At 46.3% G+C, this 1,044,023-nt stretch overlaps 1 protein-coding gene across 1 annotated transcript; it reads left to right on the top strand.

The window, feature by feature from the left end:
• The first annotated feature begins 80,679 nt into the window (after positions 1-80,679).
• Positions 80,680-566,865, top strand: LOC138255249 (protocadherin-23-like). Its single transcript, XM_069205831.1, has 16 exons — positions 80,680-80,684; positions 80,995-81,863; positions 89,014-89,253; positions 161,604-161,738; positions 207,117-207,322; positions 217,681-218,156; positions 218,256-218,585; positions 220,674-220,887; positions 225,027-225,102; positions 234,778-235,641; positions 265,386-265,499; positions 276,683-276,894; positions 304,408-304,468; positions 437,032-437,318; positions 469,996-470,134; positions 557,722-566,865. The coding sequence occupies exons 1-16, from the start codon at positions 80,680-80,682 to the stop codon at positions 560,301-560,303; spliced, it is 6,810 nt and encodes a 2,269-aa protein (XP_069061932.1). The 3' UTR covers positions 560,304-566,865.
• The last annotated feature ends 477,158 nt before the right edge of the window (positions 566,866-1,044,023 follow it).

Raw genomic sequence — 1,044,023 nt, 5'->3', positions numbered from 1 at the left:
GACTGACCACCACTGAGTCCACTTCTCCTTCCTGAAGTCGACCACCCACCACCAACAACATCCTATCCCGTACCGCAAGTGGAACAAGATCTCCAAGGAACAACTGATCTCCAACCTCGCCCAATCTACACCACCCATTACCAACGACCCCAATGCCGCCGCCCTCAACCTCACATGATTGCTCGACGTATGCGCTAACTCCCTCGCCCCACTCAAAAAAACCAACAGCTCCCTGGTTCACCGCAGAACTTCAGAACTCCAAATGAGAATGCCAAAAAATTGAGAAAGCCTGGTGCCAAGAACCATCAGTGAGCAACTTCTCCGCCCTCAAATCAGCCATACGCAAACACCACCAGCTCATCCAGACCACCAAACAATCCTTCTACAAAGAACGCATAGACAACAACGCACACAACAGCAAGGAACTTTTCACCATCATCAAAGAACTTACCAAACCCAAATCCTGCGCCATTGACCTACCACACTCGCAAGACCTCTGCAACTCCCTCTCCAGCTACTTCCACCGCAAGATCACAGACATACACAAAAGCTTCATATCGTCGCCACCCACCACCACCGACGCAGCCAGCCCCACAGCACCCTGCCGCACCAACGTGCTGAACACCTGGACCCTCACCAACGATGAAGAAACCAGCAAAACCATGAGCTCCATCCACTCAGGCTCCCCAACAAACCCCTGCCCCGACCACGTCTTCAACAAGGCCAGCCAAATCATCGCTCCCCGCTCTGGGCCGTCATCAACAGTTCCTTCGAGACCGCAACCTTCCCAGATATTTGGAAACACACCAAAGTCAACGCCCTGCTCAAAAAACCCAAAGCAGACCCCATAGTCCTCACAAACTACCAACCTATCTCTCTACTCCCCTTCCCCACGAAGGTCATAGAGATGATAGTAAACAAACAACTGTCCCGCTTCCTGGAGGACAACAACATACTCGATGTCTCCCAGTCTGGATTCTGCAAAAACCACAGCACTGAGACCACCCTCATTGCCTGCACTGACAACACCAGGACCAGACTGGAGAAGGGTGAAACCGTTACCCTCATCCTTCTAGACCTCTCCGCAGCATTCGACACTGTATGCCACCAAACCCTTTGCACACGCCTCTTTGATGCTGGAATTCGCCACAAAGCCCTGGACTGGCTCACCTCCTTCCTCTCCGAAAGAACCCAAAGAGTTTGCCTCCCTCCATTCTGGTCTAAAGCCACCAAGACCATATGTGGAGTCCCCCAAGGATCCTCACTCAGCCCCACCCTCTTCAATATCTTCATGGCTCTGCTCACCAGCATCGTCCGCCCCCATGGCCTCAACATCATTTCATACGCCGATGACACCAAGCTCATCCTCTCCCTCACAAGGAACCCATCTACCGCCAAGAACAACCTCCAAGCCGGACTTCTCGCCATCGCTAGCTGGATGACAGCAAGCCACCTCAAACTGAACTCAGGAAAAAACGAGATCATCATCTTCGGACCCAACAAGACAGCATGGAATGAATCATGGTGGCCTGCCACCCTAGGACCACTCCCGACACCCACGCACGCAATCTCGGCATCGTACTAGACTTGTCTCTCTCCATGACTCAACAAATCAACGCCATATCATCCTCCTGCTTCAACACCCTCCGCATGCTATGCAAGACCTTCAAGTGGATTCCAATAGAAACCAGAAGAATGGTCACCAACGTCCTCGTCAGCAGCAGACTGGACTACGGCAACGCCCTCTGCGCAGGGACCACAGCCAAGCTTCAGAGAAAACTCCAGCGCATCCAGAACGCCGCAGCATGTCTCATCCTCAACCTCCCTCGCCACTAGCACATCTCTGCCCACCTCAGATCCCTACACTGGCTGCACATCAACAAAAGGATCGTCTTCAAAATCCTAATCCACGCTCACAAAGCCCTCCACGACACCTGACCGGCCTACTTCAAAGAACGAATAAACTTCCACATCCCGACCCGCCAGCTCGACTCCGCCGACCTCGCAACAGTCCCCTGCATTCAACACACCACCTCTGGCGGCGGATCCCTCACCCACCTCACCGTCAAAACCTGGAACTCCCTCCCCACCAACCTACGCAAGTCCCAGGACTTTCTAATTTTCAGAAAGCACCTTAAAACCTGGCTCTTTGAGCAGTAACACCCTCCCGCCCCCAGTGCCTTGAGACCCTAACAGGTGAGTAGCGCGCTTAAGAAATTTGATTGATTGATTGATTAATTAAAAATCACAGCACATGCGTACAGATATCTTGCTGTATTGTAAACCTTTTACTTAGTTTACATTCATATTTTACCTAGTTGATCACAATAGCAAAGACTGTATTCTGTTAAACTGTGTAAAACTGATGCGTCAGAAACCTTGCCACAGTGAAATTCTTAGATGAGGTGCTTCAGCTGAACTGGGTATGGTGACTTTTTGGACTAATGCATACAGCCAGGGATCAGTATTAGAGTTCATGATCATATGCTCAAATCCTGGTGAGTCCACTCAGCCGTTCATCCTTCCGAGGTTGACAAAATGAGTTGCACTGAGCAAAGTAACAATAAGCATCCGTTATCTGTTAATAGCGCCAAGAAGTTCTTCATTGATGAACGTACGCTCCATGTAGTGTTCTATGCCGCTGAATTTCTCTTAAATACAGAATACTCTAGTGTAAAACCTAGGTGTCAAAGAATACCATTGTCTCTGATGAGTCGTTTAAGTAATCCATATGGGTTTTCCCCAAATCTGAATTCTACTATCTGCCCTTACTCCTACCTCCCACAAAATCGTGCAATCTAGATTTCTTTTTCTTTTTCTTCGACTTTCAGCACTGCTATGTGCCTTTTTAAGCAGACTGCAATAGATCACGCTGTGGGGCCACGGCATGGGTGCACTCCGAGGTTAAATGTTCAACCATTCAAAACGAAAGTTCAAAAGGAAAAAGTACATTTTGTCCGTTTTCCTGTGGATTCTTGAGTGTTATTTCTGTAAACTGGAGGGGGTGCCACGGTGTTCTTTCTGATTATCACAGCTGCTGAATGATTTATGACCTGTGATTTGCAGAACTGAGAAATGCACTATTGTCAGGTTTATTTCTCCCTGGTGAGTCGTTTCACAAAGCTCCCCTGCTTTGCTGCAATATGGTTTTGAGTCAATAAATTAAGTCTGAAATGAAACGCCGTTGACCAAATTGTAATTCTCAGCAGACCCAGTTTAGGAAAGAATATTGTTTTTTAAATAACCCTTGTAATCATTGGTAGCTTGTAGCCGTATGCTATGCTGGAGTTACTGTATTTAGTATGTATTGTTCCGTACTGTAATCCCGGTTCCTGCTGCATGAACCTTGAACAAAATCGATGCTTTTTGAAAAACTATATTTTTAAGTGGATGGAAATGTTTCATCTTGGTCTGATCAGACATTTTGAGGCATGGGCCAAGCAGGCACTTGTCCAAGTGCACCCAGAGTAAGTGAATCTTCTCCCTATTGAACCGCGGTCTATTCTATTTCTCGTTCTAAACATCTCTCTAACTCTCTCTGCCTACCTCAGACTCTGGCTCTCTACTATGTGTTACTTTATGGATGTTTGGGGTCTCATATTTAAAAAGCTTTTGTGTGACCCTGTGAAGTGTGATATATAATTCAACTTTTGTATCATAAAGGCCTGCATTAGCAGGAAATGGGCAATACAATTCAACTTTGTTCTGTACAGGGGTCCCCAAATACGTCTTGCCAAGGGCCCCAAAAATCCCTAGGGTGACAGTGTGCCTGATCACAGGATATCTTACATTTCAATTATGCAGCTTCCAAATTGTGAGAGATTTCCTCATGCCTGTGGTGAGGAAAGCTGCTCTACATTGCGTGAAAGCCTTGGGACTGTGTTATAGATAGGGCACACAGCCCCACTCTGCACCAGTGCACCTTTTACTGGATGCCCAGGGCCCTGGCTGAAACAGTGCACTCTATTATTGTACATTTCCTGTTCAGATTAAAGGTACACATTTATTAATATTCCCTGATTTTTTTTGTTTAAATGCTTTGGGGCCAATTCACAAATACATTTATTAGTATACAATGTAGTACTACAGGAGTACTATTTCATAATATCACTAATGTCTTCATGAATTGGAACCCAGGCCCAGATTGCCCATTTTTTCTACCAGGCATTTCCCTGCTGGGCTGTTGGCATTGTGAAATCCACAGATTGTCTTTAAGGTATTGAGCTCTCTTACGTGTCATAAAATAAACACATGTGTCATAAAATAAACTATGTGTGTTCAGGTGTTAGAACTCCAGTCCACAAGCCGCCAGTTTTATTAAGGCTCAGCCAAGTCCTCATCTGATTATGGACCTTTGTGTGAAAATTGGGCGTCTCACGGTGTCTTTCATTGTTTGTGGTTTATTACGCGGGCACCGAGTTGCCCAGACATCAGGATCTGTCATTGTGTTCACGTAATGTTATGCACAGGCAGGCGGGTACGGGTTTGTGTCACTTCACCATCATCGGGACACACATACAGTGACACTCCTTGTTGGTGTAAAAGGTCATTTATTTAGGACAGGATTTAACATAAACATCAACAAACTTCAACTGTATACCCTCCTTTTAACAAAACTTTAACTTTTAAAGATTCCCTTGCCTTCATTCTCTCTTCCAAAAGCTCCCTTCAATTCTCCTCCCTCCTCCCTATTCCTCTCATGCCTTCCTTGATTGTAACCTACCCCCCCCACTCTAATCCTTCATCTCCTTGTTTTTCCCCCTAGAAGGATGGACAAGCCTGCATCTGGCTCTCCACCCTCCCCCATCTCCTGCTAAAGTCCAATCAAATCACCTGCCCTGAATTACTTCAAACCCCCTCTTACAAACCCTCCTTACCAGACGAAACCTAATGTCATCCTTCCCTCCTTCCTTCCTAAAAATGCCGGGTGGGTGGGTGGTCAAAAAAACCGCCCCTCCTGCAACTAGGTCGGCGCGGAACAGAGGCCGACACCACCCTCTTATAAACCCATTCTACAAACCCCACCCCCACTTAACTTTAACCAATCCGGTGCCCCCGCACCACTTCCTTTTCTCCCGAACGTGCCTGCGGAGAGACTAGAACGAGTCTCTCTCTCCGCGGGCCCCTCCATCGGGGCACACATACAGTGACACTCCTTGTTGGTGTAAAAGGTCATTTATTTAGGACAGGATTTAACATAAACATCAACAAACTTCAACTGTATACCCTCCTTTTAACAAAACCTTAACTTTTAAAGATTCCCTTGCCTTCATTCTCTCTTCCAATAGCTCCCTTCAATTCGCCTCCCTTAGATGCTCCCCTATTCCTCTCATGCCTTCCTTGCTTGTAACCTACCCCCCCCACTCTGATCCTTCACCTCCTTGATTTTCCCCCTGGAAGGGTGGACAAGCCCGCATCTGTCTCTCCACCCTCCCCCATCTCCTGCCAACCAGCGAAACCCCCGTGGCGTTTTGCTGCCCCACCCCGGGAAAAACAACCTGTTCACCGGTATTGTGTTCCCTCTTTTTTTTAAATTTTTTTTTAAATCCCTGATCCACAGATTCTCTCTCCATAAATTCTCCAACATCAACCATAACTCTTTTAAATAATACGCGTTTCCTAACTGTGACAAAGGCACCCCATCCGCTCGGAACAATGTCTCATCTTGTTCTTTAATATCCTCATGCCTCAGCACCTTGATCCCCTGGGCCCAGCAGAATACCCTCATTGCTCTGTTCAGCTTTTTGCAAGCCCGCTCAATGGCTCCATGATTGATTGCCCCTCTTCATGCCCGTCTTGGTACAAATTCTGTCCATACCAGACATGTCCTGCATAGTTTCTGCTTCAAAAGTTCCAAATCTCTCTGCATGAGCTGTATCAATGTGAGCCCTGATAGCTTCACCAAATCATTTTCCCCCCGATGAATCAGTAAAAGGTCAGGACATCCCCATTGCGGCAAGTTACCCGTGATAAATGGAAGCAGGCTCCCCCACCTCATACCACTCTTGCCCCACCAACAAACTTTGTGGTGTCTGCTGGGCAGTCCCATTGATCTGGCGTAAATTTGCTTCTCTTCAAATTTCGCCGCCCAGTGAACGAATGAATGGCCGACCAGCCATGTCATCATCTTGTCTTTCTGCGGCCCGGCCACACATCCTGCAAAGAAAAAACGCTGTAAAGGCTGTCATGAGAACCTAACTCCTCCCCCCTTTTTAATGCGTCTTCATCAAGGCCTGACATAACGCTCACAGCATCTAGATTTCCATCTACCTATGGCCTTAATCTTAGCCCAGTCCCAACCTAAATGAGCTGCCGCTGTAGCAGCGCCAATCCTGAACGAATGCGTGCCAAAATCCCCTGAACGCCGCCCCGTCTGCCCAAGTGCCATGCTCAGAACCTGTAACAACTGATAGCTAGTAAGCTTCGTCCCTGACGCATGTACAAATGCCCCTGCTTCACCTGGCCTATTCAGCTTTGCCTTGAAAGCCATCCACTCTCTCACTGGGCATGCTAACTCATCTCCCCCTTTTTCCAGCCAAACCCATTTACCTCTCCCCAGCTGATCTGTCTTTGAACGCCTGAGCCATATTCCCAGCCTTTCCCTGTGCATGCACACCTCCTTCACTTTTACCCCGATCTCTTTTCCTACCTCCAACAATTCAGACACTCGAAACGCGCTGAAAAACATCCATACCATGCACAAATGAAATAAGCCCACTTCAAACTCGTCCGCACAACAGACTGGTAACACATGCAGCAGCTCCAGCATTATTTTGAAAGTAATGGGTTCCCTAGCCGGTTTCGATCCGCTGGCCCTGACCCTGCCCCAACCTTTCAGCATCTTTCCTAATAAATCATTATGCGCAGGGTCAAAGCCAAAGAAAAGTTTTTCATAGAATGAAACGCCTGCCAGCTTTCCTCCTATTGTGGCTGGGGATAACCCCTCCTCAATTAGAAAAAGCACAAAGCGTAAAGCTTTAAGATTCGGAGGACCTTGTGCCCAGAAGTTGCCCCCAAATGGCTCAAAAGATTGAAACTCCAACCATGCAAGCCTGTAACTCCACCGCATAGATACCGCTAAAGACATCTCCACCAGCCCCGTGATCATCATGCCCCCCACTCCCAAATGTCTGCCGGGACCGCGGTCTTGTTCCGTTCTGCTCCGGGTGCCAACTCGCGAAAACACCGCCACTGTGAACGAGATAGGGAGTCTGCAATCTCATTGTAAACCCCGGGTATGTGTGCAGCTTTAAAGATAACATTGACAGATAAACACTGAAGCATAAACTGACGCAGTAAGCACAAAACTCTGAGGTCCATAGCCCTCTGTCTGTTAACCAACTCCACTACCGTCATGTTGTCCACCTGAAAAATTACCGTCCTGTTGGCTAATTCTTGACCCCAAACTACCAGTGCCACTAACAGTGGAAAAAATTCCAGGAAAACAATGCTTCTCCTTTGTTGCAACCATTGTGAAGGCCATGTTTCGGCACACCATCTCCCGTCCCAGTATATGCCAAAACCCGACGCTCCTGCCGCATCCGAAAAAATCTGGACCTGCCACACTGTGTCCGAGTCACCAAAAGACATTGGTACCCCATTAAATTTCTTCAAAAAGATCTCCCATACTTTGATGTCTTCTCTTAAAGCCAAGGAAACTCTTATCCTATGATGTGAAAGCACTGCTCCTGACATGGACAGCCCCAATCATCTACAAAAAGTCCGACCTCCCCTCACTACCCTACATGCAAAATTAGGGTACCCTAGCAATTTTTGGGCCGTCCGCAAATCCATTTTGCGAAGTATGCGCACTACTGCCAGAAATTTCAGTATTTCTGTCACTTTTGCCGCTGGCAATCTGGCCACCAGTGCTTCTGCATCTAGCTCAATGCCCAAAAAAGTCAAAATTGATAGTGGTCCTTCTGTTTTCTCTGGAGACAAAGGCACTCCTGTCTGCTAAGTTAGCCTCTGAAAAACATCCAAAGCCTGTCCACAAGCCCCGGATGCGGCTGCTCCTACAAATAAGAAATCGTCTAGATAATGAGTCACTGTCCGGTGGCCACTAATTCGAACAAAAACCCACTGTAAAAAGGTGCAGAAAGTTTCGAATAGAGCGCATGATATTGCACAGCCCATGGGCAAAACCCTGTCCACATAAATGGCGCCGTCCAGCTGGATGCCTATAAGGTCAAAATCTGCTGGATGAATGGGTAACAGTCTAAAGCAAAGGTCTTCAAACTGTGGGGCGCGCCCCCCAGGGGGGGCGCGGCATCATTCCTGGGGGGCGCGCACTTCGTCTGATTGTTTCACCATCCCTCGTGTACTTTCCGACATTGAAAGTACGTTCGTTTCCTTTCCTTTCCATGGAGCTCTCTGATTGGCAGATAAGAGCACAGCAGCCAATCATGAGCCTGCACCATGAACTATGACGTTTAACAAATCACAGGACAGCAGCTGAAGGAGATGGAAATGCCGCCAATTTTTGCTTCAAAAAGCTCCAGAATGTGCACTACTTTGGAGTTAGTGGCACTTTTCCACTGCTGCCTTTCACCTCCGTTTGCTATTGTTTGGATTCTGCTTGCTGCCTTTCACCTCGTGGATCCTGCCCTTCGCCTCCTGTGTCCTGCCCTTTGCCTCTTGGCCCCTGCCAACGACGTTCCCAGTTCGAAAGACAGACATTACAGGTAAGCCTGAACAGCTTTTGTAATGTCTTGCAGTAATTATCCACTTTGGCTCGTGGCACACAGGGCATGCCCTTATATACTAAATATGTGCATGTCCCCGTGGTGTTAAACACTGGAGTTTGTTATTTGTTAGGTTGTCCAATCTAGAGGAATCACTGGGCTTCCAGGGGCTGAAAGACTCAAGATGCAGGAAAAAGGGAAGGAACAGCTGAAGAGAAATCGAAACTGCACTGTGAAACAAGGAGTCGAGGCTATTTATTTTTAATTGATCTGATGATGCAGGAGAAACACTTCACTCAGGCATTAAATTAAGAGAATGCATCTTCCATATTGTTTTACTTAAAGGTCAGGAAAAAGCCAACAAAATAAATGAGGACAAACAGAACCAAATCACAACAAACTATTAATCATCATTATAAAGATCCATTGAATCGTTATTGACTTCGGAACGAGACTGGCATCAATACTGGGCATCAAGCGCTGCCCTGGAAGGGTGGTGGTGTGCTTTTGTATAGGGGTGGTGGAGGGTGATTTTGTAGCAGTGCAGCAGTTGTGAAAGCACTGCAGAGTTCCCCAAAAATCCACTCGCTTTCAGGTAACAATAAAGGCGCCAATATGTTGTGATTAAGGTACCTGCTGGAAAGAGATGGGGTTTTGTCTAGTGCCAGTTGTGACTCATGAGAACTCAAAGAATGTATATATGCAGATCACAGAGCAGTATTTTATGTGCATAGCTCAGTGGCATACTGCCCTTGTCACAGAGCTCCTTTTGTTACTGTGCAATTGATTCATAATCTAGCACAGTGAGCTATGAACTGCCATCAAACAGCGGCATGCAAACTGCATGGTACAGGTTAGAAAGTTATGTGTTTCTAATTTTGGTAAAGACAATTTGTTGGGGTAGAAATACATTATTGATAGTAAAATCAACCCTAACCACTGTGTTACATTCTGAATCCTGAGTTTGTGCCCCCCCGCTTGACCAAGCACTGTTGAAAAATGCCTACCGGCATGGGTGACGTGAATCCTACACCTTGTAGTTCCCTTTGTCAACACTTTCTATTTACTGATTTACACGTGTACGGTTGCGATGTAAGGTTCTCCAATCAGTTGATGAAAAGGTTAATCTCTTTCCCCCATGGTAAATCCTCATGCATACAGACAAGCCCACTGAGGCTGTAAACCTTGTTGACTCCATAGGCCAGATGTACTACTATTCCAAATAGCGATTACCTAATTGCGATTCTCTGTGAATCACAATTGGGTAATCGCTATTCTAATGTATAAAACTCCATGAGTTTCATTTAGCGTTTCCTAATGGGTTGCAAATTGCCCTAACTCATTAATATTAATGAGGTAGATTGCAATTTGCGACCCATTAGTAAATGCAAAAATCACACGGATGGTGGCCTGCTGAGGTCAGCAGACCACCATGTCTGTCACTGGTTTTAAATAAAGCTATTTCTTTTTTAATGCAGCCTGTTTTCCTTAAAGTAAAACGGGATGGGTTTAAAAAAGGAAAGATGGAAAGTTTTTAAAATTATTTTAAGGAGGCTCCCTTCCCATTTGTCAATGGGTTACTACCCACTTGAACTAGGTAGTAAAATGTACTGTTTTGCGACCGCATCTCAGTCAAAACATTCTTGCATACTGCGGTATTAGGAAGGGATGTCCTGAACATGCCCCTTCCTAATATCAACTTAATATGTTTTCGCAATTCCAAATTGCGATTCAGTTTTATGTTACCAAACTGGAAATTGGAATTCATTCATACCAAAACGCATTTTATCAGTCGTGCAGAATCGGGCAGTTTGCGACCGATAAAATGCATGATACATATTGCAGCATTTCTCTAACATACCATTATGCCATCCCACTATACATGGTTCTATGTTGACACTCTATGCTACTCTACTCCACAACCCTCTACCGAACGACTCTCCACCCCACACCACTGTCCACTACGTCACTAAATTTTAGCCATGTGGATACAGGCACTGGCCTTGTGGCACTTTTCGCTAAAGGTTTCCCATCAAAGCATTTCTGATGTGGTTGGTGATTGAGTATCTATGCTGTCTTGTAATTTATTGACCTTTCTTGACTTTGCAGGCCACAATTCCTCAGGGTGAATGCTTGATTTTTATTGGATGTTTCTTTGTAATTTTCACATGTGACGTATTAGTTACATACTGTGAACTGAGTCGCATCTAGGTGTCTTATGAGTTGCGGTTGTGGGTGGTGTTTATGATGGACCCGAGATGAGAGCTCTGGAGTTGACACTCGGAAGTGCAAGTTTATCATAGTACCTTCTTCAGTGTCATAACTTTATTAATTGAAGTTGCCCAGTTTGAGCCATTTCCATGTTTAGTCGATGCTCTTGAGGAAACAGAGTTAATAAAAAATCACCTGACATCACTCAGCGACAGTTTTCACAAGTATTTTCCTGAGGAAAACAATCCTATTAATGACTGGGTCTTTCAACCATTTCTGGCAGATGGGGGTATCCATCTCCCAATTCGCATGCAGGAAGAACTAATTGATCTCCAGAGTGATCGCACTCTGCAGATGCAATTTAGCAAACTCTCCTTGGGGGAGTTTTGGCTGAAAATGCCTGAAGAACATTCAGCTTTGAGGGAAAGTGCTATCAAAACTCTCTTGCCTTTCAGCACATCATATTTATGCGAGGTTGGGTCCTCAGCACTTGCGGTATTGAAGACTAAGTATCGCTCAAGAATGGAAGTGGAGCACAACCTTAGGTTGGCAGTTTCAAAAATTCATCCACAAATTGACCGTCTCTGTGGTGATAAATAGGCACACCCGTCACATTAGTTTTGAAAGTATTATGTCAAACTCTGTGTCTTAGTGAAAAATAAAGCCGCATTGTAAATTGTTCTGTGGAAACATTTTCTTGGAGGCTTTTCATTTGAACTGTGTAATAAGCACTGGTGCTCTCAAACCTTCAGTTTATTGGACACTCTGAATTTGTATAATAATGTTTCCCATATATGATCTGGACTCTGCGGGTGGGGGTTGCCGTCGATGATGCAGAGTACCAGCTTCCAGAAATTTGCGTCAGGTGGTGGGGGGGCTCGATGCCTAAAACTTTTTAGAAGGGGGGCTCAGTATAAAAAAGTTTGAAGACCTCTGGTCTAAAGGCTGATTGTATGTCACATTTAGCCATTTCCGCTTTTCGCCCGCACCTCAAAACTAACTTCACAGCGTCATCTACTGACGCATAAATTACCTTGATGTCCTCCTGCGCAATGAAGTCATTGACTGACGCACCTTCCGGCCATGACAAATGATGAATCAAACGAAACTCTCCCGGCGCTTTTTTGGGCACCACTCCCAAAGGAGACATCATCAATTTCTCGCTTGTCCAGTCAAAAAACGGCCCAGCTATTCTCCCCAGTGCCATTTCTTTTGCCAATTTGTCACGCACTACCTGAGGCCGCTCTTTAGCCGACTGCAAATTGTCTGCCCACCTCCTCTCTCGGGGACCTTGATGCCCTACCCTGAAACCTTCTCTAAAACCCCACTCCAACTGCAGAGCTTTATCCGCCTCTGGATAGATGTGCAACCAAGGCAACAAAACTTCCAGTCTAACTGGTATAGGACCCCTTTGGTGCAGTAGCGCCATGTGAGCCCCTTCCTCTCGACTCTCTCCACTGTTCTGCAGGGCTGGAAAGGGAGAAACATTGAATAACTGAGTCACGGCCCCTGCACTTGGAGCAATCATGTTTAAACCTACACTGTGCTCAGGAACAAAACCCTTTGTTAAAGTTCCAGCAAGCACCTGTGGTGGCCACCGTTTTTTTTGTAGCAGCGCCCGCCCCTCCTGGGGCGGGAAGTGCCTGAAAAGGCTTATACACTACTGGCAGTCCGCTCGCCGTATGCATGGACGCCGATGACTGCGCAGATGCCATCCATTGCATCCATAACTCTGGGTCTACATCTCCCCAAGGCTTTTCCGGGTTTACGCTCACCCGAGCTCTAAACTCCTTGTCATAACTGAGTCATGTAAACCCCCCAAAATGCATCTGTGCCTTTCTAATAATGCCCATGTATTTGAAAAGCGCAATGGCCCTGCCTGGGTACTTTTCGCAATATATACTGGCAAAGATCAGAAACGCGGATGTCCAATTGTCCATCGTAATAGAAACCCTGGGCCTATGTGCTAATTCCCATTCTTCTTCCTTAGATCCTTCCTTGGCCTATATGTCCCTATGCAGTACCTTAAAAACATTAACATATTCATGTTTCCATATCCTTGTCTTTGTTTTCTCTGTGACATGGGACCCAGGGGGCATGACCAACCCATATATGGAAGTCGTTTCTTGTGGCTCCCCCCCTCATTGTCCTTTGCGTTCGTGTCTTCCCCCGCTGTCTGACTCCCAGTTGCTGTAACTAGTGTGGAGGAGGCCTCTTTGTCTTTGTTAGCGTCCCCCCGTACCGAAACCAGACCTGGTGCCTCCAACACTGACCCATCCCCAACACCAATAGATTTACTTGTGCCTGTCGCCCTTGAGGTCCCCCCCTTCGCCCCAAACTGACCACCATCTCTCCTTACCTCCGACATTCTCTCCCAAATTCTGTGGCGCTCTCCTCAATGCTCTACCACGCGGCATTGCTTGCCGTACTCCTGCTGGCCCTTCCGGCACAAAGGTGTCCTGTAAAACAAAAGCAGAGGAAGAGGTTGCGCCGCACTTGCGCCCTCGCCCCCCCTCTTGACACCGCTCACCTCCTCATCTCGTATCTCTCCATCTTCCCACTCGTCCCCGTCTTCCTCATAGTCCAGTTCCAACTCTTCCTCACCTACCCACTCGCCCTTGCTTTCCACATATCCCCGTGACTTTGTTGGCATTGCCTCAGTTGATTCCAAACCTGCATGGCGCACACCATCGTCGTGGTACCCACGCTCCCACGGAGTAGAGAAGGCTGCCGCTGACCCCTCTAGTGCTTCGGACCAACGCGTTTGGGCCGTATTGTGCCCAGTTGGCATCGCCCTTGTCCTGCCAACCTCAGCTGCTGGCATTGATTTACTTCTTCCCATGTGGCCATATGCGCCACTGGGGTTCCCAGCGCCGACCTGCCCTTCGGCCGCACCAGCCTCTTGTCCCCGATCCGCTTCCGACTGTGGTACCCAAACCCAGGTCCCGGCGCCTGCCCCGGCCGGCTGTGTCCCCCTGGCGTCTGTGGCCTCTCTGGCCCTTTTGATTGCCTCACTCCGGGTACCCGCTTCCTCCCTGTCCTTGCACAACTGGGCCTACCTGGCCTCCATTTCCACCACAACCCTGCACTGCTCGCGGATCCTGGCTTCTAGGTCCCAGGTTTCTGCCTGGTCCCAGGTTCCTTGTATGAACGGGGCCGGGGCCCCCATGGCCCCACCCTCCTCCATTGTCTTGTGTTTTGCTGACCTGGCCTGTCGTGGGGCTGCCTTGGGCCTAGTCGCCCCCCCCTGGGTTTACCTGCGTATTTGCCTTGTTTTTTCCCTGGGGCCCCCCGAGCTGTGGGCCCCCCTTTGGGCAGGACAAGTCTAATGGAGCCGGCATGCCACTTGGCCGCGGTAAGGGCTGCTCGCTCTCTACCCCTTGCAAAACCAGGCCTTGCCCCCCCCCCAGTGTTCACTTCTGCCCTTGGGGGCCCAACCACAACTATGGCTGCACTGCCTGCTCCTGCATCCCCTGAACCTGGCTCCTGTGTGCCCTGGGCTTTCCTGCTAAACATTAAAGGGCTGCGTGCGTCGGGCGTCCCCAACCGCAACTCTGGTTCCTGTTCTGGGGCCTCGGTCTCTTCCTCCTTGTCCCCTTCTGAGTCCTGGGACTCACATGTGGCGATTGCCTCCGCAACCCGGCTGGATGCGGCCCTTGTCGGCCGTGTCATCCCCACCCAGTCCTGGTCTAAAACCCCAGGCCTGAATAAATCTGCCCGGCCGGCTTCGCCCAAAACGTGAAGCGCAGCCCTGACTGCCTCAGCGTCGTGGCTGATTGCCAAGGCACTGCGCAGTTTACCACAATGCAAGGCTGTGTGGCTAACAGTACTGGTATTAGCACTGACCTAATGTCGAGGGTATGCTAATGTGGTCACTGCCCCCAAAACTGTGTTGAGGGCGCAGCATGCCTTGTTTCCCATGTATACTTCAGAACCAGCGTTGCCCCCCACTTGGCCCTGTGTTCACAATTTGCCCCCCGTGGCCCTGCTGATGAAATGTGTGGGCCGTTTCCGAGCGTACATTTCCCAGTATATGTGCGTTAGAAACCTCGTGGGGCCCAAGGCACCTGCCTCGTGTGCCCTGACTGCCGTTGCGCTCCAGCGCGTTAAATATCCGGGGTGCATCTAAACTTTTTCTTGATCCCAGGCCCAAGGGCCTTCCTTGACTGGGAGCCCCCCCTGTGGCCCCCTGCCCTGCGCGTGTAGGGTGCCGAGCCTCGCGCCTTGAAAAACGGTGGCAAGACAGGCGCCCGGCCTGTGTGGCCTCATGCGCCTGCCGGCACCCCTGCGGCAGTTCCCGGTGGTGCGATGCGGCCCCTTGCCCCCCCGGCACAGTCCCCGCACACTGGCCACACACGCTGCTAATCTCCACCCCCGCCCGGCCCTGAACCAAACACTCTGCACACGCAAGCCCGGCCCTGAACCAAACACACTGCACACGCACGCACTTCCTTCAAAAAACTGCCCCTCCTGCAACTAGGTCGGCGCGGAACAGAGGCCGACCCCACCCTACCACCCCCTTATAAACCCATTCTACAAACCCCACCCCCACTTACCTTTAACCAAATTGGCACCCCGCGCCACTTCCTGTCCTCCCGAACGTGCCCGCGGAGAGACTAGAACGAGTCTCTCTCTCCGCTGGCCCCTCCATTGGCAGGTATTCCCCACTTAGGAATTCCCCAAAAGCTGCCATTTGAGCAGAATTACTCACACTGAAAGTTCCACCTTAATGACAGAATTTTCGATGTTGGAAATCCACCTATAAGTGCAAATTCAATTGAGTAGTGGGCTCACTTGGGAGCAATGAATGGGTGAAGGCTATTGTTCTATTTCTTATGTGGAAAAGGAAGTACAGATCCACACAATTAAGGCACCAATGTTTACTACTGCGTGTGTGTGTGTTATTTAGAGAGGACCATATATTGGTTATCTTATCGCTCAGAAAAAGGACAACAGAGTTAAATATGTATGGGGAGAAGGCCATTTGCATGTCTATTTTTATTGTTGGTCTCTTCTTTGCACAATTGAGACCAGAATTCTTAAAAGGACTGTAGAAGGCAGACCCTTAGAGAGTCGACATGTTTCTGTTCTCATGGAGAGCATGGTCCTTATTGTACTGTTACCCTAACTAGGATCCTACCATTAAAAAGTAGTAGAGGACGAAAAGGAAGTAAAACACCTTATTTTTTTCCCGGTGTTCAAAAAGTGCTGTAGACCACTATTCGATTAGAGCAAATTACATTGAACGTAACAATGTCTTTCACTGTTTTATAGTTAGTGGTTAGAGCTAACCCTAGATGATGAAGCATGCCACTGGAAGTAGGGGACGGTAACCATACTGTTGAAGTAATATCTTTATATGGATTTTGTGGTAAAGTTTATGAATGTTCATGCCCTTGAATAAATGATTGAATATCTTTCTTACTACATTTTTGTGAGCTTCTGGGGACAGTGACTGGTACATTGTTCACTGTAGCAACTATTCAGTACCATGCTCAGCATGTGGGGTCTGTTCTTAACACGTGGCAGGATTTGCAAAACCATGTCTGATGAAATGCGTACATTCTAGTCAAATTATGTTCCTCTCCATCAAAATATGTCTTAGTCGTCTAGTTTATAAACGCAGCAGCTGTTTATTTTTCAGAATAGAAATCTGAGAAGTGTGCATTATTCAACTATTGTCCCTTATATCAATCCTGACGCACATTATCGTTTTCATATTATTGTGTTTTGCTAATCACACTGCTAGCACTAAAATGCAGTAGTCTCAGAGATTCATTAAATATACAGTTGGATGAAATGATTCTTCCATTCTTCTATGGCTGCTACTCCACTCAGCTTGTCCTGCATTTGATCTGAAGTAGGAAATTAGGATATTTGAAGTCATAAACAGAAGTCTGGAACACCTGTGGATTAAAAAACACAGATTTCAAGCTACACACATTCTAGATAGTGATCTCGTTCAAGCTCAGAATCTTGCATACAAAAGTGTTTATCCCTTTTTTCTACTGCAGCCTTCAAATGTATATTCATAAAAAAACTAAGTAGCATGATCCACCTTTTTATGAAATAACTACTTTCAAGAAATGACAGTGAAAAGTAAAGGAACATATCGTGTGTCTTTCAGCATTAATACAACTGCAGTGTCTTCCTATGCTGGCCTCGTAATCTTTAACTACCCTTAGATTATGAAGTGTTAATCTAGCTGGGTGAAGGTGGGAGGGATGCAATAAAATAGATTAACTAAGAGTTGAGTTGCATGGAAGGAGGCTGTAAAAATGAGCAGATAAGTGTATCAGGGGCGGGGGAGCAATGCACTCAAATGGGACTGACTTATCTGGTCCACAGACATTTTTACTTGTTTCCTAAATGCCAGGAGCCTGTTAATAGTGCTTATACCAAGAGCTTAGTGTAAGAAAATGACAGTCTCTCATAACAATAATTAAGGGTGATATGTAATGGGGGAGGGGATTGTAGGAATTTGGATTACTGGTTAAGGGGGTGAAACCCTGCTCAAGCAGCAAACACAATTCTTGTCAGTGTGGAACACAAGCAAGCCCCAAAATAACCTATTGTAAGGAAATGCCTCCTTGGCATGGTTACCCCCTGACTTTTTGCCTTTGCTGATGCTATGTTTTGATTTGAAAGGGTGCTGAGGCCTGCTAACCAGGCCCCAGCACCAGTGTTCTTTCCCTAACCTGTACTTTTGTTTCCACAATTGGCACACCCTGGCATCCTGGTAAGTCCCTTGTAACTGGTACCCCTGGTACCAAGGGCCCTGATAACAGGGAAGGTCTCTAAGGGATGCAGCATGTCTTATGCCACCCTGGAGACCCCTCACTCAGCACAGACATACTGCTTGCCAGCTTGTGTGCGCTGGTGAGGACAAAAACGAGTAAGTCGACATGGCACTCCCCTCAGGGTGCCATGCCAACCTCACACTGCCTATGCAGTATAGATAAGTCACCCCTCTAGCAGGCCTTACAGCCCTAAGGCAGGGTGCACTATACCATAGGTGAGGGCACCAGTGCATGAGCACTGTGCCCCTACAGTGTCTAAGCAAAACCTTAGACATTGTAAGTGCAGGGTAGCCATAAGAGTATATGGTCTGGGAGTCTGTCATACACGAACTCCACAGCACCATAATGGCTACACTGAAAACTGGGAAGTTTGGTATCAAACTTCTCAGTACAATAAATGCAAAATGATGCCAGTGTACATTTTATTGTAACATACACCCCAGAGGGCACCTTAGAGGTGCCCCCTGAAACCTTAACCAACTACCTGTGTAGGCTGACTGGTTTTAGCAGCCTGCCACACTAGAGACATGTTGCTGGCCACATGGGGAGAGTGCCTTTGTCACTCTGTGGCTAGTAACAAAGCCTGTACTGGGTGGAGGTGCTTCACACCTCCCCCTGCAGGAACTGTAACACCTGGCGGTGAGCCTCAAAGGCTCACCCCCTTTGTTACAGCACCACAGGGCACTCCAGCTAGTGGAGTTGCCCGCCCCCTCCGGCCACAGCCCCACTTTTGGCGGCAAGGCAGGAGGAGATAATGAGAAAAACAAGGAGTCACTGGCCAGTCAGGACAGCCCCTAAGGTGTCCTGAGCTGAGGTGACTCTGACTTTTAGAAATCCTCCATCTTGCAGATGGAGGATTCCCCCAATAGGGATAGGAATGTGACCCCCGCCCCTTGGGAGGAGGCACAAAGAGGGTGTACCCACCCTCAGGGCTAGTAGCCATTGGCTACTAACCCCCCAGACCTAAACACGCCCTTAATTTTAGTATTTAGGGGCTCTCCAGAACCTAGGAACTCAGATTCCTGCAACCTAAGAAGAAGAGGACTGCTAAGCTGAAAAACCCTGCAGATAAGACGGAGACACCAACTGCTTTGGCCCCAGCCCTACCGGCCTGTCTCCCCCCTTCTAAAGACACTGCTCCAGCAACGCTTTTCCCAGGGACCAGCGACCGCTGAATCCTCAGAAGACTGCCCTGCTCTAGAAGAACCAAGAAACTCCTGAGGACAGCGGCTCTGTTCACCCAAGACTGCAACTTTGTTACAAAGGAGCAACTTTAAAACAACTTGCGTTTCCGCCGGAAGCGTGAGACTTGCTACTCTGCACCCGACGCCCCCGGCTCGACTTGTGGAGAAACAACACTTCAGGGAGGACTCCCCGGCGACTGCGAGACCGTGAGTAGCCAGAGTTTCCCCCCCTGAGCTCCCACAGCAACGCCTGCAGAGGGAATCCCGAGGCTCCCCCTGACCGCGACTGCCTGCTCCTCAGATCCCGACGCCTGGTAAAGACTCTGCACCCGCAGCCCCCAGGACCTGAAGGATCCGAACTCCAGTGCAGGAGTCACCCCCAGGAGGCCCTCTCCCTTGCCCAGGTGGTGGCTACCCCGAAGAGCCCCCCCTTGCCTGCCTGCATCGCTGAAGAGACCCCTTGGTCTCCCATTGATTTCAATTACAAACCCGACGCGTGTTTGCACACTGCACCCGGCCGCCACCGTGCTGCTGAGGGTGTACTTTCTGTGTGGACTTGTGACCCCCCGGTGCCCTACAAAACCCCCCTGGTCTGCCCTCCGAAGATGCGGGTACTTACCTGCTGGCAGACTGGAACTGGGGCACCCCCTTCTCCATTGAAGCCTAGGCGTTTTGGGCACCACTTTGACCTCTGCACCTGACCGGCCCTGAGCTGCTGGTGTGGTAACTTTGGGGTTGCTCTAAACCCCCAACGGTGGGCTACCTTGGACCCAAACTTGAACCCCGTAGGTGGTTTACTTACCTGCAAAAACTAACTAACTCTTACTCCCCCCAGGAACTGTTGAAAATTGCACAGTGTCTAGTTTTAAAATAGCTATATGTGATTTATTTGAAAACTGTGTATGCTATTTTGATTATTCAAAGTTCCTAAAGTACCTACCTGCAATACCTTTCATTTGAAGTATTACATGTAAAATTCGAACCTGTGGTTCTTAAAATAAACTAAGAAAATATATTTTTCTATACAAAAAACCTATTGGCCTGGAATTGTCTCTGAGTGTGTGTTCCTCATTAATTGCTTGTGTGTGTACAACAAATGCTTAACACTACTCCTTTGATAAGCCTACTGCTCGACCACACTACCACAAAATAGAGCATTGGTATTATCTCTTTTTGCCACTATCTTACCTCTAAGGGGAACCCTTGGACTCTGTGCATACTATTCCTTACTTTGGAATAGTGCATACAGAGCCAACTTCCTACACCTGTGCTCAACCCTCTGGTAGTTTGGCACAAAAGCAGACAGGCTTATTTTAGAGGCAATGTGCAGCACACAAACAGTGATAACGTGAGAACACAACACAGAACAAATCCTATTTAGAAAAGTAGAGTACCATGTAATAAATTATTTGACACTAAAAATGATAAAAATCCAATCAGTAGAATCAGAGATATGCCATTTCAAAGATTTAGTTGAAAATAGTGCCTGAAAGCACTAAGTGGCAACTGTGGTTATATGGTCGCCCTGGGTCAAGCCGACCACGATGGAGCACCACACAGATACAGAAACCAAGCTATGCCCGCTGAACAAAGTATATCAATTTTTGGCTGTAGAATGTTGCAAGATCCAGAGTCGAGGATGCATTGTGCAGTGGTGGTTCCAATAAGCTGCGGGTCGTGATGTAAGGTCCTGTGTCAAGGGTGCATCTCGCAGTGGCAGTTTTGAGGAGCTGTGGGGCTGTTATGCAAGATCCTGCATCACGGAGGCATTGTGCAGCAGCAGTTCCAAACAGGTGCGGGGTCCTGAGATGGGGATGTGTCATGCAGCAGTGATTCAGGTTCGGAGCTGCAAGGGGATGTGTTGCACTAAATCGGTTCTGCTCAAAGATCACAGATGACCTGCCAGAACATCTTCAGGTGCAATCCAACAGTCCAAGACTAGAGTGGTACCACTTGGTAGGCAGCACTGACAGCAGGCAGAGACCAGTGGCACAGTTCAAGGTGATTGGGCAGCAGATTAGCAGTCTTTCTGCAGCAGAGCAGCATAGCAGCCCTTGGGAATATTTCACAGGACCTGAGGTGTACCAAAGAATTGGGTCTGAGGGTCCAGTATTTTAACATGGGGCCCACTTTGAAGTGGGAGAGGCTTCTAGATTCCTTCCCCTACAGAGGTGTCTGGAATTTCCTGGCTGTCTGCCCTTCCCCAGCTTGTCTGGGGCAAAAACGACTAGTGTAAATCCCTTTGTGAGTGTGCTGAGGCAGATTCTTTGAGATGTGCAGGTGTGATAGGTGACAGCTGGACCATTATCAAGTAAGAGATGGCCTATCCTGCCAACAAGTATTTCCCTCTTTGTCTTACTGTCTGTGAGTAATACACAAAGACCAACTGCCAGCTACTTCTAGTCATGTGACCTAGGATACAGGCTGCAGGCACAAAATGGTTAGCAGAAGAAAATCCCAACTTTCTAAAAGTGCATTTTTGGAATTGTGACTTAAAATCCAACTTTACAATTAAAGATACTTTTAAATTACAATTCATTAGAGAATAAGCTCAATGTTCCTACCTGCTCCTAATGGAAAGTTATCCCTTATTAAATGTAATAAGGTAACTCAATGGTATCCTATGGAAGAGGTAAGTCTGGCTGTAGTGAAAAGCAAATTGAAAATGTTTTTTCACTACCAGGACATGTAAACGTGAAAAATACATGTCCAACTTTTTAAATACACTGCATACTGTCCTATAGGCTATTTAGGGCCTACCCTAATGTGATTTGTATATATTAAAAAGAAAGATATAGGCCAGGCAAAAGTTATAAATGGCAGTTTAAAACTGCACACACAGGCTACTATAGCAGGTCTGAGATATGTTTAAAGGGCTACTTAAGTGGGTGGCAAAGTGAGTGTTGCAGGCTTACTAGTAGCATTACATTTACAGGACCTGGGTATACGTAGTATCACTTTACTAGGAACTTATAGGTAAATTAAATGTGCCAATTAGATGTAAGCCAGTTTCACCATGTTTAAATGAGAGAGCACATGCATTTTATCACTGGTTAGCAGTGTTAAAGTACGCAGAGTTCTAAAACCAACAAAAATGAATTAGGCAAAAACAGGAAGAGTAAGGCAAGAAGTATAGGGGAAGACCACCATAAATCTGAGAGGTCTATCAGTGGTATTTGCTATCATTGCATAAGGACAGAATCTAGTCTGGCAGCTGTTACTGTGTGAATTGTAGTAAGCAGAGACCTAATTTGTGAAACCAAAGAACAGGAGGTTGGAAGTTCTTACCTTTGAGTCAACTGTGAATTGGGTGAAACATCTGAATTGTTTACAGGGAGGGAGGCGTAAAGTTTAAGTTTGAACTTCTCAACTGTAATTCTATTTTAGTTCAAATAGGGCACATCTATTTTTGGGTGAGACTAGGGATTTGCTCCATGCTATCACTGCAAACTGTGTTTATTTTATTTTGTAATAATACACAAAATGAGGTTTTATCTATTGGTTCTTTTAGCTATGATGCTAATATGGTTTTGTATCTTCTATAGAAGGATCTTTAGGTGATTTCAAGATTGAGGTGAACAGTGGTGAGATAAGAACAGCAGCAGTGCTTTCGTACAGGAGACATCAACAATACAGATTGGTAGTTACAGCAAGCGACCAAGGATTCCCCTCTCTGCAAACTCATGCAGTACTTAATATCCAGGTAATGTATTGGATTCAGTTACGATTAAAAGAGTTGAGGCTGCACTCTAGGACATCTAATTTTTTAATGCAGCAGTAATATGACAAAAGCAAACTGGTCATCATCACCAGAAAAGGTATATTTTATGCTTCTACACTAAGAACAATGAATGAATCATACTGAATTACTGGAAGGCAATGCTTGGGGATGGACAGTAAAGTAAAAACAGTAAAGTAAGTTTTACATTTTATGACTTTTGAGGTTTTGTGCTACAACCATTATTTGCCTTATGTTACCGACTAAGTCACGTTAGTGATCCCTATAAGCTTCAGTAAATTTAATTGTTTTTTAAAGATTTACACCTTTTACAATAGGTGAGCCCAGCATTGTTCAAAATCATTCAGTTTATCCTATAAAAGACCGAAACGTAGTATCCTGATATGTTTAAATAAAAGTTCCCAACAACTAAGTTAACTTTTAGGTATTGATGTTTTTGTGTTTGGTGTTCATGAAGAGTGCAACTGATTTGTAACCTGTTGTGGCCTATGTATGAATGATTGATGTGCAGCATTGAGAGACAACGTAGTAAATTTGGTCTCTAATGTCAGGTTTTGCTTTTTCCGAACAAGGTTACAATGTGGACTAATCCACTGGTGATTGAAGGAATTTATAGAGACAAAGGGAAATTCTGTAAAAATCTACACAACCTTGGGGAATCGTGGCATCACTACAGGACAAACTATGTTTGTCCCACATACAGCATTCGGTGGCCACTAAAAGTGAAATAATTCATACAAAAGAAATGTGGAGGGATGGGAAAATGACTCTTGGCTCACACGATTCTCAGAAGGAAAGTGTTGAAGCAGTGCAGTGAAATATGGGGGTTTCAATCTCAGAAGACCTCCTTAGAGAGTAAACAAATGAATAAAGATAGTAGATGCATTGTATTCAATGTGTGGTGGTTAAATAGCTCCAGTCAGTGAATGGGGACCCTTCAGATCCAAAAGCAAGTTCAAGGAGAAATATCCTTCATCTAAGAGACTTGTACACCAGGGACATGTAAAGGTTATGTCCACACTAATTTCCCTACAGGATTTCTCCTCAGTGAATTCCAAAGGAAGAGAGGCATTTTTTTCCACAGTATTTTATTTAACCCCCGCCTCGTATGGGCTTTTCCTTGGAGGAGCCAGTGTACTTTGGGAGGGCCAGTGGCATATCTGAGGAAGAGTGATTGCAATGTCTTTGGTATGTGCTATGAATCAATGGCAGGAAGCTTGAACACAAGCCAAAAACATTTAGTTAAAGCAACACACCCCTGGGCAGTGCAGTTAACTGGCACCTAGTAATGGATGCAACGCAAGATAGACCAGGGCAGAAACATGAGGGTAAATAAAGCATTCAGATAGCTCTCAAAATTAGTGCAAGTGGAGAATTGGCAGGCAGAGCACTCTAGAGGGCCAGAGAAATTGAATACATACATTAGTCTGTTTCCCAAAATTTCTCTGCTAGATAAAACATGATTCATATTGACCAAACTTTAATCTTCAACCCGAGGGGAAGTAATTGGGGAAAGTGGATTATTAGTTGCAGTGGGTGGTGTCATCTTCAAGTACTAACAGTAGTATTCATTAATAGGTCCAGTTAGGCCTTAATGATTTAAACGTAAACGCCACCGTTGGTAGCTCCAGAACAGAGCAAACAGGTATAGCTTAGGAGAAATGTCTAAAGCTTTTATTAGTACTAAAACAGGCAAAAAGCAGAGGAAAACAACACAATAAAACCCCACTCCAATTTATAAAAATAGAGAACATTTTAGCAAGCAAATAGACACTAAAATAACAAATGGCACCATAGATATGATTTTGTAACATTTTAGGGCCCAAATAACCAAGAGCTTCTGCGCTCATGGCGGAGGCTCTACAGTTGTGGTGGGATCTCTGCATTAGTGGTGGGATCTCTGCACTGCAGTTAATCATTGTGAGGATCCCACCAGTGTGGAGATCTTGCCCCAACTGGGGAGCCTCCACCATGAGTTTGGAGGCTGTTTGTGAATTGGGATCTTAGCTTCTAGTGCCAAAAACCACAGAGTGCCAACTGCTGGCATATGGTCGTGTTGAACTGGGTCAAAGTCAAAAGTTTAGACCAATTGTGATGGAGCAGGAGTCAGATACAGAAACCGGGTTCAGTCCAATGCATAGTCTACCTTTTGACTTAGTCTATTTCATGGAGACAATTCTTGTTGAAGAGGCCATTGATGGGTCATGGTGGCAGATGGATCTGAAGAGGAGGTCATCAAGTCAACCGGCTGAAGTGCAGGACCTCAGTGGGAGCCTTGGCTTCATCAGGAAGTTGAAGGATCTCAATGTCAGAGGTTGGGAAACTCTGAGCAGGCAAAGTCCAATGATTAGGTCTAGGATGGTGTTGTTTTCAGGGGGTGCTGCTTGGCATTGGTCTCAGTGAGGGCCTCCATATTGGGACTTAAAAACTTTTTTAGAAGTCAGGATATTTTCTGTAGGGCAAAAACAGCAAGTTGAGTCCGACCGGCAGATCAAAGTCACAACCTGTAACTCTGTGGCAGTCCAGTGGTAGCCTCTAGATCTTGTGGCAAAAATTCTTGTAAAACTTATGTCCTAGCTTTTAGGATTAGGCAGGAGAAGTACACTCTGTTACTTGTCCAAGGGACCCAGAACCTTAAAGACACCACTTGGGAAGGTGTGTGGGGGGGAGGGGGAGGTGTCAGCACTCACTCCAGAGGAAGCCACCAGGAGGGTCTAGAGCAGGTCCAGTTGGAAGTGGTCAGCTGAGCTTTTCAGGAAGGTAGGCTTCTTGCAGCTTGTATTTCCCTGTAACTTAAAATGAGGCCAGTTAACTCATCCTTGTAGTCCACTACAAGTGGGAGCAGGTCTAGCCCTTGAGGTCCTTCTCTGCAGGCTTCAGTAGCAGATACAACCCTCCTTCTGTCTTCCACACGTCAACAGATGTTGCTAAGAAGGTACCCATGGATGCCACTTTTATGCTTGGCACTAGCTTGTGGTTAGGGTAAACTGCCTGATCAATATGACAAAAGTTCCCAAGGGCAACCATATACAGTTTAACATATTATTCTGGCCCTAAATAGGCCCACTATCCTGCTCTGCCAAAATCCAACATGGCAAAATCTTTCTACCCTTTTTCAGTGTTCTGGGCACACGCCTGAGGTGTATCTAGAGAAATTAGGAACTGCACCTGTAAACCAGTTTTGGAACAGGGTTTCCCCCCACTGGGATTGGTGCCACTCTGAATACTTCAACAATGGCAGGGTTGTTACACCTGCTTGTAACAGGGATGCCTCTTTGAAATCTGTGCAGTTGGTGGGCACAACCCCAGGCCATCCTCTCAGGAGGAAGTTACACCTCCTCCCAGACAAGGCCTTGTGTTCCCTTTCCTGGAAGACATTCACACCTCCCAGCATGCTGTGAGGTATTGGTAGGGCATTAATTCTGTAAAGGCTGCTAGAGGTGTTGATGGGAAACTGTTAACTTTATAAAAGTGGCAATTTCAAAATTGTAATTTAATATCTGTCTTGACCATCAGATTGAATAATAAATTCCTATTAAGTTTAGTCCTTGAACCATGGTTTTAGCTGTTCTCAAACTGAATATATACATTGTAAGGTGATATAATGTAACCCACTGCTTTTCTATGGGAAATACAGCATTGCCACAGTGAAAACAAACTTTGGAGAGTTTTCACTGCCAGGACATGTAAAATGTAAGTACACATGTTCTACTTTTTTAAATACCATGCCCCCTTACCTTAGGGGTGATGTATTAGTATTTTAAAAGAAGGTTTATGTTCCCAAGTCAAATCTGCCGTTGAAAAACAGCACGCTCAGGCTGCAGGGGCAAGCCTGAAGACATGCTTTGTACTGTCACTTTAGTGATGACAAATAGATGATGCAGTCCAGTAGTGACATATAACTTACAGGCCCTTTGTACACTAGTTGCCATATACTAAAGACTTATAGGTAAGTTAATTATGCCAGTTGAGAGTTAACCAATTTTACATGTTTTTATAGGTACAGAAACTGGGCACTGGACAGTGTTCAGAATCCATGCATCAGCAAAAAATTCAACAGAAAGTGGGGTGTGATCATGCAAATAGGGCATTCCCTTTCAGTAACATATCAGGTTTTCACCCTATCGGCTCATGCTACAATGTCCTATTGTCTCTGATAAAAGGCTTCCAATGGTGATGGTTAAATGAAGACCTGCTTAAGGCTCCTAAATGGAAATATATATATATATATATATATATATATGTTCCCGAATTGCAGAGCACACCACTGTATGGGGCTATCTTAAGTCACTAATTAAGGGAAAACGCAGACGTCACATGCCAGGGATTTGGGTGTCACTGACATGTGAGATGGAGTCTGTAGAACCCCCTACATCACCAAGGATGTGTGCACCATACTTGTTGTTTTTGTGTTTCTGACACACTCCCTGAGGTTAGATTCACATTCCAATTGTATATGTATTGGGCAATGAGTAGACCAAGGATTATGTTGTTAAACAAAATATATTGGAGGTATTTACAAAGTACTTTTTTGGTTGACTAGATATAAAAGTTGTCAACAAATGTCTGTCTTCTGCAAACTCCTGCCACGGTGTTTGGTTGTTCCTCCTCTAGGTCCTCATCCCCATCACCCTCCTCCTCTTCATTGTGGACATCTACTTGTCCATCTCATGGGACATTGTTTCCGACACACATGTTGTGCAGGATCGCACATACCAGTATCATCTTGCATAGCAGCGGGGGAGCATACAGGAGGCTTCCTCCTGTCATTTCCAGGCACCTGAACCTAGATCTGAGAAGGCCAAAGGTCCTCTCCACCACATTGCGTGTTTTCCGGTGTGCTTCATTGTAAGCATGCTGTTCATCGGTAGTTGGATTTGCAGATGGGGTCATGACCCACGCCTGTATGCCATAACCTTGGTCAGCTGCAAAGATAAGAGGGAAATATTTAGTGAAGACGTGAGAGGGATCTGGAATATTCCATAGCAGTAGTTGGCTGAAGTTGGAGTGGTGAATCAGAGGTGGTTGTGTATGTTCCAGGTCTTGTAATATTGTTCATTTTGAATGTGTTGATGTACATGACATTTTTAAGTACTGACTCAAGGACCTGTATATGACCATCAGAATTCCAAGGCAAAAAAAGGAAGGGGGACAGGGAGATTAGCTAAGCTCCAGTGTACAGTCTCCCAAAATACTAGACACATCAAAAAGAATACACAGTTCCTAAACACCAGATATAAAGGCATAGGTTCAGCACCGGCACTTCTCGTATTCAGAAGTACAGGCCCTCACACATCCATTGGATGTCATGCTTCATCATAGGGCCCATAACGAAATGACAAAAGGAATGGAGTCAAATTAATGTAATATTAGAAATTTAGAGAAATATGTTCATAAATAAATAAACAGTATGTTCAATATATTCAATATATACAAAATGAGGGACAATGTCCACACAAAAATAGTCCGTTGCCCACTGGGCCATAAAACATAGGCCAAGCCCACGCTTGACTCCTCCCTCAAAACGGAGAGAACACTGCAGGGGCATCAGGTCGAAAACACACAGGTACCTCAGGGGGACGGGGAAGGGGGGTCACCTCAGCCAGAAGATGGAGGGGGCTCCATGCCCACTGCTTGGTCCTGGGGAATGCAAGGCCACAGTCTCTCAAGTGGGTGGTTTGCCCACTTCTTGCTCCTGGGGAGTGCAAAGCCACAGTCTCTCAAGTGGGTGGTTTGCCCACTGCTTGGTCACGGGTAGTGCAAGGCCACAGTCTCTCAAGTGGTGCTTTGCCCACTGCTTGTTCCTGGGGAGTGCAAAGCCACAGTATCTCAAGTGGGTGCTTTGCCCACTGCTTGCTCCTGGGGAGTGCAAAGCCACAGTCTCTCAAGTGGGTGGTTTGCCCACTGCTTGATCCAGGTGACTGCAAAGCATCAGTCTCTCAAGTGGATGGCTTCTCCACTGGTTCTGGAGTTGGCCTTGTGCCCAGTGTGCTTCATCCTGCCAAGGATAGGGTGAGTGGATGCCTTAATCTACTGGTTCTGGAGGGGGCCTTGTGCCCAGTGTTCTTCATCCTGCCAAGGACAGGGTGAGTGGATGCCTTAATCCACTGGTTCTGGAGGGGGCCTTGTGCCCAGTGTGCTTCATTCTGCCAAGGACAGGGTGAGTGGATGCCTTAATCCACTGGTTCTGGAGGGAGCCTTGTGCCCAGTGTGCTTCATCCTGCCAAGGATAGGGTGAGTGGATGCCTTCTTCCACTGATTCTGGAGGGGGTTTTGTGCCCAGTGATGCAGCACTTGGGGGGGTGCCAGGTCACAGTCCCTCACCTGGGTGTCAGAGCCACGAGATTTGCAGTGGTCAGGATGCATGATAGTCCATGGAGGCAGGGCTACAGTCTATCCGCTGGTGGCTATGGCTGCACAGTGGTGGTAGTGCCGGTGCTGGTGGGGGTGCTGTCAGTGGTGGGGGGAGGCTCCAGCCCTACTCCTGCAGCCTCAGACAGCTGCCCACTGGGGCTGCTGCTGCTGGCAGTGGTGCTACTATCAGCGGTGCAGGTGGCGGTGCTTGCGGTGGGGCTTGCGGCGGTGCAGGTGGTGGTACTGGCCGTGGTGCATGTGCCGGTGCTGCCAGTGGTGGGGGGAAGGCTCCAGCCCTTCTCCTGCAGCCTCGGACGTATGCCCACTGGAGCTGCTGCTGCTGACAGTAGTGGTGTTTGCAGCGGTGCAGGTGCCGGTGCTGGCCGCGGTGCAGGTGGCAGTGCTGGAGATTTTGCTGGTAGCCACCAGGCCTTCACCTGCAGGCTTGGACGGCTGAAGTGCCTTGGCTGGTGTTTTGTGCCCCTTCCTGCCCTTGGCCGATGGTGGTGTCACCTTGGGTCTGGCAGCTGGAGTCTTTGACGTGGCCTTGCTGGGTGGTTGTAGCTCTTTCTCCTTGCTGGATGCAGTCCCCTTCTTGACCTTGCCAAGTGGCGAAACCTTCTTGGCCTTGGCAGGGGTTGGTGGCGCACTCGCTGGGCTGACGGGTGCCCCCTTAGAGCCTCTGACAGCTGCAGAAACCACAGTGGATGTGGACTTGGTGGCTGAGGTGCTGGGTTGGGATCTTGCCACCCTGGCCCGAGGTGAAGGATGGGGGGTGTGGGGTAGGATCAAGAGGTCAATGTTGGCTAGGAAAAGCTTCTTAGGGACATTGGGGCGTAAAGAGGGTGAAGGTTTGGGAGTGGAGAAAGAGAGACTGCTTGTAGGAGGTGTCAGTCTGCTGTGTTTGGGTGCAGGTGCATGAGCTGTATGCTGTTGTGAGGTGGATGGCTGTTGGGCGGGTGTGTGCTTGCGTTTGTGTACTTTGGGAGGAGGGGTCACAGACACAGTGGGAGAGGACACAAGGGACATGTGCATGGATGTCGCGGTGGTGACTGCCAGAGAGGGGTGTGTAGTGATGGGCGTGCTGGTGATGGAGGTAGTGGATGAGGATTTAGTGCATGCAGGTGTGAGTGGAGATGCTACTGGAAGGGAGATGGACGAGGAGGAGGGGGACACAGTGGAGGCAGTGGATGTTGGTGTTTCTGAATTGGGATGGTGCTTGTGTGAGTGCCTGTGAGATGAAGTGTGGTGCTTGTGTTTGCCGGAGCCACTTCTCTGTGTTGATTTGGGTGAATGCTGGTCTGAAGGTGTGCTTGGGATAGGCTGGGGTTGAGGGGATTGGGACTGGGTAGAGGAAGTTGGAGGGGGAGGCTGGAGACAAGGACAATGGCTGCCACCAGTGCGGAGGCCAGAGCCTGAAATGCTCTCTGTTGGGCCACCACGCCAGAGTGAATGCCCTCCAGGTATGCATTTGTTTGTTGCAAATGCCTGTTGACACCCTGGATGGCATTCAGAATGATTGACTGCCCAACAGTGAGGGATCTCAGGAGGTCAATAGCCTCCTCATTGAGGGCAGTAGGGCTGAATGGGGCAGGGCCTGAGGTAACTGGGGTGAAGGAGATTCCCACCCTCCTGTGCCAGCGGGCACAGCAAACACACTGGGGGCTGCTGGGAGGGCGGTGCTGGTAGGGGGGGTGGCGGCTTTACCTAGTGTTGGGGTGGGCACAGAGGTGTCCGTCAACGGCAGGGAGCTTCAATCGGAGGAGGAGTCGCTGTCTGTAGTGTCCCATCCTGTCTCCGTCGTGGTGCTCCCCTCGCCTCAGTCCCACTGGTGCCCTCACCCTCGGTGGATTCGGCCTCCAGGCCCATGTGGGATGTAGCTCCCTCGTTGCCAGTGCCTCTGTTCCTCCACCAGATGATGCTAATGCACACAAGGACAGGGTGACAAAACAAAAAGGGGGGGAGAGACAGAGGATACACTTGGTCGATGCCAGCAACAACACTACCGTTGGAGTACACAACACACAGGGAGCAGCCCTATGCACTAGGCCATGCACTACCAGTTACAAAGATAGTCACCAGCACATGGGGTACATAGCATAACGCCATCAGCTGCACACCTGAAACAAACAGGCCCTGACCAGTAGTAGATGCTCACTAACACCATTGGGGTTGGAGTGCTTCAGAGCCTGCCCAACAAGACCCATCAAACAAGGGACCTACCCTGCCATGTTCGCCCTGGCCTAGGGGCACCCACAGTCCACATCTCCACCCATGTAAAACCTTAACACGCGCAAAGTCATGATTCTAAATCTGTACTCACCCCCTTGTGGCTGCTGTGATGCCCTCAAGCACCCATCCAACTCCGGATAGGCCACCGCCAGGATGTGGAACATCAGGGGGGTCAGGGTACGACAGGCACACCTTCCTCATTGGGAGGCCAGCCCCAGCTGGGCCTTCGCCGTCTTCCCTGCCCAGCGGCGCAGGTCCTCCCACCCTTTGTGGCAGTGGGTGCTCCACCTGTCAAAGACCCCCACGGTCCGCACCTCCTTGGCGATGGCACACCAAATACCCTTTTTCTGATGGGCGCTGACCTGCAGGAAAAAGACAGCAGAAAAGGGATTAGTCATACCGTCAGGACTGTCATACTCATGGCCCACCATATCCCTCCCATCCCCTTACGCACATACATTGACCACCATACATGCAGCACGCTGCCCAGGGCACCTCAGCCCCCCCTACATGTGGCTTACACACACAGCACTCCATACATTCATAGCCCATGCATCATGCTCACAGTGTACTCACCTGTTTGTCTGGAGGACCATAGAGTAAAAGTGTACTGGGTAGGACCCCATCCACCAGTCTCTCCAACTCCTCTGAAGTGAAGGCAGGGGCCCTTTCCCCAGATACATGAGCCAATGTCGCTTTCAGACAAAAGTCACAGCAGCACTTGCAGTGTAGGTCCTCTCCTGTTGAGGTCAGGTGACCAGTGAGTGAATAGATAGAAAATGGTGGTCACGTCCGTGGCGGTGCGTACCGTCACCGCCGGCGTACATCGCCGTTAGCTCCTGGAACTCATAGGGCCTAATGTTAACCAATGTGAAGTTGCGTGGTGGTCGTCGACCGACGACCGCAACGGCGCACAACGCCAGTGGAATGACCTCATTTCCACTTGTTCCTCCTCACAGGTCAGGCAGCCGCCATTTCAGGGGGGCACAGGCCATGGCACCTAACTGCATCACAGCAGACATTGGCACATCAACTGACTCTCAGATTCACATACTGGTTCTGTAAAGGAATAGATGCATCATTATTTCAGTATATGTGTGAATATGACCCTCTGCTCACCGTTTGGGATGAATATGAGATGGAGACATCCTCCAGTGTGCAGACCCCTGGTAGACCTGACGACAATGGAGGACAGACACATTATCCTTACCTACAGACTTGATAGGTCCACAATCCAAGAACTGTTTGCCCAATTGGAGCCGGACCTGATTTCAGCTATCCGCCACCCAACAGGTATCCCCCCTCTAGTGCAGGTCATGTCAGTGCTCCATTTTCTGGCAAGTGTTTCCTTCCAAGCGACAGTGGCCATGGCATCAGGGATGTCATAGCCTATGTTCTCCAACGTGTTGACCAGAGTGTATTCTGCCCTGATGAAACACGTGCGCAGCTACATCGTATTCCCCCAGGTGGAGGATTTGGCAACAGTGAAAGCTGACTTCTATGCCCTGGGACATACCCCCAACATCATTGGTGACATTGATGGTACACATGTAGCATTTGTCCCCCCCAGAGGAATGAACAAGTGTTCAGGAATAGGAAAAGCTATCACTCTCTGAATGTGCAGATGGTGTGTTTGGCGGACCAGTTCATATCCCATGTCAATGCCAAGTATCCTGGCTCTGTGCATAATGCCTTCATCTTGAGGAATAGCTGCATTCCATATGTGATGTCTCAACTCCAGAGGCACTGGGTGTGGCTAATAGGTGGGCCCATGGTCCCCACCCAGTTGATGTAGGTATATGGGTGTGGGCTTGTCCCTAAGGGTGAATGTATGTCTAACAGGTATCCCTCGAATATTTGCAGGTGACTCTGGTTACCCCAACCTCTCATGGCTACTGACCCCAGAGAGGAATCCCAGGACAAGGGCAGAGGAACATTACAATGAGGCACATGGGCGAACAAGGAGGATCATTGAAAGAAACTTTGGCCTCCTGAAGGCCAGGTTCCAGTGCCTCCATCTGACAGGTGGATCCCTTTACTACTCACCCAAGAAGGTGTGCCAGATCACTGTTGCATGTTGCACAACGTGGCCTTGAGACGCCAGGTGCCTTTTCTGCAGGAAGATGAGCCTGAAGATGGTCTTGTGGCAGCGGTAGAGCCTGTGGACAGTGAGGAAGAGGAGGCAGAGGAAGAGGATATGGACAACAGAAGATCACTCATACAACATTACTTCCAGTGACACACAGGTAGTTCCCTATAGCTTCACTGTCTATTGCAGTTTGGTGTTTGATATTGAACATGGCAGCCTGATTTCTCTATTTCTATGGCCACTTACTGTACCCTTTGGCATCTCTATTTTCAGATCTCCGTGCCCCACTCTGCCTCCTGGTGTTTTTACTGCTGTCCACTTCAGGTTATACCTATATTAATGTTACAGTTGATTAGAAATGCAATGGTTACAGTTTGTGAAATTAATACATGTGTCATATAATCCACAGACTCCATACTTGAATTTGTTCAAAGGGTGTTTATTTAAGTGCTAATAAGTTGAGGGGGTATTGCAATGGGCTGGGTTGATGATGGAGGAAAGTCCAGGGTAGAGTCCAGTCTTTTGGTATTACAGGTGCATTGTCCAATGGGGCATAGGAAGGGGAGCAATAGCAGTTGAAGGTGGACAGGGTAACAGAGTGGGACAGAAGGGTGACAATCAGGAGAGTCTTATTTCCTGGCGGGGTCTTGGCAATGTTCTCTGGCTTCTGCCTGGATCGCAGGGACCGTTTGCGGGGTGGTTCTCCTTCTGCAGGGGGTGCTGGTGGCCTGTTGGTCCAGTGGTGGGGCCTCCTGTCTAGCACCAGCGGAGGTAGAGAGCTGATCTTCGGTGTGGCTAGTGTCAGGGGCCCGTTGGTGTGCCACTGCCTCCCTCATGGTATTGGCTATGTCACCCAGCACCCCTGCAATGGTGACTAGGATGGTGTCTGAGGTCCTCCCTGATCCCCAGGTACTGACCCTCCTGCATCCGCTGGGTCTCCTGCAACTTGTACAGTATCTGGCCCAAGGTCTCCTGGGAATGTTGGCATGCTCCCAGGATCCCTGCAAGTGCCTCGTGGAGAGTGGATTTCCAGGGCCTGTACTTCCCCTATCGCACTGCAGTCTTCCCAGCTTCCCTGTTGTCCTGTGTTTCTGTCCCCTGAACCGTGTACCCACTGCCACTGCCCCCAGGTCCCTGATCGTCCTGTGTTTATGGGGTTGCCTGGGGTCCCTGTAGTGGTGGACACACAGCTGATTGACGTGTCCTGGGGAAAGAGGTATGGGCCCGCTGGGTGGGTACTGTGCTGGTGTTTCCTGAGGGGGGAGGCTCTGTGGTGGTATGGGTCTGTGGCAGGGTAACCGACTGTCCAGAGGTCCCTGATGGACCAGGTTGGTCATCGTGATCCAGGTGTGCAGAGCTGCTGTCATCACTGTGGGCCTCTTCAAGGGGGGACTGGATGTGGCTGGCACCTCCTCTCCGGTGACGTTGAGTGGGGGATCCTGTGGGGATGTAAATGCAGTGTTATTGTATCTGCGTGTGCCATCTTGTGCATGGGTGTGTTTCCCTGTATGATTGTGATTGCCCTGTCAGCTTTGCCTTCTGTGAGTAGTGATTTTGTGGACTATATGATTCTCTCTAATGTGCATGCTTTAGTGATGGGTGTCCATGCAGGTCTGTGATGGGTGTACATGCATTGGTGTCGCATGCAGGGCTTGGTTATGAGATGGGTGGGTTGTGATAGTGGAGTATATGTGAGGAGGTGGAGTGATGGGGATGAGGGTAGGGGTAGGAGTTTGTGATGGCATGCAGGTAGGGTGGAGGATATAATAGTAAAGATTTGACTTACCAGAGTCCAGTCCTCCTGCAACTCCTGTGAGGCCCTCAGGATGCATTATTGCCAACACTTGCTCCTCCCATGTTGTTAGTTGTGGAGGAGGAGGTCCACCACTAGTCCTCTGTATGGCTACCTTGTATCTTGCAACCACGGAACGTACCTTCCCTCGTAGGTCGCTCCACCCCTTCCTGATGTTATGCCTTGTTTTTGGGTGCTGTCCCATGGCATTGACCCTGACCACGACTCTCCGCCATAGCTCCATCTTTCTTGAAATGGACGTCTGCTGCACCTGTGATCCGAATAGCTGTGGCTCTACCTGAATGATTTCCTCCACCATGACCCTTATCTCCTCCTCTGAAAACCTGGGGTGTCTTTGGGGTGCCATGGATGTAGTGTGAGTGGTATGTGTGAGGGTGTGTGGGGTGATGTTTTGGTGTGTGTGCTGTGAGGTGAGTGGAGGGTGATGGTGTTCTGGGGCTCAGATTGGGTGGGTGCTCATTGCTTGTCTCTCAGTTAGCAATCTTTTTTTTCATTGAAAGGATTATGGGTAATGTGGGTATGTGTTTTATATTGGATTGGGTGTGTGTGTGTGGTGTCTGTATGTGTGTCAGGTGTGTGTATTTTGAATTGTCCAATGTGGTGTAGTTTTGTTAGTGTGTGTGTATTTTGAGCGTGGCGGTGTGTACCGCCAATGGTTTACCGTGGTTGAAAGACCACTGCGGTGATTCGTGGGTCATGATGCTGTGGGCGTATTTCTGTTGGCGTAACGGTGTGGGTTTTGGTACTGCCAGTTTATCACTGACCTTTGGGCTGGTGGACTTGTGAGGGTGTCTGTATAGTGGCGGATTTCTCTGTGTGGGTCATAATTCCTGTAGCTGTATACCGCCGCGGTCACGCAATGTTGGCAGCCGACAACACGGCCGTAGGTGGCATTTACCACCAATGTTGGAATGAGGGCCATAGTATTGTGTTTTATATGTCCTGACAGTGAAATATTACTAAATTCGTTTTTCATTGTTGCAAGGCCTGTCCATCTTATAGGTTAACATGGGGGCTACCTTTAAATCTGATTAAAGTGTAGATTCCCTTTGGGAGCGGATGGACATGGGAGTTTGGGGTCTCTGAGCTCACAATTTAAAAATACATCTTTTAGTAAAGTTGATTTTAAGATTGTGTGTTTGAAAATGCCACTTTAAGAAAGTGGGCATTTTCTTGCTTAAAGTATGTCTGTGACTCTGCCTGCTTGTGGATTCCCTGTCTGGGTCAGTTTGACAGTTGGGCTGGTTGCACCTCTCACTAGACAGCGACACAAAGGGAGCTGGGGTGTAGTCTGCATTTCCTGATAAGCCATCTGTGCTAGGAGGGAGGGGAGGAGTGATCACTTACACCTGAAAGGGCTGTGCCTGTCCTCACACAATACAGTCTCCAAACCCCTGGTGAGTGTTTGGGGCCTGGCCCGGGCAAGGCAGGATTTCACATTCAAAAGAGACTTTAGTTTGAAGTAGGCCTACTTCAAAGGAGAAATGTGGTATAAGAAGGGCACCCAAAACCACAGTCTAGAGAACACTTCTGGAAACCAAGAGAAACCTCTGCCTGGAGAAGAGCTGAAGAGCTGAGGAAGAAGAGCTGTCCTGCCTGTGACTGTGCTTTGCGGAGCTATCCTGCAGTTGCTTCTTCTGCCAGAGTAAGAGGTCAAAGACTGGACTTTGTGTGCCTTCCATCTTGAGAAGATCTCTCCAAGGGCTTGATTTAGAGCTTGCTTCCTGTTGTTTGAAGTCTCAGGGACAGCAAAGACTTCTTTCTGCCAGCACCTGGAGTCTATGGAGAGACTCCTGCTCTGCCCTGTGGTGCCCATCCAGTTCCTGGGACCCTGAAAGGAGAAGCTGGCAGCCTAAGAGGAGGAAATCCACTCACAGAATGCCATGCAGGGAAAAGATTGACGCAACTCCGATCTGCGGCTGAAGAAACAACGCGCCGCCAGCTCCACGGATGAAAATCGACACTCGCCGGAAACGCGACTGAAAAATCGATGCACGGAGCTGGAGAAATGACACGCATTATTGCTGACGGAGACTGGGATCATTGTGCAGCTAGATTTCCGATGCAAGCACCGCTGGGCGTATAAAAACAACGCAAGGCCTGCCTGGACCCGAAAGTGCTGACCGGATCGACCCATCACTCTCCTGCGGAGAGAAGAAACGACACCCCCAACCCAACAAAAGGAGAAACAACGCAAGTCCTCGCTCGTGAATGAAATCAACGTATCGCAAGCCCTTTTTGACGCACACTCACCCGTGCGAGGTTATTTTTGACGCACCCAAGGTACATTTTCATGCTAACAGTGTTAGTGTGTGTTTTATACTACATATAGGGGGTCATTTTGACCTCGGCGGCCTTTTTTAAAGACCGCCTAGGGACCGCCGTGCGGAAGACCGCCAGTGCAGGCGGTTTGCCGCTCGGCCTATTATGACCGTTGGCAGCTCTCCGTCCCTTTACGGACGGAGAGCCGTCAACAGCCATACTGGCTGGAGGCGGGGAAGTGGAGGTTGCTCCACCTCCACCGCCACGCCAACAGAACACCGCCCAGCGAATCACGTCCTGTGATTCGCCGTGGCGGTGTTCTGTTGGCGGTGTGGTGTCGGCGGAGCTGCCCCCATGGCTCCCGTCCCCTCACAGAGGATCGACGGACAAGGTAAGTCGATCGTCCGTTAGGGGAGAGGGGTGGGGGGTGTTGTGTGCTGTGTGTGTGCATGGGGGTGTGCGTCTGAGTATGTAGAGGGGGTGTGTGAGTGTGTGTATGCTTGTGGGGGTGATGCATGTTTGGGAATGAGTACGTGTATGTCTGTGGTTAAGTCTGTATGGATGTGTGCGTGTATGTTTGAATGTGGGTGTGCCTGTATGACTGTGTGTGTGGATATTGGCATGTATGTCGGGGTGTGTGCGTGTGTGTGTTGGTGGTTCCTGCATGCGTGTCGGGTGTGTGTGAGTTATGTGATGTTGGAGGGTCGGGGTGGGGAGGGGGGCCCTGCCACCTTTGGGGGGTGACAGGGGTGGTGGGGGTGTAGGGGAGGGAGTCGGGTGGGGGAGACCCCTATCAGTGCCAGGGAAGGAATTCCCTGGCACTGATAGTGCTTACCGCCATGGATTTCATGGCGGTTCAAACCGCTGGAAATCCACGGCGGTAAGCCGGGTCCAAATACCGCCGGCGGTTCAGTGAAGGCCGCCGGGCTGGAGACCCAGGTCTCCAGCCCGTCGGTCGTCTACGCCCTGGCGAGCAGAACAGAGAACCGGCGGATGACCATGGCCGTAACCTCCATGGTCATAATTCAACAAGGTAAGACTGCCAGCCTGTTGGCGGTCTTACCGCCGTTTCTCCGCCTTCCGCCAGGGTCGTAATGACCCCCATAGACTCTTTTTCCTTTTTAATTGATAACTTGCTTGTGTATTGTGGATGTTTATCATTTTGGTCTTGTTTTGTTTAGATAAATATTTTCTATTTTTCTAAACTGGTGTTGTGTCATTTTGTAGTGTTTTCATTGAGTTACTGTGTGTGTTGGTACAAATACTTTACAGCTAGAACTCTGAAGTTAAGCCTACTGCTCTGCCAAGCTACCAAGGGGGTAAGCAGGGGTTAGCTGAGGGTGATTCTCTTTTACCCTGACTAGAGTGAGGGTCCTTGCTTGGACAGGGGGTAACCTGACTGCCAACCAAAGACCCCATTTCTGACATTGGTGATCAGCAGTTGGGATTTGGACTTGTATTTGTACTTGACAAACAGTAATTAAGTGTAAACTACTGTTTTGAGTGCAGACCACTACGTGACCACATACTACTTGTTAGGTGATCCTTGATTTTCTTCTTTTTGCTTGGATTTTTCCCTACATCCATTTCTGTGGTAATCTTTGATTGACATCTGAACTTCATTTGGGAACTTTTCTGCTTTTTGCAACTTTGCACTTTTGTTGACTTTTCATCATTTCCCAATCTGGAGATGCATCAGTTGGAGCTGCTTTTGGCCTGGAGCAATTGTATATCTATACCAAGGCCCAGCTAAAGAAGTTCTGTAAAAGTTTTGATTGTCCCATTAAGAGCTCATCCAAGAAGGAAGAGTTGCAGAAGGCGCTGAGGGTCTGGGTGACAGCCAAGAGCACTGAAGGGCCCACAGAGGATGAGGGAGATGAGAATGAGGAGGAAGAGTGTTCCATACACAATGGTATTGTGGGTGGGCCTGTTATGCCCAGGGAGAGGGTCTCCAGGGCAGGTAGCAGTGTCTCATCTAAGGGTCTGAGCCCTGAAGAATTGCAGGACAGACAGGCAGAGAGGGAGCACCAGAGGGAGTTGGAGGAAATGAGGATGGCCCTAGAAAAGAAAAAGATTATGTTGGCTCATGAGCGTAGCTTGAGAGAGCTGGATCAGAGGAGCCAGTCTAGTAGGGTTGGTGGCAGCCACATCACCGTGCAGCCTGAAAGGAGGGTGCACATTCCTAAAGATCTTGTGAAGGATTACAAGAGGGAGGATGACATATACTTGTGGTTCAAGGGGTATGAGTCTGCTCTCCACATGAATCTGGTCCTGAAGCTCATTGGGGGCAGCTCTGTGGTAGCACCTTGAGGTAGAGGGGACGGATACACTAAGAGCCTTAGGGGATGCTCAGAGTCTCACCTACCCTATCATGAAGGATGTCCTACTCACAAGGTATGGTCTCGCCACTGAGCAGTATAAGGACAAGTTTAGCTCCTCTAAGAAAAAGGAATCCCAAACATGGTTGGAATGTGTTGATTCTTATTGCAGGTCACTGGATGGTTGGGTGAAGGGCAGTAAGGCAACTACGTATGAGGGGATTTACAATCTGATTGCTTGGGAGCACTTGTACAGTTTATGTTTTCCAGAGCAGCGCCAGCACCTGATTGACAGCAAGCTGACTGACCCCAGGAAGCTTGCGCAGGAAGAGGACCACTGGGAGAGCACCAGGGTCCAAAGGAGGTATGGGGGAGACCTCACCAAGGGTGGGCAGAGTCCCTCTCAAAAGAAAGGGGGGTAAAGGTGAACAGGGGGAGTTCTCGAAAGGGCCCCAAACTGATTCCCAGGGTAAGGATTCCCAACGCCCAGTGAGAAGAAGCCATGGTTCTCCAAAGGGAAGCCAGTGGCAGGTGATCCCCCACGTAAGTGCTATGCATGTGACCAGGTTGGTCATGTGAGGGGGGACCCCAAATGCCCCAAAAGTACACCAGCACCCACTGGTGCAACGTCCCAGGGTTTGGCCAGTGTAGCGCCTGGGGAGGAGTTGGTTTCAGGTGGGTGGGAACCAGCTGAGATTACCCTTGTCTCACTAGGGGACAGTGAGATGGTCCAGAGAACCCTAGTGCCTGAAAACACTAAGAAATACAGGCAGTAGCTGACCATCAATGGACAGAGGGTGGAGGCTCTGAGAGACACAGGAGCCAGCGTGACTACAATGAGGAGTCAGCTGGTGTCTGAAAAGCAGATTGATCCCCGGGTACTTCACCAAGTAGTTGCAGTGGACAACTCAGAGTGCCTGTGCAGAGTGGCACAGGTTCCCTTTGAATGGGGGGGTTCCTCAGGTTCCTTGAACATAGCTGTGAGTCCAACCATGCCTGTTGATTGTTTTCTAGGCAATGACCTGGAGGATTCCCCTTGGAAGGAGGTGGAATATAGGTGTCACTTGGAGATGTTGGGTCTTGCCTGGATGGGTATGCGTATCCGCCAAGTCAATGGCAGCCCGTCAGGGTAATCAAGAGCTCCTGGAGCCTGAAACAGTGGCCCAGGGCACCGCCAAGAAGAGAAAGGGCAGGGGGCACGGGAAACAGGCCCCGGAAGATCCTACGGTCTGGGAGGAGGCAGAGCCTGAGGGTGACGCACCGGAGCCTACAGGGGAACAGATGGCTGAACTGGGGGAGGTCCTTGAGCTGTCACAGTGGCAGCAGGAAGGGGGGCCCACCAGGGAAGCATTCTGTGCAGCATAGAAGACATGCCCTACTTTGGAGGGTTTGCGGCAGCAGGCTGCAGACCAGCCTGCTGGCAAGGAGCCAGGATCACACCTGATTTATTGGGAGGATGACCTCCTGTACAGCGAGCCTAAGGTTCCTGAGCCTGGGCCAGCCTGTGTGCTGGTGGTACGCCAGTGCTTCAGGGCCTGCTGGGGTTGGCTCATTATGTGCCTTTAGCTGGACATTTGGGGCAGGACAAGACCTTTGAAAGGCTTGTCACCCACTTTTACTGGCCCCTAATGCGCAGGCACTCAGATGCTCATTTCAGGTCTTGTCAGTCTTGCCAGGCAAGTGGCAAGAGTGGGAGGAAATGTAAGGCTCCCCTCCAGCCTTTGCCTGTTGTCAGTACTCCCTTTGAGAGGGTAAGCAATGAGATTGTGGGGCCTCTGGATCCCAAGACAGCCAGGGGCAACAGGTTTATCCTTGTCTTGTTGGACCATGCCACCTGGCACCCAGAAGCCATTTCTTTGAGATCAATCACTTCCCTGTGGTTGGTCGTGCTTTGATGGGGGTTTTTACCCACATGGGGTTCCCCAAGGAAGTGGTATCTGATAGGGGTACCTATGGGTTATTGAGCACTCCAGCAGTCCAGCCCAGTGATATTGTCCCAAAGGCTGCTGCACCTGGTGCCACTCCAGAACTCAGGTTCTGTGTGGACTTCCAGGGACTCAATGCGGTCAGCAAGACTGATGCACACCCCATCCCCCAAGCTGATGAGTTAATTGACCGGTTGAGAGCTGCGAAATACCTCAGTATGTTTGATTTAACAACAGGGTACTGGCAGATTGTCTTAACTGAGGGGGCCAAGGAGAGGTCAGCATTCTTTCCCCCAGATGGACACTTTCAATTTAAAGTGATGCCATTTGGGATGAAGAATGCCCCTGCCACCTTTCAGAGGTTGGTCAACCAGGTGTTGGCTGGACTGGATGTGTTCAGTGCCACCTACCTGGATGACATTGCTGTATTTAGTTCCACATGGGAGGAACACCTGCAACACCTTTGGAGAGTGTTAGAGGCCCTGCAGAAGGTAGGCCTCACTATTAAGGAAAGCAAGTGCCAAATAGGGCAGGGTTCGGTGGTGTACTTAGGACACCAGGTGGGGAGTAGCCAGGTGGCACCCCTACAGCCTACGATTGACAAAATTCTGGCTTGGGAGCCTCCCAAGACCAAGACTGAAGTGAGAACCTTCTTAGGTCTCACAGGATAGTACAGGAGGTTTGTTAAGAGATATGGTACCTTAGTTACACCCTTAACTGAGTTGACTTCGAAGAAGCAACCCAGGAAAGTGATCTGGACAGAGGCTTGCCAGAACGCTTTTGATGCCCTGAAGGCTGCCATGTGCACAGCACCTGTGCTGAAGGCACCTGACTACTCCAAGGAGTTTGACGTGCAAACAGACGCCTCAGAGCATGGTATTGGAGCAGTACTCTCACAGCTTAAGGAAGATGACCTAGATCAACCCGTGGTCTTCATTAGCAGGAGATTACTACCCAGGGAATGTGGGTGGAATGCCACAGAATGTGAAGCATTTGCTGTGGTCTGGGCACTGAAGAAGCTAAGACCCTACTTGCTTGGCACTCACTTCCGAGTTCAGACTGACCACAGGACCCTCAGATGAGGGGTGATAATCCAAAACTGTTGAGGTGGTCCATTTCCCTGCAAGGGATGGACTTTACAGTGGAGCACTGTCCTGGTACAGAACACTCCAATGCTGAAGGTCTGTCCAGGTTCTTCCGCTTTAGTGATGAGAACTCCCATGAGGTTGGATAGTTGCTCCTCATTTTCAGCTGGGGTGGACACGTGTCAGACTTTTCATCCTTGGCGTGGTCTCCCTTAACTTTTTGTCTCAGTTCCCCAGGTTGTTGGTGTGTGCTGGACTCTGATTTTGCTGTTTTTGTTACTCTGGGCACCTTACCACTGCTAACCAGTGCTAAAGTGCAAGTGCTCCTTTACAAAATGTGTATGTCATTGGCTTATCCATGATTGGCATATTTGATTTACTAGTAATTTCCTAGTAAAGTGCACTAGAGGTGCCGGGGCCTGTAAATCAAATGCTACTAGTGGGCCTGCAGCACTGGTTGTGCCACCCACAGAAGTAGCTCTGTAATCATATCTCACACCTGCCATTGCAGTGTCTGTGTGTGCAGTTTTTACTGTAAGTTCGACTAGGCAAGGGCACCTACTTGCCAGGCCTAAACCTTCCCTTTTCTTACATGTCAGACACCCCTAAGGTAGGCCGTAGGTAGCCCAAAAGGCAGGGTGCAGTGTATGGTTAAGGTAGGACATATAGGCCCTCATTACAACCCTGGCGGTAATTCCCGCTTACCGCCGTGCTGACAGCCGTCAGGATACCGTGGCCGCGGCAGAAATCCGCTACAGGTATCACAACCCATATCTCGTAATCCGACACAATACAGACACCCTCACAAGTCTGCCACACCAAAGGTCAGTGATAGACTGGCGATAGCAAAACCTACACCGTCACGCCAACAGAACTACGCCCACACTATCACGACCCACGAATCAACGTGGCCGTTACTCAACCGCGGTAATCCATTGGCGGTACACACCGCTGCGCTTAAAATACACACACATTTACAAAACACAACCACATTTGACAATTCAAAATACACACACCTGATACACATATGCACACCACACCCACACACCCAATCCAATATAAAACACACACACACATTACCCACAACCCCTTACAATGACATTTTTGGAAGAAGTAGAGAGAGAGAGAGAATAGCAAACACAACACCAGCATCCACAGGCAAACAACACCATCACTCATACAACATCCATACACCTCAAGGAACACACACCAACACATCCCCCCACACATCACAACAGACAGCACCTCACACATCACCCACACCACATCATGGCACCTCAAAGACACCCCAGGTTTTCTGAGGAGGAGCTCAGGGTCATGGTGGAGGAAATCATTTGGGTAGAGCCACAGCTATTTGGATCACAGGTGCAGCAGACATCCATTGCTAGGAAGATGGAGCTATGGCGGAGAATTGTCGACAGGGTCAACGCAGTGGGACAGCATCCAAGAACACGGGATGACATCAGGAAGAGGTGGAACGACCTTCGGAGGACGGTGCGTTCCGTGGTATCCAGACACCAGGTAGCAGTACAGAGGACTGGCGGTGGACCCCCACCTCCTCCCCCACAACTAACAACATGGGAGGAGCAAGTCTTGGCAATCATGCATCCTGAGGGCCTCGCAGGAGTAGTAGGAGGACTGGACTCTGGTAAGTCAACCCTTTACTACTTTATCCCCTCACCCTACCTGCATGCCATCACAAACACCTACCCCTACCCTCACACCCATCACCCCAACACCCCACAGATACCCCACTATCACAACCCACACATCCCAATTCCAAGGCCTGCATGTCACACCAATGCATGGACATGCATCACCAAAGCATGTCCAGTACAGATACTCACCCAGGCCCCAAAATTAGCAATCACACAAGGCCAAAGACAAGAGGGCACACACAGATATAATAACTATTCATTTACCCCCCAACAGGACCCCTACCCAAAGTCACTAGAAAGGAGGTGCCAGACATATCCAGTCCCCCCACAGAAGAGGCCCACAGTGACAACAGCAGCTCTGCATGCCTGGATCAAGATGACCAGCCCGGTCATGGACATTCCTCTACCATCATCCCAGCCCATTGCACAGCCCCCTCCACTTATTAGCACAGAAATAAACACCCTTGAATCACAAATCAATCTTGAGTCAGCCTGTACTTTCACAAATGTGTTATTGCTAACTTTCAGAATAATAGCAATGTCAATGTTCACTTCCACATACCATTGTTAGACAGTTGTTGGGCAGCAGTAAACATAGCAGAAGGCAGAAAGTGGTACACAGATCTGTAAAATGGAAAGCCAATGTGAACTGTCTGGGTCCATACACAGAGGCAAAAAGGCATAATCATGCAATGTCCTACAGTAGTCTGATATGAGAGGAGCAGTGCCAGTCACTTACCTGTGGCTCACTGCAAGTATTGCATGATGATGTTGTTTCAGTTGTCTATATCTTCTTCTTCTGCCTCCTCTTCTTCACTGTCCACAGGCTCCACAGCTGCCACAAGACCAACATCAGGTCCTGCAACAAAGGCACCTGGCGTTGCAAAGCCAGGTTGTGCAACATACAGCATGCCACGATGATCTGGCAGACCTTCTTCTGTGAGTAGTATAGGGAGCCACCTGTCAGACGGAGGCACCGGAATCTGGCCTTCAGGAGGCCGAAAGTACACTCAATTATCCTCCTAGTCCACCCATGTGCCTCATTGAAGAGTTCCTCTGCCCTTGTCCTGGGTTGACTAACTGGGGTAAGTAGCCATGACAGGTTGGGGTAACCAAAGTCACCTGCAAATATAGAGGGACAGCTGTGAGACATACAGCAACCATTAGGGACTCTCCCATTGCCAGACACCTATGTAATCTGTGTTGGGACCTTGGGCTCACCTATTAGCCACCCACGGTGCCTCTGGAGTTGCCCCATCACATAAGGGATGCTGCTATTCCTCAAAATGTAAGCGTCATGCACTGAAACAGGATACTTGGCATTCACATCGGAGATGTACTTGTCTTCCAAACACACCATCTGCACATTCATAGAATGGTAGCTTTTGCGGTTTCTGTACAGCTGTTCATTCCTGCGGGGGGACAAATGCCACATGTGTACCATCAATGGCACCAATGATGTTGGGGATATGTCCCAGGGCATAGAAGTCAGCTTTCACTGTGGGCAAATCCTCCACCTGGGGGAATACGATATAGCTGCGCATGTGTTTCAGCAGGGCAGACAACACTCTGGACAACACGTTAGAGAACATTGGCTGTGACATCCCTGATGCCATGGCCACTGTTGTTTGAAAGGACCCACTGGCCAGGAAATGGAGTACTGACCTGCACTAGAGGGGGGATTCCTGTGGGATGGCGGATAGCTGACATCAGGTCTGGCTCCAACTGGGCACACAGTTCATGGATTGTGGCACGATCAAGTCTGTGGGTGATGATGATGTGTCTGTCTTCCATTGTCAACAGGTCCATCAGGGGTCTGTATACCGGAAGATGACGCCATCTCATCATCTGCCCCAGCGGACGTGGCCTATGGAGGAGAAGGGTGAGCAGAGGGTCATACACCACATAGCTTGCACAAGGCTGTTTAGAACAAATGTGATTTAATCTGTGTTTAGCACTGAATGTCTGTATTCCTGCACAAAACTGCTGTGACGCAGTTAGTTGGCCTGCCATGTGGCCACCTGAAATGGCGTCTGCCTGACCTGTAAGGAGGGACAAGGGGAAATGTGGTAACTGTGCTGGCATTGTACACCATCACGGTAGGCAGATGAAGAGTGCGGGGCAATTCATCATTGGTTTTCATTGGGCCCTATGGGTTCCAGGAGCCAATGACGATGTACGCCGGCGGTGACGGTACGCACCGCCGCGGACATGACCGCCATTTTCTATCTGTTCACTTACTTGATACCTGACCTTCAACACGAGAGGAACTACACTGCAAGTGCTGCTGTGACCTGAGTCTGGAAGCTACAATGGCTACAGTGTCAGGGGAAAGGGCCCCTGCCTTCACTGTGGAGGAGTTGGACAACCTGGTGGCTGGGGTTCTCCCTCAGTACACACAACTCTACGGTCCACCAGACAAACAGGTGAGTACACTGTGAGCATGACGGATGCGACATGAATGTATGGAGTGGCGTAGATGGAAGGTATAGGTGGGGGGTGGGCAGAGGCCAGAATGCGAGGATGGTCAGTGTATGTGTTTGTGGGCCAGGGTGGGTGGTTGTGGCCAATGAGTAAGACTAACCGGACAGGGGAGTAAAATCATTCCTACTTTACATTTCCTCTAGGTGAACTCCCACCAGAAGAAGGGTATTCGGCGTGCCATCGCCAAGGAAGTGCGGAACATAGACGGAGCACCCACTGCCGCAAAAGATGGGAGGACCTGCGCCGCTGGACCAAGAAGACGGCAGAGGCCCAACTGGGCATGGCCTCCCAACGTGGAAGGGGTGCCCGTCACACCATGACCCCCCTGATGTGCCAGATCTGGCGGTGGCATATCCGCAGTTCGATGGGTGCTTGAGGGCATCACAGCAGCCACAAGGGAGTGAGTACTGTCTCATGCAGCTGACTCTGCACGCTTTTTGAGGTTTCCGGGTGTGGGAAGAGGACTGTGGGTTCACCTAGGGCAGGGCAAGCGTGCCAGGGTAGATCCATTGTTAGGCAGGCTCAGTGCCAGTCCAACCCCAAAAGCCGTGGTGGCCCTCTACACCTAGTCAGGCTCCTGTGGGTTCCAGGTGTGCATCAAATGGGTATAGGCACAGTCCACCATGGGCATGTGATTTTCCCCAGAACTGTTAGTGCATGGCCTAGTGCATGGGGCCGCTCCCTGTGTGTTATGTCCGCCAACGGTGGTGTTGTTGCAGGCATTGACCATGTTCTCCTCTGTCTTTCCCCCCCTTTTTGTTTTGTCACCCTATCCTTGTGTGCATTAGCATCATCTGGCGGAGGAGCAGTGGCACCAGAGCAGGAGGGAGCTGCAACCCACATGGTCCTGGAGGGTGAATGGACGGAGTCTGAAGGCACCAGTGGGACAGAGGACGAGGGGAGCTCCACGACGGTGACAGGAGGAGTCACCAGCAACAGCAACTCTTCCTCTGATGGGAAATCCCTTGAGGTGGCGGGCACCTCTGTGCCCACCGCAACAACAGGTACAGCCGCTACGCCCCCCCCAGCACCGCCCGCCCAGCAGCCCCTCATCAAGTTTCCCGTGCCCGCTCACCCAGGAGGGTGGGCAACTCCTTCACCCCAGGCACCTCAGGCCCTGCCCCAGTCAGCCCTGCTGCCCTCAGTGAGGAGGCTTTTGACCTCCTGAGATCCCTCACTGTTGGGCAATCAACCATTTTGAATGCCATCCAGGGTGTCGAGAGGCATTTGCAGCAAACAAATGCATACCTGGAGGGCATTCATTCTGGCGTGGCAGCCCAACAGAGAGCATTTCAGGCTCTGGCCTCAGCACTGATGGTAGCCATTGTCCATGGTCCAGCCTCCCCCCTCCAACTTCCACTACCCAGACCCAATCCACCCTGCCTCAGCCTGTCCCAAACACACCATCAGACCAGCATGCACACTCATCAACACACAAGAGAGGACATGGCAAACATAAGCACCACACATCACAGAGGCACTCACACAAGCACCATCCCCATGCAGACACGCCAACATCCACTGTCTCCACTGTGTCCCCCTCCTCCATGACCTCCTCCTCCCTCCCAGTCTCGTCTCAACTCACACCTGCATGCACTACATCCTCAGCCACTACCTCCATCACCAGCACGCCCATCACCATACACCGCTCACGTGCAATCACCACCCCCACTACCATTCACACGTCTCCTGTGTCCTCTCCCAGTGTGTCTGTGAGCCCTCCTCCCAAAGTACACAAACGCTGGCACACACCCACTCAACAGCCATCCACCTCACAACAGCCTCCAGCCCATGCACCCTCACCCAAATTCAGCAGACGTACACCTCCTACAACCACAACCTCTTCCTCCACTCCCAAACCCCCTTCATCTTCCCGTCCCAGTGTGTCTAAAAGATGTTTCCTCGCTAACTTTGACCTCTTCCCTATACCTCCCCCCGTCCTTTCCCTAGGGCAAGGATGTCCATATCCCATCCCAGCACCTCAGCCACGAAAACATCCAGCACTGTGGTCCCTGGAAGTCCTGTAACATCGCAGGCCGCACCCATCAGGGCTGCCAGCGCGCCACCTGATGAGGCCAAGGATCACCCTATTCCGCCACCTCCAAGGTGAAGAAGGGGACAACATGCCGTAAGGACAAGCCGCACCAACCAAGCAGTAAGGCCTTCTCCAAAACAAAAGAGGACAGTGCCAGTGTCCCAGCAGCGACTTCCAAGGTGGGGAAGGGACACAAGGCTAAAGGGAAGTCAGCTCAGGGCACTGAGCCTCAGGGTGAGGGACTGGTGACACCCCTTCTGCAGGTCAGAACAGCAACCTGTACTACTGTGGACACCGCCGCAATCACCGCCACCTGCACCGCCACCTGCACCGCCACCTGCATGGCTACCTGCACGTCTGCTGCCTCTGATCCAGTCCCGAGCATCATCCCCAGTGGGCAGCTGTCCGAGGCTGCAGAAGACGGCCTGGTGTATCCCTCTACAGGTGCTGACACATGCACCACCGCCAGCATGTCTGCCGCTGACACCAGTGCAACCACCGCCACCTGCCCCGCGAAGTACTCGGACTGTGCCACCACAGCCGACATGGACATCATCCCCAGTGGGCAGTCATCCGAGGCTGCAGGAGACGTCCCGGACCCTGCACAGCGTTTATGAGGCACCACAACCAGCACTGGCAGGACCAGCAGTTGGCAGGCTGAGTCGCCGCAGGGTGGAGTGTGTCTCTGCCTCCATGGAGTATCATGCTACCTGCTCCCAGGAAATCTTATGGCCCTGACACCCAGGTGCGGGAATGGGAACTGCCACACATCTACTCACCTAGTCCTTGGCAGGATGAAGCACTCTGGGTACTAAGCCCCCTCCAGAACCAGTGGAGAAAAGCATCTACTCACCCGGTCCTTGGCAGGGTGAAGCACTCTGGGCACAAAGCCCCCTCCAGGACCAGTGGAGAAAAGCATCCACTCACCCAGTCCAAGGCAGGATGAAGCACTCTGGGTATAAAGCCCCCTCCAGAACCAGTGAAGAAAAGCATCCACTCACCCAGTCCTTGGCAGGATGAAGCACTCTCGGTACTGAGCCCCCTGCAGAACCAGTGGAGAAAAGCATCTACTCACCCAGTCCTTGGCAGGATGAAGCACTCTGGGCACAAAGCCCCCTCCAGGACCAGTGCAGAAAAGCATCCACTCACCCAGTCCTTGGCAGGATGAAGCACTCTGGGCACTAAGCCCCCTCCAGAACCAGTGGAGAAAAGCATCCACTCACCCAGTCCTTTATCAGGATGAAGCACTCTGGGCACAAATCCCCTCCAGAACCAGTGGAGAAAAGCATCCACTCACCCAGTCCTTGGTAGGATGAAGCACTCTGGGCACAAATCCCCCTCCAGAACCAGTGGAGAAAAGCATCCACACACCCAGTCCTTGGCAGGATGAAGCACTCTGGGCATAAAGCCCCCTCCAGAACCAGTGAAGAAAAGCATCCACTCACCCAGTCCTTGGCAGGATGAAGCACTCTGGGTACTAAGCCCCCTCCAGAGCCAGTGGAGAAAAGGATCCACCAGAGAGACTTTGGCTTTACACTCCCCAGGACTAAACAGTGGGCAAACCACCCACTTGAGAGACTTGTGAGACTGTGGCTTTACAATCCCCAGGACCGAACAGTGGGCAAACCACCCACTTGAGAGACTTGTGAGACTGTGGCCTTGCACTCCCCAGGACCAAACAATAGGCAACCCACCCACTTGAGAGACGTGTGAGACTGTGGCTTTGCACTACCCAGGACCAAACAGTGGGCAAACCACACACTTGAGAAACTTGTGAGACTGTGGCTTTGCACTCCCCAGGACCAAGCAGTGGGCAAACCACCCACTTGAGAGACTTGTGAGACTGTGGCTTTGCACTCCCCATGACCAAACAGTAGGCAAACCACCCACTTGAGAGACTTGTGAGACTGTGGCTTTGCACTCCCCAGGACCAAGCAGTGGGCAACCCACCCACTTGAGAGACTTGTGAGACTGTGGCTTTGCACTCCCCAGGACCAAACAGTGGGCAAACCACCCACTTGAGAGACTTGTGAGACTGTGGCTTTGCACTCCCCAGGACCAAGCAGTGGGCAACCCACCCACTTGAGAGACTTGTGAGACTGTGGCTTTGCACTCCCCAGGACCAAACAGTGGGCAACACACCCACTTGAGAGACTTGTGAGACTGTGGCTTTGCACTCCCCAGGACCAAACAGTGGGCAAACCACCCACTTGAGAGACTTGTGAGACTGTGGCCTTGCACTCCCCAGGACCAAACAGTGGGCAAACCACCCACTTGAGACACTTGTGAGACTGTGGCTTTGCACTCCCCAGGACCAAACAGTGGGCATGGAGCCCTCTCGTGGAGCAGTGGCGTTATCCCATCATCCGGCTGAGGTGCCCCCCCTCCCCCCTGAGGTGCCTGTTTTTTTTCAACCTGATGCCCCAGCAGTGTTCTCTCCGTTTAGAGGCAGGTAACATGTGTGGGCTTCGCCCATGCATTTTGGGACCACTGGTCCACGGACAATGAATGGAACACTATCTGGACTTGTGTAGTTGCTGTACATATTTGTATATACTGATCTGTTACAGACCTGTTTCCATATCTGAATTTTAGATGATTACACTTGTTACAATCATTTCCTTTTGTCCCTGCGTTCTTCCTGAGGGTTACAGGGTGTATATGTAATGTTGCGGCATGTGTTTGTGTGTATGGTGTTGTGGGTGAGGGTTGGGGGTGGAGGTGTTGCGCGTGTGTGTGTCACTCTCTTTTTCCTCCCCCCTCCCCAGTGTGCTAGGTGCAGTACTCACCGTGGTCGCCGCCGCCGTCTTTGCTGCTCCTGGTAGAAGAGGAGGTAAACCAACCTTGGTAGCACCTGTAACTCAGGCCCCATGGCGACCTGGTTCCTCGTTGAGTGCTTTTGATGGCGTTGGTACCACCCCCGGAAAAGCTGGCGGATTGGTGCCTTGTAATACAGTGAGCGGTATATTGTCTTCCATCTGTCTGTTGGCGGTTACCGCCGCGGTGTTTGTTTCTACCGCCGTGGCGGTCTGAGTGTTAAAGTGGCTGTCTGTTTTGGCGGTTTCCGCCATGGTTGTGATTCCATTTTGTTTACCACCAGCCTGTTGACGGTATTACCGCCACTTTAACACCGACCACCAGGGCTGTAATGAGGGCCATAGTATTGTGTTTTATATGTCCTGACAGTGAAATATTGCTAAATTCGTTTTTCACCGTTGCAAGGCCTGTCCCTCTCATAGGTTAACATGGGGGCTACCTTTAAATATGATTAAAGTGTAGATTCCCTTTTGGAGCGGATGGACATATGGAGTTTGGGGTCTCTGAGCTCACAAAATACATCTTTTAGTAAAGTTGATTTTAAGATTGTGTGTTTGAAAATGCCACTTTTAGAAAGTGGGCATTTTCTTGCTTATACCATTTCTGTAACTATGCTTGTTTGTGGATTCCCTGTCTGGGTCAGTTTGACAGTTGGGCTGGTTGTACCTCACACTAGACAGTGACACAAAGGCAGCTGGGATGTAGTCTGCAATTCCTGATGAGCCATCTGTGCTAGGAGGGAGGGGAAGAGTGGTCACTTACACCTGAAAGAGCTGTGCCCGACCTCACACAATGCAGTCTCCAACCCCCTGGTGAATGACCGGGATCTGGCCTGGGCAAGGCAGGATTTCACATTCAAAAGAGACTTTACTTTGAAGTAGGCCTACTTCAAAGGAGAAATTTGGTATAAGAAGGGCACCCAAAACCACAGTCTAGAGAACACTTCTGGAAACCAAGAGGAACCTCTGCCTGGAGAAGAGCTGAAAAGCTGAGGAAGAAGACCTGCCCTGTCTGTGACTGTGCTTTGTGGAGCTATCCGGCAGTTGCTGCTTCTGCCAGAGTAAGAGGGCAAAGACTGGACTTTGTGAGCCTTCCATCTTGAGAAGAACTCTCCAAGGGCTTGATTTAGAGCTTGCCTCCTGTTGTTTGAAGTCTCAGGGACAGCAAAGACTTCTTTCTGCCAGCACCTGGAGTCTCTGGAGAGACTCCTGCTCTGCCCTGTGGTGCCCATCTAGTTCCTGGGACCCTGAAAGCAGAAGCTGGCAGCCTAAGAAGAGGAAATCCACGCACAGAACGCCTTGCAGGGAAAAGATCGACTCAACTGTTCTGCGGCTGAAGAAACGACACGCCGCTGGCTCCGTGGCTGAAAATCGACACTCGCCGGGAACGTGATCGAAGAATCGATGCACAGAGCTGGAGAAACAACACGCAGCATCGCTGATAAAGGCTGGGAGATCACAAACCGCGCTGCGTGGTTTTCGGATCATCGTGCAGCTGGATTTCCGATGCAAGCACCGCTGGGCATGTAAAACCAACGCAAGGCCTGTCTGGACCCAGCGTGCTGACCGGATCGACGCATCGCTCTCCTGCAGAGAGAAGAAACAACGCGCCCAACCTGATGAAAGGAGAAATGACGCTAGATCTCGCTCTGGAGTGAAATCGACACATTGCAAGCCCTTTTTGACACACACTTGCCCGTATGGGGTTATTTTTGATGCACCCAAGGTACATTTACACGCTAACAGTGTTAGTGTGTGTTTTAAACTACATAAAGACTTTTTTTCCTTTTTAATTGATAACTTGACTTGTGTATTGTGGAGTTTTGTCGTTTTAGTCTTGTTTTGTGTAGATAAATATTTTCTATTTTTCTAAAATGGTGTTGTCTCATTTTGTAGTGGTTTCATTAGGTTACTGTGTGTGTTGGTACAAATGCTTTTCACCTAGCACTCTGAAGTTAAGCCTACTGCTCGTGCCACGCTACCAAGTGGGTAAGCAGGGTTTAGCTGAGGGTGAGTCTCTTTTACCCTGACTAAAGTGAGGGTCCTTGCTTGGACAGGGGGTAACCTGACTGCCAACCAAAGACCTAATTTCTAACATGGTGCACGGGCCTAGAGTCATTTTTTGGACGGGAACGCCCATCTTGCATCTCATTGACTCAAGGTGGGTTCAGGCATCCAAAAAATTACATTAACTCCTATATTCTGATGCTAAATGAGTCTAGTGTCAAGATATAAATATGGAGTTAGGATTGTGCCAAATTTACAGCAAAAAATTATGCAAATTTATTGCAGAGTATAAATATGCCCCAGAGAGTCTTATATCTAATTTTTTTAGGTAGTTTTGCAGTCTTAAGAAAGACCGTGAGTTGGAACGCACTTTTTTACCACGAGATTCAGAAAAAACTATCTAATCCAGAGTCTCTGATCGAGAGCCTAATAAGATTATCAAAGAGAGACACCTGATAGTGAGTCCTAATATGGCTAGCGCTCCCTCTGTGGGGTTCCCCCCCCCCAAGTCAGGGAAGGAGGAAGCCCTTCCCCTTCCACCTCCGGCCCCCCTACCCCCCCTGTGACGTCAGTGCGCGCTGACAATCACAGAGCCTCTTCCAGCGCGATCGAAAGAGAAATCTTTAGATCACGTGGTGGAGGCCCGGAAAGGCTTCAAAGTGAAGGAAATGTATTTCCTTCCCTTTGAAGTCTCTCCAAGCGTTTCAAAAGCCAGATTGCTTGCAATCCGGCTTTTGAAACGCCCACTAGACACCAGGGATGTTTTTTTTTTTTTAAATTGTCATAAGGGAGCGACCCCTTGGGCAAGGGTCACTCCCAGGGGGGGCATTTTTTTTTAATGGCCTTTTCTGATCGGCCTATTATTAGGCCGATCTGCCCCCAGGGGGGGCAGAAACCTCTAGGCACCAGGGATAATTTTATTTTTATTGTTTTGTTTTTTGTTTTAGGTGTGGGGAGCGACCCCTTAGGCAAGGGTCGCTCCCATAGAGGGGAAATTATATTTAGGCCATTTCTGCCCCCCCTTGGGGGAAGATTGGCCTATTTTTATGAGGACAATCTGCCAGCAAGGGGGGCAGAAACCACTAGACACCAGGGAGTTTTTTGTTGTTGTTTGTTTGTCACGTAAGGGGAGTGACCCCTTAGGCAAGGGTCGTTCCCCTGGGGGGCAAATTTATTTTAGGCCATTTCTGCCCCCCCCTGGGGGCAGATTGGCCTATTGTTATTAGGCCGATCTGCCCCCCGGGGGGGGCAGAAACCTCTAGGCGCCAGGGAATTTTTGTTTTTTTGTTGTTTTTTTAGAGATGGGGAGCGACCCCTTAGGCAAGGGTCGCTCCCCTGGAGGGGCTAATTGTATTTAGGCCATTTCTGCCCGCTTTGGGGGCAGATCGGCTGATTTTAGGTCAATCTGCCCCCAAGGGGGGCAGAAACCACTAGGCACCAGGGATCTTTTTTTTGCGCCGTCACGCAAGGGGAGCGACCTTGTAGGCAAGGGTCGCTCCCCGGGGGGGAGGGTGGCAAATTTATTTTAGGCCATTTCTGCCCCCCCCTGGGGGCAGATCGGCCTATTGTTATTAGGCCGATCGGCCCCGGGGGGGCAGAAACCTCTAGGCGCCAGGTCAATTTTTTTTTTTTTTAGAGATGGGGAGCGACCCCTTAGGCAAGGGTCACTCCCCTGGAGGGGCAAATTGTATTTAGGCCATTTCTGCCGGCTTTGGGGCAGATTGGCAGATTTTAGGTCAATCTGCCCCCAAGGGGGGCACAAACCACTAGGCACCAGGGATCTTTTTTTTTTGCGCCGTCATGCAAGGGGAGCAACCCTGTAGGCAAGAGGTACCATTTTTATCGGGAGACTTGGGGGAACGCTGGGTGGAAGGAAATTTGTGGCTCCTCTCAGATTCCAGAACGTCCTGTCACCGAAATGTGAGGAAAATGTGTTTTTTTAGCCACATTTTGAGGTTTGCAAAGTATTCTGGGTAACAGAACCTTGTCAGAGCCCCACAAGTCACCCCATCTTGGATTCCCCTAGGTCTCTAGTTTTAAAAAATGCACAGGTTTGGTAGGTTTCCCTAGGTGCCGGCTGAGCTAGAGGCCAAAATCTACAGGTAGGCACTTTGCAAAAAACACCTCTGTTTTCTTTCAAAAAATGTGATGTGTCCATGTTGCGTTTTGGGGCATTCCCTGTTGATGGCGCTAGGCCTACCCACACAAGTGAGGAATCATTTTTATCAGGAGACTTGGGGGAACGCTGGGTGGAAGAAAATTTGTGGCTCCTCTCTGATTCCAGAACTTTCTATCACTGAAATGTGAGGAAAATGTGTTTTTTTAGCCAAATTTGGAGGTTTGCAAAGTATTCTGGGTAACAGAACCTGGTCAGAGCCCCACAAGTCACCCCATCTTGGATTCCCCTAGGTCTCTAGTTTTAAAAAATGCACAGTTTTGGTAGGTTTCCCTAGGTGCCGGCTGAGCTAGGGGCCAAAATCTACAGGTAGGCACTTTGCAAAAAACACCTCTGTTTTCTTTAGAAAAATGTGATGTGTCCACGTTGCGTTTTGGGGCATTTCCTGTTGTGGGCGCTAGGCCTACCCACACAAGTGAGGTACCATTTTTATCGGGAGACTTGGGGGAACGCTGGGTGGAAGGAAATTTGTGGCTCCTCTCAGATTCCAGAACTTTCTGTCACCGAAATGTGTGGAAAATTTGTTTTTTTAGCCAAATTTTGAGGTTTGCAAAGGATTCTGGGTAACAGAACTTGGTCAGAGTCCCACAAGTCACCCCATCTTGGATTCCCCTAGGTCTCTATTTTTCAAAAATGCACAGGTTTGGTAGGTTTCCCTAGGTGCCGGCTGAGCTATTGGCCAAAATCTACAGGTAGGCGCTTTGCAAAAATACCTCTGTTTTCTGTAAAAAAAAAATGGGATGTGTCCACGTTGTGTTTTGGGCCATTTCTTTTCGTGGGCGCTAGGCCTACCCGCACAAGTGGGGTACTATTTTTATCGTGAGACTTGGGGGAACGCTGGGTGGAAGGAAATTTGTGGCTCCTCTCAGATTCCAGTACTTTCTGTCACCGAAATGTGAGGAAAATGTGTTTTTTTAGCCAAATCTTGAGGTTTGCAAAGGATTCTGGGTAACAGAACCTGGTCAGAGCCCCACAAGTCACGCCATCTTGGATTCCCATCGGTCTCTAGTTTTCAAAAATGCACAGGTTTGGTAGGTTTCCATAGGTGCCGGCTGAGCTAGAGGCCAAAATCTACAGACAGGCACTTTGGAAAAAACACCTCTGTTTTCTTTAAAAAAATGTGATGTGTCCACGTTGCGTTTTGGGGCATTTCCTGTCGCGGGCGCTAGGCCTACCCACACAAGTGAGGTATCATTTTTATCGGGAGACTTGGGGGAACGCTGGGTGGAAGGAAATGTGTGGCTCCTCTCAGATTCCAGAACTTTCTGTCACCGAAATGTGAGTAAAATGTGTTTTTTTAGCCCAATTTTGAGGTTTGCAAAGGATTCTGGGTAACAGAACCTGGTCAGAGCCACACAATTCCCCCCATCTTGGATTCCCCTAGGTCTCTAGTTTAAAAAAATTCACAGGTTTGGTAAGTTTCCCTAGGTGCCGGCTGAGCTAGAGGCCAAAATCTACAGGTAGGCACTTTGCAAAAAACACCTCTGTTTTCTTTAAAAAAAATGTGATGTGTCCAAGTTGCGTTTTGGGGCATTTCCTGTCACGGGCGCTAGGCCTACCCACACAAGTGAGGTATCATTTTTATCGGGAGACTTGGGGGAAAGCTGGGTGGAAGAAAATTCGTGGCTCCTCTCTGATTCCAGAACTTTCTGTCTCCAAAATGTGAGGAAAATGTGTTTTTTTAGCTAAATTTTGAGGTTTGCAAAGGATTCTGAGTAACAGAACCTGGTCAGAGCCCCACAAGTCATCCCATCTTGGATTCCCCTAGGTCTCTAGTTTTAAAAAATGCACAGGTTTGGTAGGTTTCCCTAGGTGCCGGCTGTGCTGGGGGCCAAAATCTACAGGTAGGCACTTGGCAAAAAACACCTCTGTTTTCTGTCAAAAAATGGGATGTGTCCACGTTGTGTTTTGGGGCATTTCCTGTCGCGGGCGCTAGACCTACCCACACAAGTGAGGTATCATTGTTATCGGGAAACTTGGGGGAACATAGAATAGCAAAACAAGTGTTATTGCCCCTTGTCTTTCTCAATATTTTTTCCTTCCAAATATAAGAGAGTGTGTAAAAAAGACATCTATTTGAGAAATGCCCTGTAATTCACATGCTAGTATGGGCACCCCGGAATTCAGAGATGTGCAAATAACCACTGCTCCTCAACACCTTATCTTGTGCCAATTTTGGAAATACAAAGGTTTTCTTGATAGCTATTTTTGACTCTTTATATTTCAGCAAATTAATTGCTGTATACCCGGTATAGAATGAAAACCCACTGCATGGTGCAGGTCATTTATTGGCTCTGGGTACCTAGAGTTCTTGATGAACCTACAAGCCCTATATATCCCCGCAACTAGAAGAGTCCAGCAGACGTAACGGTATATTGCTTTCAAAAATCTGACATTGCAGGAAAAAGTTACAGAGTAAAACGTAGAGAAAAATTGCTGATTTTTTTACCTCAATTTCAATATTTTTATTTTTCAGTTGTTATTTTCTGTAGGAAACCCTTGTAGGATCTACACAAATTACCCCTTGCTGAATTTAGAATTTTGTCTACTTTTCAGAAATGTTGCGGTTTCTGGGATCCAGCATTAGTTTCATGCCCATTTCTGTCACTGACTGGAAGGAGGCTGAAAGCACAACAAATCGTAAAAATGGGATATGTCCCAGTAAAATGCAAAAATTGTGTTGAAAAATTGGGTTTTCTGATTCAAGTCTGCCTGTTCCTGAAAGCTGGGAAGCTGGTGATTTTGGCACCCAAACCCTTTGTTGATGCCATTTTCAGGGAAAAAACCACAAGCCTTCTTCTGCAGCCCCTTTTTCCAATTTTTTTGAAAAAAAACGATTTTTTAACTGTATTTTGGCTAATTTCTTGGCCTCCTTCTGGGGAACCCACAAAGTCTGGGTACCTCTAGAATCCCTAGGATGTTGGAAAAAAAGGACGCAAATTTGGCGTGGGTAGCTTATGTGAACAAAAAGTTATGAGGGCCTAAGCGCGAACTGCCCCAAATAGCCAAAAAAAGGCTCGGCACAGGAGGGGGAAAAGGCTTGGCAGCGAAGGGGTTAAATGTGTTAAATAGCAGAAATTCCAATTTGGTCGTATTTAGTTTATAACCGCCTTCTTTAGTGTATTCTGTAATTGTGTCTATTAGCCGCTGAATATTGTCTCCATCTGCTTTAAGTATAACATTGCATCATCCACAAATAATTTTATCTTAGATATACCTTCCAGCAGTGGGGCAATTAGGTTGTTCCCCGTTTTTTGAATAGCCAAAGGTTTGATAACAAATGTGAACAAAATTGGAGACAGGGGCATCCTTGCTTGGTACAATGCTTTATCCTACCTCTGCCTGCCTCTCCTCTTTGGCATTTACAATCACCCTTGCCTCTGCACCAGAGTATAAGCTCTTCAACATTTCAAGGATCTGTGCCAATAAACCAAACCTATAAAGGGTGAGGAACAAAGCCTGCCAGTTCACCAAATAAAAATCTTTTTCAGAATCTAGCATTAAAATGTCCACTTTCTACTGATTAGTCAAACAGTAGTCTATAGCGTGGGCTAATAACTGAGGGGCATATTTATACTTTTTCATGCAAAACTGCAGTAACAAAGTTTTGCCTGAAAAAGTATACCGCCGGCTAGTCCCAGTCCATGATGCCGGGCGTGCGTCATATTTATGGAATGACAGTATCCGGCGGTAAGGCCCAGCTAGTGTCATAAAAAAGGACAACTTCAGCCCAAAGCAAGAATAAATAAGGGGGTGAGTATTAGCTGCTAATGTTCTTTGAAATAAAAATCCTGACTGGTCTTGATGGATAACAGCGTGCGCCTCAAGTACAACTCGGTCAGCCAATATTTTTATTAACAGTTTATTATCTGAATTTGACAGACTAATAGGGCGATATGAATTAGCATCTAAAGCGCTTTTATCTTTTTTCAGAAAGCTCACTATCACTAATTCCTTGAAAGAGTTGGGGACCACTACTCCTTCTTTAATTTGGTTAAACAGCCTTGTCAAAAATGGAAGAAGCTCTCTAATAAACATGTTCTAAACTTTAGTTGGAATTCCGTCAGCTCCCATGGCTTTTGCATTTGGCATTTATTTAAGTAGATTTACCACATCTAGCTGCTCAATTCTCTGAGCAAGAATTTCTTCACAATACAGGGGATGCTTAGGTAAATCAAGTAATCAAAAATAGGACTACAGCTGAAGTCGAGAAACGTCCTCAGGTTCTTGATATATGCGTCTGTAATGCCCTATAAAAACGTCTGCTATTACTTCTTCATATTCCATCCTACCAGTACTAAAATTTTAAATCTTATTCACCTTCTGTTGATTTCTTTTGAGTTTAGTTGACCAAGCCAGGTATCTCCTGATTTGCTGACTCTCCTCATAAACCTTTTGTTGAAAGGCTTTATTTCCCGCTATTGTTTCCATCAAGAAAAAACCCTTAAGGACTTGCTTAGCCTTTTCTAAAACACCTTTATTTTCCTGATACTCTGCGAAATTGGCCAATCTATGCCTGGATACTAGTAGTTTATTCAGTGCCTATCCACATAATTTTGAAGTTTCTGAATTTGCTGGTGATGGTGTCTATTCTGCCTTGCTTTATAAGATATGACCTGCCCCCAAAGGTAGGTTTGAATGCCTCCCACTCCATAAAATCTGATGCTGAGTTTTTATTCATCTTGTGAACAAATCCTTCACAAAGCATCAAGTCTCCTCAAGCCAGTTTGCATCCAAAAGCAACTCTTTATCAAAATACCACCTATGTGTGGCCCAATTCACCAAAAAGTGATCTGAAAATGGATTGTCCCTAATTTCTACATCACCCCATTTTCAAGAACTAAAAATCAAGATAAAAACTATTATAGAGGCTGAGCAGAATTCCTCAGAAAAATAGGTGTATTGTGCTATCTCAGGATGAAAAATCCGCTAAAGATCGATTAGTCCAAAGTCCTGCTTAGTCAGTTGCAGTAGTCTAGTGTTTTTTTGCTTAAGCAGTTTTTTGCCTGAATTGGACAAATCCTTTTTCAAGTCCTATATAAAATTGAACGGCCCACCCAATACCATGAAACCCTCTGCATCTAGAGTTAAATTGTGGATTTGCATCAGGGATTTCATATCATCAGATACAGGTCCATAAAAATTCATAAAATTTACATTTACATTTAATCTCTGGATTATTCCTTCCACCCAAATCCATGTCCCCCGTGATTCCCATGAACCTCTTTCATTCAACATGCTACAGAGTCCGCAAATAATATTGTAACGCCCCTCACTACGGCCCCTTCTGAAGAAAAGGCATTTTTAGCAAGATATTTGTGCATGTTTTTTCTTTGGCAGGGGCTGCAGTGAGGGTCAAGTTTTATATAGAACACAAGCTGGTCTCTTGCTTCCTTTAAAACCCTGAAGGTACTGGGCTGAATTAAGTCCAAAGTATATGCCAGAGCTTCTTCTATTCTCTCATAGTTCATCTAATCGGCGACGGGCATTCTCCAAATGATTGCTATACATTTAAAGGGGAAGCATCTTTCTTAGATATTTCATTCAAAGCCTGTGTTTGTAGTTAAAAATAAAACAAAGAAATAAGGAAAGTTACACCACACAGAAACACAGAAGAGGTGAAGGACAGCAAGGAGAAGGTCAGAAGGGCACATGAACATGTCACAATGTGTGCATGTGCATAAGTCACGAAAGTAAAATCTGTAATTGTCTCCAGAGGAGTACACAAATTAGAGCATACTGAGACAGTCCAGGTCAGGTTGTGAAACTCTAATTTTTTAAGGGCATGTTATCCTGTCCATGAAATATTAACAAATACGTTCTGCGTATGTTAAAGAGATTTGAGATTTTGGGGAGAACTGTTTGATCACAAAAAATGTAGATCAAATCAAAAGAACTCAATCTGAGCAGTGTTGAATTACATTAACAGCTGCCATGTGCTTGTCCAATTCTAGTCAACAACTATGGGCCAACAATCTTTCATGAAAGATAAAAAAAATCATAAAAAATTGCAAATTTTGTAATAAACCTTTAATTGAGGATTGGAATTCAGAAGTCATACCATTCTCTAAAAATGAATACTGTGCATGTAACATATATCGAAGACTATGTGGTCTACCTGTGGTGAATTCTATGCATGGCTGAGTTTGTAAAAAAGTAATTTCTGTCCATGTGACTCAATTCCAATATTGTGTGTAATTGATCTTGGCTGTTTTAGAGCAATGTATACCTTAGTTGACTTTTTAAGACAATGTCAATTTAATTATTAAATTATATTACAAACATGTTTCAGTAATAGGTCAATGCACTTACCAGTCAATCCCCACTTTAGTAATCTTCATATCAATACTATATCTATTCTTAAAAGCAAAACCTTACTCTTGCATTTGTTTTTAAGAATTGTATTTCTTTCACTGTTAACATTAAAACTATGGGTCTTCAGGAGTTCAACTTGTATCATGGTAGCATTTATTTATGTACGTATGTATGTTTCTATGTACTTATACATTTACATATGTATGTATTTGGTATTTAAACTGTGTGAACCTGGCCAAAAGACTGCACAGATTTGTACAGTATTAAGGGCAAGAATATAGTTAATGTGTGATAGGAAAGGTAGCTGGATTCTGGGAACAGAAGTGCACTGCCACCGCATTGTGGTTTATTGTTCTTTAAAGGAATATGTATGTAAATCTTTCCTAAATTGAGGCAGCCCTGATGGATAGGTGGACGCTGTTCCAAATTCTGAAAAAGACCTGCTGCCTTGTTTTTTTCTTATTTGCACGTCCTAGTCAGCAGTCTGATAGTGACCTAGCTGCTGGTGTGCAGAGGGCCAACAGAAATGGTGAGATTGTCTGCAAGATAAAAGGGGGTACTAGTCATGATGGCTTTGTAAGTGATGCAGCTGGATTTGAAGGTGGAGCAGGCTAGCAAGGGGCCCAATGGAATTCTACCAGCATGGTGATGATGTGATCATATTTCTTCAGGTCCTAGATGACAGTTGCTCTGGCATGTAGAATGCCTTTATACGGGCTGTAAGGCATTGGGCTGTTAGATGAGGGGGAGTGAGTCCTTCTCAGGCAACAGCCACAATGCTCGTCAGTATGAACCACAAAAGTCATTCAATTAACCTGTCCTTAACCCTGTGGTAGCTTGGCACAAAAGCAGTCAGGCTTAACTTACAGGTAATGTGTAATGTATTTATGCAGCACAGAAACAGTAATAAAGTGAAAACACAACACAAGAAAAACACCACACCAATTTAGAACACGGATTTGCAATGCAATAAGTCATGCATTTGCTTGAGTTAGAGCTATTGGCATTGTAAATTTATAACTGGACTTTTCTTGCCACATAAATTGGACAACCATGCCTCATAATTTTGTCTTTTCCTGCCATATAATGCCAGGGGCCCTGCATATAACTAAAGCACTTCCATTTACTTTCTTCCTTTACCTACAGCAAGACATTTAAAATGTTGCCATGTAGCATCCTAATTTAAATCTTCCAGGCTAATTCCAATAGAATTCCACTTTCACCATCCCACCATCAGAGTTGCTGGCTGGTTAACACAATCCCCCAAAAAAGACACAAGACAGCCACAAACGAGAAATAAACTGAAAGGCTCACCAAAACATATTAAGAGTGTTTATAACGGACATAGGGCCTGATTACAAATTTGGAGGAGGTGTTAATCCGTCCCAAATGTGACGGATATACCACCAGACGTATTACGAGTTCCATAGGATATAATGGACTCGTAATACGGCTGGTGGTATATCCGTCACTTTACCGTCACTTTTGGGACGGATTAACACCTCCTCCAAAGTTGTAATCAGGCCCATAGTGTAATAAGGATGGTAAGTTGACCTGAATCATGGCCATAATTGTAATAAAGAGAAATTATTCAGGCATATACAAATATTTTATAAACCTTTATCAGAAATACACTTTTGGCATTAGACTATTATGCTCAAAACAGCCGCTAGGGAACACCACAATAAAAATAGCATTTGGAATAAACATGGTCATGTAACCATATAGTCAGTGCTTAAAGAACATAATCACATGAAAAAAGAATGATAGAAAATAATGTAGGGTTACTATATATGTAGCTCCTTGAGAGCATAGTTATTTACCCATTTTCAAGGCAAGTAGACCCATTGCAATGATATTACAAACAAGGCCTATAAAACATACCTTTTCCCAGCTATAACACAAACTTAAAATGAAAACAAATGGAGGTGGAGGTTGATATTTTGAAGTCCCCACTAATATATTGTGGGGACCCAAAGATAATGTACACAGCAAGAGCATGTTGTGGTCAATGGTTTGAAGGTGGCCCCGTTGCCCTCGGACCACCACAGGTTGAGTTATGAGCAAAAAAGATTTTGTAAAAGTAATGCCCTGCAAAGCATTATTGGGCAAGTTTCCGTGCCATGAATATTTTAGAATGTTGATATGACTGTAATGCTTAGAGCAACCCCTAGAGGACACCACAATGAAAATAGCATTTGCAAGAAACATGGTCATGTAACTACATAGTTAGCCCCTAGGGGGCATAACCACACAAAAAGAAAATGGCATTAAATAATGCAGTGTAACCATATATTTAGCCCCTGGAGAGCGCTGCACATTACACATTAACAGGAATTATAGACTTATAACCATGATATTACAAACAAGACCCTTAGAAAAACACAAGTTATTCCCAGCTGTAAATCAATATTTCCAGCCATGAGAATGCTTAAAAGATATGAAATGGTGGTAGAGGTTATTATTTTGCAACCCCCACTAACCCAGTGTGGGGGCCTGGAGATGATCTAAACAGAAAGAGTGTGTTGTGCTGAACATTTTGGTGGTGGTCCTATTGTCCTAGGACCACCACTGGCTGAGTTGTGAGCAAAGATGTTCTATAAAAGTAATGCCCTACAAAGCATTGTGGGTGGAGTTTCTTGAGTGTAGTGAATATTGTAGTATGAGCTCCACTGCTGTGCTGGGAGAGCCTTTTTTGGTTTGAGGATTTCTGTTTTACGTAAAGTATGTACCAATTTCAAGTATTTTGAGGGGAGAGCCACAAGAAATGACTCTGATTAGGAAACTGTGAACAATGTGAGCAGCGCTCCAATACCGCTGATCGGGTTCACGCTGTTCTGCTGTTTTCACCATGGCCACCATGCAGCATGAAGGGTACAGACAAAAGAAAAAAATAGTTCTCCCACGCTGAAGTATATTGGCAATCGTGCAATAATCCATGTAACAGGGGCAGTCTTCAAGGTGTGACAAAAACTACCTTAAGGCAGGGGCAAAAGTAAAGCATTTACCAATGACATCAAGTGATTTTTGAAAGACAAGCCCTGGAATGAATGAAAATGATGGACGTGAGATAGGCATGGTTAAAAGCCCCAAATACTTACAACAGGGCAAAGCACCACTTGTGCAATCAACTTACATATAGAGTACGTTTTAATAAATTATTTGACACCAAAACAACAAAAATCCAATCAGTAGAGCAGGAAATATACAATTCACAGATTTAAGGTAAATATAGTGTCTAAAAGCACAAAGCACCACTCCTGGTTTTCTGATTGTCTGAGACCATGATGGAGCATGGACCAGACACAGGGACCAGGTTAATCCGGTTGACAAGTATACCTAGAAAATTCCAGAACGCATACTCCAGTTGAAGGCCAGGAGGGGCAGGGAAACCGTTGCATATGGTCATAGCAGTAGCATGAAGAGCAGGCAGAGAATTCTGTCGGGCTTCACAGATGCTCATTGCTGCAGCTTTGAGTTGACTGTCGATGCTGTAGGTCGAAGTGTAGATACAGATTTTGCATTGCCGGTCATCGCTGGCGGTCACTGTAGTGTGAAGAGTATGGTTCACTGGAGCTTTGCATTAGAGGTCAGTGCGAGTGGCAAGATCTTAGCACGAACTGGCCTGTCTGCTGTTGTGAAGAACTCAAAACATCAGGATTTCTCATTTCCTTTTAGGAGGTGCTCAACTGATGCCTCACCAAGGGCCTAGGACCTGAGAGGCACCTCTTGGGGACCAGGAACTCACTCCAGCAGGGGCCAGCAGGGCTCAGCCAGGTCCAGGGGAGCAGGTAATTTGGACAGTCCTTCTTCTGTAGTACCCACATGTCTAAGAGCGTACTAAGGGTGGATGAAAAATTCTGCTTCGCCAGGAGATTTTGATGTACTTTGCCCACAAAACTCTGCCACATGTCAGAGTTTTTTCTTGAGCGCGGCTTACCAAGGTTAAGTTGCAGAGTGCAAGCGAGAATTTGCATTCCCTACTGTGATTTCTCAATGTGGGAAGTCGCAGCAGATCATGACCATTGAGAAAGCTTCCCCTGAAGTAGAAAACCTACTCAAAAGAAAAAAAGCAGCGTACTCTGGTGCACCGCGTGGTGCCATTCGTGGTGATTTTATAACACAGAACAAACTCCCAGTGCTAAAAATCAGAGTGAGCAGTGCTATATGCTTGAATTCCGCCCACTCACGGAACTCCACAAAATCTCACAGAAATTCCATGTAGTGAAACTCTGCTTGTCCACCAAGACCTAGCGAGTAATGAAGAGTGGGTGAGGGTCCACTTTGCATACCTGGTGCCCACTATGAAGTGGAAGAAATGTCTGGAATCTTCTCCTGATAGAAGTGTCTGGAATTTCCTGAGTCCCTGCCTTGGCCCTAGTCTATCTGCAGACACAATAGGCTAGTATGAAGTCCTTTGTGTGTAAGCTGGGGCAGTGTCCTTAACATGCAGGCATGACAGCTGACAGTTCCGGCCGTCTTATCAAGTCAGGATGGTCAATCCTGGCAACACCCAGACCCTCTATTGTTTGGCTGTCTTGAAGGAATTCACAAAGGCCAACATCCAAAGAATGTGACCCCGGAAACATGCTGTGGGCACCAAACTGTTAGAAGAAGAAATTACCAACTTCTAAAAGGGACATTTTCAGAATGTTTACTTAAAATTCAACTTTAACATTAAAGAGGGTTTTAAATTACATTTCTTCAGACACAAGCATAACATTCTGACTTGCTCCCAAACAAAAGCTATCCTTTAATTAATGTAAAAAGGTAACCAAATGCAATCCTAGGGGGGATAGGTAGGCCTTACAGTAGTGAAAAAGAATTTGAGAGGTCTTCACCACCAGGACATGTAAAACATAAAAGTACATGTCCATTTTTTTAAATGCAACACACCCGGCCTACTCTAGGGGTTACTTATATGTATTAGAGAGGAAGGTTGAGGCCACATTTTGATAGGTCAAAATGGAAGTTGAAAACTGCACACACAGGCTGTAATGGCAGGTCTGACACCGGTTAAAAAGGATACTTAAGTGGGAGGCACAATAAGTGCTGCCTACGCACAAGTAGCTTTTACCAGCCCTGGGATATGGTAGACTGCTTTACTAGGGACTTATAAGTAAATTAAATGTTCCAATTGGGTGTAGGGCAGTGGTACCATGTTTAAAGGAGAGAGGACAAGCACTTCAGCACTAGCTGGCAGTGGTTAAGGCCTAAAGCCACAAAATCAACAAGAGGGGGGGGGATTACTGTGAGTGAGACAAATGTAGTGAGAAACACCCACAGTAAAAAGTCCAAAATCAGTTGATTCAAAAAGTCCAGGTGATGTGAATGGGAGGAACCCAACTACAACAACAGAGTTTCATGACTTTCTGTCTGGTGGCTAAGTTCTGATTGGCAGTCTTCCAGAACCACTTACTCTGGGATCTTAGACCAATATGTAGCAGACTACTTCCTGAGATGTTTCTTGGGGACTGGCTTTCAACCCCCCTTGCAAGACTGGGAGGCCCTCTGACAGGGCCCTCAATCAGGAGCTCAAAGGGGCTGAATCCAACTCCCTTATGAGGCACCTCCCTGTCTTCAAACAATATGCATGGCAAGAGGATGTCCCAGATCCACCTCAAGGGCCCATTAGCATGCCTTTCAGGGTTTTGGTGAACCTCTAAACAAGCTCATTGGTTTGGGGATGATAGGGTTTTGGATAAGTTGTAGGTTACGGGACTACATGTATGCAGACCTGAAGTTAGTGCCTCGGTCAGACACCATGTCCTTAGGGAAACCCACTCAAATAAAAATCTCTATTTGTGTCCTGGCTACAGGGAGTGCAGTCACTGTTCTCAGAGTGAAGTCTTCTGGGTACTGGTTGACATGGTCCACAAAGGCCACAATGAACCTTTTTCCCAAGGATGTCTTGGGGTTTAGAGGCCCCATTATATCATGCTCACCTTTTCCAAGGTGTGTATAGGAGGCTGGCCTGGCTTATAGCGGGTACCTGATGGTACTTAAACCTTGTGCCAGGTCCAGATATCCCTTATTAGTAGATTAGTAATGTTTTAGCATCTCAGGCTGAAAGAGGTAGCTATAGCAGAGCAGCTTAGGCTGAACTAGGAGACATGCATAGCTCCTACTATACCACTTATATCATATAGCAATACATCATAAGAATCACAGTATTCAGAGTTACTAAAAATAAAGGTACTTTATTTTAGTGACAATGTGCCAAAAATATCTCAGAGGATATACTCTCTTAGGAAGCAAGTAAAATACACAAAATATACACACAAACCAAAATCAGGTAAGTAAACATTTAGAAAAATATTGCAAACACTGTAGAATACAATAGGATGCAATAGGCCTTGGGGCAACACAAACCATATACTAAGAAAGTGGAATGCGAACCACTTAGTGACCCCTGGTCTAGTGTAGTGTGTAGAGGTTCGCTGGGAGTGTAAGAAAACACTAAGGGTGTCCAAGATACCCCACCCCAAGACCCTGAAAAGTAGGAGTAAAGTGGTACTACTTCCCCAGAAACACACTAAAGTCGTGAGAGGAGATTCTGCAAAGACCACAACAGACTGCAAAGCACTGAAGACGGATTCCTGGACCTGAGGACCTGTAAAGAAAGGGGACCAAATCCAAGAGTCACGAAAGTGCCCGGGGGGGGGGGCAGAATCACACTAAGCCCCGGATGAAGGTGCAAATTGGCTGCCTCCGGATGGAAGAAGCTGAAGATTCTGCAACAACGAAAGGTGCCAGGAACTTTGTGCAGAAGATGTCCCACAGAGTGCTGGAGGATGCAGAGCTGTTTCTTTGGAGAAAGACTGCTAACAAAACTTGCTAGCTCAAAGGTCACGGTTAAAGAAAAAGGGTGCTGCCCAGGCCCAGGAAGGACGAGGAGGTCATTACTTAGAAGAGGAGACAGAGGGGGCCCTCAACAACACAGAGAGCCCATGCACAAGAAGGCAGAAACCGTAGAAGTACTTGAACATGGGTTCAAGAAAACTGAGCATGGCAGTCATCTCAACACTACAAAAGAGGGTCCCACGAAGCCGGTGGTCAACTCAGCGAGTTGAGCAATGCAGGACGGAGTTTAGGGACCTGGGCTGTGCTGTGCACAAAGTGTTCCTTGCAAAAGTGCACAGAAGCCCTAGCAGCTGCAGGTCACACAGTATACAGGATTACTGTCTGAGAGGAGGCAAGGACTTACCTCCTCCAAATTTGGGCAGTTGGACCACTGGACAGTCTGGGTCACTTGGGTCTACCACCTGTGTTCCAGGCGCCACGCTCATCAGGATGAGAGGGGTCCCAGAGTACAGGTGATGCTGACGTTTGGTGCCTGCTGGAGCAAGGAGAAGATTCCGTCGACTCACGGGAGATTTCTTCTTGGCTTCCAGTGCAGGGTGAAGGCAGACAGCCCCCAGAGCATGCACTACAAGGAAACAGTTGAGAAAGCCGTCAGGATTAGGTACTACAATGTCGCTGGTAGTCTTCTTGCTACTTTGTTGCAGTTTTGCAGGCGTCCTGGAGCGAGATGCAGAGGAACTCTGGTGAATTCTTGCACGTCGTTTTCTGAGGAAAAGCCCTCTGGAGAGACCCTAAATAGCTCTCAGAGGAGGATTAGCCACCTAGTCAGGTAAGCACCTATCAGGAGGGGTCTCTGACGTCACCTGCTGGCCCTGGCCACTCAGAGGCCTCCATTGTGCCAGCACACCTCTGGATTCAAGATGGCAGAGGTCTGGGACACACTGGAGGAGCTCAGGGCACCACCCCTGGGGTGGTGATGGACAGGGGAGTGGTCACTCCCCTTTCCTTTGTCCAGTTTCGTGCCAGAGCAGGGACTGGGGTTTCCCTGAACCGGTGTAGACTGGCTTATGCAAGGAGGGCTCCATCTGTGCCCTTGACAGGGCTCCCCAACCCTTAACACCTATTTCCAAAGGAAGAGGGTGTAACACCCTCTCTCAGAGGAAATTCTTTGTTCTGCCTTCCTGGGACTGGGCTACCCAGACCCCAGGAGGGCAGAAGCCTGTCTGTGGTTTGGCAGCAGAGGTAGCAGCAGAGAAAACCCCAGAGAGCTGGTTTGGCAGTACCCGGGGTCCATGGTGCAGTGTAAAATGGCTGTGAAATAACATGTGCGTTTTCACTCAGGCTGCAGTGACTGTCTTGTGTAAGATTTGTCTGACCTCCCTATGGGTGGCAAAAGAAATGCTGCAGCCCATAGGGATCTCCTGGAACCACAATACCCTGGGTACCTAGGTGCCATATACTAGGGAATTATAAGGGTGTTCCAGTGTGCCAATTAGAATTGGTGAAAAATGGTCACTAGCCTATAGTGACAATTTTAAAGGCGGAGAGAGCATAAGCACTGAGGTTCTGGTTAGCAGAGCCTCAGTGACACAGTTAATCACTGCACAGATACACTCTTTCAGGCCACAAACTATGTGCACTGGGGTCCTGGCTAGCAGGATCCCAGCGAGACAGGCAAAAACAAACTTACATACATGTGAAAATGGGGGTAACATGCCAGGCAAGATGGTACTTTCCTACAAGGTGGTTCCAACAATAGGAAGGGGAACCAGGGGAGCTTTTGCTGTCCTCTGTCTTTTCACTGGCCAGACAGGAAGGACAGGACCTACAGGATGCCTCTTTGGTTGTTTTCATCAGGGGCCAATAAAAGTGTGTAACCAGCCTTTCAAAGGTCTTGGTCTGCTCCAGATGTGTTGCCAGGGTACCTCATGAGTCACTCCCATTAGAAAGGGCCTGTAGTACTCTAGGATCACCAACAAATGGATTGCCCCAGGCTCAGTAACCTTAGGCTTGTTGTACAGGAGATCAAACTAGTAGATGAGATGATCACTATACTTGTTTCTATTGGCCTGGGCTTCAACCTGGCACTGAACACCCTTGAGAGTGGGGCACTCCTCCTGCACTTGGCAGAATTCTACCCACGAGGGGCAGCCTTCAGCTGGTCAAATGGCCAGTTCAGGTAAGTCTCCCAGAACAAGAATGTCTTCCCCTGTAGGTTACAGAGCATTTCTCTCAGGTTCTGCTTCTGATTGGACTATGAGAATCTCAGCAGCAGGTTCCCCATGTTCTCTGCTCTGTTTCTTCTTGGCAGGTGTCTGCCCCACTGTTCTATGTTCTAGGACCAGGGAATTTTCCTCTCAGGAGGCCAAGGAGCGTGTGGTCATGAACACTCTCTCAATCAACCCTAGCATCTCCAAGTGGCCTGAGCTCCATCTCCTTCCATATGATGTGTTCCACATCATTACTCAACAGACAATTCACTGGCACGGCTAGACTCGACTCACAGATACCTTCAAGGAAGCTGAGACCCACCAATTCAAAGGGTTGTCAGCCATAACTACCTGGTGGACTACACTGGGAAGCATGTGCTTTGAAGACACCAGATGAGACCTGACTAGTCATATTGTCTCCTGTATCTCTTAAAGCCTATAGTCTCTGCCCATTGATGGTGACCGGCTAACTTTAGTTTTTAGGATTGCTAGGCATGTGAGTCTGTGGTGCCATCTCAATGTGTCCCACGGACACTCAGGTGAAGTTAGACCTGTCAGCCTTAGGGTGGTCTTCCCCTAATCTTTTTGCCTTCTTCCCTTTAGTTTTACTGTTCTTGCTTTTACTGACCTTAGGACTCTGCATACATTACCACAGCCAACTAGTGTTCAAGCACATGTGCTCGCTACTTAAAAACTGGTAACATTGGCTTATTCCCAATTGGCTGATGTAATTTCCTTTTAAGTCCATAATACAGGGATACTCCATGTGCCCAGGGCCTATAAATTAAATTTTACTTGTAGGACTGCAGCACTGATTGTGCCACCCACATGAGTAGCCCTGCAAACATGTCTCAGACCTGCCACTGCAGAGTCTGTGTGTGCAGTTTTAAACTGCCATTTCGACCTGGCAAGTGCACTCACTTGGCAGGCTCCAACTTTCCCTTTTACTACATGTAAGTCACCCCTTAAAGTAGGCCCAGGTCAGCCCCATGGGCAGCGTGCATTGTATTCAAAAGGTAGGTCATGTACCGGTTTCCTTTACATCTCCTGATAGTGAAATACTGCTAAATTCATTTTTCACTATTGCAAGACATATCTTTCCCATAAGGTAATCTGAGGATTGCCTTGACATATCTTTTAGGTGTGATTTCCCATTGGGGCAGATAGAGATATGGAGTTTGGGGACTCTGAACTCACAATTTAAAAATACATCTTTTGATGAAGTTGTTTTTTACATTTAAGTTTGATAATTCCACTTTTAGAAAGTGGGCATTTTCTTGCTTAACCATTATGTGCCTCTGTCTCTCTGTGGCATTCACATCTGGGTCAAGATGACAGTTGGACTGTGTGTGAATTCACTCTAGGCAGTCACACAAAGGGAGCTTATGTGTGCCCTGCATAACCTGATTGATCTTCCTGAGCTAAAGTGGTGGAAGGAGTAAATACTTGCACCTGAATAGGGCTGTGTCTATCCCTACACAAAGCAGTCTGCAACCCCCAGGAGTGTGTTTGGCATTGGGGCATGAAAGGCAGGGTTGTGTGAACTACAAAGACTTCTCTTTGCAGTTTGCCTACTTCAAAGACAGAAATGGGTATAAGTACTGGACCTATGACCCCACATAGTTAGACTCCTTCTGGACTGAGGACATTCTGCCAGGAAGAAGAGCTGGATGAAACTCCTGGCCAGTGTCTGTTCCCCTCCCTTGCTCTTCCTGCTGCTGCTGTCTCTGCCTCAGGGAACGACCTGAGAGTCTGCCTGACTCTCATTTCAATGCCCTCCTCCACCCACAAGCTCATGCCTGTGGCTCATCCCTGATGGCCTAGTGGCCATCTACAAGTAAGTATCTCCATGTCTCTCTGTCTCTCCTTACTCCTGCTTTTTACTTCTGCATTTTATCTCTGTTTTACTTTGTTTTGCTTCTTTCTTCTTCCTTCTGTCTTTTCTCCTATTTCTGCCTTTCTGTTCCCCTCTCCCTCCTGTGCCACTGCTGCCCTACGGCCCCACCCCCTGGCACCCTGTGCAGCACTTTTCCCACTCTTCCTCCTACCAGCTGACCGGACCCCCCTCACCTCCCTCCCCTTCTTAATGGCAGACCCCCCACCTCCTCTCCTCCTTAATGGCAGCCGGAGTGCCAAATTTCAAAGAGTTCAAAGACCCCGAATTCAGAATGTACATGTGTCCCCAGGACAACAGATATAGGTACCACAGGCTCTGATGACACGGCAGGTGATTGTTCCTCAGCAAAACATTAATCAAATGACAAATGCAAACATGAATAAGATAGCATCACAATTTCCGTTGATTGATTTGAAAGATAAGGAATTAATTGAAACATTTCACAGTGATAGTTCTGATGATGAGGATTGCATGCTAGGTGCATTCTTAGAGGTAGATCAATATGGTCCCTATGCAAACACAAACCTTATGGGACATGATGTGTCATTCTTAGTTGATACTGGAGATATATACATTCTACTGCCCAAACAGCTGAAGTGCCAAAATTGCCCTTTTCAGGAAAGAGAGTCCAGGTGGTTGGAGTTGCCAATAAACAGTTGACAAATTCTGTAACAGAGTATGTCCCTGTTAAAATAGATTCATTTGAAGATGAGCACCAATTTGTGTTCTGTGATTCAACTCCAGTACATTTGCTAGGACGTGAACTGTTGTGTCATCATGGAGTTGCTCCATCAGCTACACACCTAAAGGACTAACGATTCAGACAAATGAGGAAGATGTGCCCTATCAAGTTGTAGAGAAGTACCCAAGTATCACATTGTCCCAATGATGACATGTAATAATCTGCCTGTAGATTTGAAAGAAATTATGGCACCAGAATTTTGGGATCTTTCAGGAAAGGAAATAGGGCTCATTAAAGTTGTTGAGCCTATTAAAAAAATTGTGAAACCAAATGCAGTGTATCCAGAAATACCCTTGTATAATATATCCCTAGAAATAATTGCAGGAATTACACCTAGGGTTGATTGTTTGATTAAACAGGGTATTTTAAAAGAAATCATGGGAAGTCCCTGTAACTCTCCAATTTCAGGATTGTGGAAGCCCGGTGGAAAATACAGCATAGTTCAGGATTTGAGATTGTCATTCCATATTATCTAGGGGTACCAAATCCTACAGTGATTTTATTCCAAATTCCTTGCTGAATGGTTTACAGTCATTGATCTTTGCCAAGCACTCTTTTCTGTACCATTGCATGAGAAAAGTCAGTATTTATTCACATTCATATTCAGCAGTCGTATTTTGGCATGGTGCCAAACTCCTCAAAGGTAAACGGAATCACCATCCATTTTCAATCAAATTCTGAAAAAGAATTTGGAGACACTTAAAATGCCCTGTCATTCAGTCTTGGTGCAATACATTGATGACCTGTTGGTTGTGTCAAACACCAGAGAAGCATGCAAAAGAAACTGTCCTTTTGAATAATTTAGGGGAGAATGGCCATAAAGTTTCCCTTGCAAAATTACAGTATTGTTAAAAATAAGACCTGTACTTAGGTCATCACATTGAGAAAGGTGTGACGAAAATACCACAAGAAAGAGTCTCAGCAATCATGAAAATAAATCCTCAAGTAACATGAAAAGAAGTCTGAATGTTTTTGGTAATGGTTAACTACTGTCGTCAGTGGATTCCAAACTTTTCTCTTTTGGCCAACCCTTTACAGCGGATGTAACTGATCCTGTGCCATTGGATGAAAATTGCATATGTGCCTTCACAAAGCTGAGAGAAAGCCTAAGCCGAGCCCCAGCTTCGGGAATGCCTGATTATAATAAAGATTTTTCTTTGTTGTGTTGCGAGAGAGATGGCTCGGCACTTTCAGTTTTGACACAGTTACAAGCAAATGCCATCAAGTCTGTGGTATATTTTTCAGCCCCACTTGATCCTGTAGCTGCAGCATTTAAAAGCAGTAGCTGCACTTAGCATCAGCATAGAGTAGTGCAAAAGCATTGTGATGGGGCATCCACTGAACATTTTTAATCCCCACTCAGTGGAGATTTTTTTTACCCGAACAAAGATTCAATATCTCACAAGTGCCCATTTAACCCATTATGAGAAAATGATCCTTGCCTCCTTGAATGTAAATATCAAGACATGTAGTCTTAAATCCTCCAACTTTGATGCTTATTCTTGTTGAAAATGCAAGTGACCAGGAAAATGAGGTTGAGCATGACTGTCTCCATGTGACTGAATTGTGCACCAAACCAAGACCAGATATTCAAGATGTTCCTTTAGATGAAAATGACTATGGGCCTGATTATGAGTTCAGTGGACGGGATGACCTGTTTACCGAGTGCAGCACCATTTTCCTTGTGCCCTCTGGCACCCACCTAAGATACGGCACACCATGGCGCAGGTTAGGGGGCAATAGCAATAGATAGTAAATCTGGTGCGCGGAAAAGGCCATCTTAGCATTACCTTAGTGTCTAAATAATTAAACTAAGGCAGCGCTAAAGTGGCGCTAGGCCCTCTTCAACCAGGACCTTGATGTCTCTGTAGAGTCTCTACATTCTTTCACATAGTAGTCCACTAAGCACTAATCCACATACTGAAAACATGCACAGCCTCCTCTGCACATTTCTTCAGTTGTTCACCTTCTGCCTCACCAACTACCACTTAACCCTGTGGAAACCTCTGAAATCCAGAACATCCTTCTCTCTTGTGGAGTAACCCATGGCTCATTCCAGTTCACTTTATCTTTAACTTACAGATGGAACCCCATGAGATTCGATTAACCAACAGCAGCATCAAGATCCTTCTATATGCTGATGGGGCACAACTCTATCTAAATATCTCCATTGCTCATAACGTTCAACGACTTACAAATTGCCTCAATCTCATTTAAAATTTAAAAGTAAATGTTCTTCACAACTTTAAAGCTGAATTTGCCCAAGACTGTATTTGTCCTGTCTGTTAACGCAAAGTCTAACTCAGCAAAGATTATTCTAACCAGCTTTGACTCCAAACTGACACCTAAGACAAAATAATTTGTATTCAAACTTACCACGGCTCTTTTAAGAGCACACCACCAAGAAAAGCAAGGATGCATGGTGCAAGAAACCCGTCTTATAAAAAAATTAAACCTTTCCTCCACATAACAAAATGCAGTCCAAGCTTTAGTCATTTTTAACCTAAATAAGCACAGAGTCCTGCCCTGCTGCCTCCATGGTTAAAGACATATTTATTGCTGAAGCACTAAATGCCTAAAGAAGGTATACAATCATACAGTAATACATTAGGAATAACACTAAACCCCTCCAAGCTTGTATCATCTTCAAGACCTGCTGTTTCACCTCCAACACCACTAAAAATAGCTCCCTTGCATACCTGTTTGAGAAGATAACCAATTCAGATGTGCAGGTCTACACAACAGGACAGGGCATATCCATATTTGACAATTTTCAAAATGGATAAAGCCAAAGACAAGCCATCTCTAGCTACACTACCAGGATCTTGAACAACGTCATTATTAGCATCAGAACTGTCACAACCTTCCTGCAATTCAGAAAAAATAGGATTCACAGCTCATAGAAATTCTGCCTCCTTCTCTGTAAACAATCCTGAATTGCATTTTATTATATCTAGCCTATTTTGGGGATAACGGGGCACACAGGTGTTATTCAGGCACAACCAAGGTGTTTGTGGCATTTGTACCACTAATGTTCTGGGGCCTGACCTACTCTGGTTACCGAAAACTGGGCACCAAAATTGCCCTTTGGACATATGATCATCACTGTAGTGAGGTGAGCATTCCAAGGACTCTTAGGGAGTCCTTGCAGAGTTTTGAAATTGAGTGGGAGGGGATTGTTTTAGGATCTGTGTTTGGTTGAAAAACAGCCACCTGGGTGTCTCTAGACGCATTGTCTCAAATGTTAGAAATGGGGTCTTTGGTTGGCAGTCAGGTTACCCCCTGTCCAAGCAAGGACCCTCACTCTAGTCAGGGTAAGTCACATACAATCCAAATTATCCTGTGCCCATCCTCTGGTAGCTTGGCACTGAGCAGTCAGGCTTAACTTAGAAGACAATATGTAAAGTATTTGTGCACTAAATCATACAATAACACAAGATAGCACCACAAAAATACACCACACAGTGTTTAGAAAAATATGTAATATTTATCTGGATAAATACAGGTCAAAACGACTAAAATGCAATGAGTAAATGTTGAGATATCACTGAAAAGTGATATAAAGTGTCTTAAGCCCTTTAAAAGCAAACCAAGTCTCTTTCAAGCACAAAGTACCTAGTTTGCATGAAAAATCTCTGCAAAGAACCGGAGAGGAGGAGATGCGTGGAAACAAAGGGGTGTGCGTTGATTTCTCGGGCTGCACACAGCGATGCGTCATTTAGTTTTCACACAGGGACGGCTGTGCGTCGATTTCCGGCACTCATCGTGGATCCTCTTTGGGTTGCGGGGTTTTCGGACACCCCGGGGACAATGCGTGGATTTCCTGTGCTGGCAGGACAAAGTCACAGGGGCTGCATTGATTCAGTGGGCGTTGCATCTAATTTTCTACCGCACGGCAGGCGCTGCATTGATTCCTTTCTGGAAGTTGGGCTGCGTCATTCTGGCTCAGCTGTGCGTTGATCCAATGGGCCGTGCGTCGAATTTCCGGTCTCTACGCTGGTGCTACATCGATCTTCCTTTTGTGAAGTTGGGCTGTGTCATTCTGGTTCAGCGTGCAGTGAAATTTTCACTGTGGTGCAGGCTGTGCGTCGTTTCTGGCAGGCTGTGCATCAAATTTCACCACACAAGGAGTCCTTCTTGTAGAGATGAAGTCTTTTGGTCCTGAGTCTTCAGGGAACAGGACGCAAGCTTTATCCAAGCCCTTGGAGAGCACTTCTTCTCCACAGCCAGAGAGCAGCAAGGCAGCAGGGCAACAGCAAAGCAGCAGTCTTTAACAGGAAGCAGACAGGTGAGTCCTTTGGGCAGCCAGGCGGTTCTTCTTGGCAGGATGCAGGTTCTTGTTTAAGTTTCTTCTACAGAAAGTGTCTCAGTTGGTAGGGGCAGAGGCCCTGTTTAAATACCCAAATGTGCCTTTGAAGTGGGGGAGACCTCAAAGAGTGGCTTAGAAGTGCACCAGGTCCCCCTTCAGTTCAATGCTGTCTGCCAGGGTCCCAGTAGGGGGTGTGGCAGTCCTTTGTGTGAGGGCAGGCTACTGTCCTTTGACATGCAATTGTCAGGCCCTCCAACCTTCCAGCCCAGGAAGACCCAGTCAAAATGCAGATGTATGCAAGTGAGGCTGAGTATCCTGTGTTTGGGGTGCGTCTGAGTGAATGCACAAGGAGCTGTCAACTAAACCCAGCCAGACGTGGATTGTAAGGCACAGAAAGATTTAAGTGCAGAGAAATGCTCACTTTCTAAAAGTGGCATTTCTTAAATAGTGATATTAAATCCAATTTCACCAGTCAACAGGATTTTGTATCACCATTGTGGCCATACTAAATATGACCTTCCTACTCCTTTCAGATCAGCAGCTACCACTCCGAAAATGTATGAGGGCAGCCCCAATGTTAGCCTATGAAGGGATCAGGCCTCACTGCAGTGTAAAAACAAATTTAGGAGTTTTACACTACCAGGACATGTAAACTACACAGGTACATGTCCTGCCTTTTGCCTACATAGCACCCTGCCCTATGGGTTACCTAAGTCATACCTTAGGGGTGTCTCATATGTAGAAAAAGGGGAGTTTTAGGCTTGGCAAGTACTTTTAAATGCCAAGTCGAATTGGCAGTGAAACTGCACACACAGGCCTGGCAATGGCAGGCCTGAGACAAGGTTAAGGGGCTACTTAATTGGGTGGCACAATCAGTGCTGCAGACCCACTAGTAGCATTTATTCTACAGGCACTGGGCACATATAGTGCACTCTATTAGGGACTTACAAGTAAATTAAATAGTCCAATTGGGTATGATCCAATGTTACCATGTTTCAAGAGAGAGAGCATATGCACTTTTGCACTGGTTAGCAGTGGTGAAGTGTGCAGAGTCTTAAAACCATCAAAAACAGTATCTAAAAAGTGGAGGGAGGCAGGCAAAAAGTTAGGGATGACCCCCCTAAGGCTGCCAGGTCTAACACTTACTATGTAGATTGAAGTAGGACCTTATTGTAAAATGGATACCTTTGTCAAAAATGAATAAGGGATATTGGTGAGCCTGGCTGGTAAGCTGATACAATTTAAACTTCTCATCAGAAGAGTTTTACTTATTAATTTGGTGGTGTGGAAGGAGATGGGTTGTTGAATATTTCTACTCTCAAGTATTTGGGACATGGTGCTCAGATGGTAGAAACAATGAATGATTTCAGCTTCATGAAAGAATTGAACAACATTCAGAGGTTCCTTGATGATGGAGAGTAATTCAGTGTGTTGGAGAACAGTGACTGCAAGCGAGAGGTTTGTCCATCACGAATTTGCTGGAAGTAGATAACTTAAGTCTAATATGAACTGAGGATCGGAGACCTGAGAGCCCTGCAATGTCTGCTTACCATAAGCCAAGTATTGCTTGTAGGTTGGAGGTGAGGTGCCAAGGAGGGAAGGAGAAGAATAGATTGTGTTATTAATGTAAAGAATGTAAGAAAAAGCAAATCAGTAAATTGAATGTTCAAAGCTTGTGTAGCGGGAGGAGAGAAGGGCCCCCAGAAATGAGAAGTAAAAAAGACAGAAAAAAGACACCAGAGATCTAGAAAACAATTACTCGAGAGCAGTACCTTTTTCCCAGTTGTGTGAGGACAGCACGCAGCATGTGGTGGTCAGTTGTGTTGAATGGTGCGGAGAGTTCCAAGAAGAGAGGAGAAATTGGTGGTGTGTACAAGTTAGGAATGCAAGAGGACAATCACAGTTAGATGAAGTAAAGGGATCCAGATTGTAGTGGATCTGTCAGCTTATTCTGAATGGAACATCCTCAAGCATTAAAACCAAGGGGCACATTTATGAAACGTGGCCCTGCACCTAGTGCAGCGCTACTTTTCTTATGCCCCTTAGTGCCCCCTCTAATGCTACCATGTGTGCGCCGAAATTTAAAATACGGCGCACCATGGTGGTAGTTAGGGTTACTAATTTTGTAATTTTTTACGCTAGTCTGGAGCTTTGCAGGATTAGCAGCAAAAATGTTGACTTTAATCTTGGAAAGCACCCAGAGACCCACTGAAAGCAATGGGAGCCTCATTTTAACACCTGCGCTTAGCAGGCGTTAAAAATGCCGCAAAAAATGATGTGCCATGTTTATAGCCCCCCTAGCGCTGGAGCGCCCCGTGCATACATTATGCCTGGCGCAGGCATAATGTGGCGCAAGGGGTTACAAAGTGGTGCAGCGTTTTTGGCCTTCCAGCGCCACATTCGAATAAAAATATTGATGCTAATGTGGCACTCGAATGGCGCTAGGCCTTCTTAAATCTGGGCCCAAGTCTTTCAAAACCTTTCATTCAGAAGGGGATCTGGGACCTCATACAATAATGGGCTGCGGGCGATGGGGTATTTGACTGTTTAAGATCTTGGCGTTTGTAGGATTATACTGAGAAGAGCAACAGATTAATAAAAGCATAAATAAGTAATTTACTACGTACTGAATTACTGATTCGGTATTGTTTCCGAGCCCCATTTCAAGGTTATAGTATTCGGAAACCCACTGATTTACCGGATGGAAGGTTTTCTGAACGCTACATCCGTTGTTACATAAGACCTTTAATTATAACTCTTATGACTCATCTGTACAAAGACACGAGCCATAAATTTGCATTTGAGCTCATAATGTTTTGTTTGTAATTTGATTGATTGATCTCAGTTCTAATCAAAGGTGTTTATCAATATTTCAGGTCATCACTGTCCCCAAAGTGAAATATCTTATCCAAAGCGTCAAGCATTTATTCCTCTTAGAAAATCTCATGCCTGCAAAAGGGATATGTTCTTTAAAGTCACTTGAAAACCAGATTGCTCTGAAGAATAATGTGCATTTTAAAATTGCTGCCGAAGATGAAGACAGCCATTTTCAAATTGACCATTCTTCGGGCGAACTGCTCCTTGTCGATGAGCTTGACTACGAGTTTGCATCTCATTACCTCCTCAGAGTTATCATCGAAGACCAAAACGAGGAACCACCACAGAATTCCACTGTTTTTATCAATATCGAAGTAGGAGACGTGAATGACCACTCCCCCTCTTTCCCGAACAGTTTTATTGTAATTGCGGTTGATGAAAATGTTTCAGTTGGCACTATCGTGCACACGTTCAGCGCAGAGGACGGCGATGGAAGCCTGGTGAACAGTTGGTTGAAATACTCCCTGAGCACCTCCTCGCCAAGAGAAAATCCATTTTCCGTTCACCCATGGAATGGCACATTGACGACCGCCCTCCAGCTGGATAGGGAGGTCAGATCTTTTTTTGTAGTCACAGTGACAGCAACAGATCAGTCCTCTGTGATTCCAGATCGCAGACAGAGCTCCATGACTGCAAAGATCCTCATACTGGATATTAACGACAACAGTCCTTCTTTTGTGTCTTCACCTGTAGCCTCTATCTTAGAGGATGTAGAAGTGGGCACCTTTGTTCATCGCTTCATTGCCAAAGATCCGGATGAAGGTACAAACGGAGAAGTTGCGTACCACATCATATCAGGAAATGAAAATAGAACATTTTCGCTGGATGCGGCGACAGGTAACAAAGTTTCCTATACTTACTACAATTCTGTGTGGGGTTTGTAATCAAAGTTTGGGCGAATACGTTTGTTATAGGTGATTCAGAATAATTATAATTTATCAGATGATTGAATTTGGGTTTGAATAACTATAGGAAATTGGGCTGTTGGTTGAATTGGCTGTGATTCCTGGTCAAGCAGCAACTACAATCCTTATCAGAGTGAGGCACAAGCCAACCCTAAAATAATCTGTGCTCAACCCTGTAGTAGCTTGGAACTGAGCAGTCAGGCTTAACTTAGAGGCAATGTGTAAAGCATGTATGCAATACTTCAGACAGTGATAAAGTGAGAAAAACACACAAAATGAACCTAACATCAAGGTAGAAAATTATAACTTTCTTTAATAAATAAGACCAAAACGACAAAAATCCAATCAGTAGAACCAGAGATATGCAGTTTTAAATATTTTAGTGAAAATCGCACCAAAAAGCATAAAGCACCAACTGCGAACATCTGGTCACCCCGAACCGGGACAAAGTCACAAGTTCAGACTGACTGCGCTGGTGCGCAGCCTGCTACAGGGGCCCAGTTAGGCCCACTGATCAGAGTATAACGAATCCTGGATTGCAGAGCATTGTGAGGATGCAGGGCAACAGCACCTAGCGCAGGCAGAGCGATTTGTCGGTTCTGGAGGGCAGCAATACTGAGATGTGAGGGCCTGCATCATCATCGGGGATCCCATTGAAGGGGCTTGTGATTCAAAGTCTGGGATTGAGGAACCGAGACACAGTCTGGGTAATGGGTCAGTTCGAGGAGCCCAGTGTCATCGTTGAACCTGCTGTTGAGAGTGATGAGAGGGTCTGCACTGAGGATGTGGTGCACAGTGGCACTTCTGAAGGCATTGAGGGCTGCCGAAATGAGGTGGGTCTTTTCAAAGGTTCCAATCAACACAACAGCAGAGATTTGTCGGTTCTTCTCGGGGTTGTGCTGTGCAGCAGAGAAGAGGCGCCGGTTCCAGTGGATCCACACAGGCAGGCAGAACACTATAAGCCCACTTCCAAGGGTCCAGGGTTGGGGTGCACCACTTGGCAGAGTAGACACAAAGATGGCACAGTCCCAGTGCAAGTTTGTTGGAAGCCTGTTGTGTCCCTGAGCCTTCAGATCAGAAGGCCAGTCAACTAGCCCTTGTGGTCGCTCTGGGTTCCGGGTTCAAGAAATGCAAGTCCAGTCCTTCTCACCCAGGAAAGAGGGCAGCAGATCAGCACAGCAGGACAGCAGTTCTTTAGACCAGCAATCCAATAGAGTGGCATTCCTTTCAGCAGCACAACAGCCCTTATTCATGGCAGAGTGCCCACAGGTTCAGAAGTATACTGTAGTGTGTTGTCTGATGTCTAGTATTTATACCCAATTGTGCCTTTGAAGTTTGTAGATGCTTCTCCAGGAAGGCCTTTGAAGTGCACAAGTGTCCTGTATCCCTAGCCATGGCTCCAGACTAACTGCAGGGGATATGGGGCCCTTTGTGTGGGGACAGAACACAATCTATTCAAGTGTAAATGGGACTATGGACAGCTTCTCCCTCCCATTCTGCCAGAGATGGCCTATCCAGCCATATGTAAGCTCCCCATTGTGTGTGGCTGTCTAGGCAGAATGCACAAAGCCCAGCTGTCAACTACACCCATTTATGTGACCCAGAGACAGGGTACAGGCACCACATGGCAAAGGGAGGAAAATGCACACTATCTCAAAGTGGCATTTTCAAAATTATGATTTTAAATCCGACTTTAACATAAGTTAGGAATTTTCAGTACAATTCCAAAGACACCAAACATGAATCGATAACCTCGTCCCATTTGAAAATTACACATTTAAAACATAATAAGGTAACTCCAAAAGTATCCTATGGGAGAGGAATGCCTTGCAGTAGTGAAAAATTAGTTTAAGAGTGTTTTCTCTACCATGAGATGTAAACCTCAAAAGTACATGTCCAGCTTTTTTTAAATACACTGCTCCTTACCCCCTGGGCTGTCCAGGGATTACCCTAAGGGTGACATATGTATCAAAAAGGAAGGTTTGGCCATGGCAAAAGGTTAATTACTTTGCCAGACCGGCATGGCAGTTTAAATCTGCACACACAGGGTAGAAAGGCAGGCCTGAGACATACTTAAAGTGCTACTTCAGTGGGTGGCACAATCAGTGCTGGAGGCACACTAGTAGCATTTAATTTACAGGCCCTGGGCACACGTATTGCCACTTTACTAATGACTTACAGGTCAAATAAATATGGCAATTGGGTATGAGCCAATCTTACCAAGTTTAAAGCAGATACAAGCACTTTAGCACTCGTAAGGTACGTCAAGGGCTCGGCACCACCACCCCATGCAACTCACAACTGCTTGAGGGTGCCGGAGCAAGTGTACATACATCCTTTATTACCTCAGCACCGATCAGGGACGGCGGCATATGCATCACATGGGTTTGAGTGGGCTGTCCCACGGGGGCCTTCACAACTGCCTGAAAACAGTACCACCATGTTCGAAATTAGGTATTTATTCCTGAGCAAGTGGGGACAAATACGAATATATCAGAGAAACAGCCTCCAAGAGACAAAAATTGAGCAAAATCACAAATTAGACCATTCTAACTCATTTATTAATTTATACTCCCCATTTCTTGTTCATCTCCCCAAAGACGTATATGATTTGATATTCCATAGGATGGATTGAATACTCGGGGCGATCAAGACCAGGGAGGCAAGGTGTTGTGAAGTATCCACATGCAGAAGCCAAGTACATTTGGCACAGGAAGCAGCAAGTCAGTGTGATTGAAGAGTAGAGATAACGTCCAATGTGTGAGTGAATGTTATTTAGCACAGGCTAGTTATAATGACTACTATAATAAAGAGATTCTGTAAACGACAGTCTCTGATTTCATTATAATTCGCAACTAGTGAAGTATTCAGTTGCAAATTATAAGGAAAAGGCATCAGAACTTGACTGTTATAAGTTATTATTGTCAAGTTCTGACATCACAATGCCTGGTGCCAGTAGCCAAGGTGAAAGGCAGGTCAGGTTATGGAGTGGTGTAATTGAAGCAGCTGTTTAAAGCAACCAAAATGAAACATTGATTTCCTTTTTTCTGCTCCATTTCAATAGCACACAGTGACAAGCAGAGGAAATATGTTTATTTTTTGCACTCCTTAGATAGAGAAAAGCTAGAACCTTTCTGTGTGTTTCTACAGTTTCTGAGCTACTTCATATAAAAGAGCTATGCACCAAGTTTTTAAGTGGTTTGTGGGAAAGGTGATGGTGTGCCTATATATTATATGGGATAAAGTACCCCCTGGCATGCGTGATAAGGATATTGCAAGAGTTCCGTATCTTTGTAAAGGAAATCTGCCTTTGGCCTCATTTCTCTATATGGTTATGGAACTCCTCAGTGACTTGCCATATCCTCAAAATGTAAGGCAGGGAGTGCTTTATCCCTTATATACAGGTCACACTTTCTTCATGACATGAGTAAAATGCCCTCCCCGTCTCTTGGGTTCACATAATGAGGTTCTGTGTGTTTTTTGATGTGAGGTAAGGTTGCTCATCCAAGCACTCTTCAAAATGCAACACATGGCAATACAGTTTTACAGTTAGCTGCATAAATTTCTTTGTTTTATAGAATGTTATGCCAGAATGTCCTTGTTCTAAGAATCTGCTTATTGAAATGCAAAATTCAAAGTCACATTGGAGGCAGAAATGGTTTTCAATTATAGTTCAAACTGACGAAATAGAATGTGAGTGAAGTTGTTTTTTTAATTTTAGATCATGTTATTTCAAATCAGTGATCAATTTTACCTCAGGGGAATTGAAGACCCAGAACATAAAGTTCTACAAGGAACACTGTCTGCAAAAACATGTCAGAAAGCTAAATGTAAAGTTCTGTTTTGTCTTCTGTAGAAGCTCTAGATAGCAAATTTTTCTAGCTTCAAAACAGCTGATGTAAGGCTCTTATGTCACATATCTACAGCCACTTACGTTCTTAAGGACTGTATAACCAGTATGAAAGGTGTACTTGGAATGGTTCACAATCAAATATAGTAAACGCCTGTGTTTGTGGGTCTTTCCAATTTTCCCCAATTCATGGCAGACCCGTGGTTTTGTAGATTTACAGGCAGCAACCCTACCTACACAGAGTTAGGTAAATGTGGATTTGTAATGTTTTTACATCAGATGCAATTTTTGTTTTCATTGAGAAAGAATCACTTCCCAACACCACTCTAGAAATCGAACCTGTATGGGGCCCTTCTCTACATGCAAGTCACCACATACGTTATTACATTTAGACATAAGAAATGCAGAAAGTGTGTCATTGGCAATGTTTTTTCTTGCCTAAAACGATATGTTTGAGTAGTTCATTACAATTTGAACTGCACTCTCTCATGACAACTCTACAGAGTCTCTGCAGACATGAGGGCATTCTCTTCATGGAAATATGTGCAGACATTCGAGAACAGAGCTCACTGTCACTATCCTGTGCTAGACATTCTGCCTTTGGACATTGGTCTTTATCATTAACCTAACCTTACACTACTGAACCTTTTTGTTTGCTGTGCCAAATAGAAGTTCTAACCTGCTGAATTTTACCACTCCTAAGGCATTCAGAACACTGACAAACCACCCTTTCCACCCAGCTTTGGAGCCAGCCAAGGCCACCAATAACTACTTTGAATTCTTCCTTTAATTTTATACAGTCCGGGATCCCCTCATGTGCCAATTAGATTAGTCTATTCCAGAGTTTTTTAAACTGGATGCCTCCAAAAACCAACTATCAATAACCATCAATTCATCCCTCACCATTCAGTTGCCTAGCAATACAAGTTCATTGCCTTTATTAGCATCCCTACCTCATTTGTAGTGTAGTCTTTTTTATCTCATTTTACCTTTAGGTAAATGTGACATTTAAGCTTACTAGAGCACTTGAGTGCACCCAAGCAATGGTCATATATGCATCTCCATCAGAGGATGTGCTTCTAGGTTGTCACACATGTGATCTGCCCATGGGGAATGCTGGGAGGCGCCTGCTTGTTCCCTTTCCTGCATTGCTGTCAGGCATACAGGAATTGAGGAAATGTTGCCAGTGTCAAAATGGTGAGTTTCTGTGTACATGACCAGATGCTTCATAACCAAGACTGATCAATAGGTTTTCCAACTTCTTGAAGAGTGGGAGAAATGATTTCCATTTATATGTGTGGGCAGGTTTTCTACATGCACAGTCGAGCAGGAAACTCCATTACACTGGGCGTGAACCATAATGTAGCCACTTCTGGGAAATGGGGTAAAAGAAATTGGATTAATTTTTGAGGTTGGTGACTGCCAACCCCAAGGAATAATCAAAACTCTTGTCAGGGTAAACTCTACAAGCTACTAAATTAACCTTAGCTTTAACCCCAGCAGCTATGGCACAGAGCAGAGAGAATAACTTAAAGCAAGGTTTTGTAGTCCCAAAACAATATTAAAGTCAAACTCTGAAAAATTAAAATCCTAAATCAAATAAGCAAATAGGGTCAAATTTAATAAATATAATGATGCCAAAACATCAAAAGTCCAATAAAGAGGCCCAAAGTGACACATTTTAAAGCTTAAATAAATACGGCACCGAGAAATGTAAGACACCAATGATACTCAGTGGTCCTGGTAGACAGAGACCAAGGTGCAAATTCAGGCGAACTGCGATGGACCCTGGCTCAGATATACCAAGTGAATATACCAAGTGAAAGCCTGTAAGTGAAAAAGTTCAAAAACGTTTTTAAGTCCCACTGGTCTATTTTATATGGTTTCTTTCAGTTTTTTTCTAAACTTTCTTTTGGTGCCCAAACACCCACAAAATTACACTTGCTCCACTTTGAAATACCATACATCCTGCAATACGGACTACAAAGCTAAAATAAGGGTGACTTACTACTATTTAAGAGGGAGGTCATTAACCTGACAACAAAAGGTTATTTAGACAGGGCACACTGCATGGGTCGGCTACACAGAGTAGGTCCGAAGATGTTTGCACTGCCACTATAGTGAATGGCACAATAGTGCCGTAGTTCATAAGTGTCATTTAACTTTCAGACCCTGGGTGCACTAGCCACTTACTGGTAAGTTAAATAAATGTGCTGATTTGGTATACACCAGTTTAGCCGTGTTTAGATCGAGAGCACAGAATTGCATAGTTTCATGATTACAGATTTGATGTGCTTCTATATTGCCCTCTGATATCTAAAGCTAAGGAAATAGGAGCTGGTTATAAATGCATTCAATAAATGGAAATAAAAAGAGAATTGACAGGAAAATTGTGTCTACAAATTTCAAATGTGAACAAATTAGTATAAACCCTCAAAGGTGTGGAGAGTAGGGCCTGGTATTGATACCCAGGGGAACATTTGAAATTGTAAATGGATAACAAGACACACAGGCAGTTGACAACGTAGATATGTATTTATTTATGTATTTTGACGATTCATTAAACTAATCAATAGGCTAGGATTACTAACGACCTCGCTCGAAAATGTTTTTGATCACCACAAAAATGTAATTAGAATGGAAACTTCTGCATCACTATTTAGATATTTATGATTTGTGGAACTTTACGATGGAAAATTTCATATGCAACACTACAGTCAATTTTCTGTGGTCCTGATATAGAAGAGTTAGGTCTAGGAAAGTGTGTAATACAGTGAACACTTACATGCCTGGGCAGTTATATTTTCACATCTTGCAAGTCGTTTTCTCTGGTTAATCTCATTAAATTAATGCTGTACAATGCAGGAGTCGGTGCCATTCTCTGGGGTGTGGAAGAATGTTACACTTTTGTGTGAGTTTACGATTCTTTACTATTTCACAAAGGTATTTTACTAATAGTATATTTACGAGACGCGTATACAAAGATAGGACAGTTCTATCTTTTTATGTGCGGACACTGAGCAGTCATGAAAATACTACTGGTAAAATACCTCAGTGAGTAGCAGACAATCGTAAACTTACACAAAAGTGTAAGTTTGCTTTTGTCAATCAGGCCTAAAAGTTTAAAGTGAAAATGCGCATAACTCCATGATTCGATCATGACACTTCAATCGCCCGAAACTCACCTGTGACTAAAGGACGTTTTACTGTGAATTTGCTTTTTGTCCCTTAGGTTTGCTGACCCTCTCCTCTAGGTTGGACCACGAAGCCGAGAAGTACTACAGTTTGACTGTCGTAGCATCCGATAATGGTGTTCCCTCACTCTCCTCAATTCAGTCTTTTACCATAAACGTATTTGACGTTAATGACGTCACACCATCATTTCAACAGCAATTTTACGAGGCCTCGGTTTCAGAGAACAGAGATCCAGGCGAGTTTATAATTAAAGTTGAAGCCGTGGACGCAGATTCAGGTACTTCTTTCTGTTATGTTGTCGTAACATGTTTGTTTATCCCCAACAATTAAGTTTAGCGAGAAATACTGGATCTGGAGGGCCATGAAGGGAGCGAGCGGCACTACCGGAAAGTAACCAATGTCATTTGTACTTTCTGTGGTTTCCTCTCGTTGCTCTTACCCTAGTCTCTCAGGATCAAAAGGGATGATGCTGAGGGACTTTGGCTGGGATAATTGGCCACCAAATTATATCATCGGTGGTCAAACGGTACACTTTGTCACCCCGAAACCCCTGGCATATTGGGGAATCAGCGTAATGGGCATGGGCAGCGATGGGCCTTATTGTGCCAGCCTGAAGCGCGCAGTTGGCGTTAAGAAATTAAGCATAATCATGAAATGATAGGATATCAACTTAAAATAAAACACAACGCTCAGATCATTCTATGGTAAACGATAAAAAACTGCGTCTTATTTTTTCTTGGTGGTAAGAAGTTGTACTGCCAGACCATGACCACAGAGTGGCACTAGAACCCAAGAGTTCACAAGGATTGCTGAAGTACGATAAGTTTGTTTCTTTTCAGACACGTGAATGCATTTTACCAGGACTAAAAGGGTGTATTTTATTTTTCTGTGTATCTTTAACACCATATACACGAATCAGTACTAATAGGATGAAAGAACATTTTGTTTAAACCGACTTATCAAAAAAGTGTATGCAATGTAATATTTAGTTTTCGCTAAAAATCTATTTATTTACCAGCTCCTACTACCAAATAAGGTCTCTCGATCAGGTAGGAGCAGAACGCATATGGAAACGGAGCCATGTTTATTTTATAGTTTATGGGAAACCATGGACAATATAAAATCAATTTCATTGTTTGTCATATGAAAGTAAATTCCGATAATTTGTGTTCTAACTCTTGCCAAAGGAAGGGACCCTGTATTCCGGAAAGCTTGCAACCAAAATACCTTTTAGCCTGAGAAAAGGTATCATCTTTGAAAAAGTAATTGTTATTTTGGGGCACTGTCACACAAAGCATGCACCAGCAGCGCTAATTTAGGACAAAGAGCCATGCCACACAAAGTGAGCACTGCACAGAAGGGGTAATTTAAGATATGGGGGCTATTCACAAAGGAAATATACACGTGCATTTACTCGTGTATATTGACTAACACATCTAGCTGTAACTCAGCACTTATTTGCTATTCACCAATTCTGAGTGTAAATTTACACTTAGGTGTAGTGTTACATGTCTTCGTTCCCTACTGTGATGGAATAGATACGCCTACAAAAGTATTTATAGCCATAAAGTTACTACAACTGTAGTTTATATCCCATCTACTTTGCAGACATGTTCCCCACTGGGATGGATATCTCAGCATGCAGAGTGGAACTATCTGATGGACACGGTGACCTCCTCTGCCGAAATGGAGACCTAAAAATGGATGGGACTAGGCACATACTATACACATGTTCCAAATCGTTCACACCTGGCAGTCATTCACTTAACAGCATATAAATAATGGTCACACCCTAGAATCTGCCTTTTTCCTCCTGGACTATGTGAACCTGCATCCAACAGAAAACACATCTAGACTCCAGGTTGCAGACCACTCTTAAGAGGAAGCAGACATTTACTGGTGAATACTCATCCCTTATTGTAAAATGTCTGGTAAACAGTGCAATCAACTACTTTGGCTGCTTTAGTTCACATTCAATAGAGCACAGAAGGCAACCTTGTCAGTCACTGACCCTGTCAATGCATTGTGAGAGAAGACTGTGGCATAGAGGACATTAAGAAGAAATGGAAGGATGAGAGAAAGTAGGTGAAGGAGTGGTTCGCCAAGGTTCATCAGGCACAAGCTAATCCTGGAGGCATACCTGGAGCCCAGCTTTGTCTCACACCCCTTGAGGAGGTTGTCCTTCTCACAATGCACCCTCAACTCACACCAGCTGTTTGAGTTGCCTATTGCAGGAAACCATGCAATGCCAGAGAACAATTAACCCAGAAGCAGCACAATAATGTTTCCATTAGGCCTTGTATTCACCTCCAGGAGTGGAATCTGTGTGTATCATGCTTTGTATCAAACCAGTCACCATACCATCATCAGGTACAACTCTGAGGGGCTTATTTACAAACCCCTATGTGCAGCCAAACATCACTTTTAGTGACATTCCACAGTGCACACTACAAGGCCACGTAAAGCCAGCCTGCTTGACTTTTCTTGGACTTGTAGATATGAACTGAGGCAGTGCAGCACATGTCACTGCGTTGTCTCACGTTGTGATTGGGAGGCGTGCCATGGGCGTTACGTTGGGTGTTCACACATAACACCCATGCAATTTGATTAATTCCCTAATTTACGAGGTCTCGTAAACCTGGGAATGCGTCAAAAGCCTACGTCTCCCAGGGGAGGCGTAAGGGAGGCGCAAAGAGGGGAAATACCTTTATTTTTCCTTGTTTTTTCATTTTCTATGTGTGCTGCAATCAGCAGCACATATAGAAGAAGGAAAAACTCCTCTTGTGATTGTTTTTGTGCACCATGGTGCAAGGGTACCTGCATGGGCACATTGAAGCCCATTGTATGCCAGTGCAGGGGAAACGGAACAGAAATGCGCCTCATCTCATAGATATGGTGCATTCCTGCCGTTTTCTTTTAACGCAGGTCAGGGCAGCAAGAATTTTTGTGGTGCTGCCCTACGCCAAAACCTCATAAATGAGGCCCTGAATGTCTTATTCCTCTATATGTGTGTCTCTCTCTTTTGGTCAGCTAGAGTCAAACCGTAGCCCTGGTGTCAACATTGTGAAAACAATACACATGACATTAGGGGACATCCTGGCAGCAGTAATTATGACTTCTACCATCCATCAATCAGGTAAGTCTGTGAACATCTGATCTTTATTTCTATATCTCATATTTTTTTGGTACACTTTATGTATGTTAATTAAAATGTATATTGTATTCTGAATGTGAGTTTATTATGCCTCATTTTTTCCCTCTACATTGACACCATTAGTGTAAAATTCCCCTTTTATATTTTAATTCGTAAATCTTTGTATACGATTTCACATTAATCATCTTTACAGCTGCTTTACCAGGGGATGCTTTACCACCCCTAAATTCAAGGACACTAGTTCAGCAACTGAAATTAAGGGTATTATCCAGAAAGGAAGCATCTGTGGCTGGAACTGGTGAGTTGCCATTGAATATACATAATATTTCCACTCAGATATCAATTCTTACCATCATATGTTTATTCAAGTTCTCATTTTACTAGCTTAAGTTTGAATTTATATCTTCAAGCAGTCTGTTGAATCATTCAGACAAAATTTTATATCTTGTATTTCAATGTTTTTCATCATCCTCTGACAGTGATACTTTAACATCTACTAGCGAAGCATGGTGGGAAATCCATGGAAAAACTCCAGTCACCCACCCCAGTAACTATCTCAGTGCCCTGCATTTCACAAGAAGAATATAAAGATGATGAACAGGAGATGGCTGAGGAAGAAGAACAGAATGACGAAGAAGATATTGTTGCCATTACACAGAAAACCTCAGAAAATACCTTCGTATAGCTCCCTAGCAGTATTCCCCCAAGTTTACTTCTGAGGGTTGACATTCCCCAGACACCATTTAAGGATACCAATGGTGAACAACAACACTCTCCCTTCATTAGTATCCTCAAAAGCTCCCAGGAGGCAACTCTGTCCATGATGGAAAACCTGCTGGCCATGTCAGATAACCATGCATGATGGAAAGAGGGTTGTAGTGGCCAAATCCTGTTCTCCAGGAGGATCACTTTTTAAAACGGCGGCCTATTGAGCAGGGGAATATTGAAGCGATAAGGGCAATTCTCTGTGACATTGTTGACCATCTTAAAGGACTTCCTCAACTGAATGACTGGCAGACTGATGACTAGGATAATGCTGTGCCATGTTACCTAGCTCTGAGAGATGTGCTCTTGCAAAATATATTGAGTGACAATACCCCAGGCGAGATTATTGTTTTTAAAATAATTTGTATGTTGTTGTTAAAAAAGTGTATTTTATGTATATGTTTTGTTTTAAAATATTTTATTGTTTTCAAAATGCTTGTAGACTTTTGTAGTAAAATGGTGGGTTTGTTAGGGAATTAGGGGCAGATTTAAGAGCCCCTAGCACCTCCTTGCACCACATTAGTGTCATTGTTTTACACTAACATGACCCATCAAGGCCCAAATAACAGTGCCAAGTATGCAAAGTGGCACAATGCAGCCATTGCACCACTTTGTAACCCTTTGTGTTACATTATACCTGCGCTAGAAATAATGTATGCAAAGGGTTGTTCCCGCGTTAAGGGGGCTTAAAAAATGGTGCAAAGAAATCGAAGAAATTTCTTTGCATCAGTTTTTTAAGCACTTTTAATGCCTGCTTAGAGCGGACGTCGAAAGGAGGCACACATTGTTTACAATGGGCCTCAAGGGGCTTTCCTGCTTAGCGTCAACATTTTTGACGCTAATCATACAAAACTCCGAACTAGCGTCAAAACGTTTGATGCTAGTTCTCTAACTACTGTCATGGTGCACCGTATCTTAGATACGGCACACACATGGTGGCATTAGGGGAGCACCAAGCGGAGCAAGAAAAGTGGCGCTGCACTGGGTGTAGCACCACCATATTAAAATCTGGCCCTAGTTGTGTTAATTGTTAATAATGTTTAATTAAATTATATCTTTGATTTTTCTAATTATACAAAATTCAAATTGTTATATGATAAACATTTTAATTGTTTAATATTATATTTTAATAGTATTATATTTTAAAAAATTTGAAGCATCATTTTATAATTTGATTTAAAAAAAATGGTTCCTTAATATATTTTTTTGTTACCTATATTGAATTTAATTCATTTTAAGGTATTTATTGATTTTAAATTAAGGTGTTTTTGGAATTGATATATTTTTTAACATTGTGAGTTTTACATTTGTTATTTAATTTGATATTTTTGCAAATCATGCTTTTTATTATTTTTTCTATTATAGTTCATTATTTGAAAGTTATGGAATAGTTATTATTTGAAAACAATGTTTACTAGTAATCTTAATTTGCTTTTTATATCATATGGTTTATTTGTTTGATAAATAAAATTGATGTTTGTAATATATCCCTTTCTGTGTAATATTATATTAGATTTGCAATATTAAATCATTTTGACATTTTAAAGTACAGCATTTTCCCAAATGTATTTCAGTATGGAATAGAAATAGTAAAGTTGACCTTCACCCAAAATGTTTAACACTCTCCCAAATACGGTTAACTTTGGAGTGGAAGTAGTACATCTGAACATCTCTTTAGGGAAGTCATACTTTTGCCCCTGATCAACCCAATTTGTTGACTGATGCTGGTGGTTATTAACTCTGAAATTGCCCTGGGCTCTGCTAACGAGGCACAGGACCAGTGCTCTGTCCTCTAAAGGTATACGGTAATTAATGTAATACTAATTGGCAAAGACAGTTTACCTGTAAGTACCTAGTATATGGTAGGTGTTAGAAGTGGGGTCTCTAGTTTGCAGAGGTATACACCCTTGTACAAATAGGGACCACAATCCTAGTAAGGGTAAATCACACACAATCCATATTCTCCTGTGCCCACCCTCTGGTACCTTGGCACTGAGCAATCAGGCTTAACTTAGAAGGCAATGTGTAGAGTATTTGTGCAATAAATCATGCAATAACACAGTGAGAACACTACAAAAAGACACCACACAGATTTAGAAAAATATAAGATATTTATCTGATTAAATTAAGGTCAAAACGATCAAGATTTGATAATCACAAGTTGAAATATCACTTTTGTAATGATAAGAAGAGTCTTTAGTTCTTAAAAGCAACAATTGTCTCTTGAAAGCACAAAGGACTTGGTTTGCGTCAAAATTACACGCACGAAGACCGTAGAGGAGGAGATGTGTGGAAAAAGGTAGGTGTGCATCGGTTTTCTGGGTGCACACAGATGATGCGTCAATTCTTTTCCACGCAGCAAGGGCTTTGCATCGAATTCGTATGCGCAGGCTTGAGTCCTCTTTGCAATGCGGGGTCTTTTGACGCCCAGGGACAATGTGTGGAAATCCTGGGCATGCAGGACGAAGTCACAGCTGTTGCGCCCATCCGGTGGGTGATGCAGTGGAATTTCTGCCGCACATCTGGCACTGCGTCGAATCCTCTCGAAGGAAGTCGGGCTGCGTCGTTCCGGCTCGGCGATGCGTTGATCCGGTGGGCTGTGGTAAAATTTCCGGACGCAACATTGGCGCTGCATCGAGCTCCACTCGGGGAGCTGGGGAGCGTCGTTCTGGTTCAGTGATGCAGTGATTTTCTCACCGCTGGACAGGCTGTGCGTCGACTCCAGCAGGCTGTGCATCGATTTTCCCTTCAGAAGGAGTTTCTTTGCAGAGATGAAGTCTTTTTGGCCGGGAGACTTCAGGAGCAGGAGGTAAGCTCAAGCCATGCTCTTGGAGAGCACTTCTCAGCAGAGCCGGAGGCAAGCAAGGCAGCAGGGAAACAGCAAGGCAGCAGTCCTTTACAGCAAAGCAGTCCAGGTGAGTCCTTTGGGTAGCCAGGTAGCTTCTCTTGGCAGGTTGTAGGTTCTGGTGCATAGTGTCTGTCCCAAGAAGTGTCTGATTTGGTAGGGTCAGGCACTCAGTCTATATACCCCAAAGTGCTTTTGAAGTGGGGGAGACGTTAAAGAGTGGTTTTGAAGTGCACAAGGTCCCCTTTCAGCACAACCCTGTCTGCCAGGGACCCAGTAGGGGGTTTGTCAGTCCTTTGTGTGAGGGCAGGCCCCCGTCCTTTGAAATGTAAGTGTCAGGCCCTTCTCCTGTCCAGCCCAGAAAGACCCATTCAGTATGCAGATGTGTGCAGGTGGGACTGAGCATCTTGTGTTTGTGGTTGTCTGGGTGAAATGCACAAGGGAGCTGTCAACCAGCCCAGCCCAGCCCAGACATGGATAGGAGACAGGCTGTAAGGCACAGAAGGATTTAAGTGCAGAGAAATGCTCACTTTATAAAAGTAGAATTTCTAAAATAGTAATACAAAATCCAACCTCACCAGTCAGCAGGATTTTGTATTACAATTCTGGCTATACTTAATATGACCTGTTTACCCCTTTCTGATCAGAATCTACCACTCAAACAGTTTATGAGAGTAGCCCTAATAATAGCCTATAAAAGGAGCAGGCCTCACAGCAGTGGGAAGCAAATTTGGAAGTTTTCCACTACCAGGACATATAAAACACACAGATATATGTCCTGCTTTTTACCTACAAAGCACCCTGCCCTCTGGGTTACCTAGGGCCTACCTTAGGGGTGACTTATATGTAAAAAATGGGGAATTTAAGGCTTGGCAAGTACTTTTAAATATCAAGTCGAAGTGGCAGTGAAACTGCACACACAGGCCTTGAAATGTCAGGCCTGAGACATGGTTAAGGGGCTACTCATGTGGGTGGCACAACCAGTGCTGCAGGCCCACTAGTAGCATTCAATCTACAGGCCCTTTACTAGGGACTAACAAGTAGATCAAATATGCCAATTGGGTATGAACCAATGTTACAATTTTTTAAGGGAGAGAGACCATATGCACTTTAGCACTGGTTAGCAGGGGTAAAGTGCACAGAGTCCTAAAACCAGCAAAAACATTGTCAAAAAGTGGAGGGAGGCAGGGAAAAATTTGGGGGTAACCACCCTAAGGCTTTCAGGTCTAACAGTAGTACTTGTATGTTTAGAGACCACAGTGGACTTAATGCACTTAAGTGTGCACTCCTGTGGGACTGGTGCCATTTTAAAGCCAGGCCTGCCTTGTAGGCTGGGTTTAAAATAAAAGTGTGTGCAAATTTGACTTTGGAATTAAAAGTGCTTTGAAAGTCCAAAACTAAATTTTTATTACATTTAACTCACCCATATAGTATGACCTAGGTGCCCCATGGGTAGGGTCCATTGTTACAAAAAGCAGGTACAATATAAAATATGTTTTATCTGACCTAGTAAGGAAAAACAACTAAGGTTGTTTTTCCCTATTGGAGTACTGGTAGTCCCATCATGGGCTAATATGGGGAAGGCTTTATTAAACTTAATAAAGTATATCTCTGCTTTGCAGCTAGCTAGCAATATCATGCAAGGTACAAAATTAATGGTCAAATTAAATTCAACAACTTGTCAATGTTAGATTTAATGTAACAGTTACAGGAAAATAGTGTTAGAACATACTATTCTGAGGTTACCTAAAGCAGCCCTGTTGCAGCCTCTTCTGATAGGTCTGCCTTTGACAGCTTGAACCAAGCTGCTTTCTGAGTAGGTGTGAAGAAGACAAGGGCTGAAACAAAACAACCATCTGGTGATTTGCTTCCTGAGGAAACCAGGGAGAGGAAGGGGGCTGGGGAGAAAGGTTAGACTTCAAAGGCAGGAGACCAGATGTCATAGGACCCAGGCCACCCCCACTTTCTTGATTCCCATCTAGATGGCAGCTACCTAATTAGATTATGAGAGGGGCTGTAAGGGGATTGTAGTGAGCTGTTAGCCACAACTTTGGATTGGGTTACACAGACGCACACTCCAAGGATAGATTTTATCCATTTTGATTTGTGCAAGAACAGTGTATTCTTAGTTGAAAATATGTCACACTTTGCTAGAAGAGTTCATAGCAGAGGGAGCTATTACCCCTATTGGTTGGAGTGTACTTCCCCTCTTGACAGCCCACAATGGAGGATAAATATGTGAAAGCTGCAGGAGCACCTCAGAACACTGCTTGGAACAAAAAAAGAAGGACTGCACTGCTGGACCCTGATACTACACCACAGGCTTGCACTCATAAGGACTGCACCTGCTGCACTCTCAAGGCTCTACAAAGAAAGGTCTGTGTCTGATTCAAAGAAAAAGGAGTGGACTCTTTGAACAGCCAGATGTGCAAGAGAGCTAGAAAAAGTCACCTATAAGCCCAAAGAGAGGATCAGTTCAGCTGACAAGTGGTGACTGTTTTTTATTGGCCTGTGTAGGTGCGTTTTGGGATATTGAGTAAAAATTTGTAGAAAAGATCCAGTAGGAGACTGGCTCGAAGTAGAAAGTCAAGCCACCACAGTCACATCGTGAATCAGCCTGACTGTGCTGGTTTGCCCTGCTGAAAGCTTCAGAGCTCCTAACCATCAATGACGAGGACAAAGACTTTCAGAGGTTCTCCAAAGCATTGCGCTGCAGCAGGCCGCCCTAATCAAATCAAACCTCTGATCCGAGAAGCCTTAAACCTGCAGACAAGCCCATCAAAGAGAGAAAAGCTGCAAGAAAAAGCCAAACATCCTCATTACGAGTTTGGCGTTCCGTACACCGCCATCGGCTTGGCGGTCGGACCACTGTATTATGAGACGGCCTATGCATCAAAGACCGTTGTGGTTCTTACTGCACCACCAGGCACCACATACAACCGCGGTCACGAGGCAGGACAAACAGGCCAGTGGAGCCTGTGTTTCTTCCAGACACAGCATGAGGTTGCACACCACTAATGTAACCGTAGCAGTCCAATCACCACAAACCCAGCAGGCAGAAACAGAGAGTATAAAGGAAGGAACTAACCTGGAGGCAGCGTTAAATGTTCTCTGCCATGGAGCCCATCACACATGCCCTGCTGTTGTTACCGCTCATCGAAGGTGCATCAAACCCATACGACCATGGACACAACCTACCCGTGTCATTACGCTCAATAACAGATCATCGTGCCATCATTTACATGATATGGGGGTCGCGCTACAGGCACCAAGTAAACATGTTATTGTGCCCACAGTCGGAGTCATCCACACAGAAGGACACATTCACAGACATTAAGGGCCCCCTTTGAGCAGGCCACTCACACTGCACTGCCACACTATGTAAAAACCCACATCTCTACATCCTAAGCACAGGGACGATGAAGTGTACACAACATTGTGTCTCACACACACAAACAACACAGCATCATCGCATCTCCCAATACAACTGACATCCTCAAATTGCAACAACTGACATCCTCAAATTGCACACATGCCATTTACTGTTGTCAGATTCAATACACATATGTATGGATCTGTCATAGTACCCAAACAACCTTCCCATGAAACAACCCTGTAATGGACCGACACATCACCCACATTGCAACACAATGGAAGGACAATGGGATGCACAATAGTTAATGAGACAAATATCCAAAGCTCAGTATGCAGACAATACATGCACAATAGGGATGGAGGCATCAGGAACACTCAAGACATGATGCTGCACTGGGACACATATCATTTTGTACACGCCCCAAAAAAAAACATTTGCACAGGAACTGGCCCTACATGTATCTCATGGACAAACAGTACTCTAGCCAAGTGAAATGCCTTTTTGCAGAATGCGGAAGTGCAAGTCAAGAAAGCACATACAACTGCAACTGCATAGGACATACACATAGATGAAGTACCAGCAAGGTACACACAGCAAAACAGATACATATACAGTCAAATGCGAAGGAAGCTAGCACAATTGAAAACCCTCTATGTCTGCACACATGAGACCAATATAGAATCCATATCTGTGGGTATGATGGGAGTGATTGATGTGTCACTGGCTGTTGTGGTGGTGCTTGCCGGTATGCTGGATATGGTGTGCCGGTCAGTGGGGGTGGTAGGGGTGTCAGGTGAAGTGGTGACTGATGCAGTATTTGTGGGTGTATGTTGAGTGCCTGCATGCCGGTGTGTCTTGTGGTGTTTGGGGTTTATGTGTGCAGCTTATGTGTGTTGAGTTGGGTGCATGCGGATGTGTCTGTGTGCTTGGGATTGGTAGGGGAATGGGGGATTTGGATTGGGAAATGGAGGTGGAGGGGAGCAGTATTTGGGGGGTGACTGGCTGCCACAAATGAGGAGGCCAGAGCCTGAAACGATCCCTGTATGCCAGACATGGCACTACAAATGCCTTCCAGAAAAGCATTGGTCTGCTGAAGTTGGCTGGCCAACTCCTGGATGGCATTCACAGTGGCAGTCTGACCCACAGAGATGTTCCTCAGGAGGTCAATAGCCTCCTCACTCTGGGCAGCAGGGGTTACGGGGCTGGGGCAGAGGTGCCTGTAGCAAAGGAGACACACACCCTCTCGGGTGAGCGGGCAAGGCCAACTGGGTGGGGAGCAACAGGGAGGCAATATAACTGGAGGCAGCTGAAAAAGGTGGTAAAGCATCATGTCCCAATGGGTCCTCCACCAATAGGGAGTGGCTACAGGAGGTTGAATCCGATGATAAGGATGTAGATCCGGTCTCCTCCGTGGCACTCCCCTCACCCTCCAGGCCATTGGGTCCCTCCGTGTCGGTGGCATCTTTACCGGAGGTACCATGGCCAGATGCTTCCCCACTTGGTTGTACCCTGTCCCCTTCACTTGCCTGGGCTGATGCTGAAAAATAAAGAGAAAAATGGTCACCACATGTTGCTTATCACCTTGAAAAAGACCTCTGATTAGCAAACATAACCATGATTTCAAGTAGACCCCAGCATCAAACTCCACTAAAGTTGCCCCTACATGTACCGTATCATATGGATGCATGATATCTGAACTGTCAACATTTTCCCACAGAAATATTTGTATCTCAAACAACTACAATTGCATGCCTGAAGTTGTACAATCATAATAACCATTGAACAGGTAGGAGACCACAACACCTTCAATGCTTGTAACATACCTTAGTTACCTGTTGTCATGCAATAGTAGCCCAATGCCATCTTCATTCACACAGATACCACAAAAGGTCATGCAGACATTTATTTGTCACATACACAATAACAAAACAATGTAAAATGATGGCATGAGAATGTGTCATGTTGCTGACAACAGTACAGTAGCCTGGAAAAGGTGACATGGAATTACTCATGTCACATTTGAAACATGTCAACAATGCACTCTTCACCAAGTGAAATTTGTCCCAGTGGAGTGATGGAGGTTGTACTAATGTTGATCACAAATGCCACACATTTGGCATGGAAATGTACACTGTAGACATAATGTGCAAATTGACAGGGAGATTTGTCCTTAAAATCCACAACACAATGAGTCAGCAAACCCCAGGGAAATCATCACTAATGTCTGGCACTCCTTACAATGACATACTCTGATTTCATCAGTAGACACCATTAGTCCTTTGAATGTTGGAGAATCCCAGAGATATGCAAGTACTTGCAGAAGAATATCATCAGTTGCTCAATGGGAAGATGCATCACTTTCTCCATTTTGTTCTTGGAAACCCAGATGTCTGTGGTTACATGGTTGTACCCATCCATATGTGACTATAACATAAATGGAAATAACTCCATGATGCATGCCAGCTGGTATTTTATAAACCTTCTACATTACATAGGTGCAGTGGACATCAATTGCCTGGGAATGCACATTGTGACTAAAAAATCTAGTCCTACACGTCTTGGCCCTCATTGCTACTGCAGTTGCACACGCCAAATGACATGCAGTGATGGGTGAGTGTATGTGTCAGCCAGCAATCAATGTTAACACGCTCCTGTCTGTAGTACCACACAAAATGTATCCCCATTGCAAATGTCCTATTACACTAACAGGTTAGCATGCACATATATGTGAGGAAATACAGATATAATCCCATTATGACAGGTAGACCATGCATGACACATCAGTGTACACATTTTGTCAAAGAGAAAGGGACACATGCTATCATGCAGGCATATGGGATGTTGGTAACAGTGATTACAAATAAATCATGTCAATGGGCATTCCCTACTTACATTACAGACAATAGTAAGGCACCAGCACCCTTCACACGAAGACAAGTAGCCTCTGGGGGACAGATGCCAATATACTCATTTGACTGGACACATGGCTGAGGACAGTGATCCATGACTTCCTTACATTTGGCCTGTAACACTGAGGAGTAGTGGTCTGTTGCATAGAATTTACACCCTCTACAACAACGAACATTACTTGATTAATCAATGTACACAGCCGTGTGTTGTCCCTGGAGAGCAAATTGCTTGTGAATTATACACAGTTATCTCCTAGGTCCCTTGGCCAGTATGCAAGGCACATCAGTATGCACCACATGACATATCTACACAAACAGCTACTTATCTACTGTATCATACATGGCTCATCCCTAATTGTCAGGGGGAGATGTCAGAACCTAACACATTAACTTGGCAATGTGACAGGCAGGAGTATACCCTGTATTCACCTCCTTGTGGCTACTGTGCTCCCCTCAAATGCCCATCAATGTCTGGGTATGCCACTGCCAGAATGCCGGCCATTAGTGGGGTTATGGTCTGACATGCCCCAGCTGAACCTCCATGATCTTCTGGGCCCGGCGTCTCAGGTCCTCCCACCTCTTGCAACAATGGGTGCTCCACCAGCTGAAGACCCCCAGGGTCCGCACCTTCCAGGCCATGGATCTCCATATCTCCTTTTTCTGATGAGCCTTGACCTGCATGGATGCGAGAGACAAATCCCGAGATTACAGTCACAAGTTTTCACACAAATGGTTGAGTCACACACATGTTAGAAACACCAAGCTAGAAATTGTCAATTTGTTAACTCAATATAAGTGTAAAGGACACAAGCCAATAAGTACAGGGACACGACTACAGACATTTATATCCATCTGCAGACTAACCCACTACCCCGCTCAATGCCTATAGTAACTAAGCAAGCCTACTGACATCAGGTAGCCCATGCTCCAGCAACATGTACTGTGATGTGAGCCACGATGAAACACTACACACATATGTGGCTTCTGAAGGGTAAACTCCTTTGGCCTCAGTGGACCAACACATTCACACTCTGCAACATTGACTCACTGTATACAGTCCCTACAGGCCATTTCCATAGTACAGACTTTATCATTATACTTGAGTGAAAATGAAGGGGCTGGCATGGTGGGTACAGACAGTGTATTCTTGTTCATGTGTGGGCAAGTGGACTACCAAATGCAGACTCATGCCATTTCAGGGGGTGGGTTCTGTGATATGTACCTGCACCACAGAACACTCCTTTGGATATATGTGTCAATCCTTCAGAGATGGCATCCAACATGCAAAGGTATACATTGTACAGTTTCTGCTGTGTGACCAAAGTACCGACTCACATGTCATGGCCTCCCAGAATCAACACACTGTCTGCACTGTGGGACTGTCATTAGTGCAATAGGCCTGTACAGGACAAATATGACATCTGTGAAGGTGACAACAGAGCTATGGGAGTAAGGGACCTGCCATAAGTCAAAGACACACATTGACAATGAGGCAAAGTGCACATATGGACTACGTCTGGGATGTACCTCAGTACCCATTCCTAATTTAGTCAACAGACTGAGGCATTCAGGACGGGTTTTGACAGTAGAACATTATATTGTCCACATGACAGAATCTGCTGGTGTACAGGGTGTGTGCACAGTTCCACAGTTACATAACCACAGTGACTCTCCCACAGCCTGGACTAGGTCCCATACTGGGAGATACAACTGACAGGAACTGGTCTCTGCAGGATAAGCATACAGAACCTACATGACATTCACATTTCTATCACTACCATGCATGATGGTATATCATGTGACCATCAGAAATTTGGCATGTGGTTTGTGTGGCAACCTGAAGGGCGGAGTGAGTCAGGATGTGGATTTCAGACACAGTTTGTCAAGGCCAGATGTGGATTGGAAGATCTGTGATACTCTACACATAGCTTAAAAGATCCTCAAATGACTCATGCTGTCATACACATACATGCTGTCCAACATTTACAACAATCGTGAAGGAAGAGATGTCATTGGATGGCAGGAAAGTCTCTTTTTTTAGTTATATGCAACCAACACAAGGAGAATCTAGGACCTCAAAAACCTCACACAACACAATGTGACTGAACTTAACATATAGTACTGGCCACCAATACCTGCACAATGTACATCCAATTGATGCCACACAGACTGGAAAACAGGCACACAAGAAGTCTAACTGGCAAACACGGACACATTGTAGCCTGTGAGGATGGAAAGGATGGTGTTGTACAGAGTCAATTGTGCCCATAAGATTCTTACCTGCTCCTCTGGTGACCCACAGAGCTGTTCATAAACAGGTAGGACCTCATCAACAAGCATCTCCAACTCCTCCGGAGAGAAACCAGGGTCCCCATCACCTGCTTGGTGTGGCATGATTGCTCCCACAGGTGCTCAGGTAGTGGAGATGTTGCTGGCAGCAGTGTCAGGACTCAAGTGAGTGAATGTGCATAACATGGTGGTCACGTCTACCACGTATGCGGTCATCAATACCAGCGGACACAGCTACTGGGCCGCGACCGCCACATGAAACCGCTTACCGCCCTGATGAATTCTGACTGCAGTTGCGGGCAGTTCCTAATGTCCAGTGGAGTAGGTCAGGCATACGCCATTTTGGCAGCCTGAAATACTGTGTTTGGCTTTGTAAACTGTGCCACGCCTACAATATATGTGTTGTGGCATTGAAAACATCCTTATTCTGTTTAATCATGTAGGTCCTTCAACACCACCACTAGTGTAGTGTGTTGCAGGACACAGATGTAATTTGACAGCGATGTATGGACCACCACTGCCAACGGTCATTTTGGCAGACAGAATATACAGTCACATTTTGAGGGCCAATTTTATAGCACATCTTTGAGTTTCATCCAAATTCATGTGGTGGACACGTGTTGACAACCACAGGGGTCACAATGCAAAACAGCACCAGACCCCAGCTGATGTCACAATTGCACCTAGAGAGGGCCTGGCTAGTTGGTACGTCACAACTGTGATTGTGTGTGCAATGTCAGGTGCTACAATCATGAAGTGAGTGACTCATTGTTGCACTTATGTCCCATTCCTTAACAGGAGACTCCACATATCCAAACCGTCCTTGGTTGTTGATGCCGGTGAGGAATCCAGCTACGCTAGGGGAAGTGCACTTCAAAGAGGCCTATGGAAGAACATAGCGGCCAGTGGAGCAGGCTTCTAGGCTCCTGAAAGCCAGATTTAGGTGCCTGAACAGAACTGGTGGCTCGCTCCTCTATTCAGTTGGGAAAGTGAGTCAGGTCATTGTGGTATGCTGCATGCTCCACAACATCACCACAAGGAGGAATATCCCATACATCCCAGAGGGGGGGAGCCTGCAGTGCCATTGGATGTGACTGCTGAAATACCAGGTGAGGATGACAGTGGTAAAGAGGAAGGAGCTGACTAGTGGGAAGAGCTCATCCAGAGCTACTTTTCATGAATGTCATGTGATGTAATGACTGAGACTGTGCAATGAACCATAGTTGTGAGAATGTGTGAAGCTGAGTGTTTTGTAAACAGCTATGGAGCTCAGACTTTGCAATACTAATCCAAAGGCTACTTGATGAGATACCTTTTGACATATCCCCACCTTGATGATGTTGCTTTGTTTGTGTCAGTTTCCTTGCAGTGTGCTTTGTCTTCCACTTGCTTGCTATGTGACTTGTGTCATAGCTATGGTTTCAAGCCTATATTCCTTGTTTTGTTCTTTGTACAGGTACCTTCACCATGAGATATTTATGTGGACATTTCGGAGTTGTGACATTGGCAGATATATGATGTTGTTCTGACATACAAAGTGGACATGGATTGTTCCAGGTAATGTAGGTCACAGAGTTTGGATGTATGAGACCTGCACCAAGACAGTTTGTACAGCGTTTGGGTGGAGGTACAGAAGTGCCCATTGCACTTGTTTAATGTGTTGTGCTGGGCCTGATGCATCATGTGTGTCATCATGTGGTCAGAAAATTTGTAGTCCTAGCTTTTGAGCTAGTCATTTTTTTCCACATAGGTTAAACACTCTTTTTGCATGACCTGTATATAGCTGTATATATGTTTCATTGTTGGAGGCCACTGTGACTGTGCCACAACACTGACATATGTTTGTGGCATGCCACCAGATGCAAAGGAACTGGATTATGATGTCCCTGTGATCCGGTACTGTTGTGCTGCCACCTGTCTGTATCTTGGATACTTTGGCGAGGTATGTGATAAGGCTCAAGCTGGTGACATCAAACACTTTAATGTTTGCCTATTCTACAGGACAATGGCTGGCTAATCCATTTCTTCTGTGGCCTTGGGGTCTGTACCTGTAATGTTTATTTGCTCACTATGAGTCACTCATTCGTGATTTCCAATAGTCCAGACATATTGACAGGCTATGTGCTGAATACTGTAATAACATTTTTGGCTTAACCAGACACTTGTAATATGTTGGTGTGTAATGGTTGTAATCCTGAACTGGACACTGTGTACCTATAACATATCCCCCACTTGCACAAGTAGCTTGTATGGTTCACATGGTCTTACGTCTCTACATAGTTAAATGAGAAACTAAAGCAAGCAGACGAGTTTTTAATGGGTGAATTTATTACAATGCCAATACAGAAAATACATTTTGGATAGAAAGAAGCAAAAATGTAAAGTGAAGAGTCAGTCATGGTAAATAAAATCATTAGAGTAGATGCCGAACCATTGGGAGCCCAAAGTCCGGAGTATTCCTATTGGAACTGGTAGGTGGTTCAGGATCAGTCCACAGAGTGAATGTGTGGCACATAAAGGATATCATTTAGGAAGAGGTCACTTGCTGGCAGTGGTGAATGTCTTACCATCCAGACCTCCAGGATTCTTTGCTAGATTTCCTCGCTTGAGGGGGGACCTGCTGCTACAGAGGCAGGGGTGTCTGGGGCTGGTTCTTCCTCTGGCAGGGCCTTCCTCCCAGTGGCTGGCACCAGTGTTGATGTGCCTGGTGTTGATGAGCCAAAGAAAGAGGTAGACTGTTGTTGAAAAGCCCTGGGCTCAGGGTTGTATGTATGTCCCTCAGCACCCCTGTTATGGAGGCCATGTTGTTATTGTGGCCTCCATCTGTTCCTGCATGTCTCTGAGCATGTTCCTCTGAAGCTGGTTGATTTCCTGGAATTGGGTCAGCCCCTGACGTATCACGCCTTGAGACTCCTGATAGACCCTCAAAACATGGCTGATGGTATCTTGGCCACGAGCAGGCCCGTGGCCTCACCCTGCTGACCCATAGCATCCCTCTCACACACCCTACCACCACTGTCAGAGGCTGCCCTCTCCAACTTTTTCCTGGACCCTCGATGTCAGAACTGTTAAGCTGCAACTCAGGATCCCTGACTGGGGGGCATGACATGGTAGATGTTGTGTTAGGTACACAGGTTGGAGGGGCGAATGGTTGACTGTGATTTTGAAGCAACCAGGCCGGGAGGTGAAGTTGTAGCCACAGTGAGGCTCACTGTTGCCATCTGATCATTTTGTCCAGATGGCCCATAACCATCCTCCTTGCCAGATGTCCAGGCGTGTCGTCTTCACTGTGTTGTCTTCCCTGACGGCTTCATCCAGGGCAGTAGTGGCAGTGTGATGCAGGCACACCCAGGACATTGTTGTATGTGACTGTAGTTACCATGTGCACAGTGCAGTGTGAATGTGTCTGCTGAGAATACCAATCTGGTGAGGCATCTTGAGGCCTTCTGAATACTTGCTATTCACACTAGGTAAGATGTCATTCCTGTCCTCAAATATTTAATCTTGGGATAGCAAGTCAAGATGGAGATATGATGATAAGTACTCTCTGATTTGGGCATGATCTGTGCTTGATCACTCCTAGGTAAGTATACTTCATTTGAGAGTTCACAAACAAGGGTATTTGGATAAGTGGCCACTGTGCTGGCAGTTAGAGTAAAAGTAACAGGGCCTCCTGGGAGTTGTAGTCAGGTCACTCCCTCTACTACCTAACACATAGCAAATGGTATCCTCCCAGGTGAGTACACTTCAGTTGAGAGTTAAGGAATGTGTGTATTTGGACAAGTGAACACTGGTCTGGCGTTTGTAGTGACATAAATAGGGCCTACTGGGAGGTGCAGTCAGGTCAATCCCTCCACTTCACACACTTGACAAATGGTATCCCAGGTGAGTAAAGTTCAATTGAGAGTTAAGGAACAGGGGTCTTTGGGCAGGTGAGCACTAGTCTGGTGATTGTAGTAACAGACACTGGACCATCTGGGAGTTGCAGTCAGGTCAGTCCCTCTGCTTAACACACTTGACAAATAATATCCTCCCAGGTTAGTAGATTTCAATTGAGAGTTAAGGAACAGGGGTCTTTTGGCAAGTGAACACTGGTCTGGTGTTTGTAGCAACAGACAGAGGGCCTGCTGGGAGTTGCAGTCAGGTCAGACCGTCTACTTCGCACACTTGACAAATAGTATCCTCCCAGGTGAGTAAACCTCAATTGGGAGTTGCCAAACAGGAGTATGTGGATAAGTGAACACTGGCCTGGTGTTTGGAGTTACAGAAACAGTGCATCCTAGGAGTTGCAGTGATGTCACTCTCTCTACTACAGACATACAATACACATGGTATCCTCCCAGGTGGGTACACTTCACTTGAGAGTTGAGAAACAGGGGTATTTGGACAAGTGAACACTGGGCTGGTGGTTGGAATAACAGAAACAGAGCCTCCTGGACTTAACAGTCATGTCACTACCTGTACTATACACACTATGCAAATGTTTTCCTCACAGGTGCAAACAGTTTAATTGAGAGATGAAAATGGGCCTTTAGACAAGTGAACACTGTGCTCGTGTGTGGAGTAAGAGAATCAGTACCTTCTGGGAGTTGCAGTCAGGTAACTCTCTCTATTACAAACACTATATAAATGTTGGGTATTACATATCTGTATGCAAACTGCATTTAGGTTTGGCATAAATTTACATGTTGAGGCATACCATGAGTCATGGGATTAATATTGTATATTGAAAGACTTGCATGCCCCAGTTGGACCAGTGACATGTGATGGTACTTGGTAGCTGTGATATTGGGTCCAATAACACAGATTGACAGTGCCAACACCCAGCAACTCTGGGTATTGAGTGTTGGTTAGGTATATGAACAAGACAGTGGCAAAAGCTGAGCTATGAGCATGCATTGCATGGCATTTCTGTGACATTTGTGAAATTTTTGTGTTGTGAATTGCCAGACTCCACTCCCCCAGGTATTCCTGTCAATCCCTCAGCATGCAGAATGGCCAAGACCTTTTACTCCCTGGGAAAGAAATGTAATGGGACACTGGGAAGACCACTACGAGCCTTCTTGGCCTGCAGCTGGTGCCTACAGACCAGGAAATGGACCTTGCCCCTCAGGTCATTCCACCTCTTCCTTATGTCCTCTTTTATGTGCAGGGAAGTGCATACAGCATTCACTCTGTCAAGGATCCTGTCCCACATTTCCATTTTCCTACTGAGAGGAGTATGCTGGACTTGTGCTCCAAACAATTGTGGCTCTACTCTTATGATTTCATCCACCATGACTCTTAACTCATCTTCAGAAAAAACTGGCCTTTTAGAACTTGACATGGTGGAAAAAAACAGGTGACAGTGACTTACTAAACAGGAAGTGCAAAAGGTTGTGAATAGACATAAGTGTGTGCAGGATGTTCTATGGAATTGTGAAAAAATAGGGGTGCCTATAATATGGAAATTTGGGAAAATGGTGGTCAGTGTTCTTTGCCGTGCAAGGGAAATGCAAAGGATTGTGGTCTATGAAGGAGTGTGTTTTATAGTATCCTATAAAGGTGTGTCCACGGTGGCACTGTATGTCAGCTGTGTTGTTTTTTAATTCATCCAATGTGCAGTTGTCTGTTACTTTGCTGACTGCAAACAGCTGTAGTTCGGACCACCATTGGCTGACCATCATTCAACTGTGTGCTTGTAATATTCTTGGTAGTTAGTAGAGGTGCTGATGGTCAGACTGCCTATTCCCAGGCTGCCGCACCACTGACATTCTGCCATTTTTGCTTGGCATTCAGCGGTCCTGCCTGTGTAACTCGTATTAGGACGGTCTGAAAGAACACCTGCATGGCAGTCTTTTTAGGACCGCTAACATGGTGGTCCAACTGCCAAACTCATAATGAGGCCCTAAGTCCGAAGGCAAACTTTTGACCAGGACCTAGTCCTCATCCTATCCGACCTGCTCTCCATCGTGGTCAGCCTAAAACTTTCACTTTGTCCCGGGACTGAGTGAGCAGATAGCTACAAGTGGTGCTTTAGTCTTTGGCACTAAAATGCACAATTTCTGATTTAAGGTCTGAGGACCGCCACACTCGAATTGACGGTCAGACCGCCCAATTACAACCTTGGTGGGCCGACCCATCTGGACACCGCTGGCCCCGCCAGGAACATGGTTCCTAACATGGTGACAGTGGCCAGAGTTGTACTCAGCCAGGCCGTAGCCTTTCCATGGTAGTTTTACTGACATGGAAAGGCTGGTGGTGAGGGTGTGCTAGGGGCAACAGGGGGGCCCTGCACTGCTATGCTTTGCAAACAGTGTGCATTCCGAGGGTATAGGTTGGCCCTCTCTGTGCTATGAGATAGCACTCAGCTCCTTTAAGGGAGCCGAGTGCTGTCTTCTAGCACTGTTCCCGCCGCTCGGAACCAGCTGTTTTATTGATATTGAATGCTTTACATACACCTGTCTCCTAAGTTAAGCCTGACTGCTCATTTACTAAGCTACCAAGGATTTATTTGCTGACACTTGACTAACTACTAGTGATTGTGGTATTATTAGTAGCTGACAATGACTACCCCCTCACTCATTAATAATCCACTGGACCAGCGGGAACTGGCCTACAGCATTGTCTCTGACTCATAATAGAGCCTGTGGCAATGCTGTAGTGCATAGGGTGCACCAGCACCCGTTGCAGTGTTCACTGTCTGGAAAGCAGACAATGAACACTGTGAAGGGGCTGGCCAGGGGGGCCCCCCTGCACCCTGTCTCTGGCAGCCTTTTCATGGCGGTGTTGCTGCTATGAAATCGCTGCTGGAAAAGAGGGGTTGTAATCCCCAGGGCAGCACTACTTGCAGCGCTGCCTTGGCGGTTTAGGACCACCAGCACCACCAAGCCATCGTGAAGTCATAATCTGGCAGTCTGACCGCGGCTGTACCACCGCGGTCGTAATATGGCACTCGGACTGCTGCCAATGCAACTGTAATGAGGCCCTTAATCTTTTTAGGGCTTATATGCCTGGTACCTGTTTCATTTTCAGGAATCTTTGGTGGAATATTTCAAGAATCATTCATGTTGGACAATACATGCTCACTATGCCACCAAATTGAAGCTAGCCTGGCTGAAGAGGGTTGACACCCTGAAACCAGTCCCAGGATGCTTGTTTCTGGTCCAGGGATGACCTGGTCTGGCAGTTCGGGCTGGACTTTTCCCATGGGGAACAGGTTCAAGACTGATTTGCATATGGCTGGGTCCAAACTGGAATGGCATGGTGAGCAAAAAAGCTGATGGATTAAACCCAGATCTGTGACTGGGGGTGAATGTTTGATTTTTTCTGCATTCCGTCCATCAGCTGTTCTTTTTGCATATGTTGCCCCAAATGGGTAAGGTATGCCCAGACGCGGGTCCCATGCTCACTATGCCACCAGTTTGAAGCCAGCCTGGCTGAAGAGGGGTGATACCCTGAAACCAGTCCCAGGATGCTTATTTCTGGTCCAGGGAGGACCTGGTCTGGCAGTTCGGGCTGGACTGTTCCCATGAGGAACAGGGTCAAGAATGATTTGTATATGGCTGGGCCCAAACTGGAATGGCATGGTGAAAAAAAAAACTGATCGATTAAACCCAGATCTGTGATTGGAGCTGAATGTTTGATTTGTTCTGCATTCGGTCCATCAACTCTTCTTTTTGCTTTTCTTGATATAGTGTCATACAACCCCTTAAAAATCATGAGACGGACATCACTTATGGGCCTCAGGACCTCTATGAGAGCAGTCACACAATCAAGGGCAATGGAATGGGGAACAGGTCATTAGGGATGAAAGTGTCTCTCAACAGCTGCTGTGGCTGTTCTGGCCAGGCGCATGGAGAAAGAGGAAGAGGAAAAGGTTAACCTTGAGATGCAGGCCTAGGCCCAATGATTTAGGGGTCTCTATAGGTAAAATGGCAGTGGGTGCAGGTCTAAATGATAGTGGGGCCTGCTGTTTGTATGTCATAGAAATGTATTGGTCAAGTTGAGGTGGAATCACACCTCTTCAATTGGGGTGTCCAACTCCTCCAACCCTATAGTGGGTTTCACAGCTTCTTCCTGGAGTCTTTTTGACATTGAACCTCTGTGTCTCCTGGTAGGTGCACTCTTTCTTCAATTAGATGGTTCCTCCTTCTGGTTGCTGATAGCTGTCACAACCACCTTACAGTAAATGAACTGGATGTTCACCTCAGTCCTCCTAAGATGGTGATTCGCCAGCATTCTCCACTGAAAAGGAATGGTACATCAAAATAAAAAGATAGATTAGCATTAGGTTGACTTTCACTAACAATCACCATGGTAATGTGTAAGACAAAGATAAAGATCATAAAAAAATATTGTCTAATTTGTAAAAGTAGTTATGCATTAAAAAAAATATTTTTACATCAAGCCTTCATGCAGGACATATTTTTGTTATTAGAGACAAGGATGCAAGAACATAATAAAAAATCATGTCAAACAATGGTAATTATGGAATTGGTATGCTGCCTTATACAGATATGAGGTATTCTTAGAAGAGTCTATTCATTGCTATTACAATTTAAAAATGAGAGAATTAGTTAATCTTTAAAACTTGTTTCAGTTTTTAGAATATTGAAGAATTGTATAAAAGCATGTAGGATGGACAATAACATTAAATAATATCAGCTTTGCATACATAAATATTAGCAAAGTGGAAGTATGGATCTCAAAAACATTTTAATTGTAGCAACCTAGGATGATTAGGTTTGCATATGCAAACTAAACATAAAAAGATGCATATTTAAAATAAACAGTGCCCTGCTCTATTATTAAAACAATACATTTGTTACAAAAACAACGAAATTAAATAATATTAGAATGAAGACACATATGGACTATACTTTCAAACCTAATTTGCATTTATAATATAAACATTAAACTTTCCACAAATCTGCTACTCAAAAGCTGCCAGCTGGAGGGTTTGCCAGGTTGTTCTAATGATTCTTAGGTGAAATATTGTCATCCGCGGGTATCACAAATGAATTTCATGGACCTGTTTCCTGGCCAAACACCAAAGGCCCCCCAGGACTTGTGGCATTCCATCCCTCGATAGTTGTGGCTACCCACTGCACTGCAATACGTGTTGATGTCTCTACAAATTTGGGCCCACACTGCTGTGCTGAACTGAGTCTCTGGACCTCCATGAAACTGAGGACAATTTTGGAGGACCTCTTCACAAATGATCTTTCATTCTTCATCAGTAAAGCTGACAACGCAATTTTCTTGTTCCTTTCTTGTTCTTGTAGCTGTTGTGTGTACTCCAAGAAGAGCAGTGTACATATCAGTGATGCAGCCCCTGGTATCGCAGACAGCTTGCACATTAATGGAGTGTCGTCAGTGTCTGCTGCTCACAAGGTGTTCCATGTGGCGAAGTGGCATAAGGGCCACATGGGTGAAATAAATGACACCTTGCAGACAAAGGAAGTGGACAAGGCACAGAATTCTACTGCAACCCGTTGCCTTTTCTCAAGTGACTGTGCAATGGCGATAAACTGGTGCACTCTTCTTTTGATGCATCCTTGTAACTAATGCAATCATCAAGACTGGCTTGCTTGTGTGATGCCTACATTGTAGTTACCATCTGGAAAGACCTAGTGACTGTGAAACCAAGCACAGTCAGTATTTATACATGGGCAAGGATAGCATGTGAACAGGCTGAAGGTGAATCATGCTCCAGCACACAGTCTGCAACCATCGGAGGGATATGCTAAGGTGAGAAGTGATATCTACCAATGACTGCTTTCCTGGACATGCCAAAGATGTTTATCCTTGGCCTAAAAACACCACCTTTCTTCCACAAATTATTGTTTCTGAAAATGAGGAGATATGTTCCATTGACATTCTCCAACAAAGTGAAGGCAAAAAATAGTTGAGTTTGTGAGTTTTTCTCTATTGTCAGCCTTCATCTGCTTGTTCGGTGTTGAAATGAGCTTCACCTGTAGATGGGTCCATTAAAGGTATGTTGCAACTGTTGTAAACCTTGTTATAGTATTATAAAACTATTAAAAAAAATAAATGTAAATATTTAACTATTTCAAAAGTGCCCAGAACCTTAAAAATTTAAACATTATCCCATTTCTTACTGTTTTTAATACTCTTGCCTCATTGGTTATGAAAGGAGTGAACTGCAGTACGTGTGAGTGGCCATGTGTGGTGCTTAACTTCCTTTAAGGCTTCTGTCACCATTCTGGCTGTCATAATGAACAGCAATTGTCTTACTCTTTTGTGGGTGTGTTTTTGTATTTGAATGCCTCTCCCTAAAATGCCCCTTCTTCCCTAAAGCTCACTGATTTAGTGATAACTGTTCCCTATTTTCCAGCCATTCTCCCTCATTCTGCCCACATTTACTACCAAAATATATGCCTACATCTACATCTCCTCACCTGTGGCAAAGACTTCTTCAAAGATAAAATGAGAGCGGTAGAGGCTGAGGTCTCCAGACGTAGGTTTTTGAATAGCATTTTGAAGTATGTGAGTAATACTACTGTAGTGTTTACATATATACCACAAAGTGCAGTTTATGAATCAGGCCCAGGGTCTCTGTCACAGTTTTGGAATGACTGGTGTCTTAAAGATCTGGCACAGTGTTATTTTACTCCCTTGCACGGAAGTCACAGAATGCCACACATCAGCCACAGTCCAATTCAACTGCATTCCATTTAAATAATGAAATACTAAAACACACAAAAACAACAGAAAACATCACCACAGAAAATGCCATACAAGAAATATATGGAAATATTCTTGTCAAACATGAGAAAACTGTTTTCATAACAAAATGGTAAAAGATGTTAGCACACTGTACAACCTTAACTTAACACCCAGGATATGAAACAGCATCAGCCAAAATTGTTTAATGATCCGGTCCAATATATTTATATTTCATAAGTTAAACCTATACAACTTGTTGAGACTGTAGGCCAACTTTTATAGAATGTACATGTTCTGTAAATAAAATTTAAAGTGCATGCCATCAGTCAGTTACAAGCATTCACAGCAGTGGCATAACACAAAATGATAGGCCCATCTGCAGAGTGTGACTAGTGGCCACCAAGTCTCAAATATCTTCCAGATATTTATTGGCTTTGGGCTTAATAAAGCCCCCATGAAGGGTTGGTGGCTCCCTGAAGGGATTGGGGCCCTCTGTGCTGCATGGGCTGCAGGGGCCTGTGTTCCACCTGTGATTCACTGGAATGGCTGTAAGTCGCTGAGTGCATGGTGTGGTTAATTGTATAACATGTATACTAACAGCCAGAGAATGACAGTAAAATTGTGCCATTAAATGTGGAAGAGCCTGCTGTACAGCAACATTTAAAAAGGTTAAGTCCTTAATTTACTTAGGGTTGAACGTGCTTGCTTGACAGGGCATATTTTTTCCTGCACATTTTTAAATCAATGCAGTTCTTTGCAGAACATTTGAATGCCATGCACAACTTCAGTAAATAAATCCCTAAATATGATATTAAATTCAAGCAAGAAGCTAAACTTGTATTTTAAAGTAAAGCAAATTGTATGTAACTTGAATATCTGTAACTTTAATCATCAAGTCATAAATATAAGAGCTAGAACCCACTCATTACTCACTCATTACTTACTAAGTAAAGACGTTGGACAGTTTCCTCATGGTGCAGTAGAGTAACGTGCACCTGGGCCTAACAAGTCTCCACAAATTGTTAGAGTTAGCTGATGGACAAGTCCTCAGTTAAGAGGCATGGAGTTACTCTTGACTCTCCCAGGGATTACGTATCACCTGTGACCCTAATTAGAGTCCATGTAGTCAAACAAATGCTTTAAGTTAGATTTGAAAGGAGGGGATCTCGGAGTCCATGGCTGAGGGCACTATGCAAGCAAACATTGCAAGCAAAGCAAGTTCTTCAAAGGAAGGCGTTTGCTAATAAGTTGCATCAGAAATCTTTGAAAAAGGCCTTTTTGCGATGAACTTAAAGCATAGTAATCTAATTTAGAAGAAGATTGTTATTTAGATGAAAATGATGTGTGATTTTGGGTGGGTCCCAAGTAAGGAGTATTTATGAGTGTGTTGCTGAGGGAGAGCAAGCTAACTACAAGGCATTTAAAAGAATAGTGACCTTAACACATAACGATGAGAATGTGTTATTTTAAATAAATTTGGGCCTTTTTGCACTTCCTTCTCCTGAAAAATAACTGAACATAAGTATATGGAGATCTGGAGGGTTCTAGCACCCTCATTCTTTGTCCCCCATCTCCCCTAATTTGTATCTTTCATTGTCCTGAATTTCTTTATCTTCTATCCCATTTTGTCTGTAAACCTCCAGCAGTGTTTCTCCTTCCCCAGTGTGTATCACCTCTTCATTTAAAACATCTCTCAACTTTCTCCAATGTCATTGTGTGCTTCTCAGTTGTGTTATTTAATGTTTCACAGTCTGACTCTCATCTTCATGCCGTATGTATATCAATTTTGTGTAATGATACTGTGTTCTTCCCTCAAGGTGTCACATATATAAACTCTTTTTCTTCATTTTGCTTATATTTTCCCTCTCCTCTTACCTTAGTGGTTCTCTTATCTTTTCCACTGTATAGCTCAGCTTTGCTCATTGTTTTCAATATATCCAATCTCTGTATCACTTACCTTCTATAAGTGTTTCAAAACATGTCTTTTGTTTCTGCCTAGATTTTTCTCTTAGTCTCCTATTTTGTCTGTCATTTCCCACCAAGGGTTCGCTCATGAGTGACCACTCATCTCACCCTAATATACCTCTCACCTATCCTACTATGTTTATCTACATAACAGCTCCCTATCTTGTTATTGTTAATAGCTTCATATCTATTTACCCATTTGGTCTTTTATGTTATCCATGGACACCTTTAGGGGTCCCCAGGCGTCGCATCTGCGACCCCGGCTTCCCCCTTGCAACTCCTGGCACTACCTTTGTGACCCCTGGTCTCGGAGGTGGCAGAATCAGTGCCATGACCACAGTGGTGGCTTCATATTCTTTATTTTCTGCCTGATTTTCATTATACTATTAGTGAATGACATACTATTATTCAGTGTTTTAGTGTTAAATAAAGAGCCATTTAGCTGGAATGGAATTTTGGCTGGCAACAGTGGTAAGTGAAAATGGTTTTAAATGCATGTTGTGTGAATGCTTGTGGGTGAATGTTTTTATGTGAGAGAGAGTGGGGACGTGTGAGCATCTGTCTATATGTTTAAGCATGTGTGTATGAATGAAAGTGAGTGAGAGTTAGTGACAGGTAGACAGAAAGATTGTTTGAGATTTATGTCTAGATCTACTATTCTTTGACACAAGGCAGCACTGGGCCAAATTTTGCTGCACTGCCTTGTGTCAAAGGTTGACTAGGATATGGAGCATTATTTTCTTTGTTTTCTGGTGCACTTTTGGCAGCCACATGTAAATGCACACACCCTTGTGCTATAACGCAAGGGTGTGTACGTTATCTGAAGGATAGGTATTGCACTGAAAATGGTCCCTTCTGGTACAATAACTATGCTTCAATGCTTTTCCCACTTTGTATGTGTGCTATACAATGCAGTACAAATGCAAAGTTAGGAAAATGAGGAGAAATTAAAACATTTATCCTGGATACACTTATCTTGAGGAGTCATACTATTTTGACACAAATTCCTGCCTACCAGTGCTTGTAGATAGGGATTTACAGAAAAACTCTGAGTAATTTCGTGGGAATGTCCATGCACCTCCCATGGAACACCTACTTGATACAAAATAATTTTACATTATTTTGGGATACTATCCAACTAAATCAGGATTTGTGTTGACTGTAAATCTCACCTTTAGCACTTTGCACTGGGTTTATGTTACAAAAGTGATCCAAATACAGTGCAAACAGTTAGTAAACCTAGGCCTGAGTGTCTACAAGCATTAGTGAGTATGAGTGTGATTAAGAGTGAATGCAAGTGAGTGAGTGAGAATCAACAGGGATGGCTGTAAGAGGTTAAGTGAATGTAAGTGTAAGAATTATATAAGGGTCATGTGACATGCCTTCCCAGAAACACGGAAACACTTACAGTCATATGAACACTTCCTGTTATATATATATATATACATACACTGGCTTGATTCCCATGGGGAGTAGAGTGTAAGCTGGAGGAACATACTGGCACAATATCCACCACAAATTTAAAAGTTCAAATAAGGACGCTTACTGAGGCTGCAGGTGAAGAGACATTTTACTGTGGAAATGACGCATGTCGGCCGACCCCGCGACCTTGATCACAAGAATGAATACACCCATACAACAAGTGAAATACCACCAATAAACATAAAGAAAGGACAAAGTGTAACAAATATGTAAGGGCGCACTCGTGTAGTGGAGAAAAATAAATATTCTCTTCAAATAACCACCTCGTAATGAATGTGCATCTCTGCAACATAAACAGATTTATAAGGAAAATAAAATGAAATTGATCCCTGCATAATCCTAGAGGAAATATGAGGAACACAGCATTGACTGGAGCATCCTTTTAAATAACACAATGAAAATGGTACAAAATATGTTCATATAATTTAGCTGTCATATACACAACAGCAAAAATTAGCTCACATATCAAAATTTAGTAGGATACTTCCACTCATGGTGAACAAAATGTATGATTAGAACAGAATTAAATGTGTTATGGCAAACCCACGGGTAAACTGGTTTTCTGAGTGAGTGGCTGTCACCTAGGAAATAAAAGAAATTTATGCATCTAAGTTGATTGAATCACACTAATGATATCGAGACACAACAATGCTTACAGAACAACACAAAATATAGTAACAAATCTCATTAACATGGAGAAGTAATAAAATGATTCGAGTATGAGTAGGCTGTTCACAATCCAGACATGCAATAAAGCCCAGGTGGGCTAATATCATTCATGATGAAAAAGGCAGCTCTAAGGCATTACCGCAACAGGAAAACCCATACTAAATAAATATCCTCCAAGAATTAAGACTCCTACAACAAGACAACACCCCCAAACAAAATACAAAGTTCTCCACAAAAACAAATAATTTCTTATCTGAATAAAGTGCTGGACCCCGTGTAGGTGAAGAAAGGGTAGGGGATCCATCGTAAAAGTCTAAACAAATCAGGAACCCCTTTCTTTTTCCTGTGAAAAAGAAAACAAAAGACCCTAAGGCAAAATTATGAAAATTTACATAAAAAAGGCACAGTACAAAACTTCAAAACATAGCACCTACATATAGGGCAGACAATTAAATGCTGATTGCAAATCGATTCATCTAATAATGTATCATTGAAACTTGTAATACCCTAAATGCTCTATCCTTGCAAATGTGTGCAAATTGAGACCTCCCCCCAGGACTAAAAGTCCCAAAATCAATTATCAATTTAGACTATTTTTGTCTCAACCTCAGGACTCGGTTGCCTCACTTCGGGTTGGGTTTGATTTGTTCCACCACAAAGAATGACAATTTAATATGGTCTTTGTTGTGTTTCTCTTGAAAATGTCTCGCAAACAGATATTTCAACGTGGTCAATGGCTCTCAAATGTTCTTGTATCCTCTTTCTCACAGTACAAATCGTACTCCCCACATATCTCAATGGACAGTTACAAACTAATACATATGTGGCATACTGGGAGCTACAGGTAAGAAACTGTCTAATCTTCCATTTCCTCCCAACTATGATTTCATATTCACCTTGGGCCTGGCTATTTTTGCATGCTTTACAACAGCCACAAGTGATGCAATTGTGTACAAAGGTGACTCTAAGAGTTTTAGCACGCCAGAAGGTAATCATAGGTTTGTCACCTACTATACTGCCAATAATGGGATCACTCTTAAGGATGTCCCAATGTTGAGTAAGAGTGTGTCTCAGCCTACTGGAATTTCCATTGTAAGTGAGTATCAATCTTTTTTCGATTTCAACTTGTCTTAATGATCTATTCTAAAAAAATAATTGTCTCCCTATTGACCTGAGAAACACGTTTCACAGCCTTGTTAAGGATCCATAGGGGATACCCACATTCCATAAATCTCGATACAGTGATACTCTGCTCCTCATGAAAATCTATACCTGTGCTCAAATTCCTTTTGGCCCTTAGGAGATCACTTTAGGGAAGACTCCTTGGACCTGCAGGTACCCATGGATCAGAGCAAAAAGGAAGGCCCTGACTGGCTGCCATTTTGTTTCTTGGTTGGGCCCCTGTGGGGAAAACGATAAAAACACACATAAGTGGCCAGGATAGAGGTATCCTCACCCCAAAGGACACATTAAATGGTTTCTAAAGGACCCCTCATTGTCCAAAAATATTTTTTGAGCTGATCTGCAGATCCACTGAGGCACACAGCATGACCCCTAGTGTAAATCTGCACTACATCAGCAGATTTGAAGCCCAAAGGAAAAAACCTCACGCTCTCACACACCATACCCCTGCCACACATGGGCAAAGGCCATGCACTGAGTGGAGTTGGCTGCATGCAGGGGGTTGGAGCCAGGTCCTGCAGCAAACCCCTGCAACACATGTACAAAATCGGGCATGGCGGTGGGTGTATTCAACTACAGTATTTATATATTACTTAATGTTAAAAAACATAGACATTTACTGAAAAAACAGAGATCGCAGGGATGTTATAGTTAGGTTCACATTTTACCCACACAAAGCCATATAAATTCCCTGTAACCTCTGTTTTGTTTGGCACAAATATATATACATACATATATCTATATCTCTTTCTCTCTCTCTCTCTCTCTCTCTCTCTCTCTCTCTCTCTCTCTCTCTCTCTCTCTCTCTTTCTCATTGTTGTCACAGAGAGCAGTTTCTTCTTTTACCCTGCTTGCATCTTTGCAGGCAGGGAGACAGAGGAAACCTCTGCTCACAGTGAGGAAGAGCTGTTTGACAGCTCCCCTGACATTAAAGTAACAATGCCCCCGGGACCTGTCCCACCCGGGGGCTCATTCAAAAACAAGCACGGGAGCCTGTGTTTGTTTTTTTTACATAAATTGTCAGCAGATCCATGGATCCACCATGACATCGTCTGAATATGTAATGAAAAATGCTTTTATGCCCTGGAGGGGGTCCCTTTGGGACCCCACCACCAGAGCTAGGGGGTCAGGGGATCTGTACCCTGGCCCCTTTTCCTATTTCTTACATTTTGTTCTGGGCCTCAGCTGAAGCTGAGTTTGAACATGGCTCTCAACACTTCCTTGTAGAAATGTTGGCAGCCAATCAGTCAGGCCGGGTTGTGGTTGAGGCAAGCCGGCTAGACTCCCCACGGTGGGTCGGTCCCTCTATGGAGCTTTTTCCAAAAAGTTCACCAATCTTCTCCTAACTTCTGGATCTTCTTCTAGAAGGTCTTTGAAGGTCCTTTAGGAGTCCACAACTCACCCCAAGGTTCCAGAAGCTCTGAGTTGCTCCTTGAGGGTGCAGACTCCAACTCCCTGAATGCACCTGGCTCAAACACCAAAATGGCCACTTGACAGTGGTCAGCTGGTCAGTTTCTTCAGGATTTGATGCAGGGGACTCTAGTTAGCTATTTTTTACCTGTAGCAAACAGGGAGTCCCTCCTTGAACCAGTTGAAGCCAGGCAATGTCCTTCTTGTGGTGAAGCCCAAGTGTGCAGCTGGTGCAGTCCTTAAGATTGCAATGTCCAGGTGCAGGTCAGGGGTCCAGCAGGGCAGTCCTTCTTCTGATGTTCTTCCTTGTAGTGTACAGAGATGAGGGTGCAGCTGTGCCATATTTATCATTGCTCCTGTGTGGAAAGCAGGGTGGCCCTGACTGTCCAATCACAGACAGGCTCCTTCCCACTTTGATGCCCACTTCCTGGGATGTGTGTCAAAAATCAATCCCAGGGAGTAACATTCTTCAAAAATCCAACATGGCTGAAAGTGATTTTTGGAGGTTAGATCTGTCTGAGCCCACCCGCTGGTGTGGCTAAAAATCCTAAACACACCCCTCTCCTGCCCTCTCCTAATCTAATCAAGAGTGCACTCAATTGTCTGGGGTTGCAGGATGTAAGGGAGGTCCTGAGGTGCTCCAAATGTCCTTCCCTGCCTTTGAAGATCAGTTTGACAGCTCTCCCCCATCCTGCTTCACCATCTCCTGAGGCAGATCTCCTTCTCCAGTCACATCCTTTGTGTTCAGCCCAGGCCTCTTCACACATCAAGGCAGCCTGACCCTTTTGGTATGGTGTTATGACTGCTGAGTGTTAAAAAAAGTCTTAAACACGTATGCTTCATTTTAAATTGTTTTCTGACAAATGTATGTATTAATAAGGAACATATTGGATTATTGTGGTGAAAGTTTGACAAAACCAATAGGTCTGCTTCAAATATGTTGATGTACTGACTCCCTGATGAAGCTTATAGGCTTGCCTTTTATATTTTGGGTACTGATCCTTTGACAAAGCCAATAGGTCTGCGCTATTAAAAATACACCTCTTTATATATGTTAAATGACAGAAGAAAACAGCAGAAATTTACTGTAAAAAACAAAGCTTAAAGTGACATTATTCTGTATAAAAATTACAAACTTCACTGTCCACTGTTCTCAGCTTCTATACTTTTGCACTATAAATTAAGTGCTTATAGATACTTATTCTTGAACAGTGGGGGAAAAAGTCAGTCACATGGACTTTAAAAAAACTCATAAGTACATAGCACAGTATTTGAAATTAACATTACTACTTATTACACTCCCTACAAATAATAACCAAACACTTTTATCTTTGCTAGACAAATTTTTGTTAAAGAATACTGCACTTTTATGATATAATTAATGTGTATGAATCATAGTAGTAGTCAAAAAAGGTACCTAAATACATCAACCTTTGAAGGCCACATGATGTAATAAAGTACAGTAATCCATTCAAGAGGAGAAGACTATGGCGCTTGTTATGACGGCGGTGGTCTTCTCCTAAGACCGCCGCAGCCACGGCTGCCGGAAAACCGCCGCAGCCACCGGAAGACTGTGCTGGCGGTCTTCCGACTGCCGTATAATGAGTGCCACTGGATATCTACACTGCCAGCGGTCGGATATCCGTCAGTATTTACTTGCGGTGCTTGGTGGCACTTAGGCGGTTCCTCTGCCGACATCGCCACACCGTAAAAAGACCACCCACAGAATTTTGACCAGTAATTCCGTCTGCTGGTCTTTTTCTGGCGTGGTGGTGCCGGCAGTGGGAGCGCCGGGTCCCATCCCCTCACCGAGGAACACCTCGACAGACGAGGTAAGTGTCGCCCACAAGGGGAGGGGGTTTGCGGAGGTGTGAATGTGTGTGTGTGTGAGTGTGTGTGTATGCATGTCATGAATGTGGGGGGAGGGAGGGAGAGTGATTGTGTGTGTGCATGTGTGTTTGTGTCTAAATGTGGTTATGCGTGTGTGTATCCATGTGGACGAGGGTGGGGGTGTGTTCATGGGTGAATGTGTAAAGAATAGGAGGGTGTAAGTGAGTGCGTGCAGGTGCGTGTATGTTTGTACGTGTATATGGTGTGTGTGTGTGTATATGCGGTAAGGTACAATGGGGGTAGGGGTGTGGTTATGTGAAGATGAGTGAAGGGGTGGGGGTTGTGTATGTATGTATGTAGTTGAAGGGAGGGAGTGGGTGGATGGAGAGTGTATGCATGCGTATGTGATGTGTGTTTGCAGAGGTGTTTGGGGGGTATCCCGGTGACAGGAACGCAAGTTCCTGTCATCGGGATACCTTTCCGCAAGCATTTTCTGGTGGTAGGACCGCCAGGAAAATGCTGGCGGTGTCCCTAGTCAGAATAACCTCAGCGGTTATCTGACTCTCGCCGGGCTGCAGGCGGAAACTTCCAGCCCAGCGAGTCGCAGTAAATTGGCAGGACGGGCGAGGATGTGGTGGTTTGGCAGTGGCCAAACCGCAATGGTCGTAATATGGAGGTCTGCACTGCCAGTCCCGCGGCGGTGAGATGGCCACAGGGTCATAATGAGGGCCTATATCTGTGGTGTTGTTATTTTAATTATTTTCCAGCTGTTGAAACAGAACTTTGCCAGCCTTGCTTTGTATCTTGTATAGATGTTTCTTCTCGTTCAATGTTTGTAATCTCCATTTCCAGTTTAGTACTATGACTGGGGTTTCCAACCCAGAGTAAGAATATTCAAAGATTTACAAACCCTTAGACAGACCTCACCCCTGTTAGGCCATACGATGCCTTATTTTTTGTATAAAAAGTCCCACACATGTACTATTACATTTCTCCAGTAGTAATCCCCTTAAGAACTTCGATTTAAGAAACAGAAAGTAAGAATTTGGTAGTTTACATGATAATCTCGGCTTAAATGTAAGTTTAGTACCATTATACTCTAAATATATAGAAGGTGTAATGTCCAGCTGTAACCCTTGCTCATTCATGGAAATAATGTCTTTACAGGTATATGTTTTACTAGAAATTGAAATCTGCCCTGCTTTCAAATTTGTAATTAGAGTTTCCAACTTAGTTCCATCTGCAATGCATCACTGTAGGATTTAGAAAATATACTTGCCAGCTCTTGTTATAGTCAAAGTTGATAAAAGATCTGAGTTGCATTTTGTGCACGTATTATTTTGTGAAGCATCTTTCAGCAACTTGTAAAAACTGATAGTTTTACAGGCTGTAGAGTTAAGTAGATAAATTGTTCTGAATGTACTTCTGTTTTTGAAGAGAAGTAACAATTTTCACAGTCATGCTGTCATGAGTAATTTAGTCCAAATAGTTTTTCAGTAGGTACCATCTCTTTCTCTAAGATAGCAAGGATCATATTTTAGAGGGTCTAGTGCCATCCCAACGCTACATTAGCATAATTATTTTATGCTAATGCGGCGATAAAAGGCCATATTAAGCCTGCACCAGGCATAGTGTATGCAAGTGGTGTGTTCCGGGGCTAGGGTGGCCGAACAAATGGTGCCTAGAAATCTAAGAGATTTCTTTGCTATGTTTTTATCAGCATTTTTAGTGCCTTCCATAAACAAGCGTTAAAGGGAGGCTCCCATTGTTTTCAATGGACCTTTGGGTGCTTTGCAGGATTAGCATCAACATTTTTGATGTTAATCCGGCAAAGCGCCGGACTAGCATAAAAAATTATGATGCTAGTACCCCTGACTACGGCCATGGTGTGCCGTATTTTAAAATACGGTGCACACACGGTGGTGTTATTGGGGCGCTAAGGGGTGCAAGAAAAGTGGCGCTGCACTAGGTGCAGCACCACGTTTCATTAATCTGCCCCCACAAGTATGACCATCAAGAATTCTTGTGCATTTCTTGAATGTTTTGTGTGAAATGTGCAGAACCAGTTCACACATCAACAAGATCTCTAATATGAGATGGAGAATATGTTTTACTTCTATCACTAGACACGCCTTTCTCACAATATGAAAAGTGCAGAGGATAATATTTTATCCTTATTCTGTTTAATTGCATAAACAAAAGCAGGTAAAGAGATTAGTGCATTGGGAGTTACATTGGCATTGCAGTTGCTCCAAATATGTTTGAAAACTGATAACCTACAACTTCACCACCTTTGTTGCTTATATTTTTCTCCAATACTTGCTTCTTTGGTTTTTGTCTCTTTTTCTCAGGAACGTCAATATGTTCCTTCAAAATCTTTAATTTTGATAATAATCTAGGTTTTTCATAGAGTAAGTACTGTCCTAAATGAGGTGCATATAGGTTTCTCAAACAGTTATACTCCATCACACAACTTGAATCAGCATTTACTGTGATCAAAATCTATTCGATACAAACTGGACAGAGTTCTAACCAGTCATAAAGCTACATATGACATCCCTTCCTTGAATACAGCACTACCAATGTTCATAAATGCAAAGTCTACACTCAGGGCCTCATTGTGATCCTGGCAGTACCAAGACCGCTAGGGTCATGGCAGTCTGCCTGCGATATTACGACCGTGACGAAAGCACCATGGTCGGACTGCTGGCACTGCCACTTTTTGGCCACCAGATGGCCTGGCAGTGCTGTTGGTCCCAATCCACCAAGGCAGCACTGCAACCCCTCTCTCTGCCGGCATTTATATGGCAGTTTCATGCCATGTAAATGCTGGTGGAGACGGGGGGCCCCAGGGGTGCCCCTGGACTGTCCATGCACTAGGCATGGGCAATACAGGGGCCTCCCGGGCCAGCCCTGTTGCACAAATCACTGTCTGCTCTGCACTGTCTGCACTGTCTGCAGACAGTGATTTGTGTGATGGGTGTTGGTGCTGACACAAAACAGCATTGCCGCCGGCCGTTTTACAAGCTGGTGTCAATGTTGTTGTGCGTTTCCCACTGGACCAGTGGAAAGCTCATAATAGGGCCAACGGGAAGGAAACCGCACTGGCATTCTCCTGACCTGCGAGAGTTTGGCGGGCAGTCTTTTCCGCCCTCCAAATTCCTAATGAGGGCCTTAGTCCTTCAGACTCATGAATTATTATAGCATATGCTAAACAAATTGGAAACTGCTTTCTGCAAACATACACGTCTTTTACAGGCAAGAAACGTGAAACAGACCTTGCTATCTGTTTTACGCCTTCAACATCATCAAATTTAATTACTAAGAGTTCAACTTCATTTCTACTTCGGTACAAAATGAAATCAGTTATTTTACACATGGCTCCATTAACTAATCCTTCTTCAACATTTACATTTTCATGTAAAATTACCCTGTAGTTACAAACATATAGACACTTTTCAAATCCTGCAATTTTTTAAATAATCTTTTGCAAAGAATCCAATTGTGACTGCAGTTTTTCATTCAACACTATTGTTAATCCTGGATGTTCCATTTTATAGACTGCTGTCAGATTTAGTATTTGTTCTCTCTCTACTTCTTCATTGAAAGAGATACATTCTTGAAGTGAGGCATTAGACATGCAATGGATTTTTGTTGTTAAATTATTTTAAACATTAGCTGTGCTGCAGATTTCTTGGAAGTAAATATATTCTGTATATGCCGTGTTTCCAAACAATCTTTCCTTTCTACTGACAGTATTCCTACTCTGATGCCCTCCAGAATATTTCCAAATTACATATCAGAGGATTGACGCATGTTTCTAATTAGTTGTTTGTACGGGAAATGTAACCAAATGATTACATTTCAATGCACCCTGAGGAATTGCAAGTTTCTTCATATAAAAGTGTCTTAAAGACAGGCTGTCCTTAGTACATCAGACTCTGCCTTCAATATTTGTTGCATTCTTAAATGCACAAAGGCAAGCATTAAGTTTGACACCATGCTCACCTCATCAATGATTTAAATCGTTAATTTCTCCAACACTCTGGAAACTTCTTGACAAGTTTCACCAGATAACTTTTGGTACTTCAGTTTAATATTGTGTTCAACGGTTAGCATAAGTAGACGATGCAGGGTAACTCTTTTGATATTGTGAGCAGCTAATCCAGTAGGGGTGGTTACAACACATTACAAAATAGAGTCTGTAGTCTTCTGTAGATATGTGCTTAGAATTTGAATTAAAAAGCTTTTTCCAGTGCCAGCTTGTCCACTAATATATAAAAGAATTCGCTTAAAACGTGAATACTTACATTCATTGTTTTCATGCAGAAATCCATGTTCTATTTTTTCTTTGACTATATATATATGTTTCTGCTCCTCATTCAGTTGTGCTACTACCTGTTGAAGTCAACATTTTCTTCTCTTGCTTGTTACATGGCTGTCTCCACCTCATTCATTGCTATGGCTGCTACATTCTCAATAATTGGCTGACCAAGAGTATCTTGGCTGAGAGGTGCAGAAATCTTTCTGCTTTGTGAGCTGTCCTTTGCTATCTCATCAACAATTGTCTCCTCTTGTTTGATTACTTTGTTCAACATTTTTAGATAGTTCGGAAATATTAGACACTCAATACAGTTTTTTATAGCATTGAAAGAGTCATCATAGCAGTCACAATCTCCAAGTAACTTTGTTTCAGAACACCAAGGTTTGAAAAGTTAAATTAGTTCTAAGTAGAACAATTTTTTTCTTTCAGTAGTTTGACAAGTAGGTTTTCCATGGGTTATTAAGGTTTGTTTTGTATGCTAAAGCAAACAACCGCCACAACGAGCAACAGCATACCTGCATTTATCAATGCTTTCTGACACCTTATTTCTGTTCCTATAGAGTTGTAGAATTTTGCAAAGATACACATTTTCAAGATGTGGACTTTTTGTGGATAGTAGGTACCCAACATGTTTGTTTTCACAATATCTGTCCTCTCTGGATCAAACTCTACCAGGTAATGAATTTCTGGGAAATATTTCAAAACTCTATTTCTCATGTTTGCAAGTCCTAGACTAACCGAAACAATTCCTCTAGAATTTGAGTACAAGATGACGGAACTCAAATTAGCTTATCTCCCTATGTGAGAGCATTTTCAAACTGAAAGTGTATATATTTATTTTTTCAGAGTGATTTGTCTGCAGACATTTCCTCCCAGGTTCCCTTCATCTCTATTTTCTCTGATTTTGCAATGTTTGAAGTGACATAACGAGCAACAGCAATTAAATTATCTGCAACAAACTGTATTTCCATATCTGCATTCCGTAACTTCAGAATGACAGTATTGCAATCATTAATATATTTGGAAGCCTCTGATCTTCTCTGATTATATGTATTCTTTAGTGATTTTCTTGTCAGTCTATGCCTCACTGCACAAAAAGCTGTTCACTCTCCCCTGGGAAATGATAGGCCTTGCAGCGCTGCCCAGGGGATTACGAGTCCCCATCCCGCCAGCCTTTTCATGGTGATATGAACCGCCATGAAAAGGCTGCTGGAAAGGGGAGTCGCGGGGCCCCTGGGGACCATGCCTCTGTCTCCATGCCCCCTGCCACGGCCCCATGGAGCTTTTCACTGTCTGCCTAGCAGACAGTGAAAAGCACGACGGGTGCAACTGCACAGCGGATTCAACTTGGTGGGCGGCAAAGTTGAAATGAGGGCCATAGTCTTGTTGATCTGTATTCAGCTGCTGGTATTTGTACCGGTCGGTCGTCATAATGGCTACCTTCTCCTGTAGGAAATAGCCTCTAAACTTATTTTCCCACACACGCATTGCAGCTCATCTAACTTGTTTCATTTGAAAGAGATCAATAGCCTCCCCAACTACATCTTTAGAATGAAGTGGATGAATACTATAGTGCTCATATATTTCTTCTTACTTCTCCTTATTTACATTTTTTATTTGTTCACTTGATTGTAGCAGTTCATCATCAGTTCAAGTTACACTGCCAATCATGTCAACATTCCTGTAAAAAATATTTTTTTTCTTTCGAGTATAATGTGGCTTTTTTACATTATTCACATCAACTAAATCTTGCCAGATTTGTTTTTTACTTTTGATGGGAACTCCGTTCATTAGAATAATCACTGGTTGATCTACATGTTTTTCAACACCCACAGTCTCTATATTTGAGAAACAAATCTAATGGTAAATTTACAACTCTTCCTTTAAATCCTTTCTGAAGTTCTGTTGGTGGCAGCTTACTTGTCTTTGGCTCCATTCAGATAACTGCTTGGAATGGGTGAACAGTTTGTACTAGATTTGATTCATGCACATTTAATTGTTCAAGGTCTTGTGCAATTGGTACCAATTCTAATTTATTATGAATTGCTCTCGCTGAAATTTTAGTTTCTTCTAATTTGTCAGAACAATACTTACATATTGTTTGTTTTGCTGCATACTAAAAGTGTTCTTCTACAAATAGATATTCACCAAATTCCTGATGCTTATCATTGTTAACTTCTTCAGTTTTAGAAAATACAACTACATTACAAGTTTGATTTTTATAGTGAGTGCACCGACAACTAATACACACATACTCTAGTTTCTGAGAACATAGTGCATTGAATTTGTCTATCTCTTGTCCAAATTATTCAACACTAATCTCTGTGTCCAGTTCCTCTATACCTCCAAAAACTACCTTTTCATTCTCCCTAGTCTGTTCTTCAGCGTCAAAGAAATTGAACTGAATGTCTTCACATACGTTCTCAAACTTGCAATAGAGCTGTAATCAAATCACCCAAACACAAAGCTGGATTTGTTACATAATAAGGTCTCCTCACTAAATTTCACATTTTGGAATAATGCACAGCTAACCTTCTACGGTGATGAAAAGTGGTTCTACACACTTTCTTTTAAAGACATGCCAATGAATGGTGCTGGAGGCTTGTGTATTTTCTAACTTTGCATGGATCTAATTCTTGAAGCATTTTAATTTTCTGTTTCAGACTTCTCTCTGAAATTTCTCTTAAGAAAATCTTCAATTTATCAGTAGAGTCCTGTTGGATGCTAGAAATACTACTACACTTCCACTTGTAAGCAATACATTTATTTTTACAGAAAAAAATTAAGAAGAATATTTTCTAATACAAAGTTGAGTTCATAGTAAATACACACTCATGCACTGCATAAGTATGTGCCTGGGTGTGTCGCTGTGTGCATCAATGTGTGCCTCAGTGTATCAGTGTGTGCATCACTTTGTCCTGAGAGTGTGAGTCTATATATGACTGTCCATCTGACTATGTCAGTATATGCCTGAGTATGTACCTCTATGTGTTACTGTCTGCATCAGCTTGTTCCTGGGTGTGTTAATGTATGTATCAGTGTCCCCTATGTGTGCCATGTATGCACCTGTATGACCCTGTATGTGCCTGGATGTCTCACTCATCAGTAGGCATGTGGTTGTATTAGAGTATGCATCTGTCTATAATTGGGTGTGTCAGTGTGCCATCAGTGTGTTCCTGGGTGTGTCAGTATGTGCATCAGTGTGTCCATGGGTTAGTGTAGGCGACGGTGTATTCCTAGTTGTAACAGTGTATATGTTAGTCTGTGCCTGCGTGTGTACGTATCATTGTGTACCTAGGTCTATAATGGTATGCATCAGTCTGGACAAGAAATGTTGGTGTATCAATCATTATCTCCCTCAATGTGCATCATCGTGTACCTAGGTGTGTCAGTATATGCATCAGTGTATGAATAGTTGTGTTAGTGTGTGCATCAGTGTCTACCTAGCTGTGTGAGTCTATGCATCAGTGCCTGCCTGAGTATGTCAATGTATGCATCAGTTTCAGCATCAGTTTCTGCCTATGTGTGTATGTGTATGATTCAGTGTGTGTTTGAATGTATCAGTGTATGTATGACTGTGTGCCTGGGTGTGGTAGTATATGCATCAGTGCATCTCTAAATGTGTTATTGGATCCATCTAAGTGAGCCTGCATGTCTCAGTGCATACCTTAGTGTGCACCTGGGTGTGTCAAAGTATCCATTAGTAAGTGCATGGATATGTCAGTTTGTGTATCAGTGTGTGCCTGGGTGTTTCGGTTAGTCTATACATCAGTGTATGCGTGGGTGTGTATGTGTATCCATCAACTGGCTGACTGTGTTAGTCTCTCCATTTTCTATTACCTATATGAGTACTATATCACTACTATAGTGCATATATACCTGGGCATAGGAGTCTGGAAGCTAAAATCTTACTTAATGAAGCTCAATAGATCATTTCATGTTTAGATAAGAAAACATTCAATGTTATCACCTATTTGCATGTCCCAAGGTTCAATTGTCTGTACTAAATGGGGTATATGAAGCTTGTTAAACATAATCTCTCGTACCAAGTCTACTTAACCACAAAAATTATTGGCGTCATTACGAGTCTGGCGGTCACTAGACCGCAAGACTTGCGGATGGTGGTCGGATCACCGCCAGTGTGGTGGTCCGAGTGCCACATTACAACCCTGGTGGTCGGGCCACCAGGGAACTGCCAGCTCCACCAGGATTAGAGATCTCGGCGGTCTTGAGGTAGGTGGCAGTTCTAATCTGCCAGGGCAGCGCTGCCCTGGGGATTATGACCCCCTTTTCATCCAGCGGTTACATGGCAGTACCACCGCCATGAAAATGCTGGCGGAGAATGGTTACAGTGGGCCCGGGGGGGGCTTGCACTGCCCATGCACTTCCATGATCAGTGCAGGTGCACCCCGTGGGCTACAGCATTGCCGCCGGCTTGATTACTATCTGATGACAATGCTGTAGCCTGTTTCCCGCTAGGCTGGTGGGTGGAAACCAATGTTTCTGCCCACCAACCTAGTGGGAAACTCTTAATGGGGCCGGCAGAGAAGTAGACTGTGTGGTGGCAACCTCCCTGTTGGAAGTTCGGCAGATGGTATTAACTGTCTGCCAAACCCGTAATGACCGCCTTTGTGTCTATGCTCATCATTACACAAAGAACATTTTAAGGCTCCCTAAGCAGCTTTTTAATGTTAACTGAAACTAACAGTAAATATTAACAGTTACAGTTATAAGACGGACGTCTCACTTATGTCTCTCTCTAACTGCTAGTGAAACAATCTCTGTCATTTCTCAACATATATGTGACTCTCTATGAGTTCTACATTGCTTTTATAAATATCTATATCAGTATAGGCATAGACATTCATGTTTTTAAAACTCAGTACAACATTTTTTATGTTTTAATAACTAATCATTGCATTCTGTATACTAGCTTCAACATAGCTCAGGGATCAGTATAGTATACTGAAACAAATGAAATGGCCATAAAGCACCTTTTCCAATTTCGACTAAATCCTTTAGTTATTTACTGGATGGCTTGTATAATTTCTTTACACAAATTATAAACCTATTATTTATATTTGTGATCTCATTTTGGCAACAAACGAATGACATGCATTCACCTAATAATCATTCATTCCTTAACTAATACTTTCTAACATAAGGTCCATTTTACTAAATTACATTTTGGCAACAAACTACTGATTTGCATTCACTTAATATGTATTCTAACATAAAGTCAATTTTACTGCATGACATTTTGGCAACAAACTACTGACTTGCATTCACCTAATATTCATTCATTCCTTTACTAATGGTCTCGTACAGAAAGTCCATTTTACTACACATATCTGATAAGTGTGCTGGTTGGATTGTTTGTTTGTCTTTAGAATTTCTTTTCACTGACAAATGGACAAAAAACAACCATAAGAATGGATATCCACTCTCACAGCAAGCAACCATTAATGACAACCTTTTCAACTTTGCTTTCAAAGTTACTCAATCAGAAGCCACGATGATCTGGCACACCTTACTTGGTGAGTAGTAGAGAGAACCACCTGTCATATGGAGTCACCGGAATCTTGCCTTCAGGATGCCGAAGGTGCATTTAATCACCCTCCTAGTTCGACCATGTGCCTCATTGTAGCGTTCCTCTGCCCTTGTCCTGGGATTTCTCACTGGGGTCAGTAGCCATGACAGGTTGGGGTAACCAGAGTCACCTGCAAATATGGAGGGACAAGTGTTAGACACACACTAACCCATGGGGACAACCCCATACCCAGACACCTATTCACACTGTATAGGGTCCTTGTCCTCACCTATTAGCCACACACAGTGCCTCTGGAGTTGCCCCATCACATAAGGGATGCTGATATTCCTCAAAATGTAAGCGTCATGCACTGAGCCAGGAAATTTGGCATTCACATGGGAGATGTACTGGTCTGCCAAACACACCATCTGCTCATTCATAGAATGGTAGCTCTTCCGGTTTCTGTATACCTGTTCACTCCTGCGGGGGTACCAAGGCCACATGTGTCCCATCAGTGGCACCAATGATGTTGGGGATATGTCCCAGGGCATAGAAGTCACCTTTCACTGTGGGCAAATCCTCTACCTGATGGAACACGATGTAGCTGCGCATGTGTTTCAGCAGGGCAGACAACACTCTGGACAACACATTAGAGAACATTGGCTGGGACATCCCTGATGCAATGGCCACTGTTATTTGAAAGGAACCACTTGCCAGGAAATTGAGTACTGACAGGACCTGTACTAGAGGGGGGATTCCTGTGGGATGGCGGATAGCTGACATCAGGTCTGGCTCTAACTGGGCACACAGTTCATGGATTGTTGCACGATCAAGTCTGTAGGTGACTATTATGTGTCTCTATTCCATTGTCGACAGGTCCACCAGGGGTCTGTACACCGGAGCATGCCGCCATCTCATCACCTGCCCCAGCAGACGTGCCCTATGGAGGAGAACAGCGAGCAGAGAGTCAGCCAACACTGAGGTATCACAAAATGTCATTTGCACACATTTATTAATCCCCAATGTTCCTGTAACTGTGTGTATTCAAGGCCTACATTGGTGTGACGGAGTTAATGTTAATGCTATGTGGCCCCTTGAAATGGCGGCTGCCTGACCTGTAAGGTGGGACAAGGGGATATGAGGTAGCTGCACTGGCGTTGTACACCGTTGCAGTGGGCGGTCGAAGACTGTGGCGCAATCCAGCATTGGTTAACATGGGACCCTATGAGTCCGAGGAGGCAATGACGATGTACGCCGGCGGTGACGTTACGCACCGCTGCAGATGTGACCGCCATTTTCTGTCTGTTCACTCACTTGATACCTGACATTAAACAGGAGAGGACCTACACTGCAAGTGCTGCTGTGACCTGTGTCTGGAAGCGACGATGGCTCATGTGTCTGGGGAAAGGGCCCCTGCCTTCACTTCGGAGGAGTTGGAGAAACTAGTGGATGGGGTCCTCCCCCAGTACACACAACTATACGGTCCTCTAGACAAACAGGTGAGTACACTGTGAGCATGCTGCATGGGCAATGCCTGTTTGGAGTGGTGTGGATGGCAGATAAATGGGGGGGGCTGAGGCCTGCATGTGCGGACGGTGAGTGTATGTGCGTCAGGGCAAGGGTGGGAACGTGGGTCAATGAATATGACGGTCCGGGTGGGTAATGATTTTCCTTTCCCCCTGTACTATTCCTCTAGGTCAGCGCCCACCAGAAGAAGGCTATTTGGCGTGCCATCGCCAAGGACTTCCAGACCCTGGGGGTCCACCACAGGCGGAGCACCCACTGCCGTAAAAGATGGGAGGACCTGCGCCGCTGGAGCAAGAAGACGGCGGAAGCCCAGCTGGGGATGGCCTCCCAACGTGGGAGGGGTGCCCGTCGCACCATGACCCCCCTGATTTTCTGGATCCTGGCGGTGGTGTATTCGGAGTTGGATGGGCGATTGAGGGCATCACAGCAGCCACAAGGGGGTGAGTACACTCTCATTCAGCTGACTCTGCGCGCATTACGAGGTGTCTGGGTGGGGGAGGTGGGCAGTGGATTCCCCTAGGCCAGGGCGATCTTGGTAGGCAAGGTCCCTTGTGAGGCAGGCTCTGTGGCACCCCAACCCAACTAGTGGTTAGTGCCATCTACACCTAGTCAGACTCCTGTGACTTCCAGGTGTGAAGCAATGTGGCTTAGGCCTTGTACCCCATGGGCATGTGATTGATCTAGGAACTATAAGTGCATGGCGTAGTGCAGAGGGCTGCTGTGTCTGTTGTGTCCGCCAACGATAGTGGTGTTGCATGCACTGAACATGTCTTTCTCCTGTCTCCCCCCCCCATTTTTGTGGTCTCCCTGTTCTTGTGTGCAATAGCATCATCAGGCGGAAGAGCATTGGCACCGGAGCAGGAGGGAGCTGCATCCCACTTGGCCCTGGAGGGTGAAACAACGGAGTCTGAAGCCACCAGTGTGACGGAGGGCGAGGGGAGCGGACAGGAGCAGAGACCAGCGACAGCGACTCCTCCTCTGATGGGAGCTCCCTTCGTTGGCGGGCACCTCTGTGCCCACCACATCAACAGATACAGCCACCACCCCCTACCAGCACTGCCCTCCCAGCAGCCCCTCAGCATGTGTCCCGTGCCCGCTCACCCAGGTGGGTGGGCATCTCCTTCGCCCCAGGCACCTCAGGCCCTGCCCCAGTCAGCCCTGCTGCCCTCATTGAGGAGGTGATTGACCTCCTAAGATCCCTCACTGTTGCGCAGTCTACCATTCTGAATGCCATCCAGGGTGTTGAAAGACATTTGCAACAAACAAATGCATACCTGGAGGGCATTCATTCTGGACAGGCAGCCCAACAGAGAGCATTTCAGGCTCTAGCCTCATCACTGATGGCAGCCATTGTCCCTGTGTCCAGCCTCCCCCCTCCAACTTCCTCCACCGAGACCCAATCCCCTACACCTCAGCCTATCCCAGGCACACCATCAGACCAGCATGCACACACATCAACACACGAGTGGCTCAGGCAAACATAAGCACCACACATCTCACAGGCACTCACACAAGCATCATACCCATGCAAACATACCAACATTCACTGCCTCCACTGTGTCCCCCTCCTCCACGTCTCCCTCCTCCCTCTCAGTCTTATCTCCACTTACACCTGCATGCACTACATCCTCAGCCACTACCTCCATCACCAGCACGCCCATCACCACACACCATTCACACATCCCCAGTGTCCTCTCACAGTGTGTCTGTGAGCCCTCCTCCCAAAGTACACAAATGCAGGCACACACTCACCCTACAGCCATCCACCTCACAACAGCCTCCAGCCCATGCACCTTCACCCAAATTCAACAGATGTACACCTCCTACAACCACTACCTCTACCTCCACTCCCAAACCCCCTCCATCTACCCGTCCCAGTGTGTCTAAAAAACCTTTCTTGGCTAACATTGACCTCTTCCATACACCTCCCCCCGTCCTTCCCCTAGGGCCAGGCTTTCCAGGTCCCAGTCCAACATCTCAGCCACCACATCCCCAGGCACAGTGGTACTAGCAACTGCAGGGTCATGGAGTGTGCCAACCATCAGGGCTGCCAGTGTGCAACGGAGCGAGGGCAAGGAAATTCCGCCACCTGCCAGGTGAAAAAGGTGCCCACATCCCGGAGGGAGAAGCAGAAAACACCTGCCACCAAGGGGTCAGGGAAAACGAAAGGGGATAGTGGCAAGACAGCTGCGCCACCATCAAAGGGGGTAAAGGGCCAAAAACTGAAGGGCAGGTCAGGAGAGGGCATGGTGGCACTGACTGAGGGACCAGTGTCACACATTCTGTCCACGTCGACGCCAACCTGTACGGCAGAGAAAACCGCCACCTGCACTGCCACAGACCCCGCGGCTAGCACCGCCGCCACAGACCCCGCAGGCAGCACCGCCGCCACAGACCCCGCCACCACCACTGCCGCCACAGACCCCGCAGCCAGCACCGCCGCCACAGACCCCGACGCCAGCACTGCCGCCACAGACCCCACCGCTACCATCCCCAGTGGTCAGTCGTCCGAGGCTGGTGGTGAGTTCCAGGACCCTGGGCAGCTTCCATGAAGCATCACTGTCATCACAGTTGTCACCTGCATATGGAATGCGAAGCTGCAGCAGTGTATGGTATGTCTCTGCCTCCATGGCGTATCATGCTACCTGTACCTCAGCAATCTCGTGGCACACACACCCAGGCGAGTGTATTGCTTTGGCCACACTGCACTCAAGCACTCTGGGCACCATGCCCCCTCCAGAACCAGTGGAGAGATACATCCACTACCTCAGTCCTTGGCAGGATGAAGCACTCTGGGCACCATGCCCCCTCCAGAACCAGTGGAGTATTATACCCACTACCTCAGTCCTTGGCAGGATGAAGCACTCTGGGCACCATGCCCCCTCCAGAACCAGTGGATAGATACATCCACTACCTTCAGTACTTGGCAGGATGAAGCACTCTGGGCACCATGTCCCCTCCAGAACCAGTGGAGAGATACATCCACTACCTCAGTCCTTGCCAGGATGAACCACTCTGGGCACCATGCCCCCTCCAGAACCAGTGGAGTATCACATCCACTACCTCAGTCCTTGGCAGGATGAAGCACTCTGGGCACCATGCCCCCTCCAGAACCAGTGGAAACATAGATCAACTACCTCAGTCCTTGGAAGGATGAAGCACTCTGGGCACCATGCCCCACCAGAACCAGTGGAAACTGTTATCCACTAGAGAGACTGTGGCTTTGCACTCCCCAGGATGCAGCAGTGGGCAAACGACCCACTGGAAATACTTGAGAGACTGTGGCTTTGCACTCCCCAGGATTAAGCAGTGGGCAAACCACACACTGGAAAGACTTGGGAGACTGTGGCTTTGCACTCCCCAGGATAAAGCATTGGGCAACCGACCCACTGGAAAGACTTGGGAGACTGTGGCTTTGCACTCCCCAGGATAAAGCAGTGGGCAAACCACCCACTGGAAAGACTTGAGAGACTGTGGCTTTGCACTCCCCAGGATAAAGCAGTGGGGAACCCACCCACTGGAAAGACTTGAGAGACTGTGGCTTTGCACTCCCCAGGACCAAACTGTAAGCATGGAGCCCCCTTGTGGAGCAGTGGCATTGTGCGTTTATCAGGCTGAGGTGCCTGTATATTTTCTATGTGATGCCCCTCCAGTGTTCTCTCCGTTTGGAGTCAGGTATCTAGTGTGAGCCTAGTGTGTACATAATTGTAAATACTGGATTTTGCATTTTGATAATGATATTTCACATGGTTACATTCATTCAAATCATTTCCTTTTGTCCTTGTATTCTTCCAGGGGGTTGGGGGGGGTGTATATGTAATGTTGCAGCATGTGTTTGTGTGTATGGTGTTGTGGGTGAGGGTCGGGGTGGGGGTGTTGCATGTTGCGTGTGTGTGTCACTCTCTGTTCCCTCCCCTGTGTTGTAGGTGCAGTACTCACCGTGGTCGTCGCCTCCGTCGTTGGAGCTCAAGATAGAGGAGCAGGAAGATCATCAACGGCAGTATCTGCAATTCGGGCTCCATGGCGTCCTGGTTCCGCGTGGGGTGTGGAGAGGTGAGTGTATTCCCTTCTGTGTACTGTTTCTGCTGTGTTTTTATTCGCGTTGGTTCCACCCCGGAAAAGGTGGCGAATACGCGTGTTGTGATAGGGTGGGCGGCACATTGTCTCCTGCCTGTCTGTTGGCGGTGTCTGCAGCGCTGTTTGTTTGTACCGCCATGGCGGTCGGAGTGTTAAAGTGGCTGTCCATGTTTGCGGTTTCCGCCACGGTCGTAATCCCATTTTTTTTCCGCCGGCCTGTTGGCGGTATTACCGCCGCTTTAACACCGACCGCCAGGGTTGTAATGAGGGCCTTAATCTTTTCCAACACTTCTCAAAAGATAGCCCGGTATGGTGGGAGTTCTTGCCGGATCCGCTGATCCCCTGCGGAGCGCAGCGCAACCCCCCATGTAAATTCACAGATGAATCCACAGATCCACTGGGAAGTTTGAATATAATTATTTAAAGATATTTAAAAAACACACATCCATATGAAAATTTTTAGTTTTCACAAAACCAAATCTAAACAGCAAATAATCATCCCAAATCATTATTGCTTCCACATTTGCATCAATTTAGTCACAGTCTAGTCTTTGTTGTATACCCTTCCCCTCACGCTCCTGTAGCTGTGTTACCATGGTAACACAGTCTGCAACAATCTGCTGTAGCAGGTCACAAGTTCATAACAGTTTCTGACTGGAGCATACTTACTTTTAAACAATCTTTAGCAGGCGTGGTTGAAGGTTTCACAACAAACATATCACTGGTATTAATACTGTTTTCTAAATTTTGTTAAGCCAATCCAATATTCACTTATAGTTCACATAACCTCACTACCTACATCCACCAACAAAAATATCTACATTAGCCAATCAGATCTGTTCTTTCAGATTCTACCTCCTACCCTTCATTTTAACTGAATTTCATTTCAAATCCACCTTATTGCATTGCAGACTTCTGTGTGCTACTCTAGATTCTCTCCAAAATTCTCAGAGTGTGGATTGTGGGAAATAGCTTTGTGTTTTGGGCCAGAGAGTTTGCACAAAAAGTGGTATTGACAGGGACCTAGATTTGTCTAAATGGATATTACTTGGGTTGGTCAGAGAGAGCTAAAGGGGCATCAATTGCTGATTTTGGTTGAATCTATTAAGGATTGCCAACATCCAGACCTTATGATTGTGTACTGTGGTGGCAACAACCTAGGCACAATTACAGCGGTTGGTTTGGAAATCCTTATGAAGTATACCTTTAGGAAATGAATGATACTTTTCCCACACACTGACTTTGCATTTTGTAACATTTGCCAAAGGCAGAAGTGAAAATGGTCAACTGAATTCTGTCCAAAAATAGACAAGTCCATGAAACATGTTAATAAAACTGTTTCTGCATTCCTCAGAGACCATAACATGGCTTCTATATATCACAACAACTCACAGTTTGACATGGTATATACAGAAATGATGGACTTCACCTAACAGACAAAGGCAACACGTTGCTCCTGTATAACTTGAGAGACTGCATCCGCTATCATCAGTAGTAATCACCTACACATCATAAACACAAAGGCTCTTTTCAGAGACATTCCATTAACCATGCCCAAATTTATCTATTTTTAAATACTTATTTGTTTTTTCAATGTCATTCGGATTTGCAGATCCACCTGTGGATCCCATAAACAAAAAAACCTTTCTCTAGCATTCTGAAGACATTTTTTTCAATATGCCATATTAATGTAAATGTATTTAGTAATAGAACTTGTACCCTAACTCATTTATATGCACCAGTACCCACATATTAGCTCTGGGACCCTTTCCTACTGACTTCCCTACTGACTCTTTGTCTGGATAGGTCACACTGGATGGTACACTCTAGCTGTGAGAGGGCTGTGGCAGTGTCTATCCTGCTGTGACAGTGAACATGAGAGTGTATGTATCCATTGTGATAGTGAGGGTCAGAGGGTGTCGCTGGGTGTGAAACTATGTGTCAGAGAGTCTATATTAGTGTGAGACTGAATATGAGTTTCTCTGGGTGTGAGTGGGAGTGTGGCAGTGTCTGCCCGCATGTGAGAGTAGGTGTGAGCGTATTTCTCTGACTGTGAGCTTGAACCTGAAAGTGTCTGTGGGTGTGGACATCACAGCATCTCTCTAGCTGTAACAATGGATGTGAGAGTGCCTACTCTGCTGTGAGACTGGGTGTGAGAGTGCCAGTCTGGATATGAGCGTGAGTGCAAGAGTCTGTCTCTGAGTGTTAGACTATGTGTGAGAGTGTCTGTCTGGGTGTGAGGGTGAGTGTGAGAGTCTGTCTGGTAGCAAGAGGGAGTGGAACTGTGTCCGTCTGGATGGGAGAGTGTCTCTCTGGGTGTGACGGTGAGTGTGAGAGTGTCTGTGTGGGTGTGAGAGTGAGTGTCAGAGTATGTCTCTGAGTGTGAAACTACTGTTGAGAGTGTCTGGATGTGAGAGTGAGAGTCTCAATCTCTGTGTGAGAGGGAATGTGACAGTGTCTGCCTCAATGTGAGAGTGAGTGTAAGAGTCTCTCTGAGTGTGTGAGAGACTGTGAGAGTGTTTGCCTGGGTGTGACAGTGAGTGTCAGAGTGCTTTTCTGGGTGTGAGACTATGTGTGAGAGTGTATGTTTGTGAGAATGAGTGTGAGAGTCTCTGTCTGGTTACAAGAGGTAGTGTGACAGTATCTGCCTGGATGTGAGAGTAGGTGTAAAAGTGTCTTTCTCAGTGTGAGAGTGAGCATGAGAGTGTCTGTGTGGGCATGAGAGTGAGTGTCAGAGTGTGTCTCTGGCTGTGACACTATGTGTGAGAGTTTTTGTATGGGTGTGAGTGTGAGAGTCTTGGTCTCTGTGTGAGAGATAGAATGTGAGAGTGTCTGCCTCAATGTGAGAGTGGGTGTAAGAGTATCTTTCTCTGAGTGTGAGAGTGAGCACAAAAGTGTCTTCGTGGGTGCGAGAGTGAGTGTCAGAGTGTGTCTCTGGGTGTGAAACTATGTGTGAGAGTGTCTGTCTGGATGTGAGAGTGTGTGCCAGAATCTCGGTGTCAGTGTGAGAGGGAGTGTGACAGTGTCTGCCTCAATATGAGAGGGGTTGTAACAGTATCTCTCTGAGTATGAGAGTGTCTGCATGGGTGTGAGAGTGTTTGTGAGAGTGGCTGTGTGGGTGTGAGAGTAGATGTGACAGTGGTTATCTTGCTGTGAGAGTGGGTCTGAGTCTTTATATGGGTGTCAGACTGAGTGTCAGAGTGTGTCTTTTGAATGTGAGACAAAGAATGGGAACATCTCTTTGGGTGTGAGAGTGATTGTCAGCGAGCCTGAGTGGGAGAGTGAGTGTAACAGTGTGAGTTTGGATTTGAGAATGAGTGTGAGACTGGCTCAGTGTAAGAGTGCATGTGAGAGTGTCTTCATGGGTGTTAGAGTGAGTGTGAGAGTGTCTGTGTGGATGTGAGAGTGGATGTGACAGGATCTCTCTGGGTGTGAGAGTGGATGTGAGGGTGTTTGTCTGTTTGAATATACATCTTTTTTTTTACATTTAGTGAAATCTGCAGATCCACCCATAGACTTACACCAGGGGCCGCACTAAGCCCTGCGGATGGATCCATGGAACTCGAAAACTAGAAAAAATATGTTTTAAGGCATTGGAATCCCATGTTTACTATTTTAGTACCTGTACCTTGACCTTGACCCCAACATCTACATTCACCCAAGACATCAGCCCCAGGGAGCATTTCCTGATGAAATAAAATAGTGTCCAGAACATTTCTGTCAGGTTGCGGCCAGCCAATCAGATATCCCTGTGGCGTGTGGATCCGCAGATTGATTCGCGGAGAATTCGCAGTCCCAGATATCCATATGGCCTTAAATTATTCCAAAACTACTGAACAAATTTACACCAAATCACTAAAAGCACATTCTGTGGAACAGGATGTAGCTTCCTGCCCAATTTAGTGTAATTACATTCAGCGGTTTGGGCTGTAGGGCTGTCTAAAGATCTCAAGGAAATATAAATAGGGAAAACGCATTTTGTGACCCCCCCTTTTCTCACCCACCACTTGAAAGATAACCCCGAAACTTTCAAAACAGAAGCTGAACTAACCAAAGTATAAGTTTTGAAAATTTTGTGAAGATTCATCAAGCGGCGTCAAAGATATAGGCAAAACAAAAAAAAAGCTCTGTCTATGGAAACTAGGTCCTAACAAATACCTAGGTGTGATTGGCTGCAAACACATCAACCAGGAAGTGATGACAGCCGTCTTAGGACTCAGTCCAGAGTCCTAAAAAACAGTGGACAAGGGGAGGGTGGCCCATTGCTAAAAAGGCCCTGGGGGCCCAATCTCCTAGGGCTGCCATTTTAAGAAACAAGAGTTGGGCTTGCAACACCCCTCCCCAAGCCTAATAAAGCCCATGGACCCATCTCCTGAAGTCAAAATCTTTTAGGAAGTGGAAGGGGGCCATGAGCACTTTTTTCCTATGTAGATCCATCCTATTCCATCAACTCTGTCCTATTCACCCATCCCAACACTTTTAACTTAGTTTGTGTCATTGTTCCAGTGTTTTCTTTTTGTTGTTATTTTTTCACTACAGCAGAAGCAGGCAACATGGGCAGCCTCGCCCCATCTTGAGCAAGGCAGAGGCAGAATCATCCAATTATCCAGTGAAACACCCCTCCTCCCTATGCTAGCAGCAGGTGGCAGGCCCAGCAAGGGCTATGTCCTGTGGGAGCATCAATTGCTGTGGGGGAGAGAGTGGTACTGTGAGCAATGCAGCACCAGAACACCAGAATCACTCGCATCCAGCAGCAGCTGCTGACCCACCACTGCGCAGATATCCTTGAATATGATCAGAACCTGCTGGGCGTTGAGGTGGCAGGGCTCCTTGAGTAAATAAATATATATATAAATCTATGAGCAGAGAGAGATTTGTTTAGTTCCAAGTTTAGGTGGAGACCGGTTCCAGTATATCGCACCCTACAACACCAGCAAACATTCTAGACTTGCTCACTTCAAATGTCTTTTTTTTCTAGCCAGGATTTTGAGCACAGGATTAGGACAGTGCAATCCACACCAAGTTAGAAAATGCAAAGGGCCTAATTATGAGTTTGGTGGCCCACAGACCACCACCCAAGGGCAAGAGGACATACTTAGTTCCAGGTAGCACCAGCTCCGCAGCAGGTGTGAACATGACCACACCCACCTCTAGAGCCAGGGCCAATGGTTCTGCTGCCCCATGTCATTTTTATCCCCTATTACTAAAAGTATTGCCTTCTGTATACTTGGTATTTCTATTTCCTGTTTCTGAAGCTGACTTTCTCCTGTCTGCACCTTTGATCTCCTTTTTTTCTTATGCTTCCCCTTTTCCCTGTTTTACAATTAAATTACATATCGTGTTGTGTAGTACAAAGAGGGGAAACATTTTTGGTTATGTAAGGATTGCACAGCCATTCCCAAGTAGTACTCTAGTCATCAAACATGTTGGTTGTTTTCTTGATCAAACAAACATTCAAAAAGTACAGGGACAGAGTCAGAGTGGTCGTCATGGCAATGGATCCCAAACGTTGTTTATACATTTTCCATGAAAGTGCAGCGTGACAGGAATGAGATACCACATCCAGAACCAATCCCATATGTCTTTTGCAATTCCCTTCTACACCGTACCAATTCATAGAATTGTAGCCTAGCCTTACCTTATGCCCTTTACTTATTCCTGTATCCTCCTAATCGCGATCCCTAGCCCTCCATTAGGAGCAACATTTTTTATGATTGATTCAGTGTTTACCTGCTTTTTGAAATGTTGTCAAGCAACAAATAACACAAACCTCCCAAAATGACTTTTTATAGAAAAAGATACGGATAACATAACTGTAGCGAGGTATTGCTGTTGAACTTTTGCAAAATAAATACTTAGTTGGCTTCTGGTATCTAAAATGGTTGCATTATGTTTTTCATCAGGCACAGAGACCAACACTGGCAGTGCTGTCTAAGCCAGGACATTGGTCGAGGTGCAGGTGATCGAGGTAGATGTTGTCCCAGTGGTGTCACAGACAACAGACACAGACTACTGTACTGGTTAAGTGAGGAAGATATCTCACCCATCACCTCCAGGGCCCAGACCCTGCTCTTGGCATCTCATCCCTAGTCGCTAAAACTGCAACGTGGTGTAATCTCTGATGTTGCTATTGTGAGTGCACGCAGTGATTGAACTCATGTGTGTCGGCTGCAACACAGTAGCACAATTGAACTAAGTCTGTAATGAATGAACAACAAATAGAAGACAAGGTGTGTTTTCCAGTGGTTCACAAAAGTCAGGTGCCCTCAGCCCATCTAGATCAAGAGTGTGGTTTTTCAAATTAGGGATGGCTCTGTGCATCCCTGTGTCACATGGAGTGGCCAAATCTTTAGCCCAAATGGATTAAAAATAAAATTCTCCAGCTCAATCATTAAGAGAATCAGCTGGAATGTGACAGGCTTATCTACCCTAATGCGAATGCCGACATGCTGGAGTATTTAAACTGTGCAGACATCTTGTGCTTTCAGGAAACCTAGTCTAGGGAGCCCTTACTGATTCCAGGGTTCTCAACAACTCACTCACTGGCACAAAAGAAAAACCTGTTTGGCAGTCCCATAGGTAGTCTCATAGGGTATGTGAACCTAGACCTACAAGTGAGGGTAGAGGCAAGGGGCAGATCATCTGGGAGGTGCATGTAGTAGGCATACGTAGGCTGGCACTGAATGGGCAGTCTACTCCAGTTTCAATTATAAACCTATACATGAATCCACAACAGGATCAAAAAGTGCAAATGTCAAGCATACCACTGCTCTGCTAAAGGACTTCCTCAATGAGCACCCAGAATATGAGTGTGCGGTAATGGAAGACTAAGTTGCGACAACTGGGTTGATCTGAGTGAATCTCTGGGGACCTTGTCTCAAAGAACTTGACCTGAGGACGACCAATCAAAAAGAAATTACTGTTGGTACACCCATACCCACCTTTAGAAACATCTCCCCATTGGGTTACATATTTGTAAATTAGGCCTTGTTGAATAGATGCATGAGCCACAAGGTTCCATTTAGAATGGAAAGCAATCACAACACTTTGTCGATAGTGATTAACCTCAGTGTGACGACTCACCAGACATACATAGCTAGGGGCCACCCCACATCTGATAACTCTGGCTTCTAATTAAAAGAATTACAAGAGGTCTGGCCTGCCTAACTAAGTATTCACGCTGGAAGCTTATTTATACCCTTTTGACCCCAACAAACGGGAGTACTCCTATGGGGAATGAGTTGAGTACCATGGTTATTATGCCCAATGAAGCATTTACCAGCACCAGGCGGTGTAATCGGCTATGAGAGGGAGCATCTATTCCTTTCCGGTGTCTTGTGAATATAAACTGAGTAATAGGATCTGCCACCAGGCAGAACAGCAGCAGTAAAAAAAGAAGTCCATCATTCCGGGAGACAAAATAAAGCAAGCTGGGAAAGCCCATAGAAAGGTAATCTGGAATGTAAAACCTACGGAGACAGAAGAATGTTAGAAACCCATTAGTGCTCGATTACTGCCAAGTAAATCTATGGAATTCTGGGGCTACGTCAACTCCCTGATAAATTTAACAACAAGCAAGTAGAGTGCGATATTAGCCACTGAATGGGAGAGCTACGTGGGAGAATTATATATGGTTTCAGACAACACAGGAGCTTGCAATAGTACAATGTTCCTCGATGTATTGGATAATCTGGACAATAGCCCATTGATGCCCCTGGACCAAATGGTCTTCCAGGAAGCATCTTCAATGAAGACTGGGCCTTTTGGGCGCATCATATGACTTCCTTATTTAATGATTGTTTTTGTTCTATCTGTTGTATCTGCAGCATGGAAGGGTTCGATCCTGCATCCAAGGATCCAATCCACAAAAAGGAGGATGCTGCCCACCCTGAAAATTATAGGCTGATAGCCTTGCTGGATGTTGATGGTAGGGCTTTTGCCAAAGTGCTATTACAAGAGCTTGAATCATGGATAATGGCAAATAACATAATACCAATGTTCCAGACCAGGTTTAGGCCAACTCTTCTACCATGGACAATGTGATTACACTGTCCTATTTGGGCACTTGGATATTAAAAAAATTCTTCCTCGCCACTATATGCATGCTTCATTGACTATATTGCAGCATTAAATAGAGTCAACTGTAATACTCTTTGGAAAAAATTGGCAGATTGAGGTATACCCAAAATGTTGTTGGCAGTGATAATATCCCGATACTCGCATACCTAGGTTCGGTTTAAGATATCACAGTCTCATGCCAGGGGGGACATTTACCCTAACAGTGGTCTAAACCAGGGTTGTATTATCGCCCCCATATTATTTATTCTATATACAGCTGATTAGGGCTTGAAACTGCTTAAGGGGAAGACACTTTACCCAAATTAGGGCAGATATGTCTTCCCATTATGCAGTACATGAACAATCTGGTCATGCTTGCTCAAGTATGGATTGGGATGAAAAGGACCTTAGAAATCCAGCACTTTTACAACTTGAGGAATGCTTTGCAGATAAATGCAGCTAAAACTAAGCTCCTAATTTTCGGCCAGAGAACAAAAAAGCATAAACTGGGATGCAACCTAGGTTCCTTGAAGGTAGTTAGTGAGCAAGTACAATAACCTTGGGGTCTGAGTACTGGACACATGCATGTATACGCACCAGGCCTCCTCGCTGACAGACAAAGCAGGGTGAATCACCTCTGCATTCTTTAAATTATATCACAGGCTAAAACTTCCTAGTGTGTAGCCTATTTGGAGGGATTATTAAGGCTAAGCTATTGCCTACAATTACCTATGGACATCTTGCATATCCTGGAAAGTGAACTGCACAATTGGAGTGATGCCATTTAAATGCCTACAAGAAAATATTTCAGAACGCTTCGCCTGGATTTTGACTTGGTGAAAATGAATATAATCAAATTCCATCATCAAGTCAATAGAGGAGAATCTGAGACCGTGCTTGGGGCACTGAAACCAATTTTTACAGCAAATACCAGCATGTGAGCTCCATACTTTAGGAGCACCCATGTCATCCTAAACCTAGTACCTACATACTTGGAAAACCCTCTTATAACAACGGCCTTGCTGAATAAGTCCCTAAAAGAACAAGGGAGGAAGATATCAAGGGAAGAATAAAGGAGACGAGGGCCTTGTGGACTCACATGAGGCCTCATACTGTCAACCATACAAAAAGGCGGCTACTGGGATCTGTGTGCTCAGGAGTATACTGTTAATGCAGCATCTAACCCTTCTGATATGGGAAAATAGATGCCATTGGAAGTCTTCAATTAGTGGCCAGAAACATGTAGGCTGTGACAATATCATACAGAATCAGTGGCTCACATTGTGTGATGCTGCCCTGGCCTACTACAACAGAGGTGTATGCTCCTGAGACCCTTGTTCTTACAGCACAGACTAAGATGATTTAAAATGGTGTTGATAAATTTGTACAGAGTAAAGATGCCGATGGAGCTAGCTTGCCTTGACAATTTTTTTCCAGAAGCAGGTATGGCTCTAGGTGGAGCTTAGGGCCCTCAGGAGACAGCCCTTGCCAGCAAGAGGGTTCCAAACAGTAAGTAAAAAGGCACTGGGAGGACGTGCTTGCCAATGACTTGCTTAGAGAATTAGTTAGCTGTTCCAGTCCTAACCACAATTGTTTGCATTAGGTTTTGGGTTGATTATGCCATTTTAATTTTAAGTGTAATTCTTTGGAATTGGTCTGAGTTTTACATGATAATTTGGGGACTACATATCTTAGACCAGTTGGCAAAGTATCAGATTGAACTGCATGCTGCAGCTGGTCGGTCTCCTCCATCCTATTATTATTTTACCTTCTCTGCATTGCACATGACAATCTAGCCTTGATGAATCCTGCATCTTGTAGCAATACCCAAGCGCACTTTTTTTTGGACATATCTTACGACCATAGCTTGGTTGTTTGATTGCTTAAAAAACAGAGTTGGCACTGCACTGCTTACACATGACACTTTAGTCTTGATGGATTCTATATCCTGTAGCACTAGCTGAGCACACTGGTGTTTGGACATGCCTTTCAATTCCATAGAAGGTTGTTTTGTTTTGTTTTTTGCTGATTGTTTTTATAACCTTATCTGGCACTGTGTGTATTGAAGGAAGGTTTTAGCACGGTGGTGAAATTATTTGATGTCCATATATATTTTTCTTGCATGGGATATTTTTTGTCTTTTTACTGTATTTTTAGTAAGTAAATATGTGATTTTATTTATTTTATGGATTTTTCAATGATTTTAAATAATTATGTAATAAAGTGATTAATTTGTTAATTCATTCATTGCCCACTCAGTCACTTACGTGTGCTTCACTTCATCATTCTGTCTTTCTGCCCCAGCCTACCTAAAAAAAAGTAAATTCTATCTCGGCATGTGATGTCTGTGCCACATTTCTCTGCCCAGTTGAAGTTATCTATCTTCAATTAGGGATTGACATTACCAGTATTTTTCTCCCATCAATCAAAGTGACTTTGAAGTTCTTCTTCACACTGACTGATGGGAGGAAAACTAATTGAACCATCATTCTATAGTACATGATCATTTACTAACACCTAACCAACCATTCAATAGCTAAACCTCTACCTAGCCTAATCCTTATAACCTACCTCCCTATGGATTAATTTGTTCCCAATGTCAATTGAAGGTATTTCTTGAGAATAATAATGTGTGTTGGAGGCCAGGGTATAGTGTGGGACTAAGGGCATGATTTAGATTTTGGAAGATGGGATACTTTGTGACAAATAAAATAAAGATTCCATTCACTGCACTATAATTCATTATATTCTTCTATTTGTTGTCAACTGTAATTCGGAGGATGGAATATCCATAATGTGCCAAGTAGGTCCCATCTGCCGGACTATCAACCTAAGCCTGTAATCTAATATATGTACTACAGCCAGGCTGCCCCAAAAACATGATGTAGAGTAACCTTACCAGACCCACCAGCATGTCTCCAGTTATGTGCAGCTTACATAGTTATATGCCTTGCTCATTAATGGCAGGAATAGTAATCCAATTCTTTTAGTACACAAGTGTGTGTTCTGTTTCACTATGAAATTAAGGTGGTCATTATGAATACGGCGGGTTGGCCAGCCATGCCAGCGTTGGCGGCTGAAACCGCCAGCCGGCATGGCGGGCCAACCCGCCGTGTAACGATCATGGTGAGGTCCTCCCTCGGCAGCCCTCACTCACTGCCAGGCTTCCACCGTCAGGCAGCCTGGCAGTGAGTGGAAACACTATCTAACAGGGTAGCTGTGCTACCCCTCAGATAATGTTTCCTGATCCACCAGCCTTTCCGTGGTGGGTTATCCTGCCAGGGAAAGGTTGGCGGAGGGGGCTCCTGCACTGCCCATGCATTTTGAATGGGCAGTGCAGGGGCAGGGGCCCCGGTGCAGTGCCCCGTCGTTCAGGTGATCTGCACGATGGGTGCAGCTTCACCCGCCGCACAGAGGCATTACCTGTCAATGTCCCAGCCAGGCCTTTCTGTGGGCCGGCGGGCGGCATCAATGTTTCCACCCGCCGGCCCACAGAAAGGTTCATTATTTGGCCGGCGCGGATCCAGGGACGCTGACGGTCAGTGTTTTGACCACCAGCATGAACACGGCAGTTGTCACCTAAGTCCTTTAAAAAAATCATGTTTTTTGTTTCTTTTGATTATATGTTGGTGATCTGGCATACAATTATTCCTAACAGTCATTGTTATGATTGGTTATCTGGCTATGATGTGATGCATGGGTGGGAAAAACTTGGCCAGGTTGTGAGTGACTGATTAGTGCCATTACCAATATCATCAATCATCACGTGCAAATAAAATTCCAATGACCCTAGTGGAATAGCAATGTTCTGCTACTGTGCTGTGCCAATATGGACAGTATAAATGTAAATGAGTGTTTAAGGTGTACATCACAAATTGTGTTTTTGTATTTTTTTAACTTTCTTGATACCGCTACGTTTGCTGATTGTCGGGGTGACAGGCAGCAACCACCAGTTCCAGCCCACCCACCAAGATGGTAGAAGATAGCTGCAGGACTGCAGCAGCACAAGCTGGAGGCAGTGGATGAAGAATATTACTGGCTTATGGCCCTGGAAGTTGAGGACCAATATGTACAGGCCCAGGTCGATGCCTCAGGCCACCAGCCAGGTCTGCCTCCAACTCAGCCACGTCACTGCCACAACCACTCACAGCCAGGGTCTTCCACTGCCATCCTCACCACCCCTCTAACCTCCTTGGATCATGTAACACACTGCCTCCTCTATTGTGTTATCTAACGGCTATCGCACCTTACATGTGAGATGGCACTGCCCTGCAAAGGCAGCAGAACTAGATTTTTTCTTTTGACTGAAGGGCATACTGTGGGTAGAGAGTGTGGAAGCACAAAGTTGGGGAAAGGGTTTCTTTTCATTGGACTTTGCATTTGGGTTTGGTACATATTGTTTTTGGGAAGGGGTTGGTCTGATGTGGGCGAAAAAAGGTTGGAATCTTTTAAAAATAAATGGGTTTAACGTACAATTTATTATAGCATTGTTGAGTGTACCGTTGTTCCTCCCAAACTTTCCCTACCTTAAGTCTCTTGCCAATTATTATTTAGTGTTAGTATTATTCTTTAATTAGTTATTTACCTCTTCCTCCAGCCCATTTGTACCCTGTCACCAGAGTGGCACGGTATGGGAACAGAAAACTTTATAAATTAAATCTATTTCACTCAATGAGGTTTTGCAGTACCCAGCCACCAATCAATTAAAAATCAGTATAGTAGTACCTAGTGAAGTAACTGCCCTTATCCTACCACCTGTGTAGGGGTCTGCCAACATAGACAAAAAATTGATTTCTCTCCGCTTCCGAAGAGCAACTTAACTACTAATTAACAAGTTTGTCTAGTTTTTTCTTACCTGAATTGATTAGGCAATGGTATCTCTTGAAAATCTTCCCAAACCTTACTGCAGGGCTTCCCAAAAGGGCTTTCTTACCATGGTGGTGTTATTATCATTCTCTTCTTGTGCTACTAGGGAAGACATCCCAATTACAAAGTGAAGTCTCACTCTAACCTATTCCAATGAGATGAACTACAACTGTCGGATTCATCAGTGAGAGTATTTATTCATTACAGGCAACAAGGCTGAAAAAGAAAATATAGAGTCAGTGGGTTTATTATGAAAGACTGAGTACAAACTACCATGACAAAAAAACTCTTGGACTAGTGTGCGCTACAGTGGGACAATGGAACAGAGTCAGACAATGACTCATCTGCACTATGATTATTATGTTATCATTTATACAGCTGGGTGGGTAAGTGGGGGTGATGTGGCCTATTGTATTGTTCAGGCAAGAAGATCTCCCAGTGAGTTGGTGTCACTTTCACCACATCCGCCCCACCAAATATGTGATCCATTTATGGTGTCCACTAAATCGCACGTCAATAAATCACACTGCCTGGAGGAAGAGGATATGGGGGTGGATGAATTGATGGGAATGGGGTGTTGGGTAAAGGTGTAGCAAAGAGAAACACCACACCATAACAATATTTATCAGATCGATGAGCAGCACATCATCAAATTGTTTGTGGAATGAATGAAGGACACAGTTCAGTTAAATGCATTGCAAACACTCCTTCAGCCCAAGAGACCCACATTATTATATGTCTAAATGTTCTGTTCCCTACATGGTTCTAAAATTATGACAGCTAAAATAAAAGTGGTACTGCATACAATAAATGGCAAATTGGGAGTTACATCTGGATTCTTCTTGGGATGTCCATCTTGGGTGACTGGGTGAACCAGTCCAGGAAGGTAAGCAGCAGGAGTGTTACAGAGATTTTGCCTTGCATCAGGCCTGTAAAATGTAAAACAGTAACAATATTGTGGAGTTAAGCCAGAAGAGAAGGAAAGCTTTATGAGGAGTGATCAAAGCAAGAGAATATGCTGCTGCAATCATTCATGGATGAACTCATGTTTTGTGCAAATAACTGAGAGCAATTTTACAACCAATCCCACGCAAGTAGCAGCATGTACCTGGCTGACCAGTCTCACAACTGGCATAACAACATGTAGCTGAGTGCATCCATCATCTGATGTTTTGGATGACTGACATCCACATGTCTGTCTTCAGTTACAGCCCCCCAACTACAACTACATAAGAGAGGAATTTGACATTTGAGCCAGCACATTAGCTATTCTGCATTTCCCAAATCATTGTATCTCTCCTACCAGTCCACCAGGCTGAGAATGCCTCTCAGAGTCATAATCATGTTGCTTTCCCTTCAAAGTAGCTAACCTCCTTCTTCTGGCTGTTGAGGGGTAGTCCCATTCTGAGTCCTCTAGACTCTGACTCTGATAATGAACACGTCTGACTCCTGACCCAGATGAGATTGAGAGAGTTAGACCTGTAGTGCACTGCTGTTGATAAACAAGAAGAGCCAAAGAAAATGAGCATTTTGCGTAGATTTGTATTTGTTAACTAAAACAACTGTTCTGGTCTCAGAAGGACCCCCAAAAAAAGTACAGCAAGGACTGGACCATGCAAGTAAATCTACCCAAGTATGAAAAGGGCAATCATTTTCAGGCAAAGTTACCCATCAGCCCCTAAACCCTGCAAATCATCTAAATAAAATTTACAAATTAGTTGAAGACCCTCACTGTCTGCCATCACCTGACATTACTTATCATCACTCACACTCACTCAATATATATCACTCCTTTTGCAATAGTTAACTGTTCAAATCCAAGTACGGTGGTACAGTACACCATTATCATTTTGTATCACCTCATGGAAGCAACACAATGGCAGTCTTAATGATCTGTACTGGGGCAGCCCTGCTGAGGAAAAAAAGGATAGGTATTGGAAGGAAGCAGGCAATTTTGGCTTCATGTCCTCTAAAGCAAACTGGTCCAACTCCAATCTGGTCATGCATGTGAATAAACAGTGGGGCTGCATAAATCAGATGCAAAATATATAATGTTCCTCTAGCTATGTCCATATTTTTTCTTTGGCAAAGCAGTTCAACGATAAACAATCTGAAAGTTGCATGGTGGCCCACTCAGTCGGGGAGGTAGAGTTTGGCCTCAAACTTAGGGGGTTTGCTCAGAAGTTGGTCAGCTAATGCACTTGGGTCTGACCAATTGCCCTTATCCTCCTTTTGTGGTGTTTGAGGCACATTGTAATTGTGGGGTATGAAGTGTTGGTTACTTTTAATCTTGGTCATCTCTCCACATTTTGAGGTGAGAGACTGGTCCTTCAGACAGTGTCAACTTCCCCAGCTGCATTGAAAACAGGCTCAGAAGACACACTAAGTACCGGACAAGCCTGATACTTTTTGTGAGTATCCTGGGCTCTGGCCAGTGGCCCACCTTCTCATGCCAATAGACCAATGGGTTCTGATCCATGTATAACTCTTTTGGGTCATCCAGAGTGCTGGAACATCCACTGAATGGTCATTGGTACTGTCACTTACCTACCCTCTTTTGCCTATGCCTCTGCACTTGTCTTAAGCCCTGCCACTATAAAACACAGCCATTACAGAGGCTAGGTCTGATTCTTCTGTTCCCTGTGTTTGCCAGTAGTCTTGTTGCTGGTGTTGTCTGCTGTGAGACAACAACACTGCCCTCTCTTGAGGTTGAAGGTTGCACACCAGAACTTCTGCCAGGGCCTCTAACCTCCAGCTGTTCTTCTTCCAGGTCTCTCACTTGCTCAACAATCCACCTCTTGTATAGTGAAACATCCACTTCTGAAAAAGAAAATTGAGTGGTCATTATGTTTTTTTATACTGTGGATCATGTATTGTGGCAAAGATGTATTCTTTGGAGGACAGAATCTTTCTTTGCAGCCTTGGATTATCAGCCAAGCAAGGATTGAGCTTTCATCCAACTCATGCGCTTCTCTGTTGCCGTTTAAACCTGAGAACCTTTGCAACACCTTTTTTAACTGGTCCTGTTGCAGATGCAACAACAACAATGGGATACTTTGGCTGATAGTATTGTCCTCCTTGCTGACTTCCTGTGTGACAACCTCAAAATGAAGTACTACCTGTGTCAGGCATTTGACTAGGCCTAATGTGTCAGCATCCATGCTTTTCCTAATTGCATATCCTCCTCTTTGAATCACAGTCATTGATTGGTCTGTACTGCTCATACAGATGTTGCAACATGTAATAGGTTGAATTCCAACACGCTGGCACCTCCTTCATGTATGAGGGCTTTAACTGGTACTCTAGTAGCATGTTGAATGGTCCTCAACTGCTTCTGGGCTTTGAAAGAATGGCTGAACTGAGTGCTGACTCTTCTGTTGATGGTCAGTATGTTGCTGACTATACCTTCTTTTTTGAGATGTGTCCTGTACAACCAGGTTGATGCAATGCATCAGACACAGGACCCTGAAATAGCCACCATCTGCCATGGTCTTAACTGTATTACTGCCATTGTCTGTGGCAAAAACCAAAATTGTAAGATATCTGGGTTGCAGCCATTCAAGCACCCTCCTGTTGAAGTTGCAGCTGCTTGGGATTTTTCCATGTTTAACATAGCTACTATTGCATGCCGTCAAATGCCCTCAAACTTTTCTTCAGTGCTGAGACTTGTAGATAGTTGTTGCTTAATGCCCATAAAAGATGTCCAGTGTGCAGTGATACACATGTTGCTTGACAACTGGTCCACATGTCTGTCGTCAGTTGGATAGTGTGAACAGCACTCCACTGCCAAGATTGTCCAACCAATTGCACCACATTGGGATGGAGCACTGGAACAGCAACTCTGACAAAGTAGGTCCAACTAGGAACCTTCCATTAAGGATAGTTGGCCACCACAAATTCAAAAAATTCCACTCCTTTCACAAAAGAAAAAGGGAGGAGGTCCAGGGATAACATTTTAGACAGATTTCCATTGTACAAATGAGCCATTGGGTGGTTGTGTTCCTCCTGCCTAAACATGCCCCTAATAATAGCCTTGATTATTTTGTTTTCCAATGACACTGACACAGGTGACTTCTGAGAACTAGGAGGTGGTAGGCTCAATGTGTGTCTTGCGGGCAGTCACTGTGCTGTGATGTCTCCATTTGACACTTTAAGGTTGCTGAGGTGGTTGGTACTAGTGCACTGCTGTGGATAGGGCTGCCTTGCATAAAGCTGTCACCATCTTCTTGCTCATCACCTTCACCTCCCACCATGATCGGAGCTGATTCTCTCTCTCATCACCACCACCACCACCTGCAGCAATTTTTTAAAGATGCTCCTCTCACGGCATTGCTTGATGTTTTTTTCATATGGGGTGTTTGACCTTCTGTGCCATAGTGGGAACCAGGTTTACATCGACAAACAGTCGCTTGGCAAATGGAACATATAGCAATGTTGTCCTGCTGCTTGCGAATCGTAAAGAAGTCCCGAACTGTGGAGGAGAACTTTTTAGTAGGCCACTAGTGCTACTGCAAATGACTGAAGAGCGGTACGGCAGGTGGGTGTGTTGACAATTGCCTTTCTGCAGTGCATACTTCAACTGAGGCAGTGGTAGAAGCAGGTCTCATTGGGGGCCTTACAAATATGGATGCTGGTTGTGCTGGTGATACTAGTGCCATATCCCTCAGACAAGGATGAGGTAATGTTGGTGTCCTCTGAGCCAGCTTACATGACAATGACTGGCTTGTCCTCCTCCTCCCCTTCCATAATTCGAAGACTTGCAGGACCTTTCCTTTTTCCTTGTCTCTCGTAGTGGTTCTCAGAATCAACCGGGATCCAATCCATGTCCAGATCATCAGAAGGAGGGGGTTTAGGGAAGATGGTGGAGTACACTTCCTTTTCCTTGCAGGAGACTGGGAAGCCAATGTTTCAAGGAGAAGTACATCTTGCTCAGCAGGAAGATCATGCTCCTGTTCTGCTCCTACATCAGGAAGATCTACTATTGCTGGCTGCGGCTCCTGTTGTCCACTTTGCTCAGTTTCCTGTGATGATTGAGTACTAGTTTGTGGCTAAGACAACTCCAGTTCAAACTCACTGCTCGTCCAGATGTTTGCAGTGGCTGCATGTGTTTGGCGTAGTTTGGGGAAGTACCATTGATGTGGGAGTGTTGTTCCCAGCCTGCTGGTCGGAGGATGGTGTGGTAGGCACATGCTTTCAGAAAAAGATTTGGGGCAGCAGGCCAGTGGTGGAAATCTGCGTCTTCTCCTCCCCACTGACCACTGTCGTGGCAGCACCTTTGTTTAGGGCTGTCTTCAAGTTCTTTCAGTTGACAGTGGTACTTAACTGCACAAGTGGAAGACACTGGAGGAGTCAGGAGTTGTGGTTATGAAACTTCCTGCTAGCCTTTTGTCTGGCAGTATTCTGGGAGTGATGACTTTTATGCACCTAAAATCAAACAAGCAAGAATAACATTTAGTGAAACGTGGCAGTTTTATTTATAATTCAGACAATAAAAATTTAGTGTGGTTAGTGTATCCATTGCAAAGTCAAACCATACCACCATCACAAATATATTTCATTTGCAGTCAGGATTACAACTAAGAGATGCCTCCTTACTTGCTGTTGTTGGGGTTTGATTATGTGACCGGCAGCTATTGTGTGATATCACAAGTAAGATGAAAAACGTTTGTTTGAGGGTGTTGTTTCCTTGATAGAGGGCATGCAGCAGTATTTTTCTGTAGTTGTATTTAATTTTTAAATTGGATTGTGGTTGGGTGGCCTGGAGTTTCAGAGGGGTCACAGTTATTATTTTGCATTTATTTTTTTATCTTTTGTAGGGGAAAAACTTTGCACAGTTCAGTGCATTTTATCCTTGTTTGTTAGATTTGCAATATTCATTTATTTTACTATGTGGACTAGCCTGCCCATGGGCCATCAACCAGAATGGTCCGTTGCAGTAGAATATTCACTCGAAAACACCTTTTCGAGTAGATTGCTTCGTTAAGAACAAAATCTTCTTGAGAAGCTGTTTGCGCTCGCCAGCATAATGAAAATGGCGCCGGAAGGCTCCACAGTGAGGGGAAGCCACATGTGCGGGCAGCAAATCTCATGTGCACTTACTAGCAACTAGCAAATTTCATCTCACTCACCAGCGCGCGCTAAAACCATTCTCGCTAAAATAAGACTGTATGCAAATAGAGAATTATTTCTGCTATGCTTTGGAGATCAGAATTTAGCGTGTACTCTGCTTTATATGTGGAATCTGGAGTTCCTGAATTCCGTCAACTCCACAAGCAAAATAATATTTCCACTTAGGCCTAGTGGGGTTGGCTGCCTGTGGGTGTGTTGACCAGAAGACCTGGCCACAGGCCAGGCTATGTGGCCATCACCCACCTGCACACAGCCTTTGGCAGAATGGGGTTGGCTGCCTGTGGGGGGTTGGAAGCAGGGCCTGGCCATAGAGTTGTCTGCCTGTGGGGGAGGGGCTACAGGTTGCCCAGCTCGCCTACTTTGCAAGGCCAAAGGTCAGGTGCAGAGTCCAACTCTCTTCTGCGCACTGCCGAAGGTCGTGCAAAGAAAGTTGTTGGGTTCCTGTGGGCAACCTCCTGATGTGCAGTGCTCAAGGCCTTGCATAGAATGGGATTGGCTATCTGTAGTGGGTAATCACGGTACCTGGCTGCAGGCCACGCCATGTGGCCAACCACACCAGGCCAAAGGTAGTGCCCGGCAGGTTTGGCTTTACATATAGTAACAAAATATTACTTTATGTTGAAAAAAAACCTAAAAATTCACTGAAAAATCCAAACTAAAAAACACAGAAATTCACCAGTTAAAGGTATTTCAAGTAACTCATGTCTTAAAGTTAGCATATCTTGCTCCCCCACCATACACTTCTAATTATCCCACATAATACATCACTCTTGACATCATCTATGACTTAATTGGAAATATCACCGTAACATTTGCAATGAAATTATTGATGAGAAAACTATGCATGACGGGGATGCAAGTTATAGTTACCTTAAGGCATGGGTTATAATTACTTGAGATAACTATAAATCTAATAACTGGTAAATTTCTGTGCTTTCTAAATTAAAAACATTACATTATTACTGAACATTTCATCTAACTTTAATGTTATGTTAACCTCTGGTTTATGCTGTACCCAGAGCATGTATATCTTACCTCTGTTACCCATTATGATGCTGTCATTCACTTTTTGCTTAGGGAATTAATACTGTGTCTCATTTGGATGTAACCTGCTTTATGGATTGAGTCCCAAGTATTCCACTATGGATATCTTTCAATTTTAAGACTATTACAGAGTTGACATTCTGTCATATTATTCCATGATGTTCATAATTTAACAAGAGGTAATTGCATTACCTTTAATCATGATTTATATACATGTGTAATATACTTTTACTTAGACCAAGACTTCATTTTCATTTTTATTTATATTTTTTATTCTTATATTTAATTTATCAGAATTCTGACAGCACCTATAATACCACATTGGTAGAATCACTGTTTTTCACTCTGGATATATGATAAATTTTTTGAAGAGTGACATTGCATTACTAAGGCCCTTATTATGAAGTTGGTGCTCTTGAGACTGCCAGCCCCAGTCCAGGCGGTCTGACCACCACATGAGGACCCTGGTGGTCGTACCACCAGGAGACCGCCATCGCCACTGCCCATGTCCCGGGTGTGGACAGTAATGGGTCACCCCTGCCCAGCACCCTCAGAATGTGCACTGTCTGCTTTTTAATTTGACATTGGTTCTCAGCACACCTTACTATGCGGTTGATACTTTTTCAATCATCAGTCATGACGTTAACATACTACAAAATGGTTCTGTGTTTAAATTTGTCAATAATATACTGTGTTTAGTCAGCAAATACATTTTGCCCCTTTCAGTTCCTGGTATCCCAAAAATAATAAGAAGAGAGCTCATAACAATTATGTGATTGAAAGTGTTAATTATGATCTTACTCTCATTTATCCAAAAACTTTGCATGTTTGGACAATTTACAAACATATGCACATTGTCTGCTTGCAACATCACACATTTCCTTTAATGGTTTTCTGATTGTTCTCTCAACTCCAGTGCAATACATTTTGTGTAGATTTTTTTTATCCCTTCTATATGCAGGAAATTTGACAGTAGAGTAGAGAGTGTTTAGCAATTCTTATCATAAATCCTTTATCTCCATTGTTGACAAGTACCATTCCCAAACACTATGTGGTGCTTTTAGAGTTCTGTCAGCTGCAGCACATCCCCAATACTATGCTGATGCTTTCTTTTTTTTGGCAAAATGTTTTGTAGACCTAAATCCATCTGACAAGACTCCAGCAAAGTCTATTATTGGTGAAACATCAGGATGTCAGTTGGTGGAGTTTGAAACTGAAAAGGGTGCTTTTTGTTTGGTTTCTTAGGCAGTTTGTAGAAAGTAATTGTATTCATCTAATAACGGTTTCGATTGTGTAATATCAGCTTCTTTCATGCTCTTAGGGGTGCCAGGTGAGTCCCAGAATAGAGCAAATGTTGTTCTGTAGGAAGCTCCTAGCAGTTATCACATGATCTATGGGGTGTCTAGGAATGTGGTGAAAATGTATAAAGACAAAGATTTTCTTGCCTATTCCAATTTTGATCTTAGGACTTTGCAAGGGTGGTATGAGACACAATCTGAATTGTATATAAGTGCTGAGGTACAAAAGTCCCCTTTTTATGCACCTGTGCCAAACCAAATACCTTTTGAAATTTATGAGAAAGCATATAGCAACCATGTTGCATAGTGCAAACAATAGCTGATGAACAACAAAGAGGGAACGCAGTTAAGGCTAAGGTCAAAATGTCTGTTCAGGATAGTTCATGGTTTCTCCTTGCATTATGCTTTCCAAAATATCAGTTTCATGCTGCCATTCCCTTATTTGTATATATGTAATGCAAAAACATGATTTGACTGAACTGCAAAACACTTCATGAGATGAGTCTGCCTTTCCTTTTTCATATATCTTTCCATGATTAATTTGCATCATCCAAAAGGCTAAAAATAATAAACTGTTTGGAGAAACACATGTTGTAAGAGTTGGATTGCTTCTCTGATTCTTCTCAATGTCTTAGTTAAGTAATCAACTCTAAACTTCGTGAAAATGCTGGTTGATATCTTTACTGTCCTTCTTCTTTCTAGCTATACTTTCCCCCTATTTTGTAAATCAATGTGGACAGTTATTGCATGTGCATGCTAAATGTTTTCTATGACTATAAAGTACTCATTAAAGTATGTCACTCAGATAGGGAAGATTGTGTTGTAGCTCAATATGCACCTTTCCCGATTTCTGCTTTTCTAATATGCAAAGCTTAATGTTTCAGTGTGTATTTTAACATTGTTTTTTTCATTTTGGACTAAAAAGATCTAATGCTGTTTGTGTTACAGTGTAACTGTTGATTTGATATTGATTGATGTGAGTTGGCCAACACATCACATGTTTGCAAAGTTGCAGAGTGTTTAGGTATCAAAAGATAATTTGCTTTTTGTTATTTGCTGTATAAAAGGAGAGCACAAGAAAAACCTGTCGCTATAATATTCCATGTTTTGTCTCCTGAACAGATATCAAATATCTTACAGTGAATTGGGAATGTTGTTCTTAACAGAACTCTACAGATTTAAACATGGCTAATGGCTTTCTCAAACATATTTACCATTTATTTTCAGGGGTCAATTCTCTACTTTCATTTGAGATTTTACCAGGTATAGGATATAAGCTATTCAACATCAGCTCTGAAACTGGTGAAATGGTAACAAGCTCCACACTGGACAGAGAGACACAAGAGATATTCAGGATAAAAGGTGAGACTGAACACAATTGAAATGGAGTATAGGCAATCTTTAACTGCCACTTGCAATTCATTAAGTATTTTAATTATTTGGAGGACATGTAGTGCTCTGTGTGACATTTGGAGAAACAACCAAAACCACATTGCGAAATGTATTCTTAATAGCTTTTTCAATTTATTGGCAATTTATTGTAGGACGCAACCTAATAATGGTTAAGGCCACCTCATTATAAAGGCTAACCCATAAACAAGGAGTTTGCAACATATGTGTTTACATTTTCTCCAGTCACATAACTATCCTGAAGATATCCAGCAGTGGGAAAACAATTTAATAGTTTAATGGGTTTTGACAAATATAGGGACTACCTTAGACATGCCAGAGCGTCTTTACAGTATTAAATAGTGGGAAAACCCCGCTTTCGCTGACAAATTAAAGACAACCACAATTATATTTATTTCAAGTCTTTATTTAACAATTACTAGTTCATAAAAGATGCGAGTTAATATAATTAAAATATTAGCAAAGCCGAGTATCAGCAGATAACAGTTGGTAAATACCCAATATTTTTGAAAGGCTAAAAAGATCCTACACTTTGGTTATTTGTCAATCTGGTAGAAGATCAAACATATCTCCTCAATCTCTCCTTATGTCTACAATAGCAAACACAGTCTTCACAGAGTTGGGATTCAGAGTTCATAGGCAGTGGGCTCAGCATGGCCAACATAGTGTGGCCAACATAGCATCTCCTGGAATTGAAAAAGTCCTTTCCGAGAGACTTAAAACCCAGATTTTGATATACTTTGTCCCTCTAGAAACATAAGAATTGTCGTTATTATTTCTATCACCATATACCATGCCCCTGTGTGAGAATTTATACATTGGATAAATAACCCCCTGCTGTACATTTTTGGATATTGCAAGTCACTGAGGAGTTCCATGCTAATATATAGGAAGAAGGCGAAAGGTATGGTTACATCAGAACTCAACTGTAATGAGTTATTACAGTTGAGCGGCTATGTCATTTCTATAAATTAGGTGAATGGGTGTGTCTCAAGTCACCAATTACAAAGACATTGGAGACAGCTTTTTATAGAAGGATTACAGAATCCCATGTATTGTATATGTGTCAGATAATAGACAAATGTTACAAAGACTGTACATTTCGCAAAGCTCAGCTGCAGGCTTTCACATACTATTGGGGAATGTACGCAATGACAAACATTATTAGGATTAACTTACATTCATAGATAGTGTATGGCAGAGAGTTAAAATCATCATAAACCAGTACCTTTCACGATATAAATGTATTAGCATATACTGTTTTCATGTCATTGCACCATGAAGCAGTGTTCACAGGTTACATGGCATAAATGAAAAGTGATGGCAGGTCCCAAGATGAGGAGGCAGGTTTTCAAACATTACTTTATGTGTGCATGCACCATTTTATAATTTAAAAAACACAGACCTGCATTGTAGACACCTGTCTAATCAGTGACTCATACTTGCAGTCAATTATATCTTCTAATTGTAATTATATGCAGAGTTACCTAAACAAATATAGATTTTATCTCTCTAAACCACTGAGAAAAAAATCAACTTACTTCATAATTCACTTTTTTTCAGTGTGTTTTAAATTAATTTTATGGATACTATCTATATGCTGCAACAGAAAAATAAAATAATGAAGCAGAACTGTACAGAAAAGTTTAGCGCAATCGGTAAGTGTGGCAGGTGATAGGGAAATTGAGCAGATAGGCAAGAAAGTTAACAGAAACCAGGCACTCCCATGAAGTGCTGAAACATAATAAAAAAAGGAATAAACTCAAGTCAGCAGTGGAAAGATACCAGTCACAAAGGCAGAAAATGTTGTAAAGAAGAAATGCTGCATGGGTGGGACAATCAAAGAATAAAGGGAAAAGTCATTGAATAAGGAGCAAGGAAGCTAAGCAAGCCATCTAATCATTAGTAAGGGAATGACCAAAAGCTCTCTCTAGGTGTATTGTATCTCATAAAACTGGTCTTCGCCAACTGACAGCTAAATATGCACATCCAAATTCCTATGGTTACTTTTTTCTTAGTGAATTAGGGACTTGCACATTGTAAGCTACAACCAGAGAGCTTTTCAGATGCTACTTGAATTTGGTGCCATTGTCTATTTATTCTAGATTGTCCGGCAATGTGATTGTCATCAGTGTTGACTGTTGTAGATCTTGTGCCCATTTCTCAAGTTCCTTCCTTGAAATGCCTAGAAAAACCAGGGTTGCTTTATGTTTTAGGCACAGCCTCATACAATCTTATTCAACAGAAAACCACATTGCGAAATGTATTCTTAATAGCTTTTTACAATTTATTGGAAATTTATTGTAGGACGCAACCTAATAATGGTTAAGGCCACCTCATTATAAAGGCTAACCCATAAACAAGGAGTTTGCAACATATGTGTTTACATTTTCTCCAGTCACATAACTATCCTGAAGATATCCAGCAGTGGGAAAACAATTTAATAGTTTAATGGGTTTTGACAAATATAGGGACTACCTTAGACATGCCAGAGCGTCTTTACAGTATTAAATAGTGGGAAAACCCCGCTTTCGCTGACAAATTAAAGACAACCACAATTATATTTATTTCAAGTCTTTATTTAACAATTACTAGTTCATAAAAGATGCAAGTTAATATAATTAAAATATTAGCAAAGCCGAGTATCAGCAGATAACAGTTGGTAAATACCCAATATTTTTGAAAGGCTAAAAAGATCCTACACTTTGGTTATTTGTCAATCTGGTAGAAGATCAAACATATCTCCTCAATCTCTCCTTATGTCTACAATAGCAAACACAGTCTTCACAGAGTTGGGATTCAGAGTTCATAGGCAGTGGGCTCAGCATGGCCAACATAGTGTGGCCAACATAGCATCTCCTGGAATTGAAAAAGTCCTTTCCGAGAGACTTAAAACCCAGATTTTGATATACTTTGTCCCTCTAGAAACATAAGAATTGTCGTTATTATTTCTATCACCATATACCATGCCCCTGTGTGAGAATTTATACATTGGATAAATAACCCCCTGCTGTACATTTTTGGATATTGCAAGTCACTGAGGAGTTCCATGCTAATATATAGGAAGAAGGCGAAAGGTATGGTTACATCAGAACTCAACTGTAATGAGTTATTACAGTTGAGCGGCTATGTCATTTCTATAAATTAGGTGAATGGGTGTGTCTCAAGTCACCAATTACAAAGACATTGGAGACAGCTTTTTATAGAAGGATTACAGAATCCCATGTATTGTATATGTGTCAGATAATAGACAAATGTTACAAAGACTGTACATTTCGCAAAGCTCAGCTGCAGGCTTTCACATACTATTGGGGAATGTACGCAATGACAAACATTATTAGGATTAACTTACATTCATAGATAGTGTATGGCAGAGAGTTAAAATCATCATAAACCAGTACCTTTCACGATATAAATGTATTAGCATATACTGTTTTCATGTCATTGCACCATGAAGCAGTGTTCACAGGTTACATGGCATAAATGAAAAGTGATGGCAGGTCCCAAGATGAGGAGGCAGGTTTTCAAACATTACTTTATGTGTGCATGCACCATTTTATAATTTAAAAAACACAGACCTGCATTGTAGACACCTGTCTAATCAGTGACTCATACTTGCAGTCAATTATATCTTCTAATTGTAATTATATGCAGAGTTACCTAAACAAATATAGATTTTATCTCTCTAAACCACTGAGAAAAAAATCAACTTACTTCATAATTCACTTTTTTTCAGTGTGTTTTAAATTAATTTTATGGATACTATCTATATGCTGCAACAGAAAAATAAAATAATGAAGCAGAACTGTACAGAAAAGTTTAGCGCAATCGGTAAGTGTGGCAGGTGATAGGGAAATTGAGCAGATAGGCAAGAAAGTTAACAGAAACCAGGCACTCCCATGAAGTGCTGAAACATAATAAAAAAAGGAATAAACTCAAGTCAGCAGTGGAAAGATACCAGTCACAAAGGCAGAAAATGTTGTAAAGAAGAAATGCTGCATGGGTGGGACAATCAAAGAATAAAGGGAAAAGTCATTGAATAAGGAGCAAGGAAGCTAAGCAAGCCATCTAATCATTAGTAAGGGAATGACCAAAAGCTCTCTCTAGGTGTATTGTATCTCATAAAACTGGTCTTCGCCAACTGACAGCTAAATATGCACATCCAAATTCCTATGGTTACTTTTTTCTTAGTGAATTAGGAACTTGCACATTGTAAGCTACAACCAGAGAGCTTTTCAGATGCTACTTGAATTTGGTGCCACTGTCTATTTATTCTAGATTGTCCGGCAATGTGATTGTCATCAGTGTTGACTGTTGTAGATCTTGTGCCCATTTCTCAAGTTCCTTCCTTGAAATGCCTAGAAAAACCAGGGTTGCTTTATGTTTTAGGCACAGCCTCATACAATCTTATTCAACAGAAAACCACATTGCGAAATGTATTCTTAATAGCTTTTTACAATTTATTGGAAATTTATTGTAGGACGCAACCTAATAATGGTTAAGGCCACCTCATTATAAAGGCTAACCCATAAACAAGGAGTTTGCAACATATGTGTTTACATTTTCTCCAGTCACATAACTATCCTGAAGATATCCAGCAGTGGGAAAACAATTTAATAGTTTAATGGGTTTTGACAAATATAGGGACTACCTTAGACATGCCAGAGCGTCTTTACAGTATTAAATAGTGGGAAAACCCCGCTTTCGCTGACAAATTAAAGACAACCACAATTATATTTATTTCAAGTATTTATTTAACAATTACTAGTTCATAAAAGATGCGAGTTAATATAATTAAAATATTAGCAAAGCCGAGTATCAGCAGATAACAGTTGGTAAATACCCAATATTTTTGAAAGGCTAAAAAGATCCTACACTTTGGTTATTTGTCAATCTGGTAGAAGATCAAACATATCTCCTCAATCTCTCCTTATGTCTACAATAGCAAACACAGTCTTCACAGAGTTGGGATTCAGAGTTCATAGGCAGTGGGCTCAGCCTGGCCAACATAGTGTGGCCAACATAGCATCTCCTGGAATTGAAAAAGTCCTTTCCGAGAGACTTAAAACCCAGATTTTGATATACTTTGTCCCTCTAGAAACATAAGAATTGTCGTTATTATTTCTATCACCATATACCATGCCCCTGTGTGAGAATTTATACATTGGATAAATAACCCCCTGCTGTACATTTTTGGATATTGCAAGTCACTGAGGAGTTCCATGCTAATATATAGGAAGAAGGCGAAAGGTATGGTTACATCAGAACTCAACTGTAATGAGTTATTACAGTTGAGCGGCTATGTCATTTCTATAAATTAGGTGAATGGGTGTGTCTCAAGTCACCAATTATAAAGAAATTGGAGACAGCTTTTTAAAGAAGGATTACAGAATCCCATGTATTGTATATGTGTCAGATAATAGACAAATGTTACAAAGACTGTACATTTCGCAAAGCTCAGCTGCAGGCTTTCACATACTATTGTGGAATGTACGCAATGACAAACATTATTAGGATTAACTTACATTCATAGATAGTGTACGGCAGAGAATTAAAATCATCATAAACCAGTACCTTTCACAATATAAATGTATTAGCATATACTGTTTTCATGTCATTGCACCATGAAGCAGTGTTCACAGGTTACATGGCATAAATGAAAAGTGATGTCAGGTCCCAAGATGAGGAGGCAGGTTTTCAAACATTACTTTATGTGTGCATGCACCATTTTATAATTTAAAAAACACAGACCTGCATTGTAAAAACCTGTCTAATCAGTGACTCATACTTGCAGTCAATTATATCTTCTAATTATAATTATATGCAGAGTTACCTAAACAAATATAGATTTTATCTCTCTAAACCACTGAGAAAAAAATCAACTTACTTCATAATTTACTTTTTTTCAGTGTTTTTAAATTCATTTTATGGATACTATCTATATGCTGCAACAGAAAAATAAAATAATGAAGTAGAACTGTACAGAAAAGTTTAGCGCAATCGGTAAGTGTGGCAGGTGATAGGAAAATTGAGCAGATAGGCAAGAAAGTTAACAGAAACCAGGCACTCCCATGAAGTGCTGAAACATAATAAAAAAAAGGAATAAACTCAAGTCAGCAGTGGAAAGATACCAGTCACAAAGGCAGAAAATATTGTAAAGAAGAAATGCTGCATGGGTGGGACAATCAAAGAATAAAGGGAAAAGTCATTGAATAAGGAGCAAGGAAGCTAAGCAAGCCATCTAATCATTAGTAAGGGAATGACCAAAAGCTCACTCTAGGTGTATTGTATCTCATACAACTGGTCTTCGCCAACTGACAGCTTAAACTGCCCACCCAGATTCCTATGGTTACTTTTTTCTTAGTGAATTAGGGACTTGCACATTGTAAGCTACAACCAGAGAGCTTTTCAGATGCTACTTGAATTTGGTGCCATTGTCTGTTTATTCTAGATTGTCCGGCAATGGGATTGTCATCAGTGTTGACTGTTGTAGATCTTGTGACCATTTCTCAAGTTCCTTCCTTGAAATGCCTAGAAAAACCAGGGTTGTTTTATGTTTTAGGCACATCCTAATACAATCTTATTCAAAAGAAAAAGCATACTTTTTGATGCTGTATTTAACTAGTGAGTATATAGGCATTCTTCACTACATGTTCTGTATAAATTATGGTTACTCGACTGACTTTTGCATTTTTTCAATACACCATTATCCATTCTGATCCAGTTGCCCCCTGATATCTATCCTTTTTTCTAATGTTTTTTTTAATTTTATTGTCAGAAAGACAGTGGTCAGTAGGTTGAAATTGTCATAAGGAGACTTCACACACATATTTACATCTAACATATATGTTATACTTATACTTTATATGAAATCTCACCTAATTTGTCAGTTTACGCCTATTTGGCCACATTCAAAGAAAGTGAAATCAATGATCGTAGAGTGTTTCTATCCCTTTTTCTTTAACATAGACTGAAACATTAGACTAGAACACTTAACAAACATGCAGTTTTGGAGCAAGAATACCATAAAAATGTTTGTACAAATTGTCCACATGTCTATGAATAATATGCAGTGTTTGTTGTTTCAGGAATGAGTGGGATATTTAACTAAACTTGCTAATAGTTAATATACTATATGTAATTGTTACATATTGTGCTCAAGGTGTGAGGGAAGTCTGATAATGTTAGAGTATGAGTGAAACTTGATAGAAAGAACATTAGAAATAGGCCTGTGTGGTTTGTCTGTTGGTGGAATTCCCATAAAAATTTGACTGAAAGGAAAAAACTAAGGTGTATAAAAAAAAGCTCACATCTGCTGCCCAACCTACTTACACAAACACTATCACAGGAGCCTCCAACAAAAGCAAAACCATTTTCAAAGCTTTGAAACATTAAGTCAAACCCATATCAGAATCACCATGCAACACCACCGTTGTCAAAAGTTAAGGAGAAAAGTTGAATTCGTTCAGAGCCCATTGACCACTTTAACTACCCAACTGCTCTCTTACCCACTTCACAAAAACCATGAGGTAGCAACATTTAAAACTCTCTGATGCCTTTCGCCCACAGCTTTCCTCTCCAACATCTATGAAAATGAATCACCGGAGAATCATGCACAACTTTGACCTGCATAAACAATACTTTACTCAAGTAAGGTATAACCCTTGTGAAATCATGCAACACACCAACAAGCAGATCGGTTTGTTTTCTCTAAATAAAAGCAACCCTAGAACTCAATGTGTAAGCGGTTTATAGATGTATCACTCACTTTCTCTGCATCAGAAAAATTATAGAAATGTAGTAGCCATCCAATTACAAGAAAATCTGAAAGCCAAATCCCCCCACCTCAAATATAAATCGTATTCAGACGTACCTGCCACATACACTGAAACCTTTCAACTTGTATACAACACCTTCCTCATCACGTGAATGTGCCTCCATGCTTGTCCAGAAATCTTCAACTCTGTTAACCACCTAATTCCAATTAACATCCTCTCAACTTGCTTAAAATTCACTGAAGGAGTAGTATTGGTCAGGCTAACTTATCTATCTGATCTATAACTGTATATCAATACAAATAAATCCCTATCCTGTCTTTTGTCAGGAGCCTGCAGAATCCCTAAAGACTTTGGGCCTAATTACAAGTCTGGCAGTCTCATGACTGCCAGAGTCAGGGTGGCATTTGGACTACTACATCCTGGCTGTCCCACCGCCACATTATGAGCCTGGCGATTGGACTGCCAGGGGATTGCCATCACCACCAGGAAGGTAGTTCCCTACTGGGTGATGGCGGTCAGAGTTGTATTCAGCCATGGTGGTGCTTAAAGTAGCACCGCCATGCTGATCACGACTCCACTTTCTGCCAGCCGTTCATGGCGGAGACCCTACCATGAAAAGGCTGGCAGAAAGCCAGTGCTTGGGGCCACAGTCAGGCCCCTGCACTGCCCAAGACTATGTTGTGGGCAGTGCAGGTGCCAGCCTCTGCCCAGCACCCTTAAAATGCACACTGTCTGCTACAGCAGACAGTGAGTATTCTGAGGGTGCTGGGAGCACCCTCTGTGCGACGGCATTGGCCTTGACTCCATGAGGATCCGAGGGCAATGCCACTGCATGGTTGCCACTCGGCTGGCCCAGTGGAAACATCATAATGAAGCTGGTGGGAGACAGCTAGCTCAGCAGTAGTCTCCTCTTCAGGGCTCATATTGAGGCCCTTTATCCTTTCCCCATTTATTTCAAACAGCCAAGGATACCAATTGACTACTCCTCTCTAAACATGGGATCAAGAAACACCAGTATGCTAATGGTAATCCACTGTACCTCAAGTGTTACAAGGACCAATGATACATGCCTTGTCAGAAACTAACTAACCATCATCCTATTGTAGATTTGAAGGTCCTGTCTGAAGAAAAAACATTCTAAGACCAAATTCATCCTCTCCACCACTGTCACCAGACAGAGCCAAGTCTAAAACGGGGTCAGTAGCATGCATCTGGATCAATTCTCCCCTCAACTCAGACGAAAAGCAAAATCCTTCAGTTTTATTACTGACTTCTTTTTTTAATCCTCATGTTCAAGGGCAAAATACAAAAAACAGTCCCACATCTTGTAGATTCTTTTTTTTGAAAGCAGGTTTCAGAATTACTCTGTAAATGTTGGTCCTATTCCTTCTGGATGGAAACAACACCTTTCACACTGGAGCTCAGGTATGACTCTAGTGCTAATGAAGTGCATCTTTCATAATGATGCATGCCTCATCAAGGATGAAAAACATTCAACCACATAGCACTCACACTTAAATGCCTCCCATGGTTGCTGCTTTGAACCTGAACAGCTTAAAGTCCTGCTACATCACATACAAAGCAGTAATGAATGGTGCCCCCCCAGAAACCTGCTAGGAAAGGTTAAACATCTTTGAGGTGTATCACATGACAAGAAACCAAGACTGGTGATAGAGAATAGCAAAAAATAAAAACACTGCAGTCTGGAAGTGTCTTTACACGCCATCTGATCAGTCATTAACCCTCATTTCTATCAGCCTCATTCTTAGTACATTAAACATCACCTTTCACTTAACCAACTACTTACCTTATTATCCCATCATTTTATTACCCTTTCCTGTCTGACTGTTAAGTTCCCTGATGCTTTTAGCTAGATTCCTACAATATCAATAGCTACCCTTACATGCATACATAGATACATACATACCAATTTTAGGCCTGGGTAAAGAAGGCTTTAGCTTTTGCTGAAAAAAGAATGCAAGTCCAAATTAGAGGACTGCAAAGGGGCAAATAATAGTGTATGAGAAGCAAAGAAGCAATTAAAGGGGGAGTTGAATAGTGCAGAGAACAAGGTAAGGACAATGAAAACAAAATTATTTGCTGTCAAATGAACAATGTTAAATCAGGAGTATAAATGGCATAAATGAAAAGTGATGGCAGGTCCCAAGATGAGGATGCAGGTTTTCAAACATTACTTTATGTGTGCATGCACCATTTTATAATTTAAAAAACACAGACCTGCATTGTAGACACCTGTCTAATCAGTGACTCATACTTGCAGTCAATTATATCTTCTAATTATAATTATATGCAGAGTTACCTAAACAAATATAGATTTTATCTCTCTAAACCACTGAGAAAAAAATCAACTTACTTCATAATTTACTTTTTTTCAGTGTTTTTAAATTCATTTTATGGATACTATCTATATGCTGCAACAGAAAAATAAAATAATGAAGCAGAACTGTACAGAAAAGTTTAGCGCAATCGGTAAGTGTGGCAGGTGATAGGGAAATTGAGCAGATAGGCAAGAAAGTTAACAGAAACCAGGCACTCCCATGAAGTGCTGAAACATAATAAAAAAAGGAATAAACTCAAGTCAGCAGTGGAAAGATACCAGTCACAAAGGCAGAAAATATTGTAAAGAAGAAATGCTGCATGGGTGGGACAATCAAAGAATAAAGGGAAAAGTCATTGAACAAGGAGCAAGAAAGCTAAGCAAGCCATCTAATCATTAGTAAGGGAATGACCAAAAGCTCACTCTAGGTGTATTGTATCTCATACAACTGGTCTTCGCCAACTGACAGCTTAAACTGCACACCCAGATTCCTATGGTTACTTTTTTCTTAGTGAATTAGGGACTTGCACATTGTAAGCTACAACCAGAGAGCTTTTCAGATGCTACTTGAATTTGGTGCCATTGTCTGTTTATTCTAGATTGTCCGGTAATGGGATTGTCATCAGTGTTGACTGTTGTAGATCTTGTGCCCATTTCTCAAGTTCCTTCCTTGAAATGCCTAGAAAAACCAGGGTTGTTTTATGTTTTAGGCACATCCTAATACAATCTTATTCAAAAGAAAAAACATACTTTTTGATGCTGTATTTAACTAGTGAGCATATAGGCATTCTTCACTACATGTTCTGTATAAATTATGGTTACTCGACTGACTTTTGCATTTTTTCAATACACCATTATCCATTCTGATCCAGTTGCCCCCTGATATCTATCCTTTTTTCTAATGTTTTTTTTAATTTTATTGTCAGAAAGACAGTGGTCAGTAGGTTGAAATTGTCATAAGGAGACTTCACACACATATTTACATCTAACATATATGTTATACTTATACTTTATATGAAATCTCACCTAATTTGTCAGTTTACGCCTATTTGGCCACATTCAAAGAAAGTGAAATCAATGATCGTAGAGTGTTTCTATCCCTTTTTCTTTAACATAGACTGAAACATTAGACTAGAACACTTAACAAACATGCAGTTTTGGAGCAAGAATACCATAAAAATGTTTGTAAAAATTGTCCACATGTCTATGAATAATATGCAGTGTTTGTTATTTCAGGAATGAGTGGGATATTTAACTAAACTTGCTAATAGTTAATATACTATATGTAATTGTTACATATTGTGCTCAAGGTGTGAGGGAAGTCTGATAATGTTAGAGTATGAGTGAAACTTGATAGAAAGAAAATTAGAAATAGGCCTGTGTGGTTTGTCTGTTGGTGGAATTCCCATAAAAATTTGACTGAAAGGAAAAAACTAAGGTGTAAAAAAAAAAGCTCACATCTGCTGCCCAACCTACTTACACAAACACTATCACAGGAGCCTCCAACAAAAGCAAAACCATTTTCAAAGCTTTGAAACATTAAGTCAAACCCATATCAGAATCACCATGCAACACCACCGTTGTCAAAAGTTAAGGAGAAAAGTTGAATTCGTTCAGAGCCCATTGACCACTTTAACTACCCAACTGCTCTCTTACCCACTTCACAAAAACCATGAGGTAGCAACATTTAAAACTCTCTGATGCCTTTCGCCCACAGCTTTCCTCTCCAACATCTATGAAAATGAATCACCGGAGAATCATGCACAACTTTGATCTGCATAAACAATACTTTACTCAAGTAAGGTATAACCCTTGTGAAATCATGCAACACACCAACAAGCAGATCGGTTTGTTTTCTCTAAATAAAAGCAACCCTAGAACTCAATGTGTAAGCGGTTTATAGATGTATCACTCACTTTCTCTGCATCAGAAAAATTATAGAAATGTAGTAGCCATCCAATTACAAGAAAATCTGAAAGCCAAATCCCCCCACCTCAAATATAAATCGTATTCAGACGTACCTGCCACGTACACTGAAACCTTTCAACTTGTATACAACACCTTCCTCATCACGTGAATGTGCCTCCATGCTTGTCCAGAAATCTTCAACTCTGTTAACCACCTAATTCCAATTAACATCCTCTCAACTTGCTTAAAATTCACTGAAGGAGTAGTATTGGTCAGGCTCACTTATCTATCTGATCAATAACTGTATATCAATACAAATAAATCCCTATACTGTCTTTTGTCAGGAGCCTGCAGAATCCCTAAAGACTTTGGGCCTAATTACAAGTCTGGCAGTCTCATGACTGCCAGAGTCAGGGTGGCATTTGGACTACTACATCCTGGCTGTCCGACCGCCACATTATGAGCCTGGTGATTGGACTGCCAGGGGATTGCCATCACCACCAGGAAGGTAGTTCCCTACTGGGTGATGGCGGTCAGAGTTGTATTCAGCCATGGTGGTGCTTAAAGTAGCACCGCCATGCTGATCACGACTCCACTTTCTGCCAGCCGTTCATGGCGGAGACCCTACCATGAAAAGGCTGGCAGAAAGCCAGTGCTTGGGGCCACAGTCAGGCCCCTGCACTGCCCAAGACTATGTCGTGGGCAGTGCAGGTGCCAGCCTCTGCCCAGTACCCTTAAAATGCACACTGTCTGCTACAGCAGACAGTGAGTATTCTGAGGGTGCTGGGAGCACCCTCTGTGCGACAGCATTGGCCTTGACTCCATGAGGATCCGAGGGCAATGCCACTGCATGGTTGCCACTCGGCTGGCCCAGTGGAAACATCATAATGAAGCTGGTGGGAGACAGCTAGCTCCGCAGTAGTCTCCTCTTCAGGGCTCATATTGAGGCCCTTTATCCTTTCCCCATTTATTTCAAACAGCCAAGGATACCAATTGACTACTCCTCTCTAAACATGGGATCAAGAAACACCAGTATGCTAATGGTAATCCACTGTACCTCAAGTGTTACCAGGATCAATGATACATGCCTTGTCAGAAACTAACTATCCATCATCCTATTGTAGATTTGAAGGTCCTGTCTGAAGAAAAAACATTCTAAGACCAAATTCATCCTCTCCACCACTGTCACCAGACAGAGCCAAGTCTAAAACGGGGTCAGTAGCATGCATCTGGATCAATTCTCCCCTCAACTCAGACGAAAAGCAAAGTCCTTCAGTTTTATTACTGACTTCTTTTTTTAATCCTCATGTTCAAGGGCAAAATAAAAAAAACAGTCCCACATCTTGTAGATTCTTTTTTTTGAAAGCAGGTTTCAGAATTACTCTGTAAATGTTGGTCCTATTCCTTCTGGATGGAAACAACACCTTTCACACTGGAGCTCAGGTATGACTCTAGTGCTAATGAAGTGCATCTTTCATAATGATGCATGCCTCATCAAGGATGAAAAACATTCAACCACATAGCACTCACACTTAAATGCCTCCCATGGTTGCTGCTTTGAACCTGAACAGCTTAAAGTCCTGCTACATCACATACAAAGCAGTAATGAATGGTGCCCCCCAGAAACCTGCTAGGAAAGGTTAAACATCTTTGAGGTGTATCACATGACAAGAAACCAAGACTGGTGATAGAGAATAGCAAAAAATAAAAACACTGCAGTCTGGAAGTGTCTTTACACGCCATCTGATCAGTCATTAACCCTCATTTCTATCAGCCTTATTCTTAGTACATTAAACATCACCTTTCACTTATCCAACTACTTACATTATTATCCCATCATTTTATTACCCTTTCCTGTCTGACTGTTAAGTTCCCTGATGCTTTTAGCTAGATTCCTACAATATCAATAGCTACCCTTACATGCATACATAGATACATACATACCAATTTTAGGCCTGGGTAAAGAAGGCTTTAGCTTTTGCTGAAAAAAGAATGCAAGTCCAAATTAGAGGACTGCAAAGGGGCAAAGAATAGTGTATGAGAAGCAAAGAAGCAATGAAAGGGGGAGTTGAATAGTGCAGAGAACAAGGTAAGGACAATGAAAACTAAATTATTTGCTGTCAAATGAACAATGTTAAATCAGGAGTTAGAGTCCGATGAGTCTACTGTTATGGGGAACCCCTAAGATTCATGCAAAAGACACAAATATCAATGATTTTATAATACAACGGCTCTTTAAATAACTATCTTCTAGCCTCGAGGAGACCTGAAAGTCAGCATGTGTCATAGCAAGTTTTCATAAAAAGAAGTAATGTGATCCCTTGTAAAGTGATTGACTATAGTTATGCAATTCTGTGATTGCGTTGTTTTCAGCGTAATTATGGACTTACCACCTGGAGGAGATCGCAAGGCTTTGTTGGGGTGGGTGGCACGGGGCGGGAGAGTGTATGAGGGGAGCGGGGGCAAATGAATAAAAAAAATCACTTACCTGCTCTGCTCCCACGCCACTCCTCTTCCATTGCTGCAGGCAGGCACAGGCTCCCAGCCTGCCCTGTGGCAAATCCTGATGCTGCTCAGAGCAGTGTCGGGATTGGCTGGGAGCTCCCCACCAGGGCGCTCCCAGTCAGGCTGGGAACCTGTGCATGCTCTCTAAGTTACCGGGGCTGGAGAGAGTCTCCTGCACATGTATGTTTGGCTGGCCCAGTGAGGGAAGTGCACAGTGCACTCCCCTCATCTCGTCATCCCCAATGCCCCACCCCTCTAACAAACAAAAAAAATAATAAACATGGTTTATTATCTTTTCATTTGTTAAAGGTGATTTGCAGCGGCTGCTGCTGGTGGGGAGGCAACGCTCCTCCGCCCTTACGGATGAGCCACGTCTGCTTGTCACACAGCCCACCATCTGCTGCATAATTTGCAGATTTCAACCATAATTTATTTTTGTTTTAACGGTTCAAACGTTACTTATAAATATGCTACAAGTGGTGTGCCGAGTGTTAGACCATTTGCAAAGGCTAGCTAGTCGCCTTTCAGTTGCTGATTTTACAGGGAGGCAGTACACTGGCATTAATGAGGGGAAACCTTTATCCAGACAATACTAATGTGTGTTGAAAGGGACAAAACCAGAAATGAATACTGCTTCAAAATGTCACATAATTTTTTGCTGCATAATTTAGTCAAAACTGGCACTTAACCCTCCATTGACGGATTATTCCAGTGTTGCAGCTCATAAATCAGCTTTCATTGGCCAGATCCACCAAACAGGGCTGAAAGCGAGGACATTCACAGTAAAAAAAACAATAGTTTTGCGTCACCACAAAAACCTGCACAGCCTGTTAGAAACCAACCCAGTAAGACTACAAGTGGCGTCAACATGCGTGAGAGGTAGTGGGCATTCTTCCTAATGGATTTCTTTCATGGATCTGGAGTGCGCTTATTGTAGCTACAGCTGTAACACAGAGAAGGGCATTTACCATAAATTAAGAGTTTTGGCCCCATTTCCACCAGGCTGGTTCCAGATCTTAGGCAGGGATAGTCCCAGAGTTCACATTACAAGCATGTGTAGCAGGTGTTGTTTTTTAACATAATGTAAGAATTGGGCTGGACATACATATCTTACCTACTTCATTTGTGGACATCATTGTCTTGAATCTATTTTTAAAAAGTACTCTTTTGTACATTTGAATAGTTTTGTCACTAGACCTTAAAAAAAAGGGATTAGCAGTATTGAGAATTACTGGGTACGGAACACAGGCCCTTCTGCTGCCGAGGTAATACAATATGGGAAAGGACTTACCAGTGTCAATAAATGGACTGTGACTCATCACCTGTCATAGGACGTTTTCAGAGCAGAGCCAGAAAGGTAGAGAGAGTTGTGGGACAGAGGGAGAGTGGAGGTAGAGGAGAGGTGGGAGTAGAAGAGTAAGGTGCTGGAGAGAGTCTTGATGGAAAGTGGCCAAGGTAGAGAGTGGAGGGGGTGGTGAATGAGGATGGTGGCGGGTTTTGGTAGCGAACAGTTGATAACCTACTGGAACATGTGGTGGCAACTGTCATTATATGAATTACTAAATGAACACACAATCGAGCAACTGAATCACCTCAACATGCATCTGAACTGGATCCTTGAGACAAACTATTTCCTGTGAATCTGGAAGTACTTTGTTTACTAGTTTCACTCTAGACAAAACAGTCAATTACCTTTTAGTCCCTTAAGACTGGGGGTGCCACAGGGCTCCTCCCTCAGCCTCACTCTTTTTAAACTATATGTGTTACCATTAGCTGAAATTGTGCATTCATTTGGACTGTTCTTAGTCTCCTATGCTGATGTCACTCAACTGGTGATGTCCATCTCACCTGATTCCCACTCCTGTCATCATCATCTGGAGGCTTGTTTACAAGCAGTGTCTAGTTGGATGGCTATCAGCAAGCTTAAGCAGAAAGAGGATAAGACTTAGGTTATGATCTTAGGTAATCTCCTCAGTAAACAGATTCCAGCTACTCTTTCAACCTGTCTAAAAGGCTTCTGGAGCCCTAAGTCGATGGTAAAGGCCTCCAAATATGGCTGGATTGTAATCTCACTATGGAGCACCAAGTCAATAGGCTAGCTGCCTACTGTTTTGGACTACTCAGACTTTTGAGAAAGGTCCTTTTTATTCTACCTTTCTCAGCAAGGAGACTTATTATCTAAGCCCTTATTCTTTCACGACTTGACTATGGCAACGCCTTGTATCTTGGTTCGCCAGGATATGTTTCCAACAGGCTACAGCTGGTGAATAGCGCTTCTGCCATACTGGTAATGGATCTGCCAAGACAGCTCTCTGTGAAGAAAGCCCTTAAGGCCCTACATTGTCTGCCGGTTCAACAACGCATTCATTGTAAAGCCCTATGTATCCTGCACAGACCTTTTCATAGAAGAGTTACCCTTCCTACTCACCCCCTTTGCTTCTCCTTATATCCCAAATAGACTGCGTAGATCTTCCTCTGCTCAGTTGCTCTAGATTCCTATGGCGAAGAAGGTTCATTGGGGAGGCCGGTCCTTTCGTTATTTAGCCCCCAGATTTTGGAACACTCTCCCTCTTGATACACAGCAACTTCCTAGTGAGTTCTCTTTTCACGAGGCCTCTAAGACCTGGCTATTCAACACTTTCGGCCCCATTACGAGTTTGGTGGACGGTGGAAACCATCTGCCAAACTCAGCTTGGAAGACTGCCAGTTCGGTCTTCCGTCCACTGACCCTATTATGAGTTTCCTGCTGGGCCAGTGGGCAGAAACACAGTTTCTTCCTGGTGGTCCAGAAGGAAAATACCCACAACATTAACACCGGCTCGATTATAAGCCGGCGGCAATGTTGCGGTGCGTCTGGTGAGACAGCACCTGACGTGCTTTTCACTGCCTGTAGCACAGGCAGTGAAAAGTGTGACAGGCTGCTCATGGGGGCCCCTGCACTGCCTATGCCAAGTCATGGGCAGTACAGGGGCCCTCGTCTCTGCCACCCTTTGCATGGTGGTGGAACTGCATGCAAAAGCTGACAGACATGGGAGTCATACTGTCAATACTACCTAAAAATTGCATTTATTATGTGCAGCTCCTCATCTATTTGTTTAAAAGATTCTTGTTTATTAGAGGCTTTTCCTCTGCATGCTAAATGTGAAAGGAAACTAAAAGCCAACAATTAACTGGTGGTGAGTGTTGGACTTTTGCTTATGCAGGGTAATCCCCAGTCTTTTTGCCTCCTGCCTCCTATTTTTTCTGACCTGTTACTGTTGGCTTTTGAACTCTGAGCACTTTACCACTGCTAACCAGTGCTAAAGTGCATATGCTCTCTGTGTAAAATTGTATGTGATTGGTTTATCCATGATTGGCATATTTGTTTTACTGTTAAGTCCCTAGTAAAGTGCACTAGAGGTGCCCAGGGCCTGTAAATCAAATGTTACTAGTGGGCCTGCAGCACTGGTTGTGCCACCCACACAAGTAACGCTGTAATCATGTCTCAGACCTGCTACTGCAGTGTCTGTGTGTGTATTTTTACACTGTAAATTCGAATTGGCAAGTGTACCCATTTGCTAGGCCTAAACCTTCCCTTTTCTTACATGTAAGGCACCCCTAAGGTAGGCCCTAGGTAGCCCCAAGGGCAGGGTGCAGTGTATGGATAAGGTAGGACATATAGTAATGTGGTTTATATGTCCTGACAGTGAATTACTGCCAACTTCGTTTTTCACTGTTGCAAGGCCTGTCTCTCTCATAGGATATTATGGGGGCTACCTTTAAATATGATTAAAGTGTAGATTCCCCTAGAGAGTAGATGGACATGTGGAGTTTGGGGTCCCTGAACTCACAATTTAAAAATACATATTTTAGTAAAGTTGATTTTGAGATTGTGCGTTTGAAAATGCCACTTTTAGAAAGTGAGCATTTCCTTGCTTAAACCATTCTGTGACTCTGCCTTGTTTGTGGATTCCCTGTCTGGGTCAGTTTGACAGTTGGGATGTTTTTCACCTCACACTGGACAGTGACACAAAGGGAGCTGGGGTGTAGCCTGCATTTCCTAATTAGCCATCTCTGCTAGGAGGGAGGGGTGGAGTGGTCACTCTCATCTGAAAGGACTGTGCCTGCCTCTGACAATGCAGACTCCAACCCCCTGGTGTGTGTCTGAGGCCTTGGGCAAGGCAGGATTTCACAAGTAGGTGTGAGTCCCCTTTGAAGAAAGGTGACTTCAAAGACTAAAATGGGTATAGAAGGGCACCCAAATCTACAGACTTTAGAAACACTTCTGGAACCAAGAGGAACCTCTGCCTGGAGAAGAGCTGATAGCTGAGGAAGAAGTGCTGTCCTGCCTGTGACTGTGCTTTGTGGAGCTTTCCTGCAGTGCTGCTTCTGCCAGAGTAAGAGGGCAAAGACTGGACTTTGTGTGCCTTCCATCTTGTGAAGAAATCTCCAAGGGCTTGAGTTAGAGCTTGCCTCCTGTTGTTTGAAGTCTCAGGGACAGCAAAGACTTCTCTCTGCCAGCACCTGGAGTCTCTGGAGAGACTCCTGCTCTGACAAGTGGTGCCCTATCCAGTTCCTTGGCCCTTGAAAGGAAAGCTGGTGGAAATCCAAGGAAATCGACTTCGGACGACTCCGGACCGACGCCGCTGCTGAATCCGGTAACACCGCCTGCACCCGACGCCGTGACCTTCGCTGGAACGCGACGCTCTTCACAGGCCCGACGCCGCAGCAGCCCCGCTGAAGCCCGCGACTCCGTGGAAGTCGCCGCACCACGTCGTGACCGACACCGCTCAAAGTGCACAGATTCAACGTTTCGCACAGACGCCGCAATCCCCGACTTCGCGCATCGGCTTGTTTTCACTCTTCACCAAAGGTACTGTACTTGGGGTCTACACGACTCCGTGTCCGGCGCCGCTGGTGTCGGCTTGTTGGGAATGACTCCGTCACGACGCCGTGTTAACATCTCATCGAAGCATTTTTGTTTCTAAGCGCTATTTTTGAGTTTAATCTTTAAAAATTCATAACTTGACTTGTGTATGTCGGATTTTGGTCATTTTGGTCTTGTTTTGTTTAGATAAATATTTCCTATTTTTCTAAACCGGTGTTGTGTCATTTTGTAGTGTTTTCATTAAGTTACTGTGTGTGTTGATACAAATACTTTACACCTAGCACTCTGAGGTTAGGCCTACTGCTCTGCCAAGCTACCAAGGGGGTAAGCAGGGGTTAGCTGAGGGTGATTCTCTTTTACCCTGACTAGAGTGAGGGTCCTTGCTTGAACAGGGGGTAACCTGACTGTCAACCAAAGACCCCATTTCTAACAGTGAGGAACTGCAGTGGGTGATAACTGCTCATGTGGATTGCCAACCATGAGGACAAAATATTAGACTTTGATCTCACGGCTCAGAACACTGGATCTTGTGTCATTTGGTTGAGCAATGCTTGCCTGATTTGCTGGACAGAATATTTCAATGCACAGTTGTAATCCAGACTGACAATGTTTGGCAGTTAGCACAACAAAATGTAAACTTGCACAGTACTCCTATGATCTCATCCAAACTGTGAAAGACATTTCATTCAAGCAATAGCTGAAGGGAACGCTGACCCATAGCAGTGGAAGACTGAAAGGGGCTGACCCAAAACAACTCTCTATGTATTGTTTGTGTTGAGACATGGGCTCTAGCTGACCTGAAAAAGATAATATGACCCTGATTACAAGACAGGTGGAGCAGAAATAATATATAGAATTCTGCTGTGCCTTATTTTAAGAAGTAGGTTTCACCACACCCAATTTTTCTGGATGCATGACAAACCTACCTGATTTTCAGGCTGGTAATTGTAGCTGAATATATCTCATGATACATTAGCTGCAGCAGCAACCACGCTTCACTCAGTTTTTTTTCTGATGTGGCCAGGGTACAGTGCGCCTCAACCCAGAAATCACCTTCTCTTTCCCTCTCATACTGCCCCATCCCATCTCTCACCACCATCCCACCTAGAAGTCCACGCTTATCATTTATTACCTCCTCAGAGCAGGCAATAAACATATGTGCCAAATCCCTGGAATTGGGAATTCTGTGTTATTCAGTGACTCTGCAAATCGGTCCTACATGGTAATTTCCCATTCCAGGGATGTTAACTCATAAATGGATGATATTGGTGGATTCACCGCATGGTAAATGCACTGTTACCCCAGTACTATCAAACTGATCACCGTAACCTACTTAGAGCAAGGTTGTTCTATGAGTCATGATGATGAGCTTGCACAAAATAATGCTAAGTGGAATTTTGATCAAGTGCGGGCCATCAGTTTGTGGTCATGGGAGTAGGAATTGACAAGTCTGTTATAACCAGTGCCACTTAGATCCACAGTGAAACTTAAGTGCAGTGTGCAACAGCTGAAATATGTAGATAAATACGTAGATTTCCCAATAATAAATATGGTTGTATTCCTGAATATCGGCTACTGAAATATTGACCTTCCAAAATATCAAGGTCAAATTATTGACTAAAAATATTGTGATCCTTATACTTAGAGTTAAAGTGACAAAAATATTGATACTAAAAATCCTTCAAAAAAATCTAAAGTTAAAAATATCTAATAGAAAAATATAGGTACTGATAATATTGAGTTTTAAAATCAACAATAGCATGAGCAAAAATATTGGGAACCAAAATATAGTGTACATAGTTTTTATACTATAATTTAAAAATCTTAAATATTTTTTAACAAAATTAATTTTCAGTTTTAAAGTGCTGCATTACTGGGGATAAATTTGCGATTCCCATTCCAAACTAAGCAACCAGTTTAAATCATTGGCCTCTTGATGGTCTGTTTTATTATTTCCATTCCAGACTAAGCAGCATTGTGGAAAGTGTTGGATTCTGGTGCATTTACTATTCCCACTCTAAAGTAAGTAACACTAGGGAAGGTATTGGACTCAGGGGGAGGTCAACTTTACTAATCCCATTCCAAAGTAAGCAACATTGGGACACTGGGGAAAGCCTTGGACTCGCTTGGAGGGAGGCAGGTTTAGTATTCCATTGCAAACTGATGCCCTCATTACGATGCTGGAGCTCTTGAGACACCCAGTCCCACAGTGACTGTCGGGCAGCTGCACTCTAGGCAGTCCGACCGCCACATTATGACCCTGGCGGTCGGACCACCAGGGGACCACCTTCACCGCTGGGAACAAGGTTGCCGAAGGGCTGAGGGTGGGCGGAGTAGTGGTCAGCCATAGCCATGCTGAACTCAGCGCTCAGTGATGATCACGACCCCTGTTTCTCCCAGCCTTTCCATGGCACAGACACCACTATGGAAAGGCTAGTAGAAACACAGTGCAGGGGGCCACAGGGGGCCCAAGGCCATGCTCCTGTCATGGGCAGGGCAGGGACCCCCACCCAGCACCTTTGGATTGTGCACTGTCTGCTTAGCAGACAGTGTGCATTCCGACGGGGCTGGTGTGCTATGATACTGGCATCTGCTCTTTTACCATAGCACTGTTCCCGCTGGCCTGACTGGCGGGAATGTCATAATATAATGGGAACGGTGGGAACATTGTAATACCACCGGGGTAGAGGCAGCCAGTATGGCAGCTGCCTCCTCCCCGTGGCTTTGGCGGTCTGATTATTCCGACTGCCAAAGTTGTAATGAGGCCCTAAGTGATAGCGAGGTAGGGGATGAGCTCTAGGTTGGGGGGGTGTTAAATTTACTATCCCCACTCTAAAATAGGTCAGATTTACTATTCTGAATAATCTGGAGGGAGGTGGGGAGGAAAGGAGGGAGGAAGATTCCAAAACAAAAATAAATAAACAACATTGCAGAAACTATTTGTACATAGGGAGACATTACAAACTAGTAAGGGTGGGCACTTCGCTGGCAGAGTTAACAGAGTTTTTTGGCACTTCGCGCTCCATTTGGAGCACAGATTTTGGCCCAAAACTCTGTTAGCCCTCACTGGAGTGTTTGCGCACTAGTTTGCAGCACAGTTATGAGCCACACAACACAAGCGCAGATAGTCTGCGATTGTTCTGTATGGCCCATAACTGAGCTGCACTTTATTCTGCTGGTCTGTGTGGAGTGGCTACAAGCTGCTCCTCAGGAGCTGCACCGGCTCCAGCTCTAGATCCAGTCCTTCCTCCTTTCACTGTCATCTGCAGAATGGAAGCAGGGGGCAGAGGTAGGCAGAGAGCCAGGCAGCTGGCAACGGGGACTCTCCTGGATGCTGGACCCAGGTTAGACTCTCATTTTGCTTTCTATCCTATATGCACATGGGGGCCGGCACTGGGCATAGAGAGTATTTGCATATAAGGAGGGTCTGTACTTGGTCAAATGGAAACGTGCAGTCACAGCTCCACTTGAAAAGAACCTGTCTCCCCAGAGTCCCTGGGAAAGGAAGTGATATTATGGGGTGCAGTGGTGAGGCCAGCAGGGAGAGCTGGAGACTGGGTGAGCATCAGCTGTGGAGGGGTCGTCTGGCAGCCCCACCAGATAGAGATGTGTGTGGCATGAAAGAGTGCCTTAGAGCCCAGCGGCAAACCAGGTTAGGCACTTTTGTGAAAATACCAAGCTGCTGATGGTGAGCTGGTTTGCTGCTGCTAGGGCTGGGCCCTAAAGAAAGGGCCGTCTGAGGCTGTGTGTAAGTGCAGAGGAAGTGACTGCAAGGCTGCAAGGCTGGTACAAGACAGGGGGTGTGCTTAGCCCTCCATAGCAAGTTTGTGAAGGAGGGCACTTGGTGAAGGGAATTATGCAGGTGTGGAAAGCAGCAGGCTCCAGGCTGGTGGGGCTGTGTCAGCCCAAGTGGCCTGATACAGCAGCCTTCACTGCCTATGGCATACCACACTGGCCTGAATGCACCCAATCCTTGAAGTGCTAAGGAGGGTCAGTCCGCCCGACCCTGCTTAGCGATTCCAAGATTGGACAGATTAAGGCCAGGGTGGTAGGGCAGGTAGCACCTCACCACAGGTGATTCCACAGTGTTTTTAACCAACTCTGCGGAATTCCATGGAATAGAGCTCTGCCCACCCCTACAAACTAGTGAACATTAAAGAAAAACATGAACAAAAGTATTTAAGTAAATACAAAATAAATAATAATAACAATCTCAGTAAGTTATTACTTAATAAAGTCAGAAAGATAAGAGAAAAAACTTTTAAAAATAATATAGTTATAAATAATTAAATAACATATCTAACATATATTACCACAATATTTTCAGTCTCAAAATATTATTTTAAATGTACATGTAATTAAAATAAAAAAATAGAAAATGAAAAATCAAGTCTAATAATTGTTTCTTAAATGCATTCTAATTTAAAAAAATATATAACTATATTTCAACATTCTTAACAAAAGCAATACAAATACACAAATATTAGCAAGAAAATATTGAGATACAGATCTTAAAACACTACTCGTCCAAAACCTATATAAAACCCAACAAGACTAAACATAAACAATGTAAAAGTACATTTTTAATTAGTAATTTAAAAATGGAAAAAATAATGTTATTAACTTAAACAAATAAAAAACATTATTTAAAAACAACCCCTTAAAAGTCTTAGCGAACAAAATATTCTAAAAACCTATGTAACATTAAACTAAAAAAATAAAATTTAATTTAAAACATTAACCATCCAAAACCCGTATTAAACCCAACACCACATCTTCAACAAAGCAAGCTCAGTCATCGCACCCCAACTTCGCAAGATCATCAACAGCTCCTTCGAGAGCGCCACCTTCCCGGAGAGCTGGAAATACGCTGAGATCAACGCCCTTCTCAAAAAACCCAAGGTGGACCCAAAGGACCTCAAGAACTTCCGGCCCATCTCCCTGCTCCCCTTCCAGACAAAAGTCATTGGGAAAATTGTCAACAAACAACTTACCCGCTTCCTTGAGGAAAACAGCACTCTGGACTCAATCGGGATTCTGCAGCAACCACAGCACCGAAACTTCCCACATTACCGCCACCAACGACATCAGGACCCTACTGGACAACGGCAAAACCGCAGCCCTCATACTCCTGGACCTCTAGGCCACCTTTGACACCATCTGCCACCACACCCTACGCACACGCCTCAACGACTCAGGGATCCGCAACAGAGCCCTGGACTGGATCACATCCCTCCTCACAAGCAGAACCCAGAGAGTCCGCCTCCCTCCATTCCGAAGCCACCAAGATCATCTGCGGTGTATCCCGGGGTCGTCCCTCAGCCTGATCCTCTTTAACGTTTACATGGCTCAGCTCACAAACATCATCTGATTACACAACCTCAACATCGTCTCACACGCCGATGACACCCAGCTGATCCTCTCCCTCACCTAGGAGCCCGACACCACCAAAACAAACCTCCACGAAGGAATGAAGGCCATCGCTGAATGGATGAAGAACAGCTGCCTGAAACTGAATTCTGATAAAACTGAGGTCTTCATCCTAGGCTCCACCCCTCCACCTGGGACGACTCCTGGTGGCCTGCCGCAATGGGAACTGCACCGACACCCACCGACCACGCATTCAACCGGGGTTCATCCTGGACTCATCGCTATCAATGACCCAGCAAGTTAACACCATCTCTTCCTCCTGCTTCAACACCCGCTGCATGCTTCGGAAGATCTACAAATGGATCCCCACAAGAACCAGAAGGACGGTCACCCAAGCCCTCGTAAACAGCAGACAGGACTAAGGCAACGCCTTCTATGCAGGAGCCATGGCCAAGCTCCAGAAAAGACTGCAACACAAACAGAATGCCTCCCCATGCCTCATCCTGGACATCCCCTGCCACAGACACATCACAGCCTACCTGAGAGACCTGCACTGGCTCCCTGTCAACAAGAGAATCATGTTCAAGCTCCTCACCCACGCTCACAAAGCACTGCACGACACCGGACCAGAACACCGCAACAGATGGCTCTCCTTCTACACCCCGACCCAACAGCTTCTCGCCACTGACCTTGCCCTAGCTACCATTCCACGCATCCACAGAATGACCGCCGGTGGCAGATCGTTCTCCCACCTCACCGCCAAGACATGGGACACTCTTCCTATCCACCTGCAACAGACACAGGACCTGCTAACCTTCAGGAAACACCTCAAGACATGGCTGTTAGAGCAGTAACAGAACCCTCCCGACTCCGTACCTTGAGACCCTCACGGGTGAGTAGTAGGCTTTACAAATGCTATGATTGATTGATTGATTTACCATTCATTTTTGGGGTAAATGCATTAGGTTGGCTTAGAACCTTAGGGAGATCTGCAAGAAACAGGGACAACAGTGTTGATGCCAACACACAACCTTGTCTTAGACCATTTCTTATCCTTACTCGCTTTGAAAGAAATCCTTCACTATCCTGTTCAGCTTGGGCCCAATTGTCCCTGTGGAGTTCCGGCAAAATTAAAAGCACATCATCAGGGATCCCATATTCTTTTAACACATCCCACAACATTACTCAATCGACAAAGCTAAAATCAACAAAACAGCAATAATACACTCCGGCCAGCTCTATGGCTTTCTTTGCAGTGGTCAATTGTTGAGTGGTTCTCCTTAAAACCACCCTATTCCTGAGGTATAATAGCATTTACTACAGCCTACTCTTTTAATATCCTGTAAGGAAATGCCTCCTTGGCATGATTACCCCCTGACATTTTGCCGTTGCTGATGCCAAGTTATGATTTGAAAGTGTGCTGAGGCCTGCTAACCAGGCCCCAGCAACAGTGTTCTTTCCCTAACATGTACCTTTGTCTCCACAATTGGCACACCCTGGCATCCAGGTAAGTCCCTTGTAACTGGTACCTCTGGTACCAAGGGCCCTGATGCCAGGGAAGGCCTCTAAGGGCTGCAGCATGTCTTATCCCACCCTGGGAACCCCTCACTCAGCACAGACACACTGCTTGCCAGCTTGTGCGTGCTGGTGGGGAGAAAATGACTAAGTCGACATGGCACTCCCCTCAGAGTGCCATGCCAACTTCACACTGCCTATGGCCTAGATAAGTCACCCCTCTAGCAGGCCTTACAGCACTAAGGCAGGGTGCAGTATACCACAGGTGAGGGCATAGGTGCATGAGCACTATTCCCCTACAGTGTCTAAGCACAACCTTAGACATTCTAAGTGCAGGGTAGCCATAAAAGTATATGGTCTGGGAGTCTGTCAAACACAAACTCCACAGCACCATACTGGCTACACTGAAAACTGTGAAGTTTGGTATCAAACTTCTCAGCACAATAAATGCACACTGATGCCAGTGTACATTTTATTGTGAAATACACCCAGAGGGCATCTTTTTTTAGAGATGCCCTCTGAAAAAATACCCGACTTCCAGTGTGGGCTGACTAGTTTTACCAGCCTGCCACACACCAGACATGTTGCTGGCCACATGGGGAGAGTGCCTTTGTCACTCTGTGGCCAGGAACAAAGCTTGTACTGGGTGGAGGTGCTTCTCACCTCCCCCTGCAGGAACTGTAACACCTGGCGGTGAGCGTCAAAGGCTCACCCCCTTTGTTACAGCACCACAGGGCATCCCAGCTAGTGGAAATGCCCGCCCCTCCGGCCACAGCCCCCACTTTTGGGGGCAAGGCCGGAGGAGATAATGAGAAAAACAAGGAGGAGTCACTGGCCAGTTAGGACAACCCCTAAGGTGTCCTGAGCTGAGGTGACTCTGACTTTTAGAAATTCTCCATCTTGCAGATGGAGGATTCCCCCAATAGGATTAGGGATGTGACTCCCTCCCCACCGGGAGGAGGCACAAAGAGGGTGTAGCCACCCTAGGGTTAGTAGCCATTTGCTACTGTCCTCCCAGACCTAAACACACCCCTAAAACAAGTATTTAGGGGCCCCCAGAACCTAGGAAGATAGATTCCTGCAACCTGAAAACGAAGAAGGACTGCTGACTTGAAGCCCTGCAGAGAAGACGGAGACACCAACTGCTTTGGCCCCAGCCCTACCGGCCTGTCTCCACACTTCAAGAGAGACTGCAACAGCGACGCTTCCCTCAGGGTCCAGCGACCTCTGAAGCCTCAGAGGACTACCCTGCATCTCAAAGGACCAAGAAACTCCAGAGGACAGCATCCCTGTTCCACAAAGACTGCAACTTTGCAACAAAGAAGCAACTTTTAAAGACCACACGTTTCCCGCCGGAAGTGTGAGACTTTCCACTCTGCACCCAATGCCCCCGGCTCGACCTGCGGAAACTAACTCTACAGGGAGGACTCCCCGGCGACTGCGAGCCCGTAAGTAGCCAAAGTTGACCCCCCTGCGACGCCTGCAGAGGGAATCCAGAGGCTCCCCCTGACCGCGACTGCCTGCTTCAAAGAACCCGACACCTGGGAACCCCACTGCACCCGCAGCCCCCAGGACCTGAAGGATCCGAACTCCAGTGCAGGAACGACCCCCAGGCGGCCCTCTTCCTAGCCCAGGTGGTGGTTACCCCGAGGAGCCCCCCCACTTGCCTGCCTGCATCGCTGAAGAGACCCCTGGGTCTCCCATTGAATCCTATTGCAAACCCAACACCTGTTTGCACTCTGCACCCGGTCGCCCCTGTGCCGCTGAGAGTGTACTTTCTGTGTCTGCTTGTGTCCCCCCCGGTGCCCTACAAAACCCCCCTGGTCTGCCCTCCGAAGTCACGGGTACTTACTTGCTGGCAGACTGGAACCGGGGCACCCCTATTTCCATTGAAGCCCATGTGTTTTGGGCACCACTTTGACCTCTGCACCTGACCGGCCCTGAGCTGCTGGTGTGGTAACTTTGGGGTTGCCCTGAACCCCCAACGGTAGGCAACCTTGGACCCAACTTTGAACCTTGTAAGTGCTTTACTTAACTGTGAAACTATCAAATACTTACCTCCCCCAGGAATTGTTGATTTTTGCACTGTGTCCAATTTTAAAATAACTTATTGCCATTTTTGCCAAAACTGTACATGCTAATGTGATGATTCAAAGTTCCTAAGGTACCTGTGTGAAATACCTTTCATTTAAAGTATTGTTTGTAAATCTTCAACCTGTGGTTCTTAAAATAAACTAAGAAAAGATATTCTTCTATATAAAAACCTATTGGCCTGGAATAGTCTTTGAGTGTGTGTTCCTCATTTATTGCCTGTGTGTGTACAGCAAATGCTTAACACTACCCTCTGATAAGCCTACTGCTCGACCACACTACCACAAAATAGAGCATTAGAATTATCTCTTTTTGCCACTATCTTACCTCTAAGGGGAACCCTTGGACTCTGTGCATGCTATTTTCTACTTTGAAATAGTACATACAGAGCCAACTTCCTACATTGGTGGCAGCGGTGGGATACAAGACTTTGCATTTGCTGGACTACTCAGCCAATACCTGATCACATGACTAAATTCCAAAAATTGTCATTAGAAACTGATTTTTGAAATTTGAGCTATTTTTCTAAATGTTTAAAAGTCCTGCTAGGGCCTTGTGTTAGTCCCTGTTAGCATTTCTTTTAGAGTTTAAAAGTTTTGTAAAAGTTTGAATTAAGTTCTAGAGATAGTTTTAGATTCTTAGAAAGTATTCCAACTTTTAGAAACAAAATGTCTGCTGCAGAAGAGATAGTGATGGAACTCAACCTCACCCCTTACCTGCATCTTAGGATGTCAGAGCTAAGGTCTCTCTGCAAAATCAAAAAGATAGAAACTGGTTCAAACCCTACCAAAGTACAGCACCAGGAGCTTTTGGCAGAGTTTGCTAAAAACAACCCCTCTGATGATGGCCTCACAGAGGGGGACACTAGTGATGTGGAGGATTTCCCACCTCCAGTCCTAGATAGGGAGCCCAGGGTTTCTCCAACCCTGACTCCAGAAGTGATAGTCAGAGATGTTGCTTCTCTCACAGGAGAGTCCAACAGCTCTAGAAGCATTGAGAGCAGTCTCAATGAAGATAACCTCCTGCTAGCCAGGATGGCCAAAAGATTGGCTTTGGAGAGACAGCTCCTAGCCATATAAAGGGAAAGACAAGAGATGGGCTTAGCTCCCATCAATGGTGGCAGCAACTTCAATAGGGTCAGAGATACTCCTGACATGCTAAAAATCCCCAAAGGGATTGTAACTAAATATGAAGATGGTGATGACATCACCAAATGGTTCACAGCTTTTGAGAGGGCTTGTGCAACCAGAAAAGTAAACAGATCTCACTGGGGTGCTCTCCTTTGGGAAATGTTCACGGGAAAGTGTAGGGATAGACTCCTCACACTCTCTGAAAAAGATGCAGAATCCTATGACCTCATGAAGGCTACCCTGATTGAGGGCTTTGGATCCTCAACTGAGGAGTACAGGATTAGGTTCAGGGGGGCTCAAAAATCCTCAAGCCAGACCTGGGTTGATTTTGTTGACTTCTCAGTCAAACACTGGATGGTTGGATTAATGGCAGTGGTGTAAATGATTATGATGGGCTGTGCAATCTGTTTATGAAAGAACACCTTTTAAGTAATTGTTTCAATGATAAACTGCATCAGCATCTGGTAGACCTAGGACCAATTTCTCCCCAAGAATTGGGAAAGAAGGCGGACCATTGGGGCAAGACTAGGGTGACCAAGACTACCACAGGGGGTGACCAAAAGAAAGGGGTCACAAAGCCTCCCCAGGGGAAGAGTGTTGAGACATCCAAAAACAAAAATAGTAAAGAGTCTTCTTCAGGCCCCCAAAAACCTGCACAGGAGGGTGGGCCCAGAGCCTCTTCACAAAACAATTTTGGGTACAAGGGTAAAAACTTTGATCCCAAAAAGGCCTGGTGCCGTAGCTGTAATCAGCCTGGACACCAAACTGGAGACAAGGCCTGTCCCAAGAAAACAACCACTTCTAACTCCACTCCAGCTAACACTGGAATGGCTAGTCTCCAAGTGGGATCAACAGTGTGCCCAGAGCAAATCAGGGTTCACACTGAAGCTACATTAGTTTCTGAGGGTGGGGTGGACTTAGCCACACTGGCTGCCTGGCCCCCTAATATGCAAAAATACAGGCAGCAACTCTTAATTAATGGGACTAGTGTAGAAGGCCTGAGGAATACAGGTGCCAGTGTCACCATGGTGACAGAGAAACTGGTTTCCCCAGGACAATACCTGACTGGACAAACGTATCCAGTCACCAACGCTGACAATCAGACTAAAGTACATCCCATAGGTATGGTAACTTTAGAATGGGAAGGGGTCAATGGCCTGAAACAGGTGGTAGTCTCCTCAAATATCCCTGTAGACTGTTTGCTTGGGAATGACCTGGAGTCCTCAGCATGGGCTGAGGTAGAACTCAAAACCCATGCAGCCATGCTGGGTGTCCCTGAACTGGTGTGTGTCAAGACAAGGGCACAGTGCAAGGCTCAGGGTGAAAAAGTGGTGTTGGAGCCTGGAATAATGGCCCAACCCTCCAAGAGAAAAGGAAAGAAGACTGGGGAACCAGCTTCAACACAACCAAAGAAAAATAACCTCTCCTCCCAGGAAGAAGTTCTGCCCTCTGAGGGAACTGAGCCCATAGAGTTGGAACCTTATCAGGTTGAACTCTTAGGCCCAGGGGGACCCACAAGGGAACAGTTGTGTAAGGGGCAAGAAACCTGTCCCTCTCTTGAAGGCCTTAGGCAGCAAGCCGTTGAAGAGACCAAAGGAAAAATCACTTGAACACATTGGCCTCCTTATGACCTTGGCGGGCGGCCACAGCCGCCCGCCAAGATTTGACCGCTGTGCGGCCGCCAATGCAGCCGCACCCCCTCTGCGGTCATTAGGAGATCCCTGCTGGGCCGGTGGGCAGAAACCTGGTTTCCGCCCGCTGGCCCAGCGGGGATCTCGGCCGCAACATTGGAGCCGGCTCCAAATGGAGCCGGCGATGTTGCGTCCGTGCGACGGGTGCAGTTGCACCCATTGCGCTTTTCACTGTCTGCATAGCAGACAGTAAAAAGCCGCCATGGGGCCCTGTCAGGGGGCCCCTGCACTGTCCATGCCAGTGGCATGGGCAGTGCAGGGGCCCCCAGGGTCCCCATGACTCCCCGTACCGCCAGCCTTTTCCTGGCGGTTCAAACCGCCAGAAAAAGGCTGGCGGTCGGGAACTCGTAATTCCCTGGGCAGCGCTGCTCAGGCGCATTATCACCGCCGGGGCAAATGTGGCGGAATACTGCCGGCCCCGGCGGTGCGACCGCGGAGCTTCCGCCACGGTCGTAATACCACAGGAAGCACCGCCAGCCTGCTGGCGGTGCTTCCGTCATTTTAGCCCTGGCGGTCTCGTACCGCCAGGGTCAAAATGACCCCCATAGAGTCTATTGGGAAGATCGACTCCTCTACACTGGGGCAAGAGATCCCACACCTGGTGCCACTAGGAGAGTGGTAGTGCCTCAGGAGTGTAGGACGTTCATTCTGACCTTAGCTCATGATATTCAACTTGCTGGGCATTTGGGACAAACCAAGACTTGGGAGAGATTAGTCAACCATTTCTATTGGCCCAACATGTCCCAGAAAGTAAAGGAGTTTTGTGTCCCCTGTGCCACCTGTCAAGCCAGTGGTAAGACAGGTGGCCATCCAAAGGCCCCCCTCATTCCACTTCCAGTGGTGGGGGGTCCCCTTTGAAAGAGCGGGTGTGGACATAGTGGGTCCACTTGAACCTCCGACAGCCTCAGGGAACCAATACATACTAGTGGTAGTGGATCATGCCACTAGATACCCTGAAGCAATTCCCCTTAGGTCCACTACTGCCCCTACAGTAGCTAAAGCACTCATTGGTATCTTTACCAGAGTGGGATTTCCTAAGGAAGTGGTGTCTGACAGGGGTACCAACTTTATGTTAGCATACCTGAAGCACATGTGGAATGAGTGTGGGGTGACTTACAAATTCACCACACCATGCCATCCACAAACCAATGGTCTTGTGGAAAGATTCAACAAGACATTAAAGGGCATGATCATGGGGCTCCCTGAAAAACTCAAAAGGAGATGGGATGTCCTCTTGCCATGTCTGCTTTTCGCCTGCAGAGAGGTGCCTCAGAAGGGAGTAGGGTTTTCCCCCTTTGAACTTCTGTTTGGCCATCCTGTAAGGGGATCACTAGCTCTTGTAAAAGAAGGCTGGAAGAGACCTATTCATGAACCTAAGCAAGATATAGTGGACTATGTACTAGGCCTACGTTCCAGGATGGCAGAGTACATGGAAAAGGCAAGCAAAAACCTTGAGGCCAGCCAACAACTCCAGAAGATGTGGTATGACCAAAAGGCTGCTATGATTGAATTTCAGCCAGGGCAGAAAGTCTGGGTTCTGGAGCCTGTGGCTCCCAGGGCACTTCAGGACAGATGGAGTGGCCCTCACCCAGAGCTAGAGAGAAAGAGTCAGGTCACCTACCTGATAGACCTAGGCACTAGCAGGACCTCCAAAAGGGTGATCCATGTGAACCGCCTCAAACTCTTTCATGACAGGGCAGATGTGAACCTGTTGATGGTTACAGATGAGGACCAGGAAGCTGAGAGTGAACCTCTCCCTGATCTCCTCTCCACTGACCCTAAAGATGGCTCAGTAGATGGAGTGATCTATTCAGACACCCTCTCTGGCCTACAGCAAGCTGACTGTAGGAAGGTCTTACAACAGTTTTCTGAGCTTTTTTCCGTAACCCCTGGTCAGACACACCTGTGTACCCATGATGTGGACACAGGAGACACCATGCCTGTCAAAAACAACATTTTGAGACAGTCTGACCAAGTTAAGGAAAGCATCAAAGTGGAAGTCCACAAGATGCTGGAATTGTGAGTCATTGAGCACTCTGACAGCTCCTGGGCTAGCCCAGTGGTCTTGGTCCCCAACCCTCACATAAAAGATGGTAAGAGAGAGGTGAGGTTTTGTGTGGACTACAGAGGACTTAATTCTGTCACCAAGACAGATGCCCATCCCATTCCAAGGGCAGATATTTTAATTGACAAACTAGGTGCTGCCAGATACTTAAGCACCTTTGACTTGACAGCAGGGTACTGGCAAATCAAAATGGCACCAGGAGCAAAAGAAAAGAGCATTCTTCACACCTAATTGGCATTATCAGTTTACTGTAATGTCCTTTGGCTTAAAGAATGCCCCTGCCACCTTCCAAAGGTTGGTGAATCAAGTCCTTGCTTGCTTGGAGTTCTTTAGTGCAGCTTATCTTGACGATATTGCTGTCTTTAGCTCCAGCTGGCAGGATCACCTGGTCCAACTGAAGAAGGTTTTGAAGGCCCTGCAAGCAGCAGGCCTCTCTATCAAGGCATCCAAATGTCAGATAGGGCAGGGAACTGTGGTTTACTTGGGACACCTTGTAGGTGGAGGCCAAGTTCAGCCACTCCAACCCAAGATCCAGACTATTCTGGACTGGGTAGCTTCAAAAACCCAGACTCAAGTCAGGGCATTCCTTGGCTTGACTGGCTACCACAGGAGGTTTGTGAAGGGATATGGATCAATAGTGACACCCCTGACAGAACTTACCTCCAAGAAAATGCCTAAGAAGGTAAACTGGACTATAGAATGCCAACAGGCCTTTGACACCCTGAAACAAGCTATGTGCACAACACCAGTTCTAAAAGCTCCAGATTACTCCAAGCAGTTCATTGTGCAGACTGATGCCTCTGAACATGGGATAGGGGCAGTTTTGTCCCAAACAAATGATGATGGCCTCGACCAGCCTGTTCCTTTCATTAGCAGGAGGTTACTCCCCAGGGAGCAGCGTTGGAGTGCCATTGAGAGGGAGGCCTTTGCCGTGGTTTGGTCCCTCAAGAAGCTGAGACCATACCTCTTTGGTACTCACTTTGTAGTTCAAATTGACCACAGACCTCTCAGATGGCTAATGCAATAAAAGGTGAAAATCAAAAACTGTTGAGGTGGTCCATCTCCCTACAGGGAATGGACTTTATAGTGGAACACAGACCTGGGACTGCCCATGCCAATGCAGAAGGCCTTTCCAGGTTCTTCCACTTAGAAAATTAAGACTCTCTTGGGAAAGGTTAGTCTCATCCTCTTTCGTTTGGGGGGGTGGGGGATGTTGTGTAAGGAAATGCCTCCTTGGCATGGTTACCCCCTGACCTTTCGCCTTTGCTGATGCCAAGTTATGATTTGAAAGTGTGCTGAGGCCTGCTAACCAGGTCCCAGCACCAGTATTCTTTCCCTAACCTGTACCTTTGTCTCCACAATTGGCACACCCTGGCATCCAGGTAAGTCCCTTGTAACTGTTACCCCTGGTACCAAGGAAGGTCTCTAAGGGCTGCGGCATGTCTTATACCACCCTGGGGACTCATCACTCAGCACAGACACACTGCTTGCCAGCTTGTGTGTGCTGGTGGGGAGAAAATGACTAAGTCGACATGGCACTCCCCTCCGAATGCCATGCCAACCTCACACTGCCTATGGCCTAGATAAGTCACCCCTCTAGCAGGCCTTACAGCCCTAAGGCAGGGTGCACTATACCACAGGTGAGGGCACAGGCGCATGAGCACTATGCCCCTACAGTGTCTAAGCAAAACCTTAGACATTGTAAGTGCAGGGTAGCCATAAGAGTATATGGTCTGGGAGTCTGTCAAACACGAACTCCGCAGCACCATAATGGCTAAACTGAAAACTGTGAAGTTTGGTATCAAACTTCTCAGCACAATAAATGCACACTGATGCCAGTGTACATTTTATTGTGAAATACACCCAGAGGGCATCTTAGAGATGCCCCCTGAAAACATACCCGACTTCCAGTGTGGGCTGACTAGTTTTACCAGCCTGCCACACACAAGACATGTTGCTGGCCACATGGGGAGAGTGCCTTTGTCACTCTGAGGCCAGGAACAAAGCCTTTACTGGGTGGAGGTGCTTCTCACCTCCCCCTGCAGGAACTGTAACATCTGGCGGTGAGCCTCAAAGGCTCACCCCCTTTGTTACAGCGCCACAGGGTATCCCAGCTACTGGAGATGCCCGCCCCTCCGGCCACAGCCCCCACTTTTGGCAGCAAGGCCGGAGGAGATAATGAGAAAAACAAGGAGTCGTCACTGGCCAGTCAGGACAACCCCTAAGGTGTCCTGAGCTGAGGTGACTCTGACTTTTAGAAATCCTCCATCTTGCAGATGGAGGATTTCCCCAATAGAATTAGGGATGTGACCCCCTCCCCACCGGGAGGAGGCACAAAGAGGGTTTAGCCACCCTCAGGGCTAGTAGCCATTGGCTACTATCCTCTCAGACCTAAACACACCCCTAAATCGAGTATTTACGGGCCCCCAGAACCTAGGGAGATAGATTCCTGCAACCTGAAGATGAAGAAGGACTGCTGACCTGAAGCCCTGCAGAGAAGACGGAGACACCAACTGCTTTGGCCCCAGCCCTACCGGCCTGTCTCCCACTTCAAGAGAGACTGCAACAGCGACGTGTCCCCCAGGGTCCAGCGACCTCTGAAGCCTTAGAGGACTACCCTGCATCTCAAAGGACCAAGAAACTCCAAGGACAGCGGCCCTGTTCCACAAAGACTGCAACTTTGCAATAAAGAAGCAACACGTTTCCCGCCGGAAGCGTGAGACTTTCCACTCTGCACCCGACACCCCCGGCTCGGCCTGCGGTAAACTAACTCTACAGGGAGGACTCCCCGGCGACTGCGAGCCTGTGAGCAGCCAGAGTTGACCCCCCCGAGACCCCACAGCGACGCCTGCAGAGGGAATCCAAAGGCTCCCCCTGACCGCGACTGCCTGCTTCAAAGAACCCGACACCTGGGAACCCCACAGCCCCCAGGACCTGAAGGATCCGAACTCCAGTGCAGGAGCGACCCCCAGGCGGCCCTCTTCCTAGCCCAGGTGGTGGCTACCCCGAGGAGCCCACCCCCTTGCCTGCCTGCATCGCCGAAGACACCCCGGGGTCTCCCATTGAATCCTATTGCAAACCCGACGCCTGTTTGCACTCTGCACCTGGCCGCCCCTGTGCCGCTGAGGGTGTACTTTCTGTGCCTGCTTGTGTCCCCCCCGGTGCCCTACAAAACCCCCCTGGTCTGCCCTTCGAAGTCACGTGTACTTACCTGCTGGCACCGGGGCACCCCTATTTCCATTGAAGCCTATGCACTTTGGGCACCACTTTGACCTCTGCACCTGACCGGCCCTGAGCTGCTGGTGTGGTAACTTTGGGGTTGCCCTGAACCCCTAACTGTGGGCTACCTTGGACCCAACTTTGAACCTTGTAAGTGCTTTACTTACCTGTGAAACTAACCAAATACTTACCTCCCCCAGGAACTGTTGATTTTTGCAGTGTCCAATTTTAAAATAGCTTATTGCCATTTTTGCCAAAACTGTACATGCTATTGTGATGATTCAAAGTTCCTAAGATACCTGAGTGAAATACCTTTCATTTAAAGTATTGTTTGTAAATCTTGAACCTGTGGTTCTTAAAATGAACTAAGAAAATAAATTTTTCTATATAAAAACCTATTTGCCTGGAATTGTCTTTGAGTGTGTGTTCCTCATTTATTGCCTCTGTGTGTACAACAAATGCTTAACACTACCCTCTGATAAGCCTACTACTCGACCACACTACCACAAAATAGAGCATTAGAATTATCACTTTTTGCCACTATCTTACCTCTAAGGGGAACCCTTGGACTCTGTGCATGCTATTTCTTACTTTGAAATATTACATACAGAGCCAACTTCCTACATATCGGAACAACATTTTTAGAAGACCTTACTACTTACATCCAAGATTGATATGCTGATAATTCTCAGGTTTGGCATGCTTCCATTTTTTGTAGATAGGTGTAATCACTGCTCTCTTCCAAATATCCAGGAATCTACCCTTGAAAAAGGCTATTGAACAGACTGGACCACAAACACAGTATTTGTTTTTACTCCCACTGTTTGTACATTATCAGGGCCTGCAGCCCTTGTGAGCTTTAGCATCTCAATTCTTTTATTAATTATTGACACAGAGAACCTCTACATTGTCTGCCTTTTCACAAAGAATCATGCTGAGCCACAGTAGCATTACTATTATAAATCTCCAATAAATACTTAACCCACACATCTTCGCTCACATGGCCTAATGACTGTCCCTGGGGGTTTCCTGTCTCACTCTGCACCAACTTCCAAAACTTCTTTAAATTATTTGTCTCAGTGGCCTCCATCATGCCTGCCCAGCACTTTGTGCTTTGTTCCAATTTCTTCCTTGTCAACAGATGTTTAGAGTCTTTCTTTAAGTTAAGAAGGCACGATTCCCCAATTCTATTTCTTAGGTGTCTTAAGTGTCTTTCAAGTTTCCAGATATTTCATTTTACTATTCTACATTCTTTATCATACCATCCATTCCTGGCGTACTTCATAGATTTATTTTTACTTTGGGTAAAATTAAAAAACGTAACTTCTGATGGATACAAGTACCTAATGAATTTTCCCCATGCGCCAGCATCCAACGGAAATTTTCTCTAGCTCTGCACGTCGACGATGATGTCACAATTGCCTGACTCCCATGCGACGCCGTATGACGTCATCCAGGCAATAAGAGGTCCTCATTGGCGTGCAGACGTCAGTTCCCTTTTTTCCGTGCCTTAGAGTAACGTTTTTTTCTTCGAGGCTCCAGGGAGCTACTGTTTCACTTCAAGTGTTACTATGTCTCAGCCACGCAAATTGGGTTTTAAACCCTGTAGGGAGTGCGGTGGCTGAATGTCAGTGACAGACCCACACGAAAATTGCTTGTGGTGTTTGAGTTCTGACCATGAAATCGAGGCATGCGGTTCATGCCAGCGCATGAATCCGAAAGCGCTCAAGGAGCGGGAGGCCAAGTTATTCTTGGCAAAATCAAAGAAGAAGAAAAGACATCACTATCGTAGGTCTTCCTCTAAATCTTCGAAGTCGCATAGGCGTCATCGAGACTCCCGGTGCTGGCATGGATCACAACGTCGTTCGAGTAAGGACCCGCTCGAGGTCGCCATCATCTCGACGCCGTAAGACATGGGAGGTTAGTCCGACGGTAACACCTCCGCCTCGGACGACTCCAACTTCTCCGACATCTCCTCTATCTGTCTTTGAGGTCGATCCTCATCAGGATCCGGCGGTTTCACCGGCGCAGATGGAGATGCCCAAACCGATGCCAGTGTCACCTCAGGCGCTGACTTCACCAGGATATCCGGCGTTCCTGGCGCCAGGTACAGACCCTGCCACATTTCTAAATGCGATGTTTAACATCTTTGCCAGCATGGCTCCGGGAGGTGGCCCGTCTGGACCCTCAGGTCCTTTGGCATATGACATGGGTGTTCCGGCTTCGTACAGACCGACGCCCTTCATGCCTTTCCTTCCCACGGGAGGTGCTGGTTCGGCGCCGGTACCAATGGCGTCGCCTAGAAGGCCTGAGACACCGACGATATCTGCTGCCGTGGTGCCGATGAGTTCACAACAACCTCAATCGACGCTGAAGAAGCCTACGGTGCTGATGGATCTGGCGTTGGATGAATCCGAGGGTCGATGCCGACTGAGGTCTTCGGCGTCAGCAGACGCCTTATCGACACCGAGAATTGAGGCCAGGCTGCGCTCCAGGAGATTGGCTTTGAGGCGGCTTGAGGAGCAGGAATATGAGAAACAGCTCTTGGAAGAGGATGAGATTGCAGGGCCCCAGGGAGACCTACAGAGCTTGGACACTGCCAGTGGGTTGGACACTTCCCTGGAGTGGGACTTAGCATCCCCGGGGGAGTACACCTAAGAGGCTGCTTCTTTCCATTCGGTGGTGAGGAGGGCGGCAGATTTTCTTGACCTTCCTCTTCCAGCTGCTGAAATAAAAACTAACATTCTCACTGAAGTGTTGCACCCTTCTTCAGCTGTGGTGGAGCCACTTCTTCCTTTTAATGAAGCACTCGTAGACCCGATAATGGAGGTATGGAAGAAGCCTGTGACTTCGACAGCAGTGAATAGGTCAGTTGCAAGGAGGTATCGGGTGGCTCCTGGATATCCAGCTTTCTTGTCAAAACATCCAACTCCTGAGAGCTTGGTGGTGCAGGCCTCATGTTCCTCCCGCACAGCTCCAGGATATTTTCCAGGGGATCCTTCGGACAGGGAATCTAAGAGAATGGACCAATCTGCAAAAAAGGCATTCTCTTCATGCAGCATGGCCCTGAAATCAACAAATGCAACCTGTATCTTGGGCAGGTACATCTATGCCCTGATGGACGAGGCCAAGAAGACACATCCTGGATTGCCTCAGGAGGTTCTGAACCTTTTGATGGACGCTCAGGCAGCGGCAACTCAGGTTATCCAATCTGGACTTGACACGTCTGATTCCATGGCCAGAGCAATGGGCATGTCCATAGAAACAAGAAGGCATGCCTGGCTACGATCTTCAGGATTCTCTCCCGATGTGCAGTCAACCCTACTTGACTTACCCTTTGATGGAGATAAACTCTTTGGGACAAAGGCTGACTCTGCCTTGGAGCGGTTGAAGGAGAGTAGGGCCACAGCAAAGTAATTAGGCTTGCAGGCCTCCGTCACCACTCCTTCACAAGTATTCAGGAGGTTCAGGGGGTTTGAGCGTGACTCTTCCTTTCAAGGGAGATTTCAGCAGACAGGCCAGCAGGCTGCCTCTACTCACCCCTATAGATCATATAGGGGAAGGGGGGGTAGGGTTCGTACCAGAGGGGCCACCCAGCAGCACTCTGCCTCTTCCTCTTCCTCCGGAGGGGTGCAGCAGGGAAAGCAGCCTTAGTCCTCCATCAATCCCTTCGCATGCATCTCCTATAGGGGGGAGATTGTCTCAGTTTCTCCACATGTGGGAGTCAATAACATCGGACTCCTGGGTCACTGATATTGTGGGGAAAGGCTATACTCTTCCCTTTTGGGAGTTTCTCCCTCCCATCCCTCCCTGACCATCCTTCTGTTTGGAAGACCATCTCCTTTTAAAACAGGAGGTTCTAGTCCTTTTGTCGAAAGGTGCAGTAGAGTTGGTTCCAGAGCAGGAGAGGGGTCAGGGCTGTTTTCTAAGATATTTCCTGATCCCCAAAAAGGACGGTTGGTTGAGGCCAATCCTGGACCTGAGGATTTTGAATTGGTTCCTCAAGCAGGAAAAGTTCAAAATGCTGGTCCTAGGACAGGTGCTTTTGGCGTTGAACAAAGGGGAGTGGATGGTGTCTGTCGACTTGCAAGATGCTTACTTTCATATCCCGATTCTCAAGTCGCACAGGAAGTATCTCCGGTTTGTGGTGGGATCGCAACACTCTCAGATTGCGGTCCTTCCATTTGGTCTTACTTCAGCACCTCGAGTCTTCACGAAGGTGATGGCGGTGGTTGCAGCAGTGCTCAGAATGAGGGAGATAGCAGTATTCCCCTACCTGGACAATTTGTTGATCAAAGCCAAGTCTCTGGAGCTCCTGCTGCGTCACCTGCAGTCGACAACCCAGTTGTTGTTCGATATGGGCTTTTCGGTGAACGTGCCCAAATCTCACATGGAGCCCTCTCAACGCCTCCTGTTCATAGGCGCAGTACTAGACACAACATTGAATCGGGCCTTTCCTCCACTGCAGCGGATTCAGGACATTCAGGCGTTGATTCCAATGTTTCAGAATGGAGCGGTCGTTCCAGTCCTCAAGGTCCTTTGTCTGCTCGGTCTGTTTGCTTCTTGCATTCTGTTGGTCACTCATGCACGCTGGCACATGAGGTCTCTTCAGTGGTGCCTCCGCAGGCAGTGGTTTCAACACAAAGGGGGTCTTGAGGAGTCGATAAGGATCTCCAGAGACGCTGCAGCGGATCTTCGATGGTAGACTGCGGTCGGCAACCTTTCTCAAGGAAGGCCGTTCTTGTTGCCACCTCCACTGGCCACAGTTATAACGGATGCTTCCCCTCTAGGGTGGGGAGCTCATCTGGGAGACCTGGAAGTCAAAGGTCATTGGTCTCCAGTGGAACAGAGGTTTCACATCAATCTGTTGGAATTGCTGGCGATACGTCTGGCTCTCAAGGCCTTCCTCCCTTCCCTTCGCAGTCGGTCGGTTCAAGTCCTGACGGACAACACTACCACGATGTGGTATATAAACAAACAGGGAGGAGTGGGGTCGTACCTTCTCTGCAGAGAAGCTCTGCGACTCTGGTCCTGGGCACAGGACCATCAGATTTGCTTGGTAGCAAACCATTTGGCCGGAGTTTTGAACGTACGTGCGGACAGTCTCAGTCGGCACATCTCGACCGATCACGAGTGGAGTCTTCATCCAGACCTGGTCCTTTACATCTTTCAGATGTGGGGGTTTCCTCAGATAGACCTGTTTGCCACTCAGGAAGACGCGCACTGCCTGTCATTCTGCAGCCTCCAGTATCCGGTGCATAGAGCGTTGGGGGACGTGTTTCAAATGTCCTGGTTCGGCCAGCTGCTTTACGCGTTTCCCCCCATACCTTTGATTCCTCGTGTTCTGAGGACGATTCACCAAGACCGGGCCCAAGTCATCTTAATAGCTCCGGATTGGCCAAGGAGGGTGTGGTATTCAGACCTTCTCCAACTCTCTCTGTGCCCTCCGCTCCGTCTCCCTCACAGGGCAGACCTCCTCTCGCAGCCACAGAGGCAGGTTCTACACCCCCACCTCCAGGGCCTGCACCTACATGCCTGGAGATTGAACGGGCAATCTGAGTACTTTTTCTCTCCACCAGAAGTGGTGGACATTATATTATCGGCCAGGCGACACTCCACCAAATCTATCTATGCAAGCAGTTGGGCTAAATTTGTGACTTGGTGTGGAGAGAATCAAATTGATCCCTTACGTGCCCACTTATCGGACATTTTGTCATTTGCGCTGTCCTTAGCGCAGAGGCGTTGTGCATTTCCGACTGTTAAGGGTTACTTGTCCGCACTGTCAGCCTTTCTGTGTCTTCCAGATCAACCCTCCTTGTTTAAGTCCCCAATAGTTTTGAGGTTCATTAAGTGTCTCACTAACAAGTTTCCGCCCACTCCATTTGTTATGCCGCAGTGGGATTTGAACTTAGTGTTAGCATTTCTGATGGGTTCACCATTTGAACCAATGCATTCATGTTCCTTTAGGTTTTTAGTTTTAAAAACTGTTTTCCTGGTTGCCATTACGTCAGCTAGGCGGGTGAGTGAGGTCCAGGCTCTTAGTGTGGAACACCCATATACTTTCCTTTATAGGGACAAGGGGGTGTTAAGGACCAAGGCGGCTTTCTTATCGAAGGTTGTTACACCCTTTCATTTAGGACAGTCCATCACACTTTCCTCCTTCTATCCTCCACCTCATCCATCAAAGGAGGAAGAGAGGCTACACCGACTAGATCCAAGAAGAGCATTGAGCTTCTTTGTCAACAGGACAAGAGAGTTCAGACAGGAGGATCAGCTTTTTGTCGGTTACGTGGGGAAGAGGAAAGGCAAGGCTGTCCACAAGAGAACGCTTTCCAGGTGGATCATTCTTTGCATCAAATTGTGTTATTCTTTAGCAAAGGAGGAACCTCCTGTTGGGTTAAGAGCCCATTCCACCAGGGCTAAGGCGGCCTCTTCAGCCTTAGCTAGAGGTGTTCCTGTGGTTGACATCTGCAAGGCCGCAACTTGGGCATTCCTCCACACGTTTGCTAAACATTATTGTTTGGATTCTAAAGTCCAGAGGGATGCCCATTTTGCACGGTCCGTGCTGCAGGATTTCTTGGTTTGACCACTCAGGCACCCACCACCGAGTGCGGTACTGCTTTTGGACTCTATTCATTGGTTGAGGAATCCACAGGTAGTTGTATCCATCAGAAGAACAAGTTACATACCTTCAGTAACACCTTTTCTGGTCGATACACTAGCTACCTGTGGATTCCTCACGGTCCCACCCGCCTCCCGCTGCCTGACTCGTCTTACCAAGATTTCCTTGGGTGAGCATCTGTATGTTGTTGATATGTATATACTGATGCAATTATTTATATATGTGTATATATATTTATATGTAGATATATATATATATTTGATGATATTGTGGAACTTTATACAGTAGGATGTTTATTTTTTCTCGTTATTTTTTTCTATTGGTTGAATTAAATGGTGGGATAAAAGTTTTGATTGATGTGTTCATGTCAAATAAGTAGTATCAATGTTCACCTGTTCACCTCAAAGGCATGTAAAAAATGGTGATAGCTGACATCTGCACGCCGACGAGGACCTCTTATTGCCTGGATGACATCATACGGCATCGCGTGGGAGTCGGGCAATTGTGACGTCATCGTTGACATGCAGAGCTAGAAGAAAATTTCCATCAGATGCTAGCGCAATGGGAAAATTAATTAGGTGAGGAATCCACAGGTAGCTAGTGTATCCACCAGAAAAGGCGTTACCGAAGGTAAGTAACTTGTTCTTCTCTTTTAAGACACGCACCACCTTATTTATTATTTCTTGATACCATACTAAAGGATCCACGGCTGCCTTTCCCGACTTCATTCCTCCAATGTTAAGCTGGAGAGCCTTCAGTAAATCTGCATGTTTTTCTGAGAGACTTGTTCTTAGGCTTTTAGGGCAACTTACCTTTAAAGGTAAGTCCCTCATCTGCCTGGATACCAAACCCATTTTAAACTTTGTACATAACGGATAATGATCCCTCCCCTCTAACTGTAGGACCTCAAATTTCTCAATTAGGGAAAAGGCCTACAGGGAAACAAAGACATAATCAATTGGATAATTCTGATTGTCATACAGAAACGTTTTCCTAGCAGTGGTATCTTATGGCTTTCATCCATTTAGACTCACCAAGCCAATTAATAAGAGGAAATCCAACAAGCCAACATCTCTCCCTGAAGCCGCATAAGATGGCACACAAACATGATGTATATTGAAGACAGCTAAGCAGTCCTCCTATTTCCTATCCACTTTGATGGAAGTCCCCATCACAATCATCAGTTTATCAGGATACAGAACAACTATTTTGAGCACATTCATTAAACAGTTCAATATTCTCCTTATAGTCAAAGGTACTTTGTCCGTGCATATATACATCTAGAACAACAATACATCGTTGTTCCCTGTCTCCATACAGCAATTGCATGCCACAGGCCAAAATCCATTTGCATTGTGTTTTAACCTGCCAAATCCTACAGGTGATTGTGGAGGCTACTAAGGTTAACAATCCCCCAGAGGGCCGACCTGAGACATTTCCTACTGCTTTCGAGTAAAGTCCCAAAAAGCCATTTATTTGCGGGGGCTCTCTGCACAGCCAAGTCTCCTGGAAACATAAAGTAGAGCACTGCTTTACTAATTTTTTAAACCCCTGCAACCTCATTACATTGTTGAATCCACGAGTATTCCAGGAGAACAAATTGATGACGTGCAGAGGCACCCCGCCCTTATCCAGATTACTTAGATTTCCCCTCTCACCTTCTGTCTCTTCCCAATAGGAGCAGTCATACCTGTTCTGGTTGAGGGGGACTACCCCATACCTATATCCTCCCTTTTGGGGCAAAGTAACTTGAAGTCTGCCTTTACTACTTTCATTAATGCATCTGTGGCAGATGTAATCCTCCTGCTAACACCATTTGACTTGATTGGCCTCTAGACTACCATGACAATTCAAAACAGCTGACCCTTGGTGGTTAAACTGTTCCCACACTAAATCCCCCCAAATATTCACCCCCTGAAGATTTAATTCACTTTCTGCTTTAAGAAGAGTGTGTGGTGTGTAGTATGTTGACAGGACATGAATGTATTAAAGTTACTTTTTCATTAGTCTCCAACAATACTTTTTTGTTATTTTATTTTTTATTTACAAAATATAATCATGTGACAGTATAGGACTTTTGTTTTTCATAAATTAGATAGTATTTTCTTTGTCAGCACTGCCATTATTTAGTGTAGACTATACACGCATTTAAAAGAAGACTATGAAAATAAGGTGTATGTCCCTGGCTCAATTATTTTATTTATTGTGTATTTCTTCTAATTTTCCATTAGTGTTAGTGAAAGATGCCGGGACCCCTTCTTTGTCAAGCACCACAATTATCATGTGCACAGTTCTAGATGAAAATGATAATGCACCCAGGCTTCTTCTTCCCTCTGCTACAATTCACATTCAAGAGTATCATGAACCAGGTGTGATTCTTACTGCAATGGCTGTTGACCAGGATGCTGGCAATAATGGATCTGTCCAGTATATGATAGTGGGTAAGTTATCTAGTATAAATGTGATGACCTAGTAAAGTTACTGCAGGATGGATAAAAGTGTCTGAACTATTTTTTCTATACATTTCTTTTATATCTTTTCCATTTTCCAACCATTACTGCCAGTGAAAATTATTAACAAATAATCTGTTAAACTGTTTGCGCTACAGCTCACAAACCAATATATGGTCAGAAGTCACAGAAAAGGGGGTATAACATAAACAACTAAAATATTCCACTTTACTTCTCTTTTGTTTTGCCCATTACCTATTGCTGCTGAAACGTGTACATCAGGAACCACCCTCAAGATCTCAACAGTCCTCCCAGGACCCCCATATCTTGTTATGCTTATTAGGGCATCCCTTTGATTCGTAGTTAGGGGTTTTCAGCATTTGTTTTTTATCCATTCCCCTGTTCCGCAGAGTCAGACAGAAAACAGTATGGCTCCTCCACTCTTATGCATTATCTTGTTTTCCCAGCATTCGAACCAATCATATCAGTGATTTCTTGGTAACTCTCTCATCCATCAAGTATATTTAAAAAGGCAACCTTATGGCTCAGGACAACAGCTTGACTAAGTATATGCCAGGTATACCTTCCTAGAAGGGTCCGGGGACCGGACAAGACCATACAGTATGAAAAAGTGGCCCAGTACAGCCTTGTACCATATGTACTCTGGGCCCTGTCCCTGCAGCATTCTGAAAAGCCTAGTTGTGGTCAGGTAAACTCGATAAAGATACCTAAACTGGATAAGTTGGTATCTATTGGATATTACTGCCTCTCAGGGGCATAAGTGCTTATGTCCATTCGTCATCTTCAGGGTGTCCTATATCATTTTCTAACATCTCTCAAAGCTGTGGAAAAAATATCTCAGGAGTATAAAACAAGGACTCTATAGAGAGCACATACCTTGACTCTGCAGGGGGGTGGGGACATAAGAAGTTTTGTTTCAAGGGGTAAATTCAGGCAAGTCATCCATCATCTTTAAATGTGAAGAGAGTGTGTGGCAATGCTAGAGGTATCAATAAAACTGCAAATGAAATAGGCAAAGTTCTTCCTGTACATCAGAAAAATCTCCAAAAGTATCCACTGGGGCCTCATCTCCTAGTAAGGAGAATCCCAAGATATCCCATCCCCTGATGTCCCACAGTGCTGCAGTTTCATGGAGAACATTATCTGTCCAGAGGATGGTCTGGCCTGTCGATCTCCTAAATCATTTAATGTGCTTGTTGGAGAACTTTCCCATTTCCAGCACCACTCTTGTCACTAGGGGATTACCCAGTGGCAATGTCTTCCAATAAAGGAATTGTATTGGAGAGCCAACTCCAGTCACCCATAACTCATCTCCATGTACTGATCAACTGCTCTATCTAACAAACTGCAAATATATAGTTGTTAATAATTATTAAGTGAGCAGTTCTGTAGTAAGAGTCGTCAGGATCTATAATGCCCAGACTTACGGTGAAGTGGATTTGCAACATTTGGCAAATGAAAGTCAGGGTGGCCCCCACTACTAAAGACTGGAAACAGGCTATAAGAGTAGGGAGTAACCGGCTTAGAAAAGGAACATTATATTTCTGCTCTGTTGTACATATAGGGCTTCGAATGGTAATTATGTTCAGTAACACCACTCTTCTTAGTATGGAAAATGGCAAGGATGGCTCTGCCTGTGTGTCTTTGTGTGTGTTTTCCATTAGGGATAGGGTATTTTTGGTACGTGCTGCTTCTTCTGTGCATGCCAGATGTACTAGATATTTCACTCTAATGCCCTAGCCCTCTGCCCAGGAGCAACAATTGATTTGATGAGGTAAGGCAAGCAGTTTAGTTTTCGACCAAATGGTTTTGAGGCCTGAGAGAGTGCCAAAGTCAGTCAGCATCTGCATTGTTGCTCGGTCTGAAGTCACTGGGTCATCCTCATAGAGCGACACTATGTCCTCAAGTGTCTGAGACCATTTAAATCTTGTTCCCCATTCAGATTGACGAAGAGCTTGAAGTCACTGGGTCATCCGCATAGAGCTACACTTTGTCCTCAAGTGACTCAGACCATTTAAATCTTGTTCCCCATTCAGATTGATGATGAGCTTGAGCCAGGGGTTCTATCACAATGGCAAACAGTAGGGGTGACAGTAGCACCCCTGCCTCACTGCTCTCTCAATTGGGAAAATTGGGATGCCTCTTTCCTGGTTGAACCTGTGTTGTAAGTCTGGTGTGAAGAAGATGGGTATAGGCCAAGAAATATGGCCCAAAGCCTATGGAATGAAGAAGATCAAAAAGGTAATCCCATAACATGCTGATGAAAGAATTCTCAATATCAATCTACAGCAGTGCCAGGTGCCCCTTAAAGATGATTCCCATGGCTATGGTGTTAAGGGCCCTTCTGATATTGTGCCTGGTACACCAATATAGCATGAATACACTCTGTATTAGTTTTGTGATTAGTCATCCCAGTTGAGTGACTAAAACTTTGGCCAGTATTTTCAATTCAGAACTGATTAGTGCGATGGGGCTGAATGATTTGCATTGTTCCAATTGTCTATGTGGTGTAGGTATGGTAGCAGTAGTTTACATACACATCTTAAGGGGGAAAGCCCTCTATTCTTTAGCCACCTCACATACGTTAAGGATTGTTTGAGCTTGTGGTGTACTGAGGCATTTTAAGAATTTCATGGAAAATCCATTTGGTCTCAGGATCTTGGAGGCCAATTGCTGTAGTGGCCCCATTATTTCTTCAGTGGTTAGCAGACCATCTAGCTGATTTTTATCTTCTTCTGAAAGTGTGGGCATCATGCAGTCGTTAAAGTATTCTGACAAGGTCTGAGGCAGTCATAAGGTAGGTGCTCTGTACAAGGCAGTGTAATACTGAGCGAAGTGTTGGCTATGTCTTGTGGTGGTATGTGAGAGACCCCGTCATCCCCTCGAATCATTGGGATGTGTTTAGTATCACCCTCTCAACTGACCAACTAGTGAGTTAATTTACTGGATTTATCAACCTGGTCACAGAGTCTGCTCCGCTGTGTCCATTCCAGACTGCCTGTGTTGTAGCTGTACTTGGGTGATATTATGAAAGTTGGATTCTGTGGGATGAAAATGTGGTGATCTTCTGCCAGGATTGCCTCCCCAAAGTTTGTTAGTACATTGAGGTGTTCTAATGTGTAATAATACTGATCATGTGTTCATGTATGTTGGCCTGGAATGTCTCCGAAAGAGTTACAGGAGAATTTACGGTAGCCACAATATTCTCACATTATTTTGGCGTTGTTTAAAGTAGGGCATCCCTAACCACTTGTTTTTGAGCCACCAAGAGCTCATGCACCTATCCCAAGCACTGGTTGCTGGTATTCTCAAAAGTAATAGCTCAAGAGTTGCATGATCTGAGAGGCTCCCAGCATATAGGTGTATTCCCTCAGTAATAGGAAAATCAATGGTAGGAAGTGGTAATGCCACCACATGTCACTCAGACCTATACTGCTTGAAAAATCAGCAAGAGAGAACACCTGAGGTGTGGGTGCAGCGGTGGTTCCAATCAATCCTAATGTAGTCTATTAAGCCATGAAACTTCTCCCCAATGATCGAAGCACCCATCAGTGCGCATCAACTGAGGACAGGATGTCATGTAATAGCGGGGGTTGGGCACATGCACAAACAAGTGTAAGGGGTGTGTCATATGGGTTGCCAGCAATGCTGGTGGAACCCCAAATGTGCCTTTTTGAGTATGTTTCACCGTTGTTGGGAAGATCTTATTGTAGCAAAGTGGGAGTATTATGTGGTATGACTGGGGGTCTTACCATGTAATACTAGCATGTTAACCAGAAGTGGACCTCGGATTCAAGCAGTAAATCTTAGCTCAGTCCTGGTAGAGTGGCAAAGAGCAGTCAGGCTACTTAGAGGGCATGTGTTAAGCATTTTACAACACCAACATGAGTATAATTAATTAATGCAACATTGAAAAAAACACAACAATTTCTAAAAATGAAGCAGATTTTTAGATTAATTTAGACACCAAAACCAGGTCAATGCTTTGCAAATAACCAGAGTTGTTGATTCAAAGCATTATGTACCTCAGTAATTTGCAGAGCTGTCAAACTCTATCATTGTGGTCAATGGGAGAAAACGCAGTATACAATTTGTCACTTGTGGGGTGAGTTCTGTGGAGCCCACCTGGGGTTAAGGTCTTGTGAGTTGCCAGAACATGTCTCAACAGACAATATTTCATTACCTTGCCCAGGGAGTCTGGGTGCAGTAGTGCTCCAGCTGCCCTTGGTGCTGACAGGATCCGCTGGCGCTGTCAAAATTGCATCACTTGACAAAAACACACTTGGAGTTGGATCTACACTCTGCCCTCAGAGATTAGAGCCATTTGGGGTCCCAGGACCTGGAATCCACAGCTGGAACTTTGCCATCATGTCCAGCGGCTCTGGGTGCAGAGGTAGCCTTGGAGCTGTCAATCACTGGAGGGTCCCACCAAAGATGCTTTCCCACTTGGTCGAAGTCACGTATTTCAGATTCAGAATCTCAGCAGTGGGGTCATTGCTGATGTCGGTCACTATTGCTGGGAGTTGCTCTGCAGTCGGTGATGTCTGGGAAAGGGTAGCTTACTGTGCGGATGACCAAACAGCTTTGGCAGTGGCAAAAGTAATCCATGGGTAGTTCATTGGCTGGATGTTGACAGGAGTTGTGTAGCAGCTCAAAACATGGCGTGAGCTGCACCTCAACCCTCAGGGTGCAGGTCACCAATTTTCTTTGGGCTTGTTCAAGAGGGATCCGACAGGTTACACTTCTTGTGACACAGCATGATGATTCTTCTGCAGGTTCCAGATGACTAGTTCCACCAGTCAGAGGAGTCTGCTTCCGTTTCTAACATCCACTGGGGTCCCTTTTGCTGGTAACAATGAGCTTTTGCCATGGGCATATGTCGAACACACAGTTCTAGTTTATGGTCTCCTCAGGGCACATAAGTGTCCTATCTTTGAAATCCAGTGGAGTCCAAAGTCTGTTGTCGGCCTCTTCTCTGTGCCTATTCTCAGATTCAAAGTCAGAACTGAGGTTCTGGTGCCAGGGGAGCCCCTTAAATCCTAGTTTAGAGGCTTTAAGAGTGTGTGGAACAGTGGCTAATGGGCTAATGGTCCCTGGGGCTAGGCCACCCCTGAGGTGACGACTTCCTGTGGGAGTACATCACTTTTCTACCCTTAACTCACTAATTCAGGGTTTGCCAAGATGGCAGAACCCTTCCTCTGCTGTACAGACCTCTTATTCCACCCTAGAGGTGTGACTTGCCTTTTTGGGGTGTACCCCTCCTGAATACCTAATGTTTCCGCTTGTCAGCTTGGACAGGGTGGGAAGGGCTTTGTTCTCGAGTGGGGAACAGGAGATCACATATCAAGGGTGGTGAGGCTCACTGCCTTGATTACTGTAAACACTAGTCAACATGGGAGGGAGGCGGTGTGACGCCCTTCCTGCCTAGGTCCTTTGCCTCCTTCCTGGGGAAGTGCTAGTACAACCAGCAGGAGAGCAGGATTTTGTCTTGGGGGCAACCACTCAGGGGAGCCGCCAAGACAGGAGAAAGCTGGCAAACTCAGTGGGCATTGTCTGAGGATGCCACCTGGGTACATGTTAGGTCAACCTGAGCATCAGAATTGTGTTCAGGGTTAAAAAGCACAATGTTTGACACCAAACATAGGGGAATTAGGTCAGACCATCATGGAGTTGGACATCTAGGATTTGCCCTGGTGCCACCCTACGTCAACCTATGGACCGCCAATCACTTGCAATAGCATTACGTTTTAAATGCTATCACAGGGCCATATATTCTTGTGCATATCTGTCCATACTCATAACAGTGCACCCTGCGTCTTGGGCTATAACAGGCCTGCGGTAACGGTAACTTGACCTGTGCAGTGGGCAGTGAAGGGACTCTCCCTGCACCTGATGCGAGCTGAGTCAAACTCAAGCAGGCAAGCTGCTCCTGCAGGCTTTGCTTTTACTCATGTCAAGAAGGGTGGCACAGTCAGTGTTGCAGCCCTGGTTACCTCTTTACCATCCCTGCCCTGGATACCACTGGTACCATCTACTAGGGCGTTAAAGGGGTGACACATTTCTTGCCAATTGGGATTACCAAATCATAGTACGATTTAAGGGAATGAGCACTGGCACTGGGGTCTGATTAGTGCACTTTCAGATAAAAAACGACAGCATCAAGTTGTCCAAATGGGGACAAAAAGTGGGGGGCATCTGCAAAGAACCCAGTTTGTTTTACCATGTAACTGCATGGGAGAAGGTGGGGAAACAATATCTGTGGCAGCACATAGAAAAGCCATCCTTTAGTTGTGTTTCTTGAAAAATTATATATCAGTTCCATAGTTTTTTGCAGCTCTTTTAACACCCCCTCCCCACTTGACCTTATTTAATAGGCCATTCACATTCCAGGAAATATCTCTAATGATGGAATATAAGGGTAGCAGCAGGGTATTTGTTGTCATGGTGGATGACATGGTTTGTAGGTGTAGTCCTGCATGTGCTGCTGGCTATCCAAAGCCTTAACTATATTAATGATAGAAACATGAAAAATCCCTCCAACCCTCCCCGTACTACAAAACGGAACACATCTATTGAAAAATAACAGCAATAGTGCCAAGCAGAAGTGACTAAGGGGGTTATTCCAACTTTGGAGGAGGTGGTAATCCGTCCCAAATGTGACGGATTTACCACCAGACGTATTACGAGTTCCATAGGATATAATGGACTCGTAATACGGCTGGTGGTATATCCTTCACTTTACCGTCACTTTTGGGACGGATTACCACTTCCTCCAAAGTTGGAATAACCCCCTAAATCATTTTCTGAACCCACCATCCATGTTTCTATGTCCCATCTAACTTCCCCAAATTCAAAGACGAAACAAGGCCCCCTTCAGGTGGTAAAGGATATTAAAGATCAAAATCATGGGTGTGTGGTTGAAGCACTCAGGATTGAGCAGAGGCAATAAAAGATCATCTGATTAAGGGGACATGTCTCAGTGACTACCCGTGGAGGCCTCCTGTGGCTCATGTCTTGGTTGAGTGTGGTGATGGTGAACGCAGAAGCATGCAAGTTAAATCTCCATCTTTCTTCTCTCATTCTGAAATGTGTCAGCAAGGTCTTGAGAGGAGGCTGGGGAGGCAGTGTTAGAGGGCCATGTGGGAGGGGGGGTCAAAGTCATGCTCCCCCTGCAAAACAAGCTGGTTGATTGGTTTGGGGAAACACGTGTGGCATCAGCCTTACAGGGATTCTGTTTTCCCTCACTGGTGCATTGAGGGTAGCTTCTGTTCCTTCAGATCTGCTGTCTTCCCCTTAGCCAGTTCTCTCTAGGCCCTGGCGTAAAACTCCACTCCACTGGCAGAGTTTGCGGAATTCAGGGACTTTGTGCTAAATGGAGTAGTGCAGAGTTCCTGAATTCCGCAAACCGGCGTGGAGCAGAGTTTGTTTATGTGCACGAGGTTGGCTTTTGGTGCTCTCTTGCAAGCACCACGATATTCTAGGGCCACTAGCAAGTATGCACAATACTTTACGTCTGCTTGCGCTGGTTTCAGCAGTGTGCGCAAGACTTTGCATTTACCCGCCCTGTTTCCGGCCGCGACAACAGCCAAAACAGTCCTGCTCTCGAGTGTGAATACACCTGGAGTAACTTTGCTACGCGAAATACGTCAAAATCTAGTCAAAAAGTGTTTTTTTAGTGCATTTTCTTCTCCAATGGACCCTTCAAAGTATTTTATAGAAGCCTTTTTTCTTTTTTTTCAAACAGGAAGTGCCTCATAGACTCCAACTTCCTGCTCCTGTCCAGCAGGCTCCTCCCAGTGCTTTGTCCATCACCTGGTCACTTTTCACCTGGATTTTCAGGTGGAAGGATCACTCTCTTTGTCTCCTGGCTATACCTCTGGATTTAAGGACTTTGTTATTATGAAATCACACACCTAAGTTCCTAAACTATTGAATAATAGTGTTGTTTGTTTGCTTGCATGCATCAGTATTTCGCTGTACTTTTATTTGATCTTAAAAATTTATGGTGGTGGGTCACCTGGAGTTTGAGTATGGGCGTAGTTATTTGTTTTGCATTTCATTGATTTTTCATCTTTAATAAAGGGAGATTGTTGCACAGCTCAGTACCTCTCCTTTTCTACATGTTTGTAACATTTGCAATATTATTTTACTATGTGGCCTAGACTTCTGAAGGACCATCTAGCCAGTAGGCCCAATACTTGTAGTCATTAGCACATTAAATAAATATTTCAATGGTATATGTTTTTAAACCTTCATTTAGGGCAGGGATGGCATTGGAATAAATGTAAAATGTTGGCTATTGTTTGAATTTCATTTTTTTTTGCAAAAAGTTTATATGTTGTGTGGTCATATTTGGTGGCATAGGAGGATATGTACTGTTGTTGTGAAATGTTTGTAGCTCAGTTAATTTTCCTGTTTTGCATTACTGAATTAATGTCAGTGTTTTTCTTAAGTGTTATCACCATGCCTTACTATGGCCAGTGTGCGTGTGTGGGCATGTATAGCCCATGTTGTGAGGACTGGTTCGGTCTTGATAGCATGGGTAAACACTGTAAGTTCTAGACAAACACTATCTTTGTGAGGACCAGTGCACTAGGAGGGCTGGTCCCCGTGATGTGTTTAGGTAGTTTTGAGTAAGTACATCAAAACACTATAAGTGCAGTTATATTTGACTCAGTCCACTTTATAAGGTATGTCATATTGTGTGTGTTTGTTTGTCATCGTCCACCATGTGTCTTGGTTCTGCATGCCGTGTGGCCAGGTGCCATTTTGTATAGGCTATGCCAAAGGATTGCATGTGTTCTTTGTTCCCCATGCCTCCTTGTTTGCAGTTGTTTCTGACCATGTGACTGGTGGCCATTTTGTCCATCCAACCAGTGTCCCTTTGCCATAAGCTTGCATATGTTCGTTGCTTGTCATGCCTCCTTGCTCCTTGTTGTTGTTTTACTTGGTGGCTAGCAGCCATTTTGTGCATCTACTCAGTGTGTCTTTGCCATAGGCTTGCATGGGTTCTTCTTTGTTCTCCATGCCTCCTTGCTCCTTGTTGGGTTTGACCATGTGCTGGGCACCCATTTTGTCCATCCAGCCAGTGTCCCTTTGCCATAGGCTTGCATGTGTTCTTTGTTTGCCATGCCTCCTTTCTCCTTGTTGTTGTTTGACCATGTGGCTGGCATCCATTTTGTGCATGCAGCCAGTGTGTCTCTGTCATAGGCTTACACACAAACATCGTAAACTATTACTCAATTGTTTATTTTCAGTTTATATTTTAATTGTTATTTTATTTTCCATTTTAATTTATTTTTTATTTTAATTTTAATTTTAATTTGTAATTTTATTTTCTTATTTTAGTCTTAATTATACTTTGTATTTTTTAAATTATTTTTTTATTTTAATTTAATTTCATTTAATTCTGCATTTTGCCTTGATCAATCCATTCATCCATCCATCCACATCCATTCATCCATCCATCCATCCATCCACAAAAGGTGCACAGCCATACTACAGCATTCTCTTTCAAGTGTGTAATAATTGGATTTTCTCCTAGATACCCTGATTGTGGTGCACTGCAGACATATCAGCAGTATAATTTCTTTTGTTAATTATTAATATTTAATTTCCCCTGGACCACCTTGCCGCCATAAGTTTTTTTAATGATTATTCCATTTACCCATGCACCTGTATCTTACTACCACAGGTGTCCCCACAAAAATAGATGGAGATAAAGCAAAGAATTATACATGCATGTTGTGCAGCCTAATTTGAAATGAACTTTTATGGTGTGGTTTGACTTTACAATGGTTGATTAAATTGGTATTTATTACATAAGTAATCAAATGCACTAATATTGCATTTGTCTGTACTATTTCAACCTGCAATAATGCCACGTTTCACTAACCACATGTTTTTCTTGCTTGGTTGCTTTTAGGTGCACAAGAGAAGAGACATCACATCACCCACGGTACTGCCAAAGAGAAGGCCTGTACAGTTAAGTCCTCAAATCTCTTCTGCTTGTGCAGCTTAGTGTTACTGCCAAAGGAGAGCTTTAAAATGGTCTCAAAGAAAGTTGTCCCCAAGAAAGAGGTCAATGAGAAGAAGCAGCTTTCCTCCAGTGGTGCACTGACCACAACCTTTTTTGGGAGATGTGTGACTGCCACACCGGCCCCTGGGGAGGAACCTGAGGGCAGCACTCCTGCATCTACAGCACCACCCCAACCTAAGCCCAAGACCATGCCTGTCAGTGGGACAGCCACAGCAGTCATGGCGATGCCGACGAGCAGTGACATTAAATTTGTCCCTTTCACAAAGTAGTACCTAATAATTTCAGGAAACAGAGCAAAGTGGACAGCAGCTGCAGCCAGCAATAGTAGATCTTCCCAAAGTTGGAGCAGAACTGGAGGGCGAACTTCCTGCCGAGCAAGAACTTCCTCTTTTAAACTCAATGGCTCCCAGACATCCAGCAAGAAAAAGGAAGGGTACTACTGTACCATCTTCTCCAAGCACCACTTCTGATAACGATGATAGGGGCATGGAGTGGCCCCCCGTAGAGTCCGGGAGACGCAAGGAGAGACAAGGGAAAAATAAAATTCCAGAGAGCCTTAGAATCATGCAAGAGAATGATATTGAGGAGGAAGATGATGACGAACAAGTCATTGTGCAAGCTGGCACAGAAAAGTATGACATTACTATCCAACCTGCTCTGAGGGATGTGGCACAGGCAGCACCAACTGCTCGCATATTTATAAGGCCCGAGCAGAGACCTGCACCATCCCATTCCTCAGTAGAAGTATGCACTGAAGAGAGGCAATTGACACACCCATCTACCTCCAATTCTTCTTCAGGCATTGACAGTGGCCCAGTAAGAAAGTACTCCTTCCCAGTTTGGGACTTTTTTACAATTAGCGAACAGGAGGAGAACATTGTAATATGCTCCATGTGCCACGTGAGTGTTCGTCGAGGTAAGCCTGGTTCACATTATGGTACTGGACGCCAGACGACCCATGTGAAAAAGAATCATGCAATCCTGTGGGAGGAACATCTTAAAAAAGCGGCTGAATGTGGTGGGGGTGGTGAAGATGAGCAGAGTCAGGAAACATTATCTACAACTGGTCAAATGATGGTGAAAGATGAGGAAGAAGAGAGTGACATCCTCATGCAAAGCAGACCTGCCCCCAGCAGTGCATCCAAATCACCTGCCTCAGCGACCTCACAATGGCATAGAAAGGCTCAACAGTAAGATGGAGACAACATGGCATGTGCTGACTCCACTACAACGCACATTGAGTCTGCCACCACCTTCATCTCAAAAGTCCCTTGCGTCAGTGGCCCCACAAAAGAAAAAAATCCAGGCTACTATCACTGGCATGTTTAAGCAGGAGAGGCCCTTGGTCTGCTGCGACCCACTGGCAGGTTTGTACAATGGAAATCTGGCAAAAATGTTAGTGCTGGACCTCCTCCTCTTTCTTTTTGTGGAAGCATTGGGATTCATAGAGTTTGTGACAGCCATCTAACTAAAATGGAAGGTTCCAAGTCAGACCTATGATGTCAGAGTTGCTGTTCCAGCGCTGCATCATGATGTGCTACAACTGGTTGGACATGCTCTGCAACAAAGTGTTGTCCACACTATCCACCTGACAACTGACATGTGGGCCAGTTGTCAGACTATTGATTGCATGTGAATCACTGCACACTGGATCTCTTTTGTGTGGGTAATGCAACAGATATCTACAGGTCTTGGCCCTGAAGAAATGTTTGAGAGCGCATTCTGCTGCATGCAGCAGTAGTCATGTTCACCATGGAGACATCACATATAGCTGCAAACTTCTTGGAAAAATTTTATTAGCAAGGTGTCTGAATGGCTGTGACAAAGAGGTCTCTTTAATGGATTTGTTGCCACGGACAATGACAGCTACATAGTCAAGGCCATGTCAGATGATTGCTAATTCAGGGTCCTGTGTTTGGTGCACTTTATCAACCTGGTTATACAAGACTTTCTAAAAAAAGAAGACATAGTCAGCAACACAATCTGCGCTCATTTCAGCCATTCTTTTAAAGTCTGGAAGCAGTTGCAGATTATTTATATATATCCTGGTACAGGAGGTACCAACACATTGGAGCTCAACCTATTATATGTTGCAACATCTGTTTGAGCAGTATAGACAGATGCATAATTGTGTCATTCTAAGAGGAAGGGAATTCAATTGGAAAAGCTATAACCATGGATGCAGACAAATTGGACCTAGTCAAATGCCTGACACAGATGCTGCTCCCCTTTGAGATTTTCACATGGGAAGTTAGCAAGGAGGAAAGTACAATGGGCAAAACTATCCTGTTGTTGCATCTGCTTCAGGATCAGCTAAAGAAGGTATCTGAAAGTTTTGCACACAAAGTTTTAACTAAATCTTAGAAGTACATGCCTTGCTTGGGAGCCTAAGGTCTCACTTGACTTGCAATTCAAGGCTGAAAAATGCCATAATCAAGTCCAAAGAGTACATCTTGTTCCACCCTACTTGATCCATGCTACAAAAAAGTCTTTCCACTTTCATTCCTTTTTCCAAACTGAATGTTTCAAAATGCAAGAGGTGGACGGTTGAGCAAGCTGGAGAACTGGAAGAAGACGGTTGGAACTTACAGCCTGCAGATCTTTGGTGCAGACTTTAACTTCCAGAAAGGGCAGCAGTCTGGTCTCACAGCAGCCAACACCAGCAACAAGAACACCAGCAACAACAGCAACAGAAAAATGGGACCCAACCTCTGCATTGGCTTGGTTTCAAATAGCAGGTCTTAAGTCTAGTGCAGAGGCAAAAGCAAAAGAGGTCAAGCAAGTGGCCAAACCAAAGACACTTCAGAAGATATTCAAGGAGTATTTGGAAGACCCAAAAGAGGTGTATGTGGCTCAAAACCCATTGGTGTATTAGTATGGGAAGATATGCCAATGACCAGAGCTCAGAAGGCTGGCACTAAAGTATTTGGCTTGTCCTGTAGCCAGTGTGCCTGCTGAACGTGTGTTCAGTGCAGCTGGCATAGTTGTTACAGTCAGAACGACCAGTCTCTTGCCTTAAAACGTGGAGATCATGATCAAAATGAACCAGCATTTTATACCACTTTATTACACCATTCTTGAAATACCACAGGAGGAGGAAGAGGATGAATGGTCAGAGTGAAGTGCTGACCAACTTCTGGGTGAACCACCTGAGTTTGAGGACAAAATCTACTTCCCTGACTGAGTATGCCAGTTCCACCATATAACTTTTTAATTATTTATTGTTTAACCTCTTTTTTTCTTTGCCAAAAAATGTAAGTATTGGAACATTATTGTAGCGGAGTGTCGGAAATCCCGGCTACATACGATGCTAACCCCCAGTCTGACAAGTGCCCCGGGGGTCCCGCAGGGGAACAAATCGTGGAAGCAGGATACCCGGGTATCCGGGTTTCCAAAGACATGAAAAGGGAAGAAGGACAACGCGCGCGTGGTGCAAGAGCAGAGGAAGACGAAGAGGAGAAAGACGCCGGGACGGAGGAGGAGAGCGCGACAGTAGAGGATGCGGGAAAAAGCCTTCTGGATGTCGGGGAAGAAGAACCCCATAACGAAAGACTCTTGAGCTCCATCTGAGACCCCACGGAGGGACAAGGAGGTCCCGAAAGGCAGCAGCTCCGCCACGTCCCTGGAGGGGCGTGGCTCCAGAAGGTACGGTCCTGCCTGAAGAAAAGAATAAGGGCTATAGTGGGAAGGGAGGAGGGTGGAGAGTGCAAGTAGAGGGAGGTTCGGAAGGGATATTTGGGGAAAGAAAAATACCAGCATGAGGGGAGCACTAATCATGTGTCTATTAGTGAGAAAGGTTTTTGGTGCCACCGAGGTGCGACGGGACGGGGCCCTATAAACTATACCCATCCTTTTTCCTTCTCTTTTCCCTCGGGGTGGAGTCGTACACCAGACCACCACCACTCACTCGATCTCTCCCTCTCTCTCTACACCCTCTCCCTGCACTAAAATCATACAAACAAACCACCCAGACATACGACGTACCTACCTTTCGTTCCTTTTTCCGGTCGACCTGATGACACCACCGCCAGGAGAAATACCATCAACCACCGGGAACCCTGAGAAAGAAGAGAACAAAGGAGATCACCAATACATAAGGATAAAAGACAGTGACTGTTACGAGGGCACCTGTCCTCTAAAATAAAACCACTCATATTCAACACCAACCTGAGTGTCTAATTAATCCCTATCGTTATACCCACTGCCACAATTATGTTTGTGTCAGATTTATGCTGCCCCACCATTTTTTAGTCACATATATGGCTGGATTGGAGTTGGACCCGTGTGCGGTGAAGAAGCCCTCACATTCCCTTTAGGACATTGGAGACAGTGCCTTTCTCCCTCACATGCCATTGCCTATCCTTTTTTACATCACCTAGCAGAGCTGCCTCAGAAGAGCATTGATTAAAAGACTGCCGGTGGCAATTCCAAATGTCAATGTGTTGCTACCATCAAAGAGGAGATAATATTGTGTATCAACCACTGTGATTGGATTGGAAGCAGTAGCTACTAACTGTTGCACCAATGAGTAGTGATATATTGAGTGATTATAAGTGATGATTGATGATGTACATGGTGGCTGACTGTAACTGAGGGAGTTCAACAAATTTGTAAGGTTGAATTTGATGATTTGCAATGTTTGCAGGCTCATGGGGGATCATTTTTTTCCTGAAAGTGATTGCCTTTTCAAACATAGTGAAATTTACCTGCAGGATCCCCTCCTTTTTTTTGGTTCCTCATAGACCAGACCAGTCACTGTAGTTACCGAACACAAATCTACACAAAATAGTCCAATCCAGTTTCTCTATTTATTTTTCAACAGCAGGGCACTACACTGGTCTACCTTGCTTGGTTTGGGACTGGAGTGGAGTCACTCAGAATCAGGAGCTGGAGGATAGAAGGACTCAGGGTGGCTCTACCTCAATAGCTAGAAGAAGAAAGTTATTGACTTCAAAGAGAAACCATGATGATGGCGAAGACTCTGAAGCCTACTACTCACTTAGCTCAGTACACTGGAGAGAGGTGTGTTGATTTGAGAAATTCTGCGTGGGTGTCTGCAGCACTGCTGACTCAAATATGAAAATTCTTTTTATGTTATTGCTCTACCTCTAAGTCTTCTTGGTACACTCCTAACTCCTCATGAAGCTTACCTTGCTTCCTTTCGTCCTTCACGTTTACTCTATAATACAGTTACTGTTTTTCAATATTCCGGCCTTCTCCTAGCCCTCTCTTGCACAAACAAAACTTTGTGAAAGCTTAACACTCCAGCTTACTTACCGGACAGGTTCAGCCAGGCACCCAAGAGTGACGGACATTCCAAGAAGAATCAGATGCACCGTTCAATTTGGCAATACAGTATCATTTTCCTTTTAACAATTATAATTTTTAGAACTGAGTGGGTTAACTTCAAACCTCCATAATTTGTATTTCTTCAAACCTAGAAGACATAACATTTAGGGGTATACTAACTTGGGTGTCTCTGGGGCAGAAGGACTGTTTGCAATGGTTCCCTTCATGGTTTCCTTCCACAACGGATTGATGATATTGTGCTGCTCAGCACCTGATGAATATTTTCATGACTCCTTTTGTGTAGTGTTTGTCTTTGTCACACCTTTCCCCAAATACCCTTTCCCATCCTTTCATCAAGCTCTTAACACTCTTTCCCCCGGCTGTGTGTTTTATTGAGGTATGACTTAATTTTGCACCATAAATGGATCACACACTTGCTGGGACAGATGTCTTGAAACCAACACCAACTCACTGCATGACCTTTTATCACCTCAGCAATATTCCACACCGGCGCCGTCAACATCATCATTAAGGCCTGGTGTTGTTTGTTGTTTCTTGCATAAATGTTTAATCTTGCCCAACCACTCCTGACCCTGAGCTCACACCTCCTGACTAGAGGATTTCTTTTAGTTTTTAAATACTAACTCCACAATGTTCAGAAGAAGTTGATAATGCTAGTTTTTACTATCATATCAAGTCTTCTTGGTTGTGTGTCAAATACTGTCATTGTCGTAGTCTGGTCTCAGTCTTCCTAAAGTTATGCTATAATATATGGCCCATTAAGGGCCAGATGTAGCAAGCCGTTTGCATGGCGCAAACTAAGAAAAACGCAGTTTGCGCCATGCAAACGGCCTCCCGCGATGCTCATTCCCAAATTGCGAGTCGGTACCGACTCGCAATTTGGCAATACGACTCGCAAATAGGAAGGGGTGTTCCCTTCCTATGTGCGACTCGCATTGCAATTCACAGTTGCTTTGTGACCGTGAATGCGGTCGCAAACCAACTCGCAGTTACCACCAGTGTCACACTGGTGGTAACACATTCACAAAGGGGAAGAGGTCCCCAGGGGACCCCTTCCCCTTTGTGAATGGCGACATAAATATTTTTTCAGAGCAGGCAGTGGTCCTATGGAGAAAAAAAACTGCTTTATTTAAAAAGCAGTCACAGACATGGAGGTCTGCTGACTTCAGCAGGCCACCATCCCTGTGAGTGCAGGGACTCGCTATGGGGTCGCAAAATGCGACCCACCTCATGAATATTGATGAGGTGGGTCTTTGCAACCCCATAGCGAGTCGCAGAAGGTGTCTGCGACACCATTCTGCATCCGGTTTTGCGACTTGCAAATTGCGAGTCACTCAGACTCGCGATTTGCAAGTCGCAAAATCGGATTTTGCAACATCTGGCCCTAAGTCTCTGTTTCCTTTCAATCTAGCTGACAGTGATGGATAACCCTTTGATTAATCCTTCAGTTGGAGCTCTCATAGGTGGGAGGGGCACCTTTTGGCTTCCCTGTTAGCACGCTAGCCTGCTACTACTATCACTGCCCCCTTAAGATGCCACCTTGGGATAAGCTCTGCAGTAAGAAGGCTGAGGTATTAGCCCTCGCTTCATCTATTCAGGTAAGAGAAGGACAATGGATTGAAGTGAACTTGTTTAGTTACTGATTAACTTCTATTGAAGAAGGTGTTGTTAGTGAGTATCTAGGTTCTTGTAGGCAACATAGGCAACGGCAATCATCCCTTATGGTCAATTTAGTTATAGAGGGTAGTAGAGTAATGGCTCAATTAAAAGACATACACTTTTTTTTAGCAGATTTAAAAATCAGGCTATACTATAAGACAGCAGTGCAAACTAAAACACCAAAATAAACATTTGAGGCATAAATGAAGTAAAAGATCCCTTTTTTTAACAAATAGAAAATCCACCATTTCCACCCACAACAAGCCCACCCCTTTCGCCAAACAAAAAGCTCTGTCCCCAAAAAGTCCAACAAAAGTCCAAAGAGAAACCCAGTCCGAACTCCCTCTCTACCCTCACCACCCACAACAAGTCCTTCCCGCAAAAACAAAAAATTAAAAAGGGGCTTATAAGAGGGCATTGTCTATTTGGGTCCAGAGTTGGTCCAGGGGAGCCGGCTCTCCATTCGGTCCATCCGCTGTAGTATGCACTAGAGTGAAGCCCTGTCACAACGGGAGGGGGTGGAAGCATATGCAGCCAGGGCCCCTGACAGCTGGTGGTAACACCAGCAATGTAATCGACAGGGGGGCTGGAGGCTGAGGCTGGTGTGCTACTGAATTGGGTCTTGTGTCAGAGGCATCTATTTCCATCTCTTCATCCTCCAGGACTACCAGCTGCTGGTATTCGGCCTGTATATTCTCCAGCATCTGACACCACAGTTGGATCACTATCTCCTGCCTGGTGAGTGGTGGTGGTCGACCAGCAGAAGTAGCTATATTAAGAAAAACAAAAATATAAAAGACAAATTATAAACAATGCTTTGAGCAAACACTTCCTTCAAAGTAATTAGTGGGTAGCACAGTAGCAGTACATTGCTGGTCCCCTAAGGACATTGGCATTTGATGTGCTTATGATTAGGCGAGCCACAGGTTTACACACACATGCCTCCCATAAAAAGCACTGACTAGCTGGTAGAAAATCATTAAGGCAGATTAACACCAGATTTTTAAAAACGGATTCGTTTTTTTCCTTTTTCTTTTAAAGGCTTTTCTACTATCTAAACAGACACTTTTAGTTGAACACAAATGAATCAGTTACCTCCCATTTATGAGTGGGAAATTATGCACTATGGAGTACAAGTTGTTGCACCAAATTAATGGAGGCATGCTAGCCAGCGCTTCGGGTACTTTGCTACTGTCTGCAGCTGGATCAGCTGTAGCTGACAGTTATCTATCTTTGATTCCAATGGCCCTGTTCTTCTCCAAATGCTTTTCACTTAGTTTCTACCCTGACTCTAAAGAGGCAGATGAATAATAAATAAGATACATCACACACAACATGTATAAAATGCATCTATATTATCCGCACTGCCGTAAGTAGATGGTGGGAAAAACGATGCAATGGACTACAGGGAACGGAATGGGCTACGTAGAATGTATTTGGCATTTTCGTCTAAGAGAATCCCTTCCACCAAACTTGAAATCAATTCAGGCACTTACTACTCCCACTTTACTCACTGGACTCACTCACCATCACAAATTATTTACAATAAATTAATTTGTTGGGCAGAATTGAAAGGAAACTTGACTTACTCTACTGCAGGGTAAGGCAAAGGGAATAGGCAGGTAGGTAGAGCTTTTAGTACAGAATAGAGGGGTGTCACTGATCATCATGTCATCATTTACCAAAACTTTGGTTTATTCAGTCACTGTAAAGACAAAAGTCTAAAGGGAAAAATCTGAACAGGCATAAAATAAATCTGTTATGGGAAATCAGGAAACATGTTGTAGAAACACTTCACATGGCCATAAACATGTGGCACATGGAAAGAATGGATTTTTCAATCTTTTTGGTAGGCTGGGATGGAAACTCTTAGGAAACGATAAAGGAGTGAAGAACTGAGAGGTGAGTGAGTGGGCATTGGGAAACACACCTTGTGTGTTTGGTTTTCAATGCATTGAAAAGTTTTGCAAATGCCACATTAACTGAAGCAGACACACATTGCACAGCTAACACTGCAGCCACAATTTGGTCTTTCACCAGAATTCCAAATCCATTATCCATCTATTCAGTATCCACCCTTCCTTTCAATCATCCTTTCACCCATCCATCCAATTAACCAATACACACCCACTCATTCTTTCACCCATCCACACATCCCTTCATTTCAGCCATTTCACCCATCCTATCTTTTAATCTTCCGTTTCCATCAAGCCATCATTTTTAGCATACATCATGCAAGCTTTTGCTGATTTGTATATAGAAGAGGCCATAACCCAAACACCACTGTTGCTGGTAACACGGGAGATTCATGATCATGATTACACCCTTGTAGCTAGTGAGTTTAATTGTAATTGTCAATAAGCAAGCGATGTGACCTACTACCGCCCATCCCTGTCGCTGCTTCTCCCCCTGCTCCTTCTGCTCCTCCAATGACACTTGACAAGCTGGCAGCACTCTGTGTGGTTAAAATATATATATATAAATTGTTTTGATGCGAGATACGCCTCCCTTTCATTTTTCATTCAAAAAAATACAACTGCAATATATCAGTACAGTTCGGTTACCACTGCAGTATCTTCTATCAAAAACATCACTCTGGGAATTTTGTTGGTTCACCATGTTAGAAGAGCCAAGTAGTGAAGTTACCAAGATCTTTTTGTAATGGAGGGGGACAGCTATAGCTTATCATGATGATGACTTTAATTAATTGAAGTGCAATGAAGGGGTGGAATAATATTAGACAATGAAAGACAGAAAAAAATATAATGCCAAGATAACAGGAATGAAACAGAAACTGGATATGGGAGTTGGAATAAAGAGGAGTCCGTATAAAAAAATAAACAAGGGTAAATTAAAAGTAGTATAATAGTGGGCAGAGGTAAAAGTTAGGTGTTGGAAAATGGGTTATTGGTAGGGCAGGTAGGTACCTACACCTAGCAACAAGCCACAAACCTCCACAAAAGTACAGTTAGGTCTCAGTAAATTAATCCCAGCTCTACCCTTGGTAGCTTGGCATCGAGCGTCAAGGCTTAACTTAGGAGACAAAGTGTAAAGCATTCAAATATCACAAAACAGTAATTAAATAAAACACAGGAAACAGTTTAAAAATCCGAAACCAATTTATAAAAATAGCTTATATTTTTATCTTTAAAATGACACAAAAACGATTAAAATCGGTTCAGGGGAACCGGAGATATGAATTTTTAAAGTATTATTATTTTCTAGCGCTTAGAAACGAAAAGCGCCAATCGGGTCATCTGGTTGCACCAGGACCGGGACAAAGTCAAACTTTCAGGCCGACCGCGATGGAGCCCTGCTCGGCTACAAGTCGCGGGAGGCCTCGGTTAAAAAGTTACCTTCTGACTTAGTCTCTTTTTTGATGTTTTTCTTCCCCGGGACGAACCTGCCAGTTGGATCCGACCTCCTGGAGCCCTTGTCCGGATACGCGAAGTCGGTTTCCTCGGTGGTGATTTTTACCTTCGGACTTAGTCGTTTTTTTCGAGATGAAAATCCTTCGACCGGGGTAAACCTGGATCTTGATCCGACGTCCGTGGAGCCCTTCTCGGATACGATGGCTGGAAGGTCCCGGTCAACTTTTTACGTTCGGACTTAGGCCCTCATTCTGACCCTGGCGGTCTTTGACCGCCAGGGCGGAGGACCGCGGGAGCACCGCCGACAGGCCGGCGGTGCTCCAATGGGGATTCCGACCGCGGCGGTAAAGCCGCGGTCGGACCGGCACCACTGGCGGGGTCCCGCCAGTGTACCGCGGCCCCATTGAATCCTCCGCGGCGGCGCAGCTTGCTGCACCGCCGCGGGGATTCCGACCCCCCCTACCGCCATCCAGATCCCGGCGGTCGGACCGCCGAGATCCGGATGGCGGTAGGGGGGGTCGCGGGGCCCCTGGGGGCCCCTGCAGTGCCCATGCCACTGGCATGGGCATTGCAGGGGCCCCCGTAAGAGGGCCCCTACATGTATTTCACTGTCTGCTGCGCAGACAGTGAAATACGCGACGGGTGCAACTGCACCCGTCGCACAGCTTCCACTCCGCCGGCTCGATTCCGAGCCGGCTTCATCGTGGAAGCCTCTTTCCCGCTGGGCTGGCTGGCGGTGGGCTGGCTGGCGGTCTGAAGGCAACCGCCCGCCAGCCCAGCGGGAAAGTCAGAATTACCGCCGCGGTCTTTCGACCGCGGAACGGTAACTTGACGGCGGGACTTTGGCGGGCGGCCTCCGCCGCCCGCCAAGGTCAGAATGAGGGCCTTAGTCTCTTTTTTGGATGTTTTTCTTTACCGGGATGAACCACGAAGTCAGGCCGGGTCGCGGTTGAGGCAAGCCGGCTAGAATTTCCACGTCGGGTCGGTCACTTTATGGAGCTTTTTTACAAAATTTGTCAAATCTTCTCCAAACTTCTGGGGCTTCACCCAGATGTTCTTTTAAGGTTCTTTTGGGGTCCACAGCTCACCCCAAGGGTCCAGAAGTTCTGTGATGGTCCTTGGGAAGTGCGGACTTCAACTCCCAGAATGCACCTGGCGCAAACTCCTTTTTGGCCACTGGACAGTGGTCAGCTGGTCACTTTTTCAGGAGTTGGTGCAGGGGACTCTGGATAGCAATTTTTCACCTGTAGCAAACAGGGAGTCCCTCCTTGAACCAGTGGAAGCCAGGCAAAGTCCTTCTTGTGGTGAAGCCCAAGTGTGCAGCTGGTGCAGTCTTTCTGAGTGCAGGGTCCAGGTGCAGGCCAGGGGTCCAGCAGGGCAGTCCTTCTTCTCCTTGTAGTTCTTTCTTCTTGAAATTTGGTGGGGATCTGAGGCGTGGGTGCAGGTCTGCCAGTTTTATCCTTGCTCCTGGGTGAAAAGCAGGGGGGCCCTGGTTCTCCAATCAGGGACAGGGTCGTCCCCCTGTGATGACCACTTCCTGGGAAGTGTGGCAAAAATCCATCCCAGAAGGCAACAGTCTCTAAAAATCCAAAATGGATGAATCTGATTTTTGGAGGAGAGATCTGGCTGAGCCCACCCACTGGTGTGGCTAAAAATCATAAACACACCCCTCTCCTACCCTCTCCTAATCTAATCAAGGGGGCACCTAGCTGTCTGGGGTTGCAGGATGTGGGGGTGTTGCTGGGTGCTCCAGATGTCCTTCTCTGCCTTTGAAGACCAGTTTGGCAGCCCTCCCCCTTCCTGCCTCACCATCTGCTGAGGGGAGATTCTCTCCCCCAAGCACATTCCTTTGTGTGAAGCCAGGCCACTTCACACCTCATTAAAGTGGCCTGGCAGAAGCTGCTGCAGGCTGGCCAATCAGAGCACAGCAGCAAAAACAATGCAGAGCTGAAATTGGCAACTTTTTAGGTAAAGTCTAAACTTTTTACCTGCACTAGTTATATTAAATCCAACAACTGGAAGTTGTGGGATTTATTATAACAATCAATTTGATACCAAATTCTTGGTATGTAACATTTAAGGAGACTTTAAAATTTAAAATAAAGTCTGCCCATTCTAGCCTATGAAGGCCATTTACTTCAATGAGGGAAAAACGAATTTGGCTGTTTTTACCTCACCAGGGCTTATAAATCTATTTTTATAAAGTCCCTGCTTATAGTTACATGGCACCCAGCCCTAGGGGCACATAGGGCACACCTTAGGGGTGACTTATATGTAAAAATAAGGTAGTTTAAAACTTTGGAAGTACCTTTAATTCCAAAGTCGAATTTGCATATAACTTTAATTTAAAAGCAGCCAGCAAGGCAGGCTTGTTTTTAAAATGACACTGGGCACCTCAGCAATGCACCTAGGTGTGCACCACCTATGCTGTGGTCCCTAAACCTACATGCCCTACCATATACTAGGGACTTATAGGTAGGTTAACTTAGCCAATTATAATTAGCCTAATTTGCATATCCATTTTACACAGAGCACTGGCCCTGGGACTGGTAAGCAGTACCCAGGGCACAGCCAAGAGTCAGTAACCACCAGTACCTATCCAGAAAGAGTGGGGGTGATCAGGCAAAAAAAAAGGACTTTCCTACATTAGGGAAATACTAATAATAAATAATAGGGCTTACTGGGATGAACAGAGCCCTCGGCAGTGACGCTGGTGGTCGGTGCTTCCTCCAGCTCTTCCCAGGCCTGTCTCAGGGCTGTCCCTCTTCTTGCCCTTAGGTGCTGATGGAAGAAATAAAGAAGATAAAAAATAGATTAGTGGTGCAGTTAATCTACAGAAAATTATAATAACAGGCAATCGAAGTAACATTGTACTTATCTAAATCAGATCGCCTATGGTACTAGTATTGACAGTTGTTGAGTTTGCTATACTAATCTTAAAATTCCTAATCCAAATTCCCTTAACAAAACCTACATTTGGAACGAAGGCATTGAAATGAATAAGCTTTGATTCTGTTCTAATTTCTCAACCCCCTTGATGGACCAACTTAGAGGGTCATTCTGACCCTGGCGGCCGGTGGCCGCCAGGGCCACCGACCACGGGAGCACCGCCGACAGGCTGGCGGTGCTCCAATGAGCATTCTGACCGCGGCGGTTCAGCCGCGGTCAGAAGCGGAAAGTCAGCGGTCTCCCGCTGACTTTCCGCTGCTCATTGGAATCCTCCATGGCTGCGGAGCGCGCTCCGCAGCCATGAGGATTCTGACCCCCCCTACCGCCATCCAGTTCATGGCGGGAAAGCCGCCATGAACAGGATGGCGGTAGGGGGGGTCGCGGGGCCCCTGGGGGCCCCTGCCGTGCCCATGCCAATGGCATGGGCACGGCAGGGGCCCCCGTAAGAGGGCCCCAAAATGTATTTCACTGTCTGCCTTGCAGACAGTGAAATACGCGACGGGTGCAGTAGCACCCGTCGCACCTTCCCACTCCACCGGCTCGATTACGAGCCGGCATCCTCGTGGGAAGGTCGTTTTCCCCTGGGCTGGCGGGCGGTTTAACTGGAACCGCCCGCCAGCCCAGGGGAAAACTCGTAATACCCGCCGCGGTCTTTTGACCGCGGCGCGGTAATTTGGAGGGCGGGATCCTGGCGGGCGGCCTCCGCCGCCCGCCAGGGTCATAATGAGGCCCTTAGTGTCCCTTTTTTGCAGTACATAGATGCATACTACTATACTACACAGTGTGAAATTGCTTGGGACTGTATAAGCTACATAGATAAATGTCACAAAGAAAGCTAACTCACTGATGTCACCAATTCACCATGGTGACAGGAGGACAGAGGTGTATGCATTGCAATGGCTTCTTAAATAATCAGCCAAAGCAAGCGCCAATGAGCATGATTAGGTAGCACCTGGCACCTCCCTAGCTCAAACTGGATCAATTAATATTACTATTCTTAATGTAAACTAAACGTACCTTACCTCTGAGTGTGAGCAGCATGCTATTTGGGAAAAAAGTTAGCATTGTAGAACACAAACACAACAAATATTATAATTAATCCTCACCGAGTGTCTGCCATGTTGGCTCGCTCAGCCGTGCTCTGTATTTGAACTATTCATAACCATAAATTTGCAATGTTCAGAGCCGTGGGCAGCTGCATTTGTTTGGTATTCTTTTGTGTTACATCACAGAACTACTTCTTACAACAGCATGAGACATGCCATGGATAGTGCATCCACTTGAAATACTTGTGTCTCCCATTACAAATGTTTTTGTTTTTATTTCAACAACTATATGCATACCAGCAACACCTTACCTGATAAACAGACAAAACAAGACTGTGATTATTGGTAGACATTTTCTTAGAACATTTGCTGTGTTAGTTATAAAAACACTTTCTAGTCCTAGTACACGTCAAGAGGGAGATTCCAGCCAGGGAACCACAACTGTAGGCTGAATGCCTTGTTGCAGATGCTGACTCAGATTACACGCCTTTGCTCAGGTATGAGGGTTGATGTCCTCCCTTGGGAACCTGAAAGGCAGGCTTAGAGCTTAACATGCTGTGCTCGAAATATAACTTGAGAGAGAATAATCTAGCTGCACTTTGATAGCCTTATTCTTGTGTTTCACTCTCCTCGTCACTATTTTAATATTACTGTGTTGTGTAGTCCTCGTTATTGCAGCTCATGCTTTGCTATCCAAAATGCAGTTGTTTTATTAACTCTATCTTTAAAACTTATACTGCCTTTATTGTCATTTATATATGAGACCGCAATGTGTATGAGAGAACCCGTTGTGACCTGAGTGACCACGACTTCCCTGAGAAGTACTAATATGTCATGCGCTCAGCTGCCCAATTGTCTCTACCATTTGAGAGAGATGAGGCACTGCTAGTTAGCCGGAGTAAAACCCGGATCTGGAGTGACAAGCGTCATCCACCGTGGGTCAGACTCAGTCCCCCACATTGTGGACGATGTTGCTGCTCAAAATCCAGTAGTCTCATTAGGATAATGAGAACCTACGCGACAAACCTATGTCACATGTCTGAAGCTATGACAACTTGTTTTTTATTTTTGCTATGAAATTAATGTCACAGAACGAAATCTATTTCAATATCCTAGTGTTTTCAAAGTATTTTCAAGAATTTTTTTAGAATGCATTAACTGTCATGAGGAAGCAACTAGTTTGCCCATTTGTAACTTTTAACCAGTCAGGATGGATGCACATTCATGTCTAGGAGGAAGAGCTTTGGAAATGGAAATGGGGCTAGATGGGGTTGACCATGAAATTTAAGGTGGTATTTGAAGCACTAATGACTTGTGTCTTTAGTCAATAGCAAGATTTTATAATGGTGCTGAAGAACTTGGAGGACAGATAGCCACGCTCCCCAAAATGTGAAGCAGAGAAAAATCTGGCTAGTATTCATGGTCCTGGTGGTGAAGAAAGGAATGAAAAATCTGCCAAAGAAAGATTGTTGAAATACTGTTGAATTTACACCCACGCATGAAGGGGTATAGAACAATAAAGACCCTCATATACTGTAGATTAAAACAATAAAGCAACAGCTTAGAATTCATAGGGCTAACTCACAAAACATGTTTTGCAGTTGCAAGTTTGGATTTATGGGTGGATATCTGAGTGCTCTCAGCACAGGGACAGCGGATGTCCACTTATAATGTAGCGAACGCCCTGTAGTCATAGCTTTGTGGGTTCTCACCAACACTTCTAATAGCTTTTCACACCAATGTACATACCCATACTCACATGCTCATTATGGAAAGCTCGCACATTTCTGATGCAGCCAATATGCACATGAACAGTGAGATCTGTATCATGATAGGCATGTAATTCCCAGTGGTAACAGTAGTTTCTAGCCCTATTGGAAATTGCAAATGTTGTGATAATGCCATGGATCTGGAGTTTCTCACCTGGATCTGGACATTTCGATTGCTCTTGGCAGGCCAAATGTCTGGGGGGAGAAAATTGCCCGCAAATGTGGAATAGCACGTGGCAGTCAGGGAAACATCAATGTGCATTTGTTATTCCCTGTGTCTATGGGGCAATCTTGTAATGGCTTGGTATTCCTGAAACCTGACAGGTACAGTAACCTTGTATTCTTACTTCCAGGTGTGCGAACACTGATGCGGTGTTCCGTCACACTCTATAACAGAGCCTAATTAGAAAAAAGTATTTACTACGTGAGTGAATTGAGTGAGAAAATTCGTATACCTCTACATTCTATATTTTCTGGCAGTAGAAGGTAAGAGTTTTCTTAACATGAAAAAAACGTTTATCTTGTGGAGCAAATAAGAAAAAAACCTTAAAGTGCATCACATCTTTTCACTAAAAATGAAACCATTTCTTGCTTGCAGATAATCTGCTGCTTTCCTTTTAAGTGTTAAATCAAATGCTTTCTTAGTGTTTGTGTTTTTACAAACAATACAGTCCTTTTGGCGAATACGGGCCTAAAAGGCGAAGGTGACACATAAGTAAGTACTCATAGTGTGCTGTGACTCAAAGGCAGCCTTTAAAGTGTAACAAAAGTCGGGATCTGAAAATATTGGATGGGCGATAGGATCTGCCTGCACAGTGTTCATTTATCTGTGTGAACTAAGATAATTTTTCAGTTGGTTCTAATAGTGAATTAAAAACAAAACAAAAATACAAATTTTTGTTTTCGTAAGTCCGTGACAGGGCTCTGCTATTTTTAATTTAGGAGCACACGTTTGGAGCAGGAGAATGGTTGCAACACGTTTTACCTGGTATGTTTTTTCGAGGAGAAAAGGGTGTACATCTGGCAATATAGTCGTTCTATCATGAATATGACGTTCTGCTCTTACCGTCAGTGCCACTCACTGATATAAATTAAATGGAGGTTGGAACTCTTCAAAAAATGAAAAAAATCCAGAGGCACTTGGGAGAACCAGCTGTACTAGCAACGTGCCTTTTTACTCCATTTATTAAACAGGTTCTGTCTTAGCATGGTATGAATTTGGAGTTGGATGCTCTCGAGTGATAATGTTTTCTTTCATTTCTTTTTCCCATTTCGAAGGTGGAAACTTTGGCAAGTACATCGCCATAAATAACACTTCAGGAGAGTTGTGGGCTACCCAAGCATTTGATAGAGAGGAAGTCAGCAACTTTTCCCTCATCATTGAATGTCATGACTTTGGCAGACCACAGAAGCGTGCCCAGGCCAAGCTAAGCATCGTTGTCTTGGATGCAAATGACAACAACCCTACATTTACGAAGAATGTCTATCACACATCTTTGATAGAAGATGCGGCCATCGGATCGGTGGTCCTTGACCTGTTGGCTTTTGACTACGACGAAGGCTTGAATGGAGAAATAACATATTCACTGATTGACTCCACCATGGGGTTCTTTACCGTAAACAGAAGTACAGGAGCCATTGTAACCACACAGTCACTGGATCGAGAGACCATAAATCAGTATATATTTAGGGCAGTTGCGTGCGATTGCAGCATGGATGGCCCAAAAAGATGTGTTACCACTCAAGTAGTTGTGCATATTGAAGATATTAATGACAACTCTCCACATTTCACGGAGAATCCAATCAATGCCCACATAGACATGGAGACAACATTGAACAAGACAATAACCACTGTGAGAGCGATTGACCCGGATCAAGGAACAAATGGCACTGTTGAGTTTCATTTTGCGGAAGATGAGCCTTTGTTTTATATCAACCGGCACACGGGGGAAGTCCAGATACTACGGCTTATGATTTATGAAACACTAAGTCCTAAAGTTCTTAAGGTGTTGGCTGTGGATCAGGGAAAGCCAGCGAGGACTGCAACTGGCATCTTAGTCATCCACATAGTGGGACAGGCGCAAGATATTGAATTTGTCTACAATGTCTACGAAGCAGTTCTCCCTGAAAACAGCAGTGCAGGTGAGTGTCACTCTATGATTAGCAGTGCAATCATGTCCTACTGAACCTCGTACTATAAGTGTGCCCTCATGTACTTAACATGATACGTTTCATGTCAGCAAACATGAAAGTCAAAATATCAAGTAACTGATTTTTGCTTCTTGATCATTAAATCCTTAAGACTATCTCATCTGCTCATATCTATACCACAATAAAAATTATACAAATCTTATGGAACGCCAGCAACAGTCAGAGTGAGAATAAGTGAAGACGTCCAGAAGGAAATACACTTTTCTTCACGTTGCTTTCCAAAAGTATTTTAGCACAAGTAAAAGAAGTGTACTTTTGTTGTAAATTTACAGCCAGGCGTTGGCAACTGGCTGTTAGCTATTGAGAGGGGGTGACTACTACGAAAATGATCAGCAACAACAAAATTCTATCTTTGTTGTCATATTCACTTGCATTGACAACATTTTTACATATTTAGTTTGTGCACCTCACTTTAGGTCCTCATTACGTGAGAGTGGGTAACCCTTTACAACCCCCTTCGGGCGAATTGTCCAGAAGAAATACGGAACTACCAGAGGAATTGGACCTAGAATTATCGATTCCTCCTGTAAGCCCTTATTACTAAGGACATTCTCAAGGCTTCAAAACTGAATCCCTTTGTCTACACCCACAGAGGTAACAAGACCATCAGCATCATTAATTGATGTAGAAATAATAAACCGCTTCCAGGGGCTTCATTATGAGGCAGTTAGTGCCACAATACTGCAGTAACTTTACAAGTTGAGTCGAAAAATGTTTTGGAGGATGCGCCGAACGTCTTTTCTCCACATGGAAATGCAGCTTCCATATGAAGAAAAATAGTTATGGTGCAATTTCACTATAATCCTAACAAGTGAAAACAAATAGATTTTCTAATGTTGGGAAATCAGCTAACACTATTTAGTAACCCTCCCCCTCAACAAGTAACTTTAAAAATCATAGGTACTGGTCTCCATTTGGTAGTGTCATTCCTTTCTTGAGAATCAGCAAAACTGTCTCTGGACATATTTTAGAGCAGCTAAAGCAAGGTTACTAATTTAAGGTGTAAGTGCAAAACAATCGTTCACAGAAATTATCAACATACAATCAGTCCATGAGCTAATCTTGTAAAACGTATTAAATGTGGTAAATGTTACTTCGAACGATATGTCCGATGGCAATATGTCTATGTTTCTTCATTTTTTTCATTTGGTTCTGCCAACTTTGTTACTAGCGACATAAAATATCATGTATGCAGTGGAGTACTTTAATGACCTGCAAGCATTTATGTTGCTGAGTTAATAATTCAATCCCGAATCCTTTTCTTATTTCTTTGTCACTTATATAGGCTCGTACATTCTCAAAGTCAGGCAAAGGTTTGACAGCACTTCTGTGCACATTGTCCCCTATGAGCTGCAAATCTTTCCATAAACGTTAAAGCATGGTCTCCAACTTAAAAAAAAAAAAAAAGAAAATGGACAGAAAGAAGCATCAACAAACAATGACAGCAATCCACACATAGGACTTTTAACACGTCAGTCCATATTTATAAACCTGTCACAACACAGCGCAGCACCCAAAGTTGCTTGCTTCATTGTATGACAGGGAGAGAGCAGGAAGCGCCATATATACAGACATAGGCCCATATTTATGAAAAATCGCGCACAACTGCGCTAATGCAGCTTTTTCTTTTTTTTTTAACACCATTCCCTAAAGCCATCCATGCGCCGTATTTATGAATTTACACACAATGGCACTAAGGAATGGCTAGCATCACTAAAAAAGACGCTAGCTGGTGGGGGATGGCATTAGGAAAAATGGCGCTAGTGGGTCAGAAATAACATTAGGCTGGTTAGTAGCAATATTTCTGCCGGTGATCAGCCTAGCGTCATCTTTTGATGCAAAAGCAGCCAAAAAAATGACTCCTGTCTAACTATAGACAGGACTCAATACCACCACCCCAATGCCCACCATAGGGGACCAGTTTCCCCTGGGCAAGCCCTACATACCCAGTGCCAGGCAGGGGGCCCCATCTAAGGGCCCCAATGGCACACCACACACATACACAGACACTTACCTGCAATTTACCTGGGATGGGCTCCCTCCTCCTCTAGTATCCCTGTGGTGTGGGTGGTGGGGTTGCTGGGGTTTAGGGTGGGCATCTTGGTGCCCATTCCATGGTCTTTCTCCATAGAAATGGGCTTACCTACACTTCAACGCCTGGCCTGACCAGGCGTTAAATAATGGCATTAAGCAGGCTTAGCACCATAATTTATGTCAGCCTCCCATCCGTGCGTAGTTTCTGCGCCAGGAGTTAAATATGGTGCTGGGGGGCTAGCGTACTTTTTAGGACGGGAATGCCTACCTTGCATCTCATTGATGCAAGGTGGGTTCGCGCATCCTAAAAATGGCGCTAACTCCAATATTCTGACTCTAGACGGGTCTAGCATCAAAATATAAATATGGAGTAAAGTCAGTGCTGCTTTAGTGCCAAAATAAATGGTGCTAAGGTGACGCTAATCTTCCATAAATATGGCCATATGGCAGTATCTTACTCTCTCCCCAGCGCTGTTGCACAATCAGGCTCCCAAGCGCCACACACACACACTCTTGTAGCACAGTGCACTGATGTGTGTGTCATGTCTAGCATAGGTTTTGTACTCGAAAAGCACAGTTTCATTAAAATACTATACCTAGAAAAACCTTACATTTTTTCCCACTTTGAATGTGTGCTGTACAGTGCAGCACAAATGCAAAGTTGCAAAAGGTAGGAGGAAGAAAAGCATTTCTCCTTTCTATTGTCTGCTTTCGGTGGTGTTAGTTTTTGGTGAAAACCTCTGTCTACCAATGTTAGTTGATAGGAGTTTTTGTCAAAAGCCATGGGTGGTTACACAGGAACACCCAGGTAGAGCTATGGAATACCCCCGTGACTCAGCATAGCACAAAGCAGCGCTTTGAACTGGTTTGCATTACTTTGTATTACAAACCAATGCAAATAATAATTTGCGTTGGTTTATCAATCCTAAAAAGGATTTTGTGTTGGGTCTGCTTTACAAAAGTAAGGAACACACGCTGCAAAACCTTCATAAATCTGACCTGGTGAGCTTTTAATAAATATCACTACTCTTTTCCAAGGACAAACCTCCTCCAGTCTTTCTGGTCTTGTTCCTTTCCTTGTCCTTCTTCTGTTGTCCTTTCTATGAGGATAGACAGCCTGGCAGCCCTTCTGCCTATTTACCTATATGCTCCTAGACAGTATCATATATTAACTAGGCATAGCTATTGAATGAGAGTCATATCATGAGGCAACAGGAAAAGGAGGACATTTTTAACTTCTGTGCACCTCTAATGAATCAATCACTACTGAAAGCCAGGAACCCCGGTCTAAGCAATTTCTACAGTTTAGATTTCAATACACTATGTACAAATACAGAAACAAGTATACATAAAGCAAATACACAAATTAGGAAATATTTTATTTAATTCACAGACAAAAAATAAACAACTATCTAAATTTTAATTTTAATAGGAAGGTTGGAGCTTTTCAAAATGTTTTTTTAATTCTAAAAGATAAAGCCATATGCTAGGATTTAGCATTTCACAGTTTTTTCTCTTAATGCATGTTTTCTTTTACGTTGGCATGCACCAGTTCTTCAACTGAGGTCACCAATTGTTTATTCTAGATTCTGTTTGCTGTATGTGAACTGCTCCCACAAAGCAAGGTAAGGATACAGATTTAGGGCCTGCTTTTGATGGGCAGAGTACTTTCTGGTAAATGCAAAAGTACCCGCCCATTAAACTGTCGGTCCACCCACCTCTTTTAGAGATGGGTAGAGTGTAAAGGTTCAATTTGTGGAGCCCCCCTTTTGTAAGTTTTTTTTCTTTACCAGCTGTTCCCCGCTGTTTGCCTGTGCCGGTGCCCCACTGTACAGCCTCTGCACCCGCAAGGATACAACGGCGTTCTCTCCCACCACCATCTTCCTTCCTGCACTTAGCGCACAAAACACCCAACAAAAACCCTGTACTCATGAAACAAACTAATATATCTAATGAAGAACACTATGCAGTGCAGTGCCGGTTTTTATTTTACAATAATACTACTGTTTTGTTGAGTATTGATTATATATTTTTTTATTCCATTCCAAGATGGCCGACCTCTTCTTCTCTTAGGTCACTTCCTGTTCTCTACTATAAAAAATACTTTTTGCTTTTATATTGTTTTCCATTGCTCACTCCTGGTTTCCGTGGACCTCCAAAGTCTCCAGTTGTTTTTTCTTGAAATTCCTCCTTCTCTGCAGTTCCAGTGTCATGCACTCACCTTGTTCCAACTGCAGAGACGATGTTGGACCTCCAATTCCAACTGAGGCAGCTTAACAAAGCAAGTAACAACTATCTAGTTCCTTCAACTGCCCCAGAGAGAAAGGGAGGATGAGATAAAATAACAAAAGATGAACTTGCATCACTAAGTGGACTGCTCTGCTGTCTTGTGCACTGCCTAGTAGGATCATGACTCCCTAGATCTTGTTATCCTTAAAGCAGGTGTGGAGAACTAAAAACAGCAAGAGACAATGTTACCCATTGGTTCTTAACTAAGAATGATTTAGCAATTGTTCACAGGATATGTACACTTTCAGACTCCATCATAAATGTTGCATGAGAGAGAGCAGGAGCCATATCAGGCATAAACTGGAGTTTTCTTGCACTCTGGTACATACAAGGTTCAGAATCAAAGTTGTTTGCAACTTCAAGCCCTAGAAGGTTTATCCAAAATACCAGATACAACATGTCAAGAAACACAGTAGCAAACTTTCAGTTCAGGTACAACAAAGTTCAGAGCTCCGCAATGAAACAAGTCGGAAGTGTTGGGCCTTAAGGGGTTAATACTCCAACAATGTCTAATATCCAAAAATGTGTGCATGCCTTTATGAAAATCAGTCTTGTAAGTGTCTACTAATCTATGGATTAGTGCTCACTAATCAGAGGGGAAAGTACTTAGCCTTGTCTACTAGAGGCTTCCGTGCAAGAAGCTAAGCGGAGGCAGAATCGTAGATCATGAAGGAAGCCACTGGAAGCATCACAGAAGCCAGGATCATGGCATTATCAAGAAGGCTTGGAAGACTACAGCGCTGGAAGTTCCAGGTGACTCAGGAAGTGAGTGCAGTGATGATGTTGCACAGGACTGGAACGAGGCCAAGCTCCAATGCAGGTTCAGAGGGGGTATTTATGCTGGAAGAAGAGATTGTTCCAGAAGCCACATGTCCCACGTTGAACAGTGGAATATTCCAATGAACCTGGGGAAAATCATGTGTTACATACAGTGAATATGAAGCCTTGCAGGTGGCAGGTGCAAATTGTGATTGGCAACAATTAACAAGTATAACAGAACTCTAAGTGCAAGATGATACATTTCAGTGGCTCATTGTGGATAGTGTAACTTGTCCTATGGACACATGATCATCTGCAGGTGCAGAACAGACTAAACTTGCTTAGCAACAGAACAGGAGGTTTAATGGTTTAAGCTTCCTGGTGGGGAAAAAGGGAAGGATGACTTGGAGTGCTCGGGACAGGGAGGCGCCACAAGGGAAGGATGACATGAGCCCGGTGAGTAAAACCTACAGCACATAGAGCACAAAATGGAGTTGTGGCATCCAGTACTTCTTATGAATCCAGCTAGCTACTGAAGTTTTTTTTCCTGTACTCTAGTTTTTCCTTTTTTGCTGGGCTTTTTCCTGGAGCAGTTGTGAACACAAAACTGTCACCAGCGTCACCTAGAAGACCAGCACCAGGTTGCAATGCCACCATACCGTACAAATGGTCAAGTTCCGGATGCACTTAAAGTCTAACACTTTTTGACAGCAGTTAATAACCTCACGCTGCAAGTTTAGAACCTAAGCTCTGAAAATGCATTGCGTCGCCAATCATTGGTCATTTTACAACAAGGCTCACTTGATACTTCATTTGCTGGTCTGGCTCAGATAATGTTTGATGAGAATCCAAGAAAATTGAATAACTTTCTACACAGAAGAAAGGTACATTTTACATCTAAGCCACACATGTATGCCTCCGATCATGCTGAAGTGGGCTTAAATGTTAGTAATGCCATTGGAAATGCTTTGGCATGGGCTATGCCTTTGATTGCTGAGTCAATTCCATTGTGGATAATTTCCAGCTTTTTTAAATGAATTTAAGTGAATGTTCAACCATCAAGATTATAAATTCAGTGCTCCAGAAGAAATTGTAGTCCTGTCTCAATGTTCCAAGGATTTGCATTCATACATTTCAAAATTCAAAGGTTTGGCCAGAGAAATTGACTGGACTGACTCAACCCTGTTTACTCTTTTCCTAAAGGGCCCAAAAGATGAGATTAAAGATGAAAGCCACCCAGTCTTCAGGATCTCTTCTGATGAACTCTTCAAATTGAAAGCCGTCTTCAGAAGAGACGTCCCGAAAGGAGAAGATAGCCCTTGTCCAATACCACTTTCCAACCTTTCTTCAAGCCAATGTCTAAGAAAAGTTTGATGTTGAACCCATGCAGGTGAGAATTGCTAAGGTGCCTTCAACTGAAGAAAAGAAGGCTAGAAGAAGAGAGCTTGGCGTATGTATGCACAGTGGTAGAGAAGGACACATTTTAAATGCTTGTCCTGTTAGGCCCATCCAATCGTAACAAAATATGAAAAACCAAAGCATTCACTTCTTGTGCAGGGAATAGCGATGAGTGATAGAAATCCTAGCCTGCCTACATCATACAGTATTTCTAGTGTTGTTCTTCCTCATGGTAAAGTTTTGATTCAGCCTAGTCCTCTTAAAATTCCCGTTCTCCTATACTGTGCAACCTCAAATATATGCATGGACATTCAATGGACAGTGAATCATCAAATTTTTGTTACCAAAAAGAAGGTTCCTATGGCAGGTAAAGTGGTATATGGAACGCTGGTGGTTTCTGGATTACTAGTCAAAGAGATCAAACCATTACCCTTAAAGAAAGCTGTGCATTATTAAGTTATCACCTTCAACTTGATTGTTTCCCCACGTTACCCAATTATTTTGGGAATTCCTTTCTATGTTAATTGGGCTGTTAAGATTCTGTTTTTGAGTGCTGAGTTTTGTATAGTCCACTGTACCTCTGATCAATCTTTTTGACCTGTACCTGAACTCAGCTGTAATTCTCCTATGCCGTCTATCACCCATGTTGCAGAAATGTCTGACAATTATCATAAATTCTTGGATGTTTTTCAAGAAACTAACATCAAAGCATTACCTCCTCATCATCCTTTTAATTGTGCAATCAACATTTTACATGATGCTCATATTCGCTATATTCAAAATTTCCCCTTGTCTCCTTTGGAAAGACATGGGCTTCTCATTCCCTACTAATCTCCAGCTGGAGTATCCTTGTTCTTTGTACCAAAGAAAGAAACATCTGATTAATTTAAAAGGGTTTAAATCAGATTACTGTGAAAGATTGTACCCTTTATCCTGAATGTCATTTAAAAGGATTTGTACAGCACAGACTATTCAGCACTGAGGGTTTCTAGTGCTGACTAGGTGCGGAAGGTATGGAGCATCAGACGAAGGGAAAGATCTTCAGTATTTTGCGGAATGTTGTGAGCATGGTGGCTGTTCAGATAGGTGAAAAAGTGGCCTCCTGCCCTGCTTCTGCAAATGCTGGGAATGTGTGCAAGTGACAGCGAGGGTGATTGAAGATTGCCAGTTGTCTGATGGACATGCAGGCAATAGTTAAGGTAGGCAGGTCCATTCTGATGTAGCTCTATGTCAGACATACCAGAAGCACTGCAAGGAGAAAGGCTCTTTACCAAACACCTGATTGAAATCAGGTCTGGAGAAAGTGGAAGGCTGCTTATGGAACCCCTTTTGGACATTTCAAATATAGATTAATGCCTTTTGGACTATGTAATGCACCAGCTGCTTGCCAACACTTCATGAATACAGTTTTGTCAGACTTAGGGCCAGATGTAGCAAAGAAACATTTAGCGACTTGCAAATAGCGAGTCATAGCGACTCGCTATTTGCAACTCGCAAAATGTTATGCAGAACGGTGTCTCAGACACCGTCTGCGAGTCGGTATGTTAATATTAATGAGGTGGGTCGCAAATTGCGGCCCCATACCGACTATGGGCACTCGCAAACATGGAGGCCTGCTGTAGTCAGCAGACCTCCATGTTCATGACTGCTTTTAAATAAAGCAGTTTTTTTTATTTTTAAGTGTAGCCCGTTTTCCTTAAAGGAAAACGAGCTGCACTTAAAAAAAATCCGAAAAAAAATCCGAAACCTTTAGTTTCGGTATTTTTTCAGGGTAGGTAGTGGTCCCTTGGACCACTACCTGCCCTGAAAAATTTTTTTGGGGTTCATTCACAAAGGGACCCCTTCCAATTTGCGAGTGGGTTACCATCCACTTGAAGTGGATGGTAACTGCGACACCATTTGCGACCGCATATGCAGTCGCAAATGGTATTGCATACCACTAGGAATCGCAAATAGGAAGGGAACACCCCTTCCTATTTGCGATTCTGAAATGCATTTTGCGAGTCGGTCCCGACTCGCAGAATGCATTTCTGCATAGGAAAATGCGATTTGCGACTCGCAAACAGCAGTTTTTGCCGTTTGCGACTCGCAAATCCTTTCCTACATCTGGCCCTTAGTTCTACAATCCATGGTAGTCTACTTTGATTATATTTTTGTTTTCTCCAAAGATCCACTCAAGCATGTTACACATGTCAAACAGGTGCTACAAAGGTCACAAGAAAACAAGTTATTAGCTAAACCAGAGAAATGCCTTTTTCATGAAAGTTCATTGGAGTACTTATGACACAACCTATCATCAAAAGGAATTGGCATGGACAACCTCAAGATTAACCTGATCCTTGACTGGCCTGTTCCTACCTCTCTAAAGGAAATTCACAATGCTCTTAGGTTAACTAACTATTATCCTAAATTCTTTAAAGACTTTTCTAAACTTTGTCTGACCCTCACTGACCTATTAAAAAAGTCATTTCAATGGACTCAAAATGCTTCTATAACCTTCAAAAAGCTAAAATCTGAGTTTGTTAAGGTTCCCGTTCTACAACAACCAGACATCACTAAACATTTTGTGGTTCAGACTGGTGCCTCTGATCAGGCTATGGGAGCTGTCCTAATTCAATCTAGTCATGATGGAGATGAACACCAAGTGGCTTTTTGTTTCAAAGAAATGTTCACCAACTGAGATAAACTACTCAGTATTGGAGAAAGAACTCTTAGTAATCAAAGGGGCCTTCCTGGAATGGAAACTTTTTTTACAAAGAGCGCAACAGAGTAGCAGCTCATGCAAAGCATATCGAAATTGTAGGAAAGTCCTCCTTTCTGCCTGGTCACCCCCAAACATTTTGAACAGATACTGGTGGTTACTGACTCTTGACTGTGCCCTGGGTACTGCTAACCAGTCCCAGGGCCAGTGCTCTGTGTAAAATGGATTATGCAATTTAGGCTAATTATAATTGGCTGTATCAACCTAACCCATAAGTTCCTGGTATATGGTACAGCATGCAGGTTTATGGACGCCCAGCAAAGGTAGTGCACACATAAGTACACTGCTGTGGTGCCCAGTGCCATTTTAAAGGCAGACCTGCATTGCTGCTCCTTTTAAGTTAAAGTTAACCCCAAATTAGACTTAGATATTAAAAGTACTTCGAAGTCCTAAGCTACCTTATTTTTACACATCACCACTAAGGTGTGCCTTAGGTCCCCCCAGGGTTGGGTGCAGTGTAACTATAAGTAGGGACTTTAGAAAAGATGTTTTATAAGCCTTGCTGAGGGAAAAATAGCTAAGCTTGTTTCCCCTCGGTGGAGTGAATGGGCTCCATATGCTAACATGGGATGATTCTATTTTAAAATAATAAAGTCTTATTTTCCATAGAAAGGAGCTAAATATGGCATGTTCAATACCAAATTAAAAGTAATAATACATCCAACAACTTGCCACTGTTAAATTCAAGATAACTTGCACCTAGAAAGAGTTTTAGAACTCTTACTAAAAGTTACCGGTTTCAGCTCTGTAGTGCCCTTCTCTAATTGGCCAGCCTCTGGCAGCCTGCTCAGGCTGCTTTGATGAGGTGTTAAGTGCCCTGGGATGATGCAGAGGAAGCATCTGGTGGATGGAGATCTGGCTCAGCAGATGGTAGAACAGGATGGGGGAGAGCAGCCAAACTGGTATTCAAAGGAGGGAAGGACATTTGGGACAGCAACTGTACTTCCCCCGTTTCCTGCAAACCCAGACAGCCAGGTGTCCCTTAATTAGATTAAGAGAGGGCTGGAAAGGGGTGTGCCAATAGAAACCTAGCCACGCTAGCGGGTGGGCTCAGCCAGAACTAACCTCTTTTTTGCCACGTTGGATTTTTGGAGATTGTTTCTCCATGGGATTGAGTTTTGTCACACTTCCCAGGAAGTGGTCACTCAAGAGGGTAGTGGCCTGCATGTGATTGGAAAGAGACCCCCTGCTTTCAACCCCCAGGAGGAAGGATAAAACTGGCACAGCTGAAACGCACTTCAAATACCTATAAGAAAAAAGACAAAAGAAGAAGAAGGACTTCCATGCTGGACACCTGACCCGTACCTGGACACTGCACTCTGAAGGACTGTACCAGCTGTACACCACCAAATGGAGTTTGCCTTTCTTCAACTGTTTCAAGAAGGAACTCCCTGTTTGCTGCAGGTAGAAAATAGCTGACCAGAGTCCCCTGCATCAATCCCTGAAGAGACTGACCAGCTGGCCAGTGACCAGTCGTCATTTTTGGATTTGAGCCAGGTGCATTTTGGGAGTTGGAGTCCTAACCATCAAGGAGTAACTCAGAGATTCTGGAACCTTGGGGTGAGTTGTGGACTACTAAAGCACCTTGAAACGACCTTCTGGAAGACAATCCAGAGGTTTGGAGCAACTTTGAAAAAAAGCTCTTAAAGTGGACCGAACTGATATTGTGAGTTAAGTCAGCTTACAAAGACCGTGATCTGGGTTGACTTGCAGGTTCACCCCTCTGAAAAAAGCTGGAGCCCCAGACTCCTTCACCAAGGTCTCCTGAAAAGCGCATCCGAAAAGGGCTCCAGGAAGGTCGGATCCAACATGCAACTTTGCCCCAGTGAAGAAAAAGACTAAGTCCAAAGGTAAAACTTTGACCAAGGCCTCCCGCTCAGTCTAGCTCACAGTAGCTGAGCATGGCTCCATCACGGTCAGCCTCAAATTTGACCTTGCCCCGGCTTGAGTGCGACCGGATGTTCAGATTGGCACTTTTAGTTTCTATGCACTAAAAACATTTAGGGGGTCATTACGACCTTGGCCGCACTCCCGCGGCCCCCATTACGACATCCCCGCTGGGCCGGCGGGGATGAGGCCGCAACATAGGAGCCGGCTCCTAATGGAGCCGGCGGTGTTGCGGCCGTGCGACGGGTGCAGTAGCACCCGTCACGCTTTTCACTGTCTGCTATGCAGACAGTGAAAAGCTGGCCGGGGCCCTGTTAGGGGGCCCCTGCACTGCCCATGCCAGTGGCATGGGCAGTGCAGGGGCCCCCAGGGGCCCCAGGACACCCCTTACCGCCAGCCTCTTCCTGGCGGTGCAAACCGCCAGAAACAGGCTGGCAGTAGGGGTGTCATAATCCCCAGGGCAGCTCTGCTTGCAGCGCTGCCCTGGCGGATTATCACCGCCGGGGCTAAAACGGCAGGAAACAGCCGGCCCCGGCGGTGCGACCGCGGCGTAATAAGGGCCTCCGTACCGCCAGCCTGTTGGCGGTACGGATGCCACATTACCCCTGGCGGTCTCGCCAGGGTCGTAATGACCACCTCAGTCTTTAAAAATTTATATCTCTGGTTCCCTTTATTGGATTTTTGTCATTTTAGTGCCATTTTAAAGACACAAATATAATATATTTTTATAAATTGGTGATGGATTTTTATTATGTTTTGTGTTTTGCTTATTTACTGTTTTGTGATTTTAAATGCTTTAAACACCTGTCTCCTAATTTAAGCCTAACTGCTCATTTCCAAGCTACCAAGGCTTGAGATGGGATTAATTTATTGAGACCTAACTGGACCTAGGGCTAGGTTAGTTAGTAGGTTAGTGGCCTATTGCTAAGTGAAGGTACTTACCTGCTGTTAGAAATGGGGTTTTTGGTTGGCAGTCAGGTTACCCCCTGTCCAAGCAAGAACCCTCACTCTAGTCAGGGTAAGTCACACACAATCCAAAATTAGCCTGTGCCCTCCCTCTGGTAGCTTGGCACGAGCAGTCAGGCTTAACTTAGAAGGCAATGTGTAAAGTATTTGTGCAATAAATCATACAATACCACCATATAGCACCACAAAAATACACCACACCGTGTTTAGAAAAATATATAATATTTATCAGGATAATTTAGGTCAAAACGAATAAAGTTGCAATGTGAATTTGTAAAGATATCACTGAAAAGTGATATAAAGTGTCTTAAGTCTTTAAAAAGCAAACAAAGTCTCTTTCAAGCAAAAAGTACCTGGTTTGGAGTGGAAAATCTCCACAGAGGGCTGCAGAGGAAGAGATACGTGGAAAAATGATGTGTGCGTCGATTTCTCCCCAGCACACACGGACTTGCGTCGTTATTTTTCACGCAGGGAAGTCGTGCGTCGTTTTCCGGCGCGTGGACAGTCTCTTTCTGTGGATCGCGGGGATTACCAGATGTCCCGGGTCTGTGCGTGGATTCTCCTGCTTGTTTTCTGGCTGCGCGTCATTCTGCGGGGCTGTGCGTCGAAGTTTTGCTCTCACGGCAGGCGTTGCGTCGATTTCTCCTCTGGAGGTCGGGCGGCGTTGTCCTTGCGAGGCCGTGTTTCGAAGATCCGGTCGTCCCGAAGGCGTCGCTTTGATCAGCGTTGGTGTGCGGTGTTTTTCTCACCGCGGAACAAGCTGTGCGTCGAAAATTTCGGCGCACGAAGCGTCGAATTGACAAAGAGAAGTCTTTTTGGTCCTGAGACTTCAGGGAACAGGAGGCAAGCTCTATCCAAGCCCTTGGAGAGCACTTTCACAGCCAGACAAGAGTTCAGCAAGGCAGCAGGCCAACAGCAAGGCAGCAGTCCTTTGTAGAAAGCAGACAGGTGAGTCCTTTGAGCAGCCAGGCAGTTCTTCTTGGCAGGATGTAGTTTCTGGTTCAGGGCGTCTCCAGCAAGTGTCTGATGAGGTAGGGCAGAGGCCCTGTGTTATGCCCAAATGTGCCTTTGAAGTGGGGGAGACTTCAAAGAGTGGCTAAGAAGTGCACCAGGTCCCCTTTCAGTTCAATCCTGTCTGCCAGGGTCCCCGAAGGGGGTGTGGCAGTCCTTTGTGTGAGAGCAGGCCCTCCACCCTCCCAGCCCAGGAAGACCCATTCAAAATGCAGATGTATGCAAGTGAGGCTGAGTACCCTGTGTTTGGGGTGTGTCTGAGTGAATGCACAAGGAGCTGTCAACCAAGCCCAGCCAGACGTGGATTGTAAGGCACAGAAAGATTTAAGTGCAAAGAAATGCTCACTTTCTAAAAGTGGCATTTCTAGAATAATAATATTAAATCCGACTTCACCAGTCAGCAGGATTTTGTATTACCATTCTGGCCATACTAAATATGACCTTCCTGCTCCTTTCAGATCAGCAGCTGCCACTTAAACAATGTATGAGGGGAGCCCCAATGTTAGCCTATGAAGGGGGCAGGCCTCCCAGTAGTGTAAAAACGAATTTAGGACTTTTACACTACCAGGACATATAACTACACAGGTACATGTCCTGCCTTTTACCCACACAGCACCCTGCTCTAGGGGTTACCTAGGGCACACATTAGGGGTGACTTATATGTAGAAAAAGTGGAGTTCTAGGCTTGGCAAGTACTTTTAAATGCCAAGTCGAAGTGGCAGTGAAACTGCACACACAAGCCTTGCAATGGCAAGCCTGAGACAAGGTTAAGGGGGCTACTTAAGTGGGTGGCACAACCAGTGCTGCAGGCCCACTTGTAGCATTTAATCTACAGGCCCTATGCACATATAGTGCACACTACTATAAGTAAATTAAATAGTCCAATCAGGTATGATCCAAAGTTACCATGTTTAAAAGGGAGAGAGCATATGCACTTAAGCACTGGTTATCAGTGGTAAAGTGTGCAGAGTCTAAAAGCCAGCAAAACAGGGTCCAAAAAGTGGAGGGAGGCAGGCAAAAAGTTAGGGGTGACCACCCTAAGGCATGTCAGGTCTAACACTTGCCTTTACCAATAATCCACTTTCTAACAGAAATCTCTAAGTACTTCAACAAGCTGAATGTCAATAGAGCCGACAAGCTCGGAGTGCAATCGTTCAACTCTCTCCTTAATTCTATTCCTAGCTCCTCAAATCCAGTAGCAAACTCCTTGTCCAGATGTTACCCAGAATCTGATCAAACTAAAAACATGGAGATCATCAACCCCAAGGCATTTATCTCAGCTATAACTCCCACATTCCCCATACACAATAGATTTAGAAACCAGTTGTCTCAAAATACAGGAACTTAGACAATTGAATCTGAATGTCCAATGGAAAGAGGTCAATTGATTAATTTTCCTTTAAGATAGACTTTTTATTTCAACAAAATGCTCACTGAAATATGCCTTCCAGTGCAATAATTTCTGGACAAAGGGGAAACAAGTAACTGAAAATCTTATACAAAGAAAATTTGGTGGCCTTCGCTTCATCATGATGTTGACACGTCTCATAAATCCTGTGAAACGTGTTCCCAAAACAAGTCTGAAACACAAAAGAAAGCAGGTTTACTATTGTCTCCTGAAATTCCATTCCATGAGAAATATTTTCTATTGCTTTTATCCTAGACTTATCTGTCTCTGAAAGCTATACAATAATCATGGTTAGCATTGATACTTTCACTAAAATAGTCCATTGTTTCTGTCTCCTTAAATTTCCAATGGCCTCAGAAATGGCCAACATTTTCTATTCAGATATATTTAGGCTTCTTAGCCTACCTAATTCCTGATCGAGGCAAGATCCCCAACATATCTCATTATGAAAGATTAAAGCTCGTGTTTGCAGTCCTAAATTTGTGATAATCTTATTTTAGAAAATTATTTATAAAAATGAAGTTGTGCTACCTTGTCATGTCCGCCAACCAAAAACATCAAATATCCCAGCACTTATATGCTGTACTCCTTTGATTATTAGCCCCTAGGTGCACTGACTGCAAGTGCTCAAAATAACTTTCAAAATACTTTAAGCATTACACCAATGTTTCCTTATTTCTTATTGATCTATTTAATCAGTGTTCATTCTCAAGTCCTCTTGGGCAACCAGTCTAAGTGCAGTGGTCATTCAATCTGATAGAGACTTCTAGCTCCAGATTCATTACCTTAGAATATTCCCCAGATATCAGACTGGAGCTTGAAACTTTTGACAAGTAGTACTCCTGCTAGCTGGTAGGTGCCATCGTTCGGCTCCACATGACGTCTTCGGCATCCTTCTGTCTGAAAGTGACATGCGGAGTGCCTTTAAAGGTGCAATCCCATTGCACTGTGATCAGTTATTTTATTTCAGCACAAGTTAGCACAGATCTGGAGAGAACTACCCCCATCACTTTTTGACTGACCTTTTTTCACCCTTTTGTCAAGTGTTTATGAGACTTTGGGGGTTATTCTAACTTTGGAGGAGTGTTAATCCGTCCCAAAAGTGACGGTAAAGTGACGGATATACCACCAGCCGTATTACGAGTTCCATAGGATATAATGGACTCGTAATACGGCTGGTGGTAAATCCGTCACTTTTCCGTCACTTTTGGGATGGATTAACACCTCCTCCAAAGTTAGAATAACCCCCTTTGTCTCCTGGTATGAGGATGCCCACCAAAAAGGCAGGTTTCAAACCATGTGGCGCATATTACCACTAGGTATCAGTGATGGACCTGCATTTGGTATTCCTTCGGTTTTTGGAGCATTTGAAATTGTGAGGATTGCTGTGCCATGCATCCAAAGGTGCATGGGAAGCCGTCCCTCAAGCTTCTTGCTACCAGACACTGATCGACCCCACGACTTTCCAGATCTCAGTCACAACAAAGTTCTTGAGACCGATCGGGGAGTTGTACCCAGTGATCATCATCCCACTCCAAGTTGTTTGACAAATCAGGTAAAACCCACAAGAAAAAGAAGTCATCAGAGAGGTCTTGGACTTCTCTGCACAAGTCTTCGAGCAAGGCGCGAGGCCATCGGCACCTCTGTGGTGAAGCCTGTACCTGTGCCGTCTCTAGACATCCCATAGTTTCCAGGAGCCAGAGTTACCCTCCCAGTTAAAAGAATTTTATGAGACCCTTCAGTTGATCTTTGGGTGGCCCAATCCCCCTGGAGCACCCTTGGGCCCCACAGATATGGGAGGGGCCCCTGCTGGTTTTCCACTAGCAGGCTTTCCCTCGATACCAGCTGGACCTTAGCAATCCAGTGATGCATCAGGAGTTGCATAGGTTGAGTGACCTCAACCTTCCCTGCTGCATGATGTGGTGCCTACACCCCAACACCAATGACCCCCAGCAATGGCACTGCCCCTATGGAGGGCCTTTGACCCTGTCACCAGGCAGGTCGCTCCCCCCATCTGCCACGCAGCCCCCTGTGGTTTGAACCTCTGTTGCCACTTTTGCCGCCTGACTACTCGCTCCCTTTTTTCTATTCCCCTGAGCTTGTGCTTCTGTGCCACTTGTTTTTTCCATTCTGTGCCCCTGTGTTTTGCTTCTGTACCCCTGTGCTCTGTTGTCCCTCTCCTGCCGTCTTTTCCCGCCGTTTTTTCCCCGGGTTTTCCCCTGGGTTTTTCCCCGGGTTTTTCCCTTGCTGCTGAGCCCCTGCTGCCCCGCCCCCTTCACTCCCATTGGCCACCCCGCTCCCACCTCCCAGCTGCCCCTCCCTCCCTCTGCCCTCATATGGAGGCTGCGAAGCGGGCACGCCGCTGGCGCGCCGCTGGCGCGCCGAAGGCGCGCCTAAGGCAAGCCCGTCTGCGCCCGTCCGCGCCTGGACCGCACCCAGCACCAGCACCAGAACCCCTGGAACCCGCACCCCCCGCAACGCCAGACTGCACTACGACGCAAGCACCCTCCACGCACTCAACACCAGACGAGACCAGCCCTGCTACCGGGCCACCCCGAAACGCACCTATGGGCCTTTCACCTGCCGGAACTGCAGATTCTCCAGCATCCAACCCTCCACACCACCAGCCAGAGAACCCAACCACCTCCGCTGCATCCTCCTCAATACCCGCTCTGCTCGCAAGCACGCCATCGAACTTTGGGACCTCCTAGACTCCACTGCCCCTGACGTTGCCTTCCTGACGGAGACCTGGCTGAACGCCACCTCAGCACCAGACATTGCCATAGCCATCCCACAGGGCTACAAGATCTCCCGCAGAGACCGCACCAACGGAGTGGGAGGAGGAATCGCCATCATCCACAAAGACTCCATCAAAATCTCAACGAACACCGATGACACCCTCACCACCGCCGAGCACATGCACTTCCAGATCCACACCGACCCCAACACCACCCTCAGAGGAACTCTCATCTACAGACCTCCCGGACCCCGCCCACAGTTCAGTGACACCATCGCTGACCTCATCAGCACCCACGCCCTCGCTTCCACAGACTACATCCTCCTCGGGGACCTGAACTTCCACCTCGAGAACAACAACGACGCCAACTCCACCGCCCTGATCGACAACCCCGCCAACCTCGGACTCAAACAGCTAGTAACGACACCCACTCACGCCGCTGGACACACGCTTGACCCCATCTTCTCCGCAAGCCCCCACGTCTCCTTCAACCACACCACCGAACCACACTGGACCGACCACAGATGCGTCCACTTCACCTTCAGAAAACCCACCACACACCACCGCACCCAACAGCTACCACGCCGCTGCTGGGGCAAGGTCACCAGGGACCAACTGACTACCGCCCTCGCCCTGAGACCACCCACCAACCCCACCGACCCAGACACTGCCGCGACCAACCTCACACAGTGGATCAACGACTGCGCCAACACCCTCGCCCCTCTCAAGACCTTTACAACCAACCACACCAACAAGAAAGCCGCCTGGTTCACCGAGGACCTCCGTATCTCCAAGCACAACTGTCGGAAGCTGGAGAAGAAATGGCTCCACGACCGAACACCAGACAACCACACAGCCCTCAATAGTGCCACCCGCAGACATCACCAACTCATCAGGACCGCCAAGAAGACCGCCTTCAAGGACCGCCTAGACAACAACGCACACAACACCAAAGAGCTCTTCAGCATCGTGAAAGAACTCTCCAACCCCAGCTCCATCACCAACGACATCCCGCCATCTCAAGACGTGTGCGACTCCCTGGCCACCTTCTTCCACCGCAAGATCACCGACATCCACGACAGCTTCAACCCCGACCCCCCCTCACCCACCACCGAGTCCACCACCCCTGCGACTACCACTCGCACCAGTCGCCTGACCGCCTGGTCCAGCGTCAGCGACGAAGACACCATCAAAACCATGAACTCCATCCACTCCGGATCCCCATCGGACCCCTGCCCTCACCACGTCTTCAACAAAGCCAGCGCAGCCATCGCGCGCCACCTCCGGAAAACAATCAACTGTTCCTTCGAGACAGCAACCTTCCCAGAAAGCTGGAAGCACGCCGAGATCAACGCCCTTCTGAAGAAGCCCAAGGCGGACCCCAAGGACCTCAAGAACTTCCGTCCCATCTCCCTGCTCCCTTTCCCGGCAAAAGTGACCGAGAAGATTGTCAACAAACAGTTGACCCGCTACCTCGAAGTCAACAACATCCTGGACCCGTCCCAATCTGGTTTTCACAGTAACCACAGCACTGAGACCGCCCTCATCGCCGCCACTGACGACATCCGGACCCTGATGGACAAAGGAGAAACAGCTGCCCTCATCCTCCTGGACCTATCAGCAGCCTTTGACACGGTCTGCCACCGCACCCTATCAGCACGCCTCCATGACGCCGGTATCCAAGAGAAGGCCCTGGCCTGGACCACATCCTTCCTCTCCGGCAGAACCCAGAGCGTCCGCCTCCCACCCTTCCGCTCCAAAACCACTGAGATCATCTGCGGCGTCCCACAGGGATCCTCCCTCAGCCCGACACTGTTCAATATCTACATGGCCCCCCTCGCCCACGTCGCACGACAACACAACCTCAACATCATCTCCTACGCCGACGACACCCAGCTGATCATATCCCTCACCGAAGATCCCGACACCGCCAAAGCTAACCTCCACTGAGGAATGAAGGCCATAGCCGACTGGATGAAGGACAGCAGACTGAAGCTGAACTCAGACAAGACGGAGGTCCTCATTCTCGGACCCACCCCATCAGCCTGGGACGACTCTTGGTGGCCCACGTCACTAGGCACAGCCCCGGAACCCACGGACCACGCACGCAACCTGGGGGTCATCCTCGACTCCACTCTCTCCATGACCAGGCAAGTCAACGCCATCTCCGCGTCCTGCTTCAACACCCTCCGTATGCTCCGCAGGATCTTCAAATGGATCCCCCTTGACACGAGAAAAACCGTTACCCAGGCCCTCATCACCAACAGACTCGACTACGGGAACGCCCTCTACTCAGGAACTACAAACAAGCTCCTGAGACGACTCCAACGCATCCAGAACGCCTCAGCCCGACTCATCCTCGATGTCCCCCGCCGCAGCCACATCACACTCCACCTAAGAGGCCTGCACTGGCTCCCCATCAACAAAAGGATCACCTTCAAGCTCCTGATCCACGCACACAAAGCACTGCACAACACCGGACCCACCTACCTCAACAACCGACTCAGCTTCCACACCCCCACCCGAAGCCTCCGCTCAGCCAACCTCGCCCTCGCCACAGTCCCCCGCATCCGAAAAACCACAGCCGGCGGCAGATCCTTCTCCTACCTCGCCGCCAAGACCTGGAACACTCTCCCCACCATCCTACGACAGACCCAGGACCTGCTGGCCTTCAGAAGACTCCTCAAGACCTGGCTCTTCGACCAGTAGCACCCCCCCTCCCCAGCGCCTTGAGACACTTGCGGGTATGTAGCGCGCTTTACAAATGCAGTGATTGATTGATTGATCAACATTCTTGACTCTGAAAGGGAGCCGGGCGGGTTTTGTCTGATGCTGACTGGGGCAGACTCCCCATGTCAGAGCCAGTCCCTTATTCCTATGACATGACTGGGAAGGGTCCGTGGACCCTTATGTTTACCAGCCCAAGATCCTGAGGACACCTGGTATGAGGATCTGGCAGATGTCAGCAGACTGAACACCTCCAGAGACCCTGGCCTGGTTTCTTCCCCAGCCATGGCTATGGAGAAGGGTGCCTCATTTGCAGTGGTGATGCGGAGGGCAGCTGAGTTCTTGGACCATGCACTATTCACAGTGGCAGTTAAGATGAACGTCTTGACAGAGGTGCTCCAGCCAAGAAGTGTTCCCATCGAATCCTTACTCCATTGAATGAAGCCCTTACAGATGTCCTCCTGGTCCAAGCCATACGCAAGGGATCCTTTAAACAGAACAATTGCCTGGCACCAATGGCCCTCCCCAGGGGTCCCAAGTTTCCTCATTCAGCACTCTTCCCCAGAGAACTTGGTGGGCCAAATCCCCTCCTATAAAATCAATCCTGGTGTGTTCCCTACCACCCCATCATATAGGTAATCCAAGAGGCATGATACCTTTGGGAAGAGGGTATTCTCTTCTGACAGCTTATCACTGCAGTTGGTGAACACCACATGGCTCTTGGGCCAATACTCCTATACGATCTGGGACAGGGATGCACAAGTGCGCCATGATCACTGAGGAAGCCTGAGCCATACTCTTTCAAACAATTGCTGATGGGGGAGGTGCAGCCAAGTTCACCATACAATGTGGGCTGCACATGACAGACTCACTGGGCAGAGCAATGTCTTTGTCCGTGGCCCCTGGGGGCCATGCCTGGTTGAGAACCATTGACTTTTAAGAGGATGCTCAGTCCTTGCTCATATACATACCCTTTGATGGCTCCTGTCTGTTTGGAGAAAAGGTGGGGGAAGTGCTGGAGCACTTTAAGAATAGCAGGGCTACGGCCAGGTCGTTGGGCTATGGAAGGGATTTTCATTCACAACTCTACCCTCCCAGCCATCATGACTAGCAAGTTTTCCAATCTTTTCATGGCAGAGGACACAGTTCCCACAGACCACGTGGAACAGGTAGCCAGAAGTTGGGCCAGTCCGCCAATACCCCAGCAGCCACACCCTCTAAAGCCCTTTTGTTTGTGCTCCGATCATCATGGGCATCCAGTGGGAGCAGGATACGCCATCACCTGTAACACTGGAGGTCAATAACATCCAACCGTTGGGTTTTTCAGCTCATCCTAAGGGGTTACTCTCTGCACTCATGCCACTCTGGATAGGCTAAGGAGAACTGCCTCTCCTTGCTCAGTCAGGATACACTGGCTTTCTTGGCCAAGGGATCCATAGAGAGGCTGCCGACATCAGAAGTAGGTCATGGTTGTCATACCCTCTATTTCTGGTGCTGGAGAAGGACAGAGGCCTTTGTCCTATGTAAGACCTGCACCTTCTGAACCTTTTCCTGAAAAAGGAGAAATTCAAAATGCTTGCACAGGTCCTGTCTGCTTTGGACTTGAGAGACTGGATGAAAGAGTTAGGCTTACAGGGCTCATGTTTCCACATCCCCGTCATGCCTGCACACAGACATTACCTGTGGTTCACGGTGGGCCAAGAGCACTTTCAGATTGCTGTGCTTCCATTTGGCCTTACCAGCAACCCTTAGGTGTTCACCAAAGTGATGGTAGTAGTTGCAGCCCATCTGCAGAGGCCAGGGGTTCCAGTCTTTCCCTACATTGATGATTACCTGTTCAAGGAGGGCTAGCCACAGGCAGTCATCTCCCACCTCCAGACTACGGTGAACCTCCTGCACTCGCTGGGTTCACTATCAATGTGCCAAAGTCACACCTCGTTCCCTTCATCAGAGATAGTCTCTGCACAATGCAGCGAGTCCAGGATATTCTTGCGATCACACAATAAAGTGCTATGTCAGTAGTAATAGTAGATACTCAGGTTATGATACCAATGTTTCAGCTTCTATCCTGAGTTTCAGTGGGACTGACTCTGAGGATGTTGGGCCTCATGGCCTCCTGCATACTGCCTGTTACTCATGCCCATTGTCAAATGTGGTCCCTGCAATGGGACCTGAAGGACCAGTGAGCGTAACATCAGGGGAATCTCTATGGCATGGTACAGGTCTTGGAGGGAACTGCAGAAGTCCTACAGTAGTGGCTTATGAACTGCCATTGGTCAGTGGCAGACCCCTCTCCATTTCCCAAACAGAGCTACCTGTAGTGACAGATGCATCACTCTTGGTATGGGGTGGCACCAGAGGGAGGTAGAAATCAGAGGACTCTGGTCTCCAGTGAAATCTGGGCTCCACATCAATCTGTTGGAGCTTCGGCCAATCCATTTGTTAAGGAACTCGCTAACCCCAGGTCCTGCTCCAACGACACCCCACCTTCACAAGACCTCTGTGACTTCCTCTCCACCTTCTTTCACCACAAGATCACGGACATCCACAACAGCTTCAACACCTCGACCCCACGACAGTCGATGTCACCAAAACCCCCGACACACCGGACCCCAGCCACACCAACCCCTCCTGCTCTCCTGGACCCACATCAACGACTATGATACCATCAAAACCATGGGCACCATTCACTCCAGCTCACCCTCAGACCCTGCCCCCACCACACCTTCAACAAAGCAAGCTCCATCATTGCCCCCCCAACTCTGAATGATCGTGAACAGCTTCTTCGAGACCGCCACCTTCCCAGAAAGCTGGAAGCATGCCGAAGTCAACGCCCTGCCAAAGAAACCCAAGGCAGACCCAAGAGACCTCAAGAACTACCGGCCCATCTCCCTCCTCCCCTTCCCAGCGAAGGTCATCGAGAAGATGGTCAACGGTCAACTAACCCGCTTCCTTGAAGACAACAACACCCTGGACAGATCGCAATCCGGTTTTCACAGCAACCACACCACTGAGACCACCATCATTGCCGCCACCAACGACATCAGGACCATGCTAGACAGAGGCGAAACTGCTGCCCTCATCCTCCTAGACCTTTCGGCTTCCTTCTACACCGTCTGCCACCACACCCTACGCACACGCCTCCATGTCACAGGATCCGCAACAAAGCCCTGGACTGGATTACTTCCTTCCTCTCTGGCAGAACCCAGAGAGTACGCCTCCCTCCCTTCCTATCTGAAGCCACCGAGACCATCTGCGGCGTTCCCCAGTGATCCTCCCTCAGCCCAACCCTTTTCAACGTCTACATGGCACCGCTCGCCAACATCATCCGATCACACAACCTCAACATCGACTTCTTCGCCGATGACACCCAGCTGATCCTTTTACTCACCAAGGACCCAGCCACCGCCAAAACCAACCTCCACTACGGAATGAAGGCCATCGCCAACTGGATGGAGAGCAGCCACCTGAAACTGAACTCAGACAAAACGGAGATCCTCATCCTCAGCTCCAACGCCTCCACCTGGGACGACTCCTGGTGGCTAGCCACTCTAGGAACTGCACCGACGCCTACCAACCACGCACGCAACCTAGCATCCTCAACTCATTACTCACCATGACCCAGCAAGTCAGCACCCCCTTATCTTCCTGCTTCAACACCCTCCACATGCTCCGCATGATCTTCAGGTGGATCCCCACCGAAACCAGAAGGACGGTCACCCAGGCCCTCATCAGCAGCAGACTGGATTATGGCAATGCTCTCTACGATGGAACCATGGCCAAGCTCCAGAAAAGACTGCAATGTATACAGAACGCCTCCACATGCCTCATCCTCGACATCTCACTACGCAACCACATCTCAGCCCACCTTAGAGATCTACACTAGCTCCTCATCAACAAGAGGATTACCTTCAAGCTCCTCACTCACACCCACAATGCACTCCACAACGCTCGCCCTGCTTACCTCAACGAACTACTCACCTTCTGCACTTCCAACCGTCAACTCCGCTCCACCAACCTCGCTCTTGCCACCGTCCCTCACATCCACCAAACTACAGCCGGCAACAGATCGTTCTCCCATCTCGCCACCAAGACCTGGAACACCCTCCCCGTCCACCTATGACAGACCCAGGACCTGCTGACCTTCAGGAAACGCCTCACGACCTGGCTGTTCGAGCAGTAGCACCTCCCTTGACCCCCCCCCCTTGGCGCCTTGAGACCCTCACGGGTGAGTAGCGCGCTCTACAACTGATTGATTGATTGATTGATTTGGCATAGAAAGCCTTCTTTCCTTCATTTGGAGGAAGGCTGATCCAAGTGATCACAGACAACACCACCACCATATGGTATTGAAACAAACAGGGTGGGAAGGTCATGTATGCTTTGTCAAGAGGCACTGGATCGCTGAATGTGGCTGGAACACCAGGACATATCCCTTGTTGTTCACGTCATGGCAAATTAACTCAGTCATCAATTTCTAATGGATCACAAATGGCATCTCCATCCGGAGGTGACACAAGGCCTTTTTTCAAGAGTGGGGAGAGCGTTAGTTCTGTTCACTACCAATGAGACCTCAAAATGTCAGCAGTTTTGCATGCTGGAGTTTCCAAGGCAGCTCTAGCTCAGAAATGCTTTTCATCTTGAGTGAAGCTCTGGCCTCCTGTTCGCCTTTCTCACTATACCACTCTTGCCGAGAGTTCTCAAGAGGATCAAGAACGACTGGGTCTTTGTCATTCTTGTAGCTCTGGATTGGGCATGGAGAGTCTGGTATCCTGAGCTGTTGAGTATGAGCATCAGCTGCCTCTTTTGGAGGATCGTCTGTCACAGCAACAGGACATGGTTCCTCACCAGAACCTAAAAACACTTTTCCTTCATGTGTGGAGATTGAACGTTGAAAGTTGAGAGCTCTTGACTTGCTGCCCGAAGACTTCAATGTTACTTTGGCAGCCAGGCGTCTCTCCACTGAGACAGTATATGCCTGCCATTGGTGAAAGTTTGTGGCATGCCTACGTCCCTTTCCCACATTCTACTCTATTCTTTCCTTGGCCCCAGAAGGGCACTGCCTTGTGCACATTGAAAGCCTATCTTTCTGCCATCTCATCATTTTTACAGTTGACAGACCAGCCATTCCTCTTCAAATCCCCCATTATACGTAGGTTCTTGAAAGGTCTCTAGCACACGTTTCCACCAGCACCTTCATTGTGCCCCAGTAGGACTTGAATTTGATTCTTGCATGTCGGATTTGAGCTTCCTTTGAGCTACTTCACAATTGCCCACTCAGACTCCTAACCATCAAAACAGCCTTTCCAGTGGTGATAACATCTACCTAGAGGGTTAGTTACATACAGGCTCTGTCTGCTTATCTTCCATACCATATCATCTATCCAGTCAAGCTGGTCCTTCGGACTTGAGCATCCTTTTTACTGAAGGTGGTAAGTCTTTTTCACATAGGACAGTCTGTCACTCTGCTTAACTTCTATGCGCTGTCTCATCCCTCTAAAGGAGAGGATAGAGTCCACCAGCTGGACCCAAAAACAGCGTTGTCATTCTACCTTGACTGCAAAAAAGAGTTCCAGATGGACAATCATCTCTTCATGGGGTATGTCAGAGCAAAGAAAGGAAAAGTGGTGCAGAAACGGACCATCCTGTGATGGATAGTGCTCTGACTCAAAATCTTCTATGCATCGGCCAAAGACAAGCAGGAGACATGACCCTTTGGAACTGCTACATTGGGTTTCCTGCATGCAGGAAATAGCTTCCTCAGCTAAAGGCCCTTCTGCACTCTCCAGCAACTGGAGAGACATTCCTATAAGCCAACAGACTTTCATGGCAGGGTCTAGACCCTATTTTACTCTTTCCAATTGGATGGAGGCTAGTGCAGATAGAACTGGAAGCAGTCCTAGAGCTAGAGAATTAAATGAGTGCATAAAAACAACTGACTCCAAAGTCAAAGCAGGCAGTCAGGCATGAATTATTGATGTGCAAGCAGGAATGTATACTTGCAATTACTATGTCTAGGTAGTTCTATCCTTGGAGTGGATTGAACCTGTTTTTAAAGGGCAAATGTTGTCAGCTTTTGTGGATGAGTAAACAGTACTAGAATTCTCAGAGTTCTCTCTCCGATTTGACTATTAATTCCTCTCTTGATAATCCTACTTCATCTGACCAAATGACATCACACTAGACTTGAATACTCTGTTCTATCCTAAATATTCTAAAAGGAGAAAGGGTCTCAACAAGCTACTCTGAGGCAGATTAGGAAGCCCCGGAGCTTCCTGGTTGGCCATGTTGACTTCTGTGTAGGGTGGTTCAGCTAAAACGTCCATGCAAAAAATAAATAGTTGTTTGTAATGCTTTGAACTACGAGGTTTAAGATTACAGTCATCTGTACATAAATAGATTTGTGAGCATGGTGAACCAGTTTGCCACCTCAGGTCTGGCCATATGAAGCAGAATGCTAAAAAGGTTGAGTCCCAAAATTTAGGATCAATATCGCTAGAATATGTATATAGTCCTTTGGGCATCAGTCCTACAATGAGGTCTGGTATTAAAGTGGCACCGTGGAAATAGACAGCGGGATTGGGCAGCGTTAACTGCAGTTAACTTGTTAAAATAAACCATTTTGACAAGTCAAAACCTCTCTTTTAATTATTAATAGGTCACCTTTAAGTAGGCTTGTTGCCCACAGGGCAGGGTGCATGGTATTAAATAGTAGGACATGTAGAAATGTAATGTCATCATCCTTACAGTGACTAACACCATAAGGCCATTTTTCACTGTGGTAGGGTTAGCTGTCCTATGTTGAAAACCAAAGAACAGATTAAAATTCTAATACTGTATCTCAGGAATTCAACAAGCTAGAAAACTAATCAAATAACTGTTTTTCATGGCTTTACAAATCCTATTTAATAGTGAAGCCAGATATTTATTAAATGGTAAGGAAAAGTAACTTTCAGAAAGTTACCCTTTGGCTTCCTGAACTGTCAGAAAGCAAATTATCCTAACCCCTGTCAGCTCTCGCCAGAGATTAGACTTTGAATATGTGTGAAATGCCTTCCAGGAGCAAATAATAGTCTGGTGTGGATTGGAGGAGATAACTCCTCTGTGACATACCTTATGACAACACAGTGTCAAATCCTGCTTGATAAATCTGCTGAGCTATATGTAACACTTGAAATGGAAAGAACAGAATGCCAAGACATTTATTGTGTATCCACTGTCTGGTTGCTGAAGAATTCTAATTCTGGGTTTACTATGGGTACAGCGGCTGCTGCTTCAAACGTTATGTTGGTGTTAAATGTGTGACCACAATATGATTACCATAGTACACTTCCTGGACACAAACTCAGCCCCCAGAGCCCACGTTTAGTGTTCCTGAACCCTTTAACCATCTTGAAAATGGCCAAAGTGGGTGGGGCGGGCCAAGGTACTAATCGCCCATTTGTTAGGGTATGCTAGGAGTCATTCCCTTCCACTAGGTTGTTCCAGGCATAAATGTGGCATTTCCAGGTATACACTTCTAAACACTTCTGGACCTTCAGAAGAACAAAAGAGGACTGGACCTCCTATCTGATCTGAGGGGAACCTTAAAAGACTGGACCTGCTCCCTCCTGTACCCAGGACAACAAAGTGGACTCATGGGTTCAGTTGGATAACCTCCTGTTTGGCTACAGGAGTGCAAAAAGCTACAAAAGGCACTTTCCTTGAAGTACCTAGCTGACCAATGGTAACTGGATCTGGACTGGACCCTGCTGTTGGCCTTTGCCTGATTCACTCTGAGCCTCTAGGTGTCTTTTGTGGGATCCTAAGGGGGTTTAGAAGTGCACTCCTGTGGTCAACTGGAATTTAATTAACTAAGTCAGAAGGCAAAAATATTGACCAGCACAAACCTGGTTGGTATATCTGACCTGGGCTCCATCACTGTCAACCTTAAATTGCACCTAGGTCCCAGACTACAGTTCACTATCACTGGCACTTTGAGCTTCTTGGTGTTATCATACCTAAAACTTTAAAAAAACATATCTCTGGTTACCCTTATATTGTTTTTGTAATTTGGTCTCATTGTGTTCATTAAACCTTACTCTATTTTTCTCATTTAGTTTATGATTTTAATGGTTTTACAATGTGACTTCATTACTGCTTTGGTATTGCATACATACTTTACATATTTCCCTAAATTCAGCCTGTCTGCTCTGTGCCATAACTACTTTGGGTTGAACTCAGATTAATTTAGTGACTTCAGAGGTTCACCCTGACAAGAGTTAGGATTATTCCTTGAGGTTGGTAGTCACTAATCACATTTAGTAATCCCATTTCTTACAGTTAGCATTTGTTTGCTATTCAACTGGGTTTTTTAGCATGTGATGCTTGGGAGAGGGGTGCAATGTTTTTTTATAGCGGATAGTTCTATCTATAGTGATGCCCCATTCCACCCAGTCGGGTATATTCTCATTTGAAGGGAAATCTCAAACTCATCCCCCCCTTAATATTATTGACCACCTAACTCACTAGCCGCCACTGTCGACCGTTGCCATGCAGTGTGATGCCCTTGTTCGTGCCCTGGCAGAAAATGTGGGAAGCAAGGAGGAAACCAGTAGTCAGCGTGCAAAGAATTGCTGGAGAGTTCAATAATGTACAGGAACACAGTTCCATCACAAATAGTTAGGAAACAAGTCCCACATGAGTAAAATGACTTCTTTACTGGACTGACAAGGAACAGAGGGGCATATTTACAAAAATGTGGTGCATCAGTCACGATGCACCACTTTTATTGCGTTTCACCTGCCTAACCTAACGACATCATGGTTGCGCTGTATTTGAAATATGGTGCACCATGGCAGTCGTTAGAACAATAGTGTCAACATTTTTTACGCTATTGTGGCGTTTTGATGCACTAGCATCAAAAATGTTGATGCTAGTGCAGCAAAGCACTATCGGTGCGTCATTTTAAAGCCTGCTCTGAGCATGTGTCAAAAGTCACGGAAAAAATGGCGCAGTCAAATGTTGTAAATTTCACTGCACCATTTTTTTAGGCCCCCCTGCGTTAGAACGCAGGCATACATTATGGCTGATACAGGCATAATGTGGCGCAAGGGGTTGCAAAGTGACCCAAAGCAAGCATTGCTCCACTTTGTAAATATTGCGTGGGGAAAAACCACCTTAGCGTTAAAAAAAAAGGCATTAGGACTGCCTAAGGTGGCACTAGGGGCTTGTAAATATGACCCAGAGAGTTAGTAAATGCGTTTATGCCTTGATGCATTACATAGCAAACATGCTTCGGATCAAATTGACGTTCTCCGTCTGACGTCTATGTTTTTTTCCTGTTTCCGCTGTGACAGTCCTTTCGTTGTGCTGCACTTAGGGTTGCATTGTAAATATCACGCGCCATTACCGTCTGGCGCGTGCATATTTCAATAGCTCGTTATTCAAAGGAGAATGTTTTCATAAAACTGCTGGCTTATATCTTTCACAGCGCGCCAGGTTACCCCTCTAACATAACAGCACGTCTCACTTCCCGAGTGATATGTTTGAAAGATTTCCCCCAAGGGCACCAAGTGACAGGCAACTTTTAACAGGGTCCTTTGTTAAGTGGAAGTGAAACCACATTAGATGAGGTAATCGTGTGTTACTGTACAGAGACCCGCACTATACCCGTCTCAGTCTGACCTATTGTGTTTTTTTGTCTTTTTTCACCGTAGGTACATCGGTTGTAACTGTCGAAGCTCGAGATCACAGCCTAACTAGAGAGAGGGTACACTATAGCATTTTCAGTGGAGATAAAGACGCAGTTTTCTCCATCAATTCTGGAACAGGTAAACATTTAGTTCTCTTCTATTCTCAAGAAACATTTTATATTTCAGTATATCTTTCAGCTAAGTCTATAGTGTGCAGGGTTGTCACATTGCAGACGTTTGCCACGCTGCAACTGTGCCATTATGTTTCCAAACCCCCGCAACTCCTCAGCATCGAAAGAATGTGGCATACATCGGCTCTGTATATCGCCTAAGTAATATATTGCCCCGTTCACACATCTGTCATAGAACTGTGATTTTACTGCTTCACCACTTTTTATATTTTTATAGCTTCATATTGTACCGTCAGTGCTGACAAATGTGTAAGTATATATGCAGCAACATTAAAATCAACGAAAGGAGTTGACATTTTCATAGCCGTATCATGTGTGCTAGGAGGATAATTTGAGAATTATAACGTGGCACAAAATCTCCACTCCAATCAATTATACTCCACTATATTAAAAATAAGAATGTGATGAACAAACTCAAACTTTTGATAAATGAGGCATCGATATTATATTTAGAATGCTTGTTGTTTGGAGTGGTTTTCTCTGACTGTTTTTGCTTTCTGACCTCCTGCTTTGCTGACTTCGTTTTTGCCAGCCGAACTTTGGACTTATCCTGGTCTAGCGGGATCAGATTGCCCCAGTTGTATTTTTTAAGCTTCTAAGCACTACAATTGCAGATACCATTTAAAAGTTCATAACTCAACGTCTCCTTATTGGATTTGTGTAGTTTTGGATTTGTTTTGTTCATCAAATTAAGCTTTATTTTTGTAATGGTGTGAATTATTTTTGTATGGTGTTTCTCATTGTTTGTATTGTTTTAAGTGTTGCACAAATACTGCCTCCTATGTTAATCCTGCCTTGTCTGTGTTCAAGCTACCAGAGGGTGAGCACAGGTTAATTTATGCTGTGCAACGTACTTACTCTGACTAGGATTGTGGTCCCTACTTGAACAGGGTGCACGCCTCTGACAACTACAGACCCGATTTGTGCACTCTTGACATGCCCTCTACCCCTGTACTACATCTAGCCTTGGGTGGACTTTATTTAGGAAGGAGGCAAATATTTGAACCAGAAAGTGATCCATGGGAGCAGGGGCAAAGGTGTGCCTCATTATCAAGCGACAGGACCTCACTGCTTTTAATCCACTCCAAGAGGCTCAACCAATCTTTTGGTATCCCAACAAGGAGGAAGCAAAAGCCTCCCAGCATAGTATGTAAATCTGTGTCCTCGTGCTGTGCTCAAGTGGGGCAATCATACTAGGCCTTTTTGGCCAGCTGAGGTCCCCAGCGGGACCAGTGAAGTATCTGGCCTGTAGGGAAGCAGAGCATGGGCATCAGGGGTGTGATGTAGTGATGGTTAAGTATCCCCAGAATATTAGAGGGGAAAGCACAGTTGAGGAGGTATCAAAGAGAGGATATGGTGTCAATTTGGTGACATTAGTACTGGGCTTCCAGGGAAGAATGGTGGGGGGTAAAGCATAAAAGATGGTTGGTAGCAGAAGGTTGTGAAGAGAGGAAGGGCTTGAGAAGTGGTCCCAGATGAAGAGTGAAAGGCACTGCTGAGGAGGTCGGGACAAGATAGTGATATTGCGAGGCAGAAACAGGCAAGCAGTATGCCCACAGGAACTGCAGGTTGGGAAACTAAAAGTAGGGGATTGGCTGAAGGGAATATGCTAGGGAAAAACACAGGGAATTAAAAAAATGGGAGTGGTAGAGGCCAAAGGGTTGGAGGAGCTAACTGGTATTGGTTGCCACAATAAAGGAAATGAAAGTCCCATTGGAAATGTTGATTTGGAGTTTGCATGGTTTGTAACTTGTAAAGCACATTGTTTGAGTGTGAGTCCTGTTGGTGGTTTATGGGGCATCTGGCGTGCATTCTCAATTGAATGTTGAAGGGCCCAACTTGCATTGCTAACCGTGATTTGATTGAAAGACTCTGTGATGCTATGATAAATCCACCCCCTCAATGTGGCAATGCAACTATAATGGGTGTAGTGTGTGAAGATGGAAGGACTCTATATGGGGTAAGTCAAGTCCACTTCAGGTTCTGTGCCCTGTTGCATACAAAGTGCCTTGCTCTAGCATAAGACATATTTAGCTTGACATGAAACATTACACATTTTATTGTAAAACACTTCTAAGAATATTAGCTGAAGTTTAATCTATACCCTGACCTCAAAAAATGCATTTTCCAAAAGTGATCCAGCTACTCTCAGAGTTGCCCAAATTCCATCATAGACATTGCCATCCAAGCATTCCACCCTATGAACAGAAGAGCGTAAACACAAACACTACACCTCTAGTTTAACACCAGACAAAAGCAGCAAAGAAATATAGAAAGAAGAGGATGACCAGACACAAGGATCAAAAAGAGTTTGGGGATAAATAAAAACTAGAAATTTACAGGGAAGACAACTAAAAAGGGGGAGAGAAACAAACTGGAACTGCAGTAAGGTACAAAAAGCAACAGAAAATTTTGGAAATGACCTTTCCACAGAGCTGTCCCCAAACCTTTTGCCTTCCTCCTTCTCTTTTCCTGACCTCATTTTGCTGGCTTTAGGACTCTGTGCACTTTACCACTGCTAGTCAGTGCTAAAGTGCATATGCTCTCTCCCTAAAACATGTTGACATTTGCTCATACCCAATTGGCATATTTAATTTGCTTGTAAGTCCCTAGCAAAGTGCACTACATGTGCCCAGGACTTGTAAATTAAATACCACTAGTGGGTCTGCAGCACGGATTGTCCCACCCACATAAGTTGCCCTTACCCATGTCTCAGGCATGCCACTGCAAGACCTGTGTGTGCAGTTTCACTTCCACTTCGACTTGGCATTTAAAGGTACTTGCCAAGCCTTAATCTCCCCTTATTCTACATATAAGTCACCCCTAAAATAGGCCCTAGGTAACCCATAGAGCAGGGTGCTATGTAGGTATAAGGCTGGAGATGTACCTGTGTAGTTTATATGTCCTGGTAGTGTAAAACTCCTAAATTTGTTTCCCGCTACTGTGAGGCCTGCTCCTTTCATAGGATAGCATTAGGGCTACCCTCATATACTGTTTGAGTGGTAGATTCTGATCTGAAAGGGGTAACCAGGTCATATTTAGTATGGCCAGAATGGTAGTAGAAACTCCTGCTTATTAGTGAAGTTGGATTAAATATTGCTATTCTAGAAATGCCACTTTTAGAAAGTGAGCTTTTCTCTACACTCAAATCCTTCCGTGCCTTACAGCCTGTCTCCAATCCACATCTGGCTGGGGTGGTTGACAGCTCCCTCGTGCATTTCACCCAGACAACCAAAAACACATGATGCTCTGTCAAACCTGCTCACATCTGCATACTGAATGGGTCTTCCTGGACTGGAAGGGAGGAGGGCCTGACACTTAAATTTGAAAGGACAGTGGCCTGCCCTCACACAATGGACTGCCAAGCCCCTACTGGGATCCTGGAAGACAGGATTGTAATGAAAGGGAACCTTGTGCACTTCTAAGCCACTCTTAGAAGTCTTTCCCAATTCAAAGGCACATTTGAGTATATAAACTGGGTCCCTTACCCTACCAACTCAGACACTTCTTGACAAGATACCTCCTGGCAAAGAAACTTTGAACCAGAACCTGCAACCTACTAAGAGAAGCTGCCTTGCTGCCCAAAGTACTAACCTAACTGCTTTGCTGTAAAGGACTGCTGCCTTGCTGCCCTCTGGATCTGCTGAGAAGTGTTCTCCAAGGGCTTGGAGAGAGCTTGCCTCTTGTTTCCTAAAGTCTCAGGCCCAAAAGGACTTAATCTGTGCAAAGAACTCCTTGTGCAGCGAAAATTGACACAAAGGCTGCCGGAATTAATGCACAGCCTGCCCTGCAGTAAGAAAATCACTGCATCGCCGAACCGGCACGATGCAGCCCGGCTCCCTGAGTGGAGATCGATGCAACACCAGCGTTGCAACCGGAACTCCGACGCACGTACCACTGGATCAACGCATCGCTGAGCCGGAATAACGCAGCCCGATTTCCTGCGAGACACAGCACCTGCTGAGCAGCAGAAATTTCCCCGCATCGTCCACCGGATCGAAGCAGCTCCTGTGACTTCGTCCTGCACGCCCGGTATTTCTCTGCATCGTCCCGGGGCGTCCAAATACCCCGCAACCTAAAGGGGATCCAAGTCTGTGTGCCGGAAATCAACGCAAAGCCCTTGCTGTGAGGAAAAGCAACAACGCATCGTCTGTGTGCACCCGGAGAAACTGACGCACACCTCCCCATTTTCCATGCATCTCCTCCTCTGCGGTTCCGTGCAGATAATTTAGACGCAAACCATGTACTTTGCTCTCGCAAGAGACCATTGTTGATCTTAAGAACTAAGAATGACTCTATTTATCATTATAAAAGTGATATTTCAACTAGTATTTATCAAATCCTGATCATTTTGACCTTAAGCTACTCAGATTAATATTCTATATTTTTCTAATCCTAGGTGATGTATTTTTGTGGTGTTTGCACTGTTATTGCATGATTTATTGCACAAATATTTTACACATTGCCTTCTAAGTTAAACCTGACTGTCTAGTGCCAAGCTACCAGAGGGTGGGTACAGGACAATTTGGATAGTGCGTGACTTATCCTGACTAGAGTGGGGCTGCATGCTTGGACAGGTGTAACCTGACTGCCAACCAAAGACCCTATTTCTAACATTGGTGATCAGCGGTGAGGATAGGACTTGTATTTGTGCAGTGACATACAATAGCTATGTGTACACTACCTACTCATAGTTGAAGGTCAACTTGATTTTTTATCTTTTTCTGCAATTTCTTTTTTCAACCTGACATTTTTAACTTAATCCTCATACAACATGTCTCTGGCTAGGTCTCAAGTAGGAGCTGGAGAGTTTGACCTAGCCAAACTGGAGACATACACTGTCAGCCAGCTGAAAGGATTCTGTCAGTGGATAGGTGTACTTACCCGGGGTGCCTCCAGGAAGAAGATGTACCAAAAGGTGCTGAGGGCCTGGGCAGAAGCCTGTTCACAAGAGAATGTTGAGGTGGAGGAGCCAGAGAGTGGCCCCTCAGAAGATTTGCCATCAGTGGGGGATGTTACCCCTGGAATTGTGCCCCCTGGTAAACCAGGGAGCAGTGTCTCAAGCCATGGCCTGGTCGCAGAGGAAAGGAGGGAGGAGAGAGAATTTCAATGGCAAATGGCAAAGTTAAACATAGAGGCAGAATAAAGGAACGCTCAGAGAGAGGCAGAGGAGAGGAGAGCTGAGGCTGCAGCTGAGAGAGCCCTGGCTGAAAAGAAACTTGTTGGCTCATAAACTGAGTCTCAAAGAGCTGGATATCAAGGTAAGGCAGTCCAACAGTGATGGTGGCAGCACATATGCAGGACCTGATAGAGACAAGAAGGTTTGTATACCCAAGAATGTGGTGCCAAGTTATGTGGTGGAAGATGACATTGATAAGTGGTTGGCTGCTTATGAAATTGCACTAAGGGCTCAAGGAGTTTCTGAAGAGCAAATAGAGTGCAGTCTTGTGGTGGTATGTACCAGTAGTGGGGAGGGACACACTCCTTGCATTAGATCCAAGGGATCAAAACACATATGCACCCATGAAACCCGCTTTACTTGCCAAGTTTGGGCTGACACCTGAGAAATACCATCAAAGGTTCAGGAACAGCACCAAACTCTCCACATACAACTGGGTAGACTTTTTTGATTTCACCAGTAAGGCACTGGATGGATGCGTGTGAGGCAGGAAAGTAAACAATTACACAGGGTTATATAATTTGATTCTGAGAGAGCATATGCTCAGTACTTGTTCTACAGAGTTGTGCCAGCACCTAGTTGACAGTAAGCTGACTGATTGTAGAAAGCTTGCTGAGGAGGTGGACCTCTGGGTTGGCACCAGAGTGTCCAAAAAGTTACCTGGAGGTGACCCCAGGAAGGGTGGTTCCGGTTCCCCAATCAGAATGAGGGTGAGGTTAAAGATGACTCAGACAAGTCCCAGAGTAAGGGGAGAGGAAAAAGGTTCCCATGGCCCATCTGAGAAACAGGGTGGTGGTTCTGGTGGGCAGTGGCCCAAAGCATCCCATTCCCAACGCGCTGCTTTGAGTGCTCCCAGCTAGGACACAAGAAGGGGGACTCTATCTGTCCAGAGGAACCACCCACTGCTGGGACCTCTTCAGGGGTGTCCAATGTGGCCTTAGGGGAAAGTGTCCCCATGGGCAGGTCACAGACCATGGCTTCATCTCCTTCAGTTGGGAGATAGACTCAGAGGGTGGGAGTCATCACTTCCACCAGGTTCGGAGTGAATGGGGTCCCAGTCACCGCTCTGAGGGACACAGGGGCTAGTCATACCATGATGGTGGTGAGACTAGTTTCCCCAGAGCAGTACACCGGGCAGGTGTGTAGGGTGACTCCAGCCCATGGGGAGGATTTCCTTCTGCCCCATGGCCCTGGTATCCCTGGAGTAGGGTGGGGAGGTGACCCAGAGGCGGGTCATAGTTAGCCCCCAGATGCCCACTGACTGCATTCTGGGGAATTAGTTTCCCCTGGTGGCAGGAGAACTGAAAGGGGTGACCCCTGAGGGTGCCCTAACAGTTCAGTTGTCTGGCTATACCACTCCCCGGAGAAGGGTACGTGTGCCCAGGTGTAGGTGCACGGTGAGGAAGGACTCACCCTTGTCTCCTGTTCAGCCTCAGGGTACAGACCCTGGGTTAATTGACCAGTGTCAGGGTACCACCCCTGAACTGGTGGGAGGTAGAGTAGAGAAGGGGTACAAGATCCCTGGGGCTACTGTCTCCCATTCTGAGATACCACAGAGGTCAGAGAAACCTCAGGAGCCCCTAGGGAACCCCCTACCAGCTTCCAGGGTGGAGGAGAAGCTTGCCCAGTGGCCCTGCTTAGGGCCTCCACTTAGCAGTGGATGGTCTTTTGCCTGGCTCCTGACACTTACAGCTGTTAGTGGCCTCTTTTGGTTGCTGTCCCTGTAAACAGAGTTTTCCCTGGGTTGGGGACAGAAGTCAGACCCAAGGGGTGGAACGGGCCACATCACTTTGTTGGCCATGATGGTACTGTCTGCATACTGGGATGCATCTGTGAGCAAATTAAAGTTAGGAGCTTCACAGGTGGGGTCCTCAGGTGAGGAGACAGGTTCCCCGTGGGTCAGTTCAGTGGCCCCAGAGAGTATAGACAGAGGAGCCTCACGAAGTGCAGAAAGACATAGAACTGGTAAGTGCCCCTGCAGTAGTGGGTCATTGTCCATGCTCTATCGCATTAAGCAGGGAAGACCATCAGAGTATCGATTAGCCTACCCTGGCTTTAGGCTGGAAGGGGATATGTTGGAAATGGCCTTTCTGTAGGGTCACCCGCAAACTTTTTGCCTTCCTCCTTCTCTTTCTCTGACCTCATTTTTGCTGGCTTTAGGACTCTGCGCACTTTACCACTGCTAATCAGTGCTAAAGTGCCTATGCTCTCTCCCTAAAAAATAGTAACATTGGCTCATACCCAATTGGCATATTTAATTTACTTGTAAGTCCCTAGCAAAGTGCACTACATGTGCCCAGAGCCTCTAAAATAAATACTACTAGAGGGCCTGCAGCACTGATTGTGCCACCCACATAAGTAGCCCTTAACCAAGTCTCAGGCCTGCCACTGCAAGGCCTGTGTGTGCAGTTTTACTGCCACTTCAACTTGGCATTTAAAAGTACTTGCCAAGCCTTAAACTCCCCTTTTTCTACATATAAGTCACCCCTAAGGTAGGCCCTAGGTAACCCATAGGGCAGGGTGCTATGTAGGTATAAGGCAGGTGATGTTCCTGTCTAGTTTATGTGTCCTGGTAGTGTAAAACTCCTAAATTCGTTTTCCACTACTGTGAGGCCTGCTCCTTTCATAGGAAAGCATCAGGGCTACCCTCACATACTGTTTGAGTGGTAGATTCTGATCTGAAAGGGGTACACAGGACATATTTAGTATGGCCAGAATGGTAGTAGGAACTCCTGCTTATTGGTGAAGTTGGATTTAATCTTGCAATTCTAGAAATGCCACTTTTAGAAAGTGCACATTTCTCTACACTCAAATCCTTCTGTGCCTTACAGCCTGTCTCCAATCCACGTCTGGCTGGGCTGCTTGACAGCTCCCTTGTGCATTTCATCCAGACATCAAAAAACACAGGATTCCCTGTCACACCTGCACACATCTGCATACTGAATGGGTCTTCCTGGGCTGGAAGGGTGGAGGGCCTGACACATTTGAAAGGATAGTGGCCTGCCCTCACACAATGGACTGCCAAACCCCTTACTGGGATCCTGGCAGACAGGGTTTTAATGAAAGGGGACCTTGTCTACTTCTATGCCACTCTTTGAAGTCTCCCCTCTTCAAAGGCACATTTGGGTATATAAATTGGATACCTGACCCTACCAACTCAGACACTTCTTGATAAGATATCTCCTGGGAAAGAAACTCTGAACCAGAACCTGTAACCTGCTAAGAGAAGCTGCCTGGCTGCCCAAAGGACTAACCTAACTGCTTTGCTGTAAAGGACTAGTGCCCTCTGGATCTGCTGAGAAGTGCTCTCCGAGGGCTTGGATTGAGCTTGCCTCCTGTTTCCTGAAGTCTCAGGGCCAAAAAGACTTAATCACTGCAAAGAACCCCTCGTGTGGCGAACATAGATGCACAGCCTGCCGGAATCAATGCACAGCCTGCCCTTCAGTGAGAAAATCACTGCATCGCTGAACCGGAATGACGCAGCCCGGCTCCCCGAGTGGAGATCGACGCAGCGCCATTTTTGTGACCAGAACTTTGATGCACGGCCCACCGGATCGACGCATCGCTGAGCCGGAACGACGCAGCCCGACTTCCTGCAATAGGAATCGATGCAGCACCTGCTCTGCGGCAGAAATTTCCCTGCATCGCCCACCGGATCGACACAGCTCCTGTGACTTCATCCTGCATGCCCAGGATTTCTCTGCGTTGTCCCCGGAGCGTCCTAATACCCTGCAACCCAAAGAGGATCCAAATCTGTGCGCCGGAAATCGACGCAAAGCCCTTGCTGCGTGGCAAAGCATCGATGCATCGTCTGTGTGTGCCCGGAGAAACCAACGCACACCTCCCCGTTCTCCACGCATCTCCTCCTCTGTGGTCCCGTGCTGATAATTTAAATGCAAAACAAGTACTGTGGGCTCGCAAGAGACCATTGTTGTTTTTAAGAACTAAAAGACTCTATTTATCATTACAAAAGTGATATTTCAACTTGCATTAATCAAATCCTGAATGTTTTGACCTTAAGCTACTCAGATAAATATTCTATATTTTTCTAAACCTGTGTGTTGTATTTTTGTGGTGTTTGCACTGTGTTATTGCATGATTTATTGCACAAACACTCTACACATTGCCTTCTAAGTTAAGCTTGACTGCTTAGTGCCAAACTACCAGAGGGTGGGCACAGGATAATTTGGATTGTGTGTGACTTACCCTGACTAGAGTGAGGGTCCTTGCTTGGACAGGGGGTAACCTGACTGCCAACTAAAGACCCCATTTCTAACAAAAAAAAAGGCATATTAACTTGACTAAGCTGTAACTATGTTTACCATTAGGGAATCCTCACATCAAGACCATTGCTCATCAATTATCCCTTCCCTCATCCATTTTATTTTAGACATTCCGTGCTGCCACTGGATCACCATTCTATTCCAGCAACCTTGCCATGTTTATCCTTCTAAAACCCAATTTCTACCTCAACTTGACTTTTCCACACTTTCCATCATTCTTCCTCGTCTTCCAATAAATGAGAGATTTACTCCGCTCAAGTCAGCAATACCCAGGATTTCCTTCCCTAGGTCGTGCAGTAATCACCAGAAAAAAGGAACATCCTCTGATTTCTGGCCAGGTCCATACATGTTTGCATGACCCACATGCAGAAATCCTTTTTTGGGGGCTGCCTTTGGATTCATAAGGTAATGATAATGATTACTGGCGTACTCAAGGATGCAAGGGTGACAGTTCCCATGCCCTTTTCAGGGGCTTTTCTGTGACCTGCTCTCTAACTCTTTAACAAATACTACCTCAGTGATAAATGTCACTTACCCTTGAAGATGACCTGCCCTCTAACTCTTTAACAAATACTACCTCAGTGATAAATGTCACTTACCCTTGAAGTCTTTTTCTTGGGTACTTGAGAAAAAGACACTTGGAAGAATATTGATATATTAGTTTGAATCTGTATTTGTAGATACTCAATTATATCAGAAAATTGCATTCATTTGATGTAATTTTTTTAATACATGTTTGTTATGTTCATTTTATCCCTCTATTGCAGTGGTTCCCAACCCTTTGACTTCTGTGGACCCCCATTTTATCAATACTGGAGCCCGGGGACCCCCACTGAATCATTATTGGAACACGGGGACCCCCGAGGAGTCATTTCTGATAGCTGGGACCTAATATTATTAAATGTTTTAAGCAGCCGCGGACCCCCTGAGGAGGTTTTGCGGACCCCCAGGGGTCCCCGGCCCACAGCTTGGGAACCACTGCTCTATTGTATCACTCCAAGGGCCTGATTGCGATCTTGGCGGGCAGGGTTACTCCATCAAAAGCATAACGAATATCCTGTCTGCTGCTTTACGATTCCATTATATGTAATGGAGATCGTTATACAGTGGACTGAATATCAGCCACATTTATGACAAAGTATTCCATCTGCCAAGATCATAATCAAGCCCTAAATCTTTCATTTTTCCAATTTTTTTTCACTTCTACTGTTTCTCACTCTCTTTTTCCCCATTCTGTGGACCTCTCTCACGACTCCCGCCCAAAGCTATTTTCTGTTGGTTCCTAACCTATTTTGTTTTAAGCATCTTGAAAAACCAGACCTCTTGGTCTGAATTTCTTCAGAGGTATATCTCCTATCGAGAAGGATCATGGAAGTTCACAAGCTATACCTTTGAGGTTTGTCCATATCTATTAACTGACGTGCTGAATTGCATGGAATCCTTCCAGTGTAACTTGCTGAATGATGTCCTTAGGAAAGTCGCAAGTGTAAAATCTATTGTGTTGTTCACAAAGTTGTAGTAAATACATGCAACAAAATATCTTATCTGTGCTTCAAATATACACTTTTACTTTATATACTGTGCTATGTTATTGTGTTCCCCAAACCTGTATGTTGTCATAGAAAGATGTCAATTATTTTCCTTTTTTTAATTTAAACCTAAAAACAGGCGAAATCACAGTTAAGGAACCAGCGTTTCTTGATTTTGAAGCCACAGAGAAGTTCAATCTTGTTATTCTTGCTGAAAATCTGAGGCAAACAGCCTATTGCACAGTGATAGTCTTCATCCAAGATGTGAATGATAACTTGCCACAGTTCGAGCAGCACGATCCAAAATCATCAGTATCAGAAGGCCAGGCCTACAAGACATATGTTTTACAGGTAATGGTGTGTTATAATTGGATTAGCAGTTTGAACTGTGATGTTGCTGTTGGTGAGCTGAGTGAACCAGTAAAGGCACTCCACCAGGTGCTGTGCATGCAACTGCCTGAACCATTAACTGAAACATCTTAAGAAAAGTAATTTTGAACAAATACCTGCATTTAAAAGGGGATCATTGAAAGCATGAATGTTTGGTAAGGAAATTGTATAATTTTGAGCTGAGGGTCTCAAAAGCTTCCTAAACTTGGCATTTCAAATGGTTTTCAATCAGTGGCACTCTGGTAGAGGAACAAATGGAGTGAGCAGTGATGATGGGACGGTTTTGGCTTAAAGTGGTGATGCAGTGGGCATAAGAGTGTGATCTGAATTTGTTAATCCAATGTCAGCCATTGGAGGACAGAAAAATGATTGTAGAGGTAGTGCTATTGTGGTACTGTTCACTCCTTGTCTGTTCTTTCAGGAGAATTGGCAAGTGGTATTGCTCTAATCAATTTGTCTGTGAAGTCCTGTTTTTGAATGTGTAATTGTGGTTGATGGACCTCACATCTAGCTTTACAGATACTTCAATGATACTACCTGTATTTGAAAACTATGGCCGGATTTTGAGTTTGGCAGATAAGATACTCCATCACAGATGTAACAAATATCACATCTGCTGTATTGCTAGTGCATTATAGTCTGTGGCACTTCCAATACAGAAGTTGGAATATTTGACACTTTATGACAGAATATCCCACCCAACATACTCTAAATAAGGTTGGCTGTTCTCTGCATGTTATACCTTACGTCGCTCTTACCTTGGATCACATCGTCCCCTAGAGGTGTTCCTTCATTAATACCTACTATTTATATTGAGGAAAATACATGTTTTCCCTTTGCCTGATTTAGCTCCAGAGGCAAATTATACAGTAATCTACTCCGTTGCTGGTCTAAGTAGGAGTTTCCAGATTTAATGGAAGATGGTACTCATATGGAAATCTAATCTTTGAAGTGAAAATAGAAGCCTTCCACCTCTACGTAACACAATCATTGCTAGTCTGTACTTTGAGTAAATGATCCAGTCACTTTTCTCCAATATGGACTCTTCTATAGAGTATCATGAACAGGACAGATACCAATTCATCGGTAGGGACTAGAATGCGTTTACATTTGTGCCTACTGAAATCAAACCAGTGTGTATAGACATATACCATTAAAAGGCATTTTCCGGTTACATATTTTGCTATCACAATAACATCTATTGACATTGAGGTATTCTCTGAGGCCTACTGTGCTTTTGGTAAGCACACCACTGCAAAAGAACGTATGTTTTAAGATTCTGTTTTTCCTTTGATCACTGCAGCTTCCTTATAACATACCTGAGGTTTACTGGTAAAGTAATGTTTTCCCTTTTTCCATCTGCAGTACTGTTTTTTTTGGCAGAACTCCTTCATGTTAACCGTTTGGTTCTTTTATTTTTTCTTACATATTTGTGTGCCTTATTTTACAGAACAATTTTACCAAGCACTGCAAAATAAAGAGCTGGAAAAGGAAATGTTGCATCTAACCATGTTAAATATTAAATGGAATTACTGTGTAACTATAACAAAACATTTGATTGCAGTATATTTTCCAAGGGAGTGACAAAGCTGGGCTATGAGGCGCAATTCTCAAAAAATTACCAGGGAGGTTTAGTCCTCATATTGTGATGGGAAAAGCTCACAGAACCATCTACAGATGCATCTCATTTCAGATCCACGAACCCTTAAGTACTGCAGGAGTGAAACATCGCTCCAGCCAGTCCCTGACACTCCCTTTCCCATCCCATCAATTGGCAGGATCTTGATGTAGCTCATGCAACCTCTGTATAGCATGAGCGAAATGTGCAAACTTGTAATGGTGCAAAGGCAATACTTAAAAATATAAAAAATGAATAAAACATATTTAAATTGATTCGATTCCGGTGCTTAGTGGCGAAAGATTCTTTCAACTGTGCATGTATCTAAGGGTAACTGTCTTCTCAAACCCTGTACAGACAGACACACTCTGGAAAGACCCAGTCATCTATTTCCAAGTCTTACAAAGATACCCGCCGTCACTATTCACACGATTGTACAATATTCTTCATTCCGTACACATCACAAAACAACACGTAGCATGTTTGTGCCTAGCACGAAGTGCATATCTTCACACATAACAATTAACACAAAACTAATTTTTCCATCCAAGAATGCAGAATATAATTATTAGGTATATGCCCCGCACAAATTAAAGAATAATCTATTGCTGTGCCTCTTAATAATAACACACTTCAATAATCTAATCCTATGAGTATCTTTAGTGGGAGGCCCAGGCGAAATTTAATTTATACCAGAATAATTATGCATCATTCCACGCATGCCATGTTACCACTGCTACGTGAAATGCCTGAGATTATGGCATTACACCACGTTGCGCTTTTGAGACTTTGTTTTTGGTAAAAATCTGATTGTAAGAGCATGGGAAGAATGCAAATAAACCATATAAGTGCGACTGTTTGTTTGCATCAAACATATTTTTTAATTTTTCAGCACAAAATGAGTCCTTGTGCCAAAATTGGAAGCTTATATTTCATGTAATAATGAGTGAATTTGATGTACTTTGATTTTGATGTACTTTTTGAGCATTTTGTCCAGTTTCGCCTAGACCCATTTACGAGGCATGTTTGAGGGGGAATAAGCACACCCGTCATCTGTATCAACGTCTGTGAACTTATGCACCCTTAAGCCTACGAAGTGTTTCTTGTGCCCATCATTTCTGCCCCAAAGCTAGTTGTTTTCATGTTTTGACCCAATACTTGGAGGCTTGTATAGATAGTATAAAGGTTTTTTTTATGCTGGAAAAGGCGAGAGAATGGTAAATGCCAGTGGTTCACCGTTCCCTGGGTCTTCATTTTTGAGAGGAAGAGCAGGCCAGAAGTACACAGCATCCATCCTTGAAGTTGTATGTGCCATAGATGGGAATATGCTTTGAGCCACTGATATGTACCTTTTATTTTTATTTGATCACTTTTTTGATTTAGCACCAGAGCAGTCAGGAAGTTCATTCACAATACTTCTATGAGAGGTGCTTTACTTAATTGGGTGTAAGAAGGTTCAGCTATTCAGATACCTGCGTAGCATGCATGTGTAGCGACAAATCCCATGTGGTAAGAGAATCTTCTATATTGGGTACCACATTTCCAGAAAAACCTTGGCAGAAGGTAGCCATTGACATTTGTGTGCCGTTTGATTCCAAAGAAATAACGGGAAAATATGCTCTAGTGTTGGTAGATTACTTTTCTAAGTGGCCAGAGGTAGCATTTTTGAGAGATGTGAAAACTGACAGTGTGATTGATTTTTGTGAAGAGGTGTTCCGTAGGGAGGGTGAAAGGATTCGCCGGTACACAGATCTCCTTAAGGTAAAGTGGGTTTATTCAGAAGATATTTATAATACAGAAACACCTCAGCCCACAGACAGTTTCTCTCCCTGTTCTCTTTCTCCTTCTCCAGTCCTCCAACTGTCGTTGTCTCCTGGGAGACCTTCACATTCTAAACCCCATTCTAACCTAGAATACCACACATCTTCCCCTCATTAACAAAACTTAAAAAAAACAAATATGTATTCTTAACACAATGCTATAAATTAGAAAAGAAAAAAAACAAACCCGCAACATACAGTACAATTATAGAAATTGTAATTGAAAATTGAAACAATAAATAATATGAAATACAGTGCATTCATTAAAAGACATATAAAGTAAGAAAAGAATAAGTGCAACTCTCCCTAGAGTAATGAAATAACTCTGTTGCACATATTCTTACATTGAGATAACAAAATCATCTAGAGACTTAGGATGTCTAGAGACTCTTGAGCTTCTTCTTAGTGCAGTATGGCTATCCCCTTGCTCACATTTCTCTTCATTCACTTTCCCAGATTTTTCATCACCATCCCCAGAGATTTTTACAATTCTCCCAATGTTCCAAATCCTATGATCCTCTGTCTTTACAGCATTCTTCATGACTTTTATCACTTTGAGAGGAGAAGAGAATTTAGAATAAGTGTTAGATAAACCAAATCGCGGATTTCTCACTTTGACAACATCACCCACTGAAATCACAATTTTCTTTACCGCCTTCCGTCTGTCAAAATTCGCCTTTCTTTCAAGAGTTTTCCTAATTTCCCTGTCTATTTTATGTTCTAAACTACACCCCAGGTTATGCTCTAACCCCACCTTGTCGTTAACCCAAGATGGACACATCTGCGTATTAGGTTTTCTGTGCCTAAACAATTCAAAAGGTGTAAGACCTGTACTTGTATGTGGAGTTAGTCTGTAATTCTTGATTTTGTTCAAAATCTCCTCTCTCCAACATTTGTTATTAGCTAGAGCTAATTGAATTGTTTCCTTTAACACCCTGTTTAATCTCTCCACCATGCCATTAGTCTCAGGATGATAGAGAGAAGCCTTCTTATGTATAATTCCCTTGTTACTAAGGAATCTCTCCATGTTTTGAGAAACAAGTTGCACACCATTGTCAGTGAGAATGGAAGAAGGAATCCCCTCCCTATCAAAGATCTGATTAAGAAAGTCTATGACAACCTGAGTTTCTACTGAAGAGGTGATCCCAATCTCAGGCCATCTAGAATACATGTCTATCAAAACCAAAACATACTTGTCAACGCTGGAATATCTAATAGGTCCCAGGATGTCTAAAGAAACCTCCTGCCACGGTTTACTAGGTAACTCCCTCACCACCATGGGTTGAACTCTACACATCCAAGTTTTGTCAGCCCTGGAACATTCCACACACTTCCTAACACACCGCTCAATTTGAACATCCATACCCGGCCACCAGTATGCAAGTCTCAATCTTTCCTTTGTCTTCGAGATCCCTGGATGACTCTCATGTGCTAAGGATATTAGCTCATCCCTTAATTTCTCCGGAGGAATACGTTTAGTACCTCTCAATAATAGACCTTCTTGAGAGGACAACTCGTCTTTGACCCTCCAAAAACCACATAAATGCTGATCTTGTTTTTCAGTGCCATCCCAACCATATTTGATTTTTTTAAGAACCTTTTGCACCACTGCATCATTACATAAATTACTCCTCCATTCACTCTCCCTAATTATTCATTCCCTAATCAGGCAAACATCAAATTCATCAAGATACTCAACAAATTGATCCTCAGATTCTGAGACTTCATTCACAAGTCTAGAAAAACAATCAGCAACAAGATTCTGCGCACCTGGTATATATTGTACCTCAAAAGAAAATTCCTGAAGAGCCACTACCCATTTCCTGATCCTACCCGAAATGATATCCAGCCCTTTTTTCTCAAAAATTTCTTTCAGTGGTTTGTGGTCGGTTTTCACAAGAAACTTGTTACCCCAAACAAACTTCCTTAGTTTGTTCACAGCCCAAAATACAGCCAGTGCTTCCCTCTCAATTACCGAATAATTTGATTCTGCTCCCTTTAAACACCTTGAGATGAACAGTATGTTTTTCTCTACACCATTATGAGTTTGAAGTAACACAGCACCAAGACCTTTTGCACTAGCATCAGCCATGATGATGGTTTGATGACTTGGATCAAAGCTTTGCAAGCACGGAGCACACTTCAAGAGATGTTTCACATTCTTAAATTCATCTTCACATGTTTTATCCCATTGAAACGTAACACCCTTCCTTACTAATTCCCTAATGGTTTTGGTCTTCTCCGCAAAGTTGTCTACAAATTTACTGTAGAATTCAGCCATCCCTAAGAACTTCATTACTTCCTCTTTTGACGTAGGACTCGCAAGATTTTCAATTGTATCCACTAAGCCCTTTCTTGGTTCAATACCAAGAGCAGAGATCTTGTGACCTAAATAATCAATTTCTTCCAGATTAAACTTGCATTTCTCTGCTTTCAACGTTAGGCCACTTTCCCTTAATCGCAGAATAACCTGGCGAACCCGCATGTTGTGTTCAGAAATGCTCTCACCATACACTAATATGTCATCTTGATATATTTTGACCCCTTGGATTCCTTCAAGAACTTTCTCCATAGCTCGTTGAAAAACTGCAGCCGCAGAAACTAAACCAAAAGGCATCCGAAGAAACTTGTAAGTACCAAAGGGCGTTATGAAAGCAGTCAAGTCTTGAGAATCCTGATGAAGTTTAATCTGATGGTACGCGGAGGTCAAGTCAATGGATGAAAAACATTTAGCACTACTAAGAAGAGCTAACATTTCGTTAATATTAGGTAAGGGATAGTGATCTGTTATCACACATTTATTCAGCTCTCTCAAGTCAATACATAGTCTTGGCTCACCATTAGCCTTTACTGCCATCACCACTGGAGCCAACCACTCAGTGGCTTCCACTTTTTCAATTATTCCATCTTGTTCTAGCTTTTCTAATTCTTTTTTCATCTTCTCTCTCACCATCAAGGGAACACCTCTCACTTTGCTGACTACTGGAATTACACCCTTCCTCAACTTGATCTCATGAACATATCCCTTCAAACAGCCTAGTTCAGGATGAAAAAGACTAGAGAATTCTTGTTCATAAGACGGTCTACCATTATCCACAGTATTAATACAATTTAAATCTTTCAACCTAACTGAAGGAGACTCATTGGGATCAAGGTAAACCCTTAAATCTCTCTGATGAGACCAACTAATGAGAGAATCTCCTCTTACTGAGATGTACATTTTACCAGCTGTGAATCTATCCATGTACTGAATGGAACCTATGAAATAACCCAACAGCTTAATGGGTTCACCCCCATATCCTTTTGGAGAAATATCTGGTCTGAACAACTTAACACCAGTTCTCAAATGTTTTTCAAAAATACTCAAAGGAATTAGAGTGATCTTAGCTCCAGAATCAAACATCATAGGTATAGAAACTCCCTCAATATGTACAACTTCTACTGGCCCACTAATTCCGTTTTTTATTTGTAAAACAAACTCTTTTGGAGAATCTTCATCTTCCAGCGTTATTTCTTGAACATTTTTCTTTTTTAAATTAATATTCTTACAACATGAAGCAAAATGACCCTTTTTGCCACAAATTTTACAGACAACCTTCCAACCTAAGCACCCTTTGAAATTGGCATAGTGACCGAACTCACCACACCTATAACATTTTCCCTGTACATTTTTTTTAACTCTTGGGTCACTAAAATTATCTTTTACCCCTTTTTGAGAGCCCATTTTATCTCGTAGACTACATCCTTGACTGACATAATGGACTTCATCATCCCTTGTTTGAGAATTTGTCTTCCTGATTTCATCAAGACAAGCTAAACTATGTTCATGTGTTTTTGCAATAGATACAACTTCATGAAGTGACGGATTGTCTTTAGTCCAAAAGGATTCTTTTGCTTTGTCGATGTTGCAGCCCAACATGAATTGATCTCTCAGACGCTCATCCTTACTACTCCCAAAACCACACGTGGAAGCTAATTTTCTGAGTACTGTAATGTACTCTTCAACAGATTCTCCAGATCTTTGCAGTCTTTTCCCAAAATGATATCTCTCTAAGACTGTTGAAATTTTGGGTAGATAGTGTAAGTCAAGCTTTTTTATACAAATTTCGAAATCATTGAGATCACCAGCATCGTCAATTGTAAGTTCAGGTAGATTTTCAAAAACTTCCTGTCCTTCAGGACCTAAACAATGCATCAGAAGAGACATTTTCCTTTCTGCACTTAAGGATGTGCCACAAACTCGAGCATAGTGTGCAAAAACACTTTTCCATTTTCTCCATGGAATCAGTGGTTCACCAGGTGAAGATAAAAAAAACGGTGGGCAGGTAACATTCTGCATTTTGTAAAATCTTTACAGAGTTAGATGTATAAAAACTCTATAGAATTGAAGAAATAGTCACAGTAATTGTGAGACTGATCCTAAAAATGTCGTTCTAATATGTCTGCCAGGATGATTACTCAAATGCAATTGTAAGCTTGGAAACGACTCGAAACAAATGGCGTCCACAATGTCTGGGTGAAAGTGAGGCTTGACACGCTTTGTAAGACGTGTGCGTTAAAACAGGAAGTAGAAGGGAGAGAGAAAAAACAGCGCGTGCGCTCGTTACCTGAGCAAAGCACGAGAGTCTGTTCGTCTGCTCCACACGCACGCGGCACAACCAAAACCAAAAAAACAAAGGCACCCAGGGACTTCAAAAGCAGCAGCTCCGGAGGTGCGCTGAGCCGCTCCAAGTGCCCAAAAACAAGGCAGCCAAAGACGCAAGCGATCACGCAGTCCCGGTTGAGGTGTTTCTTCGTGTTTCTTCGAGTACGTCTCAACACAAATTCATCCCACGTCGTCGCCAGTGAAAGGATTCGCCGGTACACAGATCTCCTTAAGGTAAAGTGGGTTTATTCAGAAGATATTTATAATACAGAAACACCTCAGCCCACAGACAGTTTCTCTCCCTGTTCTCTTTCTCCTTCTCCAGTCCTCCAACTGTCGTTGTCTCCTGGGAGACCTTCACATTCTAAACCCCATTCTAACCTAGAATACCACAGAGGGTTATCCAGAATGTGTGGTTTCTGATAATGGTCCGCAATTTGTGTCTGAACAGTTCAGAGACTATTTGAAGAATTTGAAGATGGAACATTATACTACTGCTGTATACAATCCTAGGGAGAATGGTCTTGTAGAGAGATTCAATAGAGTGCTGAAAGAGTGTGTTCAGTTGAGTGAAGAACAAGGTATGGACTGCAAGGAAGCGGTCAAAGAAATGATGTGGAGTTATCGAAATACCCCTCATGCAGCAACTGGTGAAACTCCTTTTTGCTTGTTAAAAGGGAGGGTAGCAGGTACTAAATTAACACCACCATGGATGAACAAAGCCAGGGTTAAAATGTTTCAAAGAAAGGAGATAGAGAAAAGAGTTGAAGAGTATCAGGACAAATATGTCAACAGACACAACAACTGTGTGGGAAGAAAGCATTGTATGTACAATGGAGGAGACTGGGTTAGGTCATGGGTACCGAGTAGTCAAAGGAGGAGTTTGTCAAAATGGTCTAAACCCAAACAAGTTGAGGTTGGGTTAGGAAACAGCGTGTGGTTAAGTGATGGTAAGAAATGGAATGTGCAAAAGGTTACTAAGTTGTTATTTAACTGGCTTAGTAACATGTTAATCTCTCATCCACGACGGGTTGACTGTAGTTTTACTGCTTTTCCTCACATTACAATCCATTAAATTTGGCCTCCCTCCACTATTTACCTCATCCTTCACTTTACACTCCTTCTCACTTCACTTAGTAACCTTTCGCACATTCCATTTCTTACCATCACACACTGTTTCCTAACCCAACCTCAACTTGTTTGGGTTCAGACCATTTTGACAAACTACTCCTTTGACTACTCGGTACCCATGACCTAACCCAGTCTCCTCCATTGTACATACAATGCTTTCTTCCCACACAGTCGTTGTGTCTGTTGACATATTTGTCCTGATACTCTACAACTCTTTTCTCTAGCTCCTTTCTATTAAATATTTTAACCCTGGATTTGTTCATCCATGGCGGTGTTAATTTAGTACCTGCTACCCTCCCTTTTAACAAGCAAAAATGAGTTTCGCCAGTTGCTGCATGAGGGGTAGTTCGATAACTCCACACCATTTCTTTGACCGCTTCCTTGCAGTCCATACCTTGTTCTTCACTCAACTGAACACACTCTTTCAGCACTCTATTGAATCTCTCTACAAGACCATTCTCCCTAGGATTGTATACAGCAGTAGTATAATGTTCCATCTTCAAATTCTTCAAATAGTCCCTGTACTGTTCAGACACATATTGCGGACCATTATCAGAAGCCACACATTCTGGATAACCCTCCCTATGGAACACCTCTTCACAAAAATCAATCACACTGTCAGTTTTCACATCTCTCAAAAATGCTACCTCTGGCCACTTAGAAAAGTAATCTACCAAAACTAGAGCATATTTCCCGTTATTCCTTTTGAAACAAACGGCTCACAAATGTCAATGGCTACCTTCTGCCAAGGTTTTTCCGGAAATTTGGTACCCGATATAGAAGATTGTCTTACCACATGGGGGGTTGTTCCTGTTTACTTAATAAAGAAGACTTTGCTCACACATGGTTGGCATCGCCTTTGTATCTTAACATTGGCGACGAGGATGGAATACGGCCATTAAAGACGATGTCAGAAGAAAATCCTGAAACTTGTGACCACGTCAACCCCTGCCAAAAGAGGGCGAATTTTCAGAGGTAAAAGAAAGGAAAGCGCGACGTGAGCAAAGATACGTTGGGAGGTGTCGAAAAAAAAATAAGAAAACGTAAGAAGATCGAAGCTCAAGATAGAACGGCCATTTTTAAAGAATCTGTCGTCTTCAGTAAAGATAAGTATAAGAGAAAAGAGCGGATGGACATGAATGGTGCAGTGTTTCTGCACTATTTACGCCACGTCAGGAATTCAGGGTTGTTTTGATGCTAAAGCGTGTACATGGAGCGGCAAGGAATTTTTTTTTGAATGGCAATAATAGAATCTTACCGTGTTACTACGGTAGGCTCGTGGAGGACGCGCGAGGAGCCGCGAGTACAGTTACGCGAGGAGCCACGAGTGCAGTTACAAGGTGACGTCAACATGCTAACAACGCAACCACAGCACTAACAGTGTGACGTGGAGTTGCACGCGTGTATGTAACCACGGCAACGGGCGCGTGAATGTAACCACGGCATACAAGGGAAGCGAGTGAAATAAACAGGAACAACCCCTGCCAGGGTTCACAGAAACACCCGGCTCCACCGACTTCTCCGTCTTCCCCCAACGTCGTCCTTCAAGCAATAACATTCCAAATACACATTCTAAACAACCCTGAACTGGTTACTAGGATACAACACATCTTCCCCATCAGAATGGCTTAGTCCTATTGTTTTGGTGCGTACACCTAACGGGAAATTACGCATGTGCAAAGATTTGAGAATCTCAACAAGTGTATATTGGTGGATCGTCACCCTCTGCCACGCATCAGTGAACTATTGTCATCTGTGAGGGGGGCTAAGTATTTTTCATCCATCGATCTTTCTAATGCGTATCACCAAGTACGATTACACCCCTCATCTAAGAAATTAACGTCTTTCATTACCCCTGAGGGCATGTTTCAGTGTGTTTGTATGCCGTTTGGGTTAGCATCAGCATCCTCAGTCTTTCAAAGAATCATGAATAGTATATTGTCAGGAATTAAGAAAACTGTAGTGTTCCAAGACGACATTTTAGTATGGGGCAAGGATATAAGCGACCACAATGAAATGTTGATGGAAGTTCTGCAAAGGTTACAAGATTCCGGACTCACCATCAGTGCGGATAAATGCAAGTTTGGTGTAAGGCAAATAGAATATCTAGGTCACACGTTATCTGAAGATGGTGTGAGGCCCCCCAAAAAATTGCTCGATGCCATCAAAAATGCGCCAGCTCCAGGGAACAAGGATAAACTACGATCCTTTTTGGGTCTGGCAGGGTATTATTCTAAATTTATTCCACAATTTGCCACGAAAGTACATGTTTTGAGAACACTTATGAAATCGAGGGTTCAATTTCTTTGGTCAAGGGAGTGCCAGGAAGCTTTTGACTTAGTAAAAAAGGAAATTTCAGAATCTGTAAGTCTTAAACCATTTGATCCCAATGATCAGTCTATCATTGCAGTAGATGCTAGTGCATATGGTCTTGGGGCGGTTTTGATGCAAAAAAAGAAGGGTCAAGAAAGAGTGGTGGCCTTTGCGTCACGCACTCTTAAAGGAGCGGAGGCTACATATTCGGTGATCCTCGTCATCTACTACTAACGCTTGATCAGGATGGTTAGGGTTCAATACCATTCCTAAGGACTTTTGTTCACTCCATCCCAATAAACTCTTTCCATGTTCTACCACATAAACAGGTACCTTTGCACTCCTTTCCTTGAAAACTATAGTACACATTATGTAGCCAACCAGGGGTAACTTGTCTCCACAATATCCTACTGGTTTGAAGTTTGTGGGCATGAGTTCACCACACCCCAACTCTTTCCACACTTGTTTACTCACAATGGTGTACGGCGAACCTGAATCTACCCACACTTCCACCATTTTATCATTTATCTTGACCATGCACTTCGGAGGGGTATAGTTAGCTCCAATTGCCCCCACACATTCTTCTATAGTTAACACTTCAACGTTACCCTCATCATCATTCTCATCCTCCTCATTATACTGTGTATCATGACACACTTTGATGCTGTTTACAGAAAGTTTTTGTCGTTGTTTCTGCACACGTCCCAACTTGCATACACGTGCAAAATGCCCTATCTTCTTACACTGGTAACATTTCATGAAGGTCGCAGGGCATTTGTTTGCCTCTGCGGTATGATTACTGCTACCACACCTATAACATTCCCTTTCCTTTTTTTTCCCCCACTTTACAACATTCCCTTTATTTGGCCTGGAGATAACGTTCACGTCTTTTGAAAAGCTTTCATTATTGCATTGTTTAAGATTAAGTTCAGATAAATATTTGGAAGTGTTCTCTATCCATCTTGCAATATTGATTGTCTTTTGTAGCGAGGGGTCCTTCAACTCCAGTAGTCGTTCTTGAATTTTGGAGTTGTTTGTTTTGTTAATAAATTGGTCTCTAATTAGTTCTTCCTGCAATTCTCTAAATTTGCATGACGCAGCTAAGGTTCTCAATTCGGCCACATATTGCTCTACAGTTTCTCCTTGTGCTTGAATCCTGGAAAAAAATTGTGTCTTTCAACAACTACACTGACTTTTCTGCCATAATTGTCATCTAATGCTTTCATAGCTATACTGTATTCATCACCACTGAAGTTTTCAGTAGGTGATGATGAGTCATCATCTCCTTCACCATCTACATTCGAGGAGACGTTACGACTGGGTCTTGGTAGGGTTTTCAGTACTCTCCGACCTTCGACACCCAAACAGTGTTTGAAAATAGCTAACTTTCGCAAAGGTTCGAAAGCGACTCCTCCAATTGCCCCCAAATATGTCTCAAAAGCTTCGCACCAGTCTTCCCACACCAAGCATGGTGGACCCGGACTTTGTAAGAATTTCACTGGCGCCAAAATGGATGACATTTCCATGCTGTTACCCTATAATTCTAACAGCAATCACAAAGCAAGTTCATACCCAAAAAATAAATCCATAAAAAAAAAAAATAATAATACCTAAACCATGAAACACCTTTGTCTGAGTTGCTTACTAGTCACCTTCAATATTTGAAACTCATGCACATTGTTTTTTTTGTTTTTTTCTGTAAAGTTATGCAAAGTTATATTATAGTTGTATTTGCTTAAAAAAAAATTCTGTTTAGTTCACTTGCTTCCCTTGTATGCCGTGGCTACATGCATGCGCCCGTTGCCGTGGTTACATACACGCGTGCAACTCCACATCACGCTGTTAGTGCTGTGGTTGTGTTGTTAGCGTGTTGACGTCACCTTGTAACTGCACTCGCGCTCCTCGCGTAACTGTACTCGCGGCTCCTCGCGCATCCTCCACAAGCCTACCGTCGTAACACGGTAAGATTCTATTATTGGCATTCAAAAAAAAATTCCTTGCCGCTCCATGTACACGCTTTAGCATCAAAACACACCTGAATTCCTGACGCGGCGTAAATTGTGCAGAAACACTGCACCATTCATGTCCATCCACTCTTTTCTCTTATACTTATCTTTACTGAAGACGACAGATTCTTTAAAAATATCCTTTCTATCTTGAGCTTCGATCTTCTTACGTTTTCTTCTTTTTTTTTCGACACCTCCCAACGTATCTTTGCTCACGTCGCGGTTTCCTTTCTGTTACCTCCCAAAATTCGCCCTATTTGGCAGGGGTTGACGCGGTCACAAGTTTCAGGATTTTCTTCTGACATCGTCTTTAATGGCCGTATCCCATCCTTGTCGCCAATGTTAAGATACAAAGGCGATGCCAACCATGTGTGAGCAAAGTCTTCTTTATTAAGTAAACAGGAACAACCCCTGCCAGGGTTCACAGAAACACCCGGCTCCACCGACTTCTCCGTCTTCTCCCAACGTCGTCCTTCAAGCAATAACATTCCAAACACACATTCTAAACAACCCTGAACTGGTTACTAGGATACAACAGATATACAGTGAGTTATATTATGAAACCCACGCTACGCTATAGACCTGTTGGAGCAGGTGACTCCTCCGGAATGGTTTGAATTATAAGAAGTGCATTTCCATTTAGATGGAAAAAGGAGGCAGGTTGCAAAGAGAGGGCTTTGAGAATTTATTGATCTACCATCTACTGCGGCAACGTTTAGTTCTTGAGAATTAATTGATCTTCCATCTACTGGGGAAACGTTTAGTGTGGCAGACCATAGGTCAGATGATATGGACACAACAAGCAAAATATTTGCAGGTAGTTTCCTGTCACAAGAGCAGATGGAGATTCTTCGCGAAAGAAAAGGGTCGGGTAAATATGAAAATGCATTTAGGCGTGTGAAAAAAGTTGATTTTTCTCTTGGTTAAAAACTTTTAAACTTCGTAAGTGCAAATAAATGCATTAATTTCCCCTTTTCAATAATCTACATCTGTTCCGTTTCCGTTTAATTTTTTAGCGTATCTTTTACTGAATAATAAAAACAATAAATCATAACATAAGCCGGTCAATTCTGATGGATACAACTACCTGTGGATTCCTCACCTAATGAATACTCCCATGGCGCCAGCATTCTACGGAAATCTTCTTCCTAGCTTCTGCACGTCGACGAGGACGTCACTCTAGCACACGCGACGCCGTCTGACGTCATACAGGCAATAAGAGGTCCTCGCCGACGTGCCGACGTCAGTTCCCTTTCTTCCGTGCATTCGAAACGGTTATCTCCGAGGGAGCTACTGTTACTTTCGTAGTTACAGTGTATTTTCTGCTGCGTAGTTCTTCTCTGCGGTAATAATGTCTCAGAGAAAGTCGGGTTTCAAGCCCTGTCGAGAGTGTGGGGGCAAGATGTCCGTTACAGATCCTCACTCCGACTGTCTATGGTGTTTGAGCTCCGACCACGACGTCGCGACTTGCGATTCATGTCAGCACATGAATCCGAAGACCCTCAAAGAACGTGAGGCTAAGCTATTCATGGCGAAGTCGAAGAGAAAGGAAAAACATCACAAAAAGTCTTCTTCGCCAAGATCTCATCGGCGTCATCGAGACTCCCGGCACCGTAGAGATTCACTGCGTCATTCCAGCAAGGAGACTCGTTCGAGGTCGCCTTCGGCTCGGCGTCGGAGGACTTGGGAGGTCAGTCCCACGGTCACGCCGCATCCATCGACGCCGTTGCCCTCTCCGGCGTCACCGACTTCGCCTGGACAGGCGTCTGTGATTGAGGTGATGCAGCCTCTTGTGTTGTCTCCGGCGTCGCAGATGTCGAGGCCGGCGTCGGGGTCGCCTTCGATCCAGGCACCCCAGTATCCGGCTTTTCCCACCCCTGGAGCCGATAGTGCCGCATTTCTGAATGCGATGTATACCATCTTTCAACAGATGGCTCCAGGTGGTGCTCCGGCTGGTCCTTTGGGCCTTTGGCCTTTTCATTGGGTGATCCTGCGCCTCTACGGCCGGCACCCTTTATGCCCTTTCTCCCTTTTGGGAATGTGGGCTCGGCGCCGGTGTCGGCGCCGGTGGCCGCTCCGGTGGCTTCAGAGGGATTGGCCCCGGAGGTTTCCATCCCGTCGACGTCAGGATTTCGTCCTGTGACTCCGGTGGGTCCATCGGCTCCAAGATCTCTCCGTCCTGCTCCTTCAACGGCGCCGAAGCTGCCTGTGGCGCCGGACGCGGCGTCGGATACTTCTGGAGATCGGCGCCGATCTTCGACTTCGGCGGAGGCCATGTCGACTCCGCGTATCGAGCAGAGACTTCATTCGAGGAGGCGTGCTCTCCGTCGTTTGGAAGAGCAGGAGTACCAACGAGTCCTGGAGGAAGGAGAGGTTGAGGACTCTGGTGATGGACTGCATGGTCTGGATACGGCCAGTGGGCTGGATACTTCCCCTGAGTGGGGCCTTTCATCTCCAGGGGAGTATACGGAGGAGGCTGCTACCTTTCATGCTGTGGTAAGGAAGGCAGCTAACTTTCTGGACCTGCCTTTGCCGGTGGCAGAGGCAAAGCAGAATTTATTGACGGAGGTACTGCATCCGACCTCTGCTGCAGCGGAGCCTCTCTTGCTGTTTAATGAGGCTTTGCTTGATCCGGTGTTAGAGGTGTGGAAGAAGCCAGTATCTTCCTCGGCGGTTCATAGGGCTGTGGCCAGGAGATATCGAGTTGCACCACCTGACCCTGGCTTTCTTTCCAGACACCCTACGCCGGAGAGCTTGGTGGTGCAAGCCTCCTGTTCATCGAAGTCAGCGCCTGGATCTTTCCCGACAGTACCTGGAGACAGGGACTCCAAAAAGCTGGATGCACAATCCAAGAAAATATTTTCATCTTGCAGTTTGGCGTTGAAGGCCACCAACGCAACTTGCATTCTGGGGAGATACATCCATGCTCTTATGGACGATATTTCATCTTCATTTACGGAGCTTCCCCAGGGACTCTTGGATGTTGTCTCGGACGCCCAGGCTGCCGCAACCCAGATTATCCAGTCTGGGCTGGACACGACCGACTCGGTGGCTAGGGCGATGGGCACGGCTGTGGTGGCAAGGAGACAGGCCTGGCTCCATAATTCAGGGTTTTCTGCGGACGTGCAGTCGACCCTATTGGACCTCCCGTTTGATGGGGACAAACTGTTTGGAGCCAAGGCAGATTCGGCCTTGGAGCGATTTAAAGAGAGCAGGGCCACAGCCAAATCGTTAGGGCTGCAAGCTCCTTCTTCCTCTGCCTCTTCCAGGTTTTTCAGGAGGTTTCGTGGATTTGGGCGTGGCTCTTCCTCCTCTTCCTTTCGGGGGAGATTCCAGCAACCCGCCTCTTCCCACCCCTATAGATCATTTAGAGGGAGAGGTAGGGCCCGCACCAGAGGAGCCTCTCAACAGCACTCTGCCTCTTCCTCGTCCTCTGGAGGGGTGCAGCAGGGAAAGCAGCCTTAGGCTTCCACCATTTCCCACTCACTCCTCTCCTGTAGGGGGAAGGTTACGGCATTTTCTCCACAAGTGGGAGGCTATTACAACGGACACTTGGGTTATCAGTATTGTGGGAAAAGGCTACACCTTTCCCTTTCGGGAGTTTCTGCCCCCCATCCCGCCCCGCCCATCTTATTGTTCAGAAGAACACCTCCTGTTGCTAGAACAGGAGGTTCAAGTCCTCCTTTCAAAGGGCGCGGTGGAGTTGGTCCCAGAGCAGGAAAGGGGTCGAGGTTGTTACTCAAGGTACTTCCTGATTCCCAAGAAGGATGGTCGGTTGAGACCGATCCTGGATCTGAGGATCTTGAATTGGTTCCTCAAACAGGAAAAGTTCAAGATGCTGACCCTAGCACAGGTGCTTTTAGCGTTGAACAAAGAAGATTGGATGGTGTCTGTCGACTTGCAGGACGTTTATTTTCATATCCCGATACTCAAGTCGCACAGGAAGTATCTCCGGTTTGTGGTAGGGTCGCAGCACTATCAGTTTGCGGTCCTCCCGTTTGGTCTTACTTCAGCACCTTGAGTTTTCACAAAGGTGATGTCGGTGGTTGCGGCAGAGCTCAGAAGGAAGGGGATAGCAGTATTCCCTTACTTGGACGACTGGTTGATCAAAGCCAAGTCTCCGGAGCTTGTGTCGCATCATCTGCAGTCAACAACCCAGTTGTTGTTCGACCTGGGCTTTTCGGTGAACGTGCCCAAATCTCACCTGGAGCCCTCTCAGCACCTCCTGTTCATAGGGGCAGTACTGGATACAACATTGAATCGAGCCTTTCCTCCGCCTCAGCGGATTCAAGATATTCATGAATTGGTTCCAATGTTTCGAAATGGAGCGGTAGTTCCAGTCCTCAAGGTCCTTCGTCTGCTCGGTCTGTTTGCCTCCTGCATACTGTTGGTCACGCATGCTCGCTGGCACATGAGGGCTCTTCAGTGGTGCCTCCGAAGGCAGTGGTCTCAACACAAAGGAGATCTAGAAGGTGCGGTCAAGATCTCCAGAGATGCTGCTGTGGACTTGAAGTGGTGGATTGCGAGCAACAATCTTTCACAAGGAAAGCCGTTCGAGCAGTCGCCACCAGTGGCCACGGTCGTAACGGATGCTTCCACTCTAGGGTGGGGAGCTCATCTGGGGGATCTGGAGATCAAAGGACTTTGGTCTCCAGAGGAACAGATGTTTCATATCAATCTGTTAGAGTTACGGGCTGTACGTCTGGCTCTCAAGGCCTTCCTCCCTTCCCTTTGTGGTCAGTCGATACAAGTCCTGACGGACAATACTACCACGATGTGGTACATAAACAAACAGGGAGGAGTAGGGTCGTACCTTCTCTGCAGAGAAGCTCTTCGACTATGGTCCTGGGCAAAGGACCATCAGATTTGCTTGGTAGCAAATCATCTGGCCGGGGTCTTGAATGTACGTGCGGACAGTCTCAGTCGCCAATTCTCGGCCGACCACGAGTGGCGTCTCCATCCAGATCAAGTCCGTTTAATCTTCCAGATGTGGGGGATTCCTCGGATAGATCTGTTTGCCACTCTGGAGAACGCGCATTGTCCGTTATTCTGCAGCCTCCAGTATCCGGTGCAGGGAGCATTGGGGGACGCGTTTCTGATAACCTGGTGCGATCAGTTGCTTTACGCGTTTCCCCCCATACCCTTGATTCCTCGAGTGTTGAGGAAGATTCGCCAAGACCGGGCCCAAGTCATCTTAATAGCTCCGGATTGGCCAAGGAGGGTGTGGTACTCCGACCTTCTTCAACTCTCGCTGTGCCCTCCGCTCCGTCTCCCTCTCAGGGCAGACCTCCTCTCGCAGTCGCAGGGGCAGGTTTTACACCCCAACCTCCAGAGTCTACACCTACATGCCTGGAGATTGAACGGGGCAACCTGAGTTCCTTCTCTCTCCCGCCTGATGTAGTGGATGTTATATTAGCGGCCAGGCGACACTCCACTAAATCTATCTACGCTAATAGGTGGTCTAAATTTGTTATGTGGTGTGGAGAGAGACAGATTGATCCCTTACATGCTCATCTGTCGGACGTTTTGTCTTTTGCTCTGTCTCTAGCACAGAAAGGTTATGCAGTGGCTACCATTAAGGGTTATTTGTCGGCTTTGTCAGCCTTCATTTGTCTTCCAGACCAACCATCGTTATTTAAATCCCCTATTGTTCTCAGATTCTTGAAAGGTCTTCTAAATAAATATCCTCCAAAACCATTTGTTATGCCTCAATGGGATTTGTCCTTGGTCCTCACTTTCCTTATGGGGTCCCCTTTTGAACCTATGCATTCTTGCCCCTTAACGTATTTAGTTATTAAAACAGTCTTCCTGGTGGCTATAACATCTGCAAGGAGAGTGAGTGAGTTGCAAGCCTTTTCGGTAAAACCCCCTTATACAACTTTTTATGGGGATAAGGTGGTGTTGAGGACCAAGGCTGCTTTCCTCCCGAAGGTTGTTTCACCTTTCCATTTGGCCCAGACAATTACTTTGTCCACGTTCTATCCTCTGCCTCATCCTTCTAAGGAGGAAGAGAGACTACATTGCTTGGACCCAAAGAGGGCGTTAAGCTTCTTCATTGATAGAACAAAGGATTTCAGGCTGGAGGATCAGCTGTTCATCGGATACGTGGGCAAGAGGAGAGGAAAGGCAGTCCACAAGAGAACACTCTCCAGGTGGGTTGTTCTTTGCATTAAAATCTGTTACTCTTTGGCAAAGAAGGATCCTCCTGATGACATTAGAGCTCATTCCACCAGAGCTAAGTCGGCCACTTCGGCCTTGGCCAGGGGTGTTCCTGTGGTCGACATCTGCAAGGCCGCAACTTGGTCGTCCCTTCACACTTTTGCGAAACATTACTGTTTGGACTCTGAGGTCAGAAGGGACGGCCATTTTGCACGGTCAGTGCTGCAGGATTTCTTGGTTTGACCATTTCGGCACCCACCACCGGGCGTGGTACTGCTTTGGGACTCTATTCATTAGGTGAGGAATCCACAGGTAGTTGTATCCATCAGAAGAACGAGTTACTTACCTTCGGTAACGACTTTTCTGGTGGATACATTAGCTACCTGTGGATTCCTCACGGTCCCACCCGCCTCCCCGTTGCCTTTCTGGTCTTACCAAGTAATCCTTGAGTGCGCTCCTCTTGGTCTTCAAGGTTGCAATAGATTTTGTATATATGGATACTTGTATATATATATATATACATATATATATATATGTATATATCTTTTTGTATATACATGATTTGCATATATTTGTTGTTTGATTTAAAAAAAAAGAAAAAAAGAGAAGAGTTATATTAAATCTACAGCCATTTTATTGCAATGTTGTGTGATTTACAATGTTATGGGGTATTGCCTTGCTCTTTCATTGCATTGGGTTATTATTATCATGCACGTAAAAAATGTTGGTACTGACGTCGGCACGTCGGCGAGGACCTCTTATTGCCTGTATGACCTCAGACGGCGTCGCGTGGGCTAGAGTGACGTCCTCGTCGACGTGCAGAAGCTAGGAAGAAGATTTGCGTTGAATGCTGGCGCCATGGGAGTATTCATTAGGTGAGGAATCCACAGGTAGCTAATGTATCCACCAGAAAAGTCGTTACCGAAGGTAAGTAACTCGTTCTTTCTGGATGTATAGATATTTACACATATGAGTGCTCTCGAAGTCACAGTTGCAGCATCTTGGAAGCGCTACTGAAATTATCCATAAACTCCAAAGATCGTGGAAATGTGCACAGGTGTTTGCAGAAAATATAGACGATGAAATATTTATCTTTTTTGTGCAGTGGACTCTTTGTTTTCAGCAAAATGCTTAGATGAAACAAATAGGAAGTTAACGTTTCCACATTATCTTTACCACTATCATTATTGTTTTCCAAAAGAATTGCGAGCACAAATTGGAGGCTTTCAAAAGAGGTCCAGTTGCACAATATCATAAAATTGGAAAAAGTGAATTTCACCCAGTTATACAGGAGAAATTATAATCACACACATCTTGTTGCGTTCAGTTGAATTTTCATCACTTTTGTATGAACACATTTAATGCTTTGGGTAGATAAATGGATCCAGTAAGGCCTGTTTTATCATGATTCAATTCAAAATTCAATGTACAGAGAAAAGCATATCGAAAGTGCACCATTAATTTATTTGTTCTTTTCTGCTTTTTTAAAATAAATAATTAACAATCAATGTTAAATTAGAGAAGATATTTAAAAAATGTTCAAAATTCGAAAGCTACAAGACTGAAAGGAATAGGTTTATCACTGTAGTTGAGGCATGTGAAGCTGTTTGGAAGTGTTATTATTCTCGCCATTATTTTAATTCTTAGAACTAAGTAATGCAAACCTTTAAATTAATTTGCTAAAATTCCTATAGTAAACTCTCTCCTTAAGGCTTCAAATCTTCCTTCCTACCTACACTTATTTTATTTTTTTTATGATTTCACATCAAATCAGTTTTATGCACAGAGTCGGACTGGTCTATAGGGCAATCAAGCGGTGCCCGATAAGCTTATCTCACAGATGAGTATGTGAGTTAGTTTAGTAACAGCTCGTTTACCTGTTTCATGGCCGGTGGCCAGGTTTTTACTGTTGGTGTCTCTGATATTAAAACAAATATTACCTTAGCAAACACAAATGCATGCAGTTTCCAATAGCTTTCAAAACACCTATATAGATTGTCTCTACAAGTTTAAAACTGTCCAGATTCGCAAATGTGAGCCTTTTTTTGCCTATCTGCTTTGCTAACGGGAGACTATTTTATTTCGGTGCCCGGGCCTACTTTTTGTCACAGTCCAACCCTTTCATGCAAACAGCATATATGCTATTGCTATCAAAGCAAATATTGCCTTTTGTTACTATATATGTATATTTTTTTAGGTGCACCGTTACCCCTGAGGATGCCCATGTGCTAAGGGAATTACGAGGATCTCACTAAAAGAAGAGAGTGCTCAATTGTCTTTATGGATGTATTGGGTGACAGATGAGTTTTAAGTTGTCGGACTGAATGCTAGATGACCAGATCCAGCATGTGGGTTGGTGGGTAGGTTATTCTGGTGTCTAGTAGCTAAGCAAGAGAATACCCTGTTTCCTGCATGGGCTTAGGAAATCCAAAGACAATAAAGCAGATGTAAATTGCTAGACCACAAGGTTCTAATAGGGTTATAAGGAAAAATCCGATCTTGTAGGCAGGAAGGACCTATCTTGTGCAGAGCACATTGACAGATACAGGCCCTCATTACGAACATGGCGGTTTGGCCCACCATGCCGGCATTGGCGGCTGAAGCCGCCAGCCGGCAATGCGGGCCAAACCGCCATATTCTGAACATGGTGAGGGCTGCCGTTGGCAGCCCTCACCCACTGCCAGCCTCCCGCCGTCAGGCAGCCTGGCGGTGAGTTGAAACACTATCCGCCAGGTTAGTGGTGCTACCCTGCGGATAATGTTTCATTTCCTGCCAGGAAAAGGCTGGCAGACGGGGTGCCCCTGCACTGCCCATGCACTTTGCATGGGCAGTGCAGGGTCCCCGGTGCAGAGCCCTGTCACGCAAAATCGGGCATTGATCTGTGTGACAGGTGCAACTGCACCTGCCGCACAGAGGCATTGACGGCGGCTCCATGTGGAGCCGCCATCAAAGTCCCGGCCGGGCCTTTCTGTGAGCCGGCGGGCACAAACAATGTTTCCACCCGCTGGCCCACAGAAATGTTCATAATGTGGCCAGCGGGGTTCCAGGGTCGCTGGCGGTGAGTGGTTTGACCGCCAGCATGAACACGGCGGTTGTTACCGCTGTGTTCATTATGGCCACCACAGACTATGCCTGTGAAACAGGAATCCAAAAGAAAAAAGTACAGGTCTTAAGAAAGAAACAGAGGGCCTATCGTGGAGCCCTCAGTTGCCCAATTCTGTTTAACATCCATGTTCTATCACTGTTGGATTCTGGTTTTGCTGTCATTCCCTTTATAACCAAACACATCTCCAAAATTTCTTTCCATCTTAAATTCCTCCTCTATAGTGTCATGTAATGTAGTGGTCAATGGTCAAAAGGTTATCTGCTTTTAATAAGATTTCCTATTCCAACTCTTCTGATATCAAAGCAATGACTTATATGGTTTCTTGGAATACAGCTGTAAATGACTATGAAAAAAGTGGATTATTAGTTGGAGTAGATGATAGTCTACCACAACTGATTATGTCACTGTTGATGGTAGGTCCAGGAAAGGTTTCCTTAACTTAAACCTAAACTAAGCCACTGATAGCTATAGCACAGAGCAGACAGACTTAACTTAAGAAAATGGTAAAGCAATTAGAAGTACAAAAATAATTGAAAAATAAAAAAAACACAACACAATAAAAGCCACACTCTAATTTATAAAAAAGAGAATTATTTAAATAACAAAATGACCCCAAAACAACAAAAATGCAATTAGGGGACCAGAGATATGAATGTTTTAAGTAAGATTTTTAAACAGCGCCCAAAAATGTTAAATGCAATCTGCGGTCATCTCTTGTGGTTGACTGTGAGCTATGCACAATTTAAGGCTGACTGTGATGGAGGGTGGGTTAGATACAGAAACCAGGTTCATCCCAGTCAGAGTATTACCTTCTGAAACACTCTCTGTAATGGAAGTCAAAAAATCTCAGCGAGGCAAGGCAGGACACTTGGCCGAGAAGGGCTCCATGGGATGAGATAGCAATCCGATAAAGTCTTGATGAAGGTGTTGACTTTTGATGGGAAACCTCTGAGAGGGAGAAATTAAAAATTTGAGCCAAGGAAGATCCCTTGCTGATTGGATACTTTTGGAGTCTTCGCCCAGTGAAGAGTTCTACGTTTGGGATTAGCCACTGTTTTGGATCTTGGATTCCTCCAGTAGGGCATAGCTTTATGCTGGAGCAGAACAGTGCTCCTGAATGTTCGATAGCCTCTCGGTGACATCACACTGAAACAGATTTGCTGATGCAGAAAAGCTCGGAGCATGAGAAAAATGAATCTATGTCCCATCATTAACACACTTTTGTTGGACTGACTTGGCAGATTTATCCCGGTCCCCTGGCTTCTAAGTTCCATGTTTTTCAGGATGGTAGAGGGAGTACACGTTGACACAGTCAAGAGTCACAGGACCGCAGGAACAGCACTTGTGGGCCAAGACTATCTCCAGCAGACTCCACCAGCTGGGTTCAAGACAGGTCCAGTTGGAACTCATCAGCTTGGCTTTTTAAGGAAAAGGATTTCTAGCAGGTTGTTGTGTACTTGTAGATTACCCAAACGTCAGCCAACTGACTCTTGGTGTCCACTTCTTTCTCGTGGGCACAATCCTAGGAGGTGACACATTTATCTCTTAACCTATCCTATGGGAGGCGTGACTCCTGGCCCCTCCCTAACCAACAGGGAAAGAAATCCCATGGGTAACCATACCTGCTTTTACAACAATTCCTATGTGTCCTACTGCAAACAATCCCACCGTGCCTCTCTATACCTAAACCCAAGATGGCAGAACATTTCTTCCCATATACATATCTTCTGCGCCGAACCCACAGGTGTGGCCAGAGAATGAGCAACTCCTCTCCTGTGGTCACTCAAAACTCATTCTGGGTGCAGTTACTCTCCCACTGTGATTGGTGCTGGCTAATCAGAGGGACAAAGGAGGAGGAAAGCCCAGATATTAGATAGATATGCTTGTGACAGTGTAGGCCTTTTTGAAGATAATTAAGTTCCTAGACACATCCCAGATGGTCATCCTTTCAAATGAATCGAACAGTTCCCCACACCCAAGGCCTTTGTCTCTAGGTGCACCTCATCAAGTGGGCTATTCAGCTTCTTGGTGACAGTTGGAAACACATGCAATGAGCTTCTAGTTGCTTTAGGGAAAAGGTAACTTTGTAAAAGTACCTGTTCCAAAATATGTATTGCAAATCTGAGTTCACCAGCGAACTGGGCTTGTAATAAATATTTTAAAAAGTCCAAGAATGATCTTTGTAGATGTTTCCAAGGCAGAGATAACATTGTTAAATATACTATTGTATTCCAATGCTTTCTCAAGGATTCTGCTGCAGTAAAGCTAGCTTTTGTGACCTTGTCACTCTAAGGACAAGTTTAACATTAAACATTTGCGCCTCTTGCTTGTAAACACAATGCACCCTGCCTTATGGGCATTGGAGACAACATAGAGGAGACTTATTATTTAAAAGGAGGTTTTAGGCCTGTCAAAGGGCGTTAGTTCGACAGATCCAATTTGCAGTTTTAAAGCTACATAGAAAATCTACATTGGTAGGCCTACACTGTTTCTGTAGTGGTGGCAAAATGGGTGGTTCAGTCCACTAGTGATATTTAACTTACTGGCCTTGGGTCCACTTTGTTTCATATACTAGGGGCTTATAGGTAGGTTAAAACTGGTAATTAGGAGTATACTCTATTTCAACATGTTTTAGGGGTTGAAACACATGCACTGTGGCCTGATCAGCAGAGTCCCAATGCAGAGAGAGAAAAACACGGCATCAGTCCAATGAATGGGAGTGATCATGCAAAAAGAGGCATTTTCCTACAGTGAGTCCAAACTCATGGCACAAAGCAGATGGGAAAGAGACAACCTAGCCAAGTGCCTCAGTATATCGTACAATTATTTCTCACTTCAATCGTCATTGAGATTTTAGCCTTTGTGTGATTACTGAGCCATTAGATATTGTTGATCAATTCTGCCGTTAGTTGGATCAAATAATTCACAATTGAATTGGTTGAGTGCTTTCTCAAAATCTTTTGCAACCAGTTTAAGTGTTATTTACCAATTTTCTGCCATGTTAATTTCTATTAAGAGATTGGAAGTGTGTCTAACCCTTAATCATCACAGTATACATACTTGTGCATTAAAGAGCACAATCCTGTGTATCATTACTGCATTCCATTGTCAGGAATTTTAAAAGAACATTTTGCCATCCAAGTCCAATAGTGTTACTGGCACATAAATACATAGTACAGCTTATAGAGATATTTCTCATTTTTCAAGAAGATAATTATTGTGTGTTCCCATTAGTTGGGCGATGGGGATTTATGGGGGTTTCAATATCTTTTCTCTTTTAAAGTTACCTCCATTAAGTGTGTCTTTGTGAATATTATATAATTATCCCCCAAACCCACCTGCTTCATAGGCTTTCTTATTGCTAAGTCTGATTATAGGTAGCTAGTGTTATTTCATCGTAATTTCAATACAAAATTACATATGGCCAAAAGAGAAGTTAATAATATAACAGCTTATTTGGAGGCAGGCATCTGTACGACAGGTAAAAGTCTTAAATGTAAATGGCTTTATTCATTTGTGTAATTGTGGTATCTATGATGGATGGATACATGCATGCAGGCATGGATGGATGGACCTTTAGACAGATGGATTGAATGGACAGATGTCAGTATGGATATATGCATGATTGCACATCTGCCCTCAACTATACACACCTGCTGTACACGTGTGAGGGGTACAGCTATGTTGCTTCAATTTGGGGTAGGATTGATGGAGTACTGGCACCAAAGCAAAATATTTTTAGGGCCTCGCTTACACTCCATGTAGATGGAGTTGGGAAAGAATGATCAGGAGTGAACGACTGCAGGTGCAAAACACAGCTTTCTTTAATGGTAATCTCAAAACTGTGTTTTGTGAGGTGAGTTTATATTTAAGTATATTTATTACCTATAATGTTCCAGCCTGTCCTGACAGATGTGTGTGAATTATATGTAGTTTTGTAGCTGGCGCTGTGACCACATGATATTGATATCATTTGGCAAGCAGTTCTTTTTCACAACATTTTAGCTAACTTTATTAAACAAATCTTGCGAAATAGTTCTGTTAAAGGACAGAAAATGGTGAGAAGATAAGCAGAAGGATTACTGATAAAGAACCTTTTGGAAGTAGGGACCAATGAAAAACTAAGACAGCAGCCCACCAAAATGGAAAATGCTTAAAATATTCTACATTAAGTCATAATCTCCAAAGGCATTCAGTGATTTAAAATAATTAATGGCAGTGATAACTCTATCCACTGACCAACAATTTTCAGTGGACCTGTGTTAGCTATGTACAGCTCCAAGTTCTGCCCCAAGGTTCCCACCATAAATGGGTTGTATAAATTCAGTTAAAGCATCATCAATTCTTACAATTTAAGAGTCAGGTACCACTTCATAGATAAGGCATAAAGAAATAATTTCTCTAAATGTTTTACATTTGTTAAAATGCTACCCATTTTTATGTTTCTTTCTTGATTATTTTTTTAACGATTGATTGGTTTGTTCTAAAGAGTGAGTCATCCTTAGGGGGCTTAGGCCAAGATGCTTTTTCTGATAATACATTTTACAACACACAATGTGTGAGAACTGTTAATAAAATGTACCTTAATGCACTGTTCAAAACATTGAATATTATTCTGTTCAATTAAGACCACACAACGCATTATTGGTTTAACTAATACTGTCATTGTGTTACAGGTGTTTGCGATTGATGATGATAGTGGACTGAATGGTGAAATTGAATATTCAATCATAGACGGTAATGAAAATAAGGAATTTATAATCAACTCAACGACTGGCATTTTAGAAACAAACGCAATCTTGGATCGTGAAATAGTTTCAGTCTACAGGTTTGCTTCTTTTGCTGATATAATAAATTCTGACAGTTTTTCTAAAGTATAAGCACATATTGTTCTTTGTTTTGGAAAGTTGCTATTGCAACATTTGTGTTTGGGCACAGTTTTTGGACTGGTAGCTTAGCCAGAGAATTACTAAATATTACCCTATTCACTTATTGATAGTACCTTTTGGATGAAGTACAAATACATTTCAATTGCAATTGTAATTATATATTATAAAAACAATTGAATTAGTAGCAAAGTAAGCAATTTGTCAGCTCCATATTTCTCTTGCTTTTTTAAAAGAAACATTGGTTTAGATTTTGATAAGTCATTCCCCACTACCAACCCACTTCAACAGTTTGCAAAGCAAAACAGACCCGGCTTTTCTCAAAATCAGGACGTACGTAGCTCTCAAGATTCAATTCTATCAGACTTCTATACGCAGCTATGCCACACACTTCTTCATCCGCCTCTTTATGAGTAGAATGCTCCTACACGCTGACGCACCAAGTCTAAAGCACACTTGATAGGCCGCACTTCAAGCAATACACTTTTCAACCCCATACACTATAAACGGAGTAGCCACTTACTTGGCCAACCGGAAATAGCACTTGGTCAAGCCAGAAGGCAGGAACGAGGATTTGAAATTATACAATACATCCTCCGAGAGTACCTTTATGTGTCTTCAAGTAAATACGCCAGTTTCATCTCACACAACACTCTTTCATAGTAGTGTGAAAGACCGTTGACACAATGGCAATACTGCAAATAAACGAAACATTGATTTGCATACTGCAATATTTTGTAGACGTCTTCTTAAAAAAATTGAAGCCCATATCTACAAGTGGCCAGCACTGCCAGTATGCCACCGGCAGTGCAGGCTGCATACCCATTTCTACAAGGCTACAGAAAGCCACTTTGCATGGCTTTTCAAGGCCTTCTAGATATGGAGTAAGGCAACTCAATGCAAGTCACTGCGTTGTCTTTCTTTGCGTCAGTGAGGCATTTCCATAGTTTGGGTGTTTTTGTTGGCATGTCAGGCCATAATAAGTAAACTTACAAGGGGACACAAATAGGTCGATGAACCTTTTGACTTGCAATTAAGATGTTCCTACCATAGCTCCAGTACATGCGGATCGATAATCAATTAACCAATCAATAACATTATTAATCAATGATAATCAATAGATTTAGTACTCAATTAGAGTCAATAATTATTACACACCATGACCTTTCAGTCATGAATGACCACACCTTTAGGTAAAAGTTAGAATATTTATTTCCCTTTATTAACAATGCTAATGTCACTAATCTCAATATCAAATGATAAACATACAAGAATACTGGCTGTCCAAAGCTTCTAAAGGAACGTAATCTAATCAAAGCTTGAGCCACTGCACATTCTAAAGTTACAGTGCAAATTAATAACAAGAACATTTGCGCAAACAATATCACATACATTTAGATTCAGCAAAGAAAAGACATTGGTGGTCATTACAACCCTAGTGGATGGTGTTAAAGCTGCGGAAATACCGCAAACAGGCCAGTGGACAAAAAAAGGGAATTATGACCCTGGCGGTAACCGCCAACAAAGACAGCCACTTTAACACTTCGCCCGCCACGGCGGTACAGACAAGCAGCGCAGCGGTCACCGCCAACAGACAGGCGGAAGACAATGTACCGCCCATAGTATCACAACACACCAATCCGCCACCTTTTCCGGGGCGGATTCTCCGTGGATAAAAACACGGCGGAAACAGCTTTTGCTATGGGAAAACGCTCACCTGAACACACTCCACGAGGAACGATGACTCCCTGGAGCCGGAACTCCAAATCCTACCTGCCCTTGTCTTTCTGCTCCTCTACGAACAACAGCGACGTAGGCGCAGAACATACCGGTGAGTACTGCATCTACGACACGGGGGAGGGAGGAGGCAAAAGTTAGGGGGACACCCACCAAACACCACCACCCTCGCATATCACAATATACACACCAATGCAGTCAAAAATATCACATTAACAACCCACAATTCCCCCGGAAGAATGCAAAAACAAAGCGAATTTCGGTCAAACATTGTAATGTGCAATATACATGACATACAAAAATATACTGATTTATATCTCGAAATCTGTCATAATTATATATACAATACAAGAAGTAGTGCAGATATGTACACAACAACGTCCGTGCACCAACAGTCCAAAAATGCATGGGCGAGGCCCACAATAGATACCTGACCAAAATCGGAGAGAACACTGCCGGGGCATCAGATTGAAACACTACAGGCACCTCAGGGGGAAGGGAATGGGGGGCACCTCAGCTGGATGACTGCAAAGCCAGATGCACGAGGGGGCTCCTTGCCCATTGATGTATCCTGGGGAGTGCAAAGCCACAGTCTCACAAGTCTTTACAGTGGGTGGTTTGCCCACTGTGCCATCCTGGGGAGTGCAAAGCCACATTATCGTAAGTAGATGCAGTTCTCAACTGGTACTGGGTGGGACTGGTGCCCAGACTGGATGAGTCTCCCCGTGAAAGTTCCTGTCCTGTCACTGTCCCAGCTGCACATGGGATAAGGATGCCTGATGTGGCGGCCTATTCATACCCACACGGTGTTTGCCCTGTTCAGCGGTCTTCACCATGGGAGTCTTGGCCTTGTTCAGCGGTGCTTTGCCATGGCGGTCTATGGACTGTTCAGCGGTGCTCTGACATGGCGGTCTTTGTCCTGTTCAGTGGTCTTCACCATGGCAGTCTTTGCCCTGTTCAGTGGTCTTCACCATGGCAGTCTTGGCCTTGTTCAGCGGTGCTTTGCCATGGCGGTCTATGGACTGTTCAGCAGTGCTCTGACATGGCGGTCTTTGCCCTGTTCAGCGGTCTTCACCATGGCGGTCTTTGCCCTGTTCAGTGGTCTTCACCATGGCAGTCTTGGCCTTGTTCAGCGGTGCTTTGCCATGGCGGTCTATGGACTGTTCAGCGGTGCTCTGACATGGCGGTCTTTGCCCTGTTCAGCGGTCTTCACCATGGCGGTCTTTGCCCTGTTCAGTGGTCTTCACCATGGCAGTCTTGGCCTTGTTCAGCGGTGCTCTGACATGGCGGTTCGGATACTGACATTGGTGTGTGGCATGACGAACTCCACCATGGACATTGGTGTGTGGCATGACGAACTCTACACTGGACATTGGTGTGTGGCATGACAAACTCCACACTGGACATTGGTGTGTGGCTTGACGTTCCATCATCGCCCAGCGGGGCTGTGGGATCCTGGTCCCTCCTGGGCACTGACTCCGGCGGTGGTCTCCTGACCAGTAACGATACTTGGGCCCTCCTGGGCAGTGACTCTGGCGGTGGTCTCCTGACCAGTAACGGTACTTGGGCCCTCCTGGGCACTGACTCCGGCAGTGGTCTGACCAGTAACGATACTTGGGCCCTCCTGGGCACTGACTCCGGCGGTGGTCTCCTGACCAGTAACGATACTTGGGCCCTCCTGGGCACTGACTCCGGCGGTGGTCTCCTGACCAGTAACGATACTTGGGCCCTCCTGGGCACTGACTCCGGCGGTGGTCTCCTGACCAGTTACAATACTTGGGCCTTCCTGGGCTGTGACTCCGGCGGTGGTCTCTGGACCAGTTACGATACTTGTGCCCTCCTGGGCTGTGACTCCGGCGGTGGTCTCTGGACCAGTGACAATACTTGTGCCCTCCTGGGCTGTGACTCTGGCGGTGGTCTCTGGACCAGTTACGATACTTGTGCCCTCCTGGGCTGTGACTCTGGCGGTGGTCTCTGGACCAGTTACGATACTTGTGCCCTCCTAGGCTGTGACTCTGGCGGTGGTCTCTGGACCAGTGACAATACTTGTGCCCTCCTGGGCTGTGACTCTGGCGGTGGTCTTTCGACCAGTGACGACGGTGCTGGCGGTTGTGTCTGGACCGCCGGAAATGATGGCGCACTTCTCCGCTGTGACACTCACAACAGGCTGGGGAGACTTCCACAGGACCTTCCCCACCTTCTTTGGAGTTACAGCTGACTCACCAATCGCCTTCAATCCCATTTCTCTTGTAGTCCCACCAGGAGTCTTGACACGGTCCCGTCGTCCACTCTCCAATTTCAGAGCCTTTACAGGGGGTGGGCTGACTGTGCCTTGGCTCCGGGTCCTACTGCCTGCCCTGGTGGACGGTGCACTCCAAAAACCTGGAACACGCACAACTGGTACTGGAGGCTTTTTGGCTGAGGCGCTACGACGGGACTGATGAATTGGAGGGGGGGATGGGGGCAAAAAGGTCAATTTGACAGAGGGACAGTTTCTGACGGACACTGGGATGGGTAGCTGGAGGGGGTCTGGGAGTTGAGGAAGAGGAGGTGGTTGTCGGAGGTGTCACTTTAGGTGTTTTGGGTGCAGGTGCAGATACTGGAGGCTGTCGTGAGGTGGATGGATGTTGGGTGAGTGATTGCCGGCGTTTGTGTACTTTGGGAGGGGGCGTCACAGACACACTGGGAGAGGACACAGGGGACGTGTAAATGGCAGTGGAGGTGGTGAGTGCAGGTGAGCGGCTTGTGGTGCTGGGTGTCCTGGTGCGAGTCCTGGTGCCTGTAGGTGTGGTGCATGCAGGTGTGTGTGTAGACGACACTGGGAGGGAGGAGGGAGAAGAGGAGGAGGGGGACACAGTGGAGGCAGTGGATGTTGCTGTGTCTGTATGGGTGTGATGCTTGTGTGAGTGCCTGTGGTGTGTGTGGTACCTATGTTTGCATGAGCTACTTTTGGGTGTTGACTTGTGTGCATGCTGGTCTGTAGGTGTGCTTGGGATGGGCTGGGCTACAGGGGATTGGGTCTGGGTGGAGGAGGTTGGAGGGGGGAGGCTGGACACAGGGGCAATGGCTGCCATCAGTGCTGAGGCCAGAGATTGCAGGGTTCGCTGAAGGGCAGCCTGACCAGAATGAATGCCCTCCAGGAATGCATTACCGTGTTGCAACTCTCGTTCTACACTCTGGATGGTATTCACAATGGTAGACTGCCCAACAGTGAGTGACCTGAGGAGGTCAATGGCCTCCTCACTGAGGGCAGCAGGGGTGACTGGGGCAGGGCCTGAGGTGCCTGGGGCGAAGGTGATGCCCACTCTCCTGGGTGAGCGGGCACGGGCGAACGCTGAGGGGCTGCTGGGAGGGCGGTGCTGGTAGGGGGGGTGGCGGCTGTACCTGTAGAAGTGGGCCGCACAGATGGTGCCGCCACCACAAGGGAGCTCCCATCGGCAGACGAGTCAGTGACGCTGGTTGGTGATCCTGTGGCCGACGTGAAGCTCCCCTCGCCCTCCGTCCCACTGGTGTATTCAGAGTCTGTGGTATGGCCCTCCATGGCCATGTGGGATGCAGCTCCCTCGTGCTCCGGTGCCACTGTACCTCCGCCTGATGAAGCTGATGTACAAAAGGACAGGGAGAGCAGGAAAAGGGGGGGAGACAGAAGAAAGAGAGTTTTAGTGCATGGCATACCGCTACCGTTGGTGAACAAGACAGACGCAGCAGCCCCATGCATTACGCCGTGCTCCTGCCCTCTGCACATGCAATTTCTGGGATATGGCCTACATGGCAATGGTAGAAATCTGCGCACATGGATAGCAAAGGGGCAACTATACCTCAACTTGCCACTGTTCTGAGCTGGAGTAGAGTGCCACATGGCCTACATTACGGAGGGGCCTTGCCTACCTAACTCGCCCTGGCCTAGGGACACCCACAGCCCACCTCCCCCACCCAGACCCCTCTACTGCACGCAAAGTCCACAGAATGAGGCTGTACTCACCCCCTTGTGTCTGCTGTGATGTCCTTAAGCGCCCATTCAACTCCGGGTAGGCCACCGCCAGGATCCGGAACATCAGGGGGGTCATGGTGCGACGGGCACCCCTCCCACGTTGGGAGGCCATCCCCAGCTGAGCCTCAGCCGTCTTCTTGCTGCAGAGGCGAATGTCCTCCCATCTCTTCCGGCAGTGGGTGCCCCGTCTCTGGTGGGCCCCCAGGGTCCGGACTTCCTTGGCGATGGCACGCCAAATGTCCCTCTTCTGGTGGGCGCTGGCCTACATGACATGCACAAGGAAAGAGGAACAGTTATTACCAACTGCACCGTCAATGTGAGTGTCCCCCTCCCAACTCTGCCCATGTGGCCCATTCATCCCCATGCATTTCTGTTCTTAGAACTCTGCCCCCTTCCCTCTCCCACCCAGCCCTGTCCACCCAGGCCTAGCCCATCCAACATGCTCCCAGTGTACTGACCTGTTGGTCTGGAGGACCGTAGAGTAGCATGTACTGGGGGAGGACCCCATCCACAAGTTTCTCCAACTCCTGTGCAGTGAAGGCAGGGGCCCTTTCCCCAGACGCAACAGCCATCGTCGCTTCCAGACCGAGGTCACAGCAGCACTAGCAGTGTAGGTCCTCTCCTGTAGAAGGTCAGGTATCTAGTGATTGAACAGATAGAAAATGGCGGTGACGTCTGCTTCGGTGACGTCCGCGGTGGTGCGCATCATCACCGCCAGCGCACCTGTTCATTGGCTCCTGGGACCCATAGGGTCCTATGTGAACCAATGCAGCATTGCGCCGCAGTCTACGACCGCCTACCACGACGGTGTGCAATGCCAGCGCAGTTACCCCACAATCCCATTGTCCCAGTTTAGAGGTCAGGCAGCCGCCATTTCAGGGGCCCACATGGCTTCATTTACTGCTGCGTCACTCATACCGAGGCCTACACTCAAAACATATCCCGGAAGGGTTAATTGTCTGTTGTAGTCTTGTGTGTAACTGTGGGTACATACCTGGAGGAATGGTGACTGTTTCTTCGCTGTTGTCCTTCTTAGGCACCGTCAGTTGGGATATATGGGAAGATGACGGAATCCTCCGGTGTACCGACCGCTGGTGGACCTGTTGACAATGGAAGAGAGACATTTGATTGTGACCTACCGGTTTGACCGTGCCACAATCCAGGAGCTATGTACCCAGTTGGAGCCAGACCTGATGTCACCAATCCGCCATCCGACTGGAATCCCCTCTGACGTTCAGGTGCTGTCAGTGCTCATTTCCTTGCAAGTGGGTCATTTCAGACAACAGTGTCCATGGCATCAGGGATGTCCCAGCCTATGTTTTCCACCGTTTTGTCCAGAGTGTTGTTTGCCCTGCTGAAACACGTAAGTAGATACGTCATTTTCCCTCAGGTGGAGGATTTGCCTACAGTTAAAGGTGACTTCTATGCCCTTGGACATATCCCCAACCTCATAGGTGCCATTGATGGGACCCATGTAGCTCTGGTCCCCCCCGCAGGAGTGAACAGGTGTACAGGAACAGGAAGAGTTATCATTCCATGAATGTCCAGATGGTCAGTTTGGCAGACCAGTACATCTCGCAGGTAAATGCTATGTTCCCCGGCTCAGTGCATGACGACTACATCCTGCGGAATAGCAGCATCCCTGATATGATGGGTCAACTCCAGAGGCACGGTGTATGGCTATTGGGGGACTCTGGTTACCCCAACCTTTCCTGGCTACTAACCCCAGTGAGGAATCCCAGGACCAGGGCAGAGGAACGCTACAATGAGGCCCATGGGCAGACTAGGAGGGTGATCGAACGCACCTTCGGCCTCCTGAAGGCCAGGTTCAGGTGCCTCCATATGACAGGTGGGTCCCTATTCTACTCACCGAAGAAGGTGTGCAACATCATCATCACCTGCTCCATGCTCCATAACTTGGCATTGCGACGCCAGGTGCCTTTTCTGCAGGAGGATGATCCAGATGACGGTGTTGTAGCAGCTGTGGAGCCTGTGGAGCCTGTGGACAGTGATGAGGATGAAGCTGAGGAAGAAGAAAACAACAACTGGGAGTCAGTCATACAGCATTATTTCCAGTGAGACACAAGTGAGTACATTTTCATGTTTTACATAACATTAACTTTCACATGTCTACCTCTATCCTGTACCTACATTTCACTCATTATTTGTTAACTGAGTTGTCCCCTTCCATTTCAGTTTCACAAATGTGGTAACCTACGTGTCAACAGTTTGCACCCTTGAAGGGCTTGTGATGTGTGACATTGGTATGTTGGCCTTCTAATGGGTAACCCTTTTGATCACTGTAATTGACAATACAAATTTCAAAATCATAGACTGACTCCAGTTTTATTGGTATTTCAAGGGTGTTTATTTAAGTGCTAAAAAATTAAGGGGGGTTGTGAAATGGTGATGGGTTATGGTGGAAGAATGTCCATGGCAGAGTCCAGTCTATTAGTCTCAGAGGTACATTGCACATCTGGGCATTGGAAGTAGAGCTGGGGCAGTTTAAGTATGGACAGGGTAACAAAGTGGGACAGTGGGAGGACAATCAGGGTGGTCTCATTTCCTGGCGGGGTCTTGCCATCTTGCTCTGTCCTGTTCCTGGATCTCAGGGACTGCTTTCGTGGTGGTTGTCCGTCTGCAGGGGGTGGGGTGCTGTGTCCTGTTCCTGGATCTCAGGGACTGCTTTCGTGGTGGTTGTCCGTCTGCAGGGGGTGGGGTGCTGGTGTGTTGGTCCTGTGGTGGGGCGTCCTGTCCACTAGCGCCGGCAGAGGTGGTGGGCTGTTCATCGTCGTGGCTAGTGTCAGGGGCCCCTTGGAGTGCCACGGTGCCCGTCAAGGTCTTTTGAATGCCCATCAGCACCCCTACAATGGTGCCCAGGGCGGAGGCGATGGTCCTGAGCTCCTCCCTGAACCCCAAATACTGCTACTCCTGCAGACACAGGGTCTCCTGTAACTTGTCCAGGACCGTTGCCATCGTCTCCTGGGAGTGGTGGTATGCTCCCATGATGGAGGAGAGGGCCTCATTGAGAGTAGTTTCCCCTGGCCTGTCCTCCCTCTGTCGCACAGCAGCCCTCCCAGTTCCCCTATGTTCCTGTGCCTCCGTCCCCTGGACCGTGGGCCCACTACCACTGCCCCCAGGTCCCTGTTGTGTGGGTGGTGGGTTAGCCTGGGTGCCCTGTAGTGGTGGACACACCGCTGATTGACCTGTCCTGGGTAGGGAGGTATGGGCCCGCTGGGTGGGTGCTGTGCTGGTGTTACCAGAGGGTGGAAGTTCGGTGTTGGGCTGTGGCTGGGCAAGGGGAACCGACTGTCCTGAGGCCCACGATGGTCCGGGCTGGTCATCAAGATCCAGTAGGGCAGGGCTGCTGTCGTCACTGTGGGCCTCTTCTGGGGGTGGAGTGGTGTTGTCTGGACCCTCTGGTGTGGTGACGTTCCTTCGGGTTCCTGTGGGGGTATGAGTACATGATTATTGCATGTGTGTGTTTCATGGTGTGCAATGTTTGGGTGTGCGTGATCCCCAGTGCAGGCATTCCTGCGTGGGGGCTTGTGTGCTGATGGTTGGTGGGTCTGTGCAGTGGGCATGCTTTAGTGATGGGTATCCATGCTTAGTTATGTCATGCAGGTCTTGGGGTTGGGATGGGTGGTTGGTGTCATGGGTAGATTAGTGAGGATTTGGGGTGATAGGGGAGGGTGTGAGGGTGTGGGTGTGTGATAGCATGCAGGTAGGGTGGGGGATATGATAGTTAAGATTTGACTTACCAGTGTCCGTTCCTCCAACGACTCCTGCGAGGCCCTCAGGATGCAAGATGGACAAGACTTGCTCCTCCCATGTTGTTAGTTGTGGGGGAGGAGGTGGAGGTCCACCGCCAGTCCGCTGTACCGTGATGTGGTGCCTGGATACCGTGGAACGCACCTTCCCCCGTAGGTCGTCCCACCTCTTCCTGATGTCCTCCTTATTTCTTGGATGCTGTCCCACAGCGTTGACCCTGTCGACTATTCTTTGCCATAGTTCCATCTTCCTGGCTATGGATGTGTGCTGTACCTGTGAGACAAATAGCTGTGGCTCTACCCATAGGATTTCCTCCACCATGACCCTGAGCTCCTCCTCAGAGAAGCGGGGGTGTCTTTGGCGTGACATGGGGTGGTGTGTGTGAGGTGTGGGGTGGTGTATGTGGTGATGAGTGTGGTGAGTGTAGTGGTATGTGGTGTTTTGTGCGTGGATGTAGTGTGGGTGATGGTGTTGTGTGCCTCTATGTGATGGGGTTGTCAATAGCTGTGCTGTCTCTCTGGCCTTCTCTCAGAATTTCTGGTTGTAGGGGTTTGTGGGTGATATGGGTGTGTGTTTTATATTGTGTTGAGTGTGTGGGAGTGTTGTTTGTATGTGTATCAGGTGTGTGTATTTGGAATTGTCCAATGTGGCGGTGTTTTGTATATGTGTGTGTATTTTGAGCGCAGCTGTGTGTACCGCCAATGGAATACTGCGGTTGAAAGACCGCCGCGTGGATTCGTGGGTCGTAATGGCATGGGCGTGTTTCTGTTGGCGTGGAGGTGGAGGATTTGTTTCCGCATGTTTATCGCTGACCTTTGGTGTGGCTGGATTGTGTGGGTGTCTGACTTTCGGCGGATTCCGTGATGTGTGTCATAATAGCTGTGGCGGGCTCCCGCTGCGGTGTATTGGCGGTCTTCTGCACGTCGGTAAGTGCCTTTTACCGCCAATGTTGTAATGACCCCCATTGTTTGTTACTCCATATAGTCAACTTTCATTAGTGAGGATCCAAACTAACAACCAGATTAGCATCAGCATGTTGGGCTTCATGCAAAACAATTTAGTCAACACAAATTTGGAAAAACATCTAACTATGGATCTTTCAAAAAAGTGTGGTTGGTACCTAGAAAGAAAAGAAAATAGACATAGCAAACAATCTCATAGTTGATATACCTGTCCTCAGTTTGGATCAGCAAGCTGTGACAGTCTTGTTCATCGGGATATCAGTTCGGTCAGCAAGGCATCAGGATTCAGCATTAAAGTTCAGAAAACCAAAGGGGGTTATTACAACTTTGGAGGAGGTGTTAATCTGTCCCAAAAGTGACGGATGTACCACCAGCCGTTTTACGAGTTCCATAGGATATAATGGACTCGTAATACGGCTGGTGGTATATCCGTCACTTTACCGTCACTTTTGGGATGGATTAACACCTCCTCCAAAGTTGTAATAACCCCCAAAGTCTTTAAGCAGTAAAGTTAGGCACCTCTCTTGTGAAGACTCTCAGTAACGTAATGGCCTTTCGGCACGAATGAAAATGGGCAAATGCGCTGTCTTTCCTTAGTTCAGTCCGGCTAAATTAGATTTCCGAAAACGACTTCCCAGGTCCCTATTGGTCAAGGGATTCATATGATCACACTTTGTCCAATAAAACTAAAACTTCAAATCTGCAGTTTCTACTAGTTCACGGTTCACATGTCGCTAGTTGGCTTCTCTTGTAATGTCCTCATCATTCGGCTCGTCAGGTAACAATATTGTTGCAGCTTATACTCCAGTCAGTGTCTCTATTGTCTTCTCCTGAGAAAGTCAGTCTTGCGCACATTATATTTACAATGTTACATTTAGCAAGAACAGCATCTTCTAGCAAGCAGTTCTCAGGAGAAAGACTTTTAGCTACAAGCACATTTGGACAGCACAGTGGAAAAACACAATTTAACTCTCTAAGCAGGCATTTTATTAAATGCCTAAGAAATACAGCTTGACATGAGGTTGTGCAACTAGGCCAAGACCTCTACTAAGTTAAGGCTTTCAATTAATAAAGCTAAGACATAATGCATAACCCTTAATATGACATATTACTACATTAATCAAACATAAGCTCAACTTTTCATTTTAATAAGCCATTAATAAATACACTTTGTGAACATTGGTGGCCTCTCACGTGGTCATACTTTCGAATGTGTGCATTCTTTTTTCTCTACATTATTACATGATCTTTGCAAATTCATTACTCAGAATACATGAATATTCATTAATATTTTTATTAAAGCTCCTGCGGTAGCAATCTCTCCTCTGATGACTAAATGTATCATCACACTAAACCATCACTCACAAATGTTTGCATCCGCTAATATTCTGTCATTTCAATCCCCTCAGATGTTTGTTCCCTTTTCGAGTTTTTCCTAAACATTTTTCCCTTTTCTTTTCTTCCCTCCTCTGATTATTCTTTGACTTTTTCAATTTCATTCTTTTACACAATTTACATATACCTCGTATTCTGATTAGACAAACCACAATAATTAATATTTCCTGTATTATTTTTTAATAAAATCCCTTCCCCAATGTTGCTGAGCCAATTTTTCACTGAAGCAAAACATTTGCCAACTTTCTCCCTAACACCTGGCTCTTTCAATTCTTTCCAATCAGCACTTTAATTAGTCAGATTAGTAAGTAAGCTTCTAATTTCCTTACTATCATCAGAAATAAATGAACAGCAATGCCTACAATTAAGCATTTTGCAAACTCCTCCATCCTTTGCTAAAAGAATGTCTAAAGCAAGGTGATTTTGAAGAGTCATAGGGGGTCATTTTGACCCTGGCGGTCAGTGTTAAAGCGGCGGCCAACCCTCCAACAGTCTGGCGGTCCAAAAAATGGAATTCTGACCCTGGCGGGAACCGCCAACACAGGCCGCCGCTTTAACACTCCGACCGCCACGGCGGCACAAACAAACAGTGCGGCGGTCACCGCCAACAGACAGGTGGCAGACAATGTACCTCCCACCCTATCACAACTCACCAATCCGCCACCTTTTCCGGGGCGGGAGCCCCGCCGATAAAAACACGGCAGAAACAGACATTTCCAATGGAAAACGCTCACCTCAACACACTCCACGCGGAATCGGGACAGCATGGAACCAGAACTCCACATCCTCCCAGCCATTGCCTTCCTGCTCTTCTTCCAGGATCACGAACGTCGCCGCAGACGACAACGGTGAGTACTGCACCTACGACACAGGGGAGGGGGGAGGAGGAAAGGTTACGGGCACACACATATGCCACACACCCACCCCCACCCTCACCCCCACCGAAATACCTACACACCGAAAAGTCAGAGTGACACCCCCAAACCCCCAAAACAAAAATGCAAAGACAAAAGGCAATGATTGTAAAAATAGAACTATATTACATCAATAATTAAGTATAGCGAACTTACCAATATATAAAGAATTAATACACATCTAGAACTATATATATACAAGTAGCAAAAGTCCGGCACAGTTTTGCAAAGTCCAAATGTCCGTGGGCCAATGTGCACCAACACATGGGCAAAGCCCACACACAAGATCAAGTCCATTGAAGAGAACACTGCTGGGGCATCACAAAAATAAAAAACTGGCATCTCAGGGGGAAGGGAAGGGGGGGCACCTTAGCCACATGAGTCCACGACGCCAGATCCACGAAGGGCCTCCATGCCCACTGTGCCATCCTGGGGAGTGCAAAGCCACAGTCTCTCAAGTCTCTACAGGGGGTGGATTGCCCACTGTGCCATCCTGGGGGGTGCAAAGCCACAGTCCATCAGGTGGATTACAGCGGAGCGGTGCTTGACAGGAGGGCCCAGCGGAGCGGTGCTTGAAAGGAGGGCCCAGCGGAGCGGTGCTTGACAGGAGGGCCCAGCGGAGCGGTGCTTGACAGGAGGGCCCAGCGGAGCGGTGCTTGAGATGAGGGCCCAGCGAAGCGGTGCTTGACAGGAGGGCCCAGCGGAGTGGTGCTTGACAGGAGGGCCCAGCGGAGCAGTGCTTGACAGGAGGGCCCAGCTGAGCGGTGCTTGAGATGAGGGCCCAGCGGAGCGGTGCTTGACAGGAGGGCCCAGTGGAGCGGTGCTTGACAGGAGGGCCCAGTGGAGCGGTGCTTGACAGGAGGGCCCAGCGGAGCGGTGCTTGACAGGAGGGCCCAGCGGAGCGGTGCTTGAGATGAGGGCCCAGCGGAGCGGTGCTTGACAGGAGGGCCCAGCGGAGCGGTGCTTGACAGGAGGGCCCAGCGGAGCGGTGCTTGAGATGAGGGCACAGCAGAGCGGTGCTTGACAGGAGGGCCCAGCGGAGCGGTGCTTGACAGGAGGGCCCAGCGGAGCGGTGCTTGAGATGAGGGCCCAGCGGAGCGGTGCTTGACAGGAGGACCCAGCGGAGCGGTGCTTGACAGGAGGGCCCAGCGGAGCGGTGCTTGACAGGAGGGCCCAGCGGAGCGGTGCTTGACAGGAGGGCCCAGCGGAGCGGTGCTTGACAGGAGGGCCCTGTTCAGCGGTGCCTGTCTTGGCGGGGCCCTGTTCAGCGGTGCTTCTCACGGCGGGCCCTGTTCAGCGGTGCTCTTCACGGCGGGGCCCTGTTCAGCGGTGCCTGTCTTGGCGGGGCCCTGTTCAGCGGTGCTTCTCACGGCGGGCCCTGTTCAGCGGTGCTTCTCACGGCGGGGCCCTGTTCAGCGGTGCCCTTCACCGCGGGGCCCAATTCAGCGGTGCTTCTCACGGCGGGGCCCTGTTCAGTGGTGCTTCTCACGGCGGGCCCTGTTCAGCGGTGCTCCTCACAGCGGGGCCCTGTTCAGCGGTGCCCTTCACGGCGGGGCCCTGTTCAGCGGTGCCTGTCTTGGCGGGGCCCTGTTCAGCGGTGCTTCTCACGGCGGGGCCCTGTTCAGCGGTGCCCTTCACGGCAGGGCCCTGTTCAGCGGTGCTTCTCACGGCGGGGCCCTGTTCAGCGGTGCTTCTCACGGCGGGGCCCTGTTCAGCGGTGCTCCTCACGGCGGGGCCCTGTTCAGCGGTGCCCTTCACGGCGGGGCCCTGTTCAGCGGTGCCTGTCTTGGCGGGGCCCTGTTCAGCGGTGCCTGTCTTGTGTTTCGAGTGAACCACACCTGGCCAATACTGCCTGCTCAGTCAGCATCGGACCTTTCCGTTGCAGGGCCCTCCTGTGATGGAGTCCTGGGGCCCTGGGTCTCCTCTGATACCCCCAGAATGGGGCTGGTGGGGCCCTCATGGCCAGGTCGGCTGCTCCCTGCCTTTTGCGCTTTGCTGCCCTTGCCCTCCTTGGCAGACTCTCCGTGGCCCTTGGCTCCCTTACCCGATGTGGCAGGTGACGGTGCAAGGCTACCCTCCTTGGGGGCAGGCGTATCAGGCCTGTCGCACCTGCCCTTTAGTTTTTTGTTCCTCTTCCCAGGGGGGGGGGCTGGCTGTGCCTTTGCTGCTGGCCGATGTCCCTGCACAAGGAAAGGGCGGACTCCAGAAACCAGCCACGACGTTCTTGGGAGTTGCTGGGCTGGTGGTGGCTGAGGTGTTTTTGGAACTCTTACGAGATGGAGGGGGTGGGTCAGGTGAGGAAAAGAGGTCCAGTTTATAGAGGATTAGTTTTTTAGGAGCCATGGGAAGGGTAGCTGGAGTGGGTATGGGAGTGGAGGAAGAGGATGTGGTTGTAGGAGAGTCAAGTCTGGTGTCTTTGGGTGCAGGTGCTTGGGCTGGAGGCTGACGTGAGGTGGATGGCTGTTGGTTGGGTGCCTGCCTGCGTTTGTGTGGTTTGGAAGCGGGGGTGACAGACACACTGGGAGAGGACACAGGGGACGTGTACATGGCAGTGGGGGTGGTGACTGCACATGTGCGGACTGGTGTGGAGGGTGTGCTGGTGATGGGTGTACTGGCTGATGGTGGTGTGCATGCAGGTGTGAGTGTAGATGTCACAGGGAGGGAGGAGGGAGACGAGGAGGTGGGGGACACAGAGGAGGTAGTGGCTGTTGGCATGTCTGCATCTGTATGTTGCTTGTGTGAATGCTTGTGTGTTCTGTGTCTGGATGAGCTTCCCTTGGGTGTTGAGGTGTGTGCAGGCTGGTCTGTAGGTGTGGATGGGATAGGCAGAGGAACAGGGGAGTGGGACTGGGTGGAGGGAGTTAGAAGAGGGAGGCTGGAGACAGGGACAATCGCTGCCGTCAGTGCTGAGGCCAGAGCGTTGAACGATCGCTGATGGGCAGCCTGACCCGAATGAAGGCCCTCCAGGTATGCATTGCTTTGATGCACCTCCCTCTCCACACCCTGGATGGTATTCAAAAGCGTAGACTGCCCAACAATGATGGTCCTCAGGAGGTCAATGACCTTCTCACTGAGGGCAGCAGGGGTGACTGGGGCAGGGCCTGAGGTGCCTGGGGCGAAGGAGATGGCCGCCTTCCTGGCCGTGCGGGCACGGGCCGAAGGCTGAGGGGCTGCTGGGAGGGCGGAGCTGGTGCGCTGGGTGGCGGCTGTACCTGTAGTATCGGTGGGCACGGATGTTGCCGCCACCGCAAGGGAGCTCCCATCCGAGGACGTGTCGGTGTCACTGACGTCTGCACGGGTCCCCGTAGTGGAGCTCCCCTCGCCCTCCGTCTCACTGGTCATGTCGGAGTCCGTTGCATGGCCCTCCGGGGCCATGTGAGATGCAGCTCCCTCTTGCGCCGATGCCACTTCTCCTCCGCCTGATGATGCTAATGCACACATTCACAGAAAAACAAAGAAAATGGGGGGGGGAGGGGGATGGAGAAATAAAGACAAGTTGAGTGCATGCATTGGGGACACTGTTGGCGGAGAGGACAGACACAGAAGCCCCCTGCACTACGCTGCGCACTCGGGGTACACTACTCATTCCCTGGGACATGCCCTACAAGCCTATGGGCGACAACTGCCCACACAGAATACACAGGTCCATGAATAGCGTTACTAGGCACCCTACAGAGGTGGGGGGCGGGGGCACAGGACCATACCTCACGGAGGGGCCTAGCCTACAGAAATCGCCCTGGCCTAGGGATACCCACAGCCCTCCTCCCCCACCCAGGCACCTCCACTGCGCGCAAATTTAGCTGAATGTGCTGGTACTCACCCCCTTGTGTCTGCTGTGATGTCCTCAAGCGCACATCAGGGGGGTCAAGGTACGACTGGCACCCCTCCTAGGTTGGGAGGCCATCCCCAGCAGAGCCTCGGCGGTCTTCCTGCTCCCGCGGCGGATGTCCTCCCACCTCTTGTGGCAGTGGGTGCCCCGTCTGTTGTGGACCCCGAGGGCCCGGACGTCCTTGGCGATGGCACGCCAAATATCGATCTTTTGATGGGCGCTGACCTATGTGACATGTACAGGGGGGGGAAAGAAACCTCATCACTTTTCTGCATGCTCGATGTGAGTGGCCCCCCCTCCCCAAACTTGCCAGGTGGCACATGCTCTCATCTGTCGTGCCATGCATTCGTAATTCGCTCCCCTCCCCTCCATCGTACATCCACCTCACTCATCACAGGCATTGCCCACTATGCATTGGCCCCCGTGTACTCACCTGTTGGTCTGGAGGACCGTAGAGTAGCGCATACTGGGGGAGGACCCCGTCCACGAGCTTCTCCAACTCTTCGGAACTGAAGGCGGGGGCCCTTTCCCCAGTCGCAGCAGCCATTGTCACTTCCAGACCGAGGTCACAGCAGCACTTGCAGTATAGGTCCTCTCCTGTGGATGGTCAGGTCTCGTGTGATTAAGCAGAGAGAAAATGGCGGTCACGCCCGGGGCGGTGCGTACCGCGGCGGGGCGTACCGCGACCGCCGGCGCACATCGTCTTTGGCTCCTGAAACCCATAGGGTTCAATGTTAACCAATGCTGCTTTGCGCCGCGGTCTTCGACCGCCTACCGCCACGGCGTGCCACGCCAGCGCAATTACCTCACTTCACATTGTGACACTTCACAGGTCAGGCAGCCGCCATTTCAAGGGCCCACATGGCTTAATTCCTACTGCGTCACACATAGCTAGGCCTTGCATCAACACTCATACAAGCTATTCAATCCAGAGAGATTCGTGTACTGTGCAGGCTGTGGGAACTTACCTGTGGGTTGATTGACTCTGTGCTCCATGTTGTCCTTCCTAGGCACCGTCCGCTGGGACTTGCGAGGAGACGGAGGAATGTTCCCGTGTACAGACCGCTGGTGGACCTGTCGACAATGGAAGAACGACATGTCATACTCACCTACAGACTCAACAGTGCCACTATACAGGAACTGTGTGCCCAGCTGGAGCCAGACCTGATGTCACCCATCCGCCAACCCACAGGGATTCCGCCTCTAGTGCAGGTACTGTCAGTACTCCATTTTTTGGCTAGTGGATCATTTCAAACTACAGTGGCCATTTCATCTGGGATGTCTCAGCCTATGTTTTCAAAGGTATTGTCCAGAGTGTTGTCTGCCCTGATGAAATACATGCGGAGCTACATCATATTCCCTGAGGTGGGTGACTTGCCTACAGTGAAGGGTGATTTCTATGCCCTTGGACACATTCCCAATATCATTGGTGCCATTGATGGTACCCATGTGGCTTTGGTCCCCCCCAAAGACAATGAGCAGGTGTACAGGAACCGAAAAAGTTATCATTCGATGAATGTCCAGGTGGTCTGTTTGGCTGACCAGTACATCTCCCATTTAAATGCCAAGTTCCCAGGGTCAGTGCATGACGCGTACGTCATGCGAAATAGCAGCATCCCTTATGTGATGGAACAGCTACAGAGACAGTGTGTGTGGCTAATTGGTGACTCTGGTTACCACAACCTGCCTTGGCTATTGACCCAAGTGAGGAATCCCAGGACAAGGGCAGAGGAACGGTACAATGAGGCCCATGGGCGTACTAGGAGGGTGATCGAGTGGACCTTCGGCCTCCTGAAGGCCAGGTTTAGGTGCCTGCATATGACAGGTGGATCCCTAATGTACTCACCAAAGAAGGTGTGTCATATCATCGCGGCCTGCTGCATGCTTCACAACCTGGCTTTGCGACGCCAGGTGCCTTTCCTGCAGGAGGATGGTCCAGATGGTGGTGTTGTGGCCGCTGTGGAGCCTGCGGAGTGTGAAGAGGAGGAAGACGAAGAGGATGACACAGACAACAGGGACAGAGTGATACTGCAGTATTTCCAGTAACACACAGGTAAGAATCTACTCCTGCATTTTATTATATCTGTAACAACACTGGCTCTCTACTGTCTGACCTTTCACCCCAATGTATGGTAACTTAGTTGTGAATTTGCCTTCCTATTTCAGTGATGTGGTCCCCACGGAGTGCCCTCTGGTTTATTTCCCCATGGACTACCGCTGTGTGACACTGGTATGTTGTCATCACAATGTATTTGGACATTTTTGGTTGGTTATATCGAATACATTTGGTTTAGAAAAATAAATAGCAGACTCCTGATGGTTTTTGTGCAATAATTGTGTTTATTGAAGTGCAAAAATTGGTGTATAGTTCAAAAGGGTGATGGGTGATGGTGGAGGCATGTCCATGGCAAAGTCCAGACTCACGTTCGCACAGGTGCATTGTCCATATGCCTGTGGAAGGTGGAGCAGGGGCAGTTCAAGGTTGGACAGGGTGAACAAGTGGGACAGTGGGATGACATCCGGGGGGATCCGTGCATGGCGGGGGTCTTGACATCCTACTCTGTCTTCTTCCTCGATCTCAGGCCTTTCTTGCGGGGTGGTTCATGTTCTGCAGGGGATGGGGTCCGGGTGGGCCGGGTGGGCCGTTGCTGTTGTGTCAGGGCCTCCTGACCACTAGCGCCGGCGGAGGTGGTGGGCTGTTCTTCCTCCATGCTAGTGGCAGGGGCCCTTTGGGGGGGCCACATGGTCCCGCAATGTGGTGACAATCTGGTTGAGTGCCACCACGATTGTACCCATTGCGGAACTGATGCTGCGCAGTTCTTCCCGGAACCCCATGTACTGGCCCTCCTGCATGGCCTGGATCTCCTGGAACCTGGCCAGGACCGTCGCCATCGTCTCACCACACTCTACAACACATACACCACCCCTCACCTCATCCACACCACCCCATTGCACCCCAAAGACACCCCAGGTTCTCTGACGCAGAACTCAGGGTCATGGTGGAGGAAATAGTTTGTGTAGAGCCCCAGCTCTTCGGCACACAGGTGCAGCACACCACAATAGCCAGGAAGGCGGAGCTATGGCAAAGGATCGTCAACAGGGTCAACGCTGTGGGACAGCATCCACGCAATCGGGACGACATCAGGAAGCGGTGGAACGACCTACGGGGGAAGGTGCGTTCCATGGTATCAAGGCACAACATCGCAGTGCAGAAGACTGGCGGCGGACCCCCACCTACTCCCCCAGAATTCACAGCATGGGAGGAGGAAGTCTTGCACATCCTGCATCCTGAGGGCCTCGCAGGAGTAGGCGGAGGAATGGACTCTGGTAAGGCAAATCTCCACTACTTCATTCCCCCCACCCCACCTGCATGCCAAATCATACCCCCACCCTCACCCCCACCCCCATCACACCAACTCCTTGCAAATGGCTCACCATCACAACCCACCCATCGCAAAACCTAGCCCTGCATGCGTCCCCAACTCATGGACACCCATCACCAAAGCATGCCCACTGCACACACCCATCACCCCCACAAGCCACTGTCACAAAAGCCCCCACAAGGGAATGCCAGCACTGGGGTACACGGCCACCCAGCCATTACACGAAATGCCACACACAGAAACAATAACCATACTCTTATACCCCTGCAGGACCCGAACGCCACCACACCGCCACGGAGGGTCCAGAGATGTCCATCCCACCCCCAGAAGAGGCCCCCAGTGATGACAGCCGCTCTGTCTCCCTGGACCCAGATGACCAGCCCGGCCCATCGGGGACCTAGGGACAGTCGGTTCCCCTCAGACAGCCACAGGCTACACCAGACCTAACCCCTCTGGGAACACCAGCACAGCTCCCACCCAGCGGGCCCATGCCTCTGTCTCCAGGACACGTCAATCAGCGGTGTGTCCACCACTACAGGGCACCCAGGTTGACCCACCACCCCAACAACAACAGGGACCTGGGGGTAGTGGTAGTGGGCACACCGTCCAGGGGACAGGGGCCCAGGGAAACAGGGGAACTGGGAGGGCTGCTGTGCGACAGGGGGGGGACAGGCCCAGGGAACCGACTCTCCAAGAGGCCCTCTCCTCCATCATGGGAGCATACCACCACTCCCAGGAGACGATGGCTACGGTACTGGCCAGGTTCCAGGAGATCCTGGTACTGCAGGAGGAACAGTACATGGGGTTCAGAGAGGAACTGAGGAACATTAGTTCCGCAATGGGGACCATCGTCGTGGCCCTTAACCAGATAGTCACCACATTGCGGGACCATGTGGCACCACAAAGGGCCCCTGTCACTAGCCTGGACCAGGAACAGCCTACCACCTCCGCCGGCGCTAGTGGACAGGAGGCCCCCACACAACGACAGACCACCAGAACCCCACCTCCTGCAGAAGAAGAACCACCCCGCAAGCGGAACCTGAGATCTCACAAGAAGACAGAGTAGGATGCCAAGACCCCCGCCAGCAAACGATACCCCCTGATGTCATCCCACTGTCCCACATTGTCACCCTGTCCAACCTTGAACTGCCCCTGCTCCATCCTTCCACAGGCATATGGACAATGCACCTGTGAGACTGAGAACTGGACTCTGCCATGGACATTACTCCACCATCACCCATCACCGTTTTACAATCATGTTCCTAAATTTAGCACTTTAATAAAATCACTTATTGCACTTAAAAAATCTGGAGTCTGCTTGTATTTTTAACAAATGTATTAGACATAACGGTGCCAAAATGTTCTGTTACATTGTGATGACAACATACCACTGTCACACAGCTGTAGTCCATGGGCAAACAAAGCAGAGGTCACGCAGTGGGGCCCACAGCTCTGAAAACGGAAGGGAAAGTCACAACTCAGTTAACAGGAACTGGGGGGAAACTCAGACAGTAGAGAGGCAGGAGACTTTAAGTAAATGTAAAATGGTGTGGTTGATTCGTACCTGTGTGCTACTGAAAATACTGTTGTATCACTGTGTCCCTGTTGTCTGTGTCGTCCCCGTCGTCTTCCTCCTCTTCACTCTCCACAGGCTCCACAGCTGCTACAACACCACCATCTGGACCATCCTCCAGCAGGAAAGGCACCTGGCGTCGCAAAGCCAGGTTGTGAAGCATACAGCAGGCCACAATGATATGGCACACCTTCTTTGGTGAGTACATTAGGGATCCACCTGTCATATGCAGGCACCTAAACCTGGCCTTCAAGAGGCCGAAGGTTCTTTCTATAATCCTCCTAGTTCGCCCATGGGCCTCATTGTAGCGTTCCTCTGCCCTTGTCCTGGGATTCCTCACTGGGGTAAGTAGCCACGACAGGTTGGGGTAACCAGAGTCACCTATTAGCCACACACGGTGTCTCTGTAGCTGTTCCATCACATAAGGGATGCTGCTATTTCGCATGATGTACGCGTCATGCACTGACCCAGGGAACTTGGCATTTACATGGGAGATGTACTGGTCAGCCAAACAGACCACCTGGACATTCAGCGAATGATAACTTTTTCTGTTCCTGTGCACCTGTTCACTTTCACTGGGGGGAACCAAAGCCACATGGGTCCCATCAATGGCACCAATGATGTTGGGGATGGGTCCAAGGGCATAGAAATCACCCTTCACTGTAGCCAAATCGCCCACCTCAGGGAAAACAATGTAGCTCCGCATGTATTTCATCAGGGCAGACAACACTCTGGACAAAACCTTAGAAAACATAGGCTGAGACATCCCTGATGATATGGCCACTGTTGTTTGGAATGATCCACTTGCCAAAAAATGGAGTACTGACAGAACCTGCACCAGAGGGGGAATCCCTGTGGGTTGGCGAATGGGGGACATCAGGTCTGGCTCCAGCTGGGCACACAGTTCCTGTATAGTGGCTTGGTCAAGTCTGTATGTCAGTATGACATGTCTTTCTTCCATTGTCGACAGGTCCACCAGCGGTCTGTACACGGGAGGATTCCTCCATCTCCTCGCAAGTCCCAGTGGACGGTGCCTAGGAAGGACAACATGGAGCACAGAGTCAAGCAACCCACAGGTACGTAACCACAGCTTGCACAGTACACGATTCGCTATGCATTGAATAGCTTGTATGAGTGGCAATGCAAGGCCTAGGCCTGTGTGACGCAGTAGAAATTAAGCCATGTGGGCCCTTGAAATGGCGGCTGCCTGACCTGTGAAGTGTGACAATGGGATGTGAGGTCAATGCGCTGGCATGGCACACCGTATCGGTAGGCGGTCGAAGACCGCGGCGCAAATCCGCATTGGTTAACATTGAACCCTATGGGTCTCAGGAGCCAATGACGATGTGCGCCGGCGGTCGCGGTACGCACCGCCGCGGTACGCACCGCCGCGGGCGTGACCGCCATTTTCTAACTGCTTAATCACTCGAGACCTGATCATCCACAGGAGAGGACCTATACTGCAAGTGCTGCTGTGACCTCGGTCTGGAAGAGACAATGGCTGCTGCGACTGGGGAAAGGGCCCCTGCCTTCGCATCTGAGGAATTGGAGAAACTTGTGGATGGGGTCCTCCCCCAGTATGCGCTACTCTACGTTCCTCCAGACCAACAGGTAAGTACACAGGGAGCACGTAGTATGGGCTATGCCTGTGTTGAGTGGGGTGGATGTAAGATGGTGGGAGGGGAGCGAATGAGGAGTGCAACGCACGACAGATGAGAGCATGTGCCACATGGCAAGGTTGGGGAGGGGGGGCCACTCACATCGACCATGCAGGAAAGTGATGATATTTCTTGTTCCACCCTGTACATGCCACATAGGTCAGCGCCCATCAAAAGATCGACATTTGGCGTGCCATCGCCAAGGACGTCCGGGCCCTGGGGGTCCACAACAGACGGGGCACCCACTGCCGCAAGAGGTGGGAGGACATCCGCCGCGGGAGCAGAAAGACCGCCGAGGCTCTGCTGGGGATGGCCTCCCAACCTAGGAGGGGTGCCACACGGCAATTCACCCCCCTGATGTTCCGGATCCTGGCGGTGGCATACCCCGATTTGGATGGGCGCGTGAGGACATCACAGCAGACACAAGGGGGTGAGTATCTGCACATTCTGCTATATTAGCGCACAATGGAGGTGTCTGGGTGGGGGAGGAGGGCTGTGGCTATCTCTAGGCCAGGGTGGTTTCTGTAGGCTAGGCCCCTCCGTTAGGCATGGCCCTGTGCCCCGCCCCCCACCTCTGTAGGGTGCTAAGTACAGCTATCCATGGTCCGGGCTCACCTATGTGTGCAGTTGTCCTCCATAGACTTGTAGGCCAAGTCACAATAATTGAGTAGTGTACCCGAGTGCGCGGCGTAGTGCAGGGGGCTTCTGTGTCTGTCCTCTCCGCCAACGGTGCCGCCAATGCATGCACTCAACCTGTGTTTCTTTCACCCCTCCCCTTTTTTTTGGTTTTCCTGTTCATGTGTGCATTAGCATCATCAAGCGGAGGAGAAGTGGCATCGGCGCACGAGGGAGCTGCATCTCACATGGCCCCGGAGGGCCATGCAACCGACTCCGAGTACACCAGTGATACGGAGGGCGAGGGGAGCTCCACAACGGGGACCCGTGGAGACGTCAGCGACACAAACACGTCCTCGGAAGGCGGCAACATCCGTGCCCACCGCTACAACAGGTACAGCCGCCACCCAGCGCACCAGCTCCGCCCTCCCAGCAGCCCCTCAGCGTTCGCCCCGTGCCCGCTCGGCCAGGAAGCCGGGCATCTCCTTCGCCCCTGGCACCTCAGGTCCTGCCCCAGTTACCCCTGCTGCCCTCAGTGCGGAGATCATTGACCTCCTGAGGACGCTCATTGTTGGGCAGTCTACCCTTTTGAATGCCATCCAGGGGGTAGAAAGGGAGGTGCATCGGAGCAATGCATACCTGGAGGGCATTCATTCGGGTCAGGCTGCCCATCAGCGATCGTTAAACGCTCTGGCCTCAGCACTGACGGCAGCAATTGTCCCTGTGTCTAGCCTCCCCCCTCCAATTTCCTCAACCCAGTCCCACTCCCCTGTTCCTCTGCCTATCCCAGACACACCTACAGACCAGCCTGCACACACCTCAACACCCAAGGGCAGCTCATCCAGACATAAGCACCACAGATCACACAAGCATTCACCCAAACAACATCCACATGCAGACATGCCAACAGCCACTGCCTCCTCTGTGTCCCCCTCCTCCTCGTCTCCCTCCTCCCTCCATGTGACGTCTCCACTCACACCTGCATGCACACCACCATCAGCCAGTACGTCCATCACCACCACACCCACCAGAACAGTCCGCACACGTGCAGTCACCACCCCCACTGCCATTTACACGTCCCCTGTGTCCTCTCCCAGTGTGTCTGTCACCCCCTCTTCCAAACCACACAAACGCAGGCAGTCACCCACCCAACAGCCATCCACCTCACGACAGCCTCAAGCACAAGCACCTGCACCCAAAGACACCAGACTTGACTCTCCTACAACCACATCCTCTTCCTCCACTCCCATACCCACTACAACTACCCGTCCCTGTCTGTCTAAATTGATTTTCCTTTCCAACCTTGACCTCTTTCCAACAACTGACCCACCCCCTCCATCTCATAAGACTCCAATCAGCCACCACAAGCCCTGCACCTACTAGGACCATTGTTCAGGGCTATTGGAGTCCACCAGCTCCGAGGGCAGGAACATCGGCCAGCAGCAAGGGAACAGCCAGCCCACCCCCTGGGAAAAGAACCAAAAAAGGGAAGGGCCGGCGCGACAGGCCTGAGACGGCTGCCCCCAAGGACACCACCCTTGCACCGTCACCTGGCCCATCCACAAAGGGAGGCAAGGGCCCCAGAGTTTCTGCCAAGGAGGGCAAGGGCAGCAGGGCGGACAAGTCCGGCAGCAGGCGAGCTGCCCAGGAGGGCCCCACCAGCCCCATTTGGGGTATGACGGAGGACACCCACGGGCCCAGGACTCCAGCACAGGAGGGCCCCGGAAGCGAAAGGTCGGATGGCGACTGAGCAGGAATTATTGGCCAGATCTGGTTCCCTAGGAACACAAGACAAGCACCGCTGAACAGGGCCCCGCCAAGACAAGCACCGCTGAACAGGGCCCGCCAAGACAAGCACCGCTGAACAGGGCCCCGCCGTGAGAAGCACCGCTGAACAGGGCCCGCCGTGAGAAGCACCGCTGAACAGGGCCCCGCCGTGAGAAGCACCGCTGAACAGGGCCCCGCCGTGAGAAGCACCGTTGAACAGGGCCCCGCCGTGAGAAGCACCGCTGAACAGGGCCCCGCCGTGAGAAGCACAGCTGAACAGGGCCCCGCCAAGACAATCACCGCTGAACAGGGCCCCGCCGTGAGAAGCACCGCTGAACAGGGCCCCGCCAAGACAAGCACCGCTGAACAGGGCCCTGCCGTGAGAAGCACCGCTGAACAGGGCCCCGCCGTGAGAAGCACCGCTCCGCTGGGCCCTTCCTGTCAAGCACCGCTCCGCTAGGCCCTTCATCTCAAGCACCGCTCCGCTGGGCACCGCCGTCTCTGAACTGCTCCGCTGGGCCCTTCATCTCAAGCACCGCTCCGCTGGGCACCGCCGTCTCTGAACTGCTCCGCTGGGCACCGCCGTCTCTGAACTGCTCCGCTGGGCCCTTCATCTCAAGCACCGCTCCGCTGGGCACCGCCGTCTCTGAACTGCTCCGCTGGGCCCTTCATCTCAAGCACCGCTCCGCTGGGCACCGCCGTCTCTGAACTGCTCCGCTGGGCCCTTCATCTCAAGCACCACTCCGCTGGGCCCTTCCTGTCAAGCACCGCTCCGCTGGGCCCTTCATCTCAAGCACCGCTCCGCTGGGCACCGCCGTCTCTGAACTGCTCCGCTGGGCCCTTCCTGTCAAGCACCACTCCGCTGGGCCCTTCATCTCAAGCACCGCTCCGCTGGGCACCGCCGTCTCTGAACTGCTCCGCTGGGCCCTTCCCGTCAGGCACCGCTCCGCTGGGCCCTGCGTCAAGAAAGACAAAGAACATGCATCACGCTCACAACAAAACAACCAGAAAGGTTTTCTGTAGCCAGGCATACACAAAGCCGGAGCTTTGTACAAGATTTCTCTCAATTCAGTAAATGCTTTCATTCCAGCCTGGTCTAACACTATGGGATCAGTGACTTCTTTATGGGTCAGCATCTGCAATGGTCTCAAAATGACTGAAAAATTGGGAATTCATTGGCGGCAGTAGCCTACCATCCCTAGAAACATCATAACATCTCTCTGTGTGGTCAGGGGATTCATCTGCAATATGGTTGTGACCCTTTCTCTGGATATCTTTCTCAACCCGTTCTCAATCTGGTAACCCAAGTATTTCACTTCTTTCTGACAGTATTGCAATTTAAGTGGAGACACTTCATGACCATTCTTTCCCAAATGGTTCAGTAAGGCAATCGTATCATACTTGCACTCATCCCTTGTCTTGGACGCAATCAGCAAGTCATCAATGTACTGTACCAAGGTCGATTGGAAAGGCAATTTGTATGACTCCAAATTATTTTTCAAGATCTTACTGAATATGGAAGGTGACTCTGAAAACCCTTGAGGAATTCAACACCAATAGTAAACTCGGTTAAACAATTTCAAACAAAAGAGAAATTGGCTGTCCTCATGAAGAGGGACAGAAAAGAAGGCTTGCGACAAATCAATGACAGTGAACCATTCAGCATCACATGGAATATGAAACATTATCACAGCTGGATTGGGTACCACGGGGCAACATTTGATCACAATGTCATTTATTTTTCTTAGATCCTGGACAATTCAAACTTTTGCACTGGACTTTTTCAGACCCATTATCGGTGAATTACATGGGCTGCTCAATACTGCCTTCAGAACCCCTTGTTTCACAAATTTTGCAATTATTTGGGTGACCTTCATAAGAACATCTTGTGGCATATGCTACTGGGGAATTTGGGGAAAAATCGCATTCAGCTTTACAGTAACTTTAAGTGGCTCAACTCTCTTTATGAGACCTATCTCTTTCACTGTCAGATCCCACACGTTCTCCTTAACTGTTCCCTGTAAATCAGGATGAAGCTCCTTCACTGTGAACACTGAGAAAAAAATCATTCAGTGGGTATTCTTCATTTGTAGTTTCACACTCTGTCTCGGGGGCCTGGTCATCTTCATCATCACTATTTGTTTGTATCTCAATTCTGTCATTTGAACAAGTAATTGAGCATCTTGTTTTGCACAGCAAGTCTTTTCCCAGCAGGGATACTGGACTTAAATCACAGACTACAAATTTGCGCAATCCCTGAAAGTTACTAATTTTAACCTGTACTGGATCTGTTATTGGGTTTGTCAAATATTGAGTCGCTACTCCTACAATCTGGACTGTCTTTCCTGAAAGGGGCAAGTTTGGAACTTCTGCACTTCTTACTGTAGAGCATGTAGCTCCTGTGTCAACCAATAATGAAACTCTGTGACCAAGGACTTTTCCTTTCACATAGGGACCTTTTTGATCTACTTCTAGGGAAGCTGCAATCCTTCTCATTCGAACTCTCGCTCACCCACTCATTGTTTAATCCATTCTCACTTGTAACGGGAATTGGTGAACTGTGTTATTACTTTGGCTAAGCCTCTGACCTGTGACCTGTTGAGGAAGCATCACCTGCTGCTGTTCCATTGGGACTTGAGGTATTTGGATTTGCTATCTAAGTACCATGGAAATCTGCTGTTGCATTGGCTGCAACTGCATCATTTGCACACATGGCATTTGCACCTGCTGCATGGGTTAAAAACTCTGCATCTGATTCACATTATTCTGAAAATTTGGATTAGGACCTCTCATTCTCAGTCCTCTCATGTTTTGGAATGAATTGATGTCATTAGTTTGCTGAACAACACCTTCATGCACCAACATTTCGACACTCCTGTTTGTGACAAGGTAACAATGTCTTCATTCCCTGCACATCATTCTGAACTTCTACAGTACCCAAGTCTGGACTGCAATTCACATTACCTCCACGACCTCTACCTCTCATTGGGGTTTGAAATACCATGTTTCCCTGCTGTTGCTGTGGTAGCTGTTGTGGAAAATGTCCTTGTATGCTTCTCTGTGCAGCTTTAATCTGCATCACCATCGCTTTCTCTTTCAGCTTTCTTTGCTTCAACTCAGTCTCATCACTACAGTACTTTGCATACTGCAACACCTCATCAATCGGTTTTGCTTCCCAGGAAATCAAATGACTCTAAATCATCTGGCTAATTTCAGTTCTCAATCCTTCCACAAACGTAAACACAAAATTAGTCATGTCTTTCAGCTCAATTGTCTCTATACCACTGTAATGATTGAATGCCTGCAACAATCTCTCATAATACGCATGTATTGACTATTTTGCTTCCTGAGCTGTCCTGTCAATTCTCTGCCAGTCAATTTTTATGGGCAAAATTCTCATTTTCAAAAATTAATTCACCTTATACTAATATTTCATTACCTCATGAGACGGTGCACCTGTAAAATGATCTCTCTCCAGTTCTTTTGTCGGCCAATCTATACTCCTCTTACACTCCATTCACAGATCAGCTGGAACTACTATCTCTAACAGAGTGTTCAAGTCCTCCTGCAGGCACTTTGCAAGTTTTACAAACCTGTCTGTCTGCTGGTACCATTCTACTGGCTTCTCTCTTAATTTTGGGTAATCATTTGTAAATGACAGAATATGACTTCTGCTCCAAGGGGCATGAACAAAACTCCACCCCTGGAATCTCTCTCATTTGGTAAAATTTTCACCGGACCATTGTCCTGCTGCAAATTTGCAGTCAACTCTGTAGAATCCCTTCTTCTTTTATCTCTTTTCTTCACCCATCTGTCTTCCCCTCTGTCTAATGCTCCCCAAATCTAAGCACTTTGAAGTAACTCCCTAAGGTGTGCCTTCATTCCGGCAGATCTCATGTGTTCAAAGTCTTTAGTCTCAAAATCTAATCTGCAACTCCTTTTCAAATGCTTCATGTTCTCTAATTCTATGCCATATTTCTCCGCCAGGTCTGCTAGCTTCTGATGCACATTGTTCACTTCCCTCGTAATCTTCGGGCACAAATATCTCAGCTCTGCTTCTGTTTAGGATTCTAACCTGTTCACACCCATAGTTCCCTCAATGAGCTCACCCGCTTCCATGCATAGTCTTGCGTAGTTCAAGTACTCCTCTCCCTTAGGAGCATAAAGCAGGGTATTCAGCTTGTCTAACCATTCGGTCAATTGCTGGGCTGTCAACCCCTTCAACTAAATGTTGCTGGCTTGGACAGGTGGTACCTGTTGCACAACTTTATTTGGGGTCTGTGGTGTCAATAATTTCAGGCTCTGACTAATGTTCGATCCTATCACAGTATCCGGAGGAACTCCAAACAGACTAAGGTCTAGCAAACATCTGGACCCGTCAAAGGTCTGTCCCACAGGAGAGGCTACACAAATATTCTCATTAAGTCCTCCCCTCATTACATTCTGACTCAGGACTCCCTGTCCCCCTGAACTGGGTTTCTCTTGAGCAAATAATGGCACAGCTGGACCTATAGTAATAGGTACAGATACAGCACCCAGGCTTGGTTTGACACCTAAATTCTGTGGGAGAGTAACTTTCATGTTCTGATTCATCAGTGCCGACACATCTGACTGTGTCCCTGTTATTGGAGTGAAACTTGACATTACCTGTGGCTGCACCTGCGGTAGCAAGAGTGGGGTTGGCTCTGTCTGAACCAACGCTGGTCTCGGGAAAACCTGTTCTGTAGGCACAATTAAGTCTGTGGCAGTTTCCACTATATGCACATCAGGGTAAATTCTCTGGACATTTGGCTGTGGCACCTGATTTCATACTACTAAAGTAGTATGTGCATTAAGACTACTCTGCATCGGACTCTGTGTCTGGCTAGTATTAGCCTGCACCGGACTCGCTGTCCCTTTAACCTGTGTCGGAGCTGAAGGATCAGGACTGGTACTCGGACCACTCTCATGGGCTGCATATGGTGGTGGACGATTTCTCAATAACTGTAAAAGAAATTCATCATCGTATGATTCTTCCTCCACTGTGCAAGACTTTCTAGCCTCCCTGCTCTCGGAAGGACTCTTTTTAGTCTTTCTCGTAGCCTTCCTTCCTTTTTTCTCAATGTCTTGTGTAATCGCTGGAAACAAATTGATCCTCTGTAAAGTCTCGGTTCTCCAAAATTTGAGCATGATCCGATCTAGCCTCCGCTAGTGTCTTCTCTGCCCCTCGTATTCTCCTCTCAAATTTCTGTTGCTGTCTGGCCACTAGCTCCCAGATCGCTAATGCTTCAAACTGTGCTGGTCTCAGAAGGGGCTTCGATTCATATAGCACCATCCTTAAATGCTCTAAAACCCTCAAATTGAACGTTCCATTTGTAGGAAATGCTCAGTTTCCATCTTTCTCTGTCACCTTGCACCATTGTTGTAGCCAAAGACCCTTCTCTTCCATCGCAGTGTAATCTAGTATATCTTCTGGCGGTGTAAATTCCCCTATACTTGTTGTAATCTACGCATCTCCCCTTAAGGCACTTTTTAAAGCTTTGAAAAATTTCATCTTTTCGACCTTTATTATTATGCAAAATCAAATCAAGAAGTGACTTTTAATCCCAGAATTCTCTTCACCCACTTTCTCAACCAATTGCCTCTCATGGACAGCTGCCAATCCGTGCACAACCCTTCTCAGTAACCAGCCTATCCCAGTGCGGCTCCAATGATGTCACACTCACATATACTGCGGCTGACAAAGTCTTGTGGCTTGTCCTCCCAAACTCCGATTCACACTAAACTAATACAAAATTATTGCGAGCACTACACAAAATCAAAACCAAATTTGCCAGTTTACTACAGGAATCCATTCAGAAACTTTACGGATTTTTTACTAATGCCTCTCACTCTTGCAGTTTCTCCTTCTTTCTCAGTCTCCCTGATTCACAGGCAAAACTCAACCCACAAATTTTACTCTAAACTGATCAGTGGGATTGTCCTGGTGCACATAGGACTGATCAGATCTCAGACAAAATTTTCTTTCACTGACTTTGACTCACACTCCGACTTGTTGATCACACTGGATCGACCTATTAAACCAGACAACTTACAACATAAACCAAGTGTCTCATACACTTTTCAATGTACTCCAGACTCTCAGACCACGCACGGTCCGTACATCAACAACCACGTGGACATTTTTTTTTAACACAAAGCGCCCGACACGTGAAGTTCGATGACTTCCCTACTCTCACTCTGCAGAGTACGCACACTCCCTCTACAACTTCATTTGGAGTACGCAAACTCCCTAAGCCCCTACAAACACCACAATTCACCTTTGATTTGCATAAGTTGTGCAAGTGCAAAACCTACTTCATTCACACTGTTACTAGATCGCTGAGAACATCCTCAAAAAAACATTGGCAGGCTCCAAGATTCTGGGAAAGTCATTTCAGGACTTAGGGGCACATTCTCTCTCCTATTTGTATCATTGAAAAATAAAATCCAAATCTCAGTAATAACGAACTCTCAAAAGACCAGATCATCAAGCTACTACCATCTCTGGGAACACCTGTTATTTCTTGCTTAGAATCTCTGGGACCAAGTATTCTACTACCTCTCTCTGGGCATCTATGATGAGCTTTTAAGGAGACAAACCATCAAGCTGTTACTATCTTTGTGAATACCGGTTGTTTCTCAGTACCATGTACCGGGCTTCTACGATGGGCTCTTAAGGAGACAAATCATCTATCCCTGCTACCATCTCTGTTGGTGCGTCAGGCCTTAATCAATAAACGTACAAGATGACGCGAATAGGTCAATGAACCTTTTGACTGGCAATTAAGATGTTCCCACCATATCTCCAGTACATGCAGATCGATAATGAATTAACCAATCAATAACATTAATAATCAATGATAATCAATAGCATTAGTAATCAATTAGAGTCAATAATTATCATACACCATTACTTTTCAGTCATGAATAACCACACCTTTAGGTAAAAGTTAGAATATTATTTCCCTATATTAACAATGCTAATGTGATGTAAAATAATCTCAATATCAAATGATAAACATACAAGAACAACACTGGCTGTCCAAAGCGTCTAAAGAAACATAATCTAATCAAAGCTTGAGCCACTACACATTCTAAAGTTACAGTGTAAATTATTAAGAAGAACAATTGTGCAAATTATATCACATACATTTATAGACAGCAAAGAAAAGTCATTGATTGTTACTCCATATAGTGAACTTTCATTAGTGAGGCTCCTAACTAACACCAGATTAGCATCAGCAGTTTGGGCTTCAAGCAAAACAATTTAGTCAACACAAATGTGGAAAAACATCTAACTATGGCTCTATAAAATTAGCATGGTTGGTACCTAGAAAAAAAAGCAAATAGATGTAGCAAATAATCTCATAGATGATATACCTATTGATGGAAAATGGGTTATTGGTAAGGCCAGGTAAGTACCTACACTTAGCAATAGGCCACTAACCTCCACTTAGGTCCAGTTAGGTCTCAGTAAATTAAACCCAGCTCAACCCTTGGTAGCTTGGCAACGAGCGTCAAGGCTTAACTTAGGAGACAGAGGGGGTCATTCTGACCCCGGCGGTCTCAGACCGCCGGGGCCAGGGTCGGCGAGAGCACCGCCGACAGACCGGCGGTGCCCCGCAGGGCATTCTGACCGCGGCGGTTTGGCCGCGGTCAGACAAGGAAAACCGGCGGTCTCCCGCTTGCTGCGCCGCCATGGGTGATTCTGACACCCCCTACCGCCATCCTGTTCCTGGCGGTTCGCCCGCCAGGAACAGGATGGCGGTAGGGGGTGCCGCGGGGCCCCCGTAAGAGGGCCCCACTGTGTATTTCAGTGTCTGCAATGCAGACACTGAAATACGCGACGGGTGAAAACTGCACCCGTCGCACATACCCACTCCGCCGGCTCCATTCGGAGCCGGCTTCCTCGTGGGGAGGGGTTTCCCGCTGGGCTGGCGGGCGGCCTCCTGGCGGTCGCCCGCCAGCCCAGCGGGAAAGCCTGAATGGCCTCCGCGGTCTTTCGACCGCGGAGCGGCCATATGGCGGTTCCCGCGAGGCGGGCGGTATCGGAATCACCCCCAGAGTGTAAAGCAGTCAAATATCACAAAACAGTAATTCAATAAAAAACAGTTTAAAAATCCAAAACCAATTTATAAAAATAGATTATATTTGTATCTTTAAAATGACACAAAAACAAATAAAATCGGATAAGGGGAACCGGAGATATGAATTTGTAAAGAATTATTGTTTTTTAGCGCCTAGAAACAAAAAGCGCCAATCGGGTCATCTAGTTGCACCTCGACCAGGGCAAAGTCAAAGTTTCAGGCCGAACGGGATGGAGCCCTGCTCGGCTACAGGCCGCGGGAGGCCTCGGTTAAAAGTTTACCTTCACACTTAGTCTCTTTTTCGAAGATTTTCTTCAGCGGGACGAACCTGCGAGTCCAATCCGACCTCCTGGAGCCTTTCTCCGGATCTGCGTCGCGGGAATCCTCGGTGGAGATTTTTACCTTCGGAAGTAGTCATTTTTTTCGAGGTGAAAATCCTTCGACCGGGGTAAACCTGGATCTTCATCCGACGTCCCTGGAGCCCTCCTCGGATACGCTGGCTGGGAGGTCCCGGTCAACTTTTTACCTTCGGACGTAGTCTCTTTTTCTGACATTTTCTTTACCGGGACGAACAAGCAAATCAGGCCGGGTCGCGGTTGAGGCAAGCCGGCTAGAGTTGCCGCAGCGGATCGGTCCCTCTATGGAGCTTTATTTTTCAAAAGTTCTCCAAACTTCTGGGGTTTCTCCCAGATGTCCTTTTAAGGTTCTTTTGAGGTCCACAGCTCACCCCAAGGGTCCAGAAGTTCTGTGATGGTCCTTGGGGGGTGTGGACTACAACTCCCAGAATGCACCTGGCGCAAACTCCTTTTTGCCCACTGGGCAGTGGTCAGCTGGTTGATTTCTTCAGGAGTTGGTGCAGGGGTGCAATTTTTCACCTGTAGAAAACAGGGAGTCCCTTCTTGAACCAGTTGAAGCCAGGCAAAGTCCTTCTTGTGGTGAAGCCCAAGTGTGCAGCTGGTGCAGTCCTCCAGAGTGCAGGTTCCAGGTGCAGGCCAGGGGTCCAGCAAGGCAGTCCTTCTTCTCCTTTGGTTCTTCCTTGTTGGAATCCGATGGGGATCTGAGGTGTGGGTGCAGGTCTGCCAGTTCTATCCTTGCTCCTGGGTGAAAAGCAGGGGGGTCCTGGTTCTTCAATCAGGTGCAGGGTCCTTCCCCCTGTGATGACCACTTTTTGGTAAGTGTGGCAAAAATCAATCCCAGGAGGCAACATCCTCCAAAAATCCATCATGGCTGAATCTGATTTTTGGAGGTTACATCTGGCTGAGCCCACCCACTGGTGTGGCTAAAAATCATAAACACACCCCTCTCCTGCCCTCTCCTAATCTAATCAAGGGGGCACCTAGTTGTCTGGGGTTGCAGGATGTGGGGGTGTTGCTGGTTGCTCCAAATGTCCTTCTCTGCCTTTGAAGACCAGTTTGGCAGCCCTCCCCCTTCCTGCCTCACCATCTGCTGAGGGGAGATTCCCTCCCACAGGCACATTCCTTTGTGTGAAGCCAGGCCACTTCACACCTCATCAAGGCAGCCTGGCCAGGCTGCTAGAGGCTGGCCAATCAGAGCACAACAGCAAAAACAATGCAGGGCTGAAATTGGCAACTTTTCAGGTAAAGTTTAAAACTCTTTACCTGAACAAGTTATATTAAATCCAACAACTGAAAGTTGTGGGATTTATTATAACAATTAATTTGATACCAAACTCTTGGTATCCATCATTTAAGGGGACTTTAAAAATTAAAATAAAGTCTCCACATTTTAGCCTATGAAGGCCATTTACTACAATGAGGGAAAAACGAATTTGGCTGTTTTTACCTCACCAGGGCTTATAACACTATTTTTATAAGGTCCCTGCTTATAGTTACATGACACTCAGCCCTAGGGGCACATAGGGCAAACCTTAGGGGTGACCTATATCTAAAATAAGGTAGTTTAAGACATTGGAACTACTTTTAATTCCAAAGTCGAATTTGCATATAACTTTAATTTAAAAGCACCCCGCAAGGCAGAACTACCTTTAAAATGACACTGGACACCTCAGCAGTGCACCTATGGGTGCACTACCTATGCTGTGGTCCCTTAAACCTACATGCCCTATCATATACTAGGGACTTATAGGTAGGTTAACTTAGCCAATTATTAATTAGCTGAATTTGCATATCCATTTTACACAGAGCACTGGCCCTGGGACTGGTAAGCAGTACCCAGGGTACAGCCAAGAGTCAGTAACCACCAGTAAATGTCCAAAATGTGTGGGGGTGACCAGGGCAAAAAGGAGGACTTTCCTACACCTATCCTCAGTTTGGATCAGCAAGCTGTGACAGTCTTCGTCATCAGGACATTAGTTCGGTCAGCAAGGCATCAGGATTCAGCGTCAAAATTCAGAAAATGCAAAGGGGGTCATTACAACCCTGGCGGATGGTGTTAAAGGTTCGGAAACCGCCAACAAAGACAGCCACTTTAACACACCGCCCACCACGGCGGTACAGACAAGCAGTGCGGCGGTCACCGCCAACAGACAGGCGGAAGACAATGTACCGCCCATAGTATCACAACCCACCAATCCGCCACCTTTTCCGGGGCGGATTCACCGTGGATAAAAACACGGCGGAAACAGTTTCTGCAATGGGAAAACGCTCACCTGAACACATCCCACGAGGAAGGAGGACACCATGGAGCCGGAATGACAAATCCTACTGGCCCTTGTATTCCTACTCATCTACGAAGACCAACGCCAGCGCCGGTGAAGACAACAGTGAGTACTGCACCTACGACATAGTGGAGGGGGGAGGCAAAAGTCAGGGGGCCACACATGCAACACCCCCACCCCCACCCTCGCATATTACAACACACACACACCAATGCATTTAGAAACATCACAGTAACAACCCACAACCCCCCCGGAAGAATGCAAATACAAAAAAAAATCTGTTCAAACATTGTAATGTATCAATATACATGTCTCAAATATATACAGATATATTAGAAAATCATTCAAAATTATATACATTACAAGAAGTAGTGCAGATATGCACATATCAATGTCCGTGCACCGCTAGTCCAAAAATGTATGGGCGAGGCCCACACAAGACACCTGTCCACAAACGGAGAGAACACTGCCGGGGCATCAGAGAGAAATACAACAGGCACCTCAGGGGGAAGGGAAGGCAGGGCACCTCAGCCGGATGAGTGCAAAGCCAGATCCACGATGGGGCTCCATGCCCATTGATGTATCCTGGGAAGTGCAAAGCCACAGTCTCTCAAGTCTCTACAGTGGGTGGTTTGCCCACTGGACCATCCTGGGGAGTGCAAAGCCACAGTCTCTCAAGTCTCTACAGTGGGTGGGTTGCCCACTGGACCATCCTGGGGAGTGCAAAGCCACAGTCTCTCAAGTCTCTACAGTGGGTGGTTTGCCCACTGGACCATGCTGGGGAGTGCAAAGCCACAGTCTCTCAAGTCTCTACAGTGGGTGGTTTGCCCACTGGACCGTCCTGGGGAGTGCAAAGCCACAGTATCCTCAAGTAGATAACAGCCTCCACTGGTTCTGTAGGGGGACTGGTGCCCAGAGTGCTTCATCCTGTGAAAGACAGACAGAGTGGATGGATCTCTCCACTGGTTCTGGAGGGGGACTGGTGCCCAGACTGGACATGGGATAACGATGCTTGATGTGGCGGTCTTTTCCTTCTTCAGCGTTGCATGCCCTGTTCAGCGGTTCTTGCCCTGTTCAGCGGTGCATGCCCTGTTCAGCGGTGCTTTGCCATGGCGGTTCTGGACTGTTCAGCGGTGCTTTGCCATGGCGGTCTCTGGACTGTTCAGCGGTGCTTTGCCATGGTGGTCTCTGCACTGTTCAGCAGTGCTTTGCCATGGCGGTTCTGGACTGTTCAGCGGTGCTTTGCCATGGCGGTCTCTGGACTGTTCAGCAGTGCTTTGCCATGGCGGTCCTGGACTGTTCAGCGGTGCTTTGCCATGGCGGTTCTGGACTGTTCAGCGGTGCTTTGCCATGGCCGTTCTGGACTGTTCAACGGTGCTTTGCCATGGCGGTCTCTGGACTGATCAGCGGTGCTTTGCCATGGCGGTCTCTGGACTGTTCAGCGGTGCTTTGCCATGGCCGTTCTGGACTGTTCAGGGGTGCTTTGCCATGGCGGTCTCTGGACTGGGCATTGGTGTGTGGCATGACGTTCTCTGGACTGGGCATGGGTGTGTGGCATGACGCTCTCTGGACTGGGCATTGGTGTGTGGCATGACGTTCTCTGGACTGGGCATTGGTGTGTGGCATGACGGTCCCTCATTGCCAAGCGGGGCTGTGGCTGCCGGGGCCCTCCTGGGCAATGACTCTGGCGGTGGTCTCCTGACCAGTGACAATACTTGGGCCCTCCTGGGCACTGACTCCGGCGGTGGTCTCCTGACCAGTGACGATACTTGGGTCCTCCTGGGCACTGACTCCGGCGGTGGCCTCCTGACCAGTGACGATACTTGCACCCTCCTGGGCACTGACTCCGGCGGTGGTCTCCTCACCAGTGACGATGGTGCTGGCAGTGGCGTCCCGGCCGCCGGGAAGGATGCTGCCCTTCTCCGCCTTGATGCTCACACCAGGCTGTGTAGCCTTCTTCTGGCCCTTCCCCACCTTTGGAGGAGTCACAGCTGACTCTGCAATCCCACTGGGACCCAGGTGAGTTGTTTTGCCTCCAGGAGTCTTCACACAGTCCCGTCGGCCACTTTCCTACTTCAGAGCCTTTACAGGGGTGGACTGGCAGTGCCTTGGCTCCGTGTCACAATGCCTGCCCTGGTGGCCGGTGCACTCCACACACCTTAAACACGCACCACTGGTACTTGAGGCTTTTTCGCTGAGGCGATACGACAGGACTGATGAATTGGAGGGGTGGGGGCAAAAAGGTCAACTTTGCAGAGGGACAGTTTCTAACGAATACTGGGATGGGTAGCTGGAGGGGGGCTGGGAGTGGAGGAAGAGGAGGTGGTTGTAGGAGGTGTCACTTTAGGTGTTTTGGGTGCAGGTGCAGGTACTGGAGGCTGTCGTGAGGTGGATGGATGTTGGGTGTGTGGGTGCCCGCGTTTGTGTACTTTGGGAGGGGGCGTCACAGACACACTGGGAGAGGACACAGGGGACGTGTAAATGGGAGTGGAGGTGGTGAGTGCAGGTGAGCGGGGTGTGGTGCTGGGTGTTCTGGTGCGAGTCCTGGTGCCTGTAGATGTAGTGAATGCAAGTGAGAGTGTAGACGACACTGGGAGGGAGGAGGGAGACGATGAGGAGGGGGACACTATGGAGGCAGTGGATGTTTCTGTGTCTGTATGTGTGTGATGCTTGTGTGAGTGCCTCTGGGATGTGTGGTGTCTATGTTTGCCTGAGCAACTTTTGTGTATTGAGGTGTGTGCATGCTGGTCTGATGGTGTGCTTGGGATGGGCTGGAGTACAGGGGATTGGGTCTGGGTGGAGGAGGTTGGAGGGGGAGGCTAGACACAGGGACAATGGCTGCCATCAGTGCTGAGGCCAGAGATTGCAGGGTTTGCTGAAGGACAGCCTGACCAGAATGAATGCCCTCCAGGAATGCATTACCGTGTTGCAACTCCCTTTCTACACCCTGGATGGCATTCACAATGGTAGACTGCCCAACAGTGAGCGACCTGAGGAGGTCAATGGCCTCCTCACTGAGGGCAGCAGGGGTGACTGGGGCAGGGCCTGAGGTGCCTGGGGCGAAGGTGATGCCCACCCTCCTGGGTGAGCGGGCACAGGGCGAATGCTGAGGGGCTGCTGGGAGGGCGGTGCTGGTAGGGGTGGTGGCGGCTGTACCTGTAGAAGTGGGGCGCACAGATGGTGCCGCCACCACAAGGGAGCTCCATTCGGCGGATGAGTCTGTGTCGCTGGTTGGTGATCCACTGGCCGACGTGAAGCTCCACTCGCCCTCCGTCCCACTGGTGTATTCTGAGTCCGTGGTTTGGCCCTCCATGGCCATATGGGATGCAGCTCCCTCGTGCTCCGGTGGCACTGTACCTCCGCCTGATGATGCTGATGCACAAAAGAACAGGGAGAGCACAGAAAGGGGGGGGAGACAGAAGAAAGAAAGGTGGAGTGCACGGCATACCGCTACCGTTGGCAGACAATAAAGACACAGCAGCCCCCTGCACTACGCCGTGCTCCTGGCCTCTACAGATGCAATTTCTGGGATCTGGCCTACATAGCTATGGTGGACATCTGAACACATGGATGCCACAGGGGCATGTATATCTGTACTTGGCACTCTACTGCGGTGGGGTAGAGTGCCACATGGCCTGCATTACGGAGGGGCCTAGCCTAAGTATTTCTGCCGGGCCTAGGTACACCCACAGCCCTCCTCCCTCAGCCAGCCCCTCCACTGTGGGCCAAGTACCCAGAATGAGGTTGTACTCACCCCCTTGTGTCTGCTGTGATGCCCTCAAGAGCCCATCCAACTCCGGGTAGGCCACCGCCAGGATCCGGAACATCAGGGGGGTCATGGTGCGACGGGCACCCCTCCCACTTTGGGAGGCCATCCCCAGCTGAGCCTCCGCCGTCTTCTTGCTCCAGCGGCGAATGTCCTCCCATCTTTTCCGGCAGTGGGTGCCCCGTCTCTGGTGGACCCCCAGGGTCCGGACGTCCTTGGCGATGGCACGCCAAATGTCCTTCTTCTGGTGGGCGCTGACCTACATGACATGCACAAGGGAAGAAGAGAAGTCATTACCAACTGCACCGTCGATGTGAGTGTCCCCCCTCCCTACCCTAGCCATGTGGCACATTCATTCACATGCATTAATGTTCCCTGAACTCTGCCCCCTTCCCTCTTACAACCAGCCCTCTCCACCCAGGCCTAGCCCATACAACATGCTACCTGTGTACTAACCTGTTGGTCTGGAGGACCGTAGAGTAGCGTGTACTGGGGGAGGACCCCGTCTACTAGTTTCTCCAACTCCTGAGCAGTGAAGGCAGGGGCCCTTTCCCCAGACGCAGAAGCCATCGTCGCTTCCAGACCGAGGTCACAGCAGCACTTGCAGTGTAGGTCCTCTCCTGTGGAAGATCAGGTATCTAGTGATTGAACAGATAGAAAATGGCGGTGACGTCCGCGGGGGTGCGTATCATCACCGGCGGAGCACTTGTTCATTGGCTCCTGGGACCCATAGGGTCCAATGTTAACCAATGCAGCATTGCGCTGCGGTCTACGACCGCCTACCGTGACGGTGTGCAACGGCAATGCAGTTACCCCACAATTCCATTGTCCCAGTTTAGAGGTCAGGCAGCCGCCATTTCAGGGGCCCACATGGCTTCATTTACTTCTGCGTCACACATAGCTAGACCTACACTCAACACACATACAGGCAGGGTTTTGTGTTTGGTGTTGTGTTCTGTGTAACTGTGGGTACATACCTGGAAAAAAGTTGACTCTGTGGTCGCTGTTGTCCTTCCTAGGCACCGTCATTTGGGACAATTGAGAAGATGGCGGAATCCTCCGGTGTACCGACCGCTGGTGGACCTGTTGACAATGGAGGAGCGACATTTAATCGTCACCTACAGGTTTGACCGTGCCACTATCCAGGAACTGTGTACCCAGTTGGAGCCAGACCTGATGTCACCAATCCGCTATCCCACTGGAATCCCCCCTGACGTGCAGGTGCTGTCAGTGCTCCATTTCCTTGCAAGTGGCTCTTTTCAGACAACAGTGGCCATGGCATCAGGGATGTCCCAGCCTATGTTTTCCAACGTGCTGTCCAGAGTGTTGTCTGCTCTGCTGAAACACGTAAGGAGATACATAATTTTCCCTGAGTTGGAAGATTTGGCTACAGTGAAAGGTGACTTCTATGCCCTTGGACATATCCCCAACATCATAGGTGCTATTGATGGGACCCATGTAGCTCTGGTCCCCCCCCCCACAGGAGTGAACAGGTGTACAGGAACCGGAAGAGTTATCATTCCATGAATGTACAGATGGTATGTTTGGCAGACCAGTACATCTCTCAGGTAAATGCTATGTTTCCTGGCTCAGTGCATGATGCCTACATCCTGCGGAATAGCAGCATCCCTGATATGATGGGTCAACTCCAGAGGCACCGTGTGTGGCTATTAGGAGACTCTGGTTACCCCAACCTGTCCTGGCTATTGATCCCAGTGAGGAATCCCAGGACCAGGGCAGAGGAAGGGTACAATGAGGCCCATGGGCGGATTAGGAGGGTGATCGAACGCACCTTCGGCCTCCTGAAGGCCAGGTTCAGGTGCCTCCATATGAAAGGTGGTTCCCTATTCTACTCACCGAAGAAGGTGCGCCAGATCATCATCTCCTGCTCTATGCTTCACAATCTTGCATTGTGACGCCAGGTGCCTTTTCTGCAGGAGGATGGTCCAGATAACGGTGTTGTGGCAGCTGTGGAGCCTGTGGACAGTGATGAGGAGGAAGCTGAGGAAGAAGACAATGACAACAGGGAGTCAGTCATACAGCAATATTTCCAGTGACACACAGGTGAGAACATTTTCATTTTTACCATTACATTCACTGTCACACGTCTTCCTCTATCCTGTGTGTAATTTCATAGGATTATTTGGTAACTGAGTTGTTCCTTTCCATTACGGTTTCACAGGTGTGCTTACCAACGTGTGTCATCTGCATGCATCCTTCAAGGACTTGTGATGTGTGACATAGGTATGTTGCCTTTACAACTAGATACGCATTTTGACACTGTCATTGATAATACATTTTTCAAAATCATAGACTGGCTCAACATTGTTTTGTGGTTCAAGGGTGTTTATTTAAGTGCTCAAAAATGGAGGGGGGTTGTAAAATGGTGAGGTGTGATGGTGGAGGAATGTCCATGGCAGAGTCCAGTCTATTAGTCTCACAGGTGCACTGCTCATATGGGCATAGGTGGTGGAGCTGGGGCAGTTTAAGTATGGACAGGGTAACAAAGTGGGACAGTGGAAGGACAATCAGGGTGGTCTCATTTCCTGGCGGGGTCTTGCCATCTTGCTCTGTCCTGTTCCTGGATCTCAGGGACCGCTTGCGTGGTGGTTGTCCGTCTACAGGGGGTGGGGTACTGGTGTGGTGGTCCTGTGGCGGGGCGTTCTGTCCACTAGCGCCGGCGGAGGTGGTGGGCAGTTCATCGTCCATACTAGTGTCGGGGGCCCCTTGGAGTGCCACGGTGTCCCTCAAGGTCTGCTGTATGACCTTCAGCACCCCTACGATGGTACCCAAGGCGGAGCTGATGGTCCTGAGCTCCTCCCTGAACCCCAAATACTGGTCCTCCTTCAGACGCTGGGTCTCCGGCAACTTGACCAGGACCGTCGCCATCGTCTCCTAGGAGTGGTGGTATGCTCCCATGATGGAGGAGATGGCCTCGTGGAGAGTGGGTTCCCTTGGCCTGTCCGCCCCCTGTCGCACAGCAGCCCTCCCAGTTCCCCTTTGTTCCTGTGCCTCCGTCCCCTGGACCGTGTGCCCACTACCACTGCCTCCAGGTCCCTGTTGTTGTTGAGGTGGTGGGTTATCTTGGGTTCCCTGTAGTGGTGGACACACAGCTGATTGACCTGTCCTGGGTACGGAGGTTTGGGCCCGCTGGGTGGGTGCTGTGCTGGTGTTACCAGAGGGTGGAAGGTCAGTGTTGGGCTGTGCCTGTGCAAGGGGAACCGACTGTCCCGAGGCCCACAATGGTCCGGGCTGGTCATCAGGATCCAGTAGGGCAGAGCTGCTATCGTCACTGTGGGCCTCTTCTGTGGGTGGAGTGGAGTTGTCTGGACCCTCCGGTGTGGTGACGGTCCTTCGTGATCCTGCAGGGGCATAAGAGCATGATTATTGCATGTGTGTGTGTCATGGTGTGCAATGGGTGGGTGTGCGTGTACCCCAGTGCAAGCATTCCTGTGTGGGGGCTTGTGTGATGATGGTTAGGGGTTGTTATGGGTATGTGCAGTGAGCATGCTTTAGTGATGGGTGTCCATGCTTAGTTGTGTCATGCAGGGCTTGGTGTTGGGATGTGTGGTTTGTGTTCTTAGTACATTAGTGAGGAGTTTGGGTGATAGGGGAGGGGGTGAGGGTGGGGGTGTGTGATAGCATGCAGGTAGGGTGGGGGATCTGATAGTTAAGATTTGACTTACCAGTGTCCATTCCTCCACCGACTCCTCCGAGGCCCTCTGGATGCATGATGGTCAAGACTTGCTCCTCCCATGTTGTTAGTTGTGGGGGAGGAGGTGGGGGTCCGCCACCAGTCCGCTGAACCGCGATGTTGTGCCTGGAGACGGCTGAACGCACCTTCCCCCGTAGGTCGTTCCACCTCTTCCTGATGTCCTCCCGATTTCTTGGATGCTGTCCCACAGCGTTGACCCTGTCCACGATTCTGCGCCATAGCTCCATCTTCCTGGCTATGGATGTGTGCTGCACCTGTGAGCCAAATAGCTGTGGCTCTACCCGTAGGATTTCCTCCACCATGACCCGGAGCTCCTCCTCGGAAAAGCGGGGGTGTCTTTGGCGTGACATGGGGTGGTGTGTGTGATGTGTGGGGCGGTGTCAGTGTTGATGTGTGTGGTGATGTGTAGTGGTGTGTGGTGTTTTGTGCGTGGATGTTGTGTGGGTGATGGTGTTGTGTGCCTCTGTGTGGTGGGATTGTCTATTCTGTGCTGTCTCTCTGGCCTTCGTGACTAATTTTTGGTCGTAGGTGTTTGTGGGTGATGTGGGTGTGTGTTTTATATTGTGTTGGGTGTGTGGGAGTGGTGTTTGTATGTGTATCAGGTGTGTGTATTTGGAGTTGTCCAATGTGGCGGTGTTTTGGAGATGTGTGTGTATTTTGAGCGCGGCGGTGTGTACCGCCAATGTAATACCGCGGTTGAAAGACCACCGCGTGGATTCGTGGGTCGTAATAGCATGGGCGTGTTTTTGTTGCCGTGGAGGTGGAGGTTTTGTTTTCGCCAGTTTAACACTGACCTTTGGTGTGGCAGAGTTGTGTGGGTGTCTGGATTTCGGCGGATTCCGAGATGTGTGTCATAATAGCTGTGGCGGAATTCCGCGGCCGCGGCTGTGTATTGGCGGTCTTCTGCATGGCGGTAAGCGGCTTTTACCGCCAATGTTGTAACGACCCCCAAAGTCTTTAAGCAGTAAAGTAAGGCACGTCTCAGTAACGTAATGGCCTTTTAGCAAGAAAGAAAATGGGCAAATGCGCTGTCTTTCCTCAGAGCAGTCCGACTACACTAGATTTCCTAAAACTACTTCCCAAGTCCGTATTGGTCAAGGGATTCGCATGTTCACAATTTGTCCAATAAAACTAAAACTTCAAATCTGCAGTTTCTACTAGGTCACAGTTCACATGTCGCTAATTGGCTTCTCTTGTAATGTCCTCATCATCCGGCTCGTCAGGTAACAATATTGTTGCAGCTTATACTCCAGGCAGTGTCTCTATTGTTTTCTCCTGAAAAAGTCTGTCTTACACACATTACATTTACAATGTTGCATTTAGCAAGAATAGATCTTCTAGCAAGCAGTTCTCATGAGAAAGACTTTTAGCTACAAGCACATTTGGACAGCACAGTGGAAAATCACAATTTAATTCTCTAAGCAGACATTTTTTTAAACGCCTAAGAAATACAGCTTTACACGAGGTCGTACAACCAGGCCAAGTCCTCCGCTAAGTTAAGGCTTTCAATTAATAAAGCTAAGACATAATGCATAACCCTTAATATGACATATTACTACATTAATGAAACATAAGTTCAATATTTCATTTTAATAAGCCATTAATAAGTACACTTCGTGAACATTGGTGGCCACTCATGTGGTCATACTTTCAAATGTGTTCATTATTTAAACTCTACATTATTACATTATCTACACAAATCCATTACCCAGAATACATGAATATTCATTAATCTTTGTATTAAAACTCCTGCGCTAGTATTTCTATTCAACACACATGAATTTGGATGCCTTCCCAGATTTACAAGGTTTTGTAAACCTGGGAAGGCATCAAAAGCTTATGCCTCCCAGGGGTGGCTTAAGAGTGAAGCAATGGGAAGAAATATCTTTTATTTCTCCACGTTTTTCCTCTTTTTATGTGTGCTGCATTCTGCAACCCACATAGAATGAGGAAAGTGCCTCCATTGGTTGTTTTTATGAAGGAAGGCTTTCCTTCCTGCACAAAAACAATCATCCCCACAAAGAAGGCACCCGCACCCTTGCACCATGGTGCAAGGGTGCTTGTGTTGGTACATGGCAGCAATTTTGTGCACCAGCACAGGGGAAAAGGACAGAAATACACTGTATCTTGTAGAAACAGTGCATTTCTACCCATTCCCAGTGGCGCAGGGCAGATCAGGATGGCACTTACTGCGCCTCCTTGTGCCATGGGCTTTGTAAGTATGGCCTTGTGTCATCATTAAATATAAATGGCATTTGCCATTTACCCGCATGTGACTATGGGGGTCATTACAACATTGGCGGTAAAAGATGCTTACCGCCGTGCAGAAGACCGCCAACACACCACCGCGGCCGCGGAATTCCGCCAAGGTCATTATGAACCAAAGCCCGTAATCCGCCAAAATTCAGACACCCACACAAGTCCGCCACACTAAAGGTCAGTGATAAACTGGCGATAACAAAATCTCCACCGTCACGCCAACAGGAATACGCCCACACTATCACGACCCACAAATCCACACGGCGGTCTTTCAACCGCGGTATTCCATTGGTGGTACACACCGCCACGCTCAAAATACACACACATTTACAAAACACTACCACATTGGACAATTCAAAATACACACACCTGATACACATACACACACCACTCCCACACCCAATACAATATAAAACACACACCCACATCACCCACAAACCCTTACGACAACAATTGCGACAGAAGGCCAGAGAGAGACACCATCAGAAAGAACAATAGCATCCACGGGCACTCAACACCATCACCCACATAGCATCCACGCACCTCACACAACACACCTCTAAAATCACCCCACCCACCACCCCACACATCACCCACACCACCCCATGGCACGGCAAAGACACCCCAGGTTCTCTGAGGAGGAGCTCAGGGTCATGGTGGAGGAAATCATCTGGGTAGAGCCACAGCTATTCGGATCACCGGTGCAGCACATCTCCATAGCTAGGAAGATGGAGCTATGGCGAAGAATAGTGGACAGGGTCAATGCAGTGGGACAGCACCCAAGAAATAGGGATGACATCAGGAAGAGGTGGAACGACCTACAGGGGAAGGTGCGTTCCGTGGTCTCAAGACACCACATCGCGGTACAGAGGACTGGTGGCGGACCCCCGCCTCCTCCCCCACAACTAACAACATGGGAGGAACAGGTCTTGGCTATTCTGCATCCTGAGGGCCTCGCAGGAGTAGCTGGAGGAATGGACTCTGGTAAGTAAATTCTTTACTATTACATCCCCCACCCTACCTGCATGCCATCACATACCCCCACCCTCGCCCTCACCCCATCACTCCTACTCCTCACACATGTCCTAATATCACAAACCGCCCATCCCAACACCAAGCCCTGCATGCAACACCAAAGCATGAACACCCATCACCAAAGCATGGCCACTGCACATACCCATACACCCCCCTAAGCCATCATCACACAAGGTCCTACACAGGAATGCAAACACTGGGGTACACGGTCACCCACACATTGCACACCATGGCACATACAGATGCAATAATCATGCCTTTACACCCCTACCCAACGTCACCAGACAGGAGGGTCCAGACATGTCCACTCCATCCACAGAAGAGGCCCACAGTGATGACAGCAGCTCTGTCCAACTGGATCTAGATGACCAGCACGGCCCATCTTGGACCTCGGGACAGTCGGTTCCACTCACACTGGCACAGGCCACTACAGATCTTGCCCCCTCTGGAAACACCGGCACAGCACCCACCCAACGGGCCCATACCTCTGTCCCCAGGGCACGTCAAGCAGCAGTGTGTCCATCACTACAGGGAACCAAGTATAACCCACCACCCCAATAACAACAGGGACCTGGGGGCAGTTTTAGTGGGCACACGGTTCAGGGGATAGAGGCCCAGGAACACAGGGGAACTGGGAGGGCTGCTGTGCGACAGGGGGAGGACAGGCCCAGGGAACCCACTCTCCACGAGGCCCTCTCCAACATCATGGGAGCCTACCACCATTCTCAGGAGACGATGGCAACGGTACTGGCCAAGTTTCAGGTGACCCAGCGGCTGCAGGAGGAACAGTATTTGGGCTTCAGGGAGGAACTCAGATCCATCAATTCCACCCTGGGCACCATTGTAGGGGACAACACGGTGCCCCTGACACTAGCCTGGACAATGAACTGCCCACCACTTCCACCGGCGCTAGTGGACAGGAGGCAATGCCATGGGACCACGACACCAGCACCCCACCCCCTGCAGATGGAGAGCCACCCCGCAAGCGGTCCCAGAGATCCAGGACAAAGACAGAGAACAATGCCAAGACCCCCGCCAAGAAATGAGACCACCCTGATTGCCATCCTTTTGTCCCACCTTGTCACCCTATCCATCCTTAAACTGCCCCAGTTCCACTTCCTATGCCCCTTTGGACAATGCACCTGTGAGACTAATAGACTGGACTCTGCCATGGTGTACCATCACCCCTCACCATTTTACAACCCCCTCCAATATTGAGCACTTAAATAAACACCCTTGAAGCACAAAACAATCAGGAGTCTGTCTGTGATTTCGAAATAGTGTATTAGCAATTACAGTGGCAAAATGCTCTTTCAAATGTAATGTCATCATACCTATGTCACACAGCTCTAGTCCATGAGGAAACAAAGCAGATGTCACACTGTGGGACCCTCATCTGTGAAATTGTAAGGGAAAGTGACAAATCAGGGTCCATACACTGGGTGAAGTGTAACAGTAGAGAGGTAGTGGATTAAAATCAGATGTAGCAGGCAGGTTTGTCTTCTTACCTGTGTCTCACTGGAAGTATTGCATGATCATTGTGTTCCTGTTGTCGATGTCCTCTTCTTCTGCTTCCTCCTCTTCACTGTCCACAGGGTCCACAGCTGCCACAACACCTCCATCTGGACCTTCCTCCTGTAGAAAAGGCACCTGTCGTCGCAAAGCCAAGTTGTGAAGCATACAGCAGGTCACGATGATCTGGCACACCTTCTTTGGGGAGTAGAATAGGGAGCCACCTGTCATATGGAGGCACCAGAACCTTGCCTTCAGGAGGCCAAAGGTCCGCTCTATAATCCTCCTAGTTCGCCCAGGGGCCTCATTGTAGCGTTCCTATGCCCTTGTCCTGGGATTCCTCACTGGGGTCGGTAGCCATGACAGATTGGGGTAATCAGAGTCACCTGCAAATGGCGAGGGACAACTGTTAGACACACACTGACTCATAGGGACATCCACAGACCCAGACAACTATTCCCATTGATTTGGGTCCAGCTGCTCACCTAATAGCCACACCCGGTTCCTCTGGAGTTGCCCCATCACATAAGGGATGCTGCTATTCCGCAGGATGTAAGCGTCATGCACTGAGCCAGGAAATTTGGCATTAACATGGGAGATGTACTGGTCTGCCAAACACACCATCTGCACATTCAACTAATGGTAACTCTTCCGGTTTCTGTACACCTGTTCACTCCTGCGTGGGGGGACCAAGGCCACATGTGTCCCATCAATGGCACCTATGATGTTGGGGATATGTCCCAGGGCATAGAAGTCACCTTTCACTGTAGGCAATCCTCCACCTGAGGGAAAACGATGTAGGTCCGCATGTGTTTCAGCAGGGCAGACAAAACTCTGGACAACACATTTGAAAACATAGGCTGGGACATCCCTGATGCTATGGTCACTGTTGTTTGAAATGACCCACTTGCTAGGAAATGAAGTACTGACAGCACCTGCACTTGAGGGGGTATTCCTATGGGATGGCGGATAGCTGACATCAGGTCTGGCCCCAACTGGGCACACAGTTCCTGGATTGTGGCACGATCAAGCCTGTAGGTGATGATCACATGTCTTTCCTCCATTGTCGATAGGTCCACCAGCGGTCTGTACACCAAAGGATGCCGCCATCTCCTCACATGCCCCAGTGGACGGTGCCTATGGAGGAGAACAGCGAGCAGAGAGTCAATCAACTCTGACGTACGTAAACACAGCTTACTCTGCAAGTATTCATAAATCCAAATTTGCCGGTATGAGTGGTTAGGCAAGGCCTAGGTATGTGTGACATAGTAAAAAATAATGCCATGTGGGCCCCTGAAATGGCGGCTGCCTGACCTGTAAAGTGGGACAGGGGGATATGAGGTAACTGCGCTGGCGTTGTACACGTCGCGGTAGGCGGTCGAAGACCGTGGCGCAATTCTGAATTGGTTAACATTGGGCCCTATGGGTCCCAGGAGCCAATGACGATGTACTCCGGCAGTGACGGTACGCACCGCCGTGGACGTGACCGCCATTTTCTATCTGTTCAATCACTTGATACCTGATCTTTGACAGGAGAGGACCTACACTGTAAGTGGTGCTGTGACCTCAGTCTGGAAGAGACAATGGCTTGTGTGTCTGGGGAAATGGCCCATGCCTTCAGCACGGAGGAGTTGGAGAAACTCGTGGATGGGGTCCTCCCCCAGTACACGCTACTCTACGGTCCTCCAGACAAACAGGTAAGTACACTGTGAGCATGCTGTATGGGCAATGCCTGTGTGGAGTGGGGTGGATGAAAGATAGGGGGGGGTGAGAATGAGGCGTGCATGAAACAACGGTGAGTGCATGTGCGTCATGGCAAGGGTAGGGATGTGGGCCAATGACTGTGACGGTGCAGTTGGTAATTACTTCTCTTTTCCCCTGTACAATTCCTGTAGGTCAGCACCCACCAGAAGAAGAACATCTGGCGTGCCATCGCCAAGGAAGTCCGGACCCCTACCACAGACGGAGCACCTACTGCCGGAAAAGATGGGAGGACATTCGCCGCTGGAGCAAGAAGACGGCAGAGGCCCAGCTGGGGATGGCCTCCCAACGTGGGAGGGGTGCCTGTCGCACCATGACCCCCCTGATGTTCAGGACCCTGGTGGTGGCGTATCCGGACTTGGATGGGCGCTTGAGGGCATCACAGCAGACACAAGGGGGTGAGTACACTCTCATTCTGCTGATTCAGCGCGCATTTTAGGTGTCTGGGTGGGGGAGGTGGGCTGTGGGTTCCCCTAGGCCAGGGTGAGTTTGCTAGTTAAGTTCCCTACTTCAGGCAGGCCCTGTGGCACCCCACCCCACCTGTGTACAGTGCCAACTACACCTAGTCAGACTCCTGTGACATCCATGTGTGCAGAAATCAGCCATAGCCTTGTAAGCCATGTCCCATGTCTTCTCCTTCCCTGTCTCGTCTCCACTCACACCTGCATGCACTACATCCTCAGCAACTACGTCCATCACCCACCAGCACACCCACCACCACACCCCGCTTACGTGCACTCACCACCCCCACTACTATTCACACATCCCCTGTGTCCTCTCCCAGTGTGTCTGTGAGGCCACCTCCCAAGGTACACAAACGCAGCCACACACCCACCCAACAGCCATCCACCTCTCCAACCCATGCACCTTCACCCAAAGTCACCAAACCTACACCGCTTACAAATACTACCTCTTCCTCCACTCCCAAACCCCCTCCAGCTACCCGTCCCAGTGTTCCTAAGAAACTTTTCCTGGCCAGCCTTGACCTCTTTCCCTCACCTTCCCCACCCCGTCAGTCTCCTAGGGCCCGACTCTCCAGGTCCCAACCTAGCACCTCAGCCACAACATCGGGGGGACCAGTGGTTCCAGTAGTCACCGGATTATTGAGTGCACCAGGCAGCAGGGCAGGCAGTGTTGCAAGGAGCCAAAGCACGGACAGTCCCCCACCTGTCAAGCATAAAAAGTTGGACAGTGCCCGGCGGGAGACGGGAAAGAAACCAGCCACCAAAGCCGCTCCCAGGGGTCCAGTTGGGAGTGTGGATACAGCTGCGACACCATCCAAGGGGGGAAAGGGGCACAGTAAAAGCGGCAAGTCTGGGAAGATCAGCACGACGGACAAGACCAGCAGCAGCCCCGCTGCCCAGGAAGCGACTGCCAGCAGCAGCCCCACTGCCACAGACCGGACAGCCAGCAGCCACACTGCCCAGGAAGCGACTGCCAGCAGCAGCCCCGCTGCCACAGACAGGACCGCCTGCAGCCCCGCTGCCCAGGAAGCGACCGCCAGCAGCAGTCACGCTGCCACAGACAGGACCGCCAGCAGCTGAACCGCTGCCAGGACACTGCCGCCAGCAGCCAACAGGGAAGAACAAGACTGCCAGCAGCTGAACCGCTGCCCAGGACACCGCCGCCAGCAGCCCCGCAGGGCAGAACAAGACCGCCAGCATCTGAACTGCTGCCCAGGACACCGCCGCCAGCAGCCCCGCAGGGTGGAACAAGACCGCCAGCAGCTGAACCGCTGCCCAGGACACCGCCGCCACAAGCACCGCTGCCCAGGACACCGCTGCCAGCAGCCCCACAGGCCAGTCAGCGCAAATGATTCTGACGCTACTGAGTCCGCCACGGGCAGGATGAAGCCCTCTGGGCACAAGGCCCCCTCCAGAACCAGTGGAGAGATACATCCACTACCTCTGTCCTTGGCAGGATGAAGCACTCTGGGCACAAGGCCCCCTCCAGAACCAGTAGAGAATGTTATCCACTTGAGAGAATGTGGCTTTGCACTCCCCAGGATTGAACAGTGGGCAAACCACCCACTGTAGAGACTTGAGAGACTGTGGCTTTGCACTCCTCAGGATTGAACAGTGGGCAAACCACCCACTGTAGAGACTTGAAAGACTGTGGCTTTGCACTCCCCAGGATTGAAGAGTGGGCAAACCACCCACTGTAGAGACTTGAGAGACTGTGGCTTTGCACTCCCCAGGATTGAACAGTGGGCAAACCACCCACTGTAGAGGCTTGTGAGACTGTGGCTTTGCACTCCCCAGGATACATCAATGGGCATGGAGCCCCCTCATGGATCTGGCGTTGTGCGCTCAACCGGCTGAGGTGCCCCACCCTTCCCTTCCCCCTGAGGTGCCTGTTTTATTTCTATCTGATGCCCCTGCAGTGTTCTCTCCGTTTTGATCGGGTATTGAGTGTGGGCCTCGCCCATGCCTTTTGGGCCCAGTGATCCACAGACTATGATGGTGGAATCCCTTGGACTTGTGTTCTTGGTGTATATAATTGTATATCGTATGAATGTATATATTGGATATATTTTAGATTCATGTCTTTGAATATATACAAATATTCGACTCATTTCCTTTTGTCCTTGCATTCTTCCAGGGGGGCCTGGGGGTGTAACTGTGATGTATCAACATGTAATTGTGTGTGTGTTGTAGTGGGTGAGGGTGGGGGTGCGGGTGTTTGTGGTTGCGTGTGTGTGTCACTGTTTTTTCCCTCCCCTGTGTCGTAGGCGCAGTACTCGCCGTTGTCTTCGCCACCGGCGTTCGTGCTCCTGGTAGAGGAGCAGGAAGATAAAGGCTGGCAGAATTTGGAGCTCCAGTTCCATGGCGTCCTGGTTCCTCGTGGGGTGTGTAGAGGTGAGCGTTTTCCCTTCAAAGTCCTGTTTCCGCTGTGTTTTTGTTCGCAGTGAATCCACCCCAGAAAAGGTGGTGGATTGGTGGGTTGTAATTCTGTGGGCGGTACATTGTCCTCCGCCTGTCTGTTGGCGGTTACCGCCGCGGTGTTTGTTTGGTGCGCCGTGGCGGTCGGGTGTTAAAGTGGCTGTCTATGTTGGCGGTTTCTGCTACGGTCGTAATTCCATTTTTTTTACCACCGGCCTGTTGGCGGTTTTACCGCCGCTTTAACACCGACCGCCAGGGTTGTAATGACCACCTATGTGTTAGTGCTATTCCTCTTTTGAATCAGAGACTGCAATTAATCAATATTACCATACACAGAGCTGAAAATAAAAATCAGGACAGGAACACTGCTCAGTCTGTAACAAACAAGTATAACAAACAAGTATAAGCAAAGCCATTGGGTCTTGGCGTTTGAAAGCAGGCACTGACCAATTGACTTTTCCAATTCTTGCTAGTATTACCATTCCCACGCATTTTACTTTCTATTTACATTTTACCATTCTGAAAGGTTCACCAGGCTTGTTAAAACAGTATTGTGAAAAAGCTGGTATTGTCATCAGTGCTTCATAACACATGTGCACTCATGCATGCAGAGGGCATCCATCATGGTATTGTTTGTAAGAAATGTTGTGAAACTGGTGACCGTTTGAATGTTTTAGTTTACCTATGCAACGGCTGTCAGCCATTTCGGAATGACGAAGTACAAATAAAAAAATAAGGAATCATTAAAAAAAGCGAAGAGGTAGGTAGCACACTGCATCTGCTGGGCCCTCAAAAGAATTATTAAAAAATAAATTTAAAAAAAAACATTTTTAAAAAGGGGACTGGAAGGGATGAGGGAGCACTGGGTAACATTAGAAAAGCGGTGGGGGTGAAGATAGACACCGCCTGTGGTGTGGACTCTCTGGGGAAAACAAGGATTTTGAAGCATTTATTTAAAAAACAGGGTGTTTCATGGGGAGCAGCAGAAGAGCCAGGAGGATGAAAGCAGAAAGAGGGAGTGGGGTGGGATGGTAGAGAGAAGAATCAGACATGGAAGAGAGCAAAGAAAGAAGATATCAGCTCCTATTGAGTGGTGAATGAAAAATAGAAATTCCCCTCTAGTCATCTGTGGAAGGCTAGAACTCATCCAGTGAAAAGTACTGCTTCCGGGTAGGGCAAACACCAGAATAAGAGCAACATAATCAAAGACATAGAAAGGAACTAAGTGAGACAAGAAAGCCATCCTATCACGAGCAAGGGACTGACCATTTCCCTCTGTATGTACTGCATTGTTGACAATTCAGTACAATAGGGCTCCAACAATAGATGTCTGCAAATGGGAACCTGAAAAAGCCAAATACGTTTTTCTGGCTGTTCATTCCTAACTTCGGCATAGCCTAGAGAACAGAGAGGCGTGAAACAATATCATACACATCAGACTGAACCATAACATATGAATGAGAGCCTAAAGGGAAACAAAGAATATTCAACACCTAAAAGAATGAGATAGAAGAGTACAGCAGAGACTACTCTGATGATTTGAATGAAGAAACCTCTTTCCTGGATCCTGGTGAGTTGGTGGCACATACCATTTACTTGGAAGGAAATAAGTAGGTGTGACCTCAAAGGAAGTAACAGGAGCAATGTCATCCATTGTGCTTGTGAATATGTAAATATATGTGAGCTCTTGAATCCCTTTTCCTTCTCTTCCCTCTACCCTATAGAAGTAAGGTAAAGATACGCTAACAGCAGCAAGGGCAGCACCAGTTGTCCACTGCCTGTCAGGCTGAAGAGACGTTGGAGCAGCAGAAGGCTCCTGTAATTCGTTTGACAATCAAATTGGTTGTCAGCTGCTGCGACATCACAGCATGTTGCAACGTTTCTCAAACAATCAATGTGTATAAACTCTTCCTCTTTATGAAATATATAGTAACAGTATTGTGAGTCCCCAGCACGTTCCGAGACATGTAGATCAACACAGCATATTTTTCATATGGTGGTGGGTTGTGATTTCATTGATACAATGTCACTCCCCAGATACTTCCTCTAAAATAAGTTTTTCCTTTTCAGATACATAGAAAAATAAATGGTGTACTGTGAAAGTAAAACAAAACAGCATAGGGCCAAAACATATTAAATCCATCTGGTATGTCTCTTTTCAGATTTATGGTAACTTTGAATATTTTTCCAGCTACCCCGAATTGAGTTCATTATGGACAGACAAATTGAAAAATGTAAATTGTTAAAGGAAGCAAGCTCACATAAATGGGACGAGAAAAATAATTTAAAAAATTGATTATATAGAGTTGCATTGTTTGATGATGGATCACTGGCAGAATATCGAAAACAAGAACATGGCAAGGGCAGAATATCGTGTCAAAAATATTGAGGACCAAAATATAGAGAAGGTAAGTGAAAATAAGTATTATAGATGTACTATTCTTAACTCCACATCTATGTACCTTGAGGATATACATTGTCAATATACATATATATGGAGTTATATATAGTAAAACTTTACTTCCTCATAGAACCTTACTTTCACGTTGCCCCACTATATTTGCGTTTGCAATATTTTGTCTAAATACCGATCAAATCAAATATGATGTGCTTAATTTATGCTGTACTCTAATACTAATATTTGATGGAGTGGGGTTTATTTTTAAGCACACACCAAGAGAGATAAAGGCAGAGAAGGAGGAAAGAAGGATTAAGAGAAAGATAGAAAACCAATGACTAAAGAGAAAGCTGGGATGAAGAGAACTTGAAAGATTGAGATAAAGAGACAGGAATAACATGGGGATGTAACAGCAAGAGGTGGAATTAAGTGAAGACAACCTCGTAATCAGCCACCCTGCATTTGATGACTTTAGCAATGAACGTTTTAGGAAAATGTTGGGCTCCTGCAATTATTTGTTTTGACAGATTATGAACTTAGCAATATAAAATACAATGAACATAGCATCTTGTTTCTTTCTTTGGTAGGTTAGAACTTCAGGCAACAGATAAGGGAAACCCCAGACTCTCTTCCACAAGTATGGTGACAATAGATGTTTTGGACATCAACGACAATGCACCCACCATTCCACCTCTGGGAACGCTTATGGTGCCTGAAGGTACATTTTTGAAATTATTATTTTAGTGAACCTAGAGAACTATAGGATAGGTTAGGACTTTAGTTTTGTTTCTTCATTATTGAAATGAGTGAGACGTTTCAAATGAATGTTTCCTTCTAGTTGAACAGTAATATGATTGTAAGCAGTACTGATTTATGCATGCACAAATGAATAGTCGAACAACTAAAGTAATATGCTTGCCTCCCTAAATTAGAACTACAGCAGCTCTAACAAATAAATTAGCAATCATGAATTTTAAATTAAGCTTTGGAAGTTTATCCTCAGTTAAATACGTTTTCCTTTTTTTTAAAGAAAAAATATATATATTTTTCCCATTAATGTTTTATTCTGCGATGGGTCACGTCTCCACATGTGAAGCTGGCACAGTGAATTTACTCATGTTATGATTTCATGACATAATACATTAGTTAGTACAATCTAATTAATTGTGATACCCCCAAATGTATTCACCCAAGAGAGCCTCAAATGTAGATAGGCTTGCCATAATACAACATATTTACATCAATACTAGTTAAAACAACACAACTAATCATTGTGTAGTTGCTAGAAATTGGGGGGCATATTTACAATCTTTAGATGCAGGGTACCAGCAGCCTTTTTGCTGCACTGCATAAAAAAAGGGCGTGAATGCGTGGTATCTTCAAGATATGGCGCATTCCTGTCCTTTTGTCCTGCGCTGGCCCACAATGTGCTGCCAAGTGCCAATGCAGGCACCCTTGCACCATAGTGCAAGGGTGTCTGCGTTGTGAGGAAGATTATTTTTGTGCAGGAAGGGAGCCCGTCCTTCACCAAAACAATCACAAGAGGCATTTTCCTCTTTCTATGAGTGCTGCAGAATGCAGCACAGATAGAAAAAGGAAAAAACGAAGAAAAATAAAGATATTTCTCCTCGTTACGCCTTCCCTGGGGAGGAATAGGCTTTTGGCTCATTCCCATGTTTACAAATCCTTGTAAATCTAGGAGTGTGTCAAAAGTCATGGGTGTTGCGTGTGAACACCCACCGCAACACCAATGGAATGCCTCTTTGACGAAGAGTAAAGCAACGTAGCTTACTTTCCTTGTGTTGCCTTACTCCATATCTACAAGACCATCAAAAGCCACACAAAATAGCTTGGTATGGCCTTGTAGATATGGGCTTGCAGCCTGCACTGTTTGTGTGTCAAAATAAGTGACGTACTGGCGTCCCAAGCCTCTTGTAAATAAGGCCCTGGGTTTCTGGTTGGCAGAGGTATGCACCCTGTCCAAGCAGAAACCACAACCCTAGTCAGGATATGTCAGATACACACTAAAACTAAACCTGTGTTCACCCTACAGTATCTTCGCACAGAGCAGTCAGGCTTAACTTAAGAGGCAATGTGTAAAGTATTTTTGCAACACTTCAAACAGTAACACAGTGAAAATACCACAAAGAGATTCCATATACAGTTAGAAATATATATTATATTTTTATAAACAAAACAAGACCAAAAGAACAAAATAGAAATCGAAAATGAATTTTTAAAGAATAAATGTGCAGGTAGCACTTAGAAGCAATGAGCATATTTTGGGATATCTGGTTGTGCTGGACCTGGATAAAGTCAAGAGTTCAGGCCACCCACAATGGAGGGCAGGCCAGCTACAGGATCCATGCAGGGCCCACTGAGCAACAGTACCTTAATCCTTGTCGCAGCATGAGAGGCGGTGATGATCCCCATGCAGTTGGAGTGTTGCGCTGGATTTCTCCATGCAACAGTGGTGATGCATCAGTTCTATGTGTGATGCGCTGGTTCTGTGTGTGGCAGTTCCAAATGTGATGTGGTGGGTTAATCCATGCTGGAGGGGTGATGTGTCCATCTTCTCCACATAGTGGCGCTGACATGTTGGTTCCGAAGGGATTGTTCTGGAGGCAATGTAGTGGTTCCGAGTGCGATGCTGCAGTCCAGACCCTACACAAGCAGTGATGCTTTGATCCTGATCTTGCAGCCGGAGATCTGTCAGTTCAGATCAGTGCAACAGCATCAATGCACAGGTTCTGGCAGATGTAGCATTTTATACTCACCTCTCAGGGGCCTGGACTGGATTGTCATCACTTGGCAGAACACGACTTGCAACAAGCAAAGCCCAGGTGTTTGTAGATGGAAGAGCACACTCTAGTTCTGGGGATGGAGAGGTGCAGGTCCAGTCCTTCCCACTTCCAGGCGAGGAAGACAGCAAGGTAGGCACAAAAAAGCAGGAGTTCAGAAAAGTCCAGCAAAGTGACCGTCCCTTCAGCAGCACAGCAGTCCTTCTTCCGGCCAGAATATCCTCAGGTCCAGAGGTGTACTCAGTTGGTAGTGTCAGAGGTGCAGTACTTGTACTCATTTGTGGCTTTGAACTGGGAGAGACTTCAAAGAAGGGTCTTTGAAGTGCACAGAGGCTCTCCCTTCCTACCCTGGTTCTGGACTCACTACGGAGGAGTGGGGTTATGCAGCTCTTTGTGTGTGGCAGGGCACTGCCCTTTCAGGTGTGTCATGGACCATCAAAATGTTGATGGTTTAGCAGTCACATCTAAGCTCCCTTGGTGTGTGACTGTCTAGGGGGAATGAACAACCCAGCTGTCACCACACCGCAGACATGTATTGAAGACCGCGAGTAGGCACTAAGGGCCAGATGTAGGAAGGTTCCCTTTTGCGAGTTGCAAATTGCGAGTCCCAGCGACTCGCAATTTGCAACTCGCAAAAGGGAATGCAGAAAGGTGTCTCAGACACCTTCTGCGACTCGCTATGGGGTCGCAAAGACCCACCCCATAAATATTTATGAGGTGGGTCTCAGTTTGCGACCCCATAGCGAGTCTAGGCACTCACGGGGATGGTGGCCTGCTGGAGACAGCAGACCACCATGTCCGTGACTGCTTTTCAATAAAGCAGTTTTTTTTTTTCTCTTTGCAGCCCGTTTTCCTTAAAGGAAAACGAGCTGCAAATAGAAAAAATACCGAAACGTTCTTGTTTCGGTTTTTTTCAGAGTAGGCAGTGGTCCATAGGACCACTGCCTGCTCTGAAAAAATAATTTTGGGAGCATTCACAAAGGGGAAGGGGTCCCATGGGGACCCCTTCCCGTTTGCGAATGAGTTACCATCCACTGCAAGTGGATGGTAACTGCGAGTTGATTTGCGACCGCTTTCGCAGTCACAAATCAACTCTACATCGCGGTGCGACTCGCAAATAGGAAGGGGACACCCCTTCCTATCTGCGAGTCTGAAGCACATTTTGCGAGTCGGTACTGACTCTCAAAATGTGTTTCTGCATCGCATGAGGCCTTTTGCGCCTTGCAAACGGCGTTTGTCGCCGTTTGCGAGGCGCAAAAGGCTACGTACATCTGGCCCTAAATAGCTCAAGAAAGAAAATGCCAACTTTCTGCAATTTTAAATCCAACTTCATCATAAATTGTGATTTTGACAAACTAATTTCTTCCAGATTGGGTGTTACACATATATGGTGTAATAAATTAATCCTAATGTTATCCTATGGGAAAGATTGCCCTTGCAGTACTAAAAAAATAATTTGGGAGTTTTTCACTACCAGGATATGTAAAGCTTAAAAATACATGCCCTGCCTTCTAAATGCATGGCACCCTGCCCTGTGGGTGATATAGGGTATACCTTAGGGGTAAACTTAAACATATGAAAATGGAAGGTTTTAGCCTCGCAAGGGGTTTAAATTGCCGGGTCAACATGCAAGTGTAATTGCACAGAAAGGCTCTGCAATTGTAGGCCTAACACATGGTTTAGGGACTACTTAAGTGGGTGGCACAATCAGAGGTGCAGGCCCCCTATTAGCATTTAATTTACAGGCCCTGGACACATGTAGTGAACTTTACTGGGGACGTATATGTGTAAATTAAATATGCCATTTGGGTATGAGCCAATGTTACTTTGTTTTAGGGGAGAATGCACAAGCACTTTAGCACTGTTTAACAGTGGTAAAGTGCACAGTCATCAAAAAAACAATGTCATAAAATGGAAGAAAGCAGGCAAAAAGTTGGGGTGAAGACTACTCTAAGGCTGTCAGGTCTAACAGTAGTGTTATAAAATAAGGCTCCCAGAGTCAGATTGCCTGTGTTTTTATTTAGCTATCAAATTTAAAGTAGAAGCTGAGCAGTGTCTCAACTCTGGAACGGGTAAAACCCTACACCCCATAGGATTGTACTGTATAGATTAAAACAGTGTGAACTCCAATTTATTCATGTTATACATCAGATATTTAAAACGAAGATTTCTGTAAGAACATAATACACAAATATTTAATCAGTATAGACATTATTCTTTCTCCTCAGATGACAAATTTGATGATCCTGATAGACTTAGCACGTCTATCACCTTACAAGTCCTGTTAATATAAGCCTTTTTGAAGCCTTTTTGAAGGATGAAAGCTTTTACACTATAAATATGATTTGGAAATATTATATTATCACAAAAACAATAATTCTAGATATGCATTATTTGTGAATTTCTTTGTGTGATTGTACTAATCAACACACCAAATAGTGACGACCTCTATAATTGTAGGCTGGACTGTTGTTGAAAAAGGAATAGTGGATGTGAGCAACAATACCAGTGAAAAGTGTTCTGTTGGAAATATTCTAAAATAATGGGGACTTTATTAACCCCTTTGCTGCCAGGCCTTTTCCCCCTCCTGTGCCAGGCCTTTTTTTGCCTATTTGGAATAGTTCTCGCTTAGGCCCTCGTAACTTTTTGTCCACATAAGCTACCCACGCCAAATTTGCGTCCTTTTTTTCCAACATCCTAGGGATTCTACAGGAACCCACAAAGTCTCACTTGTGTGGGTAGGCCAAGCGCCTGCAACAGGAAATGCCCCAAAACACAACGTGGACACATCATATTTTTTCACAGAAAACAGAAGTGTTTTTTGCAATGTGCCTACCTGTGGATTTTGGCCTCTAGCTCAGCTGGCACCTGGGGAAACCTAGCAAACCAGCACATTTTTAAAAACTAGACACCTAGGGGAATCCAAGATGGGGTGACTTGTGGGGCTCTGACCAGGTTCTGTTACCCAGAATCCTTTGCAAACCTCAAAATTTGACAAAAAAAACACTTTTTCCTCTCATTTCGGTGACAGAAAGTTCTGGAATCTGAGAGGAGCCACAAATTTCCTTCCACCCAGCGTTCCCCCAAGTCCCCCGATAAAAATGGTACCTCACTTGTGTGGGTAGGCCTAGCGCCCACAAAAGGAAATGGCTCAAAACACAACGTGGACTCATCAAAATTATCAATTACAAAACTACCTGTTTTTGCAGGGGGGGCGCCTGCATTTTTGGTCCTGGGCTCAGCAGCCTTCTAGGGAAACCTACCAAACCCAGACATTTCTGAAAACTAGACACCCGAGGGAGTCTAGTGAGGTGTGACTTGCGTGAATCCCCCAATGTTTTCTCACCCAGAATCCTCAGCAAACCTCAAATTTAGCTAAAAAATCACATTTTTCCCACATTTGGGATCACCGCACTGGGACACATTTCATACCACCCAATGTTCCCCTCAGTCTCCCGATAAAAATGATACCTCATTTGTGTAGGTGGGCCGAGTGCTTGTGAAAGGGAAGAGCCAAAAACATGTTGATATTGAGGGGGAATAAAGGGGTTCCAAAAGGGCAGTTTGCAAAAAAAACATTTTTAGGCTGACAAGTGCAGCAGAATTTTTATCGGTATAGATGAGACAATGCTGGGTGGTAGGAATTTTGTGGATTTCTGCAGATTCCGGAAGGTTCCATCACAAAAACGTGGGAAAAATGTGTGATTTCCAGCAAAGTTGGAGGTTTGAAGGGGATAGTGGGTACAAAAATGGTGCGGGGTGCATGTGAAACACACCAGTCTGGAATCACCCAGATGTTTAGTTTTCAGATGTATCTAGGTCTTGTGGATTTTTCTACATGGCAGCGTCCCTAAGTCCATGTAGGGGCAGAAAAGGCCTTAAAAAAAATGCCCCCCTTGGGAGTGACCCTTGCCCAAGGGGTCGCTCCCTTATGCCAATTTCCAAATAGAAAATAAATCCCTGGTGTCTAGTGGGCGTTTCAAAAGCCGGATTGCTTTACAATCCGGCTTTTGTAACACTCAGAAAGACTTCAAAGGGAAGGAAATTAATTTCCTTCCCCTTGAAGCCTCTCCGCGCTGACGTCACAGGGGGGTCGGGGTGGAAGGGGAAGGGATTCCCCTTCCATCCACGACCGGGGGTGTGGGTGGGGCCCTTGGGGGAAGCGCTAGCACTCCCCCCTGTTCCCGGGTGCAGGACGAGGTGATCTCATCCAAGGCACGGTGCAGGATGAGGTGATCTCACCCGGGAACCGGTGCCTTGGATGAGATCACCTCGTTCAAGGCACCGTAGTGGTTAAAGAATATATATATATATATATACTGGACTATACTGGTGTTGAGTGTGAGGCTTATGGGATGCAAATATTAGGAGTGGGAAGAGCAAGTAACATTATATGTTGGGAACATGTAAAATTGGATCTCTGGTTTTATGTATACCTTACAATGTTGTACATTAATGTCAGTCTCTAAGGTTTAAAGTAACTATTAGAATCAGACTTAAAAAAGCCACATGACAACCAGCCATATAGATGAAAAACACGTGGCTGAACTATATCCAGATCCCTACAACTGTAATTTAAGGATCAAAATCTGTACAACACCTGGATATATATTCTGTAATAGTCACCTGTGCATGTATTTTGTAAGGTACAGTGTAAGAAACTGGGTTATTAGTTGAAAGATTTGTCAGCCTCACTCAAGCAATAAACACAATGCTTGCCAGGATGAAACACAAAAGTCACTAAGTACATCTGTGCTTAACCCTCTGGTAAATGCCACAAAGGCAGACAGGCTTAACTTAAAGGCAATTTGTAAACTATGTATGCACCACTCAAACAGTGAAAATGTGAACACAAAACACAAGAAAAACCAAAAATGTTTTTAGAAAAATAAAAGTAAAATTGAGTAAATAAACTGACATCAAAATGTCAAAATTTCAATAAGTAGAACTGGAGTTATGAATTTTTACATAGTTTTTGATACGTTTTTGATAATAGCACCAAAAATCACAAAGTGCCATTTGTCAGTATCAGGTCGTGGTGGAATAGAAAGTTCCAAGTTTAGGCTGATTGCGATAGAGTGCGGGTGCCCGGTTTGTCATGGAGAGGGTTTAGTTTTCTTTGAGTCTGTGTCCACATGAGGAGCCTTAGCTGGAGCTTTGTGTTGGTGGCGGCCATGAGGAGTTTACTGTCAGCACGAAGAGCAGCTGTCACTGGAGCTTCTCATTGGAGGAATACATGGGTGATCTCTGTTTGACCCGAAGAGCAGGCTGCCATTGGAACTTCATGTTGGAGGGAGAAGCAGTGACTGTTGCTGATGCAAGGAGTTCATTTGAGATTGCAAAGATCCAAAAAACTCAGAATTTTCACCTGAAGTGCAGATGCTGCAGGTTTGAAGCAGGAGGAACACACTCTGATGTCAGCTAAGGGTCCAGGACCTGAGGGACACCTCTTGGGATGAAGCCTTAATCCAGCAGAGTCCACCAACAGGTCTCAGGCAGGTCCACGTGGTGCAGGTCAGCTCAGCAAGTGCAGGGGGTCTCTGGAAACTTGCTCTGTCCCTGTAGCTTAAAAAGATAATCAGCCAATTGACCCTTGGAGTTGCTTCTGGGGATTTTGGGTTTCAGGGCACGCAGGACCAGTCTTCTTCAGACAGCAGAGCCGTACTTCTCCTGAATCTTCCAAAGGTCCAAAAGTGATATGATGACACAATCTGAAAGTGTTATTATACCCAGTGCTAGCCTGTGTGTGTGAGGGATGTGCCACCTTTGTCTACCCTTCCTACTTTCCTGTGTATGGTTCCTAAGTGTCTAGGGTAACAAAAGGCAGGTAGGCTTAGGTGTGAGCTGCATCTGCCTCAAAGGCCAGGTAGGGGGTTGGCATAACCCTCAGGCTACCCTTTGAATTTCAGGAAGGCTGAGTACAACCCCGCAGGATGTCCTGCTCAAGAGAGGAACCTCTGCCCCACACCCAAGGCCCTTTTCTCTCCATATCTGGATTAAATACACAACACACCACAGGAGAGTCTTTCACCATTGTGCCACCCTCGACATTGGCAGAAATGCACATAAGGTAAATGCCAACTTCCTAAATATGGCAATTTCAGAATTGTAACTTAAAATTAAACTTTGCTGTTAAAGAAATTTTGAAAGTACAAGTCAAATGAGTGGAAGAAGAATATCTCCATCTGTTCCCAAAGTGAAGTTATCACTTATTTAGTGTAATACGGTAACCAAATATTAGGCTATGAGACAGACAGCTTCACTAAAATGAAAAATTACTTTAGGAGATTTTCACTGTCAGGACATGTAAATAATAAACACACACTTGTTTGATTTTTTAAATTCCATGCACCCTGCCCTATGAGTATTTTGAGCATACTTTAGCTTTTATACAAATGTGTACACCAACTACACAAGTCTGGATAGTGTACCAATCATTGTCCGTGGACCAGTGGTCCCAAAATGAGTGGGCGAAGCCCACACAAGATACCTGACTCGAAACGGAGAGAACACTGCTGGGGCATCTGATTGAAAATAAACAGGCACCTCATGGGGAAGGGAAGGGGGGGCACCTCAGCCGGATGAACGCACAACGCCACTGCTGCACGAGAGGGCTCCATGCCCATTGCTGTATCCTGGGGATTGCAACGCCACAGTCTCTCAAGTCTCAAGTGGTGGTTTGCCCACTGCTTTATCCTGGGGAGTGCAAAGCCACAGTCTCTCAAGTCTCTCAAGTGGGTGGTTTTCCCACTGCTTTATCCTGGGGAGTGCAAAGCCACAGTCTCTCAAGTCTCTCAAGTGGGTGGTTTGCCCACTGCTTTATCCTGGGGAGTGCAAAGTCACAGTCTCTCAAGTGGATAACAGTCTCCACTGGTGCTGCAGAGGGCCTGGTGCCCAGAGTGCTTCATCCTGCCAAGGACTGAGGTAGTGGATGTCATTCTCCACTGGTTCTGGAGGGGGCTTTGTGCCCAGAGTGCTTCATCCTGCCAAGGACTGAGGTAGTGGATGTCAATCTCCACTGGTTCTGGAGGGGGGCTGGTGCCCAGAGTGCTTCATCCTGCCAAGGACTGAGGTAGTGGATGTCAATCTCCACTGGTTCTAGAGGGGACATGGTGCCCAGAGTGCTCCACATGCAGTGTGGCCGGTCCCGTTCCCTCACCTGGGTGTGTGCCACGAGATTGCCTAGGAACAGGTAGCTTGATACGCCATGGAGGCAGAGACATACCCCACACTGTTGCGGCTTCCCCTTCCACCTGTAGGTGCAAACAGTGATGGAAATCATGCCTCATGGAAGCTGGGCAGGGTCCAGGAACTCTCCTCTAGCCTCGAACGACTGACCACTGGGGATGGTAGCCATGTCAGTGGTGGTGCCACTGTCCAAGCACGTCGCGGGGCTGGTGGCGGTGCTTGCGGTGGTGTCTGTGGCGGCGGTGCTGGCGGTGGTGCATGGGTCAGCACCTGTTGAGGGACACAGCAGGACGTCTCCTGCAGCCTCGGACGGCTGCCCACTGGGAAAGATGCTGGGGACTGTTGGTGAGGCTGCAGACATGCCTGTGGCTGTGCAGGTGGCGGGGCAGGTTGCGGTGTAGGTGGCTGGGCAGGTGGCGGTGCAGGCGGCGGTGCTGTTGGTGGGGCAGGTTGCGGTGTTCGCCGCCGTACAGGTTGGTGGAGTCATGGACAGAAGGGGTGACACAAGTCCCTCAGTCGGTGCCACCGTGCCCTGCCCTGACCTGCTCTTCTGCTTTTGTCCCTTCCCAACCTTTGATGGTGCCGGAGGTGTCTTGCCACTGTCCCCTTTTGTTTTGGCGGAGCCCTTGGTGGCTGGTAGGTGCAGCTTCTCCCTCCAGGATGTGGACACCTTCTTCACTTTGGCAGGTGGTGGAATGTCCTTGCCCTTGCTACGTAGCACAATGGCTGCCCTGATGGGTGGGTCACTCAATGACCCCGCAGTTGCTGGCACCACTGTGCCTGGGGATTTGGTGGCTGAGCTGTTGGGTTGGGACCTGGAAAGCCTGGCCCTATGGGAAGGACAAGTGGGAGGTGAAGGGCAGAGTTCAACGTTTGCCAGGGAAAGTTGTTTAGATATACTGGGATGGGAAGATGGAAGGGGTTTGGGAGTGGATGAAGAGGTAGTGGTTGTAGGAGGTGTACGTTTGCTGAATTTTGGTGAAGGTGCATGGGCCGGAGGCTGTTGTGAGGTGGATGGCTGTTGGGTGGGTGTGTCCCTGCGTTTGTGTACTTTGGGAGGAGGGCTCACAGGCACACTGGGAGAGGACACTGGGGATGTGTGCATGGTAGTGTGGGGTGGTGATTGCACGTTAGCGGTGTGTGGTGATGGGCGTGCTGGTGATGGAGGTAGTGGCTGAGGATGTAGTGCATGCAGGTATGAGTAGAGACAAGACAGGGAGGGAGGAGGAGGATGTGGAGGAGGGGAACACAGTGGAGGCAGTGGATGTTGCTGTGTCTGCATGGGTATGGTGCTTGTGTGAGTGCTTGTGGTATGTGTGGTGCTTATGTTTGCCTGAGCCACCCTTGTGTGTTGATGAGTGTGCATGCTGGTCTGATAGTGTGCTTGGGATAGGTTGAGGTACTGGGGATTGGGTCTGGGTGGAGGAAGTTGGAGGGGGGAGGCTGGACACAGGGACAGTGGCTGCCATCAGTGCTGAGGCCAGAGACTGAAATGCTCTCTTTTGGGCCACCTGCCCAGAATGAATGCCCTCCAGGTGTGCATTTGTTTGTTGCAAATGCCTCTCAACACCCTGGATGGCATTCAAAATTGTAGATTGCCCAACAGTGAGAGATCTCAGGAGGTCAATAGCCTCCTCACTGAGGGCAGCAGGGTTGACTGGGGCAGGGCCTGAGGTGCCTGGGGCGAAGGAGATGCCCACCCTCCTGGGTGAGTGGGCACGGGACACACGCTGAGGGGCTGCTGGGAGGGTGGTGCTAGTAGGGGGGGTGGAGGCTGTACCTGTTGATGTGGTGGGCACAGAGGTGGCCACCACAGCAAGGGAGCTCCCATCAGAGGAGGAGTCGCTGTCGCTGGTGTATGCTCCAGTCCCTGTCGTGGAGCTCCCCTCGCCCTCCGTCCCACTGGTGGCTTCACCCTCCAGGGCCAAGTGGGTTGCAGCTCCCTCCTGCTCCGGTGCCACTGCTCCTCCGCCAGAGGATGCTATTGCACACAAGAACAGGGAGACAAAATAAAAAGGGGGGGAAGATAGAAGAAAAACATGTTCAGCGCATGCAACACCACTAGCGTTGGCGGACATAACACGCAGGGAGCAGCCCCCTCCACTACGCGATGCACTAACAGTTCCTGGCAAATTCACATGCCCATGGGGTATGAGGCCTAACCCAATTGCTGCACACCTGGAAGTCACAGGAGCCTGACTGTGGCACCCCACCACTAGTGGGGTTGGGGTGCCACAGAGCCTGCCTAACAAGGGACCTTGCCTACCAAATCCGCCTTGGCCTAGGGGAACCCACTGCCCACCTCCCCCACCCAGACACCTCGTAATGCACGCAGAGTCAGCTGAATGAGATTGTACTCACCCCCTTGTGGCTGCTGTGATGCCCTCAAGCTCCCATCCAACTCCGGATAGGCCACCGCCAGGATCCGGGACATCAGGGGGGTCATGGTGCGACGGGCCCCCCTTCCACGTTGGGAGGCCATCCCCAGCTGGACCTCCGCTGTCTTCTTGCTCCAGCGGCGCAGGTCCTCCCATCTTTCACGGCAGTGGGTGCTCCGTCTGTGATAGACCCCCAGGGTCCGGACGTCCTTGGCGATGGCACGCCAAATACCCTTCTTCTGGTGGGCGCTGACCTAGAGGAAAGGTACAGGAGGAAAGGATATTACTCACCCGTCCGGACCGTCATACTCATTGCCCACCATTCCCACCCATGCCCTGACGCACATACACTCACCATCCGCACATGCAGGCCTCAGCCCCCCCCATGTATCCCCCATCCACACCACTCTAAACAGGCATTGCCCACGCAGCCTGCTCACAGTGTACTCACCTGTTTGTCTGGAGGACCGTACAGTTGCGTGTACTGGGGGAGGACCCCATCCACCAGTTTCTCCAACTCCTCCGAAGTGAAGGCAGGGGCCCTTTCCCCAAACAATGTAGCCATCGTCGCTTCCAGACACAGGTCACAGCAGCACTTGCAGTGTAGGTCCTCTTCTGTTGAAGGTTAGGTATCAAGTGAGGGAACAGATAGAAAATGGCGATCACGTCTGCGGCGGTGCATACCGTCACCACCGGCGTACATCGTCATTGGCTCCTGGGACCCATAGGGCCCAATGTTAACCAATGCTGAATAGCACTGCGGTCTTCGACGGCCCACTGCGACGGTGTACAACGCCAGCACAGTTACCTCATTTCTCCTTGTCCCACCTTACAGGTCAGGCAGCCGCCATTTCAGGAAGCCATATGGGATGGAAAAAAACTGCGTCTCACCTATCTAGACCAGGAATACAGACAGATATCGGCACATTGTGAATTACCAACGTTTCAGCAAATTACACATTGTGATACCTCAGTGTTGGATGACCCTCTGCTCGCTGTTCTCCTCCATAGGGCACGTCTGCTGGGGCAGATGATGAGAAGGCAGCATCCTCCGGTGTACAGACCCCTGGTGGACCTGTCGACAATGGAAGAGAGACACATCATAATCACATACAGACTTGATCGTGCAACAATCCTGGAACTGTGGATCATCGTGGCCTGCTGTATGCTGCACAACCTGGCTTTGCAACGGCAGGTGCCTTTTCTGCAGGAGGATGGGCCAGATGGTGGTCTTCTGGCAGCTGTGGAGCCTGTGGACAGTGAAGAAGAGGAGGCAGAAGATGAAGATGTTGACAACCGAAACAACCTCATCATGCAAAATTTGTGAAAGCACAGACTGACTCCAGCTTGTTTAGTGAATCAAGTGTGTTTATTTGTGTGCAAATAAGTGGAGGGGGGTGTAAAATGGGCTGGAGTGATGGTGGAGGAATGTCCATGGCAGAGTCCAGTCTATTTGTTTCACAGGTGCATTGTCCAATGGGGCATAGGAAGTGGAGCAATGACAGTTTCAGGTGGACAGGGTGTCAAAGTGGGACAGAACAGTGATATTCAGGGGGGTCTTATTTCCTGGCGGGGGTCTTGGCAATGTTCTCTGTCTTGTTCCTGGATCTCAGGGACCATTTTTGGGGTGGTTCTCCATCTGCAGGGGGTGGACCATTTTTGGGGTGGTTCTCCATCTGCAGGGTGTGGGCTTGCTCCTCTGGTGGTGCCTCCTGTCCACTAGCGCCGGCAGGGTTGGAGGGATGTTCATCATCCAGGCTAGTGTCAGGGGCCCATTAGTGTGCCACTGTGTCCGTCATGGTGTTGAGAAGGTCTGCCAGCACCCCTACAATGGTAACCAGGGTGATATTAATGGACTTGAAGTCCTCCCTGATCCCCAGGTACTGTTCCTCCTGCAGCCGCTGGGTCTCCTGAAACTTGTCCAGTACCATGCCCATGGTCTCCTGGGAATGGTGGTATGCTCCCATGATGTTTGAGAGTGCCTTATGGAGTGTTGGATCCCTGGGCCTGTCCTTCCCCTGTCGCACAGCAGCCCTCCCAGCTTCCCTGTTATCCTGTGCCTCTGTCCCCTGAACCGCGTGCCCACTGCCACTGCCCCCAGGTCCCGGATCATCCTGTGTTAATGGGGTTGCCTGGGTTCCCTGTAGTGGTGGACACACTGCTAATTGACGTGTCCTGGGGACAGAGGGATGGGCCCGCTGGGTGGGTGCTGTGGTGGTGTTTCCTGAGGGGAGGGGTTCAATGGTGGTTTGTGACTGTGTCAGGGGAACCGACTGTCCCGAGGTCCCAGATGGGCCGGGCTGGTCATCTTGATCCAGGCGTGCAGAGCTGCTGTCGTCACTGTGGGCCTCTTCTGTGGGGGGACTGGATATGTCTGGCACCTCCTGTCCAGTGACGTTGGGTAGGGGTCCTGTTGGGGTGTAAATGCATGGTTATTGTATGAGTGTGTGCCATCTTGTGCAATGGGTGAGTTACCCTCTAATCCTGTGCTTGTATTATTGGCTTGGCCCTTGTGTGATTGGTGATTTTGGGGCATGAGTGAGTCTCTCTGCTGGACATGCTTTGGTGATGGGTGTCCATGCATTGGTGTTACATGCAGGGCTTGGTTTTGGGATGTGTGGGTTGTGTTGGTGGGGTATCTGTGGGTTGTTGGGGTGATGGGTGTGAGGGTGGGACTATGTGATGGCATGCAGGTGGGGTGGGGGGATAAAGTAGTAAAGATTTGCCTTACCAGAGTCCAGTCCTCCTGCTACTCCTGTGAGGCCCTCAGGATGCATAGTTGCCAAGACTTGTTCCTCCCATGTTGTTAGTTGTGGGGGAGGTGGTGGGGGTCCACCACCAGTCCTCTGTACAGCAATCTGGTGTCTGGATACCACGGAACGTACATTCCCCCGTAGGTTGTTCCACCTCTTCCTGATGTCATCACGTGCTCTTGTATGCTGTCCCACTGCATTTACCCTGTCGACAATTCTGTGCCATAGCTCCATCTTCCTTGCAATGGATGTCTGCTGCACCAGTGATCCGAATAGCTGTGTCTCTACCTGGACGATTTCCTCCACCATGACCCTTAGCTCCTCCTCTGAAAACCTGGGGTGTCTTTGGAGTGCCATGTTGTGGTGTGAGTGATGTGTGAGGTGGTGTCTGTTGTGCTGTGTTAGGGGATGTTTTGGTGTGTGTTGTTTTAGGTGAGTGGATGTTGTATGAGTGATCGCGTTTGTCTGTGGATGCAGGTGTTGTGTTAGGTAGTCTCTCTGTCTGGCCTTCTTTCAAATTTCTGGTTGTAAGGGTTTGTGGGTGATGTGGGTGTGTGCTTTATATAGGAATGGATGTGTGGGTGTGGTGTGTGTATGTGTATCAGGTGTGTGTATTTTGAATTGTCCAATGTGGTTGTGTTTTGTAAGTGTGTGTGTATTTTGAGCGTGGCGTTGTGTACCGCCAATGGTTTACCGCGGTTGAAAGACCGCTGCGTTGATTCGTGGGTCATGATACTGTGGGCGTATTCCTGTTGGTGTGACGGTGTGGGTTTTGGTCTCGCCACTTCATCACTGACCTTTGGTGTGGTGGACTTGTGTAGGTGTCTTTATTGTGGCGGATTCCGAGATATGGGTCGTGATACCTGTGGCGGAATTCCGCTGCCCCGACGGTATGTTGGCGGTCTTCTGCACGGCAGAAAGTGGGATTTACCAGCAATGTTGTAATGAGGGCCAATGTGTTTTCACAAAGATCCACAATTTGTTAAGTCTAGTGGGTGTGTGGTAGAGTCTGTGTGAGAATCTGACATGAATCAATTTTAATCTGCAATTGGGCAAGAACATACCCATTAGAGTGCAGCAATACTGCCATTTCTTATCCATCAAGTCATCATCTACTTCAGCCTGCTAGTCACTTTTGGTTCTGGGCTTTGTCACAGGGGCTATTTCTTGTGCAGTGGAGCACAGTCTTGTGATTACCTTCCTGGAAGAGGAAGAGTTTAGTACACCAGCTAGCACCTCCAAATTCTCAAGTTCTTGTGGAAACATTGTATGTATCTGTTTGCAAGTACACTGAAGTCCATACTAGAAGAACATATCAAATGATGTGCAATCTATCGTTTTCTGGACATCTTGTAAAATAATGAAGATACCAGGGGGCATGGCCAAACCACTGACCAAAATGTCCATGCGGCTCTGAAGCTCCTGTGGCAGCTCCCTACAGTCGAGCCGGAGAGGGCCCCCTTGACCAGGAGGTGGACGAATGGCTAGAAGGGAGCGGTGAAGAGTGGGGGAGAACACGGGGGGACAGCGGCTGCTGGTTTTGTGGTGCCCGGGCACTGCTGTTGTTGCGGCCAGCGCCCACAGGCCTACGCGACTCAGAGGCACGAGGTGATAGGGGCCTCAGGTGAGCCTGAGGGGCTGGACCACCTGTTGGTGCGGGACCACGGGGGCAGTCGGTTGCTGGTACCGCTCCCCCAAGCCCAGAGCGATGCTGGAGGAATGTTCTACATCCCCCTTGGACCTTTGCTGAGGGGGCCACGTGGTGGTGGTGTGGCTTAGAGCGGCTCTCTCTGTGGCCTTGCTAATGCCAGTGGGGCTGGCCGGAGGCTGTCTCCATGAGGACCAGCGGCGACGTGGGGGGTGGCTCTGCCACCCCCTTTCTTTGCTATTCAGTTGGGATACAAGCGGGGTCGCGCCCTTCTCTGCATCCGGGCCCTATATTTGATTGTGTTTACCTGGCCAAATCGTCATTCTTTATAGCCACAGTCCTCAACCTCCCCTCGACCTTCTCAAGGCGTTTCCTAAGCATCGCTGTGTCATCCTCAATGGTAGAGATTCAACCCTCCGCTCCTTCCATGCATGACTGGTGTATGTCCCACCTACTCCTCAAGTTGTCAAGCCTGGTGGTCAGCAAGTCAAATCTATTATCTATGGTGTGAAAGAAGGCCCTCAGCTCTGTCAATATTTCCTCCACTCCCGATGTCTGATCTCTCATCTAACCACTCCGGGCGTCATCCGATTCCCTCGCCGGCGAGAGAGCCATGTAGAAATACTCAATGTTCCTTGCTTCTTCATATGAAGCACAAACATTTGTGACTAGCTTCTTGGCATATTCCTCGTGAAACTGGGTCATCAGACCATCTAGGCCAGGGGCCTTATCCTCAGACATACTGCACATTACCTGTATTATATCTTCTTCATCAAATGGGGTTTCAAGGTATGGCCTGTGAACATTTATTTTCCAGCCAAAGCAACTCAAAGGAGTCTAGATAGTCAGTGATTTCAACTGGGTGGAGAGTTGGTAGTAGAATAGTATAGGGTGGAGAAGAACCGATGCATTATGTGCACTGGTCATTCTCCAACTCAGTAATTTAGGAGGTGGTCTACTTTTTCTCAAGTAATGTGGTTAAAGATTTACCAGCTGTATCCCCCTCCCCATATTTCCAACCTGCCTCATCATATTCCAACAGTTTACTGGGAAAGTGAGCCAGATATTGCAACTTCCCTGTTCAGAATATTGCAGCTCAAGAGCATGAAGCTTCTGCTCCAGTGAATTCAGTCACATTTGTAAGTCCCAGAGGACTCAAAGTTGCCTTGACATAAAATCGCCACGGATATAGGCCTTGAAGTACTTCTATATGATACCTCTGTAACTCACTAATCCTGTGTTAAAACTGAAGAATTCTATAATATCAGACCTTACTTCTGATTTAAAAAGTGGATCTCAGAGCATTCAAAGGCAGTCTAAAATAAAAGCTCAATTTCATGTGTCAGCCAACCGCAGTGTCAGCACAGTAAGTGCGTGGTCAGAGTGGCCGAGAAGTTGCTTGACACAAGCACTCTGTGCAGCAATATTTCTAGTGACAAACAAGTAATAAATGTGCGACCAGGCATTGCATGAAGTAGTGATACACAGTAGTGATACACATGCCCTCTGTTGCCAGGGGTATCTATCTTTCTAGATATTAATTAAATCATATTCCGCCATGACAGAGTGCAGCTTCAATACTATGAGGTTGTATGGTTTCCAGTCGGACTAAGACTTGTCCAAATCTGAATTTAGAACTCCATTGAAGTCTCCCCAAACAACAATGTAGTGCCACATACTAATAGTTTTGTGCAATATAGTTAAGAGTAAGTCGGGGGAATCAATATTTCCCCATACACAAAAGCAATAGTAGCCGTCTTACCTATGAGAATTTCATGGAGAATAAGTTATCTGACATCGTCATCAAAGAGCAAATTCAGGGTGTGCGACTGAACCCCCTTTCAAATCACAATAGCAACACACTGCATATGCTGAGTATGTCAACACTTGTGTCTCTCCAATCCACCCCACCCTAAACCTCCATTTCGTATATGCTGTGAGGTTCAATTCCAGCAGCAGGCAAAAGTCTTCATTGTGTCTCCTATGATATGCAAAGACCTGTCTTTGCTTCCTTTGGTTGTTTATGCCCTGAACTTTCCAAGACAGCAGTGTCGTCTCCAAAGTTTTGCATTGTGTAGTTGGAAATGGCAGTCAATGCAGTTGGTTTCCAGGGAGCAACTTAGATGTCCCTATGACATAGCAAAATCAAGGACTCTTTATGCAGCTATCCAAATGTGTAGCACTGTTCTGACCTAGAGGAGCCACTAACAACTTTACAAACAACACCCGTCCCGTCACCTAATTCAACACCCCTAACCACTTGAAGAAATACTCCTCCCCTTAGGATCTCACAGAGAAACGAACACACAGGACCAATGTAGTCCCTTCCCAACCAAGTTGGAACCAACCTGAGGGTAACCCATTAGCCGAGTGGACTACTCTTCTCTGCTGGGGGACAGGTGGCTGGGTAAAATGGTAGTATAGGAACAGTAAATATACCTCATTGATTTGTAGGGCTGCCCACTCTAACCCGGTCAATCAAGGCGCAAAGTATCAGAAGCTCCATCAAAAATGAAAACATTATTAAAAAAGTCCAGAATATCGAAAATATCAGAAGCATCAGTCAATGCAAACAAGTCATTGTCACTAAGATGATCGCCAGTGTCATTTGCAGAAGAGGTACCCTTCTCTGAAGACTTAAATGTGTCCTTGAGGAGAACGTCATAGCCAGTTTGGGACCTGTGAAGAAATTAGTTTTACCATCAACATTTACGCAAAGCTTGACTGGATAGGCAAAAGCATAGGGCAGGTCTGCTTTTATCAGTAGTCTTTTGGCAGGTAAGAATTCTCATTGAGCAGCCTGCATGGACAGGGTGTAGCTGGAATACAGGGTAATTTTGTTCCCCTAACAGTACAGTTCACCATTTTCCTTTGCAAGATATAGGACGATAATCTGGTGAGCTGGAGCACCTGATGGGGACTTCTGTGCACTCCACAGAGAATATGGCCATCAACTGGTCAGATAAAAGAGATTTGAGCAAGGATTCTGCATAACCTTCAATTTTGTTCATGGCCGGGGGCTCTGGAAGGCCCAGTAGCTGCTATTATTTTTCTCGGGCTTCATTCTTACCTCAAAAGCTGTTTGCTTCGTATTGTGGCCCCATCCTACGTATCACTCTTTGTTTGAGGTCATCTAGCCTGTCATCATCTTTTTCAATTTTGCCATTCATATGGTCCAATAGATTCGTGAGTCCATCGACTTTGTAGTCAATGGTATGAAGACTACACTGCAGGTCACCAAGCAGAGATGTTATGTCTGTATCTGTGGATAGTAGTAATAGTAGGTGAGCGCTTGCCTGCATTGTTCATACTGACAGATCATGAGGGACACTTTTTTCAAAGGACAGTTTGGCCTGCGTACGGTCGTGTTTCCACATTTTGGATAGAAACACAGGATTGTAAGCAGTGGTGAGTGCACCAGAGCTCCAAAGCTACGAGTTTGCTGTCCTGGTTGCCAGTCTGGGAATTTAAAAATGGATATATCCAGTTCCCATTATTAAATATCAAATAGTTTAATGCATTTTTCCTCATACCATTTTCCATATTTTCTAAATTTGTTTGATAATTTTATTGTGTAATGTTTCTTGTTGGTAGTGCAAACGAGCATATTGGACAATTGCCTGATGCATGTGCAGTGGCTATTAGGGTCTGAGAAGAGAACTGTGTTGAGACCTAGCCAGGGATTGTTTATTAAGTCGGTAGGAAACCCCCTCCCCACTTTCTAGAGCTTATGTAAGAAAAACAACTTCGTGGATAAAGCCTTTGTTGCAGGACAAGTGCAGGCGTAATTCAGTTTCAACTTTGTCACAATCTACAGATTGGCAAAACTGATGATGTTTTAAATGTATTCTTCTGGGACATAGTTACAGGTCTGCTTATTGTGTCAGAAATTGGAGTAAGTAGACAAAATCCTTCAGATGCGACTACACACCATTTGGCTGCCTGTGTTTCCAAAATTTGGAAACCATGTAGGGAGTAGTTACTCTTGCCCATATTGTTTGGAAATATCTGCTGGCTCAATAATTTTGGAGATGAATAATGAGAGTCCTTTTCCCTTACTTGAAATTACATTTCTATTTTGTGCCACTGACAGTGCTGTTTGGAAATTATGGGCCAGATGTAGCAAAGGGTTTTACCCATTTTGTGTCTATGGGAAAATGTGTTCGTACATATGGCCCTATATTACTTGTTCGATTTTCCAAGCACTAAAAAGAAACTGGCACATGCAGCCTTTTTGCATAACATGAAGATTGCGGAGTCCAATTGGAGTTACCTTGTGGGTAAAATATCTATCATACTCACCAGAGAACAGAATGCAATCTGGGTATCAAGCCGAAATGGCAAATTAATTCTATGAAGTGCTTTAAGCATTTAAGAAGATTTGAGGTTCATTGTAAGGAAAGTTTTTCCGCAAGGCGATAGCCGATAAGTCTTAAACCATGTAAATAAGATGGACATACTTTTAGAGATGGCATAATTTGGTGGGCATAGGACGATAGTAGGAATAACAAAACAAAAAAAACATTGGCAAACCAATCCATCTTTCCTTTTAAAAGTAATACAGACTTTTCTTTTTGGTAATGCTTCTTATCTATGCGGTTTCATAGCAGCAAAACATGTTTTTTGCCGTACTGAACATCATTGCCCACCAAAAAGTGATCTGATGTCTAGTTGTGCATGCAACTTGATGTATGTGCCTGTGTGCATCATGACACTACAGTGGCCCAGCATAATGATGTATATGCAGGAATGTGTCGTCATAAATGTGCGGATATCGGACATGACATCATTGTCATTTTGTTTTTTTAATCCACAGTTCCAAGTTGGTGGATGCCTATCTTGGAACAGTAACTTAGGAAAATGAATAAAATGTGCACAAAAGCACAAGTTAAGAAAGGAGCAGCCCATCTACAAGTTGCAACGAACAGGCCTTCCATAAAAATACATTGAAAAAAGAAAGTAATGTGGAGGGCCAGGGGAACCACTGAGGCTCAGTGGGAGGAGGTAGTCAAAGCCAACAAGTGACAAAAGCAGTGGCGGAATGGAGGAGCCTTGGAGGGGTAAATGCGGGGAAGGTGAGTTAAAAGAAATATTGAAAAGCTTACTGGGGAGCATTAGAATAGATGTGGGGCGTGGAGAGCAACGCAGATAGTGTCAGGGTTATGATTGGAAAAGCAACACATGAGGGAGAGAAACATGTAGTTCAATGGAGTGATAAAAGAAAAAAGTAGTTTACTGAATTGAAGCAGTGTAAGAACACAAGCCATCCAATCAGAAAGCAATAAATAACAATTCCAGTGGTGGGACAAAGAAAAAAGAGGGAATAAAGCCATTGTATAAAATGAAGGGAAATTAGATAGAAAAGAAAGCGACCCAATGAAGAGCAAGGGATTTCTCCAAAAATCACTATTTGGTGGAAATGAGATTGCAAATTAATATATATACATATAGTTGCATTTTAGTGTCACTGACATTTATTTAGGACTCTAAGGGCCATATTTATACTTTTTGACGCAAAACTGCGCCAACGCAGTTTTGCGTCAAAAAAATTAGCGCCGTCTAACGCCATTTTGAAGCGCCGTGCGGGCGTCAAATTTATACTTTGACGTACGGCGGCGCAACCAACAGGTGGGAGTCATTATTTCGTGACGCACACAGCGTCGGTCTGTCGTAAAGGAAACCAACGTAAAGGCGACGCACATCACTGTGGGTCGATTTACGACAGCGCAATTCGGAAAGCGCTGGTTTTCTTCACGCTATTGCGTTAAATTTTTGCGCGAAAACTGCCCTGTCAGCAGAGGAGACCCAGAATGGATCCCAGATGCCACAACAGACCCCAGGAGTATGAGAGCAGACCAGGAACCAGCCAGGAGGATCCATACAGGAACCAGGACATTTTTTTAAAAAAAAGAAAGTGTCGCTTCAGTGAAGAGGAGCAGGAAATCCTGGTGAAAGAGGTGACGGAACACCAGCACCAACTTTTCATCTCCTCTAAATTGCCACTCAGTAGGAGAGAGGCCATATGGAAACAAATAGTGGACAAGATCAACAGTGTGGCTGAAGAACGCCGCACAGTCACTGAGTGTAAGAAACGCTGGCATGACTGCAAAGGTAGGACAAAAGAGAAAATGGCCAGGAACAGGAAGGCAGCAATGCAGACTGGAGGGGGGAGTCCAGCACAACAGGAGGCCCTGGACCACATGGAGGAGATGGTCGCAGCCGTCATCCCGGAGGAGATCGTCACAGGGATTCAAGGACTGGACAGCGCAGACTACCACGACACAACGCACATGCAGGGTAAGTCGCATGGGGAATTCAAATGCAATAATGGGGACTGTAAGCAGGGGGGGGATACCTACTACACAATGCATGTAAGTCAGCACATATATGAAGTGGCATGGGTAAAGGGGCACGGCAGGGGGGCATGCCCAGCACAGACCGAAGCTGGGGCACGACAAAATACAGCAACAACAACAGTCCCAAGGGGACATCCTGTAATGACAACAATAGAGCCAAGGGAAAGCAGCAACAGGTGGGAAGGCCACTACCTCAAATCCACATCCAGGCACTTGTATTGCAAAATCTATCCTACATCAACTAGGTCCCTATCAGTAATGCAGTAGCCAAAACAACAACTGCAATGTAACTGCCACAACAGTTGACAATAACACCTCTCATCTCTGTGCAGCTATAGTACCAAATGGCAGGAACCTCCCCATGGAACATACATACCTAAATTAGGGGGTGAGGATGACATCCGCAACTATTCATAGAAATAAGACAAAGGCACCAGTACACTCAAATGCCGAATGTCCATACCTGACACATACATAAGCCTAAGTAAACAGCAATAGGAGCCACACAGCACTAACGACATACACATGCTGCATACGTCACGGTCCCTCGCATGCCTGGCTAACAAGGCTACATCACTAATGTCATACTGCTCAGACAACAACATTGAGGAGGGGACACAGGCAACTGGTCACTGAAACACACCTGCAAAGTCTGACAAACAAATAGGACATTCATACGATAAACAGGCCAATCCAGTAAGACACACATGACCCAACATCATCTTCAAACATCAACAATGTTTACATCCATACCACATCCTAACATTGACATGCATAGGTAATGCCACGTAACATGTACAGTTCATGCAATGTGAATAAAAAGTGTATGGGGCAGGGCCTGAGAGGCAAGTGTGCTGGCAGGGCAGTCACAACACCCACAGTCAGTCAAAGTGTATTGTGGCAAGTGTAACGTATACTTTGTGCATTAGCCTCAGGCTGGAGGCCTTTGTGCATCTTACCCTGAATGTACTTATACTCATTTGCTCACATCTAAGAGCCTCAGAGCACTTTGCACTAAATGATTCTCATTGCCCTTCCTATCAGTTAATTTAGCAAATAGCCAGTCCTAAGGTGTTGTCAATTAGTCAAATCACACTGTTTTGCCTACTTCTGCACTGAAGTTTGCCAGAACATATTCACTCTGTGCCCCAGTGAAGGATACAGTCTGGTATGTTGCTGATAGATATGGTAGGGGTTAAGGTTTGGCATTCCTGCATAGGGAAACTTTGTCATCACGATGACATATGACTTATAAAATCACTTCCTTGTCCCAAGATATGCAAGAGGGATTTTCCAAACAGAGAAACACAACTAGATGCTGCCTGCCTTGCTGCTGATGCACAACCAGATCACAGCCCATTCCTCTGATATGAGGGATGATGTCTCCCCTGTGATTCAGACAGGCAAGCTCCAAACTTAACATGCTGTGCTATACATAGAACAAGCAGAGGGAGAGTAGAAACTGTTAGGCACCATGATAGCTGTGTACTAATGTATTACTCTCCTGCGGACTATTTCAATTCTAACAGTGTGTATTGTTTGGGTTATTGTGGCTCACACCTAAATTTCTACAAGTCAGTTGTACAATGAAACCTCATATTAAACAAATACTGTCTTTGTCATTTGTGTATGGTAACATACCGGAAAAGACATAATAGTGTAGGATCTGAGTGACCACGACTTGCCTGAGAAGTTCCAAAGATGTCATGCGCTCGGATGTCTAAACATTCCTTTGATGTGGGAGACCAGAGGCACTGCTAGTTAGTCTGAGCAAAATGAAATATCAGGGTGACAGAGTTATTTACAAGTGGGTCAGACTTAGTCCCCCACACCATTAGCTATCCTGCTGCCTAGAAAGCCAGTAATCACATGTAGGATAATGAGAGCACACCCAACAAAATGTCCCTCCATAACAATAGTTAAACACCGAGGGAGGAGTAGGACCAAAAGACGCCTATTCCTAAATAATTACAAAGCAACACCTAGAGGCGATCTGGCAGACATGTCTGATAGCTCCATATCATACATGTGACACACAGGTGGGCCATAGGCCTACAACAATGCCCTATGACGGACAGCAGATACCAAGACAAACACAGAGCACAAAGTTAAGGCATACCAAGGCTTGTATCTTAGTGCAAAATTGTCACAACACAGACACACTAATTGTACCCTGTTTCATTGCAGAGGAACACGGATCTCCTGCCGATATGCCTGTCCATGAGTTCCCTGATGACATGGATGACGAGCCCATAAACCTCCCACAAGAGACCATTCAAATGGTCCTTGAAAGCCTCCAAACCCCACCTTCAGTCACAAGGAGGAGCACAGAAGAAGCAGCCACCACAGGAGAACCACCCGCCACCCCAATTGTAAGACCTGCCAGCTCCAACACAGCTGAGGACTCTGACGACACTGGCACCAGCTTTGAAAGAACTGTCGTTGGGGTCCAGCGGGAGCTGGCCAAGGAGGTGCGGGTGGGGATGCAAACTATGGCAGCCAGCCTTGAGGGGGTGCGTTCGTGCATGTTGTCAACTGCTGATCAGGCAGCTGCAATGCAAGCCCAAACATTGCTCTTGGAGGAACTTTTAAAAACACAGAAGGAAATCTGCACAGCTGTCATCCAGTTGACACAACAACTCCAACTGCAAGCCAGTCAACGTGTGCACGAATGCAACATAGAACCCCTCAGGGCCGACCTGGCTGCCTACCATCGTGATGTGGCTGCCATTCTGAAAAACCAGCAGGCCCTCCTTGCTGCAGTACTGCCCTTCATAACTCGACAGGGAGCAGCCCCCGGGATGTCTGCCTCCATGTCTTCTAACACTGAGGTGTGTGTTGCCCCTTCACAACCAACAACAACAAGGACACACCAGGCAACACACACATCAGAAGAAGAAGACATGGAACAGATAACATGCACACGCAAGAGTATCCGGAAGCCCTAGTCCCTGCACCATGGCCTACTCTGACCAAGGTCCTACGTTTTGACAAATGCCAGTCTCACTACAACTACACTCAATGACTGTTTGGCAATCCACTGTATGACTTGTCCCCATTGCCAGTGAATGTCTCTCTCCTACTATTTGGCAATTCCTGTTCCTCTGCACTGTCTGTGACATCACCCCAGCATGTCAGGAGCATCATCCACACCCCGTCTGTAGGATCACCATGTAAGAATGCACCAGAACGGACTCAGCTAACATTGTGAATGGACATTTTGCACTACAGCACCTATAAATAAATATCACTTGCACACCTATTGTGTCTCTGTGTTATTTCACACTCCAACTGTGCAGTACATAACTCCAAAGTGGCTGTGTGGCAACCATGTCGATTCTCTATACTACTGTCCTGATTTCATGTATACTGAAACATCTGTGCAGTGGCCAGGAATGCATCATAGCCTTACTATACTGAGGAAAATAACTGATGAAGGGACTAAGCACACACAATCATGCTGTGTTGGACAGAATGATGCACCATCTATAGCTATTCTAGACAACTAATGGTGGCTGAGAAATGTAGGCACCATGCAATACTTAAATAAGAAATAATGCTGTAAAATGTAAGGAATCATTAACAAATTACGCTGCATCAATCACCCTTACGGAGTATACTTCCATGAAGGAAAGTCATGCTGAATCAGTACACACATGATGTAGGTCAGCAATGACAGCAACAAGACAAGAGTGTGAACAATTCCTCATCTACAAAGATCTCCCTGAACTTCACACTGCTGTCCGACCTATCTATTTACCCACAATAACAAGTCTGGAAACACTCTTTGTGAAGTAGGATACATGCCAACCCAAAACCTTGATGATCAATGCACACTACTAATGGTGGGTCTCCCACATGGTGGATACTTACCAAGTTAGCACACGGGTAGCTGGCATGTTAAACCTCAATATCCTGGGGATAGCGAGCATAGGACACAAATGTCATACTAAAACATTCTGCTACACTGATGTCAAGGCCATGATAATGTAGCACCTAACGCATCATGTAAAGGGTTAACTAAATTTTTATTTCAATGAAGTAATAAAAGAGGCAACTAAGGGAAAGGTAAACCTACACTAATCTAACCTGACTACTACTAACCCACAACTGTCCCTAACTAGCCTAAGCTAAACTTACTCTACACATGTAACGAAACGATCTAAACATCAACCCCCCACCCACCATTATGAGACAAGACACATGCAGGACAACACTTACTAACCTACACACATACTATACTATCCTAAACAAACATATATTTTTTGGGTAATATTTTTTTAATAAATATATATATATATATATATATATATATATTTTTTTTTTAAACAGGAATCCCAACATTGCCCCCCACCCACCCACCCACACAAAAATACAAGATAGAAAGAAAAAGGACCCCCCACCCTCTTCCCTAACACTAACTAAGCTAATTACCTATACTTATCCTATAACTAACCCCCAAAACCCAACTAACAGTATAAAATAGGAAAGAGGTGAGAGGGGAGGGGTAAAAGTTCAGGAGGGCAAAAGTACTACAGATTTGCCCTCCGTAGTGTGCGTCTGATGGAGTGGACCTTCTTTTTCACATAACTCATGTCCTCCCTCAGGTTGTCCACCTTTTTAACCAACTTGTCCAATTTTCGGGACAATGCCAGGAAGGCAGCTGGGTCGACAGGAGGGTCTGTGCTGGTTTGCGTGCCGGCGGAGGTGGATGTTGTGGCAGGAGTTGCGTGGCCACGGGACAGTCCTGCTACCCCCATACAGCTGGGTCCAGGTCTGGAGGAAGATGCTTGGTCCGTTGCTGGGTCCACTTGGGCAGACCTGGTGGATGTGGTGTCGGTGGTTGTTGGTGGCACTGTAGGGGGAGCCTGTGGTGTGGCCCACCATGCCCCGGAGGCCCGATCTGAATGGTACTTGCGGGCCATCCTCCGATACCCACACTGCACCTGCAGGATGTGCCTGTATCTCATTGCACAGCGCTCAAAATGGTTGCGATCTGCGGCACTCAGGTTTGCAGCTGTGAAGAGAAAACGCAAATATTTAGCTTTGGATTTGCATTGGGTGGAATACCACAATGGGTCATTTGTCCATTACTAGAAATGTATTGGTTGCAGCAATTGTCACAACATAGTTCACGGAAAGGCTCAGAGGAAGTACATGTGAAACATGCATACATAAGGGCATATCACACCTAGCATATCCATGTCTATACATGATGGATGGCATCACCCTAAACTACTCATCCAAATCATACCTAAGGCATTTGACATCATGGCAGCACCTCTTCTGCATACTGACTTCACTACATATGTCATTCTATGTGATAACAATCACACTCCTCACTCAATGGCATTTGGAATTAGTTGTGTGCTAAGATTGAACCCATGGGCAAGAATCAAATGTCAACACTAGGGGCCAGATGTAGGAATTTGGAAAATGCAACTAGCAATTTGCAATGCAGAACGGTTTCTCTGACACCGTCTGCGAGTCGCTATGGGGTCGCTAAGACCCACCTCATGAACATCAATGATGTGGGTTCCAAGTTGCGCCACCTTAGCGACTATGGGCACTCACAGGGATGGAGGCCTGCTGGGAACAGCAGACCTCCATGGACGTGACTGCTTTTAAATAAAGCAGGTTATTTATCCCCAAGTGTAGGCCGTTTACCTGAAAGGAAAAAGAGCTGCAATGAGTAAAAAATCACAACAACTTCAATCTTGGAATATTTCACGGTAATTAGTGGTCCCTTAGACCACTGGCTGTTTTGTACAGGATTATTTCGGTCCACTCACAAAGGTGAAGGGTTACAATGGGGACCCCTTCCAGTTAGCAAGTGGGTTACCATCCACTTCAAGTGGATGATAACTGCGACTCACTTTGCAACCACGTACTCGGTTGCAAATGGGATTGCCTACCACTGTGAGTTGCAAGTAGGTCTGGAAAACCCCTTTATATTTAGCATTTTGAAAAGCATTTAGCTAATATGTTCATGACCACCAAATACATTTCGGAATAGGAAACAGACGTTTGCAACTCACAAACAGAAATTTATGCCATTTGCAACGTGTACACAGTTTGCTACATCTGGCCCTAGGTACTAACTCAAGTCACAAAAGGTGTCAAGTACGTGTAACATACTGGTTGCTAGAGTCCTAGGTACCCTGTTTCACAGTAACATCCCAGTCTTTGTGGGTGGTGTGGGAAGAACAACCAACAATCCCATGTTCAATGCACACCCAGGAGTGTATAGAAAGTTCAACAAGTATGTGCCTTCACACACAACACCTATGAAGGGCTAGCAACACGTTGTAGTCAGCCAAACATTGCCAGGTCCACACATGTCAAAATGATATGACTTAGGCCAACATGACATACTATCAGTGAGGCATGTTTTACTACACACACAGAGGAGGTAGAACACCCATTCTCATGATTAGACAGAACACCTAGGCCATTGCACTCAAGTCACACACACTTCTAGTTCACCTTGTGGAAGTACATTCCCCCGGAAGATCCGACCTACAGTGTACACAGTCCATCCTCAACTAGGAAGAAGCACTTGTCATCAAAGCCATGTGCCTAAGCTATCTGGGAGACTGTCAGTCTGATATGCAGACTCAGTTCATGGCAAGTCCCTGACCAAGTCTAACATTGACCAGTGTATTCCAAATGAGTCATCCCATTCCCCATTGCCGCACAACTGGAATGACCTACAGCCCCTCAATCTGAGAGATGGCTAGGTATTGCTTTACAGAAACATAAGTCCTATTTGATATCACACTAAAAAAACAATGCCAATGAACGGCGAGCGCATCAAATCATGAATTCTCTTGAACACACAGTAATCCATCATGCTTCATTACCAAACAATGAAAATAGCACTCAGGCGACACTCACTGTAGGTATCGGGGTCGTCAAAATGTGCCACCTCTCCCACGGTGTACGGGGCTGGTCCACCTGTAAAGCATGAAAGGAAGAATATACTCAGACTGGGTGAACTGACAAATAATTTCAGTTACAATGACACTGTGTGAATATGACATGGTAATGATAGACTTTCCCACATGCTCATACTGCATGGATGACTTTGTATTCAACATTATCATTGGATGAGTCTCCTGCTACAGTGACACACCCTACTACACACATGCAGTGGCCAGGACAGTCATGTGTCGTCCAAGTTAACCCTCCATTAGTATGCCCCAACAATAATGTTATCCATACATCTCAGCATGTGCATCCCAGAGAGACATTCCAAAACTGGTTCCATGAGGACTGCATGACCACTCACAATCAAACAGGCTAGGTGGACATGTTCAACACACAGCAACCACACACACATGTGACACATGTGTGGACAACATAACTAACTTCATGTGACGTGAAGGCAACACACATGTATAGCATCATCATGTGTTTCTAATTTTCTGTCTAGCTATGGCGTCTACATATGTAGGTATGTTGTTTCTACATGACTTACTCACTGGCCATTATGACCACTAGAGTACAAATAGAGCCGTTCACGTGTTGCTTGTCTGACACAAATGCAACACTACATTACATACAGCTATAGCCATCTGGTATGTGTTGCAAAAATGAGCCATCGGACTGGTAGCATTGGTCTTCCTACACATTGTGCAACAAATACACATTAGGGCACATATGGATACCTTTGTAGCGCATCATTTGCATCATTTTGTGACGCAGAGAGGGGGCTAATTAGCAAAATACAGATAGATGTTGCAATTTGCTGCTGTTATTGCGTGAAAATGTGTTGCAAAAATGGTGATATATGTGTATAAACATGGGCCTAGGTTTCCCTAGCATTACACACAGTCAGCTACTTATTTAGCAGATTGGCTAACAATCATCACATGTTCCCACACAGATTTCTATTATTCCCATGTAATTGATTTGTACTCACCAACATGGCCACCAATCCTGAGTCCCAGGTGGTCCAGCAGGTCCTGTTCCCTGGTGATCAGATCTGCCCAGCGGTGCTTCAATTGATGGACATTTCGCATGCTCCCGTAGACCCGGACCAGGTGATGGCGCACCTTCTCCCACCGGATTTTCCTAGCCTCCGTGTGATACCCCTGTATCACACGGCCCCCAGCCTCCAGCATCAGTGGGAGGAAATGGCTAACTAGCCATATGAACCCCCCCAATTCATCTTCACCCATCCTGGACAGGCGAGGCCTACCTGACATATTGACAGCTAGAAAAATGGACAAATGAAATTAGAAAGTAAAAGTGGGAAATGGGGAAAGGTAGAGGTGTGAAAGATAATGAAAAAGGAGAAAAATAGCCCAACTAACCCCCCAAACTATGCTACCCACAACAGACTCCCACAGACAATACAAACAATCACAGGAATAGACAAAACAAGACTAAACAGACTGAGACAATGTTATACAACAAGAATAGATTGACAAAAAGACAAAATACAAGGGACACAGGACACTAAAGCAGTTAAACACAGGACAACACCTTTCACACAACCACACAGTCTAGATAAATCTGAGACTGCAAAGTGAAAGTGAAAGTTAACTCCCAGTACAGATTTTGTAAACAGGATATCCTATTACATCACTTCCTGCATAAAATGGCCGCCGTTTTTATTTTCCCGTTATGCGTCATATTTTCACGCATACACAATTGTGCGTCATTTTTTTTTTACGCATTACATTGCACATGATGCCGAGTCAAAAAATATGATATGAATATTAATACATTTTAATGTACATGAGATGACCAACATATTGTCCATGTAGCGTCAATTTTACCACACATACATCATGGGCGTCATTTTTTTCCACGTACAGTAGTGCACATGATGCTGAGTCAAAAAATATGATATGAATATTAATAATTTTAAATGTACATGAGATGACCAACATATTGTCCATGTAGCGTCAATTTTACCACGCATACATCATGGGCGTCATTTTTTTCCACGTACAGTAGTGCACATGATGCTGAGTCAAAAAATATGATATGAATATTAATAAATTTTAATGTACATGAGATGACCAACATATTGTCCATGTAGCGTCAATTTTACCACGCATACATCATGGGCGTAATTTTTTTCCACGTACAGTAGTGCACATGATGCTGAGTCAAAAAAATGTATGATGTAAATTATACTTTGATGGCTAAATATGTGACACTTTTGGATACATTTCTATTTCACTCTGCATTCTGTGCACTCATGTACGTGAACAAATTATGACGCCCATGCTGTATGCGTAGAATTTGGAGCAAATTTTTCCTTATGTCTTCATGTTTTTAACTTTGGAAAGGTGATTTGTCATGGTCAAACGGTGCTATGTGATACACATTTGTGTTTGGATATGACACATGTCCGTTGTTGTATGTATAGAAGGCATTCACACTGTCATGTTTTGGATACGTTAACTAATGTATTGACCATATTTGTCAACATATTTGGGGTAATTGCTGATGGCTATTTTAAAATGATGGATGGGATACCATGATGTATTCCTTCTCCAAAATGTGTCCACAATTATGATGGTGATGCTTTTATCTGTAGTCCTAACAGGGAGTGCAATAGTCACTTACAGTTTTTATGGGGCTAACCATGTCCCATTATGATTTTGTGTTTCAGATTTGTGTTGGACTTTTGACATGTAGCCCACACATGTGCCTTATGCATGTGTTTAGTTCACAAGTACAAGATTCTTGTATGTTTTGGGGGCGGTAGAGGTGGACTTACGCCCCCAGCACCCTAGGATTTGACCATCCAGAATAGCTACTGTATCCATGGAGTATATTTATTATATAATGGCAAACCTGCAGCAGCAGGCTAATGTAAGGCCATATGGTATGAATGACTGTTGACCATTCATTCATCTCATTAGCCCATTTGACGTTTGCTGTAATGATGAATTGGAGCAAACTTGCATACCATTTTCCAATGACTATGTTTGCAAGACTCTCAGCGTTCCCGATGTGATAACGAGAATAATTTTGTTGTTGTCTGTGTCCCTTTCTGCATAAACTGGTTTAGTGGCATGTTACATTCTTCCTGCTAGGTTCAAACTGGGACACAACTGTGATGGTCTACTTTCAAATATTAGGTTGATTGTATGACATATGTGTACATGTGTGTTGGAATGTGTATCCACTATCACCTGTCTGGGTGTATGTTGTCACTGTGACTTCAAGGTCTCCTCCTGAGTTAGTGGCAGCTGATGTTGTTCCAATTGTGAATTGCTCATATCACACACTTGAGAGAAGCCATTGATGACATGGTCACGTACACATGGATGGTCCCACCCTGTCTCTGAACACGTGTGATGTGACTTTCAAATGATCTCAAATTTTGGGCTGGATGAGAGACTGTTTCAGGTGTTTGGATCCGGCATGTGTAATTGCCACATTTCTACTCCTGTTGGGCTCTGTGTATGGTAATGTATCATGTCACATCCTACCCTCTGTGCATACATTTGTGATGTTAATTTTTGGTGTGATGACTGTTATAGCATTCTTGCTCAATGAGGCGACATTCTTCTTCAGCAATTTCAAACTAAAGGTGGTCAGAAATGCATAGGCCAAAGCATGATGTGGTGTTGGTTATCTGTGTTTATTTACAAGTGTGGAATACAAGTTATTATATTACATTAAGAAAAAAAATGAATGACAAGCTGTTGGCGCCTACGCACTCCTGCTGCCGTGTTCGGTTGTTCCCCCTCCTGTTGCAGGCCAGCATCCTCCTCTTCGTCATCCTCAGGCATGTCTGGGTCCAGGTCAAGAAGGGGAATATTCCTTTTAACACAAATATTGTGTAATATGGCACAAGTGAGTATGATCTTACAGACCATCTCTGGGGAATAGAGTAGGCTACCGCCAGTTATGTGAAGGCAGCGGAACCTTGACTTTAGGATCCCAAAGGTCCGCTCCACAATGCTGCGTGTCCTCTTGTGGGCGTCATTGTATGCCCGCTCAGCAGCAGTATTTGGGTTCCCATATGGTGTCATTATCCAAGGCTGGATGCCATACCCCTGATCAGCTGAAAGAGAAACGCAGAATGGTATCAATTAGATGTAGGAGGCACTGTTGTACGTATCTTTGATGGCAGTAGTTGTGTTGTGTTGTCTGTGACTATTTTGTGTACTAATGTGACAACCTATGGTTGTTGGTGAAAACTTTTGCATTGATTTTTTTTCCTTGGCTGAGCAAGTGTTTGTTGGCTAACTGTTTGTCAGCAGGATGTATTGGTTTCTCCAGTACAGTGTGCCCTCCCTTGCATTGTGACTTGTGATACAGGTGTCCGTGTGTCCTCACTGGGGGTGTGATGATAGTTCCATGTAGAGTTGAAACATGAAAGTGTATTAGAAACGTTCATATGAACATACCCAGGCCATCCCATACCTTTAAACTTATGCATTGTATTAGTGTACAGGTTTTGTGAGACTTCCAATTTGCAAGGTGACATTTAGGCAACCACAGTCATTAATGTCTTCACACTAAGCTGTAGAGTAAATTCCAATGTGTGAGAGGTTCAATGGTGACTTGTGAAACATGGCTAGTGATGTGAGTACCTCAGTGTGTTCCTGGCTAGGTGTTGCTATTGTGGTGTATGTGTTGTTTATCCTAGAGGGTTTCTGAGCAGTGTGTATATGACTTTGTTTTTTGTCCTTACCAACAAGTAGTCCATTGCCATACCGTCCATCCTGGAAGTGTTGGTTGATGGTGGAGTGACGGAAGATGAATGCGTCATGTACACTCCCAGGATATTTAGCCACAATGTTGCTGATCAGTCCTTGGTGATCGACTATGGCCTGCACGTTGATTGAATGTGTGTGCTTCCTGTTGCGGTAGAGGTGTTCACTCGCAGCAGGTGGCACAAGGCGTACGTGTGTGCAGTCAATTGCACCAAGGACGTGCGGGAAGCCACTGATGGCGTAGAACCCCTGTTTAGTTTCCTGCTGCATCTGCAGTGTGTTAGGGAAGCAGATGTGGTGGGGTGTCAGGCGAATGATGGCATCCAGTACTTTAGGCAGGAATGCGGAGAAAGATGGTTGTGATATTCCACCAACCAGGGCACCAGTTGTCTGAAACGAGCCACTTGCCAGCAGGTGAAGTACGGCAAGCAGCTTTGTTTCTGTTGGGATAGTGCGGGGAGTCACTAAAGTGGGGGCCAACTGCTGTTCAATATTTGTCAGCAGCTGCTGAATGGCCTGCCAGTTCAACCGGTACCTCTGGATGATATCTTGTTCCCTGAGGCCATGCAGGGTTGTTCTTGGGCGGAATATCCTCTCCTGCCTTCTGCGCTGTCTTTGGGGTCCCTGCTGTTGTTGTTGTAGCTGCTGTTGTTGCTGCAGGGCTCTGCGTCTACGTGCACGCTGAAGAAAAAGCACCTCCATGTCTCCCTGTTGCTGCTCTGCTGCTCTGCTGCTCTGTTGTTTGTTCTGTGTGTTCTGATTAAGTACAGGTGTGTTTGCCCCATTTTAACGCCTGCCCTGACCCAGGCGTTAAAATTTCACGATATTCGTGCTTTGCGTCATTTTTTTGCGCCGCCTGCCGCGCGGGAGTCATTTTTGCACGGAAGCATAAATACGACGCACCGCTGTGTGCGTCGGGTTTTGGACGGGAACGCCTACCCTGCATGTCATTAACGCAGGGCGGGGTGCCGCTTCCAGAAACTGACGCACAAAGCGCCATTTTCCTTGTGCGCCGGCTCGGGCGTCAGGGTTTAAATATGGGGCAACGTTTGCGCTGAATGTGCGTCAAAATTTGTGACGCACATTCGGCGCAAACGGAGTATAAATATGCCCCTAAGTTTCCACGACTAGGGACAAAGCAGCTGCAAAAATGAGGACTGCAGATAAATTATTTTTGTGGAACTCTGCAGGCACAGTTGCTGATTTTGGAGAAGAATGTTGACAAGTTTGTCTGGTTCTTGTTTTTTAGGAGGGACCACAGACACAATCCACTGGCGGTTGGTGGCAAATCACATTGGGTGGGCGCAAAACACATACTCAAAAAACTACACACAATATACACAATGACATACACGCTAAATAAATGTTAAAATAAATTACTTACCTTAGTTGATGTTTTGCAGCATGTCCCCTTTGTTCTACAGGGCTACTCATAATGCGAAGCCCACAGCCAACTACCTCATCCAGTCAAGACGCTGTTTTCATGCTGTAAAGCAGCAAAAGTAGTCTTGATTGGCTAGAGTGGGCCGGCTGCACACTCCATAAGGCATTGTAGGCCTGTGCATGCTCTGCGACCCAGCAGTCCAGGACAGCCGGGTTGGAGATGTATGGATTGCGCATGATGGTTTGGCCTTAGCAAGGTAGCCAGCCAAACCAACAAGCATACTTCAAACTTAAGTGGCCATGTCTCACTGTTGCCAATCATTGGCAGCAGTGATGCACTTGCCTTGCCCTGCCCTCCCATTCCGTTTGCTGGCAGAAAGTGTCAAATAGTAATAACATTATTTTATTACCATTTTCTTTTTTATGCTTTCTGCAAAGCAGTGTGGGGGCGGCAATGCTCCCCCCCACCCACAAAGGACCCGCCGCTGGCAAAATCCCTGTGGTCTTTTTTCTGATAATGTGGGAACAGTTAATGTTCAATGGTCTTGATGGTCTTGGAGAGTTTAAGTAAAATGTCACACACTGTTCCTTGGCTTCTGATTGAGAGAGGTCCTGCTCGTATGGTTAAAATTGTAGTTGGTATTTTCATGACAACAGAAGACCTACAAGGGTACAATGTTAGTACAATGTTACTGAGCGGTTGTTTGGAGAAGGTTTTGTGTTGTATACAGTCCAGCTGTAAAGCAGGATCTCAAAGTCTATAGTCATTTGAAGAGAGTTGTGGAGATTGCTTGTTTCTTTACTGTCTAGATTTGACCAAAGTGAAATAAGCATTGATTAATAAAATTGTGTGTTCGTCCAGGGCTATGAGGTATAGAGTGAGATTTTCGACATTGCATGCCTATGTTGTATGTAAAGACTGACTAAGAGACAATTGGATTTTTATGACTTTGGCTTCAAGAACCAGAGTTAACTTGCATAGAGATACTGAGCTCAATTGCTTGGTGATTATCTTTGCTGAAGGTGTGCCCATTTTATCCTTGAATGGGGATAATAGTTTGTATTTTGAGGCTATAGGCTGGGGTAGAGCCACTCATTCCTTCTACAAGGTTTTTTAATTTTAAATGTATTTCTAGCCTTATAGAGGCAGGTTCACATATGAACCTTTTTGGTTCAAAGTAAGACTTTTTTGTACCTCCATAATGCACATTGTGTAATTCAGCCAAGCATGATTGCTTCCAGTGTGACTTCAAGGTTTGTCTGTGATGTTTGAGTGATGTTTGAGGTGCTGGTGTGACTCATTATGCCAACTATTAGAAATGTGTTTCCCATTATAGTTATTTTAGTTCTAGTGAAGTTACTAGGTCAAGTGTGATGGTGTCTACCAGTTCACTAAGATCAATGATGGCAGCCAGAGAGCTGTATGACAGAAGATTTAACAAGCATTTGCAATGCAATAGGTCTCGCATATTTCAAATAACTAAATTGTCATCATTTGAGAACAGCGCCCACGAGCAAAAACAAAAAGAAAACATGAGAAGAAACTGAGAAAAGACGTCTTAGCAACATAAAATAAAGTAAGCTTTAAAAGATAAAAGTTTGCAATTTTGCGCCTGCTGGGCACGTTTTTGCCAGCCACAAACCTTCTGTCTGAGGGGCACTTGAAGATAAACACAACAAATATTACCTCAATCAAATCGGGAGCAGCAGACTGGTACTAATTCAATTGCATTAATCAGTGCTTGATCCATGCTCCACACAGAGAAACGGAAGTGATGCCAGGCATGCCTTGACGAAATACGAGGCTGTAAAGAAGAGTGTCATCTAAACCAACAAATGGTGAGCGACAGGCGGGCTCCAGGCCCTGTACTGAACACAGTAGTCTCTCGCAAGTGAAATGTATGCGCTAGTGCATGCACTCGCAGGCTCAACCCTAACAAAGAAGCCATTTCAGGAAACAACTGGCCAAGTAATTGTTGATGAGGTTTCTGATTGGATTGAAAGGCCTTGTAGTTGTTAAAGATTTGAGCTGCTACCAATTTTTGCATTTCTCTGAAATGTAATGAATACATGGTCAGGCCAAGAAAGAGGCAAAAAGACTGACATAGGTTAGTTTTGAAAGATGCACTTAGCCAAAAAATTTAATGATGCCAAGCAGGCTCGCAAAATGAGAACTTATTTTTATCAACCCCACCTCATGTTGGCTGTTCGGCTTGAAACCCATGTGAAGGGGCCATCATTCGGAGAAACCTGTTACGTCTGATCTTATTGCAAGATTTGCAGGAATATCACAGCCTCGGATACTTTCTCTAAGACATTTCATTTGGTATAAAAGGCACTATGCGCAGGTTAAAAAAGGCTAGGTGAAGGGGAAAATACTAATGCCACCTTTATTGTCCCTTTTCAAATCACAACGTCCCTGTTTTCCTGCATGCCAGAAATGCCTATACTGAGGTAGCTGCACTTACATTTATCGGAATATGATTGCAGGAGACCTGCCTCGTTTGAAATGTGATACTAAGATTCTCAAAACAATTGGCTCGTTTTTCTCGAATCCCATAGCAAACATGAGTTTCTCTGTAAGTGTAAACCAACAAAATTTGCATATTACACCACTTTTTAAACAGAACAATTTGTAATAGGCAGGAATGACCATACTTTTAATTTCCAATCCTCAGAAAATCCAAATTTGAAAGGTTAGATAGTTAACACATCTCGAGCCGGGCCACCCCTAATGAGGGCCGTTGAGGGAAAGAATAGTTGCTGCAATTAATACCACAGGTGCAGAGGTTTCAGATTGCTATGTGTGACATTTTCATAATTTCAGTGTAATTATGAGTAACACTTCAATGGCTATGAGTGACACTTTCTCACAAGCAAAACCAAGCAATGATCATGACAAGGAAACATGTAAATATAAGATATTACACCTACTTGAACAATGAGAAATTCTAAGACCTTAAAACTGCTGCAAAGCACCAATATTTCAAAAAGACTCAGCTCAGTCACTATTCTATAAAAATGATCATTAATAGTGAGCGACCACCTTGGGGAAATAATCAGCACCCTCCACCCCAAACTTAGCACCAGGTGACAAGTAACAAAGGAATCTCTGTGTCAAAAGCAGTAACACACTGAACTATCCACATAAAGTACAGTTCTATAATAATCTGGTAGACTTTCTTTACAGCCGGCATATTAACCGTGTGCGCTAGTTTATGGTGAGAGTCAAAACTGCCAGTAGACAAAATCTGACCTCTCTCTAGCGGGAACATTAATCACTAACTTTATCTGTGACTTAACCAAGTCTCACAGTGTTGGGAAAATAAAGCTTGCCACTTCCTACTGCCACTGCTGCGGTCACTAAATTGTCAGCAGAGTCACCCTTACTGGTTGCAGACAACTTCTAAGACAGTATTGCTGTGATTGTTTCAAAAAATGGGGCCAACCCAGTAACCCTGGGACCTGGGTGAACAATGTTGTGACAGCAAACAGTGTTGCAAGAATTGTAGCCACATTTGTTTTTATTGCCTTGTTAAAAGCACTGATGACCTTTATTGACACCTTGCTTACTTGCATTGTGCCGTCACTTTTTAGGAGCAGCCAATATAATATATTGCTTTATTTGTCCAATTTAAGTACATTTTCCTAATAAAATGGATGTTAGAAATGGGGTCTTTGGTTGACAGTCAGATTACCCCCTAATCAAGCAAGGACCCTCACTCTAGTCAGGGTAAAAGAGAATCACCCTCAGCTAACCCCTGCTTACCCACTTGGTAGCTTGGCAGAGCAGTAGGCTTATCTTCAGAGTGCTAGGTGTAAAGTATTTGTACCAACACACACAGTAACTTAATGAAAACACTACAAAATGACACAACACCAGTTTAGAAAAATAGGAAATATTTATCTAAACAAAACAAGACCAAAACAACATAAATCCAACATGCACAGGTCAAGTTATGAATTTTTAAAGATTAAACTCAAAAATAGCGCTTAGGAACACAAAATGCTTCGATGAGGTGTTAACACGGCGTCGTGATGGAGTCGTTCCCAACAAGTCAACACCAGCGGCACCGGACACGGAGTCGCGTAGACCCCCAAGTAGAGTACCTTTGGTGAAGAGTGAAAACAAGTCGATGCGCGAAGTCGGGGATCGCGGCGTCAGTGTGAAACGTTTAATCCGCGCACTTCGAGCGGCGTTGGTCACGACGTGGTGTGGCGACTTCCACAGAGTTGCGGACTTCAGCGGGGCTGCAGTGGCGTCGGGCCTGCGAAGATAGTCGCGTTCCAGCGAAGGTCACGGTGTCGGGTGCAGGCAGCGTCACCGGATTCAGCAGCGGCGTTGGTCCGAAGTCGTCCGAAGCCAAATTCCTTGGATTTCCACCAGCTTTCCTTTCAAGGGCCCAGGGACTGGATAGGGCATCACTTGTCAAAGCAGGAGTCTCTCCAGAGACTCCAGGTGCTGGCAGAGAGAAGTCTTTGCTGTCCCTGAGACTTCAAACAACAGGAGGCAAGCTCTAATTCAAGCCCTTGGAGATTTCTTCACAAGATGGAAGGCACACAAAGTCCAGTCTTTGCCCTCTTACTCTGGCAGAAGCAGCAACTGCAGGATAGCTCCACAGAGCACAGTCACAGGCAGGGCAGCACTTCTCCTCAGCTCTTCAGCTCTTCTCCAGGCAGAGGTTCCTCTTGTTTCCAGAAGTGTTCTAAAGTCTGTGGTTTTGGGTGCCCTACTTATACCCAGTTTCTCCTTTGAAGTAGGCCTACTTCAAAGTAAAGTCTCTTTGGAATGTGAAATTCTGCCTTGCCCAGGCCAGGCCCCAGACACTCACCAGGGGGTTGGAGACTGCATTGTGTGAGGGCAGGCACAGACCTTTCAGGTGCGAGTGACCACTCCTCCCCTCCCTCCTAGCACAGATGGCTCATCAGGATATGCAGGCTACACCCCAGCTCCCTTTGTGTCACTGCCTAGTTTGAGGAGCAACCAGCTTAACTGTCAAACTGACCCAGACAGGGAATGCACAAACAGGCAGAGTCACAGAAATGGTATAAGCAAGAAAATGCTCTCTTTCTAAAAGTGGCATTTTGAAACGCACAATCTTAAAATCAACTTTACTAAAAGATGTATTTTTAAATTGTGAGCTCAGAGACCCCAAACTCCACATGTCCATCTGCTCGCAAAGGGAATCTACACTTTAATCAGATTTAAAGGTAGCCCTCATGTTAACCTATGAGAATTGCAACATTGAAAAATGAATTTAGCAATATTTCACTGTCAGGACATATAAAACACATTACCATATGTCCTACCTTAACCATACACTGCACCCTGCCCTTGGGGCTACCTAGGGCCTACCTTAGGGGTGTCTGACATGTAAGAAAAGGGAAGGTTTAGGCCTGGCAAGTGGGTACCCTTGCCAAGTCGAATTTACAGGTGAAACTGCACACACAGACAGTGCAATGGCAGGTCTGAGTCATGATTACAGAGCTACTTATGTGGGTGGCACAACCAGTACTGCAGGCCCACTAGTAGCATTTGATTTACAGGCCCTGGCACCTCTAGTGCACTTTACTAGGGACTTACTAGTAAATCAAATATGCCAATCATGAATAAACCAATCACATACACATTTTGTAAAGGAGCACTTGCACTTTAGCACTGGTTAGCAGTGGTAAAGTGCCCATAGTAACGGAAACAGCAAAATCAGAGTCCAGCACACATCAACAACCTGGGAAACAGAGGCAAAAAGTTAAGGTAGACCACGCCAAGGATGAAAAGTCTAACAATAGATATAATACTAAATTAATCCTATTGAGTCAGGGTGTTTTAGTGGTACAACCACTGCTGTGGAAGTTTAGGATTACGCTTCCCCTGGGGGGACCACTGTCTGCTGTCGCATAAGTATTGCTGTGATGTCAGGAGTCAGTTGCTGGTTTGAAAATGGCAGGCTTGTGTAAGCGGATGTTTTCTGTTGAATGAAGCATGCTGTGCTTATAAATAAATGCCGTAGCAATAACTTGCAAGAAAGAATGACTAACTGCTCAGAACAATCCTAAACAAGTAACATATCTCAAGGTAAGAGACACGAGTAGCTGTCTGGCGCCGACTTAGATAAGTAATACCCTAATGGCATGCAAAAGTGGGTAGTCAAATTACAAAGGACATACCTTATAAACCAACAATTAAGGTTCTTAGACATTTGTTGTGTTAGACCTATGGGCATAGATATTTTACAGTGGACAGAAGGTGTCTCACTAAGCGTATAGGGCAGGAGGGAGACTCCTCTGGTACTACCAATGTAAGGACTTCCTCAGGATGAGGAACTGACCAAAACAGAATACTTACATCCTAAGGTTCTGGGCTTGGGAATTCACATTAATAACGTCCTCTCACCAGGCCTCATTGAGTTCTGATGCTGGTTGCCATGATACCAAGTAGCAAATGCCCTCTTAGACCCTCGGAGGCTCCAGGCTCGCACAACACTCTGCCATGCATCAGAACGCCTCTCTCAAAGTGCCCGACTAGCATCTGGTTTTAATTAACTTTCTTCCTGTCAGCTCTGTCCTTCCCAGTGATGTGCTCAATGTTTTTAATGTGCATGTCTATGCAGACTTTAATGGCAGAGCATTAGAACACTCACACAATTCCACCTGAAAGCTATAGCTTCTGGTTTTCAGGAGGAGGACTCCTTGCAGCTTTTCTGGCAACTGTGCATCCGCAGGTGACAGTGTTAGTCGGGGAAATCTTATACATATGTTAAAGTACAGCAACATCATGACTAGTGTGGCTGAATGTGTGCTGCCGTTTCCATCATGCCTGCGCCTGACAGACAGCCACTACCTTCTTAGTTCACCCAGGCTCAGCGCTCGCAGGTGCCAAGTTGCTAAAAGTGCGTGATAATGCATTTAAAGGCGGTGATGCAGACCACCACATTAAAATGCATTAGTCTAATGCATGATGCGTGGTACTTGGCAGGACTGCAATGCATTTTCCTTTGGAGCTGACTAGCCATTAACATTTGCCATTTTAGTTCAACGAACTGTTAACGCGTCCTTCTATGTTAATTTATTACACATTAGGACTCGTTTTAGGCCAATGACTCTTGTGACCCAGTGGAGACACCGTAGGACGAGATAACTGATCAATATGTCAAGCAATATATCAATAATGTCATCAATATTTACCACCACAATGCACTTTACTTTGGATAAAGACATTAATCAAATTGTCGGCGCAACCATGACCTTTCAGCCATGAATAACCAAACCTTTGATAGAATTGTATGCATTTTATTCCCTATTGATTACAATCTACGAGCAAAAGAGTTAATCTTAATACCAGGAAACATAAGAGCATAGTCACGATATGGCAACTGTGATAAGATTTCATTAATGCAAGAATCACAAACATAAGAGCATAGCACGGCGTGAACATAGATCAGAATACAGCAAATGTCATATACGTCTCAGTTCAGCATAGCGTAACGTCATTCATTTGTCTATTTACGTCAGTCGAAGTGAACTCCTGTACTAACCACTAATTAGCATCAGCATGTTGGGCTTCACGCAAAAACAATTTAGAACACCAATTTGGAAAGCATCTAACTAAGGTCTCTACCAAAATGAGCAGTTGGTACCTAGAAAGGAAAAGCAAACAGACAAATTACAAATTGCATTGTCATAATTACCCTCCAAGGATTAGGTCAGCGCACAGGATCAGTCTTCGTCTTCAGGACAGCAGTCAGAACGCCATCAGTCTAAACTTCGTCTAAAGGACAGGGGACACTTCCCTCATAAGGAGGAAAAGTGTATAGGGGTAGTCTATGGGTGAAGATGGTTTCAATAAGTCTCAAAGTCACCAAACAGAGTGATAGAATTTCTGGATAAAATCAATAGCATTCCCTACCTCGTTCTCTCGACCCTCCTGTGTCATGGGTGTTTATCCCTTTTTCGTAATACCTCCCCCCAACATTCTATTGGACATTTACTATACCCCACTATCTTTAACCTATCAAATTATACATTGGGTAATTCTAATTGTCACCCCACATTTATTCATACCACTTTGATTGGTCTTCATAATTGACGTATTCGGAGGTGGCACATCTGGGGGTTACTTCACATCTTGGCACGTTTTCTCGGGTCAGCAGGTCCTTTGTCCATGGTTTAAACGTCCTTGTACATTACAATAATCTACATTTGTTTCAATCTTGTGCATAAAACTTATACTAAAGCAGCAAGCATGCGGATGAGAACAGGATTGTAATGATACATTCATCTTCCAAGTTGAAGAAAAAGAACATTTGCAGGGTCATGGCCCTTTGCGAGTCAGCACACTGGAAAACAGAAAAAAATGCTTTTAATATGAGAGCCAGGCAGCTAAAACCCACGGCTCACGCTAACTTAAGGCCTATAAGGTTTTCAATATAAATGCAATATCGTAATCGTTAATATAACTTGATAAACCATATCATTAATGATTCTATTTATTAGTTCGCGTATACATTGGTGGCCACACACATTATTGTCATAATTCAAGTGCACGTTTAAGCAAAATCACTATTATTGTCGTTTTCTATGCAACATCGTAAGCATTGATATGAGCCTTTCATTTTAATATGTATTATTTAAACTACGCTCTCTCAGTCCCTCCTCTGATGACACTCGTCATCACACAAACCTTTCCCTTTGACCTTTCACTTTTAATTTTTCACCTTTCGCATAATGCACATTTCAACATCTTGCCCTTTATGTGAAGTTTTCCAAATTTCATTGAACATTTTCTCTCTTTGACTTTCTTAATTTCTTCTGGTTCTTTTAGTCCAATGTCTCTTGATTTTATCATTGATTTTGCATGCCCCCAATAACCCTAATAGACAGGCCAGAACATTTAATAGGCCCATTAGTATTTTTGCAAGTACCCCATTCCAAATGTTGGTAAACCAGCTCCCTACTCTGGCAATTCCTTTTCCAAAATTTTCCCAGACACCAGGTTCCTTCAAATCTTTCAAATCTGTACTATCTCTAGTTAGGTTAGTAAGCATACCTCTAATCTTTTTACTATTATCTGGAATAAACGAGCAACAGTGGCGCTCGCTGAGCATCTTGCAGACCCCTCCACTCTTTGCTAAAAGAATGTCTAAAGCGAGTCGATTTTGAAGTGTCATAGCTCTTTCTGCAGCAAGTTCAGTATCCATCAGGAGTATAGCCCCTGTGAAATTTGTCAGCATGTTAACCACGATAGTAGACAACTTTTGAATCTTCATAGAATTCAAGATAACCCCCACTGAAGGGATTATGCCTCCAAATATATCACCAATGACAGCAGCCACTGATTCTCGTTTTTGTCCAGCATGTTGTAATTCAGACACAACATCCAGATTTGAATAAAAGTATTGCACGTGCTCTTGATTATAGAACCTTGTTAGTAGCAAACTGCAGCTAATCCCGTAAGTTAGAGGAAGGCTATGGTAGGTAACTCCTTCCTGCACAGATGAAAGAGTTTTAGTGCACACATAACAGTCTTTCGCATCCATGGTTTCCACATACTCATTCAGCAAGCGATAGAAGACATTAATAGAAAGTTCCCCTTTTGAATTAGTTTCCTCATGCAAGTATCTTGCATCTTGCTCAAATCTTTCCCACGGTGTTAGTGTTGTAGTTTCAGGTTTTGAAGTTGCGTTAATAGTCTCTTTCTCTATCCATGGCATTCCCACAATCACTCCCACAATTATTACTGCACACACAATACCTATTACAAGACCTAACCAACCATACACCTTACTTCCCTTGTTACTACCTCTATTATAAGCCATGTCTGTATAGAATCAGATAGTAGAATAACAATCAACTTGAGAATGATTTAAAATCTTCTCTTTCTCTCTGCGTGTATTTACAGTGTCTTCACTCACTCCAGGACCCCCTTTTGTCAAATCAGGTTAGCAGCTTGTCATAATCGGGTTTCTCAAAGTCAATCCGGTTCTAATGTCACATTCGGTAATTTATAAAGTCTCTTTTCTTAGTTTTCAATTTTCGTTTTTAACCAGGTCTCTCCTTTTGATTTATTCAGGTACCGTAGTATTGGCCTGGTACTTCTCGGTCAAAACAGAATGCTAGGAATTCTTGTTGCCACTCAGATGTTGTAGCATACGCCCATTCAGGACCTGTATATCTTCTGTTTGCGACTCTCTTTCTTTTCAGCCTTCTTTCACCTTGCTGTTCTCCTTCACTTAGGTCTTCCACTCGGGATGTATCGTTCTCCTCTGTTATTGTTTCATTTGGTGTGTCTCTTATCCTTAAGAGTGGTTTCTCTGGCCAGTTATCACCTTTATACGTCTTCTTTCGATGTGTCTTTTCAGGACGTTGGATAGCACCCTCCTCTTGTGATATGGTGTTTTCACTTGATGGACCTGCGACTGGCTCAGGTGATGCTGGCACACTCTGATCTTTTTCTATTATTTCTCCTTCTTCTTCTTCTTCTTCTTCTTCTTCTGGATCTGTACCGGGTTCAAATTCTAACCCGTATCTGTCTACTTCTGGGAGAAACTCTCCTTGTCTTAGTTCTCCTGCTGCCTCTACTGAGATAGGCACTCTGTCACCTCTCTCGAACTCATTCACTGTTTGAGGGACGAGGCTGTTCTCAGTGGGCCCTCCTGCTGTCTCAGTTCCTTCTTGACTGTTTTCTGGCCCTGAGACTTCTCTTTCTGGAACTGTTGTGCGGGAAACTTCAAGTTCCTCGTCAGTTGGGCACGTTACCTTCTTTGTGTGACTGGCATGTATCCAGTTTGGAACTCCTGCACACTTCACGGCAGTGGTAGTTGTCAAGATTACTTGATACGGCCCTTTCCAGCGTGGCTCCAGACACGATTTTCTCATGTGCTTTTTGACAACCACCCAGTCACCAGCTTGTAGGGTGTGGCCTAGATCTCCAATCGGTGGTAATGTGTTAGCTTCTACCTGGTGAGAGAAAGAGCGAATCACATCAGCCAAACCTTTGCAGTAGTCCAACACCATATCATCTGTGATATTCACTAGAGCATTTGCAGATACTGTGGGTAACCTCATAGCTCTACCCATGAGGATCTCATGGGGGGACAGTCCTGTTTTCTTGTCAGTGGTGTTTCTCATTGACATCAGCACTAAGGGCAACACATCTGGCCATTTCATATTGGTAGCTGCGCACATTTTTGCCATTCTCGATTTAAGAGTACCGTTCATTTGCTCTACTAGTCCTGATGCTTCAGGGCAGTAGCTACAATGCAGCTTTTGTTCGATGTCGAGTGCGGCACACAGGTGTTTAATCACTTCATTGTCGAAGTGTCTGCCCCTATCTGACTCTATAGAGACCGGAAACCAGAACCTTGGTATCAGTTCCCTAAGTAGCAGCTTTGCAACTGTGAGACTGTCATTTCTACGTGTGGGGTAGGCTTCAATCCAGTGACTGAAAACACACACAATCACCAACACATACTTCAATCCTCCACAAACAGGTCCATTTGCATTTTGCTGAATGGACCACCAGCTCTCCCAAAGTGGCTCAAAGTTACCACAGTTCCCTTTCCAGCATTCATCTGTTGGCAGATGATGCACCTGTGACAGATAACCTCAGCAGCACGTCTGAATTTTGGGTTGAACCACTCAATTTTAAATGACCTGATCATTGCATCTCTCCCAAGGTGAGTCTGTCCATGATACAGCCTGGCAAACTGAGATTGAAGACTGTTTGGTAGGACTAATTTTCCTTCCTCTGAGACCCATAAATCATCAGCCCTCTGTACACATTGCATTCTCTGCCAGGAACGTTTTTCCTCCTTGCTTGCACGACTTTGTAATGTTTTTAACTCATCTAGAGTATCAACCACCCTTAATGCAAGGTTCAAACACTTGTCATTTTCAGTTTGCGGTAACAATTCCCACTGCTCCTTCAACGATGTACAGTTCAATGCGCAAAACCTTGCAACTTGATCTGCATAACCGTTTTCCATGGACACAAAGTCTTGTGATTTAACATGAGCATTGCATTTCACCACAGCAATTTCAAGAGGTAACTTTATTGCATGTAATAAATCCTTTATTTGTTCACCATTTTTCACAGGAGAACCAGAAGAGGTCATGAAACCCCTCTGTGACCATAGTTGGCCAAAATCATGTACAATTCCGAATCCGTATCTGCTGTCAGTATAGATAGTGCCTCTCAGATTCACAGCTGCGTGGCATGCCTTGGTAAGGGCAATTAATTCTGCCACTTGTGCGGAAAACACTTTTTCAAGCCAGAAGGCTTCAATGATATCAGCTATGGTACATACCGCATAACCAGCTCTCAGTGTTCCAACAGAATCTCTTAAACAGGACCCATCGACAAACATGATACAGTCATTTTCTTTCAACTGTGAGTCCTGAATATCTGGACGTGGTTTGGTACATAGTTTTATTACCTCAAGACAGTCATGTTCAAACTCTTCCTCATTGTTAATTTCAGCATTCTCAACAGGAAGTAAAGTTGCCCGTTTTCAATACAGTACACCGTTTTAGTGAGACATTTGGTAACCCCAGTGTGATTGTCTCGTACTTAGTGAGACGAGCATTTGTCATGTGCTGAGTTTTAGTTCGAGTCAACAAAATTTCAACTGAATGTGGAACCATTACAGTTAGGGGGTATCCCATGACTATGCCTTCACACTGCGTAAGGCTCTGACCAACTGCTGCAACTGCGCGCAAACAACCCGGTAAGGCTGCTGCGACGGGGTCCATGGTAGCTGAAAAATATGCTACAGGGCGATTTGCACCTCCATGGACCTGTGTCAAGACAGACAAAGAACAGGCATCACGTTCATGACAAAACAGTAGAAAAGGCTTCGTATAATCAGGCATGCCTAACGCTGATGCCCTGCACATGCATTCTCTCAATTCCATAAATGACTGAAGCTCCTCTTTGGACAAAGCTATGGTATACGGCTCATCCTTGATTTCTTTTCCTGTCAGTCTTATTAAAGGTTTCGAGATGATCGAGAAGTTGGGTATCCACTGACGACAGTAGCCCACCATTCCCAGAAACATCCTGACATCTCTTTTTGTCGTTGGAGGGTTCATTTGCAAAATAGCTGTTATTCTTTCTTTTGATATTCTCCTGGACCCCTTTTCGATTAGATGCCCTAGATATTTCACCTCTTTCTGACAGTATTGCAGTTTCTTAGGTGACACCTTGTGTCTGTTCTTTCCCAAATGATTCAGCAAGGCAATGGTATCGTATTTACAGTTGTCCCTAGTTTTAGATGCAATCAGTAAATCATCAATGTACTGCACTAGAGTCGAGTTAAAAGGCAGTACTAAGGTTTCCAAATCCTTTTTCAGTATCTGGTTAAAGATGGACGGTGATTCAGAAAACCCTTGTGGAATTCTGCACCAACTGTACACCTTATCCAAGAATTTGAAACTGAACAAAAATTGGCTGTCCTCATGAAGAGGTATCGAAAAGAAAGCTTGTGACAGATCTATAACGGTGAACCACTCAGCATCACATGGAACCTGGAACATGATCACTGCTGGATTGGGCACTACGGGGCAACATTTTACCACAATTTCGTTTATTTTTCTCAAATCTTGCACAATTCGAACCTTTCCACAGGGCTTCTTAAAACCCATTATGGGAGAGTTACACGGACTGCTCAAAATCTCTCTCAGGACTCCCTGTCTGAGAAAATCTGCAATTATCTGTGACACTTCGATAAGGACATCTTGTGCCATATGATATTGTGGCACCTGAGGAAACACCGCATTCGGCTTTACCTGGACTCTAACTTGTTCTACGCCTTTTATTAGTCCCACTTCTTTTCCTGTCAGATCCCACACCTTCTCTGTCACAGTTCCCTGTAACTCAACAGGTAGATCGATCATGGTAAGCATTGGGTACAGGGTATTTAAAGGGTAATCCTCATTTGTTGTTCCTGTCTCTTCTTCTGAAAACTGACCTTCGTCTCCTTCATCGTCACTATTTGTCTGTACTTCGATTCCATCAGTGGAACAGGTAATCGAGCATTTTGTCTTGCACAATGAGTCCCTTCCCAGTAGGGATACTGGACTTGAATCACAGACTACAAACCTATTTAGCCCCTGGAAGTTGCCGATCTCAACCTGTACTGGATCTGTAATCGGGTTTGTCAGATATTGGTTTGCTACTCCGACTACCCTTATGGTACGCCCTGAAAGTGGTAGTTTTGGAATGTCTGCACTCCTGACTGTAGAGCGTGTAGCTCCGGTATCAACCAGAAACAAGACTTTGTAGCCCATCACCTTTCCTTCCACATATGGACCCCTCTGATCTACCTCTAAGGATGCTGCTCTTCGCTATCTGAGCTATCATCTGACCACTCTCCATTCATGCCATTTTCACCTCGTAATGGAAACTGTTGCACTGTATCATTTTGACTCATTACCTGGCCTGTGACCTGTTGAGGAAGCATCACCTGTTGCTGTCCCATCGGAGCCATTGGTAATTGCATTTGCTGTCTAGGTACCATGGGAATCTGTTGTTGTACTGGTTGCATTTGCGCTGGCTGTAAACGCGCCATTTGCATCTGCTGCATGGGCTGTACCCCTTGCATTTGTACCAGATTGTTCTGAAAAGTCGGGTTTTGATATCTTATTTTTGGGCCTCTTATATTTTGCAATGTACCAACATTAGCGCTTTGCTCAACAACACCATCCTGCACCATATTCGGGCACTCCCGTTTCCAGTGCCCCACGCCCCCGCACGTGTGACATGGTGACATCTTTTTTGCCCCTTGTTCGTCATTTTGAACCACAACGGTATTCAAGTCCGGACTGCGATTCACAAACCCTCGGCCTCGACCTCTCGGCTGTGTCTGAAACGCACCATTCATTTGCGGTTGTTGCTGTATCATTTATTGGACTCCATTTCCCTGTATTCCTGCCTGTGCAGCCCTTATCTGCATCACTTTCTCTTTCAGCTTTTTCTGCTTCAGCTCAATCTCATCACTACAGTATTTCGCATACTGCAACACTCCATCAATCGGCTTCGCTTGCCAACAAATCAAATGATTTTTAATCATCTGGCTAACTTCTGGTCTCAGTCCTTTGACGAATCTAAACACAAGATGGTTCATGTGTTTCGGTTCAATAGTCTCAGTACCACTGTAGTGTTTGAATGCCTTTAACAATCTCTCATAGTAAGCGTGTATAGATTTGTTAACCTCTTGTGAGGTCCGGTCAATCTTCTGCCAATCAGTCACCTTGGGTGACACCTTTTGTTTCAAAAACTCAATCACCTTATGATAATACTTCATCACCTCTTCAGAGGGTGCCCCGGTCACCTTATCCCTTGCTGGCTCCTTCGTCGGCCAATCTACTCCTCTCTTGCACTCAAGCCACAAATCAGGCGGAACAATTATTTCGAATAAAGTATTCAAGTCTTCCCAAAGACACTTTGCTAGTTTCACAAACCTGTCTGTCTGTTGGTACCACTCGATCGGCTTCTCCCTCAATCTAGGATAATCATTGGTAAAAGATAGGATGCCTCCTCTGGTCCATGTTACATGAACTAAGACACCACCAGCTGTTTCTCTCATAGGTAATATTTTTATTGATTCCAGATCGGGTGAGGCCTTGGCTTGATTTGACCCTGGGCTGTCACCCTTTTCCTTATCTCTCTTCTTTGCCCACCTGCCTTCCCATTTTTCCAGCACACCCCAAACTTGCGCACTTTGCAACAATTCTTTCAAATGTGCCTTCATTCCCGCAGATCTCATGTGCTCAAAGTCTTTGGAGTCAAAATTCAATCTGTAACTCCTTTTCAGGTGTTTAGTGTTTCCAATGTCAATATTGTATTTATCTGCCAAGTTAGTTAATCTCTGATGCACCTTGCCTACTTCTTTGCTAATCTTGGGGCACAAGAATCTTAATTCTGCTTCCGTGTATGATTCCAATCTATTTACTCCCATTCTACCTTCCACTAATTCAGCAGCTTCTGCACCTAGCCTCACAAAGTTTAGGTATTCATCTTGCCTTTCCTTTTCTGGTTCGACTGTAGTCAGTGTGGCCTTTTGTGAAGTATATGTCTTTACTAGCCATTCGTTTAGCTGTTGGACTGTGAAACCCTGCAGTGAGATGTTCCCTGCATGTATCATCGGTGACTGTGAAGTGTTTGTACTCATTGTCTGCGGGGTTAAAACCCCTAGCTCTGCTTGACGCATTGCTTCTATGGGTGCTCCCACTGGGCTAAGGTTTAATAAAGACCTCAGCTTGTCAACTGCTTGTTCTCCTGGGGCCATTATCTGGGGAGTTCCCATAGACCCTCCTCTTATCACATCTTGAGTCATTACTCCCTGGTCACATACGCCAGTTTTGCCTTGTGCATACAATGGCACTGGTGGACCCACAGTGATTGGTAATGATATGGCAGCAGGTGTCTGACCTGGTCCCAGACTCTGTGGAGCAGTAACTCCATAGGTCTGTTCCAAAGTACCCGGGACAGGCACTAATGGCAGACCAGCTACTGGGTTGTACCCTGGTATCAGTTGTGGCAGTGGCTGGGTCAGCAATTTTGGAGTTGACTCAATCTGCACTAATCTTGATTTCGTATATATCGGGTCTGGCGGCACTATCCGATTTGTAGTAGTCTCAAGTACTGGAACATCTGGGTAAATTCTCTGTATCTGCGGTGGAGGCTGCAACTGTATCGGTATGTCTGGTGCAGTGGGTACACTGACACCATTCTGTATCGAAGCCGTATCACTAGTCTGTACAGTATCAGCAACTCCCTTTTCCTGCGTCTGGTTCCCAGGATCCATGCTAGTGCTTGGAGCACTGTCGCTCACCGCATAAGGTGGCGGGCGATCATGTAATAATCTGTCCATGAATTCCTCATCGTCTGAATCATCTTCCTCTTCCCAAGGTCTTTTATTTTCTTTACAATTGTTCGCGTCTTTATCCGTCTTACAGGAGGCTTTCTTTCCCTGTGTTTCCTCTCCCTGTGCTATTGCTGGGAACAATTTTAGTCCTTCAACAATTCCCCTTCTCCACATTTTACTCTCGTTATCCCATCTAGCCTCGGCAAAGGATTTTTCTGCCCTTCTCAGTCTTCTCTGAATCTTTTCTTGCCTTTGTTTAAGAGCCATTAGATCCCAAACCCCTAAAGCTTCATACTGGGCTGGCCTCGGAGGTGTTTTTTGTGTACTTAACATCCACCTCAAATTCTCTAGCACCCTTGTATTGAATGTCCCATGTTCTGGGAATGCTAAACATCTCTCTTTCTCTGTTAATTTGTGCCACTGTTTCATCCATAAACAAGGCACAACACCTTTCTCTTCCATGACTATATAAGCTGGAGTACCCTCGGGTGGTGTAGGCTTCCCATCAGTTGCTACAATATATACGTCTCCATTCAGAACGCTCTTAAATGCTTTGACAAAATTCATTTTGCAATTTTCTCTTATTTGTATTTTAATCAGAAGTGACTTAGGGGGTCATTCCAACTTCGGCGGGTGGCGGAGGCCGCCCGCCAAAGTTGACCGCCAGAAGACCGCACCGCGGTCAAATGACTGCAGCGGTCATTCTGACTTTCCCGCTGGGCGGGCGGGCGACAGCCAAAAGGCCGCCCGCCCGCCCAGCGGGAAAGACCCACCAACGATGAAGCCGGCTCCGAATGGAGCCGGTGGAGTTGCTGGGGTGCGACGGGTGCAGTGGCACCCGTCGCGATTTTCAGTGTCTGCTAGGCAGACACTGAAAATCATTAGGGGGCCCTGTTAGGGGGCCCCACGACACCCGTTCCCGCCATCCTGTTCCTGGCGGTAAGAACCGCCAGGAACAGGATTGCGGGAAGGGGGTCGGAATCCCCATGGCGGCTGTTGGAAAATGGGTTATTGGTAGGGCAGGTAGGTACCTACACCTAGCAACAAGCCACTAACCTCCACATAGGTACAGTAAGGTCTCAGTAAATTAATCCCAGCTCAACCCTTGGTAGCTTGGCAACGAGCATCAAGGCTTAATTTAGGAGACAAAGTGTAAAGCATTCAAATATCACAAAACAGTAATTAAATAAAACACAGGAAACAGTTTAAAAATCCAAAACCAATTTATAAAAATAGTTTATATTTTTATCTTTAAAATGACACAAAAACGATTAAAATCGGTTCAGGGGAACCTGAGATATTAATTTTTAAAGAATTATTACTTTTCTAGCGCTTAGAAACAAAAAGCGCCAATCGGGTCATCTGGTTGCACCTCGACCGGGGCAAAGTCAAACTTTCAGGCCGACGGCGATGGAGCCCTGCCCGGCTACAAGTCGCGGGAGGCCTCGGTTAAAAAGTTACCTTCTGACTTAGTCTTTATTTTGAAGTTTTTCTTCACCGGGACGGACCTGCCAGTTGAATCCGACCTCCTGGAGCCCTTGTCCGGATACGCGATGTGGGTTTCCTCGGTGGTGATTTCTACCTTCGGACTTAGTCGTTTTTTCGAGATGAAAATCCTTCGACCGGGGTAAACCTGGATCTTGATCCGACGTCCGTGGAGCCCTTCTCGGATACGATGGCTGGGAGGTCCCGGTCAACTTTTTACGTTCGGACTTAGTCTCTTTTTCGAATGTTTTTCTTTACCGGGACGAACCACGAAGTCAGGCCAGGTCGCGGTTGAGGCAAGCCGGCTAGAATTTCCGCGGCGGGTCGGTCCCTCTCTGGAGCTTTTTTACAAAATTTGTCAAATCTTCTCCAAACTTCTGGGGCTTCACCCAGATGTTCTTTTAAGGTTCTTTTGGGGTCCACAGCTCACCCCAAGGGTCCAGAAGTTCTGTGATGGTCCTTGGGGGGTGCAGACTTCAACTCCCAGAATGCACCTGGCGCAAACTCCTTTTTGGCCACTGGACAGTGGTCAGCTGGTCGCTTTCTTCAGGAGTTGGTGCAGGGGACTCTGGTTTAGCAATTTTTCACCTGTAGCAAACAGGGAGTCCCTCCTTGAACCAGTTGAAGCCAGGCAAAGTCCTTCTTGTGGTGAAGCCCAAGTGTGCAGCTGGTGCAGTCCTTCTGAGTGCAGGGTCCAGGTGCAGGCCAGGGGTCCAGCAGGGCAGTCCTTCTTTTTCTTTAGTTCCTTTCTTGTTGAATTCTGGAGGGGATCTGAGGCGTGGGTGCAGGTCTGCCAGTTTTATCCTTGCTCCTGGGTGAAAAGCAGGGGGGCCCTGGTTCTCCAATCAGGGACAGGGTCGTCCCTCTGTGATGACCACTTCCTGGGAAGTGTGGCAAAAATCCATCCCAGAAGGCAACAGTCTCTAAAAATCCAACATGGATGAATCTGATTTTTGGAGGTTACATCTGGCTGAGCCCACCCAATGGTGTGGCTAAAAATCATAAACACACCCCTCTCCTGCCCTCTCCTAATCTAATCAAGGGGGCACCTAATTGTCTGGGGTTGCAGGATGTGGGGGTGTTGCTGGGTGCTGCAAATGTCCTTCTCTGCCTTTGAAGACCAGTTTGGCAGCCTTCCCCCTTCCTGCCTCACCATCTGCTGAGGGGAGATTCTCTCCCCCAAGCACATTCCTTTGTGTGAAGCCTGGCCACTTCACACCTCATCAAGGCAGCCTGGCAGAAGCTGCTGCAGGCTGGCCAATCAGAGCACAGCAGCAAAAACAATGCAGAGCTGAAATTGGCAACTTTTTAGGTAAAGTCTAAACTTTTTACCTGAACTAGTTATATTAAATCCAACAACTGGAAGTTGTAGGATTTATTACAACAATCAATTTGATACCAAATTCTTGGTATGTAACATTTAAGGAGACTTTAAAATTTAAAATAAAGTCTGCCCATTCTAGCCTATGAAGGCCATTTACTTCAATGAGGGAAAAACGAATTTGGCTGTTTTTACCTCACCAGGGCTTATAAATCTATTTTTATAAAGTCCCTGCTTATAGTTACATGGCACCCAGCCCTAGGGGCACATAGGGAACACCTTAGGGGTGACTTATATGTACAAATAAGATAGTTTAAGACTTTGGAAGTACCTTTAATTCCAAAGTCGAATTTGCATATAACTTTATTTTAAAAGCAGCCAGCAAGGCAGGCTTGCTTTTAAAATGACACCGGGCACCTCAGCAGTGCACCTAGGTGTGCACCACCTATGCTGTGGTCCCTAAACCTACATGCCCTACCATATACTAGGGACTTATAGGTAGGTTAACTTAGCCAATTATAATTAGCCTAATTTGCATATCCATTTTACACAGAGCACAGGCCCTGGGACTGGTTAGCAGTACCCAGGGCACCATCAAAGTCAGGAAAACACAAGCAAAAAGAGGAAAATGGGGGCAAAAAGTTATGGGGCCTCTGCAATCAGCCCTGTTTTCTCACACAACCCCCCCCAGCCCACACGCCCAGGAGACTCAGCCCAACCCTGGGAGAGTCTTCCTGGCTTGTTAGGCGAGGAAGACAGTGAAGAAAACTGGCTGTCCCTTTGCAGGGCCTACTCTGCCTTATATCCTCCTGTCAGGGTCACTCCCTATGGGTAGTGAAGCCATCCCAACAGTAAAAGGACCCAACTCAAACTGAAACTTTCCTCTAGGGGGGTCTTCCTCCTTTCTCTCTGCCAACTTGGGTAGTGAGGTGCCCACCTCCCCTACTCCAAACATTGCTAGGGCAACACCTAGCTTACCCAAAGAGGTCACCCAACACTTGAGCAACCCCACCATGACCAATAGGGTCAGGGGGCCTACTTTGCTATTGGCCCTGGGGTCTGCCTCCCAGGCCAAGTACAGTGCTGCCAGGAAGGCTAGCACCCAGCAGAGGCTACTGACAGCTGTCAGTACCCAGAACCACACCCTAAGCTCTCCACTGACAGGTGGCTGAGCTGCTTTAGGGGCATCTTTGGGGTCCTGGCACCCCTCTTGCTGTCTAGAGTGGGGGGCTACCACCTCCTGTGGCAGACACCCTCCTTCCACTCTCCCTTCTGTCAGTGCAGGGGCAACACCTTGCATCTGGACAGCTGCCTGACTACTCAGGACTTCCTTGGGGTCAGGTGAGGCCTCACCAGTGCCAACTCTGGGCTCCCCCCCTACTGGGGCAGAGGGCCCTTGGCTCCCTGGAACTCTCTTTAAGAGTGGCCTACCCTTCCTTTTCTTTTTTCCTTTTCTTGGGGACCCCTGTCTCCTAACTGTAGGGACTGACTCCCCAGGATTTTGGGTTGGGGGGGCACCCTGGGCGACCACCCCATCTGGGACCAGACTCACCTCTGGGAGGTCATTGCCCAGGATACAATCTAGGGGGAGGTCAGCACTGACTACCACCCTAATCCAGTCAAGGATACCCTCCCTCTTTAGGGGCACTATGGTTTGGAGGTGACCTCCCCTGTGGCTATCCTGACTTTCTTTGTCTTTCCTGGGACATACATGTCTGGCGTCACTAACCGGTCACTCACTATAGTGTGACTGGCACAGGTGTCCCTCAGGCCAGTGGTAGGGATCCCATTCACTTGAATGTGGTGGAAGTGCCTACTCCCACCCTCAGGGATCACCAGCTTACCATCTGGTCCTGTCTACCAGCACAATGCTAGGAGGACTTCATCATCTGAGTAATCCTCCTCTATGGCTACACTGGACAGCCCAGTGCTAACCACCTTCCTTGGACAGGCTGCATCTCCTCTGAAGTGACCTGTCTGCTGACAGTCAAAGCAAGCCCTACTGTCCAAGAGTTTTTTTAACCCTGGGTCTCCCTGTTTCTTCTTGTCAGAGTGGGAGTGGGATTTACTCTCCTCCTTCTTAGGGTTCTGGGGTACAGAGGGAGTCTCTGTGGTGGGCTTACCACCTCCCTCCTTAGGTTTTTGGGGACCTGTCCCCCCCTTCTTGGAGTCTCCCCCCTGGGACTTGACAACCCCCCTGGTTCTCAACCACTCATCAGCTGCCTCCCCTAGCTCTCTAGGGTTGGTCTGCTTAGAGTCCACTAGATGCTGGCGTAACCTTTCTTGGGTACAATTGGTCAAGATGTGCTCTCTCATGATCAGATTGTATAACCCCTCATAAGTATCTACTTTGTTACCAATAATCCAGCCCTCTAGTGCCTTTAGTGAACTGTCCACAAAGTCAACCCAAGACTGGGTACTGACCTTCTGGGTGTCCCTGAACTTCATTCTATATTGCTCTGGGGTCAGACCAAACTTCTTGGCTAAGCACCTCTTCATACTAGGGTATGAATCTGCCTCCTCCCCCCTTAAGGTCAGAAGCCTATCCCTCCCTGAGTTGGGGACCAACTCCCACAAAAGGGAACCCCAGTATTGAGGCCTAACCCTTCTCATTTGGAGTGCCCTCTCAAAGGCCCCCAGCCACTTATCTATGTCATCCCCCTCTTCATAAGCAGGAACCACCCCCTTGGGTAATCTGGGGCAAACTCCCCCACCCTTGGACACCTCAGCTTCTTTATCGCTGCTTCCATCTCTTTTCTCTTTGTATGCCCACTTTTTCTTTTCTAGGGCCAGCTTCTCTGCTTCCAAAGCTATGTATGCTAGCTGGGCCTCAAGCTCTCTTTCTCTGATGGATGGGTTCTCTCCTCCTGAAAGGACCCCCTTCCCACCACTAGCTTTGGATCTGCCCCTAGTGACTGTGTTTACTGAGGACCGTTCTTCCTCATCCTCACTTAGGCTCAGATGCCTTCCCTCCCCTGAGTGGTTAGAGCTTGCATCCTCCCTTCTTTCTCCCTCCTCTGGAGCTTCTTCTGACTCTACCTCTTGGGCCTCAGCCCATGCTGTCAGGGATGTGATCAGGATTTGCTTCCTGAGATCAGTGGTTGCAGGCAACCCTCTTTCAATACACAACCCCCTAAGCTGGACTACTGTCAGTGTGGGTAGGCTAGCCAGATCAAGCTCCATGGTTCCCCAGTTTTGTGTCAACAAAAACTTTTTGCAAAAATTGGAAACAAGAATTTAGAAAAATTAAAAAAATTCAATAATTGAAATTAATCCAAATTAAAAATTAAAAACAATTTTTGCACTAGGACAATTTAAAGGATTTTTAAATTGTTTTACCTAAAACTGTAACGTGATATTGAACACAAGTACAGGATCCCGTCGCTGCTTCCAATTATGTTGGAAAATGGGTTATTGGTAGGGCAGGTAGGTACCTACACCTAGCAACAAGCCACTAACCTCCACATAGGTACAGTTAGGTCTCAGTAAATTAATCCCAGCTCAACCCTTGGTAGCTTGGCAACGAGCGTCAAGGCTTAATTTAGGAGACAAAGTGTAAAGCATTCAAATATCACAAAACAGTAATTAAATAAAACACAGGAAACAGTTTAAAAATCCAAAACCAATTTATAAACATAGTTTATATTTTTATCTTTAAAATGACACAAAAACGATTAAAATCGGTTCAGGGGAACCGGAGATATGAATTTTTAAAGAATTATTACTTTTCTAGCGCTTAGAAACAAAAAGCGCCAATCGGGTCATCTGGTTGCACCTCGACCGGGGCAAAGTCAAACTTTCAGGCCGACCGCGATGGAGCCCTGCTCGGCTACAAGTCGCGGGAGGCCTCGGTTAAAAAGTTACCTTCTGACTTAGTCTTTATTTTGAAGTTTTTCTTCACCGGGACGAACCTGCCAGTTGAATCCGACCTCCTGGAGCCCTTGTCCGGATACGCGATGTGGGTTTCCTCGGTGGTGATTTCTACCTTCGGACTTAGTCGTTTTTTCGAGATGAAAATCCTTCGACCGGGGTAAACCTGGATCTTGATCCGATGTCCGTGGAGCCCTTCTCGGATACGATGGCTGGGAGGTCCCGGTCAACTTTTTACGTTCGGACTTAGTCTCTTTTTCTGATGTTTTTCTTTACCGGGACGAACCACGAAGTCAGGCCGGGTCGCGGTTGAGGCAAGCCAGCTAGAATTTCCGCGGCGGGTCGGTCCCTCTCTGGAGCTTTTTTACAAAATTTGTCAAATCTTCTCCAAACTTCTGGGGCTTCACCCAGATGTTCTTTTAAGGTTCTTTTGGGGTCCACAGCTCACCCCAAGGGTCCAGAAGTTCTGTGATGGTCCTTGGGGGGTGCGGACTTCAACTCCCAGAATGCACCTGGCGCAAACTCCTTTTTGGCCACTGGACAGTGGTCAGCTGGTCGCTTTCTTCAGGAGTTGGTGCAGGGGACTCTGGTTTAGCAATTTTTCACCTGTAGCAAACAGGGAGTCCCTCCTTGAACCAGTTGAAGCCAGGCAAAGTCCTTCTTGTGGTGAAGCCCAAGTGTGCAGCTGGTGCAGTCCTTCTGAGTGCAGGGTCCAGGTGCAGGCCAGGGGTCCAGCAGGGCAGTCCTTCTTCTTCTTTAGTTTCTTTCTTGTTGAATTCTGGAGGGGATCTGAGGCGTGGGTGCAGGTCTGCCAGTTTTATCCTTGCTCCTGGGTGAAAAGCAGGCGGGCCCTGGTTCTCCAATCAGGGACAGGGTCGTCCCCCTGTGATGACCACTTCCTGGGAAGTGTGGCAAAAATCCACCCCAGAAGGCAACAGTCTCTAAAAATCCAACATGGATGAATCTGATTTTTGGAGGTTACATCTGGCTGAGCCCACCCACTGGTGTGGCTAAAAATCATAAACACACCCCTCTCCTGCCCTCTCCTAATCTAATCAAGGGGGCACCTAATTGTCTGGGGTTGCAGGATGTGGGGGTGTTGCTGGGTGCTGCAAATGTCCTTCTCTGCCTTTGAAGACCAGTTTGGCAGCCCTCCCCCTTCCTGCCTCACCATCTGCTGAGGGGAGATTCTCTCCCCCAAGCACATTCCTTTTTGTGAAGCCTGGCCACTTCACACCTCATCAAGGCAGCCTGGCAGAAGCTGCTGCAGGCTGGCCAATCAGAGCACAGCAGCAAAAACAATGCAGAGCTGAAATTGGCAACTTTTTAGGTAAAGTCTAAACTTTTTACCTGAACTAGTTATATTAAATCCAACAACTGGAAGTTGTAGGATTTATTACAACAATCAATTTGATACCAAATTCTTGGTATGTAACATTTAAGGAGACTTTAAAATTTAAAATAAAGTCTGCCCATTCTAGCCTATGAAGGCCATTTACTTCAATGAGGGAATAACGAATTTGGCTGTTTTTACCTCACCAGGGCTTATAAATCTATTTTTATAAAGTCCCTGCTTATAGTTACATGGCACCCAGCCCTAGGGGCACATAGGGCACACCTTAGGGGTGACTTATATGTAAAAATAAGGTAGTTTAAGACTTTGGAAGTACCTTTAATTCCAAAGTCGAATTTGCATATAACTTTAATTTAAAAGCAGCCAGCAAGGCAGGCTTGCTTTTAAAGCGACACTGGGCACCTCAGCAGTGCACCTAGGTGTGCACCACCTATGCTGTGGTCCCTAAACCTACATGCCCTACCATATACTAGGGACTTATAGGTAGGTTAACTTAGCCAATTATAATTAGCCTAATTTGCATATCCATTTTACACAGAGCACAGGCCCTGGGACTGGTTAGCAGTACCCAGGGCACCATCAAAGTCAGGAAAACACCAGCAAAAAGAGGAAAATGGGGGCAAAAAGTTATGGGGCCTCTGCAATCAGCCCTGTTTTCTCACACAACCCCCCCCCCAGCCCACACGCCCAGGAGACTCAGCCCAACCCTGGGAGAGTCTTCCTGGCTTGTTAGGCGAGGAAGACAGTGAAGAAAACTGGCTGTCCCTTTGCAGGGCCTACTCTGCCTTATATCCTCCTGTCAGGGTCACTCCCTATGGGTAGTGAAGCCATCCCAACAGTAAAAGGACCCAACTCAAACTGAAACTTTCCTCTAGGGGGGTCTTCCTCCTTTCTCTCTGCCAACTTGGGTAGTGAGGTGCCCACCTCCCCTACTCCAAACGTTGCTAGGGCAACACCTAGCTTACCCAAAGAGGTCACCCAACACTTGAGCAACCCCACCATGACCAATAGGGTCAGGGGGCCTACTTTGCTATTGGCCCTGGGGTCTGCCTCCCAGGCCAAGTACAGTGCTGCCAGGAAGGCTAGCACCCAGCAGAGGCTACTGACAGCTGTCAGTACCCAGAACCACACCCTAAGCTCTCCACTGACAGGTGGCTGAGCTGCTTTAGGGGCATCTTTGGGGTCCTGGCACCCCTCTTGCTGTCTAGAGTGGGGGGCTACCACCTCCTGTGGCAGACACCCTCCTTCCACTCTCCCTTCTGTCAGTGCAGGGGCAACACCTTGCATCTGGACAGCTGCCTGACTACTCAGGACTTCCTTGGGGTCAGGTGAGGCCTCACCAGTGCCAACTCTGGGCTCCCCCCCTACTGGGGCAGAGGGCCCTTGGCTCCCTGGAACTCTCTTTAAGAGTGGCCTACCCTTCCTTTTCTTTTTTCCTTTTCTTGGGGACCCGTGTCTCCTAACTGTAGGGACTGACTCCCCAGGATTTTGGGTTGGGGGGGCACCCTGGGCGACCACCCCATCTGGGACCAGACTCACCTCTGGGAGGTCATTGCCCAGGATACAATCTAGGGGGAGGTCAGCACTGACTACCACCCTAATCCAGTCAAGGATACCCTCCCTCTTTAGGGGCACTATGGCTACAGGTTTGGAGGTGACCTCCCCTGTGGCTATCCTGACTTTCTTTGTCTTTCCTGGGACATACATGTCTGGCGTCACTAACCGGTCACTCACTATAGTGTGACTGGCACAGGTGTCCCTCAGGCCAGTGGTAGGGATCCCATTCACTTGAATGTGGTGGAAGTGCCTACTCCCACCCTCAGGGATCACCAGCTTACCATCTGGTCCTGTCTCCCAGCACAATGCTAGGAGGACTTCATCATCTGAGGAATCCTCCTCTATGGCTACACTGGACAGCCCAGTGCTAACCACCTTCCTTGGACAGGCTGCATCTCCTCTGAAGTGACCTGTCTGCTGACAGTCAAAGCAAGCCCTACTGTCCAAGAGTTTTTTTAACCCTGGGTCTCCCTGTCTCTGCTTGTCAGAGTGGGAGTGGGATTTACTCTCCTCCTTCTTAGGGTTCTGGGGTACAGAGGGAGTCTCTGTGGTGGGCTTACCACCTCCCTCCTTAGGTTTTTGGGGACCTGTCCCCCCCTTCTTGGAGTCTCCCCCCTGGGACTTGACAACCCCCCTGGTTCTCAACCACTTATCAGCTGCCTCCCCTAGCTCTCTAGGGTTGGTCTGCTTAGAGTCCACTAGATGCTGGCGTAACCTTTCTTGGGTACAATTGGTCAAGATGTGCTCTCTCATGATCAGATTGTATAACCCCTCATAAGTATCTACTTTGTTACCAATAATCCAGCCCTCTAGTGCCTTTAGTGAAATGTCCACAAAGTCAACCCAAGACTGGGTACTGACCTTCTGGGTGTCCCTGAACTTCATTCTATATTGCTCTGGGGTCAGACCAAACTTCTTGGCTAAGCACCTCTTCATACTAGGGTATGAATCTGCCTCCTCCCCCCTTAAGGTCAGAAGCCTATCCCTCCCTGAGTTGGGGACCAACTCCCACAAAAGGGAACCCCAGTATTGAGGCCTAACCCTTCTCATTTGGAGTGCCCTCTCAAAGGCCCCCAGCCACTTATCTATGTCATCCCCCTCTTCATAAGCAGGAACCACCCCCTTGGGTAATCTGGGGCAAACTCCCCCACCCTTGGACACCTCAGCTTCTTTATCGCTGCTTCCATCTCTTTTCTCTTTGTATGCCCACTTTTTCTTTTCTAGGGCCAGCTTCTCTGCTTCCAAAGCTATGTATGCTAGCTGGGACTCCAGCTCTCTTTCTCTGATGGATGGGTTCTCTCCTCCTGAAAGGACCCCCTTCCCACCACTAGCTTTGGATCTGCCCCTAGTGACTGTGTTTACTGAGGACCGTTCTTCCTCATCCTCACTTAGGCTCAGATGCCTTCCCTCCCCTGAGTGGTTAGAGCTTGCATCCTCCCTTCTTTCTCCCTCCTCTGGAGCTTCTTCTGACTCTACCTCTTGGGCCTCAGCCCATGCTGTCAGGGATGTGATCAGGATTTGCTTCCTGAGATCAGTGGTTGCAGGCAACCCTCTTTCAATACACAACCCCCTAAGCTGGACTACTGTCAGTGTGGGTAGGCTAGCCAGATCAAGCTCCATGGTTCCCTAGTTTTGCGTCAACAAAAACTTTTTGCAAAAATTGGAAACAAGAATTTAGAAAAATTACAAAAATTCAATAATTGAAATTAATCCAAATTAAAAATTAAAAACAATTTTTGCACTAGGACAATTTAAAGGATTTTTAAATTGTTTTACCTAAAACTGTAACGTGATATTTAACACAAGTACAGGATCCCGTTGCTGCTTCCAATTATGTTGGAAAATGGGTTATTGGTAGGGCAGGTAGGTACCTACACCTAGCAACAAGCCACTAACCTCCACATAGGTACAGTTAGGTCTCAGTAAATTAATCCCAGCTCAACCCTTGGTAGCTTGGCAACGAGCGTCAAGGCTTAACTTAGGAGACAAAGTGTAAAGCATTCAAATATCACAAAACAGTAATTAAATAAAACACAGGAAACAGTTTAAAAATCCAAAACCAATTTATAAATATAGTTTATATTTTTATCTTTAAAATGACACAAAAACGATTAAAATCGGTTCAGGGGAACCGGAGATATGAATTTTTAAAGAATTATTACTTTTCTAGCGCTTAGAAACAAAAAGCGCCAATCGGGTCATCTGGTTGCACCTCGACCGGGGCAAAGTCAAACTTTCAGGCCGACCGCGATGGAGCCCTGCTCGGCTACAAGTCGCGGGAGGCCTCGGTTAAAAAGTTACCTTCTGACATAGTCTTTATTTTGAAGTTTTTCTTCACCGGGACGAACCTGCCAGTTGAATCCGACCTCCTGGAGCCCTTGTCTGGATACGCGATGTGGGTTTCCTCGGTGGTGATTTCTACCTTCGGACTTAGTCGTTTTTTCGAGATGAAAATCCTTCGACCGGGGTAAACCTGGATCTTGATCCGACGTCCGTGGAGCCCTTCTCGGATACGATGGCTGGGAGGTCCCGGTCAACTTGTTACGTTCGGACTTAGGCCCTCATTCTGACCTTGGCGGGCGGCGGAGGCCGCCCGCCAAAGTCCCGCCGTCAGGTTACCGTTCCGCGGTCGAAAGACTGCGGCGGTAATTCTGACTTTCCCGCTGGGCTGGCGGGCGGTCGCCTTCAGGCCGCCCGCCAGCCCAGCGGGAAAGAGGCTTCCACGATGAAGCCGGCTCGGAATCGAGCCGGCGGAGTGGAAGCTGTGCGACGGGTGCAGTTGCACCCGTCGCGTATTTCACTGTCTGCGCAGCAGACAGTGAAATACATTTAGGGGCCCTCTTACGGGGGCCCCTGCAATGCCCATGCCAGTGGCATGGGCACTGCAGGGGCCCCCAGGGGCCCCGCGACCCCCCCTACCGCCATCCGGATCCCGGCGGTCGGACCGCCGGGATCTGGATGGCGGTAGGGGGGGTCGGAATCCCCTCGGCGGCGCAGTAAGCTGCGCCGCCTTGGAGGATTCAATGGGGCGGCGGTACACTGGCGGGAGCCCGCCAGTGTTGCCGGTCCGACCGCGGCTTTACCGCCGCGGTCGGAATCCCCATTGGTGCACCGCCGGCCTGTCGGCGGTGCTCCCGCGGTCCTCCGCCCTGGCGGTCTTTGACCGCCAGGGTCAGAATGACCGCCTTAGTCTCTTTTTCTGATGTTTTTCTTTACCGGGACGAACCACGAAGTCAGGCCGGGTCGCGGTTGAGGCAAGCCGGCTAGAATTTCCGCGGCGGGTCGGTCCCTCTCTGGAGCTTTTTTACAAAATTTGTCAAATCTTCTCCAAACTTCTGGGGCTTCACCCAGATGTTCTTTTAAGGTTCTTTTGGGGTCCACAGCTCACCCCAAGGGCCCAGAAGTTCTGTGATGGTCCTTGGGGGGTGCGGACTTCAACTCCCAGAATGCACCTGGCGCAAACTCCTTTTTGGCCACTGGACAGTGGTCAGCTGGTCGCTTTCTTCAGGAGTTGGTGCAGGGGACTCTGGTTTAGCAATTTTTCACCTGTAGCAAACAGGGAGTCCCTCCTTGAACCAGTTGAAGCCAGGCAAAGTCCTTCTTGTGGTGAAGCCCAAGTGTGCAGCTGGTGCAGTCCTTCTGAGTGCAGGGTCCAGGTGCAGGCCAGGGGTCCAGCAGGGCAGTCCTTCTTCTTCTTTAGTTCCTTTCTTGTTGAATTCTGGAGGGGATCTGAGGCGTGGGTGCAGGTCTGCCAGTTTTATCCTTGCTCCTGGGTGAAAAGCAGGGGGGCCCTGGTTCTCCAATCAGGGACAGGGTCGTCCCCCTGTGATGACCACTTCCTGGGAAGTGTGGCAAAAATCCATCCCAGAAGGCAACAGTCTCTAAAAATCCAACATGGATGAATCTGATTTTTGGAGGTTACATCTGGCTGAGCCCACCCACTGGTGTGGCTAAAAATCATAAACACACCCCTCTCCTGCCCTCTCCTAATCTAATCAAGGGGGCACCTAATTGTCTGGGGTTGCAGGATTTGGGGGTGTTGCTGGGTGCTGCAAATGTCCTTCTCTGCCTTTGAAGACCAGTTTGGCAGCCCTCCCCCTTCCTGCCTCACCATCTGCTGAGGGGAGATTCTCTCCCCCAAGCACATTCCTTTGTGTGAAGCCTGGCCACTTCACACCTCATCAAGGCAGCCTGACAGAAGCTGCTGCAGGCTGGCCAATCAGAGCACAGCAGCAAAAACAATGCAGAGCTGAAATTGGCAACTTTTTAGGTAAAGTATAAACTTTTTACCTGAACTAGTTATATTAAATCCAACAACTGGAAGTTGTAGGATTTATTACAACAATCAATTTGATACCAAATTCTTGGTATGTAACATTTAAGGAGACTTTAAAATTTAAAATAAAGTCTGCCCATTCTAGCCTATGAAGGCCATTTACTTCAATGAGGGAAAAACGAATTTGGCTGTTTTTACCTCACCAGGGCTTATAAATCTATTTTTATAAAGTCCCTGCTTATAGTTACATGGCACCCAGCGCTAGGGGCACATAGGGCACACCTTAGGGGTGACTTATATGTAAAAATAAGGTAGTTTAAGACTTTGGAAGTACCTTTAATTCCAAAGTCGAATTTGCATATAACTTTAATTTAAAAGCAGCGCCGCCATGGAGGATTCCTATGGCCAGGGGAAAACCGGCGGGAAACCGCCGGTTTCCCTTTTCTGACCGCAGCTTTACCGCCGCGGTCAGAATTGGCCAGGAAGCCCCGCCAGCCTGTTGGCGGTGCTTCCGCGGTCATTGGCCCTGGCGGTCCTACCTCATCAGACACTTGCTGGAGAAGAAACCTGAACCAGAAACTACATCCTGCCAAGAAGAACTGCCTGGCTGCTCAAAGGACTCACCTGTCTGCTTTTCTACAAAGGACTGCTGCCTTGCTGTTGGCCTGCTGCCTTGCTGAACTCTTGCCTGGCTGTAAAAGTGCTCTCCAAGGGCTTGGATAGAGCTTGCCTCCTGTTCCCTGAAGTCTCAGGACCAAAAAGACTTCACTCTTCCTCTTGGACGCTCCGTGCGTCGAACTTTTCGACGCACAGCTTGTTCCGCGGCAAGAAAAACGCCGCACACCGACGCTGATCAACGCGAAGCCTTCGGGACGACCGAAACTTTGACGCACGGCCTCGCAAGGACAACGCCGCCCGACTTCCCGGGAGAAATCGACGCGACGCCTGCCGTGAGATCAAAACTTTGACGCACGGCCTCGCAAGGACAACGCCGCCCGACTCCGCAGGAGAAATCGACGCGACGCCTGCCGTGAGATCGAAACTTCAACGCGCAGCCCCGCAGAACGACGCGCAGCCGGAAAACAAGCAGGAAAATCCACACACAGACCCGGGACATCTGGTAATCCCCGCGACCCACAGAAAGAGACTGTCCGCGCGCCGGAAAACGACGCCCGACTTCCCCGCGTGGAAAATAATGACGCAAGTCCGTGTGTGCTGGGGAGAAATCGACGCACACACCCTTTTTCCACGCACCTCTTCCTTTGTGGCCCTCTGAGGAGATTTTCCACCAGAAACCAGGTACTTTGTGTTTGAAAGAGACTCTGTTTACTTTCTAAAGACTTAAGACACTTTATATCACTTTTCAGTGATATCTTTACAAATTCATATTGCAACTTTGATCGTTTTGACCTGAAGATACCCAGATAAATATTATATATTTTTCTAAATACTGTGTGGTGTATTTTTGTGGTGTTATGCTATGGTGTTGTATGATTTATTGCACAAATGCTTTACACATTGCCTTCTAAGTTAAGCCTGACTGCTCGTGCCAAGCTACCGGAGGGTGAGCACAGGCTGATTTTGGATTGTGTGTGACTTACCCTGACTAGAGTGAGGGTTCTTGCTTGGACAGAGGGAAACCTAACTGCCAACCAAAAACCCCATTTCTAACATTGGTGATCAGCGGTGAGGATAGGACTTGTGTTTGTGCAGTGACATACAGTAGCTAAGTATTTCACTACCTACCCACAGTTGAAGGTCAACTTGATTTTTCATCTTTTTTGGCTCTTGGTTCTCTGATGTCCTCCTGGATATACTATTGATATTTTGGACTTTGGATTTTGGTTTTTGCTGATAAGATCTTATCAAAATGGGATTGTGTACCTACTCATTCTTTGTTCGTACTGACCACCTCACTAAGGCTGACCTAAGGAAGCTTTGCAGACAATGGGGCCTTCCTGTAGCAAGGAGATCTACTAAAGCGGAGAAGCTCCATCACTACATAGTCTGGGGGGAGGAAAGATGGGCAGAGAGAGAGGCAGCAAGAAACCAAATGACTAAGTACCCCTCAGAGGAGGAGGAGGACTACGCACATGAGGAGGAAGACTACTCAGATGAGGAGGAAGACTACTCAGAGTTGGACAGTGACCCAGAAATAGATGAATGGCTCCGAAGTCAAAGGCGACAGGAGCAACAATTAGAGGAGTATCTTGCAGAGGTTGAGGCAAAAAGACTCTTAGCCCTGGAAGAAGAAAAGATTGCAGCTCAAGAGCTGAGCTGTAAAGAGCTGAAACTGGAGGCCGGAAGGGCTGAGTCCAGTTCAGATGGTGGCAGCAAAAATCTTGCATCTAGTACTGCTGAAGAAGGGCACAAGCCCAGAGATGTGGTGCCCAACTTGAAGAAGGGAGTTGACACACCCCAGGCAGTTCAAGGGTATGAGGTAGTTCCCGTTATGCACAGGGTCCCTGAGAAGGATTGGGGAACTGGCACAGGGAGTCATATTCCTATTGGGGGGAGGGACACTTTACTGACTCTAGCAGAGAGTGACAGAGAAAAGGGTTCCCCCCTGGTGGACGTCCTGGATATAGAGTGTAGAGACATCCCAGAAGAGTTTGGGTTGAGTGTCAGGGACAGACAGATACTGTCTCACCAGTCTCAGGAGGGTGAAGTAGAGTGCTTTTCCAAGGTTGAGTTACTGGGTGGTTGGGTGAAGGGTACTGTGGTTAATACATGTGAAGGGCAGAGTGATGTAATTGCTGGAGAGCATATGTCTGGTCCTTATTTTCCAGAGCTACGCCAACACCAGGTGGAGTGTGAGTTCTCTGACCCCAGGGAACTTACAACGGAGGCAGACTTCTGGGTGAGTTCCAGAGAGTCTGAAGAGGCATTTGGGGGTGCTCCTGAAGGGAGTGGTCTGGGTGGTTCCCAACCGAGTGTGGTGGGAGAGGATTGTAGTGTCCCAGGTAGGTCCCAGGTCCTAGAGGGTTCCATGAGGGAACACCAGGAGGGAAGCCTAGCCTGTACCGTAGGGCCACCTTTTGAGGGAAGCCCCGCAGTGTCAGAAGAACTTGGGGGGGTGACTGTAGCCAGCATCCCAACAGTTCTGGTGTCTGGCAGTACCCCTCCTAGTGAGGGGGTGCAGAAGTCCAGACATAGGGTTGAGAGGGGGTTGCAGACCCCAGTGGAGGACCTTGAGAGTCAGGGGACAGCTCTGAGAGCAGAGCCCCCCAGGAATGACCCAGGTGAAACCGTTTCTGGTTTGGGGGAAACCCAGACTCTGCCGGATGGGCAGAGGTCGGGAGACCTGCGCCAACCAGACTCTTGTGTGGCCCTTGGGGACGGTGTGTCCCTTGTGGGGGGTGAGAGTGCCCCCCAGGAAGTCCTGGCATGCCAGGCAAAGATTCAACCTCAGGGTGGTGACTCTGGGTTGGATACCCAGCTTCAGAGGTTAAACTCTGACCTGGTGGGAGGTAGATGTGCCTCCCAAGAAGTCCTGCTGTGCCAGGCAATTGTCCAACCTCAGGGTGTTGACTCTGGGTTGGATGACCAGGTTCAGAGGTTAAACTCTGACCTGGTGGTGGGTAGGTGTGCCCCCCAGAAAGTCCTGGCATGCCAGGCAATTGCCCAACCTCAGGGTGGTGACCCTGGGTTGGGGAACCAGGCTCAGAGGTTAAACTCTGACCTGGTGGGAGGTAGGTGTGCCTCCCTGGAAGTCCTGGCCTGCCAGGCAATGGTTCAACCTCAGGGTGGTGACTCTGGGTTGGCTAACCAGGTTCAGGGGATAAGCTCTGACCTGTTGGGGGGTAGGCGTGCCCCCCAGAAAGTCCTGGTGTACCAGGCAGTGGTCCAACCTCAGAGTGCTGACTCTGGGTTGGATTACCGGGTTCAGAGGTTAAACTCTGACCTGGTGGGGGGTAGGTGTGCCCCCCAGAAAGTCCTGGCGTGCCAGGCAATTGTTCAACCTCAGAGTGCTGACTCTGGGTTGGATAACCGGGTTCAGAGGTTAAACTCTGACCTGGTGGGGGGTAGGTGTGCCCCCCAGAAAGTCCTGGCGTGCCAGGCAATTGTTCAACCTCAGGGTGGTGACTCTGGGTTGGATACCCAGGTTCAGAGGTTAAACTCTGACCTGGTGGGAGGTAGATGTGCCTCCCAAGAAGTCCTGCTGTGCCAGGCAATTGTCCAACCTCAGGGTGTTGACTCTGGGTTGGATTACCAGGTTCAGAGGTTAAACTCTGACCTGGTGGGGGGTAGGTGTGCCCCCCAGAAAGTCCTGGCGTGCCAGGCAATTGCCCAACCTCAGGGTGGTGACCCTGGGTTGGGGAACCAGGCTCAGAGGTTAAACTCTGACCTGGTGGGAGGTAGGTGTGCCTCCCTGGAAGTCCTGGCCTGCCAGGCAATGGTTCAACCTCAGGGTGGTGACTCTGGGTTGGCTAACCAGGTTCAGGGGATAAGCTCTGACCTGTTGGGGGGTAGGCGTGCCCCCCAGAAAGTCCTGGTGTACCAGGCAGTGGTCCAACCTCAGAGTGCTGACTCTGGGTTGAATAACCGGGTTCAGAGGTTAAACTCTGACCTGGTGGGGGGTAGGTGTGCCCCCAGAAAGTCCTGGCGTGCCAGGCAATTGTTCAACCTCAGAGTGCTGACTCTGGGTTGGATAACCGGGTTCAGAGGTTAAACTCTGATCTGGTGGGGGGTAGGTGTGCCCCCCAGAAAGTCCTGGTGTGCAAGGCAATTGTTCAACCTCAGGGTGGTGACTCTGGGTTGGATACCCAGGTTCAGAGGTTAAACTCTGACCTGGTGGGAGGTAGGTGTGCCTCCCAAGAAGCCCTGCTGTGCCAGGCAATTGTCCAACCTCAGGGTGTTGACTCTGGGTTGGATGACCAGGTTCAGAGGTTAAACTCTGACCTGGTGGGGGGTAGGTGTGCCCCCCAGAAAGTCCTGGCGTGCCAGGCAATTGCCCAACCTCAGGGTGGTGACCCTGGGTTGGGGAACCAGGCTCAGAGGTTAAACTCTGACCTGGTGGGAGGTAGGTGTGCCTCCCAGAAAGTCCTGGTGCGCCAGGCAATTGTTCAACTTCAGGGTGGTGACTCTGAGTTGAATGGCCCAGTTCAGAGGTTAAACTCTGACCTGGTGGAGGGTCAGTGTGCCCTCCAGGAAGTCCTGGCGTGCCAGGCAATTGTTCAACTTCAGGGTGGTGACTCTGAGTTGAATGGCCAAGTTCAGAGGTTAAACTCTGACCTGGTGGAGGGTCAGTGTGCCCTCCAGGAAGTCCTGGCGTGCCAGGCAATTGTTCAACTTCAGGGTGGTGACTCTGAGTTGAATGGTCAGGTGCAGAGGTTAAACTCTGACCTGGTGGGGGGTAGGTGTGCCTCCCAGGAAGTCCTGGTTTGCCAGGCAGTGATCCAGTCTGAGGGTACAGACCCTGGGCTGGAAGACCAGGTTCAGGGTGTCCCCCCGGACCTGGAGGGAGGGGCTACTGATAACAGTGCCCCTACCATGTTGTCTTCTGAGGAGGCCACTCCTAGTTGGAGGGTGCTGGACCCCAGAAGGGAGGGCAAGGGGAGGGAAGCCTCACCCCGGGCCCTAGTCCAACCTGAAGGTACAGGCCCCAGGTTGGAGGGCCAGTTGCAGGTTAACAGCCCTGCACTGGTGGAGGAATGGTACAGGGTGACTTCTGAAAGCACCCTGACCATGTTGGACTCTGGGGGTACCGCTCCAGGAGGGAGGGTACAAAGCCCCAGAGGGGAGGACCAGGTTCAGGCTGTCATCCCTGACCTGGTGGAAGGGAGAGTGGTTAAAGGGTGCCCAGCACCTGGGGCTACCGCCCCCCACTCTCCACAGCCACAGTGGTTGGAGAGCTTTGAGAGGCCTGGGGCCTGGCTCTCATCCCTGGCAGCTGTCAGTAATCACTGTGGCTTGCTGTCCGGGTGGACAGAGTTATCCCTGGGGAGGGGACAAGTGTCACACCCCAGGGGTAGAGTGGGCAACACCACTGTGTTGGTCATGGTGGTACTATCCTGCTCCTGGGATACATCTGTGAGCAAAGTAAGGTTAGGTGCTGCACAGATGGGATCCGCAGGTAAGGAGAAAGGTTCCCCATGGGTTGGCTTAGTGGGCCCTGAGAGTATGGACAGAGTGATCCAATTGGAGTCAGGAAGGCGAAGAACTGGAGCATGCCCCTGCTGTTGTGGGCCTGGGTCCTTGTTCTGTCGCCTCAAACAGGGAAGTACATCAGGATAGTGATTGTTCTCCCCTGGCTTTAGGCTGGTAGGGGGTCATGTTGGACCTGGCTTTTTGACAGGGACATCCCCAAACTTTTTGCCTCCTTCCTCCTATTTTTTCTGACCTGTTGTTGTTGGCTTTTGACCTCTGGGCACTTTACCACTGCTAACCAGTGCTAAAGTGCATATGCTCTCTGGGTAAATTGTACTACTGATTGGTTTATCCATGATTGACTATTTAATTTACTTGTAAGTCCCTGGTAGAGTGCACTACATGTGCCTAGGGCAGGTAGATTAAATGCTACTAGTGGGCCTGCAGCACTGGTTGTGCCACCCACCTCAGTAGCCCCTTAACCCTGTCTCAGGCCTGCCATTGCAAGGCCTGTGTGTGCAGTTTCACTGCCACTTCGACTTGGCATTTAAAAGTACTTGCCAAGCCTAGAACTCCCCTTTTACTACATATAAGTCATCCCTAATGTGTGCCCTAGGTAACCCCTAGAGCAGGGTGCTGTGTAGGTAAAAGGCAGGACATGTACCTGTGTAGTTATATGTCCTGGTAGTGTGAAACTCCTAAATTCGTTTTTACACTACTGTGAGGCCTGCTCCTTTCATAGGCTAACATTGGGGCTGCCCTCATACACTGTTGAAGTGGCAGCTGCTGATCTGAAAGGAGCAGGAAGGTCATATTTAGTATGGCCAGAATGGTAATACAAAATCCTGCTGACTGGTGAAGTCGGATTTAATATTACTATTCTAGAAATGCCACTTTTAGAAAGTGAGCATTTCTTTGCACTAAAATCTTGTTGTGCCCTTCAATCCACGTCTGGCTGGGCTTGGTTGACAGCTCCTTGTGCATTCACTCAGACACACCCCAAACACAGGGTACTCAGCCTCACTTGCATACATCTGCATTTTGAATGGGTCTTCCTGGGCTGGGAGGGTGGAGGGCCTGCTCTCACACAAAGGACTGCCACACCCCCTACTGGGACCCTGGCAGACAGGATTGAACTGAAAGGGGACCTGGTGCACTTCTTAGCCACCCTTTGAAATCTCCCCCACTTCAAAGGCACATTTGGGTATAAAACAGGGCCTCTGCCCTACCTCATCAGACACTTGCTGGAGAAGAAACCTGAACCAGAAACTACATCCTGCCAAGAAGAACTGCCTGGCTGCTCAAAGGACTCACCTGTCTGCTTTTCTACAAAGGACTGCTGCCTTGCTGTTGGCCTGCTGCCTTGCTGAACTCTTGCCTGGCTGTAAAAGTGCTCTCCAAGGGCTTGGATAGAGCTTGCCTCCTGTTCCCTGAAGTCTCAGGACCAAAAAGACTTCACTCTTCCTCTTGGACGCTCCGTGCGTCGAACTTTTCGACGCACAGCTTGTTCCTTGGCAAGAAAAACGCCGCACACCGACGCTGATCAACGCGAAGCCTTCGGGACGACCGAAACTTTGACGCACGGCCTCGCAAGGACAACGCCGCCCGACTTCCTGGGAGAAATCGACGCGACGCCTGCCGTGAGATCAAAACTTTGACGCACGGCCTCGCAAGGACAACGCCGCCCGACTCCGCAGGAGAAATCGACGCGACGCCTGCCGTGAGATCAAAACTTTGACGCACGGCCTCGCAAGGACAACGCCGCCCGACTCCGCAGGAGAAATCGACGCGACGCCTGCCGTGAGATCGAAACTTCGACGCGCAGCCCCGCAGAACGACGCGCAGCCGGAAAACAAGCAGGAAAATCCACGCACAGACCCGGGACATCTGGTAATCCCCGCGACCCACAGAAAGAGACTGTCCGCGCGCCGGAAAACGACGCCCGACTTCCCCGCGTGGAAAATAACGACGCAAGTCCGTGTGTGCTGGGGAGAAATCGACGCACACACCCTTTTTCCACGCACCTCTTCCTTTGTGGCCCTCTGAGGAGATTTTCCACCAGAAACCAGGTACTTTGTGTTTGAAAGAGACTCTGTTTACTTTCTAAAGACTTAAGACACTTTGGGGCTCATTCTGAGCCCGGCGGGCGGCGGGAGCCGCCCGCCTGGAGGGAGCCGCCAAATGACCGCACCGCGGTCAAAAGACCGCGGCGGCCATTCAGACATTTCCTCTGGGCCGGCGGGCGCTCTCCAAAAGAGCGCCCGCCGGCCCAGAACAAATGCCCCTGCAACGAGGACGCCGGCTCAGAATTGAGCCGGCGTAGTTGCAGGGGTGCGACGGGTGCAGTTTGCACCCGTCGCGTATTTCAGTGTCTGCATTGCAGACACTGAAATACACAGTGGGGCCCTCTTACGGGGGCCCCTGCAGTGCCCATGCCATTGGCATGGGCACTGCAGGGGCCCCAGGGGCCCCGCAGCACCCCCTACCACCATCCTGTTCCAGGTGTCTCCCGCCAGGAACAGGATGGCGGTAGGGGGTGTCAGAATCCCCATTCCCCATGGCTGCGGAGCGCGCTCCGCAGCCATGGAGGATTCCCCCGAGCAGCGGGAAGTCGGCGGGAGACCGCCGACTTTCCGCTTCTGACCGCGGCTGAACCGCCGCGGTCAGAATGCTCGTGGGAGCACCGCCAGCCTGTTGGCGGTGCTCCCGTGGTCGGTGGCCCTGGCGGCCACCGGCCGCCAGGGTCAGAATGACCCCCTTTATATCACTTTTCAGTGATATCTTTACAAATTCATATTGCAACTTTGATCGTTTTGACCTGAAGATACCCAGATAAATATTATATATTTTTCTAAATACTGTGTGGTGTATTTTTGTGGTGTTATGCTATGGTGTTGTATGATTTATTGCACAAATGCTTTACACATTGCCTTCTAAGTTAAGCCTGACTGCTCGTGCCAAGCTACCGGAGGGTGAGCACAGGCTGATTTTGGATTGTGTGTGACTTACCCTGACTAGAGTGAGGGTTCTTGCTTGGACAGAGGGCAACCTAACTGCCAACCAAAAACCCCATTTCTAACAGTCTTCATAATTGACGTCTTCGGAGGTGGCACATCCGGGGGTTACTTCACATCTTGGCACGTTTTCTCGGGTCAGCAGGTCCTTTGTCCATGGTTTAAACGTCCTTGTACATTACAATAATCTACATTTGTTTCAATATTGTGCATAAAACTTATACTAAAGCAGCAAGCATGCAGATGAGAACAGGATTTAAATGATACATTCATCTTCCAAGTTGAAGAAAAAGAACATTTGCAGGGTCATGGCCCTTTGCGAGTCAGCACACTGGAAAACAGAAAAAAATGCTTTTAATATGAGAGCCAGGAATCTAAAACCCACGGCCCACGCTAACTTAAGGCCTATAAGGTTTTCAATATAAATGCAATATCGTAATCGTTAATATAACTTGATTAACCATATCATTAATGATTCTATTTATTAGTTCGCGTATACATTGGTGGCCACTCACATTATAGTCATAATTCAAGTGCACGTTTAAGCAAAATCACTATTATTGTCACTTTCTATGCAACATCGTAAGCATTGATATGAGCATTTCATTTTAATATGTATTATTTAAACTACGCTCTCTCAATACCATGTACAAATGAATAATTTAAATATTGCTTAACTGTTGTGCTTCCAAAATACTTTTTGTATCCCACTTCAGATGCACCGCTTGGTTACACCGTGACTCAGCTATCAGCTAACGACGTCGATTTGAATCCAACGATATTCTACAGTTTACCTGAGAACGGCAATCCTGGACTAAGGTTTGCTTTGGATCGCTACACTGGAGTCCTTACTCTCGTGAAGCCTCTAGATTATGAAGAAGCAGCTGAATATCGACTGCGAGTCCAGGCTTCTGACTCACTGCATCACACGGAAGCGGAAGTGACCATTCAAGTTTCAGACGTGAATGACAACACACCCATATTTACTCAGGATTCATATCAGGTAATTATTTTGCAGAAGTAGAGACAACTTTAGTTTCATGACTAATAATGTTGAAGATTTTATTTTTCATAATGAAGCACCAAAATGCAAGGATTTACAACTGTAAGATGTTTTCTCTCTTAGGCTCAATTTACAAATCCTCATGCAAAGCAGAACCAGTGGCAGTTACTGGATTTATAAAGCAATGGGGTGTAAACCGCCACATCAAACTGCCCTAGTGTGCAAAATCTAACCTCTTAGGAGGTATTGGAACGTTTCACCTGCCAAGGAATTTTTTGGGGAAAAATGGCAAATTAATGGAAGGGTGCTGACAGTGCCGCTTTTATTTTCCTGTCAAATGTGTGTGCTCAAGAAATGTTTAGGAGATAAGAAAGTAAATAGCAAGTGTGCAAATGCTCATCCCCTTTTATTTTCAATTCAGTGGCAACAGGGTTCACAATTACCTTTTCAGTCAACCTCTTTCCTTTGATTTCTTAAAACCAATGTTTTTGTGCCCCAACAGTGTGTATTTTCAATCACTGGAAACATTGGAAACCATGAAACAAAAAAAACAGCATTCTCTCTGATGGAGCTCGATGCGCAGCGTTCAAGCCTCATTTCTATTGTGCTCACTGCGTTTTATATAGTGTTTCATTATAAATCATCCAAAATTACAATTCAGTGCACTCTCACTTCAGCATTCTTCATCTCTTTTAGAAGATTACCTCAAGAGCGCACAATGGCAGAATTCAGGCTTTACATGCCTTCTGCAACGGAGGGAGTCCATCATTATGAAAGCAGAGCCTGCATGCCTCAAAGGAAAAGGCAGCTCTCTTCAAGTCCCCTTCATTTATTCTCGGTGTGTAGGAAAGAGCTTTATATCAAGCGCAAGGGAATGGCCAATCAAGTAGAGTTACAAAGTGATTGGCCATATTCTGTGAACCTCCACCTCTTCGCCACCACCGCTATATTTACAGAGTCTCCTGCCGATCAGTTAACGGCAGTTCTTGCACAAAAATGGCTGGATTGAGTAACATGCACCTAAACGCAATGATGCAAGGCGAGTTTGTGATGTCTAGCAAAGACTTTGTCACTGAAGATGTTTAACAATTCAAAGAGCAGTCTGGAGATGCTTGTGTTATCCTCTGGATGGTTGTTCACCTCATATTTCGGGATGTACGTGTGGAATAGGGTCAGTACTGATTGGCGGGCATCTATTTATAGGGACAAATCGATGAGCTGGAATGCAACCCAGAGCAATAACCAGAGCAAATATTCCCCTCATCACCTTTTGTGTATTTGGCAAACAACCACTTTCCCCATTATTTGCTTCCGGTTTTCCTTGGCTTTTAGTTTTTATGCAATGCAAGGTCATGCTATCTCAGTTGACTGGGCACGCATAAAATCCTACATATGTTTGTGCTGACCTTCCCCCAAAATGCCTCTTTTGCATATATTATCAGCGCAGTGGCCCTTCACCTCACAAGCACTTTCAATACTGCTCAAAGGCCAACTTCCACTGCTATAGAGATTTTGCCCCTCATTACGACCCAGGCGGCCTTCAGACTTCCAGGGCCGCGGTGGTGGTATGATGCTGCAAAAGCAGTGGTCTGACTGCTTTGGCAGAGGCCAGACCGCCACATCATGACTGTTGATTGGGCATCATGACCATTACGGCCACCCTCTCCACCACCAGTAAAACCTCTCCACCGCCATGTAAAAAATGATGGAGATGTAGTGCAGGGGACTCCATGGGGGCCGTGGGCAGTGCAGGGGCCCCATGGACAGCCCCATCATGCTTTTCATTGTCTGCATTGCAGACATTGAAAAGCGTATTGGGGGTATGTTGCACCCTATGCACCGTAACATTGGCGCCAGCTCAATTAGGAGCCAGCGTCAATATTGTGGGTTCTTCCCCGCTGGGCTAGTGGGCAAAAAGAGCATTTCCACCTGCTGACCCAGTGGGGGACTTGTAATGGGGCCCGTGGGAAGACGGCCGCACTGGCAGCGACCTGACCACAGGAGATTGGCAGGTGGCCTTTTTCACCAGCCAAACACGTAATGACCACCTTACTGTAGTATTGCAGTCAGTGGAAGCTGCTGTTAAGTCTTCTTGTGCACACAAACCTTTAACAAAGCTGGTCCTGCGAAATGGAATTTGCGGTATGAACTGTGATTGAAAATTGGTGCATCTGACGCTTTCTTTTCTATTAGAGGTGTTAAAATTATAAGGTGAGGCAATTTTCGCTACACTAAACCTGTAAATTGAGGAGCTCAAGTTTAATAGACCTTTCAAGAAACAAACTTTCTTTTTTACTTGAATTATAATGTATTTCTTGCTTCAACTGCTATTGCATAGCTGTGTTCTGAAGCATCATATGTGGACAAGAGGAAGGTTTGTATGTCAGTAAAGGCTCCCTTAACTAGTGTGTGCCGATACCGTGTCCTCATAATAACGGTGCACTTCGAGTTCTCCGTTGTCCTGCTATATCTGTTTCTGCTCAGATGTTGTTAAAAGTTTCAGGAATATAATAGGCTTATGTCTTTCAAGACTCTTACCTCTCAAGTCCAATATCGAATGCGCTACATCAAATAGAAAGTTGCCTCGTATATGAAAATAGATTTAAGGAATATGTTTTGCAAACATGACTCCGTCAGATGCAGATTATTATTTCATGGTACATGCTGCCCTTTCTACCGCAAGTTACACTAATTAATGATACAATTCTTTCACATAAATCTGCATCTATGTCTATCGCAACGTTAAAGACAGTACACTTAATATATTGATTTTAAAGACCTCACAATATGTCATCCAGTGAAACAAGGTACATAAAGAAAAAGAAGTGGATTTAGAACGCTTTTTGTGCAAATTCAACTTAGAGTCTGAGAACATGTTGCAAGTTCCCCTTAAACGGTTACCAGAGTGCTGTTAAACCAAGACTGCCTTCTACGTAAAAAAGCACGGGTATAGTAAATCCCACAATCTATATTTGCAAGCTTGTTCAAGACATTGTACTACCAGAAATCCTACATTTTTAAAAAAAAAAAACTCACCCCTAACTTGGAAAATACATTACGTAAATTAGGAGTGTGATATATATTAGTAGGTGACGAAAACAGTCATTTTCCACACCTGTCTGCAGAACTATGTGACTATGTGACTTCCCATGCACCGCCAGCCCTGCAAGTACGAAGTCCAACACACTACAGTTTACCTTATCACCGTACCTATAGTTCTTGCATCTTATTTCCTTAGCTCTTGCCTTTTCATTCTCTACTTAGGCCCTTGCCACCATATCCTGACTGTGAGTGGTACACTCTGCAGCTTTCCCTACAGGAACATGTGGCATAATTACGTCCCCCAAGCATAGAGTACTCTACTATATCTGTTGACCAGCCTACTCCCTCCAGGGCACCATGACAAAGAAGGTATATCTAATAGAACTCAGGAGGAGTGGTAGGAAAGGGGTCACAGGAGTGGGTGTGCTAGTGGTGCAGGTATGGGTAAGGAGTCTCTAGTGCCAGTGGAATGTGTGCAGATAGCCTGAGTTTGACTAAAGGAAGAGTCTACTCCCCCAGACCCACTTCTTGTGCCCCGGATGCCTCTATGATAGGTTGTGACCAGTTTATACTAGGTATAGAGATGCTGTGCATAGGATGTTGGAATGTTCTTACCTACTGCTCAGTGACAACTGATCTTGTCAGAGCTACTGTCATCCCATGGCACTTGTACATTCACATATTTTACATACTTGGCCTCAATTGCTTGCTATGGTTTCACAGATAGTTCTGCTGGTGTCCTGCTATAGTTGATGTTGGCAGGTTACAGGTGTGAGTTGCACTGAATTAGGCTGTGACACTATGAGATCACTTGACCTGGGTGGATGTTGAGTGAGGGCATCAGTATTTCCTAGTCATGTACTCATGGGTGTGGAATGGGTCATGATCCATGCCACTCCTTGGCGAAGTTAGCACCAGCAAGAGAATACAGAAGTCAAGTGCATGGAGGGTACCACATTGATATTTGCGATATGTTGAAGTGCTTCCTGGCATACTGCTATGCCCTGGCGCTGGGGCATCCTGTACTCAAGGTGTATGGTTTGTTTGCAGAGGTTTGGGCACAAAGTTCAATGGTCAGTATGACGAATGGCAAATAGGTGATCAGTGTTGTCAATTCATATGTTGGTCTGACTCTTAATGCAGGTTGCTTGTTTATGGGTAGCTGTGCCAAGTTTGTTCCCTTATCGCACGTTATGCTATTTCATACTTCTCCAGTCTATCTGAGCGTGCACGTCACATAGTGGTAATTCTGGTTCCTGTGGTATGGGACTTTCCGAGCAAGGGGTGATAGCGATTAAATGCTTGGTCATGTTTCATAAGGTTTCTAATACATATTTTGGATCACTTGTTGATTGCGTCGCAATATATGTGTTATGTGTCTTGAATGTTATGTTGAAGGACTTGACTCAGCAAAGTGTGTTGTGTAACCCATAACTACTATCTAGTTAGTCAACATTATCGGTTTGTGCACAGATTCACGTGGCGAATGGAGATGTTTGACGTGGGAGAGAGTTTAGTTTGTCCCAGTATCTTAATGCTGCAAAGTAATGGTTTTATGCCATTGTTGTAAATGAAGAGAGATTGTGTGTATGTGCGTGTGTGTACCTGTGCGCACACACACACCCACAACTGCAGGTTTTTTCTCACTTGTAGGTTGTTGAAGTTCCTTTCTAAATACACCGTGTCATGCTTGTGCATTAATGTCCGTATAGGACGTTGTTTCCATGGGTTTGCAGTTGGGTAATGTGTTCTGAGGGGTTATAAAGTAAGTGTCCCTTCGAATGAAGTTCACCCAGACATTGACAAATTAATTTTCACTCTATTTATGTGCCCTAGGGTTTGGACTTGAGTTTCTGTTTGGTGAACACCACCTTCGCATCTTCGTGACGGCCAAATGTTGTTGAACGCACTGGCCAAATATCCATCACCTTTCTGTTTAGGTATCTGCAAAGATTAGAAGCACGTAGAAGCTAATTACATGCGAGTTCGTAAAGCATCGTCAAATACACTTCTGGACAGTTCCTTTAAGAACGCAGGTCAAACAGAAACTGTCACCTCCATACTCCAAGCAAGTTCATTACTCCTTCTCACATAACAATTGTCACACTCGTGGCAAGTTCAGTACTCAAAGCAGATCTTCAAGCTCAACACAAAAACGCTTTTTATCATTAAAAGCCAAACTTATTGGTATTGTCAACCCTTAATTTAAATCGAATAATTATTGCATTCTTTTAGTTTCATTTCACATTTATAATACATGGCAATTTGTTATGTTACTATAGTGTACTAGATTTTCTTATTACAGACATGACCATCTGTGGTCGCCAGTAATCATTTAACACACAGGAGCAGATTCTCTGCTATGAGCAATAATAAAACCATTGATAGCGTAACTTCTGAGCCCATCTTTCTTCTGAGTCTGCAGGGGAAGATGAAGCATGGACAGCCAAGCACTGACTCTTTCTGCTGCCACCAAAGTGAGAAACATACCCATGCTATTATTGTCACAGGGCACAGTTTTTGGCCATCCATCCACTACCTTCGCGTTCTGATTTTTAAAACAGAGGCACATACTGTTGCACCTGCTTTTCTCCCTCCCTTGTTTGTCATAAATAAACATTGATTAGTGCATTGATTTGTGAGTGGGTGAATGCAAGAACGAGCCAATAGTAGGAAGAATGGATGGATGCCAAAGTGATAGAGTGCATGTATAAGTGCATGTGTGGACGAATAGGCGAGTAGCTGTATGTATTGGTGGCTGCAGGGTCGGCTCTAGGGTGGTGAGACTGGTGCCACTGCGCCCGGTGCTGACTTCAGGTGAGGACGCCTTGTTTGCAATTATATTATGGTTTCAAAAGCACCTGATGCTACGTTTCTTGCCTCCAGCAGTTTTCAGGCAACAATAAAAATTTCAAGATAACTCTGGTGATTCATGTTCTTCCTGGAGAGAGATCGGAGTTTGGTCTAGTGGAAGTTTTGACTTAGTATAAGCAGCACAACTGGAATTATGTGATTTTGCGGTGGCAGTGATTTTCGCATGATTACAGATGTGTTGCATTTGCCACATAATCCGTCATCTGCTGTGTCATCTGCAGATTGCAGCAAAAAAATATTGTTTCTAGCTCAAACGATTCAAAAGTTACTAAAAGTGCAGCCGTACGTGTTGCTGTGCAGTGAAAAGCCTTATGCAAAACTGTAAAAGTCACCTTTTTGTTGCATATTGCTGCGTTTCGGTATTAAAACGGTACTAACAAGGTGAAACCAATGTCCAGGCAGGGTTATCAAGTTTAAACATGTTGAAATAATGAAATAATATTATTACAAAGTGTTCAGCATTATGCCGCATAATTTGCCTTTCCTGCCACATAATTTACTCAACCCTGCCACATAATTTGGCCCATCCATGCCTCATAATTCCAGTGACTCTGATCATAAGGTAGCGCTAGCTCAGCGGGTTAATATGCCTGCTGCAAAGAACGTCTACCATGCAGATCAAAAAGTGCATATAATGTGAATAGGTCAGTGAGTTACTACTTTTGTCAGAGAGATCCTTTTGTTGCTTGCAGTTTATAAGGTAAATCATAATATAGAACAGTGATCAATTTACTGTTGTCAAAGGGGTGCATGCAACCTCAAGGTATAAATAAGAGTGTTATGATTTTTTTCCCATCTTTTATTAAAAGAAGATGTGACAAGACTGACCAGAGCTGCCAACCTTGGAACTGGGACACTAAGTGTGAGTCTCTGTCTTGGCTCAACATCCTGTGATTCTGAGAAAATCACTTAGGGGCATATTTATACTCTGTTTGCGCTGAATTAGCTTAGTTATTTTTTACGCTAATTCAGTGCAAACCCAATGCCATATTTATATTTTGATGCCCGTCTAGCATCAAAATATTGGTGTTAACGTAATTTTTCAGATTCATGAAACCTCCTTGGGTCAATGAGATGCAGGGTAGGCGTTCCCATTCAAAAAATGACTCAAACACCCTAGTGCCATATTTAACCACCTGGGCAAAAAAGACGCACAGGTGGGAGGCGGACCCAAAAAATAACGTTAAAACTGATTTGCGTCAAAATTTAATGCCTGGGTAAGGGCAGGCATTAAAATGAGGCAAATACACCAATACTTAAGGAAAACACACAGAAGCAACATTACAACCCACAGGAGAAAATGGAGGTGATACTGATACATCTTGCAAGACGGCGCAGAGGACAGCAACAACTCCAGAAATCACCAGCACGACAACGCAGCCCACAAAAGCAATGCAGAAGGCAGGAGAGGGTCTTCAGAACTAGGACAACCCTCCTTGGACTCAGGGACCTGGACATAATTCGGATTTATAGACTCAACCGGCAAGCCATCCTACACCTGCTGCACCACATTGAGCCACAAATTAGAGCCAGCCTGCAGACCCCACTCAACATACTACCTATTATAGAGCTGCTTGTTGTCCTGCACATGCTGGCAAGAGGCTCATTCCAAACAACGGGTGGACTGGTTGGTCGAGTCTCACAGCTGTCATTCTCTGCATTCCTGCCAAAGGTTTTAGACACCATCATCTCCCTGACATCCCGCCATATCAGATTCCCCAACACCCAGCAAAAGCAGCAGGAGAACAAACAGGAGTTCTACCAAATCCATGGCTTCCCGCATGTGCTAGGTGCAATTGATTGCACCCATGTCTGGCTCATATCAACTGCAGCAACAGAGCACCTATACCGGAATCACAAGCACACGCATTCCATTAATGTGCAGGCCATAGTGGACCACTGCGGATTATTCATAAACATTTTAGCCAAGTATCCTGGGAGTGTCCATGACGCCTACATATTACAGCACAGTACGATCAATGAACAATTCCAGGAAGGACCTACTTGTGGGTAAGTCTACAAATCTAGTAATATGCACACAACACCCCAACCCTGTCGGACACACAAGACATACACCACTACAGTAACATATGGCCAGGGTACACACATGTGCAGGTGGTAACACATATGCACCATGCTGCAGTATAGCACAATCAGTGCACAACACTAATACATACACCCACATGTACGTAACACACCCACAACATGACAAGCACACCACAGGAAGGACAGGTGAAGACATGTATCCTTTGAAAACAGCACAACTACACAGACCACCACAAGTGCCCTCAGGTTGCCCACTACGTACACATCACACACACTACACCAAACAAACAATAGCACAGACATGTCAAAGGCATACTGTATGCCCATATCATGTAACTTCAAAATAGGCACAGATGTCTCAAGTCATGCTGTGCAAATCACTGCCAGAACAAATATCAAACACCACACAACTTGCGCCTATATCAACTGCATCTCATCAACACATACCTAACTTATCTGTAGTGTGCACAGACATCTGCCTGACGCATTGGCTCACACACATAGGAATACAAGATCAATGCCTATTACCTACCATGTGCCAGATGTGTGAGAAGTGGAACCACAGTTACTGTAGTGCAACCTCACATGCATCACTCACTGACTCATAACACCATCATGTCTGTACCAGATACGATAAATGGCCTAACAGGGGGCAGAGACACAGTCAGACAGTGCAGATCACGGATGTCATAGTGGGACCCAGTAGGAGACAACAGGACATCACTGACCTCACATGCACTGTGCCAAGGGAAACATTTGCAAAGTAGTTGAGCTACATCCCATAGCCTGCACTGTGCATGTATCGACAGTAGAAATGCACATAAATGTTTTGGAAGATAGGAGAGACACTGTTAGTGATGTTGATCATCCTGTGACAATGGGATACACACCCTTGGACACCTCATGGCTGACACAAACATTAGCTGCCACTCAGGAACACCAAGGGAACAATGTAATAGCCCACAGTTCCATAGTCATGGCATGCACAGTATGTACATCTTGGCAGATGACCATCTCATCATTTCTTGAAGCCTCATTGTAAATTGGCCACCCTCCCATGCTGTATGTAGCGTGGAAGGGGTGTGCAATGTTTCTCGCTGCAGGTCTGTCACCACAAGAAACATCGCATGATGGTGCAGACTCAAATGTAGCTGTCCCCTACAATCTGAGGAAGTGGCAACAACAAATACCACCCCAGGGGTGCAGTATGCAGGCTGCAGAAAGGAAGTAGACTGTGCTATGACCTCAGATGAATGTGGCACAAATGCATGCTGCACACAGCTGCACACACAAGAACAGCCAATTGGCCATCAAAAAAGCATATGTCCAGGGTGGTGTACCATCCTTCACAGATACATCCACCTCCACAAGGTAGATAGCCAAGTACCCAAGTGTAGTGTAGGTAGCGTTGGTGCACGGCTACACATGAGCAACTGGTGCAGGGGACAACAAAGTGTTGCCAAGTAACATGTCACACATGGGGCATTCTTGCATAGATGAAATGTTGCAGGATACAGCAGCCAATTTAGGAGATGTGTAGTGCATTCACACTAACCGATTTCATAGGCCCTAAGTGTCACACCTCATCTGCAATGACACATGTCAAAAGGGATGGGATGTACAGGCACTGTAGTGCTCCCATGTTGCCACCACACCTGACCTGACTGTGTTGTTAGGATGTGTCATGTCCCCTTTAGTGATAGCACACTGATACAAAGGTGCACTACTCAACAGATGCTACATACATGATGACTATCAGTGTGGAATCCAAATCAAATGTTCCAGGTCCTTGACCCAAACACAAGATTGTCATTTCCAACAACCTAGTGCTGAGGAGAGATCACACAAGGAAAGAAACTCACACCAAAACACAAATACAGATGAGCCAGCTCATATATGAACTGCCATGCTACATGACTTACCTGTTGCAAGCCCAATCAACAAATTATTCCTGTATTCTTTTGCCACGGAGCTGGGTTATGGCATACAGCCATGAATAATGACCCATTTTCACAACCCAAGATATCGGAGGACATGTACCATTTTGGAGAGGACATTTGGTATCCTGAAGTCCAGATTCAGGTGCCTGGACATCACAGGAGTGAGTCTCCTATATGCCCCACAAGTGGTCTGCAAGATCAAATTGACTTGTGCTATCATGCACAATATATGTGTACGGTTGAACATATGTGTACATATGTGTACATATGAGCAGGTTGATGACCTGACTAAGGAGGAGGAGAAGGATGGTAGAGAAGAAAATGAGGGGGAAGACCACAGCACAGCTGCTGCGATACGCCGCAGACTGCACATTGTGCAGAACTTCTTCACATAATCATCACGTAACTCACCTTGTACATTTTGTCAATAAACATCTCACTTATTCACACAATCCGGCTTTGGTGTCTTTAATCTCTTAAACATATACCTTAGGATCATGAGTCTAACCTCAGGGAGCATGTCATAAATACAAATCTGAAGAGTACTGTGGGAACATCACATGTGAAGCATAAGAGTGAACTGCTACCAACACACACATCACAATTAGCCCCATCACCTGAATGTGACAACTGAAGAACACAGTTTATGGACCACAACACATAAATTACATCCACGTTGCCAACTTGTATCACAATAGCTCATCACACACACACCAACATGTCTAAAAATTAGCTAAATAAGGGCCCACACATGAGGCAGTGGATGCCAAAATATGGTGAGACTGTAATGTTTAAACAGACCACTAACACAACTCAGTGTGAGAGGTGCAATGGCTGCATGGAGCATGTGTGACAAGGTGGGGACATCATTGGTGACAATGCTCAACATGATTATCCCATGTATGACAAACAATGGGAGATATGGAGCTTGCACAGTGTATCCCTGGAAATCACTCCTGCCACTGCCATGGGGCCCAATCCTGTCACAGGGTACACATGACCTCACACTTCTCATGGACATGTCTATGGAATACAAATCAGAATGGATGAGAACATATGCAGCTAAGGCTACAGGTCCACCACAAAGTAATTGTAATTACAAAACAAAATGTTATGATTTTCAACTATTGTGTTCAATACATAATATGGTTGGAATGTAGGCAGAGTGTGTCAATCACAGTATGTAGCAACGATGTACACATGTCAGACATATGTGTAGTCCCCACACAAGTCATCCATATAATCAAAATCAGCATATGGAGACATTTGTCGGGTAACATTTGCCAGATTTCATTCATCAGCCATCATCAACAATGCCTGAGCTGTGAATTTTGTATGAAATGTGATGCTCTGTAAGACAACTACAGACAGCACATAAGTGAACACAATTCACAGTCACATACCATGACTCTTGTATAGTACTGACTGCCATACATATGTGGATACACTGTTGTCACACATCAGACATATGCATGATGTGTATACATTTGCATGCTGTTGATTCTGTAACACACACATTGGTGTAACACACCAATCACACGCAAATCACATTGTACAATGGACTACCACATGCGGCCATACACAAAATGCCATACTGCAGCCCAGCACATACGCTTTGTATGTTGATACAGAGTGCAAACATTAACAAATGTCAAAAACACGCAATCAGGAATAGAGTAAAAACAAATTATGCAAATGCGTAGAAAATATCCGCAAACACAAAGTATATGACCCTTGGGCCCTTAGCGTATTTTCCACCTTCTCACTCACCGCAATGCTGATTTACTGTTAATTCGATGCATAAGGGTAATGCGTCTATATAAATAAATAGACGCACGTAACTAATGCATCTGAAATACTCATGCACATATCAGATGCATCAAAAAAATACACACATAACAGAAATCGGGACACAACGGCACAGGACGTGATGTTAAATTAAATCCTGTTTACAGCCATGGTACAATGGGTGTACTTTCACTTTCTCTTTACAGTCTGTGCCTCTTTTGACTGTGTGGTTGTGTTTTGGAGTTGGTGGTGTCTTCTTGCTCTTTATTGTATCATTTGGTGTCCCTCTTGTTGTGTTTTCTGTTGTATTTGATTGGTATTAGTCCCAGTGTCTGTGAATTTGTGTGTCTAGTGTATTTTACCTTGTACCTGTGCTGTGGGGTGTCTGTCTGGGTTAGTTCTTTAGGTGGGTTAGTGGGGTTAGTGAATTTTTGAGTGTTAAGTTTCCTTTCATTATTTCTGTTTCTCAATACTACATTTTACATTTTTTCAACCTGTACCCCAGTGCAATGTCTGGCAGGGGGCAGACCAGAATGGGAGAGGAGGATCTGGGAGGCTTTATTTGGCTGATAGCCCACTACCTACCATTGATGCTAGAGACAGGTGGCCGTATGATCCAGGGCTACCGTACGGAGGCAAGGTGGCTGCGGTGTGGAAAGGTGCTCCAACACCTGAAGAGGGTGTACTACAGCAGTCACAACAACCATCAGCTGAAGCATCGTTGGGCTGATCTTGTGGCCATGGAGCAGGATATTCTGGACGATCTTAGTGTGGTGATTGGTGGCCCTGTTGGTGAGTACCACACTGGCTAACTAATTAGTGTTCACTGCACTTGAATGACAGAGGCAGATGTGTTGGCGTGCTGCATGCAATGCTTGTGGACAGGTTGCATGCAACCAGAATGAAGTGTCACTGTGCCAGTATAGACATGGGCTTCACATATCCTACCATTGTACCAACGCAAGTCAGATGTTAGGAGAGTCATGCACATCCATCACTAAGTCACACATTTCAGGGGCCATGGCGCCATCTGTGCCCTAGCATTGTGTCATGTATGATAAGCCAAGACACTGCCAGAATACCATTTGTAAGTGGATTGTGATAACAAAGTACGACAATCCATTTATGTTTCAATAATGTCAGATTTTCACATATACTATCCCTGCCATAATGTTTACAAAGGGGGCATACCTGCCTTGGCGGACACTGGCAATGGGCCGTTTGATGCCATCACCCAACTGTGACACATCAGTCATGGATTACTGAATACATGGAAATTGCAGACTAACTATTTAGCCGCTTGCCCTCCACAAAGTGCCTCTATGTGCCTTGCAGGACAAGCCAGAATACCTGAATCAGTTGTCTTGCAGAGCACAAAGGTACTGTAATTTATCTGTCACCCAACTCCCTCTCATTCCATGGAGTTCCATCTTCTACAGATTGGCCACGCATGGTTGTTGCAGGGTGTAGCACTACATGAGTCTCAAGCGCAGTGTAAGAGTGCAGATGTATGGCTCTCATTCAGCAGGGTGTCAGTCTCATTGTGAGTTTGCAGTGGTATGTCTGTTGCACTGTCCACAACCTGGATAATTACCTTACTCTTCTGAAATAGTACATACTGCCACATGTTGTCCACTAGTAGTGGCAGTGATGTGATACTAACCATGGTTTTCCATCCATTAATTTCAGATGGACCTTTCCCCTACCCCATAACCGAAGTGGCAAAATCTGAGGACCCAGATGTGTCTAGTAAGTGTGATTTTGTCTGTCGTGTGTAGTGTTGAAGTGTTTTGTGTGAGTGAGCCATGAGTTTTGCATCCAATGCTAGAAGTGATGAGCTGTAAAATAATCAGAAATCAAAGTAGGCTGGATGGTGACACTGTGTCACATTCAAGTGGTTCCCCATGCACGTGCAGAGAGTCATATCTTGTGTGGCTTCTGGGGCTCAAAGGCCAGCATTGTGAAAACAAGGTGATGTCAAGCCACATGTAGCTCCAAATGTGACTTAGATGTGCACTGTTGTGTGTATAATGGCACTGGAACACACCGTCATTCCCACAACACAGTGGTGCACCATTTTGTAGACAAATTGGTGCGTCCCTGTATTGTAATGTACATGTAGGATTGTGTGGGCATTTGGCCCCCAGCATGGTGCCAATAATTTAGTAGTCCACTTACGTGACACTTATATGGAATGCACTAGGCGCACATGCAGCTCAAATCTAATTGTGTGCTGGCATGGTTATGGGTGTGTGCGAAATTGTATTGGCTGATCAGGCATTGATGGGTGTCTATACCTGGACACATGAATGTAGAAGTGATTGACCTATGGATACCAGGTTCATTTTTGTCATCACCTAACTTATGGTCCACTCCCTGACTTCACGTATGAGTGGGCATGCATTGTTGGATGACCTGGGCAGCTGAGATGTTGACCTGCATGACCATACCCTGAGGCACAGAGAGTGGGAACAACAAATCTGTAGGTAGATGTGATGCTTACAGTGTAGGTGACAGTCATATTGATCAGACTTGCATGTGTACCAATCAACACTGAACCCTTATGGTTAACAATAGCATCCCATACTACCAATAACAGAAACAAGTTTCAGGTGATGTATGTTAGAATGTTTGACACATATGACGAGGAATTGTGGCCCTGATTAATGTGAATTTGACACTGCCTTAGCATTGTCACTCATGGTACAAAGTCTCCTCAGATCTAATTTTGTGTGTTACCTAATCTTGTTGTGGGTGGCTATGGTGGAAAGGAAATGGTGCTAAGGCAGCGTTGTTGTTTCATCCATCAGGGCCATTGTATCATCTGGATTGTGAGTAGGAGTGCATGTACAATTCGAAGTAGTGAGTAAGCTAATTTACTGTACATACTCCGCACAATGCTGGCACTGATGGTTGCCTGTCTCATTTCAACAGCTGGCAACATAAATAACAACCAGTAACGACCAACTCCGTGCCTTTCAGAAGAGGCACATATTGGTAGTGGTATCCGGGTTCAGGAGGATGGCACGCCGCTATCGCTCTCAGCGATCCACTGGTGAGTGGCGGGCATTCAGCCAAAGGGGACCCACACTACACACACAGGCTGGACCAAGCACCACAGCTGTGCAGGGGCCCACAGCTGCCAACATAAAAAGTTGGTCTCCATTGAAAAGAAGGTGGCCAAGAATACCAAGGCCCTCAAGAACATTAAGAAAAGACTGAAAAGGGCCAACGTCTGAATGGCATTATGTCACTCCTCCTAAGTTAATCCCCCTCCCTCCTCTTTTTTCTCGATTTTTTAGGGTATTAGGGTGTTAGTTGAAAAGGTTAGTGGATTAGTTAGGGTAAGTAGGTTTAGGGGTTGTTTTTCTACTTCTAGTGTTTTACTATGTGGGTGGGTGGGGAGTGATGTTGGGGCTGTTATATGTTTATAAAAAAATAAAAAAACAAAAAAATAATAAAAATATAAAAAACAAAAAATATATATATTTGCTTAGTCATAGTTAGTAAATGTGTAGTTTATTGTATGTTGTCCTGCATGTGTCCTGTGATATAAGGGTGTGGAGGGGGGATGGTTAGAGTGTGTCGTTAAATGTGTTAGTAAGTGTAGCATAGAGTAGTTAGGGTCTGTTGTGTGTTATGTATAGTTCGGATAGGTTAGATTAGGACAGGTGTTAATAACTATTTTTTTTATTTATTTCATTATCATAATAAATATTATTGGGTACTTCATTACTTTATGTGTCATATGCTTGGGTCTCAGGGTCATCCCATGGGTGTACAGTGCAAATTGTGTGTTTTCTTGGGGACTCCGTCCTGCATCCAAATCCTTCTCTTGACATGTTCAACACCTCCACATGAATGAGCTATCACATTGGCAGCTACAACACATCGACTTACCTGTGCACCTGCCATCCAGTGTTCCAACCACTCTAGCTGACTATGTTGACCATGTTTAGGACAGTATAGGTGTGGGAATTCGGCTGACATTGTATGGGTTTTGTTTTGGAATGTTGGGCACTGTGGGACACTTCACAACAGCATACATATCATTCCTATCCTGCTAAACTGACCAGTGGCAATAATTGATGAGTTTGAGTCCCGCTGTCTCACACCAATGTGCTCTACTGGTAATCACAGCTGATGATATTGAATGATTACTGTTTCACACCCATTCTTGCAGTGTGTAGTGGGTGTAGCATACATGTGTTCAACATGTATCACATATTCAGTGAATTGCTTGTAGGGGATGAGGATAATATTGACGTACAACATGTAGGTACCATGTACATAGATATGTGCCCACATATTCATGCACTCTTGTATTGACACTCTGTGACTTGAGACATGTTACACACATTACAAACACTAGGCATGGTAGAATTGTCACAACAGACATAAACATGCTGGTTGTGTATGTGGTATTTATTTACAAGTGTAACAGTGCAAAGAATATACAATGTCCAGATCTGTGACCCCATTCATGGAATCCATCCAGTTGGTCCAAATTTGAGGGACATGTCATGGGACATGTTTGGGTAAAGTGTCTTTCCGCGCAGGAGAACATAAATTGCCAAATGGAAAGTTAGGGACAATAGCAGTCCATAGCAGAAAGGTCAACAGCGTGTTGTGAAGATGATCTCTTCCACATCTTCATCCTCCGATGTGTGTGGTGCCTCCTCTACCCTTGATGGTGGTAGTGGGGAGATAGAGGGGGCTACACAGACCTCAGTGGTTGCAGATGTGGACTCCCAATTCCTGGCAGCTGCCATCTGTGGCACTACATATGGCATTACTGCAGCAAGGTGGAGCTGCAACATCCCTGTGGTAACCAGCCAAGTCTGCCCTGAGGGAGACAATTTCCCAGTGCATGGAGTCCTTATTGTCCTCAGGCACACTGCTGCCAGTGTGGCAGGACAATTGTTGTGGGCTCTCCCTCATAGCCAAAGCTATGTCCCTCAGACACTCCCACACTCCACGCATTGGAGAGTGTGTGCGTCGGTTGGCTGCATTCTGTTCTGTTGCCGTGGTCATGCACGTCCGCATCCCCTCAAGGCTGGCTCCCATCGCACCTCCTGGGCCAGCTCACGCTGGACTCCTACCACTGTCCTCTCAAAGCTGGTGCCTGGGTCCTCGGAGTCCTCTGCTGTGTCGGTGCTGGTAAGTTGTACTATTGGGGTGCTAAGTGGGGCCTGTGGAATGTCTGCTACTTCAATATTCCTCCTTGCGACTGGAGGTGGTGTCTGCAAGTATACAAGGACTTCTTGGAGGGTCTCTTGGCTGATAGTTGCCACTGGTCATCCAGAACATCAGGGTACTACAGGACAGCCAATTCCGCAGGAAAGCCATCACCCTCTGCAATGAGATGGTGTAAAATCAGTCTATCTGTGTTGTGGCAGTTGCACATCATGTCACTGACTTGATATTTGATGGTCATTGTCATAATAGCCCCATGTTGATGTAAATGTGGTGCAGCACAGTGCTGTGCAAAAATAATCAGTGCCGCACTGCATTACTTTGGTGACACAAGGATGCACCATATGTAAGTGAATACGGGCCACCCCTTTGTTGTCCCCCATGCTGGTGCAAGATTCAGCTGCCAGCGTCATCACAGGCATCCTTGCACCATCATGCAAGGATGTCTGTGTTGAGGGGTGCAACTGTTTATGTGCGTGAAGGTGTCCCTTCCTGCTCATTAACAATCATCAATAGCACTTTGGCACTTCTGTGTAAGCTGTACAATGCAGCATTCTTGGAAGAGCCAAATCGTCATTTACATATGATTGTTTATGTGCATGAAGGAACACCTTCACGCTCATAAACAATAATTTCTAGCATTTTGCACTTCCTATGCATGCTGCAGGATGCAGCACACATTGGAAAAGCAGAAACGTAGGAGGTATTAATGTATTCCTCCTCGTTGCACCCTACTAATGCCACCCCTGGAGTAATTGGTTTGGCCCTACCTCAAGTTTACAATATTCCCTTTATCTGAGGCAGCATCTAAATTTGATGTGTTTTGCTGTGGCACGCCCACAGCAACACCCATTGCACCAACATCCACGCACAGTCATGATCAGGAGGCTACGTATTTACAAGGTGACATAATGCCACAAAAAGTGGCTTAATGCTACCTTGTCAATACAGTGCAGTGCTTAGCGCCACAGAAGCATCACTGAAAGTGATGCTCCAGTGGTACTAGGGGACTATGATGTGCCCATTAGTTCCAAAGAAATGTTCCAGTACATCATAGCTGCAGTCTGCAGCCCTATGCCCCACCTGCATGTCACATTAATGGCAGCCCAGTTGCCACTATTGGCTGCGTCATATCTTTTAAGTGTGTTGTCTATCGGTTTTGTGTCTTGTTGCCCTCTTATCTTGTTCTACCCTCCCTGTGCATTAATTTGTATGGTGAGGCCTTTCAATGTATGTTGCTGTGCTCATGCCACAGCACCACACATGGCAATGTTCACCTGTCCCAGTCTTACATGTTTCACATAAACCCATGCTGTGCTGAGACCTTGCACCACCCCAGGGATGGCATAGTCAGGACAATGTGCTCTTGTTTGCTTTAATTTCTCCTCATCTTGTCATTTGTGCTTGTGTGCTACTTTCCATAGTACTCATGGACCTGGCAGAGTACTATTTCAACATCTGTCTGTGTAGGTTTTTTACCTTACTAAACACCTATGTCCTCCCCCTCAATGCAGCTCTCCTTGCACTATGATACATGAGTACAGCATGGTGAAAGTACAGCTCATGTGACAAAAGCACAGGGTTGAACCCAGGGATGGGCAATATGTGTATTCTTTCTTCTGTGTACATCATTCTATATTTGTGACAGGTGACAGTGCCTGATGGTAAATGTGTCTATGGAAATTGCCAATTCACAGGAGTTATACTTAGGTCAGGGCCTGAGGCAAGTTCATATTTCATGTGCATCCGTCCAAGGAGCACCTGACTGCCACTGTGCAATTGTTCCCCCCTACAGCACAGGTGGTAGTGACAACTGTTGTCAATGTGTAATGCCCCATGGGCAAATGGCCTGGACATGGCAGGTTACCAGCAGCTTACAGACTGGCTCTGGCATCTGTCCTGTGACACCAGACCAGTGATACATTCAACCACAACCCTCCAGGTATGTTTCCACATTTCCTCCAGCCTTTACATGGCGGTGTAACCTCCATGAAATGGTTGCCAGTGTGGTGTGGTGTGCCCCTGGGGGTCTCTGTACAGCCCATGCACTTCGCCTGGGCAGTGGAGGGTGTCCCATATTTCGGCCCTTTGTCCTTTCCACTGCCTGATTTGCAGGGCTGAGTGCAGCGTGTCCTGTTACACCCAATGCAGGCCAAAACTGGCACTGACTATTTGATCCATCTATAATGTCTAGTAAGTGCTCCACAGAGCTACCAGGTGCAGCCATATTACCAGCCTCCATCCCATTGTGTGACTCATACTGCCAAGTACAATGGGTACACTGCACTGGCAGTCTTACCAACACCAGGCTTGCCCATGCATCATCTCCCGCCAGTTAATGTGGAATTAACCACCATTATGTGACAGTCATACCCCATGTGTTCTATGTGTGTGTTTATTTCCCCATTCCCATGTGCCTGACATGGTTGTGTCCAAATAGTTGTTGGCTCAGCCTGTGACTGTTGTGGCCTACTGTTTGCTATCTGTGTTACATATTTTCTGTAGTGGCACATTTCAGTTCAGCATCAATATGTGTGGTTGAACACAACTTCAGTTTAGTTGGTCTGGGTAGTGGCATGTTACCAATGATACCAGTCCAGCCTGCTATTCCCCAGCACCTGTTGAGTAAAGTGTTCCTTTTATCCAGGGGACACCCTCACTGCGTGATGTAGGGATGGCTGATTTATGTGCATGTGTTGTCTAAGTGTGGTGTGGTGGTGCTACCGGCACATGCCTGGGTACTGTTGGGACAGTTGCAATGACTAGTGTGCTGTGAGATGCAGCACAGAAGTGTTTGGGCAATGAGGCAAGGCTGTTGCAAAATATTACAGCAAGGGACACCAATACGTAGTAACCCCAGGAATTGTGTTGACTGACTACCTGGTCTCTGAGGTTTTGGTCATGTTAGTGGTGTTGATGTGATGAAAAGCAAGGGATATTGTGATGTCACAAGCAATGGCACAGTGATTATACATGCCATCCATCCCATGTGCTGCATTTGTACATGTAGGTATTGAGGCCTGGTGTTCTTAATATGTCCAGATGTGTATGTGTCAATGGTACATGGGACTCCCAAGGCGTAGGTACATGGTTAAGTTTAAACTGGCATGGTGCAACTTGCTTAATGTGCATTGTATCCCTCTGCGCTCCATTGACATACATTGTGTGAGTCCTATGTGCCTCCCCCTTCTTACACTTTACATTTAAGCATATATTTTCCCCATGCAACTTACCCTTAATTTGTGGTGTTTCCTGGTATTCTGCTCTGTCCTGTCTTTGTATCCCTGTGACGATTTCCTCCGGGATGACTGCTGCAACCATCTCCTCCATTTCATCCATGTCCTCTTGCGGTGCTGGAATCCCACCTCCTGTTTGCAGTGCTGCCTTCCTGTTCCATACCATTTTTTCTGTGGTCCTTCTCTTGCAGTCATGCCATTGTTTCTTGCACTCTGTCACAGTTCTCCTGACCTCTGCCACACTGTTGATCTTATCCACAATCTGCTGCCAGATTGCCTTTCTCCTTTCAATTGGCAATTTAGAGGTGACTTCCTCTTTTTCTTCTCCATTCCCTGGGTCTTGTCTGTGTCCTGCTGGCTGGTTCCTGGTTGAATGGGGTCTCCCTGGGGTATCTTTGGGCTTCTGGGATCCATTCTGGGGCTCCTTTGCACTATTTGCTCCATTAGCATCTGTTTTTGAAGCTATTGAGTGCAAAAATGGTGCATTTTAGTTTTGCGACGTGCTTACCTGTCATAAACCGGATTGGTGTAATTTTTCCCCCGGTAACGTCATTTCGCCTTACGACAAGGCACAATAGTAAACAGGGGAAAAATGACTCTAAACATTTTTTAGCCCCACCCAGTGTCAAAGTATAAATTTGATGCCCGAATGGCGTTAAAAAATGGCACTAGTCAGCGCTAACCTTTTTGACGCAAAACTGTGTTAGCACAGTTTTGCATCAAAAAGTATAAATCAGGGCCTGAATCTCCCTGTGCCTACCAAAAATGAATGTGTCCTTGTGTAAAGTAACTCATGCTCATGTGAAGTGCTCCAATACCTTTGGGTTGGGTTCGTGCAATATAACACAGCAAAAAAAAAAAAGAAAATACTGCAAAACAGGTTCATTTGAGGAGTAATAGATTCTTATTATTAAAGAGCACCCCCAACCATGGTGTTATGTTTTAAATATTGAGTTTGTGCTTCTCCAGACCAAGTACTCTTAAATTATATTGCCTACCAGTATGGATGTTGTGACTCCTACACCTTGTAGTCCTCTGTCTTATGAAACAATTGCTGTGCACTGATTTACATATGATTGATTGTCTGTTTAATGTGTGTGATGTAAAGTGTCCTGACACCCTACATTGGTATGGGTGACGCTATAAAATGAATAAATGAGAGAGGGTGGTTATGGAGCCATGAGGGGCACTGTTAAAGTGTGGCAGTGAGGGAATCCATGGAAGAGGTGGTCATTGGGGGGCACCAACAAATATTGTTGCACTGGGTGCTACCAGCGCTAAAGCTGGCCCTGGGTGGCTGCATGCATGGATGAATGCGTGAGAGTATATCAGCTAATTAATCAATGCAGTCATGGAAGAATGAGTAAGTTGATGAGTGAGTGCTGGGTGTATGGATGAAGTTTACTTGTTAGAAACAGTCACGTGGTCTGGTAAGATGAAGAAGTCTATGCTCCACAACCTGCTATCCACAGCTTTAGTTGAATTCAACTGGCATCACATGCAAATTGAAGGACACAATGTGCCAAGAATTTCCACAATGATAGCAGGGACAGTATTGTGTTATAGATTGTTGCCATTGTGCCTGTATTATGTCAAGAACTGCCACTGTAACTCTAAATCCATCACTAGATATGAATGGGTATCATCATGCCATGGATGCCTTCATTATGTACTAAATTAACACCAGTCTGCCAGTGTCATGATAACCTTGGGAACACTCATCATCTAGATACAAAAATTACAGTAAGAATTACAGCCATATTTCCATTCGGACATTTTCTCTGCACTGGGTGCCATCATGCCTTGCGTGTTCATAGTAAATCAGGTATTACCACCATTTATGTCAGGGCCATAGCTCTGTACTTTCAAACCATGGAAGGTCACATAACCGTACTAATGACACTATCAGCCAATAATAATCACCATAATGCTGGAGACAACATTGCACATTACACCAATGGGGTTAATGTAATAATGGTTCACAATCTGTCAAAATGACAATCGTTGTGCCAGGACCAGCAGTATGTGATGATGTAGTCAAGCACTCTATGTGTATATTCTCTACTCACTCACCCCAAATAAATCACAATACTTCTGTCGATCTGCGACAAATCCCTCATCCGAACAGCAATATTGCTGCAGTTTGAATCACTGTTGAGGAAATGAGGCTGTTTATTCTGTCTTATACTGTGTGCTGTTTTATATTAATTTTATTTGTTAATGTGCACAAAACCTCATATGCTTTAAATAAAGGCAGGTTCTGAGTGTCATTCAGTGAAAGAAGGAAATGAAGCTACGTATTCAAATATAAAAGGCTGGGAGTGATTTATTTATTAACAAAACAGGTGTTCAAGCGTTACCTATAAAGATGTAGAATTAATTCTGCTCATAGAATGTATGGCTAGGTATTCCAGAGTTTAGAGACCATAACTGAGAAGTGCTGGTCATCTATCCTTGCTCCTGCAAACCCGAGAAGAGGTTGCTGTGCTCACGGCTCATATGTGGACAAGAATGACTCTGCCCGCAATTCCTCCTCCTTTCCTTGTTTCTTTCACTCAGCACAAGCAATACAATGCAGACATAAACATACAAACATGAAGTGCCACAACTGGGTTGTATGCAATGTCTTTGTTGCTTGTTCATGGAATCTGGGTAAAGAGAGCTGTTTACTGGACACACAACTTACTTGCAAGCTGAAGTGTCTCAATGAGCATCATCCACTTCTCAAAGGGACAAAGTTTGTATCAGGTAATAAATGCTATCTGTTAGAAATGGGGTCTTTGGTTGGCAGTCAGTTTACCCCTTGTCCAAGCAAGGACCCTCACTCTAGTCAGGGCAAAGGAGAAATACACCTGGTTAATCCCCACCCACCCCTTGGTAGCTTGGCACAAGCCAAGGGAGGCTTGACTCAGAAGCAATGTGTAAAGTATGTGTACCAACACACACCGTAACACAGTGAAAATCCTACAAAATGGACTCCACACCAGTTTAGACTAATAGGTAATATTTATCTAAATCAAAAAAGACCAAAATGACAAAAATCCAATATACACAAGATAAAATATGAATTTTCAAAAGAATGAGAGTCTTACTCTATGGAAAACAATGTAAATTATGATTTTGCACAAAGTACCTGGTTTGCGTCAAAAATAAAGCTGCACAGGCGAGTGTGCATCGGAAAAGTCGGTGATGTTTAGTTTTCCTCCCTCACAAGAGAGCAATGCATTGATTTCCAGATGGGGCAACACGGATCTGCACAGAGTTTGGAGGACTTTGAGGCCCACGGACGATGCGTGAAAAATCCATTTGCATGTTGTTAGAAAATCGCGATGTTTGGGGTTTGCGTCATTATCAGCAGTTGCAAACCGGTGTTGCATGTCATTTCTCCAGCTGCGGTGCGTCGATCTCCCAGCCGCTATGCAGGTGGAGTGTAGATTTCAGCTGCAAAGCCGGCAGCACGTCATTTACCAGTCGTGCTGCAGATGGTGCATCGAACATTTCCCTGCACAGCGTTCTCTGTGTGGATTTTCAGCTCTTGTTCTGCCAAATTTACCTTTCCATGGCCCAGGGACTGGATAGGGCACCACTTGGCAGGGAAGGAGTCTCAGCAGAGAGTCCATCTGCTGGTAGAGGAAGTCTTTGATGGCCCTGTGACTTCAAAACAAGAGGCAAGCTCAGTTCAAGCCCTTGGAGAATCTTAACAAACAAGAATATATCACAAAGTCCAGTCTTTGTCCCCTTTAACAGGCAGAAGCAGCAACTGCAGGATAGCCCAACAAAGCAAAGTCACAGGCAGGGGCAGCACTCCTCCTCAGCTCTCCAGCTCTTTTCCTCTGCAGAGGTTCCTCTTGAATCCAGAAGTGATCTAATTTTCAAGGGTTTTGGGTCCATCACTTATACCCCTTTCTTCCTCTGAAGTAAACATACTTTAAATGAAAGTCTCTGTTGTTCACAAGATCCAGCTTTGCCCAGGCCAGGCCCCAGACACACACCAGGGGGTTGGAGATTGCATTGTGAAAAGGCAGGCACAGCCCATTCAGGTATAAGTGAACACTCGTCCCTCCACTCTAGCACAGATGGCTCATCAGGATAAGCAGGTTACACCCCAGCTCCCTTTGTCTCACTATCTAGAGGGGATTCACAAACAGCCCAGCTGTCAAACTGACCCAGCCAGGAAATCCACAAACAGGCAGAGTCACAGAAAGGTTTAAGCAAGAAAATGCCCACTTTCTAAAAAGGCAATTTTCAAACTAACAATCTAAAAACCAACTTCACTAAAAGATGTATTTTTAAACTATGAGTTCAGAGACACCAAACTCCACATTTCCATCTGCTCTCAAAAGGAATCTGCACTTTAAAGTTATTTAAAGGTAGCCCCCAAGTTAACCTTTGAAAGAAATTGGCCTTGCAAAAGTGAAAACTGAATTTAGCAGCATTTCACTGTTAGGACATGTAAAACATATCAGTACATGCCCCACCTTTAACATACACTGCACCCTGCCCAAATGGGACTACCTAGGACCTACCTAAGGGATGCCTTACATGTATAAAAGGAAAGGTTTGGGCCTGGCAAGTGGGTACACTTGTCAGGTCGAATTGGCAGTGTGAAACTGCACACACTAACACTGCAATGGCAGATCTGAGCCATGTTTATGGAACTACGAATGTGGGTGGCACAACCAGTGCTGCAGGCCCACTAGTAACATTTGGTTTACAGGCCTGGGCACCCCTAGTGCACTTTACCAGGGACTTACTAGTAAATCAAATATGCCAATTCTGGATATACCAATCAACAATACATTTACACATATGCACTTTAGCACTGGTTAGCAGGGGTAAAGTGCCCAGAGCCCCAAAGCCAACAAAAACAGGCCACGAAAAATAGGAGGAAGGAGACAAAAGGATTGGGGGTGTCCCTGCAAAAAGGGCCAGGTCCAACACTATCCATTTGTGTCAACTGATTTTATGCTATTAGACAAAAAGCAGAACTGCCTAAAACACAAGGGACATACACTTGCCTAGGTATTGGATTACATAGGGCAATTTCCTGTGGTCGATGAAATCGATTGTAGCCGTAAGTATTCAGTTAACAAAAGTAGTACTTGACAGTTACGTAGGGCCAGTTAGGCATCTATTGTAATGTCCCACCGGCCAAATAACTAATGCGCTTTCACTAAATGGGATCCGAATTTTAAAATAAGCTTTAGCACGAAGTCCTGGGTCTGGCCAAAAATGGGGCCAGCCTTGCCAAAGTATCCGGAAGGACCATTGTTATTATACATTAATGAAGCAGAAGTGGTGCCATCACCATTTCTGGTTCCTGTTGCCTGAACCCACAACTGTCCCCCACCACATCTTCTGCCTGAGTACTAGCAGAATGCTCAGTATGGCCATGGTCCTGCTATCTGTGCAGCATGAAAAGCAGAGGCACTTGTTTTAAGACACACCTCCCTAAGCATCCATGCTGGTGCTACCAGAAATGAGAACATGTTTGCATTGCCGGAAACATGACTATGTTGGTGAAGGACGTAGCGTTGGTGATTCACTGTGAGGGACATCCATGCTCGCACTAGTACACTACGTGTCATGAGGCACCAGTAGAGTCCATGCAGGGGACGGCCAGATAGACATCCAAGATTCAGAGTGCTGCTGCTGTGACACAGCACATGCAAGAAACTGTGCACTAAAAAGAGTGCAACCCTTCTTACAAGGACACAAAGTGGGAAAACTCCAAATGCCATTACTGACAGGTTACAAAATCCAGTGGTAGCAATGCAGGTTTATCCAAAATGAGAATAAGACTTTCATCAACCAATGTCTAAAGAAGGTGGATCAGTTGCCCCTCCATCGTTGCCTTGTGACTTGCTGGTATAAGTTCAGACAAGAAGTGCAAGGTGTCGCAGTAGACCTAAAAACAAGGCTGAGGAAAATAAAGTGTAATGGCAGTGTTCTATTTCGTGACTCAGGGAGTGTGTACATTCCCTGCACTTCAGCTGTCTGTAGAAATGAACTACTTCTCTCGTTAATGTGAGGACCCAAGCAAAAATGCACAATCTCCTTTTCAGTTTGCTTATTCACTGCAGATTCCGTTTAATATACGTTTAAAACGAATTTTGTTTTAGAAATGGAAGGAATGGAAATGGCAGAGAGGAAAGAGGAGCGAATGTCACAAAATTTTAAGTGAGAAATGGGAAGGAGGTTATGAAAAATAAGTAAGTTGAGAGGAACTCTGACAAAAAGGCATTTGGTAAAGAAGGGCACAGTGATCAAAAACAAAAAATATTTGTTATCAGCATTGGGTGAGCACATCATTAGAACATAATAAAGGCGGTGACAGAGCGTAGAAAGAATTAGCAAATAAAAGACATTTTGAATAGAGGATTAAAAAAAGAATTACAATACCCTAGTTTCATTTAAAGTATATTTCAAGTGACTGATTCCAGTGTATTATAAAGTAACTTGGCCTACAGCCTTGTACCTCTGCAAAGTCATATAACCCCTGCACGTTTTACAACATCCTTATGTACACCTAGGTTAGTTAATCCCAAAACCTGCTAGGTCACCTTGGTCTTTCATTAGAAAGTATACAAGAAACTGAATGCGTATGAGTGGCCTCTAGTACCTACGAACAGGCACAAAATCAAGCATCAAAACAAGTCAATGGTGAGATTACGTGCATGACACGACGTGCAAGTGTCCGTTTTTTGCCCCGCCAGAGTTCCTCAGGCCTTGGCTGAATGGACAGATCACAGACTACGAGAGCGTAGCTCCCTTCCAGAGCCAACAACAGAGAGAATGCCAACCGTGACGTCACTTGTAATTGTGTTTGTGGTGACGCAGGCACCTGCCAACCGAGAAGTGTACTGAGGCCCATTCTTCCTTCTTCATAGCCCTCAGAACCTCGGCGGTAATGAGCTGGAGTCTTTATTGACCTTGCCGTGCGTTAACCAGTGACCTAGATGAGAAGAGACTAGTTCACAAACCCTTAGCCAAATGTTTGCGCAGTACGGGCTGCTAATTACTCTGAAAGCGTGGAATGATTTTGTTACAACATTGCAATGCTGTTTGTTAAAAAATATGTAATTTTGTTAAATGGCAGTTAATTGCAGAGACAATACACAGAGCAATGAAAAACAGCACAATAAAAAGCATGTTAAATTCTGGGAAATACAGACAGTCGATTGCCCAAAACAGAGGTTGCCCCGACAAGCTTGGCAGCCTAACAAAAATGATTTCATGCTCCGTGGGTATGAAAATCAAAATTAACAAGAGTGTTATTCTTTTGCAGAGGCCAAATAGAATTCCCAGTAATCATCTTTTGTAATAAGAGGAGACGTCATCATTTTGGGCTCCAGCAGATGATGAACAGTACAGTTAGAAATTAGCAGGGGTGTGTGTGTGTTTGTGTGTGGGTGTGCGCGCATGCGTGACAAAAGAAAGAGGGAACACCCTCGATTTTAATGGTTGACAGGCCCCACTGTCAAATTATCCAACGTTAGACCCTTTAATTTCGCAAGAGTCAAGTAAACTTTCTTGCTTGATTAATTAAAATAATTACAGGACACACATCTAGCGGCGGCTCCTCCGCCAGCCCCCCTCTCCTCCTGTCACCCACCCCCAGCAGCAGCAGCTGCAAACCTTTTACAATAAGGCCATAACAAACTGTGTTTATTATCGTTTTAATGTAAAAGGGACTGGACCATGGGGTGTGACAGGAAAAGAAGGGGAGTGCACAGCACTCCTCTCACTGCACATGTATGTTTAACTGGCTGTCTCTGGCCGGCCAAACACACATGCACACGGGGCTCTCACCAACCCGGCACTGTGTTGCTGAGTTGGAGACAGCAGGCAGACGCTCCCACTCTGCCCCGGAGCTCCAAGCCAGGGCACTTCGGCCAATCCTAATGCTGCTTTCGTGCTGCCAGCAACATGAAAGCAGTGTTAGGATTGGCCGCAGGGCAAGCTGGGAGCCTGTGCCTGCTGTGAAGACCAAGGAGCGGTGTGGCGGAGGTGGTGAAGAAGGTCTGCTTTTTTTAATTAATATTTTTTTGTTTGTCCTTTTCCTCCACCACACGCCGTGCCACCCAGCCACTTTTCCCTCCGCAAGCTGTGACTGTATATATCCAAAAATATAATTTTAAAAGCAAAACAACAAAAAATAAAATAGACTTCGACTAGCAAAAACAAACAAACACCCTCTTTTGTCATGGTTCCAACTAATGATCCTAAAGACAAAGTGGAAGGAACTAAGCAGTCCAGTCCTAATGGTAATAAAATAAACAGCCTCGAGGATCGTGTGTCCCTCTTTTGAGAGTTGTCAATGACAACGGTACAGAGAAGCAGGACGTGTTGTCTGGGAAGATTACTTTTAAATGGGGCACATTATGAGAGGGCTCCGGATTGGGTTACTACATAATACGTTATGAAAACAGCTGTGAAAGGTACGATAAATTCATTGTGGCTCAATAAAGTGCTGGTGCATACAAGTAAGTGGCACAACCAGTCCTCTCCTGGGCCAGTGAACGGTCTTGAGGCACTTTAAGGTCAAAGGAGTTTCTTAATGTGCCAGCTATTTAAATACGCATACCTAGCTGCCTTTCAATATTGTTCAATTGTGGGCCATTTAAAACAGCTACGAGCAGTAGTGTAATTTTATTGTGGCTCAATAAAGTGCTGGCACATTGATGGAAATGCTGGTGTCTGAGAGGTTATGGCTATTCCTGCTGCTTGGATGCATAAGATAGGACCTACTTGCCTTACATTACAAATGGATTGACTGCCATTTAAAGGTGCGATAACTGCGAGATGACAGGACTCTTAAATCTTGTTGAAGCAATTTTCACCTAAGAGATAAGAGACCTGGGCAAACGCAGATTAGGAGGAGCATCCTCTCTTGGATATATCCACATCCAGTGGTTGTTGTACCAGGACTGCTTCCAAGTAGGGACCAAGGGCTATATGTACAAACACTTTTTCCCATAGACACAGAATAAGAGGAAAAAACTTTGCTACATCTGGCCCCAAGTCCTTTGATAGCAATATGCTGAGGTGAATGAGCAACAGAGCATGTTTCACGGCTGGGGAAAAAGGAGTGACCAAATATGGCAGTGGGTCCCATACAGTATATGATGGCAGAACTGCCCACGGTTGCCGTTTGTGAGTGAACTCTGTCTTGTCTAGGATTTGTGATTGGAGCTTACCGGCTTTGTTGGTAACTCATTTGAAGGCAGCATATTCCATCATTGTATTCCAGGCTTCCTCTAATTTGAAGCTTGAATGGCTTGTTGTAAAGCAGTGGGCGATGAGGATTTACAATTAGGCTGCTTCTACATTTCCAGCCAACACAGGGACACCACTGAAACTGAGGGGGCTGAACTAAGCTTCCAGCACAATTTGGCAAGAGCCCCAGTCCTCACTGGTCCCTGGTGGAAGAGGCCAAACACTAGTTTGACTTGGGATTACAAGCTGTGTTGTGGTAAAGCAAATAGCTTTTTGAAAAGGGGTGACAGGAGTGAATTTAAGGTGGTTGCATCTCTCCCCTTCAGCAGTTCAGAACTGTAAGTGATGGATTGCAAGAACTTTGCACTGATGAACTGAAACAAATAATGGTACTTGGTGCTGCGTAGATTTGTATTTAACAATTTGAATGCAAAGAAGAAATTGTTTACTGTTGCTCTTCCAGATGAAAGGTGCTCTCTGAATGATAGGTGAGAGTCCAAGCATGCACCTAGATACTTCTAGTGGTTGGCTGTTTGCCTGCCAGGTGTTCACAATCTTTGTCTTGGAGGAGGAATTTAAGAAGCATACCACTTTGGTTTTGTTTTGGTTTAATTCCAGCCGCAGGTTTTGAGTGCATCCCATCAATTGATCAATGAAGCGCTGCAAACTAAGTGGTGTTTGGCTAAGCAAAACTATGTCAGCCGCATGTTGGAGGCATCATAGTTGTTCCTGAGGAGTTTGGTGGGATCGCTCACCATTTGGGCTAGCTGACTACCAAGGTTGGTCATGTAAATGTTAAATAGGCATGGTGCCAGGATGCACCCATGCTTCTGGCCTGTTTGGGTGCCGATCTTACGTGTGGTTCACAAGCCATTGCTCACCTTAGTTTGTACCCAGATGTCAATGTATAAGTTGAAGATTGCACACAGGAGATTGGGTGGCACCCCACACTGAGCCATTATTTTACAAAGGGGCCCCCTTGACATCATATTAAAGGTCGAGTTCAGATCGAGAGAGGAGGCAAAATGTTTGCTATTTTTTGCTTTTGCCTTTTCTGCAAGAATAGTAACTGCCAGAAAATGTGTTGCTGTATTCTTGCCAGCTCTGAAGCCATTCTGGGTTTTTGGAATTATGTTTGCCTTGTTAACCCAACCCTCCAACAATTTTGAGGCATAAAGCTTTTCTTCCATATCAATGATCACAATTAATCTGTAATTTTCAGGGATGGCATGTGCACTTGATTTGTAAATTGGGTGGAGTATGCCACCATGCCAAGATACTGGAATGGTGTTCCTAAGAAAAGCATGATTAAACAAAGGTGATAGGCTAGTGGCCCAAAATAAGGGATCTCTTTTAAATAAAGCACTTACCAGGCCATTAGGTCCAGGCGCCCTTCGGACCTAATCCTTTTCAATGGTTCAACAGGGCATTGAGCTGAAATGGGTACGGACTCCCCTGATGGACAAGCAGGGGGCACGTGGTGGGGTACGTAGACAGCTGATGGCTTTGTAATTAGAGTGAGCCAAGTTGGATTGAGATCGATTGTAATAATTGCTGAAGGCCGGACAGCATAGAGGTGTTGTACTTGGAGGCGTTCAGCCTATGGAGTTCAGCTTGTGTGCTCGATAGCTGGCCAGGATTCTCTGAAGCATAAACTGGGGTTGTGTGAGTGGTCTAGTCAGCCCCTGTGATGCTGGCAGTGTTGTGACCTTGAATTCCATTCCTTAGTTTGTTGATCTTTTCCCAAAATGCTTTGCAATTTTTTTGATTGCTCACATAGAACAGTTTGGTCTAAACCTTTGTAAAGTAGATATTTTGTGCTGTGATATGGCTTTTATGTGGGCTTGCCTCATTGTGATAAGCATAGTTCTGGCTTCATTGTTAGACTATTTTTTCGCCAAGAGCATCCATCTACCTATTAAGTTGCCTTTTCTTTTGCAGCAGTTGTGGAGGGAACCACTCTGCTTCTGTTGGACTGCGTCCTTGCTTTGAAGGGAGTTTGGTTGGAAATGTAGAGATAAGAATGTTAACAAAAGTCTCCCAAACCTGTGTATTTATTTCCCTCATGGGATTAACTTTTTTTTATTTTATTTCCTAGGGTGTTTTATATGCTGATGAAATTAAGACTAGCAGATTGTTTGTAGCTTCCTGTCAGATGCAAGCAAACTTTGGTAATGGGATTCCTAGAACTATCAGAACAGCATATCAATTTAAGGGGTAACTTGCATAGGTCAATCAGAATTTGTTCAAAACAAGGAGTAGTAGTTACCTTCATTAATACACCAATGTTGGAAAAGGAGTAAAACATGTTAGTGGATAAAACAGATCCTGGTGGATGGCCAGCCAGCCTTTCAGGTCAATAGAGGCCCTCGTAGCACCCCCCAGGAGAAGGACTATCCATTGTGTCTCAAGAGTCCCACCTGACTGGTAGAGACCTCTAAGCCATCAGTAAATTTGCTGGGATGGCAAATGCACTTTAGGCACTCATGTATGCTGAGCAGGTACCTTGCTTTTTAGCCACTCAATAGTTTTTTATTTTTTTTATTTTACACAAGCACTCAAAATTTGTTCATGAAAAACAGACAATCATTGGCCCTGACAAACAAGGACTTTTCTCCTGTTGCAAGGGGGGGGGGGCAGCACCCATATAAAGAGGAAAAGGCCTCTCAGGATTGTTTTGGTGTCACTTCCTGCACAATAACAATCCTGCATGCAACACAGGCACCCCTGTACCATGGTGCAAGGGTGCCTGCGTTGGAGCTAGGTATCTCATTATGTGCCAGCACAGTGGAAAGGACAGGTATGCATAGTATTGCCTTAAATATGGTGCATTCCTGCCCTTTCCCTGTGACGCAGCACAGCAAGTTCACAAATCTGTAATCGAACTCTTGACTTGAGCGAATTAAGGTTCCTCCAGACACATTACTTGCAGTGCAAGTGAAATGTCAGCCAGCGCTGGAGAGAGGAGAGGCTCTTGGCTTGGATGCTGTGCAAAGTCTTGCTTCCATTAGTGTTCGGGGAGACAGTGAATATCACCTTACTCGCTGACATTTTCTGGAAGCAGAACTGTTTTAAAGGGAAATCTGAAATTGATATTGTTAATAAAACAGAACGAACAGTTTGAAATCTGGAACATTTGAAAGTGTTATTTTAGTATCTTAAGCCTGCAAGGTTGTTTGAGCTTAAAAAGATCAACGACTACAAGCAGTTTCAAGAAAGGACTGTATATCTGGTTTCTGGAATGAAAGAATTAGGTCTAAAATGTGTGGGCTGGTCTTCTTTCAGCCTCAGACCTCCGGTGCTGCTCACGTTGATGTCTGTATTTTAACTTTGCAGGTTATGCTGTCCGAGCTGGCACCTGTGCACACCTCTGTTCTGACCGTGTCTGCCACAGACGAGGACTCGAGGGAGAACGGGATGATTTCCTACCGAATACTTGCACCTCTCCACGACTTCTCAATTAATCCCATTAACGGTGAGTTACTGTAGTTCGAGAGTTTTTGTCACCACCTCACACAGTGTTACTGCACAGTGTCCAAATTGTTGAGGTTTGCGCAACCTGCGCCACAACATCTGATTGATAAAGGTGCTTCTTGACAAAATCGGAGTTAGATTCACAAAAAGTCACGTGTAAATTATGCATGAATCTAAAAAAAAGGAGCTACGCAGTTATTTGTGTACGTATGGTGTAAGAGTGAACAATCGCCAATAGATATGTAGACTTTGCGTGCACTTAAGTTATGGGTGATATTAAAATATATTGGTAAAGCCAACAGGATTGGCATTCTTGTGCTAATGCATGGAAAGGCATAGACACACAGGCATATGAAAATGCTGTTTTCATGTGTTAGCGTATTAATGCTACAACTATTGGCGGAGGGGAGCGAGCCAGGGAAAGGAGAGATAGAAAGAATGGACAGGAGTCTCAGAGTGAGAGAGAATGGAGGAGGGAGGAAGAATGCAGAGCAGGGAGAATAAAGGTGAGAGAGAATGGAGGCGAGAGAAACAAAGGAGAGATTAGAAAGTGAGACAAAGTGAAGGAGAAGAACAATAAAGAGAGAAAGTGGAGAGAAAAAGCAAGGCAGAGTGCAGGACAGAGAAAGAGAGAATAGAAGGAGAAGATGAGTGAGATTAGAAGGAGAGAGAGAGAATGTTAATTCCTGCCAGTTAGTAGAAGACTTCCTGTGTACTGAAGCCCATTGCTTTGATTTGATATATTTAGTAGGCCCCAAAGTACTCTCCTCTGCTGGTTTATGTAGTGTCTTGCATGATTTAGAGTGAAACCTTTCTGGCTCCCATACCAGTGTGAGGTAATTGCTAGAATAGAATGTAATGAAGGCTTGGTTTAGAATGCTGGAGTTCACAGGTACATGGAGGGGAATAAAGACATGTGATATACAACTCCATGTGTGGCCTAGTCATTCAGGGGGTACCAGGCTTGGGAGGATGCAACAACTGGCACATATAGGGCATAAATAACCTGAAGAAGAAAGTGCTGTCCTGGAGGGTTTGCTGTGGTCCAAGCTAACTGCTTGCGCAGGCCACCTGTGCCTTTGACAAAGTGTAGAGTCAACAGATGGCGTATGTGGAGTCAAAGCACAACTCCAGTCCACGCATGGTTGGTCAAGAAAGTACGACCAAGATTCTACAAAAAGGTACTGTGTCACTACGCAAAATAAAGGTATACAGTATACAGCGTGTAAACACTAAAGATGGATTCAACCACAATTATACAGCACAGTTAAAGACAATTATCAATTACCAAATAATGCTGCAAAGCAGAGATGAACCAAGTGTAAGAAAACACAAACTGAAGTGTAAAAGGAATAAAATAGATACGTTACTGAGTCCGATAAGCAGTCATCACACCCCAGTTGAAGGTGGCCCTAAGAATAGTGCCGGGGTTGTGCTAGCGGAGAGGTCCATATCTACGGTAGCCAGGAACTTATCAAAAGTTCATTCAGCTGATGGAGTCTATCAAGGATGACCCGGAGGCATGCCCAATTGCAAGTCAGGGGCACAAATGGAACTGATCCTGGTTTACAGTCAGAGAGGCCAGGAAGAGCTTCAATCCAGACATCAGTAAATTCCACACTAGTCTAAAAATCTGCTGCCTTCCTGAAATCACCAACACCTTTCAATACCACCAAGAAGCTAAATATTAGTGATAGGTGGACTGACTGGAACAGGTTTTTTGAGGATTTCATTGATGCACTTGAAGAGACTGATACAAGGAAGATTATTAAATATCTTTAAAATCTTGCTAGTGATAGTGTAAAAGAAGTCATAAAAAAAATGCCAAAAACTGACAAAGAAGTCATATACTGTCAGATTAAGAATATGTTTAATCTCAAGGTCAATCCATTACTAACTGTTGTTTTCAGTCAAGAACATCAAAGAGTTGGTGAAACAATTGATGAATTTGTGGAATGACTCAGCACACTCAAACATGCAGAGTGATCAGTGGATGCTTGTCTGAATCATTCAGATGACGAATGCTGAGAGTACCTCTCAGACCCAGATTTAAGAGGGTCTAGTGCCATACCAACGCCACATTAGCATCACTTTTTATGCTAATGTGGTGTTTGAAGGCCAAATACGCTGCACCACATTTACAGAGTGGCGCAATGCCTGCATTGTGCCACTTTGTAACTCTTTGCACCCCGTTATGCCAGCACCAGGCATAATCTATGCAAGGTGAGCATTCCAGTGCTATGGGGCCCGAAAAAATGGCTCATTGAAATCTAAGAGATTTAATTACATCATTTTTATCTGCATTTTTAATGCCTGCTAAGAGCAGGTGGTAAAGGGAGGCTCCCATTGTTTTCAGTAGGCCTGTATGTGCTTCGGAGGATTAGCGTCAACATTTCTGATGCTAATACTGCAAAGCGCTGGACTAGCATAGAAAATGATGATGACAGTACCCTTGACTGCCACCATGGTGCACCGTATTTTAAATTCAGCGTGCTCAAGGTGGCGTTAAGGGTAGTGATAAGGGGTGCAAGAAAAGTGGCGCTGCATTAGGTGCAGCACCACTTTTCATAAATCTGCCCCTTAGTCTAGAGCAAGTGTTGATGGCTGCCAGAGCTAAGGAACACGCTGAAAGACAAACTGCCAACATGGAGGCCGGCGGTACCCAGAGCAAGTCAGTCATGAGTGTGAAAGTAATTCACAACAAAAAAGTTAAGGACACAAAGTGATGTCCACACGTGAAAAGAAGTTGTGTTCCAGATATGGTTATGCGTTTCCACATGAAGGAAATTGCCCTTCCATTGGTCAGATATGCAAAGGCTGTGGTAAGGAGAACCCTTTCGTCACAATGTGAAGAGCGAATGAAAAAGTAAGTGTGTCACAGCACAAAGACAATATGACAGTGAGAACTTTCTAGAAGCAACATTTGATGATCGGCCACAAGGTCAAGTGTCAGTTGAGGCAAATAGATGCTAAACAAAGTCGATCATCAACTAAGTCTTGCACCATGTCAGAAAAGTGTGCCCTTGTCAGACTGGTCGCCTGTGAGGAGAAAAGTCAGTCAAAGAAATGTTGATGCAAGGCAAGGAAATCATATAAAGACTGCACTAAGATTACATTGAAAATAAACGGATGTTCAGTACCTTTCATTATCAATAGTGGTGCATCAATAAATATAATGCAGAAGGAAAAGTGCAATGAACTGTATTTGTTACTGTTGCTGACGCGGTCAAAGACCAAAGTGTACACTTGGACTGCATAGACACCCCTAAGGAGTTGAGGATCGCTTATAGCGACAGTGCAACATAAGAAAACAAAAGTACAAGCACAGATCCATGTGCGTCAAGGTACAGCGGCAATTACCTTCTTGCTTAGCTTCAATACGGCTGCTGACATGGGACTAATTTAGGTGAATCACAACATGATTGCTCTTCAAAAATTAGTAAGTCAATTCCCTTCATTGTTTAGGAAAGTTAAAGACTATGGTGGTCATTACAACCCTGGCGGTCGGTGTTAGAGCAGGCCGGCGATAAAAATTTAGCAATTACGACCGTGGCGGAAACTGCCAACAAAGACAGCCACTTTAACACTCCGACCGCTACGGCGGTACAGACAAACAGCGCAGCGGTCTCCGCCAACAGACAGGCGGAGGACAAAGTACTGCCCACAGTATCACAACCTACCAATCAGCCACCTTTTCCGGGGCGGATCCACCGTGGATAAAACCACGGCGGAAACAGGATTCCGAAGGGAAAACGCACACCTCTACACACCTCACGAGGAACTAGGACACCATAGAGCCGGAACTCCAAATTCTCCCTGCGATAGTCTTCCTGCTCCTCTACCAGGAGCACGAACGCCGGCGGCGAAGACCACGGTGAGTACTGCACCTACGACACAGGGGAGAGGGGAGGGAAAAAACAGACACACACACATGCAACACGCAACACTCCCACCCCCACGCTCACCCACTACAACACACACACTAATACATATTAATATATGATAGTCACACACCCCGTCCCCCCAGAAGAATGCAAAGACAAAAGGAAATGAGTGTAACCATTGTAATATATTAAAAGCAAGTATGCAAAAATATATATGTACACCATTAACAAAATATACACCAAGCATAGTAGTGCAGGTAGTGCTCCAGTTAAGTCAGTGGAACACTGGGCCCACATGGTGTGGGCGAGGCCCACACAAGATCTCCGACCATGACGGAGAGAACACTGCAGGGGCATCAGAGAGCAAGAAAACAGGCACCTCAGGGGGAGGGAAAGGGGGGGCACCTCAGCCTGTTGAGTGCACAGAGCCAAATCCACGAGATAGCCACATGCCCACTATTCAATCCTGGGGAGTGCAAAGACACAGTCTTTCAAGTCTATACAGTGGGTGGTTGCCCACTGTTCAATCCTGGGGAGTGCAAAGCCACAGTCTCTCAAGTCTCTACAGTGGGTGGGTTGCCCACTGTTCAATCCTGGGGAGTGTAAAGCCACAGTCTCTCAAGTGGATAACAGTCTCCACTGGTTCTGGAGGGGGCATTGTGCCCAGAGTGCTTCATCCTGCCAAGGACTGAGGTAGTGGATGGATCTCTCCACTGGTTCTGGAGAGGGCCTTGTGCCCAGAGTGCTTTATCCTGCTAAGGACAGAGGTAGTGGATGGATCTCTCCACTGGTTCTGGAGGGGGCATTGTATCCAGAGCGCTTCATCCTGCCAAGGACTGAGGTAGTGGATGGATCTCTCCACTGGTTCTGGAGGGGGGCTTGTGCCCAGAGTGCTTCATCCTGCCAAGGAGAGAGGTAGTGGATGGATCTCTCCACTGGTTCTGGAGGGGGCATTGTGCCCAAAGTGCTTCATCCTGCTAAGGCCAGAGGTAGTGGATGGATCTCTCCACTGGTTCTGGAGGGGGCATTGTGCCCAGAGTGCTTCATCCTGCTAAGGACAGAGGTAGTGGATGGAATGGCGGGCTCCTTTGCAGTGACTCAGCTGCTGGTGGTCCTTCATGGCCCAGCGGGGCTTGTGCTGGTGGTCCTTCATGGCCCAGCGGGGCTTGTGCTGGCGGTCGTCCATGGCCCAGCGTGGCTTGTACTGGCGGTCCTCTATGTCCCAGCGGGGCTTGTGCTGGCGGTCCTCTCTGTCCCAGCGGGGCTGGTGCTGGCAGTCCTCTCTGTCCCAGCGGGGCTTGTGCTGGCGGCCTCTCTAACCCAGCGGGGCTTGTGCTGGCGGTCCTCTCTGTCCCAGCGGGGCTTGTGCTGGTGGTCCTCTCTAGCCCAGCGGGGCTTGTGCTGGCATTCCTCTCTAGCCCAGCGGGGCTTGTGCTGGCGGTCCTCTCTAGCCCAGCGGGGCTTGTGCAGGCGGTCCTCTCTGTCCCAGCGGGGATGATGGCTGTGGCCTCCTGGTCAGCGGGGATGATGGCTGTGGCCTCCTGGTCAGCGGGGATGATGGCTGTGGTCTCCTGGGCAGCGAGGATGATGGCGGTGTCCTCCGCCGCGCTGCTCTTCCCAGACTTTCCTGGTTTCTTGTGGCCCTTCCCCACCTTGGAAGGTGTCGCAGCTGACTCCACACTCCCACTGGGACCCCTGGGAGTGGCTTTTGTGGCTGGAGTCTTCCCCCTCTCCCGCCGGGCACTGGCCAACTTCTGATGCTTCACAGGTGGGGGACTGTCTGTGCTGTGGCTCCGTGCCACACTGGCTGCCCTGGTGGCTGGTGCACTCTAGATTCCGGTGACTACAGGCACCACTGGTCCCAGAGATGTTGTGGCTGAGGTGCTAGTTCGGGACCTAGGAGACGGAAGGGGTGCGGGAGGAGTGGGAAAGAGGTCAAGGTTGGAAAGGAAAAGTTTTTGGGAGACACTGGGACGGGTAGCTGGAGGGGGTTTGGGAGTGGAGCAAGAAGTTGTGGTTGTAGGAGGCGTTCGTTTGCTGACTTTGGGTGAAGGTGCATGCGCTGGAGGCTGTCGTGAGGTGGATGGCTGTTGGGTGGGTGTGTGCCTGCGTTTGTGTATCTTGGGAGGGGGCATCACAGACACACTGGGAGAGGACACAGGGGACGTGTGAATGGTAGTGGGGTGGTGACTGCACGTGAGTGGGGTGTGGTGGTGGGTGTGCTGGTGATGGCAGTAGTGGCTGTAGAGGTAGTGCATGCAGGTGTGAGTGTAGACAAGACTGGAAGGGAGGAGGGAGACGAGGAGGAGGGGGGGACACAGTGGAGGCAGTGGAAGTTGGTGTGTCTGCATGTGTCTGATGCTTGCGTGAGTGCATGTGGGATGTGTGGTGCTTATGTTTGCCTGAGCTTCCCTTGTGTGTTGACGTGTGTGCATGCTGGTCTAGAGGTGTGCTTGGGATAGGCTGGGGTACAGGGGATTGGGTCGGGGTGGAGGAAGTTGGAGGGGGGAGGCTAGACACAGGGTTAATGGCTGCCATCAGTGCAGAGGCCAGAGTCTGAAAAGCTCGCGGAAGGGCTGCCTGACCAGAATGAATGCCCTCCAGGAATGCATTGGTTTGTTGTCACTGCCTTTCTACACCCTGGTTGGCATTCAAAATGGTAGACTGACCAACAGTGAGGACCTGAGGAGGTCATTGGCCTCCTCACTGAGGGCAGCAGGGGTGACTGGGGCAGCGGCTGAGGTGCCTGGGGCGAAGGTGATGCCCACCCTCCTGGGTGAGCGGGCACGGGCAAACACTCAGGGGCTGCTGGGAGGGCGGTTCTGGAAGGGGGGTGGCGGCTGTACCTGTAGATGGGGGGGCCACAGATGTTGCCGCCACCACAAGGGAGCTCCCATCAGAGGACGAGTCTGTGTCGCTGGTCTCAGCTCCTGTCCCCGTCGTGGAGCTCCCCTCGCCCTCCATCCCACTGGGGAAGTCCGAGTCCGTAGTGTGGCCCTCCATGGACATGTGGGATGCAGCCCCCTCGTGCTCCGGTGCCACTGCTCCTCCGCCTGATGATGCTAATGCACACAAGAACAGGGAGCCCACAAAAAGGGGAAAGACGACAGAAGAAAGACATGTTGAGTGCATGCATTACCGCTACCGTTGGCGGACACAACAGACACACAAGCCCCCTGCACTACGCCGCGCTCTTGGCCTCCACTGTTCAATTCCTGGGAAATGGCCCACTAGGCTAAGGACGACATCTGCACACATGGATGACACAGGGGCATGACTAGGTGTACTTGGCACTCTACAGAGGTGCGGTGGGGTGCCACATGCCCTGCCTTAAGGAGGGACCTTGCCTACAGAACTCGCCCTGGCCTAGGGAAACCCACAGCCCACCTCCCCCACCCAGACCCCTGCACTGTGCGCAAAATCAGCAGGATGAGAGTGTACTCACCCCCTTGTGGCTGCTGTGATGCCCTCAAGCGCCCATCCAACTCCGGGTACGCCACCGCCAGTATCCTGATCATCAGGGGGGTCATGGTGCGACGGGCACCCCTCCACGTTGGGAGGCCATCCCCAGCTGAGCCTCCGCCGTCTTCTTGCTCCAGCAGCGAATGTCCTCCCATCTTTTATGGCAGTGGGTGCTCCGTCTGTGGTAGACCCCCAGGGGGGAAGAGAAACTTATTACCAACTGCACCGTCACAGTCATTGGCCCCCATCACTACCCTTGGCATGTGGCACATGCACTCACCGTTGTTTCATGCACGCCGCACTCTCCCCCCTTCCTTCCTACATCCACCCCTCTCCACACAGGCATAGCCCATTCAGCATGCTCCCAGTGTACTTACCTGTTTGTCTAGAGGACCCTAGAGTAGTGTGTACTGGGGGAGGACCCCATCCACGAGTTTCTCCAACTCCTCTGATGTGAAGGCAGGGGCCCTTTCCCGAGACACTCGAGCCATTCTCTCTTCCAGACCGAGGTCACAGCAGCACTTGCACTGTAGGTCCTCTCCTGTCGAAGATCAGGTATCTAGTGATTGCACAGAAAGAAAATGGCAGTCACGTCCGCAGCGGTGCTTACCGTCACTGCCGGCGTACATCGTCATTGGCTCCTGGGACCCTTAGGGTCCGATGTTAACCAATGCAGCATTGCACCGCCTTCTTCGACCGGCTACCGTGACAGTATACAACGCCAGCGGAGTTACCTCACATCCCATTGTCCCACTTTAGAGGTCAGGCAGCTGCCATTTCAGGGGCCCACATGGCTTCATTTTTAACTGCGTCACACATACCTAGGCCTAGCCTCAACACACACACAGGCCTCTTTTTGGATTATGATTCGTGTTCTGTGTAAGTTGTGGGTACGTACCTCTGAGTTGTTTAAATCTGTGCTCGCTGTTGTCCTTCATAGGCACCGTCCGCTGGGACATGTGAGGAGATGGCGGCATCCTCCGGTGTACCGACCGTTGGTGGACCTGTCGACAACGGAGGAAAGACATGTGATAATCACATACAGGCTTGACCGTGCCACAATCCAGGACCTGTGTACCCAGTAGGAGCCCGACCTGATGTCAGCTATCCGCCATCCCACAGGAATCCCCCCTCAAGTGCAGGTGCTGTCAGTGCTCCATTCCCTTGCAAGTGGGTCATTTCAAACAACAGTGGCCATAGCATCAGGGATGCCCCAGCCTATGTTTTCCAACGTGTTGTCCAGAGTGTTGTCTGCCCTGCTGAAACACATGCGGAGCTACATCGTTTTCCCTCAGGTGGAGGATTTGCCTACAGGAAAGGTGATTTCTATGCCCTGGGACATATCCCCAACATCATAGGTGCCATAGATGGGACACATGTGGCTTTGGTCCCCCCCCCACAGGAGTGAACAGGTGTACAGAAACCGGAAGAGTTATCATTCGATGAATGTACAGATGGTATGTTTGGCCGACCAGTACATCTCCCATGTGAGTGCCAAGTTCTCTGGCTCAGTGCATGACGCCTACATCCTGCGGAATAGCAGCATCCCTTATGTGATGGGTCAACTCCAGAGGCACCGTGTGTGGCTATTAGGTGAGCACCTGGAAGCAAGACAGTGGGAATGGTTGTCTGGGTCTGGGGATATCCCTACAGGTTAGTATGTGTCTAACAGTTGTCCCTCGCCATTTGCAGGTGACTCTGGTTACCCCAACCTCTCATGGGTACTGACCCTAGTGAGGAATTCCAGGGCAGAGGAACGCTACAATGAGGCCCATGGGCGAACTAGGAGGGTGATCGAGCGGACCTTCGGCCTCCTGAAGGCCAGGTTCAGGTGCCTCCATATGACAGGTGGATCCCTATTCTACTCACCAAAGAAGGTGTGCCAGATCATCTTGGCCTGCTGTATGCTTCACAACTTGGCCTTGCGACGACAGGTGCCTTTTCTGCAGGAGGATGGTCCAGATGGCGGTGTTGTTGCAGCTGTGGAGCCTGTGGACAGTGAAGACGAGGAAGCAGAAGAAGAAGACATGGACAACAGGGACTCAGTGATCCAGCAATATCTCCAGTGAAACACAGGTAAGAATACAAACCTGCCTACTACATGTACTTAAACACTACTACCTCTCTACTGTCTGTTGTTTTCACCCAGTGTATGGTCACTGAGTTGTCACTCTGCCTTACGATTTCACAGATGTGGGTCCCAATGTGTAACATCTGCTTTGATTCCTCATGGACTATAGCTGTGTGACATAGGGTATGTTGACATTACAAATGAAAGAGCTTTTTGCCGCAGTAATTGCTAATACACTATTCCGAAATCACAGACTGACTCCAGATTGTTTTGTGCTTTAAGGGTGTTTATTTAAATGCTCAATATTGGAGGGGGTAGCAAAATGGTGAGGGGTGATGGTAGAGGAATCTCCATGGCAGAGTCCAGTCTATTAGTCTCACAGGTGCATTGCCCTAATTGGCATAGGAAGTGGAGCTGGGGCAGTTAAAGTATGGACAGGGTGACAAAGTGGGACAGTAGGATGACATTCAGGGTGGTCTCATTTCTTGGCGGGGGTCTTGGCATCGTTCTCTGTCTTTGTCCTGGATCTCAGGGACCGTTTGCGAGGTGGTTCTCTCTCTGCAGGGGGTGGGGTGCTGGTGTGGTGGTCCTGTGCTGGTGCCTCCAGTCCACTAGCGCCGGCGGAGGTGGTGGGCAGTTCATCGTCCATGCTAGTGTCAGGGGCCCCTTGTAGTGCAACAGTGTCCCTCCTGGTGTTGAGTACTTCCTTCAGCACCCCTACAATGGTGCCCAGGGTGGAATTGATGTCTCTGAGTTCCTCCCTGAAGCCAGAATACTGTTCTTCCTGCAGCCGCTGGGTCTCCTGAAACTTGGCCAGTACCATTGCCATCGTCTCCTGGGAGTGGTGGTAGGCTCCAATGATGTCGGAGAGGGCCTTGTGGAGAGTGGGTTCCCTGGGCCTGTCCGCCCCCTGTCGCACAGCAGCCCTCCCAGTTCCCCTGTGTTCCTGGGCCTCCGTCCCCTGGACCGTGTGCCCACTACCACTGCCCCCAGGTCCCTGTTGTTGTTGGGGTGGTGGGTTAGCCTGGGTGCCCTGTAGTGGTGGACACACTGTTGATTGATGTGTCCTGGGGTGATAGACTGTTTTTGAGAAACCTTTGATGAAGAAGTGTTTAAAAAATCTACGTAGGTATGGGCCCGCTGGGTGGGTGCTGTGCTGGTGTTTCCAGAGGGGGGAAGGTCTGTGGTGGCCTGGGACTGGGTGAGGGGAACTGAATGTCCAGAGTTCCCCGATGGGCCGGGCTGGTCATCTAGATCCTGTTGGACAGAGGTTCTGTTATCACTGTGGGCCTCTTCTGTTGGTGGTGTGGACATGTGTGGACCCTCCTGTCCGGTGACGTTGGGTAGGTGTCCTGCAGGGGTATAAAAGCATGTTTATTACATCTGTGTGTGCCATGGTGTGCAATAGGTGGGTGACCGTGTACCCCAGTGCTTGCATTCCTGTGTGGGACCTTGTGTGATGATGGTTTAGAGGGGTGTATGGGTATGTGCAGTGGGCATGCTTTAGTGATGGGTGTCCATGCTTTGTTGTTGCATGCAGGGCTTGGTGTTAGGATGTGTGGTTTGTGATGTTGGGACATTTGTGAGGAGTTAGAGTGATGGGGTGAGGGTGAGGGTGGGGATTTGTGCTGGCATGCAGGGAGGGTTGGGGATGTAATAGTTAAGATTTGACTTACCAGAGTCCATTCCTCCACCTACTCCTGCGAGGCCCTAAGGATGCAGAATCGCCAAGACCTGCTCCTCCCATGTTGTTAGTTATGGGGTAGGAGGTGGGGGTCCGCCGCCAGTCCACTGAACCGCAAGGTGGTGTCTTGAGACCACGGAACACACCGTCCGCCGTAGGTCGTTCCACCTCTTCCGGATGTCCTCCCGATTTCTTGGGTGCTGTCCCACTGCGTTGACTCTGTCCACTATTCTTCGCCATAGCTCCATCTTCCTTGCAATGGTGGTGTGCTGCACCTGTGCTCCGAATAGCTGTGGCTCTACCCAGACGATTTCCTCCACCAGGACCCTGAGCTCCTCCTCCGAGAACCTGGGGTGTCTTTGCCGTGCCATGGGGTGGTGTAGGTGATGTGTGGGGGGGGGTGATAAGTGTGCTGATATGTAGTGGTGTGTAGTGTGAGGTGCGTAGAAGTTATGTGGGTGATGGTGTTGTGTGCCTGTGGATGCTAGTATTGTTGATTGTGGTGTCTCTCTCTGGCCTTCTCTCTGTAATTGTGGTCCTAGGGATTTGTGGGTGATGTGGGTGTGTGTTTTATATTGTATTGGGTGTGTGGGAGTGGTGTGTGTATGTGTATCAGGTGTGTGTATTTCGAATTGTCCAATGTGGTTGTGTTTTGTAAGTGTGTGTGTATTTTGAGCGCAGCGGTGTGTACCGCCAATGGAATACAGAGGTTGAAAGACCGCCGCGTGGATTCGTTGGTCGTGATAGTGTGGGCGTATTACTGTTGCCGTGACTGTGGAGGATTTGTTTTCGCCAGTTTATCACTGACCTCTGGTGTGGCGGACTTGTGTGGGTGTCTGAATTTTGGCGGATTCCGTGCTGTGGGTCAAAATAGCTGTGGTGGATTTCCGCTGTCGCGGCGGTGTATTGGCGGCTTTTACCGCCAATGTTGTAATGACCACCTATGAAAGTAAAGCTGCATATTAATGAGGATGTCTATCCTGTAGCTCAGAGAGAGAGTTGACGTGCTTATCATTTATAAGAAGCTTTTGAAAAAGAACTAGAATCATATTTCAAGCACAAAAAATTTACTATACCACTGGTCCAACGCCATGGGTTTCTCCCATCATAGTAGTATATAAAAAGGACAGTGAAGGAGCTGTGGGCATATGCATTGACATGCACCAGGTAAACAAAGCAATTGAACGAGAACATCATCCCAAACTACATATTGCTGACATGATAATACAATTCAGTGGTGCCAAGGTCTTTTCCCGACTTGATTTGAAATAAGCTTATCATCAGTTAGAACTTGAAGACAGCTGCAGATATATCATAACCTTTTCAACTCATGTTGGTTTATTTTGGTATAAGAGATTTAGGGCCTGATTTAGATATTGGCAGATAGGTTACTCCATCACAACGGTGACAGATTTCCCAACTGCTGGAATCTAAATCCCATTACATCTTATGGGATTTAGATTTCAGCTGACGGGTTATGCGTCACCATTGTGAAAGAGTAACCCGTACACCAATATCTACATCAGGCCCTCAGTTTTGGCACGTCATTTGCTACAGAACTTTACCAAGATGTCATACGGAGCATCATACAACCTTTTCTGAATGCATATAATTATAGTGATGACATATTTTTTTTTTAAGCTCAACATAAGGAGCACAATAGAGCTCTTACACAAGTATGTCAATTACTCAATGATGCGGGATTGACCTAAAATGCAGACAAATTTGAGTTCAACAAGGCCAAACTGAAATTCTTTGGTCATATCTTTTCTGATGGGGGTATGTCCCTTGATCATGTAAAAGTACGAACTTTGATAAACGCTGAGCCCCGTCAGATTTTTCAATGGTCCATTCCTTTCTTGGAATGGCCAGATACTGCTCAATATGCTTAAAAGACTTTACCACTGTAGGTGCTCCATTACAAGAGTTAAAAAATAAAAATGTTTCTTGTAAATGGTCACGATAATGTGAAAAAAGTTTGAATAGAATCAAACACATCATCAGACAGATTGGGGTCAACGGTAGCACGGTCATTTTAGGCACTATACTTGCACAGTATAGTGGACACCCAAATCTTAGATGACAAAATATGGGCCCATGCTAGTAGAAGTTTGTCTCAAACAGAACCTGCTTATTTACAGCCTGAGAAGGAAAGTTTGCCTGTAGTATGGGCTTGTGAACATTTCCATGTACTCCTGTAAGGAAAGCCTTTTACACTGGTGACAAATCATCATGTGTTACTGACCATCTTCAGCAATCCAAAGGCCAAGATGCCTCCTCTAATTGAATGATTGGAACTACGATTGCAAGAGTAAGATTACACAATTGTGCATTGACTAGAAAAGGATCAAAATCTTGCTGACTACTTTTTGAGAGTGCCTATCCAAGGTCATGGTACTCCATTCAGGACGGCTGAGGCCTACATCAATTTATAGTCAAAACCAGTACACCAGCTGCTGTGTCATTAGCCCAGATTGTCATTGCTATGAGTCATGATAGTGACCTGCTGAAGTTAAAATAAATAATTACACATCAGTTGTGGAATAAACACATTCAACCTCTCAGTATTGATGGTGAATATCAAAAATACAATGTTAAAGATCCATTGTCCATAACTCAGGAAGGAGTTATACTTTGAGGATCAAGGATCCTGATTCCAGAGAGGCTATGACAAAGGTGAGTTTTCCTTACCTAGATAAAAGCATTAAAAAGGAGCTCAAGGCCTGTCACATATGCAATTGCCAGTCAACTAAAGTTACTCAACATACTCTGAACATGTCAAAACTCCCTAAACGTGCCTGGGAGAAAATAGCCATTGATTTCTTTTGTCCACTTGAAAGTGGACATCATTTAATGATGAATATTCAAATTTTCCTTTGATTGAAGAGCTTTCATCCACATAAGCAAGTAATCCAAAAACGTGATGGCATCTTTGTAACATAGGGAATACCAGTCATTGTAAAGTCTGACAGTGGTCTACCCTTCAACAGTAAAGAAATTAAAGAATTTCTGGAGCATCAGGACATAAAGCATCAAAAGATGGCACCTTTACATCCAGAGGCCAATGGACTTGTTGGCGTTTTATGAGTATGCTAAAGAAAGCAGTGCAGCATGCAACTCTTGAGAAGCTCAGTTTAATTACAGTATTAATTTCTACTTTACAAGCTTAATGTTCAACACCCCATTCAACCACAGGTGACAGTCCTGTGACTTTGATGTTTGGGAAAGCAATAGCAACCAGGTTACCTCACTGGACCACAGAAAGAAATAGAAGTGAAAACCTGAGTTGTGCCAGGGACTTGGTTCACAAACAGAAAATGAAAGTTCATTCAAACAAGAGGTAATGTGCAAAAGACCTCTCGTTCATAAAAGAAAAGGTGGTGATTGCTCAACAGATAACGCAAAAAAAAGTCTGATGCTCCTTATGATGCTGAACCTTTTCAAGTGGTGTCCACCAAATGACTCATGGTGACTCCCAAAAGCCCTAAGAAGTCTATTACAAGAAACCCTTCTCAATTCAGAGCTGTATTTCATCGGTCTTCAACTTGAGATGGTGAAAGAAAGACTGATTCTGAAAACTCAGTGACTGTTGCTGATTCCTTACCATCTTTAATCATCTCTAACCCTGAGGATGACAGTCCACAGCTTCTAGTAACCAGATTGGTTTGGGTGATCAGAGCGCCAAGAAGATTAATTACAGAGACATTGTTGTACAAGGTTTCTATATGTAGACATTTGTGTATGTCCAATGATTTTCTAAAACATTTGTAATTTTTCATTTAACAGAGGGCAGATGTAGTGCCCTGCCTGATTTAGAACAGAACATTTCTGGATACCTGAGGACACCGTACCAGTGTGACATAATCACTAGAATATAATGTAATAAAGACTGGTGTAGAATGTTGGAGTTCACAGGTACATGCAGAGGAATAAAGACATGTCATCTACAACTCCGTGTGTGGCCTAGTCAGTCAGTGGGTACCAGTCTGGGGAGGACACTACGGTTTCCAGTCTGTATTAATGGCTTTTTTTTTTAGCCAACATAGGGCTCTTAACCTCACCATATTCAACTAAATTCCTCTCCCAAGGAACAAACATGCCATCACCACATTCAGCATCTCTAACAAATTATGCACGTAGATCAATGTGCAGGAGGCAAGATCACAACTGTGTCCTAAGCCGTATACCAGTACCGAAGCCTTTCTTTCAGCCCTCCCTGACATTAAACCACTACTGCTTTGGGTACCCTGAAAAATCTTTTAAGTGGGGAGGGCTCTAAGTGAACTCAACCGATTGGACGTAAGACCAAGTCTGAAAATATATAAACAGCAAAGGGCTTTCTATGAAAAAGCAAGTGCAGGCTCTTGGAAGGAAGGGGAATGAAACTGACTTCTAGATTGACCAGGACATGCTGTGGCTTACTCACTTACTCATTATTCTAAAAACAGAAAATAGTATAATCAATTTTTGATTTCTATTGTAATTCATTCCATAATAGTGTAATCTAAATATGTTTTTTATGTATTTACTGTTGGCGGTTCTATATAGCAGGTACCTGGTCCACGAGCATCATATGTTACATGAGCATCAGATAAAAATATATTTTTTGAGAGGTTGGAGAGATTAGGTGATTTTCAAAGGATCACAGGATGTTGAGCCGAGGACTGGACTTGAGCCTAGTATTCCAGTTCCAAAGCCAACAACTTGGGTTTACCCTGCTCAAAAATTACTACAGATGCTTTTATGGTGTATTCTTCAGTGTGAAGGACAAGGATAATACATGACCAATGGGTTTAGGAGGACAAAGTAACAAACAAGCAAATAAGATAAAGTCCAACTTCTCAAGCACTGGTCATGAGGTCTGATCTATCAGTCATTACAGCTGAAACTACAATTACTGTAGGGGTGAGTTGCAGACTTTACAGGAGTTGGGATTAATTTATTACAAGGCATAATATCAATTTTTAGGTCAGGATAATTTGCTGGAGCTGTCTGATGTGGCCTGTTGCCTGGCCTCTTGGTCCAGACCCTCCCATCCAGCTGTCCCAACATCACTCTTTCAAAATGGGTAACATGTGTGAGTGCCCATACTGAAACTGAGGGTAACACACAAAAGCTGCATCAATGTGGACATAATGACCCATTTATAAATGAGATTTGATAATTGGTGTGTCTACAGTTTTTGACCCTGGGTTCCAGTGCCACCATTTGAAACCTACCATCTGCACATATTTTGGCAAAGTAGAGACATGAGTAAATCTGTGGTAGTGCGAAATGTGGGTCACCCAATTTCTTCGGTGTTTACCCAAAATATTGTTTTAAAAATATCAGGAGACAGAAATATGGGATATTTACTATCATGATGCACAAATATTGACGAGAATATCATTTTTGTGAGTTAACCCCTTCGCTGCCAGGTCTTTTCCTCCTCAGGTGGCAAGCCTTTTTTTTGGCTATTTGGGGCAGTTTGCGCTTAGGCCCTCATAACTTTTAGTCCACATAAGCTACCCATGCCAAATTTGCGTCCTTTTTTTCCAACATCCTAGGGAATCTAGACGTACCCAGACTTTGTGGGTTCCTCTGAAAGAGAACAAGAAATTAGCCAAAATACAGCAAATTGTTTTTTTGTTTTTTTAAAAGGGAAAAAATAGCTGCAGAAGGCGGCTTGTGGTTTTTTCCCTAAAAAAATAGTATAAAAATCACCATCTTCCCTGCTTTCATGAACAGGCAGACCTTAATCAGAAAACCACATTTTTCAACACAATGTTGGCTTTTTACTGGGACATACCCCATTTTTACTATTTTTCCTGCTTTCAGCCTCCTTCCAGTTTATGAAAGAAATAAGTGTGAAATCAATGCTGGATCTCAGAAAGCTAAACATTTTTGAAAAGTAGACAACATTCTGAATATAGAAAGAGGTAATTTGTGTAGATCCTACAAGGTTTTCCCACAAAATATAACAGCTGAAATAAAAGATTATTGAAACTGAGGTGAAAAAACAGCCACTTTTCTCCACGTTTTACTCTGTAACTTTTCCCTGGGATGTCTGATTTTTTAAAGCAATATGCCGTTACGTATGCTGGACTCTTCTGGTTATGGGGATATATAGGGCTTGTAGGTTTATCAAGAACCCTAGGTACCCAGAGCCAATAAATGAGCTGCACCTTGCAATGGGTTTTCATTCTATACCGGGTATAGAGTCATTAATTTGCTGAAATATAAAGAGTGAAAAATAGGTATCAAGAAAACCTTTGTATTTCCAAAATGGGCACAGGACAAAGTGTTGAGAAGCAGTGGTTTTTTGCACATATCTGAATTCCGGGGTGCCCATACTAGCATGTGAATTACAGGGCATTTCTCAAATAGACGTCTTTTTTACACATTGTCATATATTTGGAAGGAAAAAATGTAGAGAAAGACAAGGGGCAATAACACTTGTTTTGCTATTCTGTATTCCCCCAATTCTCCCAATAAAAATGGTACCTCACTCGCGTGGGTAGGCCTAACGCTCGCAACAGGCAATGCAACATGGACACAACACATTTTTACGTTGAAATCTGACAGGTTTTTTGCAGAAAACAGAGCTGTTTTTTGCAAAGTGCCTAGCTGTAGATTTTGTACTCTAGCTCAGCCGGCACCTAGGGAAACCTACCAAGCCTGTGCATTTTTTTAAACTAGACACCTAGGGGAATCTAGGATGGGGCTCTCACCAGGCTCTGTTATCCAGAATCCTTTGCAAACCTCAAAATGTGGCCAAAAAGACACTTTGTCCCCATATTTTGGTGACAGAAAGTTCTGGAATCTGAGAAGAGCCCAAAATTTCCTTCCACCCAGAGTTCCTCCAAGTCTCCCGATAATAGTGGTACCTCACTTGTGTGGGTAGGCCTACAGCCTGCGACAGGAAATGCCCCAAAACACAACATGGACACATCAAATTTTCCCAAAGAAAACAGAGCTGTTTTTTACAAAGTGCCTAGCTGTGGATTTTGGACTCTAGCTCAGCCGGCACCTGGGAAAACCTACCAAACCTGAGCATTTTTAAAAGGAGACACCTAGGGGAATCTAAGATGGGGTGACCTGCGGGGCTCTCACCAGGTTTTGTTACCCAGAATCCTGTGCAAACCTCAAAATTAGGCAAAAAAACACTTTTTTTCACATTTCGGTGACAGAAAGCTCTGGAATCTGAGAGGAGCTAAAAATGTCCATCCACACAGAGTTTCCGCAAGTCTCCCAATAAAAATGGTACCTCACATGCGTGGGTGGACCTAGTTCCCGCGACAAGGAATGCCCCAAAACACAACGTGGACACATCACATTTTCCCAAAGAAAACAGAGCTGTTTTTTACAAAGTGCCTAGCTGTGGATTTTGGCCGCTAGCTAAGCCGGAACCTAGAAAAACCTACCGAACCTGTAAATTTTTTAAAAGTAGACAAGTAGGGGAATCCAAGATGGGGTGACTTGTGGGGCTCTCACCAGGTTATGTTACCCAGAATCCTGTGCAAACCTCAATATTTGGCAAAAAAACACATTTTCCTCACATTTCAGTGAAACGAAATTCTGAAATCTGAGAGGAGCCACGCATTTACTTCCACCTAGCGTTTCTCCAAGTCTCCTGATAAAAATGTTACCTCACTTGTGGGGGTAGGCCTGTATCTGGGACATGAGATGCCCAAAACACAACGTGGACACATCACATTTTCCCAAAGAAAATAGAGCTGTTTTTTACAAAGTGCCTAGCTGTGGATTTTGGCTGCTAGCTTAGCCGGAACCTAAAAAAACCTACAGAACCTGTACATTTTTAAAAAGTAGACACGTAGGGGAATCCAAGATGGGGTGACTTGTGGGGCTCTCACCAGGTTATGTTACCCAGAATCCTCTGCAAACCTCAATATTTGGCAAAAAAACACACTTTCCTCAAATTCTGGTGACAGAAAGTTCTAGAATCTGAGAGGAGCCACAAATTTCCTTCTAACCAGCGTTCCCCCAAGGCTCCAGATAAAAATGGTACCTCACTTGTGTGGGTAGGCCTAGTGCCCGCAACAGGAAATGCCCCAAAACAGAACGTGGACAAATCACATTTTCCCAAAGAAAACAAAGCTGTCTTTTGCAAGGTGCCTAGCTGTGGATTTTGGCCTGTAGCTCAGCCGGCACCTAAGGAAACCTACCAAACCTGTGCATTAAAGTAGACACCTAGGGGAATCCACGATGGGGGGACTTGTGGGGGCTCTCACCAGGTTCTCTTACCCAGAATCCTTTGCAAACCTCAAAATTTGGCTAAATACACACTTTCTCCTCACATTTCGGTGACATGAAGTTCTGGAATCAGAAAGGAGCCACAATTTTGCTTCTACTCACCATTTTCCCAAGTCTCCTGATCAAAATGGTACCTCACTTGTGTGGGTAGGCCTAGTGCCCGCGACAGGAAATGTCCCAAAACACAACATGGACACATCACATTTTCCCAAAGAAAACAAAGCTGTTTTTCGCGAAGTGCCTAGCTGTGGATTTTGGCCACTAGCTCAGCCGGCAACTAGGAAAACCTACCAAACCTGTGCATGTTTGAGAAGTAGACACCTAGGGGAATCCAATATAGGGTGACTTGCGGGGCTCTCACCAGGTTCTGTTACCCAGAATCCTTTGCAAACCTCAAAATTTGGCAACAAAAAACACTTTTTCCTCACATTTCGGTGACAGAAGGATCTGGAATCTGAGAGGAGCCACAAATGTCCTTCCACCTATCGTTTCTGTAAGCCCTCTGATAAAAATGGTACCTCACTTGCATGGGTAGGCCTAGTTCCCCCAACAGGAAATGCCCCAAAACGCAGCGTGGACACATCACATTTTCCCAAAGAAAGCAGAGCTGTTTTTTACAAAGTGCCCAGCTGTGGATTTTGGCATCTAGCTCAGCTGGCACCTGGGGAAACCTAACAAACCTGTGCATTTTTTAAAAGTAAACACCTAGGGGAATCCGAGATGGGGTGACTTGTGGTGCTCTCACCAGGTTCTGTTACCCAGAATCCTGTGCAAACCTCAGATTTTGGCAAAAAAACACCTTTTCCTCAAATTTTGGTGACAGAAGATCTGGAATCTGAGAGGAGCCACAAATGTTCTTCCACCCAGTGTTTCCACAAGTCTTCCGATAAAAATGGTACCTCACTTGTGTAGGTAGGCCTAGTTCCCGCGACATGAAGTGCCCCAAAACACTACATGGACACATCACATTTTCCCAAAGAAAACAGAGCTGTTTTTTACAAAGTGCCTAGCTGTGGTTTTTGGCCTCTAGCTCAGCTGACACCTAAGGAAACCTACCAAACCTGTGCATTTTTAAAAAGTAGTCACCTAGGGGAATCCATGATGGGGTGACTTGTGGAGCTCTCACCAGGTTCTGTTACCCAGAATCCTGTGCAAACCTCAAAATTCGCCAAACAAAAAAACATTTTCCTTAAATTCTGGTGGCAGAAAGTTCTGGAATCTGAGTGGAGCCACAAATTACCTCCCACCCAGCGTTCCCTTAAGTCTCCTGATAAAAATAGTACCTCACTTGTGTGGGTAGGCCTAGTGCCTGCAACAGGAAATGCCCCAAAACACAGCGTGGACACATCACATTTTCCCAAAGAAAGCAAAGCTGTTTTTTGCAAAGTGCCTAGCTGTGGATTTTGGCCTCTAGCTCAGCCGACACCCTGGGAAACCTACCAAACCTGTGCATTTTTTAAAAGAAGACACCTAGGGGAATCCAAGATGGGGTGACTTGGGGGGCTCTCACTAGGTTCTGTTACCCAGAATCCTGTGCAAACCTCAAAATTTGGCCAAAAAACACTTTTTCATCACATTTCAGTGACACAAAGTTCTGGAATCTGAGAGGAGCCACAAATTTCCTTCCACAAAGCGTTTCTCCAAGTTTCCCAATAAAAATGGTACCTCACTTGTGTGGGTAGGCCTAGTGCCTGCAACAGGAAATGCCCCAAAACACAATGTGAACACATCACATTTTCCCAAAGAAAACAGAGGTGTTTTTTGCAAAGTGCCTAGCTGTGGATTTTGGCCTCTAGCTTAGCCGACACCTAGAGAAAACTACCAAACCTGTGCATTTTTAAAAAGTAGACACCTATGGGAATCCACGATGGGGGGACTTGTGGTGCTCTCACCAGGTTTTGTTACCCAGAATCCTGTGCAAATCTCAAAATGTGATTTAAAAAAAACACTTTTTCCTCACCTTTCGGTGACAGAAAGTTCTGGAATCTGAAAGGAGCCACAAATGTCCTTCGACCCAGCGTTCCCCCAAGTCTCGCGATCAAAATGGTACCTCACTTGTGTAGGTAGGCTTAGTGCCCGCAGCTGGAAATGCCCCAAAACACAATGTGGACACATCACATTTTCCCAAAGAAAGCAAAGCTGTTTTTCGCAAAGTGCCTAGCTATGGATTTTGGCCTCTAGCTCAGCCGGCAGCTAGGGAAACCTACCAAACCTGGTCATTTTTTAAAATTAAACACGTAAGGGAATCCAAGATGGGGTGACTAGCGGGGCTTTGACCAGGTTCTGTTACCCAGAATCCTGTGCAGACCTCAAAAAATGGCTAAAAAACACTTTTTCCTCACATTACTGTGACAGAAAGTTCTGGAATCTGAGAGGAGCCATAAATTTCCTTTCACCCAGCATTTTCCCAAGTCTCCCGATAAAAATAATACCTCACTTGTGTGGGTGGCCCAGGTACCCGCTATAGAAAAAGGCCAAAAACCTGTAGAGATTGAGGGGATAGCACAGCAAATTGATGAGCACATATTTTTATTTTATACATCTTTAGGCTGACTCTGTTTTGGGGACCCACACAAGTGAGGTATCATTTTACTTGGGAGACTGTGGGGAATGCTGGGTGGTAGGAAATGTGTGACGGAGCGGTGATCCTACAAAGGAAAGTGAGGAAAATGTTTTTTTTAGCAAATTTTCGAGTTTGGCAGAGGAGAATGGGTAAGAATTTTTTGGCGGATCCACTCAAGCCACACCTCCTTGGAATTCTTGAGGTGTCTAGTTTAAAAAAATATTGAGGTTTGGTAGGCTTCCCTAGAAGAAGGCCGCACCCGGGACCAAAAACATATGTGGCAACCCCAAACACAGGTAGTTTTGTCATAGATCATTTTGATGTGTCCACGTAGTTCTGTGATGTTCCAAACTCTAAAATTGTGAAAAGAAACACTTAGGTTATGTGAAAAAGACACCTCACCCACCAACCAAGTGTCAAGGGTGTGGTGCGACACCTGATTACAGCGGAGCAGGTTTTGTCATTTTTGCCTCACAGCTTGTGAGCTGTAAAGCCGCGTCAAGGCACCAACCGCTTGACAGTCCATTCACACACCTTTCACACATGAAATACACAAGACCATTCATACTGCCAGCCGCAGGCCCAGCACATTACAACACTCACATCAACAGACTGCGCCATTCAAGGGCCCATCACTTTCATACGCCCACATGCCTGAAACAGCAATTACACCAGCTGATGGGAGCCACTCCACACACACTGCCAGCCAAGCACCACCCATGCACACTGCCAGCCAAGCTCCACCCCACACGTGCCACCCCACACACACCACCAGCCAAGCGCCACTCCACGCACATCGCCAGCCAAGCGCCACCCCACACACACGCCAGCCAAGCACCACCCCACACACACCGCCAGCCAAGAGCTACCCAACACACACTGCCAGCCAAGTGCCAGTCCATGCACACCGCCATCACTTTTTTTGTTTTTTTAAACAACAAAGAAATCACTAATTATAAATAAGAACCAAACTACAAACACAAAAGCTCTAACTGAATACATGACAGTAATGCCAACCGTGAAAGTGAACATATGAAAATATAAAACAGCAGTTTACGCTCACAGTATTTCCCAATAATTCTTCTGTGTGTGGTAGTTCCTGAAACAGCCACCCACGCACAGCCCAGGCTTTGAAGGACAATAAGGGTAGTACACCCTAGTATCCTTCCTGATACCTCTTCAAGCAGACTCTCCATCTCATAGCAGGAAATAATTTTTTGGCCGAGGTAGGAATGTGCTCTACAAAGTGACGATCTAGCCACATCCTCCTCCACTGCTTCTGTAGGAACTCTTGCCTATTCCAGCACAACCAGGCTCGCTATGATAGGCTCCTGAAATTTCACAAATGTCATCCTTGACTCTGGAGAACTATCCTTGAACACAACAAAAGCATTAAAAGTTGCCAAGTGGAACAGGTTGATAATTTCTTATATCAAACATAAGCCTTAAGAGCAGCAGTGTAAGGTTCCAACCACTGATCTACGCTATCAACACCACCCATGTGCTTATTGTAGTCTTAAATGCACACAGTTTTACACACTTTAGCAACTTGACCCCAAACAGCCACAGGTGAAGTACTCTCATCATGGATGGTAGTTAGCATGTACACATCCCTCCTGCCTACAAATTTCAGAGTTAGCAGCTCATCATTCTGTACGGCACTGCACTGTCCCTTCTCAAGTTTTTTACAGACAAAACTGTCTGCCTTTCCGATTAGAGCGGATTGTGCCACAAGCAACAGTGTCCACTCCGATCAATTCCTTGAATAACTGAACTCCAGTGTAGAAGTTATCCACATATAAATGGTGACCTTTGTTAAACAGTCGTTTACCAAGTTCCCACTCAATTTTCTCACTAACTCCAAAAGTGGGCGGACAGCCAGGGGGGTCAATACTAGAATCCCCACCAGTGTAGACCAGGAAATTATAAACATATCCTGTACTACTTTCAGACAGCATATACAATTTCATTCCATACTGTGCCCTCTTGCTAGGAATGTACTGCATAAAAACCAAATGACCCTTCAACAGGCCCAAAGACTCATCTACAGATATTTCTTTGCCTGAAAGATAGATGTCTGAAAAACAATCTACCAAATGATCAAGTAACTGGACAAATGCACCACCAACAACCAGCACTGTGTAAGATAAGCAATAAACAATGTGTAGCTTTATCAGTAAGAGTTATAAACTCAAAAAGTATACTGCTCACTTGCCTGAAAAAGATTGACTCACCAGCAACTACTCTGCACAGCCACAGCAATCACCAATGATATCCCACTAAAAAGAAAAAAAGAAAAGCAAATTAGATATAAGACAGCACAAATATCATTGAGCATAAAACCAAGGACAATTTCAAACACAATCCTGCATTTAGTATACCACCTACAAACATGTCATTCATGCATGGAAACAATACTTCTTCGGAATAAATTTATTTACTTACCTAAAACATGCAACTACGCAAACTGTAGGACAACCACTGCCAAAACAGCAACAAGCCACAGCAAAGGAAGTAAAAGCTTTGAACTAGAACAAAAAGGAGAAATAAACTGTTATAATCACAAATGCGATTACTTCGCCAGTTGACAAACACCCTGCCACCAAACATTTATATATTTTCCCTGGTGTCTAATATTCTCTGACCCCCTTGGGGGCAGATGGGCCTAAAAAAATAGGCAAATCTGCCCCCAAAGGGGGCAGAAATGGCATAGAATACATTGCCCCCAACACACAAAGCACCCCCCCACACACACACTTGATCCTTGGCGCTAAGTGGATTCTGCTCCCCTTGGGGGCAGATGGGCCTAAAGAAAATAGGCTGATCTGCCCCCAAGGGGGGCAGAACTACCAAAAAGTGATTTGTCCCCTTTGGGGGGGCGACCCTTGCCAAAGAGGGCGCCCCCAACACAAAAAAACAAAGGAAAGAAAAATAAAATCCCTGAAGTCTTTATGGCTTCTGCCCCACCTGGGGGCAGAAGGGCCTAAAAAAAATAGGCCAAGCCCCCTAAAAATAAAAAACCAATCTGCCCCCAAGGGGGGCAGAAATGGTGATAAATATATTGCCCCCCCCCCAAGGGGAGCGACCCTTGCCCAAGGTGTTGCTCCCCCACACTTTAAACACACACACATACACAGAAACAAATTCCCTGGGGTCTATTGAGCATCGCAATCGGGCAGCAGGAATGCTGAAAGAGACATCGAGGGAAAGGAAAACCGTTTCCTTTCCCCCGATGCCTCTTTTTTAGATATCCCCCCTCCCGCCCAGAGGAAAAATCTAACTCCTTGGCGAAGACACGCTGGAGGCAAATGGCTTCCAGCACGTCTGGCACCCTCTGATGATGTCAGCGCACAATCGCACGCTGATGTCATTTGGGGGGGTGGGGTGATCAAATGATGTCTGCTTTCCTACGGTGTCCGGAATCTCTTTCCTTATGAGGGTGTTGTTGATGAACATATTGGATTTCCGGGACCCGGACCGGACCGCTTATGAAGGACCTCTGCATTTACCGGAACTGTGCTTCCGACTAATATATATATATTTATGGTAATATTTTATGATAATATTTTTTTATTAACACCTGCAGTGCGGCCCTGGGCCACAGGCCAATGCACACACTACCTTCCTGTTGCGGGTCTCGACCAATGGCCGACACCAGGGAAGGGGTTAAAAAATACTCAGGTGCCTTGTACCCGAGGATTTTTCTTTTTATTTAAAAATACCCCGGGAGACATAGAACATCTTCCATGTCTCCCCCGCCACCCCATCCGCCCCTTTGTTACTGTTTGTTTTCTCCACCAGAGCTGGAAGCGGCCTTGCCATCGCTTCCTGCTCCAATGGGGAAGAACAGCCCCAAACAGCCTTCCCGATGTTCAGACAGGCCTCGTTTGAAAAGGGAGACTCTCCCCTTTCAAACGAGGCCTTCCCAAACGGGTTTCCTGGCCCTCGATAGGTAGGTAGGTAGGTTTACCCCGGGGGGGCGCGATCACACCCCTCTACGGGTGTAAAAAATTTAAAAGAATTTAAACAAATGGAAATAAAACAGAATGAAATGAAATGGACAGGGGTTCGGCCATGAGCAGGGCGATCCCCTGTGGGGGCAAACATTTTTTTGAACAGCTATGGCCCTCAAGGAAACCATACAGCTGTTAAAAAAATATATGCATCTATATATATATGATCTGACTTTTTTCTAGTGGCAGTTTTGATGCCATAATGCGCAGAAGGTTTATATGCCCACTGAAAGGATCAACACTGTATTATATGTGAATAGCTGAGTGGATTAGTAAAGCCAGACATTACCTGCGCTATAATACAAATGAAATGTATATGCGAGGGGGCTATGGAGAGATGAAATGCACTTTTGCTGGGTGGTCGTGGGGGAATCGGAGGAGGGGATATTGGGCGTGGAAGAAGCAATAATGATTGTTGGACTGGGCGCTAGAGGCACTTAAGACTGTGATGATTGGTATGTGACAAGGTGATGTAATAGTGTGTCTTTTTTGTTTTTTTGAGTGTCTTGAGAGAACATGCTGATTGAGGGAAGAAGTGAAGGTAAGGTGACCTTTACGGTTGCAGGTATCACACACACATCCACCAGCAATTTTGTGACTGTCTAAATAGGCTTGTGTAGAGCAGCAGGTTAGCCAGTAGCAGAGATGTTGGATGACTGCTGCTCAAGCCTTAACTCGGGTTATAGAGGACAGCTCTGACATAGGATCAGAGACTGAGACAGCAGATACTGAGACAGCATTTGAAGAATAAGGCAATTGTGCAGACTCTGGGAGTGATTTGTTAGTCGGAGGAGTCCCATTCGATAACTCCTCTTCCAGTGATTATGAATGAGGTGATGAGGACAGTCCTGCTGTCCTTTCGCAAGCACGGTCTTTGCAGCGGGACAATAGCTGGTTAGCCCAACCCAGAGAGCAGGTGCATGCAGCGGCAAGCACACAAAGAGTGCTCTCTTGGGAGCTCCCCAATTTAGTGCAACCCCAAATTCCACTGCCCAAATCGTATTGAGGAGACATCAAAATTATCTATCACAAAACAAACTGGGTTTGTAAGGCAGGCACCTGCGTTTTTGGACCTGGGCTCGGCGGCCATATAGGGAAACATACCGAACCCAGACATTTCTGGAACCAGACATCTGGGGCAGTCCAAAGAGGTGTGACTTGTGTGGATTCCACAAAGTTTTCTTACCCAGAACACCCTGCGAAGCTGAAATGTTGAATAAAAACTCTATTTTGTATTGCATTTCTGTCACACAAACTACAGGAATATGCTGGGATCCTCAAACGTCCTACCAGCCAGTGTTTCCCCACCTGTCCTGATAAAAAGGCTACCCCACTTGAGTGCCTGTACCTAGTCCCTGCATCAGGAATGGATCACCCCAGGGTCAACAGTTGCCCTCATGTAAGGACCAACATTGACCGTTGTGAGATATATTCTTGTCGCGGGCACTAGGCCTACCCACACAAGTGAGGTACCATTTTTATCGGGAGACTTGGGGGAATACTGGGTGGCTTCTCTCAGATTTCAGAACTTTCTATCACCGAAATGTGAGGAAAACCTTTTTTTTGCCAAATATTGAGGTTTGCAAAGGATTCTGGGTAGCAGAACCTGGTGAGAGTGTCACAAGTTACCCCAACCTGGGTTCCCCTAGGTGTCTAGTTTTACAAAAAAAATGCACAGGTTTGGTAGGTTTCCCTAGGTGCCGGCTGAGCTGGAGGCCAAAATCCACAGCTAGGCACTTTGCAAAAAACATCTCTGTTTTCTTTAGAAAAATTTGATGTGTCCACGTTGTGTTTTGGGGCATTTCCTGTTGAGGGCACGAGGCCTACCTACACAAGTGAGGTACCATTTTAGCGGGAGACTTGTGGGAACGCTGGGTGGAAGAAGATTTGTGGCTCCTCTCAGATTCCAGAACTTTCTATCACCAAAATGTGTGGAAAAAGTGTTTTTGGGCCAACGTTTGAGGTTTGCAAAGGATTCTGGGTAACAGAACCTGGTGAGAGCCCCACAAGTCACCCTATCTTGGATTCCCCTAGCTGTCTAGTTTAAAAAAATGCACAGGTTTGGTAGGTTTCCCTAGGTGCCGGCTGAGCTAGAGGCCAAAAACCACAGATAGGCAGTTTGCAAAAAACAGCTCTGTTTTCTTTGGGAAAATGTGATGAATCCATGCTGTGCTTCCTGTTGCAGGCATTAGGCCTACCCACTCAAGTGAGGTACCATTTTTATCAGGAGACTTGGGGAAACACAGAATAGCAGAACAAGTGTTATTGGCCCTCGTCTTTCTCTTCATTTTGTCCTTCCAAATGTAAGACAGTGTGTAATCTATTTGAGAAATGCCCTATAATTTCACGTGCTACGTACGGGCACCCCAGAATTCTGAGATGTGCAAATAACCACTGCTTCTCAACACCTTATCTTGTGCCCATTTTGGAAATACAAAGGTTTACTTGATACCTATTTTTCACTCTTTATATTTCAGCAAATGAATTGCTGTATACCTGGTATAGAATGAAAACCCTTTGCAAGGTGCAGCTCATTCATTATCTCTGGGTACCTAGGGTTCTTGATGAACCTACAAGCCCTATATATCCTCACAACCAGAAGAGCCCAGCAGACGTAATGGTATATTGCTTTCAAAAATCTGACATTGCAGGAAAAAGTTACAGAGTAAAACAAGGAGAAAAATGGCTGTTTTTTTTACCTCAATTTCAATATTTTTTTATTGCAGCTGTTATTTTCTGTAGGAAAACCTTGTTGGATCTACACAAATGGCCCCTTGCTGAATTCAGAATTTTGTCTATTATAGAAAATGTTTAGCTTCCCCGGATCCAACATTGGTTTCACACCCATTACTGTCACTAACTGTAAGGAGGCTGAAACACAGAAAATAGTAAAAATAGGGTATGTCCCGGTAAAATGCCAATATTGTGTTGAAAAATGTGTTTTTCTGATTCAAGTCTGCCTTTTCCTGAAAGCTGGGAAGATGGTGATTTGAGCACTGCAAACCCTTTGTTGATGCCATTGTCAGGGGAAAAAACACAAGCTTTCTTCTGCAGCCCTTTTTTCCCATTAAAAAAAAAAAACTTCTTGCTGTATTTTGGCTAATTTATTGGTCTTCTCCAGGGGAACCCACAAACTCTGGGTACCTTTAGAATCCCTAGGATGTTGGAAAAAAAGGACGCAAATTTGGCATGGATAGCTTATGTGGACAAAACGTTATAAAGGCCTAAGTGCGAACTACCACAAATAGCCAAATAAGGACTCATCACTGGGGGTGGGGGTAAGGCCCAGCAGCTAAGGAGTTAAGAGTTTAATATTTTTCTACATTCATGGGGTCACTCAAATATGTAATGTGTTTGTTGTGAAGTATTTTGCTTACTCTTGCTTAGACTGCCGTAGAAAAAGTAAAATTAACCTCTATGCAGGTCAAAATTTGATCTACTGTTACACTGTGTGGAGTGGGAATAGTACATTTCACCAATCTGAAATCTAATGCTTTCTCCACTGTTGCAGAGACTGGAATGGGAATTGTGACATTTACCCGTCCATAGTCCAACACTATCACTATTGTTGCACTAACTGGAATGGGAATAGTAAATCTCACCCCTCTGAAATCCAATGTTTTCCCTACTATTGTACAGACTGGAGTGGGAATAGTACATTATAACCCTCCAAAGTCAAAAATATTCCTTACTGTTGTGCTGTTTGGAGTAGGAACTTTAAAGTTTGCCCCTCTAAATCCAATGATTTCCATACTTTTCCCCTGTTTGGAGTGGGAATAGTAAATTTCACTTCTCCAAAACCCAACGCTTTCTCTACTGTTTCACAAACTGGAGAGGGAATAGTAAATTCCACCCCTCCAAAGTCCAGCGCTTTTTCTACTGTTGCACTGACTGGGGTAGGACTAGTAAATCTAACCCCTTCTAAGTCCAACACTTTCCCTACTATTGTGGTGATTAGAGTAAGAATAGTCAATCTAACCCCTCTGAAGTCCAACACTTTCCCTACTGTTTGCATAAAGTATAGTGGTAATAGTATAATATTTAGAGACTTCAATAGTTTTCATAGTATTAGTTAAATAGATTTTATACTATGAATAGTTTATTTACTATTTTATAATTTTTATTTTTATTTTTCAATTTATTTTAATGTTTATATTATTTTTGCAAAATAATATTTGATAGAAGTAGATGAATATATATTTATATACCTTATTAAATGCTAGTGGAATATAGTTATTGTATATTATATCACATTTATATATTAAAAGATTCAACATGCATTACTTACAAACAATATTTATATTTAAAAATGATATTTTGTCTATTTGTGGATGATTTTAGTGTCAATGATATTTTTTCTGATATTTTTGTACTTACAACTAGAAGTATAGGAGCACTATATTGTAGTAAACTATATTTGTGACACAATATTTTTGTCATCCACACTATAATGTGTCAGTGATCCATTTTCTTCTTATATTTAACACCCTAAAAGCATGAAATGTTGAGGTAGTCATTAAATTCCACATTTGTTTAGTAAGATCCACCTAATTCATGAGGGACAACTAATTCACTCCCAACTGTAAATGTCTGCTGTTCCTTTATGCCCATGGTAAAAATGTTACCCCTCTTGTTTGGAAAGGGATACAGCACAGGAGGGGAATGAGCTGCTAACTGGATTTGTCAGCTGCTTTTGAGGTTATTTTTTAAATAATACTTGACTAGTTGGATGTCTACGTGATTTTCAAGTATTGTGCTAGCTTTCCTTACACACACTGCACTGGAAATGTCACACATTATACTCAATGTTAGTGCTTTTAAAGGACTGTAAATTGTGGTCAACAGCAAATTAAGCCTGAGCAAAATTATTTTTCTTCTCACAAATGTATGTGATTGTTTAGCTTGAGAAATACTAGTTCTAGCAGAAAATGGTCTGGTGGAGACACTGACTCTCCAATCTTAACTCCTGCTATTATCTTTTGCCACTTTTGTACTTTCACATTCAATTTTCAAATAGTGGCAAGTGAATTTTGGCAAATGTTTCTGTAACATCCATGCAATTTGTATGACATTAAGGGCCTGAATACAACTTTGGAGGACGGTGTTAATCCGTCCCAAATGTGACGGATATACCACCTACCATATTACGAGTCCATTATATTCTATGGAACTCGTAATACGGTGGGCAGGATATCCGTCACATTTGGGATGCATTAACACCGTCCTCCAAAGTTGTAATCAGGCCCTAAATGTGATTTCAAGCACCCTACTCAAATGTGGTTTCACATTTGTACTGATAACACTGGTGCCCCTTCTGTTTAGGTAGTCATTTTGTACAAGAGGTGAATGAACCACAATTACGAGCTTGGGAATTAAAATTGGTTCCGGCTTAATGTGGTTGGAAGTTTGACCCATTTCCTTCCCATTACTACAGTTAGAACCATCACTAGAGGTATGTTTGTATCAGAAGTAGGAGGAAACACAAGTTGGTAGGACTTTCCCATCTGAAAATGTACCCAGTTCCAGTAAGATAAATGTCAACCATGGACTGCAGCACATATTGTGCTACCACTAAAGAGTCTAGTGAATACATGACTCAAAGTCTTCCACTGCAGCATTGCTGCACAATTTATAAACTCAAAATTCAACCTGGCAAAATCCACCTTTTGCTAGATCTAAGCCTTCCTTTTTAAAACTGGTACGTCACCCATAAGGCAGTCCCTAAGCACCCATAGGGCAGGGTGCATGATGTTTAAAGAGTTGAACATTTTTTTTTGTATTCTTACATGTACTGATATTGAAATATCTTGAAAGTAGTTTTTCACTAAGGCAATGCTGACTCTCACATATAAAAGCGCTGGGCTTCAGTATAATACCTTATAATGTATACCTTTGCTTTGGGAATAACTAGTCCCATGATTCAAGGACTCAAATTCATAGGGATATAAAATGTAATATGATGAAAAAGTCAGATGTTAAATTACTATTTTGAAAATGAGACTTTTAGAAAGTTGGCATTTTCATGCCTAAATCCTGTAGCATCCCTTTCCGAGATAATTCCTAAATGTCACCTGGGAGCCTGCTGGGAGGTATGAATCACTCTCAACAAAGGGAACAAAAGGACCTTACCTGGGAGGAGGTGTGACGTCCTCCTGATGGATGACTTCGGTATGTGGCCACCTAGTTTACAAGCTTCAAAGGGGCAGCCAATCTCGTGGAGAGAGGTAACTCACTCCTTGGCATGCCGCAGACATTGCCTATTGTCTGGAGTGGCTTCAATCCTAGTGGGGGAACACCTGTCCTAGAACTGATTTTGCAGGGGGAGATCCTCATTTGCCTAAACACACATCAGGGGTGTGCCCAGAGTTCTGAGCAAGGAAAGAAAAATTCTGTTGTATTGGATTTTGGCAGAGTAGGGCATTTTGGGATTGCTAGTGCCAGACTTAAAAGTGGCACCTCAGCTAACTTCCTCAGAACACTGCCGGACCTGAGGTACATAGAAGAAGGACTTCACCTACTAAACTCTGACTTCAGAAAGAGTGATTCAACTGCTGTAACCTGTGGAGAGAAGCCACAATGCGTAGGCCTGTTACTACTTAAGCCCAGGATAGAAGATTGGACTTCAGGTGCTAGTTGTTTAGCCTCGATTTAAGCTACAGGGGCACAAATGCTGCAAAAAAGCCCAGCTTCCTGAATACCTCAACTGACCAGTTCAAACTGGACTTGTCCTTGATCCTGCTGATGGCTTCCACTAGAGTGAAACCTGAGCCCCAGGAGGGGTTCCTAAGGTCTTCGGGCCCTTAGATAAGTGTCAAGAGTGGACCTCTCCTGTCTAACACTAAGAGCCAGACTTCAAAACTTTTCCAAGGATTTTTGGAAAATGAACCATGGTCTACCTCGAGACAACCACCAAGATGCAGCCGTCAAAATTGTATCACCTGTCGGATTCAACTTTTTGGTTTGCCATGCTGAAATACGTTTGAATTTAAAAAAAAAGATGTCTAAGTCCAAAGGTAGAACTCTTCACCTGAGGAAGATGCTGGAAGTATCTGGTTGACAAAGGACCTTCTCTAATTGCCAAATCTGTTTTTTCCCCCACTCTGAACTTCTGTGGCAAAAGTCAACAGCTTCAGTGGAACTTTGTCTCATGGCTATCCAACATCACGGAACCCATCTCGGCTACAGCCTGCTGCCATTCCTCACTGACAATCTTCAACTTCAAAAGTTGAAGATTGTCAGTGTCATGTAGATGTTGAACAGCCCGACGCTGTTCAACATCTACATGGCCCCCCTCGCACAAGTGGCCCATCAGCACAACCTCAACATCATCTCCTACGCCGACGACACCCAACTCATCCTCTCCCTCACCAAGGACCCGCACACCGCCAAAACCAACCTCCACGAGGGACTAAAAGCCTTCGCCGACTGGATGAGAGACAGCCGGCTAAAACTGAACTCAGACAAAGCAGAGGTCCTCATCCTTGGGCGCACCCCCTCTGCCTGGGACAACTCATGGTGGCCGTCCACGCTGGGTCCCCCACCGACAGTGCACGAAACCTTGGCTTCACCCTCAACTCCTCACTCTCCATGTCAAAGCAGTTCAGCGCCATCTCCTCCTCCTGCTACAACACCCTCTGCATGCTTCCCAGAGTTTACAAATGGATCCCAACAGAAACAAGAAAAACAGTAACCCAGGCCCTCGTCAGCAACAGACTCGACTACGGCAACGCCCTCTACACCGGTATCCCATCCAGACACCTCCAATGCCTCCAACGCATCCAAAACGCCTCCGCCCGACTCATCCTCAACATCCCTCGCCACTGCCACATCACCCCCCACCTAAGAGACCTTCACTGGCTCCCCATCAACAAGAGGATCACCTTCAAGCTCCTCACCCACGCACACAAGGCACTCCACAACACCGGACCAGCATACCTGAACAACAGACTCAGCTTCTACACCCCCACCCGGCACCTCCGCTCCGCTAACCTCGCCCTCGCCTCCATCCGCCGCATCTGATGCAAATCTTCAGGCGGCAGATCATTCTCGTACCTCACCGCCAAGACCTGGAACACCCTCCCGCCGGACCTACGACAGACCCAGTACCTCCTCTCCTTCAGAAAACTCCTCATGACTTGGCTCTTCGAGCAGTAGCAGCACCCCCCTTATCCCCCCTCCAGCGCCTTGAAACCCTCACAGGTATGTAGCGCGCTTAACAAATTGATTGATTGATTGATTGATATGTAGTTAGAAGATAAAACGTTCACTTTGGTATTCATTTGCACACCAGCCATATTTAGTAAGCCTTTGCATCACACAAGGTGCAAAGGCTTATTCTGAATAGACAAAGTGAGGCAAAGGCTGATTTGCACTTACAATACATTGCATTACATTTCTTAGTTGTAGGTGTTCCAAGGGTGGAGCTCGGGCATTTCAATGCATCCACTTATGGATTTCATGCAATTCCAGATTTACTGAGGTTTGTAAAGCTGGAAATGTGTGAAATCAGTATACCTACTACAGAGAGGCATGACAATGAGAAGTACATTTATTTCTCCTAGTTAATTCCTCTTTCGATGTGTGATACATTCTGCATTGCACATGGAAAGAGGAATATGCCTCTTTGGATTGTTTTTGTGCTAGAAGATATCCCTTCCTGCCCCAAAACAACCCTGCCCATAATGCAGCACCCTTGCACGGTGGTGTCAGGGTGCTTGCATTGGCTCTGCTGCACACAGTGTGCCATATCTTAGTAGATATGGCTCTTCTCAGCACTCACCCATTCATGAAAAGCAACACAGCAACTTCAGTCACTGCCCTGCATTGTGTGAACTTTTAATCAATATGCCCCTAGAATTTACTCTGTTTTTATACACTGGAGTGGAGGTTTTACTGTGTTGTGTTTTCTGCCACCCTTGATCTCCGCCTCGAGTGCGGACCTAAAGCCAGTACTCATAAATGCCCTATGTGAATTCTCAAAGTTGTAAACTTAGATGTTTGGTCTAAGTTTAGACCAAGCTACTAAGTTTGCCTTTGTGAATGGAGCCCCTAGTGCTCAAGTGTTGAGCACTCTGAGGTAAAATGTGTTTTTTGTGTGTTTTGGAGACAGCACTACGATCTGTCACCAAGACTCAGAGTTCACTACTGTCTATCGGACATGCCCATGCATCCAGGGATTATTTGGCAAGACAGTAAGAGTGGTTAGATGTGCCTGTGCACTAACTTTGAGCCAATTATTGAGCAAATGTGTCCTCCTTCCGTGCCACTCAACTGCAAACTGACATGTCTGTCTCAGGCTGAGTTTGTGACAGAAAAACAGATAAGGACATCACCCAAAGGTCCTGATGGGGTACGAAAAAAAAAAAAGTCAACATGAAGTCAGTAAGAATCACGTAACATGTCCTGCCACACCCACAATGCCCATTTAGTAAATTAGAAACTTATGGTACCTCTGCCTCTTACTGAAAACAATAGGTTGTAGGACCTGAACATTTACCTCAAAGTCGCCCATGATAGCAACAGAGTCATGAAAAAATATCTGCTATGCCTCAGAAAAAATACCAAATTCTACTGAACATGGGTGTAAGTCAGCTAGACAGTCTGAAGAAACATTTCAACCCACAACTCAATCCAGAATAGAAAAGATTATTCCAGCTGAAAGCACAGCAGAAAATGCCCCATGGGCAAATTTTATGAATACCTCCTAGAGCTAACCAGAGTGTGCATAGATTATGATTCTATCAAACAGGTGTGTGTACTTGTTATTCATGGATAAGATTCTGCTGTCCTGCACAGGCTGATACTCAAAGATCTTACATGAGCCTGGACACTAGGGAGATCACACAAACGTTCAGATGCATGGAGTCTGCATTGGCGCACATGATCAGCATTTCATAAACTCACCTCATCCTCATACCCGCAAGTGGGGAGCATAGACATTGTAACTTTATTGCCCAAGCAGCCAGACTCTTCATCAAAGCTACAAAAGAGGGAGGCACTCATCAGGCTGTGCAGCCCCTGCTGCATTGCAATGCACCACTGCAACAAATACCCAGCATTGGAGGTGCAACGTGATCTACATGAAACTAACCCACTTAACTAAGGTATGGTGCAGCCCACAGCCTGAATGGCTCTGCCACAGACAACTCTACTAGGGCAAGGACTTGAGAAACATCACAGGCATTAAAATAGAATAGTTCTCTGCAATAACACGATCTTATAGGATGATGAACAAAATGATGCTGAGATATTTCTAATCTTGCTGGTGAGCCAAAACAAAGAGAATCACTGAACAAACTCAGCCACGTTGCAAAATCATAATCCAGGTGATGCACAAATATGCTTTCATTGATATGGGAGGTTCAGCAAATAAAATGAAAAAGTCACAATATGCTGGGCAGAAACCTGTAACAACCTGTCTTTCACAGCCACAAGAATATACACCATGAAAGGACCGATTCACTTCCTCTAGCTGGTACATTTTTATCAATAGCTCAACTCAAAGTCAAATTACTCAAGCAAACCTCTTTGCTATTGAGTGAACCACCTACTTAGTTTACAGTATATGCACTTTTTCTCAATTCTGGGTTGCCTAAAGGTTGCTTGAAGGCTTAATCCCTTGAACTACAAACTACATATTCACCTACAAATCAAGTAAGGGAGACTCTAACCTTGTAGAACCCCTTTTCCCATCAGGTCCAAGGGAGAGTAGAAGTTACTGAATCTTGAAGTCCTGACTGTAATGGAACAAGTGACCAGGTGCAGGCCTTGGCTCACACTGATAGTGGTCTCAAGAAAATGACTCAGATCCAATCCTGTATGCATTTAACTGCACCTCCCAATGTGAAAAATCAAATGTGAAAACTACCTAACATCCAAAATTGATGAACTATTGATTTTATTTTATTTTAACAAGGAATGTTTTTTAATGTTCCCTGTATGTTGGCTATCACCAGCTTCAGTTAGCTGAAAGTTGTTGATATATCACCACTTTCTCAACACATATGGGACTTTAGAGTTCCAAAAGCCAAACTTCGGAATTTCTTTCACTGCACAGGTGTTCCAAAATAGCATTAGTGAAGTAGACTTGGGCTGAAGGGTGTCATGAATGCGAATGATGGTATTCGTATCTATTCAACCTGTACACGTTCAATGCCACTGCAAGCAAATGCTCTTTGCTTAAAACATGGTAACTTTGGCTTGTACACAACTGGCATTTTTTATTTTCCTATACGTTTCTAGTAAAGTAAACTACCTGTTCCCAGGACATGTAAATTCAATGCTGTTAGTGGGCCTGTAGCACTGACTGTGTCACCCACTTCAGTAGCACTTAAAACCTGTCTCAGGCCTGCCATTTCAGAGCCTGTGTGTGCAGTTTTAAACTACCATGCCGACCTGGCAAGTTAAACCTCTTGTCAGGCCCAAACCTTCCCTTCCATCCCTTTTAATACATATAATCAATCAATCAAACTGGATTTAGAGAGCCAGGCAAGTCACCCTCAAGGGTATCCAGGCACTGAAAACATAGCTGCTATGGGGTTCAGTTGAACAGCCAGGTTTTGAGTCATTTCCTGAATTCCAGAAGAAGGGATGATGTCTGTAGGGGAAGGGGGATGTCATTCCAGGATTTTACCACAAGGTAGGAGAAGGAGCGTCCTCCACTGTTGCTTTAGCAGATGATGGGGGTGTGTGCGAGTGAGAGGGAAGTGGAGCGCAGGTGTCTTCAGGGTTGGTGGAAGTTCAGGTGATAGTTGATGTATTCTGGTCCTTGATTGTGAAGGCCCTGCAGATGTGGAAAAGCGTCTCTTCTGAATGAAGGGCCTGTGGAAGTTCTTGAGGTGGGGGGTGCTGTGGGTTCATTTGGGGAGGCTGAGGATGAGTCTGGCCATTAAATTCTGTATGGTATATAGTCTCTGCTGTGTTTTCTGTGATTTAGAACGGAACCTTACTGGCTCCCAGCACACTCCATATCAGTGTGACGTAATCGCTAGAACGGAATGTAACAAAAACTTGGTTTAAAATGTGAGACTTCACAGGAACATGCAGAGAAATAAATACATGTGATTTACAGATCTGTGTGTGGCCTAGTCATTGACGGGTACCCAGGATGGGGTAGACTCCACAACTAATGAGGAGATAGGGGATAAGTAACCCAAAGAAGAAAGTGCTCTCCTGGAGAGTTTGCGGCGGTTCAAGGAAACTGTTTGTGCGTGCCTTGTGCCTTCATCAAAGTGTCGATTTTATGGTTGGTGTCTGTGAAATCAAACCACTACTCCAGCTGGTGAAGCAAGTAAATGGAAAGAAATCTTCACTAAGAAGTCTTTGCATTGTAGGCCAAGAAGCTATGCCCAAGATCTTACAAAAAGGTACCATGCTGCCATGCAAAATAAAGTTATACGTTAGGCAGTGCATTAACGCTGAAGGCAGATTCAACCAGGTTTACAAAGCACAGTTAAAAACAATCATATTTTGCTATATGTTATTATGAATAATAGCGCTGGCTGACAGATCAAGTAAAAAGGAAGCATACTGCTATTTCTCTTACCTGAGTCTTGATAAGTGGAGCATGAGGACCTCAGCACTTGGTGGAGTGACCCAAGAAGAAGCACTAGGTACTTGTACTTGTACTTACTGAGCTGTCTAATACCTGAAGCAGAAAACTGTCAAGTGGTGACTCAGAAAAACTCCAGCGGTCTCCATGAGTGATGAGGCTTCAATGGAGACCAAGAAAAAGGTCAAAAGTTCAAATTCTGTATTGCATTACCCAGAGGCTGAACCATCATTAAGCCTCCGTGATGATGCAGATTCCCAGGGACAGCTGACAGCATGTGACCGAGCTCCACCCTCAATGTTAGCCACTCCAATAAACAGTTACAATGATGCCACCTATCTGGAACCACCTTCATCTTTCGATACTGCCAAAAAGCAAAATATTGGTGATAGATGGAGTGCCTGGAAGAGTCATTTGAATATTTAGCTGATGGACTTGAAGAGACTGATAACAGAAAGATGAACAAATATCTTAAAAATCTTTGCTGGTAATGGTGTGAAAGACGTCATAAAAAATACAGAGAACTGACAAAGTCACATACCATCAGGTTAAGAATGAGTTGAATCTCAAGTTCCATCAAGTACCAAACGTTGATTATGAACCATATGCTTTCAGTCAAGAACATCAAAGAGTTGGTGAAACAATAAATTAATTTGTGGAAAGACTTGACACGCTCATCAGACACTGTAAGTTCAATGAATTTAATTATACAGAAGCCATGCGGCTTAGAGTTACTGATGGATGCTTGTCAGATTCATTCAGATGACAAATCCTAAGAGAAACTCTTAGTATGGAGCAAGTGCTGATGGCTGCCAGAGCTGAGGATTGTGATAAGAAACAAGCTGCTGAAATGGAGGCCAGAGGTCCCCAGAGTGAGTCAGTGGTGAGTGTGAAAAGTAATTCAAAACAAAAGACTGAAGGACAGAAGGGAATGTCTACACTTAAAAAGAAGTTGTGTTTCAGATGTGGATTTTTGTTTCCACACAAGGGAAAGTCTTCCACCACTGGTTAGCTATGCAAAGGCTGTGGAAAAGAGAACCATTTTGTGATGATGTTTAACCCCTATGGTGCCTTGGACGAGGTGATCTCGTCCAAGGCACCGGTTCCCGGGTGCCTTGGACGAGATCACCTCGTCCTGACTCCAGGAACTGGGGGAGCGCTAGCGCTCCCCCCATGGGCTCACTCCCCACCCCCCAGTGGTGGATGGAAGGGGAAGCCCTTCGCCTTCCACCCCCGACTCCCCCACCCCCACCTGTGACGTCAGCGCTCATCGCGCGCTGACTATCACAGAGGGCCTCCTCCATTGCGCTAGAAGCTCAGCTTCCAGCGCGATAGATCACGTGGAGGAGGCCAGAGAGGCTTCAAAGGTAAGGAAAGGAATTTCCTTCCCTTTGAAGTCTCTCTGAGCATTTCAAAAGCCGGATTGCAATCAATCCGGCTTTTGAAACGCCCACTAGACACCAGGGATTTTTTTTTTATTAGAAATTGGCGTAAGGGAGCGACCCCTTGGGCAAGGGTCGCTCCCAGGGGGGTCATTTTTTTGGAAGGCCTTTTCTGCCCCCAGGGGGGGCAGAAACCTCTGGGCACCAGGCATTTTTTTTTTTTTTACAGGTGGGGAGCGACCCCTTAGGCAAGGGTCGCTCCCCTAGGGGGCAAATTATATTTAGGCCATTTCTGCCCCCCTTGGGGGCAGATTGGCCTGTTTTTATGAGGCCAATCTGCCCTAAGGGGGACAGAAACCACTAGACACCAGGGATTTTTTTTTTTTTTACTTGAATTTCACGCAAGGGGAGCGACCCCTTAGGCAAGGGTTGCTCCCCTGGGGGGCAAATTTATTTTAGGCCATTTCTGGCCCCCCTGGGGGCAGATCGACCTATTGTTATTAGGCCGATCTGCCCCCGGGGGGCAGAAACCTCTAGGCGCCATGGCAAAAAAAATATCTTTTTTTTGTATTTTTTTTTTTTTTTAGAGATGGGGAGCAACCCATTAGGCAAGGGTCGCTCCCCTGGGGGGCAAATTGTATTTAGACCATTTCTGCCCCCCTTGGGGGCAGATCGGCCGATTTTAGGTCAATCTGCCCCCAAGGGGGCAGAAACCACTAGGCACCGGGGATTTTTTTTTGCACCAATGTCACGCAGGGTGAGCGGCCCCGTAGGCAAGGGTCGCTCCGGGGGGGGGGGTTGGGGGGCAAAATTTTTTTTGCCCATTTCTGCCCACCCTGGGATTCCCCTAGGTCTCTAGTTTTCAAAAATGTACAGATTTGGTAGGTTTCCCTAGGTGCCGGCTGAGCTAGAGGCCAAAATCTATAGGTAGGCACTTTGCAAAAAACACGTCTGTTTTCTGCCAAAAATTGTGATGTGTCCACGTTGTGTTTTGGGGCATTTCCTGCCACGGGCGCTAGGCCTACCCACACAAGTGAGGTATCATTTCTATCGGGAGACTTGGGGGAACATAGAATAGTAAAATAAGTGTTATTGCCCCTTGTCTTTCTCTACATTTTTTCCTTCCAAATATAAGAGTGTGTAAAAAATATGTCTATTTGAGAAATGCCCTATAATTCACATGCTATTATGGGCACCCCGGAATTCAGAGATGTGCAAATAACCACTGCTCCTTAACACCTTATCTTGGGCCACTTTTGGAAATACAAAGGTTTTCTTGTTACCTATTTTTCACTCTATACATCTCAGCTGTATACTTGGTATAGAATTAAAACCCACTGCAGGGTGCAGCTCATTTATTGGCTCTGGGTACCTAGGGTTCTTGATGAACCTACAAGCCCTATATATCCCTGCAACCAGAAGAGACCAGTAGATGTAATGGTATATTGCTTTCAAAAATCTGACATTGCAGGAAAAAGTTACAGAGTAAAACGGAGAGAAAAATTGCTGTTTTTTTCTCCTTAATTTCACTATTTTTTTAATCAGTTGTTATTTTCTGTAGGAAACACTTGTAGGATCTACACAAATTACCCCTTGCAGAATTCAGAATCTTGTCTACCTTTCAGAAATGTTTGGGTTTTACTGATTCAAGTCTGCCTGTTCCTGAAAGCTGGGAAGCTGGTGATTTTAGCACCGCAAACCCTTTGTTGATGCCATTTTCAGAGGAAAAAACACAAGCCTTCTTCTGCAGCCACTTTTTCCCATTTTTTTGAAAAAAACGAAATTATCACTGTATTTTGGCTAATTTCTTGGCCTCCTTCAGGGGAACCCACACAGTCTGGGTACCTCTAGAATCCCTAGGATGTTGGAAAAAAAGGACACAAATTTGGCTTGGCTAGCTTATGTGGACAAAAAGTTATGAGGGCCTAAGCGCGAACTGCCCCAAATAGCCAAAAAAATGGCCTGGCACAGGAGGGGAAAAAGGCCTGGCAGCGGAGGGGTTAAAGCGAAAGAAAACGTAAGTGCATCACAGCGCAAAGACAAAACAGCCACCTGATCATTCCAGAAGCAACAACTGATGCATACCCACAAACCCAAGCTGCAACATCAGTTGAGGCAGACAGATACTAAATAAAGTTGATTGTCATCTAAATCATTGTCAAACAGTTCTTCTACCTCAGTAATCAGTGAAAGTGAAGAAAGTGATTGTGCCACGTCGATGTTTAAATCAGTAAAATGTGCAGACTAGTCGCATTTGAAGAAAAAAGCCATTCATAAAAAAGTTAACATGCTAAAGCAACAAAACCATAAACACTGTCCAAAATTACATGGAAAATAAATGGATATTCAATACCTTTCATAATCAACAGTGGTGCATTGATAAATATAATACCTGAAAAGGAGTACAGTGAACAGTTTCCGTTACCTCGTCTTATGCCATTGATAGAGCGTTCCGTACCAATAATTTACCTGTATTTGGACGCTCTTTAGGCCGATGAATCTTTTGGCTAAGTGGGACTCTCTTCACCCGAGATCAGTCAATTTAATCAGATCAATAATCAATAACGAACATAAGCAATACCCTGATCAACATAACACTTAACAATTAATCCAGAATACATTTCGGCGAACCCTGACCTTTCGGTCAGGAATGACCACACCAGTTTATTCAAAGTTAATGAATTTATTTCCCTATATTAACAAAGCTAGCACAATATAGATGTGTCTCAACACCAAATGATAAACGTAAATGAACATTAATAGCTGTCCATAACGACGAAACAGATGCAATCTATGCAGCATTTGAATAACAAGGCATTCGATAATAGCAATGCAAATCACTAAAACTATAATCTGTAATGAGCTAATTGCATACATTAGTCAGCATAACAAGGTCTCAAATTGCATCGTGCAACAAAAGGAATCCTCATCTAACCTCAAATTAGTATCGGCATGTGGGACTTCATGCAAAAACAATTTAGCAACATTAATTTGGAAAACTCCTAGCTAGGGATCTTATCAAAAATCAGCAGTTGGTCACCTAAAAGAAACACAATGCAATTGTACAATTTCCTTTCATATTTACCAATTACAATCAGCATTCAAGGAAGTCTTCGTCCAACAGGTACCGTTTCTTGATCAGCATGGGACGGGGCAAAGGGGCAGGGGTGGACGGGGCAGTTGCCTCACGGCGGCAAGATAAAATTACTACTTCATGCAAAGGGATCAAAGTTAAAGTCTCTAGGGCAAGAATCATATAAAGTCTCTTTCTCTCGATTAGAGAAAGCATCAGAGTCTCTTTCAAAATGGCGTCGCAGCAAGGTGGGCCATAATAGCTGCAATGTCCTGCAAAATGGCGGGTAATGGCTGATAACAGCAATAATGGCTGCAATGGTTGCTTTCTTCTCGTGCACCTGGTTTAAATAGACAATAGTTCAAATCCAGTAGGGTCTTCCATTGGAGGGTTCATAGGTTGGCTCCAAATTATCCAATCAAAAACAACAGTTCTCAAGCTTTTACTTAAGCATACATTATCCTTGGAGACGGGTACGCAAGTTGCAACATTTTATACCAATTAACTCACTTTCAGAGCTTCCATTGTCCGCACCTGCAGATTGACCTTGGAGCAAAGAGAAAAATGCCAGGCTGGCACGAAACCTCAAGATAAGCATGTGAACGATCTCAGTGGAAAAGTACAGCTTCAAGCAAAAATACACGTTTATTAGCACATTGGAAAAATACGAGCATCTAAACCGTGAGACCAGGCAACTAGGCCAAAGCCTCCAATAAAGTAATGCTAAGCTAAAGCATTTCAAACAAGCAAATCCTAGCACACGTTTACGATTATGTCGGATTCGTGCAGTTCTAATACATCACGTTATATAAAGCACGCTTATAAATGTTGGCAAACTACTCTAAGGGCACATTTTGTCCCCGTACAATCTTTATTAGTTCGGTTAAAGTCACACTTGATTATTGCAGTACTACGTTTAAGCACTAATAAATGTAAAACCTTCATTTTTGCTTCATCAATCCCTCCTCTGATGACTACTTGTCATCACACAAACTATTCCCACAAATTTTATTCCATTAAAATTCTGTCAGTTCTCTTTTCCTTTTAATTCCCCTAGTTTTCGCTTTGTATTCTTCTGCCATTCTTTTCATCATTTTCTCTTCCTTCCTTCTTTTAATTCTTGCCATTATCATTATTATTCCCCTTTTTATTCCCCAAATTCCAAAAATACAAATCAGTACTATTAATATTCCCTGTATTATTTTTAGTAATATTCCATTCCAAATTCCACCAATCCAATTTCCCACTGAAGCAAGCCCTTTTCCAACCTTCTCCCACACTCCTGGTTCTTTCAATTCCTTCAAGTCTGCACTCTCCTTTGTTAGATTAGCAAGCATAGTTTTAATTTTCACACTGTTGTCGGGAATATACGTGCAACAGTGGCGCGCACCAAGCATTTTGCAAACGCCGCCATCCTTTGCTAAAAGAATGTCTAAGGCAAGCCTATTTTGAAGAGTCATAGCTCTTTCCGCTGCAAGTTCAGCATCTATCAGGATTATAGCACCTGAAAACTTTGTCAACATGTTATCCACTATAGTAGACAACTTTCTTATTTTGATGGAATTCAACACAACTCCCAATGAAGGAATCATGGCTCCAAATATATCTCCTACCACAGCAGCTGCGGTCTCTCTTTTCTGGATACGATGGGATCCAGATGTCTTTGAAATCATCGATAGGTCATCCAGTTGATAAACTTTTGGGAACACTATACCCAAATAACATCTCCCCCACCATCCTTTCGGAAGACGATAATAGGCATTATACCCACAAATGTAATATACACCTGGAATGACAGGGTCAAGTCCGTTCATCATGAATGTCCATTTGGCCTTAAAGATAAACGTATGTTTACACTCACTCGCTCCTACGAAAATGTTGTCATAATAAGATTCACCTCGATATATACAAAATTTCCCTACATGCCAAGCATCTAAAGCTATTCTCCCTTGTGTTTTTATTGCAGCAATATCATAATGATCTACTGAAGTCCTCTTACTTACCTCTTTTTCTATTTTCGCATTCATTTGTGCCCTTCTATCATCTGTGCGATCTAAAAAGCTTATTTCTACTGCAGAGAGCGAGCAGGTAAGGTTTTCCCTATGAGCGTGAGCCGTTTCAAAAGGTTGCATTGGCTCGAAAAATTCCCTCATTATCTTAGCATCCCAATATTTAGCAATCTGGCTTAGCTGCGCTATTATAGGAACATATGCAAACGTAACATCATAATTTGAATAAAAATACTGTATGTTTGTCTGACCATAAAATCTAGAAGTTACTATACTACATGTAATCCCGTATGTAAGAGGCATGTGGTGATAAGTCACCCCTTCCTTTACTGATGTCGGTATCTGTGTACACACATAACAATCTTTCGCATCCATAGTCTCAACATATTCTGTTAGCAAGCGATAGAAAACATTATACGAAAGTTCCTTCTTATCATGCAAGTGTCTCTCGTCTAATTCTAATCTTTTCAATGCGGTTAGTTCAGTGACAGTAACAGGAGCAAAAGTAGAAGCATCAATTTTCTCATTCTCACCCTTTCCATGCATTGCAAGCACTATTGCCATTATTATTAGTACGCATGCAATTATCAAGCCTATACACGCATATTTACAATATTTCACTCTACTGTTTTGTGTAGCCATGATCTGTATAGAATCAGAGAGCTAGATGCACCTATAAAGAAACTATTTAGCAATTCAGTCACAAAGCTGAACGAGCGCAATGTTCACACAGTCTTCTTCAAGAGGCCAGTCACTTATCGGTTAGCAGCATTTGTCTCAATTCGGCAATAACTCAGTCCGTTTTTTTTTTTTTTTTTTTCAAAGTTCAATCAATAACTCAGTCTTTTATCTGTTCAGCAAATGTCTCATCCGGTGTAGCAATGTCTCAGCTGGTTGTTTGTATCACGTTAAATTGTAGCAAGCAATGTCATTTATCACCCTTTCAATCAACAGCGTCCATAAAACTTTTCTTTTCTATTGGTATCTCTTCTTCTTCGTTCTCGAGGCTTAGAGATACAAATTCGTCAGTCCAATCGTCATTGACTACATATGCCCATTCTGGACCGGAATATCTCCTGTTTGGTATCCTTTTCCTTTTCAATTTTGCTTCTCTTTTCGATTCTGCCTCACTGGTACTTTCCTCTTTGGCCAAGTCTTTTCCTTCACTTGAGGTTGGTACCACGACAGACACTTCCTTTCTTTTCTCTTTCACTTTTGGCCTTTCTCCGTCGTTCAACTTTTCTCTAGTTCTTTGTTTTACTGGTGATATACTTAGTCTCCTCTTTGCACCGTGTCCATTTGATGGACCTGCAATCTTTTCTGTGGAAGCTTGAACAGTTTCGTTCTGTTCTGCCTTATCCCCTCCTTCTGGGGAATCAATCACGTTCTCTTTTTCTTTTTCTGTATCGTCTGCTTCTGGGAAAGCCCTCCTCTGATCAGGCTCTCCTGCTTCTTCACCTCTCTCGAGCCTTTCGTCACCTTTACTTTCGTCAGGCTCTTTATCACTTTCAGCTGCTTCAGGCTCTTTGTCACCTTCAGCTGCTTCAGGCTCTTTGCTACCCTTAGCTGCTTCAGGCTCTTTGTCACCTTCAGCTGCTTCGTCGCTGTCTGAGGTTTCTCCTTGGTCTTCCCCAAGTGAGTCTGTTGCTTCGTCCTCAGAGAATATTTCTCTCTCTCCTGTTTCTGCCTGTTCGTTTTCAGTTTGGTTTTGCTCTGTCTCAGCGCTCAGCACTGTTTTATCAGGCACTGGCAGTTTCAGCGCTTCAACTTCCTCATCTGTGGGACACAACACTTTCTTTGTGTGACTGGCGTGAATCCAGTTGGGAACTCCCGCACACTTCACAGCAGTAGTTGTCGTCAGGATCACTTGGAAAGGGCCTTTCCAACGGGGCTCCAGACACGACTTCCTCACGTGCTTCTTTACCACGACCCAATCACCTGCTTTCAGTGTGTGTCCTGGACCTTGAATCGGTGGCAAGGTGGTTGCTTCCACCTGGTGAGAGAAAGAGCGAACCACGTCAGCCAGACCTTTGCAGTAGTCTAACACCATATCATCTGTAATATTCAAAAGCGCGTTTGCGGGAACTGCAGGAAGTCTCATAGCCCTGCCCATGAGAATTTCGTGCGGAGACAATCCAGTCTTTCTGTCAGGGGTGTTTCTCATTGACATTAACACCAAAGGCAATGCGTCAGGCCATTTCAAATTTGTCGATGCACATATTTTCGCCATTCTTGATTTCAATGTACCATTCATCTGCTCCACCAGTCCTGATGCTTCAGGGCGATAGCTACAATGCAGTTTTTGCTCAATGTTCAGCGCTTCGCAAAGTAACTTTATCACCTCGTTATTGAAGTGACTTCCTCTATCTGATTCTAAAGAGATCGGGAATCCGAAACGTGGTATTAACTCCCTCAGCAATAGCTTTGCAACTGTAAGGCTGTCATTTCTACGTGTGGGGTATGCTTCAATCCAGTGACTAAAAATGCACACAATCACCAACACATACTTCAGACCTCCATGCACAGGCATCTCAATGAAATCCATCTGCATTCTACTGAAAGGGCCGCTTGCCCTACCAATGTGGCTCGCGTTCACAACCGTTCCCTTCCCTGGGTTCATCTGCTGGCAAGTGACACATCGATGGCAAACTGCTTCTGCAGCTTGACGAAATCTGGGGTTAAACCAATCAGTTTTGAACAATCTTATCATGGCATCTCTCCCTAGGTGAGCCTGCCCATGATAGAACCGCGCAAGCTGCGATAAGAGACCATTTGGCAAAACAAATTTTCCCTCATTTGAAACCCATAACTCATCTGGTCTCTTTATACATTGTGATTTAATCCAGGAATCTCTTTCATCCTCCCTGACATTATTCTGTAATGCTTTTAGTTCATCTGTTGTATCTACGACCTTCAAGGCAAATGCTTCAGCTGGTTCGAGTTCTGGTTCACTTATTGAATTCCATTCATCTCTGAGTAATATACAGTTCAAGGCACAAAATCTTGCGACTTGATCCGCATATGCATTTCCCAGAGAGACATAGTCCTGTCCTTTTGTATGAGCACTACACTTTACCACTGCAACTTCGGCTGGCATTTGAATGGCGTGTAACAATTCCCTTATTCTCTCCCCGTTTTTCACTGGGGATCCTGAAGAGGTCAGGAAACCTCTCTGTGACCATAGTTGGCCAAAGTCGTGCACAATTCCAAACCCGCACTGACTATCAGTGTAAATGGTGACTTTCATCAATGCAGACAATTGGCATGCTCTTGTAAGGGCTACAAGTTCTGCTACTTGTGCAGAATAGACTCCTTGGAGCCAGGATGCTTCCAAGACACCTCTTACAGTACATACAGCATATCCTGCTTTCAAAATTCCCATCCCATCTCTTAGACATGAACCATCAACAAAAACAATTTGGTCATTTTCATCAAGCTTAGTATCCTTAATGTCAGGTCGAGGTTTTGTGCAAAATTCAGTCACCTGAAGGCAGTCATGCTCGACGTCTTCAGCGTTCTCAATTTCAGCATTTTCACCAGGAAGCAATGTTGCTGGATTCAACGTAGTGCACCTTTTCAGCTGCACATTTGGTGAGCCCAGAATTATCGTTTCATACCTTGTGAGTCTTGCTCCAGTCATGTGTTGCGTTCGGGAGCGGGTCAAAAGTATCTCAACTGAGTGAGGGACCATGACTGTTACTGGGTGTCCCATCACTATTCCTTCACTCTGAGTGAGGCTGATACCAACTGCTGCTACGGCGCGCAAACACCCTGGAAGTGCTGCTGCGACCGGATCCAAAGTAGCTGAAAAATACGCTACTGGTCTGTTTATGCCACCATGGGCTTGGGTCAAGACAGACAAAGAACACGCATCACGTTCATGACAAAACAATGTGAAAGGCTTTGTGTAATCAGGCATACCTAAAGCTGGAGCCCTGCACATGCATTCCTTTAATTCAATAAAAGCATCCATCTCATCTCCTTTCAGCTCAATTTGATCCAAGGCATCCTTCTGGGTCAGTTTCAGTAGAGGCTTCGCTAGAGTTGAAAAGTTGGGAATCCACTGGCGACAGTAGCTCCCCATTCCCAAAAACTTCCTCACCTCCCTCCTCGTCTTTGGTGGACTCATTTGAAGTACACTTGTTATTCTTTCCTTCATTATTCTCCGTGACCCTTTCTCTATCTGGTGACCCAAGTATTTCACTTTCTTCTGACAGAACTGCAACTTCGAAGGAGACACCTTGTGTCCATTCCTTCCCAAATGGTTCAACAGAGCGATGGTATCGGCTGTGCAGCCACTTTCTGTCTTTGATGCAATCAGTAAGTCATCGATGTACTGTACTAGGGTTGACTCGAATGGCAATTCCAATCCTTCCAAGTCTTTCTTTAGAATCTGATTGAATATTGACGGTGACTCAGAAAACCCTTGAGGAATTCGACACCAACTGTAAACTCTGTCTAAGAATTTGAAACAAAAGAGAAATTGGCTATCCTCATGAAGAGGCACCGAAAAGAATGCTTGTGACAAGTCGATGACTGAGAACCACTCAGCATCGCAAGGGACTTGAAACATTATCACAGCTGGATTTGGCACGACAGGGCAACATTTAATTATGATGTCATTTATTTTTCTCAAGTCCTGTACAATTCGGACCTTTCCACTCGGCTTTATTAGTCCCATGATTGGTGAATTACATGGACTGCTTAACACTTCTTTCAGTACTCCCTGCTTTACAAATTCGTCAATGAGTTGGGCAACTTTCATGAGGGTGTCTTGTGCCATGTGGTATTGTGGGGTCTGGGGAAAGATTGCATTGGGTTTTACAGTCACTTTCACTGGTTCCACTCCTTTCATCAATCCCACCTCTTTCCCTGTCATATCCCACACTTCCTTTCCGACTGTTTCTCGTAATTCAGCTGGAATATCTTCTTCAGTTATCATCGGGAAAAGGCAAATCAGAGGATACTCCTCATCGACAGTTTCCATCTCGTCCCCTTCTACACTGTCCTCTTCTTCCCCATCACTGCTCGTCTGAATTTTAATTCCCTCGTTCGAACACATAATCGAACATCCCAACTTGCACAATAGGTCTCTCCCCAACAGTGCTATCGGGCTTGAGTCACATACCACAAATTTATGTAACCCTTGATAGTTACCAATACTGACTGGTACCGGATCTGTAATTGGGTTTGTCAGGTGCCTGTTTGCTACTGCCACTACTTGAACTGTTCTCCCTGAGAGTGGCAAATTCGGTACTTCAATGCTCTTAACAGTTGAACGTGTGGCTCCTGTGTCAACCAAGAATGAGACACAATGACCCATTACTCTTCCCTCCACATACGGACCCTTTTGATCAACTTCCAAGGATGCTGCAAGCACACAATCTCCTTCCTCTCCTGAACTTTCACTCTCCCATACATTGTTTATTCCACTCTCACTGTGTAATGGAAACTGTTGTACTGTGCCATTTGTACTCATTACCTGACCCGAGACCTGTGGAGGAACCATCACTTGCTGCTGACTCATTGGTGCCAAAGGTATTTGCATTTGCTGATTAGGTACCATGGGAAACTGCTGTTGCATTGGCTGCATTTGCGTCATCTGCATACGGGGCATCTGCATCTGCTGCGGCTGCATAGGTTGTAATCCCTGCAACTGATTTATGGTCTGAAAATTTGGGTTTGGACCTCTCATTTTCGGTCCCCTCATTGTCTGAAATGCATTGACATCATTGTTTTGCTGACCAACACCTGCACCTTCCTGCACCACCATCGGGCACTCGCGTTTCCAATGTCCGACAATTCCGCACACGTGACACGGCATCACCTTTTTCAATGCCTGCATACCATTCGGAGTCACAACAGTGTTCAAATCCGGACCATTATTCCCAAAACCTCCTCTGCCTCTGCCTCTCGCCTGTGGCTGAAACATCATATTTCCCTGCAACTGCGGCTGCGGTACCTGCTGTTGGAACCCTTGCAACCCCTGCAAACCTTGGAGACCTGTCTGAGCTGCTTTAAGTTGCATCATCATCACTTTCTCCTTCAACTTTTTCTGTTTCACTTCAATTTCGTTGCTACAGTATTTCGCATAATTCAACACCTCATCAATCGGTTTCGACTGCCAACAAATCAAATGCGACTTTATCATCTGACTTATCTCTGGTCTCAGCCCTTCCACAAATCTAAACACAAAATGAAGCATGTCCTTCGCCTCTATTGTTTCCGTGCCACTGTAGTTCTTGAACGCCTTCAACAACCTCTCATAGTAACTATGAATCGACTCTTTAGCCTCTTGGGCCGTTCGATCGATCTTCTGCCAATCCACATTTTTCGCGGCCACCTTCATCTTCAAATGCTCAATCACCTTATAGTACAAACTCATCACCATAGGTGATGGTGCACCCGTGTCCCTGTCTCTCTCTGGTTCACTTGTCGGCCAACCTACAGCTCTTTTGCAATCCTCCCACAAATCTGCCGGACCCACAATCTCAAAGAGAGTGTTCAGGTCTTCCCAGAGACATTTTGCAAGCTTCACAAACCTATCGGTCTGTTGATACCATTCAATCGGTTTCTCTCTCAGTTTGGGAAAATCATCCGTAAAAGACTGAATGTCACTTCTGTGCCATGGTACATGTATTAATTTTCCCCCTGCTGTCTCCCTCATTGGTAACATGGTTACTGCATCACTACTCTGTGGTCCTTTCTCGTTGAGCTCTGGGACACTGTCTTTCCTCTTTTCCTTTCTCTTTACCCATCTGCTTTCCCATTTGTCTAGGCACCTCCACACTTGTGCACTCTGCAGCAATTCTCTAAGGTGTGCCTTCATGCCTGCTGACCTCATGTGTTCAAAGTCTGTGGTCCCGAAATCCAATCTGTAGCTCCTGCTCAAGTGTTTCATCTTGTCTATATCAACCCCGTTTTTGTCAGCTATTTCTTGCTAGCTTCTATGTACCTTGTTCACTTCTCTCGTAATTCTGGGACATAGATACCTCAGCTCTTCTTCTGAGTAGGACTCTAACCTATTCACACCCATAGTCCCTTCCACCAATTCTTGTGCTTCCATGTTCAACCTGACCCTATTCAGATAGTCTTCTCCCTTCCCACTGGCTGAGCTTTGTGTGGAATTCAGACTGTTGAACCACTGTGTCAGCTGTTGCGCGTTCAACCCCATCAGTGTAGCATTCACATCGACTGCCATTGATGGTTGCGGCAACTTTTCAGTGTTCGATGATAGCGGTATCACCAGTGGGGGACTCGACCTCACCAGTGTTGACTGAGCACATATGGGACTAAACTCCATCAAGGACCCAGATCCATTTGGCAGAGCCGCTATCGGAGTTGTCTCTGGAGTGTTTTGAATGCACCTCCTTTCCATCCCGCCCTGCACCATTGATCCTTGACTGCTCATACCTGAATTAGGCTGAATATACAAAGGTACTGGTGGACCTACAGTAATGGGTAGGGATATCGCATCTGCGTTCTGTCCATTCCCCATGTTCTGAGACATGTTCATTCCCACACTATGGGTCATCATTGCCGGCATGCCCATCTGACTCCCCGTCATCTGAGCATGTGCGTTTCCCCCCTGCATCTGCTTTTGAGGCATCAGAAACTGGGTTGATTCAGCTTGTGCCAATGTTGGGTTGTGACCATTCTGTACTTCCATTACAGTCGGATCTATAACCATTCCCGTACTGTTGTCACTGCTGTAGTACCTTGGGACCTGCGGCTAATAATTTTCTGCTGGTTTCAATATGGGCACATCTGGATATATTCTCCTAACCTGCGGTACCTGCGGGGTGAACAGTAAACTCGGGTCCTTAGATCCCGATGACGCTTCTGAACCCGGAGTTTCATTATTCTGTACCGGTGCCGGAGGGGCAGAACTGGTACTTGGACCTTGTCCACTCTCTGCATAAGGTGGTGGACGGTCGTTCAGCAATTGCATGATTAACTCCTCATCCTCTAACTCCTCTTCTCTTCTCAACTTTTCCTCGTCCTCTCTATCCTTGGAACACCTCCTGTTTGTCTTACAGGTAGCTTTCTTGCCTGTCGTCTCTTCTTCCTTAGTGATTGCGGGAAACAGTTTTATCCCCTGCAATACATCTGACCTCCACACCTTCTGTGCATTATCCCACCTAGCGTCCGCTAGTGTCTTTTCTACCTTTCTTATCCTGGTCTCGAACTTATTTTGCTGTTGCTGTCTAGCCATCAGTTCCCAAATCGCTAGAGCCTCAAACTGTGCTGGCCTTAGGGGTACCTTCATGTCGTACATCGCGAATCTCAAATTCTCTAGGATCCTTATATTGAATGTCCCATGGATCGGGAACGCTACGCTCCCATGTTTCTCTGTCAGCTTGTGCCATTGCTTTAGCCAAAGGCACGGAACTACCCCTTTTTCCTCCATTACAATGTAAGCTGGTGTACCTTCGGGTGGCGTCTCTTCTCCTACGCTCGCTTTAATGTAAGACTCCCCCATCATCGCACTCCTTAATGCTTTAAAAAATTTCATTTTCTCGTCTTTTATTTCACAAAGTTTGTAATCAATAAGTGACTTTAATTCCCGGAATACTCTTCGCTTGCCTTTCCCCTTCCAATCGAGCCCCACGGACTGCGTCCAATCCGTGCGCGACCCTTCTCACCAACCAACCTATCCCAGCGCGGCTCCTAGTGACGTCACACTCACACACACTGCGGCTGACAAAGCCTCGCGGCTTGTCCTTCTTCACTCAGCTCCTCTCGTAACAACTTCTGGCATGTATTGCGAGCTACCAAAAATTATAATAAAACAGATCTGTCGGTTTACTACAGGAAAGGTAACACAATCGCTTCAGGACCTTAGGGATTTTTCACTAGCCTCGGCAGTTATTCCATCTTTCTCGGTCCCCACGTTCGCAAGCAAATCTGACCCGCAGACTGCTCTCAACTTGTCAGTGATCTATTCTAGTGCACTTAGAATTTTGTCAAAGCCCGAAGTCGAAGTTTTCTTTCACTCCCTTAACACACGTACCGACTCGTTGACCACGCCCGATCAACCTACTAAACCGACCAGACCACAACATAAAACAAGTGTCTCATACACTTTTCAACATACTCCGGAGTCTCTTGACCTCGCAGGGCCCGCCTCAACAACAACAACCACGTGGACCTTTTTCTGCACAAAGCGCCACACACACATGAAGTTCGACGACTTCCCTACTCTCACACTCGGAGTCGCACCTCCGCTATTTCTATGAAGTTCGACGACTTCCCTACTTCTACACTCGGAGTCGTACCTCCGCTATCCTCTAAAATCCTCGCAACCTTTTCACACAATCTGCGGCAATAAGCTGTGCAAGCGCAAAATCCTAACTTCACTCATACCATCACTAGTTCCGCCAACGCCGATCTCACACCTCCATTCTCTCCATTCGCAAGCTCCGAGATCCCGGGAAAGTCACGGTGGACCTAGCCCATCATCATTCTGTCAATCTGTTTTACCCAAGAAAATCTAGTTCAACTTCTCGAGTGGGATCTCAAAAGTCGAAACCGTTAATTCAACACCATGTATGTCTCGAATGGGGTCCCAAAAAGTCGAAACCGTCCTCTGCTACCATCTACTGATAGAGCGTTCCGTACCAATAATTTACCTGTATTTGGACGCTCTTTAGGCCGATGAATCTTTTGGCTAAGTGGGACTCTCTTCACCCGAGATCAGTCAATTTAATCAGATCAATAATCAATAACGAACATAAGCAATACCCTGATCAACATAACACTTAACAATTAATCCAGAATACATTTCGGCGAACCCTGACCTTTCGGTCAGGAATGACCACACCAGTTTATTCAAAGTTAATGAATTTATTTCCATATATTAACAAAGCTAGCACAATATAGATGTGTCTCAACACCAAATGATAAACGTAAATGAACATTAATAGCTGTCCATAACGACGAAACAGATGCAATCTATGCAGCATTTGAATAACAAGGCATTCGATAATAGCAATGCAAATCACTAAAACTATAATCTGTAATGAGCTAATTGCATACATTAGTCAGCCTAACAAGGTCTCAAATTGCATCGTGCAACAAAATGAATCCTCATCTAACCTCAAATTAGTATCGGCATGTGGGACTTCATGCAAAAACAATTTAGCAACATTAATTTGGAAAACTCCTAGCTAGGGATCTTATCAAAAATCAGCAGTTGGTCACCTAAAAGAAACACAATGCAATTGTACAATTTCCTTTCATATTTACCAATTACAATCAGCATTCAAGGAAGTCTTCGTCCAACAGGTACCGTTTCTTGATCAGCATGGGACGGGGCAAAGGGGCAGGGGTGGACGGGGCAGTTGCCTCACGGCGGCAAGATAAAATTACTACTTCATGCAAAGGGATCAAAGTTAAAGTCTCTAGGGCAAGAATCATATAAAGTCTCTTTCTCTCGATTAGAGAAAGCATCAGAGTCTCTTTCAAAATGGCGTCGCAGCAAGGTGGGCCATAATAGCTACAATGTCCTGCAAAATGGCGGGTAATGGCTGATAACAGCAATAATGGCTGCAATGGTTGCTTTCTTCTCGTGCACCTGGTTTAAATAGACAACAGTTCAAATCCAGTAGGGTCTTCCATTGGAGGGTTCATAGGTTGGCTCCAAATTATCCAATCAAAAACAACAGTTCTCAAGCTTTTACTTAAGCATACATTATCCTTGGAGACAGGTACGCAAGTTGCAACATTTTATACCAATTAACTCACTTTCAGAGCTTCCATTGTCCGCACCTGCAGAATGACCTTGGAGCAAAGAGAAAAATGCCAGGCTGGCACGAAACCTCAAGATAAGCATGTGAACGATCTCAGTGGAAAAGTACAGCTTCAAGCAAAAATACACGTTTATTAGCACATTGGAAAAATACGAGCATCTAAACCGTGAGACCAGGCAACTAGGCCAAGGCCTCCACTAAAGTAATGCTAAGCTAAAGCATTTCAAACAAGCAAATCCTAGCACACGTTTACGATTATGTCAGATTTGTGCAGTTCTAATACATCACGTTATATAAAGCACGCTTATAAATGTTGGCAAACTACTCTAAGGGCACATTTTGTCCCCGTACAATCTTTATTAGTTCGGTTAAAGTCACACTTGATTATTGCAGTACTACGTTTAAGCACTAATAAATGTAAAACCTTCATTTCTGCTTCATCACCATCAAAGACCAAAGTGAATACTTGGGCTACATCGACACCCACAAATGTTAATGGTTCGTTTGTAGTGACAGTGAAACACATAAAAAAACCAAAGGTGGAAGCCCTGATCCGTGTGCTTCAAGGTACAGCGGCAAGTGCCTGCTTGCTCAGTTTCATCACAGCTGCTGACATGGGACAGAATTCTGTGAATTACAACATGAATTCTCATTATGAATAGTAAGTCAATTCCCTTCATTAATTCATGGCTCGGAAAAGTTAAAGACTATGAAAGTAGAGCTGCATGTTAATGAGGATGTTTGTCCTATTGGTCAGAGACATAGATGAGTTGCTTTTCATTTACAAGAAGCTGTTGAAAAAGAACTTGAATTGCTACATAAGCATTATATTATTGAACGTTCCACTGTTCCAACAACGTGGGTTTCTCCCATAGTACTAGAGCCCAAAAAGGACTGTTAATGAGCTATGCACATATGTGTTGACATGCGCCTGACAAACAAAACAACTGAACAAAAACAACATTCAGGTCTGCACCTTGTTGACATGATAACGCAATTGAATGGTGTCAAGGTCTTCTTTCAACTTGATTTCAATAAAGGTTATCATCAGTTGGAACTTGAAGACAATTGCAGGAATAAAACAATGTTTTCTACACATGTTGGTTTGTTTAAATATAAGAGACTTAGGACCTCATTACGAGTGTGGCAGTCTTCAGACCGCCACAATCGCAGTGACATACGGACCATTGTACTCCAGGAGGTACCACTGCCACATTACGACCCTGGCTGGCAAGACCACCTAAAGATCGCCATTACTGCCATGAATGTGTCTCCCAATGGTTAGACGGCGATCTGAGTTGTGGTCAGCATGAGTGCCGCCATGCTGATTACAACTCAGATTTCTGCCAGCATTTCCATAATGGTCACCCGCCATGGGAAGGCTGGCGGAAAGCCAGTGCTGGGGCCCACTGCCCAGCACCCTCGGAATGCGCACTGTCTGCTTTATTGGTCTCGGCTCCCTTAAGGGAGACAAGACCAAAATGAGCACTGTTCCTACCGGTCAGTCCAGCAGGAATGCTGTAATACAAAGTTTCCACAGGGCAGGCTGGCAGGAACATTATAATACAACTGGGGGGACACCACTGGCATGGTGGTGGCATCCTCCCCATGGCACTGGCAGTCCTGTAGTGGGAACGCCAATGTTGTAATGAGGCTTATAGTTTTGGTGTGTCATCGACCGCAGAAGTTTTCCAAGATGTCATTCAATATTTCATACAACCTGTTGTGAATGCATTCAATTATAATGATGACATATTAGTTTTAGGAGCTACACAGAAGGAGCGTGATAAAGCTCCCACACAAGTATGTCAATTGCTCAGTGATGCTGGTTTGACTTTGAATGCCGACAAGTGTGCGTTCAGTTATACAACATTGAAATTCCTAGGCCATATCTTTTCTGATGGGGCATAACACCTGATCCTGCAAAAGTACAAGCTTTGGGAAATGCTGAAACCCCACAAGATATTTCAATGGTACGTTCTTTTCTTGGAATGGGCAGTTAGTGTTCAATATACATACCAGACTTTGCCACTGTTAGTGCTACATTACAAAAGTTGACAAAGAAAAACATGTTGTTTCAATGGTCAAAAGCATATGAGAAAAGTTTCAAGAGAACCAAACATGCCATTGAAAATGCTACAGAAATGACATACTTTAATTCAAAGCTTCATACAGAGATTGTGGTTGACGCCAACCAGGTCGATTTAGGTACTATACGTGCACAGCATAATGGATGCTGAAATGCTAGTCGGCATATTGTGGCCTATGCTAGTAGAAGTTTGTCTCAAACAGAATATGCTTAGTTACAGCCTGAGAAACAAGGTTAAGCCATGGTATGGACATGTGAACATTTCCATGTGTTCCTGCATGGAAAGCCGTTTACGCTGGTGACTGATCATTAAGCTGTGCTGACCATCTTGAGCAATCCAAAAGCCAGAATACCTCCTCAAAATGAACAATGGGGATTGAGATTGCAAGAGTATGATTATACAATTGTGCATCTTCCAGGAAAGGATCAGAATTCTGCTGATTACTTTTCAAGAGTGCCCATACAAGGTCATGGTACTCCATCCAAGACACTTGAGGCTTACGTCAATTTCACTGTCAAGTACACCAGCTATAGTGCCATTAGCCCACTTTGGCACTCCCAAGAGTCATGATAGTGACCTGCTGAAGTTAAAAGCCATAATTACACATCAGTTGTGGAACAAACACATTCAACCTCTCAGTAATGATGGTGAATATCAAAAATACGAAAACGTCATTTGTCCATAACTCAGAAAGGAGTTATATTGCGAGGATTGGGTGTCTGACGAGGCTCATGAAAGATATCACATTATTTTTGCCATAAAGAGCAACCTCTCAGAGACCTTGCTTGCTTTCCATATTTAAACAAAAGAGTTGAAAATGAAATTCAAGGTCTGTCACATACACAATTGTCTGCCAAAGTTGCTCAACATAGTCAGAACTCCGTAAACATGCTTGGGAGAGACTAGCCATCTATTTCTTTGGTCCAATTGATAATGGACATCATTTAATGGTGATTGTAGATAAATACTCAAGGTTTTCCTTGGTTAAAGATCTGTCATCCACGACTCATGAATACAAAATTGAAAAACCTGATGGCATCTTTGCAACATGGTACATACCAGCCATTGTAAAGTCTGGCAATGGTCCTCACTTCAACAGAAAATAATGTGAAGAATTTTTGGAGCATCTGAGCATAAAGCATCAAAAGATCACACCTTTATGGCCACAGGCAAATTGACTTGTCGGGCGTTTTGAGTACACTAAAGAAAGTAGTGCAGCATGCAACTCTTGAGAGGCTCAAATCTGAAAACAGTATTGAATTGTACTCTACAAGCTTATCGCTATACACCTCACTCAACCCAACCACAGGTGAAAGTCCTGTGACTTTGATGTTTGGGAGAGCAATAACAACCAAGTTACCCCAATAGACCACTGAAAGAAATAATAATGAAAACATGATTTGCACAAGGGACTTGGTTAACAAACGGAAAGTGAAAGGTTTTGCAGATAATAGGTGACATGAAAAGACATCTCGTTAAGAAAAGGAGATGTGGTGATCGCTCGACAGATACGCAAAAGAAAGTCTGATGCTCCTTATGATGCTGAACTTTTTCGAGTGGTGTGTACCAGAGAACACATGGTGACTGCCCAGCACCCTGAGAAGTCTATTACCAGAGACTCTTCTCACTTCAGGCCTCTGTTTCATCAGTCTTCAACTCAAGATGGTGAAAGAAAGACTGATTCTGAAAACTCAGTGACTGTTGCTGGTTCCTAACCATCTTTAATAATCTCTGACCCTGAGGATGACCCTCCACAGCTTCCAGTAACCAGATCAGGTCAGATGATCAAGACATTGATTGATTAATTGTATATGTTTCTATATATATGTGTATGACTAGCGATATTCTAAAAAATATATATTTTTCATTTAACAGAGGGTAATATGTAGTGTCTTGCTTGATTTAGAACTGAACCTTTCTGTCTCCCATCAGACTTTACATCAGTGTGATGTAATGGCTGAAATGGAATTTAATGAAAGCTTGGTTTTAGAATGTAGAAGTTCACAGGGACACGCAGAGGAATGAAGAAGTGCTATGTACAGCTCAGTGTGTGGCATAGTCATTGGCAGGTAACCAAGTTGAGAAACAATTGAGGTCTCTGAGGAAGATGTAGTGTGTGGAGTTGATGGCTATCGGGTCGATGAATTCGGGGACGGGGTCACAGAAACTAGGGCATAGTCCTTGAGCACTGTAGGTGAAGATACCACTGTTGGTGGTTTTGCCTTTGATTTGGATTTGGAAATTGAGGTGTTCCATGATCGAGGTGGTGTTGTCTGTGGTGGTGGAGTGGTGGAGTGGTGGATGGCTTCTCAGTGGATGACAGGGATTCCACCTCAGTGTTTGTTGATGGGGTCCCAGTGTGCTATCTAGTAGTCATCTTGAGTTGGTGAGGCGACGGCGGGAGCAAATACAGTATTGAGCTAGGCCTCAGTGAGGAAGACAGCGTAGGGGGTGGGGAAGGTAATTATGTTCTAGATCTCGTGGCCTGCTTGAAGAGTGATCGTGCATTGAGTAGGAGGCAGTGGAATTGTTCCAAAGCAGTCATGCTTGGTGTGGTGGGCGTGGTCATTGTGTGTGTGGGTGCTCCGATGTTGCTGGAGAAGAGAGAGTGCTGGCAGTTGAAAGGTCCTACTGTGCAGCATCAGTTGTTGCAGAGTCTTGGGTTCGAGGCTCAGAACTCACAGTAATGTTTGGGCATGTGGCAGGAGAAAGAGGGTTCCTGGTGCTGGGAACAGTACAGGTGTGGATGGGTGCAAATGTGCTTGCCTTTGGTGTGCCGTTGGTACGGCGGTGGCACAGTCGCTTCATGGCCTTGAGGTGGCCTCCATTAAGTAGATCCTGCAAGGAGGAAGGGGTAGTTGGGGGGGGTTAGCTGGGACTGCGAGGACAGGAAGTAGGAGGGACATGCTGCAGAAAAAAGCAGTGGAAAAACAGCAGGAAATTGAGCAGGTAGAGAAACAATAGAAATTAACAAAGGCATTACAAAACTGAACAAGAGTAAACAAATATGAGTTAAACAAGGTTGAGCACAATACCACAGTAACGATTCAGTAACCAGAGAGGCAGCGAAGCAGCAAGAGGGTAGCTGCAATGAAGGACCTGCTCAATGGGGCCGTACTGGAGCCTCCATTAGGTAGGCCCTGGGAGGATGGAGGGGCACTGGGAGGCAGTGGGCAGGGCCTGCAAAGACAGGAAGTGGGAGGGAGATGCAGTGGAAAACAGCTGCCGGAAAAATAGCAGGAAAGCAAGCAGGTGGAGAAACAGCAGAAATTAACAAAGGCAGTACAAAAATAAAGAAGTTAAACAAGATTAAACAAAGATGAGTTAAACAAGGTTGATCACAATAACACAATAACAGAGTGAGCAATTCAGTAACCAGGTAGGGCAGCCAAGCAGCCAGGGGAGAGCTGTCACAAAGGACCTGCTCCTAAGTCAACACTAAGGTAGGCCCTGGACAGCCCAAGGGCAGGCAGGGTGAAATATATTTCAGAAGTAGGACATATACCTTTAAGTTGTACATGTCTTAGTAGTAAAGAACTCTTAAATTATTTTTCCCTACTGCAAAGCCTTTCTCTTTCAAAGGATAACATTGGGATTACCTTATGATAAGTGTAATTTCCAATTGGGAGGGATAGGACCCCCAACTTTGGTGACTCTGGAATCACAATTCTAAATCACAACTCATGGTGAAGTGAGATTTTAAAGTTAAATTCTGAAAATGCCACTTTTAGAAAGTTGGTATTTTCTTACTTTAACCATTTGGTGCCTCTTGCCGTCCCTGAATACACATCTGTGGTGCGTAACAGCTGGGTTTGTGCATTCCATCTAACCAGTCATACATAAAGGGAGCTTAGGTGTGACTGATGTGCCACCTACATCCTGCTGTGCCATCCCTGGCAGGATGCAAGGGAGGAGCTGACACTTACACCTGAATGGGCTGTTTCCTGTCCCCACACAAAGGGGTCCATACACCCCTGAAGTGAGCCTGAAGCCATGGCAGAAAGGACAGTGACTTTGCACTTAAAAGGCATCTCTTTGGAGCCCGCCCACTTCAAAGGCACAACGGGATATAAGTATTTGACTTCAGACATCCCCAACTCAGTACACTTCTGGATCTGTGGATACTCTCCCAGGAAGAAAGACTGCTGGGCTGCTAATAGGACTGCCACTCTGCTGGGCTGCTGCTCTACAAGAAAATGCTGACCTGCTGTGCTGACCTGCTGCCTGCTACCCACTTGCATCTGAAAGGACAACTGGACCTGCAAACCTCCTTCTTGAACACAGGGCCACAGAGTGACTTCAAAGGCTAGTGTGCACGCCTCCTGATCTGAGCTTGAGTGACATTACAGGTTCCCCACAGAATCTGGACCTGCCTTCAACGTGCTCCGGATCCCCCAAGAGGAGTCTCTCAAGTCCTGGGCCTTTGGAATTGTTTTTTAGGCTCATGAAATCAAGTTTTAGGGTTTTGGGCTCTTTGCGACTGTGAATAGGCCTGTTCGCTTCGGAACTGCGCCACTCACCCGATGAATCAATGCAAGCCACCGAAAGTTTGTCACTTCACACAGCGAGCATTGCAGATCATGACTGTGAGACTCTAGCCAGTCTGTCTGTGATGCCTGGCCAGCTCTTCTCAGCCGCGGACCACCACCAGCGATGCTCTTCTTGCCATGGCAAACTTCTTCCCAGCGAACTGGACTATTGGTCCAATCCTTGAGAAGGTAAAACTTCAGCGGGACATATCTGGGGTATTATTCGACCTGCTCTCCATCGTGGTCAGCCTGAAATATTGGATTTAACCTGATATAGGGCAACCACATCCATATCATTAAAGCCACCAAGAATGCTGTGTTACATGACATGATTTTGAATTGTTTGACTGGTACAAAAACATGGAACCACCCGTTGACAGGACCCACATGACTTTGGTACTGTCCTTCTTCAGTAGCAAAATAATTATGCCTGTGCCCTGATTGCCCATGCATGATGTTCACGAAGTCTATACTCATCTATATTGGGTTTTAATTTCCATGTCATCTCGGACCACAAACCTCTACTAAGCCTGTTCAAAAAGTAAAAAGTAAATTTATCAGCTTGATATTCACTCTGATAGCCTCGACTAGAGACCCCAGATAAAAATCCTGTTCATTATCACCCCCACAACACACTGTTTGTAGCACAAGGAGAGGGAAAATCCATGAACAACATTAAAATACATGACTATCTTGTCGAATGTGAGAGATACCCTTTGCATATCACTGTACGAAATTGAAGAGATCACTAATGTATGCACTGGTGCCTGCAATACAACCCCAGGACAACACAAAAACATGCTTTGAAACACTTTCTGGAAGGTTACAATCAGTAGAGAGATTCTGTTTATTCCTCATACCCTTTATAAAGTCGGGATAAAATAATTGCTGCCACCAACAGAATAGTGTTAGGGCACAACATTGTCAATCCACAAGCCCTCGTTCAATGTGTTCTGCTGCTCACTCCACAAGGTCACTAGGAAATTTTCAAGATAAAAGCAGAGATAAGGATTAAATTGCGGTTCCTTAACATTGATCTCTTGATCTCCTGGTTATAGACTTCATCTCATCATCTATATTTTAACAAAATACACAAGGAGCGGGCAGCCTCACTGGAACTAATTATCATGAAAGACGTTTGCTAACCCTACTAGTGCATGGACAAAACATTCTGTTTTCTAACTGGTGGAATCAATCTCATTTGAAAAAGTTGCACTGAACCTAGTGGATATACTTACAGCATACAGATTTGCCTAGGAAGTGAGGACAAATAAAGACCCGCCATTCCAGATTATCAAATTCAAGGAGTGCCTAGCAATGTAGCTACTTCAAAAAAATCCCACCCATGTAATCAAAGGTCAAAGGTGAAGTCAAACAATTCATAAGAACCAGTAAGAAAGTGATGAATATTGGAAAAGAACAATAGTTAATTACTGAATGGACAGGGCATAACTTTTGTGCACCTAAAGCACATACAGGCACATACCTTGCTGTCCACAAGGTTAAACTTCTGGTGAAGTTCGGTTGTAATATAAATATCACCAATCGAATCGAAGTGTATAAGAGGGGACTGTCACTAGACCTGAGAGTGAGATCATGACAAAAGAGGATCATAGTCTGCTAGATTCTGCAGAGATGCTATGGAGTAAGCTTGGGGAATTGAATACAGGGTGACGATTTGCCATGGAAAGACGTGTTAACAGGCCTTGTTGGTGGATGAACATGGAGGTATGTCACTTTCAACCTGTGTCATTTGCGCTTTAAATTCCATACTGCTCTATCTAGTTAAAAGGCATGGTTAATGTGACAATGACTCAGAAAGTGAATTATGTTTTTTTGGTTTAACGATCCTTCAGCCAAATCTGAGGTGCTTGAGCAGAGAATATGTTGGGATTTGCAATTTGTTCATTTACATACGACATAAACCCTTAGTTATGAAAGCCTGTACTTCGACCTTTTTTGATTATTGATTGTTGACTTTCAGTATCATTCTGAGTGCTATGGTAAGTGCAAAATATGGACTGAATTTTATTTGCACCCGATTTTATAATCACAAGTTTTGCATTAATTGCATACTGAACTTTGTCTTTGCCTGTATAGTTTGGCTTATTATTATAACTGGCCATGAATGGGAAATCTGGATTTATGGCTGAAGGCAATGCGAGTTTCTCACAGTGCCTGTCAGTGGGCCAAAAAGATAAAAATGTAAAGAAAAATGTACTCACCCACGCTCCTCGTCCTTGTCTTCACTGTAATCAGCATCCTCATGCATCCTCAGCCTCCTCCCCTCTCCAAATCCTGATGCTGTCATGCTGCAGATGACCAGCATGAGAGCAGTGCCAGGACTGGCCAGAAAGGGCTGCCTCAGTGCTCCAGCAGGCACATGGGATCTGTGCATGCTCTCCTCCCAGCTGCCTAAGACAGCTAGATGGAGAGGTTAACACTGCACGTCTGGCTGGCCATTGCTAAACAGCCAGCCAAACTGATATGCGCAGTGTAAACTGGTGGAGTAAGCACCACTCTTCTGCTGCCAGTCAGAAGCAATATCCCACCCCAAACATTGCTGGGTTTGGGAGAAGTGAAAAATAAAATGGTAATTCATTTTATTCCCATTTTATTTTTCACTTTAGCTGCACTGGCAGCAGGGGGGCGTTGCCCCACCTCTTTAATTGGGAGGTGGGAGGGCTCCACTGGTTAGATGTGATTTGAATGCTACCTAGGGCCATATCATGAACCCATTTCAGGGTCTGGCTGGACCATGCTGTTTCTGCTTACCTCTTGTGATCACCAAAAAAGCTTTAAGAAGCATACAGAGAAGGTGGATTTGGCTCACTCACATGTTGGTTACCTTGAGTACCGGGTTTGAGAGGACAAAAGTTGCAGCTGCTGCTGAAAGAATGCCTGTTGCACGCTTAGTGGCTATTGAGGGAACTGCACTTCCTTAATATTACAGTTGAGTCCAGTCGAATTAATTAAGCAGCATACTGGTTTACCTTGTGTGGAAGAGTAGAGCATGCATGAATTAGTAGTCCAGCTGGGTTCAGCCTTTGCTTCCAAGACTGTTGATGTATCAAAATCAATTTATGCTTCAGGGCTTCTAAGTTAATTTGCTGGTACTACTTTTAATAAAAGACAATATAACAATATAAGAAAATGTATATGTTACAGCGAAAAATAAAAAAAACTTCAAAACTCTAAATTATTATACAAATAAACACATACGTATTGAAAGATACTGCACCGCAGGTATGCTTACAGAGATGTGTTTGGAATCCTTCACTCCTATATTAAATAAAAGATATATATAAAAAATATATGATCAATAAATATAAACAATGTATTGAAAGTTGTTTTTAATGTCTAAATATTTTACATTAGACGGGATATTTAAAGATGTCCTCCTTATTGAAAAAGCTCAGAGGAGGTTGTCAACGAGAAAGTGCTTAACATGGGAATATGCTTCAATATTTATGCCTCTCACTTTCATTGCCTTTTTCTTTCTGGCAGAGGAGAGCAAGGGAGGATGTGGTGGGGGAAAGGAGGAAAGAGTGCTGGGGGAGAATGTAGAAGGTAAGGTCTGAGAGACCTTCCTAGTCCAGTAGTCAGGCCCAGCAATGCAAACCTCTGCCGCAGAAACAAGGTTTCCCAACACTGCCCTTACATGAACTCCAGAGTTAGAAAAGTGTCACCTTCACTAGGGCCATCCATATCCCCATTCATAACTCAACATGACTACCCCATGACTACTGGGATACCCTCTTGTCCACCAGGTGATAGAGTTGGCGGCCTGTTGGTGTAAAGTGTTGTAGAAGGATGTTTCTACAGTGGCAACGCTTGATTCGAAGAGCTTGGGAAGGGGGTATTAGTCGATTGATGCATAAGTGTAAATAACACCGCATGTGTGTGACTACTTGTATCTATGCAGTAGTGTAACAAAGGCCACCGCAGCCTCTGTGCTGCGAGGGGGCCCATGAGCTCCAGGGCCCCCTTCAGCTCAGTACCCTGGCATGAGAGCTCCTGCATGAGTTTGAAAAGTACTTTGCAGGGGTCCCCCTTTAGGTTTCGTTACACCACAGGATCTATGAGGTGGTATTGAAGCATGTGGCTCAGACTGATCCTGGCAGGTACTTGGTTTGATGATACAGGTGGACCTTAGCTAATGGGATAATCTGGGATAATCTGGTTTTAAAGAATATGCTACATAAAGATTGCAAGACGCTTTGTTTCATGGCGTATGTGACCCAAGACCTGTGAGGCCTTCCATCTGACCTCACAGGGGCACACTTTAACCCCTCGGGTGCCTGGGTCGAGCTGGTCTCGTCCTCGGCCTTGGTTGCCGTGTGCCGAGGATGAGACCAGCTCGTCCTGCACCCACACCCCCAGTCAGGGATGGAAGGGGAATCACTTCCCCTTCCACCTCCGCGCCCCCCCAAGTGACGTCTGATGATGTCAGCAAACAGCCTCATCAGAGGTCAACTCCCAGCTGAGCTTCCAGTGCAATCAGAAGAGAAATGCAAAGCATGGAGGATGGGGGCAGGCAGAGGCATGAAAGGAAAGAGCTTTCCTATCCTTTCATGTCTGTTTGAGCAGGAATGCCACCAAGGGTGGCTCCCCACGGGGGGGGGAATTATTTAAGGCCTTTTCTGCCCCCTGCCTATTGTAATTAGGCCGATTGGCCACCAGAGGGGACAGAAACCTCTAGACGCCAGGGATTATTTACTTTTTTTTTTTTTACAGGTGGGAGCGACCCCTTAGGCAAAGGTTGCTCTCCTGAGGGGCAAATTTATTTTAGGCCATTTATGCTATTTTTCTTAGGCCAATCTGCTCCCTCCGGGGGCAGAAACTCCTTAGGCACCAGGGATTGGTCTGAGTGTTGTTTGGAGGGGGTAGCCCTTTGGGCAAGGGTCACTCCCCAGGGGGGCACATTACTGTTGGCCATTTATGCCCCCTCTTGGTGGTAGATCCGCTTATTTTTGGGAGGCCCATCTGCCCTAAGGGTGGGCAGAAAGCAGAGACCAGGGAAGAATTGTTTTTAAAAAAAAGAGGGGGGATATGGCCATACCCCCACCCGAAATAAATGGGGACAAATTTGTTCTGCCCACCAGTGGAAAGATGGGGCAAATACCCCTAATCCACTCCCCAGGGGGCAGAAAGCCTACTAGATGCCAGGGAATTTAAAAGAAAATAGTGGGGTGGTGGCTAACAATCAGTATGGGCATGACTATGCCCCCATCCCAACTAAAGGAGGTAACAGTCTTTCAGCTCTCACCCAGCACACTAAAAGATCTTATCCCAATGGCAAGCAAGAGTACATTTGATTATTTTGGGTTTGTGTTTTACATTTGGGCCATGAGAGCTTGTCTAACTCTCAAAAAGTCCCACTTGGAATGGTGAGGGCTGCACTTTTTGGACTTTGGGACGCTGCCATGTAGAAAAATCTACGAGACCTAGACACATCTGAAAACTAAACATCTGGGTGAGTCCAGGGTGGTGTGCTTCACATGGAGCCTGCACCATTTTCCTACCCACAATGCCCTGCGAACCTCCAACTTTGCTTGAAATGACACATTTTCCCCACATTTTTGTGATGGAACCTTCCGGAATCTGCAGGAATCCACAAAATTCCTACCACCCAGCATTGTCGTATCTATACCAATAACAATTCTGCCCCACTTGTCAGCCTAAAAACTTTTTTTTCCAAGCTGCCCTTTTGGACTGGCTTAGGTTCCCCCTCAATTTTGACATGTTTTTGGCTATTCCCTGTCACAGGCACTTGGCCCACCTACACAAGTCAGGTATAATTTTTATTGGGAGACTGAGGGGAACGTTGGGTGGTAGGAAATTTGTGCCGGTGCAATGATCCCACACAGAAATGTGGGAAAATGTTGATTTTTTTGCACAATTTGAGGTTTCTGGGTAAGAAAACACTGGGGGATCCACGCAAGTCACACCTCCCTGGACTCCCTCGGGTGTCTACTTTTCGGAAATGTCTGGGTTTGGTAGGTTTCCCCAGATGGCTGCTGAGGCCAGGACCAAAAACGTCAGTGTCCCCCCCCCCCCCGGGGCAAAAACAGGTAGTTTTGTATTCAATAATTTTGATGTGTCCATGTAGTGTTTTGGGGCATTTCCTGTTGCGGGCACTAGACCTACCCACACAAATGAGGTATCATTTGTATCGGGAGACCTGGGGAAGGCTGGGTAGTAGGACGTTCGTTGCTCCCCTCAGATTCCAAAACTTTGCAGCACCAAAATGTGAGGAAAAAGTGTTTTTTCTAAATTTTGAGGTTTGCTCAGGATTCTGGGTAACAGAACCTGGTGAGAGCACCATAAGTTACCCCATCCTGGGTTCCTCTAGGTGTCTAGTTTTCAGAAATGACCAGGTTTGTTAGGCTTTCCTAGGCGCCAGGTGAGCTAGAGGCCAAAATCCACAACTAGGCACTTTGCAAAAAACAGGTCAGTTTTCTTTGGGAAAATGTGATGTGTCCACGGTGTGTTTTAGGGCATTTACTGTTGCGGGCACTAGGACTACCCACACAAGTGAGGTACCATTTTCATCAAGAGACTTGGGGGAATGCTGGGTGGAAGGCAATTTGTGGCTCCTCTCAGATTCCAGAACTTTATATCACTGAAATGTGAGGAAAAAGTGTTGTTTTGCCAAATGTTGAGGTTTGCAAAGTATTCTGGGTAACAGAACCTGGTGAGAGCCCCACAAGTCATCCCATCCTGGATTCCCCTCCGTGTCTAGTTTTGAAAAATGCACAGGTTTGGTAGGTTTCCCTAGGTGCCGTCTGAGCTAAAGGCCAAAATCCACAGCTAGGCACTTTGCAAAAAACACGTCAGATTTCAATGTAAAAATGTGATGTGGCCATGTTGCGTTTCCTGTTGCGGGCATTAGGCCTATCCACACAAGTGAGGTAGCATTTTTATCGGGGGACCTGGGGAAAATAAGTGTTATTGCCCATTGTCTTTCTCTACATTTTATCCTTCCAAATGTAACACAGTGTGTAAAATAGACGAGGCTCTCATTATTCTAATGAGACTACTGGATTTGAGTGGCAGAATCTCCTGCGGTGTGGGAGACTGAGTCTTAACCCACTGCAGGTGACACTTGTCACCCTAATACGGGTTTTGCCCCGGCTAACTAGCAGTGCCTCATCTCTACCCAAGAGCAGGGATGATTGGGCAGCCGAGCGCATGACATAATTGACTCCTCAAGGAAATTGTGGTAACTCAGGTCTCATCCGCTTTCTCTCAGTTACATTAGTCTCACATACACAATGACAAACAGAGGCAGTATATGTTTCAATAGGGTTTTAATCAAGCGTCTGCATCTTAGATAACAAAGGATGTACTGCAATAACCAGGCCGATACAGCATGATAGAATTAGAATTGTGACAAGGAGAGTGAAGCATAGAAATAACGCTACCATATTGTCACTAGAGTCAATAGAATAATTCCTACCTAGGCTATAATAGAGCACAGCATGTTAAGCTCTAGTTCCGCTGATTAGGTTCCCCTGGGAAGACATCATTCCCCATACCTGAGCAAAGACCTGAAGTTTGCATAAGCATCTGTAATGAAGCGTTCAGCGATCAGCATACAGTCGTAGTCCTCTTGCTGGAATATCCCTCTAACGTGTAAAGGACAAGGAAGTGTTTTTATGATAAAACAGCTGATGTTCTGAGAAAATGTCCCTACGTAAGGATGTGTGTTTTTCTATGAATACCAGAGACAAAACTTTTACCACGTTCACCAGCAACCTATCTTACTGCAGCCTTGAAAGAAGCACAGAGTGAACAAGACTTTCTTCTTTGAGAACGTAATGCTGGCCTAGGCGAAAACAGCTAGATAAAGAGAAATAAAACAAGACCGCAAAAGTGGCTATTGGTAAAATAATAAATGAAGCTGAACAAAATATATCTAGGATAAAGTGCACGGTGGCAGGTCTAGTATGCTAAAATAACGTGCATGGAGCTATAACTAAAATATCTACACAACACCCTCCCCTTGTCGATTGAAGGTGGTTCAAAGCCTAAATATATATAAAAGTTACTAAAACTCAACCTAAGATATATGTGTAAAAAGTGTCAATAATGGCAAGTTAAAAGGACGCATGAGCATATTTAAAAGGGCAATTTAAAATGTTAACAGGTAGTGAAAGTGGCCGAATTTCAAGAGTCAGAGTCATTTTGAAAGTTGGCAATTGAATCTGGGACAATGGAGGACAGGAAATCTTCCACTTCGGCAGGTGTTAAAGTTTGAAAGGCATCACTGAGAAGGACCAAGGAGCAGTTGTGTTTCATAGCTTGAGCTCCAGCCAAGGCAGCAGCGTTCCGTGGTGTGCCCTGCAATGAGTTCAGAGCCACATCCTCCAGGAAGGGCAACTCATAAGCAGCGTCCCGTAGTAAATGCACCCTCAATGTGCATGTCCGGTAATGAACCCTCAGCGAGAACATCAACAGCTCAGTGTCCAATGAAAGCAAGCACTGCGTAGAAAGACAAACCTTCAATGCATGTTCGAACGAGCACCAAAGGTACCGAAACACGGGCTGCACACAATGCAAAACCAGTCTGAATGACAGGGACCAATCACACTCCAATTGCTCAAGCAGTGTTGCTCCAAAGTACTGCATCATGCGTTCATGACACAGCTGTGTTGGTTGGAGCGCCATCATTCCTCCTTTTTGCGGTGGGAAAGCCATTGAGCATGAAAAATAGCAATAGCAAAATGCCAAGTATTGTAGGCAAAGTTATTGGAAATCTCCTGAAAATACTGGAGAATATTAAGTGGATGGCTGATGGTATTAAACCAAATATGGAGGAAAAGGTGTGAACGAAACCAGAACCAACAGCCTTAAAGAAATTTGCGATTCCAGTAGTACTGGACACATTAAATATTCATACCACGAGTTCACCAAAGTGTCTCGGAAAGTTGGTACTTAAAAGGGACTGAGGTGGTCATTACAACCCTGGCAGTCGGTGTTAAAGCGGCGGTAAGACTGCCAACAGGCCGGCGGAAAAAAAATTACATCACGACTGTGGCGGAAACCACCAACAAAGACAGCCACTTTAACACTCCGACCGCCATGGCGTTACAAACAAACAGCTTGGCGGTCACCGCCAACAGACAGGCGGAAGCCAATGTACCGCCCACAGTATCACAACTTACTAATCCGCCACCTTTTCCGGGACGGATTCCCCGCGAACAAAAACACGGCGGAAACAGGACTTCGAAGGGAAAACGCTCACATCTACACACCCCACGAGGAATCAGGACGCCATGGACCCCGAGCTCCAGCTCCTACCAGCGCTTATCTTCTTGCTCCTCTACCAGGAGCACGAACGCCGGCGGCGAAGACCATGGTGAGTACTGCACCTACGACACAGGGGAGGGAGGAGGGAAAAAACAGGGACACACACACGCAATACGCAACACCCCCACCCTCACCCACGACAACACACACACTAATACATATTGATACATTACAGTTACAACCCCCAAAACCCCCGGAAGAATGCAAAGACAAAAGGAAATGATTGTGACCATTGTAATATATTAAAATTCAGGACGCAAAAATATATATATATACACTATAAACAAAATATACACCAAGAATAGTAGTCCAGGTAGTGCTCCATTGAAGTCCGTGGAACATTGGGCCCACACGGTATGGGTGAGGCGCACACTCAATCCCCGACCAAGACGGAGAGAACACTGCAGGGGCATCAGATAGCAATAAAACAGGCACCTCAGGGGGAAGGGAAAGGGGGGGGACCTCAGCCGGTTGAGTGCATGATGCCAAATCCACAAGGGGGCCACATGCCCACTGTTCCATCCTGGAGAGTGCAAACCCACAGTCTCTCAAGTCTCTACAGTGGGTGGGTTGCCCACTGTACCATCCTGGGGAGTGCAAAGCCACAGTCTCTCAAGCCTCTACAGTGGGTGGGTTGCCCACTGTTCCATCCTGGGGAGTGCAAAGCTCCAGTCTCTCAAGTCTCTACAGTGGGTGGTTTGCCCACTGTTCCGTCCTGGGGAGTGCAAAGCCACAGTCTCTCAAGTCTAACAAGTGCGTGGTTTGCCCACTTCTTTATCCTGGGGAGTGCAAAGCCACAGTCTCTCAAGTCTCTACAGTGGGTGGTTTGCCCACTGTACCACCCTGGGGAGTGCAAAGCCACAGTCTCTCAAGTCTCTCCAGTGGGTGGTTTGCCCACTGTACCATCCTGGGGAGTGCAAAGCCACAGTCTCTCAAGTCTAACAAGTGGGTGGTTTGCCCACTGTTCCATCCTGGGGAGTGCAAAGCCACAGTCTCTCAAGTGGATGCCTTTCTCCACTGGTTCTGGAGGGGGCTTTGTGCCCAGAGTGCTTCATCCTGCCAAGGACTGAGGTAGTGGATGTGAATCTTCACTGGTTCTGAAGGGGTCTTTGTGCCCAGAGTGCTTCATCCTGCCAAGGACAGAGGTGGTGGATGTGATACTCCACTGGTTCTGGAGGGGGCTTTGTGCCTAGGGTGCTTCATCCTGCCAAGGACAGAGGTAGTGGATGTGATACTCTACTGGTTCCGGAGGGGTCTTGGTGCCCAGAGTGCTTCATCCTGCCAAGGACAGAGGTAGTGAATGTGATACTCCACTGGTTCTGGAGGGGGCTTGGTGCCCAGAGTGCTTCATCCTGCACGTGACGGACTCAGTAGCATCAGTGCCCTTGGCACCCATGGGCCAGCGTTGCTAGTGGCGGCGGTGCCCAGTTCAGCGATGCTTGTGGCGGCGGCACCCTGTTCAGGAGTTCTAGTGGTGGGGGTGCCCTGTTCAGCGGTGCTTGTGGAGCCGGCGCCATGTTCATCGGGGCTTGTGGCGGCGGTACCCTGTTCAGCGGTGCTTGTGGCGGCGGCACCCTGATCAGTGGTGCTTGTGGCAGCGGTGCCCTGTTCAGCGGTGCTAGTGGCGGCGGACCCCTGTTCAGCGGTGCTTGTTGCGGCAGGGTCCTTTGCAGTGACTCAGCTGCTGGCGGTCCTGTCTGGCCCAGTGGGGCTGGTGCTGACGGTCCTGTCTGGCCCAGCGGGGCTGGTGCTGGCGTAGGCCTCCTGGGCAGCTGTGCCGGTGGCATTGGCCTCCTGGGCAGCAGGGCTGGTGGCGGTCACCTCCTGGGCAGCTGTGCCGGTGGCGTTGGCCTCCTGGGCAGCAGGGCTGGTGGCGGTGGCCTACTGGGCAGCAGGGCTGGTGCTGGCGGTGGCCTCCTGGGCAGCGGGGATGATGGCGGTGGCCTCCTGGGCAGCAGGGCTGGTGGCGGTCGACTCCTGGGCAGCGGGGAAGATGGTGGTCTTCTCCGCCGTGCTGCTCTTCCCAGACTTGCCGGGTTTCTTGTGCCTCTTCCCCACCTTGGAGGGTGTCGCAGCTGACTCCACACTCCCACCTGTACCCCTGGGAGCGGCTTTGGTGGCTGGAGTCTTCCCCATCTCCTGCCGGGCACTGGCCAACTTTTGATGCTTGACAGGTTGGGGACTGTCCGTGCTGTGTCTCTGTGCCACACTGGCTGCCCTGGTGGCCGTTGCACTCCAGATTCCGGTGACTACAGGCACCACTGGTCCCAGAGATGTTATGGCTGAGGTGCTAGGTTGGGACCTGGAGAGTCGGGCCCTAGGAGACGGACGGGGTGGGGGAGGTGTGCGAAATAGGTCAAGGTTGGACAGGAGAAGTTTTTGGGGAACACTGGGATGGGTAGCTGGAGGGGGTATGGGAGTGGAGGAAGAGGTTGTGGTTGTAGGAGGTGTTCGTTTGGTGACTTTGGGTGAAGGTGCATGCGCTGGAGGCTCTCGTGAGGTGGATGGCTGTTGGATGGGTGTGTGCCTGCGTTTGTGTATCTTGGGAGCGGGCGTCACAGACACACTGGGAGAGGACACAGGGGACTTGTGAATGGCAGTGGGGTGGTGACTGCATGTGAGCGGGGTGTGGTGATGGAAGTAGTGGCTGTAGATGTAGTGCATGCAGGTGTGAGTGTAGACGAGACAGGGAGGGAGGAGGGAGACGAGGAGGAGGGGGACACAGTGGAGGCAGTGGATGTTGGTGTGTCTGCATGTGTGTGATGCTTGCATGAGTGCCTGTGTGATGTGTGGTGCTTATGTTTGCCAGAGCTTCCCTTGTGTGTTGACGTGTGTGCATGCTGGTCTGAAGGTGTGCTTGGGATAGGCTGAGGTAGAGGGTATTGGGTCTGGGTGGAGGAAGTTGGAGGGGGGAGGCTAGAGACAGGGACAATGGCTGCCATCAGTGCTGAAGCCAGAGTCTGAAAAGCTCACGGAAGGGCTGCCTGACCTGAATGAATGCCCTCCAGGAATGCATTAGTTTGTTGCAACTGCCTTTCTACGCCCTGGATGGCATTCAAAATGGTAGACTGCCCAACAGTGAGGGACCAGAGGAGATCAATGGCCTCCTCACTGAGGGCAGCAGGGGTGACTGGGGCAGGGGCTGAGGTGCCTGGGGCGAAGGTGATGCCCACCCTCCTAGGTGAGCAGGCACGGGGCAAAGGCTGAGGGGGTGCTGGGAGGGCGGTGCTGGTAGGGGGATGACGGCTATACCTGTAGATGCGGGGGGCACAGATGTTGCTGCCACCACATGGGGGCACCCATCAGAGGACGAGTCCGTGTCACTGGTGTCAGCTCCTGTCCCCGCCGTGGAGCTCCCCTCGCCCTCCGTCCCACTGGTGAACTCTGAGTCCGTAGTGTCGCCCTCCAGGGCCATGTGGGATGCAGCTCTCTCCTGCTCCGGTGCCACTGCTACTCTGCCTGATGATGCTAATGCACACAAGAACAGGGAGACCACAAAAAGGGGGGGGACAACAGAAGAAAGACAAGTTGAGTGCATGCATTACCGCTACCGTTGGCAGACACGACAGACGCAGAATCCCCCTGCACTACGCCGCGGACTTGGCCTCCACTGTTCAATCCCTGGGACATGGCCTACAAGGCTATGGACGACATCTGCACACATGGATGACACAGGAGCCTGACTAGGTGTACTTGGCACTGTACACAGGTGGGTTTGGGGTGCCACAGGGTCTGCCAGAACAAGGGGACCTAACTAGCACACTCGCCCTGGCCTAGGGAAACCCAAAGCCCACCTCCCCCACCCAGACACCTCCACTGCGTGCAAAATCAGCAAAATGAGAGTGTACTCACCCCCTTGTGGCTGCTATGATGCCCTCAAGCGCCCATCCGACTCCGGGTACGCCACTGCCAGGATCCTGAACATCAGGGGGGTCATGGTGCGACGGGCACCCCTCCCACGTTGGGAGGCCATCCCCAGCTGGGCCTCTGCCGTCTTCTTGCTCCAGCGGCGAATGTCCTCCCATCTCTTATGGCAGTGGGTGCTCCGTCTGTGGTAGACCCCCAGGGTCCAGACGTCCTTGGTGATGGCACGCCAAATATCTTTTTCTGGTGGGCGCTGACCTACATGAATTGTACAGGGGGAAAAGAAAAGTTATTACCAAATGCACCGTCACAGTCATTGGCCCCCAGCCCTACCCTTGCCATGATGCACATGCACTCACCGTTGTTTCATGCTTGCCTCAATCCCCCCCCCCATCTTTCACCCACCCCACTCCACACAGGCATAGCACATACAGCATGCTCCCAGTGTATTTACCTGTTTGTCTGGAGGACCGTAGAATAGCGTGTATTAGGGGAGGACCCCATCCACGAGTTTCTCCAACTCCTCTGATGTGAAGGCAGGGGCCCTTTTCCCCAGATGCACTAGCCATTGTCTCTTCCAGACCGAGGTCACAGCAGCACTTGCACTGTAGGTCCTCTCCTGTCAAAGATCAGGTATCGAGTGATTGAACAGATCGAAAATGGCGGTCACGTCCGCGGCGGTGCGTACCGTCACCGCCAGCGTACATCGTCATTGGCTTCTGGGACCCATAGGGTCCAATGTTAAACAATGCAGCATTGCGCCGCGGTCTTTGACCGCCTACCACAACAGTGTACAATGCCAGCGCAGTTACCTCACATCCCATTGTCCCACTTTAGAGGTCAGGCAGCCGCCATTTCAGCGCCCCACATGGCTTAATTTTTAACTGCGTCACACATAACTAGGCCTTGCCTCAACACACATACAGGCCAAATATCGGATTATGATTCGTGTTCTGTGTAAGCTGTGGGTACGTACCTCTGAGTTGGTTGACTCTGTGCTCGCTGTTGTCCTTCATAGGCACCGTCTGCTGTGACATGTGAGGAGATTGAGGCATCCTCCGGTGTACCGACCGTTGGTGGACCTGTCGACAAAGGAGGAAAGACATGTGATCATCACCTACAGGTTTGACCGTGCCACAATCCTGGAACTGTGTGCCCAGCTGGAGCCAGACCTGATGTCAGCTATCCCCCATCCCACAGGAATCCCCCCTCAACTGCAAGTGCTGTCAGTACTCCATTTCCTTGCAAGTGGGTCATTTCAAACAACAGTGGCCATAGCATCAGGGATGTCCCAGCTTATGTTTTCCGACGTGTTGTCCAGAGTGTTGTCTGCCCTGCTGAAACACATGCGGAGCTACATCGTTTTCCCTCAGGTGGAGGATTTGGCTACAGTGAAAGGAGACTTCTATGCCCCGGGACATATCCCCAACATCATAGGTGCCATTGATGGGACACATGTGGCTTTGGTACCCCCCCCGCAGGAGTGAACAGGTGTACAGAAACCGGAAGAGTTATCATTCCATGAATGTGCAGATGGTGTGTTTGGCAGACCAGTACATCTCCTATGTTAATGCCAAGTTACCTGGCTCAGTGCATGATGCTTACATCCTGCGGAATAGCAGCATCCCTTATGTGATGGGTCAACTCCAGAGGCACTATGTGTGGCTATTAGGTGAGCACCCGGAAGCAAGTCTGTGGGAATGGTTGTCTGGGTGTGGGGATATCCCTACAGGTTAGTGCGTGTCTAACAGTTGTCCCTCGCCATTTGCAGGTGACTTTGGTTACCCCAACCTGTCATGGCTACTGACCGCAGTGAGGAATCCCAGGACAAGGGCAGAGGAACGCTACAATGAGGCCCATGGGCGGAGTCGGCGGATAATAGAGCGGACCTTCGACCTCCTGAAGGCCAGGTTCAGGTGCCTCCACATGACAGGTGGATCCATATTCTACTCACCAAAGAAAGTGTGCCAGATCATCGTAGCCTGCTGTATGCTTCACAACTTAGCTTTGTGACGACAGGTGCCTTTTCTGCAGGAGGATGGTCCAGATGGCGGTGTTGTTGCAGCTGTGGAGCCTGTGGACAGTGAAGACGAGGAAGCAGAAGAAGAGGACATAGACAACAGGAACTCAGTGATCCTGCAATATTTCCAGTGAGACACAGGTAAGAATACAAACCTGCCTACTACATGTACTTTAACACTACTACCTCTCTACTGTCTGTCGTTTTCACCCAGTGTATGGTCACTGAGTTGTCTCTTTCCCTTACGATTGCACAGATGTGGGTCCCACTGTGTGACATCTGCTTTGTTTACTCATGGACTAGAGCTGTGTGACATAGGTATGTTGACATTACATATAAAAGAACATTTTGACACTGTAATTGCTAATACACTATTTCGAAATCACAGACTGACTTCAGATTGTTTTGTGCTTCAAGGGTGTTTATTTAAGTGCTCAATATTGGTGGGGGTTGTAAAATGCTGGCGGGGGATGGCGGAGGAATGTCCATGGCAGAGTCCAGTATATTAGTCTCACAGGTGCATTGCCCAAATGGGCCTAGGAAGTGGAGCTGGGGCAGTTTGAGGATGGACAGGGTGACAAAGTGGGACAGACAGATGACATTCAGGGTGGTCTCATTTCTTGGCGGGGGTCTTGGCATCGTTCTCTGTCTTCGTCCTGGATCTCAGGGACTGCTCGTGGGGTGGTTCTCCCTCTGCAGGGGGTGGGGTGCTGGTGTGGTGGTCCTGTGGTGGTGCCTTCTGTCCACTAGCGTTGGCGGATGTGGTGGGCAGTTCATCATACAGGCTAGTGTCAGGGGCCCCTTGTTGTGCCACAGTGTCCCTCCTGGTGTAGAGTACTTCCTTCAGCACCCCTATGATGGTGCCCAGGGTGGAATTGAATGCTCTGAGTTCCTCCCTGAAGCCCAAATACTGTTCCTCCTGCAGGCGCTGGGTCTCCTGAAACTTGGCCAGTACCGTTGCCATCATCTCCTGGGAGTGGTGGTAAGCTCCCATGATGTTGGAGAGGGCCTCGTGGAGAGTGGGTTCCCTTGGCCTGTCCTCCCCCTGTTGCACAGCAGCCCTCCTAGTCCCCCTGTGTTCACGGGCCTCCGTCCCCTCGACCGTGTGCCCACTACAACTGCCCCCAGGTCCTTGGTGTTGTTGGGGTGGTGGGTTAGCCTGGGTTCCCTGTAGTGGTGGACACACTGCTGATTGACGTGTCCTGGGGACAGAGGTATGGGCCCGCTGGGTGGGTGCTGTACTAGTGTTTCCAGAGGGGGAAGCTCTGTAGTGGCCTGTGACTGTGTGAGGGGAACCGACTGTCCCGAGGTCTCCGATGGGCCGGGCTGGTCATCTAGATCCAGTTGGACAGAGCTGCTGTCATCACTGTGGGCCTCTTCTGTTGGTGGTGTGGACATGTGTGGACCCTCCTGTCCGGTGACGTTGGGTTGGGGTCCTGCAGGGGTATAAAAGGATGTTTATTACATCTGTGTGTGCCATGGTGTGCAATAGGTGGGTGACCGTGTACCCAAGTGCTTGCATTCCTGTGTGGGACCTTGTGTGATGGTGGTTTAGGGGGGTGTATTGGTATGTGCAGTGGCCATGCTTTGGTGATGGGTGTCCATGCTTTGTTGTTGCATGCAGGGCTTGGTGTTGGGATGGGTGGTTTGTGATGTTGGGACATTTGTGAGGAGTTGGAGTGATGGGGTGAGGGTGAGGGTGGGGGTATGTTATGGCATGCAGGTAGGGTAGGGGATGTAATAGTTAAGATTTGACTTACCAGAGTCCATTACTCCAGGTACTCCTGCGAGGCCCTCAGGATGCAGAATCGCCAAGACCTGCTCCTCCCATGTTGTTAGTTGTGGGGGAGGAGTGGGGGTCCGACACCAGTCTGCTGAACTGCAAGGTGGTGTCTTGAGACAACGGAACGCACCTTCCCCCGTAGGTCATTCCACCTCTTCCTGATGTCATCCCAATTTATTGGGTGCTGTCCTACTGCGTTGACCCTGTCCACTATTCTGCGCCATAGCTCCATCTTCCTAGCTATGGAGGTGTGCTGCACCTGTGCTCTGAATAGCTGTGGCTCTACCTGGACGATTTCCTCCACCATGACACTGAGCTCCTCCTCAGAGAACCTGGGGTGTCTTTGCCGTGCCATGGGGTGGTGTGGGTGATGTGTGGGGTGGTGTGTGTAGTGATAAGTGGGGTGATATTTAGTAGTGTGTTGAGTGAGGTGCATGGAAGTTCTGTGGGTGATGGTATTGTGTGCCTGTGGATACTTGGTAGTTGTTTGTGGTGTCTCTCACTGGCCTTCTCTCAGTAATTGTGGTTGTAAGGGTTTGTGGGTGATGTGGGTGCCCGTCTGCGCCCGTCCGCGCCTGGCCCGCGCCCAGCGCCACGACCCCTGGTCCCCAGCTCTCCCAAGCCCCGCTGACCCGCTACGACCCCACCAGCCTCCACGCCCTCAACCCAGGACGCTCCAACACCTGCTTCCAAGCTCACCCTAAACGCACCCATGGACCCTTCGCCTGCAACTCCTGCAAACGCACCTTCCACCACGCAACAACCACGACCACAAGCCCACGCGCCATCAACCACCTCAAGTGCATCCTAGTCAACGCTCGCTCCGTCCACAAACACGCCATTGAACTCTGGGACCTCCTGGACTCCATAGCACCGGACGTCGCCTTCATCACGGAGACCTGGATGAACGCCTCCTCGGCCCCTGACATCGCCACTGCCATCCCCGAAGGCTACAAGATCTCCAGAAAAAACCGCACCAACCAGGTAGGAGGAGGTATCGCCATCGTCTTCAAAGACTCCATCAGCGTCACCACCTCCACCGAAGACACCCCTCTCGCCGCTGAACACCTGCATTTTCAGATTCGCACCGATCCGAGGACCACCCTCAGAGGATCCCTCGTCTACCGTCCTCCCGGGCCACGCGCCCCTTTCAGCGACGCCATCGCCGACTTCATCTCCCCGCACGCCCTCGCCTCGCCGGACTACATCCTCCTAGGTGACCTCAACGTCCATCTGGAACAAAACAACGACCCCAACACCACCACCCTGCTCGACAACCTCGCCAACCTCGGCCTCAAACAACTGGTGAACACCGCCACCCACATTGCCGGACACACGCTTGACCCCATCTACTCCGCCAGCAAACACGTCTTCTTCAGCCACGCCTCCGCCCTACACTGGACCGACCACAGCTGCGTCCACTTCACATTCCGACGCGAGACCCGCCACCTCCGCACCCAACCCATCCCTCGTCGACAGTGGAACAAGATCCCCGAAGAGCAACTCTTCTCCGCACTCGCCGCCAACCAACCCACCCTGACCACCGACCCCAACGACGCAGCCCTCAACCTCACAAACTGGATCTCCAACTGCGCAGACATCCTTGCTCCCCTCAAACGCACGCATCGACAGACTAACACCAAAAAACCTCTCTGGTTCTCTGACACCCTCAAAGAATCAAAGAAAACTTGTCGCGCCCTTGAGAAAGCCTGGCGCAAGGTCCGCACCGCTGACAACATGACCGCCCTCAAGAACGCTACCCGCGAACACCACCACCTGATCCGCGCTGCCAAAAGGAACTTTTTTACCGACAGACTGGACAAAAACAGACACAAAAGCAGAGAACTCTTCAGCATCGTCAAGGAGTTCTCCAACCCCAGCGCCAACGCCAACGCCAACGCCGTCACGCCCTCACAGGATCTGTGCGAATCACTCGCCACTTTCTTCCATCGCAAGATTAGCGACCTCCACGACAGCTTCGGACACCAGACCCATCCATACATCACCGAACTGGCATCCACGGCCATCACCCTCAACAACTGGTCCCACATCAACACGGAAGAAACCAAATCCATCATGAATTCTATCCACTCCGGTGCTCCTTCGGATCCCTGCCTGCACTTCATCTTTAACAAAGCCGACGACATCATCGCCCCGCACCTCCAGACCATCATCAACTCTTCTTTTTCTTCTGCTACCTTCCCCGAATGCTGGAAACACGCCGAAGTCAACGCCCTACTAAAGAAACCTACGGCTGACCCGAGCGACCTAAAAAACTTCCGCCCCATCTCTCTTCTGCCTTTCCCAGCCAAAGTAATAGAGAAGACCGTCAACAAACAGCTGACCACCTTCCTGGAAGACAACAACCTGCTCGACCCCTCACAAACCGGATTCCGAACCAACCACAGCACTGAAACCGCCCTCATCTCAGTCACTGACGACATCAGAACCCTGATGGACAACGGTGAAACAGTCGCCCTCATTCTGCTCGACCTCTCGACTGCCTTTGACACCGTCTGTCACCGCACCCTAATCACCCGCCTCCGCTCCACCGGGATCCAAGGCCAAGCCCTGGACTGGATCGCCTCCTTCCTCTCAAAACGCTCCCAAAGAGTTTACCTCCCTCCGTTTCGCTCAGAACCCACCGAGATCATCTGCGGCGTACCCCAAGGCTCATCACTCAGCCCGACACTCTTCAATGTCTACATGAGCCCCCTCGCCAACATCGTACGCAAGCACGACATCATCACCTCCTACGCCGACGACACCCAACTTATACTCTCCCTCACCAAGGACCCCGCCAGCACCAAGACCAACCTACAAGAGGGTATGAAGGACGTCGCAGATTGGATGAGGCTCAGCCGCCTAAAGCTGAACTCTGAAAAAACGGAAGTCCTCATCCTCGGCAACACCCCGTCCGCCTGGGACGACTCCTGGTGGCCCACGGCCCTTGGCACCGCACCGACCCCCACAGACCACGCCCGCAACCTCGGCTTCATCTTGGACCCTCTTCTCACCATGACCAAGCAAGTCAACGCCGTGTCCTCCGCCTGCTTCCTAACCCTCCGCATGCTCCGCAAGATCTTCCGCTGGATCCCCGCCGACACCAGAAAAACCGTGACCCACGCCCTCGTCACGAGCCGCCTGGACTACGGCAACACCCTCTACGCCGGGACCACAGCCAAACTCCAAAATCGCCTGCAACGCATTCAAAACGCCTCGGCCCGCCTCATCCTCGACATACCCCGCAGCAGCCACATCTCCGCACACCTGAGACACCTGCATTGGCTCCCTGTCAGCAAAAGGATCACCTTCCGACTTCTCACCCACGCACACAAAGCCCTCTACGACAAGGGACCGGAATATCTCAACAGACGCCTCAGCTTCTACGTCCCCACCCACCTCCTCCGCTCCTCTGGCCTCGCACTTGCTGCTGTCCCTCGCATCCGCCGCTCTACGGCGGGTGGGAGATCTTTCTCCTTCCTGGCGGCCAAGACCTGGAACTCCCTCCCCACTAGCCTCAGGACCACCCAGGACCACTCCGCTTTCCGGAGACTCCTAAAGACCTGGCTATTCGAACAGCAATAACCCCCCCCTTTTTTCCCCTAGCGCCTTGAGACCCGCACGGGTGAGTAGCGCGCTTTATAAATGTTAATGATTTGATTTGATTTGGGTGTGTGTTTTATATTGTAATGGGTGTGTGGGAGTGGTGTGTGTATGTGTATCAGGTGTGTGTGTTTCGAATTGTCCAATGTGGCTGTGTTTTGTAAATGTGCGTGGATTCGTGTGTCGTGATAGTTTGGGCGTATTTCTGTTGGCGTGACGGTGGAGGTTTTGTTTTCGCCAGTTTATCACTGATCTTTGGTGTGGCGGACTTGTGTGGGTGTCTGAATTTTGGCGGATTCCGAGCTGTGGGTCATGATAGCTGTGGCGGATTTCTGCGGCCGCGCCGGTGTGTTGGCAGTCTTCTGCGCGGCAGTGGATTCGTGTGTCGTGATAGTGTGGGCGTATTTCTGTTGGCGTGACGGTGGAGGTTTTGTTTTCGCCAGTTTATCACTGATCTTTGGTGTGGCGGACTTGTGTGGGTGTCTGAATTTTGGCGGATTCCGAGCTGTGGGTCATGATAGCTGTGGCGGATTTCTGCGCCGCGCCGGTGTGTTGGCAGTCTTCTGCGCGGCAGTAAGCGGCTTTCACCGCCAATGTTGTTATGACCGCCTGTATCTTTGCTGTTTCAATTTCAATATTTTTTTTATTTCAGCTGTTATTTTCTGTAGGAAAACCTTGTAGGATCTACACAAATGACCCCTTGCTAAATTCAGAATTTTTTCTATGTTCTAGAAATGTTTAGCTGTCCTGGATCCAGCATTGGTTTCACACCCATTTCTGTTGCTAACTGGAAGGAGGCTAAAAGCATAACAAATAGTAAAAATGGGGTATGTCCCAGTAAAATGCCATAATGGAGTTGAAAAATGTGGTTTTCTGATTCAAGACTGCCTGTTCCTGACAGCTGAGAAGGTGGTGATTTTAGCACCGCAAACCCTTTGTTGATGCTTTTTTCAGGGGAAAAACCACTAGCTTTCTTCTGCAGCCCTTTTTCCCATTTTTAAAAAAGAAAATGAAAATGTTGCTGTATTTTGGCTAATTTCTTGGTCTCCTCCAGGGGAACCCACAAACTCTAGGTACCTCTAGAATCCCTAGGATGTTGGGAAAAAGGACACAAATTTGGTGTGGGTAGCTTATGTGGACAAAACGTTATGAGGGCCTAAGCGCGACGTGTCCCAAAGAGCCAAAAAAAGGCCTGGCACCTGAGGGGGAAAAGGCCTGGCAGCGAAGGGGTTAAGACGATATTGTCTTGAATTATAGGTAGCCCGAGGAAATGGTCTGATCGTGTGAAACACATGCTTTGTAGGACTCAGCTTGCAGAACAACTGGTGTTTACATATTGTGGGATACTTAACCATGTTTCATTGCATTTTCTTCAGATGCTGTTGAATTACATTGTTTATTGTAGCCTAGTTCACTTTTTTACAGGTGTCCTTGCAAACAGAAAAGACCCTTCATGTAACGAGAATGCTGTGTAATATGCATCTTAAATAGTTGTGTCGACATAATAATTACATGTATTTATTAGAAAGTACCATTAGTAAGTCTTTAACGTTTTGTCTTTATCAAACTGGATAACCTTGCATAAACGCATCATGATTTTTGAATGCCCATTGACCAAATAATTACTGTTTTTTAATATCGCCACACACACAGAGCTACAACAAGCAAGATAATAATTTGGTGAGAGGACTGTGCTTCAGAGTGAAGGGCGAGTGGCATCCCTGTGTGAGTGCAGGGAAGCATGTGCGTCTGTGTGAGTGTAAAGTGAGTAGTAGCTGCCTGAGTGTACAGTGTATGTTTTTGTCTGTGTAAGTGTAAGGTGAGTACAGGGGGAGCAGTGTGCCTGTGTGAGTAGAAGACGAGGGGAGATCCTGTGTGAATGAAGGGTGAGTGGTGTGTCTATGTGAGTAGAGGGTGAGGGGCTGTCCTGTGTGAGTGCAGGGGGAGTGACGTGTCTGCATGAGTACAGGGTGAGCAGTGTGCCTGTGTCAGTAGAGGGTGATAACGCGTCCAGCCCTTATAAATTACCTGTACCTGGACACGTTGGAGGTCGGTGAATCTTTTAGCCGAGTCAGGCTCTCCTCATCCTGGAATAGTCGGGTCATTCTGATCAATAATCAATAACTATTGCAATCGGTAATCAATACTCAATTAATAGATCAATATAGCACATCAGAAATCAATAACAGTTGGTATTTCGGTGCACCATGACCTTTCAGTCATGAATAACCACACCAGTTTATTAAAAGTTAGTGAATTTATTTCCCTATATTAACAAAGCTAACACGATGTATATAAGTCTCAAAACCAAATGATATATGTATATAAACATTACTGGCTGTCCATAATGGCGGAAGAAACGCAATCTACGCAAAATCTGGATAATGATACACTCAGTTATGGCAATGCAAATCACTAATATGGCTAACTGTATTTGACTAATTTCATACATTGGTCAGCATAACAAGATTTCAAATTAGCATGGTACATCGAATGAATACCTCGACTAACCTCTAATTAGCATTGGCATGTGGGGCTTCATGCAAAACGAATTTAGTCAACACAAATTTGGAAAACTTCTAGCTAGGACCCTATCAAAATAGCAGTTGGTACCTAAAAGGAAAAACACAATGCATAATACATTTATCCTTTCATATTTACCAAATACAATCAGCATTCAAGAAAAGTCTTCGTCCTTCAGGTACCGGTTCGATCAGCATGGGGCAAGTTTCAAAGGGGCAAAGTTAAGGGCAAGCTTCCTTGCAGCGGCAAGGAGAATGGGGCAAAGTTACTGCATGGGCAAGACGGGGCAAATCAAAGTTAAAGTCTCTAGGGTGAGAATTCTTAAAGTCTCTTTCTCTCAGATAGAGAAAAGGGCATCAGGGTGTCGTCCAAAATGGAGTCCGGCATCTGGCTTCAAATTGGCATCGAGGAAAATGGCTGACTTCTCTTTGTCCAGTGTGTTTAAGTAAGAAACATTCCAAATTCTGCAGGGTCTTCCATTGGAGGGTTCATAGGTTGGCTTCAAATTGTCCACTGAAAATTGTCTTTTACTAGCGCTCATTTATGCATACACTGTCCTTGGAGCCTTGGAACACAAATTGTACCTTCATTGTCCGCACCTGCAGACTGACCTTGTATCAAAGGGGATGAAACCTGCCTAGTACGAAACCTTGGAGATAAGTGTATCAGTCAGCTCTACTGGAAAAATACAACTTCAAGCAAGAATATATGTTTCATTAGTTCAAGGAAGAAGCCACGCAGTTAGAATTTGAGACCAGGCAACTAGGCCAAAGCCTCTACTAAATTTAAGCTAAGCATAACAGTTTAAAACGAGAAATCATGGCATACATTTGCAATTATGACGGATTACTACATTTTCAATACTTCATGATTAATAAAGCTCGTTTACAATGATGGCAAACTACCCCGAGGACACAATTTCCCTCGTACATTATTTTCTTTACTAAAATCACACTACATTATACGTTTTGATTACACGATATGTATGAATATATGTCGGACCTTCTTTTTCTGCGTCATCAAGGGCGAGGGGAGATCCTGCGTGAGTGCAGGGTGAGTGAAGTGTCTGCGTGAGTGCAGGGTTAGCGGTGTGCCTGTGTAAGTAGAGGGTGAAGGGAGATCATGTGTGAGTGCAGAGTGAGTGAAGTGTCTGCGTGAGTACAGGGTGAGCGGTGTGCCTGTGTAAGTAGAGGGCGAGGGGAGATCCTGTGTGAGTGCAGGGTGAGTGAAGTGTCTGCGTGAGTACAGGGTGAGCTGTGTGCCTGTGTGAGTAGATGGCGAGGGACGTGCCTGTAAGAGTGCAGGGTGAACGGCGTGCCTCTGTAAGTGGCAGCAGGAGCACTTCAAGGTCAGTTATTGGCAGTGACAATGTTTAGTGCTGTGCAGACGCAGAACAGTTCTGTTTTTTTAATGAAATTGCTCTATTTCATACAGCACACACATTAACTTGTAAATGTACGAGTTAATAAATGAAATGCAGACATCACAGTTCGAGAACACACAGAGGCAGTGGCAGCTTTTTATTTCCGAGTTTTTTTTGTCTGAAACGCATGCCCCAACCCGGAGATTTTCCTATTTCAAAAAACATTGAAGACGCAGGACATCTGTTGTGCTGTTGTGCGTCCACGCATTTCAAAGAACAGGATTATGAAATTCTCCCTGGCCTTATGCAATCCATGCAAAGTCCAGTATCACAGAGGCTCGTGCCCAGCTGTCTAACGCATTGCTTAAAGTAAGCTAGATCATTATTTAATATGTAAATGTTGACTCTGATTAGCTCCTTACATTTCTTCATCTTTAGAACAAATTCATGAATGCTGAAAACATGAAAATAATGCTCAGAGTGAAAGACAGAATACGTATTGACTGTAAACGTTGTTATGCTTAGATTTATAAAAAGTGTCAAGTAAGAGCTCTATTGTGTTTTCCTCATATAAGTTCAACCGGACAATAGTTAAAGTTCCCCTTAATTAATTCATGCCAAACACTGACATATTAGAATAGTTCATCACTATTTAGGAAACCCAAAGAATTGTTATATACTAATACTTTTCCATCATAGTCTTGACTAAAAGGTGCATCTGTTCACAACCGGTCTTTACCTTCAAATATGTATTTTTTTCTATTTGATTCACTAATATGATATATTTTTTTATCTTTTAGGCACAGTGTTCACTGAAAAGCAGATGTCATCTAATCGAAACAGCAAAGTGATTCAGCTTCTTATAGAAGCGGAAGACCACGGAACCCCCGCATTGTCCGCTGTTGTATCCGTGGGGATTCAAATCCAGGATATCAACAACTGTGCTCCCCAATTCACTAATGAACACTATAGCATTAGTGTGAGTGAAGACGTCTCTGTTGGCACGAGCGTGCTAACCTTTTCAGCCGTGGATCGCGATTGGAGTCCTGATAACACATTTATTGACTTCTTTATCATCAGTGGCAACACACAAAATGCCTTCGTGGTCGAAACTAACATTGTTCAGATTGACTCTACTCGAAAAACTATTGGTCATCTTGTTGTAATGAGTGCTCTTGACAGGGAAACAACATCCACCTTCAAATTAGCCATCATTGCCACGGATCGTGGAACACCACCGCTAAACTCGACTGCCACAGTATTGATCAGTGTTCTTGATGCCAATGACAGCCCACCAGTATTCACTAGTCTGGAGTATCATGCTGAGGTTAGGGAGAGCACCCCTGTCAATAGGATGATCACAGTAATTTCAGCTAATGACTGTGATGCTGGGGCAAACGCTGATATTACTTACAGCGTTGTTTCTGGAAATGACTTGGGCCATTTCAAGTTAGACAGAAAAAATGGTTCTGTTGAAGTAGCTAAAGCTCTAGACTATGAGAAAGTCTTGAAATATACTTTAACTATCCAGGCCACAGATGGAGGTGAAGATGGGGGAAACATTGCCTTTGCGACTGTTTCTATATCAATCCTCGATGACAATGAATGTGTTCCAGTGTTTTTGTTTCCCACCCTCAACTGTGTCATTCGTGAGAATCTTCCAGCATTAACACATATGTGCACTGCCAAAGCCCAGGACTTTGACTCAGGACCTTATGGCCTCCTCACATACTCCTTTCAGTCATCTTGTTTAACTGAGAATAGAAAATCCGTTGACTTGGATTTGTTTTCTATAGATCCTATGACTGGGGATATCCATACTAAACAAACACTTGACTATGAACGTCAAATAAAGTACTGTTTCATTGTCCAGGCAAAGGATAAAAGTGACTCAACAGCTACTGTCACCATCCATGTGGATGTAGAGGGAGTTGACGAGTATGACCCTGTTTTCCTAAAGAATATTTATTTGTTTCATCTCAATGAGACAAATGACATTGGGCAAGTAATTGGAAAATTAGCAGCATCAGATAATGATGATGGACTAGACGGTGTTATTGAGTATTCCCTTGAAACACCCTCTCAATTTTTCTCACTTAATAAAACTAGTGGAGAGTTATCACTCACAAGACACCTTTCTCAAAAAGGAAGTAACTTGTGGAAAAAGGAGAGCACAATGGAATTCCGGGTGAAAGCTCACAGTCCCAAAGTAGACTCCAGATCAACCAGCTGTATGGTCATAGTGAACATGTCCACATCTCTTGAAATGCACCCCGTTGCCTCTGTAAACATCCTTCACATAAGTCTCATCATCTCCTTGGTGATTTTCTTGATTCTGTCATTAAGTCTTGCAGTACTTGTTTTGAGGTACAAGCGCAAATATGTGAAAAACAAAAGTGGGAAAAAAGAGATGTCAAAGCCAAAAGCTGGGCGTAATGACCTCCATCTGTGTCACAGTAATGGAAAACATCCAGCTCCGGAGGCATCCCTAACAGAGTGGTTGTGTTTAGTGGACTTTAGAGAAAATAAAGATGCTGTCAAGCAAAGCAGACACTCTGACTCAAGTGGTCATGGGTCAGCAGAAGGGGAAACAGCCGAAGATGATGAAATAAAGAGAATCAATGAGCATTCTTGCAGGAAGAGATCTGGCTCAGCTCTAAGTGAGTGTGGCTCACGCATGCCAGACTCTGGGATTGCAAGAGAGTCTGCACAACTTTCATTCCAGTCTGTTGAAACAGATATAACCATTGCAACTGGAAGTGCTGAGAGTATCAACAACTTCAAAGAGGAAAGTGGAGGAGAAGCCAGTGACATGCATTTTCCTTTTGAGAAAGAGCCAGGGAAAGCACATAATAATTTAGCACCAAAAGAAGAATCCCTAAAGTCAGGTATCACAGGAAGCTACATCTTTGTGCCTCATGACCAAGATTCAAGATTTGGTTCCCTTGTTTCTTTGGTGGCATCAGATGAAGACTTGAGAGGTAGTTATAACTGGGACTACATGCTAAGTTGGGAACCCAGATTTCAACCTCTGTCTTCTGTCTTTCACGATATCGCAAAGCTTAATGATGATGCTTCACAAACTCAGAGTTTACCCTTTGAAAAACAGTCCTTTATTTTCCCACCTCCCTTGATAACATCTGTAGCACAGCCAGGGGTAAAAGCCGTGCCCCCACGAATGCCAACAGTAAACACAGGGCCAACTTTTTTCAAATATCCTTGTTCACCATTCATCCACAATGCGGGGTATACCACAACAGCCATGACCCCGAACTTTGCTCCCTCTCTCTCTCTACTTACTGTGCAGACACCAACAGCTTCCCCTGTCTCTTCTGATTCTGGACTGATGGGAACTTGCTTAATTAAACTATCTCGAGAATAAACATCAGAAGAGAAAATTATTGTGTAAAGTCCTTATGTGGGAGCATTGCTTTCCAGAATGGTGTGCGTTAAGCTAAAACAACTGTCAATCCTATAAGTGACTAATAGTTGGCAGATCGTTGAGGTTTGTTCTTATTATTCTCTGAACAAGTTTCAGTTTGGACCACTACATCTTTTATAATTTTTTAAGTGAAAATAGTCGGCAGACCATTGAAGTTTGTTCTAACTGTTCATTATCCAACAATTAACTAAAAATTGTGCAGAGTTTGTAAGGTTTTTCAATTGTTTATAATCTGTCTATACCCAAAACTCTATTTATTTGTGAAACTTAGCTTGTGGGTGGAATTCAAAATGCATACATTAAATGTGCAATTCTAAAGACCCAGCTTACTTGGATTTTAGAAAACAAAGATTCACAGTGTCAGGTTTAGTACACTTTAAGACTGTAAGAGAAATGTACAGAATCAGATTAGAGATTACCGGGCATGAAAAAACAGGGAACTCCTAATTGAGATTTATACTATTATCCAATGCAGTTTTTTTCTGTAAGCAGGAACATCTCACTCTCAAATTGTATCATTAACTTCTAATCATAAGTCAGATCTACGCATAGGAAAAAAACAACTTTGTGAAGTAAGCCAAAATTGAGTTAGCATTAGGCAATTTGTAACACATTTTCACTATCTCTATATAAAGGGATGATTTTGTATTTAAATAGAAATCCATGATTCTGTAACTGACAATGTAATCTAAGGTATATGTAGCTCTGAGAATGATTATTTATTAAAGTAAACATGCCTATAGATGTATTGGTTTAGAATCACGAAGCTGAAGTTAGAGATCCCAATACTCTGCAGACATGTATAAGTAGGGCAACGAGAATTATGCAATTCTGTATACACTGCATTAGCCACATAATTATGAATTTACCGCATATGCCGCAAAATCCATCATCTGCAGAATGAAACAAAAATCGTTTCCACCTCAAATGGGTCAAAAGGTAATAAATACACAGTGACGTGTTGCAGAGCAGTTAAAAGCCCTTTACCAAAATTGACTGATCACCATTCCACTGCTTTTTGCTGCATTTGGATGCTAAAGTGGTACTAATAGGATGGAATATGCTCAAACAGTGTTAACGTGCAAATGTGGCAAACTAATGAAGGAATAATATAACAAAACATGCCACTTAATTTCCCCTTTCTTGCTGCATAGCTTGGTCTTCCCTTCCAGCATAATTCCAGTGCCCCTCCATATAAGTTCATCTTTAGTTAAGTGTGCACAAAGGTGGCATAAATGAGGCCCCTTGGTACCAGTACAGCCTGGTAACGCTACAACTCAAAAAGCACATGTATCTTGGAGAGGCTAGGTCCTAAAACAATGAAGTATACAAAAAAGTGATGAATGGATGCTTACATTAATCTCAGCGACTGGTAATTACTGAGGCAACATCCCAGTCCATCATTATCTTGCACACCATGCCACCTCAGTGTGGACCCAGCCGTGTGGAAATTATACTTGATCATGCTCCAATAGGATTGGACCAGCCCGAACTTCTAGGCCAGATCCTCCCAGTCCCGAAAACAAGCAAAGCAAGATCAGTTTCAGCTGGATAGGGGCTTGTCAGTGGGGTGCAGATTTCTAGCAGTGGCAGAGTGAGTACAGGACCAATGTCTCGGTATCCATGTCACACTTAAGGCATAGCACAGAAGTATACAAAAAAAGTGATAAATGGAACTCTTGAATTAATATCAACCACCAGTAATTTCTTAGGGCCACATCCCTGTCCCTCATTGTTTTACACACCATACCACCCCACTCTGGACCCAGCCATATGTAAATCAGTCTTGACTGTGCTCTAATAGGTAAGGTCCTACCTGAACTACCAGCCTAGATCCTCCCTGAATTAGAACACAAGCAATCCAAGAGCGGGTTTGCCCAGATTGGGGGTTGCCAGTTGATTCCTGGGCCACAGTGAGCATGGTACCTACATTTGTGCTTACCTGTCATACTTAGGGCATCACACTGATTTATACATAACAATAATGAATGGAATACTTGAAATAATCTCAGCCACTGGTAATTGCTCAGGCCATTTCCCAGTCCATTGTTATTTTGTACAGCATGCCACCTCAGTTTGGACCTAGCCACATGCAAATGTGTTTTGAGATTGCTCCAATAGGGACATCCTAGCCGAAACTGCCAGACAAGATCCTCCCTTAACTAGAACACAAGCAAACACAAGCAACCCAAGACTGCTTTTGCCCAGACTGGGGCTCATCCATCGGGTGCAGCTTGGTTCCAGTAGCATAGTGAGCACGGGACTCATGTTTAGGCATACTCATTTTACTTAGGGCAGTACAGTGGAGTATACAAAAAATTATGGAATTATGGAAGGAATGCTTGAAATAATCTCTGCTACTGGTGATTACTTGGGACCAACTCATAGTCCATTGTTACACCACACACCATGCCAACTCAGTTTGGACCCTGTCATTTGGAAATCAGTGTTGATTCTGCTCCAAAAGTAGCCGTCCAGCCAAAACCTCCCTGAACCAGAACACAAGCAATCCAAGACCATTTCTTTCTGATTGGGACGCATCAGTTTGGTGCAACTTGATTCCCGTAGCATAATGTGCATGCAACCCACATCTGGGCATACATGTCACACTTATGATGTCACATTGAAGTATACAAAGCATAATGGATGGAATTATTGAATTAATCTCAGCCACTAGTAATTATTTGAGACACATCCCAGCCCATTGTTATATTGTGCACCATACCACCTCAGTTTGGACCTAGCCAAATACAAATCAGTCTTGACACTGCTCCTGTAGGAACAGTCCAGCCTGAACTGCCAGGCCTGAACCTCCGTGCACCATAGCACAAGCAACCCAAGACCTGGTTTATCCTGATTAGGCTCATCAGTCAAGTACATCTTGATTTTAGTGGCACAGTGAGCACTGTACCTACATCTAGGCATATCCGTCACACTTAGAGCATCATTCTGAAGTATACAAAAAAGTGGTGGATGGAATGCTTGAATTAATCTCAGTCACTGGTTATTATTTGGGGTACCATGACAGTTCATCAATATTTTGCACACTATGCCACCTCTGTTTGGAGAAGGCTATATGCAAATTAGTCTTGACCCTGCTCCAATAAGAGCAGTCCAGCCCAAACTGCCAGGCCAGGTCGTCTCTGAACTGGAACACAAGCAGCCCACAACCGGTTTTGCTCTGATCTGATTGGGGCTCGTCAGTCAGATGCAGCTTGGTTCAAGTGGTGCAGTGAGTACGAACCTGGGCGTCGCACTCAGGGCATCTGAATGAAATATACAAAAAAAGTGATGGAGTGAATACATGGCTTAATCGCAGGCACTGGTAATTATTTAGGACCACATCCCAGTCTGTCATTGTTTTGCACAGCATGCCACCTTAGTTTGAACCCAACCAAATTAGTCTTGATCCTACAACAATATGAACAGTCAGCCCAAACTACCATGCTAGGTACTCCCTACACTGGAGCACAAACAACCTAAGACTTGTTTTGCCCTCATTGGGGCTTGTCAGTTGTGCGTAACTTGGTTCCAGTGGCACAGTGTGCACAGGACTCACATTTGGGCATACTCATCACACTTAGGGCATCACACTGAAGTGTACAAAAAAAATAATGGATTGAATGCTTGAAATAACCTCTGCCACTGGCAACTAATTGGGACCAACTCCTAGTCCATCGTTATATTGCACACCATGCCAACTCCGCTTGGACCCAGTCATATGAAAATCACTCTTGATCCTGCTCCAACAGGAACAGTTCAGCCTAAAACGCAAGGTCAGGTCTTCTCTGAAACAGAACACAAGAAATCCAAGACCCTTTTTCCCCTGAATGGGACTCGTCAATCAGGTGCAGCTTGATTCCAGTGGCACAGTGTGCACACTACCCACGTCTGGGCATGCCGGTTACACTTAGGGTGTCACACTAGTATGCAAAACCTAATGAATGGAATTCTTGAGTTAATCTCAGCCACTGGTAATTACTCAAGGCACATCCCAGTCCATCATTATATTGTACACTATGCCTCCTCAGTTTGGACCTAGCCAAATGCAAATCAGTCTTGACACTGCTTCAATAGGAATAGTCTAACTCAAACTGCCGGGCTAGGTCCTCCCTCAACTGGAACACAATCAATCAAAGACTGGTTTTGCCCTGTTTAGGGTCATCAGTCGAGTGCATCTTGGTTCAAGTGGCACAGTGATTATGGGCATTAGCGTCACACTATGGGCATCTTAAAGAAATATACAAAAAAGTGATAGATGGAATGCATGAATTAATCTTAGGCCCTGGTAATTACTCAGGGACACAACCCAACTGGTCTTTATTTTGCACAGCATGCCACCTCAATTTGGACCTAAACATATGAAAATCTGTCTTGACCCTGCTCCAGAATGAAGTCATCTTAAACTGCCATGCCAGGTCCTCCCAACACTCGAACACAACAACCCAAGACCATTTTGGGGCTCACCATTTGGGTGTAGAGTAATTTCGGTGGCACAGCGTGCATGGGACCCATGTCTGGGGATACCTGTCACACTTAGGGAGTTACAGTAAAACATACCCAAAAGTGAAGCAGGGAATGCTGTAATTACTCGGCCACATCCCTGTCCAATCCAGTGGAAAATCTACCAGTGCTAGTCAAAGTTGCTTAACTTTACACTGTTGAATGTGGCCATTCCAAGGCTGGAGCACCTACTTCGCACCATCTCAGTTATTCTCCCTGACTTCCCAGGAGAGGAGTCTTAGGACAATATCATTTTTTTAAAATAAAATCTTACCACTCTTGATTGGCAGACTTTGATGGTGGTGCCGTCTCCAGATATGGAGGAGGCTGTAGTCACTATTCTGGGCAGATAATTCAGCAGCAATTTGCGGGAGAAGCTTTGCAGGGTGGATTGTGGTGGTGGTAGGGGGTGTTCCCACTGGCAGACAATTTGCTATGCACCGAAGCCTGAGAGCACTACGTGAGGTGCAAAGAGTACATCTCTAAATTCAGCTCTATACCTCAGCTTGTTTAGAATACTTAAAAAGCTTCATTGTGAGCTTCCCTCTGAGATAGTAAGGGAGATCTGTATACTGTGTTACACACTGGTTGCTCGGGAATGTTCAGGTATAGTTTAAGAGGTCTGGTCTGATAAGCACGCCCTATGCAAATGAGTTGCCACTTAGGCTCACTGTCGGTAAATTAATTTCTTGTGGATATCTGAAAATCTATCATTGCTTCCTTTAAACTGTACCAATGTTGACATGTCTGATTTAGGAATTACACCAAAAATAACAATCAAGACCATCATTTTTTGTCCACAGTGCCATTCTAGATGGAGACCTGCCTTATAGAAATCATTGTTTGGTCCTGCTCCAATAAAAATGGTCCAGCCAGGCCAGGTTTCCATCAGATAGGAGCATAAGCAATCCAAGACCAGTTTTGACCTACTTAGTTCTCCTCAGTGAGGTATAGCTTGATTCCCATGGTACAGTGAGCAGAACAAGTCACTTCTACTGAGAAACCCCTGCCACCTCAATTATCTATCCACCCTTGTGTTTCTTAACATTCCTGCTCAGATTTAGCAATTAATAGTGTAAGAGTTTCCAGGAGAGTTTTCAGCCAGTTTAATCCCACCAGAGTCCTTTTGTGGCAATGAGGCATTCCAATGGGGTGTGAACTATAATCATGGTCAGATTGCCTTTATACCTCTCGATACCTGTGGCACATATTAAACATTTCAGCACTTCAATTATTTAAATAAAATGCCTTTAAAACCTGTTACAGTGCCTATACAGTTCTAGAAGAAATAATCAAAGTACAGTGGTAACGGAAGTGCAGGAGCAGGCAGTTCATACTTCATTAGGTGATTTCTAACATAATTTATCCGAAACTATCATTCTGCTCTGAGCATTGTTGAGATTGCTGATTGGGTTGGTCTGCAGATTTATTCTTGCAGGTTGCATTAAACAATATGATAGTGCACTAGTGACATCGGAACATGGATTATTGAATTTTACAAAGAAGGATTTACTTTATAAAGATTCAGAAATGGACGATTGATTCAGGAACCTAGGCACCACATTTATGTGACAATAAGAAAATTAAAATGTTTATGGTGAGATGTCTAGAGAAGCAAACTATATGATTCAGAATAATAAAGGTCATACATATTTATCCATTTCCTGCTTGATATGCTCTAGAAACCACTTTTGAAAATTATAGATAATGTTTCCACTTACTCCTATGATAACATTCAAGTATTTCTCTTAATAACATACTTGATTTCATAGTGTGTATTTGTTTGGGGTTCTTATAGCTGCTTTTGTTAGTCCATGTCAACAGAGAAGTGCTAAAAATTTATCTTATAACAATTTAGAGACCAAACCTGTCTATATGAGAAGTAATGAAGATGTATATTATCACAGCAGACACCTAAATATTTTCGTATTCCAATATTGTAACTAAATATTTTACCACTTTTTTTACGTCACCACATTTTTACATTAAAGCATGTAAACATATTAAAAATGGCATTTTCTCTGTGAATTTAATGAAAAGGCAAGCCTTTTTCGACTTTGCTTTCATATTAGTTTGAAAAAGATTCATTAGACAGGTGTCTGCCTCAATAATTTGCCAAACTATTTATTTACGTGATCATCCAAAGTTGATCAAGTAGGAGAAAGTGTATCAGAAAACTTGTCTAGAATCACAATTTCTACCTCTCTGCAACAGGTAGGTCTCTTTTCCTCCAATTAAGGCTCCTAGAGGAATTTACCTTAGTGCATGACCACCAGTGATCAAAAGAAGATATATGACATCCACACGCATGCCATTACAACGAATGCCTTTACCACGGATATAATACCATGTGTTGACCATTTTAATGCCTGACATTATTTGTTTACTTTTACCACACATTTTGTTGTTATATATATTATATTTGTCACACAGTGGCAATCGCTAATTGTGTAGCTATAGTTAGGACCAGGTTTCCATAGGAAATACATTTTCACTTCACTTAATAACTTTGGTGCTGTTTGATGGATCGGCACAAAACTCCCCGCCCCAAAAAAAGAGTCATTCACCTCAGCTCCTTACTGGAAATATTCCATGGGGTCTGCTAAGCAGGAACCTAGAAAAAGGGGGGTTCCAAAATGCATTTTCCCCGTGCACCTTTCCCTGTGAACTTCAGAGACAGCTAGAGCCAAAGCAGCTGAATGGAATTAAACCAAATTTGGCACAAAGCTAGATCTTTACTCAGAAAGTGTGCCATTTGTGATTTGGGGTAGATCTGTTCAATAGTTCCAAAGTAAAAAAAAATAAAAAATCAAAGGTAAAAATGTATAGATATCTTGCAACACGATACTACTCTACTGTGGAGTATCACAGTAGCACAAGCTCAAAACACACAATCTGATTGGTTGGCCACAACATGAAGAGAATGTTGCAGTTGCCAAATTAGGTCTCAGACCCTGTGTCTATATGAACAAATAAAAATAAGGACTTAGGGGGCAGGATAGGGCAGGTGATTGTTGGAGAGGTCATCGAGGGACCCACCTGGGCTGCAATTGAAATAAAGTATGTTATAATCATGACACTACAGTATTGTGGCATTACCAAGGGCCCTAGTGCCCTAAAAGAACCAAAGTACCTTGAACAGGGAGATACACTGACAGAGGTACACACACATACGCAAACACAAACACATGCATGGACATACAAACACAGCTCACACACACACATCTGAACATACACACGTAGACATACACAATCACACACACATACATGCATGCACACACACACACACACACATATACGTACATACACCCATATATGCACACACATACATACACACACTCACACACACACACCCATGAACTGACTTGCCTGCAGAATCACACCTACTTATTGACATATATATTTTTTTAAATATCTAAATGGTGTCATAGTACTCTTGTGAAACCATTAAATACCCATGAAACACAGATATTTACCTAGTTCAGTACAATGGAAGTACTGCAGAGTCACAATACTTTCATAAAAAGAAATTATATGGATTGGGAGGTGGGGTGACTCTGAGAAGAGATGTTGTGTTAATATTCTGTGGAACACATTTATATGTAGATTTGCATACATTGCCCATTGATGTTCAGGAAGGTCCTGTTTTTTCTGCTGTGAAATGGACACCATCCTTACGATACACTACAGGTTTGTATGGTATGTTGAGCCCATTCCATGGTCACAGAGAACTGACATGTCTCCAGGATTTCCCTATCTTTTGACAAAATTTACTTCAACACTGCCACTGCTTCCTTTGTCATATGTTGGGATACACAAAGACAATATGAGGAAAGAGAGTCATGAACTTCACCAATGTCTTTTTCATTTGAATTTCAAGTCCCACTCCTGTGACTGGGCTCAACCGTTGCCACCACAGTTCACAATCATGAGGTCTGAGTGCTCACAATATGAATGCTCTCCACCATGGACAACAACTGATGCCATTTCATACCTATGTGGCCAATCCAAGTATTGTCCACTTTGGTAAAACCAATATTACTGTAAATGCCACAAATTATGCATTCTTTTTAGCATAGAAGACAAAGCTGTGGCCCAAAATACACAATCGGACCATGGTGCCGGTATGCTGGAGTAGGACTAAGAGGAAGTTAGTAGCAGAATGAGAAATATTGAGGAAGTGCATGGAGTCTGAAGAGGTTAAAAATGCAGTTCAAGCTTTGTGGCTGACTGCTGGCAGTTTTTTTTTTAAATAGTAGGTTAGGTTGACAGTAACTGCCAACTCTTTTGATAATTATGTTCTGGAAAAAAAGATTCTTGACTGTACTGCTGACTCCTACTGGTTTTCAATCTGTAACAGACACACACCACACACATATCCAATGGAAAGGTTTGTAATTACTTCAGAACGTACTAAGGTTATTGAACTTCTGAACTGGTGCCATGTTTCTAAGGATCTGCAAGGTGGCTAACTAGGAAACTGTTGCAGAGTCCTGAATCATGGGGAAAGGGTGTAAGGGAGAGTGCACAGTGATAGTAAAAATAAAGGTTATAAAGATTTCAGTGTCCAAATGTGATGTGCTAGTTGTAAGAATATATAACAATATTAATTCTAACCCCTTTATCCTTCTCACTGTCCCTAGGGGTATTATTTTGGGGGGTGTTGCAGCCACAGGACCCAGCACAGCCCCTACGGTGGTTTGCAGTATTTTCACAGAATCGATCATCAAGCCTCTTCAGTTTATGCTTGTGACTCGAACCATGGATGTACAGTGGCCACACGGGAGACCACACTGGGTGCCACAGAGGTACCATGGAACCCACAACACCCAAAAAATAAGGCTTCCCCTATGCTATCAAACATCCCACCATTCCGCTCCTTTAACCCACACTTACACTAAAATGGAAAGTAACTTGTTCCTGACTGCAGGAAAGGGGGTTATTGATTGAAGGGGTCATACTCAAGCAGAAACCAAAGTTCCTGTTAGAGTGAACCCACAAGCAAAACACAGAAACCTATTCAAGCAACAACCACAGTTTCTGTTAGAGCAAAGTCCCAAGCAAAAGTCATATCAACTTGCACTCTGGTAAGTTGGAAAAAAGCAGTCTTGCTTATCTTAGGGGCAATGTGTGAACAATTTATACAGCTCATCAAACAGTAATCAAGTGAAAACACAACACAAGAAAAATCCTACACCAATTCCGAAAAATTGAGTAAACTTTAATCAATCAATCAAGGTATTTATATAGCGCGCTACTCACCCCTGATTGTCTGAAGGCGCTGGGGGGGGGGGTCACTGCTGCTCGAAAAGCCAGGTCTTGAGATGCCTCCGGAAGGCGAGGTGGTCCTGGGTGGTCCTGAGGTGGGCGGGGAGGGAATTCCACGTCTTGGCCACCAGGTAGGAGAAGGATTTTCCCCCTGCGTTGGTTCGGCGGATGCGAGGGACGGCGGCGAGAGCGAGGCTGGTGGAGCGAAGTTGACGGGTGGGCGTGTAGAAGGTGAGGCGACGGTTGAGGTATTCGGGTCCCTTGTTGTGGAGGGCTTTGTGTGCGTGGGTGAGGAGCCTGAAGGTGATCCTTTTGTTGACGGGTAGCCAGTGCAGGTGGGCGGAGATGTGGCTGTGGCGGGGTACGTCGAGGATGAGGCATGCCGAGGCGTTTTGTATGTGCTGGAGACGTTTCTGAAGTTTTGCGGTGGTTCCTGCGTATAGGGTGTTTCTGTAGTCCAGACGGCTTGTGACGAGGGCGTGGGTCACAGTTCTTCTGGTGTCGGCGGGGATCCAGCGGAAGATCTTTCGGAGCATGCGAAGTGTGAGGAAGCAAGAAGACAAGACGGCGTTGACTTGCTTGGTCATGGTGAGGAGGGGGTCCAGGATGAATCCGAGGTTGCGTGCGTGGTCTGAGGGGGTCGGTGCGGTGCCCAGGGCCGTGGGCCACCAGGAATCATCCCAGGCGGACGGGGAGAGTTTCCGAGGATGAGGACTTTCGTCTTGTCTGAGTTCAGCTTCAGGCGGCTGAGTTTCATCCATTCTGCGACGTCTTTCATTCCATCATGCAGGTTAGTTTTGGCGGTGGCTGGGTCTTTGGTGAGGGAGAGTATCAGCTGGGTGTCGTCGGCGTAGGAGATGATGTTGATGTTGTGTTTTCGTGCGATGATGGCAAGGGGGCTCATGTAGACATTGAAGAGAGTAGGGCTGAGCGAGGAGCCTTGTGGGACGCCGCAGATGATCTTGGTGGGTTCCGAGTGGAAAGGCGGGAGGTAGACTCTTTGAGAACGGTCTGAGAGGAAAGAGATGATCCAGTCCAGGGCCTGTCCTAGGATACCGGTGGAGCGGAGGCGGGTTATTAGGGTGCAGTGGCAGACGGTGTCGAAAGCAGCCGAGAGGTCGAGGAGGATGAGGGCGGTTGTTTCTCGGTTGGCCAGTAGGGTTCGGATGTCGTCGTTGACTGCGATGAGGGCGGTTTCCGTGCTGTGGTTGGCCCGAAAACCGGACTGGGAGGGGTCGAGCTGGTTGTTGTCTTCGAGGAAGTTGGTCAGTTGTTTGTTGACGGTCTTCTCGATGACTTTGGCCAGGAAGGGGAGGAGCGAGATGGGGCGGAAGTTCTTCAGGTCGTTGGGGTCCGCCGTAGGTTTTTTCAGGAGAGTGTTGACTTCCACGTGTTTCCAGCTCTCGGGGAAGGTGGCAGATGCAAACGAGCTGTTGATGATGGTCTGGAGATAGGGGGCGATGCTGGCGTCGGCTTTGTTGAAGATGTAGTGTGGGCAGGGGTCCGATGGGGCACCGGAGTGGATGGTGTTCATGGTAGTTTTGGTCTCTTCGGTGCTGATGGGTGTCCAGGCGTTGAGGGTGACGGCTGGGGCTGTAAGTTCCGTGGTGATCGGCGGGATCTGTGGACCAAAGCTGTTGTGTAGGTCGGTGATCTTTTATAGGAAGAAGGTAGCGAGGGAGTTGCAGAGTTCTTGTGAGGGCGTGATGGAGTTGGAGCTGGCATTGGGATTGGAGAGCTCTTTGACGATGTTGAAGAGTTCTTTGCTGTTGTGGGTGTTCTTGTCCATTCTTTCTTTGAAGGATGCTCTTTTGGTGGCGCGGATCAGTTGGTGGTGTTCGCGGGTGATGTTTTTGAGGGCTGCCATATTTTCTGCGGTGTGTTCTTTGCGCCAGGTTTTTTCAAGGGTCCAGCAGGTTCTCTTGGAGTCTTTGATGGTGTCTGTGAACCATTGGGGTTTTCTGGCGTTGGTCTGACTTGAGTGGCGTCTCAGGGGGCGAGGTTGTCAGCGCAGTTGGTGATCCATTGTGTGAGGCTGAGGGCTGCGTTGTTGGCGTCGGAGGTGATGGCGGGTTGGTTGTGGTTGAGGGTGGAGAGTAGCTGTTCTGTGGAGATTTTGATCCAGGGTCTGCGGGTGATAGGTTGTGTGCGCAGGTGGTGAGTCTTGTGTCTGAAGGTGAAGTGGACACATCTGTGGTCGGTCCAGTGTATCTCCGTAGAGTGGCTGAAGGATACGTGGTTGCTGGCGGAGAAGATGGGGTCGAGCGTGTGTCCAGCGATGTGGGTGGGCGCGTTCACCAGTTGCTTGAGACCGAGGTTGGCGAGGTTGTCGAGCAGGGTGGTGGTGTTGGTGTCGTTGTTCTGCTCCAGGTGGAAGTTCAGGTCTCCGAGGAGGATGTAGTCTGGCGAGGCTAGGGCGTGCGGGGAGATGAAGTCTGTGATGGATTCACTGAATAGGGCGCGTGGTCCAGGGGGCCTGTAGACGAGAGTTCCTCTGAAGGTGGTCCTGGGGTCGGTGTGGATCTGGAAGTGCATGTGTTCGGCGGCGAGGAGGGTGTCCTCGGTAAATAAATTACAGGATACCAAAAATCCAAACAGTAGAACCAGAGATATGTAAATTTAAAGATTTAGGTGAAAATAGAATCTAAAAGCACAAAAGGCCAACTGTGGTTACCTGGTCATGCCAGGTGGGGAAAAGGACAACATTTCAGCTGGCCACAGTGACTATAGTGCTAAATACAGGGGCCACGTTTAGCCACTAAATGAAGTACCTTAATTCCTGATTTTGGAGCTTTGCAAGATCCCATGCTGAGGATGTGTCACGCAGCAGTGGTTCTTATGAACTCTGGGTGGTGGTGTGAAGTACTGCATCAAGGATGCGTCGCGTAGTGGCCATACCGATGAAGCCATTGACAGGGCTTCTGATTTGAGGTCCTGCACAGTAGATGAGGATGATGTTGATGGAGGCATGTGATGCTTGGTCCTACGTCTGGGATAGGTTGCGCAGAAGCAGTTCCAATGTGGAGCTGCAAGAAGATGACTACACCGCTTCGATTATGCCTAAGAGACCACACCTGGGCTGGCACAGCACCTTGAGGGCTACTTCTTAGGGTTCAGGACTGAGGTGGCACCACATGGTGGCTAGGTCCACAGCAGAGAGAGTCCAGGTGCTGTTTTCAAGGTGGTTGGAGCCTTTATTGCCCCTGAGGCTCTGATCAGAGTCCAGTCAACTTCCCTTTGGAGTCACTCTGGTGGTCCTGGGTTCAAGATGCAGGCCCAGTCCTTCTCATTCAGGCAGCAGGGCATCAGAATAGCAATCCATCTTACCGCAGGCAACAGAGTAGTACAGCAGGCCTTTTGAGTCTTCCACAAGCCAGAGGTGTGCTGAAGATTTGGGTATGACGGTCCACTTTTTATACCTGGTGCCAGCTCTGAAGTATGAGACGCTTCTAGATATTTCCATCCGTGGTGATGTTTGTAATTTCCTGCCTCTCTGTCTGGGCCCCAGCATGTCTGGAGGCAGAAAAGACAAGCATCAAACCCTTTGTGAGTGAGCTAATGCAGAGCCTTTGTGATATGCAAGTGTTTTTGGTGACTTCTACTCCCCTCTATGAAGTCAAAGAGGGCCCATCCTGCCAACACCTATTCCTCCTTTGTCTCACTGTCTGGGAACAATAGACATGGCATGGGTGACTTATATGTTTTAAAAAGGAAGGTTTAGACTTGACAAAAAGTTTATTTTGCCAGGTCAAAATGGAAGTTTAAAACTGTGCACAAGGGCTGGAAAGGCAGGCCTGATAGCTTTTTTAAAGGGTTACGTAACTGGGTGCTGCAGACCCAAGAGCAGTATTTCATTTACAAGCCCTGGGTACATTTAGTACTACATTACTAAGGGGTTTTTATGCAAATTAAATGCACCAATTGGGTGTAAGCCCATGTTACCATGTTTTTGGCAGTGAGTATATGCACCTTAGCACTGGTTAGCAGTGGTAAAGTGAGTAGAGTCCCAATACCAGCAAAAACAAGTTTTGCAAAAATGGAGGGGTAAGGCAAAAAGTTTGGGGAAGACCACCCTAAGACTGACAGGTCTAATGCTGGCTATATGTACTGTAACTGGTATGAAAAACATCTATGGCAATCATAGAAAGTCTGAAGTACTGCAGACTGACTTGCATTTGCTGGAATACTGCACAGGTATCATTTTAGGTTCAACCAATGCTTAACGTATATTTGAAAAAAACTACAATCAGATTGAGTGAGGGGGTGAAGCCTTGAGATAAATATATATATATATATATATATATATATATATATATATATATATATAATTTGCGTAGATTTTGCCTGTTGAGTTGATCTCTGAGTGCTGTGCAAGCACAGGAGATGATTTCTTTTTTACTTCTGAGTCTCAGAAGTGTGCTGATTTCAGTGTACCAGAAAAGCATTCATTCATTAACTATCAACATCCAACTTTTTTTTACATGAAATTAGAGCATACATTTCTCTCATTATTAAAAATGCACTGGTTATAAAACCTAAGTAGATACACTATACCTCAATGTGCTTTTGCCAGTTGTAGGTATGTGTTACTGGGTGTCATTAGATAACAATATACATTCAAACCCTTAACCCTGCCTAGTGACCCTTAGTGAATTTTTTTAGGAGATGTTGGTCCTGCAACACAGCAGCAGACCGCACCACAGCCGCAGTACCCAGCGCAGCCAGTAGAGTGGTTTGTAATAGTCCCACGATCAAGCCTCATCAGTTGATATTTGTGACTCTGCTCCATGGGAGTACATTGGACCACACAAGAGGCCACACTGAGTGCCACGGAGGTACAGCAGAACTCACGACACCCAATGAATATAAAAACCTGGGGGAGAAGGGGTCCCCATCCGCTATCAAACATCCCACCATTCCTCTCCTTTAAGCCACAATTGCACTAAAATGGAAAAATAAAGCTTGGGCCCACCTCTAAAAAAATGGGTTATTGGTTGAGGAGGGTGCAACCCTACTCAAGCAGCAACCGCAGTTTCTGTTAGGGTCAAGTCACAAGGCACCCTCAAAATAACCTGTGCTTAATCCATTGGTAGCTTGGCTCAAAGTAGTCAGGCTTAACTTAGGGGCAATACGTGAAGGATTTATGCAGCACTTCAAGCAGTAATAAAGTGAAGAACACAACACAATACAAATCCCACACCAATTCAGAAAAATAGAGTAAAATGTAATTCATTATTGGAGGCCAAAAATGACAAAAGTCCAAAGATATGCAATTTTAAAGATTTAAGTGAAAATAGTGTCTAAAATATAAAGCGCCAACTGTGGATACCTGGGTGCACTGGACTGAGACAAAGTCACAAGTTCTTCCAGCCCCATTGGTGCATGGGCCGGATACAGGGACCAAGTTTAGAATGCTGAACAAAGTACCTTAAATCCTGGTTGCAGAAACAAGTGAGATCCTGTGTTGAAGATGCATCATGCAGCAGCGGTTTCGATGAGCTACGGGTGATGATGTAAAGTCCTGCATCGACGATGCATCAAGGATGCATCATGCAGCGATGGAAGCTTGAGATGCTTGGTCCGTGTCTAGGATCTGTCAGCGGTTCACACTAGGAGCTGTGAGGATATTGTGCGCTGGGTTGGTTCTGTTCAAGAGACCACAGCTGTGCTGGCACAGCACCTTCACTTCCACTTGCAAGGACCCAGTACTGGGGTAGCACCACATGAGGGCTAGATTCACAGCAGACAGAGTCCAGGTTCTGGGCTGAAGGTGGGTGGAGTCTTTTCTGTCCCTGAGGTTCTGATCAGATGACTAGCCCTTGGAGTCACTCTGGCAGTCCTCTGTTCAAGATGCAGGTCCACTCCTTCTCACTCAGGCATTGTTGTATAGCTATTTTAGCCATAATTTAGATACGTTATTTTAGCAAACTAGGCCTGCTGTTGTGCACTTTAGCCCAGTTACATTTTATTCAAGCATCAATTTATTTTTCTAGCAATAGCCACATTTGCAGTGTTGTTTTATTTCTCTCTATATAATTGTTCTTTCACCTAGGAAAGCAATACGTTCTTGGTAAGGCATTCCATTTCACTTTGTGCTTTATTCAAGGCTACAGTCAGATAGGTTGCCGGTAAAAGTGGCACGCTGTGTCTCCAACATTCACAGAAACACTCATACTTGGGGACCATTTCTTAGAATGTCAACTGTTTTATTATAAAAACACTCCTTTGTCTATACACGTTAGAGGGAGATTCTAGCCATATGACTACAGCTGCATGCTGATTACCTCGCTACAGCTGCTTGTTTAAATGGCCAAACCCCTGATCTATATGGGGATGGTGTCTTTCTAGACTGCAGGCTACCTTGCTTAGTTATGAGGGATGATGTTTTCCAAGGGGGAAACCTGAAGGGCGGATTAGGTTTATTATGCTGTGCTCGGACATAGCGTAGGTAGGAGAACTATAGCTAACTCCTAGTGACAGTATGGTGGGGCTATTTTTTCCTCTTCACCTCATTGCTTTTATTGTCTTTTATCAACCTAGTTATTGCAATACATGCCATTTCATCTAAGATGCAGTTACTTTAATAAGCTTTTATTGAACTACATTCTGCCTCTGTTGTCTTTGCCTGTATGAGATCAATGAGAGAAAGAGATGAGATCTGATTGACCACAATTTCTGTGTATTAAATTTGGAGACATGATGAACGCTTTGTACCTCCATTACCTAATAAGATCATTATAGTCAGCCTTGGAGAAAACACAGAGTGAATATGTTGTGCAAGAGAAGAATAACAGAATTCTGCACAGAGGACCAACTGATAGAATAATAAAAACATCTCCACTAAATGAAGCCTTTGCTGAAATAGTAAAATGCCATGTATCTAGATGAAAGGGCACAAGCTGCAGACCTAAGCTAAAAAAGGCTAAAATAATGTGCTTTAATCCTAACTAAAGAAACCTTACAACAGGTCCAATATTTTTTACTTGGTTCCAGGTTTGAAGTAGGAGATGGCTCGCAAGCTGTCCACCCCCAGAGATGTTTAGAATTTCTACCTCCCTGCCTGGGCCCAGCTTGTCTGGAGACAGAAAGGACTATCATCTACTGTTTATGAGTGTACTAATGCAGAGCCTTTGTGAAGCACAAGTGTGGTAGGTGAAAGCTCCTCCTGCCTGCCAAGCATGGGATTGCCCATCCTGCTGACAACTATTCCTCCTTTGTCTTACTGTCTAAGAGCAATAAACAGGACACGTGTATGAAAGTTGGGGGCATGTTGAACGCTTTGTACCGGCAATAACTCATAAGCATATCATAGTCAGCCTTGGAGAAAGCACAGAGTGAAAATTTTGTGCAAGAACAGAATAACTGAAATCTGCGTGGAGGAACAACTGATATAATAATAAAAACAACTCCACTAAACAAAGCCTTTACTAAAATAATAAAATGAGTAAAATTCCATGTATCTAGACGAAAGGGCACAAGCTGCATGCCTAAGTGAAAAAAGGCAAAATTAATGTGTTCGTATGCTAGCTAAAGCAATCTTACAATCCCATCCTCATTGACGGGTCGAAGTGTAAAGGTCCCTCATAAAGTCTGCAGCAGAGTAACTGTGTTTACATGTATAACAATTAAAAGTTGTTTAAAACCTATAAAATGAAATGTCTATGTTGACAAGCCAACAGACCAAATGCAGGCCAAATTAAAACCAATCAGTTCAGAATTTAAAAACATATAAGGCCAAAGGTCAGCAATTTAGGTCTTTTAAAAAGTTGTCAATTTCATCAAGGGTAATGGAATACAGAAAAGACCCCAATTCGGCAGATGCTAAAGAAACCAATTCATTGACAAGGAAGGTGAGAGAGCACTCATGTTCCAGTTCCCAGCTCCAGCTGAGGCGGCAGCATCCCATGCAGTGCCAGGTGCTGTAGCACCAAGATCCACTTAAACCACAAATGGAATCTCATAGGAAGCCTCCAGCAGCAAACGCAATTTCAATGTGCATGACTGGTAATGAACCCTCAGCGAGAACATCAACACATCAGCGTTCAAAGAAGGTATGAACTGCTTAGCAAGATACACCTATGTTGCATGTTCAAAAGGGAACCACAAGCAGCGAAAGACAGGCTGCACACTGTTCAAAGGTCTGAATGACAAAGACCAGTTGCACTCCAATTCTTTCAGGAGTGCTGCTCTGAAATACTGTAATGTGGGAATACCACACATTTGGGCTTGTGGGAGGGCCATCAGTTCTCCATGTTGAGATGGGAAAGCCACTGCGAAGGAATAATAGCAACAGTGGAATACCACCAATTAGTGTCAAAGTTATACGGAATCCCATGTAAATACTCAAGAAAATAGAGTATTTGGCTGAAGGTATAACTCCAAATATAGAAAAGAAGGTGCTGACAAAACCGCAATCAAAAACCTTAAAGAAGTGCACAATCCCAGCTGTGTTGGATGCGTTACAAATGTGCCCAATTAGTTCAATGAAATGTGTTGGAAAGTTGGTATTTAAAAGGGACTGTACCTCTGCAGATGACTGTGCCACTTGAAGAGCATAGGTCTCATGGGTAGAAGTAAGCACCACGTGTTTTTGAAATAGAAGAGCCTTTAGACTACTTAGCTTGTAAAAATGTACATTAGAAGTAGCAATATATGGCCAAATTTATGCAACTTGCATCTGTGGTGTGGGGGAAAGGGACATTACTGCAACAGGTAACAATTTTGGAGACCAAAACTACGTAGGTAATTCTGACTCAGAATCAACAACAGTTTTCTTTGATCAGAACCACACAGCTCCCATTCGAGAGCAGCTGGAATGCTGGAGTAATAAAAGAGAGAGGAACTCCCTTCAAATAACATGCTAAATTTGCAACCAAAGCATTACATGATCCGTGCTAGGACAGCTGTTTACAAATCATGGAATGGCTCACAGAAGTCTTGCACTCGCTTTCATTAAGAAACACCTCTTTCATGCCATTGAAACATTTGTGTGAGAAGGGCACCTCCCACACCTTGTGAATGTAACTATCTCTTCAAGCACGATGTGTATTGGACAGATTGATGACCCCGTAAAATAAGCCGACAGCAGATGGTATTTCTGCCACAGTAAAAGACAACTTTTCCAACTTTTCAAAGTTAAGCATGACATAAGTTGCTTCTTTCCTAGCCATTATTTGCTGCTGTTGCGTTAGATTAAATGCGGCAAACAGGTAATTCGAGCTCATGTATTGCCATGGTACATGACCACTTTTCAGGACTTGTAATGTCCAACCTAACTGTATACGGACCTTATTTGATTTTGCCCATGTTGTAAAGATGACATGCCAGTTTGTATAATGTAGATCTCAGAAGAACTGATGTTTTTCAGTGTGTATATGGGGTTGGGCAAGGTGTTCATTCCATTATCTACAACGGCTAATGCTTTCTGTAACTTTTCCTGATCTATTTTTCCTTAACCGGGCTGTGGCTTCTTGTTGGGAAAGTTTCCAAATTTCATTATGAATTGCAGATAAGAAGCACTTTTTCCGTTGTTTTCTGGGGCCCAATAGAAAATTGTGTAAATCTGTGTCTCCTGATAGGAGTCTGAGGTGTTCTTTTACGTCTGCTAGGGAGGAATAGTTCAGCCACTGTTGACATAATTTTCCTACCTTATATGTGGTGATGATGTCAAAGTGTTGTGATGACATGCAACAAGGGTCAGGTCGGCACACTCTAAAACCTCCCTATGGAGTTTACAAAATGTGCATAAAACCTTTTGTGTCTGTTGGCCACAATAACCACCCATCAGGACCTGAAAGTATTGTGTTAAATGTTCCTTTCTTGACCCACTCATCGACCTGCTCTTCAGTATTATCTTTTACAAATTATTACATATAGCTCGTGTGGGACTACTGGGTACTAGTTTGCTTTACAGTTTCCTTTAAAAATATAATTTGCATCAGAATAAGGCATGCTCTAAACAGAGCTTCCCTTCCCTTAATTTTCCAATGTTTAGTTCCCCAAATACTCTATAAGTCAATCGACTTCAACCAGTATTCATAGCCTTCTATAGCCAACTGGGAAACAAAAGAATCAGAATAAATCAATCTTGTAACAGTTAACAAAATACGTTGCATTTCCATCAGCGGTAATTTAAAATAATAAGACTCAGCATTTTTGACATTGTGCCCAGTAAAATATGCAAACTTTTCCATATATATTTTGGAACTCCCCACTGGCGAGGTCGCGCAGTGTTTCCATTGTGTATAATTAAAAACATCTCTCAGGGTGCTGGCTTTATGTATAAAGAAATGTCTGTAATGATTGTAACAGAACATACTGCCATAATCTGCAGTTCTTTGATAAACATCTTCACTTTCAAATACAGTATAATACACAAGGTCAGAAAGCAGAGAATCAACTATGTTTACACCCAAATCACCAGAAATGACTCCCAGTGTTATTACATAATTCCTTGATGCAGGTACTACAGAAGAAATAGAAGAATCAGTGAAAGAATCATTGATGCCGGCAAAATATCCATAAGCAATGTGTGCAAAGACTGGAGCCAATGTTGAAAAAAGAGAACTAACAGATGTTTCCATTGGTATGCAGAACAGAACCTCGTATGGGGTGTGCCCTCCCAGGGACATTCTATGCAGATTATTAAGGCCCACATTATGACATTGGTGGTAAAAACTGAATGCAGCTGAGGTGACTGCCGCCAACATTGCACTGAAGAGGCGAAAATCCGTCTGCCAGATTATGACACACACACACACAAAACCAACAGAAAACAGCCACTACCACAAATCCACCAGACCCACTGAGCGTGATAAACTGTTGGTACTACCACCCATACTGTTAAGCCACTAGAACAATGCCCTCCAAATAATGACCCACCAATCACCACAGCAGACATTCAAGGGCGGTAAACCATTGGCGGTGCACACCGATGCGGCAGATATGGCCATCCAAATACAAAACAAGACAACAGTGGCCACCACCATAAACCCACTCCAGACACAAATACACACACCCCATACACACACCAACAGCACTATAAAACATCCTCCATATCACCCAGAATCCTTTGCAAACACGAGAAGACCACCACACTTTGCCACACCATATCACACATACCTATTTATCCTTCACACACACCCCACCACTTCACACATAACCCTCTGCACAGCACACTCCACACAACACTCATGTCCCCACAAAGGCACCCCCGGTTCACTGATGAGGAGTTGAGGATAATGGTCAAGGAACTAGTCAGGGTAGAGCCGCAGCTGTTTGGAGTACAGGCACAGCATAACTCTATTTCCAGGAAGATGGAGCTATGGCGGAGGATCTTGGAAAAAGCGAATGCCGTGGGACAACATCCACGCACCAGGGACAACATTAGGAAGAGATGGAAAAACCTATGGGGGAAGGTGCATTCCATTGCAGCTAGGCACCAGCTCGCCATCAGGAGGACTGGAAGTGGACCCCCACCTTCTCCCCCACAGCTGACAGCATGGGAGGGGCAAGCCTTAGCAATACTGCATCCTGAGGGACTCACTGGAGTCGCTGGAGGACTGGACACTGGTGAGTCAACATTTATTATCTGTCACCCCCATGCCTGCATGCCATCTCGTCTCTTCACCCTGACTCCCATCACCCCACTCCATCCCACACAGTTCACGACCCCAATTAATAAACCTAAATGCCAAGCCCTGCATGCCATACCGAATGCATGCATGTACCTACCAGCTCTGCATGCACACCCACCACCAATGCATGCACAGCATGGAGAACTAATAATTCCACAATCCATCACCATACACAACCAAAGTTGTGAGAACAACAGCAATCACACAGGGAAAGCTAGTAATGCGGATTATGTCACTGACATGTACCATAACACATCACTTACATCCCCACAAGTGCCCCAGCCAATGTCAGAGACGAGGAGGTGCCACGGCTACCTAGTACCCCACCAGAAGATGCCCCCAGTGATGACAGCAACTCAGGAGTTCTGGATCTGGATGAACTCCCTGGCCCATCTGGAACCACTGGTCAGTCGGCTACCGTATCCCACAGCCAGTCCACCACAGGGCCCCCCTCTGAATCCAACACCACACTAGCCAGCCAACGCCCCCCCATCTCTGTCCTAAGGACACGTCAATAAGTAGTGTGCCCACCTGTAGGAACCTGAGTCCATGCCACACAGGCAAGACAATGAGGGTCCTGGTGTCAGTTGGAGTGGGCACACCATTCGGGAGACACAGGCAAAAGGAGCCAGGGACATTCAGAGGACAGCTGTGCGCCAGGGGAAGTAGAGGCCCCGGGAACCGACGGCCCAGGAGGCAGTTACAAATGTCCTGAGGGCATACCAACATTGCCAGGACAGGATGGGTCAGGTGATCACCATCATGCAGGAGAACCAGCAGTTGCAGGGGGTAGATTACCATGAGGTCATGCAGCAGTTGCAGGCATAGATGCCAACATGGCTCCATTGTAGGTTTGCTGGGTGACATGGCCAAAACCATGCTGGAGAACAGAGCACATCAGCAGGCCACTTCCACTAGCCACTCCACCCAGCAGCCCTCCATATCTGCTGTAACTATTGGACAAGAGGCCCTGCCACAGGACCCACAGGCCACCAGCACCCCCCTGCATAAGGTGAACTACCCCGCAAATATTCCCTGTGACCCAGACAGACACCAGAGACAGTTGCCAAGACCACCCCTTGTGTACCACTGTGTCACCTTGTCCACCTTGAACTTCCATTGCTCACCTTCTTATGGCCTCTAGGACAGTGGACTTGTGCTACAAATAGACAAGCCCACTACACTGGACTATTCCCAACCATCACCCCACTCCATTGCACTTTGCATTGTATACCAAATTTTCCAATAAACATCCTTTGATACAACTTGAGTAATAGTGCTTTAGCTGAAGGAAATGTACAATGTATTGTACTGTATTGAACTGCATGATCCTGAGCAAATGTCCAGTAATATGTTGATCCATACTACATATGCGTCTCAGCAGTCTGAACACATCACAGCATTACACTGTTGAAACCACACCAGCAACTGCAATAAGGGAAGGCATAGGTGACAGTCAGGTGGGATGTAAAGTTAGTAAATGGCATTATGCTACAGCCACAAAGCACACAATGTAAAGGTGTAATGTATAGTTCAAGAGTCTTACTTGAATGTCAGTGGAAGAACTGCAGTATCATATGTGCCCTGTTGTCCACATCCTCCTGATCTTCCTCATCCTCACTGTCCTCACTGTCCACTGCTTCCACAGGTGCATTGTCACCCTTCTCCTGCAGATAGGACACATGGCGTCTGAGGGCAAAATTGTGAAACATGCAGCACACAACAACAATCTTGCAGACCTTCTCAGGGGAGTAGCATAGGGATCCACCTGTCAGATGGAGGCACCTGAGCCTGGCCTTCAGGAGACGGAAGGTCCTTTCAACAATCCTCCTTGTACACCCATAAGCATCATGGTACCTATTCTCAGCCCCTGTTCTAAGATTCCTTACAGGGGTCAAGAGTCAGGACAGGTTTGGGTAGCCGAAGTCACCTGGAAGAACAGGGACACGCATTAGCCTTGCACAATGGCATATGACTCCTGAAGGCTTACACTGACATACATTGGGTGGAGACACAGGCTCACCTATAAGCCATACTCTGTGCCTCTGTAGTTTTGCCATCAGCTGTGGAATGCTGCTATTCCTCAGGACAAAGGTATCATGCACTGACCCAGGATTCTTGGCAGTGACGTGGGAGATGTACTGGTCAGCAAGTCACACCATCTGGACATTTAGTGAGTGGAAACTCTTCCTATTCCTGTACACCTGTTCATTGGCTCGTGGGGGGACTAAGGCAATATGGGTCCCGTCAATGACCCCAATCACATGTGGTATGTGTCCCATTGCATAGAATTAAACCTTCACAGTGGGAAATTCATTTACCTGGAGGAATGCGATGTAGCTGCACATGTGTTTGAGCAAGGCAGACAAAACCCTTGAAAGCACAATAGAGAACATTGGCTGTGACATTCATGCAGCCAAGCCCACTGTCACTTGGAAAAAGCCTGTTGCCAGGAAATGGAGCACTGATAGTACCTGCACAAGAGAGGGGATTACTGTGGTGCAACGAATAGCAGATAGCAAATCAGGCTCCAATTATGCGCACAGCTCTGTGATCGTGGCCCTGTCCAGACGATAGGTGAGTATGATGTGCCTGTCCTCCAGTGTAGCCAAGTCCACAAGGTGTCTGTACATGGGGGCATGTCTCCTCCTCCTATTCATTCCCAGTGCTTGATACCTATGTGAACCAAAAGTAAGAAGGGAGTGACAAGAGGAACTATGGACACACAACGTCAGTGTACCCAGACCATGTTTGTATGTTGCACTCTGGATTTGCCTAGGATGTGTACATTAGACAACAATGCCGCACTATCAAATCTGTACATGTGTACCAGCAGTAGAAAATGGCAACCACCTGTCCTGTATGCAGGGACAGGTGGAAGTGACCTCACTCCGCCAGTGCTAGGCGTCATGGTGAGAGGTGGTCTGCACCACCGTGCAATTCCTCATTGGCTAACATGGTGCTCTATGGAGTACAGGAACCAATGATGATCAACGCTGGCGGTGACAGTGTTCACCGCTGAGGAATTGACTGCCATTTTCTGTCTATCACTTCAATTGTTCCTGACTTTCCACAGGACTACATCTCCACTGCGTGTGCTGCTGTGACCTGTGTCTGGAACCTGCCATGGCCCGTGCAACAGGGGAAAGGACCCCAGCCTTCACATCGGAGGAGCTGGAGCGACACGTGGACGGGGTCCTCCCCCTTTATGGGCAGTTGTATGGGCCGCAAGACCAACAGGTGAGTACATGATGGGTACGTTGAATGCGACATGACTGCATGTAGATGTGTGTGTGTGTGCTGGCAGTGAGTAATTTGGGGGGGAATTACAGGTGGCAGTGTACGTGTAGAGGTACAGGTCATGTGTGTGCCTGATGAGGGGCAAATGCAGTATGTAGGCCACATGTGTGACAGGCTGAACTGTTTGGTTAATTATGTCCCTCTGTTTGTGTTTCCTCTGCAGGTCAGCCCCCATCGGAAGAAGGGGTTGTGGCATGCCATTGCCAAGGAAGTGCAGACCCTGGGGGTCTATACCCGGTGGAGCACCCACTTCCGTAAATGGTGGTAGGAACTGAGATGCTGGGCCCGGAAGACCGCAGAGGCTCAGCTGGGGATGGCCTCCCAATGAAGGAGGGGTGCCTGTCGGAACCTGAACCCCCTGATGGCCTGCATACTGGCGGTGGACTAACCAGAGCTGGATGGGCGCTTAAGGTCATCACAGCAGCCACAAGGGGGTGAGTACAGTTTGTGTGAGAACCATCTTTATTGCATGGCTTGGTATTTGGGTGCAGGGTTCTAGTCAGTGGATGCGCCAATCTGCCAGCTTAGACATTGCTGCTTTGTCCAGCTTAGGTATTTTGGATGAAATGCATATTTTTGATAGCTAGGTAGTTGGCTTTTCATGTCAGACAAGGCTTTGTTGGTCCCAGTTTCTGTGCAGATGGCAGTGTGTGGCTCCTACCTGCTGTGGTATCTAGCCAATGGTATGCCAGTGTGGTCCTCACAGCCCATTCTTAGTCTCAGTGTGTGACAGTGATGTGTATACCATCTGTGCTGTTGTTGCTGTGATTGTCCATGTGCTTCCTTTCTTTCTACCCCCTTTCTCCTTTTGTCATCCTGTGCATGTATGCATTAGCATCATCTGGCAAAGGAGCAGGGACACTGGCGAGTGAGGGAGCTGCAGCCGATGCAGAGAGAACCAGTGGGACGGAGGGCGAGGGGAGCACCACAGGTGGGGACAGGAGCTGATACAACTGACTCTGATTCCTCCTCCGATGGGAGCTCCCTGGTGGTGGCGGACCCCTCTGGGACCATCCCACTGACGGGTTCTACCACCACCCCCGTACCAGCACCACCCTCCCAGTAGCACGCCACCGAGTTGCCTGTGCCCGCTCACCCAGGAGGGTGGGTGTCTCCTTCAACCCAGGCACCTCAGGCAATGCCCCAATCTGCCCTGCTGCCCTCAGTGAGGATGCTATTGACCTCCTGAGATCAATCTCAGTAGGGCAGTCGACCATAGTGAATGCCATCCAGGGGCTGGGTTTCCAGATGCAGCAATGCAATGCCTTCCTGGAGGGCATTCACAGTGGCTTGGCTGCCCTACAGAGATCGTTTCAGGCTCTGGCCTGTTTTCTGACGGCGGCCAGTGTCCCTGTTTCTTCTGTCTCCCCTCCACCTACCACTTCCCAGTCCCAGTCTCCTCTCCCCAAACCCATCCCATGCACACATTCTGACAAGCATGCACCCAAGACAACAGACAAGACTCGCACAGACAAACACACGCAGCACACTTCAGTCCACAAGCACACATACAGCCAACACCCATATGCACACACAAAATCATCCACTGCCTCCACTGTCTCCCCCTCCTCCTCCTCCCTCACAGTCACATCAGCACTCACACCTGCATGCACACCATCAACAGTCCCAGATCCTGCCACCTGCACAGCCTTGCCCACTGTCACCATAACAGCAGGCCCGCAGATATGCACCCCTCACACCAAATGTGCAGTCACTAACACCAGTATCACCATATCATGCAGCACACCCACCTCACTTGCAGACAGCACCACACCATCCATCCACACGTCCTGTTTGACCTCCCCACCCTGTCTCCCCACTCCAAAGACACACAAACGCTTGCACTCAGACCCCCAACAGCCATCCACCTCACACATGCACACTGTCCATGCATCTGCATCCAAGTACAGCACACCTCCTCCTCCTACAACCACTCCCTCCACTCCCATTCCTCCTCCTACTGCTCGCCCCGCTGGTCCTAAAATGCATTTCCTTTCCAGCCTTGACGTCATCCATCTTCCTCCCCATCCTGCCTTTAAGAGAAAGGACCCCCCCCGTAACTCCAGCACCAAATCTAGCCCTGTTCCACCCCCTAAGACTTCAGCTGCCACTAAGGGGCACAAGAGTGGAACTGTGGCCCCCGCCCAAAGTCCACTCCTCTGCCACCAAAACGGAAGTTTAAAAAGCCACCCCTCTCCCAAACCCAAGCCCAAGCACCCCCTCCCAAAAAGAAGCCTCCCCATCCCCTCAGCTCCCTCACTGCCCATGAGGTGCCTGCCTATTTCCAACATGATGTCCCTCCACAGTTGAGTCCCGTTGTTGGCAGGAGTCAAGTTGGGGCTTGGACATTGCCCTATGGGCATTGTAGACTTGGTCAATGGCCCTGCCTGTACATATGTTTTTCCAGTTTGACTGGATCAGGGCTCTTCATCCAACTGGATTACAGAGGTTGGCACAAAGGTATGTGTCCTGGCTTTCTTTGGTTCTGGGTTATGTTACTGTTGATTTACTCTGCAGATAGTTCTGGGTGTGTGGTGTGTATTGTGTGTGTTGTGCATGTGTGTGTGTCACTCCCCCTCACTTCCTCCCTCCCACTTGTGTGCTAGGCCGCAAAGAGGGCCTTTTTGGGCTGGCTGACCACCCCCCCCATAAGAACCCCAGGTGAGAGATATGCCCTAGCGAGTAGCAGCTCAGCGCTAACAGAAGGAGCGGCACTAATTGTGGACACAAAGAGCACCACAGTGAGTGAGATCTGCGGGATGCTTATGCCTCGGAAGAAACTACAATCTACTAGGGTCTCTGATTATTTAATGCCTGCCAGAGCGGAGACTCCTGAAACGCAGAGACCCGGCGGCATGGCGCTCACTAAGGACGATCTTTTGGTCTCCCTCTGCACCTTTAAGGCGGAACTATGAGAGGAGCTCATGGCAGATTTGAAGTCAGCTCTGGAGGTGCTTCAATCCGACGTTACTAGCTGTATGACCTCTCTACAAGCAGAAGTGGACTCGTTGGGGACCCGCACATGAGACCCTGAAACCCAAGTCCAAGGGATAAAACAACAAGTAAGCCCTTTGGAGAAGGAGGTATTGCAGCTTAAATCGCAACTCCAGCTATCGATTCTTAAATGTGAGGACTTGGAAAACCGTTCTCGACTAGATAACATTACAGTGCGGGGCGGAGGAGGGCAGTGAGGGCCCATATTTGGAGGCATTTGTGCAGGTCTCTTCTCGCAACTTTTGGGCGCTGATCTTCCTCAAGTGCAGATCAAAAGTGTGCATAGGGTGGGGAACCATCCCACCATTGAGAATAAGAGACCCCGGGATATCTTGGTGAAATTGAGCTCCTTTAAGGTTAAAGAGCGAATACTCCAGAAGGCGAGGCACCAAGACGTCTTTACAAGGTGCTCAATGTAGGTTGTTTCAGGACATTGCCCCAGCTACTCTGCTTCGACGACAGCCCTTCCATTTTATTATGAGTTGAATGCGCAGAACATTCAGTACAGATGGACATTTCCATTTGGCATCGCTTTTGAACTTAACAACAAGCCGTATCATTTTATGGAATGTCGAGAGGTGGCGGCCATGTTGGGTCTCCAGGAGAAAGGTGGATACAATGGTATTGAGAGGCAGGAGGACTCGCGACATCGGGAAGAATCCATCATGTCTCCGGGAGGAGACGGTTGGAGATTGCCACGGAGGAGGAGGACTTCTAAGGAGTAGTTTGTGAACCTCTCAACCGCTTGCAGAGGGCTATGGGGGGAAACAATAACGGCTATTTGAGATGGGCTATGTTGGATTATTCTGCTGAGGGAGAGCGTGGTGGCAATAGATAGGCTGGGGATCTGCTGGTGGCCTGATCGCTTTTAAAATAGTTCTCTTATCACTCCTTTTAGGGCAATGAATGGAATCTTTGTACCAGACACTATGGGCCATATGTACAAACATATTTTCCCATAGACACAGAATGGGTAAAACGCTTTGCTACATCTCTCCCTATGTGAGCTTCTGTCCGGGGTCTGTAGGGGGGTGGAGATGGATGGATACCCCCTTCAGATCATGAAGACTACACAGAGTTTTCTGTTGCCGTGTGGGAGACTTATAGTCGATCTGATGTTATGTTTTGGGTTCTTCAGTTTGTTGTTTGATTATTGTTCTTTATCCCTGTTTCTTTTGGCAGAACAGTTGGGGGAGATGGGAGGAGAGGGAAGAGCAAGGGAGGGAGAGGGGGCAATTGGGGCTCAAGAGGACGTGATCAGTCAGAAGTACTCATAGGCGAGCACCTCCTAGCTACTTTGGTATAATGGTATACTTTTTAACCTGAAATGTTAAGGGGTTGAACTTGAGCAATAAGCAATCACAATTACAGAACTTTTTTGATGATCACAAATACGATATAGTGGCATTGCAGGAAACACATCTTAAGAAAGGTGACGGCCATAGACTGCAGCATAAATACTACCCGCAGATTTTTACTGGGTCCGTAACAACAAAACACTGTGAGGTAGCCTTGTTGTTCCATAGATCCATGCATTTTCAGCTCTCTGGTCGCATTTATGTAAGGAGGGCAGGTTTTTGTTGGTCAAGGGATCCTTGGGCGGACGGGTTTGTAAGATAGCCACAAGTAATGCACCTAAAAGCGGCCAATCACAGTTTCTTTTGCACTTTCTGGATGTGTTGGGGGGCTTTAAAGTGGGTGAGATAGTGCTCATGGGAGACTGCTATCTGAGTTGGGATACCACTCAGGACACAGCAATCCCTCAGAGACTGCCTACTAGTGGCTTTACCAAATCTGTTAAAATGGCATTTCATAGACTGGGGCTTCTTGGCGCTTGGCGTGCGTATCACCCCACGGCAAAATATTATACTTTTTTCTTCCACTCTCATAGGTCCTATTCTCGGATCAATTATATTTTCATAAGTAAGCCTCTGTGGTAGCTCCTTCAGGCGGCCACTATTCACCCGATAGTCATCTCCGACCATGCGCTGGTGGAGGTGAGTTTGGAGTGGACTCTCCCAAATGCTCGGAGGGGGCACTGGTATTTTCCACGTGTCCTAACTAGAGACTCTACAACTCGAGATGCGCTGCGGAGAGCTAGTAGGGAGTTTTTTCAGAATAATTACCCGGGGGATACCCCTCTTCCTACCACTTGGGACGCATTCAAAGCTGTCATCCGTGGCACATGTATCTCTTTAGTGATGTCATTGCATCGGTTAAAGGCTGAAGAGCGATTAGGTTTGGAGAAGGCATTGCAGGAGGCTGAGGGGGTACACAAGCTCTCCCCCACTTGGCAGAATCAGAGGAAGGTAACCTCCATAAAGGGCAAACTGCAGTCTATCTATGTGAATAGGGCAGAGATGGCACTACTATGGCTCCAGAGGTCTCATAATGATGGGGGGAACAAAATTGGCTCCCTCTTGGCTAGGCAATTGCGGGTTAAGCAATCCAAGGGTTACATTGCGCAATTATGGAATGACTTGGGGGAGTACCATTCAGAAGAGGAGAAAGCACGGGCTTTCAGGAACTTCTATACACGCTTGTATACCTTGGACAACCCGAGTGTTGCAGCCCAGGAGAGCTATTTACCACACGTTCAGCTTCTGCAGGTCTCTAGGGACACTAATTAACTTTTAGATGCCCCATTCACTCTAGAGGAAGTACGGGAGGCCATTAACTCCCTCCCTGTGCATAAAGCCCCAGGTCTAGATGGTTTCACTGTGCATTTCTACAGGACACTTGGGGTTGAGCTTGTCCCACACTTAACTGCTTTGTTTAATTTCATACGATCTGAGCACACACTCTCCCCTACTATGGGGGAAGCCCTGATCTTACTGATTCCCAAGGAGGGGAACGATCATCAGCTCTGTGCATCCTATCGGCCCATTGCCCCACTTAATCTTGACGCTAAGCTCTACACCAAAATTCTAGCATGGCAATTGGAAGGGGTGTTGCCAGATTTGGTTCATCCGGATCAGTCTGTTTTTATCAAAGGTAGACAAGCCCATGATAATGTTAGAAGGGTTATCCATCTTATGGAAAAGGTGGGGAAGAAGCAGGTCCCAGTTATGTTGTTAGCACTAGATGCAGAGAAAGCTTTCAACCACGTGTAATGGTCCTTTTTATTGGCACCCCTTCGGCGCTTTGGGTTTGGGGACCAGTTCATAGCTATGGTGATGAGCAACTATTCGGGCCCCCGGTCACAGATATGTGTTAATGGAGTGATATCAGATTTTTTTGATTTGTCAAGAGGAACCAGGCAGGGATACCTGCTTTCTCCGTTGCTTTTTGCGCTAAGCGTGGAACCTTTAGCGGCCTGGATAAGGGCATATCCTAATATTCAGGGCATTCAATTTGGCTCCGATCAGCTCAAGATTTCTTAGTTTGCCAATGATATTCTGCTTTTTATCACTAATTCACAACATTCTCTTCGTGCTGTGTTAGAGGAGTTGAGTTTCTTTGAGCAGGCAGCAGGCTTCAAAGTGAATAAGTGAAATCTTATATTCTCAATCTAACAGTCCCTACTGCAGAAATTAGTGTGGTGGCCTCCGCTTCTCCATTTGCCCTGGCTCAAAAAGAAATCTTATACCTGGGAGTTCGGCTCAACCCTAGGGTGACCGACCTATTTAAGGCAAACTTTCCGCCCCTCCTTAAGACATTGCAAACTGATTTTAAGAGATGGTCCATACTTTGGCACCCTTGGCTAGGCCGCATGAATACCATTAAGATGATGGTTCTCATGCGGTTTGTTCTAAAGTCTACCCATTGACATTCCCCAAGATTATTTTACTGAGCTGCGCAGGTTGTGTACTCAGTTTATTTGGCAGAACACAAGAACTCAGCTCTCTAACAAATTGCTTGCATGCCCCAGAGATAAGGGTGGGCTCGCTCTCTCTGACTTTCTTCTATATTATAAGGTGGCACAGCTCCGGGTTATTGCAGAGTGGTCTCTCCGAGGATCAGATAAGCTGTGGCTGCATATGGATAGGGCAGTGACAGGGCAGACATTGTGGGATGTGTTGTGGAAACCTAGGGGTGACTGCCCGAAAAATGCATATCTTAGCACCCCATGGCTACTACTCTTAAGATGTGGGACACGGTGACAAGCACCTTCCGACTCATGACCTTCCCTTCACCACATACCCCAATCCATTATAACGTGGACTTCCCTCCAGGAGCCACACCAGGACCTTTTGATAAGTGGAGAGAGGGGGGATGTCTAACGATTGCTGATCTTTTCCATGGGGATCAGGTGTGCACCTTTGAACATTGCTGTAGGGATTTCCATCTCCCCAGCTCCGAGCGCTTCCATTATAATCAATTACTCCATTGGGTTTCTCAACCTCATATGACAGCGGTGGCCATCAGGGAGTTTCTTCCTATTGAGAGATTTGTTCAGAAGGGGGGACTGGCGCGGGCAGCATTTACACACAATACAGATTATTGCTATCAGCACAACGTCCATATACTTCTTATCATTTGGAGTTTTGGGAACAGACATTGGATGGCCCGGTGGAGGAGGGACTTTGGTCCTGACTATTCCAGGATATAGTCAAATATAACCCCTCCATGGTTACTAGGACGGCTCATTTTAAACTTCTTTATAACTGGTATCTTTACCCGGAGAAGCTTAAAAAACTCTTTCCTCAGGCTTCAGATAGGTGCTGGCGTGGATGTGGGATGTTGAAAGATTTTAGACATATCTGGTGGGATTGTCCCGTTATTGGGCCATACCAGAATGAAATTCTGTCACATCTAAAAGAGATTTGGGCTACCCTATTTCGACATCACCAGCACATGTCCTATTGGGTCTGCGCGCTCCTGAACTGCAACATCAAACGCAGGGTGATCGCTCTATCCTTTGGCTGGTATTGGGGGCAGCAAAGACTGTCCTAGCATCATACTGGAAGAAATAAAGATCCACCCCCAATGATGCTGTGGAATGCCAGACTCTGGCATGGGCTTGCTATGGAGCATTTATCTGACAAACTGGATAACTCTACAAGGAGCTTTGACTATATTTGGGACCCCCTGGTGAGGTTTCTTTCTAGTGGTGTGCCGCCTACTGCCTGTAGTCCACATCTTTTTTATGTATAAGGCTCAGTCCCGGTGGGTGAATCCAGGGAAGGAGAGGGTTAGATGTGTCCTGGGAGCAGCTGCACCCCTTATCTTCTGGTACCCCAACCCCTGACTGTATAACATACATTGTAGGAATTTGGGACATAAAGTTTTGTTGATAGTTTTATGTTATTGCCGTTTCAGTTTTTTTCCTTTAGCTCTGTGAATTTGTATCCTCTTTTTCTGAAGGGTACTTTCAGAAGTTAGTGATGTGGTGTATACTCCGGGGAGATTTGAAAGCTTTACTTGCATTGTCACTTAGTTCCTCATGAATATGGAGCGGCTTTCCCCTTTCGCGAGGGGGGGGGGCGAACACATTTGTCATTCTGCCGGAGAATTTGTGTAATCTGATTTATCAATTTCAGTGTTTCTTAAATGATAAATGTAAAAAAAAAAAAAAATACAAACTACCACCCTCTAAGACCACAATTTTCCAATATAGAAGCTGTAACATAAACCCTTGATCGATGGTCAAAGTACACTGATGTAAGCCTGCTTGGAGGGGGACTAAGGATTTTCCTATCCTTCATCTAGGACTGAAGATGTTCTAGAATCACTCTAGAAAATATTTTCTGCATAATGTCAATCAAGCTTATAACCCTGTAGTAACTGGGCAGCAAGGGGGAGCCCTTATTGTAAATAGGAATATTCTCCGCCCCTGCCCACCTGTGGGGAATTGGCATCCCCTTCATGATGGCATTGAACACAACACCTAAATATGGACCCCAAACTTCAGGAGCAGAACAAAATAGGTCACCAGGGATTCTATCTATACCAGTGGCCTTCCCTTGGGCAATCTTATTTATAGCCCTCACAGTTTCCTCTATGGTGATGGGGTGGTTCTTTCTGCATTCCAATCAGGTTAGCACCCACATGGCACATCTAAGATGATATCTCTATCTGCCTGTTCTTCCCTCACCTTTCCCTCACTATACAGGGAGCAAGGTGCTCATTCCACATATCGGCTGATATTATGTTTCCTATACTAGATCTTGTCTTAGGTTCCCCAGTCGCTACTATACTCCAGAGTACTTTATCATTTTTATTCTTACTAGCACTATGTAGGGACTCCCACTTAACTTGTTCTCACTATCTTTTGGCAGAGTTGACAGAACTTTTACAATCATATCCAGCTTTACGGATCATACTGCCATCCTTAAATTTTAAGGCCTTTAACAGAGTTAACTTTTCCATTCGACACTGTCTTCTAAACTATGACAGGAGATTTTCCCTACTAACCTTGGAGCAAACCTCTGCTGTAAATACATTTTTAAGTATACTGGTTAGTACCTGGTGTATTTCCGCAAACCTAACCTGCCCCTCTGGCCAGGGTTGCTCTTGGTGCTAATGACCATGCTCAATCCTTTGATTGACCCATGCACTTCTTTCCTTGAACCAGGGGTCTGTTCCAGCTCACTCCATTTAATTCTATGCTTATTCATAACCAGAGTGAGTCTGCCATCCAACAGAACTAGTTAAGTTAACGTGGCCCTTTTGAAAATAAGCCTTAGTTCTAAATCCAAAGTATTGTGGTCACTATCTGGTCTATTTAGAACCTCCATGTCTACTCTTGGAAAAGGGTTATTGGTAAGGGCAGGTAAGTACCTACACTTAGCAATAGGCCACTAGCCTCCACTTAGGTCCAGTTAGGTCTCAGTAAATTAAACCTAGCTCAACCCTTGGTAACTTGACATTGAAGACAAGGCTTAACTTAGGAGACAAAGCGTAAAGCATTCAAATATCACAAAATAGTAATTAAATAAAACATAGGAAACAGTTCAAAAGTTCAAAACCAATTTATAAAACTAGGAAATAATTTTAGCTTTAAAATGACACCAAAACTAATAAAATTGGATTAAGGAAACCGGAGATAGGAACTTTTAAAGAATTAATGCTTTTTATCGATTAGAAACGAATAGCGCCAATCTGGTCGTCTGGTCACACCTTGACTGGGGCAAAGTCAAATTTTAAGGCCGACCGCAATGGAGCCCTCCTCCGCTACAGCCCGTGGGAGGCGTCAGTCAAACGTTTACCTTCGGACTTAGTCGTTTTCTTGAAGATTTTCTTCAGAGGGACCAAGTCGCCAATCCAATCCGACCTCCTGGAACTTTTCCGTGGATACACGTTGTGGTAGCCCTCAATGGAGATTTTACCTTCGGACGTAGCTGGTTTTTTTAGATGAAAAATCCTTCAATCGCGGTAAACCTGTATCTTGATGTGACGTCCCTGGAGCCCTCTTCGGATACACTGCCTGGGAGGTCCCGGTCAACTTCCTACGTTCTGACGCAGTCACTTTTTCAGAGATTTTCTTCACCATGACGAACCTGCAAGTCAGGCCGGGTTGCATTTGAGGCAAGCAGGCTAGAGTTGCTGAGGCAGGTAGGTCTCTTTATTGTACTTTTTTCCAAAAGTTCTCCAAACTTCTGGATCTTCTTCCAGAGGTTTCTTCAAGGTTCTTTTGAATTCCACAGCTCACCCCAAGGTTCCAGAAGCTCTGAGATGCCCCTTGAGGGTGCGTACAACAACTCTCTGAATGCACCTGGCTCAAACTCCTTTTTGGCCACTGGACATTGGTCAGCTGGTCAGTTTCTTCAGGAGTTGGTGCAGGGGACTCTTGCTAGCAAGTTTTCACCTGTAGCAAACAGGGAGTCCCTCCTTGAACCAATTGAGGCCAAGCAAAGTCCTTCTTGTGGTGAAGCCCATGTGTGCAGCTGGTGCAGTCCTCCAGAATGCAGTGTGGCCAGGGATCCAGCAGGGCAGTTCTTATTCTCCACAATGCTTTGGATTTAGAACTAAGGCTTATTTTCAAAAGGGCCACATTAACTTAACTAGTTCTGTTGGATGGCAGACTCACTCTGGTTATGAATAAGCATAGAATTAAATGGAGTGAGCTGGAACAGACCCCTGGTTCAAGGAAAGAAGTGCATGGGTCAATCAAAGGATTGAGCATGGTCATTAGCACCAAGAGCAACCCTGGCCAGAGGGGCAGGTTAGGTTTGCGGAAATACACCAGGTACTAACCAGTATACTTAAAAATGTATTTACAGCAGAGGTTTGCTCCAAGGTTAGTAGGGAAAATCTCCTGTCATAGTTTAGAAGACAGTGTCGAATGGAAAAGTTAACTCTGTTAAAGGCCTTAAAATTTAAGGATGGCAGTACGATCCGTAAAGCTGGATATGATTGTAAAAGTTCTGTCAACTCTGCCAAAAGATAGTGAGAACAAGTTAAGTGGGAGTCCCTACATAGTGCTAGTAAGAATAAAAATGATAAAGTACTCTGGAGTATAGCAGCGACTGGGGAACCTAAGACAAGATCTAGTATAGGAAACATGATATCAGCCGATATGTGGAATGAGCACCTTGCTCCCTGTATAGTGAGGGAAGGTCTGGTGGAAAGATTTAATAAAACCCTGAAGGGCAGGATCATGGGTTTGTCTGACAAACTCAGGAGGAGATAGGATGTTCTTCTCCCATGCATGCTGTTTGCTTACAGAGAGGTGCCACAGAAAGAGGTTGGATTCAGCCCCTTTGAGTTACTGTTTGGGTACCCTGTAAGAGGCCCATTATCCTTGGTGAGAGAGTCTTTGGAGAAGTCTCTCAGAGAATCTAAGGAGAATGTTCTGGATTATGTGCTGGGCCTGTGGTCATGCATGGCTGAGTACATGAAGAAGGAAAGCTGCAACCTGGAGGCCAGCCAAGAGCTCATGAAGCTCTGGCATAAGCAGAAGGCTACCATGCCTGAGTATCACACATTTCAGCTGGTGTGGGTTTTGGAGCCTTTGGCTCCTAGGGCATGTCAGGCCAAATGGACTGGGCCCTATCCAATTTTGGAGAAAAAGGGTGAGGTCACCTACCTGGTGAACCTTTGCACCCCCAGGAATCCTCATTGGATCCTGCATGTCAACAGATTGAAACCCCACCAGGACAGGGCAGACATGACCATGCTGATGGTCACAGATGAAGGGATGGAGGAGGAGAGTGAACCTCTCCCAGACCTCCTGTCCTCAAATGCACAAGATGAGTCAGTGGAGAGAGTGGTACTCTCTCCCAAGCTGACAGACCAGCAGCAAAATGACTGCAGAAAAGTTTTGGAGCAGTTTGCTAGTCTGTTTTCCTTGACCCCGGGCCTCACCAATTGGTGTGTCTATGACATTGACACTGGTGACAGCTTACCTGTCAAAAACAAGCTGCACAGGCTGTCTGACCAGGTTAAGGCTATCATCAAAGCTGCAGTGGCTAAGATGTTGGAGCTCAAGGTAATTGAGTCCTCTGACAGTCCTTGGTCCAGTCCAGTGGTACTGGTACCCAAATCTAATCCCCAGGGTGGGAAGAAGGAATTGAGATTCTGTGTGGACTACAGCGGTCTAAATGCAGTCACTAGGACTGATGCTCACCCCATACCTAGAGCTGATGAGCTCATTGATAGGTTGGGGGCTGCCAAATTCCTGAGCACATTTTACCTCAGGATACTGGCAGATTGCCTTAAGTATAGGAGCTAAGGAGAGGTCAGCATTTTCCACACCAGAGGGCCACTTTCAGTTCAAGGTGATGTCCTTTGGCCTGAAAAATGTTCCTGCCACCTTCCAACTATTCGTGAATAGAGTCCTGTCTGGGTTGGAATCTTTCAGTGCAGCTTATCTGGATGATATAGCTGTATTCAGTTCCACCTTGTCCACCTGAAGGAAGTGCTTCAGGCCCTGCTTCAAGCAGGCCTGACTATCAAGGCAAGCAAGTGCCAGATGGGGCAAAGCTCGGTTGTGTACCTGGGCCACCTTGTTGATGGAGGCCATGTACAACCTCTCCAGCCCAAGATCCAGACTATCCTAGATTGGGTGGCTCCTAAAACATAGACTCAGGTCAGGGCCTTTCTTGGCCTGACTGGGTACTACAGGAGGTTTGTTCAGAATTATAGGACCAACATTGCCCCTCTGAATGAGCTTACCTCCAGGAAACAGCCCACAAAGGTCATTTGGACCCCAGAGTTTCAGAAAGCTTTTGACACTCTTAAGCAGGCTATGTGTTCAGCACCAGTGTTACTGGCCCCTGCCTATAGCAAGGAGTTTATAGTGCAAACAGATGCTTCAGAGGAAGGGATTGGGGCAGTGTTAGCACAAGTTAATGAAGATGGCCAAGATCAACCAGTTGCCTTCTTCAGCAGGCGACTACTCTCCAGAGAGAAAAGATGGAGTGCCATTGAGAGGGAGGCCTTTGCTGTGGTCTGGTCCCTGAAGAAGTTGAGGTCATACCTGTTTGGAACTCACTTTGTGTACAAACTGACCACAGACCTCTCAGATGGTTGATGCAAATGAGGGGGCTGAACCCAAAACTGTTAAGGTGGTCCATTTCCCTACAGGGGATGGAATTCACAGTGGATCACAGACCTGGAATTGCCTATGCCAATGCAGATGGTCTTTCCAGGTTTTTCCACTTAGCTGATGAGGACTACCATGGTGTAGGTTGGTACCCATCACCTTTCATCTGGTGAGGGCAGTGTAGGAAAGTCCTCTTTTTTGCCCTGGTCACACCCAAACCTTTTTGACTCTTGGCTGTGCCCTGGCTAACGCTGTGTAAAGTGGATATGCAAATTAGGCTAATTATAATTGGTAAATTAACATACCTATAAGTCCCTAGTATATGATAGGGCATGAAGGTTTACGGACCCCAGCATAGGTAGTGCACCCATAGGTGCACCGCTGAGGTGCCCAGTGTCATTTTAAAGTCAGGCCAGCCTTGCTGGCTGCTTTTAAATTAAAGTTACATGCAAATTCGACTTTGGAATTAAAAGTACTTCCAAAGTCTTAAACTACCTTATTTTTACATATATGTCATCCCTAAAATGTGCCCTATGTGCCCCTAGGGTTGGTTGCCATGTAACTTTTGTCAGATTTACAAGTACAGGGGGTCTTGCGTTTCCTCTTTACCACTAAGCTATGCTCAGTGCTATGGTCCTTAATTATAGAACAATCCATGTCTACAGCCAGTCTCATCCCATTGACTCCACCTTAGGCCACAGGCAGCATTGGCACCCTCTCTAGAGATTCTGGGCTACTGGAGGCCTGTGGGCTGTACTCTCAAAGGTACTCTGCCCGCTTCCTGACTCAGGAAGAGTCACCTTTCAGTACGTTCAATTTCAGAGGTTGCTATTCCTATGGCCCTTTTAACATCATGTCAATTGAGGTCGGTATGGGTAAAAATTGTGGTGAGTGGGCTCTTCCTGGGCATTTGCGCGTCCCCATTGTTCAGGTCTAAAGTTCTCTTCACAGCCAACATAGTGACATAAAATACCAAATGTTAACTTCAGGGGTCCCACAGCACAAGCCCAGAGCAAAGGATGTGTGTTAGACTTGGCATCCTTGGCGTAGTTTCCCCTGGCTTTTTTGTCTCTGCTTCCTATGTTATGACTGTGTGTTGGACTCAGTTTTTGCAGTTTTTGGTACTCTGGGCACTTTACCACTGCTGACCAGTGCTAAGGTGCAAGTGCTCTATCGGTAAACTGTATGTCTATTTGGCTTTTCCATGATTGGCATATTTGAATTACTAGTTAGTCCTTAGTAAATTGCTGTAAAGGTACCCAGGGCCTGAAAATAAAATGCTACAAGTGGGCCTGCTGCACTGATTGTGTCACCCATATGAGTAGCCCTGTAAACATGGGTCAGACCTGCCACTGCAGTGTTTGTGTGTGTGTCTGAACTGCCAATTCGACCTGGCAAGTGTACCCACTTGCCAGGCCAATACCTTCCATTTTGTACTTTTAAGGCACCCTTAGGGGAGTCCCAAGGTAGCCCCATGGGCACGGTGCAGTGTGTGTTAAAGGTAAGTCATGTACTGTTGTGTTTTATATGTCCAGACAGTGAAATACAACCAAATTTGTTTTTCACTATTGCAAGGCCTATCTCTCTCATAGGCTAACATGGGGCCTGCTTTTAAATATCTTTTTAGTGTAGTTTTCCTTTGGGAGCAGATAGTGTTCTAGAGCTTGGGGTCTCTGAACTCACAATTTAAAAATACATCTTTTGGTAACGTTGTTTTTTAGTCAGTTTGAAAATGCCACTTTTAGAAAGTGGGCATTTTCTTGCTTAACCATTCTGTGCCTCTGCCTGCCTTTGGATTCCATGTCAGGCTCAGACGACAGGTGGGCTGTTTGTAAATTCCCTCTAGACAGTGATAGAAAGGGAGCTGGGATGTAGCCTGCATATCCTGATGAGTCTCCTGGGATAGAGTGGAAAGGGAGGAGCTGACACTTACACCTGAAAGGACCGTGCTTGTCCTCACACAATGCAGTCTCCAAACCCCTGGTGTGTGTCTGCGGCCACACCAGGGCAAGGCAGGATCTTGTGAACAAAGGAGATATTCTTTTGAAGTTTTCCTACTTCTAAGGCAGAAATGGGTATAAGCAGTGGACCCAAAACCCCAGGATGTTAGATTACTTCTGGATCAAGAGGAACCTCTGCTAAGGAGAAAAGCTCAAGAGCTGGAGGAGGACTACTGCCCCTTTGCCTGTGAGTGTGCTTTGCTGGGTTGCCCTGCTGTTGCTTTTTCTACCTGAGAGGACAAAGACCGGACTTTGCTGTGTTTTCCTGCATGTGAAGTGTCTCCATGGGCTGGTATGCTCTTGCCCCCTGTTCTGAAGCCTCAGGGCCATCAAAGACTTCCTCTGCCAGCACCTGGACTCTCTTGCTGAGAATCCAACCCTGCCAAGTGGTGCCCAATCCAAACCCTTGACCATTGAAAGGAGAAGCTGGTGGAACCAAGACTAAAATCCATGCACAGGAGTCAAGCGGGACAGAAATTGACGCAACACCTGCTTTGTGGGTGAAAAATCAATGCATCATGGCTGGGAAATCGATGCAACACCTGCTTGCGGATGCCAAAATGGATGCATTACCCACACATCCGTGGTTCTTCACCACAGTGCACCAAGATTTTGCACTCATCATTGCTGGGTATCAAAACAACAGTGAACCTGCACGGACCTGAGGTTGTCCGTCTAGAAATCGACACACCACTTTCTGCAGGAAAGAAAACTGACACATCACCTACCCTACCGGAGAAGAAACGATGCACGGCTACACTTGTGAGTCAGAAATCAATGCATCAATGATTTTTCCAATGCATGCTGGCCTGTGCAGCTTTATTTTTGACACAAACCAGGTATTTTGTGTAAAAACAACACAGCCATTGATTTCTATGTATTAAGACTCTTTCTCACTTTAAAAAATCATAACTTTGCTTGTGTATGTTGGCTTTTTGTCATTTTGTCTTGCTTGATTTAGATAAATATTGGCTATTTTTGTTAACTACTGTTGTGCCCATTTTTTATAGTGTCTTCACTGTGTTACTGTGTGTGATTTTACAAATACTTTACGCATTGCCTCTGAGATAAGCCTGACTGCTTGTGCCAAGCTACTAAGGGGATGTACACGGGTTATCTGAGCTGTGTATCTCCCTTACCTTGACTAGAGTGAGAGTCCCTGCTTTGAAAGAGTGCAAACTGACTGCCAACTGGAGACCCCATTTCTAACAATAGGACAAGAAACCCTCATGCACTCACCCTAACCTTGAAAAGAGCAATGGAGACTGGGCCCAACCCAGTCACGTCTGGCTGTGGATGGGCACAGACAGCCCCGGTCTTGACCCGGTCTTCATCCAGGCACGCAGCTGGGTGCATCTTGAGCACGTGCTTTGCAGTGAGATCAAGGAATTTACTTTATGCATCTCTGGGCACGTATGGCGGCTGAAAGCGACCCTCCTGCCACATGGAATGCTGGATATTGAAGTTCAGGCCCCCGGTCCTAAGTGCCCTGCACTGCGGGACCAAGGAGTTTCCTTTATGCACCTCTGGGCATATATGGTGGCTGAAAGCAGCCCTCCTGCCGCGTGGACTGCTGGATATTGCAGTTCAGGCCCCCCAGTCCAGTAAGCAATGGTGCAACAAGGAAATAGTAGCCGCCACACCTGTATGGGCAACTCCCTCATGCTCTGCTTTTATTAACTCTGATCTTTGTTTTTGGTTGGGGATCACTTGATCACCCACCCCTGGTGTTGTTATAAAAGTAATGTTCTGGCAATGTGGTAGGAATACTTGGTGGGATACACCTTTGGCAATGGCTTGCTTTCAACTGAAGCTTTCACAGCAGCCAGTGTTTCATCATCCAACCTCGTTCTTGAATGAGTAATCATAGCAACAGAAGCTGTGGCTACTGTTGACATGGCTGCTTCATCATCCAAGCTATTGCCTGGAACATGGACTCCTACTCGTTGATGACCCAATGTATGAACTACATGGGCATTGGCTAGCATTTCTTTCAGAGTTGCTACTTTCCCCCACAATAATCTATGTTTGATGGTGTTCTCTTTTGAAACTATGACCCCATTTTGGCACCAGGAATGCATATATTCTTTAAAGGACTCAACACAATAGCATGAATCACACACTATTAGTGTTAGCTGTTCAGGATCCATATGTTCCAGAGCTAATACAAGAGCCTTAAGCTCTGCCAATTGTGCAGTACAGTCGCCTAAGGTCGGTGTGTAAGTGTTTTGAGGAAGACATTTTCCATCCTTCATGACACCACTCACAGCCATACAGGCTGCAGAATACTATTGTTTGGTGCCTACTGCCAGTTGTGCTGAAGCATCAGTATAGAGTAACATTTGATACTGGTACAGAGGCAGGGTGTTTGTCAGTAAAGTGCATTCAAGCTTGTATTGGAGGAATTCCCGTGTCTGTTGTTTCGGGTAAAAAACACAGGCCCTCATTACGAGTTTGGCAGTTTTCGGGCAAGACTGCCATGAGAAATGGTGCCACCATACCGCCAGTAGTGGCGGTATAGCGACTGCTAGATTACAAGTCACAAAACACAAACCGCCCAAATCCAGACACAAAACCAACAATTTAAGGACAACCCACGGCAAAAGAGTGACTGATAAACCCCCGGCCCTGCCATGCCAAGACCATTCTGACCTTAGACAACTTCCAGCACAGCGGAACACGCACGGCGGAAACCATTGGCGTTTCGCACTGCTGTGGAACAAAAAGGCACTGCAGAAAGTAGCCACATTGGCTAGTTCAAATATTCCACATCTGATAATCATACACACACCATGCACACCTGACTACGCTACCATATAACACCCACAATCCCTTGCGACAAATACGAACAGCCACACTCGAGATGAAGCACACCCAAACAGAGCAAACAGCGCACATTGCACAAATCAACACCACAGCCTACCAGCACACACAGCCAAACACCCCACATCACCACACACCCTGCACTGCCCCCGAACCACACAACACATACTCACCCCACAACATGTCATGCCATAAGCACCCACGGTTCACAGAGAATGAGTTGCAGGCCATGGTGGACAAGATCATCAGAGTAGAGCCACTGTTCATGGGAGTCTGGGTACAGCAAGCATCCATAGCCAAAAAGACAGAGTTATGGCAGAGGATCGTCGACAGGGTCAATGCATTTGGAACATACCCACGTACAAGAGGGGACATCGAGAAGAGGTGGCGTCTAGTCAGAGGATAGCCAGCAACAAGACCAGCGGTGGGCCCTCACCTCCTCCCCTTCAGTTGACATCCTGGGAGGAGAAGGTCCTGGACATCATGCAAGCCGAGGGCCTGAATAGCATCAGTGGAGGGCTCGACTCTGGCAAGTCATCAATGCCCCCCAAGCACCAACCACCCATGCCTTGCATGCCTCCCCACCACTCTTCAACCCACTGCAACCCACCCCACTTCCCCCATCCCAAACACCCCATGCCCCACCTCTGCATGCCACAACACCCCACTCCCACCATCCCTACTCACACACTCTTAATGCACAGATGACCAACACAATGTGAAGAACCACAGCTCCCAAAATCCAATCCAAATCAATGTCTGCAGTGCAGCAGCTGTCATTGGCATCACTGGGAAGCAAGTTGAGGCACTGCATGCATCACACCATTGGTTAAGATGCGTACATCTTGCACTTTGCCTGGACTCTGTTTCCCAGCAGGCACTGGGTCCCTGGAGGCGGCCCTTTGCACTAATGATCACCTGACCTTGTGCTACTAAATCACTTTGATCCACCCACGGTGATAAGCGTGTTACATCTTGCACTTTGCGTAGACTCTCTTTCCCACCAGGCACTGGGTCTGCACTACTGATCACCTGACCTCGTGCTACTAAAGCGATTTGATCCACCCACGGCACGGGCCGCCCCCGGGTAAAGCCTGCGCCAAGGGCAGGTCTGTTCTGCACCATAAGTGAAAGGAATAGGCAGGGCCAACGCATTTGGTCTTTGCATTAGTGCTTATGTGCTGGGCTAGAGATGAAGGAGAAAGGAGATTGTAAAGGCGTTCATCAGGCCTGTTACAGTCTTTGTATTGAGAGCTGGTGACTTGGCTACACTGGTTGCAATATTCCTGTGTGGTATAGGGTGGTCCCCTTCAAGAGTAATCGTAACGTATGCAGAGTTAATTGGCACTCATTAATATAGTACTTTATTGAACTATTTATTTACCATTAAGGGCATGCAGGATTCTTACTGACGCTTCGAGTCATTAATACATCATGGGCAAGCATAAGGCCACTCAGAAACCCATGGGGGCAGCAGGTACAAGTAAAATCGCTAGGCATTCTGAGGAGAATTGCACCGTGAATGAAATAGATGACTTGATAGTGGAAGTGGAGGGTTTATTGGCAATGAATAACCAGATTTACCCCAGTGTAAGAAGAAGTGAAATTCATCACCCAAGGACATTCATACTTATCTCAGAAAAACTACCAATGTTTCTGGCATTGTGCCCAGTTAAAGGAATAAAGTTAGCTTTACACCTTGTGAAGAGCTACTAAGGGAAACACACCAGTAGCCATCCAGGACCCTTTAAGGAGAAAACACAGGTTGGAAGTACATCTGTAATTAATATTGACTGTTCCAACCATTTTGCTCCACTAGTCATTGAAGAAACGCCACCAGTAGTCAACCAAGATCCATCTGCCCAAATAAAGCGTGTGGCCTCAGTAAATGCAAACTAGACTATGATTGGGGAACCTCTGGTACAGCTCCAGATATTAATAGGAGAGATACAGGGCTTGCGTGAGTGTATGAGCAAGTTGGCTACTGATCTTTGTGAGAAGGTGGCTACATTTTCTGTATTGGTAGAAAATCTAGACAACAAAATAGGTAGTACTAAATAAATGGCCCTGTACTGTAGCCAAGCACCCTTTTTAAAACCCCAGTGTGAAAAGGGTAAAGGTTTAGTTGTTGATAATGGTGGTTCCCCTAGTGAAGTACCTCCAATCCCCCCTAACTTTGAAAGAGGTGAACTAGTTGAGGGAAGGTACACCCTTAAACAACATAGTGCAAAGTCCATTTGGACACTTGCTAGCCAGAGAGGTCAGAAACCCCGCAGGAACCAAGACACACTTAATAACAATGAGGTTACATGCTTGCCTAGTAAAATCTACCTGATAAATGTCCCTAAACTTCCACATGGAGATAGAGAAACCCAAGATTCCTGTGTTAATAAAGCAATCAACTGGCTTCGCCACACTAGGAGATATACATCTATCATCAGGGATGATATTCTACATGCCTCCCATTGTAGCCTCATTTGATATCAACAGGACTATATAGGATTGAAACATAAGAGCCCTAAAATGGCGGATAAGTTGATACCTATGTTATTAAGATTTAGTCCCAACATAAGCACCCAGATACGACATAAACTTAATGCCCCCAAACATCTAAGAGAACCTGACTAAAGAAGGGTGTAACTCTTTAGCTCATCTATATCATACAACTCCTGTGGTTAAAGTTTCTAATTTAGTAGAGGTCGACTGACAACAGGGGGGTATAAGGCCATGTTCTGTTCCTTATTCTATATTAAGGGGCAATTCGATTGGGCAAAGAGCAGCATTTATTACCCAGAGGCCAGTGTCATGGGAGATAGCATTAGGACTGCAGTCACACATATCAAGATTAATTCTATTATAGGCGGCCAGAGAGGTACTAGTGTGGGGCTGAGGACTGATAGCAGGCTGAATGCTGGACACTTCATTAGAGTACTATCTTGTAACAGGGATGCGAGCTATGCTTGCAGATCCAGAGTATGGTAGGTTTATTGATCCTCACCTGATTATACCTCTGCTGGAGACGTGGGCAGTGGCTCCAGTCTACAGAAGTGGTTATATTACTTTTTTTGTGAACGGAACCCCCCATCCTCCTCGGGTAGCGCTTCTGGAGGTCTTCTTATATGGATGAAATTAGATCTTTTTCCGCTAGTGAAAGCAGTCTCAATGGGGACTAGGGATTTGTTAGGGTTAGAAGTAAAGTTAAAACTCCCTTAGGGGTGAGATATATTGCTATAATTAATGCTTACATTAGATCTGTTCCTGCAAATGTATGCTCCTCCACAGTGGCCCAACTCACTAACATTGTAGTGCTTAAAAGGTAGTATCTTAAAACTTGTAGCAGGTGATTGTAACACAACATTTGAAAAAGGGCGGAGGGAGTCAGATCATTCGATGTGTCCCCATGGCTCTTTGGTTGGCTCTTGGGTGCCTGTACAAATCATAGAAAACCCAAGTGTAGTTTCAGGCCATTTGGAAGATCTGATCACAGAGAATGGTTTAAGAATTGCTAATAGCATTACTAGTTCCGATATTCGCCCTCATCCGACCTTCAAGAGAGGCCTTGTGAGAACCTACATTGATTATCTTTTGGTAGATGAGGATATGTGGCCATTTCTGGCCAAAATGGCAGTTGTCTCTAGAGTAGATAGTGATCACGATGCCTTAAGTGCAGTATTTGCTTGTGCTATATTAACAAGTTGCAATCAGTAGTTAACGTGAGTCCTTTTCCAGATAGTTAAGAGTACGAGGAATGTAAATGGGCAGAAGTTGAGGATAATGTAGAAATCCAAACTCAAATCTATGAATTATTTGTCGATAACCTTGTCGATGTAACATTCTCGAGGGGTTATAAGTCCGATATGGTCCATGCCCATTGTCAGCTAATGGAACAACTAAGAGGAGCTCCCAACAAAATTGCTACAGGATGGTTCTCAAAGGAATGTCGGATGGCCAAGATTTGTCTTTTAGATACTTTGAAGCTTGGAATTAAGTAAAAAAAATCCTCTGCAAGGAATAACTAGAAGGCTACTCTAAGAAAGGCCACACAGAGTTGGGAGATGGACCAATGGGCAGAGCTTTCTAATGCTCTCAAGAGTAAGAATCTGAAGGCATTTTGGAAACTGGTTGCATCCAGGTCAAAGTTAATAGACAATTATCTTGAAAAGGTAGTGCAACCTGGAGTTTGGATTGAACATTTCAGATCTTTGTATAGTGAGAGGGTGCTGGAACATGCTGGAAGTGTAACGGAGGAGCTAATTGAGAGGGCTTTCTCTGCAGGTTTGGTGGCCTTTCTTAATCCTCCTGAAAAGTTGGCTAATGTAAAGGCAGAGTGCTCATATTTTTCCCAGGCCAAATCTAGGGTAGCCTTGATGCAAATGAAGAAGGAGAATGCTCCTGGGTTGGATGGCATTTCTGGTGATCTCTTCCTATCCCATTTAGATGTGTGGATTCCCTATCTTAATGCATTGAGCAACGCTTTCATGAGGAGTAAGAAAATACTATTGACCTGGCTGGAGCTACTATTTTATCTATATTCAAAAAAGGAAGAAGGGACCTACCCTCTAATTATAGACCTATACGTTTGTTTGACAATTACCAAAAATCTTTTGCAGACATGTTTTGGTTAAGTTACCATCTTGGGTCAAGGACAGCCATATCCTTGAGGATGCTCAGGCAGGATTCAGGTGCAAGGTCAGCACTCTTGACCAGGTCTTTCATTTTAAGTTGCTTTGTTGGAAGTATGTTACCCTACAGAGGGATCATTTGTATGTTACATTTCTAGACCTTTTGATTTAGTCCCAATGGACTATCTGTGGAAGATACTTGCAGATTATGGGGTGCAATGTGATCTAATATGGGTTTTAAGAGTTCCCAAAACAAATACCTATGCTAAAGTGAGGTGGAACATGGGAAGGGACTTAACAGTTTTGATTACTATTTGCCGGGGGAGGGGTAAAGCAGGGCTGCGCATTGGCCCGACACTTTTCAGCATCTATATTAATGGGACTGTTATATGGCTCTCACAATGTACACATCATGCCCCTAAGTTAGCTGGAACTGTGCTTCCGATATTAATGTTTGCCGATGACACTCTGCTTGTCTCTAGAACTCCAATGGGCCTCAGACAGAACTGGATTCCTTCTTGGCCTTCTGTAAGGCAAGGGGCTTAGAAATTAACCCAATGAAAACAATATTTATGGAGATGAATACCCACAAGTCATTTCAGGGGAGAATGGTAGTCCAAGGCTGCATAATTGAACATTTCAAACATTTCGATTTCCTGAGGGTCCAGTTGTCGGATACAATGACTTGGGCCCATCAAATGGAGAAGAGTAAAAATCTGCTTACCCAGAAGGCATACCCAATTAATAGGAAACAGAAGAAAACTGGGCGTGGTGTAGTGTCTCTGGTTCTTCATATTTATAAAGCTACTGATTTTGTGGATGCTACCGCCCTTTTAACGGCTTAACAACTTCATCAGGGCTTGCTCAAGTTACCTAAGGGCAGGCCTCTGGTTCCATTGAGATTGGATCTAGCATTTAACCCTATATATTTGGTGTTGGCTTTAAAACCTCTGTTGTTCTAGGTGAGGATGTGGACAACTGAGGAGCTGACACCCTTTAGGGATTCTCTAATTGATCTAATTTCTAGGGACTCACAGGTAATCACGCATTGGCTGAAATACATTAAGACGCAAAGTGAGAAATTAAAAATGAACTCGCCAGCTGTGTCTGCCAAGGGTGTCAGTCAGATTTTGAAGAGAGCTTACTGGAACTATGCTTTGGAACAGATCTGGTTGAATAATGGATATGTGAATCTGACTGGGCAATTTTTAAATGTTAAATGTTCCTCATTTTATGAAATGTTCCTGGATTAAATCTATCCGCCCATTGCTAAGCGCACGTAGCTTTAATTTAGGTATGGGTCCTTACCATCAAGACACCTAACGGCTAAATGGGATAAGCTTGGCTCATCAACGTTTTGCTATTTCTGCCCCCGGAAAAAATAAACTGAAGAGCATTTCCTTTTTTTTGCCCCCAATATTCACAACCAGGCAGGTAATGGTTAATCGTTGTTAGCAAGCTTCTGGGTGTCAGACACTACTGTGAGGCTCTGAGAATCCTCAAATTTGTTTCAAAGATGGTGGTAGTTTATGCAGTAGCCAAATACTTGGAGGAAGCCTGGTACATCAGATGGAGGGTTTATTCCTAATGGGAATTTCAACTTAAACCATGCAGATTGCACTGGATGCAGTCTTAGAGATCACAAGGGTGGGTAATAATGCTTCTTCACACTGCTTATTATTGTGTTTTTTGTTGACCGGGGTCTGAGCCCTGGTCAGGCAGTAACTACAATCCTTGTCAGGGTGAGGCACAAGCCAAACCTATGAAATTTTAAAAATTCTATTTGAAATAGTGGAAAAAAGCGCATAGAGCCAAATGTGTATATCTGGTTGCACCAGACCAGGATAAAGTCACAAGATCAGGGCGACTGTGATGGGGTGCGGGGAGGCTACAGGGACCAAGTTAAGCCCACAGAAGAAAGTACCTTACATCCTAGTTTGCAGAGTGTTGTGAGGGTCTGTGTTGAAGATGCATAAGGCAGCCAAAAGCGCTGCATTAGATCTGAGATGCAGAGAGGGTCTGTCTCGTTGTAGAGGATCCCCTTGATGGGGCTTATGATGCAAAGTTTGGTGTTGAAGATGTGGCATATTGTTGGGGAGATGCATAGGTTCAGAGGAACTGTGAGGCTGTGATGCAGAATGTGGCATCTCTGTCCAGGCTGCCATTGACAAGAGATGCATGGGATTGAGCTGGTGATATGTTGCACAGCAGCAGTTTTAAAGTGAATACAATTCAGGTCTTTACAGCTGGTCCATTTCACACATCAGCGGCTATGTGTCAGTTCTTCTTGGGTTTGCGCTGCTTAAAAGAGAAGATGTGTTGATTCCACTGGATGCACAGGCTATCAGAGCACTTTAAGCCCACTTCCAAGGGTTGAGAACAGGGCTGGCACCACTTGGCAGAGTAGACTCACAGATAGGAAATTCCAGGTGCAAGGTTGTAAGAAGCCTGTTGTGTCCCTGAGGTTTCAGATCAGGAGGCCAGCCAACTAGCCCTTGGAGTTCCTTTGGATTCTGAGTTCAAGAGATGCCATTTCAGTCCTTCTCATCCAGGCAGAAGGGTAGTTGGTAGAAGGTCAGCACAGCAGGGCAGCAGTCCTTTAGAGCAGCAGTTCTTTAGAGCAGCAGTCCAGCGGCGGGGCAGTCCTTTCAGAGCACAGCAGTCCTTCTTTCTGGCAGAGTATCCACAGGTCCAAAAGTGTACTGACCTTTGAAATTGCAAGGAGCTTCTATAAGCATGCCTTTGAAATGCACAGATGTCATGCCTTCCTGGTCCTGCCCCTCCAGATTAACTACAGGTGGTAGGCAGCCCTTTGTTTGGAGACAGGACATAGCCTATTCAAGTGTTAGTGGGGCTGGGCAAGCTCCTCCTTCCCATCCTGCCAGTGATGGCCCATCCAGTCCCAACTAAGCTCCCTATTGTGTGTGGCAGTCTAGGAGGAAAGACCAATTGACAATTATTCCCAGTCTCATGTCCTGGAGTCAGGATGCAGGCACCAAATGGCTACGGCAAGAAAATGTAAACTTTCTAAAAGTGGCCTTTTCAAAACTGTAATTTAAAATCCAATTTCACTCTGTTAGGATTTAAAAATTCTAGTTCCAGAGGCACCACACATTAACTGGTTACCAGGTCCCATTTGGAAATTACTCTTATTAATAATGTAACACCGATGTTATCCTATGGGAGAGGTAGGCCTTACAGTATTGAAAAACGACTTTGAGAGTTTTTTACTACCAGGACATGTAAAAATTCAAAGTACATGTCACACTGTTTAAATACATTGCACCTTGCCCAATGGGTTCTTCAGGGCCTACCCTAGCGGTGACATGTGTATTAAAAAGGAAGGTTTAGGTTTGGCAAAAGGTTTACTTTTCCAGGTCAAAATGACTGTTTAAAACTGCAAACATACACACACAGGCGGAAATGGTAGGCCTGAGATATTTTTTAAGTGCTAATTAAGTGGGTGGCACAATCAGTGCAGCAAGGTCCACTTGTTTAATTTAACAGGCCCTGGGCACAGGTAGTCCCACTTTAACAGAGATTTACAAGTAATTTAAATGTACAAATTAAGGTGCATATTTATACTTAGGTTGTGCCATTTTAGCGCAGACCTAACTCCATATTATTATTTTGATGCTAGACCCGTCTAGAGTCAAAATATTGGCGTTAGCGCCATGTTGTGGATGCGACAAACTACCTTGCGCTAATTAGTCCACTACATGAAGCTAACTGCTTAGCACCATATCTATCCTCCAGCGCAGAAACAAGTCACACAGAAGAAGCAGACCCACATATTTGGTGCTAAGCCTGCTTAGTGCCATTATTTAACATCTGGGTCAGATCAGGCATTAGGGTACCTGTGGACCCATTTCCATGGAATGGGCCCACAGATGCCCACCACAAGCTCCAGCAACACCCCAACTCAAACCAGAGGAACACTACGAAATGGGGGACCCCAACCTAGGTAAGTATAGGTAAGTAATTTATTTTTTGGTGTGCCATTGGGGGGCCCTGACATGGGGCCCCCTGCCTGGCACTGGGTCTTATGACCTTGCCCAGGGGACACTAGTCCCATGTGCTGGCCATTGGGGTGGTGGGCATGACTCCTGTCTTTACTGAGACGCTAGTACTAGTAAAATGAGGCTGGGCTGGTTAGCAGCATATTTAATGCTGTTAACCAGCCTAGCATAATTTCTAACCCACTAGCACCTTTGTCAATCAATAGATATGGCGCACAGCTGCCACTGTGGAAGGGTGCTAGCAGGCACTAAGGAATTTGATGCAAAACTGTGTTAGCGCAGCTTTGTGTCAAAAAGTATAAATATGTACCTAAGTACATCAATCTAACATATTTAGGGAGACAGCACAAGCATTTTGGCACTGGTTAGCAGTGGTAAAGTGTGCAGAGTCCTAAGGCCAGCAAAAACTAATTCAGCACGTCACAGATGCAGGTCTAACAATGCCTAAGCTTGTACTTCACTCAGCATCAAACCTGTGGACATCCCTTAATGGATAACCCAATCTCAAAAAACATCCAAGACCCAATATATGGTCAAGCCCCTTCTATGCATAGCCTTCGCCCTGTGCACTGCTCTAGATGGAAGGCATACTACCTTCAGACATCCATTCCACATTATGTGCACAAAATCCTCTAACTCACATCTCTCACACTGTGTAAAATGTTTCACAGAGAGCCTACTCTCTCCACACACCTAATCTACATTAAGGGTCTAAACATCTACTACAGGCAGCCTCTATCCTGTCCATAACTCTTCATGAAAAGACCATTCCCTCCAGACACCCAAATCCTATTAGTTTGACAAGCCTCTACTATGCATATCTGTGTTCACAATGTATCACAGATAGCTCACTTTCTACAGACTCTTAAACCCTGTTAGATGGTGAAGCCTCTAATATGCATAGTCTTTGTCACATGCACACTCTTCACATAGAGTGCACATTCTCTAAAGACAGAAATCCATTCGGTTGCTGAGCATGTTCAAATTCTTGCACTCATTAGCACTCATTAGCAGTACAGAAACTATACAAAGTTTGCTCTAGTTGTAGCTAGTTGAAGCGTACTGTTACACTCACTGTATAATGCCATCAGTGATGTCTTCGGTGGTGTCTTCAATAGTGTAGTTTAAGTCAACAGTTATGTCATCAATGATGTCATTGAAAATGTTGTGGGTCATAAAATATGTGAGGTTGTAAGCAGTGTATGGCAGTGGTTAGGATTCCAATTGATAGAAGTTCTTCTGAATTTAGATTGGTAATAACTTTGCAACCGTTAGACAAACCGCCGCAGGCCTTTGCAGACCTATGTCTTTTCCTACGTTTGATGATGAGGCAAAGTTTTGTGGTGATTCATCAAAGGGGTCCAAAGAAAAACATGGGGGTCACAAAACATATTTTTTCACAATGTATTTTTCATAGATTTTTTAAACAGATGTAGCGCCTAAATGGCCAGTCAACTTTTTGTGAAAATTGACAGGAATATAGGTCATGGGTAGAAAAGGTACTTTTTGGTCCTAGTTTTAAAGTGATAAGGCACAAAAATTGAGTGGTATATTGGGCTCAAATCAAATCAAACCATGGTTTATATCGCAAAAATTCACCCGTGAGGGTCTCAAGGTGCTAAGGGGGTTGTCCTCTGAGCTTCAACTGAAGTGCAAGGTTTTAAGGTCCTGCCTGAATTGGGGTAGCAATGGTGAGTGTGTGAGGTGTAGGGGTAGTGTGTTCCAGCTGTTTGCCGTGAGGTAGGTGAAGAATCTCCCACCGTCTGAGGTCTTCCGTATGTGGTGTAGGGTGGCTAGTGCTTGTTGAGCAGAGTGGAGAGGTCTGGTGAGGGAGTAGAAGGTGATGCGGTGGTTGAGGTAGGCAGGTTGTAGGTTGTGGACGGCCTTGTATGAGTGGACGAGGAGATTTAAATTAATTGTTTTCTCAATAGGAAGCCATTTGAGTTCTCTTAGGTGATTGGAGATGTTTTCGGACAGGGCGATGTCCAGGATGAGTCTAGAGGAGGCAATTTGAATGTGCTGTAGATTCTTCAGGTGTTTCTGGGTGGTGCCAGCTTAGAGGGCATTGCCATAGTTCAGTCTGCTGATATCCAAGGCATGAGTTACAGTTTTGGGGCAGTGTTTTGAGATCCATTTGTAGATCTTCCAGAGAAGTGTGGAGTGTGTAAAAGCAGGAGGATGCAACAGAGTTGACTTGGCGGGTCATGGTGAGCGATGAGTCCAGGATGAAGCTGAGGTTGCGTGCATGGTCTGTTGGGGTGGGGTGGGTGCTGAGGGTGGATGGCCACCACAAGTCGTCCGAGGCTGATGTGGATGGTCTCAGGATGAGGATCACAGTCTTGTCGGAGTTGAGCTTGAGGCAGCTGACCTTCATCCAGGTGGCAACGGCTTCCATCCTGTTGTAGAAGTTCTTCTTGGCAGTAGTGGGATTTTCAGTCAGTGAGATGATCAGCTGGGTATCATTGGCGTAGGAGACGATGTTCAGCTCATGGTTCCTGACAATGGAAGCGAGCAGGGCCATATAGTACGTAGTATACTTCAGTAATTGTGCAGTATTCCACGGTACATGCCAGTGACAAAACTGTATATGATTGGCTAATGACTGCCCTTATAAAGTAAAAGACAGACATGTAGTTTACGCAACACGTTGGCTTTGTTCTGGATTTCAATTGTAAATATAGTGTTCTACTGTGGGGATGAGCCAGTGTGTAAAGTTAGGTAAAAGCAGTTTTGTTACTTTATATATTTTTAAACGCTTGTGATTTACTACAATACTACCTACAGAGTAATTCAGTACTTAAAAAAATATATATATATGTATTTGTTTTAAACACTGTAGTATAAAATATTTTCCTTAAAATCCAGAATTTAGACTAAGTGCAGTTTAAACAATTTTCATTTTGTATGGGTGTCACTCCACTCTACACAACTCTATTCCACTCTACTCTAGGCTCCTCCACTCCACTCCACTCTACAACACTCTACTCCACTCTATGCCACTCTATGCTACTCTGCAATACTCTACTCCATGCTATGCTCTTCCACTCCATTCCACTCTACTCTACTATGTGCCACTTTATGACACTCTACTTCACTCCATGTCACTCCACAACACTCTACCCTACTCAATTAGACTGCACCCCTAATCCACTCTACACCACTTCACTCTACATCTCTCCACTGTACGTTATGACACTGCATGCCACCACACTGTATACCACAACACTCTACGTCATGACAGAGTACGCCACCACACTCTACGATATGACACTTAGCTCCTACACTACACACTATTACACTCTACACAACTCCACTGTATGCCACTCCACTCTACACCCCCTCACTGTAGTACACTGTACAATATTCCACTCTATGATGTGATACAACATTCTACTCCACGACATTCCACTCCACTCTGCACCACTCCATTCTACTCCATGACACATCATTCCACTTTGCACCACTCCACTCCACTCCACGCTATTCCTGTCTATGCCACTCCACTCTACGCCACCACGCTGTATACCTCTCCACTCCATGCCACTCCTCTTTATGTAGTCAATTCTATGCCACTCCACTCTGCACTATTTTACTCTACGTCACTCAACTCTGTGCCACTTTATTCTGTACCACTTTACTCTAGTCCACTATACACCAATCCATTGTACTCTATGACATGCCACTCTACTCTAAGCCACTCCACTTAACACCACTCTACTCTACCGAACCCCACTTCACTCTTCTTTTATCTACAGCACTCTACTTCACTCTATGCCTTTCAAGTCTACCACACTCTCCTGTTTTCGGTGTCACTCCATTGTATAACACTCTACTCCACTATTTCCACTGTATGACACTCTACTCCACGCTGTGCCACTGTATGACACAGAACTCTACAACAACATATGAAATTCTCTCTATGCCACTCCATCCTTTTAGTCCACTCACTTGACAGACCCACTACTTAATTCTACTACACTCTACTCCATTACTCCAAGACTGTGCCAGTCCACTCTATGCAACTCTATGCCACTGACCTCTACTGCATTCTACATCACTCCACTCTACGTTATGCCACTGTACCCCACTCCACTCTATGCTATTACACTCTGTGCCACTCCACTGTACAACCACTCCACATTACACTATTCCACTGTATGCAACTCTACTCTATTCCACTCTACTCCTATGCGACTGCACTCAATGCTATTCCACTCTATTTTACTCCACTTCACTCTATGACAGGCTACTCCACTCTACACCACTCTACTTTATGCCACTCTACTCTACTACATGCCACTCTCCGTCAATCCACTGCACGGCACTCCACTCTATGCTATTTCACTCTACACCATTCTGCTCCTTACCATTTCACTATATGCCACAACACTCTATGTCACTCCACTCTATACCACGTCACTCTACACCACTACACTCTATGATAGGACACTCTGCAACACAACAGGATACGACACTCCAATCTATGCCACTCCACTCTACTCTGCTCTATGACACTCTACTCCACTGTATGACACTCTATGCCCCTCCACTCTACCATACTCTACTCCACTCTATGGCACTCCACTGTGGAAAACTCCACTCCATTGTGTCACTGTACGACACTTTAACTCCCTTTATACCATTGCACCCCATTTTACTCCACTCTACTCTATGACACACCTCTCCACTCTACTGCACTCTACTCCACTGCTCTGCTCTATGCCACTGAATGCCTCTTGACTCTATGACACTCAACACTACTCCTCACCACACCACTCTATGCTATTGTACTCTATGCAAATCCACTCTATGCCACTCTGCTCTACACCACTCCACTCTATGCCGCTCTGCTGAAAGACACTATACAACACACTACTCTATAAAATCACACTCCACTCTAATCTATGACATGCCACTTCACTCTACGCAGCTCCACTCTCTGCCACTCTACTTTTTGTTATTCCACTCTATGCCACTCCACTCTATGCTACTCCACTTAACACCATTCCACTTTATAACACACCGCTCTACACCACTGCACTCTATGCTATTCCATTCTACTTTACTCCACTGTATGTCACTCCACCCTAATCACTCAAGTCTACACCACTCCGCTGCTTGTCACTCCACAGTATTCCACTCTATACAACTCCACTCTACACCACAACACTGCACGCCATGACACTCTATGCCAGGACATTTTCCTTCACAACACTGTAAGCCACTCCACTCCATGACATGACACTCTATCCTACTCACTCTATGTTACTCCTCTCTACAATACTCTACTTCTCTCAATGGCCCCTCTACTACACTGTATTCAATGACACTCCAATTGACGACACTTCATTGAATGACACTCCACTGTATGAAATTCTGCTGTACGATACTCCTCTGTACAACACTCCAGTCCACTTTATGACACTTTTGTGTACTTAACAATACACCAATACACTCTAGAAGACTCTACTCTACTGTATGGCCCTACACTCTATGCTACTCTACTCCACTCCACTCCAATGCACTGTAAAACTCTTCACTGTACTATACTCCACTCCACTCTCGAAGACTGTACTCGACTATATACCCATTTACTTTACACCACTCTACTCCACTCTTTTACACTGTACCACACTCCACTGTACCAAACTAAATTGTACTACATCCTCCTACACTGTGCTGAATGCTAATCCAATTTACAACCCTCTATTCCACTCTATGCCACTCTAACGGCCTGCACTCGATGACAATCCACTGTACGACACACCACTCTATGACACTCCACTGTAAGACACTATACTGTACGACACTCCACAATACCAATCTCCACTTGACGAAACTCCACTGTACAACACTCTACTCCACTCTAATGCACCCTTTGCTACTCCACTCTACAACATTATACTATGCTCTATGGTACACTATGGCACTCTACTAGACAACACTCCACTTGACTTGCTGCACTTTACTACACTCCACTTGACAACATTCCACTCTATGATTTGACAGACATTATTATAAAAATAAAAAAAATCAACGAAAAAAATAATAAAGCTTAATTATAGTTATAACAATGTTATATATTATTCCTTTACACAACCTATTAAATCTACACAAACCTTAGAAATTCTAATGTTATAGTTATAACTTAGAGTTAAAACTAATGTCCCATCTGGAACATCCTATAACTTGTGCACCTCCATATACAGTGTTGTGAACTCGCTTACCACAACGTATTAACTATAACTCTGCACTTTACCTTGCCCAGTGTTCTCTTGAATAATTTAATTACATATGTCATAAGTCTTGTCAATAATGCAATGATTTAACATACTATAAGCGATGTATTATAAAAGGTATAAGCAGCATATAGAAAAGGTATGAGTTATGCTTGCAATAGTGAACGTGTTCCTGTAGTGAATTTTTTACCTAATTTGTAAATTGTTCCCCTGCTGTCATGTTAATAATGTTACTAATAATGTATCATCTAAATCCAAAGTTTGTAAAGTTGCTTCTTGCCTACCAACTACAAACCTCCTGGTCTGTGTGAGCAAAATGAAACCAATAAAACCTGCTTACAATTAATTTAAGTTGTTGGCAGTTAGGGTTATTAGGTGCACCATATTTACTAAGGCATTGACATATTATGTGACTTGCAGCAAATTAGGGAGTATTTGAATTGAAAAATTAGCTTTAACAGTGGCTGGCAGTAGCAGAGAATGGTAGCTTGGAGCACTGGTACTGAAAAAATAGACCCTTACATTGACACAAGCTCTGGGACAGCAACAACTGGATTACCTCATTGTTTGACTGTGAGTACTAGTATTAGCTGTGTGTTCATGATGACGGCAAGGGCAGGTCTGCATTACCACCCCGCCCCCTCCCCCACATCCCTACCCAAATCCACACAGTTTAGCAAGCTTGTGACTGATCAGGTCTGTGTCATACCAAACATGTAATATGTGACAGAGAATCTGGTCTGCAGGAAACACATAAATACATCTCTTGTAGTGGAAGGATAAGAAAAAGAGAGGGAGGTTTGTAGAAAAGGAGAGATGATGAGAAAGGTAGGGAGAGGCTTGATGACTGCAGAGATGGGTGGAGAGGAGAAAGAAGGGGTGGATAAAGAGAAAGTTTGATGTAGAGAAGTATAGATGGAAAAATGAATGGATGCAGATATGGATGATGTAGAGGAGGGTAAAATGATGGGCGGAGAAAATATAATTCTTAAAAATTGAGTGTTTCTTATTCCTTGAATTAACGGAATATTAATACCAAATTAATACATACATTAATTACCATGCTTGTGTTTGTAATGTGTATGTGTGACATAAAGTGGATGAAAATCTTAATCTTATAGTAAGCTTATTACAAAAGCAAATACTAATAACAATCATTAAAATAAAAACGTTAAGTGAAAATTATTCCTTAAAATATACTTCAATCAATTAATGGCTGCACACGAAGGACATAACTTCCCACTTTCGAAAACTAAAGGTGACCATAATCCAACATGAAAGTGATGCCTCCTGACACCGACCTTGTACTCTAAACAATTCTTATAAGGTATATAACAAAATATGTTTGTTGATTACTCCAACTTTTTCAATGCACAACCCAAAAGCCTAATTGTTGTAAGTGTATGGGACCAGAGCAGGAACTTGCCAGAAGCTCTGCCTAGGTGGAAGTGGAAAGACCAGGGTCTACGCTGACAGACAGCTTGTTCATAAAAGTTGCACTTGGCATGCTGCTGAGTGGCCATGGTGCAACCTAGTGCAGGGGTGTTCCACAGGTTAGTTGGACTACAGGTGTGGGTGGCTATGATGGGAATGTGGAATACAGTGCTGCTCAAGAGATGCCCTTGAGCTGCTTCTCCATTTACCTTGTGAACACCATCATTTCCAGAAGTAGGCGTAGTCAATCCACATAACTGATCTCTCAAGAGTGGTTGGTGCCCATTGAACATTAATATAGGCTTCCAAAACAAGATGAGTCAATGTACTTTCCTTGTAAGTTTGCATGTATGTATGTTTTGCCTGTTAATGCTATATGTGAGGATGGATTTTCTTCTAGTTAATTTGATCTTCTTTTGTAATTCTATGACTGGATTCCTATTGACTCTATTTTCCTACCTGTTGTAAGAAGGATTTTGGTGCTTGCTAATTGTATCAATGTATCAAGAGCTTCAAGAATGCCAAACAGATTTACCCTCTGTGAGCTTTTCCTACTAATTTAGACCCTTTTAAGCAGAACTCCCGCACTTTGCACCTATAACTATTCTGCGTAGCCTGGTTCCATGCTTCCTGAAAGGAATCAACCTTTCTTCAGGTAGTCAAGAAAGCAACTCAACAGATTGCAATGGCAACAACTGTTTAGGCCTGCTATCGCTACTGATCTTGCACAGGGGCTTGCACAAGTGTAGTAACAAATGTGACTTCAGAAAACACCACCATAGCAGATATACCCTTGTCTCAGGATCGAATGATAGCATAGTAGTCCCTTCTAGTGCCCCACATTTTATTCTGGATCCAGTGAAGTGAATAGAATTATACATACTCCAATGATGCCTTTTGCCTTTCAACTTGCATGGTCTTGCAAAGCCCAAGTCAAAGTGGGTTACCAGGTGATTTACCTTTCTGGGTCAGCATTGGCTTGGGCTATTCCTTTAGCAGTCAATTTGGTTAATTGTGTACGGTGTTATGATATTGTCAAGATAGTATTTAACCCCTTCGCTGCCAGGCCTTTTCCCCCTCCTGTGCCAGGCCTTTTTTTGCCTATTTGGAATAGTTCTCGCTTAGGTCCTCATAACTTTTTGTCCACATAAGCTACCCACGCCAAATTTGCTTCCTTTTTTTCCAACTTCCTAGGGATTCTAGAGGTACCCAGACTTTGTGGGTTCCCCTGAAGGAGACCAAGAATTTTTATTTATTTTTTTAAATGGGAAAAAAGGGCTGCAGAAGAAGGCTTGTGGTTTTTTCCTTGAAAACGGCATCAACAAAGGGTTTGCGGTGCTAAAATCACCAGCTTCTCAGTTTGCAGGAACAGGCAGACTTGAATCAGAAAACCCAAATTTTCAACACAATTTTGGCATTTTACTGGGACATACCCCATTTTTACGATTTTGTGTGCTTTCAGCCTCCTTCCAGTCAGTGACAGAAATGGGTGTGAAACCAATGCTGGATCCCAGACACCTAAACATTTCTGAAAAGCAGACAAAATTCTGAATTCAGCAATGGGTAATTTGTGTAGATCCTACAAGGGTTTCCTACAGAAAACAACAACTGAAATAAAAAATATTGAAATTGAGGTAAAAAAACATCCATTGTTCTCTACGTTTTACTCTGTAACTTTTTCCTGCAATGTCATATTTTTTAAAGCAATATACTGTTACGTCTGCTGGACTCTTCTGGTTGCAGGGATATATAGGGATTGTAGGTTCATCAAGAATCCTAGGTACCCAGAGCCAATAAATGAGCTGCACCTTGCAGTGGGTTATCATTCTACACCAGGTATACAGCAATTAATTTGCTGAAATATAAAGAGTCAAAAATAGGTATCAAGAAAACCTTTGTATTTCCAAAATGGGAACAAGATAAGGTGTTGAGGAGCAGTGGTTATTTGCACATCTCTGAATTCTGGGGTGCCCATACTAGCATGCGACTTACAGGGCATTTCTCAAATAGACGTCTTTTTTACACACTGTCTTATATTTGGAAGGAAAAAATTTAGAGAAAGACAAGGGGCAATAACACTTGTTTTGCTATTCTATGTTCCCCCAAGTCTCCCGATACAAATGGTACCTCACTTGTGTGGGTAGGCCTAGTGCCCGCTACAGGAAATGCCCCAAAACACAAAGTGCACACATTTCATTTTCTCAAAGAAAACAGAGCTGTTTTTTGCAAAGTGCCTACCTGTGGATTTTGGCCTCTAGCTCAGCCACCACCTAGGGAAACCTCCCAAACCTGTGCATTTTTAAAAACTAGAGACCTAGGGGAATCCAAGATGGGGTGATTTGTCGAGCTCTCACCAGGATCTGTTACCCAGAATCCTTTGCAAACCTCAAAATGTGGCTAAAAAAACACTTTTTCCTCACATTTCGGTGACAGAAAGTTCTGGGATCTGAGAGGAGCCACAAATTTCCATCCACCCAGAATTTCCCCAAGTCTCCAGATAAAAATGGTACCTCACTTGTGTGGGTAGGCCTAGTGCCCGTGAGAAGAAATGCCCCAAAACACAAAGTGGACACATCAAATTTTCTCAAAGAAAACAGAGGTGTTTTTTGCAAAGTGCCTACCTGTGGATTTTGCCCTCTAGCTCAGCCGCCACCTAGGGAAACCTACAAAACCTGTGCATTTCTGAAAACTAGAGACCTAGGGGAATCCAAGATAGAGTGACTTGTCGAGCTCTCACCAGATTCTGTTACCCAGAATCCTTTGCAAACCTCAAAATGTGGCTAAAAAAACACTTTTTCCTCATATTTCGGTGACAGAGAGTTCTGGAATCTGAGAGGAGCCAAAAATTTCCTTCCACCCAGCGTTCCCCCAAGTCTCCAGATAAAAATAGTACCTCACTTGTGTGGGTAGGCCTAGTGCCCGCAACAGGAAATGCCCAAAAACACAAAGTGGACACATCACATTTACTCAAAGAAAACAGAGGTGTTTTTTGCAAAGTGCCTACCTGTGGATTTTAGCCTCTAGCTCAGCCGACACCTAGAGAAACCTACCAAACCTGTGTACTTTTGAAAACTAGAGACCTAGGGGAATCCAAGATGGGGTGACTTGTTGAGCTCGTACCAGGTTCTGTTACCCAGAATCCTTTGCACACCTCAAAATGTGGCTAAAAAAAACACTTTTTCCTCACATTTCGGTGACAGAAAGTTCTGGAATCTGAGAGGAGCCACAAATTTCCTTCCACCCAGCGTTCCCCTAAGCCTCCCGATAAAAATAGTACCTCACTTGTGTGGGTAGGCCTAGTGCCCGCGACAGGAAATGCCCCAAAACGCAAAGTGGACTCATCACATTTTCTTAAAGAAAACAGAGCTGTTTTTTGCAAAGTGCCTACCTGTGGATGTTGGCCTCTAGCTCAGCCGCCACCTAGGAAACCTACCAAACCTGTGCATTTTTCAAAACTAGAGACCTAGGGGAATCCAAGATGGGGTGACTTGTCGAGCTCTCACCAGGTTCTGTTACCCAGAATCCTTTGCACACCTCAAAATGTGGCTAAAAAAACACTTTTTCCTCACATTTTGGTGACTGAAAGTTCTGGAATCTGAGAGAAGCCATGAATTTCCTTCCACCCAGCTTTCCCCCAAGTCTTCCGATAAAAATGGTACCTCACTTGTGTGGGTAGGCATAGTGCCCGTGACAGGAAATGCCCCAAAACACAAAGTGGACACATCAAATTTTCTCAAAGAAAACAGAGGTGTTTTTTGCAAAGTGCCTACCTGTGGATTTTGCCCTCTAGCTCAGCCGACACCTAGGGAAACCTACCAAACCTGTGCATTTTTCAAAACTAGAGACCTAGGGGAATCCAAGATGGGGTGATTTGTCGAGCTCTCACCAGGATCTGTTACCCAGAATCCTTTGCAAACCTCAAAATGTGGCTAAAAAAAACACTTTTTCCTCACATTTCGGTGACAGAAAGTTCTGGAATCTGAGAGGAGCCACAAATTTCCATCCACCCAGCATTCCCCCAAGTCTCCAGATAAAAATGGTACCTCACTTGTGTGGGTAGGCCTAGTGCCCGTGAGAAGAAATGCCCAAAACACAAAGTGGACACATCAAATTTTCTCAAAGAAAACAGAGGTGTTTTTTGCAAAGTGCCTACCTGTGGATTTTGCCCTCTAGCTCAGCCGCCACCTAGGGAAACCTACAAAACCTGTGCATTTCTGAAAACTAGAGACCTGGGGGAATCCAAGATAGAGTGACTTGTCGAGCTCTCACCAGATTCTGTTACCAAGAATCCTTTGCAAACCTCAAAATGTGGCTAAAAAAACACTTTTTCCTCATATTTCGGTGACAGAGAGTTCTGGAATCTGAGAGAAGCCATGAATTTCCTTCCACCCAGCGTTCCCCCAAGTCTTCCGATAAAAATGGTACCTCACTTGTGTGGGTAGGCATAGTGCCCGTGACAGGAAATGCCCCAAAACACAAAGTGGACACATCAAATTTTCTCAAAGAAAACAGAGGTGTTTTTTGCAAAGTGCCTACCTGTGGATTTTGCCCTCTAGCTCAGCCGCCACCTAGGGAAACCTACCAAACCTGTGCATTTCTGAAAACTAGAGACCTGGGGGAATCCAAGATAGAGTGACTTGTCGAGCTCTCACCAGATTCTGTTACCAAGAATCCTTTGCAAACCTCAAAATGTGGCTAAAAAAACACTTTTTCCTCATATTTCGGTGAAAGAGAGTTCTGGAATCTGATAGAAGCCATGAATTTCCTTCCACCCAGTGTTCCCCCAAGTCTTCCCATAAAAATGGTACCTCACTTGTGTGGGTAGGCATAGTGCCCGTGACAGGAAATGCCCCAAAACACAAAGTGGACACATCAAATTTTCTCAAAGAAAACAGAGGTGTTTTTTGCAAAGTGCCTACCTGTGGATTTTGCCCTCTAGCTCAGCCGCCACCTAGGGAAACCTACCAAACCTGTGCATTTTTGAAAACTAGAGACCTAGGGGAATCCAAGATGGGGTGACTTGTCGGGCTCTCACCAGGTTCTGTTACCCAGAATCCTTTGCAAACCTGAAAATGTGGCTAAAAAAACACTTTTCCCTCACGTTTCAGTGACAGAAAGTTTGGAATCTGAGAGGAGCCACAAATTTCCTTCCACCCAGTGTTCCCCCAAGTCTCCCGATAAAAATGGTACCTCACTTGTGTGGGTAGGCCTTGTGCTCACAACAGAAAGTGCCTCAAAACACTATCTGGACACATCAAAATTATCAAATAGAAAACTTCCTATTTTTGCGGGGGCACCTGCGTTTTTGGTCCTGGGCTCAGCAGCCATCTAGGGAAATCTACCAAACCCAGACATTTCTGAAAACTAGACACCCGAGGGAGTCAAGGGAGGTGTAACTTGCGTGGATCCCCCAATATTTCCTTACCCAGAATCCTCAGCAAACTGCAAATCTAGCTAAAAAATCTAATTTTTTCCACATTTCTGTGTGGGATCACTGTACCAGGACAAATTTCCTACCACCCAACATTCCCCTCAGTCTCCCGGTAAAAATGATACTTCACTTGTGTAGGTGGGCCAAGTGTTTGTGACAGGGAAGAGCCAAAAACACGTCAAAATTGAGGGGGAACCAAAGTGGGTCCAAAAGGGCAGTTTGAAAAAGAACATTTTTAGGCTGACAAGTGCAGCAGAAATTTTATCGGTATAGATGAGACAATGCTGGGTGGTAGGAATTTTGTGGATTACTGCAGATTCCGGAAGGTTCCATCACAAAAATGTGAGAAAATGTGTGCTTTCCAGCAAAGTTGCAGGTTTGCAGGGCATTGTGGGTAAGGAAATGGTGCGGGGTGCATGTGAAGCACACCACCCTGGAATCAACTAGATGTTTAGTTTTCAGATGTGTCTAGCTCTTTTGGATTTTTCTACATGGCAGCGTCCCAAAGTAAAAAAAAGTGCAGCCCTCACCATCCCAAGTGGGACGATTTTGAGAGTTACCAATCTCTCATGGCCCAAATGTAAAACAAAAACCAAAAATAATCAAATGTCCCCTTGCTTGCCATGGGATAAGATGTTTTAGTGTGCGGGGGAGAGCTGAAAGACTGTTAGCCCCTTCAGTTCAGGTGGGGGCGTAACCAGGCCCATACTGGTTGGTAGCCACCACCCCACTATTTTCTTTTATTTTTTTTATTCCCTGGCATCTACTAGACTTTCTGTCCCCCCGGGGTGTGGATCGGGGGTAATTACCCAATCTGCACACTCCACTGGTGGGCAGAATAACTTTGGCCCCATTTATTTGTGGTGGCGGTATGGCCATACCCCCAACCTCTTATTTTGAAAAAAAATCTTCCCTGGTCTCTGGTGGGCTTTCTGCCCCCCTTGGGGGCAGATGGGCCTTCCAAAATAGGCCAGTCTGCCCCCAAGGGGGGCATTTATGGCCGACAGTAATGTGCCCCCATGGGGAGAGACCCTTGCCCAAGGGGCTGCCCCATCCAAACAAAGCACACACATACACACACACAGCAATCCATGGTGTCTAGAGGTTTCTGCCCCAAAGGGGGCAGATTGGCCTTACAAAAATAGGCTGATCTGCCCCCATGGGGGCAGAAATGGCCTAAATACAATTTGCCCCCCAGGGGAGCGACCCTTGTCTAAGGGGTCGCTCCCCATACATAAAAACATATAGTAAAGAAAAAAATATATATATCCCTGGTGTCTAGAGGTTTCTGCCCCCCGGTGGCAAATATATTAGGCCGATCTGCCTCCGGGGGGGGGGGGCAGAAACGGGCTAAAAATATTTTGACCCCCCCCCCGGGGAGTGGCCCTTGCCAAAGGGGCCACTCCCCTTATGCGTTAGTATAAAAAAAGTAAAAATTCCCTGGTGTCTTGTGGTTGCTACCCCCACGGGGGGCAGAAATGGCCTAATAATAATTTGCCCCCCCCCCGGAGCGACCCTTGCCTAAGGGGTCGCTCCCCAAATATAAAAAAATAAAAGTAAACAAAAAATATATATCCCTGGTGTCTAGTGGTTTTCCGCCCCCCGGGGGCAGATTGGCCTAATAATATTGGGCCCTCCAGGGGGGGCAGAAAAGGCCTAGAAATAAGTTGCCCTCCGAGGAGCGGCCCTTGCCCAAGGGTCCGCTCCCCTGACTTGAAATAACCCCCACAAAAAAATATTCCCTGGTGTCTAGTGGTTTCTGCCCCCCCTGGGGGCAGATCGCAAGGCCGATCTGCCCCCAGGGGGTGCAGAAATGGCCTAATAATGATTTGCCCCCCTCCCCGGAGCGACCCTTGCCCAAGGGGTCGCTCCCCAAACATAAAAAAATAAAAGTAAACAAAAACAAATTATCCCTGGTGTCTAGTGGTTTTCTGCCACCCCCGGGTGGCAGATCAGCCTAATAATATTAGGCCAATATGCCCCCGGGGGGCAGAAATGGCCTAGAAATAATTTGCCCCCAGAGGAGCAGCCCTTGCCCAAGGGGCTGCTCCCATTACTTGAAATAGCCCACACAAAAAAATATTCCCTGGTGTCTAGTGGTTTCCGCCCCCCGGGGGCAGATTGGCCTAATAATATTAGGCCCCCCAGGGGGGGCATGAAAGGCCTAGAAATAAGTTGCCCTCCGAGGAGCGGCCCTTGCCCAAGGGGCCGCTCCCCTTACTTGAAATAACCCACACAAAAAATATTCCCTGGTGTCTAGTGGTTTCCGCCCCCCGGGGGCAGATCGCAAGGCTGATCTGTTCCCAAGGGGTGCAGAAATGGCCTAATAATTATTTGCCCCACCCCCCCGGAGCAACCCTTGCCCAAGGGGTCGCTCTCCAAACATAACAAAATAAAAAAAACATTATTTTTTTTTATCCCTGGTGTCTAGTGGATTTCTGTCCTCCCCCGGGGGCAGAAATGGTCTAGAAATAATTTGCCCCCCCTGAGGAGCAGCCCTTGCCCAAGGGGCTGCTCCCCTTACTTCTAATAGCCCACAAAAAAATATTCCCTGGTGTCTAGTGGTTTCTGCCCCCCCTGGGGGCAGATCGCAAGGCCGATCTGCCCGCAGGGGGTGCAGAAATGGCCTAATAATGATTTCCCCCCCCCCGGAGCGACCCTTGCCCAAGGGGTCGCCCCCCAAACATAAAAAAATAAAAGTAAACAAAAACAAATTATCCCTGGTGTCTAGTGGTTTTCTGCCCCCCCCCCGGGTGGCAGATCAGCCTAATAATATTAGGCCAATATGCCCCCGGGGGGGGCAGAAATGGCCTAGAAATAATTTGCCCCCCGAGGAGCAGCCCTTGCCCAAGGGGCTGCTCCCATTACTTGAAATAGCCCACACAAAAAAATATTCCCTGGTGTCTAGTGGTTTCCGCCCCCCCGGGGGCAGATCGCAAGGCTGATCTGTTCCCAAGGGGTGCAGAAATGGCCTAATAATTATTCCCCCCCCCCCCGGAGCAACCCTTGCCCAAGGGGTCGCTCTCCAAACATTTAAAAAAAAATTAAAAAAAATATTTATCCCTGGTGTCTTGTGGATTTCTGTCCTCCCCCGGGGGCAGACCGGCCTAATAATATTAGGACGATCTGCCTCCAGGGGGGGCAGAAATGGCCTAGAAATAATTTGCCCCCCCTGAGGAGCAGCCCTTGCCCAAGGGGCTGCTCCCCTTACTTCTAATAGCCCACAAAAATATATATTCCCTGGTGTCTAGTGGTTTCTGACCCTCTGGGGGCAGATCGCAAGGCCGATCTGCCCCCATGGGGGGCAGAAATGGCCTAGTAATAATTTGCCCCCCCTGGAGCTACCCTTGCCCAAGGGGTCGCTCCCCAAACACACAAAAAATTCAATAAATAAAGAACATTTTCCCTGGTGTCTAGTGGATTTCTGCCCCCCCCCCCGGGGGCAGATCTGCCTAATAATTTTAGGCCGATCTGCCCCCAGGGGGGCAGAAACAACCAAAAAACTAATTGCCCCCCTGGAGAGTGTCCCTTGCCCAAGGGGCCACTCTCCTTATTTAGTAAATAAAAAAATAAAAAAATTCCCTGGTGTCTAGTGGCATTTCTGATGCACAGGGGAACCGGCGCCTTGGACGAGATCACCTCGTCGTGGGCGCACAGAGGGTTAAGAAGTTGCCTCAAAAACCCTGACTTGAAGTACTCTGCTGAGGAGGTACTGTGTGATGTACAACAAGGTGGAATGCATGTATTGATTTTTTTATTACTGCTTGTTTTTGACACTTGGCTTCTGAAACAACTTGTGTTAAAATAACTCAGATTACACTTATTCAATGTAGAGTAGTGATTAAGGATTAATTATTTTCTTAATTTCCTCCAATTACTAGTTTGATGCTGCTAATTGAAAAAAAAATATAGGAGAGAAGAAAGAAGACTACAAGAAAGCTATGCAAGTTTTTTTCTGGCTTTTTTATTGAATGGTGTTAGAAATAGGGTCTTTGGTTGGCAGTCAGGTTACCCCCTGTCCAAGCAAGGACCCTCACTCTAGTCAGGGTAAGTCACAACATTCCAAATTATCTTGTGCCCACTCTCTGGTAGCTTGGCACTGAGCAGTCATTCTTAACTTAGAAGGCAATGTGTAATGTATTTGTGCAATAAATAATGCAATAACAGTAGAACACCAAAAAAATACACCACACAGTGTTTAGAAAAATATATATTATTTATCTGATAAGATGCAGATCAAAACGATTAAAATGCAATAAGTATATTTTGGAATATCACTGATATGAAGTGTCAATAGTCTCTTAAAAGCAATAAAGGTCTCTTGCAAGCACAAAGTACTTGGTTTGTGTTCAAAGTCTCCGCAAGGAGCTTCAGAGGGGGAGATGCGTGGGAAACAGAGAGGTGTGCACGATTTCTCAGGCTGCACATGAAGATGCGTCGTTCATTTACCACGCAAGGAGGGCTTTGCGTCGATTTCCGGCGCTCAGTCTTGGATCCTCTGCAGGGTTTTCGGACGCCCCAGGAATTATGAATGAAATATGGCACTGGCACGATGAAGTCACAGGGGCTGAGTCGATCAGTAGGTGTTGCATGTAAATGTCTACCACATGGCAGGTGCTGCATCGATTCCTCTCTGGAAGTCAGGCTGCGTCGTTCTGGCTCAGCTGTGCGTCGATCCAGTGGGCCTTGCGTCGAATTTCTGGACGCTACGCTAGCGCTGTATCGATCTTCTCCTTGTGAAGTTTCGCTGTGTTGTTCCGGTTCGGCGTGCAGTGAATTTTTCACTGCGATGCAGGCTGTGCGTCTTTTTCTGCAGGCTGTGCATCGATGTTCGCCACACAGGAAGTTCTTCTTGCAGGAATGAAGTCTTTTTTGGTCCTGAGACTTCAGGGAACAGGAGGCAAGGTCTATCCAAACCCTTGGAGAGCATATCTCAGCACAGCCAGAGAGCAGCAAGTCAGCAGGACAACTGCAAGGCAGCACTCCTTCACAGAAAGTAGTCAGATGAGTCCTTTGGGCAGCCAGGCAGTTCTTCTTGGCAGGTTGCAGGTTCTGGTTCAGATTCTCTTCTCCAGGAAGTGTCTTGATGGAGTAGAGTGTCTGCCTCAGAAGTGTCTGAGTTGGTAGTGTCAGAGACTTGCTTAAATACTTAAATGTGCCTTTGACGTGGGGGAGACTTCAAAGAGTGGCTTAGAAGTGTACAAGGTCCCCTTTCAGTTCCATCCTTTCTGCCAGGGTCCCAGTAGGGAGTGTGGCAGTCCTTTGTGTGAGGGCAGGCTACTGTCCTTTGACATGTAGGCGTCAGGCCCTCCACCCTCTCAGCCCAGGAAGACTCATTCAGTATGCAAATGTATGCAAGTGTGACTGAGCATCCTGTGTTTGGGGTTGTCTGAGTGGAGCTGTCAAGACACAGAAGGATTTAACTGTAGAGAAATGCTCACTTTCTAAAAGTAGCATTTCTAAAATAGTAATATAAAATCCACTTCACCATTAAGCAAGATTTTGTATCACCATTCTGGCCATACTAAATATGACCTGGCTAATCCTTTCAGATCAGAATCTACCACTCAAACAGTATTTGGGGGTATCCCTAATGCTATCCTGAGAAAGGAGCAGGCCTCACAGCAGTGTAAAATGAATTTAGGAGTCTTACACTACCAGGACATATAGAATACACACGTTCATGTACTGCCTTTTACCTCCATAGCATCCTGCCCTATGGGCTACCTAGGGCCTACCTTAGGGGAAAAAAGGCTTGGCAAGTACTTTTAAATGCCAAGTCAAAGTGGCAGTGACACTGCACACACAGGCACTGCAGAGGCAGGACTGAGACATGGTTAGGGGGCTACTTATGTGGGTGGCACAACCAGTGCTGCAGCCTACTAGTAGCATTTAATTTACAGGCCCTGAGCACATGTAGTGCACTTGACTAGGGACTTACAAGTAAATTAAATAAGCCAATTAGGTATGAGCCAATGTCACCATGTTTTAAGGAGAGAGCATGTGCACTTTAGCACTGATTAGCAGTGGTAAAGTGACAGAGTCCTAAAGCCAGCAAAAATGAGGTCAGAAAAAGAGAAGGAGGAAGGCAAAAAGCTTGGGGGTGACCCTGCAGAAAGGACATTTCCAACACATGGATTAGAAATTCCAGTGTACCCATTGAGTCAAGAAAATCTATACAAGTAGAAGTTACTTAAGGTATTAAGAAAGTGAAAAGTAGTGCTAGCTTAAGTCTGAGCTTAGTTTATATTATAATTGTTGTTGTTGTTATTATTATTATTATTTTACGTTGACAATCATTCGTCATTTCTGCCAAATACTTTAGCAATGTTGAGTGCTTGTGGAACTATTAGACCTGGCAGGCTTAGGGTGGTCTTCCCTCAAACATTTTGCTTGCTCTGCCTCACTTTTGCTGATCTGTTTTTGCTAGCCTTAGGACTTTGGGAACTTTATCACTGCGAACCAGTGGTAAAGTGTATGTGCTCACTCCCCTAATTCATGGTAACATCAGTGTATCCACAATTGCCATATTTACTTTTGTATATAATTCCCTAGTAAAGTGTACTATGTGTGCCCAGGCCCTGTAAGTTATATGCTTTTACTGGGCCTGCAGCACTGATTGTTCCATCCACTTAAGTAGCCGTTTAAACTTTCCCCTGACGAGCCTGTATGTGCAGTTTCACTGGCATATCGACCGTCCATTCAAAGTCCCTTGCCATGCCTCAAACTCTCCTTTTATTAAACATAAGACACCCTATGTAGCCCATAACACATGGTGCGGTGTAAGGTAAAGACAGGACATATACTTTTAGTCTTATATGTCGTTGCAGAAACAAAACTGCCACATTTGTTTTTCACTATTGGGCGGCTCACCCCTCTCATAGGATAACATTGGGGATTACCTAATACCTTTGTTAGGTATAATTCCTGATTGAGAAGGAATGGGGCTGTCATGTTTAGTACCTATGGACTTGTGACAATAAATGCATCCTCTTTACTGGAAAAGATGTATTTATGATTGCAACATTAAAGATGCCACTTTTAAAATGCTGACATTGTTCTGCTCTTAAGCACTGTGTGCCTACTGTCTGACTCCAATTCACATCTGGGTTACGGACAGTTGGGCTTTGAGAATTCCGTCTAGACAGTCACACACAAAGGGAGGTGAGGTGTGCCATTTACATCCTGATGGCCCTTTCTGAGATAGATGAAAGGGAGGGGCTGACACTTGCAACTGAATAGAGCTGTGCATGTCCCCACAAAAGAGCTGCATAACCCCCTGTGTGTGTGTGGAGCCAGGGTAGAACTGGAGGACCTGACTGCACCTAAATCCCCTAAAATCTCTCCAATTCAAAGGTACTACTGTGTTTAAGAATTGGATTTCTGACTCCACGAAATCAGTACACTTTTGGAAGATACTCTGCCAAGAAGGGCAGCTGTGCTGCTGAAAGTACTTCCACTCTGCTGCACTTTACTGAACTTCTGCTTTGCTGTGCCTGTCCTGCTCCCTGCTGCACTGCTATCCTGGGAGTGAGAAGGACTGGACCTGCATCTCTTCATCCCCAGAACCAAGAGACTCCAAGGGTTTGATGGCTTGCCTTTGTTCTGCAGTCTCAGAGACATTAAAACCTGTCTATGTCACCCCAACAGCACCTGGACTTTACCATACTGTGAGTCATGCCCTGCTAAGTGGTGCCAATCCAACTCCCTCCCGTGGTAGTGGGTTTTTTCTGTGCAGCAATTCTCGATGTTGATGCTTCGCTGCTGTTGGACTGATTGAAACCAGCGCAGACTGCTTGATGACAACGCATCGCCTGTCTCCAGTGCTGCTCGACAACAAAGTCTTCCCCAAGCGACATCTCGCCATCTGCAGTGAGTATGATGCCAACACTTTTCCCGAGTGCTGCTTGACGCCGAAGTTTTCCAGAGTGCACGGATCAATGACAACTCACACTGACGGCTCCCTCAGATCGACAGCGACCCCTCACCTCCTGGCTATATGCAGCTTATCCTTGATGTCAACACAACTCCTCCAAAGGTACTGTGTTCAGCTGGCCAATGCTGGTCCCTGTATCTGACAAGCGCTCGATCGCAGTCAGCCTGAGCTTTTGGATTCACCTTAGTGTAGCGCTACCTCAAGCAACCCCTAAGAGCTATTGACTTTCAAGCACCATATATGTAGATATTCTTTAAAAATTCATATCTAGACCTCTAATAACTGGCGTTTTGTCATTTTGGTCTTGTTTTGCTCAGAGAAATATGCCCTGTTTCCCTAAACTTGTGTGTTTGTGTGATGTTTTCACTGTTCTACTGTAATTGCCTCTTAATATGGACTGTTCTGTGGAAAGCTACTAGAGGTTGAGAATGGTCTTTATTTAAGGTGTGTATCTGACTTACCCTGACTAGGATTGTGGTCCCTACTTGGAGAGGGTGCATACCTCTGTCAACTAGAAACCCAATTTCTAAAAGGAATATTGACAGGTCAGGACTGTGCTAATAAGAATCATATGTTTACAAGAGTTAAGAAGACTCTTGAAGTGATTCAAACTGGTGATAGGTCACCCTTAACTTCAGGATCAATATGTGAGGCTTTTGCTTCGTTAAAAGTATAATTTGGAGACTACTCAGAAGCGCTGTGTTTTGGCATTATTGTTCCCCAAGATTATGCTGGTTTTTTTTTTTTAATCCTTTGGTATAAGAGGTATTATCCACATGTTGACTGGCATGCTCCAACAGCTTATTTGTCATCACAGTTTTGTCATGATCATTTTGTATACTTTGGGAAGCTTCACCAAGATAACAGGTTCTACTTCTAGTTTATTTATGGCTAAACTGTCCTCAGTACCATTACAATACCATGTGTTTTCTCAAATTTTGGCAAAGCCTGAAGTTTTTCTCCTTCCTCTTCCCAGTAAGCATGATTGTGCCTTACTTAACAGGCTTGAAGTCTTTGTTTTTTTAATTTATTTATTCTTTGACAGAAAGACAGATTTTAAAGACTTATCTTCAGGTGAAATTACAGAATGTATCAATTGTACCAACTACATAACATGCTGGCACAGCTTTATTTTTCAAACCCAAGGAAAAACAAGATCTTCATGCTTCTACTGATTATTGCAGTTTAGTCATCTCCAAAAGGACATTCTGGAGCCAATATCTGGAGCACAACATATCGCAAAACTTAATTTGGAGGCACCTATGTCTATTTGAATTGCAATCTAGATTGTGCAGTTCTCCTGCCATTTTTAGCACTTTATGTAATCAATCTTCTCAGATAACTTAAATCAATTTGTATTGTTCTGTTTGGATGACAGTCTGATGTCCTCAAATACTCATGAAAACATCAGAAACAAGTGAATTTAGTGCTATCAACCACTCAGAAACAATATTTGTCTTGCAAACCTGAGTGTGAGTATGAGTAAAGAAGAAGTTGAGAATCCTGGGTTCAGAATGAACCATGTTATGGCATCCTGAAAACTTAAAATAGAATATTGTGGAAATAGATGCCTCTGAGAGGCCAGTTTGCTTAGTTCTGTAACACAAATAGGAAGATGATGGACAAGAATGTATCAACACTGACTTGCCTGGTTAGCGTCACAAGATGCTACAAACCAGTGCAAAGTCCTGAGTTTGGTGTTTACTTCCTTCGAAGAACATGTTTTGTGCAGCCACAAAGTATTGCAAAGTAGTAATTTGCTCTCCTTTATGCTACTGTGCATCAAAAAGATCTCCCATGAGTTGTACATGGGCGTTCCAATGCAATCACTCATGGGTTTTTATGCAAATCCCTATCTACTAACATTGGTAGACAAAGCCTGTGGTCAACACACACAGTGAATACAAATATGGATGAAATTATAAAAAAAACTGCTTATTTTACTTTCACTTCAGACTTTGAAACCTATGGATGCAGAATTCTTCCTTGTTTGCTACTAAATTACACTTACTACTTGCAAATATTGCTGACCCACACCCACCAGTAGGCCTTTCGTTAATGGGAGATTTAACTGTAAATACCTCTTAGGAGGTGAAGATGTACAAGGTTTATTGAATAAGAAAACATCATGGCTCTACATAAATAATTTTACATCATCATGTTAATCAATATCATCAAGATACTTTTTTAGTCCCTTGACTTCCCTCCTGACACATGTATACATTCCGAAAGAGAGTCTCCAGGATACCCTGCTGATGCATATACACTTTAATAATGCCAAGGCTTACCTGCTCCCAAGGGCTATTTAAAAATATGTTTGCCCCTGATGGGGCACAAACTCATTCTGCTGCTGAGGATGCTGGTAAAGGACAAATAAAAACTGTGGCCACCTGAAGTCAATGTGGCCTTCACATGGTCCCTGGTTTTGTCAATTCCTGTCATAGGTGAAAGGCCCAATCAAAAAGGGGTGTAGAGCTTTTATCAGACGATGATGGGAACACACTGTTGTAGGAATTGTGTAGAAATGTGAGGAATCTTGTGTTTTTACCCAAAGTTTGATGTTTGCCGGACATTCTGGGTAAGAAAACTGAGTGAGGTCCATTGAAATCCCACCAACCTTGAGTCAAATATCTGATTTTACTGGCTTTCCAATGTGTGGTTGTCAATCCTATGCCCAACCACACCAACAAAGTATGTTGGCTTTTATTGCAAAAATGAAATGTCTTCATGTTGCGTTTTGGGGCCTCTCCTGCCATGGGTACTGGGCCCCACCACAAAATTGGAGTACTTTTTTAGTGGGAGAAGTATTGGAATGTCGAATGGTTGGTCTTTTGTAAATCCCTGCAGATTTGGGAACTTTCCTTCACAGCGCTACAATGAAAATGAGCCATTTTAGTTGAAGATTGAGGTTTGCATGACATTCTGGGTAGGAAAATGCAGAGAGGCCCATGCAGGTCACACCTCGCATGGTTTCCTGTGTAGCCTGCTTTGAAATGCATCAGGGTTTGTTATTGTTCCCTCAGCGTTGGCTGACACAGGGCCAAAACACTATAGCCAACCCAGAGCTCAATTTGATCAATAATTTTAAAAGCATTCTCAGAGATACTGAACTTTCAGTACCCTAGAGTGAACTCCAGTCCAGCTGCAGCACAATATCTGTACTTGAGACTAGCAACAACGTTGGAACCTATTTTAGGGGTCACCCTAAAATGTCTCATTGTTAAATCTTTCTTTTCCTGCTTGTACAGTGGCAGTAAAGGTTATAAACGAACTAAGACATTCGGGACATTTCCTGTCTTGTTTTCCACAATAGGATAGGGTGTCAGAGGTGTTGCTTTCTTCAACAGCTACAGCCCCATCACAACATGACACAACATTCACATCAAAAAACTGCACATTCAAAGGCCCATCACATTCATACACCTACAGGGCTGAAACATTAATCACACCATCAGCTGACAGCCACACATACCACCAGTCAACAGCCATACATACCTCAAGCCAACAACCACACATGTAGCTAGTCAACAGCCACGTATACTGCCAGCCACATATACTATCAGTCAACAGCCACACATACACATAACATGAGCCAACAGACATACATGTCACCACCAAACAGCCACACAACTGACACTACACATGTACCACCAGACAATGTGAGTAGTGCTTAAGGAAGCCACATGTGAATCACTCCAACCTTGACTATCTGCCTTCTACCTGCATATAGTCACTTTGAAAACAAGCCTAGGCTAACCTGTTCATGTTTCAGTCCTGACTAATGCTGCCAAAGGTGCCAGGGGTAATTTTACTAATGTGTCCCAGGCCAGTCAGTTTAGACTCAGGAAAACTTATTTTTCATGCTCCTTTAGTGCATGCATTGCACTAAATTAAACTACTTCCAATGCATGGCAGTAGGATAGGAGTGTCTGATTATGTCTTTGTTGATCCATTCATCAGACAGTGTGAACTTAACTGCATTTGAAAACTGGGATAATAATGCCGGGGCAGACTCTCCGAAGATACATAACTCTCCGAAGATACATAAAAAGCCATTTCACTTCTATTAAGTTTAGGAGCTAGGTGTATTAAGAATTTTAATGATTGCAATGCTCCAATTCAGAGATTAAAAACAGTTTAAAAACGTTTTGCTACACACTAATCCCATTTTAGTAGTTGGAATTCTTTTTCACAAATGGATACTAATTCAGTATCTGGGAAAGGTGTGTTGTACGTGTTTCATGTCACATGTAGCAAACGTTTGCAACTGAAATCTAGTTGCAAAACATTCAAAGAAGGTGGTAATGTATTATCAAAAGGGGAGGGCCAAGGGACTAATATCACCTCTCAAATCAACTTTTTAAAAATGCAACCGTTTCCTTTGAGGATAGCGGGCTGCATTTAAAGAAAGTTTACTTTCAGTAATCACATACATCATTTCCTACTGACTCCAGAAGACCACTATTGCAGTGAAAGCCTCCAATTGTAGTGAGTTGCAATTTGTGACTTTCCTCCTTAATACTCATGAGATAAGTCTGATTCCCACCAACTACAGTTCAGAAATCTAAGAACTGACATGCTAATGCACAGATGGGATCTTAAATTCTTTACTGGTTTCAGAGATACTGGTGCCTCGCTGATTCCACCCCCACAGTAAAGGGCAATGTGTTAGCACACTTGGGCAATTTATCATTTATTGTATCATTCACGTTTTGGTTACATCCACCACTACATAAATCATGGAGCAGCGGGTGAGTATACTTCACATATTTTTCTTCCATTGTGCTATTCACCTTTTACTTCTGCCCACCACAGCACAGGGCAACATATCAGCCCACTTTAACCATTGATTGTTTAATGTTTTATTCACATTTTGCTTAGGCCCACCGTGGCACACATGATGAGGTGACAGGTTAGACCAAGTCAACCAATATTCAGCTATTGTGACATTCACATTTTGCTTCTGCCCATCAACGCATAGGGCAATGAGTCAGCTCACTTCAGCCAATTGATCAAGTATTGTATCATTCACATTTTTTATTACAGCCACCACAGCAAACATAATGGGGCAATGGGTGAACCAACTTCATCCATGATTCTGCTTTTTTGCCATTCATATTTTGCTTCCCCCCACCACACCATAGGGCAATGAGTCAGCCCACCTCAGCGTTGATCATTTATTGTTTCATTCACATTTGGTTCTTCTAACTACCATTGCAAGCATCATGAGAAGGTGCCACAGATAGACAAGTTGAACCTGGCCTTGCAAAGAACATAATTGACCCACCTGGGGCAATGGAGAAAAACCCAGCCATGTCTGACACCGCTTTGCCTCTGCAACACAAGGCCCCATAGTCAGATATTACTGCGTTTTTTCATGTAGCGGCTCAGCTCAGCAATCCAGGCCCTCCAATATCTGCAGAACTTGCTGGCAGAGCAGCCCAGGGGAAAGGGGGACACCACACCCCATTCCTCAGAAACAGCCACAGCAGGGGGGGGGTGACAGGCGGTATCTTCACAGAGCAGGCCTGGAGGAGATTTTGGCTAGTGTAGAGCATGAAATGGGGCAATCGTGGGGCACTAATTTTTGAAAGCCTGAACCTTCCCTTGGCATGACCAGCTTGGACATCTTCAGCCCCCAAAGCAAAGAGGACCAAAGCCAGCTGACAGATCTAAGCATGGGGATTAACATGCTAGCCCAGGGCAATCCAGTTATTGGAGGCTCGGCTGTAAGCTTGGAGAGATGCTCAAATCTCTCTGGCACGAGGTGTTCAGGGAAGAATGATCCTAGAGCTAATAGTGCTAGAAATAATAAAAACCTGGTCTTTTCTCGAGAAGGAACGGATACGTTTTACTCCCTTACCTGTGGGCCAGAACCCACCCCCCTCAGCTCCAGCTCTAGCGAGGATCAAGCTAGTACCTTCCTGTCGGAGGCTAGTAAAAGAAGCTTTTCCACGTTGCTGGGGGCCACAGTCAAGCAACGTAAACAACAGATGAGGTCAAAAGGGAAACCGGCTGCATCTGAGCACGGAGAGACAAAGAGGCCCAGGAGGCAGCTTCTTTAAAATGAAACTATTCAGCTACTCAACTGTTGTGCCAAGAGGACAGGTTAGAGAGCCCATCTGAATCTAAGAATGCTAGCCAAATAGTTCCTACTGCTGAATCCGGGGACCCTACATTATTACTTATTTATGGCACGTTTAAAGAACATCAGGCAGAAACCTGAGTTGAGAGTCGGAGGCCTCGACTAGCTACTAAACATTTGCATGGTGCCTTACAGCAAGTATCAAACACCTACACAGAGATTGGTGAAAAACTCAATGCTACAGAAGAAAGAACAACAATAGTAGAAGCCAATGTGGGGGTCCTCTATCAGGAATCCCCAAGGTGCCTCCTGCGTTATCTGTCAGCATCCCCAGGGATTAGGGTTAAATCATATCTCTGTTCTTGGTGAAACCTTCATGTTTCTAAGTAAACATAAAGGGGGTCATTACGACCTCGGCGGTCTTTTTGCAAGACCGCCGAGGGACCGCCGTGTGGAAGACCGCCTGTGCAGGCGGTTTGCCGCTCGGCGTATTATGACTGTTGGCTGCTCTCCGTCGTTATTCCGATGGAGAGCCGCCAACAGCCATACTTGCGGGCAGCGGGGAAGTGGAGGTTGCTCCACCGCCACGCCAACAGAACACTGCCCAGCGAATCACGTCCTGTGATTCGCTGTGGCAGTGTTCTGTTGGCGGTGTGGTGTCGGTGGAGCTGCCCCCATGGCTCCCGTCCCCTCCCGGAGAATCGACGGACCAGGTAAGTCGATCATCCGTTAGGGGAGGGGGGTGGGGGGTTGTGTGTTGTGTGGGTACATGGGTGTGTGCGTGGGTGTATGTAGAGGGGGTGTGTGAGTGCGTGTATGCTTGCGGGGGTGTTGTGTGTATTTGAATGAGTGCGTGTATGGCTGTGGGTATGTCTGTATGGATGTGTGCGTGTATGTTTGAATGTGGGTGTGCGTGTCTGACTGTGTGTGTGGATGTAGGCATGTATGTCGGGGTGTGTGCGTGTGTGTGTTGGTGGTGCTGCATGCGTGTCGGGTGTGTGTGAGTAATGTTATGTTGGGGGTCGGGGTGGGGAGGGGGGCCCTGCCACCTTTGGGGGGTGGCAGGGGTGGTGGGGGGTGTAGGGGAGGGAGTCGGGGTGGGAGTGGGTGGTGGGGGAGACCCCTATCAGTGCCAGGGAAGGAATTCCCTGGCACTAATAGTGCTTACCGCCATGGATTTCATGGCGGTTGAAACCGCTGGAAATCCATGGCGGTAAGCCGGGCCCAAATACCGCCGGCGGTATACTGACGGCCGCCGGGCTGGAGACCCAGGTCTCCAGCCCGGCGGGCGGGACGGAGAACCGGTGGTTGACCATGGCGGTAACCGCCATGGTCATAATACACCGAGGTAAGACCGCCAGCCTGTTGGCGGTCTTACCGCCGGTTCTCCGCCATCCACCAGGGTTGTAATGACCCCCAATGTGCTGTGTTACACAATTGGTTTTATCAATGCTTGTTTTACCTATGCTTGTTTGCTAATGTGAGCAGGTGTAGACATGTGCTTCTAATTGGGTGTGGTGTAGACATGTGCTTCTAATTGGGTGTGGTGACTCATCCACATGTGGAAGATCAACTGCTTTCCTGATTGGCTATAAATAGCAGAGTGAAGCATGCCTCCCTGCTTGGCTTTGTTTTGCTTCCTGATCTCAGCATCTGATTTGGCAGTCTAGCCCCTGCTGTCATCCTCGTATTCAGGACTTTTGAGGCAATTATTTTCTTCGTTCCTGTACCAGCTGACACGAGGCATTCCTCCAGCACTCCGGAAAAGACTGCAGCTAAGTGACTAGTATTCTCCAGGGAGTTTGTTCTTTGAGCGCCGCGCTTTCCTAGAACAGCTGGTGTATTTCAGACCTCGTATTTTGCCAGAGAGTTTATCTTGAAGAGACAAATGCTTTTCTGAACATTCTACATTATTGTTGTAGTTACTAGCCTAAATGTGCTTCAGGAAATCTGTTTGAGCTCAAGTACTACAAAAAGTGACAGTGCAATTTTAAAAGAGCATTTCCGTGACTTTTTTTCTCAAATAACATAACTCTTGGATTTAAATTGTGTCATTCATGCCTTTGTTTCAGGTTTGAGGAATTTGCTTTTTGAAGGGTTTTTCACACACAGAGTGCAACCAAACCAAACTGTGCCACCCTAAATGTTTGAACCCAAGGTAGACATTTGTATTTCTTGGATTGTTTTTATTCCTTTTAGTTTAACCCTATGCATGCAGAATGGTTATATATGATACAATGAATGCCCTTGTTTGTTTTTCTTGTGCATGATAAGTGCAACCAAGGTTCTAATTGTATTGTGCAACAGTGAATCTCTGTGAAGCCAGCCCTAGTGTGACAGTACTTATTGTTATGTTAATCAGTTTGGGTTTTTGGTATTGCAGTGTTAGTAATTGTGCCAACAGTTATTATTATCTAAGAAAAGTGCTGGAGCATCCCGGTGTTCTTCTACTGCTCCCGTGCCCATATCAGAAAGAGAGATTCAGTTTCAAGGAAGTTGAGTGCACTAACTCTACTATCACTCTGTCAACAACGACCTGCCCCCGAAGATACATGGTGCCTGGCTGGACCGGCATGACGTGGCAGTGTTTTGTCTCTTTCTCTTCCACTCTCCCTTTACTTTTGGGACACCTGCAGGGGTTTCTGTGTCCACCACCTGTGACCTATTGCATTGCAAATGCTTGTTTTTTTTATTGTGGATGCCTGGGGCCTTTCTGCTGTCCTTGATGGGCAGCAGTGTATTTGTTCAATAGTTTGAGTGGGTTGACAGCTTGCTTTGCTGTCGGAGGCATAAGCAAAATGTAAATGGCACTGTAAACAGCACATTAGCAGTACAATGAGTGAAGTGGACTCACTCCTTGTCCTTAATATATGCTTTGGTAGATTGAAGCAAAATGTGAATAATGCAACAAAAGATCAATGGTTGACATGGGCTGACAAACTGCCTAGACTGTGGTTGAAGGAAACTAATTGTGAATAGCACAATAGCAGAGTAATAGGTGAAATGGGCTCAGCCATTGCTCTATGATGTATGCTGTAGTGGATGTGAGAAACATGTGACTGATGCAATAAAAGATCAACCGCTGAAGTAAGCTGACACATTGCCCTATGCTGTGGTAGGTGGGTGCAAATTGTGCATGGCACAATAGCAGAACAAAGGGTGAAAGGAATTTACTCATTGCTTCATGATGTAAGCTTAGGTGGGTAGAAGAAAATGGTGAATGACTCAATAAATTATCAGTAGCTTAAGGGGGCGGACACACTGCCCTGTGTACGGCCAGACTGGAGGACCTAAAGCAGCCCTAGCTAAAATTCTCAAACCAGGCCTACTCCCTTTGTTTCCTGGCAAAATCTCTTCCCATCAATCCATTTTCACTCTCCCGCCACTCTTCTTCCTTTCTGATTGTTTTCTTTCTGCTGTTTCCTTACTCTCTCACTTCTCTCTCTGTGCCTGCTGCAATTAACCTTGATTTCAAAACCAGTATCCAAGGGCTCCAGCTCAATGGCAAAATGTCTGTGAATAAAGGGTATATACGGCCATGGCTTTGTATTGCGGTGCCCTGAAGCAAAATGTGACAGGCACGGTAGCAGAACAATGGGTGAACTGGCCTCACCTCCCTGGTAGTCCTGCTTTTTGCTGATTAACGGGAATCTGTGCACTCACTGCACCTCCGTCTCCCAGTCCCAGGCCGCAAGCTCTGGGAAGGCACTTTTCAGAAGATCTTAAAAGGATGCTGTAATATCAATGCATTCAGCACCCTCCGTTAGCCCAAGGAACCATAGATTGTTTCACCTTTGGCGGTTCTCAAAGTCTTCGATAGTCCACATGATATCACAGAGTCACTCCTCCTGAGTTTCAGCATGTCCCTTGAGGATGTTGAGATGGGTCCTCTCACCTGAAAAGCAGGATGTCTGCAGGGGCGATGGTATGCCCCCAACCTCCTGGAACACCCATACTGGTTGGTAGCCACGAGCCCACTATTTTTTTTTTTTAATTCCATGGCATCTAGTGGGTAATTGCCCCATCTGCCATTGGTGGGCCAGAACAACTTTGTCCCCATTTATTTGTGGTGGTGGTACGGCCATGCCCCCCCTTTCTTTTTATGAAAAAAAATCTTCCATGATCCCTGCTGTGCTTTCTGCCCTCCTTGGGGACAGATGGGCCTTACAAAAATAGGCCATGGCCAACGGTAATGTGTCCCCATGGGGAGCGACCCTTGCCCAAGGGGCTGCCCCTTCAAACAAAACACACACACACTAATCACTGGTGCCTAAGTGGTTTCTACCCCCCAGGGGGCAGAAATGGCCTAAAACAAATTTGCCTCCCTTGGGAGCGATCCTTGCCTAAGGGGTCCCTCTCCTTGCGTGAAATTGGTGCAAAAAAAAATCCCTGGTGTCTAGTGGTTTCTGCCCCCCTTGGGGGCAGACTCCTAGCAAAAATACACCGATCTGCCCCCAGGGTGGGCAGAAATGATCTAAAATAAAATTTCCCCCCAGGGGAGTGACCCTTGCCTAAGGGGTTGTTCTACATCTATAAAAAAAAAATCCCTGGTGTCTAATGGTTTTTGTGCCTAATTAATATAGCCCAATTTCCTTCCAAGGTGGCAGAAATGGCCTAAAATAAATTTGCCTAAGGGGTTGCTCCCCTTTCGTGTAACTGACATAAAATTAAAACCCTGGTGTTTATTGGTTTCCGCCCCCCCTTGGGGGCAGATTGGCATAATAGAAATAGACCGATCTGCCCCCAAGGTGGCAGAAATGGCCTAAAAACAATTTTCCCTCCAGGGTAGCGACCCTTGCTTAAGGTGTCAATCCCCATGTGTAAACAATAGAAAAAAAGATCCCCGGTGTCTAGTGGTGTAACAAATAGTATAATTACTATTCAAGATAAAGAACCTAATTAATGATTTAATATAATCATCTAATATATCAATTAACAAATAAAAGTGTTCATTTCCATACTGTAACAAGATCTAATAAATGACTACACACATGTAATTATTGAATTAGCAAATGAATTAATTAATTTTCTTTAGCCATGCTGTGCAGCATCGCTAACATGGTTAGCGATGACCATGTCATAGCCCTTTCGTCTTTACTTTCAGCAATGCTGCACAGCAGCAGCGCTACTGTGCAACTTGGGTAAAACACATTGGCAAAGCCAATAGCTCTACATAGGCAAGACCTATTGGCTTGGGCAATGTTTGTTTTCCTGTTCACTTGTCTCTGAGCTTAAGGGATTTATTTTTTATCGTTTCAAGAATTTGATACATTTCAGTGTGTAAGAAAGCCTGTTTGTTGATTGCTCAAATTGTTGTACCAAAGATTAATGAAATATGATCACAGATGGGGTTATTAGCACTGCATAAATGTGGTATGTACCATATTGATCATGTGCTCTGATTTGTGTTCACTTTCTTTATAGTTCAGGCTGGAGTCCAGGCTTCGTTCTGGAGTCTGGAGTCTTGCTACTGCTCTTTTTGAGGGCTGTTGCTCACAAACAAGAACTGAACAAGGTGCTTGCTGTCATCTGCCTATTATGTCAGCCGCGGCTTGTGGGAGGGAAAACGGGTGGGGGGGTGTGGAGGGGAAGCTAAAAAATAAAAAATAATATTAATAAAAATAAAACTTACCTTTTTTCCTGCGCCTCTCCATCCACTCTGCTGTGTCGTTGCAAACTGCAGGCACAGGCTCCCTGCCTGCAGCCTGGGAGTGCCCAACCAGGGTGCTCCCAGGAAGACTGGGAGCCTGTGTCCGCTCTCTCCAGCCCGAAAACACAGTGCCTGGCTGGCAAAACCACAGCGCTCATGTATGTTTGGCCGGCCCGAGACAGCCGACCAAACATACTTGCGCACTGAGGGGGACTGCACTCCGTCCACATCACACCTGTGGCCCGTCCACTTTTATCAAAACAACATAATAAACTGAGGCCCATATTTATGGATTTTGACGCAAGACAGCTTTAACACAGTCCATAGCGCCTGCTAGCACCATTCCAGAGCGCCAGCTGGCTACCATATTAATGGAATGGTGCATGGTGGTGCAAAGGACAGGCTAGCATCTACAGAAAAGACACTAGCCGGTGGGGGTGGCAGGAGAGAAAAAGTCGTTAGTGGGTCAGGAAAGACGCTAGGATGGTCAGCGGCAATCAATATGCGGCTGACTAGCTAAGTGCAATTTCCTGACACACTACCAACCAAACATGACTCCTGTCTAATTAAAGACAGGAGTCATGCCCACCACCTCTAGGGGACCAATGTCCCCTGAGCATGGCCATCATACCCAGTGCCAGGCAGTGGGCCCCATGTAAGGGGTCCCCAATGGCACTGAAAAAAAATAATACTTACCTCTACTTGCCCAGGATGGGGTCCCCGATCCTATGGTGTCCCTCTGGTGTGGGTGGGGGTGTTCCTGGGGCTTTGGGTGGGGACTTGTGGGCCCATTTCATGGTGTTTTAGTCATTGAAATGGGTCCATAGGTCCCCTTACGCCTGGTCAGACCCAGGTGTTAAATAATGGGGCTAAGCAGGCTTTACATCATTATTTGGGTCCACCTACTCCATGTGCATAATTTTTGCGCCAGAGTATAAATAAGGCGTTAGGGGGTTAGCGTGATATTGTGGACGGGAACACCTATCTTGCATCTAATTAGCCCAAAGTAGTTTGCTGCATCCACAATATGGTGCTAAGCCCTATATTTTGACGCTAGACGGGTGTAGCATCAAAATATAAATATGGAGCTAACTTTGCACGTTTTAGGGTCAAAATAAATGACTCTAAAACCGCGCAAAGCAAGTATAGATATGCCCCTGAGTTTATTGTGTTTTTTCTGTAAAAGTTTTGCAGCTCCTGCTGCTGGTTGTGGGGCACCGCTCCTCCGCCATACCGGAGGATCCGCCCCTGAATAGCTACTTCTTTCTATAGGAGAAATTCTCTATTTTCGAAACTTCACAACCTCGTGCTCCTCCTCATTTCTTCTTTTAACATATTGGTGATGAACGGAGGTTATTTTCTGGTCCACCAGCAGCATTTTCGACATTGTGTACTCTTGAAAACGCATATCCACAGAGAAAATTTTCAGTGGATTGAGTAAAGAAAAGTGGAAGAGAGATTAAGTAAAAAAAAAATTCAAGAACCCACCTTACAATTGTAAAGATTATTTTCAAAGCAAACAGGAAACAGATGTGTGTGTGGAAGAGTATGTGGCAGCATTGCTCATACTAGCGGACACGTGTGAATTTGAGGCAAATGCAGATGCTTACATATCTGATGAATTTATTTTTATTTGCAGCTCTAAAAGCGCAACAATGTTTACTGACCTAAAAATCTGAATTTCTCTGAAGGTATTGATACAGAAAGGAGTGTTGAAAGGTCCTAAGTTTATTCGAAAGCCAATGTAACACATGATAGTCGATATGTGCTTCACTGTACTTTGAAAATTGCAGGTATTTGTAGTTTAACAATATGTAGAAACAAATTCTCTAATAAAAACACTCATGTTGTGTTATAGATTTGGTGCAAGTAACCATATTATTATATTTTTGGAGCTCATACTGCCATTGATAAGTAGTGCAATAACTGCAAAACACAGGGCATTTTCAACTGTTTCAGCAATGTGCAAGTGGATGAATGTGAGGAAAGTTTAAGCAAAATCCTCACTCTTGATTCCACCAAGTGTGAAAATGAGACTAAAAAATCAAAAGTCCTTTGAGTGTTGCTGTAATTGATGGTGTGCAGTTTAAGGTATTGGCTAATTGTGGGGCACACACTACCATTTTGTATGAAACATTTTACCAACTCTGAAAACATCCACAGAAGGCCGTGTTGAGTGTCTGGTAAGGAAAATGCATACAGGAAAATTAATTCAACAAAATATATGTTGCAGAGAAAGGACATATCTTTCTAGGATTGGTAGGACCTTGCTTCATAAGAGTTGTTACTCAAACCAGGTTCTGATAATCCAAACATTTTAGATGAGATTCTCATATTGAGGGGGTTATTAGGACTTTGGTGGATGGAAACATCCGTCTGCCAATCTTCCAATGAGGAGTCTACTGAGGTGCTGGCGGTCTCCCCACTGACCCCATTAATAGTTTCCCACTGGGATGACCGGTGGAAACCAAAGTTTCCACCGGTTTCACCGGTCATCCCAGAAGGAAAGGTGAGGCAGCATTGTTCCCAGCTCATAATTGAACTGGCTGCAATGTTGCTGCACACAGGGTGCACCAGCACCCTTGAAATACCCAGTCTGCACAGCAGACAATGTGCATTTCAAGGGTGCTAGACAGGGGGACGCCTGTACTGCCCATGCCCTGGGCATGGGCAGTTGAGGGGCATCCCTGTGGCCACCTGCACTTGTTATTCACCAGCCTTTTCATGGTGGTGAAAGTCCCATGAAAAGGCTGGCGGAAAACAAGGATGTAATCAACAGGGCGGCGCTAACTTCAGCGCCACGCTGGCTGATTACAACCTGGACTCCTGTCAGCCCATAGGGATCATGGATCCTGGCTGGGGTGGTAGTAGGTTGGTGGGTTTGCCGGCCAACCTCGTGATGTGGCGGTTAGACCACCTGACTCGTAATCGGCCCCCAAGTCATGATTTTTATTGCAGTTTTGGTCAACAAATGTTTGCCAGATTTTCTTCAGTACTCTCTAAAAGTACTCTGATTTGAACAATTAATGCTTAGACATGAAATTCAACTAAAAAGCAAATGCAGTACCTATTGTACATAAAGTCAGGTCAGTACCTTTGAGTGTTAAGAAGGATCTTAAAACACTCCTAGACAATCTTTGTTCATAGGGCATTATTCAGAATAGGTTTCTCCTTTTGCCCTGAAAAGAAAGTATTCTGGTGATTGGCCCCTTTGTGTTGTTTTGCCCATTTAAAATAACAACAATTTAGTGGATTGTCACCACCTACCAAAAATTCAAGAGATGTTAGCTGATTTAAGGCAGGCTAGATTTTTTACACCATAGATCTTCATTTGGTAAATCATCAACTACTGATTTTCACAGTCTTCCACATTTATACCTCCTCTCAGAGCTTACACATATTGATGTTTACTTTTCAACTTGGCTTTAGCTGCCAGAGCCTGCCAGAAACTCATGCTTTCTGCCCCAGTTTGAAAATGTTCAATTATTTAAAGAAAAGATCTCAGGGGCAGATTTCTGGAAAGTGGCCCTGCACCGACTGCAGCACCACATTCCCTGCACCCATTAATGCCCCCTACCGTCACCATGTGTGTGCCGTAAACATGGTCCATCATGGCGCAGGGTAGGGGGCAATAGCATCATTTTTCATGATGGTAATGATATGCTGTGCAGGAGAAGCTGCACAATATTGTTGCTACTCCTGCAGAGTACATAGGTGCCCATTATAAATATGGAAGCCCCCTTTTAACACCTGCTCTGATGGAGGAACGTCCCCTTTGCATACATTATGCCTGGTCCCAGGTATAATGTAGCGCAAAGGGGTTACAAAGTAGCACAATGCATGCATTGCGCCATTTTGTAAATATGGCACTAGAATTTTGGCATTGTTGGGCCACATTAGCGTCAAAACAAATTACGCTAATGTGGCGCAAGGTGCCACCAGGGGCTTTATAACATGCCCCTTAATGTTTATGTGCACACTGAAGGAACACTTCCTTGTGCTTTAACAAGTGTTACACATTCTGGAGAGTAGTATGATGATGGTCAGACCTGAATGCAAACCCTGTAAGATAACTGGATTACCTTGGGCCTACAGTTTTATCTGGAGGTAAAGAACCCAAAACCTCCCAACTTTAAGGCCATTGGTAAAGCCCAACTCCCAAGTGATAAAGATACTATTTGTTCATTTTTTGGCAGAGTACTATGCCCATTTTGTTTCTGGTCATGTTTTGTTAGTACAACAATTGATAAATTTACTGAAAAACACAAGGATCTAAAATCAATACTCAGATCAATGAACTTTTGAGCAAATCAAAGAGTTGTTGCTAGCTGGTCCTGCTTTAAATCCTTATGCTTCGGGAGCCTAATGTATACGCAGGCCCTCATTTGTGGGTATTTGGAGCAGGGCAGCAAGGCACCTTGCTGAGCTGCTCTATGCCAAAGTGAAAGAACAATAATGTACTGTATCTAAGCAATACAGTACATTTCTGTCCTCCCCTCCCCCCCTGCACAGATGCTGTTTCAGCAGCCAAGAAACAATGCAGGCAGCCTTGCACCATGGAGCAATGGAGCCTGTGTTGCCAGCAGGATTGTTTTTGTGAAGGAAGGAGCACCTTCCTGCATTAAAACAATCATGAGTGGTGTCAAAATCGTGCTATCCTGCAGAATACAGAACACGTAGAAAGACCCCTTACGGGATTGTTTTTATGCAGGAAGGAGCTGCTTTGTCTTACTCCGTATCTATGAGGCCATTCAAATCCAAGCAAAGTGGTTTGCGTGGCCTCATAGATATGGTTGAGATATTTGCGCTGCCGGAGTGTCACAAGAAGTGACTTTCTGGTGGCACAAACCTCTCATAAATATGGCCATTTGTTTCTCAAGTCATGGGGAACTTTTTGAGAACTCATGATATCAAATATTTTATGGTTGCATTGTACAGTGCAGCATCTAATGGGCTTGTGGAGTGCTCAAATCATTTTTGAAAAGAGGGCATACAAACAGCTTTGTCTGATTGACTAAATGTTAAAAATGTATTGCAATCTAAAGTTTAGTCATTTCTGGTCACGCCACATACTGTTACTGGGGGATCTCTATTTAAGTTAAACAAGGGTAAAAAGCCAAAGAGCAAACTCTTTCCTAGGTGGTTGAACAATTAGCATGTTGCTGATGGTGGTAATTCAGGAAAAACTAATAAAGATCAAATGCACCAAAGAGTGTTTTTGAAACAAATGAAGAGTTACGGGCATACCGATTCAAAATGAGTGAGGTCCTCTTGAACCTACGTGACTTCCCTATTTAAGCTTAATTTTATATTTTATATTTTACACCTGTTAGCTGCAACACCTTTTAGCACTGACATTTTACACACTTTGCTTGCATTGTATTATTCTAGAAATATATTATACGAGTTGCTTGTTTTAGTTAGCCTTTTCTCAACATATAATTGGTACATTTTGTTCACGGCTGGGAGCACAGTACATGACATCCTAGTGTTTGCATTGTCCTTTTGGAGACAGCTTCTAATACTTAAACTTATTATTGCATTAGAGCTGTGCACCTAATACAATGTTGCTTGGATTATTCAAACAATGCACTGACCCGGAAGGGCAGAGGGGCACTACAACTGTGACCGTCCTGGGACAAATGGTGTGTTCGACATGCAGCTCTGTTGCCACTAATGAACCAGCTCCCCGTAAGGATTGCAAATCATAATACAGCCTGACTCCTGACACCGTTTTAAGTTCATTGGTGCTAAGGCTAACCTCTTAAATCAAGAAAAGGCAGAGGGTACAACCACTTTGCTATCATTATAGGCTTAGGGTTATGTAGGAAGATCTAGAAAACATTTACCATAGTTGGGATTGTTCATTCTCTTTACCATGTTTATAATACTGGTTACTTTGCTTTGTTTCATCTGCCTAATTATATCATTCTCTCTCTGCAAGTCCATGGGCCTAATTTAAACTTCAGTGGACAGAAAAGCCCATCCGCCTTAGTTCCTGCAGGGAGGTTGCCTCCAATGTGGCTGCCTCCCCGCCGGGGCCAATATGAGTTCCCTGCTGGGTCAGAGGGCAGAAACTCAGCTTCCATCCGCTGGCCCAGCAGGAAACAGCCAACAGCATTGTCTCTGGCTCGTAATAGAGCCGGAGGAAATGCTGTAGTGCATCAGGTGCACCAGCACCCGTCGCAATTTTCACTGTCTGCTAACCAGTGAACGTTTTGAAGGGGCTGACCAGGGGGGCCATGATCTGCCCATATCAAATGCCTGGGCAGTGCAGGTGCCCCCCAGGGCATCCTGCACCCCGCCCCCACTAGCCTTTTCATGGCAGTGATACCACCTTGAAACGGTTGGTGGAGAATCTCATATCTCATATCTCTCTGGTGTTTTCAAAGGAACATGAATCAGTAATATAATGAAAGGGTAAGTTCTGTTTTTACAGCTTCCTTAGGAGTCAATCAATCAATCAATAATTTATAAAGCGCGCTATGTACCCGTTAGGGTTTCGAGGCGCTGGGAGGGGGGGGATGCTACTATCGTTTGAAGAGCCATGTCTTGAGGAGTCTCCTGAAGGTGAGGAGGTCCTGGGTCTGGCGTAGTGAGGTTGGGAGTGCGTTCCAGGTCTTGGCGGCGAGGTAGGAGAAGGATCTGCCGCCAGAGGTCTTGCGCTGGATTCGGGGGACGATGGCGAGGGCAAGGTTGGCAGAGCGTAGTTGACGTGAGGGAACGTAGAAGTTGAGTCTGGTGTTCAGGTAGGTGGGTCCGGTGTCGTGTAGAGCCTTGTGTGCGTGGGTGAGGAGTTTAAAGGTGATCCTCTTGTCCACGGGGAGCCAGTGGAGGTCCCTCAGGTGAGGGGAGATGTGACATCGGCGGGGTATGTTGAGGATCAGGCGGGCGGATGCGTTCTGGATGCTTGGAGTCGTTTGATGTCTTTTGTTGGGATGCCTGTGTAGAGTGCGTTGCCGTAGTCGAGTCTGCTACTGACGAGGGATTGGGTTACCGTCTTTCTGGTTCCTGTTGGAATCCACTTGAAGATCCTGCGGAGCATACGGAGGGTGTTAAAACAGGAGGATGAGACTGCGTTGACCTTTTTGGACATGGTGAGGGTGGAGTTGAGGATGAAGCCGAGATTTCGTGCGTGGTTGGCTGGGGTGGGTGGAGGGCCCACGGCGGTGGGCCACCACGAGTCGTTCCAGGCCGAGGGGGTGCGCCCAAGGATGAGGACTTCCGTCTTGTCGGAGTTAAGTTTTAGGCGGCTGTTGCTCATCCATTCGGCGATGGATTTCAGTCCCTCGTGAAGGTTGGCTTTGGCGGTGTGAGGATCTTTGGTCAGGGAGAGGACGAGCTGGGTGTCGTCGGCGTAGGAGAGGATGCTGAGGTTGTGCTGGTGGGCCAGTTGTGCGAGGGGGGCCATGTAGACGTTGAATAGCGTTGGGCTTAGTGAGGAGCCTTGGGGGACGCCGCAGATGAGGTTGGTGGCTTTGGAGTGGAAAGGTGAGAGTCGGACCCTCTGGGTTCTGCCGGAGAGAAAGGAGGAGATCCAGTTGAGGGCTTTGTCTTGGATGCCGGCTTCGTGTAGACGGGTTAGTAGGGTGCGGTGGCAGACTGTATCGAAGGAGGCTGATAGGTCTAAGAGGATCAGGGCTGAGGTTTCGCCGTTGTCCATTTGTAGTCTGATGTCATCTGTGGCGGCGAGGCGTGCAGTCTCTGTGCTGTGGTTTCGTCTGAACCAGGATTGGGAGGGGTCTAGGATGGAGTTGTCTTCAAGGTAGTGGGCGAGCTGTGTGTTGACAATCTTCTCGATGACTTTCGCTGGGAAAGGGAGGAGGGAGATTGGTCGGAAGTTTTTGAGATCGTTGAGGTCAGCCTTAGGTTTCTTGAGGAGAGGTTGGATTTCTGCGTGCTTCCAGCTGTCCGGGAAGGTAGCGGTTTTGAAGGAAAGGTTGATGATCTTGCGGAGTATGGGGGCGATGGCGATGTCGGCTTTGTTGAAAACGTGATGTGGGCAGGGGTCAGAGGGAGATCCTGAGTGGATGGAGTTCATGGTTTTTAGGGTTTTGGCGTCGTCTACTTGGGTCCAGGTGGTGATGTGGTCGGCGTGGGAGGAGTTGTTGGGGGTGGGGTCTGGCGGAGGTGAGGTGTTGAAGCTGTCGTGGATGGCTGCGATTTTCTGGTAGAAGAAGGTGGAGAGATCGTTGCAGAGTTTCTGGGATGGAGGGATGTCGTTGACGTTGGCGTTGGGGTTGGAGAGTTCCTTCACGATGCTGAAGAGTTCCTTGCAGTCGTGAGCGTTGTTGTTAAGGCGTTCTGTGAAGTGGGAGCGCTTGGCGAGTCGGATCAGTTGGTGGTGTTTACGGTTGGCTTCCTTGAGGGTAGCAAGGTTCTCGGGTGTGCGCTCGAGGATCAATTTTTTCTTGAGTTTCTGGCAGGTGCGTTTGGAGGTGGTTAGTTCGTCTGTGAACCAGGCTGGTTTTTTCTTTTCTTGGTTGGCGGTGGGTCTCTTGAGTGGGGCTAGGATGTTGGCGCAGTTGAGGATCCATTGTTGGAGGTTGATGGCGGCGGTGGAGTCCGGGTCGGTGGGGTCGGGTGGTGGGTTTTTGGCGAGGGTGTTGGTGAGTTGGTCTTCGGTGACTTTGCCCCAGCGGCGGTGAGGCGGCAGAGGGGTGCGTGGTGTTCGGTGTTTTTCTTGAAGGAGAAATGGACGCAGTGATGGTCGGTCCAGTGGAGTTTGGAGGTGTGGCTGAAAGAGATGTGGTTGCTTGAAGTGAAGAGTGGGTCAAGGGTGTGGCCGGCGATGTGGGTGGGAGTGTTGACCAGTTGACGGAGTCCGAGGTTGGAGAGGTTGGTGGTCAGTGATGCGGTGTTGACGTCATTGTTGTTCTCCAGGTGGAAGTTTAGGTCTCCCAGGAGGATGTAGTCTGAAGAGGCGAGGGCGTGGGTGCTTGGGAGGTCGGAGACGGTGTCACTGAAGAGGGCTTTTGGTCCTGGAAGACGGTATATGAGGGTTCCTCAGAGGGTAGTGTTGGGGTCCGTGTGAATCTGGAAGTGGAGGTGTTCGGCTGTTTTGAGGGTGTCGTCCGTGTGGGTATGGATCTTGAGGGTAGCTTTGTGGGCGATGGCTATTCCTCCGCCGATTCCGTTGGTGCGATCTCTTCTGGTGATCTTGTAGCCGTCAGGGATGGCGATGTCGATGTCAGAGGCCGAGGAGTCGTTCCACCAGGCTTCGGTCAGGAAGGCTACGTCTGGGGCGGTGCTGTCGAGCAGGTCCCAGAGTTCGATGGCGTGCTTTCGTGCGGAGCGTGTGTTGAGGAGGATGCAGTGCAGGTGGTTTGTCAGAGTCAGAGTATCATGTTTAGATTGTCACAATCACTTTCTACCTTGGTAAGATTAGGGATATAGGTGAGGTACTGTGAGCTATCCAAGAATTGGGCAGACAGCTCTTGATGGTGTGGACTGACTTATTCCCCCCCATTGAGCCCTATCTACTGGAGATCACAGTAACTTAGCATAGATTTCTTCTGATTAAGCTCAGGTTAAAACTGTTACATTGGTTGCTACCTATCCCACAGAATATTCTGCACTTTGTATTGCTCTGCGAACATTATCGTGTTTTACATCATTGGTTTATTTTGTCATCTTTAAAGGAGAAGGGCCTTGTTCAAGCCAGGCAAGCATTGAACTATCTCCAGATGTTAGTGAGGTCTAGGGACTCCTTAAATGTTGCAAGTTTTTTAGTGGCTGTGATTAGAAATAGAAGAACGTGAGGACCTATAGGGTATCATAGGGGTCCACGGTCATCCCACTTTTGGGTAAGACTTGGGTTTTTATTGTCAGATTGTTTAACCAAATAAAGTTCTGACTCTGACTTATTCCCCCACATTCTGAAGTTCTGTCGTCCTAGTACACAGTCCTTCCATTTTAATAGGAACCAGATATGGCAAGACTCAATGATTTTGCTATTGGAAATTGGGAACTTATCAAAAAACGTTTAAGAGTTTGAAGGATGATTCCCTGTATTCCACAACGTTCAAATCTTCAGAGTGACCAAAACCTCACTGCTATTGGAAGAAAAAGGGTAGTGGAACAGAAACATTGTTGTTCATATTAGGGATGAACAAGCCAGTGTCAAATGATAATTCCATGTTGGCCTCTGATTTGACTTTGTTTAAAAACACTGATTCATTTACAATGAGTCAAGCAATGAATCTTGCTAGTCCTGTTTTTACACTTCAGATAATCATTCATTTTGTTCAGCTGTTGGAACTGATGTGCCTAAAAGTGTTTTCTTGAAAGCAACTCTTGTTCTTTCGCAACAGTGTGGAAACTGAGAAATTTTCAAAATGAATACAGTAATTGGACGACGTACAGTAAGGCTACCAACCAAGTTTGCTGACTCTATTATGCCTTAAAAATTATTTGTTGTTTTTATTTTGGTTGTTGTTAGAAATGGACTCTTTGGTTGGCAGTCAGGTTACCCCCTGTCCAAGCAAGGACCCTCACTCTAGTAAGTGTAAAAGAGAATCACCCTCAGCTAACCCCTGGTTACCCCCTTGGTAGCTTGGCACCAGCAGGAGGCTTAACTTCAGAGTGCTAGGTGTAAAGTATTTGCACCAACACACACAATAGCTTAATGAAATCACTACAAAATGATACAACACAGGGTTAGAAAAATAGAGAATATTTATCTAAACAAAACAAGGACCAAAACGACACAAATCCACAATACACAGGTCAAGATATCAATTAAAAAGAAAAAAGAGTCTTCATGTAGTTTTAAACACACACTAACACTGTTAGCGTGAAAATGTACCTCAGGTGCTTCAAAAATAACCCTGCACGGGAGAGTGTGCGTCAAAAAAGGCTTGCAAAGCGTCAGTTTCACTCACGAGCAAGACCCTGCGTCGTTTTTCCTTTCATCAGGTCGGCCGCGTAGTTTCTTCTCTCCGCAGGAGAGCGATGCGTCGATCTGGTCAGCACTCTCAGGTCCGGGCAGGCCTTGCGTGGTTTTTACATGCCCAGCGGTACTTGCTTTGAAAATCCAGCCACACGATGATCCGAAAACCACACAGTGCAGGTTGCGATCTCACCAGCCTCTGTCAGCGATGCTGCGCATAATTTCTCCCACGCCGTGCAGCGATTTTTCAGCCACAGATTGGAGTTGCATCAATTGTTTCCCCGCACAGCGTTCTGTAAGTGGATTTCTTCCTCTTAGGCTGCCAGCTTCTCTTTTCAGGGTCCCAGGAACTGGATGGGTACCACTTGGCAGAGTAGGAGTCTCTCCGGTGACTCCAGGTGCTGGCAGAGAGAAGTCTTTGCTGTCCCTGAGACTTCAAACAACAGAAGGCAAGCTCTAAATCAAGCCCTCTGAGAGTTCTTCACAAGAAGGAAGGCAACACAAAGTCCAGTCCTTGTCCTCTAGCACAGGCAGAAGCAGCAACTGCAGGATAGCTCAACAAAGCACAGTCACAGGCAGGGCAGCTCTTCTTCCTTAGCTCTTCAGCTCTTCTCCAGGCAGAGATTCCTCTTGATTTCCAGAAGTGTTCTAAAGTCTGTGGTTTTGGGTGCTCCACTTACACCTAATTTCTCCTTTGAAGGAAGCCTACTTCAAAGTAAAGTCTCTCTTGAATGTGAAATCTTGCCTTGCCCAGGCCAGGCCCCAGACACTCACCAGGGGGTTGGAGACTGCAGTGTGTGAGGGCAGGCACAGCCCATACAGGTGTGAGTGACCACTCGTGCCCTCCCGCCTAGCACAGATGGCTCATCAGGAAATGCAAACTACACCCCAGCTCCCTTTGTGTCACTGTCTAGTGTGAGGTGCAACCAGCCCAACTGTCAAACTGACCCAGTCAGGGAATCCACAAACAGGCAGAGTCACAGAAATGGTATAAGCAAGAAAATGCTCACTTTCTCAAAGTGGCATTTTCAAACACACAATCTTAAAATCAAATTTACTAAAAGATGCATTTTTAAATTATGAGCTCAGAGACCCCAAACTCCACATGTCCATCCACTCCTAAAGGGAATCTACACTTTAATCAGATTTAAAGGTAGCCCCCATGTTAACCTATGAGAGGGACAGGCCTTGCATTAGTGAAAAACGAATTTAGCAACATTTCACTGTCAGGACATATAAAACACATTACTATGGTGGTCATTCTGACCTCGGCGGTAAAAGGCGCTTACCGCCGGTCAGAAATCCTACATAATTCCGCCGCGGTCGCGGAAATCCGCCACGGTCATTCTGACCCGCAGCAGCCAAACCGCCGAAAATCCGACAGCCACAACAGACCGCCAGACCAGCGGTCGGCGGAAAAGTGGAGGTGACCAAACCTCCACCGTCACGCCAACAGAAATACGCCCATGCCATTCTGACCCACGAATCCACGCGGCGGTCTTTCAAACGCGGTTTTCCATTGGCGGTACACACCGCCGCGGTCAGAATACACACAAACGAACAAAACTCAGCAACATTGGATGATTTGAATTCCACACACCTGATACACATACACACACCACTCCCACACACACAATACAATATAAAACACACACCCACATCACCCACAAACCCCTTCGACCAAAATCCAAAAAGAAGCACTGAGAGACACAGCAGCGATCATAGAACACCATCACACAGAGGCACACTACACCATCACCCACACAATATCCACACACAAAACAACACACACCACCACACTCAACACACTTAACTACACATACTCCACCCCACACATCATACACACCACTCCATGGCACCCCAAAGACACCCCCGCTTCTCAGACGAAGAACTCAGGGTCATGGTGGAGGAAATCGTTCGGGTAGAGCCCCAGCTCTTCGGCACACAGGTCCAATACACCAGCATTGCCCGGAGGACGGAGCTATGGCAGAGGATTGTCGACAGGGTCAACGCTGTGGGACAGCACCCCAGAAATCGGGAAGACATCAGGAAGCGATGGAACGACCTACGGGGGAAGGTGTGTTCCATGGTATCCAGGCACAACATCGCCGTGCAGAAGACTGGCGGAGAACCCCCACCTCAACCCCCACAATTTACAACATGGGAGGAGGATGTCTTGAACATCCTGCATCCTGACGGCCTCGCAGGAGTCGGCGGAGGAATGGTTTCTGGTAAGTTGAAGCTTCAATACTGCTTCCCCCCCACCTGCATGACAAATCATACCCCAACCCTCACCCCCATCCTCGAACCCCACCCTCACCCCCACCCCCATCCTCACCCCCACCCTCACCCCCACCACCATCCTCACCCCCACCCCCAGCACACCTATTCCCTGCCAATGTCTCACCATCACAACCCACACATCCCAAAACCTAGGCCTGCATGCGTCCACTAAGCATGGACACCCATCACCAAAGCATGCCCAATGCATATACACATCCCCCCCACAAGCCACCCTCACCAAAGCCCCCACACACGAATGCCAGCACTTGGGGACACGGGAACCCACAGATACACCCATATGGCACACATTGAAACTATAACCATACCTCTATACCCCTGCAGGACCCGACCGCCAACACACCGCCACGGAGGGCCCAGAATTCTCCACACCCCCCACCCAAGAGGCCGTCAGCGATGACAGCAGCTCTGTCGACCTGGACACTGATGACCAGCCCAGACCATCGGGGACCTCTGGACAGTCGGTTCCCCTCAGACAGCCACAGGCCACTACAGACCCAAACCCCTCTGGGAACACCAGCACAGCTCCCACCCAGCGGGCCCATGCCTCTGTCTCCAGGGCGCGTCAATCAGCGGTGTGTCTACCACTACAGGGCACCCAGGATAACCCACCACCCCAACAACAACAGGGACCTGGGGGCAGTGGTAGTGGGCACACCGGCCAGGGGGCAGAGGCCCAGGGAAACAGGGGAACTGGGAGGGCAGCTGTGCGACAGGGGGGGGACGGGCCCAGGGAACCCACTCTCCACGAGGCCCTCACCACCATCATGGGAGCATACAACCGCTCCCAGGAGACGATGGCGACGGTACTGGCCAGGTTCCAGGAGATCCAGGTACTGCAGGAGGAACACTATCGGGGTACAGGGAGGACATCAGAGCCCTCACCTCCACCCTGATTACCATGGTAGGGCTGCTGCAGGAACTCATCAACACCAGGACGGACACTCAACAACAACAAAGGGCCCCTGCCACTAGCCTGGACCAAGAACAGCCAACCACCTCCGCCGGCGCTAGTGGACAGGAGGCCCCCGCACAACAGCAGCCCACCAGACCCCCACCTCCTGCAGGAGAAGAACCACCCCGCAAGAGGGCCCTGAGATCTCGCAAGAAGACAGAGTAGGATGTCAAGACCCCCGCCAGCAAAGGATACCACCTGATGTCATCCCACTGTCCCACATTGTCACCCTGTCCATCCTTGAACTGCCCATGCTCCATCTCTCCACAGGCCTATGGACAATGCACCTGTGTGACTGTTACTCTGGACTCTGCCATGGACATACCTTCACCATAGCCCCCACCCACTTGAAACCACCCATCCCATTTTGAGCACTGAAATAAACACCTATTTTGCACAAAACTATCTGGAGTCTGGCTGTGATTTCAAAATATTGTAATTGACATGACAGTGCAAATATGTCCTTGTACATAGTGAAGTCAACAAACCGCTGCCACAAAGCTGTAGTCCATGGGGAAACGAAGCACAGGACTCGTAGTGGGGACCCCAGATCTGAAATAGGGAGGGAAAAGCCACAACTCAGTCATCATACACTCGGGCAAATAGACAGGCAGCAGAGATGCAGGAGAGTAGTTTACATTTACTAAATTATGTTTGAATTGTTACCTGTGTCCTATTGGAAGTACTGTGCAATGATTCTGTCCCTGTTGTCTGTTTCAGCCCCGTCGTCTTCCTCCTCGTCACTCTCCACAGGTTCCACAGCTGCCACAACACCACCGTCTCGACCATCCTCCTGCAGGAAAGGCACCTGGCGGCGCAAAGCCAGGTTGTGAAGCATGCAGCAGGCCACGATGATGTGACACACCTTCTTAGGTGAGTACATTAGGGATCCACCTGTCATATGCAGGCACCGAAACCTGGCCTTTAGGAGGCCGAAGGTGCATTCGATCACCCTCCTAGTACGCCCATGGGCCTCATTGTACCGTTCCTCTGCCCTGGTCCGGGGATTCCTTACTGGGGTCAGTAGCCACGACAGGTTGGGGTACCCAGAGTCCCCCAATAGCCATACACAGTGTCTCTCTAGCTGTTCCATCACGTAAGGGATGCTGCTATTCCTTAGGATGTAGGCGTCATGCACTGACCCAGGGAATTTGGCATTGACATGGGAGATGTACTGGTCAGCCAAACACACCACCTGGATGTTCATAGAATGGTAACTTTTCCTGTTCCTGTACACCTGCTCACTTCCTTGGGGGGGAACCAAAGCCACATGGGTCCCATCAATGGCACCAATGACGTTGGGAATATGTCCAAGGGCATAGAAATCACCCTTCACTGTAGCCAATTCGCCCACCTCAGGGAAAAGGATGTAGCTCCTCATGTATTTCATCAGGGCAGACAACACTCTGGATAACACCTTCGAAAACATGGGCTGAGACATCCCAGAAGCAATTCCCACTGTTGTCTGAAATGACCCACTTGCCAAGAAATGGAGTACTGACAGGACCTGCACCAGAGGGGGAATCCCTGTGGGTTGGCGGATGGGGGACATCAGGTCGGGCTCCAGCTGGGCACACAGTTCATGTATAGTGGCACGGTCAAGCCGGTAGGTCAGGATAATGTAGTCAGGATAATGTGGCGTGCTTCCATTGTCGATAGGTCCACCAGCGGTCTGTAGACGGGAGGATTCATCCTTCTCCTCGCCAAACCCAGCGGACGGTGCCTAGGAAGGACAACATGGAGCACACAGTCAAGCAACCCACAGGTACGTACTCACAGCTTGCACAGTAAACGATTCTCTATGCAGTGAATGGCGTGTATGAGTGGCTATGCAAGGCCTAGGCCTGTGTGACGCAGTTGAAATTGAGCCATGTGGACCCTCGAAATGGCGGCTGCCTGACCTGTGAAGTGTGACAATGGGATGTGAGGTCAATGCGCTGGCGTGGCACACCGTGGCGGTAGGCGGTCGAAGACCGCGGCGCGAACCCGCATTGGATAACATTGAAGCCTACGGGTATCAGGAGCCAATGGCGAAGTGCGCCGGCTGTGGCGGTACGCCCCGCCGCGGTACGCAACGCCGCGGGCGTGACCGCCATTTTCTATCTACTTATTCACTCGCGACTTGAACTTTCACAGGAGAGGACCTATACTGCAAGTGTTGCTGTGACCTCGGTCTGGAAGGGACAATGGCTGCTGCGACTGGGGAAAGGGCCCCTGCCTTCACTGGAGAAGAGTTGGAGAAACTTGTGGATGGGGTCCTCCCCCAGTATGCGCTACTCTACGGTCCTCCAGACCAACAAGTGAGTTTAATTCAATATGGATTTGGGGCCACTGGCTGGCTTGGGGGCCTGGCGGGGGGCATGTTGGGCCTGGCGGGGGGCCTGGCGGGGGGCCTGGCGGGGATGGGGGGCATGTTGGGCCTGGCGGGGGGCCTGGCGGGGGCATGGCGGGGATGGGGGGCATGTTGGGCCTGGCGGGGGGCATGGCGGGGATGGGGGGCATGTTGGGCCTGGCGGGGGGCCTGGCGGGGGGCATGGCGGGGATGGGGGGCATGTTGGGCCTGACGGGGGCATGGCGGGGATGGGGGGCATGTTGGGCCTGGCGGGGGGCATGGCGGGGATGGGGGGCATGTTGGGCCTGGCGGGGGGCATGGCGGGGGACATGGCAGGGATGGGGGGCATGTTGGGCCTGGCGGGGGGCCTGGCGGGGGGCTTGGCGGGGATGGGGGGCATGTTGTGCCTGGCGGGGAGCATGGCGGGGATGGGGGGCATGTTGGGCCTGGCGGGGGGCATGGCGGGGATGGGGGGCATGTTGGGCCTGGCGGGGGGCATGGCGGGGATGGGGGGCATGTTGGGCCTGGCGGGGGGGCTGGCGGGGGCATGGCGGGGATGGGGGGCATGTTGGGCCTGGCGGGGGGCATGGCGGGGATGGGGGGCATGTTGGGCCTGGCGGGGGGCCTGGCGGGGGGAATGGCGGGGATGGGGGGCATGTTGGGCCTGGCGGGGGGCATGGCGGGGATGGGGGGCATGTTGGGCCTGGCGGGGGGCATGGCGGGGATGGGGGGCATGTTGGGCCTGGCGGGGGGGCATGGCGGGGGGTCTGGTGGGGATGGGGGGCATGTTGGGCCTGGCGGGGGGCCTGGCGGGGGGCCTGGCGGGGATGGGGGGCGTTGGGCCACTGGCAACGAAAATGCAGACAAACTTGAACGTGGTATTTCTCCCTCCCTGTACGTGTCACATAGGTCCGCGCCCATGAGAAGATCGGGATTTGGCGTGCCATCGCCAAGGAAGTCCGGACCCTGGGGGTCCACCATCGACGGGGCACCCACTGCCGCAAGAGGTGGGAGGACATCCGCCGCGGGACCAAGAAGACCGCCGAGTCTCTGCTGGGGATGGCCTCCCAACGTAGGCGGGGTGCCTGCCGTCAACTGACCCCCCTGATGTTCCGGATCCTGGCGGTGGCCTACCCTGATTTGGATGGGCGCGTGAGGGCAGCACAGCAGACACAAGGGGGTGAGTACAAGCATAATCTACTCTGTTGTCGCGCAGTGGAGGTGTCTGGGTGGGGGAGGAGGGCTGTGGGTCCCCCTAGGCCAGGGCGATATCTGTAGGCTGGGCACCCCCGTAAGCCCCTGTGTCCCCAGCCACCACCCTCAGTAGTGTGCCAGTACAGCCATCCCTGGGCCGTGTCATCCATGGGTGCAGTTGTCAACTCTAGGCGTGTAGGGCATGTTCCACGGAATGCGTAGCGGACCCCAAGTGCGCAACTTAGTGCAGGGGGCATCTGTGTCTGTCATGTCCGCTAACTGTACCGGTGATCCATGTACTCAAAATCTCTTTATTTCTCTCCCCCCCCCCCCTTTTTGTTTGTCTTTCTGTGCTTGTGTGCATCAGCATCATCAGGCGGAGGAGAAGTGGCATCGGGGCAGGAGGGAGCTGCATCTCACATGGCCCAGGAGGGCCATGCCACAGAGTCTGACTGGACCAGTGAGACGGAGGGCGAGGGGAGCTCCACAACGGGGACGACTGGAGCCTGCAGCGACACGGACACGTCCTCGGAAGGGAGCTCCCTTGCGGTGGGGGCAACATCCGTGCCCCCCGCCATTACAGGTACAGCCGCCACCCAGCGCACCATCTCCGCCCTCCCAGCAGCCCCTCAGCGTTCGCCCCGTGCCCGCTCTGTCAGGAAGCCGGGCATCTCCTTCGCCCCAGGCACCTCAGGCCCTGCCCCTGTTACCCCCGCTGCCCTCAGTGAGGAGGTCATTGACCTCCTCCGAACGCTCATTGTTGGGCAGTCTACCCTTTTGAATGCCATCCAGGGGGTGGAGAGGGAGGTTCATCGCAGCAATGCGTACCTGGAGGGCATTCATTCGGGTCAGGCTGCCCATCAGCAATCGTTCCAGGCTCTGGCCTCAGCACTGACGGCAGCCATTGTCCCTGTCTCCTGCCTCCCTCTACTAACTCCCTCCTCCCAGTCTCCTGTTCCTCTGCCTGTCCCACCCACACCATCAGACCAGCCTGCACACACCTCAACACCCAAGAGCAGCTCATCCAAACATAAGCACCACAGATCACGCAGACATTCACACAAGCAACATTCCGATGCAGACATGCCAACAGTCACTACCACCTCTGTGACCCCCACCTCCTCGTCTCCCTCCTCCCTCCCTGTGACGTCTACACTCACACCTTCATTCACCTCACCATCAGCCAGTGTTTCCATCACCAGCACACCCTCCAGTACAGTCCGCACACGTGCAGTCACCACCCCCACTGCCATTTACACGTCCCCTGTGTCCTCTCCCACTGTGTCTGTCACCCCCTCTTCCACACCACACAAACGCACCCACCCACCCACCCAACAGCCATCCACCTCACGACAGCCTATCCCTCCTGCACCTGCACCCAAAGACAGCAAACGTCACTCACCTACAACCACATCCTCTCCCTCCACTCCCATTCCCACTGTACCTATCACTCTCCATTGTCCCAAGAAAATCTATCTCTCTACTGCTACCTTCTTTCCTGACCCTGAGCCCCCCCCTCCTTCTCGTCGGGGTAAGAAGAGCACCTCAGCCACCACCAGCCCTGCAGCCCCCTTGACAAGGGTGCAGGGGTATTGGAGCCCACCAGCCCGCATGTCTGGATCTTCGCCCAGCAGGAAGGGGACAGGCAGCCCACCCCCTGGGAAGAGGAGCAGAAGGCGGAAGGGCCGCCGCAGGAGCCCGGGTTCTATATCCCCCCAGGACACTAGCCAGCCACCGTCAACAGCCACAGCTCCAAAGGGAGGAAAGGGCCACAGACTCCCGACTAAGGAGGGCAAGGGCAGCAAGGCGGAGAAGTCAGGCAGCAGGCCTGCTGCCCATGGAGGACCCGTCACAGCTGCCCAGGAGGAGCCCACAACCCCCATAGCCGCTGCCCAGGAAGGAACCGTCACAGCTTCCCAGGAGGAGCCCACAACCCCCATAGCCGCTGCCCAGGGAGGAACCGTCACAGCTGCCCAGGGAGAGCCCACCACCCCCATAGTCGCTGCCCAGGGAGGAACCGTCACAGCTGCCCAGGGAGAGCCCACCACCCCCATAGCCGCTGCCCAGGGAGGACCCAGCCCAGCTGGCCAGGAGGGCCCCACCACCCACAGCCCAGGTGGGCATTGAAGGAGCACCATCCCCGCTGCCCAGGAGGGCACCACCAGGCAATGAGCAGTTGGCCATAGAATGGCCGCCGTCTCCAGCAACGCTCCGCTGGGGACCGCCGTCTCAAGAACCGCTGAACTGGGCCCTTCAAGGCAAGAACCGCTGAACTGGGCCCTTCAAGGCAAGAACCGCTGAACTGGGCCCTTCAAGGCAAGAACCGCTGAACTGGGCCCTTCCAGGCAAGAACCGCTGGCCCTTTGGCAGACGTGGCAGGGCAGGATCTGTCTCGGGCAGGGCTGCAGGATGTCCTCTGGCCAACATGCCTCCTCCAGTGGCAGTGGAGTCTGTTATGGACTGTTTGGACTGTGGCTTTGCTCTCCCCAGGATGGCCCAGTGGGCAGGCCACCCACTGTATGGACTGTATGGACTGTGGCTTTGCTCTCCCCAGGATGGCCCAGTGGGCAGGCCACCCACTGTATGGACTGTATGGACTGTGGCTTTGCACTCCCCAGGATGGCCCAGTGGGCAGGCCACCCACTGTATGGACTGTATGGACTGTGGCTTTGCTCTCCCCAGGATGGCCCAGTGGGCAGGCCACCCACTGTATGGACTGTATGGACTGTGGCTTTGCACTCCCCAGGATGGCCCAGTGGGCAGGCCACCCACTGTATGGACTGTATGGACTGTGGCTTTGCTCTCCCCAGGATGGCCCAGTGGGCAGGCCACCCACTGTATGGACTGTATGGACTGTGGCTTTGCACTCCCCAGGATGGCCCAGTGGGCAGGCCACCCACTGTATGGACTGTATGGACTGTGGCTTTGCTCTCCCCAGGATGGGCCAGTGGTCATGGAGTCCCCTCGTGGATCTGGCGTCGTGTACTCAAGTGGCTGAGGTGCCCCCCCTTCCCTTCCCCCTGAGGTGCCTGTCCTTTTTTCTTTCTGATGCCCCTGCAGTGTTCTCTCCGTGGAGTTCTTGTCGTGGGACTGGGCCTTGCCCCTTTGCTCAGGACCCCTGTGGTCCACGGACAGTGGTTGGACTACATATAGTAGATGTATATATTTTGTACATAGTTTATTTATTTATTTGGATTACTGCTGTCCATTTTTCAATATATCTGCCCGTTTAAGATCTCTTCTTTTGGTCTTTGCATTATTTCGGAGGGGGGGGTTTGTGGGTTGTGACAGTGATCTGTGGGAATGCATTGATGTGTGTGTTGTAGTGGGTGTGGGTGGGTGGGTGTGTGCCGGTAATCTTTTCCCTCCCCTGTGTCGTAGGTGCAGTACTCACCGATGTCTTCCGCGCCGCCGGGCGTGCTCCTGGTACAGGAGCAGGTATAGGAGTGCGGGGATGACCTGTAACTCGGGTTCCATACTGCCGGAATCTCGCGTGGAGTATGTGGAGGTGAGCGTTTTCCCGTTCGTAGTCTGTTTCCGCCGTGTTTTTATCGGCGGGGCTCCCGCCCCGGAAAAGGTGGCGGATTGGTGGGTCGTTATCGGGTAGGCGGTACATTGTCTCCCGCCGGGCTGTTGGCGGTGACCGCCAGGCTGTTTGTTTGTACCGCCGTGGCGGTCGGAGTGTTGAAGCGGCTGGCTCTGTTGGCGGTTCCCGCCAGGGTCAGAATTCCATTTTTTGGACCGACAGCCTGTCGGCGGTATGGTCGCGGCTTTAACACCGACCGCCAGGGTTGGAATGAGGGCCTATATGTCCTACCTTAAACTTACACTGTACCCTGCCCTTGGGGCTACCTAGGGCCTACCTTAGTGGTGCCTTACATGTAAGAAAAGGGAAGGCTTAGGCCAGGCAAGTAGGTGCACTTGCCAAGTCGAATTTACAGTTAAAAACTGCTGACAGGTCTGAGACATGATTACAAAGCTACTTATGTGGATGGGACAACCAGTGATGCAGGCCCACTAGTAGCATTTGAGTTACAGGCCCTGGTTACCTCTAGTGCACTGTACTAGGGACTTACTTATAAATCAAATATGCCAATCATTTATAAGCCAATTATATACACATTTTGTATAGGAGCACTTGTACGTTAGCACTGGTTAGGAGTGGTAAAGTGCCTAGAGTAACAAAAACAGCAAAATCAGAGTCCAGCACACATCAACAACCTGGGAAACAGAGGCAAAAAGTTAAGGGAAGCCACGCCAAGGATGAAAAGTCTAACATTTGTGTCATATATTTATTTTTGTTTTGTTTGAAAAAAGAGTATATCTGTGGTATATACATACCACATCTTTGATCATCTCCTGATTTCTCCTCTTAATAATACAAATGAGATCAGATACCATTGCATTTACAGTTTTCCCTATGTGTGGTTTTAGAATAGTTTGAAAGTCTCAGGCAGGTCGTTTGCGCTGGCTGATTTTAGACTTTGCAGTTTACACCACCAAGAGCTGACAAGGTGTGGAAAATCATGGTGACAGAGGGGTCCAGGCTACGGCTGGTCGCCTGATACTAATATTGCCAGGACTGCAGTGTTGGAAACTCAGCACACTAATTAATCTTATAAACGTTGGTTCACTCTGTAATAAGGGAGAACTCATGTGTGCAAACACATTCAGACATACTGCGGGCAGAATCTGACAAGACGCTTGGTCCTGACTCCTGATGACTCCACCTAAATATATTTACTATTATTTAAACATGAGCAGAAAGATATGACATTCCAAGACTGAGGGGCATGTGCCCTCCCGAGACGCTGGTTCATGTGCCTCAGCACATGGCACAAAACTCTAGTCAGTGACACTGAAGGAGCTGTTTAATTGTGTATTCGATAGGAGCAGCTCCTCCATTATAGTGTCTCCCCACTAAAAAATTACCCCCAGAAAAGCTCCAGAGATGAAAAATAAAATGGTAAGAAAATTGATTTATTACCATTTTATTTTTCACCAACATGTCCTGAACTGAGTGTCAGGGTGGAGCGGGCCAGTGCTGCTGAGTGGGAGCAGGAAGCTGTGCACTTAAGTTTAAGGTGTACATGTTTCCTTGTCCGGCTGTCTTTGCAATGGCCTGCCAGGCATGTGCATTTTAAAACTCTCTAATCCAGCTGTCTAAGACAGGCCTCTTGTGCTTTTGAGAGTACTGAGGGAGGCCGATCCCTCCAATCCTGGCGCTTTTCTCATGCTGGTTAAAAGCACAGGAGCAGCGTCAGGATTAGTTAGGGGGATTTTTTAGGGTCGCGCACGGGAGGTCAGAGCCAGGAAGAAGAAATCCAGACCGGAGCGAGAAGTACGTTCATGCTGCAAGGAAAGTGCCTATTTTTGTTAAATTATGTTTTTTTATTATTTTCATTATTTATTTCATTAAATGTCACCCACCTACCACCCATCTGTCTGCCCCAACACTCTGTAGTACTGCCAGCTGCCATTGGTATTCAAACGTTTATCCAGCAATACCATTTCATGTGGCATGGCAAAGAATTTTGCATTAGCACACAAGGTTTCCTTATTTGTAAACAGGCAAACATCAATCAATTAAAACAAATCTCATGGCAGAAAAAACATGAGAGTATATTGCAAAGACATCACAAACAGAAACCAAATACGTAGCTGGCAGCCACACGTGTCTTCCGGATAATCACATGCATGGCAGAAGAGTAACACAATGGGGTTTTCAGGCCATGGTGACTAAGAGAGATAAATAGACCCCATTGAGGGATTTTCAATGTATCAACTGGGAGGCGTGGGTTATGAAATATCTCCAACATAGAAAAGACAAGTCAATACCTATTATGGTACAAACAGGAAGTATTTGTTTTTTAAACTGATCTGACATCAGATTTTGAAATGGGGACATGGCTTCCCCTGTAGCAGGACATCGAGGAATGAAAAACCAAACGATTTAGTAACTCATCAAGTTTAGTGGCCTCAGATTAGTATGTGCAAGGTGTGCAGTGTGTACCCAAATTAAGGTTTCTAGAAAGAAACTTCAAGACTAGTATAACCATTACCCACACCTTACCAACCTTGGTTCAAAATTTTGATCCTCCCTCAGAAGGCAAAACAGTACTTTGATTGTGATAGATTATCTTACAAACAGTGCTCACTTAAGGCTTCTTTAAATTATATGGATGGAATATTCAGTTAAATCATGGTGGACACCATGTCCATTGTGTTACAAGTTACCTTGTCTGTAATGCACTTGTAATATGGCGCACAGGATATCCATCATATTTGTGATGAAATATCTTGTCCACCAATCTCTAAATAAGGCTTTCATTCCCATTTCCAGGATACCTGTAGCCCCTTCCCTGGTGATCACCTTCTTAAAAGAAGTAGTGAGGTTACATAGATCAACTGATTAACAGGAGTTATCATAACACATTGGGAGTTCTGATTTACTGCCAAATTTCTGGGCAGCTTTATTGGATGTGTTAACGCGCGACAGAATCCTAGCTATTATCAATACTGAATAGTGGATTTAGCGCTAGAGGACGATGGAACAAAGCGACATAGGTTTGAGGGGATGTCACCAATGGGAGGTGTGAGGACCAACAATAACAACAACAATCAACATTATAAAGTTTCAGTCAATAACTACACCAGTTTAGTAATTAAAAATCATGAATTTATTTCCCTATATTAACAACGCAAGTGTCACGAAAATAACTCTCAAACACAAATGATAAGCATATAAGATCAATAGCGGCTGGTTAAAATGACGTATATATCTCAATCTAATTAATACAGTTAAACAAATTATCTCCAAAAGAATCGCACCTATTATTAATACAAAAACTGGTAATAATGGCAAAGTATACATTAGTTAAGCATCAAATGATTTAAAGAAAAACTTAAGCATATCAAGATTAATTCCCTAACTAACCACGAATTAGCATTGACATGTAGGACTTCATGTAAAAAGAATTTAGTAACAATTTAGAAAACTCTTAACTTGATTATGATATATAAAAAACTATTAATGTGCAGCAATAAAATCATTAGTTGCAGTTGGTACATGGAAAGCAAGAGAGACACAATTCACATTTAATAACGTACATTACCACAAAGGTAGTAACAGCGAATAATCAGCTTCAGCTTGAGGACACCATCAGTTATATCATCAGAAGATTTGGGCCTAACAACAGCTAGTCTCGAACCTCGTCTGCTCTAGAAGAATAGCTTTGGATGACAAACGACAAATCACCTCTAATCATTCTACACAGGTTGTTATACTAAAATCTAATAAACTCCTGATTGGTCAGTCTATGGGTGGTTTTATTTCAGCCAATCGACAACTAAATTAATGACCTAAACTTAAACAATCTATGCTAACTATAACATTTTCTTTCAACGTATCTTTACTTCTTCTGTCTCGTCTGTAACTCCATTGTCTCATCACCTCTCGAATATCTTGTTCTCCGGAAGAAACTTTTACTGTATCCTTCTACTTCCATCCTCGAGGAAAGACCAGATATTAGTAACATATCCAAACAATAGGACTTTTCAACTTATGCAATGCTCAGTTAATACGTGCCCTTGTAAGACATAACACTGCAACCCACTAGGGCTAACTGTGGATACGTCTACACAAGCTTTGAAAACACCTATTATGAAAGCTTTGAATGATGGAAAATAACCACAGCCTTTGAATATAATTTTGCTTAGCCAAGAACAGAAAAACAAACATTTCATAAGTTTACACGTTAGTTCATTACACATTTTAATATGAAAATCATTAATAAACATATTAGAAAATTCACACTATCACAATCCCTCCTCTAATGACTATTCATGTCATCACATTACTCTTTAATAAATGTATTTATTAATATTACATTTAAAACTTTGTCTCATTTATTTCTGAAATATTTCTCTTTTTATTTTCTTTGTAAAATGTATTCATTTCTATTTCAAAATTGTGTTTATTCCTTTCAAATTTTCTCCTTTTAACATGTTTTATTACTTTAAAGGTTCCCCAAATCTCAATTAAACAAAACACAATTATTGACACCCATTTTGCTATTGTCAGAATAACATTTCCTCCCACATTGCTAAACCATTTTCCCACAGCTTCAATTCCTTTCCAGCCTTTTCCCAAATTGTAGTTTCTGTTAGTTCTTTCAAATTTGTATTATTAGCGTTAGTCACATTGGTGATTAATTCTTTAAGCTTCCCCAAATTATCAGGGATAAAAGAACAACAATGATTAGAACCAATTAATTTACAAACTCCACCCTTTTTCACCAAAAGAATGTCTAACACAAGGCGATTCTGAAGTGCCATAGCTCTTGTGGCAGCCAACTCTGTATCCAGAAGAATAATAGCTCCGGAATATCTTGTCAACATGTTATCCACTATTGTGGACAACTTCTGAATCTTAATCAAATTCAAGACTACTCCCACTGAAGAAATTATAGCAACAAATATGTCTCCCACAATGCTAGAAATTGATTCTCGCTTGTGTCTCATTTGAAATTTCATTGAATCAGGAATCTTACTCAGGTCATCCAACTGATAGATTTTTGGAAAGAGTATTCTCTTGGGCTGTTGCAACTTCCACCTGATGAGAAAAAGACCGAACCACACCAGCCAGGCTTTTGCAGTAATCTAGTACCATATCATCTGTAATATTCACAAGTGCATTTGCAGGTATTGCTGGTAATCTCCTTGCTCTCCCCATCAATATCTCATGTGGAGATAACCAAGTCTTTTTGTCAGGTGTACTTCTCATTGACATTAGAACTAGAGGTAAAGCATCTGGCCATTTTTAATTTGTTGATGCACAAACTTTTGCTAATCGTGATTTCAGCGTTCCGTGCATTTGTTCTACTGGACCTGAGGCTTCTGGGCGATAACTACAATGCAGTCTTTGCTGAATGTTTAATGCTGAAAAAAGCAATTTTATCACCTCATTATTGAAATGTGTACCCATATCCAATTCAATTGAGACTGGAAAACCAAAAAGTGGAATTAGTTCCTGCAAAAGCAATTTAGCCACAGTTAAACTGTAATTTCTCCTTGTTGGGTAACCCTCAATCCAATGACTGAAAATGCATACAATCACCAACACATATTTCAGACCGGCACATGCAGGCATCTCAATAAAATCCATTTGCATTCTACTGAATGGACCTCCTGCCATATCTATGTGACTCATGTTGACAATTGTTCCATTGCTGACGTTAATCTGCAGGCATATTATATACCTATGGCACACCAGCTCTGCCACTTGTCTGAATTTTGGACTTTACCAGTATTGTTTAAAACTCCTGATCATTGCATCCCTTCCAGTATGTGTTTGACCATGGTAACACCTCGCCATCTGCGTCAGTAGACAGTTTGGCAGGACTACCTTTCCTTCTACTGTCACCCAAATCTCATCCTCCCTTTGTATGCATCGATGTCTAATCCAATCTCTCATTTCCTCTCCTGGCACATTGTTCTGTATTGCTTTCAATTCATCTAGTGTGTCCACTATCGGTACAGTGAAATTGGCACACATCTCTTCATTTTCAGACATCAATTTCCAAATTCCCTTGAATGAATTTCCATTTAGAGCACAAATGTTTGCAACCTGGTCTGCATAAGCAATTCCCAAAGTTACATAATCCTGCCTTCTTTGATGTGCACTGCATTTGACTACAGCAATTTTCTCAGGTTTATCCACTGCTTGTAACAAATCATGTATCCTTTCCCCATTTCTTACAGGTGATCCTGAAAAAGTTAGGAACCCTCTCTGTGACCAAATTTGCCCAAAATCATGCACAATTCCAAATCCATATTGACTATCAGTATAGATTGTGACCTTCATTTGATCAGAAAATTGGCATGTTCTAGTAAGAGCCACCAGCTCCGAGACTTGTGCATATATCACTCCTTTAAGACATGAAGCTTCTAGTATGCCTGTGACTGTACACACTGCATATCCCGCTCTCAATGCAGCCCTGTTGTCTCGTAAGCAAGAACCATCAACAAAAATAATTTTATCATTGTCTTCTAAACAAGTCTCTTTAGTGTCCTCTCTTGGTTTAGTACAAAGTTCTGTCACTTCTTAACAATCATGTTCAACATCATCTATGTTGGACAGATCTGCCCCCTTATTTGGTAATAATGTTGCTGGGTTAAGCACTGTGCACCTTTTTATTGTCACATTTGGTGCCCCTAGAATGACTGTTTCATAACGAGTAAATCTTGTATTTGTCAAATAATGTGTCTTTGACCTTGTCAATAGGATTTCTATTGAATGAGGTGCCACTGTCAGAGGATAACCCATCACAATATTTTCACTTTGAGTTATACTCTGTTCAACAGCTGCGACAGCTCGGAGGCATCCGGGTAGGGCTGATGCAATATTATCCAAGGTAGCTGAAAAATATGCTACCGGGCGATTGACACCACCATGTTTTTGTGTTAAGACAGACAAAGAACATCCATCTCTCTCATGACAAAACAATAAGAATTGTTTTGTGTAGTCAGGCATATATAAAGCTGGTATTTGACACAGACTCTCTCTCAGCTCAGTGAAAGCTTTCACACACTCCTCATCCATCTTTATAGGCTCTGAAACATCATTATGTGTCAATCTTTGCAATGGTTTTGAAACCGCTGAAAAATTCACGATCTACTGTCGACAATAACCCACCATTCCCAAAAACTTTCTCAACCTCTTTTGGGAACTCAGCATTTTCATTTAAATTATTGCCACCACTCTCTCTCTGGAAATTCTCCTCGACCCTTTCTCAATCAGATGTCCCAAATACTTCACCTCTTGCTGACAGTATTGCAACTTACCTAGAGAAACTTTTTGACCATTGTCTCCCAGGAAATTCAACAATGCAATCGTATCCTCCCTACAGCCTTCCTTTGTTTTCGATTCGATTAGTAAGTCATCAATGAACTACACTCAGGTCGATTTATAGGGCATCACCAATGACTCCAAGTTCTTTTTCAGAGTCTGATTGAAAATCAATGGTGATTCTGAGAACCCTTGAGGAATCCTGTGCCAACAGTTGACTCTAGTCAGGAATTTGAAACAAAAGAGGTATCTGCTGTCCTCATGAAGAGGTACTGAGAAAAATGATTGGCACAAATCAATGACTGTAAACCACTCTGCATCACATGGAATCTGAAACATTATTACTGCTGGATTGGGTACCACTGGACAACACTTCACCACAATGTCATTAATTTTCCTTAAATCCTGAACCAAACGTATTTTCCCATTCGGCTTCTTCAAACCCTTGATTGGTGAATTACATAGACTGCTCATCACTTCTTTCAAAACTACTTGTTCCAGAAACTGTTCTATCAGTGGTCTTATTCCTTCTATGATTTCATTTGTCATCGGGTATTGAGCTGTTTGTGGGAACACCACATTCTCTTTCACTGCCATCTTGACTCCATCAAACTCCTTTAATCAAACCAACATCTTTTCCTGAAGGTCCCAAATGTCAGAGTCACCAGATCCTCGGGGTCTGCGCACGTTCCCAACACATCCACCACTGAACAGCTCCAAGACTCTGATAGATAAATCACAGCGGCTAAGAGAGTTCAAGAGGGGAAGAGGGGATTAGGAAGGGAAACAACTGGGAAGGAGACCTGTAGTAAGAAAAAGGTTAGAACACACAATATGAAAATTATATCTCCTGAAATCAATACTAGACTATGATTCTAGTCATTCTAGTCATTCTGAAAACATGAACAATCTAAGAATTAAGTTTAAAATGACTAGGTTTCAAGATGGCCGAATACCTGTAAGGGAATCAAGATGGATTAAATTAAAACTTTCTTATTCAAGTACTTTCCTTTACATGAGAATCAGAAAAACATTCTGACTAAATTTTAAACCAGTCATATAAATCCTTTTTTTGAGAATGCATACTAGGACCATACAATATTGCATCTAGAAACTCTGATCTTCTGTGTATTCTTAAAATGTTTCAACACAAATTGCACATATTGTAGATATATATATATATATATATATATATATATATATATATATATATGTATATATATGTATATATATAGTAAACACCATAAAAGGATTGTGCACCATGAATAACAAAATATGGATTCAGGAAAAACAAATCACATAACTTGTCAACTTGAATATTACATGATAAATATCTTAGAATAGTGGCATACAATAAACAACATGAATTAAACTCGAGGAGAGATTCGTGCGTCTTGCCGATTCGAGTGTCACCATGTAAAAAGCCAAGAAATGGTAGTACGCAATGAATATCAAAGTCAAATCATCATTAAATGAATCGCGCGTCTTGCCGATTCGTAAACCACGATGTAAATGCCAAGAAATAACAGCTCACAATGAATAACAAGATCAAAGTACAATGAAACAAATCGCGCGTCTTTTGCCGATTCTTAAGCCACCATGTAAATGTCAAGAAATGGTAACGCGCAATGAACAACAAAGTTAAAACACCATAAAACGAATCGCGCGTCTTGCCGATTCTTAAGCCACCATGTAATGTCAAGAAATGGTAGCGCTCAATGAATAACAAAGTTAAAACACCATAAAACGAATCGCGCATCTTGCCGATTCTTAAGCCACCATGCAACTGTCAAGAAATGGTAGCGTGCAATGCATAACAAGATTAAATTATCATGAAACAAATCGCGCGTCTTGCCGATTCGCAAGTCACCCTGCAAATGTCACAAACACTCAAGCACTTATTTCACACGTGCAAAGTACTCTGTCAAATCATAACAGAATTAGGCCCAAGAACATGAGAGTTCTCGATAATGGTGTCGGGAGGCCAGCCCAACCACCGTCTTACCGCCCATAACAAGGATCTCCAAATGAAGAATGAAAGTCAGATGTCTGGAAGATCAAATAGGCCACCGGGACAGGAGCTCAGGAAGTAGCTGCTGCTCTGCACCGGGACCTCTGAACAGTGAGCACTTGGAGCTGGGCTGGCTCCTTTTTATAGAGTCTTGGCCCAGCCCACAACCACACCCAGGCATGTTGCAGGGTAAGTCTCTAGAAGGCCCTGGAAAGGGACCACACCCTAACACACTCTGAAAGCCTGCAGCAATACATTGCAAATGAACAGCATTTGTAAGCACTTTAAAAATAAGTCTTCAGGATTGAACTCTGCAATGCAAAAGGTTGAACAACAACATATCAGCACAATGCATAAATTACGTTTTTTGAGAGAGCTGGGTTTTTGCATTCTAATCGCCAATAGAGCGCGCACTGCCCTGGTGTTGACACCAAACCTTTTGTTTAACCCTTTCCTGCAGATCCCTCGGCAAGTCTTTCTTTTCAAACACTGGAAAGAAACTCATTAGGTCCTCCAAATTGTGTTCTTTGTGTGTCTCATCTTCATTGACTACCTGGTCCTCCTTCACATTCAACAAAGCTAGCTCTCAACCTTTCATTCTTTTTCCCTCATTGGCTGACAAATCTTCCTCATCAACACTAATGGTTTCCATTGTAATTCCCTTTCTGGAACACATAATTAAACAATTTATTTTGCACAGCAAATCTCTTCCCAACAATGATAGTGGACTGGAGTCACAAATGACAAAACTATGATAGTCTCTGAAATTTCCAGTTTTCACAAGGACTGGTTCTGTAAGGGCATTAACCATCTCTTTATTTGCAACACCTACTGTCTGCACTGTCCTCTCAGAAACAGGTATGTCTGGTACTTCCACTGTCCTTATCATCTAGTGCGTTGCTCCTGTGTTAACCAAAAAATTAACCTCATGGCCATGTACTTCACCCTGTACAGAAGGACCTCTCTGATCTCCATCTAATGATGCACTCATCATGAACTCCTCCTCATCTGAACTACTCAACAGTCCTTCAGAGTTTATTTCACTCTCACTTTGTAAGGGAAATTGCTCAACTGTGTTTACACATTTATTTTTATTCTGAATCATGACCACCTGCAAAAGCATAACCTGTTGCTGTTCCATTGGGCTCTGTATTAATTGAACCTGTCTGGGTATTTGCATTTGCTGTACAGGCACCATCTGCACCTTGTAGCATTTGTGGCATTTGTACTTGTGTTACCTGGGCTAGCACATTCTGCATTTGTTGTATCGGCTGTAAAGGCTGAAAACCTTGCATGTTATTCACATTATTCTGAAAATTTCGATTTTGACCTCCCATTCTAGGTCCTCTCATTCCTTGAAATGAATTGACACCATTTGTTTGCTGAACCATTCCTTCTCCCTGATTCAACATCGGACACTGTCTTTTCCAATGTCCCATTAATCCGCAAATGTGGCAAGCTAACACTTTTTGCCGCTGCTGCTCATCCTGAAACACCACTGAACTCAAGTCCACAATTCTATTAACTACTGGAATCATCATTCCTCGTCCTCTACCACGACCTTGATTCAGAAACAAACCATTTCCCTGTGGCAACTATTGTAAATTTCCCTGCATTCCTGTTTGAACTGCCTTAATCTGCATCACCTTTTCTTTCAGCTTCATGTGTTTCAACTCAATATCATCACTACAATATTTAGCATACTGCAGAATCTCCTCAATTGGCTTTGCCTGCCAACAGATCAAATGATTCGTCATCATTTGACTCACTTCTGGTTTTAACCCATTAACAAATCTGAACACCAAATGATTCATGTTTTGCTTTTCAATAGTTTCTGCACCACTAAATTATTTGAATGACTTCAATAATCTCTCATAATACACATGAACTGACTCCTTCCCTTCTTGTGTTGTTCCATCAATGCACTGCCAATCAATGCTTTTCGGTGAAACTCTAGTTTTCAGAAATTCAATGACTTTATAGTAATATTTCATTACTTCAGGAGATGGTGCACCTGTTTTCAAATCTCTTTGTGGTTCGCTCGTCGGCCAATCAACACTCCTTTTACATTCAACCCACAAATCTGCTGGTACCACAATGTCAAAAAGTGTATTCAAATCTCCCCAAAGACACTTTGAAAGTTTCACAAACCTATCTGTTTGTTGGTATCACTCCATTGGCTTCTCTCTCAGTCTTGGATAATCATTTGTAAAACCTATGATGTCACTTCTATTCCCAGATACATGAATAAAATTCCCTCTTGGTGTTTCCCTCATTTGTAATACTTTTTCTGCATCTCCTGCCTGTATCCCACAATCTTTCTTAGGTCTCTCTCTTTTCCTGTCCCATTAACTCTCCCATTTATCCAATGCTCTCCAAACCTGCACTTTCTCAAGTAACTCTTTGATATGCGTTCTCATCCCCGCAGATCTCATGGCAACAAAGTCTTCTTCCTCCAAACCTAGCCTATAGCTCTTTCTCAATGTTTTCATCTTTGTCAAATCAATGTCATAATCATCTGCTACATCTTGTAACTGTTGATAAACTCTGTTTCCTCCTTTTGTAATGGCTTTACATAGGTATCTCAATTGCCCTTCGGTATACGAGTCAAGTCTGTTCACTCCCATTGTTCCCTCTAAAAGCTCACTCCCTTCCTTGTTTAATCTTACTCTGTTTATCATTTCTTCCTCTTTTTCCTTTCTCTCCTGTTGTTTTGAACTATTTAAGTCCTCCAACCATTCTGTTATTTCTCGTGCAGACAAGCCTTTCAGGGATACTCCACTAGCTTGTACACCTGCTCCTCGCCTTTGTCCTGAACTTGTACTCGGTTGTTGAGCCATTGTTCCTGAAGTCTCGACAGGTGATAAACCTATTATAAAATGTGTCTCTTTTAAACTTGATCCCTGTCTATTCTGCACATTTAGCAGTGAATTCTCTCCACTATTGTCTACTCGAACATATAATGGAGTCACTGGACCCATTGTAATAGGTACAGTAATTGCATTTGGATTCATCAGTGTCCCATCTCCCGGTGTTTGTCCTGCTCTCATGCTCTGCATTTGTGGAAACTGTATGTGTACAGGTTCTCTTATCTTTGTCCCTTGATGACCCTGTGACATTATTATGTTTGCCACTGTTCTCACTGTCTGGGTCTCTGGCTGTACCTCAGGAATGTTCATTTCAAACTGTTGTCTATTGCTCATCTAGTCATTAAAACTACTCTGCATCTGAACTCTTTCATGACTCAGGTCACCCCTCGCTGATTAGAAAGTAAATGGTGCAGTAGGAATTACGTTACTCATACCGCTCCCATTTAATCCGTTTATATTCTGCTGTCTCACATCGGGTGGAAGATATGTTTCTACAACATGGTTAACCACCTCGTCTTCCTCTGTGTCATCATTGTTAAACCTAACCCTTTTCGGCTCTTTTGCATTCTGTTCTAATGAACCCTTCTTTTTCTTTCCATCTTTTATTTTAACCTCGTCTTCATTTGTTCTTGCAGGAAATAACCTAACCTGTATGACGTATCTTCTCTCCATCTTTTCTGTTCTTCATCCCACATCGTTTCAGACAATGTTTTTTCTACCCTTCTCATTTTCTTTTCATATTTTAAAGCCTGCTGTTCCTTCGCTACCAGCTCTCATACAGCTAATGCCTCATACTGCTCTGGCCTCTACGGAGGTTTAAGACTGTACATCTTTGTTCTCAGGTTAGCAAGAAACCTGAAATTGAACGTACCATGTTCTGGAAAAGCTGAACAACCTTTTTTCTTTGTGATTTTGACCCAATGCTTCAGCTAAAGACATGCCGCTCACCTCTCTCTTCAAACACGATATATGCCGGAGTATTTTCAGGTGGACAAATCTCTCCTTCCAATATTGGAATGTATTCCTCACCCCTCATCGCAGATTTCAAAGCTTTGAAAAACTTCATTTTGACACAATTTTTTCAAACTTGGTATCCACAAAAAAAATGAATTTCAAAATCAACTTGAACTATAACAACTCAACAAGCAATAAACAAAGTTAACGAAAGAATAACCATTCATACAAAGTGACTGATATCCCACAATTCTCTTCGACCCCCCTGCCTTCCAATCGCGTTACTCTATTATCAAACTGATTGAATAATCTGTGCGCGACTCCATTCTGTCAATCAGCCAATCCCACCGCTGCACTACTACATCACACTCAACACATTCACTTCCCTCAGCACCTTCGCTGAGATGCTGATAAATTCTATCGTACTAACCTTTCACAACTCACACACAAAACAAGGCAATATTAATTTGCAAGCTAGCTTAAAAATAAGAAAACAAATTTGCTCATTTACTACAGGTAGGGTAACACAAACGCTTCAGAACCTTCCAAAGAAACCTTCAGCTTTCGCCTACTCCTTTTTCACAGTTCCCACAGTCGTGAGTAAACTTCGACCAGCGAACTTTACTACTCCACTGTTCATTGGATTATTGTCTAGTGCACTTAATACTCACCAAGTCTTCAGTATATTTTCATTCACACCAATTTCTCACAAACTCGATTCACAAATCTCGACAGATCGGTCTACTAAATGAACAAATTACAAAATATACCAAGGCCCATATTTATACTTTTTAAGCTCCGGATTTGCATCGTTTTTTGACGCAAAATCAGCGTAAACTCACAAAATACAATTGTATTTTGAAAGTTTGCGCTGCTTTTGCGTAAAAAAACGACGCAAATGCGGCACTAAAAGAGTATAAAGAAGGGCCCAAGTGTCTCTCTACTTTTGCCCTTATACTCTGGAGTCCCAGGCCTCTCTCTCTCTAGGTCTGTCATCAACAACCATGTGGATATTTTTTCTGCATCAAGCACCACATTCAAATGAAGAACGCCGCTTCCCTACTCTCATACCTATAGGAGTACGCCCACTCCATCTAATCACTCATTTGAGTATCTCTACTCCTCTAAACTCATGTTTGACACAATCATCTACAAATTAGCTAAAACTCTGCAAGCGCAAACACTTTGGGGGTCATTATGACCCTGGCGGACGGTGTAAAAGGTGCGGTAATACTGCAAACAGGCCGACGGACAAAAAAAGGGAATTATGACCCTGGCGGAAACCGCCAACAAAGACAGCCACTTTAACACACCGCCCGCCACAGCGGTACAGACAAGCAGCGCGGCGGTCACTGCCAACAGACAGGCGGGAGACAATGTACCGCCCACACTATTACAACCTGCCAATCCGCCACCTTTTCCGGGGCGGATTCACCGTGGATAAAAACACGACGGAAACAGCTTGTGCTATGGGAAAACACTCACCTTAACATATCCCACGAGGAACAACGACTCCATGGACCCCGAACTCCAAATCCTGCCAACCCTTGTCTTTCTGCTCCTTTACGACCAACAGCGAAGTAGGCGCAGAAGATACCGGTGAGTACTGCACCTACGACACAGGGGAGGGGGGAGGCAAAAGTTAGGGGGACACCCACCAAACACCCCCACCCCCACCCTCGCATATTACAACATACACACCAATGCAGTCAAAAATATCACATTAACAACCCACAATCCCCCCGGAAGAATCCAAAGACAAAGCGAATTTCGGTCAAAATTGTAATGTGCCAATATACATGTCATACAAAAATATACAGATATATATGTCTAAATCACTCATAATTATATATACAATACAAGAAGTAGTGCAGATATGTACACAACAATGTCCGTGCACCAACAGTCCAAAAATGCATGGGCGAGGCCAACAATAGATAACTGACCAAAATCGGAGAGAACACTGCAGGGGCATCAGATAGAAATAAAACAGGCACCTCAGGGGGAAGGGAAGGGGGGGCACCTCAGCCAGATGAATGCGAAGCCAGATCCACGACGGGGCTCCATGCCCATTGATGTATCCTGGGGAGTGCAAAGACACAGTCTCTCAAGTCTCTACAGTGGGTGGGTTGCCCACTGTGCCCACTGTCCCATCCTGGGGAGTGCAAAGCCAGTCTCTCAAGTCTCTACAGTGGGTGGGTTGCCTACTGTTCCATCCTGGGGAGTGCAAAGTCACAGTCTCTCAAGTCTCTACAGTGGGTGGCTTGCCCACTGTGCCATCCTGGGGAGTGCAAAGCCACAGTCTCTCAAGTAGATGCAGGTCTCCACTTGTTCTGGAGGGGGACTGGTGCCCAGACTGGATGTGTCTCCCCGTGAAAGTTCCTGTCCTGTCACTGTCCCAGCTGCACATGGGATAAGGATGCCTGATGTGGCGGTCCATTCATTCCTACACGGTCCATGCCCTGTTCAGCGGTGCTTTACCATGGCGGTCTTTGCCCTGTTCAGCGGTGCTTTACCATGGCGGTCTTTGCCCTGTTCAGCGGTGCTTTGCCATTGAGGTTCATGACTGTTCAGCGGTGCTTTGCCATGGCGGTCTTTGCCCTGTTCAGCGGTGCTTTGACATGGCGGTCTTTGCCCTGTTCAGCGGTGCTTTACCATGGCGGTCTTTGCCCTGTTCATCGGTGCTTTGCCATTGAGGTTCATGACTGTTCAGCGGTGCTTTGCCATGGCGGTCTTTGCCCTGTTCAGCGGTGCTTTGAAATGGCGGTCTTTGCCCTGTTCAGCGGTGCTTTGCCATTGAGGTTCATGACTGTTCAGCGGTGCTTTGCCATTGAGGTTCATGACTGTTCAGCGGTGCTTTGCCATGGCGGTCTTTGCCCTGTTCAGCGGTGCTTTACCATGGCGGTCTTTGCCCTGTTCAGCGGTGCTTTGCCATTGAGGTTCATTACTGTTCAGCGGTGCTTTGCCATTGAGGTTCATGACTGTTCAGCGGTGCTTTGCCATGGCGGTCTTTGCCCTGTTCAGCGGTGTTTTGCCATGGCGGTCCTGATACTGACATTGGTGTGTGGCATGACGATCTCTACACTGGGCATTGGTGTGTGGCATGACGGTTTCCACACTGGACATTGGTGTGTGGCATGACGTTCCATCATTGGCCAGCGGGGCTGTGGCATCCTGTCCCCTCCTGGGCTGTGACTCTGGCGGTGGTCTCTGGACCAGTGACGATACTTATGCCCTCCTGGGCTGTGACTCTGGCGGTGGTCTCTGGACCAGTGACGATACTTGTGCCCTCCTGGGCTGTGACTCTGGCGGTGGTCTCTGGACCAGTGACGACGGTGCTGGCGGTTGTGTCTGGACCGCCGGAAAAGATGGCGCACTTCTCCGCCGTGACAGTCACAACAGCCTGGGCATACTTCCTCTGGACCTTCCCCACCTTTTTTGGAGTTACAGCTGACTCACCAATCGCCTTCGATCCCATTTCACTTGTTGTCCCACCAGGAGTCTTGACACGGTCCTGTCGTCCACTCTCCAATTTTGGAGCCTTTACAGGGGGTGGGCTGCCAGTGCCTTGGCTCCGGGTCCTACTGCCTGCCCTGGTGGACGGTGCACTCCAAAAACCTGGAACACGCACCACTGGTACTGGAGGCTTTTTGGCTGAGGCGCTACGACGGGACTGATGAATTGGAGGGGGCGTGGGGGAAAAAAGGTCAATTTGACAGAGGGACAGTTTCTGACGGACACTGGGATGGGTAGCTGGAGGGGGTCTGGGAGTGGAGGAAGAGGAGGTGGTTGTAGGAGGTGTCACTTTAGGTGTTTTGGGTGCAGGTGCAGGTACTGGAGGCTGTCGTGAGGTGGATGGATGTTGGGTGAGTGATTGCCGGCATTTGGGTACTTTGGGAGGGGGCGTTACAGACACACTGGGAGAGGACACAGGGGATGTGTAAATGGCAGTGGAGGTGGTGAGTGCAGGTGAGCGGCTTGTGGTGCTGGGTGTCCTGGTGCGAGTCCTAGTGCCTGTAGATATGGTGCATGCAGGTGTGTGTGTAGACGAGACTGGGAGGGAGGAGGGAGAAGAAGAGGAGGGGGACACAGTGGAGACAGTGGATGTTGCTGTATCCGTATGTGTGTGATGCTTGTGTGAGTGCCTGTGGTGTGTGTGGTGCCTATGTTTGCTTGAGCTACTTGTGTGTGTTGACTTGTGTGCATGCTGGTCTGTAGGTGTGCTTGGGATGGGCTGTGGTACAGGGGATTGGGTCTGGGTGGAGGAAGTTGGAGGGGGGAGGCTAGACACAGGGACAATGGCTGCCATCAGTGCTGAGGCCAGAGATTGCAGGGTTCGCTGAAGGACAGCCTGACCAGAATGAATGCCCTCCAGGAATGCATTACCGTGTTGCAACTCTCATTCTACACCCTGGATGGCATTCACAATGGTAGACTGCCCAACAGTGAGTGACCTGAGGAGGTCAATTGCCTCCTCACTGAGGGCAGCAGGGGTGACTGGGGCAGGGCCTGAGGTGCCTGAGGCGAAGGTGATGCCCACCCTCCTGGGTGAGCGGGCACGGGGCGAACGCTGAGGGGCTGCTGGGAGGGCGGTGCTGGTAGGGGGGGTGGCGGCTGTACCTGTAGAAGTGGGGGGCACAGATGGTGCTACCACCACAAGGGAGCTCCCATCGTCGGACGAGTCCGTGTCGCTGGTTGCTGATCCGGTGGCCGACGTGAAGCTCCCCTCGCCCTCCATCCCACTGGTGCATTCAGAGTCTGTGGTGTGGCCCTCCATGGCCATGTGGGATGCAGCTCGCTCGTGCTCCGGTGCCACTGTACCTCCGCCTGATGATGCTGATGTACAAAAGGACAGGGAGAGCAGAAAAAGGGGGGGAGACAGAAGTAAGAGAGTTTTAGTGCATGGCATACCGCTACCGTTGGCGGACAAGACAAACGCAGCAGCCCCATGCATTACGCCGTGCTCCTGGCCTCTGCACATGAAATTTCTGGGATATGACCTACATGGCAATGGTGGACATCTGCGCACATGGATGCCACAGGGGCAACTATACCTCAACTTGGCACTCTTCTGAGGTGGGGTTGAGTGCCACATGGCCTACATTACGGAGGGGCCTTGCCTACCGAATTCGCCCTGGCCTAGGGACACTCACAGACCACCTCCCCCACCCAGACACATCCACTGCACGCAAAGTCCGCAGAATGAGGTTGTACTCACCCCCTTGTGTCTGCTGTGATGTCCTCAAGCGCCCATCCAACTCTGGGTGCGCATCATCACCACCAGCGCACCTGTTCATTGGCTCCTGGGACCCATAGGGTCCAATGTTAACCAATGCAGCAGTGCGCCCCGGTCTATGACCGCCTACCGCAACGGTGTGCAACGCCAGCGCTGTTACCCCAAAATCCCATTGTCCCAGTTTAGAGGTCAGGCAGCCACCATTTCAGGGGCCCACATGGATTCATTTTGAACTGCGTCACACATACCGAGGCCTACACTCAACACACATACAGGAAGGGTTCATCGTCTGGTGTAGTCTTGTGTGTGACTGTGAGTACATACCTGGAGGAATATTGACTGGTTATTCGCTGTTGTCCTTCGTAGGCACCGTCAGCTGGGACATGTGAGAAGATGGCGGAATCCTCCGGTGTACCGACCGCTGGTGGACCTGTTGACAATGGAAGAGAGACATTTAACCGGTTCTGTGCCTTGGACGAGATGATCTCGTCCAAGGCTACAGTTCCCCTGTGCCTTGGACGAGATCATCTCGTCCATGGCACAGGGGAACTTGGGGGCGCACTAGCGCGCCCCCCGTGCACCCCCCTTCCCCCCCCAAGTCGGGATGGAAGGGGAAGACCTTCCCCTTCCACCCCCGACCCCCCCCACCCCCCCTGTGACGTCAGAGCGCGAGCGCGCGCTGATTTGTCACAGGGGCCTCCCTAGTCGCGCTGGAAGCTCTGCTTCCAGCGCGATTGAAAAAGAAATGCAAAAGCATTTCTTTTTCAATCACTTGGGAGGCCCGGAGGGGCTTCAAAGGGAAGGAAAAGTATTTCCTTCCCTTTGAAGTCCCTCCGAGGGTTTCAAAAGCCGGATTGCTTGCAATCCGGCTTTTGAAACCCCACTAGACACCAGGGATTTTTTTTTTTTAATTGAAACTGACAAAAGGGAGCGACCCCTTGGGCAAGGGTCGCTCCCAGGGGGGGCATTTTTTTGAGAAGGCCTTTTCTGCCCCCCCTGGGGGCAGAAACCTCTAGGCACCAGGGACCATTTTTTTTTTTTTTTTTTTTTTATGTTTCATTTCTTTTTTTTTTGGTGGGGAGCGACCCCTTAGGCAAGGGTCGCTCCCCTTGGGGGAAAATTATATTTTGGCCATTTCTGCCCCCCTTGGGGGCAGATTGGCCTATTTTGATGAGGCCAATCTGCCCCCAAGGGGGGTAGAAACCACTAGACACTAGGGATTTTTTTTATTTTTTATTGTTATTGACAAAAGAGAGCGACCCCTTGGGCAAGGGTCGCTCCCAGGGGGGGCATATTTTCGGGAAGGCCTTTTCTGCCCCCTGGGGGGGCAGATACCTCTAAGCACCAGGGACCATTTTTTTATTTTTTTATGTTTCTTTTTTTTTTTTTGGTGGGGAGCGACCCCTTAGGCAAGGGTCGCTCCCCTTGGGGGATAATTATATTTTGGCCATTTCTGCCCCCCTTGGGGGCAGATTGGCCTATTTTGATGAGGCCAATCTGCCCCCAAGGGGGGTAGAAACCACTAGACACCAGGGAATTTTTTCTTTGCGTGAATTTCACGCAAAGGGAGCGACCCCTTAGGCAAGGGTCGCTCCCTGGGGGGGAGGGCAATTTATTTTAGGCCTTTTCTGCCCCCTGGGGGGGCAGAAACCTCTAGGCGCCAGGGCAATTTTTTTTTTTTTTTTTTTTTGTTTCTTTTTTTTAGAGATGGGGAGCGACCCATCAGGCAAGGGTCGCTCCCCTGGGGGGCAAATTGTATTTAGACCATTTCTGCCCCCCTGGGGGCAGATCGGCCTATTATTAGGCCGAACTGCCCCCAGGGGGGGCAGAACCCTCTAGGCACCAGGGAAATTTTTTTTGTTGTGTTTTTTTTTTTGTTTGTTTGTTTTTTAAGAGATGGGGAGCGACCCATCAGGCAAGGGTCGCTCCCCTGGGGGGCAAATTGTATTTACGCCATTTCTGCCCCCCTTGGGGGCAGATTGGCCGATTTTAGGTCAATCTGCCCCCAAGGGGGCAGAAACCACTAGGCACCGGGGATTTGTTTTTTGACGCCAATGTCACGCAGGGGGAGCGACCCAGTAGGCAAGGGTCGCTCCCGGGGGGGGTGGGGGCTGGGGGGGCACATTTATTTTAGGCTATTTCTGCCCCCCCTGGAGGCAGATCGGCCTATTATTAGGCCGAACTGCCCCCAGGGGGGGGCAGAACCCTCAGGGCACCAGGGCACATTTTTTTGTTGTGTTTTTTTTTTTTGTTTGTTTGTTTTTTTCGAGATGGGGAGCGACCCATCAGGCAAGGGTCGCTCCCCTGGGGGGCAAATTGTATTTAGGCCATTTCTGCCCCACTTGGGGGCAGATTGGCCGATTTTAGGTCAATCTGCCCCCAAGGGAGCAGAAACCACTAGGCACCTGGGATTTTTTTTTTGGCGCCAATGTCACGCAGGGGTGCAGCGACCCCTTAGGCAAGGGTCGCTCCCGGGGGGGTGGGGGCTGGGGGGGCACATTTATTTTAGGGCATTTCTTCCCCCCCCCTCCCGGGGCCGGCTGAGCTAGAGGCCAAACTCCACAGGTAGGCACTTTGCAAAAAACACCTCTGTTTTCTGTGAAAAAATATGTTCTGTCCACGTTGTATTTTGGGCCATTTCCTTTCGTGGGCGCTAGGCCTACCCACAGAAGTGAGGTACCATTTTTATTGAGAGACTTAGGGGAACGCTGGGAGGAAGGAAATTTGTGGCTCCTCTCAGATTCCAGAACTTTCTGCCACAGAAATGTGAGGAACATGTGTTTTTTTAGCCACATTTTGAGGTTTGCAAAGGATTCTGGGTAACAGAACCTGGTCCGAGCCCCACAAGTCACCCCATCTTGGATTCCCCTAGGTCTCTAGTTTTCAGAAATGCACAGGTTTGGTAAGTTTCCCTAGGTGCCGGGTGAGCTACAGGCCAAAATCCACAGGTAGGCACTGTTTTCTTTTAAAAAATGGGATGTGTCCACGTTGCGTTTTTGGGCGTTTCCTGTTGCGGGCGCTAGGCCTACCCACGCAAGTGAGGTATCATTTTTATCGGGAGACTTGGGGGAACGCTGGGTGGAAGGAAATTTGTAGCTCCTCTCAGATTCCAGAACTTTCTGCCACAGAAATGTGAGGAGCATGTGTTTTTTTAGCCAAATTTTGAGGTTTGCAAAGGATTCTGGGTAACAGAACCTGGTCCGAGCCCCGCAAGTCACCCCTCCTTGGATTCCCCTAGGTCTCTAGTTTTCAGAAATGCACAGGTTTGGTAGGTTTCCCTAGGTGCCGGCTGAGCTAGAGGCCAAAATCTACAGGTAGGCACTTCGCAAAAAACACCTCTGTTTTTTTCCAAAATTTAGGATGTGTCCACGTTGCGCTTTGGGGTGTTTCCTGTCGCCGGCGCTAGGCCTACCCACGCAAGTGAGGTATCATTTTTATCGGGAGACTTGGGGGAATGCTGGGTGGAAGGAAATTTGTAGCTCCTCTCAGATTCCAGAACTTTCTGCCACAGAAATGTGAGGAACATGTGTTTTTTTAGCCAAATTTTGAGGTTTGCAAAGGATTCTGGGTAACAGAACCTGGTCCGAGCCCCGCAAGTCACCCCTCCTTGGATTCCCCTAGGTCTCTAGTTTTCAGAAATGCACAGGTTTGGTAGGTTTACCTAGGTGCCGGCTGAGCTAGAGGCCAAAACCTACAGGTAGGCACTTCGCAAAAAACACCTCTGTTTTTTTCCAAAATTTAGGATGTGTCCACGTTGCGCTTTGGGGTGTTTCCTGTCGCCGGCGCTAGGCCTACCCACGCAAGTGAGGTATCATTTTTATCGGGAGACTTTGGGGAACGCTGGGTGGAAGGAAATTTGTAGCTCCTCTCAGATTCCAGAACTTTCTGCCACAGAAATGTGAGGAACATGTGTTTTTTTAGCCAAATTTTGAGGTTTGCAAAGGATTCTGGGTAACAGAACCTGGTCCGAGCCCCGCAAGTCACCCCTCCTTGGATTCCCCTAGGTCTCTAGTTTTCAGAAATGCACAGGTTTGGTAGGTTTCCCTAGGTGCCGGCTGAGCTAGAGGCCAAAATCTACAGGTAGGCACTTCACAAAAAACACCTCTGTTTTTTTCCAAAATTTAGGATGTGTCCACGTTGCGCTTTGGGGTGTTTCCTGTCGCCAGCGCTAGGCCTACCCATGCAAGTGAGGTATCATTTTTATCGGGAGACTTGGGGGAACGCTGGGTGGAAGGAAATTTGTAGCTCCTCTCAGATTCCAGAACTTTCTGCCACACAAATGTGAGGGACATGTGTTTTTTTAGCCAAATTTTGAGGTTTGCAAAGGATTCTGGGTAACAGAACCTGGTCCGAGCCCCGCAAGTCACCCCTCCTTGGATTCCCCTCGATCTCTAGTTTTCAGAAATGCACAGGTTTGGTAGGTTTCCCTAGGTGCCGCCTGAGCTAGAGGCCAAAATCTACAGGTAGGCACTTCGCAAAAAACACCTCTGTTTTTTTCCAAAATTTAGGATGTGTCCACGTTGCGCTTTGGGGTGTTTCCTGTCGCCGGCGCTAGGCCTACCCACGCAAGTGAGGTATCATTTTTATCGGGAGACTTGGGGGAACGCTGGGTGGAAGGAAATTTGTAGCTCCTCTCAGATTCCAGAACTTTCTGCCACAGAAATGTGAGGAACATGTGTTTTTTTAGCCAAATTTTGAGGTTTGCAAAGGATTCTGGGTAACAGAACCTGGTCTGAGCCCCACAAGTCACCCCTCCTTGGATTCCCCTAGGTCTCTAGTTTTCAGAAATGCACAGGTTTGGTAGGTTTCCCTAGGTGCCGGATGAGCTAGAGGCCAAAATCTACAGGTAGGCACTTCACAAAAAACACCTCTGTTTTTTTCCAAAATTTAGGATGTGTCCACGTTGCGCTTTGGGGTGTTTCCTGTCGCCAGCGCTAGGCCTACCCATGCAAGTGAGGTATCATTTTTATCGGGAGACTTGGGGGAACGCTGGGTGGAAGGAAATTTGTAGCTCCTCTCAGATTCCAGAACTTTCTGCCACAAAAATGTGAGGGACATGTGTTTTTTTAGCCAAATTTTGAGGTTTGCAAAGGATTCTGGGTAAAAGAACCTGGTCCGAGCCCCGCAAGTCACGCCTCCTTGGATTCCCCTAGGTCTCTAGTTTTCAGAAATGCACAGGTTTGGTAGGTTTCCCTAGGTGCCGGCTGAGCTAGAGGCCAAAATCTACAGGTAGGCACTTCGCAAAAAACACCTCTGTTTTTTTCCAAAATTTAGGATGTGTCCACGTTGCGCTTTGGGGTGTTTCCTGTCGCCGGCGCTAGGCCTACCCACGCAAGTGAGGTATCATTTTTATCGGGAGACTTGGGGAAACGCTGGGTGGAAGGAAATTTGTAGCTCCTCTCAGATTCCAGAACTTTCTGCCACAGAAATGTGAGGAACATGTGTTTTTTAGCCAAATTTTGAGGTTTGCAAAGGATTCTGGGTAACAGAACCTGGTCCGAGCCCCGCAAGTCACCCCTCCTTGGATTCCCCTATGTCTCTAGTTTTCAGAAATGCACAGGTTTGGTAGTTTTCCCTAGGTGCCGGCTGAGCTAGAGGCCAAAATCTACAGGTAGGCACTTCGCAAAAAACACCTCTGTTTTTTTCCAAAATTTAGGATGTGTCCACGTTGCGCTTTGGGGTGTTTCCTGTCGCCGGCGCTAGGCCTACCCACACAAGTGAGGTATCATTTTTGTCCGGGAGACTTGGGGGAACGCTGGGTGGAAGGAAATTTGTAGCTCATCTCAGATTCCAGAACTTTCTGCCACAGAAATGTGAGGAACATGTGTTTTTATAGCCAAATTTTGAGGTTTGCAAAGGATTCTGGGTAACAGAACCTGGTCCGAGCCCCGCAAGTCACCCCTCCTTGGATTCCCCTAGGTCTCTAGTTTTCAGAAATGCACAGGTTTGGTAGGTTTCCCTAGGTGCCGGCTGAGCTAGAGGCCAAAATCTACAGGTAGGCACTTCGCAAAAAACACCTCTGTTTTCTCCCAAAATTTAGGATGTGTCCAAGTTGCGCTTTGGGGTGTTTCCTGTCGCCGGCGCTAGGCCTGCCCACGCAAGTGAGGTATAATTTTTATCGGGAGACTTGGGGGAACGCTGGGTGGAAGGAAATTTGTAGCTCCTCTCAGATTCCAGAACTTTCTGCCACAGAAATGTGAGGAACATGTGTTTTTTTAGCCAAATTTTGAGGTTTGCAAAGGATTCTGGGTAACAGAACCTGGTCCGAGCCCCGCAAGTCACCCCTCCTTGGATTCCCCTAGGTCTCTAGTTTTCAGAAATTCACAGGTTTGGTATGTTTAGCTAGGTGCCGGCTGAGCTAGAGGCCAAAATCTACAGGTAGGCACTTCGCAAAAAACACCTCTGTTTTCTCCCAAAATTTAGGATGTGTCCACGTTGCGCTTTGGGGTGTTTCCTGTCGCCGGCGCTAGGCCTACCCACGCAAGTGAGGTATCATTTTTATCAGGAGACTTGGGGGAACGCTGGGTGGAAGGAAATTTGTAGCTCCTCTCAGATTCCAGAACTTTCTGCCACAGAAATGTGAGGAACATGTGTTTTTTTAGCCAAATTTTGAGGTTTGCAAAGGATTCTGGGTAACAGAACCTGGTCCGAGCCCCGCAAGTCACCCCTCCTTGGATTCCCCTAGGTCTCTAGTTTTCAGAAATGCACAGGTTTGGTAGGTTTCCCTAGGTGCCGGCTGAGCTAGAGGCCAAAATCTACAGGTAGGCACTTCGCAAAAAACACCTCTGTTTTTTTCCAAAATTTAGGATGTGTCCACGTTGCGCTTTGGGGTGTTTCCTGTCGCCGGCGCTAGGCCTACCCACGCAAGTGAGGTATCATTTTTATCGGGAGACTTGGGGAAACGCTGGGTGGAAGGAAATTTGTAGCTCCTCTCAGATTCCAGAACTTTCTGCCACAGAAATGTGAGGAACATGTGTTTTTTAGCCAAATTTTGAGGTTTGCAAAGGATTCTGGGTAACAGAACCTGGTCCGAGCCCCGCAAGTCACCCCTCCTTGGATTCCCCTATGTCTCTAGTTTTCAGAAATGCACAGGTTTGGTAGTTTTCCCTAGGTGCCGGCTGAGCTAGAGGCCAAAATCTACAGGTAGGCACTTCGCAAAAAACACCTCTGTTTTTTTCCAAAATTTAGGATGTGTCCACGTTGCGCTTTGGGGTGTTTCCTGTCGCCGGCGCTAGGCCTACCCACGCAAGTGAGGTATCATTTTTATCGGGAGACTTGGGGGAACGCTGGGTGGAAGGAAATTTGTAGCTCCTCTCAGATTCCAGAACTTTCTGCCACAGAAATGTGAGGAACATGTGTTTTTTTAGCCAAATTTTGAGGTTTGCAAAGGATTCTGGGTAACAGAACCTGGTCCGAGCCCCGCAAGTCACCCCTCCTTGGATTCCCCTAGGTCTCTAGTTTTCAGAAATGCACAGGTTTGGTAGGTTTACCTAGGTGCCGGCTGAGCTAGAGGCCAAAACCTACAGGTAGGCACTTCGCAAAAAACACCTCTGTTTTTTTCCAAAATTTAGGATGTGTCCACGTTGCGCTTTGGGGTGTTTCCTGTCGCCGGCGCTAGGCCTACCCACGCAAGTGAGGTATCATTTTTATCGGGAGACTTTGGGGAACGCTGGGTGGAAGGAAATTTGTAGCTCCTCTCAGATTCCAGAACTTTCTGCCACAGAAATGTGAGGAACATGTGTTTTTTTAGCCAAATTTTGAGGTTTGCAAAGGATTCTGGGTAACAGAACCTGGTCCGAGCCCCGCAAGTCACCCCTCCTTGGATTCCCCTAGGTCTCTAGTTTTCAGAAATGCACAGGTTTGGTAGGTTTCCCTAGGTGCCGGCTGAGCTAGAGGCCAAAATCTACAGGTAGGCACTTCACAAAAAACACCTCTGTTTTTTTCCAAAATTTAGGATGTGTCCACGTTGCGCTTTGGGGTGTTTCCTGTCGCCGGCGCTAGGCCTACCCACGCAAGTGAGGTATCATTTTTATCGGGAGACTTGGGGGAACGCTGGGTGGAAGGAAATTTGTAGCTCCTCTCAGATTCCAGAACTTTCTGCCACAGAAATGTGAGGAACATGTGTTTTTTTAGCCAAATTTTGAGGTTTGCAAAGGATTCTGGGTAACAGAACCTGGTCCGAGCCCCGCAAGTCACCCCTCCTTGGATTCCCCTAGGTCTCTAGTTTTCAGAAATGCACAGGTTTGGTATGTTTAGCTAGGTGCCGGCTGAGCTAGAGGCCAAAATCTACAGGTAGGCACTTCGCAAAAAACACCTCTGTTTTCTCCCAAAATTTAGGATGTGTCCACGTTGCGCTTTGGGGTGTTTCCTGTCGCCGGCGCTAGGCCTACCCACGCAAGTGAGGTATCATTTTTATCGGGAGACTTGGGGGAACGCTGGGTGGAAGGAAATTTGTAGCTCCTCTCAGATTCCAGAACTTTCTGCCACAGAAATGTGAGGAACATGTGTTTTTTTAGCCAAATTTTTAGGTTTGCAAAGGATTCTGGGTAACAGAACCTGGTCCGAGCCCCGCAAGTCACCCCTCCTTGGATTCCCCTAGGTCTCTAGTTTTCAGAAATGCACAGGTTTGGTAGGTTTACCAAGGTGCTGGCTGAGCTAGAGGCCAAAATCTACAGGTAGGCACTTCGCAAAAAACACCTCTGTTTTTTTCCAAAATTTAGGATGTGTCCATGTTGCGCTTTGGGGTGTTTCCTGTCGCCGGCGCTAGGCCTACCCACGCAAGTGAGGTATCATTTTTATCGGGAGACTTGGGGGAACGCTGGGTGGAAGGAAATTTGTAGCTCCTCTCAGATTCCAGAACTTTCTGCCACAAAAATGTGAGGGACATGTGTTTTTTTAGCCAAATTTTGAGGTTTGCAAAGGATTCTGGGTAAAAGAACCTGGTCCGAGCCCCGCAAGTCACCCCTCCTTGGATTCCCCTAGGTCTCTAGTTTTCAGAAATGCACAGGTTTGGTAGGTTTCCCTAGGTGCCGGCTGAGCTAGAGGCCAAAATCTACAGGTAGGCACTTCGCAAAAAACACCTCTGTTTTTTTCCAAAATTTAGGATGTGTCCACGTTGCGCTTTGGGGTGTTTCCTGTCGCCGGCGCTAGGCCTACCCACGCAAGTGAGGTATCATTTTTATCGGGAGACTTGGGGAAACGCTGGGTGGAAGGAAATTTGTAGCTCCTCTCAGATTCCAGAACTTTCTGCCACAGAAATGTGAGGAACATGTGTTTTTTAGCCAAATTTTGAGGTTTGCAAAGGATTCTGGGTAACAGAACCTGGTCCGAGCCCCGCAAGTCACCCCTCCTTGGATTCCCCTATGTCTCTAGTTTTCAGAAATGCACAGGTTTGGTAGTTTTCCCTAGGTGCCGGCTGAGCTAGAGGCCAAAATCTACAGGTAGGCACTTCGCAAAAAACACCTCTGTTTTTTTCCAAAATTTAGGATGTGTCCACGTTGCGCTTTGGGGTGTTTCCTGTCGCCGGCGCTAGGCCTACCCACGCAAGTGAGGTATCATTTTTATCGGGAGACTTGGGGGAACGCTGGGTGGAAGGAAATTTGTAGCTCATCTCAGATTCCAGAACTTTCTGCCACAGAAATGTGAGGAACATGTGTTTTTTTAGCCAAATTTTGAGGTTTGCAAAGGATTCTGGGTAACAGAACCTGGTCCGAGCCCCGCAAGTCACCCCTCCTTGGATTCCCCTAGGTCTCTAGTTTTCAGAAATGCACAGGTTTGGTAGGTTTCCCTAGGTGCCGGCTGAGCTAGAGGCCAAAATCTACAGGTAGGCACTTCGCAAAAAACACCTCTGTTTTCTCCCAAAATTTAGGATGTGTCCACGTTGCACTTTGGGGTGTTTCCTGTCGCCGGCGCTAGGCCTGCCCACGCAAGTGAGGTATAATTTTTATCGAGAGACTTGGGGGAACGCTGGGTGGAAGGAAATTTGTAGCTCCTCTCAGATTCCAGAACTTTCTGCCACAGAAATGTGAGGAACATGTGTTTTTTTAGCCAAATTTTGAGGTTTGCAAAGGATTCTGGGTAACAGAACCTGGTCCGAGCCCCGCAAGTCACCCCTCCTTGGATTACCCTAGGTCTCTAGTTTTCAGAAATGCACAGGTTTGGTATGTTTACCTAGGTGCCGGCTGAGCTAGAGGCCAAAATCTACAGGTAGGCACTTCGCAAAAAACACCTCTGTTTTCTCCCAAAATTTAGGATGTGTCCACGTTGCGCTTTGGGGTGTTTCCTGTCGCCGGCGCTAGGCCTACCCACGCAAGTGAGGTATCATTTTTATCGGGAGACTTGGGGGAACGCTGGGTGGAAGGAAATTTGTAGCTCCTCTCAGATTCCAGAACTTTCTGCCACAGAAATGTGAGGAACATGTGTTCTTTTAGCCAAATTTTGAGGTTTGCAAAGGATTCTGGGTAACAGAACCTGGTCCGAGCCCCGCAAGTCACCCCTCCTTGGATTCCCCTAGGTCTCTAGTTTTCAGAAATGCACAGGTTTGGTAGGTTTACCTAGGTGCTGGCTGAGCTAGAGGCCAAAATCTACAGGTAGGCACTTCGCAAAAAACACCTCTGTTTTTTTCCAAAATTTAGGATGTGTCCATGTTGCGCTTTGGGGTGTTTCCTGTCGCCGGCGCTAGGCCTACCCACGCAAGTGAGGTATCATTTTTATCGGGAGACTTGTGGGAACGCTGGGTGGAAGGAAATTTGTAGCTCCTCTCAGATTCCAGAACTTTCTGCCACAAAAATGTGAGGCACATGTGTTTTTTTAGCCAAATTTTGAGGTTTGCAAAGGATTCTGGGTAACAGAACCTGGTCCGAGCCCCGCAAGTCACCCCTCCTTGGATTTCTCTAGGTCTCTAGTTTTCAGAAATGCACATGTTTGGTAGGTTTCCCTAGGTGCCGGCTGAGCTAGAGGCCAAAATCTACAGGTAGGCACTTCGCAAAAAACACCTCTGTTTTTTCCCAAAATTTAGGATGTGTCCACGTTGCGCTTTGGGGTGTTTCCTGTCGCCGGCGCTAGGCCTACCCACGCAAGTGAGGTATCATTTTTATCGGGAGACTTGGGGGAACGCTGGGTGGAAGGAAATTTGTAGCTCCTCTCAGATTCCAGAACTTTCTGCCACAGAAATGTGAGGAACATGTGTTTTTTTAACCAAATTTTGAGGTTTGCAAAGGATTCTGGGTAACAGAACCTGGTCCGAGCCCCGCAAGTCACCCCTCCTTGGATTCCCCTAGGTTTCTAGTTTTCAGAAATGCACAGGTTTGGTAGGTTTCCCTATGTGCCGGCTGAGCTAGAGGCCAAAATCTACAGGTAGGCACTTCGCAAAAAACACCTCTGTTTTTTTCCAAAATTTAGGATGTGTCCATGTTGCGCTTTGGGGTGTTTCCTGTCGCCGGCGCTAGGCCTACCCACGCAAGTGAGGTATCATTTTTATCGGGAGACTTGTGGGAACGCTGGGTGGAAGGAAATTTGTAGCTCCTCTCAGATTCCAGAACTTTCTGCCACAAAAATGTGAGGCACATGTGTTTTTTTAGCCACATTTTGAGGTTTGCAAAGGATTCTGGGTAACAGAACCTGGTCCGAGCCCCGCAAGTCACCCCTCCTTGGATTTCTCTAGGTCTCTAGTTTTCAGAAATGCACATGTTTGGTAGGTTTCCCTAGGTGCCGGCTGAGCTAGAGGCCAAAATCTACAGGTATGCACTTCGCAAAAAACACCTCTGTTTTTTCCCAAAATTTAGGATGTGTCCACGTTGCGCTTTGGGGTGTTTCCTGTCGCCGGCGCTAGGCCTACCCACGCAAGTGAGGTATCATTTTTATCGGGAGACTTGGGGGAACGCTGGGTTGAAGGAAATTTGTAGCTCCTCTCAGATTCCAGAACTTTCTGCCACAGAAATGTGAGGAACATGTGTTTTTTTAACCAAATTTTGAGGTTTGCAAAGGATTCTGGGTAACAGAACCTGGTCCGAGCCCCGCAAGTCACCCCTCCTTGGATTCCCCTAGGTTTCTAGTTTTCAGAAATGCACAGGTTTGGTAGGTTTCCCTATGTGCCGGCTGAGCTAGAGGCCAAAATCTACAGGTAGGCACTTCGCAAAAAACACCTCTGTTTTTTTCCAAAATTTAGGATGTGTCCACGTTGCGCTTTGGGGTGTTTCCTGTCGCCGGCGCTAGGCCTACCCACGCAAGTGAGGTATCATTTTTATCGGGAGACTTGGGGGAATGCTGGGTGGAAGGAAATTTGTAGCTCCTCTCAGATTCCAGAACTTTCTGCCACAGAAATGTGAGGAACATGTGTTTTTTTAGCCAAATTTTGAGGTTTGCAAAGGATTCTGGGTAACAGAATCTGGTCCGAACCCCGCAAGTCACCCCTCCTTGGATTCCCCTAGGTCTCTAGTTTTCAGAAATGCACAGGTTTGGTAGGTTTCCCTAGGTGCCGGCTGAGCTAGAGGCCAAAATCTACAGGTAGGCACTTCGCAAAAAACACCTCTGTTTTTTTCCAAAATTTAGGATGTGTCCACGTTGCGCTTTGGGGTGTTTCCTGTCGCCAGCGCTAGGCCTACCCACGCAAGTGAGGTATCATTTTTATCGAGAGACTTGGGGGAACGCTGGGTGGAAGGAAATTTGGAGCTCCTCTCAGATTCCAGAACTTTCTGCCACAGAAATATGAGGAACATGTGTTTTTTTAGCCAAATTTTGAGGTTTGCAAAGGATTCTGGGTAACAGAACCTGGTCCGAGCCCCGCAAGTCACCCCTCCTTGGATACCCCTAGGTCTCTAGTTTTCAGAAATGCACAGGTTTGGTAGGTTTCCCTAGGTGCCGGCTGAGCTAGAGGCCAAAATCTACAGGTAGGCACTTCGCAAAAAACACCTCTGTTTTTTCCAAAATTTAGGATGTGTCCACGTTGCGCTTTGGGGTGTTTCCTGTCGCCGGCGCTAGGCCTACCCACGCAAGTGAGGTATCATTTTTATCGGGAGACTTGGGGGAACGCTGGGTGGAAGGAAATTTGTAGCTCCTCTCAGATTCCAGAACTTTCTGCCACAGAAATGTGAGGAACATGTGTTTTTTTAGCCAAATTTTGAGGTTTGCAAAGGATTCTGGGTAACAGAACCTGGTCCGAGCCCCGCAAGTCACCCCTCCTTGGATTCCCCTAGGTCTCTAGTTTTCAGAAATGCACAGGTTTGGTAGGTTTACCTAGGTGCCGGCTGAGCTAGAGGCCAAAACCTACAGGTAGGCACTTCGCAAAAAACACCTCTGTTTTTTTCCAAAATTTAGGATGTGTCCACGTTGCGCTTTGGGGTGTTTCCTGTCGCCGGCGCTAGGCCTACCCACGCAAGTGAGGTATCATTTTTATCGGGAGACTTTGGGGAACGCTGGGTGGAAGGAAATTTGTAGCTCCTCTCAGATTCCAGAACTTTCTGCCACAGAAATGTGAGGAACATGTGTTTTTTTAGCCAAATTTTGAGGTTTGCAAAGGATTCTGGGTAACAGAACCTGGTCCGAGCCCCGCAAGTCACCCCTCCTTGGATTCCCCTAGGTCTCTAGTTTTCAGAAATGCACAGGTTTGGTAGGTTTCCCTAGGTGCCGGCTGAGCTAGAGGCCAAAATCTACAGGTAGGCACTTCACAAAAAACACCTCTGTTTTTTTCCAAAATTTAGGATGTGTCCACGTTGCGCTTTGGGGTGTTTCCTGTCGCCAGCGCTAGGCCTACCCATGCAAGTGAGGTATCATTTTTATCGGGAGACTTGGGGGAACGCTGGGTGGAAGGAAATTTGTAGCTCCTCTCAGATTCCAGAACTTTCTGCCACAAAAATGTGAGGGACATGTGTTTTTTTAGCCAAATTTTGAGGTTTGCAAAGGATTCTGGGTAAAAGAACCTGGTCCGAGCCCCGCAAGTCACCCCTCCTGGGATTCCCCTAGGTCTCTAGTTTTCAGAAATGCACAGGTTTGGTAGGTTTCCCTAGGTGCCGGCTGAGCTAGAGGCCAAAATCTACAGGTAGGCACTTCGCAAAAAACACCTCTGTTTTTTTCAAAAATTTAGGATGTGTCCACGTTGCGCTTTGGGGTGTTTCCTGTCGCCGGCGCTAGGCCTACCCACGCAAGTGAGGTATCATTTTTATCGGGAGACTTGGGGAAACGCTGGGTGGAAGGAAATTTGTAGCTCCTCTCAGATTCCAGAACTTTCTGCCACAGAAATGTGAGGAACATGTGTTTTTTAGCCAAATTTTGAGGTTTGCAAAGGATTCTGGGTAACAGAACCTGGTCCGAGCCCCGCAAGTCACCCCTCCTTGGATTTCTCTAGGTCTCTAGTTTTCAGAAATGCACATGTTTGGTAGGTTTCCCTAGGTGCCGGCTGAGCTAGAGGCCAAAATCTACAGGTAGGCACTTCGCAAGAAACACCTCTGTTTTTTCCCAAAATTTAGGATGTGTCCACGTTGCGCTTTGGGGTGTTTCCTGTCGCCGGCGCTAGGCCTACCCACGCAAGTGAGGTATCATTTTTATCGGGAGACTTGGGGGAACGCTGGGTGGAAGGAAATTTGTAGCTCCTCTCAGATTCCAGAACTTTCTGCCACAGAAATGTGAGGAACATGTGTTTTTTTAACCAAATTTTGAGGTTTGCAAAGGATTCTGGGTAACAGAACCTGGTCCGAGCCCCGCAAGTCACCCCTCCTTGGATTCCCCTAGGTTTCTAGTTTTCAGAAATGCACAGGTTTGGTAGGTTTCCCTATGTGCCGGCTGAGCTAGAGGCCAAAATCTACAGGTAGGCACTTCGCAAAAAACACCTCTGTTTTTTTCCAAAATTTAGGATGTGTCCATGTTGCGCTTTGGGGTGTTTCCTGTCGCCGGCGCTAGGCCTACCCACGCAAGTGAGGTATCATTTTTATCGGGAGACTTGTGGGAACGCTGGGTGGAAGGAAATTTGTAGCTCCTCTCAGATTCCAGAACTTTCTGCCACAAAAATGTGAGGCACATGTGTTTTTTTAGCCAAATTTTGAGGTTTGCAAAGGATTCTGGGTAACAGAACCTGGTCCGAGCCCCGCAAGTCACCCCTCCTTGGATTTCTCTAGGTCTCTAGTTTTCAGAAATGCACATGTTTGGTAGGTTTCCCTAGGTGCCGGCTGAGCTAGAGGCCAAAATCTACAGGTATGCACTTCGCAAAAAACACCTCTGTTTTTTCCCAAAATTTAGGATGTGTCCACGTTGCGCTTTGGGGTGTTTCCTGTCGCCGGCGCTAGGCCTACCCACGCAAGTGAGGTATCATTTTTATCGGGAGACTTGGGGGAACGCTGGGTTGAAGGAAATTTGTAGCTCCTCTCAGATTCCAGAACTTTCTGCCACAGAAATGTGAGGAACATGTGTTTTTTTAACCAAATTTTGAGGTTTGCAAAGGATTCTGGGTAACAGAACCTGGTCCGAGCCCCGCAAGTCACCCCTCCTTGGATTCCCCTAGGTTTCTAGTTTTCAGAAATGCACAGGTTTGGTAGGTTTCCCTATGTGCCGGCTGAGCTAGAGGCCAAAATCTACAGGTAGGCACTTCGCAAAAAACACCTCTGTTTTTTTCCAAAATTTAGGATGTGTCCACGTTGCGCTTTGGGGTGTTTCCTGTCGCCGGCGCTAGGCCTACCCACGCAAGTGAGGTATCATTTTTATCGGGAGACTTGGGGGAATGCTGGGTGGAAGGAAATTTGTAGCTCCTCTCAGATTCCAGAACTTTCTGCCACAGAAATGTGAGGAACATGTGTTTTTTTAGCCAAATTTTGAGGTTTGCAAAGGATTCTGGGTAACAGAATCTGGTCCGAACCCCGCAAGTCACCCCTCCTTGGATTCCCCTAGGTCTCTAGTTTTCAGAAATGCACAGGTTTGGTAGGTTTCCCTAGGTGCCGGCTGAGCTAGAGGCCAAAATCTACAGGTAGGCACTTCGCAAAAAACACCTCTGTTTTTTTCCAAAATTTAGGATGTGTCCACGTTGCGCTTTGGGGTGTTTCCTGTCGCCAGCGCTAGGCCTACCCACGCAAGTGAGGTATCATTTTTATCGAGAGACTTGGGGGAACGCTGGGTGGAAGGAAATTTGGAGCTCCTCTCAGATTCCAGAACTTTCTGCCACAGAAATATGAGGAACATGTGTTTTTTTAGCCAAATTTTGAGGTTTGCAAAGGATTCTGGGTAACAGAACCTGGTCCGAGCCCCGCAAGTCACCCCTCCTTGGATACCCCTAGGTCTCTAGTTTTCAGAAATGCACAGGTTTGGTAGGTTTCCCTAGGTGCCGGCTGAGCTAGAGGCCAAAATCTACAGGTAGGCACTTCGCAAAAAACACCTCTGTTTTTTCCAAAATTTAGGATGTGTCCACGTTGCGCTTTGGGGTGTTTCCTGTCGCCGGCGCTAGGCCTACCCACGCAAGTGAGGTATCATTTTTATCGGGAGACTTGGGGGAACGCTGGGTGGAAGGAAATTTGTAGCTCCTCTCAGATTCCAGAACTTTCTGCCACAGAAATGTGAGGAACATGTGTTTTTTTAGCCAAATTTTGAGGTTTGCAAAGGATTCTGGGTAACAGAACCTGGTCCGAGCCCCGCAAGTCACCCCTCCTTGGATTCCCCTAGGTCTCTAGTTTTCAGAAATGCACAGGTTTGGTAGGTTTACCTAGGTGCCGGCTGAGCTAGAGGCCAAAACCTACAGGTAGGCACTTCGCAAAAAACACCTCTGTTTTTTTCCAAAATTTAGGATGTGTCCACGTTGCGCTTTGGGGTGTTTCCTGTCGCCGGCGCTAGGCCTACCCACGCAAGTGAGGTATCATTTTTATCGGGAGACTTTGGGGAACGCTGGGTGGAAGGAAATTTGTAGCTCCTCTCAGATTCCAGAACTTTCTGCCACAGAAATGTGAGGAACATGTGTTTTTTTAGCCAAATTTTGAGGTTTGCAAAGGATTCTGGGTAACAGAACCTGGTCCGAGCCCCGCAAGTCACCCCTCCTTGGATTCCCCTAGGTCTCTAGTTTTCAGAAATGCACAGGTTTGGTAGGTTTCCCTAGGTGCCGGCTGAGCTAGAGGCCAAAATCTACAGGTAGGCACTTCACAAAAAACACCTCTGTTTTTTTCCAAAATTTAGGATGTGTCCACGTTGCGCTTTGGGGTGTTTCCTGTCGCCAGCGCTAGGCCTACCCATGCAAGTGAGGTATCATTTTTATCGGGAGACTTGGGGGAACGCTGGGTGGAAGGAAATTTGTAGCTCCTCTCAGATTCCAGAACTTTCTGCCACACAAATGTGAGGGACATGTGTTTTTTTAGCCAAATTTTGAGGTTTGCAAAGGATTCTGGGTAACAGAACCTGGTCCGAGCCCCGCAAGTCACCCCTCCTTGGATTCCCCTCGATCTCTAGTTTTCAGAAATGCACAGGTTTGGTAGGTTTCCCTAGGTGCCGCCTGAGCTAGAGGCCAAAATCTACAGGTAGGCACTTCGCAAAAAACACCTCTGTTTTTTTCCAAAATTTAGGATGTGTCCACGTTGCGCTTTGGGGTGTTTCCTGTCGCCGGCGCTAGGCCTACCCACGCAAGTGAGGTATCATTTTTATCGGGAGACTTGGGGGAACGCTGGGTGGAAGGAAATTTGTAGCTCCTCTCAGATTCCAGAACTTTCTGCCACAGAAATGTGAGGAACATGTGTTTTTTTAGCCAAATTTTGAGGTTTGCAAAGGATTCTGGGTAACAGAACCTGGTCTGAGCCCCACAAGTCACCCCTCCTTGGATTCCCCTAGGTCTCTAGTTTTCAGAAATGCACAGGTTTGGTAGGTTTCCCTAGGTGCCGGATGAGCTAGAGGCCAAAATCTACAGGTAGGCACTTCACAAAAAACACCTCTGTTTTTTTCCAAAATTTAGGATGTGTCCACGTTGCGCTTTGGGGTGTTTCCTGTCGCCAGCGCTAGGCCTACCCATGCAAGTGAGGTATCATTTTTATCGGGAGACTTGGGGGAACGCTGGGTGGAAGGAAATTTGTAGCTCCTCTCAGATTCCAGAACTTTCTGCCACAAAAATGTGAGGGACATGTGTTTTTTTAGCCAAATTTTGAGGTTTGCAAAGGATTCTGGGTAAAAGAACCTGGTCCGAGCCCCGCAAGTCACCCCTCCTGGGATTCCCCTAGGTCTCTAGTTTTCAGAAATGCACAGGTTTGGTAGGTTTCCCTAGGTGCCGGCTGAGCTAGAGGCCAAAATCTACAGGTAGGCACTTCGCAAAAAACACCTCTGTTTTTTTCCAAAATTTAGGATGTGTCCACGTTGCGCTTTGGGGTGTTTCCTGTCGCCGGCGCTAGGCCTACCCACGCAAGTGAGGTATCATTTTTATCGGGAGACTTGGGGAAACGCTGGGTGGAAGGAAATTTGTAGCTCCTCTCAGATTCCAGAACTTTCTGCCACAGAAATGTGAGGAACATGTGTTTTTTAGCCAAATTTTGAGGTTTGCAAAGGATTCTGGGTAACAGAACCTGGTCCGAGCCCCGCAAGTCACCCCTCCTTGGATTTCTCTAGGTCTCTAGTTTTCAGAAATGCACATGTTTGGTAGGTTTCCCTAGGTGCCGGCTGAGCTAGAGGCCAAAATCTACAGGTAGGCACTTCGCAAAAAACACCTCTGTTTTTTCCCAAAATTTAGGATGTGTCCACGTTGCGCTTTGGGGTGTTTCCTGTCGCCGGCGCTAGGCCTACCCACGCAAGTGAGGTATCATTTTTATTGGGAGACTTGGGGGAACGCTGGGTGGAAGGAAATTTGTAGCTCCTCTCAGATTCCAGAACTTTCTGCCACAGAAATGTGAGGAACATGTGTTTTTTTAACCAAATTTTGAGGTTTGCAAAGGATTCTGGGTAACAGAACCTGGTCCGAGCCCCGCAAGTCACCCCTCCTTGGATTCCCCTAGGTTTCTAGTTTTCAGAAATGCACAGGTTTGGTAGGTTTCCCTATGTGCCGGCTGAGCTAGAGGCCAAAATCTACAGGTAGGCACTTCGCAAAAAACACCTCTGTTTTTTTCCAAAATTTAGGATGTGTCCACGTTGCGCTTTGGGGTGTTTCCTGTCGCCGGCGCTAGGCCTACCCACGCAAGTGAGGTATCATTTTTATCGGGAGACTTGGGGGAACGCTGGGTTGAAGGAAATTTGTAGCTCCTCTCAGATTCCAGAACTTTCTGCCACAGAAATGTGAGGAACATGTGTTTTTTTAACCAAATTTTGAGGTTTGCAAAGGATTCTGGGTAACAGAACCTGGTCCGAGCCCCGCAAGTCACCCCTCCTTGGATTCCCCTAGGTTTCTAGTTTTCAGAAATGCACAGGTTTGGTAGGTTTCCCTATGTGCCGGCTGAGCTAGAGGCCAAAATCTACAGGTAGGCACTTCGCAAAAAACACCTCTGTTTTTTTCCAAAATTTAGGATGTGTCCACGTTGCGCTTTGGGGTGTTTCCTGTCGCCGGCGCTAGGCCTACCCACGCAAGTGAGGTATCATTTTTATCGGGAGACTTGGGGGAACGCTGGGTTGAAGGAAATTTGTAGCTCCTCTCAGATTCCAGAACTTTCTGCCACAGAAATGTGAGGAACATGTGTTTTTTTAGCCAAATTTTGAGGTTTGCAAAGGATTCTGGGTAACAGAACCTGGTCCGAGCCCCGCAAGTCACCCCTCCTTGGATTCCCCTAGGTCTCTAGTTTTCAGAAATGCACAGGTTTGGTAGGTTTCCCTAGGTACTGGCTGAGCTAGAGGCCAAAATCTACAGGTAGGCACTTCGCAAAAAACACCTCTGTTTTCTCCCAAAATTTAGGATGTGTCCACGTTGCGCTTTGGGGCGTTTCCTGTCGCGGGCGCTCGGCCTACCCACACAAGTGAGGTATCATTTTTATCGGGAGACTTTGGGGAACATAGATTAGCAAAACAAGTGCTATTGCCCCTTGTCTTTCTCTACATTTTTTCCTTCCAAATATTGGAGAGTGTGTAAAAAAGACATCTATTTGAGAAATTCCCTATAATTCACATGCTTGTATGGTCACCCCGGAATTCAGAGATGTGCAAATAACCACTGCTCCTCAGCACCTTATCTTGTGCCCTTTTTGGAAATGCAAAGGTTTTCTTGATAGCAATTTTTAACTCTTTATATTTCAGCAAATGAATTGCTGTATACCCGGTATAGAATGAAAACGCACGTCAGGGTGCAGCTCATTTATTGGCTCTGGGTTCCTTGGGTTCTTGATGAACCTACAAGCCCTATATATCCCCGCAACCAGAGGAGTCCAGCAGACGTAACGGTATATTGCTTTCGATAATCTGACATTGCAGGGAAAAGTTACAGAGTAAAACGTAGAGAAACATTTATGTTTTTTTCACCTCAATTTCAATATTTTTCTTTTTCAGTTGTTATTTTCTGTAGGAAACCCTTGTAGGATCTACACAAATGACCCCTTGCTGAATTCAGAATTTTGTCTACTTTTCAGAAATGTTTAGGTTTCTGGGATTCAGCATTGGTTACATGCCCATTTCTGTCACTGACTGGAAGGAGGCTGAAAGCACAAAAAATTGCAAAAATGGGGTATGTCCCAGTAAAATGCCAAAATTGTCTTGAATAATTGGGTTTTCTGATTCAAGTCTACCTGTTCCTGAAGGCTGGGAAGCTGCTGAGTTTAGCACTGCAAACCCTTTGTTGATGCCATTTTCAGGGGAAAAACCACAAGCCTTCTTCTGCAGCCACTTTTTCCAATTTTTTTGAAAAAAACGAAATTTTCACTGTATTTTGGCCAATTTCTTGGCCTCCTTCAAGGGAACCCACAAAGTCTGGGTACCTCTAGAATCCCTAGGATGTTGGAAAAAAAGGACGCAAATTTGGCTTGGTTAGCTTATGTGGACAAAAAGTTATGAGGGCCTAAGCGCGAACTGCCCCAAATAGGCAAAAAAAGGCCTGGCACAGGAGGGGGAAAAGGCCTGGCAGCGAAGGGGTTAATCGTCACCTACAGGTTTGACCGTGCCACAATCCAGGAACTATGTACCCAGTTGGAGCCAGACCTGATGTCACCAATCCGCCATCCGACTGGAATCCCCCCTGACGTGCAGGTGCTGTCAGTGCTCCATTTCCTTGCAAGTGGGTCTTTTCAGACAACAGTGGCCATGGCATCAGGGATGTCCCAGCCTATGTTTTCAAACGTGTTGTCCAGAGTGCTGTCTGCCCTGCTGAAACACGTAAGGAGATACATCATTTTTCCTGAGGTGGAGGATTTGCCTACAGGGAAAGGTGACTTCTATGCCCTTGGACATATCCCGAACGTCATAGGTGCCATTGATGGGACCCATGTAGCTCTGGTCCCCCTCGCAGGAGTGAACAGGTGTACAGGAACCGTAAGAGTTATCATTCGATGAATGTCCAGATGGTCTGTTTGGCAGACCAGTACATCTTGCAGGTAAATGCTATGTTCCCTGGCTCTGTGCATGACGCCTATATCCTGCGCAATAGCAGCATCCCTGATATGATGGGTCAACTCCAGAGGCACCGTGTATGGCTATTGGGGGACTCTGGTTATCCCAACCTTTCGTGGCTATTGACCCCAGTGAGGAATCCCAGGACCAGGGCAGAGGAACGCTACAATGATACCCATGGGTGGACTAGGAGGGTTATCGAACGCACCTTCGGCCTTCTTAAGGCCAGGTTCAGGTGCCTCCATATGACAGGTGGGTCCCTATTCTACTCACCGAAGAAGGTGTGCGACATCATCATCGCCTGCTCCATGCTCCATAATTTAGCATTGTGACGCCAGGTTCCTTTTCTGCAGGAGGATGATCCAGATGACGGTGTTGTTGCAGCTGTGGAGTCTGTGGAGCCTGTGGACAGTGATGAGGATGAAGCTGAGGAAGAAGAAAACGACAACAGGGAGTCAGTCATACAGCAATATTTCCAGCGAAACTCAGGTGAGTACATTTTCCGGTGTAACATTACATTAACTTTCACACGTCTACCTCTATCCTGTACCTACATTTCACTCACTATTTGTTAACTGAGTTGGTCCCTTCCATTTCAGTTTCACAAATGTGGTAACCTACGTGTCAACTGCTTGCATCCTTGAAGGGCTTGTGATGTGTGACATTGGTATGTTTGCCTTCCAATGGGTAACCCATTATGACACTGTCATTGATAATAGAAAAATACAAATCATAGACTGACTCCAGTTTTTTTAGTGTTTCAAGGGTGTTTATTTAAGTGCTCAAAATGAAGGGGGGTTGTCAAATGGTGACGGGTGATGGTGGAGGAATGTCCATGGCAGAGTCCAGTCTATTAGTCTCACAGGTACATTGCACATCTGCCCATTGGAAGTGGAGCTGGGGCAGTTCCGATTTGGACAGGGTAACAAAGTGGGACAGTGGGGGAACAATCAGGGTGGTCTTATTTCCTGGCGGGGGACTTGCCATCTTGCTCTGCCCTGTTCCTGGATCTCAGGGCCCGCTTGCGTGGTGGTTGTCCGTCTGCAGGGTATGGGGTGCTGGTGTGGTGGTCCTGTGGCGGGGCGTCCTGTCCACTAGCGCCAGCGGAGGTGGTAGGCAGTTCATTGTCGTGGCTAGTGTCAGGGGCCCCTTGGAGTGCCACGGTGTCCCTCAAGGTCTTTTGAATGTCCGTCAGCACCCCTACGATGGTGCCCAGGGCGGAGCCGATGGTCCTGAGCTCCTCCCTGAACCCCAAATACTGCTCCTCCTGCAGACGCAGGGTCTCCTGCAACTTGTCCAGGACCGTGGCCATCGTCTCCTGGGAGTGGTGGTATGCTCCCATGATGGAGGAGAGGGCCTCGTGGAGAGTTGGTTCCCTTGGCCTGTCCTCCCTCTGTCGCACAGTAGCCCTCCCAGTTCCCCTGTGTTCCTCTGCCTCCGTCCCCTGGACTGTGTGCCCACTACCACTGCCCCCAGGTCCCTGTTGTTGTTGGGGTGGTGGGTTAGCCTGGGTGTCCTGTAGTGGTGGACACACCGCTGATTGACCTGTCCTGGGTAGGGAGGTTTGGGCCCGCTGGGTGGGTGCTGTGCTGGTGTTACCAGAGGGTGGAAGGTCAGTGTTGGGCTGTGCCTGTGCGAGGGGAACCGACTGTCCTGAGGCCCACGATGGTCCGGGATGGTCATCAAGATCCAGTATGGCAGAGCTGCTGTCGTCACTGTGGGCCTCTTCTGGTGGTGGAGTGGTGTTGTCTGGACCCTCTGGTGTGGTGATGTTCCTTCGGGTTCCTGCGGGGGTATAGCTACATGATTATTGCATGTGTGTGTGTAATGATGTGCAATGGTTGGGTGTGCGTGAACCCCAGTGCAGGCATTCCTGTGTGTGGGGTTGTGTGCTGATGGTTGGGGGGTGTTCTGGGTATGTGCAGTGGGCATGCTTTAGTGATGAGTGTCCATGGTTAGTTGTGTCATGCAGGTCTTGGGGTTGGGATGTGTAGTTGGTGTTATTAGTACATTAGTGAGGAGTTTGGGTGATAGGGGAGGGTGTGAGGGTGGGGGTGTGTGATAGCATGCAGGTAGGGTGGGGGATGTGATAGTTAAGATTTGACTTACCAGTGTCCGTTCCTCCGACGACTCCTCCGAGGCCCTCAGGATGCAAGATGGTCAAGACTTGCTCCTCCCATGTTGTTACTTGAGGGGGAGGAGGTGGGGGTCTGCCACCAGTCCGCTGTACCGCGATGTGGTGCCTGGATACCGTTGAACGCACCTTCCCCCGTAGGTCGTTCCACCTCTTCCTGATGTCCTCCCTATTTCTTGGGTGCTGTCCCACTGCGTTGACCCTGTCCACTATTCTTTGCCATAGCTCCATCTTCCTCGCAATTGATGTGTGCTGTACCTGTGAGCCAAATAGCTGTGGCTCTACCCGTAGGATTTCCTCCACCATGGTCCTGAGCTCCTCCTCGGAGAAGCGGGGGTGTCTTTGGCGTGACATGGGGTGGTGTGTGTGATGTGTGGGGTGGTGTATGTGGTGATGAGTGTGGTGAGTGTAGTGGTATGTGGTGTTTTGTGCTTGGATGTTGTGTGGGTGATGGTGTTGTGTGCCTCTGTGTGATGGGGTTGTCTATTCTGTGCTCTCTCTCTCGCCTTCTCTCAGAATTTCTGGTTGTAGGGGTTTGTGGGTGTGTGTTTTATATTGTGCTGGGTGTGTGGGAGTGGTGTGTGTATGTGTCTCAGGTGTGTGTATTTTGAAATGTCCAATGTGGCGGTGTTTTGAAGATGTGTGTGTATTTTGAGCGCGGCGGTGTGTACCGCCAATGGAATACCGCGGTTGAAAGACCGCCGCGTGGATTCGTGGGTCGTAATAGCATGGGCGTGTTTCTGTTGGCGTGGAGGTGGAGGATGTGTTTCCGCCAGTTTATCGCTGACCTTTGGTGTGGCGGTATTGTGTGGGTGTCTGAATTTCGGCGGATTTGGTGATGTGTGTCATAATAGCTGTGGCGGTCTACCGCCGCCGCGGAGGTGTATTGGCGGTCTTCTGCACGGCGGTAAGCGCCTTATACCGCCAGGGTCGTAATGACCCCCTTTATTCTCTTCATTCAAATACAATCAAACACTGCCAAGAACATACCCATCAACCTAGGGGGCCTCCAAGAACCGAGGAAAGTCACTTAAGGACACTCATCATGTTAAATCCTTTTAACAATTTTGAAAAAAGAAAGAAAGAACAAACAAACCACTTTGACACACCTGAACCTCACAGACCCATTATGATATAATCTAAACAATGACGTAAGAGTAATCTGCTACCAAAAACTGTTAACGCGCCACAGAATCCTAGCTATTATCAATACTGAGTAGTGGATTTAGTGCTAGAAGACGATGGATCGAAGCAACACAGGTTTGAGGGGATGTCACCAATGGGAGGTGTGAAGACCATCAATAACAACAACAATCAATATTATAAAGTTTCAGTCAATAACTAAACCAGTTTAGTAATTAAAAATCATACATTTTTTCCCTATATTAACAACACTAATGTCACGAAAATAACTCTCAAACACACATGATAAGCGTATAAGATCAATAGCGGCTGGTTAATACGACATATATATCTGAATCTAATTAATACAATTAAACAAATTATCTCCAAAAGAGTCACACTTATTATTAATACAAAAACTGGTCATAATGGCAAAGTATACATTAGTTCAGCATCAAATGATTTCAAAACAAACCATAAGCATATCAAGATTAATTCCCTAACTAACCACGAATTAGCATTGACATGTTGGACTTCATGTAAAATGAATTTAGTAACTGTAGGAAAGGCCTCCTTTTTGCCCTGGTCACCCCCACACTTCTGGACAGGTACTGGTGGTTACTGACTCTTGGCTGTGACCTGGGTACTGCTTACCAGTCCCAGGGCCAGTGCTCTGTGTAAAATGGATATACAAATAAAGCTAATTATAATTGGCTAAGTTAACCTACCTATAAGTCCCTAGTATATGGTAGGGCATGTAGGTTTAGGGACCACAGCATAGGTAGTGCACCCGTAGGTGCACTGCTGAGGTGCCCAGTGTCATTTTAAAGGCAGGCCTGCCTTGCTGGCTGCTTTTAAATTAAAGTTATATGCAAATTCGACTTTGGAATTATAAGTAGTTATAAAGTCTTAAACTACCTTATTTTTAGATAGAAGTCACCCTTAAGGTGTGCCCTATGTGCCCCGGGGTCAGGGTGCCATGTAACTATAAGCAGGGACTTTATAAAAATAGTTTTATATGCCCTGGTGAGGTAAAAACAGACAAATTTGTTTTTCCCTCATTGTAGTAAATGGCCTTCATAGGCTAGAATGGGGAGACTTTATTTTATTTTTTAAAGTCTCCTTAAATGATGCATACCAAGAATTTGGTATCAAATTAATTGTTGTAATAAATCCCACAACTTCCAGTTGTGGGATTTAATATAACTTGTTCAGGTAAAGAGTTTTAAACGTTACCTGAAAAGCTGCCAATTTCAGTCCTGCATTGTTTTTGCTGCTGTGCTCTGATTGGCCAAGCTGCCTTGATAAGGTGTGAAGTGGCCTGGCTTCACACAAAGGAATGTGCCTGTGGGAAGGAATCTCACCTCAGCAGATGGTGAGGCAGGAAGGGGGAGGGCTGCCAAACTGGTCTTCAAAGGCAGAGAAGGACATTTGGAGCAACCAGCAACACCCCCACATCCTGCAACCCCAGACAACTAGGTGCCCCCTTGATTAGATTAGGAGAGGGCAGGAGAGGGGTGTGTTTATGATTTTTAGCCACACCAGTGGGTGGGCTCAGCCAGATGTAACCTCCAAAAATCAGATTCAGCCATGATGGATTTTTAGAGAATGTTGCCTGCTGGGATTGATTTTTGCCACACTTCCCTGGAAGTGGTCATCACAGGGGGAAGGACCCTGCATCTGATTGGAGAACCAGGACCCCCCTGTTTTTCAACCAGGAGCAAGGATAAAACTGGCAGACCTGCACCCACACCTCAGATCCCCATCAGATTCCAACAAGGAAGAACCAAAGGAGAAGAAGGACTGCCCTGCTGGACCCCTGGCCTGCACCTGGAACCTGCACTCAGAAGGACTGCACCAGCTGCACACTTGGGCTTCACCACAAGAAGGACTTTGCCTGGCTTCAACTGGTTCAAGGAGGGACTCCCTGTTTGCTACAGGTGAAAAATTGCTATCCAGAGTCCTCTGTACCAACTCCTGAAGAAATCAACCAGCTGGCCACTGCCCAGTGGCCAAAAAGGAGTTTGCGCCACGTGCATTCTGGGAGTTGTAGTCCGCACCCCCCAAGGACCATCTCAGAACTTCTGGACCCTTGGGGTGAGCTGTGGACCTCAAAAGAAACTTAAAAGGACATCTGGGAGAAGCCCCAGAAGTTTGGAGAAGTTTTGTCAAAAAGCTCCATTGAGGGACCGACCCGCCGCGGCAACTCTAGCCGGCTTGCCTCAACCACGACCCGGCCTGATTTTCTGGTTCGTCCAGGTAAAAAAAATCTCCGAAAAAGAGACTAAGGGGGTCATTACGACATTGGCGGGCGGCTACCGCCGCCCGCCAAGCGGTAACCGCCATGCGGCCGCACTCACGCAGCCCCCATTACGACATTCCCGCTGGGCCGGCGGGGATGAGGCCGCAACATAGGAGCCGGCTCCTAATGGAGCCGGCGGTGTTGCGACGGGTGCAAGACAGTGCACTATGCAGACAGTGAAAAGCTGGCTGGGGCCCTGTTAGGGGGCCCCAGGACACCCCTTACCGCCAGCCTCTTCCTGGCGGTGCAAACTGCCATAAACAGGCTGGCGGTAGGGATGTCATAATCCCCAGGGCAGCGCTGCTTGCAGCGCTGCCCTGGCGGATTATCACCGCCGGGGCTAAAACGGCAGGAAACCGCCGGCCCCGGCGGTGCGACCGCAGCGGTACCGCCGCGGTCGTAATAAGGGCCTCCATACCGCCAGCCTGTTGGCGGTACGGACGCTACATTACCCCTGGCGGTCTCCGACCGCCAGGGTCGTAATGACCCCCTAAGTCTGAAGGTTAAAAGTTGACCGGGACCTTCCAGCCAGCGTATCCTAGGAGGGCTCCAGGGACGTCGGATCAAGATCCAGGTTTACCCCGGTCGAAGGATTTTCACCTCGAAAAAGAGACTAAGGGGGTCATTCTGACCCTGGCGGTCTTGGACCGCCAGGGCAAGAATGACGGAAGCACCGCCAACAGGCTGGCGGTGCTTCATTTCCTATTCTGACCGCGGCAGTAAAGCCGCGGTCGCACCGCCGGGGCCGGCGGTTTCCTGCCGATTTTCCCCCGGCGGTGATAATCCGCCAGGGCAGCGCTGCAAGCAGTGCTGCCCTGGGGATTATGACCCCCTTACCGCCAGCCTGTTTCTGGCGGTTTACACCGCCAGGAAGAGGCTGGCGGTAAGGGGTGTCCTGGGGCCCCTGGGGGCCCCTGCACTGCCCATGCCACTGGCATGGGCAGTGCAGGGGCCCCCTAACAGGGCCCCGGCCTGCTTTTCACTGTCTGCATGGCAGACAGTGAAAAGCGCGACGGGTGCCACTGCACCCGTCGCACGGCCGCAACACCGCCGGCTCCATTAGGATCCGGCTCCTGTGTTGCGTCCTCATTCCCGCTGGCCCGGCGGGCGCTAACATGGTTAGCGCCCGCCGGCCCAGCGTGAATGTTGGAATGGGGGCCGCGTTATTGCGGCCGCTTGGCGGTTCCCGCCTGGCGGGCAGCGGTAGCCGCCCGCCAAGGTTAGAATCACCCCCTAAGTCCGAAGGTAAAAATCTCCCCCGAGGATTCCCGCATCGCGTATCCGGAGAAGGGCTCCAGGAGGTCAGATTGGACTGGCAGGTTTGTCCCGCTGAAGAAAATCTTCGAAAAAGAGACTAAGGGGGTGTCAAAGCCCAGCTCACCTGAGTTCTTGTTCAGTTCTGATGGAGGTTGAAGACAATCCGACCCCACCCTGAAACTGCTTGTTCCAGCACACTAGTTTTTAAAACAGTGCACTAAGAACAGAAGCTCAAGGGAAGGGGGGAAGTGGATAAAATAAAAAAAAGAGACAACACCGTTCTTGCGTTTCCACTGTTGAAGTGCTGCACAAATCTGCGGCCCTTTCTGACTTCTGTAGAAACTGGTGCCTAATGAAACATAAACAAAGAACAGATAAGTGCAACCTATTCCTAAATGGGTTCCTGACTATCCCTTTATTTATTAGAAATTCTCTTCTAAAAGTACCTCTTGGATCCTGGTCTCTAGTTTCCAGGTTTGGAATGTGTTACTGCTCTGGGATGTGTTTTCTATTACTGTAAAGCTTCTAAAACATTAAACAAATACCGTTATCAGAATTACCAATATCAAACATTCATCATAATATAACTAAAGCCTAAATTCCCAATAGCAGACTCACTTTTCCCATATTTCCAGAATCTTTTATAAAACAAATACTGTACTTTTACATCAAAATACAGCATGTAATTTGTGCAAGTCCTTGATTTACTGTTTGCCTTGCTGTTAATGGTTTCCACTGTTCGATTCTTAAAAGTTCCATGAGAAAAAACAATGTTTGCTTCACAAAGTTCTGCAAAATATTCTTGTAACAAAGAGTTTGAATCACAATGTTCGTGGAAGGTATTTCGTTTCAAATTGTCTATACACAAATCCAGAAATTGTTGTCAAAGTTCTTTCAGGTAATAAAAGGTTTTGCACTTACTTGTTGCTGGCAAGAGATACTGATCAGTCTAACCTTGTCTTCTTTCTCATTTGCAGGTTACTCATAGGAGAGAGGCTGAAGCAAGGAGGAACCGGAAACCGGAAGAAGGAAGAGCCAGAAGCTGCGCCCATTGAAGTCAATGAAAGTCTGTAAAGAGCAGGAGTGCCAGCGCCGAGGGATCTGTTCTCAGGTAAGCGGGAGGTAAACGAGCACAAGCACTGGGTGAGGCTCGGGGGATGCCTTTTATAGACAGGGCTGGGTGTGGTTTGAAGGGCTGGGTGTGGTCCTCACATGCTGCACATGTTCTTGGAAGGTGTGCAGAGCTGGGTGTGGTTTGAAGAGCTGGGTGTGGTCCTCACATGCTGCACATGTTCTTGAAAGATGTGCAGAGTTTCAGTTATTATACAAATGAGTTGGATTAACACATGGCCTAGGGAGGAGTATTTTAAAGAAGCCTTGGTAAAAGCAAGGCCCAATGTGTAAACAAAACAGCACATTAAACAACATACACAGAAGCCTAGGGGGGGGGGAAGGTGAGATAACAAGAAAGGCTTTCAATAGAAAGTTTAAAAGGGAGCTATTACAGAACCCACTAGTGCAGTGAGAGGGGACATGCTCTTTGCTGTGTACAAACCCTAACAGTTGCCCCCCTCAAAGGCCCTCATACAGGACGGGGTTTTCCTGGATTTTTTAAATAAAACCGTCTAATCAGCTGTGGGGCATGTACATATGATGCTGGTTCCCATGAATTCTCAGATTCATCATATCCTTTCCATTCTACTAAATAAAACAGATGTCCACTAATTCTTTTTGAGTCTTTTATGCTTTTCACTTCATATTCCAGATTTCCCTTAATTGGTATGGGTGGAGGTGGTGGTTCAGGTCGGGTTTTTGAGTTGTACGGCTTAAGCAAGGACACATGGAATGTAGTATGTACTGGATATTCTTTTGGTAAATCTAATTTTCCTTTTACCGGGTTTACTATGGCAGTTATACTAAAGGGTCCAATGAAACGTGGTTGCAGCTTTCGGGATCCCTCTATGTTTAGGTTCTTTGTGGAGAGCCATACCTTGTCACCAATTTTATACATTGGGGCCTCAGACCTGTGTTTGTCTGCTTGTCTTTTCATGCTTTTCTTGTACTTTAATAAATGTTTCCTGGCTTTGTCTTGTATGTCACCTAACCTCGTTAGTCTATCCGTTACTGTAGGCAACAGGGAATCTTCTAACAAAATGGGTATAGCTCTTGGATGATACCCCTGCAAGAAATAGAATGGTGAGCAAAGTAGAGCTGAATGCTCAGTATTATTATAAACAAACTCTGCTACAGGGAGAGCTTCCAACCATTCACTAGAATAATCAGCCAATAAACAACGTAGCGTTTGAAGTAAGGTTTGGTTCAGTCGTTCAGTCTGTCCATCTGTCTCTGGGTGGAAAGCAGTGGATAAGGCCACATCTATTTTCAGTTTTTCACATAATTTTTTCCAAAATCTGGAGTTGAACTGGCTCCCTCGGTCTGACACCACTTTGCTTGGCAAACCATGTAAACGCACAATTTCCCTTATAAAAATATCGGCAAATTCTGCCGCCGTGGGTAATTTCCGTAATGGTACAAAATGTGCCATTTTAGATAAAAAATCCACTATAACCAACACTGTTGTGAAGGATTTTACAGGTGGTAAACCTACAATAAAATCTACGCTCACAGTGTGTCAAGGTTGTTTGGGTGTTGGCATTGGTATTAACAAGCCGTCAGGAGCCTTATGAGAAGATTTATGTCTTGCGCAAATTGGACAGTGTCCCACCAAAAGTGTTTTTGCACATTTTCCAGGGTTTTTACCCAACCAGGATGACCTGCCAACGGTGAGGCGTGATGCCAAATTATCACCTGTGTTTGTAATTCAGAGGTGGGCACTAACAGCATGTTGTCGTGATACAATAAACCTCGTTGTATTGTGTTATGGGAATCCTTTAACCAATCCTGAGGTGCTATTTGCATGTGTGCATTATATAGATCTGTGATGAAATCCTTCTGTTGTACTGGTGCCAACAACTTTTGGGGAGGAATAATGGGTTCTCCTATTTTATCTTGTTTCATGTCTGAGGTATGTCCGTATCTAGATAACACATCAGATTGAATTTGTTGTGCACCTGGTCTATAGGTTATAACAAAGTCAAATGTGCTAAAAAAATTTAACCAGCGCATCTGACGTGGTGTTAGTGCTTTAAGTGATCCAAAGAACTGTAGGTTCTTATGGTCAGAAAAGATTGTAACTGGGTACTTGGCTCCCATTAAATGGTGCCTCCATTCTGAAAAGGCTACTTTGATAGCTAGTAGTTCCCTTTCAGCCACAGTGTAATTTTGTTCAGCTGGCAATAACTTTTTAGAATAGAAGGCTATAGGATGTAACTGGCCATCTACTGCATCTCGTTGAGAGAGACCTCCTCGTAAAGCTACTTGTGAAGCATCCGCTTCAACAAAAAAAGGCAAGTCAGGATCAGGATGTTTCAGAATTGGGGCTGAAGTGAACTTTTGTTTTAGGAGTTGAAAGGTGTGTGCCGCCTCATCAGTCCAAAGAAATCGTTGCCCTTTCCGCAACAAGGTAGTTATTGGGGCCGCAATGTCTGCAAAATGTGCAATAAACCTCCTATAAAAATTGGCGAAACCCAGAAATTTCTGAATATCTTTTACAGAGGATGGTTCTGGCCAATCAGCAATAGCACTGATTTTCTTCACATCCATAGTTATTCCTTGAGGTGACAGGCAGTATCCTAAAAAGTCCACCTTGTTGACATTAAAAGTACACTTTTCTAACTTAGCAAAAAGATGATTTTCTTTTAACTTTGATAATACTGCACGAACATGTTGGGTATGTTCTTCTGAGTTCTTAGAGTAAATGAGGATGTCGTCTATGTATACTATGACACAAACGTCCAGGAATTCGTGTAGGACCTCATTTATAAAGAACTGAAAGGCCGCAGGGGCATTACATAACCCAAAGGGCATTACTGTATACTCAAATAAACCAAACTTTGTCTTGAAAGCTGTCTTCCACTCATCCCCCTCTTTTACTCGGACCAGGTGGTAAGCTCCCCGCAGATCTAGTTTAGTGTATACAGTAGAATGTCTTAATTGATCCAACAACACAGGTATTAGAGGAAGAGGATATTTATTCTTTATTGTAGCCTTATTTAGTCCTCTATAATCGATACACGCGCGCAGGGATTTATCCGGCTTCGGGATAAAAAAGAGTGGAGATGACACCGGAGATGTGGAATGACGGATGAACCCAGACTGTAGTAGGTCATCTAGGTAGGTTCTTAAGTATTTGGTTTCTTCGTCAGTCAAAGCATATACTCTGTTATTAGGTAAAGGGGCCCCTGGGATAAGATCTATACAGCAGTCATAAGACCGATGTGGGGGCAGCACACTAGCCTTTACTGGATCAAAGACGTCTTTAAAGTCAGAATATTCAGGAGGGAGACTTGGTTCATCTTGTGTAACACTAGCACAGTGTAATACTGTGCTCTGTTCTGTACCTGCTTCTTGATAGCAATTGGTTCTACAGAAAGAGGAATCCAAAGTAACAGTTCTATTCACCCAATCAATTTTTGGGTTATGAGTTGTTAACCAGGGTACCCCGAGAATCAAACCAAAATTAGGAGTATCTATCAGATCAAAGCTAATCACCTCTGTGTGCCCGTTCTGACAGACCATAACAAGTGGACTTGTTTGTTTTGTGATTAATCCAGAGGTCAATTCTGACCCATCCACTGCACATACTGCTTCTGGACAAGGCTTTAGGCACATAGGAAGTCCTAAGATTTCAGCTAACTTATTATCCACAAAATTTCCTGTCGCGCCTGAGTCCAGTAGGACAGGGAGAGAATGCCTCACTTGGGTAGTAACAATTAAAACGACCTGAATTATGAAATGTCTAGGTATGTGCGGTACCCTGAAGGCTGCAGCATTAGAGGTTTGATTAAGATGTTTTCTCGAACAAGTAACCTCTCCCTTTGTCGAGCTTAATCGTTTCCCGATTCAGTTGAGGAGGTGGAGGAAACAGCACCCTTTCGTGGAGTTTTAGGCTTTACTGGACATTCTCTGGCAAAGTGACCTGCCCTGCCACAATATAAACATAATTGAAATTTTCTCCTTCTTTCTTTTTCCTCTGATGTGAGTGGACCTCTGAGTGTCCCTATTTGCATAGGCTCTGGTTCAGGGAGTTTATTATCTGTGTCTTTCTTCTCGTGTCTAATAAAAGTTAACCGTGATTCCAGTTTGTATTTATCTCCCTTTCTTTCTCCTAGTCTATGTTCTAATTTCACAACTAAATCTACAAAGTCCGAATAGTCTTTTGGCAAATCAACGATATGAGCCAGCGCGTCTTTTAACTCGTCTCTCAAACCTTTATAAAAAAGGGAGACACGCTTTTCTTCTGGCCAGTGTGTCTCGGTGAGTAAACGATTAAAACTAGTGAGATAGGTCAATAAATCCTTGTTACCTTGTTTAAGATTTAAAAGCTCATTATCACTTGCCTGCATGAAAGTGTGTTTTGCAAAAAGGCTGGTCATGGTACGTTTAAATTGATTCCAATTATGGAGGATGGGATCATCTCTATCCACGAAAGGAATTGACCAATTGGCTGCTGTGCCACCCAAATAAGACAAGACGAATGCCACTTTCGTATCATCAGTAGGGAACTGTTGTGGCTTACAAATGAAGTGTAATTGACATTGATTGATAAAAACATGGAATTTGTTACTATCTCCATGAAAACGTTCAGGTGCTGCTAAGGGCACAACCTTAGGAACATTAACAGTAACCTCAACTGGGGAAGGGAAAGTTGTATGTTTTGATGGCGCCCCTGTCTCTGAGGAGGTTTTAAACAAAGGCGTAGAAGCTGTGTTCCACTGAGATCCCCTAAATTTATACCTGCTTAAATCCTGTTTTAAAGAGGTATTCTCCATCTTTAATCTCTCTATTTCCTCTTGCATATGTTGCAAGATGCCAGACACTGATTCATTATGAGCCAAGTCCTCATTTAGGGCCTGCGCCATATCCGTGACGTCAATGCCCTCTATTTCTTCCCCGGTATTCATCGTCCACCAGAACTGAAATTTTTTAAGGCTTGTGCTTCTGTCAAAGCCCAGCTCACCTGAGTTCTTGTTCAGTTCTGATGGAGGTTGAAGACAATCCGACCCCACCCTGAAACTGCTTGTTCCAGCACACTAGTTTTTAAAACAGTGCACTAAGAACAGAAGCTCAAGGGAAGGGGGGAAGTGGATAAAATAAAAAAAAGAGACAACACCGTTCTTGCGTTTCCACTGTTGAAGTGCTGCACAAATCTGCGGCCCTTTCTGACTTCTGTAGAAACTGGTGCCTAATGAAACATAAACAAAGAACAGATAAGTGCAACCTATTCCTAAATGGGTTCCTGACTATCCCTTTATTTATTAGAAATTCTCTTCTAAAAGTACCTCTTGGATCCTGGTCTCTAGTTTCCAGGTTTCGAATGTGTTACTGCTCTGGGATGTGTTTTCTATTACTGTAAAGCTTCTAAAACATTAAACAAATACCGTTATCAGAATTACCAATATCAAACATTCATCATAATATAACTAAAGCCTAAATTCCCAATAGCAGACTCACTTTTCTCATATTTCCAGAATCTTTTATAAAACAAATACTGTACTTTTACATCAAAATACAGCATGTAATTTGTGCAAGTCCTTGATTTACTGTTTGCCTTGCTGTTAATGGTTTCCACTGTTCGATTCTTAAAAGTTCCATGAGAAAAAACAATGTTTGCTTCACAAAGTTCTGCAAAATATTCTTGTAACAAAGAGTTTGAATCACAATGTTCGTGGAAGGTATTTCGTTTCAAATTGTCTATACACGAATCCAGAAATTGTTGTCAAAGTTCTTTCAGGTAATAAAAGGTTTTGCACTTACTTGTTGCTGGCAAGAGATACTGATCAGTCTAACCTTGTCTTCTTTCTCTTTTGCAGGTTACTCATAGGAGAGAGGCTGAAGCAAGGAGGAACCGGAAACCGGAAGAAGGAAGAGCCAGAAGCTGCGCCCATTGAAGTCAATGAAAGTCTGTAAAGAGCAGGAGTGCCAGCGCCGAGGGATCTGTTCTCAGGTAAGCGGGAGGTAGATGAGCACAAGCACTGGGTGAGGCTCGGGGGATGCCTTTTATAGACAGGGCTGGGTGTGGTTTGAAGGGCTGGGTGTGGTCCTCACATGCTGCACATGTTCTTGGAAGGTGTGCAGAGCTGGGTGTGGTTTGAAGAGCTGGGTGTGGTCCTCACATGCTGCACATGTTCTTGAAAGCTGTGCAGAGTTTCAGTTATTATACAAATGAGTTGGATTAACACATGGCCTAGGGAGGAGTATTTTAAAGAAGCCTTGGTAAAAGCAAGGCCCAATGTGTAAACAAAACAGCACATTAAACAACATACACAGAAGCCTAGGGGGGGGGAAGGTGAGATAACAAGAAAGGCTTTCAATAGTAAGTTTAAAAGGGAGCTATTACAGAACCCACTAGTGCAGTGAGAGGGGACATGCTCTTTGCTGTGTACAAACCCTAACAGTGGGTCATTCTGACCTCAGCGGTAAAAGGCGCTTACCGCCGGTCAGAAGACCTCCATAACACCGCCGCGGTCGCAGTAAACCAGCACGGTCATTCTGACCTGCAACTGGCAAACCGCCAAAAACCCGACAACAACAAAAGTCCGCCACACCAACGGCCAGCGAAAAACTGGCGATGACCAAACCTCCACCGTCACGCCAACAGAAATACGCCTGTGCCATTTCGACCCACAAATCCCCGCAGCGGTCTTTCAACCGCGGTATTCCATTGGCGGTACACACTGCTGCGCTCAAAATACACACACCTTTACAAAACACAGCCACATTGGACAATTCAAAATACACACACCTGATACACATACACACACCACTCCCACACACCCATTACAATATAAAACACACACCCACATCACCCACAAACCCTTACGACCACAATTGCGACTGAAGGCCAGAGAGAGACAGCACAGAATAGAGTACACCATCACACAGAGGCAAATCCCAACATCACCCACACAGTATCCACGCACAAAACACCACACATCACCACACTCACCACACTCTACAACACATACACCACCCCACACCTCATCCACACCACCCCATGGCACCCCAAAGACCCCCCAGGTTTTCTGACGCAGAACTCAGGGTCATGGTGGAGGAAATAGTTCGGGTAGAGCCCCAGCTCTTCGGGACACAGGTGCAGCACACCACCATTGCCAGGAAGATGGAGCTATGGCAAAGAATAGTGGACAGGGTCAACGCTGTGGGACAGCATCCACGAAATCGGGACGATATCAGGAAGCGGTGGAACGACCTACGGGGGAAGGTGCGTTCCATGGTATCAAGGCACAACATCGTGGTGCAGAAGACTGGCGGCGGACCCCCACCTACTCCCCCAGAATTTACAGCATGGGAGGAGCAAGTCTTGCACATCCTGCATCCTGAGGGCCTCGCAGGAGTAGCTGGAGGAATGGACTCTGGTAAGTCAAATCTTCACTACTTCATTCCCCCCACCCCACCTGCATGCCAAATCATACCCCCACCCTCACCCCGACCCCCATCACACCAACTCCTTGCAAATGGCTCACCATCACAACCCACCCATCCCAACACCAAGCCCTGCATGCGTCCACAAAGCATGGACACCCATCACCAAAGCATGCCCACTGCACATACCCATCTCCCCCACAAGCCACCGTCACAACAGCCCCCACAAGGGAATGCCAGCACTGGGGTACACGGCCACCCACCCATTGCACACTATGGCACACACAGAAGCAATAACCATACTCTTATACCCCTGCAGGACCCGAACGCCACCACACCGCCCAGGAGGGTCCAGAAATGTCCATCCCACCCCCAGAAGAGGCCCCCAGTGATGACAGCAGCTCTGTCTCCCTAGACCCAGATGACCAGCCCGGCCCATCGGGGACCTCGAGACAGTCGGTTCCCCTCACACAGCCACAGGCCTCAGCAGACCTACCCTCCTCTGGGAACACCAGCACAGCTCCCACCCAGCGGGCCCATGCCTCTGTCTCCAGGACACATCAATCAGCGGTGTGTCCACCACTACAGGGCACCCAGGTTGACCCACCACCCCAACAACAGCAGGGACCTGGGGGCAATGGTAGTGGGCACACGGTCCAGGGGACAGAGGCCCAGGGAAACAGGGGAACTGGGAGGGCTGCTGTGCGACAGGGGGGGGACAGGCCCAGGGAACCCACTCTCCACGAGGCCCTCTCCTCCATCATGGGAGCATACCACCACTCCCAGGAGACGATGGCTACGGTACTGGCCAGGTTCCAGGAGATCCAGGTACTGCAGGAGGAACAGTACAAGGGGTTCAGGAAAGAACTCCGAAACATTAGTTCCGCAATGGGGACCATCGTCGTGGCTCTTAACCAGATTGTCACCACATTGCGGGACCATATGGCACCACAAAGGGCCCCTGTCACTAGCATGGGCCAAGAACAGGCTACCACCTCCGCCGGCGCTAGTGTACAGGAGGCCCCCACACAACAACAGGCCACCAGAACCCCACCTCCTGCAGAAGAAGAACCACCCCGCAAGCGGGGCCTGAGATCTCGGAAGAAGACAGAGTAGGATGGCAAGACCCCCGCCAGCAAAGGATACCCCCTGATGTCATCCCACTGTCCCACATTGTCACCCTGTACAACCTTAAACTGCCCCTGCTCCATCCTTCCACAGGCATATGGACAATGCACCTGTGAGACTGAAAATCTGGACTCTGCCATGGACATTACTCCACCATCACCCATCACCGATTTTCAACCATGTCCCTAAATTTAGCACTTAAATAAAATCACTTATTGCACTAAAATTATCTGGAGTCTGCTTGTATTTTGAACAAATGTATTAGACATAACGGTGCCAAAATGTTCAGTTACATTGTGATGACAACATACCACTGTCACACAGCTGTAGTCCATGGGCAAACAAAGCAGAGGTCCCGCAGTGGGGCCCACATCTCTGAAAATGGAAGGGAAAGTCACAAATCAGTTAACATTAACTGGGGGGCAACTCAGACAGTAGAGAGGCAGGAGACTGTAAGTACATGTAAAATGGCGGTTTGGATTCGTACCTGTGTGTTATTGAAAATACTGTTGTATCACTGTGTCCCTGTTGTCTGTGTCGTCCCCGTCGTCTTCCTCCTCTTCACTCTCCACAGGCTCCACAGCTGCCACAACACCACCCTCTGGACCATCCTCCTGCAGGAAAGGCACCTGGCGTCGCAAAGCCAGGTTGTGAAGCATACAGCAGGCCACGATGATCTGGCACGCCTTCTTCGGTGAGTACATTAGGGATCCACCTGTCATATGCATGCACCTAAACCTGGCCTTCAGGAGGCCGAAGGTCCGCTCGATCACCCTCCTAGTCCGCCCATGGGCCTCATTGTACCGTTCCTCTGCCCTGGTCCGCGGATTCCTCACTGGGGTCAGTAGCCACGACAGGTCGGGGTAACCAGAGTCACCAATTAGCCACACACGGTGTCTCTGTAGCTGTTCCACCACATAAGGGATGCTGCTATTTCGCATGATGTACGCGTCATGCACTGACCCAGGGAACTTGGCATTTACATGGGAGATGTACTGGTCAGCCAAACAGACCACCTGGACATTCATGGAATGATAACTTTTACTGTTCCTGTACACCTGTTCACTTTCACTGGGGGGAACCAAAGCCACATGGGTCCCATCAATGGCACCAATGATGTTGGGAATATGTCCAAGGGCATAGAAATCACCCTTCACTGTAGCCAAATCGCCCACCTCAGGGAAAACAATGTAGCTCTGCATGTATTTCATCAGGGCAGACAACACTCTGGACAAAACCTTAGAAAACATAGGCTGAGACATCCCTGATGAAATGGCCACTGTTGTTTGGAATGATCCACTTGCCAAAAAATGGAGTACTGACAGAACCTGCACCAGAGGGGGAATCCCTGTGGGTTGGCGAATGGGTGACATCAGGTCTGGCTCCAGCTGGGCACACAGTTCATGTATAGTGGCTCGGTCAAGTCTGTATGTCAGTATGACATGTCTTTCTTCAATTGTCGACAGGTCCACCAGCTGTCTGTACACGGGAACATTCCTCCATCTCCTCGCAAGTCCCAGCGGACGGTGCCTAGGAAGGACAACATGGAGCACAGAATCAAGCAAACCACAGGTACGTTCCCACAGCTTGCACAGTACACGATTCACTATGGTTTGAATGGCTTGTTGAGTGGCAATGCAAGGCCTAGGCCTGTGTGACGCAGTAGAAATTAAGCCATGTGGACCCTTGAAATGGCGGCTGCCTGACCTGTGAAGTGTGACAATGGGATGTGAGGTCAATGTGCTGGCGTGGCACACCGTGGCGGTAGGCGGTCAAAGACCGCTGTGCAAAGCCGCATTGGTTAACATAGAACCCTATGGGTTTCAGGAGCCAATGACGAAGTGCGCCGGCGGTCGCGGTACGTGACCGCCATTTTCTATCAGCTTAATCACTTGAGACCTGATCATCCACAGGAGAGGACCTATACTGCAAGTGCTGCTGTGACCTCGGTCTGGAAGAGACAATGGATGCTGCGACTGGGGAAAGGGCCCCTGCCGTCACTTCTGAAGAATTGGAGAAACTCGTGGATGGGGTCCTCCCCCAGTATGCGCTACTCTACGGTCCTCCAGACCAACAGGTTAGTACACTGGGACCATGCTTTGTGGGCAATGCCTGGGTTGAGTGGGGTGAATGAACGATGGTGCGGAGGGGAGCGTATGAGGCATGCATCAAACGACAGATGAGAGCATGTGCCACATGGCAAGGGTGGGGATGGGGGGACACTCACATCGAGCATGCAGAAAATGATGATATTTTATTTTCTCTCCCTGTACGTGTCACATAGTTCAGCGCCCATCAGAAAGTCGACATTTGGCGTGCCATCGCCAAGGACGTCCGGACCCTGGGGGTCTACAACAGACGGGGCACCCACTGCCACAAGAGGTGGGAGGACATCCGCCGCTGGAGCAGAAAGACCGCGGAGGCTCTGCTGGGGATGGCCTCCCAACGTAGGAGAGGTGCCACTCGTCAATTGACCCCCCTGATGTCTCGGATCCTGGGGGTGGCCTACCCAGATTTGGATGGGCGCGTGAGGACATCACAGCAGACACAAGGGGGTGAGTACAAGCACATTCTGCTATCTTAGCGCGCAGTGGAGGTATCTGGGTGGGGGAGGAGGGATGTGGGTATCCCTAGGCCTGGGCAATTTCTGTAGGCTAGTCCCCTCCGTAAGGCATGGCCCTGTGCCCCCGCCCTCCACCTCTGTAGGGTGCCAAGTACAGCTATCTATGGCCTTGTGTCACCTATGTGTGCAGATGTCGTCCATTGGCTTGTAGGCCAAGTCTCACTGATTGAGTAGTGTACCCCAAGTGCGCGGCGTAGTGCAGGGGGCTTCTGTGTCTGTCCTCTCCGCCAACTGTGTTGCCAATGCATGCACTCAACATGTCTTTATTCCCCCCCCTTTTTATGTCTGCTCTTCCTGTTCATGTGTGCATTAGCATCATCTGGCGGAGGAGAAGTGGCATTGGAGCACGAGGGAGCTGCATCTCACATGGCCCCGGAGGGCCATGCAACGGACTCTGATTTCACCAGTAAGACGGAGGGCGAGGGGGGCTCCACAACGGGGACACGTGGAGACATCAGCGACACCGACACGTCCTCGGAAGGGAGCTTCCTTGTGGTGGCGGCAACATCCGTGCCCACCGCAACAACAGGTACAGCCGCCACCCAGCGCACCAGCTCCGCCCTCCAAGCAGCCCCTCAGCGTTCGCCCCGTGCCCGCTCGCACACCAAGGCGGGCATCTCCTTCGCCCCAGGCACCTCAGGCCCTGCCCCAGTTACCCCTGCTGCCCTCAGTGAGGAGGTCATTGACCTCCTCCGGACGCTCATTGTTGGGCAGTCTACCCTTTTGAATGCCATCCAGGGGGTGGAAAGGGAGGTGCATCGGAGCAATGCATACCTGGAGGGCATTCATTCGGGTCAGGCTGCCCATCAGCGATCGTTCAACGCTCTGGCCTCAGCACTGACGCAGCCATTGTCCCTGTCTCCTGCCTCCCTCCTCCAACTCCCTCCACCCAGTCCCACTCCCCTGTTCCTCTGCCTATCCCAGACACACCTACAGACCAGCCTGCACACACCTCAACACCCAAGGTCAGCTCATCCAAACATAAGCACCACACATCCCACAAGCATTCACACAAGCAACATCCACATGCAGACATGCCAACAGCCACTGCCTCCTCTGTGTCCCCCTCCTCCTCATCTCCCTCCTCCCTCCCTGTGACGTCTCCACTCACTTGCATGCACCACTTCATCAGCCACTACGTCCATCACCAGCACACCCACCAGAACACTCCGCACACGTGCAGTCACCACCCCCACTGCCATTTACACGTCCCCTGTGTCCTCTCCCAGTGTGTCTGTCACCCCCTCTTCCAAACCACACAAACGCAGGCAGCCACCCACCCAACAGCCATCCACATCACGACAGCCTCAGTCACAAGCACCTGCACCCAAAGACAGCACACTTGACTCTCCTACAACAACATCCTCTTCCTCCACTCCCATACCCACTGCACCTACCCTTCCCATTGCTCCTAAAAAGTTTTTCCTCTCCAAAATTAACCTCTTTCTATCACCTGACCCACCCCCTCTATCTCGTAAAAGTCCAATCAGCACCTCAGCCACCACAACCCCTGGACCTACAAGGACCATACTCCAGGGATATTGGAGTCCACCACCTTCGAGGGCAGCTACATCGGCCAGCAGCAAAGGGACAGCCAGCCCACCCCCTGGGAAAAAATCCAAAAAAGGCAACGGCCGGCGCGAGAGGACAGAGACGGCAGCCTCCACAGGCACCACCCTGGCACCGTCAGGAAGTGGGGTGCCACCTGGCACATCTCCAAAGGGAGGCAAGGGCCACAGAGGATCAGGCAAGGATGGCAAGGGCAGCACGGCCGACAAGTCCGGCAGCAGGAGAGCTGCCCAGGAGGGCCCCACCAGCCCCATTGCGGGGGTGAAGGAGTGCACCCACGGGCACGGGACACCAGCACAGGAGGGCCCCGCAAGCGAGAAGTCGGATGGCGAGTGAACACCATATATTGGCCGGATCTGGTGCCCTGAAGACACATGTGAAGAACCGCTGAACAGGGCCCTTCAAGACAGGCACCGCTGAACAGGGCCCTTCAAGACAAGCACTGCTGAACAGGGCACCGCCGTCTCAAGAACCGCTGAACAGGGTCCTTCAAGACAAGCTCCGCTGAACAGGGCACCGCCGTCTCAAGAACCGCTGAACAGGGCCCTTCAAGACAAGCACCGCTGAACAGGGCACCGCCGTCTCAAGAACCGCTGAACAGGGCCCTTCAAGACAAGCACCGCTGAACAGGGCACCGCCGTCTGAAGAACCGCTGAACAGGGCCCTTCAAGACAAGCACCGCTGAACAGGGCACCGCCGTCTCAAGAACCGCTGAACAGGGCCCTTCAAGACAAGCATCGCTGAACAGGGCACTGCCGTCTCAAGAACCGCTGAACAGGGCCCTTCAAGACAGGCACCGCTCCGCTGGGCCCTTCCTCTCAAGCACCGCTCCGCTGGGCCCTTCAACTCAAGCACCGCTCCGCTGGGCACCGCCGTCTCTGCACCGCTCCGCTGGGCCCTTCCTCTCAAGCACCGCTCCGCTGGGCCCTTCAACTCAAGCACCACTCCGCTGGGCACCGCCGTCTCTGCACCGCTCCGCTGGGCCATTCCTCTCAAGCACCGCTCCGCTGGGCCCTTCAACTCAAGCACCGCTCCGCTGGGCCCTTCCTCTCAAACACCGCTCCGCTGGGCCCTTCAACTCAAGCACCACTCCGCTGGGCACCGCCGTCGCTGCACCGCTCCGCTGGGCCCTTCCTCTGAAGCACCGCTCCGCTGGGCCCTTCCTCTCAAGCACCGCTCCGCTGGGCCCTTCAACTCAAGCACCGCTCCGCTGGGCCCTTCCTCTCAAGCACCGCTCCGCTGGGCCCTTCAACTCAAGCACCGCTCCGCTGGGCACCGCCGTCTCTGCACCGCTCCGCTGGGCCCTTCCTCTCAAGCACCGCTCCGCTGGGCCCTTCAACTCAAGCACCGCTCCGCTGGGCCCTTCAACTCAAGCACCGCTGACACATTGGCAGAAGGGGCAGGCCCGGATCAGTGTTGGACAGGGCTGCACGATACACTCTGGGCACCAAGACTCCTCCAGTACCGCTGGAGTCTGTCATCCACTTGAGAGACTGTGGCTTTGCACTCCCCAGGATGGCACAGTGGGCAAGCCACCCACTGTAGGGACTTGTGAGACTGTGGCTTTGCACTCCCCAGGATGGCACAGTGGGCAAGCCACCCACTGTAGGGACTTGTGAGACTGTGGTTTTGCACTCCCCAGGATGGCACAGTGGGCAAGCCACCCACTGTAGGGACTTGTGAGACTGTGGCTTTGCACTCCCCAGGATGGCACAGTGGGCAAGCCACCCACTGTCTGGACTTGAGAGACTGTGGCTTTGCACTCCCCAGGATGGCACAGTGGGCAAGCCACCCACTGTCTGGACTTGAGAGACTGTGGCTTTGCACTCCCCAGGATTGAACAGTGGCCATGGAGGCCCCTCGTGGATCTGGCGTCGTGGACTCATGTGGCTGAGGTGCCCCCCCTTCCATTCCCCCTGAGGTGCCTGTAGTTTTCCTATCTGATGCCCCTGCAGTGTTCTCTCCAATGGATTCGGGTCTCATGTGTGGGCTTTGCCCATGTGTTGAGGACCATTGGCCCACGTACAATGACAGAAAGCCAATTTTGACGGGACAATTTACATATGTGTATATAGTTATGGGATGTTCGACTTACTTATTTACTTAGCCTTACAATATATTTGAATTCCAATAACATATTATTTTGTCTTTGCATTCTTCTGGGGGTTGGGGGTGTCACTCGGAGTTGTTGCTCTGCATTGGTGTGTAGGTAGTTGGGTGGGGGGGGGTGTCGCGTATGTGTGTGCCCGTATTCTTTTCTCCTCCCCCCTCCCCTGTGTCGTAGGTGCAGTACTCACCGTTGTCTTCTGCGCTGGCGTTCGTGCTCCTGGTAGAGGAGCAGGTAGACAATAGCTGGTAGGATGTGTAGTTCTGGTTCCATGCTGTCCAGATTCCTCGTGGAATGTGTAGGGTGAGCGTTTTCCCGTTCGTAGTCTGTTTCCGCCGTGTTTTTATCGGCGGGGCTCCCGCCCCAGAAAAGGTGGCGGATTGGTGAGTTGTGATAGGGTGGGCGGTACATTGTCTGCCGCCTGTCTGTTGGCGGTGACCGCCGCGCTGTTTGTTTGTCCCGCCGTGGCGGTCGGAGTGTTAAAGTGGCGGTCTGTGTTGGCGGTTCCCGCCAGGGTCAGAATTCCATTTTTTGGGCCGCCTGCCTGTTTGCGGGTTGGCCGCCGCTTTAACACCGACCGCCAGGGTTGGAATGACCCCCATAGTGTGAAGGCAAACTTTTAACCGAGGCCTCGCACGGCATGTAGCCGAGCAGGGCTCCATCGCGGTCAGCCTTAAACTTTGACTTTGCCCCGGTCGAGGTGCAACCAGATGACCCGATTGGAGCTTTTTGTTTCTAGGCGCTAAAAAAAAAAAAATTCTTTAAAAATTCATATCTCCGGTTCCCCTTATCCGATTTTATTCGTTTTGGTGTCATTTTAAAGATAAAAATATAATCTATTTTTATAAATTGGTTTTGGATTTTTAAACTGTTTCCTGTGTTTTATTTAATTACTGTTTTGTGATATTTGAATGCTTTACACTCTGTCTCCTAAGTTAAGCCTTGACGCTCGTTGCCAAGCTAACAAGGGTTGAGCTGGGGTTAATTTACTGAGTCCTAACTGGACCTTAGTGGATGTTAGTGGCCTATTGCTAAGTGTAGGTACCTACCTGCCCTTACCAATAACCCATTTTCCAACAGTAACAATAATTTAGAAAACTCTTAACTTGATTATAAAATATAAAAAACTATTAATGTGCAGCAATAAAATCATTAGTTGCAGTGGGTACCTGGAAAGCAAGAGATACGCAACTCACATGCAATAACATACATTACTAAAAAGGTAGTAACAGCAAATTATCAATTTCAGCTTGTGGACACCATCAGAAGATTTGGGCCTAACGACAGCTAGTCTCAAACCTCGTCTGCTCTAGAAGAATAGCATTGGATGACAAATGGCGAACCGCCTCTAATCATTCTACACAGGTTGTTATACTAACATCTAATCAACTCCTGATTGGTCAGTCTATCGAGTGATTTCATTTCAGCCAATCCACAACTAAATTGATGACCTAAACTTAACAAATCTATACTAACTATAACATTTTCTTTCAATGTATCTTTACCTCTTCTGTCTCGTCTGTAACTCCATTGTCTCTTCCCCTCTAGAATATCTAGTTCTCAGGAAGAAACTTTTACTGTATCCTTCTACTTCCATCCTCGAGGAAAGACCAGATATTAGTAACATATCCAAACAATAGGACTTTTCAACGTATGCAATGCTCAGTTAAAGCAAGACCTTGTAAGACATAACACTGCAACCCACTAGGGGTAGTTATGGATACATCTACACAAGCTTTGAAAACACCTATTATGAAAGCTTTGAATGATTGAAAATAACCACAGCGTTTGAATATAATTTTGCTTAGCCAAGAACAGAAAAACAAACATTTCAGAAGTTTCTCGTTTTACATGTTAGTTGTTACACATTTTACTATAAAAATCCAGAGGTCCCTGATGGGCCAGGTTGGTCATCCAGATCCAGAAGAACAGAGTTGCTGTCATCACTGTGGGCCTCTTCTGTAGGGGGACTGGATATTGCTGGCACCACCTCTCCGCTGACATTGGATGGGATACCTGTGGGGATGTAAATGCTGTGTTATTGTTTCTGTGTCTGACATATTGAGCATCCGTGGCTTGCCTTCTTTGGTTGTATTTGCCCTGTCAGGTTTCACTTGTGTAAGTTGGTATATGGTGTATTAGCTGATTCTCTCTAATGTGCATGCTTTAGTGAAAGGTGTCCATGAAGGTCTGTGAGTGGTGTCCATGCATTGGTATGGCATGGAGGGCTTGGCATTGGGATAAGTGAGATGTGATGGCGGGGTGTGTGGGAAGTGGTAGTGTGATGGGAGTAAGGGTGAGGGTGGGGGCATGCAGGTAGGGGGGTAGTAGTAATATAGAGTTGACTTACCGGAGTCCATTCCTTCTCCTACTGCAGCCAGGCCCTCAGGATGCATGATTACCAAGACTTGCTCCTCCCATGTTGTTAGCTGTGGGGGAGGAGGTGGGGATCCACCTACAGTCCTCTATACAGCGAGTTGTTTTTTTGCTGCAATGGAATGTACCTTCCCCCGTAGGTCGCTCCACGTCTTCCTGATGTAATGCCTAGTTCTTGGGTGCTGTTCCACGACATTGACCCTGTCCGCGATTCTCCACCACAGCTCCATCTTCCTAGCTATTGATATCTGTTGCACCTGTGCTCCAAATAGCTGAGCTCTACCCTGATAATTTCCTCCACCATGACCCTTAACTATGCCTCTGTGAATCAGGGGTGTCTTTGTGTTGCCATGGGTGTTATGTGAGGTGTGTAGGTGAGGGTGTGTAGGGTGATTTGTTGGGGTGTGTGATGTGGGGTGAATGAGTGGTGAATGGATGTAAGTAGTGTGTGGCTCTGGTTTTGTCTATGGTCTTGGTGTCTGTCTCGTGCCAATGGTTTGTAGTCGTAAAGGGTTGTGGGTAATGTGGGTATGTGTTTTATAGTGGTGTGTTTGTGTGGGTGTGGTGTGTGTATAGGTGTCAGGTGTGTGTTGTTTGAATTGTCCAATGTGGTGTTGTTTTGTATGTGTGTGTGTATTTTTAGCCCAACGGTATGTACCACCAATGGTTTACCACCATTGAATGTCTGCTGTGGTGATTCATGGGTCATAATGTGGGGGGCGTAGTTCTGTTGGCGTAAAGGTGTGGGTTTTGATACCACCACTTTATCACTGACCTTTGGGCTGGTGGATTTGTGTATGTGGCTGAATAGGGACGGATTGGTATATGTGTGTCTTAATATGGTGAATTGATATCTGCCGCCGCAGTATGTTGGTGGCAGTAAGCATGGCGGTAAGTAGAATTTACCACCAATGTCATAAATGAGGGCCAGAGTGATTAAATCAGACTTTGAAAAAGTAAATGGGAAGTTTGTTGACGACCCGTAGAACCATGACCCCTCTAATGGCCTGCATTTTGGCAGTGGCTGACCTTGAGTTGGATGGGCATTTGAAGGCAGTTGGCTTTAACAATGTGGTAGGTGCTAAGTGTCACAGATCTCCTGTGTACATATTGATGTATCATAGCCATCTATAGGACACAGGTGTGCACATACAAATGTATTTAGAGGCTTGCTACTCAACTATGTTGTCCCCTCAGTACAATAGCATATTCTGGAGCACATATGACGTGTCATTAGTAGTGTACCACTGTACAGCATTTTCTACTCTGGTGATTGTTAATACCCACCAACAGGTCAATCCTCCCAATGTCATGCTGGTAAGGTGTGTAGGTCCTTGATTTCGGTCCTCTGCAATGTCTCAAATGTCTGTCTACGTGCAACATAGCGTCAGACATAATCAAGTCATCTCTAGTTTTCTAATGATTTCTGATGAAGTGACAGAAGCATGTGTCCATCTGACATGTCACATGACATACAGGATTAACATCTACACTCTTGTTACAAGGTAATACCCCTTGGTAAGTAAGGGATATACATAGACATTTGTGAAGTCTCATCAGAGTAGACACCATGCATGTTGGATACCATTGAGGTCTTACAACATTTCTATTGGCACACATATATTGATGTCATATACTAGGAACATTACTACTTTGCTAATGTTCTGTTAGTGGAAGGTGGCCACACAGAATTGTCCTTGGGCATACTGTTGAAGGCATGACAGATAAGAAATGGTGGCCTATTCACAGTTACATTCTTGACAGATATGTATCAGCATCATGTATCAATTGAAAGGTTCAGTAATGAATCAACATTGGAAGTAGTTATGTCTACTTTCTGTTGCTGTGAAGGATGTGACAAATGAGTCCTGGCTGTTTGGGAATCTAATGTTGGCAATGACACCTATGTGGTGCAGATGTGGTAGTTCACATACACATATGAGTATTATAGTATTGTAAGTGTACCTAGGCTTGTGGCTTGCATCATGGTGGGTGTACCTGTCCTGTTAGCAACACATGTGCCTTGGCCTTGAGAATCATTCACAGACAGATGTAAGGCTTACCATGTCTGATGTGTGTATAATGATGTACCCACTAAGTCAGTGGCCCATTGATGGACTACTTGCATGATTAGGTACCTCTGCGCAGTATAGTAGTCCATATGTAAGGTACACTCTTTTTGACATCTTGTGGTTGTGTGTGGGACATAGGTCTGAGCTTACTTGCCCCTTACTTGACTGGTAAAGTTTGTTTTATAGAAGACTAATGTCCTAGATGGCTTGGTCTACATTATATTGTCAATCCTTGATGCATCACTATTGGTGCATGTGTGTGTGTGACATGTTCTAGGTTTGCATATATCCATTGTGTATGGTTGTAAGTATGTGAAATGAAGAAGGTATGGCTTGTCTACACTAGGTTTGCTTGCCTTTACTTTACAACATGTGCCATAGCCTGGTACATGACATCAGATAAAAAAATGTGTGTGTGTTGAGTATATGTTTTGTTTTTGATTAGTGATAAGCAATTTCACATTGCTAAAGTATTGTTTGATTGGTGCCTGACTATGTTGTTGTGGATAAGGAACCTGTATCATGTGGTAAAGGCACGTTGCCATGGTATGGTCATTGTGATTGGTCAACTTCATTCATGGCATTGTATGTGTCAGTTAGGTAGCTTAGCTAGTGTTAAAAATGTTCATATTGAGGGACATACATCATATTTTGTTGTGACATGATGTTGGCACTTTACTGGCACTACCTGGGGGTGTTGATCAACAGGATGTATGATGGAAGTGTTATTTTGTGAATGTGATGACCATACCTGACTTTCTGTTTTTCAGCAACATCACCGGCAGGTAAAGGAGATGGGGTACAGCCGAGTGGGGAAGCTTCTGGCCACAGGACATCCAGTCACAAAAACACTGACAGCGAGGGACCCAGTGGCCCAGAGAGTAAGGGGAGTGCCATGGGGGAGACCTGATCCACTACACCTTCTTCGGAATCCTCCTCCAGTGGCCACTCCCTAGCGGTGCTAGGCCCATCTGGGACCACCCCAGTACCATCTCTGTCCACCCCCCCATTCTATCACCGCCCTCCCTGTAGCTCCCCACCCAGTTGCCTGTAAAAGAGAGTCGGCATCTCCTTTGCCACAGGCACATCTGCCCCAGCTCCTGTTAGCCCTCCTGCTCTCAGTGAGGAGGCTATTGACCACCTGAGGTCAATCTCTGTGGGTCAACCGTCCATTGTGAATGCAATCCAGGGACTGGCAACTCAAACCCAACAGCAAAATGTGTTCCTGGAGGGCATTCACAGTGCACTGGCTGGCCTACAGAGATCATTTCAGGCGCTGGACTCCACACTGACAGCAGCCAGTCACCCCTTGTCTACCGTCCCCCCTCCACCTTTCTCTTCCCAGTCCTAATCCCCCCTTCCCCGATCCAGCCAAAGCACACAGACAGGCATGCATCCACCTCAACATCCAAAGGTAGTGCACACAAACATAAGCACCACAAGACACACCACCGGCATGCACACAGACAACATCCACCTGCAGGCACAGCAACAGTCATGACCTGCCCTGACACCCCCAGCATCACAGACACAACCCCTGACACATCTGCAGACACCACACCAACATTTAGTGATCCAGCCACAACACCTACCCTACCCACAGACAGCACCCCAGCAGACCCTCAGACATCCACCCCAGTCACAACACCTGCAGACACCACAACTACTGACACGCCTACAAGCAGCACATCCAGCATACCTATAGTCACCACCCCAACAGACAGCCACCCACCAACCACAGCATCCCCCAGCACCACCACTCCCCCCAGCCCAAGACACATTAAACACTTTCACTCACCCAGCCAACAGGCACCCACCACCCACAAGCACACCTCCAACAAACACACACTCAAGACATCCACACCTAAAAGTCAGACAGCCACTATCTCACCCTCCACACCCACCCCTTCTGATGACCATCCCCGTGTAAACAGAAAACTATTTCTGAGTTTGGCCTTTTTCCAACTCCTCCCCCCGTGTCACCCCTAAAACGAACTATTTCCCTCCTCAAAGTCATCTTTTTCACCACCAAGGACTCCCCTACTCCCCCTGCCAGCACCCATGCCCCTTCCCTGCTAAAAATAAGTCCACCCCTCCCAAAAAGGCCTGACCCCCTCCCAAGCCAAAGCCTAAACACCCCCTCCCAAGCCTAAGCCCAAACGCCCCCTCCCCCACCAACCTCCAAGGATCCTTGAGATGCCGGCCTTCCCCCTTAGGACCTCTACCTGTGGAGGTTACATGGCAGTCAGGAGTCGAATAGGGGCACCATTTAGTGCCTTTGGTGCTGTTTTTACATACAATGGCATGGACAATCTTATTAAATTCCATTATTTTCAAAAAATAACCCAACCAGTTGTTGGTTTTCTGGTTACATCTTTGTCCTGCTTTTCCTTTCTTAGGTTTGTGTTGTTCTTGGCTGACCTTGGTCGTGCACCAGTATTTGTGTGTGTGTGCTGCTTTATGCTTCTGGTATTGCCTGAGCTGTCTGTGAGGTTGTGTGCAGTGCTTTTATCCCTCAGGGATAGGGTGTGCTTTGTTTGATGGGTATGTGTATGTATCTGAAATGTTGTTGTCATGGTGGTGTGTTGTGTTAGTTTGTATATGTGTTTTTTGTAGTGCTGTGTGGCTTTATGCATCTGGACTGTTTGAGTCTGCATGTACTGTGTATGGTATGATAGGTTTGGTGTACTGTGTGTGTGTGTGTATGTGATGTATATGTTGATCGCTAGGTTGTATGATGGTGTAGATGTGTGTATTTCATCACTGATATTTATATATAGTGCTGTATGTGTGTGGAGTACCTGGCTAGTGTTGGTTGTGAGTGTTTGACTTCTGTTTATATTTGTGCGGTTGTGGTGTTGTTGTTACAAGTGTGTATGTTGTATGTGAATTTGTGAGGCTGGGCCCCTGCTGTGTTGTCATGCATAAGGGTGTGTTATTGATGTCTGGTGTGTGCTGGCTGCACTGTGAGTGCTGTGTATGTGTGGGTGTATTTGTTGCTGTATGTGAGTGTGTGTGTCACTGTACTATTACATGTGAGTATAGCCCTTGTACCCCGTGGTATATTAGATGACAGTTCAAATTTATACATTTTACAAATGTAACAGGTGAGTGTGTATACTTGCGGTTGTTGTCTTCCTTGTGGGCAATGATGTCTCTCTGCGAGCAGGAGTAGCGGGATGCCATCTAGTTGTGGTTCCAGGGCGGCTCGGGTGATTATGATTTCCTGGAGATGAGTGTCTCCTTTTATACTGTTCATTTCCGCCTGGTGTTCCATGGTGGTCTGACCACAGAAGTGACCTTGGGGAGTGCAACCTTGTAATGAGTGTGGCGGAAACATGGTCTTCGCCGGACTGGTGGGGGCTCCAATCAACCGCAGCGCTCTGACAGCACTGGCGGTGCCAGTAGTACTTCATCGGGATTCTGTATGCAATGGCTGGAGATTAGCAACAAACCTGAAGAGATAGGATATACTAATAATGAAGATGGAGGTGCAAAGAAACTCAAGAGATATAGAGGCAAGTGCAAGAACTTTTAGTTACCGATGTGAGCAAACAAGAAAAAGAGTTGTGAGAAAGCTTGTTAGATGTTTGTAAATGAGAGAAAGAAATGTTGGTGTGAAAGAGATTAAGGTAATAGGAGAGCATTGGTGGAGTTAAGAGGGAAACTGCAAGAGGGAGGAGAAGAAGATAAGGAGGGGGAAGGATACTGGGAATGATAGGAAAAACAATGAAAGAGGAGGACACCAGCAGTGAGGGCAAGAGGGGACTAAAATAGTAAGAGTAGACATGGTGAAGTGATGAGAAAGTGAGTCATTTGAGGAGAAAAGGTGATGGAGGAAAGATAAGAGGTATACTCGGAAAGGTGTATAAGAACTGTGACAGATAGAAAGAACCGGTCACAAGACTGCTGCACTGCACATTTACTTTTCGACAACATTAAGACAGCAGTTTTTGCTCACTGTCACCTTTGATATGTTTATAGCCCTGTATCGGTGCCCTGGGGACCGGTCCCAGGATGCTTGTTTCCGGTCCAGTGAGGACCTGGCTTGGCAGTTCGGTCTGGACTGTTCCCATGAGGAACAGGGTCAAGACTGATTTGCATATAGCTGGGTCCAAACTGGGGTGGCATGGTGAGCAAAAGAACGATGGATTAAACCCAGATCTATGACTGGGGGTGAGTGTTTGACAATGTTCAGCATTCCGTCCATCACTTGTTGTTTTTGCTTTGTCGCCCCAAGTGGGAAGGGTATGCCCAGACGTGGGTCCCGTGCTTCCCATGCCACTGGATTCAAGCTAGCCTGGCTGATGAGGGGTGAAACCCTGAAACCGGTCCCAGGATGCTTGTTTCCTGTCCAGTGTGGAGCTGGCTTGGCAGTTCGGTCTGGACTGTTCCCATGAGGAACAGGGTCAAGACTGATTTGCATATGGCTGGGTCCAAACTGGGGTGGCATGGTGAGCAAAAGAACGATGGATTAAACCCAGATCTATGACGGAGGTGAGTGTTTGACAATGTTCAGCATTCTGTCCATCACTTGTTGTTTTTGCTTTGTTGCCCCAAGTGGGAAGGGTATGCCCAGACGTGGGTCCCGTGCTTCCCATGCCACTGGATTCAAGCTAGCCTGGCTGATGAGGGGTGAAACCCCGAAACCGGTCCCAGGATGCTTGTTTCCGGTCCAGTGAGGACCTGGCTTGGCAGTTCGGTCTGGACTGTTCCCATGAGGAACAGGGTCAAGACTGATTTGCATATGGCTGGGTCCAAACTGGGGTGGCATGGTGAGCAAAAGAACGATGGATTAAACCCAGATCTATGACTGGGGGTGAGTGTTTGACAATGTTCAGCATTCCGTCCATCACTTGTTGTTTTTGCTTTGTCACCCCAAGTGGGAAGGGTATGCCCAGACCTGGGTCCCGTGCTTCCCATGCCACTGGATTCAAGCTAGCCTGGCTGATGAGGGGTGAAACCCCGAAACCGGTCCCAGGATGCTTGTTTCCGGTCCAGTGAGGACCTGGCTTGGCAGTTCGGTCTGGACTGTTCCCATGAGGAACAGGGTCAAGACTGATTTGCATATGGCTGGGTCCAAACTGGGGTGGCATGGTGAGCAAAAGAACGATGGATTAAACCCAGATCTATGACTGGGGGTGAGTGTTGGACAATGTTCAGCATTCCGTCCATCACTTGTTGTTTTTGCTTTGTCGCCCCAAGTGGGAAGGGTATGCCCAGACGTGGGTCCCGTGCTTCCCATGCCACTGGATTCAAGCTAGCCTGGCTGATGAGGGGTGAAACCCCGAAACCGGTCCCAGGATGCTTGTTTCCGGTCCAGTGAGGACCTGGCTTGGCAGTTCGGTCTGGACTGTTCCCATGAGGAACAGGGTCAAGACTGATTTGCATATGGCTGGGTCCAAACTGGGGAGGCATGGTGAGCAAAAGAATGATGGATTAAACCCTGATCTATGACTGGGGGTGAGTGTTTGACAATGTTCAGCATTCCGTCCATTTTTGCTTTGTCGCCCCAAGTGGGAAGGGTATGCCCAGACGTGGGTCCCGTGCTTCCCATGCCACTGGATTCAAGCTAGCCTGGCTGATGAGGGGTGAAACCCCGAAACCGGTCCCAGGATGCTTGTTTCCGGTCCAGTGAGGACCTGGCTTGGCAGTTCGGTCTGGACTGTTCCCATGAGGAACAGGGTCAAGACTGATTTGCATATGGCTGGGTCCAAACTAGGGTGGCATGGTGAGCAAAAGAACGATGGATTAAACCCAGATCTACAGTATGACTGGGGGTGAGTGTTTGAGAATGTTCAGCATTCCGTCCATCACTTGTTGTTTTTGCTTGATCTTTAGATGTCACCAGGTATTCCTCCTTTTCAAGCGCTTATAAGTAAAAAACCTGGTTCCCCGTGAAATCACAATCATGGTAACACATCACAGGTACTCCCTTCGTCATGCTTTTTAGGTGCTTTTTAGGAGTTTACATGTGAACGGAAGCCATGTGCTTATATAGTAGTTTGTTGTATCTATTTGTAACTTTGTTGTGGGTTTGGATGTTACCTGTTCATGTGTGTTACACTGACACAGTTTTTATCCAGTTGTGCACCCAGTGCAAACCAGAGATGCGCGAAAGTCACACAATCTGCGGTTGAGTAATTATGCTAAATTTCAGGAAAATTACATGAAATTGAATGAATTTACATTACTATTATTTAGCGCTATATTTGAGTGCAAAAGCCGTTCTTGCAAGGACGCATTTTGCACTAAAAAAGTGTGAAAAATACAATTGCTAAGGACAAAAGGTGCTCGCGTTTTGGTTGTTTGCTTTGTTCCTGTGTTCCTGCACTAATTTTGCCATGGAAGGCAGTGCAGTTCTGAATGTGGCATAATTTCTGGTATTCACCATAACAAGATTAACACAACACTCCTGAAATTACACAATTATGCTAGCATAGTTTAAATTTCTTTTGGGCTTATTGCAGATAGGTTGCTTGTTTGCTGTGGTAGGGCGACATGAAAAATGGCAACGTGACATAAGCTGCAACCCAGGGATGAAACTGTTGAAGACCTGACAAGAACTGCAACACAATGGTGAATGTCACAGTCCTTACCCATGGAATCCTGAGCAGGCATGATAACGAACAAAAACATATTTCAGCAGTGCCACTGTTACACCGAGCATCACTTTGTTAATTGAGCAGGAACCTTGACTGACTGTTTGACACACTGACCATCATTCTATAAGTAGCACATATAACATTCTGTACAGCGTACAGTTATATTTGAGAACCACAAATACATAGTACTCGCGAAAATGTTATTTTGTATATATAAATGTGTCTGCAAGAAAAGAAAATACTACCAGATTTGCTGCTAATATTCTACAACATCGAACTCTGCCACACACATTTTGATGGCCTAATATCTTACAAGAGAAAAGGCACAGAGTACCAAATACTGCATCTTCAGTGGTACAAAAGCTTTTCATTTATGCATATATGATTTCCTGATGCAGATAAATACCATCTATAGGGGCTGTGGCACAATCTGATGTAATGATAGCTTTGAACACTATTTCAGTACGATCTCTAAAATTGAAGAAATATTTTATATTTATTTTTAAAATTGTGTTATTAAGACCACCGTTTGTCACCAATTTTTCAAAATTTCATTGAAAAGGGAGCCACCTCTAACCTCCACATTTCAAAGGGGATTGGCTTTCTAACAGATTAGGACACAACGGGGGTCATTCTAACCCTGGCGGTCGGTGTTAAAACGGCGGTCAAACCGCCAACAGGCTGGCGGTAAAAAAAATGCAATTCCAACCGTGGCGGAAACCGCCAACAGAGACCGCCACTTTAACACACCGCCCGCCACGGCGGGACAAACAAACAGCGCAGCGGTCACTGCCAACAGACAGGCGGGAGACAATGTACCGCCCACCCTATCACAACCCACCAATCCGCCACCTTTTCCGGGGCGGTAGCCCCGCCGATAAAAACACAGCGGAAACAGACATTTCAAACGGAAAACGCTCACCTCCATACACCCCACGAGGAATCTGGACAGCATGGAACCTGAACTAAACATCCTACCAGCCATTGTCTTCCTGCTCCTCTACCAGGAGCACGAACGCCGGCGCAGAAGACAACAGTGAGTACTACACCTACGACACAGGGGAGGGGGAGGCAAAAAATTACGGGGACACACATATGCGACACACCCTCCCTCACCCTCAACCACTACAACACACACATCAATGCATAGCAACACATCACAGTTACACCCCCAAACCCCCGGAAGAATGCAAAGGCAAAAGGAAATGATTATAAATATAGAATTATAATGTAAGACTGAGTATAAAATATATCACACATCTATAACTTTATATACATAAATTGTCCAGTCCGATATTTCCATCAGCCATTGTTTGTGGGCCACTGGGCCAAAACACATGGGCAAAGCCCACACAGGATACCTGCCTCCAACAGAGAGAACACTGCAGGGGAATCAGATAGGAAAACTACAGGCACCTCAAGGGGAAGGGAAGGGGGGGGCACCTCAGCCAGATGAGTCCACGACGCCAGATCCATGAGGGGCCTCCATGGCCACTGTGCCATCCTGGGGAGTGCAAAGCCACAGTCTCACAAGTCTCTACAGTGGGTGGGTTGCCCACTGTGCCATCCTGGGGAGTGCAAAGCCACAGTCTCTCAAGTCTCTACAGTGGGTGGTTTGCCCACTGTTCAATCCTGGGGAGTGCAAAGCCACAGTCTCTCAAGTGGATAACAGTCTCCACTGGTACTGGAGGGGGACTAGTGCCCAGAATGCTTCGTGCAGCCCTGCCCGACACAGATGTGGGCCTGCCCCTTCCGCCAATGGGCCAGCGGTGCTTGAGATGAAGGGCCCAGTTCAGCGGTGCTTGAGATGAAGGGCCCAGCGGAGCGGTGCTTGAGATGAAGGGCCCAGTTCAGCGGTGCTTGAGATGAAGGGCCCAGTGCAGCGGTTCTTGAGATGGCGGTGCCCAGCGGAGCGGTGCTTGAGATGAAGGGCCCAGTTCAGTGGTGCTTGAGACGGCGGTGCCCAGCGGAGCGGTGCTTAAGATGAAGGGCCCAGTTCAGCGGTGCTTGAGATGGAGGGCCCAGTTCAGCGGTGCTTGAGATGAAGGGCCCAGCTGAGCGGTGCTTGAGATGAAGGACCCAGTTCAGCGGTGCTTGAGATGAAGGGCCCAGTGCAGCGGTTCTTGAGACGGCGGTGCGCAGCGGAGCGGTGCTTGAGATGAAGGGCCCAGTTCAGCGGTGCTTGAGACGGTGGTGCCCAGCGGAGTGGTGCTTGAGATGAAGGGCCCAGTTCAGCGGTGCTTGAGATGAAGGGCCCAGTTCAGTGGTGCTTGAGATGAAGGGCCCAGTTCAGCGGTGCTTGAGACGGCGATGCCCAGCGGAGCGGTGCTTGAGATGAAGGGCCCAGTTCAGCGGTGCTTGAGATGAAGGGCCCAGCGGAGCGGTGCTTGAGATGAAGGGCCCATTTCAGCGGTGCTTGAGATGAAGGGCCCAGTGCAGCGGTTCTTGAGACGGCGGTGCCCAGCGGAGCGGTGCTTGAGATGAAGAGCCCAGTTCAGCGGTGCTTGAGACGGCGGTGCCCAGTGGAGCGGTGCTTGAGATGAAGGGCCCAGTTCAGCGGTGCTTGAGACGGCGGTGCCCAGCGGAGCGGTGCTTGAGATGAAGGGCCCAGTTCAGCGGTGCTTGAGATGAAGGGCCCATTTCAGCGGTGCTTGAGATGAAGGGCCCATTTCAGCGCTGCTTGAGATGAAGGGCCCAGTGCAGCGGTTCTTGAGACAGCGGTGCCCAGCGGAGCGGTGCTTGAGATGAAGGGCCCAGTTCAGCAGTGCTTGAGACGGCGGTGCCCAGCGGAGCGGTGCTTGAGATGAAGGGCCCATTTCAGCGGTGCTTGAGATGAAGGGCCCATTTCAGCGGTGCTTGAGATGAAGGGCCCAGTGCAGCGGTTCTTGAGACGGCGGTGCCCAGCGGAGCGGTGCTTGAGATGAAGAGCCCAGTTCAGCGGTGCTTGAGACGGCGGTGCCCAGTGGAGCGGTGCTTGAGATGAAGGGCCCAGTTCAGCGGTGCTTGAGACGTCGGTGCCCAGCGGAGCGGTGCTTGAGATGAAGGGCCCAGTTCAGCGGTGCTTGAGATGAAGGGCCCATTTCAGCGGTGCTTGAGATGAAGGGCCCATTTCAGCGCTGCTTGAGATGAAGGGCCCAGTGCAGCGGTTCTTGAGACAGCGGTGCCCAGCGGAGCGGTGCTTGAGATGAAGGGCCCAGTTCAGCAGTGCTTGAGACGGCGGTGCCCAGCGGAGCAGTGCTTGAGATGAAGGGCCCAGTTCAGCGGTGCTTGAGATGAAGGGCCCAGTGCAGCGGTTCTTGAGACGGCGGTGCCCAGCGGAGCGGTGCTTGAGATGAAGGGCCCAGTTCAGCAGTGCTTGAGACGGCGGTGCCCAGTTCAGCGGTGCTATAGATGAAGGGCCCAGCGGAGCAGTGCTTGAGATGAAGGGCTCAGTGCAGCGGTTCTTGAGACGGCGGTGCCCAGCGGAGAGGTGCTTGAGATGAAGGGCCCAGCGGAACGGTGCTTGAGATGAAGGGCCCAGTTCAGCGGTGCTTGCCCTGTTCAGCGGTGCTTGCCTTGGCGGTCCTTGCCCTGTTCAGCGGTGCTTGCCTTGGCGGTCCTTGCCCTGTTCAGCGGTCCTTGCCCTGTTCAGCGGTGCTTGCCTTGGCGGTCCTTGCCCTGTTCAGCGGTGCTTGCCTTGGCAGTCCTTGCCATGTTCAGCGGTGCTTGAGTTGGCGGTCCTTCATTGCCCAGCTGGGCTGTGGCTGGTGGTCCTTCATTGCCCAGCTGGGCTGTGGCTGGCGGGGCCCTCCTGGGCAGCTGGGCTGTGGCTGGCGTGGCCCTCCTGGGCAGCTGGGCTGTGGCTGGCGGGCCCCGCCTGGGCAGCTGGGCTGTGGCTGGCGGGGCCCTCCTGGGCTGCAGTGCCGGGCCTGCGTGTGTCCTCCTGCACACCTGGAATGGGGCTGGTGGGGCCCTCCTGGCCAGCTGGCCTGCTGCCGGACTTGTCGGGCGTGCTGCCCTTCCCACCCTTCCCTGCTCGCTTGTGGCCCTTTCCCACCTTTGGCAGTGTGCCAGGTGGCACCTCACTTCCTGACGGAGCCAATGTAGGGATTTTGGTCCCTGGGGTCTTTGGTCGCTCGCGCCGGGCACTGGCAATCTTAGGATGCTTTTCCGGTGGTGGGCAAGTTTGGAAAGGAAAAGCAATTTGGAAAGAGAGGGACGGGTAGGTGTAGTGGGTATGGGAGTGGAGGAAGAGGATGTGGTTGTAGGAGTGTGAAGTCTGGTGTCTTTGGGTGCAGGTGCTTGGGCTGGAGGCTGTCGTGAGGTGGATGGCTGTTGGGTGGGTGGCTGCCTGCGTTTGTGTAGTTTGGAGGAGGGGTTGACAGACACACTTGGAGAGGACACAGGGGACGTGTAAATGGTAGTGGGGGTGGTGACTGCACGTGTGCGGAGTGTTCTGGTGGGTGTGCTGGTGATGGACGTAGTGGCTGAAGATGTTGTGCATGCAAGTGTGAGTGGAGACGTCACAGGGAGGGAGGAGGGAGACGAGGAGGAGGGGGACACAGTGGAGGCAGTGGCTGTTGGTATGTCTGCATGTGGATGTTGCTTCTGTGAATGCTTGTGTGATGTGTGGTGCTTATGTCTGGATGAGCTTCCCTTGGGTGTTGAGGTGTGTGCAGGCTGGTCTGTAGGTGTGTCTGGGATAGGCAGAGGTACAGGGGATTGGGTCTGGGTGGAGAAAGTTGGAGGGGGGAGGCTAGAGACAGGGACAATTGCTGCCATCAGTGCTGAGGCCAGAGCGTTGAACGATCGCTGATGGGCAGCCTGACCCGAATGAATGCCCTCCAGGTATGCATTACTCTGGTGCACCTCTCTTTGTACACCCTGGATGGCATTCAAAAGGGTAGACTGCCCAACAATGATGGTCCTTAGGAGGTCAATGACCTCCTCACTGAGGGCAGCAGGGGTGACAGGGGCAGGGCCTGAGGTGCCTGGGGCGAAGGAGATGCCCACATTCCTGGGTGAGCGGGCACGGGGCAAACGCTGAGGGGCTGCTGGGAGGGCGGTGCTGGTGCGCTGGGTGGCGGCTGTACCTGTTGTTGCGGGGGGCACAGATGTTGCCGCCACCACAAGGGAGCTCCCTTCAGAGGACGAGTCGCTGTCACTGACATCAGCACGAGTCCCCGCTGTGGAGCTCCCCTCCGTCTCACTGGTGAAATCCGAGTCAGTTGCATGGCCCGCCATGGCCATGTGAGATGCAGCTCCCTCGTGCTCCGATGCCACTTCTCCTCCGCCTGATGATGCTAATGCACACATGAACAGGAAGACCACAAAAAAGGGGGGGAGGAGAAATAAAGACATGTTGAGTGCATGGATTACCGCTACCGTTGGCGGACAAGACAGACACAGAAGCCCCCTGCACTACGCCGCGCACTTGGGGTCCACTATGTAATCCGTGGGACATGGCCTACAAGCCTATGGACGACAACTGCACACATAGATGACACAGGACCATGGATACCTGTACTTTGCACCCTACAGAGGTGGGGGGCGGGGGCACAGGGCCATGCCTTACGGAGGGGCCTAGCCTACAGAAATCGCCCTGGCCTAGGAATACCCAGAGCCCTCCTCCACCACCCAGACACCTCCACTGCGCGCAAAGTCAGCAGAATGTATTTGTACTCACCCCCTTGTGTCTGCTGTGATGTCCTCACGTGCCCATCCAAATCGGGGTAGGCCACCGCCAGGATCCGGGACATCAGGGGGGTCAATTGACGACTGGCACCCCTCCTACTATGGGAGGCCATCCCCAGCAGAGCCTCCGCCGTCTTCCTGCTCCCCCGTCAGATGTCCTCCCACCTCTTCCGGCAGTGGGTGCCCTGTCTGTTGTGGACCCCCAGGGTCCGGACGTCCTTGGCGATGGCACGCCAAATCACGACTTTCTGGTGGGCGCTGACCTATGTGACATGTACAAGGAGAGAAAAATTGTCATCACCTTCTGCATGCTCGATGTGAGTGGCCCCCCATCCCCACCCTTGCCATGTGGCACATGCTCTCATCTGTCGTTTGATGCATGCCTCAATCGCTCCCCTCCCCACCATCTTTCATCCACCCGACTCAACCCAGGCATTGCCCACTAAGCATGGTCCCAGTGTACTTACCTGTTGGTCTGGAGGACCGTAGAGTAGCGCATACTGGGGGAGGACCCCATCCACAAGTTTCTCCAACTCCTCCGCAGTGAAGGCAGGGGCCCTTTCCCCAGTCGCATGAGCCATTGTCTCTTCCAGACCGAGGTCACAGCAGCACTTGCAGTGTAGGTCCTCTCCTGTCGAAGATCAGGTATCGAGTGATTAAGCTGATAGAAAATGGCGGTCACGCCCGCGGCGGTGCGTACCGCGGTGGTGCGTACCGCGATCGCCGGCGCACATCGTCATTGGCTCCTGAAACCCATAGGGTTCTATGTTAATCAATGCGGCTTAGCGCCGCGGTCTTCGACCGCCTACCGCCGCGGTGTGCCACGCCAGCGCATTGACCTCACATCCCACTGTCGCACTTCACAGGTCAGGCAGCCGCCATTTCAAGGGCCCACATGGACTAATTACCAACTGCGTCACACATACCTAGGCCATGCACCAACACTCATAAAAGCCATTCAATGCATTGGGAATCGTGCTATGTGCAAGCTGTGGTTACGTACCTGTGGCTTGCTTGACTCTGTGCTCGCTGTTGTCCTTCATAGGCACCGTCTGCTGGGACATGCGAGGAGATGGAGGAATCTTCCCGTGTACAGACCGCTGGTGGACCTGTCGACAATGGAGGAACGACATGTCATACTGACATACAGGCTTGACCGAGCCACTATACAGGAACTGTGTGCCCAGCTGGAGCCAGACCTGGTGTCACCCATCCGCCAACCCACAGGGATCCCCCCTCTAGTGCAGGTGCTGTCAGTACTCCATTTCTTAGCAAGTGGGTCATTTCAAACAACAGTGGCCATATCATCAGGGATGTCCCAGCCTATGTTTTACAAGGTGTTGTCCAGAGTGTTGTCTGCCCTGCTGAAACACATGCGGAGCTACATCGTTTTCCCTGAGGTGGGGGATTTGCCCACAGTGAAAGGTGATTTCTATGCCCTTGGACATATCCCCAACATCATAGGTGCCATTGATGGGACACATGTTGCTTTGGTCCCCCCCAGCAGGAGTGAACAGGTGTACAGGAACCGGAAGAGTTATCATTCCATGAATGTACAGATGGTGTGTTTGGCTGACCAGTACATCTCCCATGTTAATGCCAAGTTCCCTGGGTCAGTGCATGACGCCTACATCCTGCGGAATAGCAGCATCCCGTATGTGATGGATCAACTCCAGAGGCACCGGGTGTGGCTATTAGGGGACTCTGGTTACCCCAACCTGCCCTGGCTAATGACCCCAGTGAGGAATCCCAGGACAAGGGCAGAGGAACGGTACAATGAGGCCCATGGGCGGACTACGAGGGTGATCGAGCGAACCTTTGGCCTCCTGAAGGCCAGGTTCAGGTGCCTCCATATGACAGGTGGATTCCTAATGTACTCACCAAAGAAGGTGTGCCAGATCATCGTGGCCTGATGTATGCTTCACAACCTGGCTTTGCGCCGCCAGTTGCCTTTTCTGAAGGAGGATGGTCCAGATGGTGGTGTTGTAGCAGCTGTGGAGCCTGTGGAGAGTGAGGAGGAGGAAGCCGAAGAGGACGACATAGAGAACAGGAACACAGTAATACAGCAGTATTTTCAGTGACACACTGGTAAGAGTAGACACCGGCATATTACATTTACTTAATGACTCCTACCTCTCTACTGTCTGACTTTTTCCCCCAGTGTATGGTAACTGTGTTGTGACTTTCCCTTCCGTTTTCAGAGCTGTGGGCCCCACTGCGTGACATCTGCTTTATTTCCCCATGGACTACAGCTGTGTGACAGCGGTTTGTTACCATCACAATGTGAATGAACATTTTGGCACGGTCATGTCTAATACATTTGTTCTAAATCACAGCCAGACTCCAGATTGTTTTGTGTAATAAGTGTTTTTATTCAAGTGCTCTAAATTGGATGGGTGGTTGCAAATCGGTGAGGGGTGATGGTGGAGGATTGTCCATGGCAGAGTCCAGACTATCAGTTTCACAGGTGCATTGTCCAAATGCCTGTGGGAAGTGGAGCAGGGGCAGTTTAAGGTTGGACAGGGTGACAATATGGGACAGTGGGTTGACAATCAGGGCGGTATCCTTTGCTGGCGGGGGTCTTGACATCTTACTCTGTCTTCTTCCTGGATCTCAGGGCCCGCTTGCGGTGTGGTTCTCCTTCTGCAGGGGGTGGGGTTCTGGTGGCCTGTTGGTCTTGTGTCCGGGCCTCCTGTCCACTAGCGCCGGCGGAGGTGGTAGGCAGTTCTTGGTGCATGCTAGTGTCAGGGGCCCTTTGAGGTGCCACAGTGTTCTGCAATGTCGTGACTACCTCATTCAGGGCCACTACGATGGTACCCATGGCGGAACTGATGTTTCTTAGTTCCTCCCTGAACCCCATATACTTTTCCTCCTGCAGAAGCTGGATCTCCTGAAACCTAGCCAGGACCGTCGCCATCGTCTCCTGGGAGCGGTGGTATGCTCCCATGATGGAGGAGAGGGCCTCGTGGAGAGTGGGTTTCCTGGGCCTGTCCCCCCCTGTCGCACAGCAGCCCTCCCAGTTCCCCTGTTTCCCTGGGCCTCTGTCCCCTGGACCGTGTGCCCACTACCACTGCCCCCAGGTCCCTGTTGTTGTTGGGGTGGTGGGTTAGCCTGGGTTCCCTGTAGTGGTGGACACACCGCTGATTGACGTGTCCTGGGGACAGAGGTATGGGCCCGCTGGGTGGGTGCTGTGCTGGTGTTCCCAGAGGGGGGAAGGTCTACTGTGGCCTGTGGCTGTGTGAGGGGAACCGACTGTCCCGAGGTCCCCGATGGACCGGGCTTGTCATCTAGATCCAGGGAGACAGAGCTGCTGTCCTCACTGTGGGCCTCTTCTGGGGGTGGAGGGGACATTTGCAGACCCTCCTGCGTGGTGACATGGCGTTCGGGTCCTGCAGGGGTATAAAAGCATGGTTATTGCTTCTGTGTGTGTCATAGCGTGCAATGGGTGGGTGTCCGTGTACCCCAGTGCTGGCATTCCTTTGTGGGGGCTGTTGTGACGGTGGTTGGGGGGGGGGGGTTTGTATGTGTATGTGCAGTGGGCATGCTTAGGTGATGGGTGTCCATGCTTTGTGGACACATGCAGGGCTAGGTGTTGGGATGGGTGGGTTGTGATGGTGAGACAGTTGCAAGGAGTAGGATGTGGTGGCAGTGAGGGTGAGGGTGGGGGTATGAGTTGGCATGCAGGTGGGGTGGGGGGAGAAGTAGTTAAGATTTGCCTTACCAGAGTCCATTCCTCCGCCTACTCCTGCGAGGCCCTCAGGATGCAGGATGTTCAAGACTTGCTCCTCCCATGTTGTAAATTCTGGGGGAGGAGGTGGGGGTCCGCCGCCAGTCTTCTGCACCGCGATGTTGTGCCTGGATACCATGGAACGCACCTTCCCCCGTAGGTCGTTCCACCTCTTCCTGATGTCGTCCCGATTTCTTGGGTGCTGTCCCACAGCGTTGACCCTGTCCACTATTCTGCTCCATAGCTCCATCTTCCTGGCAATGGTGGTGTGCTGCACCTGTGCCCCGAACAGCTGTGGCTCTACTCGTACAATTTCCTCCACCATGACCCTGAGTTCATCATCAGAGAACCTGGGGTGTCTTTGCGGTGCCATGGGGTGGTGTGGGTGATGTGTGGGGTGGATTGTGTGGTGCTAAGTGTGGTGATGTGTATTTTTGTTTTGTGTGAAGTGCGTGCTAATATTGCTGGGTGACAGTGAATTGGGCGTCTGGGTGCTCGGATGTCTTTTCTCGGTGCGTGTTCACGATTCTCTAGGAGTGGAGGTTTGTGGGTGATATGGGTGTGTGTTTTATATTTAATTGGGTGTGTGGGAGTGGTGTGTGTATGTGTCTCAGGTGTGTGTATTTTGAATTGTCCAATGTGGTTGTGTTTTGTAAGTGTGTGTGTATTTTGAACGCGGCGGTGTGTACCGCCAATGGAATACCGCGGTTGAAAGACCGCCGCGTGGATTCGTGTGTCGTGATAGTGTGGGCGTATTTCTGTTGGCATGACGGTGGAGGTTTTGGTCATCGCCAGTTTTTTGGTGTGGCGGACTTTTGTGGATGTCTGTATTTTGGCGGTTTGCCTGTTGTGGGTCAGAATGACCGTGGCGGTACCGCGGCCGCGGCGGTGTTATGGCGGTCTTCTGAACGGCGGTAAGCGCTTTTTACCGCCGAGGTTGGAATGACCACCAACATGTATTTATCAGCTACAAACTCAATCATCTCTAAGCAAACCCAATTTGGGTGCATGAGGCAAACAAGATACTGAGAGCTACTGTGATCAGCCTAGGAACACTGAATTTGGGGGCAGATGTAGGTACAAAAAAATTAGCGACTCGCAATTTGCGAGTATGTGCGACTCGCAAATTGCGTGTCGCTAATAGGAATGCAGGTACAATGTCCGTGTACAATTTGCGACTCACACCAGGAGTCGCAACGCAGATAGCGAGTCCGCTGTTTGCGAAGTCGCTTTTTGCGACCGCGCAAAAAACGAACTCGCAATTTGCGAGTGGGTGTCGCAAATTGCGAGTACCATGTAAATTGATTGCAGGTGCTGCAGAACACTCCAGAAACCACTCCAGAACACTCTGGAAACACTTCCTGGCACATGATGATGACATCACAGCCAGGAAGTTTACAAATACACCTGGGAGGAGGGAGGACCACACCCATTTTAAACTGCTGAACTGCAAACAGGAGGAACAGCAGCTACAATGGCTGAAACACCTAGAAAACGAAAACTAAAATTCTCTGAGAAGGAGCTGGAGGTGCTGACAGAAGAATGCTGTCAGCACTATGATGAACTATTCGGAAAGGCAGCCCTCAATGTGCCAGAAGCCACCAAAAAACAACTCTGGCAGGAGATCCAAGAAAAAGTGAACTCCCTGGGGGTGAGCCACAGGAGTGTGGAAGAGATAAAAAAACGGTGGTATGACCTCCGCTCCCGGACCAAGGAGAGGGTGGCAGAAAGGCTCCGGGAGATGAGATGTACAGGAGGGGGACCATCATCCGTACCACCACCCACACCCCTGGAAGAAAGGGTGGAAGAGACCCTGGAGCAGGAGGCAGTGTCAGGATTTGGAGATCTGGACACCTCTGAGCCCACTACATCAACCGGTGAGTACCCTGTGATATGCCTGTACCCCTATCAATGCCATACCCCCACCCACCATGTACACAGGGGCATGCTCAACCAAGATAGCTCCATTTTAGGGTAGCAAACACCAGAATGATGCATTATGGGAAATGTAGTCAAGTAGGCAGTTCATAGGCAAATGTTTATTAGGAAGTGTGCAACAGATAGTAGACACTGACAGTCTGTTCCCCATGTCCCACAGGTCTCCCACAAGACACCACCACAAGCCACAGCTGCCAGCCCCATGAGGACAGCACAGGAGGTGCCACCACTCCCACCTGCACGACCAACACCATCCCTGTAATGTCCACACCTGCTGCAAATGTGTTTCAGGAGGCTGCGCCAGCAACAGGCAGGAGTGCCACAGTAGAGCACACAGGGCATCCACCACTGAGCAGACGACGCAGGTACAGGAGAGCAGGGCTGCAGGCTGCGTCCGGCCGTCCATCTACCACCAACAGCGAGGCACAGCTGCTCCGTTGTCAGCGCCTGCAAAACAATATATTAGGGCGGATTAGTGGTGTGCTGCACCGCTTTGTCAGAAACAACTAGGCCAGCATGCAGCAGCTAAATTTCCGAATAGACGTGATTGCCACAAACACTGGGGACCTAGCCCTGTCCATGAGGGATCTGGTGGCAGGACTACTGGCACAGGGCGAGGGTGAGCGGCACAGGGACCGTCAGTTGCTACAGAGGCTTGACAGGATGGCCACATCAATTGGCAGACTGGCTGTTAACACCACTGGCCTGTCGAGAAGGACAGTTGGCCTCCAAGTAGAAATGGGCCATTTTGCAGGGGATGTGGCTAGAGGCCTGGGCCGGATCACACACGTGATTGACTTAATGGAGGCACAGCATCTGTCCAGGGGCACAGGGGACACACCCCAGGACAGCGAGGAGGGCTCTACAGTGAGCAGTGTCTCTGCCAGTGACACTAGGGTGCTCCGGAGTGGGAGTACCAGGCAGAGCACTGCAGAACCACCAGGGACCAGCCAGGCTGGTAGAGGCCGCCGTAGGACATAGACAAAACCCTGTCCCTGATGTTGGAGCACATGACAGCAATATGTCCCATGCATGGTTTGCATTTAGATGACCATGAATAGTTAGTATTTGTAAATAGTTGTATTTCTGCACATATTAAATAGTTTTTTTGTTCCACTTGACAAATGGAGTTTTTGGTCAGTAGGTGAGTATGGTTGAAGTTGACACGTACCTTCCAAAGTATTGGTTTGCGATGTGTTCCCGTCTCAGTCTGCCTTGATTAGCTATACTCCGATCCCCATGATGGCGATGTGGTTGCTCTTGCTCTTCATTCTCAGGATCTGGGTCTGCAGGGGTGAGAGGTAGCCCACTTCGGGTGGCAATATTGTGCAGGATGGCGCATGCAACAACAATTTTGAATGCTGTAATGGGGGTATACTGGAGGGCACCTCCACTGCGGTGGAGGCATCTGAATCTTGCTTTCAGTAATCCGAAGGTGCGTTCAATCAGGTTCTTGGTCCTCTTATGTGCACTGTTTTATCGCCTCTCTGAATCATTGCTGGGTGTTAAGAACGAAGTCATTATCCATGGCCGTAGAGCATATGCACTGTCACCTGTTGGGCACAAACATTACACTGTTAGAAAGTCCTGGTTGGTGTGCACAGTGACCTGTGTGTATGTCTGCAAGGTGTATGCAGCTCTACCTAGGAGGTATCCGTCTCCAAACTCCCCACGTTCCAGGCGTTGGTGTATCCCACTGTGCCTAAAAATGTAGGAGTCATGGGTACTGCCTGGAAATTTTGCAACAATGTCAGTGATGACATAATGGGCGTCACAAACAACCTGAATATTGAGTGAGTGGGTACACTTTCTGTTGCGGAACAGATGTTCCAGGTTTGCAGGGGGGCATATTTGAATATGTGTCCCATCTACACATCCTATGACATGGGGAAAGTTGGCAATCCGGTAAAAGTCCAGCTTGGTGCTGTTAATTTCTGCCTCATTCCTGGTAGGTATATGAAGTGAGACATGTGTGTGAGTATGGCATCTAGGAAGGCCCTGAGGAACCTTGACACTGCACTTTGAGATACCCCACCTGCCACAGCAATGACCCCATGATAGCTCCCTGAGGCCAAGAGGTGCAGTGAGCATAGCACTTGCACATGCGTAGGGATGGCGCAGCCGCGCAGAGTCTGGTGTTCTAGCTGTGGTTTTAGTAATTCAATTAATTCTAGTATGGCTGCGCTGCTAAGGTGGTATTTATCGTATATCTCTTCCTCAATTTGCTGGAAAAGAGTCTGCCTTGTTCTATAAATCTTCTCCTGTCTGTGGCTCCTCCTCCTCCTCTGCTGGGCTGCGTGGACTCTCCTCCTCACTGCTATCAGGTATATCTCCGCCATCTTGAGTAACCCAGATGCCTTCTGGGTCTCCTTTTATACTTTGGTAATGATTACCACCTGCTCTGAGTTAGTGGTAAATGGGACATGCAAACTGGGCTTTTTGCGACTAGTTGCAATTTGCGCGTTGCAATTGCATATGGTTTGCGACTCGCAAATTGCGACTTCCTATTTGCGGGTCGCAAAATGGGGTTGCAAATTTTGCGAGTCGGTAACGGCTCACATCGCTTTTTGAGAGTCGGAAATGGGATTTTTGCATCCCATTTCCGATTTTGCACAGTCGCAAATAGCAATTCGGGCCATTTGCGACTCGCAAAACTTTGCTACATCTGGCCCTTGGTGACTTGCTAGCAAAATCCAAGACTCCTAGGACCTTTAGCTATGTGATAACATCTCATTGGGTGGGCTATGGTTCAGCAAAAGGTAAAATATCAATTGAAAAAGGAAGGACACCCAGTTTTAATTAATTTGATCACATTCCTCACAAAGGGCCAGATGTAGCAAGATACTTTTTTGCGAATCTGAAATTGCGAGTCGGTGCGATTCGCAATTTCCGATTCGCAAAATCGTATGCAGAATGGTGTCTCAGACACCTTCTGCGAATCACAAGGGGGTCGCTAAGACCCACCTCCTTAATATTAATGAGGTGGGTTGCAATTTGCGACCCCCTTGCGATTCCCTGCACTCACAGGGATGGTGGCCTGCTGGAGACAGCAGACCTCCATGTCTGTGACTGCTTTTTCAATAAAGCAGTTTTTTTTTTGTAATGCTGCCCGTTTTCCTTAAAGGAAAACGAGTTGCATTACAAAAGAAAAAATGAAACCATTTGGTTTCGTTTTTTCAGAGTAGGTAGTGGTCCATTGGACCACTGCCTGCTCTGAAAAAATATTTTGGGCGACATTCACAAAGGGGAAGGGGTCCCATTGGGACCCCTTCCCTTTTGCGTATGAGTTAGCACCCACTTGACATGGGTGCTAACTGCGAATTGCTTTGTGACCGCGTTCGCGGTCACAAAGCAATTCTGCATCGTGGTGCGAATCGCAAATAGGAAGGGAACACCCCTTCCTATTTGCGAGTCGCATTCCCATTTTGCGAGTCGGTACCGACTCGCAAAATGGGAATGTGCATCGCGATGGCCGTTTTGCATGGCGCAAACTGCGAATTTTGCAATTTGCGCCATGCAAAACGGTGTGCCCCTCTGGCCCAAAGTCCTGGAAACATTTTTTCTTAAAGGATGCCTTTATATATTCGTTTTTATAATGGCCAGTACCTAAATCTCCAATATGTATATTAGTAACAGTAAAAATATTTTTTGATATGCCATGATATCTACCTGATTGCAGAGCATGTTGATCTTCATGAAGCTATTTAGTTCAATGAAACTCCTGTGATTTCTTTTGCTGCTTGTAAATGGCAGGTGGGTGGTGTGGTGTTTGTATATGAGGGACCCTCACAGTACCTTGGAAGGGGGCCCCTAATGTTTCCTCACGCCATTAAGCATTTCTATTGCTTGCATGGTGGTAAAATAAAAGAAGTGGTACCCTTAAAATGCTGCTCTCTTATCACAAAATCCCATGTTTCATTAAACTCTCAGGCTCCATTTGGGAATAATACGGATATTAAGTTTATGGGGAAATAATTTAATTGTCATATTTGGATTAAACATAATATAAATACAACTTTCAAGAAGTTTACACAGCACAATTCTTCAAAATCCTTTGAAATTTTACAGGAGCAGTTTATTTTCCCAAAGTTACAAGTCAATAATTACACTCAATTAACCTTTGCTCTTAATTATATTCTGACTGAATCCCAGAAAATGTTCCTTCACTCACCAATCGCACAAGTCATCCACACCTGGAAGAATTTGAAAGGTAATGTTTCAGGTATATACTCTCAATTAATTGAACTTTCATTTTCTACTGCCACATCCAATAATTAGGGATCCTGGTGGTCCTCCCAATTAACTACGAAATTTTCAGACAAAGAATGGGAATAGAGGTCTTAGAGATTCAACCCTCGGGATCAATTAGTTTCAAATATTACATCAATAGCACTGGCTTCGCACAGCCAAACTTAGTCCAGACTCTAAGTAGCATACTTATACTCTGTTTGTGCCAAATTTGCACCATTTTTTTCACGCAAAATCAGCGCAAACCAAACTCCATATTTATATTTTTATGCTAGACCCGTCTGGCATCAAAATATAGGAGTTAACGTCGTTTTTGGGTGAGTGGACCCACCTGCGTCAATGAGATGAAAGGTAGGCGTTCCCGTAAAAAATTACTCTAAGCCTGCAGCGTCATATTTATCCTCCTGTGCAAAAATGAGGCACGGGTGGGAGGCGGGCCTAAATAATGGCACTAAGCTTGCTTGCTAAGCCAAGCTTGCTTAGCACCATTATTTAACGCCTGTGTCAGACCAAGCATTAGAGGACCACACACCATGGAATGGGCCCATAGAGGCCCACCCCAAGCCCCAGGTACACCCCCACCCCCAACAAAGGGGCACCAGAGGATGGGGGACCCCATCCCAGGTAAGTAGGGTAAGTATTGGTAAGTATTTTTGAATTTGTTTTAAAGTGCCATTGGGGGGCCAACAAGGAGCCCCCTACAAGGCACTGGGTGCAATGGCCATGCCCAGGGGACACTGGCCCCCGTGCTGGCCATTGGGGTGGTGGGCACTGGGTGCAGTGGCCAGGCCTAGGGGACACTTGTCCCCTGTGCTGGCCATTGGGGTGGTAGGCATGACTTCTGCCTTTCCTAAGACAGGAGTCATGTTTTTGGTGGTTGTGCGCTAGGAAATGGCGCTAGTCCGGTTAGAGGCATTTTTTTTGCCTCTAACCAGGTTAGCGTCATTTTCTGATGCACATCCACCTCCTTCCCTACCACCACCCCCTCCCGGCTAGCATCTGCTTCTAAGACTCTAGCCCAAGTTTAGCGCCGGCTTGCACCATGTAATATGGCACCAGGCTGGAGTTGTTAAATGGCGTAAGCTGGCTCTAAACCTTTTGCAGCAAAACTGAGTTATCACAGTTTTGCGGCAAAAAGTATAAATATGGGCCTCAGTGCTTGAGATGTCACGAGCATGATTATGACATAGTTCACATACTATGGCAATGTCCAAAATTCTGTTCTTTTTGGTCACAAATTGTAAGTTATTCACAGAAATATTCACTGGTTCACTTTTCCTTTACTCCTCAACTTTCACTATTACATGATATAACAGGTTGACTTCCATCTCCATACATACTTTTTTATGGCTTTCTACAGCTCCTAGGGCCTGATTACAAGTTTGGCCAATCCCGTAGTGAGCACACTACTGATGAGGTGGCGTTCTCCCCATCGGCCCTACTATGACTTTTCCACTGGGCTGACAGGAGGTAGCCAAGGTTTCTGCCCGCCATCCTGGTAAAAATGCGGCAGCCTTGCTACCAGCTCATAATAGAGCCGGCCTCTATGGCTCCACTGTGAGTCTGGTGGTCTGTTGACCACCAGACTCGTAATAAGACCCTCAATCTAGCCAAAATTAATATAGTATTTTTCTGGAAATCTGCTACCATTCCGACTCTTAACTCTTGGCTAAAACATTTGTTTGATATAGCACATTTTGAAAAAATGTTTTATAAATGGAATGATAATTTACGGCATTTTAATTATTTATGGGTGCCTTTTTTGGAAATGTAAATCATGTTTATATTTTAAAATGTTATGTTGTCAATATATTTTTTTTTAAATTTGTTTGAACCATCATTGGAATTTTATTGTAATATGTTACTTTGGGCCTCATTACAACATTGACAGTCCTAGGACTGCCGCACTCCAGGTGGTCCGACCACCACATTACAACCTTGGCAGTCAGACCACCAGAAGACTGCCATGCCCACCAGGAACATGGTTCCGGATGGGCTGTTGGGGGTCAGAGTCGTGGTCAGCCACAGCAGCGCTGAGTTCAGCGCTGCTGTGCTGACCAAAAAAGTTCAGACCCAACCATGAAAAGGCTGGCGGAAACACAGCCCCCCCCTGCTCAGCACTATTGGGATGTGCACTGTCTGACTGCAGACAGTGTGCATCCCAAGGGTGCTTTTGTGCTTAGATATTGGCCTTGGCTCCCTTAAGTGAGCCAAGACCAATACCATAGCACTGCTCTTGACTGACAAACTCAGAATGAGCCCCTATGTTCTTGAAATGGTTTACTACTGCATGTATGTGAAAACTACCTCTTAGTTAATTGTTATTTCCTTTCTCTTTTTATATCCATTTATGGTTATTATAATATCCTTTTTTACACTTATAGTTTTGTATTGCATGTATATCGTTATAATGATTATTGCTGTTATTTTTTATACTTAAACATTTATTAAAGAATTGACATAAAGAGAAAACACTGCTCCCAGTTCAGCTTTATTCTACTTCATGAAAAAGCATCCTCCATTCACTTTGTTTATATAGTGCTTCCCTGAAACGTTTCCTCCCAAGCTTAGCCCATCTTGTGGAGGTTCTAAATGATATATTAACATTTGCTCCTACTGTTTAAGCTTCAGTGTGTTACATTGTATGTTTTGCCTATGAAATAAAAATGTGTTTGTAGCAATTCCTTCATTGTTTTTATATTTTTATTTGACTTTCTGTAATAGTTTATCAAACATATCACATTTCTCCCCTAATATTTATGTATCAGCTTCCCTCCTCAATTCATACATTAAAATGTTGCCATGGTCACCCAAATGCTATTTATCAGTTCTTTGGTTGTTTTCCTGGTACTTTTTCACCTTTTGCTGAGTTATAGGGTGCTCTTTCATTTTATCATCAGTCAGTCCCTGAAAATGTGCAGTGACAATACCATTAGAGAGGGTCACTTGTAGAACCTTCCAATGTTCTGCAAGCGGTAATTTTATTCAGTAATATTCAGGATGTCTGAAAGAAATATTGGACCTTATGGACCTATCATGCACAATGATTCAAACATGTTGTCACTTGTGTGAGGTTTAAGTATCTCCATGGTTTCAATAATAAATTAGATAGCAATAAGGGCCTGATAGTCCAAAGGTACTTCCCACTGCATTACATGAGGACATGTTTTAGTACATATAGGCCTAAGACCTTCAATAAACCTATGTCACTGCTGCCTCTTACATCAGGTTCCAGAAATGGTTAATTTGCTAGGTTCCAGCTCCCATGGATAATGAACGGTGTTCTTCTAAGTTCATTCAGAATATTTGACAGATCAGAAAATAATTCTGTATTTCGATTATGAGGAGTGCAAACTGACCAGCACAGAATGTTCAATGTGACGGATACCAAGGGCCAGATTTATCAATCTTTCAAGCAGCGCAATGCAGCAAGTTACCTTGCTGCGCTGTACCGCATTGCAAGGGAAATGACAGGAATGCACCATATTTAACATTATAAGGTGCATTCCAGTCCTATTAAAATCACTGGCGCACTTTTGTCTGCCTAATGCCAATGCAGGTATCATTGTGTCATAAAGCAGGAGCACCTGCATTTTAGGCAGTATTGTTTTTGTGACGGAAGGAATACCTTCCTGCACAAAAACAATCCTAAGAGCCATTTTCCTATTTCTATGTGTACTGCAAAATACAGAACAGAGAGAGAGAAAAAGTGAGGAGAAGTAAAGAAATTTCTCCTAGTTACACGTCACCCGGGGAGGGTAAAATTTTGGCCTATTCCCAGGTCCATCACTAATGGTAAATCAGGGAATGCACAAAAAACCATAAGTGGATGTTTGGGAACATTCACAAAACAACAATGGAATACCTCCCTGAGGCAGAGTAATCCAAAGCAGCAACTTAAGCTGCCTTGCATTACTCCAGGTTTAACAAGCCATGAAGATTCACGCAAGGTTGCCTTGCGTAGCTTCATAAATGTCACATAGATTTTGCATCGCCCTTGTGCCCCCTTGGGTGACGCAAAGGTGATGCAACACTTTGCTAACTCTCTCCCTAAATGTCCCTCAATGCCTGTCCATGTCTCCATTGTTTTGTAGGAAGTTCTTTCGAATCAGAATTGCCACTCTCGTACTTGAATGTTTTTATTATCAGTTTTTGAAAAACATTTTGGGAGCTGCTATATACATTTCCCATCAGTTTTTCTGCCTTCACTCCAGTCCAGTCTCTTATATAAGTGCCAAGACGTATGATTTTATATTGCTGTTCATTCTGTCTACTGACAAATATTGCTGGACTCCCTGAAGTGGGTGCAGTAGAGTGCATCTTTGGAAGCATTCTTTCCCACCTTTTACAGTTATGTCAGCTGCCTTTGTCCTTATCGTTATTCAACTCCTGTAAGGTGTACAGTTAAGCATATGTGTCTGACGGTATGGTCCCACAGTCTCATGGCCTAAAGATTGCCTAGCAAAATATAGGCCCTCATTACAACATTGGCAGTAAGTGCTGCTTACCGCCATTGTGACTGCCGCCAACATACCGCGACCGCGGCGGTATACCGCTACCCGTATTATGACCCACACATAGAAATCTGTCTCTATACAGACACACACACAAGTCCGCCACCCCAAAGGTCAGTAATAAAGTGGCGGTACCAAAACCCACACCGTTACCCACAGCATCATGACCCACGAATCACCTCGCGGTCATTCAACCGTGGCAAACCATTGGCGGTACAGACTGCCGCACTCAAAATACACACACACATACAAAACTACACCACATTGGACAATTCAAACTACACACACCTGACACACATGCACACACCACACCCACACACCCATACCAATATAAAACACACACACACTACCCACAACCCTTTACAACCCAAAGATTTTGGCAAGTGAGAGAGTGACAAGCCAGGAGCGCCCACTGACTCTAAGCCACAAAACACCATCACACATACTCCATCCACGCACCTCACAGCACACACCCTAACACATCTCCCCACACACCCTCAAACATACCACTCACACTACACCCATGGCACCACAAAGACACCCAAGGTTCTCAGAGGAGGAGCTAAGGGTCATGGTGGAGGAAATCATCAGGGTAGAGCCACAGCTATTCGGATCACAGGTGCAGCATACATCTATTGCAAGGAAGATGGAGCTATGGCGGAGAGTCATGGACAGGGTCAATGCTGTGGGACAGCACCCAAGAACAAGGGATGACCTCAGGAAGAGGTGGAACGACCTACTTGGGAAGGTACGTTCCGTGGTTGCAAGACACCAGGTAGCTGTACAGAGGACTGGCGGTGGAACACCACCTCCTTCCCCACAACTAACAACATGGGAGGAGCAAGTCTTGGCAATCATGCATCCTGAGGGCTTAGCAGGAGTAGCAGGAGGACTGCACTCTGGCAAGTCAAATCCTTACTGCTTTATCCCCCACTCTACCTGCATGCCATCACAAACAACAACCCCTACCCTCACCCCATCACCCCACCACCTCATATATACCCCACTATCGCCAACCCACCCATCCCAATACCAAGCCCTGCATGCAACACAAATGCATGGACCCCCATCACAGACCTGCATGGACACCCATCACCACAGCATGCACAATATTGACAATCACTTAGCCAAACCAATCACAACTCACACACGCCAAAGCTGCCTTGCTAATAATAACCATGGGGGGAAACATACCCATGCACAAGATGGCACATGCAGAAACAATAACACTGCATTTACATGCCCACAGGACCCTCACCCAACGTCACCGGAGAGGAGGTGCCAGCAACATCCAGTCCCCCCCCCCAGAAGAGGCCCACAGTGATGACAGCAGCTCTGCATGCCAGGATCACGATGACCAACCTGGCTCATCAGGGTCCACTGGATAGACGGTTATTATCCAGGCACAGTCCCAACCCACCACAGAGCCTCCCTCCTCAGGAAACACCACTACAGCACCCATCCAGCAGGGCCATCCTTTTGTCCCCAGGACACGTCAATCAGCAGTGTGTCCACTGCTAAAGGGACCCCAGGCAACCCCACAAACACAGGACGATCAGGGACCTGGGGTCAGTGGCAGTGGGCACACGGTTCAGGGGACAGAGGCACAGGACAACAGGGAAGCTGGGAGGACTGCTGTGCGACAGTTGGAGGACAGGCCCGGGGACCCGACTCTCCACGAGGCACTCACCAACATCCTGGGAGCATACCACCATTCCCAGGTGACTATGGGCCAGATACTGACCAAGTTTTGGTCCATCAGCAACCCAGCCCATTGCAATACCCCCTCCACTTATTAGCACCTAAATAAACACCCTTGGAACAAATTCAAATATGGAGTCTGTCAATTGTTTGACATATGTCTTAGTTTCACAAACTGGAAACATTGCAATTCAAATGTACTGTAATATTTACATAGGTATGACCTGTAGTGGGCAGCAGTAAACACACCAGGAGCCAGAGTGGGGCACAGAGATCTGAAAATAGAGATGCCAAAGGGTACAGTAAGTGGCCATAGAAATAGGGAAATCAGGCTGCCATGTTCAATGTCAAACACAAAACTGCAATGGAAGGTGAAGTTACAGTGTCTTACCTGTGTGTCACTGGAAGTACTGTTGAATTAGTGTAGTTCTGTTGTCCACATCTTCTTCCTCTGCCTCCTATTTGTCACTGTCCACAGGCTCCACCGCTGCCACAAGACCATCCCCAGGCTCATCCTCCTGCAGAAAAGGCACCTGCCGTCTCAAGGCCAGGTTGTGCAACATGCAACATGCAATGGATGATCTGGCACACCTTCTTGGGTGAGTAGTACATGGATCCACCTGTCAGATGGAGGCACCAGAATCTGGCCTTCAGGAGGCCAAAGGTATGCTCAATTATACTCCTTGTTCGCCCATGTGCCTCATTGTAACGTTCCTCTGCCCTTGTCCTGGCATTCCACACTGAGGTCAGTAGCCATGAGAGGTTGGGGTAACCAGAGTCACCTGCAAATATCGAGGGTTACCTGTTAGCTACACACTCACCCTTAGGGCCAACCCCACACCCATATACCTACATCATGTGGGAGGGGACCATGGGCTCACCTATTACCCACACCCGTGCATCTGGAGTTGAGACATCACATATGGGATGCTGCTATTCCTCAAGATAAAGGCGTCATGCACAGAGCCAGGATACTTTGCATTGACATGGGAGATGTACTGGTCCGCGAAACATACCATCTGCATATTCAGAGAGTGAAAGCTTTTTCTATTTCTGAACACTTGTTCATTTCTCCGGGGGGGGAAGGGGACAAATTCAATATGTGTACCATCAGTGGCCCCAATGATGTTGGGGATATGTCCCAGTGCATAGAAGTCAGCCTTCACTGCTGCCAAATCCTCCACCTGGGGGAATACGATGTAGCTGCACATGTGTTTCAGCAGGGCAGAAAACACTCTGGTCAGCACATTTGAGAACATAGGCAGTGCCATCCCTGATGCCATGGCCACTGTCGCTTGGAAGGAACCACTTGCCAGGAAATGGAGCACTGACAGGACCTGCACTAAAGGGTCGATCCCAGTGGGGTGACGGATAGCAGGTATCAGGTCTGGCTCCAATTGGGCACACAGTTCTTGGATTGTGGCCCTATCAAGTCTTTAGGTCAAGATAATGTGCCTGTCCTCCATTGTCGCCAGGTCCACCAGGGGTCTGTCCACGGGTGGATGTCTCAATCTCCTATTCATTCTCAGTGGTTGAACTCTAGAGTGAAAAACGGTGAGCAGATGGTCATATTCACACATATTTCAACAATAACAAGCAATTTTGGCTTTACAGAAACAGCATGTGAACTCATAAGTCAGATGATGTGCCAATGTCTGATGTGACGCAGATAGGTGCCATGGCCTGTGCCCACCTGAAACGGCGGCTGCCTGACTTGTGGGGAGGGACAAGTGGAAATGAGGTAATTCCGCTGGCGTTGTGCGTCATTACGGTCGGCGGTCGACGACCACCGTGCAACACCGCATTGATTATCATTGGGGCCTATGGGTTCCAGCAGCCAATGGCGATGTACGCCGGCGGTGACGGTACACACCGCCGCGGACGTAACCGTCATTTTCTATTTGTTCACTCACTTGCTACCTGACTTTCAACAGGAGAGGACCTACACTGCAAGTGCTGCTGTCACCTGTGTCTGGAAGCGACAATGGCTCGAGTGTCTTGGGAAAGGGCCCCTTCCTTCACTTCAGAGGAGTTGGAGATACTGGTGGATGGGGTACTATCCCAGTACCCTTTACTCTATGGTCCTCCAGACAAACAGATGAGTACACTGTGAGCATGATGCGTGAGGCATCAATGTATGGATTGCTGTGTGTGTGTAAGCCTTGTGTAGGGGGGTTCTGAGGGGTCCTGGGCAGAGTGCTGCATGTATGGTGGTCAATGTATGTGCATATGGGGATGGGGTGATATGTTGGGCCATGAGTATAACAGTCCGGACGGTATGACTAATACCTTTTCTGCTGTATTTTTTCTGCAGGTCAGCGCCCATCAGAAAAAGGGTATTTGGCGTGCCATCGCCAAGGAGGTGCGGACCCTGTGGGTCTTTGACAGGCAGAGCACCCACTGCTGCAAACGATGTGAGGACCTGCGCCGCAGGGCAATGAAGATGGCGGAGGCCCAGCTGGGGCTGGCCTCCCAATAAGGAAGGGGTGCCCATCGTACCCTGACCCCCCTGATGTTCCGCATCCTGGCAGTGGCCTATCCGGAGTTGGATGGCGCTTGAAGGCATCACAGCAGCCACAATGGGGTGAGTACAAATTCAGAATCATGACTTTGCACATGTTAAGGTAGTACCTGGGTGGGGGATGTGGGATGTGGGTGCCCCTAGGCCAGGGCGAACATGGCAGGGTATGTTCAATGATGGGCAAGCTCAGATGCACTCCAAACCCCAAAAATATTAGTGGGCATCTACTACTGGGCAGGGTCCTGTGGGTTTCAGGTGTGCAACTAATGGTGTTAGGTATTGTACCCCATGGGCTGGTGACTAGCATTGTAACTGGTAGTGCATGGCCTAGTTCATAGGGCTGTTCCCTGTGAGTTGTGTAAGCCAATCGTAGTGTTGTTGCTGGCATTGACAAAGTATATCCTCTGTCTCTCCCACCCCCTTTTTGTTTTGTCACCCTGTCCTTGTGTGCATTAGCATAACGTGGCGGAGGAGCAGAGGCACCGGCAACTGAGGGAGCTGCATCCCACATGGGCCTGGAGGCTGAATCCACCGATGGTGAGGGCACCAGTGGGACGGAGGGCGAGGGTAGCACAACGACAGAGACAGGAGGGGACAGTACCGACAGCGACACCTCCTCTGATGGCAGCTCCCTGGTGGTGTTGGAAACCTCTGTGGCCACCCCAACTACAGGTACAGCTGCCACCCCCGTACCAGCAATGCCCTCCCAGCAGCCACCCAGCGTGTTTCCCATGCCGGCTCACCCAGGAGGGTGGACATCTTCTTCGCCCCAGGCAGCTCAGGCCCTGCCCCAGTCAGCCCTGCTGGCCTCAGTGAGGAAGCTATTGACCTCCTGAAATCCCTCTCTGTTGGGCAGTCAACCAAACAGAATGCCAACCAGGGTATTGCAGGGCATTTGCAACAAACAAATGCATACATTGAGGGCATTCACTCCGGCGTGGAGGCCCAACAGAGAGCATTCCAGGCTCTTGCCAACTCACTGATGGCAGCCATTGTCCCTGTCTCCAGCCTCCCCCTCCAACTTCCTCTACCCAGTCCCAATCCCCTCAACCCCAGCTTATCCCAAGTACACCTTCAGACCAGCAATCACCCAAATCAACAGACAGAAGTGGCTCAGGCAAATACAGGCAGCACACTTCATCTCACAGGCACTCACACAAGCACCACCTACATGCAGACACACCAAAATCCACTACCTACACTGTGTCCCCCTCCTCCTCGTCATCCACCTCCCTCCCAGTAGTGTCTCCACTCACACCTGCATGCACTACATCCTCATCCACTACCTCCCTCACCTTCACGCCTATCACTACACGCCCCTTACTGGAAGTCACCACCCCCACATCCATCCACATGTCCCCTGTGTCCTCTCCCACTGTGTCTGTGACCCCTCCTCCCAAAGTACACAAATGCAAGCACTCAGACACCCAACAGCCATCCACCTCACAACAGCAACCAGCCCATGCACCTGTACCCAAACACAGCAGACTGACACCTCCTACAACCACTCCCTCTTCCTTCACACCCAAACTTTCACCCTCTTCCCGCCCCAGTGTCCCTAAGAAGCTTTTGCTTGCCAACATTGACCTATTCCCTACTCCTCCCCCACCCGTCCTTCACCTCGGGCCAGGGTGGCCAGAACCCAGCCCAGCACCTCAGCCACCCAGTCCACAGCCTCTGTGGTTTCTACAGCAAGTACAGGTGTGAGAGTCTACAAGGAGGCACCTGTCAGCCCAGCCAGTGTGCCAGCACCACCTGCCAAGGCCAAGAAGGGTCCGCCACCTAGCAAGGGCAAGAAGGGGACACCAGTCAGCAAGGGGAAGGATGCACCGCCAGCCAGCAAGGGCAAGAAAAAGACACCAGCTGGCAGAAGCAAGGAGGCACCACCATCTGTCAAGGGCAGGAAGGGGCACACAACACCAGCCATGGCACTTCAGCCGTCCAAAACTGCAGGTGAAGGCCTGGAGGCTACCACCACCACTGGCAGCACCACCACCTGCACTGCGGACAGCACCACCACATGAACCGCTGCCAGCAGCACCACTGCCAGCAGCAGCAACCCCAGTGGGCAGCTGTCTGAGGCTGCAGGTGAAGGCCTGGAGGCTACCACCACCACTGCCAGCACTGCCACCTGCACTGCGGCCAGCACTGCCACCAGCACCGTGGCCAGCACCGCGGCCAGCACCGCCACCTGCACCACAGCCAGCACCGCCACATTCACCACCGCAAGCAGCACCACTGCCAGCAGAAGCAGCCCCAGTGGGCAGCTGTCCGAGGCTGCAGGTGAAGGCCTGGAGGCTACCACCACCACTGCCAGCACTCTCACCTGCAGTGCAACTGGCATTCATTAAGCAGTCATCACCGCCAGCGAGCAGTATGTAGTGGTGACTACAGGGGCTGCAGTGCGTCCTGGCCCCTGCAACACCTGTCGGTCTGACACACAGGTGAGAGACTGAGACCTTGCCCCATCCAGGATGAAGCACACTGGGCACAAGGCCCCCTCCGGAACCAGTAGTAGAAGGCATCCACTCAGCCCCTCCTTGCCAGGATGAAGCACACTGGGCACCAGGGCCCCTCCAGAACCAGTGGAAGAAGGCATCCTCTCAGCCCCTCCTTGCCAGGATGAAGCACACTGGGCACAAAGCCCCCTCCAGAACAGTGGAAGAAGGAATCCACTCACCCCATCCTTGCCAGGATGAAGCACACTGGGCACAAGGCCCCCTCCAGAACTAGTGGAAGAAGGCATCCACTCGGCCCCTCCTTGCCAGGATGAATCATACTGGGCACAAAGCCCCCTCCAGAACCAGTGGAAGAAGGCATCCACTCACCCCATCCTTGCCAGGATAACGTACACTGGGCACAAGGCCCCCTCCAGAACCAGTGGAAGAAGGCATCCACTCAGCCCCTCCTTGCCAGGATGAAGCACACTAGGCACAAGGCCCCCTCCAGAACCAGTAGAGAAGGCATCCACTTGAGAGACTGTGGCTTTTCACTCCCCAGGACCAAACAGTGGGCAACCCACCCACTAGAGAGACTGTGGCTTTGCACTCCCCAGGACCAAGCAGTGGGCAAACCACCCACTAGAGAGACTGTGGCTTTGCACTCCCCAGGACCAAGCAGTGGGCAACCCACCCACTAGAGAGACTTTGGCTTTGCACTCCCCAGGACCAAGCAGTGGGCATGTAGCCCCCTCCAGGCCAGTGACCTTGTACCATCTTCTGGCTGAGGTGCCCCCCATTCCCCGCCCCCCCCTGAGGTGCCTGTGTGTTTTCGACCTGATGACCCTGCAGTGTTCTCTCCATATTGAGGCAGGAGTCAAGTGTGTCCTTGGCCTATATGTTATGGCCCAGTGGGATGGCGTTGGTACCTCCCCGGAGAAGCTGGCGGATAGGCGTGTTTGTAATGCTGTGGCTGTTACAATGTCTTCCCCCTGGCTGTTGGCGGTTACCCATGCAGTGTTTGTTGCTTCCGCCGTGGCGGTCGGTGTGTTAAAGTGGCTGTTTGTGTTGGCGGTTTCCGCTGTGGTCATGATTCCATTATTTTTACTGCCGGCCTGTTGGCGGTGTTACCGCCGCTTTATCACCGACCGCCAGGGTTGTAATGAGGGCCATAGTGTCTGAAATATAATTTACAAAACAAAATATCCTGTAAATGGAAGTAATTTTTGTAAATTATATAGGGCCACGATATTTCTGTCAAACAATATTCTTACATACATCCGTGTCTGAGATCTGCTTAGCAAAAGTGAACTCAAGACACACTGGCCAATGTCAGTGTTTTTCTTCAGACTGTTTGTTTTCGAAACGTATTCCTTATTAGAATGCCTGATGCTTACATTTACACTTGAGTTTGCATACGTGAATGTTGTTTGTGTTTTCATCCAGAGAACATTCTAATGCCAGAGCTGCATAAAGTACGATGATGTCTCAGAATGCTGAGGCTGGAGCTTACTGAAATAAGTATTTGAGGCTGTGTGTCATTTGCTGATTGATGTGAAGATTGTCCTCCTTTGAGGGGATCTACTAGAAGACTTTTGATTTAGAAATCTGCCTGGGACCCCTCTCATGGTACTTTAGGAAAAGGACCCAAACACCTGCATTTTTTATATAAATTTGGTAAAGTCAATCTATACATTAATATCATGCTGTGAGGTGAGAGGTACGCTCCCTGTTTACATGATAGCAAATAAACTCTAAATATCCTCCTTGAGCAAATATACAGGGAGTGCAGAATTATTAGGCAAATGAGTATTTTGACCACATCATCCTCTTTATGCATGTTGTCTTACTCCAAGCTGTATAGGCTCGAAAGCCTACTACCAATTAAGCATATTAGGTGATGTGCATCTCTGTAATGAGAAGGGGTGTGGTCTAATGACATCAACACCCTATATCAGGTGTGCATAATTATTAGGCAACTTCCTTTCCTTTGGCAAAATGGGTCAAAAGAAGGACTTGACAGGCTCAGAAAAGTCAAAAATAGTGAGATATCTTGCAGAGGGATGCAGCACTCTTAAAATTGCAAAGCTTCTGAAGCGTGATCATCGAACAATCAAGCGTTTCATTCAAAATAGTCAACAGGGTCGCAAGAAGCGTGTGGAAAAACCAAGGCGCAAAATAACTGCCCATGAACTGAGAAAAGTCAAGCGTGCAGCTGCCACGATGCCACTTGCCACCAGTTTGGCCATATTTCAGAGCTGCAACATCACTGGAGTGCCCAAAAGCACAAGGTGTGCAATACTCAGAGACATGGCCAAGGTAAGAAAGGCTGAAAGACGACCACCACTGAACAAGACACACAAGCTGAAACGTCAAGACTGGGCCAAGAAATATCTCAAGACTGATTTTTCTAAGGTTTTATGGACTGATGAAATGAGAGTGAGTCTTGATGGGCCAGATGGATGGGCCCGTGGCTGGATTGGTAAAGGGCAGAGAGCTCCAGTCCGACTCAGACGCCAGCAAGGTGGAGGTGGAGTACTGGTTTGGGCTGGTATCATCAAAGATGAGCTTGTGGGGCCTTTTCGGGTTGAGGATGGAGTCAAGCTCAACTCCCAGTCCTACTGCCAGTTCCTGGAAGACACCTTCTTCAAGCAGTGGTACAGGAAGAAGTCTGCATCCTTCAAGAAAAGCATGGTTTTCATGCAGGACAATGCTCCATCACACGCGTCCAAGTACTCCACAGCGTGGCTGGCAAGAAAGGGTATAAAAGAAGGAAATCTAATGACATGGCCTCCTTGTTCACCTGATCTGAACCCCATTGAGAACCTGTGGTCCATCATCAAATGTGAGATTTACAAGGAGGGAAAACAGTACACCTCTCTGAACAGTGTCTGGGAGGCTGTGGTTGCTGCTGCACGCAATGTTGATGGTGAACAGATCAAAACACTGACAGAATCCATGGATGGCAGGCTTTTGAGTGTCCTTGCAAAGAAAGGTGGCTATATTGGTCACTGATTTGTTTTTGTTTTGTTTTTGAATGTCAGAAATGTATATTTGTGAATGTTGAGATGTTATATTGGTTTCACTGGTAATAATAAATAATTGAAATGGGTATATATTTTTTTTTGTTAAGTTGCCTAATAATTATGCACAGTAATAGTCACCTGCACACACAGATATCCCCCTAACATAGCTAAAACTAAAAACAAACTAAAAACTACTTCCAAAAATATTCAGCTTTGATATTAATGAGTTTTTTGGGTTCATTGAGAACATGGTTGTTGTTCAATAATAAAATTATTCCTCAAAAATACAACTTGCCTAATAATTCTGCACTCCCTGTATGGAAGGTTTTGAGCCACCAAATACTGACTGAAATGTCACTTGTAGGACTGAATGTATGAGAGAATGAATCGTTGAGCATGTGTGTCCTTAGGTAGTGCCATTTTGTAAGTACCACAGAGTAGGATTGGTGTGAGGTACTCCTTGTCTAATTTAATATTGTTCTAAAGAAAAGGTGGAGTTGGAGAAGGTTAGAGTTCACACAGGCAACAGTTCACATTGAACAACTCTGGCAAACACAACTCTGATTTATCCTCAAGGGTATTAAAGTGTGAAAAATATGGAGGGTATTAGCTGCCTTGTGTGTTTTTTCTGCATTCCTGTCTTCAGGTCTGGTAATTCCTGTGCAATAGCACCTGCTGGTGTTATACTGTTTTTCTCATGAATGTAAAAACTGTACAGTGAAGAAATAGCCATCGGGGCTAATCTTTCACTTTTCAAAAAACTTTATTAAAAAACTATAAATAACCACTGAACGTCCAATATCTAGGTGCTCTTAAAGAACATAAAGGCCTAATTTAAGGTACCTGGTAAAGTATTATAGCCTGGTATGCTGATGAAGTGCTAAATGAGCCGGAGAATGTACCAGTAGAATTTCGTTCCCTATGCAGGTAGCATGGTGGAGGAAATCTACTTTTCAAGTTGGTATTTTTCATTATCACGTAACTTTGAATTGGCACATAGCCTATATGAGTAAATGAAACAGTAAACTCAACTCCACAGTTGCTCATCAAATCCTGAGAAATAGGGCACTAACTGAGCACAGACGTTTGAAGAATGGCCTCCAAAACAATACTTAAGTAAGCATGAGAAACTTTGAGCATCATTCAGGTGGAAATCTGCCATGATCTTGCATGGAGGCAAAATATGTACTTATTGCTATTTCCAAGTTATGCAGGAGCAAATCCATTTTTCCATGCAAAAAATGGCAAATTGACCTACTAACCTTTTTATTTTTCTTCCACGCGGACAATGTTTTCCCCATTGAGAAGATCCTCCTCCAACAATTCCTATTATGTTAGAAAATCTCTCATCTTGTTCAGGGTTGGAAGGAGTTGGACGCTAGTTTCTAAATATGATAAAATGTTTGAGGGTGTTCACAAACGCAGTGCACTCTAGTCAGCTACTGCCACCTCAGTGCCCATACTTCACCGCTGCTCGTAGATTCACTCACACGACAATCTTTGTGTGATTAGATTCATTTGGATCTATTTCTAAATTATAAAATGGAATTTCACTCATAAATTAGGCTAGTTTTGCGTGCACGTATACTTTGCCAGTTGCTATAGCATTGAAATCCAGCCCTCTGACTCTTTCCTGTTCATGCCGGATGTATGTGTGTAATCTTACTGACCCACTTAAGTACACATACTCTTGTGAAACCTTCTTAGTTATTCTTTTTTCTCTTTTTCTTTGCAAGCCTTGGTAAGGAGAGGCGAAGTTTTGTTACTCATCAACTGCGGATTATTTTCAAAACTGTTTGTATGGTCTCAAAACAAACTAATTCTAAAACAGCACACTTATCAGCTCTCTTCTCAAATGAAAGAACTGTGGTTATGACGAGCAGAACATGGAATACAAGTTCTCATTAGCTATGTCTGCACTGACAAACAAGAATGCAAATATGTAATTTGAATCACGAAATACAGATTATGTGGGTATGAACCTAAGGAGAAAATGCTGGCAATGTGCAAATATTCCACGCAATTGTTCACAGAAATCATTTAGAAACAAAGCCTTGGGCCAGCACAAAAAAGTTTCTTCCAAGTGATGTTATCTGCCATAATGGCGAATGTGGGAAGAAACGCTGATAGAAAGAACTCAAGCAACTTTCACCGTCAGAGAATACAAGATGTCCCACAAATGTGTGGAACCCAAGAGATATTTAAATTTGAGTTATTTGTAACTTCTTTAAGTGCCTTCACTTGATAACTGTTGTCCCAAACTGACATCATATATGCATAAAGGGAGGTATATGAAGTGATACCCTGTATGAAACATAACGTAACATACGCATAACACTGCATTAAAACAATCAAAATGAAGGACATAGTAGGGCATGAAAACACTCTGGATCTGATCTACAAGGGTAAATTTACACTTTTCTGCTGAAAGAAGATCTCAGGTGGCCAGATATCGAATTAATAATTCCAGCTGACTTTGAGCACCATCAACCAAACATAAACAAGGCCTGGGCGAATCAAATCTTCTTGTTCTGAAAACACCAACGTTTTGCGTGTTTTGAAGTTTGGTGTCGTGTGTGGATGTAGGTACTGGGTCAGGGTGAAGGCAAGGAGGCAGAATTCAGTTTTGTGGACCCTTAGAATGTTTTAGTTTGATATTTTAAGTCATATATGAACTAATATTTTATTTTTGACGTTATATAGAAAGAGAATACATTTTAGGTAGCTGGGCTGTGGCCGATAAATATTTCCGGGTGTGTTTCTTTAATTGCATAAGAACACTGGCAGGATGCAGCCTGATTAGAAAAGGGACTGAAACAGACTTGGAATTTCCTTTAAAAGATACATTTTATAATGCACTACATTTGAAATGACAAAAGTACAGTTTAGGTTACTAAATAAACCATGTGGCACTGTGGGGCACATTTACTATTATTTTACACAGTGCTTAATAATATTGTACAACAATACTCGAGCCAAGATTTATCAACACTTGGTGCAACACAACACAGCAAGAGAACCACCTGCCTTGTGTGAAATGGAAAGTACAGGAATGTGCCATATTTACCAAGAGATGGTGCATGTCTGCTCTCTTTCTCTACTGGTGCACTTGTGGCTGCAAAGCACCAATACAGGCACCCTTTCACCATGCTTCAAAGGTGCCTGTGTTACATGCAGAATAGTTTTTGTGCAGGGAGGAACACCTTCTTTCTTAAAAAGAATCCTCAGTGTCAACTTCCTCTTTCTATATGTGCTACAGCATGAAGCACATGTAGAAAGAGGAAATATTCCTCCTCACTACAGCTCACCTGGTAAGGTGTAGCGACTTCCTTTGCTTTGCATTACCCCAAATATACAAAGCCGCACAGAGCCAAGCAAATTGACTCTGCATGGTTTACTAAATCTGACTTATGGGCTTGTGTCACCTTGTGTCTCCTTGCAAGATGTAAGGGTAATGTTAGATGATCTATCTGGGCCCAGTATTAAACACCCATTCCCAAATAGACACAATCCAGTCTACAGTGTATTTCTTTGATTTGGAGGATTTTCTCTCAGCATATGAATATATTGCATGCAGTCACATGCACTGCATGCTGAATGTCTGTCAGTGGGAAGACCGGGATGTTCCAAGTGCCCTCATCAACAGAAAACTATATGAGGCATGACTGGAAACATGTTTGAGGAGAACTTGAATAATCCACTCCAAAACAGACCACTCCAAAACAATGTCACAGAGCAGATGCACACTAACACCAGTGGTAGCATCATGCAGAAAATGACCTGTTATCATTACAGTCAGCTTAGCATTGAGCTCTACTGCAGGTATCAAAATATTTATATCATCAGTAGGTACCATCTAAGGTGTGTGAAACTAGAAGGCAGTTACACATCACTGAGAAGAAGTCTGAAGTCACTCCAATTTTTCCCACAGAGCTGTACCAGCTAGTGATTACTGCAGTAGTAAAGGGGCTTGAAAAGTTTATGCCCAGTAAACACCACCTTACCATGAATACATAATGCAGTGGTCAGACCATTTTTTAAAAGCAGCAAATTGGGTCACCTTCATAACATGTTTTATGCACTAAGGCCCATATTGATTCTGTTTGCACTGAAATAGCGTAATTTTTTTTACGCTATTTCAGCACAAACTTAACTCCAGATTTATATTTTGACGCTAGACCCATCTACCGTCAAAATATTGGCATGAACATCATTTTCTGGATGTGTATAACCACCTTGCATCAATGAGATGAAAGGTAGGTGTTTCCGTCTAAAAATGACTCTAAGCCCCTAGCTCCATATTTATCCACCTGTGCAAAAATGACGCACAGGTGGGAGGTGGACCCAAAAAATGACATTAACACTGATTTGCGTCAAATTTTAATGCCTGGGTCAGACCAGGCATTAAAATGAGGCCCACACACCACTACGTAAGGCAAACACACAGAAGCAACATTGACAACCCATAGGACAAGATGGAAGTGTTACTGCTCCAGCTCGGGAGATGACTCAGTGGACAACAACCACAACAGCAACCACCACTGCAGCAACCACAACCACCACTAGGCCACCCACAAAGGCAGTGCAGGAGGCAGGAGAGGATATTCAGGTAAAGGACAACCCTCCTTTGCCGAAGGGAACAAGACATCATTAGGACATACCATCTCAACAGTGGCAATACTACACCTGCTGCACCATATTCAGCCACAGACCACAGCCAACCAGCAGACACCATGTAATATACCACCTGTCACAAAGTTGCTAACTGTCCTGCATATGCCGGCAAGTGGCTCATTCTAGACAACGAGTGCACTGGTTGCTGGTGTGCCAAAGCCGTCTTTCTCCATCTTCCTGCCAAAGATGTTAGACGCAATCATCTCTCTGACACCCTGACACATCTGCTTCCCCAACTCACAGAAAATGCAGCAGGAGATAAAACAGTGATTTTACCAATTTGCTGGCTTTCCGCATGTGCTGGGTGAAATGGACTGCACCCATGTCCGACTTGTCCCACCTGCAGCAACAGAACATTTATACAGAAACCGAAAGCGTACGCATTCTATAAATGTGCAGGCCATAGTGGACCACAATGGACTATTTACAAACATTTTAGCCAAGTACCCTGGTAGCGTCCATGACGCCTACATAATTAGGCACAGCAGGATCAATGAACACGTCCAGGAGAGCCAATATGGCAATGGCCTACCTGTGGGTAAGTTAACAAACCTGGCAATATACACACAACACATCAAAACTGTAGGACACACAGGATACACACCACTCCAAAAACACATGGCCAGAGTAACACAGATGTGCAGGTAACAATACATATGCATCATGCTGCAGTACAGCACAATCAGTGCAGAGCATAAACACATACATCCGCATGTACATAACACACTCACAACTTGACAGGCACACCATGTGAAGGACAGGTGGAGCTATGTACCCTTTGCTAACAGAAGATGTCCTCAAACCACTACAAATGCCCACAGGTTGGCTACTACATACACTTCACACACAGATTACACCAAACAAAGAATAGCACAGCAATGTCAATGGCATACACCATGCTCATGTAATGAAAGTCACACATCGGCTACCTCACATGCACCACTTACTGACCCACAACACCATCATGTCTGTACCGTAAACAATAAATGGCCCACCATGGGGCAGAATCACTGTTAGACAATGCAGATCATGGATGCTAAGGTGGGACCCTGTAGGAGTATTTAGGACATCACTGACCTTAAATGCACTATGCCAAGAGACACATTTCCAAAGTAGCTGAGCCCCATCCCATAGCCTGCACTGTGCATGTGTTGACAGTATAAATCCTGATTCATGTCTTGGAAGATAGGAGAGACACTGGTAGTAATGTTGATCATCCAGAAACAATGGGAAACACACCCTTGGGCACCTGATGGCTGACACAAATATAATCTGCCACTGAAGATCACTAAGGGACATATGTAAGAGCCCCTAGTGCCATTGTCATCATTGTTATGGCCAGCACTGTATGTACAAGTTGGTAGGTGACTTCTCTTTTGTGATCAGAAGCCACATTCTAAATAGGGCCCCCTCCCACGCAGAACTTTGCGTGGAAGAGGCGTGCAATGTGTGTTGCCGTAGGTGTGTCACCACAAGATACATAGCATGATGATGCTAACTCAGATGTAGGTGTTACCTAAAACCAAAGGCAGTGCCAACATCAAACACCACCCCAGGGGTGGTGTTGTAGGTTGCAATTAGGAAATAGACTGTGATTTGACCTCATATGAATGTGCCACCTATGCATGCTGCATACTGCTGCACAGACAGAAAGAGCTAATTGCCCATGAAAATAGTATCCATATAGGAAGGTGTCCCTTCCTGCACAGATATATTCACCTCCACGGGGCAGCCAGCCAAGCACTCGGGTACAAGCTTGGCAGTGTAGGTGCACGGTTGCATATTAGGCACCAGTGCAGGGAACAACAAAGGGTTGCCTTGTAACATATAACACATGGCGCATTCCTGCATGGTGAAAATGATGCAGCACAGAACTGCCAATTTTGGAGCTTTGTTGTGCACTGTCACTTACTCATTAAAATGGGCCTAAGTGTTGCACTTCATCTGTACTGACACATGTCAAAATGGCTGGGATGTCCAGGCTTTGTAAGGCGCTGCCATGTTGTCACTACATCTGACCCCATTGTGTTGCAAGGATGTGTCATGTCACCTCTAGTGATAGTACACTGCTACAAAGATGCACTACACAACACATGATACATACCTTCTGAGCATCTGTTAGGAATCCAAATTATGGCCCGTATTTATACATTTTTTGCGCCGCATTTGCGTCGTTTTTTGACGCAAAAACGGCGCAAACTTGCAAAATACCATTGTATTTTGTAGGTTTGCGCCGTTTTGCGTCAAAATGCGGCACTAAAAAAAAGTATAAATACGGGCCTATATGTCCCAGGTCCTTGAGCCAATTCCCAAGACTGTCATGTCCAACAACACAGTGCTAGAAAAACTTAGCACAAGGCCAGGAACTCACACTATACAACAAACACATCTGAATCACAACCAACTCCAACTGACAACTGCCATGCTAGATACTAAACCTGTTGCAAGCTTTAACAACAGCATACATCTTTTATCCTTTGCAGCGGATCAGGGTTATGGCATACAGCCGTGGGTGATGACCCCATTTGCAAATCCAAACACAGCAGCAGTGTGTGTGTACAATGAGGGACACCGTCAGACACGCAATGTGGTGGAAAGGACATTTGTCATCCTGAAATCCAGATTCAGGTGCTGGACCTGACAGGCGGTAGCCTCCTTTATGCCCCACCCATTGTGTGTAGAATTATCCTCACATGTGCCATCTTGCACAACATATATGTGTGAAAGAACGTGCCAATGTACGACCAGTTTGCCGACCTGCGGAGGAGGAGGAGGATGGTGCTGACAATATGGAGGGGAAACAGCACAACACAGCTTCTGGGGTACACCAGAGACAGCATATTGTTGACAACTTTTACACAATACAACCACTGAAATCACTATGTTAAATTTGAAAATAAACACTTCACATTTACAACCAATCCTGCTCTGGTCTATTCATTCTCCACTACATATACCATAGGAATGTGAGTCTAACCTCAGGAAGTATGTTACTAATCTAACAAGTGATGTTGTGACATCATATGTGATGTGTTAGACTGTACTGCCACCATCACTTACAGCCTTATCACTGGTATGTGACAACTGAAGGACACAATCCATGGACCACAACATATTTTGTATATTCACTTTGCCAACTTGCTAATCGATAGCTCCTCACACTCAACTACATCAAGTCCCAATAGGATGTATGCAAGGGGCCCACACCTGAGGTTTGGGATGTTGATAAATGGAAATGAAGTCATGTTGGAACTGAACACTGTCACAAGGGTGTTGGGGGGGAAATTGGTAACTATGGTCATCATGATTTGCCCATGGATAATAACCAATGGAAGAAGTTGAGCCTGTGCAGTCTATCCATGGTGACCTGTCCTGCACTTCCATGTGGGCACAACCTTGACATAGGGTAAACTGACCTCACTCATTGCACGGACACGTTTGTGGTATGCACATTAGTATGGATGAGAACATATGCAGCTAGGGGTGCAGGTCCACCATACAAAAATAACAACCATTAGTAAATGCAATAAGTGAAATCCAAAATGTATGATCAGACCATATTCTGAGTGGAATGTAGGCTGTCAGGAATCCCCAAGGTGCCTCCTGAGTTATCTGTCAGCATCCCCAGGGATTAGGGTTAAATCATATCTCTGTTCTTGGTTAAACCTTCATGTTTCTAAGTAAACATAATGTGCTGTGTTACACAATTGGTTTTATCAATACTGGTTTTACCAATGCTTGTTTTCTATTGTGAGTAGGTGTAGACATGTGCTTCTAATTGGACATGGTGATGTTATTTTCATCCACACGTGGAAACTCAACTGCTTTCCTGATTGGCTATAAATAGCAGAGTGAAGTGTACTACCCTGCTTAGTTTTGTTTTGCTTCCTGTTCTCAGCATCTGACTTGGCAGTCCAGACCCTGCTGTCATCCTCATATTCAGGACTTTTGAGGCAATTATTTTCTTCGTTCCTGTACCAGCTGACACCAGGCATTCCTCCAGCACACCGGAAAAGACTGCAGCTAAGTGAATAGTATTCTCCGGGGAGTTTGTTCTTTGAGCGCTGCGCTTTCCGAGAACAGCTGGTGTATTTCAGACCTCGTATTTTGTGCTTATCTTGAAGAGACAAATGCATTTCTGAACATTCTACATTATTATTGTAGTTACTTGTCTAAATGTGCTTCAGGAAATCTGCTTGAGTTCAAGTATTTCAAAAAGTGACAGTGCTATTTTAAAAGAGCATTTACATGACTTTTCTTTCTTTAATAGCATAACTCTTGGATTCAAATTGTGTCATTCATGCCTGTGTTTCAGGTTTGGGGAATTTGCTTTTTGAAGGTTTTTTCACACACAGAATGAAACCATACCAAACTGGGCCACCCTAAGTGTTTGAACCCAGAGTGGACATTTGTATTTCTTGGATTGTTTTTATTCCTTTTAGTTTAACCCTATGCATGCAGGAAAGTTACATGTGATATAATTAATGCTCTTGTTTGTTTTTCTTTTGCATGATAAGTGCAACCACAGTACTAATTGTAGTGTGCAACAGTGCATCTCTGTGAAGCCAGCCCTAGTGTTGCAGTACTTATTGTTATGGTACTCAGTTTGGGTTTTTGGTAATGCAGTGTTAGTAATTGTGCCAACAGTTATGATTATCCAAGAAAAGTGCAGGAGCATCCGGGTGTTCTTCTACCGCTCCTGTGCCAATATCGGAAAGAGAGATTCAGTTTCAAGGAAGTTGAGTGCACAAATTCTACCAACACTCTGTCAACAATGACCTGCCCCCCCACTGAAGATATAGGGTGCCTGGCTGGACCGGCAAGACATGGCAGTGTTTTGTCTCTTTCTCTTCCCCTACCTTTTCCTTTTGGGACACTTGGCAGGGCTTCTGTGTCTACCAGGAAGTGCCCAGAGGCGTTCCAGGAGGTCGGGGGCATGCCATCGCCCCTGCAGACATCCTGCTTTTCAGGTGAGTGGCCTGTTTCGACATAGGCAGAGTGTGTCATACACACTAAGTACCAAAGATGTACACATGTCAGACAAATATCTGTCTTCACACAGCTCCCCATAAACTCCAAATCCAAATACGGAGACAGATGTCGGGCCACATTTCCTAGGTAGCAATAGTTCACCCATCATCAACAATGCCTGACCTGCATATGCAGCATTAAATAGTATGCTCTGAATGACAACATCACACATCACATTCCAGTACCCAATACACAATCAAATTTCAGAACTATTTAATTGTACTGAATGCCAAACATATGTGGACACACTGTTGTCACACATGCATATATATATGCACAACGTGCAAAATTTTGCATGCTGTTGATTGACCATCAGTTGACATGTCCGGAAAGGGGAGGATGACCAGAATGTCGGCAGATGAGCTTGGTGGTTTTGTAGGGCTGGTATCACACTACCTGCCAATAAGGCTTTAAATGGGTGGCCGGGTGATCCTTGGCGGTGGGGCAAGGTGTTCCACCACCTGAAGCGCATTTACAAGACCGGCAGGAATGAGCACCAACTGAAGAATCACACTGGGCAAATCTGGTGGCCAGGGAGCAGGATCTGCTCGATCACCTGGGGATCGAGATTGACAGAACTGTTGGTGAGTCTCCCATTGGCATACTATTGACTGTTCACTGCTTTTGGAACGACAGTAGCAGATGAGTTGGAGTGCTGCATACAATGCTTGTCGACAGGTTAGAAGCAACCAGTATAAAGAGTACCTGCGCCAGTTCAGGCCTGGAGTTCACATGTCCAACAATGATACCAACGCAGGTCAGATGTCTGATGAGTCCTGCACAACCATCACAAAGGCACACATTTCAGAGCCCATAGCGTCACCTGTGCCCTAGCACAGTGTCATGTATGAAACGCCAAGGCACCCCCACCCTACCATATTTTCCCCGGATTGTGTCAACAAAGTGGCGCAATGCATGCATAGATCATATTTGTCAACATTTCATGCACATGACCCCTGCCCCAGCCATTATGTTAGCAAAGGGGGTTTACCCGCCTTAGGGGGCAATGAATATGGAGCATTTGAAACCATTAGATAACTTTGCCACATCAGTCATGAATTAATCAATGCATGATCATTGCAGACTTTCAGTTGAGCTGCATTTGACAAAGCGTCTCTGGGTGCCTTGCAGGAAAAGCTTGAGTACCTGAGTCATAAGTCTTGCAAAGCGCTAGAGTAGTGTCATGTTTTTACTACACAATTCCCCCTTATACCATGCTGTGCCGTTTTGTATAGATGGCCCACACATGGTGTTGTCAAGGGTGTGTAAAAGGGCACACATCATGTGGGGCAGCACTAGGGCCGGAATTCTGAGAGGGTAGCAACCCCTTGCATCATTGTGTGATACATTAGCAGTACAAAATTAACCTCAAACACATTATTTGTAAATTAGCATTGCATATGCGTTGAAAAATGACACAAAGGCGGTGCTCACTTTTCATTACTCAAGTCCCAGGTGCTGCATCACTGTTTTCCTATTGGACCCTTTGTGTCACTGGGCAAGGCCATGTAAAGGAGATTGAACATGAATTGGGAAGAGACTACTGGCAGTTCCATGTTCCAGTTCATCTTCTGTCACAGACTTCCTCTTCTGCCCTAATATCACACACATGTGCAGAGTATGTTCCACTGGCCTACAACTCCTCACTGACAGTAGGAGGCTGATCTGCATTAGCTCCATCTCTGCCACATCACTCACTAACCTGCAACTCCAGATGCATCCTCTGACCACAGAGCAAGTGTGTTTGTGTTCAAAGACCCAGATGTATCCACTAAGTGTGAAAATGTGTGTCTTGTGAAGTAATCCAGGGTTTGGTGTGAGTAAATCATGTGTGTTGACTTCAATGCCAGATGTGATAAGCTGTCCAATGATCAGATATCAAAGTAGGCTGGATGGTGACATTATGGCCCATTTTAAGGTTCCCCAAGCATCGCCAGAGGGTCATGTCTTGTGGGGCTCGGGGTGCCCAATAGCCAGAATTGTGTATACAAGGTGGTGACAAGTCACATGTAGGGCCATGTGTAACTAATAATGACAGAGTGCAACACTGTGAGAAAATTGGCAGTGGTGCAATCCATCATTCTCACAACACAGGGATGCACCATATTGATCATAATTTGGTGCATCCCTTTATTGTCATGAAGGTGGAGGACTGCGATAGCAATATCCCCCAGCATGGCGCTCCGTTTTTTGCACTCCATGCATGTTTCACTTTTGTGGAATGTAATTGGCTTGCATGCAGATCAAGGGCAAACGTGTGCTGGCATGGAAGTGGGTGTGAAAGGACTAGTAGTGGCAGAGCCTGTATTGATGAGTATTAGAAATGGGGTCTTTGGATGGAAGTCAGGTCACTTCCTGTTCAAGCAAAGACCCTCACTCTAGTCAGTGTAAAAGAGAATCACCCTCAGCTAACCCCCGCTCACCCCCTTGGTAGCTTGGCACGAGCAGTAGGCTTAACTTCAGAGTGCTAGGTGTAAAGTATTTGGACCAACACACACAGTACCTCAATGATGAAAGCACTACAAAATGACACAACACAGGTTTAGAAAAATAGAAAATATTTTTCTAAACAAAACAAGGCCAAAATGACACAAATCCACAATACACAAGTCAAGTTATCAATTAAAAAACAAAAAAAGTCTTCATGTAATTTTAAACACAAGGCTAATGCTGATAGCGTGGAAATGTACCCGGGTGCATCAAAAATAAACCCGCATGGGCGAATGTGCATCTAAAAGGGCTTGCGATGCGTCGATTTCACTCATGATCGACACCTTGCATTGTTTCTCCTTCAGTCGAGTCGGCGTGCATAATATCTTCTCTCCTCAAGACAGCGATGCGTCGATTCGAACCGCACTCTCGGGTCCGGGCAGGCCTTGCGTTGTTTTTGCATGCCCTGTGATGCTTGCGTCAGAAATCCTGCCGCACGATGATCTGAAAACCACGCAGTGTGAGTTGGGATTTCACCAGTCTCTGTCAGCGATGCTGCATATCGTTTCTCCAGCTCGGGGCATCAATCTTCCAGTCGCGTTGCAGCCAAGCCTTGATTTTCAGTCACAAAGCCAGCGGCGCGTAAATTTTTCAGCCGCAGATCGGAGTCGCGTCAATCTTTTCCCCCCATGGCGGTCAGTGCCTGGATTTCTCACTCTTGGGCTGTCAGCTTCTCCTTTCAGGGTCCCAGGACCTGGATGGGCACCACTTGGCATAGTAGGAGTCTCAGCAGGGGCTCCAGGTGCTGGCAGAGAGAAGTCTTTGCTCTCCCTGAGACTTCAAACAACAGGAGGCAAGCTCTAAATCAAGCCCTTGGAGAGTTCTTCACAAGAAGGGAGGCAACACTAAGGGGGTCATTCTGACCTCGGTGGTAAAATGCGCATACCGCCGGTCAGAAGACCGCCATAACACCGCCGCGGCCGCGGTAAACCGCCACGGTCATTCTGACCCGCAACTGGCAAACCGCCAAAAACCCGACATCCACAAAAGTCCGCCACACCAAAGGTCAGCGAAAAAAAGGCGATGACCAAACCTCCACCGTCACGCCAACAGAAATACGCCCATACCATTACGACCCACGAATCCACGCGGCGGTCTTTCAAACGCGGTATTCCATAGGTGGTACACACCGCCGCGGTCAAAATACACACACCCTTACAAAACACAACCACATTGGACAATTTGAAATACACACACCTGAGACACATACACACACCACTCCCACACACCCAATACAATATAAAACACACACCCACATTACCCACAAACCCTTACTTCCACAATTGCGAATCAAGGACAGAGAGAGACAGCACTGCTTAGAGTAGACCATCACACAGAGGCTAATCACAACATCACCCACACAATTACAACGCACAAAACACCATACACCACAACACTCACCACACTCCACAACACATACAACATCCCTCACCTCATCCACACCACCCCATGGCACCCCAAAGACACCCCAGGTTCTCTGACGCAGAACTCAGGGTCATGGTGGAGGAAATAGTACGTGTAGAGCCCCAGCTCTTCGGGGCACAGGTGCAGCATACAACAATTGCTAGGAAGATGGAGCTATGGCAAAGGATAGTCGACAGGGTCAACGCGGTGGGACAGCATCCACGCAATCGGGAGGACATCAGGAAGAGATGGAACGACCTACGGGGGAAGGTGCGTTCCATGGTATCAAGGCACAACATTGCGGTGCAGAAGACTGGCGGCGGACCCCCACCTACTCCCCCAGAATTCACAGCATGGGAGGAGGAAGTCTTGCACATCCTGCATCCTGAGGGCCTCGCAGGAGTAGCTGGAGGAATGGACTCTGGTAAGTCAAATCTTAACTACTACTTCCCACCCCCACCCCATCTGCATGCCAGCACATAGCCCCACTCTCACCCCCACCCCCATCACACCAACTCCTTCCAAATGTACCACCATCACAACCCACCCATCCCAACACCTAGACCTGCATGCGACCACAAAGCATGGACACCCATCACCAAAGCATGCCCACTGCACATAACCATCTCCCTCACAAGCCACCCTCACAAAAGCCCCCACACGGGAATGCCTGCACTTGGGTACACGGACACCCATCCATCCCACGAAAAGCCACACACAGAACCAATAACCATACCCTTATACCCCTGCAGGACCCGAACGCCACCACCCCGCCACGGAGGGTCCAGAGATGTCCATCCCACCCCCAGAAGAGGCCCCCGGCGATGACAGCAGCTCTGTCGACCTGGACCCTGATGACCAGCCCGGCCCATCGGGGACCTCTGGACAGTCGGTTCCCCACAGACAGCCACAGGCTACACCAGACCTAACCCCCTCTGGGAACACCAGCACAGCTCCCACCCAGCGGGCCCATGCCTCTGTCTCCAGGACACGTCAATCAGCGGTGTGTCCGCCACTACAGGGCACCCAGGTTGACCCACCACCCCAACAACAACAGGGACCTGGGGGCAGTGGTAGTGGGCACACCGTCCAGGGGACAGAGGCCCAGGGAAACAGGGGAACTGGGAGGGCTGCTGTGCGACAGGGGGGGGACAGGCCCAGGGAACCCACTCTCCAAGAGGCCCTCACCACCATCATGGGAGCATACCACCACTCCCAGGAGACGATGGCGACGGTACTGGCCAGGTTCCAGGAGATCCAGGCACAGCAGGAGGAACGGTACATGGGGTTCAGAGAGGAACTCAGGAACATCGGTACCGCAATGGGGACCATCGTCCTGGCCCTTAACCAGATAGTCACCACATTGCGGGACCATGTGGCACCCCAAAGGGCCCCTGTCACTAGCCCAGGCCAGGAACAGTCTACCACCTCCGCCGGCGCCAGTGGACAGGAGGCCCCCACACAACGTCAGGCCACCAGAACCCCACCTACTGCTGAAGAACAACCACCCGCAAGCGGAACCTGAGATCACACAAGAAGACAGAGTAGGATTGCAAGACCCCCGCCAGCATAAGATACCCCCTGATGTCATCCCACTGTCCCACATTGTCACCCTGTCCAACCTTGAACTGCCCCTGCTCCATCCTTCCACAGGCATATGGACAATGCACCTGTGCGACTGAGAACTGGACTCTGCCATGGACATTTCTCCACCCCACCCATCACCGTTTTACTATCATGTACCTATATGTAGCACTTATAATAAATCACCTATTGCACTTACAATTTCAGGAGTCTGCTTTTATTTTACTTTTATGTATCACACATAACGGTGCAATTATGTTCTGTTACATTGTACTGACAACATACCAATGACAAGAAGCTGTAGTCCATGGGCAAACAAAGCAGAAGTCACGCAGTTGGTCAAACAGCTCTGAAAAGTGAAGGGAAAGTCACAATTCAGCTAAAAGGAAATGGTGGGAAACACAGAAAGTAGAGACGCAGGAGGCCTCAAGTAAATGTAAAATGGCGTGGGTGAATCTTACCTGTGTGCTACTGAAAATACTGTTGTATAACTGTATCCCTGTTGTCTGTGTCGTCCCCGTCGTCTTCCTCCTCTTCACTCTCCACAGGCTCCACAGCTGCTACAACACCACCATCTGGACCATCCTCCTGCAGGAAAGGCACCTGGCGTCGCAATGCAAGATTGTGAAGCATACAGCAGGCCACGATGATATGGCACACCTTCTTTGGTGAGTACATTAGGGATCCCCCTGTCATATGCAGGCACCTAAACCTGGCCTTCAGGACCCCGAAGGTCCTTTCTATTATCCTCCTAGTTCGCCCATGGGCCTCATTGTAACGTTCCTCTGCCCTTGTCCTGGGATTCCTCACTGGGGTCAATAGCCAGGAGAGGTTGGGGTAACCAGAGTCACCTAATAACCACACACGGTGTCTCTGTAGCTGTTCCATCACATAGGGGACGCTGCTATTTCGCATAACATACGCGTCATGCACTGACCCAGGGAACTTGGCATTCACATGGGAGATGTACTGGTCTGCCAAACAGACCACCTGGACATTCATAGAATGATAACTCTTTCTATTTCTGTACACCTGCTCACTGCCTTTGGGGGGTACCAAAGCCACATGGGTCCCATCAATGGCACCAATGATGTTGGGGATATGTCCAAGGGCATAGAAATCACCCTTCACTGCAGCCAAATCATCCTCCTCAGGGAAAACAATGTATCTCCGCATGTATTTCATCAGGGCAGACAACACTCTGGACAAAACCTTAGAAAACATAGGCTGAGACATCCCTGATGACATGGCCACTGTTGTCTGAAAAGACCCACTCGCCAAAAAATGGAGTACTGACAGAACCTGCACCAGAGGGGGAATCCCTGTGGGTTGGCGGATGGGGGACATCAGGTCTGGCTCCAGCTGGGCACACAGTTCATGAATAGTGGCTCTGTCAAGTCTGTAACAAAGTATAATATGTCGTTCTTCCATTGTCGACAGGTCCACCAGCGGTCGGTACACGGGAGGATTCATCCTTCTCCTCGCAAGTCCCAGCGGACGGTGCCTAGGAAGGACAACATGGAGCACAGTGTCAAGCAACCCACAGGTTCGTTCAAACAGCTTGCACAGTAAATGAATCGCAATGCAGTGAAAGGCGTGTATGAGTGGCAATGCACGGCCTAGGCCTTTGTGACGCAGTAGAAATTAAGCCATGTGGGCCTCTGAAATGGCGGCTGCCTGACCTGTGAAGTGTGACAATGGGATCTGTGAGGTCAATGCGCTGGCGTGGCACACCGTGGCGGTAGGCGGTCGGAAACCGCGGTGCGAAGCCGCATTGGTTAACATTGAGACCTATGTGTCTCAGTAGCCAATGACGATGTGCGTCGGCGGTCGCGGTACGCACCGCGGCGGTACGCACCGCGGCGGGCATGACCGCCATTTTCTAGCTTCTTAATCACTCGAGACCTGATCATCCACAGGAGAGGACCTATACTGCAAGTGCTGCTGTGACCTCGGTCTGGGAGATACTATGGCTGCTGCGACTGGGGAAAGGGCCCCTGCCTTCACCTCAGAAGAGTTGGAGAAACTTGTTGATGGGGTCCTCCCCCAGTATGCGCTACTCTACGGTCCTCCAGACCAACAGGTGAGTACACTGGGTGCACGTTGAATGGGCTATGCCTGTGTTGAGTGGGGTGGATGTAAGATGGTGGGGAGGGGAGCGAATGAGGAGTGCAACGCACAACAGATGAGAGCATGTGCCACATGCCAAGGTTGGGGAGGTGGGGCCACTCACATCTACCATGCAGAAAAGTGATGATATTTCGTTTCCCACCCTGTACATGTCACATAGGTCAGCGCCCATCAGAAGATTGAGATTTGGCGTGCCATCGCCAAGGACGTCCGGGCCCTGGGGGTCCACAACAGACGGTGCACCCACTGCCGAAAGAGGTGGGAGGACATCCGCCGCGGGACCAGGAAGACTGCCGAGTCTCTGCTGGGGATGGCCTCCCAACGTAGGAGGGGTGCCAGCCGCCAATTGACCCCCCTGCTGTCCTGGATCCTGGCGGTGGCCTACCCCGATTTGGATGGGCGCGTGAGGACATCACAGCAGACACAAGGGGGTGAGTATCAGCACATTCTGCTATCTTTGCGCGCAGTGGAGGTGTCTGGGTGGGGGAGGAGGGCTGTGGGTGACTTTAGGCCAGGGCGCTTTCTGTAGGCTAGTCCCCTCCTTTAGGCATGGCCCTGTGCCCCCGCCCCCCACCTCTGTAGGGTGCCAAGATGAGCTAACCATGTGCCCCCACCCCCCACCTCTGTAGGGTGCCAAGACGAGCTAACCGTGGTCCTGCATCACCCATGTGTGCATTTGTTGTCCATAGACCTATAGGCCTAGTCACAAGTACTGATTAGTGTACCCCGATTGCGCGGCGTAGTGCAGGGGGCTTCTGTGTCTGTCCTCTCCGCCAACGGTGTTGCCAATGCATGCACTCAACCTGTCTTTATTTCTCCCCCCACCCATTTTCTTTATCTTCCTGTGCATGTGTGCATTAGCATCATCAGGCGGAGGAGAATTGCCATCGGAGCACGAGGGAGCTGCAATTCACATGGCCCCGGAGGGCCATGCTACAGACACCTAGTTCACCAGTGAGACTGAGGGCGACGGCGAGGGGAGCTCCACAACGGGGACCTGTGGAGACGTCAGCGACACCGACACGTCCTCGGAAGGGAGCTCCCTTGCGGTGGCGGCAACATCCGTGCCCACCGCCACAACAGGTACAGCCGCCACCCAGCGCACCAGCCCCGCCCTCCCAGCAGCCCCACGGCCTTCGCTCCGTGCCCGCTCGCCCAGGAAGGCGGGCATCTCCTTCGCCCCAGGCACCTCAGGCCCTGCCCCAGTTACCCCTGCTGCCCTCAGTGAGGAGGTCATTGACCTCCTCAGGACACTCATTGTTGGGCAGTCTACCCTCTTGAATGCCATCCAGGGTGTAGAAAGGGAGGTGCATCGGAGCAATGCATCCCTGGAGGGCATTCGTTCGGGTCAGGCTGCCCATCAACGATCGTTCAATGCTCTGGCCTCAGCACTGACGGCAGCCATTGTCCCTGTTTCCAGCCTCCCTCTTCTAACTGCCTCCACCCAGTCCCAGTCTCCTGTTCCTCTGCCTATCCCATCCACACCATCAGACCAGCCTGCACTCACCTCAACACCCAAGGGCAGCTCATCCAGACATAAGCACCACAGATCCCACAAGCATTCACACAAACAACATCCAGAGGCAGACATGGCAACAGTCACTACCACCTCTGTGTCCCCCTCCTCCTCGTCTCCCTCCTCCCTCTCTGTGACGTCTCCACTCACACCTGCATGCACACCACCATCAGCCAGTACTTCCATCACCAGCACACCCTCCAGTACAGTCCGCACACGTGCAGTCACCACCCCCTCTGCCATCTACACGTCCCCTGTGTCCTCTCCCAGTGTGTCTGTCACCCCCTCTTCCAAAACACACAAACGCAGGCAGCCACCCACCCAACAGCCATCCACCTCACCACAGCCTACGTCACAAGCACCTGCACCCAAAGACAGCACACTTGACTCTCCTACAACCACATCCTCTTCCTCCACTCCCATACCCACTGCACCTACCATTCCCATTGCTCCTAAGAAACTTTTCCTCTCCAAAGTTAACCTCTTTGCATCACATGACCCACCCCCTCCATCTGGTAAGAGTCCTAAGAGCACCTCAGCCACCACCAGCCCTGCATCGAGGGCGACCATTGTGCACGGGTTTTGGAGTCCACCTTTCCCGAGTGCAGATACATCGGCCAGCAGCAAGGGGACAGCCAGCCCACCCCCTGGGAAGAGAACCCGAAAAACAAAGGGCCCACGCGAGAAGGCTGCCACCAAGGAGCGTAGTCGTGGCCCGTCACCTGCCACAACATCAAGGGGAGGCAAGGGCCAGAGAGCTTCATCGAAGGAGGGCAAGGGCAGCAGGGCGGAGAAGTCAGCCAGCAGGCGCGCGGACCAGGAGGGTGTGACGGAGGACACCCACGGGCCCAGGACTCCATCACAGGAGGGGCCAGCAACCGCACGGTCGGAGGGCGACTAAGCGGGGAGTCCTGGCCAGGTCTGGCTCCCTTTAAAGACAGGACAAGCACCGCTGAAGAGGGCCCCGCCGTGAAGAGCACCGCTGAAGAGGGCCCCGCCAAGACAGGCACCGCTGAAGAGGGCCCCGCCGTGAAGAGCACCGCTGAAGAGGGCCCCGCCAAGACAGGCACCACTGAAGAGGGCCCCGCCATGAAGAGCACCGCTGAAGAAGGCCCCGCCAAGACAGGCACCGCTAAAGAGGGCCCCGCCAAGACAGGCACCGCTGAAGAGGGCCCCGCCGTGAAGAGCACCGCTGAAGAGGGCCCCGCCAAGACAGGCACCGCTGAAGAGGGCCCGCCGTGAAGAGCACCGCTGAAGAGGGTCCCGCCAAGACAGGCACCGCTGAAGAGGGCCCTGCCGTGAAGAGCACCGCTGAAGAGGGCCCCGCCAAGACAGGCACCGCTGATGAGGGCCCCGCCAAGACAGGCACCGCTGAAGAGGGCCCTGCCGTGAAGAGCACCGCTGAAGAGGGCCCCGCCAAGACAGGCACCGCTGAAGAGGGCCCCGCCAAGACAGGCACCGCTGAAGAGGGCCCCGCCAAGACAGGCACCGCTGAAGAGGGCCCCGCCGTGAAGAGCACCGCTGAAGAGGGCCCCGCCAAGACAGGCACCGCTGAAGAGGGCCCTGCCGGGAAGAGCACTGCTGAAGAGGGCCCTTCAACTCTAGCACCGCTCCGCTGGGCCCCGCCGTCTCAAGCACCGCTCCGCTGGGCCCTTCCTGTCAAGCACCGCTCCGCTGGGCCCTTCCTGTCAAGCACCGCTCCGCTGGGCCCCGCCGTCTCAAGCACCGCTCCGCTGGGCCCTTCCTGTCAAGCACCGCTCCGCTGGGCCCTTCCTGTCAAGCACCGCTCCGCTGGGCCCCGCCGTCTCAAGCACCGCTCCGCTGGGCCCTTCCTGTCAAGCACCGCTCCGCTGGGCCCTTCCTGTCAAGCACCGCTCCGCTGGGCCCCGCCGTCTCAAGCACCGCTCCGCTGGGCCCTTCCTGTCAAGCACCGCTCCGCTGGGCCCTTCCTGTCAAGCACCGCTCCGCTGGGCCCCGCCGTCTCAAGCACCGCTCCGCTGGGCCCTTCCTGTCAAGCACCGCTCCGCTGGGCCCTTCCTGTCAAGCACCGCTCCACTGGGCCCCGCCGTCTCAAGCACCGCTCCGCTGGGCCCTTCCTGTCAAGCACCGCTCCGCTGGGCCCCGCCGTCTCAAGCACCGCTCCGCTGGGCCCTTCCTGTCAAGCACCGCTCCGCTGGGCCCCGCCGTCTCAAGCACCGCTGGCCCATTGACAGTGCCGGTTCTGTGTCGAGCTGGTGTTCACGCTGCACTCTGAGCACCCTGCCTCCTCCAATACCAGTGGAGTCGGTTATCCATCTGATGGACTGTGGCTTTGAACTCCCCAGGATGGCACAGTGGGCAACCCACCCACTGTAGAGACTTGTGAGACTGTGGCTTTGCACTCCCCAGGATGGCACAGTGGCCATGGAGGCCCCTCGTGGATCTGGCGTCGTGGACTCCTGTGGCTGAGGTGCCCACCCTTCCCTTCCCCCTGAGGTGCCTGTAGTTTTATCATCTGATGCCCCAGCAGTGTTCTCTCCAACGGTATCTAGTCTCCTGTGTGGGCTTTGCCCATGTGTTTGTGGACATTGGCCCACGGACTGTGGAACTTTAACAAAATGAGCTGGACTTATTGCCTATGTATTTAGATTTCGCACTGTTCATTTTTTTTATTTTTATATTTCATATAGATGATTTTCCATGACTTCAATGAACCTATTTTATACATAAATGTTATCATCATTTTCATTATGTCTTTGCATTTTTCCGGGGGGTTTGCGGGGTGTCAATCTGAGTTGTTGCTCTGCATTGGTGTGTAGATAGGTGGGGGGTGGTGGGGGGGGAGGTGGGTGTGTCATGTATGTGTGTGCCCGTAAGCTTTCCTCCTCCCCCTCCCCTGTGTCGTAGGTGCAGTACTCACCGTTGTCGTCTGCACCGGCGTTCGTACTCGTGGTAGATGAGCAGGTAGACAATAGCTGGTAGAATGTTTAATTCGGGTTCCATGCTGTCCTCCGTCCTCGTGGAGTGTGTATAGGTGAGCGTTTTCCGTTCGTAGTCTGTTTCCGCTGTGTTTTTATCGGCGGGGCTCCCGCCCCGGAAAAGGTGGCGGATTGGTGAGTTGTGATAGGGTGGGCGGTACATTGTCTGCCGCCTGCCTGTTGGCGGTGACCGCCGCGCTGTTTGTCTGTCCCGCCGTGGCGGTCGGAGTGTTAAAGTGGCGGGCTGTGTTGGCGGTTCCCGCCAGGGTCAGAATTCCTTTTTTTTAACCGCCTGCCTGTTGGCGGGTTGGCCGCCGCTTTATCACCGACCGCCAGGGTTGGAATGACCCCCTAAGTCTAGTCTTTGTCCTGTAGCACAGGCAGAAACAGCAACTGCAGGATAGCTCCACAAATCACAGTCACAGGCAGGGCAGCTCTTCTTCCTCAGCTTTCAGCTCTTCTACAGGCAGAGGTTCCTCTTGGTTTCCAGAAGTGATCTAAAGTCTGTGGTTTTGGGTGCCCTTCTTTTACCCATTTTGCCCTTTGAAGTAGGCTTAATTCGAAGAAAGGTCTCTCTTGTTTGTGAAATCCTGCCTTTCCCAGGCCAGGCCCCAGACACACACCAGGGGGTTGGAGACTGCATTGTGTGAGGGCAGGTGCAGCCCTTTCATGTGTAAGTGACCACTTCTCCCCCCCTCCTAGCACAGATGGCTCATCAGGAAATGCTACACCCCAGCTCCCTTTGTGTCACTATCTAGTGAGAGGTGCAACCAGCCCAGCTGTCAAACTGACCCAGACAGGGAAGCCACAATCAGGCAGAGTCACAAAAATAGTTTAAGCAGGAAAATGCTCACTTTCTAAAAGTGGCATTTTCAAACACACAATCTTAAAATCAACTTCACTAAAAGATGTATTTTTAAATTGTGATCTCAGAGACCCCAAACTCCACATGTCTATCCGTTCCCAAAGGGAATCTACACTTTAATCATATTTAAAGGTAGCTCCCATGTTAACCTATGAGGGGGACAGGCCTTGCAACAGTGAAAAACGAATTTAGCAGTATTTTACTGTCAGGACATATAAAACACATTATATGGCCCTCATTAGAACCCTGGCGGTCGGTGTTAAAGTGGCAGTAATACCGCTAATAGGCCGTCGGTTAAAAAAAAGGAATCACGACCATGGCGGAAACCGCCAACACAGATTGGCTCTTTAACACTCCGACCGCCACGGCGGTAGCAACAAACACCGCAGCGGTCACCCCCAACAGCCAGGCGGAAGACAATGTACCGCCCACACTATTACAAAACAGCAATCCGCCAGGTTTTCCAGGGCGGTACCAACGCCATCAAAAGCATGGCGGAAACTGTACACAGAAGGGAAACTACTCACCTCTCGACAATCAATGAAGAACCAGGACGCCATGGAGCCCGAGTTACAGATCCTGCCCATGTTGCTGTATCTATTAATACACGACAAAGTGGAAAGAAGGTGGCGGCTGCGACAACGACGGTGAGTACTGCACCTAGCACACAGGGGAGAGGAGGAGGGAAAAGAGAGTGATGCACACACGCAGATCGCAACACCCCCGCCCCCCACCCACAACAACACACACACACATTTCCAAAAACATCACAGATACACCTCATCATCCCCTGAAAGAATGCAAGGAAAAAATGAAATGAGTTTAACTAGTGTAATATTGGAACATTCAGATATAGCAAGATATATTCAAATAAGTATATACAGATACTCACAGCAAGTACACAAGTCCGTACACTGTCCCATGAAATGTCCATGTACCAGTGGTCCCAAAAAGCATGGGCAAAGCCCACACATGACACCTGCCTCAAAACGGAGAGAACACTGCAGGGGCATCAGGTCGAAAAAAATAACAGGCACCTCAGGGAGAAGGGGGGGGGGCACCTCAGCTGGATGATGGTACGACGACACTGCTCCTCGAGGGGGGTCCCTGCCCCCTGCTTGGTCCTTGGGAGTGCAAAGCCAAAGTCTCTCAAGTCTCTCAAGTGGGTGGGTTGCCCACTGCCTGGCCCTGGGGAGTGCAAAGCCACAGTCTCTCAAGTCTCTCAAGTGGGGGGGTTGCCCACTGCCTGGTCCTGGGGAATACAAAGCCACAGTCTCTCAAGTGTCTCAAGTGGGTGCACTGCCCACTGCTTGGTCCTGGGGAGTGCAAAGCCACAGTCTCTCAAGTCTCTCAAGTGGGTGCACTGCCCATTGCTTGGTCCTGGGGAGTGCAAAGCCACAGTCTCTCTAGTGGATGCCTTCTCCACTGGTTTTGGAGGGCGCCTTGTGCGCAGAGTGCTTCATCCTGCCAAGGACTGGGTGAGTGGATGCTTTTCTCCACTAGTTCTGGAGGGGGCTTTGTGCCCAGACTGTTTCATCCTGCCAAGGACTGGGTGAGTGGATGCTTTTCTCACTGGTTCTGGAGGGGGCTTTGTGCTCAGAGTGCTTCATCCTGTCAAGGACTGTGTTAGTGGATGCTTTTCTCCACTGGTTCTGGAGGGGGCTTTGTGCTCAGTGATGCTGCACCTGGGGTGTGGCAGTTGACTTCGTCTCACCTGGGTGTCTCAGCCAGGCAATGTACCTGGAACAGGTAGCATGATACTCCATGGAGGCAGACCCACACTCCATCCTGCGGCAACTTAGGCTGCCAATTGCTGGTTCATGTCAGTGCTGAAGGTGGTGTCTCAAGTGACGTGTCTAGGGTCCAGGATGTCACCTACAGACTCTGACGGTTGCACATTGGGGATGCTTCTGACGTCCAAAAGAGTGGCATCGGCTGTGCACGTGGTGGTACTGATGGTGGTACAGGCGGCGGTGGCTGCGGCGGAGATGCTGCCAGTGCTGGCCGTGGTGCAAGTGACTGTTGCGGTGGATAGAGACACCATACCGTCTCCAACAGCCTCGGATGGCTGATCCTTGGGAAGGATGCTGCTGACTGATGTTGTGGCAGTGGCGGTGCAGGCGGTGGTGCAGGTGGCGGTTAGAGCTGTGGTGGTGACTGTGGTGCATGTGGCTGCCATCCCTGATGATTTGGTGGTCACCAGCCCCCCACCAGGTGACATCGTGCCCAGAGGTGATGTGCCCTTTGGCTTGTGGCCCTTCCTCATCTTGACAGTCGCTGCAGGGACCTTGTCACTGTCCACTCGGTGTTTGTGCGAGGCCTTGCTGGGTGGGTGGTGTGACTGTCCCCTGCTGGAAGCTGGCCCCTTTTTTACTTTTGCAGGTGGTGGGATAGGGTGGTCCTTCTTTTGCGTCGGTGGTACACTGGCAGCTCTGACAGGTGGCCCCTTAGACCGTACTGGAGTGGCACGGACCACAGCGGATGCAGATGTGGTGGCTGAGGTGCTGGGCTGGGATCTAGACATCCTGGCCCTAGGGGAAGGACGGGGGGGGAAGGTGTAGGGAAGAGGTCAAAGTTAGCTAGGAAAAGTTTTTTTGACACACTAGGACGGGAAGATGGAGGGGGTTTGGGAGTAGCGGAAGAGGTAGTGGTTTTAGGAGGTGTACGTCTGCTGAGTTTGGGTGAAGGTGCATGGGTTGGAGGCTGTTGTGAGGTGGATGGCTGTTGAGTGGGTGTGTGTCTGCGTTTGTGGACTTTGGAAGGAGGGCTTACAGACACACTGGGAGAGGACACAGGGGACGTGTGAATGGTAGTGGGGGTGGTGATTGCACGTGAGTGGTGTGTAGTGATGGGCGTGCTGGTGATGGAGGTAGTGGCTGAGGATGTAGTGCATGCAGGTGTGAGTGGGGACGAGACTGGGAGGGAGGTGGAGGAGGAGGAGGAGGGGGACACAGTGGAGGCAGTGGATGTTGGTGTGTCTGCATGGGTATGGTGCTTGTGTGAGTGCCTGTGGGATGTGTGGTGCTTATGTTTTGCTGAGCCACTTTTGTGTGTCGATGCGTGTGCATGCTGGTCTGATGGTGTGCTTGGGATAGGCTGAGGTAGAGGGGATTGGGTCTGGGTAGTGGAAGTTGGAGGGGGGAGGCTGGACACAGGGACAATGGCTGCCATCAGTGCTGAGGCCAGAGCCTCAAATGCTCTCTGTTGAGTCGCCACGCCAGAATGAATGCCCTCCAGGAATGCATTTGTTTACTGCAAATGCCTCTCGACACCCTGGATGGCATTCAGAATAGTTGACTGCCCAACAGTGAGGGATCTCAGGAGGTCAATAGCCTCCTCACTGAGGGCAGCAGGGCTGACTGGGGCAGGGCCTGAGGTGCCTGGGGTGAAGGAGATGCCCACCCTCCTGGGTGAGTAGGCACGGGAAACACGCTGAGGGGCTGCTGGGATGGCGGTGCTGGTAGGGGGGGTGGTGGCTGTACCCATTGTTGTGGTGGGCACAGAGGTGCCCGCCACCGCAAGGGAGCTCCCATCAGAGGAGGAGTCACTGTCGCTGGTGTCCTCTCCTGTCCCTGTTGTGGAGCTCCCCTCGCCCTCCGTCCCACTGGTGTCTTCAGACTCCGTAGATTCACCCTCCAGGGTCATGTGGGATGCAGCTCCCTATTTCGCCGGTGCTTCTGCTCCTCCGCCAGATGATGCTAATGCACATACGGACAGGGTGACAAAACAAGAAGGGGGGGGAGACAGAGGAAACACATGGTCAATTTCAGCAACACCACTACCGTTGGCAGACACAACACACAGGGAGCAGCCCTATGCACTAGGCCATGCACTAGCAGTTAGTAGGAAAATCGCCTGCCCATGGGGTACTATGCCTAACACCATTTGCTGCACACCTGGAACTCACAGGAGCCTGACTAGTTGTAGATGCCCACTAACACTATTGGGGTTGGAGTGCCTCAGAGCCTGCCTAACAAGGGACCTACCCTACCAAGTTCGCCCTGGCCTAGGGGAACCCACAGCCCACATCCCCCACCGAGACACTTCGTGAAGCACGCAGAGTCAGCTAATGACACTGTACTCACCCCCTTGTGGCTGCTGTGATGCCCTCAAGCGCCCATCCAACTCCGGATATGCCACCGCCAGGATCCGGAACATCCGTGGGGCAATGGTGCGACAGGCACCCCTTCCACGTTGGTAGGCCAGCCCCAGCTGGGCCTCCGCCGTCTTCTTGCTCCAGCGGCGCAGGTCCTCCCATCTCTTGCGGCAGTGGGTGCTCCATCTATGAAATACTCCCAGGGTCCGCACTTCCCTGGCGATGACACGCCAAATACACTTCTTCTGGTGGGCGCCGACCTAGAGGAAAGGTGCAGGATGAAAGGAAATTACTCTCCCGTCCGGGCTGTCATACTCATTGCCCACCAGTTCCCACCCATGCCCTGATGCACATACACTCACCATCCTTGCATGCAGGCCTCAGGCCCCCCCCCACATGTATCTTCCATCCACACCACTCCAAACATGCATTCCCCACGCATCATGCTCACAGTGTACTCACCTGTTTGTCTGGAGGACTCCATCCACCAGTTTGTCCAACTCCTCCGCGGTGAAGGCAGGGACCCTTTCCCCAGACACATGAGCCATTGTCGCTTCCAGACTGAGGTCACAGCAGCACTTGCAGTGTAGGTCCTCTCCTGTTGAAGGTCAGGTATCAAGTGAGTGAAGAGATAGAAAATGGTGGTCACATCCGCGGTGGTGTGTACCGTCACCACCGTCGTACATCGTCATTGGCTCCTGGAGTCCATAGGGCCCAATGATAACCAATGCTAAATTGGGCGGCGGTCTTCAACCGCCTACCGCAACGCTGTGCAAAGCCAACGCAGTTACCTCATTTCTCCTTGTCCATCCTTACAGGTCAGGCAGCCGCCATTTCAGGGGGACACATGGCATGGCACCTAACGGCATCACAGCACTATTTGACAGATATACGTGCAAACAACGCCACACACGGATTTACTCACATTACTGAAAACACACTTGTGCAAACTATGTGGTACATGGCCCTCTGCTCACCATTCTCCTCCATAGAGCACATGCGCTGGGGCAGATGATGAGATGGCATCATCCTCAGGTGTATAGACACCTGGTGGACCTGTCTACAATGGAAGACAGACACATCATTATCACCTACAGACTTGATCGTTCAATAATCCAAGAACTGTGTGCACAATTGGAGCCAGACCTGATGTTAGCTATCCACCATCCCACAGGAATACCCCCTTCTAATGCAGGTCCTGTCAGTGCTCCATTTCCTGGCAAGTGGCTGCTTTCAAACTACAGTGGCCATGGCATCAGGGATGTCTCATCCAATGTTTTCTAACGTGTTGACCAGAGTGTTGTCAGCCCTGCTGAAACACACGCGCAGGTGCACCGTTTTCCCCCCAGGTGGAGGATGTGCCCATAGTGAAGGCTGACCTTTATGCCCTGGGACATATCCCCAACATCATTGGTTCCATTGATGGTACACATGTGGCATTTGTCCCACCCCGCAGAAATGAACAAGTGTACAGAAATCGAAAAAGCTACCATTCTATGAATGTGCAGATGGTGTGTTTGGCAGACCAGTACATCTCTCATGGGAATGACAAGTATGCTGGCTCTGTGCATGACGTTTACATTTTGAGGAATAGCAGTATCCCTTATTTGATGGGCCGACTCCAGAGGCACCGGGTGTGACTAATAGGTGAGCCCAAGGTCCCCACACAGTATGAATAGCTTTCTGGGTATGGGGTAGTCGCTAAGGGTTAGTGTGTCTAACAGATATCCCTCGACATTTGCAGGTGACTCTGGTTACCCCATCCTCTCATGGCTACTGACCCCAGAGAGGAATGCCAGGACAAGGGCAGAGGAATGCTACAATGAGGCACATGGGCAAACTAGGCGTATTATTGAGAGGACGTTTGGGCCTCCTGAAGGGCAGATTCCGGTGCCTCATCTAACAGTTGGCTCACTATACTACTCACTGAAGAAGGTGTGTCAGATAATCGTGGCATGCTGCATGTTGCACAACCTGGCATTGCGATGCCAGGTGCCTTTTCTGCAGAAGGATGGGCCTGATGATGGTCTTGTGGCAGCTGTGGAGCCTGTAGACAGTGAGGAAGAGAAGGCAGAGAAAGAAGATATTGACAACCGAACTAACATCATCATGCAGTACTTCCAGTGACACACAGGTAAGAGACTGGCACTGCTCCTCTCATACCTGACTACTGTAGGACATTGTATAAGTCAGCCTCTTAACCTCTGTCTATGGACACTGACAGGTCACTTTGGCTTTCCATTTCACAGATCTGGTACCTCATTCTGCCTTTTGCTATACTTACTGATGCCCAACAACTGTCATACAATGGTGTGAGCAAATGAACATTTACATTGATATTAGTGGATGATGTTGTAATTATACATTTGTGAAAGAACAGACTGACTCTAGATTGGTTTGTGATTCAAGGGTGTTTATTTATGGGCTAATGTGTATAGGGTTAAGTGGAAGGGGCTGGGGTGATGGTGGAGGAAGGTCCATAGTAGAGTCCAGTCTATTGGTGGCACAGGTGCGTTGTCCAAGGAGGTATAGGAAGGGGAGCAATGTCAGTTCCAGGATGGACAGGGTGATAGAGTGGGACAGGAGTGTGACATTCAGGAGAGTCCTATTTCCCAGCGGGGGTCTTGGCAATGTTCTCTGTCTTCTGCATGGATCGCAGGGACCATTTGTGGGGTGGTTCTCCTTCTGCAGGGGGTGGGGTGCTGGTGGCCTGTTGGTTCTGTGGCGGGGCCTCCTGTCCACTAGCACCAGCGGACGTGGAAGGCTGTTCATCAGTTGGGCTGGTGTCAGGGGCCCGGTGGTATGCCACTGTCTCCCTCATGGTGTTGGCCATGGCTGCCAGCACTCCTGCAATGGTGACCAGGGTGATGTTAATGGACTTTAAGTCCTCCTTGATCCCCAGGCACTGTTCCTCCTGCAGCCGCTGGGTCTCCTGAAACGTGGCCAGTACCATGCCCATGGTCTCCTGGGAATGGTGGTATGCTCCCATGATGTTTGAGAGTGCCTTGTGGAGAGTGGGTTCCCTTAGCCTGTCTTCCCCTGTCGCACAGCAGTCCTCCGAGCTTCCCTGTTGTCCTGTGCCTCTGTCCCCTGAACTGTGTGCCCACTGCCACTGACCCCAGGTCCCTGATTTGCTTGGGTTAGTGGGGTTGTCTGGGGTCCCTGTAGTGGTGGACACACTGCTGATTGACGTGTCCTGGGGACAGTGGCCCGCTGGGTGGGTGCTGTGGTGGTGTTTCCTGAGGGGGGAGGTTCTGTGGGGGTTTGGGACTGTGGCAGGGGAACCGACTGTCCAGAGGTCCCTGATGGGCCGGGCTGGTCATCTTGATCCAGGCGTGCAGAGCTGCTGTCATCACTGTGGGCCTCTTCTGTGGGGGGACTGGATATGGCTGGCACCTCCTGTCCGGTGACGTTGGGTAGGGGTCCTGTGGGGGTGTAAATGCATTGTTATTGTATCTGTGTGTGCCATCTTGTGCAATGGGTGTGTTTTCCTCTATTACTGTGCTTGCACTATCGCCTTGGCCCTTGTGTGAGTGGTGATTGTGTGCCCTGGGTGAGTCTCTTTCTTGGACATGCTTTGGTGATTGGTGTCCATGCAGGTCTGTGATAGGTGTCCATGCATTGGTGTTGCATGCAGGGCTTGGTATTGGGATGGGTGGGTTGTGATGGTGGGGTATATGTGAGGTGGTGGAGTGATGGGTGTGAGGGTAGGGGTAGGAGTTTGTGATGGCATGCAGGTAGGGTGGGGGATATATTAGTAAAGATTTGACTTACCAGAGTCCAGTCCTCCTGCTACTTCTGCGAGGCCCTCAGGATGCATAATTGCCAAGACTTGCACCTCCCATGTTGTTAGTTGTGGGGGAGGAGGTGGAGGTCCAGCGCCAGTCCTCTGTACGGCTACCTGGTGTCTGGATACCAGGTAACGTACCTTCCCCCGTAGGTGATTCCACCTCTTCCTGATGTCATCCCGTGTTCTTGGATGCTGTCCCACTACGTTGACCATGTCGACAATTCTCCGCCATAGCTCCATCTTCCTAGCAATGGACGTCTGCTGCATCTGTGATCCGAATAGCTGTGGCTCTGCCCGGATGATTTCCTCCACCATGACCCTGAGCTCCTCCTCAGAAAACCTGGGGTGTCTTTGAGGTGCCATGACGTGGTGTGAATAATGTGTGAGGTGATGTTAGATGTGATATGTGGGGTGATGTTTTGGGGTGTGTGGTGTTTTGTGCGTGGATGGTGTATGTATGATGGTGTTGTGTGCCTCTGGATGCTGGTGTGGTCTTTGTTTTTCTCTCTCTCTGCTTCTTCAAACATTTTCAGTGTAAGGGGTTGTGGGTAACGTGGGTGTGTGTTTTATAGTGTTGTGAGTGTGTGGGTGTGGTGTGTGTATGTGTGCCAGGTCTGTGTATTTTGAATTGTCCAATGTGGTTGTGTTGTGTAAGCGTGTATGTATTTTGGACGCAGCGGTGTGTACCGCCAATGGTTTACTGAGGTTGAATGACCACCGCGTTGATTCGTGGATCGTGATAGTGTGGGCGTATTCCTGTTGGCGTGATGGTGTGGGTTTTGGTTCTGCCAATTTATCACTGACCTTTGGTATGGCGAACGTGTGTGGGTGTCTGTATTGTGGAGGATTTCTCAGTGTGGGTCATAATACCCGTAGCGGATTTCCACTGTGGACACGGTATGTTGGCGGCCGTCGGCACGGTGGTCAGCGGCATTTACCGTCAATGTTGTAATGAGGGCCTCTATGTCCTACCTTAACCATACACTGCAACCTTCCCTTCGGGCTACCTAAGGCCTACCTTAGGGGTTCCTTACTTGTAAGAAAAGGGAAGGTTTAGGCCTAGCAAGTGGGTACACTTGCCAAGTTAAATTTACAGTTTAAAAGTGCACACACAGACACTAAAGTGGCAGGTCTGAGACATGATTACAGGGCTACTCATGTGGGTGGCACAACCAGTGCTGCAGGCCCACTAGTAGCATTTGATGTACATGCCCTGGGCACCTCTAGTGCACTGTACTAGGGACTTACCAGTAAATCAAACATGCCAATCATGGATGAGCCAATTAAATACACATTTTGTATAGGAGCACTTGCATTTTATCACTGGCTAGCAGTGGTAAAGTGCCCACAGTAACAAAACCAGCAAAAACAGAGTCTAGCACACATCAACAACCTGGGAAACAGAGGCAAAAATTTAAGGGAGACCACACAAAGGATGAAAAGTCTAACAATGGGCGTCAACACCTGGACACAGGAATGTATATGTGATTGACCAATGGATACCAGCTTCCTATTTGGCAGCCCTTCTAACATATGGTGCACTCCTTGACTCCATGTAGAGTGGGCAGGCCTTGGTGGATGACCAGAACAGTTGAGATGATGGATAGCATGGCCATCCCCCCTTAGGCTCAGGGGGAGAGGAATACCAAAATTGTAGGTAGATGTGATGTTCACAGTGTAGGAGACAGTCATGTTGATCAGGCTTGCATGTGTACCTATTAGCTCTGACCTCTTATGGTTACCAACAACATCCCATCCTTCAAATAACATGTCCAAGTTACTAGTGATGTATGGTTGGAAATAAACACAGATGAGGAAGAAGTTTGGGCCTGATCTATGTAAAGTTAGCGCCATCTTGTCATAATTTGTTTATGCAAAAGTGATGCAAAAGGGATGCACACTTCTAGAATTTTGGTTCATTTTGTAGGTTTGCGTCGCTTTAGTGTCAAATATATAATGCAAAGGCAGCGTTGATGTTACATTTATCAAGCCCATGGTCTTTTCTGGAATGTGAGTTGGAGTGCATGTGTAATGTAGCTGTAGCGGTGTAAGCTACTAATTTGTACAGATTCCACACAATGCTGACACTGATGGTTGCTTGTCTCCATTTTACAGCTGCCAACATGACCAATAATGTGCGGTGTGGATTTCACAAGAGGGCAGTGAGGTATTGCCACATCCTGGCAGCGAAATATGGGTTCAGACTCATGGCTCGCCGTTTCCATGCAGAGAAGACAACAGGGGAATGGCAGACATTCCCACATGGGGCCCTCACACTGCCTAAGAAGGCTCAGCAGACTCCAAGCTCATCAGCAGTGAAGGGGGACACAGCTAGCACCACACCACCAACATTGGCTGCAACAGTAACCACAGCAGCGCAACAGCCCACACCACCTTCTGCCATTGCATCACAGTTGCTGCAGGATCTGCAGAGGCACTTGTCCCTCATACTAAAACGTTAGGACAGCTTGGAGGAAGAGGTTGCCGCTATAAGATGTTAAAATACATTTAAAAAAAATGAAGAAGGCAAAACTTTGACTCTGATGTGATCTGTCACCTCCAAGTTCTCTCCCCTCTCTGATGATGTTCTAATCTATTTTATTGTAGGTTTTAGCGGGTTAGTGTTAGGTTAGTAAAGTTATGTAGATTAGATGGGATAAGTGTATTTGGGCAGTGGGTTTTTTACTTATCTTGTGTTAATTAGTGGGTGAGTAGGTGTGTGGCATTTTGGGATTTCCATGTGTTTTCTTTAATATATATATTTTTTTTAAACACACAAAAAATATTTGTTTAGGATTAGTTAGTATACGTGTAGTATTAGTATGAGTTGTCCTGCATGTGTCTTGTAAGTTATGGGAGGGTGGAGGGCCGATGTTTTGAGTGTGGGGTTCAATGTGTAAGTTAATTTAACATAGGGTAGTTAGCTTTAGTTGTTAGATGAGTATAGTTAGAATAGGTTAGTTGAGGATAGGGTAGGTTTTATTTATTTTTTAGGTTAGTGTAAATTGTAATAAACATTTTTGCATGCACCCATACATTTTGTGTTATATGCTTGGGTCTCAGGGTCTTCCCATGAGTGCACAGTGCAAACTGTGTGTTGGCCTCCGGATTCCGTCCTGCCTCTGAATACCTCTCTTGCATCACCTATTGATAACTGAGGTGTGACATTGGCAGCAACAACACATCTGCTTGTCCATGTATCTGCCATCCAGTGTACCCACCACTCACGATGACTACTTTGTATTGGACAGATTGTGTGGTACTTCAGCTGTCCGTGTTGGGGTCCTGTGTAGGAATGGCAGGAACTGGGGCACATCTGACAACATCCTAAATTAGAACTCTATCCTGAAAAACTGACCGGTGGCAATCACTGATGAGGTTAGGTACCTCTGCATCACACCAATGTGTTCTACTGGTACTCCCAGCTGATGATAGTGCCCAATAACTGTTTTACAGACATTCCTGCTGTATATAGTAAGTGTAGGATACACATGTTCTTCATTTGCGACATACTCAGTGAATTGCTTGTAGGGGATGAGACCAGGATAAACATTTGTCATGTTAGGGGCCTTGTGTGTAGCTTTGTTCCCCCACAGTCCTGCACTCTTGTACTGATATTCTGTGACCAATGACATGGATACACACATCACAATTACTAAGCCTAGTAGATGGATCACAATACACAAAGACATGCTGATTGTGTAGAAGGTATTTATTTACAAGTGTTGTGGTGCGATAATTACAATATCCAGGTCAGAGACCCCATTTGTGAAATTCATACAATAGTGACCAAAACTTCACCCAAGCATGTCCCATGACAAGTCCAGGTTTGTCAACATGTCATGGGGCATGCTTGGGTGAACTGCGTTAAGTGCGGAGAAACATTTGCCATTTGGTAATTGAGAGACAATGACAGTCCATAGCAGACAGGTGAACAGTACATGGGTGAAGAGTGCACATATTCACCTGTGCTAACACTGGCATGATCTCAAGCACAGGAAAAAGGAGAACACTGCCCATGTGGCATGGGCTGGTGCTACCAGGTACTCTTACGAGTGAAGCTGATCTGTTCCACATCTTCATCCTCCGATGTGTATGGTGTCTTCTCTGTCCTTGATGGTGGTGGTGGGGAGGTAGAAGGGGCCACACACACTTCAGTGGTTGAAGATGTGGAATCCCAATTCCTGGCAGCTGCCATTTGTGAAACAACATATGGCATCACTGCAGCAAGGAGGAGCTGCTGATTTTTCAGGATAGCAGCATCATCCCTCTGGTAGGCAGCCATGTCTGCCTTGAGGGAGGCCATTTCCCAGTGCATGGAGTCCAGCTTGTTCTCAATCACGCTGTTGCCAGTTTGGGAAGGCAGTTGTTGTGGCCTCTCCCACAAGACCAAGACAGCAGCTAGGCCACTGCGGGACTCCAGGCAGTGGGGAGTGTGTGCCTCGTTTGGCTGCTGTATGTTCACACACTTCTAAAAAATAAATTCCCTCTAGGCTGGCTGCCACAGTCTCCACCCTCACCCGTACCTGCTCGGCCAGCTCCAGCTGGACTCCTACCACTGTCCTCTCAAAGCCGGTCCCTGTGTCCTCAGAGTCCTCAGCTAAATCGGTTTTGGAAGGTTACTGGTTATTGGGGTGTTGGATGGGGCATCTGGGACGGCTGCCACATTATTTGTCCTCCATGCGACTGGAGGTGGTGTCTGGAGGGATAACAGGACTTTTTGGCAGGTCTCTTGGCTGATGGTTGTCAGCTGGTCATCAAGGTCATCAGGGAACTCCAGGACAGGCAGATCAGCAAGAGAACCATCACCCTCTGCACTGAGATGGTGTAAAATAAATTTTTCATTGTTGTGGCAGTTGACATGTTACATCACTGACTTGCTATTGGAGGCTCATTGTCATCTTACTTCCCAAATATTGTTCTTGTACATCATGGTTGTAGTCTATCAGCCCTTTGCCCCACCTGAGTGTCACATGAGAGGATGCTCAGGTTGCGCAATTGGCTGTGTCATATCTTCTTCTTGTGGACCCTTCCTATGCATCCATTTGCATGGTAGGGCATTGCAATGCATGTTGCAGTGGTCAAGCTACCTGAGACGATTTTGGCAGCATTTCCAGCAACCCCAGATATTTTTTGATGCTTTCTACTCTCTACTGATGAGGGGCAACTACCCTGAAACACGTGTATAGAGATGAACAGCAATGACTGCACTAACTTTAGTGAAAAACTACGGACACTTTCAAGTAAGCATTAAATTTGAACTGCATTTACCAGGATGCAAAGGGGCAAACTCGACTGGGATGTGAGGCAGTGTGCTCCCAACCGGCCTTCCTGTTAAAAGGCTCCCTTGAGCCATTGAGCTGACGAGCTCTGGAGACGCACCTGTGAGCCTGTGAGTGGTACTAGACCTGAGACGATTTTGGCAGCATTTCCAGCAACCCCAGATATTTTTTGATGCTTTCTACTCTCTACTGATGAGGGGCAACTACCCTGAAACACGTGTATAGAGATGAACAGCAATGACTGCACTAACTTTATTGAAAAACTACGGACACTTTCAAGTAAGCATTAAATTTGAGCTGCATTTACCAGGATGCAAAGGGGCGAACTCGACTGGGATGTGAGGCAGTGTGCTCCCAACCCGCCTTCCTGTTAAAAGGCTCCCTTGAGCCATTGAGCTGACGAGCTCTGGAGACGCACCTGTGAGCCTGTGAGTGGTACTAGACCTGATACGATTTTGGCAGCATTTCCAGCAACCCCAGATATTTTTTGATGCTTTCTACTCTCTACTGATGAGGGGCAACTACCCTGAAACACGTGTATAGAGATGAACAGCAATGACTGCACTAACTTTAGTGAAAAACTACGGACACTTTCAAGTAAGCATTAAATTTGAACTGCATTTACCAGGATGCAAAGGGGCGAACTCGACTGGCTTGTGAGGCAGTGTGCTCCCAACCCGCCTTCCTGTTAAAAGGCTCCCTTGAGCCATTGAGCTGACGAGCTCTGGAGACGCACCTGTGAGCCTGTGAGTGGTACTAGACCTGAGACGATTTTGGCAGCATTTCCAGCAACCCCAGATATTTTTTGATGCTTTCTACTCTCTACTGATGAGGGGCAACTACCCTGAAACACATGTATAGAGATGAACAGCAATGACTGCACTAACTTTAGTGAAAAACTACGGACACTTTCAAGTAAGCATTAAATTTGAACTGCATTTACCAGGATGCAAAGGGGCGAACTCGACTGGGATGTGAGGCAGTGTGCTCCCAACCCGCCTTCCTGTTAAAAGGCTCCCATGAGCCATTGAGCTGACGAGCTCTGGAGACGCACCTGTGAGCCTGTGAGTGGTACTAGACCTGAGACAATTTTGGCAGCATTTCCAGCAACCCCAGATATTTTTTGATGCTTTCTACTCTCTACTGATGAGGGGCAACTACCCTGAAACACGTGTATAGAGATGAACAGCAATGACTGCACTAACTTTAGTGAAAAACTACGGACACTTTCAAGTAAGCATTAAATGTGAACTGCATTTACCAGGATGCAAAGGGGCAAACTCGACTGGGATGTGAGGCAGTGTGCTCCCAACCGGCCTTCCTGTTAAAAGGCTCCCTTGAGCCATTGAGCTGACGAGCTCTGGAGACGCACCTGTGAGCCTGTGAGTGGTACTAGACCTGAGACGATTTTGGCAGCATTTCCAGCAACCCCAGATATTTTTTGATGCTTTCTACTCTCTACTGATGAGGGGCAACTACCCTGAAACACGTGTATAGAGATGAACAGCAATGACTGCACTAACTTTATTGAAAAACTACGGACACTTTCAAGTAAGCATTAAATTTGAGCTGCATTTACCAGGATGCAAAGGGGCGAACTCGACTGGGATGTGAGGCAGTGTGCTCCCAACCCGCCTTCCTGTTAAAAGGCTCCCTTGAGCCATTGAGCTGACGAGCTCTGGAGACGCACCTGTGAGCCTGTGAGTGGTACTAGACCTGAGACGATTTTGGCAGCATTTCCAGCAACCCCAGATATTTTTTGATGCTTTCTACTCTCTACTGATGAGGGGCAACTACCCTGAAACACGTGTATAGAGATGAACAGCAATGACTGCACTAACTTTAGTGAAAAACTACGGACACTTTCAAGTAAGCATTAAATTTGAACTGCATTTACCAGGATGCAAAGGGGCGAACTCGACTGGCTTGTGAGGCAGTGTGCTCCCAACCCGCCTTCCTGTTAAAAGGCTCCCTTGAGCCATTGAGCTGACGAGCTCTGGAGACGCACCTGTGAGCCTGTGAGTGGTACTATACCTGAGACGATTTTGGCAGCATTTCCAGCAACCCCAGATATTTTTTGATGCTTTCTACTCTCTACTGATGAGGGGCAACTACCCTGAAACACATGTATAGAGATGAACAGCAATGACTGCACTAACTTTAGTGAAAAACTACGGACACTTTCAAGTAAGCATTAAATTTGAACTGCATTTACCAGGATGCAAAGGGGCGAACTCGACTGGGATGTGAGGCAGTGTGCTCCCAACCCGCCTTCCTGTTAAAAGGCTCCCATGAGCCATTGAGCTGACGAGCTCTGGAGACGCACCTGTGAGCCTGTGAGTGGTACTAGACCTGAGACAATTTTGGCAGCATTTCCAGCAACCCCAGATATTTTTTGATGCTTTCTACTCTCTACTGATGAGGGGCAACTACCCTGAAACACGTGTATAGAGATGAACAGCAATGACTGCACTAACTTTAGTGAAAAACTACGGACACTTTCAAGTAAGCATTAAATTTGAACTGCATTTACCAGGATGCAAAGGGGCAAACTCGACTGGGAGGTGAGGCAGTGTGCTCCCAACCGGCCTTCCTGTTAAAAGGCTCCCTTGAGCCATTGAGCTGACGAGCTCTGGAGACGCACCTGTGAGCCTGTGAGTGGAACTAGACCTGAGACGATTTTGGCAGCATTTCCAGCAACCCCAGATATTTTTTGATGCTTTCTACTCTCTACTGATGAGGGGCAACTACCCTGAAACACGTGTATAGAGATGAACAGCAATGACTGCACTAACTTTATTGAAAAACTAGGGACACTTTCAAGTAAGCATTAAATTTGAGCTGCATTTACCAGGATGCAAAGGGGCGAACTCGACTGGGATGTGAGGCAGTGTGCTCCCAACCCGCCTTCCTGTTAAAAGGCTCCCTTGAGCCATTGAGCTGACGAGCTCTGGAGACGCACCTGTGAGCCTGTGAGTGGTACTAGACCTGAGACGATTTTGGCAGCATTTCCAGCAACCCCAGATATTTTTTGATGCTTTCTACTCTCTACTGATGAGGGGCAACTACCCTGAAACACGTGTATAGAGATGAACAGCAATGACTGCACTAACTTTAGTGAAAAACTACGGACACTTTCAAGTAAGCATTAAATTTGAACTGCATTTACCAGGATGCAAAGGGGCGAACTCGACTGGGATGTGAGGCAGTGTGCTCCCAACCCGCCTTCCTGTTAAAAGGCTCCCTTGAGCCATTGAGCTGACGAGCTCTGGAGACGCACCTGTGAGCCTGTGAGTGGTACTAGACCTGAGACGATTTTGGCAGCATTTCCAGCAACCCCAGATATTTTTTGATGCTTTCTACTCTCTACTGATGAGGGGCAACTACCCTGAAACATGTGTATAGAGATGAACAGCAATGACTGCACTAACTTTAGTGAAAAACTACGGACACTTTCAAGTAAGCATTAAATTTGAACTGCATTTACCAGGATGCAAAGGGGTGAACTCGACTGGGATGTGAGGCAGTGTGCTCGCAACCCGCCTTCCTGTTAAAAGGCTCCCTTGAGCCATTGAGCTGACGAGCTCTGGAGACGCACCTGTGAGCCTGTGAGTGGTACTAGACCTGAGACGATTTTGGCAGCATTTCCAGCAACCCCATATATTTTTTGATGCTTTCTACTCTCTACTGATGAGGGGAAACTACCCTGAAACACGTGTATAGAGATGAACAGCAATTACTGCACTAACTTTAGTGAAAAACTACGGACACTTTCAAGTAAGCATTAAATTTGAACTGCATTTACCAGGATGCAAAGGGGCGAACTCGACTGGGATGTGAGGCAGTGTGCTCCCAACCCGCCTTCCTGTTAAAAGGCGCCCTTGAGCCATTGAGCTGACGAGCTCTGGAGACGCACCTGTGAGCCTGTGAGTGGTACTAGACCTGAGACGATTTTGGCAGCATTTCCAGCAACCCCAGATATTTTTTGATGCTTTCTACTCTCTACTGATGAGGGGCAACTACCCTGAAACATGTGTATAGAGATGAACAGCAATGACTGCACTAACTTTAGTGAAAAACTACGGACACTTTCAAGTAAGCATTAAATTTGAACTGCATTTACCAGGATGCAAAGGGGCGAACTCGACTGGGATGTGAGGCAGTGTGCTCCCAACCCGCCTTCCTGTTAAAAGGCTCCCTTGAGCCATTGAGGTGACGAGCTCTGGAGACGCACCTGTGAGCCTGTGAGTGGTACTAGACCTGAGACGATTTTGGCAGCATTTCCAGCAACCCCAGATATTTTTTGATGCTTTCTACTCTCTACTGATGAGGGGCAACTACCCTGAAACACGTGTATAGAGATGAACAGCAATGACAGCACTAACTTTAGTGAAAAACTACGGACACTTTCAAGTAAGCATTAAATTTTAACTGCATTTACCAGGATGCAAAGGGGCGAACTCGACTGGGATGTGAGGCAGTGTGCTCCCAACCCGCCTTCCTGTTAAAAGGCTCCCTTGAGCCATTGAGCTGACGAGCTCTGGAGACGCACCTGTGAGCCTGTGAGTGGTACTAGACCTGAGACCATTTTTGCAGCATTTCCAGCAACCCCAGATATTTTTTGATGCTTTCTACTCTCTACTGATGAGGGGCAACTACCCTGAAACACGTGTATAGAGATGAACAGCAATGACTGCACTAATTTTAGTGAAAAACTACGGACACTTTCAAGTAAGCATTAAATTTGAACTGCATTTACCAGGATGCAAAGGGGCGAACTCGACTGGGATGTGAGGCAGTGTGCTCCCAACCCGCCTTCAGGGTAAAAGGTTCCCTTGAGCCATTGAGCTGACGAGCTCTGGAGACGCACCTGTGAGCCTGTGAGTGGTACTAGACCTGAGACGATTTTGGCAGCATTTCCAGCAACCCCAGATATTTTTTGATGCTTTCTACTCTCTACTGATGAGGGGCAACTACCCTGAAACACGTGTATATAGATGAACAGCAATGACTGCACTAACTTTAGTGAAAAACTACGGACACTTTCAAGTAAGCATTAAATTTGAACTGCATTTACCAGGATGCAAAGGGGCGAACTCGACTGGGATGTGAGGCATTGTGCTCCCAACCCGCCTACACATTGCAATATGCCCCTGTCTTACTTGTTTCACATACACCCAGGTGGTACTGAAACCTTACCCAGCCCCAGGGATGGCATAGCCAAGACACTATGCTGTTGTTTCCTTTGATTGCTCCTCATGTAGATGTATGTAAATGTGTGCTACATTGCACAGCACACATGGGCCTAGCAGATTTCCATTTCAATTTCTGTCTGTGCTGGAAGGTGCTCCTTCCTACACAACTATGATCTCCTCCTCAATGCAGCCATCCATGCACAAGATGCAGCATCGTGACAGTGCACCTTAATTGAAAAAGGCACAGGGGTGGTCCCAGGGATGGCCAGCATGGGTATCATAGGTTGCTGTGTACATCATTTTCTACAGGACAGTGCCTGATGGTAAAATAGTTAATGAACATAGCCAGTTGACTAAAGTTGGCACTTGCAGGTTGCCAGTAGCTTGCAGACTGGCAATGCCACCTGCCTTGTGACATCAGACCAGTATTACGATCAGTGCCACCTTCCAGGCATGTTTCATCTTGTCACCCAGCCTTTGCATGGCGGTGAAACCCCCATGCAAAGGGTGGTGGAGATGTGGTGTAGTGTACTCCTGGTGCCCCTGCACAGCCCATGCACCTGGCATATGCTATGCAGGGGGCCCCATGGCCAGCCCCTTTGTGCTTTCCATTGCCTGATTTGCGGGGCTAAGAGCAGCTTGTCTGTCAAACCCAATGCATCCCAAGACTGGCACTGACTCTATTTGATCCATCAACAACAATATTGTGGCAACTGCCCCACAGAGCTGCCATGAGCAGACAGATTTCCACCAGCCATCCCAACGTGTATCTCATACTGCCAACCGCAAAGGGTACACTGCACTGGCAGTCTTACCAACACCAGACTTGCCCATGCACCATCCCCCATCTGTCAATGTGAAATTGAACACCATTATGTTCACAGTCATACATCATGTGTTGTAGTTGTGCGACTATTTCCCCATTCCTATGTGTCTCACATGGTTGTACCAGAGTAGTTGTGGGCTCAGCCTAAATTTGTTGTGACCTACAGATTTCAATCTGTAGTATATATTTTCTATAGTGGCACAGTTCTGATCAACATCAAAATGTGTGGCTCCATACTACACCAGTTTAGTTACACTGGGTAGTAACATGTTTCCTGTAAAACAGGAGTACCCTGCTATTCCCCCAATGCCTGCCCAGATTACTTTTCCCTGCACGCAGAGGGGCATCCTTAATTAATGATGGAGGGGTGGCTGCCTTATGAGGATGGGTTGTTAATGTGCGGAGTGGTGGTGCTACGGGCATATATCTGGGTACTGTTGGAAAAGGTTGCAAGGAATTGTGTGCTGTAAAATGCAGCACACAGGTTTTGGCAATGAGACAAGGCAGTTGCAAGGTGTTACTGCAAGGGACACTACCATGACATAAACCCAGGAATGGTATTGACTGACTTCCTAGTCTCTGATGTCTTGGTCGTGTTGGTAGGGTTTGTTTGACTATCTGCAAGGGATATTGGGGGTTATTCTAACTTTGGAGGAGTGTTAATCCTTCCCAAAAGTGACGGTAAAGTGACGGATATACCACCAGCCGTATTACGAGTTCCATAGGATATAATGGACTCGTAATACGGCTGGTGGTAAATCCGTCACTTTTCCGTCACTTTTGGGACGGATTAACACCTCCTCCAAAGTTAGAATAACCCCCATTGTGATGACACTACCAGAGGCACATTCATTAGACATACCTTCCATCCTATGTGCTGCATATTTACATGTAGGTATTTAGCCCTGGTGATTGACATATATCCAGGTTGTGTATGTGTTGTTGTGTATGGCACTACCAAGGAATATGTATATGTGTTGCTTTCGTTTGAATGGTGCACCTTGATTCATGTGCAATGTGTCCCTCTGCGCTCCTTTGACATGCATTGATTGTATCCTATGTGCCTCCCTCTTCTTGCATGTGACAATTTAGCATTAATTTCCCCATGTAACTCACCCTGCATTTGTGGTGGTTCCTGTTAGTCTGTGCCGTCCTGTCCTGCGATTCCAGTGACCAGTTCCTCCGAGAGGACTGCTCCAACCATCTCCTCCATCTCGTCCAGGTCCTCTTGTGGTGCTGGACTTCCACCTCCAGTTTGCAGTACTGCCTTCCTGTTCCTTAGCATTTTCTCCTTTGTCATTCGCTTGCAATCACGCCAGCGTTTCTTGCACTCACTTATGGTTCTCCTCCCCTCTGCCACACTGTTGGTCTTGTCAACTATCTGCTGCCAGACTGCCTCTCTTCTGCCAATCAACAATTTGGAGGTGACGAAGAGCTGATGTGGGTGCTCCGTCACCTCTCTCACAAGTATTTCATGCTCCTCTGCACTAAAATGACATTTGTGCTTTTTCTTCTCCCTCCCCTGGTAGTTGTGTGTGTCCTCAAGGCTGGTTCTTGGTTGAATGGGGTCACCCTGTGGTCTCTCCTGGCTTTCTGGGTCTATTTTGCCTCTCCTTTGCAATGTTTTCTTCATTAGAATCTGAAGTTGATACTAATGCGGTTAAAAATGGTGAATATCCATTTTGCAACAAATTTACGTGTTGTAAAGCAGGTTAGAGTCATTTTTGCGGCGTTAACGTCATTTTGCCTTACAAGATGCAATGGTTAACGTCAAAACCTTTGACTCTAAACAGTCAGTGCTAAAAAATGGCACTAGCCAGTGCTAAGCTTTGTGACTCAAAACTGCATTTGCACAGTTTTGTATTAAAATGTATAAATCTGGGCATAGGAGTTTCAGGCAAGTGGTCAGATAGCATTGCATGTTGTTCAAGCTCAATATTTGTATTAAAAACCATCTTTTTGCATACAAGATTTTCATGATGACACCTAAAAAGAGAGTTGACAAATGGAAGAAGTCAAAGGAGGTGGCAGCACAATTAAAAACGCTCCACTACTCGCAAGTGAGATTGGTTGCAGCTCTTGATTATCTCAATGTCATGGTTCATTAGTGATTAAAAAGAAATTGCATGTGCGTTCCATGTACTTCTTGTGGAAACACACTTTACCCTATCTGAAATCATGGCAAAATAATTGCTGCTCCCCAAAAGGTTTATTCTCATTTCTGCTATTCACGGAGTCCAAGAAATGCTTTACACACATTACAGAAGTAGTATAATTAACCAAAGCATCGGATAAAAAGGCATACATCAACCCTCTGGAATTTTTCAGTGCATACCCCAATGCTACATTAACCCAAAAGCAATCAAGTACATCAACAGTGAAACCTGAATCATGAAAGGGGCTCTTATTACATCTACTGTATTATAGCTCATGAGTTATAGTTCTTATGTGCTACTGGTATTTGATTAGGCTATCAATCATGTTAGCCAAACCATGATGACTTTGGTGTTCCTACTTAACAGAGACCTGTGAGCTTGTCAGTAAGCCAGAAATAGCTAAGCTGCAGAGAGAACTGCTCCCTGGCTCATATTGATGTAAAGTGTCCTGGTGGAAGACCGATTTGACCTAACTTACAATATAGTGCATGGAATGTAAATATTGGATTCACTGACAACTGCCCCTTTATCTTATAGCAAAAACATTAAGAAAGAAAAAAGATTTATAGGCAGAAATCTCCACGCATCAAGCTGAAAAGGTAATATGTGAAGTGTGTTATCACAAAAAATTATGGGTAGTAAAAAATATTGCGGATCCTTTGGTAGACTAAAGAAAGCATCTCTCCTTATTTCAGATCAGATTTTCACCAATCTTCTATAGTAAAAATGGAACTCAGTTTATTTTATTTCAAAAATGTATACCAAGAAGAGTGGTGTTCGTATTGATGTTGTGTTAGGCACTGCCTAAGTGTATCCAGTGGTCAGTACTAAATTGAGTGCTACATATTCTTGCATGCTATTGACTAAAGAAGATGAAGCACCCTAAAATGTTAGCAGTGCTTTGACTCAGAAACAATAATTTAAATGAGTCTTCACTAGGACAGGAGGGGGTTTGGAGCACATTTAACACAACAGATGCATAAGGATAAAATGTTTAACTTGTGAGATCTTTGTGTGTTGGTTCAGGTAACAGATGTTTTATTGTTATCAAATGATAATACGATGCATGATGGTCGCACTGTGATGAGCTCAAGAGTGATTGGGACAAATGCTCCATTTTGCGCGTCTGTTGTGGGATACTGAACTCAATGCCATTGAATTCTTCTGTAATGATGAGTCAGCAGAATTAAATTTTTTGGGGTTACTGACATTCCATTCTACTCAACCAGTGTTAGAGACTATTTTCACTGACTGTGTTTTTTCTTGCTCTTTCATTGTGTTGAAGGTCTCGTTTTCAGCTTTCAACGATTCTCCTTAGTTTTGGATGTATTTTTGGATTTTTTCTCCTGCAGACTCACTTTTCTGAGAGCAAAGCTCACTTTGGGTTCCTCCCTTAAGACAATGAATCCTTTTTCATGCAGTTTTGCCTAATTTCCTTTCTCAGCGATGCAATAACAGTAAGATAATTTATCTGTGGAAATATGATTATGTTCCCTTAAAATTGCTTGATTTCTCTTACTTCCTTAGTACCATTGTTGCTTATTCTGATCTAAAAAATTAACACCCTTACCAATTCTTTTACCCAGGGAATTGGTGTGATGGGGAAAATGAATTTGGGAGAGCTGTTTTTGCAGCCTTGGAACCTGTTGACATTCTAGTCAATATGGGGGAGAATACTGCTCATAAAGTGCATATTACTGCAGTGGTTATTGTTAAAAAAATCCTCACTTATTAAATCCACATTGGGATGTAACATATGATCAAAAAAAGATCTTCATTTGCCAGTTAAGACTGATTCTATTTCATGTGAACCCCTATTTGAGGAAACACTTTATAGCGTTTGGATGAAAAATGGTAATTTGTAAGTAAAGTAAATGATCCCCAGGATGCTGCTCTACCAATGTATACCTTGTAACTGAATGTCTCATCTCTCAAGCAACGTAGTGAGTACCTTGAAAACAAAAATCATAAAAATAATCTTTGGATTTATGGTTTATCTAAATATCTAAAATGTTCTAATATTATACAGTCTTTCCTTCATCCCAAAAGTTCTTCATTTGCCATCTACTACTGTCTCAAACATTCAAAGAGATTATAGATTGGGTCCAAGAATGTCAGCTAAATCTAGAGGTGTCCTTCTTCTGCTCCTGGAATACACTGAACTTGTAAAAATTAAGACTGTGGGAAAATTAAAAACAATTAACATGGTCTGGGAATAGGCTTTTCTTTTCTCAGGATGTTGCAAAAGTTACAGTAAAGGATACAGCAGACCGTAAAAACAGTTTAGTTGTTTTTCTCCCCTTACGTTGCCTTAGTTTTTATTTTTTTTCTTATGGTAGTCTTACATGGGATTTAGTTATCTATACTATTTCATATTTATCTTTGTATTATATAGACATGAGTGTTCTTTATTTTTATAAAATGTTTTAAATTCAGTGTCGTATCTTGGAACAGTATGGGTTTGGGAAACCCTATTATTTGACAGAGAATAATTTTTTACTTAGCAAAGTTTAAGATTAGCATTTCTTTGATTCAAGAATTCCATGTCTAAAGTAGAAGTGTTAAAACTTAGAAAGTGTTGGGTGGGTAGTGTTTCTATGTCCTCAGTTTTAGGGAAAAAGAATGGAACATTGTTTTATGTAAATACAAACTTGGAATTGTAGTTATCTCGCAAGAATGTGATTCAGAAGGCATGTGGATTACTGTCAAATTGTCTAATGATAACATATAACTTACAAATGTCAATGTTTATGGTCCTGTTTCAATTGATAATTTGTTTTGGAGTAACATATCTAATAAAATGCTATAATATGAATGATGAATACTTTATTCTTGGTGGTGACTGTAATCAAGTCAGTGACCTTGTATTGGACAGAAAAACAAAAGGTCAATTCATTACTAAACTAATGAAAAGCATAACCAATTTTGTTCTACTACTAAACATGAATCCCTAGTTGATGTTTAGAGGTTATGTAGTCCTGATTTATGGAAATATACAGTTTTCACACTACCTATTAAATCTTAATCTCAAATTGATTATTTGTTTTTTAGAAAGAGTTTGATACTTCACAATGCTGACACGGGTTTAATATCACATGTCTTTTTTCTCAAAAACTGCCTCATCCTAAAAAAATTACTACATTTGAAGAGTTTTCTGAAGAATTTGTTAAACAGCACTGCTGAATCCCAAATCTCTGTTGTTTCGAATTCTTTTAAAGCTCTTGCCCATGGATTTATTATTAAATGTGTTTTCTCAAAAGACAATTAGTTGAAATAAAATCAAAATTTCTCCCACAAAAGATTATAAACTTGACCATGTCCATTATAATTGAAAAAGTATTAACTTGCTCAATGAACTAATTGAGGCTAAGATGAATTTTAATTACTTTTCTACGGATTCTGCTTCTGCTCATGTACTAAAAAGTAATGCTAAGTAATAAGGTGGACAGAATAATATGAGAAAACGATTCTATAATTATTCACAATTGAAAAAATGAAAGAGCTAAACATCAGTGCTTCTCAAACAGTTGTGGTCAAGATGCATTTAAAAACAAAGATATCCTAAATGAATGTGTTACTTTCTACAAAGACCTTTAAACCCCTGAAAACTATCCATCTCATCTGGAGATTTCTATAAATTAACAAGCAATCAATTACACTCAAAGACATGAAGTTGATTTTACCACACTTGAGAAAGATATTTTGTTAGAGGAGATACAAATGGTAAAGATTGAGACCCTGATTGTTTTACAGCAGAATTGTGTTCGCAGTTCTCTAGAGTTTTATTTCCTAATCCTTTATCATTATTTAACATGTTGTTTAACCCAAATCTGCGCAGGTTGCTTTTCAAGAAGCCTTGACCCGCTTAAACCCTAAAGATTAAGATTAGGATCTAAAACAAATTCAAAAATTGCAGAACAATGTTATTGTTCAACCCAGACCAAACATTTATGCTAAAATATAAGCCTTAGGAATTGACCTAATAGTACCTGGCCTTGTTTGTTTGGCACATTAAGGTTTTGTAAATGGACACCAGGCATCTGATAATGCTCCCGTTTTATTTAATGTATTGTTCAAGAGACCACAATTTGATTATCCATTGGCAGCTTTTACTTTAGGTGCTGAAAAGGCCTTTGATAGGATTAGTTGGAATTTTATGCTGTAAACTTTAAAGTGTTCTGGCTTTTACCCAACGTGGTTAATCTAATCTCTTTATTTTATGTTGTTCCAATAGCAACCATTTTTACAAATGGTACCATGTCAGACTAGTGTCCCTTATAAAGAGGGGCGCATCAAAGCTGCGCTTTAACACCCCTTACTTTTTATCATTGCTTTGGAACCCCATGTCAGCTTTTAGGGCCTGATTATGACCTTAGTGGATGGGATACTCCATCACAAACATGACGGATTTCCAGCTCGCCATTTTATAAGTTCAATAGGATGTAATGGAGCTTGTAATATGTTTGTGACGGAGTATCCCATTGGCCAAGGTTGTAATCTGGCCCTTAGCATTGGCACTAAGCAAAAAAAAATCAGCTTATGCTGATGATATTCTTTTTGTACTGCTCTCATTCTGAAGAATCTCTTCCTTTGTTTCTAGACCAAGTTTCACTGTAAATCTAGACAAAATGGAAATATTAGCTCTTAATGTACTTCACACAAAGCAGAATTTTGCTTTCCTATATTCTGCTTGGAAGCCTTATCAAATAAAAAAACTTAGGTTTATGGTTCACCAAAATAATTAAGGTGACTATCAAATTACATTTTGAAAATATGTATAGGAAATATGATGACCTGATTTTGAGATCAAATTCTTTATTTCCCTCTTGGCTGGGTGGGCTAGAGTCTATTAAAATGATGTTAAAACGTTTGGCACACTGTATCATTTCTCTGTGTCTGGTTCGTATTCCCAATTTGTAATTTATAAAATAGAGTCTCTTCTTTTGAAATGTTTACACAATAATACAAATTTGAGATAGGCTTTTTTTATTTTGAAGAAGCGTAAGCAGGAAGGTAGTGTAAATTTACCAAATTTCAAAGAATATCACTTTGCTTTTTCTTGCAGGAAGTGGCTCACTGGATTATCCATTGTGGTTCTCATCGTAGAAGTTTCTTATAACTCTCTTTGAATTTAAGGAGGTATTATTCTTTAAAATAAAAAACTGCCTTTAGTTATCTAGTCTTCTAAACTTCTGATGCCCTTATTTTTCCCTACTAATTTCTCACCTAATCATTTTTATCAGTGTTCTTATCTGGTTCAATAATCTTATTGAAATAAAAAATCGGGCCGTATGCTGGAAATCCTAGTGAGACAGAGAAATTTGTTGGGTATATCAGTTATATGAAAGACAAAGATTTTATCCTTTACTGACCTACAAAAGAAATTGTCTGTACTAAAATGTTTTTCGAAAAGTATCTTCATTGTATAATTCTTTTTCTAGCTCAGACGCAATTCTATCAAAATGTTAGCATCCGTCAAGATAATGTTAGGTCTATCCAATTTTTACTCCCAATCAGAATGCCGCTTTAATTTATAAAATATAAAACCCCAGCATGGATAAAGTCATAGACGGAATTATCTTATATGAGTGATCTTAATGTATATTGGTCTCTAAATCTATGCAATAAAATGAACAAATCATCCTGAGCAGCTAATACTTTACAACAATTATATTTTGTATACCAATATTTATTTTGCACTCCATTTTCTTTGTCAAAATGCCCATTCACGTACAATCACCCTGTTGGTCTTGTGCCACTCCAAAGGCTAATTTCATTTATATGATATTTATGTGTCCTACCATTTAGGAATTCTAGGAAAAAAGTTTGGAACCAGTTTAATGAGTTTTTGTGGCATTATTCTCTTTTCTTTTTCAAATATTTTCTTAGTCAGCTTTTCAGGGTGTTGGATTGAAAGTGCTCATGGTCACAAACTTGTGGATTTTTTATTAGCAGTTGCTTATGAACAACTAACTGGAATAATGCATTGAATGCTAATTTTCAATCTTAGTGGTATGCTGTTTGTTTTAATCACAGATGAAATAGAAGTTATGTTTCACCTTTTTTACTAGCTGTTAAAAGAGATATGTAATGGTTGCCTGTTATAAGGTTTTTGAACAACTGTAGTTTGCTCATGATAAGGATGTTGTAGCTGAAGAAGTTAACAAACCACTTTATTTATTTTCCATGTATATCAATGTCATATATATTCTTTAATGTTGTCTTGTATATGGTATTCATCTTTGAAATATGTCTACATAATATTATGTATGTACATTTTAGCATAGAAATGTCTGCATCCCTCACCCATATTTATTTATTGTAATACAATGTTTTCTCATCTACATTGTCCTTATGGCTATTGATTGCCTTTCCATTACAATACTATCAATAGTCATGTTATAGCATTCGATATAATATGAATGGTCTATCCAATTTTATTGTGAAATCTATATTTTAATGTATAATTTTTTGTATTGTTCTTTCCTAAAATATTGTTTTAATCTAGAAAATAAAATAAATATTGCATGATCTCCCACAGTGACGCAGACACAGAATCAAGTCATGTGCATAGTGTCCACAGGGTTATGCTAGTGAGCAATTGAAAAGCTGAAACATTACACTGTTGGTGTGATGTTAATTTATTTGAGATAAACTGTAAAGGTCATTTGGCCTGGTGTTTGACTGTGTTACAGTCAACTGCTGTCATTGAATGTGTAATGATAGTTCCTGACAGCACATAAAATATATGGTTGTAAAGGCATTTATACTGATATATTATCTCATACTCTGATAAAACAGAAGACAGACACTCCTTTTCTCTATTTAGATGTATGTAGTGGTCTCATAAGAATCAGACTAAAGTAGAACAAAAATGTAGTGTCGCGTAGGCTCTCATTATCCTAATGAGAATATTGGATTTTGAGCGGCAAGATCGTTCACAGGGTGGGGGACTAAGTCTGACCCACGGTGAAGGACCCTTGTCACTCTAAATCTGGGTTTTGCTCCGGCTAACTAGCAGTGCCTCATCTCTCCGAAAGGGAAGAGACAATTGGGCAGCCGAGCGCATGACATCTTAGCACTTCCCAGGGAAGTCGTGGTCACTCAGGTCACAACCGGTTCTCTCATACACAGTACGGTCTCACATAGAAATGACAAAGGCAGTTTAAGTTTTAAAGATTGGTTTAATAAAACGACTGCATTTTAGATAGCAAAGCGTGAGCTGAAATAACCAGAACTACACAACACAGTAGGATTAAAATAGTAACGATGAGAGTGAAGCACAAGAAGAAAGCTATCATAGTGCCGCTAGGTTATGTTCTCTCTAAGTTATATTTCGAGCACAGCATGTTAAGCTCTAAGCCTGCCTTTCAGGTTCCCCCGGGAGGACATCAACCCTCATACCTGAGCAAAGGCCTGTGTTAGAAATGGGGTTTCTGGTTGGCTAGGGTATGCACCTCAGCCAGGCAGAACTTAACCACTCTAGTCGGGGCTAGGGAGTTACTCGTTCAAGATAACCCCTGCTCACCCACTTGATAGCTTGGCACGAGCAGTCAGGCTTAACCTGGAGGCAATGTGTAAAGCGTTGGCACAACACACAACACACGTGGCGCAAAAGGTACACCACAAAGTAAACACAACACTGAACTATGTAAAAATAATCTGTATTGCACAAAACATAATTAGACCAACATTACACGTGAATAATACCTTGCTACCTTAGCAGTTGTCAGAACATTACAAAAGTTACTAATACTCTGCAGGAATCTGCAGTTGTCACATTAGAACACGTAAGTACTCAGGATTCTGCAACATAGCAGTAGTCAGGAATTATAGTAGAAGGTATATGCACTTGTCATGAACAATTCCTAAATAAAAGAACCCTTAGAGAATATATCACAAGTCATATAAATACATATAAGCTAGACATGCCCATAACAGGAACATTAGCACATATATGTAAAAAGAACATCAAACACAGGTAGGTAATATATGAACCAACAAACTTTGGATTATCACTATTACTGGTCCCTTAGAAAAAGTACCTGGTTGGATGAAGAGACACTTCCAGTGCCTAAAAGAGGAGCATAGGGGGCCCCCGGCGCTCCTGTGCGCAAAGCGGGGGCCACGTGGTGCTCCAGGGGGGAGAGGGGCGGTCGGCGCCCTCTCCTTGCAATAGACGGGCCCCTCTGGGGACCTGTGGTCTTTTTGGGCCCCCTCTGGGCCTTCAATGGCCCTCTCCTAAGAGGTGGGGGGTCACCCAAAATGCCCAGGTTAAGTTATGGGGGTGATAGCGCCCCTAAGGCAGTGGCCGGGGGGAAAGGAACTCCCTTTCCGCTCCCCATGCCCTGCATCGGTGAGACAGCCACCCGTGTCCTCTGGGCGGCTGTCCAAATGAAGGTAATGTGGAGCATGGGCCTCCGATGAGGCTCTCCTCCTGCTCTGGGGGTGCGGCAGCACCCGCACGGAGCACGAGCTGCTCTCTCTGCTTCTACAACACGTTAGGCTGAGCAGGCACCGAGGACGGTGCCTGCTAGTGCCCCGGGGGTGCCTCTGTGAGTGCGCGTTGCCCCGGGGGCAACTTAGGTGCACGCATGCTCCTTAACTCGAATAAGGGATGCCCCGGGGGTTCCGGGAAGGGCAGTTTCGGCGCTTGGCCGGTCGGCAGTCTCCCGGGTCGCGGCGGTGAGTTTCCTCAGCACAGGAGCGCTTCTTAAAGCGCGGAGGCTCTGTGCTTCGGCCCCAGCCGCAGCAGTGATGGAAAACAGCAGGGAAGCACTTCTCCAGTGCGGGGGCACTTCCATAAGCCCGGGCTGCGGTGGTGATTTTGCATCAGCAGAGGGGCACTTGGAGAAAGCGCCAGGACACCCCACAAAAGCGCTTCTAGCCCAATCAGCAGGGATGGTTGCAGGGGTCAGGGGCCACAGCACCCTGCCCCTGGGAACAGCAAGAAAATAAGGAAAAGCACAGGGCTGGTGGGCCCAGCTACAGGCCAGCACAAGGGGTGCAGATAGTGGCAGTTCCTTCTAGTGACCAGACAGGTCACAGGTCAGCACTGCAGCAGCAGCCCAAGGTGGGTTCCTGGTGAGTCCATTCATCAGCGTTCTGAGTCCAGTTTCCAGTTCCAAGAATGTTCAAATTGTGGGGAAAATTCCCCTGTACTTATAATCAGTTCTTACAGTGTTTCACAATGGTAGGGAGAGGAAGTTCCAGCCAGTTACAACTGGTTCTGGGAGTGCCCCCTCTCTCCTTTCAGCACAGGCTCCAAACATCAGTGGGGGGTTAACGACCCTATTGTGTGAGGCCAGGGCACAGTCTTTACAAATGCAGGTGTGCCCGTCTCTCCCTTCTCTCAGCCCAGGAAGGCATTACAATATGTAGATGCACCTCTGTGTCACCTCCACCCTCCCTGTGTTCAGGCTGTCTGAGAAGTATGCACAAAGCCCCAACTGTCAGTCTGCCCAGACGTTGATTGGAGACAAGCTGCAAAACACCAAAGTTATAAGCACAGATAAAAGCACACTTTATAGAAGTGGCATTTCTGTGATAGTAATAAAAAATACACCTACACCAGTAAGCAGCGTTTCTCATCACTATCACAACCATACCAAAAATGCCTATGCTACCCTCATAAATCAGACAATACCCCTTACACATAAGGCAGGGCATTTCCAATGCAATCCTATAAGAGGGCAGCACTCACAGCAGTGAGACACCAAGTTAGGCTGTTTGTCACTACCAGGACAGGCCATGCAACATGGCACATGTCCTGTCTTCTGCATACATGGCACCCTGCCCAAAGGGCTAGCTAGGGCGTACCTTAGGGGTGACTTACAGGTAGTAAAAGGGGAGTTCTGGGCCTGGCAAGTAAATTTAGATGCCAGGTCCCTGTGGCAGAAAACTGCGCACACAGGCTCTGCGCTAGCAGGCCTTAGAAAGGTTTGACAGGCTACTTTAGTGGGTGGTGCAAGCAGCGCTGCAGGCCCACTAGTAGCATTTAATTTACAGGCCCTGGGTATAGGGATACCACTTTACAAGGGACTTATAGGTAAATTAAATATGCCAATTAGGTGTAATCCAATCATACCAAATTTGTAAGAGAGAGCACATGCACTTTAGCACTGGTTAGCAGTGAAAAAGTGCTCAGAGTCAAAACGTCGGCCAACAAAGGTCAGAAAAATAAGGAGGCAAAAAAGCTAAATGTCTGGGGAATGACCCTGCAAAAGGGCCAGGTCCAACAGTCTGTAATCTGCATCAGCATCTGCAACGGGGCAGTCAGCATCTAGTTGTAGGTTCCTGACCGGAATCTCCCTCTGACGTGTACTAGGACTAGGAAGTGTTTTTATAACTAACACGCAGATGTTCTAAGAAAATGTCCCTACGTAAGGATGTGTATTTTCTACGAATACTGAAGACTAACCTTCTACCACGTTTACCGGCAATGTACCAGACTGTAGCCTTGACTGAAGCACAGGGCGATCAAGAATGCATTATTTGAGAACACAGTGCTGAACTAAGCTAAACAGTGTGATAGAAGGAAATTAAAACAAGACCGTAAAACCGGTTATTGTAAAATAACAGTACAAGGCTGAATAAAATGTACCTAGGGCAAAGTGCACAGCGGCCTAATATGTTAAACTAACGTGCATGAAACTATATTAAAAATGGCTACACTACACCCTCCCCTTGTCGGTAGAAAGTAGTTTAAGCCGAAGCTAAAATGCCCTAAGCTAAAATACATCTAAAACCCTATTAAAATTTTAACAAGTTAAGAGGACACACAAGCATCCTAATTTGCACATTATTCATAGAAAGCAGAAGATTCTCCACCTCGGCAGATGACAAAACTGGTAAATCCACGGCAAAAACTACCAAGGAGCAGGTGTGTTCCAAAGCCCCAGTATCAACCAAGGCATCATCCTTTGCCTACGAAAAAGTTAATTTCAACTTCCTCCAGGAAGGATAGCTCGTAATCAGCTTCTCTAAGCAGCCGCAGCGCGCATGTCTGGTAATGAACCCTCATTGAGAACATCAACAGATCAGCATCAATCACTGGGGGGTGTTGCTGTGAGAGACAAACGTCCAGTGCATGTTCAAAAGAGCACCAACGGCACCGAAACACGGGCTGCACACAATCCAAAATCGGTCTGAATGACAGAGATCAGTCGCACTCCAAATGTTCCAGGAGTGTTGCTCCAAAGTGCTGCATCATGCGTTCACGACACAACTGTGCTGATGGGAGCGCCCACATTCGTCCTTGTTGCAGCGGAACAGCCATTTGCGGAAGAACAACAGCAAGAGCAAAATGCCGGCTAATAAAGCCAAAGTTATCGGAAATCCCCCAAAAATGCTTCCGGAAATGGAATGAATAGCCGAAGGTATTAAACCGAATATGGAGGAAAAGGTGTGAACAAAACCAATACCAACAGCTTTGAAAAAATGAGCTAATCCAGCTGTGCTGGACGCATTAAATATACGTCCCACGAGTTCACCAAAGGGTCTCGGAAAGTTTGTATTTAAAAGGGACTGTATTTCCGCCGATGACCTTGAAGTGCGTAGGTCTCGCGTGCAGATGTAAGGGCCACATGCTTCTGAAACAATAAAGCCTTTCGTCTACTTAACTTGTCAAAATTCACCCTGGAAGTAACAATGTGAGGCTAAATATCCGCTACCTCCCTAATTTTGGTGGGGGGAAACAACATGTTCCCGCAGCAAGTAATGACCTTAGTGACTGAAACAATGTAAACTATTCCGGCCCGCATGCCACAACAGTCTTCACCATTGAGGAGGATGTAGCTGCCGTTTAAAAGCACCTGGAATGTGTGTTTAATCAAGGGAACTGGAACTCCCTTCAGATAGCAAGCCAAGTTCGCAACCGAGGCATTACACGCCCCATGCAAGGACAGCTGCTTACAAATCATCGAATGGCTGACTGAAGTCTCACATCCACTACCGCTAAGAAAGACCTCTTTCATGCCATTGAGGCATTTGTACGAGAAGGGAAGCTCCCACACCTCATGGATGTAACTATCTCCCAACTTTTCATATCTGCCTACCGGAACATGTTTCAAACAAGAAGTGAAGTGTAATGTAGAAATAGGCAGATTAATAACCCTGTGTATCAACCACTCTCCGGAGGGAATCTCGGCCACGGTAAAAGGCAATCTTTCTAACTTTTCAATGTTGAACATGACATAAGTCGCTTCCTTCTTAGCCATTAGTTGTTGTTGTCGCGTCAAATTAAAAGAAAAAAATATTTCCCTGGCACTGATGTGTTGCCACGGAACGCGACCCGCCTTCAGTGTCTGAAGCGTCCAACCCAACTGCATAATGGACCTGGTCTGACTCTGTCCATGATATAAAGAAGACATATCAGATCGTATAATGTCTATAGAAGAAGAAGCAATGTTGTTAATTGTATATATCCGGTCGGACAAGGTGTGAATCCCATTATCCACAACAGCTAATGCATTTTTCAGATTTTACTGATCTATCTGCCTCAACCGGGCTGCAGCCTCCTGTTGGGAAAGTTTCCATATTTCAATGTATACTTCATACAAGAAACGCTTCCTACGTGGTATCTTTGGGCTTGACAAAAAATCTTGTATTTCAGTGTTATTAGACAGGAGAGTGAGATGTGTCTTAACTGCATCTAGTGAGGATGATTTTAGCCACTGTTGGCATAACTTTCCCACACTATGGTGGTCATTACAACCCTGGCGGTCGGTGTTATAGCGGCGGTAAAACCGCCAACAGGCCGGCGGTAAAAAATTTGGAATTATGACCGTGGCGGAAACCGCCAACAAAGACAGCCACTTTAACACTCCGACCGCATCGGCGATACAGACAAACAGCGCAGTGGTCACCGCCAACAGACAGGCGGAGGACAATGTACCGCCCACAGTATCACAACAGGCCAATCCGCGGATAAAAACACGACGGAAACAGCCATTTCAAAGGGAAAACGATCACCTCTACACACCCCACGAGGAACGACGACACCATGGAGCCGGAACTCCATATTCTCCCTGCGATAGTCTTCCTGCTCCTATACGAGGATCAACAACGCCGGCAGCGAAGACCACGGTGAGTACTGCACCTACGACATAGGGGAGGGGGAGGGAAAAACACAGGGACACACACAACCAAAATCACAACCCCCACCTCGACCCTCACCCACTACAACACACACACCAATGCATATCCAAACATTACAGTAATAACCCCCAAACCCCCCGGAAGAATGCAAAGACAAAAGGAAATGAGTTGAACCATTGTAATATATCAAAATACAGTTACCAAATATATACATATATATAGAGACATTAAACAAAATATACACCACGATTAGTAGTGCAGGTAATGCACCATTCATTGTCCGTGGACCACTGGGCCAAAAATGCATGGGCGAGGCCCACACTAGGTACCTGATCAAAACGGAGAGAACACTGCAGGGGCATCAGATAGAAATACAACAGGCACCTCAGGGGGGAGGGCGGGGGACTCAGCCGGAGGAGTGCACCATGCCAGATCCACGAGGGGGCTCCATGCCCATTGATGTATCCTGGGGAGTGCAAAGCCACAGTCTCTCAAGTCTCTACAGTGGGTGGTTTGCCCACTGTACCATCCTGGGGAGTGCAAAGCCACAGTCTCTCACGGCTCACAGTGGGTGGTTTGCCCACTGTACCATCCTGGGGAGTGCAAAGCCACAGTCTCTCAAGTCTCTACAGTGGGTGGCTTGCCCACTGTACCATCCTGAGGAGTGCAAAGCCACAGTCTCTCAAGTCTCTACAGTGGGTGGCTTGCCCACTGTACCATCCTGGGGAGTGCAAAGCCACAGTCTCTCAAGTCTCTACAGTGGGTGGATTGCCCACTGTACCATCCTGGGAAGTGCAAAGCCACAGTCTCTCAAGTCTCTACAGTGGGTGGCTTGCCCACTGTACCATCCTGGGGAGTGCAAAGCCACAGTCCCTCAATTGGATAACAGTCTCCACTGGTTCTGGAGGGGGACTGGTGCCCAGAGTGCTTCATCCTGTGCAGGACAGATGGAGTGGATGCATGTCTCCACTGGTTCTGGAAGGGGACTGGTGCCCAGAGAGCTTCATCCAGTGCAGGACAGACGGAGTGGATGCATGTCTCCACTGGTTCTGGAGGGGGACTGGTGCCCAGAGTGCTTCATCCTGTGCAGGACAGACGGAGTGGATGCATGTCTCCACTGGTTCTGGAAGGGGACTGGTGCCCAGAGTGCAGCACTCACCCCGTGACGGTCCCAGTTGCATCACTGCCCCTGCCGCTAATGGGCTAGCGGTGCTCGCCTTGGCGGTCTTTGCCCTGTTCGGCTGTGCTTGAGTTGGCAGTTTCTGACCTGTTCAGCGGTGCTTGCCCTGTTCAGCGGTGCATTCCATGGCGGTCTTTGCCCTGTTCAGCGGTGCTTGACTTTGCAGTTTCTGACCTGTTCAGCTGTGCTTGCCCTGTTCAGCGGTGCATTCCATGGCGGTCTTTGCCCTGTTCATCGGTGCTTGACTTGGCAGTTTCTGACCTGTTCAGCGGTGCTTGCCCTGTTCAGAGGTGCCTTCCATGGCGGTCTTTGCCCTGTTCAGCGGTGCTTGACTTGGCAGCTTCTGACCTGTTCTGCGGTGCTTGCCCTGTTCAGCGGTGCATTCCATGGCGGTCTTTGCCCTGTTCAGCGGTGCTTGACTTGGCAGTTTCTGACCTGTTCAGCGGTGCTTGCCCTGTTCAGCGGTGTATTCCATGGAGGTCTTTGCCCTGTTCAGCGGTGCTTGACTTGGCAGTTTCTGACCTGTTCAGCGGTGCTTGCCCTGTTCAGCGGTGCATTCCATGTCTGACTTGTTCAGCGGTGCTTGCCATGGCGGTCTTTGCCTTGTTCAGCGGTGCTTGCCCTGTTCAGCAGTGCTTGCCATGGTGGCCTTTGCCTTGTTCAGCGGTCCCTGGCCTGTTCAGCGGTGCTTGCCAAGGCGGTCCTTCATTGCCCAGCAGGCCTGTGGCTGGCGGTCCTTCATGGGTCAGCTGGGCTGTGGCTTGCGGGGCCCTCCTGGCCAGTGACGATTGGGCTGGCCTCCTGGGCAGTGACTCTGGCGGTATCCCCTGGCCAGTGACGATTGGGCTGGCGGTGGCCTCCTGGGCAGTGACTCCGGCGGTGGCCTCCTGGCCAGTGACTCCGGCGGTGGCCTCCTGGCCAGTGACGATTGGGCTGGCGGTGGCCTCCTGGGCAGTGACTCCGGCAGTGGCCTCCTGGCCAGTGACGATTGGGCTGGCGGTGGCCTCCTGGGCAGTGACTCCGGCGGTGGCCTCCTGGCCAGTGACGATTGGGCTGGCGGTGGCCTCCAGGGCAGTGGGGATGATGGTGGTCTTCTCCGCCCTGCTGCTCCTCCCAGACTTTGGAGATTTCTTCTGCCCCTTCCCCATCTTGGGAGGAGTCACAGCTGAGTCAACACTACCCCCGTGACCCTTGTGAGCGGCTTTGCTGGCTGGAGTCTTCCCCCTCTCCCGCCTGGCACTGTCCAACTTCTGGTGCTTCACAGGGGGGGACTGGCTGTGCTGTGGCTCCGTGCCACACTGGCTGGCCTGGTAGCCGGTGCACTCCATATACCTGTAACAGGCACCAATGGTCCCGGCAATTTTTTGGCTGAGGTGCTAGTACGGGACCTTTGAGTTGGAGGGGGGGAGGTGGGAAAGAGGTCAAGGATGGCCAGGAAAAGTTTCTTAGGAACACTGGGACGGGTAGCTGGAGGGGGTTTGGGAGTGGAGGAAGAGGTAGTGGTTGTAGGAGGTGTACGTTTGGTGACTTTGGGTGAAGGTGCATGCGCTGGAGGCTTTCGTGAGGTGGATGGCTGTTGGGTGGGTGTGTGCCTGCGTTTGTGTATCTTTGGAGGGGGCGTCATAGACACACTGGGAGAGGACACAGGGAACGTGTAAATGGGAGTGGGGGTGGTGACTGCACGTGAGCGGGGTGTGGTGGTGGGTGTGCTGGTGCGGGACGTAGTGGCTGTAGTGGTAGTGCATGCAGGTGAGAGTGTAGACGAGACTGGGAGGGAGGAGGGAGACGACGAGGAGGGGACACAGTGGAGGCAGTGAATGTTGGTGTGTCTGTATGTGTGTGATGCTTGCGTGAGTGCCTGTGGGATGTGTGGTGCTTATGTTTGCCAGAGCTTCCCTTGTGTGGTGAGGTGTGTGCAGGCTGGTCTGATGGTGTGCTTGGGATAGGCTGGGGTACAGGGGATTGGGTCTGGGTGGAGGAAGTTGGAGGGGGGAGGCTAGACACATGGACAATCAGTGCTGCGGCCAGAGTTTGCAGGGTTCGATGACGGGCAGCCTGACCAGAATGAATGCATTTGTGTGTTGCAATTCCCTTTCTACACCCTGGATGGCATTCAAAATGGTAGACTGCCCAACAGTGAGGGACCTGAGGAGGTCAATGGCCTCCTCACTGGGGGCAGCAGAGGTGACAGGGGCAGGGGCTGAGGTGCCTGTGGCGAAGGTAATGCCCACCCGCCTGGGTGAGGGGGCACGGGCGAAGGCTGAGGGGCTGCTGGGAGGGTGGTGCTCCCCACAAGGGAGCTCCCATCGGAGGATGAGTCCGTGTCGCTGGTTGCTGATCCTGTCCCCACCGTGAAGCTCCCCTCGCCCTCCGTCCCACTGGTGTATTCCGAGTCCGTGGTGTGGCCCTCCATGGCCATGTGGGATGCAGCTCCCTCGTGCTCCGGTGCCACTGTACCTCTGCCTGATAATGCTGATGCACACAAGAACAGGGAGACCACAAAAAGGGGGGGGACGACAGAAGAAAGACAGGTTGAGTGCATGGCTTACCGCTACCGTTGGCGGACAATATAGACACAGCAGCCCCCTGCACTACGTCGGGCTGTTGGGCTCTACAGATGCAATTCCTGGGATATGCCCTACATGGCTATGGTCGACATCTGCACACATAGATGACACAGGGGCATGTATACCTGTACTTGGCACTCTACAGCGGTGGGGTGGGGTGCCACATGGCCTGCATTACGGAGGGGCCTAGCCTACGGAATTCGCCCTGGCCTAGGGAAACCCACAGCCCTCCTCCCCCACCCAGACACCTTCACTGCGCGCAAAGTCCACTGAATGATGTTGTACTCACCCCCTTGTGTCTGCTGTGATGCCCTCAAGTGCCCATCCAACTCAGGGTAGGCCACCGCCAGGATCCGGAACATCAGGGGGGTCATGGTTCGACAGGCACCCCTCCCACGTTGGGAGGCCATCCCCAGCTGAGCCTCCGCCGGCTTCTTGCTCCAGCGGCGAATGTCCTCCCATCTTTTCCGGCAGTGGGTGCTCCATCTGTGGTGGATCCCCAGGGTCTGGACGTCCTTGGCGATGGCACGCCAAATATCCTTCTTCTGGTGGGCGCTGACCTACATGACATGTACAGGGGAAGAAGAGAAGTCATTACCAACTGCACCGTCGAAGTGAGTGGCCCACATCCCTACCCTTGCCATATGGCACATGCATTCACAGTCCTTCATGCACGCAGAACTGTGCCCCCTTCATTCTTACAAACAGCCCTCTTCACACAGGCATAGCCCATACAATGTGCTCCCTGTGTACTACCTGTTGGTCTGGAGGACCGTAGAGTAGCGTGTACTGGGGGAGGACCCCGTCCACGAGCTTCTCCAACTCCTCTGCAGTGAAGGCAGGGGCCCTTTCCCCAGACGCACAAGCCATTGTCTCTTCCAGACCGAGGTCACAGCAGTACTTGCAGTGTAGGTCCTCCTCTGTCGAAGATCAGGTATCGAGTGATTGAACAGATAGAAAATGGCGGTCACGTCCGCGGCGGTCACGTCCGCGGAGGTGCGTACCATCGCCGCCGGTGTACATCATCATTGGCTCCTGGGACCCATAGGGTCCAATGTTAACCAATGCAGCATTGCGCCGCTGTCTTCGACCACCTACCGTGACGGTGTACAACGCCAGCGCAGTTACCTCACATCCCATTGTCCCACTTTAGAGGTCAGGCAGCCGCCATTTCAGGGTCCCACATGGCCTCATTACCAACTGCGTCACACAGACCTAGGCCTTGTCGCGCAACAAAAATACAGGCCAGATTTTGTGTATGAATGGTGTTCTGTGTAGACTGTGGGTACATACCTCTGAGTTGTTTGACTCTGTGTTCGCTGTTGTCATTCCTAGGCACCGTCCGCTGGGACATGTGAGGAGATGGCGGAATCCTCCGGAGTACCGACCGCTGGTGGACCTTTCGACAATGGAGGAAAGACATTTGATCATCACCTACAGGATTGACCGTGCCACAATCCAGGAACTGTGTGCCAAGTTGGAGCCAGACCTGATGTCAGCAATCCGCCATCCCACAGGGATCCCCCCTCAAGTGCAGGTGCTATCAGTGCTCCATTTCCTTGCAAGTGGGTCATTTCAAACAACATTGGCCATGGCATCAGGGATGTCCCAGCCTATGTTTTCCAACGTGTTGTCCAGAGTGTTGTCTGTGCTGCTGAAACACATGCAGAGCTACATCATTTTCCCTCAGGTGGAGGATTTGCCTACAGTTAAAGGTGACTTCTATGCGCTTGGATATATCCCCAACATCATAGGTGCCATTGATGGGACCCATGTAGCTCTGGTCCCCCCCACAGGAGTGAACAGGTGTACAGGAACCGGAGGAGTTATCATTTGATGAATGTACAGATGGTATGTTTGGCAGACCAGTACATCTCCCAGGTAAATGCTATGTTCCCTGGCTCTGTGCATGACGCCTACATCTTGCGGAATAGCAGCATCCCTTATGTGATGGGTCAACTCCAGAGGCACTGGGCGTGGCTATTAGGGGACTCTGGTTACCCCAACCTGTCATGGCTACTGACTCCAGTGAGGAATCCCAGGACCAGAGCAGAGGAACGCTACAATGAGGCCCATGGGCGGACTAGGAGGGTGATCGAACGCACCTTCGGCCTCCTGAAGGCCAGGTTCAGGTGCCTCCATATGACAGGTGGTTCCCTATTCTACTCACCAAGGAAGGTGTGCCAGATCATCGTGGCCTGCTGTATGCTTCACAACTTGGCTTTGCGACGACAGGTGCCTTTTCTGCAGGAGGATGGTCCAGATGACGGTGTTGTGGCAGCGTTGGAGCCTGTGGACAGTGATGAGGAGGAAGCAGAGGAAGAAGACATTGACAACAGGGACTCAGTTATCCAGCAATATTTCCAGTGACACACAGGTGAGAACACATTTCTGCCTACTACAAGTACTTTCACACTTATACCTCTATCCTGTCTGTCGATTTCACCCAGTATATGGTAACTGAGTTGTACATTTCCCTTACGGTTTCACAGGTGTGGTTTACAACGTGTGTCATCTGCTTAGATTCCTCATGGACTTGAGATGTGTGACATAGGTATGTTGACATTACATTTGAAAATGCATTTTGTCACTGTCATTGCTAATACACATTTTCGAAATCACAGACTGACTATAGATTGTTTTGTGGTTCAAGGGTGTTTATTGAAGTGCTCAATATTGGAGGGGGGTTGGAAAATGGTGAGGGGTGATGGTGGAGGAATATCCATGGCAGAGTCCAGTATATTAGTCTCACAGGTGCATTGCCCATATGGGCATAGGAAGTGGAGCTGGGGCAGTTCAAATATTGACAGGGTTACAAAGTGGGACAGTAGGATGACAATCAGGGTGGTCTCATTTCTTGGCAGGGGTCTAGGCATCGTACTCTGTCTTGTTCCTGGATCTCAGGGACCGTTTGCGGGGTGGTTCTCCATCTGCAGGGGGTGGGGTGCTGGTTTGGTGGTCCAGTGGCGGGGCGTCCTGTCCACTAGCGCCGGCCGAGGTGGCGGGCAGTTCATCGTCCATGCTAGTGTCAGGGGCCCCTTGTAGTGCCACAGTGTCCCTCCTGGTGTTAAGTATCTCCTTCAGCACCCCTACGATGGTGCCCAGGGCGGAGCTGATGGTTCTGAGTTCGTCCCTGAAGCCCAAATACTGTTCCTCCTGCAGCCGCTGGGTCTCCTGAAACTTGGCCAGTACCGTTGCCATCGTCTCCTGGGAGTGGTGGTATGCTCCCATGATGGAGGAGAGGGCCTCGTGGAGAGTGGGTTCCCTAGGCCTGTCCGCCCCATGTCGCACGGCAGCCCTCCCAGTTCCCCTGTGTTCCTGTGCCTCCGTCCCCTGGACCGTGTGCCCACTACCACTGACCCCAGGTCCCTGTTGTTGTTGGGGGGGTGGGTTATCCTGGGATCCCTGTAGTGGTGGACACACAGCTGATTGACGTGTCCTGGGGACGTAGGTATGGGCCCGCTGGGTGGGTGCTGTGCTGGTGTTACCAGAGGGTGGAAGGTCTGTGGTGGCCTGTGACTGGGTGTGGGGAACCGACTGTCCTGAGGCCCACGATGGTCCGGGCTGGTCATCTGGATCCAGTTGGACAGAGCTGCTGTCATCACTGTGGGCCTCTTCTGTGGGTGTGGTGGAGATGTCTGGACCCTACTGTCTGGTGACGTTGGGTAGTGGTCATGCAAGGGTATAAAAGCATGATTATTGCATCTGTGTGTGTCCTGGTGGGCAATGGGTGGGTGAGCGTGTACCCCAGTGCTAGCATTCCTGTGTGGGGGCTTGTGTGATGATGGTTGAGGGGGGTGTTATGGGTATGTGCAGTGGGGATGGTTTAGTGATGGGTGTCCATGCTTTGTTGTGTCATGCAGGGCTTGGTGTTGGGATGGGAAGTTTGTGTTATTAGTACATTTGTGAGGAGTTGGAGTAATAGGGGAGGGGGCGAGGGTGGGGGTCTGTGATAGCATGCAGGTAGGGTGGGGGATATGATAGTTAAGATTTGACTTACCAGAGTCCATTCCTCCACCGACTCCTGCGAGGCCCTCAGGATGCAGAATAGTCAAGACCTGCTCCTCCCATGTTGTTAGTTGTGGGGGAGGAGGTGGGGGTCAGCCGGCAGTCCGCTGTACCGCGATGTTGTGTCTTGAGACCACGGAACGCACCTTCCCCCGTAGGTCATTCCACCTCTTTCTGATGTCGTCCCGATTTCTTGGGTGCTGTCCCACTGTGTTGACCCTGTCGACAATCCTTCGCCATGGCTCCATCTTCCTAGCTATGGAGGTGTGCTGCACCTGTGATCCAAATAGCTGTGGCTCTACCCGTACGATTTCCTCCACCATGACCCTGAGCTCCTCCTCAGAGAACCTGGGGTGTCTTTGCCGTGCCATGGGGTGGTGTAGGTGATGTGTGGGGTGGTGTATGTGGTGATAAGTGTGGTGATATGTAGTGGTGTGTGGTGTTTTGTGCGTGGAAGTAGTGTGGGTGATGTTGTTGTGTGCCTGTGGCTGTAAGTTTGTGGATGGTGGGGTCTCTCTCTGGCCTTCTTTCTGAATTTTTGGTCGTAGGGGTTTGTGGGTGATGTGGGTGTGTGTTTTATATTGTATTGTGTGTGTGGGAGTGGTGTGTGTATGTGTATCAGGTGTGTGTATTTTGAATTGTCCAATGTGGCTGTGTTTTGTAAGAGTGTGTATTTTGAGCGCGGCGGTGTGTACCGCCAATGGAATACCGCGGTTGAAAGACCGCTGCGTGGATTTGTGGGTCGTGATAGCATGGCTGTGTTCCTGTTGGCGTGACGATGGAGGTTTTGTTTTCGCCAGTTTATCACTGACCTTTGGTGTGGCGGACTTGTGTGGGTGTCTGAATTTTGTCGGATTTCGGGATGTGGGTCGTAATAGCTGTGGCAGAATTCCGCGGCCGCGGCGGTGTGTTGGCCCTAGCCACACTAAAACAACCATTATTGTGACCCCAGATAATCCCACCACCATTTAACTCATTCATTTTTAATGAATACAAGCTCCCCATTGTCTTTTTATTTTTGTTTATTTCATAGATGTATAACCCTAAATGTATTTCCTTCTTTAAAAAGGATGCCTTAAAGAGGGCGCACAGTGAATGAAATCACACTAGATCTTAAAACCCTAGCTGTCATCATGACATAAAGAAACAATCTAGAATGCCTATTGTTGACTAGCATTAACGATACAAGCTTGCTCAAAGAATACCTCTTTTGTCTCTTAATTGGGCGACCTTCCTTACAGTTGAGGCTTAAATTCAGATCCCTGTGCCAACACGTCTTTGTTCAGGGACGAGTTCCTTCAAAGATTTCCCATCCTAATTACAGCAGCTAAAACCTGCCAAAATTTATCAGGGGAAAGGCCCAGAAAAAAAGGTGAAAAATACTGAATTTAATATGTAAAAAACTATACCACATTTTATGCCATATTTTTATTTAAAGGCTTAGCGCCTCATTATGAGTTTGGTGGCCCATCAGCCGCCATAGTGGTGGTGGTGGTCTGACCAAAGTCGGGATGACGGTCCGACCACCATATTACGAGTCAAACGGACCTATGGAGCAAAGTCCGTCACTGTCATGGTCACGAGGCTGCACAAGCAGGCCAGCGGAGCCTGTATTTCCACCAGACACATTACGAGGTTGCACACCACCAATGTGACCGTGGCGGCCCAACCATCACATCTCAACAGTTTAAAAGGAAACACTCACCTGCAGACAGCCTCACACGTCCACTGCCACCAGGCAGCCCATCACACAAGTCCCGCTGCTGATGATGATCATCAAAGTTGCACAAAATCAACACCAACAAGGACACCACCGACTGTAAGTACACATACCTACCTGTATCATAACCTTTAAAACAGATCGGAGCACCGTTGTCCACATCATCTCGGGGGCATGCTGCGGGCACCAAGTACATGTCTCATCCTGTACACAGTCGAAATCATACGTGAAGAAGGTACAGTACCAGACCCAAATGTCATGCCGGTCTGCAAAATGTGGAAGTGCAAGTCAACAAGCACATACAACTCTAACTGAATGGGACATAGCTCTACAGGAACTAGCTGCAAGGAACACACACCTAAATGGATATATGCACAGTCAACTGCAAACAAAGCTAGCACAATTAAACACACTGCATGTCTGCATAAAAAAACCTCAAGCTGACACACATCAGATGAATGCAAAAGCCATAGCAGGGGGACAAGTCAAACACCATACATGTTTACACTAGACAACAGAAGATGAAATACTCACCATAACAAACACCATACAATGTGTGACGCCACCATTACATGAACACAAACATATCCATAAAATCAACACATACCTTTTTCTTGGGGGACACCAGCACTACCCACAAAGTCAGATATTGCAAACATCAGGAAATCAAGCAGCCAGCAGGCTGAAACACACACAACTCCAGGCAGACAACACAAGTTATTCAGGAACAACATAAAGGTAGGAATGGAATTGCAAGACAAATGTATACCCAAAACAAACAACTGTCAGGTTTATTAATTGCTAGTCCATATATACGTAGTCCAAAAGCAGCACAGTGTTGTGCCTAGACTTGAGTCCTAACTGCCATGGAACCTCCACAGGAAGGGGCATTAAAGGGGCAGACAGGAACCGCAGGGATTTTATGGGGGGGTGAGTCAGATTTGGGAACGAGGTTTGGGCCTGGGAGAAGTGGTCTTCTTCGGAGGGTTGGGTTACTTCTTGGGGGGGAGGTATAGGTGCTTACAGAGGGGGCAGGGGAAGCCTGGGAGGTGGAAGGGAGGGCCTGGGAGCTGAATGGTTGCCTCTCAGGTTTGGGACGGGGTGGAAGGAACAGGGGTAAGGTTAAGGTCAAACAAAAATGTTGATTAGGGCCACAGGTATGGTCAGCAGAATGGGGTTATGATTTGGAGGTTGAGGGAATGGTTATATGCTATGTTGGTGTGGATGTCATGGGTGCGTGCTAATGGGACATATGCTTGTTTGTGGTGGTTGTCTATTGGGTGGGTGAGTGAGTACATTTGTGTGTCTTGGGGGACTGGAAGGTAGAGGTGACATAGATGGAGTGGTGGATGTGTGTGTGGCTGTTGGAGTGGTGACTGTGGGTTGGCTAGATGTGGTGGATGTCTGTGTGTCTGTAGTTGTGGTGTCTGTGGGTGTGGTACTTGTAGTGGATGTCTGGGGGTCTGCTGGATGGTGTGTGCATGTATCATGAGTGTGGTGGCTGTGTCATTGACTGTTGGTGTGGTACCTGTGGGTATGCTGGATGTTATGTGTGTGCTGCTGGAGGTGGTGGGGTGTCCAGGGAAGTTGTGACTGGTGTTGTATCTAAAGGTGTCTGTGGTTTGTGTGTGGGCTGGTGTGTTTTGTGGTGTTTGTGTTTGTGTGTGCTGCCATCAGAACTGTAAACAGTTGTGCAATCATGATGACTGAAAAAGAAGGAGACCTCATCACCCACAAAGCTTTGCCCCATGGAGCATATCTCAGCTACCTGTTGTCATACAACACTAGGCCAATGCCAACTGCATTACCAAAGATCCACACAAGGTAATGCACACATCTATTTGTCACATACATAATAACCCAACTATAGGAAATGCTGCTCCAAAATCCTGCCATTTTAATGACAAAGGTACAATAGTTTGGACAAGGTAACATGGAAATAGTCATGTCACACCGAAAACACTGGAAACATATCAACAACGTGCAAATCACCAAGTGGCGTTTGTCCCAATGGAAGCAAGGAGGTAGTATTAATGTTGCTCAGATAGGCCACATATGTGGCATGGAAATGCACACTGTAGACATCATGTGCAAGATGTGGGGGAGAGATGTGCCCAAAACATACAACACAATGATTTAGCAAGCCCCAGGGTGATCACCACTAATGTCTGGCACCCCTTACAATGACATACTCTGAGTGCTTCAGTAGTAGCCATTAGTCCTTCTCATGTCAGAGACAGGCAGAAATTGCAAAGACTCGTAGAAGGCCTTCAAAATTTTGCCCAATGGGAAGCTACATCACTGTCCCCATTTTGCTCATGCAAACTCAGATGTATGCAAGTCACTTATTGATGCATGCCAACAGTCAGGGCACAATCCTTAGCGATATCACATGTGCAGTGCACTTTTCCACCTGATGCCTCATCAAGGGAATAGATAGTCACATTGTGGCTCAAAACTCAAGTCCTACCTTTCATGTCTCTCACTGCTACAGCAATTGTACATGCCAAATGACATGCTACGATGCATGAGGAATGTGCCAGGCAATAAAAAACGGTGACACACTCCTGTATGTGGCAGAGCATGAGAAATATCCTCTTTGTAAATGTACTAATCAACAGTCTGCCATGCACATATATGTAAGCGAATGCAGACATCATCCCATCAACGTAGGTAGACCATCCATGAAACTGCAGCTTACAAGTGTTTTCTAAAGAGAAAGAGTTACATGATGATATGTAGGCACAAAGAATGGTGGCAACAGTCATTGCATATAATCCCTGTAAATAGATATTCCCCACTTACCAAGGGGCTGAAGGTCGGACCTCCTATATCCGGGCCTCGGTGCAGCTGGCGGTCCGGCTTTTCTTTTTGGCGGTCATACCTGTGTAACTCATTATAGGGCGGTCTGTGGGGCAGAATCATGGCAGACTTTTTAGGACCTCCAAACTCAGAATAAGGCTCTTAGCCTTAATTACAAGTTTGTCAGATTAGAGTGGGGTACGCTTCACATGGGGTAAATGCCATTTCACCTGGGTGTGGTGTTTACCACATCTGGTAAATACCTCTTATTCTGATTTTTCAACAGGAAAAAAAGGCATAGCATGCAGAATTGTTTTTAACACACTGAATTCTGCATTTTTTGCATTATTTCTGGGCCCTTTCCACCAACACATTTCTGCAGGTTTGACCTGAAGGAATTTACCAGGGGAAAACAGTCAGGGTGTCATAATTATACAAAAATCATAATTCTGATCTGTGTGTAAACATGTTTGCACAGATATCAAAATTTAGCATGAACTTGTAATGAGGGTTTCAAAATAGCATGGTTTTACCACATGTGATAAATGCCTCACCTTGGTGTAATGGTATTTACCATGTGTGGTAAATACCCCACCCTGTTCTGACAAACTCATTATGAGGGTTTGACGGGTCCTACATAGTTAAATGTAATACATGCTTTGATAATGTATTATTGTGTTATGTCTACAAGAAGCATTGCCACTGATATCAAGAAGCACCATCCTCTTATAGGCATAATTATGAAGCAATGATGAAATTATCGTTTCACAATACTACTTCATCTCTGGATTCATGTTCAGGGACTGTTGGTAACCCAAAAGCATTTGACTCCTCTTCAACTATGTATTTGGTGGGATCTTGTAGGGCTACAATAACCTGTCTTTCACATACAATTATTACTGCATTGAACTAAGTTCACCTGTATCACATGTGGGTCTGAAAACAAACCATGTAGAGGGTGTAGTTTATGCAACAGGGCCTTATATATAGTAATGTTGATTTACATATGTGCACAAAGAGGATTCGGGTATGATTGCCAATCATGCCCTACATATAAGGTAATGAGGATGCTTGAATAGCAATGGTGCTTTACAAACCTGAACAGTTTAGTTTCTTGACATCACAAAGATGCTGTCCATATCTTTATAATGAACGTTCTGCCATTGCAATTGTACTCTCTTTGATTCTAACACTTGAAAAGCATTTCATATGACAGTTGTGCATACTGGTATGAAGAAGAGAAATGTGATCAGTGGGATTACAGGGGTGTTTTATATACTACTATTATTTTTGAAGGGTAGTTGAACTAATTGCGCACTGGGGTAATGCAGAAACAGTTATCACAGTGTTTGCACACCTGGGCAATATGTTCCGACACCATAGCAGTACTCTGTTGGAAAATAATAGGGGGTACCGCCGACAAATGACCGCACCGCGGTCAAAAGACAGCGGCGGCCATTCAAACATTTCCGCTGGGCCGGCGGGCGCTCTCCAAAAGTGCGCCCGCCGGCCCAGCGGAAATGCCCCTGCAACGTGGACGCCGGCTCAGAATTGAGCCGGCATAGTTGCAGGGGTGCGACGGGTGCAGTTGCACCCGTCGCGTATTTCAGTGTCTGCAAAGCAGACACTGAAATACTTTGTGGGGCCCCCAGGGGCCCCACGGCACCCCCTACCGCCATCCTGTTCATGGCGGGTTTCCCGCCATGAACAGGATGGCGGTAGGGGGTGTCTGAATCCCCATGGGGGCGGAGCGCGCTCCGCCGCCATGGAGGATTCAATGGGGCAGCGGTAAACCGGCGGGAGACCGCCGGTTTACCCTTTCTGACCGCGGCTGAACCGCTGCGGTCAGAATGCCCTTGGGAGCACCGCCAGCCTGTTGGCGGTGCTCCCGTGGTCGGTGACCCTGGCGGTCACCGGCCGCCAGGGTCAGAATGACCCCCAATGTCTGTTGCCAGAATCTGCATCTGTTGCCAGAATCTCCTGCAATCAGCATGCTTTCATCAACAGCCATGGTACCACGAGCAGGCCCTTCCAAAGTGACCTGTTTCTTGTTGGAGTACACAGAACTTACCATGTTGCACATAAGTGACCACCAATCACCAGTTGACAGTTTCAGATGTGTATTAGTCTTATTTAGCTGCAGACAAACAGGCTATCCTTTTAGCATAATAGCATCATTATTTGCACATTTCCTTTGTTCTCCTTCAACCCCCCCTTTTAATTCTCTGTATACTTTGCTAAGGTATTTGAGAAATTAAGCTGTTAAACCTGTCTGTTAGGGCCATAGAAAACAATTTTTTTTCCCAAATATATTTCCATGAGTAGAATCAGGTTCACCTACCAGCCATCCGCCATAATATGACCACAGCACCGCCACGCCAGTAGACCGCCGCCAGCCATATTAAGACCAATAATACGGCCTGGCGGTTTTCTGATGGCAGGTGCTGCTGGCGGTAGCAGCACCCCATCCTGTCCCCTGCCGGAGGATCCACTGGATCCAGGTAAGTCAGGTATCCAACAGGAGGGGGGACTGGGGGGTGTTGTTTGGGTGTGTGTGAATGTTTGTGTGCGCATGGATGCAGGTGTGTGTTGCGTGTTGAATGCGTGTGGGCATGTATGGAGGTGTGAGTGCATGTTGAATGCGTGTGGGCATATATGGAAGTGTGAGTGCGTGTATGTTGTGTTATGTGAATGCGTGTCTGCGTGTTTGTTTGAAAGTGTATTCGGATGTGTGTGTGAATGGATGTATGCATGCGTGTAAGCATGTGGGAATGGGTGTTTGTATGCATGTGTGTATTTGTATGAAGGGGGTGTGAATGCATGGAAGGAATTGATATGGCCTACCGCCATGGTTTTCGTGACGTTACGAACGCAGTGGAAACCATGGCTATAGACGGGATCATAATCCCGAAGGTGGAACAATGGCGGCCGCCAGGCTGGAGATGGACATCTACAGCCCGGCGGCTGTTGCCGCTGTGGTGGTCGTAGTGGTACATTGGCAGGTTGGCTGCAGCCAACCCGCCAATGTCATAATATAGCGGTAATTACCGCCAGCCTGTTGGCGGTACTTACCGCCACATTAACGGCGACTGCCGGGGTCGTAATGACCCCCACAATGTGTAAGAGAAAGCTACACATACACAATCGAAGAAGAAAATCGAAAGCCCAGTGAACCACTGGATGCAATCGAAGTGGGGCATTCAGAAAAGAGCATTTCAGAGAAAACATGGTAGGAGATGTCAGAATGTTTCCTGCTATAGGTAACCACTCAGCTAAAAACAAAGATTTGGAGTTTGAATCAGACAGACAAAACAAAAACAAGGAAATTGATTCGGAAGAGGAGCATCCTTTCCTAAATGACCTGTTAGATTCTAGACTTCCTACTCACACAGATGGTGTCCAGGTGCAGGCATAAAACTTCTTGTACCACTCAGCCCTTTAAACATAATTCAGGTCTGCCATTGAAGCCTTTGTGTGCCGTTTTAAACTGTCATTTCAACCTGGCAAAATATACCTGTTGCCTGGCCTAAACCTTCCTGTTTAGCACATGTAAGTCACCCTAAAGTTAGGCCCTATACAGCCAAGAGAGCAGGATGCATTGTATTTAAAAGGTTGTACAAGTACTTTTAGGTTTTGCATGTCCTGGTAGTGAAAAACTCTTAAATTCGTTTTTCACTACTGCATACCCTACCTCTCACTAAGGATAACTTTGGGTCATCTTTTTACAGTTAGTGTGATAACTTTTGTTTGGGGACAAACATGAGTTTGATTGATCTCAAAAGGGTTGTGATTTAAAATTGTCTCTAATGGTAAAGTCAGATTTTAAGTTAAAATTCTGAAAATGCCACTTTTAGAAATTTGCCACTTTCTTGTCCTAACCATTTGGTCCCTGCAGCGTCTGTCTTGAATCACATGACTGGGTGTAGTTGGCAGCTCGTCTTTGTGTATTTATCCCAGAAGGTGTGTCAAAACCCATCAGATCGGTAACACTAACCTGAGGTATTTGGCCAGGTAGGAGCAAAGCACAATGAGAGTTTTTCCACACCCTGCAGTGGCCCTACAGTTGCCAACAAGTCAAGACTCACAACTGGAGATCACCGAAGGGAATGAGGGATGGGAGAAAATAACAAAATGATGAACCATTGTCTTAGCCTTGTTCTCCCCCGGATCTCCCTCTAAAATTTTTCCTTTCATCATTTGGAGAGATTCCTCCTTGTACAACTCTGTAGAACGATACACTAATATACAAATATTAGTTCAGGTTTTCTATATCATACCATGACAATACTAATATCACATTTACCCTTGGTAATGCTGATACCTGATTGATAATCTCCAACCCCTACTGGTATTTCTACAGCTGAGAGGTCTAGTTGGCCTTTTCCCAGTGACTCTTACTTATGGCTCAAATACAGTTCAAATGCCTTTTAAGAGATCTGTTTTCAGTTTTAAAGATATGTAATTAGAATAGTTTAATGTCTCTTTAGAGTTCTGGTCTCAGTTTCCCAAAGTGCATAATTGCATCTCTTGGAAGTCTTTTTCTTTCTCTTAGACACTGTGGCCCTCATTACAACCCTGGCAGTCGGTGATAAAGCGGTGGTAACGCCGCTAAAAGGGCGGTGACAAAAAAAATGGAATTATGACCACGACGGGAACCCCCAACACAAACAGCCGCTTTAACACACCGACCGCCACGGCGGTAGCAACAAACACTGCAGCGGTATCCACCAACAGCCAGGCGGAAGACAATGTACCACCCACAGCATTACAACACGCCTATGCACCACCTTTTCTGGGGCAGTACCAATGCCCTCAAAAGCATGGCAGAAACAGAACACAGAAGGCAAATGACTCACCTCTCGATACTCAAGGAAGAACCACAACGCCATGTAGCCCGAGCTGCACTTCTTTCCAATGCTGGTGTACCTTCTCATACACCAGGAACACGAACGCCGGAGAAGATGACCACAGTGAGCACTGCACCTAGCACACAAGGGAGGCGGGGAGGAAAAAGAGAGTGACACACACTGGCACAACATGCAACACCCCCACCCCAACACCATACACACAAACAGATGCAAAAACATCACATATCCAGCCTGTAACCCTCAGGAATAACGCAAGGACAAAAGGAATTGATTAAATTGACTGTAATATTATACATTTAGAAAAATACATTCTTAAAGCAATAAACAGTATGTACAATATATGCAAAAGGAGGGACAATGCCCACTCCAAAATGTCCGCGGCCCACTGGGCCATAACACATAGGCCAAGGCCTCACTTGACTCCTGCCTCAATACGGAGAGAACACTGCAGGGGTATCAGGTCAAAAACACACAGGCACCTCAGGGGAAGGGGAATGGGGGGGCACAACAGCCAGAAGATGGTACAATGCCACTGGCCTGGAGGGGACTCTATGCCCACTGCTTGGTCCTGAGGAGTGCAAAGCCACAGTCGATCAAGTGGGTGGTTTGCCCACTGCTTGGTCCTGGGGAGTGCAAAGCCACAGTCTCTCAAGTGGGTAGTTTGCCTACTGCTTGGTCCTGGGGAGTGCAACGCCACAGTCCCTCTAGTGGGTGGTTTGCCCACTGCTTAGTCCTGTGGAGTGCAATGCCACAGTCTCTCTCAAGTGAGTGGTTTGCCCACTACTTGGTCCTGGAGAGTGAAAGGCCACAGTCTCTCTAGTGGATGGCTTCTCCACTGGTTCTGAAGGGGGCCTTGTGCCCAGTGTGCTTCATCCTGGCAAGGAGGAGCTGAGTGGATGCCTTCTTCCACTGGTACTGGAGGGGGCCTTGTGCCCAGTGTGCTTCATCCTGGATAGAGGAAGGTCACAGTCTCTCACCTGTGTGTCACACCGACAGGTGTTGCACGGACCAGGACGCACTGCAGCCCATGTAGTCACCACTACACACTGTTCGCTGACGGTGACGGCTGCTCAGTGGATGCCAGTTGTGCTGCAGGTGGCGGTGCTAGCAGTGGTGGTGGTAGCCTTCAGGCCTTCACCTGCAGCCTTGGACGGCTGTCCACTGGGGCTGCTGTTGCTGGCAGTGGTGCTGCTGGTGGCGGTGGTGCTGGATGCCCTGCAGGTGGCGGCACTGGCCCCGGTGCAGGTGGCGGTGCTGCCAGTGGTAGTGGTAGCCTTCAGGCCTTCACCTGCAGCCTCGGTCGGCTGCCCACTGGGGCTGCTGGCAGTGGTGCTGCTGGCGGCGGTGCAGGTGGCAGTGCTGGCCACGGTATAGGTGGCGGTGCTGCCAGTGGTGGTGGTAGGCTCCAGGCCTTCACCTGCAGCCTCAAATGGCTGAAGTGCCATGGCTGGTGTTGTGTGCCACTTCCGGCCATTGGCAGATGGTGGTGCCTTCTTGCTTCTGCCAGCTGGTCTCTTTTTCTTGCCCTTGCTGGCTGGTGGTGCCTCCTTCCCCTTGCTGGCTGTGTCCCCTTCTTGCCCTTGCTAGGTGCCGGCCCCTTCTTGGCCTTGGCAGGTGGTGCTCGCACACTGGCTGGGATGACGGGTGCCTCCTTGGAGCCTCTCACACCTGCAGTAGCTGCAGGAACCACTTGTCAGAGTGTCCAATTCCTCTGAGTCTACGAGTTGCTGAACAAGAGGTCCACCTCCAGGCAACACCAACTCAGAATGTCTTTATAGCGCTGAGTGTTGGAGATGCCCAAAGAGTGGAAGGGAAGTAGGAAGGGAACAGCTGGGAAGGAGATCTGAAAAACAAAAGGTTTTTTAACACAATGCAGCACACTAAAAAAATTTAATTACAATTGTCTCCTTTTAAACATATAACATCTCGTGTTGATATAAAATAGTAGTTTCTGAATATCAAAAGAAAGTCTAAATAAGACTTGGTCCAACCATCAAATGCTGTCAACAACACTAAAAGGAAACCACTAAGGGCCTGATTTTAACCTTGAACGGACGGCGGAGGCCGTCCGCCAAGGTTCCGCCGCCAAATGACCGCACCGCGGTCACAAGACCGCGGCGGCCATTCTAACATTTCCTCTGGGCCGGCGGGCGCTCTCCAAAAGAGCGCCCGCCGGCCCAGAGGAAATGCCCCTGCAACGAGGACGCCGGCTCAGAATTGAGCCGGCGTAGTTGCAGGGGTGCGACGGGTGCAGTTTGCACCCGTCGCGTATTTCAGTGTCTGCATGGCAGACACTGAAATACTTTGCGGGGCCCTCTTATGGGGGCCCCTGCAGTGCCCATGCCATGGGCATGGGCACTGCAGGGGCCCCCAGGGGCCCCGCGGCACCCCCTACCGCCATCCTGTTCCTGGCGGGAGACCCGCCAGGAACAGGATGGCGGTAGGGTGTGTCAGAATCCCCATGGCTGCGGAGCGCGCTCCGCAGCCATGGAGGATTCCCCCGAGCAGCGGAAAGTCGGCGGGAGACCGCCGACTTTCCGCTTCTGACCGCGGCTGAACCGCCGCGGTCAGAATGCTCGTGGGAGCACCGCCAGCCTGTCGGCGGTGCTCCCGTGGTCGGTGGCCCTGGCGGCCACTGGCCGCCAGGGTCAGAATGACCCCCTAAGTTTTTCTAGAGGATATCATGAAACAAAATTTTAGCAGTCTCTTTTTGAACAAAGATTATTTAAGAAGAACTCTCATCAAAAAATGTCTCACTGCAAACACGGATTGAGTCTTAGTTGTAAACAAAGAATATAATTTCCTTTTAAAACATAAAACACGATTAATCCAATGTCCTTTAAACCTCTAATTTTTCACTGTAAATCTTTTACAAGGAGCAGGGCCAGCAATATCTAGATAATCCGTTTGAGTTTGTTTAGACACAGAAAAACAAAGATCGGTTTTATACTGATATGTGCCAAGATTAAACATCACATAAACCTTCAAACTATTGTTAAGTACGCTCTCTGTAATACAATGATATTTCCTGAACTCTATTTGAACTCTGAAAAAGAGCAACAAAAAATCGACGATGCGAGCATATTTAGGAAGCGCTCACGAAGGGAAGAAACCCCTGTTGGAAACAAACTTACTGTTGCGAGTACGACCTACTTGTCACTCTCTTTGCAACTCTTTACCTTGAAATGAACCCGATGCAGGAATTCCAAGCTCTCTGTCTCTCGCTTGATTCCAGTTCCAGAATAGTGAGCGTCTTTGGCAGGGTGTGGCTGGTATTTATAGCCCAACCACACCCCAAGATGGCCGCCAACAATGTATACTGGGAGTTGTGGTTCTCCTATTGTTTACCAAGCACCATTCCTGGGACAGGTAAAAGCACGATGGTTTCAGCGTCACCACCAACGCCCGAACCCAGCTGACAGGTGAGCTTTGCCACATGGGAAAGGTGAACAACGTGAATTGACACAGGCTGGAACAAACAAGGCGTTGCAAGCACGCGCAACAACGGGCAAAGCTCTGGATGGAGCGGGTCCGAGGCCGCGCAGTTGTTTATACCTGACAGTACACCCCCTCCCTGAGCGCGGGCGAGGACCCGGCTTGGCCGGATGAATTAGGTGAAAATGACAAAGCATGCCAGGAGCATGAATGTTCTCCGCAGGTTCCCATGAATTATCTTCTGGCCCATAACCTTTCCAGGCCACCAAATACCACAGAGATGAGCCACGAAAGCGGGAATGCAAGATTGAGCATACCTCATATTCCCATTGTCCTTGGACTAGCAGTGGAGTGGGTCGTGGTGTACAAAAGGCGGTGGCGGGTTTTAATAATGAAGTGTGAAGTACTGGGTGTATTTTTAAGGAAGGAGGCACTTTCAGTTTGTAAGTCACTGGGTTGATTTGGCATACGATTTCGTAGGGTCCCACAAATTTAGGGTGAAACATATTTTTATTTTTAAAAACAAAGTTCTTTGTAGATAACCAGACCATATCTTTCTCTTTATATTCGGGGCCTGGTTGATGTTTCTTGTCATATTGTAATTTGTATTTTGATTTTGCATGACGTAGGTTGATTTGTAACTGTGAATGTATCTTTTGCATGTGTGATACCATATCTTGGACTGCAGGCAAATTATGTATAGAGCCTGGGAGTTTAACTGGTAGGACGTGAGGATGAAGACCATAGAGACCATAAAAAGGGGTCGTTTTTGTTGACGAGTGATATGAATTATTGTATGCTAATTCCGCCAGCCAAAGAAGATCTGGCCATGTAGTTGGTGAGTCTGCAACATAACATCTTAAATATTGTTTTAATGTCTGGTTTAATCGTTCAGTCTGACCATCAGTCTGGGGATGATAACTAGTGGATAATGTAGATTCAATGTGTAGAGCTTCACACCACTTTTGCCAGAAGTGTGCCGAAAATTGTGTGATCCCCTATCAGAGAGGATGACATCAGGGAGTCCATGGAGTCGGACTATGTTTTGAAGAATAATAGTAGCAAACTCTCCAGCTGATGGAAGACCTTTGCATGCAATGAAATGGGCATACTTAGTGTGGCTGTCTATTACTACTAAAACTGCAGTTAAGTGGCGTGTTTCTGGAAGCCCTGTAATGTAGTCCATGGAAATGTGTTCCCAAGGTTGTTTTGGGGTAGGTAAAGGTATTACTAAGCCTTGTGGTTTACTATGTGTGTTTTTACATCTCGCACACACTTCACATGTTTGTAACATCTGTTTCAGATCTTTAGAGAAGGTAGGCCACCAAAAATATATTTTCATTAGTTCTGTTGTTTTCTGAGGACCTGGATGTCCGGCTACGGGGTGATGATGTAACCAATGGAAAGCTGTTTGTCTCAGATCAGTTGTGGGTAAGAATACTTGAGATTCATCTAATGGCAGACCTTGATGAATAGAACGTTTGGTATCCTGTTGCAGCCATTTTTGCCATTCAGTGATATGAAAGTGAGTACGGATAAGGTTGATGAATTTTTCAGCTGCTATGAAGCATAATACCGTTGAAGGGGCTATGATGGGCAAAGGCTTGATTTCATCATGCGTAATTGAGGAGTCTTGCCTGGTTAATGCATCTGCTTTTCGATTATCTGTTCCTGGTCTGAATGTTACTACAAAATCAAATTCAGCGAAGAATAACGTCCACCATAACTGTTGTGGAGTTAGTACCCTGGCAGAACTCATGAACTGCAAATTTCTGTGATCGGATAAACCGTGATGGTGTGTTTTGTTCCAAGTAAATAATGCCTCCACTCTTTAAAAGCATCACGGATGGCTAATAGTTCTTTTTCCGCAGTGGTGTAATTTTGTTCAGCTGCACTTAATTTTCGCGACATATAAGCACTGGGATGTAATTGCCCAGTCTGAGAATGACGTTGGGAAAGGATAGCCCCTACCGCTACATCAGATGCATCTGCTTCTACTATAAATGGCTCCGTGATCTTTGGATGAGCTAGAATGGGAGCAGTTGTAAAATCTTTCTTTAGATCTTTGAAGGCTTCATCAGTTTCTTTGGACCAATGAAAATGGGAGTTTTTACGTAGTAATTTAGTAATTGGTGTTACTTTTTGGCAAAAATGATCAATAAAACGCCGGTAGAAATTTGCGAATCCTAAGAAACATTTAACGTCTCGTACTGATTTTGGTGTGGGACAATCAGTCACGGCTCGAATCTTCCGTTCTGTTATTTGCATTCTATTGGACATTAAGTTAACTCCTAAGAATTCCACTTCTCTGGTATGGAACTCACATTTGCTCAATTTACAGTACAGCTGATGTTTTTGTAAGGTTTGTAGAACCCGCTTTACATGTTGTTCGTGAATCTCTTCTGAGTTAGAGTAAATTAGGATGTCATCAATATAGACCATAGCAAAAATGTCTAAATACTCTCTCAGGACGTCATTCAAAAAATACTGAAAGGCAGCGGGGGCATTACATATGCCAAACGGCATTACTTGATATTCAAATAGACCATAATGGGTTTTAAAAGCTGTCTTCCACTCATCTCCCTCACGTATACGAACTAGATGATAGGCCCCACGCAAATCAAGCTTGGTATAAATGACTGCGGTTTTCACTTGATCTAACAATACTGGGATGAGTGGCAAAGGGTATTTATTCCTAATGGTGACTTTGTTCAAGGCTCTATAGTCAATGCATGGCCTTAATTCACCATTGGCCTTGGGTACGAAGAACAATGGAGAAGCTGTAGGAGATTGTGATGGTCGAATCAAATCATTAGCCATACATTGATCAAGATATTCACGCAAGTATTGTTTTCTTTTTCTGAAAGTGCATAAATTCTGCAATTAGGAATATTGGCCCGAGTATGAGATCTATTTGGCAATCACATGGCCTAGGAGGGGGTAGACTACTTGCCACCTTTTCACTAAAGACATCAACATAATCAGAATATCTTTTTGGTAAGGCTATCTCTTTTTCCACAGCTGTGGCTAAATATAATTGAGTTTTTCTTCTTTTGATTGAAGACAAGAATTTTTACACTGAGTTGAGGAAAAAATCACGGTTTGTTTTTGCCAATCTACTTGTGGATTATGTAAAACCAACCAAGGCATTCCCAAGATGAAACCGTACTGGGGAGCTTGAATTATATCAAAGAGTATCTCTTTGCGGTGTTCCTGATTCTCGACATCCTTGCATGTCATCTGCATTAATGAGGTGTGCATAGTGACAGGTCCTCCTGCTAATTCACTGCCATCTACTGCTTGTACGATTTCAGGTACTTTCTTTTTTATACTGGGAATTTGTATTTTTTGGGCAGTTTGTAAGTCCACAAAGTTGCCTGTAGCCCCTGAATCTATCAAGGCGTACACCGTATGTTGTTTTCCATGAACCTGAAGTTGTATGTGGAGTCGGAAGTGTTTAATTTGATTAATACAAGAACATACTGAAGGAATTGTTAGATTACCCAAGAGGTCGCCTTCCTTGTTTCCTGTGCTCCTTAGTTTTCTTTGGGATTTTCTATGGTTGCTATCGTTTTCTTGGGATTAGTAGCGGAGTCCATTTTTGTTTTCAGTTTTAACTGACATTCTCTTACAAAGTGCCCTCTCTTGCCACAATACAGACATTGACCTTTGCAACGTCGTAAGTCCTTTTCTTCCGTAGTTAAGGGCTGTCAGATAGTTCCTATTTCCATTGGTTCAATGGTGTTTTCTGAGGGTGTGATAGGAGTTCGATACTTGTCGAGACGCCAATTGATTCGTTCTGGTCTTTTCTTTTCCGCTTTTCTTTCTGTAAGTCTGTGATCCAATCTAAGGGTGAGATTTATCAAGTCTGTGCAAGTTTTGGGTTGGTGGTCAGTTTGAGCCAAAACATCCTTTAACTCCTCTTTCAGCCCTTGGTAAAAAATTGCGGATCTTTTTTCTTCCGGCCACGCAGTTTCTACTACCAGTTGGTTGAATTGTGATAAGTAAGAAATAAGATCTTTATTTCCCTGGGGCAGTTCTAATAGTTCTTTATCAGCTGACATGGTAATGGTGCCTCTATCAAAGACCTGCTCAAATTCTTTCACACACTGACGCCAATTATACAATAGAGGACTGTCTAGTCTCACCAATGGAACCGCCCAAGTGGCTGCGTCACAAGTCAGATAAGAGATAAGAAAAGCAATTCGAGATTGCGCATCTGGGAAGGCACTAGGGCGACACGTAAAATGTAACTCCACCTGTGTGAGGAAGATCTGAACTTTGGAGGCATCCCCTGAAAACCTTTTGGGTGCTGCTAACGGAATCTGAGTGGGTACATTAACCGCTATGTTAGTAGGCGTTGAAGGCATTAAATGTGGAGGGGGTGCATCCCCTGTTCCGTCTACCTTAGCCTGTAATTGAGTTACCTTTGTAACCAGTTCAGCTGTAACATTTTTTGATTCTGATAACTCTCTCTGAATCTGTGTAATTGGCTTCATCAAAGCCTCTAAGGTGGCCATCCTGAACAACTCTTGCGTAGACCAAGAGGAATATTAAATCGTGGACTCATTATTCTGTCAGAGCGTCCAATTCCTCGGAGTCTATGCGTTGCTGAACAAGAGGCCCACCTCCTGGCAACACCAACTCAGAATGCCTTTATAGCGCTGAGTGTTGGAGGTGCCCGAAGAGGGGAAGGGAAGTAGGAAGGGAACAGCTGGGAAGGAGATCTGAAAAACAAAAGGTTTTCAACACAATGCAGCACGCTGAAAAAATGTAATTACAATTGTCTCCTTTTAAACATATATCATGTCGTGTTGCTATAAAATAGTAGTTTCTGAATATCAAAAGAAAGTCTTAATAAGACTTGGTCCAACTATCAAATGCTATCAACAACACTAAAAGGAAACCACTAAGATTTTCTAGAGGTTATCATGAAACAAAATTGCAGCGGTCTCTTTTTGAACAAAGATTATTTAAGAAGAACTCTCATCAAAAAATGTCTCACTGCAAACACGGACTGAGTCTTAGTTGTAAACAACGATATCATTTCCTTTTAAAACATAAAACACGATTAATACAATGTCCTTTAAAACTCTAAATTTCCACCGTAAATCATTTACGAGGAACAGTGCCAGCGATATCTAGATAATCCGTTCGAGTTCGTTTAGACACAGAAAAACAAAGATCGTTTTTATACTGATATGTGCCAAGATTAAACATCACATAAACCTTCAAACTATTGTCGAGTACGCTCTCTGTAATACAATGATATTTCCTGAACTCTAGTTGAACTCTGAAAAAGAGCAACAAAGAATCGAAGATGCAAGCGTATATAGGAAGCGCTCACGAAGGGAAGAAACCCCCATTGGAAACAAACTTACCGTTGTGAGTACCACCTACTCGTCACTCTCTTTGCAACTCTTTACCTTGAAATGAACCGTATGCAGGAATTCCAAGCTCTCTGTCTCTCGCTCGATTCCTGTTCCAGAATAGTGAGCATCTTTGGCAGGGTGTGGCTGGTATTTATAGCCCAACCACACCCCAAGATGGCCGCCAACAATGTATACTGGGAGTTGTGGTTCTCTTATTGTTTACCAAGCACCATTCCTGGGACAGGTAAAAGCACAATGGTTGCAGCGCAACCACCAACGCCCGAACCCAGCTGACAGGTGAGCTTTGCCAAATGGGAAAGGTGAACAACGTGATTTGACACAGGCTGGAACAAACAAGGCGCTGCAAACACGCGCAACAACGGGCAAAACTCTAGATGGAGCGGGTCCGAGACCATGCAGTTGTTTATACCTGACACCACAGTGGCCGTGGACTGGGTGGCTGAGGTGCTGGGCTGGGTTCTGGACACCCTGGCCCGAGGTGAAGGACGGGGCTGGAGGGTAAGGGAATAGGTCAATGTTGGTCAGGAAAAGCTTCTTAGGGACACTGGGGCAGGAAGATGGTGAAGGTTTGGGTGTGGAGGAAGAGGGAGTGGTGGTAGGAGGTGTCAGTCTGCTGTGTTTGGTTGTAGGTGCATGGGCTGGATGCTGTTGTGAGGTGGATGGCTGTTGGGTGTCTGAGTGCTTGTGTTTGTGTACTTTGGGAGGAGGGGTCACAGACACAGTGGAAGAGGACACAGGATGTGGGGGTGGTGACTGCCAGTGAGGGGTGTGTAGTGATGGAGGTAGTAGATGAGGATGTAGTGCATGCAGGTGTGAGTAGAGACGCTTCTGGGTGGGAGGGGGACACAGTGGAGGCAGTGGATATTGGTGTGTCTGCATCTGGATGGTGCTTGTCTGAGTGCCTGTGAGATGAAGTGTGTTGCTTGTGTTTGCCTGAGCCACTTCTGTGTGTTGATTTGGGTGATTGCTGGTCTGAACCTGTGCTTGGGATAGGCTGGGGTTGAGGGGATTGGCACTGGGTAGAGGACGTTGGAGGGGAAGGCTGGAGACAGGGACATTGGCTGCCATCAGTGCGTTGGCCAGAGCCTGCCATGCTCTCTGTTGGGCCGCCACGCCATAGTGAATGCCCTCCAGGTATGCTTTTCTTTGTTGCAAATGCCCTGCTACACCCTGCATAACATTCAGTACGGTTGACTGCCCAACAGAGAGGGATCTCAGGAGGTCAATAGCCTCCTCACTGAGGGCAGCAGGGCTAACTGGGGCAGGGCCTGAGGTGCCTGGGGCGAAGGAGATGCCCACCTTCCTGGGTGAGCGGGCAAGGCAAACATGCTAAGGGGCTGCTCAGAGGGCGGTGTTGGTAGGGGGGGTGGCGGCTGTACCTGTAGTTGGAGTGGGCACAGAGGTGTCCGCCACCGTCAGGGAGCTGCCATTGGAGGAGGTGTTGCAGTCGCTACTGTCCACTCCTGTTTCCGTCGTGGTGCTCCCCTTGCCCTCCATCCCACTGGTGCTCTCACCGTCGATGGATTCGGCCTCCAAGCCCATGTGGGATGCAGCTCCCTCTGTCACCTGCTATCCTTCACCCCACTGGGATCCCCCCTCTAGTGCAGGTTCTGTCAGTGATCCATTTCCTGGCAAGTGGTTCCTTCCAAGCAACTGTGGCCATGGCATCAGGGATGTCACAGCCTACGTTCTCAAACGTGCTGACCAGAGTGTTGTGTGCCCTGCTGAAACAGATGCACTGCTACATCGTATTCCCCCAGGTGGAGGATTTGGCCACAGTGAAGGTTGACTTCTATGCACTGGGACATTTCCCCAACATCATTGGTGCCATTGATGGTACACATATTGCATTTGCCCCCCCCCCCCCCGGAGAAAATGAACAAGTGTTCAGAAATAGAAAAAGCTTTCACTCTCTGAATGTGCAGATGCTATATTTGGCGGACCAGTACATCTCCCATGTCAATGCAAAGTATCCTGGCTCTGTGCATGATGCCTTTATCTTGAGGAATAGCAGCATCCCATATGTGATGTCTCAACTCCAGATGCACCGGGTGTGGCTAATAGGTGAGCCCATGGTCCCCACCCACATGATGTAGGTATATGGGTGTGGGGTTGGCCCTAAGGGTGAGTGTGTGGCTAACAGGTAACCCTCGATATTTGCAGGTGACTCTGGTTACCCCAACCTCTCATGGCTACTGACCCCAGTGGGGAATGCCAGGACAAGGGCAGAGGAACGTTACAATGAGGCACATGGGCGAACAAGGAGTATAATTGAGCATACCTTTGGCCTCCTGAAGGCCAGATTCCGGTGCCTCCATCTGACAGGTGGATCCCTGTACTACTCACCCAAGAAGGTGTGCCAGATCATCCTTGCATGTTGCATGTTGCACAACCTGGCCTTGAGACGCCTGGTGCCTTTTCTGCAGGAGGATGAGCCTGGGGATGGTCTTGTGGCAGCAGTGGAGCCTGTGGACAGTGACAAATAGGAGGCAGAGGAAGAAGATGTGGACAACAGAACTACACTAATTCAACAGTACTTACAGTGACACACAGGTAAGACACTGTAACTTCACCTTCCATTGCAGTTTTGTGTTTGACATTGAACATGGCAGTCTGATTTTCCTATTTCTATGGCCACTTACTATACCCTTTGGCATCTCTATTTTCAGACGTCTGTGCCCCACTCTGGCTCCTGGTGTGTTTACTGCAGCCCACTACAGGTCATACCTATGTAAATATTACAGTACATTTGAATTGCAATGTTTACAGTTTGTGAAACTATACATATGTCAAACAATTGACATACTCCATATTTTATTTTGTTCCAAGGGTGTTTATTTAGGTGCTAATAAGTGGAGGGGGCATTGCATTGGGCTGGGTTGCTTATGGAGGAAGGTCCAAGGTAGAGTCCAGTCTATTTGTATCACAGGTGCATTGTCCAAGGGGGCATGGGAAGTGGAGCAATGGCAGTTCAAGGTGGACAGGGTGACAGAGTGGGACAGAAGGATGACAATCAGAAGAGTCTTATTTCCTGGCAGGGGTCTTGGCAATGTTCTCTGGCTTCTGCCTGGATCTCAGGGACCGTTTGTGGGGTGGTCCTCCTTATGCAGGGGGTGGGGTGCTGGTGGCCTTTTGTTCCTATGGCAGGGCCTCCTGTCCACTAGCGTCGGAGAGGTGGAGGGCTGTTCTTCGGTGTGGCTAGTGTCAGGGGCCCGTTGGTGTGCCACTGCCTCCGTCATGGTGTTGGCCATGTCTGCCAGCACCCCTTCAATGGTGACCAGGGTGGTGTGGATGTCCCTCAGGTCCTCCCTGATCCACAGGTACTGTCCGTCCTGCAGTGTCTGGGTCTCCTGCAACTTGTCCAGTATCTGGCCCATGGTCTCCTGGGAATGGTGGTATGCTCCCAGGATTTTGGTAAGTGTCTCCTTGAGAGTCGGTTCCCTGGGCCTGTCCTCCCTCTGTTGCACAGCAGTCCTCCGAGCTTCCCTGTTGTCCTGTGCCTCTGTCCCCTGAACCATGTGCCCAATGCCACTGACCCCAGTTCCCTGATCGTCCTGTGTTTGTGGGGTTGCCTGGGGTCCCTGTAGTGGTGGACACACTGCTGATTGACGTGTCCTGGGGAGAGAAGGATGGGCCCGCTGGGTGGGTTCTGTGCTGGCGTTTCCTGAGGGTGGAGGTTCTGTGGTGGGTTGGGACTGTGCCTGGGTAACCGATGGGCTAGGCTGGTCATCCAGATCCAGGTGTCCAGAGCTGCTGTCATCACTGTGGACCTCTTCTGTGGGGGGGAACTGGATGTTGCTGGCACCTCCTCTCCGGTGACATTGTGTGAGGGACCTGTGGGGATGTAAATGCAGTGTTATTGTTTCTGCGTGTTATATCTTGTGCATGGGTGTGTTGCCCTCGATGGTTGTGATTGCCTTGTCAGCTTTGCCTTGTGTGAGTAGTGATTTTGTGGGCTAGGTGATCCTCTCCAATGTGCATGCTTTAGTGATGGGTGTCCATGCAGGGCTGTGAGTGATGTCCATGCATTGGTGGTGCATGCAGGGCTTGGTATTGGGATGGTTGGGATGTGATGTTTGGATGTATGTGAGGTGGTGGAGTGATGGGAGTGAGGTAGGGGTGGGAGTATGTGATGGCATGCAGGTGGGGGATGTAGCTGTGGCTCTACCGTGATGATTTCCTTCACCATGACCCTTAGCTCCTTCTCTGAGAACCTGGGGTGTCTTTGTGGTGCCATGGGTGTAGTGTGAGTGGTATGTGTGAGGGTGTGGGGGGTGATGTCTTCGGGTGTGTGCTGTGAGGTGCCTCTGAAGTCGAGCCATCACATATGGGATGCTGCTATTCCTTAGGATAAAGGCATCATGCACAGTCCCAGGATACTTTGCATTGACGTGGGAGATGTACTGGTCTGCCAGGCACACTATCTGCATATTCATTGAGTGAAAACTCTTTTGACTTCTGAACACCTGTTCATTTCTCGGGGGGGGACACAAATGCATTATGTATACCATTGATTACCCCGATGATGTTGGGGATATGTTCCATTGCATAGAGGTCAGCTTTCACTGTGGCCAAATCCTCCACCTGAGGAAAAACATTGTAGCTGCATATGTGTTTAATCAGAGCAGACAACACTCTGGTCAGCACTATTAAGAACATTGGCTGTGACATTCCTGCTGCCAAGCCCACTGTCACTTGGAAGGACCCAGTTGCCAAGAATGGGGGCACAGATAGGACTTGCACAATAGGGGGGCTCCCAGTGGGGTGACGGATAGCAAATATCAGGTCAGGCTCCAATTGGGCGCACAGCTCTGTGATTGTGCCCCTGTCCAGTCTATAGGTGAGGATAATGTGCCTGTCCTCCATTGTTGCCAAGTCCACCAGGGGTCTGTACACGGGGGGATGTCTCCATCTCCTATTCATCCGCAGCGGTTATAATCTAGGGGGCAAAACGGGGAGCAGATGGTCAATATTCCACATTTCCAAACACTACACTGCCTTGCATGTTGTCACTGTAACAGTATTTTGTTGTGTAGTGAATCCTAGTTTTTTTAACGGGATAACAGGAGTTAGCTTAGCCGTAGGCTTGTAAACTCGTGCCCCCGTCACCTAGTGACTTTTAACCTACTTAGCTTGCTTTGTCTTAGTCCATTTAATTATTTATTTCCTTTAAGATGGCGGCCTTGTTTATAGTTAGGCCACTTGTTATGAGTTTTATTATCAGTGTCATTGCGCCAAGGCGTCAAGATCAAGCACGAAAGACAAACAAACAGTATGTGTTCACACTTAGGGATTTTACCTCTCTATACTTTCGAGGGATTGTTGATATTAATTGCCGTCCCAAGCATGCCTGCTATCTATTGTTTTGGAATACACTTACGTCAGGGGACCTTGTAGATCTGTATAAATACATCACACTTCAGACAGATAATCAGAGGGATTCCGACCAGAGGGCATCGCAACCATCGCTGATACCGATGCTGCAGTCATCTTGACACTGACCCAGTCTTCGTGTCCCTACGGAGTCTGAGATAGAGACCTCATTCCAAGGTAACGAGGGTTGGGGGCTCCTCTCATGGACATGGCTTTGGCAGATTAGGTTTAGCAAACCCAGCTCTCCTTTAGGTAGGAGGTTAGGCCTATTCTCATTAGGGTATTAGAGCATATTCCATCTCGTACATATATATATATATATATATATATATATATATATATATATATATATATATATATATATATATATTTCTTTCATATATTGCAAAAATGGTGGGGGTCTTTATAACCATGACTCTCTTCTTCACAATACTGTTGCTTGGTATATTCATTATCCTAATCATTGCAGTTCATGCAACTTATCGCAAATGGCAGTTATGTTAAATAAAAACTATTATAACTTCACTGCATCTGTGTTATTGCCTTTGTTTGTATGAGACATAATAAATCTGTGAGAAAAGGGTAATTTCCGTTTAACCACGACAACCCTGAGATATCTTACTTTGAGTCCATGCGTAAGCGACTGCTACAAATCAACTTTTACTATTGTGTTTCTGGTGAGGTACTGCTAGTGAGCCGGTAAGGTTTGGACAACAGTTACAACTAGTTGTAGGAAGAGACTTAGGTGGTCATTCCAACCTCGGCGGTAAAAGGCGCTTACCGCCTTGCAGAAGACCGCCATAACACCGCCGCAGTCACGGTACACCGCCACAGTCATTCTGACCCACAACAGGCAAACCGCCAAAATACAGACATCCACAAAAGTCCGCCACACCAAAGTCCAGCGAGAAACTGGCGATGACCAAACCTCCACCGTCACGCCAACAGAAAAACGCCCATCCCATTACGACCCACGAATCCACGCGGCGGTCTTTCAACCGCGGTATTCCATTGGCGGTACACACCGCCGCGCTCAAAATACACACACACTTGCAAAACACAGCCACATTGGACAAATCAAAATACACACACCTGATCCACATACACACACCACTCCCACACACCCAATACAACATAAAACACACACCCACATCACCCACAAACCCCCACTCCTCGAGATTCATGAACACGCACTGAGAAAAGAGAACTGAGCACCCAGACGCGCAATTCACTGTCACCCTGCAATATTACCACGCACTTCAAACAACACACCAATACACAGCACCACACTTAGCACCACACAATCCACCCCACACATCACCCACACCACCCCATGACACCGGCAAAGACACCCCAGGTTTACTGACGATGAACTCAGGGTCATGGTGGAGGAAATTGTACGGGTAGAGCCACAGCTCTTCGGGACACAGGTGCAGAACACCACCATTGCCAGGAAGATGGAGCTATGGAGCAGAATAGTCGACAGGGTCAACGCTGTGGGACAGCACCCAAGAAATAGGGACGACATCAGGAAGCAGTGGAACGACCTACGGGGGAAGGTGCGTTCCATGGTATCCAGGCACAACATCGCGGTGCAGAAGACTGGCGGCAGACCCCACCTCCTCCCCCAGAATTTACAACATGGGAGGAGCAGGTCTTGGCGATCCTGCATCCTGACGGCCTCGCAGGAGTAGGCGGAGGAATGGACTCAGGTAAGTCTAATCTTAACTACTTCATCCCCCCCACCTCACCAGCATGCCAATTCATACCCCCACCCTCACCCTCACCCTCACCCCCATCACACCTACTCCTTGCAAATGTCTCACCATCACAACCCACCCATCCCAACACCAAGCCCTGCATGCGACCACAAAGCAGGGACACCCATCACCTAAGCATGCCCACTGCACCCCCCTCCCCCCCAAACCACCGTCACAAAAGCCCCCACAAGGGAATGCCAGCACTGGGGTACACGGGCACCCACCCATTGCACGCTATGGCACACACAGAAGCAATAACCATACCTTTATACCCCTGCAGGACCCGAACGCCACGTCACCACGCAGGAGGGTCCACAAATGTCCACTCCACCCCCAGAAGAGGCCCACAGTGACGACAGCAGCTCTGTCTCCCTGGATCTAGATCGGGGACCTCGGGACAGTCGGTTCCCCTCACAGCCACAGCCCACAGCAGACCTTCCCCCCACTGGGAACACCAACACAGCACCCACCCAGCAGCCCATACCTCTGTCCCCAGGACACGTCAATCAGCTGTGTGTCCACCACTACAGGGAACCCAGGTTAACCCACCACCCCAACAACAACAGGGACCTGGGGGCAGTAGTAGTGGGCACACGGTCCAGGGGACAGAGGCCCAGGGAAACAGGGGAACTGGGAGGGCTGCTGTGCGACAGGGGGGGACAGGCCCAGGGAACCCACTCTCCACGAGGCCCTCTCCTCCATCATGGGAGCATACCACCACTCCCAGGTGACGATGTCCACGGTCCTGGCCAGGTTTCAGGAGATCCAGCTTCTGCAGGAGCAACAGTATATGGGGTTCAGGGAGGAACTAAGAAACATCTGTTCCGCCATGGGCACCATCGTAGTGGCACTGAATCAGGTAGTCACCACATTGCGGGACAGTCTGGCACCACAAAGGGCCCCTGTCACAAGCATGGACCAAGAACTGCCTACCACCTCCGCCGGCGCTAGTGGACAGGAGGCCCCGAGACAAGACCAACAGGCCACCAGAACCCCACCTCCTGCAGAAGGAGAACCACCCCGCAAGCGGGCCCTGAGATCCAGGAAGAAGACAGAGTAAGATGCCAAGACCCCGCCACGAAAGGATACCTCCCTGATTGTCATCCCACTGTCCCACATTGACACCCTGTCCAACCTTAAACTGCCCCTGCTCCACTTTCCACAGGCATTTGGACATTACACCTGTGATACTGATAGTCTGGACTCTGCCATGGACAATCCTCCACCATCACCACTCACCGATTTGCAACCACCCACCAATTTAGAGCACTGTAATAAACACACTTATTGCACAAAACAATCAGGAGTCTGGCTGTTATTTGGAACAAATGTATTAGATATTACCGTCCCAAAATGCTTATTTTCATTGTGATGCCAACATACCAATGTCACACAGCTGTAGTCCATGGGGAAACAAAGCAGATGTCACGCAGTGGGGCCCACAGCTCTGAAATCTGAAGGGAAAGTCACAACTCAGATACCATACACTGGGGGAAAAGGACAGACAGTAGAGAGGTAGTAGGGGTTAAGTAAATGTTATATACCGGGGGGGGTTCTTACCTGTGTGTCATTGGAAATACTGCAGTATTACTGTGTTCCTGTTGTCTATGTCGTCCTCTTCGCCTTCCTCCTCTTCACTCTCCACAGGCTCCACAGCTGCTACAACACCACCATCTGGACCATCCTCCTACAGAAAAGGCACCTGGCGTCGCAAAGCCAGGTTGTGAAGCATACAGCAGGCCACGATGATCTGGCACACCTTCTTTGGTGAGTACATTAGGGATACACCTGTCATATGGAGGCACCTAAACCTGGCCTTTAGGAGGCCGAAGGTCCGCTCTATCACCCTCCTAGTACGTCCATGGGCCTCATTGTACCGTTCCTCTGCCCTTGTCCGGGGATTCCTCACTGGAGTCAGTAGCCATGACAGGTTGGGGTAACCAGAGTCACCAATTAGCCACACACGGTGCCTCTGGAGTTGATCCATCATGCAAGGGATGCTGCTATTCCGCATGATGTACGCATCATGCACTGAGCCAGGGAACTTGGCATTAACATGGGAGATGTACTGGTCAGCCAAACAGACCATCTGGACATTCATGGAATGATAACTCTTCCTGTTCCTGTACACCTGTTCACTCCTGCTGGGGGGGACCAAAGCAACATGGGTCCCATCAATGGCACCAATGATGTTGGGAATATGTCCAAGGGCATAGAAATCACCTTTCACTGTAGCCAAATCCCCCACCTCAGGGAAGACGATGTAGCTCCGCATGTGTTTGAGCAGGGCAGACAACACTCTGGCCAACACCTTGGAAAACATGGGCTGGGACATCCCTGATGCAATGACCACAGTTGTTTGAAATGACCCACTTGCTAAGAAATGAAGTACTGACAGAACCTGCACTAGAGGGGGGATCCCTGTGGGTTGGCGGATAGGTGACATCTGGTCTGGCTCCAGCTGGGCACACAGTTCCTGTATAGTGGCTCGGTCAAGCCTGTATGTCAGTATGACATGTCTTTCCTCCATTGTCGACAGGTCCACCAGCGGTCTGTACATGGGAAGATTCCTCCATCTCCTTGCATGTCCCAGTGGACGGTGCATATGAAGGACAACAGCGAGCACAGAGTCAATCAAACCACAGGTACGTTCCCACAGCTTGCACATAACACGAATCCCTATGCATTGTATGGCTTGTATGAGTGTCGATGCAAGGCCTAGGTATGTGTGTCGCAGTACAAATTCAGCCATGTGGGCCATTGAAATGGCGGCTGCCTGACCTGTGAAGTGCGACAATGGGATGTGAGGTCAATGCGCTGGCGTGGGACACAGTGGCGGTAGGCGGTCGAAGACCGCGGCGCAAAGCAGCATTGGTTAACATTGAACCCTATGGGTTTCAGGAGCCAATGACGAAGTGCGCCGGCGGTCGCGGTACGCACCGCCGCGGTACGCACCGCCGCGAGCGTAACCGCCATTTTCTATCAGCTTAATCACTCGATACCTGATCTTCCACAGGAGAGGACCTACACTGCAAGTGCTGCTGTGACCTCGGTCTGGAAGAGACAATGGCTCATGCGACTGGGGAAAGGGCCCCTGCCTTCACTGCGGAGGAGTTGGAGAAACTTGTGGATGGGGTCCTCCCCCAGTATGCGCTACTCTACGGTCCTCCAGACCAACAGGTAAGTACACTGGGACCATGCTTTGTGGGCTATGCCTTTGTTGAGTGGGGTAGATGTAAGATGGTGGGGAGGGGAGCGATTGAGGCATGCATCAAACGACAGATGGGAGCATGTGCCACATGGCAAGGGTGGGGATGGGGGGCCACTCACATGGAGCATGCGGAAGGTGATGATTATACTTCTCTCCCTGTACATGTCACATAGGTCAGCGCCCACCAGAAAATCGACATTTGGCGTGCCATCGCCAAGGAAGTCCGGACCCTGGGGGTCCACAACAGACGAGGCACCCACTGCCGGAAGAGATGGGAGGACATCCGCCGCTGGAGCAGGAAGACGGCGGAGGCTCTGCTGGGGATGGCCTCCCAACTTGGGAGGGGTGCCAGTCGGACTTTGACCCCCCTGATGTCCCAGATCCTGGCGGTGGCCTACCCCGATTTGGATGGGCGCGTGAGGACATCACAGCAGACACAAGGGGGTGAGTACACTCTCACTCTGTTGACTTTGCGTGCAATGGAGGTGTCTGGGTGGGGGAGGAGGGCTGTGGGTATCCCTAGGCCTTGGCTATTTCTGTAGGCTAGGCCCCTCCGTAAGGCATGGCCCTGTGCCCCTACCCCCCACCTCTGTAGGGTGCCAAGTACAGGTATCCATGGCCCTGTGTCATCTATGTGTGCAGTTGTCGTCCATAGGCTTATAGGCCATGTCCCACGGATTGCGTAGTGGACCCCAAGTGCGCGGCGTAGTGCAGGGGGCTTCTGTGTCTGTCCTCTCCGCCAACGGTGTCGCCAATGCATGCACTCAACATGTCTTTATTTCTCCCTCCCCCCTTTTTTGTGGTCTTCCTGTTCATGTGTGCATTAGCATCATCAGGCGGAGGAGAAGTGGCATCGGAGCACGAGGGAGCTGCATCCCACATGGCCCTGGAGGGCCATGCAACGGAGTCCAAATACACCAGTGGGACGGAGGGTGAGGGGAGCTCCACAGCGGGGACTTGTGCTGATGTCAGTGACAGCGACTCGTCCTCTGAAGGGAGCTCCCTTGTGGTGGTGGCAACATCCGTGCCCCCCGCAACAACAGGTACAGCCACCACCCAGCGCACCAGCACCGCCCTCCCAGCAGCCCCTCAGCGTTTTGCCCCGTGCCCGCTCACCCAGGAAGGTGGGCATCTCCTTCGCCCCAGGCACCTCAGGTCCTGCCCCTGTCACCCCTGCTGCCCTCAATGAGGAGGTCATTGACCTCCTGAGGACCATCATTGTTGGGCAGTCTACCCTTTTGAATGCCATCCAGGGTGTAGAAAGGGAGGTGCACCAGAGTAATGCATACCTGCATCAGCGATCAGCGATCGTTCAACGCTCTGGCCTCAGCACTGACGGCAGCCATTGTCCCTGGCTCTAGCCTCCCCCCTCCAACTTCCTCCACCCAGACCCAATCCCCTGTACCTCTGCCTATCCCAGACACACCATCAGATCAGCCTGCACACACCTCAACAACCAAGGGAAGCTCAGCCAAACATAAGCACCACACATCACACAAGCATTCACACAAGGATCATCCACATGCAGATATAACAACACCCACTGCCTCCACTGTGCCCCCTCCTCCTCGTCTCCCTCCTCCCTCCACTCACACTTGCATGCACAACATCTTCAGCCACTACATCCATCACCAGCACACCCACCAGAACACTCCGCACACGTGCAGTTACCACCCCCACTACCATTTACACGTCCCCTGTGTCCTCTCCCAGTGTGTCTGTCACCCCCTCTTCTAAACTACACAAACGCAGGCAGCCACCCACCCAACAGCCATCCACCTCACGATAGCCTCCGTCACAAGCACCTGCACCCAAAGACAGCACACTTGACTCTCCTACAACCACATCCTCTTCCTCCACTCCCATACCCACTGCACCTACCCTTCCCACTGCTCCTAAAAAGTTTTTCCTCTCCAAACTGAACCTCTTTGCATCACCTGACCCACCCCCTCCATCTCGTAAGAGTCCAACCAGCACCTCGGCCACCACAAGCCCTGCACCTACAGGGACCATAGTCCAGGGCTACTGGAGTCCACCAGCTTCCAGGGCAGCAACATCGGCCAGCAGCAAGGGGACAGCCAGCCCACCCCCTGGGAAGAAAACTAAAAAAGGGAATGACCCCCATAGTGCGTAAATAATATAAAACTACATTGGATATATCTAATGGGTTTTTCTGCCAGAATTTGGCACATGAAAGTAGGGACCTAAGTGCTTTTTCATTTGGCTCTCAGAAACGCTTTTGTCATTTACCCCAAGGCTATAAAATAGCCCAGGACTGTTTTCAGCCCGTGTGACATCAATTTTGCACGAGCTTGATTCCGATGCATTGTCCTATGTGGATGATATCTATCTCACTGACGACGCCCTCGACGTTCATCTTGCGAGGGTCGATCGGATCATTTTGGGATTTGCAGACCTCGGTTTTAAATTTAATTTTAAGAAAAGCAAGATAGCCTTTCTTAGTGTATTGTTCCTGGGATATGAGCTATCAAATGAGGGGAAGAGCCTGGCCCCGTACTTCCTAGAAAAGTGTGCTCAGCTACAGCCACCGAACACACTTAAGAAATTACAGTCATTACTGGGTTTCTTTAATTTTGGTAGAACATACATTCCAGATTATGCAGAACGCATCAAACCACTTTATGACTTAATTCAGCCCAACTTTTCTAGCAGACGATGGACGATTCAACACACACACATCCTTAGGGACATACAACGGGACATGCTAGAAGCTAGACACTTATAAACATGTGACAATAAAAAAAATTTGGTCATCAGAATAATTGCTGGTGCCTTTGGGTTTACCTATGTCACCTTTAATGAGGGTGACACAGTGCCGATAGCATACAAATCACACTTATACTCCAATGCTGAGAAACGTCTTGCACCTACAGAAAAGATTCTGACAGCAGTTCAAATGGCAGTCATAAAGGAGAGGCCACTTGCCCAGGGGAAACGCATTATTGTTGTCTCTCCGGTGCCGGCCTTGGAGGCTGTCACTAAAGCGAGCGTTCCAAATGCTAAGGCATTACATCCACGCTGGATTCAATGGGCAACGTCTCTGACCGCCACTGATGTTGATTATGTGTTTGACCCAAGACTTCAGACACAAGAGTTTCTCCAGTATGAACAGGAGTACCCCGCTCCTCTACATATCTTGCCAATAGACAGTTATAATGCCATCATTTATACTGACGGGTCGGCACAACCGGCTGTAGGTACTAAACATCAATACTCAGCGGCTTGTGCAGCCGTGTGCGGGATAATGGAAGACAGAGTTTTCCATCCTCACAATACCTACACGCAGACCTTAGGGGACTGCACAGCCCAGTTGGCCGAGCTTAAGGCTTTTCTTCTAGCACTCGAACATACTGAGCCAGGAACACAGACTTTGATCGTCTGTGATTCATATTACTGCGTCCAGTCATACAATGATTATCTCAATCATTGGAAACTGAACGGGTTTAGAGATTCTAAGGGGAACACCATTAAACACAAAATGTTGTGGGGAAGGGTGGCTGATCCTAAGGATAAGCTACCATGTGTCCATGTAGTTCATACATTAGGACACCAACGTGTGGGAATACACGTTGCCGCCAATACATTGGCTGATGAAGCAGCCAAAGCATCGGTAGCTACGGCTTCTGTGGCTGCAGTGACTTGTTCTCGGACGAGGTTGGATAATGAAATACTGATTGCCGTTAAAGCTTCCGCTGCAGGCAAGACCCTTCCGAAAGGATACCCTACGAACTATACTTACCATATCAGATCACATATGCGGTTGCAGCATTCCATTCGGACCAGGGCCCTGCATATGCCTCTAAAGCTTTCAGGGACACCATGAGAACGATGGGTGTTGAACTCCATTACTCCTCACCATACCATCCCGAGGGAAATTCGGTCGTGGAGAGGCGGAATAGTGATCTAAAGCAGTCCTTAACAGCTCGAGTATTAGGTTCAGGCCGCAGTTGGTTTCTTCACCTATATGGGGTCCAGAGAGCACTGAATAATCTGCCAAGACGGTCCTTGGGTGGAAAGTCTCCATATGAGGTTCTCTTTGGGATACCTATGTATGTCCCTGATCTTGATGCCCCTGGTATGGTGGCAGCAGAAACACCATTTGACATAAAAGAACGTCTCACTGTTTTACAGGAGCTTCAACAATTTTGTGATGATAAATCATCTGCGAGTGCTGCCACCCTAGGAATAAGGGAATTGGCGAAAACTTCGACTGGCTGGATTCCTAACGTTGGGGATCTGGTTCGTGAGAAGATCGCTGTGAAAAAAGAGTTCGGTCCATCGTACAGAGCACCTGTACCGGTCTTGGGAATAAAAGGAACCAGGACTGTCATCCTTCCACCATTGTCTGGTTCTAAATTAAACAGATTCATCTCCATTTGTTGACATCAAATTACACCATGTGGCCGATTCTTCACAGTAGACCAGGAGGTCCCTTGGGTAGTTCCCGATCCCCTCTCACTACACAACCGGACATCCATCTACATAGTAGGATGAACTTCACTACTACTGACTATGCAACTATGTCAACTGCTGTTCCGGAAACTTCCTCGACCATGGGGAGGGCAGAAAATGAGCTTTTGTTGGTTCCAGTAACAACTTCGGGGACCACCCCGCTTCAGGATTTGGCTATATTTTACACAAACACTTCCACGACTAATGACGTTGTCTATCAAGAACCTCCACCAACGGTGGATCAGAATTCAGCGGGTCCTGTGTTTGCAGAGACTTCCTCTGGCTATTTCATTGGCATTGATGACTTTTCTTCGGATTCATCCTCTACGGTGACTGAAAAACTTTTGATAAGTAGTAAGCTGTATCGATGGCTTAAGAAGAACTATTTGATTTACCCATGGAACTATCTATGGTTCTGTCTGACATTTATTGCATTATTTTTATGGATTGGTTTTGTGACTGTTTTCTTTTTACTGATTAATGGTCACTATATTGCTGATCGCTCCTCTGTGGAGCCTGTTGATGAAATTTTAACACCACATCATTCTTCCCATAAGGTCCGACGAGAATTGTCCCCTGTAAATATCACAGCTATACCAATTATGAATGGGATTGTGTGGGACAAAGTTCCATTCGATATATATGGGCCTACAGAGATTATTCAAATACCGTATGTGTTCAAAATTTCAATGTCTGATGTTATTACACCTAATGTTGTCTCTGATGATTGGGATGTCCAAACAGTTAATTCAATGCTGACTGAAATGAAAGACTTTTCCGCTTTTGGAAGTGATGATGTATATGATTATGCAATGAATTATGGGGAAATGTTCTGCTATAACAATTGGGGACATCACTACCTACACCGTGCAACTAGATATTGGCCTCTCTTGAACTACACACAATGGGAACATTGTTCAACACCACAGGTGGGGAGTCCAAAGTATTACAGCGACAAATTTACATACTTTTCTGGGCATGATACAAAGAAAGCAGAATCGTTTCCCAGATTGAGGCTGCTGCACGTTTAAGGCAACTGGATAAGGAGAATTTGGAAAAAACATTAGCTGTTGTCGACAATGGCATGAATACGCTGTCCAACCGGATTTATTCACTATCGAATATAGTGTTGTCTGCTATTGATATCACTCAGACTGACTTGTCCCGGTTATATCATGGGCAAACACAGCTACGTTCCATCATGCAGCTGGGTTGGACATTGTAAACACTGAAAAGTGGCCACATTCCATGGAAGTACATTAATGGGAGTGAACTATTCACTGCTTTTCATTTTTCCAGGGAACAAGAGACAATGACTAAAAGGGAGGCTTGTTTCACCCTGCTTCAAGTAGAAAAATTAGATAAGTTGCCCTTCACGGTAGCAGAGAGTCCTTCAACTATCTGGCTCTTGCACGGCATTATTAATTTACCGATTTCGACCTTTCGTTTCTCGAGCTGCCTGAAACATCTTGCGGTGGGACGATATGAGCAGCTAGGAGATAGCTTTATTAAGGAAGAGTGGGAGTTGCCCTTTGACTATAGATGTCTGAACGGTGAACAGGAGGTCTTTCTTAGCGGAAGTGAATGTGAGACTGCTGTTCGTCATTCTATGATCTGCAAACAGGTGTCTCTTCACGCTCTTTGCAATGCGTGGGTCGCGAATTTCGCCTGTTTTCTGAAGGGTACTCCCGTCCCCTTGATTCGTCCAATGTTTCATGTACTTTCCAATGGAAGTTATGTTCTACTGAATGATCAAAGGTTTTGCGGCTTGCGACCTGGAGTTGCCTACACAATCTCAGTCACGAAGGTCGTTACGTGTTGTGGTCATGTTTTGTTTCCCCCCACACGTGAGATAAAAGTATCTGAAATGTGGCCCCACATTGATACTGTTAATGTGAACTATGACAAGTTTAGTAGACTAAAGGCGCTATTGTTTCAGAAACAGGTCGCCTTGACATCCGCAAAAGAGACGTATGCGCTCCAGATTGCGAGATCATCAGCCGAGATACAATCCCTTTTAAATACCGATTTCCCCAAACACTTTGGAGAGCTGGTATCCAGAATATTCAATGCTTCAAGCACCACTGGGATTGTTCATTTCTTTAAGGCTGTTGGGTCTGGTTTCGTGTCCATCTTCCAGACTGTCTTCGGAGTCATCCCATCAGCCATCCATTCTCTCTTTTCCAGTGTGTTTGGTGGCTTTCCAATTATTGTGGCTTTAATTGGCGGACTGCTACTGCTATTTCTTCTGATTCGCAGTGGTTGTTTCTTTCCAGCAAAACAGAGCGATGGAGCCACTCCCGCCAACCCCACTGTGCCGTGAACGCATGGTTCGGATCTTCGGTACACCTTTGCTGGTGGAACTGGAGTTTGACTGGTCATTGTCATTCCGGCCTCTACTATGGTGTGTACAACCGGTCTTCCACTGCATATGGTGTCTCTTTGATCATCTGCCTATGGTCTGTCTTGCTGTTGCACCGACATCTCCTGTGGACCGCGAACTGCTGATGTCCCCAATGAGGGTTCATTCACGGTCATGCCCCTTGAGACTGAGGTTGCTCCGCGAGGCCACCTAAGAGCCTTCCGTTATACGATCTAACATGGATGAGGACACCACAGTGAGTATCGATGCACCAGTGAATGTGGCTCACTTCTGCTCTGTGGATCCGTTTGTCCGTCCAGCAATAGATTTCACTTCAGATGATGTTGACTCATTTTTGAGATCATTGACTGATGACTTCGATGACATTCTTCAAGATCCTGCGTATAACACATAATTTGACGAATTTGCCTACCATTTCCCGATTCCAAAATATGCAATTATACTAAACGTTTGCTGTACTTGTCATAGTTGATATTAACGTCTCTGTATGTATATTTAGATTTTTAACACACAGCGGTTGTTTTATTATCAGCATCATTTATTAGCTTGTTTTTGGCTTTTTAGTTCAGAGGTAGCATTTTTAGCGTTTGGGTTCCTGTCCCTTCATCATACCTGTTGCGGCAATGGGGAGGGTGTAGTGAATCCTAGTTTGTTTTAACGGGATAACAGGAGTTAGCTTAGCCGTAGGCTTGTAAACTCGTGCCCCCGTCACCTAGTGACTTTTAACCTACTTAGCTTGCTCTGTCTTAGTCCATTTAATTATTTATTTCCTTTAAGATGGTGGCCTTGTTTATAGTTAGGCCACTTGTTATGAGTTTTATTATCAGTGTCACTGCGCCAAGGCGTCAAGATCAAGCACGAAAGACAAACAAACAGTATGTGTTCACACTTAGGGATTTTCCCTCTCTATACTTTCGAGGGATTGTTGATATTAATTGCCGCCCCAAGCATGCCTGCTATCTATTGTTTTGGAATACACCTACGTCAGGGGACCTTATAGATCTGTATAAATACATCACACTTCAGACAGATAATCAGAGGGATTCCGACCAGAGGGCATCGCCACCATCGCTGATACCGATACTGCAGTCATCTTGACACTGACCCAGTCTTCGTGTCCCTACGGAGTCTGAGATAGAGACCTCATTCCAAGGTAACGAGGGTTGGGGGCTCCTCTCATGGACATGGCTTTGGCAGATTAGGTTTAGCAAACCCAGCTCTCCTTTAGGTAGGAGGTTAGGCCTATTCTCATTAGGGTATTAGAGCATATTCCATCTCGTACATATATATATATATTTCTTTCATATATTGCAAAAATGGTGGGGGTCTTTATAACCATGACTCTCTTCTTCACAATACTGTTGCTTGGTATATTCATTATCCTAATCATTGCAGTTCATGCAACTTATCGCAAATGGCAGTTATGTTAAATAAAAACTATTATAACTTCACTGCATCTGTGTTATTGCCATTGTTTGTATGAGACATAATAAATCTGTGAGAAAAGGGTAATTTCCGTTTAACCACGACAACCCTGAGATATCTTACTTTGAGTCCATGCGTAAGCGACTGCTACAAATCACCTTTTACTATTGTGTTTCTGGTGAGGTACTGCTAGTGAGCCGGTAAGATTTGGACAACAGTTACAACTAGTTGTAGGAAGAGACTTAGGGGGTCATTCCAACCCTGGCGGTCATCGACCGCCAGGGTGGATGACCACGGAAGCACCGCCAACAGGCTGGCGGTGCTTCCCTGCCCATTCTACCGCCGCGGCAACGCTGCCATGGAGATTCTGACCCCCTACCCGCCACCCTGTTTCTGGCGGTTTTTACCGCCAGGAACAGGATGGCGGGAACGGGTGTCGTGGGGCCCCCTAACAGGGCCCCAGCATGATTTTCACTGTCTGCTTAGCAGACAGTGAAAATCGCGACGGGTGCAACTGCACCCGTCGCACCCCTGCAACACCGCCGGCTTCATTCAGAGCCGGCTTCTGGGTTGCAGGGCCTTTCCCGCTGGGCCGGCGGGCGCCGAGCGCCCGCCGGCCCAGCGGGAAAGCCAGAATGGACTCCGCGGTCTTTTGACCGCGGAGCGCCCAATTGGCGGTTTCCGCTTGGCGGGCGGCGGGCTGGAATGACCCCCTTAGTCACCTACAAACGAAAGTACTGTCATCCTGAGACCAGCAGTCTTCCTCAGAGCTAGAGTCCAAACTACGACAGATGGATAGGCCCAAATGGTTCCTATGTGCACTGTGACACAGTTAGGTGCCATGGCCTGCACCCCTCTGAAATGGCGTCTGCCTGTCCTGTGTGGATGGACATGTGGAAATATGGTTATGCCGCTGACGTTGTTCACCATTGCGGGAGGAGGTCGAGTACCACCGTGCAACTCCTCATTGGTTGTCATTGGGTTTTATGGGTTACAGTCGCCAATGGTGATGTACGCCAGTGGTACGCACCACCATGGACGTGACTGCCATTTTCGATCTGTTCACTCACTTGCTACCTGACCTTCAACAGGAGAGGACCTACACTGCAAGTGCTGCTGTGAACTGTGTCTCGAACCGACCATGGCTCGTGTCACTGGGGAAAGGGCCCCTGCCTTGACTGCTGCAGAGTTGGAGAGACTGGTGGATGGGGTGCTACCTCAGTACCGAATGCTGTATGGGCCTCCAGACCAACAGGTGAGTACACAGTGAGCACGATACAAGGGGCATGAATGAATGGAGTGCTGTGTGTGAAGGCCTCGTGTGGGGGCGATGGTGGAAGGGTTCTGGGCAGCGTGATGCATGTATGGTGGGCAATGTCTGTGCATAAGGGGATGTGAGGGCTATGGTGGGCCATGAGTGTAACAGGCCGGACGGCCTGACTGATACCTTTTTCTATGTTTATTTTTCTGCAGGTCAGCACCCATCAGAAAAAGGTTATATGGCATGCCATGGCCAAGGTCCACGGCAGGCAGAGCACCCTCTGTCGCAAACGCTGGGAGGACCTTAGACGCTGGGCAAGGAAGATGGCTGAGGCCCAGCTGGGGATGGCCCAACGAGGAAGGGGTGCCTGTCGAGCCCTGACCCCCTGATGGCCCGCATACTGGCCTATCCGGAGCTGGATGGGCACTTGAAGGCATTACAGCAGCCACAATGGTGTGAGTACAGTTTCCCTATATACTACTTGCGTGGGGTGGGGTAATCTCTGGGTGGGTGATGTGGGCCTGTGGGTGCCCATAGGCCAGGCCAGACATTGCATGGTAGGTCTCATATTGGGCAGGGACTGATAAACACCACCTCCTACAAAGCTAGTAAGCATCCACTACTGGGCAGGGGTCTGTGGGTGCCAGGTATGCTGCTATTGGCATTAGGTATTCCTGTCCATGGCCTGGTAACTAGCATTGTGACTGGTAGTGCACTGCCTAGTACGTAGGGCTGTTCCTTGTGTGTGTGTGTGTCGTGTATGCCAAAGGTGGTGTTGGATCAGCCATTGACCAAGTGTCTCCTTTGCCTCCTCCCCCCTTTTTGTTTTGTCCCCCTGCCCTTATGTGCATAAGCATCGTCTTGTGGAGAAGCAGGGACACCGGCGACGGAGGGAGCTGCATCCCACAGGGCCCATGAGGCCGAATCCACTGACGGTGAGGGCACCAGTGGGACAGAGGGTGAGGGGAGCACCACGGTAGAGACAGGAGGGGACAGTTCTGATGGTGATACCTCTTCCGATTGAAGCTCCCTGCTGGTGGCGGACACCTCTGTGCCCACCCCAACTACAGGTACAGCTGCCACACCCGTACCAGCACCACCCTCCCAACAGCCCCTCAGTGAGTTTCCCGTGCACGCTCACCCAGGAGGGTTGGCAGCTCCTTCACCTCAGGCACCTCAGGTCCTGCCCCTGTGAGCCCTGCTGCCCGGAGTGAGGAGGATATTGACCTCCTGCGATCCATCTCTGTTGGGCAGTCAACCATAGTGAATGCCATCCAGTGGCTGGCAGTCCATTTGCAACAAACAAATGCATTCCTGGAGGGCATTCACTCTGGCAATGGCGGCCCAACAGAGATCAATCCAGGCTCCGGCCTGCTCCCTGATGGCAGCCATTGTCCCTGTTTCTGGTCACCCCCCTTCCACTTCCTCTACCCAGTCCCATTCCCCTCAACCCCAACCTATCCCAGGCGCACAGGCAGATAACCATGCACACAAGACAACACACAGGAGTGACTCAGGCAAACACAAGCACCACACATCATCCTACAGGCACTCACACAAACACTATCCAGATGCAGACATACCAACATCCACTGCCTCCACTGTGTCCCCCTCCTACTCCACCTCTCTCCCAGTAGCGTCTCTACTCACACCTGCATGCACTACATCCTCATCCACTACCTCCATCACCATCACGCCTATCACTACCCACACACCTCACTGGCAGCCACCACCCCCACATTCATGCACACGTCCCCTGTGTCCTTTCCCACTGTGTCTGTGCTCCCTCCTCCCAAAGTACCCAAACGCAAGCACTCAGACACCCAACAGCCATCCACCAGACAACAGCATCCAGCCCATGCACCTGCATCCAAAATCAGCAGACACCTCCTACAACCACTCCCTCTTCCTCCACTCCCAAACCTTCACCCTCTTCCCGCCCCAATGTCCCTAAGAAGCATTTCTTCTCCACCATTGACCTCTTCCCTACCCCTCCCCTCCCGTCCTTCATGTCAGGCCAGGGTGGTCCAAACCCAGGTGAGCACCTCAGCCACCCAGTCCACTGCCACAGTAGTGTCGACAGCTACTGCAGGTGGGAGAGGCTCCAGCCATCAGCACTGAAAGTGTGCCTGCACCAGCTGCCAAAGGGAAGGGCAAGGGGGCACCACCAGCTACCAAAGTGAAGGGAAGGAGACACCACCAGCTGCCAAGGGGAAGGGCAAGGAGGCACCACCAGCTGCCAAGGGGAAGGGAAAGGAGGCACCACCAGCTGTCAAAGGGAAGGGCAAGGAGGCACCACCAGCTGCCAAGGGGAAGGGCAAGGAGGCACCACCATCTACCAAAGGGAAGGGCAAGGGGCTTGTACCAGCAGGCAGGAAGGACAGGAGGCGTGGGGCTGGGGCTGATTCTGAGCCCCCACCTTCAACCATGGCGGTTCAGCCGTTCAAGGCTGCAGGGGAAGGGCTGGAGCCTCCCCCCACCACTGCCTACACCACCACCAGCACTGCCACCAGCAGCAGCAGTCCCAGTGGGCAGCCGTCCAAGGCTGCAGGCGATGGACTGAAGCCTCCCCCACCACTGCTAGCTCCACCAGCAGCACCGCCACTAGCAGCAGCAGCCCCTTTGGGCAGCCATCCGAGGCTGCAGGGGATAGGCTGGAGCCTCCCCCCACCACTGGCAGCTCTACCAGCAGCACTGCCAGCAGCAACCCCAGTGGGCAGCCATCCGAGGCTGCAGGGGATGGGCTGGAGCCTCCCCCCACCACTGCCAGCTCCACCAGCACCACCGCCACCAGCAGCAGCAGCCCCAGTGGGCAGCCATCCGAGGTTGCAGGGGATGGGCTGGAGCCTCCCCCCACCACTGCCTGCACCACTACCAGCACCGTCACCAGCAGCAGCAGCCCCAGTGGGCAGCCATTCGAGGCTGCAGGGGAAAGGGCTGGAGCCTCCCCCCACCACTGCCAGTCCCAACACCAGCCCTGTCTCGGCAACCACTGAGCAACCGTCACTGCCGGCTGCCAGTGTGTGGTCCTGCCTCCATGGGCTGTACTGCATGCTGGACACTGCAAATGCTGTGGGTGTGTCATCCAGGTTAGAGACTGTGACCTTGCACTTCACAAGTGCTGCATCGCAGGGCACAAGGCCCCTTCCAGAACCAGTGGAGGAAGCCACCCACTCACCGCATCCTTCCCAGGATGAAGCACACTGGGCACAAGGCCCCCTCCAGAACCAGTGGAAGAAGCCAACCACTCATCGCATCCTTGCCAGGATGAAGCACACTGGGCACTATGCCCCCTCCAGAACCAGTGGAATAAGCCATCCGCTCGCCGCATCCTTGCCAGGATGAAGCACACTGGGCACAAGGCCCCCTCCAGAACTCGTGGAAGAAGCCATCCACTCACTGTATCCTTGCCCGGATGAAGCACACTGGGCACAAAGCCCCATCCAGAACCAGTGGAGAAGCCATCCACTTGAGAGACTGTGGCCTTGCACTCCCCAGGACCAAGCAATGGGCAAACCACCCACTTGAGAGACTTTGGCCTTGCACTCCCCAGGACCAAGCAGTGAGCAAACCACCCAATTGAGAGACTTTGGCCTTGAACTCTCCAGGACCAAGCAGTGGGCAAACCACCCACTTAAGAGACTGTGGCCTTGCACTCCCCAAGACGAAGCAGTGGGCAAACCACCCACTTGAGAGACTGTGGTCTTGCACGCCCCAGGTCATTGCACAGGGCATGTAGCCCCCTCCAGGACCAGTGATGTTGTACCATCTTCAGGCTGAGGTGGCCCCCTATTCCCCATCCCCCTGAGGTGCCTGTGTATTTTTGACCTGATGCCCCTGCAGTGTTCTCTCCATGTTGTTGCAGGAGTGAGATGGGGCCTTGGCCTTTGTGTAGTGTCCCTGTGGCCCACGGACAGTGAGGACTGGGCATTGTCCCTCCATTTGTATATATGTATATACTTTTTTGATTTAAAAGCACGTATTTCTATTATTTTATCTTATTACACTCACTTTAATCAGTTCCTTTAGTCTTTGGATTATTCCTGAGGGGTACGGGGTGGATATGTAATGTTATTGTGTCTGTTTGTGTGTATGGTGTTGGAGTGGGGGTGTTGCGTGTGTGTGTCACTCTCTTTTTCCTCCCCCCTCCCTTGTGTGCTAGGTGGCAGTTCTCCCCATGGTCGTCTTCGCTGGCATTGATGTTTTGTAATGCAAGAAGAGATATACAAGCATGGGGAAGATGTGCAACTCGGGCTCCATGGCATCGTGGTTGTTCCTTGAGTCTCCAGAGGTGAGTCCTTTGACTTCTGTGTTCTGTTTCCACTGTGCTTTTGATGTCTTTGGTACCGCCCAGGAAAATGTGGAGGATAGGCCTGTCTTAATACAGTGGGCGTAACATTGTCTTCTGCCTGGCTGTTGGCGGTTACCACTGTGGTGCTTGTTGATACCGCTGTGGCGGTCGGTGTGTTAAAGTGGCTGTCTGTCTGGGCGGTTTCTGCCATGTTCATAATTCAATTTTTTTTACCGCCGGCCTGTTGGCGGTATTACTAACGCTTTATCACCAACCGCCAGGGTTGTAATGAGGGCCTATGTCAAGTAATGTCAATGAGAACAGAAACCAATTACATGTGTGGCTTAATGTCAGACACAAAGCCATACACTAGGACTCTAACTTGAAAATGGTGACTGATAGTGTTGTGGGCTACAACCAACTTAAACAGCCTTAAAAGCATGTATTGAACAGTTATCCATGCAAGTTGACATATGGCATGTAGGAGTCAGAACCAAGTGTCTGGAATTTTCCCTGATAAGAGCACCAGTAGAACCAATATGTGTGGAACAGAAGAGGCAGAATTGGTCAGTGACAGGCAGCTGTTAGTGTTGCCAGGATACTTACTCCAAATAAGGTGAAGTAATATGTGCTACACTTTACAAGATTATTTGTGACAGACCTCAGCGATGACAGTTGATGTACCATTCTTACCTGTCAAAGATTGTGTATACATACACAATGTGATTGTCAGGAACGGGGCATGACAAATGTTTTGAGTAGCTGATGTCATAGTGCAGCCAATGTGACAGTTTCTTGATCATAGGGGATACACATAGTCAGACATGTAAATAAATAGAGGAAGCATACCCTATGTTATTCCTCAAACTTGGCCAGTGCACACCCATACACTCAATCAACATCAACACCTAATTGTCTACAACTAACAGGATTTATTGGTACTTGAAAACACACATTATTAAAACATAATTGAGACCCTATCCTACACTAAGCTAACGTATACTAACTTATCTAAACTTATTCCTACAGCTATCTATCCTAATCTAAATTTATCTTATACCTTTAACGCTACATACTAAACATTGCCCCCCCAACCCCTGCTAAGAGACAAGATACAAGCAGGACAACATTAACTAAAGCTACACATATACTAACTTAACCTATATCCTAAACATATATATATCTTTGTGAATTTTTGTGTGGATTTTTTTTAACATAGAGCCCCATACATAACCCCCACCCAACCCCACAAAACAAAAAAAAGATACTAAAACACACCCCCAACTATACGTACTCTATCCTACAACAAAGCTAATCTATGTTACCTAACCTATCACTACCCACCTAAAACCCACAAAAAACAAATACAAAATGCAAATGGAGAAGGGAAGGAACTGGCAATCTGTGCATTTACAGGATTACAGCTTCTTCAGCTTCTTTTTACTTTATTTCAACAGTTTGAAATTGTGAGCACTGACCTGCTCCATTTTGTCCAACCTGGTTATAATGGCTGCCATGTCCCTCCTCATGTCCCCTTCAAAGTTGGAGGATGTGGCTGCTGCAGGTGATGCCTGTTCTGCCATAGGTGCTGTCGATGTGGAGGGGGTTGGACCAGCTGAAGCACCCCTGACCCTTGATGTTGTGCCCAATGTGCTCTGCACTGCTGTGGCCTGTTTGAGAGGTCCCCCATGTGGGAAAGCAAGCCATACCTGATGACTTTTCCTGCCTATATCTCCTGGACATCTTCCAGTACCCTGCCTGTACCTCCATGATGTGGCAGAAACACTCTGCCCTCTTATCTTATCAAACACACGCTTCTGTGCTGTGGTCATAGTGGCAGCTAAAATATGTGAAAAACATGCCATCAAATATATCGTTAGGTAGAGGCAAAACAAATGTGCACACAGCATCCTCAGATGACACATGCTGTCCATCAGACATTCCACAACATTGTCAATCACCAAATCAAGACTAAACTTCATACCAGCCATCCACGGCATCATGTTCATGTCACTGTGTTAATGGCTATCCATTGTTGACCATTAGGCCCCAGAGGTAAGTGGACTAGTGCCTCCATGTGCCACATTTGTGTGATCATACTTGTGAGGATCAAGTGGCCCAACAAGTCCCAAATCCCTGTGCATTAGTCAAAAAATGGTATAATGCATGCATTCCACCACTTCTACACCCCTTGTGCTACATTAAGCCTTGGCCAGGCATTATTGATGCAAGGTGGGGTTCACCTGCTAGGAGGGGCAAGAAAAATGGCACCAGGAATTCAAAGAATTCCAATGCATCATTTTTGTTTCCTATGGTTAACACCTGCTCAGAGTAAGGGCTACAAGGGGGAACACCATTGCTTACAATGGGCCCCTGTGTACAGTTCAGGGTTAGTGCCCATATCTTTTGCCTAAGCCTGAACAGTAAATCTATATTGTCTACAGATTTTGTACCTATTGCCCCCTACCCTATGGCATGGTGTGTTAAATTTCTTATGCAGCACACACATGGTGATGGAATGGGTGTCCTAAGGGGCACAGGAAGAGTGACACTATACTGGGTGCAGTAACAGTTTTCCTTCTTATTGAAATACCTGTGCACATGCATGTATTACATCTCCTAAGTAATAACAAGTAAAGGCACACGTTAATATAAAAAAATAATTACATAGTATGAGTCAAAAAGAAGTCCATAAATTGTGTCCATTCCAGATTTAGAAAAAAACGTTTATTCTAGATGAATTATTATGATCCAAGTTATATTTGCGTCTGCACTCTCCAAAAATAAATGAAATGCTGTTCCAAATAAATTCACATATCCAATCTTCAAAAGTAATTTCAGATTCCACTTGTTCAAAAGAAAATCACAATTTCAATATTCTCAAGAGCATTCTTAAGTTCCACTCGCTTGTCAACACGTGTTTCATCCGGGGAGTGCCCCAGGACTTCCTCAGGACCTCCTATAACAATATTCCCATAAATAACACATCAGTATACAATCCATATATTATACTCACAATCCCATCCTTATTGGTGAACACAAACATACATGCCTTATAGTGGAAACCGTGCTCAAATTAGTTATATGTCCGTGAAACTTAATAATACCTAACCTTGTTCTGATAAATCCCTTAATGCATTCAATACTCAAAATATATTTTACACTCAACATCTAAACTCTTAATTATGTGTAAAAATGACAATATTCTGAATTGAATCAATATTTAAAACGTGCAAGATACAAAAAATTCTCCAAAGAGTACGAAAAACATGCTCACAAAAATACTGAAGTATTCCATCACCAAAGTACTACACATCTTGTGTGAACACAACATGCCACCATATATCCACACATGATGTGACCAAGCTTGCTCACAATAATTGTGATAGGTAGATCATGTTGGTTAATCTGCACACATTTTGTTTGTTACAATCTGTAGACACGTCCCACATCCATCTGGAGCAGAGTTGGAATCCCATTGTGTACTTAACTCACTGTTGACCAGCACAGTAAGGTTCCTTGCACAGATGCTGACTCACTTAATTTCTGAAGAGTAGTGAGGCACTGGTGGTGCAAGTGTCTACTTGATAAGCCCCCTAGGGACCTCAACACATGTTCATCATTTGTATCATGTCCTGAGTAAATTAAAGCAATGAGTGGCACACAGTGCTGTAAAATGTGCTGTGACAAATATGTTGGCAACAGGCATGCTAATCAGATAAACAGCACCTCTGACACATATCTTGACTGACATCACTGCATATGTGGCCATGCTTTCCATTTCCTTTTTTTTTTTTTTTTTTTAAGGACACGCAGCGGGTTACATCTTTGCAATAATAAAGAGGAAAAAAAAGCACACAAAAAAGAAGCATAAATACATCAATATTGTCGTACAGGTGAAGCAAACATTCTGAACAAGAGTCAATGATAATGGTTTCTACTCAGGAATCTCATAAATTTACTTATATAGTCGACACATTCTCGGGGCCCAAGAGCCATACGGAGAGATGTGCCCAAGCTCTAGTGAATCTTTTACAGGCCGCTGCTCCTTTTAATTCATACAGGATATTCTCCAGGTGATACATAGATAAGAGTTGTGAAAACCATTGATTGAACCGTGGGGGATCAACATCACGCCACAGAGATGCTATGCAGTTACGAAATACTGACATTGCTATGAACAGAAAGTATCTATCTCAACTATTGCAGACTGAATGATCAACTCCCAGTAAAACCATTTGAGGTGTCAGATAGATAGACTGTTTCAAGATTTTCTTCAATATATCGGATATCCCAGTAATCAAACTTCCCAGTTTTACACACTGAAAGAACATATGACAGAGATCTGCTTTCGGGCAACCGCATCGTGGACACATAGGCCCTCATTCTGACCTTGGCGGGCGGCGGAGGCCGCCCGCCAAAGTCCCGCCGTCAGGTTACCGTTCCGCGGTCGAAAGACCGCAGCGGTAATTCTGACATTCCCGCTGGGCTGGCGGGCGGCCGCCTTCAGGCCGCCCGCCAGCCCAGCGGGAAAGAGGCTTCCACGATGAAGCCGGCTCGGAATCGAGCCGGCGGAGTGAAAGCTGTGCGACGGGTGCAGTTGCACCCGTCGCGTATTTCACTGTCTGCGCAGCAGACAGTGAAATACTTGTAGGGGCCCTCTTACGGGGGCCCCTGCAGTGCCCATGCCAGTGGCATGGGCACTGCAGGGGCCCCCAGGGGCCCCGCGACCCCCCCTACCGCCATCCGGTTCCCGGCGGTCGGACCGCCGGGATCTGGATGGCGGTAGGGGGGGTCGGAATCCCCTCGGCGGCGCAGCAAGCTGCGCCGCCTTGGAGGATTCAATGGGGCGGCGGGACACTGGCGGGAGACCGCCAGTGTTGCCGGTCCGACCGCGGCTTTACCGCCGCGGTCGGAATCCCCATTGGAGCACCGCCGGCCTGTCGGCGGTGCTCCCGCGGTCCTCCGCCCTGGCGGTCTTTGACCGCCAGGGTCAGAATGACCACCATAATTCCCGCCGTTTTGCCCCAGCTCGCAATCTTAGCAGGTGTATAATATAAATTATACAATACATAAAGTGTTGAGCTTGCGGGCCAGCAGACACTAAAACCGTCCGTGCCATTTCCATAGACTCACAAACCTCTGTCTCTTTAGCTCCAACCCGTGCTTCCCATTTTTTAACCAATGTCGCCAGGTCATCTTGTATAGAATTTAAAAGCAGTGGATACAGATTTTTAATACCGTAGCTAGTGGGGTGTCGTGAGACTTCCATTAGCTTAATCTTATCCGTGTGCCAACCTTGGATCATACTAGTTAGTAAAAAGGCTCTAATCTGTAAAAATTTTAAAAAGTCTATTTTTTCCAGCGCAAATTCCGCACTCAGTTCCTCAAAAGATTTGAGGTGGCTGCCAGAGTGAAACAAGTCCCCGACTTTGTGAATACCCCGATTACTCCACCTCAAGCAATAGTGGTCTTTAAATATTGCTGGAAGCGTGGGGGTAATCCACAAGGGAGTGTAGTGGCAGATTCGTCCTATACCTATCTTGCGCTTAACCTGGGTCCATGCCTTAAATGCAGCATAAATTACCTTAAATTTAACCTTTTTATAGTAGCTGGGTTCCAGAATCCGCAGGAAGACAGGGTCTGCTTCTTTGCCCAGAATCAGGGTATATATCGAAGGGAGAGCATCTTGCCCGGGTCTATCCGTAACATAAAGTATCTGTGCATACTGAAGCACTGCTGCCAAATAATAAAGTTTAAAATTGGGAAGTGCCCACCCCCCTTGCTCTCTTGGGAGAGTCATATAATGGAAAGCCCGGCGCGGCTTTGTATAGGACCAAATGAAGCTATTAACCAATCCCTCTATTAATTTAAACCAATCTTGCCCAATCTCTAGGGGGATTGTTCTAAAGAGATAGAGTATTTTGGGTAGAAACACCATTTTTATCACATTACAGCGTCCCATGAGTGACAAGTGTAGATTGTTAATGCGAGCGAGATCTTTCCTAGTCTTTGTTAAAATTGGGCCCATGTTTATTTTCACCACTTCGTCAAGGTTTGCTGTAAGTTTAACACCTAAATATTGTACCTGTGTCAGCACCCGCTCGTCTTTAAAATCTACTGATTCATTCACCAATATTTGGCATTTACTCTTGTTCAGCAAATAACCAGATCTTTTCCCAAACTGCAGGGCTTCCTGCTCTATTTCCCATATAGCAGTCCTGGGGTCCGTGGTCACCACCGCGATATCGTCTGCATATGCTAAAATCTTAGTACACCCCCCTTTCAATGAGACTGGCATGATCCGACCATTCCGGATCATTTTCCAGATCAAGGGATCAATATATAGCGCAAAAAGCAGTGGTGAACACGGGCACCCTTGTCGCGTGCCTCTCTGAATATTGATTGAGGACGACTTTAGCCCGGCAACTTGTATCGTAGCCGTTGGGTTTTGGTAAAGCTGTTGAATTGCCTTGACAAACCCGGGACCGATGTTATTTTTACGCAGGACAGACCATAAAAAGGGCCAATGGACCCGATCGAAGGCTTTTTCCGCGTCTAACAAGATTACTGCCATGGGAAGCCTGGCTATTGCACTAACATCAAGTAACGTAATAACTCGTCTTATATGATCTGCCGTGCTTTTCCCCGGGATGAAGCCATGCTGCCATGGAGATACTAAGCCTGAGATTACCAAACTCAAGTGGCTAGCAAGTATTTTAGCGTAGATTTTGGCATCGCTGTTAATTAAAGAAATTGGGCGATATGAACCAGGCTGAGTGGGTTCCTTGTCCTTTTTAAAAAAAACTACTATCTTAGCCTCCCCCCAGGAGGCCGGTTGAGGAGCCCCTGCTTGTACTTCAATAAATAAGTTAAGTAGCTGTTTACATATCTCCACAAAAAAACTTTATAGAATTCTAGTGGAATTAGATCCCCCCCTGCCGCCTTCCCACTAGCCAAGGCACGAGTTGCTACATCCAATTCCTCCAATGTCATAGGTGCTTCTAAAGCTGCCTTATCTTCCTCTCTTAACTGACCTGATATCTCATTGCCCGCGGCATCGATCCCTTCCTCTTCTTGGGGCTGTTCTTCCTGGGTATATAATTTTTGATAGAATTGTCTAAAGACTTCCATAATCTCAGGACCGTTGTATATCATCCGCCCTTCTTCATTCACTAAGCTTTTAATACTCCCAAATACCTGCTTTTGTCTTATTCTTAAGGCCAGCTGTTGGCCCACTTTCCCGCTATACTCATAGCATTTCTGACGGTATACTAAAAATTTTGCAGCAGCCTTATCCATGAAAATCTTGGCGGCTTCTGCCTTAATGATATTCACATCGCACAGAATATCTGAAATATCTACTCCACTGCGGATCACTTCCCCTATTCGCTGCTCAGCTTTAACCAGCTTTGTCTGAACTAATTTTAGCTGATCCGTGCGTATTTTCTCCTTTCTTAACCCATAGCTCAGGCTTTCTCCTCTGACAGCAGCTTTAAAAGTATCCCAAACTATCTGACAAGAAGCAGAACCCTGATTTATCTTAAAAAATTTAGGGATCCATTCCTTCATTTTATGGATATACACTGGATCAGCTAATAGTGTCCTATCAAATGTCCAAGATCTCGGCTGCGGGCCCTTTCTCCCTGTCTCCAAAGCCAAAACCAATGGGTTGTGGTCTGATATAATTCTAGGAAGTCTATTGACCCCTATTTGGTTTTGTAGAGAGGCTGTCACAAAAAAGTAGTCTAACCTGACTAATTTCTTATGCGGAGCAGAGAAAAAGGTGGACCCTGAATCCTGCGGGCAACACAACTGCCAGACGTCGATCAAGCCATGATTAATGGCCAATGACTGAAGTGCCCTAAAAACTTTGTTTTTTCTACCCAGATAGAGTGTTTGTTCCTGAATGGGTTCTTTACTATCTAAATGTATATTGAAATCTCCACACATTATGATAGGTGTTGCCCAATTCGTAAGTTCTAAATTAAGCCAATCCAGTATCTCTGGATCATCTGTGTTAGATCCATAAATAGAACATAGAGTGAACCTTAGTCCCTTAGCCGAGCATTCCAACAGAGCAAGCCTGCCAAGATTATCAGAAAATTGTTTATGTATAACCAGAGTACTGATCCGAGTTAATATCGCTACCCCTCTAGTGGTTGTGTGTGGTCGTGTAAAAACCGCTAGCTTCCACCCATAAAACTCCATTAGCTGCTTTTGTGTACCTGGAATATGTGTTTCCTGCATACAAATAATATTGACATTCCATGACTTGAAAACCTCTCCTACAAACTGCTGTTTCTTGTTATTATTGAGCCCACAAACATTCACTGTGGCGATACGTATTTCACTTTGCTGTCCCATTTTTATGGATGCTGATCCTTCTAGTTCCCCTGTATGCCTTGTTTGACTTTGCTGCTTTCACACCCTGACACCTTTTCCACTGATAAGAGCCATCCCCGCACCCCCTGCTGCGTGTCCCATTATCCTTTTTGTCCCTGTGACCCCCCCACCCTCCTCTAACCCACCCCCCAACCCTTACCCCTACAAATGGAATCGCCAGGCTTCTGAGCCTGTAAGATGGTAATTGCCAGTCCCGTTAGCCCACCCATACGTGAAACACCTTCACACACTTATGGCTTGCCAATCAATACACGCGGCCCCTCATCTTCACCCTCCCGATCAAAAACCCTTAACCGATAGATGTTCAAAAAAGAAAAAAAAACACCCCAATCAGTATCACATACATTTACATATAAACAACTATTCACGGCAGTCCCTCCCCCCCTTCTCCCGTACCCCCTGCACTTGACCAGTTTTCAACTGCTGTACATATTCCCCCGCCTTAATTTCTGAAAGAAAAAATCTTGTAGTTGTTTTGTAGACAACTTTTAGACGCGCAGGGCTTAGCAAGTAGGCTTCCGCCCCCAACTCTTGAAATTGAGCAATCATCTGCCTAAGTCGCCACCGTCTTTCTACAGTGGCATGTGCGAAGTCTGGCCTACTAAAGAATGATACACCTTCCACCGTCACCTTTGAGTTGCGGTGGGCTTTTTCAAACACAGCCTGTCTCAGTAAAAAATTACCAAAATACACTATAATGGCCCGTGGGTAACTCTGGTCTCTATTAGTAGCAGTCAAAGCTTGTTTTTTCTTCATTAACGGAAAACGGTGTGCTCTCTGAATCTCCTTTTCCCAATCCCAACCATTCAAGTCTGGGAATGCTTGCTTAAAAAGTGAAGCTATATAAGCCCTAGTATCCTGCCCCTCGAGGTCCTCTGCTATACCCAAGATCCTCAAGTTATTCCGCCGCTGACGGTTTTCAGCATCTTCCAGTTTCCATTGAATATCCGAGATCTGCTGCCCCTGTGTCGTCGTCTGTGCTGTTGCTGCTTTAACTTCGATTTCCAGCTCCTCAGTTCGAGTCTCCATGGTGGCGATGCGTACACCAATATCCTGGCAGGATTTGACCACTTTTTTAATAGATAGTTGTAGCTGTCTGCTAGCTGCTTTCATTTTCCTGCTCTACCTCTGAGTCTGTTCATGATTCTGAACCATTGTCCTGTAGATAAGATCCAAAGAAGGAGGTTCTGCAAGGTCACCCGTGGGGAGGGGCACCAGAGTACTACAGGCCGAATCCCTTTTCGAAAAGGCCTGTTGGGTGGCCGTATAATCCCACTGCATTTCACCATCCTCCTCTTGAGGCTTGATCGGGTCTCTCCTAAGCTTGGCCCCTGTGCTGCTCCTGGCTTCAGTTTGCTCAGCTGATTTTCTTCTGCATGTTAAGTAGTTCGATACCCAGATACTTGCAGCAGAGCTACTCTCAATATCTGAATCTGTTAAAGGAATTTCTTCGTCCAAATCTGAGTCTTTAGACTGATCAGAGAGAGAAAAAAAACTCTCTGCTGTATCAAATGGCCCCTGATCGGTGTTTGTTGGTTTTGCCTCTTTTCCCCTCTGGGCAGGAGCTGGGGGGGTAGTCTCATATATCGTTGAGGACTTGGCCATATCGTCAATTTGTTGCAAATTTAACTTGCAGCTTGATGGACTAGATTGTACTACACATTTCTCTGGAATGGATTCCTGAGACCTCTGATTTGACTCCTTAAGTTCCTGCTCGGATAGCTTCGCACACCCCATTGGGGGGAGGGCCACCCCCTCCCCGCTATTTCCTGGGCTTGTACTGGCGGTCTCCTGACAGGGTGGCTCCCTCCCCCCTGCATCGAACATAGGAGTGAATGCTTCAGGAGATGTAAATGCAACAGGTACATGCTCATCATTGACTCCTAACACGTTTGGTTGCGCATCACAAGCTGCCTTTTCCGTGGACCTTTGCTTAGGCCGCATCACGCTAGAAAACATTGTTGGAACAGAGTACCTTGCGTCTTTTTCCATGTCGGTTGTTTTGTGCGGGCCCCCTTTCACTTGAAGATTGCTGTGCTCCTTTGATCCGGGGACCGGTAGCTTTTTATCCTTTCTGGTTCCTCCTGGGTCTTGGTTCTGCCGTGCCCGTAAGGAGCGAGGGGTCCTGTTTATCTTCGGCGCCATCCGAGCGTCCCACATGCCCCAAACACCAACTAATATTGCCAGGAAGCGGCGGGAATCGCGCTTAGCCGAAAGGGGTAAGAGCGCGGGTCTGGAGCGAGCGTCACGCTCGCATATTCTTGCGGGGCCCACCTGTGCCTGCCGTTGCGGCCCCGATCCTGGCAGGGACCACCAGAAAGCCGAAAAGCGCCCGCAGTGGTCCGTGCTGCCGGCGCACAGCGTCCGCGGCATCCGCGGCCGCGGGTGAGCGAGAGCCGCGTGTGGTCTGGGGATGGGCTAGAGCGGTAGTGGCGATCAGCCGGGAAATCCGGCCGCCATCTTGGATTCCGATGCTTTCCATTTCCTAACACTCACAATTCCATAGCAGCACACGTTGGCACTTGTGCAACAATCAGCTTTATCTACATCCTCAACATTGCATCAGACATGATGTCAATACCCTGACTCAGATGATGTAATCTTATGGGTCACACATGCCATTTCAATATTGCATTGCACACATCATACCCTCTCACACAAAACCCTGGAATGACACATGTGACACATAAGGTGACACTTACTGGCTGTATCAGGGTCTTCAACTGTTTTGGCAATACTGTGTGGACTGCATTCTGCAGCACACATAGAAGTGGCATATTGCCATTGACTGTTTATGTGCAGGAATGGATACCTACCTGCACATAGACACTCTCCTGAACACAGACACGCTTGCACTGTGGTCCAAGTATGCTGTTGTTGGCACTGGCTGCTGAGTTATGTGCCAGTGTATGTGCAGACGCAGGCCTTCCCTGTACTCTAGGTAATACGGGACAGGCCTATGTTTAAAATCCAGCGCAGCGCAGTGCTGCTGATGTTGGCACAGCACTGCGCTGCACCTGTTTCTCACATATGTGGCTCATAGTTATTACACAAGAACATGCACAGATTTGGGTGGCAGACATATGTACATGTTTCAGATGCATTTATATAACAATATAGGAGGACAGGGTAATGGCCATTGGCTAAAGCATTGACTCTTGTAGTTGATCTTTGTGAAGAAGCAGGCAACCACTCAGATGCTTGTCTGTTTTCAATCACATAGCACCAATACCTACTTCCATCATTAGGGTGCCATATGTAACATATGGCACACCATGGTGCATGTCAGGACATTGATGGTGGGAACCCTGTCAGTAGGGTTGCACTTGGCAAATTTAGAACAATACATGAATATGCTACACGTGCAAAGTGGAATTTGGCTTCTTGATGACAAGGGACCAGTCATGTAATCAACCAGCCCTAGGCAGAAATTTAAGTTGACTCCAATAAGTGAACAGTGTAACCAAGTTGATATTAAGGCTACATTTGCTGGGTACCACCTACAGCAGGAATATTCAGCTTGCATTCCTCAGGCCTAGTTCTGCCGTTAAGTGGCACCAGCCTTTCTCACTGCCACAAGGCTTGCACTTTCAAATTTTGACATATGGTTAGGTAGTAGTTGCCTCTATTGGCAACATTACCTTAAAAAATTAGACACAGATGTACCATCATAGGGCAACCACCCCTGCTTACATTTGTGTAACTGTCATGTCACTCTCACATAAATGACTCTTGGCACACACACACACACCCATGACTGACAATACTTCTGCATCATGTTTCCCATCACTTCAACTTTACTTACCCTATATACACAGCTGTAATGACCATGATGGACATGTAATTTTGTGCATGGGAAACATGTACCCCTTGCACCATTACACATGTGTGTCTGATATTTGACACTTTAAGGGGTATATGTGATACACAATGTACACAAAGAGGAATGTGCAATTTGTCTTCAACCAGTGCATAGCTAAGCTCTCTTACATGCTGTTTGCTTTAGACACTAAACTGCCTGTTCTGACCCTTGACAAAACATGCAGCAGTCAACCTTATGTCCACCTGCTATGCACATGTAAATGAGGATGTTGCAATGAAAAAGGGGTACTTAGCAACTGGATCACCAGATGATCCTGTAGATCTCTTTCTCATGCAATGAGGTTTAGCCAACAGTGTTTCAGTTGGTGGTCCGTCTGCACGACACCAAAGATCCTCCGTAGGTGGTGGAGCACCTTGCCCCCCCACATCTTCCATGCCTCCATTGGGTAGCCCTGGATGACCCAGCCACCCATACGATGACTGATACCATTTGCATATCTGCATGTGTTGGTAGACGTTTTCCATATACATGTTACCTGATGTGTACTGGTAGTGTACATATGTGATGTAACACATAATTGTGGGTCTACCACCTTGTCATGTCTGATTTCCAAATGTACGTTTGAAAACACCACTTTAGATATGATGGGCTATGTCTAATACATGGTCATGCATGTGATACCCTTAACAAATTGTACTCAAAGGATACAGTGGACTACGGCTGAGTTGATTTCACATAACCCATGGCAATGTGGGTGCATGTGCGTCCACACTGTGGTGTGTTGTATGGTTCAGGATTCATGATGCTATGCTACACATGTAACAAATGGTTCCTCGTGCATATATTATGCAGGAGATGGTGTATGTGTCAATGAAGGTCGGTATGTGACGTGTTTGTGAAAAGATATGTTTAGTGTAATATGTGGAATGAATGCCAAAGTGGTGTGTTCATAGGATATGAAACCTCCCAAATCTATCTTCCAGCATGGACATACTGTATGTTGACCATTGTTTCATGGCTGTATGTGCTTATCTGTGCCACCTATGTTTCCCTATATGGGAACATATCTAAAGGTCACATAAGTCTATGTATGATCATGTAATGCATATGCATGTTCTTTAGTGAAAAGTGGACTTTTTGACATATCCCAATACCAAGTCTGAACGACTGAAGTGGTACATGTGTGCTAAGAATTCAGACATATGTGTGAAAGGCACAAACTTGGTACATACAATTGACCAAAACATGTTTGTTTTGACTGTTACATACAATGGCATATAACTGTATTGCAGGGTTGCTATTAGGCATTGATGGCATCCTAGTCATCATTGCTCCTGTGGCACTTTGGGGACCCAAACAGACCAATGGTTGCATGTATTTACGCCGGTTGATGGTGCTCTGCTCAGCTCACTCCACTGTGTACAGGCATCAGGCTCCTGACTGTGTCAAGAGTCAATATAGCTTCAGCAGGGAAGTTAGGGGGTGCATGGCGGGGATCTACTTTCATCATGATTGCTCTTTATCAGCGCTTTGTGCAATCCCATGCAGACAGACACCTGCACAAATGTAATCATATGGCCTGGCATGTTTCGTTTCCTTTGGGGTACTTGATGTCAGGCTTTCCCTATCATGTCTCATAATTTTGCATGGTTGGACACAAATGGTTTTACATTGTTTGTATTTTCCATATGAGGCTTGGTTAGGGCATTTATATCTATTGTAACTTGCTTATGTTTTCCAACCCAGGAGACATAATATGGGGGTCATTACAACATTGGCGGTAAAAGACGCTAACCGCCGTGCCGAAGACCAACAATACACCGCAGCGGCGGCGGGAGACCGCCACAGCTATTATGACACACATCACGGAATCTGCCGAAATTCAGACACCCACACAAGTCCGCCACACCAAAGGTCAGCGATAAATATGCGGAAACAAATCCTCCACCTCCACGCCAACAGAAACATGCCCATGCTATTACGACCCACGAATCCACGTGGCGGTCTTTCAACCACGGTATTCCATTGGCGGTACACACCGCCGCGCTCAAAAAACACACACCCCTCCAAAACACCACCACATAGGACAATTCAAAATACACACACCTGATACACATACAAACACCACTCCCACACATCCAATACAATATAAAACACACAGTCACATCACCCACAAACCCCTACGACCACAAATTAGAGACGAAGGCCAGAGAGAGACAGCACAGAATAGATAACACCATCACACATAGGCACACTACACCATCAGCCACACAACATCCACGCACAAAACACCACATACCACTACACCCACCACACTCATCAACACATACACCACCCCACACATCACACACACCACCCCATGTCACGCCAAAGACACCCCCGCTTCTCCGAGGAGGAGCTCAGGGTCATGGTGGAGGAAATCATCAGGGTAGAGCCACAGCTATTTGGCGCACAGGTACAGTACACATCCATAGCCAGGAAGATGGAGCTATGGCAAAGAATAGTCAACAGGGTCAACGCTGTGGGACAGCACCCAAGAAATAGGGAGGACATCAGGAAGAGGTGGAACGACCTACGGGGGAAGGTGCGTTCAACAGTATCCAGGCACCACATCGCTGTACAGCGGACTGGCGGCGGACCCCCACCTCCTCCCCCACAACTAACAACATGGGAGGAGCAAGTCTTGTCCATCTTGCATCCTGAGGGCCTCGGAGGAGTCGTCGGAGGAACGGACACTGGTAAGTCTAATCTTCACTATCATATCCCCCACCCTACCTGCATGCTATCACACCCCAACCCTCACACCCTCCCCTATCACCCTAACTCCTCACTAATCTACCCATAACACCAACCACCCATCCCAACCCCAAGACCTGCATGACACAACTAAGCATGGACACCCATCACTAAAGCATGCCCACTGCACAGACCCACAATACCACCCAACCATCACCACACAAGCCCCCACACAGGAATGCCTGCCTGGGGTTCACGCACACCCATCCATAGCACACCATGAAACACACACATGCAATAATCATGTTCTCATACCCCTGCAGGAACCCGAAGGACCGTCACCACACCAGAGGGTCCAGACAACACCACTCCACCCCCAGAAGAGGCCCACAGTGACGACAGCAGCTCTGCCCTACTGGATCTTGATGACCAGCCCGGACCATCGTGGGCCTCAGGACAGTCGGTTCCCCTTGCCCAGCCACAGCCCAACACTGAACTGCCACCCTCTGGGAACACCAGCACAGCACCCACCCAGTGGACCCATACCTCCCTACCCAGGACAGGTCAATCAGCGGTGTGTCCACCACTACAGGGCACCCAGGCTATCCCACCACCCCAACAACAACAGGAACCTGGGGGCAGTGGTAGTGGGCACACGGTCCAGGGGACGGAGGCACAGGAACACAGGGGAACTGGGAGGGCTGCTGTGCGACAGAGGGAGGACAGGCCAAGGGAACCCACTCTCCACGAGGCCCTATCCTCCATCATGGGAGCATACCACCACTCCCAGGAGACGATGGCAACGGTCCTGGACAAGTTGCAGGAGACCCTGCGTCTGCAGGAGGAGCAGTATTTGGGGTTCAGGGAGGAGCTCAGGACCATCGGCTCTGCCCTGGGCACCATCGTAGGGGTGCTGACGGACATTCAAAAGACTTTGAGGGACACCGTGGCACTCCAAGGGGCCCCTGACACTAGCCAGGACGACGAACAGCCCACCACCTCCGCCGGCGCTAGTGGACAGGAGGCCCGGCCACAGGGCCACCACACCAGCACCCCACCCCCTGCAGACGGACAACCACCACGCAAGAGGGCCCTGAGATCCAGGAACAGGACACAGCAAGATGGCAAGACCCCCGCCAGGAAATAAGATTACCTTGATTGTCCCCCCACTGTCCCACTTTGTTACCCTGTCCAGATTGGAACTGCCCCAGCTCCACTTCCAATGGCCAGATGTGCAATGTACCTGTGAGACTAATAGACTGGACTCTGCCATGGACATTATTCCACCATGACCTCTCCCCATTTCACAACCCCCCCTACATTCTTATGCACTTCAATAAACACCCTTGAAACCTCAATAATATTGGAGTCAGTCAATGATTGTGAACTTTGTATTGTCAATTACAGTGTTAAAAAAGGTTAGCCATTGGAAGGTCCACATACCTATGTCACACATCACAAGCCTTTCAAGGGTGCAAGCTGTTGACACGTAGGTCAACACATTAGTGAAACTGAAATGGAAGGGGATAACTCAGTTAACAAATAGGGAGGTACAGGATAGAGGTAGACATGTGAAATGTAATATAATGTGAAACATGAAATTGTACTCACCTGTGTCTCATTTAAAATATTGCTGTATGACTGACTCCCTGTTGTCGTTTTCATCTTCATCAGCTTCATCCTCATCACTGTCCACAGGCTCCCCAGGCTCCCCCACTGCAACAACACCGTCATCTGGATCATTCTCCTGCAGAAAAGGCACCTGGCGTCGCAATGTCAAGTTATGGAGCATGGAGCAGGCGATGATGATGTCGCACACCTTCTTCGGTGAGTAGAATAGGGACCCACCTGTCATATGGAGGCACCTGAACCTGGCCTTTAGGAGGCTGAAGGTCCGCTCGATTACCCTCCTAGTCCGCCCATGGGCCTCATTGTAGCGTTCCTCTGCCCTGGTCCTGGGATTCCTCACTGGGGTCAGTACCCAGGACAGGTTGGGGTAACCAGAGTCCCCCAATAGCCATACACGGTGCCTCTGGAGTTCACCCATCATATCAGGGATGCTGCTATTCCGCAGGATGTAGGTGTCATGCACTGAGCCAGGGAACATTGCATTTACCTGCGAGATGTACTGGTCTGCCAAACAGACCATCTGGACATTCATCGAATGATAACTCTTCCAGTTCCTGTACACCTGTTCATTCCTGCGGGGGGGACCAGAGCTACATGGGTCCCATCAATGGCACCTATGATGTTGGGGATATGTCCAAGGGCATAGAAGTCACCTTTCACTGTAGGCAAATCCGCCACCTCGGGGAAAATGATGTATCTCCTTACATGTTTCAGCAGGGCAGACAACACTCTCGACAAGACGTTGGAAAACATAGGCTGGGACATCCCTGATGCCATGGCCACTGTTGTCTGAAAAGACCCACTTGCTAAGAAATGGAGCACTGACAGCACCTGCACGTCAGGGGGGATTCCAGTCGGATGGCGGATTGGTGACATCAGGTCAGACTCCAACTGGGTACATAGTTCCCGGATTGTGGCACGGTCAAACCGGTAGTTCACGATGACATGTCGCTCTTCCATTGTCAACAGGTCCACCAGCGGTCGGTACACCGGCGGATTCCGCCATCTTCCAATATGTCCCAACTGACGGTGCCTGAGAAGGACAACAGCGAAAAAACTGTCAGCATTCCTCCAGGTATGTACCCACAGTCATACACAAGACTACACCAGACAAATAACCCATCGGGAAAGGTTTTGAGTGTAGGCCTCGGTATGTATGACGCAGTAGGAAATTAAGCCATGTGGGACCCTGAAATGGCGGCTGCCTGACCTCTAAAATGGGACAATGGAATTGTGGGGTAACTGCGCTGGCGTTGCACACCGTCGCGGTAGGCGGTCGTAGAGCGCGGCGCAATGCTGCATTGGTTAACATTGGACTCTATGGGTCCCAGGAGCCAATGAACAGGTGCACTGGCGGTGATGATGCGCACCGCCGCGGATGTCACCGCCGCGGACGTCACCACCATTTTCTATCTGTTCAATCACTAGATACCTGACCTTCGACAGGAGAGGACCTACACTGCTAGTGCTGCTGTGACCTCGGTCTGGAAGCGACGATGGCTGCTGCGTCTGGGGAAAGGGCCCCTGTCTTCACTGCACAGGAGTTGGAGAAACTTGTGGATGGGGTCCTCCCCCAGTACACGCTACTCTACGGTCCTCCAGACCAACAGGTTAGAACACAGGGAGCACGTTGTATGGACAAGGCCTGGGTGGAGAGGGCTGGGTGGATGAGGGAAGGGGGCAGAGTACATAGAACAGTCATGCATGGGGATGAATGGGCCACAGGGATAGAGTTGGGAGGGGGCCAATTACAACGACGGTGCAGTAGGTAATGACTGTTCCTCTTTCCTTGTGCATGTCATGTAGGTCAGAGCCCACCAGAAGAGGGACATTTGGCATGCCATCGCCAAGGAAGTCCGGACCCTGGGGGCCCACCAGAGACGGGGAACCCACTGCCGTAAGAGATGGGAGGACATTCGCCGCTGCAGCAAGAAGACGGCGGAGGCTCGGCTGGGGATGGCCTCCAAACGTGGGAGGGGTGCCCGTCACACCATGACCTCCCTGATGTTCCGGATCCTGACGGTGGCCTACCCGGAGTTGGATGGGCGCTTAAGGACATCACAGCAGACACAAGGGGGTGAGTTCAACCTCATGCAATGGACTTTGCGTGCTGTGGAGCTGTCTGGGTGGGGGTGGTGGGCTGTGGGTGTCCCTAGGCAAGGCCCCTCTGTTATGTAGGCCATGTGGCACTCTACCCCAGCTCAAAAAAAAGGCAAATTGATGAATAGTTGCCCCTTTGCCATCCATGTGGGCAGATGTCCACCATTGCCATGTAGGCCATTTCCCAGGAATTGCATGTGCAGAGGGCAGGAGCACGGCGTAATGCAGGGGGCTGCTGCGTTTGTCTTGTCCACCAACGGTAGCGGTATGCCACGCACTAAAACTCTCTTTCTTCTGTCTCCACCCTTTTTCTGCTCTCCCTGTCCTTCTGTACATCAGCATCATCAGGCGGAGGTACAGTGGCACCGGAGCACGAGGGAGCTGCATCCCACATGGCCATGGAGGGCCACACCACAGACTCTGATTTCACCATTGGGACGGAGGGCGAGGGGAGCTTCACGTCGGCCACAGGATCACCAAACAGTGATACGGACTCATCCCCCGATGGGAGCTCCCCTGTGGTGGCGGCACCATCTGTGTGCCCCACTTCTACAGGTACAGCTGCCACCTCCCCTACCAGCACCGCCCTCCCAGCAGCCCCTCAGCGTTCGCCCGTGCCCGCTCACCCAGGAGGGTGGGCATCACCTTTGCCCCAGGTACCTCAGGCCCTGCCCCTGTCACCCCTGCTGCCCTCAGTGAGGAGGCCATTGACCTCCTCAGGTCACTCACTGTTGGGCAGTCTACCATTGTGAATGCCATCCAGGGTGTAGAACGAGAGTTGAAACACGGTAATGCATTCCTGGAAGGCATTCATTCTGGTCAGGCTGTCCTTCAGCGAACCCTGCCATCTCTGGCCTCAGCACTGATGGCAGCCATTGTCCCTGTGTCCAGCCTCCCCCCTCCAACTTCCTCCACCCAGACCCAATCCCCTGTACCCCAGCCCATCCCAAGCACACCTACAGACCAGCATGCACACAAGTCAACACCCAAAAGTAGCTCAAGCAAACATAGGCACCAAACTCACTACAAGCACTCACACAAGCATCAGACCCATGCAGACACAGCAACATCCACTGTCTCTACTGTGTCCCCCTCCTCCTCTTCTCCCTCCTCCCTCCCAGTCTCGTCTACACACACACCTGCATGCACCACATCTACAGGCACTGGGACTCGCACCAGGACACCCAGCACCACAAGCCTCTCACCTGCAGTCACCACCTCCACTGCCATATACACGTCCCCTGTGTCCTCTCCCAGTGTGTCTGTGACGCCCCCTCCCAAAGTACACAAACGCCGGCAATCACTCACCCAACATCCATCCACCTCACGACAGCCTCCAGTACCTGCACCTGCACCCAAAACACCTAAAGTGACACCTCCTACAACCACCTCCTCTTCCTCCACTCCCAGAGCCCCTCCAACTACCCATCACAGTGTACGTCAGAAACTGTCCCTATGTCAAATTGACCTTTTTGCCCCCACCCCCCTCTCCAATTCATCAGTCCCATCGTAGCGCCTCAGCCAAAATGCCTCCAGTACCAGTGGTGCGTGTTCCAGGTTTTTGGAGTGCCCCGTCCACCAGGGCAGGCAGTAGGACCCGGAGCCAAGGCACTGTCAGCCCACCACCTGTGAAGGCTCTGAAATTGGAGATTGGACGCCGGGACCGTGTCAAGACTCCTGGTGGTACAAACAGTGAAATGGGATCCAAGGCGATTGGTGAGTCATCTGTAACTCAAAAGAAGGTGGGGAAGGTCCCAAGGGAATCTCCCCAACCTGTTGTGAGTGTCACGGCGGAGAAGTACGCCATCATTTCCGGCGGTCCAGACACAACCGCCAGCACCCTTGTTACTGGTCAGGAGACCACCGCCAGAGTCATAGCCCAGGAGGGCTCAAGTATTGTTACTGGTCAGGAGACTACCGCCAGAGTCATAGCTCAGGAGGGCTCAAAGTATCGTTACTGGTCAGGAGACCACCGCCAGAGTCATAGCCCAGGAGGGCTCAAGTATCGTTACTGGTCAGGAGACCACCGCTAGAGTCCCAGCCCAGGAGGGCTCAAGTATCATTACTGGTCAGGAGACCACCGCCAGAGTCATAGCCCAGGAGGGCTCAAGTATCGTTACTGGTCAGGAGACCACCGCAACCGCCGGAGTCACAGCCCAGGAGGGTCCAGAATCTCACAGCCCCGCTGGGCAATGATGGAACGTCATGCCACACACCAATGTCAGTATCTGAACCGCCATCTTAGGCTACCGCTGAACAGTCCATAGGCAGCCATGGCAATGCACCGCTGAACAAGGCCAAGACCGCCATGGTGAAGACCGCTGAACAGGGCAAAGACCGCCATGGCAAAGCACCGCTGAACAGTCCATAGGCAGCCATGGCAAAGCACCGCTGAACAAGACCAAGACCGCCATGGTGAAGACCGCTGAACAGGGCAAAGACCGCCATGGCAAAGCACTGCTGAACAGTCCTTAGGCAGCCATGGCAAAGCACCGCTGAACAAGGCCAAGACCGCCATGGTGAAGACCGATGAACAGGGCAAAGACCGCCATGGCAAAGCACCGCTGAACAGTCCATAGGCAGCCATGGCAAAGCACCGCTGAACAAGGCCAAGACCGCCATGGTGAAGACCGCTGAACAGGGCAAAGACCGCCATGGCAAAGCACCGCTGAACAGTCCATAGGCAGCCATGGCAAAGCACCGCTGAACAAGGCCAAGACCGCCATGGTGAAGACCGCTGAACAGGGCAAAGACCGCCATGGCAAAGCACCGCTGAACAGTCCATAGGCAGACATGGCAAAGCACCGCTGAACAAGGCCAAGACCACCATGGTGAAGACCGCTGAACAGTCCATAGGCAGACATGGCAAAGCACCGCTGAACAAGGCCAAGACCGCCATGGTGAAGACCGCTGAACAGGGCAAAAACCGCCATGGCAAAGCACAGCTGAACAGTCCATAGGCAGCCATGGCAAACCACCGCTGAACAGTCCATAGGCAGCCATGGCAAAGCACCGCTGAACAAGGCCAAGACCGCCATGGTGAAGACCGCTGAACAGAGCAAAGACCGCCATGGCAAAGCACTGCTGAACAGTCCATAGGCAGCCACGGCAAAGCACCGCTGAACAAGGCCAAGACCACCATGGTGAACACCGCTGAACAGGGCAAAGACCGCCATGGCAAAGCACCGCTGAACAGTCCATAGGCAGCCATGGCAAAGCACCGCTGAACAGTCCATAGGCAGCCATGGCAAAGCACCGCTGAACAAGGCCAAGACCGCCATGGTGAAGACCGCTGAACAGGGCAAAGACCGTGTGGGTATGAATAGTCCGGCACATCAGGCATCGTTCTCCCATGTGCAGCTGAGACAGTGACAGTGACAGGACAGGTACTTTCACGGGGAGACTCATCCAGTCTGGGCACCAGTCCCCCTTCAGAACCAGTGGAGACCTGCATCTACCTGAGAGACTGTGGCTTTGCACTCCCCAGGATATGGCAGTGGGCAATCCACCCACTGTAGAGACTTGAGAGACTGTGGCTTTGAACTCCCCAGGATGGCACAGTGGGCAACCCACCCACTGTAGAGACTTGAGAGACTGTGGCTTTGCACTCCCCAGGATGGCACAGTGGGCAAACCCCCCACTGTCGTGACTTGAGAGACTGTGGCTTTGCACTCCCCAGGATGGCACAGTGGGCAACCCACCCACTGTAGAGACTTGAGAGACTGTGGATTTGCACTCCCCAGGATGGCACAGTGGGCAAACCACCCACTGTAGTGACTTGAGAGACTGTGGCTTTGCACTCCCCAGGATGGCACAGTGGGCAACCCACCCACTGTAGACACTTGAGAGACTGTGGCTTTGCACTCCCCAGGATGGCACAGGGGGCAACCCACCCACTGTAGTGACTTGAGAGACTGTGGCTTTGCACTCCCCAGGATACATCAATGGGCATGGAGCCCCGTCGTGGATCTGGCTTGGCATTCATGTGGCAGAGGTGCCCCCCCTTCGCTTCCCCCTGAGGTGCCTGTAGTGTTTCCATCTGATGCCCCGGCAGTGTTCTCTCGGATTTTGGTCAGGTATCTATTGTGGGCGTCGCCCATGCATTTTTGGACTGTTGGTGCACGGACATTGTTGTGTACATATCTGCACTACTTCTTGTTTTTTATATTTATTTTTGACAGATTTGGTGATATATATCCGTATATTTTTTAATGAGTTGTATATTGGCTAAATACAAAGTTTGGGCGCTATTCGCTTTGTCATTGCATTCTTCCGGGGCGGTTGTGGGTTGTTACTGTGATTTTTGTGACTGCATTGGTGTGTATGTTGTAATATGCGAGGGTGGGGGTGTTTGGTGGGTGTCCCCGTAACTTTTGCCTCCCTCCTCCCCCGTGTCGTAGGTGCAGTACTCACCGGTATGTTCTGCGCCTACGTCGCTGTTGGTCGTAGATGAGCAGGAATGCAAGGGCAGGTAAGATTTGTAGTTCCGGGTCCATGGAGTCCTCGTTCCTCGTGGGATGTGTTGAGGTGAGCGTTTTCCCATTGCAAAAGCTGTTTCCGCCGTGTTTTTATCCACGGTGAATCCGCCCCGGAAAAGGTGGCGGATTGGTGTGTTGTGATAGTGTGGGCGGTACATTGTCTTCCGCCTGTCTGTTGGCGGTGACCGCCGCGCTGTTTGTCTGTACCGCCCTGGCGGGTGAAGTGTTAAAGTGGCTGTCTTTGTTGGTGGTTTTCACCAGGGTCGTAATTCAATTTTTTTGTCCGCCGGCCTGTTTGCGGTATTACCGCAGCTTTAACACCGTCCGCCAGGGTTGGAATGACTACCCATGTCATCTGTCACTGCCTTCTGTCACAATAGTATGCAATGGGCAACTACATTGTTGTTTTTTATTGCAAACGTGAATGGGTTATGTTTTGACCTAGACATCCTCTCTGAATATGCGTCTGGTGATCACATAGTAACATTGTTGCGTTGTACAGTCAGTATTGGTCTATGTATGTTCTTTCTCCAACATTAACAGCATATGTTGTTTGGAATTGATTTGGTCCTACATCACTGGAATTCTTTGGGATGCTTTCCCTTTGTACATATCTTTTACTGCAACATTGTCCCATCATACATAGACAGGATGCTACGTGAGACTTGTGTACTTTGTAGCTGAACACATCTTCTTCTACTGGTTACGTGATAGTATCCGTCCTACTTCCCAGCTTTGCTAGATAATATGACTTCCACACACACATGCAGTATGCCAGCCACAGCACTCGTGTAGTGTCTGAGTGACCTCCCCATGTTATATCTCCAAGTGTCTGAGGGAGTCCCTTAGCTGTTCTTCCATATCCTTTGGTGTACGTGGGCATGCACTCACATCTGCATTTCACAACCTGTGTCACTTTCACCATGAATGTATCTTGTTAGTGTGTTGAGTCACCTTAGCTATGATTATGTGAAATGCCAGATGCAACATTTCAATTTCCTTCTTCACCCATACAATTTTGGATGGGTATGTGACATGTTTGGACATTGCTAGACTTACATGCACATCCCAAACTGCATTGGCATGTGGGAGACCAAGATATTTTAGGGTTTTGATCCCAGTAGGTCATTTTCTGTTGGTCAGACATGTGAGTGTCAATGAGGGGTGTGTTTTCATATGTTGTGTGTGATTGTATCATACAAACATTACTGGGTTATCTTGCAGACACAAACCAACCATTGTAGGTAATTGCTAACCCTTTCCTACCTAGGCCATACACCCGTACAGCAGTCTTCACATGTATTCCCAGATTAGCTGCAGGCATATGTCAAGACAACACAATTGTGTGACATGTGTCTAAGAATGTACATTGGAAGTGCTACAGACTCTGCCTACATTCCACCCACACTTTCATGTGGTGGTGTATTCTCCAATTTTATTGATCATTTCTGGCTATGGGCCATATGTGTGGAGAGTGGATCAGCACCCATTGCTGTTCAACTTGTCTTGTGACCCTTAGCACATTCACAGCCAACATGTGTGTGGTATATTTGAGATACAGCACCCTATGTAGCCGGGTTGGAGACAACAGCGCTCAAGATACATAACGCCATTGATTAATGGTGTAGGGTTAGGGTCATACTTTTGGCCCTCAACCTGACTGGTACATGATGGTCCTTTGATAGCAATAGTGTTACCCCTTCTCCGACCTGCTCAGTGCTAACATTACAGCTACCCGCCTTAGATGTAACACAGTTTAGTCCCTTACTTTCAAGTACACCATTTTGAAATAGCCCCTATCGTATGTACTCCTCTGTGCATACATCTTGCCTGGCGTAGGCATGATGTGGTGCAAGGGGTCAGAATTGGCGCATTGCATACATTATGCCACTTAGTATTTCTGGTGTATGGATTTAGGCCTTCAAGAGGCACATGAGCATGAGTAATATGATGCTGATGTGCGGCATGAAGGCACTAAACCCTCTTAAATCACAACCTATGTTCCAACATTCTTTGTAACTGGTGTGGTTTTCTCCTGCTCTCTGAGGTATGAGCAACCTTCCAATGGTATATGAAGCAGAGAATGATTACACCATGGACAATTTGGTGCAAAATGATTTAATGATGATATTCACAGGGTGATTTTTGTTGTACAGTGTCTAGGTGTAGAAGTTCTGTGCAATTTGTTGTCTCCTACGAACTCCTGTACCATTGTTTTGTTGTCCCCCCTCCACCTGTGCTGCACCATTGTCATCCGCCTCCTGATTGGGAACACCTACCAGTTCATCCAAGGACACATTAGACTGAATACATATGTTATGCAAGATTGCACATTCAAGGATCACCTTTCATATCAGGGGTGGTGCATACAGCAGGCTTCCTCCTGTCATAGGCCGGCACCTGAACCTTGACTTCAGGAGCACAAATGTCCTCTCCACCACATTTTGTTTCCTTCTTAGCCTTCATTGTATGCTCACTCTTCCTCCATTGTTGCATTGCCAAAAGGGGTCATCACCCATGGCTGTATGCCGTAACTTTGGTCGGCTGCAAAGGAATGTGAGAACATGTGTCTGTCATGCCTATTTGTGGTTTCATATGTGCCATGTCAGATGTTAGTTTTAGGTGGAGTTGTGGCTCAGACTTGCATCTGGTATTGTGTGTGTTGCTGTTTTGTTGAATGGTTGCATTGGTGTTTGGTGGTGGACATTACAGTAATGGGTTGTGCCTTAGGGACCTGGTGATTGTCAGATTAAATCTGGACTGACAGTTCAACCATGCAAAAATATGTGTTGTTTTGTCTATATTTGAGGATGTGTCCTAATGTTAGTGGAACCTACTACCTGCTTGTACCACAATATAGTAATTTGTATTGACACTATGTTAGCCCTACAAGACCAAACTCAGGCCACAATGTTTTTGTGTGGCACTACCCATGCAGTACGACACTTACTGAGCCTTTGTGGCAGATTATGCCTGTGCCAGCCATCATGTGTACATGGGGGAGATTCACACAAGAGGAGGACTAGAAGAATTGGTGCAGAGGAATTTCCAAGGTTCCTAGACATGATTTATCATAGATACTTTCAAAACCTGCACAGAGCAGGTGTTAGGAGGAGGCACACCATAGTTTTGAATGGGTTTCTATGTACTGTGTATAAAATGGTGAAGTATGCTGTCAGTACTCCTACAGATTCCAACTATGGCATCCATTATCTTGACACCATTGCACCTTCTCTGTGTCATGGTGAGCTGTTTATTGTATATGGGGACCACATGGTGTCAGTAGGGTGTGGCAAATGAGTATAATTACAGTGGCACTGCTGTAGGTGCTGAACCACTTTGCTGACATTTGGCCTTCAGTCCCTTTACTTTAGACCTGCAGAACAGGGATGTTCTGGGACTTTGAACCTTGTTTTTGTGTTGTGTGCACCGACACAGGTGTTGTCCCCTGTGTGTAGCATGTGATTCCCTCTCCTTTTCTGTTTGAAAAGCTCCCTTGCACAAAGTGCTGTTGTTTCCAATTGCTGGCTGACATACTTATCTGCATGTGGATCATGGGCATAGTATGGCACCGTTGTATGAAATGTTTTGTAATGTATGCATGCGTTTTCAGACAATGAGAGGGAATTATATGTTTTTCTGCAATGCCCTGCATCACATGACCAGTCCTGCTAAGTCCAATGTCTCCTCATTCATATGCATCTCTGGCCTCTCCCAGTACATTGTCAATAGTCCATCTGCCACAGTGCCCTGTTGGTACCCTGGTATCATGTTAGGGAGATGTGGAATTACCGGATATGATTGTAGGTGTGCTGTGAGGTGTCCATCCCTACACATGGTTTTTCATGGTTGGTGATGTCGTATTCCTATGTTGCGGCACCATGCACCAGACAGGTGAAGGTGAACAGAATGGGTATGTCTGATATGTTTAGGTGATATGTAGTTGGTGATGGCAACACCTGGATGGCATTTGATATTGGTGCCACTGGAGGCTTCTACACCATGACAAATGCTGGGCTGTGCCTATATGTGACTTTCTGTATATTGACATGGCCAATGCCACTCACATAGCTGAGCTATTCCTTGTTATGGGTTATGTGTGTGGGATCTATATTTAGTTGTCAACCAGAAGTTGTTGTCAACTTGTAGTGGTTGGGGCCCAGCTTCTGCATGCAAAGGAGACATATCTCCACCTGTTCTACACATGGTGTGCCATTCAGGTTGTGCCTGTATTATATACATGTGGGTGTATGTGGTGTGCAATGAACGCGGTGTAGTGTGGTATGAGGCATATGTGTTGTTGTATGTACATTTCTGTTTCCCTCTCCAGGCGTGTTTAGTGTGGTGTATGTATTGTTTGTCCAACAAGGTGGGTGTGTTGTTGTATTGCTACATGCACTACGTGCAAGGTAAACAGTGGTGCAGGGTACATGCACTACGTGCAAGGTAAACAGTGGTGCAGGGTGTGGACCATTGGCCTCTGCTTCCATTGGCCTTCGCTTCCATTTTTGTTCACGACTCCATTTTGTCGAGTCTGGTTCTGTGCGTAAGGCACTGTTCAGTGTTTTTCCACAAGCTTTGGCAAGCTGCAGGGTGGGGTGTTTTTCTGCTCAACTTCGCTCCATCTGCCTGATACGAAGGGCGCTATTTACATTCCACGAGCTATCAGTTAGGACAACAGGGGGATGCGCCTGTACTCAAGGAGGAATGCAAGCTTCACCTTGGAGCCCTCTCCTGGGAACCTGGCCCGTTCTGAGGAGACGTCTCGAAGGGTGAACAAGGTACCGCCGATTGCACAATTTGTAAAGGAGGGGGTCTTTTTCTAGAAAAGACTCCTGGGCGTTAGTAAATACTATAAAGGTCAGGAGCCTGGATGGACTGGTTTAGTGACTCTCTTCTGGGTTGGACGCAACGCCAGGAGGACTGATTGTCCCGAAGGAGACTCCCTGTGCCAGTCGACTTGGGTTCCCAGGCTTGGTGTGCGGCGGAGGGATGCAGAATCTCTTTTCGGTGAAGCCTTTCAATTTATAAGCATTGAAGTAAATTGTGTGTGCGTGTGTTATATGCACTTATTCTTGCAGTTATTTTCATGCTATTAAGCATTGAAGTATATTGTGTTTGCGTGTGTTATATTCACTTATTCTTGCAGCTATTTTCATGCTATTCTTCATGATATCACAGAGTGCTTATATTCTCACCATTATTCTCATGTTATTCTCTTGATATATATATATATATATATTAGTGTGGTTAGTTTTGCCATATGAGAACTTGCCCCTTAAATAAACTTGATTATTCTACTCCCTAAGGTGTCTGAGAGTGATTGCTTTACATTGTGCCTTAAACTATCCTGAAGTGCATAGTTCTGATACTCTGAAGAGTATAGCAACACAAATTGGCGTAGTCGTTTGCAGGATTCGAAAAAAAAAAAAAAAGGAAAAATGCTTAATAAGATCAAAGCGAGTTCAAAAGCAAGTTCTCATGTAGCAAATCCGGACATAGAAATACCGGGGTGGGAAACTGCCCCGTCTAAACTTTTAGCTCAGGAATGGTCACGTTGTGCTAGTTTGGGTGAAAATTGGAATGCGTATATGTTAAATACAGAACCTGAAGATGTTCTTACATGTTTACAAAAAGTGTCAATTGACAAGGGAAGGGAGATTTGTGCGTTGGTGAGGCGAGGCTGGATCTTGCTTTCTGCGTACCGAAAGTTGTATGAAAAATGTTTACAGTTACAAAAAGACCACGAGCAGCTGGAGAAGGAGTTAGTAGGAGCCCAAAATTCCTCTACCATGTTAGCTTGTCAAAATAAATTGTTAAGTGATAAACTTGAAATGTACCAGCTGGTTGCAGAGAGAACGGCCGTTAGCGTCGCTCAATATAAACACAAGAAACTAAGAGGGAAAATTTATAAAAAGAAGGTACATTTAGCTATCTCTCAGGCAGGATTAGCCTTTGACCCTGAATTTTGGGATGGAAACATCTGGGATACGTCAGATTTTTCAGATGAGTCCGGGGGTGATAACTGTCAAGATGTTAGTCAGGAAAAGACAGAGCGCAGGAATGTTGTCCGTGCGCAGCCCATAAATCGGCGAAAGTTACAGCATAGCCCAGCTAACCCTGGAGGGGTGATGCTGGATGCCCTGGAGGATTATACACAGCAAGAACTAAGTGATGTGATAGACAGATTTCGACAGAGGTCTGGGGAAACATTGCTTACGTGGATGGTGCGAGTGCATGATATGGGGGGTCAGGGGGTCCAATTGGATCACGGCGACGCCCCGAGGCTTTGTATGTTAAGTACAGACCCAGTTATCCAAAATGAGTTTAGAACTTATCCAGGGAATGGTACCATGACCAATTTGTTGGAGTTAGCGGCGCAAGGGTGTGCTCAGAAGTATCCGACAGAGTCAGACTGGCCGCCTAACAATAAACCTTGGTATACTTTGAGAGATGCAGTACAGAGATTGAAGGAAGAAGGGATGAAAACAGCTATCTTTATGGGTAATGCTCATGATTTGATGAATGGATTTTTAAATGTGTCTGTGCGAAACCGGTTGATTAGGGCCGCACCTCCTGCATATAAGCATGTCATCATGACTTTGTTAATCAATCAGACGGGTAACCCATTGTCTCAGGTGGTAGAAGCGGTGCATGAGTTAAGTGATTTAGGAGAGTGGGCTAAGCCAGAGAGGAATTCACGGTCCGAGAATCAAACTGATAACAACAGGGTGTCAAGGCGGGATATGTTTCTGGCCTTGCTGAAAGATGGGGTGGCCAGGGATGACATTGATGGGATAACCACCAAGGACATGTGGGAGATGTACCCCAAACGCGGTTTGGAGAAAAAGGAGGGGAGCAGGAAAGGGAACAAGAAGGATAACAAGTTGGTGAACCAGAGAAAGACTGGATGGGAGGAGCGTGAGGATGAAAAGGGAGAGAGAGGGAGAGAGTCCCACAGTAGAGAGAGATCCCCGGATAATGGAGATTGTGAGCAAGAGCACCGAAGCTCAGAGGGAACCCGGAGCAGGGAGAGAGACCGGGAACTGACAGGTTCGGAGAAAACTGGAGGAAGAGAGTGGGAGAGGGAGCTGGTAAGCTCAGAGAGGTTGCGAAGCAGAGACAGGGAGGAGGAGTTCCCTGAGAATTACCGCAAACTGTATCCAGATCTGACTTGGGCAGACTCTGATGTGCGCAGATTGAAAATAGACTAGGTAACAGGTCAAACTCCGGTGCAGGGATGGGCTCGCAAAGATAACAGACCTCATGTCAAAGTAGAAATTTATTGGAAACGTGGAAATGTTCAAAAAGTTCGAGCCCTTGTTGACACCGGAGCCGAGGCCTCTTTGATTCATGGAAACCCAAGAAAATTCAGGGGACAGTACTTCACCATTACGGGATTGGGCGGAAAAGAAACCCCGGCAGTGCAGATAATGGTTCCCATGAAAATAGGGGCACTTCCAAAGAGAGAATACACTGTCTTGATTGTGCCCATTCCCGAGTACATTATTGGGATTGACATTTTGAAAGGGATGACCCTACATTTGGAAGATGGATGTTATCAATTTGGTTCCAAAAGATTTGTATCAATAGCCGCCGCAAGGGTGGGGCTGTTGAAGATTCCTCCAGTAACACTTCCCCAAGCCACTAAGGTGATTCAAATGAAACAGTACAGAATACCGGGAGGACATGAGGAGATTAGCCAGACTATACATGACTTATTGGAGGCCGGGGTGATAATTCCCATCACCACTGCGTGGAATAATGCCCTCTGGCCTGTTCGCAAAAGTGATAACAGTTGGAGGATTTGCATTGATTATCGCCAATTGAATAAATATACACCTCCTCTGACTGCGGCGGTCCCAGACACCATTACCTTGATTGAGAACATACAGAAACACAGTGGGACTTGGTATGCCACCATTGACATTGCCAATGCGTTCTTTATGATACCAATAGCTACTGAGAGCCAGCCTCAGCTGGCATTCCAGTGGGCGGGGCGCCAGTACACCTTCTGTAGATTGCCCATGGGGTATTTACATAGCCCCACTATCTGTCACCGGCTGGTGGCAGAGCATTTGGATGAAGTACCAGTGGTTCCCGGAGTGCAAATTTCCCACTACATAGATGACGTAATGATGCAGGGAGAGACACAAGAACAGGTGCAGATTCAGCTAGACAGGGTGGTGGAACATTTGCAGAATAAAGGGTGGGAGATTAACCCCGAGAAAGTGCAGGGACCGTCTCAGAGCGTGAAATTTTTGGCCATTCAGTGGAATCAGGGACACAGAGAAGTGTTGCCAAAAGTGAAACAAAAGATTAAGCAATTTGCAGTGCCGCGAAATCGGAAGGAAGCCCAAAGTTTTATTGGACTATTCGGGTATTGGAGACAGCATATACCCCATTTGTCTCAGATGTTGGCCCCATTGTACAAAGTTACACGAAAGAAGAATGCGTTTGAATGGGGAGAGCAGGAGCAGCGCGCGTTCGAATTGGCGAAAGACGCCATTCAGCATGCTTTGGATTTGTGGCCGATTCGGGAGGGAGACATCGATTTGAATGTGACAGTCCAGGGGCAGCATGCTAATTGGAGTTTATGGCAAAAACAAGGGAGAAAGAGGGTGCCCCTGGGATTTTGGACAAAGAAGTTACCCGAGGCAGGAGAGCGATATACTCCCTTTGAGAAGCAGCTGCTGGCCTGTTATTGGGCCCTGGTTGATACTGAGCAAATTACATTGGGACATAATGTGATTTTAAGGCCTGAAATTCCCATCATGCAGTGGGTGATGAGTTCCCCTAAGACTCATAGAATTGGACATGCGCAGGAAGCCAGCATTATAAAATGGAAATGGTATGTCCAGGACAGGGCACGAGCGGGTCCAAAAGGAACCGCCGTTTTGCATGAGCAGGTAGCGCAGGCTCCAGTGGAGAATTCTGAAATGTTGCACGATGTACCTTCAGTGTGTGAATCCCCAGTAGGGTGGGGCCAGCCCTTTGCAGACTTGTCTGCAGATGACAAAAAACATGTGTGGTTCACAGATGGCTCAGCAAAATATGTTGGAGCGAAAAGGCACTGGAAGGCAGTGTCCTATAATCCTGTTACAAAGAAGCTTTTGACAACTACAGGACAGGGAAGAAGTAGCCAGTTTGCAGAGCTTTATGCCGTGTACCAGGCTTTAAAACAAGAGCTACCCGGAAAATGTCACATTTATACAGATTCCTGGTCTACCGCCAATGGGTTAGCTACTTGGCTTCCCACGTGGCATGCACATCAGTACAAAATCCATAACAAAGAGGTATGGGGGAAGGAGTTATGGCAGGAGATCTGGGAAATGTTACCTCAAAGCACTGTGACTGTCTATCATGTGGACGCTCACTGTCCAACTGATTCATTAGACCGATGGTTCAATTGTCTTGCAGACGGTCGAGCCAAGATTCAAGAGGCTGAAGTGGAGGCGCAGAATTCTGATTTGGTGGGAATGGCTAAATGGGCACACCAGAAATGCGGACATCTTGGAAAAAAGGCTACTCACAGGTGGGCCGAGATTAGAGGGATGCATCTTCCCCTAGATTTGATTAAAACCGCAATCATTGAATGTCCCATTTGTCAGCATGCACAGCACAGACCGGTTCCACAGGTGGTGAGAGGCCAGCTAGGCAGAGGTAAATTGCCAGGACAGATATGGCAGATTGATTACATTGGACCAATGCCAGTGAGCAGAGGGTGTCAGTGTGCCTGCACAGTGGTAGACACTTACTCTTGTTATCTCATAGCCTTTCCCTGCAAGCGCGCAACCCAGCAGAGCACCCTGAAAACATTAGATCTGTTGATTCTGTACTATGGGGTGCCACTCCAGATTCAAAGTGATAACGCCAGCCACTTCAAGGGCAGACTAGTGCAGGACTATTGTGCACAACACAATATTGAGTGGATTTTTCACATACCTTACTATCCACAAGCAGCGGGACTGATTGAGAGAATGAATGGGTTGTTGAAAGAACAATTGCGTAAACTGTCTGATGGGACACTGAAGGGGTGGAGGGATAATTTGTACGATGCTTTGCAAATTCTGAGCAACCGACCCCTTACAAATGCCGAGACACCTCTCATGAGAATGCTCACACCTGCTTTACAGATTAATCAGTTTACAGCAAGCAATACCATTGTGTATTGGGAAACAGCTCCAGGAGCTTTGGCCCCATATCGAGCTACACCAGAATCTGCAGGACTTGACTTGCATGCTTTACACATGCATCGATTGAAGCCTAGAGACATCACTCTGATTGAAACAGGGGTGGGAATTCAGATTCCCCCTGAGCATTACGGTCTGATCGCCCCTCGATCTGGGCTTGCCCTGAGAGGCATCCAAGTTTTAGGAGGCGTGATAGATGCAGACTACCAAGGCGAGTTAAAAGTCATTCTCTTGAACAGTGGTGACGCAGACCTAGTGGTGCAACCTGGTGATCGCGTTGCCCAAATTGTCATCATGCCGGTTTATGGAAGTGTTGTTAAGAAGGGGAGCGCCCCAGCTCTTCTCACTGTAAGAGGCAAAGGAGGGTTCGGATCTACTGACAAGAACCCAGGGGCCAAAGTGTGGATTGAATCCCCAAATAACCCTCCTCAACCCGCTGATGTCATCGCCACTGGACCAGATAATGTCCTGGTAGTTATGCGACCTGGTCAAGACAAATGGGAACATGTTCCCGCTGACAAATGCTATTTGCGAGAATGATAATACGTGTTTTGTCCTCTGTTCTTTTCAGATCATCCTGTGGAGTGCCTGTGCCATGAGTGTGGTGTATGGAGCCCATTCGGGAGACTCCACCGGGGAGCGGGAGGGGCTCATAGCCCAAAAATTCAACCGTCAGCCGCAGATGCCAACGCTACTGCATCAACCGAACAATGTTTGGATTCATCTGGCGCAGGAAGTGCTGAATATATCTCACTTCTGTATGAGTAACATGCAAAGCGTTCAAGATCTCATTACCACTTGTCTAGTGGCATTGCCCACTCCTGCTGCTGTATTATTGCACATCTTTAACAATACAAACCAGGATGGAATGGTGGATGTGAGTGACGTTCGCTCTCATCTGTCACTCTATGAGTACTGCCGTCATTGCCCAGAGGTGGGCAGGCGGTTGTGGAGGAACATGGCATCTATACTCACGTTTAACATCTCAAATGGGGATGTGTGCTATTCATTAACCTGTGATCCTATGAAAATAGGTAAATGTGCTCAGCTCAAATTGGAGAAAAGAGACAAAAACTTAACTGCTGCACAACGGACATTGTGCTACTCGCGGAATGACCTGACCTGTTTTAATGTGAATAATTCAATGTTTTGCCAGAATGTGGTGCCTGCTGCCAGCCACATTCAAAATGTTAAGTTACCTAAAGGTTCGCTATTTTCTTGTGGTAACCTTTCTTTTACTTACATTCCAGCCAATCTAACCGGAGGGCCTTGTGCCTGGTCACGCTTAGGCTTTCTCATGTTTCCTATGGATACTGCTCTACACCCTCGCTATACCAGAGACACTATTCAATTACCTACGGACTGTGATTCTGAAATTTCATTGCTTTCCAAAACAGAATATGTCAGTTTAGCTGGTTCTATTGTAGGGGTGCCAGGACTCGCAGTATATAATACCAGAGTTATTAATAAACTTGCATGTTTAGTAGTCATGATTATTAATTATACATCAGCTGCTTTAGCTGAGCTGTTATTAGATGTACAGGGAACTAGAAAAGCTGCTTTGCAGAATCGCGCTGCTATTGATTATTTACTGCTTAAACACAACCATGGCTGCAGTGATTTTGAAGGGTTGTGTTGTTTCAATTTATCCGACCACACCATATCAATTAACTCCCACATAGAGGCCCTGCATAACTTAGTGAAGGGGGTGCAGCAGGATGTTGACAAGGGGTGGTGGGATTGGGCTTTTGGATGGCTGCCTAATTTAGGCCAACTGCGTTATATCCTTGGTGTAATCATTTTCATAACAGTTATTTTAATTTCGTTATGTTGTTGTATTCAGTGTGTGCCTAACCTTCTATCTCAGTGTCGCCCAAGAGCATTGCCATTTCAGCTTATAGGATATACTTAGTTGTAAGTTGGCCAAATGGTCCAAGGGTGGAATGTATTGCTACATGCAGTACGTGCAAGGTAAACAGTGGTGCAGGGTACATGCACTACGTGCAAGGTAAACAGTGGTGCAGGGTGTGGACCATTGGCCTCTGCTTCCATTGGCCTTCGCTTCCATTTTGGTTCACGACTCCATTTTGTCGAGTCTGGTTCTGTGCGTAAGGCACTGTTCAGTGTTTTTCCACAAGCTTTGGCAAGCTGCAGGGTGGGGTGTTTTTCTGCTCAACTTCGCTCCATCTGCCTGATACGAAGGGTGCTATTTACATTCCACGAGCTATCAGTTAGGACAACAGGGGGATGCGCCTGTACTCAAGGAGGAATGCAAGCTTCACCTTGGAGCCCTCTCCTGGGAACCTGGCCCGTTCTGAGGAGACGTCTCGAAGGGTGAACAAGGTACCGCCGATTGCACAATTTGTAAAGGAGGGGGTCTTTTTCTAGAAAAGACTCCTGGGCGTTAGTAAATACTATAAAGGTCAGGAGCCTGGATGGACTGGTTTAGGAACTCTCTTCTGGGTTGGACGCAACGCCAGGAGGACTGATTGTCCCGAAGGAGACTCCCTGTGCCAGTCGATTTGGGATCCCCGGCTTGGTGTGCGGCAGAGGGATGCAGAATCTCTTTTCGGTGAAGCCTTTCAATTTATAAGCATTGAAGTATATCGTGTGTGCGTGTGTTATATGCACTTATTCTTGCAGTTATTTTCATGCTATTAAGCATTGAAGTATATTGTGTGTGCGTGTGTTATATGCACTTATTCTTGCAGCTATTTTCATGCTATTCTTCATGATATCACAGAGTGCTTATATTCTCACCATTATTCTCATGTTATTCTCTTGATATATATATATATATTAGTGTGGTTAGTTTTGCCATATGAGAACTTGCCCCTTAAATAAACTTGATTATTCTACTCCCTAAGGTGTCTGAGAGTGATTGCTTTACATTGTGCCTTAAACTATCCTGAAGTGCATAGTTCTGATATTCTGAAGAGTATAGCAACACAGTTGTCTGTGTAATGATTGGTATAGAGGCTTACCTATAAGTAGCCCATTACCATATTGTCCATCCTGGAACAAATCGTTGATGGTGGAGTGCGAAAAATTTGTAGTCATCATTGACGCTGCCAGTATATTTGGCTAGGATGTTTGTGAAGAGCCCACAGTGGTCCACAATGGCCTGCACATTTATAGAATGGGTGTGTCTGCGGTTCCTGTAAAGGTGTCCCGTTACACCAGGTGGCACAAATTGGACATGGGTGCAGTCCATTGCACCCAGCACATGCGGGAATCGAGCAATTTGGTGGAAACCTTGCTTGATCTCCTGCTGCAGTTGCTGGGTGTTGTGGAACCAGATGTGGTGGGGAGTGAGGCAGATGATTGCATCCCGAACCTTTGGAAGGAAGGCTGAGAAGGATGGCTGATAGATACCACCCACTTGTGTCCCAGTTGTCTGGAACAATCTTGATGCCAGCATATGGAGGACAGCCAGGAGTTTGGTCATGGGTGGAATAGTTGTTGGAGTTTTCACCCTTGCAGTGATGTCTTTGCCAATGCTCCTTCTGTGTGTTTTTCCTTATGTAGTAGTGTGTGGGCCTCATTTTAATGCTTGGTCTGACCAGGTGTTAAAATTTGACGCTAATCGGACTTTGCATCATTTTTTTGACCTGCTCCAAAAACGTGTGTTGTTTTGGCTTTGGGTAGTAAATATGGTGTGGAGGGCTAGCACCACTTTTTGGAAGGAAACCCCCTACTTTGCATATCATTGTTGTAAACATTGAAAGGTGGGGTGGCGCCCCTCAAAAATGATGCTAACTCTAATTTGATGTCCTAGACAGGTCTAGTGACAAAATATAAATATTTCACTAGGTTAGCGCCGCATCGAAAAAATGTTGCTAAATTTTCTTAAATATAGCCTGGATTGTCTAACAATGGAGTTGTTCACATGGTGATGTATTTACACCATTTTTAGTACAAGATGAACGTCCTGATTTAAAACTCTTGTGCATCCTGTTTTGGAAGTTTCTAGCAGGTTCTGGAAGCTACTAGTAGATTCTGGAAGCTTCAGTTTCGTTTTGTATTTGTAAGTGCACTTCTTCCTGGATGCTTGTGCCACAATTCTAGGTTGTCATCTTATTTAACATGTTACTTTCCCTGTCTTTCCTGACTAGATTTTAGTAACAATTCAGCAGTGACATGACACATAATCAGATTTATCCTATTGCCTTCATGGACCCACATTGGTTCTCCATTTTTAGCTTAGTATAATATTTTACATTTTACACAGGTTAGCTGCCATTGCATTTTTAACAATGACATTTTACATACTTTTGCTTGCACAGTATTAATCCAAGATTACATTGTATAAACTGCTTGTTTCGTTTTTCTCGACATGTAATCTGTATACTCGATTCAAGGCTAGGAACATAATACAAGATATCCTAGTGTGTGCATTGCCCATTCAGAGATAGCTTCTAACACACAGGTCTCCAATCTTTTCTGTACTGAGAGCTACTTCTGCTCAGTGAAAATCATTGTGAGCTACCAGAGGTTCAGCAAATCGCCTAATATTCCGAATCACCCTCGTGCCCAGCTTAATAAAATAAGTCTAATGTCCATAGAACCAAAACAAAAAAAAAATAGTATGACAGGGCTGTGATGTGCCTCAGTGAGAACATGGTCTTTGGGGATGTATGACCATGTGTGCATATGAATGGGATATGTGTGAATGGGTAACCAAGAGCCTGTGTTGTATATTCTTATGGCACAGGACTTACCTTGCACAATATGTGGTCTGGTTACATGTACAACACAAACATACAGTCAATTTTTTTTAATTCACTCCTCAGAATTCGGCAGCAGTACCTAACAAATCTGTGAGATTCTGTAGAGTTCAGCGAGCGCTGGAATTTGGTGCTTCACACTGCTCGTGCTGATTTTTAGCACTGTGAGCTTGTCCCATGCTATACAATCAGGGTGAACTGCACCATATGATGCACCAGAGGTGGGGTACTTCTTGGTGCTGCTCCAGTAGATATTCTACTCAAGTGGTAGCTTTTGCAACATAAATGGCAACTTTCTCAATGCAAGCTTTAGTCACCTGCCATAGTTGCCCACACTGAGAAATCTTGTTGGGAGGTGGTATAGTGCTCGATTCTCTCATTCATGCTCACCAACTTGCAAGCCGCACTCGAGCAAAAACTCCACCACACAGTGGTTGGCGGAGTTTTCCCAGAACTCTGCACTCCAAGTGGAGCACAGAGTGGGCAAAAATTCACATACTCCGCAGGAGGAGCAGAGTTTACCGCCCACATCTACCTCAGAGCTGTGCCTCTAACACAGTGTGGCTTTTATTATATAAACCATGCACTGACCCAGAAAGGTCAGAGGAGCACTACAGTCGCAACCATCTGGATGAATGTTGTGCTTGATCTGCTGGCGTTGCTCTTCCAGTTTCCAGAAAAGGATTGTCCTCCGCACTACAGGCCGATTTCCTCGTTTAGTTATCCAGGTATGGGGATTCAGGCTATCCTACTAAATTAGGTGAAGGGCGAGGGTAAACCCACTATGCTCTCAGTATAGGGTTAATGATAGGTGGGATTTTCTAGAAATCATATGCCATGGTTGGACTGTTTATTCTTTTCAACATGTTCATAAAGCTGGTGACACAACTTGGTTTCCTTTGCCTAATTATCATAACTCATTCTCTATATGCAATATTAGGATTGTGGGAATAAATGTATTGAAAACCTATCTAGTACCTCTATTGTGTTCTGCCTGGGCATGCAGACAACAAAAGGGTAAGATCTGTTTCCAGGATTCCCTTGGGGATCAGAGTGTCATGTTCAGGTTGCCATATTTACATTCCACTCTGGTAAGGTTAGGGGTTTGTTAAGGCACTGTGAGCTAGCCAGAAATTGGGCTGACAGTTCCTGAAGGTGTGGGTGGACTCAGTCCCCACATTCTGAAGTTCTTTCTCCCTAATATGCAGTCCTAATATTTTAGTAGGGATTGTATAACAATTCCTGTGACCTTGAATGTTATATCCTGGTTGTGCCTGAGTCTATAGATAACCATGCTTGGTGTCTCAATATGCACATCCAATACATCCACCTACCTACAGGGATGTTTTCTGGTCAACTATGACACAGTGAGGCAAAGGGGAACTAGATGTTGGTAGTATGGGCCATCCTGCCAGGATGGGAGGGGTGGAGCTGCTCCTTGCCCCAATTACATTTCAAAGGGGCTGCCTCAGTACACTCTCAGAGCACTTGACACAAATTCATTGTCACCCTAGACCCTTGGAGCCTGGGCAGGGGAGGACAGAAAGTCTAGAACCACATTTCGGGGGAAGTCTAGAAGTTTAGTATTCCAACTCACGCCTCATCAGGGGTAGTAAGCGCTAATTAAATGTAATTTAAATTAAACTCCATTCTAATAAGCAATGGGGAAAGCACATATCTAGGGAGTATGACTCAAAATTACTGACCCAACTCCAGTCCAACGTACATTGTGGAAGGTGCATACATTGGAGGGCGTTAGATTTAATGTTCTATCTACAATTCAAGAAACATTGTGAAAGTGCATACTTTGTGTGCGGGTTAAATTTATTATTTTAAAACCAACCCAACAAATGTTTTCTCAAATTACATATACACTGGGGTGCAAACATTCTAACTCAAACCTAACAAATATAGAGGTTCCCATATTTGGGAGTTACATTCATTTTCAAGTTTGAACCTAATTTAAAACATATTTTTTACATAAATGAAAATGTTTTCAAATTATTTTATGTACAACTAACATGCTATTAAAAACATTTTTAAAAATACAAAATATACCTCAAACATATTGATAAAATCAATGCACATCTAAAAACGTATATGACAACATAGAATTCTTTACATTATTTTTCACGTTTTAGAGTAACAGATATACGTTTATAGAAAATGAGGCCCACATTTACACAGAGGTAATGCAACAGAGGGCTTCAAGAAAAAATGCTGTGCTTTGTTTCGTGAACCGAATAGAGCAGAACTGCACTGTATTTCCAATGAAATGGTGCAGTTCAGTTCATGTCCTCTGCTGGTGCACTTTCAGAATCCATGTGCCAATACAAGCACCCTTGCACCATACTGCAAAAGTGTCTGCCTTGTGGCCAGCAAAGATTTTGTGTAGGATGGTGTCCCTTTCTGCAGAAAAGCTATGCATAAAAGCAATTTGCTCATTGCATGTGTGCGGCAGAATGCAGCACACCCACGAAGGATAAAAAAGGCAGAAAAATAAAAATATTTCTGCTCTTTAGGCCCGGAAAGGCACGAGATTTTGGTGCAACTCCATATCTACAGTTCTTTGTAGATAAGCATTCTGCAGCAAAATCCATTTGTGGATGCACAGAAACACCCAACCAACACTGATAGAATGCCTCTCTGATGCATAGTAATGTAAGGCAGCACATTGTGCAGTCTTCTATTACTTTTGACTACAAACCAACACAAAGTGCCATTTGCATTTGTTTGTAAATACTAACCTGGAATTTGCATTGGGTCTATATTAAAAAAATGACACAAACCTGATGCAAAATCTTGGTAACTCCTAGTCTCACGGAATTGTTTTTAATGAAAACACTCAATTAAGCCTACAATATACCCCACAATCTAAAAAAATACTTTTTTATATGTGTATTAAAATGTTTTTAAAATTTAAATGTTAATTGAAACACAATTAATGAACTACTTAAAAAAAAAAATCAGCATATCTAATACAATAACCAATAATACCATGTTATAAATATTTTACCACTTCCCCACCAATGCTAAGTTTAAAAACATAATTTTTAAAACTATTTTACATTTAAATCACACAGACGCTGCAGTGGGTGCTCCATATTACTTAGCAATGTGGAGTACAGCTGGGAGACAGCATGCTGACACAACTGTGCCACCAGTGCCCTAAACTCCTTGGGACTCTCAGCCTCAATGGCCTGGTGGCAGGGAATCTTCTTCCATAGGATCACCCTGATCTACAAACAGGGCAGAATCTATCCCCCTGGCATCTCATTTTGCTCCTGTAAATCTGTGAAAGTAATTCAGTCCTTTGCCCCTGTAGAGGTCTCCAACCTTAGAGATGCTAATCTTTTCCAAGCCCATGTATCCGGACACCTTCCGTAGTTCTGCTAATGCCTTAAAGTCAACAATGGTGTCTCCTAGGATACCCGGCCTGCCCAGCTCATCCTGTGCATCTTACATCACCATGTTTGCATGACTGCGGTGGATGGCTCCGGGAGAGCAGACACTCTCCCCGCCCCATATATCCAGCACCAAAGACCGTAGTGTTCCAGGTGCCTCTGGTACATCCCCAATGAAAACTACTCTCAATTAGGAAATGACCAATCATTAACCAGCAACAGGCCAGCCACCCAGAAGTACTACTGTAATGCCCCCATTCTCCGATCGGTGTGTCAGTGTCTCAAACACAATCCTGGTGACATCTCTATCCCACAAAAGAAGCCACACCTTCATCTCCACCGAACAAAAAAAACAGGTATGGAACCGCGAAAAGGGAGTTTTGTACCCCATAAATGAACTTAGTGATGTAGATCATCCTATATAGGGCTGCCCTACCCAGCAGGGATGGTGGCAGATGGTGCCAGTGCTCCAGGTCCTTATGGAAGTCACACAAAATACACCCCGCATTCCTCTTGTGAAACACCATACGTTCAATGGTCACATAAATCCCCAGGTACATAAACCTGAGGTCAGACCAAACCAACTGCTGAGGCCAATCCCCCTGCTTCATCTATCTGGACAGTGGGAACGAAACAGACTTGTTCCAGTTGACTGTAACACCGGAAAAAAAGCAAAAGATGCACAGTACCCCAATTGCCCTTGGCAGTGAGCGATCTGTGTCTGCTAATTAGAGCAGCACATCATCAACATACACCAATATCATGCCCTCCCAATCCTCCTCCCAACACAGGCGCCTAATCATTGTGTGGCTTCTGAAATAAATAATAGAGCTCCCTTGTACCTAGGCAAGAGCTTCTCAAGGTACACCAAACAGTCTAATGGGCAACTGTCAAAAACCTGAATTGAATTTTAACAGCCAATGCTTGCCAATGTACTTGTATAGGCCAGATTTACAAACATTTTGATCAGAGTTTGCAACAAAAATGTGACACAAACCAGCACAAAATTATTTTTTGTTATTTACTTTCCAGATCAAAACTTGATTTGCACTGGAAATTGTCTAAAAGTAAAGAAAAGTGCTGCTTTGCATTGTTTAGTGTCAGGGAGGCATTACATCAGTGGTACATGGACATCCCCTTGCAACCACCCATGCTTTTTGACTCTAAATAGGCAAAAATATTTAAAATGGCTTTTGTGTCAAAAATTAATGTCACTCGAAAGCAGGCATTAAAAGGTGAAATGTTTTTATCTCTCCTCTATTTGCCGACTTTGCATGTGTGCTGCACTGCAGACATACAAAGTAGAAAAAGTTTTAAAAGCTGTTTAGGCATAGCATGTTGCATAGGGGTAGGCGGAGTTCATGGAGTGCTGCTATGCGGAATTCCGCTTAGGATAAAAAAAACTCTGCCTCACTCCACACGAATGGGAGGAGTTGTACTTGGCCACCCATTCACACTGATTGGTGTGAGTAGCGCCCTCAGCATTGGAATGTGAGGGCAAACAGCACCATGTGGTCACCGTGCATGTGGCCATTTTGTTTTCCCTATTCTGTTCAAGGTGCTGCGCATACTTTTGAATCTATGCTATAGCTTTGGCAACCTTACTTTATCCTACTTACCCCCCTGTTTTATATTTATTTCCTTAGTGTGTGTATTTGTGTTGGTGTATTTTATGTTTTTGTCCCTTTTTTCTATTTTCTGTGGCTTTTTGTCCCTTTTTTAATTTTCTCTTAGCTTCCTCGTTTTTTCCTTCTCTTTTCTTATGTCTTTTATTTATTCCCACCCAGTGCCATGGCAGAGCGTTTGAGAGGTGGTGCCAGTGAAGGGGGTGCAGCAACCAGCAAACCCTACTGGCGCTGGCACCACTAGGGATGCAGCCTCCCACTATTTTTAGTGAGGAGGTGGCTGCACTTTTTTTGTGCAGTGCCACCTCCCCTCCATGCTGGCAGCAGATGGCAGGTGTGGGAGTGGCTATGACCTTTCGGAGCATTGGCTGCAGTGGGGGAGGGTGTGCTGTTGCATTTGCTGATGTACTGGGATCTGACACACCCAGCAGCAGCTGATGCACCACTGGGCCGATATCCAGGGCGGGGAGCAGGACCTTATTGACCTGCTGGGTACCCAGGGTGTGGGTCTTCATGAGTACTAGTAATTATTACTAATTTTGTTGTGTCCTACAATTCTATTTATTTTTCAAATAATATGCGGCTCACACCCAGAAGTGAGTTAAGTTCACATAATTTTACAAATATTATGTGATCCAAATTAGGACTGCCAGGTGCTCAGTGCTACCTAGTTTTGCTTCTTGCTGTAGGCACTCGCTTAGTTTGATTATTGAAGAAGTTATGCTGTCTCGTCTGCCCTCCTGTCATTAAGATAGCAGTACTGTGGTAGTAGTAGTAATATAATATCAGTGAGTTAGAGTTCTCTGAGTTTTTCTTTTTATGTAGCTTGTACAGTCTCAAGCAATGTGATGTGTAGTATGCATACATGCATTGAAAAGGGAAACTGTTTAAGTTGGCCCATCAAAGGGTGTTGCAATTTGCAAAGCAAAGATTATTTTCTGCAAGGCATTAGTGTTTCTAAATGTAGTTTAAGAAATTTGGAATAGGGCTTAGGTAACGCTTTAGAAATTAGAAATAGGTCAACTCAATAATATAGGCAATCTGATTTAGAAAAGAACAATGTCATTATGTTTTTGTGTTTGCCTTTGCTTGTCAAAATATTTTCTAGGAGATTAACTGTACCACTAATCTATATCTTTTATGTTCTTTATTTCTTAGATCAGCACCTGAGGCAAGAAGAGGGCATCAGAAATTTGGTCAATGAAGGGTGCCACCACCAGGGCTGCAGCAGCTGGAAGCTCTACTGCCATTGGCACGACTAATGGCTCTGCTGGTCTCAGTAAACTCTCGTTAATAATACTTATTTCTCTAAATTTTAACTCTCCCCATTAGAATACTTTTTCCTTCTTTCTCTTATACTGTGACTTTGTTTTCAAATCCTCTTTGTTCTATGTAATGTTTATTCTTATTATCCCTCCCTGCATTATCCTTTTTTCTATATTTCATGTTTCCATAGCTGACTTCCACCTGTCTGTACTAACATGTAGTTTAGGCTTTATTCTGCTTGGTTATTAAACTGTCCCACTCTCCTAACTTTTATATCCTATGGACTGATACTGTAAGACTGAGATAATAGATTAGGTAGTCTATTGTGAAGATTGTAGAGTTTACAAACCCAAGCAAGCTCCATTACACTTATTTGTTGAGAAGGCTTTCTATTTCTTGCTCATGCTCAAATGAAGAGAGAGTGACCATACGTATGGTTACCCCCACCAATGCTGTGTTGAATGCATTATTATTCAGTATCCCAGCACTTTCGATAACAGTGCAGCATGGCAGGAAAGTAGTATAAGGAGGGTCCCATTGCAATAACCAACCAAAACCACATGTCTTTCATTGACCAATTTATTCTACCCCTTCATTGCACTTCAAATGACTCACAGTCATCATCATTTCTCTGCCCCTCCATTTTGATTGGCTTGACTGCTGGCTTTTCTAACACTGTCAACCAACAAAATACCCAAAGTATATTTTAGACAGGAGAGAAGATACTGTGAACTGAAGTGTAGTCATGTATTGCAATTGTGTCATGTGAAAACAAAGGGGGGATGTGTTTCTGGCATATAAAATGTGTAATGTTTTTCTAGACTCACAGACCACCAGTGCTGGGGCCAGCACCAGTGTGCCACATAATGCAGCAGCTGAAGGGGGAGTCTCTGTAGAGGCAGGGACGGGCGAAGTTAAGTCACATTGCTTGGTTATGGACAATTACTAGTATACCCACTGTATTTGTTAAGTGACACAGATTCCACCCATCATCATCCATGACCTCCCTGCCCATTGCACTGCACGACCAATGGGTCATGACCCCACCTAACTGCATGCATGTTTCAATCAGGCACTGCAGTGCTGGCTGTGCAATGTGCACCTGCTGCTGTTCATGTGGCATTTGCAAAGCTTTCGATGGATTGCAAACCAAAACAAAAGCAAGGAGTCTTTCCCTTCCCTGCCAATGCCAACTCAGTCACCTCCTAATTCCGCACTCTTTTATCCGTTCCTAAGTTCTGTCTCAGCCTACCAAAACATTGAAAAGGGCAACATTTTTGGCATGTGCCACATGTTATGGGGCATGTGGTTCATATGGCTTCCATAATGGATTTACACCTGCTCAAATGTATCCCTTTTGACATTCATCACCTTTCAGTTTCAACTACAGTGGCTAAGTCTAGCCACATCAGCATTGACCCCTCAGCGCCAACTATTCTATGGCAAAACCTCTACCATACCTACACTGCCTTTTCCCTGTATACACCCTGCTGCAGCAGAATAAGTCAAGTTTCCTTCCCTTACTGCCAAGCAAATGTGTTTGATTGAAATAATTTGTGTTTGAGGGTGAGGCCAGAAAGTAAAGTGAGACTGAGTGTCTGTGATGTTGTGTTTTGGGGTTGAGATACTCTGTTACGAATGTGCCCAATAAAATCTATATATCCTGTTAATTTCCCTTTACTGCAGTGCATCATCCTGCAGTGCATCATCTTTCCCACCCTCTACTTTCAGCAGATAGGATATCTATTATCCGCATGTTATAAATGATGCGTGTGACATATTGATCATCTGCCTCTTTGGGGTCAGGGAAGATTTGAAAGGCAGGGCCATAGGAATCAAAGTAATTTTTTTGTCTATTGCAGCTGCCCTAGCTGCAGAGTGCAAAGAATAGCACACATGTACCCGTTGCACTAGCACGCTTCCAGTCATTTAACACAACAACAATTGAAAACTTGTACTCTATAGTGGATGATGCCTTACACATTAATCAGAGGTTTTTTTTTCTTTTTTCAATACAAAGTGTCTGTGTGGTTTATTTTTTAGGAAATCCTTTAAAAGGAAAAAAAAGTTTTTTTTTTAATCTTATGCTGCCTCCTTTCAACCAGTCGGTGTTTTATGTGAGGCATGTGTTAGTAATATCTGGTCCCTGTGACTTTCCTAATCACATAAAAAATGTCAATGGCTCCAGGGAACCAGCAATGTACATATACTGTGCTACTATATAATTTTGAAAAAAGCTTTTGCACAGCACATTTTTTACAATTTGTCTTTTTTTTTCTTTCTCAGTATAACCACTCCTGCTGGTCCACCACCAATGACCCAGCAGAAGATAGCGGCCCAGCTTTGGTGGCAGAGGCTGGAGGACATGAGCACCCACTACCAGTGGCTGGTGGTCGAGGAGGGCCAGGCACATCCCCCTGCTCAGGGACCCAGTTCCACCAGCCAACCACCGGCACCTCCAGCCTCCAGGACATGCCAGTGCCGTCAATATTTAAATGTCTTTGTTTTTGTCCCAAGACCTTTTATGCATTCATTAATACACCACAATAAATGATACATTCGAATTATTGAAATAGTCCAAAGAAGCTGCTACATAAAACCATTACAGATATTCTGGTACATGGTACATATTCTTTTACTAGAAACCAACAGAGCAGGAAAAATTACACATCATATACTCATTCCGAATTGCATTAGTTGTCCATACTTTGATGCTGTCTAAATGCAAATATAATTGTTTTGATAAGAATTTGTAGAGGTGTTGTTGTTGGTTCCTCCTGAAAAGGCCTCATAGCACAACACCCAATTTCTGAGGCATGTGCAACTTGTTTCTTTTAACATGCCAGTGCCATCAGCAGGTTGGAACTGCCTGTCCCTGACCCCATACCACCATTGTCATCCCCTTTCAGAACAGCTACAACATTGCAGAGTCCTGTGCGAACCGGTGCAGTTGGGCCATAGGATGGCATGCCTCGAGGCACTGATTCCCCACCTGTGGACCCTCATTGAGAATGCCCTTTACTAGCCCTTTTTTCAAAAATGTTGCTTTGGTTGGTGGGTGTTAATTTAGTCAGGGGATTTTTCTTTACAGTGGAGAGGGTAAGCACTTGGGCAGGGGATTTTTCTTTATCGACATTTGGACATTTTTATTTACTTTGGACATTTTGGGGATGGGAAGAGATGTGGGAAAGGGTTGGGCCTGTTGTGGGTAGAGAGGGTGGGTTTATTCTTTTGTTGGTAAAGAGAAAATCTTTCTAATCTACTTTATGCCTGTAGATTTTTTTTGTGTTTTACTTTAACTTTGGACTCACTGTACATACAATATACTTTGAACCCGGTAAAGAGGCACTAGTACAGTAAAAGGTCTCATCCGAGAACAAGTTGCTGAGACAGGTTATATCTATATTGTTCGTAAAAAAGAGAAAGTATATGACATACAGACAAGTCTTCTTTCGTTTAAAGCCTCCATCTGTGTGCAGTGACTCCAGTTAAGGTTTTCTTACACTTTGTAGTGTTTCATGCCATAGTCAATATATTGAACACAATGCTACTGCTTCGATTTGTGCAACATCACACTAATGATACTAAAATCAGGATACTCACTTTGATTTAGGGCATATGACAACATTTTACTTTATTTGTTTCAAGTGAGTACCAATATGTCTAGGGGATATGTCACATTATGATTTTAGATATTGACAAGGAGATGCAGATTCACTGAGACTGGTTAAACGTTACTAGGGTGGTACAGACTCTCAAAATAGTCTGTATGTTATTTATCTATATATAATATTTTCTTTATGCTCATTAGGGGGTGATTAAGGTCTCCACCAACATATGTTTTGACACTTATACTGCTGCTTTTTCCTTTGCGGTCTTCTAGGTAAAACACTTCAATAAGTTTCAATAGTGGGAGTGGGAAAGAGCTTCTTTAGTTTTTGTCATTTTATCAAACTTTTTGATTGTTGAATAGATGGGATCCAAATCAAGTTTCCTCCTTTTATTTAATGCATGACGTCCTGGAATATTTGACTGTCTGATAGGGTTTTGGGGAAGAGATTCCGCTTCTGCATTTCTACCTCGCGCAATGCTAACTTCTTCACTTCACTTGTCTATTTTACTTTATACACCTGGGACTACCTATACTGCTGATGTTACTGTAGACTCAACACTTACAGTGAAGTTGACACATTCTGATTGAACTACTTCCCAAAGGCCATTTGCAGAGGTGATTTGACCTTATGTCTCTATATCTGTCTACTTTAGACTCCTTTTGTTACCTTATACAATGCCTACTTAACATTTATCTTCCTGTATTACAGATGCCTGTTTTAAAGAATTCACTCTTTCTATCAGGGTTCCTCCAATCCATGGAGTTACTCCTGACCATTAGTTGGGACTTTACATTCTTCTCCAGTTGTAGAGCTTGAATTGGATCACACATTACTGGATGCAAAATGGATCTTCTTGTAGTGATATCTCAGAGACAGATTGATTGTCTTTAGGACTTCGTGTAACCTTTTTTATCCACACTATAAGATGTCCATAACCACCTTTGTGTAACAAATACATTGCTTATGTATTTATTTCTATGGTTACTCTCAGACATGACTGCTTTTGGGCTTTTAAGTTCAGAGTGCTATCACGACTATCTCCTACTATGCCCTTCCTCATTACCTCATCATACTTGAGATCTACCACTACTGGGACATTCGTATTGAATTCCTTGTTATACCCAGAATTTATGTTTGTCACTATACTTTCCTTCTTCATCCACTTACAAATCAGTACCTTTTTTATAATTACAAATACATGTGGTACCCACTTGGGCAAATATTATTTTGGCTAACACTTCCTTTCTTCCTCAGGTCTGCAGTTTATTTTTCACTTTCATTGATTTCTTTTGACATCTCCTACAGCTACCAGACCATTGTGTTAAATATCAAGATATTTCCTGTGATAATGCTCGCCTCAATGGCAGCTTCTAGGATTGCACAAGCTATTTTAAATGTAAACAATTTGTCTCTTTCTTCTTGATAACACATATACTCTGACTGTTGTGTATTTACATGTAATTTACAGTCTTGAAAAATTCACAATGTGATGAAACAGGTGTCAGATGTTGTCCACTTGAACATATTATGAAGACTTTAGAATTGATAGATTCTTCATAAATTTATGAACTCAACCATATATGAATCCTTACTTAATGGACTTGAACATTTGCTTGGACTTCATATTGAGTGCTGGGGTATCTTTCCTTTTGTTTCACTCACACAGTGGATATTTTGATTCAGTGCAAACTGACACCCATGGTAGTAATGTTTTTAATACCCTTTTGAGCATTGCTTTATGAAAAAAAACCTTCGGTGCTCTATGTTTTAAAATATACCCGCATGTATATGAGCCTAAGCAGTGTGATTGTATACCACTACTTATAATCTGTATGGTTTTTTTCTTTGGATGAGATGATGTCATTTTGCAGCCTTGCATTACAAGACAAGTGAAAGATTACGCTTTCAACCATGGCATGCGCTTTGGGTTTTTGTTCACACCTGCAATTGCAAATCCTTCAGACACCTTCTTTAGCTGGTCCTGTAGTAGATACATTAACAGGATAGCTTGGCCCATCATACTGTCCTCCTTGCTAACTTCCCATGTGAAAACCTCAAAAGGGAGTAGCATCTGTGTTGTGCATTTGACCAGTCCCCATTTGTCCGCCTTCCATGGTCATAGCTTTCCCAATTGCATAACCTCCTCTTTAAATGACAGTCATTGATATGTCTGTATTGCTCAAACAGACGTTGCAATATGTGATTCGTTGAGTTCCAATGTGTTGGCACCTCCTGTATCAAGGCTTTAAGTGGTACTCTTTTAGCATGCTAAATAGTCCGCAACTACTTCTGGGCTTTAAAAGAATGGCCGAAATGAATGCAGATTCTCCCGCAGGTGGTCAGTATGCTGCTGACCATGTCTTCTTTTTTTAGAAAGTCTTGCACAACCAGGTTGATGCAATGCACCAAACACAGGACCCTGAAATAGCCACCATCTGCCATGGGCTTGACTATGTTACTGCCATTGTCGGTGGCAGAAAATCAAATTCTGCGACCTCTGGGTCACAGCCATTCATACACCTTGCTGTTAAATTTCTCCAAGATGTTTGCAGCTGAATGTGATGTCTCCATGGTGAACATGGCTACTGTTGCATGCTGCTGAACGCATTTAAACTTTTTTCAAGGCCAAGACCTGTAGATAGCTGTCACCTCCAGTTGACTCTGAGTCTTCTTGTGCCATTGTGAGGTCACTGAGGTGGGTGGTTCTGGCGCATTGCTGGGGACAGGGCTGGGTTGCATGAGGATGTCCCCCTCTTCTTCCTCGTCATCACTTCCCACTGTGATTGCACTTGTAGCTAATGATTCCCGGCTATCCTCACCTTCACCACTCTAACCACATTCAGCAAAAGGTGCTCCTCCCACCGGTTTTCATTGCGTTTTTTCATATGGGTCGTTTGTCCTCAAGTACCATAATGTGAACCAGGCTGACTTCAATGAATCCCCATGTGGCAAATGGAGCATATTGCAATGTTCTCCTCAAGTTTGCTAAGCATAAAAACGTCACAAAGTGGGCAGAAGTACTTTCTTTCTAGGCCAATGGCTGAAGAAGAACTGGAGGTAGATGGGTGTGCCATCAATTGCCTCTTTGCAGTGCATACTTATACTGAGGTAGGGGTTGGTGCAGGTCTCATATCGGGGCTTACAAATATGGGAGCTGGTGATGCTTCCTCCCTCGGAGCAGGTTGAATAGGAAGAGTAATGTCAGACTCCTCCGTGCCAGCTTCCACAATGACAGACTCATCATCACCATCCTCCTCATCATCCCCTTCCATAATTCTAAGTTTTTCAGGAGCTTTTCTTTCGTCTTGCAACCCCTGGCATCTCCCGGACTGTGCTGGGCCCGCTCCATGTCCCTATCATCATCATCAGAAATGGTGCTTGGAGAAGATGGTGGAGTACCCTTCCATTTTCTGCTGGAGATCTGGGAGCCAATGATTCTAAAAGAGGAGGCTCTTGCTTGGCAGGAAGCTTGACTTCCTCTTCTGCTCTAACTTCAGAAAGGTCTACTATTGCTGGCTGATTCTTCTGTCCAGTTTGCCCAGTGTCCTGAAACGGTTGGGTACCACTTTGCGAAATGGTCAAATCCAAATCAAGGACACTGCTTGTAGGCATTGCCATGATTGCAGTGGCAGCCTCAGTGACAGACATGGTCTTGGGCTTAGTATGGGGTGGTGCTGTTGATGTCGGAGTGATGCTCCCAGATTCCTTCCCAGAGGCTGGTGTGTTAGGCACAAGTCTCCAAAAAAGGGTTGTGGTCGGCACGTCACTGGTGGAAAGTTACTTCTTCTCACTGACCACTTTCTTGAGAGCAACTTTCTTTGGGGCCATGTTAAAGCTCCCAGTTGGCAGTAGCACTAAGCTGCACAAGCTGCACAAGAGAAAGAGATTGGAGGACTGGCGTCACTGTACAGGCCTTCTGTTTGACAGTACTGTGGATGATGTCTCTTTTTTCTGTTGTGCACCTAAAAGCTATCAAGCAAGAAAACATTTAGTGAAATGCGGCATTGTTGTAGTTTGAGCTAGAACAGACAAAGTCAATATTAGTGTGATTAGTTACTTAGGTAATAATACATCAACAACTTTAAAGCCAAACCACATCACAATACCACAGAATTTCATTTTCAATCAGGATAACACAGTATACCGATATAGCCCTTACATTATGTCCATCTTTTCTATAGCAGACACCTGTGGAAGTCAGGGAGGTGCATGGGTAAATGGAATAATCCTTATAAAAATGAAGGTTAGTCTGTGCATATGACAGGAAAGGCAGTCTGTGAGATAAAGAATAATCATTTAAAAAAATTAATGATGGTGATGTGTCTGCAGTGCACTGGAGGCAGGGTGTCCAGAATGAATTGTAATTATACATAAAAAACATGAATGCTGTTGTGCTGCTGTGGTGGATGGATGGATTGAGGCAAAGTGCAAGAAAAACAATAAACAAATAGAATTTTTTTTTTTTTAAATAACAAAATTAAAATTAAAAAGAAATACAAATAAAAAATATACAATAAAAACATACAAAATAAAAATAAAGATAAAAATTGCTTGTATAAGAGTATGAGAAGAAACCTATTGTGAGACAAGGAGGTATACATGAAAAATGAAATAAATGCATTTAATATAGGTACTGTTCATTAAAATCATATCAATAATATACATATACTACAATGATCCTCAAGCATGTTATTAAACTGATATCCCATCCAACCATATAAGCTTATGGAAAAAAATACACTGGCTGGATGCACAAAATGGCGTCCAGCCACATGGTCAAATAACAACAGCAAGCAAAAAGGCAAGGGGAATAAACAACACATGCAGGCCTATGGCAAAGGCACACTGACTGGATGCACAAAATGGCTGCCAGCCACATGGTCAAACAACAGCAACAAGCTAGGAGGCATGGGGTACAAACAACACATGCAGGCCTGTGGCAAAGACAAACTGGCTAGATACATAAAATGGCTGCCAGCCACATGGACAAACAACAATAGTGAACAAGGAGGCACAGGGAACAAAGAACACATGCATGACTATGGCAAAGGCACACTGGCTGAATGTACAAAATGGCTGCCAGCCATATGATCAAACAACAACAGTGAGCAAGAAGGCATAGGGAACAAAGAACAAATGCAAACAAAAGGGAAAAAGCACACTGACTGGCTGCACAAAATGCCCACCAGCCACAAGGTCAAACAAAAACAAAGAGCAAGGAGGCACGGGGAACAAAGAGCACATTCAGACCTGTTGCACAGACTACACAAAATGGCCCATGGCCACATGGCATGAAGAACAAAGACAAGTTGTGGCCGGTCACGAACACACACAAAGGCCAGCAAAAGGAGGCATGGTGGAAACACTGAAGAAAACAGTACCATTAATTCAGCAATGCAAAACGAAAATTAAATGAGCTATAAAAAAAATTACAACAACACACATCCTCCTATGGCATCAACAATTACCCAATGAATAGACTTTTTGCAGAAGAAAGCATAAAATAACAATAAGAGCCAACATTTTTAATTTAATCCAGTTCCATCCCTGCCCTAAGTGGAGTTTTAAAAACGTATACCACAGAAACATTTCTTTCATGCACTGATGACTAATACTGGGCCTACTGGCTGGATGGCCCAATAGAAGAATAGGCCACATTATAAAAAAAATGAATATTTCAAATGTAACAAACATGAAGAAAAGGTACTAAACTGTGCAACATTTTACCTTTACATAAGGTGAAAAATTAAATCCCAAAAAATAATAGGCCCCTACTTAACCCCTTCTCTGCCAGGTGCTTTCCCCCAGGGGTGCCAGGCCTTTTTTTGGCTATTTGGTGCAGGGTGCGCTTAGACCCTCATAACATTTTGTCCACATAAGCTACCCATGCCAAATTTGCATCCTGTTTTTACCAACATCCTAGGGATTCAAGAGGTACCCAGACTTTGTGGGTTCCCCTGAAGGAGGCAAAAGAAATTAGCCAAAATACAGTGAAATATAAAGAGCGAAAAATAGGCATCAAGAAAACCTTTGTATTTACAAAATGGGCACAAGATAGGTGTTGAGGAGCAGTGGTTATTTGTACATCTCTGAATTCTGGGGTGCCCATATAAGCATGTGAATTGCACGGCATTTCTCAAAGAGACATCTTTTTTACACACTCTCTTATATTTGGAAGAAATTTTCCCAAAGTCTCCTGATAAAAATGATACCTCACTTGTTTGGGTAGGATTAGCGCCTGCGACAGGATATGCCCCAAAACACAACGTGGAAATATCACATTTTTCCAAAGAAAACAGAGGTGTTTTTTGCAAAGGGCCTACCTGTGAATTTTGGCATCTAGCTCAGCTGGCACCTAGGGAAAACCTACCAAACCTGTTCATTTTTGAAGACTAAAGACCTAGGGGAATCCAAGATGGGGTGACTTGTGGGGCTCTCGCCAGGTTCTGTTGCCCAGAATCCTTACCAAACCTCAAAATTTTTATAAAAAAACACTTTTTCCTCACATTTCGGTGACAGAAAGTTCTGGAATCTGAGAGGAGCAACAAATTTCCTTCCACCCAGCGTTCCCGCAAGTCTCCTAATAGAAATTATACCTCACTTGTGTGGGTAGGCCTAGTGCCTGTGACAGGAAATGCCGCAAAATACAACGTGGACACATCACATTTTTTCCACAAAAAACAGAGGTGTATTTTGCAAAGTGCCTACCTGTGGATTTTGGCCTCTAGCTCAGCCAGCACCTAGGGGAACCCACCAAACCTGTTCATTTTTTAAACCTAGAGACCTAGGGGAATCCAAGATGGGGTGACTTGTGGGGCTCTCACCAGGTTCTGTTACCCAGAATCCTTTGCAAACCTCAAAATACGGCTACAAAAACACTTTTTCCTCACATTTCGGTGACAGAAGGTTCTGGAATCTGAGAGGAGCCACAAACTTCCTTCTACCCAGCATTCCCCCAAGTTTCCTGATAAAAATGTACCTCATTTGTGTGGGTAGGCCTAGTGCCGGCGACAGGAAATGCCCCAAAACACAACGTGGACACATCACATTTTTCCACAGAAAAAAGAGGTGTTTTTTGCAAAGTGCCTACCTGTCAATTTTGGCCTCTAGCTCAGACGGCACCTAGGAAAAATGACCAAACCTGTGCATTTTTTAAAACTAGAGACCTAGGGGAATCCATGATGGGGTGACTTGTGGGGATCTCACAAGGTCTGTTACCCAGAATCCTTTGCGAATTTCATAATTTGGCTAAAAAACACTTTTTCCTCACATTTCGGTGACAGAAAGTTCTGGAATCTGAGAGGAGCCACAAATTTCTTCCACGCAGCATTCCCCCAAGTCTCCCAATAAAAATGGTACCTCACTTGTGTGGGTAGGCTTACTGCCCGTAACAGGAAATGCCCCAAAACACAACGTGGACACATCACATTTTTCCACAGAAAACAGAGGTGTTTTTTGCAAAGTGCCTACCTGTGGATTTTGGCCTCTTCCTCAGCCGGCACTCAGGGAAACCTACCAAACCTGTGCATTTTTTAAAACTAGAGACATAGGGGAATCCAAGATGGGGTGACTTGTGGGGCTCTCACCAGGTTCTGTTACCCAGAATCCTTTGCAAACCTCTAAATTTGGCTAAAAAAAATACTTGTTCCTCATATTTCGGTGACAGAAAGTTCTGGAATCTGAGAGGAGCCACACATTTCCTTCTACCCAGAGTTCCCCTAAGTCTCACGATAAAAATGATACCTCACTTGTGTGGGTAGGCCTAGTGCTTGCAATAGGAAATGCTGCAAAACACAACGTGGACACATCACATTTTCTCCACAGAACACAGAGGTGTTTTTTGGAAAGTGCCTACCTGTGGATTTTCGCCTCCAGCTCAGCCGGCACCTAGGGAAACCTACCAAACCTGTGCATTTTTTAAAACTGGCCCCTCCCCCCAAACACAGGTAGTTTTGTAATATATCATTTTGATGTGTTAACGTACGTCTGTGATGTACCAAACACTACAATTGTGAAAAGAAACACACTTAGGTTATGTGAAAAAGACCCCTCACCCACCAACCAAGTTGGTGGCATGCTTCATCATCGGGGTCCCACCTGAGACACCTAGTGTGGTACAAGTGTGCTGCAATGCCTGATAACAGCAGAAATGCACTGTCAATAACTGAAAGGCCAAAAATCTGAACCAATGACTCACATCTCGTGAGCTTTAAAGCCGCATCAAGGCACCAACTGTTTCACAGTCCATTCACACACCTTTCATATATGACATGCACAAGACCATTCACGCCGCTAGCCACAGGCCCAGCACATCACAACATCAACAAACAGCACCACTCAACGGCCCATCACTTACATACTCCCACATGCCTGATACAGCAGTCACACTAGCTGATGGGAGTGTGTGGACTGACGTTTGGCTGGCACCACCAGCCAAGCGCCAACCCACGCACACTGCCAGCCAAGCGCCACCCCAAGCACACTGCCAGCCAAGCGCCACCCCACGCACACCGCCAGCCAAGCACCACCCCAAGCACACTGCCAGCCAAGCTCCTCCCCACGCACACCACCAGCCAAGCGCCACCGCAAGCACACCACCAGCCAAGCGCCTCCCCACGCACACCTCCAGCCAAGCGCCACCCCAAGCACACTGCCAGCCAAGTGCCACCCCAATGCACACCGCCAGCCAAGCGCCACCCCACGCACACCGCCAGCCAAGCGCCACCCCACGCACACTGCCAGCCAAGCGCCAACCCAGGCACACTGCCAGCCAAGCGCCACCCCAAGCACACTGCCAGCCAAGCGCCACCCCACGCACACCGCCAGCCAAGCACCACCCCAAGCACACTGCCAGCCAAGCGCCACCCCACGGACACCGCCAGCCAAGCGCCACCCCACGCACACTGCCAGCCAAGCGCCAACCCAGGCACACTGCCAGCCAAGCGCCACCCCAAGCACACTGCCAGCCAAGCGCCACCCCACGCACACCGCCAGCCAAGCGCCACCCCACGCACACTGCCAGCCAAGCGCCAACCCAGGCACACTGCCAGCCAAGCGCCACCCCAAGCACACTGCCAACCAAGCGCCACCCCACGCACACCGCCAGCCAAGCACCACCCCAAGCACACTGCCAGCCAAGCTCCTCCCCACGCACACCACCAGCCAAGCGCCACCGCAAGCACACCACCAGCCAAGCGCCTCCCCACGCACACCTCCAGCCAAGCGCCACCCCAAGCACACTGCCAGCCAAGTGCCACCCCATGCACACCGCCAGCCAAGCGCCACCCCACGCACACCGCCAGCCAAGCGCCACCCCACGCACACTGCCAGCCAAGCGCCAACCCAGGCACACTGCCAGCCAAGCGCCACCCCAAGCACACTGCCAGCCAAGTGCCACCCCACGCACACCGCCAGCCAAGCACCACCCCAAGCACACTGCCAGCCAAGCTCCTCCCCATGCACACCACCAGCCAAGCGCCACCCCACGCACACCGCCAGCCAAGCACCACCCCAAGCACACTGCCAGCCAAGCTCCTCCCCACGCACACCACCAGCCAAGCGCCACCGCAAGCACACCACCATTCAAGCACCTCCCCACGCACACCTCCAGCCAAGCGCCACCCCAAGCACACTGCCAGCCAAGTGCCACCCCATGCACACCGCCAGCCAAGCGCCACCACACACACATCGCCAACCAAGCGCCACCCCATGCACACACCGCCATCACTTTTTTTGTTGTTTATAAAAAATTTCTTCGTGTGGTAACTCCTGAAACAGCCGGCCGCACACAGCCCAGGCTTTGAAGGGCAATCGGGGCAGTACATCCGGCTCTCCCTCCGGATACCTCTTCGGCAACATACTCTACATTTCTTAGTGGGCACGTCTTTTTTGAGAGTGGGAGGAATGTGATCTGAAAGGTAGCAATCTTTCAATCTAGCCACATCCTCCACCACTGCTACTCTAGGAACTCTTGCCTGTTCCACCACAATAAGGCTCTCTATCCCTGACTCCTGAAATTTAACAAATTTCATCCTTTACTCAGGTGAACAATCCTTGAACACAATAAAAGCATTAAAAGTTGCCAATGAAATAAATGTACGGCCAACTTTTTATACCACATGTAAGACTTACGAAGAGCAGTGTAAGGTTCCAACCTCTGATCTACTCTATCAACACCCATGTGCCTATTGTAGTCCAAAATGCACCCAGGTTTGCGCACTTCGGCAACCTGACCCCAAACAGTCACAGGGGAAGTACTCTCCTCATGGATGGTTGGTAGCATGTACACATCTCTCCTATCTGAAAATTTTAGAGCTAGCAGTTCATTATTCCACAAGGCACTGCACTGTACCCTCTCAAGTTTTTTACAGGCAAGCTCCTTTGGATAGCCTTTCTGGTTAGAACAGATTGTGCCACAAGCAACAATGTCCACTCTAAACAACTCCTTGAACAACTGCACTCCAGTGCAGAAATTATCTACGTAAAAATGGTGACCTTTGGTAAACAGTAGTCTACCAAGTTCCCACACAATTTTCTCACTAACTCCAAAAGTGGGCGGACAACCAGGAGGGTCAATACTAGAATCCCTACCAGTGTAGACCTGGAAATTATACACATATCCTGTACTACCTTCTGACAGCATATACAATTTAATTCCATACCGTGCCCTCTTATTAGGAATTTACTGCTTAAAAAGTAAAACGCCCCTTGAAAAGGACCAAAGACTCGTCTACACTTATCTCTTTGCCTGGAACATAGACTTCTGAAAACTGATCTACAAAATGATGAAGGACAGGCCTAATCTTAAAAAGACGGTCACAATCAGGGTGACCTCGTGGCAAGGCTAAAGCACTGTCTACAAAATGCAGCATACGAAGAAGAAGCAAATAGCGATTACGTGTCATAGTTGCAGGAAATATAGCCGTTGCCATCAAGTGGCTAGTAGACCAATGAGAAGCCAGTGACGGCTTCCTTATCAACCCCATCAAGAAAGTCAAACCTAAAAACTTTTTCATCTCTTCCAGATATGTGGGAACCCACTGAGTAGCTCTAGACTGAGGCCTAAGTCTGGCAGCGTTGTCCCTCAAATATTGCTCCGCATACAAATTAGTCTGCTCCACAATCTCTTACAAAAATGCATTGTCCATAAACAAGTGAAATAAATTGACAGGCAAATGTTTTTCCGGATTGACTCTACACCCTGGGAAACCAGTAAATGCAGGTAACTGTTGCTGCTCCAAGTTTGGGGCAATCCAGGTGTCAGGTCTTCTAATGGGAAACCCTTCAGCCCCAGGCTGCTGCACTCTTGGCACATCATTGTCCTCCTCTAAAACAGGCCCTTCATCTGCACTGAGAGAAGCTTCCTCATCAGAAGAATCCTCTCGGATGGAAAACTCACTGCCAGAATCTCTCACTTCCTCCTCTGCCTCAGATGCAGAGTCAGTCTCATAATCATGGTCTGAAGACGACTCAAAAAGCATGCCAACAACCTGCTGAGCGGTCACTCTGCGGCTAGCCATGATCCTTTCTAACAACAAATGTATTGCCAACAACAACCAGCACTAAAATAAGTAATAAACAAAGTGTAGCTTTATCACAAAGAGTTATGTACTAAAAAACCATACTACTCACTTGTTATATGTCAGAACCACAGGTGCTCCAAGCACCAGTGACTCAACAACGAGGTCAGAACAACGACCTCGTTCTAACCACTAATGCCTTTACCATTTTACCGTTGTAAATGCATTCCTGGTAAAGACATTAGCGATCAGCATGCACGGTTCCAGCGAAAGCGTTGTTTCGCTTTCGTTTTTCATGACTTTGTGGTTTCGGAGTCATTGTTCCGGGTGTTTCCCTCACTCACTTGCCTGAAAAGGCTACTTACCAGCAACTACTCTGCACAAACACAGCTATCACCAATGATATCCCACTAAAAAGAAAAAAGAAAAAAAAAATTAGACATATGACAACACAAATATCATTGTGCTCAAATCAAAGGACAATTTCACACACAATCCTGCATTTAGTACACCACCTACAAACATGTCATTCATGCATGTCAACAATACTCCTTTGGAGTACATTGCTTTTACTTACCTAAAACATGCAACTATGCAAACCGCAGGACAACTACTGCCAAAAACCCAAGTATTCACAGCAAAGGAAGCAAAAGCTTTGAACTTGAACAAAAAGAAGAAATAAACTGTTATAATCACAAATACAAATATTTCACCAGTTGACAAACACCCCACCACCAAGAACTTAGAAATTGTCCCTGGTGCCTAAGTGGCTTCTGCCCCCCTTGGGAGCAGATGGGCCTACAATAAATAGGTCAATCAGCCCCCAAGGGGGGGCAGAAATGGCCAACAGCTCTGTACCCTGTTTGGGGGGGCGACCCTTGCCAAAGGGGGCAAAAGGGGGTGCCCCAGCACAAAAAAACTAAGGGGAACAACAACAAAAAATCCCTCACGTCTTAGTGGCTTTTGCCCCCTTGGGGGTAGATAGTCCTGAAAAAAAGCCCGATCTGCCCCCAAGGGAAGCAGAGATGTCCATCAGTAATGTGCCCCACTTGCAGGGAGCGACGATCCCCAAAGGGGCGGCCGCCCAAAACACACAAGATCCCTTGTGCCTAAGTGGATTCTGCCCCCCTTGGGGGCAGATGGGCCCAAAAAAAATAGGCCACTCTGCCTAGTGAAAGGGGGCGCCCCAGCACACAAAAAAACAAAGGGAACCAAAAAAGAAAAATGTCTGACATCTTGGTGCCTTCTGCCCCCCTTGGGGGGCTGATCTGCCTCCAAGGTGGGGAGAAATGGCCATCAGTAATGTGCCCCCTTTGGGGGCGACCCATGCCAAACGTGCCACCCCCCCACACAAAACACAGACACACACAGGATCCCTGGTGCCTAAGTGGATTCTGCCCCCCTTGGGGGCAGATGGGCATAAACATTTTTTGCTGATCATCCCCCAAGGGGGGCAAAAATGGGCAACAGCTCTGTGCCCCCATTAAGGAGCGACCCTTGCCAAAGAGGGCAAAAGGGGGCACCCCAAGCACAAAACAAAAAAAGGGGAACCAAAAAAAAAAAATCCTGGCTTATTGGTGGTTTCTGCCCCCCTGCCCCTCCACACACACCACACAATCCCTGGGTCCTAGTGGGTTTCAACCCACCCAGGGGGGATATCGGCCAAAAACATGGCCGATCTAGCCCCGGGGGGGCCGAAACATATAAAAAAATATTGCCCCCGGGGCAGGGACCCTTGCCTAAGGGGTCGCTGCCCAAAAACATAAGGAAAATAACATTCCTGGTGGTCTAGTGGTTTTTGACCGCCCCCCCCCCCGGGGGCAGAATGGCAGAAAAAACGGCCGATCTGCCCCCAGGGGTGGCCGAAACAGGATTTAAAATTGCCCCCAGGGTAGCGACCCTTGCCCAAGGGGTCGCTCCCTGAAATAAAACTAAAAGAAAATCCCTGATGCCTAGTGGGGATTCCTGCTCCACGATCGCAGGCCCCGCAGGAATCCACTGAAAACAGGCATGGGCAGGAATTGAAAAGCTCTTTCCTTTCCCCCTGTGTCTGTTTTCCCCCTAAAGCCCCCCAAAAAGAGAAAGACTCACCTACAAGGCGTCCTCTCTCTAGACGCGATGGAAGCAAATGGCTTCCAGCGCATCCTCAGCAGCTTCTGATGACATTGGCGCACTCTGAGCGCTCTGATGTCATCAGATTGCCGAGGGGGGGTCGGGGTGGAAGGGGAAGCGAATCCCCTTCCATCCTCGACTGGGGTGTGTGGGTGGGAGGCCCACGGGGAGAGCTAGTGCTTTCCTCCGTGGGCCGGGTGCCGGACGAGCTGGTCTCGTCCAGGGCACACGGCAGACCAGCTCGTCCCCGGCATGGTAGGGGTTAAACTCCAGGCCACCCACAGCAATTACATTTAAAAATCAAATAAAAGTACAGAGAAATCTACTGCATGGCCTATCAAACAAACAGCACCCTTATGCAATAGTTTTTTTTAACTTACTTGTGCAATGGTCCTGCTGTTGACTTTTCGACTTGAAATCCATCTGCCGCAGTGACGGTCCACCTGCCGTATTTAGATGTTCTTGGCATTGGAACTGCTGCCTCCATAAAGAAACACAGCTAGCATCTATGGCGGAAGAGGGAAAAGTGGATGCTGGCGGGGCCCCAGACACCCTTCCCGTCTTGTAGATTTGGATGTGCCTTACTGGCAAGAAATTAGTGGTGGTCCTACCTCCATGTCTGAGCTGGTGGATTAGGGGAAAAATGGGTGAAAACACGTTTTTTCCCCATTCCACCTCCATTTTCGACTGGACACGACTGGACAACACCTGCCATCACTGTTACCAACGATCCATGGAAAAATCATGCTCCCCCCCATTGCCGCACCCGAAGGTAGGGATGCTGCATTGCCAGGGTACGTTGGGTGGGCACTGCACAAGAGATCAGGACCACTGCAATCATGTACATGTCACAGTAATTTTTTAATGTCACTGTAACATGCATATGTGGGGTACATGATGATTTCACACATGCATGGGTACACACAGGCACAACACGCATATCACACACATACACAACTGTCATTGTGGTATCATCATTCCTTGTCAAATGAATGCTGGCACCACAATGATGGTACACTCTCACTTGGTAAGGGTGTCTATATGTGTGTGCATTGCAAGGTGACCTGAATGGGTAGGTTTGTGCTATCTGTTGTGTATGTGAGTCAGTATGTGTGTGTGTGTGTGTTTGTGTGTTTATTGACTGGTTGAGGGGAGGGAGTGCGTAATGTGGTTGTGTCTGCATGTGTGTCACTTGCATGTGAGACTGATGTTGTTTATGCTGTATTACTAAGTGATATATTTAGGTGAGTGTTGTTGTGTGGCGGGTATTGTTGTGATGTATGTAGTTATGAATGTGTGTGAGTGTTTGTACAGCTGAATGTGTAGTTGAGTTGGTTGTTGTGGGTACGACGTGTGGGTGCAGTGTCAATGGTGTGTGTATGTCATGGATGTATGTCACTGTGTGTTTTTGTCAGGCATGGGTTGTGTTGTGTTGGAATTGTAATGGATAATAGTGTGTATGTGGTGTGTTCTGAAATATGTAGTGCAGGGGACACATATGGCAAAGGGACAGTATGTGTTTGTCACTTACCTCTATCCATATCCCCTGCCATTGTACTAAGTCTATTGGGCCCCGCCGCCATCACCCTCTGTCAGCAATCATTCACCAGTCCTCCGTTTGCAAAGCTGTATCATCTAAATATGGCTGGCTGAACAACGTTGACTTGACGGTCTTCTTGGGAGTCATCAATGATGTGGCTTGGCAGACGCAAAGATATAAATCAGGTCCAAAGACCTCAAATACAAAGGTATATACCAGCACACAAAGACAGTGATCCTTCCACCTCAAAATCGAAGTGAAATGTGACCAGGAGATAGACAAAGCACTGGGAGGAGCCTGCTGGACAGGAAGTTGGAGTGTCTAGGGATCTTCCTCCATGTTGGAAAAAAAAGTTCAAAAAAGCCTTCTCACATTAAACATTAACAACCTGAAGGATAGTTGCAGAAGAAAATCCACTCAAAAATCTCTTTTTGAGTAGATATAGCTACACCTTGAGCAGAAAATCTACTTGAGGTGCGTATGCGCTCATGAGAGGCACTATATTTGTGCCATCACAGCCAGAAGCTGCATGAGAGGGTGCTAAATTTTGTGCACCCTCGCCAGTGGCCTAAGAATATCATAATTACAAAAAGAACAGATGATGGACGTAATGCTGAACAATGCAAACATTCACCACCAGTCACAAAGATCTGGGTTGAATCCATCATTTTTTTCCTCCGGTCCTGGCCTGGCAGTTCGGGCTAGACTGTTCCCATAGGGAGCAGGGTCAAGACTGATTTGCATATGGATGGGTCCAAACTGGAATGGCATGGCAAGCAAAATAACTGATGAATTAAACCCAGATCTGTGACTGGGGGTAAATGTTTGATTTGCTCTGCATTCTGTCCATCATCTGTTGTTTTTGCATTTGTCGCCCTAAGAATATCATGGCGCTCACGAGCAAACGCCAACAACAAATCTTGTGTGCGTGAATGGAAACAAAGAACTCCACTTCGCGCGGATGGTGGAACTCCACGCTACTCTGCATATTGTGTTATGCCCAAATTCCAAAAAATCAGAGAACGTAGCGCAGTTTACCACTAGGGCCTAATTTTGTACTGGAAGGGAATCCTTCCATTACAAAATATATGTCAAACTCTAGCACATGGGTACTCACAAACATTTTCCCGGGGGCCAAAATGTTTTGTCTGTGATGTGACTGAGGGCTGCATTAATGCCAGCAACGTGGCACTCAGGAGAAGAAAGTTCCAATGGGTGGTGCCAGTAAGGTGGGTGTACTGGAAGCAAAGCATATACAGCTGCTGAATTGCACAATGTGAAACCAGAACACCTGGAATTAATCCCAGTTGCCCCCTTTTACCAAATTGTGTGATCCTAAGCAATTGGTTTGCTCCACTTTCCCTTTTTTCCACTTCATTATCACATATAAAAGGATGTTGAAATACTTGACTTCAAGATGTGCAAAACCTTCTTCTGTGTTTGATTTAATAAGCTATAATGTTGTTTGTGTATAAGAGAGGAACTCAGCCCAAAGAGTGCACTTAACAAGTGACTTGCATTTTAGCTCTCTATTGACACTGTTGTTAGGGTGGTGAAAAACGGAATGTAAATTATTGTCTGAAAACTATCGCTTAAATAAAATAGTTCTCAATGCACTGATAACATGTGATGTATGAAGGTGAAACGGAATATATGTTAATGAAATACACTTTCTGAATTTTAAATAGATTTTATCATATTTTTACATTTTTGATGAAAGAGGTATTTAAAAAAATAAAGGTGTTTCTGAAGTTAAACAGTGCAAGATAACCTAGTTACTTATTTTCTTTAACTTCAGTTAACCTAAACATAAAGGCTTGTTTCTTTATTTAACTTCTTAGTCAAGGTTAGCGCTAATTTAAGTAAATGCTAACCCAGTGCTGCTTTTGCCTTGTGGTCTGCATGCGGTACATACTTTGAGTATCAATGCTCTAGCACATACCCTTGCACATAGCTGCCAGGCTTTCCAGTTCCTTGCGTGACTAGGAATGTCGGACCTAGTTTTATCAGAATTCGGGGACTTGTACTTAGTTTACCCAGCATAAAACCAGGACTACAAGTCCAAGAATTCTAAGAAGAAAGAGGGCCTGAACTAACTAGACACTCATGAACCTGGGATACTTGGCAGCTGTGCTTGCATTATGGCACAAAGGAAAGTATGTGGCACTCAGCAGCTAAAGTCTTCACTGGCACTACTGAGAGGGAAGGAGAGTGCCCTATGTCTGTGGATATGTCACTCTCCTGTTCTCTCCTTCTCAAGCAACGCAGCATACCATTTCTTTGTTACTGCGCTGCTTCGCATGAGAATTGAGTAAATCTGGCCCTCAATGTCATGGAAACATGTTGCAACGACTTCACCTTAACAATAGCCTTCACGGCATAACTCACCCAAATACCCAATATATATGGAGGTTCCACAATCAAAAGAATGATAGTGCATAGAGAAGCTCTTACTTGTGTATTAAAAACAGGCAAATAGTTTTTGCACCTTGTAGGTGGTATAGCTGATGGTCTACCTGCAGTAAAAAACCTCAACAAATGAAGAAATGTAATGGAAATGGAAAGCTGGGGAAATGCTGACGAAGGCACAATCATACTAGCCTCGTAAACATCTTTGCCTTTGACTGTAATCTGCCTATTATTGCATCTAGAGTTGAAACCACAGAAATCATATTAAGAAAAATAACTCACTGACAATGTAACCTTTTTGAGGAGATGAACCTACTGCATAGAACTGTCTAGGCCAATGTTCTGCAAAGTCGGTCCTGGAGAGCCGGGTCCATGCCACATATTTAGCATATCCACATTTAGAAAACTGTAGACTCCTGAAACATCTTTTTTCTAAATGTGGATATGCTAAAAATCTGGCATGGACCCAGCTCTCCAGGACTGACTTTGCAGAACCGTGGTCTAGGCCCATTCATGAATTGGCCTGCTTTGAGGACCCTATGTAGTTGAAAAGTACATGGCAAACTTTGTGCAGCGATAATGTTGCTCATTCTGAGTTGTTCATCTCGCAATTTTGGAAAACAGTGAGTATTAATAAACCCGATAAATAACACACATTGGTATTTACCAGCTGCAGTATAACCTTTACCACAAACAGACCCCTCAGAAACAGGGCCAAAACAGGTTAATCTTTATTTTGGCATTATGTGCATATTAGTTATGCAAATACCTGTTTGAATATGTCTGTTTTCTTTGATTTCCTTAACATCATTTTATATTTTCAGACTAATGAATCTACTTTTTCATGTTTTGCCTAGCATAAAAAGTAACAAAAAAACACTTGTCTTGCAGGGGGCCCCAAGTTAGGGCCCCTGATGACACTTAAAAAAAATTATTAAAAAATACTTACCAATACTTACCCAACTTACCTGGGATGGGGTCCCCCATCCTCCAGTGTCCCTCTAGCAGGGTGGGGGTGATCCTGGGGCTTGGGGAGGAACCTGTGGACCCATTCCAAGGTGTTTAACCATGGAAATGGGTCCACAGGTCCCCTAACGCCTGGTCTGATCCAGGCGTTAAATAATGGTGCAAAGCAAGCTTTGCACCAGTATTTAGCCCCTCCTCCCACCCGTGCGTCATTTCAGCACGGGGGGATACATATGGGGCTATAGCCAGATAGCACCATTTTTTAGATGGGAAAGCCTACCTTGCATCTCATTGACGAAAGGTAGGTACACGCATCTAAAAAATGGTGCAAACTCCTATATTTTGACGTTAGACGTGTCTAACGTCAAAATATAACTATGGAGTTAGGTTTGCGCTGAGTTTGCATAAAAATTTATGCAAATTCATGGCAAACAGAGTATAAATATGCCCCTTAATCTGATAAATAGCTCATTTTGGCTGCTGTGCTCCTTTTGCAAGGCCTCTTAGACATCGAGGGCAGTAGCCAGCACACCTCCCCTTAGTTATAGTGGGCAATCAACAGCCCAGGCCACCTAGTTTTGTGGGTGGTCGCCTGGCTCTAGATAAATCCTATGGTCTGAGGGACAATAATAATTCACTGGTGAAGACTAGACTTTCTCTCCTACAGCTATCTATAAAAAAAACTGCTGAGTTTACATTGGTATGCCACAATACCTCACATTCCCTAGAAAAGAGGGAGTGATATGGCCGCCACATCCCTACGCACCCTCATAACCCAAATGTACTAAACTCAATGAATAAATTATTATTTGCCTTGACCGTACACAAATGAGCAACACTAAGTTATATGTGAGACTATGGCCCTCATTCTGATTCTGGCGGGCGGCGGAGGCCGCCCGCCAGAATTCCGCCCTCCAAAATACCGCGCCGCGGTCAAAAGACCGCGGCGGGTATTTCAAGTTTTCCCCTGGGCTGGCGGGCGGCCGCCAAAAGGCCGCCCGCCAGCCCAGGGGAAAACAACCTTCCCACGAGGATGCCGGCTCGTAATCGATCCGGCGGAGTGGGAAGGTGCGACGGGTGCATTTGCACCCGTCGCGTATTTCACTGTCTGCCAAGCAAGCCGTTGGCATGGGCACTGCAGGGGCCCCCAGGGGCCCCGCGACTCCCCCTCCCGCCATCCGGTTCCCGGCGGGAGAACCGCCAGGAACTGGATGGCGGGAGGGGGAGTCGGAATCCCCAAGCCGGCGCAGCAAGCTGCGCCGGCTTGGAGGATTCCTGGGGGCAGCGGGAAACCGGCGGGAGACCGCCGGTTTCCCTTTACTGACCGCGGCTAAGCTGCCGCGGTCAGAATGCCCCGCGGGGCACCGCCGGCCTGTCGACGGTGCCACCGCATCCCGCGGCCCTGGCGGTTCTATACCGCCAGGGTCGTAATGAGGGCCTATATTTGTAACTATGGACCATTTGAGATTTATGTAATCAATTCCATATTATCTTCTATTGGTGAGAAAACTGAGTAGTTACTGATTTTTTATTTCTTTAACTAGCACATGTAAATAGTTTGATACCCACACTGCGTCCTGATGGTGGTTCAAAAAAATTGGCCATTAAGGGCCGAAATTTCGACTATACCTTCAAAGAGACACATTTTGGGCCCGGAGGGGAGGGAGTGGGGAGGAAACCTGGGGGGAGGGGTATATTGGTTGCATGGGCTTGGGGGAGTGGTTCGGGAAAATCTTTTTTGTAATAGACACCGCAGAGAAATCCTAAGGTGTCTCATTTTGAAGTTTGTTCAGTTTCTTATTGATTTGTGTGGTTGTCTCAGTTGGGTGTTGTTTATGTTCTATATTTTTATGTATGGGTGGAGTCCATGTTACTAGCATTTTCCAATATTGACTCTAGCAGAGCTGAAATAAATAGCATTATGTAAGATAATTTTTCCCTCAGTATAATAAATTCTCTGATATATTATTATATTAATTGAGTCTTTGGGATTGATTCATGCAAATTTAAAGTAAGAGTGATTATATCTAATTATTTTTGATTTATGTAGCCCACGGGGCAGTCTTTCTTTGTATCATTGTTTTTTATTGCAGCCGTGTGCTTTAGGGGTTAAGGTACCCTGTCTCTATATTCCCTTATTGGTATTAGTAGTAATTTCATTGACCAGACTGCAACAAGATGCTCATAGAACTTATTTTACTTACCTTCAGAAAAATGGGAGCTGAAGTGGGAATTACCAGATCACAAACTTGTGAAATGTCCTGGTACAGAGTTGAAAATATATAACTCTTTAATGAAGTGCACTGTGGAGAGCAGACACACAGTCTAGTCCCTCCACAGGATCGTTCGTGACAGGAAGTGCTGCACCGGGATAGGGCATTGGTGGGGAGGGAAGCAGAGGAGGGTTGTAGGTGTGTGTTTAAGAAGGTAGCAGTAGATGGGGGAGGGTGCAGATTCAGAGGTGGGCCTGGCCACCCTTCCAGGGGGGAAGAAGAAGCAGGAGAAGAATGACAGTGTGGGGATGCTGGAATGACACAGGGTATGAAAGGAAGGTGTGGGGAATAGGTGAATGAAGGTGGAGGATGGATGAATGAAGCACATTTGGGGAATGAAATGGAAGACTGAAAGGTGGGGTGTTTTTAAAGGGGGGGTGCGGAAAAGAAGCTGGGAAGTTGGAATGTTTTAAAGTTGTTCAAACGTTTTGCTATTAATTGCAACCCTGTCCTAATAAATTCCATTTTACACTATTCCTGAGAGTGATGGTGATTGTGTCATGAAGATTCCCATAAAATAAACCAAAGCTGCAAGACGGATGCTATGAGTGCACTCCTAACAAGACTGGAAACTCTCTGTCCCATAATGCCACTTTCTGATCTTTCTAATCCCTTCAGCAACCTACTTCATGATTCACCTGGCCTCTCGAATCATGCTACAAAAAACTTCAAACTTAAACTCGTGAGTGAACACCTTGGAATGCTCATTGTCGATATGCCAGGCATAATATCAATTATCTCAGATTAATCAGAGTAATTTTGGTAATTCTGCATTACTTTTTGATGTGGAATTATCAATAATAATACGATTATGCATGTTCATGTAACTGAGTCATTTTGGGGGAAAAAATTCTACCACGGGAGCTCATTTAGTGAACATGATTGATTGTTCGCTTTTCATGTTCTTTTGCATTTAATGCTATTTCTTAGTGCAAAATGCATCCTTATATCCATTTTGGACTCTAGGGTGCATTTTGTGCTAAGAAAATAATGCTAAATGTTGGGAGTAAATTGAGGAGAAATCCTACCTTAAATACACATTTAGTGAGCTCGAGCACCTGCTCGCTGTTGCTATTCATGTTGTCTTGCATATAGTGCTATATCCTAATGCAAAATGCATACTTGCGTCCATTTTGGGCACAAAAGAGCATTTTTTCATTGAGAAAATATAACTAACTGAAGAAGTGCTCTTCTAGCACAACATTTTGGGTAATTCCACGTAATTACTTTACATAGAATTGTGCAGGCTACATCCATCCCTAACTGTCAACCAATAGCACTGCATAAGAGGCAACATTCAAACAGACCACATCTTCCTCTCTTACAAATAGACTCTATGGTTGGAGCTGTTCACAAAGAAGCTAAGAGGAAGTAGGGGTAACTGAAGCCCCGGACTTCCTAACTTTTAACATTTTTAATCATATTCACTGGCATCCAGATTAAAGTATGATGACTACCGGGCAAGTATTTTCAACAGTAACGCTATCCCCACTCACTACCCTATTACTGTTTTAATTAAGTGCTCCCATGCATCTCACAGGTTGTAGCACACCCTGTTCCACAACAGAACAGGAATGAACTCAATGATGAAGCACGCCATCAAGGACTACCCCTGGTGCATGAGAGATCTTTAAAGCAAAAGGATTATTTTCTCCTTAGGTCAACGGGAGGGTTCTTAGATTGACCCAATCGAGTTGGGCTCTATAGTTTGTGTAATGTGCTGCTCACAAAGAGTGTGAACACTTCACTCAAGACCAAAATTCATGATGGCATGGAACTCATTGTCTGCGTTCCCCATCATTCTCACTCACAACTCACTGTCATGCCTTCTCTAGACCAACAGCCTGCTTATTTTGCAGGCAAGCTCACGATCTCTAGTGTATCCCAGCCATGACACCATCCATGTACCTAGGATCTGGAACAACATTCCTTTACACATCAGAACTGCCCCAATGCTGCGCCAATATAGGAAAGAGTTGAAGACTCATCTCATTTTTAAAAAAATCACTGTGCATTAGCAATCCTCAATACAACTTCATCTCCTTTTAGTTAATGACTTTATTCTTTGCTTTGACCACTTACAGTGCTTCACTGCCTTCAACTAGGATTACACTGTAAAAGTAGCACATACACACATAAATATATACATACATACATACATTCATCACTTAAAAGCTAATCTGTCAATCTCTATCTTCTATAGTGACAAAGTCATGATTCAAGCAATAGATGAATATTTCAGACAGTTTGTTCAACACTTCCAAACTCTTATCTGGTCTCTGACTACTTCTCCACCCTCATAACTTTACCCTCACCTTTTTCTTTTTCAGTCCATCCTTCCTATTAATATCCCACTCTACTCAGACGTTATCTTCTCTCTTCTTAGAAGGTTGGCAAACCCTGATCATGAGACTACACTCATCTGTGCATATCACCCCCCTTAACAAATTACTAGTCTACTTAATCACCATTCATCACACACTTAACCTACAGATAAACCCTTACCATCTTGCCATGATGCTTTATTCCCACATCACCCACTTTATCTATTCTCTCTCCCACTAGGATTTTCATTAATCACAACTAAGAAACAGCACACAATCCTAGATATACCAACCGCTCACCATCTTCTGTTCAACCATTCCCACTCTCATGTTTAGTAACCACTCGGAAAAGGACTCCCTAGTCCGCACTTATCCTCCCAACAGTGTGAGTCCTTTTCACTCAACATATCTAAGCTTGCCAGTTCACTGCAAATCATACCTCACATCTGAGACATTTCCACAAATGTCATCTTTTCTTCCATTTACCCATCCCCCAATTAATGCAATGGCATTTTCCTCACTGCTGTCTCCAGTCAGGTAATTTTCTCCCACCAACGTGTAGCACTTACCTTGGTCTACTGCCCCTTGCAGAAATGATGACCTACCACCCCACAGCACCAACACCAACTCAACAGACCTACCAAATTCACTCACAAGAGAGGTTAGACAACTATAACTCAGGTGAGAGCTTTAACATGCCCTCAAACATAAACACCCAACTGTCCATTAATGTAAAGCCCTTTAATGCCAGTGCCTTATCTACAAGGTTTGACATGTTAATTGATGAAGTAAGCATGCTCCAAAATAACCTCACAGCCATAAACATCAATTGGAAATCCCAATATTCCTACTGACATACTCTCTCCTTCACATATATTCCCCAATGAAAAACAAAATAGTAATCAAACCATGCAAAAAAAGAGAACAGAGATCCAAGGGTATTATGAGGCACATATCAAAGAATGACAAGGAAGATTTACTTGAAGATTATGATTCAAGTTCAACCTAAAATGTCTCCCCAGACTTCCACAAAATCCTCCAAATCAGGGAAAGACCCCCATTACTCAAGTGAAAATAAATGGACTCAGACAATCTGCTAGAAATAAGAACACTGTTAAACCCGGCATCCTTGGTGTGGTTTCCCCTACCTTTTGCCTTCAGACCTCCTGTTTTGCAGAACTTGTTTTTGCTGGCTTTACGGCTCAGGGCAATTTCCCTCTTCTAACGTGTGCTAAATGTGTGGGCATAGATGCATGAGCAACATGCCCCTACTATGTCCTTGCCAAACCTGGGACATAGTAAGTGAACAGGGTAGCCATTTTAATGCATGTACTGGACACTGGTCAGTACGAATTCCACAGCTACATGATGGCTGCCCTGAACCCTGTGTAGTTTGGTATCAAAAAACTCGAATGATAAATCCAAACTGGTGCCAATAATGTATTTATTATAAAATGTACCCAGGGGTCACCTTAGTGGGGCCCCCTACAAAAGCTAGCTACCCTGGAATGGCCAGTCACAAGCAGCCTGCCACCACCAGACAAAAGTCTGAGCCCCTGGGGTGAGAGATCCTGCTCTCTGGGACTCAGAACAAAGCCCTTCCTGGGTGGAGATACTAACACCCCCACCCTCAGGAATGTGCACTGCTCTTCTAGCAGGCTTCAAAGACTAACCGCCCATGAAACCCAACCCTCAGGCCTGCTGCTAGCAGCAGATGCCCGCCCGTTGCAAACCCCCACTTTTGGCAGGAGAAACGGCAGGAAACCAGACAAAGGACAAGAGAAGTGACAAGAGAAGTGGACACTCCTGTCTTGCACCACCCCCAAGGTGTTGCATGTGAGGTGACCCCTCCATTTCATTTTCCTCCATCTTGCATGGAAGGAAAATAGCCAGTCAGGTGTAGGGAAGTGACCTCTGCCCACAAGAAGTGGTCACTTACTGGGTGTAGCCACCCCAAGGTAGATGACCCATTGGTCGCTACTAGGTACCCCCCCAAAATGTCCGCTAAATACAGTATTTCGTGGGAATCCCTAGACCAAGAAATCAGTTTTCAAGTACTAAAGAAGACCAGCAAGAAAGAAGACCCAAGGCTCGAGAACTGAAGTCCTGCTGCACAAAGAAAAAGCACCATACCCTGCCTGCTGCACCCAGGACTCAACAATCTCTGCTGAGGGGTCGCTTGGACATTGGACAGTCACTAGAAATGCCCAAAGGACCTTTACACTTTTAAAATTACCAAAGATCTCCCTTCAGACTGAATGCATCACTCAGCAACCACATGAAACCAACAAGCCAGTGAGGTCTACTTCATTGACTGGCAGCTTACCACCAATACAGATGCCACAGCTAGACCAATCTCCAGCCAACAGACCACAAGGACAATCCTTGCAAGTGTGTCAAGTTTGGTGGCACTGTGCCCTCCAGTGGCTTAACTGTACTATTGCCCTTGGTAGTGGTCACTGCACATCGGACACCAAAAAAACAGTCTACTCCAGACTGCAAAAGGACCAGGAGGAATCCCCAGTCAAGCGACTTCAAAAAACACCAGGACCACCCATCAGAGTGTCCCTGCTGACCTGCAAGCGACCCTCAAAGTGACCTACCTCCTGCTTCCAAGGGCACCTTTGTGCACAGCTCCTGGTTCACTGATTTGCTCTGCACCCGGCCGCCCTGTGCCCTGCCTCAAAGATCCAGCTGTGCCCTAAGGGTCCCCCCCTCTTACAACCTAAGACACTCCATGGGTACCCACCAGACGTACTGCTAAGTCCACCTGTGCAGTGCCTTTCCAACTGGTCCCACACAGTGACCTGGCATGAGCTCCAATGACTTTCTGCCGCTGCTCATGCGGAAAATGGGAGCTGCTCAAATATAGCCAGCTGGTCCATAGTGCCCATCGATGACCTCGACATACCTGCAAAAGGAGACATTGATAAATGCACTGTCTGATTCCATATGCATTTTCAAAGTATTTTCTTCATTGATTTCTATGGTGCATAATTATGCACAAAAGACTAATTTTATTAAATTTCAAAAATTCATACCTTAAAAGTACATACCCGATTTTGATGATCTTAGTCCTAGAATTTTTGCAACATTCTGAAGTATTTTTGTAAATTGATCTCAAGTTATACAACAATTGCACTTCTCCTAGATTAGCGTAACTGCTCAACCAAGCTACCATAAAAATTAGGAGGTCTAGTTTTTACCTCTGTAAACCAACTTGTGGTTGACTGGACTGCCTGCATAGTGTGCCTAGCTTTGCATACTCCATAGAGGGCCAGCCTCCTACAGCTGCAGCACTGGTTGTGCCACCCACTTCAGTAGCCCTGCAAACATGTCTCGGACCTGCCACTGCAGAGCCTGTATGTGCAATTTTAAACTGCCATGTTGACCTAGCAAGTTAACCCTCTTGCCAGGCCCAAACCTTCTTTTCTAATACATATGTTACCCCTAAGGTAGGCCCTAAACAGCCCAAGAGCAGGGTGCAGTGTATTTAGAAAGTAGGGTATGTACTTTTAAGTTTTACATCCTGGTTGTGAAACACTCTTAAATTTGTTTTTCACTACCGTGAGGCCTGCCTCTCTGATAGGATGACATTGGGAATTACCTTTTTACATCCTATAAGTGTAATTTCCAGTTGGGAAGAGATGGGACCCCAAGTTTGGTATCTCTGGAAACAAAATGAAATTTGACAACTTATGGTGAAGTTGGATTTTAAGTTGTAGTTCTGAAAATGCCCCTTTTAGAAAGTTGGCATTTTCGTACTTTATCTATCTGGTGCCTGATTTTTGCAAGGGGTGATGGCTGGACTTGTGCATTCCTTCCAGACAGCCACACACAAAGGGAGCTTAGGCCTGACTGATGGGGCATTAACATCGTGATGGGCCATTTGGGGCAGGATGGGAGGGAGAAGTTGACACTACCCCTGAATGGGCTTTGCCTGTATCCACACAAAGGATTGCACAGCCCCTGTGGTGAGTCTAGAGCAAGGGCAGGGACTCTGTGCACTTCAGATGCCTCTCTTTGAATTCTCTCCCACTTCAAAGGCACCAGTGGGTATAAGAACTGGAACTCAAACACCACCAACTCAGTACACTTCTGGACTTGTGGATACTCTGTTAGGAAGATGGACTGCTGCACTGCTGAAAGGCCTGTCACTCTGTTGGACTCTGCTGAAATCCTGCTCTGCTGTGCTGACTTGCTGAGCTCCTTGCCTTATAGTGAGAAGGATTAGACCTGACTCTTTCTAACCCAGAAAGTGACTCTAACGGCTTGCTGGCTTAACTTCTCTTGTGAAGAAATCTCTGGGACATCAAAGACTTCTCTTCAACCTGCAACAGCACCTGGACTTTGCTTGATGCAAGTCTTGCCCAGCCAAGTGGTACCAAATCTAGTCCTGGGTCCTTGGAAGTAGGCATAAAGTGCTGCAACTGCTGGAATCTACTTATCAATGAAATTGCGTTGATCCGAACTGGCACATCTCTATCACGGGCAATGCATTGTCACTGCTGCGAGTATCTAGAACACCTCATTGCCGTTGACACTGGTGCATCACTTCTGCTGCAGGGATCATGTGCACCACATTGCTGCCTGATTGACGCATCACCTCCATTTCTGATGCACCTCTGACTTCATGAGGCTCAGAGCTGATACATAGCCTTTATCTGCGAGATCGATGGCAATGCGTCCCCCCATTGCTCCTGGCACCTTGTTCTTGATGTCAACGCAACTCTGAACCAATGTACTGTTTTCAGCTGGCCAAGGCTGGTCCCTGTATTTGACCAGTGCTCCATCACGGTGGGCCTGAATTTTCAGATCTGACATGGTTTAGTGCTACCAGATAGCCCGGTTAATGCTTCTATGCACTACAACTAAGTTTATTCTTTAAAAATCCAAATCTAGACTTCTACTTATTGGGTTTTGTCATTGTGTCTTGTTTTGTTTATTAAATCAAGCTCTATATTTCTAAGCTGATGTGGTATCTTTTTGTGTAGTGTTTTCACTGTGTTACTGTTTATAGTGCTGCACAAATACTTTACACATTGCCTCCTAAGTTAAGCCTGCCTGCACTGTGACAAGCTACCAGAGGGTGAACACAGGTTAATTTACGTTGTGTATCTGACCTACCCTGACTAGGATTATAGTTCTTGCTTGGACAGGGTGCATACTTCTGCAAACCAGCAACCCAATTTCTGGCAAAACACTACCTACTCCAACCAGCAGAACTGCTCACATCACTTTCAATGGATACTACATAAACGCAACACTGCAGTGAAGTATTTCGTCCAAATTACAGACCTAAGTAAATCCAATAAACTAGACATTCTCTTTCTTATTGAGAGATGGCTGAATAAATCATCTCAGTTGATACGAGGCATACTTATATCACTAGATGTTTCCAAGACCAATTCAGAAAGAAAAGAAAAAAAGGAACGGTATTGCAAACATCCACAAAAATATCGTTATGTGTAAGAATCTACAAATTAGGGCATACTTCTCTAGCTTTGAATGCCTCTCTCTGGTAGTAATAATGATTGATCCTTGCCCTAGGCACCTGATTGTCATCTACCATCGAACAGGGGACAATAAATCTTTGTGGAGCAACTAATTGAACACTTCACAGACTCCTGCATTAGCTTAAGGAACATGATCATTCTTAGAGACTTTTACTTCCACTAGGATAATAGAACAGAAACCTCCACTTTGCTCTAATCCTTATGTTTAGGTAATAATGACCTCCAACAACTGTATACAATCTCCATTCACATTAACAATTCCATTTTGTACCTCCTGATGGACAATGAAGGGAAGACCAAAAGGGATAATCTGATCTGAGTTGACTGGCAAGACCACTTTTTCATCCCTTTCTAACTGTTGTCTGCAAAAGTACCTAAACAGGGAAACTAAAGAAGATGCAAACACACCTATGCTTGCATCAGAAGAAGAAAAAGTACTACTACAAATCCACCCTAAACAACATCCTTGTGACTTAACAGCTCTTTATATTGAAAGCATGACAGGCATTTTAGACACTTGAAAGTCAGAAGATCAGCCTTCTGGTTTTCAAAATAATTAAATGTTGGCAGGAAGAGGTTGGGATAATTGGAACACTCCTATGTCAAACACCCTTGACAGAAAATCAGGATCAACTCTGAACTGAAAAAAACAAACATATATTTTTTCTTCAATTCTAAATTGGCCTTTATGAAAAAAGGAACTGACTAAGCAAACAAAAGCATAACAAGTACTTATTGAGCTTGTAAAATAAACTACACTGCCTTAAGAAGAGATATTTGCAATGCATCCAACGAAAGAATGTGAAGAGTGCTCCATGGAGAAGATTCTAATCCAACAGCTTGTCCTGCCGAAAGCATACCACTATGGAACCTCTTTGCTAATAGGAATCCCGAATCTGAACTTGTTCCCTCTCAAAGCAACCATCCAAACAGCTTCCAGGCTGATCATGGGCACTAGGAAATTTTAAATCTCCTGCCAATCCTTTTGTTTAAAAAATCACTCCCCATTAAAGTGGAACGCATCTTCAAACTTGCTTGCATCTTACATCAAGTAGTATTTCTGGCAACACCCAACTGTCTCACCTAGAAACTATATCAATCAGTCCTTAAAAGACTGAAAGTTAACAAAACTTGGATTTTGCATCTGGGTTGAGTTACTTGTGTAGCATAGCCCAAATGCAAAAATCAATTTTGGGATTTACAAAGGCATGCAAATCTGATTTGCGTAGCTTTGTGTGGCTTTGTGAAAAAAATAAAGTAATGAAAGGAGGTAGATAGTGCCACCTTCTGTTACCGTACGGTAGGTGGGTGTTACATGGGTGGTGCATGACCATTCCCTGCATCCACCCATATATTTTGACACAAATCCACTGTACAAGGACTTATAAACATGAGTATGCTCCAAATTTGTGTGCTTACTTGAGGGTGCCATAACAAGGAGAAATATCTGTACTGCTCCTTGTTATTTGCATGCTTGCTGCATTCTACAGCACACTTACAAAGAAGAAATAGCCTCAAAGGGTATTTTATGTGCATGGAGGTATCCCTTTCTACACAAAAACTAACCTGACAATAACAGTGGCACCCTTGTCACAAGGGTGACTTCTTTGGTGCTAGCCAGCCACAATTGTGCCAGCTATAGAAGAGAACAGAACTTCACCAAATCTTTTAAAATATGGGCCTGTTCTGATCTCTCCCATTCAAGCAACACAGTGCTGTATTACATGGCATGCTAGAAATATGCCTCTGGAGCACTGAAACAAGCATTCACTGGAAGTCCTCCAAGACCTTCCACAGAGGTCAAAACAGTAACATTGTTTAGCACTTTAAAAAAATAACTGGAATCTTCATTGTTTCAATGTCACTTTCACATTTAATGACTAATCTGTACAATGTTGTAATTTTGGTTAAGGATTAGCTGTGAAATTAAATTATACTAACTCTCTCTCATCTACTAGTCTCCTATTGTATCCAGTACTAGTGGTGGGCCGTGTGTAGTGATGGATGCACTGTAAAAGTGTAAGTTACTACATAGTGTAAATTACTACAAAAATGCAGTTTGTGAATATCGAAAAGTAGTAAACTTACTCAAAAGTGTAAATCACCTTTGTGAATATGGCCCATTGTTCTGCTACCTTGTAAAGTACTCATGCACCCTCCAGTCGTGTCTGAGCGCTGTAAAAAATAAATTAATAAATTGCATCAGGAAGTACATTTCGGATGGACGCCTGTGATAGAAAGGACTCATAATACCATACAGCTTCAGTTGTGCATCTAATGTCCCAAACTAACACAAAGTCACATAAGAATTGCAGCCTTCTGAGCAACTAATGGATCAAGATCTATGAATTAGGATCACCTCTGATCTCAGTACTGGGTAATTGTCCCTGATTCAATCAGAAAGTGTTATCACCAAGATCACATCATTAATGGACGTAATTACTGCTTGCTGTGACAGGGAAGAATATTATTTGTATGATCACATTTTCTTCTACTTTAACAATGTTACAGGTTATATATTTATCTGTGTTTTAATTAAATCAAAAAGAAAAGCACATTAGTAAGAGGACATTCATAGGTGTGAAAGGCAAAATAACACAAAGAACATGTTGGTCTTTTGACTTTGGTGTCATGACCCTATCAATTAGCTCTTACAGCTTGTTGTTAGGCATTGAAAGAAACCACATATTGAATCAGGCATACAGCTTAGTTTAATGATATCCCAGCACATGGCCAGGAGATGAAGTATACATTTCTACCAAACCACTTATCCTGTTTATCCTACCATCAACCACACCCATTCCATTAATCTAAGAAAGCGACACATTGCCATCAAATATAATCAAGTATCTTGGACCATTAGTTCTATTCTATAAAAAGTATACATTACCTTAGCTACATCTAACTCAAAATGATTCAGAGTGTAATAAAGAAAACCAAAGCTAATAAAAGTGAAAATGAACAGGGCAATTGCAGCATATTGTCTTTTGGATCATAGCAAAGTTGGATCAAATCTGGAACAGTGTTTGCATTGCACCATGAAAATGTAACTATGATTTCTGGTTTTCAGTTAAAATTTCTTATAACGGATAGAACACAACCAAAGGGAATATTTGCTTTCCAGTAACCATTGGATTTTGCTGCACTATTACTGTATGCTCCTCTTGTGTCAAAGCAGTACAAATTTAGTCCCCTGGTTGTAAGCACTTTTCTGTGATGGATGTTTCCACTAAGAACAAATCAAGCAATGATGAGGAACTGCTGTAGAATGTAGCACATGTGCAAAAAGGAAGAACCCAGGAGAAATAAAGATATTTACCCTTCTTACACCGGCTTCGGCTAGGTGCACCATTCTGGCACAAACTCAAGCTTACTGATATTAGTAAATGTTAGGTGTGCATCAAAATACATGGGTGGATGCATGGAAAGGCCCATGCTCTACCCATGAAACTCCTCCCTGACACAATGTAACACAAGGCAAGGCTATGTGCTGTGTTGCATTACTTTTTTACAAAGCCATGCAAACCGATGCAAATTGGGCTTTTCTTGACTTTGTAAATTCCACAATATATTTTGTATCAGGCTTCTGGAGGAGTGTGGCTTTCCCAAGTATGGGCATGACTCCTAGAAAAATACGGGAGGCAGTAAGTGGGGCATGAGAAGGCAGAGCAGAAAGCGTCCTTTAAAGTTAGCTGCAGCGGAGCTTAGGGCTGTTAACGAATATACCTGCATGTCCTCAATAATTAATGGGGCACCAGGAAAACTTGTTTTATTGCTCGGTCAAAAGCCATCTAAAGTTTATAACTAAACGACTGGAAACTGAAGCTTATATTAATTGAAGGTGATGTGTATTATTTAATGTTTTGTTTGGTTGAGCTTTGGTTCTTTCCTAACTAAAGTAAACTAACCTTGGTATTTGTCTAGTGATATGAACTGGGCTTTCAAGTGAATTAACGATTCCCCAATAATAAGGAAAGAATGAAGGTGGATATTTCATTGTGCACTTATGGGTGTTGTGTTCACTTGGTAATGGGAGCAATGTTTCAAAGTCAAAACACCAGTGCTAATTTCTCACAAACCTTGCAATTCAAATTATACTAAACCTTCACTTACCTGTGACTGAGGGTTGTACTTTATTCCGGATTCCGTCTTCCCAACAACAGTAAGGAGAGAAGAAGACAATCATCAAGAGACATTTGTACCATAACCCAACCCAGAAAAAAAAATCAACAATTGAAAAAAGACTGTGGTCACAGCCGTAAGTTCTGCTTACATGACAGTGACACAACCCTGATGCAAAACCTTAATACATTTGGCCTTTAATATGCCCTTGTGTCCATTAACAAGGTCCATGGATCCCCCACTCCTTTTTGGTACTGTGGTTCACCTTATATGGCTTTCGTGCACTACTCACTGAACATTGCTGTGAAGTGAGGAGTGTACCAAAGCCACATAAGGTGAGCATCAGATATAATTAATGGGGTGTAATAACAGGGGACTAGTGGCGCTCAGGATACTAGTTGGCCAAGTACATGATTAAGGGGTGCCTACACAAGGGAAAACACCCATCCCTTGAATGTTTGTAATAAACCCGACAATTAACACAAGCAATGTGAGGCCCCCCTGCCCCAATGTTAACCACTTCACAAGTCAAAATATGTTGAAACTCTAGTGAGTATTGTTAGAGAAGACACATCATATGGATTTAACGCCAACTGTTTCCAATGTCCAGTCCAATCCAAAAGTTTATTGAATCACATCTTCAAAATGTACAGCAACCATCCATGGAAATACACTCCGAGCCAACACGTGTTTCGTCATGGGAAATTCTCTAATCCCAAACGACTTCTTCAGGGCTCTAAATCATAAGCAAATTATTTAAAGTAGAAACCAAAATGCTCGAACTGCATAATTAAATAAAATATATAAGTCCCATTTACATCAATTTGAATCAGACCCCAAACTCAAGTGAGAGGAAAGAGACTCTGTCTGTTTGCAAAAAGTGTTTAATTATGTAAACCCAAGGAAAATTAACATGCCCACATTACAAATCACAAGTCACCAAGTGAAAACCAATAAAAGTGCTTCCAGTCACTAAGTAAACCAGCTTCCACATGCAATCCCAACTCATGCGACAGTGAAGTCATCTCCCTAGTTTACAAATACACATGCTTTTTGTCAAGCTCTAGACGCCCAATATATGTTGTCCAAGCACTATATCCAGTGTAACACTAATAAACAACTCACAATTATCCTCTACCAAATTATGCATACATCCTAATCGTACCTTGTATACTCAAGATATAATACATTGTAAGTCCTTCCCAATAGTAACTAATGTTCCCAATATGTCTGCTCAGTGTAAATATTCCACGCCTGTTAAGACAAAGAAGAATAAAAAAACTCCATTTGAGTATATAATGAATAGTCCGAAACCACTTTACAATTATACATCATTTCTAATCGCCAACATATGGCAAAATAGGCTCAAACGAAGTACCTCACTTTAAACTCCTGGCTTACTGCGTGTACGGTAATCAAAGTGAAAAACCGCTTCCATTCATGTACTACAACAAAAAATATAGAAATACAGACTCAATCCTCAATGTATTTCTATTACGTCTTTCACAGTCATCAATTTAAAATTTTGAAAACCAACACAGTCGGGGAACACCGTTTTGTAGTCACTTACCCAATATAATTAAGCTGGTCAGAGTGCAGCGTTCAACTACTTCGGAACGCCAGGCTGCGAGTACGCATATTTTGCGCTCCCGAACACGGAAGTTAAATGAACTTCCGGAAGCGCGAAATCAACTTGCATTTTAAAAATAGAAGACGGGCTATGGTCCGTTCATATAAAAGACGGGACTACAAGTTAAATTATTCATGATTAAAATGGTATTTTTTCAATTGGAGTATTAAATAATTTTCAATGGGGGTATTCTCAAGTGTAATTTGCTTTTTATCATATGACTGTCCTTTAGTCTATTTATATATGATAGGATTATTTGGCTCTAGGAATTGTTTCTTATCTAGGAATGCATTGGTAACTTGTAGTCCCGTCTTTTATATGAACGGACCATAGCCCGTCTTCTATTTTTAGTATGCAAGTTGATTTCGCGCTCCCGGAAGTTCATTTAACTTCTGTGTTCGGGAGCGCGAAAGATGTGTACTCGCAGCCTGGCGTTCCGAAGTAGTTGAACGCCGCACTCTGACCAGCCTAATTATATTGGGTAAGTGACTACAAAACGGTGTTCGCCGACTGTGTTGGTTTTCAAAATGTTAAATTGATGACTGTGAAAGACGTAATAGAAATACATTGAGGATTGAGTCTGTATTTCTATATTTTTTGTTGTAGTACATGAATGGAAGTGGTTTTTCACTTCGATTACCGTACACGCAGTAAGCCAGGAGTTTAAAGTGAGGTACTTCGTTTGAGCCTATTTTGCCATATGTTGGCGATTAGAAATGATGTATAATTGTAAAGTGGTTTCGGACTATTCATTATATACTCAAATGGAGTTTTTTTATTCTTCTTTGTCTTAACAGGCGTGGAATATTTACACTGAGCAGACATATTGGGAACATTTGTTACTATTGGGAAGGACTTACAATATATTATATCTTGAGTATACAAGGTACGATTAGGAGGTATACATAATTTGGTAGAGAATAATTGTGAGTTGACTGGAAGCACTTTTATTGGTTTTCACTTGGTGACTTGTGATTTGTAATGTGGGCATGTTAATTTTCCTTGGGTTTACACAATTAAACACTTTTTGCAAACAGACGGAGTCTCTTTCCTCTCACTTGAGTTTGGGGTCTGATTCAAATTGATGTAAATGGGACTTATATATTTTATTTAATTATGCAGTTCGAGCATTTTGGTTTCTAATTTAAATAATTTGCTTATGATTTAGAGCCCTGAAGAAGTCGTTTGGGATTAGAGAATTTCCCATGACGAAACACGTGTTGGCTCGGAGTGTATTTCCATGGATGGTTGCTGTACATTTTGAAGATGTGATTCAATAAACTTTTGGATTGGACTGGACATTGGAAACAGTTGGCGTTAAATCCATATGATGTGTCTTCTCTAACAATACTCACTAGAGTTTCAACATATTTTGACTTGTGAAGTGGTTAACATTGGGGCAGGGGGGCCTCACATTGCTTGTGTAAGGTGAGCAACAGCACCAAAATATGAGTGTGGGGTCCATGGACCTTGCTAATTGTCACAAGGATATAATAAAGCTCAAATGTACTAAGAGTTTACATCTGGGTTGCATCACTGAACATTGCTGTGTAGGGGTTACCAGTTTTGCAGATACATTTCAAGAAGGATCTCAATCCAGGGAAAGCAGTACCTGCATAATATCATCCTCCCTCAGTGAGAGCAGAATTGAGCTTTGCTTTCATTAAGCCCTGGTGTTATAATTGTGATGACAAAGATCACTGTATACAGATGCCTCCAGAATCAATGTTTTCCTATAAAGTGTTGCACCCAATACTCCTGTTTTTAGATATGCATTGTGATGGTCTAAAAAGCATACATATAAGAACCACATCCTCTCTTACCGAAGGAACATGGGTTGAATCATGACTATATTCAGCACACATGCACATGCACCATAACATATATAAGTTCACTGAAAAAACAAAGCCTAAAGTAGCATTATAGTAAGGTGAATCTCTCAGTGACAACGTCAATGTTTTAAATTAAAAAACACACAACTTCACCAGTTATACGCGGCTAACAATAACTTGTGCCTCAACCAGGCACTGCTTATGACCTCACATATAACATCACTTGACAGGTTCTATGACATCATTTATGACATCACTGATGAAATCTCAAATTACATCACCCAATGAGTGGGCTAGTTTCTTTTACAGCAGGTAACTACCTTATTACTTTTACATAAATTTGTACAGCTTAGGTGTAGCTAATATATGTAATTGCTTACAAAATACATGTGCTCCTAATGCTCTTTTGCTGTGTAGAGGTATTGAACACGTTATAAACGCATGCATTCATGATTAACTCTGTGTGTGAGTTACAGTTGACTTGCATTGATTCTGCTCCACAAAACATTGTGGTTCTGCAGAAAAGGTTCCCAATGACAGAAAGATTCTACATAGTAGTACTAATGGCCTCATTACGACCTTGGCAGATGGGATTACTCCATCGCAAACATGAAGGATATCCCCCCGCCACATTACAAGTGCCATTATATCCTGTGGAACTTGAAAAATAGCAAACAGGATATCCGTCAATCTTGGGACGGAGTATTCCCCTCTGCCAAGGTCGTAATCTGGCCCTAAATTTTGTAAGCAGCCAGGAGTTATGAAACAATTGTCTCAGTATGATACTTTATACTTACCATGGAAGAGTGTATCCACCAGGTACTAACCTATGTATGCATGTTTATTTTGCTTTAGAAGAAGGGCTATCTGTAAAGTTTGCACCACAGTAGGAAGGGTTCAGGTAGTAAGATCCTTAGCACTTTCAGACCTTGTTTGTTTTTTAGAAAATAGTGTTTTTGATTGTTGCATAGAATGTACACTGTCCTTAGTAGATTCTTTTCAATAATCTGTGATGTATTTCTCATGAGAGTTTCACTGTTTGCAAACAGTGTGGTATAGAGAAAACTCTCTCCATAGAGAAAACACAGTTTACAGTACTTAGGCCCAGATTTAGGAAAAATTACGCACAACTGCAGTGCAGTTGTGCATCAAAAAACAGAGCTGTAATGCCAGCTAACAACATTTCCTTGCACCATTCGTGCGTTGTATTTAGAAAACGATGCCCCATGGTGCTAAGAAAAGGTTAGCATAAAAAAAAGAATGACGCTAACCTTTGCAACACGTCATAAGGAAGAACAACAATGCTGCAAAAGTGGCGTTAGCATGATTAGCGGCAGGTTTTTTGACATTAATCATGTTAGTGCCATATTTGCAGCATTAGCGTGAAAAAAAGCCTGTGAGCAAGAAACAAACAGGCAGCCAAGATGCAGAATGCCGGACAGGAGAGATACCAATTAGCCTGCACAAGCCAGGATGGACCAGGAAAATGCCAGGAGAAAGAGAAAAGGGAACAGAAGTGTCACTTCAGTGAGTAGGGGAATGACATCTTTGTCAAAGAGGTGATGGAGCACCAACACCAGCTTCTTGTCAACTCCAAATTGACAGCAGGTAGGAAGGAGGCAATATGGCAGGCAATAGTAGATAAGGTCGACAGTGTGGCAGGGGTGAAAAGGACTGTCACTGATTGTAAGAAGCGCTGGCATGATTGCAAGTGCAGATCTAAAGAGAAACTGGCCAGGAATTGAAAAGCAGCACCTGCAGACTAGACATGGAAGTCCCACACCCCAGGAGGACCTGGATGAGCTGGAGGAGATGGTGGCAGTGGTCATCCTGTAGGAGCTGGTCACCAGAATTGCAGGACAGGACAGACTTCAAACACCTACAACAAATGCATGGTAAGTTGCAGTGGGGAGACAATCTGGAAATTAACAGATGGCAGAAGGGGGAGGCACATAGAACACACTGAATGCATGCAAAGGGGTCTCATTGGGATACATAGTGCCAGAATCAAAAGGCCCCATCGTCACCGGAGCGTCACTTCTAGAGACGCTCCAGTGATGCTATGCACTCCGCCATATTTACAATTCTTTATGTGGCTTAACACCACCTTCTAAATATGGCCCCTTCACACCCAGCACTTTGCCTGAAAGGGGCATGCAATTGGTGTTGCTGTGGTCGTGCCAAAACAACAACCATTGCATTTTGATGTTGCCCCAGATTTATGAGTTTTTGTAAACCTGAGGGTGTGCCAACATCTAACACCACCCCAGGGGTGACTTTAGCATTGTGCAACGAGGAGAAATGCTTTCCTTCCTCCTCGTGTTTTTGTTTCTCCTATGTGTGCTGCATTCTGCAGCGCATAGAAAGTACAAATGGCCAAAGAAGATTGTTTTTGTGCAGGAAGGTATCCCTTCTTGCACAACTACAATCTCCCCTGTATTGCAGCCATCCTTGCACCATGGCACAACGTTGTCTGTGTTGGTATTCGGCAGCAAAAATTGCACCGGCGCAGGGGCCAACACAGGGGTGCACCAAATACGCTTTAAAATGGTGCATCTCTGCGTATTGAAAATGACGGAGTGTGGCAAAATGTGATGCAGCATTGCGCTCCATAATTTTCCCTGAAACCTGGGCCACAATGGGCAAACACTTCAGATGCGCCCACAGTTCCCCCCTATATGCCATGACGATTTCTCAACCATCACAACAATCGCTTCACTGTTGCCACTGATCTACCTGCCCATGTGTAACACTCAGTGGGCAACATGTAGTGCGCTTGTTGCACAGGGTGGTCCAACAAGAACTGCCACACACCTCCTAATTCACCATTTAAGAATGGGCACAAAAGTGAACATATATATCATATGGGTCATGTCCGTGATCATCATTTGTTCTGCTGTACAAGTAGCTTCCATTTCACCATGTAGCAAGGTTTCCTGTGCTGTGGGAATGGTTGGTGTCATGCGCAAAGGGACACCTTCATGCGTAACAATAGCTACAAGTGGTATCAATGTTGCACTAGGGGCCCAATTTTACAAGCCCATAATGCAACATTACCATCAGACAAATTGTTGCTAATGTGCATCCAAGCTGCCCATTCCTCTTTTCCTACATCATCAAAGTCACACAATGCATGCATTGATCCCCTTTGTACATCATTCCACCAGTATATGCCTGTGGAGGATAAGATGTATGCAAGGAAATATTCCTTATGCATGTAGAAGGAAGAACTAATGGGGCTGACAATCCATAAAGGTTGCACTGTGCCATCTAAAAACCTCATGTGTGAGGCCTGCCAAAGGCAGATGACAAAGTGACCCAAGCATTGTAAGTAAGAGACCTCTTGGTGCTTTGCTGCCTTAGTGCCATCATTTGTGGTGCCAATGCAATAAAGCACCAATATAATGACAAAACTCATAAGACTGCTGTGAAAATGTCCACCATGGTGACCAGTAATAACATGCTTCCATTGTGTCGTTGGCTGGGGTAAGGGGCCTGCAATGAAAATCGTGGTGTGGGATCAATGCACTAAATACATTGAACGTTTGCCTTATGTGTGATGCACAATGCAACAAGCAATAAACAGCTGCAATCTGTAGAATTACAAATTTGTCACATATCCACTTGTCACTCCCACACCACTCTGAGTCCTTGGACTCCACTTAACTAAATCCAGAAGTGCTGACCTTTTGAAATGCATCAGAATCTTGATGGATCACACATGCATTGCATGGGAAGATCAATAATATGCACATAGAATGCCTTTTACATGCAGTGTCAGGTGTGAGAGGGGCACATGGAAAATACGCCGGAATAAGGGATGCAAGGTGACTCACCTTGGCATGTTAAGTCTGACCTATCATTATCCACCACTTGAGTAGAAGTAAAAAATTAATGTACTTGGGTAGAGTACCATGATGTCTGTGTCTGGATATATTGGTACATAGTTACCCATTATTGAAGAAACATGCAGTGCAACAGCTCAGCTTGCTCCACTGTGCAGCATCAATTCAAATGTGTTGGGACGTGTATTTGTCACAGAGAGTCAATGCATCCTACTACTAATATTGGTAATACCTAAGTATATGACGGACCTCACCAACATTGCCCACAACCTGCATGGTGTAGGGGTGTCCCTCTTTCTGGTCCCAATGCACATCTGCTGTGAGGAACACATCCTGCTAAACCTACTAACAGGAATTCTGTCTGCCACTTACAATGTTTGACGATGATTGCAACACACATTAAAGGTCCACAACAGTATTACTACAATGTCTGTCCTTAGTACCACAACTACAATGCCACTGCTGATGTCATGTCACAACATGATGCATCCACACAAAAACAAGCCTAAAAATTTATCAGGTCTGCCTCCCACCAAATGTGTGTTGACAGAGTGATGGAAGTGGGTAGGCTTGTCACATGCATTCTCCTAGCCACTGAGGCCCAGATTTATGACAAAGTAGAGCAGCGCGGTGCTGCGCAAAAAATAGCAGCACCGCACTGTGCCACTTGTGAAATGCAGGGATGCACCTTATTTACAGGAACACAGCTTACCCATGTGTTTCACCCTTTGCTGGCTCCAAATTATGCTGCATGCGCCAACTCAGGCATCCTTGCACCATGGTGCAAGGGTGTCTGCATTGAGGAGATGGATTGTTTATGTGCCACCTTCCTATACATAAGCAATCATCCATGGCATTTTGCTGATTCTATGTGTGCTGCAGAATGCAGCACACAAAAAAAGAAAAAAGCGACAAGGAATAAAAACATCCTTCATCATTTTGCCCTGCTACTGCCACCCCTGGAGTGGCGTTAGTAATTGCTGCTGCTAAAGATTTACGATTTCCTGTAAATCTGGGGCAGCTTCAATAGCAAAGGAGTTTGTGGTAGAATGGCCACTGCAACACCCATTGCACGCCCCTCTGATGCAGAAACCTGCATCAGAGGGGCCCATATTTACAAAGACGCATAACACCACAAAATGTGTCATTACACCTCTTTGTAAATATGGAGCAGTGAAGAGCGCCCCCGGAGTGTTGCAAAAAGTGATGTTCCGATGGCGATAGGGCCTTGCAAATCTGCCCCTTAGATTAATGTGTTCTGAATAATGCACACACAATGTAAAAATGAACCATCTTGTGTGTGTGTGTGCAAACAGGAAGGTCTACCTTTCACCAAAATAACACTCAGTCCAGCAATGCAGCCATCCTTGCAGGTATGCTACAAGGACTCCTGAGATGCATGGCTGAGTTTTGTCCTGCAGGAATGGAGAAAATCCAGTTTTCTCAAATATGTACAATATGGTTGAATCTCACAATGGGTGGTGCAGGATGCTGGGCACGCCACTAAAAGTGGCTAGGAGGATGCATGTGGAAAGCTCACTCCCTACCACCACTCCAATAACACACATAGGGTAACAGATGAGTCAGTTACTAACTCAAATATCAGTAAGAACAAATTCCAATGTACATCTCCACTTGGTGTGTGAGCACACATCCGGTACAACTCCCATGGCTTCAAAAGTTAACACATTCACGTCAATGAAAGGGGTACATATGTCGAAGACCATAATTAAACAATCAAGGTGGGAAATGTGGACTAACAGGTTGTGCAAATGGTAACTACACACAAATGATGTTCAGGTGGCACAGTGCTGCATTAGTTGTCCACAAATGTGTGCCTTGATGTGGGGGTCTGTGCCATGTCACTGAGTCACCAGTAGGAAGTAAATGATGAGCCATGTCAACAGCCACTACAGGCAAAGATTGACCTTTCACTATCCCATTACAGAGGATGATGCCTTACCTCCTGAAGACTTGCCTGTCTTGGATTTCAAAGATGATATGGATGACCAGCCGCTGACCATCAATGCTGACACTCTCCAGGATGTTCTTGGTTCCTTCTAAGCACCACCTCCAGTCGCAGGGAAGACACACAGCGTTGCAGGGTCTCCACATGAACCATGAAACTACCAACACACACCACCGAGCAGTCCTGCCACAGCCCTGGACTCTAAGGACCCAGACATTACCTTTCAGGTGACAGTGGTAGGAGTCCAGCAGTAGCTGGAACAGCAGGTGCGGGTGGGGATGGAAGCCACGGCGGGCAGCCTAGAGGCAGTGCAGAGGGGCTTCAGTCTGAACAACAAACACTCTGCTGCCACCAGCGGCACCCACTCTCCGCTAATTGGACTCCAGATGTCCCAGGCCAACATAGCTGCTGTCATGAGGCAGAGGCTTGACCGATTGCCCTCCCAAAGTGCCAGCAGCATGATTGATAACAGGTTGGGGGCGATACAAAATGCCCTGGAGTCCAGACAGTGGGATGTGTCCTCCCTCAGAGAAAACATGTCTGTCTACCACCGTGATGTATCAGCGGTGTTGCCAAACCAGCAGTTCCTCCTTGCTGCAGTGATCCCTTATGCATTCCCAAAAATGGCAGCTGCTGGGACCTTTGATTCCACATCTAAATCCTTTGATGTGTTGTGCCCCCCTCAACTTCAACAACAGCATCATCCATGGCACAGTAGGCACCACAAACCTCAGAGGATGATGATGTGGAAGAAACATCTTTCATGAAAAACCACACAGTAGCTCCAGTCTGTGCCACATGGACAGAATCTCTTTAGTTCTGTACTTAAGATTATGCCAGTGTTGGGACAGCTGGCAATGTGCCCTTTTCACTCTGCCCCTGTTGACTTCTCATGTATGGTCTGTCACTGTCTCAACCCCTCCCTATTTTCAATTTGGACACATCCTCACTAATACTCACCTCTCCTACAAATGTCTCATGACATGTCCCTCATCCTTGGACTCTGAATGGACATTTAATGGCTTGGGACTTCTCATGGAGTCATTGAACAGTACATTGTACATCATTGGATACAGAACTTGCACATATAAATAAATCACCATATTCACATGTGTCCTGATTTTTTTTTCAGTGTTCCATCAACTCCTGTAAATGTATGCATTGGGTGAAGCTATGTTAATGAGTACAGAACCAAAGGACATGCGTGGCCTACTGTCAGACACAAAGGCACACACTTGGACCGATACATGATAAAGTTGACCAATAGTATTGTGGACTACAACCAACTTTCTGTGGCTTCAAAGCATGTATGAAACAGGTATCCATGCAAGTAGATATATGGCATGTATGGTTCAGAACGCAAGTGTCAGGAAATTTCCTGATGATTGTACCTGCACAACATTTATGTGAGAATAAAAGAGGCATATGTGAGGCACTATGAGGGGCAGCTGTTAGTGTGCCAGTATCCATTACACAAATAAGGTGGAATGTAATGTGCTGAAAATTTCAAGAATGATTGTTATAGACCATAGCAATAACAATTGATGTTGCATTATTACTTGTCAAATCATTTTTATCCATACACTATCTGACAGCTCCTTGGTCATAGGGGATACATACATAAATCAATACTGAATGCATACCATAAGGCATTTCTCTAACGTGGCCGGTACAGACATGAGAACACCCAGACAGTCAATCATCATGGATACCTTATTGTCGAAAAGTAACAGGATTTATTGTTAATTAAAAACACAATCTATTAAAAACCTAAACTAGACACTAACCTACACTATGCTAACCTATACTAACATCTCTTAACTTATCCCTACACCAATCTATCTTAATCTAAACTTACCTTATACATGTAATGCCACACACTAAACATTGTCCCCCCATGCCCCTTAAGAGAAAATAGACAAGTAGGAGAACATAAACTAAAGCTAACTAAACATATTGCCTAAACAAATATATATTTTTGGTATTTTTATTTTCTATATTTTTTATATATATATTTTTTTTTAACATAGAGCCCCATACATAACCCCCCTCCCAATACCCACCAAAAAATACCAAAAACCCTATCCCAACTATACTACATCCTACAGCTAACCTGTGACTACCCAATTAAAACCCACTAAAACTATAATATAAAATTAAGAAAGGGAATGAACTGGGAATTGGTCAACGTGCTCACTCATAGCTTTTTTAGCTTATTTTTTCTGAATTTTAAAAGTTTTTTAATTATGGGCATTGTCTTGTTCAAGTTTTGCCAACCTTGCCTACACATCTGCATTGTCCCTTCACATTTCAGCCTCAAAGGTGGCTGGTGTCATAGTTTGTGCTGTGGATGTGGACGAGGTGGGTACTGACCCTTGGCACAGAGGTTGCAGTCTGTGTGGCTTGTCCCTCATATGTGAATGCCAGCCACGACCCTGATGACTTCTCTCTGCTGTGCCTTTTGGCCACCTTGCGGAAAGCTTCTTGCACTTCCAATATGTGGCTGAAACACTCTGCACTCTTCTCAAATGCACGCTTCTGTGCTAGGCTCATTGTGGTTGCTAAAGATTGAGGAAAGCATGACATCAAAAACTGCATTGGGTAGAGGAAGAAGAACCATTCAATGTATACAGGATCTTCAGATGATAAATGTTCTCCAACAGACATACTAAAACAATGTCAAGAAACAAATCAATACAAATCTGCCTTCCAGGCATCTACAATATGATGTTCATGTCACAGGGATAACGGCTATCTAATGTTGCACATTAGTTCCCAGATTTAAGTTGGACTAGCGCCTACTTGTGCCACATTAGCGTCATCATTATTGTGTCACTGATGTGGCCCAACAAGGCCATAATCCCTGTGCCATATTAACAAAGTCGAGATTTCACAACATCATTTATTTTTACTTCTTTTAACATCTGCTCAGAGCAGGCGTTACAAGAGAGCACACTATTGGTTACAATGGGCACCTATGTACAGTTCAGGGTTAGTGCCAATTTATTTTGCTCCAGCCCTGAACAGTACATCACTAGCATCTAAACATTTTACCCTATTGCCCCCTACCCTGTGGCATGGTGTACTGAATTTCTAATGCGGCGCAAACGTGGTGGCGGTAGGGGTGCGCTAAAGGGGCACGGGAAAAGTGGCGCTGCACTGGGTGCAGCGTCACTTTTCTCAAATCTTGCCCTATCTGTGCACAAGCTATTTTATGTCTCCTATGTAACCGGTAAACACACACCATGCACATCCCATACACACATGTGACGATGCCTGCAAACAATTATCTTGATGGGTAGATCATGGAGGTTAATCTGAAGATATCTTGCTTGCTATAATCTGCAGACATGTCCCACATCCATCTGTAGAAGAGCTGAAATCTCTATGTGTACTCAACTGGCTGTTGCCCTTCACAAAAAGCTCCTTGCAAAACCGTTGCCTCACTTCATTTCTGAAGAGTGGTGAAGCACTAGTGGTGCAAGTGTCTCATTGATAAGCCCCTTGGACACTTCAACATATGAACATAAATTGTACCATGTCCAGGAGTAAATTAGTGTAATGTGTGGCACACACTTCAGCAACATGTGCTGCGACAAATATTTTGGCAATTTCCATGCAATTCTAAAAGCCAGCACTTCTGACACATATAATTTTAATCATGAATAAAAAAAAATAAAAAAATTATTCATGATTAAAATGGTATTTTTTCAATTGGAGTATTAAATAATTTTCAATGGGGGTATTCTCAAGTGTAATTTGCTTTTTATCATATGACTGTCCTTTAGTCTATTTATATATGATAGGATTATTTGGCTCTAGGAATTGTTTCTTATCTAGGAATGCATTTGTAACTTGTAGTCCCGTCTTTTATATGAACGGACCATAGCCCGTCTTCTATTTTTAGTATGCAAGTTGATTTCGCGCTCCCGGAAGTTCATTTAACTTGTTTGGGAGCGCGAAAGACGCGTACTCGCAGCCTGGCGTTCCGAAGTAGTTGAACGCCGCACTCTGACCAGCTTAATTATATTGGGTAAGTGACTACAAAACGGTGTTCCCCGACTGTGTTGGTTTTCAAAATTTTAAATTGATGACTGTGAAAGACGTAATAGAAATACAGTGAGGATTGAGTCTGTATTTCTATATTTTTTGTTGTAGTACATGAATGGAAGTGGTTTTTCACTTCGATTACCGTACACGCAGTAAGCCAGGAGTTTAAAGTGAGGTACTTCGTTTGAGCCTATTTTGCCATATGTTGGCGATTAGAAATGATGTATAATTGTAAAGTGGTTTCGGACTATTTATTATATACTCAAATGGAATTTTTTTATTTTTCTTTGTCTTAACAGGCGTGGAATATTTACACTGAGCAGACATATTGGGAACATTTGTTACTATTGGGAAGGACTTACAATGTATTATATCTTGAGTATACAAGGTACGATTAGGAGGTATACATAATTTGGTAGAGGATAATTGTGAGTTGTTTATTAGTGTTACACTGGATATAGTGCTTGGACAACATATATTGGACGTCTAGAGCTTGACAAAAAGCATGTGTATTTGTAAACTAGGGAGATGACTTCACTGTCGCATGAGTTGGGATTGCATGTGGAAGTTGGTTTACTTAGTGACTGGAAGCACTTTTATTGGTTTTCACTTGGTGACTTGTGATTTGTAATATGGGCATGTTAATTTTCCTTGGGTTTACACAATTAAACACTTTTTGCAAACAGACGGAGTCTCTTTCCTCTCACTTGAGTTTGGGGTCTTATTCAAATTGATGTAAATGAGACATATATTTTATTTAATTATGCAGTTCGAGCATTTTGGTTTCTAATTTAAATAATTTGCTTATGATTTAGAGCCCTGAAGAAGTCGTTTGGGATTAGAGAATTTCCCATGACGAAACACGTGTTGGCTCGGAGTGTATTTCCATGGATGGTTGCTGTACATTTTGAAGATGTGATTCAATAAACTTTTGGATTGGACTGGACATTGGAAACAGTTGGCGTTAAATCCATATGATGTGTCTTCTCTAACAATACTCACTAGAGTTTCAACATATTTTGACTTGTGAAGTGGTTAACATTGGGGCAGGGGGGCCTCACATTGCTTGTGTAAGGTGAGCAACAGCGCCAAAATATGAGTGTGGGGTCCATGGACCTTGGTAATTGTCACAAGGATATAATAAAGCTCAAATGTACTAAGAGTTTACATCTGGGTTGCATCACTGAACATTGCTGTGAAGGGGTTACCAGTTTTGCTGATACATTTCAAGAAGGATCTCAATCCAGGGAAATCAGTACCTCCATAATATCATCCTCCCTCAGTGAGAGCAGAATTGAGCTTTGCTTTCATTAAGCCCTGGTGTTATAATTGTGATGACAAAGATCACTGTATACAGATGCCTCCAGAATCAATGTTTTCCTATAAAGTGTTGCACCCGATACTCCTGTTTTTAGATATGCATTTTGATGGTCTAAAAAGCATACATATAAGAACCACATCCTCTCTTACCGAAGGAACATGGGTTGAATCATGACTATATTCAGCACACATGCACATGCACCATAATATATATAAGTTCACTGAAAAAACAAAGCCTAAAGTAGCATTATAGTAAGGTGAATCTCTCAGTGACAACGTCAATGTTTTAAATTAAAAAACACACAACTTCACCAGTTATACGCGGCTAACAATAACTTGTGCCTCAACCAGGCACTGCTTATGACCTCACATGTAACATCACTTGACAGGTTCTATGACATAATTTATGACATCACTGATGAAATCTCAAATTACATCACCCAATGAGTGGGCTAGTTAGTTTTACAGCAGGTAACTACCTTATTACTTTTACATAAATTTGTACAGCTTAGGTGTAGCTAATATATGTAATTGCTTACAAAATACATGTGCTCCTAATGCTCTTTTGCTGTGTAGAGGTATTGAACACGTTATAAACGCATGCATTCATGATTAACTCTGTGTGTGAGTTACAGTTGACTTGCATTGATTCTGCTCCACAAAACATTGTGGTTCTGCAGAAAAGGTTCCAAATGACAGAAAGATTCTACATAGTAGTACTAATGGCCTCATTACGACCTTGGCAGATGGGATTACTCCATCCCAAACATGAAGGATATCCCCCCGCCACATTACAAGTGCCATCATATCCTGTGGAACTTGAAAAATAGCAAACAGGATATCCGTCAATCTTGGGACGGAGTATTCCCCTCTGCCAAGGTCGTAATCTGGCCCTAAATTTTGAAAGCAGCCAGGAGTTATGAAACAATTGTCTCAGTATGATACTTTATACTTACCATGGAAGAGTGTATCCACCAGGTACTAACCTATGTATGCATGTTTATTTTGCTTTAGAAGAAGGGCTATCTGTAAAGTTTGCACCACAGTAGGAAGGGTTCAGGTGGTAAGATCCTTAGCACTTTCAGACCTTGTTTGTTTTTTTAGAAAATAGTGTTTTTGATTGTTGCATAGAATGTACACTGTCCTTAGTAGATTCTTTTCAATAATCTGTGATGTATTTCTCATGAGAGCTTCACTGTTTGCAAACAGTGTGGTATAGAGAAAACTCTCTCCATAGAGAAAACACAGTTTACAGTACTTAGGCCCAGATTTAGGAAAAATGACGCACAACTGCAGTGCAGTTGTGCATCAAAAAACAGAGCTGTAATGCCAGCTAACAACATTTCCTTGCACCATCTGTGCGTTGTATTTAGAAAACGATTCCCCATGGTGCTAAGAAAAGGTTAGCATAAAAACAAAATGATGCTAACCTTTGCAACACGTCATAAGGAAGAACAACAATGCTGCAAAAGTGGCGTTAGCATGATTAGCGGCAGGTTTTTTGACATTAATCATGTTAGTGCCATATTTGCAGCATTAGCGTGAAAAAAAGCCTGTGAGCAAGAAACAAACAGGCAGCCAAGATGCAGAATGCCGGACAGGAGAGATACCAATTAGCCTGTACAACCAGGATGGACCAGGAAAATGCCAGGAGAAAGAGAAAAGGGAACAGAAGTGTCACTTCAGTGAGGAGGGGAATGACATCTTTGTCTAAGAGGTGATGGAGCACCCACACCAGCTTCTTGTCACCTCCAAATTAACAACAGGTAGTAAGGAGGCAATATGGCAGGCAATAGTAGATAAGGTCGCAGGGTGGCAGGGGTGAAAAGGACTGTCACTGATTGTAAGAAGCGCTGGCATGATTGCAAGTGCAGATCTAAAGAGAAACTGGCCAGGAACTGAAAAGCAGCACCTGCAGACTAGACATGGAAGTCCCACACCCCAGGAGGACCTGGATGAGCTGGAGGAGATGGTGGCAGTGGTCATCCTGTAGGAGCTGGTCACCAGAATTGCAGGACATGACAGACTTCAAACACCTACAAAAAATGCATGGTAAGTTGCAGTGGGGAGACAATCTGGAAATTAACAGATGGCAGAAGGGAGAGGCACATAGAACACACTGAATGCATGCAAAGGGGTCTCATTGGGATACATAGTGCCAGAATCAAAAGACCCCATCGTCACCGGAGCATCACTTCTAGAGACGCTCCAGTGATGCTATGCACTCCGCCATATTTACAATTCTTTATGTGGCTTAACACCACCTTCTAAATATGGCCCCTTCATACCCAGCACTTTGCCTGAAAGGGGTATGCAATTGGTGTTGCTGTGGTCGTGCCAAAACAACAACCATTGCATTTTGATGTTGCCCCAGATTTATGAGTTTTTGTAAACCTGAGGGTGTGCCAACATCTAACACCACCCCAGGGGTAACTTTAGCATTGTGCAACGAGGAGAAATGCTTTCCTTCCTCCGCGTGTTTTTGTTTCTCCTGTGTGTGCTGCATTCTGCAGCGCATAGAAAGTACAAATGGCCAAAGAAGATTGTTTTTGTGCAGGAAGGTATCCCTTCTTGCACATCTACAATCTCCCCTGTATTGCAGCCATCCTTGCACCATGGCACAACGTTGTCTGTGTTGGTATTCAGCAGCAAAAATTGCACCGGCGCAGGGGCCAACACAGGGGTGCACCAAATACGCTTTAAAATGGTGCATCTCTGCGTATTGAAAATGACGGAGTGTGGCAAAATGTGATGCAGCATTGTGCTCCATAATTTTCCCTGAAACCTGGGCCACAATGGGCAAACACTTCAGATGCGCCCACACTTCCCCCCTATATGCCATGACGATTTCTCAAGCATCACAACAATCGCTTCACTGTTGCCACTGATCTACCTGCCAATGTTTAACACTCAGTGGGCAACATGTAGTGCGCTTGTTGCACAGGGTGGTCCAACAAGAACTGCCACACACCTCCCCATTCACCATTTAAGAATGGGCACAAAAGTGAACATATATAACATATGGGTCATGTCCGTGATCATCATTTGTTCTGCTGTACAAGTAGCTTCCATTTCACCATGTAGCAAGGTTTCCTGTGCTGTGGGAATGGTTGGTGTCATGCGCAAAGGGACACCTTCATGCGTAACAACAGCTACAAGTGGTATCAATGTTGCACTAGGGGCCCAATTTTACAAGCCCATAATGCAACATTACCATCAGACAAATTGTTGCTAATGTGCATCCAAGCTGCCCATTCCTCTTGTCCTACATCATCAAAGTCACACAATGCATGCATTGATCCCCTTTGTACATCATTCCACCAGTATATGCCTGTGGAGGATAAGATGTATGCAAGGAAATATTCCTTATGCATGTAGAAGGAAGAACTAATGGGGCTGACAATCCATAAAGGTTGCACTGTGCCATCTAAAAACCTCATGTGTGAGGCCTGCCAAAGGCAGATGACAAAGTGACCCAAGCATTGTAAGTAAGAGACCTCTTGGTGCTTTGCTGCCTTAGTGCCATCATTTGTGGTGCCAATGCAATAAAGCACCAATATAATGACAAAACTCATAAGACTGCTGTGAAAATGTCCACCATGGTGACCAGTAATAACATGCTTCCATTGTGTCGTTGGCTGGGGTAAGGGGCCTGCAAGGAAAATGGTGGTGTGGGATCAATGCACTAAATACATTGAACGTTTGCCTAATGTGTGATGCACAATGCAACAAGCAATAAACAGCTGCAATCTGTAGAATTACAAATTTGTCACATATCCACTTGTCACTCCCACACCACTCTGAGTCCTTGGACTCCACTTAACTAAATCCAGAAGTGCTGACCTTTTGAAATGCATCAGAATCTTGAAGGATCATACATGTATTGCATGGGAAGATCAATAATATGCACATAGAATGCCTTTTACATGCAGTGTCAGGTGTGAGAGGGGCACATGGAAAATACGCCGGAATAAGGGATGCAAGGTGACTCACCTTGGCATGTTAAGTCTGACCTATCATTATCCACCACTTGAGTAGAAGTAAAAAATTAATGTACTTGGGTAGAGTACCATGATGTCTGTGTCTGGATATATTGGTACATAATTACCCATTAATGAAGAAACATGCAGTGCAACAGCTCAGCTTGCTCCACTGTGCAGCACCAATTCAAATGTGTTGGGACGTGTATTTGTCACAGAGAGTCAATGCATCCCACTACTAATATTGGTAATGCCTAAGTATATGACGGACCTCACCAACATTGCCCACAACCTGCATGGTGTAGGGGTGTCCCTCTTGCTGGTCACAATGCACATCTGCTGTGAGGAACACATCCTGCTAAACCTACTAACAGGAATTCTCTCTGCCACTTACAATGTTTGACGATGATTGCAACACACATTAAAGGTCCACAACAGTATTACTACAATGTCTGTCCTTAGTACCACAACTACAATGCCACCGCTGATGTCATGTCACAACATGATGCATCTACACAAAAACAAGCCTAAAAATGTATCAGGTCTGCCTCCCACCAAATGTGTGTTGACAGAGTGATGGAAGTGGGTAGGCTTGTCACATGCATTCTCCTAGCCACTGAGGCCCAGATTTATGACAAAGTGGAGCAGCGCGGTGCTGCGCAAAAAATAGCAGCACCGCACTGTGCCACTTGTGAAATGCAGGGATGCACCTTATTTACAGGCACACAGCTTACCCATGTGTTTCACCCTTTGCTGGCTCCAAATTATGCTGCATGCGCCAACTCAGGGATCCTTGCACCATGGTGCAAGGGTGTCTGCATTGAGGAGATGGATTGTTTATGTGCCACCTTCCTATACACAAGCAATCATCCATGGCATTTTGCTGATTCTATGTGTGCTGCAGAATGCAGCACACAGAAAAAGCAAAAAGCGACAAGGAATAAAAACATCCTTCATCATTTTGCCCTGCTAATGCCACCCCTGGAGTGGCGTTAGTAATTGCTGCTGCTAAAGATTTACGATTTCCTGTAAATCTGGGGCAGCTTCAATAGCAAAGGAGTTTGTGGTAGAATGGCCACTGCAACACCCATTGCACACCCCTCTGATGCAGAAACCTGCATCAGAGGGGCCCATATTTACAATGACGCATAACACCACAAAATGTGTCATTACACCTCTTTGTAAATATGGAGCAGTGAAGAGCGCCCCCGGAGTGTTGCAAAAAGTGATGTTCCGATGACGATAGGGTCTTGCAAATCTGCCCCTTAGATTAATTTGTTCTGAATAATGCACACACAATGTAACAATGAACCATCTTGTGTGTGTGTGTGTGTGCAAACAGGAAGGTCTACCTTTCACCAGAATAACACTCAGTCCAGCAATGCAGCCATCCTTGCAGGTATGCTACAAGGACACCTGAGATGCATGGCTGAGTTTTGTCCTGCAGGAAGGGAGAAAATCCAGTTTTCTCAAATATGTACAATATGGTTGAATCTCACAATGGGTGGTGCAGGATGCTGGGCACGCCACTAAAAGTGGCTAGGAGGATGCATGTGGAAAGCTCACTCCCTACCATCACTCCAATAACACACATAGGGTGGCAGATGAGTCAGTTACTAACTCAAATATCAGTAAGAACAAATTCCAATGTACATCTCCACTTGGTGTGTGAGCACACATCCGGTACAACTCCCATGGCTTCCAAAGTTAACACATTCACGTCAATGAAAGGGGTACATATGTCGAAGACCATAATTAAACAATCAAAGTGGGAAATGTGGACTAACAGGTTGTGCAAATGGTAACTACATACAAATGATGTTCAGGTGGCACAGTGCTGCATTAGTTGTCCACAAATGTGTGCCTTGATGTGGGGGTCTGTGCCATGTCACTGAGTCACCAGTAGGAAGTAAATGATGAGCCATGTCAACAGCCACTACAGGCAAAGATTGACCTTTCACTATCCCATTACAGAGGATGATGCCTTACCTCCTGAAGACTTGCCTGTCTTGGATTTCAAAGATGATATGGATGACCAGCTGCTGACCATCAATGCTGAGACTCTCCAGGATGTTCTTGGTTCCTTCTAGGCACCCACCTCCATTCGCAGGGAAGACACACAGCGTTGCAGGGTCTCCACATGAACCATGAAACTACCAACACACACCACGAGCAGTCCTGCCACATCCCTGGACTCTAAGGACCCAGACATTACCTTTCAGGTGACAGTGGTAGGAGTCCAGCAGTAGCTGGAACAGCAGGTGCGGGTGGGGATGGAAGCCACAGCGGGCAGCCTAGAGGCAGTGCAGAGGGGCTTCAGTCTGAACAACAAACACTCTGCTGCCACCAGCGGCACCCACTCCGCTAATTGGACTCCAGATGTCCCAGGCCAACATAGCTGCTGTCATGAGGCAGAGGCTTGACCGATTGCCCTCCCAAAGTGCCAGCAGCATGATTGATAACAGGTTGGGGGCGATACAAAATGCCCTGGAGTCCAGACAGTGGGATGTGTCCTCCCTCAGAGAAAACATGTCTGTCTACCACCGTGATGTATCCGCGGTGTTGCCAAACCAGCAGTTCCTCCTTGCTGCAGTGATCCCTTATGCATTCCCAAAAATGGCAGCTGCTGGGACCTTTGATTCCACATCTAAATCCTTTGATGTGTTGTGCCCCCCTCAACTTCAACAACAGCATCATCCATGGCACAGTAGGCACCACAAACCTCAGAGGATGATGATGTGGAAGAAACATCTTTCATGAAAAACCACACGGTAGCTCCAATCTGTGCCACATGGACAGAATCTCTTTAGTTCTGTACTTAAGATTATGCCAGTGTTGGGACAGCTGGCAATGTGCCCTTTTCACTCTGCCCCTGTTGACTTCTCATGTATGGTCTGTCACTGTCTCAACCCCTCCCTATTTTCAATTTGGACACATCCTCACTAATACTCACCTCTCCTACAAATATCTCATGACATGTCCCTCATCCTTGGACTCTGAATGGACATTTAATGGCTTGGGACTTCTCATGGAGTCATTGAACAGTACATTGTACATCATTGGATACAGAACTTGCACATATAAATAAATCACCATATTCACATGTGTCCTGATTTTTTTTTCAGTGTTCCATCAACTCCTGTAAATGTATGCATTGGGTGAAGCTATGTTAATGAGTACAGAACCAAAGGACATGCGTGGCCTACTGTCAGGCACAAAGGCACACACTTGGACCGATACATGATAAAGTTGACCAATAGTATTGTGGACTACAACCAACTTTCTGTGGCTTCAAAGCATGTATGAAACAGGTATCCATGCAAGTAGATATATGGCATGTATGGTTCAGAACGCAAGTGTCAGGAAATTTCCTGATGATTGTACCTGCACAACATTTATGTGAGAATAAAAGAGGCATATGTGAGGCACTATGAGGGGCAGCTGTTAGTGTGCCAGTATCCATTACACAAATAAGGTGGAATGTAATGTGCTGAAAATTTCAAGAATGATTGTTATAGACCATAGCAATAACAATTGATGTTGCATTATTGTCAAATCATTTTTATCCATACACTATCTGACAGCTCCTTGGTCATAGGGGATACACACATAAATCAATACTGAATGCATACCATAAGGCATTTCTCTAACGCGGCCGGTGCAGACACGAGAACACCCAGACAGTCAATCATCATGGACACCTTATTGTCGAAAAGTAACAGGATTTATTGTTAATTAAAAACACAATCTATTAAAAACCTAAACTAGACATTAACCTACACTATGCTAACCTATACTAACATCTCTTAACTTATCCCTACACCAATCTATCTTAATCTAAACTTACCTTATACATGTAATGCCACACACTAAACATTGTCCCCCCATGCCCCTTAAGAGAAAATAGACAAGTAGGAGAACATAAACTAAAGCTAACTAAACATATTGCCTAAACAAATATATATTTTTGGTATTTTTATTTTCTATATTTTTTATATATATATATTTTTTTTTAACATAGAGCCCCATACATAACCCCCCTCCCAATACCCACCAAAAAATACCAAAAACCCACTCCCAACTATACTACATCCTACAGCTAACCTGTGACTACCCAATTAAAACCCACTAAAACTATAATATAAAATTAAGAAAGGGAATGAACTGGGAATTGGTCAACGTGCTCACTCATAGCTTTTTTAGCTTATTTTTTCTGAATTTTAAAAGTTTTTTAATTATGGGCATTGTCTTGTTCAAGTTTTGCCAACCTGGCCTACACATCTGCATTGTCCTTTCACATTTCTGCCTCAAAGGTGGCTGGTGTCATAGTTTGTGCTGTGGATGTGGACGAGGTGGGTACTGACCCTTGGCACAGAGGTTGCAGTCTGTGTGGCTTGTCCCTCATATGTGAATGCCAGCCACGACCCTGATGACTTCTCTCTGCTGTACCTTTTGGCCACCTTGCGGAAAGCTTCTTGCACTTCCAATATGTGGCTGAAACACTCTGCACTCTTCTCAAATGCACGCTTCTGTGCTAGGCTCATTGTGGTTGCTAAAGATTGAGGAGAGCATGACATCAAAAACTGCATTGGGTAGAGGAAGAAGAACCATTCAATGTATACAGGATCTTCAGATGATAAATGTTCTCCAACAGACATACTAAAACAATGTCAAGAAACAAATCAATACAAATCTGCCTTCCAGGCATCTACAATATGATGTTCATGTCACAGGGATAACGGCTATCTAATGTTGCACATTAGTTCCCAGATTTAAGTTGGACTAGCGCCTACTTGTGCCACATTAGCGTCATCATTATTGTGTCACTGATGTGGCCCAACAAGGCCATAATCCCTGTGCCATATTAACAAAGTCGAGATTTCACAACATCATTTATTTTTACTTCTTTTAACATCTGCTCAGATCAGGCGTTACAAGAGAGCACACTATTGGTTACAATGGGCACCTATGTACAGTTCAGGGTTAGTGCCAATTTATTTTGCTCCAGCCCTGAACAGTACATCACTAGCATCTAAACATTTTACCCTATTGCCCCCTACCCTGTGGCATGGTGTACTGAATTTCTAATGCGGCGCAAACGTGGTGGCGGTAGGGGTGCGCTAAAGGGGCACGGGAAAAGTGGCGCTGCACTGGGTGCAGCGTCAATTTTCTCAAATCTTGCCCTATCTGTGCATAAGCTATTTTATGTCTCCTATGTAACCGGTAAACACTCACCATGCACATCCCATACACACATGTGACGATGCCTGCGAACAATTATCTTGATGGGTAGATCATGGAGATTAATCTGAAGATATCTTGCTTGCTATAATCTGCAGACATGTCCCACATCCATCTGTAGAAGAGCTGAAATCTCTATGTGTATTCAACTGGCTGTTGCCCATCACAAAAAGCTCCTTGCAAAACCGTTGCCTCACTTCATTTCTGAAGAGTGGTGAAGCACTAGTGGTGCAAGTGTCTCATTGATAAGCCCCTTGGACACTTCAACATATGAACATAAATTGTACCATGTCCAGGAGTAAATTAGTGTAATGTGTGGCACACACTTCAGCAACATGTGCTGCGACAAATATTTTGCCAATTATCATGCAATTCTAAAAGCCAGCACTTCTGACACATATCGTGACTGACATAACTGTGTTTGTGGGCATAATTACCTTTTCCGAAGACCCACAAATCCATTGCAGCACAGTTTTGCACCTGTGCATCAATCAACTCATTCCACATCCTCAACATAACATCAGACATGATGTCGATATATAAGCATAGATGATGGTGTCTTAATTGTCACACATGCCATTGTAAAATGGGATTGTACACATCATGCTCTCTCACACACAACCCTGGATCAACACATGTGAAATACAAGGTGACATTTATGGCTGCATTGGTGTCTCAAACCAGGAAACCTGTCCAACAGTGTAGGGTGGAGGTCCACTTGCAAGACATGACAGGAAAACATAGCTTTGTGATTGTTGAACAAATAAAAGCATGGACAAATAAAAGCATGGACAACTGTAACACATTCATCTTGTTTAGCTGAGTGAATTAGTCAACTTAGTGTTAAGAAGGAACAACTATCAACTATTACACGTCTGTCAGATAGATACAGTGCCAGATTTAAAAGGCACTAGCACTACCGGAGCGTCACTTTCAGTGACGCTCCGGTGGTGCTTTTCACTGTACCATATGTACAAGGAGCTTTAACACCACATTTTGTGGCGCAACACCTCCTTGTAAATATGGGCCACTCTGATGCAGTTTTTTTTTGCATCAGAGTGGAATGCGATGGGTGTTGCAGTAGGCGTCCCATGGCAACACCCACAGCTTTTGACGCTGCCCCAGATTTACGAGAAATAGTTAATTTTTGGCAGCTCCAAAAACAAGCACCACCCCAGGGGTGGTGTTAGCATGGCAAAACGAGGAGGAATGCTTTTATTCATCCTCGTTTCTTGCTTTATCTATGTGTGCTGCATTCTGCAGCACACACAGAAAAAGCAAAACGCCATGGATGATTGCTTATGTGCAGGAAAGTGCCCCTTCCTGCACATAAATAATCATTTTTAAATGACACTTTAGCACTTCTGTGTGTGCTGCATTGTGCACCACACATAGAAGTGGCAAATTGTCATTTTAAATTGTTAATGTTCAGGGAGGTATATCTTCCTGCACATAAACAATCACTCCCCTCAACGCAGACACCCATTTACTATGGTGCAAAGATGCAGCCTAATTTGGTGGCTGCACAAGCGGAAAAGCGGGGCTGCGCCGTACTCTTGTAAATACAGGGCAGCACTGCATTTAAAAACTGGTGCAGAGCGGCGTTGCTGGTATTGACACAGCACTGTGCTGCTCCAGTTTCTTTACTATCTGGCCCATAGTTAGCCCACAAAAACATGTACAGATATGGGATTCAGACATATATACATGTTTCAGATACATAGGTTTCACATTTTTTGGGGACAGGATACTGCCCATTGGCAGAAGCTTAGAACTTTGTAGTTAAGTTAATCTATGTGAGAAAAGAGCTAACATTCAGATGCTTGACTCTTTTCAAACCCATATTACCACCACATAACTCCATCATTTATGTGCCGTATGTAACATATGGCACACCATGGCAGATGTCATGACACTGACATTGTAATCTATGACATTATGGTTGCTCTTAGCATGTTTTGCACCATACATGAAGGTGCTGTACCTGCTAAGTGAAATTATGCATTTTGATAACAACGGAATTGTCAAGTAAGCAAGCTGCCTTAGGCACAAATATTCGTTAACTCCAACAAAAGGCACAGTGTAAACAAGTTGATTTTAATGGCTTGTTTTTTTGTGCCACATATATGGCAGTAATACACACCTTGCTTTCTTCAGGCCTGGCACCGCAGTCATGTGGCACCAGGCTTTGAAACTGCCGCAATGCTTGCATTGCCCAAATTTCGACATATGGTTAGGTAAAACTTGCCTCCATCAGCAATATTACCTTCAGAAACTAAGACACAGATGTTGCATTTTGAGCCAATTGCTCCTTACATTTGTGTTCTTGTCATGTGACTCTGAACATACGTGGCTCAAGGCACACACAAACCCATGACTGACAATACTCCTGCGTCATGTTGGTCATCACCTAAACATTTCTTAGCATATTTCCACAGTTGTAAATAAAGAGACCCACAGTCATGAGATGTCAGGATTGAAATGTTTAATCTACTGAGATACAGTCCAAGACCTTTACCTGTAAGCCAGATGTGACTCTGTTCTTCTGTGCATCAAAACGTAACTATATCATTCCAACCAAACATCTTTCTAGTGTGATGCTTTGAAGACATTGTATGGAGAGACCATTGAAAAAACAATCTCTCTCTTTCTCTCTCTTCCACTCCATTATGGAATGGAGGAGAGAGAAAATAAATGAGACATTGAGAGAGGGAAAGAGAGATTTAGAAAAAGTGAGAGAGAGAGAGAGGCTTTTTAGGCTTTGGTGAATGATATACTCACAAAGAGATATCAAACAAATTGAAAAGTAAAATGCATTTGTTAAGTAAATAGAGTGAGATCACCTTTTGTATGTACCTTAAATCTGTGAAGTTGAAATGAAATAAAAGCATAGATACGGCCACTGTCACACCCTGACTTGAACCCTCAACCTTCAGTGTGAGGAGAATAAGATCTTAATCACTAGGCTACAGGTGACTCACTTTGCTTTAGTTGCTAGACATAACTGTGACATTCAACCCATAGATTTTGATTAGTAAAAAACAGACATTTTACATGACAGGAACTTTTTTACATTCAAAACACTAGTAAATTTACAGTCGTACAACCATGAGTTATGAGGATTTGAATCTTCAACCTCCAGAGAGAGAATCTAAGAGCTTTACCAGAAGGCCACATGTTCTCATGTGCATCAAAACATAACTAAAAAGTTTGAACCAAACATCTTGCTAGTGTGATACTTTGAAGTCATTGTATGGAGAGAACTTTGCAATAACAATATCTCTCTCTCTCTCTTCCATCCTATCATGGGATGGAAGAGAGAAAGAGCAATAAAGTGACAAGACCGCTGGGAGAACCTCAAGGCCTTGTGGTCCCAGCTGACTCCCATCTCCTGCGGGAGCCGGCATTCCTCCCACAAGCAGGGGGCTGCTTTAAATAGCAGCTCCCTGCCGTGTGCAATGTTTTCATCTATTTCCCTGCACACATATTTGCATTCAGAAATAGAGATTAAAACTCTGCATTCATCAAGCGGGAGCTGTTTGACAGCTCCCACTTGTTGAAAGTGGAGCTATGTTTGCTTTGTCTTGGTGGGAGCTGTCTGGCTCCCACCCAGCAAAAGCAAGCATCTACCTCCGGAGGGTGGGCACCTCGGGAGGTAGCAGGAGCTGGCCCTGGGGGGTGGAAGTCCCCAGGGCCCTGTATGGCTCCAAAAGGGGTAATGCGCAGCCCGCCCACTTCTTTTCAATTTGGCCGATGGGAGGTGGTGGTCCCCAGGGGTCCACAACCGACACTCCTTATGTACATTTATTTGTAGCCTCAGAGAGATGGTGGTCTGAAGGGCCAGGGGGGTCTTAAGGACCCCATTCTTAAATTGCTATATTACCCTGGGGAGGTGGTAGTCCCCTGGGCATGGGGAGGGCGTTTAGTGCCATACATGATATGTTCATTGACCCAGGGATATGATGGTCCCTGTGGCAGCAAGGGGGGCCACACAGGCCCCCCATATATGTGATAGTTCATTGTCCTGGGGAGGTGGCAGTCCCAGCGCCAAAGGGAGTCACACAGGCCCCGCATATATTTACAAGCATTGGCCCCAGGGGAGGTGGCAATCATGAGGCACGGGGGCCATGCAGTCCCCCTCCATGTATTAAGAATCGATTGCCCCAGGCAGGTATTGGTACCCAGGGCTGCATGGGACTATGTGGGCCCCACTGCCCACATAGCAAGCCACTTTACCCCATGGAGGTGGTGGTCTTAGGGGCGCAGGGGTACCACATGGGCCCTGCATACATTAAAATTGATTGCTCCAGGAGGTGGCAATCCCCGGGGCTTTGATAAGCCCTTGGAGGGGGACCCCTGTGCTCCCTGCTATATTTTGGGAATGCGCCCGGGATCTGGGTCAAAATGAAAAGTAAGTGCTTGTTTTGTTTTTCATCCACTCTGAAATTTGTAAATAGTCGCAATTTTCACTGTGAATTTAAAAAAAAATACTTTTTAGCCCTGAGAGGAGTCCCTGTGGGACACCCTCAAACAAGGTTAGGGTGTTAGGATACCGGTACCGGGCCCACTTTTCTTTTTTTTCATGTTTTTGAGACTCGGCTAAACCAGAGTCTCAGAATAGCTGCCAACACTTACTGGTTGAAGTGTCGGCAGGCAATCAGATCTCTGTACAAGATTAGCAGTATTCAGAATACAAATTTGGATTTCCTTTAATTTTTCCTAAGCTACAGAATAGATTTACAGCAAATTGAAAAAGGCTCATCGCCGAACCAAAAGCTACCAAATTAGGTGTAAATCCATCTAGTGGTTCGGGCTTCAGGCGTGTCTAAAGAGTCTATGGGAATTAACAAGGGAAATACACTTTGTTTGTCCCCCTTCTAATCCCCCCCTTGACGGATCAGTCCAAAACTTTCTATGCAAAATAGGACCCTAGAAGGTACTTTTTAAAAACATTTCATGAAGGTTCGACAAACAATGCTAAAGATATAGGCACGTCAAAAAACGCTTTTTCTTTGGAAACTATAACTATCCACAGCGACCAGCAGTGTGTTATATATAAATATGTATATATTTATATATACACACACACACACACTGAAAAAACAGAGGTTACCGGGACATTCAATTTAGGTTCACATTTTGCCCACACAAAACCAAACCATAGAGATTCAACACTCATAGTTACACTTATAGTTATACTTATTCTAAGAAACCATAACTCATGGCCTAAAGTTACTTAACTGCATGAGTTTTATAACTATAACTGCTGAATTTCTATGGTATTGTGTCGGTAAAACATGAACCTAACTGTATCGACCCTGTAACCTTTGGTTTTTCAGTGAATTTCTATAGTTTTTTAACGTAAAGTAATATAGAATCAGCATACATTAATACAACCACTGATAAGCACAGTCTTCAGCTGTGTGTTTCAGGGATGTGTTGTAGGGCATGCCTGTGGCTGGCCCCCCCACACATGCATACAACCCCAAGTGTGTGTGTTTTTTTCATTGCGATTCAGATCCGCAGATCTAGTGTAAAGTTACACTAGGGGTTGTGCAGAGCACATGCAGTGAATCTCCAGATCCATGAATCAGCCCCAAATGTTTTTTGCCCTTTTCATGCTCAGGAGGGGGTCCCTCAGGGACAACTCCATGTATCCTATGGTGTTAGGTTACGTCGTATCTCTTTTCCTACTTTATTTTTCCCTAACCCAGGCCAAGTGAGAAATAAAATGGCAGCCAGAACTTTCCTTTCAGGTTGCGGCCAGCCAGCCAGGGCCCTGCTTCTCCCTAAGATTCACGGATCCCCCATGTGTGGTTCTGTGAAGGATCCCCATTCCTAGATATCTATATTTTATTTCCTTTAATTACTCTGAAACTACTCAGCAGATTTATACCAAATTACTAAATGGGTTCTTAGAGACCCAGATCTCGCTTTTTGCATAATTTGGTGTCAATCTGCTCAGTGGTTCAAGCCGTAGTTGTGTCTAAAAATTGCAAAATCACCATAGACATTGCATGGGAAAAAATATTTTGGGATCTCCCTTTTTCTCACCACCCCTCTCCTGATGAATCACCCCGAAACATTTTAGGCAGCAGCTTAACTAACTTGCACAGTAGTTTTGAATATTTTGTCTAGATGTTTTCAAACTGTGCCAAAGTTAAATAAAAAATGCTTTGTCTATGGGAAGAATTGGCCCTAACTATAACTACCTACAGGCTAACACCAGTATATATATGTATATATATGTATTCGCTGAAAAAAACAAAGGCTAGAGAAACATTATAGTTAAGTGAATATGACAGTTAAAACATACCATTTTAAATTAACAAGATTACTGAAATTTGCCAGTTATATTTCTCATAGTTCTTAGTTATAGCCTTAAGGTAACTACAACTCATTTCCTTACCATGACCTACTAATTACCCTACATATTAATTCATTCATGACATGTTTGAAGACATCACTAATAATATTACTGCAACATTTGGAATGAAATCATTGATGACAAAACTATGCAAAGCGGAGTTGAGAGTTATAGCTATCTCACGGTTTGAGTTATAGTTACTTGACATACTGCCACACACCAACAACTTCACCTCCCACTCAGGCTAATATAACACAACACACCAAATCACCATCACAAGAACCACTCACATGGATGCTTCTCCACTCCTGCTGTCTCAGAGACCACGCTCCAAGATCTGGGATCTCCTCAGCAACGGACCTCATCTTTTTCACTGAAACCTGGCTCAACCCTGCATTGGCACCCAACATCGCTGTGGCTTTCCCATAGAGCTACGAGATTGTACCAAAAGGCTGCCTTCAAAAGCAATAAAGAGGATTCACAATCATCTACAATGACACCATCAAATGCTCCTCATCAATGGACATCAATACCCCTTTCTTGGAACACAGGCACTTCAGACTATAAACAGACAACAGATTCACCAAGAAAGGCAACCCCTGCATAAGGACCACAAGGACCATGAAGCAACTTCAGCAACCTCATTACAGACTTCATTGCAGCCTCCAACATCAACTCCAAGGACTTTGTGCTATCCGGTGACCTCAACTACCACCTCAAAGACCAAATGGACACCGGCTCCACAGCCCTCCTCAAAACCCTGAACAACATTGGCTTCCGTTATGTTGTCACAGACCATAATTATATATCAGGACATACTCTGGGTCCAATCTTTGTCACCAGTGACAGGATCATGTACAACTCCACGTTATCACTCATATGGACTGCTACTGCAAGTGAAATATTTGGTTATTAATCAATAAAACCATAAACACAGATCAAAACATATAACTAAGTAAAATCGAGAATAAGGTTATCAGTCATACACGATCATGCCATGCATGAAGGATGGTGCATGGAATGCAGCCATCCAGTTCTTTGTTCTTGTTGTGGGCCAGAGGGCTAGGCAGCATTTAGACCTATCTAGCGTACCATGGCAAAAAGCAGCTTGGTCTGTACAATATAGGAGATTGTGCAAAGGGGAACAATTTAGCTGATTCTATTGTTACCAGCATGTACAAGATAATGCATGCAGTGCAATTATGCAGACATTATTTCTCATTGCGGCAATGCCCATTAATACAGGATTTGCAGGGCCTACAGTAGACTAACTTAGCATAAAGTGCAGAAGTTCTAACATTGTTTTATAAAACTGGCAAACAGCCTATGCAATGTGCAAATTTGTGCAAAAGGTGCTAATATATGGCCAAGAGGACGTGTCAAACTGGTACTCGACCTGATGGGGTAAAAAGAGCGTAAAGTGCAGAAGTTCTAACATTGATTTATAATGGTGGCATACAGTCTAAGTAGTGAGCTAATTTGCACAAAAAGTGTTAATGTTTTGCAAAGAGGACAGATAGGGAAATGTCAAACTGGCGTTCGACCTGACGGTATAGAAAACAGCAAAATATTGTGGTCCCTAGCAGTCCACCAGATTTAGGTACATGCAAGGGTTCCTGTCAATGGGCCTTTCTTGTCATTCATCTTAGCCCACCTGTGTCCATTCGTCTACTGTAGCAAGTGATTAAAAAATGTTCAGGAACTGCATCAGTCTAATGTTCAGCATTGTGTTCCTTGGATCCAATAACTACATCAGTGCCGATCTACAGAACCTGATCGCTAGGTTATTGAATTCTTTTTTCAGCAAACCTCTTAGCTGAATCTTCAGGGTAGGGTAAATGCATATGACGTGCAGCAAGGTTTCGTCTGCTTGATAAAATAGGCAGCATTTCTTATCCCCTCTTTGGCCATCTTCCCTCATTTTGGAAGAAAGTCTCATATTAGATTATCACTGAGTCTTAGTGCAAATAAACTATGTTTTATCTTCCGGTAATAGGTGGCTTCTGGGAGAGGTGACTCTCTTTCGACAGCATAAGATTTCAGGACCAACCACCCATGCAACCGATTAGACACTTTTTCTTTGTCATTCGTCCAACTTTGCAATTTAATGGATTTGTTTACTGCTCTTCTGAAGGCTTAATCAAATATATTGGTGTTCCACAGGTCACCCAACTTGAGCATCTCAATACTTTTTTCAAGATAATTTTTGTATTCTACTCTTTGTAGATTGATTTCGGACCAGACTAAATTAGCCAGTGTGCCCTCGGCAGCTGACCGCAATTTATGGCAGCACTTGATATATGCTGCTGGCCTGGCGAGTTTCTGCTTCGTCAATGAAAACTCCAGCCTAACTTTGGCAGGCGATGCCCATCTGGGTAGTCAAATAATTTTTTTATCAGATAACTTCTACCAATGTCTTCAGATTATGGCCCCAAATGGATCTTGCCAGTTTTGTAAAGGCATGATTAAGTGCTCGTGCCTTTCCCCTCAACGCCTCTCTTTGTGGTGCAAACATAGCTCTTACATCTATTTTGAATCCTAGAAACACATAAGCCCGTGCTTCATCAACTGTGTTTCTGGTGAGATGCCACCTGCATTGATTTAAAACATGGCGATTCAATAAGATCACTTTTGTTTTTTTGAAATTTATTTCCAGCTCATTATCCTCTGTGTATGCTCTGAGGCAACTGAGTAACCTCTGTAGGTCTATTCTGGTGTTACAAAGAAGTAGCAGATCGCCAGCATACAAGATGTTTGGCAATTGTTGGCCACCCAGGCTTAGGTGTGGGACATCTGACCATTCAGTTCTACAAAGAGTTCTGCAATATATAGGTTAAATAGGAGAGTTGCTAAGACACAGTCTTGTTTTATGTTGGTTGATGTTTTTACCTCCCTTGGCAAGTGGGTACCATCTCCAATCTTTATATTAACCCACATGTCTAAATATAGCAGCCTAATTACTCTCAAGAGGTTAAGCAGGACTCCCCATTGCTGAAGTTTGGACCATAGCCTGTTGCACAGAATACAGTCAAACACTGCCTTAAAGTCAATGAAACACATATAAAAGGGGTGTGCTTGAGGCTTTTGCTCTACTGAGTGTCAGTCCAACTGCTATAAGGTTGATTAACTTGCCTTGACTCCTTGTGAATCCAGTTGGTTGAGTGGAAGGGTGCCTATGTCTACTGACCATGTCTCCATATCATGAATTAGCAGTGTAGAGAAGAATTTGAGTTCTACGTCTAGGAGTGCAATTTAGTGATAGTTACTTGGTGAGGATACCATACTTCCTTTAAAGATAGGGTGGATTATTGAGCCCTTCCAACTTTTGGGAATAACTCCTTTTTACAGAATGTGCTCAAACATTACCACTAGGAAAGTTGCCCATCTCTGGGTTGAATGTTTAAAATGTGCTTGTGGCAACCCATTTGGGCCAGGGGCACAGTCGGCTGATCATTTTTTAAATGATTTTTGTTAACTCCACTGGTGTGTATGCTGGATATACCAACCACCCAGTAGCCTCATCGACCTTTTGGGACTGCTCTAAACTGACTGCATCAAGGGAGCTGCCTTTAAAATGAGATTTCAAATACTCAATCCAGTCATGTACAGATATGTTTGCATTATGGGCTGCTCTTGGACCATTTTCAATATTGTTGATAAGTTTCCAGAATTCTTTTGAGTCATTTGATTTTGAGGCATGTAACAAATGGGCCCACAGTGTTTCCTGCTTAGATTTTTTAATGGCCCATATCCCCCCTTTTGTAGTAGACTTCTCTCTTTATGCAGGCTTTTTAGTAGCTTCTTATCCCTCCAAGAGTCATCTTAATTCCCCTGAGGAGCCTACCTACAATTGATCTTCTCAGATGGATGGATCATGGCATAACTATATTTTTATGGTGCCTAAGGTGGGCTCCTTTATTCCCTCTAATGACGCTACTGACTGGGTGCTTATTAATCAGTTCCCTAGTGAATGCTTCCCATGCTCATATCTGGTTGGAGCCCTGTGCAGCCATGTCTTCAAGGATGATCACAGCTTCTTCTGTCAAATCCTTGACTGAGCTTGAGCTCCACTTCAGGTGCTTCAAATTTTCGGTGTTGGTTTCTCCCCGTAGGGCCACAGTAAAACATTGTGTTTAAATAGGGATATGCCTACTGTGATAATCTGTGGATGATGGTGACTTTCCTCACTATGGGATATTCTGAAGTCCTGCACTTACTTGTATAGTAGAAGGCTCACAACATGTAATTTAGATAGGAGACCGACAATAAACTCACACACTGTGGTATTCTAATCCTCTGCATTCCAGGGTGATGTCAACCCTGACGTGGCTGTGGAATGCAGAGGACGGAGAGCAGAGAGCAGCGAGAGCGGTAGTTGGTGGCGGCGCTCCTCTTCTTTCCTCCGTGGTATGGCTGAGCTTTATTTCATTGTTACTTAGTAACAATAAATGAGTAATCTGTGTTTCCTGTGCCTCTGACTCTCTTTCCTTCACACACCTTTACTAGTTTCTCTCCTCCCTTAACCTTTTGATTGGGAGGAGCCATGTTTTGTGTTGGGAGGAGCCTAACTACTTCTGCATGCTCCTCATATGATGAAATAGGTTGAGATTTAAGTCTCCAGAGACTTGCCAGTACAATAGATGGCATGTGTTTTTTAAAAGAACCACATGTGCTGCAAGCCTATCTGTTCTTACGGCTTTCCTATTGGGATTTACATTCACATTTACAAGGACAAGGGATTCATGTAAATGCTGGGTACAACCAAGTGACAGGTTGGCGTTAATGTAGATTGCCACACCACCTTTCGCCCTTCCAAATGTGCTGCTTTTCTCAGCCGATTTTCTAGATTCTTCATATCCAATTAGTAGAATACTATCTTCGGCCTAGATCTCTTGGAGCATTATTATGTCAAAATTTCCCAAATATTGTACAACGGCAGGATCCTCTTCCTTTGTCAGCAACCCATCTATATTCCAAGAGCAAATGGGAAGGCCATCCCGTTCAGAGGTGACCTGCAGTTTCACTGTTCAACCTTTAAAATTCTCTGCCTGAAATAGAAATGTGGGCAGCCAGCACAAGTTATTTTGAGGTTCATAGTTTGTTATCACTTCTTGCTGTTTTTTGCTTCAAACGTTACATTGTATTGTCCTGGTGTGCCTTTGGTGTAGCCCATAAGGGGATAATCCCCACCTGCCCCTCTTAATACAGACGCAGTGGTACCTGTCTTTATTCCAGGTTGCTGCTCATCTAATAGTGGGTGAGGATATCTGTTCCCCTAATATGGCATTACTTCAATGCCCCAAACTTTCACCAGCTTTTTCCTCTCCAGAACCTGGGCCGGAAGATCTGAGGTGGCAAAGGTGACAAGGGTGGGATCCGAGTGCTGTCGTCCTCTTGCCGGTAGGAACTTGATGGCAAGGATATCATCTGATATGACATGATCTAGGCCTGGTACCACCTTTATTAGTTTTAAAATGCTTGAATGATTTTGCACATCCTGTGGACCCCTAGATTTGAACTCTTGGACCCATAATAGCCGATGTCCCAAATCACTTAGATGGCCGGTAGGCATAGCAGGTTTTTCTCTGTGACTATTACCAGGTCCAGCTGGGTCCCTTCCTATCACTGAGATGCGGGAGCATGTTGTTCCTGTTTGCCCACTACGGGCTCCTCTTCCTGTCTTGAGGGTTCCACTCTTGGCTGGCTGTGACCATGTTTCATGAGTGTTCTGTTCTATTTTAACCAAGGCTTGGGTTGCTTCTTCCTTGAGGTTTCTATCTTGACAGTCCTCCATCTGTGCATCTGTGTCTTGCTGGTATCTCCCTGTTGCTGTGACGATCTACTTGCTGACTCACTTAATTAAACAGGAATCACATTAATGGCAGTCGGGGTGTTCTCCTTATCTAATGGTTTGTGTCCCACTAGTGGAACAGGCCTATTTTTGGAACTGTTTCTCCCAGGATGGTCTCCACGTCATGTTCTTTGCCTTTATGTGTTGGGGCTAGGGAAGCATTTAAGGAACCAGTATGGCTAATGCAGACTTTATTCCTCCCCTTCCTTGCATGCTTCTGCTCCCTTTCTGTCATTTTGGGTGGTCCAAGGACTTTTTCCTGTTTTGTATTCAGCTTGTGCATCATATCCCTGTGGGCATTAGGATCTCTTGTTTGCTCAATAGGAGTTTCCTTCTTGCCCGCTTACACTCTAGATAAGCTTTTCTTTTGGGCTGTTCATCATGTTCCCCAAGCTTAAGTAACAGGCTACTACCTGTTGGCCCACCCAATATGGGGGTTGGAGGTGTCTTGGCCGTGGTGCCCCCTTCAATGAGGCTTTTTTTTTCCTCCCCTAGAATTCCTTCCATGGTTACTATCAATTGTGCTAATCTGTCAACCACCTTACATGAACATATAGTAAAGTCATTAAGGTGATTTGATTGTACCCTCATGATTAGGAATTTAGGGCCAGATGTAGCAAAGGTTTAGCGACTCGCAAACGGCGAAAAACGCTGTTTGCGAGTCGCTAAAGCCACTTTGCTATGTAGAAATGCATTTTGCGAGTCGGAACCGACTCGCAAAATGCATTTCCGACTCGCAAATAGGAAGGGGTGTTCCCTTCCTATTTGCAACTCGCAATGCGATGTAATTCCATTTGCGAACGCGAATGCGGTCGCAAATGGACTCGCAGTTACCATCCACTTGAAGTGGATGGTAACCCAGTCGCAAACCGGAAGGGGTCCCAATGGGACCCCTTCCCCTTTGTGTCTGGCCTTAAAAATAATTTTTCAGAGCAGGCAGTGGTCCAATGGACCACTACCTGCCCTGCAAAATACTGAAACTAAAGGTTTTGGTTTATTTTTCAAAGTGCAGCTCGTTTTCCTTTAAGGAAAACGGGTTGCACTTTGAAAAAAAAACTGCTTTATTTAAAAGCAGTCACGGACGTGGAGGTCTGCTGACTACAGCAGGTCTCCATCCCTGTGAGTGCCCTGAATCACTATGGGGTCGCAAATTGCGACCCACCTCATTAATATTAATGAGGTGGGTCTTTGCAACCCCATAGCGACTCGCAGACGGTGTCTGAGACACCGTTCTGCATAGCAAATTGCGAGTTGCAATTTGCGAGTCGGAAGGACTCGCAAATTGCAACTTGCAATTTACAACCTACCTACATCTGGCCCTTAGTTTTTTCAAGTTTCTGATCAATCCCAGAGACGAAGATTGCCATGGTGTTACGTAAATCCACCTGAATGTCCATTTGATTTGTGTGGAGCCTGAGTGCTATAACTTTTGCTTCCATAGAATTCAGGATTGCCGTCCACTTGTTGGCAGGATTACTTATGGGTTGTGGGTACCTGTTGCATTCATCCATCTGACCCATTTGGTTTGCTCCCCCCCAGAGTGGTTCTCGAAGGATCCTCCTTGGTGTCATACCACAAAGCCGGGGGATCATGCTCCTCTGCATCGCTGACCTTGAATTCTGGAAAGAAAGAAGCCTGGGCTGGGAACTCTTCAGCACATCCGAAACATCAGTCAGTCCTACAGTGTCAAACATCATCTATTGTGGGGCAGTACTGAGACCAAGCCTGTCCTGCTTGTACTGTGTTGTCTTGTCCCTTGTCTTGAGAGTCACCCTCGACTGGCCAACAACATGATTGCGTTTTTTTTTTTATCAGAATCATTGGAGACAAGGGGACATAGGTATATGTCTCCCCTTTAGCTTCCTTACTTCCAGCAACCTTTGAACACTGGGTTTCACTTGATGCACTCCTTCCACCTTGATCACTTAACAGCTGTAAGAAGTCAATTATCTTTGATATTTTGGGTTGGTTGAGTGGGTCCTTGGTCCCTTCCATGGTCTGAGGTGCTTCCAAAGTGCCCAAAGTGCTGCTGCACTGCAGATTTTTCACTATGGGCTGCTCTCTAAGTCTAGGCTACTGCTGCCTGGGAAAGAGCTAATTGGTATTTTGCCTTTGGTCCTTCTTTTTGCTGCTACTTCTCCTGTTACAGGCTCCCGCTTTCTCTTATTGGTGGCTGGCTCTTTGCCTCATAACCTGACACATCTCATTTTGATGCAGGTCGCGCAGTGTTATGGTAGTAATCCACCTACTTATCAATAAGAAGGGTGATGAATAGGGTGAGCAGAAGATGTATTCAAATGATAAACAGATTGATATGGAGAGGTTTATGTGAGCAGCAGGCTTTTCTGGGATCACACACTGGGGTTGGCACTGTCCTATGTGCACTGTTCTGTCCTGTGCACTGTCCTGTGGGCCAAGTCTAGCTGCTTCCTTTCTCCTGTTGCTTTAGAAAGGTGGAGCCTAGGTATGCAGACAATAGATGAACAGGTAACTGGATCAGCTAAGATGGGGGCACGAGCACACCAATGGTGCCGCAATACCCTTCATGTTTATCCCTTCCTCCTGCCACCTGCGTGTTGTATGGGGGAGTATTCAATTCTTATTGGAATTAGGGTTATCTGGCAGTATACCATGGTAGCCCTGTGTGGGTCACTCAAGGTCAAAGTAACGGCTTAAGGGTGGAGGTGCTAACCTGGTCACAAGCCTCACCTGGTCCTAGCCGGGCCACTGACATGATACAGGACCCTGTCCACCAGCTGTACAACTGAAAGCGAACTCCCTTCAAGCCACTTCCTTTGCATGATTTAAACAGTTATGTTGTCTCCAAATGCATTAATCTGGAAGCAACCAGCATGAAAGTGGTCATGACAGCTGTTACCTGACTGTTGCCTGCACTGACTCACCTCTGATGCAGCTTCTAGTGTGTCTGCTTCCTCTAGACGGCCACGGGGGCCCGCCTTCCTTCTCCGGTCCAATCCGATCACTGCTGGCACTGGTAGAAAAGGGGATTGGAAAGGGTAGAGGCGGATGGAGGTGGTAGTCGATAAAGGGAGGGATGTAGCTCTGACACCCTGGCACCTAGGCTCTGGCTCCAGCTTCAGGTGACCCCCAAGTGTTGTGGGTCCGGACCACAACCACAACTGCAAGACCTCCACCTCCTCGCTTGCTTACCCTCTGACTTCTCCTGCTCACAGCACGTAGCATGCAGCATGTAGCACGACTCACTAAGCCTAGAATCTGAAGAGTCGGTGGTACAAAGCAAGGCTAGTCTGCTCATAAGGACTGACCACTCCATCATACACTTCACCACACGACAAGTCAACACACCCACCAGTACCAAAATACCCTGCTGGAACTGCAGCAAAGTAACAGAAGCAGACTAGCTCAATGTCCTCAAACAGACAAATCTAACACCTCCAACAACCTCAAAAAGGACATCATCAACTTCGAACCAATTGATCGAGAACTGTTCAGACTCCCTTGTACCCATCAACAGCAACAGACAAGGAAGAACCATGAAACAAGTCAGATGACCTCTGGGAATCTAAACACTCCTCAAGCTGAAAGGAATGGAGAACCATCCATGATGCCAATGTCAGATCTCCCTACAAGGCTGCACTCAGGTGCTGCCACTAACTTCTGAGAGAGAGACAGCAAAAAATACCTGAATGCAAGGAGGTGAGCTACAACCACTGCAAGGAGAGCTTCTTAATGGTCAGAAATTCCCCACCCATGATGCCACAGCCAATACCATCACCCCATCACATGAACTCTGTGACAACTTATCAAGCTTCTTCCAAAGCAAAATATCAAAGAACTACAGGAACTTCAACCAGCAGCCGGACCCCAGAAGTGTTTTCAGCAAGTTGACCACTGTGAGAAAACAGGGCTGATTGCAGAGGCCCCATAACTTTTTGCCCCCATTTTCCACTTTTTGCTGGTGTTTTCCTGACTTTAAAGGTGCCCTGGGTACTGCTAACCAGTCCCAGGGCCTGTGCTCTGTGTAAAATGGATATGCAAATTAGGCTAATTATAAGTGGCTAAGTTAACCTACCTATAAGTCCCTAGTATATGGTAGGGCATGTAGGTTTAGGGACCACAGCATAGGTGGTGCACACCTAGGTGCATTGCTGAGGTGCCCAGTGTCATTTTAAAAGCAAGCCTGCGTTGATGGCTGCTTTTAAATTAAAGTTATATGCAAATTCGACTTTGGAATTAAAGGTACTTCCAAAGTCTTAAACTACCTTATTTTTACATATAAGTCACCCCTAAGGTGTGCCCTATGTGCCCCTAGGGCTGGGTGCCATGTAACTATAAGCAGGGACTTTATAAAAATAGATTTATAAGCCCTGGTGAGGTAAAAACAGCCAAATTAGTTTTTCCCTCATTGAAGTAAATGGCCTTCATAGGCTAGAATGGGCAGACTTTATTTTAAATTTTAAAGTCTCCTTAAATGTTGCATACCAAGAATTTGGTATCAAATTAATTGTTGTAATAAATCCTACAACTTCCAGTTGTTGGATTTAATATAACTAGTTCAGGTAAAAAGTTTAGACTTTACCTAAAAAGTTGCCAATTTCAGCTCTGCATTGTTTTTGCTGCTGTGCTCTGATTGGCCAGCCTGCAGCAGCTTCTGCCAGGCTGCCTTGATGAGGTGTGAAGTGGCCAGGCTTCACACAAAGGAATGTGCTTGGGGGAGAGAATCTCCCCTCAGCAGATGGTGAGGCAGGAAGGGGGAGGGCTGCCAAACTGGTCTTCAAAGGCAGAGAAGGACATTTGCAGCACCCAGCAACACCCCCACATCCTGCAACCCCAGACAGCTAGGTGCCCCCTTGATTAGATTAGGAGAGGGCAGGAGAGGGGTGTGTTTAAGATTTTTAGCCACACCAGTGGGTGGGCTCAGCCAGATGTAACCTCCAAAAATCAGATTCATCCATGTTGGATTTTTAGAGACTGTTGCCTTCTGGGATGGATTTTTGCCACACTTCCCAGGAAGTGGTCATCACAGGGGGACGACCCTGTCCCTGATTGGAGAAGCAGGGCCCCCCTGCTTTTCACCCACGAGCAAGGATAAAACTGTCAGACCTGCACCCACGCCTCAGATCCCCTCCAGAATTCAACAAGAAAGGAACTAAAGAAGAAGAAGGACTGCCCTGCTGGACCCCTGGCCTGCACCTGGACCCTGCACTCAGAAGGACTGCACCAGCTGCACACTTGGGCTTCACCACAAGAAGGACTTTGCCTGGCTTCAACTGGTTCAAGGAGGGACTCCCTGTTTGCTACAGGTGAAAAATTGCTAAACCAGAGTCCCCTGCACCAACTCCTGAAGAAAGCGACCAGCTGACCACTGTCCAGTGGCCAAAAAGGAGTTTGCGCCAGGTGCATTCTGGGAGTTGAAGTCCGCACCCCCCAAGGACCATCACAGAACGTCTGGACCCTTGGGGTGAGCTGTGGACCCCAAAAGAACCTTAAAAGAACATCTGGGTGAAGCCCCAGAAGTTTGGAAAAGATTTGAGAATTTTTGGAAAAAAGCTCCAGAGAGGGAGCGACCCGCCGCGGAAATTCTAGCCAGCTTGCCTCAACCGCGACCCGGCCTGACTTCGTGGTTCGTCCCGGTAAAGAAAAACATCCAAAAAAGAGACTAAGTCCGAAGGTAAAAAGTTGACCGGGACCTCCCAGCCATCGTATCCGAGAAGGGCTCCATGGATGTCGGATCAAGATCCAGGTTTACCCCGGTCGAAGGATTTTCATCTCGAAAAAACAACTAAGTCCGAAGGTAAAAGTCTCCACCGAGGAAACCCACATCGCGTATCCGGACAAGGGCTCCAGGAGGTCGGATTCAACTGGCAGGTTCGTCCCGGTGAAGAAAAACTTCAAAATAAAGACTAAGTCAGAAGGTAACTTTTTAACCGAGGCCTCCCGCGACCTGTAGCCGAGCAGGGCTCCATCGTGGTCGGCCTGAAAGTTTGACTTTGCCCCGGTCGAGGTGCAACCAGATTACCCGATTGGCGCTTTTTGTTTCTAAGCGCTAGAAAAGTAATAATTCTTTAAAAATTCATATCTCCGGTTCCCCTGAACCGATTTTAATCATTTTTGTGTCATTTTAAAGATAAAAATATAAGCTATTTTTATAAATTGGTTTTGGATTTTTAAACTGTTTCCTGTGTTTTATTTAATTACTGTTTTGTGATATTTGAATGCTTTACACTTTGTCTCCTAAGTTAAGCCTTGACGCTCGTTGCCAAGCTACCAAGGGTTGAGCTGGGATTCATTTACTGAGACCTAACTGTACCTATGTGGAGGTTAGTGGCTTGTTGCTAGGTGTAGGTACCTACCTGCCCTACCAATAACCCATTTTCCAACAACCACCATCAACTGAGAAGGACACCTGACTGAATTGAAAACACTCACTGAAGAAGACACTGCTGCAATCATGCAAAAGGTACGCTCCTGGGCCACAATGGACCCATTCCCCCACCACATCTTCAACATGAGAAGACCTCCAATCTTGAACACCTTCACCCACAATATCAACACCTCCATCAAATTTGCCACCTTCCCAGATGATCATATGCACACAGCAGTCAACATCCTCTTAAAAAAAAAAACATATGACCAAGGGAAGCTGAGCAACTTCCAACCTACTTTTCTGCTTCCATAACCAGCCAAAGAGATGGAGGAGAATATAAAAAAATAACTCATCAGCCACCTCAAACTCCTCAACCACTTGGACACACTCAATCAGGATTTCAAAGCAACCATAGCACCAAAATAGAACTCTTTGCAGCCACAGATGACATCAACACCATACTGGACAGTGAAGAAATTGCAACCCTAATCCTATTTAGCCTCTCTACAGCCTTTAATACAGTCTCCAACTACACCCTCGTCAGAAGACTGCATGACATAGGCATCCAAGGACCAGCCTTGCACTATATCGGCTCCTTCTGCACAGGAAGAAAACGGCGAGTCAGACTGCCACCATACACATCTGAGTACAAGACTCTAATCTGCCTTCGGAGTCTCTCAAGATTCATCTGTCTGTCCAACCCTGTTCAACATCTACATAACTCCACTAGCCAACATCATCAGAAACCAATGCCTCACAACCATATCCTATGCCGATGACACACAACTCATCCTTTTACTGGCCAATAAGTCCACCCCCACCAGAACTAACCTCTCCAACTGCATGTTCAATGAGATGAGATTGGAAGTGTTGATATTTGGGAATAAGAACTCTCCATGGGACTCCACCTGGTGGCCATCATAGCTTGGACCTACACCCACACCAACCGAACACACTAGAACCCTAGACATCATCCTGGATGACAAGTTAAGCATGATAGCACAGGTCAACTCAGTCAGCTCTTCCTACTTCTACATTCTTAGTATGTTCCACAAGATATTCAAATGACTACTCCTGAACAACAGAAGCACCCCCACACAAGCCCTTATCACAAGCAGACTAGACTACGGTAACACACTCTACACTGAGTTCTCCAGCCATCTCCTAAACTGAGTCAAGACCATCCAGAACGCTGCAGCGAGATTCATTGTCAACCTCCCAAAGTGCACTCACATCTCAAAGAACTTCAGTGGCTCACTATTCAGAAATTCAGCCAATTTAAACTCGTCACTCATGCTTACAAGCACTGCATAACATTAGGCCAACATATCTGAACAGCCGCCTACACTTTTACCAACCCTCCCTACACCTATGCTGAGCCACACTCACACTCCCTGTATCCACAGAAGCAGAAAAGGCAGGTTAAGCATTCACCTACATTGCACCAAAACCTGGAAGGGCCTCCCTCAACACATCAGGGTCTCTTTCTCACTTCATGAATTCCGCAATATATGAACAAAAGCACTGAAATTCACTATTTTATCACATATAACTATAACTCGTCCCCTAAAACAGCTATAACTTGTACCTCTGCGATACACATTGTTGTCATCAATTATGTCATTTCAGATGTTGCAATGATGAGGGAGTAGCAGGAGGGTGTGTTAAATGTCCACCATTGCATCAGTAAGCTTTTTTCTGCTGCCATTAAATCTTACGGTGGTGCAAATGTATCTCCATTTCACCATGCACGCCCTTCACATGCAATTGGACAGGACAGCTGGAAAGAGGCCTTTGAGTGCTGGGAGAAGTGATGGGAATAGAGATGCGAGAAATGACTTGAAAGAGTAAATTCAGTAGAAGGGAGATGGGATTAGAATGATGGGACACAGAAGGAAATAAAAGCACAATCTGTAATAAGAACTGGAAATAGACTTGCCCCTTAATTGCTTTTCATAGCAAAATAAGGTTTAACAATGATAACTACAATTTTTGGAAACATTGGAAGCCCTGAAAAAAGCACTGCAAAGCACTGAATAAAACATGGCACAATGGGAAGCCAAAGTCTAACTAGTGCTTGATAGAACGTAGCAAGCATCACAGCATTTGAGAGACAATTTTCATTTCAAGTGACCAAGGCACTCAGTAAAAGAATCTCAGTTGTACCGTAATGTTAAAATACCTAGGCCCTCATTACAACCCTGGCGGTCAAAGAACGCCAGGGCTGTTCAGACAGAAGCACCGCCAACAGGCTGGTGGTGCTTACCATGGGATTATGACTGCGGCGGAAGTGCCGCGGTCGCACCGCTGGGACCGGCGTTTTCCCGCCACATCGGTCCCGGCGGTTGAAATCCCCCAGGGCAGCGCTGCTTGCAGTGCTGCCCAGGGGATTACGAGTCCCCCTCCCACCAGCCTTTTCATGGCGGTATGAACCGCCATGAAAAGGCTGGCGGAAAGGAGAGTCGCGGGCCCCACGGCCCATGTGTATGGTCAGTACAACTGAATATTTACAAATTATGTGTATTTCCTGGAATCGTTTTTAATACATACAACATTTTGAGACATTGTGTACTGTTGTAACACAATGTGCAGTTTGATCCACCAGCAAAGTTCTTACAAAGCAAAGGGAAGCCTCTTATATCTTGGAAAAGATGGAAGGAGGAATGTATTACTTATATGAAGGCTATTGATGGTGAAAGAATGGGAGTGGAGTGGAAGAAAAACATGTTGTTACATTATCTAGGATCGGAAAGACTAGTTGTTTTCAAACTAATAACTTCTGGTAGTCAAGGAGATTAGGATGCATGTCAGGAGGCACTTTTAAGGATGGAACTTTGATTTAAGCCAATCACCAGCATTGCTTTAAATAGATTTAAATTCTATACAAGAGTGCAACAAGATAGAGAATCCTTTGACAATTTTTTAATTTCTTTAAGGGCCTTATTCTTGACATATAATTTTGGTTCTATGGCAGACGAAATGATTAGGGATCAAAATATAGTTCATGTAAAAAACAAAAATACACAAGAAAAATTATGGGTCATGGGTCACCCTAAATTGCAAAATGCCATATCTAATGCAAAATTGTTAAAGCAATCAGAAAAATGGATGTCTAACGTTGAGAGCACTAGCATTAGAGTGGAAAATGTTGAAGATGTTTGTGTGGTTAAACATCATGGTGAGTATCGAAGGGATGGTAGTAGCATTGGTGCTTCACGTACAAATTATTTTGGCAATAAAAATAGATTTGAAAAACAGGAAAATTGTTAGGCATGTTATAGATGTGGTAGCAATAGTCATATTGTTTAATGCACTTGGTGTCCAACAATCAACAGAGAATGAAAGAAGTGTCGTTGTATTGGGCATTTTGCGTGGGTGTGCAGGGATTTAAAGAAAGATACTGGGCAGATGCGGGGTAATCTATCATATGCCTCAGAAGTGGTAGAGAACAAAGTTGATGGAAAGGATGGAGACGATGAGAAGGGTATAGTGGTATCTATTTGTGATGGTAGCTATGATGAAAAAGACTAAGGGGGGGAGAAACCACCTAAGCGCATGGTTCGTATTCCTGGAGTGGACTTAGAATTAATGGCAGACTCTGGCTCCCCATAGATAACTCAACAGTATTTTCATCAAAAATTTTAAAGTGTCAGTAGTAGTAGTCAATTACAACTTTCTGACATGATTGCAGAAAATTTTGATGGTTCTATTATTGTGATCGGTGAGTATGTGAGTGTGGAACTTGAGTTCAAGGGAATGAGTGCCCAAATCAAACTATATGTAGCAGTAAAAAAGTGAATGTGTTGGGTTAGAGAGATCAAAGGAAGTTGGGTATCATGTTGAATCCACGTAGTAATGAACCAGTGTCACTGTTGGATGGGGAACCCCTACTATGTATAGACGAAAACATAGAAGAACATTGGTTAAATGAGTGTTGTCCCAAAGTTTTCAGTGAGAAACTAGGAAAATTTAAAGACTTTGTACACAAGATCAAGATCAAAAGAATTGCTGTTCAGGTGAACAGAAGTTGAGCAACTGCTGCCTTTTTACTGGTGTGTGTGTGTATTATAGCAAATGTATTAATGATTTTGCTACCAAAATGGAACCGATGATGGGGTTAATGAGACATAAGACTGATTTTGTGTGGTTGAAAAGACAGCAAATAACATTTGAAAACATAAAACATGAGATTATGGATGCTCCCACACTTAAGCTATTCTGCATGGCAAAGTAATGTATATTTACTGTAAATGCCAGCATGTGTGGTGTAGGTGGTGTATTGTCATGTTATGTTATGTTAATTATTTTTATAGTGCGCTCAAATGTCAAAATAGGCATCTTGGAGTTGGCTAAGAGCTATGAGAAAAGTCTGAGTAGCCTGAGTCTTGGTGAACGTCCCAACAGCTTAACTCCTGGTAAAAAAGCAATTTTGTCAATGCCTTCTTGAAAAGCATAATCAAGGGCAACGATTTTAATTCAAAAGGAAGGACATTCCAAGTCTTCACTGCAATAAGCACAAAGCTTCTTCTACCCCAACTAGAATGCCAAACGCTAGGGACAATCCGTTTTTTTTCAGAGCTTTATCTCAACAGTCTAGTGGGTACATACTAAACAAATTTCTCCTTAAAAAGGCAGGACCCTGGCAATCCAGTGCCTTCTAGGTGATACAAAGTACCTTAAAAAATACGCTTTCTAAATGGTTGCCAATGCATGTTCCAAATTGCATAAGAAGCATGGAATCTTTGCCAGAGTTCTTGCTGCCACATTCAGCAATGTTTGAAGGTTGTTCAAAACGTGTTGATAAGCATTTAAGTGGAGTGTATTTGCATAATTGATTTTAGATAGAACCAGGGCGGTAACAACCGTTTTTAGAGAGATGATCAGAAGAAACAGTGACATTTTCTTGGTCAATCTCAGAATGAAGTAAGCAGCTGACATAACTGCATTGGCTTGGTCATTGAGGGAAAGTTTGTCTTTTATGATGACTCCTAGATCCCTGGCAGTGCTGATAGGTGCATGAAGGGCGCCTAGATCAGAGAGCCACGAAAACGGAGGACCAGAAAATGGTTTAAGGCCAAAAAGCAGCACTTCCATCTTAGCAGAGTTCAACTTAAGGCACTTGCATGCCATCCAGTAACTGACTGCCCGCATATAGTTGCAGAAGTTAGAACTGACTACAGACTTTGGCTGGCAGGGGTAGACAGGATTTGGAAAGGCAGCTACTAGAATTAAGTGGATCCAGAAAGGGTTTCTTAATAAGAGGCAGGACAGATGCCTTCCTCCAAACAGATGGAAACATGCCTAAATTACACATAGTGTGAAAAACATCCATTAGGGCAGGGGTAAGCAACTCCGCCATCTTGGATGCCACTATAGGTGGACAGGAATCTTTAGGTGAACCAGATTTTGACATGCTAGGTGCTGAGAAAACCTCATCCATGGAAGGAGGAACAAACCGATTCAAGGTACTGAAGAGCCTATTGTGAACAACATTGCTATCTGTTGGTTGAGTAGTAGATGTGATGGCAAGCTTCCAGTAAACATCTTCTACCTTATGGCAGAAAGCATCCGCCACTATGTTACAGAAGGACTCACTAAAGTTGGTGGTGGTGTTAGAGGTATCTAAAGACAGTTTTTTTCCGTAATAAATAACTCCTTGGATGAGTTAGCAGAAGAATTTATTTTATCAGTAAAATAGTCAGATGTTATAGAAAAAAACAAGGACTTTTAATTAGCTAAGCATTTTTTATAACAATCTTTTTCCAAGGGGGAGTAATCTACTCTCCGTCTTCTTTCCTGTCTACTGCAATTCTGTTTGGCCATTATAAGCTCATCAGAAAACCAAGGTGCAGACTTTCTTTGTCTTTTGATTCTAACACTCTTTACTGGAACTAGCTTTAATGCAGCTTTGTCAAGCCAGGTAGTATACTGTTGAGCAGCAATGCTTGAATCCTTAGTAAAGGTAGGACGGGAGTCAGCTAAAAGTGAGGTGAAATCCTTGATCTGAATTTTCTTTTATATACTTTATTTTATGCCCTATTTTATGTCTCAGAGATGTGTTAATGATGAAGGGAACAAAGCATTTGTGTCATGCACATTGATTGACATTGAAAGGAGGTATGCAGTAATTGAAAGAGAGTTGGTGGCATGTGTATGGGCAATTGAACACTTTAGGAACTATGACCCTCATTATAACAATGGCGTTAAAAGCTGCCTACCGCCCTGGTGATGGCCGCGAACATACCATCTCCATGCTTACCATCCGTCTGCCATATTATGATCACTGCCAGACTTCCGCCACTCCTTCCTCGACCAAGGTAAGTCGGGCTTCCATCAGGGGAGGGGGTGTAATGTGTGTCTGAGCGTGTGTGTGAATGTGCCTTTGTGTTGTGTTGTATGCGTGTGAGTGTATGCATGTAAGAATGGTGGAGTGAGTGCATGTCTGCATGTCAGTGTGATTATTTGTAAGAATGTGTGGGAGCACATCTGGAAGTATGTGTGTATGAATGAGTGTATGCCAGTGTGAATGATTGGGTGTATGCGTGGTGCGTGTCTGCGGGTGTGTGCATGTATTGAGGTGATGGGGTTAGTGTGTGGATTGGAGGGGTGGGGCGAATGTGTGGATCAGAGGCAGTGCTGGGGAAGTTTGGATGGACGGGGGTATCAGGTGTGTGTTGGTGGGGTGGGAGAGCCACCTACCGGTGACAGGGAACTACCCCCATGGTTTTCGTGGCGTTGCTAACGCCATGAAAACCATGGTGGTAAGCAGGCTCATAATGCCACTGGCAGTACTATGCTGGCCGCTGGGCTGGGGATTGACATCTCCGGCCAGGGGGCTGATATCGCCATGACGATATGAGTGGAGAAGTAGCGGGTAGGCTGCAGCCAACTCGCCATTCTCATAATGTGGCGGTATGGACCGCCAGCCTGTTGCCGGTATTGCTGCCACATTACTACTCACCAAGGGTGTCATAATGACTGCCATAGTGGCAGATGAGTTTGAAGGTATTTTGAGGAATTCTGGAAGGTAAGTGAGAGGAAGGATATGGTGTGTCAAGCATAAAAGAGATATTTGCTATATGGTTGGCTTAAATGCATAAAAAAGCTGAGTTGGAATGTTTACCTATGTCCAAAGTGGCAGAAAAGTTAGAAATTAAAGGGGGTTTGTTGTTTAAGAGTGGGAAGTGTGTTCCTCCTAGAAATGTGCAGGAGATAATTCTCAAGTTGGCTCATAAAGAGAATCCAGGGATGTTGGCCATGAAGCATATGATACATAACTGTTTGTGGTGGCATGGAATGGACGGAATGGTTGACAGGACCTTGAGGGAGTGGGAAGTGTGCTCTAGTAGTGAAAAGATGTTAAAGGTTAATACTGCTCCACCTAAGTCGGTGGAGTGACCAGAGTTTTCTTGTCAAAAGATTATGGGGATCATTATGACCCTGGAGGTGAGAAGTAATGTGGCGGCAATACCGCCAACAGGCTGGCGGTCCATACCGCCACATTATGAGAATGACGGATTGGCTGCAGCCTACCCGCTACTTCTCCACTCATATCGTCATGGCAACAATCCAATGCTAAGGGCACCGGTCACGGAGTCACACAGACCACCAGATACAGTACCTTGCGAAAAATGAGGAAACAATCTGGTGCATGGAGTCAGGGATTGCGACAAGGTTAGATCCGAAGTGGTGTCGGTTCCGGTTCTGCAGAGCGAATGGGCGGAGACATCATGAAGAGGTGTTTGGTCCTTGCTGCAGAGCAGTGGAGGTGAGGTGACGTCAGTGAGAAGAGTTGGATCCATGCACTTTCGACGGAGTTGATATCCGGCTGACACCGCCTGCGAGGTCTTCACACCCCAGCGAGGACTATGGCTTCAGTTGAAGGCAGTCTCACAGGATTAGGCAGCGGCATCAGTCCAAAGTTGGTTTACTTGTTGTTTTCTTGGTTTTTCCACCAGCTTCTCCTCTCAAGGGCCCAGGGACTGGATTAGGCACCACTTGGCAGGGCAGGAGTCTCAGCAGAGAGTCCAGGTGCTGGCACAGTAAGTCTTTGATGGCCCTGAGAATTCAGAACAGGGGGCAAGCTCATTCCAAGCCCTTGGAGATTCTTCTCAAGCAGGAATATACCAGAAAGTCCAGTCTTTGTCCCCTTTGACAGGCAGAAGCAGCAACTGCAGGACAGCCCAACAAAACACAGTCACAGGCAAGAGCAGCACTTCTCCTCAGCTCTTCTCCTTGCCAGAGGTTCCTCTTGGTTCCAAAAGCAAATCTTGAAGAAATGTAAAGTCTGGGGTTTTGGGTCCACTACTTATACCCCTTTCTTCCTTGGAAGTTGCCCAACTTCAAAGAAAAGTCTCTGTTGTTTACAGGATCCTGCCTTGCCCAGGCCAGGTCGCAGACACACACTATGGGGTTGGAGATTGCATTGTGTGAGTACATGTCGCCCTTTAACATACACTGCACCCTGCCCATGGGGCTACCCAGCATTATCAAAAAAATTGCCAATTAGTAGGAAAAGATAATATCTCTAATTCATATTCAATGAGACCATACATCTATCATTGATGATGCAATTTAATTGCTCAAAATTCAATCATTTTTTCATTCCCAACAGCTAAGACACCTTTGTTCATTAAAAAAAAAAAAATCACAACAAAAAAATCCTTTTGCAAAAAAATTCACGTGTTATATCAACATTAAACAATGAACACTCAACATATTCCACAGTACACGTAAATCAAAGGTTCAACAATACTCATAAGTTAAAGGTCCAACATTTCTCTCCTTTTACTCATGGAACCATGCAGTACTCAATGAGGACTAAACCAAGAATCTGCATATCAGTGATGGTTGTCTACTTAGTCCCAGTCCAACACCATTGTTTAATGTTGATATAACACATGTGAATGAACAAAGATGTCTTAACTGTTGGGAACGAAAAAATGATTGAATTTTGAGCAATTAAATTGCATCATCAATGTTAGATTTATGGTCTCATTGAATATGAATTAGAGATGTTATCTTTTCCTACTAATTGACAGTTTTTGGGATAATGGTTTAATTCTACCCAGGTCTAGTAGGGTAAATTGGCTAGACCCCTTTTGTTCTAATACATGGGGTTACCTAGATCCTACCTTAGGGATGTCTTACGTGTATAAAAAGGGAAGGTTTGGGCCTGGCAAATGGGTACACTTGCCAGGTCGAATTGGCAGTTTAAAAACTGCACAAACAGTGGCAGGTCTGAGCCATGTTTACAGGGCTACTCATTTGGGTGGCACAATCACTGCTGCAGGACCACTAGTAGCATTTGATTTACAGGCCCTACGCACCTCTAGTGTACTTTACCAACAGGACTGGAGCCCTAAGCTCTGTAGGACTAAACTGTGGGATCTTTCTGAGTATTTTCAATCTCCAGTGACAAGTTGTCACTGACTTGCTAATCTGCCTCTCAAGGGTCAGTTCCTGGTCAAAAACCATCCCTAGGTTCCTAGCTTCCTTCACAGGAGTGCGTAAGGAGCTGCATTCTTCTGGCCGCCAGATGTTGTTCCATATCCCGTAGAACAAGAACTCTGTTTTATCATGTCATCTTAAGCCGATTCTTTTTCATCCAGCTACTGATCCCCATCATGTCGGACCTGAATCTCACAGCCACCACTGTCCAGTCCTTACTAATCAGCACAATAATTTGTGAGTCATCCACATAGGATGCCACATGAAATCCCCAGGACTTTATCAGTTGTGCCAGTGGAGTCACATACAGATTAAACAGAGTAGACTAAAATCGCACAGGGTGTCAGTTTTAGGGAAAAATTGGCACTCTGAGAAATAGAGGTAAGTTCTAAAGCTCAAATAATATCACCCACAGTGCACTCCTGGGGGCCTACACCCCTTACCCCCTAAACTGTATAAAAATCAAACAGAACGTCATACACAAAGAAGGCACTCAGTGAACATTATAGTGGTTAAATAATTGTGCATTGTATAGTGTCTATGGTTTCCTTAGACAAAGAAAGAGGCATCAGGCTTAAACATCATTTGATGATGTAACATAAAGTCCAGAATAGAAGAGGCGTAGCAGTCTCCAACGTAGTTCCAACCAACTATAGGGTTTATTAAATGTTCAAATTCAATCTAATCAATCAATGGTACATCTGCCAGTCATCATATCATCATGTCCACGATGTTATTATAGTTCAGTTCAAAACCCCACAGCCAACACGTGTTTCGTCCAGGGATCACCCCATCGACTTCATCAGGGCTGAAATTATTGCCAAAACATAGGCCATGTAAGCATAATGGAAGTCATCAAGTACCAAATAGACCCAAGAGAATAAAATAGGTGTAAGCCAATCCTCCACCATAGAAAAAGGTGGGATGGATATTGTCTTATCCAGGTGACTGGTTGACACCTGTTCTGTATAAGTCAATAAGGACGCTCAATGAAGGACCACACGCCAATTATGAATACAATTTAGCTTTACTAGAATTTCAGGTAAATGTAGGCATTTAGCACGTTAACAATAGTGGAATAAGAATAGCAATGAAAAGCATCTATTTATATATAAGTACACTACAAAGAGCATCTATGTATACGTATGAGCAAAGAGTTCATTGACAGAATAAGAATAGCAATGAAAAGCATCTATTTATATATAAGTACACTACAAAGAGCATCTATGTATACATAGGAGCAAAGAGTTCATTGACAGATATAAGCTTGGAATAGCTGTATACCAAAATGTGTTACACTACGATGTTCAGGAAGTAAAATATAAACAAGTTGAATACTTCAGATAAGCTTTGATTTACTGCACACCAAAATGAATGTTTCAATTACTGCAGCAGGCTCACACTACAATGTTCAGTAAGCAAAAAATAAACAAGCTGAATTCTTCAGATTAGCTTTGCTTAACTGCATACCAAAATGTATGTTTCAATTACCGTAGCAGGCTCACACTACGATGTTTAGAAAGCAAAATATAAACAAGCTGAATACTTCAGATTATAAACACAGTGCAAGCATAACAATCTACCATAATAATAGAGCAGAGAAACAAAGGCCTTTCATCCCTGGGTGGAACTTAACTTAGTCCATGAAATGCATCACGGTCTCTGAACAGCACAACAGGGAGGCAGCTCTGGGTCTGAAGATGACAGTTTTCACAACTCCATCTGCGAGCTTCCATTCCCTCACCCGCCTTTCAGTGTTTAAGTAACCTGAAGCTAGGATTCTATCCCCTTCCAGTATTTTCTAGCTATGTTATTAGCACATGTCTCTTGGCTGCCTTGCCATTCCCTGGCCATTGTTTTCATTCCGTCTTTTACTGTGGTCTCGTTCTCAAGGTTGAGACTGAATCTCCTTCACAACCTGTTTCTCACACATGCAGCTGCGAATAAGTTTATCTACGGAATGTAAAAAAAAAACAAGCTTGAAAGCGAACATTGTGAATTTTTTCCACGCTGCTCTGGCTTCAGCAGGCATCACGCTCATCTACACTGTTCAAGCTAATTAACCCTTCGCATCACAATGTCTTCCACACCTTTCCCTATACTGATCAGATATAAAACCTGCAAATATAAATGTAGAAAAAGAAGAAGAAAAAAGTGGTAGACACCATCAAGCCGTGAATAATCATAAAATACTGGTAACCTTATAGTCCAAGTGGAGCCGCGCCAGAACCGATATTAGTGGCCATAACTTAAAATGAAACATCAACACACATAGATAGCCAGCACCTATTCTCAATCACTAACAACTCACATGGTGTTGTGATAACAGGCAAGAAAACAATTAGATAAAGAACCAGTATCATGCATAGAGTATTGGTGAAAACCCCAATTAAATCCTTAAAAAAGTGTACCTGCAAGATTACGCAATCCTTAATCCTATTATTGTAGTATTAAGATTCCATATATCTCATAAGTGTGAGTATTTGGACGCTCCAATCGTACCAACGTGGTAACAAATAAAGCCAAATCTGCCAAATGATAAATATAAATAATGTAAATGATAACAAGTAATGGCTCATCGTATTTACTAGAAATGAAAGTAAATAGCCAAAGACATTCACGATCCTAATTGCGCTGACCAGAAGCGCATGAGTCTATATAGCTCACTATATTTTTTAAAAAAAAGAAAAGGAAAAGGGTACTGGCTCTTCGTTTTAATAGAACCGAAAATTAGTAAACAAAAATATTCACAATCCTATTGCGCTAACCATAAGCGCATGATTTATGAAGCTCACCTGGAAAATAAAATAAATCCGTATCGGCGCCGCCATGGCAGCGTGCAAATCTGCTAAGTTTGCCGGTCGCGAGTACGCTACAGAGTCCTGCGGCCAGAAGAGCTTTAAGTAGCAGAAAGCTCAAAATAGAAGAGGGACTATAAAACGTCCCTCTATCAGTACCGCGTTGTGTGTAAATAGAAAGAGGACTCCTATGTTATGCGGTTTCGGCAACTGCGCCTCAGTCCGCAATGTCTATTGGTAGTCAACTAAAACGGACCTAAAAAAAACAGACTCAACAGAAACCTATCAATAATACAACAATAACTGCAAGGTAATGGGAAAATATGCCCATCTCCACCCGTAAGACACTTCACCAATTAAAAAACAAAGGTGAAAATTGAACAAGAGGAATTCATAATTAGGGTGCATATTGGAAAATAGAAGTGAATATAGCCCATAAACTGATACCATTTTTACAAAAGTTGTATTTCTTGTATTTGATGACGTTGTTGTGCCGGTAAAATATACAATTTGCATGATATAATAGATAAAGCGAATTTGTCAAAAATAATTCAAGAGGTCAAGTACAACAAATCTCAAAAACAATATTTGTCAACAATCATAACTCCCCTTACAATTATAATCTGGCACATGATATAACAGAAATGGCATAATTATATTTACAAGCATCAGTGATAAAAAAGAGCAAATATGTACTTTATGGCATCTAAATAACATACCCCCTTGTTAATGCAATGAGCCCCCATTGCCTGGGAGACACAGTTAATCAATTGAATACAGACCAGATTGATATGAGATTTTTAGTTCTTGTTCAACTATACTTGTTCCCCAAGAAAATATTCAAGTTCTCGATCTGTGTTAAGACCCTCCTCCACTGCCCTGAGACGCAATATCCACATAGCCTCCCTTTTACGGAGGACAAGTTCTCTGTTGCCCCCTCTAGGGTCTTGTGATACGTGATCAATGCCAAAGAATTCAAAAGTCTTGCGGATACCTTGTGCCTGGCATGTCATAATGCGTGCCACCAATGGATATCTCAAATCTTCATGCGATAAGGCCCTTACAGAGTAGGACTGAGGGATGAGCCTTGCGGCACCAAACATGGCTGCTGGAATAGCTGCCTCTACAATCTCCACAACTAATGATATTTCTCCTGTTCCTAAGAAAGGAATCCAGTAGTAGCAGTGCCTTGCCCCTCAGACCTGCCTGACTCAGCTTACTCACCTCTAAAGATGGTGAGATGGTGTCAAATGCTGCCGATACATCTCACAGTACCAGTATAACGGCATTACCCTGATCCACCTGACACAGTATGTAGTCAGAGGCTGATAGCAATACAGACTTTGTTCTATGAATACTTCTAAAACCATGCTGTGATGCATCTAGGCAATAATTATTGTTTAGGAAAGTGACAAATTCTTTGTTCAGATGTTTTCTAAGATTTTAGCTGGGGATGGTAATAAAAACATGGGTCAGAGCTTCTTCATGTCCCAAGCGTCTCCTCTCAGCTTCTTTTTAAGTGGGTGAATATTTGCTCCATTCCAGCTCTGCAGATATTCCCCCATAGCCGGCACCTGCTCATAAATTGCCTTGAAGCCCTCTGCTACTACCTTTGGGGCTGTTTGAAGCACTCTAGGTAGGCAGGGGTCCGCAGGTGAGACTGATCTCATTTGCATTAGAAAAGAAACAATCTCTTCACGTGAAAGGGGAGGAAAGGCGTGTAAGTAGTCCCTGACAAATTGTTTGGTTACCTCATCTTCCAAAAAATCCTCCCTCTGGGGCTCTTTTACTTCCGGAAAATCCGAGAAGATGTTGAGAATGTTGTTCCTAAAAGATGCAGCTATTTTGTCACAAAACCTCTGTGAGTTCTCCAGATCCAATTGTGCAGGAGGAGATGATAAAGCTTTACCGTTTTAAACAATTCACATGGAATGTTTGTAGCCTATAGATTTTCTGTGAAAATAAAGCAGTCCTAGCTTCCCTTATTAGACACTTGTACTTCTTTAGCAGCTTATTATGACTCAATTTTTCCTCCAGGCAAGAGTCTACTCTCCACCTTCTTTCTTGTTTACAGCACTGTTTTTGGAGGATTTTATAATCCTATATGAGCCACTGTGCCAAGCTTTTGCTTCTACCCTTCTTTATTTCCCTGGTTGGCACCACTTCTTCAAGTGTGGTCTGTAGCCAATTGTTAAAACCAGCTGCAGGGCTGGTCTTTCTGTGCCAACTTTCCAGAGTGATCCGGCCACCATATCCTCTAACTCCCTTCTTGAAATGCGTCCCCATTTCCTGATCATCCTAGTGCCCTCATTTATTGAGGAACCCACGGAATTTCCTGAGTAGGAGAAAAATACCACAAGGTGATCTGACCAGCTGAGTGTCAGACAAGTCCCAAACAGTACTGCATCACTGTTTGTAAAAATCTCATCTAACATGTGACCTGCAGTATGTGTGGCTTTTTTCACAATTTGGGAGAACCCTAGATTGTTCACTAAATCCAAAAATACCTTTGCTTCTCTCTGTTTGTCTGATTCCAGATGATGATTGAAATCCCCAGAGATATGTAATTATTATTCACTGTGTCAGGGCCTAATATTTTGTCTCAGTGATCCAGGAACTGCACTTTAGGACCTCGTGGGCAGTATAGCAGTAGCCCGGACAGAAGCAGCATGTTCTTCTTATAAAGCCTGAAGGACCCAGCCTCACAGCTCTCTGTAGCTTGGGTACCCCTAGCCTCCAAAGTGCACCCCAACACTTGATAAAAAACAATCGCCAACCCACCCCCGTCCTCTCTGTCCAACCCTATGATAGTATACCATTCTGGAACTGCAGTCATCAAGTCCGGGCCAGAGACTTTCTTCACCCATGTTCCCGTAACAAACAAACAATCCCACACTGTTCATCTCAATAAAATAATTTATTTCAATGCTATGTTTGGGCATAGACCGAGCATTCAGCAGAGCAAATTTAACTGTTCAGATTACCCCACAAGGTCTTAGGGTAGTGATGTCTTGACCCTTTGGTAAGCCCTCCTCCTGTCCTTCCTAACATTGTGCCAATTGCAGACAAGACAACAAAGTCCTCCATATGAGTGGGGTCTCCCGGAATACAACTGACTTGTCTGCTTGGGGGATACAGACCTAACAACTGCTCACTGGAAATCATGAACCTAGTATTACCTTTGCCAGAACCGGCAGCCTCCCTGACCCCTGATGTCATCCTGACGCAGACAGGTGCAGACGGGCTTGCCTCAGTCATGCCCGCTGTGCACATCCTCTGCATGTCCGCACATCAGCATGCCTAAATGCAGGCCCTGTGGTCATGTGACACAGAATCAGCTAATGCATAGCCCCCTGTGTCCTGTGGCACTGAGAAATAGGCCTTATCAGCGGCTGTGCTGAAACTGAGTAGACAGGCACTTGACGCTGTACCTTGAAGCACATGGATGGGTGCTTACACTTTTGTTTTCTTGGGTTTCATTGTCAGTACACATGAACCTTGATTTTATATTTTTGGGCATTGACCCAGCTTATGTATACACTTTGGTTTTCAATGACGTAAGCCACTGTAGTGGAGATAGTTCATTGTATTTCTCTTCCGGCATTATGTTTATCGATGCACCACTGTTGATAATGAAAGGTATTAACACCCATTTATTTTCAATGTAATCTTTGGACAGTGTTTGTATGATTTCAGTGTTTTGGCATTTCAAGTTTTCACTGAAATTTTTATTCACATGAGGCCAGTCCAAACATGCATACTTTCTCTGAGGTACGCATTGACATGGCACAATCATCTTCCTCACTTTCACTTGATCTTGATCATTCTGCAGCATACATAGAAAGAGGAAAATTCCTCAAGAGATTGTTTTTGAGCAGGAAGGTATTCCTTCCGTCACAAAGACAAACCTCCTTGTGATGCAGGCACCCTTGCAACATGGTGCAAAGGTGCCTACGTTGTCGCTAGGCTGCCCGAAGTGAACCATCGCTATGAGAGAGCATAATCTCCTTCAGGCAACACTGTACAGCAAGTTACCTTGCTACACTTCATTGCATGAAAGGTTAGTAAATCTGCTCCTATGTTTATTGCATGACCTCAAATGTGGTCTATTTAATCTGTGAACAGGAATTCTGCCGCTGTCCTGCTTCTCAAAACAGTCTCTTCCAATGGGACTGCCTCTCAGCTATCATAGCGAATGGTTAAATTTTAGCTTCAAAATGTGCTGGAACTTCTCTTAAAAGTGACCTACAACTTGTCAGTCAACGGCATCTACATAGATACCCACATGACTTTTTTCCAAGTTGATGAACTGCTGAAACAATGCACGGTTGCAAATGGCTTTACATTAAATTTCGAAGTTGGCTGAAAAATGAATTTTTTGATCAAGACAAATTGAATTGCTAAGTGTAATTAGGAATACAATGTCAACATTTTGGAGCAGATTTTAAAAATATGGTGCTGCACCCAGTGCAGCACCACTTTTCTGGCACCCCTTAGCACCCACCTATTTAAAATACAGCGCACAATGGCGCATTTTTGGTGCTATTAATGTATTTTTCAGGGTTAGTGCCAAAATTGTGAAAAGTTCATAGACTCATATAGTAAAGAATAGAGTGCCCTTTTTTAATGCTTTTGCACCATTTTTTCAGCCCCCATAACCAGGGAACACTCCCTTGCAAACATTATGCTTGGCACAGGCATCATATGGCACAAGAGTCTGGTGCGGCTAATTTGGCCTTATTGGGCCACAATAGCGTAAAAACAATGACGCTAATGTGGCACAAAGACGCGCTAGGGCCCTCTTAAATCTGGGCCTTTGTTTTTTTTTGTTTTTTCGTGTAATTTAGGCTGGTAGCGTTACTTGCTATGGTATCATGTAACAGTGAACATATGAAGTAGAGAGGCTCTGCTTTTTCCTACTTTTAAGCTGTGATTAACCTGAAATTGGCACCCTGTAGGGAATGCGCATCGGCTTTTTAAAGTTTGGCCTGATCAGGAGAAACACATATTTTAACTTCATAGTCTATTTTTTTTACTGCTAATATGGTCAAAATCCCATAGAGAGAAGACTCCGTATTTTTTGAAGTGGCATTTATAAACGTTATTGTTAGGGTTAAGATTGATTTACAGATTTAGAGATATATTCCATGTGTGTATTTCACCAAGGCACACCATTACCAATTTCCTCGTGTGTCGTTTAAAAAAGTAGCAAATTGAACGTGGCTCCAGCTGGTTTGGACCAGAACCAGCAAGTTCTCTTTTTAATAATAAATTTGGAAAACATATATTTTTTATTGTATTACTTTCTCAATGCTAAAGGCAGCCGTGGAGTTTCAGGAGAGCTTACTGCAGGAATCAGAGCCAGCTTTAAGGCTTGGCTGTGGCCTTGAGTTGACTGGCTTTTACCTTTCAAAAGTACATTATTTTTGCGGCTGCAACTCTGAAATCACGAGAGAACACGTCCTTGGCATCAAAACGCATTTTCACACTAAACTCTATCATGTCAAAATGATGTTAAAACAAGCGCCCAGGGGTCCGCAGTGATGCTAGTAGTCTGGTGACTGATGGAGAGAAGAAATACTTATGAAGGGGGCTGAATGGATTGTTTTTCTCTTTCCAACCATCTGCAACCAGTTTGGATCACTCAGTGCACAATACAGTACAAGAAGAGGTCGACAAATGCCTGTCTGAGGTACATAACATGAATAGTGCGGTAGCTGTTTTGCCCAGTATGCTACTGATTAATTTTAACCCCTTAATTGCTTGGCCATTTCCACCCTCCGCCCCCAGTGCTGAGCCCTTTTTGGCTATTTGGGGTAGTTCATGGGTATGATCCATAACTTTTTCCCATATAAGCTATCCATGCCAAATTTGCATCTTTTATTCCAACATCCTGGGGATTCTAAAGCTACTCAGGTTTTGAAGATTTCCCTGGAGGTGCTCCAGGAAATAGGAAATATATCGAAAAAATGTGAGTTTTATGAGAAAAATAGGAAACAAGTGCTTTGGATGCTGGTGTCTGTCTTTTTTCTCCTAAAAATAGCATCAATGAGCGGTTTGCTATGCCAAAGTCATGATCTTCCCAGCTTTTAGGAACACACAGAGCTAAATTAATAAACCTAATTTTGTCACACACGTTTGGCATTTTTCAGAAAGGTAGCCCATGTTTCCTATTTTTTTGTGCTCATTCTCTACTTCCAGTCTGTGGTGGAAACCAGAGTAAAACCTATGGATGATCCAGGGAAGCTGTAGATTTCTGAAAAGGAGACAAAATTCCAAATTCTGCCAGGGGTCAGATGTACAGATCCCTCAAGATTGTCCAAAGGAAAATAATTGTTGAACTAAAAAAGTATTGAAAGTAAGTAGGAAAAAACGACCATTTGCTACAACAACATTTTCATCTGTAACATTTCTACGGTGGCCGAATTACAAAAGTACTATACCATTTCGTCTGTTATGTAGGGTGTGTAGGTTCTCCAAGAACCCAAGATACCCAGAGCCAATAAATGAGCTGCACAGTACAATGTTTTTTTATGGAGCATAGGCCAAATCATACGGTGAGCACGGAAACCTATATATTTCTGAAATGGGCACACGATATGGAGTTTAAGAGCAGTAGTTATTTGTACATCTCTGAATTGGTGGGTCCCTGAGAGACCTGACTCCTTGGGGTGGTCTTACCCCTGACGTTTTGCCTTTCACCTCTTGTTTTTGCTGCATCTTTTGTTGGCCTTAGGACCCTAAGCACTTTACCACTGCTGCCCAGTGCTAACATGCATGTGCTTCCACCTATAACATGGTAACATTAATGTATCCGCAATTGGCATATTTGATTTACCTATAGGCCCTGTGTAAAACAGTATACCAAATACCCAGGGCCTGTAAATTAAAAATTCTACGATTGGGTCTGAACCACTGATCGTGCCACCCACTTAAATAGCCCTGAAAACATGTCTCAGGCCTGCCACTGCAGGGCCTGTGTGTGCACTTTCACTGCCACTCTGACTTGGCATTTAAAAACCTCTTTCCAAGCCTAAACTCCCCATTTTATTACATATAAACCCCCCCCACAGGATAGGCCCTATGTAGCCCATAGTACATGGTGTCACTTAAGTAAAAGGCAGGACATGCACATACCATATATATATAAGTTTTACATGTTATGGTAGTGAAAAACTCCCAAAGTAATTTTTCACGACTATGAGTCCTACTCCTCTCATAGGAGCCTGCCCTGCAGCCAATCCTGATGCTGCTCAGAGCAGCATTAGGATTGGCTGGGAGTGTCCAGCAAGGGCGCTACCAGGCAGACTGGGAACCTGTGCCTGATCTCTTCAGCCCAGCAACACAGTGCCAGGCTGGAGAGAACACAGTGCGCATGTGTGTTTGGCCGGCCCAAGATGGCCAGCCAAACACACATGCACACTAAGGGCAGTTCACAGTGCACTCACCTCGTCCCCGTCATCACCCATGGCCCGCCCCTTTACCAACGATAGGACAATAAACATAGTTTATTTTGCTTTCGTTTTTAAAGATTTGTAGCGGCTGCTGTTGGCAGGGAGGCGGGGGGGCACTCGTCAGCCATTGCGGAGGAGCCACCACTGGAAGTCGGATTGAATTTAGGATTTGCACCAGTCCCTCAAGACCTCAAGTAACCTTTTTGACTGCTAATGACCTCTAAGCACTATATGTAGTTTATTCTTTAAAAATTTATATCTCAACTTCTACTGATTGGATTTTTGTCTTTTCGGTATCATTTTGCTCAGATAAATATTCTCTATCTTTATACGCCTGTGTGGAGTCTTCTCTATGTGGTGTTATTATTGTGGTACTGTGTGAGTATGTGTGTGTATGTGTGTTGCATAAATACTTTAAACATTGCCTTTTAAGTTAAGCCTGACATCTCTGTACAAAGCTACTAGAAGGTAAGGACAGGTTAATTTAGGTTGTGTATCTGACTTACCTTGACTAGGATTGTGGTCCCTAACTGGATAGGATGCGTACTTTTGCCAACTAGAGACCCAATTTCACTAATGCAGTGAAAGCCAGTTGGTAATAAGAATAGTTCTACTATTCCATGCTGCCACAAGTCTTCTGATGAAAAAAGTATTGCAGGAGGCAGGATATATGACCACAGAGGCTGTGTATGTTTCTGGATGTTGAAGCTTTTATTAGGAGCACACAAAATAAAATGAATGGAAGAATTGTCTTGTGGCTCAGGGGTAGGGGGTGAAAGAACTTAAAGGGTGAGTTCAAAAGCATTTTTTTTTTCTGTCCATCTTTTCTCTCTACCTCTGGGTCTGTTATGGATTTTTTCACACTCTTCTTTTGAGGTGTTCACACCAGGATGGGGCCAACAGAGTCCTCAGGGAAAAACAGAGTGCTAAGTATAATGTTTGTATGTGCCGTACAGTATAAACCATCACCTTTCCAGTGATAGTGTTTTCCAGGGGAGGGAGAAGCATGCATGACCCACTGCAATCCGATAATAGCTCAGATGCAGTCTTCACTTTTATTTGTAGATTCAATGCACCTCCCTTAGATAGTGAGAACTAAACTCAGTTCTCAGCCTTAATCTGCGCATGGCTTGAAACCCCTGTAGAGTCCCTTCCTCATGTCCAAACCTCAGTATGTGATGGCAACACCATGAAATACCATGCTCAAACAAGGATTTCCATTTATATCAAAGCAAATAAAAAGACAGTGCCAATGTTGCTATTCCACAGAGCGTTAATCATCAACAGGGGTATTAATTTGAGGCCAACAGTCTCATGAGCTTAGCGTCTTCTCAGGTGAAAGTGTCCTTCCTTACACAATCCACCTGATAACCTCTCTGTCCACTTCCGGCATCACTCACCCGTTATGCTACAACTCTCCTGAGTTGCGGCTGGCACTTCAGCATCCTCCAGTGGCACCCACCACTCCTCTGTCCAGACTTCCTCAGGCTCCTCCGGTTGGTGGCGTCTTTCTGCTATGAATCTTTTTTTCTTCTTTTTTGTTCGGCCTCAGTTTCACAGGGTCCTCTCCTCCTATAGAACCTTGTCCTCACTCGTGGCCCTGATTCTGGAGACGTCAGTGTTTTTGTCCCCACTTACCATGGATCCTGATTGATTCTTGCCTCCTGAACTGCCTCCCTCCTGTACCAAAGCACAGTAGTCCTTTATTATTGTTTGTGTTTGTTCCTGTGTCCCACCCAATTTAACCTAGTTTTTTCCTTCTAACCGTCATGCTCTTTCTTGGCATGTCAACAATGCAGGGGCATATTTGGAGCTCATATCAGGTAAATGGCAGTGGAAAAGAGATCCTGCTCCCAGTTACCTCATTTGTGTGGTTAGATCTAGTGTCTGTGACGGGAAATGGGCCAAAACATAACATGGATGCATCACATTTTTGCACTGAAAAGTGAAAAAAAAATTACAATGTGGGAGGCTGTACAACTTTGACCTTGCTCAGCAGGCACCTATGGGAACCTAGAAAACCTATACATTTTCAAAAACTAAACACCTAAGAATATCCAGGGTGGGGTGACTTAAGTGGCTCTCTGTATCACAGAATCCCTTGCAAACCTCATTTTCCTCATATTTCTATGATGGAAAGTTCTGGAATCTGCAGGGAGCCACTAGCATCTTTCCACCCAGCATCTCCCAAAGTCTCCTACTAAAAATAGTACCCCACTTGTGTGGGTATGCCTACTGCCCGCAACAGGAAACAGAACAAAACACAACATGAATATATCACATTTTTACACTCAAATGGACCCTTTTTTCAAAGTGGGTAGTTGTAGATTTTAAACCCTAGCTCAGCCGGCACCTACAGAAACCTAGCAAACCTGTACATTTGTGAAGAATAGACCTATAGAGGTGTCCAAGGGTGGGTGCCGCTTGTGGCTCCCACCAGCTTCTCTTTCACACAGAATTCCATGTAAACCTTGACTAAAAAACTCATTTTTCTCATACTTCTGTGATGGAAAGTTAAGGAATCTAGGGGAAGCCACAAGGACCCATCCACCAGGCATTCCCCTAAGTCTCCTGATAAAAACGGTACCTCAGTTGTGTGGGTAGGCCTAGTGCCTGCAGCAAGATACTGAAGAAAACAGAACATGAACCCATCACATTTTTCCACTGAAAATTGACCCCATTTTCCCAATTTGGGTCACTGTAAATTTTGGACTCTAGCACAGCCGGAACCTGGGGAAGCCTAGAAAACCTGTACATTTTTAAAACCTAAAACCTAGGGGTATCCAGGATAGGGTGACTTGCATGGTTCTCATCAGATTTTCACCCATAATTCTTTGCAAACCTCAAATTTTGACTGAAAAAACACATTTTTCTCTCATTTCTCCTAATGGAAGGTTGTGGAATTTGTGTGGAGCCACAAACTTCCTTCTGCACAACATTTCTCCAAGTCTCCTGATTCAAATGGCACCTCACTTGTAGTGAATAGGTTCAGTGCCCTCAATAGGAAACAGGCCAACACACAACATGGATGCATCACATTTTTCCACTGAAAACTGACCTTTTTACCAATATGGGTAGCTGTATATTTTGGAGCCTAGCTCAGTCAGCACCGAGGGAAACCTAGCAAACCTGTCCATTGTTGAAACGTTGACACCTAGGGGTATTCAGAGTAGTGTGATTTGCATGGCTCTCAACAGGTTTTTCTAACCCCAGAATCCCTTGTAATCTTCACATCTAAACAACTTCACAACTAAAACATATTTCCCCCAGTCTCCAGATAAAAAATCATTCTCCGTTGTGTGGGTAGGTGTGGGTAGGCCTACCGCCCTCAACAGGAAATGGCCCCAAATGCAACATGGATGCATCAAATTTGAACACTCAAAAATGACCAAGAGGGTACTTGTAGATTGTAGACCTTACCTAAGCCAGCACCTAGGGAAATCTAGCAAACCTGTACATTTTTTAAAACTAGGCTCCTAGGGGTAGCCAGGGTGTGGTGGCTCACTTGGCTCTCACCAGTTTTTTTACCCAGAATTCCTTGCATTGACTAAAAAGCACATTTACCTCAAATTTATGTGATGGAAAGTTCTGGAATCTATGCTGAGCCATAAACCTGCATCCACCTGGCATTGCTTTATGTCTTCTGATAAAAATGGTCCCTCAGTTGTGTGGGTAGGTCTAGTTCCCGTAATAGGAAAAGGGCAAAAAAAACACGCACACATCATATATTTCCAGTGAAACCTAACTCTTATTTTCCAATATGGATAGGTGTAGATTTTGGACCCTAGTTCAGCCAGCACCTAGGTAAACTCTGCAAATCTGTACATTTGTGAAACCTAGAAACCTAGGGTATCCGGGGTGGGGTGATTTGTTTTGCTCGCACCAGGTTTCTATACTCTGAATCCCTTGTAAACTTCAAACTTTGACAAAGTTAATTTACGTGATGGAAAGTACTGGAAACTGTGGGAAGCCAAAAACTTCTTTCCATCTGGAATTCCCCCAAGTCTCCCAATAGACATAGTACCTCACTTGTGTGGGTAGGCCTAGTGCCCTTGAAGAGAAACTGCCCAAAACAAAACATGGACGCACAACATTTTTCCATTCAACACAGACCATTTTATCCCCTGCTGGTAGCTGTAGAATTTGGATCCTAGCTGAGCAGGCACCTAGGGAAACTTAGCAAACTTGTAAGTTTTTAACACTAGACACCTAGGGGTATCCAGAGAGGGGTGATTTACCTGGCTCATGCCACAGTATTTTTAACTCCAGAATTCTCACACGTTGACTAAAAATATATTTTCCTCACATTTCTGTTATGGAAAGTTCTGGAATGTGTGAGGAGCCACAAACATCCAGCCACCTGGCATTCTCTGATGGCTCTAGATGAAAATGGCACCCTATTTGTAGGGGTAGGTCTAGTTCCCGTGACAGGAAACATCCCAAATCATGAACACATCACATTTCTCTGTTTCAAACAATCCCTTTTTTTCAATGTGTGTAGCTGTAGATTTTGGACGTAGTTCAGCCGCCCCCTAGAGAAACCTAGAAAATCTGTACATTTTAGAAGGTTAGACACCTAGGGATATCCAGGGTGGGCTGGCTAGTGTGGCTCTCACCAGCTTTGTTTGTACCTAGAATTTCTTGCAAACCTCAGTCTTTGACTGAAAAACATATTTTCCTCACATTTTTATGATGGAAAATTCTGGAATCTGTGGGGCACCACAAACTTCCATCTACCCAACATTGCCCCAATTCTCCCAATATAATTGTACCTCACTTGTGTGGGTAGGCCTCGTGCCCATGACACGACACGGCCCAAAACACAAAATGATGCATCACATTTTTTCACTCAACACGGACCCTTTTTTTTCAAAGTGTGTAGCTGTAACTTTGGACCTTAGCTGAGCCAGCACCTAGGGAATCCTAGCAAGCCTGTACTTTTTGAAAACTAAATTACTAGGGTTATCTAGAGTGAGGTTACTTTTGTGGTTCTCATTAGTGTTTTATTTTACACAGGATGCCTTGCAAACCTCAAAATTAGACTAAAACATTTCCACATATTTTTGTGAGAGAAAGTTCTGGAGTTTATGGAGAGTAACTAATTTCTCTCTACCCAGCATTTCTCCAAGTCTCCCAATACAAAGGGTACCTCACTTCGGTGTGTAGGTCTAGTGCCCATGAAAGGAAATGGCCCAAAATACAACATTGATGCATCACATTTTTCTATTCAAAACTGAGCATTTTGGGGGCAAAATAGGTAGCTTTAGCTGTTGGACACTAGTTCAGCCGGTGCCTAGGGAAACCTATCAAACCTGTACAGTTTGGGTGGGGAGGCTAGCATGGTTCTTACCATGTTTTTTTACCCAAACTTTCTTGTAAATCTAGCAAACCACCACAATTTTTGAAAACTAGACACCTAGGGGTATCCAGGGTGAGGTTGCTTACAAGTAAGTTTTGTACCCAGAATACCTTGCAAACTTTGTCGAAGAAAGACATTTTCTCACATTTGTTTGATGGGAAGTATTAGAATGTGGATGGAGCCACCAGCTTCCAGCCAACCAGCATTACCTCATAATGAAAATGGAACATCACTTATGTGTGCTGGGCTAGTGCTAGTGACAGAAACAGATCAAACCAAGGTGAATAGGAGTCCCCTGGCAAGGGCTCTAATTGACCTTGGTTGGAGCCATTCCTGTATCAGGCACTAGGTGGGCAGTAGGCCCAGCCACACAAGTGGGATATCACTTGTATTGGCACGTGCAGGGCAATTCAGAGTAATAGGAAGTTTGAGGATTTCTGTAGATTCCAGAAGGTTCCATCATAGAAATTGAAGGGAAATGCATGATTTTAGGCAGAGTTCAAGATTTAAAGAGCAGTGTGGGTAGGAAAACCTCTAAAATCCATTTATTGCACACCACCTTGGACTCCACTGGTTGTCTAGTTTTCAAACATTTCTGTGGTTTGTAGGTTATTTTTGGTGGAGTCAGCACTATGCCAAATACAACAGCTACCCGTATTGCGTATCTGTCAATGTAGTGATGTAGAACCTTTTGTGTCATTGTCTATTGGTCCACCCACACAAGTGGGCTACCATTCTTGTTAAGAGACATGTCAGAACCCAAGATGGTAGGAACCCTGTTACTCGCCACAGATTCTAGGTCATTCCATCATAGAAATATCAGGAAACTCTGTGTTTCTTAAAGTTTGACATTTGCACTTGCTTCTTGGTAAAATTACTTAGTTAGAGCCAATCAAGCCACGAACCTCTGCAATCCCTGGGTTGTCTAGTTTTAAAAAAAAGTGCAGGTTTGCCTAAGTACCATCTGAGCCAGGGAGCAAAATCCACAGCTACCCACATTGTAAAAAAGGTGCATTTTCACTGCATAATTGTGAGGGGTCTATGTTGTATGTTTAGCATTTTCCAATTCTGGGCGCTACGGCCACCCACAAAAAAATGTGTTTGTTGTCTATGTGGAGACATGTGGAAATTCTGGTTGGCTGGCAATTTTTGGAACTCAACAGATTACAGAAATTTCCAACACAAAATGTAAATTAATTAATAATGTGAGCACTTTCAAGTTTTGTATAGCAACATTTTCCTAAGGAAACTGAACAGAATCAATGTAAGTTACACGACGCTGGACACCTCTAAGTGTTTAGGTCACAAAGCAAAATGAGGAGTTCTTAGTAAGGGCCATATTTTCATTTTGGCTGACAAAGAAGACTTTGTCGCCCTGGCGAAGGACTTAACGTCTGCCATGCAGATTGGCCACTCAAGTCTGTTGATTGGTCTTGTAGAAGTAAATGGATTGCTCAGCAAAAGCACACATTTGCATTGTGTCATGTAACTGCACGATCAGCAATCATGTTGGTGGTTTGACACAATGCAAAAGTGTGCTTTTCACTCTACAGGACCATCTAAAGAACTGAGAGGCCCGTTTTGCATTGTTGGCTTTGTCGAGGAGTACTCCTGTATGTGTAGGTATGAACACTTTCTCCACAGAATACAAAGATTTGCTTCTCCTGAATAATTTGTTTACCCCACCAGAACTGTCTGAGTAACTAAGCAGCCCGATTTGCATTGCAAAACCTGTCTTTAAGTATTCTTGCACCTATTTCTTACAGGATGCCGTATTGACGTTCCCAAGATTACAGGGCTTCTAGGGACTTTAGTCAGACAACTTTTGTCCTGATGAGACCAAAAGACTAACTACAGGTCGAATCATTGACAACTCTTCCTTTAGTCACTTTCCAGACATGTTATGATTCGCAAGGAGATACCACATATGAACACACAGGATCTCCACTTATGTTTGTTTGATATAAAGTCATATACAACCTAGCAATCTATTATTGTTCTATGCTACATACATATTAGTTCACTATCTGAGTACTTTCATTGACACTAATTTTGATATGTACTGAAATATGAAAATCGTTTTCATGCAAGAAATTGTGCCCCGTATTCTTTTTCAATAACATTGATGATACAATTTACTTATTGAGTCTCAAAACTTTCAAAGCAAGTAGAAGTGTTAGCAAATGAGTCCCCTTGACAATTGCTTGCCTTATTACATGTACTTGGGTTCTAGTGGGCAATCAGGGTGGTCCTTTTGTTGTTTACATAATTTCCATAAAAAGCACTTCAAAATCTAGTCAAGACTTCACATTTTTGCAAAACAAGGTATTCCATGACAACTTGGCTTATGTTTCGTCCACCATTATGTGAAGTGTGGGGTCTATAACGTACTTATCAATCGTGACTAGAATGCCGACCATATTCTCATGGCCAAATAAGGTGTCGAGCAGGCCATAGGCAAGAATGTGATTTTTTCAAGTGAAGGACAAAATTCTACAGATGCTTGCCTATTGAAGTAGTGGATCATTCAAGCTAAGCATACATGAACAACCGTTGAAAAATGTACCTTATGGCAAATCCGCCTAAGTCAATTTCCCAATACTTGACTTTTGTATGGTTCAACATAAAGCAAGTAGGAAAACACAGAGCTGGCTGAAATGGGCGCTGGGGACAGTAAACACAACTCTTCTGTTGCTTTCCTTGCTTAGAGCAGACTCTCTAACAATGACATGGTTGAGTCTTTTCAGCTGTTTCAGGAATGAGTTAGGCAAGTGTCAATCTTGCAGCATTGCCAGTCATTTCCTTCAGAGCATATGAAGTGGAGGCTGCTGCTTCTGTAGCAGTAACACTTTCAATGACAGTCAACTGAAAGTCAAGGGAAGACACAAGTCTTCCTGTGATGGTCTGATGATAAACAACATACGCATTGTATGTTACCATCTAAATTAGGTGGGTACACAGCTTCTTAAATGGAGTGCGAGTTTTACGACTCACATTGTATGGCTGAAAAACATGGCCATTTCTATCCACTCCTCCCATGTGCTTGCTTTCAATCAAGTATACAGATTGGCTTGTGAGCTTCAGTCATCTGACCCCAAACTCTGATCAGGAAGTGCTCTCATCATGAATTATGGTGAGCATGTACACATCACACCTATGTCAGAGAACTTGACTGTGAGAAGTTCACTGGAACACAAAGCAGTGCTCTGGGATTGTTGAAGCTTCTTAAAAACATATTACAATGGGAATCATTTATGGTAACAATGAACTGTACCACTTGCCACAGTGCCAGCTTTGCATAGATCACTGAACAGCTCTACTACCATATAGAAATTGTCCACATAAAATGTATAACCTCTGTGAAGAAGTGGCTGGACAAGCTTCCATAGTAGTCTTTCCTGTGACTCTTAGAGTGGGTGGGTAACCTACAGGGATTAGTGTGGAGTCCTTCCCTATATACACTCTCAAGGTGTACACATAGCCAGTAGGACGCTCACACAGCATGTACAACTTGATGCCTTAGCAAGCTCCTTCGCTCGCAATGTACTGCCTGAACAGTGGCTGTCCTGTGTACAGGATCAAGGACTCATCAATGGCTATATTCTTTCCAGAAGTGTAAATCTCTGGAACCCTAGCAGACAAATATTCCACTACAGGCCACATTTCGAACAACCTTTCATGGTCTGGATTGTCCCAGGGCAATGCAGGAGAATTGTCCTTGAAATGCAGTCTGCGTTGCAATAGCAAAAAACAGTCTCTGCTCATGTATGGTGCAAAGATGAGTGTTACCCAAATCGTGTTAGGAGACCAGTAAGACTGCAATCTGGGTTTGTGCACTATCCCCATTTTGAGCATAAGTCCCAAAAATATATTGAACTCCTACAGTGAAGTGGAGTGAGTTGGTGTGCCATAGAATAAGGCCCTAAAGTGCCTGCATGCTCCCTCAGAAATTGTTTGCCATAGAAATTCACTTTAAAAAACCAAGGGTGTAAGGAACAATATAGTTAGGCTTATATTTTAAACATTCCAAACTACAGAAATTCACCAGTTAGAGTTATCTCAAGTCACTATAACTCGTGCCCTCATGTAACTATAACTTGTGCCCTCACCATGCATTTTGTTCTTCAATATTTCAGAGTAATTTGGGTTAATTAGCAATTCAAGACGAGGGCACAAGTAAATGTCTATGTTTTGTTTAAATCTATTTCCTAACTGTAACTTCCCTGTAACCTTTTTTTTCAGTGAATTTCTTTGTTTTTTTTTAACGTAAAGTAATTTTCATTAATATACATTAATCCAGCCACTGCCAGGCACGGTCTTTGGCCATGCGTAGCTATAACCAGACCCTGCGGCCAACCCTTCCTAACCACCCATCTCCATGCTGCATACAGCCCTTTGGATGTGCTCAGCAGGAGTTGGCTATGGCCCGTCTCTCTGGGTGTGAGAATAGGTGAGACAGGATGTATTTGGGTGTGACAGTGTCTGCCTGGGTGTGAGAGTGGGTGCATCAGTGGGTGTGTGAGTCTGAGTGAGTTTGTGAGTGGGTGCCTGAGGTCTGAGTTGGGCTGTGAGTTGCTGCATGTGGGTCTGAGTGTGACTCTGAGTGGGTGCACAAGGGTCTGAGTTGGTTGATGAATCAATACATTAGTGAGTGGGTCTGTGAGTGTGTGCATAAGGGTCTGAGTGGGTGTGTGAGTGGGAGAAAGAGATTGAAAGACAGAGAGAAGGAGAGTGAGAGTAAGAGAGAGTTTTTAGGCTTTGTTAAATGATATACTTAGAATGAGATATTTCTGGACAGATTGAAAATAAAAATGTGTTTGTCAATTAAAAGAGTGAGATCACCTTTTATTATAAACCATAAACTTTTGATGTAGAAAATAAGTGAAAGTAGCAATAAATGACCACAGACACACCTGGACTAGAATCCCCAACTTTCCGTGGGAGGGCTTGTGACATAAACCATTATGCCACAGGTCAGCCCTTGTGGAATTAAAATGACTCTCTCTCTTTCTCTCTCTTCCATCCCATTAAGGAACGAAAGAGAGAAATAGAGAGTGAAAGGACAGTGAGGTGAGCCTCAAGGCCCCCGTGGTCATAGTCGCCTCCCCATGTCCCGTGGGAGCTGGCATTGCTCCTCCAAGCAGGGTGCTGCTATTAATAGCAGCTCCCTGCTTTCAGGAGCAATGTTTTCATCTGTCTTTTCTACATGCACATCTGCCATTGTGTCAATCCTATGCTTAAAGATTTTTCTGTACAAATGGTAAAAGACTTTGTCCCTATCTAGCTCAGCATGGATAGCACTGTGCTGCTTAAAATCTTGAGCAAACCTAGAGTGTTGCTGGTGTTGCAGAGGGCTCCTTATTGGAGCTGTTCTCCACCTAATCTTGGGAACTACCCAGAGTTCTCTCTTCTTTTTTACATAGTTTATATGTCACTCTAACCCTGAAAGGGCTCTGCTTTGAGATATATATATATATATACATATATATATATATATATATGTAATACATATGTATATATATACAAAACAGCAAACTTCCACTGGAAGGACGCACGCTCAGGAATTTCACAAATAAAGAGAGTTTATTAGCACAACGCGTTTTGGCTGTCAAGCAGCCTTGATCACGTGCATAATTCCACCAATGTACACCTAATTAAAAATCCTTACTTGAATGTCCATGCCACTTATGGTATGTGGGAAGCACAAAACATGCAGTGAAGAAGCGCATTCTTGAACATATGCGAGCTATTACATTAAGAGACCCTCACTATCCGGTAGCTAGACATTTCCAGGATTATCATAACTCTGATGCCACTTTATTATTGTACTTTGGCATTGAACATGTACCTTTACATCATAGAGGTGGCAGCAGAGAGTTGACTCTACGTATCAAAGAATCCAAATTTATTGTTGATTTAGAAACTAAGACACCGGGAGGATTGAATATGAGCGAGGAGCTCAATACCCATCTATTTGAATGATTACAGTCTGTGGCAGGCGTTATTAGTCAGCATATTGTGATATATGTATTAGTATTGTTTTAGTGTATTGAGTATTGATTCCCTATAGATATTTGTGTGGTTTTAATAGTTATTTTATATATTTTTTTCAGAACGGAGGAGTCCGGATAGATTCCTGATTCCAGAATACACAATTGGTTGTTGTTGTATGGGGTGTCTTTGGTACCGGATACGTAGAACTTGTATAGGATTAGTTGTGGTGGTATAAATTTTGAAGGGACTTAGTTCCATAGTTAATTCAAGGAAATGGAAATATATAGATATTAGAATGCAAATTTTGAAAGTACATAATAGAGTGATCAAGTGAATTCTAGTATTTCAAACAGAAGAAATAAATTTACAATTCTAATGTCAAATTTAAAATTTACACAATTTAAAATTTAAAATTGAATGACTGACTGTTGCTATATGCTTATGTTTATATACTATTGAACTTTTTGCATATTTATATTTGTTAAAAAGAATATTTAATTTATCAAATGAATAAGTATAGGGTGCATTAAGGTTTTACAATTATATAATTTTATCCATATTTATATATTTATAAGGGTACCAATAAATAGCCAGTCAAGAAATTTATTATGAAATTTTATTGTGAAATTTTATTATGAAATGTAAATTTTAGTAGGTTTAATTGGGTGTTTATGATAATACAATCGTGGAATTGGTTATTTAGAAGTTGCTATTTATAAGAATTAATATGTTATTGAATATTTGTACAAGTATTAACCCAGTTGTTCATTTGGTTATTCACTTATTTCAAATGAATTGTATTTAATAATCTCCTATTGATTTGTCATTAATAATTCGGTTTATATTTTTCTATTCTTACTTTGTTAGTTAATACAATCTGTAGTCTATTTTCTATGTCTGTATCCGGTGGGTATTTAATTAGGTGTACATTGGTGGAATTATGCACGTGATCAAGGCTGCTTGACAGCCGAAACGCGTTGTGCTAATAAACTCTCTTTATTTGTGAAATTCCTGAGCGTGCGTCCTTCCAGTGGAAGTTTGCTGTTTTGTTTATATTTTTAACCGGAGTGCTCTGCCGGTCATTGACGCACCACCCCTCTTGGGCCTTCAGGAGCCTGGCAGTGAGCACTTTTGCAGTTTCATATGTATATATATATATACATATATATATATATATATATATATATCCTAGTGGTGGTCACCACTAGGTAGTTATAGTTAGGACTGTGTTTGTGTTTGTGTTTTGCTAATAACTTTGGCACTATTTGATGAATATACACAAAATTTTCCCCAAAAATACAACACTTACTTCAGCTACTGTTTGAAAAGTTTTGTGGTGATCTGTCAAGCAGGGGCCGAGAAAAAGAGGGTCCCAAAATGTGATTTTCCCATTCATTTTTCCATAGGGATTTTGAACAGTGACAGCTACTGGACGGACTTACACCACTTTTGGCAGAAAGGTAGCCCTTCGTTCTGTAAGAGCCCTTTTTGTTTTGTGGTGTATAACCCTTTTAGTAGTTGTTGAGAAATTAAAGAAAATCCAAATTTGTATACATAGGGAAGCGAAGGCTTCATGAACCCTTCCGATCTCATTCTGAGATCTGATTGTCTACCAACACTTCAACAAGGAAGCGTTGGCAGCCATCTTGGGACTCAGCTTCAGCCAAGTTCCAGGAAAAAAGAAAACAAAAGGGGCCAGGGTACGTACACCCTGACCACTTAGCTCTGGTGTTGGTGTCCCAGAGAGACCCCCAGACCTAAAAATATTTTTTAATACATTTTGAGGCGATATGCGGCACATCTGGTGAAAATTAAAATAAAACAAGCACAGGTTTCCAAGCTTATATTTTATTAAGCCCCTAGCTGTGCCAAGTCCTGGGGGGATTGCCGTTTGGATGCAGGGGGGCCGCCTGCCCCCCTTCTAGCTTGGGGACCACCACCTACTGTGTAAGGGTGCTGCTCTATCGCCTGCAGCCCCGGGGACCACCACCTCCACAAGGCACTAAAGATAAACAGTGCAGAGGGGCCACCAGACCTTCCCTGCAGCCCCGGGAACTGCCACCTCCCCAGGGCACTAATCACAAATAGTGTGGGGGCCACCAGCCCCCCCGCAGCCCCAGGGAGTATCACCTCCCTTGGACACTAAAGGTAAACAGTGAAGGGGTGCCCCCACTCCCTCAACAGCCCTGGGGGCCACCACCTCCCGAGGACAATGGTCATTGTGGGGACTACGTGGCCCCTCTCATGAAGCCATTGATGGCCCTGGGGAACGCCACCGCCCAGGGCCAGCTTCTGCCTTGTACCTTGGGTGCCCAACCCCAGGACATAGCTGTTTGCTTTTTCTTGGTGGAGCTAACAGCTCCCGTCAAGCGGTCAAAGCAAACAAAGTCTTTCTGCAGGTGAGAGCTGTTAAACAGCTCTCACCTGCAGACAGTGGACTTTTCATCTGTCTTCCCTGCACTCAAATATGCATGTGGGGAAGACAGATGAATGCATTGCTCCTGTAAGCAGGGAGCTGCAATTAAAAGCAGCTTTCTGCTTTGGGGAGCAATGCTGACTCCCGCACGATGTGGGGAGCTGGCTAGGATCGCAGGTCCCTTGAGGCTCTAGCCTGCGGTCGTGTCACTCTCTCTCTCTATTATTCCATAATGGGATGGAAGAGAGAGAGAGGGAGAGAGAGTAATTTCAGTGGTCACTTCATACAATGACTTATAAAAAAAAAGTCAGCACACAGTAACAAGTCACCAGTGGTATGATGGTTAAGATCCTGCCTTCTCACACTGACAGGTGAAGGCTCAAGTCCAAGTGTGTCTGTTGTAATTTCTCTCCTTTAATTTATTTTCAACTTCAAAAGTTGGGACAAGTCATAATGATTACATCCTGATAGATCTTTGGCTTTGGTATTTGGGGGATGGCATGGTTGTTAGGGATAGTTTAGAAAGTGATCACAACCCTCTCTGCCTTAGTTTGTTGCCACCTTGAGATAGAGTAAACAACACGCCACGTTCATGCCAAATAACTAGAGAGGTGCTTCCATCTAATGACAAACGCCGCCTAAGGTGATATCAGGTGGCCCTGCAGGAAGATAAACTCCAGCGTATTAATCAAGATTTGCTGCGATATATGTCATCATTTGTTGCCCTGAATGAGGAGGGTGGGGGGTTTCTTGAGGTTCTGTCTTATCCAGGTGACTGATTGACACCTGATCTGTTTGATATAAGTCAATAAGGACGCTCAATGAAGGACCACACGCCAATTATGAACACAATTTAGCATTTACTAGAATTTCAGGTAAATGTATGCATTTGGCACATCAATGAAGTAGAATAAAAAACCAGCAATAAAGAGCATCTATTTATATATGAGCAAAGAGTTCTTTGACATCTATTTATATATAAGCAAAGAGTTCATTGACAGACATAGGCTTTGATTAACTGTGTATGAAATGCATATTTAAATTACTGCAGCAAGCTCTCATTAAGATATTCAGGAAGCAAAATATAAACGAGCTGAATACTTCAGATTATAAACATAGTACAAGCATAATAATCAATTATAACAATAGAGCAGAGAAACAAAGGCCTTTCATCCCTGGGTGCAACTTAACTTAATCCACAAAATGCTGGGAAGCCCTCTACTGCCTGCTTGGACCTCTCTCCCCCTCGAGCGTCATGGTCTCTGAACAGCAAAACCAGGGAGGCAGCGCTGTGGGCCTGGCGATGGCAGCTTTCACAACCCCATCTGCGAGCTTCAACCCCCTCACCCGCACTTCAGTGCTTAAATAACCTGAAGCTTGGATTCTATCCCTTTCCCGCATCTTCTAGCTATGTTATCAGCATGTGTCCCTTGGCTGCTCTGCCGTTCCCTAGCCATTGCTCTCATTCCGTCTTTTTCCTGTACTCCCATTCTCAGGGTGAAGACGACCTCCGTCTCTCTCTCCTACACATCCTGTTTCTTACACATGCAGCTGCAAATAATTTCATCTATGGAATGTTGGAAAGCAAACTTGAAAACTACATTGTGGGCTTTTCTAAGTTGTTCAGGTTTCAGCAGGCATCACGCTCATCTACACTGTTCTAGCTAATTAACCCTTCGCGTCACAATGTCCTCCTCACCTTTCCCTATACTGATCAGGTTCCTACCACACACTCTTGCTTCGCTTCTTTAAGCAATTGGAGTCATATTTTGATGTGCCTGCGCCCTTGCCCAATTCCAGGCTGAACTGCAGGGAGGTTGGCCAGTGGTTCATTTGGTAGTGCAAGCAAGCAAGACAAAGCGGGACTGGGAAGAGTTGAGATGGCGGTCAATCAAGGACACCTGTGAGCGTAAAGATTCTAAAGTATTCTGGTCGCTAGTTGCAAGTGGAGGACGCTTGGTGGCTTCCTTCCCTGAGAATCATATTCAGACATCTGATAGGTTTCACCTTTTTAATTTTCTTTATTGTGATGATAGCCAGTCTGGTGTTCAGCCTGCTTCTCCCACACCTATCCAGTCTATTTGACTTGGATAACACACAGGCTTCTATTGATTCAATTATTTGATCTGACACCCAGGGAGTCCCAGTGGTATCCCCAGGGACCTCTTTCTTCATGAGAGGGAAATTCAGCACAGCATATACTACTTCTCTCTAATGCTATTGCGATGGGTGCCCCGATTCCTGGGTCCTGGAGGGGAGCAGAGGTTATTACCCTATTCAAGAAAGGTGACAGATTCTCCCAGAAAGTGTTTTGCTGAGCCCTTCTTTCCATTTTTCAGGATTGGATCAATGACAATGATATCTTAACCCCTTACCAAGCTGTCTTTATACAAAAGATAAGTACAATTGATCAGGTATTTTGCTTCTTCCTCTTGTTTTGGAAAACAGTTGTGATCTGCAAGGGCAGTCTTTACATTGCTTTTATAGATTTGAAGTCAGCCTTCTACCTGGTCCCCAGACCGAAGCTTTGGCAAGCACTGCACAAAATGTTAATGCCAAATGAGATTCTATCCTTAATTATTTGCCTCCATGTTGCTGGGAGATCAAGGCCAGCTTACAGATCCAGTTAACGTAAACAGGGGCGTTCACCAGGGGTGCGTGTTGGCACCACTCGTTTTCTCTCTATTTGAACAATGTTGTCCAATTTCTTTCTTTCTATCCTTTTGATTTTCCAATGCTTGGGAAGGATAGAATAGTGACTCTCTTATTAGCAGATGATACTTTACTGGTGTCGAAAAGCCTGGGGAGGCCTCCAGTTATTATTAAACTGCTTTGAAGAATTTTGTGTATACAAGGCCTTGAGATCAGTACACTTTTGAATACCTTGGTATCAAGCTGTCAGACAGAATGACTTGGAAACTACACATGAATAAGATGTCACTAAAACACAAGCAATTGGTAGGAGTGCTTCTGATGGAACATCACTAATCATCCAGCAAGCCTGTAGCTGTTGCTCTACAAATTTATGATTTGAAAGCTCTAGGTTCCGCCCTTTATGGGGCGGAATTATGGGGGTTTCATAACCTCAATGATCTCACTAGCACTGAGCAAAAGTTTTTGAGGAAGCTTGTGCTTTTCCACATGAGTGCTCCATTTTATCCCCTTAACGTTAACCCCTTAGCTGCTGGGCCTTTCCCCCCCCAGTGCTGAGCCCTTTTTTGGCTATTCGGGGTAGTTCGCGCTTAGGGCTTCATAACTTTTTGTCCACATAAGCTAACCACGCCAAATTTGCGTCCTTTTTTTCCAACATCCTAGGGATTCTAATGGTACCCAGAGTTGGTGGTTTTCCCTGGAGGAGACCAAGAAAATAGCCAAAATACAGTGAAAATTTTGTTTTTTCCAAAAAAATGGGAAAAAAGGGCTGCCGAAGAAGGCTTGTGGTTTTTTCCCTGAAAATGCCATCAACCAAGGGTTTCTGGTGCTGAAATCACTATCTTCCCACCTTTCAGGAACGGGCAGACTTGAATCAGAAAACCGAATTTTTCAACACAAATTTGGCATTTTACTGGGACATACCCCATTTCTACTATATTTGGTGCTTTCAGCCTCCTTCCAGTTAGTGACAGGAATGGGTGTGGAACCAATGCTGGATCCCGGAATGCTAAACATTTCTGAAAACTAGACAAAATTCTGAATTCAGCAAGGGGTCATTTGTGTAGATCCTACAAGGTTTTCCTACAGAAAATAAAAGCTGAAATAAAAAAATATTGAAATTGAGCTGAAAACAACAGCCATTTTTCTTTATGTTTTACTCTGTAACTTTTTCCTGCGATGTCAGATTTCTGAAAGCAATATACCGTTTTGTCTGCTGGACTCTTCTGGTTGCGGGGATATAAAGGGCTTGTAGGTTCATCAAGAACCCTAGGTACCCAGAGCCAATAAATAAGCTGCACCCTGCAGTTGGTTTTCATTCTATACTGGGTATACAGCAATTCATTTGCTGAAATATGAAGAGTGAAAAAGAGGTATCAAGAAAACCTTTGCATTTCCAAAATGGGATCAAGATAAGGTTTTGAGGAGCAGTGGTTATTTGCACATCGCTGAATTCCGAGGTGCCCATACTAGCATGTGAATTGCAGGGCATTTCTCAAATAGACGTCTTTTTTAAACACTCTCTTATATTTGGAAGGAAAAAATGTAGAGAAAGATAAGGGGCAATAACACTTGTTTTGCTATTCTGTGTTCCCCCAAGTCTCCCGATAAAAATGATACCTCACTTGTGTGGGTAGGCCTAGTGCCCGCGACAGGAAATGCCCCAAAACACAACATGGACACATCCTATTTTTTTTATAGAAAACACAGCTGTTTTTTCCAAAGTGCCTACCTGTAGATTTTGGCCTCTAGCTCAGCCGGCACATAGGGAAACCTACCAAACCTGTGCATTTCTGAAAACTAGAGACCTAGGGGAATCCAAGGAGGGGTGACTTGCGGGGCTCGGACCAGGTACTGTTACCCAGAATCCTTTGCAAACCTCAAAAAGTGGCTAAAAAAACAAGTTTTCCTCACATTTCGGTGACAGAAAGTTCTGGAATCTGAGAGGAGCCACAAATTTTCTTCCACCCGGCGTTCCCCCAAGTCTCCCGATAAAAATGATACCTCACTTGTGTGGGTAGGCCTAGCGCCCGCGACAGGAAACGCCCCAAAGCGCAACGTGGACACATCAAAATTTTTGGAAGAAAACAGAGGTGTTTTTTGAGAAGTGCCTACCTGTAGATTTTGGCCTCTAGCTCAGCCGGCACCTAGGGAAACCTACCAAACCTGTGCATTTCTGAAAACTAGAGACCTAGGGCAATCCAAGGAGGGGTGACTCGCGGGGCTCGGACCAGGTTCTGTTACCCAGAATCCTTTGCAAACCTCAAAAAGTGGCTAAAAAAACAAGTTTTCCTCAGATTTCGGTGACAGAAAGTTCTGGAATCTGAGAGGAGCCACACATTTCCTTCCACCTGGCGTTCCCCCAAGTCTCCCGATAAAAATGATACCTCACTTGTGTGGGTAGGCCTAGCGCCCGCGACAGGAAACGCCCCAAAGCGCAACGTGGACACATCAACATTTTTGGAAGAAAACAGAGGTGTTTTTTGAGAAGTGCCTACCTGTAGATTTTGGCCTCTAGCTCAGCCGGCACCTAGGGAAACCTACCAAACCTGTGCATTTCTGAAAACTAGAGACCTAGGGCAATCCAAGGAGGGGTGACTCGCGGGGCTCGGACCAGGTTCTGTTACCCAGAATCCTTTGCAAACCTCAAAAAGTGGCTAAAAAAACAAGTTTTCCTCAGATTTCGGTGACAGAAAGTTCTGGAATCTGAGAGGAGCCACACATTTCCTTCCACCCGGCGTTCCCCCAAGTCTCCCGATAAAAATGATACCTCACTTGTGTGGGTAGGCCTAGCGCCCGCGACAGGAAACGCCCCAAAGCGCAACGTGGACACATCAACATTTTTGGAAGAAAACAGAGGTGTTTTTTGAGAAGTGCCTACCTGTAGATTTTGGCCTCTAGCTCAGCCGGCACCTAGGGAAACCTACCAAACCTGTGCATTTCTGAAAACTAGAGACCTAGGGCAATCCAAGGAGGGGTGACTCGCGGGGCTCGGACCAGGTTCTGTTACCCAGAATCCTTTGCAAACCTCAAAAAGTGGCTAAAAAAACAAGTTTTCCTCAGATTTCGGTGTCAGAAAGTTCTGGAATCTGAGAGGAGCCACAAATTTCCTTCCACCCGGCGTTCCCCCAAGTCTCCCGATAAAAATGATACCTCACTTGTGTGGGTTGGCCTAGCGCCCGCGACAGGAAACGCCCCAAAGCGCAACGTGGACACATCAACATTTTTGGAAGAAAACAGAGGTGTTTTTTGAGAAGTGCCTACCTGTAGATTTTGGCCTGTAGCTCAGCCGGCACCTAGGGAAACCTACCAAACCTGTGCATTTTTGAAAACTAGAGACCTAGGGCAATCCAAGGAGGGGTGACTCGCGGGGCTCGGACCAGGTCCTGTTACCCAGAATCCTTTGCAAACCTCAAAAAGTGGCTAAAAAAACAAGTTTTCCTCAGATTTCGGTGACAGAAAGTTCTGGAATCTGAGAGGAGCCACAAATTTCCTTCCACCCGGCGTTCCCCCAAGTCTCCCGATAAAAATGATACCTCACTTGTGTGGGTAGGCCTAGCGCCCGCGACAGGAAACGCCCCAAAGCGCAATGTGGACACATCAAAATTTTTGGAAGAAAACAGAGGTGTTTTTTGAGAAGTGCCTACCTGTAGATTTTGGCCTCTAGCTCAGCCGGCACCTAGGGAAACCTACCAAACCTGTGCATTTCTGAAAACTAGAGACCTAGGGCAATCCAAGGAGGGGTGACTCGCGGGGCTCGGACCAGGTTCTGTTACCCACAATCCTTTGCAAACCTCAAAAAGTGGCTAAAAAAACAAGTTTTCCTCACATTTCGGTGACAGAAAGTTCTGGAATCTGAGAGGAGCCACAAATTTCCTTCCACCCGGCGTTCCCCTAAGTCTCCCGATAAAAATGATACCTCACTTGTGTGGGTAGGCCTAGCGCCCGCGACAGAAAATGCCCCAAAACAGAACGTGGACACATCACATTTTTTCATAGAAAACAGTGCCTACCTGTGGATTTTGGCCTCTAGCTCAGCCGGCACCTGGGGAAACCTAGCAAACCAGCACATTTTTGTAAACTAGAAACCCAGGGGAATCCAAGATGAAGTGACTTGTGGGGCTCGGACCAGGTTCTGTTACCCAGAATCCTTTGCAAACCTCAAAATGTGGCTAAAATACCACATTTTCCACACATTTCGGTGACAGAAAGTTCTGGAATCTGAGGGGAGCCACAAATTTCCTTCCACCCAGCGTTCCCCCAAGTCTCCCGATAAATATGATACCTCACTTGTGTGGTTAGGCCTGGTGCCTGCGACAGGAATAGATCACACAACGGTCAATGTTGGTCCTTACGTGAGGCAGCTGTTGACCCTGGGGTGATCCATTCCTGACACAGGCACTAGGTGTAGACACTCAAGTGGGGTAGTGTTTTTATCAGGACAGGTGAGGAGTCACTGGGTGGTAGGAATGTTGTGGATCCCAGCATATTCCTGTAGTTTGTGTGACAGAAATGCGAGAAAAATAGAGTTTTTTCTCAACATTTCAGCTTTGCAGGGTATTCTGGGTAAGAAAACTTTGGGGAATCCACACAAGTCACACCTCTGTGGACTCCCCCGAATGTCTAGTTTCCAGAAATGTTTGGGTTTAGTGTGTTTCTCTATATGGCCGCCGAATCCAGGACCAAAAACACAGGTGCCTGCCTTACAAAACCAGTTTGTTTTGCCATAGACAATTTTGATGTCTCCACAATATGATTTGGGTGGTGGAATTTGGGGCTGAACTAAATTGGTGAGCTCCCAAGAGAGCACTCTCTCTCTGCTTGCTGCCGCATTCACCTGCTCTCTGGGTTGGCCTAACCCACTATTACCCAGTTGCACGAACAGCTTGCGAAGGGACAGCAGGACTGTCCTCATCACCTCCCTCATAATGTACTGGAAGAGGAGTTTTCGAATGGGACTCCTCTGACTGAAAAATCACTCCCAGAGTCTGCGCCATTGTCCTATCCCTCAGATGCTGTCTCAGTATCTGATGTCTCAGTCTCTGATCCTATGTCAGAGCGGTCCTCTATAACCCGAGTGCAGGCAGCAGTCATCCATCAAGATGCCATCTCTGCTATTGGCTAAACTGTTGCTCTAAAACACTAGCCTACGTAGACAGTCACAAAATCGATGGTGTGTGTGAGATACGTGCAACAGTAGAGGCCACCTTACCTGCGCTTCTTCCCTCAATCAGCACGTACTTTCAAGACACTCAAAAAACACCTTGTCACATACCATTCGTCACAGTCTTTAGCACCTCCTGCGCCCAGTCCAACAATCATTATTGGTGCTCCCACTCCCTCCTCCTCGGATTCCCTCATTACCACCCAGCAAAAGTGCCCTTCATCTCTCCATAGACTTTACTAATGTACTCAGCTATTTACATAAAATACAGATGTGCTCTTTGCAGTAGGCATATAAACCTTCTGCGCTTCTTTATGGCACTAAAACTGCCACTAGACAAGTCGGACCCTTTTCCCCCCAGGGAAACCACACACATATTGACAAAAGTGATGTATATATGACAGCCAACCACCTGAAACTCAACTCAAGCAAAACCGAAATAATCCTCTTTGGCCCTCACCAAAAAAACCTGGGACCCCCCATGGTGGCCCACCACGCTAGGCCCTGCACCCACCCCCGCCAACTACGCACGCAACCTCAGCATCATCCTAGACTCCTCCCTCTCTATGACCCAACAAATCAACGCTCTTACCTCCTCATGCTTCAACAAACTCCGTATACTGAAAAACATTAAAATGGATCCCCACAGAGACCAGAAAAACTGTCACTCACGCACTCATCAGCAGCAGGCTTGATTACAGAAACGCCCTCTACGCCGGCACCACTCTAAAACTCAAGTGCAAACTACACGCATCCAGAACTCAGCAGCACGACTCATCCTCGACCTCCACCGACACGAACACATCTCTCCACACCTCAAATCCCTCCACTGGCTCCCCATTGACAAAAGGATCACCTTCAAGATCCTCATCCTCACACACAAATCACTCCACAACACAGGCCCTGCCTACCTCAACGAGAGTCACCTTCCACACCCCCACACGAAACGTCCGTTCAGCTGACCTCTCTCTCGCCTCTGACCCCCGCATCAAACACACCACCACCGGGGGCAGATCCTTCTCCTACATTGCACCCAAAACATGGAACGCACTCACAACCCACATTCGCAAGACCCAAAACCTACTTCTTTTCAGGAAGGGCCTCAAAACCTGGCTTTTTGAACAGTGAACCTCCTAGCCCCTTTCCCTCCCCCCCGTCCCCCCCCCAGCGCCTTGAGACCCTCACAGGTGAGTAGCGCGCTTTATAAATCTCTTTGATACAGATCTACCTATATATATATATATAAATATATATCTACATAGATATATCTATAGATATATCCATGTACCTAGATATATCTATCTACATAGATATATATATATAGATATATACATATATTTTTTTTTAGTTGTTGTATGGTTTCCTTGGGGGCCAAAATGGCCCCCAGGGAAACCCTACAACATCTAAAAAAAAAAATGCCCCCACAGGGGGTCACCCTGCCCACGGGCGACCCCCTGTCATTTCATTTTTTTTTTTTTTTTTTGAAAAAAAAAAAAAATCCCCTTGGGGGGGGGGGGGGCGCGATCGCGCCCCCCCCCCTCCCCAGGGGGCACCTACCTTTTTATTTTTTTAGGAAAATTATCCGGGGGGGGCGGCCCGTTTTCCGGGGGGGGGGCTGCCCCCCAAAAGTGAAATCCCTGGTGTCTAGTGGGGTTTCCTGGCCCCCGATCGCAGCTGTGCTGCGATCGGGGGCCAGGAAACCGTTTCAGAAGGCCTCATAAGAAAGGGGAGACTCTCCCCTTTCTTACGAGGCCTTCTGAAACTGTTTCTGGCCCCCGATCGCAGCACAGCTGCGATCGGGGGCCAGAAACAGTTTCAGAAGGCCTCGTAAGAAAGGGGAGAGTCTCCCCTTTCTTACGAGGCCTTTTCAAAATGTTTCCTGACCCCCCCGATCGCAGCTGTGCTGCGATCGGGGGAGCCAGGAAACCTGAAAGTGTTTCCTGGCCCCCGATCGCAGCACAGCTGCGACCGGGGGCCAGGAAACACTTTCAGGAAGGCCTCGTAAGAAAGGGGAGTGTCTCCCCTTTCTTACGAGGCCTTCCTGAAAGTGTTTCCTGGCCCCCGATCGCAGCTGTGCTGCGATCGGGGGCCAGGAAACACTTTCAGGAAGGCCTCGTAAGAAAGGGGAGACTCTCCCCTTTCTTACGAGGCCTTCCCGAACGTGAAAAAGGCCGTTTTCCCCATGAAAGCAGGAAGCGGCCGCAAGGCTGCTTCCTGCTTTCATGGGGAAAACACCTTTGCAACGTCAGCGCGCCTCGCGGCGCGCTGACGTCACAAAGGGGCGGGTGGGGGGCGGGGGGAGACACGGTAGCTTCCGTGTCTCCCGGGGGGGGAAAAAAAATAAAAAATAAATCCTCGGGTGCGACTCACCCGAGGATTTATTAATGCCCTTCCTGGTGTCGGCCACTGGTCGTGACCCGCACCAGGGAGGGTGTGTGGGCGTCGGCCAGTGGCCGACGCCCGCATTTAAGAGGTTAAACATGGGTCATAAATCAATTGTTGATAAAGCCAAGTTACACCCTTTGTTATTATGGAGGAGAACTATGTCCACACAAGAACTGTTCTCGTATGCAGGTATGTTTAGGGAAGTCTGTTCTTCGGATGAGTCCAATAAGATTTCTTAGATAATCAATGTGAAGAAATTGCTTTCTGAGAGTGGGTTACAAGAGGCATGGGACTATTCTGTACCAGAGTCCATGCCCTCCCAAAATGCAGTGAAGTCATGTTATTGGTAATGGGTAGTACTGACTGAGATCATTTCTCTCTCGGCTTACAAGAGAGTTTCTGGATTTGAAATCTATCAGGTCACTGAAACCTTACTTAGATATTATTTCTGTACTGAATGATAGAAAGGTTTACACTCAGTTTAGGCTTGGTTCTCTCCCTCTTAACTCATTGACTAATAG

Source organism: Pleurodeles waltl, chromosome 1_2, assembly GCF_031143425.1.
Source record: "Pleurodeles waltl isolate 20211129_DDA chromosome 1_2, aPleWal1.hap1.20221129, whole genome shotgun sequence".
Lineage (NCBI taxonomy): Eukaryota > Metazoa > Chordata > Amphibia > Caudata > Salamandridae > Pleurodeles > Pleurodeles waltl.
This window is presented reverse-complemented; position numbering and strand designations above follow the sequence as displayed.

Excerpts from the sequence above, each read along its gene's own strand:
- LOC138255249 (XM_069205831.1), top strand. Across the intron at positions 81,864-89,013 it reads TTCGCTGGATGCGGCGACAG|GTTTGCTGACCCTCTCCTCT; the intron begins GTAACAAAGTTT and ends TTTGTCCCTTAG. Across the intron at positions 218,157-218,255 it reads GAAGTATGCACTGAAGAGAG|CGAACAGGAGGAGAACATTG; the intron begins GCAATTGACACA and ends TTTTACAATTAG.